This window comes from Hemitrygon akajei, chromosome 19 (genome assembly GCF_048418815.1).
Source record: "Hemitrygon akajei chromosome 19, sHemAka1.3, whole genome shotgun sequence".
Lineage (NCBI taxonomy): Eukaryota > Metazoa > Chordata > Chondrichthyes > Myliobatiformes > Dasyatidae > Hemitrygon > Hemitrygon akajei.
In genome coordinates this window covers 71,310,759-72,464,191 of record NC_133142.1, presented here as the reverse complement: position 1 = coordinate 72,464,191, position 1,153,433 = coordinate 71,310,759, and the positions used below count along the sequence as shown (strand labels likewise).

Here is a 1,153,433-nt window from a genome sequence, read left to right as displayed (position 1 = left end):
TATAGTCAGCTGTCTTTCAATGGAGACTTCCCTTACTCAGTAGTAGAAGGTCTGTTACATGTAGATCTGGCAGTAACCAGGAATGGGTGTGCTGTATTGAAAATTTATTGCCATTGTCACCTTGATAGTTACTGGCAGTGCAGCCTTTACCCTGCACTGTGAGGGCAGATTTCAATATAAGCATCCTTATTAATGCATAGGCATCTCACATAATAATCTTTTGGAAAGTACAGGAAGGAAATGTGCGTGCCAGAGAAGTAAAGGAATCTTCTTTCTCTTTCTCTTCTGGCAACATGTCCAAGATTGTCAAAGTTCAAGATTCAATATTGTGTAATGTCATTTTCATAAGGTGAGGTTAGGCAGTATATAAGGTGACTGATGGGAAATAATAAAGTAGTGCTGGAGTTGGTGGCTGGAGGTGTTGATCAGTCTTGCTGCTTAGGGAAAGTAACTGTTTTTGAGCCTGGTGGTCCTGCTACACCTGATGGGAGTTGGGCAAACAGTCCATGAGCAGAGTAGGTGGGATCACTCACGATGTTACTGGCTCTTTCCTGGCGCCTTTCTGTATACATGTTCTTAATGGCGAGTAGGCTGGTTGGGGTAGGCAGTTTTAACTACCCATTGTAGATCCTTCCTGTCCATCACAGCGCAGTTTCCATACGAAGCAGTGATGCAGCTTGTTAGGATGCTTTCTACTGCTCATTTGTAGAATAACATGAGTATGTGTGTGCGAAGCCCAGCTCTCTTCAGCCTCCTCAGAAAGTAGAGGCATTTGTGAGCTTTCTTGATTGTGGAGGATGTGTTCTGGACTGTGAGAGTTTGTCTGTGATGTGCATTCCCAGGAGACTGAAACAGCTCGCAGGTTCCACTGCTGTGCATGTCATGTGATGATGTGCATTCTTTCTGCATATTCCCCGAGTCAGGTATTGCAAAGTCAATCGGGTCTGGCAACTGGGAGCAACTGGTTCATAATGGGCTCCTTCAGCATCTCTTACATCACCGAGACAACTATAAAAAGTAGCAATCACCTGTAGAATACGTAGCAGTTCACACAAAGCTTTCCTGTGCCAGCTGTAAATTTGATTTGGGTTCCGTTCCCATCGCTGTCTGTAAGGAGCTTCTATGTTCTTCCCATCACCACATGAATTTCGGCCGGGTGCTTCATTTCCTCCCGCATTCTAAAGCCGTATTGGTTAGGGTTAGTAAGATGAGAACATGCTATGTTGCTGTCAGAAGCATGACAACACTTGCAGTACATCCCTGAACTCAACTGGCTGTTGACACCACCCATGTACATTTCACTGTACTTGTGACAAATAAAGCAAATCTCTTCAGAATCATGGCAAACGGCAGGAGTAACAAACCAGCAATGAACTTGTACTTGGCTAATGATCCAGTGAAGTAACACTGGTGAACAACGGGAGTATGGGGTTGTTATTACCACTGCTCTGTGTCTTTTCAGCTGCACAAATGTAGGAGAGGGTCTTAGCCAGAGTGCTGAAGTCCAAACTGTAAGTGATTGCATCAAGTCGATGTTGCTAACTGTTTACATTGTAAATCATTGGCTATGTATGTATACAATGTGTTTACTGCATGCACACTAAAGGCTGACTTATACTTGTGCATATGGGCTACGCCGTAGGCCTGATTTTCACTTCTGCGTAGGCTCTATGCTGTAGCGAGCATGTATTGGTGTGCGCTAAAACGCTAGTTGGTGGTGGGGTTTCTATGCCACTGTGTTGAGTTTCTTTGTGACAGACATGGATGAGGAAATGCATTTCAAACATTTTCACATGTTCGCAGGTAGGTTTGATGATTTGGTTCATCTATTTTGCATCGGTGTACAGACATGGCGGAGAAGAAGCAACCAGAAGTGCGTAGGAGGAAATGCGATGCTACCAAGCGGGCCAATCATAGTTGTTGCGGTCTGCGTCGCCGCAAAGCGTGAGTTACTTTTTTGGGGAGGTGCACGTCACCCTACAGCATAGGGTACGCGGTACCTATGGCGTAGATGTGACACAGAAGTATAAATCAGACTTAACACTCCCATACTCTGGCATCAGTCTACACTGGAAGTCCACAGGTGTCATTTTGGTGGGTGTCTACAACATCTAATTGTGCTTACGACCCAAATGTGTGCCACTTTAGTCTGCTTCTGTCTGTCTTAACCACAAGTGTGAGTGTCTGGAATGATATGATGCAAGATCCAAGATTCAAGATTCAAGATTGTTTAATGTCATTTCCTGTACATAAGTATAAAGAAGAACAAGATAAATGTTACTCTACAGCACAAAGAAAATAAAAAAAGATTAAAAAAACACATTAATAATAATTTTAAAACACAATAAATAGAAATACATAAGATAGAATATATCCATAGATAGATTGTATGTCCATAAAGTAACACTCGGCTGTACGTATGGTGACTGATGGAAAATAATAAAGTGGTAGGGGAGTTAGTGAGCAGAGGTGTTCATTGGTCTTTCTGTTTGAGGAAAGTAACTGTTTTGAGCAACCATAGCCAAATTATAGAACAATTTATAATGAACAATTAACTTGCTAACGGGTATGTCTTTGGACTGTGGGAGAAACCATGTGTTCACAGGGAGGAACATACACACTCCATGCAGACGATGTCAGAACTGAACTCCGAACTCTGATGGCTTGAGCTGTAATACCATTGCACTACTCACTACACTACTGTGGCATTTTGTGCAGTGGGATGAGAGTCCAGATTAAGCAAAATCCAGTCCATTGTTTTGTAATTTCCATATTAATTTCAGACATTCAATTACAGTGTTTTTGCTGAGAATCTATTAGTTCTGTGAACATAAAGCTTTGGTTACCTAAACAAATGGAAAGGATGAATAGATGGAGCTACTAGCACAATAAGTGTCAAAGTGTGTAACTCAGAGCAAGGTTCAGCATTGCATTTCTGAGGGGAGAATATTCTGCATTTTCCCGGTGGCCAAACATTTTAATTCCCATTTCCCATTCTCATTGCGAAGTGTCTATCCATGGCCTCCCCTACTGCCACAATGAGACCACTCTCAGCTCGGAGGAGCAGAGCTTCATATTCCATCTACATAAGCAGCGGAGACAGATGAATTGAGAGAAGGGGATGGTGTTTTTACAAGTAACAGGGTGGGAAGGGGTATAGTCCAGGTAACATCTGCTCTCAGGATGAGACTTTTCATTCCAGAACGGAGGAAATATCCACCCTTTTTTAAAGAAAGGGGCTTCCCTTCCTCCACCATCAATGCTGCCCTCAACCACATCTCTTCCATTTCATGCACGTCTGCTCTTACCACATCCTCCCACCACTCTACCAGGGATAGGGTTCCTCTTGTCCTCACCTACCACCCCACCAGCCTCCGCGTCCAGCAGATAATTCTCCAGAACTTCCACCATCTCCTACAGGATCCCACCACCAAGCACATACTCCCCCCGGCCCCCATATTTTCTGCTTTCCGCAGGGATCACTCCCCATCCGATCCCTTGTCTATTTGTCCTTCCTCACTGATCTCCCTCCTGGCACTTATCATTGCATTGGGACAAGTGCTCCATCTACCCCTACACCTCCTCCCTCACTACCATTCAGGGCCCCAAAGTCCTCTAAGTGAAGCGACATTTCACCTATGAATCTCTTGGGGACATATACTGTGTTCAGTGCTCTCGGTGTGGCCTCCTATATATTGGTGAGACCCGATGTAGATTTTGGGACCACTTTGCTGAGCATCTAAGCTCAGTCTGCCAAAAAAAGTTGGATTTCCCAGTGGCCACCCATTTTAATTCCACTTCCCATTCCCATTCCGATCTGTCAATCCTTGGCCTCCTCTACTGTTGCGATGAGGCCACACTCAGGTTGGAGGAACAATACCTTATATTCTGTTCGGGTAGCCTCCACCTAATAGCATGAACATTGATTTCTTGAACTACCAATAATGGCCTCCCCCGCTCCTTCACCATTCCTCATCTATATTATGTGTGTGATTGCGTTTTAATGATGTCTTATGTGTGCTTGCTATCTTATATGTATTCTATGTGCCCTGTGCTGTGTGTGACTGTTGGTAATGTGTTTTGCATATTGGCCGCAGAGAAATGCTGTTTTGTTTGCTTGTATTCATGGATGGTTGAATGATAATCAAACTTGAACTTGAAATGTCTCAACTTTCTGAGAGTGCTGAAGAGAGCTAGGCTTTGCACATCCATACTTACGTCATTCTACAGATGTGCAATTGAGAGCATCTTAACAAGCTGCATCATGTGGAAACTGCACTGTGGCAGACAGGAAGGCCCTACAATGCCCAATACATCACTAGCACCAGCTATCAAGGACATACACTGTATACAGAAAGGTGCCAGAAAAGGGCCTGTAACATCACAAAGGATTCCGCCACCCTGCTCATGGAGGAGGGTGGAGGCTGTGTAGCATCGACACCTGGACCACCAGACTCAAAAACAGTTACTTTCTCCAAGTAGTAAGGCTGGTCAACACCTCTACCCAATTAATCCACCATTACTTTAGTACTTCCCATGAGTCATGTATAGTCTAGAGTCACTTTATAGACATACAATCAATCTATGTAGATAAGCTGTCGTATGTATTGTTTGCTTTTATTATTATCATACTCGTTATCTTTCTTGCTTTTTTATGCTGCAGTAGATCCAGAACAACAATTATTTTACTCTCATTACACTTGTGTACTGGAAATGCCATTTAACAACTTTAAACTAAGTGATGCTGAGCAGATCCTTGTATATCATTGTCAGGTTCCCAGATTGTCAATAATAAGATTGCTCTCTGGGCCTTTATTGTTTATCTGCCAACATGTTAATATCAACTGCAAAGACTTTGTGGTAATTCCCACCGCCCATTCTGCTGAAGTTTAGCAATATCTCCACTGTGAAGGAGCCTTTAACAAAACTGTAAGCACACCTAGATTTTTAAAAATGCATTTAGAACTTTGTTACAGTACAATTTGGATTCTTCCAAGTCTGTGTAACAAAGGCATTCATGAAATACTCCAACATACATGCATTCTTATACGGTATTTATGCATGTTTTAATATATTCTCATTTATTCAATGTGAAAAGATCCACTTCTTAGCCTGTGGGTGCAGCTTCTGATGCAGGGTGTTGCCGAGCATTGACTGTCCAGTTCCTTCTACAGATGTTGCTCGACCCACTGAGTTCTTCCAGCAGATTTTTCTTTGCTATATTGAGGGCTGAGCATGTATTCTCCCCTTGATTCCTCTGCTTCCCCTCCTCTTCCCCTTTCTTCCATGGTCCACTGTCATCTCCTATTAGATTTCCTCTTCTTCTGCCTTATACCTCTTCCAGCTATCCCCTCCTAGCTTCTTACTTCATTCCCCCGTCGTGTTCTTTATATTAATACGTACCGTGGGTTTCTAATAAAGAACCATATTCTGGAAGAAATAGAACTTTTACTTACAACAGCAACAACCACACGTGTCTTACAGCGCCATGCTTCCAGATCTTTCTATCATTTCTGCGCATGCTCAGAACTCTCTCCAGTCACGTTCTTACACGTGATATCACCACATCTTCCTTTTGTTAAAAAGAAAAACAATTAGCAACATTGACCAGAACAAATGCATAATTTAACATGTCTCTATCAGTCTCTCTGGGGGTTTACGAACACGAGTAGACCTTCTCAGTGGTTCTCACAGTTCTTGTGTTTTGTTGTTATTTCCATGTTTTGTCTGGTCTGCAGCAGTTAACAGAAACTCTGAAGTTGGCTCTTTCTTGAGTCTTTGCGATTTCTTCTTCACACTGCTCCTTCTTCAGTTTGTGTCAGGAGGGGCCGGATGGACCCAAACGCAGGACGCAGGCACTGAAGTACTAGGGGGAGGACAGGATGGGGATGCCATGGCACTTAAGGGTAGCTGGGGTTCAGGCAGGCAGAGCGGAGTGGGCTCCCGGGGTTCAGGCAGGCAGAGTGGTCCCCGGGGTTCGGGCAGGCAGAGCGGTCCCCGGGGTTCGGGCGGGCAGAGCGGAGCGGTCCCCGGGGTTCGGGCGGGCAGAGCGGAGCGGAGCGGTCCCCGGGGTTCAGGCAGGTCCACGGGGTTCAGGCAGGCAGACCGGTCTAGGTGGCGATAGGCTAGCGGTAGGCTAGGCTCCCTGGGCATGTATCCCGGGTAGGGGCGCCTCCCAGGCAGAAACACCGGAGACCTGGGCACGACGCAGACCCCTAGGTGGGTGCGGGCACTATCCCAGAGTTCGGGCGGAAGAGAAGGAGGGGGCAGAACCCCCGCCAGGCCACGGCAGATCGGCCGGATCCGCCCGACGGAGGCAAGGGATAGGAACAGGCAGAACCGCTGCTGGGCCGAGGCAGGTCGGCCAGATGTGCCAGACAGGGGCAAGGGGTAGGAACGGGCATAGGTCCAGGTGGACCAACACGACAGCCATGATAACGGGAAATTCGGAAACGGCCGGCAGACAGCGCAACCGCGTGAAAACGAAACCGAGCGGAGAAGCAGGACCAGCACATGGGAAGAAAGGTGGGGGAGAGGACCAACCTGGCAGTACTGGTACAGGCAGAGAAGCGGGACCAGTGCATGGGAAGAAAGGTGGGGGAGCGGACCAACCTGGCAGTACTGGTACAGGCAGAGAAGCACGATGAGGAGTAGATCTGAGCCCGGGCGGGATAACAGAATGCAGAGAAGAGTTCAGAGCCGGCAGAGAAACAGGAAACAGAACAAAACGACCACCCGTCTGGTCCCAGTCCCAAGGCCCCTTATAAACACCTGCAGCTCACTGAGTTACATGTGTGTCTCCTTGGACCAGGAGGGTCCTAACTAGATCACGGGTGATGGGAGGAACAACTGCAGGACCCGGAGTCCGGAGCCCCTGGACTGGATCAAAACCCGGAACGCGGTTCCGGATCGGACCCTGACAGTTTGGACCATGTATGACCTGGGTTGTACTTCTACAAGTACTGTAGCTTTCTTAATTCCTTCCACTTCCATTTGTAATGAAATACGAATCTTCTTTTCTTTATCTAATTCATTCATTAACTGTGTAATCTCTTTTTTATGCTGAGACTTCATCATTTTGATAAAACTTAGCAATTCCTTCACTTGTGCTTTCGTTTCTTCAATTGGATCCTGATTCTTGTCACTCTTTGGCTTCAGATCAGTGTTGTATTGTACCGGCAAGTTTGGCCTCTGTCTTCCTGCAGAGGGGAGATTGTGATGGAATGCATGGCCCATTGATGCATTTATGTTACTTCCAGAGGGCAAAACTGCAACTCCTGGTTTTGGTGGCAATGCTTTGTCAGATGCTGGTAACAAAGGGATGGGTCTGGGAGCTTTCTTTATGACTTCTAGCCATTCCATTCTGTCCAGCTTTGTTTTTAGATGGTAACGTAATGCAGAAGGCACTTTTCTACATGGATGTACTACAGGTGGCACTGTGTTGTCAATGTTAATCGTGTGCTCTCCTGGCAGACAACCAAGCCCGTTGAACAAGTCCTCATACTCTTTCATCAAGTCACTGTATTCTGACTCTGTGTCACTGTCCAGGACTAAAACTCTTTTCACCAAATTCAGTCTCTCACAGGCAGATAAACCCAGTATTGACTGTACATTCCTTGGGACCACCACAAATGGAAGCATGTGCACAATATTTTTGTGTGATACTTTTGCCACACATGTTCCTTTAACTGGAATGTCTGCACCTGAATACCCAGTCACTTTTGTATTTGTCTAATGTAACTTTGGTCTTGGATTTAATGCATTAAACTCGGATTCTGCAAGAGCATTTACTTGTGCTCCAGTATCCAATTGAAACAGAATATTGTTTTGGTTCACTTGCAATGGAATAGTCCAATCATTCTTACTTTGTTTGTTTTCACAAAGCACATCAATATAAAACTCCTCAAGTTCATTTTCAAGCACTGCATTTACTTGTTTTATTTCCTTTCTACTTCTGCAACAGCATGCAAAATGATTACTCTTAGCACAGTCGTTGCCCATTTTCCCATGCACTGGACACTGCTATGCTGCCACCCATGGCGATCACATAGTTTTTTTCTCTCAGATGACACCTTGCTTTCTGTTGGTTTTGTTTCCGTCTTATTATTTTTTCTAATATGTTCGCACTTTCTCACAGTGTCTACGACTCAGGGGTGTCAAACTCATTTTAGGTCACGGGCCGGATTGAGCAAAATGCAGCTTCATGCGGGCCGGATCAGTCGGACGCGTGCGAACGCAGCTTTCGTTGCCTCCGTTTTTTCAGCCTGCTCTCATGTGTCTCAGTCTCTGCTATAACTACAAAGTGTTTCACTTTACAAATTCCGTTTCTTATGAAGAAGACTGCCGAGCAAGACTGCCGAATAAATACTAAAAACCCTGAAAACCTGGTACCTGAATAAACTCAGCATTAGCCATATCATACACCATAGGCGCTTCGATTACTGGGGCCAGCTTTAATAGTAATTAGATATTATCTCACAGGCCAAAGATAATTCCACCGCGGGCCTTGAGTTTGACATATATGGTCTACGTTCTCAATGAAAAGTTCTTTAACCTGCAATGTCACGGTTTCTGAAGCTTTGCAGAGCATCAAAGCTTTTTCCAAGTCTAAGTCTTGTTCTCTTAACAGTCTTTCTCTCAGACCATTATTCAGAATGCCACAAACAATTCTGTCTTTAATGAGAGAGTCTGTCAGTTCTCCAAACTCGCATGTTTTACTACGCTATCTCAACTCAGTAGCATATTAATCAATCGTTTCACCAGCTCTCTGCTGACATGTAAAAAATTTATACCGCTCAAACATCCCATTACACTTTGGTATACAAAATGCTTCATTGTCCATTATCGATTTAAAATTTAAATTATCTCCATTTTCAAAAGTAAAATGGTTATATACCTCAATTATGTCATCACTTACTACGTGGAGTAGAAGTGCAGCTTTCGTTTTTTCCAGTTTTCTATCTGCTCCAATTACCGATAAATAAATTTCAAAATATTGCTTAAATTTCTCAATTTCTCAGCTACGTTCCCAGACAACTGAAGTGTCAGTGAAGGTTGCAGCCCTTCCATTTGCAAAACTGTTAGCAAACACCAAAACAGTTTGAACTCTTTTTGATTATCCTTGATTTTCCCGTGTTATGTAATGTATTATTCTTTCAGATGGACTTCTGACACCATGGTGTGCTCTTTATATTAATACATACCATGGGTTTCTAATAAAGAACTATATTCTGGAAGAATTAGAACTTTTACTTACAACAGCAACAACCACACGTGTCTTACAGCGCCATGCTTCCAGATCTTTCTATCATTTCTGCGCATGCTCAGAACTCTCTCCAATCACGTTCTTACACGTGATATCACCACACCCCCACCCTTGCTCATCCACTCTCCTACCTTCCACAATCACCTTTCACTCCTCACTTTTTCTTATTCTGGCTTCTGTTCCCTTCCTTTTAAGTCCCGATGAAGAGCCTTGGCTCGAAACATTGACTGTTTATTCTCCTCCATAGATGTTACTTAACTTGCTGAGTTCTACCAGCATTTGTGTATATTACTTCATATTCTGTCTAGGTAGCCTCTAACCTGATGGCGTGAGTAATAATGTCACTAAATTTCTGTAATGTCTCCCTTCTCCCTCCTTCTATCTTTTTCCATTCCCCATTCTGGTTACCCTCTCACATCTTCTCTGCCTGCTCTATGTCACAAAACATGCTGCCTTTGGTTAGCAGCTGTTCCTGATCAGAAATAAGAAATAACCAACCCATTGGTGCTTTGTTGTTACAAACTAGTTGTAAATTTTTAGGCCATATCTTCCTCCAATCAGCCAGCCAATTCAGAGAAGGAGTGGAAGGGTTTCAACCCGAAACATTGACTGCTTCTTTCAACGGATGCTGCCTGACCTGCTGAGTTCATCCAGCTTTTTTGTATGTCAGAGAAGGAGTGGTAGTCTCTATGCCACCTGCTATTTACCTCTTGTAAGCGTTCAACCATTCTGTTATTACTTTGTGTGTTTCCACATTAATTTCCTATCAAACAATGCAGAAAGTTACTGTTCATAATAGTAATCCCTGTTAGCTCATGTTTAAAGCATTAAAAACATAAAAACTAAGAGCAGGAGTTGGCCATCTGGCCCTTAATTCTCCTGCTATGCAAAAATCTAGCTAACTGTGTTTTAAACATCTTTAATGAGGTAGCCTCTACTGCTTCCCCAGGCAGAGAATTCCTCTGACTCAGTACTCTCCAGGAAAAGCAATCTCCATCGTAAATCTATTTCCCCAAATCTGGAGGTTATGTCCGCTCACAATAGTCTCGGTGCCAGTCATTCTTGCTGACCCAGAAAGGTAATTGTTTAACCTGCTGAATATCTTTCCTAGACATGATCAAAAATACCAGAGATTTTATTTTTATATATTGAGCAGACCAGGCCCCTCCAGCCCAACGAGCCACGCCACCCACCAACGCACCTACTGAACCTTAGCCTTATCACAGGGCTATTTACAATTACCAATTGGCCTTCTAACCCGTATGCCTTTGGTCTGGGGGAGGAAACCAGAGCACCCAGAGGAAACCCACTTAACTTGGATTTGTACTTTTTCCCTCAATGTTCCTTTGTTTCACTTTTCTTGTTCTCTTAATCCTGTCTTTCTTTACTTTTTATTTCTTTCTTCATCTGAGTTGAATTTCAAGTTCTCTCTCTGTGCCTTTTGCTGCCCTGTTTCTACTCAATCCTTAATTTTTTTTTGCTGAGTAAGTAGTTGGTCTTTTAACTTTGAAAAGTTTCCAAGTCAGAGCATGGCAATGCCATGATCTGACCACGTTTACAGCAAATTGAAGTGCAGTGGTTAAATTATTGAACTATCAATCCAGTTGACCTGGAACACTACTCTGGGGACATGTTTTCCAATCCTAGAGTAGTCTGGGAACCTAGAAGTTAAAAAGTAAATTCAGAATCAGGTTTATTATCACTGATATACAAATGTGTCAAATGTGTTGTTTGTGACAGCAGTACAGTGCAAAACATAAGAAAAGTATAAATTATAAGAAATACATCAATTGAACAAAAAAGAAATAGTGAAGTAATGTTCAGAGTTCATGAACTGTTCAGAACACTGTAGAAGTTTTCATAGAAAACCTAAGCACAATACAGGCACCTCGGCCCACAAAGTTGTGTCGAACATGTCCCTGCCTCAGAAATTACAAGGCTTACCTATAGCCCTCTATTTTACTAAGCTCCATGTACCTATCTAAAAGCCTCTTAAAAGACCCTATCGTATTTGCCTCCACCACTGTTGCCGGCAGCCCATTCCACGCACTCACCACTCTCTGAGTAAAAAACTTACCCCCGACATCTCCTCTGTATCTACTCTCCAGCACCTTAAACCTGTGTCCTCTTGTGGGAACCATTTCAGCCCTGGGAAAAAGCCTCTGACTATCCACACAATCAATGCCTCTCATCATCTTGTACACCTCTATCAGGTCACCTCTCATCCTCCTTCGCTCCAAGGAGAAAAGGCCGAGTTCACTCAACCTATTCTCATAAGACATGCTCCCCAATCCAGGCAACATCCTCGTAAATCTCCTCTGCACCCTTTCTATGCCTTCCACATCATTCCTGTGTTGAGGCGACCAGAACTGAACACAGTACTCCAAGTGGGGTCTGACCACGGTCCTATACAGCTACAACATTACCTCTCGGCTCCTAAATTCAATTCCACAATTGATGAAGGCCAATGCACCGTATGCCTTCTTAACCACAGAGTCAACCTGCACAGCTGCTTTCAGTGTCCTATGAACTCGGACCCCAAGATCCCTCTGATCCTCCACACTGCCAAGACTCTTACCATTAATACTATATTCTGCCATCATATTTGACCTATCAAAATGAACCACTTCACACTTATCTGGTTTGAACTCTATCTGCCACTTCTCAGCCCAGTTTTGCATCCATCAATGTCCCACTGTAACCTCTGACAGCCCTCCACATTATCCACAACACCTCCAACCTTTGTGTCATCAGCAAACTTACCAACCCATCTCTCCACTTCTTCATCCAGGTCATTTATAAAAATTACATAGAGTAAGGGTCCCAGAACAGATCCCAGAGGTACTCCACTGGTGACAGTCCTCCATGCAGAATATGACCCGTCTACAACCACTCTTTGCCTTCTGTGGGCAAGCCAGTTCTGGATCCACAAAGTAATGTCCTCTTGGATCCTGTGCCTCCTTACTTTCTCAATAAGCCTTGCATGGGGTACCTTAACAAATGCCTTGCTGAAATCCATATACACCACATCTACTGCTCTTCTTTCATCAATGTGTTTAGTCACATCCTCAAAAAATTCAATCAGGCTCATAAGGCACAACCTGCCCTTGACAAAGCCATGCTGACTACCCCTAATCATATTATTTCTCTCCAAATGTTCATAAATCCTGCCTCTCAGGGTCTTCTCCATCAACTTACCAACCACTGAAGTAAGACTCACTGGTCTATAATTTCCTGGGCTATCTCTACTCCCTTTCCTGAATAAAGGAACAACATCCTCAACCCTCCAATCCTCTGGAACCTCTCCCATCCCCATTGATGATGCAAAGATCATCGCCAGAGGCTCAGCAATCTCCGCCCTCACCTCCCACAGTAGCCTGGGGTACATTTTGTTCGATCCCGGCAACTTATCCAACTTGATGCTTTCCAAACGCTCCAGCACATCCTCTTTATTAATATCTACATGCTCAAGCTTTTCAGTCTGCTGCAAGTCATCACTACAATTACTAAGATCCTTTTCTATAGTGAATACTGAAGCAAAGTATTCATTAAGTACCTCTGCTGTTTCCTCCGGTTCCATACACAGTTTCCCACTGTCATACTTGATAGGTCCTATTCTTTCTTGTCTTATCCTGCTGCTCTTCACATACTTGTAGAATGCCTTGGGGTTTTTCTTAATCCTGCCCCCCCAAGGCCTTCTCATCTGATGGCAAAGTGGAAAAAGCTGTTTCCAAAATACTGAGTGTGTGTCTTCAGGCTCCTGTATGCATTAGCTGGTTTAGAGGAAGGAAAAATTGCAAAGAAGACTTATAATGATGTTGCTGGGACTTGAGGACCTGAGTTATAGGGGAAGATTAAATAGATGAAGACTTAGTTCCCTGCAGCATAGGAAAATGAGGGGAGATTTGACAAAATTACGAGATCTATAAGACCATAAGACTATAAGACATAGGACAGAATTAGGCCATCTGGCCCATTGAGTCTGCTCCGCCATTCAATCATGGCTGATCCTTTTTCTCTGTCTCTTCCTCAACCCCAGTTCTCAGCCTTTTGCCTGTAAGCTTTGATGCCATGACCAATCAAGAACCTATCAACCTCTGCCTTAAATACACCCAACGACCTGACCTCCACAGCTGCATGTGGCAACAAATTCCCCAAATTCACCACCCTTTGGCTAAAGAAATTTCTCTTCATCTCTGTTTTGAAAGGGCGCCCCTCTATCCTGAAGCTATACCCTCTTGACTCTCCCACCATGTGAAACATCATTTCCACATCTACTCTGTTGAGGCCTTTCAACATTCAAAAGGTTTCAATGAGAGCCCCCCTCATCCTTCTGAATTCCAGCAAATACAGACCAGAGCCATCAAACATTCCTTGTATGATAACCCATTTATTCCTGGAATCATCATTGTGAACCTCCTCTGGACCCTCTCCAATGCCAGCACATCTTTTCTAAGATGAGGAGCCCAAAACTGTTCGCAATACTCAAGGTGAGGCCTCACCTGTGCCTTGTAAAGCCTCAGCATCACATCCTTGCTCTTGTATTCTAGACCTCTTGAACCAAATGCTACTTGCCTTCCTCATCACTGATTCAATCTGCAAGTTAACCTTCAGGATGTTCTGCACAAGGACTCCCAAGTCCCTCCGCATCTCAGATTCCTGGATTTTCTCCCTGTTTAGAAAATAGTCCACATATTTATTTCTACTACTAAAGTGCATGACCAGGCATTTTCCAACATTGTATTTCATTTGCCACTTTCTTGCCCATTCTCCTAATCTAAGTCCTTCTACATTCTACCTGTTTCCTCAACACTACCTACCCCTCTGCCAATCTTCATATCATCTGCAAACTTGGCAACAAAGATATCTATTCCATCTTCTAAATCATTTATATACAGCATAAAAAATGTGGTCCCAACACCAACCCCTGCGGAACACCACTAGTCACTGGCAGCCAACCAGAAAAGTATCCTTTTATTCCCACTTACTGCCTCCTACCAATCAGTCAATTCTCATGTTAGTAAACTCTTGTAACACCATGGGCTCTTAACTTGGTAAGCAGCCTCATGTGTGGCACCTTGTCAAAAGCCTTCTGAAAGTCCAAATATACAACTTCTACTACATCCCCTTTATCTATCCTACATGTAATCTCCTCAAAGAATTCCAACAGGTTCGTCAGGCAAGACTTTCCCTTAAGGAAGCCATACTGACTTTGTGCAATCTTGACCTGTATCACCATGTACTCCATAACCTCAGCTTTAACAATTGACTCTAACATCTTCCCAACCACTGAGGTCAGGCTAACTGGTCTATAATTTCCTTTCTGTTGCCTTCCTCCTTTCTTAAAGAGTGAAGTAACATTTGCAATTTTCCAGTCCTCTGGTACCATGCCAGAGTCCAATGATTTTTGAATGATCATTTCTAATGCCACCACATTCTCTGATGCTATCTCTTTCAGAACCCTAGGGTTCAGTTCTTCCGATCTGGGTGACTTATGTACCTTTAGGTCTATAAGTAAACCATAAGACCATAAGCAGAATTAGGACATTTGGCCCATCAAGTGCGCTTTGTTATTCCATCATGGCTGATTCCCCTCAATTCTATTCTCCTGCCATCTCCCTGTAATCTTTGATGCCCTTACCAATCAAGAACATATCAACCTCCACTTGAAATATACCCAATGACTTGGCCTTCACAACAATCTGTGGTAATGAATTCCACATATTCACCACCATCTTGCTAAAGAAATTCCTCCTCACCTTTGTTATAAGGGATGTGCTATTCTGAGGCTAAGCCCTTTGGTCCAGGCTTCTCCGTTATAGGAAACTTCCTCTCCATGGAGTAAATGTCAGCAGGTCTTTTACACTGACGTTTGGTGAGACTAGAACTACAGTCATAGATTTAAGGTGAATTAAGGTGAACATTTAAGAAGAACCTGAGGGGGAACTTCATCACTCAGAGAGTGGTGTGAGTGTGGAACAAGCTGCCAGTGGAAGTGGTGAATTAGAGTTCAATTGCAACAGTTAAGGGAAGTTCAGATAAGTACATGGATGGGAGTGGTATGGAGAGCTGTAGTCCAGGTATGAGGCAATAGGACTAGGAAGAATAACGGTTCAGCATAGACTTGATGGACCAAAAAAGTCGGTTTCTGTGTTGTAGTGCTCTATGACTTTAAGGACAAGACATCTAAAATAATCAAGATAATGGATGTCAGCACTGATGAATCTCACTACATTTCTGTCCCTGAGTTTGAGAGGATTACACGTTTCAGAAAAGCTCTTTTTCAACATCCCATCAATATGTTCTTTATTTTAAATACATAGCCAATTTACAGTATAATATAGACAATTGCAACATCTTTCCAACATTCATCTTAGCATCATTTTAATATTCATTTAAAATGTGTCAATGCCATTCATGTTTCCTCTAACAATATTTCCGTGAATATGCTTTAATCCCAGTTTCAAAAGAGCATCTTCAAATGTGGAATGTCCAAGTATTCTGTTCATGTGAGTCAATCAAGTACACCACCTTGTGATGGCGTTGGGGTAGAGTGGGGGTGAGTGCCTGGATATATAAAACTGTGCTCCGCTAATTTGCCTGTCTCTCGAGTTGTGGGCTATGACAGACCTACGATTTATTTGAGTAGGAAGCCATAGTACTAAAAGAAAAAACACGTCCAATACTAAAAGGCCACAAATTTCAAACAGGGCAAACCAGCAAAAGATGAATAAATATACCTTTTGGTCAGGCCAGTGGCTGAACTTCAAGGTGCCAAAAGCTCCTTGTGGCTCTAAGACACTTCCCCTGTGATACCATTGCAACATCCCCATTTTCTTCGCTGCTGGTGCTTGGGGTAAAAGAATAGTTCTAATCCCTCAGTATGTAAGAACACTGTAAATATTTTCTCTATATCCACTAGAGGTGGAAATAGATTTTTACAACATTTCATAAATAAAAATACATGGAAATTTCTACTGCAGGATAATTTACTGGAAGTCAAGCCTCACTTAATGAACATTTGTGCAGCAAGACACTCTGTCTCAGGGCTATTTCTGGACCATCTGGTTCTTGATTCTACAAATAGGCATATTTGTGCCGATTACATCCTTGCAATGTGCTAAATCCCATCATGGATTTACATAGGGCTACATATGGCTTAACTTCACTTCATTGACATTCTTAATCTTGGATCAAGGTGGAGAGAAATAATACTCGCATCAGTGCACATGACATTTACCCACAGATGTGCAAATGCAATTACCAGCCCAAGGCACACAGATGTAAAGTGAGATCATCTTTATGCATGTTTACCCGTGATTCTTTCTAATGCAGTCATGTACTCTGAAAAAGATTACTACTCTATTCTTTCATGCAATTTGCACCATAAAACCTAACAAGCAGGCTTTTCTCCCTCAGGCTGGCTGAGAATAGAACTCACGGGCAAGGGTTTTAGGATGATAGGTGAAATATTTAAGGGAAACTTGAAGGGAAACTTCTTCACTCAGAGGGTGGTTTGCCTGCAGGATTGTGGAATGTGGGTTCAATTGTAACATTTAGGAGAAGTCTGATGGCTATAATCTGGGTGGAGGTAGGTAGATGGAACTAGACAGAAGACCAATGGGCTGAAAGGCCTATTTCTGTGCTGTAGACCATAAGACAATAAGATATAGGAACATAATTAGACCACGTGCCCATCAAGTCTGCTCCACCATTTCATCATGGCTGATCCATTTCCCCTCTTAGCCTCAATCTCCTGCCTTCTCCCTGTATCCTTTATTGCCCTGACTAATCAAGGATCTATCAACCTCAGCCTTAAATACACTCAATGATTTGGACTCCACAGCTGCCTGTGGTAACAAATTCCACAGATTCACCCATCTCTGGCTAAAGAAATTCCTCCTCATCTCCATCATTAAATTCTGAGGCTGTGTCCTCTAGTCCTAGACTTCCCCACTATAGGGAACATCCTCTCCACATCCACTCTATCGAGGCCTTTCACCATTCAGTAAGTTTTAGTGAGCTCACCTCTGTAGTGCTCAATAACTCCATAACTCTAACACCTACCGGTTTTGAGCATTCGTTACTTTGAACATTTATAGGTAGCAGTCCATCTTGTAAAGCCTGTGACCCACAAGGGGTTCCCAGCCTCAAGTGTGTGGCTAAGCTAATACTTCTGTGCTATAGGCTTCTATGACTCTAAACAACATTGCTTCTTGGTATGTCTGATGCATGACCGAGATACTGTGAACTGTATGTCCAGTTACATTGGTTATGGTTACAAAAGTCTCCTGCCTTGTATCAGGCTTTGCTTTGTTGATCCATATTGGACAGGTTTACACCTTTCTGCAAGTCCTTCTCCCATGCGTTTAAGTTTATCGAATTGTCTTCATCTTTCATGAAAGGTACAATACTTGAATTGTTAGGGTTTCAGGGTTATCGAAAAAGTTAACTGATATTGTGCTAAAAGAAAATCTAATAATTTTACCATAAAAAAATAAGTAATAGGAGAAGGTGTCAGCCATCTGGCCCATTCAACCTGCTCTGCATTTCAGTAAGATCATTGGCTGGTCTGTCCATGGACTCAGCTCCATCTACCTGCCTTTTCCTTATAACCCTTAATTTACCTGCTATGTACAAATCTATCTAACTGTGTCTTAAATATATTTAATGAGGTAGCCTCTACTGCTTCTCTGGGCAGAGAATTCCACAGTTTCGCTACTCTCTGGAAAAAAGCAGTTTCTCCTCATCTGCATCCTACATCTATTTTCCGGAATTCTGAGTTTTAGTGTCACTTTCCAGAGGAAAGAACTTCCCTGCTACTTTCATAACTTCATATGTTTTTATAAGATCCCTTCTCATTCTTCTGAATTCAGAGTTTAAATTCATGTGGATGCAACATTGGTAGTTAACCCCTGTTTTATTGTTTTCGAGAAGGCTGTAGTAATTCATCTTGCTCATTCTTTGCAGTCCCTGGGTGTCAGCCCTGCTGAGTAGAAAATTCAAGGATATTGACCTAACATTGATGACAATAACAATAGTGGGATATGTTTCCAATCAGGATAAAGATGAATGTGATACGGTTCCCATCTTCCTTCAGTCCTTAGCCTTCGAAATGTTAGAGCTGCAAGTGAATATTCCTGTCAGAGTCAGCTTATGATCAGCTGCTCCTGCATCCAGCATAATTTTATGTGCATACAATCAGTATCTATATATCAGCAGATCTCATATATATACGGCCACACTCAAAGTTACTTGTACACTGTGTTTTATATCATTGCTTTTATATCTATATATGGTGTTTTTTAATTATTGTATTCTTTATGTTTGATGTATTTTTTTATGCTGCATTGGATTCAGAATAACAATCATTCTGTTCTCCTTTACACTCATGTATTGAAGAATGCCAATAAACTATCTTCAAATGCTGTGGCAAATTGTTATTGACTTTGTAGACAGTAGTTGCAGAGAATACCATGTGCCACTGGTGCAAGGGGTAAATGCTGAAGATACCTGGTGAGATATGAGTCAAATAGCTCATTGATCATAATGCCCTGAGCCTCTTAAGTCTTGTTGAATCTGCACCTACCCCGGCAAGTGAAGAAAATTCCATACCACTTGTGCCTTGCAAATTGCTCAAAATTAATAGATTAATATTTCCCAGTATTAACTGAACCATTAGATTAGCAGATGATATCTTCAATATTATCATTTATAGCAACCAAGTGAAAGCAATTTAATTTGTGGTTGGTTTCATCATCAGGAAACAGATGATAAGAGCAATAGGAAAGACCTTGCAACATTGTTTGTTAAAATCACAGGATACCAGCTGTTCAGGTAATCCAGGCCATTTGTATCTAACTTAGCTTTGACTATCATGGATATCAAAGGGCAATGAAGTTCATGAATTAGAACATACATTTAAAGGAGATTTTGGAATACTGACTGTCTATTTCTTACTATGAAAATGGGAATGTAAGACTCCTATTTGTCCAAATAAGTTGCACTTCAAAGTTCAAAGTAAATATATTACCAAAATATATGAGTGTATATATATATATATATATATAGAGGGAAAAACTTCACTCGTCCCAACTCCAACTATTCTCACAAACATGTAAGTCAGTTTCAAGGACTCTTTATCTCATGCTCTCGATACTTATTTATTGTTAATTTATTTATTATTAATATTTCTTTTTTCTTTTGCATTTGCAAAGCTCATTGTTTTTTAGACATTGGTTGTTTGTCCATCCTGTTGTGTGAGGACTTTCATTGATTCTACTATGTTTCTTGGATTTACTGTGTATGCCCACAGGAATACAAATCTCAGAGTTATGTATGGTGACATATATTTACTTTGATAATTAATTTACTTTGAACTTTGTACTTTGAAGAAATGGTGGAATGACAATAACCTCGTGTTTGAGGTGAGGAAGTTATCCATGTTGATTCAGGAGCCTGATGGTTGAAGGGTGATAAATGTTCCTGATCCTAGTGGTGTTGGACCCAAAATTTCTGTACCTCATTTCTGATGGCAAAAGCAAGAAGAGAATATAACCTGGATGGTGAGGATCCTAATGGATGCTGATTTCATTGTGGCAGGGCTCTTTGTAGATGTACTCAATGATGGGGAGGGCCATGCTAGTGATGGACCAAGCTATCTTTCATTGCAACCCAAATTTGGAGTATTGTGTACAGTTCTGGTCACCGAATTATAAGAAAGATGTCAACAAAATAGAGAGAGTACAGAGGAGATTTACCAGAATGTTACCTGGGTTTCAGCACCTAAGTTACAGAGAAAGGTTGAACAAGTTAGGTCTTTATTCTTTGGAGCATAGAAGGTTGAGGAGGGACTTGATAGAGGTATTTAAAATTATGAGGGGGTTAGATAGAGTTGACGTGGATAAGCTTTTTCCATTGAGAGTAAGGGAGATTCAAACAAGAGGACATGAGTTGAGAGTTAAGGGGCAAAAGTTTAGGGGTAACACGAAGGGGAACTTCTTTACTCAGAGAGTGGTAGCTGTGTGGAATGAGCTTCCAGTAGAATTGGTAGAGGCAGGTTTGATTTTGTCATTTAAATAAAAATTGGATAGGTATATGGTCAGGAAAGAAATGGATGGTTATGGGCTGAGTGCAGGTCGGTGGGACTAGGTGAGAGTAAGCGTTCAGTATGGACTAGAAGGGCCAAGATGGCCTGTTCCCGTGCTGTAATTGTTATATGGTTATAACCCTTTCAATGGGCATCCAACAAGGAATGGGAAACAATTCAAGAAAACAACAGAATGGGAGCATGATGAGGCCATTCAGACTCTCTAGCCTGCCCCACCATTCATTATAATCATTATGTGTGGTCTACACTTGCCTCAACTCCCCTTCTGTACCCATTCTCAAATTCCTGATCTATGTATTCACTTCCTCCAAATACCCACCCACTTTAATTCTCTGGGGTACAGAATTCCAGAGATTCACTGCCCTCTGCAAATGGAATTCTTACAGACATTGTATTACATGACTGCCCTGTATTTTGTAACTATTTCTTCACCCAGGAAAATCTCAAGTGAGTGGAAATGCCTCAGAAGTTTACCTTGCTGTAGCCCTGTAGGTTCTTGTATGTTTCAATAAGATCCCTTCATAACTTTCTAAGCTTTAAAGAGACATCTAAGCTAGACTGGAAGTAATTCAGATATACAGAGGGATGTTCTATCCCAACTTTATGTAAATATTAGCAGAGCACCTGCAGTGTATAACAGTTCTTGTTTTTCCAAGCAGTCCATCCAGTGGTTCTTAAAGAAATAACGCTGAAAGGCTTTGGAATATTTTGAAGGTTTTCACAGGAGGCACAAAAGTACAGGAGACCTTTGCTAGTTTAGTTTTGCTAGTCTCCTAGGAAACTAACATCTCCCCCCCCCCCAACCCATAGAAGTGGAAGTGGGCCAATATACTCCCAATGAAGAATTCAGCTCTCTGAACAGAACACAGAACAACAGGCCCTTCAGCCCATCTGCAGCACTATAGCATGGTGACTAGCACGACCATATTACAGCTCGGGGAATCGGAGTTCAGTGTTCAATTCTGATGTCATCTGCAAATAGTTCGTACATTCTCCCCATGGAATCAAGTCTCCTCCTGCTGTGGTATCATCCAGTACCTTTCATAATTTGCTTTCAATGACTTTCTTGCAAGGGATGGGGCATGAAAATGGTGAAATAGTGAGTGGATCTCCATCAAGTTATAGTTGTCTCAGCCAATCATGTCCAAATGTCATTCTCACCAGAGTTATCTTTTCTCCATTGTAAGTTCTCAGTTGAATATCTGCAGGCTTCAGTTCAGTATTGTTCAAATTCATTTTGTGAAATGACTTGACAGCTGAGCCCATGCCCAATTCCATTTTAATTAATTTGCCATTCATTCTGGTGTAAGCCATATTTATCTATTGTTAGTTTTGATATTGTAAATCTCAAGGTTACACAGTCTGGTTACACTCTCAGCATTATCAGATTTTTCATCAGTAGCATGCAGGTTAGTGTGCCATAGAACACACAGTCACACACCACAGACAGCTCGTATAGTTAATGTAGAGCATACAGTCAGACATCATACACAACACGTATAGTTAATGTAGAACACACAGTCACACACCATATACAACATGTATAGTTAATGTAGAACAGTCACACACCATACACAATGCATATAGTTAATGTGGAATACACAGTCACACACCATACACAATGCATATAGTTACTATAGAACACACAGTCAGCCATCATACACAACACGTATAGTACCCATGGAACATGCAGTCACACCAACCACTCGGCACATGTAGTTACCAGAGAACGTATAGTCACACACTGCACACAGGACATAGTGTTACCATAGAATATAGAGACAAACACTGCACACAACATGAATATTTTCCATACGACATACATTCACACACTTCACACAAAATGTATATTTACAATACAACATACAGTCGAACACAACACAGAATGTTTAGTTATCTTAGAACATGCAGACACAAACCACACACAGCACAGATAGTTACCTTAGAACATAGAATCACACACCATGCACAACACATATAGTTACCGTAAGATATACAGTCACACACTAAACAGCACGTATAGTTACCATACAATATAGAGACATACACCACACACAGCTTGTTAGTTACCACAGAACATACAGTCACACATCGCATTCAGCACCTATAGTTCCCATAGAGCGTATAGTCACAAAAATACTATTAGTCCATGTCTCTGAGAGGTATGGTCTGAGAATTGATGATTCATGGAATGTTTCCATCTATTTGTACTACAGAATAGGGGTTGATTGCTTCAGGATGACTCTTGTTGGATGAAAAATACTGTTCTTAATTTGTAGTTGATGATCTTTTAAATGCGGTTCATTGAGTTGGGCCTTAGTGTCAGCAGCTGACAGGGATGCTACGATGGGGCAAATGGTCTGTTTTTGTTGTATAAACTTCAGCAATTCCATGAAATCGCAATGCTTCTTTTCCAAGTTTAATAACATTCCTGGAGAGAGATTTTACTCTCAGCATTTGATTAAAATCACAGAGACCAAATTTCATGGAATTATTTGAAAATGCATTTATATTCGGAGTCTGCTTATTTCACTAGTTTCAATCTACTGTGCAAACTGTGACTCCACTATGAACATTATCTGTGTGAACTGTCCCTCAACATGGATTTTGCATTTTGACATCTTGCTTTTCTTCCTGTCAGTCGTAGTTGGAGAAGCAGGACTTCTGCACAGGCTTTAGCAGAAAACTCTTGTAGGGTCAGATGGGTGAAAGTCAACTGGAGGACTATTTTATTAAAGAAAGTAGGTCTGGTTGGAGCTCTTAAAGTATATTACATACCTTGATACTGTGGGGGAAAATTAATTATAAATTCCTGTGTCTCAGAAAAGGTTTGTAATTTTAACCAGCTTTGGTAACCAACTAAGGCATTGGTCAGACCAAACTTGCAGTACTATGAGCAGGTTTGAGCCCCTTACCCATGAAAGTTGTGCTGGCTTTGGAGATAGTCCAGAGAAGGTTCACGAGAATGATAGGGTTAACATATAAGGCACATTTGACAGCTCCAGTCCTGTACTTGCTGGAGTTTAGAATAATGAGGGAATCTGATTGAAACCTCTTGACTATTGAAAGGCCTAGATAGAGTGGATGTGGAGATGATGTTTCACACATTGAGGAAGTCTAGAGCCAGAAAGCAGAGCCTCAGAATTTCCCTTTAGAACAGAGATGCGGAGGAATTTCTTTAGCCAGAGGGTGGTGAATCTGCAATTCATTGCTGCAGACAGCTGTGGAGGCCAGGTCATTGAGTATATTTAAATTGGAGGTTGATAGATTCTTGACTCGTAAAGGCATCATAGGTTACAGGCAGAAGAGAGAAGAACAGAGTTGAGAGAGATAATAAATCAACCATGATGGATTTTTGGAGTAGACTTGATGGGTTGAATGGCCTCATTCTTTTCCAATATCTTATGGTCATCTGATCTGTACAGGGAGAAGAAAGAAGCACCATTAAAAGGTAGTTGCTTCAATCATCTGGAGTCCAAACAGAACTATCTCGGCAGAAGGGAGGGCACACTCATTTCATTGATGGTAGGAGCAGAAATAAAACAACACAGGGAAGGATAATTGCATAGATTTGAACATCTTCTAACTTACCTGTGTGCCAGATGTTGAAGGGTGTGAGGGAAGAGAAGTGAGTGCAGTTACTGTTACAAGAGAGAAGGTGCTCAAAAAGCTGAAAGATTTAAGAGTACATATGTCACTCAGACCAGATGAACTGATCCTCGGGTTCTGAAAGAGGTAATGGTAGAGATTGTAGTGGCATTAGAAATGATCTTTGAAATACCATTGGACTCTGGCATGGTGCCAGGGGACTGGAAAATTATAAACATCACTCCACTCTTTAAGAAAGGAGGAAAGCAACAGGAAGGAAATTATAGACCAGTTAGCCTGAACTCAGTGGTTGGGAAGATGTTGGAATCAATTGTTAAGGATGAGGTTATGGAGTACTTGGTGGCACAGGACAAAATAGGACAAAATAGGACAAAATCAGCGTGGTTTCTTTAAGGGGAAATCTTGCCTGATGAACCTGTTGGAATTCTTTGAGGAGATTACAAGTAGGATAAATAAAAGGGATGCAGTGGATGTTGTATATTTGGACTTTCAGAAGGCCTTTGACAAGGTGCCACATGAGGCTGCTTACCAAGCTAAGAGCCCATGTTATTACAGGACAGTTACTGGCATGGTTAGAGCATTGGCTAATTGGTAGGAGGCACTGGGTGGGAATAAAAGGATCCTTTCCTGTTTGGCTATTAGTAACTAGTGGTGACTGCAGGGGTCGGTGTTGGGACCGCTTCTTTTTATTAGATTAGATTAGATTCAACTTTATTGTCATTGTGCCAAGTACAGATACAAAGCCAAACGAAATGCAGTTACCATCTAACCAGAAATTAAAAGAATAGTGTTATTTACATGAAAGTACTGAGACAGTACAATATGGGTGCAATACTGCTTAGCGCTGTGATGTGAGGTTCAGCAGGGTCACAGCCTCAGGGAAGAAGTTCTTCCTGTGCCTGCTGGTGTGGGAGTGGAGGCTCCTGTAGTGCCTACCCGATGGGAAGAGAGTAAAAAGTCCAGGATTAGGGTGAGATGCATCCTTGATAATGGTTTCTGCCCTGCTCAGGCAGCGTTTATGGTAGATGTTCTCAATGGTGGGCAATTGGGTGCCGATAATCTGCTGGGCAGTTTTCACCACCCGCTGGAGAGCTTTGCGGTCTGATACGGGACAATTGCCATACCACACTGAGATGCAGTACCAGTAAAAGTCCATCGTTATCCTGGGACAGAGGTGAGCTTTCTTGATGCTCCGCAGGAAATAAAGGCGCTATTGCACCTTTTCGATCAGGATGGAGGAGTTCAGGGACCAGATGAGATCCTCGGAAATGAGGACACCGAGGAATTTAAAGCTTGATACACACTCCACTACAGCTCCATTGATGTAGATGGGGACATGAGTGTGGCTCCTAGCATGCCTGAAGTCCACAATAATCTCCTTGATCTTCTGGGTGTTAAGAGCCAGGTTGTTGTTGGCACACCACATGGCCAGGTGCTGGACCTCGACCCTGTAGGCCGTCTCATCATCCCCTCTGATCAGGCCAACCACCGTGGTGTCGTCTGCGAACTTGATTATGGAGTTAGAACCATGTACAGGAACACAATCATAGGTGAAAAGGGAGTACAGAAGAGGGCTCAGCACACAGCCTTGAGGCACGCCAGTGTTCAGGGTGAGAGTGAAGGAGGAGAGGTTGTCTAACTTAACAGATTGGGGTCTGTTAGTCAGAAAGTCCAAGGTCCATTTGCAGAGGGATGAGCTGATACCAAGCTGGCGAAGTTTGCCAGTCAGCTTGGAGGGGATCACAGTATTGAATGCCGAACTAAAGTCAATGAACAGCATTCTGACCTAAGAGTTGGGGCTGTCCAGGTGGGTCAGGGCAGAGTGAAGTGCCATGGAGATGGCATCCTCTGTTGACCTGTTGGTGCGATAGGCAAACTGATGGGGGTCCAGGGTAGTGGGCAGACAGGATTTCAGATGTGACAGAACCAGTCTCTCAAAGCACTTTGCAACGATGGGGGTGAATGCAACTGGACGGAATTCATTCAGGCCCGTGGCAGTGGAATGCTTCGGCACTGGCACGATGGTGGCAAACTTGAAGCTTGTAGGGACAACTGCCTGAGCCAGGGACAGATTGAAAGTGTCCGTGAAGACATCTTTATGTTTTTATGTTTTATATTTTTATGATGTATATCAATGATTTAGATGATGGAATAGATGGCTTTGTTGCCAAATTTGCGGTTGATATGAAGATTGGTGAAGAGACAGGTAATGTTGGGGAAACAGGTAGGCTGCAGAAGGACTTTAACAGATTAGGAGAATGGGCAAGAATGTGGCAAATGAAATACAATGTTGGAAAATGCATGGTCATCCACTTTGATAGTAGAAATAAGTGTGTAGACTATTTTCTAAACTGGGATAACATTCAAAAATCTGAGCAGGTCATTAGGTGTATTTAAGACAGAAATAGATTGGTTCTTGATTGAACATGGCATCAAAAGTTACGGGGAGAAGGCTGGCGAGTAGGGCTGAAGAGGGGAAGAAAGGATCAGCCATGATTGAATAGCAGAGCAGACGAAGGCCAAATGGCCTAATTCTGCTCCTATATCTTATTGTTGTATACATTTAAATGATTCGCTGCAGGCATGAAAATATGAGTATCCCCTCAGAGTTTATGTTGAATTACAGACACCCTCTGTAATCCTGAAATTCATTGATTTATTAATATGAATACAGCAATGCATCACGTATTTCTGTTTCCTGATTAAATCTTTCTTCTACTCTCTTTTCTGCTATTCAGAGGATCTGATGTGAGGTAAGTTTGACTGCATTGTAAGTGAATTATCCTTCAATTTCTGTACAAGTAATTCCAATGCTGATATTATAGAAGTGATTAAAATCTCAGCATTGTGACAGCGATCAGATAATAACAGCCATACTCTGTAGTATTCCACCACTTTCCATCAAGGATATATACTGTGTACTGATAGATACAGAAAATCACTGGAAAAGTGCCAGCATTATGATGAAGGATCCCACCCACCCTATTAATGGACTGTTTATCCCACTCCCATAAGGATGGAGGCTTTGTAGCATCCACAGCAGAACCATCAGACTCAAAAATTGTTACTTTCCCCAAACAATAAAGCTGATCAACACCTTCACCCAGTCACCCACCTCACCATACCCCCAGCCACGACTACTTTATTATTTCCTGTCAGTCACCATATGTACAGACACTCCTGTGACTAGTGTCACTTTATGGACGTACAATCAATCCCTATATATGCTATCTTAACCCCTTGCTCTTATTTTTCAAGAGTAACAGTGATCTGTTTGTGAGATATAAACTAGCTGGTGCTAACTTGCCTGTGCAATTGAAAAGACATTCTATAAAAGATGCTATGTTGTTGTAGGGAGTACAAAAGGGTTCATTACTTATCACTGAACTTTAGGAAATGATATGCACAAAGAATTAACTGCCTTGGGAGAGTCTGGGACCAGAGGAAGAGACCCTGAATAGAACAATATCCCTTTAGAACGGAGGATATTTTTGTAACCAGAGGGTGCTGAATCTGAAATTCATTGTCACAGATGGCTATAGAGGACAAGCAATTAGGAATATTTAAAGCAGAGGTTGATAGCTTTGTGATTAGTTAGGGTGGCAAAGATTATGGTGAGTAAACAGGAGAATGGGGTTGAGAGGGATAATAATTCCATGATGGAAGGGAGGAACAGACTTGATGGGACAAATGACCCAATTCTGTTACTTTGTCTTATGGTCTTATTGGCTCATTGCTGAACACAAAATTTTAGGAAATGATACATTAAATGCCTTGAGTCTTTCTTTCATTCATAGCTGAAACTTAGGGTGTTATTTACTTAAGACAGTGATGAGTTTGGATAAATTGAATTCCAGCTTTTCTTCCATGTGCAGGGTTTAGAACGATGAGCTGGGTCCACGTCTTTGGTCAGTGCGGGGTTTAGAACGATGAGCTGGGTCCACGTCTTTGGTCAGTGCGGGGTTTAGAACGATGAGCTGGGTCCACGTCTTTGGTCAGTGCGGGGTTTAGAACGATGAGCTGGGTCCACGTCTTTGGTCAGTGCGGGGTTTAGAACGATGAGCTGGGTCCACGTCTTTGGTCAGTGCGGGGTTTAGAACGATGAGCTGGGTCCACGTCTTTGGTCAGTGCGGGGTTTAGAACGATGAGCTGGGTCCACGTCTTTGGTCAGTGCGGGGTTTAGAACGATGAGCTGGGTCCACGTCTTTGGTCAGTGCGGGGTTTAGAACGATGAGCTGGGTCCACGTCTTTGGTCAGTGCGGGGTTTAGAACGATGAGCTGGGTCCACGTCTTTGGTCAGTGCGGGGTTTAGAACGATGAGCTGGGTCCACGTCTTTGGTCAGTGCGGGGTTTAGAACGATGAGCTGGGTCCACGTCTTTGGTCAGTGCGGGGTTTAGAACGATGAGCTGGGTCCACGTCTTTGGTCAGTGCGGGGTTTAGAACGATGAGCTGGGTCCACGTCTTTGGTCAGTGCGGGGTTTAGAACGATGAGCTGGGTCCACGTCTTTGGTCAGTGCGGGGTTTAGAACGATGAGCTGGGTCCACGTCTTTGGTCAGTGCGGGGTTTAGAACGATGAGGTGGGTCCACGTCTTTGGTCAGTGCGGGGTTTAGAACGATGAGCTGGGTCCACGTCTTTGGTCAGTGCGGGGTTTAGAACGATGAGCTGGGTCCACGTCTTTGGTCAGTGCGGGGTTTAGAACGATGAGGTGGGTCCACGTCTTTGGTCAGTGCGGGGTTTAGAACGATGAGCTGGGTCCACGTCTTTGGTCAGTGCGGGGTTTAGAACGATGAGCTGGGTCCACGTCTTTGGTCAGTGCGGGGTTTAGAACGATGAGCTGGGTCCACGTCTTTGGTCAGTGCGGGGTTTAGAACGATGAGCTGGGTCCACGTCTTTGGTCAGTGCGGGGTTTAGAACGATGAGGTGGGTCCACGTCTTTGGTCAGTGCGGGGTTTAGAACGATGAGCTGGGTCCACGTCTTTGGTCAGTGCGGGGTTTAGAACGATGAGCTGGGTCCACGTCTTTGGTCAGTGCGGGGTTTAGAACGATGAGCTGGGTCCACGTCTTTGGTCAGTGCGGGGTTTAGAACGATGAGCTGGGTCCACGTCTTTGGTCAGTGCGGGGTTTAGAACGATGAGCTGGGTCCACGTCTTTGGTCAGTGCGGGGTTTAGAACGATGAGCTGGGTCCACGTCTTTGGTCAGTGCGGGGTTTAGAACGATGAGCTGGGTCCACGTCTTTGGTCAGTGCGGGGTTTAGAACGATGAGCTGGGTCCACGTCTTTGGTCAGTGCGGGGTTTAGAACGATGAGCTGGGTCCACGTCTTTGGTCAGTGCGGGGTTTAGAACGATGAGCTGGGTCCACGTCTTTGGTCAGTGCGGGGTTTAGAACGATGAGCTGGGTCCACGTCTTTGGTCAGTGCGGGGTTTAGAACGATGAGCTGGGTCCACGTCTTTGGTCAGTGCGGGGTTTAGAACGATGAGCTGGGTCCACGTCTTTGGTCAGTGCGGGGTTTAGAACGATGAGCTGGGTCCACGTCTTTGGTCAGTGCGGGGTTTAGAACGATGAGCTGGGTCCACGTCTCTGGTCAGTGCGGGGTTTAGAACGATGAGCTGGGTCCACGTCTTTGGTCAGTGCGGGGTTTAGAACGATGAGCTGGGTCCACGTCTCTGGTCAGTGCGGGGTTTAGAACGATGAGCTGGGTCGACGTCTTTGGTCAGTGCGGGGTTTAGAACGATGAGCTGGGTCCACGTCTCTGGTCAGTGCGGGGTTTAGAACGATGAGCTGGGTCCACGTCTTTGGTCAGTGCGGGGTTTAGAACGATGAGGTGGGTCCACGTCTTTGGTCAGTGCGGGGTTTAGAACGATGAGGTGGGTCCACGTCTTTGGTCAGTGCGGGGTTTAGAACGATGAATTGGGTCCACGTCTTTGGTCAGTGCGGGGTTTAGAACGATGAGCTGGGTCCACGTCTTTGGTCAGTGCGGGGTTTAGAACGATGAGCTGGGTCCACGTCTTTGGTCAGTGCGGGGTTTAGAACGATGAGCTGGGTCCACGTCTTTGGTCAGTGCGGGGTTTAGAACGATGAGGTGGGTCCACGTCTTTGGTCAGTGCGGGGTTTAGAACGATGAGCTGGGTCCACGTCTTTGGTCAGTGCGGGGTTTAGAACGATGAGCTGGGTCCACGTCTTTGGTCAGTGCGGGGTTTAGAACGATGAGCTGGGTCCACGTCTTTGGTCAGTGCGGGGTTTAGAACGATGAGCTGGGTCCACGTCTTTGGTCAGTGCGGGGTTTAGAACGATGAGCTGGGTCCACGTCTTTGGTCAGTGCGGGGTTTAGAACGATGAGCTGGGTCCACGTCTTTGGTCAGTGCGGGGTTTAGAACGATGAGCTGGGTCCACGTCTTTGGTCAGTGCGGGGTTTAGAACGATGAGCTGGGTCCACGTCTTTGGTCAGTGCGGGGTTTAGAACGATGAGCTGGGTCCACGTCTTTGGTCAGTGCGGGGTTTAGAACGATGAGCTGGGTCCACGTCTTTGGTCAGTGCGGGGTTTAGAACGATGAGCTGGGTCCACGTCTTTGGTCAGTGCGGGGTTTAGAACGATGAGCTGGGTCCACGTCTTTGGTCAGTGCGGGGTTTAGAACGATGAGCTGGGTCCACGTCTTTGGTCAGTGCGGGGTTTAGAACGATGAGCTGGGTCCACGTCTTTGGTCAGTGCGGGGTTTAGAACGATGAGCTGGGTCCACGTCTTTGGTCAGTGCGGGGTTTAGAACGATGAGCTGGGTCCACGTCTTTGGTCAGTGCGGGGTTTAGAACGATGAGCTGGGTCCACGTCTTTGGTCAGTGCGGGGTTTAGAACGATGAGGTGGGTCCACGTCTTTGGTCAGTGCGGGGTTTAGAACGATGAGCTGGGTCCACGTCTTTGGTCAGTGCGGGGTTTAGAACGATGAGCTGGGTCCACGTCTTTGGTCAGTGCGGGGTTTAGAACGATGAGCTGGGTCCACGTCTTTGGTCAGTGCGGGGTTTAGAACGATGAGGTGGGTCCACGTCTTTGGTCAGTGCGGGGTTTAGAACGATGAGCTGGGTCCACGTCTTTGGTCAGTGCGGGGTTTAGAACGATGAGCTGGGTCCACGTCTTTGGTCAGTGCGGGGTTTAGAACGATGAGCTGGGTCCACGTCTTTGGTCAGTGCGGGGTTTAGAACGATGAGCTGGGTCCACGTCTTTGGTCAGTGCGGGGTTTAGAACGATGAGGTGGGTCCACGTCTTTGGTCAGTGCGGGGTTTAGAACGATGAGCTGGGTCCACGTCTTTGGTCAGTGCGGGGTTTAGAACGATGAGCTGGGTCCACGTCTTTGGTCAGTGCGGGGTTTAGAACGATGAGCTGGGTCCACGTCTTTGGTCAGTGCGGGGTTTAGAACGATGAGCTGGGTCCACGTCTTTGGTCAGTGCGGGGTTTAGAACGATGAGGTGGGTCCACGTCTTTGGTCAGTGCGGGGTTTAGAACGATGAGGTGGGTCCACGTCTTTGGTCAGTGCGGGGTTTAGAACGATGAGCTGGGTCCACGTCTTTGGTCAGTGCGGGGTTTAGAACGATGAGGTGGGTCCACGTCTTTGGTCAGTGCGGGGTTTAGAACGATGAGGTGGGTCCACGTCTTTGGTCAGTGCGGGGTTTAGAACGATGAGCTGGGTCCACGTCTTTGGTCAGTGCGGGGTTTAGAACGATGAGCTGGGTCCACGTCTTTGGTCAGTGCGGGGTTTAGAACGATGAGCTGGGTCCACGTCTTTGGTCAGTGCGGGGTTTAGAACGATGAGCTGGGTCCACGTCTTTGGTCAGTGCGGGGTTTAGAACGATGAGGTGGGTCCACGTCTTTGGTCAGTGCGGGGTTTAGAACGATGAGCTGGGTCCACGTCTTTGGTCAGTGCGGGGTTTAGAACGATGAGGTGGGTCCACGTCTTTGGTCAGTGCGGGGTTTAGAACGATGAGGTGGGTCCACGTCTTTGGTCAGTGCGGGGTTTAGAACGATGAGCTGGGTCCACGTCTTTGGTCAGTGCGGGGTTTAGAACGATGAGCTGGGTCCACGTCTTTGGTCAGTGCGGGGTTTAGAACGATGAGGTGGGTCCATGTCTTTGGTCAGTGCGGGGTTTAGAACGATGAATTGGGTCCACGTCTTTGGTCAGTGCGGGGTTTAGAACGATGAGCTGGGTCCACGTCTTTGGTCAGTGCGGGGTTTAGAACGATGAGCTGGGTCCACGTCTTTGGTCAGTGCGGGGTTTAGAACGATGAGCTGGGTCCACGTCTTTGGTCAGTGCGGGGTTTAGAACGATGAGCTGGGTCCACGTCTTTGGTCAGTGCGGGGTTTAGAACGATGAGCTGGGTCCACGTCTTTGGTCAGTGCGGGGTTTAGAACGATGAGCTGGGTCCACGTCTTTGGTCAGTGCGGGGTTTAGAACGATGAGCTGGGTCCACGTCTTTGGTCAGTGCGGGGTTTAGAACGATGAGCTGGGTCCACGTCTTTGGTCAGTGCGGGGTTTAGAACGATGAGCTGGGTCCACGTCTTTGGTCAGTGCGGGGTTTAGAACGATGAGGTGGGTCCACGTCTTTGGTCAGTGCGGGGTTTAGAACGATGAGCTGGGTCCACGTCTTTGGTCAGTGCGGGGTTTAGAACGATGAGCTGGGTCCACGTCTTTGGTCAGTGCGGGGTTTAGAACGATGAGCTGGGTCCACGTCTTTGGTCAGTGCGGGGTTTAGAACGATGAGCTGGGTCCACGTCTTTGGTCAGTGCGGGGTTTAGAACGATGAGGTGGGTCCACGTCTTTGGTCAGTGCGGGGTTTAGAACGATGAGCTGGGTCCACGTCTTTGGTCAGTGCGGGGTTTAGAACGATGAGCTGGGTCCACGTCTTTGGTCAGTGCGGGGTTTAGAACGATGAGCTGGGTCCACGTCTTTGGTCAGTGCGGGGTTTAGAACGATGAGCTGGGTCCACGTCTTTGGTCAGTGCGGGGTTTAGAACGATGAGCTGGGTCCACGTCTTTGGTCAGTGCGGGGTTTAGAACGATGAGCTGGGTCCACGTCTTTGGTCAGTGCGGGGTTTAGAACGATGAGCTGGGTCCACGTCTTTGGTCAGTGCGGGGTTTAGAACGATGAGCTGGGTCCACGTCTTTGGTCAGTGCGGGGTTTAGAACGATGAGCTGGGTCCACGTCTTTGGTCAGTGCGGGGTTTAGAACGATGAGGTGGGTCCACGTCTTTGGTCAGTGCGGGGTTTAGAACGATGAGCTGGGTCCACGTCTTTGGTCAGTGCGGGGTTTAGAACGATGAGGTGGGTCCACGTCTTTGGTCAGTGCGGGGTTTAGAACGATGAGCTGGGTCCACGTCTTTGGTCAGTGCGGGGTTTAGAACGATGAGGTGGGTCCACGTCTTTGGTCAGTGCGGGGTTTAGAACGATGAGGTGGGTCCACGTCTTTGGTCAGTGCGGGGTTTAGAACGATGAGCTGGGTCCACGTCTTTGGTCAGTGCGGGGTTTAGAACGATGAGCTGGGTCCACGTCTTTGGTCAGTGCGGGGTTTAGAAGGATGAGCTGGGTCCACGTCTTTGGTCAGTGCGGGGTTTAGAACGATGAGCTGGGTCCACGTCTTTGGTCAGTGCGGGGTTTAGAACGATGAGCTGGGTCCACGTCTTTGGTCAGTGCGGGGTTTAGAACGATGAGCTGGGTCCACGTCTTTGGTCAGTGCGGGGTTTAGAACGATGAGGTGGGTCCACGTCTTTGGTCAGTGCGGGGTTTAGAACGATGAGCTGGGTCCACGTCTTTGGTCAGTGCGGGGTTTAGAACGATGAGGTGGGTCCACGTCTTTGGTCAGTGCGGGGTTTAGAACGATGAGGTGGGTCCACGTCTTTGGTCAGTGCGGGGTTTAGAACGATGAGGTGGGTCCACGTCTTTGGTCAGTGCGGGGTTTAGAACGATGAGCTGGGTCCACGTCTTTGGTCAGTGCGGGGTTTAGAACGATGAGCTGGGTCCACGTCTTTGGTCAGTGCGGGGTTTAGAACGATGAGCTGGGTCCACGTCTTTGGTCAGTGCGGGGTTTAGAACGATGAGCTGGGTCCACGTCTTTGGTCAGTGCGGGGTTTAGAACGATGAGCTGGGTCCACGTCTTTGGTCAGTGCGGGGTTTAGAACGATGAGGTGGGTCCACGTCTTTGGTCAGTGCGGGGTTTAGAACGATGAGCTGGGTCCACGTCTTTGGTCAGTGCGGGGTTTAGAACGATGAGCTGGGTCCACGTCTTTGGTCAGTGCGGGGTTTAGAACGATGAGCTGGGTCCACGTCTTTGGTCAGTGCGGGGTTTAGAACGATGAGCTGGGTCCACGTCTTTGGTCAGTGCGGGGTTTAGAACGATGAGGTGGGTCCACGTCTTTGGTCAGTGCGGGGTTTAGAACGATGAGCTGGGTCCACGTCTTTGGTCAGTGCGGGGTTTAGAACGATGAGCTGGGTCCACGTCTTTGGTCAGTGCGGGGTTTAGAACGATGAGCTGGGTCCACGTCTTTGGTCAGTGCGGGGTTTAGAACGATGAGCTGGGTCCACGTCTTTGGTCAGTGCGGGGTTTAGAACGATGAGCTGGGTCCACGTCTTTGGTCAGTGCGGGGTTTAGAACGATGAGCTGGGTCCACGTCTTTGGTCAGTGCGGGGTTTAGAACGATGAGCTGGGTCCACGTCTTTGGTCAGTGCGGGGTTTAGAACGATGAGCTGGGTCCACGTCTTTGGTCAGTGCGGGGTTTAGAACGATGAGCTGGGTCCACGTCTTTGGTCAGTGCGGGGTTTAGAACGATGAGCTGGGTCCACGTCTTTGGTCAGTGCGGGGTTTAGAACGATGAGCTGGGTCCACGTCTTTGGTCAGTGCGGGGTTTAGAACGATGAGCTGGGTCCACGTCTTTGGTCAGTGCGGGGTTTAGAACGATGAGCTGGGTCCACGTCTTTGGTCAGTGCGGGGTTTAGAACGATGAGGTGCTTGCGTGTCTTTAGCTAGTGCAGATTTTAGACATGGTGACGTAGATGCACGTCTTGGTCAGTGCAGGTTTATAGATGATGAGGTAGATGCATGTCTTGGTCAGTGCAGGTTTATAGATGATGAGGTGGATGCATGTCTTGGTCAGTGCAGGTTTATAGATGATGAGGTGGATGCATGTCTTGGTCAGTGCAGGTTTATAGATGATGAGGTAGATGCATGTCTTGGTCAGTGCAGGTTTATAGATGATGAGGTAGATGCATGTCTTGGTCAGTGCAGGTTTATAGATGATGAGGTGGATGCATGTCTTGGTCAGTGCAGGTTTATAGATGATGAGGTAGATGCATGTCTTGGTCAGTGCAGGTTTATAGATGATGAGGTAGATGCATGTCTTGGTCAGTGTAGGATTTAGATAGAGCAAGGTAGTTTCACATCTTTGTTCAGTGTTACTGAACAAACATTTGTTTTACTGTCCTCTCATTATTTGGTTCCATGGACTCCAGAAAACCAAATATCTGTGAGGTGGCGTGGAGAGCTGTGAAAATAGAAGAGCGACAAGAGACTCAATGTCCTATTCTACAGAACAAAGACTTGTCCACCCCAAGTTTGAGACAACAAATTCAAATAAGAGCTGGTGGAAAAACTTTTCGAAATCTTAAATGATTCTTGGAAATATAATACTGTCACAAGTGGGAGCACAACATTTCTAACAAATTTGAGGAATGAACCAGATAGCTTTCTGTAACCAAATGGTTTGTAGGAACAGTAGTGATGCATCGTAGATAATGTGGTCTTTATGGGTTTTATACTTCCTATTCCCCATTCTGGTTCCCCTCTTGTCACCTCTCTTCTCTTCACCTGCCACCCTCCTCTTTCCTTTCCTAGCATAATCCTGTCTCCTTTCCTATCAGATTCCTCCTTTTCCATCCTTTTACCTTTTCCACCTATCACCTCATGGCTTCTTACTTCATCCACCCCCCACCCACCTACCCCCCCCCCTCAGCTGATTTCAGCTGCCACTCCTTCCTCTTCCCCCAACCTTCTTATTGTGGCTTCTTCTCCCTTCCTTTTCAGTCCTGATGAAGGATCTCGCCTGAAACACCAACTCTTTATTCTTCTCCATAGACACTGCCTGACCAGTTGAGTTCCTCTAATATTTTGCATTTGCTTTTTTATGTTCCTGTATAACTAAACGTGAAATTTAATGCTGGTGTTTGGAGTGTGGCAGGAAAGTGTATGAAATTTCACAATTAATCTTTTTCTCTCACCCTTAGATTGAAGCCCAGTGCTGCAGACGCCTCATAACTTGCCAACATCACTGAGATTAAAAACGCCTTTAACCACCACACCAACGCAACAATACTGACCTTTTTAACTGAAAAAAAATGCCACAAGGGAAAAACAACAACAGCAAAATACATCTGCAAAGACTGCCATGTCCCCTGCTCCACAGAACAGAGAAGGAAATTGCTGCTCTGGAGAAATACTTCCACCAGTATTCTCTGCACAACAAGTGACGTACTTCACTGCAAGGAGCCTGGATCAAACAGTATGTATTCACCAATCAGGATTGACTTTGCAGGCATCAGGTGCATACAACCTTCGTGTACAGCACAGTGTTGGTAATTAATTCTTTACTTCCTTCTGTACTTTCACTACAAGACTGTAAAGCTGATTTGATACTTTTCTGTACAAAGTTTAAAAAATGATGAAATATATAATGTAAATTCTACTAAATACAGGGTAAAGATAGAACATAGCGACACATGTATAAAGAATTTTCATAAGACGTTGCTACATGCCAGAAAGCTTCCCCATCGATCACCTGTTATATACTGGGGACAACAGAGCAATCATTTCCGTTTATAAAAGAACACTGCTTTATAAATTCCCTCTGCTCCTGGTCCAAATTCCTGTTGAAAGCAGGATTAATACTGTTCATCCTATCACTCAAAAGAACTGATTTGGTCTGGATTAGGTTCTGTAGTGCTTGAATTCCAAATAACGTACTTTACTTTGTACCCAGCGTAAGGGATGATGGCGTGATGCGGTCACCGAGTTGTGTGCATGTGAATAACAGAAGAAGATGTTTCTGTTTTCATTGCGCCTCTTCAATTCTTTCGTACTTAATTCCCATCCTTTAAAGACCCTGATTCAAGATTTTCAATCCAAGACCTAATTTTAGTTGATCTGAAATTAATTACGGTCAAAATGCTGAAAGAATGTAATTCATTGTCATCGAGCCCAAGGCCTACAGCTGATGCTGATGACAGTCACTGTAATAATATTGAGGAAATGTTGCTCCTTGATGCAGTGAGTCAGACACTTGCTGTGATGGAGAAGAGGTAATAGACACACGTTTGGGCCTTGATGTTTGGAGTTATAAAATTTTTCAGCCAAAAGGATGGGATTCTGAAGGTCATGTGAGAGCAGTGGGAGTGGGTTGGTATTTGTTGATTTAAAATGTGTTTATAATTGATCTGTTCAAAGTAAAGTACATTTTATTAAGGCAAAAGAGTGTATTCTGCACAGATGGATGACAAGTTCTGCTTCCTTCACTCAACGTTGCTGTTTGATGTGGACTGAATCTCTCATTCATTCTCTTCATGCTGAATGTCAAGTCCCTGAGGAACTGAAAGCAAATGAACTTGAACTTATTAAGTATCTTCAGGTTACAATTGACCCCCAGCCAAACGTGCACCCAATCACTGGGCCATTGGTGATTTCCAAGAACTTGAAAGCAAAAGAGCAGAGAGAAGGTACAAGTTGGGTGCAGTGGAGAATCCTCTCATGGGGTCTGACTGAGCAGGGAAGATAGATGGGCCCAGCCAGAGCCTGCAGATGGCCATATTCCCAAATATCTTGCCTTGCAGCAGATTGTCAAGGTGTCTAATAATAAGCATGAAACAATACTTTGGCTGTTGCATAAAGAAGGAGAAGACAATTAGTGATATTGTATGCCTAGTAACTTCTACTTAAGTTCTTTTTGTTTATGCTAATGGCTCATCCATCCAAATATGGAAAGGTTGTTGTGGACAGCAGCTGAGGGTCTTATTTACCCAGTTAAGATTGAGAACTTGCTTCTAAAACCCAGAACAAACATAACTGGGAGGGATAATCACAGTGATGATGGAAACTGATTGAGTTCCAGTTCTAACATAATCATAAATATAGCTAAGAGGTCAGATTTTTTTTAAAAAATGAGCAGGCATTTGTAATGCAGTTTGGAATCTTTAAGGATCTGAGGCTTCACATACGATTGGTTTTTTCACGTTTATTGAATACAAATGTGGTTAAGTTAAGCAAGTTAAGGGTATCTGCTGAGAGTTGCACTCACGTGGCACAAAGGCATGGATGGTGAGCACCGATATCAGCCGCCTTTTCTTTGTGCATTTAATCAAAGCAACTAGAGACAAAACCCTGTTGCCCACCCCAGTGTTTCTGTATACAGTCAAAGTGATGAATACGGTACTAAACTGGAAATAGCTATTATTTTACAGGAACTTTAACAAGGTGTCTTTTACTTTAAAATGGACCTCCTTTCCAATATAAAAATACCCAAGGCAGATGGAGATTGGTCGAGACGGGCTGGGCAAGCCAAACTAACTTGTGCTACTTTATCATTCCCATAGACAGAAACTGAGCATTAATTTATTTTAATATTCAGACAGTTTGTATCACAAATTAGGAAGATATATCTCTGTACTTAAACAGGAAGTCTCAAGTCCATTCTGGTTAATTGCCACCAGAAGTTACATCCATTTTGAGGAAGAAATCTGACACAGAACTGTTTGATTAACTATAAATCATAAAAGGGAGCAAGTTGGGAAGGCAGAATTAATTTAATCTATGGCCTACTTTAAACAACTTCCTTAGAACTGTCCTAGAAATGATGATAACCTAATGGTCTTCAACTGGATCTTTAATGATTTTCGTATTCCGCCCTGGAATAGGTTTATAATTGAGTTGCAGGTCTTTTTCCAAGATATTCATTTACTGATCTTGTAAGAGTGGAGTATTAACTGAGGTAGAAATGCTATCTTCAGAATGGTTTATACACCCATGATGAGACTATCCAGGTTTGAGACTCAGCAACTAGGTCGTACCATCACATTTTTGGAAGAGTGCATAATGTTGCAGTGAAAGCACATGTAATCTGAAACCCTTGCACTAACAAAGTTGCTAATAACCTCAGCCTACATAGCAAAGCCCCGTGAGTAATACCCATGCATTATTAACAAAAATTAGCAAGAGATTCTGCAGATGCCGGAAATCCCAAGCAACACACAAAATGCAGGAAGAAATCAGTAGGTCAGGCAGCACCCCCACTTCGGCATTTTACCCCTTCTCCTCACCTGCCTATCACCTCCCCCTGGAGGCCCTCCTACCCGTTCTCCCATGGTCCATTCTCAGATGACTTCTCCTCCAGCCCTTTACCTTTCCCACCCACCTGGCTTCACCCATCACCCCCTTCTCCCCTTTCCAGTCCTGCTGAAGTGTCTCAGCCTGAAACTTCAACTGTTTTTTCATTTACCATAGATGATGATTTCCTCCAGCGATCTGTACGTGTTGCTCCTATTTTATACATCCTTACCCGAGGAAAATGTCAGTGAAAACAAATTTATATTCTCATAACTGCAAGACAGACATCACCAATCATTTTCACTAACTTTGCTGGCCAGTATTTAAAAATGAGCTAAAGACACTTGTAAAGTTAGTCTAATGTTTTTAAATAGACTGATGGATCCTGAATGCTTCAGTTCATCTAAAATGTTAGTTTTCAGCCACTGATGAATCTTAATAATCCCTTGTTGCAGATGAGTGACATCACTGTGTGTGAAGGCCTTTTATTTAACTATTATTATCCTTGTTCAGAAAGAACTTGCATTTGGTAATTATACAGTATTTTTAAAAGTTACATAAGGTCAGTACAGTGATGGTCATTCTCTTCCATTAACTGGTAACCCTAGCACACCTACACTATATAACTCACCAGCAGAGAGAGTGGGTAGACTTCACTTGTTTACAAAGCCCATGTGAGGTTATTTCTATCATGTACTCTGTTTCAAGGTGGCTTAAATTGCGATTCAGTCTTCAGCTTTAGACTGAATCTGGTTGTCTGTGTATCTGTTACCAAACACAGGAATTGAAAACTCTTCCCCCTTCCTTTCCAGTCCAGTTGAAGGGTGTCGGCCCAAAGCAGATGCTGCCTGACCTGCTGAGTTTCTCCAGCATTTTGTATGTGTGTTGCAATGGAAAACTCTACTGCACATGAGGCCTCAGTATTTTGAGGCTTCTGAAACCAGAGTTTCAAGTTGCTTGGACCATTACACTGTACTGGCATGGTAATTTTCTACCCCTGATTATTATCAACATTAAGAATTAGAGACACCATGTGATGAAATAGCAATAAGTACAACACCAGGTCCCAACTCAAACATAGACATGAATTCCAAAAGGTAGCATAAATATGGACAGGCTGTTCAGATGAAAGATTGTATTGGCATTAGAATACAAACTAATGAATTGGAATAAAGATGCCCAATAAAGAGTTTGCACTCTAATAGCACCTCATATGATGAATCTGGTTTATCAGAAGAGACCATCCTAATTTTAAGTGGAATTTGATCTCAACAATAACTTTCCCATAAAATACAACTATATATTTATCTGTTTCAGATGCTCTAAAGAAATCAGCATTTCTCTGTAAATTATGTATAAGGGTACAACATAAACATCTAACAGTTGGAAAAAGGTTCTGCACAAACACTTAACTACATTTACCTAAATAAAATGGCATTGAAAGCAAAGTAGAGGTCAGATTACGGACCTTAAATGTCCCTTAACTAGAATCATAGTTAAATATGACAATAAGCAGTTACTCACGTTGCTCAGGTAACAATATACTTGATAAATCTGAAGTGCAAATCAGTTGATAGGTAAAAGGTTCTTCTGAAGTAGAATTTAGTTAGAGGGCACCATGGTAACATAGCAGTTACTGCAACACTATTACAGATAGGGGTTGATTTCTATTGCCGTCTGTAAAGTGTTTGTGCATCTCTGTGAATGTATGGCTTTCCCCCACACCACCACCCCCCCCCCACCCCGGTCCTCCAATTTCCTCCCACATACCAAAGCATACTGATTAGTAGGTTAATTGGCCATTGTAAATTGTCCTGCAGTTAGGCTCCTGTTAAATAGTTTGCTAACTGGGTAGTGTGGCTCATTGAGCCAGAAAAGCCTGTGCCATGCTATATCTCTAAATAAGTAGTTGAAGCCTAGCCTGTAAAATAAACATACTCACCTCTGAGCTTCGCATACTCAACATATATGCCAGTGGTGGAAGTGTGTTCAGGTTACCTAATAGCTTTACTCTTGGAATTTCATTCAGGAGTGAAGGGCACTCTCTCAACAAGATCATTCCCTTCCAGTCCAGCTACTTTCTTGCACAGCCACAAGCTAATTCAGGTGCACAACACACTGGAGGAATTCCGCAGGTCAGGCACCATCTATGGAGGAGAACAAAAATCATCATTTCAGCCAAGACCCTTCATCAGGACTGAAAAGATACAGGGAAGAAGCCAGAATAAGAAGGTGGAAGAAGTATAAGCTGGCAGATGATAGGTACCTTCCACCTATCATCTTCCAGCTTCTCACTTCATTCCCCTTGTGTTAACTGTACACGCGAGCAATAGCTTGGAATAAAGATGCAACAAGCAAAGAAGAGGAAATACAGTGGATTCTGGTTGAGTGGGACATATTGGGACCAATACATTTTGGCCCAATTAAGTAGCTGCCCTAATTAGCCAAAGTTTCATGGAAATAGTTAAAACGGTATAAAAAAAAGACAAATGGAGTAACATATTATGCATTTAAATGAAATATAGAACAACTTAGAACACTACTTATAGTACTACAGTGCTATAAAACTGTGTATTAGTTCCCAATAGTTATTGACGGAAGAATTAATTCAGTGGTCGCAGGGATCAACATCAGCACAGGCTGATAATGGACTGCCTTCATACAACGCTGTCAATGACTGCATCCTCCAAATCTCCATTTTCATTGTAACATTCAAGATGATTGTTGATACCTTTAAATTCTTTGTAGTTCCTAACTTGCCGAAGTAGTGAAATTGTTTCATTTTCACTCCTGGCCTTTTCTGGCATCACCAAGCCTGAATGCTTGGAAATTGCAGTGAGCAAAATAGTTTTGAATTATCTACCGCTTATTTCTTGCCAACTACCGTGACCAAAATCGCTGCTTTTTGAACACGGACACACAAAACTAAAGCTAATTAAAAACTGTTTACACTAAGCACACTGTTGTATCTAATAGCCACACAAATGCACTGACACTAGTTATATCCTATTCAGCAACAGTCTCATGTCCCAATTAGGCAGCACAGTGTCCTAAATAAATGATGAGAATCCTGGCAATTTTCTTGATTAGTTTTCGTTCCTTAAGAATTGTTCCAAATAAGTGACGGCCCCAATTAACTGATGGCCCAATTAACCAGAATCCATTGTATTAAGAAATGCTTAAGGTAAGCTTGTCATCAGCTAATGCAAAACTATTGATCTATTGTCTTAAACTTCATGCTTCAACTAAGTAGCATATTCCACTGCAGGAAGTATTATAATCTGGGTGAGTACAATAACCCAGTATGTAAAGTTACTGTTTAAGCAGTACTATACAGTGAATCAAGATTTGACAGCAATTCTGCTTCGAGATTATTAACAATTGCAGGCTATATATTATCCCTTTGTCTTTTGGGTTCTTTGTATTGTTATTTTGCACCAGAACTGGAGACTGTAACAATATTTACTAACATGCCTAGAAAATGTATCCATAATTCAATCAATGAAAGGGTTAACCTATGAAGAGTATCTGACAGCTCTGGGCCTATACTCGCTGGAGTTTAGAAGAATGGTGGGGGGGGGGGGGGAATCTCATTGAAAACTAGAAAGTATTGAAAGGCCAAGATACAATGGATGTGGAGAGAATGCTTTCTATAGTGGGGGAACCTAGGACAGTCTCAAAATAGAAGGACATCCACTTAGAACAGAGATGAGGAGGAATTTCTTTCACCAAAAGTGGTGAATCTGTGGGATTTGTTGCTGCAGATATCTAAGGAGCTCAAGTTCTTGCATATATTTAAAGTGGAGATTGATAGGCTCTTGATTAGCAAGGGTGTCAAAAGTTACGGGTGAAGGCAGGAAAATAGGGTTGAGTGGATAATAAATAAACCATGATGGAATGGCGCAGCAGACTCAATGGGCCGAATTCTGCTCCTACAGTAAGTCTTAAGCCTTAGGGTCAAACAAAGATTCAAGATTGCAGTTACATACTGTACATATTTTAACTTACATCCCCTCATTGAGTATTTCCATAGCTCTCACATTATATAAGTCAGAGATATCAGTTGGAGACCTCAGGACAAGTTATGAGTGAACCATTACTACTACATTTAAACTGACTGTCAATAAGACTGTGAACTTTTTCTCCTATTCTCCAACTAAAAGCAAACACGAGGAAATCTGCAGATGCTGGAAATTCAAACAACACACACAAAATGCTGGTGGAACACAGCAGGCCAGGCAGCATCTATAAGGAGAAGCGCTGTCGACGTTTCGGGCTGAGACCCTTCGTCAGGACAGAGGTGTGCAAACACAAAGAAGATTTTTTGCTACCATTACACCTTCCTCTTCTACAAGAAACATCGCTGTTCAATGCATTCAAGGTAGAGATACTTTTAGGGTAACACACACAAAATGCTGCAGGAATTCAACAGGTTAGGCAGCATCTATGGAAATGACTAAACAGTCAAGACCCTTCATCACGACTAGAAAGGAAGGGGGGGAGAAGCAAGAATAAGAAGGTGGAAGAGAGGGCAAGGGGGCAGGTGAAGGGTACTTATAGGGTTGCAAGAAGGTAAAATCCCTAGATCTTTCAGGAAAGTAGAAGCAGAATCAAGAATTTTAATCTGGTCATCTTGGTCCTCTAATCTCAAGTAGGAAATAGTGATTAGTGGCCCCATAGCTGAAGCTACTCAAACTTTGGTAATGCAAGGAGTCACAGTTAGTCACAATATCTGAACCTATGTTGCTCACCCGAATGAAGGGACGGTGTAGCCTCTGGTGTCAATCCCACACTGTAAGGTGCAACTGCAAGGTTCAAAGGAGTGGGAAGAAAAAGGTGACTAGACCAAGCAACTCTGTCCAACTGATATATTGCTTCTCAAGTGATAAGGAGTGGCAGCAAATGATCCAGGAGTTTTTTTTAAGTACCAGAGGTTTCACAAAACTCACTCCTGTTTAGATCCTCACTAACCAGGCAGAATGAGGTTTTCTGATTGGGTCAGTCCCTTTTTGTTGCATAGAGTTGACTGTAAATATTCAGATCAGTAACTGATTAAAATCAATCAATTCTGTTAATGTGAAAACATTCACACATTTATAATATCAAGCAATCTCTAACTCCAGCGTCAGGAACCATTGGCCCTCTAAATGGTCATTTGACTAAATGTTTATTACAATTTCCTCTTGTTATTGGGTAAAACTGTAAATCTTTTATTTTTTTTTTAAATCACAGTTACTGTGCTGTATCTGGAAATAAGTATGTAGTTTAAAAACAAATCTAAATGTGCAACCGTTTTTGATCATTTAAGGAGAGATATTGTGTCATTAATTCAAGCAAATTTTCACCTTTTAGGGATATTAGTTAAACTAAATCATGTTAAATATACTGTAAGCGATGCAATTTTCAGCTTCTGTGTAGTTGGAATGATGTTAAAATAAAGATATCACTTCATACCAAGAGTGAATGATTATTATTATTCTTGACTTTTCATTTCCAGTTAGCCTCTCCTCATTTCTGCCTTTCTGACTTATTTTCTCACACAGGAGCAGAATCTCATTTAGCCAGAACAGTTGTACAATCTCTCAAAAATTCGATATTAATATTCCATATAATACTTCATGTGTATTATTCCCTTCCTAAAGATGGTCATGTCTTCCCAGCAAGTATCAGCATTTTAAAAGAAGTCATTGATTTCAAGGTTCGAGATTCTAGATTGTTTATTGTTATTCTTTAGTACACAAGTGCAAAGGAGAATAAAATGATTATTACTCTCGATCGGAAGCAGCATAAACAAACCCAAAAGGTAATGTGGAAGAAAAATAGTAAGACATTGTGACGAACATTAAGGGCTTAATGACCTTCTTCTAGTATGTGAATTCAAAGTCTGTAATCACTTATCTGCGACTAACCTACACTGTGAGACTGAAATGTGCTTTGTAGACGGGATGGGAAAATAACTAAGTCTGTGCTTCCTTGGTCTGAGAAGCATCATATGCCTGCACTTGGGAAAGCCTGATATACTGTCCTGAGAGCTAACACTTAAGAAAATGTATAAACGCTCAAGGACATATAGTACAGCTTTGCTATTCTAACTAGTTGTAGTTAAAGTTCCCTCCTTTTTCAGATTTAAGTGCTTCCTGTCACGTACGCCTTGGGTATAAATAAGAGTGTAATGTTGAGGAGAGTCTCAGAACTCCGCTTTAGGAGTCTGGGCTCTCCATGATATCATGCATCAATAAAGATTTTCTGAAGTAACTTCCCTCCAGGTCCGAGTACTCATTTCCACGACAATTGGCGACGAGGATGGTACCCTAACACCTTCCAAGTTAGGAGGGAATTACTGGATGGTTTCTATTTTAGCAGGATCCCTGAAAAAGAACCTGAGCGGAAAGAGGGGACTTTACAAGCTAGGAAAGGCACCGGCATCCTAGCTGAAAGGGGGACTAGAGTTTAAAAGGGTAGCTACGGTTAAGAAGATAAAGGAACAGAGGGACTGCTGAGGAAATTCTAAACACTGGTGAGCACTGTAGATAAGCTTTTGGGGGAATAATTGAGTGCGCAGCGTAACTGTGGTTTTTTTTTCAGGCAATGGGGAGTGTCTGCAGTCAAGCAGCTTCTGCTGCTCCTGCGGCCCCGCCCCAACAAGCGAGATTATAAAGGGCTTGAAAGTAAGTAAGAAAATGGAGAAACAGATGAAAACAGTGAAGTAAGCTTGGCAGAAGGTAGGAGATCCTCTGGTAGTCCCGGGGTCACCAGCAGACACGGTAATTCGGGAAACAGGTGACGACTGATACGCTGTAACCTTTAGTAGCGACCAGTACGGCTGGTCACAGGGAGACTAGCCGTATGGAGGAAGCTTCAAAATCCCTTTGATGCAGACCTGGTGGGATGAGGTAGTGAATGGGAATGAGGACCCTAAGTGGGGTTTTGACCAGGAGCCAGGATAGAGACCAGTGCCACCCCTGTTGCTTTGGGGCACCTTCCAAGTTGGGAAGGAGAATTAGTCCCCTAGCTGAAAGGGGTCGGCAGGGGGTACTCGCGGGACTACCGATTTATTCCGTGACTGAACTGAGAGACTTGCGGAAAGACAGAGGAAACACACCAGTGAGCGCTCATTGTGTACGTAGTGTGAATAAAGAAGCTTTGTGCTGTCTTAACTGAAATTGAAATTCTAAACGGGAAAAACGGGAAGTGCAAGCAGTCGATCGGCTGGCGCTGATCCTGCTAATAAACCGAAGAGTTCTGGAGGTAAGACAAAGGCTTTGAACACTCAACTGCAGGTAGGAAAAAGACCGCCAAAAAAAATTACAAAGATAAAACGGCACCGCCAGCAAATAGGAGACCCCTTAGTCCCGCCTGGATCCCCGGTGGACATGGTAATCAGAGATGATCGTTACGCCTCTAAACCTGTTTAGCACACCGAATGTTCATGGGGAACACGGTGCTAAAATATTCATAGACGACCTAATTCGGGCTCAGGGTTTCGTAAGTAGCAGAGCAGCTACCTCACTGCCATCTACTGAATGTCGGCCGATGGATCCTACAAGAGGGAGCGTGTCCTGTTGCATTTCTCGCTCGCTCGCTCGGTCACTCCCTGACCTTGTCCTCTCACCCCACCCACGACCAGCCGCACCTGGCCAAGGCGTCTGGCGGCGGGCAGCTGTCTAATGAGGCAATGAAGCACTCAAAACGGCTTCGGCACCTTGAGTCCAAGCACCCTGCACTTAAAGACAAACCCGTTGAGATTTTTGAGCGGAAAAAATGTGAGTAAGCGGGACAGAAACAAGTGCTGAGAGCCACGAAAACTAAATTGTGGAATAGACTGGACATAAGGAACCTTCTTCGAGCATCGCTGTATTCCGGTCGTGTTTAACACCCCCACCCCCGTCGGCCGGTCCGCGGTGCAAAAAAGATTGGTGACCCCTGTTTTAAACTATGTAAGGAGATGGCTAAAAGACACCAACCTCCAAAGAAAAAGGAGATCAAGCAGCCTAAAACAGAGAAGGCTGGCATTGAAACAAAACCTGCCACGGGACTTTATCCACAGCTCCCCATACAGGCCAGTGCTCCACTGGCACCCAATAGTGAAATAGACGATTTAATAATGACGACGACTGCCTTGGGACGACCCGCACCCACTCCCTACAACCCCCCATGCCAGAGGTTCAGGCACCTGACACCCCCAGGGGAGCAGACATCACTGTAACGAGAGAAGGGACTCAGGAAAGAGGAACTGAAGCTGGGGAAGCTGAAGGGAGTGTTTGCAGTACCAGAGAAGATGCAAAAAAAAATACGCCTGAAAAGGCAGAGAAAAAAGAGTCAGGAAAAGAGAAAAAGAGAATGGAGGACAAGCTTTTAACAGACACCTTCATTATATCTAAAACAGCCCTATTTCCCCTGCTGGGTCTGCAGGGGCAACACTGCACTGTACAGCTGAAGGTAATACATGGAACTTCCTCAAATTAGGATCCCTCAAATGCTAAAATTAATGAATGGGCAAGAAAAGGACAGTTCAGAACCCATACTGTACTGTTGGCAGCTGGATAGTAATCTTTATGCTTGGCAGGTTCAGAGACTGTATGTCACATTGATAGGACGAGCCAACCCGTACATGCAAAATATGCAGTACTGTACTTGATTAATAGCAGCCGAGAAAAGAAGCAGCTCCATTGCACAGTCTTACACTTTACAAGCTGACCCACACTATAATCAGCCTGCACACCCTGATTTAAACGGTAACGCTGATGGCAACACCATCTGTGTATTTCGGTCCCGAGGGATTAGGGCTCCTGGTAGACTTAGTGGAAGATCAGGAAAAAAGATTCTGACTAGGGAACTCCTCAATGCCTCATTTGACAGTAGCCATAAAACCACCGGCAAAGCCTAAAGATATCAGGACGATGATAAAACGATTGGCAAAAGAAACCAAGGCAGTCTATACTATAACTCTGCTGGTACTAGGACAAGAAGCCTGAATAGAATTCTTTAACGAAAAGGAGGGGCTGGGGATGACCAAGACTCTCTGCTCGCAGTGGAAGCCACTACTGCTCCCCGACCAGACGGCAGAAGCGTACCTATTGATAACCCTGATTTAATTCTTTTCATAGATGGCTCTTTGCACCGCCCAAGAGATGGTCTGCTGCTGGCAGAGTACGCTATAGTAACTCCCCACGAGGTAGTAGAAGCTTACACCTTGACAATAGGAACATCAGCGTAGGCGGCAGAACTCTATGCCATTACCCGAGCCTGTTTGCATTTTGGCCTAAGGAAAAGCTGCCTGTGTTTATTCTGACTCATATTATGCATTGGGATAGCACATGACTCTGAGCAATTGTGCAAAAATGGAGGGTTTATCACCTCCTCAATGAAAGCAATTAAACACTCCTCATTCGTACTGAACCTTTTAGAAGCTATATAATTGCCACAGGCTTCAGTAATAATGAAGTGCGAGGCACACACCTCAGTGAGAATGAGGTCTCCAAGGGGAATCAGTTTGCAGACATGGTAGCAAAACAGGTGGCCCTTCAGCGACAACCTGTGCCACAGACCCCTGGGGTTGAATCGGGAGGGAAGCAGCTCCCTGTGTGTATTGACGTCCAGTAGTTGCAAAAAGCCCAAAGTTTTGCCTCACAGCAAGAGAAATGTGCCTGGCGCAAACCTGCATGTTACCAGAATACCGGGCTATGGCATCACCCAGACAGCCGAGTATTGTGCCCGCATAGTTTATTTTTGCCCCCGGCTCGCCTGGCACATGGCCAGGCTCACGTGGGCAAAGGAGGGATGCAGCATGCCATCACTCAACAATAGTGTGTCTCTGCAAATTGACTTTGTATGTATGCCCGCTGAAAGGAAGTTTAAGAAAATATTGGTAATAGTAGACATGTTTTCCAGATGGGCAAAGGCCTATCCAACTAGGAGGAAGGATGCAGAAACTGTGGTGAACATATTGATGAAAGAAATTATATCTGGGTTTGGAATTCCTCTAGGGATAAATAGCGACAAATAAATTAGTGCAGGGACTGAAGGAAGCCTTGGGGTTCCAGTAGAAATTGCATATCCCCTACCAGCCTCAGCCCTCAGGTATGGTGGAAAGAGCAAACAGGGAAATAAAAGTGGATTTGACAAAAGTTTGGCAGCAAAACGGTGTCGGACGGCCAGAGGAAATGCCCTTCGTAATGTACACTCTGCAAAATCAGAAGAATAGAAATACAGGACTTACCCTCAAGAAATTTTGATGGGGCGGCCTATGACAATAGGAACTAAGCCTCCCGTGACCCCTGAAAAGGTAGCGCTAATATGATGTGATGAGAAGACACTGAAATACGCACAAGCATTGTGTCAGGAGGCAGGGAAATTGTATGAGAGGGTCCAGCAAGCCCAGGCACCTTTAACTGAAGGTAACGTGCATCCGTTAAGCCAGCAGATAGAATATATGTGAGATTAATGAATAAAGATTCTTTCTCACCCAGGCTGCTGAGGACCCATACAGCCGTTAAGGTGGAATCTGATTGGATCAATGCCAGCAGGTGCAAGTTGCACCACGATGAGGACGAATTAAAACACTGAACTGGTGACATCTTCCCCGAGAGAGAGGAACGGCACTGAGAACCAAGAACAAAGTGTTATTGAGAGACTGGAAAAGAAATCTATTCTAACCTGCACCTCATGTTATATACATAGTGACTGATTATTAACAAAATATATACTCAATAGAGAACTTACATGAAGGAAGTAGTGGTAATAATCATGTTGGGGTGGGATTGATTGATCACCTAACAGTGTCAAAGGGCAAATACAAAGAAACAGTAAAGTGGAGAAGTATTAGCCTGGGAAGGAGGGGTCTGTGCGTTAGTAGGGAAAGAATGTTGCACCTACATACCCGATGCTTCAGAAATTATGACCCATGTGTTGGAACGTATGACCCAGTTGTGAGATGGAATGCACAGACTGAACTCTCAAGCTCCTCCAGAAGGCTGGGATTTCTTTAAGTGGGTTAAATCAGTGTTAGGAGAAGGAATATTTTCCTGGCTGCAGCCCCGCTTTTACGGCCTCATTGCCCTGGTCTGCTTAGCGAGGAAGCTGGATAACGCGTGGAATAATTGTAGTGGTAATGATATGTGTTTTAGGGTGCTGTGTATGTGGAGCACTGAGGTTGTGCTGACATCAGTTGATAAAAAGGACTTTGTCCGGCCCTGAGAGTGTCCCGATGATATCGCAAATGGTAAAAGATAAAGCCAGCAAGGAGCACTGGTGGGGTGAAGAGGTGTACCCGGGCAAGGAAAGACCTTTCCCCTATGGATATGAGCTCCCTTATGAGGAAGAGAAGAAATACCACAGTAAGAAATATTAATCTAGAAGATTAACAAGGAGGGAACTGTGGAAGAAAAATAGTAAGACATTGTGACGAACGTTAAGGGCTTAATGACCTTCTTCTAGTATGTGAATTCAAAGTCTGTAATCACTTATTTGTGACTAACCTACACTGTGAGACTGAAATGTGCTTTGTAGACGGGATGGGAAAATAACTAAGTCTGTGCTTCCTTGGTCTGAGAAGCATCATATGCCTGCACTTGGGAAAGCCTGATATACTGTCCTGAGAGCTAACACTTAAGAAAATGTGTAAACGCTCAAGGACATATAGTACAACTTTGCTATTCTAACTAGTTGTAGTTAAAGTTCCCTCCTTTTTCAGATTTAAGTGCTTCTTGTCGCGTACGCCTTGGGTATAAATAAGAGTGTAATGTTGAGGAGAGTCTCAGAACTCCACTTTAGGAGTCTGGGCTCTCCATGATATCATGCATCAATAAAGATTTTCTGAAGTAACTTCCCTCCGGGTCCGAGTACTCATTTCCACGACAGGTAAAGAACACAATTTTAAAAATACATATAAATATAAAAGCAATCCTATGAAACGTAATGTCACTGTTATATAAAGTGAGACTAGGCGATGAGTACGTAGTGATAGTGGGGTGGGTTAACAGGTGCATGTGTTGATCAGCCTGGCAGCTTTGGGGAAGTAACTGTTTCTGATTCAGAGTGTCCTGGTGTGGATGCTGATGGGAGTGGGACAAACAGTCCACGGGCAGGGTGGGTGGGATCCTCCATGGGATCCTCCTCTTTTCTGGCACCTTTCTGTACGTATGTCCTGGTGCAGTTTTGACTACCCATTGTAGAGCCCTCCTGTCTGCTGCAGTGCAGTTTCTGTAAAGTGCAGTGATGCCGCTGGTTAGGGTGTCGGTGTTCATGTTAGCTTAGAATGGGGAAATGTCTGGACCTATTTCTTATGTTACCTACTTCTCCAAATTGAAACAAAAGGACAAATTACTGTATTTTAGTACTATCACAAACTGCTTCCACTTTTTAAACATCATGTAAAATGCAAATGATTTGTTATGCTGGGTAATGTGCCCGTGACTGCCTTCTCCCGAGGACACAAGGCAACCCCTGCACAGAGGAGGACCGTGGTCGTAATGGGGCTGAATGGCACATTTCATTCCCCAGAGACCGGTTGTTTCATGCCAAGTGCTAACTCACAATTTACCAAGTTAATTGAATTTGCTCTCACAACTTGCCATTATGTGATTGAATTGATAGAGTCTTTGATTGTTAATCCAGTTTGAGAAGTATTTTAAAATGATATTCATCCTTTCTGTGATCTGGGATCAAATGCAGGAGTTCACAGATGATGTAAAATGTCTTAGTCCATGCTGGCCACTCCTGGTGGGCTCCTTTCAGAATGACATCTTAATACAGTGTAAGTAATTGATTCCTTATATAGGATAAAAGGGCATCCATTCAAAACAGAGATACAGAGAAATTTCTTTAGCCAGAGGATAGTGAATTTGTGGAATTTGCTGCCACACGCAGTTGTGGAGGCCAGGTCATTGGGTGTACTTAAGACAGAGGTTAATAGGTTCTTGACCCTTCGGCCTACAATGCTGTGCGGAACATGTCCTTACTTTAGAAATTACCTAGGCTTACCCATAGCCCTCTATTTTTCTAAGCTCCATGTACCTATCCAGGAGTCTCTTAAAAGACCTTATCGTATCTGCCTCCAACACCGTTGCCGGCAGCCCGTTCCACACACTCCCACTCTCTGTGTAAAAGACTTACCCCGATGATTCCTCTGTACCTACTTCCAAGCACCTTAAAACTGTGCCCTCGTGTTAGCCATTTCAGCCCTGGGAAAAAGCCTCTGACTATCCACACAATCAATGCCTCTCATCATCTTATACACCTCTATCAGGTCACCTCTCATCCTCCGTCACTCCAAGGAGAAAAGGCCGAGTTCACTCAACCTTGATAGGCCAAATGGCCTAATTCTGCTCCTATGTGTTTATGGTCTTATGGTTTTAGTTACACTGATAAACATTAATTTATTCTTTGCTTTTCCAATGATCATGCTGTTTTATTTTGTGTTTTGTCTTCCTCTTTCTACCAATATTCTGTCAGTTAGTTCTCCATGCTTGGACTTCTCGCTCACACACATTCACGCACATCAAAGTAATGAAGACACAAGTGCACCAGATAATCAGAGTAATTTTAAATGCTAGATGGAGCTGACGGCAATCTCCTTCCAAAGACCACTCCCTGTGTTGCCAGAATACTGATATATTTATGTAGAGGTGCAGCGTGGAACAGGTCCAACCTACCCTTCAAACCACACTGCCCAGCAACACCCAACAACCCTGAATTAACCCAAACCTATTGGCAGGATGATTTGCCATGTGCTGATATGTCTTTGCACCGTGAGAAGAAACGGAGGACCCGGACAAAACCCACGCATTCCATGGGTAGGATGAACAAGCTCCTTACAGACGACATTGAGATTGAACTATGAACTCTGACACCCCAAGCTGTAATCATACTAAGCACTGCGCTATTACTGCACCAGTTTACACTAGTACATGATCATTACAATTCATCATGGCCTTCAGCAGGTTACCTTTATTTAACAGAAGATGCAGAAAATACTCAGGAGAACTGATGAAAGAGCATCAGCCTCCCACGCTATCTACTTCTCTCTGGACAGATGCTGGTGGCCCTACAAGTTTTTATGATTTATTTTAAAGTCCGTGCTTATCACTCTTTCTGTATTGGTCTTAACAACTGAATGGTTTGCTCAGATATTCAGGGATCACTTAAGATTCAACCCTATGGAGAGAGTACAACAAACATTCTGTTTTATTTCAGATTTCCAGGGACTGCAGTATTTTGCTTCCAGCATTCGTCTGTCAGTTATTCCATAAGAACATATAACCATAAGACCTATGAGCAGAATTAGGATGCTTATGTGAGAATGCTGCTCTTGGACTACACTTCAGCATTCAACACCATAATTCCCTCCAGGCTCGGCAGGAAACCTTGGCCTTCACCCTTGCCTTGTGCAGCTGGATCCTGGACTTCCTATCAGATCGCCGGCAGGTGGTAAGAGTGGGCTCCCTCATCTCTGCCCCTCTGACCCTCATCACATGTGACCCTCAGGGCTGTGTACTAAGCCCCTCCCTTACTCTCTGTAAACCCAAGACTGTGTTGTCACCCACAGTTCCAATCTGCTAATTCAATTTTCTGATGACACTATATTGATTGGCCTAATCTCAAATAATAATGAGGCAGCCTACAGAGAAGAAGTCATCACCCTGATACAGTGGTGTCAAGAAAACAACCTCTCCCACAATGTCGCAAAAATAAAGGAGCTGGTTGTGGATTACAGGAGGAATGGAGATGGGCTAACCCATACTGACATTAATAGATCTGGGGTGGAGAGGGTAAACAGTTTGAAGTTCCTTGGCATACACATCACTGAGGATCTCACGTTGTCTGCACAAACTGGCTGTGTGGTGAAAAAAGCACAACAGCACCTCTTTCTTCTCAGATGGTTGAGGAAGTTTGGTATGGGCCCCCAGATCCTAAGAACTTTCTACAGGGGGACAACTGAGAGCATCCTGACTGGCTGCATCACTGCCTGGTATGGGATCTGTACTTCCCTCAATCGCAGGGCTCTGCAGAGAGTGGTGCAGACAGACCAGCACATCTGTAGGTGCAAATTTCACACTCGACAGGACAGGTACAGAGACAGGTGTGTAAAAAGGACCTGAAGGACCATTGGGGAGGGGAGTCACCACAACCACAAACTGTTCCAGCTGCTACCATGAGGGAAATGGTATCGCAGCATTACAGCCAGGACCAACAGGCTCTGAGACAGCTTCTTCAAAATGGCCATCAGACTGATTAATTCACGCTGATACAATTGCATTTCGATATTATATTGAGGTCCAGTTGTACATACTGTTAATGATAAATTACAATAAATTGCACATTGCACGTTTAGACAGAGATATAACATGAAGATTTTTTCTATTCATTTATATGAAGGAGGTAAGATTTAAAGACAATTTGATTCAGTTATTTCAAACCTTCGAGTTTGCTTCACAATTACGTCAGGTGTGATCTATTATCCCTCCTAAAAACCACCCTAATTCCATATGCAGGTAATAATTCAAACACTGACAAAACATGAAAATATCAAACAACACGGATGAGCGAGACCTCCGCAGCTGTCTGCAGGGATAGATTCCACCAAAACCAAGCCAAAGATATTCCTGCACATCTCTATCACGAAGGGACATTAGTGAAGGAGTTCCCGCCATCACACACTGAACAATATCTGTAACAGTGTCTCCACCATCACACACTGAACAATATCTGTAACTGTGTCTCCACCATCACACACAGAACAATATCTGTAGCAGTGAGTGCATTACACCCTGAAGATTATCTGTAACTGTGTCTCCACCATCACACTGTGAACAATATCTGTAACAGTGTCTCCACCATCTCACACTGAACAATATCTGAAACAGTGTCTCCACCATCACACACAGAACAATATCTGTAAAAGTTTCTCCACCATCACACACTGAACAAATATCTGTCACGGTGTCTCCAGCATCTCACAATGAACAATATCTGAAACCGTGTCTCCACCAACACACACTGAACAAATATCTGTAACAGTGTCTCCCCCATCATACAGTGAAGAATATCTGTAACAGTGTCTCCACCACAACACAGTGAACAATATCTGTAACAGTGTCTCCACAATCACACACTGAACTATATCTGTAACAGTGTCTCCACCATCACTCACTGAACAATATCTGTAAAAGTGTCTCCACCATCACACACTGAACAATATCAGTAGCAGTGAGTGCATTACACACTCAGCAAAATCTGTAACAGAGTCTTTACCATCACACACTGAACAATATCTGTAAAACTATCTCCACCATCACACACTAAACAATCTCTGTAACAGTGTCTCCACCATCACACACTGAACAAATATCTGTAACGGTGTCTCCACCACCACACACTTAACAATATCTGTAACAGTGTCTCCCCCATCATACACTGAAAAATGTCTGTAACAGTGTCTCCACCACAACACAGTGAACAATATCTGTAACAATGTCTCCACAATCACACACTGAACTATATTTGTAACAGTGTCTCCACCATCACTCACTGAACAATATCTGTAAATGTGTCTCCACCATCACACTGTGAACAATATCTGTAAATGTGTCTCCACCATCACACACTGAACAATATCTGTAACAGTGTCTCCACCATCACACACTGAACAAAATCTGTAGCAGTGAGTGCATTACACACTCAGCAAAATCTGTAACAGAGTCTTCACCATCACACACTGAACAATATCTGTAAAAGTGTCTCCACCATCACACACTAAACAATATCTGTAACAGTGTCTCCACCATCACACACTGAACAAATATCTGTAACGGTGTCTCCACCATCACTCACTGAACAATATCTGTAACAGTGTCTCCACCATCACACACTGAACAATATCTGTAACAGTGTCTCCACCAACACACACAGAACAAATATCTGTAACGGTGTCTCCGCCACCACACACTTAACAATATCTGTAACAGTTATTCCACCAACGTACATCGAACAAAATCTGTAACAGTGTCTCCACCATCACACACTGAACAATATCAGTAACAGTGTCTCCACCACCACACACTTAACAATATCTGTAACAGTTTCTACACCATCACACACTAAACAATATCTGTAACAGGTTCTCTACAATCACACTGTGAACAATATCTGTAACTGTGTCTCCACCATCACACTGTGAACAATATCTGTAACAGTGTCTCCACCATCACACACTGAACAATATCTGTAAAAGTTTCTCCACCATCACACACTGAACAAATATCTGTCACGGTGTCTCCACCATCTCACACTGAACAATATCTGAAACCGTGTCTCCACCAACACACACTGAACAAATATCTGTAACGGTGACTCCACCACCACACACTTAACAATATCTGAAACAGTGTCTCCACCATCTCACACTGAACAATATCTGTAACAGTGTCTCCACCATCATACACTGAACAATATCTGTAACTGTGTCTCCACTATCACAATGTGAACAATATCTGAAACAGTGTCTCCACCATCAAACAGTGAAGACTATCTGTAACAGTGTCTCCACCATCACACTCTGGACATATCTGTAAAATTTTTCCCAACAATTACACAATAAACACTATCTGTAACAGTGTCTCCACCATCACACATGGAACAATATCAGTAACAGTGAGTGCATTACCCACTGAAGAATATCCGTAACAGTGTCTCCACCATCACTCACTGAACAATATCTGTAACAGTGTCTCCACCATCACACACTGAACAATATCTGTAACAGTGTCTCCACCAACACACACAGAACAAATATCTGTAACGGTGTCTCCACCACCACACACTTAACAATATCAGTAACAGTGTCTCCCCCATCATACACTGAAGAATATCTGTAACAGTGTCTCCACCACAACACACTTAACAATATCTGAAACAGTGTCTCCACCATCTTACACTGAACTATATTTGTAACAGTGTCTCCACCATCACTCACTGAACAATATCTGTAAATGTGTCTCCACCATCACACTGTGAACAATATCTGTAAATGTGTCTCCACCATCACACACTAAACAATATCTGTAACAGTGTCTCCACCATCACTCACTGAACAATATCTGTAACAGTGTCTCCACCATCACACACTGAACAAATATCTGTAACGGTGTCTCCACCACCACACACTTAACAATACCTGTAAAAGTGTCTCCACCATCACACACTGAACAATATCTGTAACAGTGTCTCCACCATCACACACTGAACAATATCTGTAAAAGTTTTTCCACCATTGTACATCGAACAAAATCTGTAACACTTTTCCACCGATCAAAATCTGAACAATATCTGTAACAGTGTCTCCACCATCACCACTGAACAATATCTGTAACTGTGTCTCCACCATCACACTGTGAACAATATCTGAAACAGTGTCTCCACCATCTCACACTGAACAATATCTCTAAAAGTGTCTCAGCCATCACACAGTGAACAATATATGTAACACTGTCTCCACCATCACATAGTGAACAATATCTGTAACAGTGTCTCCACCATCACACACTGAACAATATCTGTAACAGTGTCTCCACCATCACACACTGAACAATATCTGTAAAAGTGTCTCCACCATCACACACTGAACAATATCTTTAACAGTATCTCCACCATCATACACTGAACAATATCTGTAACAGTATCTCCACCATCACACACTGAACAATATCTGTCACGGTGTCTCCAGCATCTCACAATGAACAATATCTGAAACCGTGTCTCCACCAACACACACTGAACAAATATCTGTAACAGTGTCTCCCCCATCATACAGTGAAGAATATCTGTAACAGTGTCTCCACCACAACACAGTGAACAATATCTGTAACAGTGTCTCCACAATCACACACTGAACTATATCTGTAACAGTGTCTCCACCATCACTCACTGAACAATATCTGTAAATGTGTCTCCACCATCACACACTGAACAATATCAGTAGCAGTGAGTGCATTACACACTCAGCAAAATCTGTAACAGAGTCTTTACCATCACACACTGAACAATATCTGTAAAAGTGTCTCCACCATCACACACTAAACAATCTCTGTAACAGTGTCTCCACCATCACACACTGAACAAATATCTGTAACGGTGTCTCCACCACCACACACTTAACAATATCTGTAACAGTGTCTCCCCCATCATACACTGAAAAATATCTGTAACAGTGTCTCCACCATCACTCACTGAACAATATCTGTAAATGTGTCTCCACCATCACACTGTGAACAATATCTGTAAATGTGTCTCAACCATCACACACTGAACAATATCTGTAACAGTGTCTCCACCATCACACACTGAACAAAATCTGTAGCAGTGAGTGCATTACACACTCAGCAAAATCTGTAACAGAGTCTTCACCATCACACACTGAACAATATCTGTAAAAGTGTCTCCACCATCACACACTAAATAATATCTGTAACAGTGTCTCCACCATCACACACTGAACAAATATCTGTAACGGTGTCTCCACCATCACTCACTGAACAATATCTGTAACAGTGTCTCCACCATCACACACTGAACAATATCTGTAACAGTGTCTCCACCAACAAACACAGAACAAATATCTGTAACGGTGTCTCCGCCACCACACACTTAACAATATCTGTAACAGTTATTCCACCAACGTACATCGCACAAAATCTGTAACAGTGTCTCCACCATCACACACTGAACAATATCAGTAACAGTGTCTCCACCACCACACACTTAACAATATCTGTAACAGTTTCTACACCATCACACACTAAACAATATCTGTAACAGGTTCTCTACAATCACACTGTGAACAATATCTGTAACTGTGCCTCCACCATCACACTGTGAACAATATCTGTAACAGTGTCTCCACCATCACACACTGAACAATATCTGTAAAAGTTTCTCCACCATCACACACTGAACAAATATCTGTCACGGTGTCTCCACCATCTCACACTGAACAATATCTGAAACCGTGTCTCCACCAACACACACTGAACAAATATCTGTAACGGTGTCTCCACCACCACACACTTAACAATATCTGAAACAGTGTCTCCACCATCTCACACTGAACAATATCTGTAACAGTGTCTCCACCATCATACACTGAACAATATCTGTAACTGTGTCTCCACCATCACAATGTGAACAATATCTGAAACAGTGTCTCCACCATCAAACAGTGAAGAATATCTGTAACAGTGTCTCCACCATCACACTCTGGACATATCTGTAAAATTTTTCCCAACAATTACACAATAAACAGTATCTGTAACAGTGTCTCCACCATCACACATGGAACAATATCAGTAACAGTGAGTGCATTACCCACTGAAGAATATCCGTAACAGTGTCTCCACCATCACTCACTGAACAATATCTGTAACAGTGTCTCCACCATCACACACTGAACAATATCTGTAACAGTGTCTCCACCAACAGACACAGAACAAATATCTGTAACGGTGTCTCCACCACCACACACTTAACAATATCTGTAACAGTGTCTCCCCCATCATACACTGAAGAATATCTGTAACAGTGTCTCCACCACAACACAGTGAACAATATCTGTAACAATGTCTCCACAATCACACACTGAACTATATTTGTAACAGTGTCTCCACCATCACTCACTGAACAATATCTGTAAATGTGTCTCCACCATCACTCACTGAACAATATCTGTAAATGTGTCTCCACCATCACACTGTGAACAATATCTGTAAATGTGTCTCCACCATCACACACTAAACAATATCTGTAACAGTGTCTCCACCATCACACACTGAACAAATATCTGTAACAGTGTCTCCACCATCACTCACTGAACAATATCTGTAACAGTGTCTCCACCATCACACACTGAACAATATCTGTAACAGTGTCTCCACCAACACACACAGAACAAATATCTGTAACGGTGTCTCCACCACCACACACTTAACAATATCTGTAACAGTGTCTCCACCATCACACACTGAACAATATCTGTAACAGTTATTCCACCAACGTACATCGAACAAAATCTGTAACAGTGTCTCCACCATCACACACTGAACAATATCAGTAACAGTGTCTCCACCACCACACACTTAACAATATCTGTAACAGTTTCTACACCATCACACACTAAACAATATCTGTAACAGGTTCTCTACAATCACACTGTGAACAATATCTGTAACTGTGTCTCCACCATCACACTGTAAACAATATCTGTAACAGTGTCTCCACCATCACACACTGAACAATATCTGTAAAAGTTTCTCCACCATCACACACTGAACAAATATCTGTCATGGTGTCTCCACCATCTCACACTGAACAATATCTGAAACCATGTCTCCACCAACACACACTGAACAAATATCTGTAACGGTGTCTCCACCACCACACACTTAACAATATCTGAAACAGTGTCTCCACCATCTTACACTGAACAATATCTGTAACAGTGTCTCCACCATCATACACTGAACAATATCTGTAACTGTGTCTCCACCATCACACTGTGAACAATATCTGAAACAGTGTCTCCACCATCAAACAGTGAAGAATATCTGTAACAGTGTCTCCACCATCACACTCTGGACATATCTGTAAAATTTTTCCCAACAATTACACAATAAACAGTATCTGTAACAGTGTCTCCACCATCACACATGGAACAATATCAGTAACAGTGAGTGCATTACCCACTGAAGAATATCCGTAACAGTGTCTCCACCATCACTCACTGAACAATATCTGTAACAGTATCTCCACCATCACACACTGAACAATATCTGTCACGGTGTCTCCAGCATCTCACAATGAACAATATCTGAAACCGTGTCTCCACCAACACACACTGAACAAATATCTGTAACAGTGTCTCCCCCATCATACAGTGAAGAATATCTGTAACAGTGTCTCCACCACAACACAGTGAACAATATCTGTAACAGTGTCTCCACAATCACACACTGAACTATATCTGTAACAGTGTCTCCACCATCACTCACTGAACAATATCTGTAAATGTGTCTCCACCATCACACACTGAACAATATCAGTAGCAGTGAGTGCATTACACACTCAGCAAAATCTGTAACAGAGTCTTTACCATCACACACTGAACAATATCTGTAAAAGTGTCTCCACCATCACACACTAAACAATCTCTGTAACAGTGTCTCCACCATCACACACTGAACAAATATCTGTAACGGTGTCTCCACCACCACACACTTAACAATATCTGTAACAGTGTCTCCCCCATCATACACTGAAAAATATCTGTAACAGTGTCTCCACCATCACTCACTGAACAATATCTGTAAATGTGTCTCCACCATCACACTGTGAACAATATCTGTAAATGTGTCTCCACCATCACACACTGAACAATATCTGTAACAGTGTCTCCACCATCACACACTGAACAAAATCTGTAGCAGTGAGTGCATTACACACTCAGCAAAATCTGTAACAGAGTCTTCACCATCACACACTGAACAATATCTGTAAAAGTGTCTCCACCATCACACACTAAACAATATCTGTAACAGTGTCTCCACCATCACACACTGAACAAATATCTGTAACGGTGTCTCCACCATCACTCACTGAACAATATCTGTAACAGTGTCTCCACCATCACACACTGAACAAATATCTGTAACGGTGTCTCCGCCACCACACACTTAACAATATCTGTAACAGTTATTCCACCAACATACATCGAACAAAATCTGTAACAGTGTCTCCACCATCACACACTGAACAATATCAGTAACAGTGTCTCCACCACCACTCACTTAACAATATCTGTAACAGTTTCTACACCATCACACACTAAACAATATCTGTAACAGGTTCTCTACAATCACACTGTGAACAATATCTGTAACTGTGTCTCCACCATCACACTGTGAACAATATCTGTAACAGTGTCTCCACCATCACACACTGAACAATATCTGTAAAAGTTTCTCCACCATCACACACTGAACAAATATCTGTCACGGTGTCTCCACCATCTCACACTGAACAATATCTGAAACCGTGTCTCCACCAACACACACTGAACAAATATCTGTAACGGTGTCTCCACCACCACACACTTAACAATATCTGAAACAGTGTCTCCACCATCTCACACTGAACAATATCTGTAACAGTGTCTCCACCATCATACACTGAACAATATCTGTAACTGTGTCTCCACCATCACAATGTGAACAATATCTGAAACAGTGTCTCCACCATCAAACAGTGAAGAATATCTGTAACAGTGTCTCCACCATCACACTCTGGACATATCTGTAAAATTTTTCCCAACAATTACACAATAAACAGTATCTGTAACAGTGTCTCCACCATCACACATGGAACAATATCAGTAACAGTGAGTGCATTACCCACTGAAGAATATCCGTAACAGTGTCTCCACCATCACTCACTGAACAATATCTGTAACAGTGTCTCCACCATCACACACTGAACAATATCTGTAACAGTGTCTCCACCAACACACACAGAACAAATATCTGTAACGGTGTCTCCACCACCACACACTTAACAATATCTGTAACAGTGTCTCCCCCATCATACACTGAAGAATATCTGTAACAGTGTCTCCACCACAACACAGTGAACAATATCTGTAACAATGTCTCCACAATCACACACTGAACTATATTTGTAACAGTGTCTCCACCATCACTCACTGAACAATATCTGTAAATGTGTCTCCACCATCACACTGTGAACAATATCTGTAAATGTGTCTCCACCATCACACACTAAACAATATCTGTAACAGTGTCTCCACCATCACACACTGAACAAATATCTGTAACAGTGTCTCCACCATCACTCACTGAACAATATCTGTAACAGTGTCTCCACCATCACACACTGAACAATATCTGTAACAGTGTCTCCACCAACACACACAGAACAAATATCTGTAACGGTGTCTCCACCACCACACACTTAACAATATCTGTAACAGTGTCTCCACCATCACACACTGAACAATATCTGTAACAGTTATTCCACCAACGTACATCGAACAAAATCTGTAACAGTGTCTCCACCATCACACACTGAACAATATCAGTAACAGTGTCTCCACCACCACACACTTAACAATATCTGTAACAGTTTCTACACCATCACACACTAAACAATATCTGTAACAGGTTCTCTACAATCACACTGTGAACAATATCTGTAACTGTGTCTCCACCATCACACTGTAAACAATATCTGTAACAGTGTCTCCACCATCACACACTGAACAATATCTGTAAAAGTTTCTCCACCATCACACACTGAACAAATATCTGTCATGGTGTCTCCACCATCTCACACTGAACAATATCTGAAACCGTGTCTCCACCAACACACACTGAACAAATATCTGTAACGGTGTCTCCACCACCACACACTTAACAATATCTGAAACAGTGTCTCCACCATCTTACACTGAACAATATCTGTAACAGTGTCTCCACCATCATACACTGAACAATATCTGTAACTGTGTCTCCACCATCACACTGTGAACAATATCTGAAACAGTGTCTCCACCATCAAACAGTGAAGAATATCTGTAACAGTGTCTCCACCATCACACTCTGGACATATCTGTAAAATTTTTCCCAACAATTACACAATAAACAGTATCTGTAACAGTGTCTCCACCATCACACATGGAACAATATCAGTAACAGTGAGTGCATTACCCACTGAAGAATATCCGTAACAGTGTCTCCACCATCACTCACTGAACAATATCTGTAACAGTGTCTCGACCATCACACACTGAACATTATCTGTAACTGTGTCTCCACCATCACACTGTGAACAATATTTGTAACAGTGTCTCCACCATCACACACTGAACAATATCTGTAACAGTATCTCCACCATCACACACTGAACAATATCTGTAAAAGTGTCACCATCATCACACACAGAACAATATCTGTAACAGTGTCTCCACCATCACACACTGAACAAATATCTGTAACGGTGTCTCCACCATCACTCACTGAACAATATCTGTAACAGTGTCTCCACCATCACACACTGAACAAATATCTGTAACGGTGTCTCCGCCACCACACACTTAACAATATCTGTAACAGTTATTCCACCAACATACATCGAACAAAATCTGTAACAGTGTCTCCACCATCACACACTGAACAATATCAGTAACAGTGTCTCCACCACCACTCACTTAACAATATCTGTAACAGTTTCTACACCATCACACACTAAACAATATCTGTAACAGGTTCTCTACAATCACACTGTGAACAATATCTGTAACTGTGTCTCCACCATCACACTGTGAACAATATCTGTAACAGTGTCTCCACCATCACACACTGAACAATATCTGTAAAAGTTTCTCCACCATCACACACTGAACAAATATCTGTCACGGTGTCTCCACCATCTCACACTGAACAATATCTGAAACCGTGTCTCCACCAACACACACTGAACAAATATCTGTAACGGTGTCTCCACCACCACACACTTAACAATATCTGAAACAGTGTCTCCACCATCTCACACTGAACAATATCTGTAACAGTGTCTCCACCATCATACACTGAACAATATCTGTAACTGTGTCTCCACCATCACAATGTGAACAATATCTGAAACAGTGTCTCCACCATCAAACAGTGAAGAATATCTGTAACAGTGTCTCCACCATCACACTCTGGACATATCTGTAAAATTTTTCCCAACAATTACACAATAAACAGTATCTGTAACAGTGTCTCCACCATCACACATGGAACAATATCAGTAACAGTGAGTGCATTACCCACTGAAGAATATCCGTAACAGTGTCTCCACCATCACTCACTGAACAATATCTGTAACAGTGTCTCCACCATCACACACTGAACAATATCTGTAACAGTGTCTCCACCAACACACACAGAACAAATATCTGTAACGGTGTCTCCACCACCACACACTTAACAATATCTGTAACAGTGTCTCCCCCATCATACACTGAAGAATATCTGTAACAGTGTCTCCACCACAACACAGTGAACAATATCTGTAACAATGTCTCCACAATCACACACTGAACTATATTTGTAACAGTGTCTCCACCATCACTCACTGAACAATATCTGTAAATGTGTCTCCACCATCACACTGTGAACAATATCTGTAAATGTGTCTCCACCATCACACACTAAACAATATCTGTAACAGTGTCTCCACCATCACACACTGAACAAATATCTGTAACAGTGTCTCCACCATCACTCACTGAACAATATCTGTAACAGTGTCTCCACCATCACACACTGAACAATATCTGTAACAGTGTCTCCACCAACACACACAGAACAAATATCTGTAACGGTGTCTCCACCACCACACACTTAACAATATCTGTAACAGTGTCTCCACCATCACACACTGAACAATATCTGTAACAGTTATTCCACCAACGTACATCGAACAAAATCTGTAACAGTGTCTCCACCATCACACACTGAACAATATCAGTAACAGTGTCTCCACCACCACACACTTAACAATATCTGTAACAGTTTCTACACCATCACACACTAAACAATATCTGTAACAGGTTCTCTACAATCACACTGTGAACAATATCTGTAACTGTGTCTCCACCATCACACTGTAAACAATATCTGTAACAGTGTCTCCACCATCACACACTGAACAATATCTGTAAAAGTTTCTCCACCATCACACACTGAACAAATATCTGTCATGGTGTCTCCACCATCTCACACTGAACAATATCTGAAACCGTGTCTCCACCAACACACACTGAACAAATATCTGTAACGGTGTCTCCACCACCACACACTTAACAATATCTGAAACAGTGTCTCCACCATCTTACACTGAACAATATCTGTAACAGTGTCTCCACCATCATACACTGAACAATATCTGTAACTGTGTCTCCACCATCACACTGTGAACAATATCTGAAACAGTGTCTCCACCATCAAACAGTGAAGAATATCTGTAACAGTGTCTCCACCATCACACTCTGGACATATCTGTAAAATTTTTCCCAACAATTACACAATAAACAGTATCTGTAACAGTGTCTCCACCATCACACATGGAACAATATCAGTAACAGTGAGTGCATTACCCACTGAAGAATATCCGTAACAGTGTCTCCACCATCACTCACTGAACAATATCTGTAACAGTGTCTCGACCATCACACACTGAACATTATCTGTAACTGTGTCTCCACCATCACACTGTGAACAATATTTGTAACAGTGTCTCCACCATCACACACTGAACAATATCTGTAACAGTATCTCCACCATCACACACTGAACAATATCTGTAAAAGTGTCACCATCATCACACACAGAACAATATCTGTAACAGTGTCTCCACCATCACACACTGAACAAATATCTGTATCGGTGTCTCCACCACCACACACTTAACAATACCTGTAAAAGTGTCTCCACCATCACACACTGAACAATATCTGTAACAGTGTCTCCACCATCACACACTGAACAATATCTGTAAAAGTTTTTCCACCATTGTACATCGAACAAAATCTGTAACACTTTTCCACCGATCACAATCTGAACAATATCTGTAACAGTGTCTCCACCATCACAAACTGAACAATATCTGTAACAGTGTCTCCACCATCACACACTGAACAATATCTGTAAAAGTGTCTCCACCATCACACACTGAACAATATCTTTAACAGTATCTCCACCATCATACACTGAACAATATCTGTAACAGTGTCTCCACCATTACACACTGAACAATATCTGTAACAGTGTCTCCATCACCCACTGAGCAATATCTGTACCACTGTCTCTACCATCAGACACTGAACAATGTCTGTAACAGTGTCTCGCCCATCACACAGTGAACCATATCTGTAACAGTGTCTCCACCATCACACTCTGAACAATATCAGTAACAGTGTCTCCACCATCACACACTGAACAATATCAGTAGCAGTGAGTGCATTACACACTCAGCAAAATCTGTAACAGAGTCTTTACCATCACACACTGGAATATCAGTAAAAGTGTCTCCACCATCACACACTAGACAATCTCTGTAACAGTGTCTCCACCATCACACACTGAACAAATATCTGTAACGGTGTCTCCACCACCACACACTTAACAATATCTGTAACAGTGTCTCCCCCATCATACACTGAAGAATATCTGTAACAGTGTCTCCACCACAACACAGTGAACAATATCTGTAACAATGTCTCCACAATCACACACTGAACTATATTTGTAACAGTGTCTCCACCATCACTCACTGAACAATATCTGTAAATGTGTCTCCACCATCACACTGTGAACAATATCTGTAAATGTGTCTCCACCATCACACACTGAACATTATCTGTAACAGTGTCTCCACCATCACACACTGAACAAAATCTGTAGCAGTGAGTGCATTACACACTCAGCAAAATCTGTAACAGAGTCTTCACCATAACACACTGAACAATATCTGTAAAAGTGTCTCCACCATCACACACTAAACAATATCTGTAACAGTGTCTCCACCATCACACACTGAACAAATATCTGTAACAGTGTCTCCACCATCACTCACTGAACAATATATGTAACAGTGTCTCCACCATCACACACTGAACAATATCTGTAACAGTGTCTCCACCAACACACACAGAACAAATATCTGTAACGGTGTCTCCACCACCACACACTTAACAATATCTGTAACAGTTATTCCACCAACGTACATCGAACAAAATCTGTAACAGTGTCTCCACCATCACACACTGAACAATATCAGTAACAGTTTCTACACCATCACACACTGAACAATATCTGTACCAGTGTCTCCACCATCACACACTGAACAATATCTGTACCAGTGTCTCCACCATCACACACTGAACAATATCTGTACCAGTGTCTCCACCATCACACACTAAACAATATCTGTAACAGGTTCTCTACAATCACACTGTGAACAATATCTGTAACTGTGTCTCCACCATCACACTGTGAACAATATCTGTAACAGTGTCTCCACCATCACACACTGAACAATATCTGTAAAAGTTTCTCCACCATCACACACTGAACAAATATCTGTCACGGTGTCTCCACCATCTCACACTGAACAATATCTGAAACCGTGTCTCCACCAACACACACTGAACAAATATCTGTAACGGTGTCTCCACCACTACACACTTAACAATATCTGAAACAGTGTCTCCACCATCTCACACTGAACAATATCTGTAACAGTGTCTCCACCATCATACACTGAACAATATCTGTAACTGTGTCTCCAACATCACACTGTGAACAATATTTGTAACAGTGTCTCCACCATCACACACTGAACAATATCTGTAACAGTATCTCCACCATCACACAGTGAACAATATCTGTAAAAGTGTCACCATCATCACACACAGAACAATATCTGTAACAGTGTCTCCACCATCACTCACTGAACAATATCTGTAAATGTGTCTCCACCATCACTCACTGAACAATATCTGTAAATGTGTCTCCACCATCACACTGTGAACAATATCTGTAAATGTGTCTCCACCATCACACACTAAACAATATCTGTAACAGTGTCTCCACCATCACACACTGAACAAATATCTGTAACAGTGTCTCCACCATCACTCACTGAACAATATCTGTAACAGTGTCTCCACCATCACACACTGAACAATATCTGTAACAGTGTCTCCACCAACACACACAGAACAAATATCTGTAACGGTGTCTCCACCACCACACACTTAACAATATCTGTAACAGTGTCTCCACCATCACACACTGAACAATATCTGTAACAGTTATTCCACCAACGTACATCGAACAAAATCTGTAACAGTGTCTCCACCATCACACACTGAACAATATCAGTAACAGTGTCTCCACCACCACACACTTAACAATATCTGTAACAGTTTCTACACCATCACACACTAAACAATATCTGTAACAGGTTCTCTACAATCACACTGTGAACAATATCTGTAACTGTGTCTCCACCATCACACTGTAAACAATATCTGTAACAGTGTCTCCACCATCACACACTGAACAATATCTGTAAAAGTTTCTCCACCATCACACACTGAACAAATATCTGTCATGGTGTCTCCACCATCTCACACTGAACAATATCTGAAACCGTGTCTCCACCAACACACACTGAACAAATATCTGTAACGGTGTCTCCACCACCACACACTTAACAATATCTGAAACAGTGTCTCCACCATCTTACACTGAACAATATCTGTAACAGTGTCTCCACCATCATACACTGAACAATATCTGTAACTGTGTCTCCACCATCACACTGTGAACAATATCTGAAACAGTGTCTCCACCATCAAACAGTGAAGAATATCTGTAACAGTGTCTCCACCATCACACTCTGGACATATCTGTAAAATTTTTCCCAACAATTACACAATAAACAGTATCTGTAACAGTGTCTCCACCATCACACATGGAACAATATCAGTAACAGTGAGTGCATTACCCACTGAAGAATATCCGTAACAGTGTCTCCACCATCACTCACTGAACAATATCTGTAACAGTATCTCCACCATCACACACTGAACAATATCTGTCACGGTGTCTCCAGCATCTCACAATGAACAATATCTGAAACCGTGTCTCCACCAACACACACTGAACAAATATCTGTAACAGTGTCTCCCCCATCATACAGTGAAGAATATCTGTAACAGTGTCTCCACCACAACACAGTGAACAATATCTGTAACAGTGTCTCCACAATCACACACTGAACTATATCTGTAACAGTGTCTCCACCATCACTCACTGAACAATATCTGTAAATGTGTCTCCACCATCACACACTGAACAATATCAGTAGCAGTGAGTGCATTACACACTCAGCAAAATCTGTAACAGAGTCTTTACCATCACACACTGAACAATATCTGTAAAAGTGTCTCCACCATCACACACTAAACAATCTCTGTAACAGTGTCTCCACCATCACACACTGAACAAATATCTGTAACGGTGTCTCCACCACCACACACTTAACAATATCTGTAACAGTGTCTCCCCCATCATACACTGAAAAATATCTGTAACAGTGTCTCCACCATCACTCACTGAACAATATCTGTAAATGTGTCTCCACCATCACACTGTGAACAATATCTGTAAATGTGTCTCCACCATCACACACTGAACAATATCTGTAACAGTGTCTCCACCATCACACACTGAACAAAATCTGTAGCAGTGAGTGCATTACACACTCAGCAAAATCTGTAACAGAGTCTTCACCATCACACACTGAACAATATCTGTAAAAGTGTCTCCACCATCACACACTAAACAATATCTGTAACAGTGTCTCCACCATCACACACTGAACAAATATCTGTAACGGTGTCTCCACCATCACTCACTGAACAATATCTGTAACAGTGTCTCCACCATCACACACTGAACAAATATCTGTAACGGTGTCTCCGCCACCACACACTTAACAATATCTGTAACAGTTATTCCACCAACATACATCGAACAAAATCTGTAACAGTGTCTCCACCATCACACACTGAACAATATCAGTAACAGTGTCTCGACCACCACTCACTTAACAATATCTGTAACAGTTTCTACACCATCACACACTAAACAATATCTGTAACAGGTTCTCTACAATCACACTGTGAACAATATCTGTAACTGTGTCTCCACCATCACACTGTGAACAATATCTGTAACAGTGTCTCCACCATCACACACTGAACAATATCTGTAAAAGTTTCTCCACCATCACACACTGAACAAATATCTGTCACGGTGTCTCCACCATCTCACACTGAACAATATCTGAAACCGTGTCTCCACCAACACACACTGAACAAATATCTGTAACGGTGTCTCCACCACCACACACTTAACAATATCTGAAACAGTGTCTCCACCATCTCACACTGAACAATATCTGTAACAGTGTCTCCACCATCATACACTGAACAATATCTGTAACTGTGTCTCCACCATCACAATGTGAACAATATCTGAAACAGTGTCTCCACCATCAAACAGTGAAGAATATCTGTAACAGTGTCTCCACCATCACACTCTGGACATATCTGTAAAATTTTTCCCAACAATTACACAATAAACAGTATCTGTAACAGTGTCTCCACCATCACACATGGAACAATATCAGTAACAGTGAGTGCATTACCCACTGAAGAATATCCGTAACAGTGTCTCCACCATCACTCACTGAACAATATCTGTAACAGTGTCTCCACCATCACACACTGAACAATATCTGTAACAGTGTCTCCACCAACACACACAGAACAAATATCTGTAACGGTGTCTCCACCACCACACACTTAACAATATCTGTAACAGTGTCTCCCCCATCATACACTGAAGAATATCTGTAACAGTGTCTCCACCACAACACAGTGAACAATATCTGTAACAATGTCTCCACAATCACACACTGAACTATATTTGTAACAGTGTCTCCACCATCACTCACTGAACAATATCTGTAAATGTGTCTCCACCATCACACTGTGAACAATATCTGTAAATGTGTCTCCACCATCACACACTAAACAATATCTGTAACAGTGTCTCCACCATCACACACTGAACAAATATCTGTAACAGTGTCTCCACCATCACTCACTGAACAATATCTGTAACAGTGTCTCCACCATCACACACTGAACAATATCTGTAACAGTGTCTCCACCAACACACACAGAACAAATATCTGTAACGGTGTCTCCACCACCACACACTTAACAATATCTGTAACAGTGTCTCCACCATCACACACTGAACAATATCTGTAACAGTTATTCCACCAACGTACATCGAACAAAATCTGTAACAGTGTCTCCACCATCACACACTGAACAATATCAGTAACAGTGTCTCCACCACCACACACTTAACAATATCTGTAACAGTTTCTACACCATCACACACTAAACAATATCTGTAACAGGTTCTCTACAATCACACTGTGAACAATATCTGTAACTGTGTCTCCACCATCACACTGTAAACAATATCTGTAACAGTGTCTCCACCATCACACACTGAACAATATCTGTAAAAGTTTCTCCACCATCACACACTGAACAAATATCTGTCATGGTGTCTCCACCATCTCACACTGAACAATATCTGAAACCGTGTCTCCACCAACACACACTGAACAAATATCTGTAACGGTGTCTCCACCACCACACACTTAACAATATCTGAAACAGTGTCTCCACCATCTTACACTGAACAATATCTGTAACAGTGTCTCCACCATCATACACTGAACAATATCTGTAACTGTGTCTCCACCATCACACTGTGAACAATATCTGAAACAGTGTCTCCACCATCAAACAGTGAAGAATATCTGTAACAGTGTCTCCACCATCACACTCTGGACATATCTGTAAAATTTTTCCCAACAATTACACAATAAACAGTATCTGTAACAGTGTCTCCACCATCACACATGGAACAATATCAGTAACAGTGAGTGCATTACCCACTGAAGAATATCCGTAACAGTGTCTCCACCATCACTCACTGAACAATATCTGTAACAGTGTCTCGACCATCACACACTGAACATTATCTGTAACTGTGTCTCCACCATCACACTGTGAACAATATTTGTAACAGTGTCTCCACCATCACACACTGAACAATATCTGTAACAGTATCTCCACCATCACACACTGAACAATATCTGTAAAAGTGTCACCATCATCACACACAGAACAATATCTGTAACAGTGTCTCCACCATCACACACTGAACAAATATCTGTAACGGTGTCTCCACCATCACTCACTGAACAATATCTGTAACAGTGTCTCCACCATCACACACTGAACAAATATCTGTAACGGTGTCTCCGCCACCACACACTTAACAATATCTGTAACAGTTATTCCACCAACATACATCGAACAAAATCTGTAACAGTGTCTCCACCATCACACACTGAACAATATCAGTAACAGTGTCTCCACCACCACTCACTTAACAATATCTGTAACAGTTTCTACACCATCACACACTAAACAATATCTGTAACAGGTTCTCTACAATCACACTGTGAACAATATCTGTAACTGTGTCTCCACCATCACACTGTGAACAATATCTGTAACAGTGTCTCCACCATCACACACTGAACAATATCTGTAAAAGTTTCTCCACCATCACACACTGAACAAATATCTGTCACGGTGTCTCCACCATCTCACACTGAACAATATCTGAAACCGTGTCTCCACCAACACACACTGAACAAATATCTGTAACGGTGTCTCCACCACCACACACTTAACAATATCTGAAACAGTGTCTCCACCATCTCACACTGAACAATATCTGTAACAGTGTCTCCACCATCATACACTGAACAATATCTGTAACTGTGTCTCCACCATCACAATGTGAACAATATCTGAAACAGTGTCTCCACCATCAAACAGTGAAGAATATCTGTAACAGTGTCTCCACCATCACACTCTGGACATATCTGTAAAATTTTTCCCAACAATTACACAATAAACAGTATCTGTAACAGTGTCTCCACCATCACACATGGAACAATATCAGTAACAGTGAGTGCATTACCCACTGAAGAATATCCGTAACAGTGTCTCCACCATCACTCACTGAACAATATCTGTAACAGTGTCTCCACCATCACACACTGAACAATATCTGTAACAGTGTCTCCACCAACACACACAGAACAAATATCTGTAACGGTGTCTCCACCACCACACACTTAACAATATCTGTAACAGTGTCTCCCCCATCATACACTGAAGAATATCTGTAACAGTGTCTCCACCACAACACAGTGAACAATATCTGTAACAATGTCTCCACAATCACACACTGAACTATATTTGTAACAGTGTCTCCACCATCACTCACTGAACAATATCTGTAAATGTGTCTCCACCATCACACTGTGAACAATATCTGTAAATGTGTCTCCACCATCACACACTAAACAATATCTGTAACAGTGTCTCCACCATCACACACTGAACAAATATCTGTAACAGTGTCTCCACCATCACTCACTGAACAATATCTGTAACAGTGTCTCCACCATCACACACTGAACAATATCTGTAACAGTGTCTCCACCAACACACACAGAACAAATATCTGTAACGGTGTCTCCACCACCACACACTTAACAATATCTGTAACAGTGTCTCCACCATCACACACTGAACAATATCTGTAACAGTTATTCCACCAACGTACATCGAACAAAATCTGTAACAGTGTCTCCACCATCACACACTGAACAATATCAGTAACAGTGTCTCCACCACCACACACTTAACAATATCTGTAACAGTTTCTACACCATCACACACTAAACAATATCTGTAACAGGTTCTCTACAATCACACTGTGAACAATATCTGTAACTGTGTCTCCACCATCACACTGTAAACAATATCTGTAACAGTGTCTCCACCATCACACACTGAACAATATCTGTAAAAGTTTCTCCACCATCACACACTGAACAAATATCTGTCATGGTGTCTCCACCATCTCACACTGAACAATATCTGAAACCGTGTCTCCACCAACACACACTGAACAAATATCTGTAACGGTGTCTCCACCACCACACACTTAACAATATCTGAAACAGTGTCTCCACCATCTTACACTGAACAATATCTGTAACAGTGTCTCCACCATCATACACTGAACAATATCTGTAACTGTGTCTCCACCATCACACTGTGAACAATATCTGAAACAGTGTCTCCACCATCAAACAGTGAAGAATATCTGTAACAGTGTCTCCACCATCACACTCTGGACATATCTGTAAAATTTTTCCCAACAATTACACAATAAACAGTATCTGTAACAGTGTCTCCACCATCACACATGGAACAATATCAGTAACAGTGAGTGCATTACCCACTGAAGAATATCCGTAACAGTGTCTCCACCATCACTCACTGAACAATATCTGTAACAGTGTCTCGACCATCACACACTGAACATTATCTGTAACTGTGTCTCCACCATCACACTGTGAACAATATTTGTAACAGTGTCTCCACCATCACACACTGAACAATATCTGTAACAGTATCTCCACCATCACACACTGAACAATATCTGTAAAAGTGTCACCATCATCACACACAGAACAATATCTGTAACAGTGTCTCCACCATCACACACTGAACAAATATCTGTATCGGTGTCTCCACCACCACACACTTAACAATACCTGTAAAAGTGTCTCCACCATCACACACTGAACAATATCTGTAACAGTGTCTCCACCATCACACACTGAACAATATCTGTAAAAGTTTTTCCACCATTGTACATCGAACAAAATCTGTAACACTTTTCCACCGATCACAATCTGAACAATATCTGTAACAGTGTCTCCACCATCACAAACTGAACAATATCTGTAACAGTGTCTCCACCATCACACACTGAACAATATCTGTAAAAGTGTCTCCACCATCACACACTGAACAATATCTTTAACAGTATCTCCACCATCATACACTGAACAATATCTGTAACAGTGTCTCCACCATTACACACTGAACAATATCTGTAACAGTGTCTCCATCACCCACTGAGCAATATCTGTACCACTGTCTCTACCATCAGACACTGAACAATGTCTGTAACAGTGTCTCGCCCATCACACAGTGAACCATATCTGTAACAGTGTCTCCACCATCACACTCTGAACAATATCAGTAACAGTGTCTCCACCATCACACACTGAACAATATCAGTAGCAGTGAGTGCATTACACACTCAGCAAAATCTGTAACAGAGTCTTTACCATCACACACTGGAATATCAGTAAAAGTGTCTCCACCATCACACACTAGACAATCTCTGTAACAGTGTCTCCACCATCACACACTGAACAAATATCTGTAACGGTGTCTCCACCACCACACACTTAACAATATCTGTAACAGTGTCTCCCCCATCATACACTGAAGAATATCTGTAACAGTGTCTCCACCACAACACAGTGAACAATATCTGTAACAATGTCTCCACAATCACACACTGAACTATATTTGTAACAGTGTCTCCACCATCACTCACTGAACAATATCTGTAAATGTGTCTCCACCATCACACTGTGAACAATATCTGTAAATGTGTCTCCACCATCACACACTGAACATTATCTGTAACAGTGTCTCCACCATCACACACTGAACAAAATCTGTAGCAGTGAGTGCATTACACACTCAGCAAAATCTGTAACAGAGTCTTCACCATAACACACTGAACAATATCTGTAAAAGTGTCTCCACCATCACACACTAAACAATATCTGTAACAGTGTCTCCACCATCACACACTGAACAAATATCTGTAACAGTGTCTCCACCATCACTCACTGAACAATATATGTAACAGTGTCTCCACCATCACACACTGAACAATATCTGTAACAGTGTCTCCACCAACACACACAGAACAAATATCTGTAACGGTGTCTCCACCACCACACACTTAACAATATCTGTAACAGTTATTCCACCAACGTACATCGAACAAAATCTGTAACAGTGTCTCCACCATCACACACTGAACAATATCAGTAACAGTTTCTACACCATCACACACTGAACAATATCTGTACCAGTGTCTCCACCATCACACACTGAACAATATCTGTACCAGTGTCTCCACCATCACACACTGAACAATATCTGTACCAGTGTCTCCACCATCACACACTAAACAATATCTGTAACAGGTTCTCTACAATCACACTGTGAACAATATCTGTAACTGTGTCTCCACCATCACACTGTGAACAATATCTGTAACAGTGTCTCCACCATCACACACTGAACAATATCTGTAAAAGTTTCTCCACCATCACACACTGAACAAATATCTGTCACGGTGTCTCCACCATCTCACACTGAACAATATCTGAAACCGTGTCTCCACCAACACACACTGAACAAATATCTGTAACGGTGTCTCCACCACTACACACTTAACAATATCTGAAACAGTGTCTCCACCATCTCACACTGAACAATATCTGTAACAGTGTCTCCACCATCATACACTGAACAATATCTGTAACTGTGTCTCCAACATCACACTGTGAACAATATTTGTAACAGTGTCTCCACCATCACACACTGAACAATATCTGTAACAGTATCTCCACCATCACACAGTGAACAATATCTGTAAAAGTGTCACCATCATCACACACAGAACAATATCTGTAACAGTGTCTCCACCATCACACACTGAACAATATCTGTAACAGTGTCTCCACCATCACACACTGAACAATATCTGTAACAGTGTCTCCACCATTACACACTGAACAATATCTGTAACAGTGTCTCCATCACCCACTGAGCAATATCTGTACCACTGTCTCTACCATCAGACACTGAACAATGTCTGTAACAGTGTCTCCACCATCACACAGTGAACCATATCTGTAACAGTGTCTCCACCATCACACTCTGAACAATATCAGTAACAGTGTCTCCACCATCACACACTGAACAATATCTGTAACAGTGTCTCCACCATCACACACTGAACAATATCTATAGCAGTGAGTGCATTACACACTGAAGAATATCTGTAACAGTGTCTCCGACATCACACACTGAACAATATCTGTAGCAGTGAGTGCATTACACACTGAAGAATATCTGTAACAGTGTCTCCACCATCACACTGTGAACTATATCTGTAACAGTGTCTCCACCATCACACACTGAACAATATCTCTAACAGTGTCTCCACCATCACACACTGAACAATATCTGTAACAGTATCTCCACCATCATTCAGTGAACAATATCTGTAACAGTGTCTCCACCATCACTCACTGAACAATATCTGTAAATGTGTCTCCACCATCACACTGTGAACAATATCTGTAAATGTGTCTCCACCATCACACACTGAACATTATCTGTAACAGTGTCTCCACCATCACACACTGAACAAAATCTGTAACAGTATCTCCACCATCATTCACTGAACAATATCTGTAACAGTGTCTCCACCATCACACACTGAACAATATCTGTAACAGTGTCTCCACCATTACACACTGAACAATATCTGTAACAGTGTCTCCATCACCCACTGAGCAATATCTGTACCACTGTCTCTACCATCAGACACTGAACAATGTCTGTAACAGTGTCTCCACCATCACACAGTGAACCATATCTGTAACAGTGTCTCCACCATCACACTCTGAACAATATCAGTAACAGTGTCTCCACCATCACACACTGAACAATATCTGTAACAGTGTCTCCACCATCACACACTGAACAATATCTATAGCAGTGAGTGCATTACACACTGAAGAATATCTGTAACAGTGTCTCCGACATCACACACTGAACAATATCTGTAGCAGTGAGTGCATTACACACTGAAGAATATCTGTAACAGTGTCTCCACCATCACACTGTGAACTATATCTGTAACAGTGTCTCCACCATCACACACTGAACAATATCTCTAACAGTGTCTCCACCATCACACACTGAACAATATCTGTAACAGTATCTCCACCATCACACACTGAACAATATCTGTAACAGTGTCTCCATTCCCCACTGAGCAATATCTGTACCACTGTCTCTACCATCAGACACTGAACAATGTCTGTAACAGTGTCTCGCCCATCACACAGTGAACCATATCTGTAACAGTGTCTCCACCTTCACACACTGAACAATATCTATAGCAGTGAGTGCATTACACAATTTTGCTAATGTTGCCCTTCCATTAACTAACCTTTTGCAGAAGAATGTGAAGTTTGTGTGGACCGTGTTTTGTCAGGAAGCATTTGAAAAATTGAAAACAATGATATGTCAACAACCTGTGCTTAAGGCACCTGACTTTGAAAAACCTTTTTCATTAGCTGTAGATGCTAGTGATGAAGCTGCGGGAGCAGTATTGATGCAAAGGAATGAGGGTGATGAGGTTGATCATCCAGTAGCTTACTTTTCTAAGAAATTTAATAAGCATCAAAGAAACTATTCAACAATAGAGAAAGAATTGTTATCTCTTGTTTTGGCTTTGGAATATTTTGAGGTATATGTTGGTACAACTCAAAAACCACTTATTGTTTACACTGATCATAATCCGTTAGTTTTTCTGAGTAAGATGAAAAACAAAAACAGAGGATTGTTAAATTGGAGTTTGATGTTACAAGAGTACAATATTGTGATAACTCATGTTAAAGGTAAAGATAATGTGGTTGCTGATTGTCTATCTCGATGTTGAATGTACAATGTAATTTTTTTTTTTGGAGTGGTTTTTTTATTGTAACACTCCTACTGTATTGTATATTGTGTATGTTATATAATTTATACATTTGTTTTTCTTGTAAGTAATTGTTAAAATTTTTGTTCTTGTCAGACCAAAAATGTTTTTTTGGAGGGAGGTGTTACGTACCCATGACACGTGACAGTGGTACCCTTGTCACGTGACTGGGGTTGAAGTTATACTGGACTTGAGGTAATGGTCTTGTGATGGTGGAGTGATGTCATTTTCCCGCCAGTAGAGGTCATGTGACAGGTTTTTTTTACAGGGTATAAAAGAAAGACCCACCCTGTCAGGTGGGGCAGTTCGTGGCAGAATTTGCCAAGATGACTTCATGTCACTGCGTGATTCAATGTGATGACGCAGTTTAGTTGAAAAATGAAGTTTTATAAAATGCCTAAAGTTTAAAAGGTCATTGCCAGCGGTTTCTTTGCTGGTGGAGAGTGAAGAAAAGTTTGGAAGATAAAGCTCGAGGAGAATCGATTTTTGAAGGTGGAAAAGTTCGACCTTATTTGATCCTCATTCGGAAGGATTTCGTTGACTATTCTCGCTGTTAATCCCTGGGATGACCAGAAAGGATTTGAGAATAGTGTGGAAGAAAGGTCAGTACCTTTAAGCCATTATATTTTATAAAATTCTTCGTGGGAAAGTTCGACGCCGGGGAATCGAAGGACAACAACGTGGAAGAGAATTTAAATCGCTTTAAAAAGTCTCTCCCTTTAAAAGGACTGTGAGCTTTTGAACTTTCAGCATACCACTTTAAAGAACTGTTTACTTTCGGCATACCGCTTTAAAGAACTTTTTTTTTCAATACCGTTTTAAAGACTGTTTGGAATTGCAGCGCTATTAAGAACTGTGAATGTGTCGCACAGCAGCTGAGTTCGGGTTAGGTTTGAGTTTGTTTACTTTTGAGGGGGTTTGTTTCAGTGTTTAATAAACGTGTTATTTGTTATAAAAACCCTTGCCTAACTCATCTATATTTATTGTTGCCGGAATACGTAACATTAATTATGGGGGCTCATCTGGGATTGGATCGTTTGAGTTTAAAATGCTTTTTGAATTTTGAGTCGGTGTTTTGGAAACGGGGGATACTCGATTATTTTGTTTGTTTGGCTTGTGAGTGGTATTCGGCAATGATGAATATTGATGAGTTTCTGGATTCGCCAGCTGCGGAGTTGTTAGCGAAGGTGAAAAAATCTGAAGTATCTGAGATTGCTAATAGATTGCAACTTAAAGGTATTTTGGCGACTACATCAAAAGCTGTAATACAGAGAAAAATCGCATCACATTTTGTGGCTTTGGGTCATTTCGATGAATCGATTTTAGAATCGTTTCCAATAAGTAATCTGGAGATGCAGTTGCAAATCGAACAAATGATGTTAGAGAGGTGTAAATTGGAAATTGAACAAAAGCAGAGAGATTTTGAATATGCAATGGCGAAATTAAGGTCTGAGAATCAGTCTTCTGATTCTAAAAAACCGTTTGTTGCTAACCAAGAAATTAAATTGGTCCCTCCATTTAGTGAAACAGAAGTGGAAAGATATTTTCAACATTTTGAAACTATTGCTCGGATGTCAGAGTGGCCAAAAGATAAATGGTCAGTGTTGTTACAGAGTGTGATTAAAGGCAAGGCACAACAAGTTTACACAGCTTTAACTGCTGCGCAAGCATTAGATTATGATATTGTGAAAACAAATATTCTCAAAGCATACGAATTAGTCCCAGAAGCATATAGGGAAAGATTCAGGAGTTTGAAAAAGTCTGTGGAAAAGACTTATGTGGAATTTGCCTATGATAAAGCTATGTGTTTTGAGAGATGGGTTTCTTCTAAAAATGTAAATGAGGACTATGAGACTTTGAGAGAGCTGATTTTAATGGAGGAATTTAAAAGAAGCATTCCTGTTGAAGTAAGGACCTACTTAAATGAGAGGGATACTGATAAATTGCAGGACTGTGCTAGATTAGCTGATGAGTATGTTTTAATCCATAAGAATAAATTTCCTCAGGGTAGAATTTTTAAGAGGAAAAATAATATGGAGACTCAAGGTAAATCAGAAATTAAATCAGAGGTTAATAAGAGAGGTAAGGAGGAAGGAAAACCTGTGAAGGAAAGACAGTTTGGTCTTATTTGTAACTATTGTAAGAAGCCTGGCCATGTAATAGCTAACTGTTTCAAATTGAAAAAGAAAGAGAAGGAAGCAGTTCCAGATGCTTGTGTGCAACATACTGAAGCACCTGTAAAGTTACAGGGTTTGGTAAACACAAATGAGGATTTGTTAGAGTCTGACCAAGTTAGAAAGGGATATGATCATTTTATAACTGAAGGGTTTGTATCCTTGAAAGAAGGATCTACTCTGGTGCCAATAAAAATTCTTAGGGATACTGGAGCTTCTCAATCACTGATGTTAGATAGTCTGTTGAAGTTTAATGAAGAGAGTGATACTGGTGAGGTAAATTACATAAGAGGTGTTGGAAGTGATTTTATGCCTGTACATTTACATGAAGTAAATTTAAAGTCAGGGTTAGTTACAGGATTTGTTAAAGTAGGATTACAGCATAGCTTACCTGTGAAGGGTATTTCTTTATTGTTAGGTAATGACTTAGCAGGTGGAGAAGTTTTTCCTGAAGTGCATTTGACAATGGAGTCAGAGGAACCAGAGATGAATTCTAACACAGATTTTTCCTGTGTTGTGACTAGAGCTATGGCTAAAAAAATTGATGTGCAGAATGAGGTTGTTACTCATGACTGTTCAACTCAGGATTCGAGTTTTGAGGATGTGTCAGAGACTTTCTTACCTTCGTTGTTTGAACAAGATTCTGGGAGTAAGTCTGACTATGAAGATTTATCTCTGTCTCGGAAGGAGATGATAGCAGAGCAGAATAGAGATCCTGAGATTATAAAATTAAGGGAACAAGCTTTACTAGGTAGTGAAATTGAGAAGGTGTCAGTAGGATATTATTTGGAAAAAGGAGTGTTGATGAGGAAGTGGAGGTCGCCTACAATTCCTGCAAGTGAGGAATGGAATGTTGTTTATCAGGTAGTTGTTCCTAAAGTTTATCGGAATGAGATTTTGACTTTAGCTCATAGTGTGCCTTTAGGTGGACATCAAGGGGTAAGGAAAACTGTGGACAAGATTTTAAAACATTTTTACTGGCCTGGTTTAAGAAAAGATGTGGCGATGTTTTGTAAGACGTGCCATACTTGTCAAATTGTGGGTAAACCAAATCAGGTTACACCAGTAGCTCCATTGCAACCTATTCCAGCATTTGGTGAACCGTTTTCTAAAGTTATTGTAGATTGTGTTGGTCCATTACCAAAGACAAAAACTGGTTATCAGTATTTGTTGACTATCATGTGTACTTCGTCTAGGTTTCCAGAGGCAGTACCACTTAGGAATATAAAAGTTAAAACTGTGACGAAGGCTCTTATAAAATTCTTTACTTATTTTGGATTGCCTAAGGAAATACAGACTGATCAAGGTAGTAATTTTATGTCTGGATTGTTTCAACAGATAGTTTATAAATTGGGAGCTAAGCAAATCACTTCGTCTGCATACCATCCAGAATCGCAAGGTGCTTTGGAGAGGTTTCATTCTACTCTCAAGAATATGATTAGGACATATTGTGTGGAAAATGAAAGTGACTGGGATGAGAGTATAAACTTACTTTTATTTGCAGTAAGGGAATCAGTACAGAGATCTTTAGGTTTTAGTCCATTTGAACTTGTGTTTGGGCATAGAGTTAGAGGACCTTTAGCTTTATTGAAGGAACAGTGGATTAGTAAGGAAGTACATACTAATTTGTTGGACTATGTTTTGAAATTTAAGGACAGGTTACATAAAGCTTGTAGTTTAGCCAAGGAAAATTTAAAGTTGGCTCAGGGGAAAATGAAAACTTGGTATGATAAGGAAGCTAGGATGAGGATGTTTAAGCCTGGAGATAAGGTGTTGGTTCTTTTCCCAGTGCAGACAAATCCTTTTCAAGCTAGATTTCATGGTCCTTATGAAATTGTGTCTAGAATCAATGATGTGGATTACGTAATAAAAACTCCAGATCGCAGAAGGTCAACACAACTTTGCCACATAAATATGATTAAACCATATTTTGAGAAACAATCTGATACTGTGACTGTTGTGGTTAGTGAGAATGAGTTTGATTAAACTGGGAACATGATAGATGATTCATCTGACTTTCATCCTAAATCTAACATTGTTTCTGTTAGGTTACCTAATTCGACCATTTTGGAAAATATGGATGAGAAATTAGCACATTTACAGCTAGAGCAGAAACAACAGATGAAGGAATTGATTTTTAAATATAAGGATTTGTTTCCAGATGTTCCGAGAAGGACTACTATAGCTTCACATGATGTAGATGTTGGAGATGCCAAACCTATTAAACAACATCCATATAGGATGAACATGGAAAAATGTGAACTTGCTGAGAAAGAAATTGAATACATGTTAGAGAATGATATTATTAGACATTCTAACTCGAATTGGAGTTCGCCATGTGTTATGGTGCCAAAACCTGATGGTAGTATTAGGTTTTGTACAGACTATAGGAAGGTGAATGCTGTAACGAAAACAGATGCATATCTAATTCCTAGAGTAGATGATTATGTAGATAAAGTTGGGAAAGCAAACTTCCTTACAAAGATTGATTTATTGAAGGGGTATTGGTGTGTTCCATTAACGGACAGAGGTAGAGAGATTTCTGCATTTGTAACTCCATCTGGGTTATATGAGTATAATGTTCTTCCATTTGGGATGAAGAATGCCCCAGGTACTTTCCAGAGGATGATTAATTCTGTGATTCAGGGATTGAAAGATACTGATGCTTATATTGATGATTTAGTGACAGGAAATGATACTTGGGAAGCACACATATTTGCGGTGGAGAAATTGTTTGAAAGGCTTTCAAAAGCTAACTTGACTATTAATTTAGCCAAGAGTGAATTTGGACATGCCACTGTGACTTACCTTGGTTATGTTGTAGGTCAAGGTAAGGTAGCTCCTGTTCAGGCAAAAGTTCAGGCAATTTTAGAGATTCCCACTCCGACGGGGAAAAAAACTCTCAGAAGGTTTTTGGGAATGGTAGGATATTATCAAAAATTTTGTAAGAATTTTGCTAATGTTGCCCTTCCATTAACTAACCTTTTGCAGAAGAATGTGAAGTTTGTGTGGACAGTGTTTTGTCAGGAAGCATTTGAAAAATTGAAAACAATGATATGTCAACAACCTGTGCTTAAGGCACCTGACTTTGAAAAACCTTTTTCATTAGCTGTAGATGCTAGTGATGAAGCTGCGGGAGCAGTATTGATGCAAAGGAATGAGGGTGATGAGGTTGATCATCCAGTAGCTTACTTTTCTAAGAAATTTAATAAGCATCAAAGAAACTATTCAACAATAGAGAAAGAATTGTTATCTCTTGTTTTGGCTTTGGAATATTTTGAGGTATATGTTGGTACAACTCAAAAACCACTTATTGTTTACACTGATCATAATCCGTTAGTTTTTCTGAGTAAGATGAAAAACAAAAACAGAAGATTGTTAAATTGGAGTTTGAAGTTACAAGAGTACAATATTGTGATAACTCATGTTAAAGGTAAAGATAATGTGGTTGCTGATTGTCTATCTCGATGTTGAATGTACAATGTAATTTTTTTTTGGAGTGGTTTTTTTTATTGTAACACTCCTACTGTATTGTATATTGTGTATGTTATATAATTTATACATTTGTTTTTCTTGTAAGTAATTGTTAAAATTTTTGTTCTTGTCAGACCAAAAATGTTTTTTTGGAGGGAGGTGTTACGTACCCGTGACACGTGACAGTGGTACCCTTGTCACGTGACTGGGGTTGAAGTTATACTGGACTTGAGGTAATGGTCTTGTGATGGTGGAGTGATGTCATTTTCCCGCCAGTAGAGGTCATGTGACAGGTTTTTTTTACAGGGTATAAAAGAAAGACCCACCCTGTCAGGTGGGGCAGTTCGTGGCTGGATTTGCCAAGATGACTTCATGTCACTGCGTGATTCAATGTGATGACGCAGTTTAGTTGAAAAATGAAGTTTTATAAAATGCCTAAAGTTTAAAAGGTCATTGCCAGCGGTTTCTTTGCTGGTGGAGAGTGAAGAAAAGTTTGGAAGATAAAGCTCGAGGAGAATCGATTTTTGAAGGTGGAAAAGTTCGACCTTATTTGATCCTCATTCGGAAGGATTTCGTTGACTATTCTCGCTGTTAATCCCTGGGATGACCAGAAAGGATTTGAGAATAGTGTGGAAGAAAGGTCAGTACCTTTAAGCCATTATATTTTATAAAATTCTTCGTGGGAAATTTCGACGCCGGGGAATCGAAGGACAACGACGTGGAAGAGAATTTAAATCGCTTTAAAAAGTCACTCCTTTTAAAAGGACTGTGACCTTTTGAACTTTCAGCATACCACTTTAAAGAACTGTTTACTTTCGGCATACCGCTTTAAAGAAATTTTTTTTTCAATACCGTTTTAAAGACTGTTTGGAATTGCAGTCCATTACACACTGAAGAATATCTGTAACAGTGTCTCCACCATCACACTGTGAACTATATCTGTAACAGTGTCTCCACCATCACACACTGAACAATATCTGTAACAGTGTCTCCACCATCACACACTGAACAATATCTGTAACAGTATCTCCACCATCATTCAGTGAACAATATCTATAACAGTGTCTCCACCATCACACTCTGAACATATCTGTAAAATTTTTCCCAACAATTACACAAAAAACAGTATCTGTAACAGTGCCTCCACCATCACACATGAAACAATATCAGTAACAGTGAGTGCATTACCCAGTGAAGAATATCTGTAACAGTGTCTCCTCCATCACACACTGAACATTATCTGTAGCAGTGAATGCACTACATACTCAGCAAAATCTGTAACAGAGTCTCCACCATCACACACTGAACAATATCTGTAACAGTGTCCCCACCATCATACAGTGAACAATATCTGTAACAGTGTCTCTACCATCACACACTGAACAATATCAGTAACAGTGTCTCGCCCATCACACACTGAACAATATCTGTAACAGTGTCTCCACCATCACTCACTGAACAATATCTGTAACAGTGCCTCGACCATCACACACTGAACATTATCTGTAACTGTGTCTCCACCATCACACTGTGAACAATATTTGCAACAGTGTCTCCACCATCACACACTGAACATTATCTGTAGCAGTGAACGCATTACATACTCAGCAAAATCTGTAACAGAGACTCCACCATCACACACTGAACAATATCTGTAACAGTGTCTCCACCATCCCACAGTGAACAATATCTGTAACAATGTCTCCACCATCACACTCTGAACAATATCAGTAACAGTGTCTCCACCATCACACACTGAACAATATCAGTAACAGTGTCTCGCCCATCACACACTGAACAATATCTGTAACAGTGTCTCCACCATCACACACTGAACATTATCTGTAAAAGTGTCTCCACCATCACACATGGAACAATATCTGTAAAAGTGTCTCCACCATCACACACTGAACAATATCTGTAACAGTGTCTCCACCATCAGACACTGAACAAATATCTGTAACGGTGTCTCCACCACCACACACTTAACAATATCTGTAACAGTGTCTCCACCATCACACACTGAACATTATCTGTACCAGTGTCTCCACCATCACACACTGAACCTTATCTGTAGCAGTGAATGCATTACATACTCAGCAAAATCTGTAACAGAGTCTCCACCATCACACACTGAACAATAACTGTAACAGTGTCTCCACCATCACACACTGAACAATGTCTGTAACAGTGTCTCGCCCATCACACAGTGAACCATATCTGTAACAGTGTCTCCACCATCACACTGTGAACAATATCAGTAACAGTTTCTCCACCATCACACACTGAACAATATCTGCAACAGTGTTCCCCCCATCACACACTGAACAAATATCTGTAACAGCGTCTCCACCATCACACACTGAACAATATCTGTAACAGTGTTCCCCCCATCACACACTTAACACATATCTGTAACAGCGTCTCCACCATCACACACTGAACAATATCTGTAACAGTGTCTCCACCAACACACACTGACCAATATCTGTAACAGTATCTCCACCATCATACAGTGAACAATATCTGTAACAGTGTCTCCACCATCACACACTGAACATATCTGTAATAATTTTTTGCAACAATTACACAAAAAACAATATCTGTAACAGTGTCTCCACCATCACACATGGAACAATATCAGTAACAGTGAGTGCATTACCCAGTGAAGAATATCTGTAACAGTGTCTCAACCATCACTCACTGAACAATATCTGTAACAGTGCCTCGACCATCACACACTGAACATTATCTGTAACTGTGTCTCCACCATCACACTGTGAACAATATTTGTAACAGTGTCTCCACCATCACACACTGAACATTATCTGTAGCAGTGAATGCATTACACACTCAGCAAAATCTGTAACAGAGTCTCCACCATCACACACTGAACAATATCTGTAACAGTGTCTCCACCATCACACACTGAACAATATCTGTAACAGTGTCCCCACCATCACACAGTGAACAATATCTGTAATAATTTTTCCCAACAATTACACAAAAAACAATATCTGTAACAATGTCTCCACCATCACACATGGAACAATATCACTAACAGTGAGTGCATTACACACTGAAGAAAATCTGTAACAGTGTCTCCGCCATCACTCACTGAACAATATCTGTAGCAGTGAGTGCATTACACCCTGAAGAATATCTGTAACAGTGTCTCCACCATCACACTGTGAACTATATCTGTAACAGTATCTCCACCATCACACACTGAACAATATCTGTAACAGTGTCTCCACCATCATACAGTGAAGAATATCTGTAACAGTGTCTCCACAATCACAATGTGAACAATATCTGTAACAGTGACTCCAACATCACACACTGAACAACATCAGTAACAGTGTCTCCATCATCACACAGTGAACAATATCTGTAACAGTGTCTCCACCATCACACTCTGAACAATATCAGTAACAGTGTCTCCACCATCACACACTGAACAATATCAGTAACAGTGTCTCCACCATCACACACTGAACAATATCAGTAACAGTGTCTCGCCCATCACACACTGAACAATATCTGTAAAAGTGTCTCCACCATCACACACTGAACAATATCTTTAAAAGTGTCTCCACCATCACACACTGAACAATATCCGTAACAGTGTCTCCACGATCACACACTGAACAATATCTGTAACAGTGTCTCCACCATCACACACTTAACAATATCTGTAACAGTGTCCCCACCATCACACAGTGAACAATATCTGTAACAGTGTCTCGCCCATCACACACTGAACAATATCAGTAACAGTGTCTCGCCCATCACACACTGAACAATATCTGTAACAGTGTCCCCACCATCACACAGTCATCAATATCTGTAACAGTGTCTCCATCACACACTGAGCAATATCTGTACCAGTGTCTCTACCATCAGACACTGAACAATGTCTGTAACAGTGTCTCGCCCATGACACAGTGAACAATATCTGTAAAAGTGTCTCCACCATCACACACTGAACAATATCTGTAACAGTGTCTCCACGATCACACACTGAACAATACCTGTAACAGTGTCTGCACCATCACTCACTGAACAATATCTGTAACAGTGTCTCCACCATCACGCTCTGAACAATATCAGTAACAGTGTCTGCACCATCACACACTGAACAATATCTGTAACAGTGTCTGCACCATCACACACTGAACAATATCAGTAACAGTGTCTGCACCATCACTCACTGAACAATATCACTAACAGTGAGTGCATTACACACTGAAGAAAATCTGTAACAGTGTCTCCGCCATCACTCACTGAACAATATCTGTAGCAGTGAGTGCATTACACCCTGAAGAATATCTGTAACAGTGTCTCCACCATCACACGGTGAACTATATCTGTAACAGTGACTCCACCACCACACACTGAACAATATCTGTAACAGTGTCTCGCCCATCACACACTGAACAATATCAGTAACAGTGTCTCGCCCATCACACACTGAACAATATCTGTAACAGTGTCTCCACCATCACACTGTGAACTATATCTGTAACAGTATCTCCACCATCACACACTGAACAATATCTGTAACAGTGTCTCCACCATCATACAGTGAAGAATATCTGTAACAGTGTCTCCACAATCACAATTTGAACAATATCTGTAACAGTGACTCCAACATCACACACTGAACAACATCAGTAACAGTGTCTCCATCATAACACAGTGAACAATATCTGTAACAGTGTCTCCACCATCACACTCTGAACAATATCAGTAACAGTGTCTCCACCATCACACACTGAACAATATCAGTAACAGTGTCTCCACCATCACACACTGAACAATATCAGTAACAGTGTCTCGCCCATCACACACTGAACAATATCTGTAAAAGTGTCTCCACCATCACACACTGAACAATATCTTTAAAAGTGTCTCCACCATCACACACTGAACAATATCCGTAACAGTGTCTCCACGATCACACACTGAACATTATCTGTAACTGTGTCTCCACCATCACACTGTGAACAATATTTGTAACAGTGTCTCCACCATCACACACTGAACATTATCTGTAGCAGTGAATGCATTACACACTCAGCAAAATCTGTAACAGAGTCTCCACCATCACACACTGAACAATATCTGTAACAGTGTCTCCACCATCACACACTGAACAATATCTGTAACAGTGTCCCCACCATCACACAGTGAACAATATCTGTAATAATTTTTCCCAACAATTACACAAAAAACAATATCTGTAACAATGTCTCCACCATCACACATGGAACAATATCACTAACAGTGAGTGCATTACACACTGAAGAAAATCTGTAACAGTGTCTCCGCCATCACTCACTGAACAATATCTGTAGCAGTGAGTGCATTACACCCTGAAGAATATCTGTAACAGTGTCTCCACCATCACACTGTGAACTATATCTGTAACAGTATCTCCACCATCACACACTGAACAATATCTGTAACAGTGTCTCCACCATCATACAGTGAAGAATATCTGTAACAGTGTCTCCACAATCACAATGTGAACAATATCTGTAACAGTGACTCCAACATCACACACTGAACAACATCAGTAACAGTGTCTCCATCATCACACAGTGAACAATATCTGTAACAGTGTCTCCACCATCACACTCTGAACAATATCAGTAACAGTGTCTCCACCATCACACACTGAACAATATCAGTAACAGTGTCTCCACCATCACACACTGAACAATATCAGTAACAGTGTCTCGCCCATCACACACTGAACAATATCTGTAAAAGTGTCTCCACCATCACACACTGAACAATATCTTTAAAAGTGTCTCCACCATCACACACTGAACAATATCCGTAACAGTGTCTCCACGATCACACACTGAACAATATCTGTAACAGTGTCTCCACCATCACACACTTAACAATATCTGTAACAGTGTCCCCACCATCACACAGTGAACAATATCTGTAACAGTGTCTCGCCCATCACACACTGAACAATATCAGTAACAGTGTCTCGCCCATCACACACTGAACAATATCTGTAACAGTGTCCCCACCATCACACAGTCATCAATATCTGTAACAGTGTCTCCATCACACACTGAGCAATATCTGTACCAGTGTCTCTACCATCAGACACTGAACAATGTCTGTAACAGTGTCTCGCCCATGACACAGTGAACAATATCTGTAAAAGTGTCTCCACCATCACACACTGAACAATATCTGTAACAGTGTCTCCACGATCACACACTGAACAATACCTGTAACAGTGTCTGCACCATCACTCACTGAACAATATCTGTAACAGTGTCTCCACCATCACGCTCTGAACAATATCAGTAACAGTGTCTGCACCATCACACACTGAACAATATCTGTAACAGTGTCTGCACCATCACACACTGAACAATATCAGTAACAGTGTCTGCACCATCACTCACTGAACAATATCACTAACAGTGAGTGCATTACACACTGAAGAAAATCTGTAACAGTGTCTCCGCCATCACTCACTGAACAATATCTGTAGCAGTGAGTGCATTACACCCTGAAGAATATCTGTAACAGTGTCTCCACCATCACACGGTGAACTATATCTGTAACAGTGACTCCACCACCACACACTGAACAATATCTGTAACAGTGTCTCGCCCATCACACACTGAACAATATCAGTAACAGTGTCTCGCCCATCACACACTGAACAATATCTGTAACAGTGTCTCCACCATCACACTGTGAACTATATCTGTAACAGTATCTCCACCATCACACACTGAACAATATCTGTAACAGTGTCTCCACCATCATACAGTGAAGAATATCTGTAACAGTGTCTCCACAATCACAATTTGAACAATATCTGTAACAGTGACTCCAACATCACACACTGAACAACATCAGTAACAGTGTCTCCATCATAACACAGTGAACAATATCTGTAACAGTGTCTCCACCATCACACTCTGAACAATATCAGTAACAGTGTCTCCACCATCACACACTGAACAATATCAGTAACAGTGTCTCCACCATCACACACTGAACAATATCAGTAACAGTGTCTCGCCCATCACACACTGAACAATATCTGTAAAAGTGTCTCCACCATCACACACTGAACAATATCTTTAAAAGTGTCTCCACCATCACACACTGAACAATATCCGTAACAGTGTCTCCACGATCACACACTGAACAATATCTGTAACAGTGTCTCCACCATCACACACTTAACAATATCTGTAACAGTGTCCCCACCATCACACAGTGAACAATATCTGTAACAGTGTCTCGCCCGTCACACACTGAACAATATCAGTAACAGTGTCTCGCCCATCACACACTGAACAATATCTGTAACAGTGTCCCCACCATCACACAGTCATCAATATCTGTAACAGTGTCTCCATCACACACTGAGCAATATCTGTACCAGTGTCTCTACCATCAGACACTGAACAATGTCTGTAACAGTGTCTCGCCCATGACACAGTGAACAATATCTGTAAAAGTGTCTCCACCATCACACACTGAACAATATCTGTAACAGTGTCTCCACGATCACACACTGAACAATACCTGTAACAGTGTCTGCACCATCACTCACTGAACAATATCTGTAACAGTGTCTCCACCATCACGCTCTGAACAATATCAGTAACAGTGTCTGCACCATCACACACTGAACAATATCTGTAACAGTGTCTGCACCATCACACACTGAACAATATCAGTAACAGTGTCTGCACCATCACTCACTGAACAATATCACTAACAGTGAGTGCATTACACACTGAAGAAAATCTGTAACAGTGTCTCCGCCATCACTCACTGAACAATATCTGTAGCAGTGAGTGCATTACACCCTGAAGAATATCTGTAACAGTGTCTCCACCATCACACTGTGAACTATATCTGTAACAGTGACTCCACCACCACACACTGAACAATATCTGTAACAGTATCTCCACCATCATTCAGTGAACAATATCTGTAACAGTGTCTCCACCATCATACAGTGAAGAATATCTGTAACAGTGTCTCCACAATCACACTGTGAACAATATCTGTAACAGTGACTCCAACATCAGACACTGAACAACATCAGTAACAGTGTCTCCATCATCACACAGTGAACAATATCTGTAACAGTGTCTCCACCATCACACTGTGAACAATATTTGTAAGAGTGTCTCCACCATCACACACTGAACATTATCTGTAGCAGTGAATGAATTACACACTCAGCAAAATCTGTTACAGAGTCTCCACCGTCACACACTGAACAATATCTATAACAGTGTCTCCACCATCACACACTGAACAATATCTGTAACAGTGTCCCCACCATCACACAGTGAACAATATCTGTAACAGTGTCTACACCATCACACACTGAACAATATCAGTAACAGTGTCTCGCCCATCACACACTTAACACATATCTGTAACAGCGTCTCCACCATCACACACTGAACAATATCTGTAACATTGTCTCCACCAACACACACTGACCAATATCTGTAACAGTATCTCCACCATCATACAGTGAACAATATCTGTAACAGTGTCTCCACCATCACACACTGAACATATCTGTAATAATTTTTCCCAACAATTTCACAAAAAACAATATCTGTAACAGTGTCTCCACCATCACACTGTGAACTATATCTGTAACAGTGTCTCCACCATCACACACTGAACAATATCTGTAACAATATCTCCACCATCATTCAGTGAACAATATCTGTAACAGTGTCTCCACCATCATACAGTGAAGAATATCTGTAACAGTGTCTCCACAATCACACTGTGAACAATATCTGTAACAGTGACTCCAACATCACACACTGAACAACATCAGTAACAGTGTCTCCATCATCACACAGTGAACAATATCTGTAACAGTGTCTCCACCATCACACTCTGAACAATATCAGTAACAGTGTCTCCATCATCACACAGTGAACAATATCTGTAACAGTGTCTCCACCATCACACTCTGAACAATATCTGTAAAAGTGTCTCCACCATCACACACTGAACAATATCTGTAAAAGTGTCTCCACCATCACACACTGAACATTATCTGTAACAGTGTCTCCACCATCACACACTGAACAGTATCTGTAGCAGTGAATGCATTACACACTCAGCAAAATCTGTAACAGAGTCTCCACCATCACACAGTGAACAATATCTGTAACAGTGTCTCCACCATCACACTCTGAACATTATCTGAAACAGTGTCTCCACCATCACACACTTAACAATATCTGTAACAGTGTCCCCACCATCACACAGTGAACAATATCTGTAACAGTGTCTCGCCCAACACACACTGAACAATATCAGTAACAGTGTCTCGCCCATCACACACTGAACAATATCTGTAACAGTGTCCCCACCATCACACAGTCATCAATATCTGTAACAGTGTCTCCATCACACACTGAGCAATATCTGTACCAGTGTCTCTACCATCAGACACTGAACAATGTCTGTAACAGTGTCTCGCCCATGACACAGTGAACAATATCAGTAAAAGTGTCTCCACCATCACACACTGAACAATATCTGTAACAGTGTCTCCACGATCACACACTGAACAATATCTGTAACAGTGTCTGCACCATCACTCACTGAACAATATCTGTAACAGTGTCTGCACCATCACTCACTGAACAATATCAGTAACAGTGTCTGAACCATCACACACTGAACAATATCAGTAACAGTGTCTGCACCATCACTCACTGAACAATATCACTAACAGTGAGTGCATTACACACTGAAGAAAATCTGTAACAGTGTCTCCGCCATCACTCACTGAACAATATCTGTAGCAGTGAGTGCATTACACCCTGAAGAATATCTGTAACAGTGTCTCCACCATCACACTGTGAACTATATCTGTAACAGTGTCTCCACCAACACACACTGAACAATATCTGTAACAGTATCTCCACCATCATTCAGTGAACAATATCTGTAACAGTGTCTCCACCATCACACCGTGAGCAATATCTGTAAAAGTGTATCCAGCATCACACACTGAACAATATCTGTAACAGTGTTTCCACCATCACACACTGAACAATATCTGTAAAAGCATCTCCACCATCACACACTGAACAACATCTGTAACAGTGTTCCCCCATCACACACGGAACAAATATCTGTAACAGCGTCTCCACCATCACACACTGAACAATATCTGTAACAGTGTTCCCCCATCACACACTTAACACATATCTGTAACAGCGTCTCCACCATCACACAGTGAACAATATCTGTAACAGTGTCACGCCCATCACACACTGAACAATATCAGTAACAGTGTCTCGCCCATCACACACTGAACAATATCTGTAACAGTGTCCCCACCATCACACAGTCATCAATATCTGTAACAGTGTCTCCATCACACACTGAGCAATATCTGTACCACTGTCTCTACCATCAGACACTGAACAATGTCTGTAACTGTGTCTCGCCCATGACACAGTGAACAATATCTGTAAAAGTGTCTCCACCATCACACACTGAACAATATCTGTAACAGTGTCTCCACGATCACACACTGAACAATACCTGTAACAGTGTCTGCACCATCACTCACTGAACAATATCTGTAACAGTGTCTCCACCATCACACTCTGAACAATATCAGTAACAGTGTCTGCACCATCACACTCTGAACAATATCAGTAACAGTGTCTGCACCATCACTCACTGAACAATATCACTAACAGTGAGTGCATTACACACTGAAGAAAATCTGTAACAGTGTCTCCGCCATCACTCACTGAACAATATCTGTAGCAGTGAGTGCATTACACCCTGAAGAATATCTGTAACAGTGTCTCCACCATCACACTGTGAACTATATCTGTAACAGTGTCTCCACCACCACACACTGAACAATATCTGTAACAGTATCTCCACCATCATTCAGTGAACAATATCTGTAACAGTGTCTCCACCATCATACAGTGAAGAATATCTGTAACAGTGTCTCCACAATCACACTGTGAACAATATCTGTAACAGTGACTCCAACATCACACACTGAACAACATCAGTAACAGTGTCTCCATCATCACACAGTGAACAATATCTGTAACAGTGTCTCCACCATCACACTCTGAACAATATCAGTACCAGTGTCTCCACCATCACACACTGAACAATATCAGTAACAGTGTCTCGCCCATCACACACTGAACAATATCTGTAAAAGTGTCTCCACCATCACACACTGAACAATATCTGTAAAAGTGTCTCCACCATCACACACTGAACATTATCTGTAACAGTGTCTCCACCATTACACACTGAACAGTATCTGTAGCAGTGAATGCATTACACACTCAGCAAAATCTGTAACAGAGTCTCCACCATCACACAGTGAACAATATCTGTAACAGTGTCTCCACCATCACACTCTGAACATTATCTGTAACAGTGTCTCCACCATCACACACTTAACAATATCTGTAACAGTGTCCCCACCATCACACAGTGAACAATATCTGTAACAGTGTCTCGCCCAACACACACTGAACAATATCAGTAACAGTGTCTCGCCCATCACACACTGAACAATATCTGTAACAGTGTCCCCACCATCACACAGTCATCAATATCTGTATCAGTGTCTCCATCACACACTGAGCAATATCTGTACCAGTGTCTCTACCATCAGACACTGAACAATGTCTGTAACAGTGTCTCGCCCATGACACAGTGAACAATATCTGTAAAAGTGTCTCCACCATCACACACTGAACAATATCTGTAACAGTGTCTCCACGATCACACACTGAACAATATCTGTAACAGTGTCTGCACCATCATTCAGTGAACAATATCTATAACAGTGTCTCCACCATCACACTCTGAACATATCTGTAAAATTTTTCCCAACAATTACACAAAAAACAGTATCTGTAACAGTGCCTCCACCATCACACATGGAACAATATCAGTAACAGTGAGTGCATTACCCAGTGAAGAATATCTGTAACAGTGTCTCCTCCATCACACAATGAACATTATCTGTAGCAGTGAATGCACTACATACTCAGCAAAATCTGTAACAGAGTCTCCACCATCACACACTGAACAATATCTGTAACAGTGTCCCCACCATCATACAGTGAACAATATCTGTAACAGTGTCTCTACCATCACACACTGAACAATATCAGTAACAGTGTCTCGCCCATCACACACTGAACAATATCTGTAACAGTGTCTCCACCATCACTCACTGAACAATATCTGTAACAGTGCCTCGACCATCACACACTGAACATTATCTGTAACTGTGTCTCCACCATCACACTGTGAACAATATTTGCAACAGTGTCTCCACCATCACACACTGAACATTATCTTTAGCAGTGAACGCATTACATACTCTGCAAAATCTGTAACAGAGACTCCACCATCACACACTGAACAATATCTGTAACAGTGTCTCCACCATCCCACAGTGAACAATATCTGTAACAATGTCTCCACCATCACACTCTGAACAATATCAGTAACAGTGTCTCCACCATCACACACTGAACAATATCAGTAACAGTGTCTCGCCCATCACACACTGAACAATATCTGTAACAGTGTCTCCACCATCACACACTGAACATTATCTGTAAAAGTGTCTCCACCATCACACATGGAACAATATCTCTAAAAGTGTCTCCACCATCACACACTGAACAATATCTGTAACAGTGTCTCCACCATCAGACATTGAACAAATATCTGTAACGGTGTCTCCACCACCACACACTTAACAATATCTGTAACAGTGTCTCCACCATCACACACTGAACATTATCTGTACCAGTGTCTCCACCATCACACACTGAACTTTATCTGTAGCAGTGAATGCATTACATACTCAGCAAAATCTGTAACAGAGTCTCCACCATCACACACTGAACAATAACTGTAACAGTGTCTCCACCATCACACACTGAACAATGTCTGTAACAGTGTCTCGCCCATCACACAGTGAACCATATCTGTAACAGTGTCTCCACCATCACACTGTGAACAATATCAGTAACAGTTTCTCCACCATCACACACTGAACAATATCTGCAACAGTGTTCCCCCCATCACACACTGAACAAATATCTGTAACAGCGTCTCCACCATCACACACTGAACAATATCTGTAACAGTGTTCCCCCCATCACACACTTAACACATATCTGTAACAGCGTCTCCACCATCACACACTGAACAATATCTGTAACAGTGTCTCCACCAACACACACTGACCAATATCTGTAACAGTATCTCCACCATCATACAGTGAACAATATCTGTAACAGTGTCTCCACCATCACACACTGAACATATCTGTAATAATTTTTTGCAACAATTACACAAAAAACAATATCTGTAACAGTGTCTCCACCATCACACACTGAACATTATCTGTAACTGTGTCTCCACCATCACACTGTGAACAATATTTGTAACAGTGTCTCCACCATCACACACTGAACATTATCTGTAGCAGTGAATGCATTACACACTCAGCAAAATCTGTAACAGAGTCTCCACCATCACACACTGAACAATATCTGTAACAGTGTCCCCACCATCACACAGTGAACAATATCTGTAATAATTTTTCCCAACAATTACACAAAAAACAATATCTGTAACAATGTCTCCAGCATCACACATGGAACAATATCACTAACAGTGAGTGCATTACACACTGAAGAAAATCTGTAACAGTGTCTCCGCCATCACTCACTGAACAATATCTGTAGCAGTGAGTGCATTACACCCTGAAGAATATCTGTAACAGTGTCTCCACCATCACACTGTGAACTATATCTGTAACAGTATCTCCACCATCACACACTGAACAATATCTGTAACAGTGTCTCCACCATCATACAGTGAAGAATATCTGTAACAGTGTCTCCACAATCACAATGTGAACAATATCTGTAACAGTGACTCCAACATCACACACTGAACAACATCAGTAACAGTGTCTCCATCATCACACAGTGAACAATATCTGTAACACTGTCTCCACCATCACACTCTGAACAATATCAGTAACAGTGTCTCCACCATCACACACTGAACAATATCAGTAACAGTGTCTCCACCATCACACACTGAACAATATCAGTAACAGTGTCTCGCCCATCACACACTGAACAATATCTGTAAAAGTGTCTCCACCATCACACACTGAACAATATCTTTAAAAGTGTCTCCACCATCACACACTGAACAATATCCGTAACAGTGTCTCCACGATCACACACTGAACAATATCTGTAACAGTGTCTCCACCATCACACACTTAACAATATCTGTAACAGTGTCCCCACCATCACACAGTGAACAATATCTGTAACAGTGTCTCGCCCATCACACACTGAACAATATCAGTAACAGTGTCTCGCCCATCACACACTGAACAATATCTGTAACAGTGTCCCCACCATCACACAGTCATCAATATCTGTAACAGTGTCTCCATCACACACTGAGCAATATCTGTACCAGTGTCTCTACCATCAGACACTGAACAATGTCTGTAATAGTGTCTCGCCCATGACACAGTGAACAATATCTGTAAAAGTGTCTCCACCATCACACACTGAACAATATCTGTAACAGTGTCTCCACGATCACACACTGAACAATACCTGTAACAGTGTCTGCACCATCACTCACTGAACAATATCTGTAACAGTGTCTCCACCATCACGCTCTGAACAATATCAGTAACAGTGTCTGCACCATCACACACTGAACAATATCTGTAACAGTGTCTGCACCATCACACACTGAACAATATCAGTAACAGTGTCTGCACCATCACTCACTGAACAATATCACTAACAGTGAGTGCATTACACACTGAAGAAAATCTGTAACAGTGTCTCCGCCATCACTCACTGAACAATATCTGTAGCAGTGAGTGCATTACACCCTGAAGAATATCTGTAACAGTGTCTCCACCATCACACTGTGAACTATATCTGTAACAGTGACTCCACCACCACACACTGAACAATATCTGTAACAGTATCTCCACCATCATTCAGTGAACAATATCTGTAACAGTGTCTCCACCATCATACAGTGAAGAATATCTGTTACAGTGTCTCCACAATCACACTGTGAACAATATCTGTAACAGTGACTCCAACATCACACACTGAACAACATCAGTAAAAGTGTCTCCATCATCACACAGTGAACAATATCTGTAACAGTGTCTCCACCATCACACTGTGAACAATATTTGTAAGAGTGTCTCCACCATCACACACTGAACATTATCTGTAGCAGTGAATGCATTACACACTCAGCAAAATCTGTTACAGAGTCTCCACCGTCACACACTGAACAATATCTATAACAGTGTCCCCACCATCACACAGTGAACAATATCTGTAACAGTGTCTACACCATCACACACTGAACAATATCAGTAACAGTGTCTCGCCCATCACACACTTAACACATATCTGTAACAGCGTCTCCACCATCACACACTGAACAATATCTGTAACATTGTCTCCACCAACACACACTGACCAATATCTGTAACAGTATCTCCACCATCATACAGTGAACAATATCTGTAACAGTGTCTCCACCATCACACACTGAACATATCTGTAATAATTTTTCCCAACAATTTCACAAAAAACAATATCTGTAACAGTGTCTCCACCATCACACTGTGAACTATATCTGTAACAGTGTCTCCACCATCACACACTGAACAATATCTGTAACAATATCTCCACCATCATTCAGTGAACAATATCTGTAACAGTGTCTCCACCATCATACAGTGAAGAATATCTGTAACAGTGTCTCCACAATCACACTGTGAACAATATCTGTAACAGTGACTCCAACATCACACACTGAACAACATCAGTAACAGTGTCTCCATCATCACACAGTGAACAATATCTGTAACAGTGTCTCCACCATCACACTCTGAACAATATCAGTAACAGTGTCTCCATCATCACACAGTGAACAATATCTGTAACAGTGTCTCCACCATCACACTCTGAACAATATCTGTAAAAGTGTCTCCACCATCACACACTGAACAATATCTGTAAAAGTGTCTCCACCATCACACACTGAACATTATCTGTAACAGTGTCTCCACCATCACACACTGAACAGTATCTGTAGCAGTGAATGCATTACACACTCAGCAAAATCTGTAACAGAGTCTCCACCATCACACAGTGAACAATATCTGTAACAGTGTCTCCACCATCACACTCTGAACATTATCTGAAACAGTGTCTCCACCATCACACACTTAACAATATCTGTAACAGTGTCCCCACCATCACACAGTGAACAATATCTGTAACAGTGTCTCGCCCAACACACACTGAACAATATCAGTAACAGTGTCTCGCCCATCACACACTGAACAATATCTGTAACAGTGTCCCCACCATCACACAGTCATCAATATCTGTAACAGTGTCTCCATCACACACTGAGCAATATCTGTACCAGTGTCTCTACCATCAGACACTGAACAATTTCTGTAACAGTGTCTCGCCCATGACACAGTGAACAATATCTGTAAAAGTGTCTCCACCATCACACACTGAACAATATCTGTAACAGTGTCTCCACGATCACACACTGAACAATATCTGTAACAGTGAGTGCATTACACCCTGAAGAATATCTGTAACAGTGTCTCCACCATCACACTGTGAACTATATCTGTAACAGTGTCTCCACCACCACACACTGAACAATATCTGTAACAGTATCTCCACCATCATTCAGTGAACAATATCTGTAACAGTGTCTCCACCATCACACCGTGAGCAATATCTGTAAAAGTGTATCCAGCATCACACACTGAACAATATCTGTAACAGTGTTTCCACCATCACACACTGAACAATATCTGTAAAAGCATCTCCACCATCACACACTGAACAACATCTGTAACAGTGTTCCCCCATCACACACGGAACAAATATCTGTAACAGCGTCTCCACCATCACACACTGAACAATATCTGTAACAGTGTTCCCCCATCACACACTTAACACATATCTGTAACAGCGTCTCCACCATCACACAGTGAACAATATCTGTAACAGTGTCACGCCCATCACACACTGAACAATATCAGTAACAGTGTCTCGCCCATCACACACTGAACAATATCTGTAACAGTGTCTGCACCATCACTCACTGAACAATATCTGTAACAGTGTCTGCACCATCACTCACTGAACAATATCAGTAACAGTGTCTGCACCTTCACTCACTGAACAATATCACTAACAGTAAGTGCATCACACACTGAAGAAAATCTGTAACAGTGTCTCCGCCATCACTCACTGAACAATATCTGTAGCAGTGAGTGCATTACACCCTGAAGAATATCTGTAACAGTGTCTCCACCATCACACTGTGAACTATATCTGTAACAGTGTCTCCACCACCACACACTGAACAATATCTGTAACAGTATCTCCACCATCATTCAGTGAACAATATCTGTAACAGTGTCTCCACCATCACACCGTGAGCAATATCTGTAAAAGTGTATCCAGCATCACACACTGAACAATATCTGTAACAGTGTTTCCACCATCACACACTGAACAATATCTGTAAAAGCATCTCCACCATCACACACTGAACAACATCTGTAACAGTGTTCCCCCATCACACACGGAACAAATATCTGTAACAGCGTCTCCACCATCACACACTGAACAATATCTGTAACAGTGTTCCCCCATCACACACTTAACACATATCTGTAACAGCGTCTCCACCATCACACACTGAACAATATCTGTAACAGTGTCTCCACCAACACACACTGACCAATATCTGTAACAGTATCTCCACCATCATACAGTGAACAATATCTGTAACAGTGTCTCCACCATCACACACTGAACATATCTGCAATAATTTTTCCCAACAATTACACAAAAAACAATATCTGTTACAGTGTCTCCACCATCACACATGGAACAATATCACTAACAGTGAGTGCATTACACTCTGAAGAAAATCTGTAACAGTGTCTCCGCCATCACTCACTGAACAATATCTGTAGCAGTGAGTGCATTACACACTGAAGAAAATCTGTAACAGTGTCTCCGACATCACACTGCGAACTATATCTGTAACAGTGTCTCCACCATCACACACTGAACATTATCTGTAACAGTGTCTCCACCATCACACACTGAACAGTATCTGTAGCAGTGAATGCATTACACACTCAGCAAAATCTGTAACAGAGTCTCCACCATCACACAGTGAACAATATCTGTAACAGTGTCTCCACCATCACACTCTGAACATTATCTGTAACAGTGTCTCCACCATCACACACTTAACAATATCTGTAACAGTGTCCCCACCATCACACAGTGAACAATATCTGTAACAGTGTCTCGCCCAACACACACTGAACAATATCAGTAACAGTGTCTCGCCCATCACACACTGAACAATATCTGTAACAGTGTCCCCACCATCACACAGTCATCAATATCTGTATCAGTGTCTCCATCACACACTGAGCAATATCTGTACCAGTGTCTCTACCATCAGACACTGAACAATGTCTGTAACAGTGTCTCGCCCATGACACAGTGAACAATATCTGTAAAAGTGTCTCCACCATCACACACTGAACAATATCTGTAACAGTGTCTCCACGATCACACACTGAACAATATCTGTAACAGTGTCTGCACCATCACTCACTGAACAATATCTGTAACAGTGTCTGCACCATCACTCACTGAACAATATCAGTAACAGTGTCTGCACCTTCACTCACTGAACAATATCACTAACAGTGAGTGCATCACACACTGAAGAAAATCTGTAACAGTGTCTCCGCCATCACTCACTGAACAATATCTGTAGCAGTGAGTGCATTACACCCTGAAGAATATCTGTAACAGTGTCTCCACCATCACACTGTGAACTATATCTGTAACAGTGTCTCCACCACCACACACTGAACAATATCTGTAACAGTATCTCCACCATCATTCAGTGAACAATATCTGTAACAGTGTCTCCACCATCACACCGTGAGCAATATCTGTAAAAGTGTATCCAGCATCACACACTGAACAATATCTGTAACAGTGTTTCCACCATCACACACTGAACAATATCTGTAAAAGCATCTCCACCATCACACACTGAACAACATCTGTAACAGTGTTCCCCCATCACACACGGAACAAATATCTGTAACAGCGTCTCCACCATCACACACTGAACAATATCTGTAACAGTGTTCCCCCATCACACACTTAACACATATCTGTAACAGCGTCTCCACCATCAAACACTGAACAATATCTGTAACAGTGTCTCCACCAACACACACTGACCAATATCTGTAACAGTATCTCCACCATCATACAGTGAACAATATCTGTAACAGTGTCTCCACCATCACACACTGAACATATCTGTAACAGTGTCTCCACGATCACACACTGAACAATATCTGTAACAGTGTCTCCACCATCACACACTTAACAATATCTGTAACAGTGTCCCCACCATCACACAGTGAACAATATCTGTAACAGTGTCTCGCCCATCACACACTGAACAATATCAGTAACAGTGTCTCGCCCATCACACACTGAACAATATCTGTAACAGTGTCCCCACCATCACACAGTCATCAATATCTGTAACAGTGTCTCCATCACACACTGAGCAACATCTGTACCAGTGTCTCTACCATCAGACACTGAACAATGTCTGTAACAGTGTCTCGACCATGACACAGTGAACAATATCTGTAAAAGTGTCTCCACCATCACACACTGAACAATATCTGTAACAGTGTCTCCACGATCACACACTGAACAATACCTGTAACAGTGTCTGCACCATCACTCACTGAACAATATCTGTAACAGTGTCTCCACCATCACGCTCTGAACAATATCAGTAACAGTGTCTGCACCATCACACACTGAACAATATCTGTAACAGTATCTGCACCATCACACACTGAACAATATCAGTAACAGTGTCTGCACCATCACTCACTGAACAATATCACTAACAGTGAGTGCATTACACACTGAAGAAAATCTGTAACAGTGTCTCCGCCATCACTCACTGAACAATATCTGTAGCAGTGAGTGCATTACACCCTGAAGAATATCTGTAACAGTGTCTCCACCATCACACTGTGAACTATATCTGTAACAGTGTCTCCACCATCACACTGTGAACTATATCTGTAACAGTGTCTCCACCATCACACACTGAACAATATCTGTAACAATATCTCCACCATCATTCAGTGAACAATATCTGTAACAGTGTCTCCACCATCATACAGTGAAGAATATCTGTAACAGTGTCTCCACAATCACACTGTGAACAATATCTGTAACAGTGACTCCAACATCACACACTGAACAACATCAGTAACAGTGTCTCCATCATCACACAGTGAACAATATCTGTAACAGTGTCTCCACCATCACACTCTGAACAATATCAGTAACAGTGTCTCCATCATCACACAGTGAACAATATCTGTAACAGTGTCTCCACCATCACACTCTGAACAATATCTGTAAAAGTGTCTCCACCATCACACACTGAACAGTATCTGTAGCAGTGAATGCATTACACACTCAGCAAAATCTGTAACAGAGTCTCCACCATCACACAGTGAACAATATCTGTAACAGTGTCTCCACCATCACACTCTGAACATTATCTGAAACAGTGTCTCCACCATCACACACTTAACAATATCTGCAACAGTGTCCCCACCATCACACAGTGAACAATATCTGTAACAGTGTCTCGCCCAACACACACTGAACAATATCAGTAACAGTGTCTCGCCCATCACACACTGAACAATATCTGTAACAGTGTCCCCACCATCACACAGTCATCAATATCTGTAACAGTGTCTCCATCACACACTGAGCAATATCTGTACCAGTGTCTCTACCATCAGACACTGAACAATGTCTGTAACAGTGTCTCGCCCATGACACAGTGAACAATATCTGTAAAAGTGTCTCCACCATCACACACTGAACAATATCTGTAACAGTGTCTCCACGATCACACACTGAACAATATCTGTAACAGTGTCTGCACCATCACTCACTGAACAATATCTGTAACAGTGTCTGCACCATCACTCACTGAACAATATCAGTAACAGTGTCTGCACCATCACTCACTGAACAATATCACTAACAGTGAGTGCATTACACACTGAAGAAAATCTGGAACAGTGTCTCCGCCATCACTCACTGAACAATATCTGTAGCAGTGAGTGCATTACACCCTGAAGAATATCTGTAACAGTGTCTCCACCATCACACTGTGAACTATATCTGTAACAGTGTCTCCACCACCACACACTGAACAATATCTGTAACAGTATCTCCACCATCATTCAGTGAACAATATCTGTAACAGTGTCTCCACCATCACACCGTGAGCAATATCTGTAAAAGTGTATCCAGCATCACACACTGAACAATATCTGTAACAGTGTTTCCACCATCACACACTGAACAATATCTGTAAAAGCATCTCCACCATCACACACTGAACAATATCTGTAACAGTGTCCCCACCATCACACAGTGAACAATATCTGTAACAGTGTCTCGCCCATCACACACTGAACAACATCTGTAACAGTGTTCCCCCATCACACACGGAACAAATATCTGTAACAGCGTCTCCACCATCACACACTGAACAATATCTGTAACAGTGTTCCCCCATCACACACTTAACACATATCTGTAACAGCGTCTCCACCATCAAACACTGAACAATATCTGTAACAGTGTCTCCACCAACACACACTGACCAATATCTGTAACAGTATCTCCACCATCATACAGTGAACAATATCTGTAACAGTGTCTCCACCATCACACACTGAACATATCTGTAACAGTGTCTCCACGATCACACACTGAACAATATCTGTAACAGTGTCTCCACCATCACACACTTAACAATATCTGTAACAGTGTCCCCACCATCACACAGTGAACAATATCTGTAACAGTGTCTCGCCCATCACACACTGAACAATATCAGTAACAGTGTCTCGCCCATCACACACTGAACAATATCTGTAACAGTGTCCCCACCATCACACAGTCATCAATATCTGTAACAGTGTCTCCATCACACACTGAGCAACATCTGTACCAGTGTCTCTACCATCAGACACTGAACAATGTCTGTAACAGTGTCTCGACCATGACACAGTGAACAATATCTGTAAAAGTGTCTCCACCATCACACACTGAACAATATCTGTAACAGTGTCTCCACGATCACACACTGAACAATACCTGTAACAGTGTCTGCACCATCACTCACTGAACAATATCTGTAACAGTGTCTCCACCATCACGCTCTGAACAATATCAGTAACAGTGTCTGCACCATCACACACTGAACAATATCTGTAACAGTATCTGCACCATCACACACTGAACAATATCAGTAACAGTGTCTGCACCATCACTCACTGAACAATATCACTAACAGTGAGTGCATTACACACTGAAGAAAATCTGTAACAGTGTCTCCGCCATCACTCACTGAACAATATCTGTAGCAGTGAGTGCATTACACCCTGAAGAATATCTGTAACAGTGTCTCCACCATCACACTGTGAACTATATCTGTAACAGTGTCTCCACCATCACACTGTGAACTATATCTGTAACAGTGTCTCCACCATCACACACTGAACAATATCTGTAACAATATCTCCACCATCATTCAGTGAACAATATCTGTAACAGTGTCTCCACCATCATACAGTGAAGAATATCTGTAACAGTGTCTCCACAATCACACTGTGAACAATATCTGTAACAGTGACTCCAACATCACACACTGAACAACATCAGTAACAGTGTCTCCATCATCACACAGTGAACAATATCTGTAACAGTGTCTCCACCATCACACTCTGAACAATATCAGTAACAGTGTCTCCATCATCACACAGTGAACAATATCTGTAACAGTGTCTCCACCATCACACTCTGAACAATATCTGTAAAAGTGTCTCCACCATCACACACTGAACAGTATCTGTAGCAGTGAATGCATTACACACTCAGCAAAATCTGTAACAGAGTCTCCACCATCACACAGTGAACAATATCTGTAACAGTGTCTCCACCATCACACTCTGAACATTATCTGAAACAGTGTCTCCACCATCACACACTTAACAATATCTGCAACAGTGTCCCCACCATCACACAGTGAACAATATCTGTAACAGTGTCTCGCCCAACACACACTGAACAATATCAGTAACAGTGTCTCGCCCATCACACACTGAACAATATCTGTAACAGTGTCCCCACCATCACACAGTCATCAATATCTGTAACAGTGTCTCCATCACACACTGAGCAATATCTGTACCAGTGTCTCTACCATCAGACACTGAACAATGTCTGTAACAGTGTCTCGCCCATGACACAGTGAACAATATCTGTAAAAGTGTCTCCACCATCACACACTGAACAATATCTGTAACAGTGTCTCCACGATCACACACTGAACAATATCTGTAACAGTGTCTGCACCATCACTCACTGAACAATATCTGTAACAGTGTCTGCACCATCACTCACTGAACAATATCAGTAACAGTGTCTGCACCATCACTCACTGAACAATATCACTAACAGTGAGTGCATTACACACTGAAGAAAATCTGGAACAGTGTCTCCGCCATCACTCACTGAACAATATCTGTAGCAGTGAGTGCATTACACCCTGAAGAATATCTGTAACAGTGTCTCCACCATCACACTGTGAACTATATCTGTAACAGTGTCTCCACCACCACACACTGAACAATATCTGTAACAGTATCTCCACCATCATTCAGTGAACAATATCTGTAACAGTGTCTCCACCATCACACCGTGAGCAATATCTGTAAAAGTGTATCCAGCATCACACACTGAACAATATCTGTAACAGTGTTTCCACCATCACACACTGAACAATATCTGTAAAAGCATCTCCACCATCACACACTGAACAACATCTGTAACAGTGTTCCCCCATCACACACGGAACAAATATCTGTAACAGCGTCTCCACCATCACACACTGAACAATATCTGTAACAGTGTTCCCCCATCACACACTTAACACATATCTGTAACAGCGTCTCCACCATCACACAGTGAACAATATCTGTAACAGTGTCTCGCCCATCACACACTGAACAATATCAGTAACAGTGTCTCGCCCATCACACACTGAACAATATCTGTAACAGTGTCCCCACCATCACACACTGAACAATATCTGTAACAGTGTCCCCACCATCACACAGTCATCAATATCTGTAACAGTGTCTCCATCACACACTGAGCAATATCTGTACCACTGTCTCTACCATCAGACACTGAACAATGTCTGTAACAGTGTCTCGCCCATGACACAGTGAACAATATCTGTAAAAGTGTCTCCACCATCACACACTGAACAATATCTGTAACAGTGTCTCCACGATCACACACTGAACAATACCTGTAACAGTGTCTGCACCATCACTCACTGAACAATATCTGTAACAGTGTCTCCACCATCACACTCTGAACAATATCAGTAACAGTGTCTGCACCATCACACACTGAACAATATCTGTAACAGTATCTGCACCATCACACACTGAACAATATCAGTAACAGTGTCTGCACCATCACTCACTGAACAATATCACTAACAGTGAGTGCATTACACACTGAAGAAAATCTGTAACAGTTTCTCCGCCATCACTCACTGAACAATATCTGTAGCAGTGAGTGCATTACACCCTGAAGAATATCTGTAACAGTGTCTCCACCATCACACTGTGAACTATATCTGTAACAGTGTCTCCACCACCACACACTGAACAATATCTGTAACAGTATCTCCACCATCATTCAGTGAACAATATCTGTAACAGTGTCTCCACCATCATACAGTGAAGAATATCTGTAACAGTGTCTCCACAATCACACTGTGAACAATATCTGTAACAGTGACTCCAACATCACACACTGAACAACATCAGTAACAGTGTCTCCATCATCACACAGTGAACAATATCTGTAACAGTGTCTCCACCATCACACTCTGAACAATATCAGTAACAGTGTCTCCATCATCACACAGTGAACAATATCTGTAACAGTGTCTCCACCATCACACTCTGAACAATATCTGTAAAAGTGTCTCCACCATCACACACTGAACAGTATCTGTAGCAGTGAATGCATTACACACTCAGCAAAATCTGTAACAGAGTCTCCACCATCACACAGTGAACAATATCTGCAACAGTGTCCCCACCATCACACAGTGAACAATATCTGTAACAGTGTCTCGCCCAACACACACTGAACAATATCAGTAACAGTGTCTCGCCCATCACACACTGAACAATATCTGTAACAGTGTCCCCACCATCACACAGTCATCAATATCTGTAACAGTGTCTCCATCACACACTGAGCAATATCTGTACCAGTGTCTCTACCATCAGACACTGAACAATGTCTGTAACAGTGTCTCGCCCATGACACAGTGAACAATATCTGTAAAAGTGTCTCCACCATCACACACTGAACAATATCTGTAACAGTGTCTCCACGATCACACACTGAACAATATCTGTAACAGTGTCTGCACCATCACTCACTGAACAATATCTGTAACAGTGTCTGCACCATCACTCACTGAACAATATCAGTAACAGTGTCTGCACCATCACTCACTGAACAATATCACTAACAGTGAGTGCATTACACACTGAAGAAAATCTGTAACAGTGTCTCCGCCATCACTCACTGAACAATATCTGTAGCAGTGAGTGCATTACACCCTGAAGAATATCTGTAACAGTGTCTCCACCATCACACTGTGAACTATATCTGTAACAGTGTCTCCACCACCACACACTGAACAATATCTGTAACAGTATCTCCACCATCATTCAGTGAACAATATCTGTAACAGTGTCTCCACCATCACACCGTGAGCAATATCTGTAAAAGTGTATCCAGCATCACACACTGAACAATATCTGTAACAGTGTTTCCACCATCACACACTGAACAATATCTGTAAAAGCATCTCCACCATCACACACTGAACAACATCTGTAACAGTGTTCCCCCATCACACACGGAACAAATATCTGTAACAGCGTCTCCACCATCACACACTGAACAATATCTGTAACAGTGTTCCCCCATCACACACTTAACACATATCTGTAACAGCGTCTCCACCATCACACAGTGAACAATATCTGTAACAGTGTCTCGCCCATCACACACTGAACAATATCAGTAACAGTGTCTCGCCCATCACACACTGAACAATATCTGTAACAGTGTCCCCACCATCACACACTGAACAATATCTGTAACAGTGTCCCCACCATCACACAGTCATCAATATCTGTAACAGTGTCTCCATCACACACTGAGCAATATCTGTACCACTGTCTCTACCATCAGACACTGAACAATGTCTGTAACAGTGTCTCGCCCATGACACAGTGAACAATATCTGTAAAAGTGTCTCCACCATCACACACTGAACAATATCTGTAACAGTGTCTCCACGATCACACACTGAACAATACCTGTAACAGTGTCTGCACCATCACTCACTGAACAATATCTGTAACAGTGTCTCCACCATCACACTCTGAACAATATCAGTAACAGTGTCTGCACCATCACACACTGAACAATATCTGTAACAGTATCTGCACCATCACACACTGAACAATATCAGTAACAGTGTCTGCACCATCACTCACTGAACAATATCACTAACAGTGAGTGCATTACACACTGAAGAAAATCTGTAACAGTTTCTCCGCCATCACTCACTGAACAATATCTGTAGCAGTGAGTGCATTACACCCTGAAGAATATCTGTAACAGTGTCTCCACCATCACACTGTGAACTATATCTGTAACAGTGTCTCCACCACCACACACTGAACAATATCTGTAACAGTATCTCCACCATCATTCAGTGAACAATATCTGTAACAGTGTCTCCACCATCATACAGTGAAGAATATCTGTAACAGTGTCTCCACAATCACACTGTGAACAATATCTGTAACAGTGACTCCAACATCACACACTGAACAACATCAGTAACAGTGTCTCCATCATCACACAGTGAACAATATCTGTAACAGTGTCTCCACCATCACACTCTGAACAATATCAGTAACAGTGTCTCCACCATCACACACTGAACAATATCAGTAACAGTGTCTCGACCATCACACACTGAACAATATCTGTAAAAGTGTCTCCACCATCACACACTGAACAATATCTGTAAAAGTGTCTCCACCATCACACACTGAACATTATCTGTAACAGTGTCTCCACCATCACACACTGAACAGTATCTGTAGCAGTGAATGCATTACACACTCAGCAAAATCTGTAACAGAGTCTCCACCATCACACAGTGAACAATATCTGTAACAGTGTCTCCACCATCACACTCTGAACATTATCTGTAACAGTGTCTCCACCATCACACACTTAACAATATCTGTAACAGTGTCCCCACCATCACACAGTGAACAATATCTGTAACAGTGTCTCGCCCAACACACACTGAACAATATCAGTAACAGTGTCTCGCCCATCACACACTGAACAATATCTGTAATAGTGTCCCCACCATCACACAGTCATCAATATCTGTATCAGTGTCTCCATCACACACTGAGCAATATCTGTACCAGTGTCTCCACCATCACACACTGAACAATATCTGTAACAGTGTCTCCACGATCACACACTGAACAATATCTGTAACAGTGTCTGCACCATCACTCACTGAACAATATCTGTAACAGTGTCTGCACCATCACTCACTGAACAATATCAGTAACAGTGTCTGCACCTTCACTCACTGAACAATATCACTAACAGTGAGTGCATCACACACTGAAGAAAATCTGTAACAGTGTCTCCGCCATCACTCACTGAACAATATCTGTAGCAGTGAGTGCATTACACCCTGAAGAATATCTGTAACAGTGTCTCCACCATCACACTGTGAACTATATCTGTAACAGTGTCTCCACCACCACACACTGAACAATATCTGTAACAGTGTTTCCACCATCACACACTGAACAATATCTGTAAAAGCATCTCCACCATCACACACTGAACAACATCTGTAACAGTGTTCCCCCATCACACACGGAACAAATATCTGTAACAGCGTCTCCACCATCACACACTGAACAATATCTGTAACAGTGTTCCCCCATCACACACTTAACACATATCTGTAACAGCGTCTCCACCATCACACACTGAACAATATCTGTAACAGTGTCTCCACCAACACACACTGACCAATATCTGTAACAGTACCTCCACCATCATACAGTGAACAATATCTGTAACAGTGTCTCCACCATCACACACTGAACATATCTGCAATAATTTTTCCCAACAATTACACAAAAAACAATATCTGTTACAGTGTCTCCACCATCACACATGGAACAATATCACTAACAGTGAGTGCATTACACACTGAAGAAAATCTGTAACAGTGTCTCCGCCATCACTCACTGAACAATATCTGTAGCAGTGAGTGCATTACACACTGAAGAAAATCTGTAACAGTGTCTCCGACATCACACTGCGAACTATATCTGTAACAGTGTCTCCACCATCACACACTGAACATTATCTGTAACAGTGTCTCCACCATCACACACTGAACAGTATCTGTAGCAGTGAATGCATTACACACTCAGCAAAATCTGTAACAGAGTCTCCACCATCACACAGTGAACAATATCTGTAACAGTGTCTCCACCATCACACTCTGAACATTATCTGTAACAGTGTCTCCACCATCACACACTTAACAATATCTGTAACAGTGTCCCCACCATCACACAGTGAACAATATCTGTAACAGTGTCTCGCCCAACACACACTGAACAATATCAGTAACAGTGTCTCGCCCATCACACACTGAACAATATCTGTAACAGTATCCCCACCATCACACAGTCATCAATATCTGTATCAGTGTCTCCATCACACACTGAGCAATATCTGTACCAGTGTCTCCACCATCACACACTGAACAATATCTGTAACAGTGTCTCCACGATCACACACTGAACAATATCTGTAACAGTGTCTGCACCATCACTCACTGAACAATATCTGTAACAGTGTCTGCACCATCACTCACTGAACAATATCAGTAACAGTGTCTGCACCTTCACTCACTGAACAATATCACTAACAGTGAGTGCATCACACACTGAAGAAAATCTGTAACAGTGTCTCCGCCATCACTCACTGAACAATATCTGTAGCAGTGAGTGCATTACACCCTGAAGAATATCTGTAACAGTGTCTCCACCATCACACTGTGAACTATATCTGTAACAGTGTCTCCACCACCACACACTGAACAATATCTGTAACAGTGTTTCCACCATCACACACTGAACAATATCTGTAAAAGCATCTCCACCATCACACACTGAACAACATCTGTAACAGTGTTCCCCCATCACACACGGAACAAATATCTGTAACAGCGTCTCCACCATCACACACTGAACAATATCTGTAACAGTGTTCCCCCATCACACACTTAACACATATCTGTAACAGCGTCTCCACCATCACACACTGAACAATATCTGTAACAGTGTCTCCACCAACACACACTGACCAATATCTGTAACAGTATCTCCACCATCATACAGTGAACAATATCTGTAACAGTGTCTCCACCATCACACACTGAACATATCTGCAATAATTTTTCCCAACAATTACACAAAAAACAATATCTGTTACAGTGTCTCCACCATCACACATGGAACAATATCACTAACAGTGAGTGCATTACACACTGAAGAAAATCTGTAACAGTGTCTCCGCCATCACTCACTGAACAATATCTGTAGCAGTGAGTGCATTACACACTGAAGAAAATCTGTAACAGTGTCTCCGACATCACACTGCGAACTATATCTGTAACAGTGTCTCCACCATCACACACTGAACATTATCTGTAACAGTGTCTCCACCATCACACACTGAACAGTATCTGTAGCAGTGAATGCATTACACACTCAGCAAAATCTGTAACAGAGTCTCCACCATCACACAGTGAACAATATCTGTAACAGTGTCTCCACCATCACACTCTGAACATTATCTGTAACAGTGTCTCCACCATCACACACTTAACAATATCTGTAACAGTGTCCCCACCATCACACAGTGAACAATATCTGTAACAGTGTCTCGCCCAACACACACTGAACAATATCAGTAACAGTGTCTCGCCCATCACACACTGAACAATATCTGTAACAGTGTCCCCACCATCACACAGTCATCAATATCTGTATCAGTGTCTCCATCACACACTGAGCAATATCTGTACCAGTGTCTCTACCATCAGACACTGAACAATGTCTGTAACAGTGTCTCGCCCATGACACAGTGAACAATATCTGTAAAAGTGTCTCCTCCATCACACACTGAACAATATCTGTAACAGTGTCTCCACGATCACACACTGAACAATATCTGTAACAGTGTCTGCACCATCACTCACTGAACAATATCTGTAACAGTGTCTGCACCATCACTCACTGAACAATATCAGTAACAGTGTCTGCACCTTCACTCACTGAACAATATCACTAACAGTGAGTGCATCACACACTGAAGAAAATCTGTAACAGTGTCTCCGCCATCACTCACTGAACAATATCTGTAGCAGTGAGTGCATTACACCCTGAAGAATATCTGTAACAGTGTCTCCACCATCACACTGTGAACTATATCTGTAACAGTGTCTCCACCACCACACACTGAACAATATCTGTAACAGTATCTCCACCATCATTCAGTGAACAATATCTGTAACAGTGTCTCCACCATCACACCGTGAGCAATATCTGTAAAAGTGTATCCAGCATCACACACTGAACAATATCTGTAACAGTGTTTCCACCATCACACACTGAACAATATCTGTAAAAGCATCTCCACCATCACACACTGAACAACATCTGTAACAGTGTTCCCCCATCACACACGGAACAAATATCTGTAACAGCGTCTCCACCATCACACACTGAACAATATCTGTAACAGTGTTCCCCCATCACACACTTAACACATATCTGTAACAGCGTCTCCACCATCACACACTGAACAATATCTGTAACAGTGTCTCCACCAACACACACTGACCAATATCTGTAACAGTATCTCCACCATCATACAGTGAACAATATCTGTAACAGTGTCTCCACCATCACACACTGAACATATCTGCAATAATTTTTCCCAACAATTACACAAAAAACAATACCTGTTACAGTGTCTGCACCATCACACATGGAACAATATCACTAACAGTGAGTGCATTACACACTGAAGAAAATCTGTAACAGTGTCTCCGCCATCACTCACTGAACAATATCTGTAGCAGTGAGTGCATTACACACTGAAGAAAATCTGTAACAGTGTCTCCGACATCACACTGCGAACTATATCTGTAACAGTGTCTCCACCATCACACACTGAACAATATCTGTAACAGTGTCTCCACCATCACACACTGAACAATTCCTGTAACAGTGTCTCCACCATCACACACTGAACAATTCCTGTAACAGTGTCTCCAACTTCACACACTGAACAATATCTGTATTAGTGTCTCCACCATCACACACTCAACAATATCTCTAAAAGTGTCTCAACCATCACACACTGAACAATATCTGTAACAGTGACTCCAACATCACGCACTGAACAATACCTGTAACAGTGTCTCCCCCATCACACACTGAACATTATCTGTAACAGTGTCTCCACCATCACACACTGAACAATATCTGTAACAGTGTCTCCACAATCACACTGTGAACAATATCTGTAACAGTATCTCCACCATCATTCAGTGAACAATATCTGTAACAGTGTCTTCACCATCACACACTGAACATTATCTGTAACAGTGTCTCCACCATCACACACTGAACATATCTGTAAAATTTTTCCCAACAATTACACAAAAAACAGTATCTGTAACAGTGTCTCCACCATCACACATGGAAAAATATCAGTAACAGTGAGTGCATTACCCAGTGAAGAATATCTGTAACAGTGTCTCCTCCATCACACACTGAACATTATCTGTAGCAGTGAATGCATTACATACTCAGCAAAATCTGTAACAGAGTCTCCACCATCACACACTGAACAATATCTGTAACAGTGTCTCCACCATCAAACACTGAACAATATCTGTAACACTGTCTCCATCACACACTGAGCAATATCTGTACCAGAGTCTCTACCATCAGACACTGAACAAGGTCTGTAACAGTGTCTCGCCCATCACACAGTGAACAATATCAGTAACAGTGTCTCCACCATCACACACTGAACAATATCTGTAACAGTGTCTCCACCATCACACACTGAATGATATCTGTAACAGTTTCTCCACCATCAGACACTGAACAATATCTGTAACCGTGTCTCCACCATCACACACTGAATAATATCAGTAACAGTGTCTCCACCATCACGCTGTGAACAATATCAGTAACAGTTTCTCCACCATCACTCACTGAACAATATCTGCAACAGTGTTCCTCCCATCACACACTGAACAAATATCTGTAACAGCGTCTCCACCATCACACACTGAACAATATCTGTAACAGTGTTCCCCCATCACACATGGAACAAATATCTGTAACAGCGTCTCCACCATCACACACTGAACAATATCTGTAACAGTGTTCCCCCCATCACACACTTAACACATATCTGTAACAGCGTCTCCACCATCACACACTGAACAATATCTGTAACAGTCTCCACCAACACACACTGACCAATATCTGTAACAGTATCTCCACCATCATACAGTGAACAATATCTGTAACAGCGTCTCCACCATCACACACTGAACAATATCTGTAACAGTGTCTCCACCAACACACACTGACCAATATCTGTAACAGTATCTCCACCATCATACAGTGAACAATATCTGTAACAGTGTCTCCACCATCACACACTGAACATATCTGCAATAATTTTTCCCAACAATTACACAAAAAACAATACCTGTTACAGTGTCTGCACCATCACACATGGAACAATATCACTAACAGTGAGTGCATTACACACTGAAGAAAATCTGTAACAGTGTCTCCGCCATCACTCACTGAACAATATCTGTAGCAGTGAGTGCATTACACACTGAAGAAAATCTGTAACAGTGTCTCCGACATCACACTGCGAACTATATCTGTAACAGTGTCTCCACCATCACACACTGAACAATATCTGTAACAGTGTCTCCACCATCACACACTGAACAATTCCTGTAACAGTGTCTCCACCATCACACACTGAACAATTCCTGTAACAGTGTCTCCAACATCACACACTGAACAATATCTGTATTAGTGTCTCCACCATCACACACTCAACAATATCTCTAAAAGTGTCTCAACCATCACACACTGAACAATATCTGTAACAGTGACTCCAACATCACACACTGAACAATACCTGTAACAGTGTCTCCCCCATCACACACTGAACATTATCTGTAACAGTGTCTCCACCATCACACACTGAACAATATCTGTAACAGTGTCTCCACAATCACACTGTGAACAATATCTGTAACAGTATCTCCACCATCATTCAGTGAACAATATCTGTAACAGTGTCTTCACCATCACACACTGAACATTATCTGTAACAGTGTCTCCACCATCACACACTGAACATATCTGTAAAATTTTTCCCAACAATTACACAAAAAACAGTATCTGTAACAGTGTCTCCACCATCACACATGGAAAAATATCAGTAACAGTGAGTGCATTACCCAGTGAAGAATATCTGTAACAGTGTCTCCTCCATCACACACTGAACATTATCTGTAGCAGTGAATGCATTACATACTCAGCAAAATCTGTAACAGAGTCTCCACCATCACACACTGAACAATATCTGTAACAGTGTCTCCACCATCAAACACTGAACAATATCTGTAACACTGTCTCCATCACACACTGAGCAATATCTGTACCAGAGTCTCTACCATCAGACACTGAACAAGGTCTGTAACAGTGTCTCGCCCATCACACAGTGAACAATATCAGTAACAGTGTCTCCACCATCACACACTGAACAATATCTGTAACAGTGTCTCCACCATCACACACTGAATGATATCTGTAACAGTTTCTCCACCATCAGACACTGAACAATATCTGTAACCGTGTCTCCACCATCACACACTGAATAATATCAGTAACAGTGTCTCCACCATCACGCTGTGAACAATATCAGTAACAGTTTCTCCACCATCACTCACTGAACAATATCTGCAACAGTGTTCCTCCCATCACACACTGAACAAATATCTGTAACAGCGTCTCCACCATCACACACTGAACAATATCTGTAACAGTGTTCCCCCATCACACATGGAACAAATATCTGTAACAGCGTCTCCACCATCACACACTGAACAATATCTGTAACAGTCTCCACCAACACACACTGACCAATATCTGTAACAGTATCTCCACCATCATACAGTGAACAATATCTGTAACAGTGTCTCCACCATCACACACTGAACATATCTGTAATAATTTTTCCCAACAATTACACAAAAAACAATATCTGTAACAGTGTCTCCGCCATCACACACTGAACAATATCTGTAGCAGTGAGTTCATTACACCCTGAAGAATATCTGTAACAGTGTCTCCACCATCACACAGCGAACTATATCTGTAACAGTGTCTCCACCATCACACACTGAACAGTATCTGTAACAGTGTCTCCACCATCACACACTGAACAATATCTGTAGCATTATCTCCACCATCATTCAGTGAACAATATCTGTAACAGTGTGTCCACCATCACACAGTGAGCAATATCTGTAAAAGTGTATCCACCATCACACACTGAACAATATCTGTAACAGTGTCTCCACCATCACACACTGAACAATATCTGTAACAGTGTCTCCACCATCACACATGGAACAATATCAGTAACAGTGAGTGCATTACACACTGAAGAATATCTGTAACAGTGTCTCCGCCATCACACACTGAACAATATCTGTAGCAGTGAGTGCATTACACCCTGAAGAATATCTGTAACAGTGTCTCCACCATCACACTGCGAACTATATCTGTAACAGTGTCGCCACCATCACACACTGAACAGTATCTGTAACAGTGTCTCCACCATCACACACTGAACAATATCTGTAACAGTGTCTCCACCATCACACACTGAACAATATCTGTAACAGCATCTCCACCATCACACAGTGAACAATATCTGTAACAGTGTCTCCACCAGCACACAGTGAACAATATCTGTAACAGTGTCTCCACCATCACACACTGAACAATATCGGTAACAGCATCTCCACCATCACACAGTGAACAATATCTGTAACAGTGTCTCCACCAGCACACAGTGAACAATATCTGTAACAGTGTCTCCACCATCACACTGTGAACAATATCAGTAACAGTTTCTCCACCATCACACACTGAACAATATCTGCAACAGTGTTCCCCCCATCACACACTGAACAAATATCTGTAACAGCGTCTCCACCATCACACACTGAACAATATCTGTAACAGTGTTCCCCCCAACACACAATTAACACATATCTGTAACAGCGTCTCCACCATCACACACTGAACAATATCTGTAACAGTGTCTCCACCAACACACACTGACCAATATCTGTAACAGTGTCTCCACCATCACACACTGAACAATATCTGTAACAGTGTCCCCACCATCACACAGTGAACAATATCTGTAACAGTGTCTACACCATCACACACTGAACAATATCAGTAACAGTGTCTCGCCCATCACACACTTAACACATATCTGTAACAGCGTCTCCACCATCACACACTGAACAATATCTGTAACAGTGTCTCCACCAACACACACTGAACAATATCTGTAATAGTGTCTCCACCAACACACACTGACCAATATCTGTAACAGTATCTCCACCATCATACACTGAACAATATCTGTAACAGTGTCTCCACCATTACACACTGAACATATCTGTAATAATTTTTCCCAACAATTACACAAAAAACAATATCTGTAACAGTGTCTCCACCATCACACATGGAACAATATCACTAACAGTGAGTGCATTACACACTGAAGAAAATCTGTAACAGTGTCTCCGCCATCACTCACTGAACAATATCTGTAGCAGTCAGTGCATTACACCCTGAAGAATATCTGTAACAGTGTCTCCACCATCACACTGTGAACTATATCTGTAACAGTATCTCCACCATCACACACTGAACAATATCTGTAACAGTGTCTCCACCATCATACAGTGAAGAATATCTGTAACAGTGTCTCCACAATCACACTGTGAACAATATCTGTAACAGTGACTCCAACATCACACACTGAACAACATCAGTAACAGTGTCTCCATCATCACACAGTGAACAATATCTGTAACAGTATCTCCACCATCACACTCTGAACAATATCAGTAACAGTGTCTCCACCATCACACAGTGAAGAATATCTGTAACAGTGTCTCCACCATCACACATGGAACAATATCAGTAACAGTGTGTGCATTACCCAGTGAAGAATATCTGTAACAGTGTCTCCACCATCACTCACTGAACAATATCTGAAACAGTGCCTCGACCATCACACACTTAACATTATCTGTAACTGTGTCTCCACCATCACACTGTGAACAATATTTGCAACAGTGTCTCCACCATCACACACTGAACATTATCTGTAGCAGTGAACGCATTACATACTCAGCAAAATCTGTAACAGAGACTCCACCATCACACACTGAACAATATCTGTAACAGTGTCTCCACCATCCCACAGTGAACAATATCTGTAACAATGTCTCCACCATCACACTCTGAACAATATCAGTAACAGTATCTCCACCATCACACACTGAACAATATCAGTAACAGTGTCTCGCCCATCACACACTGAACAATATCTGTAACAGTGTCTCCACCATCACACACTGAACATTATCTGTAAAAGTGTCTCCACCATCACACACTGAACATTATCTGTACCAGTGTCTCCACCATCACACACTGAACTTTATCTGTAGCAGTGAATGCATTACATACTCAGCAAAATCTGTAACAGAGTCTCCACCATCACAAACTGAACAATAACTGTAACAGTGTCTCCACCATCACACACTGAACAATGTCTGTAACAGTGTCTCGCCCATCACACAGTGAACCATATCTGTAACAGTGTCTCCACCATCACACTGTGAACAATATCAGTAACAGTTTCTCCACCATCACACACTGAACAATATCTGCAACAGTGTTCCCCCCATCACACACTGAACAAATATCTGTAACAGCGTCTCCACCATCACACACTGAACAATATCTGTAACAGTGTTCCCCCCATCACACATTTAACACATATCTGTAACAGCGTCTCCACCATCACACACTGAACAATATCTGTAACAGTGTCTCCACCAACACACACTGACCAATATCTGTAACAGTATCTCCACCATCATACAGTGAACAATATCTGTAACAGTGTCTCCACCATCACACACTTAACATATCTGTAATAATTTTTTGCAACAATTACACAAAAAAACAATATCTGTAACAGTGTCTCCACCATCACACATGGAACAATATCAGTAACAGTGAGTGCATTACCCAGTGAAGAATATCTGTAACAGTGTCTCAACCATCACTCACTGAACAATATCTGTAACAGTCCCTCGACCATCACACACTGAACATTATCTGTAACTGTGTCTCCACCATCACACTGTGAACAATATTTGTAACAGTGTCTCCACCATCACACACTGAACATTATCTGTAGCAGTGAATGCATTACACACTCAGCAAAATCTGTAACAGAGTCTCCACCATCACACACTGAACAATATCTGTAACAGTGTCTCCACCATCACACACTGAACAATATCTGTAACAGTGTCCCCACCATCACACAGTGAACAATATCTGTAACAGTGTCTACACCATCACACACTGAACAATATCAGTAACAGTGTCTCGCCCATCACACACTTAACACATATCTGTAACAGCGTCTCCACCATCACACACTGAACAATATCTGTAACAGTGTCTCCACCAACACACACTGAACAATATCTGTAACAGTGTCTCCACCAACACACACTGACCAATATCTGTAACAGTATCTCCACCATCATACAGTGAACAATATCTGTAACAGTGTCTCCACCATCACACACTGAACATATCTGTAATAATTTTTCCCAACAATTACACAAAAAACAATATCTGTAACAGTGTCTCCACCATCACACATGGAACAATATCACTAACAGTGAGTGCATTACACACTGAAGAAAATCTGTAACAGTGTCTCCGCCATCACTCACTGAACAATATCTGTAGCAGTGAGTGCATTACACCCTGAAGAATATCTGTAACAGTGTCTCCACCATCACACTGTGAACTATATCTGTAACAGTATCTCCACCATCACACACTGAACAATATCTGTAACAGTGTCTCCACCATCATACAGTGAAGAATATCTGTAACAGTGTCTCCACAATCACACTGTGAACAATATCTGTAACAGTGACTCCAACATCACACACTGAACAACATCAGTAACAGTGTCTCCATCATCACACAGTGAACAATATCTGTAACAGTGTCTCCACCATCACACTCTGAACAATATCAGTAACAGTGTCTCCACCATCACACACTGAACAATATCAGTAACAGTGTCTCCACCATCACACACTGAACAATATCAGTAACAGTGTCTCGCCCATCACACACTGAACAATATCTGTAAAAGTGTCTCCACCATCACACACTGAACAATATCTGTAACAGAGACTCCACGATCACACACTGAACAATATCTGTAACAGTGTCTCCACCATCACACACTTAACAATATCTGTAACAGTGTCCCCACCATCACACAGTGAACAATATCTGTAACAGTGTCTCGCCCATCACACACTGAACAATATCAGTAACAGTGTCTCGCCCATCACACACTGAACAATATCTGTAACAGTGTCCCCACCATCACACAGTCATCAATATCTGTAACAGTGTCTCCATCACACACTGAGCAATATCTGTACCAGTGTCTCTACCATCAGACACTGAACAATGTCTGTAACAGTGTCTCGCCCATGACACAGTGAACAATATCTGTAAAAGTGTCTCCACCATCACACACTGAACAATACCTGTAACAGTGTCTGCACCATCACTCACTGAACAATATCAGTAACAGTGTCTCCACCATCACGCTCTGAACAATATCAGTAACAGTGTCTGCACCATCACACACTGAACAATATCTGTAACAGTGTCTGCACCATCACATACTGAACAATATCAGTAACAGTGTCTGCACCATCACTCACTGAACAATATCACTAACAGTGAGTGCATTACACACTGAAGAAAATCTGTAACAGTGTCTCCGCCATCACTCACTGAACAATATCTGTAGCAGTGAGTGCATTACACCCTGAAGAATATCTGTAACAGTGTCTCCACCATCACACTGTGAACTATATCTGTAACAGTGTCTCCACCACCACACACTGAACAATATCTGTAACAGTATCTCCACCATCATTCAGTGAACAATATCTGTAACAGTGTCTCCAACATCATACAGTGAAGAGTATCTGTAACAGTGTCTCCACAATCACACTGTGAACAATATCTGTAACAGTGACTCCAACATCACACACTGAACAACATCAGTAACAGTGTCTCCATCATCACACAGTGAACAATATCTGTAACAGTGTCTCCACCATCACACTCTGAACAATATCAGTAACAGTGTCTCCACCATCACACACTGAACAATATCAGTAACAGTGTCTCGCCCATCACACACTGAACAATATCTGTAAAAGTGTCTCTACCATCACACACTGAACAATATCAGTAACAGTGTCTCGCCCATCACACACTGAACAATATCTGTAAAAGTGTCTCCACCATCACACACTGAACAATATCTGTAACAGTATCTCCACCATCACACACTGAACAATATCTGTAAAAGTGTCTCCACCATCACACACTGAACAATATCTGTAACAGTGTCTCCACCATCACACACTGAACAGTATCTGTAGCAGTGAATGCATTACACACTCAGCAAAATCTGTAACAGAGTCTCCACCATCACACAGTGAACAATATCTGTAACAGTGTCTCCACCATCACACACTGAACAATATCTGTAAAAGTGTCTCCACCATCACACACTGAACATTATCTGTAACAGTGTCTCCACCATCACACACTGAACAGTATCTGTAGCAGTGAATGCATTACACACTCAGCAAAATCTGTAAAAGAGTCTCCACCATCACACAGTGAACAATATCTGTAACAGTGTCTCCACCATCACACTCTGAACATTATCTGTAACAGTGTCTCCACCATCACACACTTAACAATATCTGTAACAGTGTCCCCACCATCACACAGTGAACAATATCTGTAACAGTGTCTCGCCCAACACACACTGAACAATATCAGTAACAGTGTCTCGCCCATCACACACTGAACAATATCTGTAACAGTGTCCCCACCATCACACAGTCATCAATATCTGTAACAGTGTCTCCATCACACACTGAGCAATATCTGTACCAGTGTCTCTACCATCAGACACTGAACAATATCTGTAACAGTGTCTGCACCATCACTCACTGAACAATATCAGTAACAGTGTCTGCACCATCACACACTGAACAATATCAGTAACAGTGTCTGCACCATCACTCACTGAACAATATCACTAACAGTGAGTGCATCACACACTGAAGAAAATCTGTAACAGTGTCTCCGCCATCACTCACTGAGCAATATCTGTAGCAGTGAGTGCATTACACCCTGAAGAATATCTGTAACAGTGTCTCCACCATCACACAGTGAACAATATCTGTAACAGTGTCTCGCCCAACACACACTGAACAATATCAGTAACAGTGTCTCGCCCATCACACACTGAACAATATCTGTAACAGTGTCCCCACCATCACACAGTCATCAATATCTGTAACAGTGTCTCCATCACACACTGAGCAATATCTGTACCAGTGTCTCTACCATCAGACACTGAACAATATCTGTAACAGTGTCTGCACCATCACTCACTGAACAATATCAGTAACAGTGTCTGCACCATCACACACTGAACAATATCAGTAACAGTGTCTGCACCATCACTCACTGAACAATATCACTAACAGTGAGTGCATCACACACTGAAGAAAATCTGTAACAGTGTCTCCGCCATCACTCACTGAGCAATATCTGTAGCAGTGAGTGCATTACACCCTGAAGAATATCTGTAACAGTGTCTCCACCATCACACTGTGAACTATATCTGTAACAGTGTCTCCACCACCACACACTGAACAATGTCTGTAACAGTATCTCGCCCATCACACAGTGAACCATATCTGTAACAGTGTCTCCACCATCACACTGTGAACAATATCAGTAACAGTTTCTCCACCATCACACACTGAACAATATCTGCAACAGTGTTCCCCCCATCACACACTGAACAAATATCTGTAACAGCGTCTCCACCATCACACACTGAACAATATCTGTAACAGTGTTCCCCCATCACACAATTAACACATATCTGTAACAGCGTCTCCACCATCACACACTGAACAATATCTGTAACAGTGTCTCCACCAACACACACTGACCAATATCTGTAACAGTATCTCCACCATCATACAGTGAACAATATCTGTAACAGTGTCTCCACCATCACACACTGAACATATCTGTAATAATTTTTTGCAACAATTACACAAAAAAACAATATCTGTAACAGTGTCTCCACCATCACACATGGAACAATATCAGTAACAGTGAGTGCATTACCCAGTGAAGAATATCTGTAACAGTGTCTCAACCATCACTCACTGAACAATATCTGTAACAGTGCCTCGACCATCACACACTGAACATTATCTGTAACTGTGTCTCCACCATCACACTGTGAACAATATTTGTAACAGTGTCTCCACCATCACACACTGAACATTATCTGTAGCAGTGAATGCATTACACACTCAGCAAAATCTGTAACAGAGTCTCCACCATCACACACTGAACAATATCTGTAACAGTGTCTCCACCATCACACACTGAACAATATCTGTAACAGTGTCCCCACCATCACACAGTGAACAATATCTGTAACAGTGTCTACACCATCACACACTGAACAATATCAGTAACAGTGTCTCGCCCATCACACACTTAACACATATCTGTAACAGCGTCTCCACCATCACACACTGAACAATATCTGTAACAGTGTCTCCACCAACACACACTGAACAATATCTGTAATAGTGTCTCCACCAACACACACTGACCAATATCTGTAACAGTATCTCCACCATCATACAGTGAACAATATCTGTAACAGTGTCTCCACCATCACACACTGAACATATCTGTAATAATTTTTCCCAACAATTACACAAAAAACAATATCTGTAACAGTGTCTCCACCATCACACATGGAACAATATCACTAACAGTGAGTGCATTACACACTGAAGAAAATCTGTAACAGTGTCTCCGCCATCACTCACTGAACAATATCTGTAGCAGTGAGTGCATTACACCCTGAAGAATATCTGTAACAGTGTCTCCACCATCACACTGTGAACTATATCTGTAACAGTATCTCCACCATCACACACTGAACAATATCTGTAACAGTGTCTCCACCATCATACAGTGAAGAATATCTGTAACAGTGTCTCCACCATCACACTCTGAACAATATCAGTAACAGTGTCTCCACCATCACACAGTGAAGAATATCTGTAACAGTGTCTCCACCATCACACATGGAACAATATCAGTAACAGTGTGTGCATTACCCAGTGAAGAATATCTGTAACAGTGTCTCCACCATCACTCACTGAACAATATCTGAAACAGTGCCTCGACCATCACACACTGAACATTATCTGTAACTGTGTCTCCACCATCACACTGTGAACAATATTTGCAACAGTGTCTCCACCATCACACACTGAACATTATCTGTAGCAGTGAACGCATTACATACTCAGCAAAATCTGTAACAGAGACTCCACCATCACACACTGAACAATATCTGTAACAGTGTCTCCACCATCCGACAGTGAACAATATCTGTAACAATGTCTCCACCATCACACTCTGAACAATATCAGTAACAGTATCTCCACCATCACACACTGAACAATATCAGTAACAGTGTGTCGCCCATCACACACTGAACAATATCTGTAAAAGTGTCTCCACCATCACACACTGAACATTATCTGTACCAGTGTCTCCACCATCACACACTGAACTTTATCTGTAGCAGTGAATGCATTACATACTCAGCAAAATCTGTAACAGAGTCTCCACCATCACCAACTGAACAATAACTGTAACAGTGTCTCCACCATCACACACTGAACAATGTCTGTAACAGTGTCTCGCCCATCACACAGTGAACCATATCTGTAACAGTGTCTCCACCATCACACTGTGAACAATATCAGTAACAGTTTCTCCACCATCACACACTGAACAATATCTGCAACAGTGTTCCCCCCATCACACACTGAACAAATATCTGTAACAGCGTCTCCACCATCACACACTGAACAATATATGTAACAGTGTTCCCCCCATCACACATTTAACACATATCTGTAACAGCGTCTCCACCATCACACACTGAACAATATCTGTAACAGTGTCTCCACCAACACACACTGACCAATATCTGTAACAGTATCTCCACCATCATACAGTGAACAATATCTGTAACAGTGTCTCCACCATCACACACTTAACATATCTGTAATAATTTTTTGCAACAATTACACAAAAAAACAATATCTGTAACAGTGTCTCCACCATCACACATGGAACAATATCAGTAACAGTGAGTGCATTACCCAGTGAAGAATATCTGTAACAGTGTCTCAACCATCACTCACTGAACAATATCTGTAACAGTGCCTCGACCATCACACACTGAACATTATCTGTAACTGTGTCTCCACCATCACACTGTGAACAATATTTGTAACAGTGTCTCCACCATCACACACTGAACATTATCTGTAGCAGTGAATGCATTACACACTCAGCAAAATCTGTAACAGAGTCTCCACCATCACACACTGAACAATATCTGTAACAGTGTCTCCACCATCACACACTGAACAATATCTGTAACAGTGTCCCCACCATCACACAGTGAACAATATCTGTAACAGTGTCTACACCATCACACACTGAACAATATCAGTAACAGTGTCTCGCCCATCACACACTTAACACATATCTGTAACAGCGTCTCCACCATCACACACTGAACAATATCTGTAACAGTGTCTCCACCAACACACACTGAACAATATCTGTAACAGTGTCTCCACCAACACACACTGACCAATATCTGTAACAGTATCTCCACCATCATACAGTGAACAATATCTGTAACAGTGTCTCCACCATCACACACTGAACATATCTGTAATAATTTTTCCCAACAATTACACAAAAAACAATATCTGTAACAGTGTCTCCACCATCACACATGGAACAATATCACTAACAGTGAGTGCATTACACACTGAAGAAAATCTGTAACAGTGTCTCCGCCATCACTCACTGAACAATATCTGTAGCAGTGAGTGCATTACACCCTGAAGAATATCTGTAACAGTGTCTCCACCATCACACTGTGAACTATATCTGTAACAGTATCTCCACCATCACACACTGAACAATATCTGTAACAGTGTCTCCACCATCATACAGTGAAGAATATCTGTAACAGTGTCTCCACAATCACACTGTGAACAATATCTGTAACAGTGACTCCAACATCACACACTGAACAACATCAGTAACAGTGTCTCCATCATCACACAGTGAACAATATCTGTAACAGTGTCTCCACCATCACACTCTGAACAATATCAGTAACAGTGTCTCCACCATCACACACTGAACAATATCAGTAACAGTGTCTCCACCATCACACACTGAACAATATCAGTAACAGTGTCTCGCCCATCACACACTGAACAATATCTGTAAAAGTGTCTCCACCATCACACACTGAACAATATCTGTAACAGAGTCTCCACGATCACACACTGAACAATATCTGTAACAGTGTCTCCACCATCACACACTTAACAATATCTGTAACAGTGTCCCCACCATCACACAGTGAACAATATCTGTAACAGTGTCTCGCCCATCACACACTGAACAATATCAGTAACAGTGTCTCGCCCATCACACACTGAACAATATCTGTAACAGTGTCCCCACCATCACACAGTCATCAATATCTGTAACAGTGTCTCCATCACACACTGAGCAATATCTGTACCAGTGTCTCTACCATCAGACACTGAACAATGTCTGTAACAGTGTCTCGCCCATGACACAGTGAACAATATCTGTAAAAGTGTCTCCACCATCACACACTGAACAATACCTGTAACAGTGTCTGCACCATCACTCACTGAACAATATCAGTAACAGTGTCTCCACCATCACGCTCTGAACAATATCAGTAACAGTGTCTGCACCATCACACACTGAACAATATCTGTAACAGTGTCTGCACCATCACATACTGAACAATATCAGTAACAGTGTCTGCACCATCACTCACTGAACAATATCACTAACAGTGAGTGCATTACACACTGAAGAAAATCTGTTACAGTGTCTCCGCCATCACTCACTGAACAATATCTGTAGCAGTGAGTGCATTACACCCTGAAGAATATCTGTAACAGTGTCTCCACCATCACACTGTGAACTATATCTGTAACAGTGTCTCCACCACCACACACTGAACAATATCTGTAACAGTATCTCCACCATCATTCAGTGAACAATATCTGTAACAGTGTCTCCACCATCATACAGTGAAGAGTATCTGTAACAGTGTCTCCACAATCACACTGTGAACAATATCTGTAACAGTGACTCCAACATCACACACTGAACAACATCAGTAACAGTGTCTCCATCATCACACAGTGAACAATATCTGTAACAGTGTCTCCACCATCACACTCTGAACAATATCATTAACAGTGTCTCCACCATCACACACTGAACAATATCAGTAACAGTGTCTCGCCCATCACACACTGAACAATATCTGTAAAAGTGTCTCTACCATCACACACTGAACAATATCTGTAACAGTGTCTCCACCATCACACACTGAACAATATCTGTAACAGTGTCCCCACCATCACACAGTGAACAATATCTGTAACAGTGTCTACACCATCACACACTGAACAATATCAGTAACAGTGTCTCGCCCATCACACACTTAACACATATCTGTAACAGCGTCTCCACCATCACACACTGAACAATATCTGTAACAGTGTCTCCACCAACACACACTGAACAATATCTGTAACAGTGTCTCCACCAACACACACTGACCAATATCTGTAACAGTATCTCCACCATCATACAGTGAACAATATCTGTAACAGTGTCTCCACCATCACACACTGAACATATCTGTAATAATTTTTCCCAACAATTACACAAAAAACAATATCTGTAACAGTGTCTCCACCATCACACATGGAACAATATCACTAACAGTGAGTGCATTACACACTGAAGAAAATCTGTAACAGTGTCTCCGCCATCACTCACTGAACAATATCTGTAGCAGTGAGTGCATTACACCCTGAAGAATATCTGTAACAGTGTCTCCACCATCACACTGTGAACTATATCTGTAACAGTATCTCCACCATCACACACTGAACAATATCTGTAACAGTGTCTCCACCATCATACAGTGAAGAATATCTGTAACAGTGTCTCCACAATCACACTGTGAACAATATCTGTAACAGTGACTCCAACATCACACACTGAACAACATCAGTAACAGTGTCTCCATCATCACACAGTGAACAATATCTGTAACAGTGTCTCCACCATCACACTCTGAACAATATCAGTAACAGTGTCTCCACCATCACACACTGAACAATATCAGTAACAGTGTCTCCACCATCACACACTGAACAATATCAGTAACAGTGTCTCGCCCATCACACACTGAACAATATCTGTAAAAGTGTCTCCACCATCACACACTGAACAATATCTGTAACAGAGTCTCCACGATCACACACTGAACAATATCTGTAACAGTGTCTCCACCATCACACACTTAACAATATCTGTAACAGTGTCCCCACCATCACACAGTGAACAATATCTGTAACAGTGTCTCGCCCATCACACACTGAACAATATCAGTAACAGTGTCTCGCCCATCACACACTGAACAATATCTGTAACAGTGTCCCCACCATCACACAGTCATCAATATCTGTAACAGTGTCTCCATCACACACTGAGCAATATCTGTACCAGTGTCTCTACCATCAGACACTGAACAATGTCTGTAACAGTGTCTCGCCCATGACACAGTGAACAATATCTGTAAAAGTGTCTCCACCATCACACACTGAACAATACCTGTAAGAGTGTCTGCACCATCACTCACTGAACAATATCAGTAACAGTGTCTCCACGATCACACACTGACCAATATCAGTAACAGTGTCTGCACCATCACACACTGAACAATATCTGTAACAGTGTCTGCACCATCACATACTGAACAATATCAGTAACAGTGTCTGCACCATCACTCACTGAACAATATCACTAACAGTGAGTGCATTACACACTGAAGAAAATCTGTAACAGTGTTTCCGCCATCACTCACTGAACAATATCTGTAGCAGTGAGTGCATTACACCCTGAAGAATATCTGTAACAGTGTCTCCACCATCACACTGTGAACTATATCTGTAACAGTGTCTCCACCACCACACACTGAACAATATCTGTAACAGTATCTCCACCATCATTCAGTGAACAATATCTGTAACAGTGTCTCCACCATCATACAGTGAAGAGTATCTGTAACAGTGTCTCCACAATCACACTGTGAACAATATCTGTAACAGTGACTCCAACATCACACACTGAACAACATCAGTAACAGTGTCTCCATCATCACACAGTGAACAATATCTGTAACAGTGTCTCCACCATCACACTCTGAACAATATCAGTAACAGTGTCTCCACCATCACACACTGAACAATATCAGTAACAGTGTCTCGCCCATCACACACTGAACAATATCTGTAAAAGTGTCTCTACCATCACACACTGAACAATATCAGTAACAGTGTCTCGCCCATCACACACTGAACAATATCTGTAAAAGTGTCTCCACCATCACACACTGAACAATATCTGTAACAGTATCTCCACCATCACACACTGAACAATATCTGTAAAAGTGTCTCCACCATCACACACTGAACAATATCTGTAACAGTGTCTCCACCATCACACACTGAACAGTATCTGTAGCAGTGAATGCATTACACACTCAGCAAAATCTGTAACAGAGTCTCCACCATCACACAGTGAACAATATCTGTAACAGTGTCTCCACCATCACACACTGAACAATATCTGTAAAAGTGTCTCCACCATCACACACTGAACATTATCTGTAAAAGTGTCTCCACCATCACACACTGAACAGTATCTGTAGCAGTGAATGCATTACACACTCAGCAAAATCTGTAAAAGAGTCTCCACCATCACACAGTGAACAATATCTGTAACAGTGTCTCCACCATCACACTCTGAACATTATCTGTAACAGTGTCTCCACCATCACACACTTAACAATATCTGTAACAGTGTCCCCACCATCACACAGTGAACAATATCTGTAACAGTGTCTCGCCCAACACACACTGAACAATATCAGTAACAGTGTCTCGCCCATCACACACTGAACAATATCTGTAACAGTGTCCCCACCATCACACAGTCATCAATATCTGTAACAGTGTCTCCATCACACACTGAACAATATCTGTAACAGTGTCTGCACCATCACTCACTGAACAATATCAGTAACAGTGTCTGCACCATCACACACTGAACAATATCAGTAACAGTGTCTCCGCCATCACTCACTGAGCAATATCTGTAGCAGTGAGTGCATTACACCCTGAAGAATATCTGTAACAGTGTCTCCACCATCACACTGTGAACTATATCTGTAACAGTGTCTCCACCACCACACACTTAAAAATGTCTGTAACAGTATCTCGCCCATCACACAGTGAACCATATCTGTAACAGTGTCTCCACCATCACACTGTGAACAATATCAGTAACAGTTTCTCCACCATCACACACTGAACAATATCTGCAACAGTGTTCCCCCCATCACACACTGAACATTATCTGTAACTGTGTCTCCACCATCACACTGTGAACAATATTTGTAACAGTGTCTCCACCATCACACACTGAACATTATCTGTAGCAGTGAATGCATTACACACTCAGCAAAATCTGTAACAGAGTCTCCACCATCACACACTGAACAATATCTGTAACAGTGTCTCCACCATCACACACTGAACAATATCTGTAACAGTGTCCCCACCATCACACAGTGAACAATATCTGTAACAGTGTCTACACCATCACACACTGAACAATATCAGTAACAGTGTCTCGCCCATCACACACTTAACACATATCTGTAACAGCGTCTCCACCATCACACACTGAACAATATCTGTAACAGTGTCTCCACCAACACACACTGAACAATATCTGTAACAGTGTCTCCACCAACACACACTGACCAATATCTGTAACAGTATCTCCACCATCATACAGTGAACAATATCTGTAACAGTGTCTCCACCATCACACACTGAACATATCTGTAATAATTTTTCCCAACAATTACACAAAAAACAATATCTGTAACAGTGTCTCCACCATCACACATGGAACAATATCACTAACAGTGAGTGCATTACACACTGAAGAAAATCTGTAACAGTGTCTCCGCCATCACTCACTGAACAATATCTGTAGCAGTGAGTGCATTACACCCTGAAGAATATCTGTAACAGTGTCTCCACCATCACACTGTGAACTATATCTGTAACAGTATCTCCACCATCACACACTGAACAATATCTGTAACAGTGTCTCCACCATCATACAGTGAAGAATATCTGTAACAGTGTCTCCACAATCACACTGTGAACAATATCTGTAACAGTGACTCCAACATCACACACTGAACAACATCAGTAACAGTGTCTCCATCATCACACAGTGAACAATATCTGTAACAGTGTCTCCACCATCACACTCTGAACAATATCAGTAACAGTGTCTCCACCATCACACACTGAACAATATCAGTAACAGTGTCTCCACCATCACACACTGAACAATATCAGTAACAGTGTCTCGCCCATCACACACTGAACAATATCTGTAAAAGTGTCTCCACCATCACACACTGAACAATATCTGTAACAGAGTCTCCACGATCACACACTGAACAATATCTGTAACAGTGTCTCCACCATCACACACTTAACAATATCTGTAACAGTGTCCCCACCATCACACAGTGAACAATATCTGTAACAGTGTCTCGCCCATCACACACTGAACAATATCAGTAACAGTGTCTCGCCCATCACACACTGAACAATATCTGTAACAGTGTCCCCACCATCACACAGTCATCAATATCTGTAACAGTGTCTCCATCACACACTGAGCAATATCTGTACCAGTGTCTCTACCATCAGACACTGAACAATGTCTGTAACAGTGTCTCGCCCATGACACAGTGAACAATATCTGTAAAAGTGTCTCCACCATCACACACTGAACAATACCTGTAACAGTGTCTGCACCATCACTCACTGAACAATATCAGTAACAGTGTCTCCACCATCACGCTCTGAACAATATCAGTAACAGTGTCTGCACCATCACACACTGAACAATATCTGTAACAGTGTCTGCACCATCACATACTGAACAATATCAGTAACAGTGTCTGCACCATCACTCACTGAACAATATCACTAACAGTGAGTGCATTACACACTGAAGAAAATCTGTTACAGTGTCTCCGCCATCACTCACTGAACAATATCTGTAGCAGTGAGTGCAATACACCCTGAAGAATATCTGTAACAGTGTCTCCACCATCACACTGTGAACTATATCTGTAACAGTGTCTCCACCACCACACACTGAACAATATCTGTAACAGTATCTCCACCATCATTCAGTGAACAATAACTGTAACAGTGTCTCCACCATCACACACTGAACAATGTCTGTAACAGTGTCTCGCCCATCACACAGTGAACCATATCTGTAACAGTGTCTCCACCATCACACTGTGAACAATATCAGTAACAGTTTCTCCACCATCACACACTGAACAATATCTGCAACAGTGTTCCCCCCATCACACACTGAACAAATATCTGTAACAGCGTCTCCACCATCACACACTGAACAATATCTGTAACAGTGTTCCCCCCATCACACATTTAACACATATCTGTAACAGCGTCTCCACCATCACACACTGAACAATATCTGTAACAGTGTCTCCACCAACACACACTGACCAATATCTGTAACAGTATCTCCACCATCATACAGTGAACAATATCTGTAACAGTGTCACCACCATCACACACTTAACATATCTGTAATAATTTTTTGCAACAATTACACAAAAAAACAATATCTGTAACAGTGTCTCCACCATCACACATGGAACAATATCAGTAACAGTGAGTGCATTACCCAGTGAAGAATATCTGTAACAGTGTCTCCACCATCACACACTGAACAATATCAGTAACAGTGTCTCGCCCATCACACACTGAACAATATCTGTAACAGTGTCCCCACCATCACACAGTCATCAATATCTGTAACAGTGTCTCCATCACACACTGAGCAATATCTGTACCAGTGTCTCTACCATCAGACACTGAACAATATCTGTAACAGTGTCTGCACCATCACTCACTGAACAATATCAGTAACAGTGTCTGCACCATCACACACTGAACAATATCAGTAACAGTGTCTGCACCATCACTCACTGAACAATATCACTAACAGTGAGTGCATCACACACTGAAGAAAATCTGTAACAGTGTCTCCGCCATCACTCACTGAGCAATATCTGTAGCAGTGTGTGCATTACACCCTGAAGAATATCTGTAACGGTGTCTCCACCATCACACTGTGAACTATATCTGTAACAGTGTCTCCACCACCACACACTGAACAATATCTGTAACAGTATCTCCACCATCATTCAGTGAACAATATCTGTAACGGTGTCTCCACCATCACACCGTGAGCAATATCTGTAAAAGTGTATCCAGCATCACACACTGAACAATATCTGTAACAGTGTTTCCACCATCACACACTGAACAATATCTGTAAAAGCATCTCCACCATCACACACTGAACAACATCTGTAACAGTGTTCCCCCATCACACACGGAACAAATATCTGTAACAGTATCTCCACCATCATACAGTGAACAATATCTGTAACAGTGTCTCCACCATCACACACTGAACATATCTGCAATAATTTTTCCCAACAATTACACAAAAAACAATATCTGTTACAGTGTCTCCACCATCACACATGGAACAATATCACTAACAGTGAGTGCATTACACACTGAAGAAAATCTGTAACAGTGTCTCCGCAATCACTCACTGAACAATATCTGTAGCATTGAGTGCATTACACACTGAAGAAAATCTGTAACAGTGTCTCCGACATCACACTGCGAACTATATCTGTAACAGTGTCTCCACCATCACACACTGAACAATATCTGTAACAGTGTCTCCACCATCACACACTGAACAATTCCTGTAACAATGTCTCCAACATCACACACTGAACAATATCTGTAAGTGTCTCCACCATCACACACTGAACAATTCCTGTAACAGTGTCTCCACCATCACACACTTAACAATATCTGTAACAGTGTCCCCACCATCACACAGTGAACAATATCTGTAACAGTGTCTCGCCCAACACACACTGAACAATATCAGTAACAGTGTCTCGCCCATCACACACTGAACAATATCTGTAACAGTGTCCCCACCATCACACAGTCATCAATATCTGTAACAGTGTCTCCATCACACACTGAGCAATATCTGTACCAGTGTCTCTACCATCAGACACTGAACAATATCTGTAACAGTGTCTGCACCATCACTCACTGAACAATATCAGTAACAGTGTCTGCACCATCACACACTGAACAATATCAGTAACAGTGTCTGCACCATCACTCACTGAACAATATCACTAACAGTGAGTGCATCACACACTGAAGAAAATCTGTAACAGTGTCTCCGCCATCACTCACTGAGCAATATCTGTAGCAGTGTGTGCATTACACCCTGAAGAATATCTGTAACAGTGTCTCCACCATCACACTGTGAACTATATCTGTAACAGTGTCTCCACCACCACACACTGAACAATATCTGTAACAGTATCTCCACCATCATTCAGTGAACAATATCTGTAACGGTGTCTCCACCATCACACCGTGAGCAATATCTGTAAAAGTGTATCCAGCATCACACACTGAACAATATCTGTAACAGTGTTTCCACCATCACACACTGAACAATATCTGTAAAAGCATCTCCACCATCACACACTGAACAACATCTGTAACAGTGTTCCCCCATCACACACGGAACAAATATCTGTAACAGCGTCTCCACCATCACACACTGAACAATATCTGTAACAGTGTTCCCCCATCACACACTTAACACATATCTGTAACAGCGTCTCCACCATCACACACTGAACAATATCTGTAACAGTGTCTCCACCAACACACACTGACCAATATCTGTAACAGTATCTCCACCATCATACAGTGAACAATATCTGTAACAGTGTCTCCACCATCACACACTGAACATATCTGCAATAATTTTTCCCAACAATTACACAAAAAACAATATCTGTTACAGTGTCTCCACCATCACACATGGAACAATATCACTAACAGTGAGTGCATTACACACTGAAGAAAATCTGTAACAGTGTCTCCGCAATCACTCACTGAACAATATCTGTAGCATTGAGTGCATTACACACTGAAGAAAATCTGTAACAGTGTCTCCGACATCACACTGCGAACTATATCTGTAACAGTGTCTCCACCATCACACACTGAACAATATCTGTAACAGTGTCTCCACCATCACACACTGAACAATTCCTGTAACAATGTCTCCAACATCACACACTGAACAATATCTGTAAGTGTCTCCACCATCACACACTGAACAATTCCTGTAACAGTGTCTCCACCATCACACACTGAACAATTCCTGTAACAGTGTCTCCAACATCACACACTGAACAATATCTCTAAAAGTGTCTCAACCATCACACACTGAACAATATCTCTAAAAGTGTCTCAACCATCACACACTGAACAATATCTGTAACAGTGACTCCAACATCACACACTGAACAATACCTGTAACAGTGTCTCCACCATCACACACTGAACATTATCTGTAACAGTGTCTCCACCATCACACACTGGACAATATCTGTGACAGTATCTCAACCATCACACACTGAACAATATCTGTAACTGCGTCTCCACCATCACACTGTGAACAATATCTGTAAAAGAGTCTCCACCATCACATACTGAACAATATCTTTAACAGTATCTCCACCATCATACAGTGAACAATATCTGTAACAGTGTCTCCACAATCACACATGGAACAATATCAGTAACAGTGTGTGCATTACCCAGTGAAGAATATCTGTAACAGTGTGTCCACCATCACACAGTGAGCAATATCTGTAAAAGTGTCTCCACCATCACACACTGAACAATATCTGTAACAGCATCTCCACCATCACACAGTGAACAATATCTGTAACAGTGTCTCCACCAGCACACAGTGAACAATATCTGTAACAGTGTCTCCACCATCACACACTGAACAATATCTGTAACAGTTTTTCCACCATCGTACATCGAACAAAATCTGTAACACTGTTCCACCGATCACAATCTGAACAATATCTGTGACAGTGTCTCCACCATCACACACTGAACAATATCTGTAAAAGTGTCTCCACCATCACACACTGAACAATATCTGTAACAGTGTCTCCACAATCACACACTGAACAATACCTGTAACAGTGTCTCCACCATCCCAAACTGAACAATATCTGTAACAGTGTCTCCACCATCACACAGTGAACATTATGTGTAACAGTGTCTCCACTATCACACACTGAACAATATCTGTGACAGTATCTCGACCATCACACACTGAGCAATATCTGTAACTGTGTCTCCACCATCACACTGTGAACAATATCTGTAACAGTATCTCCACCATCATACAGTGAACAATATCTGTAACAGTGTCTCCACCATCATACACTGAACAATATCTGTAAAAGTGTCTCCACCATGACACACTGAACAATTCCTGTAACAGTGTCTCCAACATCACACACTGAACAATATCTGTAACAGTGTCTCCACCATCACACAGTGAACATTATCTGTAACAGTGTCTCCACCATCACACACTGAACAATATCTGTGACAGTATCTCGACCATCACACACTGAACAATATCTGTAACTGTGTCTCCACCATCACACTGTGAACAATATCTGTAACAGTATCTCCACCATCATACAGTGAACAATATCTGTAACAGTGTCTCCACCATCATACAGTGAACAATATCTGTAAAAGTGTCTCCACCATCACACTTTGAACATATCTGTAAAATTTTTCCCAACAATTACACAAAAAACAGTATCTGTAACAGTGTCTCCACCATCACAAATGGAACAATATCAGTAACAGTGAGTGCATTACCCAGTGAAGAATATCTGTAACAGTGTCTCCACCATCACTCACTGAACAATATCTGTAACAGTGCCTCGACCATCACACACTGAACATTATCTGTAACTGAGTCTCCACCATCACACTGTGAACAATATCTGTAACAGTGTCTCCACCTTCATACTGTGAACAATATCTGTAAAAGTGTCTCCACCATCACACACTGAACAATATCTTTAACAGTATCTCCACCATCATACAGTGAACAATATCTGTAACAGTGTCTCCAACATCACACTCTCAACAATATCGGTAACAGTGTCTCCACCATCACACACTGAACAATATCTGTAACAGTGTCTCCACAATCACACACTGAACAAATATCTGTTACGGTGTCTCCGCCATCACACAGTGAAGAATATCTGTAACAGTGTCTCCACCATCACACATTGAACAATATCTGTAACAGTGTCACCACAATCACACTGTGAACAATATCTGTAACAGTGACTCCACCATCACACACTGAACAATATCTGTAACAGTGTCTCCACCATCACACACTGAACAATATCTGTAAAAGTGTCTCCACCATGACACACTGAACAATTCCTGTAACAGTGTCTCCAACATCACACACTGAACAATATCTGTAACAGTGTCTCCACCATCACACAGTGAACATTATCTGTAACAGTGTCTCCACCATCACACACTGAACAATATCTGTGACAGTATCTCGACCATCACACACTGAACAATATCTGTAACTGTGTCTCCACCATCACACTGTGAACAATATCTGTAAAAGTGTCTCCACCATCACACACTGAACAATATCTGTAACAGTGTCTCCACCATCACACACTGAACAGTATCTGTAGCAGTGAATGCATTACACACTCAGCAAAATCTGTAACAGAGTCTCCACCATCACACAGTGAACAATATCTGTAACAGTGTCTCCACCATCACACTGTGAACAATATCTGTTACACTGTCTCCACCATCACACTCTGAACAATATCAGTAACAGTGTCTCCACCATCACACACTGAACAATATCTGTAACAGTGTCTCCACCATCACACACTGAACAATATCTGTAAAAGTGTCTCACCCATCACACACTGAACAAATATCTGTCACGGTGTCTCCACCATCTCACACTGAACAATATCTGAAACAGTGTCTCGCCCATCACACACTGAACAATATCTGTAACAGTGTCTCGCCCATCACACACTGAACAATATCTGTAACAGTGTCTCCACCATCACACTCTGAACATATCTGATAGATAGATAGATAGATAGATAGATAGATAGATAGATAGATAGATAGATACTTTATTCATCCCCATGGGGATATTCAACTTTTTTTCCAATGTCCCATACACTTGTTGTAGCAAAACTAATTACATACAATACTTAACTCAGTAAAAAAATATGATATGCATCTAAATCACCATCTCAAAAAGCATTAATAATAGCTTTTAAGAAGTTCTTAAGTCCTGGCGGTAGAATTGTAAAGCCTAATGGCATTGGGGAGTATTGACCTCTTCATCCTGTCTGAGGAGCATTGCATCGATAGTAACCTGTCACTGTAACAGTGTCTCCACCATCACACAGTGAACAATATCTGTAACAGTGCCTCGACCATCACACACTGAACATTATCTGTAACAGTGTCTCCACCATCACACACTGAACATTATCTGTAACAGTGCCTCGACCATCACACACTGAACATTATCTGTAACTGTGTCTCCACCATCACACAGTGAACAATACCTGTAACAGTGCCTCGACCATCACACACTGAACATTATCTGTAACTGTGTCTCCATCATCACACAGTGAACAATATCTGTAACTGTGTCTCCACCATCACACTGTGAACAATATTTGTAACAGTGTCTCCACCATCACACACTAAACATTTTCTGTAGCAGTGAATGCATTACATACTCAGCAAAATCTGTAACAGTTTCTCGCCCATCACACACTGAACAATATCTGTAACAGTGTCTCCACAATCACACACTGAACAAATATCTGTTACGGTGTCTCCGCCATCACACAGTGAAGAATATCTGTAACAGTGTCTCCACCATCACACACTGAACAATATCTGTAACAGTGTCACCACAATCACACTGTGAACAATATCTGTAACAGTGACTCCACCATCACACACTGAACAATATCTGTAACACTGTCTCCACCATGACACACTGAACAATTCCTGTAACAGTGTCTCCAACATCACACACTGAACAATATCTGTAACAGTGTCTCCACCATCACACAGTGAACATTATCTGTAACAGTGTCTCCACCATCACACACTGAACAATATCTGTGACAGTATCTCGACCATCACACACTGAACAATATCTGTAACTGTGTCTCCACCATCACACAGTGACCATTATCTGTAACAGTGTTTCCACCATCACACACTGAACAATATCTTTAACAGTATCTCCACCATCATACAGTGAACAATATCTGTAACTAATACCACCATCACACTGTGAACAATATTTGTAACAGTGTCTCCACCATCACACACTGAACATTATCTGTAAAAGTGTCTAAACCATCACACACTGAACAATATCTGTAAAAGTGTCTCCACCATCACACACTGAACAATATCTGTAACAGTGTCTCCACAATCACACACTGAACAAATATCTGTTACGGTGTCTCCGCCATCACACAGTGAAGAATATCTGTAAAAGTGTCTCCACCATCACACACTGAACAATATCTGTAACAGTGTCACCACAATCACACTGTGAACAATATCTGTAACAGTGACTCCACCATCACACACTGAACAATATCTGTAACACTGTCTCCACCATGACACACTGAACAATTCCTGTAACAGTGTCTCCAACATCACACACTGAACAATATCTGTAACAGTGTCTCCACCATCACACAGTGAACATTATCTGTAACAGTGTCTCCACCATCACACACTGAACAATATCTGTGACAGTATCTCGACCATCACACACTGAACAATATCTGTAACTGTGTCTCCACCATCACACAGTGACCATTATCTGTAACAGTGTTTCCACCATCACACACTGAACAATATCTTTAACAGTATCTCCACCATCATACAGTGAACAATATCTGTAACTAATACCACCATCACACTGTGAACAATATTTGTAACAGTGTCTCCACCATCACACACTGAACATTATCTGTAAAAGTGTCTAAACCATCACACACTGAACAATATCTGTAAAAGTGTCTCCACCATCATACACTGAACATTATCTGTAAAAGTGTCTAAACCATCACACACTGAACAATATCTGTAAAAGTGTCTCCACCATCACACACTGAACAATATCTGTAACAGTGTCTCCACAATCACACACTGAACAAATATCTGTTACGGTGTCTCCGCCATCACACAGTGAAGAATATCTGTAACAGTGTCTCCACCATCACACACTGAACAATATCTGTAACAGTGTCACCACAATCACACTGTGAACAATATCTGTAACAGTGACTCCACCATCACACACTGAACAATATCTGTAACACTGTCTCCACCATGACACACTGAACAATTCCTGTAACAGTGTCTCCAACATCACACACTGAACAATATCTGTAACAGTGTCTCCACCATCACACAGTGAACATTATCTGTAACAGTGTCCCCACCATCACACACTGAACAATATCTGTGACAGTATCTCGACCATCACACACTGAACAATATCTGTAACTGTGTCTCCACCATGACACAGTGACCATTATCTGTAACAGTGTTTCCACCATCACACACTGAACAATATCTTTAACAGTATCTCCACCATCATACAGTGAACAATATCTGTAACTAATACCACCATCACACTGTGAACAATATTTGTAACAGTGTCTCCACCATCACACACTGAACATTATCTGTAGCAGTGAATGCATTACATACTCAGCAAAATCTGTAACAGAGTCTCCACCATCACACACTGAACAATATCTGTAACAGTGTCTCCACCATCACACTCTGAACAATATCAGTAACAGTGTCTCCACCATCACACACTAAACATTTTCTGTAGCAGTGAATGCATTAGATACTCAGCAAAATCTGTAACAGAGACTCCACCATCACACACTGAAAAATATCTGTAACAGTGTCTCCACCATTACACAGTGAGCAATATCTGTAACAGTGTCTCCACCATCACACTCTCAACAATATCAGTAACAGTGTCTCCACCATCACACACTGAACAATATCTGTAACAGTGTCTCCACAATCACACACTGAACAAATATCTGTTACGGTGTCTCCGCCATCACACAGTGAAGAATATCTGTAACAGTGTCTCCAACATCACACTCTCAACAATATCGGTAACAGTGTCTCCACCATCACACACTGAACAATATCTGTAACAGTGTCTCCACAATCACACACTGAAGAAATATCTGTTACGGTGTCTCCGCCATCACACAGTGAAGAATATCTGTAACAGTGTCTCCACCATCACACATTGAACAATATCTGTAACAGTGTCACCACAATCACACTGTGAACAATATCTGTAACAGTGACTCCACCATCACACACTGAACAATATCTGTAACAGTGTCTCCACCATCACACACTGAACAATATCTGTAAAAGTGTCTCCACCATGACACACTGAACAATTCCTGTAACAGTGTCTCCAACATCACACACTGAACAATATCTGTAACAGTGTCTCCACCATCACACAGTGAACATTATCTGTAACAGTGTCTCCACCATCACACACTGAACAATATCTGTGACAGTATCTCGACCATCACACACTGAACAATATCTGTAACTGTGTCTCCACCATCACACTGTGAACAATATCTGTAAAAGTGTCTCCACCATCACACACTGAACAATATCTGTAACAGTGTCTCCACCATCACACACTGAACAGTATCTGTAGCAGTGAATGCATTACACACTCAGCAAAATCTGTAACAGAGTCTCCACCATCACACAGTGAACAATATCTGTAACAGTGTCTCCACCATCACACTGTGAACAATATCTGTTACACTGTCTCCACCATCACACTCTGAACAATATCAGTAACAGTGTCTCCACCATCACACACTGAACAATATCTGTAACAGTGTCTCCACCATCACACACTGAACAATATCTGTAAAAGTGTCTCACCCATCACACACTGAACAAATATCTGTCACGGTGTCTCCACCATCTCACACTGAACAATATCTGAAACAGTGTCTCGCCCATCACACACTGAACAATATCTGTAACAGTGTCTCGCCCATCACACACTGAACAATATCTGTAACAGTGTCTCCACCATCACACTCTGAACATATCTGATAGATAGATAGATAGATAGATAGATAGATAGATAGATACTTTATTCATCCCCATGGGGATATTCAACTTTTTTTCCAATGTCCCATACACTTGTTGTAGCAAAACTAATTACATACAATACTTAACTCAGTAAAAAAATATGATATGCATCTAAATCACCATCTCAAAAAGCATTAATAATAGCTTTTAAGAAGTTCTTAAGTCCTGGCGGTAGAATTGTAAAGCCTAATGGCATTGGGGAGTATTGACCTCTTCATCCTGTCTGAGGAGCATTGCATCGATAGTAACCTGTCACTGTAACAGTGTCTCCACCATCACACAGTGAACAATATCTGTAACAGTGCCTCGACCATCACACACTGAACATTATCTGTAACAGTGTCTCCACCATCACACACTGAACATTATCTGTAACAGTGCCTCGACCATCACACCCTGAACATTATCTGTAACTGTGTCTCCACCATCACACAGTGAACAATACCTGTAACAGTGCCTCGACCATCACACACTGAACATTATCTGTAACTGTGTCTCCATCATCACACAGTGAACAATATCTGTAACTGTGTCTCCACCATCACACTGTGAACAATATTTGTAACAGTGTCTCCACCATCACACACTAAACATTTTCTGTAGCAGTGAATGCATTACATACTCAGCAAAATCTGTAACAGTTTCTCGCCCATCACACACTGAACAATATCTGTAACAGTGTCTCCACAATCACACACTGAACAAATATCTGTTACGGTGTCTCCGCCATCACACAGTGAAGAATATCTGTAACAGTGTCTCCACCATCACACACTGAACAATATCTGTAACAGTGTCACCACAATCACACTGTGAACAATATCTGTAACAGTGACTCCACCATCACACACTGAACAATATCTGTAACACTGTCTCCACCATGACACACTGAACAATTCCTGTAACAGTGTCTCCAACATCACACACTGAACAATATCTGTAACAGTGTCTCCACCATCACACAGTGAACATTATCTGTAACAGTGTCTCCACCATCACACACTGAACAATATCTGTGACAGTATCTCGACCATCACACACTGAACAATATCTGTAACTGTGTCTCCACCATCACACAGTGACCATTATCTGTAACAGTGTTTCCACCATCACACACTGAACAATATCTTCAACAGTATCTCCACCATCATACAGTGAACAATATCTGTAACTAATACCACCATCACACTGTGAACAATATTTGTAACAGTGTCTCCACCATCACACACTGAACATTATCTGTAAAAGTGTCTAAACCATCACACACTGAACAATATCTGTAAAAGTGTCTCCACCATCACACACTGAACAATATCTGTAACAGTGTCTCCACAATCACACACTGAACAAATATCTGTTACAGTGTCTCCGCCATCACACAGTGAAGAATATCTGTAAAAGTGTCTCCACCATCACACACTGAACAATATCTGTAACAGTGTCACCACAATCACACTGTGAACAATATCTGTAACAGTGACTCCACCATCACACACTGAACAATATCTGTAACACTGTCTCCACCATGACACACTGAACAATTCCTGTAACAGTGTCTCCAACATCACACACTGAACAATATCTGTAACAGTGTCTCCACCATCACACAGTGAACATTATCTGTAACAGTGTCTCCACCATCACACACTGAACAATATCTGTGACAGTATCTCGACCATCACACACTGAACAATATCTGTAACTGTGTCTCCACCATCACACAGTGACCATTATCTGTAACAGTGTTTCCACCATCACACACTGAACAATATCTTTAACAGTATCTCCACCATCATACAGTGAACAATATCTGTAACTAATACCACCATCACACTGTGAACAATATTTGTAACAGTGTCTCCACCATCACACACTGAACATTATCTGTAAAAGTGTCTAAACCATCACACACTGAACAATATCTGTAAAAGTGTCTCCACCATCATACACTGAACATTATCTGTAAAAGTGTCTAAACCATCACACACTGAACAATATCTGTAAAAGTGTCTCCACCATCACACACTGAACAATATCTGTAACAGTGTCTCCACAATCACACACTGAACAAATATCTGTTACGGTGTCTCCGCCATCACACAGTGAAGAATATCTGTAACAGTGTCTCCACCATCACACACTGAACAATATCTGTAACAGTGTCACCACAATCACACTGTGAACAATATCTGTAACAGTGACTCCACCATCACACACTGAACAATATCTGTAACACTGTCTCCACCATGACACACTGAACAATTCCTGTAACAGTGTCTCCAACATCACACACTGAACAATATCTGTAACAGTGTCTCCACCATCACACAGTGAACATTATCTGTAACAGTGTCCCCACCATCACACACTGAACAATATCTGTGACAGTATCTCGACCATCACACACTGAACAATATCTGTAACTGTGTCTCCACCATGACACAGTGACCATTATCTGTAACAGTGTTTCCACCATCACACACTGAACAATATCTTTAACAGTATCTCCACCATCATACAGTGAACAATATCTGTAACTAATACCACCATCACACTGTGAACAATATTTGTAACAGTGTCTCCACCATCACACACTGAACATTATCTGTAGCAGTGAATGCATTACATACTCAGCAAAATCTGTAACAGAGTCTCCACCATCACACACTGAACAATATCTGTAACAGTGTCTCCACCATCACACTCTGAACAATATCAGTAACAGTGTCTCCACCATCACACACTAAACATTTTCTGTAGCAGTGAATGCATTAGATACTCAGCAAAATCTGTAACAGAGACTCCACCATCACACACTGAAAAATATCTGTAACAGTGTCTCCACCATTACACAGTGAGCAATATCTGTAACAGTGTCTCCACCATCACACTCTCAACAATATCAGTAACAGTGTCTCCACCATCACACACTGAACAATATCTGTAACAGTGTCTCCACAATCACACACTGAACAAATATCTGTTACGGTGTCTCCGCCATCACACAGTGAAGAATATCTGTAACAGTGTCTCCACCATCACACACTGAACAATATCTGTAACAGTGTCACCACAATCACACTGTGAACAATATCTGTAACAGTGACTCCACCATCACACACTGAACAATATCTGTAACAGTGTCTCCACCATCACACACTGAACAATATCTGTAAAAGTGTGTCCACCATGACACACTGAACAATTCCTGTAACAGTGTCTCCAACATCACACACTGAACAATATCTGTAACAGTGTCTCCACCATCACATAGTGAACATTATCTGTAACAGTGTCTCCACCATCACACACTGAACAATATCTGTGACAGTATCTCGACCATCACACACTGAACAATATCTGTAACTGTGTCTCCACCATCACACTGTGAACAATATCTGTAAAAGTGTCTCCACCATCACACACTGAACAATATCTTTAACAGTATCTCCAACATCATACAGTGAACAATATCTGTAACAGTGTCTCCACCATCACACAGTGAACAATATCTTTAACAGTATCTCCACCATCATACAGTGAACAATATCTGTAACTGTCTCCACCATCACACTGTGAACAATATTTGTAACAGTGTCTCCACCATCACACACTGAACATTATCTGTAGCAGTGAATGCATTACATACTCAGCAAAATCTGTAACAGAGTCTCCACCATCACACACTGAACAATATCTGTAACAGTGTCTCCACCATCACACTCTGAACAATATCAGTAACAGTATCTCCACCATCACACACTGAACAATATCTGTAACAGTGTATCCACCATCACACACTGAACAATATCTTTAATAGTATCTCCACCATCATACAGTGAACAATATCTGTAACAGAGTCTCCACCATCACACACTGAACAATATCTGTAACAGTGTCTCCACCATCACACTCTGAACAATATCAGTAACAGTGTCTCCACCATCACACACTGAGCAATATCTGTAACAGTGTATCCACCATCACACACTGAACAAATATCTGTAACGGTGTCTCCACCACCACACACTTAACAATATCTGTAACAGTGTCTCCACCATCACGCACTGAACAATATCTGTAACAGTTTTTCCACCATCGTACATCGAACAAAATCTGTAACACTGTTCCACCTAACACAATCTGAACAATATCTGTAACAGTGTCTCCACCATCACACGCTGAACAATATCTGTAAAAGTGTCTCCACCATCACACACTGAACAATATCTGTAACAGTGTCTCCACCATCACACAGTGAACAATATCTGTAACACTGTCTCCACCATCACACTCTGAACGATATCAGTAACAGTGTCTCCACCATCACACACTGAACAATATCTTTAACAGTATCTCCACCATCATACAGTGAACAATATCTGTAACTAATACCACCATCACACTGTGAACAATATCTGTAACAGTGTCTCCACCATCACACACTGAACATTATCTGTAGCAGTGAATGCATTACATACTCAGCAAAATCTGTAACAGAGTCTCCACCATCACACACTGAACAATATCTGTAGCAGTGAGTGCATTACACCCTGAAGAATATCTGTAACAGTGTCTCCACCATCACACATGGAACAATATCAGTAACAGTGAGTGCATTACACACTGAAGAATATCTGTAACAGTGTCTCCGCCAACACACACTGAACAATATCTGTAGCAGTGAGTGCATTACACCCTGAAGAATATCTGTAACAGTGTCTCCACCATCACACTGCGAACTATATCTGTAACAGTGTCTCCACCATCACACACTGAACAATATCTGTAACAGTGTCTCCACCATCACACACTGAACAATATCTGTAGCATTATCTCCACCATCATTCAGTGAACAATATCTGTAACAGTGTGTCCACCATCACACAGTGAGCAATATCTGTAAAAGTGTCTCCACCATCACACACTGAACAATATCTGTAACAGCATCTCCACCATCACACAGTGAACAATATCTGTAACAGTGTCTCCACCAGCACACAGTGAACAATATCTGTAACAGTGTCTCCACCATCACACACTGAACAATATCTGTAACAGTTTTTCCACCATCGTACATCGAACAAAATCTGTAACACTGTTCCACCGATCACAATCTGAACAATATCTGTAACAGTGTCTCCACCATCACACACTGAACAATATCTGTAAAAGTGTCTCCACCATCACACACTGAACAATATCTGTAAAAGTGTTCCCCATCACACACTGAACAATATCTGTAAAAGTGTCTCCACCATCAAACACTGAACAATATCTGTAACAGTGTCTCCGCCCACACACTCTTAACAATATCTGTAACACTGTCTCCACCATCATACAGTGAAGAATATCTGTAACAGTGTCTCCACCATCACACACTGAACAATATCTGTAACAGTGTCTCCACAATCACACACTGAACAATACCTGCAACAGTGTCTCCACCATCCCAAACTGAACAATATCTGTAACAGTGTCTCCACCATCACACAGTGAACATTATGTGTAACAGTGTCTCCACTATCACACACTGAACAATATCTGTGACAGTATCTCGACCATCACACACTGAACAATATCTGTAACTGTGTCTCCACCATCACACTGTGAACAATATCTGTAACAGTATCTCCACCATCATACAGTGAACAATATCTGTAACAGTGTCTCCACCATCATACACTGAACAATATCTGTAAAATTGTCTCCACCATGACACACTGAACAATTCCTGTAACAGTGTCTCCAACATCACACACTGAACAATATCTGTAACAGTGTCTCCACCATCACACAGTGAACATTATCTGTAACAGTGTCTCCACCATCACACACTGAACAATATCTGTGACAGTATCTCGACCATCACACACTGAACAATATCTGTAACTGTGTCTCCACCATCACACTGTGAACAATATCTGTAACAGTATCTCCACCATCATACAGTGAACAATATCTGTAACAGTGTCTCCACCATCATACAGTGAACAATATCTGTAAAAGTGTCTCCACCATCACACTTTGAACATATCTGTAAAATTTTTCCCAACAATTACACAAAAAACAGTATCTGTAACAGTGTCTCCACCATCACAAATGGAACAATATCAGTAACAGTGAGTGCATTACCCAGTGAAGAATATCTGTAACAGTGTCTCCACCATCACTCACTGAACAATATCTGTAACAGTGCCTCGACCATCACACACTGAACATTATCTGTAACTGAGTCTCCACCATCACACTGTGAACAATATCTGTAACAGTGTCTCCACCTTCATACTGTGAACAATATCTGTAAAAGTGTCTCCACCATCACACACTGAACAATATCTTTAACAGTATCTCCACCATCATACAGTGAACAATATCTGTAACAGTGTCTCCAACATCACACTCTCAACAATATCGGTAACAGTGTCTCCACCATCACACACTGAACAATATCTGTAACAGTGTCTCCACAATCACACACTGAACAAATATCTGTTACGGTGTCTCCGCCATCACACAGTGAAGAATATCTGTAACAGTGTCTCCACCATCACACATTGAACAATATCTGTAACAGTGTCACCACAATCACACTGTGAACAATATCTGTAACAGTGACTCCACCATCACACACTGAACAATATCTGTAACAGTGTCTCCACCATCACACACTGAACAATATCTGTAAAAGTGTCTCCACCATGACACACTGAACAATTCCTGTAACAGTGTCTCCAACATCACACACTGAACAATATCTGTAACAGTGTCTCCACCATCACACAGTGAACATTATCTGTAACAGTGTCTCCACCATCACACACTGAACAATATCTGTGACAGTATCTCGACCATCACACACTGAACAATATCTGTAACTGTGTCTCCACCATCACACTGTGAACAATATCTGTAAAAGTGTCTCCACCATCACACACTGAACAATATCTGTAACAGTGTCTCCACCATCACACACTGAACAGTATCTGTAGCAGTGAATGCATTACACACTCAGCAAAATCTGTAACAGAGTCTCCACCATCACACAGTGAACAATATCTGTAACAGTGTCTCCACCATCACACTGTGAACAATATCTGTTACACTGTCTCCACCATCACACTCTGAACAATATCAGTAACAGTGTCTCCACCATCACACACTGAACAATATCTGTAACAGTGTCTCCACCATCACACACTGAACAATATCTGTAAAAGTGTCTCACCCATCACACACTGAACAAATATCTGTCACGGTGTCTCCACCATCTCACACTGAACAATATCTGAAACAGTGTCTCGCCCATCACACACTGAACAATATCTGTAACAGTGTCTCGCCCATCACACACTGAACAATATCTGTAACAGTGTCTCCACCATCACACTCTGAACATATCTGATAGATAGATAGATAGATAGATAGATAGATAGATAGATAGATAGATAGATAGATACTTTATTCATCCCCATGGGGATATTCAACTTTTTTTCCAATGTCCCATACACTTGTTGTAGCAAAACTAATTACATACAATACTTAACTCAGTAAAAAAATATGATATGCATCTAAATCACCATCTCAAAAAGCATTAATAATAGCTTTTAAGAAGTTCTTAAGTCCTGGCGGTAGAATTGTAAAGCCTAATGGCATTGGGGAGTATTGACCTCTTCATCCTGTCTGAGGAGCATTGCATCGATAGTAACCTGTCACTGTAACAGTGTCTCCACCATCACACAGTGAACAATATCTGTAACAGTGCCTCGACCATCACACACTGAACATTATCTGTAACAGTGTCTCCACCATCACACACTGAACATTATCTGTAACAGTGCCTCGACCATCACACACTGAACATTATCTGTAACTGTGTCTCCACCATCACACAGTGAACAATACCTGTAACAGTGCCTCGACCATCACACACTGAACATTATCTGTAACTGTGTCTCCATCATCACACAGTGAACAATATCTGTAACTGTGTCTCCACCATCACACTGTGAACAATATTTGTAACAGTGTCTCCACCATCACACACTAAACATTTTCTGTAGCAGTGAATGCATTACATACTCAGCAAAATCTGTAACAGTGTCTCCACCATCACACACTGAACAATATCTGTAACAGTGTCACCACAATCACACTGTGAACAATATCTGTAACAGTGACTCCACCATCACACACTGAACAATATCTGTAACACTGTCTCCACCATGACACACTGAACAATTCCTGTAACAGTGTCTCCAACATCACACACTGAACAATATCTGTAACAGTGTCTCCACCATCACACAGTGAACATTATCTGTAACAGTGTCTCCACCATCACACACTGAACAATATCTGTGACAGTATCTCGACCATCACACACTGAACAATATCTGTAACTGTGTCTCCACCATCACACAGTGACCATTATCTGTAACAGTGTTTCCACCATCACACACTGAACAATATCTTTAACAGTATCTCCACCATCATACAGTGAACAATATCTGTAACTAATACCACCATCACACTGTGAACAATATTTGTAACAGTGTCTCCACCATCACACACTGAACATTATCTGTAAAAGTGTCTAAACCATCACACACTGAACAATATCTGTAAAAGTGTCTCCACCATCACACACTGAACAATATCTGTAACAGTGTCTCCACAATCACACACTGAACAAATATCTGTTACGGTGTCTCCGCCATCACACAGTGAAGAATATCTGTAACAGTGTCTCCACCATCACACACTGAACAATATCTGTAACAGTGTCACCACAATCACACTGTGAACAATATCTGTAACAGTGACTCCACCATCACACACTGAACAATATCTGTAACACTGTCTCCACCATGACACACTGAACAATTCCTGTAACAGTGTCTCCAACATCACACACTGAACAATATCTGTAACAGTGTCTCCACCATCACACAGTGAACATTATCTGTAACAGTGTCTCCACCATCACACACTGAACAATATCTGTGACAGTATCTCGACCATCACACACTGAACAATATCTGTAACTGTGTCTCCACCATCACACAGTGACCATTATCTGTAACAGTGTTTCCACCATCACACACTGAACAATGTCTTTAACAGTATCTCCACCATCATACAGTGAACAATATCTGTAACTAATACCACCATCACACTGTGAACAATATTTGTAACAGTGTCTCCAACATCACACACTGAACAATATCTGTAACAGTGTCTCCACCATCACACACTGAACATTATCTGTAACAGTGTCTCCACCATCACACAGTGACCATTATCTGTAACAGTGTTTCCACCATCACACACTGAACAATGTCTTTAACAGTATCTCCACCATCATACAGTGAACAATATCTGTAACTAATACCACCATCACACTGTGAACAATATTTGTAACAGTGTCTCCAACATCACACACTGAACAATATCTGTAACAGTGTCTCCACCATCACACACTGAACATTATCTGTAACAGTGTCTCCACCATCACACACTGAACAATATCTGTGACAGTATCTCCACCATCACACACTGAACATTATCTGTAGCAGTGAATGCATTACATACTCAGCAAAATCTGTAACAGAGTCTCCACCATCACACACTGAACAATATCTGTAACAGAGTCTCCACCATCACACACTGAACAATATCTGTAACAGTGTCTCCACCATCACACTCTGAACAATATCAGTAACAGTGTCTCCACCATCACACACTAAACATTTTCTGTAGCAGTGAATGCATTAGATACTCAGCAAAATCTGTAACAGAGACTCCACCATCACACACTGAAAAATATCTGTAACAGTGTCTCCACCATTACACAGTGAGCAATATCTGTAACAGTGTCTCCACCATCACACTCTCAACAATATCAGTAACAGTGTCTCCACCATCACACACTGAACAATATCTGTAACAGTGTCTCCACAATCACACACTGAACAAATATCTGTTACGGTGTCTCCGCCATCACACAGTGAAGAATATCTGTAACAGTGTCTCCACCATCACACACTGAACAATATCTGTAACAGTGTCACCACAATCACACTGTGAACAATATCTGTAACAGTGACTCCACCATCACACACTGAACAATATCTGTAACAGTGTCTCCACCATCACACACTGAACAATATCTGTAAAAGTGTGTCCACCATGACACACTGAACAATTCCTGTAACAGTGTCTCCAACATCACACACTGAACAATATCTGTAACAGTGTCTCCAACATCACATAGTGAACATTATCTGTAACAGTGTCTCCACCATCACACACTGAACAATATCTGTGACAGTATCTCGACCATCACACACTGAACAATATCTGTAACTGTGTCTCCACCATCACACTGTGAACAATATCTGTAAAAGTGTCTCCACCATCACACACTGAACAATATCTTTAACAGTATCTCCAACATCATACAGTGAACAATATCTGTAACAGTGTCTCCACCATCACACAGTGAACAATATCTTTAACAGTATCTCCACCATCATACAGTGAACAATATCTGTAACTGTCTCCACCATCACACTGTGAACAATATTTGTAACAGTGTCTCCACCATCACACACTGAACATTATCAGTAACAGTGTCTCCACCATCACACACTGAACAATATCTGTAACAATGTCTCCACCATCACACTCTGAACAATATCAGTAACAGTGTCTCCACCATCACACACTGAACAATATCTGTAACAGTGTATCCACCATCACACACTGAACAATATCTTTAACAGTATCTCCACCATCATACAGAGAACAATATCTGTAACTGTCTCCACCATCACACTGTGAACAATATTTGTAACAGTGTCTCCACCATCACACACTGAACATTATCTGTAGCAGTGAATGCATTACATACTCAGCAAAATCTGTAACAGAGTCTCCACCATCACACACTGAACAATATCTGTAACAGAGTCTCCACCATCACACACTGAACAATATCTGTAACAGTGTCTCCACCATCACACTCTGAACAATATCAGTAACAGTGTCTCCACCATCACACACTAAACATTTTCTGTAGCAGTGAATGCATTAGATACTCAGCAAAATCTGTAACAGAGACTCCACCATCACACACTGAAAAATATCTGTAACAGTGTCTCCACCATTACACAGTGAGCAATATCTGTAACAGTGTCTCCACCATCACACTCTCAACAATATCAGTAACAGTGTCTCCACCATCACACACTGAACAATATCTGTAACAGTGTCTCCACAATCACACACTGAACAAATATCTGTTACGGTGTCTCCGCCATCACACAGTGAAGAATATCTGTAACAGTGTCTCCACCATCACACACTGAACAATATCTGTAACAGTGTCACCACAATCACACTGTGAACAATATCTGTAACAGTGACTCCACCATCACACACTGAACAATATCTGTAACAGTGTCTCCACCATCACACACTGAACAATATCAGTAACAGTGTCTCCACCATCACACACTGAACAATATCTGTAACAGTGTCTCCAACATCACACACTGAACAATATCTGTAACAGTGTCTCCAACATCACATAGTGAACATTATCTGTAACAGTGTCTCCACCATCACACACTGAACAATATCTGTGACAGTATCTCGACCATCACACACTGAACAATATCTGTAACTGTGTCTCCACCATCACACTGTGAACAATATCTGTAAAAGTGTCTCCACCATCACACACTGAACAATATCTTTAACAGTATCTCCAACATCATACAGTGAACAATATCTGTAACAGTGTCTCCACCATCACACAGTGAACAATATCTTTAACAGTATCTCCACCATCATACAGTGAACAATATCTGTAACTGTCTCCACCATCACACTGTGAACAATATTTGTAACAGTGTCTCCACCATCACACACTGAACATTATCTGTAGCAGTGAATGCATTACATACTCAGCAAAATCTGTAACAGAGTCTCCACCATCACACACTGAACAATATCTGTAACAGTGTCTCCACCATCACACTCTGAACAATATCAGTAACAGTGTCTCCACCATCACACACTAAACATTTTCTGTAGCAGTGAATGCATTACATACTCAGCAAAATCTGTAACAGTGTCTCCACCATCACACACTGAACAATATCTGTAACAGTGTCACCACAATCACACTGTGAACAATATCTGTAACAGTGACTCCACCATCACACACTGAACAATATCTGTAACACTGTCTCCACCATGACACACTGAACAATTCCTGTAACAGTGTCTCCAACATCACACACTGAACAATATCTGTAACAGTGTCTCCACCATCACACAGTGAACATTATCTGTAACAGTGTCTCCACCATCACACACTGAACAATATCTGTGACAGTATCTCGACCATCACACACTGAACAATATCTGTAACTGTGTCTCCACCATCACACAGTGACCATTATCTGTAACAGTGTTTCCACCATCACACACTGAACAATATCTTTAACAGTATCTCCACCATCATACAGTGAACAATATCTGTAACTAATACCACCATCACACTGTGAACAATATTTGTAACAGTGTCTCCACCATCACACACTGAACATTATCTGTAAAAGTGTCTAAACCATCACACACTGAACAATATCTGTAAAAGTGTCTCCACCATCACACACTGAACAATATCTGTAACAGTGTCTCCACAATCACACACTGAACAAATATCTGTTACGGTGTCTCCGCCATCACACAGTGAAGAATATCTGTAACAGTGTCTCCACCATCACACACTGAACAATATCTGTAACAGTGTCACCACAATCACACTGTGAACAATATCTGTAACAGTGACTCCACCATCACACACTGAACAATATCTGTAACACTGTCTCCACCATGACACACTGAACAATTCCTGTAACAGTGTCTCCAACATCACACACTGAACAATATCTGTAACAGTGTCTCCACCATCACACAGTGAACATTATCTGTAACAGTGTCTCCACCATCACACACTGAACAATATCTGTGACAGTATCTCGACCATCACACACTGAACAATATCTGTAACTGTGTCTCCACCATCACACAGTGACCATTATCTGTAACAGTGTTTCCACCATCACACACTGAACAATGTCTTTAACAGTATCTCCACCATCATACAGTGAACAATATCTGTAACTAATACCACCATCACACTGTGAACAATATTTGTAACAGTGTCTCCAACATCACACACTGAACAATATCTGTAACAGTGTCTCCACCATCACACACTGAACATTATCTGTAACAGTGTCTCCACCATCACACAGTGACCATTATCTGTAACAGTGTTTCCACCATCACACACTGAACAATGTCTTTAACAGTATCTCCACCATCATACAGTGAACAATATCTGTAACTAATACCACCATCACACTGTGAACAATATTTGTAACAGTGTCTCCAACATCACACACTGAACAATATCTGTAACAGTGTCTCCACCATCACACACTGAACATTATCTGTAACAGTGTCTCCACCATCACACACTGAACAATATCTGTGACAGTATCTCCACCATCACACACTGAACATTATCTGTAGCAGTGAATGCATTACATACTCAGCAAAATCTGTAACAGAGTCTCCACCATCACACACTGAACAATATCTGTAACAGAGTCTCCACCATCACACACTGAACAATATCTGTAACAGTGTCTCCACCATCACACTCTGAACAATATCAGTAACAGTGTCTCCACCATCACACACTAAACATTTTCTGTAGCAGTGAATGCATTAGATACTCAGCAAAATCTGTAACAGAGACTCCACCATCACACACTGAAAAATATCTGTAACAGTGTCTCCACCATTACACAGTGAGCAATATCTGTAACAGTGTCTCCACCATCACACTCTCAACAATATCAGTAACAGTGTCTCCACCATCACACACTGAACAATATCTGTAACAGTGTCTCCACAATCACACACTGAACAAATATCTGTTACGGTGTCTCCGCCATCACACAGTGAAGAATATCTGTAACAGTGTCTCCACCATCACACACTGAACAATATCTGTAACAGTGTCACCACAATCACACTGTGAACAATATCTGTAACAGTGACTCCACCATCACACACTGAACAATATCTGTAACAGTGTCTCCACCATCACACACTGAACAATATCTGTAAAAGTGTGTCCACCATGACACACTGAACAATTCCTGTAACAGTGTCTCCAACATCACACACTGAACAATATCTGTAACAGTGTCTCCAACATCACATAGTGAACATTATCTGTAACAGTGTCTCCACCATCACACACTGAACAATATCTGTGACAGTATCTCGACCATCACACACTGAACAATATCTGTAACTGTGTCTCCACCATCACACTGTGAACAATATCTGTAAAAGTGTCTCCACCATCACACACTGAACAATATCTTTAACAGTATCTCCAACATCATACAGTGAACAATATCTGTAACAGTGTCTCCACCATCACACAGTGAACAATATCTTTAACAGTATCTCCACCATCATACAGTGAACAATATCTGTAACTGTCTCCACCATCACACTGTGAACAATATTTGTAACAGTGTCTCCACCATCACACACTGAACATTATCAGTAACAGTGTCTCCACCATCACACACTGAACAATATCTGTAACAGTGTCTCCACCATCACACTCTGAACAATATCAGTAACAGTGTCTCCACCATCACACACTGAACAATATCTGTAACAGTGTATCCACCATCACACACTGAACAATATCTTTAACAGTATCTCCACCATCATACAGTGAACAATATCTGTAACTGTCTCCACCATCACACTGTGAACAATATTTGTAACAGTGTCTCCACCATCACACACTGAACATTATCTGTAGCAGTGAATGCATTACATACTCAGCAAAATCTGTAACAGAGTCTCCACCATCACACACTGAACAATATCTGTAACAGAGTCTCCACCATCACACACTGAACAATATCTGTAACAGTGTCTCCACCATCACACTCTGAACAATATCAGTAACAGTGTCTCCACCATCACACACTAAACATTTTCTGTAGCAGTGAATGCATTAGATACTCAGCAAAATCTGTAACAGAGACTCCACCATCACACACTGAAAAATATCTGTAACAGTGTCTCCACCATTACACAGTGAGCAATATCTGTAACAGTGTCTCCACCATCACACTCTCAACAATATCAGTAACAGTGTCTCCACCATCACACACTGAACAATATCTGTAACAGTGTCTCCACAATCACACACTGAACAAATATCTGTTACGGTGTCTCCGCCATCACACAGTGAAGAATATCTGTAACAGTGTCTCCACCATCACACACTGAACAATATCTGTAACAGTGTCACCACAATCACACTGTGAACAATATCTGTAACAGTGACTCCACCATCACACACTGAACAATATCTGTAACAGTGTCTCCACCATCACACACTGAACAATATCAGTAACAGTGTCTCCACCATCACACACTGAACAATATCTGTAACAGTGTCTCCAACATCACACACTGAACAATATCTGTAACAGTGTCTCCAACATCACATAGTGAACATTATCTGTAACAGTGTCTCCACCATCACACACTGAACAATATCTGTGACAGTATCTCGACCATCACACACTGAACAATATCTGTAACTGTGTCTCCACCATCACACTGTGAACAATATCTGTAAAAGTGTCTCCACCATCACACACTGAACAATATCTTTAACAGTATCTCCAACATCATACAGTGAACAATATCTGTAACAGTGTCTCCACCATCACACAGTGAACAATATCTTTAACAGTATCTCCACCATCATACAGTGAACAATATCTGTAACTGTCTCCACCATCACACTGTGAACAATATTTGTAACAGTGTCTCCACCATCACACACTGAACATTATCTGTAGCAGTGAATGCATTACATACTCAGCAAAATCTGTAACAGAGTCTCCACCATCACACACTGAACAATATCTGTAACAGTGTCTCCACCATCACACTCTGAACAATATCAGTAACAGTGTCTCCACCATCACACACTGAACAATATCTGTAACAGTGTATCCACCATCACACACTGAACAATATCTTTAACAGTATCTCCACCATCATACAGTGAACAATATCTGTAACTGTCTCCACCATCACACTGTGAACAATATTTGTAACAGTGTCTCCACCATCACACACTGAACATTATCTGTAGCAGTGAATGCATTACATACTCAGCAAAATCTGTAACAGATTCTCCACCATCACACACTGAACAATATCTGTAACAGTGTCTCCACCATCACAGTCTGAACAATATCAGTAACAGTGTCTCCACCATCACACACTGAGCAATATCTGTAACAGTGTATCCACCATCACACACTGAACAAATATCTGTAACGGTGTCTCCACCACCACACACTTAACAATATCTGTAACAGTGTCTCCACCATCACGCACTGAACAATATCTGTAACAGTTTTTCCACCATCGTACATCGAACAAAATCTGTAACACTGTTCCACCTAACACAATCTGAACAATATCTGTAACAGTGTCTCCACCATCACACGCTGAACAATATCTGTAAAAGTGTCTCCACCATCACACACTGAACAATATCTGTAACAGTGTCTCCACCATCACACAGTGAACAATATCTGTAACACTGTCTCCACCATCACACTCTGAACGATATCAGTAACAGTGTCTCCACCATCACACACTGAACAATATCTGTGACAGTATCTCGACCATCACACACTGAACAATATCTGTAACTGTGTCTCCACCATCACACAGTGACCATTATCTGTAACAGTGTTTCCACCATCACACACTGAACAATATCTTTAACAGTATCTCCACCATCATACAGTGAACAATATCTGTAACTAATACCACCATCACACTGTGAACAATATCTGTAACAGTGTCTCCACCATCACACACTGAACATTATCTGTAGCAGTGAATGCATTACATACTCAGCAAAATCTGTAACAGAGTCTCCACCATCACACACTGAACAATATCTGTAACAGTGTCTCCACCATCACACTCTGAACAATATCAGTAACAGTGTCTCCACCATCACACACTAAACATTTTCTGTAGCAGTGAATGCATTACATCCTCAGCAAAATCTGTAACAAGAGACTCCACCATCACACACTGAACAATATCTGTAACAGTGTCTCCACCATTACACAGTGAGCAATATCTGTAACAGTGTCTCCACCATCACACTCTCAACAATATCAGTAACAGTGTCTCCACCATCACACACTGAACAATATCTGTAACAGTGTCTCCACAATCACACACTGAACAAATATCTGTTACGGTGTCTCCACCATCACACAGTGCAGAATATCTGTAACAGTGTCTCCACCATCACACACTGAACAATATCTGTAACAGTGTCAACACAATCACACTGTGAACAATATCTGTAACAGTGACTCCACCATCACACACTGAACAATATCTGTAACAGTGTCTCCACCATCACACACTGAACAATATCTGTAAAAGTGTCTCCACCATGACACACTGAACAATTCCTGTAACAGTGTCTCCAACATCACACACTGAACAATATCTGTAACAGTGTGATGCACCATCAATAACTCACGCCGAGACTTAGGAAGTGAGATTATCGGCTTTTATTGACTGAAGGACAACACTACATCCTGGGGAAAATGAGGGAGAGCAGCAGGCCACAGTCGCCTTTATACAGGGGTCTGTGGGAGGAGCCACAGGGGTAGTCAGCAGGGTCTTGGGAGGAGCCACAGGAGCAGTCAGACAGGTATATCTAGTTCACCACACAGTGTCTCCACCATCACACACTGAACAATATCTGTAACAGTGTCTCCACCATCACACACTGAACAATATCTGTAAAAGTGTCTCCACCATCACACACTGAACAATATCTGTAAAAGTGTCTCGCCCATCACACACTGAACAATATCTGTAACAGTGTCTCGCCCATCACACACTGAACAATATCTGTAAAAGTGTCTCCACCATCACACACTGAACAATATCTGTAAAAGTGTCTCCACCATCACACACTGAACAATATCAGTAACAGTGTCTCGCCCATCACACACTGAACAATATCTGTAACAGTGTCTCCACCATCACACACTGAACAATATCTGTAACAGTGTCTCCACCATCACACACTGAACAAATATCTGTAACGGTGTCTCCACCACCACACACTTAACAATATCTGTAACGGTGTCTCCACCATCACGCACTGAACAATATCTGTAACAGTTTTTCCACCATCGTACATCGAACTAAATCTGTAACACTGTTCCACCGAACACAATCTGAACAATATCTGTAACAGTGTCTCCACCATCACACGCTGAACAATATCTGTAACAGTGTTCCCCCATCACACACTGAACAATATCTGTAAAAATGTCTCCACCATCACACACTGAACAATATCTGTAACAGTTTTTCCACCATCGTACATCGAACTAAATCTGTAACACTGTTCCACCGAACACAATCTGAACAATATCTGTAACAGTGTCTCCACAATCACACACTGAACAAATATCTGTAACTGTGTCTCCGCCACCGCACACTTAACAATATCTGTAACAGTGTCTCCACAATCACACTGTGAACAATATCTGTAACAGTGACTCCACCATCACACACTGATCAATATCTGTAACAGTATCTCCACCATCACACACTGAACAATATCTGTAAAAGTGTCTCCACCATCACACACTGAACAATACCTGTAACAGTGTCTCCACCATCACAAACTGAACAATATCTGTAACAGTGTCTCCACCATCACACAGTGAACAATATCTGTAACAGAGTCTCCACCATCACACACTGAACATTATCTGTAACAGTGTCTCCACCATCACACACTGAACAATATCTATGACAGTATCTCGACCATCACACACTGAACAATATCTGTAAATGTGTCTCCACCATCACACTGTGAACAATATCTGTAAAAGTGTCTCCACCATCACACACTGAACAATATCTTTAACAGTATCTCCACCATCATACAGTGAACAATATCTGTAACAATGTCTCCACCATCACACTCTGAACATATCTGTAAAATTTTTCCCAACAATTACACAAAAAACAATATCTGTAACAGTGTCTCCACCATCACACATGGAACAATATCAGTAACAGCGAGTGCATTACACAGTGAAGAATATCTGTAACAGTGCCTCCACCATCACTCACTGAACAATATCTGTAACAGTGCCTCGACCATCACACTCTGAACATTATCTGTAACTGTGTCTCCACCATCACACTGTGAACAATATTTGTAACAGTGTCTCCACCATCACACACTGAACATTATCTGTAGCAGTGAATGCATTACACACTCAGCAAAATCTGTAACAGAGTCCCCATCATCACACAGTGAACAATATCTGTAACAGTGTCTCCACCATCACACTCTGAACAATATCAGTAACAGTGTCTCGCCCATCACACACTGAACAATATCTGTAACAGTGTCTCCACCATCTCACAGTGAACAATATCTGTAACAGTGTCTCCACCATCTCACTGTGAACAATATCTGTAACAGTGTCTCCACCATCACACTCTGAACAAATATGTAACGGTGTCTCCACCACCACACACTTAACAATATCTGTAACAGTGTCTCCACCATCATACACTGAACAATATCTGTAACAGTGTCTCCACCATCACACACTGAACAATATCTGTAAAAGTGTCTCCACCATCACACACTGAACAATACCTGTAACAGTGTCTCCACCATCACACTCTGAACAATATCAGTAACAGTGTCACCACAATCACACTGTGAACAATATCTGTAACAGTGACTCCACCATCACACACTGAACAATATCTGTAACAGTGTCTCCACCATCACACACTGAACAATATCTGTAAAAGTGTCTCCACCATGACACACTGAACAATTCCTGTAACAGTGTCTCCAACATCACACACTGAACAATATCTGTAACAGTGTCTCCACCATCACACACTGAACAATATCTGTAACAGTGTCTCCACCATCACACACTGAACAATATCTGTAAAAGTGTCTCCACCATCACACACTGAACAATATCTGTAAAAGTGTCTCGCCCATCACACACTGAACAATATCTGTAACAGTGTCTCGCCCATCACACACTGAACAATATCTGTAAAAGTGTCTCCACCATCACACACTGAACAATATCTGTAAAAGTGTCTCCACCATCACACACTGAACAATATCAGTAACAGTGTCACCACAATCACACTGTGAACAATATCTGTAACAGTGACTCCACCATCACACACTGAACAATATCTGTAACAGTGTCTCCACCATCACACACTGAACAATATCTGTAAAAGTGTCTCCACCATGACACACTGAACAATTCCTGTAACAGTGTCTCCAACATCACACACTGAACAATATCTGTAACAGTGTCTCCACCATCACACACTGAACAATATCTGTAACAGTGTCTCCACCATCACACACTGAACAATATCTGTAAAAGTGTCTCCACCATCACACACTGAACAATATCTGTAAAAGTGTCTCGCCCATCACACACTGAACAATATCTGTAACAGTGTCTCGCCCATCACACACTGAACAATATCTGTAAAAGTGTCTCCACCATCACACACTGAACAATATCTGTAAAAGTGTCTCCACCATCACACACTGAACAATATCAGTAACAGTGTCTCGCCCATCACACACTGAACAATATCTGTAACAGTGTCTCCACCATCACACACTGAACAATATCTGTAACAGTGTCTCCACCATCACACACTGAACAAATATCTGTAACGGTGTCTCCACCACCACACACTTAACAATATCTGTAACGGTGTCTCCACCATCACGCACTGAACAATATCTGTAACAGTTTTTCCACCATCGTACATCGAACTAAATCTGTAACACTGTTCCACCGAACACAATCTGAACAATATCTGTAACAGTGTCTCCACCATCACACGCTGAACAATATCTGTAACAGTGTTCCCCCATCACACACTGAACAATATCTGTAAAAATGTCTCCACCATCACACACTGAACAATATCTGTAACAGTTTTTCCACCATCGTACATCGAACTAAATCTGTAACACTGTTCCACCGAACACAATCTGAACAATATCTGTAACAGTGTCTCCACAATCACACACTGAACAAATATCTGTAACTGTGTCTCCGCCACCGCACACTTAACAATATCTGTAACAGTGTCTCCACAATCACACTGTGAACAATATCTGTAACAGTGACTCCACCATCACACACTGATCAATATCTGTAACAGTATCTCCACCATCACACACTGAACAATATCTGTAAAAGTGTCTCCACCATCACACACTGAACAATACCTGTAACAGTGTCTCCACCATCACAAACTGAACAATATCTGTAACAGTGTCTCCACCATCACACAGTGAACAATATCTGTAACAGAGTCTCCACCATCACACACTGAACATTATCTGTAACAGTGTCTCCACCATCACACACTGAACAATATCTATGACAGTATCTCGACCATCACACACTGAACAATATCTGTAAATGTGTCTCCACCATCACACTGTGAACAATATCTGTAAAAGTGTCTCCACCATCACACACTGAACAATATCTTTAACAGTATCTCCACCATCATACAGTGAACAATATCTGTAACAATGTCTCCACCATCACACTCTGAACATATCTGTAAAATTTTTCCCAACAATTACACAAAAAACAATATCTGTAACAGTGTCTCCACCATCACACATGGAACAATATCAGTAACAGCGAGTGCATTACACAGTGAAGAATATCTGTAACAGTGCCTCCACCATCACTCACTGAACAATATCTGTAACAGTGCCTCGACCATCACACTCTGAACATTATCTGTAACTGTGTCTCCACCATCACACTGTGAACAATATTTGTAACAGTGTCTCCACCATCACACACTGAACATTATCTGTAGCAGTGAATGCATTACACACTCAGCAAAATCTGTAACAGAGTCCCCATCATCACACAGTGAACAATATCTGTAACAGTGTCTCCACCATCACACTCTGAACAATATCAGTAACAGTGTCTCGCCCATCACACACTGAACAATATCTGTAACAGTGTCTCCACCATCTCACAGTGAACAATATCTGTAACAGTGTCTCCACCATCTCACTGTGAACAATATCTGTAACAGTGTCTCCACCATCACACTCTGAACAAATATGTAACGGTGTCTCCACCACCACACACTTAACAATATCTGTAACAGTGTCTCCACCATCATACACTGAACAATATCTGTAACAGTGTCTCCACCATCACACACTGAACAATATCTGTAAAAGTGTCTCCACCATCACACACTGAACAATACCTGTAACAGTGTCTCCACCATCACACTCTGAACAATATCAGTAACAGTGTCTCCACCATCACACACTGAACAATATCTGTAACAGCGTCTCCACCATCACACAGGGAACAATATCTGTAACAGTGTCTCGCCCATCATACAGTGAACATTGGTGGAGTGTATTTTACATGTGATGGACTAGGCTATATCCACTATTTCTTGTGGGCTTTTTCGTTCAAGGGCTTTGGTGTCTCTGGGTTGCACATCTGTTGAAGTTTTTCATAGTTTTATTTTTCATTCTGAATCTTTGCATACTTCCACGATAGTAGAGGCACTGCTATGGTCTTTTCTTTTTGGCACTGATGTGCTGTTTCAGTGCAGATCCACTGAATATTCCTGCTGAGGAATATGAAGGTTCTGATCTTCTCCACTTGGATCCCCTGATGAGGGCTGACTCGGGGATCTGCGCTTTCTTTCTCCTGAAGTCAACAATCAGCCCCTTCCTCTTGCTGACATTGATTAAAAGGTTGTTGTGGCACCTGTTGGCCAGATTTTCAGTCTCCTTCCTATATCCTGTCGTATTAATATCAGTGCCAGATTAACCTAGTAGCAAAAGTAGCATATGCTACGGGCCCTGCATTTTCGAGGGCCTGCAGCAAATGCTTGCAAGCTGCATCACCGTATTCTCACAACGATCTGGCAATGCTGTTGTTTTCATGTCGGGGGAGCTGCATGCTGTGTGGTATGTGTGCAGGCATGTGTTGGCTCCTTGCTGTGTCGTGGTGACCTTTGTGCTATCTCCCACTCTCCCAAGCTGCTGCAGCGTGCGCTGTTATGCTGCTGGAGGGTGCGCTGCCGCGGTGAGCGTGTGACTCAACAGTTTTATGTGACCCAGTTCATGATTCCTCATTTTTTTCCTGATATTAGGTAGTCCAAACCAGCTCAGGAACATACACAGTCAGATCAGACTGTCAGTTTTGTGTCGTTAAATGTGTCGGTTCCCAACTTGTGAAAGAAATGGAGACTGAACAAATGTATTGGCTCACACTTCCAGAGCAAATAATTGAAGTTTGTAAAGTTTTTAGCAGAACGAGGCCTTTCATTTTGTGGCAGTGATGAAACTGTTGGTTCTCCTCATAATGGAAGTTGCTTGGGGTTGTTAGAATTACTGGCCAAGTTTGACCCTTTTCTGGCAGAGCGTATAAATGCTCATGCAAACCAAGGAAGGGGACATAAATCACACCTATCTAAAGCAACATGTGAGGAACTCATCAATCTGATTGGATCCAGCGTACTGGATCACATTATCAGTGAAGTGAAGAAATACAAGTATTATTCTGTTTCATTGGATTCTACTCCAGATATATCTAATGTGGACCAGCTGACTTTGACTGTGCGCTATGTTTTGCCATCTGGGCCAGTTGAAAGATTTGTGAAGTTTTTGGATATGGAAGGTCATAGTGCTGAACAGCCTGCTCAAAGTTTACTTGACTTTTTAAAGGAAAATGACATTGATATAAAAGACTGCCATGGTCAAACTTATGATAATGCCAGCAACATGAGTGGCAAGTACAGTGGATTACAAGCATGAATTAAAGAGCTGAATGAGTTTGCGGATTACATTCCATGTTTTGCACATTCACTAACTTTGGTTGGAAGATGTGCTGCTGAATGTTGTCAAGAAGCATTAATTTTCTTTCAATTTGTAGAAAGCCTGTACACATTTTTTTCTGCTTCTAATTATCGGTGGGATCTCCTTTCTGCTGCATTATCTGACGGTGGTGCTCATTTGCCCATTGTGAAAAGAATGTCAGATATCAGGTGGTCAGCTCATGCAGGTGCAACAAAAGCACTTTTACACAGCTTTTCTGCAATAAAGCAAGTCTTGGATGACATTTCAAATAACAATGATCAGAAGGCAGAGTGTCGACAACAGACTTCTGGACTACTTTCAACCATGATGAAGTTGGAAACAGGAATAATGGTCATATTGTGGGATCAAGTATTACAGCGTTTTCAAATGACCAGTGCTTCTTTGCAATCTTCTGGCCAAGACTTGAACACAGCTTGTGCACTCTATGAATCCTTGCATGGATATATTCAAGCTATGCAGTCTACATTTTCAGACATTGAGCAAAAAGCCAAGGATCTGACTAAGTGTGAAGATTATCAACAGCAAATTCAAAGAAAACACAAGCAAAATCGCGCGTATGATGATTTCAGTGGTTCCAGCATTCTTGATCCACTTGTTGAATCTCAAACACCTTCTCAGAAGGTTAAAAGCCGAACATTTCTTGCCATTATTGACAGCTTGCTTTCTGCCCTGTCAAAAAGGCAGAAAGCTTATCTAAAGGTGAATGGTGTTTTTGGATTCCTTCATCACTTACAATCGTTTACACCTGAAGACATCGTAAAGAGGTCATCAAATCTTATTAAATCATATCCGGAAGAAAGTCTTGATGAAGAATTTGTGCAGTTTACTGAACTGTTGAAAACTGATCTTGCTTCTCATATTGGCACCAAACATAACCTGCTTCTCATATTGTACCGCTTGATAACTGAGAATTCTTTGGAGTCATGTTTCCCAAATGTAGAAAATGCCTGCGCATCTATTTGTCACTCATGGTTACCAACTGCAGTGGAGAACGCTCATTTTCAAAACTGAAAAGGATTAAAAATGAACTAAGGAGCACCATGGGTTAAAACAGATTGAACAATCTCACTCTAATGAGCATTGAACACAAACTTCTGCGTGAGACATTTCCAGTATCATTAATAAATTTACTCATGCTAAATCTAGAAAATCTAACTTTTAAATTGTAGTTCTGTTACTTTTGACATTTGAAATTAATACCTACATGTAAGTAATACTATTACTGAAGTGTCAGATATTTGTTGTATTATCTGGCTGTAGAGCAAATGAAAAAATTGAATTACTTCACTATGCAAGTAAATAATTTATGTTTTAATACTTACGTGCATTTTTTAAATTTAGGGCCCCTGCATAACATATGTTATAGGCCCCGCACTAGCTTAATCCGGCCCTGATTAACATTATTATTAATAAGTTTGAATGGAAGGCTGCAGGTTTATAATCATTAACCATGTAATTAAACAAAAATTAACTGAGATCAAAAATTTTAATCAACGCATTGATCTTGATTATTTTCTTAATTGTTTGGCAATTCTGATAGAGATTCATTGAGCTACATGAACTGCTAAATAAAATGAATTAACAAAGAACTTCAATAAACAATAAAACTCAATGATGCAAAATAAGACGGAAAAATTAATCAGATTTAAGCAAGAAACAGTCTTGCCAAGTTTCCATTAGCACCGTTTGCGATTCTCACTGGCTATTTCTCTCAGGTTTTTAAATCTGCATGTCAATTTTTTGTCATTCGCCAGATGGTTTACACATTGAATGTATAAGTGTTCATTAGCAATGGTCCTGGCCCAGACCTATCAGATCAGAGTCTGGCATGCATATACTGCAGTGCTGCACAAGCAGATCTTGAATTTCCTCACTAACAGCTCCAAAATTCCTTATTGTTTAGAGCAGATTTGTGGCTTTCAATTGACGCAATGACAATTACCTCAAAATTTAGCTGGAAGTCATATCTCTTCTGTAAATTCAAAGTGCCCTAATTTGAACGTGCCTGCTATCCATCTATCTAAAATTAAAATGGAGGCTAATGACACTGCCATACTGTGTCTTCAGACACCCACCAATACAAGCATATTGGCCAGCAGGAAGAGTTTCACTGAGTCACGCAGCATAGAAGCAGCCCATTATGTCCAGGCAGACCTTTCTGCCTGTATTACAACCATGACCATTTAGGCCTTGTCTGGCTAAATGCTTCTTCAGTGTAGTAATCATGTCTGACTCTTTTGATAGTGAATTCCAGATATCAACCAGTCTCTGTGCAAAAATGTTCTTCTCAGACCCTCCTTGAAATTCCGTTCTTTCCCCTAAATACCCTCTAGCTATGTTCCCTCTAAGCTGTGTGCATGTGCATGCACACACGTTTTCCAACCAACGCACAAAGGAAATTAATGTACACACAAAAGGTTAGTTACCTAAAATAATGTCGTAATTAATAATTATACTTATTGAAGATAATCTGTTAGCTAAATGTTTCTGTTAGCTAGTTAATAGATTACATATGTTATTTTGTTGTTATTCTGTGTAGATTTATGTCAAATATTTTGTAAACCTACATAAACTGTGCCATGTGTGTATTCAGTACGCACATACTTTTGTCACAGGAAAAGAATTTGCACAACATAAGATTTCTGCGCACACTGACTACCAAACATTGCAGGGAAAATTGCCCTCTAGTATACCCTCTTTGATAACCCCTACTATGGGAAACAGGCCCTCTGGTGTTTGCTCAGTGCTGCCCTCCAGTGTTCACTTAGTGGAAAAACAAGCTGGACCAGGACAATCTACACAAACATGAGGAAATCTGCAGATGCTGGAAATTCAAGCAACACACACAAAATGCTGGTTGAACGCAGCAGGCCAGGCAGAATCTATAGAGAGAAATACAGTCGACGTTTCGGGCCGAGACCCTTCGTCAGGACAGTGTGTCTTCCTATAGATGCTGCCTGGCCAGCTGCATTCCACTAGCATTTTGTGCAGGACAATCTACAGTCATATGGACTTGGGCTATATTACTTTTCCTGTTTTGACCATATGTTTTTCCGAAATCAGAACCATATGTACTCTTCGTGCTATATGCAATGTGCTGTTGGTAATGTGTTTTGCACCTTGGCCCTGGAGGAATGCTGCTTCGGTTGGCTTTACTCAAGTATGGTTCAGTGCTAATTAAACTTAGACTTGAGGTTCTGACCATCTACCCTATTTATGCCTCTCACAGTCCAGAGTCTCCTTGAATTCCTTTCAATAATATCACATTCACACTGTGGATCAACAAGACCAGTTACAGTGAACTTTGTCACTGCTGTATATAAGGAATTCTGAGCTTGAAGGATGTCAAATCTTTGATAAAGAGCACCAAGAATAACCTCTCATTGCAACTTGATTTTTTAACACTGCGACCAGGAATGACTGTGAGATCCTGGGATATATTTATCTACTCTTACAACAGCTCTTACACTTCCAAAAACACATTGAGTTGTTTGAAATGCACCTTGGGATGTCCTGAAGAAGTCAGAATGGAACTGTATAAATGCTAGTCTATCTGTTAATCTCAGTAGCTTGGTTATTAATGATTATCCAGATTCAAAACTGACAAACATGTAAGGTGTAAAAAAAGATAATCTGCATAAATAAAAATAATACAGATAACATGAGTTGTAACAAGCCCTTGAAAGTGAATTTGTAAGTTGTAGAGTAGTGGTGAGTGAAGTTTCCACAGTGGCTCATGATCCTGATGGTTGTGGAGTGGGACCGAGGCATCTGTACCTCCTGCCAGATGGCATTAGCAAGAAGGGAGCGTTGCCTGGACGACGGGGTCCTTGATGAGGAATGCTGCTTTCTAGTGGCGGCAATCCTTGCGAATGTGTTCAGTGGTGGGGGGGGGGGGGGGCCTTGCCTGTGATGCACTGGGTTGTGTCCACCACCGTCTGTAGCCTTTTCCATTCTTAGGCACTGATAAACCAACACATCCACTGGTCCATTCCCAACCTGTCCTGAAAGCTGGATTTCTACATCAACTTTCCTGTTGCAATGGAAGTTAACTAATGGCATAAATATGCCAGCACTGAATACTGCGTTAAGACATTATGCTATACGTACTTACTGGGTGGTCACCTATGCTTGGTGTTGGGTTCCTATGCTTTCATACCACTTTGAGCAGATAGAATGAAAACCTCTCCTCTTTGTGAGGTTGTGCTCAGAGCCTCAGACTGTCACCTCTGTTGTTCTTGAGGCAGGTAAGTGTGACATCTGATGAGAGCTGTAATAGTGAAGTTCTGTTATACGCCAGTGATGCTAAATATATAACGTGTTAGTGACTCCAAATAACACTCCACTGCAACTTTTCTTTCCATTAAACAAGTCAAACAGAGCATGGCCTATATGGTGAGGGTTCTTAATGAAAGATGCTTCCGTCCTGTGACAGCACTCTGTGTAAATGTGCCCAAGGGTAGGGAGGGCTTTAGTGCAACACGGGTAAAGCCCTCCCTATCATTGAGCACATCTGCACGGAGTGCATCGTCCATCACAAGGGACCACCGTATTCCTACATGCTGTCAATCACAGGAAGCTCAGGACCCACATCACCAGGTCCAGGAATAGTTATTACCCTTCAACCATCTGACTCTTGAAACAGAGGGAATAACTTCACTCAACTTGTACCCATCTAAATACCTTTTAAAATGCTATCTCCCATCTCCACTCTCAGTCCTGATGCAGATTTCAATGCAAAGCATTGATCATTTATTTTCTTCCACAGATGCTGCTCGACCCACTGAGATCCCTGAAGATTCCAGCACTTGCAGTCTCTTACTACCCGAGGACAAATTTCTCTGCCTCAGCATCTCACCTCCTATACACCAGGGATGATAAACATGTTGCTTCAGGCAAGCAAAGTTTTTCTAACGTGCCAGATACATCAATGGGTCAATATTTGATGACTGTGGTAAGTGTCATTGATATTCCCTTGGAGGGATAAAATTGCAGAAAATGTCAAAGCCCTGGTCACTTTCATAGCCATGGGCAGAACTATTCCTGAACCAGTACTTTTATGAAATACAGGGATGAAGGGATGCTTAAGTACTACGTAGTCCAAGTGGTGACATCTTGGGACCCGAGCAAGTCACTTCAAACATGCAACATACAGGGAAATTATCTCTGTCCCGATCTTTCCTTCAATTATAAAGTTCAAACTTCAAAGGAAATTTATTATTAAAATACATATATGTCACATATACAACCCTGAATTTGATTTTCTTGTGGGCATGCACCATAAAATACAGGGAACACAATAGAATCAAGGAAAGACTGAGCCAAATAGGACGGACAAACAACCAATGTGCAAAGGATATCAAACTGTACAAATGCAAAAAGAATAAAACAATTAATTACTAAATAAATAAATGCATACATACATAAATAAATAGATGAATGAATGAATAATAAGCAGTAAATATTGAGGACATGAGATGAAAGTGAGCCTGTAGGTTGCAGGAGCAGTTCAGTGATGGAGCGAGTGAAGTTATCTCCTCTGGTTCATGAGTCTGATGGTTGAGGGGTGATAACTGTTCCTAAACCTGGTGATGTGGGTCCTGAGGTTCCCGTATCTTCTTCTTGAGGGCAGCAGCGATAAGAGAGCATGGTCTGGATGTTAGGGAGGATTGGTGCTGCTTTCCTGTTACAGTGCTCCATGTAGATGTGTTCAGCTGTGAGGGACTGGGCCATATCCTCTACTCTTTGTAGGCTTTTCTATTCAAGGGCATTGATGCTTCCCTACCAGGCAGTGATGCAGCCAGTAAATACTCTCTACCACACATCTATAAAAGTTTGTCAAAGTTTTAGATGACATGCCAAATCTTTGTCAACTTTTAAAATGTAGAGGCATTGCTGTGCTTTCTCTGAATTGCACTTACATCCTAGCCCCAGGACAGATTTTCTGAAATGATAACATTTAAGAATTTAAAGTTGCTGACCCTCTCCACCCAGAAGAGAACTGACTCATGGATTTCTGGTTTCCTCCTCCTGAAGTCAATGATCTCGCTGACATTGAGAGTGAAGTTGTTGCAGCACCCCTCAGCCTCCCTCCTGTATGCTGACCTGTTACCAACTTTGTCATTGGAAGACCCAAGGGTATACAAATGCCGAGCAGGAACAGAAATGCCTATAGTTGCAGTTTCGACTTCGATGAACACCAAACATCAGAACAGTCCTTCTTGTTTCCACCAGCTCCCAGTCAGTCTGCACTTTTCTCTTTACAACCTGATGCATTCTCAATAAAGCTCCTTATCACGCATGTAAACTAATTAGATTCCAAAGGTTCATTTAATTTATTTAACACAGATGGCTGTTTAAATTTGCCCAGTTTAGAAAATGATCATATTCTTGAAGCATTAAATTTTAATTATAAAATATTAGCATTTTTCAGATGTTCAAGTCAAGGTTGTCTGAGAATGATCTGTTAAAGTGAGAATGATAAACTGAAAGAAATTAGCATTGGCAAATGGTCCATCAGCTCAGCATCACCACATCTCGGCAGGAGTTCCTCAGAGTCCTAGATCCAACTACTTTCAACTGCTTCAGCGATTACCTTCTTCTGTTGTAAGGTCAGATGTGGGGCTCATCAGCCGTGGTTGGCTGCTTATCTAGGAGAAGGAAAACTCTGATCTCAAACCTCCGCTGCCTTGAGGCTGTACCTGGTCATGGGGAAAGTTTCAGGAGTAAAGCCTGAGGAAAGATCCAGAGCTGGAGTCCCTAAGGCAGTCCTGCGTTGAGTTCAACACTGCCTGGCAACTCCTACGATGCTGCTGGTGCCGAACTGTATCGGTCTCTACTGTTCCCTTGGATTCATGAGCTATGTAGAGCAGAGGAGCCTGCTGCAGGGGAACTCGCCATATTGCATTACCCTGGCTTGCGTATCATGTACACAGCTGGGATGCAACCCCGCCCAACGGAGGTAATCAGAGATGTTCACTAATGATTGGTCAGTGACTCATCAAATAGAGTAGCCATGTATATAACGTGGCTACAAGAGCAGGTAGGAAGTTAGGAATTCTGTTGTGAACATCTCACCACCTAAATGCTCAAAGCCTGTCCACCATCCACAGGGACAAGTCACCAGTGTAACGGGACATTCTCCGCTTGCCTGGACGAGTGCAGCTTCAACAACTCAACACCAAGTTCAAAGTAAATTTATTATTAAAGTACAAATAATATATCACCATATACTACCCTGAGACTCATTTTCTCACAGGCATTCACAGTAAATACAAAGAAATACGATGGAATCAATGAAAAACTCTACACAAAGAACCAATGTGCAAAAGAAGACAAACTGTGAAAATACAGAAATAAACAAATAATAATAATAATCAATAAATAAGTAAAAAATAATGCTGAGAGCATGAGGTCTAGAGTCCTTGAAATTCAGTCCATAGGTTGTAGAATTAGTTCAGTGGTGGGATGTTATCCCTGCTGGTTCAGGAGCCTGATGGTCGAGGGGTAATAACTGTTCCTGAACCTGGTGGTGTGGGACCTAAGGCTCCTGTATCTCCTTCCCAATGCAGCAGAAGAGAGAAACCTACTTGATAGACACCTTATCCACAGCCACTCACTCCACCACCAATACAAAATAACAGCAGTTTGTACCATTTACAGGATGCACCACAGCAAAAGCATGGGGACACAACTACCTGAAGGTTGCCCTCCAAGACACAAGTCATCCTGACTTGGAAATATATCACAGTTTCCTTGCCGCTGATGTATCAAAGTCCTGGAACTCTTTCCTCGAAAGCATTGTGAGTACACCTAAACATCAAGGACTGCAGCTGCTTCCAGAAGGAAGCTTCTCAAGAGTAATTAAATGCCAGCTCATCCTGTGAAGCCCATATCACTTTAATGAATAAAGGAGACATTGGAGAAATGAATGTGTGCAAAGGTTGAAAAATCTAACAGAAGTGATGCCTGCCTCCTGGGCTTTTAAATGTCCTGATCAGAATCTAGTTTATATGAACACTGGGATTCAAGAAAGCAGGGATAGAAGGGGGCTGTGGCCAATTTGTCGTGCCTCATCTATGAGTATCTATGAGTCATACTATAGCACAATGTTTATCATAAAACAATTAGGCTGAGTTAACATGACTCTATGAAAATGAAGTTGCATTTGATAATTTGTTAGAGATTTTGTGGAGAGAGAGAGGTGAGGAGTTGAAATGGTGGGGAGAGAAGGTGAGAAAGAGTAACAATAGGGGAAATGAGAGAGGGGAGAGAGCGATGGGGAGAGAGCACTGATGCTGAACCTCCAAATTTTCCCAGCACAAAGTCGGACTCCTTTGATTGAACATTTAGAATTGACTTGATTCATGGTCCACTCTCCAGCCTCAGCAATCCCACCTCTCGTTCACTCTCCTTTTCTTCACTTTCCCACTCTCTCCCTCCCTCTCTCCCTCCCCACTTCAAGCTCTAATTCTTAAGAACAAAGTTACAATTAAAGCTTGCCCCAACACACTATTCCTCAAACAGAGCATCATTGCACAAAATAGCCCAATAGCACATATTCACCAAGTCTCTCTGTTCTTGCTCTCTTTTTCCCTGCTGTGTCTTACATCATTCTTTCTGCCAAAGAGTATCAGTTGCAAATGTGCCTGTGTACATTGTCCTTGGGAGGTCAGAATTAGTCTTGAATCTAGACTACTTCTGGATGAATGTAGAATCATGGACATGGTGTATGAAAGAATCTGCTTCTCTATTGCATCAATCTATGACTTGTTGGATCCTGCTGCTTTTGTGATCTCTTCAGAAGTCAAGAATGAGGAATAAAGGTTGTTGCTTATGGCTGTTTTATTAAGTGTTACAAGAGCAAAGAAAAAGTAGGAGAAACGTCCAGAGAAACAAAGGGAAGTGCAGAGTCATCTTCTCATTGCATGCTAGAAATTCCATTGATAACAGTTAACCAATCAAATAGCTGGATTCAAGTAACATGACACCTATCACTGAAACCAAGAAGATTCCAGAAAAATACAGAGGCAACTGCACCATAATTACCAGAAAATTCACTGAACAATTATATGTATATAGGTGATAATGTAAAATACAGGTAAGCACAGGAAAATTAAACAAGAAAAATAACAAATCTCCAGGCCAATCCAACAGAGTTAGACATGATAAGGTTCTGCACTGCAGGTAATGTGCTCCTAAGTGTTCTCTCAGAGAAATGGTATTGATTGGTATTGAAGGTGAAGGATTGAAAGGAAAACTATATAGTTCAAAGGAAACTAATTATCAAAGAACATATATGTTACCATGTACAAATAAGATTTATTTTCTTGTGGGCACTTACAGAGAAAAATAACTATTTTTCTGTATGGTACAGTATTAGTCTAAGGAACCATATCACTCTATCCTGGAATAATCACGATTGAGTGACACACACAACGTGCTGGAGGAACTCAGCAGGTCAGGCAGCATCCATGGAGAGGAATGAAGAGTCAACATTTTGGTCTGAGACCTTCATCAGAACTGGAAAGGAAGGGGCAAGAACCAGAATAAGGTGGGAGGAGGGGGAGGAGTACAAGCTACAAGGAGATAGGTGGGTGGGGCAAGAGAGGATGAAGTAAGAAGTTGTAAAGAGTTGGAGAAGAAGGAATCTGATAGGAGAGGAGAATGGATCATGGGAGAAAGGAGAGGAGGAGGGACAATAGGTGGAGGTGATGGGTGGGTGTGGACAAGAGGTAGGAGGCCAGAATGGGGAATGGAAGAAGAGGGAAGGGTGAGGGGTGAAAAAAAGAGAATAAAAACAGAATGCAAAATGGATGTTCATGCTGGCTAGACAGAATATGAGTTGGTGCTTCTCCACACTGAGGGTGGCAGGAGAGGAGGCATTGGACAGATTGGGAATGGGGATAGGAATTAAAATAGTTGGTCGCCAGGACATTCTGCCTTTGGCGGATGGAGTGGAAGTGCTTAACAAAGCAGTCCTCCAAATTACATCAGTTCTCACCCATGCACAGGATTCAGTAGACAGTCCCAACAAATTACATCAGTTCTCACCCATGCACAGGATTCAGTAGACAGTCCTCCAAATTACATCAGTTCTCACCCATGCACAGGATTCAGTAGACAGTCCTCCAAATTACATCAGTTCTCACCCATGCACAGGATTCAGTAGACAGTCCTCCAAATTACATCAGTTCTCACCCATGCACAGGATTCAGTAGACAGTCCCAACAAATTACATCAGTTCTCACCCATGCACAGGATTCAGTAGACAGTCCCAACAAATTACATCAGTTCTCACCCATGCACAGGATTCAGTAGACAGTCCCAACAAATTACATCAGTTCTCACCCATGCACAGGATTCAGTAGACAGTCCCAACAAATTACATCAGTTCTCACCCATGCACAGGATTCAGTAGACAGTCCCAACAAATTACATCAGTTCTCACCCATGCACAGGATTCAGTAGACAGTCCCAACAAATTACATCAGTTCTCACCCATGCACAGGATTCAGTAGACAGTCCTCCAAATTACATCAGTTCTCACCCATGCACAGGATTCAGTAGACAGTCCTCCAAATTACATCAGTTCTCACCCATGCACAGGATTCAGTAGACAGTCCCAACAAATTACATCAGTTCTCACCCATGCACAGGATTCAGTAGACAGTCCCAACAAATTTGCTGGAAATCTGGAAAGACTATTTGGGCCCTTAATGGTGGTGATGGAGGAGGTGAGTGGGCAGGATATGTGCCAGGAGGGAAATGAGTGGGGAGGAATGAAAGGACAAGTGAATCACAGAGGGAGCTACTCCGGTGGGAAGGTAAAGATGTGTTCAAAGAATCAAACAACAGAGGACAAAGATCAATTAAGGACACCAAATAAACATAAAATCTCAAAGCTGTAACATATAAATGAAACTAGAGTGGATAGACTGTGGTGAGGACCAATTAAGCACAAAATGAATTTGGCAAGTAACTTATTGGCTGCAATTTTATTGAGATGTGCGACATTTAACTCAAGTTTAGCTGATTTCAAGCTTCAGTAACATAACTGGCATTGTAATTTTAAACATAATTTTTGCACACATTTCATGCACTGCAGTTGCCAGCTGCGGTGAATCAATCCCATTAGCTCAGATGTTTGCATGTTACTATACCTGCATGCAAATTGTGAAGGAAACATAAATGATTCCTTCAGTACTCATGGCAAGTCGTGGCTTTCCTTGTTGTGAATACAGAGCACCCTCTGAGCAGAGAAGCTTGTGCAAGATTTAGGAAAATAATCTTTGTAGACCGCGACCTGCAGCTCCAAACAAAACTTCTGGTCTACAGAGCAGTCATGCTTTCTACAGTACTGTATGGGGCTGAATCTTGGACCACCTACAGTAGGGATCGCAGATCTCCACTCCTCTCTTTTACCTCTTTAATTTTAACCTCTCTTTCACATATCAACTTCCCAGCTCTTTGCTTCACCCCTCCCCCTCTCCTGGTTTCACCTATCACCTACCACCTTTTTCTTCTTCCTCCCTTCCCCACCTTCTTGTTCTAACTTTTCATCCTTTTTCCATTCCAGATAAATGTTCTCAGCCTGAAATATCAACTGTTTAATCTTTTCCATAGATGTTCCCTGGCCTGCTGAGTTCATCCAGCATTTTGTGTGTGACACCCACAGTAGACACCTGAAAGCCCTGGAACAACATGACTAAAGATCCTTCAAAAGACTTTGAGAATCAGCTGGAAGTTCAGACACAATAACAGCAGAGTACTGGAGGAGGCCAACATCTCCACCACTGTAAGGCAACACCAACTCCGATGGATAAGTCATGTCATCAGGATGCCTGACACATGCCTCTCCAAACAGATCCTTTACTTGTTGAAGGAAGGCTAGTGAGTCCCCAGTGGACAAAGAAGATGCTTCAAGAAACATGACATCGAAAAACTGGGAGGACATTGCACTCAGTAGATACACTGCTCAAGGTGGACTGCACTGATGAGAGCAACCTCTGCTGTGCCCCAGAGAGCAAGCTGCAGCTGTGGACGGAGAGAATGAACAACCGAAAGACCCAACCACTCCACTTGCCCACACTGCATCAGAGTATGTGGATCCCAGAATGGCTTCTACAGTCAATAGACAACCCATTAGGAGAACATCATACTCAACTCGAGTGATCACACTACTATCACATGACACTCCGAGTCTTTTGCTATCCACACAATTGAAGAAGATGGGGATTAAAAGTCCAGTCTCTGGAGCAGAAGAAAGTACCTATAAAGAAAGCCATGCCAGGTTTTTAAAAGATGAAGAAAACATTCATGCAAAAGATGATAGAAGTAAGAAGTACGGTTACCAGTAATGGAAAGGGCAATGAGGTTATCCAATATTCTGATTGTCAGTTGCTAGCAACTAACAATGATAGCACAGCAATTAGTACAATGCCAATACAGAATCAGAGTTCAGGGTTCAATTCCCCTGTCATCTGCAAGCAAATTTGTACATTCCTTCCCATGACCACATGGGTTTCCTCCAGGTGCTCCGGTTTCCTCCCATAGTCCAAAGAATGCCGGTTAATAGGTCATTGCAACTTGTCCCATGATTAGGCTGCTGATAAATTAATGGGATGTTGGGTGGTGCAGCTCGAAAGGCCTACTTTGTGCTGTATCAAATAAATAGGCAGGTTTTGTCCGGTCTTCCACTAGTGCCTATTTGTGCTCATTTCATTATAGGAAGGATGTGAAAGCTTTGGAGATGGTGTAGAGATTTACCACAATGCTGCCTGAATTACAGGGCATATATTATGAGTAGAGGTTGAGTGAGTCAGGATTTTTCTTTTTGGAGCAAAGGACAGCTAACTTGATAGAGGTGTACAAGATGATAAGAGGCATAGACTGAGTGGACTGCGAACACCCTTTACCCAGGCTGAAAATGGCTAATACGGGAGGGTATAATTTTAAGGAGATTGGATATAAGCTTGGGGGGGGGGGGGGGATGTCAGAGGTAGGTTGTTTCAACACACTGACTTGTGGGTGCATGGTGTTACCACACTGCCAGGGGTGGTGGTAGAGGCAGATACATTAGGGACATTTAAGAGACTCTTAGGCAGGCACATGAATACGAGGAAAATGGAGGGTTATGGAGAAGGAAGGGTTAGACTGATCTTGGAGTAGGTTTAAGGGTCAGCACAACATTGTGGGCCGAAGGGCCTGTGCTGTGCTGTACTGTCCAATGTTCTATGTCCTATTGCAGAAGTGACCAAGCACTGAAGAGACAATGATGTTTATGGGTCATACAACCTACATCTCGACAAATGCTGTTAACTCTGTGGCCCATTATCAGTTCTTAGCATGTCTGATATTTCAACTCTAGTGAGTCTTATTTAATATTCTTTCAAAATACTAGTACATGAAGAAGGTCGAACCACATCAATAAAGTTACTGTAATAATCACACACAAGTAGCGTATGGTCATGTGACTTACATGAATCAACACCAGCCTTTGCCCACACCCTAGACACGTGACGTGTGGATGTAGACATTCTTGGTAAACATCGAGAGTCCAACCATGTTAGTGTATTGTTTCAGCTCAGATAACATCCCAGGTCAATAGAAACAGTCTCCAGCTTAGTTCACCAAGGGTCAAAGTGTGGATGAAGACGCTTCACTATTTCTGACTTGACCCTAGATCAGACTTGTTGAATAACGTCTCATGGGTCATTCTGAATTGTGTCATCTATAATGTGCATCTCCATCTGGAAGTATTTCATGCTGGTCAATTGTGGGTAATGACCTCTAGCAGGTATAATTTGTTCAATGCATTTGCCAACATTAGCTGTCTTAATATGCTGACAAGATATCAACTTCAGCACTCCTCCTCCTCCAATCTGAATGCCCTGCCTACCACTCTCTCTGCATCAGTCCCAATCTTACCACCAAACCCACAGACAACATGGGTGCCAACGCACTGACCTCTACCTACTGAAGCCAAGCGGTCTCTTCATTCCTACCCCTTGAAGAGGACCCCACTACAGACCATCAGAAAACTGTCTCCAACACCATCGCTGACTGCATCCACTCTAGAGAACTCTCATCCACTGCCACCAAACTCATAGTTCTCTTACCCTGCTTGCTTCTACTTCCTACTCAAGATCCATAAACCAGACTGTCTATATAGGCTTATTGCCTCTGCCTGCTCCTGCCCGACTGAACGTGTGCCCTCATATCTTGATTCCATTCTATCCACCCCTTGGTTCAGTCCCTTTCCAACTAAATCCATGACACTTCTCATGCCCTGGATCTCCTCAGTAACTTTCAGTTCCCTAGCCCTGACCGCCTCATCTTCACCATGGATGTCCAGTCCTTAAACACATCTATCCCCCATCAAGAAGGCCTCAAAGCTGTCCGCTTCTTTCCTCCACTACCTCCTTCTTCCATCTGGCAGAACTGGTCCTCACCCTCAACAATTTTGCCTTTGGTTCCTCCCACTTCCTCCAAACTGGAAGGGTAGCCATGGGCACTCGCATGGGCCCAGCTGTGTCTGCCTCTTCGTTGGCTACATACAACATTCAAAAACCTTCCCCATTTAAACTCCTCAACTCTTCCTCTGCTATCCTCTCGATTTTCAACCTTCCAACCTGCCCTTAAATTCACTTGGTCCATCTCTGACATCTCTTGTTTGTGATCTGACACCTCCCTCTTCTTCCTCGATCATTCTGTCTCCATTTCTGGAGACAGACTGTCAATCAACATCTTTTATAAACCTACTGATTCCCATAGTTATTGGAACTATACCCCTTCCCACATTAGCTCGTATAAAATGCAGTTTCTTTGCCTCTTCTGCATCTGTTCCTAGGACGCAGCTTTCCATTCCAGTACATCAGAGATGTTCTCCTTCGTGAAGAATGGGATTTCCTTCCCTGCAATGTTGATGCTGCCTTCACCCAAATCTCCCTCATTTCCCGAACATCAGTGCTCACTCTGACTCCCCACTGCGTTGATAGTGATAGAGTTCCTCTTGTCCTCGCCTACCACCCTATCAACCTCCGCATCCAACAAATCATCTTGCACAATTTCCACCATCTCCAGAGGGGTCTTACAACTAAGCATATCTTTACTTACTTCCCCAAACCCCTGCTTTTATGCCCTCAATCTCCTCATTAACTTTCAATTCCCTGGCACTGACTGCCTCATCTTCACCATGATTGTTCGTTCCCTCCATGGTTTGCTTGTCCATTTACCCTTCCCCGCTAATCTCCCTCCCGGCACTTATGCCTGCAAGTGGTCAAAGTGCTCCAGCTGCCCACTCACCTGCTCCCTCACCTCCATTCAGGGCCCCAAACAGTCCTTCCAGTTGAAGCAACATTTCACCTGTGAATCTACTGTGGTCGTCTATTGTGTCCAGTACTCCTGATGCAGTCTCCCCTACCTCGGTGAGACCTGTGCAAATTGGGGGACCACTTCATCAAGCACTTCCACAGCATCCGCCACAAGAGGGACTTCCCAGCAGCTAAACATTTTAATTCCGATTCCCATAACCGTTCCAACATGTCGATCCATGACCTCCTTTTGTGCTAAGATGAGGCCACTCTCAGGGTGGAAGAGCATTACCTTATATTCCAACTGGGTGGCCCCCAATCTGATGGCATGAACATTGATTTCTCCTTCCAGCAGATGAATTCCCCCCTCTCCACTCTGACCTTTTACCCCTTCTCAACCGCCTATTACTTCCCCCTGGGTCCCCTCCTTCTTCCTTCTCACCTATACTCCACTCTCCTCTCTTATCAGATTCCTTCTTCTCCAGCCCTTGACCTTTCCCACCCCCCCAGCTTCATCTATCATCTTCCAGCTAGCCTCATTCCCCTCCACCCACCCTTTTATTCTAGCATCTTACCCCTTCCTTCTCAGCCTTGAAGAAGGGTCTTGACATGAATCATTGACTATCTATTCATCTACATAGTTGCTGCCTGACCTGCTGAGTTTCTCCAGCTTTTGTGTGTGTTCCTTCGTCTGATACTTTTACATTGTGCTCTCAGTGTTATTTTCTGAGTTCTCTTTGGTGTGCTGTTTAGCATTTGAAAGTCATTGTTACTGCTTCCTCATTCACCATCTCTCAACCATAGGGTTTTCAACTTGTCACAAACACAATTGCCAAGAATTCTTTCTTAACTTACTGATATCATATTTGTTTCGTTTTATTGTCATATGTACCAAGATACAGAGAAAAGTTTGTAAGCACAAAATACTCTGCAGATGCTGGGGTCAAAGCAACACACACAACACGCTGGAGGAACTCAGCAGGTCGGGCAGCATCCGTGGAAACGAACAGTCAACATTTCAGGCCAAGACCATTTGTCAGGACGCAGAAAAGTTTGTCTTGTGTACTGTTCGTACAGATCAAATCATTACACCGTGCATTGACATAGAACAACGTAATACAATAACAGAATAAAGAGTAACAGCTACAGAGAGAGTGCAGAGCAGATAAACAATAAAGTATAAGATCATAATGAGGTAGATTGTGACATCAAGAGTCCACCTTATTGTACAAGTGGTCTAATCATGAGTTTGATAGCAGCAGGACAGAAGCGGTTCTTGAACCTGGTCTGAACTTGTCTCTGCTTCATCTAGTGCCCTTCATATAATAACTATTGGCTTTCCATTCTGCACTGTCATTGCTCCGTCCGTACTGAGATGCTTCACATTATGGAGATACTTCTTTCATAGTAGCAATGATTCAGTCCCAGAGCCTCTGTCAGTGTTTCTCCCCAAAATCACTCTGCATTTTTCTCTGTTAAATTCTGAGCAGCTTCACCCTGCCTGGTCGATCAAGAAAATTTTGAAGGTATCAAACAGTCTTAATGAATATTGCATACAAGCATGTTAGTGTTGGTATTTCCATATTGATAGAACTTTGGCTCAATTGACACAAGACCTTTCAAATCAAAGCTTCTCATGTTAGGGACCTCAGCCTTCAATTCCTGGGTGCCAGCATCCTGGAGGACCAAGCACAGACCCAATCATGAAGAACATATGCCTGCAGCTATACTTCATTAGGCGTTTGTGGAGATTTGGCATGTCACTAGAGACTCTGGAAAAGTTCTGCTGATAAATAGTGGACAAGATCCAGACACAACTCTCCACCAACGACACGCAGCATATGGCAAGGTCTGCACACCATCGCAGACTTCAGAGCTAAACGCAGTGGTGCTGCCAACATCGCTGCCTCTCTCCCAGATGAGCTAAATCTTCTTTACTCTCGGTTCGATGTCTCCAGCACTGAGCCCCTGAGGAGAGCCGCTGACGACCTGCATCTCGGTCATCTCTGAGGCTGAAGTTCGCAGGTGTTTCCTACGAGTGGACGGTCACAAGGCTGCGGGACCGGACGGCATCCCAGGACGGGTACTCGGAGTGTGCGCGGCACAACTGGCAGGTGTGTTTACAGACATTTTTAATCTCTCCCTCTCCCAGTGTAGAGTGCCCTCCTACTTCAAAACACCCACCATTGTTCCTGTACCTAAAAAGACCAGGGTAACATGTCTGAACGACTGGTGTCCTGTCGCACTCACCTCAATAATAAGCAAATGCTTTGAGAGGCTGGTCAAGGATTACATCTGCAGCATGATACCACCCACACTGGACCCCCTTCAATTCACCTACCGACACAACTGATCGACAGATGATGCAATAGCCACAGCTCTACACACTGTCCTTGCACATCTGGAGAAGGAGGCTTATGTGAGAATGCTGTTCTTGGACTACAGTTCAGCATTCAACACCATAATTCCCTCCAGGCTCGACAGGAAGCTCAGAGACCTCGGCCTTCACCCTGCCTTGTGCTGCTGGATCCTGGACTTCCTGTCAGATCTCCGGCAGGTAGTAAGAGTGGGCTCCCTCACCTCTGCCCCTCTGACCCTCAACACAGGTGCCCTCAGGGCTGTGTCCTAAGCCCCTCCTTTACTCTCTGTATACCCATGGCAGCGTGGCCACACACAGCTCCAATCTGCTAATTAAATTTGCTGAGGATATGGAGCTTAATCAAGATGGCGCTCAACAGTGACTCCTTTGCTTGCATCTTCCGAAACAGCTCTATTTCTATCTTTAATATCTCTATTTTTCCCTTTCAGGGTTCTTTTGAAGACCCTGACCTGGAGTTACACGCTGACTTTGGTTCTTTGCGGGAATGGGACCCGCTCTCGGGGTGTCATGACTGGCCATTATCCAACATGCCAAGGGCACAGCTTAAGAGTTCGGCAGTACCACAGGATTAAAGCCAGGACCAACAGGCTCCGGGACAGCACCTTCCACAGGCCATCAAGCTGATTAATTCACACTGATATAATTGTATTTCTATGCTATATTAACTGTCCTACTGTACATACTATTTATTACGAATTACTATACATTGCAGATTTCACATCTAGACGGACATGTAACATAAAGATTTTTACTCCTCAGGTATGTGAAGAATGTACCTACTCCCCAGCACCTTAAACCTGTGCCCTCGTGACAGCCATTTCAGCCCTGAGAAAAAGCCTCTGACTATCCACACAATCAATGTCTCTCATCATCTTTTACACCTCTATCAGGTCACCTCTGTTCCTCCTTCGCTCCAAGGAAAAAAGGCCCAGTTCACTCAACCTATTCTCATAAGGCATGCTCCCCAATCCAGGCAACATCCTTGTAAATCTCCTCTGCACCCTTTCTATGGCTTCCACATCCTTCCTGTAGTGAGACGACCAGAACTGAGCACAGTACTCCAAGTGGGGTCTGACTAGGGTCCTACATAGCTGCAACATTACCTCTCGGCTCCTAAATTCAATTCTACGATTGATGAAGGCCAATACACCATACGCCTTCGTAACCACAGAGTCAACCTGCACAGTTGCTTTGAGTGTCCTATGGACTCGGACCCCAAGATCCCTCTGATCCTCCACACTGCCAAGAGTCTCACCATTAATACTATATTCTGCCATCATATTTGACTTACCAAAATGAACCACTTCACATTTATCTGGGCTGAACTCCATCTGCCACTTCTCAACCCAGTTTTGCATCCTATCAATGTCCTGCTGTAACCTCTGACAGCCCGCCACACTATCCACAACACCTCCAACCTTTGTGTCATCAGCAAATTTACTAACCCATCCCTGAAATTTCTCATCCAGGTCATTTATAAAAATCACAAAGAGTAGGGGGTCCCAGAACAGATTCCTGAGGCACACTACTGGTCACCGACCTCCATACAGAATATGACCCGTCTACAACCACTCTTTGCCTTCTGTGGGCAAGCCAGTTCTGGATCCACAAAGCAATGTCCCCTTGGGTCCCATGCCTCCTTACTTTCTCAATAAGCCTTGCAGGGGATACCTTATCAAATGCCTTGCTGAAATCCATATACACTACATCTACTACATCAATGTGTTTAGTCACATCCTCAAAAAATTCAATCAGGCTCGTAAGGCACGACCTGCCTTTAACAAAGCCATGCTGACTATTCCTAATCATATTATACCTCTCCAAATGTTTATAAATGCTGCCTCTCAGGATCTTCTCCATCAACTTACCAACCACTGAGGTAAGACTCACTGGTCTATAATTTCCTGGTTTATCTCTACTCCCTTTCTTGAATAAAGGAACATTCGCAACCCTCCAATCCTCTGTAACTTCTTCCGTCCTCATTGATGATGCGAAGATCATCACCAGAGGCTCAGCAATCTCTTCCCTCACCTCCCACAGTAGCCTGGGGATACATCTCATCTGTTCCCAGCGAATTATCCAACTTGATGCTTTCCAAAGGCTCCAGCATATCCTCTTGCTTAATATCTACATGCTCAAGCTTTTCAGTCTGCTGCAAGTCCTCACTATAATCACTAAGATCCTTTTCCATAGTGAATACTGAAGCAAAGTATTCATTAAGTACCTCTGCTATTCCCTCTGGTTCCATACACACTTTCCCACTGTCACACTTGATAGGTCCTATTCTTTCACGTTTTATCCTCTTGCTCTTCACATTCTTGTAGAATGCCTTGGGGTTTTCCTTAATCCTGCCCGCCAAGGCCTTCTCATGGACCCTTCTGGCTCTCCTAATTTCCTTCTTAAGCTCCTTCCTAGTAGCCTTATAATCTTCTAGGTCTCTAACATTACCTAGCTCTCTGAACCTTTTGTAAGCTTTTCTTTTCTTGACTAGATTTATTACAGCCTTTGTACACCACAGTTCCTGTACCCTACCATAACTTCCCTGTCTCATTGGAACGTAACTACACAGAACTCTACACAAGCTTCATTTCCTTCACCATCAGATTTGTGAACAATCTAGGAAACTGAGAACACTAACTCAATATTCACCTTTTGTATTGTTCAGCTCTGTATGTCACAGTATTTTTTTATATCTTACATTGTATGGCTGCCACAAAAGAACAATTTTCAAATCTTTCCTCTAAAATGTCACTTTGTCTTCCTTTAGCAGCACTGCTCTGGTGTGGAGATGCCTCAGCTTTACCTTGATCCTGTTTCCCATCCTTCTGCAAGACTTCAGAATTTACATTCACAAAATGATCTGAAGTGACTTCTATTTCCTCAAGTCCTGACACGAACGCGTGCATTTATTTTGGAAAACGTTTAGTACAAAGCTCTCCCGAATTATATTCATTTCCAGACCCACCTTAAATATATCTGTAAAATCATTCCATATGAAGGCTGTTCATCTAACCTAATGCTAATACCCATTTTAAGCAGGCAAATTCATGAAAATGTATGCACTCTGTCGACACAAGGCTGAATTGTTTTCAGCTGTGGTGAGATGTGGAACTGATGTGGGCTGTTCTTGCAGAAATATGCTTCCAGGACACTATCCATGCAGCACGAAGTTTCAGGCCATGTCACTCAGAGAGATTTGTTTTTGTGACTTTATGTTTTTCTGCCACTGTAATTCTATGTGCTGTGAGCTGTATGTGACTGTTAGTTCTGTTTTTTGCACCTTGGCCACAGAGGAACACTGTCTGGTTTGGCTGGGTATGGTTGAATAGCAATTGAACTTGAACTTGATATCTTTCAGCACTGTCAATAGAAAATCCTCTCCTAACACATTTTTTAAGACTCAGGAATTAAACCTATATACTGTGATCCAGCCTTCTTTATTTTGGTGAAAATATTGGAGACAGAATTATTGCTTAAGGAATATTTGTTGCAAAGCTTGTATGAAAGATTGCCTTCCCTGGAGAATGTAAAGGAACCGGTTGCCCACAAGAGGGCGATATTCTCCAATGTCTCGTCGATACGGTATTATTCATAACGTCAAAGTGAAAATCGAGCGATCAGATGCTGTCTTGCTGATTTGTACAGGTTGCCTGTTCGTATCTGCGAGATAAAACAATGCCCTTGTAAAAAAAAACACGCAAAGTTAGCAAAAAAAATCTTTCTTTTCGAAAATATTGTTTTAAAACAATGGCAAAGAAAATCTATTTCTTACACTAATTATTTCCAAAACATTTGAATAATAAATTCGACCAGAGGGAAGTCTTAGATTTTGCTCAGTCTGTATCTTTATCTTTCTCTCTGTAATGTATATGTATGTTTGAGTCTGTCAAAGTTACCACTTTACACGTAAAAATGCTCATTTTTCAGATTTCTGACTTCTGACAGGTAGCCAAGAATTTTAAACACCAGAGATTCTGCAAATGCTGGAAATCGCAACCGGTTCACGGGTGAAGTGTTGCCTCACCTGACAGATTGTCTGAGGCCCTGAGTGGAGTGAGGGGGGAGGTAAATGGACAGAAATGGCATTTCTGCTATGATGTGAGTGGGCAGGAACTGCACTTTCCTTAGCTATCTGCAGTGTTTTCATTCAGCACTTATCATTCTTTCACATCTAAGTAATGTTGCAGAAGATCACCTGCTCATTTCACCCTGTTTGGATTTATTGTCAGAAACACATAGAATTGTAGGCTCATAGAAATAGACAGCTTGGCACAGCGTTCAAGGATCAAGATTGTTTAATGTAATTTCCTGTACACAATTGTAAGGAGAACAGAATACTCTTACTCTGGATCCACAAAAACAGTCAAATAAAGAATACAATAATAATTTTAAAATACACACTCAAAATAAATACAAATACAAAAGGTAGTTTATACACGTAGATTGATTGCATGTCCGTAAAATGACACTGGTCTGTACATAAGGTTACTGACAGGAAATAATAAAGTAGTGGTGGAGTTAGTGGGTGGAGTGTTGATCAGTTATCTTCCTGGGGAAAGTAACTGCCTGATCCTGGTGTGGATGCTATGTAACCTCCTCCCTGACACGAGTGAGACAAACAGTCCATGAGCAGGGTGGGTGGGATCATACATGATGCTACTGGCCCATGTACTCACTGCAAAAGTTGTGTTGAGGATAGTCCCAATTCCCAGCTTTTATTCCCTAATCCTGAGGAACACTGAATATTAAAGTGTTCATCTTGTCACTTGAAATGTACCGAGGATTTTTGCATCCATCACCCTTCCAAATAGCAAGTTCCAGTCCCAACCATTCTTTGGGTGGGAACATTTGTTTCTACTAAATGTTTCACCAGTCACTTTAAATATGTTATTCACTCAGTGGCCGCTTTATTAGGTACACTTTACACCTGCTTGTTAATGCAAATATCTAATCAGCTGGTCATGTGGCAGCAACTCAATGCATAAAAGCATGCAGACATGGTCAGGAGGTTCAGTTGTTGTTCAGGCCAGACGTCAGAATGGGGAACAAAATATGATGTAAGTGACTTTGACTGTGATATCCCAAGGACGAGGCCTGGAAGACTAGCGTGCCTTCAGGGTGCTAGATTTTCATGGCTCTGGAGATGGGCTGATTCAAGGCTGATGCCCCTGACTGAGGCATCGCGGGAGAACACGCAACATCAAGAGCAGCGGGTTTACCCCGGGGGCTGTGTGTCCAGAGACCTGACTCTCTGGGTGCAGAGCTTAGAAATAGCAACACAACAGACTTTCAACATCCCAAATCTGCGAGTTGTTTGTTATGTCCCCCCTCTCACTGTGAAATGGGGACACCTCCCTTTCCCTTGTTAGGAAGAGAGAGGGCCTGTGCTATGTCAGATTACCTGGTGACCGAGTAGTCTTTGGGGTTCTGCAAGTCTGTGTCCTCATTGATGCTTTTCTGCACATTTGAGTGCTTAGTGGAGAGTACCAATGCTGGCGGGGGTGGGGTCGTTGCCTTGTGCTACTTGTGGGGGCGGGGGTGGGGGAGCTGAGGGTCTAATGTTTAACTGTCTTTAATTCTTTGGGGCACTCCTGTTTTTGTGGATGTTTGTGAAGAAAAATAATTTCAGGAAGTATATTGAATAATTTCTCTGACATTAAATGTACCGAATGAACCTATTGAAATGATTGTTGGTGCCAGATGGGGTGGTTTGAGTATCTCAGAAACTGCTGATCTCCTGGGACAGCCTCTAGAGCTTACAGAGGATGACATGAAAAGCAAAGAACATCCAGTGGGCAGCAGTTCTGTGGGTGAAATTGCATTGTTCATGAGAGAGCTCAGAGGAGAATGGCCAGACTGGTACAAGCTGACAGGAAGGTGACAGGAACTCAAATAAACACACATTACAACAGTGGTGTGCAGAAGAGCGTCCCTGAATGCACAAAATGTCAAACCTTGAAGTGGATGGGCTACAGCAGCAGAAGACCACAATTATACAGTCAGTGACTATTAGGAACAGGATGTACCTCATGAAGTGGCCATGAGTTTATGTCTCTGAGGTACTTCCCACTCTGCTGGCAGCAATGAGTGCTTCCTGTCTTCCTGTCCGACCCTCTCAGTGAAGATCATTGTTAACAAAAAGCAGAAATGTTGAAGGTGGTCAGTAGACCAGATACCAATCATGAGCTACAGAACAGAGAACGGTGAAAACACAAAGATGGTTGAGCAGCTTCGGTGGAAAGAGAAACAGACTTAATGTTTCAAGTGGGGGAAGCCTCCATAATAGTTCAATAGTTCCATTTAATATCAGAGAATATATGCAACAAACAACCGGAAAGGCTGCTTCTTCACAGGCATCCCTATAAACAGAAAAGAGGCAACAATGGTTTAAAGTTTTAAGAGAGGGTGGGACAAATGAAAGTGGCAGTTCCCTGTCACAGTGGTGACCTGCTGAGAGAGAACTTGCAGCAATTGAGGGGTCAGCAATGGAAGTTGTGAGCAGTTTCGAGATGCTAGACATCGACAATACAAACGGTCTTTCCTGGGCCCAACACATTGATGCAATCAGAATCAGAATCCGTTTATTATCACATTAAAAACAATAAAATACAATAAGAAATACTCACTAGACGAAGGCTCACCAGAGGCTCTACTTCATTAGGAGCTTGAGGTGATCTGGTGTGTCAGCAAAAGCTCAAGCACACTTCTGCAGATGTATCAGATAGAGCGATCAAGATGCCAATGCAATGGATCGTCAGAGGCTGCAGGGCATTATAGACACATCCAGCGCCATTGTGGGTACAGTCTCCCATTACAGAGGATGTCTTCAAAAGGTGATACCTCAAGAAAGGCAGATTCCATCTTTAAAGACCCTCAGCACCAGTGCCATGCCCTTTTCTCATTGCTACCATCAGGTAAAGAAGCCTAAAGGAGTCACACTCAAAGTTTTAGGAATAGCTTATTCCCCACTACCTTCAGAGAGCATGAACCCATGAACACTACCTCACTATTCAACTTCTGCATTACTTATTCTTCAAGGTTAATTAATGTTACAGAACTCATGTGCAAGGAGAATAAAATATTTGTTACTACAGATCTGATGCAGCCTATAAAAAACAGTGAGATACAGAAAACAATAATTTTTTAAAAAACAATGAATATAAATACCATGGACAGTTTCTATACAGTTTGATTAGATGTCCTTGAGACAATGATAGGCACAGCAGTGCCTGTACATCAAGTAACAGACAGGAAATGATAAAGTTGAGCTGCTTGAGGTTGAGGAAGGGTGGGTGAGTAGGTCGAGGTGTGGAGGGTGGATTATTGGGTGGAGATGTGGAGGGTGGATTATTGGGTGGAGGTGTGGAGGGTGGGTTAGTGGGTGGAGGTGTGGAGGGTGGGTTAGTCTGTGGAGGGGTGGGTTAGTGGGTGGAGGTGTGGAGGGGTGGTTTATTGGGTGGAGGTGTGGAGGGTTGGTTATTGAGTGGAGGTGTGGAGGGTGGGTTATTGGGTGGATGTGTGGAAAGTGGGTTACTAGGTGGAGTGTGGAGGGTGAGTTAGTGGGTAGAGGTGTGGAGGGTATGTTAGTGTGTGGAGGTGTGGAGGGTTGGTTATTGGATGGAGGTGTGGAGGGTGGATTAGTGTCTGGAGGTGTGGAAGGGTGTGTTAGTGGGTGGAGGTGTGGAGGGGTGGATTATTGGGTGGAGTGTGGAGGGTGAGTTAGTGTGTGGAGGTGTGGAGGGTTGGTTAGTGGGTGGAGGTGTGGAGGGTGGGTTAGTGGGTAGAGGTGTTGAGGGTGGGTTATTGGGTGGAGGTGTGCAGGGGTGGATTATTGGGTGGAGGTGTGGAGGGTGGTTTATTGGATGGCGGTCTGGAGGGTGGGTTAGTGGATGGAGGTGTGGAGGGTGGATTAGTGTCTGGAGGTGTGGAAGGGTGTGTTAGTGGGTGGAGGTGTGGAGGGATGGATTATTGGCTGGAGGTGTGGAGGGTGAGTTAGTGGGTAGAGGTGTGGAGGGTTTGTTAGTGTGTGGAGGTGTGGAAGGGTGCATTATTGGGTGGAGGTGTGGAGGGTGGATTAGTGGGTGCAGGTGTGGAGGGGTGGATTATTGGGTGGAGGTGTGGAGGGGCGGTTTATTGGGTGGAGGTGTGGAGGGTGGGTTAGTCTGTGGAGGGGTGGTTTATTGGGTGGAGGTGTGGAGGGATGGATTATTGGCTGGAGGTGTGGAGGGTGAGTTAGTGGGTAGAGGTGTGGAGGGTTTGTTAGTGTGTGGAGGTGTGGAGGGTGGGTTATTGGGTGGAGGTGTGGAGGGTGGATTAGTGGGTGCAGGTGTGGAGGGGTGGATTATTGGGTGGAGGTGTGGAGGGGCGGTTTATTGGGTGGAGGTGTGGAGGGTGGGTTAGTGGGTGGAGGTGTGGAGGGGTGGTTTATTGGGTGGAGGTGTGGAGGGTTGGTTATTGGCTGGAGGTGTGGAGGGTGAGTTAGTGGGTAGAGGTGTGGAGGGTTTGTTAGTGTGTGGAGGTGTGGAAGGGTGCATTATTGGGTGGAGGTGTGGAGGGTGGATTAGTGGGTGCAGGTGTGGAGGGGTGGATTATTGGGTGGAGGTGTGGAGGGGCGGTTTATTGGGTGGAGGTGTGGAGGGTGGGTTAGTCTGTGGAGGTGTGGAGGGTGGGTTATTGGGTGGAGGTGTGGAGGGTGGATTAGTGGGTGCAGGTGTGGAGGGGTGGATTATTGGGTGGAGGTGTGGAGGGGCGGTTTATTGGGTGGAGGTGTGGAGGGTGGGTTAGTCTGTGGAGGGGTGGGTTAGTGGGTGGAGGTGTGGAGGGGTGGTTTATTGGGTGGAGGTGTGGAGGGTTGGTTATTGGCTGGAGGTGTGGAGGGTGAGTTAGTGGGTAGAGGTGTGGAGGTGTGGAGAGGTGCATTATTGGGTGGAGGTGTGGAGGGTGAATTAGTGGGTGCAGGTGTGGAGAGGTGGATTATTGGGTGGAGGTGTGGAGGGTGAGTTAGTGGGTGGAGGTGTGGAGGGGTGGTTTATTGGGTGGAGGTGTGGAGGGATGGATTATTGGCTGGAGGTGTGGAGGGTGAGTTAGTGGGTAGAGGTGTGGAGGTGTGGAGAGGTGCATTATTGGGTGGAGGTGTGGAGGGTGAGTTAGTGGGTAGAGGTGTGGAGGTGTGGAGGGGTGGATTATTGGGTGGAGGTGTGGAGGGGCGGTTTATTGGGTGGAGGTGTGGAGGGTGGGTTAGTCTGTGGAGGGGTGGGTTAGTGGGTGGAGGTGTGGAGGGGTGGTTTATTGGGTGGAGGTGTGGAGGGATGGATTATTGGCTGGAGGTGTGGAGGGTGAGTTAGTGGGTGGAGGTGTGGAGGGTTTGTTAGTGTGTGGAGGTGTGGAGGGTGGGTTATTGGGTGGAGGTGTGGAGGGTGGATTAGTGGGTGCAGGTGTGGAGGGGTGGATTATTGGGTGGAGGTGTGGAGGGGCGGTTTATTGGGTGGAGGTGTGGAGGGTGGGTTAGTCTGTGGAGGGGTGGGTTAGTGGGTGGAGGTGTGGAGGGGTGGTTTATTGGGTGGAGGTGTGGAGGGTTGGTTATTGGCTGGAGGTGTGGAGGGTGAGTTAGTGGGTAGAGGTGTGGAGGTGTGGAGAGGTGCATTATTGGGTGGAGGTGTGGAGGGTGAATTAGTGGGTGCAGGTGTGGAGAGGTGGATTATTGGGTGGAGGTGTGGAGGGTGAGTTAGTGTGTGGAGGTGTGGAGGGTTGGTTAGTGGGTGGAGGTGTGGAGGGTGGGTTAGTGGGTAGAGGTGTGGAGGGTGGATTAGTGTCTGGAGGTGTGCAGGGGTGGATTATTGGGTGGAGGTGTGGAGGGTGGTTTATTGGATGGCGGTCTGGAGGGTGGGTTAGTGGGTGGAGGTGTGGAGGGTGGATTAGTGTCTGGAGGTGTGGAAGGGTGAGTTAGTGGGTAGAGGTGTGGAGGGTTTGTTAGTGTGTGGAGGTGTGGAAGGGTGCATTATTGGGTGGAGGTGTGGAGGATGGATTAGTGGGTGCAGGTGTGGAGGGGTGGATTATTGGGTGGAGGTGTGGAGGGGCGGTTTATTGGGTGGAGGTGTGGAGGGTGGGTTAGTCTGTGGAGGGGTGGGTTAGTGGGTGGAGGTGTGGAGGGGTGGTTTATTGGGTGGAGGTGTGGAGGGATGGATTATTGGCTGGAGGTGTGGAGGGTGAGTTAGTGGGTAGAGGTGTGGAGGGTTTGTTAGTGTGTGGAGGTGTGGAGGGTGGGTTATTGGGTGGAGGTGTGGAGGGTGGATTAGTGAGTGCAGGTGTGGAGGGGTGGATTATTGGGTGGAGGTGTGGAGGGGCGGTTTATTGGGTGGAGGTGTGGAGGGTGGGTTAGTCTGTGGAGGGGTGGGTTAGTGGGTGGAGGTGTGGAGGGGTGGTTTATTGGGTGGAGGTGTGGAGGGTTGGTTATTGGCTGGAGGTGTGGAGGGTGAGTTAGTGGGTAGAGGTGTGGAGGTGTGGAGAGGTGCATTATTGGGTGGAGGTGTGGAGGGTGAATTAGTGGGTGCAGGTGTGGAGAGGTGGATTATTGGGTGGAGTGTGGAGGGTGAGTTAGTGTGTGGAGGTGTGGAGGGTTGGTTAGTGGGTGGAGGTGTGGAGGGGTGGTTTATTGGGTGGAGGTGTGGAGGGTGGGTTATTGGGTGGATGTGTGGAGAGTGGGTTACTAGGTGGAGTGTGGAGGGTGAGTTAGTGGGTAGAGGTGTTGAGGGTGGGTTATTGGGTGGAGGTGTGCAGGGGTGGATTATTGGGTGGAGGTGTGGAGGGTGGTTTATTGGATGGCGGTCTGGAGGGTGGGTTAGTGGGTGGAGGTTTGGAGGGTGGGTTATTGGGTGGAGATGTGGAGGGGTGGATTATTGGGTGGAGGTGTAAAGGGTGGGTTAGTGGGTGGAGATGTGGAGGGGCGGTTTATTGGGTGGAGGTGTGGAGGGTGGGTTAGTCTGTGGAGGGGTGGGTTAGTGGGTGGAGTTGTGGCGGGTTTGTTAGTGAGAGGAGTTGTGGAGGGGTGGATTATTGGCTGGAGGTGTGGAGGGTGAGTTAGTGGGTAGAGGTGTGGAGGTGTGGAGAGGTGCATTATTGGGTGGAGGTGTGGAGGGTGAATTAGTGGGTGCAGGTGTGGAGAGGTGGATTATTGGGTGGAGGTGTGGAGGGGCGGTTTATTGGGTGGAGGTGTGGAGGGGTGGATTAGTGGGTGGAGGTGTGGATGGTGGATTATTGTGCGGAGGGTGGGTTAGTGTGTGGAGGTGCGGAGGGTGGGTTAGTGTGTGGAGGTGTGGAGGGTGGGTTAGTGTGTGGAGGTGTGGACGGGTGGATTATTGGGTGGACGTGTGGAGGGTGAGTTAGTGTTTGTATGTGTGGAAGGTTAGTTATTGGATGGAGGTGTGGAGGGTGGGTTATTGGGTGGAGGTGTGGAGTGTGAGTTAGTGTGTGGAGGTGTGGAGGGTTTGTTAGTGGGTGGAGTTGTGGAGGGTTTGTTAGTTAGTGGAGGTGTGGAGGGTGGTTTAGTGTGTGGAGGTGTGGAAGGGTGGATTATTGGGTGGAGTTGTGGAGGGTGGTTTATTGGGTGGAGGTTTGGAGGGTGGATTAGTGTGTGGAGGTGTGGAGGTTCTGTTAGTGGGTGGAGGTGTGGAGGGTGAGTTATTGAGTAGTGTGGAGGGTGGGTTAGTTGGTGGAGGTGTGGAGTGGTGCATTATTGGTTGGAGGTGTAAAGGGTGGGTTATTGAGTGGAGGTGTGGAGGGTGGGTTAGTGGGTGGAGTTAAGGAGGTGTGGATTATTTGGTGGAGGTGTGGAGGGTGGGTTAGTGTGTGGAAGGGTGGGATAGTGGGTGGAGGTGTGGAGGGGTGGATTATTGGGTGGAGGTTTGGAGGGTGGATTAGTAGGTGGAGGTGTGGAGGGTGGGTTGGTGGATGGAGGTGTGGAGGGGGGATTATTGGTTGGAGGTGTAAAGGGTGGGTTATTGAGTGGAGGAGTGGAGGGTGGGTTAGTGGGTGGAGTTGTGGAGGTGTGGATTATTTGGTGGAGCTGTGGAGGGTGGGTTAGTGGGTGGAGGTGTGGAGGGTGGGTTGGTGGGTGGAGGTGTGGAGGGGTGGATTATTGGGTGGAGGTTTGGAGGGTGGATTAGTGTGTGGATGGGTGGGTTAGTGGGTGGAGGTGTGGAGGGGTGGATTATTGGGTGGAGGTCTGGAGGGTGGTTTATTGGGTGGAGGTGTGGAGGGTTGGTTACTGGGTGGAGGTGTGGAGGGTGGGTTATTGAGTGGAGGTGGGTTAGTAGGTGGAGGTGTGGATGTTGGGTTATTGGGTGGAGGTGTGGAGGGTGGGTTATTGAGTGGAGGTGTGGAGGGGTGGACTAGTGGGTGGAGGTGTGGATGGTGGATTATTGTGTGGAGGGTGGGTTAGTTTGTGGAGGTGTGGATGGGTGGAGAGTGGGTTAGTGGGTTGAGGTGTGGAGGGTGAGTCAGTGGATAGAGGTGTGGAGGATTTGTTAGTGTGTGGTGGTGTGGAGGGTTGGTTATTGGATGGAGGTGTGGAGTGTGGGTTAGTGGGTGGAGTTGTGGAGGTTGTTTTAGTGGGTGGAGGTGTGGATGGTGGATTATTGTGTGGAGGGTGGGTTATTGAGTGGAGGTGTGGAGGGTGGGTTAGTGGGTGGAGGTGTGGAGGTTGTTTTAGTGGGTGGAGGTGTGGATGGTGGATTATTGTGTGGAGGGTGGGTTATTGAGTGGAGGTGTGGAGGGTGGGTTAGTGGGTGGAGGTGTGGAGGGTGGGTTAGTGGGTGGAGGTGTGGAAGGGTGGATTAGTGGGTGGAGGTGTGGATGGTGGATTATTGTGTGGAGGGTGGGTTAGTGGGTGGAGGTGTAGAGGATTGGATTATTGGATGGAGGTGTGGAGGGTCGGTTATTGGGTGTAGGGTGGGTTAGTAGGTGGTGGTGTGGATGTTGTGTTATTGGGTGTAGGGTGGGTTATTGGGTGGAGGTGTGGATGGGTGGGTTAGTATGTGGAGATGTGGAGAGTGGGTTAGTGGGTTGAGGTGTGGAGGGTGAGTTAGTGGATAGAGGTGTGGAGGGTTTGTTAGATGTGTGGAGGTGTGGAGGGTTGGTTATTGGATGGAGGTGTGGAGTGTGGGTTAGTGGGTGGAGGTGTGGAGGGTGTTTTCTTAGGTGGAGGTGTGGAGGGTGTTTTCTTAGGTGGAGGTGTGGAGTGTGAGTTAGTGAGTGGTAGTGTCGACAGTGGGTTATTGGGTGGAGGTGTGGAGGGTTGGGTTACTGGGTGGAGGTGTAAAGGGTGGGTTAGTATGTGGAGAGTGGGTTAGTGGGTTGAGGTGTGGAAGGTGAGTTAGTGGATGGAGGTTTGGAGGGTTTGTTAGATGTGTGGAGGTGTGGAGGGTGGGTTAGTGGATAGAGGTGTGGAGGGTTTGTTAGATGTGTGGAGGTGTGGAGGGTTGGTTATTGGATGGAGGTGTGGAGTGTAGGTTAGTGGGTGGAGGTGTGGAGGGTGTTATCTTAGGTGGAGGTGTGGAGGGTGTTTTCTTAGGTGGAGGTGTGGAGTGTGAGTTAGTGAGTGGTAATGTCGACAGTGGGTTATTGGGTGGAGGTGTGGAGGGTGGGTTAGTGGGTGGATGTGTGGAGGGTGGGTTACTGGGTGGAGGTGTGGAGGGTTTGTTAGTGAGTGGAGTTGTGGAGGGTTTGTTAGGGGGTGGAGGTGTGGACGGTGGGTTTGGGGGCGGAGGTGTGGAGGGTGGGTTAGTGGGTGGAGGTGTGGAGGGTTTGTTAGTGAGTGGAGTTGTGGAGGGTTTGTTAGTGGGTGGAGGTGTGGACGGTGGGTTAGTGGGTGGATGTGTGGAGGGTTTGTTAGTGAGTGGAGGTGTGGACGGTGGGTTTGGGGGTGGAGGTGTGGACGGTGGGTTTGGGGGTGGAGGTGCGGAGGGTTTGTTAGTGGGTGGAGTTGTGGAGGGTTTGTTAGTGAGAGGAGTTGTGGAGGGTGGGTTAGTGGGTGGAGGTGTGGAGGGTTTGTTAGTGAGAGGAGGTGTGGACGGTGAGTTAGGGGGTGGAGGTGTGGTTTGGCCTTACTGTTTGAGGAAAGTCACTCTTTGAGACTGGTGGTCCTGGTGTGAGTTCTGCAGCACCCCCTTCCTGATGGGAGTGGGACAAACAGTCATTGAGCCAGCCGTGCCTTTTCCAGCAGCTTTCTGCCTGTACTGAACGTCCTTGATGGCCCGTAGGCTGTTTGCGGTGTTGCACTGAGTTGCCATGACTACCCATTGTAGAGCCTCCTGTCCTCTGCCGTGCAGTTTCTGTCCCATTCACTGATGCAGCTGCTGCCCATCTGTAGAATGATTTGAGTATTGATGTGCATTTTGTCTTTTTAGTGTAACCCTTCGTAACTTGTCCTGCCTGCACTGTACTCCTGTTACAGAACAACTAGTGTCAGTGACAATAAACCTATTCTGATTCAATTTCTGTTTTAATTCTAGAATCCCAAGATATTTTTTTATTTGCATAGTCTTCTCCTGTTGCTGACTTCCTGTCACACCAGAACAAACAAAAATGAAAAACAAAACGCAAGTTACCACAGGTTAGAAGCTGTCAACTTGCATTACTGTCCACAAAACTAGTGGGATTAGTCATGTGGTTTCAGGATTTCTCACTTATAATTGAACAGTAAGCCCAAACACAAGTTCAATAATTCATAGCTAGGAATGCTTTGGTGAACTATTTGTTTTAGTTACTGCAGCTTGTAGGCCTAAATCATGGAAATCCCTAACAGTACTGTGGGAGTACCTTCATCACAAGGGCCGTGAGATAAAGGAGTGAGGTGGGCATTTTCTCAACAGTGGGAGACAAGTGTGGTTCTGCCAGACCTGGTAGATGAATAAATTTAAAAATGTGATTTCCACAAGTAAACACAAGTATTGTTTCAAACTGCTTCTGACCATAAGATGTAACTGGAACTGAAGAGATTAGTTGGGAGGAATCCAGTGAAAAATCGGCTGCATGGGATATTCCTGTCACTTTTCTCCTTGAAGTGGCAGAAGATGAGAGGTGACCTGATAGAGGTGTCCAAGATGATGAGAGGCATTGATCGTGTGGATTGTCGGAGGTTTTTCCCAGGGTTGAAATGGCTAACACGAGAGGGCACAGTTTTAAGGTGCTTGGATGTAGGTACAGAGGAGATGTCAGGGGTAAGTTTTATACGCAGAGGGTGATGAGTGCATGGAATGGGCTGCTGGCGATAGTGGTGGAGGCGGATACGGTAAGCAACTTTTAAGAGACTCCTGGATAGGTACACGGAGCTTAGAAAAATAGACGGCTATGGATAACCCTAGGTAATTTCTAAAGTAAGTACATGTTCTGCACATCATTGTGGGCCGAAAGGCCTGTATTGTGCTGTAGGTTTTCTATGTTTCTATGAAATGTAGAGGAGGTTTGACCCAAATGCAGAGCAGTGGAGATGATTTAGTAGTGAGCAAAATCCTTAATACCACACTGCAAAATATCAAGCTACAAGACGCCACAAAGCAAAAGAGAACAGATATTTAACATGACTAGGCAACTAGGTCACTGAAGGTGAGGAACATCTGGTTGAGGCCAGCAGGTTTGTGCGAGTGAACAAGGATGGTGGATGAGAGCTGGGTTTAAATCAGATGCAGGTGATGATTTGACAGCCAGTGGCAGAGACCCCTGCTGGACAGTGCCTGTATGTGCCTGCCTGACAACTTCAACAGATCAATAGCTGTGAATGTTACCAGTCAGTGCTGTGAACGTATGGCCAACTATATCCATGGTAACTATCAAGTACCTATCCATACGAATACCACTTTTAAGCACCTGTCTGTAAAGTTCTGGTTTTGAGATATTTTTTAAAATACGTAAGGGTCTTCAGCTTCAGAACCTCCTCATTCAGCATGTTCCAATTTCAGCCACCCCATGTGTGAAAAAAACTTCTTCAGAACCTCTTTAAGCCTCTTAGGCATTCCTTATACTCCAGCCTCTGATTTAAAACACATCTCCTGGGGAAGCATTTCTATCCACACTCCTCATAATTTTATGAACTATTTCTGTCAGCCTCCTCCGTTCCAAGGGGGAGATAAAGGACAGTGTCTCATGCCAGAAATAAGAACACTCCATCCTAGCCATCCACTGCTGAAGCTCCTCTGCAATACAATCATCTTTCATGTGGTGACCGAACAGTGCCCCAGGCTACACCCTGACCAGGTCAGATTTTAAATCCTAGGCACAAGAGATCCAAGAGATGTTGGAAATTTTGAGTCCTGATAAAGGGTCTTGGCCCTAAACATCAACTGTTTATTCCGTTCCATATGGCCTGCTGAATTGTTCTAGCATTTTGTACCTATTGCTCAGATTCTACTTTCATTCATAGATGATCTCTGTGTGACCCCTAGTGGTCTCCAGTGGTTCTACAGCTAGAAATAACATTGATTCTCAAGGCACAGACATGAAATCAGTGACATTTAATGCTCAGGCCAATATGAATTTGCAGATTAAACAGCAATTTGTGAGTGCGTAGGATTAGGCCACGGATTGGCCAATGGTTACAGTGACCAGGAAGAATGGATGTGAGGGTATAATGGGTTCCTCATTCCTCTCTTCACTAAAAAGTAGTTACTCACACTGCTGCTAGCCATTTTTATTTTATTTAGAGATACAACATGGATCTCTCTGGCCCTTCGGCCTTGAGCCACACCACTCAGCAACTCCCGATTTAACCCCAGCCTAATCACAGGACAATTTACAATGACCAATTACCCTACTAACTGGTACGCCTTTAGATTTTGGGAGGAAACTGGAAAGCCTTACAGAGAGTGAACATACTAATGTGCCAAATAGCCCCCTCTGCCATAAAGAAGTATGAACATGAACCAAAATCATGGCAGCCCGAGATGGAATTTAAGTTAATAAATAGACACTGTTGATCTTTAATTCCTATTAATACTGCTGATATGTAGAATTGATTTTAGTTTAACATGGATTTCAGTAAGGTAAGTGATAAGATTCCCCATGCAAGGCTCATTCAGAAAGTCAGGAGGCATGGGATCCAAGGAGAACTTGCTTTGTGGATCCAGAACTGGCTTGCCCACAGAAGACAAAGAGTGGTTGTAGACGGGTTATATTCTGCATGGACGTCGGTGACCAGTGGTGTGCCTCAGGGATCTGTTCTGGGACCCCCGCTCTTTGAGATTTTTATGAATGACCTGGATGAGGAAGTCGAAGGTGTATTATTAAGTCTGATGATGACACAAAGGTCGGGAGTGTTGTGGATGGTCTGGAGGGTTGTCAGAGTGGGACATCTGACATCAATAGGATGCAGAACTGGGCTGAGAAGTAGCAGATGGAGTTCAACCCAGATAAGTGTGAAGTGGTTGATTTTGGTAGGTCAAATTTGAAAACAGCAGAATATAGTATTAGTGGTAAGGCTCTTGGCAGTGTAGAGGATCAGTGAGATCATGGGGTCTATGTTTATAGGACATGCAAAGCTGCTGTGTAGGTTAACAATGTTGTTGAAAAGGCCTATGGTGTTTTGGCCTTCATCAACCGTGAGATTGAGTTCAAGAACCGTGATGTAATGTTACAGCTATATAAGACCTTAAGTGGAGTACTGTGTTCAGTTCTGGTTTCCTCACTACAGGAAGAATGTGGATACTATAGAGCGAGTGCAGAGATTTACAAGGATGTTGCCTGGATTGAAGAGCATGCTTATGAGAATAGGTTGAGAAACTCGGCCTTTTCTCTTTGGAGTGAAGGAGGATGAGAGGTGACCTGATAGAGGTGTATAAGAGGATGAGAGCCATTGATCATGTGGATAGTCAGAGGCTTTTTCCCTGGGCTGACATGGCTAACACGAGGGGCCATAGTTTTAAGGTGCTTGGAAGTAGGTACAAGGGGGATGTCAGGGGTAAGTTTTTCACACAGAGAGTGGTGGGTGAATGAAATACACTGCCAGCGACAATAGTAGAATCGGATATAATAGGGACTTTTAAGAGCCTCTTATATAGGTACATGGAGCTTAGAAAAATAGAGGGCTATGTGCTAGGGAAATTCTAGGCAGTTTCTAGAGTTTCATGGTCGGCACAACATTGTGGGCTGAAGGGCCTGTAATGTGCTGTAGATTTCTATGCTCTGTGTTATCCAGAGGATATCCTCATCAGTATTAGGTCAGTTGTTGTGCACAGGGATTCCAGACTGCAGACAGTGACGATTCTTGTTAGTCAACCTGACTGGCTTGTAATAACTGTACATTCCAAGAATATTCAGCAATGCAAAATTGCATTTCACTGAGACATCATTAAAGAGTCTGGAATGTTCTGTGGTCAAAACAGCCTGGACATTATAAATACCCTCTACCATTTTGTCTCCAGTATATACAAAGCTGCTTTTCAAACAGTGGGACGTTTTTGGTCAGATGACAGGAAATGAATATGTGTTTGTGTGAAGCGGCTGTAGTCATTACAGAAAGTATTGGAATGGAGAAAAACATACTTTCGAGCAGTTTTGTTTTTGGCTCTGTAATTAATCCTTATAGCACTGTTAATGCTGTAAACTATATTTTCAATATTTACTGCTGCCCTCTGAACATATGCAAATATTTGTGGGACTTGTCAAATCTGAAAAAATACACACGTTCGAATCTCTCCATGGCGATTTGTGCATTTAAGTTATAATAGTTCAATATTTCTATTTAAAATTGGAAAACGTACACAACATACTTCCTGAAATTCTTGTTCTTTGCAGACATCCATGAAAACTGAAGTGCCCCAAAGAATGAATGACAGTAAAAATGTTAGAACCCCAAAGCCCCGCTACCCCCCATGAGCAAGCGACAGTAAAGGCACAACCCTCCCCCTGCCCCCACTTTTTTCAGCAAAAACACATCAGCACCATCCACCCACCAAGCTAGCCATAGCAAAGCCCCCGAAAAAACCATAATCTGTAATACAACAAAAACTAATCATTCATCTGACAGGCCACAGGCCCTCTCTCTCTCCCTAATACAGGGACAGAGAGGTGTCACGCAGCGAGATGGGAGACATAAATAAAACAAATTGCTGATTTGCAATAATAAAGCTTGCCGTGTCACTTTTTTTTCCGAGTTCTCAGATTCGAGAATTGGCAACGAACTCTCCCCCACTAACAAGAGCAAGAAAGAGAGCACATGATCCTACAATTACAGTTATACAAATGTGGAAATTTTATATTTAAATTATTTATTATCGTTCATCATTTATATTTAAATTATGTATTATTGTTCATCATTTATATTTAAATTATATATTTGCAGATTTATACAACTATATAAATGTGGGAAATTGTAAATGTTTAAAGTAATAGAGCTCATGAGACTAAATGGGCTGAAGTTCAAAGTTCAGAGTAAATTTATTACCAGTGTATACATAAGTCACATATACAACCCTGAGATCCATTTTCTTGTGGACATACTCAATAAATCTGTAATAGAATCAATGGAAGGCTGCATCAACCTGGACATTCACCCAGTGTGCAGAAGACAACAAACTGTCAAATACAAAAAGTAATAATAACAAATAAGTAAGCAATAAATGGCCTCTTTTGCTTCTGTTTCCTCATCCCATCATATAAAAAAGTTAGATCCTTTTAAAGAAGGAGACCTGCCATTTCAGCCTTAATCTGCTCTACACGTCACTCTAGATCCACAGAAAAGTTGTTGACAACCACTTCTCTCTAAACGTGATCGATGAAGCCAGGTGGGTGGTGGAGTGGGGGGTCAGTTGAAGCAAGAAGCTGGGAGGTGATAGGTGGAAATGGTAACGGCTGCAGAAGAAGGTATCTTATAGAAGAGGAGAGTGGACTAGGGGAGAAAGGGAAAGAGGAGGAGCACCTGGGGGAGCTGATAGACAGGTGAGGAGAAGAGAAGAGTTAAATGGAGAACCAGAGTGGGGAATTAAAAAAAGAGGGGACTGGGAGGGGGAAAAAATTAACAAAAGTTGGAGAAATTGATATTCATGCCATCAGGTTGGAGGTTACCCAGACAGAATATGAGGTGTTTCTGGCCTATCCTGAAAGTGGCCTCATTGTTTCAGTAGAGGAGGCCATGGACCAACATGTTGGAACAGGAATGGGGATTGTTGACCTTCAGGAAATTCTGCTTTTAGCGAATGGAGCAAAGGTGCTTGTCAAAGCAGTCCTCCAATCTAAATTGAGTCTCACTAGTTCACACCTGGAGCACCAAATACAGTAGATAACCCCACAGATCTGCAGGTGAAGTGTTGCCTCACCTGAAAGGACAGACTGGGACCATGAATGGAGGTGAAGAAGGAGGTGAATGGGCAGGTGTAGCACTTCTTCCACTTTTAGGGATAAGTGCGAGGAGGGAGATTAGTGGGGACAGATGAATTGAAGAGAATCATGGAGGGAGCCTTCCCTGCGGAAAGTGGAGAGCAGGAAGGAGGTTTAGGATGCCACAGTAGCGTGGTGGTTAATGCAACGGTACTACAGAGTGTGTTGGAGTTCTGAGTTCAATTCCAAGGTCATCTGTAAGAAGTTTGTATATCCTTCCCATGAAGCCAGTGGATTTCATCCGGATGCTCCAATTTCCTCCCACATTCCAAAGACATGTTGATTAGTAGTCTAATTGGTCATTGTAAATTGTCCTGTGGTTAGGCTAGGGTTAAATCGGTGGGCTGCTGTGTGGTGCGGCTCACAGGGCCAGAAGGGTCTGTTCCATGCTGTATCTCTAAAAAAAAGTGAAGATGTGCTTGGTGGTAGGGTCCCAATGAAGATGGCAGAAGTTGTGGAGAATGATGTGTTGGATGCAGAAGTCATGGGCTGATAGGTGAGGAGAAGATGGACTCTATCCCTGTTAGTCCCTATTAATGATGTTCGGCCAATGGAGGAGATACGAGTGAGAGCAGCATCATTGGTGGAGGAAGGGAAACTCCATTCTTCAAAGAAGGAGCATCTCTGACATTCTGGAAAGGAAAGCCAGATGTGGACCAGATGTGGCAGAGTCAAAGGAACTGAGAAAAGGGAATGACATTTTTACAGGAGACAGGGTAGGAAGACAGCTGTGGGACTGGTTAGGTTTATAAAAGCTATCAGTAGATAGAGATGAAGACAGAGAGATTGCAAATTTGGAGAGAGATGTTTGAATTGAACCAAATGAATTTAAAGGCAGGGGAGAAGTTGTAAGCAAGATTGTTGAAATTGACAAACATGGATCAGCACCAATGCAGATATCAATATAGCACAGAAAGAGTTGGGGAGCATTACCAGGGAAGGCTTGGAACATGGACTGTTCCACACAGCCATCAAAAAGGCATGCTTAACTGGGGTCCATGCGGATGTCCATGACTACACCTTGAGTTTAAAGAAAGTGGAAGGAGTCAGTTTTGGTCACCTAATTACAGGAAGGATATTAATAAGGTTGAAAGAGCGCAGAGAAGGTTTACAAGGATGTTGCCGGGACTTGAGAAACTGAGTTACAGAGAAAGGTTGAATAGGTTAGGACTTTATTCCCTGGAGCGTAGAAGAATGAGGGGAGACTTGATAGAGGTATATAAAATTATGATGGGTATAGATAGAGTGAATGAAAGCAGGCTTTTTCCACTGAGGCTAGGGGAGAATAAAACCAGAGGACATGGGTTAAGGGTGAAGGGGGAAAAGTTTAAAGGGAACATTAAGGGGGGGCTTCTTCACAGAGAGAGTGGTGGGAGTGTGGAATGAGCTGCCAGATGAAGTGGTAAATGCGGGCTCACTTTTAACATTTAAGAAAAACTTGGACAGGTACATGGATGAGAGGGGTATGGAGGAATATGAGCCAGGTGCAGGTCAGTGGGACTAGGCAGAAAAATGGTTCGGCACAGCCAAGAAGGGCCAAAAGGCCTGTTTCTGTGCTGTAATGTTCTATGGTTCTATGGTTCTAAGAGATATTGTTGAGAGTGAGAACCAGTTCTGCCAGATGTGGGAGAGTGGTGGTGGAGGGAACTAGTTGGGTCTGTTGTTGAGAAAGAATCAGAGAACTTTAAAGTCTTCTTGAAGGGGTATGGAAGCTTATAGGGACTGGACATCCATGGTGAAAATGAGGCAGTCAGGACCAGGGAACTAAAAGTTATTGGGGATTACTCAGCAACCCTCATTATCTTCCCAAGCACAGTTTGGGATGGACAAAGAAAATCTGGCCTTTCCAGCAGCACTCACATCTCAGGAATTAGTAAAGCTTGGTACAGTGTGCTGCGAATGTGATATCTGGAATGAGAACCAAGCTAACCACAACCTCGATCTGAAAAATATCACAAATTAATGTAATGTAAACATTATAACAGCCAACTGATCATATCTACTCCAGCATTGCAAATTTCAACCCACAAATAATGTACAGTAAAACTGCATCAATTTGATACCATAGTGTTCAAAAATCCTTATGTTTCAATATCTAGCTAAGTCTCGATTGTGAGTAGGTGGTCAGGTGTGCAAGCAAGGCTGTGATCTGGTCTATAGACTGGATATGCCTCGGGACATCTTGCAAGTGCACAACTCAAATACAACTTTTTTGTGATTAAATCTCTGAGTTCAGCTGCTTACGCAGAATTTTTTTCCTTTACCAATATTCTCTCTTTACAAATACTGAGAAAGATTCCTTCAGTTTTTTTTACAGCATGCTTGATGAATGCTGCCTTTATATTCTGCTGTTGATGGAAATGAGTAAAGCTTCTCACCTGATTTGTCCATCAATTCAGCTTTGAGAACATCCTCATTGGCACATTTCTCCATGAGTTCACAATCCACTGGGCAAAATGACAAAGGAGTTTTGAAAATCTTACTCATTACCATGATTCACAGCATCCTGCGACTTCCTCACTGTCCCTTTTCTGATGCATTCTTCTTTCCAAACTGAAATAAAAGGTTTCAGAAGTAACTCTATCAAACTATGTCAAAAACTTTATTATCCCTTGTAACAAATTGTCTCTTATTAGGAAGACGCAGCCTGATGTGAATCAGCTGAATGGAAAGGTTTCTAATTTTATATTTTTGGAAAACAACTTCTTGGAAAGTGAGATGACCTCTGCATGGGGAAATAGCTGACATTTTTGTGGCATCACATTTTCTCTACTTCTGTTTGTTTTGTCTGTGTGTGAAACAGCACAGACGGTTCCTGTTCTCTCATCCTGTGGCCGGTAAGAGGATGTCTGAGTGCTTCCATCAAGGATTAACACATGTTTTTTTGCCAGTTTGCACAGCATAGAAAAGAGAACCACTTCTAATGCTTACCAATTTGTACTCCCAATCAAGGTCTACCACACCATAGTACATTTGCAATGAATAATTCTGAGATAAATTTAGTGAAGATTAAAACATCAAAGTTCAAAGTAAATCTAGTATCAAAGTACATGCAGTATGTGAGCACTCCTGCCACTGTCTGTAAGGAGTTTGTACATTATCCCCATAGTCAGGTGGGTTTCCTCCAGGTGCCCCAAAAATGAACAACTTAGTAGTTTAATTGGTTACATGGGTGTAATTGTGCAGCACGGGCTCGTTGGACTGGAAGAGCCTGTTACCGTGCTGTATCTCTAAATAAATAAAATAAATTATACCACCTTGAGATTCATTTTCTTCCAGGCATTCACAGGAAAACAATGAAATGCAATGAAAAACTACACATAAACAAATATTCACATGAACCCAAAGAGCCAAAGAGAACAAACTGTGCAAATAATAAATAAACAAATAGATAAATATATACTGAGAGGATGAGCTGCAGAGTCCTTGAGAGTGAGTCGATCAACGTTGTGGTGTTAATTCAGAGTTTGGGTGAGTGAAGTTATCCCCTCTGGTTCAAGAGCCTCATGGTTGAGGGGTCATAACTGTTCCTGAGCCTGGTATTGTGGGTTGTGAGGCTCCAGTACCTCTTTCAGATGGTGACAGCAAGAAGAAACCGTAGCCTGGATGATGGAAGTCCTCAATGATGGATGCTGCTTTTTTGTGGCAGCATTCCCTGTAGATGTGTTCAATGGTGGGGAGGGTCTTGGATGTATCCAAGATGGCAGTGGTGATATAATTTTGTGGGCAGTTCACAAGCAAATTCAGAATCAGAGTCAGTTTTATTATCACTGTCGTGTGTGTTGTTCTGTGGCAGCAGTACACTGCAAAGACATGAAATTACTATAAATTATAAAATCAATAAATTTCAGAAGGAAAGGAATAATGTTCATGGGTTCATGGACCATTAAGAATTCTGTGATGGAGGAGAAGAAGCAGTTTGCAAATCGTTGAGTGTGGAATTTAAGATCTGGTACCTCTTGCCTGCTGGTAGTACCAAGAAGACAGCATGCTTTGGATAGCAATGGTTGTTAGTGATGGATGCCACTGTCCTGAGGCATTGCCTTTTGAAGATTTGCTTGGTGGTGGGGAGGGTTGTGTCAGTGGCTGAGTCTACAACCCTCCCCAGCCCTTTGTGATCCTGTGCATTGGACTCTCCACACCAGGCTGTGATGAACCAGTCAGAATCCTTCTTATGGTTGATGGTTTGTTATTCCAATTGTACATACCATTCACAAGATCAATTGTTAAAATAATTGAAAATATAGAATTACCTTTGCAAAAATATATTACAAGGTGACTAAGAACACATAAGAGATAGAACGTAGAAATCTACAGCACATTACAGGCCCTTCAGCCCACAATGTTGTGCTGATCATGTACCCTACTCTAGAAACTGCCTAGAATTTCCCTACCACATAGCCTTTTTTTCTAAGCACCATGTATCTATTTAAGAGTCTCTTAAAAGACCCTATTGTATCCACTTCCACCACTGCCATTGGCAGTGCATTCCACAGACCCATCACTCTCTGTGTGAAAAACTTACCTCTGACATCCCCCTTGTACCTACTTCCAAGCACCTTAAAACTATGCCCCCTCATGATAGCCATTTTAGCCCTGGGAAAAAGCCTCTGGCTATCCACACGTCCAATGCCTCTCATCATCTTATACACCTCTATCAGATCACCTCTCATCCTCCATTGCTCCAAGGAGAAAAGGCCAAGTTCACTCAACCTATTCTCATAAGGCATGCTCTCCAATCCAGGCAACATCTTTGTAAATCTCCTCTGCACCCTTTCTATGGTTTCCACATCCTTCCTGTAGTGAGGCGACCAGAACTGAGCACAGTACTCCAAGTGGGGTCTGACCAGGGTCCTACATAGCTGCAACATTACCTCTCAGCTCTTGACTTCAGTTCCACGGTTGATGAAGGCTAACACATCATATGCCTTCTTAACAAAATCATCAACCTGTGCAGCAGACCTGTGTCTTATGGACATGGAACCCAAGATCCCTCTGATCCTCCACATTGCCAAGAGGCTTACCATGAATATTATATTCTGCCTTCAAATTTGACCTACCAAAATGAACCACTTCACACTTATCTGGGTTGAACTCCATCTGCCACTTCTCAGCCCAGTTCTGCATCCTATCGATGTCTCACTGTAACCTTTGACAACCCTCCAGACTATCCACAACACCCTCAATTTTAGTGTCACCAGCAAACTTACTAACCCATCCTTTACTTCCTCATCCAGGTCATTTGTAAAATTCACAAAGAGGCGGGGTCCCAGAACAGATTCCTGTGGTCACCGGCCTCCATGCAGAACACGAACTATCTACAGCTGCCCTTCGACTTCTGTGGGCAAGCCAATTCTGGATCCACAAAGCAAGGTCTCCATGGATCCTATGCCTCCTTCCTTTCTAAATGGGGAACCTTATGAAATGCCTTACTGAAATCCATATACACTACAAACAATGCTCTACCTTCATAAAAACACAAAATGCTTGCAGAACTCAGCAGGCCAGATAGCATCTATGGGAGGAGGTAGTGACGACGTTTCGGGCCGAAACCCTTCATCAGGAGTGAAGTAACATGGGATGGTGGAGGGGGGATAAGAAGTGGGGGGAGGGATGAAGTAGAGAGCTGGGAAGTGATAGGCTGAAGGGAAATGGGCTAGGGGGAAGGAGAAGGATTATGGGAAATAAAAGAGAAAGAAAGGTAGGGCTGAGGGGAGATTATAGTGAGGGGGGAAAAGAAAGAGAAAGAGAACCAGACTAAAATTATAGATAGGGATGGGGGGGTAAGGGGGGGGGGGGGCAGGGGTATCAATGGAGGTCTGTGAGTTGAATGTTCATGCCGGCAGGTAGGAGGCTACCTAGGCGGGAGATAAGGTGTTGCTCCATCAACCTGCGTGTGGCCTCATCTTGACGGTAGAGGAGGCCATGGACAGACATGTCGGAGTGGGAGTGGTCTGTGGAATTGAAGTGTGTGGCCACAGGGAGATCCCGCCACTGCTGGAGGACTGAGCACCGATGTTCGGCAAAATGGTCTCCCAGTCTGCGGTGGGTCTCCCCAATGTATAAATGGCCACATCGGGAGCACCGGATACAGTATATCACCCCAGTTGACTCGCAGGTGAAAGGACTGTCTGGGGCCTAGGATGGTGGTGAGGGAAGAAGTGTGGGGGCAGGTGTAGCACTTCTTCCGTTTGCAGGGATAAGTGCCTGGAGGGAGGTCGGTGGGGAGGGATGGGGGGATGAACGGACAAGGGAGTCGCATAGGGAGCGATCCCTGCGGAAAGCCGAGAGTGGGGGGGAGGGGAAGATGTGTCTGGTGGTGGGATCCCGTAGGAGGTGGCGGAAGTTACGGAGGATTATACGTTGGATCTGTAGGCTGGTGGGGTGATAGATGAGGACCAGGGGGACTCTATCCCTGGTGGGCTGGCGGGGGGATGGGGTGAGGGCAGAGGTGTGTGAAATACAGGAGATGCGATGGAGGGAAGCCCCTTTCTTTAAAAAAGGAAGACATCTCCTTTGTCCTAGAATGAAAGGCCTCATCCTGAGAGCAGATGCAGCGGAGGCGGAGGAATTGAGAGAAAGGGATAGCATTTCTGCAGGAGACAAGGTGGGAGTAGGAATAGTGTGTTTTGTTACATCCTCATGGAATTCAATCAGACTCAGAAGGCATGACCTGCCCTTGACAAAGCCACATTGACTATCCCTAATCAGATATTGTCTCTCCAAATGCTCATAAATCCTGCTTCTCAGGATCTTCTCCAACAATTTGCCCACCACTGAAGTAAGGCTCATTGGTCTATAGTTTCCTGGGTTATCTCTACTCCCTTTCTTGAACAAGGAAACAACATTTGCAAACCTCCAATCCTCTGGTTTTTCTCCGGTCCCTATCGATGCAAAGATCATCTACAGAGGCTCAGCAATCTCTTCCCTCGCTTCCCATGTAGCCTGGGGTACATCTCATCTGGACTCGGCAACTTATATAACTTAATGCTTTTCAAAAACTCCAGTACATCTTCTTTCTTAATGTCTATATGCTCAAGCTTTTCAGTCCACTGTAAGTCATCCCCATAATTACCAAGGTTCTTTTCTCTGGTGAATACTTAAGCAAAGTATTCATTAAATACCTCCGCTAACTCCTCCAGCTCCATGCACATGTTTCCACTCTCACTCCTGATTGGTCCTATTCTCACGCAAATCATCCTCTTGCTCTTCACATGCTTGGAGGATGCCTTGGGGTTTTCTTAATCCAGTTCACCATGGCCCCTTCTAGCTCTCCTAATTCTATTCTTAAACTCCCTCCTGGCAACCTTGTAATTTTCTGGAGCTCTAACAGTACCTCGTTTCTTGAAGCTTTTGTAAGCTTTTCTTTTCTTCTTAACTAGATTTTCTACATCCTTTGTACACCAAGGTTCTTTTACCCTACCATCCTTTCCCTGCCTCAATGGAACATACCTATGCAGAACTCCATGGAAATGTTCCCTGAACATTTACTACAGTTCTGCCATACATTTCCCTAAGAACATCTGCTCCTAATTTATGTTCCCAAGTTTCTGCCTAATAGCATCATATTTCCCCCAACCCCAAATAAATGTTTTCCCAAATCATCTGCTCCTATCCCTCTCCAACACTATGGTAAATGAGACAGACTTGTGATCACTACCTCCAAAATGCCCTCCCACCGAGAGATCTAACACCTGACCAGGTTCATTTCCCAATACCTGATCAAGTACCGCCTCTCCTCTATTTGGCTTATCTACATATTGCATCAGTAATTAAGCACACGTAACAAACTCCACCCATTCTAAACCCCTTGCTCTGAGGAGATGCCAGTCATTATGATGAAAGTTAAAATCACCCATCACAACAATCCTATTATTATTGCACTGTTCAACAATCCGCCTCCCTATCTGCTCCTTGATGTCCCTGTTACTATGGGGGGGGGGTCTATAAAAAGCCCAATAGAGCTATTGCTCCCTTCTATATCTGACTTACACCCACACTGACTCAGTAGACAATCCCTCCATGACTTCCTCCTTTTCTGCAGCCGTGATACTATCTCTGATTAGCAATGACACGCCCCACCTCTTTTGCCTCCCTCCCTGACCCTTTTGAAACATCTAAAGCCTGGCAGACTCAGCAGCCATTCCTGCCCCAAATCATCCAAGTCTCTGTAATGGCCACAACGTCATAGTTCCACATAAGTTCATCCTCCTTGTTTATGATACTCCTTGCATTAAAATAGACACAACTCAAACCATCAGGCTGAGTGCATCTTTGCTCTGTCATCTGCTAATCCTTCCTCATAAACCCCCTGCAAGCTGTCTCTACTTGTGCACCAACCACCCCATCTTCTGCCTCTTCACTTTGGTTCCCACCTCCCCTGCACAAATCTAGTTTAAACCCTCCCCAATAGCATTAGCAAACCCCTCTCTCAGCATATTTGTTCCCCTCCAGTTTAGGTGAAACCTGTCCCACTTGTACAGGCCACTCTTTCCCCAGAAAAGGTTCCAATGATCCAGGATCTTGAAACCCTGCCCCCTGCACCATGTCCTCAGCCACTCACTCGTCTGCACATTCTTCCTGTTCTGACCTTCCCTGGCTTCTTGCACTGGGAATAATCTGCAGACTACCACCTTGGAGGTCCTGCTCTTCAGCCTCCTTCTTAACTCCCTAAACTTACCGTGCCAGACCTCTACCTCTCTCCTGCCAATGTCATTGGTACCAAAATGTATCACAAGCTTTGGCTTCTCACCCTCCCCTTCAAGAGTAGTCTGCAATTGCTCAGAGGCATCCCGGACCCTGGCACCCAGGTGGCAAAAGGTGTCTCTTTTGCTGCTGCAGAATCTCCTATTTGTCCCCTGTGAGTATTGCTCTGCATGACTTTGCCCTACCCCTCTGAGGCTCAGAGCCAAGCACAGTGCTATCAGTCTGGCTGCAGCTACCTTGCCCAGATAGGCTATCTCCCTCATCAGTAACCTGCGGCTGAGGGGAATGGTCCCAGGGCAACCCTGAACAGATTTCTTTCTCCCTTTACTTCTCACATTCTTCACCCATCTACTCCCTGAACGCTGCACTCTGGATGTAACCACCTGCTTAAATGTCTTGTCTATCAACCATAGAACACTACAGCACAGAAAACAGGCCATTCAGCCCTTCTAGTCTGTGCCAAAACTTCATTCTGCTAGTCCCACTGACCTGCACCCAGTCCATAACCCTCCAGACCTCTCCCATCCATGTATCTATCCAATTTATTCTCAAAACTTAAGAGTGAGCCCGCACTTACCACATCAGATGGCAGCTCGTTCCACACTCCCACCACTCCAAGTGAAGAAGTTCCCCCTAATGTTCCCCCTAAACTTCTCCCCTCTCACCCTAAAGCCATGTCCTCTCGTATCTATCTGTCCTAATCTAAGTGGAAGGAGCCTACTTGCATTTACTCTGTCTATACTGTTCATAATTTTGTATACCTCTATCAAATCTCCCCTCATTCTTCTACACTCCAAGGAATAAAGTCTTAACCTGTTCAATCTTTCCCTGTAACTCAACTCCTGAAGACCCAGCAACATCCTAGTAAATCTTCTTTGCACTCTTTCAAACTTACTGATATCCTTCCTATAGTTAGGTGACCAGAACTGCCCACAGTTCTGATTCTAAGTTCATCCAACTCCAGTTCCAGCTCCTTAATGCGGTCTTTCAAGAGCTGGAGTTGGCTGCACTTCCTGCAGGTGTAGACACCAGGGAGACCATCAGTCTCCATGAATTCCCACAACCTGCAGGAAGAGCATTCCACTGCCATATCTGCCATCCTGCCTGCACTGGGCCATGGGCAACCAAGACAAATCAGCAATAACTAAAGGAAAAACTTGCCCATTTTAGCTGTTTCTTCTCGTCAGAGCCTCTTGAATCAAAGCCCCACTCTGACTCTAGCCCCCGCTCCAACGATGGCCACTCCACTAGACCCTATCTCTCCTTTATGGTTTAAAAAATAAGAAAAACCTCCATGCAAGAAGAAAGAACTCACCACTTTTGGCTGGAAACAGAATAATTCTCATTTAATGTGGAAAGGCAGTAAGGAAAATGAGGTGAAGGAGTCACTTGTGGGAATAGTCTATAGGCTCCCAACAGTTGCTACACTGAACAACGTCAAGAAATGGTGAGGTCATGCAGGAAAAGTACTGCACTAATTGTGAACTTCAAGGTTCATAAAGAATGTCAAATAAAATTAACAAAGACAGCCTTGCAGAATCTTCATATAACATATTCAGGACTGTTTCTTGAAACAAGGGACAGGTAATTTAAAACTTGGTCTACGTAATGAGACAGAATGGATTAATCAGCTCACCCTAAAAACGAGCCATCACAACATCAACAAACAAAAGGCTACAGATGCTAGAAATCTGAGATAAAAACAGAATATGCCAGAGATATTCAGCAGATCAGCCAATATCTCTGCACAAAGTAACAGTTAACGTTCCATTTTGAAGCTCTTTCAATATAATATACAGTTGCACTTTTCCAATCCACCAAAATAGTCATATTAAATTGAGTGTGAGGAAATTAGGGAAGACTACTAAATGGTTTCCTAGTATGATAAAATGGTCTCTTACCCTCACAATCTACCTCATTATGATTTTGCACTTTATTGTCTTCCTGCACTGCACTCCCTCTGTATTGTGTTATTGTACTTTCGAAGGTGGAACTTAGGAGGGATAATGGCCCTGAATGGCGGCTCCTTTGCTTGCATCTTCGGAAACAGCTCTATTTCCACCTTTAGTATCTTTATTTTTCCCTTTCAGGATCCTTTGGAAGACCCTGACCTGGAGTTACATGCAGGCTTCGGTTCTTTGCGAGAATGGGACCCGTTCTCGGGGTTCCACGACTGGCCGTTATTCGACATGCCAAGGGTTCGGCCTGAGAGTCTCGATCGTGTTCAGAAACCTGGGATCTCGGGATTCTGGAGACGGGTGGATCGAGGGTTGGTGTCATGGCAGGAGGCTCGTGTGTCGTCGGGGAGGCTGGAAAACCTTTTGCTGTGGGCCCGAAGACCCGAAGTCTTTGCGATCTTCAGACACAGAGCTCGAAAAAAGTGACAAAATGGACTTTTAACATCGTAAACCAGCGGGTTGTTATGTCTCCCGCTCACTGTGAAAATGGAGACACGTCCCTCGCCCTTGCCAGGGAGAGAGGGAACCTGTGGGTCGCTGAGTGTCGGATGAAATGCGAAGCCTTTGGTCTGTGTCTTTGCTATTGCTGAACACTCGCTTGGGCTCGGTGATGGTACCGATGCGCTTTTGTTTTGCTGCTGGGGGGGGGGGGGAATCAATCGTGCTTGATGCGCGGGAGGGGGGAGCTGGGGGGCACGTTGGGGTTCTCACGTTTAACTGTCGTTCATTCTCTGAGGCACTTTTCTGTTTTCGTGGATGGTTACAAAGAAAAGGCATTGCGTATGTGTATTGTATACATTTGTCTGACATTAAATTCAATCTTTGAACCTTTGTAATACCTCAATGTACTGCGTACAGATTTAATCTGTATGAACGGCATGTAAGACAAGCTTTCCACTGTTTCCTGGTGGATGTAAACCAATTCCAATTTAACATAAGACAATTATCTAGATGGGATATTAGAGTTGCCAATATTGACAGGGCAAATAATTTAAAAGTTATGCTAGTTGAAAAGCAGTGTTGGAGATATTTCATAATTCTCTATGAAGATATACTGAACTATTGCAAAATAAGTTCTCCATAAGAAAGCTGATCTATCTGTAGCTATCAAAGTAATTTCAGGGTATTGACGAATTGTGAAAAATGCCATAGAGTGGCTTAAATATTAGTGGCAGACTGGAAAACCATGGAAATGTTTAAAACCAGCAAATGATGACTGACAAAAGGGACACTGGACAACAAGATTTTTCAAAAGTGTTGCTTCCTCAGAAGTCATTTCTGTTTATGGTAGACCACTTGAAGCTGAACACAAATATAATTTTGTATTTGTATCACATAGGAATTTGGAGAAACGAGAAGTTAACTTTTATTAAATATAATGCATTTAATTGCAAAATGTTGTTAATGCTTTGCAATAGCTCAACTAAGCAAAAAATGTTTGTACTGAGTGTCTGAGGCTTCTCACTCAAGTATCCAACAAGAACCTGACAGCATTGATGGACTCCAATTGCCCTGATACCATTTCTCCACGACTGCAAAGATTTGCAGAGAAGAATTCTAAATGGGAATGCAGAAAATGAATCTTTTGTGACATGTTGCACTTCATGTATGCTTGAAGCATGTTGACAATCAGCTGCATGCAGTTTGGTGCTCTGTAGTTGCCAAGAAAATGTTCAGCAACATCCTTGAAAGCCTTTCATGCTTTCATGCCTGTCTCTGGTCCCACTAGGAGTTCTTCAAATTGTCTATCATTGATGACCTGTTTGATTTGTGGACCAACAAAAATGCTTCCCTTAATTTTGGCATCAGTTGTTCTGGGAAACATCTGTCTCAAGTATTGAAATCCTCCATGGAAATTTATAGTCTTTCTAAAACCTGACCTGCCATGCAGCACCCACCCTGCCTAAGCATGCCCAGGCTTCCCTGGACAAGGTTGAAAACTTATCAGCTTACATTGTGAGCAACATTTTAATTGACTTGAATTATGAAGTGAAATAGTAAATATAGGCAATTTCAAAAAATGGTGTGTGTTAAGGAAATTTCATGTTAATTTTCATGATCAGTAGCCCAAAATCTATAAGATGCACCCAAAGGTATTCAGGAAGCAAAATCTTTGTTGTCCAGTGTAATTGATTATGAGAGGAAATTAGCAAAAAATGCAAAGTAAGAACTTCTACGAGCAAGTAAAGAAAAAGGGATTGAATAGCCAAGGTAAGCATTGTTCTGAAGAGAAGGGGTCCTCAACCTGCCATCCACACACCCTCAGTTAACAGTAGGGGTCCATGGCATGAAGAAGGTGAGGAACCCTTGCTGCAGAGGATGAAACTAGGGACTTAATAACATGAAATAAAGAAATGACAATGATCTGAACAAATATCTTAGAAACATAGAAAACCTACAGCACAATACAGCCCTTCAGCCCACAAAGTTGTGCTGAACATGTCCTTACCTTAGAAATTACTAGGCTTACCCATAGCCCTCTATTTTACTAAGCTCCATGTACATATCCAAAAACTTGTTAAAAGACACTATCGTATCCGCCTCCACCACCTTTGCTGGCAGCCCATTCCACGCACTCACCACTCACTGAGTAAAAAACTTACCCCTGACATCTCCTCTGTACCTACTCCCCAGCACCTTAAACCTGTGTCCTCTTGTGGCTGCCATTTCAGCCCTGGGAAAAAGCCTCTGACTATTCACAGGATCAATGCCTCTCATTATCTCATACACTTCTATCAGGTCACCTCTCATCCTCCGTCACTCCAAGGAGAAAAGGCTGAGTTCACTCAACCTATTCTCATAAGACATGCTCCCCAATCCAGGCAACATACTTGTAAATCTCCTCTGCACCCTTTCTATGGCTTCCACATCCTTCCTGTAGTGAGGCGACCAGAACTGAGCACAGTACTCCAAGTGGGGTCTGACCAGGGTCCTATATAGCTGCAACATTACCTCTTGTCTCTTGTATTAGATTTCACTGAAGTTGACATTTTTTAAATATGCTAACATTATCAGAACATCTGGGTGGAATTAAAATACTCATGATCACTATGGAAAACTAGGCAAAATTATAGGATTAAAGACTAGCAGGGTACCATTAACTGATTGCCCACATCAAAGGATGTTTTTCAAAAAAGCAGCTGCAGAAACAATGGATGCATTGATTGTGACCTTCCAAACTTCGCAAGTTCTGAAAAGGTAGTGAATTGGAGGACTGAAGCTATAATGTCCCTATCCAAGCAGGAAATGAGCAAAAACGAACCAAGTCACAAGTCAATTAGCAAGGCAACCATCTCTTGGAAATGGTAGAGTCCATTAATAAGAAAATAGTATCAGATCTGTACAAAATGCTGGAGGCACTTAGCAGATCGGGCAGCAACTATAGAAACTAATAAACAGTCAAAATGTTGCGCCGAGACCCTTCGCCAGGACTGGAACAGAAGGGGAAGAAACCAGAATAAGAAAGTGAGGGGAGGGGAAGTACAAGTTCAATGATGATAGGTGAGCCAGATGAGTGAGGGATGGAAGGTGATGAGTGGAAATGGTAAAGGGCTGGAAAAGAAGAAATCAGATAGGAGAGGAGGAAGGGTCTCTGACCAAATCACTCGTTTCCATAGATGCTGCCTGACCTGCTGAGTTCCTCCAGCATTTTGTGTGTGTTACTTTGGATTTCCAGCATCTGAAGAATCTCTTGTGTTTATACTCTCGGATCATGTAGAATATCGTAATACAATAATATGGAATCGGAGCAACACACGCAGCTTCGCCTCCCAGCTTCTTACGTCATTCCCCTTCCCTCTCCCACTCACCAGGCTTCACCTATCACCTTCTAGCTTGTCCTCTGCCCCTTCCCCCAACCTTTTTTAATATGGTATCTTCCCTCTTCCTTTCTAGTCCTGATGAAACATCTCAGCCCAAAACATCGACTGTTCATTCATTTCCATAGATACTGTCTGACCTGCTGAGTTCCTCCAGAATTTTGTGCGTGTTCATTTGGATTTCCTGCATCTACAGAATCTCTTGTGTTTATATAAAATCAATGTGGTGTAGAAAGTGAAATTGTGTTTGACAGGTTTGTGAGGGTTGAGAATGTAATGAGTAACCAGCAGACAAGGATTATTTAGATTTCGGAAAGGCATTCAGAAAGGTATTATATGAAAAGTTACTGCACAGCCTAAGAGCTCCTGGTATGAGAGGTAATAAACTAGTATGTTTAAAGCATCTGGCAAACTAATAGAAAATAAATTCGTGTCATTTACAGATGGTAAGGTGAAGCTAGTAAGACACAACAATGCAGGGGCTTCAATTAATTAAAATATACACTCAGTGGACAATTTCTTAGTTACACCTGTACACCTGCTTATTAATGCAACTATCTAATCAGCCAGTCGTGCCGAAGCAACTCAATGCATAAAATCATGCAGACATGGTCAACAGATTCAATTGTTGTTCAGACCAAACATCATAAAGGAAAAGAAATGTGATCTAAGTGACTTTGTCCGTGGAATGATTGTTGGTGCTGGACGGGGTGGTTTGAGTATCTCAGAAACTGCTGATCTCCTGGGATTTTCGTGTCCAAAGAGTTTACAGAGAATGGTGCGAAAAACAAAATACATTTAGTGAAGAAAATACCTTGTTAATGAGTGAGGTTCAAGTTAACAGGAAGGTGACAGTAACACAAATAACCACACATTACAACAATGGTGTACAGAAGAGCATCTCTGAATGCACAACACATTGAAGCTGGAAGTGGATGGGCTACAGTTCCACTCCTGTACCTAATAATATGGCAGCTATATTAACAGCTTAGATGAAGAGATTGACTATTGTAGACACAATTGTTGAAGATAGAAATATACAAATGCATACAATTTAGGAGAACACCTAGTGTTTAGTGGGGATACAGATAGGTTAAGAAAGTGGGTAGAATATTTTCAGATGAGCAGTAATGTGAGGTTGTCCACTTTGATGGAAAGAATGGAAAAGCAGAATTATTCTAAAATGGAGTTTACAGAGTGATGTAGTACTGAGGAATCTAAAGTGAAGATGACATATTTCTTTTGGCAAAATTGTGTATCTTTGGAAATTTGAAGCTGTAGAGGCTGTGTTATTCAATATATTTAAGGACAGGATACTGATTCTCTACTGTAAGGGAGATACAGTTTCTGGCAGCAGGTGAAAAGTGATGCTGAGGCCAAGATTAGATCAAGCATGACGTTATTTAATGCAGAACAAACCCATTAAGTCATAAAATCATAGAGTAATACAGCATAAAAATAGGCTCTTTGGCTAGCTCATCCAGGCCCCGTTTGCCTGCATTTGGCCCACATCCCCCTAAACTGCAGTCCTGGAGCCATGTAGCCTACTCCTGTTTCTAATCTCATCCTCCTACATTCTACATTATTAAGAAATTCATAAGAAATGATTAATCATAAATGACAGTAGGGGAACATCGTCCGTTTAACCAAGTGAATATAAATTTTTATCAGCAGGGACCACAGATAGAATCTTCACTGACATGTCCCCTAACACGTCTATTTATTTATTTACTGAAATACAGTACGGAACAGGCCTTTCCAGCCTTTCAAGCTGCACTGCCCACCAAAACCCACAATTTGATCCTAGCCTAATCACGGAATGATTTACAATGACCAATTTACATACTGACCGTACATCTTTAGATTGTGGGAGGAAACCGAAGAATCTGGAGAAAACCCACACATTCCATGGGAGGATGTACAAACTCCTTACAAAGGACACTGGAAGTGAAATCCAAACTCCAATGCTCCAAGCTGCATTAACCACTCTGCTACTGTGGGGCATCTACACAGGTTCTCCTGGGAAAGATTTCATCAAGTGCACAATGTACCGTAGATTCCGGATTTTAAGCCGCTACTTTTTTCCCACATTTTGAACAGCTTTGAACTTTGCGGCCAATAATCCGAAGCGGCTAATGCATGGTTTTTTTTCATGCCGCCTCGTAAACATTTTGCCTCGTAATTGTACGATAAATCAAGCGCACTTTCACAATTAAATTATTGTAAATCAGTCATTTGTACTCACCCTCATCAACATGGAAAACACTCGAAGCATTGTGCTGACTATTTAGTTTAAACTATATTTGTTTTCTGTACTACATCGCGGGATGCTATGACGTCACACCCGGTTTCGCGGTGTCTTGTGGGAAAATGCCGTTTGCGATGAAACGGGAAGGAGGGGGGAGCGCATTACGCGAGCGGCTTTGGATCCGAGCGAACGCTGCTTTTAAATGCCGTTTGCGATGAAACGGAAAGGAGGGGGGGAGCGCATTACGCGAGCGGCTTTGGATCTGAGCGAACTCTGCTTTTAAGTTAAAGGTATCAATAACTTTTCCTGGTAGGCTGCAATATATATATTTTTTTACCAGTCGTTAGGAGATATTGGAATGTTGTTCAGTAAAGAAGTATACGCAACGTATATTTAAAAGTAGCCGCGTACGGGCACGGTTCGAAAAAAAGCATTTGCAATATGTATTTGTTTTTGTTACCATATGGATTTAATTAAAAGTTAAAAAAATCCTCACGTGTAATATCTTTCTGTGTAAATATCTCATATTACAACGTGGGACACCTGCGGCCGAAAATCCGGTGCGGCCTAAAATCCGGTGCGGCCTTTACAATTAAAAAAATGATTTTATTTCTAAAATTAGAGCCAGCGGCTTAAAATCAGGTGCGCTCTGTAGTCCGGAATCTACGGTAACTGTTTTTCCTTGACAGAAGCTCACAGAGAGCTGAGTTTAAGTGAGAATTATTCTTATTTCCCCATTCTTCCCAAATTATCTCCAGTCTGATCCTGGACTAGCCCAGAGAAGCTTCGACCAATGGCTATTAACAGAAAGTTTTGTAAATAGTTTGTAAAGTATGCCAGCTGTTAAGGAGGATTATGCAAACAGTACATGGGCTGATCAGTTTGAATGTTTCTCAGAACTGGAGTGGCAAAGAGCCTAAATACGGTTGTGGGTTCTCTCAGGAATGTAAGGAACTGCTGAGCTGAAAATAAAACCAGGAAAAAATGCATCTTCAAAAAATGTTGAATTTGTTCAAGCTTTTGGTTAAGTCACTCCTTGGTTATTGCATTGAATTCTGATCACTGCAGTCAGGGAGGAGATAAAAAGTAGGAATTAAGTCAAGAGTGGGAATTTCCAATTGTGAAAAATCTCTCAGTTTACTACTGGAGTATCACTTGTTTAAGGGACAATGCCGATGTGGATTTCAAATTGACACCATGTGCATGAGGGAAAGGAGCAGTCCCTTAGGTCGCTGTTTATTTGATTGTAATCCCAATGTTGCGTTTCAGTCAGCCTGCAGTAACTTAACTCCGCCATGGACAGTCCCAAGACCAGCTGTGAAAGGAGGGAGGTTGGGCATGGTACCAGCAACCCCATATTGTAAAAACCAAGAGCCACATCATTGCCAAAAGAAGCTCCAAATTCCTCATTCCTGGGAGACGAAGGATCTTCACTGAGAAGATGTATGAAGTTGTGTGGTGAATCAGAAGCCGCAGTGTCAATCATCCTTCCATTGGCCCAGGACACTGTCGGCAGCCCGTGATGAGTTTCAGGAAAAGAAGCAGCAGTAAATTTCACCCTTTCCTTTTCAAATTCTATGTACCATTCCATAAGTCTATGTGCCTAAAAACATTCAAAGACCTTGCTTCATCACCCTCAGAGGAAGAAAGTTCCAAAGTCATGATCCTCATGAGTAAAAATATTTCACCTCATTTCTTCCTTAAATGACCAGGATCAGAATCAGAATCAGGTTTATTATCACCGGCACGTGACATGAAATTTGTTAACTTAGCAGCAGCAGTTCAATGCAATACATAATCTAGTAGGGAAAAAAATAATAAATAAAAATTTTAAAAATAATAAATCAACAAGTAAATCAGTTACATATATTGAATAGATTAAAAACACATGCAAAAACAGAATCACTGTATATTTTTTAAAAATTGAGGTAGTGTCCATAGATTCAATGTCCATTTGGGAATCAGATGGCAGAGGGGAAGAAGCTGTTCCTGAATCGCTGAGTGTGTGCCTTCAGGCTTCTGTACCTCCTACCTGATGGTAACAATGAGAAAAGGGCATGCCCTGGGTGCTGGAGGTCTTTAATAATGGACGTTGCCTTTCTGAGACACGGCTCCCTGAAGATGTCCTGGGTATTTTGTAGGCTAGTACTCAAGATGGAGCTGACAACTTTCTGAAGCTTCTTTCGGTCCTGTGCAGTAGCCCCTCCATACCAGAGAGTGATGCAGCCCGTCAGAATGCTCTCCATTGTACAACTATAGAAGTTTTTGAGTGTATTTGTTGACATATCAATTCTCATCAAATTCCCACTAATTCCTTATTTTCAAAGAATGACCCCAAGTTCAGGGTTTGTCCACCAGAGGAAATAACCCCTCTCATTCTTCCAAACTCCTGCAGATACAAGCCTAGCCTTACAAGATAACCATAACTCATAAAACAACCTGCCTGCTCCATGGCCTCCTCTAATGCTGTGATGCTCCTCTAAGGCCACTCTCAAGTTGGAGAGGCAACACCTCGTATTCTATCCAGGTAAATTCAATTTCTCTAACTTCTGGTAATTTTCCCCTTCCCCTTCCTGCTTTGTCTATTCCCCACTCTGACCTCTTCTCCTCACTTTTCTATCACCTTCCCATGATCCACTCTCCTTTCCAATCAGATTCCTTCTTCTTTAGCCTTTTACGTTTTCCAACTATCACTTCCCCTTTCACTCACTCCACCACCTTTTTATTCTACCTTCTTCCACCACCCCTCCTTTCCAGTCTCAATGAAGGGTCTTGGCCCAAAACATTGACTGCTTATCCCTTTCCAGACACACTGCCTGACCTATTGAATTCATCCAGCATTTTGTATGTGTTTCCAGCATCTGCAGAATCTCGTGTTTATGATTTGCAGCCCATTCAATAGACAATAGACAATAGGTGCAGAAGTAGACCATTCAGCCCTTCGAGCCTGCACCACCATTTTGAGATCATGGCTGATCAACTACTATCAATACCCGGTTCCTGCCTTGTCCCCATATCCCTTGATTCCCCTATCCATAAGATACCTATCTAGCTCCTTCTTGAAAGCATCCAGAGAATTGGCCTCCACTACCTTCCGAGGCAGTGCATTCCAGACCCCCACAGCTCTCTGGGAGAAGAAGTTTTTCCTTAACTCTGTCCTAAATGACCTACCCCTTATTCTCAAACCATGCCCTCTGGTACTGGACTCTCCCAGCATCTGGAACATATTTCCTGCCTCTATCTTGTCCAATCCCTTAATAATCTTATATGTTTCAATCAGATCCCCTCTCAATCTCCTTAATTCCAGCGTGTACAAGCCCAGTCTCTCTAACTTCGCTGCATAAGACAGTCCAGGCATCCCAGGAATTAACCTCGTGAATCTACACTGCACTTCCTCTACAGCCAGGATGTCCTTCCTTAACCCTGGAGACCAAAACTGTACACAATACTCCAGGTGCGGTCTCACCAGGGCTCTGTACAAATGCAAGAGGATTTCCTTGCTCTTGTACTCAATTCCCTTTGTAATAAAGGCCAACATCCCATTAGCCTTCTTCACTGCCTGCTGCAATTGCTCATTCACCTTCAGTGACTGATGAACAAGGACTCCTAGATTTCTTTGTATTTCTCCCTTACCTAACTCTACACCATTCAGATAATAATCTGCCTTCCTGTTCTTACTCCCAAAGTGGATAACCTCACACTTATATTCCTGATATTTATTCAGTAAGCCTCTTCTGAAATGCTTCCAACACGTTATACTGTTTCTCAGATCAGGAGAACAGTTCTATACAACTCTTTTGATGATATCTAGCTTCACTATTTTTGTATTCAATTGCACAGATTACAACAAACCCTTCAGTATGTAATGTGTGACTTTGTCCATGCTGAACATGATGCTAAATAAAAAAGTAAATCTCTTCTGCCTTCAGATGATCCAGGTCCTTTCATCCCTTACAAATTCAAGCTATCTACTAGCTTCTTAAAGCATGAATTTGTATCTTCTGGAGCACTGTGGTAGCATAGTGATTAGTTCAATGCTTTACAGTACAGGTGACATGGGTTCAATTCCCGCCACTACCTTTACGTGATAGCTTGGGTTTCCTCCGGGTGCTCCAGTTTCCTCCTACGGTCCAAAGCCGTACTGGTTGGTAGGATAATTTGTCATTGTAAATTGGCCCAAGATTAGACTAGAGATAAATAGGGATATTGCTGGGCAAGGTGGCTTGACGGGCCTATTCCGTTATGTATCTTAATAAATTAAAAATATTAATTAATTGCCACTATCATATCTGCTTCTACCACTACTCATGGTATCTCATTCCAGGCAGCTACCACCTCCTTTAACTCCCTCCTTCTCACCTTAAATGCATGTATTTGATACCTCTATCCTGAGAAAAATATTTTGACTGTCTACTGTATCTGTGCCTCTCTCAATTTTTTAAGCTTCAATGATGACTCTTCTCAGACTCTGATGCTCTGAAGAAAACAACAGGTTTGTTCAGCCTGTCTTTTAGAACATAACCTCCAATATTTGAAGCATCCTGACAAAACTTCTTCAGTATCCTTTCCAAAGCCCCCACATCCTTCCTGTAATGGGGCAATGAAAATGGCACACAATACTCTAAGTACTGTCTAACCAAAGCTTTATATAGCTGCTATATGACTTCCTGACTCTTATACTCAGTGCTTGGCAAACACGTCATATGCTTTCTTTATCCTTTCCCTTTCAGTGAGCCCTTAGTCCATTTTTCTGTCCACACAAACCACTGCCTTTTGAAGGCATTTTCCTTTGCAAAACTTTCAATTCACCTCTTTCCTTTCCACAATCAGATATCGAAGGAGTCTTTCCAGATGAAATAATAATTCACAAGAACTTCTTCCCTTCTAGTGAAATGCATTCAGTGATCAAAATATAGTCACTATTACATTAAAGAAACCAAAAGCCGATTGGGTGATTATTTTGTCAAGCACTTAATGCATTCTGCAGGGATGAACCTGGAATTCTTGTTGCCTGCTGATATCCCTCCTATGGCCACCCTGACCTGCCTGCTTGTGGCCTTCTGCACTGTTGTCATGAGACATGATATACCCCATTTAATCTGGCCACGTTGCAGCCTTCTGCACTCAATACTGAGTGAAAGGATGAGCAGCTTCAACTTGATGGACATCAACATCTCAAAGGTTTTATCCTGTACCCAACACATCAAGGCAAGCACAAAGAAAAAAAGGCTGAAGCTCTACTTCAGTAGGAGTTTGAGGTAATTAAAGATGATTATAGATTGCTCCAGATGTTCAGTGAAGAGCATCCTGAAGTCTGCAAATGGCTACAGTGGGTTACAGACTCAGACAGCTCCTCCATGAGCACAACCCTACCCACTTGCAAGGACTCTTCAAAAAGCAGTGCCTCACCACCCAGGACCTGCCCTCCCCAAGTTACTACCATCAGGGAGGAGGAAAACCCACACTCAATGATTTAGGCACAGCTTCCTGCCCTTCACCATCAGATCCACAAATTCATGAACACTGTCTTGCCATTCTACTTTTTGTAATTTGTAGATTTTTATGTCTTTACACTGTACTGCTCTTGCAAAACAACAAATTTCATGTCATACGTCAGCAATATTAAATCTGTTTCTGATTCATATTTTTTTCTGGTTTATATTAGGATTATCAGGAGCATTGTGGATACAGGGCCTTAGCATTGTCAATGATCCCTCCCATCCGTCCAACAATCTCTTTGACTCCCTACCATCAGGCAGGAGGTACAGTTCCATTATGACAAGAACTGTTAGGATGGGGAACAGCTTTTCCCCGAATCTGTGAGACTATTGAACTGCCTGCCACCACCCAGGTCTCATCATGTATGAAGCACCAGTGACATACTGTTTACTTTTTAACTTGTGTCATCAATGCACCTTAGTATTTGCTAAGTTATTTGTAGCAATAATACCTTATCTGTTGTGTGGGAGTTATACTGTTTGTATTGCGTTGGGGACCTTGGTCCATAGGAATGTTGTTTCATTTGACAGTATACATGTCTATAGTTGAATAACAATAAACTTGAACATTTTTAATTTATTTAGAGATATAGCACCAGAACAGGCCCAACGAGCCACACCGGTCAGCAACTCACCAATTTAACACTAGCCTATTCAGAAGATAATTAGCAATAATCAATTAACCTACTAACCAGTACATCTTTGGACTGTTGGAAGAAACCAGAACACCCAGAGGAAAACCATATGATTACAAAAAGAATGAACAAATGGTGCAGGAATTAAACTCTGAACTCTGGAATGCCCTGAGCTGTAATAATGTCATGCTAATTGCTAAGCGCCCCAGTGGACAGCCTCGGAAGACATGAAGGCTATGGGAGTAAACCCAGAGAGTAACTCCAGAGTGGAGCCCCTAAGTCGGCTGGACGTCATTGACTATCCTTTTGTCAGCTCCTGCAGGCAAGCTGCTGCCAAACATAAGCTTTCCTTTGGCGAGGTCGAGAAGGGCATCTTGACGACTGGGCATCTCATGATCTCCATACCTTCTGCCCAGGCTTGTAATGATGATCCTCTGGCTGCAGACCAATGGTTAAGCTCCTGTGGTGCAGCTGTAGTACGCCATCCATCAATTTTTCTTTTTTTATAAGCAAAATCTGACCTACTGCAGATTGTACAGTGCAACACATAGCACAGGAGAATAAGTGCAATCTCTTTTAAATCTCCACTTTAACCCATCTGACCAGGCCTCATCCTGTTGCAGATCTTCCTTTCACCCCACCCATCCCTTCTCCCACCTTCTTGGCAATTTAAAACTAATGTGTTTCTCTCTCTTTCCCAGTTCCAATGAAGGATCGTTGACCCAAAACATTAAATCTGCTTACTTCTCCACAGATGTGGCCTAACCACTGAGTGTTTCCAGCAATTTTTGCTTTCAATTTAGACTACTACCACCTTTATTTTTGTATTTTTATGCTACTAAAAGATTTAGTCTAGACATGAATAACTAGGGGATATTATTACTGGAAGGATAATGAAAGAAATTAGTAGACCATTTCAAAACATGTTTAGAACTTGTTTTAGGCTTATTCAATCATATAATATTTTACTACGTGGTGTAATCACAGAGGGATCTTGTCATTATTTAAAAGCAAACTGAACATATGCTTTTGGAATACAAAGGATTATATAGAAGTTACAAGAAAAGAGAAACAATATGGATTAGATCAGGTAACTTTAACTGAGGACACAGACCTGGTAAATGTGTGAGGCTGCAGGTGAGTGTCAGTCACAGGCAAAACCAGCTGTTAACTGACACCCTCAACTACCCTGGAACTGGGAGGCTTGCCATACCATTTTATTAGGTAAAAACTGGATTAGTCTTGATCTGGAGACTCATAAGGACCAGAGTGATTAAGAATTGCAGCCATTCCACATTTAAAGAACCCAGAAATGGTTCCTAACACCATTATGACACCATAACAGCACCAGAGGTATACAGCCCAGAAACAGCACCAGAAAGATACAGACCAGGAACAGGACCAGAGAAATACAGCCCAGAAACAGGTCCAGAGAGATACAGCCCAGGAACAGGTCCAGAGAGATACAGCCCAAGAACAGGTCCAGATAGATACAGCCCAGAAACAGCACCAGAAAGATACAGCCCAGGAACAGGACCAGAGAGATAGAGCCCAGAAACAGGACCAGAGAGATAGAGCCCAGGAACAGGTTCAGAGAAATAGAGCCCAGAAACAGGTTCAGAGAGATAGAGCCCAGAAACGGGACCAGAGAGATAGAGCCCAGAAACAGGACCAGAGAGATAGAGCCTAGGAACAGGTCCAGAGAGATACAGCACAGGAACAGGTCCAGAGAGATACAGCCCAGGAACAGGTCCAGAAAGATACAGCCCAGGAACAGGTCCAGAGAGATAGAGCCCAGGAACAGGTTCAGAGAGATAGAGCCCAGAAATGGGACCAGAGAGATAGAGCCCAGAAACAGGACCAGAGAGATAGAGCCTAGGAACAGGTCCAGAGAGATACAGCCCAGGAACAGGTCCAGAGAGATACAGCCCAGGAACAGGTCCAGAGAGATACAGCCCAAGAACAGGTCCAGAGAGATACAGCCCAGAAACAGCACCAGAAAGATACAGCCCAGAAACAGGTCCAGAGAGATACAGCCCAGAAACAGGTCCAGAGAGATACAGCCCAGAAACAGGTCCAGAGAGATAGAGCCCAGAAACAGGTCCAGAGAGATACAGCCCAGAAACAGGTCCAGAGAGATAGAGCCCAGAAACAGGACCAGAGAGATAGAGCCCAGAAACAGGACCAGAGAGATACAGCCCAGAAACAGGTCCAGAGAGATACAGCCCAGAAACAGGTCCAGAGAGATAGAGCCCAGAAACAGGACCAGAGAGATAGAGCCCAGAAACAGGACCAGAGAGATACAGCCCAGAAACAGGTCCAGAGAGATAGAGCACAGAAACAGCACCAGAGAGATACAGCCCAGAAACAGGACCAGAGAGATACAGCCCAGGAACAGGACCAGAGAGATACGGCCCAGAAACAGGTCCAGAGAGATACAGCCCAGAAACAGGTTCAGAGAGATAGAGCCCAGAAACAGGACCAGAGAGATAGAGCCCAGAAACAGGACCAGAGAGATACAGCGCAGAAACAGGACCAGAGAGATACAGCCCAGAAACAGCACCAGAGAGATACAGCCCAGAAACAGGTCCAGAGAGATAGAGCCTAGAAACAGGACCAGAGAGATGCAGCCCAGAAACAGGTCCAGAGAGATAGAGCCCAGAAACAGGACCAGAGAGATAGAGCCCAGAAACAGCACCAGAGAGATACAGCCCAGAAACAGGTCCAGAGAGATACAGCCCAGGAACATGACCAGAGAGATACAGCCCAGGAACAGGACCAGAGAGATAGAGCCCAGAAACAGGTCCAGAGAGATACAGCCCAGGAACAGGACCAGAGAGATAGAGCCCAGAAACAGGTCCAGAGAGATACAGCCCAGGAACAGGACCAGAGAGATACAGCCCAGGAACAGGACCAGAGAGATACAGCCCAGGAACAGGACCAGAGAGATACAGCCTAGAAACAGGACCAGAGAGATACAGCCCAGAAACAGGTCCAGAGAGATAGAGCCCAGAAACAGGACCAGAGAGATAGAGCCCAGAAACAGCACGAGAGAGATAGAGCCCAGAAACAGGACCAGAGAGATAGAGCCCAGAAACAGGACCAGAGAGATACAGCCCAGAAACAGGTCCAGAGAGATACAGCCCAGGAACAGGTCCAGAGAGATACAGCCCAGGAACAGGTCCAGAGAGATACAGCCCAGAAACAGGTCCAGAGAGATAGAGCCCAGAAACAGGTCCAGAGAGATACAGCCCAGGAACAGGTCCAGAGAGATACAGCCCAGAAACAGGTCCAGAGAGATAGAGCCCAGAAACAGGTCCAGAGAGATACAGCCCAGAAACAGGTCCAGAGAGATACAGCCCAGGAACAGGTCCAGAGAGATAGAGCCCAGAAACAGGACCAGAGAGAGACAGCCCAGAAACAGGTCCAGAGAGATAGAGCCCAGAAACAGGACCTGAGAGATAGAGCCCAGAAACAGCACCAGAGAGATACAGTCCAGAAACAGGTCCAGAGAGATAGAGCCCAGAAACAGGACCAGAGAGATAGAGCCCAGAAACAGGACCAGAGAGATACAGCCCAGAAACAGGTCCAGAGTGATACAGCCCAGAAACAGGTCCAGAGAGATACAGCCCAGAAACAGGTCCAGAGAGATAGAGCCCAGAAACAGGACCAGAGAGATAGAGCCCAGAAACAGGACCAGAGAGATACAGCCCAGAAACAGGTCCAGAGAGATACAGCCCAGAAACAGGTCCAGAGAGATACAGCCCAGAAACAGGTTCAGAGAGATAGAGCCCAGAAACAGGACCAGAGAGATAGAGCCCAGAAACAGCACCAGAGAGATACAGCCCAGAAACAGGTTCAGAGAGATAGAGCCCAGAAACAGCACCAGAGAGATACAGCCCAGAAACAGGTCCAGAGAGATACAGCCCAGAAACAGGTCCAGAGAGATAGAGCCTAGAAACAGGACCAGAGAGATACAGCCCAGAAACAGGTCCAGAGAGATAGAGCCCAGAAACAGCACCAGAGAGATACAGCCCAGAAACAGGTCCAGAGAGATAGAGCCCAGAAACAGGACCAGAGAGATAGAGCCCAGAAACAGGACCAGAGAGATACAGCCCAGAAACAGGTCCAGAGAGATAGAGCCCAGAAACAGCACCAGAGAGATACAGCCCAGAAACAGGACCAGAGAGATACAGCCCAGAAACAGGTCCAGAGAGAAACAGCCCAGAAACAGGTCCAGAGAGATACAGCCCAGGAACAGGTCCAGAGAGATAGAGCCCAGAAACAGCACGAGAGAGATAGAGCCCAGAAACAGGACCAGAGAGATAGAGCCCAGAAACAGGACCAGAGAGATACAGCCCAGAAACAGGTCCAGAGAGATACAGCCCAGGAACAGGTCCAGAGAGATACAGCCCAGGAACAGGTCCAGAGAGATACAGCCAAGAAACAGGTCCAGAGAGATAGAGCCCAGAAACAGGTCCAGAGAGATACAGCCCAGGAACAGGTCCAGAGAGATACAGCCCAGAAACAGGTCCAGAGAGATAGAGCCCAGAAACAGGTCCAGAGAGATACAGCCCAGAAACAGGTCCAGAGAGATACAGCCCAGGAACAGGTCCAGAGAGATACAGCCCAGAAACAGATCCAGAGAGATACAGCCCAGAAACAGGTCCAGAGAGATATAGCCCAGAAACAGGTCCAGGGAGATACAGCCCAGAAACAGGTCCAGAGAGATACAGCCCAGAAACAGGTCCAGAGAGATAGAGCCCAGAAACAGGACCAGAGAGATAGAGCCCAGAAACAGGACCAGAGAGATACAGCCCAGAAACAGGTCCAGAGAGATACAGCCCAGAAACAGGTCCAGAGAGATAGAGCCCAGAAACAGGACCTGAGATATAGAGCCCAGAAACAGCACCAGAGAGATACAGCCCAGAAACAGGTCCAGAGAGATACAGCCCAGAAACAGGTCCAGAGAGATACAGCCCAGAAACAGGTCCAGAGAGATAGAGCCCAGAAACAGGACCAGAGAGATAGAGCCCAGAAACAGGACCAGAGAGATACAGCCCAGAAACAGGTCCAGAGAGATACAGCCCATAAACAGGTCCAGAGAGATACAGCCCAGAAACAGGTTCAGAGAGATAGAGCCCAGAAACAGGACCAGAGAGATAGAGCCCAGAAACAGCACCAGAGAGGTACAGCCCAGAAACAGGTTCAGAAAGATAGAGCCCAGAAACAGCACCAGAGAGATACAGCCCAGAAACAGCTCCAGAGAGATACAGCCCAGAAACAGGTCCAGAGAGATAGAGCCTAGAAACAGGACAAGAGAGATACAGCCCAAAAACAGGTCCAGAGAGATAGAGCCCAGAAACAGGACCAGAGAGATAGAGCCCAGAAACAGCACCAGAGAGATACAGCCCAGAAACAGGTCCAGAGAGATAGAGCCCAGAAACAGGACCAGAGAGATAGAGCCCAGAAACAGGACCAGAGAGATACAGCCCAGAAACAGGTCCAGAGAGATAGAGCCCAGAAACAGCACCAGAGAGATACAGCCCAGGAACAGGACCAGAGAGATACAGCCCAGAAACAGGTCCAGAGAGATACAGCCCAGAAACAGGTTCAGAGAGATAGAGCCCAGAAACAGGACCAGATAGATAGAGCCCAGAAACAGGACCAGAGAGATAGAGCCCAGAAACAGGACCAGAGAGATACAGCCCAGAAACAGGTCCAGAGAGATACAGCCCAGAAACAGCACCAGAGAGATACAGCCCAGAAACAGGACCAGAGAGATACAGCCCAGGAACAGGACCAGAGAGATACAGCCCAGAAACAGGTCCAGAGAGATACAGCCCAGAAACAGGTTCAGAGAGATAGAGCCCAGAAACAGGACCAGAGAGATAGAGCCCAGAAACAGGACCAGAGAGATACAGCCCAGAAACAGGACCAGAGAGATACAGCCCAGAAACAGGACCAGAGAGATACAGCCCAGAAACAGCACCAGAGAGATACAGCCCAGAAACAGGTCCAGAGAGATAGAGCCTAGAAACAGGACCAGAGAGATACAGCCCAGAAACAGGTCCAGAGAGATAGAGCCCAGAAACAGGACCAGAGAGATAGAGCCCAGAAACAGCACCAGAGAGATACAGCCCAGAAACAGGTCCAGAGAGATACAGCCCAGGAACAGGACCAGAGAGATACAGCCCAGGAACAGGACCAGAGAGATAGAGCCCAGAAACAGGTCCAGAGAGATACAGCCCAGGAACAGGACCAGAGAGATAGAGCCCAGAAACAGGTCCAGAGAGATACAGCCCAGGAATAGGACCAGAGTGATACAGCCCAGGAACAGGACCAGAGAGATACAGCCCAGGAACAGGACCAGAGAGATACAGCCTAGAAACAGGACCAGAGAGATACAGCCCAGAAACAGGTCCAGAGAGATAGAGCCCAGAAACAGGACCAGAGAGATAGAGCCCAGAAACAGCACCAGAGAGATAGAGCCCAGAAACAGGACCAGAGAGATAGAGCCCAGAAACAGCACCAGAGAGATACAGCCCAGAAACAGGTCCAGAGAGATACAGCCCAGGAACAGGACCAGAGGGATACAGCCCTGAAACGGGACAAAGAGAGATACAGCCCAGAAACAGGTCCAGAGAGATACAGCCCAGAAACAGGTCCAGAGAGATAGAGCCCAGGAACAGGTCCAGAGAGATACAGCCCAGAAACAGGTCCAGAGAGATAGAGCCCAGGAACAGGACCAGAGAGATACTGCCCAGGAACAGGACCAGAGAGATACAGCCCAGGAACAGGACCAGAGAGATACAGCCCAGAAACAGGTCCAGAGAGATACAGCCCAGAAACAGGTCCAGAGAGATACAGCCCAGGAACAGGACCAGAGAGATACAGCCCAGGAACAGGACCAGAGAGATACAGCCCAGAAACAGGTCCAGAGAGATACAGCCCAGAAACAGGTCCAGAGAGATAGAGCCCAGGAGCAGGTCCAGAGATATACAGCCCAGGAGCAGGTCCAGAGTGATACAGCCCAGGAACAGGTCCAGAGATATACAGCCCAGGAACAGGACCAGAGAGATAGAGCCTAGAAACAGGTCTAGAGAGATAGAGCCCAGAAACAGGTCCAGAGAGATACAGCCCAGGAACAGGACCAGAGAGATACAGCCCAGAAACAGGACCAGAGAGATACAGCCCAGGAACAGGACCAGAGAGATAGAGCCCAGAAACAGCACGAGAGAGATAGAGCCCAGAAACAGGACCAGAGAGATAGAGCCCAGAAACAGGACCAGAGAGATACAGCCCAGAAACAGGTCCAGAGAGATACAGCCCAGGAACAGGTCCAGAGAGATACAGCCCAGGAACAGGTCCAGAGAGATACAGCCAAGAAACAGGTCCAGAGAGATAGAGCCCAGAAACAGGTCCAGAGAGATACAGCCCAGGAACAGGTCCAGAGAGATACAGCCCAGAAACAGGTCCAGAGAGATAGAGCCCAGAAACAGGTCCAGAGAGATACAGCCCAGAAACAGGTCCAGAGAGATACAGCCCAGGAACAGGTCCAGAGAGATACAGCCCAGAAACAGATCCGGAGAGATACAGCCCAGAAACAGGTCCAGAGAGATATAGCCCAGAAACAGGTCCAGGGAGATACAGCCCAGAAACAGGTCCAGAGAGATACAGCCCAGAAACAGGTCCAGAGAGATAGAGCCCAGAAACAGGACCAGAGAGATAGAGCCCAGAAACAGGACCAGAGAGATACAGCCCAGAAACAGGTCCAGAGAGATACAGCCCAGAAACAGGTCCAGAGAGATAGAGCCCAGAAACAGGACCTGAGATATAGAGCCCAGAAACAGCACCAGAGAGATACAGCCCAGAAACAGGTCCAGAGAGATACAGCCCAGAAACAGGTCCAGAGAGATACAGCCCAGAAACAGGTCCAGAGAGATAGAGCCCAGAAACAGGACCAGAGAGATACAGCCCAGAAACAGGACCAGAGAGATACAGCCCAGAAACAGGTCCAGAGAGATACAGCCCAGAAACAGGTCCAGAGAGATACAGCCCAGAAACAGGTTCAGAGAGATAGAGCCCAGAAACAGGACCAGAGAGATAGAGCCCAGAAACAGCACCAGAGAGGTACAGCCCAGAAACAGGTTCAGAGAGATAGAGCCCAGAAACAGCACCAGAGAGATACAGCCCAGAAACAGCTCCAGAGAGATACAGCCCAGAAACAGGTCCAGAGAGATAGAGCCTAGAAACAGGACAAGAGAGATACAGCCCAGAAACAGGTCCAGAGAGATAGAGCCCAGAAACAGGACCAGAGAGATACAGCCCAGAAACAGGTCCAGAGAGATAGAGCCCAGAAACAGGACCAGAGAGATAGAGCCCAGAAACAGGACCAGAGAGATACAGCCCAGAAACAGGTCCAGAGAGATAGAGCCCAGAAACAGCACCAGAGAGATACAGCCCAGAAACAGGACGAGAGAGATACAGCCCAGAAACAGGTCCAGAGAGATACAGCCCAGAAACAGGTTCAGAGAGATAGAGCCCAGAAACAGGACCAGAGAGATAGAGCCCAGAAACAGGACCAGAGAGATAGAGCCCAGAAACAGGACCAGAGAGATACAGCCCAGAAACAGGTCCAGAGAGATACAGCCCAGAAACAGCACCAGAGAGATACAGCCCAGAAACAGGACCAGAGAGATACAGCCCAGGAACAGGACCAGAGAGATACAGCCCAGAAACAGGTCCAGAGAGATACAGCCCAGAAACAGGTTCAGAGAGATAGAGCCCAGAAACAGGACCAGAGAGATAGAGCCCAGAAACAGGACCAGAGAGATAGAGCCCAGAAACAGGACCAGAGAGATACAGCCCAGAAACAGGACCAGAGAGATACAGCCCAGAAACAGCACCAGAGAGATACAGCCCAGAAACAGGTCCAGAGAGATAGAGCCTAGAAACGGGACCAGAGAGATACAGCCCAGAAACAGGTCCAGAGAGATAGAGCCCAGAAACAGGACCAGAGAGATAGAGCCCAGAAACAGCACCAGAGAGATACAGCCCAGAAACAGGTCCAGAGAGATACAGCCCAGGAACAGGACCAGAGAGATACAGCCCAGGAACAGGACCAGAGAGATAGAGCCCAGAAACAGGTCCAGAGAGATACAGCCCAGGAACAGGACCAGAGAGATAGAGCCCAGAAACAGGTCCAGAGAGATACAGCCCAGGAATAGGACCAGAGTGATACAGCCCAGGAACAGGACCAGAGAGATACAGCCCAGGAACAGGACCAGAGAGATACAGCCTAGAAACAGGACCAGAGAGATACAGCCCAGAAACAGGTCCAGAGAGATAGAGCCCAGAAACAGGACCAGAGAGATAGAGCCCAGAAACAGCACCAGAGAGATAGAGCCCAGAAACAGGACCAGAGAGATAGAGCCCAGAAACAGCACCAGAGAGATACAGCCCAGAAACAGGTCCAGAGAGATACAGCCCAGGAACAGGTCCAGAGAGATACAGCCCAGGAACAGGTCCAGAGAGATACAGCCAAGAAACAGGTCCAGAGAGATAGAGCCCAGAAACAGGTCCAGAGAGATACAGCCCAGGAACAGGTCCAGAGAGATACAGCCCAGAAACAGGTCCAGAGAGATAGAGCCCAGAAACAGGTCCAGAGAGATACAGCCCAGAAACAGGTCCAGAGAGATACAGCCCAGGAACAGGTCCAGAGAGATACAGCCCAGAAACAGATCCGGAGAGATACAGCCCAGAAACAGGTCCAGAGAGATATAGCCCAGAAACAGGTCCAGGGAGATACAGCCCAGAAACAGGTCCAGAGAGATACAGCCCAGAAACAGGTCCAGAGAGATAGAGCCCAGAAACAGGACCAGAGAGATAGAGCCCAGAAACAGGACCAGAGAGATACAGCCCAGAAACAGGTCCAGAGAGATACAGCCCAGAAACAGGTCCAGAGAGATAGAGCCCAGAAACAGGACCTGAGATATAGAGCCCAGAAACAGCACCAGAGAGATACAGCCCAGAAACAGGTCCAGAGAGATACAGCCCAGAAACAGGTCCAGAGAGATACAGCCCAGAAACAGGTCCAGAGAGATAGAGCCCAGAAACAGGACCAGAGAGATACAGCCCAGAAACAGGACCAGAGAGATACAGCCCAGAAACAGGTCCAGAGAGATACAGCCCAGAAACAGGTCCAGAGAGATACAGCCCAGAAACAGGTTCAGAGAGATAGAGCCCAGAAACAGGACCAGAGAGATAGAGCCCAGAAACAGCACCAGAGAGGTAAAGCCCAGAAACAGGTTCAGAGAGATAGAGCCCAGAAACAGCACCAGAGAGATACAGCCCAGAAACAGCTCCAGAGAGATACAGCCCAGAAACAGGTCCAGAGAGATAGAGCCTAGAAACAGGACAAGAGAGATACAGCCCAGAAACAGGTCCAGAGAGATAGAGCCCAGAAACAGGACCAGAGAGATAGAGCCCAGAAACAGCACCAGAGAGATACAGCCCAGAAACAGGTCCAGAGAGATAGAGCCCAGAAACAGGACCAGAGAGATAGAGCCCAGAAACAGGACCAGAGAGATACAGCCCAGAAACAGGTCCAGAGAGATAGAGCCCAGAAACAGCACCAGAGAGATACAGCCCAGAAACAGGACGAGAGAGATACAGCCCAGAAACAGGTCCAGAGAGATACAGCCCAGAAACAGGTTCAGAGAGATAGAGCCCAGAAACAGGACCAGAGAGATAGAGCCCAGAAACAGGACCAGAGAGATAGAGCCCAGAAACAGGACCAGAGAGATACAGCCCAGAAACAGGTCCAGAGAGATACAGCCCAGAAACAGCACCAGAGAGATACAGCCCAGAAACAGGACCAGAGAGATACAGCCCAGGAACAGGACCAGAGAGATACAGCCCAGAAACAGGTCCAGAGAGATACAGCCCAGAAACAGGTTCAGAGAGATAGAGCCCAGGAATAGGACCAGAGTGATACAGCCCAGGAACAGGACCAGAGAGATACAGCCCAGGAACAGGACCAGAGAGATACAGCCTAGAAACAGGACCAGAGAGATACAGCCCAGAAACAGGTCCAGAGAGATAGAGCCCAGAAACAGGACCAGAGAGATAGAGCCCAGAAACAGCACCAGAGAGATAGAGCCCAGAAACAGGACCAGAGAGATAGAGCCCAGAAACAGCACCAGAGAGATACAGCCCAGAAACAGGTCCAGAGAGATACAGCCCAGGAACAGGACCAGAGGGATACAGCCCTGAAACGGGACAAAGAGAGATACAGCCCAGAAACAGGTCCAGAGAGATACAGCCCAGAAACAGGTCCAGAGAGATAGAGCCCAGGAACAGGTCCAGAGAGATACAGCCCAGAAACAGGTCCAGAGAGATACAGCCCAGGAACAGGACCAGAGAGATACAGCCCAGGAACAGGACCAGAGAGATACAGCCCAGGAACAGGACCAGAGAGATACAGCCCAGAAACAGGTCCAGAGAGATACAGCCCAGAAACAGGTCCAGAGAGATACAGCCCAGGAACAGGACCAGAGAGATACAGCCCAGAAACAGGTCCAGAGAGATACAGCCCAGAAACAGGTCCAGAGAGATAGAGCCCAGGAGCAGGTCCAGAGATATACAGCCCAGGAGCAGGTCCAGAGTGATACAGCCCAGGAACAGGTCCAGAGATATACAGCCCAGGAACAGGACCAGAGAGATAGAGCCTAGAAACAGGTCTAGAGAGATAGAGCCCAGAAACAGGTCCAGAGAGATACAGCCCAGGAACAGGACCAGAGAGATACAGCCCAGAAACAGGACCAGAGAGATACAGCCCAGGAACAGGACCAGAGAGATAGAGCCTAGAAACAGGTCCAGAGAGATAGAGCCTAGAAACAGGTCCAGAGAGATAGAGCCCAGGAGCAGGTCCAGAGATATACAGCCCAGGAGCAGGTCCAGAGAGATACAGCCCAGAAACAGGTCCAGAAAGATACAGCCCAGAAACAGGTCCAAAGAGATAGAGCCCAGAAACAGGTCCAGAGAGATACAGCCCAGGAGCAGGTCCAGAGATATACAGCACAGGAACAGGTCCAGACAGATACAGCCCAGGAACAGGTCCAGAGAGATAGAGCCCAGGAACAGGTCCAGAGAGATACAGCCCAGGAACAGGTCCAGAGAGATAGAGCCCAGGAACAGGTCCAGAGAGATACAGCCCAGAAACAGGTCCAGAGAGATACAGCCGAGGAACAGGTCCAGAGAGATACAGCCCAGGAACAGGTCCAGAGAGATACAGCCCAGGAACAGGTCCAGAGAGATAGAGCCCAGGAACAGGTTCAGAGAAATAGAGCCCAGAAACAGGTTCAGAGAGATACAGCCCAGAAACAGGTCCAGAGAGATACAGCCCAGAAACAGGTCCAGAGAGATACAGCCCAGAAACGGGACCAGAGAGATACAGTCCAGGAACAGGTCCAGAGAGATACAGCCCAGAAACAGGTCCAGAGAGATTCAGCCCAGAAACAGGTCCAGAGAGATACAGCCCAGGAACAGGTCCAGAGAGATACAGCCCAGAAACAGGTCCAGAGAGATACAGCCCAGAAACAGGTTCAGAGAGATAGAGCCCAGAAACAGGACCAGAGAGATAGAGCCCAGAAACAGGACCAGAGAGATACAGCCCAGAAACAGGACCAGAGAGATACAGCCCAGAAACAGCACCAGAGAGATACAGCCCAGAAACAGGTCCAGAGAGATAGAGCCTAGAAACGGGACCAGAGAGATACAGCCCAGAAACAGGTCCAGAGAGATAGAGCCCAGAAACAGGACCAGAGAGATAGAGCCCAGAAACAGCACCAGAGAGATACAGCCCAGAAACAGGTCCAGAGAGATACAGCCCAGGAACAGGACCAGAGAGATACAGCCCAGGAACAGGACCAGAGAGATAGAGCCCAGAAACAGGTCCAGAGAGATACAGCCCAGGAATAGGACCAGAGTGATACAGCCCAGGAACAGGACCAGAGAGATACAGCCCAGGAACAGGACCAGAGAGATACAGCCTAGAAACAGGACCAGAGAGATACAGCCCAGAAACAGGTCCAGAGAGATAGAGCCCAGAAACAGGACCAGAGAGATAGAGCCCAGAAACAGCACCAGAGAGATACAGCCCAGAAACAGGACCAGAGAGATAGAGCCCAGAAACAGCACCAGAGAGATACAGCCCAGAAACAGGTCCAGAGAGATACAGCCCAGGAACAGGACCAGAGGGATACAGCCCTGAAACGGGACAAAGAGAGATACAGCCCAGAAACAGGTCCAGAGAGATACAGCCCAGAAACAGGTCCAGAGAGATAGAGCCCAGGAACAGGTCCAGAGAGATACAGCCCAGAAACAGGTCCAGAGAGATACAGCCCAGGAACAGGACCAGAGAGATACAGCCCAGGAACAGGACCAGAGAGATACAGCCCAGGAACAGGACCAGAGAGATACAGCCCAGAAACAGGTCCAGAGAGATACAGCCCAGAAACAGGTCCAGAGAGATACAGCCCAGGAACAGGACCAGAGAGATACAGCCCAGAAACAGGTCCAGAGAGATACAGCCCAGAAACAGGTCCAGAGAGATAGAGCCCAGGAGCAGGTCCAGAGATATACAGCCCAGGAGCAGGTCCAGAGTGATACAGCCCAGGAACAGGTCCAGAGATATACAGCCCAGGAACAGGACCAGAGAGATAGAGCCTAGAAACAGGTCTAGAGAGATAGAGCCCAGAAACAGGTCCAGAGAGATACAGCCCAGGAACAGGACCAGAGAGATACAGCCCAGAAACAGGACCAGAGAGATACAGCCCAGGAACAGGACCAGAGAGATAGAGCCTAGAAACAGGTCCAGAGAGATAGAGCCTAGAAACAGGTCCAGAGAGATAGAGCCCAGGAGCAGGTCCAGAGATATACAGCCCAGGAGCAGGTCCAGAGAGATACAGCCCAGAAACAGGTCCAGAAAGATACAGCCCAGAAACAGGTCCAAAGAGATAGAGCCCAGAAACAGGTCCAGAGAGATACAGCCCAGGAGCAGGTCCAGAGATATACAGCACAGGAACAGGTCCAGAGAGATACAGCCCAGGAACAGGTCCAGAGAGATAGAGCCCAGGAACAGGTCCAGAGAGATACAGCCCAGGAACAGGTCCAGAGAGATAGAGCCCAGGAACAGGTCCAGAGAGATACAGCCCAGAAACAGGTCCAGAGAGATACAGCCGAGGAACAGGTCCAGAGAGATACAGCCCAGGAACAGGTCCAGAGAGATACAGCCCAGGAACAGGTCCAGAGAGATAGAGCCCAGGAACAGGTTCAGAGAAATAGAGCCCAGAAACAGGTTCAGAGAGATACAGCCCAGAAACAGGTCCAGAGAGATACAGCCCAGAAACAGGTCCAGAGAGATACAGCCCAGAAACGGGACCAGAGAGATACAGTCCAGGAACAGGTCCAGAGAGATACAGCCCAGAAACAGGTCCAGAGAGATTCAGCCCAGAAACAGGTCCAGAGAGATACAGCCCAGGAACAGGTCCAGAGAGATACAGCCCAGAAACAGGTCCAGAGAGATACAGCCCAGAAAAAGGTTCAGAGAGATAGAGCCCAGAAACAGGACCAGAGAGATAGAGCCCAGAAACAGGACCAGAGAGATAGAGCCCAGAAACAGGACCAGAGAGATACAGCCCAGAAACAGCACCAGAGAGATACAGCCCAGAAACAGCACCAGAGAGATACAGCCCAGAAACAGGACCAGAGAGATACAGCCAAGGAACAGGACCAGAGAGATAGAGCCCAGAAACAGCACCAGAGAGATACAGCCCAGAAACAGGTCCAGAGAGATACAGCCCAGGAACAGGACCAGAGAGATACAGCCCAGGAACAGGACCAGAGAGATAGAGCCCAGAAACAGGTCCAGAGAGATACAGCCCAGGAACAGGTCCAGAGAGATAGAGCCCAGAAACAGGTCCAGAGAGATACAGCCCAGGAACAGGACCAGAGAGATAGAGCCCAGAAACAGGTCCAGAGAGATACAGTTCAGGAACAGGACCAGAGAGATACAGCCCAGGAACAGGACCAGAGTGATACAGCCCAGGAACAGGACCAGAGAGATACAGCCCAGAAACAGGTCCAGAGAGATAGAGCCCAGAAACAGGACCAGAGAGATAGAGCCCAGAAACAGGTCCAGAGAGATAGAGCCCAGAAACAGGACCAGAGAGATAGAGCCCAGAAACAGGACCAGAGAGATACAGCCCGGAAACAGGTCCAGAGAGATACAGCCCAGGAACAGGTCCAGAGAGATACAGCCCAGGAACAGGTCCAGAGAGATACAGCCCAGGAACAGGTCCAGAGAGATAGAGCCCAGAAACAGGTCCAGAGAGATACAGCCCAAAAACAGGTCCAGAGAGATACAGCCCAGGAACAGGTCCAGAGAGATACAGCTCAGAAACAGGTCCAGAGAGATACAGCCCAGGAACAGGTCGAGAGAGATAGAGCCCAGAAACAGGACCAGAGAGATAGAGCCCAGAAACAGGACCAGAGAGATACAGCCCAGAAACAGGTCCAGAGAGATACAGCCCAGGAACAGGTCCAGAGAGATACAGCCCAGGAACAGGTCCAGAGAGATACAGCCCAGGAACAGGTCCAGAGAGATAGAGCCCAGAAACAGGTCCAGAGAGATAGAGCCCAGAAACAGGTCCAGAGAGATAGAGCCCAGAAACAGGACCAGACAGATAGAGCCCAGAAACAGGACCAGAGAGATACAGCCCAGAAACAGGTCCAGAGAGATACAGCCCAGGAACAGGACCAGAGAGATAGAGCCTAGAAACAGGTCCAGAGAGATACAGCCCAGAAACAGGTCCAGAGAGATAGAGACAAGAAACAGGTCCAGAGAGATACAGTCCAGGAACAGGTCCAGAGAGATACAGCCGAGGAACAGGTCCAGAGAGATAGAGCCCAGGAACAGGTTCAGAGAGATAGAGCCCAGGAACAGGTCCAGAGAGATACAGCCCAGGAACAGGTCCAGAGAGATAGAGCCCAGGAACAGGTTCAGAGAAATAGAGCCCAGAAACAGGTTCAGAGAGATACAGCCCAGAAACAGGTCCAGAGAGATACAGCCCAGAAACAGGTCCAGAGAGATACAGCCCAGAAACGGGACCAGAGAGATAAAGTCCAGGAACAGGTCCAGAGAGATACAGCCCAGAAACAGGTCCAGAGAGATTCAGCCCAGAAACAGGTCCAGAGAGATACAGCCCAGGAACAGGTCCAGAGAGATACAGCCCAGAAACAGGTCCAGAGAGATACAGCCCAGAAACAGGTTCAGAGAGATAGAGCCCAGAAACAGGACCAGAGAGATAGAGCCCAGAAACAGGACCAGAGAGATAGAGCCCAGAAACAGGACCAGAGAGATAGAGCCCAGAAACAGCACCAGAGAGATACAGCCCAGAAACAGCACCAGAGAGATACAGCCCAGAAACAGGACCAGAGAGATACAGCCAAGGAACAGGACCAGAGAGATAGAGCCCAGAAACAGCACCAGAGAGATACAGCCCAGAAACAGGTCCAGAGAGATACAGCCCAGGAACAGGACCAGAGAGATACAGCCCAGGAACAGGACCAGAGAGATAGAGCCCAGAAACAGGTCCAGAGAGATACAGCCCAGGAACAGGTCCAGAGAGATAGAGCCCAGAAACAGGTCCAGAGAGATACAGCCCAGGAACAGGACCAGAGAGATAGAGCCCAGAAACAGGTCCAGAGAGATACAGCCCAGGAACAGGACCAGAGAGATACAGCCCAGGAACAGGACCAGAGTGATACAGCCCAGGAACAGGACCAGAGAGATACAGCCTAGAAACAGGACCAGAGAGATACAGCCCAGAAACAGGTCCAGAGAGATAGAGCCCAGAAACAGGACCAGAGAGATAGAGCCCAGAAACAGCAACAGAGAGATAGAGCCCAGAAACAGGACCAGAGAGATAGAGCCCAGAAACAGGACCAGAGAGATACAGCCCAGAAACAGGTCCAGAGAGATACAGCCCAGGAACAGGTCCAGAGAGATACAGCCCAGGAACAGGTCCAGAGAGATAGAGCCCAGAAACAGGTCCAGAGAGATACAGCCCAGAAACAGGTCCAGAGAGATACAGCCCAGGAACAGGTCCAGAGAGATACAGCTCAGAAACAGGTCCAGAGAGATACAGCCCAGGAACAGGTCGAGAGAGATAGAGCCCAGAAACAGGACCAGAGAGATAGAGCCCAGAAACAGGACCAGAGAGATACAGCCCAGAAACAGGTCCAGAGAGATACAGCCCAGGAACAGGTCCAGAGAGATACAGCCCAGGAACAGGTCCAGAGAGATACAGCCCAGGAACAGGTCCAGAGAGATAGAGCCCAGAAACAGGTCCAGAGAGATAGAGCCCAGAAACAGGTCCAGAGAGATAGAGCCCAGAAACAGGACCAGAGAGATAGAGCCCAGAAACAGGACCAGAGAGATACAACCCAGAAACAGGTCCAGAGAGATACAGCCCAGGAACAGGACCAGAGAGATAGAGCCTAGAAACAGGTCCAGAGAGATACAGCCCAGAAACAGGTCCAGAGAGATAGAGCCCAGAAACAGGTCCAGAGAGATACAGTCCAGGAACAGGTCCAGAGAGATACAGCCCAGGAACAGGTCCAGAGAGATAGAGCCCAGGAACAGGTCCAGAGAGATACAGCCCAGGAACAGGTCCAGAGAGATACAGCCCAGGAACAGGTCCAGAGAGATACAGCCCAGAAACAGGTCCAGAGAGATACAGCCGAGGAATAGGTCCAGAGAGGTACAGCCCAGGAACAGGTCCAGAGAGATACAGCCCAGGAACAGGTCCAGAGAGATAGAGCCCAGGAACAGGTTCAGAGAAATAGAGCCCAGAAACAGGTTCAGAGAGATACAGCCCAGAAACAGGTCCAGAGAGATACAGCCCAGAAACAGGTCCAGCGAGATACAGCCCAGAAACGGGACAAAGAGAGATACAGCCCAGAAACAGGTCCAGAGAGATACAGCCCAGAAACAGGTCCAGAGAGATACAGCCCAGAAACAGGTCCAGAGAGATACAGCCCAAGAACAGGTCCAGAGAGATAGAGCCCAGAAATGGGACCAGAGAGATAGAGCCCAGAAACAGGACCAGAGAGATAGAGCCTAGGAACAGGTCCAGAGAGATACAGCCCAGGAACAGGTCCAGAGAGATACAGCCCAGGAACATGTCCAGAGAGATACAGCCCAAGAACAGGTCCAGAGAGATACAGCCCAGAAACAGCACCTGAAAGATACAGCCCAGAAACAGGTCCAGAGAGATACAGCCCAGAAACAGGTCCAGAGAGATACAGCCCAGAAACAGGTCCAGAGAGATAGAGCCCAGAAACAGGTCCAGAGAGATACAGCCCAGAAACAGGTCCAGAGAGATAGAGCCCAGAAACAGGACCAGAGAGATAGAGCCCAGAAACAGGACCAGAGAGATACAGCCCAGAAACAGGTCCAGAGAGATACAGCCCAGAAACAGGTCCAGAGAGATAGAGCCCAGAAACAGGACCAGAGAGATAGAGCCCAGAAACAGGACCAGAGAGATACAGCCCAGAAACAGGTCCAGAGAGATAGAGCACAGAAACAGCACCAGAGAGATACAGCCCAGAAACAGGACCAGAGAGATACAGCCCAGGAACAGGACCAGAGAGATACAGCCCAGAAACAGGTCCAGAGAGATACAGCCCAGAAACAGGTTCAGAGAGATAGAGCCCAGAAACAGGACCAGAGAGATAGAGCCCAGAAACAGGACCAGAGAGATACAGCGCAGAAACAGGACCAGAGAGATACAGCCCAGAAACAGCACCAGAGAGATACAGCCCAGAAACAGGTCCAGAGAGATAGAGCCTAGAAACAGGACCAGAGAGATGCAGCCCAGAAACAGGTCCAGAGAGATAGAGCCCAGAAACAGGACCAGAGAGATAGAGCCCAGAAACAGCACCAGAGAGATACAGCCCAGAAACAGGTCCAGAGAGATACAGCCCAGGAACAGGACCAGAGAGATACAGCCCAGGAATAGGACCAGAGAGATACAGCCCAGAAACAGGTCCAGAGAGATACAGCCCAGAAACAGGACCAGAGAGATAGAGCCCAGAAAAAGCAGCAGAGAGATACAGCCCAGAAACAGGTTCAGAGAGATAGAGCCCAGAAACAGCACCAGAGAGATACAGCCCAGAAACAGCTCCAGAGAGATACAGCCCAGAAACAGGTCCAGAGAGATAGAGCCTAGAAACAGGACCAGAGAGATACAGCCCAGAAACAGGTCCAGAGAGATAGAGCCCAGAAACAGGACCAGAGAGATAGAGCCCAGAAACAGCACCAGAGAGATACAGCCCAGAAACAGGTCCAGAGAGATAGAGCCCAGAAACAGGACCAGAGAGATAGAGCCCAGAAACAGGACCAGAGAGATACAGCCCAGAAACAGGTCCAGAGAGATAGAGCCCAGAAACAGCACCAGAGAGATACAGCCCAGAAACAGGTCCAGAGAGATAGAGCCCAAAAACAGGACCTGAGAGATAGAGCCCAGAAACAGCACCAGAGAGATACAGTCCAGAAACAGGTCCAGAGATATAGAGCCCAGAAACAGGACCAGAGAGATAGAGCCCAGAAACAGGACCAGAGAGATACAGCCCAGAAACAGGTCCAGAGTGATACAGCCCAGAAACAGGTCCAGAGAGATACAGCCCAGAAACAGGTCCAGAGAGATAGAGCCCAGAAACAGGACCAGAGAGATAGAGCCCAGAAACAGGACCAGAGAGATACAGCCCAGAAACAGGTCCAGAGAGATACAGCCCAGAAACAGGTCCAGAGAGATACAGCCCAGAAACAGGTTCAGAGAGATAGAGCCCAGAAACAGGACCAGAGAGATAGAGCCCAGAAACAGCACCAGAGAGATACAGCCCAGAAACAGGTTCAGAGAGATAGAGCCCAGAAACAGCACCAGAGAGATACAGCCCAGAAACAGGTCCAGAGAAATACAGCCCAGAAACAGGTTCAGAGAGATAGAGCCCAGAAACAGGGCCAGAGAGATAGAGCCCAGAAACAGGACCAGAGAGATACAGCCCAGAAACAGGACCAGAGAGATACAGCCCAGAAACAGGTCCAGAGAGATACAGCCCAGAAACAGCACCAGAGAGATACAGCCCAGAAACAGGACCAGAGAGATACAGCCCAGGAACAGGGCCAGAGAGATACAGCCCAGAAACAGGTCCAGAGCGATACAGCCCAGAAACAGGTTCAGAGAGATAGAGCCCAGAAACAGGACCAGAGAGATAGAGCCCAGAAACAGGACCAGAGAGATAGAGCCCAGAAACAGGACCAGAGAGATACAGCCCAGAAACAGGACCAGAGCGATACAGCCCAGAAACAGCACCAGAGAGATACAGCCCAGAAACAGGTCCAGAGAGATAGAGCCTAGAAACAGGACCAGAGAGATACAGACCAGAAACAGGTCCAGAGAGATAGAGCCCAGAAACAGGACCAGAGAGATAGAGCCCAGAAACAGCACCAGAGAGATACAGCCCAGAAACAGGTCCAGAGAGATACAGCCCAGGAACAGGACCAGAGAGATACAGCCCAGGAACAGGACCAGAGAGATAGAGCCCAGAAACAGGTCCAGAGAGATACAGCCCAGGAACAGGACCAGAGAGATAGAGCCCAGAAACAGGTCCAGAGAGATACAGCCCAGGAACAGGACCAGAGTGATACAGCCCAGGAACAGGACCAGAGAGATACAGCCCAGGAACAGGACCAGAGAGATACAGCCTAGAAACAGGACCAGAGAGATACAGCCCAGAAACAGGTCCAGAGAGATAGAGCCCAGAAACAGGACCAGAGAGATAGAGCCCAGAAACAGCACCAGAGAGATAGAGCCCAGAAACAGGACCAGAGAGATAGAGCCCAGAAACAGCACCAGAGAGATACAGCCCAGAAACAGGTCCAGAGAGATACAGCCCAGGAACAGGACCAGAGGGATACAGCCCTGAAACGGGACAAAGAGAGATACAGCCCAGAAACAGGTCCAGAGAGATACAGCCCAGAAACAGGTCCAGAGAGATAGAGCCCAGGAACAGGTCCAGAGAGATACAGCCCAGAAACAGGTCCAGAGAGATACAGCCCAGGAACAGGACCAGAGAGATACAGCCCAGGAACAGGACCAGAGAGATACAGCCCAGGAACAGGACCAGAGAGATACAGCCCAGAAACAGGTCCAGAGAGATACAGCCCAGAAACAGGTCCAGAGAGATACAGCCCAGGAACAGGACCAGAGAGATACAGCCCAGGAACAGGACCAGAGAGATACAGCCCAGAAACAGGTCCAGAGAGATACAGCCCAGAAACAGGTCCAGAGAGATAGAGCCCAGGAGCAGGTCCAGAGATATACAGCCCAGGAGCAGGTCCAGAGTGATACAGCCCAGGAACAGGTCCAGAGATATACAGCCCAGGAACAGGACCAGAGAGATAGAGCCTAGAAACAGGTCCAGAGAGATAGAGCCCAGAAACAGGTCCAGAGAGATACAGCCCAGGAACAGGACCAGAGAGATACTGCCCAGAAACAGGACCAGAGAGATACAGCCCAGGAACAGGACCAGAGAGATAGAGCCTAGAAACAGGTCCAGAGAGATAGAGCCTAGAAACAGGTCCAGAGAGATAGAGCCCAGGAGCAGGTCCAGAGATATACAGCCCAGGAGCAGGTCCAGAGAGATACAGCCCAGGAACAGGTCCAGAGAGATACAGCCCAGAAACAGGTCCAGAGAGATAGAGCCCAGAAACAGGTCCAGAGAGATAGAGCCCAGAAACAGGTCCAGAGAGATACAGCCCAGGAGCAGGTCCAGAGATATACAGCCCAGAAACAGGTCCATAAAGATACAGCCCAGGAACAGGTCCAGAGAGATAGAGCCCAGGAACAGGTCCAGAGAGATACAGCCCAGGAACAGGTCCAGAGAGATAGAGCCCAGGAACAGGTCCAGAGAGATAGAGCCCAGAAACAGGTCCAGAGAGATACAGCCGAGGAACAGGTCCAGAGAGATACAGCCCAGGAACAGGTCCAGAGAGATAGAGCCCAGGAACAGGTCCAGAGAGATACAGCCCAGGAACAGGTCCAGAAAGATACAGCCCAGGAACAGGTCCAGAGAGATAGAGCCCAGGAACAGGTCCAGAGAGATACAGCCCAGGAGCAGGTCCAGAGAGATACAGTCCAGGAACAGGTCCAGAGAGATACAGCCCAGGAACAGGTCCAGAGAGATAGAGCCCAGGAACAGGTCCAGAGAGATACAGCCCAGGAACAGGTCCAGAGAGATAGAGCCCAGGAACAGGTCCAGAGAGATAGAGCCCAGAAACAGGTCCAGAGAGATACAGCCGAGGAACAGGTCCAGAGAGATACAGCCCAGGAACAGGTCCAGAGAGATACAGCCCAGGAACAGGTCCAGAGAGATAGAGCCCAGGAACAGGTTCAGAGAAATAGAGCCCAGAAACAGGTTCAGAGAGATACAGCCCAGAAACAGGTCAAGAGATACAGCCCAGAAACAGCACCAGAGAGATACAGCCCAGAAACAGGACCAGAGAGATACAGCCCAGAAACAGGACCAGAGAGATACAGCCAAGGAACAGGACCAGAGAGATAGAGCCCAGAAACAGCACCAGAGAGATACAGCCCAGAAACAGGTCCAGAGAGATACAGCCCAGGAACAGGACCAGAGAGATACAGCCCAGGAACAGGACCAGAGAGATAGAGCCCAGAAACAGGTCCAGAGAGATACAGCCCAGGAACAGGTCCAGAGAGATAGAGCCCAGAAACAGGTCCAGAGAGATACAGCCCAGGAACAGGACCAGAGAGATAGAGCCCAGAAACAGGTCCAGAGAGATACAGCCCAGGAACAGGACCAGAGAGATACAGCCCAGGAACAGGACCAGAGTGATACAGCCCAGGAACAGGACCAGAGAGATACAGCCTAGAAACAGGACCAGAGAGATACAGCCCAGAAACAGGTCCAGAGAGATAGAGCCCAGAAACAGGACCAGAGAGATAGAGCCCAGAAACAGCAACAGAGAGATAGAGCCCAGAAACAGGACCAGAGAGATAGAGCCCAGAAACAGGACCAGAGAGATACAGCCCAGAAACAGGTCCAGAGAGATACAGCCCAGGAACAGGTCCAGAGAGATACAGCCCAGGAACAGGTCCAGAGAGATACAGCCCAGGAACAGGTCCAGAGAGATAGAGCCCAGAAACAGGTCCAGAGAGATACAGCCCAGAAACAGGTCCAGAGAGATACAGCCCAGGAACAGGTCCAGAGAGATACAGCTCAGAAACAGGTCCAGAGAGATACAGCCCAGGAACAGGTCGAGAGAGATAGAGCCCAGAAACAGGACCAGAGAGATAGAGCCCAGAAACAGGACCAGAGAGATACAGCCCAGAAACAGGTCCAGAGAGATACAGCCCAGGAACAGGTCCAGAGAGATACAGCCCAGGAACAGGTCCAGAGAGATACAGCCCAGGAACAGGTCCAGAGAGATAGAGCCCAGAAACAGGTCCAGAGAGATAGAGCCCAGAAACAGGTCCAGAGAGATAGAGCCCAGAAACAGGACCAGAGAGATAGAGCCCAGAAACAGGACCAGAGAGATACAGCCCAGAAACAGGTCCAGAGAGATACAGCCCAGGAACAGGACCAGAGAGATAGAGCCTAGAAACAGGTCCAGAGAGATACAGCCCAGAAACAGGTCCAGAGAGATAGAGCCCAGAAACAGGTCCAGAGAGATACAGTCCAGGAACAGGTCCAGAGAGATACAGCCCAGGAACAGGTCCAGAGAGATAGAGCCCAGGAACAGGTCCAGAGAGATACAGCCCAGGAACAGGTCCAGAGAGATACAGCCCAGGAACAGGTCCAGAGAGATACAGCCCAGAAACAGGTCCAGAGAGATACAGCCGAGGAATAGGTCCAGAGAGATACAGCCCAGGAACAGGTCCAGAGAGATACAGCCCAGGAACAGGTCCAGAGAGATAGAGCCCAGGAACAGGTTCAGAGAAATAGAGCCCAGAAACAGGTTCAGAGAGATACAGCCCAGAAACAGGTCCAGAGAGATACAGCCCAGAAACAGGTCCAGAGAGATACAGCCCAGAAACGGGACAAAGAGAGATACAGCCCAGAAACAGGTCCAGAGAGATACAGCCCAGAAACAGGTCCAGAGAGATACAGCCCAGAAACAGGTCCAGAGAGATACAGCCCAAGAACAGGTCCAGAGAGATAGAGCCCAGAAATGGGACCAGAGAGATAGAGCCCAGAAACAGGACCAGAGAGATAGAGCCTAGGAACAGGTCCAGAGAGATACAGCCCAGGAACAGGTCCAGAGAGATACAGCCCAGGAACATGTCCAGAGAGATACAGCCCAAGAACAGGTCCAGAGAGATACAGCCCAGAAACAGCACCTGAAAGATACAGCCCAGAAACAGGTCCAGAGAGATACAGCCCAGAAACAGGTCCAGAGAGATACAGCCCAGAAACAGGTCCAGAGAGATAGAGCCCAGAAACAGGTCCAGAGAGATACAGCCCAGAAACAGGTCCAGAGAGATAGAGCCCAGAAACAGGACCAGAGAGATAGAGCCCAGAAACAGGACCAGAGAGATACAGCCCAGAAACAGGTCCAGAGAGATACAGCCCAGAAACAGGTCCAGAGAGATAGAGCCCAGAAACAGGACCAGAGAGATAGAGCCCAGAAACAGGACCAGAGAGATACAGCCCAGAAACAGGTCCAGAGAGATAGAGCACAGAAACAGCACCAGAGAGATACAGCCCAGAAACAGGACCAGAGAGATACAGCCCAGGAACAGGACCAGAGAGATACAGCCCAGAAACAGGTCCAGAGAGATACAGCCCAGAAACAGGTTCAGAGAGATAGAGCCCAGAAACAGGACCAGAGAGATAGAGCCCAGAAACAGGACCAGAGAGATACAGCGCAGAAACAGGACCAGAGAGATACAGCCCAGAAACAGCACCAGAGAGATACAGCCCAGAAACAGGTCCAGAGAGATAGAGCCTAGAAACAGGACCAGAGAGATGCAGCCCAGAAACAGGTCCAGAGAGATAGAGCCCAGAAACAGGACCAGAGAGATAGAGCCCAGAAACAGCACCAGAGAGATACAGCCCAGAAACAGGTCCAGAGAGATACAGCCCAGGAACAGGACCAGAGAGATACAGCCCAGGAATAGGACCAGAGAGATACAGCCCAGAAACAGGTCCAGAGAGATACAGCCCAGAAACAGGTCCAGAGAGATACAGCCCAGAAACAGGTTCAGAGAGATAGAGCCCAGAAACAGGACCAGAGAGATAGAGCCCAGAAACAGCAGCAGAGAGATACAGCCCAGAAACAGGTTCAGAGAGATAGAGCCCAGAAACAGCACCAGAGAGATACAGCCCAGAAACAGCTCCAGAGAGATACAGCCCAGAAACAGGTCCAGAGAGATAGAGCCTAGAAACAGGACCAGAGAGATACAGCCCAGAAACAGGTCCAGAGAGATAGAGCCCAGAAACAGGACCAGAGAGATAGAGCCCAGAAACAGCACCAGAGAGATACAGCCCAGAAACAGGTCCAGAGAGATAGAGCCCAGAAACAGGACCAGAGAGATAGAGCCCAGAAACAGGACCAGAGAGATACAGCCCAGAAACAGGTCCAGAGAGATAGAGCCCAGAAACAGCACCAGAGAGATACAGCCCAGAAACAGGTCCAGAGAGATAGAGCCCAAAAACAGGACCTGAGAGATAGAGCCCAGAAACAGCACCAGAGATATACAGTCCAGAAACAGGTCCAGAGATATAGAGCCCAGAAACAGGACCAGAGAGATAGAGCCCAGAAACAGGACCAGAGAGATACAGCCCAGAAACAGGTCCAGAGTGATACAGCCCACAAACAGGTCCAGAGAGATACAGCCCAGAAACAGGTCCAGAGAGATAGAGCCCAGAAACAGGACCAGAGAGATAGAGCCCAGAAACAGGACCAGAGAGATACAGCCCAGAAACAGGTCCAGAGAGATACAGCCCAGAAACAGGTCCAGAGAGATACAGCCCAGAAACAGGTTCAGAGAGATAGAGCCCAGAAACAGGACCAGAGAGATAGAGCCCAGAAACAGCACCAGAGAGATACAGCCCAGAAACAGGTTCAGAGAGATAGAGCCCAGAAACAGCACCAGAGAGATACAGCCCAGAAACAGGTCCAGAGAGATACAGCCCAGAAACAGGTTCAGAGAGATAGAGCCCAGAAACAGGGCCAGAGAGATAGAGCCCAGAAACAGGACCAGAGAGATAGAGCCCAGAAACAGGACCAGAGAGATACAGCCCAGAAACAGGTCCAGAGAGATACAGCCCAGAAACAGCACCAGAGAGATACAGCCCAGAAACAGGACCAGAGAGATACAGCCCAGGAACAGGACCAGAGAGATACAGCCCAGAAACAGGTCCAGAGCGATACAGCCCAGAAACAGGTTCAGAGAGATAGAGCCCAGAAACAGGACCAGAGAGATAGAGCCCAGAAACAGGACCAGAGAGATAGAGCCCAGAAACAGGACCAGAGAGATACAGCCCAGAAACAGGACCAGAGCGATACAGCCCAGAAACAGCACCAGAGAGATACAGCCCAGAAACAGGTCCAGAGAGATAGAGCCTAGAAACAGGACCAGAGAGATACAGCCCAGAAACAGGTCCAGAGAGATAGAGCCCAGAAACAGGACCAGAGAGATAGAGCCCAGAAACAGCACCAGAGAGATACAGCCCAGAAACAGGTCCAGAGAGATACAGCCCAGGAACAGGACCAGAGAGATACAGCCCAGGAACAGGACCAGAGAGATAGAGCCCAGAAACAGGTCCAGAGAGATACAGCCCAGGAACAGGACCAGAGAGATAGAGCCCAGAAACAGGTCCAGAGAGATACAGCCCAGGAACAGGACCAGAGTGATACAGCCCAGGAACAGGACCAGAGAGATACAGCCCAGGAACAGGACCAGAGAGATACAGCCTAGAAACAGGACCAGAGAGATACAGCCCAGAAACAGGTCCAGAGAGATAGAGCCCAGAAACAGGACCAGAGAGATAGAGCCCAGAAACAGCACCAGAGAGATAGAGCCCAGAAACAGGACCAGAGAGATAGAGCCCAGAAACAGCACCAGAGAGATACAGCCCAGAAACAGGTCCAGAGAGATACAGCCCAGGAACAGGACCAGAGGGATACAGCCCTGAAACGGGACAAAGAGAGATACAGCCCAGAAACAGGTCCAGAGAGATACAGCCCAGAAACAGGTCCAGAGAGATAGAGCCCAGGAACAGGTCCAGAGAGATACAGCCCAGAAACAGGTCCAGAGAGATACAGCCCAGGAACAGGACCAGAGAGATACAGCCCAGGAACAGGACCAGAGAGATACAGCCCAGGAACAGGACCAGAGAGATACAGCCCAGAAACAGGTCCAGAGAGATACAGCCCAGAAACAGGTTCAGAGAGATAGAGCCCAGAAACAGGACCAGAGAGATAGAGCCCAGAAACAGCAGCAGAGAGATACAGCCCAGAAACAGGTTCAGAGAGATAGAGCCCAGAAACAGCACCAGAGAGATACAGCCCAGAAACAGCTCCAGAGAGATACAGCCCAGAAACAGGTCCAGAGAGATAGAGCCTAGAAACAGGACCAGAGAGATACAGCCCAGAAACAGGTCCAGAGAGATAGAGCCCAGAAACAGGACCAGAGAGATAGAGCCCAGAAACAGCACCAGAGAGATACAGCCCAGAAACAGGTCCAGAGAGATAGAGCCCAGAAACAGGACCAGAGAGATAGAGCCCAGAAACAGGACCAGAGAGATACAGCCCAGAAACAGGTCCAGAGAGATAGAGCCCAGAAACAGCACCAGAGAGATACAGCCCAGAAACAGGTCCAGAGAGATAGAGCCCAAAAACAGGACCTGAGAGATAGAGCCCAGAAACAGCACCAGAGAGATACAGTCCAGAAACAGGTCCAGAGATATAGAGCCCAGAAACAGGACCAGAGAGATAGAGCCCAGAAACAGGACCAGAGAGATACAGCCCAGAAACAGGTCCAGAGTGATACAGCCCAGAAACAGGTCCAGAGAGATACAGCCCAGAAACAGGTCCAGAGAGATAGAGCCCAGAAACAGGACCAGAGAGATAGAGCCCAGAAACAGGACCAGAGAGATACAGCCCAGAAACAGGTCCAGAGAGATACAGCCCAGAAACAGGTCCAGAGAGATACAGCCCAGAAACAGGTTCAGAGAGATAGAGCCCAGAAACAGGACCAGAGAGATAGAGCCCAGAAACAGCACCAGAGAGATACAGCCCAGAAACAGGTTCAGAGAGATAGAGCCCAGAAACAGCACCAGAGAGATACAGCCCAGAAACAGGTCCAGAGAGATACAGCCCAGAAACAGGTTCAGAGAGATAGAGCCCAGAAACAGGGCCAGAGAGATAGAGCCCAGAAACAGGACCAGAGAGATAGAGCCCAGAAACAGGACCAGAGAGATACAGCCCAGAAACAGGTCCAGAGAGATACAGCTCAGAAACAGCACCAGAGAGATACAGCCCAGAAACAGGACCAGAGAGATACAGCCCAGGAACAGGACCAGAGAGATACAGCCCAGAAACAGGTCCAGAGCGATACAGCCCAGAAACAGGTTCAGAGAGATAGAGCCCAGAAACAGGACCAGAGAGATAGAGCCCAGAAACAGGACCAGAGAGATAGAGCCCAGAAACAGGACCAGAGAGATACAGCCCAGAAACAGGACCAGAGCGATACAGCCCAGAAACAGCACCAGAGAGATACAGCCCAGAAACAGGTCCAGAGAGATAGAGCCTAGAAACAGGACCAGAGAGATACAGCCCAGAAACAGGTCCAGAGAGATAGAGCCCAGAAACAGGACCAGAGAGATAGAGCCCAGAAACAGCACCAGAGAGATACAGCCCAGAAACAGGTCCAGAGAGATACAGCCCAGGAACAGGACCAGAGAGATACAGCCCAGGAACAGGACCAGAGAGATAGAGCCCAGAAACAGGTCCAGAGAGATACAGCCCAGGAACAGGACCAGAGAGATAGAGCCCAGAAACAGGTCCAGAGAGATACAGCCCAGGAACAGGACCAGAGTGATACAGCCCAGGAACAGGACCAGAGAGATACAGCCCAGGAACAGGACCAGAGAGATACAGCCTAGAAACAGGACCAGAGAGATACAGCCCAGAAACAGGTCCAGAGAGATAGAGCCCAGAAACAGGACCAGAGAGATAGAGCCCAGAAACAGCACCAGAGAGATAGAGCCCAGAAACAGGACCAGAGAGATAGAGCCCAGAAACAGCACCAGAGAGATACAGCCCAGAAACAGGTCCAGAGAGTTACAGCCCAGGAACAGGACCAGAGGGATACAGCCCTGAAACGGGACAAAGAGAGATACAGCCCAGAAACAGGTCCAGAGAGATACAGCCCAGAAACAGGTCCAGAGAGATAGAGCCCAGGAACAGGTCCAGAGAGATACAGCCCAGAAACAGGTCCAGAGAGATACAGCCCAGGAACAGGACCAGAGAGATACAGCCCAGGAACAGGACCAGAGAGATACAGCCCAGGAACAGGACCAGAGAGATACAGCCCAGAAACAGGTCCAGAGAGATACAGCCCAGAAACAGGTCCAGAGAGATACAGCCCAGGAACAGGACCAGAGAGATACAGCCCAGGAACAGGACCAGAGAGATACAGCCCAGAAACAGGTCCAGAGAGATACAGCCCAGAAACAGGTCCAGAGAGATAGAGCCCAGGAGCAGGTCCAGAGATATACAGCCCAGGAGCAGGTCCAGAGTGATACAGCCCAGGAACAGGTCCAGAGATATACAGCCCAGGAACAGGACCAGAGAGATAGAGCCTAGAAACAGGTCCAGAGAGATAGAGCCCAGAAACAGGTCCAGAGAGATACAGCCCAGGAACAGGACCAGAGAGATACAGCCCAGAAACAGGACCAGAGAGATACAGCCCAGGAACAGGACCAGAGAGATAGAGCCTAGAAACAGGTCCAGAGAGATAGAGCCTAGAAACAGGTCCAGAGAGATAGAGCCCAGGAGCAGGTCCAGAGATATACAGCCCAGGAGCAGGTCCAGAGAGATACAGCCCAGGAACAGGTCCAGAGAGATACAGCCCAGAAACAGGTCCAGAGAGATAGAGCCCAGAAACAGGTCCAGAGAGATAGAGCCCAGAAACAGGTCCAGAGAGATACAGCCCAGGAGCAGGTCCAGAGATATACAGCCCAGAAACAGGTCCATAAAGATACAGCCCAGGAACAGGTCCAGAGAGATAGAGCCCAGGAACAGGTCCAGAGAGATACAGCCCAGGAACAGGTCCAGAGAGATAGAGCCCAGGAACAGGTCCAGAGAGATAGAGCCCAGAAACAGGTCCAGAGAGATACAGCCGAGGAACAGGTCCAGAGAGATACAGCCCAGGAACAGGTCCAGAGAGATAGAGCCCAGGAACAGGTCCAGAGAGATACAGCCCAGGAACAGGTCCAGAAAGATACAGCCCAGGAACAGGTCCAGAGAGATAGAGCCCAGGAACAGGTCCAGAGAGATACAGCCCAGGAGCAGGTCCAGAGAGATACAGTCCAGGAACAGGTCCAGAGAGATACAGCCCAGGAACAGGTCCAGAGAGATAGAGCCCAGGAACAGGTCCAGAGAGATACAGCCCAGGAACAGGTCCAGAGAGATAGAGCCCAGGAACAGGTCCAGAGAGATAGAGCCCAGAAACAGGTCCAGAGAGATACAGCCGAGGAACAGGTCCAGAGAGATACAGCCCAGGAACAGGTCCAGAGAGATACAGCCCAGGAACAGGTCCAGAGAGATAGAGCCCAGGAACAGGTTCAGAGAAATAGAGCCCAGAAACAGGTTCAGAGAGATACAGCCCAGAAACAGGTCCAGAGAGATACAGCCCAGAAACAGGTCCAGAGAGATACAGCCCAGAAACGGGACCAGAGATATACAGTCCAGGAACAGGTCCAGAGAGATACAGCCCAGAAACAGGTCCAGAGAGATTCAGCCCAGAAACAGGTCCAGAGAGATACAGCCCAGGAACAGGTCCAGAGAGATACAGCCCAGAAACAGGTCCAGAGAGATACAGCCCAGAAACAGGTTCAGAGAGATACAGCCCAGGAACAGGACCAGAGAGATACAGCCCAGAAACAGGTCCAGAGAGATACAGCCCAGAAACAGGTCCAGAGAGATACAGCCCAGGAACAGGACCAGAGAGATACAGCCCAGGAACAGGACCAGAGAGATACAGCCCAGAAACAGGTCCAGAGAGATACAGCCCAGAAACAGGTCCAGAGAGATAGAGCCCAGGAGCAGGTCCAGAGATATACAGCCCAGGAGCAGGTCCAGAGTGATACAGCCCAGGAACAGGTCCAGAGATATACAGCCCAGGAACAGGACCAGAGAGATAGAGCCTAGAAACAGGTCCAGAGAGATAGAGCCCAGAAACAGGTCCAGAGAGATACAGCCCAGGAACAGGACCAGAGAGATACAGCCCAGAAACAGGACCAGAGAGATACAGCCCAGGAACAGGACCAGAGAGATAGAGCCTAGAAACAGGTCCAGAGAGATAGAGCCTAGAAACAGGTCCAGAGAGATAGAGCCCAGGAGCAGGTCCAGAGATATACAGCCCAGGAGCAGGTCCAGAGAGATACAGCCCAGGAACAGGTCCAGAGAGATACAGCCCAGAAACAGGTCCAGAGAGATAGAGCCCAGAAACAGGTCCAGAGAGATAGAGCCCAGAAACAGGTCCAGAGAGATACAGCCCAGGAGCAGGTCCAGAGATATACAGCCCAGAAACAGGTCCATAAAGATACAGCCCAGGAACAGGTCCAGAGAGATAGAGCCCAGGAACAGGTCCAGAGAGATACAGCCCAGGAACAGGTCCAGAGAGATAGAGCCCAGGAACAGGTCCAGAGAGATAGAGCCCAGAAACAGGTCCAGAGAGATACAGCCGAGGAACAGGTCCAGAGAGATACAGCCCAGGAACAGGTCCAGAGAGATAGAGCCCAGGAACAGGTCCAGAGAGATACAGCCCAGGAACAGGTCCAGAAAGATACAGCCCAGGAACAGGTCCAGAGAGATAGAGCCCAGGAACAGGTCCAGAGAGATACAGCCCAGGAGCAGGTCCAGAGAGATACAGTCCAGGAACAGGTCCAGAGAGATACAGCCCAGGAACAGGTCCAGAGAGATAGAGCCCAGGAACAGGTCCAGAGAGATACAGCCCAGGAACAGGTCCAGAGAGATAGAGCCCAGGAACAGGTCCAGAGAGATAGAGCCCAGAAACAGGTCCAGAGAGATACAGCCGAGGAACAGGTCCAGAGAGATACAGCCCAGGAACAGGTCCAGAGAGATACAGCCCAGGAACAGGTCCAGAGAGATAGAGCCCAGGAACAGGTTCAGAGAAATAGAGCCCAGAAACAGGTTCAGAGAGATACAGCCCAGAAACAGGTCCAGAGAGATACAGCCCAGAAACAGGTCCAGAGAGATACAGCCCAGAAACGGGACCAGAGATATACAGTCCAGGAACAGGTCCAGAGAGATACAGCCCAGAAACAGGTCCAGAGAGATTCAGCCCAGAAACAGGTCCAGAGAGATACAGCCCAGGAACAGGTCCAGAGAGATACAGCCCAGAAACAGGTCCAGAGAGATACAGCCCAGAAACAGGTTCAGAGAGATAGAGCCCAGAAACAGGACCAGAGAGATAGAGCCCAGAAACAGGACCAGAGAGATAGAGCCCAGAAACAGGACCAGAGAGATACAGCCCAGAAACAGCACCAGAGAGATACAGCCCAGAAACAGGACCAGAGAGATACAGCCCAGAAACAGGACCAGAGAGATACAGCCAAGGAACAGGACCAGAGAGATAGAGCCCAGAAACAGCACCAGAGAGATACAGCCCAGAAACAGGTCCAGAGAGATACAGCCCAGGAACAGGACCAGAGAGATACAGCCCAGGAACAGGACCAGAGAGATAGAGCCCAGAAACAGGTCCAGAGAGATACAGCCCAGGAACAGGTCCAGAGAGATAGAGCCCAGAAACAGGTCCAGAGAGATACAGCCCAGGAACAGGACCAGAGAGATAGAGCCCAGAAACAGGTCCAGAGAGATACAGCCCAGGAACAGGACCAGAGAGATACAGCCCAGGAACAGGACCAGAGTGATACAGCCCAGGAACAGGACCAGAGAGATACAGCCTAGAAACAGGACCAGAGAGATACAGCCCAGAAACAGGTCCAGAGAGATAGAGCCCAGAAACAGGACCAGAGAGATAGAGCCCAGAAACAGCACCAGAGAGATACAGCCCAGAAACAGGACCAGAGAGATAGAGCCCAGAAACAGGACCAGAGAGATACAGCCCAGAAACAGGTCCAGAGAGATACAGCCCAGGAACAGGTCCAGAGAGATACAGCCCAGGAACAGGTCCAGAGAGATACAGCCCAGGAACAGGTCCAGAGAGATAGAGCCCAGAAACAGGTCCAGAGAGATACAGCCCAGAAACAGGTCCAGAGAGATACAGCCCAGGAACAGGTCCAGAGAGATACAGCTCAGAAACAGATCCAGAGAGATACAGCCCAGGAACAGGTCGAGAGAGATAGAGCCCAGAAACAGGACCAGAGAGATAGAGCCCAGAAACAGGACCAGAGAGATACAGCCCAGAAACAGGTCCAGAGAGATACAGCCCAGGAACAGGTCCAGAGAGATACAGCCCAGGAACAGGTCCAGAGAGATACAGCCCAGGAACAGGTCCAGAGAGATAGAGCCCAGAAACAGGTCCAGAGAGATAGAGCCCAGAAACAGGTCCAGAGAGATAGAGCCCAGAAACAGGACCAGAGAGATAGAGCCCAGAAACAGGACCAGAGAGATACAGCCCAGAAACAGGTCCAGAGAGATACAGCCCAGGAACAGGACCAGAGAGATAGAGCCTAGAAACAGGTCCAGAGAGATACAGCCCAGAAACAGGTCCAGAGAGATACAGCCCAGGAACAGGTCCAGAGAGATAGAGCCCAGGAACAGGTCCAGAGAGATACAGCGCAGGAACAGGTCCAGAGAGATAGAGCCAAGGACAGGTCCAGAGAGATACAGCCCAGAAACAGGTCCAGAGAGATACAGCCGAGGAACAGGTCCAGAGAGATACAGCCCAGGAACAGGTCCAGAGAGATACAGCCCAGGAACAGGTCCAGAGAGATAGAGCCCAGGAACAGGTTCAGAGAAATAGAGCCCAGAAACAGGTTCAGAGAGATACAGCCCAGAAACAGGTCCAGAGAGATACAGCCCAGAAACAGGTCCAGAGAGATACAGCCCAGAAACGGGACAAAGAGAGATACAGCCCAGAAACAGGTCCAGAGAGATACAGCCCAGAAACAGGTCCAGAGAGATACAGCCCAGAAACAGGTCCAGAGAGATACAGCCCAGAAACGGGACCAGAGAGATACAGCCCAGAAACAGGTTGAGAGAGTTAGAGCCCAGAAACAGGACCAGAGAGATACAGCCCAGAAACAGGTCCAGAGAGATACAGCCCAGAAACAGGTCCAGAGAGATGCAGCCCAGGAACAGGTCCAGAGAGATACAGCCCAGGAACAGGTCCAGAGAGATACAGCCCAGAAACAGGTCCAGAGAGATAGAGCCTAGAAACAGGACCAGAGAGATACAGCCCAGAAACAGGTCCAGAGAGATAGAGCCCAGAAACAGGACCAGAGAGATAGAGCCCAGAAACAGCACCAGAGAGATACAGCCCAGAAACAGGTCCAGAGAGATAGAGCCCAGAAACAGGACCAGAGAGATAGAGCCCAGAAACAGGACCAGAGAGATACAGCCCAGAAACAGGTCCAGAGAGATAGAGCCCAGAAACAGCACCAGAGAGATACAGCCCAGAAACAGGTCCAGAGAGATAGAGCCCAAAAACAGGACCTGAGAGATAGAGCCCAGAAACAGCACCAGAGAGATACAGTCCAGAAACAGGTCCAGAGATATAGAGCCCAGAAACAGGACCAGAGAGATAGAGCCCAGAAACAGGACCAGAGAGATACAGCCCAGAAACAGGTCCAGAGTGATACAGCCCAGAAACAGGTCCAGAGAGATACAGCCCAGAAACAGGTCCAGAGAGATAGAGCCCAGAAACAGGACCAGAGAGATAGAGCCCAGAAACAGGACCAGAGAGATACAGCCCAGAAACAGGTCCAGAGAGATACAGCCCAGAAACAGGTCCAGAGAGATACAGCCCAGAAACAGGTTCAGAGAGATAGAGCCCAGAAACAGGACCAGAGAGATAGAGCCCAGAAACAGCACCAGAGAGATACAGCCCAGAAACAGGTTCAGAGAGATAGAGCCCAGAAACAGCACCAGAGAGATACAGCCCAGAAACAGGTCCAGAGAGATACAGCCCAGAAACAGGTTCAGAGAGATAGAGCCCAGAAACAGGGCCAGAGAGATAGAGCCCAGAAACAGGACCAGAGAGATAGAGCCCAGAAACAGGACCAGAGAGATACAGCCCAGAAACAGGTCCAGAGAGATACAGCTCAGAAACAGCACCAGAGAGATACAGCCCAGAAACAGGACCAGAGAGATACAGCCCAGGAACAGGACCAGAGAGATACAGCCCAGAAACAGGTCCAGAGCGATACAGCCCAGAAACAGGTTCAGAGAGATAGAGCCCAGAAACAGGACCAGAGAGATAGAGCCCAGAAACAGGACCAGAGAGATAGAGCCCAGAAACAGGACCAGAGAGATACAGCCCAGAAACAGGACCAGAGCGATACAGCCCAGAAACAGCACCAGAGAGATACAGCCCAGAAACAGGTCCAGAGAGATAGAGCCTAGAAACAGGACCAGAGAGATACAGCCCAGAAACAGGTCCAGAGAGATAGAGCCCAGAAACAGGACCAGAGAGATAGAGCCCAGAAACAGCACCAGAGAGATACAGCCCAGAAACAGGTCCAGAGAGATACAGCCCAGGAACAGGACCAGAGAGATACAGCCCAGGAACAGGACCAGAGAGATACAGCCCAGGAACAGGTCCAGAGAGATAGAGCCCAGGAACAGGTCCAGAGAGATAGAGCCCAGAAACAGGTCCAGAGAGATACAGCCGAGGAACAGGTCCAGAGAGATACAGCCCAGGAACAGGTCCAGAGAGATACAGCCCAGGAACAGGTCCAGAGAGATAGAGCCCAGGAACAGGTTCAGAGAAATAGAGCCCAGAAACAGGTTCAGAGAGATACAGCCCAGAAACAGGTCCAGAGAGATACAGCCCAGAAACAGGTCCAGAGAGATACAGCCCAGAAACGGGACCAGAGATATACAGTCCAGGAACAGGTCCAGAGAGATACAGCCCAGAAACAGGTCCAGAGAGATTCAGCCCAGAAACAGGTCCAGAGAGATACAGCCCAGGAACAGGTCCAGAGAGATACAGCCCAGAAACAGGTCCAGAGAGATACAGCCCAGAAACAGGTTCAGAGAGATAGAGCCCAGAAACAGGACCAGAGAGATAGAGCCCAGAAACAGGACCAGAGAGATAGAGCCCAGAAACAGGACCAGAGAGATACAGCCCAGAAACAGCACCAGAGAGATACAGCCCAGAAACAGGACCAGAGAGATACAGCCCAGAAACAGGACCAGAGAGATACAGCCAAGGAACAGGACCAGAGAGATAGAGCCCAGAAACAGCACCAGAGAGATACAGCCCAGAAACAGGTCCAGAGAGATACAGCCCAGGAACAGGACCAGAGAGATACAGCCCAGGAACAGGACCAGAGAGATAGAGCCCAGAAACAGGTCCAGAGAGATACAGCCCAGGAACAGGTCCAGAGAGATAGAGCCCAGAAACAGGTCCAGAGAGATACAGCCCAGGAACAGGACCAGAGAGATAGAGCCCAGAAACAGGTCCAGAGAGATACAGCCCAGGAACAGGACCAGAGAGATACAGCCCAGGAACAGGACCAGAGTGATACAGCCCAGGAACAGGACCAGAGAGATACAGCCTAGAAACAGGACCAGAGAGATACAGCCCAGAAACAGGTCCAGAGAGATAGAGCCCAGAAACAGGACCAGAGAGATAGAGCCCAGAAACAGCACCAGAGAGATACAGCCCAGAAACAGGACCAGAGAGATAGAGCCCAGAAACAGGACCAGAGAGATACAGCCCAGAAACAGGTCCAGAGAGATACAGCCCAGGAACAGGTCCAGAGAGATACAGCCCAGGAACAGGTCCAGAGAGATACAGCCCAGGAACAGGTCCAGAGAGATAGAGCCCAGAAACAGGTCCAGAGAGATACAGCCCAGAAACAGGTCCAGAGAGATACAGCCCAGGAACAGGTCCAGAGAGATACAGCTCAGAAACAGATCCAGAGAGATACAGCCCAGGAACAGGTCGAGAGAGATAGAGCCCAGAAACAGGACCAGAGAGATAGAGCCCAGAAACAGGACCAGAGAGATACAGCCCAGAAACAGGTCCAGAGAGATACAGCCCAGGAACAGGTCCAGAGAGATACAGCCCAGGAACAGGTCCAGAGAGATACAGCCCAGGAACAGGTCCAGAGAGATAGAGCCCAGAAACAGGTCCAGAGAGATAGAGCCCAGAAACAGGTCCAGAGAGATAGAGCCCAGAAACAGGACCAGAGAGATAGAGCCCAGAAACAGGACCAGAGAGATACAGCCCAGAAACAGGTCCAGAGAGATACAGCCCAGGAACAGGACCAGAGAGATAGAGCCTAGAAACAGGTCCAGAGAGATACAGCCCAGAAACAGGTCCAGAGAGATACAGCCCAGGAACAGGTCCAGAGAGATAGAGCCCAGGAACAGGTCCAGAGAGATACAGCGCAGGAACAGGTCCAGAGAGATAGAGCCAAGGACAGGTCCAGAGAGATACAGCCCAGAAACAGGTCCAGAGAGATACAGCCGAGGAACAGGTCCAGAGAGATACAGCCCAGGAACAGGTCCAGAGAGATACAGCCCAGGAACAGGTCCAGAGAGATAGAGCCCAGGAACAGGTTCAGAGAAATAGAGCCCAGAAACAGGTTCAGAGAGATACAGCCCAGAAACAGGTCCAGAGAGATACAGCCCAGAAACAGGTCCAGAGAGATACAGCCCAGAAACGGGACAAAGAGAGATACAGCCCAGAAACAGGTCCAGAGAGATACAGCCCAGAAACAGGTCCAGAGAGATACAGCCCAGAAACAGGTCCAGAGAGATACAGCCCAGAAACGGGACCAGAGAGATACAGCCCAGAAACAGGTTGAGAGAGTTAGAGCCCAGAAACAGGACCAGAGAGATACAGCCCAGAAACAGGTCCAGAGAGATACAGCCCAGAAACAGGTCCAGAGAGATGCAGCCCAGGAACAGGTCCAGAGAGATACAGCCCAGGAACAGGTCCAGAGAGATACAGCCCAGAAACAGGTCCAGAGAGATAGAGCCTAGAAACAGGACCAGAGAGATACAGCCCAGAAACAGGTCCAGAGAGATAGAGCCCAGAAACAGGACCAGAGAGATAGAGCCCAGAAACAGCACCAGAGAGATACAGCCCAGAAACAGGTCCAGAGAGATAGAGCCCAGAAACAGGACCAGAGAGATAGAGCCCAGAAACAGGACCAGAGAGATACAGCCCAGAAACAGGTCCAGAGAGATAGAGCCCAGAAACAGCACCAGAGAGATACAGCCCAGAAACAGGTCCAGAGAGATAGAGCCCAAAAACAGGACCTGAGAGATAGAGCCCAGAAACAGCACCAGAGAGATACAGTCCAGAAACAGGTCCAGAGATATAGAGCCCAGAAACAGGACCAGAGAGATAGAGCCCAGAAACAGGACCAGAGAGATACAGCCCAGAAACAGGTCCAGAGTGATACAGCCCAGAAACAGGTCCAGAGAGATACAGCCCAGAAACAGGTCCAGAGAGATAGAGCCCAGAAACAGGACCAGAGAGATAGAGCCCAGAAACAGGACCAGAGAGATACAGCCCAGAAACAGGTCCAGAGAGATACAGCCCAGAAACAGGTCCAGAGAGATACAGCCCAGAAACAGGTTCAGAGAGATAGAGCCCAGAAACAGGACCAGAGAGATAGAGCCCAGAAACAGCACCAGAGAGATACAGCCCAGAAACAGGTTCAGAGAGATAGAGCCCAGAAACAGCACCAGAGAGATACAGCCCAGAAACAGGTCCAGAGAGATACAGCCCAGAAACAGGTTCAGAGAGATAGAGCCCAGAAACAGGGCCAGAGAGATAGAGCCCAGAAACAGGACCAGAGAGATAGAGCCCAGAAACAGGACCAGAGAGATACAGCCCAGAAACAGGTCCAGAGAGATACAGCTCAGAAACAGCACCAGAGAGATACAGCCCAGAAACAGGACCAGAGAGATACAGCCCAGGAACAGGACCAGAGAGATACAGCCCAGAAACAGGTCCAGAGCGATACAGCCCAGAAACAGGTTCAGAGAGATAGAGCCCAGAAACAGGACCAGAGAGATAGAGCCCAGAAACAGGACCAGAGAGATAGAGCCCAGAAACAGGACCAGAGAGATACAGCCCAGAAACAGGACCAGAGCGATACAGCCCAGAAACAGCACCAGAGAGATACAGCCCAGAAACAGGTCCAGAGAGATAGAGCCTAGAAACAGGACCAGAGAGATACAGCCCAGAAACAGGTCCAGAGAGATAGAGCCCAGAAACAGGACCAGAGAGATAGAGCCCAGAAACAGCACCAGAGAGATACAGCCCAGAAACAGGTCCAGAGAGATACAGCCCAGGAACAGGACCAGAGAGATACAGCCCAGGAACAGGACCAGAGAGATAGAGCCCAGAAACAGGTCCAGAGAGATACAGCCCAGGAACAGGACCAGAGAGATAGAGCCCAGAAACAGGTCCAGAGAGATACAGCCCAGGAACAGGACCAGAGTGATACAGCCCAGGAACAGGACCAGAGAGATACAGCCCAGGAACAGGACCAGAGAGATACAGCCTAGAAACAGGACCAGAGAGATACAGCCCAGAAACAGGTCCAGAGAGATAGAGCCCAGAAACAGGACCAGAGAGATAGAGCCCAGAAACAGCACCAGAGAGATAGAGCCCAGAAACAGGACCAGAGAGATAGAGCCCAGAAACAGCACCAGAGAGATACAGCCCAGAAACAGGTCCAGAGAGATACAGCCCAGGAACAGGACCAGAGGGATACAGCCCTGAAACGGGACAAAGAGAGATACAGCCCAGAAACAGGTCCAGAGAGATACAGCCCAGAAACAGGTCCAGAGAGATAGAGCCCAGGAACAGGTCCAGAGAGATACAGCCCAGAAACAGGTCCAGAGAGATACAGCCCAGGAACAGGACCAGAGAGATACAGCCCAGGAACAGGACCAGAGAGATACAGCCCAGGAACAGGACCAGAGAGATACAGCCCAGAAACAGGTCCAGAGAGATACAGCCCAGAAACAGGTCCAGAGAGATACAGCCCAGGAACAGGACCAGAGAGATACAGCCCAGGAACAGGACCAGAGAGATACAGCCCAGAAACAGGTCCAGAGAGATACAGCCCAGAAACAGGTCCAGAGAGATAGAGCCCAGGAGCAGGTCCAGAGATATACAGCCCAGGAGCAGGTCCAGAGATATACAGCCCAGGAACAGGACCAGAGAGATAGAGCCTAGAAACAGGTCCAGAGAGATAGAGCCCAGAAACAGGTCCAGAGAGATACAGCCCAGGAACAGGACCAGAGAGATACAGCCCAGAAACAGGACCAGAGAGATACAGCCCAGGAACAGGACCAGAGAGATAGAGCCTAGAAACAGGTCCAGAGAGATAGAGCCTAGAAACAGGTCCAGAGAGATAGAGCCCAGGAGCAGGTCCAGAGATATACAGCCCAGGAGCAGGTCCAGAGAGATACAGCCCAGGAACAGGTCCAGAGAGATACAGCCCAGAAACAGGTCCAGAGAGATAGAGCCCAGAAACAGGTCCAGAGAGATAGAGCCCAGAAACAGGTCCAGAGAGATACAGCCCAGGAGCAGGTCCAGAGATATACAGCCCAGAAACAGGTCCATAAAGATACAGCCCAGGAACAGGTCCAGAGAGATAGAGCCCAGGAACAGGTCCAGAGAGATACAGCCCAGGAACAGGTCCAGAGAGATAGAGCCCAGGAACAGGTCCAGAGAGATAGAGCCCAGAAACAGGTCCAGAGAGATACAGCCGAGGAACAGGTCCAGAGAGATACAGCCCAGGAACAGGTCCAGAGAGATAGAGCCCAGGAACAGGTCCAGAGAGATACAGCCCAGGAACAGGTCCAGAAAGATACAGCCCAGGAACAGGTCCAGAGAGATAGAGCCCAGGAACAGGTCCAGAGAGATACAGCCCAGGAGCAGGTCCAGAGAGATACAGTCCAGGAACAGGTCCAGAGAGATACAGCCCAGGAACAGGTCCAGAGAGATAGAGCCCAGGAACAGGTCCAGAGAGATACAGCCCAGGAACAGGTCCAGAGAGATAGAGCCCAGGAACAGGTCCAGAGAGATAGAGCCCAGAAACAGGTCCAGAGAGATACAGCCGAGGAACAGGTCCAGAGAGATACAGCCCAGGAACAGGTCCAGAGAGATACAGCCCAGGAACAGGTCCAGAGAGATAGAGCCCAGGAACAGGTTCAGAGAAATAGAGCCCAGAAACAGGTTCAGAGAGATACAGCCCAGAAACAGGTCCAGAGAGATACAGCCCAGAAACAGGTCCAGAGAGATACAGCCCAGAAACGGGACCAGAGATATACAGTCCAGGAACAGGTCCAGAGAGATACAGCCCAGAAACAGGTCCAGAGAGATTCAGCCCAGAAACAGGTCCAGAGAGATACAGCCCAGGAACAGGTCCAGAGAGATACAGCCCAGAAACAGGTCCAGAGAGATACAGCCCAGAAACAGGTTCAGAGAGATAGAGCCCAGAAACAGGACCAGAGAGATAGAGCCCAGAAACAGGACCAGAGAGATAGAGCCCAGAAACAGGACCAGAGAGATACAGCCCAGAAACAGCACCAGAGAGATACAGCCCAGAAACAGGACCAGAGAGATACAGCCCAGAAACAGGACCAGAGAGATACAGCCAAGGAACAGGACCAGAGAGATAGAGCCCAGAAACAGCACCAGAGAGATACAGCCCAGAAACAGGTCCAGAGAGATACAGCCCAGGAACAGGACCAGAGAGATACAGCCCAGGAACAGGACCAGAGAGATAGAGCCCAGAAACAGGTCCAGAGAGATACAGCCCAGGAACAGGTCCAGAGAGATAGAGCCCAGAAACAGGTCCAGAGAGATACAGCCCAGGAACAGGACCAGAGAGATAGAGCCCAGAAACAGGTCCAGAGAGATACAGCCCAGGAACAGGACCAGAGAGATACAGCCCAGGAACAGGACCAGAGTGATACAGCCCAGGAACAGGACCAGAGAGATACAGCCTAGAAACAGGACCAGAGAGATACAGCCCAGAAACAGGTCCAGAGAGATAGAGCCCAGAAACAGGACCAGAGAGATAGAGCCCAGAAACAGCACCAGAGAGATACAGCCCAGAAACAGGACCAGAGAGATAGAGCCCAGAAACAGGACCAGAGAGATACAGCCCAGAAACAGGTCCAGAGAGATACAGCCCAGGAACAGGTCCAGAGAGATACAGCCCAGGAACAGGTCCAGAGAGATACAGCCCAGGAACAGGTCCAGAGAGATAGAGCCCAGAAACAGGTCCAGAGAGATACAGCCCAGAAACAGGTCCAGAGAGATACAGCCCAGGAACAGGTCCAGAGAGATACAGCTCAGAAACAGATCCAGAGAGATACAGCCCAGGAACAGGTCGAGAGAGATAGAGCCCAGAAACAGGACCAGAGAGATAGAGCCCAGAAACAGGACCAGAGAGATACAGCCCAGAAACAGGTCCAGAGAGATACAGCCCAGGAACAGGTCCAGAGAGATACAGCCCAGGAACAGGTCCAGAGAGATACAGCCCAGGAACAGGTCCAGAGAGATAGAGCCCAGAAACAGGTCCAGAGAGATAGAGCCCAGAAACAGGTCCAGAGAGATAGAGCCCAGAAACAGGACCAGAGAGATAGAGCCCAGAAACAGGACCAGAGAGATACAGCCCAGAAACAGGTCCAGAGAGATACAGCCCAGGAACAGGACCAGAGAGATAGAGCCTAGAAACAGGTCCAGAGAGATACAGCCCAGAAACAGGTCCAGAGAGATACAGCCCAGGAACAGGTCCAGAGAGATAGAGCCCAGGAACAGGTCCAGAGAGATACAGCGCAGGAACAGGTCCAGAGAGATAGAGCCAAGGACAGGTCCAGAGAGATACAGCCCAGAAACAGGTCCAGAGAGATACAGCCGAGGAACAGGTCCAGAGAGATACAGCCCAGGAACAGGTCCAGAGAGATACAGCCCAGGAACAGGTCCAGAGAGATAGAGCCCAGGAACAGGTTCAGAGAAATAGAGCCCAGAAACAGGTTCAGAGAGATACAGCCCAGAAACAGGTCCAGAGAGATACAGCCCAGAAACAGGTCCAGAGAGATACAGCCCAGAAACGGGACAAAGAGAGATACAGCCCAGAAACAGGTCCAGAGAGATACAGCCCAGAAACAGGTCCAGAGAGATACAGCCCAGAAACAGGTCCAGAGAGATACAGCCCAGAAACGGGACCAGAGAGATACAGCCCAGAAACAGGTTGAGAGAGTTAGAGCCCAGAAACAGGACCAGAGAGATACAGCCCAGAAACAGGTCCAGAGAGATACAGCCCAGAAACAGGTCCAGAGAGATGCAGCCCAGGAACAGGTCCAGAGAGATACAGCCCAGGAACAGGTCCAGAGAGATACAGCCCAGAAACAGGACCAGAGAGATACAGCCCAGAAACAGGTCCAGAGAGATACAGCCCAGAAACAGGTCCAGAAAGATACAGCCCAGAAACAGGTCCAGAGAGATAGAGCCCAGGAACAGGTCCAGAGAGATTCAGCCCAGAAACAGGTCCAGAGAGATACAGCCCAGAAACAGGTCCAGAGAGATACAGCCCAGGAACAGCACCAGAGAGATACAGCCTAGAAACAGGTCCAGAGAGATAGAGCCCAGGAACAGGACCAGAGAGATAGAGCCCAGAAACAGGACCAGAGAGATAGAGCCCAGGAACAGGTCCAGAGAGATTCAGCCCAGAAACAGGTCCAGAGAGATACAGCCCAGAAACAGGTCCAGAGAGATACAGCCCAGAAACAGGTCCAGAGAGATACAGCCCAGAAACAGGTCCAGAGAGATAGAGCCCAGAAACAGGTCCAGAGAGATAGAGCCCAGAAACAGGTCCAGAAAGATACAGCCCAGAAACAGGACCAGAGAGATAGAGCCCAGGAACAGGTCCAGAGAGATTCAGCCCAGAAACAGGTCCAGAGATATACAGCCCAGAAACAGGTCCAGAGAGATAGAGCACAGGAACAGGTCCAGAGAGATACAGCCCAGAAACAGGTCCAGAAAGATACAGCCCAGAAGCAGGTCCAGAGAGATACAGCCCAGAAGCAGGTCCAGAGAGATAGAGCCCAGAAACAGGTCCAGAGAGATAGAGCCCAGAAACAGGACCAGAGAGATACAGCCCAGAAACAGGTCCAGAGAGATACAGCCCAGAAACAGGTCCAGTGATATACAGCCCAGGAACAGGTCCAGAGAGATACAGCATAGGAACAGGTCCAGAGAGATACAGCCCAGGAACAGGTCTTTTGGCCATCAAGTCCACACTGACAATCAATTACAGATCATAGTACACTACTCCCAGTTTATTCTTCACACATTCCTATCACCTATCCCGATTCCAGAACTCACCTACACAGTAGGGGCAATGCATGGTAGCTCATTTACATACTTCAAAGTGGAAAGTAAATTAATTACCAAAGAGCATATATTGGAGGCATTCACAGAATAACAGAGAACCCATTAAAACTAGAAGCAAAGACTGAGAAACAACCAATAGGCAAAAGATTAAATTTTCAAAACAAAGCAAATAAATATAACTGACAATTCACGAGGAAATCTGCAGATGCTGGAAATTTAAACAACACACACAAAATGCTGGTGGAACACAGCAGGCCAAGCAGCATCTATAGGGAGAAGGGTCTCGGCCCGAAACGTCGACATTGCTTCTCCTTATAGATGCTGCCTGGTCTGCTGTGTTCCACCAGCATTTTGTGTGATAACTGACAATTGCAGAGTTTTCGAAACTGAGTCCATGGGTAATGAAATCAGTTTAAAGTTGAAGTTCACCCTGGTTCGGGATTCTTATGGTTGAAGGGTTCCTGAACCTGCTAATGTAGAACCTAAGGCTCCTGTACCTCTTTCCCAGTGGCAGCAGTGAGAAAGGTCCACGACCTAGATGGTTTAGGTCATTGATGATGGATGCTGCTTTCCCTGTAGATGTGGTCAATGGTGGGGAGAGTTTCGCCTGTGATGGACGGTCTGTGTCCATCACTTTTTGTAGGCTTTTCCGTCCTTGGACCTGAATGTTGGAGGAAACCGGGGTATCTGGAGGAAGTCTACAGTGGCTCGGGAAGAAGGTGCAAACTCCACACAGACATTAAACGTGAGGATTGAACTCGGATCTGGAGCTGCGGTGATGCATTCAATAATCTGAAACGTTCCTAATAGTAATATTAGTATTTTTATTACAGGTTCATTTAATTATCGTAACTCAAATAGCCCACTAGCGCCTTAGTCTGATTTACTGAGCAACACAAGCACGGTGGGGCCGTGTTTCCAGCAGATTTTTCCCGCCGCAGACTCGGGGGGCGGGGCTTGCACTGTTGCCATGGAACACAAACCCAGCGCCAGTTGCCATGGAGGCGTTGACGCTCCTGGCACGCGGTTGCGGGGAGGAAATGTCAGAGATTCCCGGCTCGCCGGCACGCCAAGTGAGTCAATATTTGAGGCGGTGTTTTATCGGGGTGGGAGGGGGCGAGCTGGCGCTCTTTCGGGAGAGACAACCACAGGCTGGCCGTGTTTTGCCATCATCAAAGCAGCCAGTGCGAACTCCAGCAAAACACACCAGGGAGGAAATGACTTTCCTGGCAGCGATTCCTACAATTAAAAATATGCGAGTACCTGTGGGCTCCAGGTGCTGGACGCGGCTTCTATATAAAGGCAGGAGCTTTGGCGTCCCGTTCAGAACGCCTGCCATCTTCAGCGGCTCTTGAACTCCGGTTTGAAGCTACATCCCTGCACAACACGATGTATGCCGGCAGGTCGTGGACTCGGCTGTCCGTTTATGCCCTGCTCTGTCTCACAGTGATCCTGTTCTGGCTGTCAAGCCCCTCTGAGGGAGCGATCTTTTACGGTCCAGGTGAGCAAACAGTGCGAGGTCTTTCCCGAACCGAACTGCGGCGGTGAATGGGGTTGGAAATCACTAGGTGAGGAAGGCACCCGAAAGCGGTGTAATGGGATTCTGTCACTCCTCATTACACATCTGATCGTTTTAGCGTCGGAATTGATCAGTGTCTGGAAGTGGACGCTCTCTTCAAAGTGCAGTTTAAGTGATAGTTCAAGTTATGATCCCGAGGCTATCAATTTCCCCCGAAGTTCACGGCTGCTATTTCTGTAAAGATGTAACGTATTATTTCTTGGTAACGTATTTTAAATATCACAAGACTCAGTCAGTGAAGGTTAGGAACTGAGGGAGCTGGAACTGGGTTGTGAATTGGTGTTTTGTCGCTCCCGCCCTGCAGCCTCCCCAAATCTGACTTGATTGGCGTGCGGCGGGAGCGGCCACTGGCGACCGAAATGCTGAGCTTCTGAGCGGACTCCAGCATCGGCAAGCTCTCGTCTCTACTGTACATCCGCACTGTGCTAGGAGAACATAACACACAGTTAATGCAGGACTAATCCCGTTAATCGACATTAAAAATTTTGGGAATAATATTAACAATTTATTGAAGAGCACTGCAAAAGAAACTACCGCAGCAACACTCAAAATGCTGGAGAAACTTAAGCGTTAAAAATGTTTTTGTGCGTTGCTCTGGATTTCCAGAATCTCTTGTGTTTAAGACAACCACTGCAAATTTTTTGTCTTCTCAAGTTAACTATGAGAAAGAAAATGTATTAAATCCGCCTCCTCAGTTAGAGTGCAAGCTTTAAGCAGTCAGTTTAACTTCTTTCAGACTTTCAGTGGTTTCGCTTCTGATCCGTTCCCCCTCTCGCCCTTGTTGGAGTGAAATATTTGTGCAGGCTGGGTCGAGCAATGCTTTAGTTATTCTATTCTCTAATATCATTCGGGCTGTATGGGGGGGGGGATGGGGAGCAGAACTGGAAGAGAGAGAATGCAAAATAGGTTTTTAAAATAAAAATCCAGTAGCTACGGGAGATATTAGATTTTATGCTGCAGATATTTGGAAAGAAATGTGCCGTTGCCTCTAACGAGAGGATATTTCTCCTTGTTTACTTATGAATCAGAATCAAGCTGGCGTATGTCATGAATTTTGTTGTTTTGATAGCAGAACAATACATAAAAACTGTAAGTACTATATACTAAATCCGTAAAAACTATAAATTACAGTAAGTTATATAGATGACTAGTGCAAGAAGAGGGAAAATCCTGAGGCAGCATCCTCATTGTCCATTCCCAAATCTGATGGCGGAGGGGAAGAAGCTGTTCATGAACCGTTGAGTGTGTGTTTTCAGCATCCTGTACCTCCACGGTGGTGGTAACAATGCCTTGGGTGTTGGCGGTCCTTAATTATGCATGCTGCCTTTTTGAGGCATCGCCTTTTGAAGGTGTCGTGGCTGGGGGAGGCTAGTGCCATTAATGATGGATCTGGCTAAGTTTCCAACTTCCTCACTCAAATTGCTCATTGTTGATCAGATGGATGTTGGGAAGCACCCAACATTAACTTAATAAACAGTAAGAAATGAAAAATGGGTCCTCTATGGTGTAGCATTTCTGTCAAGGTGGAGAATAAGGATGCGACTAGTTGAAAACATGGAGAATAGTGTTTCACACCAACTAAGGCAGGAAATCATCATCAGATCAAAACGCCGACTATTCAGTTCCCTCTACAGATGCCGCCTGATCCGCGTGGTTCTTTCAGCAGTTAGCTGGTTTCATTTTGCTTCAGATTCCAGCATCTGCAGCATAATATCTCTACATAAACACATGGTCTCCCTTTGACCAGTTATCACTTGAAAGCTCTGCAGCCAAGTTTCATATGACAGGGGCGATTCTGATTGAATTCAGGTAGCCTGGAGGGAAATGCATTTGGTCTCAGACGGTGCTGAGTTCGGTGCCAGAAGCTGGTGAATTTTTTTTTAAAAAAGGACATTTGAGTTAGAACTTCCCAATCAATGTGCTAGCGGCAAATAACTTGCAGAGTAACAGAAGACTCCACCAGTGCTGAATGGTCAATAGCCTGAGGCAAATGTTACTCCCAGGGTCTCCGATGCTTACTTCTGTTATCAATTTCATTAAAATTAGCATGCAACATTGAATGAGAATTGGCTAGCTTTAAAGTCCATGTACAGTTGTACCTGTCTTTCATAGGTCAATATCTACTATATTGATAATGGCTAATCTTTAAGTCTTGATGCAGCAGCTACAGACAGCTCAAATATAGCGACTTTCAGACCTGCACCTACTGATCACTAAAAAGGGTTAAATTCCACACACTAAACTGGTACTAGTTAGCATGATAATGATATCAGCTCATGTTCTAATCAACAATTTACACTCATAGTACAATAGTATGTGGCATTATGCCTACAAGATCATTCAGACAAGATTTCATATCAAAGCATAGAAGATGGCAGAAAGAACCATCTCAAATTCTGCATCTTAGCATCATCCCAGCTGAAACAAGTCTGTCAAAAAAGGAACTAGAGATGTTGCATTCTGAGGGTGGCCCATGTTTCATAGATGGCAAAGTACAATGGAGGCTTTTGAATATAAGGATAGAAAAATTTATTGTTGAACTGAAAACAAATGGAAGACAGGGTTAAAGGGATTTGGAACAAATAAGGAAAGGGGAAGAGTTGATGTGAATTCATTTATTGAGTATGATACATTTTCTTACTGGATAACTCCATCTGATTTCCCACACATTCTCAGTCAAGGTAGCATGTGTGGTGGACAAGGCAACATAATCATGTGTATCTTATTGTAGCGATGAGCTCCACACAGTCGTTTCGAGACCAGTTTATTGAAACTTCGCAGCACTGGCATTTAATCCCTAGCGCCCGCCCTCTCCGGGCGGAAATGACGTCGACGTGTATTATCAAAGTCCCCCCCCCCCCTCCCGCGCTCTGGCTATTTGTGAGCTGGTGCGCCTGCGCAGTAAGTGGGTTGCCACATTATCACCAAACGTAATCTCTGCATGTGTAGTAGAGTTAAGTGGAAAGTCAAGGCTGAGAGATGCTTCGAAGCATGCAGACAAAAGAATTAATTGTCTGCTGTCTCCAGAATGAAGAATAATTAGTTGTTTTATCATGTTAAGACTACTGGAAAATGTTAATCGCGTTTTCAAAAAGATAATAAAGTTTATTCAGGTCATCAGCATAAAAAAACTTTTGTAATGTGTCTTGAAATCCGGTTGTTTTAAACTTCTTGGAAATTAGTGAATGTACCATCAGGAACATACTGCATTTTTCTCTATGCTGTCATGAAAAGTACAAAAAAACCCATTTTTAGGCTCACATCTCAGGACTGTAACTGGAGACAATGGCATGAGTAATGCTTCTCTAAATCTTTTTCTTTGTTTTAAAATTATTCCTTTCTGGTTCTTTATTTTACATCTCCTGAGCAATGGTACATTAATTGTACCAAAATGACTGGGCCTAAAGGAAATAGTAAACCCTTTCTCAATAAGGGAAGTGCCATGTAATTTATCTTGTGTTCCAAACATTACCAAGGTTACAAGTTGATCAAAATTAGAATTTTAAAATCTGCATTTTCATTTTTCAGGAAAATGTAAACACAAGGACCAGCTCTTCAAACCAGGTCAGAAGTTTCAAATAGGTTGTAACAAATGTTACTGTGAAGAGGAGGGTTTCTTCTGTATCACGTGAGTAAATTCAGTTTTGTATTGTTACTGACTAGAAACCAATTTTTTTTTTTAAATTTCTTCTTCAGCTGCCCAGCACTTATGAATCAGAAAGTGGAAGGTACCTTTTTTGGGAGAGAGGGCAGGAAAGATTTATCCTTTCCCTATTTTAATTTTCCAAATTCCCTGGAAGCTTTGTAATTTGGTCTTTGCCTGGATGGAGTCCAGTAATTTATGGAACGTATAGTTGAACTGAATTGACTTTATTTCTTACAGCCTTCACATACATGAGTAAAAATCTTTACGTTATGTCTCCATCTAACTGTGCAATGTGCAATCATAGTAGTTTATAATAATTTATAATAAATAGAACAGTCAATGTAACATAGAAATACACTCAAATCAGCATGTGTTAATCAGTCTGATGGTGGAAGAAGCTGTCCTGGAGCCTATTGGTCCTGGCTTTTATGCTGTGGTACTGTTTCCCGGATGGTAGCAGCTGGAATAGATTGTGGTTGGGGTGACTCAGGTCCCCAATGATCCTTCCGGCCCTTTTTTCACACCTGTCCTTGTAAATTTCATGAATCATGGGAAGTTCACAACTACAGATGCGCTGGACTGTCCTCACCATTCTCTGCAGAATCCTGTGATTAAGGGAGGTACAGTTCCCATACCAGGCAGTGATGCAGCCAGTCAGGATGCTCTCAATTATCCAGAGTGACTGTTTATAATATTAAAGATTAAGCTAAGAACAATGAACTTAAATATGTTTGATTCAAAGTAGGTGCAGCATCAGAACATTTGAGGCTAGGGTGGGGATAGTGCAAGGCAATGGAAATGAAGACAGAAGGGACTGAGGAATGGTGAGCAAAAGGGAGGGGGCAACAATTGTTTCTTTTTAAACAACCTGCAGTATATTTCATTAAGGAAGTGGTTCATTCACTTTCAAAGATGCTAAATCCCAAAATAACCTTTCCTTCTACTGAGTTATTGTATACTATTTCACATGCATCAGCAGTAGCTACTGTACAACATATACATCATTCCCTTTTGTCAACAGAGTGATGAAATACTCATTAAGAACCTTATCAACTTTCTGTGACTCCTACCAAATGTTGTATTTTCATTGCACAGTGGGCCCCACTCTTTCCTCAATTATCCTCTTGCTGTTCTTCTTTACATACAATATGTTTTGGATTTTCTTGGTTTTGTTGACATCCATTTTTTCCCCATAGTTCCTTTCCTTATTTTCCTTCTCATTTTACTCCAACACTTTCTAAACTCATCTTGTATTTTTAAAGTCTGGATGCCTCACACAATTTTTTTTTGCCATATCTTACTCTTGGTACAAATTTCTCATTCAAGAGTTCTGTATTTAACAGTTCAACCTGTTTTCTTATTAGGATATTTAACATGAAGCTCTTAAATCCCCTTTTGAAATACCTCTCAGTGTTCTGAGATTGGGTACAGATATTCAAACATAAATTGATCTACTTATGCTGTCAATTTTGTCGGTTAGAGCTGTCCTTAAAAAGTTCTCTGAACTATGCCATATTTAACTTGATCATGATCACTCCTATATGGAGATCTGCTCCCTCATAGTCCATCCACTTGTCCAGATTCATTCCCTAAAGCTAAATCCAAAACTATACCCTAGCACATCACCAACATGCCTATAAATCACACCCCTTTATGGATATGCAACATATTGGCTGAAAAAAAATCTCATGTATTACAGGAATTCTGTACTCTTTATTGATTATACATTGATTAATATTAGAGTACTTTAAGCTGTTCACTATGCATAAGGTGTTTGAAATCCTTCAAATATCCTCGTGTTTTTACACTTGCTAGATACTGCCTACACATTTGCTTTTCCGATGATCTCAGACTATAAGTTCTTTGGTACTTTTCCAATAGTGCAATTGCATATTTTTTTGCTCTTTAGTCCAACTCATATAATCTCATGTATGACCCTTGTAACATATCATTTCTTCTCATGGCTGTAATTACTTCCTTAACTAATATTGCCATCCTATCTTCCTTTTTTTTAAAAAATGATTCCCTCTCGTCTCATTTGAAGACTGTAACCAGAAACATAGAGGTTCCAGTTCCAGACCTCTTTAAAACAGATGAGGAATATCTCAGGGGAGGTGGGCTATAAATCTCTCAAAATCTTCACTCCAGAGGGTGGCGATTCACTAGGGAGTGGAATGGTAGAGGAATCGGGCAGGAAAGTGAAGGTGACTAGCCATTTTCTGCTTTAATAAAACAGCAGACTTGAGGGAATGTATTGTCCATTCCTCTCTCTGTTTTGAGTTACTAAAAGTACAACTTAAATAACAATAAGCATTTTTGCAAATATTGTTTATGGATGTTATTATTTTTCAGTGAAACTCATCAAATTAATGAACTGCCTTGTATCTATTTTATTTTACCCATGTGAATTGACTGTGTGCTCATTTTTTCCCTATGCACAGACCAATGAGACCAACCTCCTGGCCTAAAAAGTGCAAACCTGTCTTCATGGATTGTAGCTACCGGGTTGTGTATCGTTCTCACCCAGAAAAAGACTGCCGTGCCTATAGCTGGGTTGGTTGAATCCAATTGCTTCAGACATGCATTCTTCTCCTGTTCCTATCCTTCATTGTGCACTATTAGAGAAGTGATAAGATTCTATTATAGAATCTAGAAGCAAAATATTTTTAAAATAGATCTGACAAGGACAATAACTGAATGCATTGTGCATGTGATTTTAAAATGAATATACTGTCTTTACAAACACATGTAAGCTAAGCGGATAGTTTTGATTAGTTCATATGACTGAGTTTCAGTCAAACTCGGGAAAATGTTTAGCTATGACAAAGTTTTAATAATTGTCATTAATTCCATAAACTGAACTGATAGACACTGGAGAATTTAGGGGGGTGAAGACACATTCGGTCAACTGGTTCAACTATTTTGTGAGATGTTCCAGAATATTTGACTACACACAAAGACGAACAGATCGCTGAGAAAGCTTTGAAGACTATCATGTGAAGTACCATGTATAATATTGATTTGTTTTAAATATATGAGGCATATTAAATGATATAAAATGATGCTTCATTTTACATTTTTCAAATAATAATTCAGAATTCATTTGCAGACTAAACAATTGTAATTCTAAGATTTTAGTTGACTTACAAAATACTGAATGTTTTTATGAAACCAAAATGCATTACCTATTTTTGAGGATAATTAAACCAACTAAATATTGATCCTGCAGCTACCATTGCAGTGATTGGCACAAAGAAAATTTCTGAACTATTTATCATTGGTATCAATGCCATAATTAGGCAAAAACACAGGTTAAAAGGCATATAAACATACAAATCAATCTTATGTGTAATGTAATACTTGGAGCAGATGTTTCTAAAAATGAAAATGACTTTTTCCTAGAACATTGAGGGGCACAATAGAGTACTTGCTTTAAGTTGTGGTCAGCCAGTAGCAGAATAATCGAACAGTCCTGACGAAGGGTCTCGGCCCGAAACGTTGACTGCTCCTTTCAATGGATGCTGCCCGACCTGCTGAGTTCATCCGGCTTGGTTGTACGTGTTTATTTGACCACAGCATCTGCAGTGTACTTTGTGTTTAGCAGAATAATCAGTAGTCTTGTGGCTTGGTGAGCCAATTAGATTACATTTTCAAAGAAATCTGATAAAGGTTCAGAAGTCATTAGACTTTCATTCTAGTTGTAGCTCAAGCATGTTTACTTTGATCTCAGTGTTTTTCAGTACAAGACTTTTATATTGTAATTAATCTAATTACTGTATATATTATGGCCTATTTTACATATTCCTATTTATGCAAATGATTTTATCCTTTTGCATTGTTTGGGTACTGTGACCAACTTCTCACTGAATGAGGAGTGAATTGTATTTACCAAAATATTTTATATGGAAATATGAATACTGTTTTACAATAAATTTGACAAAATTATTACAAATGTATTGTAATGTATTGAAGATTATTTACATTGAACTTTTTATATAAAAATTATAATCCAGCCATTTTTATCATTATCATTTGTCAGATATTGTGGTCTTTAGGAATACCAGAAGAATGGTAGTGTAGTGGTTAGCATGACACTGTTACAGATCGCGGCATTGGATTTTGGAGTTCAAATCTGCAGTCCTCTGTCGAGAGAGTTTGAACGTTCTTCCAGTGAGTGCCTCCAGGTGCTTCTGTTCCCTCCCATAGTCCAAAGATGTATCAGTTAGTAGGTTAATTGGCAATTGTAAATTGTCCTGTGGTTAGGCTCGGGTGGTGCAGCTCATTGGGCCAGAAAGGTCTGTACCATGCTGTATCTATCAATCATTCATTAAACAAACAGAAATAGGCTAAATGGTTCCAGAGACAGTTCCATCGTTCGATAGGATTAGAGCAGGACTTTTCTTAACTTCAGCTACTCTTTCTACCCCTAACTTCTCTTCAAAACTTGCATACAGCTCTCTGGGTTAGAGAATTCCATAGATTTGTGATTCTCTGAAAGAAGAAATTCCTCAGCTTGATCTTAAAATCAGTCCTTTATTCTGAAATGATAGATTTGGATCTAGACTTGCTCATAAGGGTAATCATTCGCAGCATTTACCTTGTTAATATCCCCCTGGTAATATTGTATAATTCAGTAGCATGCCATTTTGCCCTGCGGTGCAGAAGGATGGGACAGAGAAGAGGAGAGCTGTCGTCATTGGAGACTCTATAGTCAGGGGAGCAGACAGGAGATTTTGTGGACGTGAGAAGGACACCTGCATGGTTTGTTGCCTCCCGGGTGCCAGGGTCCGGGATGTCTCTGACCGGGTGCATGTCATCCTGATACGAGAGGGAAAGCAACCAGAAGTCGTGATATATGTTGGTACCAACAACATAGGCAGGAAGAGGGATGAGGTCCTGAAGTGTAAGTTTTGGGAACTAGGCAGAAGGCTGAAGAACAGGACCTCAAGGGTGGTGATCTCAGGATTGCTGCCAGTGCTACGTGATAGTGATGGTAAGAATTGGAGGAGATGGCAGTTGAATGCCTGGCTGAGGAGTTGGTGCAGGGGGCAGGGTTTTAGATTTTTGGATCATTGGGATCTCTTCTGGGGAAGGTGGGACCTGTACAGATTGGATGGGTTGCACCTGAACTCGAGAGGGAGCAATATCCTTGCTGGTAGGTTTGCTAGCATGGTTTGGGAGGGTTTAAACTAATTTGCAAGGGGGATGGGACCTGGAGCGATAGAGCAGTGAAAGAAGTGCATGGAGTAAAGCCAGATCTAACATATAGAGAGGCTTTGAGGAAAGAGAAGCAGAATAAAGGGTGTAAAGGTAGTAAAGTAGAAGGGCTAAAGTGTGTGTACTTCAATGCAAGAAGCATCAGGAACAAAGGTGATGAACTGAGAGTTGGATACATACATGGAATTATGATGTTGAGGCCATTACAGAGACTTGGCTGGCACCAGGGCAGGAATGGATTCTCAATATTCCTGGATTTCAGTGCTTTAAAAGGGATGGGGAGGAGGGGTGGCATCAGGGGATACTATTACAGCTACAGAAAGGGTGGCTAATGTAGCAGGATCCTCTTTTGAGTCAGTATGGGTGAAAGTCAGGAACAGGAAGGGAGCAGTTACTCTACTGGGGGTATTCTATAGGCCCCCTGGTAGCAGCAGAGATACTGAGGAGCAGATTGGGAGGCAGATTTTGGAAAGGTGCAAAAATAACAGGGTTGTTATCATGGGTGACTTTAACTTCCCTAATATTGATTGGCACTTGATTAGTTCCAAGGGTTTAGATGGGGCAGAGTTTGTTAAGTGTGTCCAGGATGGATTCCTGTCACAGTATGTTGACAGGCCGACTAAGGGGAATGCCATACTAGATTTAGTATTAGGTAACGAACTGGGTCAGGTCACACATCTGTCAGTGGGTGATCACTGCTCCCTGACCTTTAGCATTATCATGGAAAGGGATAGAATCAGAGAGGATAGGAAAAGTTTTAATTGGGGAAGGGCAAATTATGAGGCTATAAGGCTAGAACTCGCGGGTGTGAATTGGGATGATGTTTTTGCAGGGAAATGTACTATGGACATGTGGTCGATGTTTAAGGATCTCTTGCAGGATGTTAGGGATAAATTTGTCCCAGTGAAGAAGATAAAGAATGGTAGGGTGAAGGAACCATGGGTGACAAGTGAGGTGGAGAATCTAGTCAGATGGAAGAAAGCAGCATACATGAGGTTTAGGAAGCAAGGATCAGATGGGGCTATTGAGGAATATAGGGTAGCAAGAAAGGAGCTTAAGAAGGGGCTGAGAAGAGCAAGAAGAGGGCATGAGAAGGCCTTGGCGAGTAGGGTAAAGGAAAACCCCAAGGCATTCTTCAATTATGTGAAGAACAAAAGGATGACAGGAGTGAAGGTAGGACCGATTAGAGATAAAAGTGGGAAGATGTGCCTGGAGGCTGTGGAAGTAAGCGAGGTCCTCAATGAATACTTCTCTTCAGTATTCACCAATGAGAGGGAACTTGATGATGGTGAGGACAATAAGTGAGGTTGATGTTCTGGAGCATGTTGATATTAAAGGAGAGGAGATGTTGTAGTTGTTAAAATACATTAGGATGGATAAGTCCCCGGGGCCTGACAGAATATTCCCCAGGCTGCTCCACGAGGTGAGGGACGAGATTGCTGAGCCTCTGGCTAGGATCTTCATGTCCTCATTGTCCATGGGAATGGTACAGGAGGATTGGAGGGAGGCAAATGTTGTCCCCTTGTTCAAAAAAGGTAGTAGGGATAGTCCGGGTAATTATAGACCGGTGAGCCTTACGTCTGTGGTAGGAAAGCTGTTGGAAAAGATTCTTAGAGGTAGGATCTATGGACATTTAGAGAATCATGATCTGATCAGGGACAGTCAGCATGGCTTTGTGAAGGACAGATTGTGTCTAACAAGCCTGATAGAGTTCTTTGAGGAGATGACCAGGCACATAGATGAGGGTAGTGTAGTGGATGTGATCTACACGGATTTTAGTAAGGCATTTGACAAGGTTCCACATGGTAGGCTTATTCAGAAAGTCAGAAGGCATGGGATCCAGGGATGTTTGGCCACGTGGATTCAGAATGGGCTTGCCTGCAGAAGGCAGAGGGTCATGGTGGAGGGATACATTCAGATTGGAGGGTTGTGACTAGTGGTGTCCCACAAGGATCTGTTCTGGGACCTCTACTTTTCGTGATCTTTATTAACGACCTGGATGTGGGGGTAGAAGGGTGGGTTGACAAGTTTGCAGATGACACAAAGGTTGGTGGTGTTGTAGATAGTGTAGAGGATTGTCGAAGATTGCAGAGAGACATTGATAGGATGCAGAAGTGGGCTGAGAAGTGGCAGATGGAGTTCAACCCGGAGAAGTGTGAGGTGGTACACTTTGGAAGGACAAACTCCAAGGTAGACTGCAAAGCAAATGGCAGGATACTTGGTAGTGTGGAGGAGCAGAGGGATCTGGGGGTACATGTCCACAGATCCCTGAAAGTTGCCTCACAGGTAGATAGGGTAGTTAAGAGAGCTTATGGGGTGTTAGCTTTCATAAGTTGAGGGATAGAGTTTAAGAGTCATGATGTAATGATGCAGCTCTATAGAACTCTAGTTAGGCCACACTTGGAGTACTGTGTCCAGTTCTGGTCACCTCACTATAGGAAGGATGTGGAAGCATTGGAAAGGGTACAGAGGAGATTTACCAGGATGCTTCCTGGTTTAGAGAGTATGGATTATGATCAGAGATTAAGGGAGCTGGGGCTTTACTCTTTGGAGAGGAGGATGAGAGGAGGCATGATAGAGGTGTACAAGATATTAAGAGGAATCGACAGAGTGGACAGCCAGCACTTCTTCCCCAGGGCATCACTGCTCAGTACAAGAGGACATGGCTTTAAGGTAAGGGGAGGGAAGTTCAAGGGGGATATTAGAGGAAGGTTTTTCACTCAGTGGTTGGTGTGTGGAATGCACTGCATGAGTCAGTGGTGGAGGCAGATACACTAGTGAAATTTAAGAGACTACTAGACAGGTATATGGAGGAATTTAAGGTGGGGGGGTTATATGGGAGGCAGGGTTCGAGGGTCGGCACAACATTGTGGGCCGAAGGGCCTGTAATGTGCTGTACTATTCTATGTTCTATGTTCTCTAATCTCTCATGAATAGCTCAGTTTGTTCAACTTTTCCCCATAAGATGACCTCTTCATCCTAAGAATCCCCTAAAATGTTTCCAACATCGGCAATTGTTCAGCTAAGAACCAAAACTGTGTAGTACTTAGTTCGTCTCATCAATGTTCTTTACAGTTGTGGAAGATTTCTCCACTTTTATACTCCACCCACATTGTTAACAAAGGGCAACATTCCACATGCTTTCCTACTTGTCTGTGCATGGTAACTCGATGCTTCATCTGTGTGGACATTCAGATCCTTTTGTACCAAAATATTTTACATTATATTTTGATTTGTCAGAGCAGACTCGATGGGTTGAATGACCTAACTGCTCCCATGTCTTACCATATTTTATATAAAAAGGTTGATAACACCGTATTTTTTCCACCTTATATTCCATTTGCCAAATGTTTGCCCATGAGTTTAATTTATCAACATTCCTTTTAAGAACATTTTGGTCCCTTTACAACTTGCTTTCCCACCTATCTACAGAATGACAGCAGTGTGTCAATAGAGTTGTGAATAGTGCACTTAGTTGGTGTTACTAAATAGTTACATTAGATTGTTCTAAATTTAAGAAAGATGCCATTCTTTCCTAAGTTGCTTCAGATGTTTAATTCCTTCTGAAAATGCTACAACTAATAGTCTTTCGTCCATTATAGCTCAATAACAAGCTCCTTTAATTTATATAATTATACACAGAAACTGAATCATTAGTTTCCCTCCATGACAATGTAAAAATCTATTAACTTTGAATACTGACTTTTTTTTAAAACAGCTTTCTTTTTCCAATGGCTCTCCCATGTTCACTTAAAACATTACAATTCAGTAGCTAACAGACAAAAACTCAATCTGTACTTTAGCCTACCTGCTCTCATAACTTTGAATTGAGCAATAATAGTTATACCTCCTGAAATAAATTAAAATCTCAAACTTGAAGTTCAGACCATCACTTCAGTTCTCAGTCTGGATGCACCACAGGTTGAAGAAAGAACGAATAAAAGTACACAAGTATTCCTGACACAGGATGATCCCAATGCTGACAGTGTGACTGCTTCATGATTAGGACAGTATAAAATTTTAAATAATAAACACACACACACACACACACGCAGAGGATTAGATAACATTAAAAGATATCTGAAAAAAATTCAAGGGAGTACAGCTCCTAAATCATTTCATCATTAATCTGGGTGACTGATGGATTTATAAACTGGAAGTTCACCTATACGCCTTCAGAAAACTTTTAACACCGGAATATATTTGAGATAAAGCTTTTTAAAATAATCTTATAAAAACAAATCTGGCCAAGATCACAGCATTGTTTAGCTCTCACTTCCCCAGAGTGTCCTGAGACAGTTGCTTCTAACATCCTTGCAGATACATATCGATTCACTGGAATTCCAAGTAGGGATAACAGGTTTCATTCCTGAAAGACATTACTCCTCTACTACCTCTCATTACTATTTTATTCTTTGGAATATCAGATTAATTATCAGCATTAAATAGCATAACTTGTATTCTGGGATCTTAATTCATACCCTTTTGTATGTTAATTCAAAAATCTCAACCCTCATTATGTACAATTTTGGAAATAAATCAAAAAAGTTGGAAATTTTGCTGCAGGTAGAAAGAGAAAAGACTGAAATCATTGAAGAAATCGGAATAAATACATTTTTGGAGGGCAGTGTGAAATACAGTGTTCTATTTCTACATGTTTTACACATTAATGGGAGAGGAACCATGTCAATGCTTGTTGATTGCAAAGGTAGAGGAAGGTATTGAACATTCAAATTTATTGCAATACATTGGAACCATGAAAATACTAGATGGAAAAGATCTGCTGATTTCTTCCAGCTGTAACTTTTTTTAACATCATAAATTCCCATACTCCAAGTCATTTAGAATTCATATAATCATTTGGCAGTGAGAGGTAAAGATCTTTTTTTAAAAAAGGAGCCATTTATAGAAAGGATAGCTGGAATTTCCCTCAGACAAAGGAAATGCATACAGGATGGCACATTGACAATAATTGTTACATAATATTTCATCTTCCTCTTCATGTATTAAAGATGCCTGCTCCAACTATTCCAACTTGAATTCTCCTTTCAAGGCATGCAGCTAATTCATAGACAATTCCCATGTTTATACTTGTTTTGGTCCCATTTGAAGTAAATATATTGGAATGATGGAAAAATCAATGTGAATTTTTATCATTTGGTAGCAGCAAAAGTGTGATCACCCAAGTCAAATATGATGTTCTCCTGAGGGATTATCTACAGGTCTATTGGGATTGCCAATAAGCTAGAGGGGCTGCATTGTCTACTACTACTATTTTCTTGTGTCTTTGAAGGGAGAAGTTATCTTTATTTCAATCACACAAATCAATAATACTGAGAGATTCTTTTAATCCATGATGACAAATCTATCCATTGCCAGATAGCTCCAGCAACCTGGGCTCAATTCGGATCTTAAGCATGTTCTCCCTGTGACCGTGCAGATTTCTCCCAGTGTTCCAGATTCTTCCCCCACCACACCTGTACTGCAGAAGTATGCTGGCTGGAAGGTTAACTGTAACTTGTAAATTACTCCAGTGCAATGCAAGCATAAGTGCTACACCTGTCCCTACACCTCCTCTCCTACCACCATTCAGGGGCTCAAACAGTCCTTACAGCTGAGGCAATACTTCACTTGTGAGTCTGTTGGGATAATCTATTGCATCCGGTGCAACCGGTGCAGCCTCCTGTACATCGGCAAGACCCGACACAGATTGGGGGACCGCTTCGTCGAGCACCTCCGCTCCGTCCGCCACAACAGACAGGATCTCCCGGTTGCCACCCACTTCAACTCAGCTTCACATTCTCATTCGGATATGTCCATACATGGCCTCCTCTACTGCCATGATGAGACCAAACTTCGGTTGGAGGAACAACATCTCATATACTGTCTGGATAGTCTCCAGCCCCTTGGTATGAACATCGAATTCTCTGATTTCCAGTAATTCCCTCCCTCTCCCTTCCGCCATCCCACTTTCACTCTGCCTCCTCTTTCAGCTGCCTATCACCTCTCTCATGATTCTTCCTCCTTCTACTACCCATAGTGCTTTCCCCTTACATTCCTTCTTCAGCTTCCCTGCCTATCCCCTCCCCCACCCCTTGATCTTTCCTCTGATTGGTTTGTTTACCTGGGACCTTCCACCCTCCCACTACCTTCTTTATAGGGCCCCTGCCCCCTCCTCCTTCAGTCCTGACGAAGGGTCTCAGCCCGAAAAGTTGACTGCTCATTTCAACAGATGCTGCCCAACCTGCTGAGTTCATCTATCTTTTGTATGTGTTGATTTGACCACAGCATCTACAGTGTACTTTGTGTTTACTCCAGTGCAGTTGTTGGTAACAATTACATTGGAGTTAATAGACAAAAGACAAGATATTTTAGGGAAATAATTGGGAGAATGAGTGGTGGGATTGCTCTAAGATCTAGCTTGGGCTTGATGGGTCTACTCCAATGTAAAAAGAAAATAACAGTATGAAATAAAAATATACAGCTACTGATGAAAAGACTGCAGAATCAAGGTAATAAAGAGGGAAATAGAGCAGGTTAATGGTGGGGATCCATGAGCATAAAAAAGATTGGGAACCCCTGGTCTAGACTGATTTTACTTAATTTAAACAGCAAAATTCAGATCTGACTCGAGTAAACTGGTAGCTCTAACTATAATCAAACACTCGATTGGCTTTTAGAGAGTTTTTTTTGTTTACTATTAGATAAAATTCTATTAATACATCTGAACCAGAGTTCCCTGATAGAGTAAAATGAAGTAGGAAAATTGAGTGCAGTGGATTCCAGTTAATTAGGACACATCCGGATCAGTACATTTGGCCTAATTAAATGGCTGCCCCAATTAGCAGAGGTTTCATTGAAATAGTTAAAAAAGACAAACTGAGTAACAAATTGCCAAGGAACAGAAAAAAATCAGAATGCTACAAATATTACTACAGTACTATAAAATTATGCTTTAGTTCCTAATGGTCATCTATGGAGGAATTCATCCAGTGTATTCACAGAACAAAATCAGCACAGGCACCTTGTGCAGATGATAGGCTGCCTTAGAGTGTAAGACATGGAAGCAGATTTAGCCATTCAGCCTACCCAGTCTGCTTCACCATTGCATCATGGCTGATCCTGGATCCCATACACCTGCCTTCTTGCCATATCCTTTGATGCCCTGACCAACCAGGAAATGATCAATTTCTGCCTTAAATCTACACACTAACTTGGCCTCCACCACAGTCTGTGGCAGAGCATTTCACAGATTTACTCTCTGACTAAAAAAAATCCTTTTTACCTATGTTCTAAAAGGTTGCCCCTCAATTTTGAGGCTGTGGCCTCTAGTTCTGGAAACCCCCACCATAGGAAACATCCTCTCTACATCCACCCTATCTAGTACTTTCAACATTTGGCAGGTTCCAATGAGATCTCCTCCTCCCCTCCAACCCCCATTCTTCTAAATTCTAGCTAGTACAGGCCCAAAGCTGCCAAGCATTCCTATGTTAACCCCTTAATTCCCAGAATCATCCACATGAACCTCCTCTGGACTCCCTCCAATGACAACACACTCCTTCATTTCTTCTGAGAGACTGGGCCCAAAACTGTTGACAATACTTCAAGTGTGGCTTGATTAGAGTCTTATAAAGGCTCAGCATTATCCCTCTGCCTTTATATTCCATTATCCTTGAAATAGAATCCAACATTGTATTTGCCTTCTTTACCACAGACTCAACTTGTAAATTAACCCTATGTCCCTCTGATATTTGAACCTTCCCCCCATTTAGATAATAGTCCACACCAAGAACTCTTAACAGATTTGTCGGGCAAGATTTCCCTTTACAGAAATCATGCTGGCTCTGACTTAATTTATCATTAGTCTCCAAGTACTTCAAAACATCATCCTTAATAATTGACTCCAACACTTTCCCTAAGGCTAACTGGCCTATAATTTCCTCTCTTGCTTTCCTACTTTCTTAGAGTGGAGTGACATTTGTAATCTTCCAGGACCATGCCAGAACAAGTGATTCTTGAAAGATCACGACCAATGCATCCATTATCTCCTCAGCTACCTATCTCAAGTCGATGTAGTCCATCTGACCCAGGTGACTTATCCACCTTAAGACCTTCGAGTTTACCTAGCACTTTTTCCTTTGTAATAGCAATGGCACTCACTCCCTCCTGTTCCCTGACACTCATGGACCTCTGGAACACTGCTAACATCTTCGACAGTGAACACAGATGCAAAGTACCCATTAAGTTCATCTGCCATTTCTTTGTCCCCTATTACTACTTCACCAGCATCATTTTCCAGCCTTCATACAATACTTTCGATGACTGCATCCTCCAAATCTTCAATTTCATCGTAACATTCAAGACAATTGTTGATGCCTTCTATTTCTTTGAAGCTCCTGACTTGAAGTAGTGAAATAATTTCATTTTTACTTCCAGCCATTTCTGGCATCTCTAAGCTTGAATGCTTGAAACCCCAGTGAGCAAAATAGTTCAGAATCGTCTTACTGCTTATTTCTTGCCAATCATCAGTGACCAAAATCACTGCTTTTTGAACACAAACATTCACAAGTAATGCTATTTAAAAACAGTTCACTCTAAGCATGATTTTACATTTAACAACCACTCAAGTGCACATGACTGGTGGAGTAGATTTAATGGACCAAATGGCCTAATTCTGCTCCTATGTTTAAGTTCTATGGTCTTATGGATTGATAGTTACAAAATATTTGGTTTGGCAACAGTCTCCTGCCCCAATTAAACAGCATAGTGTCCCAAATAAACAAAGGGGATCCCAGCAATTTCCTCAATTAGTTTTGCTCTTTAAGGGTTGTCTCAAATAAGCGGCTGTCCCAATTAACCACTGTATATGGATGCCAAGATAATAGCACGTCAGGACTAAATACAACAAAATATCCAACACCCAAAGCATAGCCTGATAGCAATATTTCACTTCTAAAAGTGAAAACCAATTAGGGAAATATTTTACCATCTGACATTTCTACTATTTCTTATCAAACCTTGTCACGATTATTCCACATTTAAAATATACAAAATATACCACTGGTTATGGCCTGTTCAAGCAATTTCACTACTAGATATAATACAACTTCAGATTTCCCTTTAATTGCCACCCCAACATTTCAAAGTCTAAGCTTTGCCTCAATAATGAACTTAAAATGTATGGGCAGTTTAGCAGTGAATATATGGTTGATCATGTAACATTATTTATTAGTTTCATGCACACATGTGAAAAAGACATTACTATTGGGTTGGTGTTAACAGTCAAGCATACAGGAGAGTTTGAAAGGCTCAGGCAGAGCAGGGAGCTTACAAAAGAGAACCCAAAAGGTCTTCAGTGGATATGTAAATACCAAACATATAACATGGGTAGATAAAGGGGAGGAGCGCTCTTAGCTGTTTTCTCAATTTTATACTCCCAGTTCTTCCATGAGAAGAAATAACTGGAATCAGCTCATTGTGCATTTAGAGATACAGCATTGAATAGGCCCTTCTGGCCTTTCAAGCCATGCCACCAGCAAACCCTGATTTAACCCTAGCCTAATAACAGGACTATTACGTGGGCAAAGTACTGGAGAGTTTAACATCGGTAGCTGAGCGAAGGGCGCTGAGTAGGCTACGGTCAATTATGGATAACTCTGAACATCCTCTACATAGCACCATCCAGAGACAGAGAAGCAGTTTCAGTGACAGGTTACTATCGATGCAATGCTCCTCAGACAGGATGAAGAGGTCAATACTCCCCAATGCCATTAGGCTTTACAATTCTACCGCCAGGACTTAAGAACTTTTTAAAAGCTATTATTAATGCTTTTTGAGATGGTGATTTAGATGCATATCATATTTTTTTACTGAGTTAAGTATTGTATGTAATTAGTTTTGCTACAACAAGTGTATGGGACATTGGAAAAAAAGTTGAATTTCCCCATGGGGATGAATAAAGTATCTATCTATCTATCTATCTATCTATTTAGAACGTTCAACTAACTAGTACAACTTTGGACTGGGAGGAAACTGGAGCACTTGGTGAAAATCCACACATTCCACGGAGAGGGTGTACAAACTCCTTACAGAGGACACTGGAATTGAACTCTGATACCCCAAGAAATAATAGCATCGTGCTAACCGCTACACTGGCGCCCCATGGTATTATGTTTTAACAATTCCATGATCTGAAGAACTAGCACTGCCTAGCCACTTACCACACCATACATTTAATCTAGAAGAAATGGAATTAACTACAAACAGTTGTCCAGTGTTATATAAAGGAGACAAAAGGTACAATTTGAAAATGTATAAAAACAGACATAATTAGGATAACAAATGTCATTAGGTACCACTTAATTTGAAAGGAGTGCTTACATTCATTCCTTCACTGCAAAACTAAACACCTCCAGATTTTCTTCCCCCCACTCCAGGAAAACAATTTCATACTGATTATTCTGAAGGATATTCAAACATCTGCACATCTTTTATTACTATATTTCTAACATCACTTCTATTCAAAGTTGTTATGTGCAAGCTTTTGTAAATCTTTCCAATAACTTAATTGTCTGAAGTCCCACACTTGCCACTTCAGCTCTAGGCTTTTTACATCACAATGATTATTGACTATGTCATGGAGAATATATTAACTATTTACTAAGCAATATTGATTTATGAATTTTAAGAGTTTTGAAATAAATTTCTATTCAAATGGATAAGTGGCTATGGAAAATTGTTCTAAGTAAACAGAAGGTGAAATGATGTAATGGTTGTCAGCTTACCATTGATCCTACCAAAAGATCTATTAAACTGCCGACATTTAGATTGTGTAGTTCAGTGCACTTTAAAATGAGAAAAATGAGACTAACATAATTCAAAAAGGTAGCAGCTGAAAAGGTAATCAGTAAACTCTTCTTCTTTTAAAGAAACTGAAGCTGAAAAGTGGAGAAAAGTGCAAGAAGCTAAACTAGCTGAACAAATTCTGCCACTGACCCAGTATAGCACAATTTTATTGTCAGAGAAATTAGGACTTCACTTTCTAATCTTTGTACCATTTATTATAAATAGCAATCACATCCTACCATCCTTACCAACTGATAAAAGTTTCACATTAGACCATAAGACATAGGAGCAAAATTAGGCCATTTGGCTTATTGAGTCTGCTCCGCCATTCAATCATGGCTGATAATTTTTTCCCCTCCTCAGCCTCATTCCCGGCCTTCTCCTCATATCCTTTGATGCCATATCCAATCAAGACTGTTTCAACCTCTGCCTTAAATACACCCAACGACCTGGCCTCCATAAATTCACCACCTTCTGGCTAAAGAAATTTCTCCACGTGTGTTTTAAATTGACACCCCTATATCCTGAGGCTGTGCCCTCGTCCTAGACTCCCCCACCATGGGGAACATCCTTTCCACATCTACTCTAACCTTTTAACATTCAGAAGATTTCAATGAAATCCCCCCTTGTTCTTCTAATTCCAGCGAGTACAGTCCCAGAGCTATCAAATGATAAGTTTAATTCTCAGAATCATCCTTATAACCTTCTCTGAATCCTCTCCAATGCCAGCACATTTTTTCTTAGATGAGGAGCCCAAAACTTCACAATACTTAAGGCAAGGCCTTACCAGTGCCTTATAAAGCCCCAGCATCACATCCCTGCTCTTGTATTCTAAACCTCCTGAAATGAATGCTGACATTGCATTTGCCTTCCTCACCACTGACTAAACCTGCAAGTTAACCTTTAGGGTGTTCTGCACATGGACTCTCGTCCCTTTGCATCTCAGATTTTTGGATTTTCTCCGTTTAGAAAACAGTCTGCAGTTATTTCTACTGCCAAAGTGCAAAATCATGCATTTTCCAACATTGTATTTAATTTGCTGCTCTCTTGCCCATTCACTTAATCTAAGTCCTTCTGCAGTCTACCTGTTTCCTGAACACAACCTGCTCCTCTACCAATCTTGGTATCATCTGCAAGCTTGGCAAAAAAGCCATCTATTCCATCATCTACATACAGCATAAAAAGGAGCGGTCCCAACACCAACCCCTGCAGAACACCACTAGAAAAAGGATCCTTTTATTCCCATTTGTTGCCTCCTACAAATCATTACTACCTGAGACAAAAAGAAAGCTGTCAACTTCAGGAAAGATTCAGGATTCTTTTTGATGGTTGAAAGCAATCAGTAAAGCTTTGCAAGAACTAGATATTCCACTCTATTAGTCAGCACAGTTTAACCAATGCCTGCTCCTACTTCCTTGAGAACACAGAACCATGAGGAATCCTACACCATCTACATACAACACTTCTAATATTTTAATAAACATTACCAAAAATGTTTTTTTGTCCTAAATGTATAATGTACTGTGTTCCTGAACTGACAATCCATGGAACCATAACACTGTTGACTTGGTATATTGTGGGTTACTAGGGCCAGATGGTGTTTAAGGCTTTCTTGATTAAATTACCAAACTAGTATTCATTCCCAAGGCCTGAATTACTGATCAGGAGTCATGAGTTAAAATTCCACGAAGGCCAAGATATTTAAATCTGGTTAACAATAAAATTGTTTTAACAAAAGAGGCAGCATCAGCAAATGACCATGAAACTATTGAAATATTCTAAAGACACACCTGGCTCAACAAGTGCCATCACAGAAGGAAACCTGCCATTCTTACCTGTTTTAGCTTTTACCTAAAACAGCAACATGGGTTGCTCCATTCTGGAAAAGGCCAAGGAAGCTACTCATTTTAAGAGCAATCGGGAATGAATAGTAACAGCGCAGTCAACAATCCATCCTCCATGAAGGAATCAATAAAAATCAATAAACCTTCAAATAGGTTGTCTCATTTGTGGACCAGAGAAAAATTAGTTGTTAGCTCATTATGAAAATAACAAAATCAGAATGAAAAGAAATTCAGCCCATTGCCTCACTCTGAATCATGTGTATTAACTAAAGGCTCAGATTATTCTTTTTGAAAATATAACCTCAAATTACATTGGCAACTCTTCCAAAATTATTGAAGAGACCATGAGATATATCTTTTTATTGATAACACATTTTGTTGACATTAAAATTGTATCAATAATAGTGTCTGCAATAGGTTTTTCAGTCATTCAAGCCTAAAAGCTTTCTCAATTACTTTGTTCATGTTCTCCCTGATAGAAGAAACATTTCTCAGTTGATATATTCCTCTGAAAGACAATAATAAATGCAATACAAAATTGGATCACTAAAAGCCATTACAAATCCAATGCAGGGACACTGCGCATTTTTTTTTTAAAGTTAGGAATCAGTTTATGGAATTTGCTGTGGACACTAGTCTCTGCAAATACCTTATAGAAGATTTCCTCAAATTTAACACTTAAGAGCTGCAATAATTGGAGTTGGACAATTGAATGACAACTAAAACTGAATCAAGTGAGACTCCAGTGAGCCAATGCTGAGATTCAGATAATATCATTGAAGTGAAGTATTTCAACAGCGACTATTACAGGTTGACATGTGAGTACTAATATTTTAAATGGGTATTGCAATGGTGGAACTGTTCCCAACTCACAAAGCATGGCCTGATAAGCAATTTCTCACTTCTAAAACCAAATACCAATTAAGGAATTTTTACCATCTGACATTTTAACAAATTCATATGAAACTTTCTTTGGTCACAATTATTCCACTTTTATAATATACAAAACTTTTTTTTCTTGTCTTATTCAAGGAATTTCACTACTACATGTAATAAAACTTCAGATTTCCCTTCAGTTGCATGCCCCCAACATTTCAAAATCTACACTTTGCTTCAAGTAATGAACTTATAATATATGGGCAGTTTAGAAGTGATCATTAGATTAAACTTTATTGCCATTGTGCCGAGTACAGATACAAAGCCAATGAAATGCAATTAGCATCTAACCAGAAATGCAAAGAATAGTGTTATTTACAAAAGGTAACTGTGAACAAAAAATAAGTGCTATAGCATACAAGTATTAAAGTACTGAGACAGTACAATATGGGTGCAATACTGCTTAGCGCTGTGATGTGAGGTTCTGCAGGGTCACAGCCTCAGGGAAGCAGCTCTTCCTGTGCCTGCTGGGGCGGGAGCGGAGGCTCCTGTAGCACCTACCAGATGGGAGGAGAGTAAAAAGTCCATGGTTAGGGTGAGATGCATCCTTGATAATGCTTTTCGCCCTGCCCAGGCAGTATGGTAAATGTTCTCAATGGTGGGCAATTAGATGGCGATAATCCGCTGGGCAGTTTTCACCATACGCTGGTGTGCTTTGCAGTCCGATACGGGACAATTGCCATACCGCACTGAGATGCAGTTGGTGAGTATGCTCTCGATGGTACAGCAGTAAAAGTCTATTAGTATCCTGGGACAGAGGTGAGCTTTCTTGATGCTCTACAGGAAATAAAGGCACTATTGTGCCTTTTTGATCAGGATGGAGGAGTTCAGGGACCAGGTGAGATCATCAGAAATGTGGGCACCAAGGAATTTGAAGCTTGATACATACTCCACTACAGCTCCATTGATGTAGATGGGGACGTGAGTGTGGCTCCTATCATGCCTGAAGTCCACAATGATCTCCTTGGTCTTCTGGGTGTTAAGGGCCAGGTTGTTGTTGTTGTTATTATTGTTATATATCAGTTTCATACACAAATGTGACAAAGACAAACAACTTTAATTTCAGTTTAGGTGTTAACAATCAAGCCCACAAGCAAGCTTGCAATATAAAAGGCTGCTGGAAAACACTGATCCTAAGATTAAAGAGCTTTTTTGTTTTAAATTTATTATTGGATTGTAGATTTTGTAGTGTGTGTAGGCCTCCATTAGTCTCGATAGACCATGGATTTGTGCCTTGGAAAGTTTCCAGGGCACAAGCCTGGGAAAAGTTTTTTTTTAAGTGGAAGACCGGCAGTGGCCCAAGCTGCAAATCTCCCCTCTCCACGCCACCAATGTTGTCCAAGGGAAGGGCTTTAGGACCCATACAGCTTGGCACCGGTATCGTCCCAGAGCAATGTGTGGTTAAGTGCCTTGCTCAAGTGCCTTCCTCAGCCAAGGTTCGAACCAGCGACCTTCAGATCACTAGACAAACGCCTTAACCAACTGTAGTCTATTTTCTATGTAGTAGGTGATGGTATATCAATACAAGATGAAGGAAGGAAGTGACTTTCACTACGACTTGACAAACTTGTTCCAGGATTCTGGCATAGGATAATGTGCAGTCTACAGGGAAACTGGCAATTGAAGGGGTCTCCACGTCACAATAGAGAAAAATCTCAGTTTTGGGAGGTGTTGTTAAAGAAGCATGTTTTCATTCAATTTAAGGAACACAGAGTACCGCTGAAATTAATAGCTACAAAATTAAGGATTGATCTGATCAATGGATATATACATCTCATTTATTAAAATAAGAGCTCACCATCTTGTTAACTAGAGAGAAAAAAAATCACTCCATCTGTAGAAGCAGCCATGTTACAAATTGTATTCTAGAACGTGGTACAAGTATAAAGAATGTATAAAATTTATCAGCAAGAAGCCAAGGGAGAAAACAGTCACTGTGGTATGCACAAAAAAAAAGAGCACGAGGAACACTGTTATCAATATTGTCTTTTGTTTCTAATCTCAACTGAGCTCCCATAGAAGATAATTGCATAGGGGGAAAATTTCAGAGAAAATCATTGAAAGGCATTAATAGAGTATACGTAGCAGGTTATTCTTCCTTTTTCCTGAGCCAGCGTATTTGATACAGGAAACAAAACTGAAGCCAGGTCCTGATGGAGGGTCTTGGCCTGAAATGTCAACTGTTTAGTCATTTTCATAAGATGCTGCCTGACCTGAACTCCTCCAGTATTGTCTGTGTTTTGCTCTGGATTTCCAGTTCTGCATAATCTTGTGTTTAAGAGAACAAGTAGGATGAGTTTGTAACAAAAGATAAAAATCATTGATCAAGCAGACTTTAAATTTAACATTTAAATGGTAATCTTAAAATGTTAAAAATAAAAATATGGAGAAAGAACTGCAGAAATGAACTGTTTTATTTTTGTACACTCCACAGGAGGGGATGACTGTACATGTTTAGAAAGCAAGGCTACTGTTTCATTTTTTATTTTTTTAAAATCTCGATTGCAAATGATGTGCAACTCAGTCAACAGCTACATTCAGGAACAAACTCGCCTCATGCACATCGCACATCAAAAATTAAAAGACTGCACATGGAGATGCCCAATGGGAGATTGAAAGCTGTTGTCAAAAAAGAAAATACAGGAAAAAAGGTGCACAAGAGAAATTATACACAAAAAAATTACCAATGTACATAATGCAAAGTCAGGCAACTAAATCCTCTGAGGATAACAAGTAGCTGTGGTATTTACAGAGTGTTCTGAATAAAAGAACAGTATTAAACTCCCATTATACAATATGCAGCACGACTGCATCACTTTTTTTAAACATGTATTTGTCACGTTACATCTTCAAAATGGAGATTACTTTCTCCCTTCAGTTGAACACAGACCTGAATTTAAGATTGGAATTTAAAAAAAATTGAGATTGTAACAGTCACTGAAATACACTTCTTCCATTCTTGCGCCTCAACATCAGGGAACTCACAGCATCAGGTGTAAAATAAAAACTCTTTGCAGCACCGTGGATTAAACTCCGCTGTGTGGGTAAGATAATAGCTAGCCTAGAATGGTTATATATAAAATTAGATAAATAAAATTTTCTACTCCAGGATATTACAGTATACATGTGAGAAGCTGGCACGTGGAATGTGTGCCTACACAAACTCTCCCCACCCTATCAATACCCTTTCCTCCATGCCTTTATTTTGACGCTACAAACGCTTTCATTTTCATTTTTAAAAAAGTCTTACTGCACATGACTAGTTTATTTAAAATAAACTGGAGGAAAAAAGCCTAAACAATATTTATCTGAATTATAAGCTTAAAATGTACCTTACCAATAGGTACACAATTCTTAACTCTTACTTTGTTTTTGTACAGGATTTTGTACAGTATGAAGGAAGTTCTAGTAAATGATAGCATAGGCCCAATAATCCACAGAACTCAAGGTCCATAATTTACAGATGCTTACGCCTCACTTGCTCCATATGCTGGTGGCATATACGGAGGCACGAGTTATACACCCGGGCAAACATCTCCCAGATGATCAAAGTTTACATCCATTGTCTAATATGTGCTTGATTGCGTTCTTACATTTGCACTTTGGACCTGTGGAGGTTGGTACTGGCCTATCCCAGTATTTCGGTAGTGCTGAGAACTTGATGCCGTGGGAATCTTAGCTGCAGAGTGAAGCGGTTGCCCTGACCCTGTTGGGCTTAAGGTCCATGATCCTGATTGTGATGGCCTTGCAGTCTGTGAAACAGTACAGTTTATGGTGCTTGGAGCTGGGGTAAACGTTGAGTCAGTTATGTTTTTTGTGGTGCTTTGTAGTGGGCTAGCAGCAATAGGAGTACACCCAGAATTAGTCTTTTGTTGAGTGCTACTCATTGTGTGTAAGACACTCCCAGAATGCTGCTGACCACTGTAGTATCCAGAATTCCCAACGTACTGGACCACAGAGGTATCAACGGATGTCGAATGAACTGGGCTTGAGTAGAGAGTGGAGAGAGGAGCTGTTGTTAGGCTGGAATCTATCTGATGTTGGGATCCACTCTGCCCCACTGCATGGGATGGAGATCGATAGATATGTCCTTGTGGGAGAGTCACGGAAACACTCGAGGAGCTGTGCGTTCTGTAGGGAGACAAGCTTTGCTGTGGAAGTATGTGTGATTCAGGGACAACTCCATCAGACTGTGCCTGTAGAAGCTGATTAAAATTAATTAATGTAACAAAAAACATTATGCACCTATTATAAATACATTTAAAATAAATACTCCTTATATAATTCAAAAACAATTAAAAGAAAGCATGTTCATTTGAAAATCCAAATGATCCAACCTTATCCTTTATTAACATTTTCAATGTTAAAACAGAAAACAAAGATTTTTTCAAGTATCACATGATCTTCCCAACATTGAAAACGCAGAGCTTGAATCTTGGAATAATTTGGAGTGAAGGAGAGATTAAGTACAAAGGGGACAGATGTGATGTGTACAAATGCATAATGTGGCCAATCATTCATCATATCCAAGGGCATTTTGTTATTTGTACAAGGAAATTGAGTCAACAGAAAAGAAAACAAGGCTGAAAGCACACTCTCACAGTACAAAACAAAGTACAGCGATTCCGGTTAATTTGCTCATCACTTAATTGGTGCAGCCACTTATTTGGGACAACCCTTATAGCGTCAGATGCATGTACTTGTGTGGCCGTTAAACAACGCTGTGTTTAGAGCAAACAGTTTTTCCAAAAGCATCAGTTGGTGTGTGAAAAAATATGATTTTTGTCACTGATAGTTGGCAAGAAATAAACAGCAAGACAATTCGGAACTATTTTGCTTATTTTGGTTTCAATCATTCAGGCTTGGAGATACCAGCAACAGCTGGGAGTGAAAATGAAATTACTTCACTACTTCAAGTTAGGAACTACAAAGAATTTTGAAGCTATCAATAATCATCTTGAATTTGATAATCAAAATTGAGGATGCAATTGCCGACAGCATTATATGAAGGCAGTCTATTATCTACAATAAGTGTCTGTGTTGATTTTGTTCATTTATAGTTGATCCCACTGTACACTGGATGAATTTGTCCACTGATAACGATTAGGAACGAAAAAAAGTTTTATAGTACTGTAGTAGTATTGATAGCATTCTAACTTGTTCCGTATGTCATTTAAATACCTACAGTGGCATACAAAAGTTTGGGCACCCCGGTCAAAATTTCTGTTACTATGAATAGCTAAGCAAGTAAAAGATGATCTGATTTCAAAAAGGCATAAGGTTTCTTTAATATTTTAAGCAAGATTACTTTTTTATTTCCATCTTTTACAGTTTCAAAATAACAAAAAAGGAAAAGGGCCCGAAGCAAAAGTTTGGGCACCCTGCATGGTCAGTAGTTAGTAACAATGCCCTTTGGCAAGCATCACAGCTTGTAAACCCTTTTTGTAGCCAGCTAAGAGTCTTTCAATTCCTGCTTGGGGGATTTTTGCCCATTCTTCCTTGCAAAAGGCTTCTAGTTCTGTGTGTTTCTTGGGCCGTCTTGCATGCACTACTCTTTGAGGCCTATCCACAGATTTTTGATGATGTTTAGGTCGGGGGACTGTGAGGGCCATGGCAAAACCTTCAGCTTGCGCCTCGAGGTAGTCCATTGTGGATTTTGAGGTGTGTTTAGGATCATTATCCTGTTGTAGAAGCCATCCTCTTTTCATATTCAGCATTTTTTTTACAGATGGTGTGATGTTTGCTTCCAGAATTTGCTGGTATTTAACTGAATTCATTCTTCACTCTACCAGTGAAATGTTCCCCATGCCACTGGCTGCAACACAAGCCCAAAACATGATCGATCCATCCCTGTGCTTAACAGTTGGAGAGGTGTTCTTTTCATGAAATTCTGCACCCTTTTTTCTCCAAACATACCTTTGCTCATTGCAGCCAAAAAGTTCTATTTTAACTTCATCAGTTCACAGGACTTGTTTCCAAAATGCAGCAGGATTGTTTAGATTTTAACTGATGAAGTTGAAATAGACAACTAACCATTTAGAAATAAATGCTACCTTTAGAGAATTTTACTCTAAACTTTATAGTTCTAAATCTCCTAAAGATAATACTGTAATGAATAATTTCTTAGATCAATTAAATATCCCTACACTTTCTGATGATAACCGAAAACAGTTGGATCAACTTATCTCTTATGAGGAAATTGCCGAGGTTATATGTTCATTGCACTCGGGGAAGGTTTGGGGTCCCGACAATTTTTCTGGAGAATTTTATAAGGCTTTTTCCTCATTGCTTATACCTCATTTACATTTAGTCCTTTCGGACTCCTTTAAGTTGGGTAGGTTGCCACAATCATTTTATGCAGTTTCTATTTCGCTTATTCTTAAAAAGAGTAAGAACCCAACTGAATGTTCATCATATAGATCAATTTCCTTACTTAATGTTGACACTAAAATCCCATCTAAAGTTCTGGCTCGTAAGACTGAAAATATTTTACCATCTATTATCTCTGACGATCAGACTGGATTTATTAAAAATTGATATTCCCATTTTAATATTCATCACTTATTAAATGTACTCTCCTTCTAAAGAGATATCTGAATGTGTGATATCCTTAGATGCTGAAAAAGTCTTCGATTGGGTTGAATGGAATTACTTACTTTAAACCTTAGAAAAATTTAATTTTGGGCCCGATTTTATTCAATGGATCAAATTACTTTATTTATCTCCCTCTGTTCGGGTTCTTACTAACTCTCAGAATTCCAAAGCATTTAAGCTTCAACGTGGAACTAGACAAGGTCGTCCCTTGAGCCCTTTGCTTTTTGATCTGCCTTTAGGTCATCTTTTACTCACTTAGCTATTTCACACAGGGGTGCCCAAACTTCTGCATGCTACTGTAATTTGTTATTCAGTTTCAAGAGTAGTAGTTTGTCTTTTGATACCTTAACTATTTCCATGAAACTTTGGCTAACTGGCCCAAGATGTATTGGTCCAAATATGTCCAAATTAACTGGAATCCACTGTACTTGGATACACTTATGAAAATTATCATCCAAGAATACTGTTGGGAGTGTGAAGCAGGTACTGGAAGATCACAAAATGCTGGCTGTAAGTGTAGCAAGTGTCAATTACTGTAATTTCACAGTATCAAGGGCTTCTCTGCAACTGTATACAATGATCAACAGCAAACTGGACTTCGCTGAAAATGACCAGGATACGAAGCAAGCAACTACCCAAGTTCAAAAGAGAGGAGGACTTCACACAGAACCAGAAATAATGGGAATTTCAATGTGGTCAACAAAAGGGTTATTGGTAAACTCTACCTATATGGGTTTCAGCTATCTGGAGTAGGTGATAAGGGATACAGAAAGAAGAAGAGTGAGACCAAGACAGGAAAGACAAAGATTCTCTATAGCTTTGCTCAATAATAATCTGACAGAATTAGCTTTGTGTAGGAAGGCTTCCTCACCTGATGATTATATCTGGAAGGACTGTGACCATATCTCTGTGGACTGTGAATTGGGGAATTTTTGCTGCGTACAAGGCCATGTGTCTCTGATCCTTCACCATCTGTGGAATCTGAAAACGTAGCATTAAAAGAGATGTCACTGGTAGCAAAAGGGAAGTACCACCTGCCCCAACATTATATGAATTAAGCACGAACTGCAACCAAAAATGTTCTACCTAAACATCATTACAATCATCACTTTCTTTTCTAGTGCTTTGGATACTATGCTAAAATGATCCCTTCTGAAGTGGTTGGTTGGTGAGGTGGTGGTGCATGCATTACCTTCAGATTGCCACATGTAGCTTATGCCTTTTGAATGTGCTGCGATGCCAGATGCTAAACCTTTGAAGAAGCTATCCATAAGTTCTATCACTGACATTACTGAAACAGTATTTAACATTAATCTTCACTTTGCATCACCTCTCTACCACAGTCGCTGTTAATCATTTATGGAAATGTGAGCTGATTAATGCTGTGCAGTGAGCTTTCTGATCTGCAGTTAAGACCTTAAAGATGGTGCACAAAAACACCAGGTTTGATACATTGCCCCTTTCACTTAGCATGATCTTCTGGAGTTGTTTATCTAGAATTCAAATAAATTAGCAATATGGTAAGTGTACATGGATTTTAAAGGCAACAGTGCTAAATGCCTACAAATAATAGATACAGCCCAGTCCATCATGGGTAAAGCCCTTCCCACCATAGAGCACATCGACATGGAGCGCTGTCGCAGGAAAGCAGCACCCGTCATCAAGGATCTGCACTATCCAGGCCAGGGTTTTTTCTCACTGCAGCCATCAGGAAGAAACAGGAGCCCCAGTACCCACACCATCAAGTTCAGGAAGAATTATTATCCTTCAACCATCAGGCCCCTGAACCAGAGTTGCTAACTTTTATTTATTTATTTAATGAGCTACAACATGGAATACACCCTTCCAGCTGTGCCACAGAGCAAACACTGATTTAGCCCTAGCCTAATCACGGGACAATTGACAACGACCAATTAACCTATTAACCAGTAGGTCTTTGGACTGTGGGAGGAAACCAGAGCACCCAGAGGAAACACTTGGTTCTCACCAGCTGTATATGTAGTTTTCTATTGATTCTATTGTGTTTCTTTGTATTTAATGTGAATGCCTGTAAGGAAATGAATCAGAGAGCAGTATCTGATATACTATGATAATAAATTTACTTTTGAACTTTTGAATTGGAAAGTATGCAAGACAGGATTAATTACATGATTCTAAGGGGAATTGATGTGAATTACTTTGCAGAGTAATGATAGTTGTGATACTTCATTTAGTATTCAGGAGGCATTCCTGGAACATGGCACAAAAGGAATCGGCGCTAAAAGGGATGAGTATAGCATCACAATTATTGAAAAGTGTGTTACTTACAGCACTAGGGTGATGAATAATGGGTTATGAATCAGGCACTGAATTGCTCCATGACACAGTAGAGAATGCCTTTGACAGTTGGTGCTGGTTGAGCTGGGTGTGCAGAGATATGGAATCCAAGGCTGTATCATAACTGCACAGAGAACATGTCTATTGCTGGGACTGGCAGTAAAATTGCCCCGTGTGTACTGTTCCGATCCTACAATCTCTCACATAACCTTCTGCAGGATGTGATGCAAGCTGTTCCATTTCTCTTCAGTTCTCCAAAGCTTGGAGATTTCTTTACGCTAACGAGTTCAACTGAGTGGCTGGACTGGAAGGTTAAGAGCATTACACCCAATTTGTATTCCATGGATTAGTGCTAACTGGGGGACCAGCACATTCAATATCTAATCTATGTCAACAATCTGACAATGACATTAGGAGCCAAAGATATTTTAATCAGTTATAACCTAGATATAGTGCAGATATCAAGGGAAACTTTTAACAGCCACATCATAAGTGAAACTAACATTTAGTTAAATTTTGATCTTGGACAACAATCAAAACTACAATATAGGAGGTGCATCTACTGAAGTTGCAATGTGTATTTCTTTAATGACTGACGATAACTTAGCAGTGAAAAAATGCTCAAAAGAACACACAAGCTTCAGACAACACTAAACTACATTTTTGAACTTTAGAATCAATTCCAAACGAGTTCATAATTTCATACCTGCATCTTTGTCCCTAACTGAGTCCACTGAACTGGTTTCTATTCTCCTCAGAACACGGTCCAATGTGCTTCGCTCATCTCCTGTTCGTTTCATACTTCCGATTTCCACTCTCCGAAGAACACGTTCCAACATTCCCCGATCTTCTCGCAATCGTTCTACTGATGTAGGAACCATCCTGAAATAAACACACAACCACATTAAAAAAATGCTTCTTTCCTATGTAACTACTTCGTTTATCTGTCCCTTCTGATAAAGAAAAGCCTCATGCTTGATCCTCTGCTTGCATTTGTTTCCCGTGTTGTTACTTAAGTGGAGTAACCGATCTTTAGGCCTTAATAATCTAAAATTTGGCTTCAAAAAATAGATACTGAAGCCTCACTCTTAGAAAATAATGTTCATCTTTTTCAAACTCACTATAAAGAGTGCAGCTTTGTAATGTCACTGATGATTAGTGCTATATAAAATCAGTGGGGGAAAAATAAAAGTTATAGAATAATGTATTTCATAGAACATAGAATACTACAGACCCGTCAGCCAATCCTTTAATCTATTTCAAGATCAATCTAACCTTTCCCTTGCACATAGCTCTCCACTTCAGATATTCAAAGAGTAAATAGTAAAGGGGAGGCATGAATGGATATCGGACTGCTGGAAAATGATGTTGGAGAGGTAGTAATGGGGTTAAATAAATGGCAGATGAACTTGAGAACTATTTTGCATCAAACTTCACTGCGGAAGACACTGGCAGAAATTCCAGTGTGTCAGGGAGCAGAAATGTATGAAGTTGCTATTACTAAGGAGAATGTGGTTGGGAAGCTGAAAGATCTTAAGGTAGATAAGTCACCTGGACCAGATGAACTACACCCCAGGGTTCTGAAAGAGGTAGCTGAAGAGATTATAGAGGCTTTGTAATGATCTTTCAAGAATCACTAGATTCTGGAATGGGTCTGGAGGACTGGAAAATCGCAAATGTCACTTCACTCTTTGAGGGTGGCAGAAGAAAGGATATTACAGGCTGGTTAGCCCAACTTCAGTGGTTAGGAAGATGTTGGAGTTCATTATTAACTATGAGGTTTCAGGGTGCATGGAGGCACATGAGAATGTAGGCCAAAGTCAGCGTGGTTTCCTTTCGGGCAAATTGCATGACAATCTATTGGAATTCTTTGAGGAAAAACAGGCAAGATAGACAAAGGAGAGTCAGTGGGTGCTGTTTACTTGGATTTTCACAAGTCCTTTGACAAAGTGCCATATATTTGCTCAACAAGAGCCCTTGATATTACAGAAAATATACTAGCATGGATAGATGATTGGCTGACTAACAGTAGGCAGAGTGGGAATAAAGGGGGGCCTTTTCGGGTCGGTTTCCACTGATGAATGGTCTTTCCTATAGATCGGTATCGAGACCACTTCTTTTCACGTTACATATTAATGATTTGGATGAGAGAACTGATGGCTTTGTGGCCAGGTTTGTGGACATTTGAGAATCAGAAGTGGAGAAGGTCAGTAACTTTAAATTCCTGGGTGTCACTATTTCAGAGGACCTGTCCTGGGCCCATCACATAAATATTATTGCAAAGAAAGCACCTTGACTTCCTCAGGAGTTTGTGGAGATTTGGCATGTCGTCGAAAACCCTGGCAAACCTCTATGTGTGTGGAAAGGTTGCTGACCGGCTGCACTGCATTACCTTTAAATGGAAAATCCTACAAAAGATAGTGGATTCCACCCAGAACATCACTAGGAATACCCTCCAAACCATTGAGTACATCTACATGAAACGTTGCCATAGAAAAGCAACATCAACCATCAAAGATCCTCACTATCCAGGACAAGCTCTTTTCTCGCTGCTGCCATCAGGTGGAAGGTACGGGTGTCTCAGGACTCGCACCACCAGGTTCAAAAACAGTTACTACCCCTCAAAAATCAGGCTGAAGAACAAAAGCTACACTCATTTAAGGACTCTTATATTGTTATTTCATGCTTATTATCTATTGCTATTTATTTATATTTGCATTGACACTGTGTTTACAGTTACTGATCTATAGATTTGCTAAGTATGCCTGCTAAGTATGATAAAACTTATTAACTCCTGTCTGAGGAACGACTGGGATCCGCTCCAAGTTGCCACCCATCACAAAAGATCAACAGCTCATTAGCTCTTCACTCAACCTTGGAATACCTCGACAGTGAAGATGCATACATCAGGATGATCTTCATCCACTATAGCTCTGCATTAAACAATTATCATCTCAAAACTACTAAATAAGCTCCAAGAACTAGCTCCCAATACCTCCTTTTGCAACTGGATCCTCGATTTCTTCACTTACTGATTCAGATAGGCAACAACTTGTTCCACAATTACCATCAGCACAGGTGCACCACAAGGCTGTGTGCTTAGTCTTCTGCTCTACTTGCTTTATACTTGTGTGATGCCAAGTACAACTCAAATGCAATATTGAAGCTTGCTGATGACACCACTGTTGATGGCCGAACCAAAGATGGTGATGAATCAGCATATAAGAAGGAGATTGAAAGTCTGGCTGAATGGTGCTACAACAGCAATCCCTAAATGTCAGCAAGATGAAGCTGATTATTGACTGCAGGAGGAGGAAACCAGAGGTCCATGAGTTGGTCCTCATCAGGGTATCAGCAACTTTAAATTCCACAGCATTTTCATTTCAGAGGATCTGTCCTGGTTCCAGCATATAATTTCCATTACAAAGAAGGCACAGCAACAACTCTACTTTCTTAGAATATTGCGAACATCCAGCATATCATCTAAGATTTTGCTAAGCTTCTGCAGATCCATGGAGTGCATACTGACTGGTTGAATCATGGCCTTGTATGGAAACACCAAGGCCATTGAATGGAAATACCTACAAAAAGTAGTGGATATAGCTCGGTTCATCATGGCTACAGCCCTTCTCAACGCTGAGCACACTTACAAAGAGTGCAGATGCAGGAAACCAGCACTCATCTTCAAGGTCCCCAACCTTCCAGGCTATGCTCTGTTCTCGTTAGTGCCATCAGGGAGATGGCACAGGAACCTCAGACTCCACAACACCAGGTTCAGGAACAGTTATTTCCCCATAACCATCAAGCTTTTGAACCAGAGGGGATAACTCACTCACCCCAACACTGAAATGGTTCCAAAACCTATGGACTCACTTTCAAGGACAGTACAACTCCAATTCTTGATATTTATTGCTTATTTATATTATTATTGGGTTTTTTTTCTCTTTTTTTATTTGAACAGTTTGTCTTTTGTATATTGGTTGCTTGTCCATTTTTGCTGTGTGTTTTTTCATCTACTCTGTGTTACTTTGTATTATTGTGAATGCCCACAAGGAAGTTAATCTCAATGTAGTGTTTCATACATGTACTTTAATAATTTAAGTATTTTGAACTTTAAGCTTCAACCCAGCTGTGCTTCACTCTTTATCTCCTGCATTACAGACAAAGAACAAGTACTAGAACAGCAGCCAGATATTATATGATGTGTACTCTAGCCACAATTCAAGAGGTTTCAAGTTTGTGACAAGCTAATTTTCTGAGGCCAAGTAGTATTAAAATTTAGGCCTTTTTAAAATTTAGGCATTATCAGGCCTCACAGTACATGACTAAGGAAAAGAAAACTCAATGATGCTGAATTAATGCCTTCAAGAAAATATGGGAGAACAATGGAGTTAAATAAGCAATTTAGGGAAATTGTGAACAGAATTAGAATAGTAATTTAATGGAAATATGGTTTCCATTACCATGTGCTCACAATCAGAAAATGACAGACTCCAACACGAGGTAAAAACCCAGCATCACACAGATTTCAATTCAGCTATTTAAAATACAATCTTTATTCTTTCCCTCTGATAAAGTTCTTGACTTCAATTGATTAATATACTCACCATCTCGTGCTCATGCTGTTCCTACTTTTATTGCTAGCTGCAGCAGACAGAGTTGTATTCTTGTTGCTACCAGGATCCGTAGGACTGACCTCCTCTATCTGAGGTACTGAAGGGTGCACTGGTGACGAGAAACCGCTTGGGGGTGATGACGATCTATGGGATGACCTAGATATTGCAGTGGAATCACCATTGGTTGCCGATTGTGTACAAGTGCCGTCGCTACCTCGTCTGGTTGGAGTGCCCATATTGCTGGGTGCTTTGGAAGGATCTGAGCTGAGGCTGTCTGACTTGGAGCTGCTTTCCCTTGCTTCTTGCTGACGTTTTCTGTATTCCAGCAAAGATACCTTGAAGGAAAACACAACACAAGTCCTAAGAACCTTCATTCTATTTTTATATTTTAAAAAGTGAATGGTGGGAATATTTTCAGGGAAGTGCAAATGGCTTACTTGTGCAGCTAAGCAAATTTTCTCAAATACACAAGGAAAAACTGAATGGCTAAATAATACTCCTGATACAAGCTAAAATTTTAGTACCATTCAGTGCTGCACTGAACGAGAGGTTCTGTGTTAAAATTCAAAATGTATGGTCCCAACTATCTTTGCTTGTGTTTTACATGGATGTGAAAGGACTCTGCTACAACCTTCCTTAAACCACCAGTATCAGTCACAAATTGTCTCTTTTTTATACTTCCATTTGGACAGTGATGGGGTAGAAAAAAAAATTAGGAGACCAGCAGCTTAGAGATGAGAATGGGAAGATGGAGAGTTAGCTACAATGGAAAATCAATATGCTTGAATAATGAAGGGATGGTGGATGGGCAATGGGTTGGGGGGAGGTGAATTGCTGGCAACGGACATGGCAATTGCAAAGCTCCTTCCCTCCCTGCACACAAACCTTCCTTTTCCACCCCCTCCCAACCCGCCCATACCAGGGCCTTCTGCCAAGCTCAAAACTTGTCTGATGTTTCCACTTAGCAATTCCCTTTTAAGTTTGGCATGCACTTTGCTGGTTTTCTTTATGCCTTTTCCAATGTGTCTGCATTTTTTTCCTGTTCATGCCAACTTCAGCAAGGGGTTTAGTGTATACAAGCATATCTAGATGTTAAAAAAATGAAATTAGAATTCTAGCTCTTTCCAGTGGGAATTCATATTGCTATTTGGGCTTTATGAATTGGAAGGCATTTCATACATCGTGCAGTCTTACAATTTCCTCTCCGAGAAAGAGCCAAAACCAGTACAAACAACATATTCATCTCAGATGGCCAGAAAATTATTTAGTTCCAGAGACATTCCATTTTTTTCTCTGCTAATTTACTGTGTCCATTTTTTCAGTTATCTCAGCCACTGAAATGGCAAGCAGTTTGATTGATAAACGGGTAAACAACAAATTCATGTTTGTAGAGATACAACAGTCACCAGCATTAGCACTTTCCTGTACTAAATACTCAATGATTTTAAAATACCAAGAGTATTTCTCCTTTCTGGGAAAGGGGAGAACACTGTTACTGAATCATTACAGTCGGCCCTCTTTATCTGCGGGGGAATTGGTTCCGAAACCCCCGCGAATACCAAAAAAGGCGGATGCTCAAGTCCCTTATTTAACCTGTCTCAGTGCGGTGGTCTTTAAGACCCAGCGGAACCCCGGACTTTATTTAACATGCCTCAGTGCAGTGGACATTAGGACCTGGCGGTGCCACTCTGAATCCACAGTGTTTCTGTTCATGAAAATAATCACGATCACTATTGAAAATAAGGTGGAAGTAATAAAGCCATCAGAAAGAGGTGAAACGCCATCGGTCATTGGAAAAGCATTAGGCTACAGTCGGTCAACGATCGGAACAATTTTAATGGAGCATTTGAAAAGGCCCTGCCCTGATTAATTTTTGAAATACGTATGTTTCTTAAGTGTTTTATATGCATAGGAAGGTAAAATATGTATTATAAACTAAGAAAAACCTTTGACTAACTGACGCTAAATAATACTGGATGTTCCTGTTCCGACTTCAAATCCGACTTAAAGATGGACTCAGGAATGAAACTCATTCATAACCCAAGGTCTGCCTGTACTTTTAAGTCATTTCTAGATTACTTATAATACCTAATACAATGTAAGTGTTATGTAAATAGTTGTTATACTGTATTGTTTAGGGAATAATGACAAGAAAAAATAGTCTGGACATGCTCAAACAATGAGTGCTGAAGAGAGAACTTCCGGGTTTTCCCCATCCACGGATGGTTGAATCCACGCATGCGGAATCTGCGGATAAGGAGGGCTGACTGTACTAGTTTTTGTCTTAAAAAAGCTCATCTGTGCAATTACCTTCCTCTCAGGGTGGACTATGCTGCCATTATGATTTGTTATCTTGAATCTTGAGTATGTCCTATCCTTCTCCCTCTGCTAAAACTCTGCGTTAATAATTCTGCATTGACTATTCTTTTTCTTCCTCAACTACAAGTAAATTGTTCTTAATATTAAAACTCAAGGCTATGTTTTATGCTCCTGTGCTTGCCACCCTATGATTTTTTTTAAGAGTAGAAAGGGAAGAAAGTCATTCTTTGCAATATCTAAAGGACAAATATTGGGCTTGATCTTGTTATAGTAAGCTGTTTGCATCATATGACATCTTATGTTTATATATTGCCTTTCATGAAACAGATCAAAAGTTTTCATAGAAATATAATTAAACAATACTTCATAGCAAATGATGCACAGAGGAGGAAGAGAACAGAGAGCAATTGTTCCAGCATTAGGGAAATGACATGTAGGACTAAGAATGATGAGTTCTTCCACTCAGAGGGTCTTTGACCTGTGGAATTTTCCATTACAGAATGCTCTGGAGATAAGTCATTGAATATATTTGAGGAAATGGATAGATTTCTAGGCCCAAAAGACATCAAGGAATATGGGGATGGATTGGAAAATGGGATATTGAGACCAACAGTCATAATTGTATTGAATGCAGGAACAAGCTGAAAGGAGTGAGTGGGCTATTTCTGCTTTATTTTCTAGCTTGTGTGATCAAAGCTTGTTTGGAGGGCTGTTTCTGAAGAGCATCTTAATGTTGGAGAAGCAGTTAAAATTAAGAAGGGAATTCAAATGCTTAGAGCCTAGGTAGTAAAGCTGTAGTCATCATTGGATGAGCAACTAAAATGTTAAGGTTACAGCACTGTGTTTGGTAATAATGTCACTTGCTCTGATGTACAATAAATACTGAATGACTTACATTTTCACTTGAGACTGACAGCATTAGAATTTCCCAACAATATTTAAATTAACAGTAAAGGACCACTTTATCTTAACATTCTTCAGGTTTTCTGTAAAATTGAGTTTTACAGCAAATTAATATGCTGTTTTGAACTTTTTTTGTTCTAAAACTGCAATAATTTTTCTTACCAGTAAAAGTTAGACTGCATTTTCCGTTACATTGCTCATTAATGTATAATATCCTTAGTGTAGAAAAAAAGTGAATGTTATGGTAGTGCAAGGTGAAAAACCAATGTCCAGTGTTTCCTCAGTTAGTTTATCAGCTTTTTGGTCATTACCTCAAGTGTTGGATACTCTATCCCTATAATATTCAGACTTCCAAAGATAAACCATATCTAATCTTTAAGTTTTTATTCTTTATTCTTAACATTCCAATCTTATCTTAATAATTACTTTTCTATGTAAATTGCATCCTCATTTAGCCTTTGAAAACATTAAATAACTTATGTTTGCTCTTGAATTTTAAATAATATGCCTCAAAAACATGACCCACAAATGGCTGAGAGACTAGTGTAGGGGGCAGGGCTTTGGGTTCCTGGATCATTGGGATGTCTTCTGGGGGAGGTATGACTTGTACAAAAAGCACAGGTTACACCTGAACCCAAAGGGGTCCAACATCCTAGCAGGCAGGTTTAATAGAGCTGTTAGGGAGGGTTTAAACTAATTTGGTAGGGGGATGGGAACCGAAGTGATAGGCCTGAAGAAGGGGAATACAGAAAAAAATCAAAGCTAGCATGTAACGATGAGAGAAAGGTCAGGCAGGAGATGAGGCATAATCACAGCCAGTGGGATGAGTTACAGGGCAATAGAGGCATGATACAGTTAAAATAGAAAGCTACAAAATACTGGACTGAAAGTGTTGTATTTGAATACACACAGCATAAGAAATAAATCGGACAATCCTGAAATTCAGCTAAAGATTGGCAAGTATGACATTGTGGCCATCTCTGAAACTTGGCTAAGGGGTGGCTGTCATTGGGAATTGAATGTCCAAGGATATACAGTGCATTGTAAAGATAGGTTAGTAGATTAGAGGGGGTGTTGTGGCCCTGTGTATAAGAAATAATACTAAATCATTAGAAAGGAATGATATAGGATTGGAAGGTGCAGAGTCTCTAGGGTTGAGTTAAAAAATGGCAAAGGTAAAAGGACCCTACAAATTATAGCAGGAGACAGAAAAGGTGTGTCAGAAAGGCAATGTCATGGTAATCGTTGGGGATTTTAACATGAAAGTGGATTGGGAAAACCAGGCCAGTATTGGACCTCAAGAGAGAGAATTTGTAGAATGTCTAAGGGATGGCTTTTTAGAACAGCTTGTCATTGAGCCCATGAGGGGGATTGGCTGTGCTGGATTGGGTGTTGAGCAATGATCCGGAGGTGATAAAAGAGCTTAAGGTTATGGAACCCTTTGGGAACAGTGATCATAATATGATCGAGTTCACTTTGAAATTTCAGAAGGAGAAACTAAATTCCAATGACACGAGATGGGAACTGGCCAAGATTGACTGAAAAGAGACACTAGCAGGAAGGGAAGGAGAGCAGAGCAGCAATGAAGTTTCTGTGAAAAATGTGGGAAGTGCAAGACAGATAAATTCCAAATGTGAAGAAATTTTCGAACGGAAGGAGGACACTACCATGCCTGACAAGACAGAGCCAAAGTAAAAGGAAAAGAGAGGGCATACAAGGAAGCCAAAGCTAGTGGGAAGAAAGAGGATTGGGAAGCTTTTAAAACCTTGCAGAAGGAAAACTAAGGTCATGAGGAAGGAAAAGATGAATTATGAAAGGAAGCTGACAACTAATATCAAAGAAGATACTAAAGGCATTTTTAAGCAAATAAAGGGTAAAAGAGAGTTGAGGGTAGATACAGGACCAATAGAAAATGGCGCTGGAGATATTGTAATGAGAGACGCTGATACGGCAGAGGAACTGAATGCGTATTTTGCATCAGTTTTCAACAGTGGAAGACATCTGTGGTATACCGGACATTTAAGAGTGTCAGGAAAGTGAAGTACGTGCAGTGAAAATTACGACTGAGAAGGTGCTCAGAAAGCTTAATAGTCTGGCGGTGGATAAATCTCCTGGACCTGATGGAATGCACCCTTAAGTTCTGAAGGAAGTAACTGGTGAGATTCCGGAGGCATTTACAATGATCTTTCAAGAATTGATAAGATTCTGGCGTTGTACCAGATGAGTGGAAAATTACAAATGTTACTCCAGTATTGAAGAAGGGTGGGAGGCAGCAGAAAGGAAAATATAGACCTGTTAGCCTGACAGCTAACAGGTTGGAAAGTGGTTGCAAAGTTGTTGGAATTGACAGTTAGGGATGAGATTACAGAATACCTGGAGGCACATGACAAGATAGGCCAAAGCCAGCATGGTTTCCTGAAAGGAAAATCCTGCCTGACTAACCTACTGCAATTTTTTGAGGAAATTACAAGCAGGGTTGAACAAAGGAGATGCAGTAGATGTGGTGTACTTGGACTTTCAGAAGGCCTTTGACAAGGTGCCTTACATGAACCTGCTTAGCAAGATAAGAGCCCATGGAATTTCAGGGGAGTTACTAGCATGGGTAGAGCATTGGCTGATCAGCAGAAAGCAGAGAGTAGGAATAAAGGGATCCTATTCTGGCTGGCTGCTGGTTACCAGTGGAGTTCCACAGGGGTTGGTGTTGCGACTGCTGCTTTTTACAATGTATGTCAATGATTTGGACTGCGGTATTAATGGATTTGTGGCTAAATTTGCCGATGATACAAAGGTAAGTGGAGGAACAGGTAGTGTTGAGGAAACAGAGAGCCTGCAGAGAGACTTAGATAGTTTAGGGGAATGGGCAAAGAAGTGGAAAATGAAATACAATGTTGGAACATGTATGGTCATGCACTTTGGTGGAAGAAATAAGTGGGCAGACTATTATTTTGATGGGGAGAGAATTCAAAATGCAGAGATGCAAGGGACTTGGGAGTCCTTGTGCAGGATACCTTAAAGGTTAACCTCCAGGTTAAGTCGGTTGAGAAGGCGAATGCAATGTTGGCATTCATTTCTAGAGGTATAGAATTGTGATGTTGTGGCTCTATAAGGCACTCGTGAGACCACACTTGGGAGTATTCTGTGCAGTTCTGGGCTCCTTATATTAGAAAGGATATACTGACATTGGAGAGGGTTCAGAGAAGATTCACGAGAATGATTCCAGGAATGGAAGGGTTACCGTATGAGGAATGTCTGGCAGCTCTTGGGCTGTATTCCCTGGTGTCCAGGAGAGCGAGGGGGGATCTCATAGAAACATACCAAATGTTAAAAGGCCTGAGCAGTTTAGATATGGCAAAGTTATTTCCCATGGTAGGGGAGTCCAGGACTAGAGGGCATGACTTCAAGATTGACAGATGTCCATTTAGAACAGAGATGCGGAGAAATTACTTTAGTCAGAGGGAGGTAGATCTGTGGAATTTGTTGCCACGAGTGGCTGTGGAGGCCAAGTCATTGGGTGCATTTAAGGCAGAGATAGATAGGTTCTTGATCAGTGTATCAAAGAGTATGGGGTGAAGGCAGGGGTGTGGGGATGACTGGAAGAATTGGATCAGCCCATGGTTATGGCGGAGCAGACACGATGGGCTGAATGGCCTACTTCTGCTCCTATACCTTATGGTCTTACAAGTTATTGTATTTCTACACAGATAGGACATCTCCATACAGATATCATGAATTTGTTTACTTGCCTTCTTTTTCTGTGGCGGATTTTGCTGGGGTGCTGTACTTCCTTCAGAATATAAAGGCTGCCGATCTGTTTGAGGAGACATGGATCCTTGCAAAGTCTCAGGCAAAAATCCTTGGCTTTGTCTATTAAAGCAGGAGTCTCCAGAAGGGCTCATGTACACAGCTTCACCAAATCCTCGCTCTGATTGTGAAGATTTCCTGTCACTGATGTAACTGGTTCTATTCTCCAGTCCTCTGTAGGGGCCCTCCAGTCGGTGTGTTGGAGTGAGGTCTCGGAGATTGGAGTTCAAAGGCGAACAGGCATATATCAAGTTAAACTCTGTCCTGAACGCTTGCTCTGTGTTTTTCAGGGATGAAGGACCGTCACTATTCTTTCCCGTCAACCCAGTTTCAGATTCACTGGGGAATGCTGATGTAGAACATGGAAGTTGAGCAGCAGAGTCTGACAGTGACCCCTCTGTAATCCGAAGAGTACTGGTGTCTGGATCAGCTTGGAGGGAAAGATCTGAGAAGCCAGTCCTGGACTGGTCATTATCCGCTCTCAGAGGCGGCTGAAATGACAGGAGGAGGAACTATTTGTTAGTAACATCAAATATAAATGAGCCTGAGGAGGGGATTCAAAAGAAAGTTGACTGAAATCTGCTTCTGTTTAAACACCAGCAGAGTAATTTATGTTTTGATTATTTAGCTATAGACACCTTACATATATATTAAACCTTCCCCGTATATCAATTGTTTTACCCAAAGGAAGTTTCTGATAAATTTATAGTGCATTGGTGATAATTACCACATCGGCACTAGTATTTTAGATGAAAACATAAATGCAGGTACAATTTTAAGAAGTATTCTACAAAATACCTTTACAATGTTCTGCTTCTTTTAGCTCAAGGAATTAGATTCCTAATTTCTGCTAACCCTTACTCCGTGTGCATCTTATAAACAAATCCTTGCTCATTAAATGATTAGTTTCCATTTTGTTTAAAATTTGGACAGGTGAAATTTAAATTTCAGTTGAACTAACAAATAGCAGCAAGCAGAGCATTGGCTGCTACATTTTGGGATGATACTTCTTAATGCTCCATTGCTGGAGCTGGAAGCTTTGAACTAGAGAAAAATATATTTTATAACTTCCTAGATTTTGAAATAAAAGTGACAAGATCTCTGAAGTGTATCCATTTTGAATTGGTTAGTCACATCCTCAAAATGTATGGAGGAAAAATAGACAAAAAAGAGGCAACGCATGCTCCCATAACCCTTACTAAAAAATGGGTATACAAAATATTTGGCGATATTGGACTTGCTCCTGTGGATCAAAGATAATCGAATCTGTTGCCTTTTCCCTTGAGCAAAATTATAGTCTATCCAAATACAAACTTTTTAAAAGCAGAATTGACACAGGTCAGTAGGGGAACAATAACAGTGGTTAAGTTACCAGGCTGGCCATCCAGTGGCCAGAATGAACAATTTGAAGGCACCTATTCAAATCCTGCCATAGCAATTCAAAATAAATTTGGTATGTAAATAACTATTAAGAGCCTTGAAATGATCAGACTTCTAGCTGAAGTATTTTCAGTTCAACAATTCTCTACACTAATTAGAGCATAAAATCACAAATTTTCAACATTATGACCAAATCAGACTGAAAATGCAATGATACAGCTTAAATATATAATCTGAAGGGCTTGACATGAGAGAAAGCTTGAGAATTTTCCTGGTGCAAATCTGGAATTAGGTTGCATCATTTCAGAATAAGAGAGTTGCCCTTGAGAAGAGGAATTTCTTCTCAGAGGCTAATGGAGAGTCCTGGAAGCAAAATTATTGAATGCATTAAGTTGAGACTGACAGAATGTTTTGGACTAAAGCAGAGTCTAAGGTACTTGAAAACAGATGAGCAAACTTGAGACCAGGATCACTTCAGTCATGATCTTATTGAGTAATGGAATGGGCATAGATGATTGCCTGGCCTGCTTCTTTTTCTCATGATACCTGTGTTGTAGCCTTTTGCTGTTGTTGGACCTGCACTGAAATAAATCTAGAAACTTCAAATTTAGATGTCTGATGTCTAACAGAAGCATGATTATAAATAAATCAGCCAACTCCTTCCATCATCAGGCTCGGATCTTTTCATGTCTTCCCAAAATCTGGAATATTGTAAAAGAACTGTGGGTGTACAGCATCTTACTAGTGTCAGTACTGTATTTATAAAGAAAATAACACTACAATTATACAAATACCTCAGTACATTCCTTATTGAGAAAATATGTGACTTGGTGCTTTGCTGGTCACCTCCATTAGGTTAGTATAATGGCAGTTTTAATACATGTCCATTCACAGATTCAGGCACAAGGAGTCTCCACAATTTTGTTGACAAGTAATCACAATAAATGTTGTGCATCTACTGCAATGAAAGTGTTAAGCCTGTTTAAAACAATCTCAGTATTCTTAAATCAGTCTATAGGGCAACAAATTATAGAAACAGGAAAAAATATTTTATTTTAGAAAAACTACGTATTTGAAAGAACAGAAATTATTGTACTATCATTATTTCTGAAATAAATCAAAAATAAGGCTCAGTTAAACTGATCTCTTGAATAATTAAAGGTGATGAAAGTGAACTCCTAACATAAACTGAATTCCTTTTGACTTTAACTAGCTACCTCCGTACACTGGGAAAAAAAAGTTTTAAAATTAAAGCTACAAACACCTGTATTTAATATGTGCCAAAACACTTGGACTCAAAAGAACAGAAATTCTTTACCATTTCCTCTGGATAATCCATTTTTATACTTTAACAAAATCATTTCCTATGCAAACAATGCCAGGCCACTTTCAGACACATAAAAACAAAACTTCCACAATATTGTAGTCTTCATCAGCCTATTTCACCTCAGTTGCCAGAGTATACATTGGTAGTCTGAGGATTTGGCCACTCTGACACTCTTCCAATCAGGATGCAAGGATTTAAAACTGCTTGCTCTACAGGGTCTTATTTGGTCTTCTGGTCTCAAGCCAAATATCAGCCGCAGTCAAATTATTAGCATTTAAAATTGACTGGCTCACATTCTTGAACTCAAAAGCCAAGGAAAAGAAGACCGACTAACAATGCACCTACAACTTGTTTTCCTATCACAAGCAAAGTTGGGAGCAAGTAATCTGCTTATAAAGCATTTTTGAAAAAAGTTTAGACAAAAGTGAAATTAAAATCTTTGAGAAACTTGGAGTTGTATTAGTATTTCACATTTACTTTGAAGGCAGAGTACAAGGTGAATGGCAGGATTCTTAGCAGTGTGGAGAATCGTGGCGTCTCCATCCATAGATCCCTCAAAGTTGCCATGCAAGTTGATAGAGTGGTTAAGGCAGCATATGGTGGTCTTCATTAGTCAGCAGATTGAGGTCAAGAACTGTGAGGCAATGCTGCAGCTTTATAAAACTTTGCTCAGTTCTGGTCAACTCATTATAGGAAGGGTGCAGAAGCTTTAGAGAGGGTGCTGAGGAGATTTACCAGGATGTTGCCTGGATTAGACAGCATGTCTTATGAGGATAGGTTGAGTGAGCAAGAGCTTTCCTCTTTGCAGCAAAGTGGCATGAGAGGTAACTTGATAGAAGTGTGCAAGGACGGTAAGAGGCAGAAATAGAGTAGACAGCCAGCACCTTTCTCCCCCAAGGTGAAAATGGCTAACATGAGAGGGTACAATTTTAAGGTGAATGGAAGAAAGTATAGGGGAGGGGTGTCAGAGGAAGGTATTTTTTTAATTACACTATGATAAATGCATGGAATGCATTGCCATGGGTGATGTTAGAGGCAGATACATTAGGGACATTTAAGACACTCTTAGATAGGCACATGGATGAAAGAAACACAGCGGGCCATGCAGGAGATAAGTAGTTGAAGTAGTTTAAAAGGTTGGTGCAACACTGTGGGGCGAAAACTGTAGTGTTCAGTGATTTAATGAAGGGACAGATAAATTTGAAATAATAATCAGAACTATTTTGCAACATCGTTTTATGAAGGTGTATGCCTTGGGAACAGAATGTTGGATGGTTGGATCTAAATTCATCCAAGGAACAACTTTAATATTCCACTGATTGAAATTGGCCACAGACAACTTTAGATTATTAATAATCTTTTTCTCAACATATATTTTTATCTAGATACATAACAAGGGAGTGTAATACTGAGCCAAAAAAAATTGTACAGGCTTTACAGGTGGATGCACCAACAAAAATAATAATTGGCTCGATAAGGGAATTACACTACAAAAGTCAATTGCAAGTTCTAAAAGTAACTGCCAATCAAATTTCTGAATCTTCTTCAACCTCTAGTCAAAATATGTATTTTCATTCTGGTTTTCAGAATCATAGCAACTTCTTTAATATTAAATTCATTCACTAGCAGAAGCCAATAAATTAGTATACTATCACCGTAACAGTCTCTCCAAAAGACTCCTTGTGCCTCATCTGTGAAGATGAAAGGTCTACAGAATGCAATGCATCCTCAATGTGAAAGTTAACATTTTAAGTTAGGCAGGCAGTTGGATTTGCTATGTAATCAGAACACCTTACATACTCACAAAAAGCTGAGAATTGAAGTCCAATTCCCTTTACAAAGCAGCATGTTAATTAGCTAACACCCATCTCAACAACCAAGGATCTGTCTGTGCATCAACAAAGCTTAACACATAAGAATAGCAGACTTGTAGTCTGACCAGACTGTGAAAGACTTCCTTTAAAAAAATCATACAATCATTCTAAGTGGAACATTTTACAGTAACCATCCAATTTTTTGGAAGGTAAGGAGATATTTAGTAAATTTGCTTTATATTTATTAATCCACAAGTACTCAAAATACCATAGTTCTTCTGTATGTCTGTTCTGTTCAAGATTTAACAATATAGATTAACTATCAAAAAGATGACTGATTGCAGCCCAATATGTTGTCATGTCACTGTGAGTGAAGGCTTGTTGAATAGATATGGAGTAATTTTCCACAGTCAGGACAATAGCACTGAGCAAAATTCACTCATGACTTTGGGCTCTGTATAGCTTTTTTTCTGGATCCTCCAGTTTCCTCACTTAGGTCAAAGCTGAGATAACTACGCTTGCATGTGCCAGTACAGAAAAAAATCAAAAGGCAAAGTTGTCCAGCATATGAGAAGATACAAGTAAGAGTAAGAAGCAGAATGAGACCAGAAACATAAAATGCAAGGAACACCCAGGTCAGGCAGTACCACTGAAGAATTAATATTTCAGGTTTGGGACCACTCTTCATATCTTCTAATGAAGGATTTGGGAGCTGAAACAGTAACTGTTTCTTTGCGTCTTTCCAGACTTATTTTTATTTCCCATTTCTAGCATCTGCAGTTTTCATTTTTTTTAAACTGAACAATGGGACTGATGGGATCATGCTGCAGGAATTAGATAGGCCCAATTGCCTCCTAATGCATATACATTTGCAGACTTGGAATATTCTACAGTACATACAGCCGTTTTCACTTAAATTACTGCCTGTATGATAACAGCAGCAAACACCAGTCAAACAGCTATGTGTTCTGTGCTGCCGAACTCTATTACAATGGGAAAACCACATGCACTTTCCACCAGGAAACTTACCGCGGGAGCAAATGCAGGTGGGACAATGAACTGCCCTAGCTCTGCAGAATTTAGTAAACATTGGTATGTTAATTGGGACCAACCTATAATGTAGGGGTTCCCAACCCTTTTTTCATGCCATGGACCAATACCATTAAGCAAGGGGTCAGTGGACCCCAGGTTGGGAAATCCTACTATAGAGTATTGATTCAATGGATTTGTAAAATTGAGACAATTCCATTTCTCAGATATTCAAGAACCACAGTAGCCTTTGGGTGTACCTGCATTTCTGGAGGAGTAATTTTGGGCTTGGATGGTAAGTACATTTTTGCTTATAATTAAAAATAGGTCATTGTTTTACTATTTACATATTCTGAGTAATAAGTGATAGATTATACTTATTTTGTTATGTTGACCAATTATTTTGACTAAATAGAAATATGCCATTGAAAATCATTGTGAATGTAGTAAAATGCAAGCTCGTGAGATATTTTAACCCAACTGAAATGTTTGTTCCTTGCTCTTTCCTTGAATACGTCCATCAACCTGTTTTAGTCCGAGCAGTTACTTTCTAAACTGATCTAGTCTGCAGGTGAGCTCAGTGGCAAAAAAAGGGGGGGGGGGGGGGCAATGAATACTGGACTTGCTGGAACCGTTCATAACCCTTGATTTAAAAAAAACTGAATCAGAGCATGAGTTGGATCTTTATTAGCACTCCCAAAGAATTGATGTGTGTTAATGTGCTCCAGTTTAAATGCAAGATCAACCAAATTAATGAATTGACATAATAGTTAGCAAACATGAAAATAAGTCAAATAATAATAACGTTGCCGGTCAGCATTAAATGCTTTGGAGTTCCAAGTTTCACTGGATGTGTTCCATTTAATGCTTTGTTGTCTCAGATACACAGACAGATCCCAGGCTCCATTCACTGCCTCTCTCTTCCCCCCACCTCTCTCTCTCTTTCCAGTTATCATTACTATTTTATTCTTACCCCATATGATTCTTCGAGAAAAATCAGTGACTTAAGCCAGACGTATATAAATTCAACCAGATGAATAAATACGAGAATCATGCTGTGAAACGAGTATATTGGATCACAGACCAAGAGAGAGAGGGGTGAGAAGAGATGCTGCAGGGGCTTATTTCAACCCTTCTAGTCTAAGTGAGATATGGGATAACTACCTCTGGTGAAAACGGCTCAGGCCTATGCACTGGGGAACTCTCAGGAGAGGAAATGTTCTAAGAGAAGGGAAAAGCATGTTATTAGAACACTACTCACAAGTTGAGTAAGCAAAAGCAAGAGAAAGCCACAGTCATTTATTGGAAATCTGATTTAGTTACAAACAAACTTAAGGTAGAAAATATGTTTTAACTCAAAGACAACTAACCGGAAACTTGCAAGCAAAGATAAAATTGGTTGTAAATACACAATTTGTCAAAATGCAACCTGATAATATTCTAAAAAGGGTTAATTTATAGAAACAAAACCATTTCGTAATTAAGAAGCTGGTTCAATAAGTGTTGTTTGAATAACATTGATATAAATGTACAAAAGAACCCTCAGCCCTTGTAAATAGAGAAAAAATGGTCAGTTTTACTTAGCCGAATCTCTCTCAATTTGAGGAGCTAGACCAAAAATGAAACATTTACTAAAAGCTACATAAATAAACTAAAATTACAAAAAAATGGACTGGCATTAAAAAGCTGGAATGCTTTGCTCTGCACTCTATGCAGTATCACACAATATTTGACAGATCCAGGGCCTTCTAGATAAGGCGTGAAAACAGCAACTTGCTACAATGCCATAAGAGTGTAAGAGCTGAGTAACAGAGCATCAAACACAAAAACAATGGATTTCAAAGATGAAATTTGACACTGACTGAAAAATAAAACCCCCAAAATTAAGGGTAATTCAAAGAAAAAGATTAGCTTTATTTGTCATAAGTACATTGAAACATCGAACCATACAGTGAAATGCATCATTTGCATCAACACCAACATAGTCCGAGATGCGCTGGGGGTGCCAAGTGTTGCAATGCTTCTGGTGCCAACACAGCTTGCCCACAACTTACTAACCCTAATTCATAAGTCTTTGGAATGGGGGAGAAGACTGGAGCACCCAGAGGAAACTCACGCAGTCACAGGGAGAACATACAAACTTCTTAGACAGCACTGGGAATTGAAGCCCAATCGCTGGCCTTGTAAAGTGTTACACAACTGTGCCACAATTAGCAAAAACGGCAACACATAACAGTGAAGCACAGAATGGGCCCTTCGGCACATAGAAAACTAAACCAATACTGACAATCTCTGCCAGATCTGTCCTGTTCATTGGGTTACTATAGGAAGGTGCCAATTCATCTTTATCCCTTTACATTCATATTCAAAAATCCTTTTTTCCACTGTTTGTTTGTAAACCAAAGCACAACAAGAATAAAACAATAACCTGTGGCTTAATGTTAGGGTTTATTAAAATAAAATGACAATGCAAAACTAATCTGAAATGTTTCTTAATCTATGAAGAAGCATTAGAAGATTAAAAAGGGCAACATGTCAATGTTTAGACTCCATAGAGTCTGCTGTGGCAAGCATGTCAGAAGCTGGATGTGCACAATTGCAAGATTAAAGCCTTGTGTTCTTAGGCTGTCAAGAATTTCTCTCAGGAAACTGGCTCCAAAATGCTCCTCGGTTTTGAAACTAAGGCAATTAAAATGATTCTGTGAAATATCATGTATTAAGGTTATCAATAATATAGTTCTTTATAGTTATCTGCAGTATGATAGGGTTGACTCACACTGGGATGCATTTACCAAATAATCTGAAATGTTCTCCAGTAAGAACCAACATGTTCTTCATTCATCCACAACTACGGTAGTTCAGATTGATATTCATAATATTTGTAGAGGCAATAAATTAGTAACAAATGAAATTGCAAGAGCAATATTGCAAAGACGACGGCTACAAAATATCAGTATCTAGATAAGCTCTGAGACAATGCATTTAAGGAGATGGAGCTTAGGAAAATAATATTTCCTTTGATCCTTACTCATAGTGAACTTGAAATGGTTTTGGATAAAAGGGAACATTGTATTTTTTCCTCAAAGAACTTAATCAGTTCACCACTCTAAAAATCTGGCAGAAACTGAACTCTATTCTGTCAGTATACCTCAGATCTGTACACTTTGTTTCAGCTTTTTCCACATGTAACCTGCAGAACAAAGAGGGTGATGGCACAATTCAACATAAACACCAACATATAATACAAAACATAGCTCAGTAGGTTATTTAGGTTTTATTTCCACTATGATCTAAAACATTTACAAAATAGTATTTTAAAAGTGAAGACTGATGTAAACAACTAATAATACAAATTAAATTGGCCCATAAACCTTCATGTTGTAAAAATATAGGGCGAACTAAACCTATTGTGCTTTGCTCTTATGAAATACTAAGAGCACACATTGCAAGGGGTAATTTTTAATACCTAAAGATCATCCAAAAGTAAGGATTTACCTTTGAAATAAATACTAGTTAATATATCATGTCCAAATATAGCATACAGTTGCATGTATGATCATGAAAATAATATTGGTTAATTGTAAGATGCAACTATCCTATCCGAAGTCAGGAGCCAAAGGAAAATTATTCCAGTTGATTCTTGCCAGACACCACTTCAACACAAATGGACAAATTTGACTGGATAGAAATAACAAACCATTAGCAGGGAAATGAATACATTAGCTTTGCTTTAGAATTCCTAAAAAAAAGGGAGTACATCAACTTGCAGTTCTTCCTCTCTTCGCAAGCTGTTTAAAAAGAGAACATTATGTAATGAAGACATTAGGTAATGAATACAGTAGATCCTTCAGATTAGTGTTAACAAGGCTGCAACTGTCCCAAAAATTAAGAATGGAATACTTTAAAAAAAACCTTTGTCCACATTTCTCAAGTATCAATTAGGATCATAACTGAGACAATTTTTTTCACATATCTAATAAGATTGAGGCATGTGGGTGGTCAGTAGCAATGAATGAAATTTTACACAGAATTGGATCTAACAGAGTACATTAACAGTATCTTTCACTACAACAATTCAGCATTAAAACAAAAAATTATCTGTGCGTTAAATCTTACAATAACTCAAAACACAACTCTTTAATTCTACAGATGCTATCTAATCTGTTGAAAAATTCCTTGAATTTTCTGTTTTATCTCACATTTCCACAACCTGTCATATGTTGTTTCAGATTTCAAAATAAATTTGATGTCATTAATACAGTGATTTCTGTGGTACACTTCCATTCAATCCAGTAGTTACTCCTGTATGAAATCATATGGTATTCTGGAAATACTGTGTTGTTGCTGGTCTCATGGCTTATTGTATAGTTACAAAAAGTGGGGAATCTTGCCGCTTATCTCTTGCTGAGCAGAACTGTTCTACTTCATTGATGATCCAATAAACAAACTGAGACTTAACAGTAGGATTTTGTGCACTAACAGTGTTCATCCCAGTGAGAGCAAGGAATCCCAACTTGAAAGTGTTTAGAAAAAAAAGTCTCGTTGTAGCTTTCAATGGGCTAATTCAGAGCACAGCTCAGTTATTTTGAGCCCAATTTGATGCGAAAGTCTCCTAGACCCTTTTGTGATTGCTATTAGTGATAATCTCTGGAAATATTGTGTTGTTGCTGAACTGGAAAAAAATTATATTTCGCTGAAATACCTACTGTCAGGTTATCAATAACAGGCTCCAGGCATAAATAAACATATAGTGCAGCAAGGGATCTATAACTTCAAGAGATGAAAGGGAGAAAATGGATTAACTGCCTATTTCAAGCTCAACAGGACAGGTTGGGATCAGCCCTCAAGCTTCAATTGGAAGCTACTATGAAATCAGAATTTATTTGTCCACAGTTCACAGTCCTTGACATCAGGAAATAACATTTAATGCCAGGTTTTTTGGTCTGTTTTGCAAAGTAGTTGCAGATGCACTACAGTCTGCTCTACACGACCACAAATGACTGCAGACAGTTGTGGACACAGCTCAGCACATCACCAATGCTCCTGTATGTACTCTGCTTACACTTTTTACTACCACAGTAAAGCAGTCAGCATAACCAAAGACACACCTACATCGGACAGTCTCTCTTTTCCCCTTTTCCATCAGGCAGAAGATACGAACATGTACCACCATTCTCAAAAATACGGACTCTTGACCTCACAATCTACCTTATTATGATCTTACAATTTATTGTTCACCTGCACTGCACTTTCTCTGTAGCTTTTATACTTTATTCTGCATTGTTATCGTTTACCTTGTTCTACCTCAATACACAGTGTAATTAATTGATCTGTATGAAGAGTATGCAAAGTAAGCTGATTGTTGCATCTTGTACATGTGACAATAAGGATCAAAAGCAAAATTTAGCAATATATTGTACATCTAATTTCCAGTTAATTTTACAAACAGCATTTTTAGCGTGGTTTTAGAAAATGCAAACAATACCAAAACAATTCTAGTGGGAAGATATAAAATGGTTTGTAGTGTGCCAAAAGTGACTTAAAAGAATGCAAAGAGAGAGCATGGTTCGTAAACTTTTAGATATGCAAATCATAAGCTTATGGAATCAACATGTATACCAAATTGAAAGACCTTTCAATTGATCATCTTGTGATTTGAAGGAACAGCAAAGATGATAATGTGGACTCACACCTCTAAAATTGCATGCACATCCCATATCTTCACCTATCAACCAGGAAGGCATCAAATTAAGTTTGTCTCAAATGGAAACATTGAAGTAAACTAATCAGTCAACCAGATCTCTTTATGCCCCTCCTAAAATTAGGAAAGGCAGAAGGTTGGCAGAATAGTGTGAGAAACTATGTTATGTCAGGGCTGAAAATAGGGAGAAAATTGAAAGGTTAGATAACTAAATCAGCAAACATGGTTTGGCAGCTGATTTGCAAGCATCTTCAATTTTCATTTCTTGTATGTCTGCAAAAATCACGGTGTGTGAAGCAAAAGAGTAATAAACACAGTAGAAAGTAGTAACATACCACTTAGTTAGCAATATCATAATGTAAGAGATAAATGGTAATATTCACAACACACAGCTTTTGCTACTTAAGTACAAGGAGGTTTTAAGAGTACCACTGTTCTTATTCCATTTGCACCTGAACCCGAGGGGGCCCAATATTCTCGCGGGCAGGTCTGTTAGAGCTGTTGGGGAGGGTTTAAACTAATTTGGCAGGGTGGTGGGAACTGGAGTGAAGGGAATCAGGATAGGACAGATGGTAAAAAAGTAAAGGTAGCATGCAGTCAGATTGTCAGGAAGGGCAGGCAGGTGATGGGACGTAGTTGCAGCCAACAGGCTAAGCATCAAATCATTAGGGATGCAGAATCAGAAAGGATAGCAAATATAAGTGTTGTATCTAAAAGTGCGGTGTATAAGAAATAAGGTGAATGATCTTGTTGCAATATTACAGATGGCCAGGTATGATGTGGCCATCACTGAATCGTGGCTGAAGGATGGCTGTAATTGGGAGCTGAATTACACATTATATCGGAGGGATAGGAAGGTAGGCAGAGGGGGTGGTGTGGCTCTACTGGTAAAGAATGGCATCAAATCAGTAGAGAGATGTGACAGGATTTGAAGATGTTGAATCCTTGTGGGTTGAGTTAAGAAGCTGCAAGGGTAAAAGGAAGTTGATGGCAGTTATAATACAGGCCTCCCAAGAGTTGCTGGGAGGCAGACCACAGGTTACAACAGGAAAGAGAAAAGGTGAGTCAAAAGAGCAATGTTAATGGTAGTCAAGAGAGATTTTAACATACAGGTCGATTGGGAAAATCAGGTTGGTAATGGATCACAAGAGAGTGGGTTTGTTGAATGCCCAAGAAATAGCTTTTTAGAGCAGTGTGTCATTGAGCCTTCTAGGATCAGCTATACTGGATTTGGTGTTATGTAACTGGAGGTGATTAGGGAGTTCAAGGTAAAAGAACCTTTAGGAACCAGTGATCACAATATAATTGAATTCAACTTGAAATTTGACAGGGAGAAAGTAAAGACTGATGTAGCAGTATTTCAGTGGAGTACGGGATATTACAGTGGCATGAGAGAGGAGTTGTCCAAAGTAAGTTGGAAGGGATGTCAGCAGAGCAGCAATGGTGTGCGTTCCTGGGAAAAATGAGGAAGGTGCATGACATGAGTATTCCAAAAATGAAGAAATACTCAAATGGTAAAATAGTACAGCCATGGTTGACAAGGGAAGTCAAAGCTAATGTAAAAGCAAAAGGAAGGGCATACAAAGCAAAAATTAGTGGGAAGATAGAGGATTAGGAAGTTTAAAAACCTCGGAGAGCAACTAAAAAAATCATTAGAAGGGAAAAGATGAAATATAAAAGCAAGCTAGCAAATAATATCAAAGTGGATAGTAAAGGTTTATTCAAGTATATTAAAAATAAAAGAAATGAGAGTGGATATAGGACCACTAAAAAATGAGACAGGAGAAAAAATAACGGGGGACAAGGAAATGGCTGATGAACTAAATGAGTATTTTCGATCAGTCTTCACTATGGAGGACACTAGTAGTGTGTGAAGGAAGTGAAGTGGGTGCAGTTACTGTTACAAGACAGAAGGTGCTCAAAAAGCTTAATGACCTAAAGGTACACAAGTCACCCGGACCAGATGAACTGCACCCTAGGGTTCTGAAAGAGGTAGCATTAGAGATTGTGGTGACATTAAAAATAATCTTTCAAAAATCATTGGACTCTGGCATGGTGCCAGAGGACTGGAAAATTGCAAATGTCACTCCACTCTTTAAGAAAGGAGGAAGACAGCAGAAAGGAAATTATAGAACAATTAACCTGACCTCAGTGGTTGGGAAGATGTTAGAGTCAATTGTTAAGGATGAGGTGATGGAGTACTTGGTGACACAGGACAAAATAGGACAAAGTCAGCATGGTTTCCTTCAGGGAAAATCCTGCCTGACGAATCTGTTGGAATTCTTTGAGTTTACAGTAGGATAGATAAAGGGGATGCAGTAATGTTGTATATTTAGACTTTCAGAAGGCCTTTGACAAAGCTGCTTACCAATTTAAGAGCCCATGGTATCACAGGAAAGTTACTAACATGGTTCAGCATTGGCTGATTGGTAGAAGGCAGAATAAAAGGATCCTGTTCTGGTTGGCTGCCAGTGACTACTGGTGTTCTGCAGGGGGCGGTGTTGGGACCACTTCTTTTTATGCTATATATAAATGATACAGGTGATGGAATAGATGGCTTAGTTGCCAAGTTTGCAGGTAAGTTTTATTATGCAGAGTAGTGAGTGGAATGGGCTGCCGGCAGCGGTGGTGGAGGCGGAAATGATAGGGTCTTTTAAGAGACTCATGGATGGCTACATGGACCTTAGAAAAATAGAGGGCGATGGGTAAAGCCTAGGTAGTTCTAAAGTAGGGACATGTTCAGCGCAGCTTTATGGGCCAAAGGGCCTGTACTGTGCTGTATGTTTTCTATGTTTCTATGATGCCAAGATTGGTGGAGGGGCAAGTAGTGTTGAGGAAACAGGTAAGATGCAGAAGGACTTAGGAGAATGGGCAAGAAAGTGGCAAATGAAATGCAAAGTTGGAAAATGCACGGTCACTTATGTACCTTTAGGTCTTGCAGCTTTTTAAGCACCTTCTCTCTTGTAAGCAACAAATTAGTACTTTTCATTAGTGAGAAAGTAGTGGAGAAAATGCCAGATGTTGAATAGATGATTCTATTGGATTAGCAGTTAATAGTTTTTTTAGAAAAAGGCCTTGAAACATGTTACAGAAAATCTCAACAGGTTTCGACATTACCTTTTTTTAATCCCATACATTTTCAGAAACACTGACAGTTTGGAGCAGGATTGATTTGAACCAACTATTCACCAAGTGAAGAGGGAAAAAAATTCCTGCTGTTTATTTATTATGAGACAACAAATTTATGTACAAATATAAAACTACTAAAAGCTTTACTACAGTATATTAAAAGCTTTGAGAAGTACACTTTCTGCCACCTTGCACTTTAAACACTTCTTGGACATGCTTGTTCACATTAAAGTGTTATAAAACTGTTCCAATGGTTATATTTTTATAATAGTTATATTTTCATGATATGACAATGTACACTGAAAAAAAATCATGACTTTCTCCCATTCTCTTATTTTAATTACTTCTTTATACTATTGGCAATGTTTCCATGACAAAAGGAGACTGCAATCATCCAATTCCATCCTAACTCTGCCAAAGCCTCCTTAAAACTGTAGTGTCTCAACTACAGATTAGCAGACTGATTAGTAACAAACAAAAATGCATTTTTAGCATTTTGTCTGTGTTGTTCTGGATTTCTAGCATCTGCAGAAACTCTTGTGTAGACTGATTTGTAAGCTGTTTTGTATAAGCAATGAAAAAATATCATATTGTGAGAGATAAATGCAAATGCTCACAGGATACAGTATAGTTTTGGCTACTTAAATGCAAGGTGGGTTCAAGAGTGCCACATCTACAGTTCCACTAAATACTATTTTGTATAATCAATGAAAAAAATACCGTAGATTCCGGATTTTAAGCCGCTACTTTTTTCCCACATTTTGAACAGCTTTGAACTTTGCGGCCTTTAATACGGAGCGGCTAATACATGGTTTTTTTTCATGCCGCCTCGTAAACATTTTGCCTCGTAACAGTAGACCAATAAAATTGATGAGTAGTTCACAGAGGTCCAATGAAATTGTACGATAAATCAAGCGCACTTTCACAATTAAATTATTGTAAATCAGTCATTTGTACTCACCCTCATCAACATGGAAAACACTCGAAGCATTGTGCTGCCTTATGGCAGTTATTTAGTTTATAATATTTTCGCTTAGTAATTCATTTTCTAGTTAAAGTTAGAAGAGTTTTAACTATATTTGTTTTCTGTACTACATCGCGGGATGCTATGACGTCACACCCGGTTTCGCGGTGTCTTGTGGGAAAAATGCCATTTGCGATAAACGGAAAGGAGGGGGTCGAGCGGCGGAGCGGCATTAGACCCGAGCGAAACGCTGCTTTTAAGTTAAAGGAGATCAATAACTTTTCCTGGTAGGCTGCAGTATATATATTTTTTACCAGTCGTTAGGAGATATTGGAATGTTGTTCAGTAAAAAAGTATACGCAACGTATATTTAAAAGTAGCCGCGTTACGGGCACGGTTCGAAAAAAAGCATTTGCAATATGTATTTGTTTTTGTTACCATATGGATTTAATTAAAAGTTAAAAAATCCTCACGTGTAATATCTTTCTGTGTAAATATCTCATATTACAACGTGGGACACCTGCGGCCGAAAATCCGGTGCGGCCTTTACAATTAAAAAATTGATTTTATTTCTAAAATTAGAGCCAGCGGCTTTTAATCAGGTGCGCTCTGTAGTCCGGAATCTACGGTAGGTTAAATTCAATTTTTAACCGAACAAATTTGTAACTTTAATCAGATTTATCCAAATTACTATTTCTATAAACCATACTGTTGCTAGAGGCATTTATTTCATTATTGTTTTAAGACTGAGATTGCTGTTATGTAAAATAATAGCTTGTAGTGATGTGCTACACAGAGCTAGAAATAATGACACGCAGTCTGTGAGTTGCACTCCAGACTAGTTTATACAAACTTCGCAGCACTGGCTTTTACGCAGTTCCGTTGCCGCCCTTCCGGGCGGAAATGATGTCAGAGGTGCATTACAAAAGTCTCTTCCCGTGCTTGGGCTTTCTCCCCTTGCTGGTGAAGAAGGCCCAATGCCATTTTGGGGCTAGCCTCACTGCCGACGCGCACGCCATTTTGTGAGCAGGTTCGCCTGCGTAGAAAGTGGGTCGCAACATACCCCCCCCCCCCCCCCGCAAACAGAACCGGCAATACACCCCCCAATGTCCAAAGTCTGGATCAGTCTCTGTTGGGGCGATCTGCCTCTGCGCTGCGGTGCCTGAACCTCGACCGGCTACGCCAAGACCACATGGCCGGTTTGAGATGGTCCACCGTGAAAACCTCCTCTTTCCCCCCATTGTCCAGAACGTACGTGGACCCGTTGTCCCTGATCACCTTGAACTGCTCCTCGAAAGGCCACTGTAGCGGTGCCTGGTGTGCGCCCCTTCGTACAAATACAAACTTACAGTTCTGCAGGTCAGGATCTGTCTGTGCTGTGAAGTCAATATGGGGGCCAGGTTGCCGAGCCTTTCGCATAGTCTGCCCAGGACAGCTGCGGGTTCTTCCTCTTGCCCCCTTGGGGCTGGTATGAACTCTTCTGGGACAACCAGGGGCACCAGCTCGGCCAACGAGTTGTGCAGATCCTCTTTGGGCGCTGTGCGAATTCCAAGCAGGACCCAGGGAAGCTCGTCCACCCAGTTAGGTCCTTTCAGGCGGGCCATAAGAGCCGACCAAGTGACGGTGGAAACGCTCCACTAGTCCGTTTGACTGTGGGTGGTAGGCAGTTGTGTGGTGTAGCTGTGTTCCCAACAGGCTGGAGGTGAACTGGGTGCCTCTGTCAGAGGTAATGTGGGCCAGTATCCCGAAGCATGCTACCCAGGTTGCAATCAGCGCTTGGGCGCAGGAATCGGCGGCGGTGTCGGTGAGCGGGACCACCTCTGGCCATCTCATGAACTGGTCTACCATAGCTAGGAGGTACCGCGCTCCTCACGACACTGGCAGGAGCCCCACGATATCTACATGAACATGGTTGAAACTCTGGCGGGTGGGTTCAAACTGCTACGGCGGGGCTTTGGTGTGCCGCTGCACCTTGGCTGTTTGGCACTGTATGCACGTTTTGGCCCATTCGCTGACTTGTTTGCGAAGTCCGTGCCACACAAACTTGTTGGAGACCATCTGGACAGTTGCCTTGATAGATGGGCGCGCCAAGCCGTGTATGAAGTCGAAAACTCGCCGCCACCAGGCTGCCAGGACGATGGGGCAAGGTTGGCTGGTAGTCATGTCACACAGGAGGGTCCTCTCACCTGGGCCTACAAGGAAGTCTTGCAGCTGCAAACCCAAGACTGCGGTCCTGTCCCTACTGTCCTGTTTATTATTTATTGTAATGGCTACACTGTTTTTGTGCACTTTATGCAGACCAGTGTAGGTCTGTAGTCTAGTATAGCTTTCTCTGTGTTCAGTCTAATTATGCACTGTACCAGCAGTTATGGTCGAAATGACAATTAAAGTTGACGACTTGATTTGACTGTAGCCGAGCATCTCGTTGCCTGCCTGCTAAGCCTCCGCCAATGCTGCATAGTCAGGGACAGGGCCTGGACAGCTGGTCTGGAGAGTGCGTCCGCCACAACATTGTCCTTTTCCGAGACATGCTGGCTGTCCGTCGTGTACTCGGAGATGTGGGGCAGATGTCGCTGCTGGCGGACCGACCAGGGATCGGACACATTCATGAACGTGAAGGTCAATGGTTTGTGGTCCATGAACGTGGTGAACGGCCTGTCTTCTAAGAAGTACCTGAAATGCCGGATTGCCAGATACAGTGCCAATAGCTCCTGGTCAAAGGCACTGTACTTGAGTTCGGGTGGACGTAGGTGCTTGCTGAAGAACACCAAGGGTTGCCAGCACCCCTCGATGAGCTGCTTCAGCACCCCACCGACTGCTGTGTTGGATGCGCCCACTGTGAGGGCAGTTGCAATGCCCGTTCTGGGGTGCACCAGCATCGCGGCGTCTGCCAAGGCTTCCTTGGCTTTAACGAAAGCGGCTGCGGCCTCTTCGTTCCAAGTAATGTCCTTGCCTTTACCCGACATCAAGGTGAACAAAGGGTGCATGATACGGGCTGCTGAGGGGAGGAAGCTGTGGTAGAAGTTCACCATACCAACGAACCCCTGAAGGTCTTTGACTGTGTTGGGCTGGGCAAAGTGACGGATCATGTCTACTTTGACGGGCAGAGGTGTTGCCCTGTCTTTGATAATCCTGTGGCCCAGGAAGTCGATGGTGTCGAGTCCGAACTGGCATTTGGCCGGGTTGATCATGAGGCCGAAATCACTCAGGCGGGAGTAGAGCTGGCGGAGGTGGAACAGATGCTCCTGATGACTACTGCTGGCTATGAGAATGTTGTCCAAATAGATGAACGCAAAGTCCAGGTCGCGTCCCACCACATTCATTAGCTGCTGGAATGTCTGTGCGGCATTCTTCAAGCCAAACGGCATTCGGAGGAATTTGAACAGGCCGAACAGGGTGATGAGTGCTGTTTTGGGGATGTCTTCAGGGTGTACCAAGATTTGATGGTATCCCTGGACGAGGTCTACTTTGGAAAAGATGCTTGCCCCGTGCAGGTTTGCTGCAAAGTCCTGTATGTGCGGCATGGGGTAGCGGTCTGGAGTTGTAGCCTCGTTCAGTCTGCAGTAGTCGCCGCATGGTCTCCAGCCCCCGGCTGCTTTGGGCACCATGTGCAGAGGGGAGGCCCATGGGCTGTCGGACCGCCGTATGATGCCCAATTCCTCCATCCTCTTGAACTCCTCCTTCACCAGGCGGAGCTTTTCCGGGGGGAGCCTTCGTGCGCGGGCGTGGAGGGGTGGTCCCTGGGTCGGAATGTGGTGCTGTACTCTGTGTCTGGGCATGGCTGCCGTGAACTGCGGTGCCAGAACTGATGGAAAGTCCACCAGGATTCTGGTGAATTCGTTGTCAGACAGCATGGTGGAGTCCAGGTGTGGGGCTGGCAACTTGGCTTCACCCAGGGAGAACGTCTGGAAAGTCTCGGCATGTACCAGTCTTTTCCCTTGCCAGTCGAACAGCTGGCTGTGAGCTCGCAAGAAGTCCACTCCCAGGAGTGGTTGGGCCACAGCAGCTAGTGTGAAGTCCCACGTGAACCGGCTGCACTGTGCGAGCACCATAGGTCCATATTGTGCTGCCGTTTGCGGCCCTCAGGGTGGGTCCTGGCTACCTGTTGCGGGTGTCATACCCACTGATTTCTGCGCCAGTGTTGATCAAGAAGTGGCGTCCTGACTGTTTGTCCCAGATGTACAAGAGGCTGTCCTGGTGGCTAGCCATCACAGCCATTAGCGGCGGTTGGCCCTGGCGTTTCCCGGGAACTTGCCCCTGTGCCCCACCGCTGGTGGTAGAAACACCACTGTTCACTGGTCTCCTCACTCCTGCCTCTGGGCTGTGTGTGCTCCGTTGTCGGGCCTGGTCTGGTCTGCTGTTGGGCGCGTGGCTTGGTAATCTGTCCGATGGATGCCCCACTCTCCCTCTTGGCTTTCCACAGCACGTCTGCCCGGGCCACCACCTTCCAGGGGTCACTGAAATCTGCGTCGGCCAGTAGCAGATGTATGTCCTCGGGCAGTCGCTCTAGGAACGCTTGCTCAAACATGAGGCAGGGCTTGTGTCCGTCAGCCAGGGACAGCATCTCGTTCATCAATGCTGACGGCAGTCTGTCTCCCAAACTGTCCAGGTGAAGCAGGCGGGCACCTCGCTCACACCGTGAGAGGCCAAAGGTCCCAATGAGCAGCGCTTTGAATGCTGCATATTTGCCTTCTTCCGGGGATGACTGTATGAAATCCTCAACCTGGGCGGCCGTCTCCTGGTCAAGGGCGCTCACCACGTAATAGTAATGCGTGTAATCAGAAGATATCTGCTGAATCTGGAACTGGGCTTCTGCTTGGTCAAACCACACGCGTGGTTGCAGCGTCCAGAAAGTTGGCAGTTTTAGCGAAACTGCATGAACATGAACAGATGAAGAGTCAATTATCTTTGGTCCAAGTCCCGTTTGGACCGTCGGGGTCACCAATGCAGCGATGTGCTACACAGAGCTAGAAATAACGACACGCAGTCTGTGAGTTGCACTCCAGACTAGTTTATTCAAACTTCGCGGCACTGACTTTTACGCAGTTCCGTTCCCGCCCTCTCCGGGCGGAAATGACATTAGAGGTGCATTACAAAAGTCCATTCCCGCGTGCAGGCTTTCTCCCCTTGCTGGTGAAGGCGGCGGCCCAGCGCCATCTTGGGGCTGGCCTCTCTGCCAATGCGAGCGCCATTTTGTGAGCCGGTTCACCTGTGTAGAAAGTGGGTTGCCACAAGCTTTCCATCGTAACCACTGGGAAGAACTATTCCAATTACATACAAAAATGGTATGTCCTCCCTGGTTATATCAAATATTAACATTTTTAAATTAACAGTTAAAATGGGGCCTGGAAATTATATCACTTGTTCAGTATTACCTGACAAAACTGAATTCTGAAAGATGAAACATGGGCACCAGAATTCAGAAGGATGCATATCTGAAATACATCAGTTATTTTTAAAAGTTTACACAATGAGATGATCATTCTCTGATTTCTATCTCAAGTCTATATTTACAGACCTATTTTTAAAGACCTAAAAGCTTATGTAAACACACCAGGAAATTAACAAGTAGTATGAAATCTACTGTCCAATCCTGCTGCTGATAAAAATCTCAACATCACATGCATTTAGACTGTGAAGAGGCAAATACTGTTGGTATCATAATGAATCACTGCAGTGTACTTTTGGTCAGTTGGCATAAAATTTAGCCCATTCGTATCCAAATTAAAGCAAAACTATTTTTTCTACAAAAAACACTTTTGGAACAGTTTTATTTATTGAGAAAAAAACACAAAAGATTAATATGCTTCATTAGTGAAAATGTCACCCTGTTTGTTGGTGATTCATTTACCTCAAATTGTAGTGGAGTATTACATCGGCTAGCAGCAAGGGAATGAAGGGGAGAATAAACCGTATTATATCCATTTTTCTTATCCTCTTCTCCTGGAAACAAGGTGCAAGGCATCATTATCGTCGGACTTGACATGACCGTGTCCGTGACAGATGCTGGTGCTGACAGTGGACTGCAAGGTCCTGTCAAATCACTCAAACTCACGTCTGACAGATACCGAGTCTTTCGTTTTTTCAGAGGTGCAATCAACTCTACAAAACAGAAAAAAATTATCCAACAGCCATTAGAGAGCGCACACATCTACACTTTAGACAAGATGCTGGGCATAATGAATACATGAATGTTTCCTGCACAGCTGCTTTTTCCACCTGTTTTCAGATCTTCCATTTGTTTTGAGTCATTTTCATAAAAATTTAATATGTTCTTATCAAAATATCACAAATGCAGATTAACATGTTCACTCCTCATTTAGAATAACTGAACATCTAAGCATCTAATTCTGACCAGGACTGGAACTTACAATCTTAACCTCAATAGTTTTCAGAAATATTTCTTTTTAAATAGCAGTGTGTTGAATAAACTAATATTTAGTAAATGCAACAAAGCTCATTTGACTCTAAACAGATTGGATCTATGTATTTTCTGAAGTTAGCAGTGGATATGCTAACAGCAATAATCCATTATAATGAAATAAAAATTACAGTCAGAACATTTCAGTAAGGATGAAAGGTACAAGAGTAACTGTGCACATCAAACAATGAAAATAGCAAGAGAGGACAATGCCAACCAGATTCCACTTGTTCTCACTAGAAGAAACTTTCTGCAGTACATACAGTATCAACAGAATATGAAATGGAGGAAGAAATATACAAAATGAATAAAAAAATAAAGAAATATACAAAATGAATAAAAATAAAAGTGCCATAGGAAATTACATTCCTGTTTTATTCCAGCAATGCATGTTCGATCTTGTCCTCATACCCCATTTGCTTAGAGTTTTCATGTTCTAATTGTGACAGCATGGGCTTTTACAAGGTGCTCCAGTTTCTCACCTCATCCCAATGATGTTATGTACAATACATTATCCCTGGCTTAGGTAAATGACAAAAGAATCACAGGGAAGTTGATGGATATGCAAGGAGGAGCAAGTTGCAGAGTCACAGGAAAAATAGTGGAATTATTGTGCTTAGAGCGCATAGGCTAAATTGCCTTCTCCATCACAACATACACTCAATGGCCACTTTATTAGGTATAGGCAAGGAACCCAGTGTAGGCTTCTGCTGCTGTAGCTCATCCACTTCAAAGTTCAATGTGTTGTGCAGTCAGATATTCTTCAATATACCACTATTGCAATATGTGGTTATTTGAATTATTGTCACCTTTATGTCATCTTAAGCTAGTCTGGCCAATCTCCTCTGACCTTTCTCACTATAAAGGTGTTTTCTTTCACAGATCTGCCACTCACTGGATGTTTTTAAGTTTCTTTCACCATTCTCTGTAAACTCTAGAGACTACTGTGCTGAAAACCCCAGGAGATCAGCACTCAAATCACCCCTTCTGACATCAACTAACATTCCATTGTCAAAATCACTTGGATCACATTTCTATCCCTGTCTAATGTTTGGTCTGAACATCTTGACCATGTCTGCATGCCTTTATGCACAGAGTTGCTGCCACACGATTAGCAGATTAAGTATTGCATTGCACAAGTAGCTGTACAGGTGTACCTAATAAAGTGGCCACTCAGCGTATATTGGTTTCTCAACTAATGAGGAGAAAATGAGAAAGAAGAGACAGATGAAGTGATTACAATGCTTACAAGATCTTTTGTTAACCATTTATAAAGGAATCCCATTAACATACTGCTTTAGGAAATAAAGCAAAAGATGACAGGCTGGACATGATGAACATCTAAAAAAAAGTGATCACAATATAAACAAGCTTTAAGAAAATCATTAATTTACTATAGAGTGGAAAATGAGACAGGTATAGGAGGAACTGAGGATAGAGTTTGGGAATGGAAACTGGCGAAACAAAGTTTGATGACACTGAGCAAAATTTTGAGTTGGACCCACGGAATGCTGAAGATACAGAACTTTGCAAAAGTCTTGGATACAAAGACTTATATAGCTATTGAGCCCAAGACTTTTGCACTGTACAATCTGTACTGCTGCTACTGCAGCAGAGAGAAAACTCATGCCATATATGAGTGATGGTAAACCTGATTCTGACGTGAATTTCCACTGTGGAGTGATGGTGGGAAGGAGGCAGGGAGAGGGGAATCATGGTTGGGAAAAGGAGAAGGGAGCGGGAAGCACCAGAACACTTTCTGTAATGATCAATAAACCAATTGTTTGGAATAACTTTCCTGGTGTCTTAGGGCCGGGTGTATCTGCACCCATGTCAACCCTCAGCCCATTTCTCTTCCAGCTGTCCCATACCCCTCTGGCAGCATTCCACCCTTGCCATTCTGAACATCCTTTTCTCCCACCAGATATACAAACTCACTCTCTGCTTCACGTTGACACAGTATTGTGCAAAAGCCTTAGGCACCCCAGCTATACATGTGCCTAATACTTTTGCACAGTACTGTATATATTTTATTAAAAACAGGAATGAGATGCCCTGGATAAGGATTAAAAAGACCGAATCAAAAGAAAATAGTAAATTCAAAATAGATAAGCAGTAGGTAACCACATGGCCTGTATAATAATGAATGCAAAACTACTTTTTAAACTTACCCGTTGAGGTATGGGAGTCATTCAGTACTTCAGGCATATTGTTGTTGTCATTACTGTGGTATATGGGTGATGTCTCTTGTCCTATATTTGGAGTAAGGGGAAGTTGCACCATGGCCTCATCCATTGCCTGTTTCATCCATCGCTGAAAAGTACCAAGTTAATTATCCAAAATAGTTCAAGCACAACTCTGCATACTTTTACCAATCTACCATCTGTTTGAAAGAAGGATAATTGAGGAAAATGCAGTAGAGAACTACAATAAGTTTAAAAGAACATGGTAATGTCTGGCAAAAATCTACCGTGGACAAAGGTACTACACCCTATCCTCGTTATATGCATCTGCAGACTGTACAGATTCACAGTTATGCAAGGAACCTACTTCTACCAACGTCTCCTTATAAGCATCCAAAACTCTCAGTTATGTGAGCAACACTGCTTTCCCGCCAACACAAGTCACGTGCGCACGCCTCACAGTCTCACTGCTGGGACGAGAAGCACCACTTTCCTGCCAATACAAGTCACGTGCGCACGCCTCATAGTCTCACTCTGGCCAGTCTCGCATTGGTTTTGGCAACATATGGATGTGCGATCTTGTGCTCTTAAACTTTTGCTGTTCGAACTTTGCAATTCGCCTACCAGAGCAACAGGTCAACGGCAAATGCTATCTCTCCGGCACTACGTTCCTCCTTAGAACACCTGGAGAATAAAGACGCATATGTAAGGCTCCTTTTTATTGACTACAGCTCTGCCTTTAATACCATCATTCCAAATAAACTGATTCCAAAGCTCCGTAACCTGGGTCTTAGCACTCAGACCTGCAGCTGGATCTTCAGCTTCCTCACAGACAGGACCCAGGCTGTAAAAATAGGGGACAAGCTCTCCTCTACAATCACTCTGAGCACCGGTGCCCCACAAGGCTGTGTACCCAGCCCCCTGCTGTACTCACTGTACACCCATGATTGTGTAGCCAAGTTTCCATCCAACTCAATATATAAGTTTGCTGATGACACCACAATTGTAGGCAGTATCTTGGGTAATGATGAGTCTGAGTACAGAGAGGAAATTAAGAACCTGGCGGCATGATGCGAAGACAATAACCTATCCCTCAACGTCAGCAAGACGAAGGAATTAGTTGTTGACTTCAGAAGGAGTAGTGGACCGCACGAACCCATCTACATCAGTGGTGCGCAGGTAGAACAGGTCAAAATCTTTAAGTTCCTTGGGGTGAATATCACAAATTACTTGTCTTGGTCTAACCAAGCACAGTCCACTGCCAAGAAGGCCCACCAGCGCCTTTACTTCCTAAGAAAGCTGAAGAAATTTGGCCTGTCCCCTAAAACCCTCACTAATTTTTATAGATGCACTGTAGAAAGCATTCTTCTAGGGTGCATCACAACCAGGTATGGAAGTTGTCCTGTCCAAGCCCAGAAGAAGCTGCAGAAGATCATGAACATAGCCCAGCACACCACACAAACCAATCTTCCATCCTTGGACTCACTTTACACCGCACGCTGTCGGAGCAGTGCTGCCAGGATAATCAAGGACATGACCCACCCAGCCAACACACTTTTTGTCCCTCTTCCCCCTGGGAGAAGGTTCAGGAGCTTGAAGATTCATACAGCCAGATTTGGGAACAGCTCCTTTCCAAATGTGATAAGACTACTGAACGGATCCTGACCCGAATCTGGGCCGTATCTTCCAAATATCCAGACCTGACTTGCACTACCTTACTTTCCCTTTTCTATTTTCTAATTATGATTTATAATTTAAATTTTTATTATATTTACTTCGATTTGTACTTCAAAGAGCACGAAGCACAGAATCAAATATCGCTGTGATGATTGTACGCTCTAGTATCAATTGTTTGGTGACAATAAAGTAAAGTAAAAGTAAAAGTAAGCATCCGATGTCAAGTCCTGGGCCATCGGACAAGCGGCAGAAAACCGGTTCAACACTTGGAAAAAAGTTGGAAATTATAAATGGCGGCGTCAGATGAGACTGGGCTTTTTTTGGAAGCATATGCCGGAACGCACTTACATAAGGATGAAAAAACTGCATCAGGTTTCAAGGCAGCAAAGGACAGATTGACTTTGCTTATGTGTTCCAATGCCGAAGGAGACTGTAAGATGAAGCCTCTCTTAGTTTACCATTCATTAAACCCCCGTGCTCTTAAGGGTTTGAGTAAGAATATGCTTCCTGTCCACTGGGCAGCTAACAAGAAAGCACGGGTCACTTTGAAGATTGGTTTGCTAATCATTTTGCTGTTGAGGCTGAACGCTACTGCTGGGAACAGAATCTTGCCTTTAAAGTTCTTCTGTTTGGACAGCATTCATCCTAACATAACAGTGCGTTTCCTGCCACCTAACACAACATCACTGATTCAACCACTCAACCAAGCTGTAATATTCACATTCAAGGCGTATTTTTTACGACGAACTATCTCTCAGATGCTGCAAGCAACAGACGATTTTGAAAATCCCAGGAGTTTACCAACGGTGAGGGAATGGTGGAAGTCCTTCAACATCAGACATGCCATCAACAACATTGATGAATCCTGGAAAGAGGTCAGGTCTGTGAGAGTTCTGTGAGTCTTCCTTCACCCCTTGCTGTCCTTGATGATCCTGTCGACACACAACCATCCACTTCATCCATGTAAAGCTGCCCAACACCGCAACAACCACTCATCCCCTGGAGTGAACACACCTGCCACTGTTGGTGAGTACTGTACACCTAGTATGTTAACTTTCTATGATTTATTACGTTGGATATTACCTTAAATTGATGAAATATAATACGAATGTTGCCTTGTGGTACTGCTTTTATGTCGTATTAGTACGAAAATGCTAAAACATATTTAGGAAGTCCTCCAGAACGCATCCCTGTTTTCTCTATTTAAATAATTATTCACATTATGTGTCGACTGTGAGGATCGTATCCCCCTATTATAACGAGGATAGGGTGTATTCTCAAATTTTAGATCCTGATAATAGCAAAGTTTTGGATTTCAACCAGTAATGAGCTAATTTTGGACTTCAGCAGTATGAACAATGAATCTAGTATGAACTAGTATCACAATACTTGCATTAATTCTACAGCCACTTATTTCAGAGATATGGATCATAAATTTGGATCTTTTGTACACCCCAAAGAAATATTTTATTTCAACACCATAATAGATTCAAGTACACAATTTTCCAGACTGAATGGTCATGTGATAAAAACGCAAGTGACACTGACAGATGACATATGTAATACCAAATGGCAGTAAAAATCTATGATTTTCTCATCTTTCAGGTAAGATATTTCTTCATTATTTCCAAATCTCTGCCATATTGATTCAGGACACAACTACACACTTTATCTTAAAACTTCAAGGAATAAAAAGTCAATTGTGCAAGATTATAGACCACAGAACATTAGGATCTCATTCCTCATCATATTCACAAAACTACTCCTAAATTGATTTCTTAAAATGATCCATTATATCACTTGATTAAACACAGAGCATAATGATTATTCAATATCAAAAAACTAAAGAGAAAAACTCCCATGATTAAAATTTAACAGCAAAACTTTGCTATTATCGGGATCTAAACTAACAAATTAGATTATCAAGTTCTTTTAAGCCTTGAACCTGGAGAACAGAATCAAATGAACTGTTGAACACGAGATTCCGCAGATTGTGGAAATCTAGAGCAACACACACACACACAAAATGCTGCAGGTACTCAGCAGGTCAGGTAGCATCTATAGAAATTAATAAACAGTCGATGTTTTGGCCCGTGATCCTTCATCAGGAGTCTTGATAAGCAGTCTTGGCCTGAAGTGTCGACTCTTTATTCATTTGCATAGATGCTGCGTAACTTGCTGAGTTCCTCCAGCATTTCCAGCGTGTTGCACCAAATTAACTGTTAATTTAATGCATCAGAGAAAGTAATATTAACCTATGTACACTATCTAGTGGGAAATCCTTACTGCAGGGGAGGAGAGAAAAAAAACAATGCTCCTCTTGAAGTTGGGTTTGTAATTGTTTGCACATTCCGAACATTATGATCAGATGCCACATACACAAACAAAAATCAGATCTCTCAAAAAGTCAGAAATACATAAATTAAATTGCCTAATTCCTCAAAAGTTAAAATGCTTGATTCAATTTTATCAACCTAAAAGCTTATTTAAAGTAGCAGAACACAGAATTTGAGTCAAAAATGGTACAGTCAAAGTATAGATCTTATTCAACTTTAGCAATCAAAATGGGACATCATGCCTCAAGAGTTTGGAGTGAACCTACTTTCCTAGTTCAAATCAGTTGTCTGCTGGAAGGAGCTAACCAGTTTAGGTTTTTGCTGACGTGCAAAGAGGTCTGAAGCAAGATCACTACAGTGGCAGGCAAAAGTTTACTGTTGCTGTGAATAGCTAAGTGAGTAAAAGATGACCTGATTTCCAAAAGGCATAAAGTTAAAGATGAAACATTTCTTTAATATTTTAAGCAAGATTACTTTTTTATTTCCATCTTTTACAGTTTCAAAATAACAAAAAAGGAAAAGGGCCCGAAGCAAAAGTTTGGGCACCCTGCATGGTCAGTAGTTAGTAACACCCACTTTGGTAAGTATCACAGCTTGTAAACGCTTTCTGTAGCCAGCTAAGAGTCTTTCAATTCTTGTCTCGGGGATTTTTTGCCCATTCTTCCTTGCAAAAGGCTTCTAGTTCTGTGAGATTCTTGGGCCATCTTGCATGCACTGCTCTTTTGAGGTCTAACCACAGATTTTCAATGATGTTTAGGTCGGGGGACTGTGAAGGCCAGGGCAAAACCTTCAGCTTGCGCCTCTTGAGGTAGTCCATTGTGGATTTTGAGGTGCGTTTAGGATCATTATCCTGTTGTAGAAGCCATCCTCTTTTCATCTTCAGCTTTTTTACAGATGGCGTGATGTTTGCTTCAAGAATTAGCTGGTATTTAACTGAATTCATTCTTCCTTCTACCAGTGAAATGTTCCCCGTGCCACTGGCTGCAACACAAGCCCAAAGCATGATCGATCCACCCCTGTGCTTAACAGTTGGAGAGGTGTTCCTTTCATGAAATTCTGCACCCTTTTTTCTCCAAACATACCGTTGCTCATTGTAGCCAGAAAGTTCTATTTTAACTTCATCAGTTCACAGGACTTGTTTCCAAAATGGATCAGGCTTGTTTAGATGTTCCTTTGCAAACTTCTGACATTGAATTTTGTGGTGAGGACACAGAAAAGGTTTTCTTCTGATGACTCTTCGATGAAGGTCATATTTGTGCAGGTGCCGCTGCACTGTAAAACAGTGCACCACCACTCCAGAGTCTGCTAAATCATCCTGAAGGTCTCTTGCAGTCAAACGGGGGTTTTGATTTGCCTTTCTAGCAATCCTATGAGCAGTTATCTTGGAAAGTTTTCTTGGTCTTCCAGACCTCAACTTAACCTCCACCGTTCCTGTTAACTGCAATTTCTTAATTACATTACGAACCGAGGAAACGGCTACCTTCTTATTGCCTTCTCCTGCTTTGTGGGCATCACTAATTTTAATTTTCAAAGTGCTAGGCAGCTGCTTAACAGGAGACCATGGCTGCTGACTGTTGGGACAAGGTTTGAGGAGTCAGGGTATTTATAAAACTTTGAAATTTGCATCACCTGGCCTTTCCTAATGATGACTGTGAACAAGCCATAGCCCTGACAAGCTAATTAAGGTCTGAGACCTCGGTAAAAGTTATCTGAGAGCTCAAATCTCCTGGGGTGCCCAAACTTTTGCATGGTGCTGCTTTCCTTTTTCTCCCCCACTCTAAAATTGTACGAAACAAAAATAATACACTAATCTTGCTTAAAATGTTGAAAAGAATGTTTCATCTTTAACTTTATGACTTTTGGAGATCAGTTCATCTTCTACTCACTTAACTATTCACAATAACAGAAATTTTGACCAGGAGTGCCCAAACATTTGCATGCCACTGTATACTCAACTATACGGTGAATTTATTTTAATCTTACATCCATCCCACAACAAGGGAGTAAAAATCATTGCATAATAACTCCGTTGCAATGTATAGACAGGTCAATTTAAAAGAATAATGGCTTGTAGAAAGAAGCTGTCCCGTAACCTATTGGTCTTGACTTTAATGTTACGGTACCATTTTCCAGACAGCTGAAACTGTTTATGGTTGGGGAAACTGGTGTCCCTGATGATCTTCCAGGCCTTCTTTACGCACCTGCTGCAATAAACGTCCTCAATGGAGGGGGGGGGGGGGGGGGTGTCTCATCCACAGATGTGCTGGGCTGTCCATACCACTCTGCAGTGCCCAGCGATTAAGATTGGTGCAGTTCCCGTACCAGTCAGTCAGGATGCTCTCAATGGTGCCCCTGTAGAAGGTCTTGAGGATTCGGGGGCTCATTCCAAACTTCTTCAGTTGCCTGAGGTGGAAGAGATGCTGTTGTGCTTTTTTTGCCACACAGCCAAAATGAGATCTTCGGTTATGTGCATACCGAGGAACTATAGTCCCATTGATGTTGATCAGGGCGAGCCTGTCTCCATTCTCCCTATAATCCACAATCGACTCTTTTGTTTTTTGAACATTAAGGGAGAGGTTCTTCAATACAAGCAGACATTCTCAAAAGAACTAATTGTTTCATCTAGCTTGATTAATTGGATTTGGTCATGGCTTAGTTTCTTCTCAGTTTGTTGAATTTCATCGGGGATAATACAGGCAGACATACAAGCTCTCCAAAGGATTTCACAGTTCACAGTTGAGGCAAACTCACACTAAATCAACATGTGGGAAATGTGAAACAACAATTGCTAATATACTGTGATGCTCCACAAAGCTGTCAATGAATTGTTGAATGCATTTTATGGTCTCCCTGTAATGCACCAATGCCATCAACAGTAAGGAAAATGCTCCACTTGGGAACCTACATCTTCTACGTTTGAGTATAATAGGTTTCTTCAGAAAGTTGCACTTTCTGTTTGCACAATTTGTAAACAAAAATGACAGGAGAAAATTATGAGAAAGGAGTTGAATAAAAGTATTTGATATAACTGTAGCAAATTGAATCCTGATAACAAGTATGAGACTAGTATATTGGACAAGTGGTTCAAACACAAATTTGCGTATGTTAATTAAAATGGCTTCTTGGTTATGTTAAATGCTGAGAAGGCTAAGATAGACACAGTGACCACCTGGCCGAGACTCCAGAAGGTGAGCGCCCTATGCTCATTTTTGGGGTTCTGTGGGTATACCGGTGATTCGTGAAAGGATACGCTAAAATGAGTCACCCGTTGAACCAGCTATTGTGTGGCTATCCACCTGTGGGGAAGAAAAGGAAGGGGGACCGAGGTCAGAAAGCAGGAGGATACTTGAACCCGGCGGAGCCTTTTGGATCGAGATGGGATGCACAATGTGAGGAGGCGTTCCAATCTCTGAAAAGGGCGCTGGCACAGGCCCCGGTGTTGGCTTTTGCCGATCCCTGGAAGCCGTGTGTGCTGCACACTGAGGCCACCCGAGAGGGTCTAGGGGCTGTCCTGTACCAGGAATAGGGCAACGATTTGAGGCCAGTGGCGTTTGTCAGCCGAAGCCTGTCGCCATCTGACAGAAACTATCCCACTCACAAGTTGGGAGTTCCTGGTGCTGAAATGGGCGGTGGTGGACAAGTTGAGCAACTATCTATACGGGGCCAAGTTTGAGGTGAGAATGGATAACAATCCTCTTACTTATATTCTGACCTCAGCAAAACTGGATACTACTGGGCATCGATGGTTGGCGGCCTTGTCTGTCTATGAGTTCAGCCTTAAGTACCGGTCCGGAAGTCGGAACATCGATGCAGATGCTTTATCTCGTCGGGCGCATGAGGGGTCGAGCATGGATGAGGAGTGAGAGAGTGTCCCTGCCCCGGGAGTGAAGGCCATGTGGCACCTTGCGAGCAACGCTGATGCAGGAGTCCCGATGGGGCCAGATCGGGCAGTGGATCAATTGGAGACTGATGAAGACGCACTACCCACTGTGTACTGTATTTTGACTGCTCTGAGGAACAGGCAGCTGCCAGAGGTGAGCCCCCAGGAAGTGGGGGCGGCTCAGCGTGACAACCCGAGCATCGGCACTATCTGGTGCGCGGTTAGAAAAGGGGATATGGCCCAGGTGGAGAAGGCGAAGCACGCCTCCGTGCCCTTACTACTGAAGGAGTGGCCTTGGTTAAAGTTGAACAACCAAGTCTTGTACCCGGTCACGTCGCCCCAAGACCACCCCCGGCGTTGGCAGCTGGTCATGCCTGAGAAATATCGGAAGACTGTGCTCCAGGCACTGCATGATGATTCCGGGCACTTGGGAGTGGAAAAGACCTATGGATTACTCAAGGACCGGTTTCACTGGCCCTGGATGAGGGGGGAGGTTGAAGAATATTGTAAGAAGTGCAGTCGTTGCATCAGGAGGAAGACCCTGCCTGCGCAGGCAGCTCCTTTGTCACACTTGTAGTGTGTGGGACCCCTGGACCTGGTGTGTATGGATTTTCTGTCGATTGAGCCAGACACCAGCAACACCGCGAATGTCTTAGTTACCACTGATCATTACATTCGCTATGCTCAGGCACTTCCCACTAAGGACCAGAAAGCAACTGCAGTGGCGAAGGAGTTATGGGAGACTTGTGTTTTGGGACTGAAGCAGGTGAATTACCTTCGAAGCCATATCTGAAGTATGTGTCCGATATGAGGAGAGAGTTGAAAAGGGTGTTCGAGTTGGCTGAGGCAGCGTCCACCAAGCAGAATCAGAATAAGAGGAGGTATGATCAGAAAGTGAAGTTCGCCCAACTATTGCCGGGAGACCGGGTCCTTATACGGAATTTAGGACTACCTGGTAAGCACAAGTTGGCGGATCACTGGGTGGCCACCCCCGATGTGGTAGAGAGCCAGATGCCGAATCTACCTGTTTACTGGGTGAAACCCGAGGATGGGAAGGGGCCTGTCAAGGTACTCCATCAGAACCACCTTTTGCTCCTGGGTCAGGAAGTGCAGGTGGATCAAGAGTCCGAGTGGGAGGTCAAGCCTAGTACGAGGACTTTGCGAGGGCACGGAGCGAGGGAAGAGCCTGCTGCGGAAGAGACTGGACTGGTCCGCACCTTGGAAAGGGATACTGCTTTGGAAGACGACGATTCAGATGTGTGGCCCCTGTTTCCATTCGCTAATTCCCCAGTACCGGAAGAAGAGGCTCCTGGCCCTTCCCCCACTGAGTTAGGTGAGAGGAGGGAGGGTGTTGAGGGGCAGATTGAGATACAGCCAGCATTGTGGGGGGAGAGAGGGTGGAACCCAAACACGAGACAGAGGGCTCTCAAGTGATGAGGGATCCCAGTGAGGGAGAGGGTGAGGGTCCGACAGGTAGACCTGGGGTGTCCCCAGTGGTGTCTGAGCTGGAAGGGTCGGCAGAGGAGGTACGGAGGTCTCAGAGAAGTAGGCACCCCCCGGAGCGGTTGACATATGCAGCGCTGGGAGAACCGAATGTGATCCTGGGCAGTTATGTCACTGCTTTATGCACCTGGGTTGGGTTTTGTGTCTTGCAAGGAGCATTGGGGAACTCTGTTAACGTCATGAGGGCATGACTTTTGTTGTGGGGGAGAGTGTAAGAGGTTTCTTCTTTATGTTACTGCGTATGTTAATCAAAATGGCTTCATTGTTATGTTAATCATTTATGTTACTGCGTATATTAATTAAAATGGTTTCTTGGTTATGTTAAATGCTGAGAAGGCTCTCTCACTGCTGTTTGTTTGGTTTATCCTATTGATAAGAAAGCAAAAGAACCAATGAGTATCCATGTTATTCTTCTTTTGGGGTGATATGCTGTCTCATATGGCTGGGAAACAGGGGTTTTGGCGGGGAGTTGGAGGGGAGATCAAGAGGAAGATAGACGTGCTGGGAGTGCTCTGGTCGATCACTTCCGGTGGTCCCGAGCTACGAGTCGTGGGGTCGGAGCGGATCGCAGGGAAAGGAAGGAAGGGAGGTCCGGAGCTCCAACTCTGTGTGCACGAAGAAACTGAACTTTGATAAGTCTGGCGCCTTTTTTTTTGTTTCCATTCATTCCTTTTTGTATTGTATCTTTATTAATCTCATAGTCCAAGTAAGAATTATAAAGTGTAACTTGTAAAATGTACATTGTGCGCCGGCTGATGATTGATGTTTGAGGCCGTATCAGGTGGCATTGCACAGCAACCAACGCAACCGTGAGACAAGGTTGGGCGGGGGACGGGGTCTCCCCCAGATACGTATGAGCCGATATAGCTGAGCGTTACACTAGCATTAATCACTGTAAAAGATCAATGATCTGTTATTTTCAAGTTAAATCCAACATTTATGAAGTTGTTGTAGAGATAAAGTACATGCTTACCTTTTTGCAAGATCCATAATTGCCATCGCACACAACTCTTTGTCTTCTTCTTTCAGGAGCAAAGGGGGAGCCAAAGCGGATGTAGTGTTTAGGGGTTGTGCAAATATGAGGACTATGGCTCAGACCTGGCAACATGTTCAGTGTTGTTGCCAATACAGTAGGATCAGTTGTGATGCGTAATGGGCGGTCATATGGGCAGTCAGAACGCTCAACCTTGTCATTTAACCATTCCGACACTAAATACTGTAACAAAAAGTTTAGGAGAAATACAGCAATTCAGTACAACTGTAAAAGACCTTTTCCCAATATATTTACATTATTTCATTAAGCTGTATGCACTGACATATGACAAAGTAAGACTGCCAAAAGAACTTGAAGAAGTGTGGTTGATCAATCAGTTCTTCATATCAGTTCCAATACGCTATAAGACCATTATGATGCAATCTTGGCCTCAACACAATTTTCACATTAGCTCCTCTTGCTCTTTGACTTCCTTTACTTGTCTGTAAATCCCTACCTTGAAAACAAGAGATGACTCTTTCCCCACAGCTCTGAGGCAGAAAATTCCATTCATAGTGCACTAAAACAAAATCTTCATCTCCAGCTTAAATAGTTTCAAAGTGTATTCTTCCAAGTCCAACAGATCCTTTCAACACCCACCTTGGCAATCCTAAGCAGAATTTTTTAATTTTTCAATACACTATGTCTTATTCTGAACTTTAATGTATAGGCCCATTTCTTTGTGTCAACCATTTCATCCCTGGAATCAATGTAGTGAACCTTCTCTACACTGCTTCTAAATCAAGCACATCTCCTCTTAAATATGCAGATAACAAATGCACACAACACTCAGGTGGTGATTTAACCAGCGCCTGTAAAGATGCTGCAAAACTTTCCTTTCTTTATATTGCTGAAACAATGCTGATTTGGAACAGATTCGTCCTCATAGGACGCCCATGCCATGAAGCGTGGCTGCAGGTCAGGGAAACGCGTTTAAGGAAATGGTGTTTTAAGCTCCCAATACTGACTATCTTGCTGGCAAATGTGCAGTCTCTGGTGAATAAAATCGATGATCTTAGAGCTGGAATGCTGAATCAGAGGGATATTAGGACTGTGCGTGTCCTTTGTTTCACCTGGTTAACCCCTTCCGTACTGGATGCAGTGATTCAGATTGACGGGTTTACTATACACCATCAGGATGTATCTACAGAGTTTCTCAAAAGCAGAGGTGGAGGAGTATTGCTCATGATCAACTCTTTTTGGAGCACCAATATACCAGTGCTGTCCCAATTCTGCTCAACAGGCTTGGAATATCTCACAGTTAAGAGCCGACCATTTTACCTACCGCAGGAAATTTCCAGGATCATTTTAGTAGTAGTATACATTTCACCTCAGGCCAGTGCCAAACAGGCTTTAGATGATCTGAGCAATGGAATCAACATGCATGAAACAGTGCACCCTAATGTCTTCACCATCATTTTGAGGGATTTTAACCAGGCCAGTCTGAAAAAAATCACTAAGCAATTACCATCAACAGATCACTTGCAATACTAGAGGAAACAACACACTTGAACATTTACAGTACTGACAAAGGGTCTTGGCCCGAAACATTGACTGTTCATTTCAAAGGATGCTGCCCAACCTGCTGAGTTCATCTAGCTTGTTTGTACATGTTGATTTGACCACAGCATCTGCAGTGTACTTTGTGTTTACACTGGAACATTGTTACACCATCAAGAATGCCTACCATATATTCCAAACCCTCACTTCGGGAAGTCTGACCACCTGGCTGTACTTCTACTCCCTGAGTATAGGCAGAGACTGAAGGCCACAGTACCAGTAGTGAGGACCAAGAAGGTATGGACAAGAGAAGCACAGGAGTGCCTACAGGACTGCTTTAAATAGGTGGACTGGACTGTATTCAGGGATTCATCTTCGAACCTGGATGAGTATGCTGCAATTGTTACCGACTTTACTAAAACTTGTGTGGATGAGTGTGTGCCTACAAAGACTTACTGTACATTCCCAAACCAAAAACTGTGGATGAACCAGGAGGTACGTCATCTGCTGAAGGCTAGATCTGTGGCATTCATGTCTGGCGACCAAGGCCTGTACCAGAAAACCAGGTATGATTTGTGGAGGTCTATTTCAAGGGCGAAGAGACAATGTTGAACAAGGTTGGAGGTGACATTGGATGCACAGCAACTCTGGCAGGGTCTGCAAGATATTACTTCCTACAAAGAGAAACCCCATAGCATGAATGGCAGTTATGCTTCATTACCAGATGAACTCAATGCCTTCTATGCCCACTTTGAAATGGAGAATATACCTACGGCTGTGAAGATCCCTGCTGCACCTGATGACCTGTGATTTCTGTCTCAGAGGCTAACATTAGGCTATCTTTAAAACGGGTGAACCTCACAAGTTAGAAGATCCCGATGGAATATTTGGTGAGGCTCTGAAAACCTGTGCCAACCAACTGGTGGGAGTATTCAAGGACATTTTTCAGCCTCTCACTGCTTCAGGCAGACGTTCCCACTTGCTTCAAAAAGGCAACAATTATACCAGTGCCTAAGAAGAATAATGTGAGCTGCCTTAATGACTCTCGCCCAGTAGCACTCATTTCTACAGTGATGAAATGCTTTGAGAGGTTGGTCATGACTAGACTGAACTCTTGCCTCAGCAAGGACATGGACCCATTGCAATTTGCCTATTGCCAATGGCTCTCCACATGGCTTTAGACCACTTGGACAACACAAACACTTACATCAGGATGCTGTTCATTGACTGTAGCTCAGCATTTAATACCATCATTCCCACTATCCTGATTGAGAAGTTGCAGAACCTGGACCTCTGTACCTCCCTCTGCAATTGGATCCTTGACCTCCTAACCGGAAGACCACAACCTGTGGTGATTATCAACACCGGCGTACCTCAGGGGTGTGTGCTTAGCTCACTGCTCTACTCTCTATATACACAACTGTGTGTCTAGGCAGACTTCAAATACCATCTATAAATTTGCTGATGATACAACCATTGTTGGTAGAATCTCAGATAGTGATAAGATGGTGAACAGCAGTGAGATATGCCAACTAGTGGAGTGGTGTCCCATCACAACAACAACCTGGCACTCAATGTTATTAAAACAAAAGAGCTGATTGTGGTCATCAGGAAGGGTTAGGGGGTCTCAAGATGGCGCTTATGGAGTGAAGCGGTTTTAGGCTTCGCTCCAATCCTTTTACTTTTTTTTAACCTACAAACATCCCCTAATTGATCTTTTTATACCTACTCTAAAGGGGTTTAGACGTATGAAATTTTTTTCAATTGTTTGAATCATTTTCAACTCGCTGAAATGTCTAGAGCAAAGGAATCGAAACTGACAAAAGAACCGTTAACTTTAGAAGCAATTGCGAAACTTATGGACGACAGACTTGAAAAACTGGAGAGTAAATTAACCTCAAAGCTTTCTACGTTTGATGAAATTTTAAAGACACTTGACGCAAAACTTCAAGCACTTACACTGGATTCACAAAAACAACAAGCAAGTATTTTAGTTCTTGAAGAAGCCGCTCGCCAGAGAGATCGCATAATTGAAACTTTGCAACAACAGCAAGTTTCGACTTCTCAACAGATGGATCGTTATAAATCTAAAATCACTGATCTTGAAAACCGCTCTCGAAGACAAAATCTCCGGTTAATTGGGATTCCGGAAAAATTTGAGAACGGCGATCTCACTGTATTTTTCTCCAAATTTTTAATGGATGTCTTTCACTCAGAAGTACTGGATTCCCCTCCAATAATCGACCGTGCACATCGCATTTCTTGTTTTCATTCAGATTCAAGTTTGAAACCACGACAAGTAATTCTCCGGATCCATTATCCTCATACCAAAGAGCGTTTGATTCGGACTGCCCGGAAAAAGGGTATGATCAGCTTTCAAGATTTTAAATTCTGTATTCTGGAAGACTATAGTCCTGAAGTTTTAAGGGCAAGAATGGCTTTTAAATCGGTTATGTCGGAAATTCATCAGGAAGGCTACAAGCAAGCGCTGTTATTTCCAGCACATTTGAGAGTTACTCTCAATGATGGAACTTATCGGCTGTTTAAATCTCCAGCAGATGCTCAAAGATTCCTTGAAGAATAATATTTTACTGTTTCTATGGGTTGACTAATGTAATAATTAGTTTATAGATTTGGATCTTTTATAAAATGATGTTTTTTTTACATGATGGCTTACACGTATTTTTTAAACACGGTAAAAGTCCGTTTTTGGTTTATTCTGAGTTTGTTCTTTTCATATTATTAATCTGTTAGTTTTGAAAGTAATTCATTAGGGTTTTCTTTTAAGTTCATATACACTTTTTAAAATATTTTTAACGTTTAAATATTAAGATTTTTTTTTTTAAATGTTGTTTCTTCTTCCCGAAAGACCTTAGTGCTTGGAACGTCACATCCATTTTGATGTGTCTGAATAAGTTTAAGGACTTTCTTTTAAAACACTAATACAATATTATCCATTTATGGGTTTTATCGTTTTAATTTTTTTTATCCTTTTGTTTTATATATATATATAATACTAATTTTATACTTTAATTTTTGTTATACCAACCCTTTCTTATTATATGGGTGGTTTGTATCTTTTATTCAACTTTTTTTTGTTTGAGTTGCCATCTTGAGACATGGGGGTAATTTTAGTATCAGATTGCTTGCTTGCCTCTTTTTGGCTTTTTTCCTGGGGTTTTGGGGGTGGAGGGAGGGGGATTTTTCTTTTTGCTTGCTTTAGGCTTAGTTTAACTTCATGGGCTTATTCGAAACTACAAAAATGGTTGCAGTGTCATGACTTCCGGTTCCTCCTTGAACTTACTTCCCTCTTCCGGATTCATGAGTTCATTTTTTTTTTAACCTTATGTGTTAATTATAATAAATATTGATAATATGGATAAGATTATTAATTTCGTTTCTTGGAATACTAATGATTTAAATCATCCGATCAAACGGAAAAAAATATTTAAAGTATTCCATAGAATGAATGCTAATATTATCTTTGTACAAGAGACTCATGTAAGGAAGGTGGATAGTCAACGCTTTTTTAGGTTTTGGAAAGACCAACAGTATCACTCGAATTCTCAAGCCAAAGTAAGAGGTGTTTCCATTTTTAGATTCTTCAACCTCCTTTATACACCATGAAACAATTTCAGACCCACAAGGTAGATTTTTGCTTATTACTGGTCTACTTTTTAATCAAAAAGTTGTTTTAGTTAATGTTTATGCTCCAAACACTGATTGTCCTGAATTTTTTAAGTGTCTATTTACATCCTTTCCCAATTTGAATCAGTACATGCTGATAATGGGTGGGGATATTAACTGTTGTTTAAACCCTTCGATGGATAGATCTAAGCCCACCCAAGCTCTTCCGAATAAATCGGCTTCTCTTATTAATTCCTTTATGACTGATTCTGCAATTTCTGAAATTTGGTGTTTTTTATACCCCAATGACAAAGAGTTCTCATACTTTTCTCATGTTTATCATAATTATCCAAGAATTGATTACTTTTTCATTGATCACCGTTTACTTACAGATGTTATCAATTGTAAATATGACTATTACCATTTCTGATCATGCACCTTTGAAGCTATCTATTAAGACAATGGACTCATCTACTAATGCTAAATCTTGGAGGTTCAACTCTTTTTTATTGCAGGACTTAGACTTTGTCAATTTTATTAAACAACAAAGTGATTTGTTTTTCTCAACAAATTCTACAGCAGAGATCTCTAGTGGAATTTTATGGGACACTTTTAAAGCATTTATTCGTGGACAGATTATTTCATACTCTGCTGGAGTTAGGAAACGAACTAATTCTAAAATATTAACATTGGTTGATAAAATCAAAGCAATTGATAAGATTTATTCAGTGACCCCCAGCAAAGAACTTTATAAAGAAAGAGTGGAACTTCAAATGGAGCATAGTTTGTTATTATCCTCTTCGATTGAAAATCAGTTAATCAAATCTAGAACCCAGTTTTATGTACATGGAGATAAGTCTGGTAAATTATTGGCTAATCAATTGAAAACTGCTTCGGTTAAACGACAGATTACTAGGATTTGTAAACAAGATGGCACTTTGACGATTGACCATAAAGAGATAAATAAAGCCTTTCAAGATTTTTATAATTCCTTATATCAATCAGAATTTGTTGAGGATTCTTCTATAATAGATGAATTTTTAAGAAAATTGAAGATTCTAAAATTGACAGTAGAGGATAGTGTATTTCTAGATACACCTATTACGGAAACTGAAATAAAAAAGGCTATTTTTTCCAATGAATTCCGGTAAAGCTCCTGGTCCAGATGGTTATACTGTAGAATTTTAAAAATCCTTTTCCTCTATACTTTCTCCTTGGCTTTGTAAAATTCTTAAAGATGCATTAATTATGGGGAAATTGCCACAATCTTTTTATGAAGCCTCTATTTCTTTAATTCTTAAAAAAGATAAAGACCCTACTGAATGTGCATCTTATCGGCCTATATCCTTGCTGAATACGGATTTTAAGATTTTTAGTAAAATTTTGGCTACTAGATTAGAAAATATATTACCTCCAATTATTTCTGAAGATCAGACTGGATTTATTAAAAACCGCTACTCATCTTTTAACATTAGAAAATTAATTAATATTATTTATACTCCTTCACCCAAAATACCAGAATGTGTCAGTTCTTTAGATGCTGAAAAAGCATTTGATAGAGTTGAATGGCCATATTTATTTAATACGTTGCAGCATTTTAATTTTAGTTCGAAATTTATATCATGGATTAAATTAATATACTACAAACCCTTGGCTTCGGTCTTTACCAATAATCAAAGATCTCCTTTTTTTCAGTTATTCCGAGATACAAGGCAAGGCTGTTCTTTAAGTCCTTTACTATTTGACATTGTTTTGGAACCTTTAGCTATAGCCATTCGTGAATCACCTAATATTTTGGGTATTACCCGTGGGGAGACAACGTATAAGGTATCATTATATGCGGATGACTTGTTATTATATATATCTGACCCTGAGAGATCTATTCCTGCTATTTCGTCCTTGCTTGCTCAGTTTAGTAACTTTTCTAGTTATAAATTGAATTTTAATAAGAGCGAATTATTTCCATTAAATATTCAAGTTCCAATTTATAAACATTTACCATTTAAAGTTGTCACAGATTATTTTACATATTTGGGTATTAAAATTACCAAAAAACATAAAGATTTATTTAAAGTTAATTTCTTACCTTTAATTGACCAAATTAAGCAACTTGCTGCCAGGTGGTCTCCATTATCTTTGTCATTGGTTGGTCAAATTAATGCTAATAAGATGATGGTATTACCCAAATTCTTATATTTATTTCAAGCATTACCAATTTTTATTCCTAAATCTTTTATTGATATTATTGACTCCAAAATATCTTCCTATCTGTGGCAGAATAAAAATCCTAGACTAAGCAAAAAATATTTACAGAAGACTAAGAAGGAGGGCAGTTTGGCTTTGCCAAACTTGAGATTTTACCATTGGGCAGTTAATATACGATATTTAATATTTTGGACACAAGAATCGACTATAGCAGCTTGCCCACAATGGGAAAATTTGGAATGTAAATCTGTACAAGACTTTTCATTTGTTTTCAATTTTAGGATTTTCATTTCCTTTTTCTTTATCTAAATTGAATAAACAAATAACTAATCCTATAGTCAAACATACATTGCGAATTTGGTTTCAATCTCGTAAATTTTTTGGTTTGAATAATTTCATCTTATCAAGGTATCTTGATCGAGGTATTTAAAATGTTGAGAGGGATAGATAGAGTTGACGTGAATAGGCTGTTTCCATTGAGAGTAGGGGAGATTCAAACGAGAGGACATGATTTGAGAGTTAGGGGGCAAAAGTTTAAGGGAAACACGAGGGGGTATTTCTTTACTCAGAGAGTGATAGCTGGGTGGAATGAGCTTCCTGTAGAAGTAGTAGAGGCCAGTTCAGTTGTGTCATTTAAGGTAAAATTGGATAGGTATATGGACAGGAAAGGAGTGGAGGGTTATGGGCTGAGTGCGGGTAGGTGGGACTAGGTGAGATTAAGAGTTCGGCACGGACTAGGAGGGCTGGAATGGCCTGTTTCCGTGCTGTGATTGTTATATGGTTATATGGTTATATAAGTCGTATAATATCTAACTTTTTTTTCGGCCCTCTTTTATGGATCAAGCTTTTGTTTTATGGAAAACAAAAGGTATAACATGTTTTCGTGATCTATTTTTAGATGATAGCTTTATGTCCTTTGAACAGCTATCTAATAATTATAATTTACCTAAAACTCATTTTTTTTTAGATATTTGCAAGTTAGAAATTTTTTGAATAATGAGTTACAGTCTTTTCCAAAACTATGTCCATCGGACATTACGGAAAGAATTTTAGCTCTGAATCCTTGTCAGAAGGGTTTAGTAGCTGTCATTTACAATCATGAAAATACAGCCAGAAGTATCAGAAAAAATTAAGAAGGAATGGGAAAAAGAACTTCATTGTCTTATACCCACTGAGCAATGGGAGAAAATTTTACTATTAGTCAATTCGTCTTCTATTTGTGCTAAACATGCCCTAATACAATTTAAGGTTGTACATAGAACTCATATGTCTAAGGATAAACTTGCTCGATTTTATTATGTTAATCCAACCTGTGACAGATGTCATTCTGATGTTGCTTCATTGACACATATGTTTTGGTCTTGCCCTTGTTTGCAAAATTACTGGAAAGATATTTTCAGTATTATTTCAATAGTTCTGAATATCAATTTCCAACCACATCCTATTAACTGCAATTTTTGGTTTACCAATGGCGGATAATAGTCGTTTATCCCCCTCATCTCGACGAATGATTGCATTTGTTACATTAATGGCTAGAAGATCTATTTTATTGAATTGGAAAGAAATTAATCCTCAAACTATATTTCAGTGGTTTTCTCAAACTATCTCTTGTTTGAGCTTAGAAAAAATTAGAAGTGTTGTCTTTGATCCTTCAGTTAAATTTGAAGAAGCTTGGAGACCATTTATTCAACATTTTCATATGAGTTAAATTGTCTTTTCCTAAACCTCACTTTTATTATCCTTAATTATTTCGATGGAGGTTCGGAGTTATTGGCACTATGTATATATTTGACATTATGCAATAGCCCATGTTCGTTAGTGTTTCTTTTTTTCGGGTTTTTAAAAAAATTTCTTTTGTTCATAAATACTATGAGTTTGGGAGGCTATTATATATTGATTATCATATATTTGAATGTCTACTTAAACTTATGTACTCTCAAACACTCTGTATTCATGTTTCATTTATGTTTGCTTAAAAATTAATAAAAAGATTTAAAAGAAGAAGGAAGGGTTAGACGAAGGAACACATACCAATCCTCAGAGGGATCAGAAGTGGAGGGAGTGAGCAGTTTAGTTTCTTGCATGTCAAAATCTCTGAGGACCTAACCTGGTCCCAACATATCAGTGCAGTTATAAAGAAGGCAAGGCAGCAACTATACTTCATTAGGAGTTTAAATTTGGTACATTAACAAATACACTCAAAAACTTCTATAAATGTTCAGTGGAGAGCTTTCTGACAGGCTGCATCACAGTTTGGTATGGGGGAGGGCCTACTGCACAGGACCGAAACAAGCTGCAGAGGGTTGTAAATGTAGTTAGCTCCATCTTGAGTACTAGTCTACAAAATACCCAGGACATGCCCTTTTCTCACTGTTACCATCAGGTAGGAGGTACAAAAGCCTAAAGGCACACACTCAGTGATTCAGGAACAACTTCTTCCCCTCTGCCATTCAATTCCTAAATGGACGTTGAACTCTTGGGCACTATCTTACTTCTTAATAAATATTATTTCTGTTTTTGCATGATTTTAATCTATTCAAAATGCACATGCTATAATTACTTATTTATTATTGTATTTTTTTCCTCCTCCTTCTATATCATGTGTTGCATTGAACTGCTGCTGTGAAGTTAACAAATTTCCAGATACGTGCTGGTGATAATAAACCTGATTCTATTCCTTACCCTTTGCAATAATGGCAATGTTGCTTCTTAATGAGCTATATGCTAAATTGCAAATGCCATTACACAGCTACATTTTGTAGCCTCATTCCATTTTAACAATAACTTGTTTTGTCCATTCTTCCTTCCAAAGTAGATAACCTTGCATTTTTCTACATTTTACACCATTTAGCAATTTTTGCTCACTAACTGAACACACTTGGGAGTCCTCTTCAGAATTTGCTTACTATTTGTCTTTAAATGGGCAGCAAATCTGGCTACAGTACATTGAGTCTCTTCATCCGTCATCAATACAGACTGTAAACATTTTTGAGCCAGCAATGAACCATATGGCATTCCACTGGTGATTAAGTGTTACATTTATCCCAAAACCATTTCCCATTTGTTAACTAATCATATATCCATGTTACTACAAATCCAATGTGCTCTTATTTTATGCAATAACCCTATATATGGCACCTTCTGGAAATCCAAATACTCCGCTTGACCTGCACTATTCAGTTTATACTTTTGAATGTGTAGTAGAGCTTCAACACTGCATGCAAGTTTGCTGATGACACCACTGTTGTCAGCCAAATCAAAGTTGTTGGCAAATCTGCATATAGGAGGAATGGTTTGTAAAAGGAAAAAGCCAGAGGCCCATGAGCCGGTGATCATTAATGGTATGATGGTAGTGAAGGACAGTAGCTTTTCAGAGGATCTGTCCTGGAACCAGCACGCAAGAGTCATCACAAAGAAGGAACAACAACAGCACCTCTAATTTCTTAGAAGATTGTGTAGATTGGAAAGTTTCTGGAGATGCACAGAAGACAGCATCCTGATCTGTTGCATCAAAGCCTGTTAATGGCAACATTCATGTCCACAAACAGAAAAGCAGTGGATACAGCCCAATCCATAACAAAACTTACCACATACATTTCCATGAAACTTTCCTTGCCTCTTACTTTAAACCTACGCTCTCCAATATTTGATGTTTTCATTTTGGGAAAGAGTACAGGTGGACCCTGTCTTTCAAATGTTCGCTTTATGACACATAGCTTTTCCGAAAGACCTACATTAGTTACCTGTTTTCGCTAACACAACAGTGTTTCACTTTTACGAAAAAAGGCAGCTCACACCCCGAGCAGCCAAGCTCCTCCCCCGGAACAGCATTCTAGCCGGCATAGCTTAAACACGTGCCTGTGAGCATCTGTGCTTTATCTCGATTTACTTTGAGCATCTGTTAGCAAGATGAGTTCTAAGATATCAGAAAAGCCTAAAAGAGCTCATAAGGGTGTTACACTTAGCGTAAAATTAGACATAATTAAGCATTTTGATCGTGGTGAATGAAGTAAGGACACTGTCCGCGTGTTGAACTTGCCTGCATCCACCATTCGCATTATTTACACGCAGAGAGAAAGAATCTTGAAAGCTGCCAATGTTACTGCTGGTTCTGCTCGTAGCAAAGTGGTCTCCTTTAGTCTGCATCAAATAATAGATAAAATGGAAAGTCTAATGTTTGAGTGGATTGTTGGCTATACAAAGCATGGTGTTCTTATACTTAAGTTATCTTATACTTGAGAAATCAGTCAGTCTTTTTAATAAGCTGAAACAGAAAGCACTGGATGATGGTGATGAAAGTGTTGCAAAAGTAGAATTTAAAGGTAGTCATGGGTGGTTTGATCAGTTTCTGAGGCGAGGGCAGCTTCATAGCTTAAAGTTTACTGGAGAGAGTGCTTCGGCTGATACTGAAGCTACCGAAAAGTTCCCAGCTGAACTGAAGAAAATAATTACAGAAGGTTGTTAGTCATGTAAGTGTTTAACTGTGACGAAACTGCAATTTATTGGAAAACAATTGCCGAGCACGACATTTATTTCGATAGATGAAACTGGCAGATGAAGAGCTGATGCATTTGCAAGAGGAAAGGATAACAATCAAAACTGAACGTAGTAGCGAACTAGCAAAGTGAAGTCGTCTGGGAACTGAACATGAAGCAATTGCGTGAGATTTTTGCTGCAACGCTGCAATGATTGCAGAAAAGTATGACTTTAATTTTGAAAGGGTACGTAGGTTTAGGGCATATTTGCAGGATGGTTTGAGTGTGCTCAAAAAACTGTATGATAGAAAAATGCGCGAGGCTAAGCAGTCAAGCCTCAAGCTTGAAAAAGCTTGAAGGTTTTTCAAGCCGTTCACATCAGCCACAGCAGACGACGAACCTCGACCTTCAACATTGAGGCGCAGGCAGACATAGAAGACGTTAGTGACCTGCCAGCCCTGATGGAAACAGATGACGGTGAGATGATACAACACCCCAGTCTCCTGTCTCTCCTACCACCCGAACCTCCGACGACTCAGCCTAACACACCCATCAGTGTGCTCGCTGTCTTCCAGATTCCGATAAGTGAAACTACACTGTACATACATTATCTCTACTTTATATAGGCTGTGTATTTTTATGTGTTATTTGGTTTGATTTGGCAGCTTCATAGCTTAAAGGTTACTGGAGAGAGTGTTTCTGCTACGCTAGTAATGCCACGTAGTGAGATTATACGCTACGTAGTGCGATTTTCGCTACGCTAGGCAGTGCTGCAGTGATTGCAGAAAAGTATTTCTACTTTATATAGGCTGTGTATTTATCATATCATTCCTGCTTTTACTATATGTTACTGTTATTTTAGGTTTTGTGTGTTATTTGGCATGATTTTGTAGGTTATTTTTTGGGTCTGGGAATGCTCACAAATTTTTCCCATATGAATAAATGGTAATTGCTTATTCATTATACGACATTCCGGCTTACGAACCATTTCACAGGAACGCTCTACCTTCGGATAGCTGGGAAACCTGTAGCTACTTACTCTGTCTATGACTCTTATCATTTTTATACTTCTACCACATTGCCTCTGAGCTTCCAATACTCCACAGAAAACAATCCAAATTTGTCTAGCTCTCACTCTTGATTAACCTCTTCTGCACCTTCTTCACAAGTTTCCACGTCCTTCCTGAAATACAATGAACTGCACACAACACTCCAACGTGGCAAGACAAAAAGCTTTATACTGTATGTATGGAATATGACATATCTGCTTTTCTACTCAACACCCACACAATGAAGGCAAGCATGCCATATTTACCCTCTTTACCAACCTATCTACCCATGTTGTCACTTTCAGGAAGCTGTAAACCTGCATCTTAAGATCACATGGTATATCAGTGCTCCAAAGGGCCTGCCATTTACTGCACACTGTCCGCTCAAACTTCAAAGTGAAGACGTCATACCTGTCCAGATTAAATTCCATCTTCCTACTGCTCTATCCTCCAACTGCCCTCTACCGTACCCATTGTCTTGTCTATTATTCTTGTCTGTAGTCTAGTGTAGTTTTTTCTTCTGTGTTGTTTTTCACGTAGTTCAGTGTAGTTTTTGTACTGTTTCATGTAGCACCATGGTCCTGAAAAAGTCTCATTTTTTCTGTGTACTGTACCAGCAGTTATGGTTGAAATGGCAATAAGAAGTGACTTGACTTGATCTGGAGCAACTCTTAAAATGCTGGAGGTAAAAGCCATGCCATTTACAACAAAAGAAAGTGACACCGATTTTCTTTATTGGTGGGTTTTTATTCCTATGGAAAAAGCACGCACTCGTTAAGGATTGTTAACATTGCTTTGTACAGGAGAGGCCATATCATGTAAATTTGAGTTTTTTTTTTGAAGAGATCATGAAGATAATTGATGAGGGTGGAGTAGTGGCTATTCTCTATGGGGACCATAAAATATAGAAGCAGAATCTGGCCGTTCAGCCCATCGAATCCACTCTGCCATTTCATCACAGCTGATCCTGGATCCCATTCAACCCCATACACCTGCCCTCTCACTATATCCCTCGATGGTGGAATTGGGAAAGGTTCTAGAGAATGCTGGGGGAGAGGTTTTGTGTCAGGCACTGAGGTGGATCGAGGCTTTTCCCGGCGGGACATGGAGAGAGAAGAAACTTGTGAGAATCTGCCATAAGATTCGATCTGGCGGGAAGGCGCAATCTGATGCAACCCAAGAGGGGAAATTCAACCGGGGATCGGTGAATAGGCACCACGAGTACATTGGACACAGGGGCTTTGGAAGATTTTAGCTCCAACTTGTGCACATTGGACTGCTTAATAATGATGGGTCCTTTTGTTTTTTTTCCTCTCATCTTTAATAACTGATTAAGTTAACATTCATAAATACCCTTTCTTTATAATTGTATGCAGTGTATGGTCTGTTATTTCTTGCCGACAGGCCATTGCATGGGAGTAGTAAATTACACAGTATTCACACACCATGGGGTTTGGGTAGGTGAGACATCCCAACCTCACAGGTTTGGCAGGACCCAAGTCATATTGACCCTAGGTGCACAGAGTCTGAGGAAGATATTTTTTTCACCGCTGAGTTCGATGGCTGTTAGCAAGGAGTTAACGAGCTGTAACTCTTGATACACCCAGTAAAAAGTGGTTTCATTGTGGGGTCATTATCACAGAATGAAATAGTTGAATACTGTGTAATTTTTCTAAGAATTAAGTGGTTTTATGTTTAAGCCCATGTTAAACTATTGCCTGGGAAAATGATTAAGAGACATGGTTATGGACACTGCAGGGATTAAGTATTGGTACAATTCAATGAGATTACCTGTAAGTAAGGCTTGTGTTCTGAGCAGGATGGATATCCGCATCCCAGATGAATTACTGATTAGGATTTTAAGTACCGTTAAAGTATCAGGGAAAGTTATGATCATGGAATGGCAGTTTGACCAAACAGTAGGCAAAGATATCATTTTAGTTCAGATTAGCGATGACATGATGGCAGTGGATTTGCCAGGTACCATTTGGGTTCTGGAAGAGGTGGGGCCATGGGCTGTCCAACCTTCAGAGAAGAGGGGAGTGCAGGCGAGGGTGCTGAATTAGAAGTCGAGTTTCCTGTAGCCGAGGGCAAACACTTTAATGACCAGTTGCTCTCATTTATGTGGAGTGAAGGGAAGGAGTCACCTGGCGTGTAAGGTCTAATGAGTCCTTCAGCAAGGGGTGAAAATTCTGAGTTGGTATCAGCAATTACATCCCTGATGGATAAATGGCAAAGTGCACCGGCAGAAAGTCAAGGTTATCGTAGGCTGACCATTTTCTCATGAGTGAAGCCCACCCCTGATGGGGAGGAAGAACATGGGTGGAGCAGACATCTCGGATGCTGGATGAGTGGCAGGGCTCTGATAATGTGAAAAGACCATGACTGGTAGAGTCTGCTGAGGTGGTGAGGTCCCTGAAGGCAGAGAACCTCTTGCTACTTTCAACAAGCATTAGGAAGTGTTTTTATCACGTCGGGACATCCGATGGAGTTTATGGCGGGGTTTAGGAGCATGTTAGGAGAAACTTTCTGCTTACATTTTTCAGCTAGAGAGACAGCTGCTTTGCTTGCGATGTAAAAAGGCCATTCAATCAATGTGAATCAATTAAGGATGGACCAACTGGCGAAGGATGCACAGTCACGCGAAGTGATTGCTTTAAGCCTCTGAATGTCTCTTAAGACACGTCCCCCTCCCTCGTTTGAGCAGATCAGAGAAGAAAGAAAAGAGGAAAACATGACAGAGGAGCAGGAGGCCTCCATCTGCAGGGCATAGTCCTTGGTAGTAGCCGCTGTTGCTGAAGTGACCCCTGATGTCCCACAGGCAGAGGTTTTACAGGATTTTGTGAAAGAACTGAGAGCCGAGTTATCTCTGTTGCTATTGGCTGGTGCTGCCAAGCATGACAAAGCCAATAGGGAGCCAGACCCACTGATGGAACGTAGTAAACAGAGGGCTGCTGTTGAATGGGGTCCCTTGAAAAGGCGAACAACCGGTATTGTCTGTTACAAGAGTGGTGAGGAGGGACATTTCAGGCACGAGCGTGAAGGACAAAAAACCTTTGGAAAGTGAACCAACAGTTACTTAAACAGAAAGTGAAGTCGGGAAACCTCGGAGAGACCCAGTGAGGAAATGGTTTGGCATCTCAAGGGAACATGTTCCAATCAATGCATCAACAAAAACACTAAAGTGCAAACCCCTAATCCTGAAGGCTTAGTGGGACCAAGCTCTAATGTATCCCTAAGGATTGAGGGTATTTATGCTTGAGCCATACTTGAGAAAGGTTCTCGGCTAACTCGGCTGCACAGATCCTTCTACAACCGGTATTTGACGCATTCACCATTGACACCACAGTGCCCTAGAGCTCTGGGGCCTTAGTACTGATGACTACCCATATGATGGTTACTTGTCGTTGAAGCTGGAGTTTTCGGAGGCAGATGTAGGAATAGCTGAGGTCCTTGTTACATTAGCATTGGTCTGTCTGGACTCAGTCAAGAAGGGCGAAGTTCCAAATCTTGTGGGAACAAATACTCCTATTGTGAGGAGGCTAGTGAAGCCTGCAAGGAGAGAATTAGAGAGGCCTTTCCCAAAGCCTTGTCCATTCACCCAGTGGTCAGAGCTGTTTTTGAGAAAGTGCAGGCCCATCCTAAGCTGGATGATGAGCACAAATGAGGTACGCCAAGTCCAAAACAGACGTGTTACGGCCTGGGGAAGCAGCTAGAGTGACAGGAAACCTCAAATTTTCCAGAAGGTCTGATGCCAAGGCTCCCCTGGTGGATGCTTTGGAAGACCACAAAGAAGAGTCCTGCTTACCTGCTGGGGTATTGGTAAGGCTCATCGTTTTCCAGTGACTGTAATGTCAAGTTTTCCAGGATCAGGAAAGTTGACAGCTAAGTCATTTCACTTCGGTGACTCCACAGTACCTGGAGGTTGGCAAAACAGACTGACGGAGAAGATGTTAAAAGTCTGAAGATGTCTTTTTTACTGATGAGTTCAATCTGGCTTGTTCCAAGAGTACTTGCCACACTATCCGAGTAACAGAAGACACCTCTTTCAGAGAAAGGTCTTGGCAAATAGCACCCGCAGAGGTGGAGGACATTCGGCAGCATCTGCTGAAGTTGAAGGAAGCTGGGATTATCACTGAGTCATGAGACCCAATGCGTCACCCATAGTGGTGGAAGAAGAATAGGAAGGTATGAATGTGTTGACTATCGGAAACCGAGTTGATGTACAGTCCCCAACCAGTATACTGCTCCGTCGATGGAGAACGCTCTGGTCTGCCTGAGTGGAGTGAAGTGGTTCAGTGTGCTGGACCTAAGGAGTAGGTATTATCAGATACACGAGTGAAGATGACAAAGAAAAGACGCATTCATATGTCCACTTGGATTCTTTCAGTTTAAAAGGATGCCCCAGGGTACATCAGAAGCACCAGCTACTTTCCAGAGTATCATGGAGAAGACTGTTGGGGACATGAACTTGCTTGAGATACTGGTGTGCTTGGATGATCTCAGCATTTGGGTTCACCCTGGAAGAGCATGAAATGAGGCTACTGAAGGTATTAGGCTGCCTGAAAGTGAATATTTGAAACTGTCACTGTTTGCTAGTGCCAGTTCTGCAAGACGTCTGTCATCTACGTTGAGCACACAAGTCTCACAGGATAGAGTAGCTACAGACCCAAACATAGAGGTGGTGACCACATGGATAAGACTCAAGAATGTGAGTGCTCTACACTCATTCCTTGGATTCTGTGGGTACTATTGGAGGATTGTGAAGAACTACTCCAAAGTGAGTCACTCTTTGATTCAACCTCTGAAGGAGAAAAGAGAAAAGCCATTTGAATACCGTGCTCAGTTCTGGTCACCTCACTACAGGAAGGATGTGGAAACTATAGAAAGGGTGCAGAGAAGATTTACAAGGATGTTTCCTGGACTGGGGAGCATGCCTTATGAGAACAGGTTGAGTGAACTTGGTCTTTTCTCTTTGGAGCGATGGAGGATGAGAGGTGACCTGAGAGAGGTGTATAAGATGATGAGAAGCACTGATCGTGTGGATAGTCAGAGGCTTTTTCCCCAAGCTGAAATGGCTAGCATGAAAGGGCACAGATTTAAGCTCCAGCTGACAGAAACCAAAGGTCTCAACCCTGTGTCCTGACCCTGATCGATATAGAATGCCCTTCTAAGCCTTATCTATTTTATACAGACGCCCGCTGAGAGGGCTTAGGGGGCCTTGGCATCCAATTTCACTGAGATCATGATAAAAGTCAATGGATTGTCTGTCCTCATCTTGAACTTGGAACCATATAAATAATCTCTTAACTTATCTACTATAGCCCATTTCAATGCCAGAATCTCCAATTTGTGTGTGGGGTACTTTAGCTCAAAAGGTGACAGACTCCAGCTGATTTTATGATAATTCAGGTCATTTGGGGATTGACAAGACCTATGGATTTTCAAAGACTAGTTCTACTGGCCTTGAATGAAGCCTGAGGTAGAAGAGAACTGTAAGTTGCGCATTCAATGTATTCAGAGGAAGACGCTACCTACAAGAACTGCTCCTTTATCTCATCTGCAGACTGCAGGGTCATCTGATCTAGTATGTATGGATTTCCTCTCCATAGAGCCTGATTCCAGTAACACTGGCAAGGTATTACTTCATCAGATATGCTCAAGCCTTCCCTACAAAGGATTAAAAGTCATCCACCATGCCAAAGTGTTACGGGAAAAGCATTTCATTCACTATGGCCTTCTCAGGCAGGGAAATACAGCAATCAGGGAAGGGATTTTGACCGTACACTCATACACGAGTTACTGAGAATGCACAGAGTCGAGAAGTTAAGGACTACACTTTATCACCCTCAAGGTGATCTCCAGCCTGAGAGACTCAACCAGACATTGCTAGACTAACTCGAAACTCTGGATATCTGCAAGAGCAAATGGATTCAGCATCTGGTCCCACCACTGTAACTGTACACAGAATGAAGCAACTGGATACTCACCATATTATTTGATGTTTGATGTGAAGCAAGACTGCCTGTAGACCTCTGTTTTGAGATTGGTGTGGAAGACTTGCCACAGAAGACCTACCTTAAGTATGTGTCTGACACGAGGAGGGAATTGCAAAAAGCTTATGAACTAGCAGAGGTATCTGCTACCAAGCAGAATCAAGGAAATGAGAGATGATATGATTAGAAGATTAGGCTCTCCCAACTGATGCCTGGAGACGGAGTTTTCCAAAGGAAATTGGGGCTACCAGGGAAGCACATGTTGGCTGACCTCTTGGTGGCTATGGTGGAGAGTAAGATGCCAAATGTGCCAGTTTTTTGGGTGAAGCCAGAAGACGGGCAAGGGCCTGTCAAAATTCTCCACTGAAATCACCTTTTACCTCTCGGACAAGAGGTACGTGTGGACCCAGAGCCAGACATGGACGTTATGCTTAGTTGGAGGACTCCTTGGCAAAGTAGAACAGAAAGACAATCAGTGGAGAAACAGGAAGGGGACTTAACCACTGAATGTTGTACAGAGTCAAGGAATGCAGAAATGGGGTGTGGTACATGTTAGCTTACGCAAACTCTCCAATAATTGATGAAGAGTTTCCCAAACCTCCCCACACTGATATGGATGTGGGGGGGGGGGAGGGTTGGTCTAGCAATAGACAGTAGGTGCAGGAGTAGGCCATTTGGCCCTTCTAGCCAGCACCGCCATTCACTGTGATCATGGCTGATCATACGCAATCGGTACCCCATTCCTGCCCTCTCCCCATATCCCTTGACCCCACTATCTATAAGAGCTCTATCTAACTCTCTCTTGAATGCATCCAGAGACTTGGCCTCCACTGCCTTCTGGGGCAGAACATTCCACATATCCACCACTCTCTGGGTGAAAAAGTTTTTCCTCATCTCTGTTCTAAATGGCCTACCCCTTATTCTTAAACTGTGGCCTCTAGTTCTGGACTCACCCATCAGTGGGAACATGCTTCCTGCCTCCAGCGTGTCCAATCCCTTAATAATCTTATATGTTTCAATCAGATCCCCTCTCATCCTTCTAAATTTCAGTGTATACAAGCCCAGTCACTCCAATCTTTCAACATATGACAGTCCCGCCATTCCGGGAATTAACCGTGTGAACCTACGCTGCACTCCCTCAATAGCAAGAATGTCCTTCCTCAAATTTGGAGACCAAAACTGTACACAATACTCCAGGTGGGGTCTCACCAGGGCCCTGTACAGCTGCAGAAGGACCTCTTTACTCCTATACTCAATTCCTCTTGTTATAAAAGCCAGTATGCCATTAGCTTTCTTCACTGCCTGCTGTACCTGCATGCTTGCTTTCATTGACTGATGTACAAGAACATCTAGATCTCGTTGTACTTCCCCTTTTCCTAACTGGACTCCATTTAGATAGGGGGGAAAACAGAGAGAAAGAGAACCAGACTAAAATTATAGATAGGGATGGGGTAGGGGGGGGGGGGGGGCAGGGGTATCAATGGAGGTCTGTGAGTTGAATGTTCATGCCAGCAGGTAGGAGGCTACCGAGGCAGGAGATAAGGTATTGCTCCATTGACCTGCGTGTGGCCTCATCTTGACGGTAGAGGAGGCCATGGACAGACATGTCGGAGTGGGAGTGGTCTGTGGAATTGAAATGTGTGGCCACAGGGAGATCCCGCCACTGCTGGAGGACTGAGCGCCGGTGTTCAGCGAAACTGTCTCCCAGTCTGTGGCGGGTCTCCCCAATGTATAATAATGTCAGTTTCCGGTGCTCCCGATGTGGCCATTCATACATTGGGGAGACCCGCCGCAGACTGGGAGACCGTTTCACCAAACACCGGCGCTCAGTCCTCCAGCAGTGGCGGGATCTCTCTGTGGCCACACACTATAGACTCTATAGTTAGGGGGTCAGGCAGGCGATTCTGTGGACGCAGGAAAGAAACTCGGACGGTAGTTTGCCTCCCAGGCGCCAGGGTCTGGGATGTTTCAGATCGCGTCCAAGATATCCTGCAGTGGGAGGGAGAACAGCCAGAAGTCATGGTACATATTGGTACCAATGACATAGGTAGGAAAAGGGAAGACGTCCTGAAAAAAGACTACAAGGAGTTAGGAAGGAAGTTGAGAAGCAGGACCACAAAGGTAGTAATCTTGGGATTACTGCCTGTGCCACACGACAGTGAGAATAGGAATAGAATGAAGTGAAGGATAAATGTGTGGCTGAGGAATTGGAGCAGGGGGCAGGGATTCAGATTTCTTGATCACTGGGAACTCTTTTGGGGTAGGTGTGACCTGTACAAAAAGGACGGGTTGCACTTGAATCCCAGGGGGACCAATATCCTGGCGGGGAGATTTGCTAAGGCTACTGGGGAGAGTTTAAATCAGAATTGTTGGGGGGTGGGAACCGAACTGAAGAGACTGGGGAAGAGGTCAGCTCAGAAATAAAGAAAGCTTCTACACAGTGCGAGAGGGAGAATAAGCAGGTGATAGAGAAGGACTGCTTTTCTAACGTCTGTTCCTATCTCTCTCCAATGCTATTGTAAAGGAGATAGAATTATGATCACTATCTCCAAAATGCTCTCCCACTGAGAGATCTGACACCTGACCAGGTTCATTTCCCAATACCAAATCAAGTACAGCCTCTCCTCTTGTAGGCTATCTACATACTGTGTCAAGAAACCTTCCTGAACACACCTAACAAACTCCACCTCATCTAAACCCCTCATTCTAGGGAGATGCCAAACAATATTTGGGAAATTAAAATCTCCCATCACAACAACCCTGTTATTATTACACCTTTCCAGGATCTGTTCCCCTATCCGCTCCTCGATATCCCTGTTACTATTGGGCGGCCTATACTATATTGACCGTCCAGTTGTACATACTATTTACAAACCCCATTTCCAGAAAAGTTGGGATATTTTCCAAAATGCAATAAGAACAAAAATCTGTTATATGTTAATTCACATGAACCTTTATCTAACTGACAAAAGTACAAAGAAAAGATTTTCAATAGTTTTCCTGACCAACTTAATTGTATTTTGTAAATATACACAAAATACACTGACTGGTAAAGAAATACACTGATATACTGACTGGCTGCATCACTGGCTGCTATGGGAACTGTACTTCCCTCAATTGCAGGACTCTGCAGAGATGGTGCGGACAGCCCAGTGCATCTGTAGATGTGAACTTCCCAGTATTCAGGACATTTAAAAAAAAAAACAGGCATGTAAAAAGGCCCAACGGATCATTGGGGACCCGAGTAACCCCAACCAGATGGTAGCTGCTACCATCTGGGAAGTAGTACCGCAGCATAAAAGCCAGGACCAACAAGCTCCGGGACAGCTTCTTCCACCAGGCCATCAGACTGATTAATTCATGCTGATACAATTGTATTCCTATGCTATATTGACCGCCCAGTTGTACATACTATTTTACTACAAATTACTATAAATTGCATATTTAAACAGAGACATAATGTAAAGACTTTTACTCCTTATGTGTAAAGTATGTAAGAAGTAAATTCAATTCAACAAGCTACGAACCCATGGCATTACAGTAAAGATTCTAGCATGGATAAAACATTGGCTGATTGGCAGGAGGGAAGGAATGGGAATAAAGGGAGCCTTTTCTGGTTGGCTACTGGTGACTAGTGTGTTCCGCAGGTGTCTGTGTTGGGGTCAATTCTTTTTACGTTACACGTCAATGATTTGGATGATGGAACTAATGGCTCTGTTGCAAAGTTTGCAGACGATATGAAGATAGGTGGAGAGCAGGTAGTTTTGTGGAAGTAGAGAGGCTATAAAAGGATAGACAGATTAGCAGAATGAGCAAAGAAATGGCAGATTGACTAGTGTCGCAAGGTGTATAGTCATGTACTTTAGTAGAAGTAGTGAAGGGGGTTGAATTTGAAGAGCATTGGATAGCTCTATAAGTCAGAAGAATGGGGGGGTGATCTCAATGAAACCTAATGACTGGTGAAAGGCCTTGATAAGGTGGATGGGGAGGATGTTTCCGATGGTGGGAGGGTCTAAGAGCCTCAGAAAAGAGGGGCTTCCCTTTAGGATGGAGATGAGGAGGAATTTCTTTACCCAAATGATGAATCTGTGGAACTCTTTGCCACAGGCAGCTGTGGAGGCCAAGTCTTTATACATACATTTTAGGTAGGGTTGATAAATTCTTGATTGTTCAGGGCATGAAGGGATACGGAGAGAAGGGATGAGATTGGAATTGAGAGGAAAATAGGATCAGTCTTGATGAAATGGCAGAGCAGACTTGATGGGCCAAATGGCCTAATTCTGCTCCTATATCTTATGGTCTTATGTGGTTCACAGCTCCAATTGTAATGTATACTTATGTAATGGATATCTTAGAATCATAGGAAATCAAATCTAGCATGGAAACAGGCCCTCCAACCCAACTATCTTCCATTCAAGATAGTCTCATCTGCCAAGACTCTCCACGGGCCAAACACTGAAGATATGCTGATTCATTTCATCGGGTTTTATAAATGTATTTAAAATTTACCCAATTCATAAAAATTGTTTAAGAAACTGCCCAAGAATTACAGGACCATTAATGATAAACAAGCTCTTCAATGCAAATGAGCTAGATCACATGTACATTCACACTTACCCTTTTAGTTTTAGGATACTTGACACTGGTTCGGTTTGGTTGGGAGACAACTGTAGTGCCTGTTGTGATCTCTACTCCTGGAGCTCCTGAACTTGACACGCCTTCCGTAGATGTGGTTTCTGTTACCATTGTCCCTGCTGCCCCCTCATCCACTGCTACCACTGGTGCTGGCTCTGACTGGCTGCTGGCTTGTCGTTGTCTACGTAATCGCTGTGCTGAACTTGAGCGATAGCGTGAGAAACGATTTTTGGGTCGTGGCTTGTTTGGTTTTGATGCAGGAGGCTTCGCAGGCTTCTCGGAAACTTGCTCCTATTTTAAAGACATAGGATGATTAACCAAAGTAAAAACTCATCTCCAAGCATGCATACAAAAAGTCAAAACCTTTCCCAGCAATTGTTTTTATAATATGAACTGATGACATATTGTAAAAATAGAAGAACATAACCTATTGTAATCAGACCAAAAGAACTGCCAAGAAACTAGAATTGGTTCTGTATCTTCATTTAGATTGACTGAGTGCAAAGGCCTGTTTACTCTCTTTATTTTCCCTCATGCTATCCACACTGGGGGACAGTGTCATAAAGTTATCTGATTTATTTCTTCTCTACATAAATGCATCAAGTTCAAAACATAGAAAGGTCAGGGAAATTAATTTTTAGTAAGATTAAGATATGCATATATTCTCTTTAATTAATCTGCCTTGCGTGGAAATGTAAATTCCGCACAATACTAATGAATTTGATTAAATATGAATACTTTGATCTGAAAAAAAAATTTACTTGTAAGCAAAAGCCTCATTATTTTATAGCATAATCAAGTTCAAAGGGATATGGAACACATAATGGAAAGAGAACTATATCTGATTTGGATGATATATAGACAACATCAGTTTTTTCTTCTGCACATATACATCTCATCCAGAAGAATATGAGGGAACAGTCTTCGATGGAGACATCTTCTGAATCTTTTAATACTAAAGGAACATATGAATCAATAGGACTGGTACTCTGACCAGTACTTCGCAACTCTACCCAAGATGTTTTCGATCAACTGTGATCTGAAGTCAGCTCAAAGTACAGAAAATATGAATGCTTTAAAACTACTTATAGCATCACCTTCAAATCTGAAACAGGAACTCAATTTCACTTGGTGGTCTTTTCAGTAAGTTTAATTCTTTCCCCCACCTCATTTAAAGTGTTGAACTGGAGACCAACTGCCAAACATATAACCTGCCTGACGTTTGGATCAGTTACACAGATTTAAAATTAGCTAGCTCCTGTCAACCTGAATACTACATAACCGCGAAATGTTATACTGCACCAGCTAGTTTTCACCATACACATGAATGTGTATAGAAACTGAACAAAACCAGCCTCAGTGGAAATCTGAGTTATTTGTTTCCAATTGCTAAGATTTAGGTTTGAGTCATATCCTCCAATCATCCTTTAAATTTATGCCAGCAACAAAATTAAAGCTTATTTATTTGAGCTTATGTTGTGCATTTTGCCCACGAGGTGCTATTTTTTTTAGGAAGTAGATGCTTATTCATCTTCTTCACAGAAAAAGCACTGAGCCTGTTTGTGACATCAACTAAATATTGTTCTCCACATGTTGCAAGGTGGCAACTTATAGTCTTACATGAAAAATATATGCATTCACTTCAAACTTATATTGCTTGGGGAGGGGGTCTTGAAAATAAGATGTTTTCTGGTAGACTAGTAAAATCCACCTTGATACTTCTTTTGTAGGTCAGTTATTCCTTCGTGTATGGATTCTGCAGCTGAATCATACATGAATTCCTTGAAGCATCTTACTGCAATTCTCTGATTTTATTACTACCTGACAAGTCTGCCTCTTGATATCAGTCTGACCTGCTAACGTAGAATCAAAAATGACAGAAATAATAGAAAAATTAGAAAATAAGAAGAATATGAAGTCTGTGGGGGGAGGTACAGTGGGTGAAAGGAACAGAAAATGAGTTGCCATTTCATTGTCACATTACTGGATTAACATTAATAATATGAGTGGTCTTAAGTAGCAATCTTTTTGTGGTATAAGATTTAAGAGTTGGAGCAAAATATTGTAAACTTAATGCAAGGCTTTTTGTTCAGCTTATAAAACATCACTGTAAGCTATAACTTCAGAAAATGTGTGTACAGTTTCACTTTGGAGCAAAACAGAAATAATAAACCTAAAGCAGATCATATCATATGTGATTAACAAATCAAACTAGTTACTTGATTCAGACAGGGTACTAACATTTTATCTAAAGCAGATTATATAATACGTGATTAAAAAATCAAACTAGTTACTTGATTCAGGCACTGTACTAACATTTTATAATGTGAAAGTTATTTGTGGTATATTATATGCATATAATTTACACATCCAATAGATACACTTTATTAATAACCCATGTATGGAAAAGCAAAAAAAGCAAAATGCTTAAGCTGAAAATCTCAAATAAAGACATAAAACTTTGTAAATAGGTCATGAAGCATCTGTGGGAAGAGTCTTAGCATTTGAAGTTGATGAGAATGACCATCATTTTCATTTACAACTTGATAAGTTCATGCAAGATACACTACCAGCATATTCCTGCATCTATCACAAGTTACAGTTGTAAAACAGAATGATCAAGTTACTAGAGCATCAGATTAACATCTGGAAATTGTTAGGTCAGTGCAGGTTGACACATCACCTGTTAAAAAATTATAAAACTGAACTGTAAATATGAGTAAGGGGATGTCCCCAAATGTGAAGCAATAAGCTATATTTTGTATTGTCTTCCACATTAATTTTGTGCATTTCTTTTAACAAAAAAGATAACTATGCCTTCTAGATTCACCGTCATTTTTCAAAAAATTTCTGTCCATAAGGTTTTTTTAAAATATCAGATGCTTATTCAATCTAGGGTGCAAGATAAATTAATTTCTCCATTGCAAAAGTGGAATATTTTCTCACCCATTCCCAGTCACTAAAATTACAGTTCACAAGACATCAAGGCTTAATAACTTCACAAGCTTAAACTTTTCCTACAAATCATATTAACTTTATGGCTGTCCAAGAATCAAGGTAATCAAAAATGAGTCAATTTACAAGAGTTTGAAAAGTGAGCTTCATTCCCTCTCGACGTGGAATAGATTCAATGTTTTTCACTCCGCTGAAGAGATGAAGTGCAATGGCTACTAATCATCCCGCATGCCATCTTCACTTATAACTAACTACACCCTTAGCAATGAACTACAGAATAAAATTAGCTTGGGTACTCCTATACTTACAAGTATTAAAGCAAAATCAAACCAAATGAAGCACTGACTATGAAACAATTAGCACCAGAAAAATCCAAACCTTTACTGCTCAGATTATACCATCAACAATATCTTTCCTCGTGCTGTATTAGCTCATTTGCCAATTTAATGCTCTGCTTACCCCTAACTGTGAAGTTCGCCGTGTGCTTACCCCTGCAAGCACAGGCTGTGGTGTTCTTGCCCCACTGGAGGGTGCTTCTTCGGCTGCAGGTTCCAGTTTCACCTCCTCCACATCTGTGGTTGGAGTCTCCGGATTGGCGTCACCGCCGGGGTGACTAGTAGTGCGCTCAACCACCTGCTCACGTCTTTTCTTTCTTTTCTCTAAGTTCTCAAAAACCTGCATGATGGCTTCCATCTTCCGCTGCTCCCGTGACTGTGAACAATGAGCGTCAAAGAAAACAAACATAAAAAACACTTACAGGATCAAAATATCAGCCTCAGCAACTTACTTTCTTTCATAGCTCGTCACATGCAAACATGCTGCTAACTTCCTAAAGGCTGAATGGCTTTTCTGGGTCACTAGTCTTGACGGAACATTTGCTAACATGTTGGATCATCCTTAGTGCTCTTTCTATTTCCAGTTTGTTGATAGCTTTTCATCAGTGAGCATCTGTAGGCCACTACATCAATACCAGCTTATTACAGCTGCAACAAAAAAAAAATGCTCAAAGGTGATATAAACCTTTGACACCAAAGTGAAGCAATATGCCCATCCATTGCACAGTCATTTTGACTTAAGTTCAGTTGGCCAAAGGACAGTTTATTTCAAATCTCAGCAAGTAGAGTTGTGCTAAATTCAGATAAGCAAATTGCAAAAAGAGAAAGCTCCGGCTTCTGTTCATGCAGGTTTTCAAGAAGCAACAACTGTATACATTGACCCAAAAAGTAAACACTCTGGTCCTCCTATACCAGCACTACCTGGCTGAAAGCATGTATGCAAAATGATCCATCTAGAACAATACTCATCATTGAGATTTCAAGAGACATTAAATCCATCAAAACTTACTGGAGCAGCAGCCACAAAATGCTGGAGGAACTCAGCAAGTCAGGCAGCATCTATGGAAATTAATAGATAGTTGATGTTTCAGGCTGAGACATTTCTTCAGGATTGAGAAGGAAGGGGGAAGATGCGAAAGTAAAAAATTGGGGTGGAGGGAAGGAGGCTAGCTAGAAAGTGATAGGTGAAGCCAGTTGGTTAGGAAAGGTCAAGGGCTGTAGAAGGAGGAATCCAAGAGGAGTGTGGACCATAGGAGAAAGGGAAGGGGAGGTGGTGGGGAGGGAGTAATAGTCAGGTGAGAAGAGGTAAATGGTCTGAGTGGGGAATGGAGGAAGTGGGTGGAGGGGAATTTGATTACTATAAGTTAAAATTGATATTCATGCCATCAGGTTGGATGCTACCCAGACAGATGCTGTTCCTCCAAACTGGGGGTAGCCTCAACTTTGCACAAGAGGCCAAGGACTGATGTGTCAGAACAGGAATGGGAATCAGAAGTAAAATGTTTGGCCAATAGGAATTCCTGCTTGTGACGGACGGTGAGGAGGTTCTCGATTAAGCATTTCTCAAATTTACAGGGGGGAGGGGGTTCGTCTCAGGAGGAAGCCTCATTGGAAGCACCAAACACAATAGACAACCCAGCAGATTTGTAGGTGGTGTTGCCTCACCTGGAAGAATTATTTGGGGACCCAAATGGAGGTGATTAAATGGTGTATGGGCCAATGTAGAACTTAGGCCACTTTCAGGGGTGTGCTGGGGGAAGGGATGAATGGACAAGGGGATCACAGAGGGAACAATCCCAGCCAGTGGGGGGGGGGGGGGGGAATGGTAAAGATATGTTTAGTGGTAGGATCAAAGTGTACTGGAGAATGGATTCCAGGTACTCAAGGGTTCTCTCTTGGATTTTTCAATGTATGCCATCCAAAGTCTTGATTAACTCTACAGCAGGAGTTCCCAAACCTTTTTGGCTTATGGACCAATACCATTAAGCAAGGGGTCTTATGGACTCCAGCTCAGGAACTCCTGCTCTAGAGTTTTTTTATTTTCTAAATCATCAAAAAAAATGTTTCCCATCTGATATGAGGAGTAAAGGCTGCAAGTGTAACATACTATCCTAGAACAGATTTTACTGGAATTGGAGAGGGCTGGGGGAAGATGAAGTTGCAAGATTAAGTAGGTATTTCTACTTCGACTGCGCAAAAGCCCTGAACTAAAGCCTTTTCTACATATAAAAGTAACTGATGGACACGTTACAAAGCTGCACTACTCACAGGTTTCAAATCAACTATAAACAGGAACTTGTACATTAGACCAAACTTTGCATGTAATATCCTCATCACACTTAAAAGTTACATTTAAATTGCAGTTTCTTCCATAGACACAATATGGACTTAATAGATTTGACTAAAGGGGAATTTAGCATCATGATACTTACCTTCTGTGGTCTAACATCACAACAATATTAAGTGAGAAGATGATTAGAGCTTTAAAGAACCATTAGTATTTTATTGTAATTTTTCGATTACTGGATGCAGCACAGTAGCATTGTTAACATCCAGCTTTAAAGATAGATACTTTATTGATCCCAAAGTAAATTATAGTGTCACAGTAGCATTACAAATGCACTGATATAAAAAAATTAAAAGAGAAGAAAGAATAAAAAAAAAGTTACCTCAATTTAACTGGGGGGGGGGGGGGGGGGCATCATTTCCCCAGCTATAGGTCGAATCAATATAAAGTCTAATGATGAAAGGCAACATTGACCTCATATAACGCTCTTCAGGGCAGCGCAGGTGTTTTAGTCTATTACAAAAAGTGTTCTGCTGCTCAGCCAAGGTAGCATGCAGAGGGTGCGAAACATTGTCCAGGATTGCTTGGATTTTCCATAGGGTCCTTTGTTCTACCACAGCCTCCAATGTGTCCAGTTTGACTCCTATAACAGAGCCAGCCTTTATAATCAGTTTATTGAGCCTGTTGGGATCACCTGTGTTGATACCCTTGCCCCATCTCACCACCGCATAGAAGATTGTACTGTGACAACAGACGGATAGAACATGGTGCTCCACTCAAGTCCAACATTCAGGTGCACCCCCAGGTACTTGTAGGTCCTCACCATATCCACGTCGTCACCATTAATAGTAACAGAGCAGTGCAGGCTTAGTCTTCCTAAAGTCCATCACCATCTCCTTTGTCTTACTGATGTTGAACTGAAGTCATTCCTGCCTGTGGCCATCAAACTTTACAACTCCTCCCTCGGAGTGTCAAGACACCCTGGGCCAATAAGCTGGTCCTGGACTTATTTCCATTTGACATAATTTACCTATTATTATTTAATTATTTATGGTTTTATATTGCTATATTTCTACACTATTCTTGGTTGGTGCAACTGTTACAAATCCCAATTTCCCTCGGGATCAATAAAGTATGTCTGTCTGTATTCAGCTGCAAATAGGTCATCCAATGTAAATTATGCAACACACAATGCAGTAAAGGTGTAACAGATACACATGTATATTATCCAAACTTGTGCACACAAAGGTTGAGAAGTGTTCTTCTTCAGGTTAAAGTGCAAATATAGTTCACGCATGTCCACAAAGTCTAAACATGATTTAATGATCTGCACCTTACCTGCCTTTTGTGGTTCAGGCTTCAGGTAAAGCAAACTAACATAACACGGAAAAGTAATTCCCCATTGCTAAGCAGACCTTATCAGAGAATCAAAAGAAGATAATTACGGACTCCACCCTCCGCACACGGACATGTAAGACACAGTTTTTTTTTATGCCCGCCTTTAATCTCGCCCTTTTCCGACTTAAACCTTGAAATTTCAACTTTACTCAGTCAGATCTATAGAGTAACAGTTATAATTATGGCTACTCTCAGAAGCTCCAAAAGAAATCCGGACCCAGGCAATGGGATGCCCAAAAAAAATGATGAATTCTCGGAGGAACCCCCCCCCCCCCCACCCCGGGTGAAGAGACTAAAGTCTTAAATCAGCAGTATCGGCATTGAAATAACTCAATTAAAAGAGAAATTTGAAGGAAAAATTGACTCTCTGAGCCTGGATCCTAAAGAAGTTAGTCGAAATGCTGCTGACCTTTCTTCTCGTTTGGAAAAAGCTCAACAATGGATCATCGATCTTGAAGCTCGATCGCGTCTGAATAATATTTGAATTGTTGGATTAAAAGAGAAATCAGAATCGGCCGATACACTGGATTATTTTGCAAAAATGTTTCAATCTTTATTTCCGGAGGTTTGTTCACTACCTCTGGACATCGAAATGGCTCACAGGATCGACACTTTAAAACTTTTGGATCAAGGTAAAAACAGACATATTGTTGTGCGTTTTCTCCGTTTCAGAGACAAAGACCGTATCATTAAGCTTGCGAGAAAAAAAAGCTGTTTCAGTATCAAGATTCAGAGATTCGCTTTTTTGAAGATTTTCCATGCGAAATTGTTAAGAAGCGTGCTGGATTTGCATCGGTTATGAAATTAGCATATCAAAAAAAGCTTTTTCCACTGCTCCAGTATCCAGCTAAATTAAGGCTTTTGGTCAAAAAGTCTGGCACTCATATTTTTGATGACCCAGCCGAAGCATTGTGTTTTATTAACTCTTTACCTGATGAACCTGATGATGAGTCTGAAGCCTAAATTTTGAATGATTTATAATCGCTTGATTGTCTCACGGTGTAAAGAGTGATAAGAGTGGAAGATTTGATGGTTACAGAAAGTCTACCTTAAAATGCATTTTTATCTCTGAAAAAGACTGGTTTGGATGGTTTTAACCTCAGAAGACATAGCGGGAGAACTGCTGATAGACTGTAGATAAGTTTGAACAATCTAGAATTTTTTTCTGCAGCATTTAAATGAATTAATTGTGTTTTTTTGTTCCATATGCTTTAGTAAAGATCTTTTAAGTAATTATTTGGATTTCCTTATGTTTTAAAGATAGATTGGACAATTTAAAGATGGTGATTGTTTTTCTTTTGTGCAAATATTTCAAGAATTGTTTTGGATGTGTTTTTCTTCCCTTATCTAATATTATGAAGGCTACTTTCAAATTGAAGGTCGTTTTGTTTTACAAGAAAAACACTTTCCTTCCAAGTTAAAGATATATGTCGAATGTAATGAGTCTTACGTTCGGTAGAGGGAGACAGAGATGACTTTTTTCACTTTTTTTAAATTACTTAGGTAGGCGGAATTTGTATCTGCATCTATGCTTTTCTTGGGGCTTGCGTCAATTGATATCGACTTGTTTCTGGGCTTTGTAGTTTGGGTGGGACTTTTTTCTTTTTTATCCCTATTATGGAATCCCGGAGCATACGCTAATTATTTTTATTGTTGTTCATTACCACCATTTTCGACTATCTTATCCTGACATGCATCTAACTACTCTTTTTAGATACAAAGTTTCATGATGATATCTAAACAGTTAAAGGTTTTAACTTGGAATGTTCGCGGTTGGAATTATCCTATTAAGCGTAAGAAGACATTTAAAGTTATTAACCAATTCTGGCCTGATATAATCTTTGCTCAAGAGACGCATATCAGGTTATGTGATAAAAATCGATTTCTTTTTAACTTTTGGAAGGGTCCTCGGTTTCATGCCAACTCCCAGAGTAAAACTAGGGGTGTCTCTCTCTATTTTTATTGATTCCAATATCCCTTTTCATCAGGAGGATATTATAGCCGATATTAATGGTAGATTTTTGATTGTTAAAGGAATAATTTGTAATAGGAAAATGGTTTTGGTTAATATTTATGGACCAAATGTTCATGATCCCTCATTTTTTAAAGCTGTTTTTGCTCTATTACCTGATTTAAATGAATATATGTTATTAATGGGTGGTGATTTTCATACTTGTTTAAATCCTTTAATGAATAAATCATCATACAAACAACAACTCCTTAATCGTTCTGCATCACTTATTAATTCTTTTTTAATTGATTATGGTTTAATTGAGGTCTGGAGGCATATGCTCCCTAGTGATAGAGAACTCTTTTTTTCTCACTTGTTCATAATAAATATTCGAGAATCGACTATTTTATAGTTGATCCTCGACTTTCATTTAATGTTCAGAAATGTGATTATGATGCGATTGCTATCTCTGATCATGCTCCTTTAAACTTAATATTTGAACTGAAAGATGTTGTTTCTACCAGACCATTTTGGTGTTTTCCAGAACACTTGTTACAAAGTTCAGAATTTGTTGAGTTTATTGAAACTCAGATAAAAGTTTTTTTTTAATAATATAGGAAACGTCTCAAAGTTAGTAATTTGGGATACTTAAAAAGCTAATTTACGTGGTCAAATTGTTTCGTATATAGCTAAATTGAAGAAACAAACAAGAATGGAATTAGATAAAATCTCTAAACAAATTAAAGAATTAGATAACATCAATGCAATCTCTCCAAATGTTGTTTCATCTAAAAGAGTAGAATTACAATCACAGTATAATTTATTACTAACATATGCTATTGAAGGATATTTGCTTATATTGCAAAGTCAATTTTATATTTTTGGGAATAAAAATAATAAGCTCTTAGCTTCCCAATTAAAAGCAGCTAGAACTAAAAGACAAATTTTAAAGATTCGTAAAAATACTGGAGATATAGCAAGTAACCATGAGGATATTAATAATACTTTTCAAGATTTTTACTCTGATCTTTATAGATTTCAATTTCCTGCAGATTCCTCCAAAATGAAGGCTTTTTTTCACACAAGACTAAATTTCCACAAATTTCTATTGAAGATCAACAGATACTTGATGCTCCAATTACTGCGCATGAAATTCAGAAAGCTATTTTATCAATGTAATCAGGTAAAGCTCCTGGACTTGATGGTTATTCGGTGGGATTTTACAAAAAATTTGAAAGATTACTTTCTCCGTATCTTCTGGAAATATTTCATGAATCCTTTGAGAAGGGTAATTTACCTTCTTTTTATGAAGCACCTATTTCCTTAATTCTTAAAAAAGATAAAGATCCTGTTGAATGTTCATCATATAGACCTATTTCAGTATTAAATGTGGATGCAAAAATTCTCTCTAAAATAATGGCTAATCGCCTGGAAAATATTTTAACTAAAATCATCTCTATGGATCAAACGGGCTTTATTAAAGGCCATTACACCTTCTCTAATGTTCGGAGATTGATGAACATTATATATTCACCATTATCTAAGCAACCTCAATGTGTTATCTCTCTCAATGCAGAAAAGGTATTTGATAGAGTTGAGTGGCCATATTTGTTCAAAGTATTAGAAAAATTTGGGTTTGGTAATAATTTTAACAGGTGGATTCAAATGATTTATAAGAACCCTATTGCCATGGTCATTACTAATAATTACAGGTCTTTTTTTCCCCCACTTTCTCGTGGTACTAGACAGGGATGTCCATTAGGCCCTTTATTATTTAATCTTGTATTGGAGATTTTAGCTATAACATTACGTGAAGCTAAAAATATTCATGGTATCTCTGTGAATGGAACCATAAATAAGATTTCTCTTTATGCAGATGATCTTTTGATTTTTATTTCGAATCTTGTGGAATCAATTCCTAATCTTTTGGAAACACTTGAAGATTTTGGTAAATTTTCAGGACATAAACTTAACTTGAATAAAAGTGAATTGTTTCCATTAAATGCCCCTGTTAGTATATATAATGATATTCCTTTTAGAATTGTTAATACATTTAGATATTATAATTACTAAAAAATATAAAGATCTTTATAAAGCTAATATAGTTCCTTTAATGGACTCCATGAAACAACTATTTTCTAGATGGAATCCACTTACTCTCTCTTTTAATAGGTCATATCCATGCTGTGAAAATGATGATTTTACCTAGATTTTTATATATTTTCCAAAATATACCTATCTTTCTAACTAAAAATTTTTTTGATCAAATTGACTCTCTTATTTCTTCCTTTATTTGAAACAATAAGAGACCAAGAATTAACAGGTACCATTTACAAAAATCCAAAAAAGATGGTGGACTTGCACTTCCTAATTTAAGACTGTATTATTGGGCTGTGAATATTAGACAATTATGTTTTTGGTTATACTGGCTCGATAAGAGCCAAAAACTGCTATGGGTTGATTTGGAATTAAAAGCTGTTAAACAATTTCGTTTAACTTCAATATTAGGAGCTCCATTACCTTTACAGCTCTCTAAAATTCCAAATTTAAATCTTTACCCGGTTATTAAACAATCCCTATGGATTTGGGTTCAGTTTCGCAATTTTTAAAATTTTAAACAATTTAATTTGTCTAGATTTTTATTATCGAAACTTTAAACCTTCAATTACCAACCCCATTTTTCTCCTATGGAGAAATAAAGGGCTCCGTTCTTTTACAGATTTATTTTGTGATGGTCAATTGATGACTTTTGAAGAGTTAATTAACAAATATTCTCTCGCTCATACACATATTTTGCAATATTTTCAGGTTAGACATTTTTTACAACAATATTTACCTAAGTTTCCATATTTACAAGAATCTGATTGTTGGATACTATTTTGAAGTTGAATACTTTGGTGAGAGGTTCCACTAGCAGAATTTATAATTTATTTTTGTTACAAAAAGAGAACCTACCACTAAAGATTAAACAAGATTGGGAGAGAGAACTTAATACGACCTTTGTTAAGGAAGATTGGCTTCGAGTTTTGAAAAACATAAATTCTTCTTCTGAATGTGCCAACCACTGTTTAATTCAATTTAAAATTGTTCACCGTTGTTATTTAACAAAGGAGAGACTATCTAAAATATTTCCAAGTATAGACAACTACTGTGATAGATATAAAACTGAAGTAGCTACTTTGTCACATATGTTCTGGTCATGTTCTTCATTAAAATTGTTTTGGAAATCGTTATTTTCTACAATTTCTAAAGCTCTGAAAATTAATTTACAAACTAATAGATTGACTGTTCTATTAGGAATAGTTCCGCATCATATTCAGGGTATTTCATCTTCAGATCAACATGTAATTGCATTTGTTACATAATTGGCGAGAAGGACTATTTTATTAAAATGGAAAGATATCTCCTCCCCTACAGTAATTGAATGGTTTTCTCAAGTAATGTTATGTCTCAGTTTGGAAAAAATTAGAAGTAGAACTTTTGATCCCTGATTCAATTTTGAGAGAAGATGGGGTTCTTTTGCTAAATATTACCAATTAATTTGAATTATTCTACATGGCTTCCTTCCAATTTAATTTTTTTTATAAACATGAATTGGCAGTTGACGACTCTTTTTATTTAGATGATGGTTAAACGGGGTTGATTCCAAATGGTTTTTTTTCTCCTTTTTTTTGTAGTCAGTGGGTTTTTTTCCCCTAGTTAGACAGGGTTCTTTTTTTCCTATATATAAATTTTTTTTTTCCATTTTTATATATTATGATCAGCTTTTTTTTCTTCAGCTTTATTAATTGCATACATATTAATCTGTTGAAGTTTTGTATCATTTTATAGCTGTAGAAGATTATGTACCAATAAAAAGTAAAAGAATTTTATATAAAAAAAGATGCTTCCTCAAGAGGTGAGCAAAGCAGGTAGTAGGTTGACAGATTAATTTTCTTACACACCTCTTCATTCTGGGAATAAGCAAATTTATATGGAATGGAGAATAATATCAGGATCCTATATCACAGAAAGAGACCAATTAGCTTTAAGATCTCTGGTTACCAATATTTACACCAAGGAATGGTTTCTCTCTACCCAGGCTACAAAATAGCACATCATTCATAATGTTCGTGCCCTTAGAAGGGCAACAGGTGTTTTCTGGATGTTCTGAACATCAGAAACCTGCATTTCTGGAAGTCTGAAATAATATTAGATAATTCCAGAAACTCTCAGCAGTTCAAGCTGAATTGTAGAAAAAGAAAATGTGTTAAAGATTCAGCTTGAAGTTTCTTCAGAGCTAGAAAAGAGTGAAAACAAGTTAGTTTTAAGTTGTAGAGAGGGCTGGGGAAAGATAAATGGAACAAAGTGAATATCTCTAATTGGATAATTGTTGCAAGTACAAACAGTGAGTGAAAACTGGATGATGGATTATTGACAGAAATTTTGAGACAACAAACACAAGAGAACTCAAAACTCGAGATTCAGGAAAGTTCCAGCAGAGCTAACGGAGAGATAACTAAGCTACTGTTACAGATGGATAACAGAGCAGAAATGGCCAGTGCTGATATGCAAGTTCTGTATAGTAGTAGAATTCCATCTTGAAAATAGACGGCTGCAAGGTGGATTTATAGAAGACTTTCTATTTCTCAAGATTATATTGGGCCTTGCTATAACAATGCAGGAGGCCAAACAGAGATCAACTAGTAATAGGACGGAGAATTAAAATGGCAGACAATGTGAAGCTTGGGTCATTCCAGTGAACTAAGTGCAGGTGTGCCACAACGTGATCACCCAAACTACATCTAATGTTGGAAATCAAAGATAATGCACTAGCATGAAAGAAGTGCACTACTTCACTGGAAGGTGTGTGGGTCCTTGATAGCTAGGAAGGGAAGAACTAAAAGGCAGCCATTCCACTTCCATGAGAAAGTGCCATAAGATGGGAGTGGTTGTGGAGAGGGAAGAGCAGACGAGAGAGTCAATGAGGGAACTATTCCATCAGAATACAGAATGGGAAAGGAAGGGAAATACGTGTTTGGTGGTGGGATCTCATTGAAGGTGGTGTGAGTTACAATGGATGATCTGTATTTTTGTTCCTTGAAAAAAAATGATGGGAGAAATAGCTGAGAAGTGGCCGAGAGCTTAGGCAACCGTGGTAAAAGGGAAGAAATATTTCAGGAAGAAGAAAAATATCTCAGAGGCAGCCATATGGAACATGTCATCATAAGACCAGATACAACAGAGATCGAGAAACTAGGAGAAATGTACAGAGTCCATTTTGCTGAGATAGCTGGAAGGAGTATAGTGGAGATAGTGATGGCAGTCTGGTAATGCATCTATGTCACTAACATAGATAACTATTTTTCTCTCAATTATTTTCAGCATCTACAGTATTTCACTTTTTATCAACACAGTTTAATTCAGCTAAATCTCATTTTGGAATGAGTTCTTGGGAAGATTAATTATAGCATAAAACAGTCCATGAAATACTATGTCAGCACACAGTGAGGATTTACTCAAATCTGAAATAATCACTTTTTAGCACAAAATTTTATTCATCATAGAAAGAAATGTCATCACATGTTGACACCCGTGGAAGGTTCTGCTAGGAAGCTCTGGATGTTCTTAAGTATTAGTCATTACCAGCTGAGCTCACTACAACAAACATTGTGGCAAGGCACAGTTCAACTGCCATCTATAAATTTGCTGACAACAATTATTGTTGGCAGAATTTCAGATGGTGACAAGAAGGCATACAGGAGAGAGATAGATCAGCTGGTTGAGTGGTGTTGCACAAACAAACTTATACTCAATGTCAGTAAGACTGAATAGCTGACTTGGACTTCAGAAAGGGTAAACAGTTTCAAGATCCTGGGCCCAAAAATATCAATGTAGTTACAAAGAAGGCACGACAACAACTATATTTCTTTTGAGTTTAAGGAGATTTGGAATGTCATGGAAGAGATTTGCAAATTTCTACAGATGTTCCGTGGAGAGCATTCTAACTGGCTGGTATGGCGGGGGCTGGGGGGGGGGGGGAGGGAACTGCACAGGATCAAATAAGCTGTAAAAAGTTGTAAACCCCCATCACCCAGGACATGCCCTCTTCTCATTGCTACCATCACAGAAGAGATACAGGACTCTGAAGGCACACGCTCAATGTTTCAGGAAATTTCTTTCTCTCAGGCAGATTTCTTAATGGACGTGGAACCCATCAACGCTACCTCATTACTTTCCCCCCCTATTTTTGCACTAGTTATTTAAATTGTTAAATACATATACACTTCTTACAGTATTTTACAAACCCCATTTCCATAAAAGTTGGGATATTTTCCAAAATGCAATAAAAACAAAGATCTGTGATGTTAATTCACATGAACCTTTATCTAACTGACAAAAGTACAAAGAAAAGATTTTCAATAGTTTTCCTGACCAACTTAATTGTATTTTGTAAATATACACAAATTTAGAATTTGATGGCTGCAACACACTCAACAAAAGTTGGGACAGAGGCATGTTTACCATTGTGTTACATCACCTTTCCTTTTAATAACACTTTTTAATCGTTTTGGAACTGATACTAATTGTAGTAGATTTGCAATAGGAAATTTTGTCCATTCTTGCTTGATATAAGACTTCAGCTGCTCAACAGTCCATGGTCTCCGTTGTCTGATTCTCCTCTTCATGATGCGCCATACATTTTCAATAGGAGATAGATCTGGACTGGCAGCAGGCCAGTCAAGCACACGCACTCTGTGTCTACAAAGCCACGCTGTTGTAGCCCTTGCAGAATGTGGTCTGGCATTGTCCTGCTGAAATAAGCATGGACGTCCCAGGAAGAGATGTTGCCTTGATGACAACATATGTCTCTGTAAAATACAAATATACGCCTCAGAGTCAATGGTACCTTCACATACATGCAACTCACCCATGCCGTGGATACTGATGCACCCCCATAACATCACAGATGCTGGCTTTTGCCCCTTTCATTGATAACAATCAGGATGGTCATTTTCATCTTTGGCACGGAGAACTCGACGCCTGTTTTTTCCGAAAACTAGCTGAAATGTGGACTCATCTGACCACAGCACACGGTTCCAAAGTCTTTCAGTCCATCTGAGATGAGCTCGGGCCCAGAGAACTCGCCGGCGTTTCTGCATAGAGTTGATGTATGGCTTCCTCCTTGCGTAATACAGTTTCAAGTTGCATTTCTGGATGCAGCAACGGACTGTGTTAAGTGACAATGGTTTTCCGAAGTACTCCCGAGCCCAGGTGGCTATAATTGTCACAGTAGCATGACGGTTTCTTAGGCAGTGCCGCCTGAGGGCTCGAAGATAACGCGCATTCAACAGTGGTTTCTGACCTTGCCCTTTACCCATTGAGATGTCTCTGAATTCTCTGAATCTTTTCACAATATTATGTACTGTAGATGTTGAAAGACCTAAATTCTCTGCAATCTTGCGTTGGGAAATGTTCCTTTTGAACTGACTAACAATTCTCTCACGCATTTTGGCACAAAGGGGTGAGCCACGACCCATCCTTGCTTGCAAAGACTGAGCCTTTGATGGACGCTACTTTTATACCCAGTCATGATACCTCACCTGCTACCAATTAGCCTGCTTAATGTGGAGTCTTCCAAACCGGTGTTACTTGAATATTCTGTGCACTTTTCAATCTTATTTTAACTCTGTCTCAACTTTTGTTGAGTGTGTTGCCGCCATCAAACTCTAAATTTGTGTATATTTACAAAATACAATTAAGTTGGTCAGTAAAACTATTGAAAATCTTTTCTTTGTACTTTTGTCAGTTAGATAAAGGTTCACGTGAATTAACATATCACAGATTTTTGTTTTTATTGCATTTTGGAAAATATCCCAACTTTTCTGGAAATGGGGTTTGTACTTTTTATTATGTATTGCAATGTACTGCTGCTGCACAAAAACAAATTTCATGACATATGCCAGTGATATTAAATCTGATTATAACTTGGATAATGTTATGTACAACCGACGGATTCTGATCATATCAGAGGCTGCAACTATTGTGCAAAAATGGTGGTCAGGCCTGGAGGAGGCGTAGCTTGTTGAACCATCAGGTACAGCAGTGATGACCAGGTCCTTAATTTGCATATCACAGTTTAAGAGCACAAATTTCACCATGGTCATCAAATCAGTAGAAAGATATGACATAGGATCAGAAGATGTTGAATCCTTGTGGATTGAGTTAAGAAACTGCAAGGATAAAAGGACCCTGATGGCAGTTATATACAGGCTTCCCAACAATAGCTGGAATGTGGATCACAGATTACAACAGGAAATAGAAAAGGAAAGTCAAAAGGGTAATGTTACACGGACCAATTGGGAAAATCAGGTTGGTAATGAATCCCAAGAGAGTGAGTTTGTTGAATGCCTCTGAGAAGGCTTTTTAGAGCAGTTTGCTGTTGAGCTTACCAGGGGATCAGCTATACTGAATTGGGTGTTATGTAATGAACCAGACGTAATTAGGGAACTCAAGGTAAAAGAACACTGAAGAGACAGTGATCACAATATGATTAAGTTCAACTTGAAATTTGATAGGGAGAAAGTAAAGTCTGACGTAGTAGTATTTCAGCAGAGTAAAGAAAACTACAGTGGTATGAGAGAGGAGTTGGCCAAAGAAAATTGGAAGGAGATGCAGGCAGGGATGTCAGCAGAGCAGGAATGGCACAAGTTTCTGAGAAAGATGAGAAAAGTGCAGGATAGATGTATTCCAAAACCGAAGAAATACTCAAATGGCAAAACAGTACAACTGCGGCTGACCGTGTCAAAGCTAATGTAAAAGAAAAAGAGAGGGTACACAACAAAACGAAAATTAGCAGGAACACAGAATTGGGAAGGTTTTAAAACCCTACAGAGAGCAACTGAAAGAATCATTAGGAGAGAAAAGATGAAACATGAAAGCAAGCTAGCAAACAATATCAAAGTGGATAGTTTTTCAAGTATGTAAAAAGTAAAAGATGAGAGTGGATACAGGAGGTCTCAAGATGGCGCTCATGGAGTAAACCGCTTCTAGGCTTTGCTCCAAACCTTTTACGTCTTTTTAACCTACAAACACCCCTTAAGGGATCTTCTTATACTTATTCTAAAGGGGTCTAAACATACAGAATTTTTCTTTTTAACTATTTGAATTATTCTCAACTTGCTGAAATGTCTAGAGCAAAAGAATCGAAACAGACGAAAGAACCGATAACTTTAGAAACAATTGTGAAGCTTATAGAAGACAAATTTGAAGAACTGGAGAGAAAAATAACCGTAAAGTTTTTTCGGTTTGACGAACGTTTGAAATTAGCTGAAGAAAAGCTCCAGACCCTTTCATTGGAATCACAAAAACAACAAGCAAGTATTTTGGTTCTTGAAGAAGCCGCTCGCAAGAAAGATCGTATAATTGAAAAAATACAAGAAGAGCAAACTTCGACTTCTCAACAGATGGATCGTTATAAAGTTAAAATTACTGATTTGGAAAATCGCTCTCGAAGACAAAATCTTCGATTAATTGGGATTCCGGAAAAATTTGAGAGCGGTGATCTTACCGTTTTCTTCTCTAAATTTTTAATGGATGTCTTGGGTCCAGAGGTACTGGACTCTCCCCCGGTAATCGATCGGGCACACCGTGTTTCCCGTTTTCGGTCTGATTCAAGTTTGAAACCACGACATGTAATTCTTCGGATCCATTACCCTCATACCAAAGAACGTTTGATTCGGGCGGCTCGAAAAAAGGGTATGATTTGCTATCAAGAGTTTAAATTTCGCATTCTGGAAGACTATAGCCCTGAAGTTTTAAGGGCTAGAATGGCTTTTAGATCGGTTATGTCAAAATTTCACCAGAAAGGCTGCAAGCAAGCGCTGTTATTTCCAGCACACTTGAGAGTCACTCTTGACGACGGAACTTTTCGGCTGTTTAAATCTCCAGCGGATGCTCAAAGTTTTCTGGAACAATGACATTCTATCAGGCTGACTAATGTAATTTAGCCTATAGATTTGGATCTGTTACAGAATGATGTTTGGGTTTTTTTTTGGGTATGGCTTACATGTATTTCTTATATACGGTTAAAGCATTTTTTTTGCTCGGTTTATTTTGACTTTATTATTTTTCCATATTACTAATCTATTAGCGTTGAAAATAACTTATTAGGGTTTTTTTTCTCCTTTTTGCTTTTCTTTTTAAGCTGATATATGCTTTTTTATACTCTTAACATTTAAATATTAAGATTTAAAAAAAATAAAATGTTGTTTCTTCTTCCCGACAGACTTTAGTGCTTGGAACGTCATATCTGTTTTGATGTGTTTGAAAGTTCTAAACTTTCATTTAAAATACCAATTCAGTATGTCATTTATGGGTTTTATCGTTTTAATTCTTTTTTAACCCTTTTGTTTATATACATTTATAATACTAATTTTATATTTTAACTTTTGTTATACCAACCCTTTCTTATAATGTGGGTTGTTTGTATTTTTTTTTTAACTTTGTTATATCTGAGTTGCCGTCTTGAGACATAGGGGTAATTTTAGTATTAGATTGCTTGCTTGCCTCTTTTTGGCTTTTTTCCTGGGGTTCTGAGGGTGGAGGGAGGGGGATTTTTCTTTTTTCTTTTCTTTTTGCCTGCTTTTTGCTTAGTTTTATTTCATGGGCTTATATGAAACTACAAAAATGGTCGCAGTGCCGTGACTTCCGGTTTCTCCTTGAACTTACTTCCTTCTTCCGGGTTCATGAGTTCACTTTTTTTTCAAACTTATGTGTTAATTGTAATAAATATTGTCAATATGGATAGGACTATTAACTTTGTTTCTTGGAATACTAATGGTTTAAATCATCCGATCAAACGGAAAAAAACATTCAAAGTATTCCATAGAATGAATGCTAATGTTATTTTTGTACAAGAGACTCATGTGAGGAAGGTGGATAGTCAACGGTTGTTTAGGTTTTGGAAAGGTCAACAGTATCACTCGAATTCGCATGCCAAAGTAAGAGGTGTTTCTATTTTTATAGATTCATCAACTTCTTTTATACACCATGAAACAATTTCAGATCCGCAAGGTAGATTTTTGCTTATTACTGGTCTACTTTTTAACCAAAAAGTTGTTTTAGTTAATGTTTATGCTCCAAATACTGATAGTCCTGAATTTTTTAAATGTTTATTTACATCCTTTCCTAATTTGAATCAATACAGATTGATAATGGGTGGGGATTTTAACTGTTGTTTAAACCCTTTGATGGATAGATCCAAGCCCACCCAAACTCTTCCGAATAAATCGGCTTCTCTCATTAACTCTTTTATGATTGATTCAGCTATTTGTGAAATTTGGCGTTTTTTACACCCTAACGACAAAGAATTTTCATACTTTTCCCATGTTTACCATAATTACTCAAGAATTGATTACTTTTTCATTGATCACCATTTAATTACAGATGTTATGGATTGTAAATATGACTCTATTACCATATCTGATCATGCACCTTTGAAGTTATCTATTAAGACGACAGATTCATATATTAATACTAAAGGTTGGAGGTTTAATCCTGTTTTATTGCAGGATCCTGAATTTGTCAACTTTATTAAACAGCAAATTGATTTGTTTTTCACAACAAATTTTACAGCAGAGATCTCTAGTGGAACTTTGTGGGATACTTTTAAGGCATATATTCGTGGACAGATTATTTCATATTCTGCTGGAGTTAGGAAACGAACTAATTCTAAAATATTAACACTAGTTGATAAAATCAAAGCAATTGACAAGATTTATTCAATGACCCCTAGCAAAGAACTTTATAAAGAAAGAGTGGAACTTCAAATGGAGCATAGCTTACTATTATCCTCCTCGATTGAAAGTCAGTTAATTAAATCAAAAGCCCAATTCTATGTATATGGAGATAAGTCTGGTAAATTACTAGCTAACCAATTGAAAATTGTTTCGGATAAACGACAGATTACTAGGATTCGTAAACAAGATGGTACTTTGACGATCGATCACAAAGAGATAAATAAAGCCTTTCAAGATTTTTATAATTCCTTATATCAATCAGAATGTACTAAGGACTCTTCTATAATAAATGAATTTTTAAGGAAATTGAATATTCCAAAAGTAACTGTTGAGGATAGTGTATTTTTGGACACACCTATTACGGAGTCTGAAATAGAAAAGGCTATCTTTTCAATGAATTCGGTTAAAGCTTCTGGTCCAGATGGTTTTTCTACAGAATTTTTCAAATCTTTTTCTTCCATACTTTCTCCCTGGCTTTGTAAAATTTTTAAAGATGCATTAAGTATAGGTAAACTACCACAATCTTTTTATGAAGCTTCTATTTCTTTAATTCTTAAAAAAGATAAAGACCCTACTGAATGCGCATCCTATCGGCCTATATCCTTGTTGAATACGGATTTTAAGATTTTTAGTAAAATTTTGGCTATTAGATTAGAAAATATATTACCTCGAATTATTTCTGAAGATCAGACTGGATTTATTAAAAATCGCTATTCATCTTTTAATATTAGAAAATTAATTAATATTATTTATACCTCTTCATCTAAAATACCAAAATGTGTCATTTCTTTAGATGCCGAAAAAGCATTTGATAAAGTCGAATGGCCATATTTATTTAATACAATGCAACATTTTAATTTTAGTTCAAAATTTATTTCATGGATTAAATTAATATACCATAAACCCTTAGCTTCGGTTTTTACCAATAATCAAAGATCCCCTTTTTTTCAGCTATTTCGTGGTACAAGGCAAGGTTGTCCTTTAAGTCCTTTATTATTTGACATTGCTTTAGAACCCTTGGCTATAGCTATTCGTGAATCACCCAATATTTTTGGTATTACCCGTGGGGAGACAACGTATAAGGTATCATTATATGCGGATGACTTGTTATTATATATATCTGACCCTGAAAGATCTATTCCTGCTATTTCTATTTTGCTCGCTCAATTAGTAACTTTTCTGGTTATAAATTGAATTTTAATAAGAGTGAACTATTTCCATTAAATATACATGTTCCAATTTATAATCATGTACCATATAGAATTGTTACAGATTATTTTACTTATTTAGGTATTAAAATTACTAAAAAAACATAAAGATTTATTTAAAATTAATTTTCTACCTTTAATCGATCAAATTAAGCAACTGGTTAATAGGTGGTCTCAATTATCTTTGTCTTTGGTAGGCAGAGTTAATGCCATTAAGATGATGATACTACCTAAATTTTTATATTTATTTCAAGCATTACCAATTTTTATTCCTAAATTTTTTTTTGATATGGTTGATTCTAAAGTATCTTCTTATTTGTGGCAGAACAAAAATCCTAGACTAGGCAAAAAATATTTACAGAAGCCTAAGAAGGAGGGCGGCTTGGCTCTACCAAACTTAAGATTTTACTATTGGGCAGTTAATATACGGTATTTAATATTCTGGACACAAGAATTGACTACAGCTGCTTGCCCACAATGGGTAAATTTGGAATGTAAATCTGTGCAAGATTTTTCACTGATCTCAATCTTAGGATCTTCACTTCCTTTTTTATTATTCAAAATGAATAAACAGATAACTAATCCTATAGTCAAGTATACATTATGAATTTGGTTTCAATTTTGTAAATTTTTTGGCTTGAATAAGTTTATGCTGTCATGTCCTATAATATCTAACTACTTTTTTCGGCCTTCATCTATAGATCAAGCTTTTCTTTTATGGAAAACAAAAGGTATAACATGTTTTCGTGATCTGTTTTTGGATGATAACATTATGTCCTTTGAACAGCTATCTAATAAATATAATTTACCTAAAACCCATTTTTTTTAGATATTTGCAAGTCAGAAATTTTCTGTATAATGAATTAAAGTCTTTTTCGAAAGAATGTCCATTGGACATTACAGAAAGAATTTTAGCCCTCAATCCTTGTCAAAAGGGTTTAGTAGCTATCATTTATAATATGATTATGAGTGTACAGCCAGATGTATCAGGAAAAATTAAGAAGGAATGGCAAGAAGAATTGCATTGTCCTATATCTACTGAGGAATGGGAAAAAATTTTATCATTGGTAAATTCGTCCTCTATTTGTGCTAAACATGTCCTAATACAATTTAAGGTTGTACATAGAGCTCACATGTCTAAAGATAAACTTGCTCGATTTTATTCTTATGTTAATTCAACCTGTGACAGATGTCATTCTGATGTTGCTTCACTGACTCATATGTTTTGGTCCTGTCCTTGTTTACAAAATTATTGGAAAGATATCTTTAATATTATCTCAAGAGTTTTAAATATCAATCTCCAACCGCATCCTTTTACTGCAATTTTTGGTTTACCAATGATAGATAATAATCGTCTATCTGCTTCATCTCAACGAATGATTGCATTTGTTACATTAATGGCTAGAAGATCTATTTTACTGAACTGGAAAGAAATTAACCCTCCAACTGTATTTCAGTGGTTTTCTCAAACTATTTCTTGTCTGAGTCTAGAAAAAATTAGAAGTGTGGTTTTTGATTCTTCAGTTAAATTTGAGGAAACTTGGAGACCATTTATTCAACATTTTCATATGAGTTAAATGGTCGGATCCTAAACCTTACTGTTATTATCCTTAATTATTTGGATGGAGGTTCGGAGTTATCGGCACTACTGTATGTATTTAACATTATGCAATTGCCCATGTTGGTTAGTTTTTTTTAAGTTTTCTTTTAGTTTTTGTTGGGGTTTTTTTTTTCTCTTTTTTGATTCTTTTACATTAATACTATGAGTTTGGGAGGCCTTATATATTGATTATTACATATCTGATTGTTTATTTAAACTATTAATTATGTACTCTCAAATGTTTTGTATTCATAGTTCACTAATGTTTTTCTTAAAATTAATAAAAAGATTTAAAAAGAAAAGAGAGTGGATACAGGGTTACTAGAATATGGGGCCGAAGAAATAATAATGGGGGACAAGGAATGGCAGATGAACTAAAACAAATTTCATGACATCTGCCAGTGATTCTGATTTAGACAATGTTATGCACAACCAATGGATTCTGATATCAGAAGCTACAATTATTGTGCAAAAATGGTAGCCAGGCCTGGAAGGTTCACAAGGATGATTACAGGAATGAAAGGGTTATCATACGAGGAACGTTTGCTAGCTCTGGGTCTGTACTCACTGGAATTTAGAAAGATTGGGGGGGGGGGGATCTCATTGAAACCTTTCAAATGTTGAAAGTCCTAGACAGAGTAGATGTGGAAAGAATGCTTCCCATAGTGGCAGTGTCCTGGACAAGAGGGCATACCCTCAGGATAGAGGGTTGTCCATTTAAAACAGAGATGCACAGATTTCTTTTGCCAGAGGGTGATGAATTTGTGCAATTTATTGCCACAGGCAGCTGTGGAAGCCAGGTCATTAGGGGTATTTATGGCAGAGCTTCATAGGTTCTTGATTCGACACAGCATCAAAGGTTTTGGGGAGAATGCTGGGGAGTGGGGCTGAGGAGGGGAAAAAATATCACCAGCCATGATTGAATGGCAAAGCAGATTCAGTGGGCCAAATGGCTTAATTCTGCTCTTATGTATACTAACTCCTCATTATCTGCAAGGATAAGGGCACAGACTTTCCACAGATAACAAAAAGGGCAGACATTATTCTCTGTACCTGAAACACTTCTTCCACCAAATACATACAGATCTTTTTGATCAAAAATATGAGACAGGACATATTTTCTAGTATAAAGATCAAAGATAAATCCCCAGGGCCAGATATGATATACCCCAGGTTGTTGTGGGAATTGAGGGAAGAGATTGCAGGAGCATTAGCCATGATCTTTGAATCCTCTTTGGCTGCAGGGGAAGTGCCGGAGGACTGGAGATTGGCAGATGTAGTTCCCTTGTTTAAAAAGGGTAATAGGGAGAAGTCTGGGAACTATAGACCGGTGAGTCCTACGTTGGTGTTATGCAAACTACTGGAAAGGATTCTTAAGGATAGGATCTATGAGCATTTGGAGAAGTACAGTCTACTCATGGATAGTCAACATGGCTTTGTGAAGGGAAGATCGTGCCTCACGAGCCTGATTGAGTTTTTTTGAAGAGGTAACAAAAGAAATTGATGAGGGTAGGGCAGTGGATGTGGTCTACATGGACTTTAGCAAAGCATTTGACAAGGTCTCTCATGAGAGACTCATCCAGAAAGTCATGAGGCATGGGATAAGTGGAACCTTGGCTGTTTGGATAAAAAATTGGCTTAAAGGAAGAAAGCAGAGGGTAGTTGTGGAAGGGAAGTATTCTGCCTGGAAGTCGGTGACTAGTGGAGTGCCACAGGGATCTGTCCTGGGACCCCTGCAATTTGTGATTTTTATAAATGACCTGGATGTAGAGGCGGAAGGATGGTGAGTAAGTTTGTGGATGACACGAAGATTGGAAGAGTTGTGGATGGAGCTATAGGTGGTCGAAGGTTACAAGAGGATATAGACAGGCTGCAGAGTTGGGCAGAAAAATGGCAGATGGAGTTCAATCTGGACAAGTGTGAGGTGATGCATTTTGGAAGGACAAACCAGAAGACAGAGTACAGGATTAATGGTCAGTTACTTAAGAGTGTGGATGAACAAAGGGACCTTGGGGTTCAAATCCATACATCTCTCAAGGTTGCTGCACAGGTTGATAGGGTAGTTAAGAAGGCCTATGGGATGTTAGGCTTCATTAACAGGGGATTGAGTTCAAGAATAGAGAGGTCATGTTGCAACTCTACAAATCTCTGGTGAGACCGCACTTAAGAGTATTGTGTTGAATTCTGGTCACCTCATTATAAGAAAGATGTAGAAGCTATGGAGAGGGTGCAGAGGAGATTTACCAGCATGTTGCCTGGTTTGGAGAACAAGTCATATGAAGCAAGGTTAGTAGAGCTGGGACTTTTCTCTTTGGAGCATAGAAGAATGAGAGGGGACTTGATAGAGATGTACAAGATTATGAGAGGCACAGATAGGGTGGATAGTCAGTACCTGTTTCCCAGGGCACCAACAGCAACCACCAGAGGGCATATGTACAAAATTAAGGGAGAGAAGTTTAGGGGAGACATCAGGGGTAAGTTTTTTTTTAAAACACAAAGGGTTGTGACTGCCTGGAATGACTTACCAGGGATGGTGGTGGATTAGGGGTATTTAAGAACCTCTTGTACAGGCACATGGATGAAAGAAAAATGAAGGGTTATGGGGTAGTGTGGGTTTAGTACTTTTTTTTAAAGGGTTATATGGGTCGGCACAACATGGAGGGCTAAAGGGCCTGTAGTATTCTATGGTTCTATGAACAACAAATCAATGGATTAAAAAAAGACTGGATAGTCCTGCCTGTTTCTGGAAAAAAAACCCAACTTATAGCAATAGACCTAAAATGTTATAGTAATAAACAGGAACGCTTTCCTAAGTTAACGCTGTAACTTAAATGTACAGGCTATTCATTTGCAGAACACTGTGCAATTACATTGCTCCTATGTTACAGAAATTGTTTTGGCTGAGCTAAAACATTCACACCAATGTTTGTATTCTAGTTCAACAAATCCTTCAGAGTGTGCTTTACAGAAATGTATGATTCTATAAACTTCTTCTATTCATACATTGCTTTATCCTATTCAAAACATTAGTTTTATTCTTTTCTATTTCCTAAATACAGTTGCCAACATAAAGGATCTTTTTCTACATATCAAATGACCATGTTTTCAAAAATATTCCTTCCAATTGCTTTATCACAAACATCAACAAAAAAATGGCTTCCCTAGACCTATTTATTATAAACAGCACCTAGCATACTATTAACACGTGCTATTTACCGCCTTGCTAGGGATATGAAAAGTTTGCATGATTTTCAGTTGCAGAGAAATTCTTCCCTTTCAGTCTTTTTGACTGAATGTTCCTTACCAGTTTATTTTGTGCTAAGGCACGGAGTTGTTCATCCATTTCTGATTCTTCGTTTTCTTCTTCAACTTTTATTCGATTGCCTTCCCCAGGCCCTTCCTATTTAACAGATTAAGTAAAGACAAAACATCAATTTAACTGCAATTGAAAATTGCTTGCAGCACCAAGATACTGATTTCTCAATGGCATGTGCAAACATGCACACTTTATTATCCAAAATAATATTACTCATGTCATAGCCCTTCCTTGTGACATCATAAAAGAACTCAATGATTAAGTCATAAACTGCAGATACTGGAAATCCAGAGCAACACACAAAATGCTGAAAGACTTCAGATTAGGTAGCATCTATACAAATGAGTAACAGTCGACGTTTTGAGCTGACAGCCTTCTTTGGGACTGCAAAGAAAGGGGGATAAGAGCAGGCTCGATGGGCCAAATGGCCGACTTCTGCTCCTTTGTCTTATGGTCTATAGAAATGTCGGAGTGAGGAAGGAGGACTAGCTAGCAGGTGATACCTGACGTCAGGTGGGTGAAAAAGGTAAAGAGCTGGAGAAGAAGAATCTGATAGATGAGAGTGGACCATGGGAGAAAGGGAAGTAGGAAGGGCACCAGAAAGGTGATAGGCAGGTGAGCTGAAGAGGCAAAATGGGGAATAGGAAAAGGGGGGGGGAAGAAGAGAAAAAAAACCGCCAGAAGGAGAAATAATATTCATGCTATCAAGTTGGAAGCTATCTAGACAAAACACAAGGTGTTGGTCCTCCATGCTGAGAATGGCCTCATTGTGGGAAAAGAGGTGGCCATGGCCCAAAGTATCGGCTGTTTATTCATTTACTTGATGCTGCCAGACCTACTGAGTTCCTCCAGCATTTTATTGCAATGACTAAGTCATTAGTTTTTGCTTGAACTATTTGCTTTTCCATTCTTATTATCTGTAACATTCTCACATTTTTGACAAATAAATAGCAAGTGATGAATTGTTAGCTTATGAGCTGAGGTCATTCTTCACAATTCCTGGAAAAAAACTCAAGAAACAGTGCAAATTTTCACTACTTTATGAGACTGGACCTATACTACCTTAGTTATTTTTCCTGCACAGTAAATGTGTGGCACCTGGATATATTAGTTACTCATTGGATTGACCCAGTGAATGACAGCAAAGGATTTCATTATGTTCATCGCATAGGTATTTCATCTAATGCATTCCTAATATTGTATGTAGTATAGGTCCACAATCGCTTATCTGAAATTCTGAAATTCAAAAAGCTCTGAAAACCGAAGTTTTTCCACCAACAGCTGACATCACTCAGGTGTGACGTGGCAGCACTAGCAGAAGCTGCCAGACATCAGTTGTGGCTCAGTGCTCGCACTGGTTACACATGCATTTGCTGTTCGCTGATATTTTGTGTTCACCGTTGACTTTGTGTTTAATTTCACTGTGAAAATGTCAAAAAGAGCTGCAGATACTCCTATGGGTAACAATGAGAAAAAGAGAAGGAAGCATCTATCATTATCAATAACGCAGAAAGTGGAGTTAATGCAGAAGCTTGATCGTGGTGTGTCTGTGCGGCATCTTACTGAAGACAAGTTACTGAAGTTTTATAGTGACAGTGACGTTGTACATTTATTCCAGTAAGTCATTTACTATGTGTTTGATTTGGTTTATTTGAAGCTGGATATTTTTGTTTTATTGAATGTTTTTGTTAGAAATAAAAAAAATTTCGTGTCATTATTCCCTGAACAATACAGTATAACAACTATTTACATTGTATTAGGTATTATAAGTAATCTAGAGATGATTTAAAGTATGCAGGAGGATGTGCTTAGGTCCGGAGCTCCGCTGGGTCCTAAAGTCCAGGACTTAAGCATACATGTTTTTTTGTATCTGCAGGGGGTCCCGGAACCAATAACGAGGGATTCTGAAATCTGAAAAGTTCTGAATTCCGAAATGCAACTGGCCCCAAGGATTTCAGCTAAGGGACTGTGGACCTATATTGTTTTTGCAACAAAATATTTGTGCTAAATGTTAATTACAGGCAGTCCCCAGGTTACGAACGAATTCAGTTCCTGAGTCCATCTTTAAGTCAGATTTGTACGCAAGTCAGAATGACTACATCCAGTATTATTTAGCGTCAGTTAGTCAAATGTTTGTCTCAGCATATAGTATATATTTTACCTTTCTATGCATAGAAAACACTTAAGAAACATATATATTCCAATAATTAAACCACTGTGTTGCTTAGTAATAATTGTAGCTTTCATTGGGACAGGGCCTTTCACATGCTCCATTATTCTCACTTTATTCTTTAAAATTGTTCCGATCGTTGACCGAATGTAACCTAACGCTTTTCCAATGACCGTTGACGTTTCACCTCTTTCCAAGCGCTTTATTATTTCCACTTTATTTTCAATCATGATCGTTTTCCGTCAATGGAACAGAAACACCGCAGGCGGCAGGTCCTGAGCTCCACTGGGTCCTAAGGACAACCGCACTGAATTCCCCGGGTCCTAAAGTCCACCGCACTGAGACAGGTTAAATGGGACAAGTGGGGGCTGCGTCAGGTTTGGGTATTTGATCCTCCTCAATATTCCACTTGGGAATTTAAACTGGAGGTGGCATTGTTTGTTTTTACGAGGTCGAGTTGCAAGCTCGACATCAACCCGGCGTGCTCGGGAGTGGTCTGTCACTGGATTGAACTCGGGAACCACCATTCTTGAGCCCGACCGCTGATCTCACTGCACCACCAGCTGACCAGAAAAGGGAGGGGCGGGGTGGTGGTCAGGGTGAATCTTGCTCAGAAAAATCTAAGCCAAATACAAAGTTACACACTCAACACAGTGTCAATGGCAACAACTTAAAATGGCGGACGGCGTCGTGATCCGACTTAAAATGGCGGACAGCGTTCTCCTTCCTCGGTTCGTAAGTCGGATGTTCGTAACTCGGGGACTACCTGTATTAAGGATGATGAAGGCATTATAAACCAAGAAACATCGGGCTATCACAGACAGCTGATGAATCCAAATCCTCTCCCTGCTATAACTTTTCTCCAAATTTAATCAGAAAGACAATTGTAAACATTTTTAAGCAGAAATGAAAAATCACAGCAGCTGTTGCAAAAATATAACCTATTTACAAACCAAGCTAACCAGATATGAGAAATCATGGAGAAATTATAGCTGCTTTCTTTTATCATCTCTGCTTAACAAAGCATACCATTAACACAAGTTGCTTCAAATACTAAGGAATAGATAATGGTCTGGACATTAGGTGTAATTCCACTTGGTATTATTCCCTAAACTGTTTCAAAATAACGCAACAAGGTATTTTAATGTGGATGTGCAAAAAGGGCCTTAGAGTATCATCTGAAAGACACAACTACCAAGGTACCTGGCCCAGCTTTCCGTGCTCAAATCTCTGGATATTGCTGGCTCAAAGTGCTCCCAAATAAGGAACACATGCAACAACGAACTAAAGTTCCACCCAAAGTTAAGGAGTTATCTGACTGATTACCTCTCCTTAACGCCTGCACAGTACAAAACTCCTTTAGCACCAATTTCAAAAGTGCAGGGGGAGAGATGGAGGCATCTATGAATACTAGCCTTCTGATGGCATGCACATCAGATCAGCGACTACAAACTGACTCAGTCTAACTTTTTGCATTCAGTTACTGAACCAGATCGCTGGAATACCAGTGGGGTTCTTTTTACATCAGATTAATTTTGCAGGAATATACTTGCAAAATAAATTGTCTTAATATACTGTACACTTAATGGCAACTCTACAATTTTGTTGGTGCCTCACCTTGTTCTTTTAGTTGTTATAAAAAGTGAGAAAAAAACAAAGGCAGTTTATCTCTGTTTTAAAGGCAGATGGATAAATATTATCAGATGTGTTTCACTCACATCTAGACACAATCTACCGCAGCAGTTACCTTCAATTACATGTGCACGCTCATACCTCACTGTCACTTGCTTGATTTTGTAAAGGTAACTCGGGCTGGTCTTTAGATTCTGCTGCTCCCTCCTGCTGTTGGCCGTTATTTTCATCAGACCCCTGATTGAGCTCCAACTCCATCTCCCATTCTTTCCGCCTGGCTTTTCTCCGCCTTGTCTCTGCACCAACAGGGGACTCCATTGACTCCTGATTGTGTTTCTGGACGGGACAATTCTGATTCCCCTTATGGCAGGCACAGTCAACCTTATATTTACTATTATGAATCGAAAAATAAAATACTTACTAAAAGTACCTGTTAAAGTTTACTTTCAGTTGCAAGTCATTGACTAACAAATATATTTTACCATTTTACATAAAATAAACTACTCGCATGAAGGTGCACAAGTTCCCTATATTAATCATGGATGTTACATGAACTACACATTTGCAAGAGAGGCAAATAAAATCGAACACAATTTAAAGCTGCAGAAATATTTGGGGAGCTCCATGGTTTAGTACATGCAAACATCTGAAGGAACAGGTGCAGCTCAACTTCCCCATTCTTGACTTTTAATAAGAACATGGCTAAACTGAAATTTCTTCAGAGACACAAAAAGCCCTAGTTATTATGTCCCTCTGAAACTTCAGACTAACTTGCCAGGAACTTTTACTGAGCTTTGAGGGGCAGCAAAACTTTGATAATACAGCCCCTATGGGTCAATGGTAATGTCCGACCACTGGAAGTTAGTCAATATTCCAGACTACTGGATATTACCCAGATCAACTTTCAGTTCATTTATTTTACTTTTATGTTATACAGTAATATAATGAATTTTCCAGTGAACACTAAGGTTAAAGGGGACAGAAAAGACTGACTGAGGCCCAACCTAACTATCATTCCTAACCTCTGCTATTCTACCTGGATCCCAGTCACATACCCAGCCCATGGTCTGTACAGCAACTCTGTCTCCACTTTGACCCTGGATGTACACCCAACAAACACTGTGGGCCACTAGCATAAGCTCTGAGTTTACCAATGAGCTAGATACTAAATTACCTGGATTCTAAACAAGTGGATGCTAGATTATTGGTGTTGTATTTGCAAATTTGCAAAAGCTTCAATTACCATTTAGAAAGTTTGCCTTATTGTGAGATAAGCCTATTTAAAAGTACTTCCCCACTACCTTTCTTCTCTGGCTGTTAAACTATTAATCCCTGCACAGTGATCATCTAACTCCATCGCAGTCTAACTCGTTTGTGCACAAACGCCATTTGTCCTGAAATGCAGTTAACTCCTTTTTTGCATTATGAGTGAGAAGCTATGAGAGGATTAACTAGTTGCATTGCAGCTGCTAAGTTGCACCTTCACTAATTATGTTTTTCTTTAGAAGCACAAATTCGTGCTTCTAAATAAAAAGACATTTTGATAAATCTATGGTATTCCTCATCACACTTACCAGCTGCTGTATTCATAGTCAAAGCCAATAGTCACCTCATTGTCTTTTGGGATGTTTGTGATGGCATATATACAAAGGTGGATCATTCCATCAGCAATCATGTGCCGTACCTGGAGATACAAGAATGCAAGCTGTAGCCATTAGTTGTTTTTTCTTTTCAGATTCTTAAATGTTAAGTTAAATCCATTTTAATTTGTGCTGCCTTTAGATTTCCTTTTTTAAATATATAGTACTTGAGATAACACATTGTAAAACAACAAACAGGGACTCCAATTTTTGTTGCAGGATGCAATGACCAAAGATACAAGTGTATGACTACATCATAACAGGCCATATAACCTACACATACACTACAATAGTAGGCAAAAGCATAAGAAAATATGCATATGAAAATAAATATAATTAAAATGCATATTTTAAAAATCTAAACTATAGGTAAATAAAAGTTCGTTGAGCTCAAGTGACGAATTTTGTCTCTGAGGACAATATTTATTTCAAAATCTGTTATTTTACTGAAACAAGTTAATGTCTTTTATGCTGGTTGCTTAGAGGTAAGGAAGTTTTGTACAGTGATAAATGTACAATTCTTAAAAGCCATTTGGACAAGTTAATGGAGAGAATTTTTGGAGGAATTTAGGTCAAGTACAGGCAAAATAGACAAGCTTAGGTTGCATGAACAAGCTAGGCTGAAGGGCCTGTTTCTGTGCTGTAAGAGGAGAAATAAAACTAAAACTTATAGCCTCTTAAATAACTAAAGTGCTGCATGTAACTACTCACATTTTTTACTTCAGAATCAGGTTTATTATCACTGGCATGTGACGTGAAATTTGTTAACTTGAACAGAAAAAAATCATCCTTTTTACTGAGGAATAATAAAAACAGTGCGTTTCACACTTTCTCGTAACTGTGTTGGATGAGATAGTTTTTAAAAAACTAATAAACTTAACCAGACAATCGGATTAGAAATTATTTTTCTGCACGAAGCTTCATGATCTGATACAATAATGCCTTCAGTACAAATTGTATCTCAAAGGATTAAGTTCACAGAACCGCAGACATGAAATATAGTTTAGGATTCAGATAATGTAAGAATAAAAGCAGGAGAAAGAGGGAGAAAAAGAGAAAGAAGGAAAAATTAGCTTTATATGTCACATGTATATCAAAGCATAGAATGAAATGTGTGGCTTGTGTCAAATCATATCAACAAGGATTGCGCTAGGGGCAGCCCACAAGTATTGCAGCATGCCCACAACTTACTAACCTTAATCCTAACTGCATGCCTTTGGAATGTGGGAGGAAACAAGAGAACCCAGAGGAAACCCACAGTAACAGGGAAAATGTGCAAACTCCTTACAAACAGCAATGGGAATCAAACCCCAATCATTATACGGAGTGGTGTGCTCTGTATGCAGTATGTGGGAGGTCAGGGTCAACACAGTTGTCCCTGATGACCACACCTGCAATAGGTGCATCCAGCTGCAGCTCCTATCAGACTGAGTTAGGGAATTGGAGCAGGAGCTGGATGAACTACTGATCATTCGGGAGGCAGAGGCAGAGACAGATAAGAGTTATCGGGAGGTAGTCACACCGAAAAGACAGGAAGCAGGCAAATGGGTGACAGACAAGAGAGGCAGGGGGAGCAGACAGAGAGAGAAGAGCACCCCTGTGGCCGTTCCCATCAAAAATAAGTATACCGTTTTGGATACTGTTGGTGGGGATGACCTACCAGGAACAAGCTGCAGTGGTCCTGTCTCTGGCACTGAGGTTGGACCCTCGACTAGGAAGGGGAGGAGGGAAGAGAAGACAGCGGTAGTGATAGGGGATTCTATAGTCAGGGGGGCGGATAGGAGATTTTGTGGGTAAGATCGGGAGTCTCGGATGGTATGTTGCTTCCCTGGTGCCGGGGTCCGAGACATCTCAGATCGGGTGCAGGTTATTCTCGAGAGGGAGGGCAAGAATCCAGATGTTGTGGTCCATGTAGGGACCAATGACGTGGGTAGGATGAGTGAGGGGGTGCTGCATAGGGAGTTCAGGGAGTTAGGTGCGAAGCTGAAGAGCAGGACCTCCAGGGTAACAATCTCAGGATTGCTACCTGTGCCACGTGCGAGTGAGGCAAGGAACAGAAAGATTATAAAGATTAATATGTGGCTGAGAGGATGGTGCAGGAAGGAGGGCTTCAGGTTTGTAGATAATTGGGCTTTGTTCCAGGGAAGGTGGGATCTGTTCTGAAGGGACGGTTTACACCTGAACTGGAGCGGTACTAACATTCTTGCAGGGAAGTTTGCTAGTGCTTCTTGGGGGGGGGGTTTAAACTAAATTTTCAGGGGGCGGGGATCCAGAATGTGAGAGAGGATAGCGAGAAGAAGAATAAAGGACAGGTGGGGACTACACAGTTCCGGAATATTAAGTGTGTAGTAGAGAAAGGTGAGGCGGAACAAGTGATAAGGAGGACACATGTACAGAGGGATGGTCTGACTGAACATGGAGTTAAATGCGTTGAAAGAATAAGTAAATTTAAGAAGGACAACAAAATTCTAGGGGCATATAGCCCGATGGGAGTTCGGGGTGCTGGGTTAAGCACAATAGGCAGCGATTCAAACAGAGAGAGGAGAAATGGGCTAAAAATTCTATATCTGAATGCACGAAGTGTCAGAAATAAGGCGGATGAGCTTGAAGCCCAGGTGTGAATGTGTAACTATGATGTTGTTGGGATAACGGAGACATGGCTGCAGGGAGATCAGACCTGGGAAATGAATGTACAAGGGTATATGTGCTATCGTAGGGACAGAAATGTGGGCAGAGGGGGTGGGGTGGCCCTGTTGGTGAGGAATGAGATTCAGTCCTTTGCAAGGAGAAGTAGAGTCATGAGAAGTAGAGTCTGTGTGGATAGAACTGAGGAACAGTAAGGGCAAAAGGACCCAAATGGGTGTTGTCTACAGGCCACCAAACAGTAGCATGGATATTGGGTGCAAGTTGAATAGGGAGTTAACATTGGCATGTGGCAAAGGTAATGTTGCAGTAGTTACGGGGGATTTCAACATGCAGGTGAACTGGGAGAATCAGGTTGGTGCTGGACCACAGGATAGGGAGTTTGTAGAGTGCCTACGGGATGCATTCTTGGAACAGCTTGTACGAGAGCCGACCAGGGACAAGACTATTCTGGATTTAGTGTTATGTAATGAACAGGATTTGATAAGCAATCTTGCAGTAAAGGAGCCATTAGGAGGTAGTGATCATAATATGATAAGTTTTTATCTGCAATTTGAGAAGGATAAGGGCAGCTTGGAGGTGTCAGTGTTGCAGTTGAACAGGGGAAACTATGGAGCCATGAGGGAGGAGCTGGCCAAAGTTGACTGGACGGATAGCCTAGCAGAAAAGACAGTGGAACAGCAATGGCAGGTATTCTTGGGAATAATGCACAAGGTGCAAAATCAGTTCATCCCCCAGAGAAGGAAGGATTCAAAGGGGGAAAAGGGGCCACAGTGGTTGACAAAGGAAGTCAGAGATTGCATAGCATTAAAAAAAGGAAGTATGACAGAGCTAAGGTGAGTGGGAGGACAGATGATTGGGAAGTTTTTAAGGAACAATAGAACTTAACTAAAAGGACAAACAGGGAGAAAAAATGAGGTACGAATGCAAGCTAGCCAGGAATATAAAGGAAGATAGCAAAAGCTTTTTTAGGTATGTGAAGAGAAAGAAGATAGTTAAGAACAATGTTGGGCCCTTGAAGAATGAATTGGGTGAAATTGTTATGGGAAACAGAGAAATGGCAGAAGAATTTAATGAGTACTTTAGATCTGTTTTCACTAAGGAAGACACAAGTAATCTCCCAGATGTATGGATGGGCCAAGGACATAGGGTAACAGAGGAAATGAAACAGATTGACATTCGGAAGGAAACGGTGATGAGAAGACTGATGGGACTGAAGGCTGACAAAACCCCAGGTCCGGATGGTCTGCACCCTAGGGTACTAAAGGAGGTGGCCCTGGAAATTGCAGATGCATTGGTAATCATTTTCCAATGTTCCTCAGATTCAGGATCAGTTCCTGAGGATTGGAGAATGGCTAATGTTATCCCACTTTTTAAGAAAGGAGGGAGGGAGAAAACAGAGAACTATCGACCTGTCAGCCTGACATCGGTGGTGGGAAAGATGCTAGAGTCCATTATTAAGGATGAAATAGTGGCATATCTAGATAGCAGTGACAAGTTTCCTTGGCTGCTTAAGTCAAATTCACGAGATTGAGGCACACTTAACCCCACCCTAAACCCTGGTTTGTGTGGATGCTTTGTCACTTGCTACCCTGTTACAACTTAATGCCATGAAATAACAGACAGTACATTACATACGATAAAAGGAATTACATTTATGAATCTTAACTCAAGGGTTAGTAAAGAATAACAAAAAGGGCCCATTCTAAATAAACAATGAAATGAGCTCATCTTGAACTTCTCTGTCACTCGCGGGCTGGGTCCTTGGTCAACATGAAAGCATACACCATCTTCCGAATGTTGCTCGCAATCCATCTCGAACAAATGGGTCTCCCACTGGATCGCATGCTACGACTGGTTCTCTCCAGTGTCTTCTCTCTTCATCTCCTCTCGAGCAAAACTCCAAGCCCCACCTTAGTGTCCCTCACAGAGAAACCTCCCCTTAATACAACCATCCTAATTGAATGGCACACATTTCTCCTCTCTCTTATCTTCAACAGTAAACCAAAGAAGCATGAAAACAGAAGAGACTGCTGTTACAGAGCCACCAAAATGAAATATATACAGTATAACAGTAGAACTATGAACTAGGGCATTGTATACTGTACACACACACACACACACACACACACACACTCACTCACTCAATAACTGACCATTAATAATTTCTGGGATACAGAATACCAAACATGACAATTCTAGGTAAAGACATTTCCTATTTCACTCCTATAATATCAGTTCTTTGTAATCTAGACTTTAATTCTTGTGACACGTAACTAGGAGAAACAGCCTCTCTATCTATCCTATCAATACCTCTCAGATTCTAGTGCACCGAAATAAGATCACCTTGAGTTCTTCGAAACAGTAGCAAGTACAAGTCGATTTTATTCAATGGTTCATCCAGCTCAGATCAAGAGACAATCCAGTAAATCCGAGGCAGGTATATTATTGCCTGAACACAGGGACCTAAACTGTGCTTAGTGTGCTGTCACTGAAATTTTAAAAATGTCACCAAGACTTCCTTCTTTTTATATTCTGGCCTTCCTGGAATCGAGACCAACATTCCCATTTAACTTCCCAATTACTTCATAATATATGCAAGTTTACTTCTGTTTCACAAGTTGGAGGAAAGCCCTTTTAAACATGCACATTTACCAAGCAGCTTCTAAGAAATATTTTCATTTTCAAGAACAATCTGACATTTTCTTTCATTATGCTCCATCTGCCATCTTCTTGGCTACTATTTAACTTGTATTTATCCAAAGGTCCAAATGAGGAGTTGAAATTAAGAGTTCTTTGCAGAATGAATGCTAGTGTAAACACTCCAGAAAACACTGGTAGCCATTGTGGAGAAAGGTTTCTATTCAATGAACACAATATTTGGTGTCTTGCCAAGAATTTACTCTTGGAAGATGATAATTATTAGGCCTTGTGCATGGCAAAGTAAACAATCAACGCTGCCATTCCACTTATTGTGAATACTTAAGAATGAACAGTTAACTGGCTGACTAGGCAGAAGGAGGAAACTTGGCCTAAGGCAAGACAAATTTTAAGCCCTGAGCCTGTGTTACTTAAAATCTGATCAGAAATGTCAAAGAATTCTCTTGAGAGGAATGTTTTTACTTATTTGCAATACTTTCCTGAGACCACAATTGTAAAACAGAACTGGCTACACTGCAAAAAATAATTATATTTGGGAAAAATAAAATTAGAATTCACATTTTTATGCATAGCTAAGCAATCATATTGACATAACAAAGGTCTCCTTGAGCAAAGAAATAGAAATCAAGTAAGACAGGTGGAGGAAGGCCATATTTTTGTTAATACAAAACATTGTTGCTATACTGCCTCACTTTTGGACTGGAGAAAATCCTCAAGAAATCCTTTCCACATGGCAATGAAAAACATATTTAGATTCATCAGTTCTATGCAAATATCAAAGTCATCTGTCTATAACACTTGGCATATAAAACTAATTATATAAACATCCACCACCATAAAAATCACAAATAATGAACTTTAAAAAAAGATTATTTGTGTGGTTTTACAGTCCTTGTTCCCAATGACTGTTCTGGATTAATCCTGCCATGATCTTGCAATCCAGTTGAGAAAAATTCCCCAAAATGCAAAATGAAATGAACTAGTAACTTTCAAACTCTAACTACAATCTGTAGTACTCATTTACCATTTTAACTCGAGCCACACGTGCAGCTGTAAATATCACTTTTAGATCCATTCTTAGTAGTCAGTTCATCCTCTTCCATCATAAAGTTTTCTACTTTTCTGTAAACTTTGTAAGATTTTACACAGCGCTATTGCTCAAATACAGATTCAAACTATTCATTAGAAACAATATATATTCCTTGAACATTAAAATTATGTTAGAATGCATTTAATTATGCCCCATTTAATGCAAAATGGTAGTGTAATACACAAGTTAAATATAGGCAACCCATATATACCAAATCATTGAATTAAATGTACAGCTCAAACCATAATCCTAAACGAACATTTTTATGAAGTAGCAGCAACATGTCATACATATTTTCCTTGTTTACTGATGAGACAGACGATGGGGGAGCTGTGTGGCCTCAAACATAATGAGGAACAGGCCTCAAACTTGACTGTTGCAGCAGACCAGGAGAGGAGACACCGAAGGCGGTGAGGTGTGGCATCCATGCCAGATTGGAGGCTGATCCCTCCCGTCAGTGATGCCTTCCAGTGTTTGATCGAATGGATGACAAGCAAGATTGCATGCATATGTTCACCTGCACACTACTGAAAACTTCATAACACCCATGTGCCATCAATTTACAGGATATGTCACTCAGGAACTTTGGCTATAATATATATAATTTTTTAAAAGAGAAAATACATGTTTTCTGCTATCTTATATGTGCTATATGTACCATGTGCTGTGTATGCCTGGTGGCACTGTGTTTTGCACCTTGGCTCTGGAGGAACACTTTCATTTGGCTGGATTCATGGGTATTCATGTATGGTTGAATGACAATTAAAAATGAACTTAAACTTGATGTGCAAGTTTAAAATAATATATAGGAATGTCAGAATTTTCTAAGTTTTCACAAAGGCCATAAATAATAATAACCTATTTCTCCTTAATGATTTTAAGTGATGATTACCATACAAGCATAAAATTAAATAAAAGCAAAGATAATTAGAAAAGACTGACCTCAGCATTGGGAGCACACGACCTTCTAATGAAACGAGCATCATTCCCAAATGTTCGGGCATCAACGCACATCTCCACCTCATTGAATTTTGAGTAAAAGAGTACAAAAGGATAGGGTCTGTAATCCAAGGCAACAAAATTTAATTGTCATTATTAGAGCCGATTTATCCAAGAGATTGTTTAATATATGTGAGACATATACTGATAGTATATTGAATTGAAGAGAAGGGAAGTCAAGAAGATCAGTAATATCTGATCCCGTGTCTATTTGCTAATTGTATCAATTGCATTTTTAGCATTAGTACAATTTCAAATGAGAAACTAATGACATAAACCAAATAGTAAACATTATTAACCAATGTGCAGTCCAACATAATGCAATAAATATGACAAGAAAATTAAGGGGTCACAGTTAACAAGATCTTTGAAATACATTTTTTTATTCAGCATAAATTAATGCAGGATTCTCCAACTAAGTTAAGAAGATAAAACCTACAGTTACTTTTATGTTAGTAGCATGTTACTCAAATTTTATACTGTCCTACCTTTTAAAGAAATGACCATTGACTTCAAACTGTTGCCGCAGCATCACCTTTCCACGATATTCAATAATGAGTATGTCTGGTGTTAGGTCTCTGGCTGCTCTCAAAATTTTGCGATGCCGCTGAACTCTTGTGACTTTACCAAGCTGTAGCTGTCAAGTGAAGGAAAATAACATTCAAGCAACTAAATTACTATTTTCCTGGTGATGCTGTGAGGCCTGATGGCTTAACAGCCTTTTACAACACAAAACACAAATTGAAAAATGGAAGAAAGCAAAATTAATATATTGTCACTTTTTCTTTAAAAATGCTATTAAGTTAAAATGGAAAATACTTCAGGAGTATCTACAAGATATAGCCTTAATTGACTGAAATACAGCATGGAATAGGCTCTTCCAGCCTATGAGCCATGCCACCCAGAAACCTCCTATCAGCCCTTGCCTAATCACAGGACAATTTACAATGACCAATTAACCAACCAACCGCTATGTCTTTGGACTACTGAAGGAAACCGGAGTATCTGATGAAACTCGCAGTCACAGGAGAACATACAAACTCATTGCAGGAATTGAACCTGGGCCACCTGTACTGCAGTGCTGCTGGCCACTACTCTACCGTACCGTGTAGATTGTCTGACCCTGTTCTTACCTGCATCTGAGAGCCAAGAATTGTATTGTTGCAGGCCAATTCCGTTTTGTTAATAGTGTCCAGCATAACGTTTTTACCCACAGAGTCTTTCATTGTTAACCGATGCAGTTCCAGGAGGTTTTGTACATCTGCACTGTACTGATTTGCAAAAGATTCCTCATATTGATCTGTCCAGAGTCGAATCCTGTTCTCCCATCCTTCTGCAGTATTTTCATCCAATGCATGCGCTTCTGACAATGAATTCTAATTTAAAAAGAATCAGAAAATAACCAAATTTAACCACCTACTGAAAAGGGTAAACAAGAAATTATCTTAACTCTACTTAAACCTGCTTCTAGAATATTGCTCTTTTAATATGCAAACAGTGGTGGCAGTTTCAGTCAAATCATATTTTAAATTTCCCCTTCTTAAAGCCAGTTCCACTATATGATGCAACACAAGACATTCACTGAAATACTTCTCCACTGGTCAAAGATCTACCAGCTACAACTAAATCAGACTGCTCATTGAAGTGAAAATAAACCACAGAAAATTGTGACCCTAGAACAATTATTTAGCTCTTTTGTCTTTGCCATAACTACATTTTCACAGACTTATGTCCTCTGTTTTAGCTAGTTTTCATTGAGATATAATGTATTTATTGAGATACTGTGTGGAAATGGCTTTTCTGGCCCTTTGAGCCACACCATGCAGCAATCCCCGATTTAACCCTAGAATTTGCAATTACCAATGAACCTGCAATCCAGCACTTCAATGAATAGTGGGAGGAAGCTGAAGCACTTGAAGAAAACCCACACATTCCACAGGGAGAACACACTGACTCCGATGCCCCAAGCTGTAATAACGTCGCACTAACTGCTATCTCACTGTGCCACCCACTGGAGAAACATGGCAGCAGTTGCAGTGGGTAGCAATTATTTTCTATAATTATGCTCTTCATTCAACAATCTTATTCCTAGTCCTAATACTGTAAAATAATGCATCGATGGCTCCTGCATTCTAGATAGTAGAGGACAAAATTTGTTAAAAATATCGTCAATGAGAGTTGGCTGTGGCAGTTTTCAGGAGTGAATGTGTGCAACCCCCTTACTGGGCTCAGATACAAACTTGGCTGATTAACTAACTCTGCCAACAGCCATGTGACTCAGTGGTGAGGCCACCTTTCATAAGTAATATACGTCTAGGGCCGGTATGATTTGGGGTTCAACCAAGCAGGAAAGGTGGGATGTTTCGGGAAGCAATACGAATTCTAGTGAATCCAATGTAAATACTGCTCCATGGAAAGTTATTATTCACCAGAAAATTAACAGATCGCACACCAGCATACAATTACAAAAGAAATATTTACCAAATTTTCTATTTTACAGAAATAGAGAAGAAAATTAGAAGGGCATAAGATTTGGAGCTTATTTCTTTATTTCTGGTGTATCGCTTTACTCGTGTGCTGAACCCACAGTCTGCGTGAAGGTACATGTCACAGTATGAATTTCCCTCAAAGACAATCTCAAATGAACTGGCTCCCTCAGAAGTATTGACCCTTCCTCCTTGAAACCATTCATCTACACAAAGCACTTCTAACAACAGGGACTCTCCTTCAAATGACATTCTGTGGCATCTTCCCTTGTCCCTCGATCCACAGCTCCCACCAAAAACACAACCCAAATCAGACTACTGTCCTTCAGAAATCTGCTCCCATCCAGTACTCCCAGATGTACCACTGGGCAGAAAGTTATTATACATACCAAGACAACTGTGATTGGCTGACACCATGTTCCTAAGTAGGATAACACTGTTCCTTATCTTTAGCCAAAGCCAAAACACTCAATACTAGCAGGACATACTAATTTTACAGAGAACTGCTCACATCATAGCAGTAGAAACCTCAGACAGGGCATTACATTCTCCTTCCACCAAAGACAGCCACATCCTCATGACTTTGGAACTTATTAAAACATAATTACACAGTATTCAAACCAATTTTGTGATTCCAGGACCCCCAATCCATTTGTAAGTGGAAGTAACATATCTCACTATTTGGATGGATGAAACACTGTTTCCCTGATGCATCATATGTCTGCCCATCTGGGGTCTACTGATTCTTGAAGACCTCCTTATTTCATCTTCGGCTTCTTCAGCTTCAGCCACTCCTTGTGACCATTCCTGTCTACTAGTGGCTGCCTTCCACTGTCTATCACTTGTATCTTCAGGTGACGCAGGACCCCTGCCACCTGACTTAAGCTCAACTTCATCCCCAATTAAGACTGCAGACTAGGTTCCCCTCACTGTCTATTATCACGTTTGACTGTCCACTGCTAGTCCTCCCCGCCATATCTGAGTCAAGGCTGGTAGATTCAATCATGTTCTCATCAATTCTTCCGGAGTTTGCGTAAGGCAAAGCATAACACACTCCCATTTCCTCATTCGCTGACTCTGTACAGTACTCAGTGGTTGGTCCCTCTTCATGTCTTTCCACTGAAATCACACTATTTTCACCTTTCTGTTCTCCTCCCGTGCAGAGTTTTCCTACTAGGCTTAATAAAAGGGGAGGGGCGGGGGGGGTTGCACTATATATCAAATCATCTTATAAAAGTGAAATTGTTGAAAAAATGTCTCTTGCTTTAGACAATATTATGGAATGTGTAACTGTAGGAATTAAAGTTGAGATCAAAAATATAACTATAAGCTGTATATTCAGAATCCCAGGATCCAACATAGATATATTTAAAGATAAGCTGGCTGGGTTATATGATAACATTAACAATAAGAAGGTGGTTTTTGTGTGCAGGGATTTTAATATTGACTTGTTAAATCCTCATGGACATACACAAATAACAAATTTTATCAATACAATGTTTTGCATGAGTTTATATCCTTTAATCACACAACCAAGCAGGATAACTGTAAATAGTGCTACACTCATTGATAACTTATTTACAAATGTTACTGATGGGAAAATAACAGGTTTACTCATAAATGATGTTAGCGATCACCTGCCTGTTTTTGTAGCTTTTCAGAGCTGCATCATGATTAATAATGAAATTAAAACTAGTAGGTTAATTTGACATATAACAGAAGGTATCATTAAATCTCTTAAGGAGGAGTTAATTAAACAAGATTGGAATACAGTTTATGTAGATGATGTAGATGAAGCCTAAGAAGCACTTGCTTCTGTAATAACTAATTTGTATGATACACACTGCACTCTAGTTAAAAAAGTTGACAAAGAGAAATATAGTGATAAGCCTTGGTTAACAAAGGGAATACAAAATGCTTGTAAAAAGAAAAATGTATTATATAAGAAATTTTTAAAGCATAGAACAAAGGAAGCTGAAATTAAATATAAGATGTATAAAAATAAGCTAACAAGTATTATGAGATCTAGTAAAAGGAGTAATTATAGTAAATTATTGGAGAATAATAGAAATAATATTAAAAATACTTGGAGAGTTTTAAATAAAAGAAAAACAATTTACCCATATTACTTTAATTCAAACAATGATATGGTAATAAAGGATACTAATTTGGTTGCAGATAGGTTTACTGATTTATTAATGTGGGAACCAAATTAGCTAAATCAATTACTGAACCCAGCAATAAAGATAGAGTAAATAGTAATATTATCAATATAAACACTTACACTATGTTTATTAGAACAACTGATGAAAAAGAAATAATTGATATAGTATGTAAATCAAAGAGCAAGTAATCAACAGATTGGAATGGATATGGTATGTATTTAATTGAAAATATCATTGACTGTGTTGTGAAACCACTAACTCATATCTGTAATCAGTCTTTGATTGCTGGAAAATTTCCCAATGAAATGAAAATAGCCAAGGTCATTCCAATATACAAAGCTGGATATGTATTTTCATGTAAACATGTATTTTCAAGTTTTAGACCAATTTCTTTGCTCTCACAGTTTTCTAAAATATTGGAAAAAATATTTGTAAGAAAGTTAAATGATTCTATAACAAAACATAACATACTGTGAACAGCAATATGGTTTCAGAAAAAAAACAGAACCACTACAATAGCATTACTAGATTTTGTAGAAGTAATATCAAACGCTATAGAAAGAAATGAATACACAGTGGGAATATTCCTTGATCTAAAAAAAAAGCATTTGACACCATTGACCATAAATTATTATTAACAAAATTAGAAAGATATGGTATTAAAGGGGTGGTACATGACTGGTTAAGTAGTTATTTGGAAGACAGGTATCAGCATGTACATATAAACAAATCGAATTCAAAACTTTTGAGGGTAACTTGTGGGGTTCCACAAGGTTCAGTGCTTGGTACATTGCTGTTCATTTTGTATATAAATGATATATGTATGGTTTCTCAGACATTAAAATGCATATTATTTGCTGACGATACAACTATATTTTGTAGTGGGGAAAATCTGAAACAACTTTTGGAAACATTGGAGGAAGAACTAAAAACTATAAAGAAATGGTTTGATACTAACAAATTATCACTGAATCTAAGTAAAACTAAATTCTTAATATTTGGAAATGATGTACCAAACTTATATAAGTAAACTTAGAATAAATGATGTTTGAAATTGATAAGGTAACTGAAACAAAATGTTTTAGGAGTGGTAATAGATAAAATAAGCTGGAAACCACATATAAATTATGTCAAAGCAAAAATGTCAAAATCTATTGCAATACTGTACAAAGCACAAGATTTCTTAAATCAGGAATCTTTGTATACATTATACTGTTCACTTATAGTCCCAGACATGACTTACTGTGCAGAGGTATGGGGAAATACGTACAGAACAAATACAAACTCAATTTTTCTACTCCAAAAGAAAGCCATACAAATTGTAAATAAGACAAGTTATTATGAGCTAACCAATCCATTATTTATTCAACTAAGCACTTCAAAATTTTGTAGATTTTTAAATAATACAAATTATGTATAAAGTAAAAATGGACAGTTATCCAAAGATTGTTTAAAATGAGTGAAAGTCAATATGATTTGAGAGGAGCATGTATGTCAGAGGTGTGAATCTATGGAACAGTTGTAGTGAGAATTTAAAAACATGCACCACACTTAAGAAGTTTAATAAATTATTTAAAGATAATTTAATGACTAGAAAATACTTGATTTAAAATGAATGGGAGTAATGTAAATAAATGATACTTAGAATTGGACTTTGTGTTAAAAGATTATGAAATTTTTTGTTTTGATGCAATGATTGACACCAAATATGTTTTTGTGTAAGTAAGAGGGGTAGGCGTAATAAGCTGTAGCTTCAGCCTACACATTTTCGGTCTGTTTTAAAGATTTTTATTATTTAATTTTGTCTTAATGAAATCATTGTGGAAAATGATGCCTTTTGTTGTTTGTACTGACCGAAAAAATAAAATTTCATTCATTCCTACTAGGTGTAGGTTTTGTGTCAAGCTCTGAGTCAGCAAGCACTTCCTGCCCCAAGGGTACAAGGTGAGTCTGATGGAGAATTTTGCCAGGACTATTTCCATCCTCCGGCTTCATCCAGAAAACTGGAAAATTTGGCATCTGGCTCTCCGCTAGGTACTGTGTAGAAACCCATGCGTCAGCCAATTAATGCTTCCCTAATAACCCCAAATTGCTTAAAACTCCGTCTCCAGGCATCAGTTGAGAGAACCTAGTCTTTTGATCACATCTCCTTTCCTTGGTTTTGTCTGGTAGCAGAAATTGCTAGTTCATAAGCTTTTTATGGTTCTTTCCTCATGCCACACACATCTCATTTCACGTCCAAACCTCAAATAGGATGGTGAGTAGCCAGTAACTTCATCCTGTGTACAGTTGTTGCAGTGTAATGCCCAATAAACTGACTTCACGCTCTTTTTGCTGGATCTGGTGTTCCAAGTATGTCCAGCAATGTTCGGTTGAACCTTTCAGGCTGAGTATCACCTTGAACGTGATATGTTGTGACTTCTCGACACCAAGCATGCTCAGTAACTCACATATGGACCAACTCTCAAAAATCTTTTCCTAATCACTGTGAGTCATTTTTGCCACAATTAACAAATATTTCTCCCACAGTATTTTAGCAACTGTGGATGCTTTCTGATCCTTTGTAAAGAAGGCTTGAGCATATCTGGTATAGTGATCCATGATAACTAAGACATTTGCAACATTACTAGAATCAGGCTCTATGGAAAGAAAATCCATGCACACTAAATTAAGTGGTCCCATACTTTGTAAGTGAGATAGTGGAGCAAATCTCGTGGGCAGCGTCTTTCTCCAAATACAATTGGGTGCACAATTTCATTCTCTTCAATCTCAAGCTTCATTCTGAGTCAACAGAACTGGTCTTTGGACCAATCCATAGATCTTATCTAAACCCAAATGACCTGAGTCATCATGAAGTGACTTTAGTACAATCCTCCAGCACTTCTCAGGCAAAGCCAAATGGGAATGCCGAGGTCTGTCTGAAGGAGGCATGACCCTGTAAAAAAAACCACTTTGTTTCTCAATTCCAATCTGTCCTATTTCCTCATCAGTAGGGAATGGTATTACCATGGTATTGAATTACGGTGTTTTGTCTTCTCAACTTGGGCCATAGCCCCTTTGACAACAGATGATCAAATGACACCTTTACAAGGGTCATCTTGCTGGGATGCTGCCAATTCCTCAGGACTCAAGGCATGCAACTGCTTTGTATTCAGAAGAATGAATGCAGGGCACTCACATTTTTGGGCCTTGGACATGTGGTTACCACCACTATTTTGAATGAAAACATATAGCCACTCCATCCTGAGAGATGGTGTGCAACGTGACCAGCATAGTTGACTGACTTCTTACAGAACTCACACTTATCCAGTGACAGTTTTAAACCTTCAGCTTTCAGGCACTCCAACATCTTCAGTAGCCCTATCTCATGCTCCTCCAAAACTGATCCAAACACTCAGAGTACAAGTACATCAGTACCTCAAACAAGTCCATGTCCCCAACAGTCTGCTCCATGACACTTTGGAAAGTAGCTGGTGATCCTGATATGCCTGAAGCATTCTTTCAAACTGAAAGAATCCAAGAGGACATATGAAAGCCATCTTCTCATTATCTATTTCATTCAATGCGTATCTGATAATACCCACTCCTAAGATCCAATAAACTGAACCATTTTGCTCCACCTGGCAGGCCAGAGTAACCTTGATCCATGGGACAGTATATTGGTTAGGGACTGCACGCTTGTTCGGTGTTTGATAATCAACACACATTCATACCTTCCCATTCTTCCTCCTCACCACCACTATAGGTGACACATTGGGAGTTCTCAACTCAGTAATAAATTCAGATTCCTTCAGCTTCAGCAGGTGCTGCTGAACATCTTTACCTACCGTTGGTGCCAGGCATCGAGACCTCTCTCTGAAAGGGGTGTCCTCCATCACTCTAATAGTGTGACGAGTACTCTTGGAGCAACCTACATCAAACTTGTCAGTAGAAAAGACATCTTTGAGCTTCAACTCTACTAGTCTCCTTTTCCATTCCTCAGGTACCAGGGAGTCACTAAAATCGAATGACTTTGCTGTTAATTTTCCCGATCAAAAAGACGGTCTCTCCCAGTTTTCTCACCAGAAAAATAGACATACCATCACAGGGAAGAGATGTGCGATCCGCATCCCACGTCTGTGGGTAACATCTCTCTCCACGGTATTCCTGACAATCACAGTCATCCTGATTGCATGTATAGCCGAAGGTTTCTGCAGTTCACGGCTCACCAGCACTTCAGCAGGTAAGTGTTACTCTTCTTCGTGATCCTCCGGAGCATCCAACAAGAGGGTCTCGGCATCATGTATTCAGGGAATTTGAGGTTTCCCATCACTCCAGCTACTTCCCCAGGACAGAACATGAAGGACTTGGACTGGATGTACCACACAGTACCTCGTTTATGCACATCACCAAGCTTAGGAAGAACTTACACCTTCACAAAAGCAGCTCTGAACACTGGGTGAACAGGAAGGGCTTTCAAAAACTTCTCTCCGTCTCTCTTTTTGCCACGGAAACATGAGGAAATCTGCAGATGCTGGAAATTCAAGCAACACACTCAAAACGCTGGTGGAACACAGCAGGCCAGGCAGCAGCTATAGAAAGAAGAACAGTCGACATTTTGGGACAAGACGTCTGGTTAGCCTCCAACCTGATGGCATGAACATTGATTTCTTTAACTTCTGTTAATGCCCCTCCTCCCCTTCTTACCCCATCACTTATTTATTTATTCCCCCTCTTTTTTTTTCCTCTCTCTGCCCCTCTCACAATCACTCCTTGCCTGTTCTCCATCTCCCTCTGGTGCTCCCCTCCCCCTTTCTTTCTCCTTCTCCCCAGGCCTCCCATCCCATGATCCTTTCCCTTCTCCAGCTATGTATCCCTTTTGCCAATCACCTTTCCAGCTCTTAGCTTCACCCCTCCCCCTCCTGTCTTCTCCTATCATTTTGGATTTCCCCCTCTCCCTCTTACTTTCAAATCTCTTACTATCTCTTCTTTCAGTTAGTCCTGAAGAAGAGTCTCGGCCCGAAATGTCAACTGTACTTCTTCCTATAGATACTGCCTGGCCTGCTGCGTTCCACCAGCATTTTGTGTGTTGTTCTCTTTTTGCTATCTCCCACGAACTTTTTCACAATAGAGGTATTTGTTCCCATCAAAACGAATGCTTCATCTCTTTTGACCAGATCTGGGTAGACCAACACTAATGTACCAATGGTCTCAGCTACTCCAACATCTGCTTCTGAAAGCTCCAGTTTCAACAACATACAGGTACTCATGGTAAATGGTTAACTAAATCTGCTAACAGCCATGTGACTCAGTGGTGAGAAGATTAACTTTCATATGCAATATATGTCTAGGGTTGGAATGATCTGGGTTCAACCAAACAGGAAAGGCTGGATGTTCCAGCTCCATGCAAAGTTATCATTCGCCAGAAAATTAACAGACGGTGCACCAGCATAAGATTACAAGGGAACATATTCAGCAAATTTTAAGATTTAACAAACAGTTACAAAAAACAAAATAAAATTAAAAGGGCCCATTACAGTTAAACCAGTCTAAATGTGCATATAAACATTCTTGGATTAGTCAAGTGTATCGCTTTACTCAGACGCTGAACCCACGGTCTGCATGAAGGCACCCACCACAGTCCGAATTTCCCTCAAAGACCATCTCAAATGAACTGGCTCTCTCAGGAATATTGGCTCTTCCTCCTTGAAACCACTCATCTGCACAAAGAACTTCTTACAACAGGGACACTTCTTCATATGGGATTCTGCGGCTTCTTCCCTTACGCCCTGCTCTGCAGCTCTCAAAAAATACCAGACCAGACTACTGTCCTTCAGAGATCTGCTCCTGCCCAGCATTCTCAGATGTTCCACTGGGTAGAAAGTTACGATACGTACCAAGACTACAGTCAGTCCCCGGGTTACGTACGAGTTCCATTCCTGAATCCATCTTTAAGTCGGATTTGTACGTAAGTCAGAACAAGTACATCCGGTATTATTTAGCGTCAGTCAGTCAAACGTTTGTCTTAGTATATAGTATATATTTTTACTTTTCTATGCATATAAAACACTTAAGAAACGTATGTATTCCAATAATTAAACCACTGCGCTGCTTAGTAATAATTGCAGCTTTCATCAGGACAGGGCCTTTCACATGCTCCATTATTCTCACTTTATCCTTTAAAATTGTTCTGATCGTTGACCAACTGTAGCCTAATGCTTTTCCAATGACTGATAGTGTTTCAACTCTTTCCAATCGCTTTATTATTTTCACTTTATTTTCAATCCCGATCGCTTCCCATCAACGGAACAGAAACACTGTGGGCTGCAGGTCCCGACCTCCACCAGCTCCCAAGGTCCGCTGGGTCCTAAGGACCACCGCACTGAATTTCCCCGGGTCCGAAAGTCCACCGCACTGAGACAGGTTAAAAGGGACAAGTGGGGGCTGTGCTGGGTTTGAGTATTTGATCCTCCACAATATTCCGCGTGGGAATTTAAACTGGAGGTGGCAGTGTTTTTTTACGAGGTCGAGTTGTGAGCTCGACATCAACCCGGCACGGATGGTACGGGAGTCACTGGTTCAACATCAACCCGGCACAGGAGCGGTTGGTCACTGGATCGAACTCCGGAAACTCCGTTCTCCAGCCCGGCCTGATCTCACTGCGCCACCGGCCGACCGGAAGGGGGGGGGGGTAAATCCTTGCGGGGGCAAGGTAAATCTTGCTAAGAAAAATTTGAGCCAAATACAAAGTTACACACTCAACACAGTGTCAACGGCAATGACTTAAAATGGCGGACAGCGCTGTGATCCGACTTAAAATGGCGGATGGCATTCTCCTTCCTCGGTTCCTAAGTCCGAGTTGTCTGTAAGTCGGACGTTCGTAACTCAGGGACTACCTGTATCCCAATTGGCTGAACCATGTTCCTAAGTAGGACAACATGGCTCCTTACCTTCAGCCGAAGCCATAACACTCATACTAACAGGACACACTGCTTATACAGAAAACTGCTAAAATGAAAATACTTCACAGCATAGCAGCAGACATTTTACCTAGGGCATTACATATGCTTGCATTCAAAATAAATGAATACAAAACACTGAATCAGATGCTCTTTGTTCATATATTCAAAACAAAAATCGATCAGGAAATGTAAAACGGCATGTTACATTTGTGAACGAGAAGTGGACCAGTACTACTGCTGAAAAGAACTAAATCTGGCAATCACTCTGCTAACATCTGTCATTTTCAAGATAAATGCAATGTTTTAAAAACAATTTCTTCCTCTCTGCCATCAGATTTCTGAACTGTTCGTGAACCCATGAATACTACCTTGCTATTCCTCTTTTACACCATTATTTTTGTAACTTACCATAATTTATGTCTTCTATTGTACTATGGCCATAAAACAAATTTCATGACACATCAGTAATAACAAACCGAGTTTGATTCTGAACAGCAAATTGAATTGAATTGACTCTATTTCTTACATTCTACACGTACATGAGTAAAAATCTTTACATTACGCCTCCGTCTAAATGTGTAATCATAGCAATTTATAATAAATAGAACAGTCAATGTAACATAGAAATACACTCAAATCAGCATGAGTTCATCAGTCTGATGGCCTGGTGGAAGAAGCCTGTTGGTCCTGACTTTCATGCTGTGGTACTGTTTCCCAGATGGTAGCAGCTGGAATAGATTGTGACTCAGGTCCTCAATGACCCCACGGGCCCTTCTTACACACCTGTCTTTATAAATGTCCTGAATCATGGGAAGTTAACAACTACAGATGCGCTGGGCTGTCTGCACCATTCTCTACAGAATCCTGCGATTAAGGGAGGTACAGTTCCCATATCAGGCAGTGATGCAGCCAGTCAGGATGCTCTCAATTGTGCCCCTATTTAAAGTTCTTAGGATTTGGGGGCCCATACCAAGCTTCCTCAACCGTCTGAGAAGAAAGAGGCGCTGTTGTGCCTTTTTCACCACACAGCTGGTGTGTACAGACCACGAGAGGTCATCGGTGATGTGGATGCCAAGGAACTTAAAGCTGTTTACCCTTTCAACTCCAGATCCATTGACATCTCCATTCCTCAACCAGCTCCTTTGTTTTTGCGACATTGAGGGAGAGGTTGTTTTCTTGACACCACTGTGTCAGGATGATGACTTCTTCTCTGTAGGCCACCTCATTATTGTTTAAGATAGTGTTGTCAGCAAAATCGATAATCAGATTAGAGCTGTGGGTGGTTTCACAGTCATGGGTATACAGGGAGTAAGGAGGGGACTCAGTACACAGCCCCGAAGCCTCATTCTTGTCTCAAACAAAGGCTTATGCCCTACAGACATTCTCTAGGTCCTTCATAATAAATCACTTCCAACTTAAAATCAAAACAGAAATACTAATGCATAAACTTTTCTCTATCCATACCTTCATCCTCATAGATCTTCTGGATCCTTCTCGAAAGGCCTACAAAAGAACAATCAGAAGTTACAGTGAAATTGGAAAAAACCAATTAATCAGCATTTTCTGTATCCAGTAAATCTCACACCCAAACATTTCTAAAATGTTGGCAAACTTTTGACACAACGAAGCAGTGATATCTACTAAAAAACATGGCTTTTCTTTCATACGAAGCCTTATTCTTGTCTCAAACAAATGCTCATGCCCAACAGCTATTCCCTAGGTCCTTCATAAAAAATTATTTTCAATTTAAAATGAAAACAGTAACATTGGATACATTGAGCAGTTCAGGCAGCATCTGTGGAAACAAACAGAATTAATGTTTCAAGTTAAAGGCTTTTCATTAGAATTAGAAAATTTTAAATTAATTTTCAACAAAATTACTATGTTAACAATTGTAGCAGCTAACCATTAAAACCTACTTTGTGGAATGTAATAAAGTATATTCCACAATTTTATTTCTGTGCTTTGTGTATTGTACACATTGATAATATTTCCAGTTCCTCTATCATTAACCATATGCCTCAATAACTGTACGTTACTGAGCAGGTCTACAAAAAAAAACTATTTCTTTCTCTCTAATATATGTAAAAGCAACACATTGTAACAAGTGTTGCATGGTAGTTTTCCTGACTGCATGTTGACCTTGTAGGCTATGCACATTAAATCAGATTTTTGAAATTCATTACTTTTCAAAAGTCCTGGGTAAAATCCCTGCAAAAATTGGCACATAACTAATAATCTTATCTCTACTCTGAAAATAGCATTGCCAGTTACTAAAAAATACACTATAACAGCAATAAAGACTTCCAGAAGCAATTTGCAGATCTAGCCTCAGTCTGTCTTGCAGACCTACCTATCCTAACAATTATTTGTGAACACTCTAGGGTCCACAGACGCCATGTGAAAATCTTGGGTGTAAACAAGGATTTATTTTGCTTTGATCTCTTCAGATGAGGTTCTTTATCGTGGTCAAGTTGTAGCAAAAACGTTTTGTAACTTTAGGGGGGAGAAACAGCTAATTACATTTTACATTTGCTCTTGAAGTGCAACACCTACCTTTATCTTTTTGGCTTTGGGGGCATTTTTTGCTTTTTCTGTACTTCTCTTTCTCTTCTTTGCCTTGGTTCTCTTCACACGGTTGACTGTGAGTGTGATGCTGGTTGGTGTGTGTTGTGTTGCAGTATAGGATACAGTTGATGGTGATACCTCCTCATCCCCACTTTCAGTTGCACTGCTATCTCCAACTGTGAGGAAAAGGTGATAACAATTTAAAAATACATGCTTAACTTCCTCAGAATGGCCTGCAGAACTATCTCAATTTTGGTTTGTTATAGTGCGAGAAGTCACGACAATCTACCCGTGCTCAGTAATTTCAATACAGCAGAAGTTTTATCAATTAGTTGTGTCATCTAACTGCAAAAGACCCTGCTATTTAGATTACAGTACCAAATGTCGTGTACAAAGTAATTTTCACTCTGATAACAATAGAGAGTACTGTTCCTAAAATAGGTCAAAAATACAATTCTTATGGATTTATCACGTAGAATAACTGAAAGCAAGAAAATGAATTGCTTGCAAGTCCACATTAAGTACACACACCAAATCACTACACCTGACTCCTTTGATTGACATTAGTCCCTTACATTAGTGGATCACATTTCATCACTGTTCCTATTTAATCCAAATGTTCAGTATTTTTCCCTTCCAAGTCCATTTCTTCATGAACAAGGGCCGAATAAACAATATTTTATCAACTTCTTTTTCCTTGGCGGATCTAAGGGGTACATTACAACTATATATATTTCCATGTCCTTTAATCTCTTGTTACGTAGTTTACAAATATTTTACATTTGATTTCTTTTTATTCTTTGGAAACCATTCATTTATATAAAAATGCATGCATTTTTTTCCAATATTTTATTAGTTTCTACATAGAAGAATACAGAGTACAAGAAAGTGTATATAAAAGGTCAAAAAAAGTTAAAAAACTACCAATTACATTGTATCTGTTCATAATAACGTATTCACATAAGTTAATCAATAGTTATATTGAAACATACTAAATTATTACAAAAAAAATCTAACCCCTACCAAGACCGAAGCTGTTCATTAAGGAGAAAAAAAAAGGTAAAAGACTTCTCATATAATAAAGATTAATAATAGCCAACATCTGAATTTAAACAATGAGTTGAAGGTTATGAAAATAATTCAGAAAAGGTCCCCACAATGTTTGAAAGTCTTGAAGAGATTCAGAAATTGAACAACGAATCTTCTCTAAATCTAAGCATGACATAACGTCGCATAACCATTGAGCATGAGCAGGAGGAAAAACATCTTTCCATTTAAACAAAAGTGTCCTCCTAGCTATAAGAGAGCTAAAGGCCAAAATATGTAAATCAGATGCTTTCAGCTTAATATCTTGTCCTGCAACAACATCGAATAGGGCCGACAAAGGGTTAGGCTTAAAATTGACTTTAAAAAGTTTGAAAAACTTCCTTCCAATATTTTTCAAGATTCGAACAAGTCCAAAACATAAATTAATGAAGCTCCTCCAATATTACATCTGTCACAGTAGGGAGATATATCAGAATAAAAATGAGATAGCTTATCCTTAGTCATATGAGTTCTATGTACCACCTTAAGTTGTATGAGGGAATGACAAGCACATATTGATAGATGTCTGTAAATCTTGTTCCCAGAGATTATTAATTTTGTCTAAAGGAACATTCCTCGTCTCCAGTAACATACCATAAATATTAGATATTGAACCATTATGAAAAGGTGTCAAACTAAAAATTACGTCTAACAAGTTCTTATCTGAGTTTACTTCATTGAATCATGTAAAAAGGATATCATTAAATTGGTCACCTCTTTCAATATTGTTGATTGGACAAATTAATTCTATTAAAATGAATATTCTACCTAAATTTATACATCTTTTTCAGGCTTTACCCATTTTTATTCCTAAATCCTTTTTTGTCTCTCTTGATTCTATTTTATCCTCCTATATATGGAAAAATAAACATCCTCGTTTAGATAAAGTTCATCTTCAAAAATCTAAAAAGTTTGGAGGATTAGCCTGACCTAATTTTAGGTTTTATTACTGGGCAGTTAATATGCATTTCTAAAGTTCAAATGCATTTTAATTGAAAGATAGTCAAGTCATTGTACTTATTTAACTTTCACAATGATACATGGAATACCTCTTAACAAGTCAGTAAAATCAGTCATATTCCTTTAAAATACAAAATTCAAATAAAAAACAAATACCAGCAGGTATATCAAATAATGGTCACCCTAAATGTTAGCTAGTATGCAAATAGTGAAATACAGTGCTATGCAAAAGTCTTAGGCACTCAAGTGTTTTAATATAAATTTTTTTGTCTTCTGCATAAGTGGCAGTAGAAAAAGGCAAATTTTAAATTTACAAACATTAATTTCCCAAAAAGTTAAAGAGATTTTTTTTGTATTTCATTAAAGCAGGTAACATATTAAGTAATAGACCATTTTTAATAAAAATTTGAATTTATATAGCCCAGTGAATGATTTTACAAAGATAACAAACAGGTACTAATGATCAATGCCATGAGTTAAATGAACTAAACTGATTAACTGAAACAGACTGAAAAGGTATCAAATTAGGTTAAAAAAAAACAACCAAACTAAAAAGGTGAGAATGTGACAGACATGTGTTTGATCTTCAAATCATCAATTCTTGCACCGTGGCAAGAGTGAGTGTAGCAACAAAGCATAAGGTGGTCATCAGCATCAGCAGGGTCTTGCCCAAACAGAAATTTCGCAGCAGACGAGAGTTTCAAGATGTGCTGTCCAAGGTCTTCTGAAGAGGCACAAAGAAACGGGCAAGGTTAAGGACCAGAAATGTAGTGGTCGGCCACGGAAACTGAATGCAGCAGACGAGAGATACATCAAACTGATACAGCTTCTAATTCAGAATAAGTCCAGCTGTGAACTCACAGAAAGCACTGGAATTCCAAGTACACCTCTGTACATTTCAGAGAAGTCTTAGCAAAGTGGTCTTCATCTGAGAGTTGCTGCCAAAAAAGCCATTCCTCTGAAGTAGAAACAAAGACCAGAGATCCACCCATGCACAAAAGTACATTTACTGGAGTGCTGAGCAATGACAGCAAGAGCTCTAGACTGACAAGTCAAACTGAAATTGCTGGCTCAAACAGGGGCAGTTTGTCTGTAGAAGAGCTGGAGAGCACTACATGGATGAGTATCTGCAGCCAACAGTGAAGCACAGCAGAAGTTCCCTGCAGGTTTAAGCCTGCATTTCTGCAAATGGAGTTGGAGATATGGTCAAAATTAATGGAATCCTAAAAGCTGACAAGTGCAAGCAAATTCTCATCACTCATTACTATCAGGGAGGCACACAAAATGCTAGAGGATCTCAGCAGGCCAGACAGTAACTACAGAAAAAACATCCGATGTTACATGTGTATTTTGTGTGTATTACTTTGATTTCCAACATTTGCAGATTTTCTCTCGTTTGTGATACGACCATCAGGAAGGCCTTTGATCGGTCACAACTTCATTCTGCAGCAGGATATGACCCCAAAGATACGGTCAGGTCATAAAGAACTTCAGCAAATAGAAGAACAAGGAGTTCTGCAACAGCTGGTATGACTTCCAAAAAACCATGATCACAAGATCATTGAGGCTGTCTGGGACTACCTAGAGAGACAGCCAAAGACTGCCAAACTGTAGTAGGTTCTCCATGATGCTTGGAATAATCTACCAGCTGATTTTCTTACAAAACTGCAGGACAGCGTACCCAAGAGAAAAGATGCAGTTTTAAAGATCACACCGAATATTGATTTGATATAGTTTTTATTCTGTACTTTTTTAATATTTTTTGATATTGAGAAACTTAATTTCATTATTTTGGAAATATTTTCACTTTACCATATCTTTTTACATGTGCCTAAGACTTTTGCACAGTACTGTATAAAGCAAATATAATTACTAAATCAAATTTCTTTCTTCTTACCCGATACATTCTCCTGCTTCCTGCGCTGGAGTCTGATAACCTTTCGCCTGTCTAGGCCTCTGTGATAGTCAGTGTATACAGCAAAACAATGAGTAAGTAAGGACAAAAATTGTGAATAAATATATTAAAATCAGCCTGAAAGTAGTTTTCCAAAGATCAGGATAAACCATTTGAACATTTTTTAAATACTACATTACCCCAGAAATGTATATACTTAAAACAAGATGTACAAAAAAGCTGGATGAACTCAGCAGGTCAGGCAGCATCCGTTGAAAGAAGCAGTCAATGTTTCGGGTCGAGACCCTTCGTTAGGACTAAAGGAGGAGGGGATAGGGGCCCTATAAAGAAGGTGGGGGGAGGGTGGAAAACCAATCAGAGGAATGATCAAGGGGTGGGGGAGGGGAAGCAGGGAGGGGATAGGCAGGAGAGGTGATAGGCAGCTAGAAGAGGAGACAGAGTGAAGGTGGGATGGGGGAAAGGAGAGGAAGGGAATTACTGGAAGGTGGAGAATTTGATGTTCATACCAAGGAGCTGGAGACTACCCAGATGGTATATGAGATGTTGTTCCTCCAACCGAAGTTTGGCCTCAGCATGGCAGTAGAGGAGGCCATGTATGGACATATCCGAATGGGAATGTGAAGCAGAGTTGAAGTGAGTGGCAAACGGGAGATCCTGTCTGTTGAGGTGGACGGAGCGTAGGTGATTGACAAAGCGGTCCCCCAATCTGCGTCGGGTCTCGCTGATGGAGGCCGCACCGGGAGCACCGGATGCAATAGATTACCCCAACAGACTCACAAGAGAAGTGTTGCCTCACCTGGAAGAACTGTTTGGGGCCCTGAATGGTGTTAAGAGATGAGGTGTAGGGACAGGTGTAGCACTTACGCTTGCAGGGTTAAGTGCCAGGTGGGAGATCTGTGGGGAGGGACGTGTGGACCAGGCAGTGGCGGAGGGAACGATCCCCATCACCCCACCAGCCTCCGGATCCAGCATATTATCCTCCGCAACTTCCGCCACTTTCAACAGAACCCCACCACTAAGGACATCTTTCCCTCTCTACCCCTCTCTGCTTTTCGCAGGGATCGTTCCCTCCGTGACTGCCTGGTCCACACTTCACTTGTGAGTCTGTTGGGGTAATCTATTGCATCCAATGCGGCCTCCTCTACATCGGCGAGACCCGACGCAGATTGGGGGACTGCTTCGTCGAGCACCTACGCTCCGTCCGTCACAACAGACAGGATCTCCTGGTTGCCACTCACTTCAACTCTCCTTCACATTCCCATTTGGATATGTCCATACATGGCCTCCTCTACTGCCATGATGAGGCCAAACTTCGGTTGGAGGAACAACATCTCGTATAGCGTCTGGGTAGTCTCCAGCCCCTCGGTATGAACACTGAATTCTCCAACTTCCAGTAATTCCCTCCTTCTCCCTTCCCCCATCCCACCTTCACTCTGTCTCCTCTTCCAGCTGCCTATCACCTATCATGACTCTACCTTCTTCTACTACCCATAGTGCTTTCCCCTTAGATTCCTTCTTCACCTCTCCTGCCTATCCACTCCCTGCATCCCCTCCCCCACCCCTTGATCTTCCCTCTGATTGGTTTTCCACCCTCCCCCACTTCTTTATAGGGCCCCTACCCCCTCCTTATTTAGTCCTGACGAAGGGTCTCGACCCGAAACGTTGACTGCTTCTTTCAATGGATGCTGCCCGACCTGCTGAGTTCATCCAGCTTTTTTGTACGTCTTGATTTGACCACAGCATCTGCAATGCACTTTGTGTATACTTAAAACAGAATTGTTATATAATTAAGGTTTTCATTGAGACATTTATGGAAACAGCAGAGGTGCAGGTAGATCTCTAGGTTACTAGCTTTAACAAGCATTCAATGCTGACTTCCAATGCTATCAGTGTAAAATCTGGATATTTTCAACGTGACCACGTGAGTTTCTTCCAGGTACTCTGGCTTTCTCCCATGTCCAAGAGACATGCAGGCCCAAGAGGTTAATTGACCACGATAAGTTGTATCAAGTTAATGGGAGTAGGAGGAAGAATTCATAGGGCTTGTGGTGTTGGGATGAGTTGATGTGAATTCAAAATAAAGTTACAGGGAAAATTAGCAAGGTGAGCCAAGTGGTCTTGATCTGTTTTGTAGTGGCTTTTAATCAAAACAAAATCTTGAATATTTTTGTGGATGATGTTGAACACCACTTCAACACACAAGTTGCAATAACTTCAATGAAACTGTTGTTGAACTGGGTGTTTAATGTTACTAAACTGTCCATCTGTGAACATGATGCTGTTCATACCAAAGCAGCAATCCATCCATGCATGCATGCAAATAAAAACCTTAATTATAAATTACTTCATACCTGCAGTTCTCACACGTGATAATAAAACCATCCTGAGTTAAGCTACAATGACACCAGGGAATGTTTTCATCTTCAGATGAACTGTCGCTATCCTCAGAATTATCATCATACCGTTGGCAACGCAGTCTATTCAACTCTACTCGGGCAATTATAGTCTGTGCAGGTGGTGAAGCTGGGGGTGTTGGAGGTGGTGGAGCACCATAGTTATGATCCTTTAAACAAAAACAAGAATACTTTGAGAACACGAATTAAGTGATATAGAACAACAGAATATAACAAATCAATTAACTACTCTAATTAAGTAGTTCCAGCTTTTAATTGCAAAACCATATTAAACATATCTCTATTTACATCTAACAGTCATTTGTTTCCCATTTTCTTTCCAAATGCAATGACTATTACTCAGAGAAAGGGATTAGCTTCCTTATTTCACAAATCAAGCCATTACTAAAGTCAGCCACTTTACCAAGAGTGCAGTACTATCCCATGTAATGAAACTTAATGCAAATCCAACCAAAGGATTGGCATATTAAAAAGGCTTACTTGAACTTTACTCCATTTCAATCAACTAGTACATCTTTAGACTACCGGAGGAAACCGAAGAACCTGGAGAAATCCTACACATTCTGACATAGACCCCTTACAGATGACATTGTAGTTGAACTTTGAACTCCCCCCCCCCAGTTGCAATACTGTCACACTAACTGCTCGGCTACCATGTTCTCCCTTGGCATTGAGAATACTTAGCCAGGGAGTCACCTTAAATATAACAACCTGAGGTATACCTATACTTTCTCCAGCAAGACCTACAATTTCAACAATATAAACTCTAAAAAGGTTTACAAAATTTCAATACTCATTATTCTTAAAATGTTTCATTGGATTTAATTTTAATAAAACAATTTATTTAATGTAATTTATTTGTAAGTTCTTCTTCACCTACATTTTTAGAAAGTTTTGCCATAACTCATTTCCTAAAAATTACCAATATTCCTTGGACAAAAATCATTTGTAATTGGACATTAAAAATCAAGGAACTATCAGAGTCAAGACAAAGTTATCATGTAAGGAATATCATATTTTGAAGCACAAATACTTATAAAAACAGCTTTAAGCATATTTGCTGACTAAATTTAAAAGACATTGATTTCAAAAGGCTTTCCTTCCATAAACTGTGCTTAGAACACAGCATTGACATGATACTCAGTTTTCTTTTCAGAAATATATTGTTTTCCCCAACTTATTATTCTCATACTGATGATAATTAACAGCCACAAATCTCCCAACTCAAGCAGAACAAAACTGCATAGCAAGATGCAAGAATTTATAACCTTGAGATTTAACCTCACTTTTAAAATACAAGGAAAATAGAACGACATTCCTGATGGAAAACAGGTGCTTAGAACCCTCCAAGGCAGCTCTTTTTCACTTGCATAAGATCTCCTTAATTTTGGTAGACTACCCACAGAGATGGATGGAACCCAAAGACACAAGGTACTGAAATCCTTTCAACTAGTAATGGAACTATGGAGCTGCTACATAAACAAACCCACAAAACAGGATTTTAGCACAATGTAATAAAATATTATGCAAACAATTTCACATTTACTGAAATGGTGTTATAATATTCCACTATAATATTTCATATTATAAAGGTCAGACACCCACCCAGGCTCACTTTTTACTTTATTGATATACAGCAAGTAACAGGCCTTTCTGGCCTATCAAGCTGTACTACCCAGCAATCGTAGATTTCACACCAAGCCTAAAAATGGGACAATTTACAATGACCAATTAACCTACCAACTGCAGTGTGTTTGAACTGTGGGAGGAAACCGGAGCACCCAGAGTATACACACACAGTCAAGGGAAGAATGTACAAACTCCTTACAGACAGCAGCAAGAAGTGAACCCGTCACTGGTACTGGAAAACATTGGACAATCTATGCATTTGTTTTCAGAAACCCTCCTGGATGCACCTAACATATTCTGCCCTGTCTAAACCTCCTGCACTTAGGAGATCCCAGTCTATATTAGGGAAGCTGAAGTTACCGTTTACAACAACTTTGTTGTTTTTATACCTTTCCCTAATCTACCTGCCCGCACTTCTGTCCTCAATATCCTGCTGGGATATTATAAGCTTCTAATTTGGTTTCTGATATTGGCTTTACCAAAATATATTTTCCACACCATGCGCTCTTTATTGGCTCATATGAATTTATAAGTTAACTTGTTTCCAAGTTCCACTAGTTGCTGATATGCACAATTTCATATTTGCTCTAATAGGTTTCACACAAGGGATCAATTCTAAATAAATCTGTGTGCAGAGTAGACACCTTTATAATCCACGTTTTTGGAAATATACCATGATTTACATTTAATGAAGTTTTAATTAGATCACAAAAGCACCTCATCTGAGTTTTTTTTGGGGTTTTATGAGCCCAACACAGCTGCTTGCAATAAAACAGAAAATCAGCGGGTCAAATAGCATTAAACCACAGAAAAAGAGCCACTGGTCCAAAATGTTAACCGTACTTTTTTCTCTCACATATATTGTCCTACTTACTTGGAATGGTCAGTACAGGCAATGAACAGGCTCATTAGATGAATATGGTGATGCGCTTGGTAGCAGAAATAAATGGAAAGAAAATCTAAAAATTTGGGAGTCCTTGTGCAGAACACCCTAAAGGTTAACTTGCAGATCAAGTTGGTGCTGAGGAAGGCAAATGCCATGTTAGCATTCATTTTAAGAGGTTTAGAAAGCAAGAGGCAAGGATGTGATGCTGAGGCTTTATAAGGCACTGATGAGGCCTCACCTTGAGTATTGTGAACAGTTTTGAGCCCTTCATCTTAGAAAAGATGTGCCGGCATTGTAGAGGGTCCAGAGGAGGTTCACAAGGATGATTTCAGGAATTAAAGACTTATCATACGAGGAACGTTTAATGGCTCTGGGTCTGAGCTCACTGGAGTTCAGAAGGATGGAGGGGGGATCTCATTGAAACTTTTTGAATGTTGAAAGGCCTAAACAAAGTACATTCAGAAAGGATGTTTCCCATAGTGGAAGAGTCTAGGACAAGAGGGCACAGCCTCAGGATAGAGGGGTGCCCTTTCAAAACAGATGTGGAAAAATTTCTTTAACCAAAGGGTGGTGAATTTGTGGAATTTGCTGCCACATGCAGCTGTGGAGGCCAGGTCATTGGGTGTATTTAAGGCAGATTGATAGGTTCTTGATTGGACATGGCATCAAAGGTTACAGGGAAAAGGCCAGGAACTAGGGTTCAGGTGGAAAACAAAAAAGGATCCACCATGATTGAATGACAGAGAAGACTCAATGGGCCAGATGGCCTAATTCTGCTCCTATATCTTATGGTCTTATATTTCCACAGTATTGTAATGAATGGCATAAAAACATACAAGATTGAAAAGAATGAATAATCATTTAAAGAGGAGGGGGAGAGGTGTAAGCTAGTATGCCATTCATAGGAACAAACATGCGTAAGCAAGATGGACTTCTAAACTTAATTATATTATGACAGCTCATTTATGCAGCATGGGTTGTTCACAAGTTTTACAACCTGGGAATTACCCTTGTACGTCCTGTTTTGTTTTGGCAATTTTTTGTCTTTTTCAACAGCAGTTTGTAAAATAATAAGGGTCTAAATTCAACATTTTGGATCTGAACAGTTGTTCACATAGTTCTTTTATTTGTACAAAGTGAACTGATGTTTTATTTTTACCTTTTTGCTTATAACGGTTACCTCCTTCTGCCCTTATTAATGCAGAAGTCTTGATAGTAAAATCAAGAACACTAATAATTTGTGTTGTCCTAAACTTAGTTATATGGCAGGAACTACAAATATATCAAGCAGGAGCAGAAACCCTGATTTTCTATTTCCAGATTTGTTTCAAATTGAATTCAGTTCTCAAATTACAAGCACACACTGCCTGACATAGGAGGTCAATGCCAACATAACCGATATGTTACTGGCCTCAACTCATAACCTGCAGGTCTAAATGACAACTACTCACTTGATCAACAAAGATATCATCATAATTATTTTAAGTTTACAATGGTAAAATACCGTATTTCAATGATTACAGTAAATGTATAGTGCTAATGACAGAATATTTTCTATTTTAATTTAAATAGATTTGCACACCCCAATATGTATATGAAATTCCTCAATCTGAGTGAAACAGAAAACTTCAGCAGATATAACTCCAGTGTTCAGAGTACTGAATAATGAACATATTTGATAAGGAATTCTTCCTGTCCCTAAATTAAATTTTACTAAAATACCTGTGGAGCCATACCTAAACAGCACCTCACATATATTTTCTGAGAGTTCCTCCAAAGACTGCTTTTGTTTCAAATTCGTGCATCTGAAGTCTTTTGATGCCCCATTGCTTTTAAGGTCTTATGGATATGAATTCCCAAATTCTTATACATTTCCACACCACTTAGTTAGCTTTAATCATCCAAGAATAATTAACTGGCATTTAAATTGCTTCAGTCACATTTTTGTCAATTGCACCTAATGTCTTAATGATCTTCAGAATTATTTGCTGTCTCTTACTTTGGCTTATTCTGCAATTTTAACCAACATTCTTTTTTAGTCTCTTCTCAAATTATTAACGTTCCTTTCAAAGAGAAGCAGTTTCAAATTGAAACAGAGCCACAGCAAATATCGCTACTCATGTGCATTTTCTAAGATGCTGTTCTTAATTCCTACTTCCCTTATCCTTTAATCTCATTTAGTCAAGTCAAGTCACTTTTTATTGTCATTTCGACCATAACTGCTGGTACAGTACACGGTAAAAACGAGACAATGTTTTTCAGGACCATGGTGCTACATAAAACAATACAAAAACTACATTGAACTATGTAAAACAACACAAAAAAAAACTATACTAGACTACAGACCTACCCAGGACTGCATAAAGTGCACAAAACAGTGCAGGCATTACAATAAATAATAGACAAGACAATAGGCACAGTAGAGGGCAGTAAGTTGGTGTCAGTCCAGACTCTGGGTATTGAGGAGTCTGATGGCTTGGGGGAAGAAACTGTTACATAGTCTGGTCGTGAGAGCCTGAATGCTTCGGTGCCTTTTCCCGGATGGTAGGAGGGAGAAGAGTTTGTATGAGGGGTGCGTGGGGTCCTTCATAATGTTGTTTGCTTTGTGGATGCAGCGTGCAGTGTAAATGTCTGTAATGGTGGGAAGAGAGACCCCGATGATCTGCTGCAGGGTCTTGCGATCCAAGATGGTGCAATTTCCGAACCAGGCAGTGATGCAGCTGCTCAGGATGCTCTCAATACAACCTCTGTAGAATGTGATGAGGATGATTGGGGGGGGTTAGATGGACTTTCCTCAGCCTTCGCAGAAAGTAGAGACGCTGCTGGGCTTTCTTTGCTATGGAGCTGGTGTTGAGGAACCAGGTGAGATTCTTCGCTAGGTGAACACCAAGAAATTTGGTGCTCTTAACTATCTCTACCGAGGAACTGTTGATGTTCAGTGGAGAGTGGTCACTCCGTGCCATCCTGAAGTCAATAACCATCTCTTTTGTTTTGTTCACATTGAGAGACAAGTTGTTGGCTCTGCACCAGTCCATTAGCTGCTGCACCTCCTCTCTGTATGCTGACTTGTCGTTCTTGCTGATGAGACCCAACACGGTCGTGTCATCGGCGAACTTGATGACGTGGTTTGAGCTGTATTTGGTACTGGTTTTATTATTGTCGCACATACCAAGACACAGTAAAAAGCTTGTCTTGCATACAGATCAAATAGTTACACTGTACTAAGCTAGAATATGGTAAAACAATGCAGAATAAAGTGTTAAAACCTATTGAAAAATATGCAGTGCAGGTAACCAATAAACTGCAAGATCATAACAATGTAGATTATGAGGCCAAGAGCCCAGCTTATTGAACAAGATATCCATTCAAAAGTCTGACAATGGGGAGGGGGAGGGAGAGAGGGTCATATCTCCTGCAGTTTCTTCTGGTCACGTACAGAACATTGCCATACCAAACCATTATGCATCTAGGCAGAATGCTTTCTGTAGTGCCTTAAAAAATGGTAAGGGTTAGGATTAGAGGTGTTGGTGAGCCTTTTTCGGTCATATCAACATGCTTGGACCAGGACAGGTTATTGCCAATTCATACTCCTAAATTGTTCAAATAATTTCATACAAGGCTAACTACATTTTAGTCATATTTCAGGGGCAAATCTGGCAGTTTGAAATAACGTTCCTGCAGTTTTGTCTTAAACCAACCAGAAAGAAATGTACATGATAATACCTGTTTGAACAGGACTTGTATACTTACTGCATAAGGCAAACCTCTGTATCCATGATGTTGAGCACTTCCATAGTTGTGATTTGAGTAGCTGTTCTTCTCAATAACTGCAGGACTAGCTTCCACTGACTCTGGGCTAAAACAGTCAAGCCAAAATATAAAAAAAATTAGTTCTCTATTTTCCTGATAGTTTTAAAGTTCTATTTTGTTAAGGTCTAAATCAAATAAATTGTTTTCCTTCTTCCTCTTAGTGTCAAGAGTACCTGCAAAGTGAAATTAATACCGGTAAATACCTTTAGTCTTAGTACCCTTGCTTTTACTGTCATCGTAAAATAATAGTTTAGGTGTGTGAAAAAAAGTCACATCACCAGAAATTAAAAGAGACTTGGTTTTCCAGGCCAATATTTATCACTTATGCACTGACACTAAAAAAGGTATCGTGTATTGTTGTATGATGATATTATTAATAAGCAAAGGACTCATGGGTTTTTGTGGGAGATCACTGCACACAAACTGGAGACCTATTAAATATATTTGAAAGCATATGTCCATAATCATCTTTGGAATAACTTTAAATGAAAGGAATTATTAGAGTACATCTATATTGGTAGAGTATACGGTGACAATAGTCAATTTTTAAAGAGTGGACAAAGGAATTCAATATTTGCTTCTGCTGCATCCTGTACACAGCAAGACGGAATGGCAAGATACTCATTGCTTTCCACTGATAAAAACTATTTGTACATTTTAAACCAAGGAACAGGAACAACAAAAAAAAACCCTAATTTTTCTTTCTGATCACAAGATCCCATTTCCTCAACTCACACCCAGTCACGCTCACCAGTTTCCTGCCAGTACAAAGTTCAAAGTAAAATTGTCAAAGTACATATATATCACCATAAGCAATCGAGATTAGTTTTCTTACAGGCATGCTCAGTAAATCCATAACAGAATAATAACTATAACAGAATCAATGAAAGACTGCACCAACTCAGGTGTTCAGTGTGCAAAGGACAACAAACAGTGCAAATACAAAAGAAAGAAATAATAATAATAAGCAAGCAATAAATATCAAGAACATGTGATGAAGAGTCCATGAAAATGTGTGTATAGGTTGTGGGAACATTTCATTGATGGGGCAAGTGAAGTTATCCCCTATGGTCCAACAGCCTGATGGTTGAGGGGTAATAACTGTTTCTGAACCTGATGTGAAACCTGAGTCTCCTGTACCACCTTCTTGAGGGCAGCAACGAGAAGAGAGCATGACCTGGGTGATGGCTATCCCTGATAATGGATGCTGCTTTGCAGCACAACACTTTATGTAGATGTGCTCAATGGTTGGGGGAGGGCTTTTCCCATGACAGATCCACTACTTTTTGTAGGATTTTCTGTTCAAGGACATTGGTGTTTCCACATCAGGCTGTGATGCAGCCTCTCATTATACAACTACCACACATCTATAAAAGCCACTGCCCACCATCACCCAATACTTGAATGTACCTTGTCCAATTGTGGAGAATCCAAAGTGTCCCTACTACACTGGTGTGGACTGAATATTACCAGGCCACCAACAGTACACTGAGTCTGAAAGCTGTCAGATTTCACAAAGATCAATGTTTCTGACATTCAGAAATATCAAAAACATTTTCAAATATTGATATTTTAAAAAGTATCCAATGACATAAATAATTAAATACATTAAAATAAACTGCTTTCTTGTTTACAATCTATCTGTCCAATTGTTCACTGCAAGCGTTGGGGAAATATCGGCACGATTGATCGTCACAACTATACACTGATCCATTGATTTGTTGTATGGAAAAAACTGAGGCTACTTGCGTTTAAAACAGGTAAACCTCTGGGTATCAAATTTTACCAGCAAAATCTGGACAGTTAGATTGCTCACAATATCCAGTCAGTTACACTCTACACATAAAATTACACTCTACATAGAATATTCATCTCCACCTTACTCACATTGTTAATTCCTTCCCTGCATCTGATTGTCAATGTTTAACTAACATACAGTACTGGATGAGCAAAAAATGTACCCACTCAAATTTAAAATGAAGCTATTTAGCACTAGAAACACAAAGTCCTAACCAAAAGTTCCAAAGCTTTTACCAGTCTCCAAGCCGAAACCAGACTGCTCTCACACTGTGCCCTTTTTAAAAAAAAAATCTCAAGTTGAAGTTTAGATCCACACTAAAAATGCACAGTGCCAATCACATACAAAACCCAGAAGTGTAGAATTTTTAGCAATAAATGTCTGCCATCCAGTTTTTGTGAATTAAGTGCAGGATTTATGTATTCATGCTCAGAATTACTGCTACAGAACCAAGACTCAAGACTTTTGACATCATCTACTTGGAGGACAACTATCTTGAGCATTTTGAATAGATGAATATAAAATAATGAAGAATAGAACATTACAAAAATTATTACGTTCCTAGATCCAACTTAATCACCAGTTCACGATGGATGAATTTCTGCATTCTAGCAGAGGGAGACTTGCATCCATGAGAGACAGGAACAGAATTAAGCAATTCTGCCTAATTCTTCCACAACTTTGTCTAAAATGACAAGCCCCAGTGGAAGCCAACCCTGCTCACTCTTCACATTTCCCCATTTGTCCGAGGTTGCTTAGATGCCAAGCTTGCAATACCAAGCCATGTCAGAAATGGAAAAAATCTTTCTCTTCCCCGTTTATTTAAAAATTCTCCAAGAATTCATCCTAGTTAATAAAATATTAGGTACAGTAAAGTCAACATAAAAGTACTAACTAAACCACATTCTTCAATTTAAACAAGCCCTACATTACCAGGAGCACAGAACAAATGATTCAAAAGCATACAAATTCTGATGTGACATGATAGATAGGCAGCATCACCTGGCTGGGCTGTTTAGAAAGAAGTGTCACATTCAGGTTACAGGGCAGATTTATGACCGAGATGGAAAAAAATATTCACCCAGTATTGTCTCTGCAGAAGGACTCAGAGGCCAAGTCATTATTGAATACAGTGGATTCTGATTAATTGGGGCAGCCGTTTATTTAGGACAACTCTTAGAGAACAAAAACAAATCAAGAAAATAGCAGGGATGCCCTTCACTTATTTGGGACATACGCTGCTTAACTGGACCAAGAGACAGTCAGTCACGTGCACTTGTGTGGTCATTAGACACTACAAAATGCTTACAGTGAAGAATTGCATGTACTTGTTTTATGTTATCCATTTGGGCTGACAGACACTGATTCAAAAAGCAGTGATTTTTTTGATCTTTTTTATTTTGACTTAAAAAACATTTTTTGAGATCTTTGGCACAAAAAGATTTGACACTAGCTGAAGAAATTACCCTAATGAATTAAATTAAATGCCTTCATCTAATACCAATCAACAGCTGGCAGAGATAACTGGAGTGCTGAAATCTACAACTGCATGCTTGATGCATCTGCAAGATAAAGTGCGAGAAGAATGAGATTATGCAAAGGACAAGAGGCAACCAAAAATGAAAGCATGAAGGTAAGGATCCAGAAGCCCTAAATGGATTTCCATTGTAATTGGTCGAGGTATCGGTGTCAATGGAACAATATTAAAAAGCAAGTCTGAGGAGCTAGCTAGCTAAGAAAATGGGACACAAAGAATTTAAAACAACAGACGGTTGGTTGTCTTGATAGAAATGTAGGCACCACAGTAAATTCAAGAAAGCACCTAGAAAGAAAGATAGTGTTAATGCTGCAAGTACAGAAACATGGAAATCTACAAAATTCCCTGATTTGCCTCAAAAGTTTTGTGTCGATGAAACAGGTCTTTTTTTTTATCATGCCATGCCTTTGCTATAAACACACACTATCAGGTTCAAAGAAAGCAATGGATCGCATGATTGTGTTGTTGTGTTCAAAAATATCAGGAACTGATAAAAAGAAATTGTTGGTTATTGGGAGAAGTAAAACTCTATGCTTTAAGGATCTAAGAATGGACAGCTTACTGATCAGTTACCAACGTATGCCAACATACACTCGACAAATTTCTCTGTTGGTAACCATTACAAAACAAAGTAAAACACAGTTTTATAAGTACTCAAGTGTTCTAATGTGTTCTGTTTTTTACTTAAATACATAATTTGTTACTCAATTTAACAGTAGTTTGTCTTTCCTATACCTTTTTAACCATTTACATGAAACTTCGGATAATTGGGGCATTTGCTTAATTGGGCCAAAATGTACTGGTCCTGATTTACCCCAATTAACTATAATCCACAGTATTATAAGGAGATAATTTCCAGGTTAGATGGGACTAGGTAAAACTGAATAGAATTGACTTTATTACTTACATCCTTCATGTACGTGAGGAGTAAAAATCTTTACATTACGTCTCCATTCAAATGTGCAGTGTGCAATTATAGTAATATAATTAATATTATGTTCAACAGGATAGTCTTTATAACAGAAATATAGTTGTGACAGCATTTTATTAAGCAGTTTGATGGCCTGATGGAAGAAGCTGTCTCAGAGCCTGTTAGACCTGGCTTTTATGCTATGGTACTGTTTCCCAGATGGTAGCAGCTGGAGTTCGTGTCTCCTGTCTTTTTAAATGTCCTGAATAGCGGGAAGTTCACATCTATAGATGTGCTGGGCTGTCCGCACCACTCTCTACAGAGCCCTCCGATTGAGGGAAGTACAGTTCCTATACCAGGCATGGTATCAGGATGCTTTCAATCATGTCCCTATAGAAAGTTCTTAGAATGTGGGGGGACCATACAAAACTTCTTCAATCGTCTGAGGTACAAGAGGTGCTGTTGTGTCTTCTTCACCACACAGCCGGTATGTACAGATCACGCGAGATCCTTGGTGATGTTTATGCTGAGGAACTTAAAGCTGTTCACCTTCTCAACCCCAGACCCATTGATGTCAATAGGGGTTAGCCTGTATCCATTCCTCCTGTAACCAGCTCCTTTTTTTTTGCAACATTGAGGGAGAGATTGTTTTCTTGATGCCACTGTATCAGGGTGATGACTTCCTCTCTGTAAGCTGGCTCATCATTATTTGAGATAGGGCCAATATAGTGCTGACAGCAAATTTAATTAGCAGATTGGAGCTGTGGATGGCAACACAGTCATGGGTATACAGAAAGTAAAGGAAGGGGCTTAGGACACAACCCTGAGGAGCACCTGTGTTGAGGGCTAGAGGGACAGAGGTGAGGAAGCCCATTCTTACCACCTGCCACGGATCTGACAGGAAGTCCAGAATCCAACTACACAAGGTAGGGTGAAGGCCGAGATCTCTGAGCTTCTTGTCAAGCCTGGAGGGAATTATGGTATTGAATGCTGAATTGTAGTCCAAGAACAGCATTCTCACATAAGCATCCCTCTTCTCCAGATCTGTAAGAACTGTGTGGAGAGCTGTGGCTATTGCATCATCTGTCAATTGGTTGTGCTGCTAGGCGAATTGCAGGGGTCCAGTGTGGGTGCTAGCATGCCGCAGACATAGTCCTTGACTAGTCTCTCAAAAGCATTTGCTTATTAATGAGGTGAATGCGACAGGACGCTAGTCGTTCAGACGTGTTACGTTGGCCTTTTTGGGTACAGGGACAATGGTGGATGCTTTGAAGCAGGAGGCCACTCTACAGTGGGTGAGGGAGACAAGCAGGAGCATGATATTGAAATTAATGATCAGAACCACTGGAGTCTTCTTAAAATGATGAAACGCAGAGTAATATGTGTTGACATCTGTGTACTTTGATGATAAATTGACATTGAATTTTGAATGACCCAATGGCCTCATCGTGCTCTCATTTTTTTTTATTTCTGTCTGGGACTACCAGTTTTGGAATTGTGAAAAAATGGAGCCTAAAGAGTAGATATAATTAAACTTACATAATCTATTTATCAACTTTACATATACAAACTATGACTATTTAGGAATGATACATTTTCTGGTAAAGGCTACATCGTTCTTTTAACAGGCAACTGTTTTCTGTCCATTTATCGTAATGATCAGATTTAACTCATATCAAATGGTGGCCAGCAGTTTGCACAATGCAATTACTGCTTGGGGTATCAGAGTTCGGAGTTCAATTCCGATGTCATCTGTGTGGAGGTTACACATCCTCCCCACAGAATGTGTGGATTTTTTCCCCGAGTGGTCCAGTTTCCTCCCACACTTGAAATACTTACCGGTTAATTGGTCATTGTAAATTGTCCTGTGATTAGGTTAAGTTAAATCAGGCGTTGCTATGTGCCGCATTTCAAAGAGCCAAAAGGGCCTAACTGGCACTCTATCTCAATAATAATGATGATGATGAAATTTTCAGCTGGGGTCCTTACCACAAACCAGCTCTTTTGGGTACAGAATAACAGAACAAACACACCAGTTAAAAGTGGTGATTACACTAATATCTTCAATTTAAACAAGCCTCATACAAGAGTAGAAACTTGGTAACTTTAGTACAGAAGGTGAATCATGATGAACTACCAGTAGATGGCAGCAAGTTATTTGTAATTTGTTGCACAGGGTGCACTTTTAATAAGATAGTGGGGCTTGAGGAATGAATAGTCATACAGTTATCAATACATTCTTCCCAGTAAAACAAATTTATTCCAAACTGTGTTCAATTAAAATAATTTAATTTCTTTAGCTTCTGTCTGCTATCCACTCTCACTATGAAATCAGAAGGCATTGATACAGCTAATACTGCAGACAAATAACTAGGAATCATGACACTGCCAGTGCCACTCCAAAGGCTTTTTGAGGAAGGACGATCAAAAATAACGAGCACTGAGGGGCTGGGTCCTATTAGACCAGAAGACATAGAAGTACACCATTTGGCCAATCAAGTCTGCTCTACCATTCCATCGTGGCTGATCCATTATCCTTTTCAATCCCGTTCTCTTGGCCTTCTCCCTGTAACCTTTGATACCTTTACTAATCAAGAACCAATCAAGTTCCACTTTAAACACAATCACATGGCCTCCACAACTGCCTGTGGCAATGACTTCCACAGGTCACTACCTTCTGGCTAGAAAAAACATTTCCTCATCTCTGTTCCAAATGGACATCCCTCTGCTTTGAGACTGGACCTAGACTCATTCATTATTGTTACATTATAGTATAACTAGACTCACTCATTCACCTTCTCCATATCTACACAATCTAGGCCAATTGAACACTTCCTGGAAGTATAGTTTGAGAAGGAAATATGAATGGCTTTGTTATGTTATAACTAGAACAATAATATTATGGTATTTTAAAAAATGTATGAAAGACACATTTTCCTCTAATGTAATGATGTTTTTAAATAAATGCTGCTGGCCAGCACAGTCCAAGCTCCAGGACTATGTGCTGAAGCTCTGTGCAGCTACTGCAAAGGGTCTGGGGGGCAGGACCACAGGGTACAGAGGGGTTGAGTCCTTTCTCAAACATCTTTTAGGTATTTGTTTTAAAAAAGCATAAATGGCATTGGTGCTTAGTAAGATCATGGCTTTGATGGCACAGCAAAGGTATTGATTTGATGGCAAAATTAATGCAAGACATATTTATTAGTAAATTTCCTGCATATACGTTTTTTGGGAAAAAGGTACACTTTTACAATAAGATGATGTGGAAAGATCTTGTCCACCTCTCAGGCTGGAATAAAAGATCAAAAGACTCATCTGCAAAGCAAAATAGTCATGTCCTGGATAATAATTATCCTTAGGCACTGTCACAAAGAACTTAAATGTTAATGTGGCAATAATCAGTTAGGAATTATTTCTTTCTTTCTAGAGTATAATGCATGGTTTATTTGTCGCAATTCTTTCAAGCTGCTTCTCAATCCCTACCAATGCTATGAATTGCATATATTTAATGAAATTCACAAGAAATGCCATTCGTATTACTACTAACACCTGCAAAATTTCAATTCCATTAACAAAAGAAAACAAAAAGTTTGGTTAATTAACAGGCCTTTAATGGATAGAAAACTTGTTTCACTTTATCCAGTAAAAAAAGGCTGCAGGTACCAGAATGTCACCAAACAATGCTAAATGCAGCCATTTTTTTGCAACGGTGTTAAAGACAGAGAGTACGTTGTTCCAGTTATAATGTTTTTAGGCACCATGAGGATCTAAAATCAAACTTGATTTGCCAAAATCAGTAGTTTGTATGAATAGCATGAACAGGGACATCTAGCTTTTATCAGGTGAAATTTTATAACAATTTCCAAGGGATCTGCACAATATATTTGTCAAAAGAAAATTACGCATTACATAAGCAGATAGTCATGAGTTCAAATACAACTAACCTTCAGTATAAAAACAAGAAATGCAAGCATATTGTTCCAGCAAATCTTTACATATTCCTTATAAACAAATCACTGCAAAAATTGAATTCATCTTCTGCTACATCTGATGAATTCTGCTGAAGATTTTAGCTTCATATAAAAATATCAAGGAAAGTTTACTGAGAAACGTCACTACAAGATTCTCATTCTAATCACAAAACTTAACAGGGCTCTGCTTTCACCTCCTCTTAACAAAGACATTGAAGTGAACAAAATCTTCTCATGGCTGCAATGAGAACCAGAGCTGCATGGATGCAATGCAAGATGTACTTGGTATATCAGTAGGATATACTTTATTCTACACTTGCCCTGGGCTAGAACCTGAATTTAACTTCAGAGGAGAAGACTTCAAGTTCTTTGACATAATTTTTCTCAAGAGTAGTCTGAAAATGTTACACTTTGTTACTGCTCTGCCACTAATAACCTGATAGATAAAAGGGCATTTCAGATTGCTTGCCAAGGAATCAACTTTAAGCTGACATATCTTATGGTCATATAGTCTTATGACAACATACAGAACAATCAGTCAAAATTGTTTGACCAAACTTATTAATTTTTTGATGTAACTGAACAAGTGGCAATTTCAAAATGCCTTCAATACCTCATCCTAGAGCAGACTTGGGTTTTTGCAGCAAAAATATAGCTTATCCCATTGGACAAGGATGGAAGTGGTCTTCCACAGGGGCTGTTGGCTTGCCTATTGTTATATACCATTGGTTTGGATGATCAGACAGGTGTAATACTTATTTCATTTGCAGGGATAGTACCAGGAGGGAGATTAATGGGGAGGAACAAATGGACAAGAGAATCAAGGAGAGAGCAATCATGCAGAAACTGGAGAATGGGGCAAAATAAAGATACAGAGAGATGGAAGTTGCAGAGAATAATGTGCTGGATGCAGAGGCCAGGACAAGAGGATCATGAGGATCACTGGGGTCTCTCTTCCACCCTGAGATATTTATCAGAAGCACTGAATATGCAGGGCCCTTGGCATAACCTATGATGATCATTATTAATAAATAAGAAACACAGGAAAAACTCCTTTATCAGATAAGAACTGGAATCCTGAAAACATTAAAAACAGGGATGCATTTAAAGCAGACAGGGAAACTGCAAAAGAGAAAGGAATAAAATGGAGGCTGATATGATGCATTTAATGCAATGAAAAACAGCTGGGCCAAATGCTCCACTTATGTTTTGTAATCTCTATCTTGACAAGTTGTGATATAGAGCATAAATTGAATGAATGCTGGTTTTATTAGGAAATGTGGGCCACGAAGATCTCTCAGGCTGGCTTGATTGCTTTAACAAGTCTGTGAGTAATTCCTTAGAGTCTATGTTTAACAATGCAGTGTGATATCTCTTCTGCTGTAGCTGGAAAATCCAATGGAGTGGGTGACTGAATGATACCACATGCATAAAAGGACATTCGCTTTGCCGACAAGAATAGAAACACAGTACCTTTTAAATGAGCACTGGTTCATGAAATACAAAAAATTAGCACAGCAAGCAAGGGCTGGACTTGGTCTTTAGATCAAGGAGTACAGCGGGAAGAAGTGACATAACAAAGGCTCTGTAGGCAAGGTATGTGCCTGTCATTCTACTCAAGTTATAAACCACTCCATCTCACTGAAGCAAATACCATCTCAGGATTTAACAAAGCAGTGTTAACACTCTGCATTCCTATACTGCATTAGATTCCAATTGCCTCACATAGTGAATATCACATCCTGATACACACTATACTCAAAATGTAAGATGTAAAATGTAGCCATTTCAGATCAAGCTTTCTGAACTTGTTGTATGTCAATGTTCCATCAGCTAACCATTCTAATATTAATCTGTAACTTTAGGCCCATCTTTTCCCACCAGCACACTCATTTCTCCCCCCACACTCTGCTCACTATCACATTCAAATCATCAAGTAACTCTGTTTTCCTTGCTTCAAAGTGAAACTATAAAGGTGGAAGAAAAATGATGGGGATGAAGTGTGGGGTCCTTTCAAAAATATCTTTAAAAAATTAGCCTGTGGAAGACTTGTATCAAACTAAAATCACATAAAGTTCACTAACGGTTTTGAAACTAAATCCCAGAACAGACAAATTTATTATCCTCTCCAGGTAAAAGGGGATCAGATTAATACTCAGGAGTTCTGCCGATGTTTTCCACTTGAAGGCAGAACAAAAGCCATGTCTGAACTCTATAAAAATGTGCAAACAAACTGTTGAGTATAGGAATATCTTGTTTCCTTAATATTCCAAATAACAGAAAAAAACTTGAAACAGTTATAATGCAGGTTTATCTGTACCCATCTCTGAACAAAGTAGTCAGAGGATCTATTCTTGCAAACATACACATTTTATTTTGCACACAAACATACAGTTTATGCAAATAATCTTACACAATAGGTACTCGACACCCAACAGGGTGTAACTGAACACCCTGCACCGATCTGGTCTGAGCCCATAATTTACAGTAATGAATCTAAATTTAGTACTAATTCCTGTTTATAGTGCACCCCTAGTTGAAACATGATCCTGCAATCGGACCACACATTCCCTCCTTTCAAGTTTAGCAGCAGGATAATGTACTGGAATAGGACTATTAATGTAGGGATAAAATAAACATGTTTCAGGCACAGGGTACATCATAGTGAATACAAAAGAATATACCCTACCATCAGGATAACTATATTAAACTTCACTGAGAAGTTAACTATATTAAACTTCACTGAGCTCAGCTATGACACACACATGACTTCTTCAATCTCCAGCACTATAATTACTCTAATACTTAGTTTCTACTTAGTGGTTCAAAATGATTGACTAAATAAAAAAATGAAATTTAAATATTGTTGGAGTTCTTTCAAGATAATACACTGAACATTCATATAGCTTCTGGTGTTCAAAACCAAGCTGCATAGGTAACATGGAACTATGGTGGTTCCCTATAACTTTTGGAAAGAACGGGAAATATCCCAAAATAAATAGAAAGCCACATTCCATTTGATTTTGAAGAAATACATTCTAATTTAGCCTAATTGTCAAGTAATTTAAGCGATACCAAAGACAGTGGCAAGCAAATAAATTTGCTGGGGAGAAATGGAGCAGGAGGAAAGGATTTATGCAATTGTGCATAAAATTGGCCCAAGGTCTGAAATGGAGCACTTGGATGACATGGGCTTGAATGGAGCCAGTGGCCTAGTTGAAGGAGGAATGGATCAGATCCGTTTCCTACTGTTGGAGAGCAGCTAAGTTCAAGCATCTAAATAAAGAATGGAGTACAGATTTTGGAAGCAAGATGATAATTGAAAGCTGATGAGCACCAATAATATTTCAAAGGTTTGCATGATTAAATCCTATGCATTGGTTGATCAGCTGAGTTGGTTAACAGGATTTCTGTACCATGAAGTATGTTTGCTGTGTTTAACTACTGATTCAGAATTTGCTGTTAAAAAGGTGCATTTAGATAAACATTACAAACACTTTTAGCACTTACAGGATAAAAAGATTGGTAGTGGGAAAAGGTGGGGAAGGAAATGGTAAAAAGATAAAGTAATAAACAATTAGTAATTAAAAAAGATACAACAGCATCACTGGTGAAATAGCATGGCTATGACCAAGAAAGTCACTGGTCCTTAAGACAGCAATATCTTCTTAAGCATTCAAATTATTCAATTCTTTTAGAGCTTATTACAGCTTATTACTTTAATATGCACCCATAATTATAATAGCAATGTATTCATTTAATACTCTGGTCCACAAATATAAAAATCTCTTCCCCTAACTCTTGCTCATCCACATCTTCCAGTATCTTTACTGTACTCACTCTGATCCAGCAGCCATATCAGAGTATGAAGTATCTGGTGTAGTAACTCCAAGTGGAATTACTATGCTCATGACGTCCAACACCAAGTCGTGTTTATCACGGGGTCCGAAGCAAAATGCCTGACCACACCGAGGCCGAACAGCCGCAGTGTCGTGTGCAGATCATGGACATGAGGGAAACTGTAAAATAAAGGAAGATCAATAAATTGAACAGTTTAGATAGATAAAATTCTCATTCATCATATTCTGGGATCATTAGTATTAACATTGTGAAGCAAAACAGTAATGCTTCAAGACAAAATAAAATCAATGGCATCAACCACCACACACTTCAATACTCATATCTAATATATTATCTAAGAGACACAAAAGACTTCAGATGCTGGATTCTGGAGCAAAAAGAAACACACTCATGGAGGACCTCAGCAAGTCAAGCAGCACCTATGGAAGGTCAGATATGGAACATCGCCTATCCTTTTGCCTTCACAGATGCTGCTCAACTAGCAGAATTTCTCGATCAGTTTGTGATTTGTTTTCAGTGTTACTGCAAGTAAATATTTTAGAAGGCACCTGAGAATCTTGTACCCAATTGATAAAAGATGCCCTTGAAAATCCTGACTCATGTGAAGGACCATTAATAGATTTAAGAACAACTTGTCTAGCTTTTTTCCCCCCACTGACAACACCACAGAAAGTCTGCGCTATGTTGCAAGTCATACTATCAAAGCATGTGAAATAAAGGGAATGATGATTAGTTACAATACTCTTTGCTGGCAGAGGAGGGGGATGGGTCATTGTTTCGCTGCTGCTTATGTGAGAGTGGGGCGGACCGTTGGGGTTCTAACATTTAAAGGTCATTCATTCTTTGGGGCACTCCTGTTTTTGTGGAGGTTTATGAAGAAAAAGAATTTCAGGATGTATACAGTATCCATTTCCCTAACATTAAATGCACCTTTGAAACCTTTGAACAATGTGCTATACTGTACATATTGTTAGAAGTCAAATGTTTATAATAATGTTCATATACCATTAAGTACATATCAATTCACACATTTCTCTTTTAATCAAATAATCTAATGCTAACCTGGCAAAAAAAAGATCTTCACTGACCTCCTTTTCAGAATATTCTTGTAAAATATCTTGAAAAGTAACTAATGTACTTACTCCTAGAATACTTGGCTAATTCCTGGGTTCGTTTTATTATTGTTCTGAAAAGTGTCTGAAGCAATTATGGTGACAAAACACGGAGTAATCAGTGACCATCTGAAGGAATATAAAGTTTTCCAATGTTTCTCCTGAAGACAAATTAATATATGCAAGTGTGCTCATAAATAATTCAACTTCTATGGTCACAAAGAAAAAGATAATTAAAGTTGTATCTTTATTCAAGCTATGCATGGATTCTAAACCTCTGAAATTAAGCTGAAATCTCACCAGGTACTACCGTACTTAAAAGATCAGGCAGTTTCATGACTACCAGAACACATTTTCCTCCTTCAACATCATTTTTTTTTAAAGTAATCAACTATTCAAAAAAATCATCTATTTTGTGTATTCTTTGCGTAGAAGGTTGAGGGGGGACTTGATAGAGGTATTTAAAATAATGAGGGGGATAGATCGAGTTGACGTGGATAGACTTTTTCCATTGAGAGTAGGGGAGATTCAAACAAGAGGACATGAGTTGAGAGTTAGGGGGCAAAAGTTTAAGGGTAACACGAGGGGGAATTTCTTTACTCAGAGTGGTAGCTGTGTGGAATGAGCTTCCAGTAGAAGTGGTAGAGGCAGGTTTGGTATTGTCATTTAAAGTAAAATTGGATAGGTATATGGACAGGAAAGGAATGGAGGGTTATGGACTGAGTGCGGGCCAGTGGGACTAGGTGAGTGTAAGTGTCGGCACAGACTAGAAGGGCCAAGATGCCCTGTTTCAGTGCTGTAATTGTTATATGGTTATATGGTAATTGTGGGAGCTTGCTATCTAGCTGTTACAATACTTCAACAATAATGATTAGATGTTAAATGCTTGATTATGTCCTGAAAATGGAAAAAAATGCATTATCAAAGTAGCTTACTTTATTCCCAACAATTTAAAGATTACACATATTTCCTCACAACCATATTTTATGTCCTTTGATTCTGCAGCTCTTAACGATTCCCCAATTTAACAGCATTCAAAAGTTGACCGTGTGCATTGTTTCCGAAGTCATTAATGTAAATAGGAAGTGATCAAATCAATACAGATGAGACCACCTTATTCACAACAGCAAGACTGTATCAACAACACCTCCATCTTCATAGATTCCTAACCACTGTGCTGTATCCCAAGCTATGGGAGGGGGGGAGAATATCAGATAAGCTTGATCAAAGTCTTATTAATAATTTTAAAGATAGAGTGGTGGAAAGCTTATGTTTCAGTCAGGTGAAGACATGAGCACAAAAAGAAACTGTCCAGAAATGAAGGAACACAGAAGTACACTTAGATGTATGGCTCAAAGCGGATAGAGATGGAGCGTGGGACAACCCTGAAAAACTACAGATATACGAATTGGAACTAGAGGGTAGATATCCAAAGATAGACACATTCATTGTCTGGGAGCTCATGAAGGCCAAAAGGGGGACAATTACCGGTATACATGACAAGGCAAATCATGCTAAAGGCGGCAAACGTCTTCATATCTAGTGGATGGAAGATGGGCCTGATAGAACATTGCTGCAGGTAACAAAGGTATAGATGAGAGCTTCAAATTGTAGATGGGTTAAGATAGGATGGCAAAGTGTTTACGTGAAGTCAGTGGCCATTTTATTAAGTACCTCCTGTGCCTAATAAAATGGTCACTGAATGTAGTGACATAGGACCGCTAGAAAATGAGGCAGGAGACATAATAACGGGCAACAAGGAAATGGCTGATAAAATGAATGAGTATTTTGCATCAGTCTACACTAATGAAGACACTAGCAGGTTGCCTGATGTTGTAGTGTGTGAAGGAAGTGGGTGCAGTTGTTATTACAAGAGAGTTAAGTGCTGAAAAAGCTAAAAGACCTAAAGATATGTAAGTCACTCAGACCAGATGAACTGCACTCTAGAGTTCTGAAAGAGTTAGCTTTAGAGATTGTGGTGGCTTTAGAAATGAACTTTCAAAAATCATTGGACTCTGGCATGGTGCCAGAGGACTGGAAAATTGTAAATGTCACTCCACTCTTTAGAAAAAAGAAGAAAGCAGTAGAAAGGATATTATAGACCAGTTAGCCTGATCTTAGTGGTTGGGAGGCTGTTAGAATCAATTGTTAAGGATGATGTGATGGAATTCTCGGTGACACAGGACAAGACAAAATCAGCATGGTTTCCTGCAGGGAAAATCCTGCCTGAAGTAGTTGAGACCATGGTATTACAGAAAAGTTCGAACAACATTAGAGGATTGGCTCAACACGTACAAAAGCTGGATGAACTCAGCAGATCAGTCAGCATCCGTTGAAATGAGCAGTCAACATCTCGGCCCAAAACGTTGACTGCTCATTTCAACGGATGCTGCCCGACCTGCTGAGTTCATCCAGCTTTTGTACATGTTGATTTGACCACAGCATCTGCAGTATACTTTGTGTTTAGAGGATTGGCTGATTGGTAGGAGGCAGCAAGTGGGAATAGAAGGAACCTTTTCTGGTTGGCTGCCAGTGACTAGTGGTGTTCCACAGGGGTCGATGTTGGGTCAACTTCTTTTTATGTTGTACATAAATAATTTAGATGATGGAAGAGATGCTTTGTTACCAAGTTTGCAGATGATATCAAGATTGGTGGAGGGGCAGGTAGTGTTGAGGAAACAAGGAGGATACAGAAGGACTTAGACAGATTTTGAGAACGGGCAAGAAAGTGGCAAATGAAATACAATGTTGGAAAATACACAGTCATGCACTTAGTAGAACCAAATGTGCGGACTATTTTCTAAACAGGGAGAAAATCTAAAAATCCAGGATGCGAAGGGACTTAGGAATCCTTGTGCAGAACACCCTAAAGATTAATTTGCAGGTCTAGTCAGTGGTGAGGGAGGCAAATGCCATGTTAGCATTCATTTCAAGAGGACTAGAATACAAGAGCAAGGATGTGATGCTGAGGCTTTAAGGCCAATTTATACTTCTGCATCAAATCTACGCTGTAAGTACAGTGTAGCCGCGTACCCTGAAGCATACCTCTCCAAAAATGTAACTACATGTTGTGGCGACGCAGACCGCAACTGTGATCAGTCCACTTGGTAGAATCGCATTTACAGTTGCTTCATCTTCTCTGCCATTTTCGAAATGACAGAGAAGAACATGAGTTGGAAAACAGACCAAATCAAGGCGAGGCTAATTGAGGAAGTCCGAAAATGTGTACATACGAACACAAAGAAACTCAACACAGTGGCATAGAAACCCCACCACCAACCAGCGTTTTGGTGGTTAATTGCAGAGTGACGCAGACACATCAACACACAAGTATAAATGCTCACAACAGCGTAGAGCCTACGCAGAAGTATAAATCAAGTTTTATAAGGCACTGGTGAAGCCTCACCTTGAGCATTGTGAAGAGCTTGGGGCCCCTCATCTTGGAAAAGATGTGCTGGCATTAGAGAGGGTGCAGAGGAGGTTCACAAGGATGATTCCAGGGATGAAAGGATTATCATACAAGGAACGTTTGATGGCTCTGGGTCTGTACTCACTGAAATTCAGAAAGATAAGGGTGGAATCCATGGGAACCTTTGAATGTTGAAAGGCCTAGACAAAGTAAATGTGGAAAGAATGCTTCCCATGGTGGGAGAGTCTAGGACAAGAGGGCACAGCCTCAGGAAAGAGGGGAACTCTTTCAAAACAGAGATGCAGAGAAATACCTTTAGCCAAAGGGTGGTGAAGTTGTGAAATTTGTTGCCACGTACATCTGTGGAGGCCAGGTCATTGGGTGTATTTAAGGCAGAGTCTGACTGGTTCTTAATTGGACATGGCATCAAAGGTTACATTGAGAAGGCTGGTAACTGGGGTTGAGGAGGAGGAAAAAAAAAGGATCAGCCATGACTGAATGGCGAGGCAGACTCAATTGGTCAGATGGCCTAATACTGCTCCTATGTCTTATAGTCTTAAGTTTGTGGTCTTCTGTTGCTGTAGCTCATACACTTCAAGATTCAATGTGTTATGTGTCCAGAGATGATCTTCTGCAAACCACTGTTGTAACATGGTTATCTGAGTTACTGTCGCTTTCCTATCAGCTTGTACTAGTCTGGCCATTCTCCTCTGACCTCTTTCATTAACAAGGCACTTTGCCAACAGAACTGCTGCTTACTGGACGTACTCCTCCCCCCCCCCCCCCCCACACCATTCTCCCTAAACTCCAGCCACTGTAGATCATATTTCTTCCCCATTCTGAAGTTTAGTCTGAACAACAATTGAACTGCTTGACCATGCCTGCATCATTTTGTGCATTGTGTTGCTGCAACACGATTGCACGATTGCAACACGATATTTGCATTAAGTGTACAGCCGTACCTAATAAATTGGCCACTGAATGTAAGTGGTCTCGATGACATGAAGGGCATAATTGGAAAGTGGTAATATAGTCTATACCACTTCTATACCACTTCTGAAAAGGCAGAGAGAAGCACGGAACTAGTAGCTGGTGAATTATCCTTGCAGGGTAACTGGGAAAAATTTCTTTTCTAGAATAAGGTTGAAGTAAGCAGCCAGGGTACTGCTGAGGACAAATGAGGTGTTGATGAGATGACTATCAATATACCTGATATTGATCTTGCCTTGAGGTTAATAATAAAATAGAAGAGTGTTTCAGGCTAAGGACTGTACATTAACGGTGTTGTGTACTTAGTAAACTTATTTAATAACTAGGCAGTGAATTTGCATATACTCAGTGCCTTTCACATTGCAACATTCCAAAGAGCTTTACAATCAGTGAGTTACTTCGAAATAGTTTTTTTGTGTGGAGAAAATGCATTGAGTGGGAGAGTTAACAAAAGTGAGACGGTGTTTATTTAGAAGTAGTGAGATCATTCAAGTTTAAAAAGATGTAAGGGATTAGCTATTGGTGGGTCATCAGGTGTCTGTAGACGCCAATCTGGGATCCACATATTCTTGCGGAATGGATATGAGTAAGTGGTGCTTGTGGCTAGTGGCTGGTCTTTTGGTTCTTCAGTCTCTCATTGCAGCCGTTGCTTATTCTCTGCAGCAGAGTGGAGGTCACTCTCATGTAGTGCAGCTCCCTCTTGATCAGATTTCCTCCAAGTGCATCTACTGTATGAAAGGTCTTCCCAGTTTTTAGATGTGATGTTGAATTCCTTCAAGCTGATGTTGATGTTATCTTTAAAGCATTTCCTTTGCCCACCAGGGCTCACTGGCCTTCCTTCAACTGGGAGTAAAGGACCTGCTTGAGGAGACTGCATGCAGCTGACATGAACAGCATTTCCGCCACAATAAAGCAACACAAACTCCAAACGATAGGTTATGTCATTCCAGTGCCTAACTCACATCTCCTCAAACAGATCCTTCAGTTTTTAGTAAGCATGTTAATACATAGCTGTAAAAAAAATAGAATTTGAAATTTCACCAAGACTTACAAGACAAGGTTCGGTGCAGACCATACATTATGAAAACAGAGCAAACTGAAGTTTAACTATATACTACATATTTCTGCCACAAGAGGAGATTGACACAGTTAAAATTATATTGAATGCAAATCTGTGAAATGCTGAAGGGTTGCTGGTAAAGTCTTGGACCAAAATGTTCTGAAAAAATTGGTGTTGTTGTGTTTGACTTTGTGACCTTAGGTATTTATGTTTGGTATTCAATTTATTCCCAATCTTGGAGTCAGATCACTAGAATCCAGAAAGGAGGAAGCATGATCAGGTGGGGAAAGAAAATACGGCATTAAATTCTCTCTTACATCAACAATAAAATGATTTGACAATGCTGCAATGATAGTTACCGGTGATCTTTCTCAGCTGGGAAGGTGGAAATGGATATAACAGGAAGTGCATTTTTTTTGTGTCAGTTGGATTAGGATAGTAGTAGTAGACCATACAGTTTCAATAAGATCAGGGAAATAACATCAAACATTCAAAGAGCAAAGGTTTAGATAATAAATACACCAAGTATTTAAAGCACTATTCTATTTTATCAAAACATCATGTTTAATGACAAAATGGCTGCTTAACATTAAAAGTCTTAAACTCTGCAGATTATATAATAATTTATACTACACGCAACAGGGAGCTAAAATGTAAAGCATGGAGCTCAAGGGCTTGCAAAATGCTTACATCTAACTGTTGGACTTATTTTGGACCTTATCCAAATCCACCATTTTGCCTTAGTTTAAAAATGATTTGGTTTGTAGACTACCATGTACCCGATGTCTTTGGTGACACAGTTAGGAACTAATTCAACCAACTTACCAGCACATCTGTCACTGTATCTGTCCTGGGGGAGGATGAAGACCAGCAAAAGCAGCCTAATTGAGAAAGGACATGAGCCTAATCATTTACAAACAGCAAAATGAAACAAATTTATCCTCTTCAGAAGGATTCACTCAAAATAATGTAGCTTTTCCCCAACTTCTATAATGCAAAGTGGCAATATATCAAGTTATCAAGGTTTTGTTTAATTAGTGACAGGATTACTCAAAGACATTTTACATAGAACGTTCTTGTTTCACTAACTTAGGCATTTCTAATCAATGGGGTGATACAAGCAGCTGCTGCATTTATTTTACTGTGCTAGCAGTCACTGTCAGATTTGGGGAATACTAATTTTTATTTTTCTTCCTGTTGTAAATTAGTAAGCAGATTGATCAGGCTTCCCACCTACATGGATGCACAGATGCATTCATTATCCAACTAGTGCTCAATTACCCAGAAAATTTAATTATACAGTTTTTCTACTTCAAATAAGAAAAATTAGTCTCTAGCATTGCTATTAGGATTGAAGCAACTAACTGAACACAGTACCAAGGCAGAATAAAAGGCAGGAGTGAGGGGTACAAAACCCCACAAAAAAGTACAAAAACATCAAAAACATTGCTTCTCAAATACTAATAGCACAAGAAAATAAATAGATCTCGTTCAGCAAATTTTTAAGAACATTGCTGACCTGTAACCTATTATAAGATACCTTTACCTTTTTCCCTAGTTACAAATATATATCAAAGTCAAAACATTAAAAATCTACCATCAATTTTATTTTTGAAGCATTCCAATTTTCCACCATCCTCTAGAAAACAATTATTTTTTACCTTCATTCCTGAAAGCTCAATTCTTAGACTATTCATGCTGACCCTGGAATACACAGACAGTAAAATCAAATTCTCCAGAAGTCCTCTAAGTTCCCCTTTGAATAAAGAAAACTTCAAATAAATGATCCTTTAATCTAAATTCTGAATCATTCATTCTTAGTTTATGCAATCTTTCAAGCAATTACATTTGTAATTCAGGTAGAGCTGTTAAATTGATGAGGTACCCATTCTAAATCCAATACATCTTTCCTATGATGTTATGAGCAGTCCCATCCGAGATGTGGTCCAACTCAGAATAAGAATCAGGTTTATTATCACCGGCATGTGACGTGAAATTTGTTAACTTAGCAGCAGCAGCTCAATGCAATACATAATATAGAAGAGAGAAAAAAAATTTTTTTTAAATAGTAAATCAATTACAGTATACATTGAATAGATTAAAAACGTGCAAAAACAGAAATACTGTATATTAAAAAAGTGAGATCTGTCCAAGGGTTTAATGTCCATTTAGAAATCGGATGGCAGAGGGAAAGAAGCTGTTCCTGAATCGCTGAGTGTGTGCCTTCAGGCTACTCTATGTCCTACTTGATGGTAACAGTGAGAAAAGGGAATGGCCTGCATGCTGGAAATCCTTAATAATGGGACGCCGCCTTTCTGAGACACTGCTCCTTGAAGATGTCCTGGGTACTTCGTAGGCTGGAACCCAAGATGGAGCTGACGAGATTTACAATCTTCTGCAGCTTCTTTCAGTCCTGTGCAGTAGCCTCCCTTCACCAGATTGTGATGCAGCCTCCACGGAGGCTCTCCACGGTACATCTGTAGAAGTTTTTGAGTGTATTTGTTGACATACCAAATGTCTTCAAACTCCTAATTAAGTATAGTCGCTGTCTTGCCTTCTTTATGACTACATTGATATGTTGGGACCAGGTTAGATCCTCAAGAGATCTTGACACCCAGGGACCTGAAACTGCTCACTCTCTGCACTTCTGATCCCTCTATGAGGATTGGTATGTATTCCTTCGTCTTACCCTTCCTAAAGTCCACAATCTGCTCTTTCGTCTTACTGATGTTGAATGCTACGTTGTTGCTAGGACACCACTCCACTAGTTGGCATATCTCATTCCTGTACGCCCTCGTCTCCATCTGAGATTCTACCAACAATGGTTGTATCATCAGCAAATTTACAGATGGTATTTGGGCTATGCCTAGCCACACAGTCATTTGTATATAGAGAGTAGAGCAGTGGGCTAAGCACACACCCGAAGTGTGCCAGTGTTGATCGTCAGCAATCCACACAGATTGTGGTCTTCCGGTTAGGAAGTCAAGGATCCAAATGCAGAGGGAGGTACAGAGGTCCAGATTCTACAACTTCTCAATCAGGATTGTGGGAATGATGGTATTAAATGCTGAGCTATAGTTGATGAACGGCACCCTGACAGAGGTGCTTGTGTTGGCCAGGTGGTCTAGAGCCATGTGCAGAGCCATTGAGATTGTGTCTGCTGTTGACCTATTGTGGCGATAGGCAAATTGCAATAGGTCCAGGTTCTTGCTAAGGCAAGAGTTCAGTCTAGTCATGACCAACCTCTCAAAGCATATCGTCACTGTAGATGTGAGTGCTACTGAGCAAGAGTCATTAAGGCAGCCCACATTATTCTTCTTTGGCACTGGTATAATTGTTGCCTTTTTGAAGCAAGTGGGAACTTCTGCCTGCAGCAGAGCGAGGTTGAAAATGTCCTTGAATACTCCCACTAGTTGGTTGGCACAGGTTTTCAGAGCCTTACCAGGTACTCCATCTGGATCTTCCGCCTTGCAAGGGTTCACTCTCTTTAAAGACAACCTAACATCTGAGATCACAGGGTCATCAGGTGCAGCAGGAATCTTCACACCTGTAGTTGTGTTCTCCCTTTCAAAGTGAGCATAGAAGGCGTTGAGTTCATTTGGTAATGAAGAATTGCTGCTATTCATGCCATTGGGTTTTGCTTTGTAGGAAGTAATGTCTTATAACCATATAACCATATAACAATCACAGCACGGAAACAGGCCATTCCGGCCCTCCTAGTCCGTGCCGAACTCTTAATCTCACCTAGTCCCACCTACCCGCACTCAGCCCATAACCCTCCACTCCTTTCCTATCCATATACCTATCCAATTTTACCTTAAATGACACAACTGATCTGGCCTCTACTACTTCTACAGGAAGCTCATTCCACACAGCTATCACTCTCTGAGTAAAGAAATACCCCCTCGTGTTTCCCTTAAACTTTTGCCCCCTAACTCTCAAATCATGTCCTCTCGTTTGAATCTCCCCTACTCTCAATGGAAACAGCCTATTCACGTCAACTCTATCTATCCCTCTCAACATTTTAAATACCTCGATCAAATCCCCCCTCAACCTTCTACGCTCCAATGAATAGAGACCTAACTTGTTCAACCTTTCTCTGTAACTTAAGTGCTGAAACCCTGGTAACATCCTAGTAAATCGTCTCTGCACTCTCTCTAATTTATTGATATCTTTCCTATAATTCGGTGACCAGAACTGTACACAATATTCCAAATTTGGCCTTACCAATGCCTTGTACAATTTTAACATTACATCCCAACTTCTGTACTCAATGCTCTGATTTATAAAGGCCAGCGTTCCAAAAGCCTTCTTCACCACCCTATCTACATGAGACTCCACCTTCAGGGAACTATGCACTGTTATTCCTAGATCTCTCTGTTCCACTGCATTCCTCAATGCCCTACCATTTACCCTGTATGTTCTATTTGGATTATTCCTGCCAAAATGTAGAACCTCACACTTCTCAGCATTAAACTCCATCTGCCAACGTTCAGCCCATTCTTCTAACCGGCATAAATCTCCCTGCAAGCTTTGAAAACCCACCTCATTATCCACAACACCTCCTACCTTAGTATCATCAGCATACTTACTAATCCAATTTACCACCCCATCATCCAGATCATTTATGTATATTACAAACAACATTGGGCCCAAAACAGATCCCTGAGGCACCCCGCTAGTCACCGGCCTCCATCCCGATAAACAATTATCCACCACTACTCTCTGGCATCTCCCATCTAGCCACTGTTGAATCCATTTTATTACTCCAGCACTAATACCTAACGACTGAACCTTCTTAACTAACCTTCCATGTGGAACTTTGTCAAAGGCCTTGCTGAAGTCCATATAGACTACATCCACTGCCTTACCCTCGTCAACATTCCTCGTAACTACTTCAAAAAATTCAATAAGGTTTGTCAAACATGACCTTCCACGCACAAATCCATGCTGGCTACTCCTAATCAGATCCTGTCTATCCAGATAATTATAAATACTATCTCTAAGAATACTTTCCATTAATTTACCCACCACTGATGTCAAACTGACAGGTCTATAATTGCCAGGCTTACTTCTAGAACCCTTTTTAAACAATGGAACCACATGAGCAATACGCCAATCCTCCGGCACAATCCCTGTTTCTAATGACATCTGAAAGATCTCCGTCAGAGCTCCTGCTATCTCTACACAAACTTCCCTCAAGGTCCTGGGGAATATCCGGTCAGGACCCGGAGATTTATCCACTTTTAAATTTCTTAAAAGCGCCAGTACTTCCACCTCTTTAATTGTCATAGGTTCCATAACTTCCTTACTTGTTTCCCACACCTTACACCATTCGATATCCTTCTCCTTAGTGAATACCGAAGAGAAGAAATCGTTCAAAATCTCTCCCATCTCCCTCGGCTCCACACATAGCTGACCACCCTGATTCTCTAAGGGACCAATTTTATCCCTCACTATCCTCTTGCTTTTAATATAACTGTAGAAGCCTTTCGGATTTACTTCCACCTTATTTGCCAAACCAAACTCGTAACTTCTTTTAGCTTTTCTAATCTCTTTCTTAAGTTTCCTTTTACATTCTTTATATTCCTCGAGCAATTCCTTTACTCCATGCTGCCTATATCTATTGTAGACATCCCTCTTTTTTCGAACCAAGTTTCTAATATCCCTTGAAAACCATGGCGCTTTCAAACCTTTAATCTTTCCTTTCAACCGAACAGGAACATAAAGATTCTGTACCCTCATAATTTCACCCTTAAATGACCTCCATTTCTCTATTACATCCTTCCCATAAAACAACTTGACCCATTCCACTCTCTCTAAATCCCTGCGCATCTCCTCAAAGTTAGCCTTTCTCCAATCAAAAATCTCAACTCTAGGTCCAGTCCTGTCCTTCTCCATAATTATATTGAAGCTAATGCTATTGTGATCACTGGACCCGAAGTGCTCCCCAACACATACATCTGTCAGCTGACCTATCGCATTCCCTAACAGGAGATCCAACACTGCCCCATCTCTAGTCGGTACTTCTATGTATTGTTGCAAAAAGCTATCCTGCACACATTTCACAAACTCTAAACCATCCAGCCCTTTTACAGAATGAGCTTCCCAATCTATGTGTGGAAAATTAAAATCTCCCACAATCACCACCTTGTGTTTACTACAAATATCTGCTATCTCCTTACACATTTGCTCTTCCAACTCACGCTCCCCATTAGGTGGCCTATAATACACTCCTATCAGTGTTACTACACCTTTCCCATTCCTCAATTCCACCCAAATAGCCTCCCTAGAGGAGCTCTGTAATCTATCCTTCCAAAGCACCGCCATAAGATTTTCTCGGACAAGCAATGCAACACCTCCTCCTCTGGCCCCTCCTACTCTATCACACCTGAAGCAACTAAATCCAGGAATATTTAGTTGCCAATCACACCCTTCCTGCAACCATGTTTCACTAATAGCTACAACATCATAATTCCATGTATCAATCCACACTTTAAGCTCATCCACCTTTCTTACAATGCTCCTAGCATTAAAATAGATACATTTAAGATACTCTCCACCTCCTCCTCTCTTTTCATCCCTAGCAATGCATTCAAATTTATTATCCTTTTCTTTCTTCTCCCCTACAACTTCGGGCTGAGCGCATCCCTCCTCCATCACCTGCCTGTCCTCCCTCACACACGGTCTACTTACTTGCTCTACTGGTGAACTAACCTCCTCTCCCATAGTTTCCTCAAATTGATTTCCGCCCCCCCATCTTACTAGTTTAAAGTCTGCCCCGTAGCCCTAGCAAACCTCCCCGCTAGGATATTGGTCCCCCCAGGATTCAAGTGTAACCCGTCCTTCTTGAACAGGTCACGCCTGCCCCAGAAGAGGTCCCAATGATCCAGAAACTTGAATCCCTGCCCCCTGCTCCAATCCCTCAACCACGCATTCATCCTCCACCTAATTCCATTCCTACTCTCACTGTCGCGTGGTACAGGCAGTAATCCCGAGATTACTACCTTTGCGGTCCTTCTTCTTAACTGCCTTCCTAACTCCCTATACTCTCGTTTCAGGACCTCTTCCCCTTTCCTACCTATGTCATTGGTACCTACATGTACCACGACCTCTGGCTCCTCACCCTCCCACTTCAGGATATCTTGCAAGCCCTGCCAGAGTTGCTGTGCACCTGTTGTCGCCTCGAACCTCATTCAAAATTGTCTCTTCACCTTTGAAAGAGCCCTCCGCAAATCATACCTGGTTTTCTAGTACCTTGGTCGCCAGACTTGAATGCCACAGATCTAGCCTTCAGCAGAGGACGTACCTCCTGGTTCATCCACTGCTTTTGTTGGGAATGTACAGTTAAGTCTTTGTGGGCACACATTAATCTACACAGGTTTTAATAAAGTCGGTAACAGCTGCAGAATACTCATCCAGGTTCGAAGATGAATCCCTGAATTGGGACAGCACTGCAATATTTGTGCACCAAAAAGAGTTGTTCATGCGGTATACTCCACCTCCTCTGCTTTTAAGAGACTATTGATCTATCCCAACAGTGCATAGTAAATCTGTCAATCTGAATCGCCTCATCCAGTACAGAAGGGGTTAATCAGGATTCCATGAAACATCGGACACACGCTGTTCCAATGTCCCTCTGATTCAGCAGCTTAGCTCTTTTATTTGTATGGTACAGGATAGCCATTCTTTCAATCGGTCAGGCGCAAGGCCAGTGATTCAACGGGTCTTATGTTTGCAGATCCCAAATCACTTTCGATCATTAATGCTTCTAGCTTTTCCTCAAAATGCTTCATGCTTTACACAAATCACACAAAACAAGTTTTCTCCTATTTTTCTCAAATTGGAAGGCACCTATTCCAAGTTTCAAATGGAAACTGAGAATGCCTAATTCCCAAGATATTTCTTAATGGTGTAGATTCAAATACAATATAGCATTTTCAATAAGGAAAATCAGTAATACATATCTAATCAAACGGACGTAGGTCTAATTGGAATGTACTTTCAAAGGACCAGCATGGGCTGAATGGCCACCTTCTATATTGTAAGTATAAAACATTAGATTTTTGAAGTAAAAGTTACTAATGTCAATTAACACTGAATCACAGCTTTCATCACTGTGAATCTATTGATGCATGACAAAATACACAATTCCTTAAACAGTTATTTCTTGATATCAGGGAAATTATCCAAATGGCCCTAACTGTAAGATATGATGGATACATGAGTGTACACACAATCGCCTTTCAGTCAGAAACTTTAAATATACAATGCTCCAAAACTATTCAGTCCTCAACCCTTGGTTCACATAAATGAGAATTACAACCAGGGATTTTGACCAATTTAACTGGAAACATTTATTTGTGAATCACATGCTTATCTTTTCACAGAGCCCAAAAAACAGGGAAAATTGTAAAGCATGAAAGACTAAAATTCAAAACTGAGAAGTCAGCAGTTTAAAAGTCATCCATCCCTCTTTGCTCAGCATTTAGTTGAACCACCTCTTGTAGCTATTAAAACCAGTAGTCTTTTTGGTCAGGTCTCTATTACCTTCCCACAATGTGATGGAGCAAGATTTGCCCATTCCTCCTTACAAAATTGCTCAGGTTGTGTCAGGTTAGTTGGGGTACTGCAGTGGACAGCAATTTTGAGCTCATGCCCGAGATGTTCGATTGGGTTAAGGTCAGGATTCTGACTGGGCCACTGAAAGATTTCAATTTTCTTCATTTGAAACCACTCCATGGTTGCTCTGGCAGTGTAGACGTGAGTGTAGACAAAATCACCTTTTAGTCAGAAACTTTAAACATACAATGCTTTGAGATAAGGTCATTGTCCTACTGAAAGGCAAACTTCCTCCTCAGTTTAAACTTGCTGGCAGAGGTTTGCAGGTTTTTAATCCAGGATATCACTCTATTTGCAGCATTCATCTTCCTGACCCAGATTCCCAGTCCCTGCTGCTAAAAAAAACATCCTCATAGCATGATGCTCCCTCCATCATACTTTACAGTAGGGATGGCATTAACTGGCAGATGCACAGTTTTAGATTTACCCCACACATAAAAACTCCATGTTGAGGCCAAAAAATTCCACTTTTGTCCATTTCAACCACCAGACCTTCCTCCACATCTTTGCAGTATCCTCTAATTGACTCTTTGCACAGTCTTTACAGGCAAGGATATGCTTTTTTGCCAGGGCTTCTTCCTTGTCACTCTTCCATAAATACCCTTTTGTGCAAGGCCTTGGAGATTATGGAGCAATGAACTTATCTCCAGTTGCAGCCACTCAATTCTGCAGTTCACTCAGAGTGACTGTTGCCATCACAGTAGCCTCTCTTACAAGTGCCATTCTTTTCCAGCGACAACGTTTGGGGGGGGGGGCGGCATTGTGACTGTGGTTTTATATTTTTCCCCTACTCTTTCAAAACAGACTGCACTATCCTCTGAGGTATGCTCAGTGCCTTTGAGATGATCCTGTACCCTTCCCCAGATTGGTGCTTCTCTACTATAATTTCTCTGGATACTCTTGAATGTACCTTTGTCTTCATTTTAGTTCGGTCTGTTGAAAATCTACCATACTGTTGGACCTTACAGAGAGATTTTTACAGTATTCTTATGAATTCATTGAAACAAACAATCCTCCAATTTTCTACATTGACAAATTGGGCTTGGTAAGGTTAGGTAATATATTGCTACTGAGGAAAGTTAGCATAGAAATTGCAAAGAGGATAAATACTTTTTCAGCCTCAATTTTGGTTTTTAACTTTTAGTAAATTGCTGACAGGTTTGGAATTTTTCTTTAAATTTGACATAATGCACAATATTTTGTAGATTAGCTCAAAAACATTCTTTGTCAATATATTTTAAGTTTAAAAAAATGAGACAGTAAAATGTGAAAATAGTTGTGGAGGCTGAATACTTTTTCCAAGGCAGAGTAAGTTCCAACTCTCTTAAAATAAAACAAATATTTACACCTGACAAAAGCAGACGCAGAAAAGTATAACTTTCAACCTCACCACAATGAAATAATAAGTGTACAGTGGCTCTTCTGAAATCAGATAGTCCTATTCAGAGCAACAGAAATTTTTGAAACATTTTGACATTATTAAACCATTCACAGAAATCGAGTGCATCATGCCACTGAGTCCCAGGAAGGCTTGAATTCATCAAGATTTTTCATCCACAGACTCCAACCTTGTAATTCCCCAACCCTGGACAAGCAACCTTCTCCCCAAGATCCATTGTCCTAGCAGATCTCTTGTTTCAGCATGTATTTTTCCTATTCCTACCTCATCCTCCAGTGGCATCTCTAAAACTTTGATAATCATACCCACTTTAGCAGTTTTCACAACAGGATACTCTGAATCCTTTCACTTCTTGCTTGAATACAGATTCAACCACTTCCCCTCATCAACAATTAACTGGTTGAATTCATTCTCATATTCAACAACTTCTCCAACTCTATTTCCTTTCTCCACATGAAATGTGCAATTCAGATGGGTCCAAGCTTTGTCTAACTATTTATAGGATGTATGGAACAGTCGGTGTCTCAACCCCACTCAAGTCTCCTCCCTCAGCTCTTTATCTTGCACACAACTGCATTAATGTTCCTACCTGCATTCATTCAGAATTTTCATTTTAACATTTGCTCCTACCTCTCATCCTGGTATCACCTTCACATAGTCCATATGACTGCCTTTTCCCTTCTGGATTTCTGTATTCCCCCTCTCAGGGGGATAAGCTAGCATCAAACATCAGTCATAAGCCCTGGTACTCTCGGTTATCTTGCCAATACTTCCTCCCACTTTGCTTTGTACAAAGTCTCCGTCTCCACTCCATCTCCATTTCAGCTGCTTCAATGACACAAATTTCCACAAAGATTCATCTGTAATTTTGTTCTTTAAATGTGGCTGCCCCTCAACTATAGTTGAGGGGGTCCTTGACTGCATCTATTTTTCCCCCCTGCACTGCTGTACTTATTCTATCTCTTCCCTGCGACAAAGTTAAGTTTCCCTTGTTCCTTTCATCCCACAGCCTTCACATTCAATAGATCACCTCTCACACTCTCAGCCACATTCCACAAGTTTTTGCAGCAACAGGCAGCTTCTCTCCTCTCTTTTTTCAGCTTTTCAAAGGAGTCATTACTTTCTCAACTCCATGGTGCTTTTCTACCACCAAAGAACCAAAGATTCTTTCCATTTTGGTCATGTTTGTAATGCACTGTGCTGTTGCTGCAAAAGCTAATTTTCATGGCATTTATACCCTGTCTATGTATGCTTATGATAATAAACTTGAAGCAATGATTCACTTACATGTCTTCCAATCAAGTGCATTACTTACAATTGTCATAATATCCCTCCACATTGGAAAGAAATGCAGATTAGGTGAATCCTTTCAACCTGTGGGAGTGACCCTGACTGTGCAGTTCCTGTCACTTTCATTCTTCATCCTCTTCCACTTTCACCTGCTCTGTCTGTGGTTTTCTGCACTGTTCCAATGGGACCCAATGAAAGCTCCAGGGAACAAATCCCCTTCTTCCATCTGGAAACATTCCAGCCTTCAGGGCAATATCAAATTCAATAATTACAGGTTACTTGCTTTTTTCTGTTTTAAGAACTGTCTAATTTTTCTATAAGCCACACACACAAAATGCTGGAGGAACCCAGCAGGTCAGGTGGCATCTATGGAAATGAACGTTTTGTGCTGAGACCCTTCTTCAGCACTTGAAAGAAAGGGGGTAGACACCAGAATAAAAAAGTGGTGGTGGTGGTTGGGGGTGCGGAGAAGGGTGTCTAGGTGATGGGTAAAACTAGGTGGGTGGGAAAGGTAAAGGGCTGGAAATGAAGCAATCTGATAGGGTTGTTAATTATTTTGGTGTGTCTAATGAGACCTCTTCTGCATTGGTATGACCCGTAGTAAATTGGTGGACCACTCTATCAAACACCTCCATTTCATCAACCAAAAACTGAACTTCCCGGTGATCCAACATTTTAATTCTGATTCCCAAGCCGACTTGCCAGTCCATGACCTCCCTCTTGTGCCACGATGAGGCCACCCTCAGGGTGGAGGAGCAACACTTTATATTCTGTCTGGGTAGCCTCAAACCTGATGGCATGAATATTGATTTCTCTTTCCAGTTTAAAAAAAACCCTCTCCTTCTCCCCTCTTTTTCTATTCTCCACTCTGGCCTTTTAGCTCTTCTCTACCTGCCTACCATCTACTCCTCCTTCACTTTCTACTATGGTCCATGCTCCTCTCCTGTCAGATTAGGCCCTTTGCCTTTCTCAAGCACCTGGTCACCTATCACCTTTTTTTTTACTCTGACTTCTTCCCCCTTCTTTTTCAGTCCTGAAGAAGAGTAGAAGAGTCTCAGACCTAAATGTCAACTATTTGTTCACTTCCATAGATGCTGCCTGATCTGCTGAGTTCCTCCAATGTTTTGTATATATTGCTTTGGATTTCCAGCATCTGCAGAATTTCTTGTGTTTATAATTTCGTGACGAGCTTTCTATCTGTAGTGATATCTTATTTTCTTTATCCACAAGCAATGCCCAATAAGCTGGGCATTTCTGGTGTTCTTGTAGTTCAAATATCAGCTCTGAACTACATTTTAGATTTCATACATCCCTTTGTTTTCTCTCACTGCACTCTAATCTTTTATAATCAGCCATTTAGATCTTCTGGCCTTATCCTATCAAACACATTCCTTCTCTCCCAGCTATAAAACCCAACACCCATTCTTTCCGTACATTAAAATCAACTTTTTCCTACTTTCTCAATTCTGGTAAGTTACCCTGACCTGAAATTAACCTGAAATGTTAATTCATAGTTCTCCTTCGATAGATGCTGCCTGATATTCTGGGTGTTTCCAGTATTTTCTTTTTTCTTTTATTTCAGATTTGCAACACTTACACAATCTTGAGATTCAAAAAAATATTTTGGCTCATTTAAGACTCATATACACAAACTGGCAATTTTTGAAAAAATACAGCAAAACTAATAACACATTCTATTTCAGGAAGTACTGATACCTGGATATCAATGCTCTGCAATTAAATATGTGCAAGTATATTGCAAAACACCTTCTTAAATACTCTTCTTTGATCATAAACATCACAGATTGGCTTGCTACATTATAAAGGAAGCCTCTGAGAGAACCACAAAGACATACAGTAAGAAGTAAGGCCTTCCACAGTAGCATAGTAGTTAATGTGGCGCTATTACAGCTCGGGGTGGAGTTTGGAGTTCAATTTCGATGCTGTCTGTCAGGAGATTGTACATCTTCCTCATGAAAGCATAGGTTTCCTCTGGGAACTCCAGTTTCCTCCCACAGTCCAAAGACATACCAGTTAGTAGGTTAATTGATCATTGTAAGTTGTCCTGAGATTGGACTATGGTCATATGGGTAGGTTGCGAGGCGGTGTGGCATTGGGACAGAAGGGCCTATTCCGTGTTTTATTTCTGAAATAAATAAATAGGATTGTCACTTTCTGTTTCCACACCACAAGAGTGTCCAGGAGGCCCTTTGATCCCACCAGCAGCAAGTTTTGTCTTTCAAAGACAAACAGTAGGCAATTTTGTTGTCAACTTTGAGGTTGATACACATCAGTAAGATCTTAAATGCCAGATACATGGAACAGATTGAAGGCAGCAGCAGCTTATTAGTTTAGAGCAGTAAATGCATCAATCATTTCTCAGTTGTGAGGTCAAGCTCCATTTCAAAATTCTAGACTGACACTTCACTGGCGAGGTTAAAAAGTAGTGACCATCAAACCTGTCCGCCAGAGAAAGCAGGATCTCCCAGTGGCCACACATTTTAATTCCACGTCCCATTCCAATATGTCTATCCATGGCCTCCTCTACTGTCAAGATGAAGCCACACTCAGGTTGGAGGAACACCACCTTATATACCATATGGGTAGCCTCCAACCTGATGGCATGAACATTGACTTCTCTAACTTCTGTTAATGCCCCTCCTCCCCTTCTTACCCCATCCCTGACATACTTAGTTGTTTGGTTTTTTCTCCCTCTCTGCCCATCACTCTGCCTGTTCTCCATCTCCCTCTGGTGCTCCCCCCCTCCCCCTTTCTTTCCCCCTAGGCCTCCCGTCCCATGATCCTTTCACGTCTCCAGCTCTGTATCCCTTTTGCCAATCATCTTTCCAGCCCTTAGCTTCATCCCACCCCCTCCGGTCTTCTCCTATCATTTTGCATTCCCCCCCCCCTCCTACTTTCAAATCTCTTACTATCTTTTCCTTCAGTTAGTCCTGACGAAGGGTCTCGGCCCGAAATGTCGACTGTACTTCTTCCTATAGATGCTGCCGGGCCTGCTGTGTTCCACCAGCATTTTGTGTGTGTTGCTTGAATTTCCAGCATCTGCAGATTTCCTCATGTTGACCATCAAACCTGCTGTCTTGGTTCAAGGTCCCACCCGCTCTCAGAAGGACATAACAGATCTTACAGGACTATTTTAAAGAAGAGTAGGCAGTTAAAATTAGTGTTCTGTGATAATTATCCTTTAACCAACATCACTAAAACATTCTGTCTTGTTACGATCTATAATACTATTTGTAGGGGTTCACTATGCACAAAATGGCTACGATCTGCTACCACTCTTAATTGTTATGAGCCACCCGGCACATCCTGAGTTCATTGGTTTTATCTATTCCATCGAGTTACAGAGCAGGTTGCCAAGTGACAAAAGTCTTTTACTGGGAAAACTATAATGGGAAACAAGCAATTCAAAAGATGCTCAATGATTTATAGAATGCGTAGCTTAATAAGAGCATGTAAAATTGTGGTAGAAAGACCCTTAATTATTGGAAGAAATAAAGAAATTCAGTTTTCTTAATTCCTCAAACTATATCTATATTTAATTCAGCCAGAGAATTAAAATTACACAGAAGAATCAATGTAATGAAGTTTTGATTTAAACATTGAGAATCAGGTGACAAAATATTATATGGAAAGAGTAAGACAGGAAAAGTTACCAGGTGGAGCATTAACTAACAAACTGAACAGTTTAGCAAAGCCAGACAGAAATATCACAAGATATAACAGGCTTCAGAAAAATGTTTTGTTGCCACTTCGTCAAGTATGGTAATAATTGGCTTAAATTGAAGTGTGTAAAAGGATGAGACCCTACAGGTTTCCCTAACCTAGAGGAGTTTGAGACATTGTTTAAGATCTCAAATATACATTATAAGTATATTGTATGACAGGTGATAGAACATTTTAAAAGTGCACATATTGGAAACATGAAATAAAAATGTTGAATACATTCAACAGGTCAGACAGCATCTTTAGAAAGAGAAACAATGAATGTTTCAATTCAAAGGCATTTCATCAAACCTGATACCTTATCACCCATTTCCCTGCCACTTCAAAACATTTTCGAATACATCCAATATGTCTAGTGTCACACCTCACTATCAGGTGTGGGTAAGCTTGTCCAATGTGGGTCAACAGTTGGGGGGGAAAAAAAAACAGGTAGTAAACCATGACAGCACTTTAGTACAAAGGAGCTTTATTTAATGCCAGGAGGAAAAAGTACAAAAGCTACATAAAAGTTGTGAAGAAAAAAAATATTTACAAGACGACAAATGAAAAATAAACATCTACAAAAATTTACAAATATACAGAGGCTTTCTTCTTGACACACTTTGTCTTTAACTTTCCAATATAACTATTCATCAACCATCAATTCCAGCCTCCACACCTCTCTAGCAAAGCCAAACTTAGGGCTTAGATCTGCCTTCACCTGGCCTAGAAGAACCAGGAAATTCTATTGTTGGTGAGGGGAGGGGGATAATCACCTGGCCAGACCATAATAATTATTTCAGATGCAGACCTGGAACACTTTAAACAGGGTTTCTAACATTCTACAGTTTTATTCCACAAGAAATGTCTTAGTTAAACCCAAAGATCTGAGTCCACATGCTCAAATAAACATAAAAGAATAATGCCTCCCCACCAGTGGTGTTGCCTGAGGAAGGTGTAGTGTGCCTGTCTCCACTGGACATTTTCCACAGGATCATTTAAACCTAAATAATAATACAGGAAGAGTTTAGCAGCAGATGTGCTGAGCCAGGAATTCAGGTCGGAGTTAAATAGAACACCAAGAATGCAAAAAACTGACAGAGGGTAACAAAAGACCGTAATAATTAATTGTCTAAAACAGCGTGCCACAATTAATAAATGCTTCTCAATGGCCAAAAATTTTGAGATTTTATTTTCTGATGGGACACAGCTAAAAAAAAGTTAATTATCTTTTACTTATCAAATGTAGTTGGAATAACTCAGTCCTGTATCTGTGGGCATACAGGTTTACATTTTAAACATATTCAAAATGGAAAGATCTACATATGCAAATTCCACTAGTTGAAGTTAAAATACATGTGGAGTTATTACAATATACCTTAAAGAAGCTGGGTCTGCTTCTATTGTTATTTAAAGTACCTCACAACCCTCCTCACTAAAACTTTCAAGACTTCACCTTAAAAACAAACAAGTTCCAGAATACTCACTTCGAAACTAATGGAAGCCCCAATGTGTTATCTGGCAGTTACAGAACATAACTGAACTATAAAAACTACAATACCCAGGAACGATTAACAAACTATATCTAGTTAATTTCAATGGGATCTGCATTAAGGGTTATTAATTTGCATCAGCACTCCGGCACGAAAAAACGAATTGGCCAAGATTTTTGTTCCAATAAGTCCTATTAAAATACATTCATGGTTGGAGTTAAAACAGTCACAATGATCACAATTAGCAGTTTTAACCCACAACCAGATACCCACTCAACAACTACCACAAAGACATGCACTTTCACAAAAAGTACCAAAAATGGGGACAGCTGTTCAAAACAGGACAATTCAGTAAATATCAACAGGTTTAGAACAGGAACAGAACATTTAAAAGCGAAATGAGTTTCAAGCTTAATAGTAAAAGTACAGCAATAAATATTTAACAGGTCTTTTTTATGCCATTTGTACAAATCCATTTGGTTTTTTAAATATAGGCACTGCATGAATAACACCAACATATCAGTAAGGTAACAGAAAATTTCTTAAAACATGTCATGAAAATTAGGGAACAGGGTTATTGAATTGTGACATTTAAGAGCTTATGACAAATTTTGAGAAGTTTTTTTAAAGAAAAGGAACTGCAGTCAGAGAAGTTTGTGAAATAAATTTTTCAAAAGCAAGGAGGGCAGAGTTTTAAAATGTGCGAAGAAATAGAGGCAAGTCATGCAACTCCAGTAAAAGTCAGAAGAAATCTGCTGAATGCGAAGAGCACTTTTCCTGTGGGTGGATGCTAGACTAGCTAGGATAAGGCCATTAGTAAGTTTTGGGATCAATAATTCATATCTGATGAATTTAAAATCAAGTAGCCACGAGCAAACAGGACCAAAATATGCAGCGTGATACAACGGTCTAAATTCTGGACACAATGATGATGCCTTATTCCATGGGAGGATGAAATAGAAAAGTCGAGAGGCTTTGTTATACTGTCCTAATTGTTGGTGTAACAATCCCAGAAATATTTTAGTCTTGTATTAATGATAGAGAACATACAGAACAGATGCAGTTCAGTGAAGGTTCACTGGGTTGATTCCTGAGACAAAAGGGCAGTCTAATAAGAAATATTTGCATATTACCTATAGTCATTCAGAAGAAAGAGGTGAAATGGGATATAACAAAGTGGATGTTGAGAGGTTGCCCAATCACTAGAGAAAATCTACAGATGCTGGAAATCCATGCAACACATACGAAATGCTGGAGGAACTCAGCAGGCCACGCAGCATCTATGGAAAAAAAGTACCGTAGATTCCGGACTACAGAGCGCACCTGATTAAAAGCCGCTGGCTCTAATTTTAGAAAGAAAATCAATTTTTTACTTGTACAGGCCGCACCGGATTTTCGGCCGCAGGTGTCCCACGTTGTAATATGAGATATTTACACAGAAAGATATTACACGTGAGGATTTTTTAACTTTTAATTAAATCCATATGGTAACATAAACAAATACATATTGCAAATGCTTTTTTTTAGAACCGTGCCTGTAACGCGGCTACTTTTAAATATACGTTGCGTATACTTTTTTACTGAACAACATTCCAATATCTCCTAACGACTGGTAAAAAATATATATACTGCAGCCTACCAGGAAAAGTTATTGATCGCCTTTAACTTAAAAGCAGCGTTTTCGCTCCGCCGCTCGCCCCCTCCTTCCCGTTTATCGCAAACCGGTATCCCACAAGACGCGGCGAAACCGGGTGTGACGTCATAGCATCCCGCGATGTAGTACAGAAAACAAATATAGTTAAAACTCTTCTAACTTTAACTAGAAAATGAATTACTAAGCGAAAATATTATAAACTAAATAACTGCCATAAAGGCAGCACAATGCTTTTCTTCGAGTGTTTTCCATGTTGATGAGGGTGAGTACAAATGACTGATTTACAATAATTTAATTGTGAAAGTGCGCTTGATTTATCGTACAATTTCATTGGACAATTTTATTGGTCTACTGTTACGAGGCAAAATGTTTTTGGCGGCATGAAAAAAAATAATGCATTAGCCGCTCCGTATTAAAGGCCGCAGAGTTCAAAGCTGTTCAAAATGTGGGAAAAAAGTAGCGGCTTAAAATCCGGAATCTACGGTAGTCAGCATTTCGGGTCGAGACCCTTCATCAGGACTGGATGAGGAGTAGAGTTAAAAGATCAGGGGAGGGGAGGAAAAACCCCAGCGTGGTAGGAGAAACCGTGAGGGAGAGAAATGAAATAAATAGCTGGGAAGTTGATTGGTATAAGAAATACAGGGCTGGGGGGGGGGGGGGGGGGGAAGAGGTCTGACAGGTGAGGATAGAAGGCCATGGAAGAAAGGAAAAGGGGTGAGGAGCACCAGAGGGAGGTGATCGGCAAGCAAGGAGATGAGGTGAGAGAGGCAAAAGGGAATGAAGTGGGGGGCATTACCGGAAGTTCAAGAAATCTATGTTCTTGCCATCAGGCTGGAGGCTACCCAGATGGAATACAAGGTGTTGTTCCTCCAGTCTGAGCGTGACCTCATAGATTGGGAGAGCCAGTGGCCACCCATTTTAATTCAACTTCCTATTCCAATATGTCTATCCATGGCCTCCTCTAATGTCGCAATGAGGTCACACTCAGGTCGAAGGAACAACACCTTATATTCTGTGCTCCTCCCCCCCCCCCTTTTCTTTCTTCCATGGCCTTATGTCCTCACCAGACTCCCACTTCTCCAGCCCTGTGTTTCTTATTACCAATCAATTTCTCAACTCTTTACTTCATCCCTCCCGGTTTCACCTATCACCTTGCATTTCTCCCTCCCCTTCCCCCACCTTTTAACTCTACTCATCTTTTTTCTCCAGTCCTACTGAAGGGTCTCAGCCCAAAACATCAACTGTACTCTTTTCCATAGATGCTGCCTGGCCTGCTGAGTTCCTCCAGCATTTTGTGTGTGTTGTTGAGAGGTTGTGTCCCCTTGCTTGTGTAATCTGGAGTGAGAATTTCAAAAAAGGTCAGCATTTAAAACTGAGAATCTTGAATCTTTGGAATTAACCACTCTAGAGAACTATAAAAACTAACTCATTTAAAGTAATCAGTGCTAAAATGGACAGAGTTGCAGATTATAAAGGAAAAAAATGTGAAAGTAAACAAACAGCAAAGTGAATTTGAAGTCAAGTTCAGATCAACCATTATCTACTGGATCATTTGGTTAGAACTGAGGGTTGCTTACCTTCTGTTGCTCCTATGTTTGAGACAGAGGAGGATAAAATATAACAATCAAATCAGAACAGCCTGTGTACACCTACTTGTACCTGGTTACATATTGTTTCACGTTTTGCTTGTTTTATATTAACTACCTATTTTGTGTGCAAAACTATCTATTGACAATTGATATTGTGTTGCAGTTCACTGAAAAGTAGTGAGTGATTATCTTGAAGATTCTATCAATAAAACGATACTATTTATCTCTAATAAAAAGACCAAGACCTTAAGTTTTGTCATGACATCTTTCTAAGGAGAAAAACTGCCTTTACAAGTAGCTTCACTGAAGTTTGATCAAATATTCTGGTATACATTCTGGAGACCAAGTACACATCACATCAAATTAAGGAGGGTTCATAAGAATGGCAGTCAACTATTCTTCAAAAATTATCGACACTGAGCATGATTTTGCTTTATTTTCAGCTCATAAACCATACATTATCAATGACTCATTACCATGTTATTATGAATTTTAGGTAAAAAGTTGGACTTTTGGAGTTAACCCTTCAAATGAACCATAATTTTCTGACACTGGGGCAGTTATGGAAGAAACAATGCTGCTGTAAAATTTTGTGGAAAGAATCAAAAGTTTGACCTAAAAAAAAGCTGCACACTGTCAATCAAACGCAGAAGAACTTGCAAAGGAAGAGTCCTCCAGATTTAAATTTCTAAAACATTATTTTCAAAACCAGTAGGTATACAGCCAAACACCAGCTGGTGGAAATGCTACTTATTATCTTTTCCTCTGGATATTTAGTGCTCAATCTCTATTAGTGTTGCCCACTGTAACACAGAAATAAAACTGGCAACAGCATATATCTAAACCCGATTTCAAAGTTAATCAGCTTTCCTAACCAATAAAAAAGTCATTTGATACACTTGACGGGTATGCACAGGTGGATTAATTGCAACAACTAGAATGACATGAAATTTAAAATCAATTAAATTAGAATCATTAAAACACACACTATTCAGCCTAAAAAAAATTTGCCAGCTTTTTGCAGTGATTTATGCATTCCCATTCCCCAACATTTTCCTTTAAAGTATTTGCAAATTATTTCCCCTCTAATACCTATTCAATTCTCTTTTGAGAACTTCGATTAATTTCAACTAACATCACTGACTGCAATCCACTCTTAAATAGAGTAGATTGCGCAAGGTCCCGTCCTTGAACACAGCAGATGAAAAGTACTGATTATCAGATCTATTCATACATCATCTGATCTCGCATCCACCTAAACAGCAGTGCTCATTCCATCCAAGGTTTGCTAATGAAGTTATGTAAACTTTTCTTAAAAGGTGAATAATGTTAGACACACAAACAAAATCCAAATTACTCATTAGTCTACATAGCAAGTCAGCAAAATATTCCTGGTTGATTAATGGAAACGACCAAATAAAAGTGTTGTCAGATAAAAGCATTTAAGGGTTGCTTCATATACAATCAGCTGGCCACACAACACTGCCACAATAAAATTCATAAGTTTTAACAGAAACATATACAAATAGCACTGTGTGCATGTTTCCAGTTGAGCAAAGCAATTAATTTAAGGTACTAAACAAAATCATTTGCTTCCAAATAAGGAGGAACTAATATGGATCTCCTACATCTTCTGCAGCCCTTGACCTTTCTCACACACCTGGTTTCACTTGTCACCTTCCAACTTGCCTGCTTCTCCACCCCCACCTTTTTATTCTGGCATCTTCTGCTTCCCTTCTCAGTCCTGAATAAAGTCTCTGCTGAAACGTTGACTGCTTATTCATTTCCATAGACCTGCTGAGCTCCTCCAGCATTTTGTACATGCTGCTTTGAAGTTCCAACAGCTGCGGGCTTTCTTGTGTTTATACAGTCGGCCCTCCTTACCCGCGAGTTCCGCTTGCGCGAATTCAACCAACTGCGAATCGAAAAAACCCAGAAGTGCTCTGCCAGCACTTGGTGTTCGAGCATGTATAGACTTAATATTGTCATTATTCCCTAAAGAATGCAGTATAACAACTATTTTACATAGCATTTACATTGTATTACTTATTATAAGTAATCTAGAGATGATTTAGAGTATACAGGAGGATGTGTGTGGGTTATCGTGGATCGGGATCGAAAAAAAATCAGAAGTTCTCTTACTAAGTAAGTCAGAACAGGTACATCCGTCGTTATTTAGCGTCTCTGGATGCTTTCAAGGAGCTAGATAGGTATCTTATGGATAGGGGAATCAAGGGATATGGGGACAAGGCAGGAACTGGGTATTGATAGTAGATGATCAGCCATGATCTCAAAATGGCGGTGCAGGCTCGAAGGGCCGAATGGTCTACTTCTGCACCTATTGTCTATTGTCAGTTAGTCAAACGTTTGTCTTAGTATATAGTATATATTTTACCTTTCTATGCATATAAAACACTTAAGAAACGTATGTTTCAGCGCCGGGCGATCCAGTGACAGATCACTCCCGAGCGCACTGCCCATCCATGCCTGGTTGATGTGGAGAATCAAAAATCTGCAGCCCCAAAGCCCAATAATTAACTACTGCGATGCTTAGTAATAATTGTAGCTTTCATCAGGGCAGGGCCTTTCTCACTTTATCCTTTAAAATTGTTCCAATCGTTGACTGACTGCAGCCAATGGCGTTTCACCTCTTTCCGATCGCTTTATTATTTCCACTTTATTTTCAATCGTGATCATGATTATTTTCGTGAACAGAAACACTGCAGATTCAGAGCTCCGCCGCCAGGTCCTAATGTCCACCGCACTGAGGCAGGTTAAGGAAGGTCCGGGATTCCGCTGGGTCCTAAGGTCCACCACATTCAGGCAGGTTGAATAAGGGACTTGAGCATCTGCATTTTTTGGTATCCGCGAGGGGTCCCAGAACCAATCCCTCACGGATAAGGAGGGCCAACTGTAATTAAAATACTTCTTTGGAGCATCTCTATGAAAACATCTTTAATTCTCAAATCAAGTTGGTGAAAACTTCCACAAGTACACTTAAGGATTCTCATTGTTATCTCAACTATACCTCTTCCCACCCTATCGCCTATAAAAATGCTATTTCCTTTTTTCAGTTTCTTCATCTCTGCCTCCCAGGACACTACTTTCCATTCTAGGATATCCAAGTCCTCCTCCTATAAAGAACAGATTTTCCTCTCTCCATAATTGATGCTGCCCTCACCAGCATCTCCTCCACCCTATCCAACACATTACCCTCTGCATCTTCTGCCATCGCCAAAGGGATCCTACCACTGGAAGGATCTTTACTTCCCCTCCCCACTTTCCACAGGGATTGCTCCCTCTGTGATTTCCTTTTGCATTCATCCCTTCCCACTAATCTCCCTCACGGCACATCACTGAAAGCAGCCTCCATGCTACATCCACCATATAACTTCTCCCTCACCTCCATTCAGGGTCTCAAACAGTGAGACAACATCTCACCTGTGAATCTGCTGTGGTCATCTATTGTGTACAGTGCTCCCTATGCAGCCTCCTCTGCATTGGTGAAACCCGCCATAAATTAAGGGCCCATTTTGTTGAGCACTTCTGCACCATCTGCCACAAGCGGGACTTCCCAGTTGGTGGCCAAATATTTCTCATTCCCAAGTGTTGGCCCTTGGCCTCCCCTTATGCCAAGATGAGGCCATCCTCAGGGTGGAGGAGCAACACCTTTTGTTCTGTCTAGATACCCATGAATATTGATTTCTCCTTACAGTAAAACAAATTTCACCCCTCCCTTCCTTCATTCCCCACTCTGACCTTTTACCACTTCTCACCTGGCTATTGCTTTCCCCTGGGTCCCCTCCTCCTCCCATTTCTCCTATGTAATATAAACCTTCTTCTCCAGCTTTTACCTTTCAAACCCACCTGGCATCACCAATTTCCAGCTAGCCTTCTTCTCCCACCTTTTTATTCTAGCACCTTCCCCCTTCCTTCTCAGTCCTGAAGGGTCTCAGACCAAAACATAAACTTTCTGTTCATTTCTATCAATGCTTCCTGATCTGCTGAGTTACAGCATTTTGTGCACGTTGCTTTCGATTTCCAGCATCTTCAGACTTTCGTGTTTATAAATACAATTTTTCTGAATTTTTCTACACATACCTCGTAACAGAATTCACAGGTTATCAACGTCCTTGACCAAGAGATTATCAAGACTGTAGAGGAGCACTGTCAGAAACACTTCTTGAATTTAAATACACACAAGAAATCTCCACTTCCTTATCTAAACAGGTTAATCAATTAGAAACAATCACCACTTTCCACAGTGGGTGTCAATAATATCAGATAAATCAGTTCATAATCCACAGTAAAGTACATTGCTCTGGATTAGGTGTATTAACATTGTCCTAGAGACAACCTACATAGAAATTGGTTTGTGCCACTCATCAAAATGGGCAAAAGGAATTATCCCTATTTTAAAACAGGTGAGTCTAGGGTTTACTCAGTGTTGTTACTTCAGGCCAGCAATCAACTAGAACTTGCTGAATATCAGTAGGTAGCTTATCAGGGAAGAGGATTTCAATTTCACTGTGGGTCACTCCAAAGAAATATCATTAATGTTTACAAATCAAATATTAGACAACTAAGTGTGCATTCGTGTCCTTGCTAGGTGTACCTCAATAGCAGTGTATTGACTCACAATATCAGAGTACATTGCTACCATCTTTGTGACCAAATAAGTACAAATTATAATCACTGCAACATAGAGGTTTTATAATATCAAAAATTGACCTCTCCTTGGCCTAAGCATGACAGGAATCAAACCTATCTAAACAAGTTTGTTGTCCAATACCAACTAATAGTTTCAAGCAACTTTTAAGACTATCTATCCCCAGCATGCTAGTAAGCTTTGCAAAGATCAATTTTTGACATCCCAACCACCATGTTGCAGTTGTACATAGCAGATGTATTCTTTTCCTTCTTACCTTAAACCTATGACCTCTAATTTCCCCCTTAACCTGCCTTATCTTTGCCCCTCAATATGATAAACATCTATAAGGTTATTCTTTAGCCTCCTTCACTCCAGGGAAAACAGTTTCAGCCTATCCAATCTCTCCTGAAAACAAACCCTCCAATCCAGGCACATTCCGAAGATTCCCAAGATTCTTTTCTGCACCTTTTAACTTAATCAAATCCTTCCTGTATCTGGCAACCAGACTTCAAACAATACTCAGAGCAGCATAACCAATGGTCTGCAAATCTGCTACATGATGTCTTATACTCCCAACTCCTATACTCAGTACCTCATCCAATGGAAGCAAGCATTCACCTTAAAAATTCTTTCTACCTGTATCGCCACTTTCAGAGAATTATGAACTTGCATTGCATGGTCTTGCTGTTCAACACTCCCCAGGGCTCTGCCATTTACTGTGTATGTTCTTTCACATCAAAGGTCATGCTTTAGTCCATGGAGAAAACATCAACTGGCCCTGCCTCATCATTCCTCATCGTCACCTCTTCAAAAAACTTAAAAACAAATTTTTGGGATAGGATCTTCCAGTACAAAGTCTGCTGACTATCCCTAATTTTGCTCATAAATTAACATTGTTATTTTCTCCAAAACAACCTACCAGCCAATAGCAGGCCAAATAAACAAAGTGGCATGAAGTTCACTGATTTTATCTGTGGAAATGAATACTAACAGGATAATTGTTTAAGAGCAAGAAAACACAGGGTCAAATCATTTAAATATTTACCTTGATCAGAACAAAGTTCAAGTCCGCAAAGGGGATTTGTTGTGAAATTAACCACTTAAACTTCTATCGATGGACAGACTAAGAGACAGTCCAAGAACTTTCTCAGAGAAGGCTAAAACATTAACCAAGCTTAACAAAATATGTAATATTAATTACAGACTTTGCTTAAAGAATAATGACATTTTTCAACTTTAAAAAGCATCTACTACAGACCTAAATTGGAGTGACTAAACTGTTAAATCATAAAAGTGAAACTTTGCTGAGTTTCTGCTCCTGAAGGAAGTTTGGTTCAGCTGTCCTTTCTGAAACCACCCTAATTCAGTCAAAAACCAGCTCCAAAACCAATCTCTTACAATAATCAGGGCTACAAAGTTGTTCAGAGCTTTAGAAAACTCCAATCTAATCTGAACTATGACACTTTGCAGTAAGATCTCAGTTGCAGAGTATACCTGAAATGTATTTCATATCCTTCTAAGCTATAGGCCACTTATAATAGCTTCTTCAGTAATAGCAACTGAAAAAATTTGCATCAAACATCATATTTTTCCACTAGATGCTTGGAAGCTTGAAAACACTTGTATAATATCTGCTAATGACTTCTAATAATACATGTTCCATACCATATTACAATTACAGAGGTAATTCTGCACTAATGTTGTAGAAATCAACTGGATATGTACACAAGTTTACACAAAAAGTAATGTGATAACAAGACAATACAGGACTTTTATTAACTAATTCAAAAAGTACTGCATCAGTAACCCACAAGAGCATCAGCCTAGATTTTTGTACTCAAATTTTTTAGAATGAACCTTTAAGACCTGGGGTCAATTTAATTTAAGCTTCCTCAACTGACTAAATATATTCTACCAACATGTTTTTGTTCATTGCAGAATCCAGAAACATTAAGGTTACAGTTATTTTGAAACCAGTCATTTTAGTCATTAGGCAACGTTCAAAAAAAAAGCCCAAGATTGAACAGCTTATTGACAGAATATTGAAACTGGAGTCAGTGAATCAGCTTATGGGAATGTGCTATATTTGTAACGTACGAGCAAAAGCAAGGCCTAATGACGTCATTCTAAAATCCTTCCATTATCATACTTGAACCTAATTATTTTTCCCCATCTACTGTCTGAGTGCTCTATCCACTTCATCCTTTCTTAATGTGTCAGATGAGCCAAATATGTTTAGGCATATTAACAAACTTTCTGATAATTCTTTCTCAGCAACACGCACAAAATGTTGGAGGAATTCAACATCTACAGAAAAGAGCCAATGTTTTGGGCGGAGGCCCTTCTTCAAACCCGAAACATTGACTGTTTACTCTTTTCCATAGATGCACCAGCATTTTGTGTGTGTTGCTTTAGATCTCCAGCATTTACAGATGTTGTGTTTGTGATAATTCTTTCTGTTCACTTTCTGCTTCAAAGAGTTCAATTCCAGAGGGAAAGTAGGAATGACTGTTCTTGATATCCTCCATAGCTTTAGTCATATTCTCAGCCTTAAACATGACTTTTTCTTTGCTTCTACTCTTGTTTAGCCCCTTAGAACCTACATCCATGACTCTGTGAATTCCCTCCTCCAACTGGATGTGGAGAATTTAGAGAGGGTGCAGAAGAGGTTCATCCAGGTTTACAGAGTATTATCAATAAGGAGTTAATCTCCTTGATTAGAGAATACTATCAATCAACAAACTTAGATTGATTTCACTGGAGCATCAGATGCTAAAGGGATACTTGCTGAAGTTTGTAAAATTGGGAGAGGTTTCCATTTACTTCCTCCAAATATCGTTGTTTTGGTATAATATAGAAAGCTCAGTACCAAGTATGCGTATTTTTAAAATAATCTCTTCAGTTTATCTTCATTTATTTTTGGGTGCATGGGCATTACTGACATATCCAGCATTTATCATCATTCACTAAATAAGGCTCTTGATAAGGTGATCATCAATCACCTTTCCGGTGAGTGAATTCCAAGATTTAGATCCAGTGATGGAGGAAACGTGGATTGATTTAGTACTTAAAATGAGGAGGAAAAACTGCAGGTCGTGGTGTTCCCATGCATCATTTCCATGTTCTTGGTGGGCAAAGCCTTGCAGCAGGGAAGTAATACAGCAGTGGTCAATCAAATATTAGCAGTGCATGGTGTGGATGGTAAACACTGCAGGCATTTTCAAATTCCTAGAAAAAGTAAACATTAAGGCTGGTGGAAAAGGTAACAATTAACTTGGCTGCTTTGTCCTAGAAGCTGCTGGGTTTGAAGTGTGCTGTTTAAGCTGCACTTGTCTAGATAAGCAGAGTTCTCTATCACACTTCAAAATTCAAAGTACATTTATTATCAAAGTATGTATACTTGATACAATCTTGAGATTCGTCTCTTTACAGGAAGCCACACAAAAAAGAAACCTTATAGAACCCATTAAAACAAGACAATTGAACACCCAATGTGCAGATTTTAAAAAATCCTGCAAACAATAAAAGTAATCAAATAGCACTCAGAACTGAAGTTCATAAAAGTGAGTCAGTCTACAGCCAGGCATCACTGCAGCTGATTCAGAAGCCCATTAGTTGCAGGCCACAGCCCCAGTTCAGTGCAGAAACAAGTAAACTTTGTGGAGCAGCCAGCTGAATGGGCCTATCCCTCGACTCCAGCCCTAACATCCTGACCTTTTTAATATGGCCTGCGTTTAAATCCTCCAACCCTCAAGTTGTTCTTTGCTCTCGGATCTGGGCTCCACCTCGTCTCTGCCTCACCCCAGTTTTGCTCCAAGTCCACGCCTGCAATGGCCATACATTGGCTCATTCCAAGCTCTCTAGCCCGGACCCTGCTGTTCCGATTTGGCCTGACATGCCACGCTAAAATCATCCTGCACCTTCAAGACTTCAGTTCACACCTGTAAAATACCAGGTCACAAAGTGTGTTCAAAAGTTCAACTATGCCAGGGAAGTTACAGGTTATTATTTGCAGTGATCATTTACCAGAAAATGTGTGATTAATAAAGTATTTTGTTGTTTTCTTTGTTTTATTTGCCACCAGCAAGTAGTTGCTTAAACTTCACCAGTGTCATCTTAAATTGGAAGTGCACCTTGCAGAAGGTAAAATTTTTAGTGTTACAAGATGAACCATTTACAACACATTACCCAACCTCAAATCTGCTCTTTCGCTTATAAATAATATTTGACTGGAAGTGTTCAGTCTTTGGTCAATGATAACCTCCATAATAATTAGATACTTTTTGACCACCAGCAATAGCAAATATGTCTTTCATCAATCATATTAAATGGACCTTAGTCAAATCCATTAATCAAGTATAACGTGATAGATTCCTCTAAGAATAAACAATATATCTGAAATCTGCACCCATCAAATTAAAATAAACTGGAATTTGGTTTATTAAGAGATACATTGGAATTGAGAAAAAACTTGTAGACAATACTGATCAAACATTCCTGAACTGGTAAGCTAGATTATTTCTCCACAAATGCTGCTTGACATTTTATGATATATATTGGATCAAGATAATTTGGTTACAGAATTATGCAATATGATAGCTATTTATCCCATGTACTAACTTTGAAATCATACAATCTACATAAATCATACATAACTTTGACTGCTATCAACTCTTCCCTTTTGCTAATAAAATATACTTCAGTACATAAGTCGGTTCTGTATCATAATCAAGCGAGGAATTCTGTATCATCTTAGTGGAAGGCTAGCTTCAATTTGAAGCATACAGCTGGCCTTGATATATCAACCAGCGATATATCAACTTCAAGGATAGTTATTTTGCAATAATGATCATTATTATGTCTGTGGCTGCTATTTGAAAAGTGTGAAATGTGATTAGGTATATTTAGAAAGTGAAAAGCCTCTACAATGTTATGGGTGAGACTGCAGAGTGCTGAGCTTCTTAATACTTCAGTACCAGGAAATATACCTATCTTTAAGACTATTTTAGTTCCAATTTGAGATTTAACTGATATCAAATCATTCTTCACTACAGCAAAAATTCCAATGTTGCTATACCGTGTGCAGCAATGCTGATGATTTGGCATTTGACTCACCTGGGTTCCCTTTAAATGCACTGGAGTCCCAATTCCCACATTCCTTTCAAACTCACTAGAACCCTGTTTCCTCCCTCCTTATAAACTCAGAGATCACATTCTCTTATGCCTTATCAACTCACAGCTGCACTGTTCTCTCTGTCCCCCATAAGCTACCAAGTTCACTGGAAAATTTATTGTCCTCCTGTGAAGCATCTTTAAAATGAATTAAAAGTATGCTGGTCTATTAGTAGCAGCATTATGCAATAGCCCAGAAATTTTGCTATTACAGCTGTAAAAATCAAGAGTGCCAGTTTTTTGGAGTTTTACTGTATATTTCATCTTTCATCACCTTGTGGGCTTCATTTAATCTTTAACATTAACAAGTATCAAGATCAACAGTGGTTTATTCCACTAATTTATGAGTTCAAAAAATAAGCAACTCCATGAAACATGCAAGAGTGATTGCCCAGTGGTTCATCTATATAATTAAAAAATAAGAAATAGAATTAGGAATAAGCATGCCTATTCTGCTATTTGATAAGATTGTGACCTCAAACTCTAGTGGTTATATTGTGGTCATACAGGTAACAGCTTGGGGTGCTGTATGTTTCCTTTCTCTCCCTCAATGAATTTGAGCAAATTATTGAGCCTGACCTTTTAATAAGAGCAACAGCGTCTGTTTGCCTTTTTCTATGCTCTGTATTGGTTTATTATTGTCACATGTACCACCCAAGATACAGTGAAAAGCTTGTCTTGCATATTGTTTATACAATATGTGTGTTGAGCTGTTATACAAGGTGTAACAGTACTAGGGCAAAAGCTACCGCAAAAGTGCAGTGCAGGTAAACGATAAAGTGCATGATCAAAACCAGGTAAACTAAGGCCAAAAGTCCATTTTATCATACAAGAGGTCCGTTCAAGAATCTGATAACAGTGAGAATCAGAAGTAGTACTTGAGCCTGGTGGTACATGCTTTCAGCCTTTTGTATATTCTGAATTATGGGCACTGAGGCTTTTTGCTTAAATGGGCAGGGCAGCAGAGAGAATTTTGATGCTTGCTGCTGCTTGCGCAGGGGAGTTGGGTGTGGGGGCCTTGGGTTCTAACATTTCTCTGTTCATTTTTGCTGGTTCTTCTGTTTTTCATGGATGTCTGTAAAGACAAATACTTCAGGTTGTATACTGTATGCATTCTCTGATAATAAACTGAAACACTGAAGGGAGAGGAAGCATAAAAAAAATGTCCAGTGTGAGGAGGGTCTTGATTATGCCAGCTGCTTTAATAATGCCTTTTCGTAGTGATTCTATTAGCAATCATTACTGGAAACAATTTTTCTGCATCCACTAAGGTAGCACTGTATATAAAATCTTAAGTTCTGGTATCCCCAGTCATATTCATGATGAAAAAAGCCATGATTTGTACTTCATTGAAATGCAGCCATTATTAATTGATTATAAAATCAAGTATAGAAAGTACTCTTATATTACAAATATTTCATTAGCTTTAACAAATGAATCTAGAGTAAATTAAGAGGTATCACAGCACACCTCAGCAAACCACAATGAACTAACTCAAAACTTAACAGACCAAAGGTTAGCTCAATAATTGTTTCCAGGGATGGAAGTCATCTTAAACTCAGAAAAAATTATGTATGGTGATTAATCAACACATTTCTTTCACTAACTACAACATTATTAAGGATGGATTTAGAATATGGGGAACAACTTTAAGGTTTCATATGATTTACCTGTCTTTTCTGTCCTTGAAATTTCTACAGCCCCAAGGAGAAATAACATGCATTCACATTCCCCCCCCCCCCATACATTTTATCTAGGCTTTTATATCTAAGCTATTTTGATGTGCAGCTAATATCAGAGCTAAAAACGCGTTCAGGGATTTAACATTCCATATTATTTCATTGATAATTAAAAAGATTTCCCAAGTCATGAATTTTTTTTAAAAAATATTGTTCATGGACTTATTAACATACAAAATGACTGCCTGGGCCTTGATGACATATTTGAATCTTCACTGGCCAAAGGTGAGGTGCCAGATGACTAGTGACAGCAAATGAGATACCTTAATTCAAAATGGGCAGCAGAGGCAAGCTAGTTAATCTTATGAAGGTGGTAGGGATATTTCTGAAAAATAAATCAGAGAGGCAGGATTAATCTGCAAGTGATTGATCAGGGATAGTCAATATAATTTGTTCATGAAAGGTCCTATCTGACTAATTTAAGATTTTTCAAGATATATTAATGGCAGCAGTGCAGTTCATAAGGCTTACATGGATTTCACTGAAGTCTTTGACAAGGCCCTTCTTGGAAAGCTGGTCCAAAAGGTTACAACCCATGAGATAACTTTATGAATTGAATATGTAACAATGTTATTACTAGATATGAATATAGAAGATATGATTAGCAAGTTTGCAGATGACATGGAAAATGATGATGCTGTTCACAGTGAAGAAAGAGGGTAGTCACAGGCTGAGTGATACCAATCAGCTGTTAAATTGGGCAGAACAATGACATATGGAAATGAATTCTTTACATGTGAGGTAATCATTTATGGAGGTTCAAATTAGAGCAGCATGTATCCCATGAATTATTATTGTGAAACAAAAAGAGAGATTGTTGTACAAGTTCAAAGATCCTTAAAGGTGGTAGTACAGAGGGATAGGGTAGTGAAGTCATGAATGATTCTCATCTTCATTAACTGAGCGAAGTATGCAAGTTCAAAGTCTCAGCAGAACTTTATTTAACATTAGTTAAGCCACAGCTTTGTTTGCCAAACTCTTAGAAAGAAATGATTGCACTGGAGAAGATGTAAAGAAAATTCACCAGGATGATGCTTGGTTTGAATATTTCACTAATGAGTACACACCAGGTAGGTGGGCTTGTTTTCCTTGGAGTGGAGGAGATACCTGATAAAAATATACAAAATTATGAGGTGTAGATAGATAAGATCGTAAAACAAAAATGTCATGGCAGCGGTGCCCAAGGCCAAAGAGCATTGGTTAAAGTTGGAGTAAGAGGCTCAGAAGGGACCCAAGGAAAATGTATTTTCCATTCAGAGCATGGTTGCAATCTAAAATGCATTGCTTGTGAAAGCAGGTGAGGCAGATATTCACACAACCTTTAAAAAAAATCTGATAAGTACTGAATTGCCAAGGTATAGTAGGCTGTGGACCACATGCTGGTAAATGGGATTAATATAGATAGTAACTTTATAGTTGGCACAGAAGGACCAATTTCTGCAGTATATGATGCTATGACTCTGATTCCACCCAAGATGCCTAACTGAGGAATAGTGCATGCTCGTTTCAGACTAGCTCATGACACAGTCATTAGATGAATGAACAATGCACAGTGCAAAGCATCTCGTATTAGATATGTTGCTTTCTTCTCCACCGTGTTGTTTAACAATCCTGCATAACACAAGGTGGTTAAATGCAGCACACAATTCTAGCGCAGCATAGACTTAATGATGAAATCACATTCCCAGTTCAAACAGATTTGATCCACTTAATGTGTGATTCTGCAGGACATACAGTATGACCAACTTTTCCAAATTTCTTTGATTTCCTTTTTCTCAACTTACCGGTATGAGGAGTGGCAATAGATCCTATGGAGAATAGAGTCTGAAAGATATGTGATATTTAAAAGTTAAGAATGAAAAATGGCCTTAAGGACAAATGTAATCCACATTACACGTCTCTGAATTGTGCCCATTATCTAAAGATGGTGGGTTATGTCCATTACATGTTCCTGTACTCAAACATGCTATTTTAACAAAAATACAATTATTTGTTGAGTCTCTATTCATCATATAATAACTGCATCTAAGTAAATATCGCTTTTGTTCATCTTACATTAAATATTTTTATTGTATTGCTAACCATATAAAGGCTTCTCAGTATGTGAGAATCATGATCAGTTAATTACATCTCTTTTCTCTCCACCTCAAATATGTACATTCTATAAAGAATTTAATTCAATTTGTTTGGTTTTCAATTGATGGGATCGAAATACTGAACTCCACTCAATCCCATGCCTTCAATGTCATTCTCAGGGAAATATTTAGGATTTGAAGTTGAACACAAAAGGGAGTAAATCTTATGTTTATGAAATGGAAGCATCAGAATGTGACCAGTTGGAAACAGGCCAGTCTTTAAACTTAAAGAACACTTTTCTACTTGATTGTTAACATTAATGTTATTGTTCAGAACATCTTTAAATCCATTAAAAATTTCTCTACAATTGCACATTTTGCTCCCATTCAAAACTGCTGAAAATTATCAATCTTGTGTAGGCATTTGAGTTAAGTGAAAACCAGGTTATAGCCTACATAAAGGAAATTCTCCTAAGGTAAACTGTGTGGAATTTGAAAACTATTCAGTGAATGCAGGAAATAAAGCATAATTGATGTACAATACATACACATTTTATGACAAAATTTTGAATTTGAATTGCAAATGTATGATGCTGGATTGACAATGAAAAAAGGCTCACTGATATTAATTACAACAGACCGCATTCATGTCCCTGGTAACTCGAAATCACTATCACTGTATTTCATGCTTAAAGTAACATTAAGTACTGGATATTAATGCTCATAGTTAATTTTTTGCTTGGTATATTTCAATTCCAGAAGGAGAAATTATTAACAGATTAATCAACGTAAATATTGGCCAGGCCAATATTTAAACCTATTTGCCACTTACTACCAAAAACACTGTTTTCATTAATTTTCTAGCTGAAGGCACACCCCATCCTGTTTGCCACACATTCTATTGTAATGTAGATTGAATAATACATTTTAAAGGGAGGATGTTTACAAAATTTGGAGACAAATATTCACTGAAACAAAAATGTTAGTCCAGTAGTATTCCAAATAAAATTCTGTATGGATTCCACCAAAACAGCCTGGTACAAGTATAAAACCAAACATTTCTAATTTAATATATTCAATGACATATCTTGTCACATTTTACACCAAATTAATATGCAACAAGTGATCATTAAAATAGTAATCCCAAACTACAGGATTTAGGATGTAGGAGTATTCATGCACAAAGAGGGTGTGGCACTGTGAGAAAGGGAAGGTGTAAAATCAAATTTGGCACAGTAAAGAAACAAATTGCTCAGAACACAAATGTAGCTGCAGAAAGGATCGATTCTGAAGAATGACATGCTGAGAGGTGAGAAAGAAAAAGCTATATTTGCTCCAGTTTACAACATAAAGATTTAAGGCTGTTTGTCGAGTAGGTCTCTTTTACATTAGACACCTACACTAGACTACTGTTCACTGACTACAGCTTTGCCTTTAATAATATAATTCCAAGAGAACTCATAGCAGAACTCCTGGATCTGAGAGACAATATCTCCCTGTACAACTGGATCGTCTACTTCTTGACCAACAGACTACAATCAGTAAGGACAGGCAGCAACCTATTCATGATTATGACGTTCTACGAGACTGCTTCCTCAGTCCCCTAGCCTATTTCCTATACACACATGCCAGATTCTGCACTAATTCCATCGCAAGTTTGCAGATGAAATTGCCATAGTGGGCTGAATCTTGAATCGGAGTACAAAAAAAAGGTGCAGAGCTTATGATTCATGACAACCTTTCCCTGAATGGCCGCAAAACAAGAGAGCTGGTCACTGACTTCAGGGAAGGAGTGGTGCACATGCTCCAAGTTCCTAGGAGTGAACAGCCTGTCTTGATCCAACCACAGGCATTACAGCCAAGAAAGCTCACCAACATCTCTACTTTCTCAGGAGGTGAAAGAAAATTGCGATGTCTCTGTTGACCCTTATCAATGCATCATAGAAAGCATTCTCTCTAGATGCATCATGGCTTGGTGCAACATCTGCTCTACCTGTGACTGCAAGAAACTGCAGATTTGTGGACACAGCAGGTACATCACAAAACCAGTCTCCCCTCTTTGGATTCTATCTTCTCATTGTGTCAGTAAAGTAGCCAGCATAATCAAAGACCCACCCACCGTGTATATTATCTCTTCTCCCTCTTCCATTGAGCAGAACATAAAAAAAGCCTAAAAACATGTAACACCAGACTCTAGGACAGCATCTACCCCAGTTTTCCAAGACAAGTGAAGGTTCCTCAGTACAAAAAGATGGAATTTTGAACTCAATTTACCTTGCACCTCATCTACCTACACTGTACTTCCTATGTAGCTATTCTTTATTCTGCATTTTGATATTGTCTTACTTTGTACTGCCTCAATGCACTGTATAATGAATTGATCATATGAACAGTATAAAAACAAGCTTTTCCTCAAACCACAGTAAATAACAATAAACCTAAAGTTCCAAGTAAATTTATCAAAATACATTATGTCACCATAAACAATGCTGAGATTCATTTTCTCATGGGCATACTCAATAAAAACCACAATAGAATCACTGAAAGACTCCAGCTAACATGGCTAACAACTAATGTAGAAAAGATAACTGTGCAAATGCAAAAGAAAGTAATTATAATAAACAATAAATATCAAGAACATGAGATGAAGAATTATTGAAAGTGAGTCCATAGGTTGTGGGAACAGTTTAATGATGGGGCAAGTGAAGTTGAGTGAAATTATCCCCTTTGATTCAGTAGCCTGGTAATTGAGGGGTAGTAACTGCTCCTGAAGTTGGTGGTGTGAGTCCTGATGGCAGCAGTGAGAAGAATTCATGACCAAGTGGTGGGGGTCCCTGATGATGGATGCTGCTCTCCTGTAATAATGCTCCGTGTAGATGTGCCCAATGGTATGGTGGACTTTACTCATGATGGACGAGGCTGCAAACATCACTTTTTGTAGGATGTTCTGTTGAAGGGCATTGGTGTTTCCATACCAGGCTGTGTTCTACAGTCAGTCAATATACTCTCCACCACACATCTATAGAAGTTTGTCAGTTTTAGATCTCATGCCGAACCTTCGCAGACATCTAAGAAAGCAGAGGTGTTACCGTGCTTTCTTTATAATGGGACTTGTGTGTTGGACTCAGGACAGATTAGTAATCAGCTACTTGGTCTTGCTGACATTGAGGAAGGGGTAGTTTTTTTGACACCACTCAGCTAGATTTTCAATCTTCCTCTTATAAGCTGATCTGTCACATCTTTGATTCGGCCAACAAGAGGTTTGCTGATGACACCACTGACAGTTGCATTTACCATCTCTTCAATGTTGACACCCCAGTAGACTTCAAAACAAATTAAACAATTTAGCCAATTATTATCATTAGCCAACTTATTATTATTTAATTATTTATGGTTTTATATTGCTATATTTCTATACTATTCTTGGTTGGTGAGGCTATAACAAAACCCAATTTCCCTCGGGATCAATAAAGTATGTCTGTCTGTCAATTAAAGAAAAATAAGATAAAATTTTAAGATTTCCCCTTGACTATATAGAGTGCACAATCTGTACATGCTCAACTCTAAGGATTTTTGTTTCACATGTTTCTATCCAGTAGCAAAATAAAAATGAAATCCAAAACATTCCCTCCCAGTTATATACCCTTTTTTTTTTAAAAAAGAAGTTATAATTGCAGCAGAAATCCAGTAGCCAGTCTAATGACAATTTAGCAAAGTAAATCCTAGTGACATTAAGCTAAGTGCTCCTGGTAGTTGGTCACAATCTCCAAACATGGCAGTACATACTACTGGGATGGGTCCTCAAAATGGCAATTAACATGCACTAGAAATAGAAACACTGAAAAGTTTTATAGCTCTATCAGTCATTTCAATATATTTACCTAAATATGTACTTTGCACTGCATTAACCACGGAGAATGGACACAAATGTTAAACATTCAATTCAATAATATGATTTGTTCCTGAACATTTTACCTAATATTGTTCTGATTAAGGCCAAAGCCCTTTCACATTTACTAATCTTCAGCCTTTTCTGAGACAAGAAAGTCACTTTACTGATCCAATGTCCACAATAAACATGAATCTTTACTCATTTCAAATATTATAAGGTAAGCACAATCAAGTCTGCATCATCTTTTCATCAACATAGCTCTAAGTTAGACTCTGGGCAATATTTGCATTGTACTTGTTCCTTTTCCTCTACAATATAATGTGATTATAACTGAATCAATAATAATAGGATCAGAATAAAAACTAACTAAAAATCAACAATTAACTAGAACATAGAGCAGAAAATGTAAATGTTGAATAAAGAGAAACTCAGAAATTAGAATAATGAATCACTTGTTGCAGTAAATAGTCTCATTACTGTCAATCTTCAGTTTTTCCTCACTTTTCATTGTGGGTTACCTGTTATTTTTAACAAATGAAAACAAGTTGCCCTGCAACTCCTTGGCTGTGGAAAGAAACAACAAATAATAGCAAGTATGACAAGGAAATTCAAACTCAATAGAATGCTCCCTTGCAGAAAATTCATTATGTAAGAACTGGGAAATCACGATACAACTGTACAAAATATTGGTTAGGCCACTTCTGGAATATTGTCTACAGTTCAGATTACACCACAGGAAGAACTTGCAGAGGAGATTCAGCCAAATTGCCTGGATTTTGGCACAATCAGATTCCAAACTGGCTTGCTCATAGAAGAGAGAATAGTGACAGAGGGGCTGTGAGTAGTGGTGTTCCACAAGGATCAGTGCTGGGAGGTCTGATTGTACACACACACAATTTTTTAAATATATATTTTGTAGGACCATGTGCAATTCTAGTTGTTGGATTACAGGAATGATACGGAGGGTGCAGAAAAGATGTATTTTGATTGGGGAGTATATCTTGATAAAGATTCACTCATTTTACTGCTGGAGCATAGGGGGCCAAAAGTAAACCAGATAGAAGCACATAAAATTTATGAAAGTTATACATAAGGCAAATCTTAAGTCTTTTCCCCCAGTGAGGAAATGACACTGACTAGACAGCATATATTTAAAGTGAGAGGGGAAGAGTGTGAAGGAGATTTATAACAAATTTTTTTTAAATATGGAAAGGGTAGTAGGTGCTTGGAACATGATGCCAAGAGAACTGCCAAGAAGCAGATACAATTGTGAAGAAGCATTTAGACAGACACAAACAGGTAAGCAATAGGATATGGATCTAGTGCATGCAAATGGGATTAGTTTAGACTGGCTTCGTGGCCAGCTCAAAGGGTCGGTTTAAAGCTGTAATGACTCTATGACTCTTTCAATATGGAATTAACTTTACTGTGGTTTAACATACTGCAAAAAATATATGTATAGCCTCTATAACTCAGTACAGAACTATATTAAGTAAAGGCATCCTTCGGTGATATGTCCTTCAGCTAAAGAAACACAATCAAATTGACAACTGTCTCCAAGGACCTATACTAGAGGGATAAACAATAGTCTACAAGAGAGAAGAGTCAGCAGATGCTGGAACCAGGAGCAACAATTAGCTGGAGGAACTCGGCAGGTCAAGCAGTGTCTGCAGTGGAAAGTAATGATTAACGTTTCAGATTGAAACCCTGCATCAGGATATAGCCAGTATAAGGGGGGGGGAAGAGAGACAGAGACAGAGAGCGAGACAGAGAGCGATGGATGAGACAGGGTAAATGGTGGACCAAAAGGGGTGGGAGGTGAAGGATGATCGATAGATCAAACCAGGTATGGGAGGGAGGGGGGCAAGAGCCATGGAAACCACAGGAGCAGTGGAAAAGAGTCTCATAGAACTCCTAGAGAGAGGAGGAAAACTTTCTCTACGACAGCATTTGTTGAAAATCCTATAGCTCCCTTTCACAATCTTGTTTTATTAAAAAATTGACTAATAGTAAACTTGGTTAATGATTTGTGTCTGTAAAATTTTGAACAGTATTATTGCCCAAATTCGAACTCTATCTGAAAATATTCACACTATGGGTGAATTATTTGCTGGATGAAGAATTCCACTCAGTTAACAATCACTGAAAAACTACAGCATAATATTTACATTGTACAATTTCTTCAGTTTTCCTGTTCACAAAAGTCGTCTCTCATTCTGCATAACTAGATATCTATGATATTGAACTTGTTTGTCAATTAACAGGATCCAAGCATCATTGCCAAGGGCAACATTTATTAATTATGAGAAGCAATGAACCACTTTCTTGAATGACAGACATTAGTACACCTAGTGCTGTTATGAATGAAATTCCAGGATTGACTGCAGCTATGTGAGGCAATGGCAATTATTTCCAAGTCAATGTGAATGTAGGAGAACCTTTAGATCATGTTTCCAGGTGCCTGTTAGTTCGTGATGGTAACAAGAGTGCACCATAGTAACGTAACAGTTAGCATGATGCTATTACAGCTCGGTATATCCCAGAGTTCAATTCCAGCATTGTTCTATAAGGAGTCTCTGTGCATCCTCCCTTTGGAATGTGTTGGTTTTCTCCAGCTCCTCCGGTTTCCTCCCACAATCCATACACATTCCCAGTAGGTTAAATAGTCATTGTAAATTGTCCCCTGAGTAGGTTAGGGTTATTGGGTTTCTCAGGGGTTGCCAGTACTCGAAGGGCCAGAAGGGCTGACTCCATACTATATCACTAAATAAAGCTTAGAGACTGCTGTCGGAGTAGCTCAGATAAATAACTGCAAAGTACTTTGCAGACACTGCAACCATGTTGCTAAAGGTTATAATCAAATGGGCGACTTTGCCCTGAAGAATGTCAAGTTTCATGCATTTGTTGGTACTGAATTCATCTAGACAAGTGCAAAATATTCCATCACATTCCTGAATTGTAATTTGTAGATGATGTTTAAGTTTTGGCTGTCATTTGTTGGATACCCAGCTTCTAATGCATTACTTGTGGCCAATGCATCTGTTGGCTGCCCAGCTCAGTTTCACTGAGGTTAATGGTAGCATTCTCAATGACGACATTAATATCTGATGTAAAGAGTAAGTGATTCTCTCTTGATGCAAATAGATATTGCCAGGCATTTTTGTGCTGTAAATGCTAGTTGTTATTTCACAGCCCAACCCCGAATATCAACTAGGTTTTGATGCAAGCAGGAAAGAAAACGCTGAGTTAGGAACAGAAATGAACATCTTGCCATTGTTGACAAGCATCTGAACTTCAAACCTCATGATAGAAATAAAGTCCTTGAAGCAGCATCCTAACGTGGTTTAGCCTTAAAAAAATAGCACCCTGGGTAACTCTCACAGATGTGTCCAGTCACTAGGATAACTGACCTTCAACAACCACGATCAATCAGTCGGCAAGATATGACTGCAACCAATGGATCACTTTACACCTAATGCCCCAAAGATTTCAATTTACCACTCATCTCACTCCTCAAATTCAGCTGTTTGAACCAAGTCTGTGATGAATTCTGGAACTGAGTGTTTGCAGCAAGACGCAAAATGAATCACTAGTGATATCATTGATAATGTCTGTACGGTATCACTGTCAGAAAAGCCTGTCATTGCTTTGCTCCATTTATCAGAAGAGATTTGTATAGTCTGCCCGATAAACTGACTCCCACATACAGCAACAGCCACAATGTTAACATATGAAGTTTGTTAAATTCTAAGTGGGAAACATTCTTCTAAAAGGCAAGTCCTTTCATTAAGATGACAAACTAAAACTTGAGTTTGCTTATAAACTGTGCAAGACAGCCACTATTGATGAAAAATCTGTCTCCTGTAGCCAGTTGCAATGTACTGAGATTAAAAGGTAGGTCCTTGAGGATGCTACTTAATCTCATCCAAATGTCTAGCTTTAATAAATCAATCAGATTTACTTTCAGGCTCAATAAAATCTGTGTATAACAGCTTGTGCACCCACTTCTGGGAGACCCTTTTCTAAAATCCATTCCTTGCTCACAGAAAGGAAATGATGAAAACAAGCAGACCTTCACGAACAACTTCGTACACCTTTACCCTCTAAATTTTTTTGACAACCCATTTTAAAAAATGACCATTCTCCCTTTTAAAGATAAACTGAGAACATTTCAAATATATTCTATGTTCCTTTTCCTTCCCTGCATCATCAAATCCTGGCACTCCACAGGGATGTGTGCTTAGCCTACTACTCTACTCTCTCTACACCCATGACTGTGTGGCTAGGCATAGCTCAAATGCCACCTATAAAATTGCTGATGATACAACCACTGTTGGCAGAATTTCAGATGGGGACGAAAGGCAGTACAGGAGCAAGATATACCAGTTAGTTGAGCGGTGTCACAGGAACAACCTTGCACTCAACGTCAGCAAGACCAAAGAGCTCACTGTGAATTTTAGGAAGGATAAGACAAGGGATCAGAAGTGGAAAGAGTGAGCAATTTCAAGTTCCTGGTTGTCAACATCTCTGAGGAACTAACCTGGATGCAACACGAGTGAATCTGCAGATGCTGGAAATAAATAAAAACACAAAATGCTGGCAGAACTCAGCAGGCCAGACAGCATCTATGGGAGGAGGTAGTGACGACATTTCGGACCGAAACCCTTCATCAGGAGACATGCAACATTGATGCAGCTATAAAGGTGGCAAAATAGTGACCATATTTCATTAGGAATTTGAGATTTGGTTTGTACTGTGGAGAGATTTCTGACTGGATGCATCACCGTCTGGTAAGATCAAAGTAAGTTGCAGAAACTTGTAAAATTAGTCAGCTTCATCATGGGTACCAGTCTCCACAATATCCAAGACATCTTCAAGGAGTGGTGCCTTAGGAAGGCAACACCCATCATGAAGGAACCCCCACCACCCAGGACATGCCATGTTACTGTCGGGAAAGAGGTATGAAAGCCTGAGGGCACACTGTCAGCAATTCAGGAACATCACTGCCATACCATTCCTAAACAGACATTGAATCCACGAACACCACCTTGCTACTTTTTTTTGCACTACATATTTCAACTTAACTGTTATATATAACTCCATTTTTCCTCTATGTTTATCATGTATTGCATTACACTGTTGCCATAAAAGCTAACAAATTTCAAAACATATATCTGTGATATTAAATCTGATTCTATGGCCACATCCTAATATCACACTGAATTCATTTTCTCTTAAAACAATTCATCCTTTAGCTTTGAAAAGTCTTCCTGTGTGTTTTTAAAACCCAACTTCAATGTTGCAAAACTTGATTCATGTTTGCACAGGTACAATGACGATTCTGTTTCATTCCATAGTTCAGTAATTTCTAAAACTGCAAAATATCAAACCTACCTTCACATGGACAGCACAAGTCAATGCAGCCTGTGCACATGCACAAACATGCATAAGCTAGAGATCACCAATTAGGTCTGAACTGCAAATGGAGAAAATAAAAATGGAGTTGACACTACGATTGGATCAGCCATGACTGAGGAACAGCAAGGACTTTATTTTTCTGGATTTACTGCATTTTAGGTTGTATTGATATTTGACCTCGGCAAGTTTCATCTTGCATGTGTTTTCCCCCCAACTTTACATCACTTTTGCTTTTTTACCGCCCTTCCCCCACATTTGCTATTTCCTACAATTTTGTTTTTTCTTGCTAAAGAGATCTTTAACTGGATTCGTGGTTGAATGAATCTCCTCATTTGACTGGAACTTGGTGGTTTGCGACGGGAATCATAGATAACAAACCAAACGTGACTTTGTATTTACGTCTGGGATGCCCCTCGGAGAAAGGGCAGAAGAATGGCTACATTTTATTTGTGCGCATGCGGAACGTCACTACGCAAAGATAATCTGGCACAAAATTAATGAATCGTTTACTTCCTATCAATTGAACTCCTTTTGATGTGTTAGCATAATAAGTTCCTCCATGCCCAAAGCAAACTAGAGCGATTCACTTTATCTTCGAAGGACACTTTTGAATGCATCTCCGGACTAATTACAGATGTTACGGTGTTATGTTTTTTCGTTAACTCTTTCGAGATTTGTGTGGACATTTTTAGAAAAACCAAAAATGAATTAAAGCGATCGGTTAGCTGCGATGGGCTTTAAACCAAGGGGATAAGGGCACTACTATCCCGCTCCTTTATACATACGCTGCAAAATCAGCCGCCTATGTTTGTGCTCTCTCATAATTGGTTTATTTTTGGCTACTTTACAGCTGGAAAGGTTTTAGAGGCCCAGTGGGAGCGAGGATGATGCAATCTCTTTTGAGAACATTAATCCACCTCCAGGCACCGGCTGTTTCTGCAATAGCACACCCTGCATTCCTCTCCCCTGTTGCATTGTGACATTACACAGGAAAATCCGAAGTGAGGGCAGCCATTTCCAATTCAATATCTATTTTCATTTTTCTCTTAAACGCAATCCGATCTCACCAAAAAAAATTTAAAAGGATTGTGTACGTGCTCATTGCGCTGTAAAAGATGGCGTCCCTAATTCACGGCTGCCCAGAGCTTCCCATTCAGGCGTATAGTTCCCCCCACCTAACACACCCTTTGCGGAATCAGATACTAGAGCGTTATTGGGGCCAGTTTCTCAATAAATCGTGATTTAATTCAGTAAACTCTCTAAATGGACCGGCGTTTCCCCAGTCTCTCTCGACATCAGCTATATTTCATTTCCAAGTGTCTCAGCCTTTCCGATAAGGAAATTGTCAAATACTGGAAGAGCGAAGCGATGCCGGTGAATGGTCCGAGGTGGCAGGCGGACTGTCCGCCATCGAGAACAGCACTGACCACAAAAGTTAAAAAGAGGGAATGTCAGTGGAACAGTTTAAAATGCTCGTCTAAAGCTTTGTAACACATTAAATATCGGACGAAACAATCACCTACACAGACGGTTGGCTGTAGCGTTCTCCATAAAAGGAGAAGTTTGCAGTTCGTATTTGAATACGTGGAGTAAGCCTCGCAGTATTCCAACAATTATTTCCGGTTGAGGATACGTCGAAACCATGTTTAATAAAACACGATCTTAGAATATTAATCACCAGAACTTATCACTCTTAAAACAAGCGTAGTTAGGAAATTTCTCCAAGCAAGGGCTTTTTTATTTTTTTAAGTTTTCTTTTCTGCAATTCTTATAAATACAATCAGCCAATCAAAAGCAAATAACCAATCGCTTGTTAAAGATGAAATTCGACTTGGAATCAATCCAAACGCCTGAAGAAAATGGGACCAAAGAACTTAATTTGCATATCTCACCATAAATCCTTATACAGGATAAGGGAAACGCAACTTGAACCAATTACCTAATGTTAGATCAACTGCGGTCTGTCAACACGCCATGATCCAAAGCTCTCAAAGGAAACAACCCATTGCAAACTAATTTCTAAAGGTGCTGTGTGTAGAACGACCAATAATTTCTCATTTGTATCATCTACTCATCACTACAGTTATGAAATAAAGTTACTGGGTAGACTTACTTGATTTACTTGTCTTAATGTTTTATTTTATAATTGGAATTATTTGCAGTTTTGTAAGCCTTACCATAAAACTTCGCAAAAAAAAATCGGATGGGGGATGGAGGAGAAGAGGACTGAAATTAGGGAAATTGCTATCTTAAACATAGCTTCCTTTAGTGTAAGTGCTGGTCATGCCTCTGAAAATAAGTGCTTTAGTCTTTGGAATTGTAGCAATTTTTCTTTTCGCAGACGTTAGACATTAAATTAGCATTCAAAAAGCCCACTATGATAATTATCCTTTCTCTGAAATTCCAGTACCATTTCATGTACAAAACATCAAGTGGCAGCTGTGGAGGACAACAATGTAGTACAATCTCAGAAAACAGCGTCAGATTTTACGTCCCCTAATTTTCCTAGCTCTACATATACAAGATTTGGATACAGAAGGCTTCCCAATAACAAACTGAAGCACTACTATTCGGATTTACACATAATATTCGTTCCCAGGCAAATTAAAACATTTCACATTAGCAAACACATCAACTCCCGTTCAATTTCCAACAAAATACAGTCAGTCACTGCTGGTAGGATGGATAATGGGGTAACACAATAGTACTGCAATCACGAGATTTTCCTCGGAAGCTGTTTTGTTGCAAAAATAAATCAATACCATTCAAAAATTGGTTATTATTGCAAAAAACACTAAAAAAAAATTCTGGTGTAATTTGCACATGGAAATGAAGGCTGTAACTGCCAGGAAACCAGTTCACAAGCAACTAGCTACTTCCGAAAAAGGCCTACTGGAGTTTAAAGCACATTAATTTTAATGTGGTTTATTATTCATTACATTACTCAAACACGCAGATTAAGCCATTGGTCTTCATGGATTTTCCCCTAGATAGCATTCTATGGTACATACAATAATGTTCGAGAAACGGTTTACGCAAATTAGAGAAAACCCGTCAACGCAGATCCGTGTATCCTGATCTGGGGTAATCCAGCACACCAAACCCCAGGTTGATGTGGGCCGCCACCGATCGGTAACTATTGCCTAACAAAGGTTTAAATGTAGTTGCTTATAATTTTTACAGATCGATTATAATCTCTACTTTTATAGCGATGAAATTATAGGCGTTACAGCCTGAAATAATGATTTGCCTTTATCCATTGGTTCATCTACTCGCATCCTCTGCAATGGATGAAACAATTTCCTAACATCCAATTCATTAGTTCACTTACTAAAGCAAAAAAAGGCTGTTGCTTTACTTCGTCTAAATGTTCTATACTGAAACAGGGATAATATAAAATCCGAAAGATGTGTTTATTCTCGGAAATGTGATGTCGGAAAGATGGACCATTTATAAGCGTGACCAAAATTTAAACATAATCTTCACTCGCCACGAACGCACCACGGCCATCTGCCTATTCATTAATATGCTAGGAAATTCACGCAAGATCAAATTTCACTGAAGGCATTAGGCAGTTTCTTCCACCACGCCATATTGTTGTAACTTTTCAATGAAACATGTTAAAATTTATTTCATGTACTTATAAAGTATCTATCTATCTATTGATAGGTCACACGTTCGATGTAAGCTTAACCACTCACAAAGGGAACGTCAACAGAATCCTTGAGAATGATATTAAACAAGAGGCATATTAAAATCAATTTCCTAACACCATAAAATAATGCATAAACCATGCAAATACCCAAAATATATATTTAGTCCCGGGATCAATTTCAGCTCGTGATTCGAAGAAATGCATCACAACATTGACTACAGTATCAATGAAGTTGCAATTCTACGCTGGTGCTCTTTCCCCTCCCCCACACCCACAACTGCAACACAATTTTTAAACTAACTGTTAGCAGTGTCCCGTAGCCACAAAACCACCAACTTCGGTCGCTTGTGGATTTACTGATCACCGGTGAAGGTAATAAATAACAAATGAATGGTCATTTGCAAACTCTTAGCATTTGAAACACGTATAAACGAATAAGGGAATCATTCTGACCCCATTTGATTTTAAACTTTTTTTTCTTTTTTTTTGGGACAGCTCATAATAGCTTAAAATCCTCCAACTATACAATCACTGGAGTAAGATCCGTATTCGTTAAAACACAAAAAGATTTGCCTGGATCAAAGACTGGTATGGAACGTGACGAAAATATGGACTCCTGAACAATAAATACTTTTGCTCGTATTAAATTGGAATTTTCCAGGTAAATCGCATACTCTTGCTCCCACATCAAGCGTCTTAAATTAGAATTAAAAAAGCTGCAAGCATGCAACCCACAGATCCTTTAACGCACCAAAATATGAATAATGTCTTTTTTAAACTTTCTCCTGACACAAACTCTGCGATCAGCACACGAAAGCGTTTTGATAATACCAATTTTGAGCCTAAAATCTGTCTAAGTGCTGGGGACTGATGGAGCTAGACTAAAATTAGACCCCTCCCCCACTCTGATTCTTGTACAGGAATTCTTCCACTCACCCTTAGAAAATTCATCACTAGTTTCAAAACATCAATCTCAAAACTTATTAATAAGATAGTTGAAGCTGAAGAGAAACAGGCAAAGTACGATTCTGTTACTATAGATGTTTCTATTTCAGTATCCAGTACGTGGTGGTTCTACACCTACCCCTCCCCCTTTTTATTAAAACTACATGGGAAAATCACCACTAGTCTCTACAACAAAATAAACGTAATAAATCCACTTTTACCATCTGTATCCAAGAAAGACGAAGACCTGTACAGGTGATGCATCGACTGTTCAGCGCTAAACATTTGTGTCAGGCCCTTGAAATGCAATCCAGCCTCCCAGACATATCGGGCCTTGCCCTAACTTCAAAGCCTCAGACTCAATTTCCGCCAGCGCCGAATATAGAAAGCTTCATCCAGCATATAGCTGAATTCTGTCCAGACAATAACAAGTTCTAATGAAAGAACACAATACCAATCTGTTTTCTCTCTTTTTTGAATTCTGCAATTACAACACGGGGTCCTAATAATCGATGTTATGCTTTCTCGACCACTAATATGGATTAAATTACTTTAAATAAAGCAGTAAATCAGATGTAGCTTTGGAAGTTAATACAGCAAAAAAATCATATATGCAATTAATCTATATCTTTCGCAGATCTCAATAATTTCAGGAAAATAACAAGTACGGTTCTACGTATAATATCTTCAGTTAATGCCATCCTTACCTTCAATTACTACTGAAGCAATTTCCAAGAAATTTAATATTAAAACCAAATAACTTTCAAATAAGCACTCGAAGACCAACCTTTAAAAAACCTTCAGACAAAACCAACACACAGTAAGAGCAGACTACCAACCCTTCCCCCAACACCCCCCCCCCCCCACACACACACACACACACTCCTCTCTCTCTCTCTCTCTCACACACACACACACACACACACACGGCGCAAGTTACCTCTGAAGATTTAATAAATAACTAGGTCAGAGTTTAGATTATGGATATCCACGATTATTTTACACCCCGAGAAAAATAAGTTGCTACGCTGCTTACTATTGAAGGGGATCTACGTTGAAATGAATATCGTAGATACAAAGTTAGCAATTAGCATTCCCCTGGTCTGGAGATTTTTTTTAAGACACAAGATTTGGCTTCCTGGTGACGCAGGGGAATGTTGCATTTACAGCGATTTATTGTTAGGCCTCTGAGAAACATCGAAATGAGAATAGAATCACCGGCACACAATTTATTACGCTAAACAAAGTGCATCCATCGTTACGATTTGGAACCAAAGTATTGCCCCTCACCCTCCCAGCACCCAAGATTTTCAAGGAATCCTTGGGTTCCGGGAAGAAATAAGATATTGGGTTCAGCCCGTGCGTCTCAGAAACGACACTGACAAAGATGAAATGCACTGACGGCGAGAATTAACACATATCATAACAAGGTCTGCATTTATGATGAAGTTATCTTTTCATCTAGGAAACTAAAAGCATCTACGTTTGGAACATAAAACGCATTTTGAATTTTGCACCTCATTCCAAAATCATTTATTGGAAAGTCGAATAAAAATCCATCTAAGGTAGGCAAAACTAAAACAAACATGTCATCATCAACTGGAACACCTTTCTAGACCATGTGGTTCGAAGAGGAAATACTCTATTATAAGATTCCAAAAAAGTGCTATTTCCTTCATCACCGATGATCAAACTATTTCTTTATAATCATCCAAAAACAGCAACACAAATCATATCTGCGATTCTATTTTTTTCTTACCGGTGAAAACTGGATGCCACAATCGGATTTGAAATAAAGTCAAATCTGAAGTATTCTATATTAATTTCCGATTGAAAATAAGTCTTATGATACAATGTATTCAAAACAACACTTCTAGTAAAATTTGGACAATTTAGATAACAGCATTAAGCATTTTAACATTTTGATAATTGAGCAGGTTGAATGTAAATTATGCTTTTTGAGGGGAATACCTGTACAAGACCCCAAGATCCGATAATGTCTCCTGGCTGAGAGCTACCCTAGAGCCCAGCCCCTCTGTCCCTCCCTTTGATTTTGCATTCTAATGAAGAAAATATTAAAGATAGTTGTACGAAGTGAAATAAATCTATCAAAATGCACATATGCTAACTGATTCATTATCAAAGTCTGCAATGGAAAGAAAGGATGTTTGAAATAGGATTAAAATTATTCGTAAATCTTTAAAAGTGAGTCGTGTTCATCGTGTAAACGCTATCAACACACCAATAAAAACCATCAAATTCCTAGGCGACCTAATTATAAACAGGAAAACTCACCGATTTCTCTCTCAATAATCGTTTCTGAATGGGACTGCCTTCTCCCCTCTTCTAATGTTCTTTTTTTCCTCTCTCTCACACTCTCTTTCCTTCCTTGTGTGTTTATTTTTTTGTGTTTTTGTTAAAAGCTCAGGAGTCATCCAACCAGGCCTTAAGCAGAGCCTCGGGCTTTCCTGGGGACACCGACCGAGCCTTTACAGCTTCACTCTGACGTTTCAGGGGGTGGGGAAAAGAAAGAAGATGGGGATTGCTGAGGAAGAGGTGGGGGCGGAATTTGCAGATGGTTGAGAACGCTCTCGATTGACAAAGTAGGCTCTTTAAACAAAAAAAAAGCTTGGTCCGAAGGGAAGCCAGGCGGGATAGAGTTTGTTGTTATTTTGGGGACTTTCGCCCTCAGGTAACCATTCGTTATCACGAGACAATTCACTCTATTTGCAGCTGGGGCCAACTCCGTCTTGCTAAACCAGCCCCAGTCTGAGCCTCGGAGGCGATGCAGCTGCAGCCGCGGCCACTTCCGCAGCCCCTCCCCCACCCCCACCCCGGCCCTCCGCTCCTCTCCTCCCCTCCCCCTCCATTCGCTCGGAAATGGCGGGCCGCCCGTCCTGACAAAAGACCACGGGGTTCCCTAAGCCGGAGCGCAGGGCCCGGCCGGGAAGGCGGGCGGCGGTTACCACCGCCTCCTCCCCTCTCCTCTCCTCGCGCAGCCTGGCTGAAAGCAGAGGGGCGGCGCCGCGAGGGGGCGAGTACCACCCCCTCCGCTCGCCGATTGGAGGGTTCGAAATGAAACAGGTCGCGATTTGAAGTTCCCTCAAGTTCATTGGTCGGTCGACATGCCAATCCAGGCGACACCATCCGCCCCTTTTTTCCCCTGCGGGGGTGGGGTTTATTTGATCGGTGGAATCGGGTGGACGGCAGGCGGGAGCGAGAAGGCTAAAGGCAGTTATGCGGGAAGGACATGGTTAAAGACACGTCCAGTGGATTTTCAGTACTCAAAAAAAACCGAGAAAAGCTGCCTTTCTCCTCAGCTATTTTAACGGAGTGTTGAATGCCGTCCGTACTTACGTGTGGATTATAAAACCAATCACTTTCCAATGAAAAATAAAATAAAAGACTGATCGGTTTGGTAGTGTGGAGCGCAGATAGCCAGGCGTTTTTCGGATTTCTGTATATATATTTTAAGAGAAAATGTTCGGTTAATTTATAAAATGTATCGGAATGGCGTCGAAAAATAAAACTTAATTTGCGAGGCGAGATGTTGGCTCTGGCTTTATTTGCAGGACAAAATGGCGCCGGCGGGAGCCCGCCCCACCTAAGGTGGAGTCCGGGTGCTGCTCATCCACTCCCGGTTCTTTTGTCCGGTATGTAAGTTATCTTTTCGGTTTTCACGGTGGCTTCTTTTAGTTGAAGAGCCCCCCCCCCCACTTTTTTTTAAAAAAGAAATTATTTAAATGCAAGTTTTTGTCTGGGTGGTGCGGGAGAAATTCCCAAATCGTCATGTCCGCTTGCCCCAGTGCCCCTTTCACGAAGCGAGTGATCTAATGGACGGCCAACACCCACTCTGGTTGGCGGCAGCCCCCAAAGGCACGGTCTCCTGCCCTCCTTCACCCTTCCGTTTCCTTTTTTTTGCTGAATGCAAATCGACTAGGGTAGAGTCTTGTCTTTTGCCTTGTCTCATGTTTATGGATTGTTAGTTACACAATACACAATAAATGTGGAATGTTGGTATGTAATTGAGAAAAGCTGTTCACTATCTCTCTTAAATTACACGCTGCCCACCCAGGTTTTCACTACGTTGGCTGCGGCATCGAGTACAAAGCAAAGTTTAGCTGAGTACCAGACTTAGCATTATATTCATGGTAAATTGCATTTTTAAAATCAAATGGGCATGTAAACAATATAGTTAGAGAATGCAGGTTCCCTGTAGTAGTTTGAGATACTAGTTCTACAGTAGGTGAATTGATGTTACTGTAGCAAATCCAAGGCCTTGAACAATCAATATTACCACATTAGCTCTAACCTTTGTTTCAGGCCTACCTTGTGAACAATAGATCATCAATTGTGAAAAGATCACTAGTGGCTAACCATACCTTAACCTTTTTGGTAGTTTGGATTATGTATTTGCCCTTGTATTGCTTCTGTTCAAAAAAAGTCCTAGTGCATATGAACGCTCACGATATGAATCACTTATGCATGTTACAGGCCCGTGGACTCAACTCCCATCTGTAAATAAAATGACAAACTGCAAAATGTGTTTTGGAAGGGAGATAGTTCGTCCAATAGTCCACAAGATAGAATTTTAGTTATTTACTCATTTGCATTATATATTGTAGTGTCTCCACTAACGTGGAAAAATCAACTGCAGATTAGTTCATTTCAATTTCCAAAGGTTAAATGTAAGAGGGTGAAGGGGAAATATGCTGTATAAATTTCACACTTATTTTTTGTGTATTGAATTGGTGGTACGGTTGAGCTAAACTGCAAGAGAATTGATCACATTAAAGAGGTCATTTTTTTTAAATATTAAGGCCTTGTAAAACTACAGTTAATGCCAAAATGTTCATAGTTTTTTCCCTAACTCATCTGTGTACCTCTTTTTGCCAGAGCAGTCTAATATAACTTTATAACTTCAACGGATTGGGTTTTTTAACCTTGCTTCCTAACTTCCTTGTAAGATTAAGAATGGAAAATCAAATTAACGACACTCCTTGGATGATACAATGATGTTTTGCAATTTACTGTACATATTTTTAATGGAATAATTGAGTAATTTTACACCAGGTGGTCTAAGGGCTGGATCTAAATTAAAATGTATATGAAAAGCTATAGTAATAGTTAACAATTGTACTCTTCTGCTAGGGTAACATCAATGAAGTTTAATTCATTTTGGAAATTGTGAATTTTTGTGATACTTTTAGAATTCTAGAAACTATTCTTTCACTCCAAACTCATCTATGGAAAATAAAATTGCTCCCTGTATGATTTAAAAACATGATTCAAACATGCATTACTGTACATACTTTGAATGCAGATGCTGTGCTACAAGTTGAGAACAATAGCTGGGCAATTGAACATTATTGTGTCCCAGCAGCTAGGCCTCATAGTTGTGGGTAAGTCACATGGGACCACCCAAACATGAACAGACATTGCAAACACATCCTTACAGTACAAATAATAATGGTAAAGTTATTTGTTACCTTTTATAATGAACCTCCTAGGGAAATTGAGTGAACATGTTGGGACTTAATAGATACAAAACCAGTTTACACCAGCTAGTCCCTGTTTTCAATTCTTGACAGTACACGTCCCCAAACAAAAGCAGAAACGGTGGGTATGAGGAATGCTTTTTTTTGTAATGTTTACTGATTGGACAACAGACTTAGTGCCTCTTGTAAACTTAATTTTCTGCCACAAACTGTTTATTTTCATTGAGATATAATATGGAATAGGTCCTTTTTGCCCTTTGAGCCATGCCACCCAGCAATCCCCCAATTTAATCCTAGCCTAATCACGGGACAATTTATAACTACCAACCAGTACGCCTTTTGACTGGAGGAGTCAGAAATCCTACATGGTAATGGGGAGAAAGTACAAACTCCTTACAGGCCGCAGCAGGATTGTCTTCCATATCTATGTGAAGAATAAAAGTAGATTCTGGTCATTGAATTTGTTATTGTCAATGACAAGATTTCGACTGTTCTCACAACGGGTTGAATTCATTACTTTCACTGATACAAACAATTTAACTTGCCACTTTATTCAAAGTAGGATTACCTATTTATCTTATCCAAAGATATGCTTAAGTTTCAATAGTATTACACTGACATTTTACTGTTCAGCCAATGGCTTCTTGAAATGCCTAGTGATTAAGTAAAGTTTTCTGCCTTCTATCACTGGTTAATCAGCAAGTTGATGATAGAGAAACATAGAAAACACAGCACATACACAAAGTTGTGCTGAACATGTCCCTATCTCAGAAATTACTAGGCTTACCTATAGCCCTCTATTTTCCTAAGCTCCATGTACCTATCTAAAAGCCTCTTAAAAAACCCTATCGTATCCGCCTCCACCAACATTGCCGGCAGCCCATTCCACACACTCACCACTCCTGAGTAAAAAAACTTACCCATGACACCTCCTCTGTACCTACTCTCCATCATCTTAGACCTGTGTCCTCTTGTGGCAACCATTTCAGCCCTGAGAAAAAGCCTCTGACTATCCACATGATCAATGCCTCTCATCATCTTGTACACCTCCATCAGGTCACCTCTGTTCCTCCTTCACTCCAGGGAGAAAAGGCCAAATTCACGCAACCTGTTCTCATAAGGTATGCTCCCCAATCAAGGCAACAACCTTGTAAATCTCCTCTGTATCCTTTCTATGGCTTCCACATCCTTCCTGTAGTGAGGCGACCAGAAGTAAGCACAGTACTCCAAATGGGGTCTAATCAGGGTCCTATATAGCTGCAACATTACCTCTCGACTCCTAAATTCAATTCCACGATTGATGAAGGCCAATACACCATACGCTTTCTTAACCACAGAGTCAACCTGCGCAGGTTAATAGATTCTTGATTAGGCGTCAAAGGTTACAGGCAGAAGGCGCAGGAGATAGGGGTTGACAGTTCTAGATCCACAAAGCAATGTCCCCTTGGATCACATGCCTCCTTACCTTCTCAATAAGTCTTGCATGGGGTACCTTATCAAATGCCTTGCTGAAATCCATATACACTACATCTACTGCTCTTCCTTCATCAACATGTTTAGTCACATCCTCAAAAAATTCAATCAGGTTCGTAGGCACAACCTGCCCTTTACAAATCTTATTATACCTCTCCAAATGTTCATAAATCCTGCCTCTCAGGATCTTCTCCATCAACTTACGACCACTGAGGTAAGACTCACTGGTCTATATCTACTCCCTTTCTTGAATAAAGAAACAACATCCGCAACCCTCCAATCCTCTGGAACCGCTCCCTTCCCCTTTGATGATGCAATGATCATCGCCAGAGGCTCAGCAATCTCCTCCCTCGCCTCCCACAGTGGCCTAGGGTATATTTCATTCAATCCCGGCGACTTACGCAACTTGATGCTTTCCAAAAGCTCCAGCACATCCTCCTTCTTAACATCTACATGCTCAAGCTTTTCAGTCTGCTGCAAGTCATCACAACAATTACTAAGATCTTTTTCCATAGTGAATACTGAAGTATTTCCTCCGGTTCCATACACACTTTCCCACTGTCACACTTGATAGGTCCTATTCTTTCTCGTCTTATCCTCTTGCTCTTCACATTCTTGTAGAATGCCTTGGGGTTTTCCTTAATTCTGCCTGCCAAGGCTTTCTCATGGCACCTTCTGGCTCGCCTCATTTCCTTCTTAAGCTCCTTCCTAGTAGCCTTGTAATCTTCTAGGTCTCTAACATTACCTAGCTCTCTGAACCTTTTGTAAGCTTTTCTTTTCTTCTTATAATCATATATATAACAATCACAGCACGGAAACAGGCCATCTCGGCCCTCCTAGTCCGTGCCAAACTCTTAATCTCACCTAGTCCCACCTACCCGCACTCAGCCCATAACCCTCCACTCCTTTTCTGTCCATATACCTAGATATATCTAGTCCATTGACTAGATTTATTACAGCCTTTGTACACCATGGTTCCTGTACCCTACCATAACTTTCCTGTCTCATTGGAATGTACCTATACAGAACTCTACACAAATATCCTCTGAATATTTGCCACATTTCTTCCATATTTTTCCCTGAGAACATCTGTTTAAGCCTCCAATTTCCTGCCTGATAGCCTCATAATCCCCCTTATTTCAATTAAACGCTTTGCTAACTTGTTTGTTCCTATCTCTCTCCAATGCTATTGTAAAGGAGATAGAATTATGATCACTATTTCCAAAATGCTCTCCCACTGAGAGATCTGACACCTGACCAGGTTTGTTTCCCAATACCAAATCAAGTACAGCCTCTCCTCTTGTAGGCTTATACTGGCTTATACTCCTCATACTGTGTCAAGAAAGCTTCCTGAACACACCTAACAAACACCACCCCATCTAAACCCCCCGCTCTAGGGAGATGCCAATCGCTATTTGGGAAATTAAAATCTTCCATCACGACAACTCTGTTATTATTACACCTTTCCAGGATCTGTTTTCCTATCTGCTCCTCGATATCCCTGTTACTATTAGGTGGCCTATAAAAAACACCCAGTAAAGTTATTGACCCCTTCCTGTTCCTGACCTCCACCCACAGAGACTCCGTAGACAATCCCTCCATGGCGTCCACCTTTTCTGCAGCTGTGACACTATCTCTGATCAACAGTGCCACACCCCCACCTCTTTTGCCTCCCTCCCTGTCCTTTCTGAAACATCTAAAACACGGCACTTGAAGTAACCAATTCTGACCCTGAGTCATCCAAGTCTCTGTAATGGCCACCACATCATATCTCCAAGTACTGATCCATGCTCTAAGCTCATCCACTTTGTTCACAACACTCCTTGCGTTAAAATAGACACATCTCAAACCTTCAGTCTGACTGCGTCCCTTCTCTATCACCTGCCTATCCTCCCTCTCGCACTGTCTACAAGCTTTCTCTATTTGTGAGCTAACCTCCTCTTCCCCAGTCTCTTCAGTTCAGTTCCCACCCCCAACAATTCTAGTTTAAACTCTCCCCAGTAGCCTGAGCAAACCTCCCCACCAGGATATTGGTCCCTCTGGGATTCAAGTGTAACCCATCCTTTTTGTACAGGTCACACCTGCCCCAAAAGAGGTCCCAATTATCCAGAAATCTGAATCCCTGCCCCCTGTTCCAATCCCTCTGCCACGCATTTATCCTCCACCTCATCCTATTCCTATTCTCACTGTCGTGTGGCACAGGCAGTAATCCCGAGATTACTACCTTTGCACTCATGCTTCTCAACTTCCTTCCTAACTCCCTGTAGTCATTTTTCAGGACCTCTTCCCTTTCCCTACCTAAGTCATTGGTACCAATATGTACCACAACCTCTGTCCCTCCCACCGCAGGATATCTTGGACGTGATCAGAGACATCCCAGACCCTGGTACCTGGGAGGCAAACTACCATCCGAGTTTCTTTACTGCGTCCACAGAATCGCCTGTCTGACCACCTAACACTACTGCCTTCCTCTTCCCTTCCCTACCCTTCTGAGCCACAGGGACAGACTCTGTGCCAAAGGCATGGCCACTGCCGCTTCCCCCAGGTAGGCTGCCCCCCCCCCCCAATAGTGCTCAAACAGGAGTACTTATTGTCAAGGGGTACAGCCACAGGGGTACTCTCTAGTACTGACTCTTCCCCTATGTTTAATGATTTGAGACTTATGGCCATTAGTGGAACAGATTGCCACAACAATCATGGTCATGAACCCCATAAACAGGTGTCCATTGTCACCAAGTGAAATTAAAAAACAGGGACCACAGTTGTCAAGTATTTTCCCATACATTATAAGCATCATAGTTCTTCTGTTTGCATAGATTACTGTTCACAGCATATATAATACATGCTCCCCCCCAAAAATAAAGGCTGATGTTATCTTAAGTGCTTTTGTGATAGTTCTATCAATTTTTGTTCATCGTATGATAGTGTTGCGTATGAGGAACAGAGTGGACCAGCACAAGGAGCCACTCAATTGAAATGGGTTGAGAAGCCCTGACACTATCTGCACAGTGGCATTTAGTTGCAAATCTAGTCTATATCTGCATAACTAGGAGAGAGCACTGTCCTGTAGCAGTTTTAATTGTACTTATTAAGCAAAGTATACCATTATAAACTGAGTGGTTGCCAATTATACTGAGCATGTTAACCGAGACAATTTCAGCAATAATGGACACAAAATGCTGGAGGAACTCAGCTAGTCAGGAAGCATCTATTGAGGATATAAACAGTAGTTTTGGGCCAAGACGATTTATTCCCCTCCATAATTGCAGTATGACTTGCTGAGTTCCTCCAATATTTTGTGCGTGTAGCTCTAGAGATCCAGCATCTGCAGAATCGCTTGTGGATTTGAAACTGCAAAATCTGTTATAATTTAATTAACATTTTGGTTTAGTGAATGCTTTTTCAAGCTGTTACAGATTCACTACATGGTTCAGGACTAACTGGTCACTACAGTAAGATCATATTTGCTCCTCTCAAATGGACATAAGCTTACAAAGGGTTTGCCATCATCTGACTAACAAAAAATCTTTATCACTGGCAGTTATAAAACTTCGCAAATTCATTTTTCTATTTGCCTACATTATTAATAAGTAGGGGACTGTTCATTTAGAGATGGTTGAAAAGGTGCAAAGTTAAGGTTTAATTTGTTTTCACATAAAAAATAGACTGGATGAAAAGGGCCTCTGTTATACATTCCACCGAGGGTCACTTATACAACCATAAATCATTATCAATGTACTTACATGACAGTTTTAATACCATAGTTTTACAATACACTGACCTCTGTCATACTCAACCACACAAGATGATTTCACATTAGTTCGTTATGACTGGTTTCTGGAATTCTGAGCTGTATTCTCAAAACTAATAATATTTTATAAAGTTAGTCAAGAATCTGTGTGACCTTCACTTCTTCCTAAAGTTGCAATGTAAGCCAAATGCAATGTAGTGTTGCTGTTTACAACAACGTGAGATGCATGTTTAAAATGCGAACTGTCAAAAATGGAATTTATAAAGATGTGTAGCATAGCAACAAATAACATTTCAGTTGAATACATCTTGTCACCGGAGGAGAGAATACCTCAGAAACATTTTAGTAACTAATAAATAAAACGTCATAGACTAAATCCAAAACACTAGCTTTGACCAGAATGAGAATTGCCAGTTAATTTGTCATTTAACTGGATCAGAATACATAGTCATTCAATAAATGGTTGCTTATACAATGCCCATATTTTGCAGGGAACACTAAGAGCCATTTTCTTTCATTCATGTGAGTTGTTATTTTACCCTATTCCTAATTTTGCACATCCTTAACTATTAAGCTTGAACATCCTAATTCAGCACAAAAAAATTCAGAACCACCTTAAGCAGATCACCATCTATTCAGAAACTTAGCCATTAATCTGCTATTATTGCCTATATCTATGAAAGACAGTTCCAGCTGCTTGACAAATGTCAGTTCCTTTACCTTCACAAATGTCCTTTGTCCCAAATATTATTCAGTCCAAATGACTTTGAAAAAGTACAGTATACCGAAACAGAAAGCAACTATTACTAAACCAAAAGTTGATATTTTCTTGGAAGGAAGAATCTTAACCTTCAAGTTTAAAGGCACAACAATGATAAGAATACTTAAGAATCAAATTTATATCAATAAATGTATCATCACGCAGCTATTCAGCAAGTACAAATTAATGTCTCTTTCAGTATTCCTTCAGTGACACCTCTGCCGAAGCCGATATTAGTTGTTAATATCACAGCAGTGGAAGACTCCCTGTGACCTGATTGACCAACTTCTCTTCTCCCATGACTGCCAGGACAGTGCTGGATCCAGCTGCAATCTTGAGTTCAAAAATATATATATTATTCATCATGAAAACATGAAAATACCAATTTGAAATTAGAAGCAGTTTTCTTGTTAACCTGAGATTAAGATTCCATTTTACCTTATCACCCTCAGTATACAATCACAAAAATTCAGTGTAAATGGTAATGATTTTCTTCCCCCTTTTATTGTAATTGAAATAATCCTACTTTCTGTCTGTTAATTCAAATGCTTACCTGGTTACAATGAAGATTTCTACACCACCACCCTTTAATTCAATGTATTCCAAATTGCCCCCAATCCATGGGTGAAGAAAATTATTAATTTAAAACAATGCCCTGTAATTGCTGGTTTTGCTGGTCAAAAAAGCCAGTCACTCCATATTGAGTACACAATTTTATATATCCAAATAAAATAACACAATACCGTAAAGAAAACATCTAGTTTTATAGGTCTTTCCTCACATCTAAACTTCCAAATCCCTTACATTCTCATTACTTTTCTCTAAACCCCCTCTGGTTCTGTCACCTCCTTCTTGTAATGGGACCAGTAATGCATTCAGTTAATTCACTGCAGCCTCAGCTAACATTTCTGCATTTGTATGATTTCTACATTTCTCTGTTCTAAAATTCTATACTGGGGCCATTTAGAGGAATTACCCTTTATACCTAAGCACCTTATTAATCTGCCCTTCTGCATTCATGAGCCTCTTCATTAATCTGATCTTGCATTAATGGTCAACATTGGGAAGCAAGCTTAGGTGGTGGTTAAAAATCAGTAATCAGTTCTGCCAACTAAAGAAAATCAAGCCCAATCCCAAAGTAAATATTACTGCAGTACAGGTATAACATTTTAATAGCAGTGTAGGCATTTTTAGAAAATCTGAAGAGTCATTCATCCACAAGCTGATTCTCATTCTGGAATGTTTGTAGTGGGTGTTCCTTTTCAGGCAGCAGCTGACCTGTGAGGGATCCTTCAGTTATGAAAAACTTCACTCACTTTTCAGACTCAAATGTCAAAAAGAGTTCCTCACAAAAGTGGAATCATTCTACAGTTTTAATTAGTATCCACATAAAAATGCATAAGAAGAAACTAATGTTCAATCCCAAGTGTGTTATCTATAGCTAAGAGGTATTTTAAAGTTCAAAAGGAAATTAATATTTACCTGGGTTCTTCCTGCATCTTGCACCAAGTAATTTGGAAGTTTCAGTTGACAAGCCAATTCTTGTAACTCTAGGAGGTGCTCAGTGCTCAATCCCTTCAATACAATCTTTTTGGCTCTAAAAAAAGTAGATAATCAAATTTTTTTAAGAGGTACTGTAAGTGGAAAGAGTCTTTAGGGGAAGAAAAATGTATGTTATTTAGACACAATGACAGTCACTTTCAGCCTTCTAATATTTTCAATGACAGAAAGTAATACAAAATATTCTTGTTTATTCTCAGTTTCCAGTACTCTGTTCAATTTATGGATATGTTAATTTATTATAGCAAAACAAATGTGAAATAAGAAAATGTTACTTAAGAGAACTACAAAGAAGTCCCATTTTGTTTGTTTCTAATATCATCCTCACATATCCCCATATTGAGCAGCTAGCAGCATTAACCAGCCCAACAGGGCACTATGGTAAATTTATTTATTCCAGGACATCTCTTAAAATGAGAGAGTCTTGTATTATCTTGTCAACAAATAAGCATCACTTAACGCATATATGTCAAACTCAAGACCCGCGGGCCAAATCCGGCCCGCGGTGGAATTATCTTTGGCCCGCGAGATAATATCTAATTACTATTAAAGCTGGCCCCAGTAATCGAAGCGCCTATGGCGTATGATATGGCTAATGCTGAGTTTATTCAGGTACCAGGTTTTCAGGGTTTTTAGTGTTTATTCGGCAGTCTTCTTCATAAGAAACGGAATTTGTAAAGTGAAACACTTTGTAGTTATAGCAGAGACTGAGACACATGAGAGCAGGCTGAAAAAACGGAGGCAACGAAAGTTGCGTTCGCACGCATCCGACTGATCCGGCCCGCATGAAGCTGCATTTTGCTCAATCCGGCCCGTGACCTAAAACGAGTTTGACACCCCTGACTTAACGGGAAAGATTTAAGCATAACACTAGGGATAAAGTTCCTCTTTTGCAGAATTAAAATAAAATTCCAGGGATTAAAAACTGAAATCTGAAAAGTGTGTTAAATCTACATCTTAAGCAAAATTTACATAGCAGAAAGACATGGTGTATATAATTTAAAGGAGTTTTATTGTAGTCATTATTTATAGATACTGCCTGGTATCCTCAGTCAGCCTTCCTTGACCTTTGTTAACCTCATTATTAAGCAAATTTTGTTCAGGCCCCATCTGAGGTAATGTCAGATTTTTTTCCTTTCAAAGAAAATGATTAAAATTAAAATCCCACAGAATAACTAGTCACTGAAATTCAGGTAGGATCACACCAGAGTAACAAATTATGAAGGAGGAATCTACAACTTCTCTCCTGACTTGTATATAACAAAGCAGCTGTGGTGTTATGGAACATTTTGTTAGTTCACTGTCTCTTGAAATCAATCACAAAAAAAAGGTGCAGTGTTTAGTCAATAACTGCAACACCAGCATGAAACGACATGAATTTAATTTGTACAAAATAAATGGAAATCTGACAGAGTTTAGGCAAGTTCCCATCAACATTTGAGACTGATGTCTGCCATTTGCCTTGCTTTTTATTGGTTTCAATTATTTCAAAGAGCCCTCTAGTGACAGATGCAGAAGCCTGCATTAATAATAGAAGAGAGCTCAATTTGGATTTATTGTGAACCAGGCAATACAATTTAAATGATATTTTGTGCATCCCAAGCTCTAGACATATATTTAGTTTTACAGATTGTTTGTTGCAACCCGATTCATATCTTACCGCAACTTGATAGTACATTTTCAGTTCAGCATTTATTAAAACAATCGTATTTTACGGTCACATAAGAGATTCTGCAATTGCTAGAATTCCAGAGTAACACACACAAGGAACTCACATGTCAGGCAACATCAATGCAAAGGAATAAAGACATTTTGGGCTGAGACCTTTCACCAGGGCATCTTTATTTCACATTATAGCCTTCCCATTTAAGTTATTATACACAGTAATTTCTACACAAGTGCACATATAATAACCCTGTGATAAGATCATACTGGCAGTACTTACCCATCGTCATTCCATATTCTCAACATCTGCTGCCAATTGACTGATTCTTCCATCATTATTTGATACAAGCCCAAAGCACCATGGGCCACCTGTGCTGCAACCTACAAATTTTTGAATAGAACAGTTAATATTTAAACATCGAATACTAAATTGAAACTATTCAAAAACATTCTACCTGGTTAAGTATTGTTTACAAAAAATCAAGCAAGGTTGGGCTTTAAACTACCCCTTCTGCATTTCCTCAAAGATGTGATTTATAGTGGGTGATCATTTTCACAACTCTGGTTATCCATTATTATTTTAAATAATTCTGTTGAATGTGTTCTTTGCTTTTGTACAAGACCTAAGATTACTGACTACCTATGGAGCAGTGGGAATTCTTTTGTCACCACAATCATTGTGGTGAAGGGATTTTCATGGCAGAGTTGGGAGTTCTTGGAGATTAACCTGGCCACACTGAAGGAATAGTGTTTAGATGGTATTTTGTAACAGAATCTTAAACCCATTTCACCTTGTTAATGAGAAGAAATGAACCAGTGAGGCTATTTCTAAAATATCTTAAGGTCTTGGTTTGAGGCACCAAATGAGACTTCAATACCTCATCCATTTCTAGAGCAGAAACGCATATATCCAAACTGCTCAGAATAGAGATTTCAGGGGAGCGCCAGTGCGGCGGTCACGGACGTACAGAAGCCGCGGTCAGAGAGGCAGTTGGCTCTGTGTCTCAGTACCGAACAGTAACATTCGCCCAACATACACAAAGTGCTGGTGGAACGCAGCAGGCCAGGCAGCATCTATATAGGAAGAAGTACAGTCGATGTTTCGGGCAAACTGGCAGGTCCATTACAAACAGCGAAGAAACTGTCCCGGAGATGTGTGTCATGGTCCCATCTGGCAATTTCCCACCTGGCTATTACCTCAGTAATTGGGCCTCAATCCCCTCGTCTAATTCCCAGTTATTCCCAGTTCCACTAATTACACACACCTGCCTTCCATCAGTAAATGCAGGATAAAAACCCTGGAATCACAACAAGGAGCTGCCAGTTCGTTAGTTGACTCTTGTATGAATAGACTCATTTCATGGTTCTTTAGGACTGTCAGTTCTAAGTTCCGCATTGTTTCCTGGATTCTCTACATGAACCTTGTCTCTGCGTAGAGACTCTCCTGGATACCCATTCCATGCTCGCTAAGGTGCTAACGCCTCCCAACTCTGTCTCTGCGCCTGTGTCTCACACTTGGGTTCATCCCCAGCCACATCCTCGCAACAGAACGAACTGGCCAAGAATGAACCCAGTGACACAGACCCCATGCAACAGGTCCTCACCAGCCAAGGCTACCTACTGGGCACCCAAGACCAACTGCTCAAGGAGGTCATAGAAAACCTTTGTACGCTATCCACGAATGTGAGGAAGGTCAGTCAGCAGGTGGACCGGATATCCGCTTCCCTTACTCCGTCCCCTCCAAGAACCCTGACTGCCCAAACCGCACAGCCCGGGATGGCTACACCCCTGAGATCAGCAACACCATCCCCTCGAGAACCCTACGCTGGCGACCTAGGGAGGTGCCGGGCCTTCTTATTACAATGCTTCTTGGTCTTTGAGTTACAGCCATGTACGTTCACTTCGGGTAGATCAAAGATCGTGTACATCATGGGGCTGTTATGAGGGGATGCCTTGGCATAGGCTACCACGATAGGGGATAACCGACCGGAGTTTTGTTCCTCCTTTGTCTCTGAAATGAGAAAGGTCTTCAAACAGCCCATTCACGGTAAGGATGCCACTAAGCCCCTGTAGTCCTAGGATACCCATGCTGACCCACCACAATCCCCACATCAAGACAACTCAAATGTAAATTATATAAGATAGTGAAAAGATAATAAATTATTTATTGAGATCAGTGCCAGATTAACCTAGTAGCAAAAGTAGCATATGCTACGGGCCCTGCATTTTCGAGGGCCTGCAGCAAATGCTGGCAAGCTGCATCACCGTATTCTCACAATGATCTGGCAATGCTGTTGTTTTCATGTCGGGGGAGCTGCATGCTGCGTGGTATGTGTGCAGGTGTGTGTTGGCTCCTTGCTGTGTCGTGGTGACCTTTGTGCTATCTCCCACTCTCCCAAGCCGCTGCAGCGTGCGCTGTTATGCTGCTGGAGGGTGCGCTGCCGCGGTGAGCGTGTGACTCAACAGTTTTATGTGACCCAGTTCATGATTCCTCATTTTTTTCCTGATATTAGGTTGTCCAAATCAGCTCAGGAAGATACATGGTCGGATCAGACTGAGTTTCAACCTGTATTTCCCAATTGAAATGAGTTTCAATAAGCAACTAAACAGATCATTTTTAGAATACCATTCCTAGTTGGTTGTTGAGTGCATGTGATCCACACTTGCTCATAGCCACAACAATCACATAAATTTGCTATTGTTCACTAGCCTTTGTTGATACCGCTACTTAGCTTTTGTAACATAAACTATTTGTTTTTAAATGCATATTTCATTAATGCAGATAGCAATGAGCAATAGAGCCAGAGATATTGGACGTCATTATGCTTCTGGAAGTGCAAAACATAAAGCGAAGGAAGAAAGAGACCAACACTTAAGTTGACAGAATATTTTTTAAATGAACTAAGGAGCACCATGGGTCAAAACAGATTGAACAATCTCACTCTAATAAGCATTGAACATGAATGTCTGCGTGAAATAGATATTTCCAGTATCATCAACTAATTTGCTCATGCTAAATCTAGAAAATGTAACTTCTAAATTGTAGTTCTATTACTTTTGATATTTAAAATTGATACCTACATATATGTAATACTATTACTGAAGTGTCAGATATTTGTCATATTATCTGGCTGTATAGCAAATGAAAAAATAGAATTACTTTACTGTGCAAGTAAATAATTTATGTTTTAACACATGTGCATTTTTTAAATTTAGGGCCCCTTTATAATATATGCTACAGGCCTCGCACTAGCTTAATCCAGCCCCGACTGAGATACAGTGGGGAATAGGCCCAGCTCAGCCGCACATGTAGGTCGGCTGGTGGCGCAGTGAGATCAGCGCTGGGCTTGAGAACGGAGGTTCCCGAGTTCGATCCAGTGACAGACTGCGTGCTCCCCAAGTGCGCTCTCCATCTGTGCCGGGTTGATGGCTCGTGTGTAAAAAAAGCAACACTGCCACCTCCAGTTTAAATTCCCACGCGGAAAATTTTATTTGAGGATCAAATACCCAAACCCGCATTTGCGGGAAGAAAGGGCAATTGTGACGTCAGCGATTACCCGAGCTATATAAGTAGGGACATTGGGAGTATGGGTTAGGGTTAGTCACAGCAGACGAACAGTGGAATGAAGACCTTCACAGCACTATCGCCAGCCTGCAGGACAGACCTGGCTGATCTGCGGGTACCTTCCAGAAGCTGAGCCTGCTGGAGGAGGCCAGCTGCCTCAAGGCAGACGACGAAAACTACAAGCAAAGATTAGAAGAAGAAATTCAATTAAGACAGGAAGCTGAAAAAGATTATGAAGATTTAAGAAAGAAAACTGATTAAGCCAATGCTGATCAACTTCAGATTAAGCTTAGAAATATACAGATCTCTGAATTACGAGGCATATCTGATCAGAACCATCTATATTGGGAGAAAGTAAATAACACAGCTGAACAGGAAGACACACGCCAGGCAGATCTAGAACAAGTTCTTAAAGACATCCATGCTGAACGTAAACAGCTTGCTAAGAGATATGAAGAGGATATGCACAAATGTAAGCAGAAGTTTGAGGAAGTCAGCACTAGGGCATCGGAAACTGCCAAGCAGAGTCAAGAATGCTATTGTAAAGAGATAAATGAGCTGATTTTTAAAAAATGAACTAATGGAGAACTTGCTGTTAGAAAAGGACAAAGAACTTTTCAGACAAAAGCATGGATTAAGGGACGGAGAAAAGGAAAGATCTTCACATAATCAAATATCAGGAACTAATAAATGTAAAGACACAGCTTGAAGAAAAGATTGTCACTTACAAAAATTTACAGGGTCAAGTGGAACCGAAAGCAATGGACCACTCATCTAAGCCAGGAATAACTAAAGAAGAGGCAAGAGATACGAATGGCATATCTGAGAAAAATTAAGATTGGGGTGCCCTGGATCAAAACCAAAGCTGGTCTGCTGAAAACAAAATGACTGCAAATCTGAGTCCATCTACTCAACATTCTCGACTATAAGAAGAGATCAATCTTAAAAACATCAGCAAAAAAATGGACATGTTGCAATTTTATATAATTTCAGTAAGCGTGTATCACTAATTCTGCTTGTTTCACACGTGGATTGTTTCTGAAATAAAATGTAATGCAAGTGCAAAAAAAAAATCGAACCACTGGTTATGTTGGCAACTGGATAAAGTACAATTTTACTCCAGCAATGAATGAATATCAATAACTTTAATTTGGATGTGTGCATTTTGATTAAGTTGTACATATACTAAAAACTTATTAATTTTTACATGTGAATAACCAAAATGAACTAATTTCCAAACACTAATGAAAACAGAAATTCTAGTCGAGTATAATTTAGCAAGTGCAGGTTACTCAGTGCTGAAAGAGTACAACAGAACACAGTTCTTTTAAATAACGGGAAACCATGCACAGAGGAAACTCGGTAAAGACAAGGATAAACAAATATTGTAAGCAATTAGTGTAGGAAAAGGTAGAATGGTAGTTCAAAAATGGTCTCCACAATGTTTGAGGGGAATAGATGGCATCTGAGCCCCTGCTCAAACACCTATCTTCACAGGGGGGACCAATGTGAGGCTCACTTCCGTCTTTGAAGCAGCCCAAAGGTCTGGTGTGGATTCATTGGTCGGCATGTGGTGAGGTTGGTGGTGCCTTGGGCATCCCGGGATGGTAAAGGTAGAAAGTGAGGGTGCCATCAGGCTAGATCTGTGGAACGCCCACCAGTGCTAGGTTAGCTTTATCCTGCAATCGGTGGGCCAGGAACCCCAGCTCCTTGGGCCTATGTCCCACTGCAACCGTGAGGGTCACATGGGGGGAGACCAACCCCAATTGGTTCCATATTTCCTTGGCTAATAAGGCAGAACCCTCCTTTCCTTCGACAAGCCCGAAAATGGTTATGGGAATGGAGTTTCCAAGAAAAGGGGATAAATGGCCTTTAGTTCTCTAGAGTTTCCTGAGGGGTCATACGCTAAGGTTACATGGGGGTCAGAGGGTGACAGGTCTTCTCATGTTATATCGAGAGACCACCACTGGGTGGGTGGTGGATCCAGAAAACCTTCTGGGGTTCTGGGACACGGACAGTGATTCCCCCGTCCAAACATTGGATGAGGAGGTGTAGAGCACATAAGAAATCTCACCCGGTGAGATTTACCCCTAAATCCGGCGTCATAGCAAATTGGATGGCACCCTGTTGTTCCTTATCCTGCCCACAGTGGGACAGTGAGTGGGTAGGATTTCTCCTGTCCCATCAGGCCACTGAGTGTCATTGAGTCATTTGATAAGTCAAAGTTACGCTGGGTGATACAGGAGGTCTCTAAAGTTGATGCGGTTCCATTTGGTATCCTGCATTGTTTGGTTCCTTTCTTTGAGGTGTGGGAGGTCGTTGCATCATCTCTTGTTTTACTCTGGTTGGCTTAGAATCCCTGCCGTGGTTCCAGAAATGGGTGACTGCCCTTTTCATTGATTGCCTATTCTTATCGGGCCTATTCATATAATTAATTCTGATTGCCTTAGAGACGTCCTCAGGGAGGCACTGCAAAATCAGTGTGTTAAACTGGAGGAGGCAGTACCAGCATTATAGGCGGTATCCCCGGTGTAGGTGGCATAGTGAGAGCAGAATCGTTCCCAAAAGTCACTACCGTCCTCCCCTACCTTTGGACGGCACTTGAGGACCTTAGTAACGTCTACCAGACGTTGTAGGGCATTCCTTATGGCATTTACCTGGTTTGCAGGTTGGACTGCTTGGGAAAAGGCTTGCCAGTAGGCACGATTTCCCAAACGTTCTCCCCACCTTTCCTGTTCACTCTTGGTAAGGGACTTGCATCATAAAAGAATATTATTTTAACCAGACCATAACACTCATAACCAACAAAAGCCACTATTTTATCTGTAGGTAGATGAGATGAATACAAAAAGTTCCAATCCTTCTGCATCTTCCCAAGACAACGTGTGACAGACACAATGAATTCATCATCACTTCTATAACACTGACTCCAAAGAGACAAATCCAATAATGATTTCCCCAAAGTCTCATCTAAAGATTCAATAACAATTTAAATATAAATGATAATTGTAGTTTATATATACAACATTAAGATTTTCAATTGCAAGTTAATTTGTCTATGTCTTTAATTTGGAATCGTCATAACCACAATACCTTTCCAATTCCCATGGTTAATTCCATGTTCACAACAAGCACCATCTTGTACTCTTCGTTCAAAGACTCATGAACGTCAAGCCCAGGAAACACCTAGAAATTAAAGTGTAGAAAAACAGATTAATTGAAACCTCTGGCAATTAAATTTTCACATGCATCAATTGAAGATTTGCAATGTTGACCACGAACTTGAAGGGATATTTGCTTTGAACTCTAAATGCTAACAAAAATATCACTGGGTTTTTACAGCAAATCAGGAAAAAAATAACAAGCAAAAGGCGGCAGCTCTTTGAGTAGGGGATCAGCTGTCACAAATGAAATGAAGTAGTTATTGAGGCTATTATCTTAACAATGAGGTGCAGAACTTGTATCATTATCGCATTTCTGGTAGGTATTTACACATCAGATGCTGAGAAGGATTCACAGCATGGTGGTCTAGCTAGATCAACCAGGAGCCCAGCAGGCAAATGATTCACAGCTAGTCATCCAGTCCTGAGACATCAAGAGCTTTGTCTTGGACTCAGTTCTTAACCAGGGAGCAAAAGAAAAATGCATGTTCTAATAAATTAATAAATGCTACTGAGAAAGACAAGCACTTAGAAGAGAAAACAGCAAATTCAAAGTCAAGTTTATTGTTATCCACATTAAGTATATGTGTGCACAGGTGCAATGAAAATCTTACAACAGCATCACAGGTACAAAGCACCATATAAGCAGCATTCACAAGACAAACTAATTAAATATAAATTATATGTAATTTTTTAAAAGAAAAAACACAATTAGAAAAAGTATATTTTAGTACAAAGTGCATCTTTTTGTTTTAAAAAAGCAGAAAGATCAGTCCTGAAGCATTAACTCTTTTCTGTCCACAATTGCTATGTGACTTAATAAATGTTTACAGCAATTTCTATTATTAATATTATTATTTCTATTGTTTCCTTTGTGCATTCATGACAGACTGTAAGCAAATTTATTTGTATAGCATTTTTCAAACACAAGGCAGTTCAAAGTGCTTTACATACATAGAAGATATAAAAATCAAACATCAAAATTCAGACAATATATAAGACAATAAAATCACACAAAAATAGATATGATAAATAGAAGTTACAGTGCAGGAAATTATAATTAAAAACTACAGCAAAAAGAAAATAAATTAAACCTTGATTTAAAAGAGCTTAAAGTTGGGGCAGACTTCAGATCCTCTGGTAGGTTATTGCAGATATGTGGAGCATAGTAACTAAAAGCTGCTTCACCATGTTTAGTAAACACAAAGTACACTGCAGATGCTGTGGTCAAATCAAGATGTACAAACAAGCTGGATGAACTCAGCAGGTCGGGCAGCATCCGTTGAAAGGAGCAGTCAACGTTTCGGGCCGAGACCCTTCGTGAGGACTGAAGAATGAGGGGGCAGGGGCCCTATAAAGAAGGTGGGGGGGGAGGGGGGAAGGAGCCAGGTGAAAAACCAATCAGAGGAAAGATCAAGGGGTGGGGGAGGGGAAGCAGGGAGGGGATAGGCAGGAGAGGTGAAGAAGGAATGAAAGGGGAAAGCACTATGGGTAGTAGAAGAAGGCAGAATCATGAGAGAGGTGATAGGCAGCTAGAAGAGGAGGCAGAGTGAAAGTGGGATGGTGGAAGGGAGAGGGAGGGAATTACCAGAAGTTGGAGAATTCGATGTTCATACCAAGGGGCTGGAGGCTACCCAGATGGTATATGAGGTGTTGCTCCTCCAGCCTGAGTTTGGCCTCATCATGGCAGTAGAGGAGGCCATGTATGGACATATCCGAATGGGAATGTGAAGCAGAGTTGAAGTGGGTGGCAACCGGGAGATCCTGTCTGTTGTGGTGGACAGAGCGGAGGTGCTCGACGAAACGGTCCCCCAATCTGCGTTGGGTCTCGCTGATGTAGAGGAGGCCACACCGGAAGCACAGGATGCAACAGATTTACCCCAACAGACTCACAAGTGAAGTGTTGCCTCACCTGGAAGGACTGTTTGGGGCCCTGAATGGTGGTAAAAGAGAAGGTGTAGGGACAGGTGTAGCACTTGCGCTTGCAGGGATAAGTACCAGGTGGGAGATCTGTGGGGAGGGACGTGTGGACCAGGCAGTCACGGAGGGAACGATCCCTGCGAAAAGCAGAGAGGGGTAGAGAGAGAAAGATGTCCATAGTGGTGGGGTCCTGTTGAAGGTGGCAGAAGTTGCGGAGGATAATATGCTGGATCCGGAGGCTGGTGGGGTGGTAGGTGAAGACAAGGGGAACATGGTCCCTGTTGTGGTGACGGGAGGATGGGGTGAGGGCCAAAGTGCGGGAAATGGAGGAGATGCGGGTGACGGCAGAAGGGAAACCACGATTAGGCATGTTTAGCTTTGACCCTGGGGACGGTAAGCAGACCTGCCCAGACAACCTGAGAGCTCAGAAAGGTTCATAATGCAGCAAGAGACTGGAGATGTATTTTGGCCCTAGACTATTCAGTGCTTTAGAAGCAAGTAGTAATATTTTAAAGTCAATCCTCTGATGGACAGGAAGCCATTGTAGTGATCTGAGAACTGGAGTGATGTGTTCTACTTTTTGGTCTTAGTGAGGACTCTAACAGCAGCGTTCTGAGGGATTTTTTACAGAGACCTATGAAAACACCATTAAAAGTAAATGCATGAATGGGTTTTTCTAGAACTTGCTGAGACCCAAGCCCTTTAACTCTCAGTATATTTTTAAGATGGTAGTGGGCTTACATTGTAAATGTCTTAAAGTGGCAGTTAAAATTTAAGTTTGAGTCCATCACAACACCAAGATTCCTGGCTTGGTTTGTGGTTTGTAACAACGGATTCTAAATGCGCACTGACTGTAAAGGAATATGACTGGATGATTCGCATCTGGTTTCACCTCATTTAAATGTTAAATCATTTTTTTAAATGGCCAGGAAGACATTGGGCACACATTGGGATCAAAATGGCAACATCACAAAACATATTAGTATAGATCACGATGACTTATAAACATTGTGGAAAGTAAGAATTTAAGGAAGACACCAATGTGGCTGAACCTTCTGGAATAGCTGAAGCTTCAACATGAATTAAAAACATTGTCAAAAGACTTTCCTGACTACATTGCTTGTTACAATTGTGTGGTACTAGCAGCAAGAATAAAATTAAATTAAAAAAAATTAATAGCCCAAATAAAAAAGGAATCAGGTATATTATCACTGACATATGTCATGTAATTTGGTGTTTTACTGTAACAGTACAGTCCAAGACATAAAAATTGCTTAAATTACAATATAGACAGTGCAAACAAGGATTATTAAGTGGTGGAAGGGTTGAAAAAAGTAATGAAATGACATTTGACAAAATGTGACATACAACAATTAAAGTCCAAACTACAGGGATAAAATAAGCTTCAATTTAAGTTGGATACAATTGCTGTACATTCCCCACATCCTACAATTATATGAAGACAATATACCACTGAAGCACACAATAAAACCAGAAATTATTTAAAAAATTAACATTGCAGAATGGGATTAAAAAAACACATACTTATGCCACAGTATTATGATGCCAAAGAAAATTACACATAAAACACCAGCTTCAGAGCAAAAGGGTTTTAATGAAAGATCATAGATTGTGATGCTCATTGTGACTTAAATTATATAAAAAACATATAAAACTTTAAGTTGGTATCAATATCCCTGTGGTTCTCTATCTTCAGGATCCTGATCTAAGATATATAAATGGTAGCATAACGGTTAGCACGACGCTATTACAGTTTGGGGCATCGGAGTTCAGAGCTGAATTCCAATGTCAACCGTAAGGAGTCTGTATGTCCTCCCTGTGGACCGCATGAGTTTTCTCCGGGTGTTCCAGTTTCCTCACGCAGTCCAAAGATGTACCGGGTACGTTAACTGGTCATTGTAAGTTGTCCCGTGATTAGGTTAGGGTTAAATCAGGGTTGTTGGGGATTGCAAGGCAGTGCAGCTTGAAGGGTCAGAACACCCTATTCCGCACTGTACTTCTAAATAAATAAATACTTCCCCAATTCAAACGTCACTTTTAGGATAACGATGTGTTGCGTATGTATGTCTGCTTCATTTCCCTCGTTGCCTTCAGACTTCCCTGCAATTTAGTGCCACAAATACTTGCACACATCCTGAAAGCTGGTGCAATAGCTTCACCTTTGCTTAATTTTCACAAACTGTTCTCAGAGCTAAGACAACAGAACACTAGCCTGGATATTATATTTCCCTGGTTCCTTGTGCTTCCATGGGTATTATACTTTGTGCAAATCTCAGACTAAAAGCCATGAAACCCCTTTATCAGGACATTGGAACATTTCACTTTATTTTTTACATATACTTATTGTAATTTATAATTATTATTATGTATTGCAATGTACTGCTGCTACAAAACAACAAATTTCATGACATACTCCAGTGATATATTAAACCTGATTCTGATATTCAGCAGCTTCTCAATACAGGTCGACCGTCTATAATCAGCACCATTGGGACCTGCAGAGTGCCGGATTAGTGAAAATGCCGAATTACAAAAGGATCACATTAAGCAATAGCTAACTGCCTCATCATAACTTTAAAATATCATGTAAATCAGTACAGTTAGGTAATAATGAAACAGAAATATTAAAAGAATAGCAAGTCAAAGTTTAATAAAGTAATATACTGTACAGGCACAGATAAAATGAAGGGTACAGGTAAATGTACAGGAATTAACTTGTACAGAACAGATGAGCACTTCCGCTTCTAAAGTGAGACGTTTAATATACCTTCAGGTAAAGTTACATGTCTGCAAGTGTGGGGTTGTCAGGATCATCAACATCTTCGGCTTGAAAATTGAGTGAAGCATCAGGAACTGGTGCTGAAACTTGCACAACAGTTTCTTCAAAACTGTTGATGTTGGTAGCATCACATCTGGGTGAGCAGAAGCAGAAGTCGGAGAAAGGAGGTCTTCTATACGCTACATTTCATGCGACCGCCAGGTGGCCAGGGATTCGGCACTGGGCTCTTCCCTCTTCACTCGCAGTTACTGAGGGAATCCTTGTTAGTTTCTTTTCCTCCGCTTAGTAACATGCTTAAATTCAACGGGTCGCCACGTCTGACCTGAGGTCATAGGCAGAAGAGAACGGAGCGCCAGCCGGGTGACGCCAGAGGGCAGTGCACGACTGCCGGCAGGCGGGTGAGAAGGCAGACCAACCCAGCGCATGCCAGCTCCCCTGCGCTGGTGGGTGAGACGGGCGGGTGCCAGGCGGCCGTGTCTCACACAAATAATATTAATAAATGCTGGAAAACAAGCAAGAATCGCCTGTCTGTGCTTACAAGAGCACGCAAACATGTGAACAATCTAGCGCAACCAAAACAATGCGCAGCAGATTGGTATGGTGGCCAGGGAAATTTGAAATCAGTGCTGGATTATCGAAGGAACCAGATTACAGGTAATCGGATTAGTGAAGGTCGACTGTAATGGTTTGAGTGTGTGAAAGGGCAGTACATGAAAACCAAAATGGGCGCCTCTAAAGAAGAAGTGATATTGTGGTGTATTCCCTTTTAAAATCACAAATGACCTTGGCAGTGAAACTTGCTCTTTAATTACGAGAAAACAAAAATGGCTATGGGTCACAACCTCTTGATCTCTTCTGTAGCACTTAGGAAAGGTACACATTGTATATTGATGTCATTACTTTCAAAATCATGACAAAGTGCCAAGTCCAATTTACTAAAATGTGCTATTTATCTAAACAAAAACATTGTTTTCTTTCATCATCTGATTTCTCATCAAATATTTTTCTGAACTCAAAAATTCTTAAATCAGAACATGTAAAAAGTGGACTGCAACATATCTCTTTTGCTAAAAATGGTTCAAGGAAGGTAAAACAAGTCAGGAGTGCCTTGGAAAATGCTGAGCACATGGCTGTGTTCTGTTGTTCCAGAGGTACATCAACAATCACTGATTTCTGTGAGAAACATCAAAAAAAGGACACTTACTTCAAGCCCATTGAAATAAAACAGAGCAGCAGAATCGCTAGATTGATTGCCAGTTTTAATCAGAGCCTGTGACCAGACAGAAAATATTGATTAGATAATTGAAGACTCAGCAGCCTTGACAGAATGAGAACCCAACCTGATATACGAATAGAATACGTTAACATAATCTGAGTGACTGGTTATAACAAAGGCCAAGATTATTGCATTTTGTGTCTTTTCATTCAGCCAAAGATATTTTCTTTTAGATAAAGTTAAAATTAAGCAAAAGGTGGAAATCGTATAAAAATTGAAAATTGAAAATGAAAATAAAAGAGGACATTAAATTGCTGAAAACTGATGCCAGAGAGTAATGATGAAACCACTTATTGGCCATAATGCCATTGGAATGCATAGATTCAGGGGAGAGAATTGGGGGAAGAACAGGGAAGAAATGAGGTTCTAGAATGATGGAATTATAATGTAATTTCTCCCTGGCAATGAATTCTATAGGGAAAGAGGAGGATGTGATTAAAAAGAAGCTTGCCAGATACTCTGTAAACTTTCCATGGGTTGGAAAGCAGGAACAAGGGGGTAGAAATTCAGACACAAGAGACTGAAATCTGGTGCAAAAAATATCAAACTTCTAAGGAACTCATCAGCTTCTGTGGAGGGAAACGTTTGGTTGATGATTTTAGAGCCTGTGTACGGACTGAGAATGTACAGAAAAGATAGCCGGTATGTAGAAGTGAGAGGGCAAGGTAAGACAGAGGCTTGAGGAAAGGATGGGCACATGGAACCTGCTGGATGAGGGATGGAGTATTGAGACAGATTGATAAGTGACGTATGGATTGGGTTCCAAAATTCATCCTTAGACGTGCCAAATTTGAAAAGCCAAGTACAACCCATTACTGTTATTACATGTTATGTTTAGTCCAAGTAACCATGCTTGAATTTCAACCTAAATGAGATAGACATACGGTTGGCATGATATGAATAAAGTTCATGCTGAGAAAACTTTCTCCTACACCATGCAACAGGGAGGCAGGAAAAGAAAAGTTATTTAAAAATAAATAAAAGCAGTGGATTCCAGTTAATCAGGACTGCTGCTTATTTGAAACAACTCTTAAAGAAGAAAAACTGATTAAGAAAATAGCTAAGATTACCTTAGTTTATTTGGGACACTACACCACTTAATTGGGGCACAGAACTGATGCAGAACAGTTTCTAACTAACATTTAATGTGTGTTTATGTAACTGTTATACACAAAATCATGATTCAAGTGGACAGTTTTTAAATAGCATCAGTTGCATCTGTTCAAAAAGCAAAAATTTTTGTCACTGACAGTTGATAAATAAGCACCAAGACAATTCAGAAACTGTTTTGCTCACTGCGGTTTCAAGCATTCATGCTAACAGATACTGTACCAGAAATGGCTGGGAGTGTAAATGAAACAATGTCACTACTTAAACAAATTAGAAACTACAAAAAAATTTAAAGGAATCAAGAATCATCTTGAATGTTACAATGAAAATGAAAATTTGGAGGATGCAACTGTCAAAAGCATTGTATGAAGGCAGTCCATTATCTGCACTGATTTGTTCATTGCATCCACTGGATGAATTCCTCCGTCCATAATGCCCAGTTTTCTAGTACTTTAGTAGTGTTCTGATTTGTTCCGAATTTCATTTTAGTACATAATTTGTTTGTTTTCTTTATACCTTTTTAACTATTTCAATGATACTTAAGGTAATTGAGGCAGCTGCTTGATTTGGCCAAAATTTACTGGTCCCGATTAACTGGAGTCCACTGTATTTGAAAAGGAAGAATATAAAAAGAGCTACAAAAGACATTTAGTGTAGACACCTCTAACAGAAGAGATTTCAGCCACACAAAAAAATGGGTAAATGAACATTTCCTCTGCTATAACAATAAATGTTTCACCTACCTCCCTGGCCTTTTCTTCTGAGATACCCAACTCCATCAGTTGCTGTAAAAACACCGAATTAACTTCTGTCTCTGCCATCTTTGATCATGAAACTACAAAAGATAAATATACCATATGAAATAAATTGTAAATGGAGTTCTGATTACAAGTTGCTACTAGTCCCTACCTCTTCTGCTTATGAATTGTATTCTTCACTAAATGAACATACACAGATGGCTAAAATTAACAGTTCTCCTGCAACATAATTCACAGACCAAGTATGAGGCAGAGGTCATAGAGGAAGCAAGTCCAGGGAATCTAGCTTTTTGCCAATTTGAGGTTTCAGGCATTGGGGAGATAAGTTGATTTATTGTATTTAGAGATTAAACACAAAAGTAATGACCAGTTTGCTACATAAAAGGACTTAAGTAAGATAGTCAGTTACTAGCTCCTTAATCCAAATTTACAGACTGTGGGAGGTTCACAACCTCTATCTTAGTGCACCACTGTGTGTGGTTAATGAACATTCACTTATTTTCTTAGGCAATTCATTCACAGTACCAATTTAAGTCCATTTTCTATCATTGCAACAAAAAATGGATAGAATCTGGAACACAAAACCAAATGCTGAAAGAACTTAGCAGATTGATTAGGTTCTGTGGATGAAAAAGGTAAATGTCGATGTCTCAGGCTGAGATCATACTTCCATCTTGTTACCAGTTTCAAGCCGAAATGTCCACAAACACCTTTTGCTTCCTCAGATGCTACTTGAACTGATAAGTTCTCTTGGTCATATCCTGGAGACAATTGCATTTTATTTTGTTTAGATGCCTTATAACTAAGTTTTGCAACAATCACTTTATTCCAGAGCTAATATTAAAGCCACCATATTAATTTATATTTAGGACTACAGCTATTATTTCAAATATTAGAATACAAAATGACATCTGAAGTTCAATTGATAGTTTCAGACTTGGTGTGCTTGGAGACTAGATCACCAAAAAATATTTTACCTAGGGAATACCACACTGCAAAGAGGTACAGATGTTCAGGCAAGGCATTAAACAAGCACCCCACCTGTAGCAGTACCATGAGTAAAAGATCCTAATCTATTCAACAAACAAAAGCAGAGTAGTTATATCCAGGTACTCTTTATCCTTAATCAGCAATAGAATAGCTTTACTGATTTATTGCTATACTCTTATTAGTAGTAACCAGCTGTGTGCAAGCAGACTGTTCTATTATCCATGCAAGCAGTTTTGGGTCCATTGTCTAAAAAAAATTGCTGGCATTGGGGAGGATCCAGAGGAGTTCACAAGAATGATTCCGGAAATGAAAGGGTTAACACATGAGGTGTGTTTGATGGCTCTGGACTAGTACTTGCTGGGGTTTAGAAGAATGAGGAGGGGAGTTCTCATTGAAACCTATCAAATATTGAAATACCTAGATAGAGTGGATTTCCTAAAGTGGGAGATTCTAGGATCAGAGGGCATAGTCTCAGAATAGATGGACCTCCCTTTAGAACAGAGATAAGGAGGATTTTTTTTTAGCCGAAGCATAATGAATCTCTGAAATCATTGCTTACATTTGACAGGTTGACAGGTTTTTGATTAGTAAGGGTGTCAAGTCACGAGAAGAAGGCAGGAGAATGGGGTTGACAGGTATAATGAAATGGCAAAGCAGACTCAATGGGCTGAATGGTTTAATTCTGCTCCTATGCCATTTGTAAGAGAACTGACAAAATCTGCAGATGATGGAAATCCAAGCAACACACACAAAATACCGGAGGAACTCAGTCGGCCAGGCAACATCTGCAGAAAAAAGTACAGCAAATGTTTCGGGCCAAGACCCTTCAGCAGGACTGGAGAAGCGACTACTCTTTTCCATAGATGCTGTCTGGCCTGCTGAGTTCCTGCAGCATTTTGTGTATCGGTTGCATAGGATGATGCATAAGGTTTCCTTTAATATTGTTCCGCTAACATAATAAATGTACTCTCTGCAGCATTAAGGTTGTGCTGAGTTGACTGAGCCCAGCCATCAGCTCATGCGTGCAGAAATTTCTTCCCAAATATTGAGGAACTCCTTGACATTGGACCAAGACTGCATCTTCAAAAATGTGCAAAACTGATCTATAACTATCCCACATTAAGATAATTCATCCACATCTACTCCTTTGAAATGACTTGGAAAATACTACTAATATCATGGGACCATCCAACAATTTTTTGACCCCTCCCCACCTTCAGGCAGGAGGTACCATAGCATTAGGATAAGGACTGTTAGGATGGGAAACAGCTTCTTCCCCCGGGCTATTAGACTACTCAACTCCTGGCAACCACCCAGGTGTCAGCACACATGAAACACCAGTAGCATTATACTGCTTGCATATTAACTTGTGTTGTAAATCCACCTCATTGTTAATTTATTTGTGTTAATATTATCTTATGTGCTATGTGTGAGTTGTGTAGTGTTCTGCACCTTGGTCCAGAGTTTTGTTTGGTGGTATACAAGTGTATAGTTGGAACAGGTTTCAAAAATCACATATCACAAAGATAGTAGGATTCCCCTTCCTTTCTCTTTGGTCAAGAAAGCACAGTAGTGTCTCCATTTCTGGAGGAGATTAAGGCAAGTGAGGCTCACCCCAACCCCCTCCCATTTTAATCAGTTTTTACAGGAGCACCATTGAGGTGTCCTATCCAGTTGCATCACTGTCTGGTACGGGAATTTCAAGGCATCTGACCAGAAGTCCCTACAAACAATTGCAAGGACTGCTGGGAGTGCCTCTCTTCATCTGATGCATGCACAGGGCCCTTAGCATTGTCAATGATCCCTCCCATTCTGACAAAAGTCTCTTTGTCCCCCTACCATCAGACAGGAGGTACCATAGCACTGGGACAAGAACTGTTAAGGTGGGGAACAGCTTCTTCTGCCAAGCTGTGAGACTACTGAACTGCCTGCCACCACCCAGGTCTCATCATGTATGAAGCGCCAATTACATTATACTGTTTACTTTTTAACTTGTATCGTATATGCACCGTAGTATTTGTTGATTTACTTGTGGTAATATTTCTTTATGTGTTATTGTGTGAGTTATATGTAGTGTGTTGTACAGCTTAATCTGGAGGAAAGTTATCTCATTTGGCAGTTTAAGAATGTACAGCTGAATGACAATAAACAAACTTGAAGTGTGCAACACCAATGGAAACATTATTTTAAAACATTTGTTCCAATATTAACAGGACAATATTTAAAGAATTATAATAATTATAAATATTAAGAACCACAATTTCCTCGTGAAATATTTTTCAAAACTGAATTCCCTCTAGATATTATCCCCTCCCACAGCAGAAAGGCATAACGTATTATAAGATCACCAGAAGGCTTATATTGCAGAAGGCAATATAAGGCTTCTCCTTACTTCCTCCGCCCCCTTCCCCGACACTTTTCTTGCCCTTTGCGCCTTCCTCTTGATGCACACGTGCAATATATCATCAGACTCCAACACGAGAATATGGATCAGCAAGACATATGCGTCAGCAGTGTCAAGACTAACACCGGGAGGAACGACCGCAATTCACCCCACCATTAACACCCTCACTCCTATCAGCCGCTTCTCGCGTGCAGTCCCCGAGCCCCCGGCAACCTCACAGCCCCCATCCTCTCGATACGTTTCACTGGACATCCCCACAGCCCCCGACCCTCTACTAACACGGTCACTGACTGCTCATTAGCTAACAACGGAAGCGTGCCTACACGATCATGTCCGCTTCCAGTCCGAGTCTTTAATCCATCCGGCAACGGAGGCACAACCCAGTCAAAGGGTTCCACACTCTGCTCGTTCCCAATAAAGGCTCCTATCCTCATGCAACTCAAAAGACGATGAAGGAACTCAGGCAGCATCTAAATGGGGTTTCGCTCTCCTAACCTAAATATAATTTTATAATAAATACGAGTACTTGTTTCCATCATTCCAACAATTGGGCATGTTTGGACTTTGTAAATAAATTTGATATTAAATATATCTATCAATAATATTGTTTTAGCACACAAAAATCTGGAGAAACTTAGCGGCTTCGGCAGCATCTACTGAGAGTAGTGTGAGTAATGATGAACTGAAGTGGGGAAATACAGCAAGCAAAAAGGGAGTGGGGAAATTTAACAAGAGAATAAATGTTAAATGATCATGAAAATTAATCAAATATCTTTCAATGTGAAAAATTAATATTTTAATTTTAGGCCTAAAAGAAGGATTAAATCTGATTAAAATAAATGTCAAGTGACGGATAAAGCGTGGCACGGTTTTGTAGCCGCGATGTTGCTATCTCACACCTGCGGGATGTTCGCTCATTCTTCCTGTGGCTATAGACATGCTGGTAGTTTAATATGCGATTTTAAATTATCCCTTGGTCTAGGTTAATTGTAAAATACAAATAATGAGAAATTGATGGGCATGCATTACAGGAGGTAAAAGGCAACACAATGGTACAGCGAGTAAAGACCTGGATTCAATCCCGACCTCCCGATGATATGCGTTCCCTGCTTTCCGTTCACATTCCAAAAATGGGGAGGTTGACAAGTTATTGGCATCTGTAATTTATCTCGCAAGTGGTTGAGGAGCTGAATCCAGGGGGAATAACTCGGATTAGTGTGCATGGATGCTCAGTAGACCAGATGACCCGAATCCCTGCAGTGAGACACCTGAACTCTTTTATAAATATAAGCAGAGATTTTCTTATGATTTATTTACAGATACAGCGAAGAATAGGCCCTTCGAGCCACGCCATCTCGCAACCACCAATCAACCCCAGCTTAATCAGGGAACAATTTACAATGACCAATTATTCTACCTACTGGTACGTCGTTAGACTGTGGGAGGAAACAAAAACTCGGGCGTTGCACGGGGAAGATGGCCAGGGGACGACAGAATTGAACTCTGAACTGCAGCGCCTTCGCTCTGTGTTAACTGCTGTGCCCGGAATGGGACTAATAAATAGGATAGCTTTTCCAGAAGCCAGTATGGACCTAATTGACCACATAGACTCTGTCGTGACTTCTCATTGGGAGACCATAGTCAGTACAGATCGGAAATAATGTCCTCCTCGCTAACAAGCAACACTGGCACGCTTTGTCCACAGCTCTGCCCACATCTCTGCCCTCAGCTCTGCCCACAGCTCTGCCCTCAGCTCTGCCCTCAGCTCTGTCCACAGCTCTGCCCTCAGCTCTGTCCACAGCTCTGCCCACAGCTCTGCCCACAGCTCTGTCCACAGCTCTGTCCACAGCTCTGCCCTCAGCTCTGTCCACAGCTCTGCCCACAGCTCTGCCCTCAGCTCTGCCCTCAGCTCTGTCCACAGCTCTGCCCTCAGCTCTGTCCACAGCTCTGCCCACAGCTCTGCCCACAGCTCTGTCCACAGCTCTGTCCACAGCTCTGCCCTCAGCTCTGTCCACAGCTCTGCCCACAGTTCTGCCCACAGCTCTGCCCTCAGCTCTGCCCTCAGCTCTGTCCACAGCTCTGCCCACAGCTCTGCCCTCAGCTCTGCCCACAGCTCTGCCCACAGCTGTCCACAGCTCTGCCCACAGCTCTGCCCACAGTTCTGCCCACAGCTCTGCCCTCAGCTCTGCCCACAGCTCTGCCCTCAGCTCTGTCCACAGCTCTGCCCTCAGCTCTGCCCTCAGCTCTGCCCACAGCTCTGCCCTCAGCTCTGTCCACAGCTCTGCCCACAGCTCTGCCCTCAGCTCTGCCCACAGCTCTGCCCACAGCTCTGCCCTCAGCTCTGCCCTAAGCTCTGCCCTCAGCTCTGCCCACAGTGCTGTCCACAGCTCTGCCCTCAGCTCTGCGCACAGCTCTGCGCACAGCTCTGCCCTCAGCTCTGTCCACAGCTCTGCCCTCAGCTCTGCGCACAGCTCTGCCCTCAGCTCTGCCCACAGCTCTGCCCTCAGCTCTGCGCACAGCTCTGCCCACAGCTCTGCCCTCAGCTCTGTCCACAGCTCTGCCCTCAGCTCTGCGCACAGCTCTGCCCACAGCTCTGCCCTCAGCTCTGTCCACAGCTCTGCCCTCAGCTCTGCGCACAGCTCTGCCCTCAGCTCTGCCCACAGTTCTGCCCACAGCTCTGCCCTCAGCTCTGCGCACAGCTCTGCCCTCAGCTCTGTCCACAGCTCTGTCCACAGCTCTGTCCACAGCTCTGCCCACAGCTCTGCCCTCAGCTCTGCCCACAGCTCTGCCCTCAGCTCTGCCCACAGCTCTGTCCACAGCTCTGTCCACAGCTCTGCCCACAGCTCTGTCCACAGCTCTGCCCTCAGCTCTGTCCACAGCTCTGCCCTCAGCTCTGCCCTCAGCTCTGCCCACAGCTCTGCCCTCAGCTCTGCCCTCAGCTCTGCCCACAGTTCTGCCCTCAGCTCTGCCCACAGTTCTGCCCACAGCTCTGCCCTCAGCTCTGCCCTCAGCTCTGCCCACAGCTCTGCCCTCAGCTCTGCCCTCAGCTCTGTCCACAGCTCTGCCCTCAGCTCTGTCCACAGCTCTGCCCTCAGCTCTGCCCTCAGCTCTGCCCACAGCTCTGCCCTCAGCTCTGTCCACAGCTCTGCCCACAGCTCTGCCCTCAGCTCTGCCCACAGCTCTGCCCTCAGCTCTGCCCTCAGCTCTGCCCACAGCTCTGCCCTCAGCTCTGCCCTAAGCTCTGCCCTCAGCTCTGCCCACAGTGCTGTCCACAGCTCTGCCCACAGCTCTGCCCTCAGCTCTGCCCTCAGCTCTGCCCACAGCTCTGCCCTCAGCTCTGCCCTCAGCTCTGCCCACAGTTCTGCCCTCAGCTCTGCCCACAGTTCTGCCCACAGCTCTGCCCTCAGCTCTGCCCTCAGCTCTGCCCACAGCTCTGCCCTCAGCTCTGCCCTCAGCTCTGTCCACAGCTCTGCCCTCAGCTCTGTCCACAGCTCTGCCCTCAGCTCTGCCCTCAGCTCTGCCCACAGCTCTGCCCTCAGCTCTGTCCACAGCTCTGCCCACAGCTCTGCCCTCAGCTCTGCCCACAGCTCTGCCCTCAGCTCTGCCCTCAGCTCTGCCCACAGCTCTGCCCTCAGCTCTGCCCTAAGCTCTGCCCTCAGCTCTGCCCACAGTGCTGTCCACAGCTCTGCCCACAGCTCTGCCCTCAGCTCTGTCCACAGCTCTGCCCTCAGCTCTGCGCACAGCTCTGCCCTCAGCTCTGCCCACAGCTCTGCCCTCAGCTCTGCGCACAGCTCTGCGCACAGCTCTGCCCTCAGCTCTGTCCACAGCTCTGCCCACAGTTCTGCCCACAGCTCTGCCCACAGCTCTGCCCTCAGCTCTGTCCTCTACATTGACGCGACTGTTTGGCTACGCACAGCTCAAACGCCATCTATAAATCGTGCAGATAACAATGTATAGCTGACAGAAATTGAAATGTTGTTAAGGAGACGGTCAGGAAGGAGATCAGTGGGCTGAATGCTGTTTTGCATTCAAAGTCAGTAAAACCAAGGAAGTGATTGTGGACTTCAGGAAGGGGAAGTCAAGGAAACACACACCAGTCCTCATTAAGGGATCAGCAGTTTCAGGTTCATAGGTGCCAACAGCTCTGAAGACCTACCCTGTGCCCAGCATATTGATGCAATTACAAAGGCTCAGTAAGACCATAACAGATAGACAATAGATGCAGGAGTAGGCCATTCGGCCCTTCAAACCTGCACTGCCATTCAATGTGATCATGGCTGATCATCCACAATCAGTACCCCCGCTTCTGCCTTCTCCCCATATCCCTTGACTCTGCTATCTTTAAGAGCTCTATCTAACTCTTTCTTGAAAGCATCCAGAGAATTGGCCTTCACTGCCTTCTGAGGCAGAGCATTCCATAGATCCACAACTCTCTGGGTGAAAAAGTTTTTCCTCAACTCCATTCCTAATGGCCTACCCCTTATTCTTAAACTGTGGCCTCTGGTTCTGGACTCCCCCGACATCGGGAACATGTTTCCTGCTTCAAGCGTGTCCAATCCCTTAATAATCTAAAATGTTTTAATCAGATCCCCTCTCATCCTTCTAAATTCCAGTGTATACAAGCCCAGTCACTCCAATCTTTCAACATATGACAGTGCCACCATGCCGGGAGTCAACCTCGTGAACCTACGCTGCACTCCCTCAATAGCAAGAATGTCCTTCCTCAAATTTGGAGACCAAAACTAACACAATACTCCAAGTGTGGTCTCACTAGGGCCCTGTACAACTGCAAAAGAACCTCACTGCTCCTATACTCAACTCCCCCTGTTATGAAGGCCAACATGCATTAGTTTTCTTCACTGCCTGCTGTACTTGCATGCTTACTTTCAGATAGTTGCAGAATTAGGCTGTTCAGCCCATCAAGTCTTCTCTGTCATTTCATCATGGCTGATCAATTTTCCCTCTCAACTCCATTCTCCTGAATTGTCACCGTAACATTTCACACCCTGACTAATCAAGAACCTATCAACCTCTGCCTAAATTCACCCAAAGACCTAGTCTCCACAGCTACCTGTGGCAACAAATTCCACAAAAACACCACTCTGGCTAAAGAAATTTCTAATCTCTGTAGTAAATGGACATCCCTCTATCTCTCCAAACACAAAGTACACTGCAGATGCTCTGGTCAAATACACACGTACAAACAAGCTGGATGATCTCAGCAGGTCAGGCAGCATCTGTTGAAATGAACAGTCAACGTTTCGGGCCGAGACCCTTTTTCAGGACTGAAGAAGGAGAGGGCAGGGGCTCTATAAAGAAGGTGGGGGGGAGGGTGGAATGTGCCAGGTAAAAAACCAATCAGAGGAAAGATCAAGGGGTGGTGGAGGGGAAGCAGGGAGGGGATAGGCAGGAGAGGTGAAGAAGGAATGTAAGTGGAAAGGGAAGGGGAAAACACCTCATTTACCGCCTGGATAGTCTCCAGCCGCTTGGTATGAACATCGAATTCTCCAACTTCCAGTGAATCCATCCCTCTCCCTTCTCCTATCACACTTTCACTCTACCTCCACTTCTAGCTGCCTATCACCTCTCTCATGATTCTGTCTTCTACTACCCGTAGTGCTATCCTCTAAGATTCCTTCTTCACCTCTCCTGCCTATCCCCTCCCTGCTACCCCTCCCCCACCTCTTGATCTTTCCTCTGATTGGTTTTTCACCTGGCACCTTCCACCCCACCATCTTTATAGGGCCCCTGCCCCTTCCTTCTTCAGTCCTGACGAAGGGTCTCGGCCCGAAACTTTGACTGCGCACTTCAACGGATGCAGCCCAACCTGCTGAGTTCATCCAGCGTGTTTGTACGTCTGTTCTCTAATCTCCGTAGTAAATGGACATCCCTCTGTTCTCTAATCTCCGTAGTAAATGTACATCCCCCCATCCTCTAATCTCCGTAGTAAATGGACACCCATCTGTTCTCAAAACTCTGTAGTAAATGGACATCCCTCCGTTCTCTAATCTCCGTAGTAAATGGACATCCCTCTATCCTCTAATCTCCGTAGTAAATGGACATCCCTCTATCCTCTAATCTCTGTAGTAAATGGACATCCCTCCGTTCTCTAATCTCCGTAGTAAATGGACATCCCTCTATCCTCTAATCTCCGTAGTAAATGGACATCCCTCTGTTCTCTAATCTCCGTAGTAAATGGACATCCCTCCGTTCTCTAATCTCCGTAGTAAATGGACATCCCTCTATCCTCTAATCTCCGTAGTAAATGGACATCCCTCTATCCTCTAATCTCCGTAGTAAATGGACATCCCTCTATTCTCTAATCTCCGTAGTAAATGGACATCCCTCTATCCTCTAATCTCTGTAGTAAATGGACATCCCTCTATTCTCTAATCTCCGTAGTAAATGGACATCCCTCTATCCTCTAATCTCTGTAGTAAATGGACATCCCTCCGTTCTCTAATCTCCGTAGTAAATGGACATCCCTCTGTTCTCTAATCTCCGTAGTAAATGGACATCCCTCTATCCTCTAATCTCCGTAGTAAATGGACATCCCTCTATTCTCTAATCTCCGTAGTAAATGGAAATCCCTCTGTTCTCTAATCTCCGTAGTAAATGGACATCCCTTTATTCTCTAATCTCCGTAGTAAATGGACATCCCTCTATTCTCTAATCTCCGTAGTAAATGGACATCCCTTTATTCTCTAATCTCTGTAGTAAATGGACATCCCTCTGTTCTCTAATCTCTGTAGTAAATGGACATCCCTCTGTTCTCTAATCTCTGTAGTAAATGGACATCCCTCTGTTCTCAAAACTCTGTAGTAAATGGAGATCCCACTGTTGTCTAATCTCTGTAGTAAATGGACATCCCTGCATTCTAAGATGACCATATTACGATTTGGAAGTCTCTGTCAATGCCTCTGAGTATAACACTTTCATATACACGAGATCCTGCAGATGTTGTAAATCCAGAGCAACACACACAAAATGCTGGCGTAACTGAGTAAGTTAGGCCGTATCTATGGAGAGGAATTGACAGTCAAAGTTTGAGATTGTGGCCCTTCATCAGGACTGGAAAGGAAGAAATAAGAAGTTAGAATTGTTCCCTTTCTCGCATGATTCACCCTCCCCTCCTATCAGATTTCTTCTCCAGCCCTTTGCAGTTTTGAATTATCACGTCCCTCCCACATTCTCATCCCCCATCCCCCACATACCTGGCTTCGCCTATCACCCTTTGGCTTATCCTCCTCCCTTCATTTTCTGCTCCCTCCTGATTGATTTCCAGAGATGCTGCCTGACCTGCTGCTTTCCTCTGGCACTCTCTGTGTAAAACTCTTTCAACCAAACTTTTCAGAGGCAGTTGAGGCAAAATAATTTATAGGGCTGCAAGATAAATGGCAGGAGACCAGGGCTGATTGGAGATCAGTACTGAAGTACTGGCATGAACTTGATAGATCGGAACACAGGCTTTCTGTTAATGACTCTATGTTACAGATGAATATCCTGTAAAGACTGAAGGGACAAAAGGAAAATGGTGAGGCAAAATAATTGAAAAAATCAACAAGGTAGAGTACACAAGTGATTAACTGTCAATGAGGATAGCATAAGACTAAGCAATGACTTGGATGATGGCTGAATGCTTGAAGAGTATTGTCGAGGGAGAAGCAGCAAAAAGCCTATGTTCAGGTGGCAAAAATGTATATTGAAAAGTAGGCAGACAGTAGAGTAGAGAAGTCATCACTAAATGCAAATATGGAGAGTCCACCTACAAACCAAACTACAATGTCTCCCCACTTCTGGAAGCACTGCTTTATTCATCCTACATTAGGGTTTATTCATCCTACATCCTAATTAAGTGAAGGCCATGGTTAATGGAATTTAATTTTGCTAACTGCTTCAATGGGATTTGAACTCATGACTGGATCAATATTCCTGGATAATAATTTAGCAAGTTCTCCACTGTGCCATGATGAAAATGAGTCTCTGTGGCCAAGTTTGCAGTTAATGCAGGTGGCGGGGTAGGAATCTGTAAAAAGACTTGGACAGATTAGGAGAATAAGCAAAGAAATTAGGAGAATGGGCAGAGTAATGCAATGCAGGGACGTGCATGGTCATGAAGGAGGAAAATTTAACATGGAGGAATCTAATGACATGCGGGGGATGGCATGGTTGTATAGCGGTTAGCAGTGATGTGTGGATGGGCATTGAAATGGCTGCCACAAGAGGACACAGGTTTAACGTGCTGGGGAGTAGGTACACAGGAGATGTCAGGAGTAAGTTTTTTACTCAGAGACTGGTGAGTGTGTGGAATGGGCTGCCGGCAACAGCGGTGGAGGTGGATATGATAGGGTCTTTTAAAAGACTTTTAGATAGGTATGTGGAGCTTAGTAAATAGAGGGCTATAGGTAAGCCTAGTAATTTCTGAGGTAGGGACATGTTCAGCACAACTTTGTGGGCTGAAGGGCCTGTATTGAGCCATAGGGTTTATGTTTCTATAACGCTACTACAGGGCCAGTAAGTCGGGTTCAATTCCCACTGCTGTCTTTAAGGAGTTTGTACATTTTCCCCATGTACAGGTTAATAGGTTACATGGGTGTAACTGAACGGCACAAACTTGTTGGGCCAGAAAGACCTGTTACCATGCTATACCTCTAAGATGAAAATAATAAAGTGGGTGAACACCAAATGTTACATGTTAGATTGTTTTGGGGAAAAAGAAAAGATCCTGCGGATGAAGTGGCAATGGCTGCACTTATACCTGAATTGTAATGTAATAGGTTAAAACAATAAAATGAAAGCTGGGTACAAAATACTTTATCATTTTTGTAGGAAAATTGCTGGAGAAAATTCTTCAGGATAGGATATATGAGCATTTGGAACCCAATGACCTAATTGGGAAGAGCCAGCATGGCTTTGAGCGGGGCGGGTTGTGCTTACCAACTTACTGGGTTTTTTGACAAGGTGCTGAGAGAGATTGAGGTGGGCAGGGCAGTGGATATTGTCTGCATGGATTTTAGTAAGGTGCTTGACCAAGTCCCTCACGGGAGGCTAATCCAGAAAATTAAGATGCACGGGGACCGCAGTGAATTGGCTGTTTGGATTTACAACTGGGTTGTGCATTGAAGACAGTGGGTAGTGTTTGAAGGGACTTATTCAAGCTGGACATCAGTGATTAGTGGAGTTCTGCCAGGTTCTGTACTGGGACTTCTGCTGTTTGTGATGACCTGGATGAAAATGTAGATGGGTGGGTTAGTCAGTTTACAGATGATACGAAGATTGGTGGAGTTGTAGGTAATGCAGAAGACTGGCAAAGAATAGAGCACAATATAGGGCAGTTACAGGTATTGGCAGGTAGAGTTTAACCCAGATAAACGTGAGGTATTGCTCCTTGGTAGGGCAAATGCAGGAAAAACTGCACTGTTAAGGGCAAGATCCTAAACAGTGTTACTGAGCAGAAGTGTTGGGATTCAAGTTTATAGCTCCTTGAAAGTGGCTACACAAGACATTAAGGTGGCTAAGAAGGCTTATGGAATGCTGACTTTTATTAGTCGAGGGATTGAGTTCAAAAGTGAAGAGGTTATGTTGCATCTTTATAAAACTGGTTAGGGCTACACCTGGAGTATTGAGTACAGTTCCAGTTGCTTCACAATAGGAAGTATGTTGACGTTTTGGAGAGGGGGCAGAAGAGCTTTACCAGATTGCTGCCTGGTTCAGAGAACATGAGCTATCACGAGAGTCTGTATAAGACCATAAGACACAGGAGCAGAATTAGGCCATTCAGCCCGAGTCCACTCCACTACTTCATTTTGGCTGATCCCAGATACCAGACAACCAAAGACCATATTCCTTGATGCTCCGACTAATCGGGAGTCCATCAACTTCCGCTCTGAATACACCAACAGACTTGGCCTCCACCACAGATTATGGCAGAGCATTCCACAGATTCACCACTTTGGCTTAAAAAAAATGCTCACTACTTCTGTTCAAAAAGGTCACCCCCCAATTTTAAGGCTGTGCTCTCTAGTTCTGGAAATATCCTCTCCACATCCAACTTATCTAGTCCTTTCAACATTTGGTAGATTTCAATCAGATCCCCTTGCATTCTTCTAAATTCCAGTGAGTACAGGCCCAACACTCTTCATCTGTTAACCCCTTCATTCCTGGAATCATCCTCATGACCCTCCCCTGGACTCTCTCCAATGACAACAAATCCCTTCTGAATTAAGGGGCCCAAAACTGTTGACAATACTCCAAATGTGGCCAGACTAGTGTCTTATGAAGCTTCAGCATTATCTCCTTGTTTTTATATTCTATTCCCTTGAAATAAATGCCAACATTGCATTTGCCTTCTTTATCGCAGAAAACCTGTAATTTAATCTTCTGGGAGTCTTGCACAAGGACTCCCATGTCCCTCTCCACCTCTGATGTTTGAACCTTCTCGCCATTTAGATAATAGTCCACACTATTGTTCCTTTTACCAAAATGCACTATCATACATTTCCCAACACTGTATTCCCTTTGCCACTCTTTTTGCCCATTCTTCCAACTTGTCTAAGTCCTTCTGCAATTGCATTGCTTCCTCAGCACTGCCTACCCCTCACCTATTTTGGTATCACCCTCAAACTTTGTCACAAAGTCATCAATTCCACTATCTAAATCATTGACAAACCTTGAAAAGTAGTAGTCCCAATACTGACCCCTCAGCAACACTACTAGTCACTGGCAGCCAACCAGAAAAGGCCCCCATTATTCCCATTTGTTGCCTGCTGCCCATTAGCCATTCCTTTATCCATGCCAGTATATTTCCTGTAACACCATAGGATTTTATCTTGTTAAGCAGACTCATGTGAGGCACCTTATCAAATGCCTTCTGAAAATCTAAGTAAATGACATCCACTACCTCTCCTTTGTCCACCCTGATTGTTACTTACTCAAAGAACTGACAGATTTGTCTGGCAAGATTTCCCTTTACAGAAACCATGCTGACTTTGATATATTTTATCATTAATCTCCAAGTACCCCAAAATCTCATCCTTAGAAATGGACTCCAACACACTTCCAACCACTGAGGTTAGACTAACTGGCCTATAATTTCCTCTCTTTTGTCTTCCTCCTTTCTCAAAGAATAGAGTAACATTTGCAATTTTCCAGTCCTCTGGGACCTTGACAGAATCAAGTGATTCTTGAAGGATCATGACCAATGCATCCGTTATCTCTTCAGCAACCTCTCTCAGGACCCTGGACTGTTGTCCATCTGGTCCAGGTGATTTAGCCACTTGAAAACCTTTGAATCTGTCTAGCACTTCTTCCTTTGTAATAGCAACGGCACTCATTTCTGCTCCCTGACACCTAGGGACCTCTGGCATACAGCTGGTGGCTTCCACAGGAAAGACCGAAGCAAAGTGCTTATTAAATTCATCTGCCATTTCTTTGTCCCCCATTACCACCTCACCAGCATCATTTTCCAGTGGCGCAATATCAACTATCACCTCCCTTTTATTCTTTATATAACTGGAAAAAGTGTTTAGTATCCTGCTTTATATTATCGGCTAGTTTGCCTTCGTATTTCATCCTTTTTATAGCTTTTAAAGTTGCCCTTTGTTGATTTCAAAAGCTTCCCAATCATCCAACTTCCTACTCACTTTTGCCACCTTATATTCCTTTTCCCTGGCTTTTATGCAGTCCTTAACTTCCCTTGTCAGCCACCATTGCCCAGCCCTGCCATTTGAGAATAACTTCCTCTGTGGGATATATCTACCCGGTGACTTGTGAACAATTCCCAGAAACTTCAGCCATCTCTGCTCTGCTGGCATTCCCACCAGTATCCTCCTCCAATCTACCTGGGCAAGCACCTCTCTCATGCCTCTGTAATTCCCTTTATTCCATTGCAATATTGATACGTGATTTATGCTTCTCCCTCTCAAACTGCAGTATGAATTCAAAAAAAATAATGATCACTGCCTCCTAAGGGTTCCTTTACGGGGTGGGGGTTGGTGTGTGTGTGTGTGTGTGTGTGTGTGTACCCTTAACTCCTGGTGGAGTCATCGGGGTGCCGTCATGACAAGCTTTTAGCACCGATCTTTTTGGTGATTGCTCATTGTACGGCGTGTCTTGGGCATCTGAAACGTAGCGAAGCCCATCCCTCTCCAGGACCTTTACATTAAGTGGACTAATAAGATCTGGGTTATTACACAACACCCAATCTAAGATAGCCTTTCCCCGAGCAGGCTCGAGCACAAGCTGCTCTAAAAAGTCATTCATTGGCATTCAACAAATTCCCTCTCTTGTAATCCAACGCCAACCTGATTTTCCCGATCCTCTGAAATCCCCCATTACAATTATGTCATTACCCTTATTACTTGCCTTTTCCAGCTTCCTTTGCAATCTCAACCCCCACATCTTAGCTATTATTTGGAGGTCTATTTATGATTCCCAGAATGGTTTTTTCACTCTTGTAATTTCTTAACTCCACCCACAAAGATTCAACATTCTCTGACCCTATGTCACCTCTTTCTAATGTAATTCCATTTCTTACCAACAGAGCCACACTGCCGCCTTTGCCTTCCTGCCTCTCCTTTTGATAAAGCTCAACATTGTGGGGCAAATGGCCGGTTCCTCTGCTGTACTGTTCTGTGTTCCATGTTCATTTACCTCAAGACCAGGGATGTGTATAATGTGTGCCATCATTCTAATCCAGTATGTTGTTCTTCAAAGGGGTTGTCTATCAGTGGGTCCTCAGGTGACGGTAGAGGACGACCTGTCTGTATACAGATACTGTATTAGCAACAAACATAATATCGATATTTTATTTATTTAGAGGTACAGTGCTGAATAGCCAGTTTTGGCCCTTTGAGTCATGCTGCCCAGCAACCCCTGACAATCTCGATTTACCCCTAACCTAATCAAGGGACAATTTACTATGACCTGTGGGAGGAAAACAGAGCACCCAGAGAAAACCCATGCATTCCATGGGAGGAAGTACAGAGACTCCTTACAGAGGCCAGCAGAACTGAACTTCCAACGCCCTGAGCTGTAATAGCATCAGGCTAACCATTGTGTTACCATGGTGCCCAGCATTTAATATTAACAACAAACAATCTGCTGGAGGAACTCAATGGGTTGAGCAGCATCTTTAGAGGGAAAAAGAGCCACCAATGTTTCAGGTCCGACATCTGTATCAGGACTGAGTGAAGAGGAAGACAGCCAGTATAAAGAGGAAAGGGAGGATGATGGAACATGGTGGATGACTGAGGATGAGTGAAGGATGACAAGCTGATCGAGCCACATAGCAACAGGAGAAAGGATGGAGCTAAGAGAGGGTTAGGTGGGTGTGGGTGTAGATATTTTCTATGGAATATTCTCCTTGTGAGTTTTTGATGTAGAATAACAGGATTGTTTTGAGGATTGTGTAGGTAGGATAACATGAAAATCTCATCCAATGGTTGAGAACTCACAATATTTAAGGAATTACTTGTAATCCAATTTTCTTCCTCTATCACTAACAGCTCCTTGGGCATGTGTGTGAAAGGCAGTTCCATTCCTTTCTGTGCAATTTGTTCACCTGGTGCAACAGAATCACAATCAAGTTTAATATCACTGGAATATGTTGTGAAATTTGTTGTCTTATGGCAGCAGTACATTGCAATACATAATACAAACTATAAATTAGATTAGAATCAACTTTATTGTCATTGTGCCGAGTACAGATACAAAGCCAATGAAATGCAGTTAGCATCTAACCAGAAATGCAAAGAATAGTGTTTTTACAGCACACAAATATAAAAGTACTGAGACAGTACAATATGGGTGCAATACTGCTTAGCACTGTGATGTGAGGTTCAGCAGGGTCACAGCCTCAGGGAAGAAGCTCTTCCTGTGCCTGCTGGTGCGGGAGCGGAGGCTCCTGTAGTGCCTACCGGATGGGAGGAGAGTAAAAAGTCCATGGTTAGGGTGAGATGCATCCTTGATAACGCGTTTTGTCCTGCCCAGGGAACATTTATGGTAGATGTTCTCAATGGTGGGCATTTCAGTACCAATAATCCGCTGGGCAGTGTTCACCACCCGCTGGAGTGCTTTGAGGTCCGATACGGCACAATTGCCATACCACACTGAGATGCAGTTCATGAGTATGCTCTCAATGGTACAGCGGTAAAAGTCCATCATTATCCTGGGACAGAGGTGAGCTTTCTTGATGCTCCGCAGGAAGTAAAGGCACTGTTGCGCCTTTTTGATCAGGATGGAGGAGTTCAGGGACCAGGTGAGCTCCTCGGAAATGTGGACAGCAAGGAATTTGAAGCTTGATACACGCTCCACTACAGCTCCATTGATGTAGATGGAGACGTGAGTGTGGCTCCTAGCATGCCTGAAGTCCACAATGTTCTCCTTGGTCTTCTGGGTGTTAAGAGCCAGGTTGTTGTTGGCACACCACGTGGCCAGGTGCTGGACCTCGACCCTGTAGGCCGTCTCATCATCCCCTCTGATCAGGCCAACCACCGTGGTGTCGTCTGCGAACTTGATTATGGAGTTAGAACCATGTACAGGAACACAATCATAGGTGAAAAGGGAGTACAGAAGAGGGCTCAGCACACAGCCTTGAGGCACGCCAGTGTTCAGGGTGAGAGTGGAGGAGGAGAGGTTGTCTAACTTTACAGATTGGGGTCTGTTAGTCAGAAAGTCCAAGGTCCAATTGCAGAGGGATGAGCTGATACCAAGCTGGCGAAGTTTGCCAGTCAGCTTGGAGGGGATCACAGTATTGAATGCCGAACTAAAGTCAATGAACAGCATTCTGACGTAAGAGTTGGGGCTGTCCAGGTGGGTCAGGGCAGAGTGAAGTGCCATGGAGATGGCATCCTCTGTTGACCTGTTGGTGCGATAGGCAAACTGATGGGGGTCCAGAGTAGTGGGCAGACAGGATTTCAGATGTGACAGAACCAGTCTCTCAAAGCACTTTGCAACGATGGGGGTGAATGCAACTGGACAGAATTCATTCAGGCCCATGGCAGTGGAATGCTTCAGCACTGGCACGATGGTGGCAAACTTGAAGCTTGTGGGGACAACTGCCTGGACCAGGGACAGATTGAAAATGTCCGTGAAGACCCCGGCCAACTGCCCTGCACAGACACTGAGCACACGGCCAGGTATTCCATCCCGTACAGCTGCCTTCCGTACGTTCACCCAGCTCAGGGTGGCGCAAACATCGGAGGTGGAAATTGAGAGAGGCAGTTCACCAGGTGGGAGATCCGCTTTGAGGGTGACCTCCTTGTTCTCTCGGACAAAGCGAGTGTAGGAGTAATTGAGCTCATCAGGGAAGGAAGCAGAGCTGGAAGGGTGCACAGTACTAAGTGGTTTGAATTACAATACGTAATAAATTTAATAAGTAGCACAGAAAGAGAAGAAAATATGGAGATTGTAGTCTCTTGCTTAAACACATCCTTACTATTTTAAATGGAATTAACGATAGAGCTTTATTTGTGGTTATGAGTTTTCACTTGCTGTCATGGACAAACCTCTATTCACTCCATTGGATTTGCCAACTGCCTAATTAATCTGTCAATAAAACATTGGCAATGGTTTGATCAAACCCTTGGCATGGTCTCATCTCTACAGTGTTGGTCTGTTCAAAGTTATTAGACAATTGATGGCCGCTGAGTAAGAAAGCCATTTGACAAGTGCAAAAAATACTCTACTGCATAGAAAAGGATGCCAACATAAAAGGCAGTTTTGGCTTTGCAGAATTGAAAAAGGCTCTTCATGTCCACTCTATCTAGGCCTTTCAATATTTGGTAGGTTTCAACAAGATCCCCCCTCTCCCATTAATTCCTCTAAACTCCAGTGAGTACAGGCCCAGAACCAGCAAACTCCCCTCGTACTGCACGTTAACATTTTCATTCTCGGAACATTCTCATCAACTTCCTTGCCAATGTCAGCACTTCATTTCTGTGTACGTGTGTTCCTTTGCCAGAATTGTAAAGATATAGGAGCAGATTTGACCATTTGACCCAATGAGTCTGCTCCATGTTTCATCATGGCTGATTCGTTTTCCTCTCAGCCCCAATCTCCTGCCTTCTCCCCGTATCCCTTCATGCTCTGACCAATTAAGAATCTTATCAGCCTCTGACTTAATTATACCCAATGACTTGGCCTCCACAGCTGCCTGTGGCAACAGATTTGCCACTCTTTGGCTAAAGAAATTGTTCCTCCTCACCTCCATTCTAAATGGATGTCCCCCTATTCTGAGGCTGTGTCGTCTGGTCTTAGACTCCCCCACCATAGGAAATATCCTCTCCACATCCACTCTATTGAGACCCAGAGTCATCAAACGCTCATCATCTGATAAGCCTTTCAATCCAGGAATCATTGTCATAAACATCTCTAATGTCAGCACAACCTTTCTTAGGGGCCAACAACTGCTCACAGTACTCCAAGTGAAGCCCAACCTGTGCCTTGTGAAGTGCCTTGCCTTGAGAAGACTAGAATATAAAATCCTTGATTTTATATTCTAGTCCTCTCAAAATGATTTTTTAAATGAGGCGCACATGTATCATGTAGTAGTGTGATGATGTATGCAATACATTTATTTTTACATATAATCTGTAATCAATTATTTAAACAAAGAAGAATGCTTAATCAACAACATATTTACAATATTACTGAAACACTATTGAAATATTAAATACACAACACTTAATCAAGAAGTGTTCAACCTCCATTTTAAATATACTCAGTGGTTTGGCCTCCACAGCTGTCAGTGGCAATGAATTCCACAGATTCACCTTCTGACTAAACAAATTCCTCTACTTTTCTCTATTCTGAGGCCATGACCTCTGGTCTTAGACTCTCCCTCTATAGGTATCTCAAACGCATCTCTCCCATTTCCCGCACATCTGCCCTCACCCCATCCATCCGCCACCCCACTCGGGATAGGGTTCCCCCTTGTCCTTACCTACCACCCCACCAGCCTCCAGGTCCAACATATAATTCTCCGTAACGTCCGCCACCTCCAACGGGATCCCACTACCAAACACATTTTTCCCTTCCCCCCCTTTCTGCTTTTCGCAGGGATCGCTCCCTACGCGACTCCCTTGTCCACTCGTCCCCCCCATCCCTTCCCACCGATCTCCCTCCTGGCACTTATCCTTGTAAACGGAACAAGTGCTACACCTGCCCTTACACTTCCTCCCTCACCACCATTCAGGGCCCCAGACAGTCCTTCCAGGTGAGGCGACCCTTCAACTGTGAGTCGGCTGGTGTGGTATATTGCATCCGGTGCTCCTGGTGTGGCCTTTTATATATTGGTGAGACCCGACGCAGACTGGGAGACCGTTTCGCTGAACACCTACGCTCGGTCCGCCAGAAAAAGCAGGATCTCCCAGTGGCCACACATTTTAATTCCACGTCCCATTCCCATTCTGATATGTCTATCCATGGCCTCTTCTATTGTCAAAATGAATCCAAACTCAGGTTGGAGGAACAACACCTTATATACCGGCTGGGTAGCCTCCAACCTGATGGCATGAACATCGACTTCTCTAACTTCCGTTAATGCCCCTCCTCCCCTTCTTACCCCATCCCTGATATATTTAGTTGTTTGCCTGTTCTCCATCTCCCTCTGGTGCTCCCCCCGCCTCCTTTCTTTCTCCTGAGGCCTCCCTTCCCATGATCCTTTCCCTTCTCCAGCTCTGTATCACTTTCGCCAATCACCTGTCTGGCTCTTAGCTTCATCCCACCCCCTCCGGTCTTCTCCTATCATTTCGCATTTCCTCCTCCCCCCACTACTTTCAAATCTCTTACTATCTTTCCTTTCAGTTAGTCCTGACAAAGGGTCTCGGCCTGAAACGTCGACAGTGCTTCTCCCTATAGATGCTGCCTAGCCTGCTGTGTTCCACCAGCATTTTGTGTGTGTTGTTGTTTGAATTTCCAGCATCTGCAGATTTCCTCGTGTTTCCTCTATAGGTAACATCCTTTCCATGTGCACTCTGTATAGGCCTTTTAATATTTGGTAGATTTCAACAAGATTTCCACCTCCCCACCCACCTCACCACCAGCTCATTCTTCTAAACTCCAATGTGTACATACCCTGAACCATCAAACACACCTCATTCATTAACCCTTTCATTCTCAGGATTATTATCATAAAGCTCCTCTGGATCCTCAAGTTCAAATTTATTGTCATCTGTACATATGTACAACCAAATGAAACAACGTTCCTCCAGACCACGGGACACCCACAAAACATGTATCACACACAGCACATAAAACAAAATATTACCACAAATAATTTAGTAAAATATAATTCCAAGTACATGTAGTGCACAGCACAAGTAGACAGTAAACAGCTTGCTGTCCTAGTGACGAGACCTCGGTGGTGGCAGGGAAGAAGCTGTTACCCAGTCTGACAGTCCTAGTCCTGATGCTCCTGTACCTCCTTCCTGATGATAGTGAATCAAAGAGATTGTGGGATGGAGGATAGGGATCATCAACAACGCTTTGCACCCTTTGTGTATGCAGCGTTCTCAGGCACGGTGATGTAGTGGTTAGCACAATGCTTCACAGTATCAGTGACCTGGCTTCATTTCCTGCCGCTGTCTGTAAAGAGTTTGTACATTTTCGTCATGACAGTGTGCGTTTCTTCCGGATGCTCCAGTTTCATCCCACAGCCAAAGCCATTCCCGTCAGTAGGTTGGTTAATTGGTCATTCTCAGTCGTCCCATGATTAGGCTGAGGTTGAGTTGGGGGTTGCTGGGCAGTGCAGCTCGAAGAGTCAGAAGGGCCTGTTCCATGCTGAATCCTAACAAATATTAAATAAATAATTGTCACAAACCTGGGGGAGGAAGACCCCAGTGACCCTCTTGGCGTGTTTTCCTGTCTTCTGTAGGATCTTGCAGTCTGGCACTTTGCACCTTCGTACCACACAATGATACAACCAGGCAGGACACTCTCAATGGCACTCCTGTAGAAAGTTGTTAGAATGGGAGCAGGGGAGGCTTGCATGCCTGAACCCCCTCAGAAAGTATAGACGCTGTTGTGCCTTCTCGACTTGTGAGGAGGTATTACAAGTTCAGGTTAGATTGTCCGTTATGTGCACACCGAGGAACTTTGTGCTCTTTACTCTCTCCACATCAGAGCTGTTGCTGTGCAATGGAGGGTGGTCAACCTGTGCCTTCCTGAAGTCAACTACTATCTCTTTTGTCATGTCCACGCTGAGCCTCAGGTTGCTGTTCTCACATTGCCAGCACATCCTCTCTTGGATATGGGGCCCAAAACAACTCACAGTAAGAAGTTGGCCACTCAGCCCATTGAGCCTGCTTCACTTGTCCACAATATCATGGGTCAGCCTCTTCCTCAATGCCATTTTCTTGCACTTGATTCACCTAATATCCAGAAGGTTTTTGCTCTGAGCTTCTCAATACTCCAGAATAATTTATAAAATGTGGTAGGGGTTGTCACCTGTGATGAAAGATAAAACAGACCAAGGCTACTCTCTTTGGTGTTTCAAACAATGGGAGGTGATCTCACAAAAATATACAAGCTTCTTAAGTACTTTCAAACTGTAGAGACTGGCTTTGTGGTTTAGACCAGGGTCACAGTCTCAAAATAGAACATTGAACAGTGCAGCACAGGGGCGAGCCATTTTGTCCACAGTGTTTGTACCGATCACAATGTCTACAAGCTTAATGTCTACATCTGCTGCACATATCTATATTCCTCCATTCCCTGTCTGTTCATGGGCCTGCTGGATGCCTCTTAAACTGTATCTGGGCTCAAGGGCCGAGTTGCTGAGTATGTTCAAGATACAGATTGGTAGATTTTTGGATCTCAGTAGAATCAAATGATTATCGGCTGCATTGCTGATATTGAAGATCAGCCATGATTGAAAGGCCTATATAGAGTGGAGGTGGAGAGGATGTTTCCTATACAGTAGTGGAAGATTCGATGACCAAAAGGCACGGCCTCAGCAAAGAAGGATGTTCCTTTAGAACAGAAGTGAGGAGGAATTTCTTTAGCCAGAGAGTGATGAATCTTTGGAATTCATTGCCACAGGCAGCTGTGGAGGCCTAGACATTTAGTGTATTTAAAGTGGAGGTGGATAGGTTCCTGATTAGTCAAGACATCAAGGTTATGGGGAGAAGACGGGAGAATGGGGTTGAGGAGGAAAAAAAATTAGCCATGATGGAATGGCAGAGCAGACTCAATGGACACAATGGCCTAATTCTGCTCCTATGTCTTATCATTAAATGGTGGAGTAGGCATGAGGAATCAAACCTGTACTCCTGTTCAGAGGAACAGCTACCAGCTGAAATCCAATCTTTCCATTGAATATTGACAAGTCCAAGCATATTTACCTAGCGCGCCTTTTGCAAAAGAATTTTCATTTATGTTTGATTATGAAATTGAATTTATTGAACTTAATTTTATTCTATTGATTTACATATTTCTGCACAGAACATATCAAGCTACACGCTAGGTCTCTTAATCAATTTTAGCAATATCCATTATCCACTAGGAAGTTATACCTCTATTGTAATGGATAATAGAAATCTAACTGAAAGAGGCATCAGAGACTTCAGTGTTCAGCCATGGGTGTTGGAGACAATGTTCTGCAGGTGCCCTTTTTTCTGGTATAAAGCAAAGCATTTGATGAAGGAAGTCTGAAAACATTGCTGCATCAGCCAATGGGAAGTCATATTTCTCAATGAGAACATCATATAATCCCCAAGGTCTTAGTGTCTTGATATGACGTAGCTCACCTGTAGATAGAAACATAGAACAAGAAAGAGTACAGCACAGGAATAGGCCCTTCAACCCTTATGTTCTGTGCTGACCATGTGACCGTGTTTTCCAGGTGTGTTTAGTTCCTAACGTTAAGAATTTTCCATCCCTACTACTGAATGTAAGGCTCACTAGCCTATAATTCCCTCTTTCGTTCCCACTGCCCTTCTTGAGTAAAGAAACAACATCAGCTATTCTTCTGAAAAAAACTTTTGCACAGTATTGCTTTCAGCTCTCAGGTAATTATGAGAGAATGTTCAGTAGCTCTACTTTCTTCCCAAATAAAAGCAGAAAACATTGGAAATAGACAGGGAGCATCTGGGGAAGGAAAAACAGAACTCACATTTCAATTTGAATGCCATTTGTCTGAGGGAGAGAGAGAGAAATAAAATATTAAGTTGCAGGGAGAGTGGGAAAAGGATGGATAGGGCAAAGGGAATATCTCTGCTGGGCTGAGACCAGGCATGTCCTGGGGACAGACTGTAAATTACGTAATCTGGTTGATAGATTAAAGGAGAAAGTTAGGAAGAGCATCATTGTCTGCCTGCTACAGACCAAGGATGGGAAATAGGATGTTTTCCAGTCTTGATGAAGGATATCAGCCTGAAATGTGAACTGTTTATTTATCTGCATAGATGCTGCCTGACCTGCTGAATTCCTCCAGCACTTTATATGTTATTTGCTCAAGATTTCCAGCGTGTGTAGAATCTCGAGTTCAGTCAGAACAGTCCTTCTTTGGCTAGTTGAATTAAATGGTCTGCTGCGGTGACCCTTGGTCTGTGCTCAGTAGCCAATTATACCAGAAGTAGCACTGAGGCATTAGAATTGATTGAGATAGGAGAGGGAATAATGGCCAGGATTGCAAGAACTGGGTTTAAGAAGGCTGTGCTGGAATTGTGTGTTTGTGTGTAGAGATGGGTAGTGGTAGCAGTTAAAGAAAACAGTTCACCACTAAATTTTCCCAGAGTAGATAGGGAAGGTCAATAAAAGTTGTCTTTCTCAGCAATGCTCAGATTCTAGAAAATGATATAGATTGAGTAAACAGTGCATTGATCTATCAAGATTTAAGGAGGACCTGAGTTATAGGGAAAAGGTAAATAGGTTAGGACTTTATTCCCCGAAGCATAAGAGAATGAGGGGAGACTTGATAGAGGTATACAAAATTATGAGGGGCATAAATAGGGTAAACGCAAACAGACTTTTTCCACTGAGGTTGAGCGAGACTAGAACTAGAGGTCATGGGTTAAGGGTGAAAAGTGAAATGTTTAAGGGGAACACGAGGGGATTTTCCTCACTCAAAAATTGTTGATTGTGGAACAAGCTGCCAACAGAAGCAGTGGATGCAGGTTTGGTTTTACCATTTAAGAGAAGTTTGGATAAGTACATGGAAGGGATGGGTGTGGAGGGCTGTGGTCGGGGTGCAGGTCGATAGGACGAAGCAGAATAATAGTTCAGCATGGACTAGATGTGCTGAAGGGCCTGTGTCTGTGTTCTGTGACTCAATGACTAAGTGACAAGTTTGGGGACCAGCACTGCATCTGATTGAGTTTAGGATTCAAATGATTTGCTACTTTACCTTTAAGGTTGAAGAAATCTTTGGAATACTTTCCAGAGAATGCACACTTCAAAGGGATTCTCCCAAGCAGCTCAATAATATGTGCAATATGGTCTGTCACGGAGAAGAGCAAGAGCAAGGATAAGCAATGAAGAACCACAGACTTTGTTTTGGCATCACTGTAAATCTGAAACCTTTCTTAAAGTCTAAACCACAAATGAGTTCTCTGGAGTGACACAAATGCATTAAAATCCATTTTCAGAATTAAAGTAGCCAGAATCGATTTGACTGAAAATTTTTAAATTGGCATTGACAGTAAATGCATGCAAAATATTAGAGTATGTTTGAATGTGAGAGACCAACAAACTATGGAACTGGGCCTAAAATGTCTGCTTAGTCCCTACCACTTGATAACCAATGTTACAGAATTTTTCAAGGAAGTTACAAGGAAAGCTAATGAAGGCAAGGCAGTGGATGTTGTCTTTATGGACTTTAGCAAGGCCTTTGAAAAGGGATGTTGGTGAGAAAGGCTGAATCACTTGGCATTCAAAATGAGGTGGTAAATTGGATTAGACTTCAGCTTCGCGGAAGAAGCCAGAGAACGGTAGTAGATGGTTGCCTCTCTGACTGGAGGTCAATGGCTATTGGTGTGCCGCAGGGATCGGTGCTGGGTCTGTTATTGTTTGTCATCTATATCAACGATCTGGATGATAATCTGGAAAACTCGATCAGCAAATTTGCGGATGACTCCAAGGTTGGAGGTGTAATGGGCAGTGGGGAAGGCTATCAAAGCTTGCATTGAGATCTGGGCTAGCTGGTGACACAGGCTGAAAAATGGCAGGTGGAATTTAACACAGACGAGTACGAGGTGTTAGACTTTGGGAGGACCAACCAGGATAGGTCTTACATGGAGAGCATAGGGCACTGGGGAGTGCAGTAGAAGAAAGGGATCTGGGAATACAGAACCATAATTCCTTTAAAGTGGTGTTATAGGTAGACAGGATCATAAAGAAAGCTTTTTGCACATTGGCCTTCATAAATCAATGTACTGAGTACAGGAGTTGAGATGTTATGTTGAAGTTGTGCAAGACATCGGTGAGGCCTAATTTGGAGTATTGTGTTCAGATTTAGTCACCTACCTAAAGGAAAAATATGTACAAGATTGAAAGAGTGTAGAAAAATGTACAAGAATGTTGTTGGCTCTTGAGGACCTCAGTAATAGGGAAAGGTTGAATAGGTTAGGACTTTATTCCCTGGAACGTAGAAGATTGAAGGGAGATTTGATGGAGGTATACAAAATTATGAGGGGTATAGATATGGTGAATGCAAACAGGCTTTTTCTGCTGAGTTTGAGTGAGACTAGAACTAAATGTCATGGGGGTTAAGGGTGAAAGATGAAATGTTTAAAGGGAACATGAGGGAGAACTTGTTTACAGTGGATGGTGAGAGTGGAATGAGCTTCCAGTGCAAGTGGTGGATGCGGGGTCAATTTCAATATTTAAGAGAAATTTGGATAGGTGCATGGAAAGGAGGGGTTTTGTGGATTCTGGTTAATTGGGCTATTGATTCATGGAGGCAGCTGCTTATTTGGGACAACTCTTAAAGAACAAAAAATAAATGAGAAAATAGCTGGGAATCCTTTTGTTTCGAACACTTTGCCACTTTACTGGGACAGGAGACTGTTGTCGAACAGTTTCGAACTAGCGTCAGTCGTATGCACTTGTGTTTGGCTGTTAGACACTACACTGTGCTTAAAACAAAGAGTTTTAAAATAGTGTCATTTGTGTGCACTTGCATTCAAAATGCAGTGATTTATGTCACTGATAGTTGAGGAGAAATAAGCAGTAAGACAATCTAGAACTGTTTTGCTCACTGCATTTTAAAGAATTCAGATGCTAGAAATGGCCGGGAATGAAAATGAAACAATTCCACTACTTCAACAAGTTAGAAACTATGAAGAATTGGAAAGTATTGACAGTCACCTTGAATGTTACAATTGCAGACACAATTGCTGAAAGCATTGTATGAAGGCAGTCCATTATTTGCATTAGTTGTCTGCGCTGATTTTATTCATTTATAACCAATCGAAAGAACACAGCAGCATACACTGGATGAATTCCTCCATTAATAATTAGTAGGAACTAATACACAGTTTTATAGTACTGTAGTAGTAGTATTGGTAGTATGCTAAATTGTTTTGTATTTCATTTAAACTCATAATTTATTACACAATTAAATAGTGTTATGTACCCCCAGGGTTCATTTTTTTCTGTGGACTGTCACTTTAAAATGCCAGGAGAATGAAACTGACTTTTGGACACTTTGATTTCCACTGATTACAAACTTGCTTGGTTACTATGGTGAGAGAGTTGGAGTTATTTAATGGACAATCGATGTTTTGGTTTCTCTGCGGCTTATTTTGAATATACAAGGACACAGGTACACACAACTCAGAGTCAAGATGGATTTGGTCAATAGAAGACACCAGTGAGTCGGTCGCTAATTTAAACTTTCAGTAGCTCAAAAGATCAATCCAGAGTATTGATAAAGGACTCTAAGTAGCCCGTGAGGGTGAGTTTGTTTCCATTCAGCTACGAAAGTGTGATTGTCACTTAGTTAATCCACAGGAGTGGGCTTTCTGGTGAGGGGAAAACCTTTGTGAATACCACGTGTGTGTTTTCCCTTTTGTCTCGGTGGTGGTAGTTCACTAAAGAAACGCACCCCTGGGGCATATCACTGTTGGAGTTATTTTGTATGTTGTGGAACTGGATAAGTAGCTATTACGTTGTGTGTGATTGGGGTAACCTTGTGGAATCTACCGGTGTGTCGACCCTTACCTGGCTGGTGGTTCCCTTGAAGATGGTCCCCTTTGTGATGAGCTACTGTTGGTGATAATCCATACGTGGATTCTGTTTGAGTATCCCGTGGCCACCACTTTGAAATGTTTTGTAGCTGAATTCGGGTGTGGTACCACTTGTGTTGAAGGGAAGATCACTGTCGGTGATACATCGTGTGTGGAGTGGAACAACTTTGGAGATAAAACCTACTGCTATTGTTATTTTGTATTGCTGTTGTGGGGTCTGTGGAATATCGACATGTCTTCTCACAACATTCACCTTTGGATTACAAACATCTCACATTAATTAACCTGTGAATTGAACTTTTCTTACATACCATCGTGAGACTGTAACTCTTGCCACCTGAGCTTGAATAAATTTGAGAACTTTATTTATACCTATATATGCATAATACCGTTAACTCTTGATTTACCTGGTTTAAGTTACTCTATTAGGTAGTTACTAATAAAGTAGTGTTTTGTTAACAGCAAAACCAGACTCCAGGTGTGTTCTATTGCTGCTGATACCTTTACAGGGTTGTGTGTGTGTGACACTAGGCCGCTGTATTGGGCCAAAATGTACTGGTCCCAATGTGTTCCGATTAACAGGAATCCACTGTACTTTAGAACTGTATTCCTTGTTATGTAGGCAAATTTAACAGACAATTTCTACGGAACTATAGTCCATAGACAACTAGACTTGTGCCTATACTATTTTAAGTAAGGCTAGTTGAGGGATGAGTGTTGATCTGGACACTAGGAGACCTTCGTGCTTTCAGTATTGCCAGGGGATATACATCTATCTACATGCTTCCTTAATTAATCTCTCCCCAACCACACAAGTGCAGCCTTTCAGATGAGATAATAAATGACAATTGTAAAATTCTGTCTTTTAAAAAAGCCATGATTGGTTGGCAGCAAGGTGACGCAACAGGTAGTACAGCTGTCTTTAAAGTATGGTAAGGGTATTGGTCGTGTTCTAATTTGTTACACATTTCATTTAAATACACAGGTTGTTACTCAGTTAAATGGTAGTTTGTCTTTTTTACAGCTATTTAACTATTTCCATGAAACTTCAGCTAATTGGGCCGAAATGTACCAATTAACCGGAAACCACTTTCTACTTAAGTAAAACATGCACTTATTAGCCACTTTATTACGCATCTTCTGCACCTAATATTGTGGCCAATGTGTGTACGTTCATGGTCTTCTGCTGCTGTAGCTCATCCACTTCAAGGCTCGATGTGTCATGTGATCAGAGATGTTCTTCCACACAACACTGTTGTGACATTTGGTTATTTGAGTTACTGTCGTCTTCTTGACAGCTTGAACCAGCCTGGCCATTCTCCATAAGATACAGAAGCACAATTAGGCCATTGGGCCACTCCAACATTCCATCATGGCTGATTTATTATCCCTCTCAACCCCATTCTCTTGCCTTCTTCTTGTAACCTTTGATGCCTTGGTTAATCAAGAATGTATCAACCTCCACCTTAAATATACCCAATAACTTGACCTCCACAGCCATCTGTGCAAATTAATTCCACAGATCACCACCCTCTGGCTAAAGTCCACACCTTTATTCTTTCTACCCAAGGTGCATGACCATGCACTTTCCGACACTATATTCCATCTGCCACTTCTTTGCCCATTCTTCCAATCTGTCTAAATCCATCTGTAGACTCCTTGCTTCCTCAACACTACCTGCTCCTCCATGTATCTTCATATCATTCACAAACTTGGCTACAAAGCCATCAATTCTGTCATCCAAATCTTTAATATATACTTGAACATAAGCGGTTCCAACACCGACCCCTGCAGAACACCCCTAGTTACTGGCAGGCAGCCAGAAAAAGGCCCACTTTATTTCCACGTTTTACCTCCTGTCAATCTTCTATCTTGCAATACCTTGGGCTATTATCTTGTTAAGCAGTCTCATATGCAGCACCTTGTCAAAGGCCTTCTGAAAATCCAAATAAACAATATCCAGTGACTCTCCTTTATCTATATTTCCTGTTATTTCCTAAAAGAATTCCAACAGATTTGTCAAGGAAACCATGCTCACCTTGGCCTATTTTACCTTGTGCCTCCAAGTATTCCAAAACCTCATCTTTAACAATAGACTCCAACATCTTTCCAACCACTGAAACCAGGCTTCCCTTCCTTCTTAAATCTTCAATTTTCCAGTCCTCTGGAACCATTCCAGGATAGAGTGATTATTAAAAGATCATTACTAATGCCTCCAAAATCTCTTCAACTACCTCTTTCAGAATCCTGGAGTGTAGTCCATTTAGTCCAGTGACTTATCTACCTTCAGACTTTTCAGATTCCCAAGCACCTTCTCCTTACTATTAGCAATGACATGCTCCTCTGCCCCCGATACTCTCGCATTTCTGGTATTCTGCTAGTGTCTTCCAGTGAAGACTGACGCAAATACTTATTGAGTTTGTTGTCATTTCCTTATCTCCTATTTTCTCAGCTGACCTCTATCATTAACAAGACATTTTCACACACAGAACTGCTGCTCACTGAATGTTTTTGTTTTTTGCACCATTCTCTGAAAACTCGAGAGACGGTTGTGTGTGAAAATCCCAGGAGATCAGCAGCTTCTGAGATACTCAAACCACCCCATCTGGCACCAACAATCAATCTGAGCAACAACTGAACCTCTTGACCATATCTGCATACATTGAGTTGCTGCCGTATGATTGGCTGATTAGATATCTGCACTGCTGTACCTAATAAAGTGGCCACTGCCTATAAAGTGTCGGAGAAATTCAGTGGATTAGGCTGCAGCTATGGAAGGCAACGGACAGTCAGTACGAGACTCTTCACTTGGATAACACCAAAGAAAATCATTGGATATGAGCCGGGGCTGGGAATGATGAAACAGTCTGGAAGGGTTCATTTCTTCAGTATTCACTACGGAAAAGGACCTTGGCGATTGACTTACAGTGGACTGAGAAGTATGAACATATAGACATTAAGAAAGAGGATGTGCTGGAGCTTTTGGAAAGCATCAAGTTAGATAAGTCACCAGGACCAGACGAGATGTACCCCATGCTACTGTGGGAGGTGACAGAGGAGATTGGTGAGCCTCTGGCAATGATCTTTGCATCATCGATGAGGACGGGAGAGGTTCCAGAGGATTGGAGGGTTGCGGATGTTGTTCCATTATTCAAGAAAGGGAGTAGAGATAGCCCAGGAAATTATAGACCAGTGAGTCTTACCTCAGTGGTTAGTAAGTTCATGGAGAGGATCCTGAGAGTCAAAGAGAGGTCATGCCTTACGAGCCTGATTGAATTTTTTGAGGATGTGACTAAACGCATTGATGAAGATAGAGCAGTAGACGCAGTGTATATGGATTTCAGCAAGGCATTTGATAAGGTTTCCAAATTGGCAATGATCTTTGCATCATCAATGGGGACGGGAGAGGTTCTGGAGGATTGGAGGGTTGCGGATATTGTTCCATTATTCAAGAAAGGGAGTACAGATAGTACAGGAAATTATAGACCAGTGAGTCTTACTTCAGTTGTTGGTAAGTTGATGGAGAAGATCCTGAGAGGCAGGATTTATGAACATTTGGAGAGGCATAATATGATTAGGAATAGTCAGCATGGGTTTGTGAAAGGCAGGTTGTGCCTTACGAGCCTGATTGAATTTTTTGAGGATGTGACTAAACACAATGATGAAGGAAGAGCAGTAGATGTAGTGTATTTGGATTTCAGCAAGGTATTTGAGAAGCTACCGCATACAAGGCCTATTAAGAAAGTAAGGAGGCATGGGATCCAAGGGGACCTTGCTTTGTGGATCCAGAATTGGCATGCCCACAGAAGACAAAGAATGATTGTAAAAGGGTCATATTCTGCATGGAGGTTGGTGACCAGTGGTGTTCATCAAGGATCTGTTCTGGGACCCTTTCTCTTCATGATTTTTATAAATGACCTGGAAGAGGAAGTGGAGGGAAGGGTTAGTTAATAGGCTGATGACACAAAGGTTGGGGGTGTTGTGGATAGTGTGGAGGGCTGTCAGAAGTTACAGTGGGACATTGATAGGATGCAAAACTGGACTGAGAAGTGACAGATGGAGTTCAACCCAGATAAGTGTGAAGTGGTTCATTTTGGTTGGTCAAATATGATGGCAGAATAGAGTATTAATGGTAAGACTCTTGGCAGTGTAAAGGATCAGAGGGATCTTGGGGTCCGTGTCCATAGGACACTCAAAGCAGCTGCTTGGTTACAATGGTATACGGTGCATTGGCCTTCATCAACTGTAGAATTGAGATCATGAGCCGAGAGGTAATGTTATAGCTATATAGGACTTCAGACCTCACTTGGAGTACTGTGCTCAGTTCTGGTCACCTCACTACAGGAAGGATGTGGAAACCATGGAAAGGGAACAGAGGAGATTTACAAGGATGTTGCCTGGATTGGGGAGCATGCCTTATGAAAACCTTATGAAAGGTTGAGTGAACTCAGCCTTTTCTCCCTGGACCAACAGAGGATGAGAGGTGACCTGATGGAGGTGTACAAGATTATGAGAAGCTTTGATCGTGTGGATTATCAGAGGCTTTTTCCCAGGACTGGAATGGCTAACATGAGAGAGTACAGTTTTAAGGTGCTTGGAAGTAGGTACAGAGGGGTGTCAGGGGTAAGTTTTATACTCAGAGAGTGGTGAGTGCGCGGAATGGGCTGCCGGCGACTGTGGTGGAGGCGGATACAATAGGGTATTTTAAGAAACTCCTGGACAGGTACATGGAGCTCAGAAAAATAGAGGGCTATGGGTAACCCTTGGCAATTTCTAAGGTAAGGACATGTTCGGCACAGCTTTGTGGGCTGAAGGGCCTGTATTGTGCTGTAGGTTTTCTATGTTTCTAATGTCGTTCCTTGTTGTACACCTATTCTTTTGTCCCTATGTCTCTTACATTGAAAACACTAACGCTGATTGACTTAGAGGAAGGGAATCTATTGGAGAATATGTTTATGATTGGATCAATGCTCCCATTTGATCTTGATTAAGATATGCTCCCTTACCCTCATCTTCAGAGAAGGTCTTTCCAGGTCGAGGGTCAAACAAGTATTCACCCGTTGCCAGCTCAAATGCCTGTGTATGTAAAAAGAGGTTTACAGTATTTCCATTTTGATATATTGAGCATGAAATGCGTAAAGCACTCACATTTAGTAAAACATTGAAGATAACGAAGCACTAACAACTCTAATACTGCATGCAAATATTGACTGTGCACTGCTTGCAAGATTGAAGTGAGTAGATTCTCCCCTTTTTCCTAAATTTTAGAGGATTCTGCTTCAGAGACTTGGCGTGCAATGGTATGATTCTTGCATTGTGTTTACTCAAACTGGGCTTGTCCAGAAGATGACAAAGAAAGGATGAAAAATTTGGAGAGATGTGAGCTTCCCTTATAAATTCCTCTTTCTCAGCTCAGGTATCCACGTGAAGTGAACTAGGGGCAGACAGCACTTTCCGTAGTCATGACATTGAGTTTGGTTTGTGAGGGATCAGTGTTCAGTTTGTCATTTACCGAAGTCATCGATAAGCACAGCATCTATAACTGATCTGTATTAGCCACTGTGGGCAGTAAGGGTATTTCAGAGGGTAGTTTAGAATCAACCACATATCAGTGGTAGCGTAATCAGATAAAGGTCAAAAGGAGGCAGCAGAAGGGTACAGCTGCTAGATCTGCTGCCTTACAACTCCTACAATGTCTGGTACTGTCTGTGGAGTTAGCCTAATCTTTGTGACTGTGTGCTAGCTGTTAGGTTAATTGGGCACTGTAAGTTAGCCTTAGTTGTGTTAGTGAGTGGTAGAATCTGGGGTGAGTTCATGGGAATAGAGGGAAATAGGATGGGTCAGAATCAGATTACAGTTAAAACAGGTGCATGTGGACTCAGTAGCCCGTAGGATCTGTTTCCATACAGAGTCTTCTTATGAATCTTAAAAGGTATAATTCATTCCCTAAAGGACATGAATGAATCAAGTTGTTTTAAAAAAATTCTGTTGCTTCATGTACAAATGTACTTAATTCCTCTAGAACCCCAGGGTTCTGAAAGAGTGGCTGAAGAGATCATGGAGACATTAGTAATGATCCTTTAAGCATCAGTAGATTTGGCAATGGTTCCGGAAGACTGGTAAATTTCAAATGTCACCACTCTTCAAGAAGAGAGAGAGGCAGAAGAAAGGAAAGCATAGGACAATTAGTCTGACCTCAGCGGTAGGGAAGATATTGGAGTCAATTATTATGGATGAGGTCTCAGGGTACTTGGAGGCACGTGATAAAATAGGCCAAAGTCAACATGTTTCCTCAAGGGAAAATCTTGCCTGACAAATCTGTTGGAATTCTTTGAGGAAATACCAGGCAAGATAGACAAAGGAGGATTGGGTGATGTTGCATACTTGGATTTTCACCGGAATTCAGAAGATTAAAGGGTGACCTCATTGAAACCGATCGAATGGTAAGAGGTCTTGATACAGTGGATGTGGAGAGTATGTTTTCTATAGTGGGAGTCTAAGACCAGAGAACACAGATTCAGAATAGAGAGGCATCCTTTTAGAATGGAGATGAGGAATAATTTCTTTAGCCAGAGAGTGGTGAGTCTATGTTTATAAGCTAAATTTTTGTATATATGGTCTCACTCAAACAGTTACTTGTTTTTTTAGGACTGCTTTTATGTTTGTATTTATTGTGTGCGTTTTTTTGTTTCTTAATGTGTTCTTTATGCTTTTTGTGTTTATTTATGCTGCAGCTGATCTGAAGTAACAGTCATTTTGTCCTTTACACTCAAGTGCTGAGAATGACAATAACCAATCTTGAATGTTGAACTCATACAATTTATAATGCATTAATTTACAAAGTAATAAGTAGCTTCAGAGTGTAAACTGGAAACATTGCTTTCTTTTACCACGCAAGCTGTGCTCCAAATGTCAGCAGGTGGCCCATAACCAGCGCCCAGGATGACCTCCAGTGCACGGTACGGTCTTGTCTGAATCTTTTCTGTAACGTGTTTGAACTGGAACCAAGGTAAAAAAAAAAGCATAATAAAAAGATGAGTAATCTCAGGAGCCCAAGTCATTCGGTTTCTTTATTTATTTACTGAGATACAGTGCAGAAAAGGCCATTCTGGCCCTTCAAACTAGCAGCCCCTGATTAACCCCAGTCTAATTATGGGGCAATTTACAATGACCAATTAACCCACTAAATGGTAGATCTTTGGACTGTGGGATGAAACTGTAGCACCTGGAGAAAACCTTCCACAGGGCTGATGTACAGAAACCTTAGAGATGACATTGGAATTGTACTCCAAACTTTGATGCCCTGAGCTGTTATAGCATCACTCTAACTGCTACGTTGGTAGGTTAATAGATTCTTGATTAGGTGTCAAAGGTTACAGGCAGAAGGCGCAGGAGATTGGGGTTGACAGGGATAACAACTTAGCTATGATGGAATGTGGAGAAGATTTGAGAGCCAAATGGCCTAATTCTGCTCTTATGCCAAATGGTCAAATGGTAATTTGAGAAAGTTAAACAAGGTTTTTTTTGTGAACATCTTTTTTCACTTTGTTTCATTGCTGTATTACAAATGTCGTGACTTTGGCACATGCAATGTGATGAGCTGTACTTCACTTGCAGCATTATAGATAACTGAAATCTGATTGTACTTTGTTATCACAGATGTGTGGGTCTATTCAAATGCAATTGCATGGGTATTTTATATTGAAGCCACAATTTCTTCCAGAATCACTTCACATTGACCCCAGTAATGGGAATTAAGACACAGAATGATTTTCAGCCACATTATAATGGTACACACTTCACACTATCATCAAAAGAGAACATCATTTATTCTAAGAATAAGGGATGATGCTTCAGGGAGCTAGAAATATGAGGGATAGGGACAATGTTTTCGACCAAACTCAGAGAGGAGGCTCTTGGCTGAGACTTATATACTCCAATTATGTAAACTGATATTCGAGCAATCTACATGAAGATCGTCTCGACAATATTAATTCCTGTCCTTCCATGACTGCATGGAACTCACTGTCCAGCAACCGCTTCCCAGGTCCACAATCTTTACACTTATTTCTTCAGCATATTTGGGATCCAAAGGGTTCGGAAGTGAATGTTCTGTGTTAATTTCTCCTGAAAATGACAAGAAAAATCAGATCAAAGGAGATAAACAACAAATCTCTGGTCATATTTAACATATTTTTTACCAGTATCCTTGGACTCTGAGAAGAGTTTTGATAACAGTAGTATATTGATGATGGAATTTTGACCACTGCTTCAGTATAAAATATGCAAATGAAGGAAGACAACTCAGAATTCCTTATTTATGGAATACCAGATTCCGTAAAGGAAGGAAGGATGGAGGGAATGTAAGAAAGGAAGACAGACTAATATGATCCCAGGACACCCAAAATCACTTTACAACCATCAGAATACACCAAAATGTACTTGTTTTAATCCAGGAAGTGCAGTGGGGAAATATAAATAGCAAGCTCTTATAACAGCAAGGGGATAATGACCAATCTTTAGGTCTTCTTGGTCAAGGTAGGGATAGCATCCTTGTACAACGGATTAGGAGGAAACATTTTGTGTTTTTGGTGTCCTGGTTCACGCTTATCTTTGGAATATTAAAATAGTGTGAACGTAAACACAAGAGATCCTACAAATAATGAAAATCCAGAGTCATTCACACAAAATGCTAGAGGAACTCGACAGGTCAGACAGCTTAGTTGATGTTTATGGATAAGTCTTAGCCTGAAACATCAAATGTTTATTCCTCTCCACAGATGCTACCTTACCTGTGAGTTCCTCCAGCATTTTGTGTGTGTTATATTGTAAACTTCCTGCCAATAACTACCTGTTAGACTCTGTGCATCTTTTCCAGTTCCCGGTTGCATGGAAACAGCTATTTGATTGAGATATTGTTGGTTGAGACAGAGAAGAATGTTATCTGGTTTGATATCCGTGTGCAGAATCTTGCACTTGGTATGCAGATAGTTCAACCCTTGTAGAACCTATCATATGAGGACAGAAAGCAGTCAGAACAGTTAAACTGCTTCCAAAACAAAAACTGAACGATCAACCAAACAAACTACAGTGGATTCAAGTTAATTGGGACACAACAGGAGCAATACATTTTGCTAAGTAACAAGGGGCAGCCTGAGTAACAAATAATGTATTTAAATGAAATACAAAACAAATTAGAACAGTGCTAATACTACTACAGTATTATAAAACTGTGCATTAGTTCCTAATTGTTATTGGCGGAGGTATTCATTTCACTGTATAGTATGATTGACTGCAAATGAACAAAATCAGTGCAGACATCTAATGTAGATAATGGACTGCCTTCATACAATAATTTCGATGATTACATCCTCCAAATCTTCATTTTCATTGTAACATTCATGATAATTGTTGAGAACTTCAAATTCTTTATAGTGCTTAACTTGTTATTTTTATTTTTTTATTCAATTTTCAAATTTGATTACATAGAGTAATAGAATAATATCTACCCTCCGCCTCTCCTTAACCCTTCCCCCCGTAACATACCCCTACCTAAAAAAAAAACAGAAGAAAGAAAGAAAGAAAGACTGCCTGAATATCAGAAGGTCTTCACATGCTCCATGGGATTCAAAGTAAATCTAATATATGTATTTGTTTCTTTCCCCAGAGGACCAACATCCTTATCATCACAGCACCTATATATACAATCCTATCTTTTGCAAATAAGGGTGCCAAATACTCAAAAATGTATCATATTTATTCCTTAAATTATAAGTAATTTTTTCAAGTGGAATACAGCTAAAGATTTCATTATTCCAAAGATCCATACTTAAATACGAATCTGATTTCCAAGTAACTGCAATAGCCTTTTTGGCTACTGCCAATGCAATTTTTATAAATACTTTCTGATATTTATTCAATTTAAGTTTCGGTTTTATCCCTACAATGTCACCTAATAAAAATAATATTGGGTTGTGTGGAAGTTGTGTTCCAATAATTTGTTCCAGTAAAACTCTTAAATTTATCCAAAAAGGTTGAATTTTGAAACAAGACCAAGCAGAATGTAAGAAAGTACCAATTTCACGATTACATCGAAAACATTGATCAGATAAGTTTGGATTCAATCTATTTACTTTTTGCGGTGTAATATATAATTGATGTAAAAAATTATATTGTACTAATCTGAGTTGAACATTTATTGTATTTGTCATACTGTCAAGACATAGTCTTGACCAAATTGTTTCATCAATATTAATATTCAAATCCGTTTCCCATTTTTGTCTTGACTTATGAATTCCTTGTTTAGGTGTCTGTTTTTGAATCAGATTATACATAAAAGAAGTAATTTTTAAAATTTTTCCTTTCTGAATTAAAGTTTCAATTTCATTAGGTTTCAGCAATAACATTGTTTGACCCAGTTTATCTCTTAAGTAAGCCCTTAACTGAAAATAACAAAAAAAGTGTTATTTGATATTTTATATTTATTCTTTAATTGTTCAAATGACATCAATATACCTCCTTCATAAGTCTCCAAATTTCAACACCATTCCAGTTAAAAAGGTCAACTAGACAAGGGTGTCCATTATCACCTACTTTATTTGTATTGGCGATAGAACCATTAGCTGAATTAATTAGAATGGATTCAGAATTAAGGGTTTTTAGAGTTAATCGGGAAGAATATAAGATTAATTTATTTGCAGATGATGTTTTGATCTATTTAACAAACCCATTACCTTCTAGACTGGAAGAATATGGGAAAGTATCAGGGTATAAAATAAACTGAGATAAAAGTGAAATTTTACCCCTTAACCAAAGGAGACTATAGTCAATGTTGATTAGCAACTCAATTTAGATGGCCGATAATGCTGTTAAAATGAATACATTTCCTAGATTACAGTATCTATTTCAAACACCACCAATACAATTGCCACAGAAGTTTTTTCAAGAGTTAAATAAATGTGTGAGGAAGTTTCTTTGGAAAGGTAAGATGTCAAGAATATCGTTGGAAAAATTGACATGGAAATTTGACTTAGGAGGGTTACAACTTCAAAATTTTAAGAATTATTATAAAGCAAATCAACTTAGATTTATTGCATCTTTTTTGACCAAGAAAAACCGGCATGGATTAGAATAGAATTAGATAAGATAGGAGAAAATACAGCGGAAGATTTTATATATAAATGGGAATCAAAATGGATACGGGAAAAGAAAGAATCTCCTATATTAAAACATTTGATTGATTTATGGAATAAGATAAATGTTGATGATGAAATAAAGAAATCTTTATTAGCAAGAAGACCTCTGATTCAAAACAGACTCATTCCTTCTACAATGGATAATCAACTTTTATATAATTGGTACCAAAAACAGATTAGTGCTTAACTTATTGAAGTAACAAAATCTTTTTATTTTCACTCCCAGCAGTTTCTGGCATCTCTGAGTCTGAATGCTTGAAACAGCAGTAAGCAAAGCAGTTCCAAATTGTCCTACTGCTTATTTATCACCAACTATCAGTGACAAAAATCACTACTTTTTGAACACAAGCACATTCAGCTAACACTATTTAGAAACAGTTTGCTCTGAGTATGGTGTAGTGTCAACCGGCCATAGAAGTATGCACATCTGACGCTAGTTAGAAACTGTTCAGGAACAGTCACTCGTCTCAAACAAACGACATAGTGCCCCAAATAAATGAAGAAAACCTCAATTATTTTCTCTTTTTTTTTTGTTCTTCAAGAGTCATCCGAAATAAGCAGCTACCTTGATTAACCAATGACCCAATTAACTGCATTATCCACTATATTATCAGATGTGAGGCACTCCGTCCAAAGAGCAAAGTCATATAATTTTTTTAAAAATTACATTTCTTATATTTTACTGTAGAGATCCTCTGTCAGATCTATTTTCTATCCATAGAACTGAATAAGATTGTTTGATATTTATTGGAATGGTAGAAAAATTAGAAGTGAATGAGACTGAGTAAGAAGAGGATGGAGAGCCTGCCTCAGGCTAAAAGTTCTGGCACGTAAGACTGAGTGAAAAAGAATATACATACCATTCAGAGTTGTAGATAATTGCAAATCTTACATGGAAACTAATGCTTAGTTTTCCAGTATTCATTGATTTTATTGGACACTAAAGGATTCAATAATATGAGAACTTAAGAACCAGGAGCAGGAGTAGGCCATCTGGTCTGTCCAGCGTGCTCCGCCATTCAATGAAATCATGGCTGATCCGCTGTGGACTCAGCTCTGCCTACATGCTTTTTCCCCATAACTTCATTCCCCGGCTGTGCAGAAATCTGTCTAACTGTGCCTTAAGTATATTTAATGAAGTAGCCACTGCTTCCCTGGGCAGAGAATTCCACAGATTCATTATGCTTTAGGAAAAGCTGTTCCTTGTCATCTTCATCCTAAATCTATTCCCCTGAATCTTGAGGCTATGTCCTCTAGTTCTAGTCTTACTTGCCAGTGGAAACAACTCCCCAGCCTCTATCTTATCTATCCCTTTCATAATTTAGATGTTTCGATAAAATCCCCTCTCATTCTTCTGAATTTCATTGAGTCCCAGGCAACTTAATCTTTCTTCATAGGTTAACCCCCTCATCTCCAGAATCAACCTGGTGAGCCTCCTCTGCACCACCTCCAAAGCTAGTATGTCTTTCCTCAATTAAGGAGACCAGAACTGCATGCAGTACTCTAGAGTGTGGGCATACCGGTACCCTGTACAGTTGCAGCATAACCTCCCTGCCCTTAAATTCAATCCCTCTGGCAATGAAGGCAATTCCATTTGCCTTCTTCATAGCCTGCAGCATCTGGAAACCAACATTTTGCGATTCATGCACAAACACTTCCAAGTCCTTCTGCACTGTCACATACTGCAATACTTCACCACTAAATAATAACCTGATCTATTATTTTTCCTTCCAAAGTGGATGGCCTCACACTTAACATTGTGCTACTCTATCTGTCAAACTCTTGCCCATTCATCTAAACTGTCTATATCTCTCCACATCCTCTACACTGTTTTGCTTTTTCACTCAGTTTAGTGTCATCAGCATATCTTAGATTGCTACACTTGGTCCCCTTATCCAAATAGTTCATACACACTCATGACTACTTCATTAGGTACAGGAGGTACATAATAAGTGACCATTGAGTGTATATTTGTGGGTCTGGCACTGAATCCTGTGGCACTCTGCTTACCACTGACTGTCAACACCAGGGAAACACCAATTTATCCCAACTCTCAGGCAAATAGAAATCAGGCAGGATAGTGGTCTTGAGAAACAATGTCCACCGTGATCTTATCTAATGGTAGGGTCAGACAGCCTGGTCCTGCATCTGTTCCTTATTATCTGCCCAAGAGAAGGGGGCATAGGTACAACTCTATCCCCATTCATGTTCTGACTTGTCAGTCCATGGCATCCTCTTCTGCCACGATGAGGCCACTGTCAGGATGGAGGAGCATCACCTCATATTCCGTCTAGATAGCCTCCAACCTGATGGCATGAACATGGATTTCTTCAAGTTCCAGTAATTTCTTTTTCCCCATCCCCACTTCTTCTATTCCCCGCTCTGATCTCGTCTCTTCTCCTCACCTGCCTTCAACATCCCTCTGGTGCCTCTCCTCTTTCCCTTTCCCCCATGCTCCACTCCCCTCTCCTTCTCCTGCCCTTTGCCTTTTCCACCCATCATCTCCCAGCTTCTTAGTTCATCACCCTCCCCACCCACATGACTTCACCTATCACTTTCCAGCTTCCACTTACCCAGCCTTCTCATTCTTGCACCTTTCCCATTCCTTTCCAGTCCTGATGAATGCTCGTGGCCCAAAATAATGACTGTTTATTCATGACCATAGATGCTGCCTGATCTGCTGAGTTCCTCTTGTGTTTATATATACAATTCTGTTAAGATAAAGAATGCACCTATTTATCAAGTCATTAGATTAGCCCAAAGCTCCGTACCCCCGGAGAATAAATTTTGAAGTGTAGGCACTGTTGTGTTAAAGGGAAATGCAGCAGAATTTGTACAGACTGCGAGATCCCACAGACAGTCTGTTCCCGAGGGGAAGAAAATAGTCACATTTCTGGGAAAATGCTTAGGCTTGTTTCTGATGGAACTGTCAGAGAAAATGGCCATAGTACTGGATAGGGACACAAAATACAAGGGCAACACATAAAATGCTGGAAGAACTCAGCAGGTCAGATAGCATCTATGGAGGGAAATAAATAGTTGTTTTGGGCCAAGACCCAGGGAAGGAAGAATTTTGGCTTCTTTCCCATTCCTTTCCTGTCCTGATGAAGGATCTCTGCCTGAAGTGTTGTCTGTTTGTTCCTCTTCATAGATGCTGTCTGAATTTCTCCACACATGTTGCTCTGGATTTCCACAATCTGCAGAATCTCGTGTTTTCCAAATTCAAGAGTTCTGGACAAACCATGCTAAATAACATTGAAGGTAATACATCTGATAATGTCTCATACCAGGTGAAAGAACACCCCGGATTCTGTGCCATGACTCTAGGAAAATTGTTGCCATTTTCTGTCCTGTAGTTTTGAGAAAATGGTCAGGCATTGGTCAGGCTGCTAATTAGGTGTTGCTCCAACATTGGACCTTGTAGATTTCAGAATGGGCAAAAGAACTTGGGTATAATAGCCAATTCTTATGTTATCAACACATCTGTGAATTCAACACCAGGTCTGAGGAGGTGCAAAGGATATCCTCTCCTTAACTTGAATGACAGCTGACAACTGTGAGAGCTGCAGATAAAAGTATGCTAATTTACATAGACTTTCTGATCTGTCATTAAATCTGTTCAAGAAACTTTCAGAAAAATTTCAAGTTGCTTATTAAGTTTAGATGTTTTGAGGTTTTGAAGGGTATTTTCAAAGGTCTTAGGGTTTTAAGAACTTTTGAGCTTTGTATGTTTTCTTTTAAAATGATCTGAGCATTTTTAGAAGATCTGATAACTCAGGGGTATGATCTATTTGACAATTTTTCGCCTGCTTTGAATGTGGGACTGGATTTGGCTGACCTCTAATGACATGGAAGCCCCTTTCGACAACAGGATCACAGTATCACAACTTGTCTATGTTGCTCAGGAGGCCACTAAGGAGTGTGGAGGTAAGGGGTTTAACTGATTAATTCATGCTATAAATACTAGAAATTGAACATTTAGACAGAGACGTAAAGATTTTTATTCCTCATGTAGGTGAAGAATGTAATAAGCCAATTCAGTTCAGATGTGCTCACCACTCAGTGCATTGTGACAAATTGTTACTAAAGGTAACTAGATTGCTTCATGCTGTTGTCCTTTATCAGGGCAACAATGATGGGCTGCAAATGAATAAGAGACAGGTCACTATTTATATCCTGAGGCCAATAAAAACAGTTTAGTACCAGTTTATTTGAAGCTTGTCCATAATTTAGAGTCATAGGGTTATATTACACAGAAGCAGGCCCTTTATCATGCACATCCATGCTAACCATTTTGCCCATCTACTGCCCACTTGGCTGCATTAAGACAATATCCTTCTATGTCTTGCCTATCCAAGTGTCTAAGTCTCTTTAACATATTGAATATATATAAAATATTACACCACCTTCTTTGCTAGTGTGGTCCTTGTATCTCTGTGTGGGGAAAAAAAAACTTACCCTTCAAATCTTTTCCCTCTCATCTTATGCCTACACCATTGGTATGTGGCACCCTTACCATGGGAAAAATATTGTGGCTTTCTACTCTGTCTATGCTTTCATAACTTTATACACCCTGTGCTCCCAGCCTATCCAATCTTCCCTTACATAGGACATAGAACTGAGAACTCTATATCACAGTACAGGCTCTTCGGCCCACCATGTTGTGCTGACCTCATAACCTACTCTAAGATCAGTCTGACTAAAGTCTTCAAGCAACATCCTAGTGAATCCTCTTCACCGTCTACAGCACAATAATGTTTAGCCTGACTTGAATGGATCAGCAGCTGGGCAGGAACATTCTGTGATTGGTGTGACCTAAACCCCAGGGCAGATTTAACAAAGACCATTCTCCTGTGGCACCAGGAGGAGCTGGTTCTCTACAGAATTCTGAATCCCATTAGTTGGAAGACAACTTACATTGGAAATATTAGTCAAGATTCAGGACAAATGTCAGGCAAGTTTCAGTGACCTCTTGATCAGCAAACAGTAAACATTTCCTATTTAAAAAAAGGCTCAGAATATGTTCTTATTCATTTCATCTTACCTGTCGAATGATTTTCTTGACACAAGGCATGGGTAGCCCCTGCCAATTGGATTTAATAATCCAATGATAAAGATGATTACCTAGTAGTTCAGTAACTAAACACACATCTGGTACTGGAGTTAAGGTGGTTACAGAAAGTCTAGACCTGATCAATAATGAGTGACATTATGAATATAGAAAATTAATTCATATTGAGTTTTATCACCACTTAGAAACATCTCAGATTAGTTTAAGTACAATCACTGTGGATTGCAGTGATTGCCACTATGAAGTCAGACTCAGAAGATATTTTGGACAATGTGATAAAGAGAAAAATAACAATATTTGCTAGCAATGTTAAGAACAAAGACAGAAGATCCTCATCTCTGAATTATTTTTACATTATCTGAATAGACAGCATAGCTTCACCTGTCACCTACAGGATGCTATCCACAAATTTGCAATATTCAAGAGATTCAAGGAATCATAGCGACACGGTAGAATCACAAGGAAAGCATCCAGCCCATCAAATCCACACCAGCTTCTTGTAGACAATTTATTCAGTCACATTGTATAGCAAAAATCCATTTCAGAATTTTATTAACTGGCATGAGGCTAAAATTAAAAACTTTAGTTTCCTTGCCTTCAGAGTTTAATGTCTATCTGAGACTATTTAATACTATTTAAACTAAAAATTACTAGAATCAGAATTAATACCATGACATATGTCATGAACTTTGGTATTTTGCATCAGCAATACATTAAAAAAACTATAAGTTACAGTATAATATATATTTTATACAAGAGTACGTCTGGGGTGATAGGGGTCTGTAATGATGAATGCTGCCTTTTTGAGGCATCACATTTGAAGATGTCAGTTACATGATAATCTATAGATATGGCCTGAAACCTCTAGTTAAACAATGAATGAATATCCGTAGTTTCTAAAACCACCATTCATGAAAACCACACAAAAAATTCAACATAGTCAAATGCCCTTGACACTGGGCTCATTTATATAGCTCTCCGTTCTTAAAATACATTATTCACAAATCACTTATTAAGGTAAACACATTCAAAATAGTCTACAGACATTATTTGTATAAATCTAGGTATCGTGTGTCATGTGCAATTAGAGATAAGCAGATGACTGTTTCCAGGTCATGCCATTTAATAAAGGTTTGCAGAGAAGGTCACAAGAGCTGCCTGGATTATTCTATCCTGATATTTCCCTCCCTGTGATGACATATCTGTACAGTACTTGTGGTAACTGAGACGAGAAGGTCGCTGTCTGAATCACTTACACACTCCCTATTCAGGCAGAAAACATTTTGCTGCTGTCATCAAATATACACTCATTAATTACATCTTCCAGTACTCTTTTCATAAACAAATCAGTAATGATGTTGAATTAAAGGATACGGACACCATTCAGACCAATGATTATAAATTCATCTAATAGTTGGACAATTCGTTCCTTATCTGGGTCCTTTGAGTATTTCCATCTCACCTGAGAAAATGAATATTTTTAGAGGATAAACATGTGTTCTTGCAGCATGGAAACAGGCCCCCAGACCCACCAAATCAGTTCACCCATTCACTCTAATCCATTTTACACTAATTCCGTTTTATTCTTCTCACATTCCCATCAATTTCCTCAATGTTCTACCAATTACCTACACTCTACAGTGACCAATTAACCTACCAACATAGACAAACTTGTGGGAATGTGGGAAGAATCCTCATGGTCAGAGGAAAGCATGCAAACTCCACATGGACAAGCACTCAAGGTTACAACTAAAGCCAGTATATCAGAGCTGTGGAGAAGGTGATGGATTAAAAATCTTTTGCTGATAATCACTCGTTTCTAACAGTTACTTTACTGCCTGGGATTCAAGCCTGCCACACCGGGAAACTATTGGAACAACTTTGGTCAATTTCCTCAGCATTCTTGATAGTAATGTGTGGAGGAAAAGTGTAAAGGCATCCTTTAGGAAATAATGTAATAAATTATCTGCTTTTGATAATGAGCGTGAGTCATTTTGATGAGAAATTCCAATGTTGTTTGTCATATACATTAATGATCTGGATGATGGGGTGGTAAATTGGATTAGTAGGTATGCAGATGATACTAAGGTAGGTGGCGTTGTGGATAATGAAGTAGGTTTTCAAAGCTTGCAGAGAGATTTAGGCCAGTTAGAAGAGTGGGCTGAAAGATGGCAGATGGAGTTTAATGCTGATAAGTGTGAGGTGTTACATCTTGGTAGGAATAATCCAAATAGGACATACATGGTAAATGATAGGGCATTGAAGAATGCAGAAGAACAGAGTGATCTAGGAATAATGGTGCATAGTTCCTTGAAGGTGGAATTTCATGTGGATAGGGTGGTGAAGAAAGCTTTTGGTATGCTGGCCTTTATAAATCAGAGCATTGAGTATAGGAGTTGGGATGTAATGTTAAAATTGTACAAGGCATTGGTAAGGCCGAATTTAGAGTATTGTGTACAGTTCTGGTCACTGAATTATAGGAAAGATGGCAACAAAATAGAAGTACAGAGAAGATTTACTAGAATGTTACTTGGGTTTCAGCACCTAAATTACAGGGAAAGATTGAACAAGTTAAGACTTTATTCTTTGGAGCGTAGAAGGTTAAGGGGGGACATGACAGAGATATTTAAAATTATGAGGGGGATAGATAGAGTTGATGTGGATAGGCTTTTTCCATTGAGAGTAGGGGAGATTCAAACAAGAGGACATGAGTTGAGAGTTAGGGGGCAAAAGTTTAAGGGTAACACGAGGGGTAATTTCTTTACTCAGAGAGTGGTAGATGTGTGGAACGAGCTTCTAGTAGAAGTGGTAGAGGCAGGTTCGGTATTGTCATTTAAAGTAAAATTGGATAGGTATATGGACAGGAAAGGAATGGAGGGTTATGGGCTGAGTGCGGGTCAGTGGGACTAGGTGAGAGTAAGCATTCAGCATGGACTAGAAGGGCTGAGATGGCCTGTTTCCGTGCTGTAATTGTTATATGGTTAAATTCCAAGACATAATGGTATTTCTTTAATATTGTAGAAATATTAACAACATCAACTGCATTAGGCATTGAGTGCTCTAATCAACAGTTTAAAGGTGGTTCCAAAGGTTGCTAAGAATTGAAATTTTAGTATTATATTTTTATAGGTTTAGTAAGAGATGGAGAGTTGTTCCTGATTTTCTGTGGAAACTTCAATTCTCTACAAGTCAGTGTGAGGCCTCTCCGTTTCTCTCCTGTGTACACCAACTCAGCCCTACTTGGTTAACAAATGGAGATGTCCCATCCAGCGAGCTAAAATAGGGTACTCAACTGCCAGGTGCTTTAAATTTAAAAAGGGGAAGATCTTACATTTAAAGCTTCCTTTCATGACTTCAGGACATCCTTAAATCACATGCAGAGAATGATAATATTTATTTTTATTTATTGAGAGGCAGCTTGGAAGAGGCCCTTCCAGCCTTTTAGCTGCGCCACCCAGCGATCCCAAATTTAACCCTCCATAATCACAGAATAACTTTACAGTGACCAGTTCACCTACTAACGGTTACAGTTTGGACTGGAAACTGGAGCATTTGGAGAAAACGCACACTTTTGGTTTGTCACCTGAAACACTCAAAAACTTCTATAGTTGTACCATGGAGAGCATTCGGACAGGCTGCATCACTGTCTGGTATGGAGGGGCTACTGCACAGGACCGAAAGAAGCTGCAGAAAGTTGTAATATTAGTCATCTCCATCATGCATACTAGCCTCCATAATATCCAAGATATCTTCAAGGAGTGGTGCCTTAAAAAGGTGGCATCCATTATTAAGGACCCCCCCCCCCCCTCCCAAATCACCCTGGACATGCCCACTTCTCATTGTTACAATTAGGAAGGAAGTACAGAAACCTGAAGGCACACACTCAGTGATTCAGGAACAACTTTCTGCCCCTCTGCAATCCGATTCCTAAATGAACACAATTTCACTTTAAAAAAAATTCTGTTTTTGCACTATTTTTAACTTAACTATTTAAAATATATATATATATATATATCTATAACACACTCACACACACACACACACCTATTGTAATTGATTTACTTATTTTTTCTATATCATGTATTGCATTGTACTCTTGCCACTAAGTTAACAAATTTCACAGTGTATACTGGTGATATTAAACAGGATTCTAAATCATTCCACAGGGAGGACATACAGAGACATCTTACAGATGAACTCTGAACTCCCACACTGTAAAAGCTAATCACTTTGCTACCGCGGTGCTCAAATATATTCCAAGCACAAGCATGTAAGAAATGGCTACAAAAATTAGTTTTTCACTTCAGTGCTGTATTCAATTTATTTGTACACTGTGAACTAAATATCCTTGATGCAGGGTTTCAACCCAAAACATTGACAATTCCTTCCATCGCCACCCTTACCCCAAACACACACACACACACACAGATTAAAGATGAAAGATTAGCTTTATTTGACACATGTGCATTGAAACATGCAGTGAAATGTGTTGCCTGTTTCAATGACCAACACGTTCTGATGATTGTGCTGGGGCAGTCCACAACTGTTACCAAGCTTCCGGTTCCACCAGAGTATGCCCACAACTCACAAACCCTAACTTGAAAGTCTCTGGAATGTGGGAGGAAATCAGAGCACCTGGGGGAAACCCACCCAGTCACAGAGAGAAGATTACAGAGAGCAGTGGGAATTGAACCCGATCAGTGAACACTGGTGTTGTACATTATTGTGCTAACTGCTACACTATTGTACTGCTGTGCCAACAGGTCAAAATGCTGTTTGACTTGCTAAATTCCTCCAGCAGATTGTTCATTGTTGAAATCAAATATAATTTTCTGCTAACTATCTAATTTATATTTCCATGTGTTGAGATACTAGGGGATGCATGTTCACCACATTAGCATAGTAGTTAGTGGGACGCCAATGCAGCTTGGGGTGTCAGAGTTCAGAGTTCAATCCCACTGTCTTCTGCAAGGACTTTGTATGTCCTCTCCATTGAATCCATGAGTTTTTCTGTGTACTGTGATTTCCTCCCACAGTCCAAAAATGTACCAGTTAGTAGGTTAATTGGTCATTATAAATTGTCCCGTGATTAAGTTATTTAGGGTTAAATCAGGGCTTGTCGAGGGTTGATGGGTGGCATGGCATGAAGGGCCAGGATGGCCTATTCCATGCTGTAAATCTTTTTTTAAAAATGTGTCAACAGCTAAATCCTGCAGAAGATAGCAATAAGACAATCTATTAGGCCAGGATACCAAGTTAAATAATCCTTTTGGGATCTTGTCTAGCTTCCTGGAGAAATGATGATGCTCTAGATAGTGGCACCTCTGAAAGTCACTACTCCGGAAGCAGAGCTTTAGATTTTTCCTTTGGAGTGGGACACTACTGTCTTGATATTTATTTTGCATGTTTCAGTGGTTACTCACACATCTGAGAATCTCGATCTCATCCTGGGCAGCCTCTGTAAACCCACTTCCACTCTTCGCCACCTTCACTGCCACACATTTATTTTTTCTGTTAGATGTAATACAGAACAACTCTCATTCATTTTGCACCTTTAGTGTAAGTAAAATACAATCAAAAGTATTTGTCAAAGGTTTATGCAATTCTTCATACAATGACACAGTTCATTCTAAAGGTAACATAAACTGATCAATCTCGATGCCACACTAGTGTGGCAGTTAGCATGATGCTATTATAGCATAGGCGTCAGAGTTCAATTTCAATGTCCTTTGTAAGGAATGTCTGCATATCCTCCTATGGAATGTGTTGGTTTTCCCCAAGCCTTCCGGTTTCCTCCCACACTCCAAAGTCATACCGAGAAGGTTAAAACAACACACACAAAATGCTGGTGGAACACAGCAGGCCAGGCAGCATCTATAGGGAGAAGCACTGTCGACGTTTCGGCCCTTCCTGACGAAGGGTCTCGACCCAAAATGTCGACAGTGCTTCTCCTTATAGATGCTGCCTGGCCTGCTGTGTTCCACCAGTATTGTGTGTGTTGTTTGAATTTCCAGCATCTGCAGATTTCCTCGTGTTTGCCCCAAGAAGGTTAATTGGTCATTGTACATTGTACCGTGATTAGGTTAGGTTTAAGTCAGGGTTGTCAGAGTTGATGGGCGGTGCACCTCGAAGGGCTGAAAGGGCCTATTCCGTGCTGCATCACAAAATGAAATAAATACAATATTTGTGTATATGTTAATAATCAACAAGAAATATTCCTATTGCATGACAGCACTTTAGAACTGAGATGAGGAGGATTTTCTTTAGCCAGAAGGTGGTGAATTTGTGGAATTCATTGCCACAGATGCTATGGAGGCCAAGTCTTTAGGTATATTTAAAGTGCAGGTTGATAGGTTCTTGGTTGTTAAGGAGGTCAAAGGTTACAGGGAGAAATTAGAAGAGTGGGGTTGAGAGGGATAATAAACCAACCACGATGAAATGGTGGCACAGACTCAATGGGCCAAATGGCCTAATTCTGCTCCTATGCCTTGTGGGTTTAATAGTCTTATGTGTTAATCCTAGGCTTTCCAAAGGGAAAACCTAACTTTATTCTACCATTGCTATGTATGTATTAATAGGAGGCTGATAGCACCACTAATTCTTCTCTAATTCACAATGAGGTGGTGGTGAGCTACCTTCCAGTGAAAGGGCTCTTGGGGTGGTGCTGTTTTGTGAAAAATTCCAGGGTTTAGATACAGTGAGGATGAAGTAATGGGGATTAGGTGACTTGGTGGAGAAGCCGAGGGTGTTGCTGTTCTGATGTGCCTGCTGCTATTGTCCTTTTAGGCATTAAAATACATGAGACTTGGAAGTATTGTAGGAGTAGTATGAGTGAATATGTAAGGTAGGTGGTACACACTTGAGCCAGAATGCATCTGTGGCACAGGGGCGGGGGGGGGGGGGGCATGGTACCAACCAGGAGGGTTGAACTTCCTGCGTGTACTGGAGCTGTATTCACCCAGCCAAGTGGGAAGGATTCTTTCACACACCTGACTTGTTGAAAGTTCGAAGTAAATTATCAAAGTACATATATGTCACTATATACAACTTTGACATTCATTTATATTGCAGGCATACTCAATAAATCTAACAACCATAATAGAATCAATGAAAGACCACACCAAGTGGCCATACTACTAGTGTGCAAAAGACAACAAACTGTGGAAAGGACGATTAGAAGATAGAAAAAGATAGAAAGAAAAGCAAGCAATAAATACTGAGGAAATGAGATGTAGAGTCCTTGAAAGTGAGTCCATAGGTTGTGATAACACTTCTGTGGTGGGGCAAGTGAAGTTATCCCCCTCTGGTTCAAGAGCCTGATGGTTGAAGGTTGTTCCTGAACCAGGTGGTGCGAGTCTGAGGCTCCTGTACCACCTTGCTGATGGCAGCAGTGAGAAGAGAGCATGACCTGGATGGTGGGCGACCTTGATGATGGATCCTGCTTTTCTGCAACAGCACTCCATGTAGATTTGCTCAATGGCTGGGAGGGCTTTACCCGGGATGGACTGGGCTATATCCATTATGTTTTGTAGGATCCTCTGTTCAAGGGCATTGGTGTTTCCATACCAGGCTGTGATGCAGCCAGTCAATACACTCTCCAGCAAACATCCATAGAAGTTTGGCAAAGTTTTAGATGTCATGTCGAATCTTTGCAAACTACCTAAGGAAGTAGAGGTACTGCCATGCTTTTCTTGTAACTGTACTTATGTACTGGGCCCAGGACAGATCCTCTGAAGGGATAACACCAAGGTTGCTGGCCCTTTCCACCTCTGATCCCCCGATGACGACTGGTTCATGGACCTCTGGTTTCCTCCTCCTGAAGTCAGTAGTCAGCTTCTTGATGCTGCTGACATTGAATGAGAGGTTGATGCTATGACACCACTCAGCCAAATTTCCCTCCTACGTGCTGATTCATCACCACCTTTAATTTATCCTACGATAGTGGTGTAGTCAGCAAACTTGAATATGGCACTGGAGCTGTGCTTAGCCACACAGTCATGAATATCAAGTGTGTAGAGCAGGGGACTGAGCACCCAGCCTTATGATGCACCTGTGCCAATGGACAGAGTGGAGAAGATGTTGTTGCCAATCAAACTGACTGGGGTCTGCAAGTGAGGAAACTGAGGATCCAGTTGCATAAGGAGGTATTGAAGCCAAGGTCTTTTAGCAAAATGAATAGTCTTGAGGGGATGATAGCAGTGAATGCCGAATGGTAGATGATAAAGAGCATCTTTGTTATCCAGATGTTTCAGGGTTGAGTGAACAGCCTTGTGACTTGTGGGAAGATTCTGCCATGTTGGGGAGTGAATCAGTCACTGCATAATTCCCAGTTTTTTTTTTTCAAACCTGCTTTTGGAGTTTTAGTGTTTTACTATATCACCCTCCTGGCATTACAAATATCTAGAAAATCAATGGTATCAATTAATTGCAGTTGGTTCTGGTTAATTGGGGTACCTGCTTATTTGAGACAGCTCTTAAAGAACAAAACCTAATTGAGAAAATTGCTGAGATTCCCTTTATTTATTTGGGACACTATGCCCCATATTTGGGGCAGGAGACAGTTGCCGAAAAAGTCCTAACTGGCATCAGTCAGGTGTACTGGTATGGCCATCAGACACTACACTGTGCTTAGAGTGAACAGTATTTAAATAGCACCAGTTGCATGTGCTTGAGCTCAAAAAGCAGTGATTTTTCTCACTAATAGTTGGCGAGAAATAAGCAGCAAGACAATTCGGAACTGTTTTGCTCACTGCGGTTTCAAACATTCAGGTTTGGAGATGCCAAAAATGGCTGGGAGTGAAAATGAGGTGATTTCGCTACTTCAATAAGTTTGGAACTATGAATATTCTGAAGGTATCAGCAATCATCTTGAATGTAATGAAGAATGGGGGATGCAATTGTCAAAAACATTGTACGAAGGCAGCCTATCATCTGTACTTGGTGTCTGCGCTGATTTTGTTCATTGCGTACACTGGACAAATTCCTCCATCAAAAACCATTAGAAACTAACACATAGTTCTAAAGTACTGTAGTACTAGATTTTTAATTTGTTCTGTATTTCATTTCAATAAATAACTTGTTACTCAGTTTTTCTTTTTTTGTTTTTACTGTTTCCATGAAACTTCGACACATTGGGGCAGCCCCTTAATTGGGCCAAGATGTACTGGTCCCACTGTGTCCCCACTAACCAGAATCCATTGTAAGTGCCATGAAACCAGAGCTGGTCAAAGCTTGAGATTTGGACAGTGAGTAGAGTGGTTTATCTCTTAAATGAAAGAGCATGATTTTGCATCAATGCGCAAGAAGTTGAAACCATCCAGCTCAAAGGAATCTTTTTGATCAGCAGTCCACAAACTAAGAACAGACAATGTTATGCCCATGTGCACTAGATGGACAATTTTACACTGTTAGTCATTGTCAAGATATATCCCTGTTTTTCCTTCCTCCTGAACTTAGAGCTTCAAAGGCCAAGTTTAACATCATCTGGTCATATCTTTTATTACTTTTATCCTTCATGGTATTTTGTACAGTACGCCTTAACTATATATCTTGGTTTCCAATTAGGAAAAATAATTTGGGATGCTGTGACTACCATATTACAGCTGATATAAAGGGAATTGGATACTTACAGCAGATCCAAACAAAGCCAGACTGTGGAGTAAAAACCCCATCCCAACTTTCTCATTACTTGATATCTTCCATTAAAAATGTCTCCTAACTTCACTGGATGGTAACCTCCTGTAAAGAAGATTGTTACACTCATATCAGCATTTATAAAAGGAAAATCATTAAAACATCCTGTGCATAGGAACAGTATTTCTCCTTCACATATGAATGAACATGAATTCATGGATCCATCCCTAAATTAACTTTCATGATATGATTGAAATAGTTTTATTTCATCTGTTATTAACATTGAATCATGAATCACAGTAATACACGCAAACTGCTGAAAGAAATTAGCGGATCAGGCAGCATCTATGGAAATGAATAAACAGTCGATGTTTTGGACCAAGACCCTTCATCAGGACTGGAAAGGAAGTGGGAACATATCAAAGTAAAAAGGTGGGAGGAGGGGAAGGGGGGAAGGGGGGACAAGCTAGCAGGAGATAGTTGAAGCCATGTTGGTTGAAAAGGTAAAGGGCTGGAGAAGAAGGAACCTGATAGGAGAGCAGAGCAAATGATAGGAGAAAGGGAAGTAGGAGAGGACCCAGGGGGAAGTGATAGGCAGGTAAGAAGAGGTAAGGGGCCAGAGTGGGGAATAGAAGAAAAGGGGAGGGGGAGGGACTTTTTTTTTAAAACTAGGAGAAATCAATATTCATGTCATCAGGTTGGAGGCCAACCAGACAGAACTATAAGGTGTTGCTCCAGCACCTTGAGAATTCCCTCATCGCGGCATGGACCAACATATCAGAATGGGAATGGGAATAGGAATTAAAATAGTTGGCCCCTGGGGAATTCTGCTTTTAGTGGATGGAGTGGAGGTGTTTGACAAGGCAGTTCCCTAATTTACGTCAGGTCAATAGCAGCAAGTTATTGAGATCGATCTAAATGTGGATTACAAGTGCTCTAATACCAATTATACTTTTTAAAAGGTTGCTTTCTCTATTTAATGTTGTGTCTAGTATATTACATACTAGACATGAAATTTTATGACAAACTAGCCAGGCAAATTGTCATTTACTGAATATCAACTCTGCTGTTTGTATCCAACAGGAATAAATCAAATTGCAATCAACTATCAATATTTTCCAGGCAAATAAATATACTGAAGCAAAATGAAACATGAAGTCACATTGCACACTTTTAAACAAATCGTGCCATCTCAACTAGACTGGGAGTTTATTGCTGAGCATTAGATTTGGAGTATCCAACTGTAAAAATATTCACAAAGTTCACAGAAATTAATGAAGTTACTTATACAATAGCTGATATAAAAACAGAAAGCTGGAAAAACACAGCAGGTTGCAATGTATAATCTGCAATTGGCCCTACAATCCTAAAAATGATTGAGTGAAAGAGTAACAATTCCTAAAGAATGAAGGCAGTTTGTCACAAAATTTCATGTCTAGTATGTGATACACTAGACACAACATTAAATAGAGAAAGCAACCTTTTAAAGAGTATAATTGGTATTAGAGCACTTGTAATCCATATAACTTCCCTGGCTTCTCTTTGGTTTTAATGGAAGCACAAATCAAGATTACAAAGCCTGCTGCTCCTGTCCGAACTCTCACCCATCACCCCCATGCTTACTGACCAGCATTGGCTCCCATTTCATCAACTCCTTAGTTGTAAAGTTCTCTCACCTTGTTTTCAGATCCCTCTGTGTGTTTGCCCTTCCTATCTCTGAAATGACCTCATATTAAATTGTCTCCCGATTTCCATTCTAGGGCTTTCAAATGCCAATAATAGGAATCAGCTTGCCCCGCACACAGGGAAGAGAAGAAGACTGTAAAATGTCATGTGATATATTATCAGTTTTGCTCAGTTTTCTTTTAACATGCAATTGGTTCAAGAGTAAAATCCATCCCCAAGTCTTTCTCCATGGAGCGCTGCCACAAGAAATCAGCATCCATCATGAAAGACCACCGCCTCTCCCCCACCGCCAACATCCAGGGCATGCCTCCTTCTTGCTATTCCTATTGGGAAGGAGGTACAGGAGCCTCAAGTCCCATACCACCAGGCTGAGGACAGGTACTTCCCCACAGCCACCAGGCTCCTGATCACCCAGTACTACCCCGAATCCACGTTTTCGGTATTGTTTTTATTTGCAGCACATTGTCTTCTTTTGCATATTGGTGCCAGTCTGTTTGTTTTTCACAAAATTCTGTTGCATTTCCTTTTTCCTGTAAATGCTTGTAGGAAAATGAATCTCAAGGTAGAATATAGTAACATATATGTACTTTGATAATAAGTTTACTTTACTTAAGTGCTCTTTGAAAACGTGGTTATTACCTAACTGTAACCCATGGCTCACCAATGCAGTACTCCGTTGGGTCTTCCTCTCCCTCCTCAACAAACTGCCTTGACATATTGACGACTCGACTCATGTGCTCTTGGCCAGGAACCTCTTGTCCTTTATATTGGAATTAGAATGCTTCAGTAATCACACAAGCAGGAACATACTCTGCAAGGCAATTAGATCACAGGTTTCTCAGTGCAGAATTCTAGATGATTGGTTGCTGGAACCATAGCAGGACAGAAATTGTGTTCTTTATCTCTGGCTGTACAGAATATATTCATATTACAATATTGTGGGTGTGAGTTAAATCTGTGAGATTAATGTACAGTTTAGTATTTATATCATGGATGATTAATTCACCAAACTGTTGCACAAGAAAAGAACGTAATACACAGAAAGTATAATAATAATCAGGAATTTATGTATGTATGATATTTCACATCTCTGTTGTTCTTGGAGACATGAATTATGTTGAGCATTGACTTTCAGCAGAGTGAGACTAAAACCAGAAGTCACAGGTTAAGGGTGAAGTGTGAAATACTTCAGGGGAACCTGTGTGAGGGTGTGGAATGAGTTGCCAGCAGAAGTGTTAGATACAGGTTCGATTTCAACATTCAAGAGAAATTTGAGTAAGTACATGGATGGGAGAGATACATCGAACATTGAGCATACAATGGAACAGCACAGGATCACACCCTTTGGCCCAGAATGTTTTGCCAAACAAATTAGTAATCAAATGGCTAACTAAACTAATCCCTCCTGACTACACAGTGTCCAAATCCCTCCACTTCCCTCACATTCATGGGTCTATCTATTAAAGTCTTGCCCTTAACAGTCTTTTTACATTCGACAAGGCGCAACTCTTGGCATTTTGCCGGGTTAAACTCCATCTGCCATTTCTCTGCTCAGATCTGGAAATGATCTATATCCTGCTGATTTTTTTTTGCCAGTCATCTACACTATCACCGATCTTCGTATCGCCTGCAAACCTAATAAGCCAATCGTCAACAGCTTCATCCAGAATATTTACTTACATCACAAACAATAAACCAATCATCAACAGCTTCATCTAGAATATTTAGTTACATCACAGACAGCAGATACCTGCGGAACACCACTAATCACACACCTTCAGCTAGACTACGCCCTTTTGACCACTACTCTCTGTCTTCTGTGGGTATGAAGTGCTATGGTCTGGGTGTGGGTCAATAGGACCAGGCAGAATAACCTGTTTCGGTGCTGTAGCGCTCTGTAACTCTGCCAGTTTTTTTTTCTCCAGTCTTATGATCTCAAGCATCACTTTTGGCCCTGTATTCCACTACGATCTGCTGTCTTGGCTGGAAGTGTTCTACCATCTGAATTGGAATGCCAACCATCCACAACATCCTATTCTCATAAACAACAGTGAGCCAGACCACTCCACCCACAGGGAGCCAGACCACTCCACCCACCCTGTCGAGGTAAAACTTGAGTTGATCAGATATCCTGTCATTGCATTCCTGTCTGAAGGATGTCATGTAAAACTAACATCTGCAGTTCACCAGCCTCAGTTCCTTCACTAAGCCGACACTTCAGCTTCCCCAACTCTCAGTCACATCGTCAAACCATTCTCAAACTACCTCGTTTTGTGCTTTTACAAGGTTTCAAAGTCATTCAACAAATTAAATGTTCATTTTACACTACAGGTGCTTGTTAATACAAATATCCAATCATGTGGCAGCAATTCAATGCATAAAAGCATGCAGACATGGTCAAGAGGTTCAGTTGTTGTTCAGACCAAACATATAGAGACCTCTGTCTCGGCCATTCAATAGGTTTTGATGAGATTACCTCCCTCATTCTTCTAAAGTCCAACAAGTGCAGACCCAGAGCCATCAAAAACTCCTCATACATTAACCCATTCAATCCTGGAAGCATTCTCATGAACCTCCTCCAATGCCAGCACATCTTTACTTGGGGGTCAAAACTGCTCACAGTACTCCAAGTTCAGCTTTATTTGATTTTAACTGTGAATTGACAAGTTTATTCTTTCCCATTTTCTATGGGAACTGGAACTGGATGTATTTGATTAATCACCAGCAGAAAACAGTCCACATTAAGGACCTCAGCCTGCCCTTACTGAAGGATGATATTAGGCACAAAGTAGCCATGGGTGGAGAAGCACAGACACATCTGTCCCTTGGACACTTCTTCAAGCAACTGATGATCTGGGAATTGTTTTCTAGGGGTCACAGCTACAGAAGAATGAACAAAGGAAAGAGTTTTATTGAGTAAGTATGAAGTAAAAAAAAGTTAACATATGTTGAATTTTGTAATAACTGCACTGTCACAACAGTGCATTTTATCATTAAGTGTACCCGTTGTATTTTCCCGGGAGCAATTTGTTGCTACAGAAACAATTTCTATCTTAGAGACAGGAAAAGAAACCAGGATTCAGTCTCTATGGCAACCATCCGTTCTTAAGTGATGGCAAAGCTTTTAATGGACCGAGTTACTCAACAGAATCTTTGAGAAAGTGGCCTCAGTACCTGGAAATCAAATAAAGCTAGGATCTTTGAAATATTGGCACAATGAATATAATAAATAGTGGGTTCTGCTCAAGTTCTATTATTTCAGCTAAAACTGATGATATTGTATGGTATTATAGTTCATATTGTTATTGTGGTCATCTTAATGTAAATAATTGGAACTCATTCAAAACTTCCAGTTATTTCCTTTTGCAACTTTAATTAGATTCAGTTCTCATGGTCTCTGAGTGCATTTGCCATCTTATAGAAAATTAGGGGCCATTCTATACTTTAAAGGAGGGAATAAGGTTTCGATTTATGCCGTAAATGAACCAGAAATCAGATTTCACTTATCTATGGTAATTTAACATAAGATTTACAGATAACGAAACAATCATCATTTTAGCTTGTGACTCAGTGCATAATATCCTTTTGATCGAGGACCAGGTTCTAATATGTTGGTGTAGCAGCAGAAATCATTTTATATAATTACTCCTCCCTGATGTAAGCTACAGATGGGCGAGTTATTTCCCAGGTAACTGATCTGAGGTGTTCAAAGTAGCTTGTGTTACTCAGAAGTGCGTGGTCATTGGCTAATATTAAAAACATCGAGTTTTTTAAATTTATTTAGAGGTACAGCGCAAAATAGGCCCTTCTGTCCCTTTAAGATGCACAACCCAGCAATGTACAATTTAACCCTAACCTAATCATGGGATAATTTACAATGACCAACTTGGGAGGAAGACCGAGGGCCTGGAGAAATCGCATGCATTCCACAGGGAGGTCATACAGACTCCTTACAGAGGATGCCGGGATTGAACTGCAAATTCTAGTCCACCAAGCTGTAATAGTGTTGTGCTACATTACCGTGGCACTGATCGTGATGATACTGAGAGGAATCAGACTTTTATCATCATTAACAGTACAACATCTTTTGTGATTCAGATTATTGTGACAGGATGTGGGCGTCATCAGCATTAAATACCTTTCTTTAATTACTCCTGAAATGAATAGTTTACCAGGCAATTTCATCAGCCATTTAAGTACCAACAATAAGTAATCAGTTGATCTTCCTGCATTCTCTTGATCCTTTTCATTGCAGTGGAAAAGAGAAGGAGGAAGGATGTTACATTATTTAAATAAAAGTACTACCAACAGAAACAGCAAGGGGTAAATATCCACCAGCGACACATAATAGAAACACAGCAAGATTAACAGGTACAAACTGCAAACAATAATGATCAATTACCTTTCTAGTGAAATACCCTCAGATGTGTCACAAGGACACTATTAAAGAATTTAACCGTGAACTTCATGACAAGCCTTCAAAGTTCTAAGTAGGTTTATTATCAACGTCACCACGTACAACCCTGAGGTTCCTTTTGGTAGTTTAGAGATACCTTCAGGATTGATGTCCAAAAACTTGAACACAGAAATAAAATGTAAATAAGATACAAGGATCACCATAAAGAACATAAGAAGTTTTGAAAGCAGAGCGATTTTCTAAACTTTTGAAAGGGCTTCAGTGATAACGCATCAAGGTTCGGCCAGTTACTTGTGAAGAATAGGAATTGGAAGTATGTCTGTGAGGCCGGTGTTCTGTACTGGGTGTAAGATGCGGGAAGTCTGGGAGACTCCCACCCACCTGTACGGCCACATCTGCGCCAGGTGCATCGAGCTGCAGCTCCTTAGGGACCGGGTTAGGGAACTGGAGATGCAGCTCGATGACCTTTGCCTGGACAGGGAGAGTGAGGAGGTGATAGAGAGGAGTTATAGGCAAGTAGTCACACCGGGGCCTTGGGAGACAGATAAGTGGGTAACAGTCAGGAGAGCAAAGGGCAAGAGTCAGATACTAGAGAATACTACTGTGGCTGTCCCTCTTAATAATAAGTACTCTTGCTTGAGTACTGTTGGGGGAGGGGGGAATAGCTTACCTGGGGGAAGCAACAGTTGCCGTGCCTCTTGCACAGTCTGGCCCTGTGGCTCAGAAGGGTAGGGGAAGGAAGAGGGAGGCAGTAGTTATAGGGGACTCTATAGTTAGGGGGTCAGACAGGCGATTGTGTGGATGCAGGAAAGAAACACGGATGGTAGTTTGCCTCCCAGGTGCCAGGGTCTGGGATGTTTCTGATCGCGTCCAAGATATCCTGAAGTGGGAAGGTGAACAGCCAAAGGTCATGGTACATATTAGTACCAACAACATAGGTAGGAAAAGGGAGGAGGTCCTGAAAACAGACTACAGGGAGTCAGGAAAGAAGCTGAGAAGCAGGACCACAAGGGTAGTAATCTCGGGGTTACTGCTTGTTTCATGTGACAGTGAGTATAGGAATAGAGTGAGGTGGAAGATATATACGTGGCTGAGGGATTGGAGCAGGGGGCACAGATTCAGATTTCAAAGGATCAAAGGTCAGGTTTAACGTCAGAGAAATGTATAGAATATACATCCTGAAATGCTTTTTGTTTGCATTGATTTCTGGATCAATGGGACCTCTTTTGGGGCAGACGTGACCTGTACAATAAGAATGGGTTGCACTTGAATGCAAGGGGGACAAATATCCTGGCAGGTAGGATAAGGCTATTGGTGAGAGTTTAAACTAGAATTGCTAGGGGGTGGGAACCGAATTGAAGAGATGGAGAAAAGGGCAGTTGGCTCACAAATACAGAAAGCTTGTAGGCAGTGAGAGGGAGGATAGGCAGGTGATAGAGAAGGGACGTGCTCAGACTAACAGTTTGAGATGTGTATTTTAATGCAAGGAGTATCATGAACAAAGCAGATAAGCTTAGAGCGTGGATCAACACTTGGAACTTTGATATAGTGGCCATTACAGAGACTTGGATGGTGCAGGGGCAGGAATGGCTGTGTAGAGTGCCAGGTTTTAGATGTTTCAGAAAGGACAGGAAGGGAGGCAAAAGAGGTGGGGACACGGCACTGTTGATCAGAGATAGTGTCACGGCTGCAGAAAAGGAGAAAGCCATAGAGGGATTGTCTACGGAGTCTCTGTGGGTGGAAGTCAGAAACAGGAAGGGTTCAATAACTCTACTGGGTTTTTTTTATATAGAGCACCCAATAGTAAAAGGGACATCGCGGAGCAGGTAGGGAGACAGATCCTGGAAAGGTGTAATAATAACAGGATCTTTGTGGTGGGAGATTTTAATTTCCCAAATATTGATTAGCATCTCCCTAGAGTGAGAGGTTTAGATGGGGTGGAGTTTGTTAGGTGTGTTCAGGAAGGTTTTCTGACACAGTATGTAGCTAAGCCTACAAGAGGAGAGGCTGTACTTGATCTGGTATTGGGAATTGAACCTGGTCAGGTGTCAGGTCTCTCAGTGGGAGAGCATTTTGGAGATAGTGATCACAATTCCATCTCCTTTACCATAGCATAGGAGAGGGAGAGGAGCAGACAAGTCAAAAATACATTTAACTGGAGTAAGGGGAAATATGAAGCTATCAGGCAGGAACTTGGATGCATAAATTGGCAGTAGATGTTCTCAGAGAAATGTACGGCAGAAATGTGGCAAATATTCAGGGGATATCTGCGAGGCATTCTGCATAGGTACATTCCAATGAGACAGGGAAAGGATGGGTACAGGAACCATGGTATACAATGGCTGTAGAAAATCTAGTCAAGAAGAAAAGCTTACGAATGGTCCAAAAAACTAGGTAATGATAGAGATCTAGAAAATTATAAGGCTAGCAGGAAGGAGCTTAAGAATGAAATTGCTAGAAGGGGCCATGAGAAGGCCTTGGCAAGCAGGATAAGGAAAACCCCAAGGTATTCTACCAGTATGATAAGCAAGAGGATAAGACGTGAGAGAATAGGACCAATCAAGTATAACAGTGGGAAAGTGTGTATGGAACCGGTGGAGGAGGCAGAGGTACTTAATGAATACTTTGCTTCCGTAATCACTACAGAAAAGGACCTTGGCAATTGTAGCAATGACTTACAGCGGACTGAAAAGCTTGAGCATATAGAGATTTAAAAAAAAGATGTGCTGAAGCTTTTGGAAATGTTGAAGTTGTTGTTTCCTTATTCAAGATAGGGAGTGGAGATAGCCCAGGAAATTATTGACCAGTGAGTCTTACTTCAGTGGTTGGTAAGTTGATGGAGAAGATCCTGAGAGGCAGCATTTATGAACACTGGGAGAGGTGATTAAGAATAGTCAGCATGGCTTTGTCAAAGGTAGGTCATGCCTTACGAGCCTGATTGAATTTTTTGAGGATGTGACTAAGCACATTGATGAAGGAAGAGCAGTAGATGTAGTGTATATGGATTTCAGCAAGGCATTTGATAAGGTACCCCATACCAGGCTTACTGAGAAAGTAAGGAGGCATGGGATCCAAGGGAACCTTGCTTTGTGGATCCAGAATTGGCTTGCACACAGAAGGCAAAGAGTGGTTGTAGACGGGTCATATTTTGCATGGAGGTCGGTGACCAGTAGTGTGCCTCAGGGATCTGTTCTGGGACCCCTCCTCTTTGAGATTTTTATAAATGACTTGGATGAAAAAGTAGAAGGGTGGGTAGTAAGTTTGCTGATGACACAAAAGTTGGAGGTGTTGTGGATAGTGTGGAGGGCTGTCAGAGTTAAAGCGGGACATCAATAGGATGCATAACTGGGCTGAGAAGTGGCAGATAGAGTCCAACCCAGATAAGTATGAGGTGGTTCATTTTGGTAGGTCAAATATGATGGCAGAATATAGTATTAATGGTAAGACTCTTGGCACTGTGGAGGATCAGAAAGATCATAGGACACTCAAAGCTGCTGTGCAGGTTAACTTAAGAAAGCATATGGTGTATTGGCCCTCATCTACCGTGGGATTGAGTTCAAGAGACGTGAGGTAATGTTACAGCTTTCTAGGACCCTGGTCAGACCCCACTTGGAGTACTGTGTTCAGTTCTGGTCGCCTCACTACAGGAAGGATGTGAAAACCATAGAAAGGGTGCAGAGGAGATTTACAAGGATATTGCTTGGATTGGGGAGAATGCCCTATGAGAATAGGTTGAGTGAACTCATCCTTTTCTCCTTGGGGTGGCAGAGGATGAGAGGAGACTTGACAGAGGTATGTAAGATGATGAGAGGTATTGATCATGTGGATAGTCTGAGGCTTTTTCCCAGGGCTGAAATGGCTAACATGAGAGGGCACAGTTTTAAGGTGCTTTGAAGTAGGTACAGAGGAGACATCAGGAGTAAGTTTTTTTTTTTAAAAAAAGTGGTGAGTGCATGGAATGGACTGCCGGCGACAGTGGTGGAGGCAAATACAATAGGGTCTTTTAAGAGATTCTTGGATAGATACATAGAGCTTAGAAAAATGGAGGGCTATGGGTAACCCTCAGTAATTCCTAAAGTACATGTTCGGCACAGCATTGTGCTGTAGGCTTTCTATGTTTCTAAATTTTTCAACTTCCTTTCTGCCTGTGGTTTGCCTCCAGCAAAGATGGAATTAAAAAAAAAAATACTAGAAAACACCCATCATAGCTGAAGGAAACTGCAATGGGGCTATTTGGTAACCTGGAACACACTGATACAGTCAGTGCTCATTTGCCTCTTCTTATGGTTCTGTATGGGCACAAGGTACAAGGAAAATCTTCCCTAGTGTACCTCCAAGTCGCTGCATGAAATATGTAGTCAATCAGTCTGCTTAGAGAAGAAGTGTTAGAATTTGTACCAAGTGGCTGATTCTGGATTCTGCCCTGGTCGTCTCAATGACAGAGATAGAGAGGGAAGGCAAGAGGTGGATATACTGACTATCCAATTTCTCAGTGTGGTGCTCTGTCTGAATATTTTCACATCAACAAGGGATCAGTGAACAGCTTGCATTGCAGCTCTTCATTCCTTTTAGTGGCCTCCACATTTTATATGGCTTCAGGCTCTACAGGAAAAAGGCAGCAAGCAAAACTAATTGTCAGCTCACCTTCAGCATGTCCAGAGAGTGAAGCAGGTTTCCGGGTATACTAATCCCTAACCAAAGAATTCCTGCAATTTACAGATGGGAAAGAGACGGTTTGATCCATGACATCTGAACCACCAGCTTGGTGATCTCCAGTTTCCTGGAAACAACTGCTGTATAAGATGCACTCTGCTTGGTATGCCCAGTGTTTAACTCTTTGCTTCTCAGTGTATGCAAAAGAAGTAGGTGTAGAACTGATGTGTTAGGCCATAGATATAGGTGCAGTATGAAGCTACTCGAGGCATCGTATCAGCTCCACCGTTCCATCATGGCTGACCTATTATCCCATTCAGCTCCGTTCCCCTAGTTCTGCCCTTAATCTTTGATGCCTTGTCTAATCAAGAACCTATCAATGTCTGCTTTAAATATACTCAATGACTTAGCCTTCATAGATTCACCACCCTCCGGCTAAAGAAATTCCTCCTCATCTCTATTCTAAGTGGACGTTCCTCTATTCTGAGGCTGTGCTCTCAGGTCCTAGACTCAGCTAAAGCAGGAAACATCCTCGCCACATCCACTATATCTAGAACTTTCAATATTCAATAGGCTTCAATCAGATGCCCCCTCATCCTTCTGAAATCCAGAGTTTTGCATGCCTTACCAATGTTTATCATAGAAAGCACCCTACCTGGATGCATCATGGTTTGCTGTGGCAACTGTTTAACACGTGACTGCAAGAATCCACAGAGAGTTATTGACACAGCTCAGCATATCAGGGAAACCAGCCTCTCCTTCATGAACTGTCTCGGTAAAGCAGTCAGCAAAATCACCCCAGGAAGTCTCTATTGGTCAGAAGATTGAAAAGCCTGAAAGCACGTATCACTACAAGACAATAAATGGTTTGCTACCATGATAAGCTGGACTCAACCTCACAATCTACTTCATTATGACCTTGTACCATACTGCCCACCTACACTGCCCTTTGTCCATAGCTGTTACAGTGTACTCTGAATTCTATTCAAGGAGCAGTGCCTCAGAAAAGCGGCTTCCATCATCAAGGACCCCCTCCACCCAGGACTTGCCCTCTTCTCATTGTTATCAGGAAGGAGGTACAGAAGCCTGAAGGCACACACTCAAGAACAGCATTTTCCTCTCTGCCTTCCAATTTCTAAATGGACATTGAACCAATGAACTCTACTTCATTAAGTCGAGATGTTGGTAAGACCTCAGACAAAGTTAAGAATCAAAAGGCTGAGCATGGTGCGACTAGTGTCCTGAGCTGCGTATATTTCAATGCAAGAAGTATCGGAGGAAAGGCGGGTAACGGTGCTGGAGATGAGGTAGCTGGTTTACCGATAGAGACAGAGGCAGTGCAGTGAGGAGTTAGGGCAAAATTGCAGTCAACAGGATGAGTTGCAAGTGAAAGTCAGACAAAATTGAAAAGGGGACTGAAGGTGTTGTATCTGAATGCACGCAGTATACAGAACAAGGAAGATAAACTCGCAGCACAGTTGCAGAGTAGGTATCACGGAATCATGGCTGAAAGATTAGAGCTGCAATCTTAATGTCCAAGAATGCACATTGTATCAAAAGGATAGGCAGGAAGGGGGTGTTGCTGTTGGTAAAAAAAAAAAATGAAATCAAATCATTAGAAAGAGGTGACATGGGGTCAGAAGGGATTAAGTCATGATGAAATGGCAGGGCAGATTTGATGAGTGAAATGGCCTGATTCTGCTCCTATATCTTATGAAGTTAAGACCATGGAAGAAGGCGCAGGGAGAGGAACACCAGAGGCAGACAAGGGGATAAGGTGAGAGAAGGAAACAGGAATGGGGAACGATGGAGAGGGAGGGGGAAATTGCCGGAAATCGGATATGTCCGTACATGGCCTCCTCTACTGCCATGATGAGGCCAAACTCGGGTTGGAGGAGCAACACCTCATATACTGTCTGGGTAGTCTCCAGCCCCTTGCCATGAACATCGAATTCTCCAACTTCCAGTAATTCCCTCTCCCTCCCTTCCCCCATCCCAGTTTCATTCTGCCTCCCCCTCCAGCTGCCTATCACTTCCCTCATGGTTCCACCTCCATCTACTACACATAGTGCTTTTCCCTTACATTCCTTCTTCACCTTTCCTGCCTATCCCCTCCCCCACCCCTTGATCTTTCCCTTTACTGGTTTTTCACCTGGCACCTTCCACCCCCCCACCTTCTTTATAGGGCCCCTGCCCCCTCCCTCTTCAGTCCTGATGAATGGTCTCGGCCCAAAACGCTGACTGTTTGTTTCCACGGATGCTGCCCGACCTGCTGAGTTCCTCCAGCGTGTTGTGTGTGTTGCTTTGACCCCAGTATCTGCAGAGTATTTTGCATGTACAACTTTTTGAGCCTTGAGGTGGAGGCAGAAGACCATAAAGGTACACTTAAAGGCCACCTTATTAGCAACTGGGAGCACCTAATAACGTGGCCAGAGTGTAGATGTGGAAATTGTCAGGTGTCACCTCAAGTTGACTCTGCTGCTGTGCTGTCAGTCACAGAGTGAGCTTGAAGCCAACTCCCTGATATTTCAGTTGCCAATGACAACTGACAAGTGGAAACTGCAAAGTAAGTGCAGAACAACTTGTAATACAATAAGCTACATATTTTAGGGTACTGACCTATTAAAGGTCATAAGTTTATCTGAGAAGTATCTAAGAGGCACCATCCATGTTAATACAACTTGCCATTTATACACTGTTCTGCAATGGGTCAAACAGCCCATTCAAATTCAGATTCATTGACTTATCACATACGCGTCAAAACATACTGTGAAATACAGTAACAACCAACATCACCTAAGCATGCACTGGGGAGAGCTCACAGTGTCACCATGCCAATAATGTTCAGCAGATGCTAGGCTTCATTAATAGGGGGACTGAGTTCAAGAGTAGAGAGGTCATGTTGCAACTCTACAAATCTCTGGTGAGACCGCACTTAAGAGTATTGTGTTCATTTCTGGTCACCTCATTATAGGAAGGATGTGGAAGCTATGGAGAGGGTGCAGAGAAGATTTACCAGGATGTTGCCTGGATTGGAGAACAAGTCATATGAAGCAAGGTTAGCAGAGCTGGGACTTTTCTCTTCCGAGTGTAAAAGAATGAGAGGGGACTTGATAGAGGTCTACAAGATTATGAGGGGCATAGATAGGGTGGATAGTCAGTACCTGTTTCCCAGGGCACCAATAGCAAACACCACAGGGCATATGTACAAAATTAAGGGAGGGAAGTTTAGGGGAGACATCAGGGGTAAGTTTTTTTTTACACAGAGGGTTGTGGGTGCCTGGAATGACTTGCCAGGGATGGTGGTGGAGGCTAAAACATTAGGGGTATTTTAGAGCCTTTTGGACAGGCACATGGATGAAAGAAAATTTAGAGAGTTACAGGGTAGTGTGGGTTTAGTACTTTTTCAAAGGAATATATGGGGCTGCACAACATCGAGGGCCGAAGGGCCTGTACTGTGCTGTAGTATTCTAGTGTCTAGATCGCCTTGAGACTTTCATGACCTATATTGCATGAGACTTTCAATAGGTCCTGGTCCCATTGTACTCACCGTTTTTCGAGTGTGTGAATTCACAAATGATCTCGTCTAACAGGAGAAGTCCGCTCTGAAGAATTGCTGTCAGTGTGACTGCTCTAATTCGATCCGGCATTCAAGAGGCCCCGCAGCTACAACTCAGGAATAAAGTCCCACTGTAATCAGTTTACAGGAATATCCCCTTACAACGCCCTATTCTAGATTTACAGTTTACATTGCAAGAAAAAAGCAGTCTTCCACAGGAAACCTCAGTTTATACGGAGTGCTGTCCGTTTTAAATTGCTGAGGTTTCTCCAGCCGGGAAGCTGCTGACTACCGAGCTAAGCAGCAGGATAAGATAAATAGTGTAAAACAGTGGGAGGAGTCTGTAGTTACCTCAGTATGGCCATGGATATGGCTGGGTCGTGGGCAGGAGTGGGAGGGAGTCACAGACAGACCGATTGATTCAACACAATGCATTTCACTGTGTGGTGCGAAGTTTCAATGTACACATGCCAAACGAAGCTCACTTTGCGTCACGATACTGTTACAGCTCAGAGCGTCCTGGACTTGGGAATTCAATTCCAGGGACTGTCTGTATATTCTTCCCGTGGACTGCGTGGGTTTCCTACTACAGTCCAAAGACATACCAATTAGTAGGTTAATTGGTCATTGTAAATTGTCCCGTGATTAGGCTAGGGTTAAATAGGTGGTTTTCTGGGTGGTGCCAAAAGAGCCTGTTCTGTATCTCTAAGTAATTGATTAATTAGGATTACTATGCTCCACATCTGCTGATAATAAGGATGTGGAAAATACTCTGGAGTGGTAAAATTCATTGGGAGTTGCTCTAGGTTAGTCCACGTGATGAGCGTGGCTTGGAACAAACAAGGACACGTAGACAGGGAAATTCCTCGCAAGTCACCTCCAGTTACTTTACCGCTGAACAGCTGGTCACAGAGTGAGGACAAGGTCACTTGCCTGACCACTCAGCTATGGTAACTGATAGGAGGAAACTGCAGTTAAAGTAAATGCAAAATTGTCATGTTGCATTAACATGAGTGCTTGCCTCAGGTAATATTGCAGTCCCTCGCCATTCAGCCTTTACTTCTCTCAGATGATACCTCTTCTACAGACAACACTGTAATACTTAAGGGTAACATAATACTGAGGTAGAGGTCAGAGACACTGTACTAAAGCCATTCCATGTCATTCGGGAAGAGGAATTTAAAAATATTTCCGACTCTTCCTAATGGTTTGAACATTTTAACAGTACAATTCTATAGACAGGAGATGGCAGGTCCTCTTAATAAAAACACACAGACATGACACTTTCTAGGAATCAATAACTTTGAACTATTATAAAATGTCTTAAGATATTGCCAAGAAATAAGGTTAAACAGAAAATAGCTCAACATAAATACAAATGTTAAGGCCCATATTAAGACTTGATTTAGTTAGTAGATAGAGATTAATTTCTGTTAGGGAAAATATGAGTTAAAATGGGTGCATGTCCCAGTAACAAGAGATGGCGTACATCAATAAATACAGAAAGTGGAGTGGGACGGTGGTTCTGACCCTATTGCCCTAATCCTTGTCACATTGCCAAGTTTGTGGACAAAATGAATAAAACATCAGATTCAGATTCATCAAAAATTAATCAGGCCTGTTCTTACAGGGTGCTCTGTGTCTTCCTTTACACGTTAAATTAAATTACCTCTGCATCACCTATAAAAATCTTTAGAAAGCAGTCTGCTTGTTTCAGCTTTACAAGCCATTCTGATGGGTAGACATAAATATTCTGCTGGAATTTAGGCTGTTAGAAATACAAGAGTAGGTGAACTGGAGAAAAAAAGAATAGAGAATAACTGAGCTCAGCTTTAATTCAAAAGATTAATTTTGAACATGAATTTAGTTATCACATATGTTGCAGTGTGTAAGTCTTGGCACCTTGTTGTAGAGAAGTCCCTCACCCCAATTTGTCAAGAACTGTGTGGTGGCTGCCCGTGCATCAGCCTCCCAACATTAAACAGTGCACAGGCATTACAGGAATTCACCCCAGCATCTTGGATTATGTCCCATGGTGATCAGCAAGTGGTGAACGGGGAGAATTGTGAGGTCTGGAAGCCCCTCAGAATATGTGGTTCCCCGATCAACCTCTACAACCACCTGAGGACCTACCAATAGACAACCCCTTAGGAGAACATCATTCCCGACTCAAGTGATTGCACTTCTTGGCTCAATGGTGGCAGTCATTACCTTTCATCAAATGTTATGGACTCATAGCTCCATTCAGAGATTTGAACACTTAGTCCAGAATAACACTCAAAATAGGTGTGATAGAAGTTCCACAGCATGATAACTAACCTCATTGTTGATTGTGGGTGCTGGCTGTGTGTAAATCGGCCATTTCATTTCCCTCCCGTGCAAGGGTGAACATACTTCAAATTGACTGTGAAGTCCTTTGGCACATCTTGAAGCTGTGAAGGATTAATCATTGAAGTTCAAAGTTCGACGTAAGATTTATTATGAGAGTACACACATGTCACCACATACAATCCTGAGATTCTTTTTCCTGCAGGTATACTCAGCGAGTCTATAGAACACTAACTATAAACAGGATCAATGAACAACAGACTGTGTCAATGCAAATATAAATCAATAGCGATAAAAACAGGAGCATGAAATAACAAGATAAAGAGTCCTTAAAGTAGGTTTACTGGTTGTGGGAACACCAGAAATAGAATGAGTATAGTTATCTCCCTTTGTTCAAGAGCCTGATGGTTGAGGGGAAGTAACTGTTCTTGAACCTGGTGGTGTGAGTCCTGATACTCTTGTGCCTTCAAAGGTTCAAAGGTACAATTTAATATCAGATAAATGTATACAAAATACATCCTGAAATGCTTTTTCTTCGTAACCATCCACGAAAAACAGAGGAGTGCCCCAAAGAATGAACGACAGTCAAATGCTAGAAACTCAAAGTCACCCCTTCAATTCCCCCTCCCGCATGTAAACAGCAGCAAGCAACAATCGTCCCTCCCCCCACCAGCAAAAAAAAACATTGGCACCCACCACCAGGCACTCAAGAGAATGGAAAGCAATAGCAAAGACACCAGACTTGCAGTTATCTCAAAGACTTTGTGTTTCACCTGGTATTCAACATACCACAGGTTCTCTTTCTCCCTAATAAGGGAGGAAGAGATGTCTCCATTTTCCCAGCGAGCTAAGGGACATAACAAACAACTCGCTAAAAGTCTGTTATGTCAAGTTTTTTGAGCTCTATGCCTGTAGATCACAAAAAAACCCAGGGCTCCAGGCACACAGTCACAGATAACCCAAATCCCCCGACGACACCCGGGTCTCCTGTTGTGACACCGACTCTCAGTGTGCCTGTCTCCAGAGCACCAAGATCAGAGGCTTCCAAGTCCGAGCTGGACTCTTAAGCCAAGCCTTTGGCATGCGGAACAACAACAGCCGATCATGGAACCCTAAGAGCAGGTCTCATTCCCACAAAGACCGTAGTCAGTGTGTTCAACCGTAGTCAATCTTCTACCTGATGGCAGCAACAAGAAAAGAACATGGCTTGGGTGGTGACGATCCTTGATGATAGATGCTGCTTTTCTAGGGTAACGTTTCATGTAGATATGCTCAACTGTTGGTAGGGCTTTACTCATGATGTACTGGGCCGGATCCATTACCTTTTGTAGGATTTTCCATTCAAAGGCATTGGTGTTCCCATACCAGGCCATAATGCAGCCAGATCTTCCTTCCTCTTCAAAGATTCTCTGAAATGGAGATGATCTCAAACACTGGGATGTTTCTGTGACATCATCAATCTGAAACTATAACTCTGAATGCTGAATGTTGAATATTTCCAGAATATCCTGTTGTATTTTATATAACATATAACTGCCCTGGCCTGGCTTGCATACAACAGCAAGGATGCAACATCCATGGTCAACTCTGACCAATGGAGGGCTTCATAATATATAACATTTTATATTAAATACCTTATATAATATTAACTAATTTATAACTATATAAGGAGTCAGTACAATGATCAGAATCAGAATCAGGTTTATTATCACTGTCGTGTGACATGAAATTTGTTAACTTAGCAGCAGCAGTTCAATGCAATACATAATATAGAAGAGAAAAAAATCATAAAATAATAATCATTAAGAAACAAGTAAATCAATTACAGTATACGTGTATCGAATAAATTTTAAAATTGTGCAAAAAAACAGAAATACTGTATATTAAAAAAGCGAGGTAGTATCCACGGATTCAATGTCCATTTAGGAATTGGATGGCAGAGGGGAAGAAGCTGTTCCTGAATCGCTGAGTGTGTGCCTTCAGGCTTCTGTACCTTCTAGCTGATGGTAACAGTGAGAAAAGGCCATGCCTTGGGTGCTGGAGGTCCTTAATAATGGACACTGTCTTTCTGAGACACCGCTCCTTGAAGATGTCCTGGGTACTTTGTAGGCGAGTATCCAAGATGGAGCTGACTAGATTTACAACCCTCTACAGCTTCTTTCAGTCCTGTGCAGTAGCCCCTCCATACCAGACAGTGATGCAGCCTGTCAGAATGCTCTCCATTGTACATCTATAGAAGTTTTTGAGTGTATTTGTTGACATGCCAAATCTCTTCAAACTCCTAATAAAATATGGCGATTGTCTTGCCTTCTTTATAACTACATTGATATGTTGGGACCAGGTTAAATCCTCAGTGATCTTGACACCCAGGAACCTGAAGTTGTTCATTCTCTCCACTTCTGATCCCTCTATGAGTATTGATACGTGTTCCTTCACCTTACTCTTCCTGAAGTCCACAATCAGCTCTTTCGTCTTACTGATGTTGAGTGCCAGGTTTTGGCTGTGGCACCATTCCACTAGTTGGCATTTCTCACTCCTGTATGCCCTCTTGTCACCAACTGAGATTCTACCAACAATGGCTGTATCGTCAGCAAATTTGTAGATGGTATTTGAGCTATGCCTAGCCATGTGTATATAGAGAGTACAGCAGTGGGCTAAGCACACACCCCTGGGTGCTCCAGTGTTGATCGTCAGTAAGGAGGAGATATTATCACCAATCCACACAGATTGTAGTCCACTGGTTAGGGTCCAATTTCAGAGGGAGGTACAGAGGCCCAGGTTCTGCAACTTCTCAATCAGGATTGTGGTAATGATGGTATTAAATGCTGAGCTGTAGTCGATGACAGCATCCTGACATAGGTGTTTGTGTTGTCCAGGAGGTCTAAAACTGTATGGAGAGCCATTGAGATTGCTTCTGCCATTGACCTATTGTGATGATAGGCAAATTGCAATGGGTCCAGGTCCTTGCTGAGGCAGGAGTTCAGCCTAGTCATGACCAACCTCTCAAAGCATTTCATCACTGTTGATGTGAGTGCTACTGGGTGAGAGTTATTAAGGCAGCCCACATTATTCTTCTTAGGCATAATTGTTGCCTTTTTGAAGCAAGTGGGAAATTCCACCCGTAGTAGTGAGAGGTTGAAAATGTCCTTGAATACTCCCACTAGTTGGTTGGCACAGGTTTTCAGAGCCTTACCAAGTACTCCATCGGGACCTTCTACCTTGTAAGGGTTCACCCTCTTTAAAGACAGCCTAACATTGGCCTCTGAGACAGAGATCACAGGGTCACCAGGGGCAGCAGGGATCTTCACAGCTCAAAGCGGGCATAGAAGGCATTGAGTTCATCTGGTAGTGAAGCATCGCTGCCATTCATACTATTGGGTTTTGCTTTGTAGGAAGTAATGTCTTGCAGACCCTGCCAGAGTTGCCGTGCATCTGATGTCACCTCCAACCTCGTTTAAAATTGTCTCTTCGCCCTTGAACTAGCCTCCGCAAATCATACCTGGTTTTCTGGTCGCCAGACTTGAATGCCACAGATCTAGCCTTCAGCAGACGATGTATCTCCTGGTTCATCCACAGCTTTTTGTTTGGTAATATACAGCAAGTCTTTGTAGGCACACACATCCACACAGGTTTTAATGATGTTGTTAACAACTGCAGCATACTCATCCAGGTTTGTAGATGAATCCCTGAATACAGTCCCAACCATCGATTCAAAGCAGTCCTGTAGGTGCTCCTGTGCTTCCCTTGTCCAAACCTTCTTGGTCATCACTACTGGTGCTGCAGTCTTCAGTCTCTGACTATACTCAGGGAGTAGAAGTACAGCCAGGTGATCAGACATCCCAAAGTGAGGGCGTGGAATAGCACGGTAGGCATACTTGATGGTGGTGTAACAATGGTCCAGTGTGTTGTTTCATCTAGTGTTGCAAATGATCTGTTGATGGTAATTGCTTAGTGATTTTTTCAGACTGGCTTGGTTAAAATCTCCCAAAACAATGGTAAAGGCGTTAGGATGTGCTGTTTTGTGCATGTTGATCCCATTGCTCAGATCATCTAAAGCCTGCTTGGCATTGGTCTGAGATGGAATGTAAACTGCCACCAAAATGACTCCAGAGAACTCCTGTGGTAGGTAAAGAGGATGGCACATAACTGCTAGATATTTAGTGAAAATATTCACTCAATCTCCTAAACTGAAATTAGAGTTTTTTCCACTGAGGTTGTGTGAGACTACAACTAGAGATCATGGGTTAAGTTTGAAAGGTGAAAAGCTTAATGAGAACATGAGAGGGAATTTCTTCACAGAGAATTGTGAGAGTTTGGAATGAGCTGCCAGCACAGGTGGGGGATGTGTAGGTTCGATTGCAACATTTAAGAGAAATCTGGATGGATATATAATGGGAGAGGAATGGAGGGCTGTGATCCAGGTGCAGATGGATGGAACTAGGCAGATTCACAGTTTGGCACAGACTAGATGGGCTGAAAGTCCTGTTTCAGTGCAGTGATGTTGTATGACTGTCTACCTATTCTTTTCTGTTGAGGTGATCAACGCCTCATCTCACACTGTGCACCATACTGAAAATGCGAGCAATTAAAATCCTTTGAAACAAATGGCAGTCTTTATTCTGTTAACAGTTGCATGATTTTCAAATTTCAATATGAAAAGCATGTCAATACATCATTATCTTCATGCATACTGCTATCTATTTTTTGAATTATTTGCTACCTTCTATATATGTTCAGTGGCCACTTTATTAGGTACCCTCTCTTTATGCCCCTTTGTGGCCCATACACTTCAGGATTCAACATGTTTCAAAGGTACATTTAATGTCAGGGAAATGTATACAATATACATCCTGAAATGCTTTTTCTCTGCAACCATCCACGAAAACAGAGGAGTGCCCCAAAAGAATGAATGACAGTTAAATGTTAGAACCCCAAAGTCCCCCCCAGCTCCCCTCCCTCCCATGCATAAGCAGCAGCAAGCAACAATCCCCCCTCCCCCCAGCCCCCACCAGCAAAAATGTATTGGCACCCACCACCAACAAAGCAACAGCAAAGACACAGACTTGCAGTACCCCAAAGACTACTTGTTCACCCGGTGTTCGACATACCACAGGCTCTCTCTCTCTCTCCCTAATAAGGAAGACAGCGAAGTCTGTTTCACAGCGAGAGGGGTGACACAACAAACAACTCGCTGGTTTACGATGTTAAAAGTCCGTTGCATCACTTTTTCTGAGTTCTGTGCCCAAAGATCTCAGGTCTCCGGGCACACAGCTGAGATCTTCTGACTCCTATAACACATCGATTTCCTGCCGGGACACCAACCTCCGATCCGCTCATCTCCAGAGCCACTAGATCCTGGACCTCCAAAGGTGAGCTAAGCTCTTAGGCCAGTCTGAAACCCTGAGAGCGGGTCCCATTCCTGCAAAGAACTGAAGTCAGCGTGTAATTCCAGGACAGGATCTTCAAAAGAACCCTGAAAGGGAAAAATAGAGATATTAAAGATGGAAATAGAGCTGTTTCCGAAGATGTGTATTCAGGGATGTTCTTCTGACACCACTGTTGTAATGCATTTTTATTTGAGTTACTGTTACCTTCCTGTCAGCTTGAACCAGTCTGGCCATTCTCCTCTGATCTCTCTCATTAACAAAGCATTTTTACCCACATTCCTATTGCCCACTGGATGTCTTTTTGTTTCTCGCACCATTCTCTGTAAACTCTTGAGACTGTTGTGTGTGAAAATACCAGGAGATCAGCAGTTTCTCAGATACTCAAACCACCCCATCTGGCACCAACAATCATTCCACTGTCAAACTCACTTAGATCACATTTCTTCCCCTTTCTGATGTTTGATGTGAACAAGAACTGAACCTCTTGACCATGTCTGCATGTGTTTTATGCATTGAGTTGCTGACTAGGTTTTTGCCTTAATGAGCAGGTGAAAGGTATACCTAATAATAGGCCACTGAGTGTAATCCCTGCATTTGTATCACTAACAGACCACAGCATCGAGAGCGGGCAGTTGGCAGGACTAGTACATTCCTTCCACATTCTCCACTAACTGTTACATGAATAGACTTGACCACAGATAGCAGCCAGTTGGCTGCAGAGGGTGTGGAGTGGATCGCTGGACTGTCCTGTTGTAAGGTGAATACACACACTGATACTCACACTCGCCTGTGATATTTTTATCTAATGGCAACTTGAACAGATGGTATCTCTCCTGGGCAAGATAATAAAGGCCACAACAAGAAAATTGTAATCACCTTAAATGGATAAAAATGGAAAACATGAATAAAATCTGATAAGGAACCAATTTAATCTGTTAGAACTAAAGATTTAGAAAGCCAGATAATTCCATTCAAGGCTGCCCATAATATTCTATGGCCCATACCCTCAAGTTCAATCCTCAAAAACAAAACGATATTGCTTTCATAAAAAACTGCAGAGTAAAAATTGCAAAAATTGTCTTAATGTAGAGTAACAGAAACATAGAAACAAAGAAAACCTACAGCACAATACACCCCTTCGGCCCACAAAGCTGTTCCGAACATGTCCTTACCTTAGAAATTACCTAGGGTTACCCATAGCCCTCTATTTTTCTGAGCTCCATATACCTATCCAGGAGTCTCTTAAAAGATCCTATCGTATCCGCCTCCACCACTGTCGCTGGCAGCTCATTCCACGCACTCACCACTCTGTGCAAAATCAGAATCAGAATCAGGTTTATTATCATTGGCATGTGACGTGGAATTTGTTAACTTAGCAGCAGCAGTTCAATGAAATATGTAATATATCAGAGAAAAATTATCATGGATAATTATTCATGCCTATAATATTATCACACCTTTAACATTATCATGGAAAAGGATAGAATCAGAGAGGACAGGAAAAAATTTAATTGGGGTAGGGAAAATTATGAGACTGTAAGGCTGGAACTTGTGGGTGTGAATTGGGATGATGTTTTTGCAGGGAAATGTACTATGGACGTGTGGTCGATGTTTAGGGATCTCTTGCAGGATGTTAGGGATAAATTTGTCCCGGTGAGGAAGGTAAAGAATGGTAGGGTGAAGGAACCATGGGTGACAAGTGAGGTGGAGAATCTAGTCAGGTGGAAGAAGGCAGCATACATGAGGTTTAGGAAGCAAGGATCAGATGGGTCTATTGAGGAATATAGGGTAGCAAGAAAGGAACTTAAGAAGGGGCTAAGGAGAGCAAGAAGGGGGCATGAGAAGGCCTTGGCGAGTAGGGTAAAGGAAAACACCAAGGCATTCTTCAATTATGTGAAGAACAAAAGATTGACAGTAGAGAAGATAGGACCGATTAGAGATAAGGATGGGAAGATGTGCCTGGAGGCTGTGGAAATGAGTGAGGTCTTCAATGAATACTTCTCTTCAGTATTTACCAATGAGAGGGAACTTGATGATGGTGAGGACAATATGAGTGAGGTTGATATTCTGGAGCATGTTGATATTAAGGGAGAAGAGGTGTTGGAGTTGTTAAAATACGTTAGGACGGATAGGTCCCCGGGGCCTGACGGAATATTCCCCAGGCTGCTCCACGAGGCGAGGGAAGAGATTGCTGAGCCTCTGGCTGGGATCTTTATGTCTTCGTTGTCCATGGGAATGGTACTGGAGGATTGGAGGGAGGCGAATGTTGTCCCCTTGTTCAAAAAAGGTAGTAGGGATAGTCCGGGTAAAATTATAGACCAGTGAGCCTTACGTCTGTGGTGAGAAAGCTGTCAGGAAAGATTTTTAGGGATAGAATCTATGGGCATTTAGAGAATCATGGTCTGATCAGGGACAGTCAGCATGGCTTTGTGAAGGGCAGATCATGCCTAACAAGCCTGATAAGAGTTCTTTGAGGTGGTGACCAGGCATATAGATGAGGGTAGTGCAGTGGGTGTGATCTACATGGATTCTAGTAAGGCATTTCACAAGGTTCCACACGGTAGGCTTATTCAGAAAGTCAGAAAGCATGGGATCCAGGGAAGTTTGGCCAGGTGGATTCAGAATTGGCTTGCCTGCAGAAAGCAGAGGGTCATGGCGGAGGGAGTACATTCAGATTGGAGGGTTGTGACTAGTGGTGTCCCTCAAGGATCGGTTCTGGGACCTCTACTTTTTGTGATTTTTATTAACGACCTGGATGTGGGGGTAGAAGGCTGGGCTTGCAAGTTTGCAGATGACACAAAGGTTGGTGGTGTTGTGGATAGTGTAGAGGATTGTCAAAGATTGCAGAGAGATATTGATAGGATGCAGAAGTGGCAGATGGAGTTCAACCTGGAGAAGTGTGAGGTGGTACACTTTGGAAGGACAAATTCCAGGGCAGAGTACAAAGTAAATGGCAGGATACTTGGGACTGTGGAGGAGCAGAGGGATCTGGGGGTACATGTCCACAGATTCCTGAAAGTTGCCTCACAGGTAGATAGGGTAGTTAAGAAAGCATATGGAGTGTTAGCTTTCATAAGTCGAGGGATAGAGTTTAAGAGTCATGAGGTAATGATGCAGCTCTATAAAACTCTGGTTAGGCCACACTTGGAGTACTGTGTCCAGTTCTGGTCGCCTCACTATAGGAAGGATGTGGAAGCATTGGAAAGGGTACAGAGGAGATTTACTAGGATGCTGCCTAGTTTAGACAGTATGCATTATGATCAGAGATTATGGGAGCTAGGGCTTTACTCTTTGGAGAGAAGGAGGATGAGAGGAGACATGATAGAAGTATACAAGATATTAAGAGGAATAGATAGAGTGGACAGCCAGCGCCTCTTCCCCAGGGCACCACTGCTCAATACAAGAGGACATGGCTTTAAGGTAAGGGGAGGAAAGTTCAAGGGGGATATTAGAGGAAGGTTTTTTACTCAGAGAGTGTTGGTACGTGGAATGCACTGCCTGAGTCAGTAGTGGAGGCAGATACACTAGTGAAATTTAAGAGACTACTAGACAGGTATATGGAGAAATTTAAGGTGGAGGGTTACATGGGAGGCAGGGTTTAAGGGTTGGCACAACATTGTGGGCCGAAGGGCCTGTACTGTGCTGAATTGTTCTATATTCTAAAATAATAAATTAAAAATAATAAATAAACAAGTAAATCAATTACATATATTGAATAGATTTAAAAAATGTGCAAAAACAGAAATACTGTATATTTAAAAAAAACATCCAAAGATTCAAATTTCATTTAGGAATCTGATGGCAGAGGGGAAGAAGATGTTCCTGAATTGCTGAGTGTGTGCCTTCAGGCTTCTGTACCTCCTACCTGATGGTAACACTGAGAAAAGGGCATGCCCTGGGTGCTGGTGGTTCTTAATAATGGACGCTGCCTTTCTGAGACACCGCTCCCTAAACATGTCCTGGGTACTTTGTAGGTGAGTACCCAAGATGGAGCTGACTAGATTTACAACCTTCTGCAGCTTCTTTTGGTCATGTGCAGTAGTCCCTCCATACTAGACAGTGATGCAGCCTGTCAGAATGCTCACCATGGTACAACTATAGAAGTTTTTGAGTGTATTTGTTGACATGTCAAATCTCTTCAAACTCCTTAACGTTCTTAATGACGACATCAATATGTTGGGACCAGGGTTGATCCGCAGAGATCTCGACACCCAGGAACTTGAAACTGCTCACTCTCTCCACTTCTGATCCCTCTATGAGGATTGACATATGCTCCTTCGTCTTACTCTTCCTGAAGTCCGCTATCAGCTCTTTCATCTTACTGACGTTGAGTGCCAGGTTTTTGCTGCGGCACCATTCCACTAGTTGGCATATCTCACTCCTCTACACCCTCCCGTCTTGTCACCACCTGAGATTCTACCAACAAATTTATAGATGGTATTTGGGGCTGAGAGGACAATTGGATACACAATGATGAAATGGCGGAGTAGATTCAATGGGCCAAATGGTCTAATTTTACTCCAGTATTTTATGGTCTTATGGTTTTGTCAAAGAATCAATTATGGGATGTTTTCAGTGTAATGGCTCTTGCATAGGTATCCTCTATGCCCTACATCCAAGGTCCTTTCCAGTTCACCTGGAACCCCGGAATGGATTTGTTGTACAGAACCTCAATGGGCAAATATCTAGGTAAAGGGCTGTTGTTATAATAGTATCGGCTGAATCATAAGCTCTTATGAGTGCAGCCTTTATTTCTTTTATTTTCCTCCTCCCTCCTCCTGCTGGTGAAGTACTGCTATGGCAACCCAAGACCAATTAAATGTCCAACTTACTGAACTTCGGGGGAGGAGAGTTAAGTACCACCTGATTTCTACTTCCAGAGAGATGTGCAAACTATATACTGAGATTTACTTATAGACACAGCATTGAATATGCCCTTCTGGCTCTTCGAGCCTCACCACCACCCACCACCCTCGCCTAATCACGGAACAACTTACAATAACCAATTATCCAACTAACCATACATCTTTGGACTGTGCTTGGAAACCAGAAAACCTGGAGAAAATGCATGCTTTCCAAGGGGAGGATATACAGACTCCTTACAGAGGTCACTGGGATTCAGCACCCTCAATCTAGAAGACCCCACTTATTGCCAAAGAATCAGGTGGTGGTCTACATGTTAAGTCATAAGAGCTCTACCTAACTCTTTCCTGAAAGCATCCAGAGAATTGGCCTCCACTGCCTTCTGAGGCAGAGCATTCCACAGATCCACAACTCTCTGGGTGAAAAAGTTTTTTCTCAACTCCATTCTAAATGGCCTACCCCTTATTCTTAAACTGTGGCCTCTGGTTCTGGACTCCCCAACATCAGGAACATGTTTCCTGCCTCTAGTGTGTCCAATCCCTTAATAATCTTATATGTTTCAATCAGATCCCCTCTTATCCTAAATTCCAGTGTATACAAACCCAGTCGCTCCAATCTTTCAACATATGACAGTCCCACCATCCTGGGAATTAACCTCGTGAACCTACGCTGCACTCCCTCAATAGCAAGAATGTCCTTCCTCAAATTTGGAGACCAAAACTGCACACAATACTCCAGGTGTGGTCTCACCAGGGCCCTGTACAGCTGCAGAAGGATCTCGACCTCTTTGCTCCTATACTCAACTCCCCTTGTTATGAAGGCCAGCATGCCATTAGCTTTCTTCACTGCCTGCTATACCTGTATGCTTACTTTCAGTGACTGATGAACAAGGACACCTAGATCTCATTGTACTTCCCCTTTTCCTGACTTGACACCATTCAGATGTTAATCTGCCTTCCTGTTCTTGCCACCGAAGTGGATAACCTCACATTTATCCAGATTAAACTGCTTCTGCCATGCATCTGCCCACTCACCCAACCTGTCCAAGTCACCCTGCATTCTTATAACATCCTCCTCACATTTCACACTGACACCCAGCTTTGTGTCATCTGCAAAATTGCTAATGTTTTAATCCCTTTTAATCCCTTCATCTAAATCATTAATGTATATTGTAAATAGCTGAGTTTCCAGCACCGTGCCTTGTGGTACCCTGCTAGTTACTACCTGCCATTCTGAAAGGGACCCATTAATCACTACTCTTTGTTCCTGTCTGCCAACCAATTTTCTATCCATGTCAGTACCCTACCCCCAATACCATGTGCTCTAGTTTTGCCCACTAATCTCCTATGTGGGCCTCGTGCTGGGGCTATACGGCGTTGAGGTGCATCCCCTGGGTGGTGGATGGGGGATCCCTCGTGTGAGGGGTGCACCGGATAATATGGAAGAAGGTGCCGCGAACCAACATAGCCTAGGAGAAGGAACTCCGATTCCAAACCCGGGTAGATAGGACTCGTTAGCCTTGGATGGCAGCCTATCTAGGAGAGGGTAAACTCTGATTTTAAACCCGGACAGGTGGAGCTCGTTAGCATGGAAATGCTATCGCCTAGGGGAAGGTGATCCCGACAGAAAACCCCGGTCCTCCAGGTTGGGGCTTGTGCAACGGGCTAACAACCCGTTCACGTAAAACAAGCAATTGTTACAGAAACCGTCAACAGATTGTCAACCACTAACCCAGATCTGGGGAAAAGCAGGGCCCTGTTCAGGAGGCTGATGACGCGCTGCAACCAAACCCGTCAGGAAGCTGCAGGGCTGACAACCCTCCTTCACCCGTGGAAAACCATAATGGAGGTTCCAAAGCTGCTCTCACAGAAGAAATCTATCCTAATTGGAACATGGAATGTGAGATCACTTTGGGAGACAGGTAGGTGCGTGCAGGCAGTGAAGGAAATGAACCGATACCACCTCACACTCCTGGGCATATGTGAAGCAAGGTGGAATACTTTTGGTGAGACCAAACTGCAGACGGGAGAAACTCTGCTCTATTCCGGCAAATAAAAAGAGGAAGACCCGCATGAGGCTGGTGTGGCCCTGATGTTGTCCAAAGAAGCAGCCAGAAGTTTGATAGAATGGGAACCAGTGTCTGACCACATGATCACAGCCAGGTTCGAGTCCAGATTCCAGAAGGTATCCATTATCCTGTGCTACGCCCCAACTAACAACGCAGAGGAAGAAGAAAAAGATCTCTTCTACACCCAGCTTCAAGCAGTAGTTGAAAAGGTACCTAAGCAAGATATGTTGATTGTCACGGGAGATCAGAATGCCAAAGTAAGCAGCGATAACACTGGCAGGCAGAGAGAGATGGGCCAGAATGGTTTGGGGAATATGAATGAAAATGGATAACTCCTTACCGACTTCTGTGCCTTCAACGAACTGACCATTGGAGGTACCCTCTTTCCCCACCGACGCTGCCACAAGATAACCTGGGTCTTGCCTGACCATCAAACAGAGAATCAGATTGATCACGTCATAGTCCGCCAGTGCTGGAGAAGTTCATTGCAAGATGTGAGAGCCAAAAGAGGAGCAGATATTGGATCTGACCACCATTTGGTTGTTGCAAAGCTGAAGATGAAGCTGTCAGCCAAGAAAAAGCAACAGAACACGTGAATAAAGTTTGATGTTAGAAAACTACAGACGGAAGAGAACAAGAAAGATTTCCACATCGTCTTACAAAACCGCTTTGGGGCTCTTCAAATAGAGGAACAAGATGAGAGAACAGCGGAACACGCCTGGATTACCTTCAAGCAGGCCACTGTAGGAGCCTGCGAAGAAGTACTGGGAAGACCACCAGTCAACAGTAAACCTTGGATCAGGGACGAGACATGGCAGAAGGTGGAGGAGAGGAAAAAGCTCAAACAGGAGTTGAATCAGGCCAGAACCCGGCAACAGAAACAAATCGCCGCCAACAGGTACAGCGTGATGGTCAAGGAGGTGAAGAAACAGCTCAGAAAGGACAAGAGGTCATACTTCAATGAAATAGCAGAGCAAGCAGAAACAGCGGCCAGTAAAGGGGACCTCAAGGCACTCTACACGACAACTAAACTTTTGAGAGGGAAGAAAAGCAATTTCAACAGACCTGTTAGAGACAAGACAGGCCATCTGCTCACTTCGGTTGAAGATCAGCTGGTGAGATGGAAGGAACACTTCCAGGAAGTATTGAATAGACCACCACCACAGAACCCACCTGACCTGGAGCCTGGAGACCCACTCAACATCAATATAGGTGAAATCACCAAGCAAGAAATTTGAAAAGCCCTGAAAAGCCTGAAGAACGGCAAGGCTGCTGGAGAAAACATTCCTGCAGAAGCATTGAAAGAGGGTGGAGAGGTTATGGTGGACCATTTGCATATACTGCTGAATTTGATATGGAGAACAGGAGAGATCCCATCAGATTGGAAGGAGGGCCTCCTTGTGAAGCTGCCAAAATCTGGAGATCTTTCACTGTGTGGCAAGTGGAGGGGAATCACCTTGTTGTCTATTCCTAGCAAAGTTCTCACCAGCGTCATCTTGGAGCGGATGAAAGACGCCATTGACCAGAGACTTAGAGATGAGCAGGCAGGGTTCAGGAAAGAGAGATCATGCATTGACCAGATAGCTACACTTAGAGTCATTGCGGAGCAGACAATAGAATGGCAAACTCCACTATGTGTGTGTTTTATTGATTTTGAAAAGGCATTTGACAGCCTGGACAGAAAGTCAATGTGGAGCATCTTACGACACTATGGTGTACCGGAAGAGATGGTGTATATCATCAAGCAGCTTTATGATGGCTTCTCATGCAGGGTCATCCACGATGGGAGACTGTCTGAAGAGTTCCTGGTCACTACTGGAGTCAGACAGGGATGCCTGCTGTCGCCTCTGCTTTTTCTTGTGGTACTCAACTGGGCTACAAGAACAGCCTATGCTGGCTCAGAGAGAGGCATCCAGTGGACGTTAACAGGGAAATTGGAAGACCTGGCATTTGCAGATGATCTCACTCTTCTCTCACACCAGCTTCAAGATATGCAGAAGAAAGTAGATTCCTTGGGAGAGACCTCACAGCGAGTAGGCCTTAAGATCAGTCAGGAGAAGACCAAAGTTCTACGCATTAATAACAAATAAGAGGAGCCATTATGGATTGAAGGACAAATAGTTGAAGATGTAGACAAATTCACCTACCTCAGAAGCAAAATCAGTAAATCAGGAGGTACAGATGAGGACATCAGAGCAAGGATCGGAAAAGCCCAACATGCCTTCACAACCCTGCGACCATTTTGGAGATCTACAGCCATCTCTGTCAAAACTAAGCTCCGTATATTCAACTCCAATGTGAAAGCCATCCTGCTATATGGATCCGAAACATGGAGAATCACTAACACCAGCTGCAACAAGATCCAGACCTTTCTCAACAAATGCCTCCGGCAGATCGTCTGCCTCAAGTGGTACGACAGAGTGTCAAACCTAGACCTATGGAAGAGAGCAAACCAAGAGCCCATTGTATTCCAGATAAGGAGGAGGAAGTGGAGATGGGTCGGCCACACCTTGAGGAAGAGCCAGTCGAATGTCACTCGACAATCACTCGAATGGAATCCACAAGGGAAGAGAAGAAGAGGTCACCCAAAGCAAACCTGGAGGCGTAGGCTTTTGGATGAACTGAAAGCCGCCGGCCAAACTTGGGAGACTGCAAAAACATCTGCTAGAGATCGCAGGAAGTGGAGGACTTTTGTTGAGGCCCTATGCTCCATAAGGAGCGAAAAGGATTAAAGCAAGTAAAGCTCATATGTGGGACCTTATCAAAGGATCAACGGCTTTCTGAAAGTCCAGGTACACTACATCCACTGGCTCTCCTTTGTCCATTTTCATAGTTACATCCTCAAAAAATTCCAGAAGATCAGTCAAGTATGATTTCCCCTTCGTAAATCCATGCTGACTTGTTACTGCTATCCAAATGTGCTACTATTTCATCTTTTATAATTGATTCCAGCATCTTCACCACCACGGATGTCAGGCTAACTGGTCTATAATTCCCTGTTTTCTCTTTCCCTCCTTTCTCAAAAAGTGGGATAACATTAGCTACACTCCAAGCTACAGGAACTGATCCTGAATCTATAGAACATTGGAAAATGATTACCAATGTGTCCATGATTTCTAGTGCCACCACTTTAAGTACGCTGGGATGCAGACCATCAGGCCCTAGGGATTTATCAGCCTTCAGTCCCATCAGTCTACCCAACACTATTTTCTGCCTAATGTGGATTTCCTTCAGTTCCTCTGTTACCCTAGGTCCTCTGGCAACTATTACATCTGGGAGATTGTTTGTGTCTTCCCTAGTGAAGACAGATCCAAAGTAACTGTTCAACTCATCTGCCATTTCCTTGGTCCCCATAATAAATTCACCAATTTCTGTCTTCAAGGGCCCAACTTTGGTCTTAACCAATTTTTTCCTCTTCACATACCTAAAGAAGCTTTTACTATCCTCCTTTATATTTGGCTAGCTTACCTTCATACCTCATCTTTTCTTCCCGTATTGCCTTTTCAGTTACCTTCTGTTGCTCTTTAAAAGTTTCCCAATCCTCTGGCCTTCTCCACATAATCTTCGGTGCCCTTGCTAATAAAGAACCTATCAATCCCCCTTTAAATATACCCAATGACTTGGCCTCTGCAACCACGATGGGAATGAATTCCACAGATTCACCACTTTCTGACGAAAAAGATTCCTCTCATCTCTGTTCTAAAGGGACATCTTTAACTCTGAGGCTATGCCCTCTGATCCTAGACACTCACTATTAAAAACATACTCTCCATGGGCACTCTGTCTAGGCACTTCAACATTTGGTAGGTTTACGGGAGAGCACCACACCACACCCCCACCCTTGCCACCCCAGATTCTTCTCAAATCCAGCGAATACAGGCCCAGACCCATGAAATATTTCGGCAGAAGCTAACTCTTTCATTCTCAGGATAACTCTTGCAGACATGCTCTGAACCATCTGCAATGCCAGCATATCTTTTCCTAGATATGGGGGTAAATCCGCTCATTATCTAATTAGAAATCAGTATTACATACTTGCTTTTATATTCAAGTCCTCTAGAAATGAATGCTAACAATATATTTGCCTTCCTTACTAATGACTTAACCTGCAAGTTAATCTTCAGAGAATCCTGCACTAACTCCCACATACAATATAAACTAAGATTTCTAAATTCGCTACCCATTTAGAAAATAGTCTCAAAGTCAATTACTTCAAAGTGCATGAAAATCCACATCCCAACAATGTACACCAACAGCAATTTCTTTCCTCATTCTTATAACATGTCCAAGTCATTCTACAGACTCCTAACTTCCTCAGCAAAACCTTCCCCTTCAACTATCTTTCTGTCATCTGCAAATTTTGCCATAAAGTCACCTATTCCATCGACCATATTATTAACATAGTAACACAAAAAGTAGAAGATCCAACACAGACTCCCAAAAAACACTATCCGTCCCCAGCATCCAGCCTGACACAACACTACTACTCCCCAGCATACAGCCCTACACAACACTACCAGTCTACCAGCATCCAAACTTACACAACACAACCAGTCCACCAGCATCCATCTTACACAACACTACCAGTCCACCAGCAACTATTCCCGACACAACACTACTAGTCCACTAGCGTCCAACCCGACAGAACACTACCAGTCCACAAGCATTCAACTCCACAAAACGCTACGAGTCCACCAGCATCCATCCCTACACAACATTACCAGTCCACCAGCACTAAACCCTACACAACAATGCCAGTCCACCAGCGTCCATCCCAATAAAACTCTACCAGCCCACCAGTATTCATCCCAACACAACACTACCAGTCCACCAGCATCCATCCCAACACAACAATACCAGTCCACCAGCGTCCAACCCTACACAACAATACCAGTCCACCAGCATCTATCCTTACACAACACTACCAGTCCACCAGCAACCATTCCCTACACAACACTACAAGTCCACCAGCGTCCAACCCGACAAAACACTACCAGTCCAACAACACTCAACTCAACAAAACACTACCAGTCCAACAGCATCCAACCCTACACAATGCTACCAGTCCACCAGCATCCATCCCTACACAACACTGCCAGTCCACCAGTGTGCAACCTTACACAACACAACCAGTCCTTCAGCATCTAAACCTACACAACACAACCAGTCCGCCAGCATCCATCCAGACACAACATTACCAGTCTACCAGCATTCAACTCAACACAACACATCCAGTCTAACAGCATCAAAGCTTACACAACACTCCAGTCCACCAGCACCCAACCCTACACAACACTACCAGTCTACCAGCATCCATCCCTACACAACACTACCAGTACGACAGCATTCAACTCTACAAAACAATACCAGACCGACAGCATCCAACCCTACACAACACTACCAGCTCACAAGCATCCATCCCTACACAACACTACCAGTCCACCAGCATCCATCACTACAGAACACAGCCAGTCCAACAGCGTCCATCTCTACACAACACCACCAGTGCACCAGCATCCAAACTTACGCAACACTACCAGTCCACAAGCATCCAACCCTAAACAACACCACCAGTCCACCAGAAACCATCCCAATAAAACATTACCAGTACACCAGAGTAAATCCCTACACAACACTACCAGTCCACCAGCATCCAACCACACACAACACTACCAGCCCACCAGCATCCATCACTACAGAACACAACCAGTCCATCAGCATCCAACCCCACACAACACTTCACAACACTTCACAACACTACCAGTCCACCAGTAATCAACCCTACACAACACTACCAGTTTAACAGCATCCGAACCTACACAACACTTCCGGACTATCAGCATCCAAACTTATGCAACACTACCAGTCCACCAGCATCCATCCCTACACAACACTACCATTTCACTGGCATTCATCCCTACACAACAATACCAGTCCACCAGCATCCATCCCTACACAACACTACCATTTCACTGGCATCCAACCCTACACAACACTACCAGTCCAGCAGCGTCCAACCTGCACAACAATACCAGTCCACCAGCATCTATCCTTACACAACACTACCAGTCCACCAGCAACCATTCCCTACACAACACTACAAGTCCACCAGCGTCCAGCCCGACAAAACACTACCAGTCCAACAACACTCAACTCAACAAAACACTACCAGTCCAACAGCATCCAACCCTACACAATGCTACCAGTCCACCAGCATCCATCCCTACACAACACTACCAGTCCACCAGCGTGCAACCTTACACGACACAACCAGTCCTTCAGCATCTAAACCTACACAACACAACCAGTCCGCCAGCATCCATCCAGACACAACATTACCAGTCTACCAGCATTCAACTCATCACAACACATCCGGTCTAACAGCATCAAAGCTTACACAACACTCCAGTCCACCAGCATCCAACCCAACACAACACTACCAGTCCACCAGCATCCAACCCTACACAACACTACCAGTCCACCAACATCCAACCCAACACAACACTACCAGTCTTCCAGCATCTAAACCTACACAACACAAGCAGTCCAACAGCATCCAACCCTTCACAACACTACCACTCCAGCAGCATCCATCCCTACACAGCTCTACCACTCTACCAGTATCCATCCCTACACAACACAACCATTTAACAGGCATCCATACCTACACAACCCTAACAGTCCACTAGCATCCAACCATACACAGCACTAACAGTCTTCCAGCATCCAACCCGACACATCACTACCAGCATCGAACCCTACTCAACACTAACAGAGCACCGGCGGCGTCCAACCCTACACAACACAACCAGTCCTCCAGCATCTAACCCTACACAACACAACCAGTCCTCCAGCATCTAAACCTACACAACACAACCAGTCCTCCAGCATCTAAACCTACACAACACTACCAGTCCTCCAGCATCTAAACCTACACAACACAACCAGTCCTCCAGCATCTAAACCTACACAACACTACCAGTCCTCCAGCATCTAAACCTACACAACACAACCAGTCCTCCAGCATCTAAACCTACACAACACAACCAGTCCTCCAGCATCTAAACCTACACAACACTACCAGTCCTCCAGCATCTAAACCTACACAACACTACCAGTCCTCCAGCATCTAAACCTACACAACACTACCAGTCCTCCAGCATCTAAACCTACACAACACTACCAGTCCTCCAGCATCTAAACCTACACAACACTACCAGTCCTCCAGCATCTAAACCTACACAACACTACCAGTCCTCCAGCATCTAAACCTACACAACACTACCAGTCCTCCAGCATCTAAACCTACACAACACAAGGAGTCCAACGGCATCCATCCCTACACAAAACTACCAAACAACCAGCATCCAACTGGACACGACACTACCAGTCCACCACCATCGAACCCAACACAGCACTACCAGTCCACCAGACCCATCCCCACAAAACAGTACCAGTCCACCAGCGTAAATCCCTACACAACACTACCAGTCCTCCAGCATCTAAACCTACACAACACTACCAGTCCTCCAGCATCTAAACCTACACAACACTACCAGTCCTCCAGCATCTAAACCTACACAACACTACCAGTCCTCCAGCATCTAAACCTACACAACACTACCAGTCCTCCAGCATCTAAACCTACACAACACAAGGAGTCCAACGGCATCCATCCCTACACAAAACTACCAAACAACCAGCATCCAACTGGACACGACACTACCAGTCCACCACCATCGAACCCAACACAGCACTACCAGTCCACCAGACCCATCCCCACAAAACAGTACCAGTCCACCAGCGTAAATCCCTACACAACACTACCAGTCCTCCAGCATCTAAACCTACACAACACTACCAGTCCTCCAGCATCTAAACCTACACAACACTACCAGTCCTCCAGCATCTAAACCTACACAACACTACCAGTCCTCCAGCATCTAAACCTACACAACACTACCAGTCCTCCAGCATCTAAACCTACACAACACAAGGAGTCCAACGGCATCCATCCCTACACAAAACTACCAAACAACCAGCATCCAACTGGACACGACACTACCAGTCCACCACCATCGAACCCAACACAGCACTACCAGTCCACCAGACCCATCCCCACAAAACAGTACCAGTCCACCAGCGTAAATCCCTACACAACACTACCAGTCCATCAGCATCCAACCCTACACAACACAACCAGTCTACCAGCTTCCAAACTTACACAGCACTACCAGTCCACCAGCATCCATCCCTACACAGCACTACCAGTCTACCAGCATCCAAACTTATACAGCACTACCAGTCCGCGAGTAATCAACCCTACACAACACTACCAGTCTACCAGCATCCAAACTTACACAACACAACCAGTCCACCAGCTTCCAAAGTTACACAGCACTACCAGTCCACCAGCATCCATCCCTACACAGCACTACCAGCCCACCAGCATCCAACCCTACACAACACTACCAGCCCACCAGCATCCATCCCTACACAGCACTACCAGTCCAGCAGCATCCAAACTTACACAACACAACCAGTTCACCAGCTTCCAAATTTACACAGCACTACCAGTCACCCAGCATCCATCCCTACACAGCACTACCAGCCCACCAGCATCCAAACTTACACAACACAACGAGTCCACCAGCTTCCAAACTTACACAGCACTACCAGTCCACCAGCATCCATCACTACACAGCACTACCAGTCTACCAGCATCCAAACTTATACAACACTACCAGTCCGCGAGTAATCAACCCTACACAACACTACCAGTCTACCAGCATCCAACCAGACACAACACTACCAGTCGACCAGCATTGATCCCAATAAAACAGTACCAGTCCACCAGCATAAGTCCCTACACAACACTACAAGTCCACAAATATTCATCCCTACACAACACTACCAGTCCACCAAGGTACAACCGAACACAACACTACCAGTCGAACAGCATCTATCCCTACACAACACTACCAGTCCACCAGCGTCCAACCCGACACTATACTACAAGTCCAACAGCTTTCAACTCTGAAAACACTACCAGACCAACAGCATCCAACACTACACAACACAATCAGTCCACAATCAACCTTTAACAACAGTACCAGACCACCAGCATCCCACCCTACACAGCACTTCCAGTCCACCAGCATCCAACATTAAACAACACTACCAGTCCACCAGCATCCATCACTACACAACACTACCAGTCTACCAGCATCCAACCCTACACAGCACTTCCAGTCCACCAGCATCCAACACTAAACAACACTACCAGTCCACCAGCATCCATCACTAAACAACACTACCAGTCCACCAGCATCCATCACTACACAACACTACCAGACCACCAGCATCCCACCCTACACAACACTACCAGTCCACCAGCATCCATCCCAATAAAACAGTACTGATCTACAAGCGTAATTCCCTACACAACACTTCCAGTCCACCAGCATCCAAGCTAACACAGCACTACCAGCCCACCTGCATCTAAACTTACACAACACTACCAGTCGACCAGCACCTATTCCTACACAGCACTACCAGTCTACCAGCATCCAACCCTACACAACACTTCCAGTCCACCAGCATCCAACACTAAACAACACTACCAGTCCACTAGCATCCATCACTACAGAACACAACCAGTCTACCAGCATCCAACCCTACACACTTCCACACCACAAGCCTCCAAACATACAAACAGAACCAGTACACCAGCATCCAAACTTACACAACACTACCAGTACAGCAACGTCGATCACTACAGAATACTACCAGTCCAATAGCATTCAACGCGACAAAACACTACCAGACGAACAGCATTCAACCCGACACAACACTACCAGACCACCAGCGTCCAACCCGACACAACACTACCAGACCACCAGCGTCCAACCCAACACAACACTACCAGACCACCAGCATCCAACCCTACACACACTACCAGTCCAGCAGCAATCATCACTACACAACACAGCCAGTCCACCAGCTTCCATCACTACAGAACACTATCAGTCCAGCAGCATCTAACGCCACACAACATTACCAGTCCAACAGCATCCATCCCTACACAACACTACCATTTCACAGGCATCCATCCCTACACAACACTACCAATCCACCAACATTCATCCCTGCACAACACAACCAGTCCACCAGCTTCCAAACTTACACAGCACTACCAGTCCACCAGCATCCATCCCTACACAGCACTACCAGCCCACCAGCATCCAAACTTACACAACACAACCAGTCCACCAGCTTCCAAACTTACACAGCACTACCAGTCCACCAGCATCCATCCCTACACAGCACTACCAGTCCACCAGCATCCATTCCTACACAACACAAACATTTAACTGGCCTCCATCCCTACACAACCCTAACAGTCCACTAATGTCCAACCATACACAGCACTAACAGTCTTCCAGCACCCATCCCGACACAACACTACCAGTCCACCAGCATCCAACTGGACACAACACTACCAGTCCAATAGCATTCATCTCTACAAAACACTACCAGACCAACAGCATCCAACCCTACACAACACTACCAGTCCAGCAGCATCCATCCCTACACAGCTCTACCACTCTACCAGCATCCATCCCTACACAACACAACCATTTAACAGGCCTCCAACACTACACAACCCTAATAGTCCACTAATGTCCAACCATACACAACACTACCAGTCCTCCAGCATTTAAACCTACACAACACAAGCAGTCCAACAGCATCCAAACTTACACAGGAGCACCAGTCGACAAGCAACCAAACTTACACTACTCTATCAGTCCAACAGCATCCATCCTTAGACAAAACAGCGAGTCCCAACACCGTCCATCTCTACACAACACAACCAGTCTACAAGCTTCCAGACTTACAGAACACTACTAGACCACCAGCGTAAATCCCAACACAACACTACCAGTCTACCAGCATCCAAACGTACACAACACAACCAGTCCACCAGCTTCCAAACTTACACAGCACTACCAGTCCACCAGCATCCATCCCTACACAGCACTACCAGTCCACCAGCATCCATCCCTACACAGCACTACCAGTCCACCAGCATCCATCCCTACACAACCCTAACAGTCCACTAACGTCCAACCATACACAGCACTAACAGTCTTCCAGCACCCATCCCGACACAACACTACCAGTCCACCAGCATCCAACCCGACACAACACTACCAGTCCACCAGCATCCAACCCGACACAACACTACCAGTCCAATAGCATTCATCTCTACAAAACACTACCAGACCAACAGCATCCAACCCTACACAGAACTACCAGTCCAGCAGCATCCATCCCTACACTGCTCTACCACTCTACCAGCATCCATCCCTACACAACACAACCATTTAACAGGCCTCCAACACTACACAACCCTAATAGTCCACTAATGTCCAACCATACACAACACTACCAGTCCTCCAGCATTTAAACCTACACAACACAAGCAGTCCAACAGCATCCAAACTTACACAGGAGCACCAGTCGACAAGCAACCAAACTTACACTACTCTATCAGTCCAACAGCATCCATCCTCAGACAAAACAGCGAGTCCCAACACCGTCCATCTCTACACAACACAACCAGTCTACAAGCTTCCAGACTTACAGAACACTACTAGACCACCAGCGTAAATCCCAACACAACACTAACAGTCCACAAGCATCCAAACCTACACAGCAGTACCAGTACACACGCATCCAAACATACACAACACTACCAGTCTACCAGCATCCATTTCTACACAGCACTACCAGTCCAACAGCAGCCAAACTTACACAACACTACCAGTCTACCAGCATCCATTTCTACACAGCACTACCAGTCTACCAGCATCCAACCCTACACAGCACTTCCAGTCCACCAGCATCCAACACTAAACAACACTACCAGTCCACCAGCATCCATCACTAAACAACACTACCAGTCCACCAGCATCCATCACTACACAACACTACCAGTCCACCAGCATTCATCCGTACACAACACTACCAGTCCACCAAGGTACAGCCCAACACAACACTACCAGTCTTCCAGCATCCATCCAGACACAACATTACCAGTCCACCAGCGTCCAACACTACAGAACCCTTCTAGTCCACCAGCATCCAACCTCACACACCTCTACCAGTCCAACAGCGTCCATCATTACACAAAACAGCCAGTCCAACACCGTCCACCTCTACACAACACAGCCAGTCCACCAGCATCCATCCCTACACAACACGACCAGTCGACTAGCGTCCAACCCGACACAACACTACCAGTCCTCCAGCATCGAAACCTACACAACACAAGCAGTCCAACAGCATCCAACCCTACACAACACTACCACTCCAGCAGCATCCATCCCTACACAGCTCTACCACTCTACCAGTATCCATCCCTACACAACAAACACATTTAACTGGCCTCCATCCCTACAAAATCCTAACAGTCCACTAACGTCCAACCATACACAGCACTAACAGTCTTCCAGCATCCAACCCGACACAACACTACCAGCACATCAGCATCTAAACCTACACAACATAAGGAGTCCAACAGCATCCATCCCTACACAAAACTACCAGACAACCAGCGTCCAACCGGACACGACACTACCAGTCCACCACCATCGAACCCTACACAACACTACCAGTCCACCAGACCCATCCCCACAAAACAGTACCAGTCCACCAGCGTAAATCCCTACACAACACTACCAGTCCATCAGCATCCAACGCTACATAACAATTCCAGACAAGAAGCCTCCAAACTTACACAGCACTACCAGTCCACGAGCTTCCAAACTTACACAGCACTACCAGTCCACCAGCATCCAAACTTACACAACACAACCAGTCCACCAGCTTCCAAATTTACACAGTACTACCAGTCCAACAGCATCCATCCCTACACAGCACTACCAGCCCACCAGCATCCAACACTACACAGCACTACCAGCCCACCAGCATCCAAACTTACACAACACAACGAGTCCACCAGCTTCCAAACTTACACAGCACTACCAGTCCACCAGCATCCATCCCTACACAGCACTACCAGTCCACCAGCATCCATCCCTACACAGCACTACCAGCCCACCAGCATCCAACCCTACACAACACTAGCAGCCCACCAGCATCCAACCCTACACAGCACTACCAGTCCAGCAGCATCCAAACTTACACAACACAACCAGTTCACCAGCTTCCAAACTTACACAGCACTACCAGTCACCCAGCATCCATCCCTACACAGCACTACCAGTCCTCCAGCATCCATCACTACACAGCACTACCAGTCTACCAGCATCCAAACTTACACAACACAACCAGTCCACCAGCTTCCAAAGTTACACAGCACTACCAGCCCACCAGCATCCAAACTTACACAACACAACGAGTCCACCAGCTTCCAAACTTACACAGCACTACCAGTCCACCAGCATCCATCCCTACACAGCACTACCAGCCCACCAGCATCCAACCCTACACAGCACTACCAGTCCACCAGCATCCAAACTTACACAACACAACCAGTCCACCAGCTTCCAAACTTACACAGCACTACCAGTCCACCAGCATCCATCCCTACACAGCACTACCAGCCCACCAGCATCCAACCCTACACAGCACTACCAGTCCACCAGCATCCAAACTTACACAACACAACCAGTCCACCAGCTTCCAAACTTACACAGCACTACCAGTCCACCAGCATCCATCACTACACAGCACTACCAGTCTACCAGCATCCAAACTTATACAACACTACCAGTCCGCGAGTAATCAACCCTACACAACACTACCAGTCTACCAGCATCCAACCAGACACAACACTACCAGTCGACCAGCATTGATCCCAATAAAACAGTACCAGTCCACCAGCATAAGTCCCTACACAACACTACAAGTCCACAAATATTCATCCCTACACAACACTACCAGTCCACCAAGGTACAACCGAACACAACACTACCAGTCGAACAGCATCTATCCCTACACAACACTACCAGTCCACCAGCGTCCAACCCGACACTATACTACAAGTCCAACAGCTTTCAACTCTGAAAACACTACCAGACCAACAGCATCCAACACTACACAACACAATCAGTCCACAATCAACCTTTAACAACAGTACCAGACCACCAGCATCCCACCCTACACAGCACTTCCAGTCCACCAGCATCCAACATTAAACAACACTACCAGTCCACCAGCATCCATCACTACACAACACTACCAGTCTACCAGCATCCAACCCTACACAGCACTTCCAGTCCACCAGCATCCAACACTAAACAACACTACCAGTCCACCAGCATCCATCACTAAACAACACTACCAGTCCACCAGCATCCATCACTACACAACACTACCAGTCCACCAGCATTCATCCGTACACAACACTACCAGTCCACCAAGGTACAGCCCAACACAACACTACCAGTCTTCCAGCATCCATCCAGACACAACATTACCAGTCCACCAGCGTCCAACACTACAGAACCCTTCTAGTCCACCAGCATCCAACCTCACACACCTCTACCAGTCCAACAGCGTCCATCATTACACAAAACAGCCAGTCCAACACCGTCCACCTCTACACAACACAGCCAGTCCACCAGCATCCATCCCTACACAACACGACCAGTCGACTAGCGTCCAACCCGACACAACACTACCAATCCTCCAGCATCTAAACCTACACAACACAAGCAGTCCAACAGCATCCAACCCTACACAACACTACCACTCCAGCAGCATCCATCCCTACACAGCTCTACCACTCTACCAGTATCCATCCCTACACAACAAACACATTTAACTGGCCTCCATCCCTACAAAATCCTAACAGTCCACTAACGTCCAACCATACACAGCACTAACAGTCTTCCAGCATCCAACCCGACACAACACTACCAGCACATCAGCATCTAAACCTACACAACATAAGGAGTCCAACAGCATCCATCCCTACACAAAACTACCAGACAACCAGCGTCCAACCGGACACGACACTACCAGTCCACCACCATCGAACCCTACACAACACTACCAGTCCACCAGACCCATCCCCACAAAACAGTACCAGTCCACCAGCGTAAATCCCTACACAACACTACCAGTCCATCAGCATCCAACGCTACATAACAATTCCAGACAAGAAGCCTCCAAACTTACACAGCACTACCAGTCCACGAGCTTCCAAACTTACACAGCACTACCAGTCCACCAGCATCCAAACTTACACAACACAACCAGTCCACCAGCTTCCAAAGTTACACAGTACTACCAGTCCAACAGCATCCATCCCTACACAGCACTACCAGCCCACCAGCATCCAACACTACACAGCACTACCAGTCCAGCAGCATCCAAACTTACACAACACAACCAGTTCACCAGCTTCCAAACTTACACAGCACTACCAGTCACCCAGCATCCATTTCTACACAGCACTACCAGTCCACCAGCATCCATCCCTACACAGCACTACCAGCCCACCAGCATCCAACCCTACACAACACTAGCAGCCCACCAGCATCCAACCCTACACAGCACTACCAGCCCACCAGCATCCAAACTTACACAACACAACGAGTCCACCAGCTTCCAAACTTACACAGCACTACCAGTCCACCAGCATCCATCCCTACACAGCACTACCAGCCCACCAGCATCCAACCCTACACAACACTAGCAGCCCACCAGCATCCAACCCTACACAGCACTACCAGTCCAGCAGCATCCAAACTTACACAACACAACCAGTTCACCAGCTTCCAAACTTACACAGCACTACCAGTCACCCAGCATCCATCCCTACACAGCACTACCAGTCCTCCAGCATTCATCACTACACAGCACTACCAGTCTACCAGCATCCAAACTTACACAACACAACCAGTCCACCAGCTTCCAAAGTTACACAGCACTACCAGCCCACCAGCATCCAAACTTACACAACACAACGAGTCCACCAGCTTCCAAACTTACACAGCACTACCAGTCCACCAGCATCCATCCCTACACAGCACTACCAGCCCACCAGCATCCAAACTTACACAACACAACCAGTCCACCAGCTTCCAAACTTACACAGCACTACCAGTCCACCAGCATCCATCCCTACACAGCACTACCAGCCCACCAGCATCCAACCCTACACAGCACTACCAGTCCACCAGCATCCAAACTTACACAACACAACCAGTCCACCAGCTTCCAAACTTACACAGCACTACCAGTCCACCAGCATCCATCACTACACAGCACTACCAGTCTACCAGCATCCAAACTTATACAACACTACCAGTCCGCGAGTAATCAACCCTACACAACACTACCAGTCTACCAGCATCCAACCAGACACAACACTACCAGTCGACCAGCATTGATCCCAATAAAACAGTACCAGTCCACCAGCATAAGTCCCTACACAACACTACAAGTCCACAAATATTCATCCCTACACAACACTACCAGTCCACCAAGGTACAACCGAACACAACACTACCAGTCGAACAGCATCTATCCCTACACAACACTACCAGTCCACCAGCGTCCAACCCGACACTATACTACAAGTCCAACAGCTTTCAACTCTGAAAACACTACCAGACCAACAGCATCCAACACTACACAACACAATCAGTCCACAATCAACCTTTAACAACAGTACCAGACCACCAGCATCCCACCCTACACAGCACTTCCAGTCCACCAGCATCCAACATTAAACAACACTACCAGTCCACCAGCATCCATCACTACACAACACTACCAGTCTACCAGCATCCAACCCTACACAGCACTTCCAGTCCACCAGCATCCAACACTAAACAACACTACCAGTCCACCAGCATCCATCACTAAACAACACTACCAGTCCACCAGCATCCATCACTACACAACACTACCAGTCCACCAGCATTCATCCGTACACAACACTACCAGTCCACCAAGGTACAGCCCAACACAACACTACCAGTCTTCCAGCATCCATCCAGACACAACATTACCAGTCCACCAGCGTCCAACACTACAGAACCCTTCTAGTCCACCAGCATCCAACCTCACACACCTCTACCAGTCCAACAGCGTCCATCATTACACAAAACAGCCAGTCCAACACCGTCCACCTCTACACAACACAGCCAGTCCACCAGCATCCATCCCTACACAACACGACCAGTCGACTAGCGTCCAACCCGACACAACACTACCAGTCCTCCAGCATCGAAACCTACACAACACAAGCAGTCCAACAGCATCCAACCCTACACAACACTACCACTCCAGCAGCATCCATCCCTACACAGCTCTACCACTCTACCAGTATCCATCCCTACACAACAAACACATTTAACTGGCCTCCATCCCTACAAAATCCTAACAGTCCACTAACGTCCAACCATACACAGCACTAACAGTCTTCCAGCATCCAACCCGACACAACACTACCAGCACATCAGCATCTAAACCTACACAACATAAGGAGTCCAACAGCATCCATCCCTACACAAAACTACCAGACAACCAGCGTCCAACCGGACACGACACTACCAGTCCACCACCATCGAACCCTACACAACACTACCAGTCCACCAGACCCATCCCCACAAAACAGTACCAGTCCACCAGCGTAAATCCCTACACAACACTACCAGTCCATCAGCATCCAACGCTACATAACAATTCCAGACAAGAAGCCTCCAAACTTACACAGCACTACCAGTCCACGAGCTTCCAAACTTACACAGCACTACCAGTCCACCAGCATCCAAACTTACACAACACAACCAGTCCACCAGCTTCCAAATTTACACAGTACTACCAGTCCAACAGCATCCATCCCTACACAGCACTACCAGCCCACCAGCATCCAACACTACACAGCACTACCAGCCCACCAGCATCCAAACTTACACAACACAACGAGTCCACCAGCTTCCAAACTTACACAGCACTACCAGTCCACCAGCATCCATCCCTACACAGCACTACCAGTCCACCAGCATCCATCCCTACACAGCACTACCAGCCCACCAGCATCCAACCCTACACAACACTAGCAGCCCACCAGCATCCAACCCTACACAGCACTACCAGTCCAGCAGCATCCAAACTTACACAACACAACCAGTTCACCAGCTTCCAAACTTACACAGCACTACCAGTCACCCAGCATCCATCCCTACACAGCACTACCAGTCCTCCAGCATCCATCACTACACAGCACTACCAGTCTACCAGCATCCAAACTTACACAACACAACCAGTCCACCAGCTTCCAAAGTTACACAGCACTACCAGCCCACCAGCATCCAAACTTACACAACACAACGAGTCCACCAGCTTCCAAACTTACACAGCACTACCAGTCCACCAGCATCCATCCCTACACAGCACTACCAGCCCACCAGCATCCAACCCTACACAGCACTACCAGTCCACCAGCATCCAAACTTACACAACACAACCAGTCCACCAGCTTCCAAACTTACACAGCACTACCAGTCCACCAGCATCCATCCCTACACAGCACTACCAGCCCACCAGCATCCAACCCTACACAGCACTACCAGTCCACCAGCATCCAAACTTACACAACACAACCAGTCCACCAGCTTCCAAACTTACACAGCACTACCAGTCCACCAGCATCCATCACTACACAGCACTACCAGTCTACCAGCATCCAAACTTATACAACACTACCAGTCCGCGAGTAATCAACCCTACACAACACTACCAGTCTACCAGCATCCAACCAGACACAACACTACCAGTCGACCAGCATTGATCCCAATAAAACAGTACCAGTCCACCAGCATAAGTCCCTACACAACACTACAAGTCCACAAATATTCATCCCTACACAACACTACCAGTCCACCAAGGTACAACCGAACACAACACTACCAGTCGAACAGCATCTATCCCTACACAACACTACCAGTCCACCAGCGTCCAACCCGACACTATACTACAAGTCCAACAGCTTTCAACTCTGAAAACACTACCAGACCAACAGCATCCAACACTACACAACACAATCAGTCCACAATCAACCTTTAACAACAGTACCAGACCACCAGCATCCCACCCTACACAGCACTTCCAGTCCACCAGCATCCAACATTAAACAACACTACCAGTCCACCAGCATCCATCACTACACAACACTACCAGTCTACCAGCATCCAACCCTACACAGCACTTCCAGTCCACCAGCATCCAACACTAAACAACACTACCAGTCCACCAGCATCCATCACTAAACAACACTACCAGTCCACCAGCATCCATCACTACACAACACTACCAGTCCACCAGCATTCATCCGTACACAACACTTCCAGTCCACCAAGGTACAGCCCAACACAACACTACCAGTCTTCCAGCATCCATCCAGACACAACATTACCAGTCCACCAGCGTCCAACACTACAGAACCCTTCTAGTCCACCAGCATCCAACCTCACACACCTCTACCAGTCCAACAGCATCCATCATTACAAAAAACAGCCAGTCCAACACATTCCACCTCTACACAACACAGCCAGTCCACCAGCATCCATCCCTACACAACACGACCAGTCGACTAGCGTCCAACCCGACACAACACTACCAGTCCTCCAGCATCTAAACCTACACAACACAAGCAGTCCAACAGCATCCAACCCTACACAACACTACCACTCCAGCAGCATCCATCCCTACACAGCTCTACCACTCTACCAGTATCCATCCCTACACAACAAACACATTTAACTGGCCTCCATCCCTACAAAATCCTAACAGTCCACTAACGTCCAACCATACACAGCACTAACAGTCTTCCAGCATCCAACCCGACACAACACTACCAGCACATCAGCATCTAAACCTACACAACATAAGGAGTCCAACAGCATCCATCCCTACACAAAACTACCAGACAACCAGCGTCCAACCGGACACGACACTACCAGTCGACCACCATCGAACCCTACACAACACTACCAGTCCACCAGACCCATCCCCACAAAACAGTACCAGTCCACCAGCGTAAATCCCTACACAACACTACCAGTCCATCAGCATCCAACGCTACATAACAATTCCAGACAAGAAGCCTCCAAACTTACACAGTACTACCAGTCCACCAGCATCCATCCCTACACAGCACTACCAGCCCACCAGCATCCAAACTTACACAACACAACGAGTCCACCAGCTTCCAAACTTACACAGCACTACCAGTCCACCAGCATCCATCCCTACACAGCACTACCAGCCCACCAGCATCCAACCCTACACAGCACTACCAGTCCACCAGCATCCAAACTTACACAACACAACCAGTCCACCAGCTTCCAAACTTACACAGCACTACCAGTCCACCAGCATCCATGCCTACACAGCACTACCAGCCCACCAGCATCCAACCCTACACAACACTAGCAGCCCACCAGCATCCAACCCTACACAGCACTACCAGTCCAGCAGCATCCAAACTTACACAACACAACCAGTTCACCAGCTTCCAAACTTACACAGCACTACCAGTCCACCAGCATCCATGCCTACACAGCACTACCAGTCACCCAGCATCCATCCCTACACAGCACTACCAGTCCTCCAGCATCCATCACTACACAGCACTACCAGTCTACCAGCATCCAAACTTACACAACACAACCAGTCCACCAGCTTCCAAAGTTACACAGCACTACCAGCCCACCAGCATCCAAACTTACACAACACAACGAGTCCACCAGCTTCCAAACTTACACAGCACTACCAGTCCACCAGCATCCATCCCTACACAGCACTACCAGCCCACCAGCATCCAACCCTACACAGCACTACCAGTCCACCAGCATCCAAACTTACACAACACAACCAGTCCACCAGCTTCCAAACTTACACAGCACTACCAGTCCACCAGCATCCATCACTACACAGCACTACCAGTCTACCAGCATCCAAACTTATACAACACTACCAGTCCGCGAGTAATCAACCCTACACAACACTACCAGTCTACCAGCATCCAACCAGACACAACACTACCAGTCGACCAGCATTGATCCCAATAAAACAGTACCAGTCCACCAGCATAAGTCCCTACACAACACTACAAGTCCACAAATATTCATCCCTACACAACACTGCCAGTCCACCAATGTACAACCGAACACAACACTACCAGTCGAACAGCATCTATCCCTACACAACACTACCAGTCCACCAGCGTCCAACCCGACACTATACTACAAGTCCAACAGCTTTCAACTCTGAAAACACTACCAGACCAATAGCATCCAACACTACACAACACAATCAGTCCACAATCAACCTTTAACAACAGTACCAGACCACCAGCATCCCACCCTACACAGCACTTCCAGTCCACCAGCATCCAACACTAAACAACACTACCAGTCCACCAGCATCCATCACTACACAACACTACCAGTCCACCAGCATTCATCCGTACACAACACTACCAGTCCACCAAGGTACAGCCCAACACAACACTACCAGTCTTCCAGCATCCATCCAGACACAACATTACCAGTCCACCAGCGTCCAACACTACAGAACCCTTCTAGTCCACCAGCATCCAACCTCACACACCTCTACCAGTCCAACAGCGTCCATCATTACACAAAACAGCCAGTCCAACACCGTCCACCTCTACACAACACAGCCAGTCCACCAGCATCCATCCCTACACAACACGACCAGTCGACTAGCGTCCAACCCGACACAACACTACCAGTCCTCCAGCATCTAAACCTACACAACACAAGCAGTCCAACAGCATCCAACCCTACACAACACTACCACTCCAGCAGCATCCATCCCTACACAGCTCTACCACTCTACCAGTATCCATCCCTACACAACAAACACATTTAACTGGCCTCCATCCCTACAAAATCCTAACAGTCCACTAACGTCCAACCATACACAGCACTAACAGTCTTCCAGCATCCAACCCGACACAACACTACCAGCACATCAGCATCTAAACCTACACAACATAAGGAGTCCAACAGCATCCATCCCTACACAAAACTACCAGACAACCAGCGTCCAACCGGACACGACACTACCAGTCGACCACCATCGAACCCTACACAACACTACCAGTCCACCAGACCCATCCCCACAAAACAGTACCAGTCCACCAGCGTAAATCCCTACACAACACTACCAGTCCATCAGCATCCAACGCTACATAACAATTCCAGACAAGAAGCCTCCAAACTTACACAGTACTACCAGTCCACCAGCATCCATCCCTACACAGCACTACCAGCCCACCAGCATCCAAACTTACACAACACAACGAGTCCACCAGCTTCCAAACTTACACAGCACTACCAGTCCACCAGCATCCATCCCTACACAGCACTACCAGCCCACCAGCATCCAACCCTACACAGCACTACCAGTCCACCAGCATCCAAACTTACACAACACAACCAGTCCACCAGCTTCCAAACTTACACAGCACTACCAGTCCACCAGCATCCATTCCTACACAGCACTACCAGCCCACCAGCATCCAACCCTACACAACACTAGCAGCCCACCAGCATCCAACCCTACACAGCACTACCAGTCCAGCAGCATCCAAACTTACACAACACAACCAGTTCACCAGCTTCCAAACTTACACAGCACTACCAGTCACCCAGCATCCATCCCTACACAGCACTACCAGTCTACCAGCATCCAAACTTACACAACACAACCAGTCCACCAGCTTCCAAAGTTACACAGCACTACCAGCCCACCAGCATCCAAACTTACACAACACAACGAGTCCACCAGCTTCCAAACTTACACAGCACTACCAGTCCACCAGCATCCATCCCTACACAGCACTACCAGCCCACCAGCATCCAACCCTACACAGCACTACCAGTCCACCAGCATCCAAACTTACACAACACAACCAGTTCACCAGCTTCCAAACTTACACAGCACTACCAGTCCACCAGCATCCATCACTACACAGCACTACCAGTCTACCAGCATCCAAACTTATACAACACTACCAGTCCGCGAGTAATCAACCCTACACAACACTACCAGTCTACCAGCATCCAACCAGACACAACACTACCAGTCGACCAGCATTGATCCCAATAAAACAGTACCAGTCCACCAGCATAAGTCCCTACACAACACTACAAGTCCACAAATATTCATCCCTACACAACACTACCAGTCCACCAAGGTACAACCGAACACAACACTACCAGTCGAACAGCATCTGTCCCTACACAACACTACCAGTCCACCAGCGTCCAACCCGACACTATACTACAAGTCCAACAGCTTTCAACTCTGAAAACACTACCAGACCAACAGCATCCAACACTACACAACACAATCAGTCCACAATCAACCTTTAACAACAGTACCAGACCACCAGCATCCCACCCTACACAGCACTTCCAGTCCACCAGCATCCAACATTAAACAACACTACCAGTCCACCAGCATCCATCACTACACAACACTACCAGTCTACCAGCATCCAACCCTACACAGCACTTCCAGTCCACCAGCATCCAACACTAAACAACACTACCAGTCCACCAGCATCCATCACTAAACAACACTACCAGTCCACCAGCATCCATCACTACACAACACTACCAGTCCACCAGCATTCATCCGTACACAACACTACCAGTCCACCAAGGTACAGCCCAACACAACACTACCAGTCTTCCAGCATCCATCCAGACACAACATTACCAGTCCACCAGCGTCCAACACTACAGAACCCTTCTAGTCCACCAGCATCCAACCTCACACACCTCTACCAGTCCAACAGCGTCCATCATTACACAAAACAGCCAGTCCAACACCGTCCACCTCTACACAACACAGCCAGTCCACCAGCATCCATCCCTACACAACACGACCAGTCGACTAGCGTCCAACCCGACACAACACTACCAGTCCTCCAGCATCTAAACCTACACAACACAAGCAGTCCAACAGCATCCAACCCTACACAACACTACCACTCCAGCAGCATCCATCCCTACACAGCTCTACCACTCTACCAGTATCCATCCCTACACAACAAACACATTTAACTGGCCTCCATCCCTACAAAATCCTAACAGTCCACTAACGTCCAACCATACACAGCACTAACAGTCTTCCAGCATCCAACCCGACACAACACTACCAGCACATCAGCATCTAAACCTACACAACATAAGGAGTCCAACAGCATCCATCCCTACACAAAACTACCAGACAACCAGCGTCCAACCGGACACGACACTACCAGTCCACCACCATCGAACCCTACACAACACTACCAGTCCACCAGACCCATCCCCACAAAACAGTACCAGTCCACCAGCGTAAATCCCTACACAACACTACCAGTCCATCAGCATCCAACGCTACATAACAATTCCAGACAAGAAGCCTCCAAACTTACACAGCACTACCAGTCCACCAGCTTCCAAACTTACACAGCACTACCAGTCCACCAGCATCCAAACTTACACAACACAACCAGTCCACCAGCTTCCAAAGTTACACAGTACTACCAGTCCACCAGCATCCATCCCTACACAGCACTACCAGCCCACCAGCATCCAAACTTACACAACACAACGAGTCCACCAGCTTCCAAACTTACACAGCACTACCAGTCCACCAGCATCCATCCCTACACAGCACTACCAGCCCACCAGCATCCAACCCTACACAGCACTACCAGTCCACCAGCATCCAAACTTACACAACACAACCAGTCCACCAGCTTCCAAACTTACACAGCACTACCAGTCCACCAGCATCCATCCCTACACAGCACTACCAGCCCACCAGCATCCAACCCTACACAACACTAGCAGCCCACCAGCATCCAACCCTACACAGCACTACCAGTCCAGCAGCATCCAAACTTACACAACACAACCAGTTCACCAGCTTCCAAACTTACACAGCACTACCAGTCCACCAGCATCCATCCCTACACAGCACTACCAGTCTACCAGCATCCAAACTTACACAACACAACCAGTCCACCAGCTTCCAAAGTTACACAGCACTACCAGCCCACCAGCATCCAAAGTTACACAACACAACGAGTCCACCAGCTTCCAAACTTACACAGCACTACCAGTCCACCAGCATCCATCCCTACACAGCACTACCAGTCCACCAGCATCCAGACTAACACAACACAACCAGTCCACCAGCTTCCAAACTTACACAGCACTACCAGTCCACCAGCATCCATCCCTACACAGCACTACCAGCCCACCAGCATCCAACCCTACACAGCACTACCAGTCTACCGGCATCCAACCCTACACAGCACTACCAGTCCACCAGCATTCAAACTTATACAACACTACCAGTCCGCGAGTAATCAACCCTACACAACACTACCAGTCTACCAGCATCCAACCAGACACAACACTACCAGTCGACCAGCATTGATCCCAATAAAACAGTACCAGTCCACCAGCATAAGTCCCTACACAACACTACAAGTCCACAAATATTCATCCCTACACAACACTACCAGTCCACCAAGGTACAACCGAACACAACACTACCAGTCGAACAGCATCTATCCCTACACAACACTACCAGTCCACCAGCGTCCAACCCGACACTATACTACAAGTCCAACATCTTTCAACTCTGAAAACACTACCAGACCAACAGCATCCATCCCAATAAAACAGTACTGATCTACAAGCGTAATTCCCTACACAACACTTCCAGTCCACCAGCATCCAAGCTAACACAGCACTACCAGCCCACCTGCATCTAAACTTACACAACACTACCAGTCGACCAGCATCCAACACTAAACAACACTACCAGTCCACCTGCATCTAAACTTACACAACACTACCAGTCGACCAGCATCCATTCCTACACAGCACTACCAGTCTACCAGCATCCAACCCTACACAACACTTCCAGTCCACCAGCATCCAACACTAAACAACACTACCAGTCCACCAGCATCCATCACTACAGAACACAACCAGTCTACCAGCATCCAACCCTACACACTTCCACACCACAAGCCTCCAAACATACAAACAGAACCAGTACACCAGCATCCAAACTTACACAACACTACCAGTCCAGCAACGTCTATCACTACAGAACACTACCAGTCCAATAGCATTCAACGCGACAAAACACTACCAGACGAACAGCATTCAACCCGACACAACACTATCAGTCCACCAGCATCCAACCATAAACAACACTACCACTCCACCAACATCCAACCCTACAAAACACTACCAGACCACCAGCGTCCAACCCGACTCAACACTACCAGACCACCAGCGTACAACCCGACACAACACTACCAGACCACCAGCATCCAACCCTACACACACTACCAGTCCAGCAACATTCATCCCTACACAACACAGCCAGTCCACCAGCTTCCATCACTACAGAACACTACCAGTTCAGCAGCATCTAACCCCACACAACATTACCAGTCCAACAGCATCCATCCCTACACAACACTACCATTTCACAGGCATCCATCCATACACAACACTACCAATCCACCAACATTCATCCCTGCACAACACAACCAGTCCACCAGCTTCCAAACTTACACAGCACTACCAGTCCACCAGCATCCATCCCTACACAGCACTACCAGTCCACCAGCATCCATCCCTACACAACACAAACATTTAACTGGCCTCCATCCCTACACAACCCTAACAGTCCACTAACGTCCAACCATACACAGTACTAACAGTCTTCCAGCACCCATCCCGACACAACACTACCAGTCCACCAGCATCCAACCCGACACAACACTACCAGTCCAATAGCATTCATCTCTACAAAACACTACCAGACCAACAGCATCCAACACTACACAACACAATCAGTCCACAAACAATCAACCTTTAACAACAGTACCAGTCCACCAGCATCCCACCCTACACAACACTACCAGTCCACCAGCGTCCATCCCAATGAAACAGTACTGATCTACCAGCGTAATTCCCTACACAACACTTCCAGTCCACCAGCTTCCAAACTTACACAACACTACCAGTCGACCAGCATCCATTCCTACACAGCACTACCAGTCTACCAGCATCCAACCCTACACAACACTTCCAGTCCACCAGCATCCAACACTAAACAACACTACCAGTCCACCAGCATCCATCACTACAGAACACAACCAGTCTACCAGCATCCAACCCTACACACTTCCACACCACAAGCCTCCAAACATACAAACAGAACCAGTACACCAGCATCCAAACTTACACAACACTACCAGTCCAGCAATGTCTATCACTACAGAACACTACCAGTCCAATAGCATTCAACGCGACACAACACTACCAGACGAACAGCATTCAACCCGACACAACACTATCAGTCCACCAGCATCCAACCATAAACAACACTACCACTCCACCAACATCCAACCCTACACAACACTACCAGACCACCAGCGTCCAACCGGACACGACACTACCAGTCCACCACCATCGAACCCTACACAACACTACCAGTCCACCAGACCCATCCCCACAAAACAGTACCAGTCCACCAGCGTAAATCCCTACACAACACTACCAGTCCATCAGCATCCAACGCTACATAACAATTCCAGACAAGAAGCCTCCAAACTTACACAGCACTACCAGTCCACCAGCTTCCAAACTTACACAGCACTACCAGTCCACCAGCATCCAAACTTACACAACACAACCAGTCCACCAGCTTCCAAAGTTACACAGTACTACCAGTCCACCAGCATCCATCCCTACACAGCACTACCAGCCCACCAGCATCCAAACTTACACAACACAACGAGTCCACCAGCTTCCAAACTTACACAGCACTACCAGTCCACCAGCATCCATCCCTACACAGCACTACCAGCCCACCAGCATCCAACCCTACACAGCACTACCAGTCCACCAGCATCCAAACTTACACAACACAACCAGTCCACCAGCTTCCAAACTTACACAGCACTACCAGTCCACCAGCATCCATCCCTACACAGCACTACCAGCCCACCAGCATCCAACCCTACACAACACTAGCAGCCCACCAGCATCCAACCCTACACAGCACTACCAGTCCAGCAGCATCCAAACTTACACAACACAACCAGTTCACCAGCTTCCAAACTTACACAGCACTACCAGTCCACCAGCATCCATCCCTACACAGCACTACCAGTCTACCAGCATCCAAACTTACACAACACAACCAGTCCACCAGCTTCCAAAGTTACACAGCACTACCAGCCCACCAGCATCCAAAGTTACACAACACAACGAGTCCACCAGCTTCCAAACTTACACAGCACTACCAGTCCACCAGCATCCATCCCTACACAGCACTACCAGTCCACCAGCATCCAGACTAACACAACACAACCAGTCCACCAGCTTCCAAACTTACACAGCACTACCAGTCCACCAGCATCCATCCCTACACAGCACTACCAGCCCACCAGCATCCAACCCTACACAGCACTACCAGTCTACCGGCATCCAACCCTACACAGCACTACCAGTCCACCAGCATTCAAACTTATACAACACTACCAGTCCGCGAGTAATCAACCCTACACAACACTACCAGTCTACCAGCATCCAACCAGACACAACACTACCAGTCGACCAGCATTGATCCCAATAAAACAGTACCAGTCCACCAGCATAAGTCCCTACACAACACTACAAGTCCACAAATATTCATCCCTACACAACACTACCAGTCCACCAAGGTACAACCGAACACAACACTACCAGTCGAACAGCATCTATCCCTACACAACACTACCAGTCCACCAGCGTCCAACCCGACACTATACTACAAGTCCAACATCTTTCAACTCTGAAAACACTACCAGACCAACAGCATCCATCCCAATAAAACAGTACTGATCTACAAGCGTAATTCCCTACACAACACTTCCAGTCCACCAGCATCCAAGCTAACACAGCACTACCAGCCCACCTGCATCTAAACTTACACAACACTACCAGTCGACCAGCATCCAACACTAAACAACACTACCAGTCCACCTGCATCTAAACTTACACAACACTACCAGTCGACCAGCATCCATTCCTACACAGCACTACCAGTCTACCAGCATCCAACCCTACACAACACTTCCAGTCCACCAGCATCCAACACTAAACAACACTACCAGTCCACCAGCATCCATCACTACAGAACACAACCAGTCTACCAGCATCCAACCCTACACACTTCCACACCACAAGCCTCCAAACATACAAACAGAACCAGTACACCAGCATCCAAACTTACACAACACTACCAGTCCAGCAACGTCTATCACTACAGAACACTACCAGTCCAATAGCATTCAACGCGACAAAACACTACCAGACGAACAGCATTCAACCCGACACAACACTATCAGTCCACCAGCATCCAACCATAAACAACACTACCACTCCACCAACATCCAACCCTACAAAACACTACCAGACCACCAGCGTCCAACCCGACTCAACACTACCAGACCACCAGCGTACAACCCGACACAACACTACCAGACCACCAGCATCCAACCCTACACACACTACCAGTCCAGCAACATTCATCCCTACACAACACAGCCAGTCCACCAGCTTCCATCACTACAGAACACTACCAGTTCAGCAGCATCTAACCCCACACAACATTACCAGTCCAACAGCATCCATCCCTACACAACACTACCATTTCACAGGCATCCATCCATACACAACACTACCAATCCACCAACATTCATCCCTGCACAACACAACCAGTCCACCAGCTTCCAAACTTACACAGCACTACCAGTCCACCAGCATCCATCCCTACACAGCACTACCAGTCCACCAGCATCCATCCCTACACAACACAAACATTTAACTGGCCTCCATCCCTACACAACCCTAACAGTCCACTAACGTCCAACCATACACAGCACTAACAGTCTTCCAGCACCCATCCCGACACAACACTACCAGTCCACCAGCATCCAACCCGACACAACACTACCAGTCCAATAGCATTCATCTCTACAAAACACTACCAGACCAACAGCATCCAACACTACACAACACAATCAGTCCACAAACAATCAACCTTTAACAACAGTACCAGTCCACCAGCATCCCACCCTACACAACACTACCAGTCCACCAGCGTCCATCCCAATGAAACAGTACTGATCTACCAGCGTAATTCCCTACACAACACTTCCAGTCCACCAGCTTCCAAACTTACACAACACTACCAGTCGACCAGCATCCATTCCTACACAGCACTACCAGTCTACCAGCATCCAACCCTACACAACACTTCCAGTCCACCAGCATCCAACACTAAACAACACTACCAGTCCACCAGCATCCATCACTACAGAACACAACCAGTCTACCAGCATCCAACCCTACACACTTCCACACCACAAGCCTCCAAACATACAAACAGAACCAGTACACCAGCATCCAAACTTACACAACACTACCAGTCCAGCAATGTCTATCACTACAGAACACTACCAGTCCAATAGCATTCAACGCGACACAACACTACCAGACGAACAGCATTCAACCCGACACAACACTATCAGTCCACCAGCATCCAACCATAAACAACACTACCACTCCACCAACATCCAACCCTACACAACACTACCAGACCACCAGCGTCCAACCTGACACAACACTACCAGACCACCAGCGTCCAACCCTACACAACACAGCCAGTCCACCAGCTTCCATCACTACAGAACACTACCAGTCCAGCAGCATCTAACCCCACACAACATTACCAGTCCAACAGCATCCATCCCTACACAACACTACCATTTCACAGGCATCTATCCCTACACAACACTACCAATCCACCAGCGTCGAACCCGACACAACACTACCAGTCTAACAGCATTCAACTCTAAAAACCACTGCCAGACCAACAGCATCCAACCCTACAGAACACTATCAGTCCACAAGCATCCAACCCTAAACGACACAACCAGTCCACCAACATTCATCCCTGCACAACACTACCAGTCCACCAAGGTGCAACCCAACACAACACTACCAGTCCTTCAGCATCTAAACCTACACAAACAGTCCACCAGCATCCAACCCTACACAATACTTCCACTCCACCGGCAACCAAGCTTACACAACACTTCCAGACGACAAGCCTCCAAACATATGTACAATGTCCGGTGTATGTTACTAAAAAGGGCTTCTTTGGTTTATTACGAGTAGGAATGTTTCTTTGTCTGTTAAATGTTTCTCTCGCCGTTGTTTCGCTTTAGAATGGCTGATATGGTAATTGTATTCATTTGTTAATCAATGGGGAATGTTATTGTGTTTTGTGAGGCTGGGAACTTGGAGGAGGGGTTGCGCGGGCTTGGGGGTGAAGAGAGTCGGGAGGAGAGACGGACGAGGAAGGTGGACGGGTGCAGGACGGCTCGTAGGACCACCGCGACTGGCGCTGGACGGCTCGTAAGACCACCGGGTGGTCCCAGCGGTGACGACGTGGCTGTCGGATGATTCGTTGATTGAGCTCCTACGATGTGCACTACACTGACTGAACTTTGATAAGTTGGCGCCTTTTGTTTTTTTATTTCCTTGTATATATATATATTGTATTGCCTAATACTTCTTTAGTTAATGTTAGTAAATTCTATAAAGTGTATGTCATAACGGTATTTGGTGTGAAATTGATACGGTGAGCGGCGCGAGTCATAAACTCGATTCTCACAGCACCTGCGTGTACGGGAGGCGGGGTTGGTGTGTGGCTGGATCTCCGTTTCCCCTAGACATATACCAGCCTGTTGGGTAAATGTTACACATAGACAACTGAACCAGTCCAGCAGCATCCAAACTTACACAGCACTACCAGTCCACCAGCATCCAACCCTGCACAACACTACCAGACCACCAGCATCCATCCCTACACAACACTAAAAGTCTACCAGCAGCCAACCCTACACAACACTTCCAGTCTACAAGACTCAAAACTTACAGAACACTACTAGTCCACCAGCGTAAATCTCAACACAATGCTAACAGTCCACAAGCATCCAAACTTACACAGCACTACCAGTCCAGCAGCATCCAAAACTACAGAACACTACTAGTCCACCAGCATCCAACTCCAAACAACTCTACCAGTCCAACAGCATCCATCCTTAGACAAAACAGCCAGTCCAACACCGTCCATCTCTACACAACACTACCAGTCCAGCAGCATCCATCCCAACACAACACCACCAGTCCACCAGCATCCAACACTACACAACACTACCAGACAACTAGTGTCCAACCCTACACAACACTTCCAATCTTCCAGCATCCATCCCAACACAACACCACCACTCCACCAACATCCAACCCTACAAAACACTACCAGACCACCAGCGTCCAACCCGACTCAACACTACCAGACCACCAGCGTACAACCCGACACAACACTACCAGACCACCAGCATCCAACCCTACACACACTACCAGTCCAGCAACATTCATCCCTACACAACACAGCCAGTCCACCAGCTTCCATCACTACAGAACACTACCAGTTCAGCAGCATCTAACCCCACACAACATTACCAGTCCAACAGCATCCATCCCTACACAACACTACCATTTCACAGGCATCCATCCATACACAACACTACCAATCCACCAACATTCATCCCTGCACAACACAACCAGTCCACCAGCTTCCAAACTTACACAGCACTACCAGTCCACCAGCATCCATCCCTACACAGCACTACCAGTCCACCAGCATCCATCCCTACACAACACAAACATTTAACTGGCCTCCATCCCTACACAACCCTAACAGTCCACTAACGTCCAACCATACACAGCACTAACAGTCTTCCAGCACCCATCCCGACACAACACTACCAGTCCACCAGCATCCAACCCGACACAACACTACCAGTCCAATAGCATTCATCTCTACAAAACACTACCAGACCAACAGCATCCAACACTACACAACACAATCAGTCCACAAACAATCAACCTTTAACAACAGTACCAGTCCACCAGCATCCCACCCTACACAACACTACCAGTCCACCAGCGTCCATCCCAATGAAACAGTACTGATCTACCAGCGTAATTCCCTACACAACACTTCCAGTCCACCAGCTTCCAAACTTACACAACACTACCAGTCGACCAGCATCCATTCCTACACAGCACTACCAGTCTACCAGCATCCAACCCTACACAACACTTCCAGTCCACCAGCATCCAACACTAAACAACACTACCAGTCCACCAGCATCCATCACTACAGAACACAACCAGTCTACCAGCATCCAACCCTACACACTTCCACACCACAAGCCTCCAAACATACAAACAGAACCAGTACACCAGCATCCAAACTTACACAACACTACCAGTCCAGCAATGTCTATCACTACAGAACACTACCAGTCCAATAGCATTCAACGCGACACAACACTACCAGACGAACAGCATTCAACCCGACACAACACTATCAGTCCACCAGCATCCAACCATAAACAACACTACCACTCCACCAACATCCAACCCTACACAACACAGCCAGTCCACCAGCTTCCATCACTACAGAACACTACCAGTCCAGCAGCATCTAACCCCACACAACATTACCAGTCCAACAGCATCCATCCCTACACAACACTACCATTTCACAGGCATCTATCCCTACACAACACTACCAATCCACCAGCGTCGAACCCGACACAACACTACCAGTCTAACAGCATTCAACTCTAAAAACCACTGCCAGACCAACAGCATCCAACCCTACAGAACACAATCAGTCCACAAACAATCAACCTTTAACAACAGTACCAGTCCACCAGCATCCCACCCTACACAACACTACCAGTCCACCAGCGTCCATCCCAATGAAACAGTACTGATCTACCAGCGTAATTCCCTACACAACACTTCCAGTCCACCAGCTTCCAAACTTACACAACACTACCAGTCGACCAGCATCCATTCCTACACAGCACTACCAGTCTACCAGCATCCAACCCTACACAACACTTCCAGTCCACCAGCATCCAACACTAAACAACACTACCAGTCCACCAGCATCCATCACTACAGAACACAACCAGTCTACCAGCATCCAACCCTACACACTTCCACACCACAAGCCTCCAAACATACAAACAGAACCAGTACACCAGCATCCAAACTTACACAACACTACCAGTCCAGCAATGTCTATCACTACAGAACACTACCAGTCCAATAGCATTCAACGCGACACAACACTACCAGACGAACAGCATTCAACCCGACACAACACTATCAGTCCACCAGCATCCAACCATAAACAACACTACCACTCCACCAACATCCAACCCTACACAACACTACCAGACCACCAGCGTCCAACCTGACACAACACTACCAGACCACCAGCGTCCAACCCTACACAACACAGCCAGTCCACCAGCTTCCATCACTACAGAACACTACCAGTCCAGCAGCATCTAACCCCACACAACATTACCAGTCCAACAGCATCCATCCCTACACAACACTACCATTTCACAGGCATCTATCCCTACACAACACTACCAATCCACCAGCGTCGAACCCGACACAACACTACCAGTCTAACAGCATTCAACTCTAAAAACCACTGCCAGACCAACAGCATCCAACCCTACAGAACACTATCAGTCCACAAGCATCCAACCCTAAACGACACAACCAGTCCACCAACATTCATCCCTGCACAACACTACCAGTCCACCAAGGTGCAACCCAACACAACACTACCAGTCCTTCAGCATCTAAACCTACACAAACAGTCCACCAGCATCCAACCCTACACAATACTTCCACTCCACCGGCAACCAAGCTTACACAACACTTCCAGACGACAAGCCTCCAAACATATGTACAATGTCCGGTGTATGTTACTAAAAAGGGCTTCTTTGGTTTATTACGAGTAGGAATGTTTCTTTGTCTGTTAAATGTTTCTCTCGCCGTTGTTTCGCTTTAGAATGGCTGATATGGTAATTGTATTCATTTGTTAATCAATGGGGAATGTTATTGTGTTTTGTGAGGCTGGGAACTTGGAGGAGGGGTTGCGCGGGCTTGGGGGTGAAGAGAGTCGGGAGGAGAGACGGACGAGGAAGGTGGACGGGTGCAGGACGGCTCGTAGGACCACCGCGACTGGCGCTGGACGGCTCGTAAGACCACCGGGTGGTCCCAGCGGTGACGACGTGGCTGTCGGATGATTCGTTGATTGAGCTCCTACGATGTGCACTACACTGACTGAACTTTGATAAGTTGGCGCCTTTTGTTTTTTTATTTCCTTGTATATATATATATTGTATTGCCTAATACTTCTTTAGTTAATGTTAGTAAATTCTATAAAGTGTATGTCATAACGGTATTTGGTGTGAAATTGATACGGTGAGCGGCGCGAGTCATAAACTCGATTCTCACAGCACCTGCGTGTACGGGAGGCGGGGTTGGTGTGTGGCTGGATCTCCGTTTCCCCTAGACATATACCAGCCTGTTGGGTAAATGTTACACATAGACAACTGAACCAGTCCAGCAGCATCCAAACTTACACAGCACTACCAGTCCACCAGCATCCAACCCTGCACAACACTACCAGACCACCAGCATCCATCCCTACACAACACTAAAAGTCTACCAGCAGCCAACCCTACACAACACTTCCAGTCTACAAGACTCAAAACTTACAGAACACTACTAGTCCACCAGCGTAAATCTCAACACAATGCTAACAGTCCACAAGCATCCAAACTTACACAGCACTACCAGTCCAGCAGCATCCAAAACTACAGAACACTACTAGTCCACCAGCATCCAACTCCAAACAACTCTATCAGTCCAACAGCATCCATCCTTAGACAAAACAGCCAGTCCAACACCGTCCATCTCTACACAACACTACCAGTCCAGCAGCATCCATCCCTACACAACACGACCAGTCGACTAGCGTCCAACCCTACACAACACTACCAGACAACTAGTGTCCAACCCTACACAACACTTCCAATCTTCCAGCATCCATCCCAACACAACACCACCAGTCCACCAGCATCCAACACTACACAACAATACCAGACAACTAGTGTCCAACCCTACACAACACTTCCAATCTTCCAGCATCCATCCCAACACAACACCACCAGTCCACCAGCATCCAACACTACACAACACTACCAGACAACTAGTGTCCAACCCTACACAACACTTCCAATCTTCCAGCATCCATCCCAACACAACACCACCAGTCCACCAGCATCCAACACTACACAACACTACCAGATGACTAGCATCCAACCCTACACAGAACTACCAGTCCACCAGCATCCATCCCACACAACACTAGCAGACCAGCAGATCCATCCTTACACAGCTCTACCACTCTACCAGCATCCATCCCTACACAACACAACCATTTAACAGGCCTCCATCCCTACACAACCCTAACAGTCCACTAACATCCAACCATATACAGCACTAACAGTCTTCCAGCATCCATCCCGACACAACACTACCAGTCCAATAGCATTCAACTGTACAAAACACTTCCAGACCAACAGCATCCAACCCTGCACAGAACTACCAGTCCACCAGCATCAACCCTAAACAACACTAAAAGTCTACCAGAATCATCCCTAAACAACACTACCATTTCACAGGCATCTATCCCTACACAACAGTACCAGACCACCAGCGTCCAACCCGACACAACATTACCAGTCCATCAGCATCTAAACATACACAACACAAGCAGTCCAACAGCATCCAAACTTACACAACACAACCAGTCCACCAGCTTCCAAACTTACACAGCACTACCACTCCAGCAGCATCCATCCCTACACAGCTCTACCACTCTACCAGCATCCAACCCTACACAACACAAGCAGTCCAGCAGCATCATTCCCTACACAGCTCTTCCACTCTACCAGCATCCATCCCTACACAACACAAACATTTAACTGGCCTCCATCCCTACACAACCCTAACAGTCCACTAACGTCCAACCATACACAGCACTAACAGTCTTCCAGCACCCATCCCGACACAACACTACCAGTCCACCAGCATCCAACCCGACACAACACTACCAGTCCACCAGCATTGATCCCAATAAAACAGTACCAGTCCACCAGCATAAGTCCCTACACAACACTACAAGTCCACGAATATTCATCCCTACACAACACTACCAGTCCACCAAGGTACAACCGAACACAACACTACCAGTCGAACAGCATCTATCTCTACACAACACTACCAGTCCACCAGCGACCAACCCGACACTATACTACAAGTCCAACAGCTTTCAACTCTGAAAACACTACCAGACCAACAGCATCCAACACTACACAACACAATCAGTCCACAATCAACCTTTAACAACAGTACCAGACCACCAGCATCCCACCCTACACAGCACTTCCAGTCCACCAGCATCCAACATTAAACAACACTACCAGTCCACCAGCATCCATCACTACACAACACTACCAGTCTACCAGCATCCAACCCTACACAGCACTTCCAGTCCACCAGCATCCAACACTAAACAACACTACCAGTCCACCTGCATCTAAACTTACACAACACTACCAGTCGACCAGCATCCATTCCTACACAGCACTACCAGTCTACCAGCATCCAACCCTACACAACACTTCCAGTCCACCAGCATCCAACACTAAACAACACTACCAGTCCACCAGCATCCATCACTACAGAACACAACCAGTCTACCAGCATCCAACCCTACACACTTCCACACCACAAGCCTCCAAACATACAAACAGAACCAGTACACCAGCATCCAAACTTACACAACACTACCAGTCCAGCAACGTCTATCACTACAGAACACTACCAGTCCAATAGCATTCAACGCGACAAAACACTACCAGACGAACAGCATTCAACCCGACACAACACTATCAGTCCACCAGCATCCAACCATAAACAACACTACCACTCCACCAACATCCAACCCTACAAAACACTACCAGACCACCAGCGTCCAACCCGACTCAACACTACCAGACCACCAGCGTACAACCCGACACAACACTACCAGACCACCAGCATCCAACCCTACACACACTACCAGTCCAGCAACATTCATCCCTACACAACACAGCCAGTCCACCAGCTTCCATCACTACAGAACACTACCAGTTCAGCAGCATCTAACCCCACACAACACTACCAGTCCAACAGCATCCATCCCTACACAACACTACCATTTCACAGGCATCCATCCATACACAACACTACCAATCCACCAACATTCATCCCTGCACAACACAACCAGTCCACCAGCTTCCAAACTTACACAGCACTACCAGTCCACCAGCATCCATCCCTACACAGCACTACCAGCCCACCAGCATCCAACCCTACACAGCACTACCAGTCCACCAGCATCATTCCCTACACAACACAAGCAGTCCAGCAGCATCATTCCCTACACAGCTCTTCCACTCTACCAGCATCCATCCCTACACAACACAAACATTTAACTGGCCTCCATCCCTACACAACCCTAACAGTCCACTAACGTCCAACCATACACAGCACTAACAGTCTTCCAGCACCCATCCCGACACAACACTACCAGTCCACCAGCATCCAACCCGACACAACACTACCAGTCCACCAGCATTGATCCCAATAAAACAGTACCAGTCCACCAGCATAAGTCCCTACACAACACTACAAGTCCACGAATATTCATCCCTACACAACACTACCAGTCCACCAAGGTACAACCGAACACAACACTACCAGTCGAACAGCATCTATCTCTACACAACACTACCAGTCCACCAGCGACCAACCCGACACTATACTACAAGTCCAACAGCTTTCAACTCTGAAAACACTACCAGACCAACAGCATCCAAAACTACACAACACAATCAGTCCACAATCAACCTTTAACAACAGTACCAGACCACCAGCATCCCACCCTACACAGCACTTCCAGTCCACCAGCATCCAACATTAAACAACACTACCAGTCCACCAGCATCCATCACTACACAACACTACCAGTCTACCAGCATCCAACCCTACACAGCACTTCCAGTCCACCAGCATCCAACACTAAACAACACTACCAGTCCACCTGCATCTAAACTTACACAACACTACCAGTCGACCAGCATCCATTCCTACACAGCACTACCAGTCTACCAGCATCCAACCCTACACAACACTTCCAGTCCACCAGCATCCAACACTAAACAACACTACCAGTCCACCAGCATCCATCACTACAGAACACAACCAGTCTACCAGCATCCAACCCTACACACTTCCACACCACAAGCCTCCAAACATACAAACAGAACCAGTACACCAGCATCCAAACTTACACAACACTACCAGTCCAGCAACGTCTATCACTACAGAACACTACCAGTCCAATAGCATTCAACGCGACAAAACACTACCAGACGAACAGCATTCAACCCGACACAACACTATCAGTCCACCAGCATCCAACCATAAACAACACTACCACTCCACCAACATCCAACCCTACAAAACACTACCAGACCACCAGCGTCCAACCCGACTCAACACTACCAGACCACCAGCGTACAACCCGACACAACACTACCAGACCACCAGCATCCAACCCTACACACACTACCAGTCCAGCAACATTCATCCCTACACAACACAGCCAGTCCACCAGCTTCCATCACTACAGAACACTACCAGTTCAGCAGCATCTAACCCCACACAACACTACCAGTCCAACAGCATCCATCCCTACACAACACTACCATTTCACAGGCATCCATCCATACACAACACTACCAATCCACCAACATTCATCCCTGCACAACACAACCAGTCCACCAGCTTCCAAACTTACACAGCACTACCAGTCCACCAGCATCCATCCCTACACAGCACTACCAGTCCACCAGCATCCATCCCTACACAACACAAACATTTAACTGGCCTCCATCCCTACACAACCCTAACAGTCCACTAACGTCCAACCATACACAGCACTAACAGTCTTCCAGCACCCATCCCGACACAACACTACCAGTCCACCAGCATCCAACCCGACACAACACTACCAGTCCAATAGCATTCATCTCTACAAAACACTACCAGACCAACAGCATCCAACACTACACAACACAATCAGTCCACAAACAATCAACCTTTAACAACAGTACCAGTCCACCAGCATCCCACCCTACACAACACTACCAGTCCACCAGCGTCCATCCCAATGAAACAGTACTGATCTACCAGCGTAATTCCCTACACAACACTTCCAGTCCACCAGCTTCCAAACTTACACAACACTACCAGTCGACCAGCATCCATTCCTACACAGCACTACCAGTCTACCAGCATCCAACCCTACACAACACTTCCAGTCCACCAGCATCCAACACTAAACAACACTACCAGTCCACCAGCATCCATCACTACAGAACACAACCAGTCTACCAGCATCCAACCCTACACACTTCCACACCACAAGCCTCCAAACATACAAACAGAACCAGTACACCAGCATCCAAACTTACACAACACTACCAGTCCAGCAATGTCTATCACTACAGAACACTACCAGTCCAATAGCATTCAACGCGACACAACACTACCAGACGAACAGCATTCAACCCGACACAACACTATCAGTCCACCAGCATCCAACCATAAACAACACTACCACTCCACCAACATCCAACCCTACACAACACAGCCAGTCCACCAGCTTCCATCACTACAGAACACTACCAGTCCAGCAGCATCTAACCCCACACAACATTACCAGTCCAACAGCATCCATCCCTACACAACACTACCATTTCACAGGCATCTATCCCTACACAACACTACCAATCCACCAGCGTCGAACCCGACACAACACTACCAGTCTAACAGCATTCAACTCTAAAAACCACTGCCAGACCAACAGCATCCAACCCTACAGAACACTATCAGTCCACAAGCATCCAACCCTAAACGACACAACCAGTCCACCAACATTCATCCCTGCACAACACTACCAGTCCACCAAGGTGCAACCCAACACAACACTACCAGTCCTTCAGCATCTAAACCTACACAAACAGTCCACCAGCATCCAACCCTACACAATACTTCCACTCCACCGGCAACCAAGCTTACACAACACTTCCAGACGACAAGCCTCCAAACATATGTACAATGTCCGGTGTATGTTACTAAAAAGGGCTTCTTTGGTTTATTACGAGTAGGAATGTTTCTTTGTCTGTTAAATGTTTCTCTCGCCGTTGTTTCGCTTTAGAATGGCTGATATGGTAATTGTATTCATTTGTTAATCAATGGGGAATGTTATTGTGTTTTGTGAGGCTGGGAACTTGGAGGAGGGGTTGCGCGGGCTTGGGGGTGAAGAGAGTCGGGAGGAGAGACGGACGAGGAAGGTGGACGGGTGCAGGACGGCTCGTAGGACCACCGCGACTGGCGCTGGACGGCTCGTAAGACCACCGGGTGGTCCCAGGGGTGACGACGTGGCTGTCGGATGATTCGTTGATTGAGCTCCTACGATGTGCACTACACTGACTGAACTTTGATAAGTTGGCGCCTTTTGTTTTTTTATTTCCTTGTATATATATATATTGTATTGCCTAATACTTCTTTAGTTAATGTTAGTAAATTCTATAAAGTGTATGTCATAACGGTATTTGGTGTGAAATTGATACGGTGAGCGGCGCGAGTCATAAACTCGATTCTCACAGCACCTGCGTGTACGGGAGGCGGGGTTGGTGTGTGGCTGGATCTCCGTTTCCCCTAGACATATACCAGCCTGTTGGGTAAATGTTACACATAGACAACTGAACCAGTCCAGCAGCATCCAAACTTACACAGCACTACCAGTCCACCAGCGTCCAACCCTGCACAACACTACCAGACCACCAGCATCCATCCCTACACAACACTAAAAGTCTACCAGCAGCCAACCCTACACAACACTTCCAGTCTACAAGACTCAAAACTTACAGAACACTACTAGTCCACCAGCGTAAATCTCAACACAACACTACCAGTCTACCAGCATCCAACCAGACACAACACTACCAGTCGACCAGCATTGATCCCAATAAAACAGTACCAGTCCACCAGCATAAGTCCCTACACAACACTACAAGTCCACAAATATTCATCCCTACACAACACTACCAGTCCACCAAGGTACAACCGAACACAACACTACCAGTCGAACAGCATCTGTCCCTACACAACACTACCAGTCCACCAGCGTCCAACCCGACACTATACTACAAGTCCAACAGCTTTCAACTCTGAAAACACTACCAGACCAACAGCATCCAACACTACACAACACAATCAGTCCACAATCAACCTTTAACAACAGTACCAGACCACCAGCATCCCACCCTACACAGCACTTCCAGTCCACCAGCATCCAACATTAAACAACACTACCAGTCCACCAGCATCCATCACTACACAACACTACCAGTCTACCAGCATCCAACCCTACACAGCACTTCCAGTCCACCAGCATCCAACACTAAACAACACTACCAGTCCACCAGCATCCATCACTAAACAACACTACCAGTCCACCAGCATCCATCACTACACAACACTACCAGTCCACCAGCATTCATCCGTACACAACACTACCAGTCCACCAAGGTACAGCCCAACACAACACTACCAGTCTTCCAGCATCCATCCAGACACAACATTACCAGTCCACCAGCGTCCAACACTACAGAACCCTTCTAGTCCACCAGCATCCAACCTCACACACCTCTACCAGTCCAACAGCGTCCATCATTACACAAAACAGCCAGTCCAACACCGTCCACCTCTACACAACACAGCCAGTCCACCAGCATCCATCCCTACACAACACGACCAGTCGACTAGCGTCCAACCCGACACAACACTACCAGTCCTCCAGCATCTAAACCTACACAACACAAGCAGTCCAACAGCATCCAACCCTACACAACACTACCACTCCAGCAGCATCCATCCCTACACAGCTCTACCACTCTACCAGTATCCATCCCTACACAACAAACACATTTAACTGGCCTCCATCCCTACAAAATCCTAACAGTCCACTAACGTCCAACCATACACAGCACTAACAGTCTTCCAGCATCCAACCCGACACAACACTACCAGCACATCAGCATCTAAACCTACACAACATAAGGAGTCCAACAGCATCCATCCCTACACAAAACTACCAGACAACCAGCGTCCAACCGGACACGACACTACCAGTCCACCACCATCGAACCCTACACAACACTACCAGTCCACCAGACCCATCCCCACAAAACAGTACCAGTCCACCAGCGTAAATCCCTACACAACACTACCAGTCCATCAGCATCCAACGCTACATAACAATTCCAGACAAGAAGCCTCCAAACTTACACAGCACTACCAGTCCACCAGCTTCCAAACTTACACAGCACTACCAGTCCACCAGCATCCAAACTTACACAACACAACCAGTCCACCAGCTTCCAAAGTTACACAGTACTACCAGTCCACCAGCATCCATCCCTACACAGCACTACCAGCCCACCAGCATCCAAACTTACACAACACAACGAGTCCACCAGCTTCCAAACTTACACAGCACTACCAGTCCACCAGCATCCATCCCTACACAGCACTACCAGCCCACCAGCATCCAACCCTACACAGCACTACCAGTCCACCAGCATCCAAACTTACACAACACAACCAGTCCACCAGCTTCCAAACTTACACAGCACTACCAGTCCACCAGCATCCATCCCTACACAGCACTACCAGCCCACCAGCATCCAACCCTACACAACACTAGCAGCCCACCAGCATCCAACCCTACACAGCACTACCAGTCCAGCAGCATCCAAACTTACACAACACAACCAGTTCACCAGCTTCCAAACTTACACAGCACTACCAGTCCACCAGCATCCATCCCTACACAGCACTACCAGTCTACCAGCATCCAAACTTACACAACACAACCAGTCCACCAGCTTCCAAAGTTACACAGCACTACCAGCCCACCAGCATCCAAAGTTACACAACACAACGAGTCCACCAGCTTCCAAACTTACACAGCACTACCAGTCCACCAGCATCCATCCCTACACAGCACTACCAGTCCACCAGCATCCAGACTAACACAACACAACCAGTCCACCAGCTTCCAAACTTACACAGCACTACCAGTCCACCAGCATCCATCCCTACACAGCACTACCAGCCCACCAGCATCCAACCCTACACAGCACTACCAGTCTACCGGCATCCAACCCTACACAGCACTACCAGTCCACCAGCATTCAAACTTATACAACACTACCAGTCCGCGAGTAATCAACCCTACACAACACTACCAGTCTACCAGCATCCAACCAGACACAACACTACCAGTCGACCAGCATTGATCCCAATAAAACAGTACCAGTCCACCAGCATAAGTCCCTACACAACACTACAAGTCCACAAATATTCATCCCTACACAACACTACCAGTCCACCAAGGTACAACCGAACACAACACTACCAGTCGAACAGCATCTATCCCTACACAACACTACCAGTCCACCAGCGTCCAACCCGACACTATACTACAAGTCCAACATCTTTCAACTCTGAAAACACTACCAGACCAACAGCATCCATCCCAATAAAACAGTACTGATCTACAAGCGTAATTCCCTACACAACACTTCCAGTCCACCAGCATCCAAGCTAACACAGCACTACCAGTCCACCTGCATCTAAACTTACACAACACTACCAGTCGACCAGCATCCATTCCTACACAGCACTACCAGTCTACCAGCATCCAACCCTACACAACACTTCCAGTCCACCAGCATCCAACACTAAACAACACTACCAGTCCACCAGCATCCATCACTACAGAACACAACCAGTCTACCAGCATCCAACCCTACACACTTCCACACCACAAGCCTCCAAACATACAAACAGAACCAGTACACCAGCATCCAAACTTACACAACACTACCAGTCCAGCAACGTCTATCACTACAGAACACTACCAGTCCAATAGCATTCAACGCGACAAAACACTACCAGACGAACAGCATTCAACCCGACACAACACTATCAGTCCACCAGCATCCAACCATAAACAACACTACCACTCCACCAACATCCAACCCTACAAAACACTACCAGACCACCAGCGTCCAACCCGACTCAACACTACCAGACCACCAGCGTACAACCCGACACAACACTACCAGACCACCAGCATCCAACCCTACACACACTACCAGTCCAGCAACATTCATCCCTACACAACACAGCCAGTCCACCAGCTTCCATCACTACAGAACACTACCAGTTCAGCAGCATCTAACCCCACACAACATTACCAGTCCAACAGCATCCATCCCTACACAACACTACCATTTCACAGGCATCCATCCATACACAACACTACCAATCCACCAACATTCATCCCTGCACAACACAACCAGTCCACCAGCTTCCAAACTTACACAGCACTACCAGTCCACCAGCATCCATCCCTACACAGCACTACCAGTCCACCAGCATCCATCCCTACACAACACAAACATTTAACTGGCCTCCATCCCTACACAACCCTAACAGTCCACTAACGTCCAACCATACACAGTACTAACAGTCTTCCAGCACCCATCCCGACACAACACTACCAGTCCACCAGCATCCAACCCGACACAACACTACCAGTCCAATAGCATTCATCTCTACAAAACACTACCAGACCAACAGCATCCAACACTACACAACACAATCAGTCCACAAACAATCAACCTTTAACAACAGTACCAGTCCACCAGCATCCCACCCTACACAACACTACCAGTCCACCAGCGTCCATCCCAATGAAACAGTACTGATCTACCAGCGTAATTCCCTACACAACACTTCCAGTCCACCAGCTTCCAAACTTACACAACACTACCAGTCGACCAGCATCCATTCCTACACAGCACTACCAGTCTACCAGCATCCAACCCTACACAACACTTCCAGTCCACCAGCATCCAACACTAAACAACACTACCAGTCCACCAGCATCCATCACTACAGAACACAACCAGTCTACCAGCATCCAACCCTACACACTTCCACACCACAAGCCTCCAAACATACAAACAGAACCAGTACACCAGCATCCAAACTTACACAACACTACCAGTCCAGCAATGTCTATCACTACAGAACACTACCAGTCCAATAGCATTCAACGCGACACAACACTACCAGACGAACAGCATTCAACCCGACACAACACTATCAGTCCACCAGCATCCAACCATAAACAACACTACCACTCCACCAACATCCAACCCTACACAACACTACCAGACCACCAGCGTCCAACCTGACACAACACTACCAGACCACCAGCGTCCAACCCTACACAACACAGCCAGTCCACCAGCTTCCATCACTACAGAACACTACCAGTCCAGCAGCATCTAACCCCACACAACATTACCAGTCCAACAGCATCCATCCCTACACAACACTACCATTTCACAGGCATCTATCCCTACACAACACTACCAATCCACCAGCGTCGAACCCGACACAACACTACCAGTCTAACAGCATTCAACTCTAAAAACCACTGCCAGACCAACAGCATCCAACCCTACAGAACACTATCAGTCCACAAGCATCCAACCCTAAACGACACAACCAGTCCACCAACATTCATCCCTGCACAACACTACCAGTCCACCAAGGTGCAACCCAACACAACACTACCAGTCCTTCAGCATCTAAACCTACACAAACAGTCCACCAGCATCCAACCCTACACAATACTTCCACTCCACCGGCAACCAAGCTTACACAACACTTCCAGACGACAAGCCTCCAAACATATGTACAATGTCCGGTGTATGTTACTAAAAAGGGCTTCTTTGGTTTATTACGAGTAGGAATGTTTCTTTGTCTGTTAAATGTTTCTCTCGCCGTTGTTTCGCTTTAGAATGGCTGATATGGTAATTGTATTCATTTGTTAATCAATGGGGAATGTTATTGTGTTTTGTGAGGCTGGGAACTTGGAGGAGGGGTTGCGCGGGCTTGGGGGTGAAGAGAGTCGGGAGGAGAGACGGACGAGGAAGGTGGACGGGCGCTGGACGGCTCGTAGGACCACCGCGACTGGCGCTGGACGGCTCGTAAGACCACCGGGTGGTCCCAGGGGTGACGACGTGGCTGTCGGATGATTCGTTGATTGAGCTCCTACGATGTGCACTACACTGACTGAACTTTGATAAGTTGGCGCCTTTTGTTTTTTTATTTCCTTGTATATATATATATTGTATTGCCTAATACTTCTTTAGTTAATGTTAGTAAATTCTATAAAGTGTATGTCATAACGGTATTTGGTGTGAAATTGATACGGTGAGCGGCGCGAGTCATAAACTCGATTCTCACAGCACCTGCGTGTACGGGAGGCGGGGTTGGTGTGTGGCTGGATCTCCGTTTCCCCTAGACATATACCAGCCTGTTGGGTAAATGTTACACATAGACAACTGAACCAGTCCAGCAGCATCCAAACTTACACAGCACTACCAGTCCACCAGCGTCCAACCCTGCACAACACTACCAGACCACCAGCATCCATCCCTACACAACACTAAAAGTCTACCAGCAGCCAACCCTACACAACACTTCCAGTCTACAAGACTCAAAACTTACAGAACACTACTAGTCCACCAGCGTAAATCTCAACACAATGCTAACAGTCCACAAGCATCCAAACTTACACAGCACTACCAGTCCAGCAGCATCCAAAACTACAGAACACTACTAGTCCACCAGCATCCAACTCCAAACAACTCTACCAGTCCAACAGCATCCATCCTTAGACAAAACAGCCAGTCCAACACCGTCCATCTCTACACAACACTACCAGTCCAGCAGCATCCATCCCAACACAACACCACCAGTCCACCAGCATCCAACACTACACAACACTACCAGACAACTAGTGTCCAACCCTACACAACACTTCCAATCTTCCAGCATCCATCCCAACACAACACCACCAGTCCACCAGCATCCAACACTACACAACACTACCAGATGACTAGCATCCAACCCTACACAGAACTACCAGTCCACCAGCATCCATCCCACACAACACTAGCAGACCAGCAGATCCATCCTTACACAGCTCTACCACTCTACCAGCATCCATCCCTACACAACACAACCATTTAACAGGCCTCCATCCCTACACAACCCTAACAGTCCACTAACATCCAACCATATACAGCACTAACAGTCTTCCAGCATCCATCCCGACACAACACTACCAGTCCAATAGCATTCAACTGTACAAAACACTTCCAGACCAACAGAATCCAACCCTGCACAGAACTACCAGTCCACCAGCATCAACCCTAAACAACACTAAAAGTCTACCAGAATCATCCCTAAACAACACTACCATTTCACAGGCATCTATCCCTACACAACACTACCAGTCCACCAAGGTACAACCGAACACAACACTACCAGTCGAACAGCATCTATCTCTACACAACACTACCAGTCCACCAGCGTCCAACCCGACACTATACTACAAGTCCAACAGTTTTCAATTCTGAAAACACTACCAGTCCACCAGCATCCCACCATACACAACACTACCAGTCCACCAGCGTCCATCCCAATAAAACAGTACTGATCTACCAGCGTAATTCCCTACACAACACTTCCAGTCCACCAGCATCCAAGCTAACACAGCACTACCAGTCCACCTGCATCCAAACTTACACAACACTACCAGTCGACCAGCATCCATTCCTACACAGCACTACCAGTCCACCAGCATCCAAACTTACACAACACTTCCAGTCCACCAGCATCCATCAGTACACAACACTACCAGTCCACCAGCATCCAACCGCGCACAACAATACCAGTCCACCAGCATCAAACAATACACAACTCTACCAGTCCAACAACATCCATCATTACACAAAACAGCCAGTCCAACACCGTCCAACCCAACACAACACTACCAGTCCTCCAGCATGTAAACCTACACAACACAAGCAGTCCAGCAGCATCCTTCCCTACACAGCTCTACCACTCTACCAGTATCCATCCCTACACAACACAACCATTTAACTGGCCTCCATCCTTACACAACCCTAACAGTCCACTAGCGTCCAACCATACACAGTACTAACCGTCTTCCAGCATCCATCCCAACACAACACTACCAGTCCAATAGCATTGAACTCTACAAAACACTACCAGACCAACAGCATCCAACCCTAGACAGAACAACCAGTGCAACAGCATCCAAACTTACACAACACTACCAGTCCAGCAGCATCCATCCCGACACAGCTCTACCACTCTACCAGTATCCATCCCTACACAACACAACCAATTAACAGGTCTCCATACCTACACAACCCTAACAGTCCACTAGCGTCCAACTTAACACAGCACTACCAGTCCACCAGCTTCCAATACTACAGAACACTGCCAGTCCACCAGCATTCATCCCTACACAACAATATCAGTCCACAAGCATCCAATCATAAACAACACTACACGTCCACCAACATCCATCCCTACACAACATTACCGATCCACCAGCATGCAAACTTACTCAACACTACCAGTCTACCACCATCCATCGCTAGACAACACTACCAGTCTACCAGAATCCAATGCTACACAACACTTTCAGTCTACAAGCATCCAAACTTACACAACACTACCAGTCCAACAGCATTCATCCCTACACAACGCTACCAGTCTACCAACATCCAACCCTACACAACACTTTCAGTCTACAAGCATCAAAACTTACGGAACACTACTAGACCAACAGCGAAAAACCCAACACAAAACTAACAGTCCACCAGCATCCTTCCCAACACAACACCACCAGTCCAGCAGCGTGCAACCCGACACAACACTACCAGTCCAATAGCATTCAACTCTACAAAACACTACCAGACCAACAGCATCCAACCCTACACAGAACTACCAGTGCAACAGCATCCAACCCAACACAGAACTACCAGTGCAACAGCATCCATCCCTACACAATACTACCAGTCCAACAGCATCCAACCCAACACAGAACTAACAGTCCAGCAGCATCCATCCCTACACAGCTCTACCACTCTACCAGCATCCATCCCTACACAACACAACCATTTAACAGGCCTCCAACCCTACACAACCGTAACAGTCCACTAATGTCCAACCATACACAATACCACCAGTCCTCCAGCATCTAAACCTACACAACACAAGCAGTCCAACAGCATCCAAACTTACACAGGAGCACCAGTCGACAAGCAACCAAACTTACACTACTCTATCAGTCCAACAGCATCCATCCTCAGACAAAACTGCGAGTCCCAACACCGTCCATCTCTGCACAACACAACCAGTCTACAAGCTTCCAGACTTACAGAACACTACTAGACCACCAGCGTAAATCCCAACACAACACTAACAGTCCACAAGCATCCAAACCTACACAGCAGTACCAGTACACACGCATCCAAACATACACAACACTACCAGTCTACCAGCATCCATTCCTACACAGCACTACCAGTCCAACAGCAGCCAAACTTACACAACACTACCAGTCTACCAGCATCCATTTCTACACAGCACTACCAGTCTACCTGCATCCAACCCTACACAGCACTTCCATTCCACCAGCATCCAACACTACACAACACTACCAGTCCACCAGCATCCAACCCCGCACAACACTACCAGTCCACCAGCATCCATCCCTACACAACATTACCGATCCACCAGCATGCAAACTTACTCAACACTGCCAGTCTACCACCATCCATCACTAGACAACACTACCAGTCTACCAGAATCCAACCCTACACAACTCTTCCAGTCTACAAGTATCCAAACTTACACAACACTACCAGTCCAACAGCATTCATCCCTACACAACGCTACCAGTCTACCAACATCCAACCCTACACAACACTTTCGGTCTACAAGCATCAAAACTTACGGAACACGACTAGACCAACAGCGAAAAACCCAACACAAAACTAACAGTCCACCAGCATCCTTCCCAACACAACACCACCAGTCCACCAGCGTGCAACCCGATGCAACACTACCAGTCCAATAGCATTCAACTCTACAAAACACTACCAGACCAACAGCATCCAACCCTACACAGAACTACCAGTGCAACAGCATCCATCCATACACAACACTACCAGTCCGCCATCATTTATCCCTACACAATACTACTAGTCCACCATCATTCAACCCTACGCAATACTACCAGTCTACCAGCATCAAACCCTACACAACATTACCAGTCCACCAGCATCCAACCGCGCACAACACCAGTCCACCAGCATCAAACCCTACACAACTCTACCAGTCCAACAACATCCATCATTACACAAAACAGCCAGTCCAACACCGTCCAACCCGACACAACACTACCAGTCCTCCAGCATCTAAACCTACACAACACAAGCAGTCCAGCAGCATTCTTCCATACACAGCTCTACCACTCTACCAGTATCCATCCCTACACAACACAACCATTTAACTGGCCTCCATCTTTACACAACCCTAACAGTCCACTAGCGTCCAACCATACACAGCACTAACAGTCTTCCAGCATCCATCCCAACACAACACTACCAGTCCAATAGCATTCAACTCTACAAAACACTACCAGACCAACAGCATCCAACCCTACACAGAACTACCAGTGCAACAGCATCCAAACTTACACAACACTACCAGTCCAGCAGCATCCATCCCGACACAGCTCTAACACTCTACCAGTATCCATCCCTACACAACACAACCAATTAACAGGTCTCCATACCTACACAATCCTAACAGTCGACTAGCGTCCAACTTAACACAGCACTACCAGTCCACCAGCTTCCAATACTACAGAACACTGCCAGTCCACCAGCATTCATCCCTACACAACAATATCAGTCCACAAGCATCCAATCATAAACCACACTACACGTCCACCAACATCCAGCCCTACACAACATTACCGATCCACCAGCATGCAAACTTACTCAACACTACCAGTCTACCACCATCCATCGCTAGACAACACTACCAGTAAACCAGAATCCAACCCTACACAACACTTCCAGTCTACAAGCATCCAAACTTACACAACACTACCAGTCCAACAGCATTCATCCCTACACAATGCTACCAGTCTACCAACATCCAACCCTACACAACACTTTCGGTCTACAAGCATCAAAACTTACGGAACACGACTAGACCAACAGCGAAAAACCCAACACAAAACTAACAGTCCACCAGCATCCTTCCCAACACAACACCACCAGCCCACCAGCGTGCAACCCGACGCAACACTACCAGTCCAATAGCATTCAACTCTACAAAACACTACCAGACCAACAGCATCCAACCCTACACAGAACTACCAGTGCAACAGCATCCATCCTTACACAACACTACCAGTCCGCCATCATTTATCCCTACACAATACTACCAGTCCACCATCATTCATCCCTACGCAATACTACCAGTCTACCAGCATCCAACCCTACACAACACTTCCAGTCCACCAGCATCCAACACTAAACAACACTACCAGTCCACCAGCATCCATCAGTACACAACACTACCAGTCCACCAGCATCCAACCGCGCACAACAATACCAGTCCACCAGCATCAAACCCTACACAACTCTACCAGTCCAACAACATCCATCATTACAAAAAACAGCCAGTCCAACACCGTCCAACCCGACACAACACTACCAGTCCTCCAACATCTAAACCTACACAACACAAGCAGTCCAGCAGCATCCTTCCCTACACAGCTCTACCACTCTACGAGTATCCATCCCTACACAACACAACCATTTAACTGGCCTCCATCTTTACACAACCCTAACAGTCCACTAGCGTCCAACCATACACAGCACTAACAGTCTTCCAGCATCCATCCCAACACAACACTACCAGTCCAATAGCATTCAACTCTACAAAACACTACCAGACCAACAGCATCCAACCCTGCACAGAACTACCAGTGCAACAGCATCCAAACTTACACAACACTACCAGACCAACAGCATCCAACCCTACACAGAACTATCAGTGCAACAGCATCCATCCTTACACAACACTACCAGTCCGCCATCATTTATCCCTACACAATACTACCAGTCCACCATCATTCATCCCTACGCAATACTACCAGACTACCAGCATCCAACCCTACACAACACTTCCAGTCCACCAGCATCCAACACTAAACAACACTACCAGTCCACCAGCATCCAACCGCGCACAACAATACCAGTCCACCAGCATCAAACCCTACACAACTCTACCAGTCCAACAACATCCATCATTACACAAAGCAGCCAATCCAACACCGTCCAACCCGACACAACACTACCAGTCCTCCAGCATCTAAACCTACACTACACAAGCAGTCCAGCAGCATCCTTCCCTACACAGCTCTACCACTCTACGAGTATCCATCCCTACACAACACAACCAATTAACAGGCATCCATACCTACACAACCCTAACAGTCCACTAGCGTCCAACTTAACACAGCACTACCAGTCCACCAGCGTCCAATACTACAGAACACTGCCAGTCCACCAGCATTCATCCCTACACAACAATATCAGTCCACAAGCATCCAATCATAAACAACACTACACGTCCACCAACATCCATCCCTACACAACATTACCGATCCACCAGCATGCAAACTTACTCAACACTCCCAGTCTACCACCATCCATCACTAGACAACACTGCCAGTCCACCAGCATTCAACCCTTCACAACCCTTCCAGACTAGAAGCCTCCAAACGTACACAACAGAAGCAGTCCTACAGCATCCAAACTTATAGAGTACAACCAGTCTACCAGCATCGAACCCTGCACAACAATATCAGTCCAGAAGCATCCAATCATAAACAACACTACACATCCACCAACATCCAGCCCTACACAACATTACCGATCCACCAGCATGCAAACTTACTCAACACTACCAGTCTACCACCATCCATCCCTAGACAACACTACCAGTCTACCAGAATCCAACCTTGCACAACACTTCCAGTCTACAAGCATCCAAACTTACACAACACTACCAGTCCAACAGCATTCATCCCTACACAACGCTACCAGTCTGCCAACATCCAACACTACACAACACTTTCAGCCTACAAGCATCAAACCTTATGGAAAACTACTAGTCCACCAGCGAAAAACCCAACACAAAACTGACAGTCCACCAGCATCCTTCCCAACACAACTCCACCAGTCCACCAGTGTGCAACCCGACACAACACTACCAATCCAATAGCATTCAACTCTAAAAAACACTACCAGACCAACAGCTTCCAACCCTACACAGTACTACCAGTGCAACAGCATCCATCCTTACACAACACTACCAGTCCGCCATCATTTATCCCTACACACTACCAGTCCACCATCATTCATCCCTACGCAATACTACCAGTACACCAGCATTCAAACCTATACAACACTGCCAGTCCACCAGAATTCATCCCGACACAACACTACCAGTCTACCAGCATCCAACCCTACACAACACTTCCAGTCTACAAGCATCAAAACTTACAGAGCACTATTAGTTCACCAGCGTAAATCCCAACACAACACTGACAGTCTACAAGCATCCAAACTTACACAGCAGCACCAGTCGACAAGCAACCAAACTTACACTACTCTATCAGTCCAACAGCATCCATCCTTAGACAAAACTGCGAGTCCCAACACTGTCCATCTCTACACAACACATCCAGTCTACAAGCCTCCAGACTTACAGAACACTACTAGACCACCAGCGTAAATCCCAACACAACACGAACAGTCCACAAGCATCCAACCCTACACAACACTATCAATCCAGCAGCATCCATCCCGACAAAACACCACCAGTCCACCAGCGTCCAGCCCGACACAACACCACCAGTCGACTAGCATCCTTCCCGACACAACACCACCAGTCGACTAGCATCCTTCCCGACACAACACCAACAGTCGACTAGCATCCTTCCCGACACAACACTACCAGTCGACTAGCATCCTTCCCGACACAACACCACCAATCCACCAGCGTCCAACCCTACACAACACTATCAATCCAGCAGCATCCATCCCGACACAACACCACCAATCCACCAGCGTCCAACCCTACACAACACTATCAATCCAGTAGCATCCATCCCGACACAACACCACCAGTCGAATAGCATCCTTCCCGACACAACACCACCAATCCACCAGCGTCCAACCCTACACAACACTATCAATCCAGCAGCATCCTTCCCGACACAACACCACCAATCCACCAGCGTCCAACCCTACACAACACTATCAATCCAGCAGCATCCATCCCGACACAACACCACCAATCCACCAGCGTCCAACCCTACACAACACTATCAATCCAGTAGCATCCATCCCGACACAACACCACCAGTCGAATAGCATCCTTCCCGACACAACACCACCAATCCACCAGCGTCCAACCCTACACAACACTATCAATCCAGCAGCATCATTCCCGACACAACACCACCAGTCCACCAGCGTCCAGCCCGACACAACACTACCAGTCCAATAGCATTCAACTCTACAAAACACTACCAGACCAACAGCATCCAACCCTGCACAGAACTACCAGTGCAACAGCATCCAAACTTACATAACACTACCAGTCCAACAGCATCAAACCCGACACAACACTACCAGTCCTCCAGCATCCAACCCTACACAACACTAACACTCCAGCAGCATCCATCCCAACACAGCTCTACCACTCTACCAGCATCCATCCCTACACAACACAACCAATTAACAGGCATCCATACATACACAACCCTAACAGTCCACTAGCATCCAATACTACAGAACACTGCCAGTCCACCAGCATTCATCCCTACACAACAATATCAGTCCACAAGCATCCAATCATAAACAACACTACACGTCCACCAACATCCATCCCTACACAACATTACCGATCCACCAGCATGCAAACTTACTCAACACTACCAGTCTACCACCATCCATCGCTAGACAACACTACCAGTCTACCAGAATCCAATGCTACACAACACTTACAGTCTACAAGCATCCAAACTTACACAACACTACCAGTCCAACAGCATTCATCCCTACACAACGCTACCAGTCTACCAACATCCAACCCTACACAACACTTTCAGTCTACAAGCATCAAAACTTACGGAACACTACTAGACCAACAGCGAAAAACCCAACACAAAACTAACAGTCCACCAGCATCCTTCCCAACACAACACCACCAGTCCACCAGCGTCCAACCCGACACAACACTAACAGTCCAACAGCATCCAACCTTACACAACTCTACCAGTCCAACAGCATCCATCATTACACAAAACAGCAAGTCCAACACCGTCCAACCCTACACAACACTTCCAGTCTACAAGCATCGAAACTTACAGAGCACTATTAGTCCACCAGCGTAAATCCCAACACAACACGAACAGTCCACAAGCATCCAAACCTACACAGCAGTACCAGTACACACGCACCCAAACATACACAACACTAACACTCCAGCAGCATCCATCCCAACACAGCTCTACCACTCTACCAGCATCCATCCCTACACAACACAACCAATTAACAGGCATCCATACCTACACAACCCTAACAGTCCACTAGCGTCCAACTTAACACAGCACTACCAGTCCACCAGCGTCCAATACTACAGAACACTGCCAGTCCACCAGCATTCATCCCTACACAACAATATCAGTCCACAAGCATCCAATAATAAACAACACTACACGTCCACCAACATCCATCCCTACACAACATTACCGATCCACCAGCATGCAAACTTACTCAACACTCCCAGTCTACCGCCATCCATCGCTAGACAACACTGCCAGTCCACCAGCATTCAACCCTTCACAACCCTTCCAGACTAGAAGCCTCCAAACGTACACAACGGAAGCAGTCCTACAGCATCCAAACTTATAGAGTACAACCAGTCTACCAGCATCGAACCCTGCACAACAATATCAGTCCACAAGCATCCAATCATAAACAACACTAACAGTCTTCCAGTATCCATCCCAACACAACACTACCAGTCCAATAGCATTCAACTCTACAAAACACTACCAGACCAACAGCATCCAACCCTACACAGAACTACCAGTGCAACAGCATCCAAACTTACACAACACTACCAGTCCAGCAGCATCCATCCCGACACAGCTCTAACACTCTACCAGTATCCATCCCTACACAACACAACCAATTAACAGGTCTCCATACCTACACAACCCTAACAGTCCACTAGCGTCCAACTTAACACAGCACTACCAGTCCACCAGCTTCCAATACTACAGAACACTGCCAGTCCACCAGCATTCATCCCTACACAACAATATCAGTCCACAAGCATCCAATCATAAACAACACTACACGTCCACCAACATCCATCCCTACACAACATTACCGATCCACCAGCATGCAAACTTACTCAACACTACCAGTCTACCACCATCCATCCCTAGACAACACTACCAGTCTACCAGAATCCAACCTTGCACAACACTTCCAGTCTACAAGCATCCAAACTTACACAACACTACCTGTCCAGCAGCATCCATCCCTACACAGCTCTACCACTCTACCAGCATCCATCCCTACACAACACAACCATTTAACAGGCCTCCAACCCTACACAACCCTAACAGTCCACTAATGTCCAACCATACACAACACCACCAGTCCTCCGCATCTAAACCTACACAACACAAGCAGTCCAACAGCATCCAAACTTACACAGGAGCACCAGTCGACAAGCAACCAAACTTACACTACTCTATCAGTCCAACAGCATCCATCCTTAGACAAAACAGCGAGTCCCAACACCGTCCATCTCTACACAACACAACCAGTCTACAAGCTTCCAGACTTACAGAACACTACTAGACCACCAGCGTAAATCCCAACACAACACTAACAGTCCACAAGCATCCAAACCTACACAGCAGTACCAGTACACACACATCCAAACATACACAACACTACCAGTCTACCAGCATCCATTCCTACACAGCACTACCAGTCCAACAGCAGCCAAACTTACACAACACTACCAGTCTACCAGCATCCATTTCTACACAGCACTACCAGTCTACCAGCATCCAACCCTACACAGCACTTCCAGTCCACCAGCATCCAACACTACACAACACTACCAGTCCACCAGCATCCAACCCCGCACAACACTACCAGTCCACCAGCATCCATCCCTACACAACATTACCGATCCACCAGCATGCAAACTTACTCAGCACTGCCAGTCTACCACCATCCATCGCTAGACAACACTACCAGTCTACCAGAATCCAACCCTACACAACACTTCCAGTCTACAAGCATCCAAACTTACACAACACTACCAGTCCAACAGCATTCATCCCTACACAACGCTACCAGTCTACCAACATCCAACCCTACACAACACTTTCGGTCTACAAGCATCAAAACTTACGGAACACGACTAGACCAACAGCGAAAAACCCAACACAAAACTAACAGTACACCAGCATCCTTCCCAACACAACACCACCAGTCCACCAGCGTGCAACCCGACGCAACACTACCAGTCCAATAGCATTCAACTCTACAAAACACTACCAGACCAACAGCATCCAACCCTACACAGAACTACCAGTGCAACAGCATCCATCCTTACACAACACTACCAGACCGCCATCATTTATCCCTACACAATACTACCAGTCCACCATCATTCATCCCTACGCAATACTACCAGTCTACCAGCATCCAACCCTACACAACACTTCCAGTCCACCAGCATCCAACACTAAACAACACTACCAGTCCACCAGCATCCATCAGTACACAACACTACCAGTCCACCAGCATCCAATCGCGCACAACAATACCAGTCCACCAGCATCAAACCCTACACAACTCTACCAGTCCAACAACATCCATCATTACACAAAACAGCCAGTCCAACACTGTCCAACCCGACACAACACTACCAGTCCTCCAGCATCTAAACCTACACAACACAAGCAGTCCAGCAGCATCCTTCCCTACATAGCTCTACCACTCGACCAGTATCCATCCCTACACAACACAACCATTTAACTGCCCTCCATCCTTACACAACCCTAACAGTCCACTAGCGTCCAACCATACACAGCACTAACAGTCTTCCAGCATCCATCCCGACACAACACTACCAGTCAAATAGCATTCAACTCTACAAAACACTGCCAGTCCACCAGCATCCAACACTAAACAACACTACCAGTCCACCAGCATCCATCAGTACACAACACTACCAGTCCACCAGCATCCAATCGCGCACAACAATACCAGTCCACCAGCATCAAACCCTACACAACTCTACCAGTCCAACAACATCCATCATTACACAAAACAGCCAGTCCAACACTGTCCAACCCGACACAACACTACCAGTCCTCCAGCATCTAAACCTACACAACACAAGCAGTCCAGCAGCATCCTTCCCTACATAGCTCTACCACTCTACCAGTATCCATCCCTACACAACACAACCATTTAACTGGCCTCCATCCTTACACAACCCTAACAGTCCACTAGCGTCCAACCATACACAGCACTAACAGTCTTCCAGCATCCATCCCAACACAACACTGCCAGACCAACAGCATCCAACCCTACACAGAACTACCAGTGCAACAGCATCCAAACTTACACAACACTACCAGTCACCAGCATCCAACCCGACACAACACGACCAGACGACTAGCATCCAACCCGACACAACACTACCAGTCCACTAGCATCCTTCCCGACACAACACCACCAATCCACCAGCGTCCAACCCTACACAACACTATCAATCCAGCAGCATCCTTCCCGACACAACACCACCAGTCCACCAGCATCAAACCCGACACAACACTACCAGTCCAATAGCATTCAACTCTACAAAACACTACCAGACCAACAGCATCCAACCCTGCACAGAACTACCAGTGCAACAGCATCCAAACTTACACAACACTACCAGTCCAACAGCATCCAACCCGACACAACACTAACACTCCAGCAGCATCCATCCCAACACAGCTCTACCACTCTACCAGCATCCATCCCTACACAACACAACCAATTAACAGGCATCCATACATACACAACCCTAACAGTCCACTAGCGTCCAATACTACAGAACACTGCCAGTCCACCAGCATTCATCCCTACACAACATTACCGATCCACCAGCATGCAAACTTACTCAACACTCCCAGTCTACCACCATCCATCGCTAGACAACACTGCCAGTCCACCAGCATTCAACCCTTCACAACCCTTCCAGACTAGAAGCCTCCAAACGTACACAACAGAAGCAGTCCTACAGCATCCAAACTTATAGAGTACAACCAGTCTACCAGCATCGAACCCTGCACAACAATATCAGTCCACAAGCATCCAATCATAAACAACACTACACGTCCACCAACATCCAGCCCTGCACAACATTACCGATCCACCAGCATGCAAACTTACTCAACACTACCAGTCTACCACCATCCATCCCTAGACAACACTACCAGTCTACCAGAATCCAACCTGACACAACACTTCCAGTCTACAAGCATCCAAACTTACACAACACTACCAGTCCAGCAGCATCCATCCCTACACAGCTCTACCACTCTACCAGCATCCATCCCTACACAACACAACCATTTAACAGGCCTCCAAACCGACAGAACCCTAACAGTCCACTAATGTCCAACCATACACAACACCACCAGTCCTCCAGCATCTAAACCTACACAACACAAGCAGTCCAACAGCATCCAAACTTACACAGGAGCACCAGTCGACAAGCAACCAAACTTACACTACTCTATCAGTCCAACAGCATCCATCCTTAGACAAAACAGCGAGTCCCAACACCGTCCATCTCTACACAACACAACCAGTCTACAAGCCTCCAGACTTACAGAACACTACTAGACCACCAGTGTAAATCCCAGCACAACACTAACAGTCCACAAGCATCCAAACCTACACAGCAGTACCAGTACACACGCATCCAAACATACACAACACTACCAGTCTACCAGCATCCATTTCTACACAGCACTACCAGTCCAACAGCAGCCAAACTTACACAACACTACCAGTCTACCAGCATCCATTTCTACAGAGCACTACCAGTCTACCAGCATCCAACCCTACACAGCAGTTCCAGTCCACCAGCATCCAACCCCGCACAACACTACCAGTCCACCAGCATCCATCCCAACACAACATCACCGATCCACCAGCATGCAAACTTACTCAACACTACCAGTCTACCACCATCCATCGCTAGACAACACTACCAGTCTACCAGAATCCAACCCTACACAACACTTCCAGTCCACCAGCATCCAACACTAAACAACACTACCAGTCCACCAGCATCCATCACTACACAACACTACCAGTCCACCAGCATCCATCACTACACAACACTACCAGTCCACCAGCATTCATCCCTAAACAACAATATCAGTCCACAAGCATCCAATCATAAACAGCACTACACGTCCACAAACATCCATCCCTACACAACATTACCGATCCACCAGCATGCAAACTTACTCAACACTACCAGTCTACCACCATCCATCGCTAGACAACACTACTAGTCTACCAGAATCCAACCCTACACAACACTTACAGTCTACAAGCATCCAAACTTACACAACACTACCAGTCCAACAGCATTCATCCCTACACAACGCTACCAGTCTACCAACATCGAACCCGACACAACACTTATGGTCTACAAGCATCAAAACTTAAGGAACACGACTAGACCAACAGAGAAAAACCGAACACAAAACTAACAGTCCACCAGCATCCTTCCCAACACAACACCACCAGTCCACCAGCGTGCAACCCGACACAACACTACCAGTCCAATAGCATTCAACTCTACAAAACACTACCAGACCAACAGCATCCAACCCTACACAGAACTACCAGTGCAACAGCATCCATCCTTACACAACACTACCAGTCCGCCATCATTTATCCCTACACACTACCAGTCCACCATCATTCATCCCTACGCAATACTACCAGTACACCAGCATTCAAACCTATACAACACTGCCAGTCCACCAGAATTCATCCCGACACAACACTACCAGTCTACCAGCATCCAACCCTACACAACACTTCCAGTCTACAAGCATCAAAACTTACAGAGCACTATTAGTTCACCAGCGTAAATCCCAACACAACACTGACAGTCTACAAGCATCCAAACTTACACAGCAGCACCAGTCGACAAGCAACCAAACTTACACTACTCTATCAGTCCAACAGCATCCATCCTTAGACAAAACTGCGAGTCCCAACACTGTCCATCTCTACACAACACATCCAGTCTACAAGCCTCCAGACTTACAGAACACTACTAGACCACCAGCGTAAATCCCAACACAACACGAACAGTCCACAAGCATCCAACCCTACACAACACTATCAATCCAGCAGCATCCATCCCGACAAAACACCACCAGTCCACCAGCGTCCAGCCCGACACAACACCACCAGTCGACTAGCATCCTTCCCGACACAACACCACCAGTCGACTAGCATCCTTCCCGACACAACACCAACAGTCGACTAGCATCCTTCCCGACACAACACTACCAGTCGACTAGCATCCTTCCCGACACAACACCACCAATCCACCAGCGTCCAACCCTACACAACACTATCAATCCAGCAGCATCCATCCCGACACAACACCATCAATCCACCAGCGTCCAACCCTACACAACACTATCAATCCAGTAGCATCCATCCCGACACAACACCACCAGTCGAATAGCATCCTTCCCGACACAACACCACCAATCCACCAGCGTCCAACCCTACACAACACTATCAATCCAGCAGCATCCTTCCCGACACAACACCACCAATCCACCAGCGTCCAACCCTACACAACACTATCAATCCAGCAGCATCCATCCCGACACAACACCACCAATCCACCAGCGTCCAACCCTACACAACACTATCAATCCAGTAGCATCCATCCCGACACAACACCACCAGTCGAATAGCATCCTTCCCGACACAACACCACCAATCCACCAGCGTCCAACCCTACACAACACTATCAATCCAGCAGCATCATTCCCGACACAACACCACCAGTCCACCAGCGTCCAGCCCGACACAACACTACCAGTCCAATAGCATTCAACTCTACAAAACACTACCAGACCAACAGCATCCAACCCTGCACAGAACTACCAGTGCAACAGCATCCAAACTTACATAACACTACCAGTCCAACAGCATCAAACCCGACACAACACTACCAGTCCTCCAGCATCCAACCCTACACAACACTAACACTCCAGCAGCATCCATCCCAACACAGCTCTACCACTCTACCAGCATCCATCCCTACACAACACAACCAATTAACAGGCATCCATACATACACAACCCTAACAGTCCACTAGCATCCAATACTACAGAACACTGCCAGTCCACCAGCATTCATCCCTACACAACAATATCAGTCCACAAGCATCCAATCATAAACAACACTACACGTCCACCAACATCCATCCCTACACAACATTACCGATCCACCAGCATGCAAACTTACTCAACACTACCAGTCTACCACCATCCATCGCTAGACAACACTACCAGTCTACCAGAATCCAATGCTACACAACACTTACAGTCTACAAGCATCCAAACTTACACAACACTACCAGTCCAACAGCATTCATCCCTACACAACGCTACCAGTCTACCAACATCCAACCCTACACAACACTTTCAGTCTACAAGCATCAAAACTTACGGAACACTACTAGACCAACAGCGAAAAACCCAACACAAAACTAACAGTCCACCAGCATCCTTCCCAACACAACACCACCAGTCCACCAGCGTCCAACCCGACACAACACTAACAGTCCAACAGCATCCAACCTTACACAACTCTACCAGTCCAACAGCATCCATCATTACACAAAACAGCAAGTCCAACACCGTCCAACCCTACACAACACTTCCAGTCTACAAGCATCGAAACTTACAGAGCACTATTAGTCCACCAGCGTAAATCCCAACACAACACGAACAGTCCACAAGCATCCAAACCTACACAGCAGTACCAGTACACACGCACCCAAACATACACAACACTAACACTCCAGCAGCATCCATCCCAACACAGCTCTACCACTCTACCAGCATCCATCCCTACACAACACAACCAATTAACAGGCATCCATACCTACACAACCCTAACAGTCCACTAGCGTCCAACTTAACACAGCACTACCAGTCCACCAGCGTCCAATACTACAGAACACTGCCAGTCCACCAGCATTCATCCCTACACAACAATATCAGTCCACAAGCATCCAATAATAAACAACACTACACGTCCACCAACATCCATCCCTACACAACATTACCGATCCACCAGCATGCAAACTTACTCAACACTCCCAGTCTACCGCCATCCATCGCTAGACAACACTGCCAGTCCACCAGCATTCAACCCTTCACAACCCTTCCAGACTAGAAGCCTCCAAACGTACACAACGGAAGCAGTCCTACAGCATCCAAACTTATAGAGTACAACCAGTCTACCAGCATCGAACCCTGCACAACAATATCAGTCCACAAGCATCCAATCATAAACAACACTAACAGTCTTCCAGTATCCATCCCAACACAACACTACCAGTCCAATAGCATTCAACTCTACAAAACACTACCAGACCAACAGCATCCAACCCTACACAGAACTACCAGTGCAACAGCATCCAAACTTACACAACACTACCAGTCCAGCAGCATCCATCCCGACACAGCTCTAACACTCTACCAGTATCCATCCCTACACAACACAACCAATTAACAGGTCTCCATACCTACACAACCCTAACAGTCCACTAGCGTCCAACTTAACACAGCACTACCAGTCCACCAGCTTCCAATACTACAGAACACTGCCAGTCCACCAGCATTCATCCCTACACAACAATATCAGTCCACAAGCATCCAATCATAAACAACACTACACGTCCACCAACATCCATCCCTACACAACATTACCGATCCACCAGCATGCAAACTTACTCAACACTACCAGTCTACCACCATCCATCCCTAGACAACACTACCAGTCTACCAGAATCCAACCTTGCACAACACTTCCAGTCTACAAGCATCCAAACTTACACAACACTACCTGTCCAGCAGCATCCATCCCTACACAGCTCTACCACTCTACCAGCATCCATCCCTACACAACACAACCATTTAACAGGCCTCCAACCCTACACAACCCTAACAGTCCACTAATGTCCAACCATACACAACACCACCAGTCCTCCGCATCTAAACCTACACAACACAAGCAGTCCAACAGCATCCAAACTTACACAGGAGCACCAGTCGACAAGCAACCAAACTTACACTACTCTATCAGTCCAACAGCATCCATCCTTAGACAAAACAGCGAGTCCCAACACCGTCCATCTCTACACAACACAACCAGTCTACAAGCTTCCAGACTTACAGAACACTACTAGACCACCAGCGTAAATCCCAACACAACACTAACAGTCCACAAGCATCCAAACCTACACAGCAGTACCAGTACACACACATCCAAACATACACAACACTACCAGTCTACCAGCATCCATTCCTACACAGCACTACCAGTCCAACAGCAGCCAAACTTACACAACACTACCAGTCTACCAGCATCCATTTCTACACAGCACTACCAGTCTACCAGCATCCAACCCTACACAGCACTTCCAGTCCACCAGCATCCAACACTACACAACACTACCAGTCCACCAGCATCCAACCCCGCACAACACTACCAGTCCACCAGCATCCATCCCTACACAACATTACCGATCCACCAGCATGCAAACTTACTCAGCACTACCAGTCTACCACCATCCATCGCTAGACAACACTACCAGTCTACCAGAATCCAACCCTACACAACACTTCCAGTCTACAAGCATCCAAACTTACACAACACTACCAGTCCAACAGCAATCATCCCTACACAACGCTACCAGTCTACCAACATCCAACCCTACACAACACTTTCGGTCTACAAGCATCAAAACTTACGGAACACGACTAGACCAACAGCGAAAAACCCAACACAAAACTAACAGTACACCAGCATCCTTCCCAACACAACACCACCAGTCCACCAGCGTGCAACCCGACGCAACACTACCAGTCCAATAGCATTCAACTCTACAAAACACTACCAGACCAACAGCATCCAACCCTACACAGAACTACCAGTGCAACAGCATCCATCCTTACACAACACTACCAGACCGCCATCATTTATCCCTACACAATACTACCAGTCCACCATCATTCATCCCTACGCAATACTACCAGTCTACCAGCATCCAACCCTACACAACACTTCCAGTCCACCAGCATCCAACACTAAACAACACTACCAGTCCACCAGCATCCATCAGTACACAACACTACCAGTCCACCAGCATCCAATCGCGCACAACAATACCAGTCCACCAGCATCAAACCCTACACAACTCTACCAGTCCAACAACATCCATCATTACACAAAACAGCCAGTCCAACACTGTCCAACCCGACACAACACTACCAGTCCTCCAGCATCTAAACCTACACAACACAAGCAGTCCAGCAGCATCCTTCCCTACATAGCTCTACCACTCGACCAGTATCCATCCCTACACAACACAACCATTTAACTGCCCTCCATCCTTACACAACCCTAACAGTCCACTAGCGTCCAACCATACACAGCACTAACAGTCTTCCAGCATCCATCCCGACACAACACTACCAGTCAAATAGCATTCAACTCTACAAAACACTGCCAGTCCACCAGCATCCAACACTAAACAACACTACCAGTCCACCAGCATCCATCAGTACACAACACTACCAGTCCACCAGCATCCAATCGCGCACAACAATACCAGTCCACCAGCATCAAACCCTACACAACTCTACCAGTCCAACAACATCCATCATTACACAAAACAGCCAGTCCAACACTGTCCAACCCGACACAACACTACCAGTCCTCCAGCATCTAAACCTACACAACACAAGCAGTCCAGCAGCATCCTTCCCTACATAGCTCTACCACTCTACCAGTATCCATCCCTACACAACACAACCATTTAACTGGCCTCCATCCTTACACAACCCTAACAGTCCACTAGCGTCCAACCATACACAGCACTAACAGTCTTCCAGCATCCATCCCAACACAACACTGCCAGACCAACAGCATCCAACCCTACACAGAACTACCAGTGCAACAGCATCCAAACTTACACAACACTACCAGTCACCAGCATCCAACCCGACACAACACGACCAGACGACTAGCATCCAACCCGACACAACACTACCAGTCCACTAGCATCCTTCCCGACACAACACCACCAATCCACCAGCGTCCAACCCTACACAACACTATCAATCCAGCAGCATCCTTCCCGACACAACACCACCAGTCCACCAGCATCAAACCCGACACAACACTACCAGTCCAATAGCATTCAACTCTACAAAACACTACCAGACCAACAGCATCCAACCCTGCACAGAACTACCAGTGCAACAGCATCCAAACTTACACAACACTACCAGTCCAACAGCATCCAACCCGACACAACACTAACACTCCAGCAGCATCCATCCCAACACAGCTCTACCACTCTACCAGCATCCATCCCTACACAACACAACCAATTAACAGGCATCCATACATACACAACCCTAACAGTCCACTAGCGTCCAATACTACAGAACACTGCCAGTCCACCAGCATTCATCCCTACACAACATTACCGATCCACCAGCATGCAAACTTACTCAACACTCCCAGTCTACCACCATCCATCGCTAGACAACACTGCCAGTCCACCAGCATTCAACCCTTCACAACCCTTCCAGACTAGAAGCCTCCAAACGTACACAACAGAAGCAGTCCTACAGCATCCAAACTTATAGAGTACAACCAGTCTACCAGCATCGAACCCTGCACAACAATATCAGTCCACAAGCATCCAATCATAAACAACACTACACGTCCACCAACATCCAGCCCTGCACAACATTACCGATCCACCAGCATGCAAACTTACTCAACACTACCAGTCTACCACCATCCATCCCTAGACAACACTACCAGTCTACCAGAATCCAACCTGACACAACACTTCCAGTCTACAAGCATCCAAACTTACACAACACTACCAGTCCAGCAGCATCCATCCCTACACAGCTCTACCACTCTACCAGCATCCATCCCTACACAACACAACCATTTAACAGGCCTCCAAACCGACAGAACCCTAACAGTCCACTAATGTCCAACCATACACAACACCACCAGTCCTCCAGCATCTAAACCTACACAACACAAGCAGTCCAACAGCATCCAAACTTACACAGGAGCACCAGTCGACAAGCAACCAAACTTACACTACTCTATCAGTCCAACAGCATCCATCCTTAGACAAAACAGCGAGTCCCAACACCGTCCATCTCTACACAACACAACCAGTCTACAAGCCTCCAGACTTACAGAACACTACTAGACCACCAGTGTAAATCCCAGCACAACACTAACAGTCCACAAGCATCCAAACCTACACAGCAGTACCAGTACACACGCATCCAAACATACACAACACTACCAGTCTACCAGCATCCATTTCTACACAGCACTACCAGTCCAACAGCAGCCAAACTTACACAACACTACCAGTCTACCAGCATCCATTTCTACAGAGCACTACCAGTCTACCAGCATCCAACCCTACACAGCAGTTCCAGTCCACCAGCATCCAACCCCGCACAACACTACCAGTCCACCAGCATCCATCCCAACACAACATCACCGATCCACCAGCATGCAAACTTACTCAACACTACCAGTCTACCACCATCCATCGCTAGACAACACTACCAGTCTACCAGAATCCAACCCTACACAACACTTCCAGTCCACCAGCATCCAACACTAAACAACACTACCAGTCCACCAGCATCCATCACTACACAACACTACCAGTCCACCAGCATCCATCACTACACAACACTACCAGTCCACCAGCATTCATCCCTAAACAACAATATCAGTCCACAAGCATCCAATCATAAACAGCACTACACGTCCACAAACATCCATCCCTACACAACATTACCGATCCACCAGCATGCAAACTTACTCAACACTACCAGTCTACCACCATCCATCGCTAGACAACACTACTAGTCTACCAGAATCCAACCCTACACAACACTTACAGTCTACAAGCATCCAAACTTACACAACACTACCAGTCCAACAGCATTCATCCCTACACAACGCTACCAGTCTACCAACATCGAACCCGACACAACACTTATGGTCTACAAGCATCAAAACTTAAGGAACACGACTAGACCAACAGAGAAAAACCGAACACAAAACTAACAGTCCACCAGCATCCTTCCCAACACAACACCACCAGTCCACCAGCGTGCAACCCGACACAACACTACCAGTCCAATAGCATTCAACTCTACAAAACACTACCAGACCAACAGCATCCAACCCTACACAGAACTACCAGTGCAACAGCATCCATCCTTACACAACACTACCAGTCCATCATTTATCCCTACACAATACTACCAGTCCACCATCATTCATCCCTACGCAATACTACCAGTCTACCAGCATCCAACCCTACACAACACTTCCAGTCCACCAGCATCCATCCCTACACAACACTAACAATCTACCAGCATCCAACCCTACACAACACTTCCAGTCTACAAGCATCGAAACTTACAGAGCACTATTAGTCCACCAGCGTAAATCCCAACACAACACGAACAGTCCACAAGCATCCAAACCTACACAGCAGTACCAGTACACACGCACCCAAACATACACAACACTACCAGTTAACCAGCATCCAAACCTACACAACACTACCAGTCACCAGCATCCATCCTTACACAACACGACCAGACGACTAGCATCCAACCCGACACAACACTACCAGTCGACTAGCATCTAACCCGACACAACACTACCAGTCCACTAGCATCCTTCCCGACACAACACCACCACTCCACCAGCGTCCTTCCCGACACAACACCACCAGTCCACCAGCGTCCAGCCCGACACAACACTACCAGTCCAATAGCATTCAACTCTACAAAACACTACTACACCAACAGCATCCAACCCTGCACAGAACTACCAGTGCAACAGCATCCAAACTTACACAACACTACCAGTCCAACAGCATCCAACCCGACACAACACTACCAGTCCTCCAGCTTCCAATCCTACACAACACTAACACTCCAGCAGCATCCATCCCAACACAGCTCTACCACTCTACCAGCATCCATCCCTACACAACACAACCAATTAACAGGCATCCATACCTACACAACCCTAACAGTCCACTAGCGTCCAACTTAACACAGCACTACCAGTCCACCAGCGTCCAATACTACAGAACACTGCCAGTCCACCAGCATTCATCCCTACACAACAATATCAGTCCACAAGCATCCAATCATAAACAACACTACACGTCCACCATCATCCATCCCTACACAACATTACCGATCCACCAGCATGCAAACTTACTCAACACTCCCAGTCTACCGCCATCCATCGCTAGACAACACTGCCAGTCCACCAGCATTCAACCCTTCACAACCCTTCCAGACTAGAAGCCTCCAAACGTACACAACAGAAGCAGTCCTACAGCATCCAAACTTATAGAGTACAACCAGTCTACCAGCATCGAACCCTGCACAACAATATCAGTCCACAAGCATCCAATCATAAACAACACTAACAGTCTTCCAGTATCCATCCCAACACAACACTACCAGTCCAATAGCATTCAACTCTACAAAACACTACCAGACCAACAGCATCCAACCCTACACAGAACTACCAGTGCAACAGCATCCAAACTTACACAACACTACCAGTCCAGCAGCATCCATCCCGCCACAGCTCTAACACTCTACCAGTATCCATCCCTACACAACACAACCAATTAACAGGTCTCCATACCTACACAACCCTAACAGTCCACTAGCGTCCAACTTAACACAGCACTACCAGTCCACCAGCTTCCAATACTACAGAACACTGCCAGTCCACCAGCATTCATCCCTACACAACAATATCAGTCCACAAGCATCCAATCATAAACAACACTACACATCCACCAACATCCAGCCTTACACAACATTACCGATCCACCAGCATGCAAACTTACTCAACACTACCAGTCTACCACCATCCATCCCTAGACAACACTACCAGTCTACCAGAATCCAACCTTGCACAACACTTCCAGTCTACAAGCATCCAAACTTACACAACACTACCAGTCCAGCAGCATCCATCCCTACACAGCTCTACCACTCTACCAGCATCCATCCCTACACAACACAACCATTTAACAGGCCTCCAACCCTACACAACCCTAACAGTCCACTAATGTCCAACCATACACAACACCACCAGTCCTCCAGCATCTAAACCTACACAACACAAGCAGTCCAACAGCATCCAAACTTACACAGGAGCACCAGTCGACAAGCAACCAAACTTACACTACTCTATCAGTCCAACAGCATCCATCCTTAGACAAAACAGCGAGTCCCAACACCGTCCATCTCTACACAACACAACCAGTCTACAAGCTTCCAGACTTACAGAACACTACTAGACCACCAGCGTAAATCCCAACACAACACTAACAGTCCACAAGCATCCAAACCTACACAGCAGTACCAGTACACACACATCCAAACATACACAACACTACCAGTCTACCAGCATCCATTTCTACACAGCACTACCAGTCTACCAGCATCCAACCCTACACAGCACTTCCAGTCCACCAGCATCCAACACTACACAACACTACCAGTCCACCAGCATCCAACCCCGCACAACACTACCAGTCCACCAGCATCCATCCCTACACAACATTACCGATCCACCAGCATGCAAACTTACTCAGCACTACCAGTCTACCACCATCCATCGCTAGACAACACTACCAGTCTACCAGAATCCAACCCTACACAACACTTCCAGTCTACAAGCATCCAAACTTACACAACACTACCAGTCCAACAGCAATCATCCCTACACAACGCTACCAGTCTACCAACATCCAACCCTACACAACACTTTCGGTCTACAAGCATCAAAACTTACGGAACACGACTAGACCAACAGCGAAAAACCCAACACAAAACTAACAGTACACCAGCATCCTTCCCAACACAACACCACCAGTCCACCAGCGTGCAACCCGACGCAACACTACCAGTCCAATAGCATTCAACTCTACAAAACACTACCAGACCAACAGCATCCAACCCTACACAGAACTACCAGTGCAACAGCATCCATCCTTACACAACACTACCAGACCGCCATCATTTATCCCTACACAATACTACCAGTCCACCATCATTCATCCCTACGCAATACTACCAGTCTACCAGCATCCAACCCTACACAACACTTCCAGTCCACCAGCATCCAACACTAAACAACACTACCAGTCCACCAGCATCCATCAGTACACAACACTACCAGTCCACCAGCATCCAATCGCGCACAACAATACCAGTCCACCAGCATCAAACCCTACACAACTCTACCAGTCCAACAACATCCATCATTACACAAAACAGCCAGTCCAACACTGTCCAACCCGACACAACACTACCAGTCCTCCAGCATCTAAACCTACACAACACAAGCAGTCCAGCAGCATCCTTCCCTACATAGCTCTACCACTCGACCAGTATCCATCCCTACACAACACAACCATTTAACTGCCCTCCATCCTTACACAACCCTAACAGTCCACTAGCGTCCAACCATACACAGCACTAACAGTCTTCCAGCATCCATCCCGACACAACACTACCAGTCCAATAGCATTCAACTCTACAAAACACTGCCAGTCCACCAGCATCCAACACTAAACAACACTACCAGTCCACCAGCATCCATCAGTACACAACACTACCAGTCCACCAGCATCCAATCGCGCACAACAATACCAGTCCACCAGCATCAAACCCTACACAACTCTACCAGTCCAACAACATCCATCATTACACAAAACAGCCAGTCCAACACTGTCCAACCCGACACAACACTACCAGTCCTCCAGCATCTAAACCTACACAACACAAGCAGTCCAGCAGCATCCTTCCCTACATAGCTCTACCACTCTACCAGTATCCATCCCTACACAACACAACCATTTAACTGGCCTCCATCCTTACACAACCCTAACAGTCCACTAGCGTCCAACCATACACAGCACTAACAGTCTTCCAGCATCCATCCCAACACAACACTACCAGTCCAATAGCATTCAACTCTACAAAACACTGCCAGACCAACAGCATCCAACCCTACACAGAACTACCAGTGCAACAGCATCCAAACTTACACAACACTACCAGTCACCAGCATCCAACCCGACACAACACGACCAGACGACTAGCATCCAACCCGACACAACACTACCAGTCCACTAGCATCCTTCCCGACACAACACCACCAATCCACCAGCGTCCAACCCTACACAACACTATCAATCCAGCAGCATCCTTCCCGACACAACACCACCAGTCCACCAGCATCCAACCCGACACAACACTACCAGTCCAATAGCATTCAACTCTACAAAACACTACCAGACCAACAGCATCCAACCCTGCACAGAACTACCAGTGCAACAGCATCCAAACTTACACAACACTACCAGTCCAACAGCATCCAACCCGACACAACACTAACACTCCAGCAGCATCCATCCCAACACAGCTCTACCACTCTACCAGCATCCATCCCTACACAACAGAACCAATTAACAGGCATCCATACATACACAACCCTAACAGTCCACTAGCGTCCAATACTACAGAACACTGCCAGTCCACCAGCATTCATCCCTACACAACAACATCAGTCCACAAGCATCCAATCATAAACAACACTACACGTCCACCAACATCCATCCCTACACAACATTACCGATCCACCAGCATGCAAACTTACTCAACACTCCCAGTCTACCACCATCCATCGCTAGACAACACTGCCAGTCCACCAGCATTCAACCCTTCACAACCCTTCCAGACTAGAAGCCTCCAAACGTACACAACAGAAGCAGTCCTACAGCATCCAAACTTATAGAGTACAACCAGTCTACCAGCATCGAACCCTGCACAACAATATCAGTCCACAAGCATCCAATCATAAACAACACTACACGTCCACCAACATCCAGCCCTGCACAACATTACCGATCCACCAGCATGCAAACTTACTCAACACTACCAGTCTACCACCATCCATCCCTAGACAACACTACCAGTCTACCAGAATCCAACCTGACACAACACTTCCAGTCTACAAGCATCCAAACTTACACAACACTACCAGTCCAGCAGCATCCATCCCTACACAGCTCTACCACTCTACCAGCATCCATCCCTACACAACACAACCATTTAACAGGCCTCCAAACCGACAGAACCCTAACAGTCCACTAATGTCCAACCATACACAACACCACCAGTCCTCCAGCATCTAAACCTACACAACACAAGCAGTCCAACAGCATCCAAACTTACACAGGAGCACCAGTCGACAAGCAACCAAACTTACACTACTCTATCAGTCCAACAGCATCCATCCTTAGACAAAACAGCGAGTCCCAACACCGTCCATCTCTACACAACACAACCAGTCTACAAGCCTCCAGACTTACAGAACACTACTAGACCACCAGCGTAAATCCCAACACAACACTAACAGTCCACAAGCATCCAAACCTACACAGCAGTACCAGTACACACGCATCCAAACATACACAACACTACCAGTCTACCAGCATCCATTTCTACACAGCACTACCAGTCCAACAGCAGCCAAACTTACACAACACTACCAGTCTACCAGCATCCATTTCTACAGAGCACTACCAGTCTACCAGCATCCAACCCTACACAGCAGTTCCAGTCCACCAGCATCCAACCCCGCACAACACTACCAGTCCACCAGCATCCATCCCAACACAACATCACCGATCCACCAGCATGCAAACTTACTCAACACTACCAGTCTACCACCATCCATCGCTAGACAACACTACCAGTCTACCAGAATCCAACCCTACACAACACTTCCAGTCCACCAGCATCCAACACTAAACAACACTACCAGTCCACCAGCATCCATCACTACACAACACTACCAGTCCACCAGCATCCATCACTACACAACACTACCAGTCCACCAGCATTCATCCCTAAACAACAATATCAGTCCACAAGCATCCAATCATAAACAGCACTACACGTCCACAAACATCCATCCCTACACAACATTACCGATCCACCAGCATGCAAACTTACTCAACACTACCAGTGTACCACCATCCATCCCTACACAACGCTACCAGTCTACCAACATCGAACCCGACACAACACTTATGGTCTACAAGCATCAAAACTTAAGGAACACGACTAGACCAACAGAGAAAAACCGAACACAAAACTAACAGTCCACCAGCATCCTTCCCAACACAACACCACCAGTCCACCAGCGTGCAACCCGACACAACACTACCAGTCCAATAGCATTCAACTCTACAAAACACTACCAGACCAACAGCATCCAACCCTACACAGAACTACCAGTGCAACAGCATCCATCCTTACACAACACTACCAGTCCATCATTTATCCCTACACAATACTACCAGTCCACCATCATTCATCCCTACGCAATACTACCAGTCTACCAGCATCCAACCCTACACAACACTAACAATCTACCAGCATCCAACCCTACACAACACTTCCAGTCTACAAGCATCGAAACTTACAGAGCACTATTAGTCCACCAGCGTAAATCCCAACACAACACGAACAGTCCACAAGCATCCAAACCTACACAGCAGTACCAGTACACACGCACCCAAACATACACAACACTACCAGTTAACCAGCATCCAAACCTACACAACACTACCAGTCACCAGCATCCATCCTTACACAACACAACCAGACGACTAGCATCCAACCCGACACAACACTACCAGTCGACTAGCATCTAACCCGACACAACACTACCAGTCCACTAGCATCCTTCCCGACACAACACCACCACTCCACCAGCGTCCTTCCCGACACAACACCACCAGTCCACCAGCGTCCAGCCCGACACAACACTACCAGTCCAATAGCATTCAACTCTACAAAACACTACTAGACCAACAGCATCCAACCCTGCACAGAACTACCAGTGCAACAGCATCCAAACTTACACAACACTACCAGTCCAACAGCATCCAACCCGACACAACACTACCAGTCCTCCAGCTTCCAACCCTACACAACACTAACACTCCAGCAGCATCCATCCCAACACAGCTCTACCACTCTACCAGCATCCATCCCTACACAACACAACCAATTAACAGGCATCCATACCTACACAACCCTAACAGTCCACTAGCGTCCAACTTAACACAGCACTACCAGTCCACCAGCGTCCAATACTACAGAACACTGCCAGTCCACCAGCGTCCAATACTACAGAACACTGCCAGTCCACCAGCATTCATCCCTACACAACAATATCAGTCCACAAGCATCCAATCATAAACAACACTACACGTCCACCAACATCCATCCCTACACAACATTACCGATCCACCAGCATGCAAACTTACTCAACACTCCCAGTCTACCGCCATCCATCGCTAGACAACACTGCCAGTCCACCAGCATTCAACCCTTCACAACCCTTCCAGACTAGAAGCCTCCAAACGTACACAACAGAAGCAGTCCTACAGCATCCAAACTTATAGAGTACAACCAGTCTACCAGCATCGAACCCTGCACAACAATATCAGTCCACAAGCATCCAATCATAAACAACACTAACAGTCTTCCAGTATCCATCCCAACACAACACTACCAGTCCAATAGCATTCAACTCTACAAAACACTACCAGACCAACAGCATCCAACCCTACACAGAACTACCAGTGCAACAGCATCCAAACTTACACAACACTACCAGTCCAGCAGCATCCATCCCGACACAGCTCTAACACTCTACCAGTATCCATCCCTACACAACACAACCAATTAACAGGCCTCCAAACCGACAGAACCCTAACAGTCCACTAATGTCCAACCATACACAACACAACCAGTCTACAAGCCTCCAGACTTACAGGACACTACTAGACCACCAGCGTAAATCCCAACACAACACTAACAGTCCACAAGCATCCAAACCTACACAGCAGTACCAGTACACACGCATCCAACCATACACAACACTACCAGTCTACCAGCATCCATTTCTACACAGCACTACCAGTCCAACAGCAGCCAAACTTACACAACACTACCAGTCTACCAGCATCCATTTCTACACAGCACTACCAGTCTACCAGCATCCAACCCTGCACAGCACTTCCAGTCCACCAGCATCCAAAACTACACAACACTACCAGTCCACCAGCATCCAACCCCGCACAACACTACCAGTCCACCAGCATCCATCTCTACACAACATTACCGATCCACCAGCATGCAAACATACACAACACTACCAGTCCAACAGCATTCATCCCTACACAATGCTACCAGTCTACCAACATCCAAACCTACACAACACTTTCGGTCTACAAGCATCAAAACTTAAGGAACACGACTAGCCCACCAGCGAAAAACCCAACACAAAACTAACAGTCCACCAGCATCCGTCCCAACACAACACCACCAGTCCACCAGCATCCAACCCGACACAACACTACCAGTCCTCCAGCATCCAACCCTACACAACACTAACACTCCAGCAGCATCCATCCCAACACAGCTCTACCACTCTACCAGCATCCATCCCTACACAACACAACCAATTAACAGGCATCCATACCTACACAACCCTAACAGTCCACTAGCGTCCAACTTAACACAGCACTACCAGTCCACCAGCGTCCAATACTACAGAACACTGCCAGTCCACCAGCATTCATCCCTACACAACACTACCAGTCCACCAGCATCCAACCCTCCACAACCCTTCCAGACTAGAAGCCTCCAAACGTACACAACAGAAGCAGTCCTACAGCATCCAAACTTATAGAGTAAAACCAGTCTACCAGCATCGAACCCTGCACAACAATATCAGTCCACAAGCATCCAATCATAAACAACACTACACATCCACCAACATCCAGCCCTGCACAACATTACCGATCCACCAACATGCAAACTTACTCAACACTACCAGTCTACCACCATCCATCCCTAGACAACACTACCAGTCTACCAGAATCCAACCTTGCACAACACTTCCAGTCTACAAGCATCCAAACTTACACAACTCTACCAGTCCAACAGCACCCATCATTACACAAAACAGCAAGTCCAACACCGTCCAACCCGACACAACACTTCCAGTCTACAAGCATCCAAACTTACACAACACTACCAGTCCAACAGCATCCAACCCGACACAACACTACCAGTCTACCACCATCCATCCCTAGACAACACTACCAGTCTACCAGAATCCAACCTTGCACAACACTTCCAGTCTACAAGCATCCAAACTTACACAACTCTACCAGTCCAACAGCACCCATCATTACACAAAACAGCAAGTCCAACACCGTCCAACCCGACACAACACTTCCAGTCTACAAGCATCCAAACTTACACAACACTACCAGTCCAACAGCATCCAACCCGACACAACACTACCAGTCCTCCAGCATCCAACCCTACACAACACTACCACTCCAGCAGCATCCATCCCAACACAGCTCTACCACTCTACCAGCATCCATCCCTACACAACACAACCAATTAACAGGCATCCATACCTACACAACCCTAACAGTCCACTAGCATCCAACTTAACACAGTACTACCAGTCCACCAGCGTCCAATACTACAGAACACTGCCAGTCCACCAGCATCCAACCCTACACAACACTTCCAGACCACAAGCCTCCAAACTTACACAACAGAACCAGTCCAGCAGCATACAAACTTACACAACACTACCAGTCCACAGCGTCCATCCCAATAAAGCAGTACCAGTGCACCAGCGTAAATCACGACACAACACTACCTGTCCATCAGCATTCATCCCTACACAGCACTACCAGTCTTCCAGCATTCAAGCTTACACAATATTCCAGTCCACCAGCATCCAACCGTACACAACACTAGCAGTCCATCAGCATTCATCCCAGCAGAACAGTACCAGTCCACCAGCGTCCAACCCTACACAACACTACCAGTCCAGCGGCGTCCATTCTGACACAACACTACCAGTCCACCATCATCAAAACTTACACAACACTACCAGCCCACCAGCATTCAATCCCACACAACAATACCAGTCCAAGAGCATTCATCCTTACACAACACAGCCAGTTCACCAGCATCCAAGTTTACACAATACTCCAGTCCACCAGCATCCAACCCTATACAACACTACCAGTCACCAGCATTCATGCCTACACAACACTACCAGTCCAGTGGCGTCCATTCTGACACAACACTACCAGTCCACTAGCATCAAAACTTACACAACACTACCAGTCCATCAGCATCCAACCCTACACAACACTTCCAGACCACAAGCCACCAAACTTTCACAGCAGTACCAGTCCACCAGCATCCAACCCCACACAACACTACCAGTCCACCAGCATCCAACTCCACACAACAATACCAGTCCAAGAGCATTCATCCTTACACAACACAGCCAGTCCACCAGCATCCAAGTTTACACAATACTCCAGTCCACCACCATCCAACCCTACACAACACTACCAGTCACCAGCATTCATGCCTACACAACACTACAAGTCTACAAGCATCCAACCCTAAACAACACTTCCAGACCACAAGCCTCCAAACATACTCAACAGAACCAGTACATCAGCATCCAAACTTACACAACACCACCAATCCTGCAACATCTATCACTGCAGAACAGTACCAGTCCACAAGCATTCCACCCCACACAACACTACCAGTCCACCAGCATCCAACCCCACACAACAATACCAGTCCAAGAGCATTCATCCTTACACAACACAGCCAGTCCACCAGCATCCAAGTTTACACAATACTCCAGTCCACCACCATCCAACCCTACACAACACTACCAGTCACCAGCATTCATGCCTACACAACACTACAAGTCTACAAGCATCCAACCCTACACAACACTTCCAGACCACAAGCCTCCAAACATACACAACAGAACCAGTACACCAGCATCCAAACTTACACAACACTACCAGTCGAGCAACATCTATCACTGCAGAACAGTACCAGTCCACTAGCATTCCACCCCACACAACACCACCAGTCCACCAGCATTCATCCCTACACAACACTACCAGTCCAGCAGCGTCCAACCTGCACAACACTACCAGTCCACCAGCATCCATCCCTACAGAACACTACTAGTCCACCAGCATCCATCCCTACATAACACTACCATTTCACTGGCATCCATCCCTACACAACACTATCAGTCCACCAGCATCCATTCCTACAGAACACTGCCAGTCCACCAGCATCCATCCCTACAGAACAATACTAGTCCACCACTGTCCAACACTACACAACTCTACCAGTGCAGCGGCGTCCATTCTGACACAACTCTACCTGTCCACCATCATCCAAACTTACACAACACTACCAGTCCACGAGCATCCAACCCTATACAACACTACCAGTCACCAGCATTCATGCCTACACAACACTACCAGTCCAGCGGCGTCCATTCTGACACAACACTACCAGTCCACCAGTATCAAAACTTACACAACACTACCAGTCCAACAGCATTCAACCCTACACAACACTATCAGTCCACCAGCATCTAACCCTAAACAACACTACCAGTCCACCAGCATCCAACTCTACACAACACAACCAGTCCACCCGCGTCCATCCCAACACAACACTACTAGTCCAGCAGCGTCCAACCCTACACAGCACTACCAGTCCAACAGTGTCCACCCCTACACAACACTACCAGACCACCAGCATCCATCCCTACACAACACTACTAGTCCACCAGCGTCCAACCCTACACAACACTACCAGTCCAGCGGCATCCATTCTGACACAACACTACCAGACCACCAGCATCAAAACTTACACAACACAACCACACAATCAGCATCTAACCCTACACAACACTTCTAGACCACAATCCTCCAAACTTACACAGCACTACCAGTCCACCAGCATCCATCCCCACACAACACTACCAGCCCACCAGCATCCATCACTACAAAACACTACCAGTCCATCAGCATCCAACCACACACAACACGTCACAACACTTCCAGTCTACCAGCATGAAAACTTATGCAACACTACCAGTCCACCAGTAATCAACCCTACACAACACTACCAGTTTAACAGCATCTGAACCTATACAACAATTCCAGTCTATCAGCATCCACACTTACGCAACACTACCAGTCCACCAGCATCCAACACTACACAACACTACCAGTCCACCAGCGTCCAACCCGACACAACACTACCAGTCCACCAGCATCCAACACTACACAACACTACCAGTCCACCAGCGTCCAACCCGACACAACACTACCAGTCTTCAGGCATCAATCCCGAAACAACATTCCATTGTACCAGCAACCAACCCTACACAATACTTCCAGTCTACCAGCATCGAAAACTTTACAACACTACCAGTTCACCAGCAATCAACCCTACACAACACTACCAGTCTACCAGCATCGAAAACTTTACAACACTACCAGTGCACCAGCAATCAACCCTACACAACACTACCAGCCCTCCAGCATCCATCCCTAGAAAACACGACCAGACCAACAGCATCCAACCCAACACAACACTACCATTTCACAGGCATCCATCCCTACACAACACTACCAGTCCAGCAGTGTCCAACCTGCACAACACTACCAGACGACGAGCATCCATCCCTACACAACACTACTAGTCCACAAGTGTCCAACCCTACACAACACTACCAGTCCAGCGGCATCCATTCTGACACAACACTACCAGACCACCAGCATCAAAACTTACACAACACAAACAGACCATCAGCATCCAACCCGACACAAGGCTTCTAGATCACAAGCCTCCAAACTTACAAAGCACTACCAGTTCACAAGCATCCATCCCCACACAACACTACCAGACCACCAGCATCCATCACTACAGAACACTACCAGTCCACCAGCGTCCAACCCGACACAACACTACCAATCCAACAACATCCAACCCTACATAACACTATCAGAGCTAAAGCATCCAATCCTAAACAACACTACCAATCCAACAGCGTCCATCCCTACACAACACTACTAGTCCACCAGCATCCATCACTACACAAAACGACCAGTCCACCAGACCCAACCCAACAAAACAGTACCAGTACCTCCAGCGTAAATACCAAGACAACACTACCAGTCCAGCAGCATCCAAACATAGAACACTACCAGTCCACCAGCATCCAGCCCACACAAAACTACCAGTCTACCAGCATTCTACCCTACGCAACAATTCCAGTCTACAGCATCCAAACTTATACAACACTACCAGTCCACCAGTAATCAACCCTACACAACACTACCAGTCACCAGCATTCATGCCTACACAACACTTCCAGATCACAAGCCTCCAAACATACACAACAGAACCAGTACACCAGCATCCAAACTTACACAACACTACCAGTCCAGCAACATCTATCACTGCAGAACAGTACCAGTCCACCATCATCCCGCCCCACACAGCACAACCAGTCGAACAGCATTTATCCTTTCACAACACAGCCAGTCCAACAGCATCCATCTCTACACAACACCACCAGTCCACCAGCACCCATCCCTAAACAACACTACCATTTCACAGGCATCTATCCCTACACAACACTACCAGTCCAGCAGCATCCAACCTGCACAACAGTACCAGTCCAACAGCCTCCATCCCTACACAACACTACAGGTAAAACAGCATCCATCCCTACAGAACACTACTAGTCCACCAGTGTTCAACCCTACACAACACTACCAGTCCAGCGGTGTCCATTCTGACACAACTCTAACAGTCCACCATCAACCAAACTTACACAACACTACCAGTCCACCAGCATCCATCCCTACACAACAGTACCAGTCAACCAGCATCCATCCCTATACAACACTTCCAGTCTATCAGCATTCAAACTTACGCAACACTACAAGTCCACCAGGATTTAACCCTACACAAAACTACCAGTGCACCAGCATACATACCTACACAAAACGACCAGTCCACCAGACCCAACCCAACAAAACAGTTCCATTACCACCAGCGTAAATCCCTCGACAACACTACCAGTCCACCAGCATTCATCCCTATACAACACTTCTAGACCACAAGCCTCCAAACATACACAACAGAACCAGTACACCAGCATCCAAACTTACACAACACCACCAATCCATCAACATCTATCACTACAAAACACTAACAGTCCACCAGCATCCCGCCCCACACAACACTACCAGTTCAACAGCATGCAACCCTACACAACACTACCAGTCTTCCGGCATCAAACCCGACACAACATTCCAGTGTACCAGCAACCAACCCTACACAACACTTACAGTCCACCAGCATCCAAGTTTACACAATACTCCAGTCCACCACCATCCAACCCTACACAACACTACCAGTCACCAGCATTCATGCCTACACAACACTACCAGTCTACAAGCATCCAACCCTACACAACAGAACCAGTACACCAGCGTCCAACCGTACATAACACTATCAGAGCAGAAGCATTCAATCCTAAACAACACTACCCGTCCAGCAGCATTCATGCCTACACAAAACTACAAGTCTACAAGCATCCAACCCTACACAACACTTCCAGACCACAAGCCTCCAAACATACACAACTCTACCAGTCCAACAGCATCCATCATTACACAAAACAGCAAGTCCAACACCGTCCAACCCGACACAACACTTCCAGTCCTCCAGCATCCAACCCTACACAACACTACCACTCCAGCAGCATCCATCCCAACACAGCTCTACCACTCTACCAGCATCCATCCCTACACAACACAACCAATTAACAGGCATCCATACCTACACAACCTTAACAGTCCACTAGCATCCAACTTAACACAGTACTACCAGTCCACCAGCGTCCAATACTACAGAACACTGCCAGTCCACCAGCATTCATCCCTACACAACACTACCAGTCCACCAGCATCCTTCCCAACACAACACCACCAGACCACCAGTGTGCAACCCGACACAACACTACCAGTCCAATAGCATTCAGTCTACAAAACACTACCAGACCAACAGCATCCAACCCTGCACAGAACTACCAGTGCAACAGCATCCATCATTACACAAAACAGCAAGTCCAACACCGTCCAACCCGACACAACACTACCAGTCCAATAGCATTCAACTCTACAAAACACCACCAGACCAACAGCATCCAACCCTACACAGAACTACCAGTGCAACAGCATCCATCCCTACGCAACACTACCAGTCCACCATCATTTAACCCTACATAATACTACCAGTCCACCATCATTCATCCCTACACAATACTACCAGTGCATCAGCATTCAACCCTATACAACACTACCAGTCCACCAGAATTCATCCCGACACAACACTACCAGTCTACCAGCATCCAACCCTACACAACACTTCCAGTCTACAAGCATCGAAACTTACGGAGCACTATTAGTCCACCAGCGTAAATCCCAACACAACACTAACAGTCCACAAGCATCCAAACTTACACAGCAGCACCAGTCGACAAGCAACCAAACTTACACTACTCTATCAGTCCAACAGCATCCATCCTTAGACAAAACTGCGAGTCCCAACACCGTCCATCTCTACACAACACAACCAGTCTACAAGCCTCCAGACTTACAGAACACTACTAGACCACCAGCGTAAATCCCAACACAACACTAACAATCCACAAGCATGCAAACCTACACAGCAGTACCAGTACACACGCATCCAAACATACACAACACTAGCAGTTAACCAGCATCCAACCCTACACAACACTACCACTCCAGCAGCATCCTTCCCTACACAGCTCTACCACTCTACCAGCATCCATCCTTACACAACACAACCATTTAACTGGCCTCCATCCCTACACAACCCTTACAGTCCACTAACGTCCAACCATACACAGCACTAACAGTCTTCCAGCATCCATCCCGACACAACACTACCAGTCCAATAGCATTCAACACTACAAAACACTACCAGACCAGCAGCATCCAACCCTGCACAGAACTACCAGTGCAACAGCATCCAAACTTACACAACTCTACCAGTCCAACAGCATCCATCATTACACAAAACAGCCAGTCCCACAGCGTCCAACCCGACACAACACTACCAGTCCAGCAGCATCCATCCCGACACAGCTCTACCACTCTTCCAGCATCCATCCCTACACAACACAACCAATTAACAGGCATCCATACCTACACAACCCTAACAGCCCACTAGCGTCCAACTTAACACAGTACTACCAGTCCACCAGCTTCCAATACTACAGAACACTGCCAGTCCACCAGCATTCATCCCTACACAACAATATCAGTCCACAAGCATCCAATCATAAACAACACTACACGTGCACCAACATCCATCCCTACACAACATTACCGATCCACCAGCATGCAAACTTACTCAACACTACCAGTCTACCACCATCCATCGCTAGACAACACTACCAGTCTACAAGCCTCCAGACTTACAGAACACTACTAGACCACCAGCGTAAATCCCAACACAACACTAACAGTACACAGGCATCCAAACATACACAACACTACCAGTTAACCAGCATCCAACCCTACACAACACTACCAGTCCACCAGCATCCAACACTACAGAACACTACTAGTCTACCAGCATCCAACCCCACACAACTCTACCAGTCCAACAGCATCCAGCATTACACAAAACAGCCAGTCCAACAGCGTCGATCTCTACCCAACACGACCAGTCGACTAGCATCCAACCCGACACAACACTACCAGTCCTCCAGCATCCAACCCTACACGATACTACCAGTCACCAGCATCCATCCTTACACAACACGACCAGTCGACAAGCATCCAACCCTACACAACACTACCACTCCTGCAGCATCCATCCCTACACAGCTCTACCACTCTACCAGCATCCATCCCTACACAACACAACCATTTAACAGGCCTCCATCCCTACACAACCCTAACAGTCCACCAGCATCCATCCCAACACAACACTACCAGTCCACCAGCATCCAACCCTACACAACCCTTCCAAACGTACACAACAGATGCAGTCCTACAGCATCCAAACATATAGAGCACGGCCAGTCTACCAGCATCGAACCCTACACAACAATATCAGTCCACAAGCATCCAATCATAAACAACACTACACGTCCACCAACATCCATCCCTACACAACATTACCGATCCACCAGCATGCAAACTTACTCAACGCTACCAGTCTACCACCATCCATCGCTAGACAACACTACCAGTCTACCAGAATCCAACCCTACACAACACTTCCAGTCTACAAGCATCCAAACTTAAACAACACTACCAGTCCAACAGCATTCATCCCTACACAATGCTACCAGTCTACCAACATCCAACCCTACACAATACTTTCAGCCTACAAGCATCAAAACTTACGGAACACTACTAGTCCACCAGCGAAAAACCCAACACAAAACTAACAGTCCACCAGCATCCTTCCCAACACAACACCACCAGTCCACCAGCGTGCAACCCGACGCAACACTACCAGTCCAATAGCATTCAACTCTACAAAACACTACAAGTCCAATAGCATCCAACCCTACACAGAACTACTAGTGCAACAGCATCCAAACTTACACAACACTACCAGTCCAGCAGCATCCATCCCGACACAGCTCTACCACTCTACCAGCATCCATCCCTACACAACACAACCAATTAACAGGCATCCATACCTACACAACCCTAACAGTCCACTAGCATCCAATTTAACACAGCACTACCAGTCCACCAGCTTCCAATACTACAGAACACTGCCAGTCCACCAGCATTCATCCCTACACAACAATATCAGTCCACAAGCATCCAATCATAAACAACACTACACGTCCACCAACATCCATCCCTACACAACATTACCGATCCACCAGCATGCAAACTTACTCAACACTACCAGTCTACAACCATCCATCGCTAGACAACACTACCAGTCCACCATCATTTATCCCTACACAATACTACCAGTCCACCATCATTCATCCCTACACAATACTACCAGTGCACCAGCATTCAACCCTATACAACACTACCAGTCCACCAGAATTCATCCCTACACAACACTAACAGTCCACCAGCATCCAAGTTTACACAATACTCCAGTCCACCACCATCCAACCCTACACAACACTACCAGTCACCAGCATTCATGCCTACACAACACTACCAGTCTACAAGCATCCAACCCTACACAACAGAACCAGTACACCAGCGTCCAACCGTACATAACACTATCAGAGCAGAAGCATTCAATCCTAAACAACACTACCCGTCCAGCAGCATTCATGCCTACACAAAACTACAAGTCTACAAGCATCCAACCCTACACAACACTTCCAGACCACAAGCCTCCAAACATACACAACAGAACCAGTCCACCAGCATCCAAACTTACACAACACTAACAGTCGAGCAACATCTATCACTACAGACCAGTACCAGTCCACTAGCATCCCACCCCACACAACACTACTAGTCCAACAGCATTTATCCTCTAACAACACAGCCAGTCCAACAGCGTCCATCTCTGCACAACACCACCAGTCCACCAGCATTCATCCCTACACAACACTACCATTTCACTGGCATCCATCCCTACACAACACTACCAGTCCAGCAGCGTCCAACCTGCACAACACTGCCAGTCCAACAGCATCCATCCCTACACAACACTACCAGTCCACCAGCATCCATCCCTACACAACACTACCAGTCACCAGCATCCATCCCTACACAACACTACCAGTCCAGCAGTGTCCAACCTGCACAACACTACCAGACGACGAGCATCCATCCCTACACAACACTACTAGTCCACAAGTGTCCAACCCTACACAACACTACCAGTCCAGCGGCATCCATTCTGACACAACACTACCAGACCACCAGCATCAAAACTTACACAACACAAACAGACCATCAGCATCCAACCCGACACAAGGCTTCTAGATCACAAGCCTCCAAACTTACACAGCACTACCAGTTCACAAGCATCCATCCCCACACAACACTACCAGACCACCAGCATCCATCACTACAGAACACTACCAGTCCACCAGCGTCCAACCCGACACAACACTACCAATCCAACAACATCCAACCCTACATAACACTATCAGAGCTAAAGCATCCAATCCTAAACAACACTACCAATCCAACAGCGTCCATCCCTACACAACACTACTAGTCCACCAGCATCCATCACTACACAAAACGACCAGTCCACCAGACCCAACCCAACAAAACAGTACCAGTACCTCCAGCGTAAATACCAAGACAACACTACCAGTCCAGCAGCATCCAAACATAGAACACTACCAGTCCACCAGCATCCAGCCCACACAAAACTACCAGTCTACCAGCATTCTACCCTACGCAACAATTCCAGTCTACAGCATCCAAACTTATACAACACTACCAGTCCACCAGTAATCAACCCTACACAACACTACCAGTCACCAGCATTCATGCCTACACAACACTTCCAGATCACAAGCCTCCAAACATACACAACAGAACCAGTACACCAGCATCCAAACTTACACAACACTACCAGTCCAGCAACATCTATCACTGCAGAACAGTACCAGTCCACCAGCATCCCGCCCCACACAGCACAACCAGTCGAACAGCATTTATCCTTTCACAACACAGCCAGTCCAACAGCATCCATCTCTACACAACACCACCAGTCCACCAGCACCCATCCCTAAACAACACTACCATTTCACAGGCATCTATCCCTACACAACACTACCAGTCCAGCAGCATCCAACCTGCACAACAGTACCAGTCCAACAGCCTCCATCCCTACACAACACTACAGGTAAAACAGCATCCATCCCTACAGAACACTACTAGTCCACCAGTGTTCAACCCTACACAACACTACCAGTCCAGCGGTGTCCATTCTGACACAACTCTAACAGTCCACCATCAACCAAACTTACACAACACTACCAGTCCACCAGCATCCATCCCTACACAACAGTACCAGTCAACCAGCATCCATCCCTATACAACACTTCCAGTCTATCAGCATTCAAACTTACGCAACACTACAAGTCCACCAGGATTTAACCCTACACAAAACTACCAGTGCACCAGCATACATACCTACACAAAACGACCAGTCCACCAGACCCAACCCAACAAAACAGTTCCATTACCACCAGCGTAAATCCCTCGACAACACTACCAGTCCACCAGCATTCATCCCTATACAACACTTCTAGACCACAAGCCTCCAAACATACACAACAGAACCAGTACACCAGCATCCAAACTTACACAACACCACCAATCCATCAACATCTATCACTACAAAACACTAACAGTCCACCAGCATCCCGCCCCACACAACACTACCAGTTCAACAGCATGCAACCCTACACAACACTACCAGTCTTCCGGCATCAAACCCGACACAACATTCCAGTGTACCAGCAACCAACCCTACACAACACTTACAGTCCACCAGCATCCAAGTTTACACAATACTCCAGTCCACCACCATCCAACCCTACACAACACTACCAGTCCAGCAGCATCCATCCCGACACAGCTCTACCACTCTTCCAGCATCCATCCCTACACAACACAACCAATTAACAGGCATCCATACCTACACAACCCTAACAGCCCACTAGCGTCCAACTTAACACAGTACTACCAGTCCACCAGCTTCCAATACTACAGAACACTGCCAGTCCACCAGCATTCATCCCTACACAACAATATCAGTCCACAAGCATCCAATCATAAACAACACTACACGTGCACCAACATCCATCCCTACACAACATTACCGATCCACCAGCATGCAAACTTACTCAACACTACCAGTCTACCACCATCCATCGCTAGACAACACTGCCAGTCCACCAGCATTCAACCCTTCACAACCCTTCCAGACTAGAAGCCTCCAAGCGTACACAACAGAAGCAGTCTTACAGTATCCAAACTTATAGAGTACAACCAGTCTACCAGCATCGAACCCTGCACCACAATATCAGTCCACAAGCATCCAATCATAAACAACACTACACATCCACCAACATCCAACCCTACACAACACTACCAGTCCACCAGCATCCAACCCTACACAACACAACCAGTCCACCCACGTCCATCCCAACACACTACCAGTCCACCAAACTCATCCGAACAAAACAGTACCAGTCCACCAGACTCATCCGAACAAAACAGTTCCAGTCCAACAGCGTAAATCCCTACACCACACTACCAGTCTACCAGCATCCAATCCTACACAACACTTCCAGACTACAAGCCTCCAAACATACACAACAGAACCAGTCCACCAGCATCCAAACTTACACAGCACTACCAGTCCAACAGCATCCATCCCCACACAACACTACCAGTCTACCAGCGTAAATCCATATACAACTCTACCGGTCCAACAGCATCCATCCCTACACAACACTACCAGTCCACCAGCAATCAACCCTACACAACACTACCAGTCCACCAGCATCCATCCCTACAAAACACTACCAGACCAACAGCATCCAACCGTACACAACACTATCAGTCCACAAGCATCTAACCCTAAACAACACTACCAGTCCACCAGCGTAAATCCCTACACCACACTACCAGTCTACCAGCATCCAACCCTACACAACACTTCCAGACCACAAGCCTCCAAACTTACACAACAGAACCAGTCCACCAGCATCCAAACTTACACAACACTACCAGTCCACAGCGTCCATCCCAATAAAGCAGTACCAGTGCACCAGCGTAAATCACGACACAACACTACCTGTCCATCAGCATTCATCCCTACACAGCACCACCAGTCTTCCAGCATTCAAGCTTACACAATATTCCAGTCCACCAGCATCCAACCGTACACAACACTAGCAGTCCATCAGCATTCATCCCAGCAGAACAGTACCAGTCCACCAGCGTCCAACCCTACACAACACTACCAGTCCAGCGGCGTCCATTCTGACACAACACTACCAGTCCACCATCATCAAAACTTACACAACACTACCAGCCCACCAGCATCCAATCCCACACAACAATACCAGTCCAAGAGCATTCATCCTTACACAACACAGCCAGTTCACCAGCATCCAAGTTTACACAATACTCCAGTCCACCAGCATCCAACCCTATACAACACTACCAGTCACCAGCATTCATGCCTACACAACACTACCAGTCCAGTGGCGTCCATTCTGACACAACACTACCAGTCCACTAGCATCAAAACTTACACAACACTACCAGTCCATCAGCATCCAACCCTACACAACACTTCCAGACCACAAGCCTCCAAACTTTCACAGCAGTACCAGTCCACCAGCATCCAACCCCACACACTACCAGTCCACCAGCATCCAACTCCACACAATACCAGTCCAAGAGCATTCATCCTTACACAACACAGCCAGTCCACCAGCATCCAAGTTTACACAATACTCCAGTCCACCACCATCCAACCCTACACAACACTACCAGTCACCAGCATTCATGCCTACACAACACTACAAGTCTACAAGCATCCAACCCTAAACAACACTTCCAGACCACAAGCCTTCAAACATACTCAACAGAACCAGTACACCAGCATCCAAACTTACACAACACCACCAATCCTGCAACATCTATCACTGCAGAACAGTACCAGTCCACTAGCATTCCACCCCACACAACACTACCAGTCCACCAGCATCCAACCCCACACAACAATACCAGTCCAAGAGCATTCATCCTTACACAACACAGCCAGTCCACCAGCATCCAAGTTTACACAATACTCCAGTCCACCACCATCCAACCCTACACAACACTACCAGTCACCAGCATTCATGCCTACACAACACTACAAGTCTACAAGCATCCAACCCTACACAACACTTCCAGACCACAAGCCTCCAAACATACACAACAGAACCAGTACACCAGCATCCAAACTTACACAACACTACCAGTCGAGCAACATCTATCACTGCAGAACAGTACCAGTCCACTAGCATTCCACCCCACACAAGACTACTAGTCCAACAGCATTTATCCTTTCACAACACAGCCAGTCCAACAGCGTCCATCTCTACACAACACCACCAGTCCACCAGCATTCATCCCTACACAACACTACCAGTCCAGCAGCGTCCAACCTGCACAACACTACCAGTCCACCAGCATCCATCCCTACAGAACACTACTAGTCCACCAGCATCCATCCCTACATAACACTACCATTTCACTGGCATCCAAACCTACACAACACTACCAGTCACCAGCATCCAACCCGACACAACACGACCAGACGACTAGCATCTAACCCGACACAACACTACCAGTCCACTAGCATCCTTCCCGACACAACACCACCAATCCACCAGCGTCCTTCCCGTCACAACACCACCAATCCACCAGCGTCCAACCCTACACAACACTATCAATCCAGCAGCATCCTTCCCGACACAACACCACCAGTCCACCAGCGTCCAACCCAACACAACACTACCAGTCCAATAGCATTCAACTCTACAAAACACTACCAGACCAACAGCATCCAAACTTACACAACACTACCAGTCCAACAGCATCCAACCCGACACAACACTACCAGTCCTCCAGCTTCCAAACCTACACAACACTAACACTCCAGCAGCATCCATCCCAACACAGCTCTACCACTCTACCAGCATCCATCCCTACACAACACAACCAATTAACAGGCATCCACACCTACACAACCCTAACAGTCCACTAGCGTCCAACTTAACACAGCACTACCAGTCCACCAGCGTCCAATACTACAGAACACTGCCAGTCCACCAGCATTCATCCCTACACAACAATATCAGTCCACAAGCATCCAATCATAAACAACACTACACGTCCACCAACATCCATCCCTACACAACATTACCGATCCACCAGCATGCAAACTTACTCAACACTCCCAGTCTACCACCATCCATCGCTAGACAACACTGCCAGTCCACCAGCATTCAACCCTTCACAACCCTTCCAGACTAGAAGCCTCCAAGCGTACACAACAGAAGCAGTCTTACAGTATCCAAACTTATAGAGTACAACCAGTCTACCAGCATCGAACCCTGCACCACAATATCAGTCCACAAGCATCCAATCATAAACAACACTACACATCCACCAACATCCAACCCTACACAACACTACCAGTCCACCAGCATCCAACCCTACACAACACAACCAGTCCACCCACGTCCATCCCAACACACTACCAGTCCACCAAACTCATCCGAACAAAACAGTACCAGTCCACCAGACTCATCCGAACAAAACAGTTCCAGTCCAACAGCGTAAATCCCTACACCACACTACCAGTCTACCAGCATCCAATCCTACACAACACTTCCAGACTACAAGCCTCCAAACATACACAACAGAACCAGTCCACCAGCATCCAAACTTACACAGCACTACCAGTCCAACAGCATCCATCCCCACACAACACTACCAGTCTACCAGCGTAAATCCATATACAACTCTACCGGTCCAACAGCATCCATCCCTACACAACACTACCAGTCCACCAGCAATCAACCCTACACAACACTACCAGTCCACCAGCATCCATCCCTACAAAACACTACCAGACCAACAGCATCCAACCGTACACAACACTAACAGTCCACAAGCATCTAACCCTAAACAACACTACCAGTCCACCAGCGTAAATCCCTACACCACACTACCAGTCTACCAGCATCCAACCCTACACAACACTTCCAGACCACAAGCCTCCAAACTTACACAACAGAACCAGTCCACCAGCATCCAAACTTACACAACACTACCAGTCCACAGCGTCCATCCCAATAAAGCAGTACCAGTGCACCAGCGTAAATCACGACACAACACTACCTGTCCATCAGCATTCATCCCTACACAGCACTACCAGTCTTCCAGCATTCAAGCTTACACAATATTCCAGTCCACCAGCATCCAACCGTACACAACACTAGCAGTCCATCAGCATTCATCCCAGCAGAACAGTACCAGTCCACCAGCGTCCAACCCTACACAACACTACCAGTCCAGCGGCGTCCATTCTGACACAACACTACCAGTCCACCATCATCAAAACTTACACAACACTACCAGCCCACCAGCATCCAATCCCACACAACAATACCAGTCCAAGAGCATTCATCCTTACACAACACAGCCAGTTCACCAGCATCCAAGTTTACACAATACTCCAGTCCACCAGCATCCAACCCTATACAACACTACCAGTCACCAGCATTCATGCCTACACAACACTACCAGTCCAGTGGCGTCCATTCTGACACAACACTACCAGTCCACTAGCATCAAAACTTACACAACACTACCAGTCCATCAGCATCCAACCCTACACAACACTTCCAGACCACAAGCCTCCAAACTTTCACAGCAGTACCAGTCCACCAGCATCCAACCCCACACACTACCAGTCCACCAGCATCCAACTCCACACAATACCAGTCCAAGAGCATTCATCCTTACACAACACAGCCAGTCCACCAGCATCCAAGTTTACACAATACTCCAGTCCACCACCATCCAACCCTACACAACACTACCAGTCACCAGCATTCATGCCTACACAACACTACCAGTCCAGTGGCGTCCATTCTGACACAACACTACCAGTCCACTAGCATCAAAACTTACACAACACTACCAGTCCATCAGCATCCAACCCTACACAACACTTCCAGACCACAAGCCTCCAAACTTTCACAGCAGTACCAGTCCACCAGCATCCAACCCCACACACTACCAGTCCACCAGCATCCAACTCCACACAATACCAGTCCAAGAGCATTCATCCTTACACAACACAGCCAGTCCACCAGCATCCAAGTTTACACAATACTCCAGTCCACCACCATCCAACCCTACACAACACTACCAGTCACCAGCATTCATGCCTACACAACACTACAAGTCTACAAGCATCCAACCCTACACAACACTTCCAGACCACAAGCCTCCAAACATACACAACAGAACCAGTACACCAGCATCCAAACTTACACAACACTACCAGTCGAGCAACATCTATCACTGCAGAACAGTACCAGTCCACTAGCATTCCACCCCACACAAGACTACTAGTCCAACAGCATTTATCCTTTCACAACACAGCCAGTCCAACAGCGTCCATCTCTACACAACACCACCAGTCCACCAGCATTCATCCCTACACAACACTACCAGTCCAGCAGCGTCCAACCTGCACAACACTACCAGTCCACCAGCATCCATCCCTACAGAACACTACTAGTCCACCAGCATCCATCCCTACATAACACTACCATTTCACTGGCATCCAAACCTACACAACACTACCAGTCACCAGCATCCAACCCGACACAACACGACCAGACGACTAGCATCTAACCCGACACAACACTACCAGTCCACTAGCATCCTTCCCGACACAACACCACCAATCCACCAGCGTCCTTCCCGTCACAACACCACCAATCCACCAGCGTCCAACCCTACACAACACTATCAATCCAGCAGCATCCTTCCCGACACAACACCACCAGTCCACCAGCGTCCAACCCAACACAACACTACCAGTCCAATAGCATTCAACTCTACAAAACACTACCAGACCAACAGCATCCAAACTTACACAACACTACCAGTCCAACAGCATCCAACCCGACACAACACTACCAGTCCTCCAGCTTCCAAACCTACACAACACTAACACTCCAGCAGCATCCATCCCAACACAGCTCTACCACTCTACCAGCATCCATCCCTACACAACACAACCAATTAACAGGCATCCACACCTACACAACCCTAACAGTCCACTAGCGTCCAACTTAACACAGCACTACCAGTCCACCAGCGTCCAATACTACAGAACACTGCCAGTCCACCAGCATTCATCCCTACACAACAATATCAGTCCACAAGCATCCAATCATAAACAACACTACACGTCCACCAACATCCATCCCTACACAACATTACCGATCCACCAGCATGCAAACTTACTCAACACTCCCAGTCTACCACCATCCATCGCTAGACAACACTGCCAGTCCACCAGCATTCAACCCTTCACAACCCTTCCAGACTAGAAGCCTCCAAGCGTACACAACAGAAGCAGTCTTACAGTATCCAAACTTATAGAGTACAACCAGTCTACCAGCATCGAACCCTGCACCACAATATCAGTCCACAAGCATCCAATCATAAACAACACTACACATCCACCAACATCCAACCCTACACAACACTACCAGTCCACCAGCATCCAACCCTACACAACACAACCAGTCCACCCACGTCCATCCCAACACACTACCAGTCCACCAAACTCATCCGAACAAAACAGTACCAGTCCACCAGACTCATCCGAACAAAACAGTTCCAGTCCAACAGCGTAAATCCCTACACCACACTACCAGTCTACCAGCATCCAATCCTACACAACACTTCCAGACTACAAGCCTCCAAACATACACAACAGAACCAGTCCACCAGCATCCAAACTTACACAGCACTACCAGTCCAACAGCATCCATCCCCACACAACACTACCAGTCTACCAGCGTAAATCCATATACAACTCTACCGGTCCAACAGCATCCATCCCTACACAACACTACCAGTCCACCAGCAATCAACCCTACACAACACTACCAGTCCACCAGCATCCATCCCTACAAAACACTACCAGACCAACAGCATCCAACCGTACACAACACTAACAGTCCACAAGCATCTAACCCTAAACAACACTACCAGTCCACCAGCGTAAATCCCTACACCACACTACCAGTCTACCAGCATCCAACCCTACACAACACTTCCAGACCACAAGCCTCCAAACTTACACAACAGAACCAGTCCACCAGCATCCAAACTTACACAACACTACCAGTCCACAGCGTCCATCCCAATAAAGCAGTACCAGTGCACCAGCGTAAATCACGACACAACACTACCTGTCCATCAGCATTCATCCCTACACAGCACTACCAGTCTTCCAGCATTCAAGCTTACACAATATTCCAGTCCACCAGCATCCAACCGTACACAACACTAGCAGTCCATCAGCATTCATCCCAGCAGAACAGTACCAGTCCACCAGCGTCCAACCCTACACAACACTACCAGTCCAGCGGCGTCCATTCTGACACAACACTACCAGTCCACCATCATCAAAACTTACACAACACTACCAGCCCACCAGCATCCAATCCCACACAACAATACCAGTCCAAGAGCATTCATCCTTACACAACACAGCCAGTTCACCAGCATCCAAGTTTACACAATACTCCAGTCCACCAGCATCCAACCCTATACAACACTACCAGTCACCAGCATTCATGCCTACACAACACTACCAGTCCAGTGGCGTCCATTCTGACACAACACTACCAGTCCACTAGCATCAAAACTTACACAACACTACCAGTCCATCAGCATCCAACCCTACACAACACTTCCAGACCACAAGCCTCCAAACTTTCACAGCAGTACCAGTCCACCAGCATCCAACCCCACACACTACCAGTCCACCAGCATCCAACTCCACACAATACCAGTCCAAGAGCATTCATCCTTACACAACACAGCCAGTCCACCAGCATCCAAGTTTACACAATACTCCAGTCCACCACCATCCAACCCTACACAACACTACCAGTCACCAGCATTCATGCCTACACAACACTACCAGTCCAGTGGCGTCCATTCTGACACAACACTACCAGTCCACTAGCATCAAAACTTACACAACACTACCAGTCCATCAGCATCCAACCCTACACAACACTTCCAGACCACAAGCCTCCAAACTTTCACAGCAGTACCAGTCCACCAGCATCCAACCCCACACACTACCAGTCCACCAGCATCCAACTCCACACAATACCAGTCCAAGAGCATTCATCCTTACACAACACAGCCAGTCCACCAGCATCCAAGTTTACACAATACTCCAGTCCACCACCATCCAACCCTACACAACACTACCAGTCACCAGCATTCATGCCTACACAACACTACAAGTCTACAAGCATCCAACCCTACACAACACTTCCAGACCACAAGCCTCCAAACATACACAACAGAACCAGTACACCAGCATCCAAACTTACACAACACTACCAGTCGAGCAACATCTATCACTGCAGAACAGTACCAGTCCACTAGCATTCCACCCCACACAAGACTACTAGTCCAACAGCATTTATCCTTTCACAACACAGCCAGTCCAACAGCGTCCATCTCTACACAACACCACCAGTCCACCAGCATTCATCCCTACACAACACTACCAGTCCAGCAGCGTCCAACCTGCACAACACTACCAGTCCACCAGCATCCATCCCTACAGAACACTACTAGTCCACCAGCATCCATCCCTACATAACACTACCATTTCACTGGCATCCAAACCTACACAACACTACCAGTCACCAGCATCCAACCCGACACAACACGACCAGACGACTAGCATCTAACCCGACACAACACTACCAGTCCACTAGCATCCTTCCCGACACAACACCACCAATCCACCAGCGTCCTTCCCGTCACAACACCACCAATCCACCAGCGTCCAACCCTACACAACACTATCAATCCAGCAGCATCCTTCCCGACACAACACCACCAGTCCACCAGCGTCCAACCCAACACAACACTACCAGTCCAATAGCATTCAACTCTACAAAACACTACCAGACCAACAGCATCCAAACTTACACAACACTACCAGTCCAACAGCATCCAACCCGACACAACACTACCAGTCCTCCAGCTTCCAAACCTACACAACACTAACACTCCAGCAGCATCCATCCCAACACAGCTCTACCACTCTACCAGCATCCATCCCTACACAACACAACCAATTAACAGGCATCCACACCTACACAACCCTAACAGTCCACTAGCGTCCAACTTAACACAGCACTACCAGTCCACCAGCGTCCAATACTACAGAACACTGCCAGTCCACCAGCATTCATCCCTACACAACAATATCAGTCCACAAGCATCCAATCATAAACAACACTACACGTCCACCAACATCCATCCCTACACAACATTACCGATCCACCAGCATGCAAACTTACTCAACACTCCCAGTCTACCACCATCCATCGCTAGACAACACTGCCAGTCCACCAGCATTCAACCCTTCACAACCCTTCCAGACTAGAAGCCTCCAAGCGTACACAACAGAAGCAGTCTTACAGTATCCAAACTTATAGAGTACAACCAGTCTACCAGCATCGAACCCTGCACCACAATATCAGTCCACAAGCATCCAATCATAAACAACACTACACATCCACCAACATCCAACCCTACACAACACTACCAGTCCACCAGCATCCAACCCTACACAACACAACCAGTCCACCCACGTCCATCCCAACACACTACCAGTCCACCAAACTCATCCGAACAAAACAGTACCAGTCCACCAGACTCATCCGAACAAAACAGTTCCAGTCCAACAGCGTAAATCCCTACACCACACTACCAGTCTACCAGCATCCAATCCTACACAACACTTCCAGACTACAAGCCTCCAAACATACACAACAGAACCAGTCCACCAGCATCCAAACTTACACAGCACTACCAGTCCAACAGCATCCATCCCCACACAACACTACCAGTCTACCAGCGTAAATCCATATACAACTCTACCGGTCCAACAGCATCCATCCCTACACAACACTACCAGTCCACCAGCAATCAACCCTACACAACACTACCAGTCCACCAGCATCCATCCCTACAAAACACTACCAGACCAACAGCATCCAACCGTACACAACACTATCAGTCCACAAGCATCTAACCCTAAACAACACTACCAGTCCACCAGCGTAAATCACTACACCACACTACCAGTCTACCAGCATCCAACCCTACACAACACTTCCAGACCACAAGCCTCCAAACTTACACAACAGAACCAGTCCACCAGCATCCAAACTTACACAACACTACCAGTCCACAGCGTCCATCCCAATAAAGCAGTACCAGTGCACCAGCGTAAATCACGACACAACACTACCTGTCCATCAGCATCCATCCCTACACAGCACTACCAGTCTTCCAGCATTCAAGCTTACACAATATTCCAGTCCACCAGCATCCAACCGTACACAACACTAGCAGTCCATCAGCATTCATCCCAGCAGAACAGTACCAGTCCACCAGCGTCCAACCCTACACAACACTACCAGTCCAGCGGCGTCCATTCTGACACAACACTACCAGTCCACCATCATCAAAACTTACACAACACTACCAGCCCACCAGCATCCAATCCCACACAACAATACCAGTCCAAGAGCATTCATCCTTACACAACACAGCCAGTTCACCAGCATCCAAGTTTACACAATACTCCAGTCCACCAGCATCCAACCCTATACAACACTACCAGTCACCAGCATTCATGCCTACACAACACTACCAGTCCAGTGGCGTCCATTCTGACACAACACTACCAGTCCACTAGCATCAAAACTTACACAACACTACCAGTCCATCAGCATCCAACCCTACACAACACTTCCAGACCACAAGCCTCCAAACTTTCACAGCAGTACCAGTCCACCAGCATCCAACCCCACACACTACCAGTCCACCAGCATCCAACTCCACACAATACCAGTCCAAGAGCATTCATCCTTACACAACACAGCCAGTCCACCAGCATCCAAGTTTACACAATACTCCAGTCCACCACCATCCAACCCTACACAACACTACCAGTCACCAGCATTCATGCCTACACAACACTACCAGTCCAGTGGCGTCCATTCTGACACAACACTACCAGTCCACTAGCATCAAAACTTACACAACACTACCAGTCCATCAGCATCCAACCCTACACAACACTTCCAGACCACAAGCCTCCAAACTTTCACAGCAGTACCAGTCCACAAGCATCCAACCCCACACACTACCAGTCCACCAGCATCCAACTCCACACAATACCAGTCCAAGAGCATTCATCCTTACACAACACAGCCAGTCCACCAGCATCCAAGTTTACACAATACTCCAGTCCACCACCATCCAACCCTACACAACACTACCAGTCACCAGCATTCATGCCTACACAACACTACAAGTCTACAAGCATCCAACCCTACACAACACTTCCAGACCACAAGCCTCCAAACATACACAACAGAACCAGTACACCAGCATCCAAACTTACACAACACTACCAGTCGAGCAACATCTATCACTGCAGAACAGTACCAGTCCACTAGCATTCCACCCCACACAAGACTACTAGTCCAACAGCATTTATCCTTTCACAACACAGCCAGTCCAACAGCGTCCATCTCTACACAACACCACCAGTCCACCAGCATTCATCCCTACACAACACTACCAGTCCAGCAGCGTCCAACCTGCACAACACTACCAGTCCACCAGCATCCATCCCTACAGAACACTACTAGTCCACCAGCATCCATCCCTACATAACACTACCATTTCACTGGCATCCAAACCTACACAACACTACCAGTCACCAGCATCCAACCCGACACAACACGACCAGACGACTAGCATCTAACCCGACACAACACTACCAGTCCACTAGCATCCTTCCCGACACAACACCACCAATCCACCAGCGTCCTTCCCGTCACAACACCACCAATCCACCAGCGTCCAACCCTACACAACACTATCAATCCAGCAGCATCCTTCCCGACACAACACCACCAGTCCACCAGCGTCCAACCCAACACAACACTACCAGTCCAATAGCATTCAACTCTACAAAACACTACCAGACCAACAGCATCCAAACTTACACAACACTACCAGTCCAACAGCATCCAACCCGACACAACACTACCAGTCCTCCAGCTTCCAAACCTACACAACACTAACACTCCAGCAGCATCCATCCCAACACAGCTCTACCACTCTACCAGCATCCATCCCTACACAACACAACCAATTAACAGGCATCCACACCTACACAACCCTAACAGTCCACTAGCGTCCAACTTAACACAGCACTACCAGTCCACCAGCGTCCAATACTACAGAACACTGCCAGTCCACCAGCATTCATCCCTACACAACAATATCAGTCCACAAGCATCCAATCATAAACAACACTACACGTCCACCAACATCCATCCCTACACAACATTACCGATCCACCAGCATGCAAACTTACTCAACACTCCCAGTCTACCACCATCCATCGCTAGACAACACTGCCAGTCCACCAGCATTCAACCCTTCACAACCCTTCCAGACTAGAAGCCTCCAAGCGTACACAACAGAAGCAGTCTTACAGTATCCAAACTTATAGAGTACAACCAGTCTACCAGCATCGAACCCTGCACCACAATATCAGTCCACAAGCATCCAATCATAAACAACACTACACATCCACCAACATCCAACCCTACACAACACTACCAGTCCACCAGCATCCAACCCTACACAACACAACCAGTCCACCCACGTCCATCCCAACACACTACCAGTCCACCAAACTCATCCGAACAAAACAGTACCAGTCCACCAGACTCATCCGAACAAAACAGTTCCAGTCCAACAGCGTAAATCCCTACACCACACTACCAGTCTACCAGCATCCAATCCTACACAACACTTCCAGACTACAAGCCTCCAAACATACACAACAGAACCAGTCCACCAGCATCCAAACTTACACAGCACTACCAGTCCAACAGCATCCATCCCCACACAACACTACCAGTCTACCAGCGTAAATCCATATACAACTCTACCGGTCCAACAGCATCCATCCCTACACAACACTACCAGTCCACCAGCAATCAACCCTACACAACACTACCAGTCCACCAGCATCCATCCCTACAAAACACTACCAGACCAACAGCATCCAACCGTACACAACACTATCAGTCCACAAGCATCTAACCCTAAACAACACTACCAGTCCACCAGCGTAAATCCCTACACCACACTACCAGTCTACCAGCATCCAACCCTACACAACACTTCCAGACCACAAGCCTCCAAACTTACACAACAGAACCAGTCCACCAGCATCCAAACTTACACAACACTACCAGTCCACAGCGTCCATCCCAATAAAGCAGTACCAGTGCACCAGCGTAAATCACGACACAACACTACCTGTCCATCAGCATTCATCCCTACACAGCACTACCAGTCTTCCAGCATTCAAGCTTACACAATATTCCAATCCACCAGCATCCAACCGTACACAACACTAGCAGTCCATCAGCATTCATCCCAGCAGAACAGTACCAGTCCACCAGCGTCCAACCCTACACAACACTACCAGTCCAGCGGCGTCCATTCTGACACAACACTACCAGTCCACCATCATCAAAACTTACACAACACTACCAGCCCACCAGCATCCAATCCCACACAACAATACCAGTCCAAGAGCATTCATCCTTACACAACACAGCCAGTCCACCAGCATCCAAGTTTACACAATACTCCAGTCCACCACCATCCAACCCTACACAACACTACCAGTCACCAGCATTCATGCCTACACAACACTACCAGTCCAGTGGCGTCCATTCTGACACAACACTACCAGTCCACTAGCATCAAAACTTACACAACACTACCAGTCCATCAGCATCCAACCCTACACAACACTTCCAGACCACAAGCCTCCAAACTTTCACAGCAGTACCAGTCCACAAGCATCCAACCCCACACACTACCAGTCCACCAGCATCCAACTCCACACAATACCAGTCCAAGAGCATTCATCCTTACACAACACAGCCAGTCCACCAGCATCCAAGTTTACACAATACTCCAGTCCACCACCATCCAACCCTACACAACACTACCAGTCACCAGCATTCATGCCTACACAACACTACAAGTCTACAAGCATCCAACCCTACACAACACTTCCAGACCACAAGCCTCCAAACATACACAACAGAACCAGTACACCAGCATCCAAACTTACACAACACTACCAGTCGAGCAACATCTATCACTGCAGAACAGTACCAGTCCACTAGCATTCCACCCCACACAAGACTACTAGTGCAACAGCATTTATCCTTTCACAACACAGCCAGTCCAACAGCGTCCATCTCTACACAACACCACCAGTCCACCAGCATTCATCCCTACACAACACTACCAGTCCAGCAGCGTCCAACCTGCACAACACTACCAGTCCACCAGCATCCATCCCTACAGAACACTACTAGTCCACCAGCATCCATCCCTACATAACACTACCATTTCACTGGCATCCAAACCTACACAACACTACCAGTCACCAGCATCCAACCCGACACAACACGACCAGACGACTAGCATCTAACCCGACACAACACTACCAGTCCACTAGCATCCTTCCCGACACAACACCACCAATCCACCAGCGTCCTTCCCGTCACAACACCACCAATCCACCAGCGTCCAACCCTACACAACACTATCAATCCAGCAGCATCCTTCCCGACACAACACCACCAGTCCACCAGCGTCCAACCCAACACAACACTACCAGTCCAATAGCATTCAACTCTACAAAACACTACCAGACCAACAGCATCCAAACTTACACAACACTACCAGTCCAACAGCATCCAACCCGACACAACACTACCAGTCCTCCAGCTTCCAAACCTACACAACACTAACACTCCAGCAGCATCTATCCCAACACAGCTCTACCACTCTACCAGCATCCATCCCTACACAACACAACCAATTAACAGGCATCCACACCTACACAACCCTAACAGTCCACTAGCGTCCAACTTAACACAGCACTACCAGTCCACCAGCGTCCAATACTACAGAACACTGCCAGTCCACCAGCATTCATCCCTACACAACAATATCAGTCCACAAGCATCCAATCATAAACAACACTACACGTCCACCAACATCCATCCCTACACAACATTACCGATCCACCAGCATGCAAACTTACTCAACACTCCCAGTCTACCACCATCCATCGCTAGACAACACTGCCAGTCCACCAGCATTCAACCCTTCACAACCCTTCCAGACTAGAAGCCTCCAAGCGTACACAACAGAAGCAGTCTTACAGTATCCAAACTTATAGAGTACAACCAGTCTACCAGCATCGAACCCTGCACCACAATATCAGTCCACAAGCATCCAATCATAAACAACACTACACATCCACCAACATCCAACCCTACACAACACTACCAGTCCACCAGCATCCAACCCTACACAACACAACCAGTCCACCCACGTCCATCCCAACACACTACCTGTCCACCAAACTCATCCGAACAAAACAGTACCAGTCCACCAGACTCATCCGAACAAAACAGTTCCAGTCCAACAGCGTAAATCCCTACACCACACTACCAGTCTACCAGCATCCAATCCTACACAACACTTCCAGACTACAAGCCTCCAAACATACACAACAGAACCAGTCCACCAGCATCCAAACTTACACAGCACTACCAGTCCAACAGCATCCATCCCCACACAACACTACCAGTCTACCAGCGTAAATCCATATACAACTCTACCGGTCCAACAGCATCCATCCCTACACAACACTACCAGTCCACCAGCAATCAACCCTACACAACACTACCAGTCCACCAGCATCCATCCCTACAAAACACTACCAGACCAACAGCATCCAACCGTACACAACACTATCAGTCCACAAGCATCTAACCCTAAACAACACTACCAGTCCACCAGCGTAAATCCCTACACCACACTACCAGTCTACCAGCATCCAACCCTACACAACACTTCCAGACCACAAGCCTCCAAACTTACACAACAGAACCAGTCCACCAGCATCCAAACTTACACAACACTACCAGTCCACAGCGTCCATCCCAATAAAGCAGTACCAGTGCACCAGCGTAAATCACGACACAACACTACCTGTCCATCAGCATTCATCCCTACACAGCACTACCAGTCTTCCAGCATTCAAGCTTACACAATATTCCAGTCCACCAGCATCCAACCGTACACAACACTAGCAGTCCATCAGCATTCATCCCAGCAGAACAGTACCAGTCCACCAGCGTCCAACCCTACACAACACTACCAGTCCAGCGGCGTCCATTCTGACACAACACTACCAGTCCACCATCATCAAAACTTACACAACACTACCAGCCCACCAGCATCCAATCCCACACAACAATACCAGTCCAAGAGCATTCATCCTTACACAACACAGCCAGTTCACCAGCATCCAAGTTTACACAATACTCCAGTCCACCAGCATCCAACCCTATACAACACTACCAGTCACCAGCATTCATGCCTACACAACACTACCAGTCCAGTGGCGTCCATTCTGACACAACACTACCAGTCCACTAGCATCAAAACTTACACAACACTACCAGTCCATCAGCATCCAACCCTACACAACACTTCCAGACCACAAGCCTCCAAACTTTCACAGCAGTACCAGTCCACCAGCATCCAACCCCACACACTACCAGTCCACCAGCATCCAACTCCACACAATACCAGTCCAAGAGCATTCATCCTTACACAACACAGCCAGTCCACCAGCATCCAAGTTTACACAATACTCCAGTCCACCACCATCCAACCCTACACAACACTACCAGTCACCAGCATTCATGCCTACACAACACTACCAGTCCAGTGGCGTCCATTCTGACACAACACTACCAGTCCACTAGCATCAAAACTTACACAACACTACCAGTCCATCAGCATCCAACCCTACACAACACTTCCAGACCACAAGCCTCCAAACTTTCACAGCAGTACCAGTCCACCAGCATCCAACCCCACACACTACCAGTCCACCAGCATCCAACTCCACACAATACCAGTCCAAGAGCATTCATCCTTACACAACACAGCCAGTCCACCAGCATCCAAGTTTACACAATACTCCAGTCCACCACCATCCAACCCTACACAACACTACCAGTCACCAGCATTCATGCCTACACAACACTACAAGTCTACAAGCATCCAACCCTACACAACACTTCCAGACCACAAGCCTCCAAACATACACAACAGAACCAGTACACCAGCATCCAAACTTACACAACACTACCAGTCGAGCAACATCTATCACTGCAGAACAGTACCAGTCCACTAGCATTCCACCCCACACAAGACTACTAGTCCAACAGCATTTATCCTTTCACAACACAGCCAGTCCAACAGCGTCCATCTCTACACAACACCACCAGTCCACCAGCATTCATCCCTACACAACACTACCAGTCCAGCAGCGTCCAACCTGCACAACACTACCAGTCCACCAGCATCCATCCCTACAGAACACTACTAGTCCACCAGCATCCATCCCTACATAACACTACCATTTCACTGGCATCCAAACCTACACAACACTACCAGTCACCAGCATCCAACCCGACACAACACGACCAGACGACTAGCATCTAACCCGACACAACACTACCAGTCCACTAGCATCCTTCCCGACACAACACCACCAATCCACCAGCGTCCTTCCCGTCACAACACCACCAATCCACCAGCGTCCAACCCTACACAACACTATCAATCCAGCAGCATCCTTCCCGACACAACACCACCAGTCCACCAGCGTCCAACCCAACACAACACTACCAGTCCAATAGCATTCAACTCTACAAAACACTACCAGACCAACAGCATCCAAACTTACACAACACTACCAGTCCAACAGCATCCAACCCGACACAACACTACCAGTCCTCCAGCTTCCAAACCTACACAACACTAACACTCCAGCAGCATCCATCCCAACACAGCTCTACCACTCTACCAGCATCCATCCCTACACAACACAACCAATTAACAGGCATCCACACCTACACAACCCTAACAGTCCACTAGCGTCCAACTTAACACAGCACTACCAGTCCACCAGCGTCCAATACTACAGAACACTGCCAGTCCACCAGCATTCATCCCTACACAACAATATCAGTCCACAAGCATCCAATCATAAACAACACTACACGTCCACCAACATCCATCCCTACACAACATTACCGATCCACCAGCATGCAAACTTACTCAACACTCCCAGTCTACCACCATCCATCGCTAGACAACACTGCCAGTCCACCAGCATTCAACCCTTCACAACCCTTCCAGACTAGAAGCCTCCAAGCGTACACAACAGAAGCAGTCTTACAGTATCCAAACTTATAGAGTACAACCAGTCTACCAGCATCGAACCCTGCACCACAATATCAGTCCACAAGCATCCAATCATAAACAACACTACACATCCACCAACATCCAACCCTACACAACACTACCAGTCCACCAGCATCCAACCCTACACAACACAACCAGTCCACCCACGTCCATCCCAACACACTACCAGTCCACCAAACTCATCCGAACAAAACAGTACCAGTCCACCAGACTCATCCGAACAAAACAGTTCCAGTCCAACAGCGTAAATCCCTACACCACACTACCAGTCTACCAGCATCCAATCCTACACAACACTTCCAGACTACAAGCCTCCAAACATACACAACAGAACCAGTCCACCAGCATCCAAACTTACACAGCACTACCAGTCCAACAGCATCCATCCCCACACAACACTACCAGTCTACCAGCGTAAATCCATATACAACTCTACCGGTCCAACAGCATCCATCCCTACACAACACTACCAGTCCACCAGCAATCAACCCTACACAACACTACCAGTCCACCAGCATCCATCCCTACAAAACACTACCAGACCAACAGCATCCAACCGTACACAACACTATCAGTCCACAAGCATCTAACCCTAAACAACACTACCAGTCCACCAGCGTAAATCCCTACACCACACTACCAGTCTACCAGCATCCAACCCTACACAACACTTCCAGACCACAAGCCTCCAAACTTACACAACAGAACCAGTCCACCAGCATCCAAACTTACACAACACTACCAGTCCACAGCGTCCATCCCAATAAAGCAGTACCAGTGCACCAGCGTAAATCACGACACAACACTACCTGTCCATCAGCATTCATCCCTACACAGCACTACCAGTCTTCCAGCATTCAAGCTTACACAATATTCCAGTCCACCAGCATCCAACCGTACACAACACTAGCAGTCCATCAGCATTCATCCCAGCAGAACAGTACCAGTCCACCAGCGTCCAACCCTACACAACACTACCAGTCCAGCGGCGTCCATTCTGACACAACACTACCAGTCCACCATCATCAAAACTTACACAACACTACCAGCCCACCAGCATCCAATCCCACACAACAATACCAGTCCAAGAGCATTCATCCTTACACAACACAGCCAGTTCACCAGCATCCAAGTTTACACAATACTCCAGTCCACCAGCATCCAACCCTATACAACACTACCAGTCACCAGCATTCATGCCTACACAACACTACCAGTCCAGTGGCGTCCATTCTGACACAACACTACCAGTCCACTAGCATCAAAACTTACACAACACTACCAGTCCATCAGCATCCAACCCTACACAACACTTCCAGACCACAAGCCTCCAAACTTTCACAGCAGTACCAGTCCACCAGCATCCAACCCCACACACTACCAGTCCACCAGCATCCAACTCCACACAATACCAGTCCAAGAGCATTCATCCTTACACAACACAGCCAGTCCACCAGCATCCAAGTTTACACAATACTCCAGTCCACCACCATCCAACCCTACACAACACTACCAGTCACCAGCATTCATGCCTACACAACACTACAAGTCTACAAGCATCCAACCCTAAACAACACTTCCAGACCACAAGCCTTCAAACATACTCAACAGAACCAGTACACCAGCATCCAAACTTACACAACACCACCAATCCTGCAACATCTATCACTGCAGAACAGTACCAGTCCACTAGCATTCCACCCCACACAACACTACCAGTCCACCAGCATCCAACCCCACACAACAATACCAGTCCAAGAGCATTCATCCTTACACAACACAGCCAGTCCACCAGCATCCAAGTTTACACAATACTCCAGTCCACCACCATCCAACCCTACACAACACTACCAGTCACCAGCATTCATGCCTACACAACACTACAAGTCTACAAGCATCCAACCCTACACAACACTTCCAGACCACAAGCCTCCAAACATACACAACAGAACCAATACACCAGCATCCAAACTTACACAACACTACCAGTCGAGCAACATCTATCACTGCAGAACAGTACCAGTCCACTAGCATTCCACCCCACACAACACTACCAGTCCACCAGCATCCAACCCCACACAACAATACCAGTCCAAGAGCATTCATCCTTACACAACACAGCCAGTCCACCAGCATCCAAGTTTACACAATACTCCAGTCCACCACCATCCAACCCTACACAACACTACCAGTCACCAGCATTCATGCCTACACAACACTACAAGTCTACAAGCATCCAACCCTACACAACACTTCCAGACCACAAGCCTCCAAACTTTCACAGCAGTACCAGTCCACCAGCATCCAACCCCACACAACACTACCAGTCCACCAGCATCCAACTCCACACAACAATACCAGTCCAAGAGCATTCATCCTTACACAACACAGCCAGACCACAAGCCTCCAAACATACACAACACTACCAGTCCACCACCATCCAACCCTACACAACACTACCAGTCACCAGCATTCATGCCTACACAACACTACAAGTCTACAAGCATCCAACCGTAAACAACACTTCCAGACCACAAGCCTCCAAACATACTCAACAGAACCAGTACATCAGCATCCAAACTTACACAACACCACCAATCCTGCAACATCTATCACTGCAGAACAGTACCAGTCCACAAGCATTCCACCCCACACAACACTACCAGTCCACCAGCATCCAACCCCACACAACAATACCAGTCCAAGAGCATTCATCCTTACACAACACAGCCAGTCCACCAGCATCCAAGTTTACACAATACTCCAGTCCACCACCATCCAACCCTACACAACACTACCAGTCACCAGCATTCATGCCTACACAACACTACAAGTCTACAAGCATCCAACCCTACACAACACTTCCAGACCACAAGCCTCCAAACATACACAACAGAACCAGTACACCAGCATCCAAACTTACACAACACTACCAGTCGAGCAACATCTATCACTGCAGAACAGTACCAGTCCACTAGCATTCCACCCCACACAAGACTACTAGTCCAACAGCATTTATCCTTTCACAACACAGCCAGTCCAACAGCGTCCATCTCTACACAACACCACCAGTCCACCAGCATTCATCCCTACACAACACTACCAGTCCAGCAGCGTCCAACCTGCACAACACTACCAGTCCACCAGCATCCATCCCTACAGAACACTACTAGTCCACCAGCATCCATCCCTACATAACACTACCATTTCACTGGCATCCATCCCTACACAACACTATCAGTCCACCAGCATCCATTCCTACTGAACACTCCCAGTCCACCAGCATCCATCCCTACAGAACAATACTAGTCCACCACTGTCCAACACTACACAACTCTACCAGTGCAGCGGCGTCCATTCTGACACAACTCTACCTGTCCACCATCATCCAAACTTACACAACACTACCAGTCCACGAGCATCCAACCCTATACAACACTACCAGTCACCAGCATTCATGCCTACACAACACTACCAGTCCACCAAGCAGCAACCCAACACAACACTACCAGTCCTCCAGCATCTAAACCTACACAACACAAGCAGTCCACCAGCATCCAACCCTACACAACACTACCAGTCACCAGCATTCATGCCTACACAACACTACCAGTCTACAAGCATCCAACCCTACACAACACTTCCAAATCACAAGCCTCCAAACATACACAACAGAACCAGTACACCAGCATCCAAACTTACACAACACTACCAGTCGAGCAACATCTATCACTGCAGAACACTACCAGTCCACCAGCACCCCGCCCCACACAGCACAACCAGTCGAACAGCATTTATCCTTTCACAACACAGCCAGTCCAACAGCATCCATCTCTACACAACACCACCAGTCCACCAGCACCCATCCCTAAACAACACTACCATTTCACAGGCATCTATCCCTACACAACACTACCAGTCCAGCAGCGTCCAACCTGCACAACAGTACCAGTCCAACAGCGTCCATCCCTACACAACACTACTAGTCCACCAGTGTTCAACCCTACACAACACTACCAGTCCAGCGGTGTCCATTCTGACACAACTCTACCAGTCCACCAACATCCAACCCTACACAACACTACCAGACCACAAGCCTCCAAACATACACAACAGAACCAGTACACCAGCATCCAAACTTACACAACACCACCAATCCTGCAACATTTATCACTGCAGAACAGTACCAGTCAACTAGCATTCCACCCCACACGACACTACTAGTCCAACAGCATTTATCCCTACACAACACTATCAGTCCAACAGCGTCCATCTCTACACAACACCACCAGTCCTCCAGCATCCATCCCTACACAACACTACCAGTCCTCCAGCATCCATCCCTACACAACACTATCAGTCCTCCAGCATCCATCCCTACACAACACTATCAGTCCTCCAGCATCCATCCCTGCACAACACTATCAGTCCTCCAGCATCCATCCCTACACAACACTACCAGTCCTCCAGCATCCATCCCTACACAACACTGCCAGTCCTCCAGCATCCATCCCTACACAACACTACCAGTCCAGCAGTGTCCAACCTGCACAACACTGCCAGTCCACCAGCATCCATCCCTACACAAAACTACCAGTCCACCACTGTCCAACACTACACAACTCTACCAGTGCAGCGGCGTCCATTCTGACACAACTCTACCTGTCCACCATCATCCAAACTTACACAACACTACCAGTCCACGAGCATCCAACCCTATACAACACTACCAGTCCATGAGCATTCAACCCTACACAACACTACCAGTCCATGAGCATTCAACCCTACACAACACTACCAGTCCATGAGCATTCAACCCTACACAACACTACCAGTCACCAGCATTCATCCCTACACAACACTACCAGTCCACCAAGCAGCAACCCAACACAACACTACCAGTCCACCAGCATCCAATCCTACACAACACTAGCAGATCACAAGCCTCCAAACATACACAACAGAACCAGTACACCAGCATCCAAACTTACACAACGCTACCAGTCGAGCAACATCTATCACTGCAGAACACTACCAGTCCACCAGCATCCCGCCCCACACAGCACAACCTGTCGAACAGCATTTATCCTTTCACAACACTGCCAGTCCAACAGCGTCCATCCCTACACAACACTGCCAGTCCAACAGCGTCCAACCCGACACAACACAACCAGTCCATCAGCGTCCATCCCAACACAACACTACCAGTCCAACAGCATCCATTCCTACTGAACAAAGCCAGTCCATCAGCATTCATCTCTACACAACATCACCAGTCCACCAGCATCCATCCCTACACAACACAACCATTTCACAGGCATCCATTCCTACACAACATTACCAGTCCACCAGCTTCCAACCCGACACAACACTAACAGTCCACCAGCATCCATCCAGAGTAGGCCCCCTTAATTTCAGTCTTTGATTTCTGGCAGTTAGAAAGGGATATTTTATGCCTTCCCCGTAACATGACGAGCATTTTGTGTTTTGTTGACGATTTCCAGCATCTGTAAAATCTCTTGTGTGTCTGTATGTCGCAATTTGTGCATCATGTATGTTTATGAATGAGGTGTATTTTGAAATCTTTAAGTTGTCTCGTGTGATGAAGCCAAACTACCCACCTGCCCACACTCTGATTTGTTCCCTCTATGCAGATAACATTGATGCAGAATACAAATAGCACATCTGCTTCAAGAAGTAGAATAATTTTCCTATATAATCCAAATGCAAGTACATTAAATTAAACACAATAATAATAACAGCATGTTCAAGGTAATAGCAGATTCATGTTGACATCATTTGCTGCCCAGCAGAGACCACTGACATCATCCAGTTTGTGCCGCCACAATGGAATGAGTGAGTCAACCAGCCAAGAGCTCATCTGCACTGACAGGAAGTCTTTCCATGTGCTGAGTCTCATTTCCTGCTGGTGAAACTCTTTGATTCATTTTGAGTTCCAGTGTTTAAATCCATCGCTGATTTTCCAAGTTATTCTTTCAGAGAAGCACTAACAGTGCTTGTTGTCCATTCTTCTGCCTAAAGCAGCTTGTTTTTTTAGATGAATAATTCAAATTAACAGAAATTCCATCAAGTAATTAAAGCATGGCCTTCTCAGCAAGATACTGATATGGAATGTCACAAGCTCTGAGTTGAAGCTGCAGTGTGCAGGCACTTTAGATGTCAGAGATCCTGATATTGGTGTATGTGGAAGGTAACGCTGGATGTTGAGAATGGGAGCTTACGTAGTTACAAAAAACCAAGTACCGATGTAGAATCTTCCAATGTGAGGTCCTTAAACATAAGGTAATTTTTCAGGGACTGAGGGATGTGGAATGTTCTGATGGCATGTAGCCTCCGATACCCAATAATCTCACGGATTTTCAGCCTACATGTTTGCTTCAACGATGGTGGGTTCTTCCGATATCCATCTATCCAGGACAGGAAATTGGTCTTGGAAGCCAATTGCTTGGGGGCCTCCCCAGTATTCTGAAATAAAAACACACTTCAAAGGGTTACTGGCTTCAAGAAGCATCTTCGTAGCTGCGAACTTTCACAAATTCACCCATTCCAAACAAGTTGGACAATTTAATATTAAATTATCATTTAAGGTGAAATTTCTCCTTTTGCTGTAACATTGCTTCAATATATCAAAATAGATTATGTCCTACCTAAACCAAAAATATTATTTTATGTTTAATAAAAATAAATTCTACTTCATTTATTTTCATGACATCAGTCTGAAAATGTTCATTCCCTAATTGTATCCTCTCTCCTTACACGTAGGCCTGATCTTAATTAATAACGCTCAATTTGATTTGAGACTGGCCTCTGAAAGTGTGATAACACAAGTAGAAAATTTTCCAATTTGAACTGGTCATGAAAAAATGAAATAGTACTTCCTCCATTAATAGCTTGAATTTTAAAAAAAACTTTAAAATGAAAATATAAAGAACTATATCGAGCAGTTAGTTTTAGTCATATTGCATGGAAACTCCAGCCCACAATATCTGCACCAACCACTAGGCACTGATCTCACTAATTTCAATCTCAGATTCTCCATCACACCCCCTCTCAATTCTCCTACCATTCACCTATAGTCATAGCAATTTACAGAGAAATCTGCCATCCAGCACATCTTTCGGATGTGGGAGGTAACTCCTCAGAGGCAGCACCAGAGTTCAGGATCGACCTTGGCTTGCTTCAGCTGTGAGCCCACAGAACCCACTGCCGCATTGCTCTGACACACACATTAGTTAAAATATATTAATTAAATATATATGCCTCTTTGCGAACCTTATTATTTGTTAATTTACTAGTGGTATATTACTTTGTGTTATGAGTGTAAGTTATATATAAGACCATAAGACAAAGGAGCAGAAGCCAGCCATTTGGCCCATCGAGTCTGCTCCACCATTTTATCATGAGCTGATCCATTCTCTCATTTAGTCCCACTCTCCCGCCTTCTCACCATAACCTTTGATGCCCTGACTACTCGGATACCTATCAACCTCTGCCTTAAATACACCCAATGACTTGGCCTCCACTGCCGCCCGTGGCAACAAATGCCACAGATTCACCACCCTCTGGCTAAAAAAATTTCTTTGTATCTCTGTTCTGAATGGTCACCCTTCAATCCTTAAGTCATGTCCTCTCGTACTAGACTCCCCCACCATGGGAAACAACTTTGTCACATTCATTCTGTCCATGCCTTTCAACATTCAAAATGTTTCTATGAGGTCCCCCCTCATTTTTCTAAACTCCAAGGAATACAGTCCAAGAGCGGTCAAACTTTCCTCATATGTTAATCCTCTCATTCCTGGAATCACTCTAGTGAATCTTCTCTGAACCCTCTCCAACGTCAGCACATCCTTTCTTAAATAAGGAGCCGAAAACTGCACACAGTACTCCAAGTGAGGTCTTACCAGTGCCTTATAGAGCCTCAACATCACATCCCTGCTCCTATACTCTATTCCTCTAGAAATGAATGCCAACATTGCATTCGCCTTCTTCACCACCAACTCAACCTGGAGGTTAACCTTAAGGGTATCCTGCACGAGGACTCCCAAGTCCCGTTGCATCTCAAAACTTTGAATTCTCTCCCCATTTAAATAATAATCTTCCTGTTTATTTCTTCTACCAAAGTGCATGACCGTACACATTCCAACATTGTATTTCATTTGCCACTTCTTTGCCCATTCTCCCAATCTATCCAAGTCTCTCTGCAGAATCTCTGTTTCCTCAGCACTAACAGCCCCTCCACCTAACTTTGCATTATCAGCAAACTTAGTCACAAACCCATCTATTCCATAATCCAAATTGTTGATATACAACGTAAAAAGAAGTAGCCCCAACACGTACCCCCGTGGAACACCACTGGCAGCCAACCAGAATGGGATCCCTTTATTCCCACTCTCTGTTTTCTACCAATCAGCCAATGCTCCATCCACTTACGTAACTTTCCTGCAATTCCACGGGTTCTTATCTTGATTAGCAGCCTCATATACAGTCTTTCGAACCTTGGTCTGGAGGAACATTAATTCATTTGGCAGTATCCATTTACGGTTGAATGACAATCGTGATCCTGAGGTTACCAGCACTTAGACCAATATCAGTCATAGGCTTGACTGACAGCCAAGTTCCTCCGCAAACAATGGTTGAATTCAGGAATCCATAATTATACTTGAACCTGTGCTCACATTCCCAAGCTAGCTTTACAATTAATTATTAACCTCTTTATTCAAAACTATTGAAGCAAATAGGAGTTCCCGAGGTCATGAAAGGTGCTACGAAAAGGCAAGTTCTTCCCGTTCAACATCAATCAGGTGGAGGGCTGAGCTCAAACCATGATGAGTGTGATACACCATCAATAACTCTCTCTGAGACGTGAAGGCGAGATATCGGCTTTTATTGACTGGAAAAAAGAACAAGCAGTAGTTGACCACCATACTACATCCTGGAGACTGAGGGCCGGGCTCAGGCCTCAATCACCTTTATACCGGGGTCTGTGGGAGGAGCCACGGTCAGTGGGAGGAGCCACAGGAGCAGTCAGCAGGGGGCATGTCCAGACAGGTATATGTAGTTCACCACAGAGTGAAAACCAGAAACGGGAAAGAATGGCATCATTGCTAACCTCCCAACCTTCCTACACAGAACCATATAGTCACAAAGAGCATGGTCACAAGCATTACCCATCTTCATCAAGGTCAGAAAGGCAAAGTACTAAAAAAAGGCAAAAAGAGGTTAGCATGGTGCTACTACAGCTTGGGGCCTCAGAGTTCAGAGTTCAACTCTGATGTCATCTTTACAGAGTCTGTACGTCCTCCCCATGGAATGTGTGATTCTCTCCAGGTGCTCCGGCTTCCTCCCGCAGTTCAAAGACAGACTGGTTCGTAAGTTAATTGGTCATTGTAAATTTTCCGTGTTTAGGCTAGGGTTAAAATGATGTTTGACTGGCAGTGTGGCTCAAACGGTTGGAAGGGCCTATATTACGCTATATGTCAATGCATAAATACACTCACCCATTCAGTAATTTTCACGTAAGTTCAATTTTAGCCTCAAGATGCTTAACATGACTATTATACAGTCAGTGGCCACTTCACTAGAACACCAATACACCTGCGTGTTAATGCAACCGTCTAATCAGTCAATCATCTGGCAGCAACTCAATGCATAAAAGCATGAGGACATGCTCAAGAGTTTCAGTTTTTGTTCAGACCGAACATCAGAATGGGGAAGAAATGTGATCTAAGTGACTTAACCTTGGAATGATTGTTGGTGCCAGACAGGGTGGTTTGAGTATCACAGAAACTGCTGATCTCCTGAGATTTACATAGACAACAGTCTCTAGAGTTGTGTGAAAAACAAAAACAAAACCTCTTGTGAGTGGTAGTTCCGTGGGTGAAAACACATTGTTAATGAGAGAGGTTGGAGGAGAATGGCCAGACTGGTTCAAGCTGGCAGGTAGGTGACAGTAACTGAAATAACCACGTGTTACAACACAGCAGCCCTGAATGTACTATTCATTTAAACCTCAAAATGGGTGTGCTACAGCAGCAGAAGACCACAGATAGTAACTAACAAACTGGCCACTAGGTGTATATTTTAATGAAGAAAATCAAATAACAATCATACTTCTCAAATTTCATGAACATTTAGTATGTATTGGCTTAAATAGCTATGTTTGAGATAAACTGCAGAATGACTGTATTTATAATACTGAATACTATAATACTAAATTATAACATGATATTATTGCATTAAATTATAACACATAATATTATAGTATTAAATTATGCTATAATATGTAATTATTAAATTGTGGAATCAGCATTGAATTCAAGGAAGGCAAATGCAAAATTAGCATTTATTTCAAGAGGACTAGAATATAAAAGCAAGGCTGCAATACTGAGGCTTTATTGGTGAGAACACATTTGCAGTATCGTGAGCAGTTTTGGGCCACTTATCTAAGAGAGGATGTGCTGACATTGGAGAAGGTCCAGTTGAGGCTCACGTGAATTATTCTGGGAATGAAAGGGTTAACATATAAGAAGTATTTGATGTCTCTGGACCTATACTCATTGAAGTTTTAAAAAATGAGGGGGAAATCCCAAAGAAACATTGAATATTGAAAGGTCTAGATAGGGTGGATTTGGAGATGTTTCTAGTTGTAGTGGAGTTTAGGAACAGAAGACAGCCTCAGAATGCAAGGATGTTCCTTCGGAACAGAGATCATTGCTATGAACAGCTGTGGAGGCCAAGTCATTTGGTATATTTAAAGCATAGGTTGACAGGTTCTTGTTTAACAAGGTTGTCAAAGATTACAGGGAGAAGGCAGGAAAATGGGGTTGAGAGGGATAATAAATCGGCCATGATTGAATGACGAAGCAGACTCAATGGATTGAATGGCCTAATTCGGCTCTCATGTCTTATGGTCTCACTGAAAATAATTATAAGCTGGGCTGTCATCAACCATTCTACCATGTTGCTCAAAGTTAACATCTACCCCATTGTCTTAAGTTGCTGGTGTTTCAGTGCTTCAGTTTTGCCCGTACCTTATTCCTGTATGTGATTTTTGCTCCAGATAGAACAAGTAGCCGCAAACAGTCAAGCTGTCCACTGCAGGCAGCCAAGTACATAGGTGTCACTCCCCAGTTGTCAGGAAGATCTACATCTGCTCCATTCTGAAATGGAAAAGCGAGGGCAGCAAATCTTGACTTCAGTTTGTATAATTACAACCTATTTTCCAAATATTCTTTCAGAAACACCCAAAATAGAATAATATGATGCAAGATGAGAAGGAAGGAGATTCATTCACAATTAATTTTCTGTGAAATATTTCACATTTGCTTTAATAGTCAATGTAACCATACATCATCTCCAACTAAGACTCTGGGCACAGATCTTGAGAGTTAAGCTTCCACAATTCTACACCATCACCAGCTACCGTGTGATGGGAAACAGCCTGTGGATCTTCCCCTTCTCATTTCTTTTCTCATAGTGAGCTGCATATTTGCTTTTCAACAAAAAAATGAACCACATAAGACATGCACTATTCAAAGTACCAGCTCATGTTTCACCAGTGGGTCTATACCAGCACACCAACATAGATTTTCTGCAACAGATGGCTAAATTAAATCACATTTATTCCAATTGTCAAGGAAGAAGGTGAGGGAAAATATCAACTTCTGACTCAATTTAGTGCCTGATTATTTGTATCCTCCTTTCAGCTTGGCACCCACTCTTCCCCTACTACCCTGAAAAGTTATCTACTCTATATTTCCTTCCTTTCTTTAAATGGTTAATCTATATTGTAAATAACTCCTCATAGCACACCACTGGGTGTAGGATGTTACTTTGAAAAACTTGTTCTCTACTCAGAATTCTGTATACCTCTATCAGCTTTCTCATCATTCACCTGCACGCCAGGGAATAAAGTCCCCAAAACACACACACTCAGGTCCTAGGTTAATGTCATTTCAAGTACATCACTGTAAAGGAGAACAAAATAATTGTTACATTGAATCTGACGCAGCACAAAAAAACACAATTGTAATAAAACCACATGATAAATATAAACACATAAGGTAGCTTATATACATAGATTGATTTTATATCCATAAAATGATGCTAGGCACAGGAGGATGTGTTCACAAGTTTGCTGACAGGAATGATGAAGTAGTGGAGGTTGGGAGTGTGGAGAGCTGGGTTAGTGGGTCGAGGTGTTAATCAGTCTTACTGCTTGGGGAAAGTTATTGTCTGATGGTTCTAGCATGGATGCTACAGTCTCCTCCCTGATGGGAGTGGGATGAACAGTCCTTGAGTAGGATAGGAGTGATCCTTCGTACTGGCCCTTTTTCAGCATATTTTTGTATATATCTTTATGTTGGCTAGGCTGGTGTCAGTGATGCATTGATTACCTGTTGTAGTGCCTTCCCAACTGTCACAGTGCAGATTCCATACCGGGCAGTGATGCTGCCTGTCAGGATGCTCTCTACTGTGCACTGTAGAATAAAGTGAGTATGGATGTACGAAGTCCAGTTCTCTTCAGCCTCCTCAGAAAGTAGAGGCATTGGTGAGCTTTCCTGATGGCGTAGGGTGTGTTCTGGGACCATCAGAAGTTGTGTGCAGGATGCGAACTCTCAGGAGAAACTGATGTGCCACTGGTGTAAAGGTGGGTATGAATGGTATGAATTCTCCCAATGTTGATAAACAACTGCTTTGTCTTGTTGACATTGAGGAAGAGGTTATTTGCTCGGCACCAGGCCTCGAGCTCTTCCATCTCCTCTTTGCAGGCCGTCTCAGTGTTGTTGCTGATGAGCCCCGTGACTGCATGCCATCAGCGAAGCTGACCATGTGAGTACTCGGTGTTTGGCTGTGCAGTCATGTGTGAGCAGAGTGTACAGCAGTGTCCTGAGAGGCACCTGTGCTGAGGATGACAGGACCAGTTGTGCATCCTGACTATCTGAGGTTTGTTGGTTAGGAACATCATTGTAAATTTGCTCTGTACTCTTTCAACCTCATTGATAACTTTTTTGTAGGTAGGTGACCAGATCTGCACACAATACGACTTCTTAGGCCTGACCAGCATCGAAAGCAGCTTCAACATAACACTCAACTCCTGTTCACAACACTCTGATTTATGAAGGTCACTCGGTATAGGATGCCACCCTGAAAACTCTGTTCTCTGCTCACTGATTTCAGCTATTTAGGCAATCCTCTACCCCACTGGTATATTCTTCCCAATATTACAAGCTCTTAGCTTGCAAGATAACCTTATGCTTGGTGTCTTTTTTAAAGCTTTTTGGAAATCCAAGCATTTTACAACTTCAGGCCACCTCTGGTTACAAATACATAGAAACACAGAAAACCTACAGCACAATACAGGCCTTTCAGCCCACAAGATTGTGCCAAACATGTCTCTACCTTATAAATTACTAGGGTTACCCGTAACCCTCTATTTTTCTAAGTTCCATGTACCTTATCCAGAAGTCTCTTAAAAGACCCTATCGTATCCGCCTCCACCACCGTTGCCAGCAGCCCATTCCACGCACTCACCACTCTCTGAGTAAAAAACTTACCCCTGAAATCTCCTCTGCAACTACTCCCAAGCACTTTAAACTGGTGCCCTCTTGTGGCAACCATTTCAGCCCTGGGAAAAGCCTCTGACTATCCACACAATCCACGCCTCTCATCATCTTGTACACCTCTATCAGGTCACCTCTCATCTCCCGTCACTCCAAGGAGAAAAGGCCGAGTTCAATATACCTAATCTCATAAGGCATGCTCCCCAATCCAGGCAACATCCTTGTAAATCTCCTCTGCACCCTTTCTATAGTTTCCACATCCTTCCTGTACTGAGGCAACCAGAACTGAGCACAGTACTCCAAATGGGGTCTAATCAGGGTCCTATATAGCTGCAACATTACCTCTCGGCTCCTAAATTCAATTCCACGATTGATGAAGGCCAATACACCATACGCCTTCTTAACCACAGAGTCAACCTGCGCAGCTGTTTTGAGCGTCCTATGGACTCGGACCCCCTCTGATCCTCCACACTGCCAAGAGTCTCACCATTCTGCCATCATATTTGACCTACCAAAATAAACCACCTCACACTTATCTGGGCTGAACTCCATCTGCCACTTCTCAGCCCATTTTTGCATCCTATCAATGTCCCATTGTAACCTCTGACAGCCCTCCACACTATCCACAACACCTCCAACCTTTGTGTCATCAGCAAACTTACTAACCCATCCCTCCACTTCCTCATCCAGGTCATTTATAAAAATCACAAAGAGTAAGGGTCCCAGAACAGATCCCTGAGGCACTTCACTGGTCACCGACCTCCATGCAGAATATGATCCATCTACAACCACACTTTGCCTTCTGTGGGCAAGCCAGTTCTGGATCCACAAAGCAATGTCCCCTTGGATCCCATGCCTCCTTACTTTCTCAGTAAGCCTTGCATGGGATACCTTATCAAATGCCCTGCTAAAATCCATATACACTACATCTACTGCTCTACCTTCATCAATGTGTTTAGTCACATCCTCAAAAAATTCAATCAGACTCATAAGGCACGACCTGCCTTTGACAAATCCATGCTGACTACTCCTAATCATATTATGCCTCTCCAAATGTTCATAAATCCTGCCTCTCAGGATCCCCTCCATCAACTTACCAACCACTGAAGTAAAACTCACCGGTCTATAATTTCCTGGGCTATCTCTACTCTCTTTCTTGAATAAAGGAACAACATCCGCAACCCTCCAGTCCACTGGAACCTCTCCCATCCCCATTGATGATGCAAAGATCATCACCAGAGGCTCAGCAATCTCCTCCCTCGCCTCCCACAGTAGCCTGGGGTACATCTCATCTGGTCCTGGCGACGTATCCAACTTGATGCTCTCCAAAAGCTCCAGCACATCCTCTTTCTTAATATCTACATGCTCAAGCTTTTCAGTTTGCTGCAAGTCATCACTACAATTGCCAAGATCCTTTTCCATAGTGAATACTGATGTAAAGTATTCATTAAGTACCCCTGCTATTTCCTCCGGTTCCATACACACTTTCCCATTGTCACACTTGATAGGTCCTATTCTTTCACGTCTTATCCTCTTGCTCTTTACATACTTGTAGAATGCCTTGACGTTTTCTTTAATTCTGCCTACCAAGGCCTTTTCATGGCCTCTTCTGGCTCTCCTAATTTCCTTCTTAAGCTCCTTCCTGTTAGCTTTATAATCTTCTAGATCTCTAACACTACCTAGCTTTCTGAACCTTTTGTAAGCTTTTCTTTTCTTCTTGACTAGATTTATTTCAGCCTTTGTACATCATGGTTCCTCTACTTCCCTGTCTCATTGGAACGCACTCCACACAAATATCTCCTGAACATTTGCTACATTTCTTCTGTACCTTTCCCTGAGAACATCTGTTCCCAATTTAAGCTTCCAAGTTCCTGCCTGATAGCCTGATAATTCCCCTTACTCCAATTAAACGCTTTTCTAACTTGTCTGTTCTTATCTCAACTTATGGACACTCATTTCGCATAATATTCAAAAATCCAATGTACATACAGTACATGTGTTCAATCATACAATCAGTAGAACTATTTTAATCTCTCTCTCTGCATTTAGTAAATGTTTGTTGTTAGGTCTTACACCAATATTACATTGTGATGGAGGTACGATTACCATATCAAATAATTTTTGTACATTTTTTACTTGGAGAAATAATCGATTAAAGGATGTCAGTAAAAATGGTCTTCATTACTCGGGGGTGACCTGCACTGGCTGCCCTTCATCCTCTCTGGCTGATGTCTCCTGGTCAGAACTACATTTACCTGTTGAATTCTGTTGGACATAGAACATAGGCCAGTACAGCTCAGGAACAGGCCCTCTGGCCCATGATGTCTCTGCCAAACAAGATGCTAAATTAAAGTATCTCAATTCAATCTGTACATAATTCATATCCTTTCAATTCCTTGAATATTAATATGCCTATCTAAAAGCCTTCTGAAGAAAATACAAACAGTGTATTCCCAGCTCAGTGTTACCATTCTCAGGTGTGTTCTGATATTTTGATATTCCCTCATGGGCATCAGCCCACCCAACATCAAGGACATATATACAGAAAAGGCCAGTGACATCATGAAGGATCCCACCCACCTTGCTCATGGACTGTTTGTCCCACTCTCGTCAGTGAAGGAGGCTAGAAAGCATCCACACCAGGATCACCAGACTCTAAAACAGTTACTTTCCCCAAGCAGCAAGGCTGATCAACACCTCCACCCACTAATCCAGCACTACTTTATTATTTCCTGTCAGTCAGCTTGTGTACAGCCTAGTGTCACTTTGTGAACATACAATCAATGTCTATAAGCTATCTTATGTATTTATATTTATTGTGTTTTTTAATTATGGTGTTCTTTATTTTTTGTAGGTTTTTTTTGTGCTGCATTGGATCTAGAGTAACAAGTTTTTTGTTCTTTACAGTTGTGTACAGGCAATGACATTAAACAAGCTTAAATTTTGCTATTGGGCACTGGTGACTGTCCAATGGTGCTACGGAATGAGTAAGATATCATGATCAATGCCATGTCACAGCACAAACCTGTATCAGCAGCAGAGCACAGTCAGGAAAGAGCCCGATTACTGCATGGAGAGGTGTTGCCCCATGTTTACACTGACTGTTGGCATCTGCACCATATTCTAGTAGTAACTCGATGCAAGCTCGCTGCCCTTTATAGGCAGCCCAGTAGAGGGGGCTCTTGCCATAGTAATCCTTCTTATTGATCTGCTCCTCACCTGAAAGAGCACAAGATCGAAGAGTGACATCAAAGTATGGTACTTAGCACATCAGAAGTATTTTATCATGCCTCAAAGCTTTTCCATGTAATTATATACATTTTGTTATCTTGCTAATGTACAAATAAGGACAATTATTTTAATGCTTTTAAATACTGAAAGTGTAACACAAACTTCACTAACTGCACCAAAACCAGGGTTATATTCCAAGGGTGAAAGAACCGGTTTCTGCTGTGCTGTACACGCAGTGGCCACTTCATTTGGCATTTCCAGTGGTCTCCTGCTGCTGTAGCCCATCCACTTTCCCAGCTTCCTATTTAGGATGTATGCACCTTAATGCTCAGTATAATTCTAATATTAATAAGAAGAGGGACGCCTCACGTCTTAATAAGCTGGTAAGGAAGGCGGGCTCTGTCGTGGGCAAAGTACTGGAGAGTTTAACATCGGTAGCTGAGCGAAGGGCGCTGAGTAGGCTACGGTCAATTATGGATAACTCTGAACATCCTCTACATAGCACCATCCAGAGACAGAGAAGCAGTTTCAGCGACAGGTTACTATCGATGCAATGCTCCTCAGACAGGATGAAGAGGTCAATACTCCCCAATGCCATTAGGCTTTACAATTCTACCGCCAGGACTTAAGAACTTTTTAAAAGCTATTATTAATGCTTTTTGAGATAGTGATTTAGATGTATATCATATTTTTTACTGAGTTAAGTATTGTATGTAATTAGTTTTGCTACAACAAGTGTATGGGACATTGGAAAAAAAAGTTGAATTTCCCCATGGGGATGAATAAAGTATCTATCTATCTATCTATCTATCTAGGTTGCTCTGTCTACACTACGTGGTTACGTACACATCTGTAATCTCCAGATTTGACTTCTCCAGCACGATCTTTCAAGCTTGCCTGATGTTCTATTTCCAGGGCATTACAATCTCAGGGCAGCCATTTTTTCTTTGTTTCCAAGTTCTATTGACCACTTGCTAGTTAGCGATTACACTCCTCATTGACTAATTCCTCAAGAATTATGCAGTAGTCTACTTCTACAATCTTTTAGATTTTTTTAGAGATCCAGCATGGTAACAGGCCCTTCTAGCCCACCCTCCCAGTTACACCCACGTGACCAATAATTCTTGGAGTGTGGGAGGAAACTGAAGCACCTGGAGGAAACCCACACAATCACGGGACAGTGCACAAATTCCCTACAGACCTGGGCAGAATTGAAGAGCAAACACCAGGAAATCTGCAGATGCTGGAAATTCAAACAACAACACACACAAAATGCTGGTGAAACACAGCAGGCCAGGCAGCATCTATAGGGAGAAGCACTGTTGAAATTTCGGGCCGAGACCCTTCGTCACAGTGCTTCTCCCTATAGATGCTGCCTGGCCTGCTGTGTTCCACCAGCATTTTGTGTGTGTTGTTGGGCAGAATTGAATCTGGGTTGCAGTGTTGTTAATAGTGTTACTCTAACTGCTATGTCATTGTGCCACCTTTAATCTTCTCCAGTCCAAGTGCACTTAATGCCTCCTGCACATCTTTATTCCTTGTCCACCCTCGCTACCCTCAATGGCAAGCATATTCATTGCATTCTTGGAAACACTTTCCCTTTACTCTTGTACCTTCCCTTCACCTTCAAAAGCCTCATCAATTTGACCGTGTTTTTAGTTATTCCTCTTAACTCCTCTCCTATTGATTGATTTCTTTATTTTCTTTATACAGCAGCCTGGTTTGCGTTATGCATTACAATGCAATGCAAATACATGATACTGTCGACTCCAAAGGTCAGGGGACAGTATTTCACCACTGGTGCTATGGTCATCTCTGGCTGATCTCATAAGACTGAACAAGCTGGCCTGTTGTACCTGCAACGCGGAGCAAGGCTTCAAGCTTGGCAAGGTTCCCTCGGCTTGCCTCACAGTGTAGATCAGTCCATTTATAGTTGTAATTGGGTGCTGTGCGATACTGTCTTTCCTCCTCTGCACCTGTCTGAAATCTGGTGCTTTTCAGTTCTGTCCCAGACATGGAACTAATACGAAATCCCATTGTAGTACTTCTGCAAGGGGATAAAAAGGCACTGGGCATTGTAGAATGTGAACAATAATAACACACTCCTGTCAAAAACAAACCCACCATTTCCACAACATTAAAACAAGAGCACACTCACTGCTTGGGGAAAGTAACAGTTTTTGTGTCTGGTGGTCCTGGTATGGATGCCGTCTAGCCTCTTCCCTGATGGGAGTGGGACAAGCAGTCCATGAGCAGGGTGGGTGGGATCCTTCACGATGTTACTGGTCCTTTTCTGGCACCTTTCTCTATATACTGTATGTCCTTGATGGACGGGTAGGCTATTTATTCACTTCTCGGCTGAAGAAAATAGCTCTTTTCTATGTGCCCTGTCTCATTTTCACTATTTAAAATGCCATAATTACATATCAGAATCAGGTTTATTATCATCAGCATGTGTCATGAAATTTGTTAACTTAATGGCAGCGGTTCAATGCAATAATACTGTATAGAAAGAAAAATAAATAACTAAATGACAGTAAGTTTATATATGCATATTCACTAGATTAAAAATAGAGCAAAAACAGAAATAATATATATTTTTAAAAAGTGAGGTAGTGTTCATGGACTTAATGTCCATTTAGGAATTGGATGGCAGAGGGGAAGAAGCTGTTCCTGAATCTCTGAGTGTGTGCCTTCAGGTTTCTGTACTTCCTTCCTGACGGTAACAATGTGAAGAGGGCAGGCCCTGGGTGCTGGAAGAAAGGACGTTGCCTTTCTGAGGCTCCATGCCTTGAAGATATCTTGGGTACAATGGCGGCTAGTACCCAATGTTGAGTTGACTAATTTGACAACATTCTGTAGCTTCTTTTAATCCTGTGCAGTAGCCCCTCCCCTCCCCCTAAACAGACAGTAACGCAGCTTTCCATGGCACATTTATAGAAGTTCACTCATACCCAGGAACTTGAAATTACTTTGCAGTCTTAGTCGTTTCAAAGAAAACCAACAAGGCAAGACAGTCTCTCATTTATAACTCTCCAGTACGGGCAACATCCTTGTACTTTTCTGCATCCTCTCTAATGCTGTCACATTCTTCCTGCAGTGAAGTTTTAGACAGTCTACACAGCCGACTCTAGCTGCACAACCAAGGCACCACCAAACCAGCACCAAATCGCACGTCACACAAATCACACATAGATTGTCACTTGATCTATCAACACCTGTGCTGGAGTTCTGGATCTGGATTGAATTTATTTTTATCGTCTTCCTCCCTTTATCTCTTCAAGCTTCTCTAAATATTTATCCATTGCCTTTCAAAAAACTTAGATGCCTTCAGCTTCTGTATTTTACCCAGAATAACAACCTATGTTAAATTTCTAAATAGTATTGGGAGCAATAGCTTGCTTCAGTTTCACTGAATTTAAAGTGCCCCATACAACTCAAGCTCACCTACCATATTCACTTTCCATCTAACACTGCATTGGCATATTTCATTATGCAGCTTCAAAGAAAATTATGACGCAGCACAGCCCAATATGTAAAGGTTCTGAGTAAATTTGCCTTCTTCCTGGCTTCCTTTTTCAATTTATGGTGAACATATCAGAAAGTCTGAAGGCATATTCCTCCATTTTAAAACTGATGAGCTTGAACATTGATATAGGACTGTCAAATCAAATCCTCTTGAACTGACCTCTATTGTGTAAAGGTTCTTGTGGAGAACACAACCAAGTTTGACATCATTTTTATGAGCTTCTATTAGAATTATTGGTCCTGCATGAAGGTTCTAAAGCACCATATTCTTACCAAAAATTGGAAGTGGGAATATTAATCAAAGGTTTACTATGATGAATGAAAAGGCATACCTATCAGCAGTAATGCATATCCTTCTTCAGTGTTTTCACAATAATGTAATTGGTTCATGGAGGAACGATCACAATTTTGCCCTCCATTGGGTAAGTTGTTCCTGGGCAATTGAAGACCAGACTGCAATATGATTCATATACTGCAATGCAAGAAATGCATTTAAAAGGCTTAAAGTGCAAGTTCTTACATTCATAGCTAGTTACTAAATTCCTGTGACTGTCAAAGGATATACAGTTGAAAAACAAAGTCCTTAGATATTGAAGATTTTAATATTGAAACATTTTCATTTTACAAGATAAATCCTATCATTACTAAAAAGAAAAAAATCCTCCTTTTTTTTCTTTTGCCAATATCTTCAGAAGACATCACAATAATTTTGAATCTACTACCTTTACTCAAGCGGCCATACTGCACATGCGCTGCAAGCGACATGGTATATTCGACTTTTGGAGTCTTACTGTCACCCTGACCCAGCCCCTTAATGATTTGTCCAATTGTGCCCTGTGATGACTGGTAGAGGCAGAAAGAATCATTTCTCCCTTTGAAATAGAGAGGAGGCTAAAGCTGATCGATGAGATCCCACACAAAGGGTTGAGAGCACAAACACCAGGTTCAAGGACAATGTTTAGTTTGCTGTTATCAGACTTTTGAAATGAGCCTGGCTGTGAAAAGAGGAGGGATGGGCATGTCAAAACGCAGTGCTACAGAAACACCAACAGAAGCTTGAAAGACCTTATTCCTAGGGTAGGAAGGATATACCATGTAGATGGGCTACACCTGGAGAAATGTGAAAGAACGGCCCAGGACAGAGCACTCTGGCAAGCTACTATTGGTGGCATCTGCATTCAGTAAGACTTTTGAACTGATCTCTTATATACCAAAGATGAATTTCTCAATTTACCTCATTGTGGCCCTAACATTTTATTTGCTTACCTGTATTACAGTTTCTATAAAGCTACAGCATTATATTCTGCATTTGTTTTTTGTGTTACCTCAGTGAACTTATGTGTGCAATGACTGTCTGGTTGACATGCATACAAAAGCTTTTGTAACTGTTCCTCAGTGCTTATGATAATACTTACCTCCTACCCTGGATGACATTGACCATAACTGCCTAGGAATGAAGCAGAGGGCCAACTGAGCCTGCATGGCCCTATCATTGCCAAGCAAGCCAGGTCTGTAGTTGCAGAATAACATTAAGCATTTTCCCTTATAAAAGTGCTTAATTTTTGAGTTTTCACATAATCTGTAAGAGCACTAGCGACTGGGTTTCTATGTTCGAGGATCTTCCAAGAGGTACGTCTACATTTAAGGGTTAGTTTTTGACAGTGCTCTCTCACTCCAGGTAGGGGGAGGCCAAACGTGTCACATTTCTGGTGACATTTTGAAATCCAACACCCTTCGTAGCCCCCATTGCCTCTACAGATGCTGCCTGACCCACTGAGTTTCCCCTGCAGTCTGTTTACTTCCCCTAATCCTGTAGCTCTTTAGACATGAATTACGACCGCTAGATCCTCCCGAAATATAAACTAATTGAATAGACACCGATAAAATGGGGGGGGGGGGGGGGTGCATGCGGGACGAGGAGATGTCAATGCCAACAGCACTACTGAGTTTTGCAGGGCGCAAACGCCAGGAATTGCCGCATTAACGCCGTGAGCTCAGCTCGCACACCAGCCCTCGCTTCCCCATCGACGTGTGCGAGGCAGGCGAACATACCGCCGCCTATCAAAGTCAGAATATATTGTCGGAACCAGGCCCCATCTGCAAACCTCATGCCCTCACTCCTGCCTGTTACCGGACTCACGTCGCTCGGCCACGCCGCTCTCCGCGGTGCTGAATGCCGTCCTGCTCTTCACTCTGACTTCCTGCGAGGGCGAGTGCGCGTACCCCAAACCACACGCAGAGTGCGTGCGCGTACCCCAAACCACACGCAGACTGCGTGCGCGTACCCCAAACTGCACGCAGAGTGCGTGCGCGTACCCATCTCTCTCTCTCTCTCTCTCTCTCACACACACACACACACACACACACACACACACACACACACACACACACACACACACACACACACACACACACACACACACACACACACACACACACACACACACACACACACACATGCCCCTGACTATCCTAAAGACTGCCCTTCGAGTAAGAGTTCTTATTTGGGTTGTTTGAAAATGTTCCGTACTTGGAAGAGTGGAGCAGAGGTACTGGCCCCTTTGATCACAGTATGTTCTATCATAGAGTAATACAGAATGGAATCAGGCCCTTCATCCCAACTCATCCATGCTACCCTTGCCCACCTGAGCTCATCACATCTGGCTCATGCTGTACTTGCCTTAACCAATAGGGGGCAGCATGGTAGAGTAGTGGTTAGCACAATGCCTTGCAGTACCAGCGACAGGGGTTCAATTCCCGCTACTGCTTGTAAGGACTTTTTACATTCTCCCCGTGACTCTGTGGGTTTCCTCCGGGTTCTCCAGTAAAGACGTATCGTTTGGCATGTTAATAGGTTATTGTAAATTGTCGCATGATTAGACTAGGACTAAATGGGGGGGATTGCTGGTCAGCGTGGCTTGAAGGGCCGGAACAGCCTATTCTTCAGGATTATGAATAAATATAAACACAAATACTATCTGGCAGTTAAAAACCTGGCATTTTAAACTGCAGGTTACTCAACCAGAAAAAGTTTTCCCTGCATTCAAGTTAGACCAGCCTTTTAGAAAGTCTTGTTTTGACAAGATCTCCTTTTATTCTTCTAAATTCCAGGGAACAGAATTCCAATTTATTCACTGCTTGCTATGACAAACCCACCTTTGCTGAGAACAGTGAATCTCTACTCTATACCCATGCTGGTCAGTACATTTCTCAGGTGAGGAGACCAAAAAGTCTGTCTCAAATGTAGAAAGACTTCCTCCTGTATTCATTTCCTTTCTTAATAAAGGCTAACAAACCATCTAAAGACTAAAGATTACTTGTCACATGTACATCAAAACATATAGTGAAGTGCCTCATAAACACAAAAGATTCTGCGGATGCTGGAAATCTGGAGTAAAACACACAAGATGGTCAATTTCAGGCAACGTATATGGAGAGGAGTAAAGAATTGATGTTTAGGGCCAAGACCCTTCATCAGGACTGGAAAGGAAGGGGGGGAGAACAAAATGGAAGGTGATTGGTGAATTCAGGCAGGGGAAGAGAAAACGAAGTGAGAAACTGGGAGTTATGAAGTGGAAAAGGTAGAGGGTTGAAGAAGAAGAAGAAGAAGAAGAAGAAGAAGAAGAAGAAAGGTAGAGTGTTGAAGAAGAAGGAGAAATCCAATAGCAGACGAGAGTGGACCATGGGAGGAATTAGTTGTTTGCTTCAATAACCAACATTGTCCAAGTATGTGGTGGGGGCAACCTACAAGTGTCGCCATCCTTCGAGGATCAACATAGCCTGCACACAACTTACTTACCTTTACCAACCAACACGTGAAGGAAGCTGGAGCATCTGCTGAAAACTCCGGGGATCATGGGAAAAACATTCAAACTTCTTCCAGACAGCAGCAGGTAATGAACCCCAATTGCTGACTCTGTAAAGTGTTATGCATGTGCTCCGCTACTGTACCACCCACATACGGTAACTCACCAAATATCATGTTTCCTTATAAATCACCTGTTGCTCCTGTATGTTGTCCTTCCCTGACTTGTGTCCCTTTGAACAGTAATATTTCCCAGTCTCTCACATTTACAACTATTTTGCTTTCCTGTTCTGTCTACCAAAGTGGTTTATATATTTAATATTTCAGTAATATTTGACTAATATTCTAAATGTGATTGTGCATTCTCTTGGCTCTCATGTCTTTCTTCTAATTAGCTTAATTTTTTTCGATTGCACAAGATATAACATTGTTAGCCTCTATTTCCACATTCCATTGCATCTACTGGTTTCTCATTATTTATTCTAATAGTTATGTTCTCAAAGAACTCCCAGAGATGAGTCAAACACAATTTACTTTCCATAAATTCTCACTGGTTTGGTTCAACCTGTACCTCTTTTTAAATGTCTCTTTTGGGATTCTGGTGTCTGGGTTGGACAGTGATGGAAATGGCAATATAGTTGAAAGGTAAAATTACCATTTATTAACAATGTGTGCATACCATATTCAAGCTTGGGATTCATCTTCTTGCATCTCAAGGTTGTATATGGTATACATACTTTGATAATAAGTGTATTATTTGAAATTTCAGCATTTCCCCTTGCACTGATATATAGCTGTTTGGCCAATAGTTCCTTGCTTTCTCTCCCCTTCCTTTCTTAAAGAGTGGCACTACATTTGCTACTCTCCAGTATACAGGAACTATTCCTGAACCTGCAAAACTTCAGAAAATGATAATCCACCATCTCTGACACCCGTGTTCAAAACTCTGGAAAGCACGGTAGTGTAGTGGTTAGCAGCTCGAGGAATACTGGAGCACAGCGTTCAATCCCTGTGCTGTCTGCAAGGAGTTTATACCATGGAGATTTCCTTCAGGTGCTCCAGATTCCTCCCACAGTACAAAGCCATACCAGTTAGTAGGTTAATTGGTCCTTGTAAATTGTCCTGTGATTAGGCTGGGGTTAAACTGGGCAATTGTTGGGTGGCATGGCTGGAAGGACCCACTCCGTACTGTATCTCAATAAAATAGATTTAAAAATAGGTGGGTTGCTGGCTGGGTGGGGGGGGGGAGGGGTTGGAAGGGTCAATTCAGCACTGTATCTATAAATAACATTAAGTCATGGGCTCCTATAGATTTACTGAGCTTAAAGTTCATCACCTTTCTTAGTGGAATGTTGATTAATACTTAGTTATTTTAGATCCTCACACTCACTTGCACTCTTGGTTCCTTAATCAGGCAGGTTTTGGATGTCTTCAGTGAAGTCAGAAGTAAAGCAACTTTAATATATACATGATGGCCACTTCATTAGGTATACCTGTACACTTGTTTATTAATGTAAATATCTAATCAGCCAATCACGTGGCAGCATTCAATGCATAAAAGCATGCAGACATGGCCAAGAGGTTCAGTTATTGTTCAGACCAAACATCAGAATGGGGAAGAAGTGACTTTGACTATGAAATGATGGTTGGTGCCAGACCAGATGGTTTGAGTACCTCAGAAACTGCTGATCTCCTGGGACTTTCATGCACAACAGTCTCTAAAGTAACAGAGAATGCTGTGAGAAACATAAACAAAACATCCTGTGAGTAGCAGTTCTGTGGGCAAAAACATTTTTCAATGAAAGGTCAGAGGAGAATGACCAGACTGGTTCAAGTTGATAGGAAGCTGACAGTAACTTAAACAACCACACATTACAACAGTGGTGTGCAGAAGAGCATCTCTGATAGCACTACACATCGAACCTCGAAGTGGATAGGCTACAGCAGCAGAACACCATGCTGGGTTCCACTTCTGGTGCTAATAAAGTGGCCTCTGAGGTTATTTCCATTAGAAACTCTCCATTCTTCGTCCATTTGAAATCTACATCTGCACATGATTTTATTTATTTTACTTACCTGTCAATTCTTGACGTTTTCAGCAAAACTCAGACCAAGATGTCTTTTTCATGGTTCTGTTGTCTAATTTGGTGTGTATGGAAAGATACTAAACAGAAGACATTGCAAATGTCAAAGTTAAATTTGTAAATCTGAAATTCAAAAATAAGAGATAATCAGCTTCCAGCTTTTCAAAACCTATGTTGTGTGGTGAGATCAATTTGGCACCTCTTATTAATCTCAGTTTTAATTCAGTTTTTTTTCTTTATTAGCAAGTCATGTGTATAATAATTGGAAATAACAGACATACATACCTTCAGTTGAGAGTTTTTGGAAGTTGGAGAATAACAATAGCCTTGGTGCAAAAGTCTTAGGCATATATTTAAGACTGTATGTGTCAACATGTAGCAGACCCCATGTTTGTGAATCTGGTAGGAGTAATGGATGTTTGGAATGGCGAGGGTGGAGTGCCACGGGAGGGGTGTGGGGCAGGTGTCAGGGAAGGAGTGTCAGAAGCAGGGGGTGGTTCAGGTGCAGACACGCCCAGCCCTAAGACACCTGGCTAGGTCTTTGGATTCCAAGCAATTGTTTTATTGATCATTCCAGAATTTCTCTCTGGTGCTTCCTGCTTCCACTCCTCTCCCTTCCCCTTTTCCTAACCATGATTTCCCTCTCCCTGCCCCCTTCCCACTCTCAGTCCACAATAGAGAATCATATCAGAATCAGGTTTATCATCACTTACATATGTCAAGATTTTTTTTGCAGCGGCAGTACAACGCAATACATAAAATTATTACAGTACTGTTCAAAGGACTTAGGCACCCTTGCGGTTCTTTATATTTTTACATACACACTACATAAATGTATAGCCTTCAGTTGACTTTATTGCAGGGGATGTGGCATGCAAATTATGAATTGACCTCCAATCAAGTTATATTTGTCCCAGCTAAACGTGATCCCACAATGCAGGTCTTCATGTTTCTATCACATACAAGCTCCATCTGGCTTGTTGGTTGTTATATTTCACTGTTAAGAATGTTATTCTCACAGGAGTTCTCTTCCGTATAAGTTCTTAGTTGGATATCTGTGTGTGTGTCTATCTCTCGACATGTATGTGTGCCTATATACAGTATATGAAGGATATCCATAAGATTGAGAGCGCAGAGAAAATTTTTGAGTATGTTACAGGACTTGAGAATCCGAGTTTATAGGGAAAGGTTGTATAGTTTGGACTTTATTCCCTGGAGCATAGGAGAATGAGGGGAGATTTGCAGAGGTATATATATTTTTGAGGTGTATGGATAGGGTAAATGCAAGCAGGTTTTATTCGCTGAGGTTGGCAAAATGAGAACTAGAGGCCATAGGTTAAGGGTGAAGGGTGAAATATTTAAGAGGAGCTTCTTGTCTAAGAGTGTGGAAAAAGCTGCCTCTAAGTGGTGGATGCGGGTTTGATTTCAGCATTTAAGAGAAATTTGGTTAGCTACATGGATGAGAGGGTTTTAGTCTGGATGTAGGTCGATGTTCTAGGCAGATTAGTAGTTTGGCATGGACTAGATGGGCCAATGAGCCTGTTTCTCTGCTTGTGTTTTATGACTCCATGAACATCCAGTTCCTTAAAACAATCCTACTTTTTGGTGACAGTTTGAAGGTCAAATTACTGTGGGGAAGGTCCTAATGTAAACTCACGGAAACAGTTCCAGCCTCAACTGTTCTTTTCCATTTCCAAATGTTAAAAATTCTCATCTCAGGCTGCACAATGATGCAGCAGATAGTAACACCAGCATTCTGATCTTCCATGCTACCACTGAGATTTCTGAGACAGTGTGGGTTTCCCTCTCAATGATGTGCTGGAAGGTTAATGGACAGTACTGTAATTGCCCCTTGTGTGTAAAGCATTGCACTAACCACACTACCATGCCTTCCACATACAGTAAGTCACCGAATATCACCTGTTTCTCTCATAAATCACCTGCTGCTCCTGTATGTTGTCCTTCTGTGACTTGTGTCCAAGCACAACCAAGTCTCCTTGAACCGTAATACTTCCCAGTGTCTCACATTTACAACTTCTCTGCTTTCCTGTTCTGTCTACCACAGTGGTTAAGCTCCTCTTTCCACATTATACCCATTTGTAGATCTCAGGCACATACTCAGTTTGCCCCCACCACACAGACATCCCTCTCATCCTCCTCCCCACTTTCAATCCCACCTAACCTGCTATCAGCAGTTAAGTTGGAAAGATGATGTTTATCCTCTCAGCTCAATCCAGAATAAAATGGTGGAGCCCAATATCACTGACTTCTAACCTGAGAATTATCTATTTCCACTCTACTTCCTGCCAGATAACCAATTCTCAGTGTGGACTGGTGGGGGTTGGCAGGCGGGAGAATCAGGTCAGTATTTATAAGTAAGGTAAAGGGTGGGTGGGGGGGCAATGGAACTGATGAGAATGTGCTGTAAGCTAGCATTGACTCAATGGGCCAAACAGCCACTCCCCAGGTCTTATTTGAGAACTGATGTGAAATTTTATGCCAACAAATTTGTACGTAAAATGTGTGTGTGAAAGCTTCTCTATAAGAATGTTGTTATCTGTGGGGGAAATATAATGAGAGAATTGAGAAAAATAAGACTTGTACTTTTTTTGGAAAATTTTATTGTAATTTGTACTCTTTAATAAAGATTACAATAAGGAGCTGGTCAATGTGGTTATTTACAGATATTACATTGCTGAGGATCTTTCTAAAAATTAACAAATCTGTGCTCATTGCAGAGCCAGCTCTACACATTATCTTACACTAGACAGTAAAACATTGTAATCTCCTTCAGTATATAAATACATTGCTGTAACTATTTACAACTGCAAGTCATTGCGATTCAGCAACTGATATTTCCAGCAGAGATCAAGTAGTGACAGATATGCCAATATCAAGAAAATATTAGTGCAGATACTGCACTAGTAAGGAAAGACTGTTAGGGATTTTGTTATCAGTGATTGCGGTGGTGGTAGAAGATTGAAAATTGAGACCCTCCAAAATCTTAGTGTAAATGCCAGCTGTTGCATGGTGCTCATTTAACACAGGTACCCCGCCAAGTCTTCTGCAATTACCTGCACACTGCCCACTTTGACTGGATTTCCAGCGTCTGCCAAATCTTGTGACTAAAACTAGGATTGCCTGTTTCCCTCAGTAATGATTGTAGAGGTTACTGACCGCAAAATTTAAAAAACGCTAAATACAAAAAAATTCTTGGGTTGTACCATACAATGATTATTACAGTAACTCTATGTGAAAAGAACTACCACAGCTCCAAAGTGCTGTTGGTAGTCCATTCAAATGAAAGATACTACTCAAATACAAGTTCCTTGGTGACAGTTAGAAGAAATGTTGTGCAGGCATTTCATTAAAGATCTGAATTCATGCATATGTTAAGGGTTTCAAAATGATATTGTGTTTTTCCACTGGCATTAATACAGGATGTACAGATGTCCTTTAGCCAGAGGATGGTGAATCTGCGAAAGTCATTGTCGTAGTTGGCTGTGGAGGCCAAGTCATTGGATATATTTAAAGTGGAGGTTGATAGGTACTTAATTAGTAAGGGCATCAAAGGTTATAGAGAGAAGGCAAGTGAATGGAGTTGAGATAGAAAATAAATCAGCCATGATTGAATGACAGGGTAAAGCCAATGGGCTGAAACGCCCAATGTTGGTCTTGTGTTACCTGAATGGTTTTTCAAATAATTAGTAATAGTTTTATTTATTGTACATAAAATACTAGTGCACATGTGCCTTACAACAAATATGACCTTGGACATTTCATCTGGTAAATAATTGTAGTTCATCTTCTGTGTCCAAGAAAATTTTGTTGTGACTAGATCAAATAATGGACTTTAAGAGTTAAAGTCACAGTCCTGAAATGGTCATGTTCATTACAATCCAGGAGATATTTTGGTTGGTAAAGTTAAATGCAATGCCTAGATATTGCAGCCAGAGGCAAAGTCCAATGTCCCCAAGTAATACACTCAGAGGCCACATTATTGCTCATTAATCAGCCAATCGTGTGGCAACAACTCAATGCATGAATCATGCAGACATGGTCAAGAAGCTCAGATGTCATTCAGAATAAACATTAGAATAGGGAATAAATGTGATCTAAGTGACTTTGAACATGGAGTAGTTGTTGGTACCAGATGGGATGGTTTGAATAAATCATAAACGACTGATCTCCTGGAATTTCACACAACAGTCTCTACAGTTTACAATGAAGAGTGTGAAAAACAAAAAAAAAATCCAGTGAATGGCTGTTCAGTGGTTGAAAATACTTTGTTAACGAGAGAGGTCAGAGGAGAATAGCCAGACTGGTTCAAGCTGACAGGAAGGCAACAGTAACTTGAATATAAAGACATTACAAAAGTGGTGTGCAGAAGAGCATCTCCTAATGTGGCAAACCTTGAAGTGGATGGACTGCAGAAGATCACACACATACACAGTGGTCACTTTATTAGATACCCCCTCTAGCTAATAAAGTGGCCACTGTGTGTATATCCACAAAAAACTAACAACCACTCTGGCATGCAGTACCCCTTCCCTCAGTGCCATTGTCCATCAGCCATCAAATTCAGGGACAGCTACCCAAAGTGTGAAAAAACACAATTCTGTATTAGTATTTTGCAGTTTTTAAAGCACATGAAAGTACATGCACACATTTTAAAGAGCAAGGCTTATAATGATAAATATTGATACCTATTATATTTTTGAATAATTATCTGAGGTAATTAAGATTCACACACACATTTTTATAGAGCTAGTGTGTTTACTAAGGAGTAATAATGACTTAACAGGCCATTAGAAATTCACAGATGTAAGCATCAAAGCATATAATTATCAGCACATGTTACAGTGAGAATAATTCAAATACCCTGAAACTGTCAACTCACTGATTTCTGAAATTATATTGGCCTCAGCTGCAAAATAGATGGCACCTCACTATCAAGAGCACTTCCTCTCACGTCCTTGATATTATTAAATATTTGTTTATTATTATTATTTTTCTTCTTTCTTTTTGTATTTGTGCAGTTTGTTGTCATTTGTACACTGGCTGTCCACCCTGTAGGTGTGTTCTTTCATTGATTCTATTATTGTTATTGTATTTATTGAGCATGCCCACAAGAAAATGAATCTCAAGACATATATACACTTTGATAATAAATTTACTTTGACTTTGAACATTTGGATTTCTACATTTAATTGTATGCGTGTATACTAAAAAAGTTGCTGCCAGTGTCATGGAGAGCTGATTCACAGAAATAGACCCTTTTGCTTACTGGATCCACACAACTATCAGCAACACTTGTGCACTAATCTTACATTATCCCTGTCTCGAAAATTTACCTCACATTCTAATACTCAACTAAGTTCTATTAGGGGAAATTCATGCTGGTCAAGTAACTTGCCTCCCTGCACACCTTTGGGATGTGGAAGATAACCAGTGCAGTTGGAGGGAACCCGTGTATTCACAGGGAGAGTGTGTACCCTCCCCACAAACAGCACCACCCCAGGTTATGACTCTTAGTGCTGAGGTAATGGCGTGGCACTGTGCCAGATATACACTTGCAGTTCACACATGGGACCATTAGTACAGAAGCCCTGTGTCACTTATTTGCAAAATCTGTCTCTATTTTCTTTTCCTAATACAAAGAACATGTATACAAGCTGTGCATTTAGCCTTTAAATAGAATCCTCAGGTGCGCATCTCAACGGAGGCACTCCCGAATCAATTTTTGAATGTTTTGGCTCACATTAAACAAAATACATTTCACATTTTTAAAATGTTGCTAACAGTGATACAAAATACCAATACAGAAATGGGATGGACGCAGTTAACTAACTTATTCATTATTGCTTCTAGGGAATCTGATTAATATTTGTGATTGACAAATTGCATTTGCATCCAACATTTCTATCAACTCATACAGGACAAAATAATAATATTTTAAAGCATTGGATGCTTCAAAATGATTCTAATTAGCTAGTTTAAATACAGATCATGTCTTTCCCCATCTGCTCCTATAGCAAGTTTTGGAAGTTTCCTTCTTATTATCACAGATGGCTGTGGAGGCCCAAGCTGTTGGGTATATTTAAAGCGGAGCCTGATAAGTTCTTGATTAAAGGCAGGAAAATAACATTGAAAGGGATAATAAATCAGCCACGATCAAATGGCAGAGCAAGCTTGATGGGCTGAATAGCTAATTCTGCTTCTATGTCTTATGGCTTTATGGTCTAAAATGGATAATTCATTAGCTCACTTGATAATACACTCCAAATGATTTCTTCCCCCCCCCCCCACCATTAGCCCTGTTCTCATCATGCACTCAAGACACTTACTGTAAGATAACTTTAAAATTATACAGAGTGGGCAAACAGGTATTGCTTCAGGGAAAAATATCTGCAGCTATTTGGAAAAGATGTGCTCAACCATTGAGCACATCGATGTGAAATGCTGTCGTAGGGAGGCAGTATCCATCAGAGAGCCGAGCCACCCAGGCCATGCTCTTTTCTCACTGCTGCCCTCACAAGAGCCTCAGGACTTGCACCACCAGGCTCAAGAACAGTTACTATCCCTCAACCATCAAGCTCTTGAACAAAAAGGGATAACTACACTCACTTGCCCCATCATTGAGATGTTCCCACAACCAATGATCTCTTTTAAGGATTCTTTATCTCATATTCTTCTTATTTATTGCTATTTGTTTATATTTGCATTTGCACAGTTTGTTGTCTTCTACACTCTGGTTAATCTTTTATTGATCCTGTTATAGTTACTACTCTATAGATTTGCTGAATTTGCCCACAGGAAAATGAACCTCAGGGTTGTAAATGGTAACATATATGATAAATTTACTTTGAACTTTGAAGTCAGATATTACTTTAACTTTGATATTCTCAGTTCCAAACAATAATTTGGTGTTGTAAATTTAAAAGAACTTAAGACTCTAACATTTAATGTGTTATCCATTGTGCTCCTGTTTCCTAAACTATAACCAACCTTAAAGAGAGAGCTGAAAGCTTAAAGAGAAGCTTAATTAGTTCAAACTTTAACTCTGGGTATGTACTGCTGGAATGCTCAAGGGCACCCCAGAACTAAAATTTCATGAATCAATCTTGGTGAATGAAAAAGACAATCCCAGAAAAGCAGTTGCCATGTTAAGAACCCAAGAAAATCCAGTTTACTTCCGTTGTCTGCCTTGACCATCACCACTTCCAAAACCTGTACCCAAACCACCACTACCACAATACACATGGACACAGTTCTCCTTAGTAATGCAGTAAGGAGGTCTACTCTCCATAATGCACAAGAATGCCACAGCAAATGGCTGGTTATCTGGTGGCAAAAATCTTGGATCTGCTTCAATTAACCCATTTCTAACCATCTGTGCTGGTGCAAGGTTACATTCTGGCCTGTATATCAACTCCCTTTAAATCAGTGTGCTCAGAATAGATCTAGTATATTGAGATATTCTCATCGATCTCTGTCTCTCTCACACACACACACACACATACATATTCTCAACAGAGAACTTTAATTAACTTGCAGAGTAAATTAAGAGATGTTTAAAGTAGTAGTAGGAATGTAAGAATCTGATGGAATTTAAAAACTTAAAGAGTAACAAAGGAAACATGGACATCCTTTTGATGATTTTGCAGGGTATAAAGTTCATTTTCTCTGCTACTAGATTAGGAGGATGTGAAATACGGTTATTTCTCACTCAAGAGGACAAAGATGTTAACACTACTTCACTTGACTGGGAAAACTATTCACTGAGACTTTGCAGGATCTCAGTGCAGGCTCAGTTTACAGTTGTCGCTGACTTGTGATCTTTGTGCTCTTGAAGGCAGGTAAGTGCATGGTCATTGCAACATAATGAAGAATGTTTTAAAATTCAAACAATACACAAATGTACCAGTGTCCACATCTAACTAGGGCATGCCTACTAAATAAATAAATACACACTATTCTTTTTAAATTATAAGCATTGAAAGATTTTTTTTATATAAAAAGATATTTCAGCAGTTCAGTCACAGATACAATCATTATGATCTTGTGCATGGGAAATTCACCCCGAGTATCAGCGATTCTTACCCCTGTTACTTGATCACACAGGGAAAAGAGTGACAGAAAAGGAAGATGGCTCATGTTTCATCTTGTAGCACTGTAAAACTCTTGGCTCAACATGCCAACAAAGAATGTTAGTTTTCCACTACAGATCTTGGAGACAGAAAGCTTTATATAAGTTCATGTTTGAGTGGACCATTGACACTTAAGTATTGTAGCTAGAATTGCCACTTCATTATCAATCAAATGACTCGGCTAATAGAGAACGTAGGTTGCACACAATCTACTCTCCCATAATTAATCTGTGCAATCATCCACTGCCATTCAAACCTCCCATATTTTATCATTTAAAAATATGCCCTTTGTGCAGATAAACAGCATGGCAGCTACAATAAGTTGTGAGGCTGATTTTTTCTTTTGGGTAACATAGGACCAACACCACCAAATACATTGCTAAATAGCTGTGACAAAAATCTGCATGGAATTTTATTGTGGATCATTTTTCTTAAACCAAACACATGTACTTATCATAAATCGAGATGATATAAAAATATCAATACAATTTTAAATTTCAAGATTGGAAATGAAGTCCCATCCTGCACTTAAGAATTTGATGGCATAAATCCGAAATAGAGGAATGATTGGGGTTCCCGCATTTCAAGGGAAAATATATGCTACCCCCATAATATGTTAGTCTTTGTTTCCCTCTCAAGGTTAATACTGCTGTTAGAATACTGGGTGCGAATGGAATACTATTTCTGACAACAATAAATAAAAATGCAATTAAACCTACTTTGAAGAAAAGTAACAAAAACTGACATCCATTATTATGGAAAACGGAACAGTTTTTTAAAACTTTAATCCAGGTCCCATGCTGCACAACCTTACCACCACCCCCACAGAATACTCTCCATTTTCATGAAACACTGGTAACCTGCCTGTGGCACTTCTGGACCAAAAAGGCTTCAGATGTTTAAATTGAAACAATAAAATATAATTACAAGCTGACTGACTTCCAGTGCTAATGTGATTCTGGTGAAATCAGTCACTCGATACAGTGATATTAACGCAAGTCACTTCAACAAATGTATCAGAATCTTGGTACGTGCACAGTGGTTCAGAACAGACTGTAACAAGCTGCAAATCCATAAAATGTAATAGCAGTTCCTTTAGAAATTTCTAGTAAACTGAGATTTGAGATACATTTGAATCAAGATATTGCCCTGTTGAATCCTAGCTATCCGGATGACTGTGGGTACCATTTTATAATAAAATGTTTCTATTGTATTTAGCCCTTTAATATTAAAAGAATACCAAGCCATTAACTGTAATCCAAAAAGAAATAAATGACAAGCTTAACACCATGCAATAATTCCCTGTTATTCATTGCTGTGGCCTCAAACTTGAATCGCGTGGGTTGCAATCAGTCTCAGTTGAGCAGACCTATTCATTTCAAACAGCTGAAGTATCAAAGGGTTTGGATATTCCATCAGTGTCTGAAAGATGGAAGACAACTAGTGAAAAACAATTAAATCATTTTGTAGAACTCAGCAGGGCTGTGGTCTAGAAATGAAATGTCAGATTAACTACGTGCTTCATTCCACTTCATGGAGATGACCATCATTATTAGCTATCAATTAGGTAAGCTGACATATATATAAGAACTATTCCATGAGTTTAAGGAGGAGGGCTGATCAAGTGAGAAAAATCTCTCGGTCTCTCGGATATCGGATGTGAAGTAAAATGTGTTTATGGAGCTTGTTGGGCAAGCTATTTTGTAAACCCTTTTTAAAAATGTTTATAAATCTTGCTGGAAAGATAATGATAATTTCAATTCTTGAAGCTCCTCAAACTAAACAAAGGGGACAGCTCAGGAACTGGTACACTTCACGTCCTGGTCAGAAGTGTGTGCTTGACCAGATTATTGATAGATTATACAGTGGCCACTGTGGTCTACCCTGTATTTATTGAGTTAACTTGGTCCAATAACTTTTCACCTTGTGACATTTTTCAATGACTTTGCCTCAGTATCTGTGCTGTTCCCCAACTCCATCTTGCCGGTGCCAACACATCACTGCAATGCATGTTTTTAGGATTAGTTTAAAAAACCATTTAAAATCTCTTATTGGAAAAAATATTAACATCATTTGTCCATCTCTGCACTTTAGTTTTATGTTTTTGCTTTGTCTGCTAAGTTGCTTAATAATCTAAAATATAAACACTTGCCAAAGACAGTCGTGTGCAGGTCAAAATGGCTTGGGAGTGGGGAAAGGTACTCCTTTTACCGTTCTGTGATACGTAGCTATGTCCCCTACATTCACACCGCTGGAGGTACAGATGAAGCATCATCCATAAGGCACTCCTGTATGCTGCAAGCTCTGTCCACTAAGCACAGTGTCTCTAAGTGCCTTCCCTACATTAATGCCTCAACTGCTCCTTTCCACCATTCCTCAGTAGTCTCTCCTGTCACAAGTCTGTGACCTTGTTTTCCACTGACGCAGCTATTTGCTGTAACCGGTAGCCAAGCTGCATCTTCTGTGCAGTCGGATCCTCTTCTAGTGCTGTAATGATCTACAATAAGCAAGACGTAAAATTACTTATTCAGCCATTAGTCTTTTCAGAAGCTCAGCTCAGTCTGCCCTCCTCTCCCCCCACCCCCCAACCAAGAGATAAGATCTCCACCAGCCTAGAGTGACAGGTGAAATATATTTAGGGGAAACGCGAGAGGGAACTTCTTCAACTCAGAGGGTGGTGAGAGTGTGCAACAAGCGGCCAGCAGAGGTGGGGTTGTGGGGTTCAAAGGTTCAAAGGTCAAGTTTAATGTTAGAGAAATGTATACAACATACATCCTGAAATGCTTTTCCTTCGCAATGTTTAAGAGAAGTCTGGTTACTACATGGATGGAGGGATGATGGAGGGTTATGGAGGGTGTAGGTAGGCACAGACTAGGTGGGACAAGGTGCCTGTTTCTGTGCTGAGGTGCTCTATGACACTCTCACCACACACTGTCCAGTCTGGCTGCTCTGGACTGACAAACAGACAGAGATGAATCTTGTTGAGTTCAACCCCAAAGGGCAGGAAATGCATTAGAAGAAACACAAACGATTTTGCAGATGCTGGAAATCCAGAGCAATACAAGAACACACACACAAAATGCTGGAGGAACTCAGCAGTTCAGGCAACATTTGTGAAAATGAATAAACTATCAACCTTTCATGCCAAGACCCTTAATCAGGACCAGAAAGGAGGGGGAAGACACCAGAATAAAAAGGGGGGGGGGAGGTAAAGGACAAAAATCTAGAAGGAGACAGGTGGGTAGGAAAGGTAAAGGGCTGGAGAAGTAGGAATCTGATAGGAGAGGAGATGGACCATGGGAGAAAGGGAAGGGGGGGTAGACCCAGTGGGAGGTGATAGACAGGTAAGGAGGGGAGGTAAGAGGCCATAGTAGGGAATAGAAGAAGGAAAGGGGAGGAAAACAGAAAGGGAAAGAAATTACCAGGAGAATTAATGCTTGTGCTATCAGATTGGAGGCTACAGAGACAGAATTTGAGGCGTTGCTGCTCCTCCTCCCCAAGAGTGGCTTCACTGTGGCAGAAGAGACGGCCGTGAACTGGCATATTGAAACGGGAATGGGGACTGGATCTAAAATGGTTGGCCACTGTGAAATTTTGCTTTTGGCAACAAAGCGGAGTATGGGCATCTGAATTTCTTCCTCTGGCTATTGCTGGATACTTCTTTCAGACAGTGCAAATGATCCCCCACTCTGTGCTTGCGTTTCCTCAGATCACATCAAAACTCTGCTCTCCTGGTCAGTCTGATACTGCCTGTCCTTGGCCACAAACATATCCTGTGCTAGGTTTCACAAACTTTATTTATTTATTGAGATACAGCACAGAATAGGCCCTTCCAACCATTCAAGCCACATTGCCCAGTGATCTCCTGATTTAACACGAGTCTAACCACAGGATAATTACACAAAAAGTACGAATGTTACACAGCATTTCAGATATAATGTTAAAAGTTCTTTTGCTCTTCCAAACAAGTCTGATTTGATTATTTTAATTTGCTCATGGGTTGTAGATGTTGCTGTTAAGACTGGTATTTATACCTGAGCCTTATTGCCTCTTTAGTGATTGGGTTAGACGTCTCAGAGGCGTTAAGTGTTGAGGATCTGGTGTTGCATTTGGGCAGACAAGTGGATAAAGTGTTTCTTTGCCTGAAGGGTGTTAAGAGCTTTTACAATCTTTTGGATTTTCATGACCAGATTTTATCATAAAGTGGCTGGAATTTAGTGTTTAGTATGCTACTAAAAGCTGACCACACTTACTACATCGAATCTTACCCACGACCATGTGGCTCTTTTTCATACCTGGTCATAGTACTTGTTGATGTATTTGTAGAGTTCATGGAGAGCTACAAGAGAATTCATGTCACTGGAGTAATTCTGTAAAAGAAAATTGGATGTAAAAACAATCAAACACGAGGCACTTGTTTTTGAAGTTCTTTGTGACTCATCACTGTGTACAAAACACTGCATTTCAGTCACCTTACGCTCTGGATTTCCTTGAACTAAATCATGAGTCATGATTACAGCTGGTTCTGAATATCAGTCTCCCGTAAGACACATGTTTTGCTCATAGGCACTTACCCGAGACAGTTCTGCCAAGGCAGAGTTCATTTCTTGGTCACTAGCTGAGATGGTCTGTCGAATGTCTGCATAGTACCTGTCAGACACAGCAAAGTAACCTGTTACAGCTGATGATAGCAAACACCTTCCCAGTAAAATCAGGTTTCACATGTTAACAGTAAGTAAATCAAGATATGGACAAATGGAAGTTCGGCTACTTCAGTGTTGACTATATCCGAATGCCCTCTTACAACTGCTGTCATTGGGGAGGTGGTTTTGGAGCCACACAACCTGGTTTAGGAACAGTAGTAACCTTCAACCATTAGGCTTCTGAATCAGAGTCGATAGCCTCACTCACCTCAACACTGAACTGATTCCACAACCTAACTCATGTTTTCAGTATTTATTTATTTGTAATTGCACAGCTGGTGTTACTTTGCACATTGTTTGCTTGTCAGTCTCTGTGTGTAGTTTTTCATTGATTCTATTGTATTTTTTGTTCTTCTGTGAATGTCCATAAGAAAATGAATCTCAGGACAGCATATGGTGGCACATACAGTGGCATGCAAGAGTGTGGGCACCCCTGGTCAAAATTTCTGTTACTGTGAATAGCTAAGCGAGTAAAAGATGACCTGATTTCCAAAAGGCATAAAGTTAAAGATGACACATTTCTTTAATATTTTAAGCATGATTACTTTCTTATTTCAATCTTCTACAGTTTCAAAATTACAAAAAAGGAAAAGGGCCCGAAGCAAAAGTTTGGGCACCCTGCAAGTTTGGGTGTACTTAGTAACACCCCCTTTGGCAAGTATCACAGTTTGTAAATGCTTTCTGTAGCTAGTAAGAGTCTTTCAATTCTTGTTTGGGAGATTTTTGCCCATTCTTCCTTGCAAAAGGCTTCTAGTTCTGTGAGATTCTTGGGCCGTCTTGCATTGTTATGAACCCCATAAATGGGTCACTTACCGGCAAAGATAGAGAGGTCCGTTGAAGTCTGATGGTACTATTTTTAAACGTTTTTATTTATAAAGGGGCACAAAAGTAAGGTTAAGACAAACATTCAGATAATCTACGTCGTCAATACTCAATCTAAAGCGCAGGTATAGTAATAATCATCAATAAGAAGTGGCTCTATCGTTTTGTCTAGGGGTAAAAATATTGTCCGATGGAAATATAAAAGTCTCGCCAGTTCATGCAGGCTTTTAGCCGTTTGGGGACTGCTGGGTTTCACTTGTTGGAGAGAGAGAGTTTTTTGGTGAGAAAATAAACTTGCCAGTCTTTTGGACTCAAACCGTTGAATTGGGAACGTGGGTTCCCCGTTGTCAGTTCGAAGTCCTTTTTGGTGTTATCAGCCACTCGTTGCCTAGGCTAGGGGAAACAAACCACACGTGGCTTCTGAATAGCTTCCCGTTATCACGGGAGCGATGAGCGATGGTGTCTCCTTCTGGTGCGTCGCTAGGGGACTGCCTCCTGCAGCCCCTTTTTATCTTGACTTGCAGAGTTGTAGATGTCAATCAAGGTGGGGTGATGCAATCCCCAGCCCACATTGCCCAAGTGTGTCCACGCAGCCCTGATAGCTGGCACGTAGCATAGGGTCGCAATCCACAAAGGTGTCTCCAAGAAACAATGGTCAAAATCTGTTGCATTGTCTTTCTGAGGATTCTCTCTCATTTCCTGGGTCCAAGACCCGAATTAATAGCGATCTTGCGATTCTCAGGAAGGAGGTGGCTGGGATCATAACAGCATGCACTGCTCTTTTGAGGTCTATCCACAGATTTTCCATGATGTTTATGTCGGGGGACTGTGAAGGCCATGGCAAAACCTTCAGCTTGCGCCTCTTGAGGTAGTCCATTGTGGATTTTGAGGTGTGTTTAGGATCATTATCCTGTTGTAGAAGCCATCCTCTTTTCATCTTCAGCTTTTTTATGGACAGTGCGATGTTTGCTTCCAGAATTTGCTGGTATTTAATTGAATTCATTCTTCCCTCTACCAGTGAAATGTTCCCTGTGCCACTGGCTGCAACACAAGCCCAAAGCATGATCAATCCACCCCTGTGCTTAACAGTTGGAGAGGTGTTCTTTTCATGAAATTCTGCACCCTTTTTTCTCCAAACATACCTTTGCTCATTGCAGCCACAAAGTTCTATTTTAACTTCATCAGTCCACAGGACCTGTTTCCAAAATGCATCAGGCTTGTTTAGATGTTCCTTTGCAAACTTCCTGATGCTCAATTTTGTAGTGAGGACACAGGAAAGGTTTTTTTCTGATGACTCGTCCATCAAGGTCATATTTGTGCAGGTGTCGCTGCACAGTAGAACAGTGCACCACCACTCCAGAGTCTGTTAAATCCTCCTGAAGGTCTTTTGCAGTCAAACGGAGGTTTTGATTTGCCTTTCTAGCAATCCTACGAGCAGTTCTCTTGGAAAGTTTTATTGGTTTTCCAGACCTCAACTTAACCTCCACTGTTCCAGTTAACTGCCATTTCTTAATTACATTACGAACTGAGGAAATGGCTACCTGAAAATGCTTTGCTATCTTCTTATAGCCTCCTGCTTTGTGGGCATCATTTATTTTAATTTTCACAGTGCTAGGCAGCTGCTTAACAGGAGACCATGGCTGCTAATTGTTGGGACAAGGTTTGAGGAGTCAGGGTATTTATAAAGCTTTGAAATTTGAATCAACTGACCTTTCCTAATGATGACTGTGAATAAGCCATAGCCCTAACAAGCTAATTAAGGTCTGAAGCCTTGGTAAAAGTTATCTGAGAGCTCAAATCTCTTGGGGTGCCCAAACTTTTGCATGGTGCTCCTTTCCTTTTTCCCCACTCTAAAATTGTACAAAACAAAATTAATACACTAATCTTGCTTAAAATGTTGAAAAGAATGTTTTATCTTTAACTTTATGACTTTTGGAGATCAGTTTATCTTCTACACACTTAACTATTCACAGTAACAGAAATTTTGACCAGGGGTGCACAAACTTTTGCATGCCACTGTATGTATGTACTTTGAACTTTGAATCTTTTCCAATGCTGGGATGATACCTGAAACCTGTTTCTGCTTCTCCACAGAATCTGATTGATTTGCTGTATATTTAGAGCATTTCCAATGTTATTATAAATTTCTGCCTTTTTCCCCTTTTAGCTCCAGAAATGTTTGCTGTGGAGCACCACACCCCATTCTCTTTCTCGTTCTCAATGACCACTATGCATACTACTTGGCTTCCTGTAGTTAAGAAATGTAATGGAATAGAAGAGGTAATGATAATTGTGAAATCTTGAAGGCTTGGACTTGATCTCACACACTTTACCACAGAAAATGCATTTTTTTGATTAACCTGCTGGGTCATTGCTGTTTTCAATACCTAACATGTAAAAATAAGCAGATAATGAAGAATAGAGTAGAAAAGTACCATGGTTTGCAAATTTTGTAATGAATAGCTCATTTTGCATGTGTGATGACACGGGTTCCTCACTAATACGTGTACTTCAGACTGACAATCCTGCCAGCACATCAAAAATCAGAGGCCAAAGGAGATCAAAACAGCAGATAAGGTCAACTTGGGCAGAAACCACTGGGAGAAATGTACACCAACTGGAATCTCCGTCAGAATCTTGTAACACTGGAAATATGGACACAAAACAGTCCAAACAATCCACCACTTAATATAATTTTTTATTGATGGCAAAGAACCCTATGATTGCACTTTTAAGCTCATGAACTTAGTGACTAATGTTTTGTATGGAGAATCTGATGCACACAATTGGTACAAGGAGCTTAGAAAAATTAGGTAATTTCTAAAGTAAGTACACGTTCAGCACAGCACTGTGGGCCGAAGGGCCTGTATAGTGCTGTAGCTTTTCTATGTTTCTGATGGGCTGTCTTACACTCCACCATGGAAAATCGGAATGGGGAAGGCTACACTCAGATGGAGGAGCAACACCTTATATTCCAGGTGGATAGCCTCCAACCTGATGGCATGAACATCTATTTCAGTAATGGCTCCCCCTTCACCATTTCCCCCTCTCACCTTGTCTACTTGCCTGCCCATCACCTCCTTCTGGTGCTCATCCCCCTTCCCTTTCTCCCATTTCCTTCAGTCCTCCCCTAACAGATTCCCCCTTCTCCAGACCTTTATCTGTTTCACCAATCCACTTCCCAGCTCTTTACTTCACCCCTCTCCCCTCCCGGTTTCACCTATCACTTACTACCTTGTACCTCTCCGTCTCAACCCCACACCACCTTACTCTGATTTCTAATCTCTTTTTTCCAGTCCCAATGAAAGGTCTCAGCCCGAAACGTTGAATATTTACTCTTTTCCATAGACGCTGCTTGGCCTGCTCAGTTCCTCCACCATTTTATGTGTATTACTTTGACTTTCTACATAAGATGATGAGAGGCATTGATCATGTGGATAGTCAGAGGTATTTTCCCCAGGGCTGAAATGGCTAGCAAGAGAGGGCATAGTTTTAAGGTGCTTGGAAGTAGGTACAGAAGAAATGTCAGGGGTAAGGTTTTTATGCAGAGAGTGGTGAGTGCGTGGAATGGGCTGCCGGCAACGGTGGTGGAGGCGGATATGATAGGGTCTTTTAAGAGACTCCTGGAAAGGTACATGGAGCTTAGAAAAAAGGAGGGCTATGGGTAACCCGTGTAATTTCTAAGGTAAGGACATGTTCGGCACAGCTTTGTGGGTTGAAGGGCCTGTATTGTGACGTAGGTTTTCTAATGTTCTCTGTTTCATCTGCAGAGGAAATGGAGGAAGAGTATAGGAAACTGATACAGGACTTTGTGATATGGTGCAACTCAAATTACCTGCGTCTCAATATCACCAAGACCAAGGAGATGGTGGTGGACTTTAGGAGATCTAGGCCTCATATGGAGCCAGTGATCATTAATGGAGAATGTGTGGAGCAGGTTAAGACCTACAAGTATCTGGGAGTACAGTTAGACGAGAAGCTAGACTGGACTGCCAACACAGATGCCTTGTGCAGGAAGGCACAGAGTCGGCTGTACTTCCTTAGAAGGTTGGCGTCATTCAATGTTTGTAGTGAGATGCTGAAGATGTTCTATAGGTCAGTTGTGGAGAGCGCCCTCTTCTTTGTGGTGGCGTGTTGGGGAGGAAGCATTAAGAAGAGGGACGCCTCACGTCTTAATAAGCTGGTAAGGAAGGCGGGCTCTGTTGTGGGCAAAGTACTGGAGAGTTTAACATCGGTAGCTGAGCGAAGGGCACTGAGTAGGCTACGGTCAATTATGGAAAACCCTGAACATCCTCTACATAGCACCATCCAGAGACAGAGAAGCAGTTTCAGCGACAGGTTACTATCGATGCAATGCTCCTCAGACAGGATGAAGAGGTCAATACTCCCCAATGCCATTCGGCTTTACAATTCAACCGCCAGGGGTAAGATATGTTAAAGTGCCGGGGTTAGGACTGAGCTTAAGTTACCATTCAATGTATTTTAGTAAACTATTTAAGAACTTTTTAAAAGCTATTTATTAATGCTTTTTGAGAGGGTGATTTTGCAATGCAATGCTCCTCAGACAGGATGAAGAGGTCAATACTCCCCAATGCCATTAGGCTTTACAATTCAACCGCCAGGACTTAAGAACTTTTTAAAAGCTATTATTAATGCTTTTTGAGATAGTGATTTAGATGCATATCTTATTTTTTACTGAGTTAAGTATTGTATGTAATTAGTTTTGCTACAACAAGTGTATGGGACATTGGAAAAAAAGTTGAATTTCCCCATGGGGATGAATAAAGTATCTATCTATCTATCAGATTTTCTATTGTTTGTAATACAAGAGAATCTATGAAAACAAAACTATACATAAAGACTGAAAACCAGTGTTTCTGAAAACATAAATCTCTGAAAGTGAGCCTGTAGGTCATAGATGGTGAGATGGAGGGTGTCAATCTGCAAAGGAAGCAGTGAGACATCATCAATGGAGCCTACTTGTATACCTCTTTCACTCTGCCCTCAAATTTACCTGGTCCATTTCCGACACCTCCCTCCCCTTTCTTGATCTTTCTGTCTCCGTCTCTGGAGACGGCCTATCTACTGATATCTACTTTAAGCCTACAGGCTCTCACAGCTACCTGGACTATTCCTCTTCCCACCCTGTCTCTTGCAAAAATGCTATCCCCTTCTCACAATTCCTCCGTCTCCGCCGCATCTGCTCTCAGGATGAGGCTTTTCATTCCAGGATGAAGGAGATGTCTTCCTTTTTTAAACAAAGGGGCTTCCCTTCCTCCAGCATCAACTCTGCTGTCAAACACATCTCTCCCATTTCACGCACATCTGCCCTCACCCCATCCACCCACCACCCCACTCGGGATAGGGTTCCCCTTGTCCTTACCTACCACCCCACCAGCCTCCAGGTCCAACGTATAATTCTCCGTAACTTCTGCCACCTCCAATGGGATCCCACTACCAAGCACATCTTTCCCTCCCCCCCCTTCTGCTTTCCACAGGGATCGCTCCCTACGCGATTCCCTTGTCCATTCGTAAATCCCCCATCCCTTCCCACCGATCTCCCTCCTGGCACTTATCCTTGTTAGCGGAACAAGTGCTACACCTGCCCTTACACTTCCTCCCTCACCACCATTCAGGGCCCCAGACAGTCCTTCCAGGTGAGGCAGCACTTCACCTGTGAGTTGGCTGGTGTTGTATACTGCGTCCGGTGCTCCCGGTGTGGCCTTTTATATATTGGTGAGACCCGATGCAGACTGGGAGACAGTTTTGCTGAACACCTACGCTCTGTCCGCCAGAGAAAACAGGATCTCCCAGTGGCCACACATTTTAATTCCACGTCCCATTTCCATTCTGATATGTCAATCCATGGCCTCCTCTACTGTCAAAATGAAGCCACACTCAGGTTGGAGGAACAACACCTTATATACCGGCTGGGTAGCCTCCAACCTGATGGCATGAACATTGACTTCTCTAACTTCCGTTAATGCCCCTCCTCCCCTTCTTACCCCATCCCTGATTAATTTATTTTCCCCCTCCCCCCTTTTCTCTCTCTGCCCATCACTCTGCCTGTTCTCCATCTCCCTCTGGTGCTCCCTTCCCCCCTTTCTTTCTCCTGAGGCCTCCTGTCCCATGATCCTTTCCTTTCTCCAGCTCTGTATCCCTTTTGCCAATCACCTTTCCGGCTCTTAGCTTCATCCCACCCCCTCCGGTCTTCTCCTACCATTTCGCATTTTCCCCTCTCCCTCCTACTTACAAATCTCTTATTATCTTTTCTTTCAGTTAGTCCTGACGAAGGGTCTCAGCCCGAAACGTCAACAGTGCTTCTCCCTATAGATGCTGCCTGGCCTGCTGTGTTCCACCAGCATTTTGTGTGTGTTGCTTGAATTTCCAGCATCTGCAGATTTCCTCCTGTATACCTCTTAGTGGTTTTACAAGAGTTCCAGATAAGCAATCAGTTCCTTCGAACTTTATACCCTTTAGGTTAGAAATGAATATCGTGTTCAGGTTCAAGGACTGGCTCAAGGCCTAAAACCTGAACTATTGTTCAATTTTGTTCAGCATAACTTTCTTTAAAATCTTAAGTGCAGGAGCAGGAAGAATTTGTACAATAGAAATAAATTAACATTGGCATTAAAAGTACTAACAGCTGCCAAGCGCTCTGTTATCTTGGGAGAAGACAGGTCAGTGTTGACTCACCACGCACCCCCCCATCTGCTTACTGCCCAAGATCAATCTGTTTGTAGTTGTGTTACACTAATCCTTGGAATATTTCTGTGCAAACTGGGCAGAATTTCTCAGCCACTGAGCTGAGCTGTCAAATACCTAATTATAGACCCTAATTTATAGTCCCTAAGCCAGTCCATCATTGATTGCAACACTGACTGGCATCTCTTTCATAGTCGCTGGTGCCAAACTGTATCGGACTCTGCTGTTCAGTTGGATTCATCAGGTGTGTGGGGATGGGGAGCCTGCTGCATGGGCACCAGCTTGCTCTCCATATCGTACCGACCTGGTTTGCGCATGACAGCTAGGACGCAACACCCATGGGCGACTTTATACTTAATACTTTAGTATACTGAGTATACTTTATACTCAAAAATGCTCAGGTCTTACAGCTCATCGGTCAAGAGTGGGAGGTGAAAAGAAGCCTGAGAAGCCAACACCGTTTCTAAGGAGTACTTTCTCCCTAAAATATTCCAGGTTAAGCAAGCTTTGTTTCCGTGTTATTGCCTGGCTGCCGGGCTGAGATGGCTCGACACAGTGGGGCTCAAATGGAAGTTTTGGAAGTCTTACCTCTCCACCATCTGTTTATATCGAGGGATGTCTCTGGCGTACAAGAGTTTGTTAATTGGAGAATCCTAAAAAAAGAGTATCAAATAGTTACATCAGTTACACAGAGTGTGAAAACGGATCTCATACCAACAAATTCTGTCTACAAAGCACATAGCAATTAAAGTCTGGCTTAAGATGGTTACAAAAATAGTGCATGATGATTTGAATCAGCATGAACATTCAGAACACTGTTCCATGCTAATGCAACAACAGAACAACACCAGTTCACCACAAGAACTTACCATCTCAGCTCATAGAGAGCATACACAAAATGCTGGAGCAACTCAGCGAGGAAGGCAGCATCTATGGGAGAAAGATGGAGAGTTGACTTGAAACTTCAGATGAAAGAGCATGATCTGAAGCATCAGCTTTTCATTTCTCTCCAACGATGCTGCCTGGCCCAGTGAATTTCTCCAGATGGCTACCATCTGGTCACAGAGAGGGCCATGTGTAAAATGAGCCACGACAAAGTGTCTCAGCCTGAAATATCGACTGTTTATTCCTCTCCATAGATGCCGGCTGAGTTCCTCCAGCACTTTGTGTGTGTGACAAATGATGCAAGTTTCCCTTTTGGTCACAATGGCCAATCCCTTGGCTTTTATACAAGGTGGTGAATAGTGAAAGGCTATTCTCCTAGGAGAACTGAACAGATTTGCTGGAAATTACATAAACTTGACTGAATGTATAAAATCCATGAGAAAATATGTTGCACTGACTTTCATCCCTACTGATCAGGAACATTAAACCTAATTACAAATTCAAATGAAATCAGCTGATAAGGCACAAACTTGGAAGAATTGAAGGAAACCTTTCATACAAGATATTTACCAATCAACTTATAGCTTGACCTTGTTGCCCTTCCCCAACCTTCTTATTCTGGCATCTATCCCCTTCCTTTCCAATCGTGACGAAGGGTCTCAGCCTGAAATATCGACTGTTTATTCATTTCTATAAATGATGAGTTCCTTCAGCATTTTGTGTGTGTTGCTCCAGATTTCCAACATTTGCAGGATCTCTACTGTATGCAAGATAATTATCTGCTTTTAGTGACAAAGCTCTACATCACTATTTGGTCAATTAAAACAACATAGTTTGTAGTATTTCTCATTCCTAAGATTTAAAAATCAGCTGCTGGTACAGCTCGTTGCAGAGGGATCTAACCTGGACAAACTAAATTAAGATGGAAGATAGGAATCTGGAATGTAGCACTGTTACTTTATTAAGCAGAGTCACATGTCCAGTTTCAATCCCCTTGTGAATTACCAGTGTAATATCAATGCAGCAGGTGGAATAGATACTAAATCATTATGCACAGAAATCCTCAGATGTCAATTTCCTTCTGACAGATACAAGTCATGGTGCAAATTAATATCACAAATGGTGTTTTGTAGCAGTTCACCTAGGATGGTTAGAATGGATACTCCAGTGTTATCACAAACCTGCAGAATTAAACCAGGATCTCAAAATCAGATATGAATGGTCCATTATACACATTACTGAGAAGCCTTATCTGGGAGTGAACACCTTTGAGTAACTATTAAATGTAGGATTTTCCACAGGAAATTTATTATAGGGAATGGACTTCGAGCTTATTATCGTTGGAGAGATCTTTCAAGCCATTTTAGAATGTTCTAATCCCTTTTTACTTTTAATGATCATACTTGTCACTACATCCACATGTATCATCTGCTGTTTCACAGCCAAGTTGATAAACTGCTCCTGAACTTCGCTAATTTCTACTAGACTCTCTGACTGTACATCCAATATTTGGCAGGCTTCAATGAAATCTCCCCTCATTCTTCTAAACTCAGACCCAAACTCATCAAACAATCCTCATACATTAACACTTTTATTCCCAGAATCATTTAGGCCAAGTTTGCAGATTACACCAAGATAAGTAGAGGGGGAGCATGTGTTGAGAAAGCAAGGAGCTTTCAGCAGAACTTTGACAAATTAAGAGAATGGACAAATAAGCGGCAGATGGAAGAGAATGTAGAGAAGTGTATGATCATGCAGTTTTCTAGAATAAAAAAAACACGTACAACTTTCTAAATGGGGAACAAAATGGAGTGTAGAAGATTCGGGTGGGGAGGGGGGATCTGTTTGAAGCCTACTGGATACTGAACCGCCTAGATAGAGTGAACATGCAGAGGATGTTTCCAACAATGGGAGATAAAATAACAGAACATCACTTTAGAACAGAGATGAGGAGGAATTTTTTTAGCCAGAGAGTAGCGAATCTGTGGAATTCATTGCCATAGACAGTTGTGAAGGCCAGATCAAGGAGTATATTTAAAGCAGAGGTTGATAGGTTATTGATTAGTTAAGGGTGCCAAAGGTTACAAGGGAGCAGGCTGCAGAATGAGCTTGAGAGGAAAAATAAATCAGCTATGATTGGAGCAAACTCAATGGGCCGAACAGCCCAATTCTGCTCCAATGTCCTGTGGCAGATGGAACCGCTCCGCATTGCTTTTCTATACAGAGCAGTGTATGACCTGCTCCCAACACCTGCCAACCTCAGCACCTGGTATGAAGATAAGACAGACAGGTGCGCTGCTTGTGAGGCAGGAAATATGTTCCAGATGCTGGGAGAGTCCAGTACCAGAGGGCATGGTTTGAGAATAAGGGGTAGGTCATTTAGGACAGAGTTAAGGAAAAACTTCTTCTCCCAGAGAGTTGTGGGGGTCTGGAATGCACTGCCTCGGAAGGTAGTGGAGGCCAATTCTCTGGATGCTTTCAAGAAGGAGCTAGATAGGTATCTTATGGATAGGGGAATCAAGGGATATGGGGACAAGGCAGGAACCAGGTATTAATAGTAGATGATCAGCCGTGATCTCAGAATGGCGGTGCAGGCTCGAAGGGCCGAATGGTCTACTTCTGCACCTATTGTCTATTGTGGTGAGAAGGGAACACTTCAGCATATTTCGAGTGCATGCAGAGTCAATCTTTCCAGCGGCATGTACACTTGGAGACAGAACAACGTTCTCAAAGTTGTAACGGAAGCGGTTGAGCAGAGGGTACTGCAGCACAACTTATCTCATGCCCCATGCTGCACAGAACATCGCATATCATTTGTGAAAGAAGGCTCCAAGTCAAGGGTGTACAGTGTAGGCCCACAATCAAGCATACTTTCTTCAGCCAACGATTGGTGTGTCAAGGCCAACCTGGATGGGAAAGGTAGTTTCCCGGAGCAAATAGTTTTCACCACATTCCGTCCAGATATAATCATCTGGTCTGACACCAGTAGAGAAGTGGTTATTGGTGAACTCACAGTCCCCTGGGAAGACAACATCGATGCAGCCCGTGAGCACAAGTTAACCAAGTATGTAGAATTAAGATCAGAGTGCAGAGACAGAGGGTGGAAGGTCTCATGCTATCCATTCGAAGTAGGGTGTCGTGGCTTTATTGCGTTCACTTTCCAGAAGTGGTTGCGTGACCTTGGCTTTACTAGAAGAGAGATCAAGTCAACCCGCAGGGTTGTAGCTGAGGCAGCAGAGGCAGGATCATCATGGGTGTGGACTAAGTACGTCCAAAGGGGCAGATAGTCGGACAGTGTATCCATCTTTTGTAAACTCTTCAGTAGCTGCATAGATACCTGAAGAGTAGACTATCTGTTGGATGGAAGCGACCAACAACTCTGATAGAGGCAGATGCCAAGTTGTTAAGTTCATCAGTGGGAGGTGGTGCTTTAGTACTGCTGGCCCACAACCTTGAGGGAGTCTTGATCATAAGCGGGCCGAAACTCCTGAAGACAGGTGGCAGATCAACTGATGATCCCACTGATGATAGCACAGGACAAGTTAACATCTTAGTCCACATGTATTTTCAATTCTTTATTCTGGTCTCATAGACAACCACCAAGGGAAAATAAAAACACCCCATTAACACTGACTTCCTCATGACTATGAATTCCTAACATGAAAGCAAACTGTGATTCAGTGTTAAATATGATTAGATAAAGGGTGGTCCTCATCTGGCTCAGATATATAATCTCAGATGTAGGGATCTAACCAGAGATGTGAATCTCTCTGCTTTTATTGATGGACTGAAGGCTTTGTTTCTTTTGGAACAGGAACATAAGAAATTCACAGCAGAAACTTTCCATACTCAATCAAGGATTAACAAGCACTAGTGTTACCGGAGCTCTCAAGAACATGATCAGAACTGTAACCAATGTTCCAGCTGGGATCAAATTACTGGTTTACAAAGTCTGCCTTCACCTCCTGAATTTTGCCCTTTATGACTTGAAATAAAGCCCACAGTCACATCCGCTTTATTAACTATCTGCCCACTTTTTTCTTTTTCAATATTTTTATTAATTTCTACATAGAAGAATACAGAGTTCAAGAAAATACATACTATAAAACAAAAGAAAGATAAAATACCAAATACATTATATTTGAATCACATTGACGAACTCCTTACCCTACATTCATGTACAAACATTTGTAGATTATTAATTTGTATGTTGAGATATGAATAATTTATATATATATATATATATATATAAATAAAAATATTTTAAAAAATCTAACCCCACTACCAAAGCTGAAGATGTTTTGTAAAGAAAATAAGGGGGAAAAAACCTTATCAGATAGTGAAATATGCTATTAACCAGCATCTGTACTTTAATAGGAAATGAAAGGTTTTGAAAATAATTCAAAAACGGTCCCTACAAATTTTGAAAATCTTGGTTAGATTCAGAATCTTTTCTAAATTTAAGCATGCCATAACGTCCCGTAACCACTGAGCGTGATTAGGCGGAGCAGCATCCTTCCATTTAAGCAGGAGCGCCCTCCTAGCCATAAGAGAGATAAAAGCCAGAATGTGCAGGTCAGATGTTCTTCAAAAAGATATCTTCCCTTCCAACAATACCAAATAAGGCAGTCAAAGGGTTAGGCTTAAAATTTACTTTAAAAAGTACAGAAAAAGTTTGGAATACTTCCTTCCAATATTTTTCAAGACTTGGCCAAGTCCAAAACATACGAATGAATGAAGCTTCTCCATTGTTACACCTATCACAGTAGGGGGATATATCCATATAAAAACGAGATTGCTTATCCTTGGTCATATAAGCCCTATGGACCACTTTAAATTGTAGGAGGGAATGACAGGCACATAATGAAGTATTAAGCAGTTTAAAAATTTCATTCTGTTTCTTCAGAAATTGAAGTCTGTAAATCTTGTTCCCAAAGATTTTTGATTTTGTCTAAAGAATTATTTCTCATTCCCATCAACACATCATAAATATTGGATATTGAACCATTATAAAAAGGTTTCAAATTAAGAATTTTATCTAATAAGTTTTTATCAGGACTTTTAGGAAATGTATATAATTGAGATCGCATAAAGTCTCTAATTTGTAAATATCAATAAAAGTGGGTTTTTGGTAAACTATATTTAGTTTAGGGTTGGTCAAACGAAGAAAGACTTCCTCCAACAAACAGATCCTGGAAACATTTGATACCCAATCTATCCCTTTGTTTAAAAACTACATCAGCCATAGAGGGCTTAAAAAATAATTAAGAGAAATGGGACTAGAGAGGGAAAATCTCAATAAACCAAAGTGTTTTCTAAATTGTATCCAGATCCTCAAGTTATGTTAAACTACCACATTTTCAGTTATTTTACTTAAAGATAAAGGAAGTGAAGATCCCAAAAGAGAGATGATAGAAAATTTATTAACAGAGTTAGCTTCTAAAGAAACCCACCCTGGACAGTCCTCATGATTAATGTAATATAACCAAAACGTAAGATTCCATATATTAACTGCCCAATAATAAAACACAAAATTTGGTAAGGCTAAACCTCCATTCTTGTTAACTTTCTGGAGATGAACTTAATTCAGTTGAGGATGTTTATTTTTCCGATATATAAGAGGATAAAATAGAGTCAAGAGAATCAAAAAAGGATTTAGGAATAAAGACGGGTAAGGCCTGGAAAAGGTATATAAATTTAGGTAAGATATTCATTTTAATAGAATTAATTTGGCGAATCAATGATAACTAAAGAGGCGACCAATTTGATAATGTTCTTTTTATATAATTTAACAAAGTAAGAAAATTTTCTTTAATTCTAAATTTATTTATAATTCTTAGTAATTGTTACACCCAATAAGTTAATTGATTTCTTACAATTTTAAAAGGAAGGTTAGTATTAGTTGATACCAAGTTAATCAAAGGAAAAAGTTCACACTTATGTAGGTTCAATTTATATCCAGAAAACTGGCTAAAACAAGAGAACAGAGAAAGTGCAGAAGGTAACGAAGTCTTGACATTGGAAATAAAAAGCAATAAGTCATCCGCATAAAGTGAAACTTTGTGGGTAGTACCCTTCCGCAAAATACCAGTGATATCACTAGATTCTCGACAGGTGATGGCTAAGGGTTCTGAGGCCAGATCAAAGAGCCTCAGCAATTTCTTCATGAGAAATAGGTTGACCCAACTGTTTTCGGCTATCCACAGACAGTGTAGGAATATTTAATTGGTCTAAAAATTATTCATTACAGTATTATCTTTAGGAGGGTCAGACTGTAAAGTTTAGAATAAAATTCTTTAAAGGTATCAATTATTTCTAAATGATCAGTTGTCCTGACACCATCAGCTTTACAAATTTCTTTAATCTGTCGTTTAGCAATAGAAGTTTTAATTTGGTTACTTTAAGGTTTTTGCCCACAAACGCACCCAAGCCTCCTCCTCCTCCTCGAAACGTGTATCATTCTAAATCACCTCGCACTTTATGTCAAAAAGGCCATGCCATTCAGGAACTGTGCTTTGTGACTGTATGTGTTGGACTGTATGTGGCTATATGGACTGTGAGTATACTTAGTGTGACAATATGCTCCTTGGCCCCAGAGGAACAGTATTTCCTTTCGCTGTATACATGTTCGAAAGACAAAAACATTGAATGTGAATTTGATATGCTGTCTCCACCTTTCTCTTTCCACAAAAATGGATGCAGTTGTTGAATTTACTTGTGGTTTTTTCAGGGCACTGTCTTTCAGAGTGCCCTCTGGTTTTGTTCCTCTCCACAAATGGCAACACCAGGAACAGCTCGGGGCAGAGTTTGGAGCTCAGTCCTGGTGTCCTGTGTAAGGCATCTGTACGTCTCCCTGTGGAATGCGTGCCTTTTCTCAGCTGCTATGGTTTCCTCACACAGACCAAAGACATACTGGTTAGCAGGTTCATTGTAAATTATCCCATGATTAGATTAGGATTAAATTGGGGCTTGCTGAGAGGCAGCTCAAAGGGCTGGAAAGCCTTTTCTGTGCTGTATCTCTAAAGAAATAAGATGACAGAAAACTCACTTGTACCTGCTTTATTACTTATTCTTTCTTTACGGGTGATTCCTCTAGTTCTGCAAATTCTGAGGTGACTGAAGAAGCCAAAGTAGGAGCTTCTGATTTTGTTGTAGTAGGGTTGGGGCAGTTGTCAGGGTGAAATTCAGGAGGTGGTCTGCTTCACTTGCCATCTCTTCAGGGCTTCTGTCTGTTCTGAATGCACAGCATCTGGGCTCTTCATACTCCTCAGTGTTAATTCTCGGCTCGAAGCCGTCATGGGCCAGAGACTCTCAGAAGGTGGTGGAGATGCAATTTTCATGGAGTCTTTGGGAGTATCCTTGAAATCTTTTTCTTTATTCACTTGGCAGTTCAGAGTATGTGTTTTCTTAGTAGAAATATTTCTTAACATGTGATTTTGGACAAGCTTACACATATTTCCTGGTGAAGGCCTATCAGCAGTAAATTGAACTCGGCTTTTACTGATGTGACCAGAAATGGAAACGGTGAGTAGTTTCAAGTTCCTGCGTGTCAACATCTCTTAAGATCTATCCTGGGCCCAACATATTGAGGTAGTTACAAATCAGACATGACAACGGCCATATTTTATTAGGAACATAGAAATTTACAGCACATTACAGCCCTTCAGCCCACAATATTTTGCCAATCATGTAACTTATCCTAGAAACTGCCTAGAATTTCCCTACCACATAGCCCTCTATTTTTCTAAGCTCCATGTACCTATCTAAGAGGCTCTTAAAAGACCCTATTCTATCTGCTTCCACCACCGCCATTGGCAGTGCATTCCACGCACCCACCACTCTCTGTGTGAAAAACTTACCTCTGACATCCCCCTTGTACCTACTTCCAAGCACCTTAAAACTATGCCCCCTCATGTTACCCATTTCAGCCCTGGGGAAAAGCCTCTGACTATCTACATGATCAATGCCTCTCATCATCTAACACACCTCTATCAAGTCACCTCTCATCCTCTGTCACTCCAAGGAGAAAAGGCCAAGTTCACTCAACCTATTATCATAAGGTACACTCTCCAATCCAGGTAACATCCTTGTAAATCTCCTCTGCTCTCTCTCTATTGTATCCACATCCTTTCTGTAGTGAGGTGACCAGAACTGAACGCAGTACTCCCAGTGGGGTCTAATTAATGTCTTATATAGCTTTAACATTACCTCACGTCTCTTGAACTCAATCCCACGGTTGTTGAGGGCCAATACACCATATGCCTTCGTAACAACACTGTCAACCTGTGTAGCAGCTTTGAGTGTCCTATGGACTCGGACCCCAAGATCTCTCAGATCCTCCACACAGCCAAGACTATTACCATTTATATCATATTCTGTCTTCAAATTGGACCTACCAAAATGAACCACTTCACACATACCTGGGTTGAAGTCCATCTGCCACTTATCAGCCCAGTTCTGCATTCTATTGATGTTCCGCTCTAACCTCTTACAATCCTCTAGACTATCCACAACAACCCCAACCTTTGTGCATTCAGCAAACCTTCTTCATTTAGGTCATTTGTAAAAATCACATAGAGGAGGGGTCCTAGAACAGATCCCTGCAGAACACCACTGGTCACTGACCTCCATGCAGAAAACGAACCATCTACAACCACCCTTTGCCTTCTGTGGGCAAGCCAATTCTGGATGCACAAAACAAGGCCTCCTTGAATCCCATGCCTCCCTACTTTCTGAATGAGCCTCTCATGGGGAACCTTATAAAAATGCCTTACTGAAATCCATATACACTACATCTACGGCTCTACCTTCATCAATGTGTTTTCATCAAGAAGTTTGAGGAGAATTAGTATGTCACCAAAGGCACTTTCAAATGTCTAATGATGTACCACGGTGATGACGGTTGCACCACCATCTGGTGTGGAGGGGCCACTGCACAGGATGGGAAAAAGATACAGAACATCGTAAACTCAGTCACCTCCATCATGGTCACTGCCCTCCCCAGCATCCAGGACAATTTCAAAAGGCAATGCCTCAAAAAGGTAGCATCCATCATTAAGGACTCCCATCACCCAGGACTTGGTCTCTCCTCATTGCTGCCATCGAGGTGATACTGGAGCCTGAAGACACACACTCTGCGTTTCAGGAACAGCTTCTTCCCCTCCACCACCATGAACAGTGAAACCATGAACAGTGAACCCATGAACAGTGAACCCATGAACAGTGAAACCCATGAACAGTGAACCCATGAACAGTGAACCCATGAACAGTGAACCCATGAACAGTGAAACCCATGAAGAGTGAACCCATGAACGGTGAACCCATGAACAGTGAAACCCATGAACGGTGAACCCATGAACAGTGAAACCCATGAACAGTGAAACCATGAACAGTGAAACCCTTGAACAGTGAACCCATGAACAGTGAACCCATGAACAGTGAACCCATGAACAGTGAAACCCATGAACAGTGAAACCCATGAACGGTGAACCCATGAACAGTGAACCCATGAACAGTGAACCCTTGAACAGTGAACCCATGAACAGTGAACCCATGAACAGTGAACCCATGAACAGTGAAACCCATGAACAGTGAAACCCATGAACGGTGAACCCATGAACAGTGAACCCATGAACAGTGAACCCATGAACAGTGAACCCATGAACAGTGAACCCATGAACAGTGAACCCATGAACAGTGAAACCCATGAACGGTGAACCCATGAACAGTGAAACCCATGAACAGTGAAACCCATGAACAGTGAACCCATGAACAGTGAACCCATGAACAGTGAACCCATGAACAGTGAAACCCATGAACAGTGAAACCCATGAACGGTGAACCCATGAACAGTGAAACCCATGAACAGTGAACCCATGAACAGTGAAACCCATGAACGGTGAACCCATGAACAGTGAAACCCATGAACAGTAAACCCATGAAGAGTGAAACCCTTGAACGGTGAACCCATGAACGGTGAACCCATGAACAGTGAAACCCATGAACAGTGAAACCCATGAACAGTGAACCCATGAACAGTGAACCCATGAACAGTGAAACCCATGAACGGTGAACCCATGAACAGTGAAACCCATGAACGGTGAACCCATGAACAGTGAAACCCATGAACAGTGAAACCCATGAACGGTGAACCCATGAACAGTGAAACCCATGAACAGTGAACCCATGAAGAGTGAAACCCATGAACGGTGAACCCATGAACAGTGAAACCCTTGAACAGTGAACCCATGAACGGTGAACCCATGAACAGTGAACCCATGAACAGTGAAACCCATGAACAGTGAACCCATGAACAGTGAAACCCATGAACAGTGAAACCCATGAACAGTGAACCCATGAACAGTGAACCCATGAACAGTGAACCCATGAACAGTGAACCCATGAACAGTGAACCCATGAACAGTGAAACCCATGAACAGTGAAACCCATGAACGGTGAACCCATGAACAGTGAAACCCATGAACAGTGAAACCCTTGAACAGTGAACCCATGAACGGTGAACCCATGAACAGTGAACCCATGAACAGTGAACCCATGAACGGTGAACCCATGAACAGTGAACCCATGAACAGTGAAACCCATGAACAGTGAACCCATGAACAGTGAAACCCATGAACAGTGAAACCCATGAACGGTGAACCCATGAACAGTGAAACCCATGAACAGTGAAACCCTTGAACAGTGAACCCATGAACGGTGAACCCATGAACAGTGAACCCATGAACAGTGAACCCATGAACAGTGAAACCCATGAACAGTGAAACCCATGAACAGTGAACCCATGAACGGTGAACCCATGAACAGTGAAACCCATGAACAGTGAACCCATGAACAGTGAACCCATGAACAGTGAACCCATGAACGGTGAACCCATGAACGGTGAACCCATGAACAGTGAAACCCATGAACAGTGAAACCCATGAACAGTGAACCCATGAACAGTGAACCCATGAACAGTGAAACCCATGAACAGTGAAACCCATGAACAGTGAAACCCATGAACAGTGAACCCATGAACGGTGAACCCATGAACAGTGAAACCCATGAACAGTGAAACCCATGAACAGTGAAACCCATGAACAGTGAAACCCATGAACAGTGAACCCATGAACGGTGAACCCATGAACAGTGAAACCCATGAACAGTGAAACCCATGAACAGTGAACCCATGAACAGTGAACCCATGAACAGTGAAACCCATGAACAGTGAAACCCATGAACAGTGAACCCATGAACAGTGAAACCCATGGACAGTGAACCCATGAACAGTGAACCCATGAACAGTGAACCCATGAACAGTGAACCCATGAACGGTGAAACCCATGAACGGTGAACCCATGAACGGTGAACCCATGAACAGTGAAACCCATGAACGGTGAACCCATGAACAGTGAACCCATGAACAGTGAAACCCATGAACGGTGAACCCATGAACAGTGAAACCCATGAACAGTGAAACCCATGCACAGTGAACCCATGAACGGTGAACCCATGAACGGTGAAACCCATGAACAGTGAACCCATGAACAGTGAACCCATGAACAGTGAAACCCATGAACGGTGAACCCATGAACGGTGAACCCATGAACAGTGAAACCCATGAACGGTGAACCCATGAACAGTGAACCCATGAACAGTGAACCCATGAACAGTGAAACCCATGAACGGTGAACCCATGAACGGTGAACCCATGAACAGTGAAACCCATGAACAGTGAACCCATGAACAGTGAACCCATGAACAGTGAACCCATGAACAGTGAACCCATGAACAGTGAAACCCATGAACGGCGAACCCATGAACAGTGAACCCATGAACGGTGAACCCATGAACGGTGAACCCATGAACGGTGAACCCATGAACAGTGAACCCATGAACAGTGAACCCATGAACAGTGAAACCCATGAACAGTGAACCCATGAACAGTAAACCCATGTACAGTGAAACCCATGAACGGTGAACCCATGAACAGTGAAACCCATGAACGGTGAAACCCATGAACAGTGAAACCCATGAACAGTGAACCCATGAACAGTGAAACCCATGAACAGTGAAACCCATGAACGGTGAACCCATGAACAGTGAAACCCATGAACAGTGAAACCCTTGAACAGTGAACCCATGAACGGTGAACCCATGAACAGTGAACCCATGAACAGTGAACCCATGAACAGTGAAACCCATGAACAGTGAAACCCATGAACAGTGAACCCATGAACGGTGAACCCATGAACAGTGAAACCCATGAACAGTGAACCCATGAACAGTGAACCCATGAACAGTGAACCCATGAACGGTGAACCCATGAACGGTGAACCCATGAACAGTGAAACCCATGAACAGTGAAACCCATGAACAGTGAACCCATGAACAGTGAACCCATGAACAGTGAAACCCATGAACAGTGAAACCCATGAACAGTGAAACCCATGAACAGTGAACCCATGAACGGTGAACCCATGAACAGTGAAACCCATGAACAGTGAAACCCATGAACAGTGAAACCCATGAACAGTGAAACCCATGAACAGTGAACCCATGAACAGTGAAACCCATGAACAGTGAAACCCATGAACGGTGAACCCATGAACAGTGAAACCCATGAACAGTGAAACCCATGAACAGTGAACCCATGAACAGTGAACCCATGAACAGTGAAACCCATGAACAGTGAAACCCATGAACAGTGAACCCATGAACAGTGAAACCCATGGACAGTGAACCCATGAACAGTGAACCCATGAACAGTGAACCCATGAACGGTGAACCCATGAACGGTGAAACCCATGAACGGTGAACCCATGAACGGTGAACCCATGAACAGTGAAACCCATGAACGGTGAACCCATGAACAGTGAACCCATGAACAGTGAAACCCATGAACGGTGAACCCATGAACAGTGAAACCCATGAACAGTGAAACCCATGCACAGTGAACCCATGAACGGTGAACCCATGAACGGTGAAACCCATGAACAGTGAACCCATGAACAGTGAACCCATGAACAGTGAAACCCATGAACGGTGAACCCATGAACGGTGAACCCATGAACAGTGAAACCCATGAACGGTGAACCCATGAACAGTGAACCCATGAACAGTGAACCCATGAACAGTGAACCCATGAACAGTGAAACCCATGAACGGTGAACCCATGAACGGTGAACCCATGAACAGTGAAACCCATGAACAGTGAACCCATGAACAGTGAACCCATGAACAGTGAACCCATGAACAGTGAACCCATGAACAGTGAAACCCATGAACGGCGAACCCATGAACAGTGAACCCATGAACGGTGAACCCATGAACGGTGAACCCATGAACGGTGAACCCATGAACGGTGAACCCATGAACAGTGAACCCATGAACAGTGAACCCATGAACAGTGAAACCCATGAACAGTGAACCCATGAACAGTAAACCCATGTACAGTGAAACCCATGAACGGTGAACCCATGAACAGTGAAACCCATGAACGGTGAAACCCATGAACAGTGAAACCCATGAACAGTGAACCCATGAACAGTAAACCCATGTACAGTGAAACCCATGAACGGTGAACCCATGAACAGTGAAACCCATGAACGGTGAAACCCATGAACAGTGAAACCCATGAACAGTGAACCCATGAACAGTAAACCCATGTACAGTGAAACCCATGAACGGTGAACCCATGAACAGTGAAACCCATGAACGGTGAACCCATGAACAGTGAAACCCATGAACGGTGAACCCATGAACAGTGAACCCATGAACGGTGAAACCCATGAACAGTGAACCCATGTACAGTGAAACCCATGAACAGTGAACCCATGAACAGTGAACCCATGAACGGTGAACCCATGAACAGTGAACCCATGAACAGTAAACCCATGAACAGTGAAACCCATGAACAGTGAAACCCTTGAACAGTGAACCCATGAACAGTGAAACCCATGAACGGTGAACCCATGAACAGTGAACCCATGAACAGTGAAACCCATGAACAGTGAACCCATGAACAGTGAACCCATGAACAGTGAACCCATGAACAGTGAAACCCATGAACAGTGAAACCCTTGAACAGTGAACCCATGAACAGTGAAACCCATGAACAGTGAAACCCTTGAACAGTGAACCCATGAACAGTGAACCCATGAACAGTGAAACCCATGAACAGTGAACCCATGAACAGAGAAACCCATGAACAGTGAACCCATGAACAGTGAAACCCATGAACAGTGAACCCATGAACAGTGAAACCCATGAACAGTGAAACCCATGAACAGTGAAACCCTTGAACAGTGAACCCATGAACAGTGAAACCCATGAACAGTGAAACCCATGAACAGTGAACCCATGAACAGTGAACCCATGAACAGTGAACCCATGAACGGTGAAACCCATGAACGGTGAAACCCATGAACGGTGAAACCCATGAACAGTGCCTTGGTGTATTTCTCCCTCTGCCACAAAGCGACAGACTTCACCACACATGCCAGTGTCATTAAGCCTGATTCTCTCTAATACTACTCTCTTTTCCAATTTGTATTTTGTGCAATGTATAGAGGTGCAGAAAGGGTAAATGCATGTGGGCTTTCCCCCGTGAACTAGAGGTTGTACGTTTAGGGTGAGAAGTGAAATGTTTATGGGCAATCTGAGGGGGATCTTCCTCATTCAGAGTGTGGAACAAGCTGGCAGTGGAAGTCGATGCAGGGTTAATAGCAACAGATGCATGGTAGCGTAGCAGTTAGCACAGTGCTAAATAACTTGGACTGTCAAGAGTTTGGAGTTCAGTTCCGGTGCCATCTGTATGTTCTCCCTGTGACTGCATGGGCTTCCTTCAGATGCTCCGGTTTCCTCCCACAGTCCACAGATGTGCTGCCTATAGGTCATTCTAAACTGTCCTATCATTAGGCTAATGTTAAACAGGTGGGTTGTTGGCTGGAAGGGCCTGTTCACAGCACCTTTAAATAAATAAAAATAATAACATTTAACAGAAGCCTAGATCGGTAGATGGATGGGAGAGGTATGCAGAGCCAGGGTCCTGGTGCTGATAGACGGGACTAGGTAGACAAACGGTTTGGTACAGACTAGACGAACCTGTTTCTGTACTGCAGTGCTCAATGATTCTAAAACGCTTGGCACATATTACTTAATGGCAAAAATTGGATCAAACCATAATATTGGGCCACGGGGAACCACGGTAGTAAGGCAGGTGAAAGAATTTGTCGCGTCTCCAGGGACCCAACTATGATCTTGACATCTGTTGCTGTCTGTGCAGAGAATGCACGTCCTCCCCGTGGGTGTGCTGTTGCAAGCACCACATTAAATGGCTACTGTCAATTCCCTGCGGAGTAGATGAATCAGACTGAGGTGAGGTATCAGGCAAGTACGTGTCAACTGGCCTCACCGTGAACAACTTATAAAGACAACTATGCAGCAATAACTTCCGAAAAATCCCCCAAGATAGAAGCTATTCTTCAGGAAGTGATGTTCATACAAATTGAACTGCATCTCTAGAGGACAGAACACGGAAAGAATTAGTTTCAGGGAAATGCTGGGATTCCCCTGAGTGCTGGTACAGACTCAGAGGGCCAATTAGCATCTTGTGTCATAAGGAAATATTTCAATTTCTGACATGTGATATCAACAGCCAATTCAAAAGAAGCAAAGTGTGCAGGAAGTAGTGACACCTCGAGGGATATTGATTTTATACACTTATGTTTAATTAGCCTGTTACTTTTATTTCAATGGAAGTTCATCACCAGCCAGCCCTGTTATAGATCAAAGCTTCTTTGAACTAATAAGTACAGTTTATGGCTCTCTTGACTTGTGACTTGATGCCTGCCATGGGTTGTGAGGGCCCAGGGCTGTCCTGTCCATTATCAGACACCAAGGACTCTTTACTTACTCTTAACTCTGCACCATTCCCTCCCATCTGTTTTTTAATGATCCCCCTCCTTCCACCTCCCCATTCTGCTCCATTTGATCTCATGTAAACTCAAGCTTTAATAGAGCTGACTCATTTGGTACAGGTTTACTCTTGTCGCGTGTACAGACTCAGTGAGAAGCTTCTGCTAACATGCCTGGCTTGAAACTGTGCTGTATCAAAAATGCAGAGGTCGGGATTTAACAAGTGTAGAAATCACCATTTCGTGATTTTTTTTCTTTTGGTCATTTCTGATGTAGCATTAGTGAGGGAGAACCAGGTGCAATTCAATTTCAAGGCACCTTTGCCTATGTTGATCTGATCTGATTTTATATCTGATTTTATATATCTCCATTTGTTTTGTTCTGAGCCATGAAGATTGGCCTACCAATCTCTCAGAATCTGCAATTCTCCTGCACTTCAAACAATCTATCTTGGCCTGGAAAATGTAGAACAATTCAGCATGTACAGCTCTCTGGAGCAAAGAATCAAATTTGATGTTCTTCTGCTGGATTTAGAATTGGGTTTAGTTCAATTTGCACTCTAAAAGGTAAAGACTTGAGTAACATTCTAGTTCAGTCCAGGGGCACGGTGTCAATATTCAGACCAATATCAAGCCGAGGTCCCATCTGTCCTCTCAACGGAATTATAAATGTTTGTACAGTGTTATTTCGATGAGCAAAGATGCGCACTCTACCAGGTAGCTCTAAATCAACCATGTCTCCATTTTCCCATCACTCTTTTGTGGGCCCTGGTGACATGGAAATGTTTTGCTCTTTTGCCCCATATTATACTTGTAAGAAAAAGCTTTTGAATAACATCTTTAATTCATAGTAAAATACTTCTGTAAGTTACAAGGTTGTAAAAAATCTACTTAAGAGAAGGTACTTTACTAAAGCTGTATTTATTGTTGGGAGCTTCATTAGTTGCCATCTTTGGAGTTGTGGAGGACGAGAAGTGACTTGACAAGAGGGATATATGACTATGAGGCACAGACAGAGTGGACAGCTAGTGCCTTTTGCCCAGGGTGTCATTGGCTAATACCAGAGGACATCCTTTTCAGGTGAGTACAGGAAAAGTCAGGGGAGATTTCAAAGGTAGGTGTGTGTTTTTTAATACACACACAGTGCTTGGAATGCATTGCTGGGGATGGTGGTAGAGGCTGATATAAAACAAACATTTAATTAAGAGGGTCTTAAGCACATGGATGAAAGAAAAATGGAGGGTTCTGGGCTGTGTAAGATGGGAGGGTTAGATAGGATCATAAAACAAAAGACACATGAGCAGAATTTAGTCACTGGGCCCATCAGGTCAGCTCCAACATTCTATCATGGCTACTTTGTTATCCCCATTCCTCTGCCTTCTCAGATGATAGTGTTACAGAGTAGAAGGTTGACACAACGTCGTAGGCCAAAGGGCCTGTACTCTGCTGTGCTGCACGGTTCAATGCTCTACGCTCTTTCATTATCCAAACTTACCCGACCCAGCTTGTGTTCTGCAATAGTACAGGAGTCCATGAAGGTCTGAGCGATGACTGATAGCATGGCGTCTACATTGTCCGACACCTGAACGTCAAAGGTGAAGTGTGGATTCTTTATGATGTTTATCCAAAAACGAAGAGGAAGGCTGGAAAAGAAAATCCATAATTTTATAAATCTGTGTTATCTTTACATATTTAACCCTTCTTAAGATTTAATGACCCAAATCAAGGACTCTTTTTTCAAACATTTCCTTAAGTAGTTGAAGCTTGATTCCCAAATTATCATACTGGAATTGTTCATACTGCCTTTCCCATGATGCTCTGTAATATCAGCAATTACTATTTGAATCAGTGATGCCTTTAACTGAAAACAATATTCCACATCAGTCTCGAAAAATGCAACATGAAATGTGGATCATGAACTATTACCTGCCTATTAAATGATATAATAACAATCGAAATATTATTAATTAGGGTGCACGGTAGTGTAGTAGTTAGCATGACAATATTACAGTTCAGGGCTTTGGATTTCGAAGTAAATTCTGACATCATCTGTAAGGAGTCCTCCCCATGGATTGCAAACACGAGGAAATCTGCAGATGCTGGAAATTCAAGCAACACACACAAAATGCTGGTGGAACACAGCAGGCCAGGCAGCATCTATAGGGAGAAGCACTGTTGACGTTTCGGGCCGAGACCCTTCGTTAGGACTAACTGAAAGGAAAGATAGTAAGAGATTTGAAAGTAGTGGGGGGAGGGGGAAATGCGAAATGATAGGAGAAGACCGGAGGGGGTGGGATGAAGCTGAGAGCTGGAAAGGTGATTGGCAAAAGGGATACAGAGCTGGAGAAGGGAAAGGATCATGGGACGGGAAGCCTCAGGAGAAGGAAAGGGGGGGGAAGCACCAGAGGGAGATGGAGAACAGGCAGAGTGATGGGCAGAGAGAGAGAAAAAGAGGGGGGGGGGGAACTAAATATATCAGGGATGGGGCAAGAAGGGGAGAGGGGCACTAACAGAAGTTAGAGAAGTCAATGTTCATGCCATCAGGTTGGAGGCTACCGAGACGGTATATAAGGTTTTGTTCCTCCAACCTGAGTGTGGCTTCATCTTGACAGTAGAGGAGGCCATGGATAGACATATCAGAATGGGAATGGGACGTGGAATTAAAATGTGTGGCCACTGGGAGATCCTGCTTTCTCTGGCGGACAGAGCGTAGGTGTGTCTGCCAGAGAAAGCAGGATCTCCCAGTGGCCACACATTTTACCCATGGATTGAGTAGGTTCCTTCTGGGTGCTCTGATTTCATCCCACAGTCCAAAGCCATACCTGTTAGTTCGTTCATTGGTCTTTGTAAGTTGTACTGTGACCAGGCTAGGGTTAAATCAGTGGATTGCTGAGGTGGTGTGGCTGGAAGGGTTTAATTCACGATGCATCTCAGTCAATCAATCCACGAATGAATGACTGAATGATAAGTGAGCAAATGAATAAATAAATCCATTTAATAAATAGTTGGATATATTGAAGCAAGACTAGGAACCCTGTTTGTAGCCATGTAGTGGCATAAAGGTGTCAGAGTATATTTAAATATTGCTACTGATGGCCAGTTAACTTCAGTAACATCCAGGTTTGATGGAGAAGGGAAAGATTTAGAAGAGATTTGAGGTGCATGGTTTTCCACTCTGAGGGTGGTGAACATATGGAATAAGTTGTCAGAGATATTCTCATGGTGGTATGTCATTGAAAGTATGTCGATAACTTTAATATCAGGATACCAAGGATAGAAACTTCTTTTAGGCAAGATCTGAGGTATTCAACTTGTTTCTTTCCAAGTAGAAAAATAGGATTAGTTGTTTGAATCTCTTTGTAAGGTAGCTAGATAAAGGGCTAATATACTATGATATTTTCAAGATGCTCAAGTCAGTCTCAACCAATGCTTTCAATTATAATGTGTAATCACTACTTAATGATCTCCAAATCTAAACCTGTTAAGATCCTAGAAAGAACTGCTAGTTGACTAGTTATTAGTATTACTAATAGTTGAATCAGAGAGTTATATACCAGAGAAACAAGCCCTTTAGCTAATCTCATCGATGGTGATCAGAATGCTTATCTACGCTGGTCTCATATCCCCCTGTTTGGACCAGGCCCATATCCCCAAGAGTGACCACTCAGATCACTGTACAAAATACCTTTGTTCTGTTATGATCCCCACACTGTGGATGTTGATGTGCACATCACCCTGATGTGAGATCTCTTTCTGTATTGCTCCATTTTGTGGAGATTGCTGCAGTCACTGCTCTCTCTAACCCTTCTCATGGTACATCTGGCAAGTATTTTGGTCACCACCCTTCTCTTGCACAAGATCTCCCTCCCAGATTGCATCTTATTGATAAGGACTTGTATGTCAGTTTAAATTATGTGGGTGTTCACTCCTCTGCCTCACAACCTGCATGTTCTCCCTGGCAGCCAGGGTATGGATGTGATGGTGAGAGTGACGTTAAAGGCTGTAGATCCTTTGCTGAACATTGTAAAGCAAAACGTCAGGAAATGCATTAAGTTGAGTAAGCCCCTAACCAGAAATGCAAAGGCTTCATTTTGGCATTACCACTAAATAAAACCATGTTTAGGTATAGCAAAAAAGCATGTATGGTTTCTAAATAATATTTAAGAAGTTCAAGTACATTCATTATCGGAAGATGCACATCGTGTACAACCTTGAGATTCATCTTCTTGCAGACAGCCACAAAACAAAGAAACACAATAGAACCTATTTAAACCCCACCCCCCACAACAAAGACCGTCAAACACCAAATATGCGGGAAAAAAGAACAAATCGTGCAAACAATAAAAAAGTAAACAAATAACTCACAGAACATGCACCACAGAATCCCTAAAAGTGTGACAACAGCCATGGAGCCGTTTCTACACTGTAGCCAGTCCAGAAGCCCGATGGCTGTAGGCCATAACTACAGGGGCAGTTCAGCACTGAGATGAGTAACCCCCTTTGAACAGTGAGCTGGACACTGGTTTGTCCTTTGCCTTTGATTTACTAATAAGGACTAACAGAGGTAGCCAAATAGAAGGTAAAGACAAAGCATATGGATAAAGATTAAAGATATGAGAAAAAAAAATCACTGCTCTAGTCACTTCACCTGCAACTAAGCGAATGCTTCCATTTTTATTGTGCAAGGGTTAACAACACGTAACCACAAAATTTCCAGACGTGTATTTATGTCCACTGCAAAATGGACTGGACGTGTTTAATTACAGAGCACCAATTGCTCGAGTTCAAATTTGCTTCCTCCTAGTCTGTCAGTTTTCTGTGTAATTACAAATTTAATCAATAAAAACAAAGCTGAAAAGCCACAGAATTTTAGATAAAGAACATTATGGTGTTTTATGAATTCAAAGCAAAACACCTGCCTTAAATAGATCATTTAAAGATAGAGAGAGCAGATGGAAAATAGTGTTCAAACAGCAGTAAACATCAGAAGGATCTTTGGAATGCTGAATTCCTCAAAAATATAACAGCAGTCACACAACACGGCATAGTCCAGGTCTGCACCCCAGCTCTGCATATAGAGAAAAAACGTATTTGAAAAATAATCATTCTTCAAATTTCAAAGGACTACCAAATCACTTTCCTTGACTGTTATTCTGGTTGGAGGCCAATGACCAGTGCTGGGGCCTCTGTTGTTTGTGATATCGGACAAGCTCAAGTTCAGTTTATTGTCATTCAAAAATACACGTACACCATCAAATGAAACTATGTTCCTGCGGACCAAGGTGTACAACACAGTACATCTAACAAACACAATACTAAGTTATATTACCACAAATAACTTAAAAAATAACACCATCCTCAGCCTGTGTTGGTAATTGCTGCAAATGGTGCATTTCACTGAATGTTTCGATGTACATGTGACAAATAAAGCTAATCTTTATCTTTTTACCACAGGTGAAGAACAGTTGTTTACCTGTTTGTTTTCCAGATGTGAATTGTTTCTGCATCAGTTATTCCGTGGTGCACAGCCTGTTCATCCAGGAGATCAAAAAAATATTTAACGGCGAGAGGTACAGGCCGGCTGGTGCTGAGAATCACCTGAAAGAGGTCATCCACAAACTTCTGCAGGGTGCCCTGGAAGAAATGGCAAGGCGCAAGGCTCAAATGGTCACCTTTACAACTGCTGATGCTTCAAAACCTAGTTGCTCACTACTAATTTTACAAGTAATTTGGGTGAGAGGGCAAAGCATTAGAAATAATCAGAAAGGTATTGATTCTGCAAATCTGCTTTCAAACATGCCTCCGTTTTTATTCTGGCTCCTACCTTCATAGAGAGCAAGCGTGTTAAGTAGATCTCTGGGATAGCCTTCGCTCGCTCCCGTTCCCGTAGGCTGCCTCGTCTGTGCTTGGGCAGCTCAGGCTCTTCACTGGCTTTCACTAGGTGCCACACTTTCATCCCTCCTTCATCTGCGTCCTCCAGCATTGGCGTCTCTGAGATGGGAAAACAGTCAGTGACAGGAGTAGAGTTCCAAATGGCAACAAAAGAAAACAAAAAGTCTAAGCATACCCAAGGCAAAACACTTCCACTTAGTCAAACCTACTGATCACTTCAGCACTGAACCTCAAAGTTAATGAGCATCACTGAGGAAATACTGGATTGCCGGAAGAGAAACTTTTAGAGTCTGCCTTCCTGGGTGAAACCAACAGGTTCCACTGCGATCTTTCAAAGAGCAGGTTGTGTTTTGGGAATGATCAGTTAGGGCCTTGCTATGGCTAACCGGCTATAGCGCTCCTGACATTACACTTCAAATAGAGCTTCATTGATTAATATATCAAGTGGTTTCTTACTTAAATCTTATAACCAACTGTGCGTGTTCTCAGCTGTTTTTCTGCTTAGTTTCCATAAAATGCCGCAGTAGACCATTCGGCCCATGATGTTGTGCTTACATTTTAACCGGCCCCAAGATCAATCTAACCCCTCCCTCCTGTTGGTTACTCAAGACCAGCCTTATTTTTTTGTTCCTTCTCCTAGAGGTTCAGCCGCAAGAGCAAGAGGCATAAAGATTTTGATGTTCACTCACTCTCTCCTGCAATGTAGTCATGATTCTCATGGTGGATGTGCTTGCTGAGGCGTGGAACAAGGGCAACCGTGGCCCCATCAGTCACCTAATAAAGTGATAAAGCACAATGATGGAACGAGTCTGGTGAGCACAGCAGCTTGGTAATGTACGACCATTCACAACAGGCCCGACAGGCGTGCAAGCAACAAAAGATGCATCACATGATCCAGATAAGGGGGAGGTTACTTGGGTTGACGGTACCTGGAGATCTGGGCCTTGGCTTTCTCCACCATAACTCTGAGTGGGACCTTAACTTACCAAGAGAAAGCACCCCACTCCTGCCTATCATCTTCACATAGTTTTTGTTAATGTTATGTGCAAATGAAAGATAGCTGCCTTGGGCTACCTTTCAGTTTCTATCCACAGGAGGTGAGGGACACACCTAATGACCGACTCTGCAGGAGGGGATGGCCATCACTAATGAGGGATTTCCGAGGAGGAGTTTGATACCACTAAGAAATGCACAATGGAGATTTACCAGGACTTGCAAACACTGTTTAGGAGGAGCTATTTACTTGGAATGTGAAAAGAAATTAAATTATGACTGGTCATAATGACTGGAAAGAACCTAGATCCAGTGCTGCTACTGGCCCAGAGTACTCCAACAGTGTCTCTCAATTCACCACTAGTGTCAAGAGCTTCAAGCACCACCCACCTGCAGGTTCCTATCCAAGTCAAACATCATCTTGACCTAAACCTGTTGCCGCCCTTCTCTATCACTGGAACTTTCTCTACAACTGCATCAAAAAGACTGCAATGGTTGAAGAAGCTGGCACTTGCTTTGTTAGCATTTCCTGTACCCTATGAAAATTAATAAATTGACAACAATTTGGGGACTTGGACTTAGAGATTAAAGAGGAGCTGAGGACAATTTTTTTTTATGTTGCAAGTTGGGAGTCTCTGCTTCAAAAGGTAACAAAGGCATTAACAGAAACCCATTAATTTCTTGGATGAGCCCTTGAAGTGATTTAACCCACAAAGCAAGGACAGAGGTTTGGGAAGTAGAATTGATTTAAATAGCTTTGTTGGGTACAACAAAAAAAAATGATGAGATGAAAGGCTTCTTTCTGCATAATGAATTTCCATTATCATCTCATTCATTAGCTAGTGTCCTTCGTCTGTTTGGCACCGGGATTCAGATATTCCCAAGTCATTGAACTCTGCTCAATTTGAATGCTGTTAATGGTCTTGTCTCCTGTATCTGTCATCATTAGTATTTAATCAGAAGTTACAAAGAATGAAATCTATTTCAATTCTTTTCCAACAAAACTGGAAATCTACCTTATAATGCTGCAGGGTGTTGAGACGCTTCCAGTTTCCCTGGACGACAGAGGTCAGATCTTCATCTGAAAGGATGAGATGTCCAGCCAACCCCGATCTCCACTCTAAAGTTAATGGAACACAAATTAGGAACATCTCAGCAGATTATATATAATTGTGTCAGAATTCCACAGATATTTCATCAATAATGTTTATTTTTTACTAAATTTACCACGGTCAGATCCAGCAGGACCTGTTGAATCCCAACTACTTGTTCAACAACATCCCAAAGTGTTACATCAAACATTACATCAATTAGCTCTTTGACCTTTAAGTTTGCCTCACTTCCCAATTTTGATCACCAACATAGCACTTGCTGTTCAGTTCAAAATCAGAATCAGGTAGCATCTGTCATGAAATTTGTTTTTTGCAGCAGCAGTACATTGCAATACATAATAATAAAAACTAAATTACAGTAAGTATATAAACATACACATAACTGTACGTGGAAAGGGAATAAGATGCTGAGGCAGTGCTCATTGTCTGTTCAGAAATCCAATGACAGAGGGGAAGAAGCTCTTCCTGAAATATTGAGTGTGTGCCTTTGGGCTCCTGTACTTCCTCCTTGCCTGTCACAATGAGAAGAGGGCATATCCTGGGTATTGGGGTTCTTTAATGATCAAAACCACCTTTCTGAGGCATCGCCTTTTGAAGGTGTCCTCAATGCTGGGGAGGTTTGTGCCCATGATGGAGCTGGTTGAGTTTACAACTTCCAGCAGCTTTTTCCAATCTTGTGCAGTGGCCCTCCACAACAGTTGGTGATGCAACCAGTTGGAATGTTTTCCACAGTACATCTGTAGAAATTTGCGAGTGTCTTTGGTGACATTAATTCTCCTAATGAAATATAGCTACTGTTGTACCTTCTTTCTAATTGCATCAATATGTTGGGCCCAGGAGAGATCCTCAGAGATGTCAGCACCCAGGTACTTGAAACTGCCCTCCTTTTCCACTGCTGATCCCTCGATGAGGACTGGTGTGTGTCCTCACCAGAATTAATGTCACCAAAGACACTCGCAAATTTCTACAGATGTACTGTGGAAAACATTCCAACTGGTTGCATCACCAACTGTTGTGGAGGGCCACTGCACAAGATTGGAAAAAGCTGCTGGAAGTTGTAAACTCAACCAGCTCCATCATGGGCACAAACCTCCCCAGCATTGAGGACACCTTCAAAAGGCGATGCCTCAGAAAGGTGGTTTGTGTCTTGTTGAAGACTTGTGTCATGTTGTGCCCTTTCTGCCCACACAGTGCTGAAACCATATTTATTTTCAGCAAGGCTCCTGACAATGCTGGAGTGTAGATATTGAACTGAACATTTTGCTCTCTATGGGACATCCATGAGAAGATTAAAAATTAACTTTATTTGTCGCATGTATATCAAGGCATACAGTGACATGTGTCACTTGCATCAAATCAAATCGGAGAGGATTGTGCTGGGCAGTCCTCAAGGGTTTCCATACTTCTGGCAGCAAGATTGAATGGTCATAACTCACTATGTCTTTGGAATGCCGGAGGAAACCCACAGGGAGAATGGACAAATTCCTTACAGGCAGTGGCCGAAAGTGAACCCTGATCAGCAATTGCTGGCACTATAAAGCTGTGCCACCCCCAAATCCTAATGACAAAGGGAGGCATTGATGGTGCTAAACGGCAACTCCTTTGCTTGCATCTTTGGAAACAGCTCTATTTCCATCTTTAATATCCCTAATTTTCCCTTTCAGAAGACTCTGACCTGGAGTTACACGCTGACTTCGGTTCTTTGTGGGAATGGGACCCACTCTCGGGGTTTCACGACTGGCCGCTATCCGACATGCCAACGATGCAGCCTGAGAGCTCAACTGGCCTTCAGAGGGCCGAGATCTCACGGATCTGGGGACGGGCCGATCGAAGGTCGGTGCCCCGGCAGGAGATCAGTGTGTCAGGGGAGATGGAAGATCTAAGACTGTGTGCCCAGAGACCTGAAATCTTTGGGCAGAGCTCTGAAAAAGCAACGCAATGGACTCTTAATATCATAAACCAGCAAGTTGTTTGGTATGTCTCCCCTCTCACTGTGAGACTGAGGCTTATTAGGGAGAGAGAGAGCCTGTGGTATGTTGAATACTGGGTGAACGAGTAGTCTTTGGGGGTACAGCAAGTCTGTGTCTGCTGTTGCTTTGCTCGGTGGTGGGTGCTGATGTTCTTTTTTGCTGGTGGGGGGAGGGGGGATTGTTGCTTGCTGCCACTTACACATAGGAGGGAGGGAAGCTGGAGGGGCCGTTAACTGTCACTCATTCTTTGGGGGCACTCCTCTGTTTTCATGGATGTTTGCGAAGAAAAAGCATTTCAGGATGTATATTGTATACATTTCTCTGACATTAAATGTACCTTTGAAATCTTTGAAACTAATTCGAACCAATTCAAGACCATTTTGCTTTAAATATACTGCTCCCATGTAAGGTGAGATGGTTCCAGCCCTTAAGGCAAGCTTTTCTTTCTTATGGAATATTCCTCCTCCATCCTCTAGTCAACTGAAATCAGAGTCGACCACTGTAATAACTGTAAACGTTCTCCTCTTACCAAGGTCAAGAGATTCCACGTGCGGTCGAAATGAGTAGGTCATCCCTTTGTAGATCTGATCAATGATTTTCTCTTTGACTTGTGTGATGGTGTCACAGTCCAACACTTTGACAGGCGAAGGCTGTCCATCCTCTCCGCCTTGTACCAGCACATTAAGCGTCTATGTAGATGGAAAGAAAAGCATAAAACACCATAGCAAGCAGCAGGACATTGCATTTCAGATTCAAACTACCCTCCCAATGGGAAGTTTCCAAATGTCCCCTTATCAAGTTATTATTTTCTGTATAAAGTTGATGCCATCTCAGGAATTAGTGGAGGAAAAGAATGTGGGTCCACTATGGACAACTCAATATTGAACTTTAATCCCAGTCATTAAAATGCTGCTTTATGAAACATGAGAATCAGATGAATAATCTTTAGTGCTTGAACAGTAGAAGTTCTGGATAAAGGTTGAATGGAGTAACCTAGTTCTCCACTGAAGTTATTATTAGTGCTGCATATTCACCAGAATCATGAATTACAATTTCTTTCCTGGTTGGTCACTTGGCACTGTCAGAGGTTGAACTGAACACTCCACCGTTGAATCAAATGCATCATCACAACCCCATCTGCATTTTATTTTCTGTTAATCAATCAGCATTATTGAGCGTCGGTGAGACTTACCAGCGTCCGATACTCCACGTCCTCTCGGAGCAGTCTGTTATCGTTGAGGGTGTACTTGGCCTTTCCTGAAACGGCATCCACAGGCCCTTTATCCACCTGGTGCTTGATCGCTCGGAACAGCATGTAGAGTGACTCTCCTGCTGAATCCTAATGACAGGTGAAGGGACAACAAATTAGCACATGGGAAACTCAGTGGCATCTCAAGCCATAGGACTTTAAAGATACAGTTTAGCCAAAATTCCAAAATCTAAAAACTGCTGCAATCCATATTATTTTGAGTGTTGACATGATGTTACAAATGGAAAATTCTACAAGGTGCTGGGGAGGTTCCCAGGCAATACACAACTTTCTGCACATCACAGCCAGTCCTCACATAAGTAATGAGTAGAAGTTAATGAAAAATAGAAAAATGCTACACAAAGAAAAAATGAAGATGTCGATTGTGCATTGAAAGTAAGGATTAATCAGCTTTGTAGTGAACATATTCCGCTCAACAGTATGCTGATCATAAAACAACACGGTGATCCTAAAATTGAAGGTAATTGTGAATATTTAGCAGGCTGGATGCAGAAATTTAAGAAAAGGCATGGCATTAAATGTTTAAAGATTTACAAAATTTCAAAGATAAAACATCTGTTGATCAGGAAGCAGCAGATAAATTAATTGATGAGTTTGTGATCATCATCACTGATAAAAACATTGATTGGGCAGGCAGCATCTATGGAGAGGGAATAAACAGTCGACATTCCCGGCTGAGACTCTTCAGCAAGACTGGAAAGGCAGGGTGAAGAAGCCAGAATGAGAAGGTGGGGATGGGGGGAGAGGGTGGAGGACAAGCTAGAAGGTGATAGGTGAGGCCAGGTGGGAGGGAAAGGTAAAGGGCACCAGAACAAGACTACAACGCTGATTACATAAATCCTTAAAAAGAAAGTAAAACACAAATACAGCAAACTGCAACCTTTTAATCAAAACACGGTATTGTAGGTGTAGACAGAAAGCCTGACGTTATCGGTTGTTGATCAACAGCTGATTCGGCTATTCTCCTGATGCTGTTGTGTTGCTTTTGTTACCCTGCACACATTATTTTAATGTTATGTAACAGTTTTTACTGTTATGTACGCATGCATGATGAACAAGTGCAAGACTAGGACTGCTGACTCGAAGCACAAATTCAGAGCTGGAAATTATGGTATTCCCAAGCTATCTCATATATAATTCCAAAGTCTGAAAAAATCCGAAATCTGAAACAATTCTGGCCCCAAGCATTTTGGATAAGGAGTACTCAACATGTATAAACATCGCAAGGATCTTGCTGTCCCAGAATAGAGACAGACATAGAAAGGGAAGTTTCACCATGATCTGGTGGTGATAATAGGCCTCCACACAAGCTCATCACAATTTCAGAGTTGCTATCAGGCTCGACAAGATGAGGCCTGGGAGATTAATCATGATCTGCTCGCCTCTTACCCATCCCTTCTTCCTTCACCTTTTCCTCCTAACACCTCCCAGCTTCTCATTCATTCTCCCCCATCTCCCATCTGGCTTCACCTAATACCTTCCAGCTTGCACTCCTTCCCCTTCCCCCACCTTCTTATTCTGGCTTCTTCACCTTTCGTTTCCAGTTCTGATGAAGGCTTGAAATCTCTAGTGTTTATTCCTCTTCTGCCTGACCTGCTGAGTTCCTGCAGCAGTTTGTGTGTGGCTCTGAATCTCCAGGTGTCTACAGAATCACCATCATGGTGAATGGTGGAGCAGGTGGAGGGGAAGAGTATCCTACTCCTATTTTATATGCTTTTGCATACTCTTTATCTTCCACTCCCCTCAGGCTGGGAATAAAACTTGCCTTGAATCTTAATTGGGAAAACTAAATAGCAAGTTCTAAACTAACACCTTTTAAGTAACATATGCCCAAGGAAAGTTAATGCTGTCATAGGTACAGTGAACTACAGAGTACCGGCAATTAATTAATCAGCACCAAGAGCCACATTCTGTAAACATAAACAGGTGACATGAACAAATGAGAATTTATGTAGGACTGCAAGAAACACTAAAGTGATTTACACTTACTAAGTTATTAGCTATTACTATTATGCAGACAAACAGCAAGGCTCACACATTGATAAGGATGAATGCTGGTTAAGACATTATCTTCCAACTCAACAATGACCAGCAATATTTTTAAATCTGCTTGAAAGGGTGGGATCTCAATTAAAACTTGAACGTCCAACTATTCAGTATTTCCTGGATGTCTGAGTACGATCATTTTCTACCACAGGGCTTGAACCCACCACCTCATGATTCACAGAGCCACAGAGCTAATAAAGAGTGGTGACTGGATGCACCCTAATATGGAGGATACAACAATCGTTTGGAAAGTGTGTCTTTCATACGACTATTGCAGAAACATCTTCCAACCAAGAGAAAATCCTTGTGATCATGGTACACTCAATAATTACACTATTTCTGAATCCAGGCACAGATTCCTCTGCAAATTCTCCAGTCAACCCCTACAGTTTTGACGTGCTGACGTCCATTAGTCGGAGGATTGGGTTCAAGAACTGTGAGTTAATATTCCAGCCTTAAAAACTCTGGTTAGATAACTCTTATGGTATTGTCTTAGATCTTGTCATCTCATTATAAGAGGATGTGGAAACTTTAGAGAGGGTGCAGGGGAGACTTACCAGGATGCTGCCTGGATTAGAGAGAACATGGCTTATTCAAAAAAAAAGATTGTTTAATATCATTTCCAGGACACAAGTGTAAAGGAGAATGAAATAGTTGCTACTCTTAAATCCAATACAGCACAAAAAAACCCAATAAAGAACCATAATAAAAAAACACAATAAATATAAATATTTAAGACAGCTTATACACATAGATTGATTGTATGTCCATAAAGTGACACTAAGCATAGGAGTGTCTGTACGTCAGAGTAGAATCAGAATCAGATTTAATACCACCAGCATATGTTGTGAAATTTGTTAATGTCCAACAGTTATGGCAGTAGTACTATGCAATACATGATAGATATAAAAAATGAATTACAGTAAAAATATATTAAATAGTTAATTTAAAAATAGTGCAACAGAAGTAATAAAAAAGTGAGGTAGTGTCCATGGGTTTAATGTCCATTTAGGAATTGGATGGCAGAGGGGAAGAAGCTGTTCCTGAATCACTGAGTGTGTGCCTTCAGACTTCTGTACCTCCTACCTGATGGAAACAGTGAGAATTAGGCATTAGGTGGTGAGGTGGGGTCCTTTTTAATGGGTGCAGCCATTACTCCTTGAAGATGTCTTGAATACTACAGAGGCTGGTACCCATGATGGAACTGACTAATTTTACAACTTTCTGGAGCTTCTTTTGAACCTAAGCAGCAGCTGAAAGCATGTCGTAACCGTAGATGTGAGTGCTATTGGACGGGAATCATTAGGCAGCTCACAATCCTCTTGTGCACTGACATAATTGCTGACCTTTTGAAGCAGGTGGGAACTACTGACTGTTGCAGTGACAGATTGAAAACTTCTTTGAATACATCCAGATGGTTGGCACAAGTTTTCAGAGCCCTACCAGGTAGTCCATTGAAGCCTGCCGCCTCGTGAGGGTTCACCCTCCTGAAAGACAGCCTGATGTCAGGTGACTGACAAGAAATGATAAAGAAGTGGTGATTGGGGGTGTGGAGGGGTGGGGTAGTGGGTGGTGATGTCGATCAGCCTTACTACTTGGGGAAAGTCACTGCTTTTGAGTCTGGTGGTCCAGGTGTGGAGCTCTGTAGCCTCGATGGAAGTGGGACAACAGTCCATGAGCAGGTGGGTGGAATCCTTCATGATGTTACTGGCCCTTTTCCAGCACATTTATGTAAATATGCCCTTGATGGTGGAAAACCTGGTGCAGTTGATGCACTGGGCAGTTTTGACTACCTGTTATAATACCATGAGGAAAGCTTGTCCGAGCTAGCTAGGCCTTTTCCCCTTGGAGCGAAGGAAGGAGAGGCAACCTGAGAAAGCTATATAAGATTATGAAAGGCATAGATACAGTGGACAGCCAGAGCTTCAATGGCTAATACTGGAAGGCATCCATTTTTAAGCTGACTGGAGGAAAGCTTAGGAGAGATGTCAGAGGTAATTTTTTTTTTGCACAGAGAGAGGTAGGTGACTGGAATGCATTTCTGGGAGCAATGATAGATGTTGATACAATAGGTACATTTAAAAAGAGCTTTAGATAGGCGCGGGGATGAAAAAGAAAATGGACGGGTACGGGCTGTATAGGAGGCAAGTGTTAGGTTGACCATTGAGTAGGGTTACACAGGTCAGTCAGCACAACACCACTGTACTCTTCCAGATTCTATTTCCCAGGTCTTGTAGCACTTGGATTCATCAACTCTTAACCATCTTCCTTATTATTTTTGCTAACAATATTTCAGGCAATGTTAACTTCCTCCCTTAGTGTTTTTTGGCAGCCTGTTTCCAGAAGTTCGTACTTCTCATCTCTGTCTGGCTATCGCTGATACCGTAGTCTAGGAGCCTTCTATCCTGGACCCTTCCTCCACCCAGTGAGGATTTTTTTTAACCTTTGTAAGTGGGTTTTTTTGGTAGTTTTCACTTTATATGACTGGAACCACATCAGTCCATATATTTAACCAGCTTCCTCGAGCTTGTCCGTAACACCCTTGTAGCACCATTCTTAACACGTGTGACTAGACGTCGCAATCTTTAGAGAAAATCAAATTACACTAGGTGCTGGTAGGCCATCAGAAAAATCCAGGTATCGGAAGGAGGCAGTGAATAGAAACCACACACTTCTGGAAATAAGTTTTGTTTATAAGAAAAAAAACAATATGTGCAAAATATTTACATGAGCAAGAATAATTCAAAATTCCAACATTCTGTTTTGGTTCCAAATCTTAGATATCAAACCACAACAAGTTCCTTTTTAATTAGAATCAGTGAGATTCCTTTATTACTCTAATCTAACCAATTGAATCTAGTCTTATTCCCTATTTAAAAGTTTACAGACTAAACTTTCCTTTTTACTTATCCATAGTTAGTTAGAAAACCAAATACAATTCCTTTTCTCAAGTATTATAGTTAACTTCAGTTTCAGTGCCAGGCAGTATATCTGCAAGTTTAAATTCACATTCAAAAATTATAAATCTATACAGCTTAACTCTTTTCATGATAATTCTCCAGCATCACAACTCTTCAACAAAATAAATCTCATTCAGCAACTTATCAAAGTCTTTGCAAAAATAATCAGTTCTTGCAGAAAATCAAATTCGGGTTCTTCAAATGAAATGCGTCATTATGCATTTCGTTCCCGCACTGGTTCTTCATCTTGGGTGGCCTGTCACCTTGTTTCTTGGTTCATTGGAGTGAAATAGTTTATCATCCACAGAAAGTCAATTCACAAACTTGATCAAATCCCTTGCTGTAATTTTGCAGAACTAATTCCCGACTACACGGTAGGGATTTTGGACACTGGTCTCTGCTGATATTGTCTCATTATAGCTGTAGCTTCAATGAATCTTTTATCGCTATTGTCTCTCCTCCAGGGGTTTCAAGTTAGTAGTGTAAAGATACTCTTAACAGTTCATGTCTTCAGCTTCTGCTCATGGCTTCATTTCTCTCCCTTCCATCCTGTGTTCAGCCTGCCACACCCTCGCATAATGTAAACCTTGTTTTCATCCCTGTGCAGGTAGAACTTTCTAAAATTACATCTTCCGGTTTAATTAACCTGGGTTGAATGTGTAATACAGACAGCCAAATTAGGAAGGTATGGCCTGGGTTTTTGTGCCCAGTTCCTCCTCGAAGAGCCAAAATAAATGTTATAGTTACAGTCTATTGGAACAACACATTTGTCAGCTGACACTTCTCAAGCCTGCTGGAGTGCAGTATTAAATGGAGGAAGAGAGAATATCCACTTAGCATTCAAATACAGTACTCTGTTCTGATTAATATACAGGATACTGAACTGAATACTTACCCTGAGGAATGCATACAGGCAGATTGACATCCAGTTTGTCAGCAACTTCTCCACCACTGTTTCGGTCCTGAAATAATTGGAAAACACCTTTTCATTTTGCTTCAAAGATGAGTATATTTTTCAAATGCATTTGTCTCACCACATATGAAGTGCCAGTAATATTATACTGTTTACTTTATCTAGCTGGTATCATAAATGCACCTTATTATTTGTGGTGGTATTACTTTGTGTTAGGTGTGAGTTGTATGTACTGTGCATCTTTTTCAGAGGAATGCTCTTTCTTTTGGCTGTATACGTGTGTATGGATGAATGACAATAAATTGAACTTGAACTTATCATATGATGAGGACAGCTGTTGAAACACAACTTGTCAGGAAGCCTGACAGTGAGGCCACATCTCTGAGATTTCACTCACAATAAGTGGATACCATAAAGAGCTGGCCCAGTTCTTCAAGATACCCCAGCCCTCAGGGCAGTCTGCTTGCCTACTGTAAACACAAAGTACACTGCAGATGCTGGGGTCAAAGCAACACGTACAACAAGCTGGAGGAACTCAGCAGGTCGGCCAGCATCCGTGAAAACCCACGGATCCGTTTGTACATGCTTGTTGTACGTGCTTGCCTACTGTCTCTGCCTTGGGGTAATGTGGGGAAAACTTTCAAATACACAACACAAATGGGTGCAAATTGGAAAAGATTTTCTACTGATGCTCTACAAAGACCACTGAACTAAAGTGCATTTCATTTTACAACTTATACAACCAATTATAACTCTTGAGTTGTTCTGTTATCTGAATCCCATGTATAACACATTGTAACTATCTATTGTTGGCCAGAAAGAACTAGAATCTACAAGTCAGGGAATAGAAGTGAGACAAGGGCAATGGAAATAGACAAAAGTCTTTGTTCTGACCACGTGCTTGCAGGAATGGAGGCAGCCATTTTGAGAGACTTTTAGCAGCCACCATTTTGTGAACTGGTTCTTACTCAGGGTTAACTTAATCAGAGCAACTAAGCATGGACATAAGGAATTTGTGTTGATGATCTGCTAAACCTGAGACCATTCTAAAATAAGAAGCTGTTATTAGGTAAAGCGGCAGGCATGTGGAAGGAATAGCCTGTGATTTGGTCATCAGGGTCCAGATTTTGGCTGACCTGGATGGACTGATTTGAACAGAACAAAAGACGCGACCTAGGTCAGAAAGCTGGAAGAGCCAGCTGTAAAGCAATATTGCTTGTAGACTAGGGCTATATCCAATGAGAAGCTGACAGAGGTCCGTCTGGTGAGCTTGAGCCAATGAAATTGAAACAATGCAGATTGATTTCATAAGGAAAAGAATAAAAATGGGTGATTTTGGGAGCACAGGGAGCAACCACTCTGTGGAGACCAACCATTGCGGATGAGGAGGGCCCAAGTCGAAAACACGGAGGTTACATCGGGATGGAGAACGCCTGGCCAGCATTGAGCCCTTCTCCGGGTATTACCTTCTCTCTTTGACTGTTTATGGGGGGTGCCAGGGAAACCGAGTGAGTGTGCGAATTCACATGCTCCAAAACTGAGTCAATAAAGGTACTGTGAGTAAAATACAGATCCTGTCCAAGTCTAAGTGATCATTATTGACAGTTAATCCTTGTAACACTACATCTTACTTCCCCTGTATGTGTGCTCTGCTCATGACTCCATTCGGTTCAGTAAGAGCCCAGATGGAAGGCCAGTGAATTTGACAGCAAGCCAGCCGTGGAGAGGAGGAAAGCAGATAGCCAGGTTTGAGATAAACACCAATACCTGGAAGCTTCAAAAATACTAGATTGACAGGTCGGAATCTGAGTGGTGCAGGTACCCCAGAGGTTTGCAGGGAGTACAAAACTTCAGGAATACTCGGTGGAGAGATGATGCAGGAATTTGAAATATTGTTGTTTTTTTAAATTAAGGTATTACTTAACTGAGAAACACTGTAGATCACAAAGCACAGGGTAATAATAGAATCCCACAGATAAATGGAATATTAAAACACACTGCACATAATCCCTCCAAGAGGACCATAACCTCATCAAGGTCTGTGTGCCTCATGACCCAGAGAGCTACGGTGGCTGGAGTCAGGGCTATACGCTTTGTCTCTACACAGACCCATGCCAAACAAGTCAAAGGGTAGAGTAGAGCACAGATAAAGGAGAACCTGGTCCTCCAGGTTCAGGGGTTCAACCTCAGAGCTAACAACCAATACTGGGAAAACAAAACTGTTATAGAAACAGCAACATCTGAGTGGCCAAGGATGGACAGAGATGGAGGAACTGCACTGCTACCCTAAACACCAACGGTCTAACATGCAGTAAGCACTACATGTAATCCAACCTATTCATGCACACTGACTGACAATATCAACATTAAACACCTTAGGTGTTGCTAAAACTCTTTACAGTTCTTGCTCTACTTACTGACCTGCTGTGCTAGCCTTCACGTCAGCATTTCCATTCTAATGAAGGGTCCATTCCTAATTCTTCTTGCCTCCACTACATGCACTCAAGCATTTTACGTGTGTTAATATGGAATTTTAGCATCTGCAGAATCTCTCATGTTTAACATTCTCCTCAGAAGAGCAATGAATTGTTATTCCCAAAGATATCAATACAGATTTTGAGCTTTCCAGGTCAATACAGTTCAGTTTTGAACTGTACTTTTGAGTTAGTCGATAGAGCAACAACATTGTGCATTTGGGCTGAAAGAAGTTACCCGGCCAGAAAGCTTTAGGAAGGCTCAATTGGCCCTTACCTGCGCAGCATAAGTTTTGGGTTCTTGGCAACATTTTGCTCCACGAGGTCATTCAAGAGTGTTTTCAGGATGTCCGTGTAATATTCCAGCTTCCCGTGCAGTGAGACGGTCAAGAGTGAAGCCACGTAAGCTCGGTCGCGTGCCGAAAATGTCCGCTGGCTCTCCAGTGTGTGAATGAACTATTACAGGAAGAAACACAAAATATCCTTAAACCAAAAATAATTGGTTCAATATAGAGCTCTCTTCCTGCAGCTAAGCATGTGTCACTTTCTTTCTCAGAAATTCTTTCAGTTTCAAGGGAAACTTGGCCAAATGCCTGTGATATATTTGTATGCTCTGTGATTTAATGAACTCCCCCCCACACCCCCACGCCCCACCCTCCAGGGAGCTCTGGTTTCCTGTCACATCATGAGGACAGGCAGAGTAGTAGGTTAAATGCTGCTATAAACTACTCCAAGGTATGGGCAAGTGGCAGGATGCGAAGATGTAGAGAGTTAAGTGGGATCAATGTACATGGACGGTATTTTAGCCGAGATGAGAATATTCTGCTTGTGTTGTCTTTGACTCTGGGAGCTCACAGACCATAAGACACAGGAGCAGAATCAGGTCATTTGGCCATTGAGTCCTCTCTGCCATTCCATCATGGCTAGTTTATTTTCTCTCTCAACCCCATTTTCCTGCTTTTGCTTCATAACTTTTGACACCCTTGCTAATCAGGAACCTATCAACCTCCACTTTAAATGTACCCAATGACTTGGGCTGCACAGCCACCCATGACAATGAATTCCACAGATTCACTGGCCTCTGGCTAAAGACATTCCTCTTAACTCTGAGCTGAAGGGATGTCCTTCAAATTTGAGGCTCTGTCCTCTGGTCCTAGACTCGCCCACAATAGGAAACATTGCCTCTCATTGTCCACTCTATGCAGGCCCTTCAATAGTCGATAGACTTCAATGAGATCCCCCTCATTCTTCCTTCAGAATCAGAATCAGATTTAATATCACCGGTGTATGTCAGGAAATCTGTTGTTATGCAGCAGCACATTGCAATACATACCCCCTTACAACACCCACTCATTCTTGTCTTGATAGCGGTGTATAAGATGATAAGAGACATGCATCGAGTGGATGGCCAGCATGGAAATTTCCAACATGAGGCTGGAGAATTTTAATGTGATTGCAGGAACATATGGGGAAGATGTCAGAAGTAAGATTTTTTCTTACTTCTGATGGGTGTGTGGATTGCTCTGGCCAATTGGTAATTAAGACAGATACAATAGGGGCATTTAAGAAACTCTTAAAAGGCACATGGCTCTTATAAAATGGAGGGTTATGAAGGAGCTAAAGGTTAGATTGATCTTGGAGTAGGATAAAGGGCCTGAAAATTGTAATGTTCTACACACGGTCTATGTTTGAAATGTATGGACACTCTTACAACACAGATTCTGAGTCGAAGTACTTTCTTATACCTTGGTGAGGAATAACTTGCTGTTCAGTAAATTAGAGAGCTGGACTAGCCCTTGTTCCACTGTCTGCCGGCGTGATTCAGGAACATCTAGATCCCGTTGCAGAGGAGATTCCCTGTGTCCTGGGAAAAAGATTCGCTCGGCATAGCTCTTGTAATCCAGGAATGGAATTCCAGTTCCAACCAGATCGCTGGAGAGATCCATCATCTCAGTCATGAGATCTTTTCATTTGACAAAGAAATCCCACATGGAGAAAAGAATATTTGGTTAGTGATCTAGAGATAAAAAGATATTGACACACACAAAATGCTGGAGGAACTCAGCAGGTCAGTGGAGAGGAATAAAGAGTTGACGTTTCAGGGCTGAGACCCTTCATCAGGATTGGACAGGAAGCGGGGTGGGGGGAAGAAGTCAAGATAATAAGGTGAGTGAGGGGAAGGAGTACAAGCAAGAATGTGATAAGTGAAGCCAGATGAGGGGGAGTGTAGGTGGGTGAGGGAAGTGGGATGACGTGAGAAGCTGGGAGATGTATGATGGAGAAAGAAAATGGCTGAAGAAGGTGGTCCTCAGAACAGCCAGTTCTCATCAAAGGATCAGAGGTGGAGAGCATCAGCAATCCTCGGTGTGAGGACTTGTCCTGCGCTCAGTGTGTGTAAGTGCAATTACGAAGTAAACACGGCAGCGCTTCTGCTTCCTGAGGAGGTTGTGCAGACGTGTGAAACTTTGCCAAACCTCTGTAATCTGCATTGGAAAGTATATTGACTGGCTGCATCACAGCCTGTAATGGAAACACCAATACCCTTAAACAGAAGATCCTATAAGAAGGAGTGGATACGGCCCAGTCCATTGCAGATAAAGCCCTCCCCAGCATTAGGCACATCTACACAAAATGTCGCAGGAATGCAGCATCCATCGACAGCAACCCCCACCACCCAGGACATGGTCTCTTCTCGTTGTTGCTGTCAGGACTCACAGGACTCACACCTCCAGGTTCAGAAGCAGTTATTCCCCCTCCGCTATCAGGCTCTTGAACCAAAGGGATAATTTCACTCAACTTCAATTGCCCTATCATTGAAAGGTTCCCACAATTAGGAATTCATTTTGAAGGACTCTTCATCCCATGTTCTTGATATTTATTGCTTGGTTATTCAGTATTATTTCTTCTTTCTTTTTGTATTTGCACAGTTTGCTGTCTTTTACACACTGGTTGAACGCCCAAGTGTGTGCAGACTTTCACAGATTCTGTATGGTTATTATTCCATTATGGATTTATTGAGTATGCCTGCAAGAAAATGAATCTCGGGTTGTATATGGTGACATATACGCGCTTTGATAATAAATTTACTTTTTACTTTGAAGGAGAAATCTGATAGGAGAGGAGAGTGAGTATGGGAGAAAGGGAAGGAGGAGGGGCTCCAGGGGGAGGTGATAGGCAGGTGAGGAGAAGAGGTAAGTGGACAGCCAGAATAAGGAATGAAAACAGAGAAAAGGAAAGGGGAGAAATTACCAGAGCTAGAGAAATCACTCTCTATACATTCCCATCATTCCCATACACGTTGGAATGGGAATAGGCAATGGAATGGAAATGGGTCGCAGTGGTATAACTTTGCTCAGTAACAAACCAATGCAGCACTCGGCTTTTATGAACATACAAGAAACAGGCGTAAGCAATACCTTTGCACAACATACAACTCTACCTGTGAACTCCTTCTTGCATCGATCGCGGACACTGGTCTCTAGGTTCTCTAACTGGATCTGTACTTTCTTGTAGTCCCTCAGAGCCTGTTTACTTTTCCGCCTGGAATGAGACCACGGATACGAGTGTGAATTTTACAGCAAATTATGGCTCAGGTGCTTTATCCACTGAGACGACGACAGGATTGGGGAGGAGGCAAGACGAGGGGATGCAAGTGGGAATTGCTACCCAGACCGCAATGTAAGTTAATAGAGTGGTTAAGGCGGTGTTACGTGCACTGGCCTTCATTAGTTGGGGGATTGAGTTTGAGGTAATGTTGCAGCTCTCAAAGACTCTGGTTAGACCTCCAGAGTGCAGGATTGTGATCAGTCCTGCTTGCCTCTTTAGAGACAGAGGAGATTTACAGGACACAACCTGGATTAGAGGGCAGTAGTATGAGGATGAGGAGCAACGTGATAGAGGTGTATAACATTGAGAGGCAAAGATAGAGTGGACAGCCAGCACCTTTCACCCAATGGCCGATACCAGAGGTGAGAGGAGGAAAGCTAGGAGTAATGTCAGAGATAGGTTTTATTTACACTGAGTGCTCAGTGCCCAGAATGCACTGCTAGGCAGTAGAGACGGTTACAACAGAGATATTTAACAGACTCTTGGATATGCACACGGAAGTAAGAAAAATGGAGGGGTATGGACAGTGTAGGAGGGAAGAGTTAAGATTGATTGTGGAGTAGGTTTATGTAGGTGAGCACAATACATTGTGGGCCAGGTGGCCCAAAATGTGCTGGACTGCTTCATGTTAGGAATCTGGATAGTGGGGTAAAACCCCTCACATTCAATGCAAAAAGCTTCTTCCTAGTCAAACAGGCACCAGTTACAGCAGAAAGACCAGGGAGAGGGGAGTGGTATAAAAGAGAAGCTGCTGCCTGGCTTTGCTCCACCTGCCATTGGGGGGCTCTTCACATCCCAAACCCAGTGGAGAGTGGAAAAGCATGAATGGTGGGTGGAAGAGAAATGAACAGACCTCCGTCAGTTTCACAACTGATTTCGTATGGACCCTTTTGGGACAGAGCGAGTGGAAACAATGCAGGCAGATGCTGAAATTTGGAGCCAAAATGAAATTAACCATCAGAGGAACTTGGTGGATCAGGCAGCATTGTGAAGGGAATCAGACAGTTTGACATCCAGATGTCCCACAACAGCTGACTGTCTATATCTCTCCACAGATACTGCTTGACCTGTTTTCTTTGCTGAAAGAAAACAATGATTAGATCACCATGCAGTACCATTAATCTTAAATTAAGCTCTGTCTTTCATTGTGCTTACCTAGTTATTGAGCCACAGTGCAGAACTGGCCTTTCTGGCCCTTTGAGTTGCACCACCCGACAACTTCTGATTTACCACTAGCCTAATCACGGGACAATTTACAATGTCCACTGTACCTACCCAGTACGTCTTTGGATTGTGGAAGGAAACCAGAACACTCAAAGAAAACCTATGCATTCCACAAAGGAGGACATGCAAACTTACAGAGATGCACTAACTTCACGCTAACCACTGCAGCGAGATCATGACTTAACTATGGAATACCTGTAAATAAGGACAATGATCAGGACAATCAATGCCACGATGGATGCCCCTACACCAAGTCCAATCTGTGCCTCCAGGGGGAAGTTAGACTGGCTCTCTGCATCATACTGGATCTTTCCAAGTGTGAAACTCAGTTTTCCCATTTGCACCTGCGAGAACGAAGATGGAAAGGGAGAAACAAAATGAGAAACAGACTTCAGTGCCAACTGAAAACTACGCAATTTTCTTTTAGCTTCAAAAGACATCTAGTTATATTCAGTAACACTCTTCCCTCTAAGTTTCAGCAATACAGTAACTGAGATGCTCCCACGCACATGGTCTTTGTTGCCTGCAGCTGGAATTGTCTTCCGTATAATGTTAATGTAATTTTGAAATTATGCTAATAAAATTTTGAAATCTATGTTAATATAATGGTGAAATGTCCTGTAGTTGATTGTGAATATAGTAGTTGTAGTTGAATGAATTTTGTAGTTAATGAAAGTTGTAGTTAATTCAATGTAGTTGAATGAATATAATCCATAAATTTTGTAGAATGAAAGTTGTAGTTAATTCAATGTAGTTGAATGAATATAATCCATAAATTTTCTAAATAATAAACAAACCACCTTTGCTTTTGAAACATTTTAGAGCTTCAGCGTATTTATACTGTTGGTGTTTAAAGTGACAACATGGTTACAAATTGTAACAATAAACACAGAATGGAAGTCAGTAGCTCATTGTGAATAAACGGCCAGCCTGCTGAATGTCAATGCCATCTAAAAGTTTATAAAACATGGAAGATTTTTTTTTGTTGTATTGTACGTCTTTAAACCCTTCAATTAATAAATAAAACCAAAAGTATGTGATCTTTTTTCAGCTTTTGTTCTGAATATTCATTGTATGCATATTACAAAAAACATCTTAAGTGTGCACAAATTTCAGGCCATGTAAAAAATTCCTACTCAGAGCAATGATTGGTTTGTGCAGCTGTAAAAAAAATGAGAGTGAACATTGTTCAGTATCAAGTATGCCATAAGCCACACATATTTAACTTACTATAAATTCTGGCAGCATGTCTGTGCTGTCACGTTTGCTTCTCCTGCGTGGGGCAGGCTGCTCTGAAGGAGGCTGGCAGTACAGGTGATTCCCAGTCAGAGTTTTCACAAGGCACATCCCCTCACCCACCATTGCTACCACCTCCTCCTTTGTAATCGCAAGGTCCAGGTTTTCCCCCTGTAGGCGAGAGAGACTGCAATCAGACATGTGGAGAAGAGACGTGCTTTATTCACAATGAATAAGAGTGAAATAAAGTTTGACTGCTGTGGTAATGTGCACCCAGTAACTATTAGGTACACCTGCTCATTAAAGCGAATATAAAATCAGCCAATCATGTGGCACAAATTAATGCATAAAAACATGTAGAAATGGTTAAGAAGTTCAGTTGTTGCTTAGATCAAACATCAGAATGGGGAAGAAATAGATCTAAGTAACTGCAACCGTGAAATGGTTGCTGGTGTCAGACTAGGTGGTGTGAGTGTCTCAGAAACTGCTGGTCTCCTGGGATTTTCATGCGCAGCAGTCTCTGGAGTTTACAGAGAATGTTGAGGAAAACATGAAATATCCAGTGACTGGTTGTTCTGCGTGTGAAAACACCTCGTTAGTGTGAGCGGTCAGAGGAGTATGGCCAAACTGGGCGACAGTAACTCAAATAACGGCATTAAACAGTGTGCAGAGGAGCAGTGAGGCAACAATTTGGAAGCTGAGGTTTGTTTGGTTAGACGGGCAAATGAATCTGAAGGGAAAAAGATAGGTCTTCCGAGAGCAATTAAATCTGAGGAAATAATGTCAGCCCGTATACAAGAGACAACAAGGAACACTGTCAAATCATGATGGGGAAGGTGTGGGGAGAAAATAAATTACGGGCAAGAAAATGCCAAGACACTTCAAAGTGGGAGTATAATCATTGATGTGGGATTGTAATCAATTAATAGATGTCAAAAGTTTCCAACCGTGTAGTGAATTGGGGAAATAATAACATACTGAAAAATTCCTTCCAGAACTCCAGTCTAATTTACTATTACATCCAGCAAAGTGGAAAACATTGTTTTAGGAATATGACAGTTTGTTAGAGTTATAACAATCACCTGAGGGAGTGTATAATTAAACTAAAACTGCAGATGTAGTCTTTGAAGAATATATCAAACACAGCAGTTCTTCAAAAAGGTACAAGTATAGACTACATGAAATACTGTTGCTGAGATAAAAACCATCTGTAATATCAAAGAATGCATCATATTAAACAAAAATTTTTGCAGATGCTGGAAATCTTGACTAACACATGCAAAATGCTGGATGAATTCAGCAAGTCAGGCTGCGTCTACAGAAAGGAATAAAGAGAGAACATTTTAGGCTGAGACCCTTCATTAGGACTGGAAAGGAAGATGGGGAAGGGAGGGGAGAAGAGAAAGCCATACGAGCTTTATAAGTCATCGTACCTCTACAGAAAGGACACTGCCAGGCTTGTGTCTGTAAGGTTTCAAAGGATCGTCTGTGTTGAGTGGTTTCAGTATGGGGTCAGGCTTGTACGTGAACTTGGTTGGACTGATTTCATTGAAGTTGAAGCACAGACCATCCATGATGAAGTGTACAGTGATCACCGCACCGTTGATGGGAGCCTCGATCGATGGCGTTTTGCAAGTCATGAAGGAGGACGAGTTCACCTGGCAGGACTCATAAAACTGAAAAGTCGGAGATGGGGAACAAACAGTGATGAGAAGAATGTCAACTATATCCAACCGTCAGTGTTATAGCAATTATCCTGTGCATTTCACCAGTGAGGGACTTCACTGAGGTGAAGACAACAGTAAAGGATCAAATAGATTGCATTATTTTGGTTTCTGTAAGATCCCACAACCAATGATCTCACTTCAAGGGCTCTTTATCTTCTTATTTCCTGATCTTGCTATTTATTTACATTTGTACAGTTTGCTGTCTTCTGCACTCTAGTTGATCTTTCATTGATCCTGTTATAGTTACTATTCTATAGGTTTGCTGAGTATGCCTGCAAGAAAATGAATCTTGGGGTGGTATATGGTGAATTTTGGGGTTTAATTTACTTCGAACTTTTAACTTCTCTGCTTGCTGACCTAATCAGTTGTTTTGCTGGACTTCAGGCCTGTAAAATACACATTCTCTTGTTGAGGGAGCTCTACAATGTTTTCCATGGCCACGATGGTTCTCTTAACCCACAGCATAGTCAGCTGGCAGAACCCAAACTCTGGGTTTTCAAAATTCATCATTAACTTTTGTCATTCTTCAGTACAGGAGAACAGAATGATTGTTACTCCAGATCCAATATAGCATTAAGAATATAATAAACATAAAGAGCACCATAAAAAAACACAATAATTATAAATATAAAATCAACCCTATAAAGCACACGGTACAAGTGTTATATACATTGTATACAAGTAATTGTTATATACATTGTATACAGGTGTTCCCCGTTTTTCAAAAATTTGCTTTACGACACCTCACTGTTATGAAAGACCTACATTAGTTACCTGTTTTCACTAACATAAGTTGTTTAAATGCTACGAAAAAAGGCAGCTCACGAAAAAGGCAGCACGCGAAAACAGGCAGCGTGCAAAAACAGGCAGCGCGTGCCCCGAGCAGCCGAACTTCTCCCCCGGAACTGCATTCTAGCCGGCATAGCTTAAACACGTGCCTGTGAGTATCTGTGCTTTATGTCTATTTACTTTGTGCATCCATTAGCAAGATGAGTTCTAAGGTATCGGAAAAACCTAAAAGAGCTCGTAAGGGTGTTACTCTTAGCATAAAACTAGATATAATAAAGCGTTTCGATTATGGTGAACGAAGTAAGGACAAAGTGAGTTTGGTTTGTGGAAGCTGACGAAGATGATGTTGAAGACGTTTTGCATCCCATGAGCAAGAACTGATAGACGAAGAGCTGATGCAATTGCAAGAGGAAAGGATAACAATTGAAACCGAACGCAGTAGCAAACGGACCGAAAGTGATGTCATCCAGGAACTGAACGTGAAGCAACTGTGTGAGATTTTTGCTACATTTGACAACGCTGCAATGATTGCAGAAAAGTACGACTTTAATTTTGAAAGGGTACATAGGTTTAGGGCATATTTGCAGGATGCTTACAAAGAACTGTATGATAGAAAAATGCGGGAGGCAGACATAAAAGAAGATGACCTGCCTGTCCTGATAGAAACAGATGACAATGAGATGACACCCCAGTGTTCCACCACCCCAGCCTCCAATGATTCAGCTTAACACACCATCATCAGTGTGTTCACTGTCTTCCTGATTCCAGTAAGTGAAACTACACTGTTTCTACTTTACATTATTTACTATACATACATTATTTCTACTTTATATAGGCTGTGTATTTTTATGTGTTATTTGGTATGATTTGACAGCTTCATAGCTTAAAGGTTACTGGAAAGAGTGTTTCTGCCAAGAACACTTCGCTTGTGTGAAATTTTCGCTACGGTAGACAGTGCTGCAATGGTTGCAGAAAAGTATTTCTACTTTATATAGGCTGTGTATTTATCATATCATTCCTGCTTTTACTATATGTTACTATTATTTTAGGTTTTGTGTGTTATTTGGCATGATTTGGTAGGTTATTTTTTGGGTCTGAGAATGCTCACAAATTTTTCCCATATCAATAAATGGTAATTGCTTCTTCACTTTACGACATTCCAGCTTATGAACCATTTCATAGGAACGCTGTACCTTCAGATAGTGGGGGAAACCTGTACTAGTAATTGTTATATACATTGTATGTACATAAGGTAGGTGATGTGTGGGGGGCTTTGTGGGAAGAGCTAATGGGTAAAGGTATTGATCTGTCTGATGGCTTGGGGCAATTCACTGTTTTCCGGTCAGGTGGTTCTTTTCCCCGATGGGACTAAGGCAAAGAGTCCTCGTGCAGGGAGGGTGGAATCCTTCATGATATTTCTGTCTTTATCTGGCACCTTTGCTGGCAGGTAGGTTGGTGCTGGTGGTTTTAACCTCCTGCCCGATGCAGTCCAGTTTCTGCAGCACAGTGGCACTTTTGGAGCTTAAGCAACAAGTGGCGTCCTTGGCGTCCGAACACATTCCGATGGCATGCTTCAGGAGGATGGACAGACATCTGTGCAATCAGGCAACTTCCAGATGTACAAAGAGGAAGCATGTGATTCAGGACACAGTCCAAAGCCTTTGTGAGGGTATCTTGCTCCTTAACCAGTACTGTTTCTAAAAGGGGAGAAAGGTTCCTCAAGAAATTGCAGCCACAGCACCAAGAGAATGTGGAGGGAAAAGGGGAACAAAGACCCTGAATTAGATTTATTATCACCAACATATGCCGTGAAATTTGTTGTCTTGCAGCAAACAAACAGGCAATATAGAAGTGTGAGGTAGTCTCATAGGTTCATTGTCCATTCGGAAATCTGAAGGCAGAGGGAAAGAACCTGTTCCTAAAATATTGAGTGTGCATCTTCAGGCTCCTGTACCTCCTCCCTGATAGTAGTAAAGAGAAGAGGGCATGTCCTGGGTAGTGGGGGTCCCTAATAATGGATTCTGTCTTCTTCAGGCATTGCTTTTTGACGTCATCCTTGATGGTGGTGAGGCTAGACAGGATAAGTAATGTTGTTTCTTTTTTAGAATGGATAATGAAAGCATAACTTAATTAAGGTGTTGTAGTGGTGAGCTACACACAGCGCTGGAATAACGACACGCAGACGGTGAGCTGCAGTTGCGTTAAAGCTTTATTCAAACTTCGCGGCCTCGCTTTTAAGCCTTCCCGTTTCCGCCCTCCCCGGGCGGGAATGCTGTATTCACAGTCCCGTCCCGCGTGTGGGCTTTTCCCCTTGCTGGTGAAGAAGGCCTGGCGCCCTTTTTGGGGCCGGCCTCTCTGCCGGTGCGCACCATTTTGTGAGCCGGTTCGAGTGCACTGGAAAGTGGGTCGCCACATAACCCCCCCACCCCCCAGAGCTGGCAATACACCCCCCCAATGTCCACAGTCTGGATCAGCCTCTGTTTGGGAGGTCGGACTCTGTGCCGCGGTGCCTGAACCTCGACCGGCTGCACCAAGTCCACATGGGCTGGTTTGAGTCAGTCCACCGTGAAAACCTCCTCTTTCCCCCCAGCGTCCAGTACAAAGGTGGACCCGTTGTTCCTGATCACCTTAAATGGCCCCTCGTAGGGCCACTGTAGCGGTGCCCGATGTCCACCCCGGCGTACAAAAACAAACTTACATTCTGCAGGTCTCTGGGTACGCAGGTCGGGCTCTGTCTATGCTGTGAAGTGGGTATGGGGGCCAGGTTACCGAGCCTCTCACATAGTCTGTCCAGGACTGCTGTGGGTTCTTCCTCCTGCCCCCTTGGGGCCGGTATGAACTCTCCTGGGACGACCAGGGGTGCGCCGTACACCAACTCGACCAACAAGGTGTGTTGATCCTCTTTGGGCACCGTGCGGATTCCAAGCAGGACCCAGGGAAGCTCGTCCATCCAGTTAGGCCCTTTGAGGCAGGCCATGAGAGCTGACTTCAAGTGACGGTGGAAACGCTCCACTAGCCTGTTCGATTGTGGGTGGTAGGCAGTTGTGTGGTGCAGCTGTGTCCCCAAAAGGCTGGCCATAGCTGACCACAGGCTGGAGGTGAACTGGGTGCCTCTGTCGGAGATAATGTGGGCCGGTACACCAAAGCGGGACACCCAGGTGGCGATCAGTGCCCGGGCGCAAGATTCGGAGGTGGTGTCGGTGAGCGGGATCGCCTCTGGCCATCTTGTGAACCGGTCCACGATAGGCAGGAGGTGCCACACTCCGCGCGACACTGGCAGGGAGCCCACGATATCCACATGAATGTGGTCAAAACGCCGGCGGGTGGGGTAGAACTGCTGCGGCAGGGCTTTGGTGTGCCGCTGCACCTTGGCCGTCTGGCAGTGCATGCACGTTTTGGCCCATTCACTGACCTGCTTGCGGAATCCGTGCCAAATGAACCTGTTGGCTACCATCTGGACGGTTGTCCTGATGGAGGGGTGCGCTAAGTTGTGAATGGAGTTGAAAACTCGCTACCGCCAGGCTGCCAGAACGATGGGGCGGGTTTGGCCGATGGTGACGTCACAGAGTAGGGTCCTCTCACCTGGGCCTATGGGGAGGTCCTGGAGTTGCAAACCGGAGACTGCGGTCCTGTAACTAGGGATCTCATCGTCTGCCTGCTGCGCCTCCGCCAGCGCTGCATAGTCCACCCCTTGGGACAGGGCCTGGATGGTAGGTCTGGAGAGTGCGTCTGCCACAACGTTGTCCTTTCCCGAGACATGCCGGACATCCGTCATGTATTTGGAGATGTAGGACAGATGTCGCTGCTGGTGGGACGACCAGGGATCGGACGCCTTCGTGAACGCAAAGGTAAGCGGATTGTGGCCTGTGAACGCGGTGAAGGGCCTACCTTCTAAGAAGTACCGGAAATGCCGGATTGCCAGGTATAGTGCCAACAGTTCCCGGTCGAAAGCACTGTATTTGAGCTCGGGTGGTCGCAGGTGTTTGCTGAAGAACGCCAGGGGTTGCCAGCGACCCTCGATGAGTTGTTCCAGCACTCCACTGACTGCTGTGTTAGATGCATCCACTGTGAGGGCGGTAGGGACGTCCATTCTGGGGTGTACTAGCATCGCGGTGTTTGCCAAGGCTTCTTTGGTTTTAATGAAAGCAGCGGCGGACTCCTCGTCCCAGGTAATGTCCTTGCCCTTACCCGACATCAGGGTGAACAGGGGGCGCATGATTCGGGCAGCTGAAGGGAGGAAGCGGTGGTAGAAATTTACCATACCCACGAATTCCTGAAGGCCTTTGATTGTGTTGGGTCGGGGGAAATGGCGGACCGCATCTGCCTTGGCGGGCAGAGGGGTTGCCCCATCTTTAGTAATCCTGGGGCCCAGGAAGTCAGTGGTGTCGAGCCCAAACTGGCATTTGGCCGGGTTGATCATTAGGCCGTATTCACTCAGTCGGGCGTAGAGTTGGCGGAGGTGGGACAGATGCTCCTGACGACTACTGCTGGCTATGAGGATGTCAGCCAAATAGATGAACGCAAAGTCCGGGTCGTGTCCCACCGCGTCCATTAACCACTGGAACGTCTGTGCGGCATTCTTCAGGCCGAACGGCATTCGGAGGAATTTGAAAAGGCCGAACGGGGTGATGAGTGCTGTTTTGGGGACGTTGTCCGGATGCATCGGGATTTGATGGTATCCCCGGACCAGGTCTACCTTGGAAAAGATCCTGCGCCATGCAGGTTTGCTGCAAAGTCCTGAATGTGCGGCACAGGGTAGCGGTCCGGTGTTGTAGCCTCGTTCAGCCTGCGGTAGTCGCCGCATGGTCTCCAGCCTCCTGTTGCTTTGGGCACCATGTGCAGGGGGAGGCCCATGGGTTGTCGGACCGCCATATGATCCCCAATTCCTCCATCCTCTTGAACTCCTCCTTCGCCAGTCAGAGCTTGTCCGGGGAAAGCCTTCGAGCACGGGCGTGGAGGGGTGGTCCCTGTGTCGGGATGTGGTGCTGTACGCCGTGTCTGGGCATGGCTGCTGTGAACTGCGGTGCCAGAACCGATGGGAAATCCGCCAGGACTCTGGTGAATTCGTTGTCGGACAGCGTGATGGAGTCCAGGTGTGGGGCCGGCAACTTGGCTTCACCCAGGGAGAATGGTTGAAAAGTCTCAGCGTGGACCAGTCTCTTCCTTGGCAGGTCGACCAGCAGGCTGTGAGCCCGCAAAAAATCCGCTCCTAGGAGTGGTTGGGCCACGGCGGCCAGTGTGAAGTCCCACATGAACCAGCTGGAGCCGAACTGTAGCCGCACCGTACGGGTGCCGTAGGTCCATATTGCACTGCCATTTGCACACCCATTTGCAGGGTGGGTCCCGGGTCTCTGTTGCGGGTGTCGTAACTCATCGGAGGTAAGATGCTGATCTCAGCCCCAGTGTCGACCAAAAAGCGGCGTCCCGACTGCTTGTCCCAGACATACAGGAGGCTGTCCTGATGGCCAGCCATCGTAGCCATCAGCGACGGCTGGCCCTGGCATTTCCCGGGAAGTTGCAGGGCGGGCTACAGTGGCGGGTTTCTGTGCCCCACCACTGGTGGTAGAAGCACCATTGTTCGTTAGTCTCCTCACCCCTGCCTCTGGGGTTAGTGGGCTCTGTGGCCGGGCCTGGTCTGGTCTGCTGCTGGGAGCGTGGCCTGTTGATCTGTCTGACGGACGCCCCACTCTCCCTCCTGGCTTTCCACAGCACATCTGCCCGGGCCGCCACCCTCTGGGGGTCGCTGAAATCTGCGTTGGACAGCAGCAGGCGTATGTCCTCGGGCAGCTGCTCCAGGAATGCCTGCTGAAACATGAGGCAGGGCTTGTGACCTCTGGCCAGGGACAGCATCTCGTTCATCAAAGCCGACAGCGGCCTGTCTCCCAAACCATCCAGGTGCAGTAAGCAGGCAGCTGGCTCGCGCTGTGAGAGTCCAAAAGTCCTTATGAGCAAGGCTTTGAATTCTGTGTATTTGCTGTCCTCCGGGGGCGACTGTATGAACTCCTCAACCTGGGCAGCCGTCTCCTGGTCGAGGGAGCTCACCACGTAGTAGTAACGTGTGGCATCCGAGGTTATCTGCCGAATGTGGAATTGGGCTTCTGCTTGCTGGAACCATAGGTGAGGTCACAGCGTCCAGAAGCTTGGCAGTTTCAACGAAACTGCATGAACAGATGCGGCGTCATTCATCTTCGGTCCAAATATCGTTTGGGGTCACCAATTGTAGCGGTGTGCTACATACAGCGCTGGAATAACGACACGCAGACGGTGAGTTGCAGTTGCGTTAAAGCTTTATTCAAACTTCGCGGCCTCGCTTTTAAGCCTTCCCGTTTCCGCCCTCCCCGGGCGGGAATGCTGTATTCACAGTCCCGTCCCGCGCGCGGGCTTTTCCCCTTGCTGGTGAAGAAGGCCTGCCACCCTTTTTGGGGCCGGCCTCTCTGCCGGTGCGCACCGTTTTGTGAGCCGGTTCGAGTGCGCTGGAAAGTGGGTCGCCACAGTGTCTTAAAATTATGGGGTACACAAGAAGAGTAATGGGAAAGGAGCTATTTCCTTGAGTAAAGTACATCTGCTGGTTTTTAAATATTTTTGGACAGAAGAGATAACAAATCATCCGAAGGAAGTTAGGCATCTGGAATTCATGGTCTGAAAGGAGATAGAGGCAGAAATTCTCACCATATTCACACAGCACTTGAATGTAAACAGGAAGAGCCAATGCCTTTCAGGCACGGACCAGGTGCGGGAATGTGAGAATTGGCTTGGCAGCTCTGGCATGAACAAATATGGGTAAATGGTGCCCACCCGTGTTGTAATGTTTCCTATTTACTCCAAAGCTCTGACTCAACGACGTGTCTCATTACTCTAGAAGCTGAAGAGGCAGGTCCAGCTCGTCCACACTCTCCCTGTAGAACAACATTCAGCAAGTCATGGTGGCCCAGTGCATTAGCCGTGGCTTATTCAACGCTGTTGCCCTCCCTCACCACCCAGGACATGCCCCTTTCATTACTACCATCGGGGAGGAGGTACAGAAGCCTGAATACATACACTGTACGTGTTGCACAGCAACGAATTTCACACCATATGCAGTGATAATAAACCTGATTTTGCTTTCATCTTTGACTCACAAGGCTAAGGGGTCAAATCTCACTCCAGTGGTACTGTTAGAGGCAATGGCATTTGAAGGAACCAGACCGCTCTGTAATCAGGAAAGCAGAGCCAGGCATTAGAATTCTGGCATCTTGCTGTGCATTAACATTTTCTGCTACAGTAGTATAGCTATTACAGTTCAGAGAGTCAGAGGTTGGAGTTCAATTCCAGTGACCTCCGTAAGCAAGGGTGAAATGGTGGGTTGCTGGCAGTGTGGCTCGAAAGGCTGGAAGGGCCTGTTCCACACTAAATCTCTCAGTAAAATAAATACAGTAAATAAAGATGCTTTGTCTTCATTTACAACTGTCACAGAGCTGCAGAGAGTGGACTGGTATTTTGTTCTTTTCATGTAACATGTTGTTGCATCAATGTACAACTCTGCTGCCACTGAGTCAAACAGCTGACAGAAAAACCCACATAGAAATTAAACCAGGTAAGGTCAAACTGTGCCAGGATTAAGCCTCCCATTTTGATCTTCAGCCAATGACTTACAGCTGATAAGCTGGTAAAATTACTTCAGAACTTCCTGCTATCTAAATCAGTACTTTTTAATCAGCATCAAAGTCTGCAGCTGGCTAATTCAGTCCTTATTCAATATATAATTCTACTAATTATATATTGAACATGTATTGTGAAATTTCCACATATCATACATATCAAATTCAATTCATGTCCACATTCCCATTCAGACATGTTAGTCCATGGCCTCCTCTTCTGCCATAATGAGGCTACAGTCAGGTTAGCGAAGCCTGCCTTTCCTCTTCTTCATTTCCCAACTCTATCCACTTAACTCTTCTCCTTATCTGCCTGTCACCACTCCCAATGCCCCTTCTCTTTCCTTTTCTCCCATGGTTCACTCTCCACTCCTTCTTCTCCAGCGCTTTTACCTTCTCCACCTATCACCCCCCAGCTTCTTACCTCATCCCCTCCCCACCCACCTGGCTTCACCTATCATCTTCTAGCTTGTCCTCCTCACTCTCTTCCCACCTTCTTATTCTGGCTTCTTCCCCCATCCTTTTCAGTCCTGCGGTAGGGTCTCGGTCTGAAACATGGACTGTTTATTCATTTCCAGTGGTGCTGGCGTGCTGAGTCCCCCCAGCATTCTGAGAGTCTTGTTGATGCAACTCAAATTGCTGATTCTCTTCAACTAATCTGAGAGAATCAGAAATTTCAGATATTTGTGTGAGCGCATGCAAGTTTCACAACAGAAATGAGCAGAAAACCTCTTCTGTTTTCATCTCTTTTGATGCTGCAACTACATCCCACCAAGCCTGAGCTACTGCTATGACTGAACTCTTCCTTCATTGTAGGCACCATTTTGTCACCAGCAGAAAGTGAACTGCAATTCCGTCACTGATATCTGCAAAAGGAGGGGAGTTGAGAATGGGGCCAGTAAACCCAACCCATAAAAACCCAGAGGTGCATAAACGGCAACAGAAGCTCCAAAGACCTCATTGCTGGGAGACGAAAGATATTCATCCAGCAGTGGAAGTGGAGGCCACAGGGCTGATCCACCTTTGGCCCAGGACAGAGGACCCTGGAGATTTGCTCTCAGCGGCCTATGCCCCAGAATATAGGTGTGATGGGCTGTAGATGATGTGGAAAACAAAGTAAGCTTTAGTCATAAACAATGAGAGTACAGTGCAGCTGGATAGGAAGATTTGTTTCTGCAATTTCCACTGCTGAATGTGTTTTTTTTAACCATTCTTGCCTCACCCACAATGTCCCCTGCACCCTACCCCACCAATTGCACACAATCCACCCATGGGGCCCACCCACCTCATCCTCAGGCACCCACCAGCCCCAACTTGTACCACACCCCTTGCCTGTGGAGCTCCCTCCCCCTCCCCAGTGACTGTATCTGCCTCACCCACCCGTGTCCATACTTGCTCCATCCACCCGTGTCCCCACCAACAATTGTACCTGCCTCACCTACCCCTCGTGTCCCTATCTGCCCCACCCATCCCGTGTTCCTACCTGCCCACCCCCCTTGTCCCTACCAGCAATTGTAATTACCCCATCCACCTCCTTGTCCCTACTTGCTCCCCCTACCCCCTTGTCCCTACCTGCCTCACCCACCCCCTTGTCCCTACCTGCCCCATCCCCCTGACCCCTACCAGCAATTGTACCTGTCTCATCCACCACCAACTGTATCCAGTTCACTCACAGGGCTACGCCCATCACACAGTACCCCACATGTTGACTGTGGTCACACTGTGCTGTCCTGCTGACCATGCTGTCTTGCCCTAGGGTGTCCTGTAGACCAGTGGTCCCCAACCACTGGGCCACAGCCCGGTTGGGGACCACTGCTATAGACAATCTGCCTTGCAATTGACAGCGATCACCTTACTCCACAGTGTATGGCTGCCTCAATCCAGTCATCTCAGTTGAGTTGCTTGTAAACCTTTCCCTTTACTTCACCATCTTATCCAGTTAATGGAACCAGATCATCTCACCTCGTGAAAACTCGTCCCATTGGAATTGCCGTCCTTTGTCATTCCGCATTTCCTCCGCCACGGCCTGCTTTGTAACTTGGTTGATCTCTGTCGCCTATTCTTTGGGAGTAACCGTACCATCATCTGGGGTGTCTGCACTGCATCCAGGTTCTGACCTTGGACACTGATCACTCGTCCGCCACTGAAACAGGTCACAAGACCAGTCAACAATATTCATCAGGGAATGCCTCTCAAAGCTTTTCTGGAATTCGTTCATTATTTGCTCATGTACCAAGACACAGCGAAAAGCTTAACGTATATTGTTCATACTGATCAGATCATTGAGGTAGAGCAAGATAGAACAATGACAGAATCAGAATGAAGTGTAACGTCTACCAAGAAAGTACAATGCAGGTGGACAGTAAAGTGCAAGATTGTATTGACTTCCAGATTGTGAAGTCAAGAGTCCATCTTATTCGTACTAGGGAATGATTAAAGCCTTCTACAGCAGGGTATCAAAAGTGACCCATTTGAGGTTGCAAAGACTCACTAGCACCTGAAGAGATGCATGGGGGAATCAATTTCTGTATCTTATCCAAAGTTTGCCAACCTAAGAATAGATAGCCCATTTCTGGCATCGTACATGTGTGCTGTGAGTAAATTGGTCACCATTTTTCTCACCCCAATGCCACATTTCTGACATATTTCATTGTCAGTAGTATAGGAGGTAGAAAAAGAGGATGTGAAAGGTGCTATATAAATACAAGCCGCTCAATAGGTGGAGCCTACATTGAGATTTTTTGGCCCGTTCATCACAACCTCAATCATCATTCCAGTGGAAGAATAAGCTGGACCAGAACAACTTACCATCAATCTAGTCGTGCCACGCGGGAACCTTGGCTGTATGCATATTTTTTCTCTTTGTAAACGTATGTTTTTTCTGAAATCATAACCATATCTGCCATTTGTGCCGTGTGCAGCATGCTGTGTGGTGTTGGTAATGCGTTGGCACCTTGGCCCCGGAGGAAAGCTGTTTCATTTGGCTGTATTCATGTATGATTGAATGATAATTAAACTTGAACATTAACTTGATGTGTCCTCATACATGGAGAAAGAACTCTGTTTCTGAGATTACACACTTCTTCCTTTCTAAAACCTCAGACAACCATGAATTCCCATCATATAGATGAATTTCAACAACAGCATGGGTAAAAAAGCACCAGGAAAGGGCACACAGAGAGCCCAAGAGCGGACAGTGACCCTCAACTCTGTGAGCCCGAGAATGGACCAGGCCTCAGCTCCATGGGCTTGATAGTTAACGTTAATCATTGAGTTTGTAATTTTTCATCTGGTTTCCTCCATCTGAGTATCTCATAGATAATTACCCCATCTATGCCCTACATCCACAGCTGTGCAACACCTGCTGAAATGCAACTTCTAAGTCATGCTGCTGTGACAGCATTGCACACAATCACTCTTGCAAAGATCTGTGGGAAATGAGGAGATCTCAACCTGGTGTCACCTATTGGCTCACTTTCATCACAGACCTTCATCATCTGAGACTTGTAACCCCCACCTGAGCCAGCAACCAAACTACCAATCACCTAGCTCACACTCTACCCCAGCCCTCCAGCTCACCAGCCTCCACCCTGATCACAGCTGCAGGACCCAAAGACATGTCAAGCTCACCAACACCAATCCCCAGCCTCCCTTTCACCTCCAGTTGGGTCTACCCTCTATGATCCACTCAGCCCTCACCATCCAACCTGCCTGCTGCTTAGGGCTTAACCATCTCCTCTGCGTGTTCTGCACTGGTATGGTGCACGAAACAGAGGCTTTCTCCAGCCCTCACTGGTCTGGCATGACAGGGCCCCATGTCTTCACAAAGTGGGCATGCATCCCAAATGGTGTTTGGAGGAGCAAGTATCACCTCCACAGGTGGCAAAAAAATTGTGAAGACTGGTGACTGTGCAAAATAGTTTGTTTTACTGTTCTTTCATATTGCAAATCCTTAAAACTCATGTTCTCAGTTCTTTTTTTATTATTCACACAGTTTTCTACATTGGTTGTTTATGCATAATTTTTCGTCAAATTCTATGGCATTTCTTTATATTTTCTTATAAATGCCAGCAAGAAAATTAATCTCAAAGTATTTTATGGTACCATTAACACAATTGGATAATCAGTTTAATTTGAACTTGTACAGATCAGCTCACCCCAGGAAGCTCTTGTCCGGTCGCACAACAGTGATGTTGGGATCCTCAGTGTAGCTGTAGAAGACATGATTCAGTTGTTTGAGAACATCACCATACATAGCCGTGATGGGTAGCTCTCCGGTCTGGTTGTAGGGGGTTGTGCAACATTGGATGTGGTCATCCTTTACCTCACCAGAGCTGCCAGGGGACAAGTTCAATAAACAGTTTTAACCAAGTGAGTCCACGTTTACAGATCCTCAAGAAAATCAGTATGAGTTAACACCATCTTTCTTACTCATCAGATTCCAGCACTGGGAACATTTAAGTTCATGTCTATCACCTTCCTATATCTGTCTGCTCATTCATCCTTCCCTGCCCCCCCACCCCCGTGTATCTCTTTGTTATCTGTCTCCACCTATCATTCACCCGTCTCTATCTCCCAACAACGCTCTTTCTCCTTCCCTGTTAGTTCAATCGTCCCACCACTCTTCACCTTCACCCCTTCAGGCTCCTGTTTCACCAGTCCCCACCTCTCCATCTCCCCTCTCCACTATCAACCCCAATGCAAGATCTGACCCCAAACATCAACAGTTACTTTCCTTCCACCAATGCTGCTCAACCCACTGGGTTCCTCCAGCAGATAGTTTATTGCTCCAAATTTCAGCACCTGCATTCCTTTTCAATTTATTGTTACGTGATCATCAAAATCTTTCCTTTCAGCCTGCAAGTCGCTGGCCAGTGTGTGAGGATGTACTGAGGCAGCCCCCACAACAGGCAGACCAAGAATATCCTGAGTGCATCAGGAGATATCAATAAGGATATTTAACTAGCCTCAGAAACCATGGGTTGGTGATCAGGAAACCAGAGAGTCCCTCAAAGGGATCTCTGCTGGATGGCCTGAGATGGGACACCGGTTGCAAATAACGCCTGATTCACCGATGTTGCTTTGAGGTCCAGTAGCAGGTCTGCAGCCAGAGCTTGAACTCAAAAGGTCACTTTGATGAAGTAGGTTAGTAATATTATTCTTTGGAAAGGTCAGGCTAAGTCAGGCTTTCTAAGCTAGGGACATGTTTGGCACAGCTTTGTGGGCCAAAGGGCCTGTATTGTGCTGTAGGTTTTCTGTGTTTCTAAGTCAAGTTGAATCAATTGTCCTATGCACAAGTGCATGTCTGCATAGGTGTTGCAGCAGGATTACAGACACATAGCACTGGAGCCATAACATTCAGAAGAAAAACAACATGAATTAAATTATATACAAATTGTACAAGAAAGAACACAACTAGATCCAGATTACAGTGCAAAGTGTTACTCGACCGAGGTGGTGATTAGGGTTGTGCAGGCTGGTTCAAGAACTGAATGGTTGAAGGGAAGTCACTGTTCTTGAACCCTGTGGTGTGGGACTTCAGGCTTCTGTACCTCCTGCCTAACAGAACTGTGTGAAGATGGCACGGCCTTGATGGTGGGGCTTTGTGATGATGGACGTTGCCTTCTTGAGACAGTGATTAGGGCTGCGACACAAGGTTCAAGACTGAATGGTTGAAGAGAAGTAACTGTTCTTGAACTTGGTGTGGAACTTCAGGCTTCTGCACCTCCTGACCAATGGTTTGAGAAGATGGCATCGCCTGGATAATGGGGTCTTTGATAATAAATTAAGGTGCCCTCTCATGTAGATACTTTCAATGGTGGGCAAATTGTCTAGGAAGATGCTACGCTGGCAAAAATCTTTCATCCTCTTGTACTGTTACACAGCACATTTGGTCAACATGTCACTGTATTTGCTCTGAAAGGGCTCACAGCTTTCCTACAGCAATGTACATACTTACATGATACAGGGCAGGTCACCCACAAACACTTTGATATCACTTGTTCTACCAGTCAGCAACCTGACACCACTGAGGACAAGAGATGTTCCTCCAGCTTTGGGGCCACGAGAGGGAGAGATGGAATCCAGTACTGGGTTCTGGAGGAGGAGCAAATTGACAAAGGCTGCTTAATGACATGAAAAACAGATCCTAACAGGAGTTTAACCATACAGGCAGTAACTAAACATTCCACAATTAAAAACTCAAGTCGCCCAGTAATTTATTAATTTAGAGCTACAGTGTGGCACAGGCCCTTCTCGCCAAATGAGCCACAGCGCCCAGCAACCCACCGGTTTAACCCCAGCCCTATCACAGGACAGGTTACAATGACGAATCAACCTAATCAGCCATAGTCAGCAGGCAGTGGAGTGAGAGGGCTTTGGCTCAATGGCTTAGGTGGTAATGGGACGAGGCGAGGTAGGTTTAACTGTTAATTGTGGAAAGGAAGTAGTATTGTGTGTGAGGCCAGTTTTCTGTGCTCGGTGTCAGATGTGGGGGGTCCTGGAGTCTCCCAGCCTCCCAGATGGCCACATCTGCACCCGGTGTGTCGAGCTGCAGCTCCTGAGGGACCGCGTTAGGGAACTGGAGATGCAACTCAATGACCTTCGTCTGGTCAGGGAGAGGGAGGAGCTGATAGAGAGGAGTTACAGGCAGGTGGTCACACCGGGGCCACAGGAGACGGACAAGTGGGTCACAGTCAGGAGGGGGAAGGGAAAGAGTCAGGTACTGGAGAGTACCCCTGTGGCTGTACCCCTTGACAATAAATACTCCTGTCTGAGTACTGTTGGGGGGGACAGCCTACCTGGGGGAAGCGGCAGTGACCGTGCCTCTGGCACAGAGTCTGTCCCTGTGGCTCAGGAGGGTAGGGAAGGGAAGAGGAAGGCAGGAGTGATAGGGGTCTCTACAGTCAAGGGGTCAGACAGGCGATTCTGTGAACACAGGAAAGAAACTCTGATGGTAGTTTGACTCCCAGGTGCCAGGGTCCAGGATGTTTCAGATTGAGTCCAAGATATCCTGCGGTGGGAGGGACAGAGGTCGTGGTACATATTGGTACCAATGAGATAGGTAGGAAAAGGGAAGAGGTCCTGAAAACAGACTACAGGGAGTTAGGAAGGAAGTTGAGAAGCAGGACCGCAAAGGTAGTAATCTCGCTATTACTGCCTGTGCCACACGACAGTGAGAATAGGAATAGGATGAGGTGGAGGATAAATGCATGGCTGAGGGATTGGAGGAGGGGACAGGGATTCAGATTTCTGGATCATTGGGACCTCTTTTGGGGCAGGTGTGACCTGTACAAAAAGGACAGGTTGCACTTGAACCCCAGGGGGACCAATATCCTGGCGGGGAGGTTTGCTAAGGCTACTGGGGAGAATTTAAACTAGAATAGTTCGGGGGTGGGAACTAAACTGAAGAGACTGGGGAAGAGGAGGCTGGCTCACAAATAGAGAAAGCTTGTAGACAATGTGAGAGGGAGGATAGGCAGGTGATAGAGAAGGGACGCGCTCAGACTGAAGGTTTGAGATGTGTCTATTTTAACGCAAGGAGTGTTGTGAGCAAAGCGGATGAACTTAGAGCGTGGATCAGTACTTGGAGATATGATGTGGTGTCCATTACAGAGACTTGGATGGTTCAGGGACAGGAATGGTTACTTCAAGTGCTGGGGTTTAGATGTTTCAGAAAGGACAGGGAGGGAGGTAAAAGAGGTGGGGGCATGGCACTGTTGATCAGAGATAGTGTCACGGCTGCAGAAAAGGTGGACGTCATGGAGGGATTATCTATGGAGTCTCTGTGAACTATTGAGCTAGGTTACGTTAGAGATCTATAAGATTATAAGGAGCTTAAGAAGGAAATTAGGAGAGCCAGAAGGGTCCATGAGAAGGCCTTGGTGGGCAGGATTAAGGAAAACCCCAAGGCATTCTACAAGTATGTGAAGAGCAAGAGGATTAGACGTGAAAGAATAGGACCTATCAAGTGTGACAGTTGGAAACTGTATGGAACTGGAGGAAACAGCAGAGGAACTTAATGAATACTTTACTTCAGTATTCACTATGGAAAAGGATCTTGATGACTGTAGTGATGACTTGCAGCAAACTGAAAAGCTTGAGCATGTAGATATTAAGAAAGAGGATGTGCTGGATGGAGCTTTTGGAAAGCATCAAGTTGGATAAGTCGCCAGGACCGGATGAGATGTACCCTAGGCTACTGTGGGAGGCGAGGGAGGAGATTGCTGAGCCTCTGGTGATGATCTTTGCATCATCAATGGGGACGGGAGAGGTTCCGGAGGATTAGAGGGTTGCGGATGTTGTTCCTTTATTCAAGAAAGGGAGTAGCAATAGCCCAGGAAATTATTGACTATTGATTGATATATACAGGTCTTACCTCAGTGGTTGGTAAGCTGATGGAGAAGATCCTGAGAGCAGGATTAATTAACATTTGGTGAGGCATAATATGATTAGGAATAGTCAGCACGGCTTTATCAAGGGCAGGTCATGCCTTACGAGCCTGACTGAATTTTCTGAGGATGTGACTAAACACATTGATGAAGGAAGAGCAGTAGATGTAGTGTATATGGATTTCAGCAAGACATTTGATAAGGTACCCCATGCAAGGCTTATTGAGACAGTAAGGAGGCATGGGATCCAAGGGGACATTGCTTTGTGGATCCAGAACTGGCTTGCCCACAGAAGGCAAAGTGTGGTTGTAGATGGATCATATTCTGTATGGAGGTCGGTGACCAGTGAAGTGCCTCAGGGATCTGTTCTGGGACCCCTAATTGTGATTTTTATAAATGACCTGGATGAGGAAGTGGAGGGATGGGTTAGTAAGTTTGTTGATGACACAAAGGTTGGAGGTGTTGTGGATAGTGTGGCGGGCTGTCAGAAGTTACAGCAGGACATTGATAGGATGCAAAACTGGACTGAGAAGTGACAGATGGAGTTCAACCCAGATAAGTGTGAAGTGGTTCATTTTGGTAGGTCAAATATGATGGCAGAATATAGTATTAATGGTAAGACTCTTGGCAGTGTGGAGGATCAGAGGGCTCTTGGGGTCCGAATTCTATAGGACACTCAAAGCAGCTGTGCAGGTTGACTCTGTGGTTACGAAGGCGTATGGTGTATTGGCCTTGATCAATTGTGGAATTGAATTTAGGAGCCGAGAGGTAATGTTGCAGCTATATAGGACCCTGGTCAGACCCCACTTGGAGTACTGTGCTCAGTTCTGGTTGCCTCACTACAGGAAGGATGTGGAAACTATAGAAAGGGTGCAGAGGAGATTTACAAGGATGTTGCCTGGATTGGGGAGCATGCCTTATGAGAATAGGTTGAGTGAACTCGGCCTTTTCTCCTTGGAGCGACAGAGAATAAGGGGTGACCTGATAGAGGTGTATAAGATGATGAGAGGCATTGATCGTCTGGATAGTCAGAGGCTTTTTCCCAGGGCTGAAATGGTTGCCACAAGAGGACACAGGTTTAAGGTGCTGGGGAGTAGGTACAGAGGAGAGGTCAGGGGTGAGTTTTTTACTCAGAGAGTGGTGAGTGCGTGGAATGGGCTGCTGGCAACGGTGGTGGAGGCAGATACGATAGGGTCTTTTAAGAGACTTTTGGATAGGTACATGGAGCTTAGAAAAATAGAGGGCTATAGGTAAGCCTAGTAATTTCTATGGTTGGGACATGTTCAGCAGAACTTTGTGGGCTAAGGGCCTGTATTATGCTGTAGATTTTCTGTTTTCCTATGTTTTTTCTATGTTTCTAATAACCAGTACATCTTTGGACTCCGGGAGGAAACCAGAGCACCCAGGGAAAACTCACTCGCCCACAGAAAAGATGTCCAAAGGTGGCATCCAGATTGAACTCCAAATTCCGATGCCCTGAACTGCAATAGTACTATGACAATGTTTACGCTACCGTGGTGCCTAAATTGTCTTTAATGCAGGTTAAGAAACAAATTCACCACAGCTCCAGGCTAAACAGCACAAGTTCAATCTGACTGAATTCCATGCCATCTTCTCAAACCATTGGTCAGGAGGTGCAGAAGCCTGAAGACCCACACCAAGTTTGCATCACATTTCAAAGCGAAAATTCACTGTATACTTACAAGAATGTTTCTGGGACCTGGGAGACTGACTCATGGAAAAGGCTGACCAGGTTGGGACTGCATTCATTGGAGCATTGGAGAATGAGGGGAACATTTAGTGATGAGGGGCAAAGAGAGAGTAAGGCAGGAGAGATTTAATAGAAACCAGAGAGGGGCAAATGGATGGCCAGTATATGGAATGAGCCAGAGGAAGTGGGTGAGCTGGGTACATGAACATTTAAAAGGCACTTGGACAGGTGCATGGATAGGAAAGGTTCAGAAGAATATGGGCCAATGGGTCTAGCTTTGGTTATTTTTTAATTTTATATTTTTTTTTACAATAAGTGCAGAGCAGGTTCTTCCAGCCCACTGAGCCACAGCACCCAGCAACTGAACTACTTAACCCTAACCTAACTGTGGGGCAACTTACTGAACTATTTAATCCTAACCTAATTGTGGGGCAACTTACAAGCACCAAGTAACCTACTAACCAGTACATTTTTGGAATGTAGGTTTTCTATGTTTCTATGCGTGCAAGGAGCCAACCAGATTTGAACCCGGCACCATTGGCCTCGAAGCTCTGTGAGGATGCCATTACACCACCAGCTGGCAAAGGCGAAGGGTGCTCACACCAGATATTGTTTTGATTTAGTTTCTTTACTGTTTAGTGCTCTGTATAATATTATTTCATATATCGAAACTTTTCATTTCATTATTTCTGAAAGCATTTTGCAGAACTTTTATTTTACATGTGCCCAAGACACAGTACTATATAGCAGGGGATTATAATACGCCCTGATCCCAAACTCTTCATAAACTGTAGGTAAGCACCAGGATTCAAATAATATATATTTTTTTTAAATTACAGAAAGAAAATCAAGTGAACTTCACACATACCTGATAGGTGAAGAGTTGCACAGAGCTGCTTCCTCCGCTGCCCGCGACTTTCACCGTAACTTTGCCGGCCACCTCTTCCTCACTGGCTGCTGTGTAGCAAACGATCCTGCAGGAGAAACCATCACCTTTAGCTGCCCGTGTACGTGGATGAGTGCCTCACTGACAGGAAGTTCTCTGCCATAATAAAGGGAAACAATACTGGCAAAGCACAGCACTGAGGCCAAGTACAGTACTGTGGAAAAGTCTGAGCACATATTGGGGTGCATAAAGCCTTTGCACAGTACTGTATCTGTCAATGTGGAGCAGAGTGAGGGTGTGTACATCCAGCAGGAGCCAAGGGTATTGAGAACGGTGAGGGTGGTGCACTGTGGGATGGGTGTGGGACAGGCGGCGCAGAAGGAACACCGGGAGGGAGATGTCATGGTGCAGCCACACCCAGCCTGAGACACCAGACAAGGTAATTTGATTCCGAACAATTGCTTTTATTGATCGTTACAGAATCTCTCTCTGGAGCTTCCTGCTCACTCCCCTCTCCCTTCCCCTTTTCCCAACTATGATTCTGCCCTAGTCCCACTCTCATTCCACAATAGAGAGCCATATGAGAATAGAAATGTCTTTTTTTCTGGTAGCAGTACAGTGCAATATATAAAATTACTACAGGACTTTGCAAAAGTCTCAGGCATCCCAGCTATATACGTGTGCCTAAGCCTGCGGCATGGTATCATATAAGATGTGAAAAGATGTCCTGGCACTGTTGAGGGTCCAGAGGAAGCTACCAAGGATAAACTGACACGCCTTGTTTTAAACTCACACATTCTGTGCACTTACTCAAACATATCCTTACTGGTGTTATCAAATGGGATAGCATTCCATTTGTCAAATTTATGGTTAGTTTATGGAAGTTATTGGAAGGACAAGGGTGAAGAGACAAATTCGAATGAGGTTGGAGGCGATATCAGATGCACGGCAACTCTGGCAGGGTCTGCAAGACATTACTTCCTACAAAGCGAAACCCAATAGTATGAATGGCAGTGATGCTTCACTACCAGATGAACTCAACACCTTCTATACACGCTTTGAAAGGAAGAACACAACTACAGTTGTGAAGAGCCCTGCAGCACCTGATGACCTTGTGATCTCTGTCTCAGAGGTCGAGGTCAAAGAGAGTGAACTCTCGCAAAGCGGAAGGTCCCGATGGAGTACCAGGTAAGGCTCTGAAAACCTGTGCTAACCAATTGGTGGTAGTATTTAAGGAACTTTTCAACCTCTCACTGCTATGGGTATAAGTTCTCACTGGCTTCAAAAAGGCAACAATTATACCAGTGCTTAAGAAGAATAATGTGAGCTGCTTTAATGACTATCACCTGCTAGCGCTCACATCGACAGTGATGAAATGCTTTGAGAGGTTGGTCATGACTAGACTGAACTCCTGCCTCAGCAAGGACCTGGACCCATTGCAATTTGCCTATTGCCACACTAGGTCAATGGCAAATGCAATCGCAGTGGCTCTCTACATGGTTTTAAAACACCTGGACAACACAAACACCTATGTCAGGATGCTGTTCATCGACTATAGCTCAGCATTTAATGCCATCATTCCCACAATCCTGATTGAGAAGTTGCAGAACCTGGGCCACTGTACCTCCCTCTGCAATTGGATCCTCGAATTCCCAGCCAGAAGACCACAGACTGTGTGGATTGGTGATAACATCTCCTCCTCGCTGATTATCAACACTGGTGCACTCAGGGGTGTGTGCTTAGCCCACTGCTCTACTCTCTCTATACACATGACTGTGTGGCTAGGCATAGCTCAAATACCATCTATAAATTTGCTGACAATACAACCATTGTTGGTAGAATCTCAGGTGGTGACGAGAGGGCGTACCAGAGTGAGATATGCCAACTGGTGGAATGGTGCCACAGCAACAACCTGGCACTCAATGTCAGTAAGACAAAAGAGCTGATTGTGGACTTCAGGAAGAGTAAGATGAAGGAACACACACCAATCCTCAGAGGGATCAGAAGTGGAGAGAATGAGCAGCTTCAAGTTCCTGGGTGTCAAAACCACTGAGGATTTAACCTGGTCCCAACACATTGATGCAGTCATAAAGAAGGCAAGACAGCAGCTATACTTTATTAGGAGTATGAAAAGATTTGGCATGTCAACAAATATACTCAAAAACTTCTATAGTTGTACCATGGAGAGCATTCTGACAGGCTGCACCACTGTCTGGTGTAGAGGGGCTACTGCACAGGACCGAAAGAAGCTGCAGAAGGTTGTAAATCTAGTCAGCTCCATCTTGGGCACTAGCCTACAAAGTATCCAGGACATCTTTAGGGAGTGGTGTCTCAGAAAGGCAGCGTCCATTATCAACACCCAGGGCATGCCCTTTTCTCACTGTTACCATCAGGTAGGAGGTACAGAAACCTGAAGGCACACACTCAGCGATTCAGAAACAGCTTCTTCCCCTCTGCCATCCGATTCCTAAATGGACATTGAATCCTTGGACACTACCTCACTTGTTTAAATTTACAGTATTTCTGTTTTTGCACTTTTTTTAGATCTATTCAATATACGTAATTGATTTACTTGCTTATTTTTTATTTTAAAAAATTCTTTAATTTCACGTCACATGCCGGTGATAATAAACCTGATTCTGATTCTCATTCTGAATTTATGGAAGAGATAGACAGCATCACAGTACAATACCATGACAATCAACTTTCCTTCAATGTCAATAAAGCCAACGAGCGAGTCATTGACACATTGCCATTTACATCAGTGATGCAGAGGTCCGGTGAGCTGAGAAATGCAGACTGCCAGATGAACATCACCAAAAGCCTCTCCTAGTCCAACCAAAAGAACACCAGCACCTCAAGTTCTCAGGAGGTTGAAGAAATTTGGCATAACTCTTAAGATTTTTTATAGATGCATAATAAACATTATCCTATTCAGATGTATCATGCCCTGGGATAGCAATTGGTTTGACTGAGATCATAAAGAAACTGCAGAGAGTTCTGGACACGGGTCAGCATATCATGAAACCAACATCCTCCTCCATAGACTTTGTATACACTTCTCGTTGCTTTGGTGAAGCAGCCAACATGTTAACAGACCTGATCAACTCCAGACATTCCTTCTTCTCCCCCATCCTATCAGGCAGAAGATCAAAGCATGAAAACGTACCACGAGGCTCAAGGTCATTTTCTATCCCACAGTTGTAACACAATTGAACCGTCCTCTTGTACAATAAGGACTCTTAACCTCAGGATCTACCTATTCATGACCTTGCACCTTATTGTATCTATCTCTCTAACTGTGACTGTTTTTCTGAAATCTGCCATTGTTTTCCTTTGTACTGCCTCAATTCATTGTTGTGTGGATGGCATGCAAAACAAACCTTGGTACATGTGGGAAAAATAAGCTAATTTACCACTGGATACTAACTGTTAATCTAGTCACATCCTGCCATTGAAGGATTTTGGTAATCGATTCCCCCGTCACCAACCCCTCCCCCATTGGATTACCATCGCTATAAAGCCACATACATTGGAGAGGCATTCACAGGAGCTGACACATACTCCATTCACTTTGAACCAGGAGCCAGGAATGTTAGAATAAGAGTGCAGTGACACTTTGTAATCTGCCCCCAGCAGATCTATTTATTACATTTGCTCTACTCTTTCAAATCCAAATTCTCACTTTTTTGTCTCCCTGCTCAGCAGCACACTATCGATACTCTGCATTCTGTGCCTGGCTCCAGGACATCATCCATGCACCATCAATCAGCACAGGAATGTTGGCTCTATTCACGTATATGCTTGAATGACTAAACTAAACTTGAACTTGAAATTGACTTACTGCTTTTCTCTTGTCCTACCACAAAGCACTTATGCTTTGAAATGATCTGTACAGCTGAACTACAATACTAAGTCCTTCCACAGTAGCTCGTTATACGTGCCAATAATAAACCAATACTAATTCCAGGAAATCTATCCCAGCTGTTCAGTGCAATGGCACTCTCAGGACTGAACCCAGTTGTGAGGAGAAAATCCAAGTTGCAGTCATAAAAGTTATGACTTCTGCACAATGATATTTGATGAGTTCCGTATCTAACATGTGCCTGATTTGTGTGCATAGACACTTGTATCCATGGAGGAACAGGGACAATGATAGTCACGCTGGTGTTAAAAGGGTAATGGCAAAGGACACCATAGTAGCTTAGCGGTTAGCAGGACAGTGCTATAGGTCAGAGTTCAATGTACGGAGTCTCTGTACATCCACACCGTGGAATGCTCCTGTTTACTCGCACGTTCCACAGCCGTACCAGGTAGGTTCATTTGCTATTGTAAATTGTCCCATGACTGGGTTAGGGTTAAATCAATAAAAACACAAAATGCTGGCAGAACTCAGCAGGCCAGACAGCATCTATGGGAGGAGGTAGTGACAACGTTTTGGGCCGAAATCCTTCATCAAGACAAGGTTGTCAGGAGTTGCTGGGCTGGAAGGGCTCATGATTGTGTGGCTAGGCATAACTCAAATACCATCTACAAGTCTGCTGATGATACAACCGTTGTCCTGGGTGTCAAGATCTCTGAGGATCTAACCTGGTCCCAACACATCGATGTAGTTATAAAGAAGGCAAGACAACGGCTATACTTTATTAGGAGTTTGAAGCAATTTGGCATGTCAACAAATAAACTCAAAAACTTCTATAGTTGTACCGTGGAGAGCATTCTGACAGGCTGCATCACTGTCTGGTATGGAGGGGCTACTGCACAGGAGCAAAAGAAACTGCAGAAGGTATTAAATCTAGTCTGCACCATCTTCGGCACTAGACTACAAAGTACCCAGGACATCTTTAGGGAGCGGTGTCTCGGAAAGGCAGTGTCCATTATTAAAGTCCTCCAGCACCCAGGGCATGCCCTTTTCTCACTGTTACCATCAGGTAGGAGGTACAGAAGCCTGAAGACGCACTCAGTGATTCAGGAACAGCTTCTTCCGCTCTGCCATCTGATTCCTAAATGGACAGTGAAGCTTTGGACACTACCTCACTTTTTTTAATATACAGTATTTCTGTTTTTGCACATTTTTAATAATCTATTCAATATACATAATTGATTTACTTGTTTATTTATTATTAAGTTTTTTTTATTATTTTTTCTTCTTCTCTCTCTGCTAGATTATGTATTGCATTGAACTGCTGCTGCTCATCTAACAAATTTCACGACACATGCTGGTGATAATAATTCTGATTCTGATTCCCTATCTCTAAATAAAATAAACAATTCCTACATGTTCCACAGCTCCACCACTGCACCAGCACAACATACACATCAGCCACACAGTACACTTCATCCCCTATGCACTGTCACTTTACACCTACTCTCCGTATCTCATACCTACACAGTCGCTGTCCTACTGTGCATTCAGATCCCTTGCTGTAACTTCAGAGAGGTTCCTTTTGCCAACAGTCACTTTCACTTTTTTCATTACCTGTCAGAGTCACTTTGTGGACAGACACTCCAGCACCCAGCCTCACTTTATGTATATAAGCAAATCATATATATAGCCACACTGAAACAGTTACCTGTATGGTTTTGTGCATTGATCTCCTGCCACATGATTGGCTGATATTTGTATTAGTGAGCAGGTGTACAGGCATACCTAATAAACTGGCCTCTGGTCTTTCATTCACAAGGTATCCAAATCCCAGAGCTCCCAAGCCATGAGAATACTTTCCCCAGTGGTTCAAGATGGCAGCTCACCACCCAAAGGCAAGTAGGATGAGCATGAAATGCTAGACTTGCCAGAGAAGTCCATCTCTTCTCAATGAGCAACAAAAATGTAAAGATTTAAGTGATAAGATCCTCAGTGCTCCCCAGACAGAAGAAGTGAAGAATCACAACAGCAACTGACTGACCTGGTGGAGACTTCGTAATAAAGTGGGTCAGTACGGCACTGGATGCCGGCAACTGTCACCATGTTCTGGATGTCCTCGAATCGCTGGCCCAAGTTTGAACCGGAGATGGTGAGCATGGTACCGCCTTCCTGTAGTCCTGACGTCGGCTCAATCTGGGAAGGTATAAGCATTCTGTGTCAACAAGTGCAAAACGCCTGCTGTATTGGCTTTGTACAGAAAGTGGAGGAACAGACGAGGATTGGGAATAATGGTCAAGAAAAGTGAAATATGATTGCATTTTGTTTCAATAGAACACAAATCAGAATTAAATGCTTTAGCAATTAGATAGTTTGCAACTCAGAAATGGAGGGAAGTAATGTAGAAGGCCTGTGGTTAGTTTTCCCTATGTTGCTAGCCCACGAGAAAAATTCAGAAGTCTTTCAAGTGGAGGTAGATATGACTGTTCAGGAAACTGAGGGTCACCAGGACCTGATGCAGAGGAGCAGGTAGGTCAGACATGATGGGGCAAGCTTGAGGGAATGGATGACCTTTAGCTGCACCCATTTTCCCCTATTCTTTTCCTCTCCCAGCTAACCGGAGGAGGATTTCACAAATGTGGAAATATCTTCAGGGCATCACTAGCCAACTTGCAGCTGACATCCATACAGTGAAGGGGTGGTGCTGCTTAAGAGGGGTAAGCTGGCTGATGTTCACCCCCACCACGAACACCTGATAACACAAATGACTATAACACCCACCCAGAAGCTGCCCAACTAACCTTTCAATGAGTGCAACTGACCATGACCTTGTTCACTCGTCTATTAGAAAATCTCACAGCCTAAGAGTCAATCCAGCCCATTATTTCAGTGAAAGAACTAACTTGTCACACTCTTATTCTCCCCACTTGGAAAATCTAATGATTAAGTGCCATCCGTTCTGCTTACCAAGAAAGTCCCCTTGGTGATCACATGATCCTGGCCATCACATGCTGTCAAGGCAAGTGTTGAGCAAACACTCAATGTATGGAGTGATATGAACCAGACTACCCTGACGTCTCTCATATCATTCTTCAGTCAAGTTTGCTCTGCCCAACACATCACCTGCAGCACCAAAGGTCCCAACACACTTGACCACTGCAGCATTACCATCAAGAATGCATACCATTCCATAGCTAACTGTATTTTAGAAAATCTGATCATCTAGCTGTCCTTCTCCCACATGCATACAGGCAGAGGCTAAAGGGCAAGGCTCCAGAGGTAAGAACAACACTGAGTTGGCCGCAGGAAGCGGAGGGGTGGCTACCGGACTGCCCTGAGCTGGTGGACTGGGCCATACTCAAGGACTCATCAGAAACTCTGAATGAATACACCATAGTTATCACGGCTTTATAAAACCAGTCGTAGATGCGTGTGTCCCCGCAAATTCATTCAGAGTCTTCCCCAATCAGAAGCCCTGGACCAGGGGTTCCCAACCTGGGGTCCATGAATTCCTTGGTGTTGATAACATTTGGGAATGTCTGCCTGGATGAACCAAGAGATCTGCAATCTGCTGAAGGCCAGATCAGTGGCATTCAGGTCCGGCAGTCTTTGGAAGACCATCTCACACGCGAAATGGCAATTCCAGACCAAACATAAATCAGAGAATGCTATCACCTCCTAGAAAGTAAAAAAAAAGTGACTTGAGGCTTCCATTCCAGATGAGCTCAATATCTTTTATGTTCACTTTGGCCAACAAAACATGGAGACACCTTCACAAATTCCCACAGCTCCTCTAATGACCCTGTGATTTCAGTCCCTGGAGAGCACCCTTCAGGTGGAGAAAGCATCTGACCCAGATTGGGAACTGGCAAAAGACTGAAGACGAGTATTAATCAACTGGCTGCAGTGTTCAGTGATATCTTTAACCTTTCATTTTGGCAGTTTGAGGTATCCAACTGCTTCAACCAGGCTTCAATTCTACCAGTGCCCAAGAAAAACACGATAACCTGCCTCATTGACCATCCTCCAAAAGCACTTTTGTCCACGGTGAACGAAGCTTATAATGAAATATTAAATCCTGCCTGAGAAGCGACTCTAATTTGCCAACCGGCACAACAGGCACACAGCAGATGCCATTTCATTGGCTCTTCACTCAATACTGGAACGTCTGTACAGTGACGATGCATACATCAGGGTGCTCTTCATTGACTACAGCCCAGCATTCAACACTGTCATCACATCAAAACTAATCAGTAAGCTCCAAGACCAAGGCCTTAATACCTTCCTATACAACTGTATCCTCGATTTCTGCACATGCAGACCCCAGTCAGTTTGGACTGACATCAATTCCTCAATCTCCATCAACACAGCTGCACCACGAGGCAATGTGTTTGCTGATGACACCACTGTTGTAGGCCAAATCAAAGGTGGTGATGAATCATCATATAGGAGGGAGATTGAAAATTTAGCTGAATCGGACCACACTGACAACTTCTCACTCAACGACAGCAACACCATAGAGATGATTAATAACTACAGGAGGTCCATGAGCAAGTTCTCATCAAGGGATCAGTAATTTCAAAACCGCTGCCGTTAATCATTTCAGAGGATTTGTTGTGGGTCCAGGTTACAAGTTCCATTACAAAGAAGACATGACAACACCTCTATTTTCATAGAAGTTTGCAAAGATTTAGTAAAACTTCTAAAACTTTGACAAACTCTATAGGTGTGCAGTGTGGAGTACACTGACTGTTTGCATCACTTCCTTGTATGGAACACCAGTGCCTTTGAATGGAGAGGCCTACAAAATGAGGTGGATACAGCCCAGAATGTCATGGGGGGAGGGGTGCCCTTGCCAACTTTGTGCACATCTACAAGGAACACTGTCAAAGGAAGTTAGCACCCATCATCAAGGACCTGCCATCCAGGCGTGCAAGGGGGGGCACGGAGAGGGATTGTGTCTGCAAATGCTGGAATTGAAGGAGAAGCAAACTGTTGCAGGTACTCAGCAGGCCAGGCAGCTTCTGTGGAGACGACGTGAGAATTGATGGGTCGAGACCCTACACAAGTCCTGATGCAGGGACATGGGACACTGACCATCAGTAGAAAAATGGAGGGTATGCTAAACTGACCTTAGAATAGGCTAAAGGGCTGCCACAACATTCTGGGCTGAAAGATCTACACTGGGCTGTAATGTTCCCTGTTCTATGAATTTGCCTTCACAAACGCCGCTTGACCTGCTAAGTTCCACCAGCGTTTTTTGGAATTTTGAAAGAAAATTGCTTTGGCTTTCACTGCAGTAATCAGTGGATTCTGATCCCTCTGGGAACCAGTGCTGCTGTCTGTGAAAATGACCTCCCCCTCTCTCTCTCGCTCCAAAACTCACAGTTTTGTGTGACTGTAATGAGTTGCAATTTCACCTTCTTTGCTCAAAGGAGACAAATATAAGTTCACTGTATTCACACATGACACCGACACCTCTGCTCAGGAAGTCAACCCAGGAACTAAACTTGCCCCTGCAGTGATTACGTCTGCAAGCTGTGAGCAAAACCACTGGTGTGAGAGCCTCAGGAGGTGCTAGCAGTTACCTTCACACCTCTCTTTCTGTGAACATATTGCAGAACACAGCTTGTGCTGGCCGTGGAACCTGCAGGTGAGAGCTCTCAAGCTTCTGTGAGCACCGGCTCGGGGAATCCGCAGTGCCAGCTAGATGCAAATTAGGGAGATGTTGATTTCATGTAGTTTGTGATCATTTAAACCATTGGGTCAAAATGAAGAGACAAGGATCAACTTTAATCGCCATATACATTTAGTTATATTAGGAATTTGTTGTGATGTGATGGCATGACATGCAAGAAAAACAATATTCAGCAATTACAAGAATATAGAAATATATTAAACATGAACAGAAGTGAAAGTACAAATATAGAACAAAATGTGCATAAATACATAAAATTCCACGATGCCTTCAGCAGCAACACACATCGCACGTGTTGACCCGCCATCTCCACTCACATTGTCTTCCAACACGGAGAGGTGCCATTCCGGGCTGCAGGACTACATACTGAGGGATGCGCTGAAGCTTGGCACAGTTAACTTAGAGGCCCAGTGAGGAAGGACTACAGACTGAGGCCCTGGATACTGAAGAGCCGAGATGGCCAAGGAGGCCCCTCAAACAACAGAAGGGAGTAAATTGCGCAGTTGAGCCATGAGAGGCAATTGCGTCATGTACAAAAAAAGATCCCAACTTCACACACCACTGCTCTGAACTGATCGGCAGACTCACTTTCAGTACTCCTCACAATCACCATGACTCACTGTCAGTACTCCTCACAATCACCATGACTCACTTTCAGTACTCACAATCACCATGACTCACTATCAGTACTCCTCACAATCACAAATACTCACTTTCAGTACTCCTCACAATCACCATGACTCACTTTCAGTACTCCTCACAATCACCATGACTCACTGTCAGTACTCCTCACAATCACCATGACTCACTGTCAGTACTCCTCACAATTACCATGACTCACTTTCAGTACTCACAATCACCATGACTCACTGTCAGTACTCCTCACAATCACCATGACTCACTATCAGTACTCCTCACAATCACCATGACTCACTTTCAGTACTCCTCACAATCACCATGACTCACTTTCAGTACTCACAATCACCATGACTCACTTTCAGTACTCCTCACAATCACCATGACTCACTTTCAGTACTCCTCACAATCACCATGACTCACTGTCAGTACTCCTCACAATCACCATGACTCACTTTCAGTACTCCTCACAATCACCATGACTCACTGTCAGTACTCCTCACAATTACCATGACTCACTTTCAGTACTCACAATCACCATGACTCACTTTCAGTACTCACAATCACCATGACTCACTATCAGTACTCCTCACAATCACCATGATTCACTGTCAGTACTCCTCACAATTACCATGACTCACTTTCAGTACTCCTCACAATTACCATGACTCACTTTCAGTACTCCTCACAATCACCATGACTCACTTTCAGTACTCACAATCACCATGACTCACTTTCAGTACTCCTCACAATCACCATGACTCACTATCAGTACTCACAATCACCATGACTCACTATCAGTACTCCTCACAATCACCATGACTCACTTTCAGTACTCACAATCACCATGACTCACTTTCAGTACTCCTCACAATCACAAATACTCACTTTCAGTACTCCTCACAATCACGCTCTGAGGGTTTTGGCACAGTTTGCCTTCTTTTGCCCATTTGTTGGTTGTAACATTTTGCCTATGTATAGTTTTCATAAAATTCTGCTGTATTTATTTTTCCTGTAACATCTGCAAGAAAATGAATCTCAGGATAGTATGTGTTAATCTATATGTACTTTGATTATACATCTACTTTGAACTTTGATAACAAGAGAAAAAAAAAGGAATATTGAAAATAGTTGGAGTCAGTACAACACTGTGGGCGAAGGGCCGGCCTGTGCTGATCTTTGTCACACCTTTCCACCAGGATTGTGACAGTAGTCCTCCCTCAGCTTCTGCTCAGTCCTATCCACAGCCACAGAAACACCGTTCAGCTATCTCGTACTTTTGGAGTTGGAGTCGAGCTTACCGATTCAATGACAGGCGCTGGGCAGGTCTCCTCCACACCGTTCACACATGACTCCTTGTACACACAGCTGGGCTTCCCTCCTCCACACCACACGCACGAGTACTTGGCGTCTGCAGTCTGACAACGGCTGCAGTCTGTTCCACCCACCGAGCAGTCATAGAGGGTAACTGTACAAAGGAGGTGAGAGGGCATTAACCTTCGCCACACAATTGCCCCAGGTGTTCATTCCCCAGTCAATCATCACTTTCACATCCAATATCACAGCAGTGACAATGCTTACAAGCAGCTATAAAGCCTTCTGAGATATAAGCATAAAAGAGAGCATTTAAATGCAAATATTTCCTTTCAAAGTAAAATGAAACCTAAGTTGAGTGGATTTATGAACAAAATTCACCAATAAGAAAACAAACTGATAAAGGCATTCAAACCGGATGTGCCTGCTGTTAGAGGAGCTCTGCTTTGACTTGTTTAATGCTTAGGCAACTGTGGTTCCAGGAAAAGGAACTGTTTGGATTTTATTATTGCTCTAACTGTTTTGTAGAAAAGGTCATCTTTGGAAAACACAATTTCACTGAGTCATCACACAGAAACACCCTTTCACTTAAGCCAATAGTAGTGAGCATCAGACCACCAATTTACACAAGACATGGGAGCAGAATGGGAGCATTTGGCCCATTAAGCCTGTCCTGACATTCAATTATGTCTGATTTATTTTTCTCCTTCAACCCCAATTCTCCTGCCTTCTCCCTGTAATCTTTGTCACCCTTACTAATCAAGGACCTATCAACCTTCACGTTAAATGTACCCAATAACTTAGCCTTCACAGCCGTCTGCGGCAATGAATCACCACCTTCCGGCTGAAGAAATTCCTCCTCATCTGTGTCCTAAAGGGATGTCTGAGGCTGTGTCCTCTGGTCTTGCATTCTCCCACTACTGGAAACATCCTCTCCACATTCACTCTATCTAGGCCTTTCAATCCTACATTAACCATTTATTCTCTGCACAATTCCCTCAAATCATATAGATTCAGCTAGTCACCTACAAACCAGGGGTAACCTGACAACCTACATGGGTTTGGGAGGAACCCAAGCACCCGGAGTAATCTACAGGGTTATAAGGCAAAGGTACCAACTCTGCTCTGGCCCCACTGGAGATCAGGGTTAAATCCAGGTTGCTGACACTGACAGGCACAAGCCCTACCACATGGGCTATTGTGTCACCCAGGAAGAATTAGGAAAGTGTTGGTACAAAGACAAATCTATTGAAAATAACCTTGTTCCAATATAACAAAATTCCACAGGACTGGTGAAAAATGCCCCACAAGATGGCACAATTGCTATGCATCTATTAAAAAAAAAGGAAATAAACCAAATTAAAACTATTTATTTCTGTCAGACAAACAGGCCTTTGATTGCCAGTAGAGGTGAGGTAAAGTGTACTCACCACTCTGATATTTATTTGTAATGATTTGAGCAGAGTTAAACGAGCAAGTTTCAGAACACCCACTTGATCAATGCCAGCAAAACACACTGGTGTTGTAGGAAATGAATCCCTATTTCTCTACATTGTGCTCTCCACAGCAGATACAACTAGAGCAGGAAAGAAGAAAATATAATCTTGACAACATAATGGAGGAGGCCATTCGACCCCACGTATCTGTGCTGGCATTCACTGAAATGACGGTTGTTCCTTCACCTCAGCACTACAGAACATACAACAGATCACAGCGACCGGCCCTTCCGCCCACTCTGTGTGGCACGCTAATTAAAGCAGCATTTAACTAAAGTAATCCCCGTGACTGTACGTGGTCCATGCCCCCCCCTCCCCAAAGCTCATCAGCTTCTTGAATACCATTATCATATTTGCTTCCACTACCGTACCTGGCAGTGTGTTCCAGGCACCGGACGCTCTGTGTGAAACAAATATTTTGCAGCCTCAATCCTCCTTTGAACTTACCCCATCTTTTCTTAGAAGCATGCCTTCTAGTATTAGACATCATCACCCTGGGAAAAAGACATCAGCTAGCGACCTATGATTTTCCTGTATTTGGTAATTCTCTTCATACCCAAAAATCAGGAAATCATGGGCTTTCAAGTCTGCACAGATGAAGGTGGCCATATTAAATAATCCTTTTTTATGCAAACATTACATTGGCTTCATACTCATTTACATATTTTCTAAGTTACTGCAGTAAATACTGCTGGTCATTTGCATAAACATTGCACCACACTGGGACTCCTAACCTGACTGTGCTGCTTCACCACAACATACACAGAGTACAGAAAGCCTGCCGTCACGCTCTCTTCCCCCGGCTGCCATCAGGAAGGTGGTCAGGACTCAACAGCACCAGGTTCAGGAAAAGTTATTATGCCCTCAACCATCAGCGTCTTGAACCGAAGGGAATAACTTCACTCAACTTCATCTGCTCCATCACTGAGACGCACCGACAACCTGAGGACGCAGTTTCAAGGACCCGTCTTCTCGTGTTTTCACAAGTTATTGCTTATTTATTTATTATTTCTTCCTTTCTGTATTTGGAGAGCTTGTCATCTTTTGCACACTGGTTAAACACCCAAGCCGGTAGCTCTTTCACTGACTCTGTTACGATTATTCTATCATGGATTTATTCAGCATGCCAGGAAGAAAATGAACTCTGATATTGTATACGGTGACATACATGACTTTGACGAAGCACTTACTTTGAAGTCGATACTCTCCTGTTTCTTGTGTCTGTGTAACAAGAAAGTCAGGAGGAGTTCACCTCACTGCCAAACTCAAGTGAACTCATTCTCCAGATCATTCTGATCTGCTGGGCCAAATGCATTTCATACCTCCCAAGCCTTACACATACCGAGCCAATTCATGGTCACTAAATCAGTACTGTGCAACACAAAATCTGCTAAAGGAACTAAGTGCTTTTGTAAAATTGATTTTAGAGATACAGTGCGGACAGCCCCCTCTGGCCCTACAAGCCATGCTGCCAGTCACCTTCCATTTAACCCTAGCCTAATCATGGGACCTATCACCTGCCATGTCTTTGGAACGTGGGAGGAAGCTGGAGCACCCAGAGGAAACGCACGCATTACAAAGGGAGGACATACAAACTTCTTACAGAGGATGATGGAATTGAACTCTGAACTCCGACGTCCCAAGCTGTAATCACATCGTACTAACCTCTATGCTACTGTGGCCCATCTCAATAGGCTGAACAACATCTGTAGGAGAAACAAAACTGTTGACTTTTCATGTTGAAAGTCTGCAATGAGATTTCGACTTGAAGTATCTACAACTCCCTTCCTCCCACAGATGCTGCCCAGTCTGCTGAGTTCCTCCAGCAGATTCTTTGTGGCTCCAGATAGATTCCAGCACCTAGTCTTATGTCTCCAACACAATCAGCCTTTCAAAAATTTATTTAATTAATTATTAATGTCTACAATCGAAATGAAATAAACGTATTTTGAGTAACTGTTTTTTCAAAAAAATTCTTAACATTAAATTGTAATTGTTTTAAATGGCACTGAACTAAACAGTTGAAAAAGCCCATCATGGGGGTTGGAGTGACCTTCGGTACAATCTCCATGGCTTTGCCAACAGTTAGGACTGCTCCACTTTGAGGAAAGGCTTCAGATTTCTTTCTTCCTGCACATCACAGCAGTCACATGGGCCGGGGGTGGGGGGACCATGGTTTGTTAACTACTCAGTGAGGTTTACTCGTCCCGGTGCTGAACTGACTCTGCAGTGCGACCAGCAGTCATCAGCGCTCACCTCAGCATTGAACCTGGGTTTGTGCTGGGGCCTGTAGCCATCGGGCTCCTGGACCAGTATCACTCACCTCAGCACCGAACCTGGGTTTGTGCTGTGGCCTGTAGCCATCGGGCTCCTGGACCAGTATCACTCACCTCAGCATTGAACCTGGGTTTGTGCTGGGGCCTGTAGCCATCGGGCTCCTGGACCAGTATCACTCACCTCAGCACCGAACCTGGGTTTGTGCTGTGGCCTGTAGCCATCGGGCTCCTGGACCAGTATCACTCACCTCAGCATTGAACCTGGGTTTGTGCTGGGGCCTGTAGCCATTGGGCTCCCGGATCGGATGACTTAGTAACTGTGGACTCACTTTTGGGGACTCTGCAGTTCATGTTCTCTGTGTCATTTGTTCACCTTTTTATTGTTTGCACGATTTGTCTTTTTTCATGCCCTTGGGGTGTTTGATGGTCTTTGTTGTGTGAGTTTTTTTAAAGTGGTTCCATTGTATTTCTTTGTTTTGTGGCTGACTGCAAGGAGACGAATATCAAGGCTGTATATAATATACATACTTTGATAATAAATGAACTTTGAACTATTCCTCTCTCCACAGAGACTGCTTGATTTGGTGAGTGTTCACACTTTCTGGCTTTTGTGATAAGGGTTTAAGTAGGAGATAGGGGGACAAGGTTAAACAAATGGTTCCATTATGTTTTAAAGCTTATTCAGACAAGACCAGGCATACTTACTGTGTAAATCGTGCATGTTGTCCACTCTGTAATTGGGTCGTCGTTGGACATATACAGTTGCATTATATTCTTGTTGCAGCGTGGAGTAGGCATACTGTAAAGGCAAAGGTCAGAAAATGACAGAAGTGAGAAAATGAAAATCTTGAGAGTAGAAGCAGAAAATGTCAGAAACACAGAGTCCCTACACAGCTGTCGAAAGAGAGAACAAAGCAGATTGTGTTTTGGGGAAAGCTTCTGTCCTGTCAGAACATTTCTGCTCTGTGTTCTATTCCTGACACATCAGTCCTGCCCTTTTATCAGAAATTTCAAGTGTTTTCAGTCATAAGCCCAAGGATTTGATAATGTCAAATGCTCCGAACTGTGTTAACTGTGGTTGGAAAACTTACTGTGTGAAAAGAATCAAAAATCAGGCCTACCAATCATTTGCTGCTGGACGATAATGAAAAGGCTTTCAGCAAATCTGCATGCTAAAATTTGCCCTTCAATGACTATCAAGCTCATTGTTCAGAAATCATTTGAACTATCTTTGACGATTGAATGATCTGAGCCATCTGGACAGGGTAATTAATGCTTCCTCAGCTGACAAGCCAAACAGGTGAGCTCAGAATAATACAGGTAGTCCCCGAGTTACAAACGTCCGACTTATGGACAACTCATACTTTTGAACTGAGGAAGGAGAACGCCGTCCGCCATTTTAAGTCTTTGCCTTGACACTGTGTTGAGTGTTTAACTTCGGATTTGGCTTAAATTTTTCTTAGTAAGATTCACCTTGACCCCCTCCAGCGCCAAGCTCGACAACGGAGGTTCAATCCAGTGACCAACCGCTCCTGTGCCGGGTTGATGTTGATCCAGTGACTCCCGTACCATCCGTGCCGGGTTGATGTCGAGCTCGCAACTCAACCTCGTAAAAAAAACTCTGCCACCTCCAGTTTAAATTCCCACGCGGAATATTGTGGAGGATCAAATACTCAAACCCAGCACAGCCCCCACTTGTCCCATTTAACCTGTCTCAGTGCGGTGGAGTTTAGGACCCGGGGAATTCAGTGCGGTGGTCCTTATGACCCAGCTGACCTCGGGAGCTGGCGGAGCTTGGGACCGCTGTGTTTCTGTTCCATTGATGGGAAGCGATCGCGATTGAAAATAAAGTGGAAATAATAAAGCGTTTGGAAAGAGGTGAAATGCCATCGGTCATTGGAAAAGCGTTAGGCTACAGTTGGTCAACAATCAGAACAATGTTAAAGGATAAAGGATAAAGTGAGAATAACGGACCTTGTGAAAGGCCCTGTCCTGATGAAAGCTGCAATTATTACTAAGCAACACAGTGGTTTAATTATTGGAATGCATACGTTTCTTAAGTGTTTTATATGCATAGAAAGGTAAAATATATACTATATACTAAGACAAACGTTTGACTAACTGACGCTAAATAATACTGGATGTACTTGTTCTGACTTATGTACAAATCCAACTTAAAGGCGGACTCAGGAATGGAACTCGTACGTAACCCAGGGACTGCCTGTACTTCAAGTAATGGCATACTTATTTTTGGCCCAGATGAGCAAGAACAGCGCCTTGCCCTGAAGGGTAGCCCTGTTGCGTGAAAGAGTGGGAAACTCTGTGCTGACACAGGAAAGCAGCATCCGACATCAGGGACCCCACGCACCCAAACCATCTTCCTTCTCACTCAGTACAGGACTCACACCACCAGGTTCGGGAACAGTTATTGCCCCTCAACCATCAGGCTCTTGAACCAGTGGGGATAACTTCACTCACCCCATCACTGAACTGTTCCCTGGACTCACTTTCAAGAAGTCTTCATCTCAAGTGCTCAATATTTATTGCTTATTTATTTATTTGTTCTTTTTGTATTTGCACTTTTGCGCATTGAATGTTTGTCTGTCCTGTTGGGTGTGGTCTTTCATTGATTCTGTGAAGTTTCTTGGAGTTCAGCCCAGATAAGTGTGAGGTGGTTCATTTTGGTAGGTCAAATATGATGGCAGAATATAGTATTAATGGTAAGACTCTTGACAGTGTGGAGGATCAGAGGGATCTTGGGGTCCGAATTCCATAGGACACTCAAAGCAGCTGTACAGGTTGACTCTGTGGTTAAGAAGGCGTATGGTTTATTGGCCTTCATTAATCATGGGATTGAGTTTAGGAGTCGAGGGGTAATGTTGCAGCTATATAGGACCCTGATCAGACCCCATTTGGAGTACTGTGCTCAGTTCTGGTCGCCTCACTACAGGAAGAATATGGAAACTGTAGAAAGGGTGCAGAGGAGATTTACAAGGATGTTGCCTGGATTGGGGAGCATGCCTTATGAGAATAGGTTGAGTGAACTCGGCCTTTTCTCCCTGGACCAACAGAGGATGAGAGGTGACCTGATGGAGGTGTATAAGATGATGAGAGGCATTGATTGTGTGGATAGTCAGAAGCTTTTTCCCAGGGCAGAAATGGCTAACATGAGAGGGCACAATTTTAAGGTGCTTGGAAGTAGGTACAGAGGAGATGTCAGGGGTAAGTTTTTTTTACACAGAGTGGTGAGTGCGTGGAATGGGCTGCCGGCGGAGGTGGTGGAGGCGGATACAATAGGGTCTTTTAAGAAACTCCTGGATAGGTACATAGAGTTTAGAAAAATAGAGGGCTATGGGTAACCCTAGGTAATTTCTAAAGTAAGGACATGTTCGGCACAGCATTGTGGGCCGAAGGGCCTGTATTGTGCTGTAGGTTTTCCATGGTTAGGACAACGAGTTAATGTTTTTTTTTATTTAGAGATGCAGCACAACTGTTCGAGCCACACCACCCAGCAACTCACCTATTTAACCCCAGCCTAGACACAGGACAATTTACAATGACCAAGTAAACTACTAACTTAAATGTCTTTGAACTGTGGGAGGAAACCTGGAGCAAACCCTACACATTTCAGGAGGAGAACATATGAACTCTTTGCAGACAACATCGGAAATGAACACCACCACCAATGCCCTGAGCTGTAATAGTGTCATTCTAAGTGTGACACAGCCATGGTGCAGAACATTGTAATTCTTTTAAAATAAACAGGTTTGTTTTGTTATCAGTTGCACTATAGTAGTACGTGAATTTTTTGAGGACGTTTGGCTTGTATTAAACAGTGGCCATGGCAATCGGGCTGCAGCAAATTGGAACGTCTATCACAGAGTGACCACTGCACGTTGCTTTTGAATATTACCTGGTGCACCTGACAAGTAATGAAGTAGAGGGTAGGATCACTGTCAGCGCTTTCGACAAACGCCTCCACTACCACCATCCGATCCTCAATCACAAACACACATTCGTAATCCACTTCCGGGGGCTGCTGGGGAACAGAAACAGAGGTGGTTATGGTGACAGCACGCAGCCAGCTCAGAAGGCTGGGCACTCTTTTTTAAGTAAACACAAACACTAAACACTTGGGAAAATTGTGCGTATAGTTTAGAGGAATCCTGTGGATCAGTGTTTACATCTAATGGCACCCTAAGGAAAAATCTTCATGTGTGTCATCCAGGACAAACCCCCTTTCTCATTACTAACATCAAGTATAGGCACCTGAAGATGCACATTGAAGGTTTTAGGAACAGCTTCTTCCCCTCTGCCTTCAGATTTCTGAACCGCTGACAGGCTCTACCTCACTATCCTTCTCTTGCACTACTTGCTTTATATTTTGTTGTAACGTATGGAATTTTTTTCTAAATTTCTGGTATGGTACTGCTGCCACAGATTTCACAACATTCAGTACTGTGCAAAAATATGTGTGTAAGGGCACTTTATCTGAATGCCCACAGTATTCGTAAGAAGGTCAGTGTATTTTTGACATAAAGGGGTATGATTTAGTGGCCATTATAGAAACATGGTTACAGGGTGGAGAGGATTAGGAATTAAATACACAGGGATATCAGGTAATACAGAAGGATAGGCAGGAAGGTAAGGGAGATGGGGTTCTTAATTAAAGAAGAGATCAGGGCAATAGTGAGAGACGATGTAAGATCTAAGGAGCAGAATGTTGAATCCATCTAGGTAGAGATTAGCAGTACTAAAGAGAAAAAAATCACTGGTGGGAGTTGTCTATTGGTCACTGAATGATAACTTTACAGTGGCACAGGCAATAAACCGAGAACTATCTGAGGCATGTAAGAATGGAACAGCAGCTATCGTGGGGGATTTTAACCTGCACATTGATTGGGTGAATCAAGTTAGTCGAGACGGTCTTTAGGAGGACTTCACAGAATGCATCCATGATGGCTTTCTTGAACAGCATGTTACTGACTCTACAAGGGAACGTGTTATCTTAGATCTGGTCCTGTGCAATGAGACTGGTAAAACTGGTGATCTTGTAGCTAGGGATCCTCTTGGAGAGAGTGATCACAGAATCATTAAACACACACAAAAAGCTGGTGGAACACAGCAGGCCAGGCAGCATCTATAGGAAGAAGTAGAGTCAACGTTTTGGGCCGAGACCCTTCATCAGGATTAACGGACAAAAGAGATAGTAAGAGATTTGAAAGTAAGAGGGGGAGGGGGAGATCTGAAATGATAGGAGAAGATAGGAGGGGGAGGGGTGAAGCCAAGAGCTGGGAAGTTGATTGGCAAAAGGGATACGGAGCTAGAGAAGGGAAAGGATCATGGGATGGGAGGCCTCGGAAGAAAGAAAGGGGGAGGGGAGCACCACAGGAAGATGGCGAACAGGCAAAGAGTGATTGTGAGAGAGAAAGAGAGAGAGATAAAAGATAGGGATGGGGTGAGAAGAGGAGGAGGGGCATTAACGGAAGTTAGAGAAATCAATGTTCATGCCATCAGGTTGAGGGCTACCCAGACGGAATTTCATGCCATCAGGTTGCAGTATCATTAAGTTTCTCATACAAATGGAATAGTTTCATCTAAAACTAGTGTATTATGCCTAAACAAGGGAGACTACAACAGGATGGCAGGGAGAGTTGGATAGGGTAGACGGGGAACACAGGCTGTATGGTGGAACAGTTGAAAAACAGTGGAAGACTTTCAAAGGTTTCAAAGGTACATTTAATGTCAGAAATGGATACAATATACATCCTGAAAATCTTTTTCTTCGCAACCATCCACGAAAACAGAGGAGTACCCCCAAAGAATGAATGACAGTCAAATGTTAGTACACCCAGTGCCCCCCATGCGTAAGCAGCAGCAAAGCATTGATGCCCCCTCACTAGCAAAAAAAAGCATTGGCACCCTCCAACAAGGACTCAACTGTGCAGTAAAGCATCAATAAAGACACAGACTTGCAGTACCCCAAAGACTACTCGTTCACCCAGTAATTCGACATTCCACAGGCTCTCTCTCCCTAACAAGGGAAAAGGAGGTGTCCCCGTTTCATAGCGAGAGGGGACAACTCCCTGATTTACGATGTTAAAAGCCTGCTGCGTGGCTTTTTCTGAGCTCGGGTCTGGGCACACAGCCAGCTCTCTGCTTTTGCTCTTCTATGTATTCCCACGGCACACCAGATCCTTGTGGAGGCACCGCCTGCCTCCAAAATCCCAAAACTCTGAAGGCACATGGGTCCTTGGTATATCGAAGAGATTTCATGGTGCTCAACAAAAGTACATTTCAGTTAAAAGCAGGGACAGTAAGGGTGGGGAGAGCCAGCCATGGGTAACTAAAGAAATGAACGAAGGTATCAAACTAAAAGCTCGTGCGTACAAAGTTGCCAAGAGTAGTGGAAAACTGGAATAATGGGAAAACTTTAAAAAGCAACAAAGAACCACTAAGCGAGCATTAAAGAAAGGATGATAGATTATGAAAATAAACTAGCACAAAATATAAAAATGAATAGTAAAAGTTTTTATAATTATATAAAGCAGAAGAGAGTGGCCAAAGTGACCACAGGTCCTTGGAGGAGGAGAAGGGGGATTTGATATTGGGTAATGAGGAAATGGCAGAGGCTTTGATTGACTATTTTATGTTGGTATTCGTGGTAGAGGACATGTCTAACACGCCAAAGAGAGATGATACAGATGTGATGGGAGGTGAGGACCTCGATACAATAGTTATCACTAAAGAGGTAGTGTTGAGCAAACTTGTGGGCCTGCAGATAGACAAGTTCTGTGGTCCTGTTGCAATGCGTCCTAGGATACTGAAAGAAATTACAGAGGTTATTGTAGAGGCTTTGGTGATAATTTACCAAAATTCTCTGGACTCTGGGCAGGTTCCAGCAGATTAGAAGATGGCGAATGTCATGCCACTCTTCAAAAAAGGATGTAAGCAAAAGGCAAGTAAATATAGGTCAGTTAGTTTAACATCTGTAGTTGGAAAAATGCTTGAAGCTATCGTTCAAGAAGAAATAGTGAGGCATCTGGAAAGAAATGGATCCATCAGGCAGACGCAGCATGGATTCAGCACAGGCAGGTCCTGTTTGACAGACTTACTGGAGTTCTTTGAGGATATAACGAGCACAGTGGATAGAGGGGAACAGGTAGACGTTATTTACTTGGATTTCCAGAAGGCGTCCGATAAGGTGCCGCATAAAGACGTATCCATAAGATAAGGATGCATAAGAGTTGGGGTGATGTATTAGCACGGATAGAGGATTGGTTAACTAACAGAAAGCAGAGCATTGGGATACATGGGTGTTACTCTAGTTGGCAATCAGTGATGAGCGATGTGCCGCAGGGGTCGGTGCTGGGCCCGCAACTGTTCACAATACACATTAACGATCTGGACGAGGGGACTGAGTGTAGTGTATCTAAGTTTGCTGATGATACTAAATTGAGTGGAAAAGCAAACCGTGCAGAGGATACAGAGGTATATAGATAGGTTAAGTGAGTGTGCCAAGGTCAGCCAGATGGAATACAATGTTGGTAAATGCGAGATCATCCACTTTGGAAGGAATAATAGAAGAGCAGATTATTATTTAAATGGTGAAAGATTGCAGCATGCTGCTGTGCAGAGGGACTTGGGAGTGCTTGTGCATGAATTACAAAAGGTTGGTTTGCAGGTGCAGCAGGCTATCAAGAAGGCAAATGAATTGTTGGCCTTCATTGCTAGAGGGATTGAATTTAAGAGTAGGGAGGTCATGCTGCAACTGTACAGGGTATTGGATAGACTTTTGCATAGTAGGGGAATTAAGGGCTATGTGGGAAAGGGCAGGTAGGTGATCACGGTCAGATCAGCCGTGATCTCATTGAATGTCAGAGCAGGCTCGACAGGCCAGATGGCCGACTCCTGCTCCTACTTTTTATGTTTTTTGGCATATGTAAAAAAAAAAGTTCTGTAAAGTGAAAAATGCTTTCAAAATTAACAAAATGAAAATAATCTCAAAGCTGTAATTGCTGCCAAGGATGCATCTACTAAATATGGACTTTGGGGGGGGGGGTGGACACTTATTTTGTGTTTTATATTTGTAATTAATTTCAATCACTTTGTAGAGATCTGTTTTTACTTTGACATGAAAGAGTCTTTTTCTGCTGATCAGTCAAGAAAGCCAGATTAAATGCACTGTGATTCAATGTTGTAAAACAATAAAGTATGAAAGCTTCCGAGGTGGTGGTGGGGGGGTTAAATACTTTTGATAGGCACTGCAAATGTTCATCTTGCTCATGGGTACAAGCTACTAAAATTAAATACAAACTTTCAAAGACTTGTGATTGTGTCTCACCAATTTATGAATGAGACAATGTTCCTCCTATATCAGAATGAATAGGAGTTTCATTTTTAACTAATTCACTTCCTTTCCATCCTCATCAATACAAAGAGCTTGCAGTATGTTATAAAACAGCCTTTTGTTTCTCCTTATTCTTGTCAGATTCGAATTGAAGTTCCTTAGAAGTTCTGTTCTTAACTCATGCACTGCCTAGATCAGGGGCTCCTAACTTCGGGTCAACAGACCCCCCCAGTTAATGATAGTGTTCCATGGGATGAAGGTTGGGAAGCCCTCGCCTCGACGCAGCAAAGTAGTATGTCACCTAACATCCAGAAGGGGGATTCCTGGACCTGAAATAAAAGGGGAAGAAACCTCCTATCATCATCCACAAAAGCACTCAGTCGATTGTGGACAGGGCTGAGCACCGGGGACAACGTCTAAGCCACTGCAAACAGGATCATTTCTTTAGCTCCCCTATACCCAGGAGCCTGGGTCATTGAGGGGAGGATCTCATTAAAACCTATCGGATATTGAAATATTGACGGTGCCTAGCTGGAATTGATGTGGAGAGGGTCTTTCCTATAGTGGGGGAATCTGGAACCAGAGGGTACAGCCTCAGAATACAAGGATGTCCCTTTAGAACAGAGATGAGGAGGAATTTCTTCAGTAGAGGGTGGTGACTCTGTAGCATTCATTGCCACTGCCTAGTCATTGTTTGTATTTAAAGTGGAGTTTGATAGGTTCTTGTTATGAAGCGACGTGCTGGGACTTTGTCCTAAGTTGCCTGCAGCAAGGTAACTGAACAAGGTTGAAACAATGCCAAAATATTGCAATAAAAATAAAACTGACCTGGAAGTAATGAAGATTTTGGCCCATCAGGGTAATCTTTCGTTCCACATTGACTGGCAGAAGAGGGGAACCTTGCACATCATCTATGCAGGGGCAGGCTAGGGGTCCCCTATTCATCCCCTCATCACTCTGCACAAAGATCACACACACAACCTCATTATGCAGAAGCAAACTACAGAAAACCCAAATAAATCTGCACCACTTGCTCCATCTGCCTCATTTCCCCCCAAAGAGTAATTTCCACATTGCATGAAAGAGTTCCTAGTGCACTAATAAATCAATTGTTCCTCCAAAACGATATTTCTATTCAATGCTGTTATCAGACACCAATTCTGAAGGAGTACACATTAAAGGGTGGTCAGTATTATGTTCAATGCAGCAATTAATGACTGTAATTTGGGAGCAAATTTGATAATATTCTGGAAATTCTTTATTGGGTTACACTAAAGATTATTTTGTGTATGTGGATGAATTGTTTAATGTACTTCAAATCAACTGGCATTAAAACAGGAAAAAAGCTGCTGCAGGAACTCCGAGGGTCAGGAGCATCTGTGAGGGGCAACAAATTGTCAAGATGTTGTGTCGAAGCCCTGCATCTGTCCTGATGCAGACTTTGAGCTAAAACGACAGCATCTTGCTGCTGCAGGAACTCCGAGGGTCAGGAGCATCTGTGAGGGGGAACAAATTGTCAAGATGTTGTGTCAAAGCCCTGTATCTGTCCTGATGCAGACTTTGAACTAAAACGACAGCATCTTTCGTGCCCATAAATGCTGTTCCACCTGCAAAGTTTCTCCAGCAGATTGTGTGTTGCCCCACACTTCAGCATCTGCAGCATTTTTCATTTCCGAGTCATAGAACACTCTAGCACAGAAATATCTAGTGTGCTTAACCATTATTCTGTCTCACCGCAACCTGCATCTGGACTACAGCCCTCCATATCCCTTTCATCCGCATACTTATCCAAACTTCTCTTAAATGGAAACATAGAAAACCTACAGCACAATACAGGCCCTTCAGCCCACAAAGCTGTGACAAACATGTCATTACCTGAGAAATTACCTAGGGTTACCCATAGCCCTCTATTTTTCTGAGCTCCATATACCTGTCCAGGAGTCTCTTAAAAGACCCTATTGTATCCACCTCCACCATTGTTGCTGGCAGCCCATTCCATGCACTCACTACTCTTGGTGTAAAAAAAAACTTACCCCTGACATCTCCTCTGTACCTACTTCCAAACACCTTAAAACTGTGCCCTCTCATGCTAGCCATTTCAACCCTGGGAAAAAGCCTCTGACTATCCACACGATCAATGCCTCTCAACATCTTATACACCTCTATCAGGTCACCTCTCATCCTGCATTGCTCTAAGGAAAAAAGGCCAAGTTCACTCAACCATTCTCCCCAATCCAAGAAACATCCTTGTAAATCTCCTCTGCAACCTTTCTAAGGTTTCCACATCCAAATGTTGAAATCAATTCCGCACCCACTTCGGCTGGTAGCTTGTTCCACATTCTCACACCTTCTGACTAAATGTTTATTTTAAACATTTCACCTTTCACCCTTAACCCATGATTTCTAGTTCTAGTCTCACCCAACATCAGTGGAAAAACCCTAGCTGGACCCCTCATCATTCTGTATACCTCTATCAAATCGCCCCTCATTCTCCTATGCTTCAGAGAATAAACTCCTAACCTATACACTCTTTCCCTATAACATAGTTCCTCAATTCCCAACAATACCCTTGTAAATTTTTGTTAAAAATAAGCTTCCGTATTCCAAAAGGTGGGGACGTCCACTGACATGCTGGGGTTTGTAGTCACCTGCTGTGTAACCAGGATGGGCAGTAATGCAGACACAGCCGTGGTCTTGGACTGGGCACGGTGGGCAGTAATGCAGACACAGCCGTGGTCTAGGACTGGGCACGGTGGGCAGTAATGCAGACACAGCCGTGGTCTTGGACTGGGCACGGTGGGCAGTAATGCAGACACAGCCGTGGTCTTGGACTGGGCACGGTGGGCAGTAATGCAGACACAGCCGTGGTCTTGGACTGGGCACGGTGGGCAGTAATGCAGACACAGCCGTGGTCTTGGACTGGGCAAGATGGGCAGTAATGCAGACATAGCCGTGGTCTTGGACTGGGCACGGTGGGCAGTAATGCAGACACAGCCGTGGTCTTGGACTGGGCACGGTGGGCAGTAATGCAGACACAGCCGTGGTCTTGGACTGGGCACGGTGGGCAGTAATGCAGACACAGCCGTGGTCTTGGACTGGGCACGGTGGGCAGTAATGCAGACACAGCCGTGGTCTTGGACTGGGCACGGTGGGCAGTAATGCAGACACAGCCGTGGTCTTGGACTGGGCACGGTGGGCAGTAATGCAGACACAGCCGTGGTCTTGGACTGGGCACGGTGGGCAGTAATGCAGACACAGCCGTGGTCTTGGACTGGGCACGGTGGGCAGTAATGCAGACACAGCCGTGGTCTTGGACTGGGCACGGTGGGCAGTAATGCAGACACAGCCGTGGTCTTGGACTGGGCACGGTGGACAGTAATGCAGACACAGCCGTGGTCTTGGACTGGGCACGGTGGGCAGTAATGCAGACACAGCCGTGGTCTTGGACTGGGCACGGTGGGCAGTAATGCAGACACAGCCGTGGTCTTGGACTGGGCACGGTGGGCAGTAATGCAGACACAGCCGTGGTCTTGGACTGGGCAAGATGGGCAGTAATGCAGACACAGCCGTGGTCTTGGACTGGGCACGGTGGGCAGTAATGCAGACACAGCCGTGGTCTTGGACTGGGCACGGTGGGCAGTAATGCAGACACAGCCGTGGTCTTGGACTGGGCACGGTGGGCAGTAATGCAGACACAGCCGTGGTCTTGGACTGGGCACGGTGGGCAGTAATGCAGACACAGCCGTGGTCTTGGACTGGGCAAGATGGGCAGTAATGCAGACACAGCCGTGGTCTTGGACTGGGCACGGTGGGCAGTAATGCAGACACAGCCGTGGTCTTGGACTGGGCACGGTGGGCAGTAATGCAGACACAGCCGTGGTCTTGGACTGGGCACGGTGGGCAGTAATGCAGACACAGCCGTGGTCTTGGACTGGGCACGGTGGGCAGTAATGCAGACACAGCCGTGGTCTTGGACTGGGCACGGTGGGCAGTAATGCAGACACAGCCGTGGTCTTGGACTGGGCACGGTGGGCAGTAATGCAGACACAGCCGTGGTCTTGGACTGGGCAAGATGGGCAGTATTGCAGACACAGCCGTGGTCTTGGACTGGGCACGGTGGGCAGTAATGCAGACACAGCCGTGGTCTTGGACTGGGCACGGTGGGCAGTAATGCAGACACAGCCGTGGTCTTGGACTGGGCACGGTGGGCAGTAATGCAGACACAGCCGTGGTCTTGGACTGGGCACGGTGGGCAGTAATGCAGACACAGCCGTGGTCTTGGACTGGGCACGGTGGGCAGTAATGCAGACACAGCCGTGGTCTTGGACTGGGCACGGTGGGCAGTAATGCAGACACAGCCGTGGTCTTGGACTGGGCACGGTGGGCAGTAATGCAGACACAGCCGTGGTCTTGGACTGGGCACGGTGGGCAGTAAGGCAGACACAGCCGTGGTCTTGGACTGGGCACGGTGGGCAGTAATGCAGACACAGCCGTGGTCTTGGACTGGGCACGGTGGGCAGTAATGCAGACACAGCCGTGGTCTTGGACTGGGCACGGTGGGCAGTAATGCAGACACAGCCGTGGTCTTGGACTGGGCACGGTAGGCAGTAATGCAGACACAGCCGTGGTCTTGGACTGGGCACGGTGGGCAGTAATGCAGACACAGCCGTGGCCTTGGACTGGGCACGGTGGGCAGTAATGCAGACACAGCCGTGGTCTTGGGCTGGGCACGGTGGGCAGTAATGCAGACACAGCCGTGGTCTTGGACTGGGCAAGATGGGCAGTAATGCAGACACAGCCGTGGCCTTGGACTGGGCACGGTGGGCAGTAATGCAGACACAGCCGTGGTCTTGGACTGGGCACGGTGGGCAGTAATGCAGACAGCCGTGGTCTTGGACTGGGCACGGTGGGCAGTAATGCAGACACAGCCGTGGTCTTGGACTGGGCACGGTGGGCAGTAATGCAGACACAGCCGTGGTCTTGGACTGGGCACGGTGGGCAGTAATGCAGACACAGCCGTGGTCTTGGACTGGGCACGGTGGGCAGTAATGCAGACACAGCCGTGGTCTTGGGCTGGGCACGGTGGGCAGTAATGCAGACAGCCGTGGTCTTGGGCTGGGCACGGTGGGCAGTAATGCAGACTCAGCCGTGATCTTGGACTGAGCACGGTGGGCAGTAATGCAGACACAGCCGTGGTCTTGGACTGGGCACGGTGGGCAGTAATGCAGACACAGCCGTGGTCTTGGACTGGGCAAGATGGGCAGTAATGCAGACACAGCCGTGGTCTTGGACTGGGCATGGTGGGCAGTAATGCAGACACAGCCGTGGTCTTGGACTGGGCACGGTGGGCAGTAATGCAGACACAGCCGTGGTCTTGGACTGGGCACGGTGGGCAGTAATGCAGACACAGCCGTGGTCTTGGACTGGGCACGGTGGGCAGTAATGCAGACACAGCCGTGGTCTTGGACTGGGCACGGTGGGCAGTAATGCAGACACAGCCGTGGTCTTGGACTGGGCACGGTGGGCAGTAATGCAGACACAGCCGTGGTCTTGGACTGGGCACGGTGGGCAGTAATGCAGACACAGCCGTGGTCTTGGACTGGGCACGGTGGGCGGTAATGCAGACACAGCCGTGGTCTTGGACTGGGCACGGTGGGCAGTAATGCAGACACAGCCGTGGTCTTGGACTGGGCAAGATGGGCAGTAATGCAGACACAGCCGTGGTCTTGGACTGGGCACGGTGGGCAGTAATGCAGACACAGCCGTGGTCTTGGACTGGGCACGGTGGGCAGTAATGCAGACACAGCCGTGGTCTTGGACTGGGCACGGTGGGCAGTAATGCAGACACAGCCGTGGTCTTGGACTGGGCACGGTGGACAGTAATGCAGAGACAGCCGTGGTCTTGGACGGGGCACGGTGGACAGTAATGCAGAGACAGCCGTGGTCTTGGGCTGGGCACGGTGGGCAGTAATGCAGACACAGCCGTGGTCTTGGACTGGGCACGGTGGGCAGTAATGCAGACACAGCCGTGGTCTTGGACTGGGCACGGTGGGCGGTAATGCAGACACAGCCGTGGTCTTGGACTGGGCACGGTGGGCAGTAATGCAGACACAGCCGTGGTCTTGGACTGGGCACGGTGGGCAGTAATGCAGACACAGCCGTGGTCTTGGACTGGGCACGGTGGGCAGTAATGCAGACACAGCCGTGGTCTTGGACTGGGCAAGATGGGCAATAATGCAGACACAGCCGTGGTCTTGGACTGGGCACGGTGGGCAGTAATGCAGACACAGCCGTGGTCTTGGACTGGGCACGGTGGGCAGTAATGCAGACACAGCCGTGGTCTTGGACTGGGCACGGTGGGCAGTAATGCAGACACAGCCGTGGTCTTGGACTGGGCAAGATGGGCAATAATGCAGACACAGCCGTGGTCTTGGACTGGGCACGGTGGGCAGTAATGCAGACACAGCCGTGGTCTTGGACTGGGCACGGTGGGCGGTAATGCAGACACAGCCGTGGCCTTGGACTGGGCACGGTGGGCAGTAATGCAGACACAGCCGTGGTCTTGGACTGGGCACGGTGGGCAGTAATGCAGACACAGCCGTGGTCTTGGACTGGGCAAGATGGGCAGTAATGCAGACACAGCCGTGGTCTTGGACTGGGCAAGATGGGCAGTAATGCAGACACAGCCGTGGTCTTGGACTGGGCACGGTGGGCAGTAATGCAGACACAGCCGTGGTCTTGGACTGGGCAAGATGGGCAGTAATGCAGACACAGCCGTGGTCTTGGACTGGGCACGGTGGGCGGTAATGCAAACTCAGCCGTGGTCTTGGACTGGGCACGGTGGGCAGTAATGCAGACACAGCCGTGGTCTTGGACTGGGCACGGTGGGCGGTAATGCAGACACAGCCGTGGTCTTGGACTGGGCAAGATGGGCAATAATGCAGACACAGCCGTGGTCTTGGACTGGGCAAGATGGGCAATAATGCAGACACAGCCGTGGTCTTGGACTGGGCACGGTGGGCAGTAATGCAGACACAGCCGTGGTCTAGGACTGGGCACGGTGGGCAGTAATGCAGACACAGCCGTGGTCTAGGACTGGGCACGGTGGGCAGTAATGCAGACACAGCCGTGGTCTTGGACTGGGCAAGATGGGCAGTAATACAGACACAGCCGTGGTCTTGGACTGGGCAAGATGGGCAGTAATGCAGACACAGCCGTGGTCTTGGGCTGGGCACGGTGGGCAGTAATGCAGACACAGCCGTGGTCTAGGACTGGGCACGGTGGGCAGTAATGCAGACACAGCCGTGGTCTTGGACTGGGCAAGATGGGCAGTAATGCAGACACAGCCGTGGTCTTGGACTGAGCACGGTGGGCAGTAATGCAGACACAGCCGTGGTCTTGGACTGGGCAAGATGGGCAATAATGCAGACACAGCCGTGGTCTTGGACTGGGCACGGTGGGCAGTAATGCAGACACAGCCGTGGTCTTGGACTGGGCACGGTGGGCAGTAATGCAGACACAGCCGTGGTCTTGGACTGGGCACGGTGGGCAGTAATGCAGACACAGCCGTGGTCTTGGACTGGGCACGGTGGGCAGTAATGCAGACACAGCCGTGGTCTTGGACTGGGCACGGTGGGCAGTAATGCAGACACAGCCGTGGTCTTGGACTGGGCACGGTGGACAGTAATGCAGACACAGCCGTGGTCTTGGACTGGGCACGGTGGGCGGTAATGCAGACTCAGCCGTGGTCTTGGACTGGGCACGGTGGGCAGGAATGCAGACACAGCCGTGGTCTTGGACTGGGCACGGTGGGCAGTAATGCAGACACAGCCGTGGTCTTGGACTGGGCACGGTGGGCAGTAATGCAGACACAGCCGTGGTCTTGGACTGGGCACGGTGGGCGGTAATGCAGACACAGCCGTGGTCTTGGGCAGGTTGTGAACAGGTGCCACAGTGATTTGAATTGTGATAGCAGCCGCAAGCATCAGACCAAACTGTTTTATTACACATTTATTAAGAAGTTTCTCAGCTAAAAATTTCTGTACTTTAACCTGGTTGTTCAGGTTATCACAATGTTCTAGTTGCCATATTATTACTCAGAAAAAAAATTATTCTGAACAGAATTTTAACTATCTTAATGATATCTGGCACATAATCTATTGCAGACACGGCTAACTTTCTGACAGTCAAGTTCAAGGGTGGCCACTGTAAAACGAGCTGGACTTACCTGTCTGAAGGAGGATGGAGAGCCAGGGTCAAAGTGGTAGTCAACCTCAGAGTCGAGTAGGTGGAGAAAAGCAGGAGAAGGGTTCTCAACATCTCCGTCACCCGACAGGAGAACAGCAGCAGCTGAAAACACTGCAGTGTCGTTCTCAACCTGCACAGGGTCTACCCAAACATCTGGCTCCTTCCAATCTCCTGCGTCCTTTGTCGGCCAATCAGAGAGGGTGGGCAGCACCCAGGAGGTGGGGTTATCAGGCCTGGGGTCGGTTGGCACCGCAAACCGAGTGGAAGGGGGCTCTGTGGGATCCTCAGGAGGAGCGGTCGTGACAGAAGGGACACCATCCACGTCCGTAGCATTCGAGGAAGAGGCTAAAGTGGTTGCCATTGAAGTGTCCGTGGTCCAAGAAGTAGGAACGCCCACCACCGTGCTGGGGCTTGTAGACACCTGCTCCGTAACCATGGTGGGTGGTCCTGTAGATGCATCTGGGATCTCAGACAGGTTGCCCACATGTGCCACAGTAGTTTCAGCAATGGTGGCAGCCACAGCAGGGGTGGTCGCTGCCACAGAGGGACCAGCGGTGGTTGACTGCATGGTTACGGTGCTTGTGACGGCTGTGGTGGTGGGAGCCACAGCTGGAGCTGATGTTGTGGGCACAGTGGTCACCAGGTCAGTTGGCATGGCTGCTTGGGAGGTAGGTGATGCCACTGTGGCATCCACAGTCACTGGCACCGTGGTCGATGGGGTGGCAGGAATAGTGGTAGCCCTTGTTGTGGGGGCAGCAGTGGTGGGGTGGGGAGCGGCTGGGACTACTGTGGCATTGACATGGAGTGGTTTGGTCGAAAGACTTGGAGGAGCCACGTAGGATAGAACAACCTGTCAGGGAACGATCACCATTGAAACCAATCAGCACAGACAGAAAGGGCGGAAAAGGATTGGAGGGAGACACACAAACAAAGGGAAGCGGGATAGCGAGAGATTGAAAATAACTCATTATTTATGATTGTAGAATCAAAAGAATATGCAAAATAAAAATCACACTGAATGACTGTAGTGAAGCTGCATTAAGCAGCCCCTTATTGAAGGAGCTCTGGGCATACCAAAGAATTTTTGAACTGGAGTAATCTCTAAATTGATAAACATCCTCCAGCAACTTTATATTAATTTAAAAAGACATAATTGAAAAAAGTGTGACAAAGCTGCTGTAGTTTTGAAGGGGATTCTTCACCTTTTTTAAACAAAAAAAGCAATGCTAACATGCCAGTGATATTAAACCTGACTCTGAGATTGATTGTGTAGCATTGCTTCTCTTCCAAAGGATTTCTGAAAACAAAACTCATTTAAATGATCACCATTTGGAGAGGTTGTGGTGGATTGGTTTATACCGTACAGCTCCTTTAATAGAGGGGAAAGCTCACAAACTGAAGATCAGACACATTCAAGACTACAGGTGTTCACCCAAGAAAGTGAGGCTGTGTATTTTTGGATACAGCTTTGCAGAAGAGAATTCACCAGGAAGTGACAAAGTGCATTCTTTACACCAAGCTGCTACAAGAAAATCTTACACTGACCGGCAAAATGCATCAAATTTAACAACTCCTTTGTGAACAGTGTCAAAAGAAATATATCTTACATCGAGTTGACATGTTGTCAGTTCCTTCCATCCTTTATTCTCTCCTCTTTACTTTAGTTCCCTTTGCTACATCGTTCTTTAAGAAGTGATCTGGCTTTTTTTAAATTTAGTCTATTTCCTCATTCCTAACTATCAACTGAAGGATAAGTTAACATCTATTTAATATACAATATCACTCCTTTGCTTTATGTTCTTTTAAAAAGGAGGACAATCGTTAAGATTAGAGCTCAAGTTCCACCAGGACAGCTGAAAGATTTAGATTAATTATGTAAATCTGGAATCAAAAGCTGGCATCCATTCATTGTGACAAGGGAATTAGTGGATCATCGTTAAATTCCTCTCGGTAGCAAACCAAGACTTCCTTACCTGTTCTGGTTGCTATGAGCCTGACATGGAAATATTCTCTCAAACTGCCCAGCCAGGCAATTCAAAACAGTTAAGGGATGGGCAATGTCTCGGCTTGGAACCAATTACTACATCATATAAATAACTAATTTCAGAAATAACTGTGGACACTGTGCATTGGATCTAAGTAATATATCATTCTATAATCAATTCATAAACCAAAGAAAATAAAAGTAGAGTGGAGAAGTGGACACCATCTATAGTTCTCGCTGCCTCACTAGAGTGGTCAACATAATCCCCACCACACCACACACAACAAAAATATCAGGTAGAAGATACAAAAGCATGTACTACCAGGCTCAAGGACAGCTTCTATCCCAGCGTTATCAGATATTAAATTGCTCCCTATTACAATGAGATAGGCTCGACCACACAATGGGATCTCACAACTTGCCTATCTGCGCACGCACTTTCTCTGTAACTGTAACATTTTATTCTGCATTGTTATTGTTATCCCTTGCATTACCTCACTGCACTGTTGCAATGAAATTATCTGAGTTTCATGCAAAACAAAATTTTTCACTGTACCTCAATACACACTACCATAATAAACTACTTCACCAATTAAAACAACAACACACAGACAACACACAAAATGCTGGTGGAACACAGCAGACCAGGCAGCATCTATAAGGAGAAGCAATGTCGACATTTCGGGCCGAGACCCTTCTCCCTATAGATGCTGCCTGGCCTGCTGTGTTCCACCAGCATTTTGTGTGTGTTGTTTGAATTTCCAGCATCTGCAGATTTCCTCGTGTTTGCTCTTTAAACACACAGACAGCAAACTTTTAAATATGGTTCTTATTTGTTGACTATTCAACATATTTTGAGAAGCTTGATCTCCCACACTGACCAATCATTCCGGAGTAGACTTCCTCAATCAAGCTGTGCAATCGGAGTACCCAGGATGCAGTTGGTAATATGACCCAGGAGAAACATATATGGTCAAACTGTGGAATTCTAACTTCTGGAGTGCAGTCTTGCTTATCAGTGAGTTCCTACCTCAGGGTAACCTCCCACTCATCTGTGACTAAGCAGTTAAGCAAACCAAATTCTGATCTCTAAAGCACTTAAAGTTTAAAACGCAGCAAGAAGAGTGGACTGCTCAATCCACCATGTGATTAGTTCCTGCCCAGGATGAGGAGTTACCAACGTGAACCACCACAACACAACCACTGGTGGATCAGACACTGAACAATCGAGCAAAATTCACCAGGAATTATCCTGCCAATCCGTTTGACACAAGCTGATTTATTTACTTCACTTAGTAATTCCGCTTCCTCCTCTACCACTCAACCTTCGTATGCCCAACCAGGCCAAGTAACACTGTGATGGAGCAACAAACAGCCATCCAGAGGAACTCAGTGGGTCAAGCAGCATCTTTGGGTGGGTGGGTGTCTGGGTAGAAGGAGGTAGAACTGAAACCCTGCATCAGAACTGTTTCTGACTGCTCTTGGCCCAAAACAAAACTCCTCATACCTTGATTATATCCCGTAGCCACCCCCTCCCCCCCGACCACAGACCAGTCCCTTCCCACCGACATCTAAGACACCTTGTGTGTCTCCTATCATTTTGACAACTTCCAAATCCCTGGCCCCCACCATCTCATCTTCGCCATGTATATGCTCAGTCTTTGCTCACTACTCTGACATTCTGATAAATCTCTGCTCTCCCTTTCCAAGCGAAGCCCATCCATTTTAAGAGGCAACTATCACTGTTGAGTTCAGAAAATCTCCTTGCCCTCACAAATTCTCACTGTTCCACTCTTCAAATGCACAGATGGAAGATTCCGGAGTGAATTAGCTCCCTCCTGCAACCATGCAGATGTGGACTTCAAGGCTGCCTGACCATCTCAGATGAGATTAACCTTGCCCTTAAACAGCCATTACATGGTTTTCCGAAGAAGTCGTTCAACACTGAGTCAGCTGATTGGCAGGTTCCTCACCCTCCTGAAAAGGTGCTTGAAGATATTAGGGGGTGAGAAGGTGAAGATGTGGGGAAAGGCCAGGGACTACTGACATGGGCAGTCATTGGTGTAAGTCAGGATCTATCATTAAGGACCCTCACTGTCTGGGACATGCCCCCTTCTCACTCCTACCATAAGGGAGAAGGTACACAAGTCTAAAGACACACACTCAATGTTTTAGAAACAGCTTTTTCCCCTCTGCCATCAGATTTCTGAATGGTCCATGAACTCAGGAACACTACCTCACTACCCCTCTTTTAACTGAATAGTAACATTTTACATTGCACTGTGCATCTGTTGGCACAAAACAACAAATTTCTAAACCAGACTGATCAGAAACATGATTCTGAGTAAGGTTGAGGTGACAGGTGGAACCTGGGATTATCCTAATCTGAATTAATTGAGAGAAACCCTCCAAGAGGCATTTGCGTCCAGCTCTCCTTCCAAAACTCACTCCACTAAGCCGATCTCTAAAACAGGAGAATGTCCATCCAACCTTGGCACTTACGTTCTCATTAAAAATGATCACCGCATCCTCACAGGTGGTGTTGTGGGTACAATAGTGCTGAAGCACACACCAGTTACAGCCCCATCGACTACGCACACAGCCTCGACACCTGCAGAAACGGTGCGGAGAGAAGCACAAGTTAGAAACAATGGACCTTGACACAGAGATGTAAGAAGCTGAAAGGATTACAAGTGTTAAAAGGCTGATAACATTGTATAGAGTAACATCAGAATCAAAGTCTGCCATAAATGATCCTAGCCCAGCTGCAAGAGGAGGAGGTGTGAGCACGAGGCTAGAAACCCCACCCTGTAAAAACTCAGAGCTATCGAAATGCCAAATGAAGTTCCAAAGACCTCATCCCTGGGAGAAGAATCTTCACCTAGAAGTCAGGTGGTGAAAGCAGAAGACACAGAGTCGATCAACCTTCTACAGGCCCAGGACAGAGGACCCTAGAGAGCTATGCTGACAGCCTATGCCCCAGTAGGAGTGATAGGATAAGAAGAAGAAGAACATCAGATAATGTGGTCTTCATAACTGTTCATTGTGCCTCACCCCTTGTCCCCATTTTAACAGAGATATATAGACACATTCAAGGATTGAGTATCCACTGTCTGTGGGGTCAAGAAGGCTAAAGACTTACAACCTGCTGTCTCAAAGTTCTAGTTGTTCTGCTTCTATCTTGATCTCTGGTGCTGACCATGTGGAGTTTGCACGTTTTTCCTCTAACCAGACTCCGTTCTCTTTCCACAGATGCTGCCTGATCTGTGGAATGCTTCCAGCCTTTATGGCTTTATCTTTAGATTTCCAGTATGGGCAGTCTACTTGCTCTTCATTAACTGATATTGAATTTGCTCTCACACACAAAATGCGGGTGGAACACAGCAGGCCAGGCAGCATCTATAGGGAGAAGAGCTGTCGACGTTTCAGGCCGAGACCCTTCGTCAGGACTAACTGAAAGTAAGACAGTAAGAGATTTAAGAGCTTCTCCCTATAGATGCTGCCTGGCCTGCTGCGTTCCACAAGCATTTTGTGTGTGTCGTTTGAATTTCCAGCATCTGCAGATTTCCTCGTGTTTGCCTTGAATTTGCTCTCCTCTGTTTAAAAGGATTCCACATACTTACGGGGAATTCCTGGAGATCTCCTGCACTGCACCACAGTCATAGAATGTGAATTCTGCTGTTGTCAGCGTGATGTTGAAGAACATGATTTGCAAATTGACTGTCACGTGATCTGGAGAGGAAATCAGAAGTTGAAATTTAGAGCTGTTCTCCCACTGGGCACATTCACTGGAAACCAGGACAAGAAACTCCACAAATCCCACCCAAGGGCAGCCAGAACTATGGATACAAGCTTGGCTTCTGGTAGTAGAGACCACATCCAACCATTTGCCTAGTCAGATCATCTTCTGACACCAGCTGTGGTTCATTTCTAACACCCATGTGTTTAAGTCTAACCAAGAGTCTGAGTACAATACCTGCATCAATATTTGAATGCAAGAGAGCTCCATGCTAGAGGTGACATTGCCTTTCCAATGGGATGTTTAACTGTTTTCCCAAATAAAGAGCATTATTCTGAGGGACAGCAGGTAAGAATTTATTTTAACCAATACCACTATCGATACCCCAGTAGCACAGAGGTTAGTGTCGCTGTTACAGCTCTGGGTGTCAAAGTTCGAAGTTCAATTCCAATCTCATCAGTAAGGAGTCTGTACATCTTCGCCATAGAATGCTTGGGTTCTCTCCAGATGCTCCGGTTTCCTCCCACATTCCAAAGGCAGTTAGTGGGTAAATTGTTTGTTATGCTGTAATTAGGCTAGGGTTGAATGAGCGGTGGCTGGGCACTGTGACTCGAGGGGGCTGTATATCTAAAGCAGATGATTTAATCAGAATTCCAATGCAGTTTCTGAAAGCTTGGCCGCATTTCTTCTTCAGAGATTACACTTAACAGAAACCTCATTGGCCACACAGTACAGGGGCTATCTAGAATTCACAAGATGGTGGTATTTCCTCCTATTGTTGATCCATCAGACCTGGATTTTGACACAGAGATGGAGATCTAGTTGAATTCTATCTTTCTGTATCCCTAAAATTGGGTCACTTTCTGGAACTATTCATGAAATATTAATGTCTGTGGATCTGTGTCTACTGGATACCATTTCTAGCCACATTGTGAAAACAAGTTGCTTACTGCACGGAGCCAAAGTTTATCCACTTTACCTACTAACCTTGCACTTATCAAAACAGATGCCTGTAAGTTCCTTCAAAATCTCACGTGCTATTAAAACACAACCCTTATGACATACAACAATGCATATCATTCTTGTGGAACTTCTCATGAATATATAAACCTTGAATTTTTTTAACATCTCAGCAGATTAACATGGAAAAATGCTGTGATTAGCCTTCTGGACTGTATTCCCTAAATCCAGGAATTCCATGAAAATTCCTTCCTCCTGACAAGTACCTACCTGCTCCTGCTTTTGTTGGTGGAAGATTCTGGGGCTTTGGGGACCAGCAAACGACACCATTCTCAGTAATGGTGGCCGGACTGGAATAATCCTCAAACTGACAGGTGTAGAACTCGTCCTCAGCAAGAAGGGGTAAGTCAGCAACACTTACAAAGACCTGGAAACAGGACAAAAGAAGGTCAACTTGGAGGTTTATAAGACAGCCTTTGTTGTCCATCGACTTTGACAATGATGAGGAACCTGTGCAGGACAACTTTTGAAGTGGGAAAGCCGTTGCACTGGGGCAGTTCCAGTCTCTCGACCTCAGAAACCCTACTCCAGTACTACGAATGGTCATCACAACCGGAGAGCTCCTTGTTTGCCTTCTGTGCCTCACCATGCCCTTGGCTCTCCATGAAGCACTGCAGACCTGCCTTCCTGGCCACTGGATCTCACTAGTGATCTCATCCACCCAGTCCACTGGAACCGACTTCACCTGCTGGGACAGGCACTGACTACATTTGTAGTGTGTGGTAATACATGTAGGGTGCAGGGGTTTTCCTGAATGATATTGGAAACTGGATAAATTGGGAACTGATTTTAGAGGAGAAACAAAATTAATATATCATATCCACTGCATCTGTGATACATGACCTGCCCTATTTGAAAAATGATTTAAACTCTAGCCTTGATTATAGATTCTGTACAATTGGAACTTTTTTACAAGTTACTGTAATAGGGAAGAAAAATTGGTTTAACACAATTTGTTTCCAAACAGAAAACATTCATATCAAAAAGAAAACAATAGAGAAATCTTGCAATTCAAGAAATCAAAACCATACGTCAGTGGAGCAGATTAGGCCATTCAGCCCATCGAGACTGCTCCACTGTTCCTTCATGGCTGATTACTTTTCCTTCTCCTGTCTTCTCCCCATAACCTTTGACATGCTAAATAATCAAGAACCTATCAGTTTCCACTTTAAATACACCCAATGACTTGCCTCCACAGCTGTCTGTGGCAATGAATTCCACAGATTCACCACCCTCTGACTAAAGAAATTTCTCATCTCTGTTCTAAAGGGATGTTTGTAATGTATGGATCTATTTCTTTTAGAGTCAGGACTGCCCCCCTGCCCCCCGTCTGTGAATGCATTGCTGTCTGCACATGGATATTGTTCTCTCTCTACAATGTGAATACACCAATTAAAGCCACCTTCTGCATGCATTATTATTTCATTGACATGTAGTTGTGCAGACACAGCAAATTAGTGACAAGTACAAACCTGAATGTCACCAACTGCACCGACAGGTAGGGGATGAAACAGCAAGAGTTAAACAGCACGGGAAAGCCGTCACAGATGCTAACAAATGAACGTGTAACAGTGAAAGAGGTGCTGAATTTAAAGTGAAAATAACGTGGCGATGTCTTCGGTTGGGATGTTGATAAATTCAATAGTGTTAATGAAGGTTGGGAGTCATATAATGAGAGAGCTAAACTGTATTCTAGCCGAACAACGTGGAGGAGCAAAAGAAAGCTCCTACAATTGTTAGCTTAATGGGCCCGAGAATATACAATCTTTTATGCAACTTCATTGGTTGATCGGCAGAAAAAGAGAATGGGAAGAAAGGGATCCTATTCTGGCTGGCTGCCAGTTACCAGTGGATTTCCACAGGGGGTGGTGTTGGGACCGCTGCTTTTTACGATGTATGTCAATGATTTGGACTATGGGATTAATGGATTTGTGGCTGAATTTGTTGATGATACAAAGATAGGTGGAGGGGTGGGTAGTGTTGAGGAAAAAAACAGCCTGCAAAGAGACTAAGATAGTTTAGTGGAATGGGCAAAGAAGTGACAAAGGAAATATAATGTTAGAAAGTGTATGGTTATGCACTTTGCTGGAAGAAATAAATGGGCAGACCATTATTTAGATTACCTAGATCTAGTATTAGGTAATGAACTGGGTCAGGTCACAGATCTGTCAGTGGGTGAGCATCTGGGGGACAGTGACCACCGCTCCCTGACCTCTAGCATTATCATGGAAAAGAATAGAATCAGAGAGGACAAGAAAATATTTAATTGGGGAAGGACAAATTATGAGGCTATAAGGCTAGAACTTGTGGGTGTGAATTAGGATGATGTTTTTGCAGGGAAATGTACTATGGACATGTGGTCGATGTTTAGGGATATCTTGCAGGATGTTAGGGATAAATTTGTCCCGGTGAGGAAGATAAAGAATGGTAGGGTGAAGGAACCATGGGTGACAAGTGAAGTGGAAAATCTGGTCAGGTGGAAGAAGGCAACATACATGAGGTTTAGGAAGCAAGGATCAGATGGGTCTATTGAGGAATATAGGGTAGCAAGAAAGGAGCTTAAGAAGGGGCTGAGAAGAGCAAGAAGGGGGCATGAGAAGCCCTTGGTGAGTAGGGTAAAGGAAAACCCCAAGGCATTCTTCAATTATGTGAAGAACAAAAGGATGACAGGAGTGAAGGTAGGACCGAATAGAGATAAAAGTGGGAAGATGTGCCTGGAGGCTGTGGAAGTGAGCAAGGTCTTCAATGAATACTTCTCTTCGGTATTCACCAATGAGAGGGAACTTGATGACGTTGAGGACAATATGAGTGAGGTTGATGTTCTGGAGCATGTTGATATTATGGGAGAGGAGGTGTTGGAGTTGTTAAAATACATTAGGACGGATAAGTCCCCGGGGCCTGAAGGAATATTCCCCAGGTTGTTCCACGAGGCAAGGGAAGAGATTGCTGAACCTCTGGCTAGGATCTTTATGTCCTCGTTGTCCACGGGAATGGTACCGGAGGATTGGAGGGAGGCGAATGTTGTCCCCTTGTTCAAAAAAGGTAGTAGGGATAGTCCAGGTAATTATAGACCAGTGAGCCTTACATCTGTGGTGGGAAAGCTGTTGGAACAGATTCTTAGAGATAGGATCTATGGGCATTTAGAGAATCATGGTCTGATCAGGGACAGTCAGCATGGCTTTGTGAAGGGCAGATCGTGCCTAACAAGCCTGATAGAGTTCTTTAAGGAGGTGACCAGGCATATAGATGAGGGTAGTGCAGTGGATGTGATCTACACGGATTTTAGTAAGGCATTTGACAAGGTTCCACATGGTAGGCTTATTCAGAAAGTCAGAAGGCATGGGATCCAGGGTAGTTTGGCCAGGTGGATTCAGAATTGGCTTGCCTGCAGAAGGCAGAGGGTCGTGGTGGAGGGAGTACATTCAGATTGGAGGGTTGTGACTAGTGGTGTCCCACAAAGATCTGTTCTGGGACCTCTACTTTTTGTGATTTTTATTAATGACCTGGATGTCGGGGTAGAAGGGTGGGTTGGCAAGTTTGCAGACGACACAAAGGTTGGTGGTGTTGTAGATAGTGTAGAGGATTGTCAAAGATTGCAGAGAGACATTGATAGGATGCAGAAGTGGGCTGAGAAGTGGCAGATGGAGTTCAACCCGGAGAAGTGTGAGGTGGTACACTTTGGAAGGACAAACTCCAAGGTAGACTGCAAAGTAAATGGCAGGATACTTGGTAGTGTGGAGGAGCAGAGGGATCTGGGGGTACATGTCCACAGATCCCTGAAAGTTGCCTCACAGGTAGATAGGGTAGTTAAGAAAACTTATGGGGTGTTAACTTTCATAAGTCAAGGGATAGAGTTTAAGAGTCGCGATGTAATGATGCAGCTGTATAAAACTCTAGTTAGGTCACATTTGGAGTACTGTGTCCAGTTCTGGTCACTTCACTATAGGAAGGATGTAGAAGCATTGGAAAGGGTACAGAGGAGATTTACCAGGATGCTGCCTGGTTTACAGAGTATGGATTATGATCAGAGATTAAGGGAGCTAGGGCTTTACTCTTTGGAGAGAAGAAGGATGAGAGGAGACATGATAGAGGTGTACAAGATATTAAGAGGAATAGACAGAGTGGACAGCCAGCGCCTCTTCCCCAGGGCACCACTGCTCAGTACAAGAGGACATGGCTTTAAGGTAAGGGGTGGGAAGTTCAAGGGGGATATTAGAGGAAGGTTTTTCACTCAGAGAGTGGTTGGTGCGTGGAATGCACTGCCTGAGTCAGTGGTGGAAGCAGATACACTAGTGAAGTTTAAGAGACTACTAGACAGGTATATGGAGGAATTTAAGGTGGGGGGTTATATGGGAGGCAGGGTTTGAAGGTCGGCACAACATTGTGGGCTGAAGGGCCTGTAATGTGCTGTACTATTCCATGTTCTATGTTTTATTATTTGAATGGGGAGAGAAATCAGAATGCAAGAGATACAATGAGACTTGGGGATTTTTGTGCAGTATATCTTAAAGGTTAACCTCCAGGTTGAGTCGGTGGTGAAGAAGGCAAATCCAATGTTGGCATTCATTTCTAGAGGTGCAGAATATAAGAGCAGGGATGTGATGTTGAGGCTCTATAAGGCACTCGTGAGACCACACCTGGAGTATTGTGTGTAGTTGGGCTCCTTATATTAGAAAGGATATGTTGACATTGGAGAGGATTCAGAGGAGATTCACGAGAATGATTCCAGGAATGAAAGGCAGCTCTTGTGTTGTAATCCCTGGAGTTCAGGAGAATGAAGGGATCTCCTAGAAACATTCCAGATGTTAAAAGGCCATAACAAATTAGATATGGCAAAGTTATTTCCCATTGTACAGGAGACCAGGACAAGAGAGCACAAGTTCAAGATTGAAGGATGTCATTTTAGAATACAGATGTGGAGAAATTACTTTAGTCAGGGGGTGGTGAATCTGTTGTCTTTGTTGGCATGAGCGGCTGTGGAGGCCAAGTCATTGGGTGCATTTAAGGCAGAGATAGATAGGTTCTTGATTAACCAGGGCATCAAAGGGTATGGGGTGAAGGCAGGGGAGTGGGGATGACTGGAAGAATTGGATCAGCCCATGATTGAATGGCGGAACAGACTTAATGGGCAGAATGGCCTACTTTTGCTCCTATATCTTATGGTCTTAACTTAGTAACCCCTGAAAAGCCAGCAAACAAGATGTTTGACAAAATTGTTACAATTTTACAAAATCATGTGAGCCCTAAGCTGTTGGTATTAGCTGAGAGATTTAGATTTTACAAAAGGAACAAGTCGAAAGACGAAAGCCTTCCTGAATGCATTGCGGAACTGCACAGCTTTTCCCAGTACAGTGACATTACAAATAGTCTTTCTGATGCATTAAGGGACAGGCTTGTAGAACAGGCCATTGCAATATCGTTAGACACTGCAGCAAAGAACTACAGAAAAGGTTGGAATGTGAAATGAACAAAATTTTCCCTGAATGGTGCAAAAAGCCAAAAATGTTATCAATGTGGCCAATCCTCCCACAATGCAAGTGCTTGTTGGTTCAAAAAAGTCTGCAGGAAGTGTTACAGGCAAGGTCATGTGGACAGTGTGCAAGGCAGACAAAAATCACAACCAAATGAGAAGTCTCAAACACAAAGCTAAGCAAACCCATAAAACAGAACCAGACAACAGATCAGTTATAGATGCGTCTCAGGTAAAACTGAAAATGGTGCTGGATACAGGGTCAGCTTTGTCTACAGTTTCAGACACTGACTACAACAGACTGTTTTCTGACATACCATCAGAGAGGACCTCAGTGATGCTAAAGACCTACACAGGCAAAAAAGATCCCCCAAAGACAAAGTGAAAGTGAAGGTGACGTATGGAGGGCAAACACTGCATTTGGAGCTTTATGTGGTGAAAAGTGGAGGGCCAGCACCTTTCAGGTGTGAATAGGTGAGAAAAATCCAACTAGACTAGCACACAATCAAAGCTCTAAAAGCTCTATGGTCTGTTTGCAAAGAGAGAGAAATTTGAGTTTCTCAAGAACTAAATCTCATATTGTGGACATTTCATTGACAAGCATGACATACATAAGTCACGAGAGAAGACTGAATCAGTACTACAGGTGCCCAAACCTGAAAATGTATCACAACTCAGGTTATACTTGGGCCTTGCAAACTACTTCCATCAGTTTCTCCCAAACATTGCAACAGTGGTGCACCCATTGACCACAGCACTACAGACAGGAACAAAGTGGAAATGGTCAAAGATGTGAAAGAGCATTCAAGGAAACAAAGAGACTAGTAACATCTGATGAACTGCTCACCCATTATGACCCATCCCTGCCCATCAGACTGGCATGTGATGTGTCCCCTTATGGCATTGGAGCCATTTGTCACACATTATGAAAGATGGATCTGAATGCCCAATTACATCAACAAGCACAGAACACAACTATGCACAGATTGACTGAGGGGCCCTAGTCTAGTATGGGGAATAAAGACGTTCCACCAATACCTCTATGGACAAAAGTTTATGTTAGTGACAGATCACCTGCCCCTTGTGTCCATTTTCATCCAGGAAGGGAATTCCAGTGATGACAGCTACCTGGTTACAATGTCGGGCACTGTTCCTAGGAGCCGACTCTCATGACATAGAGTTCAAGGTTATGAAACAACAGCAATGCTGATCGCTTGCCACATCTCCCACAATTGGCAACTGAAGAAGTCTTCACACTGCAACCCAGCAGAAGTGTTCCACACCTCATCGGTGGACTAGCTGCCTGTAACAAATTCTGAAATACAAAGGGAAACAAGGAATGACCTAACATTGACGGAAGTCTATGAAAAATGGTGACCCTATGTTTCCAGAGTTCTTAGTGAGACCAACTGTCGGTATGTCAAAAAACGCCGGTGTGTAGATCTCGTGTTGTGGTTCCCTCTAAACTGTGCACCAGAGTGTTAGAGGATCAGCATGAAGGACACCTGGGTACAGTCAAGATGAAGAGTCTCACCCGCAGCTACATATGGTGGCCATATGTAGAAATTAAAGACTTGGCCGTAAGTTGTTCAGGATGCCATAAAGTTCAAAATGCACCCCCACAGGCACCGTTACACTCGTGGGTATGGCCGTCCTCACCGTGGCGAAGAGTACATATTGACTTTGCTGGGCCATTCATGGACTCCGTGTTTCTGATTGCTGTGGATGCTCATTTGAAGTAGCTGGAGGTTATACCAACCACCTCAGCAAAGACAGTCTCCGCTCTGAGGGCTACCTTAGCCAGAAATGGCTTACCTGAACGAATTGTGAGCGATAGCGGACCATAATACACGTTAGAATTCTAACTGTTTGAGGTTCTGGTGACGTCATCGTCCAGAATGGCAGCTTAAGTTAATAGCTCCTCCAGAAAAATGCATATTTTGCCCCATTAATCCATCAAATACAAGATCTTTTGAAAAATCTGAATTGATACGGGGGGCAAGAATGGGGAAAAAGAAAGGAGATAAAAAAAGCATCACTGTGGAGACTGTGGACAAGAGGGGTGCAGCAAGCGGCTCTCCTACCCGAACACCTGGTAGCGAGGCTGATGATCGGCCTTGTTCAGGCGAAGCGGCAAAAATGATAAAAATTCTGGAAGAGATACGAGGATTCCAAAAAGATATAAATCAGCAACTAAATGATATCAACTCAGAGCTTGCCAACATCAGTCAAAAAATAGTGGTGGCAGAGAGGCGAATTGAAAAGGTGGAACATTGTGTGCAAAACGTGGAACAGATACTAAGTAAGGCAATAAAAATATTAAATCAACAAGAAAGTAAAAATATTAAATCAACAAAATCAACAAGCTGCTAACGTGAGAGAGAGAGAGAAGAGGGGGTGCGGTACCCAGAGCAGATGTGAGAGAGAAAGACAAAGATTTAAAGTTATGGCTCCATGGATGATTATTTACTTTTGCTCCAAGGACACTTTGCCTGCTTGTGAGCATTCCTGCTCAACCAGGAGGGAAGATCACAGCAGAAATATATCAGGATATTGTGGCGAGCCACTTTCTGCGCAGGCGAACTTGCTCACAAATAGCCAGCGTGCGGGGGGAGACTTTGGTAATGCACCTCTGACGTTATTTCCGCCTGGAAAGGGCGGGCGCTAGGGATTAAATGCCAGCGCCGCGAAGTTTGAATAAACTAGCCTTGAAACGACTTACCGACTGCGGGTCGTTATTTCAGCGCTGTGTGTAGTACATCGCTACATTGGTGACCCCGATGGTCCAAACGGGATTTGGACCAAAGATGACCGACTCTTCATCTGTTCACGCAGTTTCGCTAAAACTGCTGACTTTCTGGACGCTGTGACCACGCGCGTGGTTTAGCCAAGCAGAAGCCCGGTTCCAGATTCGGCAGATATCCTCTGATTCCACGCGTTACTACCACGTGGTGAGTGCCCTTGACCAGGAGACGGCCGCCCAGGTTGAGGATTTCATACAGTCACCACCGGAAGAAGGCAAATATGAAGCATTCAAAGCGCTGCTCATTGGGACCTTTGGCCTCTCACGGCGTGAGCGAGGTGCCCGCCTGCTTCACCTGGACGGTTTGGGAGACAGACTGCCGTCAGCATTGATGAACGAGATGCTGTCCCTGGCTGACAGACACAAGCCCTGCCTCATGTTCGAGCAAGCGTTCCTAGAGTTACTGCCCAAGGACATACATCTGCTACTGGCCGACACACCACAGGGTACAGCACCACATTCCGACCCGGGGACCACTCCTCCACGTCCGCGCACGAGAGCTCCCCCCGGAAAAGCTCTGCCTGGCAAAGGAGGTGTTCAAGAGGATGGAGGAATTGGGGATCGTACGGAGGTCCGACAGCCCATGGGCCTCCCCCCTGCACATGGTGCCCAGAGCAGCCGGGGGTTAGAGACCATGCGGCGACTACCGCAGACTGAACGAGGCTACAACTCCAGACCGCTACCCCGTGCCGCACATACAGGACTTTGCAGCAAACCTGCACGGGGCAAGAATCTTTTCCAAAGTAGACCTCGTCCGGGGATACCATCAAATCCCGGTGCATCCTGAAGACATCCCCAAAACTGCACTCATCACCCCGTTCTGCCTGTTCGAGTTCCTCCGAATGCCATTCGGCCTGAAGAATGCCGCACAGACGTTCCAGCTGCTAATGGATGTGGTGGGGCGTGACCTGGACTTTGCGTTCATCTATTTGGACGACATCCTTATAGCCAGCAGTTGTCGCCAGGAGCATCTGTCCCACCTCTGCCAGCTCTACTCCCGCCTGAGTGATTTCGGCCTCACGATTAACCCGGCCAAATGCTAGTTCGGTCTCGATACCATCGACTTCCTGGGCCACAGGATTACCAAAGACGGGCAACACCTCTGCCCGCCAAGGTAGATGCGATCCGCCACTTTGCCCGGCCCAACATGGTCAAAGGCCTGCAGGAGTTCATTGGTATGGTGAACTTCTACCACCATTTCCTCCCCTCAGCAGCCCGTATCATGCACCCTTTGTACACCCTGATGTCGGGTAAAGGCAAGAACATTACTTGGGACGAGGAGGCCGCGGCCGCTTTCGTTAAAGCCAAGGAAGCCTTGGCAGATGCCGCGATGCTGGTGCACCCCAGAACGGACGTTCCGACAGCCCTCACGGTGGACGCATCCGACACAGCAGTCGGTGGGGTGCTGGAGCAGCTCATCGAGGGGCGCTGGCAACCCCTGGCATTCTTCAGCAAGCACCTACGACCACCTGAACTCAAGTACAGTGCTTTCGACCGGGAGCTGTTGGCGCTGTATCTGGCAATCCGGCATTTCAGGTACTTCTTAGAAGGCAGGCCGTTCACCACGTTCACGGACCACAAACTGTTGACCTTCGCGTTCACGAAGGTGTCCGATCCCTGGTCAGCTCGCCTGCAGCGACATCTGTCCTACATCTCCGAGTACACGACAGACATCCAGCATGTCTCGGGAAAGGACAACGTCGTGGTGGACGCACTCTCCAGACCAGCTGTCCAGGCCCTGTCCCTGGGGGTGGATTATGCAGCGCTGGCGAAGACGCAGCAGGCAGACGACAAGATGCCCAGCTACAGGACCGCAGTCTCGGGTTTGCAGCTGCAAGACTTTCTCATAGGCCCAGGTGATAGGACCCTCCTGTGCGACGTGGCTACCGGCCAACCTCGCCCCATCGTCCCGACAGCCTGGAGGCAGCGAGTTTTTGACTCCATACAAGGTTTGGTGCACCCATCTATCAGGACAACCGTCCGGCTGGTCTCCAGCAAGTTAGCGGGCACGGACTTCGCAAACAGATCAGTGAATGGGCCAGAACGTGCACGCAGTGCCAAACAGCCAAGGTGCAGCGGCACACTAAAACCCCGCCGCAGCAGTTCGAACCCACCCACCGGAGGTTCGACCACATTCATGTGGATATCGTGGGCCCCCTACCAGTGTCCCGAGGAGCACGGTACCTCCTAACTATGGTAGACCGGTTCACGAGGTGGCCAGAGGCGGTCCCGCTCACCGACACATCTGCCGATTCCTGTGCCCGAGCACTAATCGCAACCTGGGTAGCACGCTTCGGGGTACCGGCCCACATTACCTCTGACAGAGGTGCCCAGTTCACCTCCAGCCTGTGGTCGGCTGTGGTCAGCCTGTTGGGAACGCAGCTACACCACACAACTGCCTACCACCCACAGTCGAATGGACTGGTGGAATGCTTCCACCGTCACTTGAAGTTGGCTCTCATGGCCCGCCTGAGAGGACCTAACTGGGTGGACGAGCTTCCCTGGGTCCTGCTTGGAATTCGCACAGCGCCCAAAGAGGATCTGCACGCCTCGTCGTCCGAGTTGGTGTACGGCGCGCCCCTGGCCGTCCCGTGAGAGTTCATACCAGCCCCAAGAGGGCAAGAGGAAGAACCCACAGCAGTCCTGGACAGGCTACGCGAAAGGCTCGGCAACCTGGCCCCCGTACCAACTTCACAGCACGGACGTGTAGCACATCACTACAATATACAATGTTCCCAAAAGAGCGGAAAGTTTGTCTATGATGGAGTTTGTACGGAAGTTGCTGCGGGACGCGCTGGAGCTTCCCTCCGACTATGGAGCTTGAAATTGAGGGCGTATCGTGCGCTCGCCCCGCAGCCTACTGGACATAGAGAAGATGAGCCACGCTCAATAGTAATTAGATTCCTTCGATACAATACCAAGGCAGAGATTCTACGAAGGGCCTGGGGAAAGAAGAGGGTGTTTTTGGATGGGAAATTAATATATTTCAATCAAGATTACCCCCTCCGGCGGTCCTGCAGAGACGTAAAGAATACTCTGAAGTAAAGCGAGAATTAAAGCAAGGAAAGATAAGATTCCAAACTCTGTACCCTGCTAAACTGTGAGTGTTTTATGAAGACGGGATAAAACAATATCAGACAGTGGAAGAGGCGACTACAGACATGAAGGCCAGAGGGTTGCCCGTCAGTGTGATCAAACCAGGAGAAAGCCCGGCTGAGCAGTTATCCCGCTCTGCTTGGGAAATAGTGAGAGAATTGAGAAAGCAGGGGACGGGAGGAGGGCGAGAGAAGCATATCAGGAAGACACTGAGTTTTCTGAAGACAGCCCTCACCCCCTCCAGAAGAGCCATAAGGTTTGGCTAACTTTAAAAATGTTGATAAACTAAACAGAAGCAAAAATAGACAGTGCTATACCTATCTCGAGAAATACTTATTATGATGTGGAGTTTATATTACTCAATTATTCTTTTTTATTCATTCATTCACTCCTTTTTCTCCACCCAAATGAGAATATATATATGGGAGGAATACACAGGGAAGTCTTTTCTGTGTAATGGACATAGATTTGTTCACTTACTTTTATGGGTACTGCAATGGGGGCCCTCAACTCACAGGTGGGAGGGGTTATCCCCCACAGCTAGACGTTTCCTCTAGCTCAACCCAGAGTCATCTACTAGAGACCTCAACCTTGGAATCACACCTTCACTGCCTTTTTTGTTATTATTTGCGTTTCTTGGTTCTTATTTGTTCAGGGAGTAGATCAATTTAAGTTTTATTCTGCTAATTTCAATGATATATTGACAGATAAATACACATGGCTAAGGACAAAGTAAAATACATTTCTTTTAATGTCAAAGGGCTATTAAATCCAATCAAACACAGTAAAATTCTATCCACAATGAAAAAAGAACAAGCCCATGTCATATATTTACAGGAAACGCACTTAAGTGATAATGAACATGGAAAACTAAAGAGAATGGGCTTCACTAATTTGTTTTTCTCCTCATATAAATCAGGACATAGGTAAGGAGTTGCTATTCTTATCTCAAGCAAGCTAAATTTTGAAAAAGTATTTGAAATAGGAGATAAGGAGGGCAGATATATTCTGGTAAGGGGGAATATAGACGGAAATTCAGTTACTCTATTGAATATATACGCACCCCCAGGAAGTGATAGTAGTTTCTTTCAGAAAATCACTAATATTATGGTAACTGAAACAGAAGGTCTCCTGATACATGGGGAGACTTAAGTTTACAATTACAACCAAAGTTAGAGTCTTCCAATAGAAAAACATATGAAACAAAATTCTTACATAAGTAAGTTAATACACTTTTTGAGGATGTTGGTCTAATTGCTATATGAAGGGACCTTCTCCCCAACAGAAGGATTACACTCATTATTCTGCCCCCCATTCTGTATATACAAGAATAGAGTATTTCATAACATTTGGAAAAGACAAAGACAAAATAAACACCTGTGGAATTGGGACAATAGATGTAAGTGACCATGCACCCATATATTTATCTGTTGATTTTGACCTACAACCAAAGAATACTATTTGGAAACTAAATTAAAGTCTACTCAATGATCCCTACTTTAAGGAACAAATTAAAAAAGAAATTGGTCTCTACTTAGAATTCAATGATAATGGAGAGGTTTCACCTCCCATTCTATGGGATACTCTGAAGGTTGTTTTAAGAGGGAAAATTATAGTGATAGCTTCATATAAGAAAAATATAAGGAATAAAACATTAGAGGAATTACAAAATAGGCTGAAGGAACTAGAAAAAAAACACAAATTGAATTTGGCACAGGATGCATTAGAGGAAATTTTTAAAAATAGGAATGAAATTAATAGTTTGGCTACACAAGAAATCAGGAAAAATTTAATGTTTCTGAAACAGAGACATTATGAAAGTGGATTTAAGTCTATGAAAATATTGGCGTGGAAACTGAAAAAAAAAAAGCAGAAAATACAAGTCATAGAATTAGAGATCAAAGAACAAAAATGATTTAAAAAAATAAGCTAAGTGAAATTCAAGAAGCTTTTGAAGTGTTTTACAACACTCTATATTCCAAAGTTCCAGGGGGAAGCATAACCCAAATTGACACCTTCCTGAATTCTCTAGAGCAGGGGTGTCAAACACATTTTAGGTCACGGGCCGGATTGAGCAAAATGCAGCTTCATGCGGGCCGGATCAGTCAGACGCGTGCGAACGCAGCTTTCGTTGCCTCCGTTTTTTCAGCCTGCTCTCATGTGTCTCAGTCTCTGCTATAACTACAAAGTGTTTCACTTTACAAATTCCGTTTCTTATGAAGAAGACTGCCGAGCAAGACTGCCGAATAAACACTAAAAACCCTGAAAACCTGGTACCTGAATAAACTCAGCATTAGCCATATCATACGCCATAGGCGCTTCGATTACTGGGGCCAGCTTTAATAGTAATTAGATATTATCTCGCGGGCCAAAGATAATTCCACCGCGGGCCGGATTTGGCCCGCGGGCCTTGAGTTTGACATATATGCTCTAGAGCTACCCACTATAAGCGAAGAACAAAATAGAAGGATGACTGCTGACATAACTGAAGTTGAATTAAAAGCTGCAATTAGTAGGCTTAAATTAAGCAAGTCACCAGGATCAGATGGGTATACGGCAGAGTGGTACAAAGAATTTAAAAATGAGTTAATTCCTGTCTTACTCCCCACAATGAACTGGGCTCTAAAAAAGGCACAAATACCACCCAGTTGGAAGGAAGCGATAATCTCAGCTATACCGAAAGAAGGCAAGGATAAAATGGAATGTGGGTCATTTAGACCAATATCCGTTCTTAATGTAGATTATAGATTATTTACCTCCATCATGGCCAAACAATTAGAAGAGTTTCTACCCATACTGATACATGATATACGAAGGGCACTTCACATTATGGATCATATACAAAAAAAAACGAAGCAATAGTGATAAGCGTGGACGCTGAAAAGGCATTTGATTTGGTTAATTGGAATTTTCTTTACAGAGTTTTACAAAGATTTAGCTTCCATGACACAATTAATAGAACTATACAGGCACTATATGACAACCCTACTGCTAGGATTAAAATCAATGGATATTTATCAAATAGTCTTACCCTAGAAAGGGGCATGAGACAGGGTTGTGCATGGTCACCGCTACTCTTTGCATTATATCTGGAACCATTAGTTCAATACATCAGACAAAATGAAGATATCAGGGGAATTACTATTAAAAGGACAGAGCTTAAATTGGCTTGTTACGCGGATGACATTTTGATCTATCTCGGGCAGGGGTGTCAAACTCATTTTAGGTCACGGGCCGGATTGAGCAAAATGCAGCTTCATGCGGGCCGGATCAGTCGGACGTGTGCGAACGCAGCTTTCGTTGCCTCCATTTTTTCAGCCTGCTCTCATGTGTCTCAGTCTCTGCTATAACTACAAAGTGTTTCACTTTACAAATTCCATTTCTTATGAAGAAGACTGCCGAATAAACACTAAAAACCCTGAAAACCTGGTACCTGAATAAACTCAGCATTAGCCATATCATACGCCATGGGCGTTTCGATTACTGGGGCCAGCTTTAATAGTAATTAGATATTATCTCGTGGGCCAAAGATAATTCCACCACGGGCCGGATTTGGCCCGCGGGCCTTGAGTTTGACATATATGATCTAGGGCAACCGACATACTCTTTTCCTAAATTCTTGCAATCCTTTGAACAATATGGCCAATTATCAGGATACAAGATCAACATAGATAAAACCCAATTACTTACATATAACTATAGCTCACCATGAGAAATTGAAAGTAGATATCCCTGGGCATGGCAAACAGAGTCTTTCAAATATTTGGGCATCATTATGCCAAAAGATTTGGCAAAATTATCAGAATGCATTTATCAGCCTATATATAAAAAATTAAGGAAGATATAACAAGATGGAACCTAATTCCTTTTCTCAGTCTCAGTTCAAGGATTGAATCTATTAAACTGAATATACTGCCCAGACTACTATATATCTTTCAGACCCTACCAATAAAGATTAATCAAAATCCATTCAATGAATGGAACAAAATGTTATCAAGATATATTTGGCAAGGTAGAAGGCCTAGAGTTCGTCTCAAAACTTTGCAATTAGCCAAGGAAAAAGGGGCATGGGGCCCACCTTCTATTAGAGATTATTATTTTGCAGCACAGTTGAGAGCTGTGATATGTTGGTGCAACCCATCATATGATGCTCAATGGAAAAACATTGAGGAGCGGGTACTTCCCATCCCCATACAAGCAATTTTGGCTGATACCAACCGACAAAGATACATAAATACCATTGATAGCCCATGGGTGAAATGGACTCTTAAAATATGGAAAACTATTATAAAAGAATATAAACTAGAGGGAGATATTGCAATTCTCAAATGGTGTGCATATGACTCGGATTTTACGCTGAATAAACTGGATGCTAGATTTAAGAACTTGACAGCTAAAGGAATAACAGTTCTTTGCAATATAATGAAAGAAGGAACACTGTTCAATTTTGAAATGCTTAAAGAGAAACACATTAGAAAAACAAGATTTTTATCGGTATTTACAGATGCGACAATATGTTAATAGATTGGTTAAAATGTAACCAAGGCAAGTACATGTTTGATAGAGCTATTTAGAAAAGCATATAATTCAGATAACGGTAGTAGAAACATTTCAAACGTGTATAAGGGTTTGTCAAATCTTAAAACACATTCGACTTCATACATTAAAACAAAATGGGAGAAGGAGGGAGGGATAATTATATCTGAGGAAGAATGGACAATAATATGGAGATATCAATGGAAGTGTACCAGTTCACAGAAATGGAGGGAGTTCAGATGGAAAAACTTGATAAGATATTTTATTACACCCTCTCAGAAATCCCATTATGAGAGTAACCTCCCTGTTTGCTGGAGAAATTTTTGAAATCAAAATGCAAACCATTATCATATTTTCTGGGAATGCCCCATTATCAAAGACTATTGGAGTGGGATACACAGTGCTCTACAAGACATCTTTAAAAGTTAAGTACCCTTAGAAAGTAAGACCATATGTTTTGGGTATATACCTCGAATGGTTGAAAAGATTTAATAAATATTTAATGAATATACTGCTGGTGGCTGGTAAAAAGACTCTTACTAGGAAATAGTTATCACAAGAGAGCCCAACCTTAAATGCGTGGATGGAAATTACAATGGACATTTACAAAATGGAGAAGATAACAGCATCTGTTAATCATAAGCTGGAACAATTTGATTCATACTGGGAAAAATGGTTTAACTACATAATACCTCATAGGCCTGATTTTATTCTCACAAATCAATGAATATGTTGTTAAAAAAAAATCACTCCCTACTTGTACATAGTTTTCTCCTTTTGCTTGTTCTTTCTTTCCTCTCTTTTCTATAAGTGTATACCTCAGGTAAGTATTATGTGGAGATTTGTGGCATATACTGTATGCCTATATGATATATATGTACAATATCTGAAATACATCTTATAGAAATGTTTGTTTGATGATGAATTTCAAAAAAGAATTACAGAAAAAAAGATTCCTAACTGTTCATGAAGAAAAATGGCATCATTAATTTCTAGTCAGCTCCTCACCACCCAGCAACGAATCCAAACCTTCAGGAAGTCCATTAAAGCTATGGACAAGGAGGACATACCTCTACAGCACAAGATGGACAACTTCCTTTTTACATATTAGTACTACGTTCATGCAACAACAAATCATGAACAGGAATCTGAGATCTCACATAGACCTCCTGAAACCAGATCTATAGAGGGAATTGCAGAAGAAACAGTTTACCCAGTTGTCAAGTGAAGCAGCAAGGAGCATCGAGATTGGACAGGAAGTGTTGGCGTATGATTACCAAGAAGACAAGTGGATAGCTACAGGAACTGAAGTATAGTGTGGATGTTGGAGATCGGACATGGAGACGTGATGTGGACTAGATACCGGATGCTCAATTGAAGAACATACCCGAGTCGATTGCACCCAACAAGACGGACATATTACAGTCACCGGACTTACCTCTCAATGATGATCATGTCACTAACAGCAACATGGCACTGGAAACTGAGAATATTGTCTTAGACAAGAGATCTATCAAACCTGATTCCACTCTACAGGTTCAGAAGTGCTATCCTTAAAGAAATAGTGCACCAAAATGACTGAACCCTTACAACTGTGAAGTTAGGCTTGGACTGTTATAGTGAAATCATGGTTATTTGGAATATGGGTTTATGGAAGGGAAATTTAATGTTTTGTGCATATACAGTTTATGTTGCATTAATCTGAAAGGGGAGGAAGTGTAATGTATGGATCTGCTTCTTTTGGAGCAATGACACTCCCTCCCTTAGCATTACATATTGATTTATTGTCTACATGTGTGCTGTTGTCTATGCATGCGTGTTTCACTCTCTCTGCAATGTGAATACACCAGCTAAAGCCATTTCCCATCTGTCTGCTTTTATTTAATTGATATGTAGTTGTGCACAGACACAACAATGTTCCTCTATTCAGAGGCTGTGTTCTCTGGTCCTAGATTCACCCATTCTTGGAAACATCCTCACCACATCCACGAAATCTAGGCCTTTCAATATCTAATATTTCAAGACACATCAATGAACTGAATGTGCTGAATCAGGTAAGCAGAACAAGCTTTAGGTATTTTGAATTAAAGAGTACATGGGGAAAATCTCTCAGAAATTAAATTATGTTACACCATGATTGAGAGTGTTTACATAGAACAGAACAGCACAGGAACAGGCCCTTAGGGCCATAGGCCAGCTACCATCAGGAGACAAATTTAAACAAATGCCATCTGCCTGAACGTGGTCGTTATCCCTCTGTTCCCTGACTGTCTAAACAACTCCAAAACAATTTCATCATATCTGTTTCTAATGCCTGCCCAGCAGCCAATCCAACTCTGAGAGAAAAAGCACACAACTTCCTTTAACTTTTCCCCTCTTACCTTAAAACCTATGTCCTTGTAGCATCTGACATTTGCATCTTGGAAAAAGACAACCTATGATCTATAATTTGTATATACTTCCACCAGATCACCCCTCAGCCTCCTGTTAGGAATTTGTACATTTTCCCCATAGCCCCTTGGACTTCCTCTGGGTGCTCCGGTTTCTTCTCACATCCCAAAGACATATGGGTTTGGGTTTGGGTTTGGTTTGGGTTGATATGCAGTGGACATGGTGATGCTTGTGCTATGTCCCCTGCACATCCTTGGACTACATCTTTCCAGTAAGATAGCAGCGCACTCAGATGCAGCAGCCTCTCCAGGGCCAACCAAATGTCTTTTTGTCTTATCTATGACTGCAAGGCAATGCTGGACATTAAGAACTTCAGGTACTGCAGAGCTTCCCCAGCAGCGAGTTGGCAGTGGAACTGGCCTGCTACAGAAAGGCATCAGAGTTGGTACGCAAAGGCGGAACGTAGTCTAACAGCACGCCATTGTCTTGGTCATTTCTCTTGCGATCACAAGACACCGACAGACGTTGGTAAAGTAAATAACTGCAAGCCTGGTTCATTGGTTTATTGGTGAGGTCAACAGTGGGGGAGTTGCGTGGCCTCAGTTGTAAAGAGGACTCTGTCTCATGCCGCGGGCTTGCCTGTTGCAGCAGTCCAGGAGGGGAGACAATGGAGGGGTAGTGTCGTGCGGCGTCCATGCTGGATTGGGGACTGGACCCTCCCATCAGTGCTGCCCTCCAGTGTTCGCTCAGTAGAAGACAAGCTGGATTGTGTGCACCCGTACATCTGTCTGTGCACTGCTGATAACTGCTTGTTCTTGCCAACAACATCGATGTACCATCAGTTTACAGGACATATCACTCAGAGACTTGGTCTACATATTTTGTGTTTGCAACTGTATGTGTTACTTACTGTTTGACATGTGCTATATGTGCCTTGTGCTGTGTTTAACTGCTGATACTGTGTTTTGCACCTTGGCCCCAGAGGAATACTGTATTCATGTGTGGTTGAATAACAATTAAACTTTGTCTTGATCATTAACACAAACAACACATTTCACAACATGTTTTGAAGTACATGTGACAAATAAAGCTAATCTTTTTCATTGACTTTAGTTTTAATAGCTTTTAAATTCTAAATATTAGAGGCTCGCAAAATCAATGGTAGCTCTGACAGATTGCAAGGCCACTACCACCATCTCTTTCAGCTTTACCTGTCTCAGTGGCAGGATCCTTAAGAAATGCTGCACGTAAGCCACAGCACTGCACTGAGTATGGTAGGTAGGTGGTCACCAGTCTGAATCCTGACACTGCTGTTTAGAAAACAACACGCAAAATGCTGGATGAATTCAGTAGGTCAGGCAGTATCTACAGAAGGGAATAATCAGTTGACAATTCGGGCCAAGAACCTTCATCGGGACTGGAAAGAAAGAGGGAAGATCTCTTCCCCACCTTCTCATTTTGGAATTTTCCCCCTTCCTCCACAGTCCTGATGAAGGATTTTAGCCCAAAACATATCCACAGATACTGGCTGACCAACTGAGTTCCTCCAGCATTTTGTCTGTGTTGCTCTGGATTTTCAACACCTGCAGAATCTTGTGTTTATTATTTACCTTTCTTTCTAAAGTCATCTCCCTCATCAGTTCTGATGCAAGGTTACCATATGAAACATTCACCTTCCCTCATCAACCTACTCAAAAGTCTGGAAGAACTCAGCAGGTCAGGTAGAGTGGAATAAAAAGTTAAAGTCTGTCCTGAGTCAGTGCTTATGCAGGTTTCCGTGGCATGAAATGACTGAGAGTTTGAGACTCCCCCCCAGATAGGACACCAGTCTAATGCGAGGTTAACCCCCAGCGTTTTGCTGGTACCCAATTTCAGCTGGGTGGAGCAATGTGTGGTTAAGTGCCTTGCTCAAGGACACAACACACTACCTTGACTGGGGCTCGAACTCACGACCTTCAGATCGCTAGTCCAACGCCTTAACCAGTTGGCCACACGCTACACGGGTGGAATGAAGAGTTGACGTTTTGGGCTGAGAAGCTTCTCACCTGCTTATACTCCTCCCTGCTGATGTTCGTTGGGGTCAGAGTATGGACCCGCAGGCACTGCTGATCTTCCCTGTAGCTCCAGAGCCACTGGACACCTTCCCCAGCTCTTCTGCATTCTGACTTCTTACTGCACCTGCAGATTGAAAGGGAAGTTGCATTAATACTAGACTCACGACTGGGAGGTCTGTCCACTGTGCTCTTTGCTATCAGAACTGTAAACTCAAGCAAACAATTATTTAACAGAACAGTAGCACAGCAGTTAACAGTTTACAGTGCCAGGGCCTTTGGGTTAAATCCCACTGCGATGTATGAGGAGTTGGTACTTTCCCCGCGATTCCTCTGTGTGCTCCAGTTTCCTGCCCACGCACGCCTGCACAGTCAGTTGTAGGCATGCCATCACCTGCAGACTGGCCCCAGCACATCCTCAGACTGTTCTGGTCATTGATGCGTTTCACTGTATGATTTAATCTACATGTGACAAATAAAGGTAACATTTAAACAGTTAAAAGAATGTCAGCCTCTTTTAAAACGAACAAATTCGTCGAAGCCTGTGAAATAATATGGCATGCTCTCACAACACAGTGGTAAATTACTGAACCTTTTACCCTGTGATTGAGGGCTTTACACAGGACAATTTTTTTTATTAATTTGGTAAAGGTGGTTAATCATACAGCTGGTGATCTTTACAGGTCATTCCAATCTCTCTCCATCCTCCACAAAAGACAGGATTGCCCGGTGGCTGGTTATTACAATTCGACTTCTATTCCCATTCCGTTTTGTCAGTCTGTCACTGCCTTCTCTACTGCCATGATGAGACCACACTCGGGTTGGAGGAGCAACATCTCATATTCCATCTAGGTAGCCTCCAACCCAATGAGATAACACAGTTTTCTACAGACCTAGTAATTTCTCATCCTTACCATCTATCTTTTTTCATTCCCATTCTCTCTTCACCTGTCAATCACTCTCCTCTGGTGATCCTCCTCCATGGTCCACTGTACTCTCCTACCAGGTTCCTCCTACTGCAGCCCTTTACCTCTTCCAAATATCACCTCCCAGCTTCTTGCTTCCAACCCACACCACTTCCCACTTTGCCCCTCACCTGGTCTCATCTATCACCTTATACCCTTCCCCTCCCTCCACCACCTTGTTCTGGCTTCTTCCCTCTTCTCCTCCAGTCACGATGAAGGGTGTCAGCCCAAACATTTGACCTGCTAATTCCCCTATGTAGATGCTGCCTGACTGCTCAGTTCCTCCAGCACTTTGTGTGTACCTCCGAGCAAGAGCTTTCTTCCCCCAGTAACAAAACTTTCACTGCAGTAAGAAATGTTATTATTACAGAATGCAATCTGCAGGCAGGCCTCGCCGTCCAAAGAAGGATTCTGCAACCCTGACTTGAATTCCCATTGGGAAGTGAGCCTCCAAAGCACTGTGAGGGCAAAAACCGTACTTTGCCCAAGCACATTTCAGGCCATGGTATTTCCTTCAATTCATTCTAAACTTTGCAGAATATTAGTCCATTGGACTCTCTGGAATTTAAACATAAAGACTGTTCCTTAGGGTAGGGTCACAGAGGATTTGGTTCTGTTATGCCCGCAGCCCCCTCCTTTGTGAGAATCGCAAGATCACTATTGGGTTGGGTCAGGGGACCCAGGAAATGAGAGAGAGACGTGCAGAATGCCTCGTTCCCCGGCGATGTCAAGTCACGAGACATGGCCATTGTCTCTTGGAGATACATTTGTGGATTGAGATCCTATGCTACGTGAGAGCCCTCGGGCAAAGTGGGCTGGGTGAAGGGGAGAGATTGCATCATCCCCCAACCTGATTGACATCAACGACCCTGTGAGTCAGGATAAAAGAGGGGCTGTAGAGACGGCCCCTCAGACGCACCAGAAGAAACGCTAGTGATCCTGTAATAGCGGGAAGCCATTTGAAGGAAGCCACGTGCGTTCAGTTCCATTGCCTGGGACTGGTGGCGGGTACCACGGACAACGGCTTTGAACTAACAACGAGGAACCAACTCCCCCGACTCAATGGATTGGCCTCATAAAAGACCCGAGCAAGTTTAAAACCGTCTCTCTTAAACCCAAAGAGCTGCAGCTTGAATGACAGTGACATTTATTTTTCCATTGGACAATACATTATCCCCTAGACAATGATAGCTATTTCTTATTGATTATTATTATACCCGCGCTTTTAGATTGAGTATTGACGACGTATATTATCTGAATGTTTGCATTAATCTTATTTTTGTGCCCCTTTATCAATAAAGACTTTTAAAAATAGTACCATCAGACTTCAACGGACCGCTCTATCTTTGCTGGTAAGTGACCCAGTTACGGGGTACGTAACAGTTCCAAGTGAAGATTGCCCTTTTTGTCCATGTTCAGCACATATCCCTCTAAACCTTTCCTATCTGTGTACCTACGCAAACACCTTAATGTACCTGCCTCACCCACTTCCTCTGGCAGCTCATTCCAGGTGACAGAGTTGAGGTTCAGGCCTCTATTAAATCTCTCCTATCTCAACCTAATCCTATGTCCCTAGATCTTGATTCTCAACCCTGGGGAAAAGAGTTTGCGCATTCACCATTTAATGTGCCTCATTTTTATGCACCTCTAAGATCATCCATCAGCTCTCCTACACTCCAGCAAACAAAGCTCAATCTCTTTCTGTAATTCTGTTCCTCAAGTCCTGGCAATATCTTCAGAAATCTTTTCCGTACTCTTTCTGCTTAATGACACTTTTCATACAGCAGGATGGCCAAAACTTAACGCAATTCTCCAATTGCACCCTTATTGATGTATTGTATAATTACAACATAACATCCCAACTTCTATACTCAATACCCCGAGTGCTGAGGACCAATGTGCCTTCAATACTTTCAGAAACACTACTTATCAGGAACTTAACACTACACGGAATAGGAACAGAACTAGGTCATTTGGCCCATCGAATCTGCTCCACCATTCAATCATGGCCGATCCTTCCCCCCTCCTTAGCCCCACTCCCCAGCCTTCACCCCATAACCTTTGATGTTGTGTCCGATTAAGAACCTATCAATCGCTGCCTTTACAAATTCCACAAATTCACATACTCTGGCTAAAGAGATTTCTCTGTATCTCTGTTTTAAATGGTTGTCACTCTATCCTGAGGCTGTGTCCTCTTGTCCTAGACTCCCCCATCATGGGAAACATCCTTTCCACATCTACTCAGTCTAGACTTTTCAACATTCAAAAGGTTTCAATGAGCTCTCTTCCACCCCCCCCCCCATCCTTTCTAAATTCTGGTGAGTACACACCCAGAGCTATCAAACGTTCCTTGTATGATAACCCTTTCGTTCCCAGAAACATCCTTGTGAATCTTCTCTGAACCCTCTCCAATGCCAGCACATCTTTTCTTAGATGAGGGACCCAAAACTGTCCAAGGGGAGGCCTTGCCAGTGCCTTATAAAGCCTCAGCATCACATCCCTGTTCTTGTATTCTAGACCTCCTGAAATTAATGCTAACATTCCCGCAGGGAACCGTACTCTCTCCGGTCCTGTTCACCCTGTACACATCAGACTTCCAATATAACTCGGAGTCCTGCCATGTGCAGAAGTTCGCTGATGACACGGCCATAGTGGGATGTGTCAGGAATGGACAGGAGGAGGAGTATAGGAAACTGATACAGGACTTTGTGATATGGTGCAACTCAAACTACCTGCGTCTCAATATCACCAAGACCAAGGAGATGGTGGTGGACTTTAGGAGATCTAGGCCTCATATGGAGCCAGTGATCATTAATGGAGAATGTGTGGAGCAGGTTAAGACCTACAAGTATCTGGGAGTACAGTTAGACGAGAAGCTAGACTGGACTGCCAACACAGATGCCTTGTGCAGAAAGGCACAGAGTCGACTGTACTTCCTAAGAAGGTTGGCGTCATTCAATGTCTGTAGTGAGATGCTGAAGATGTTCTATAGGTCAGTTGTGGAGAGCGCCCTCTTCTTTGTGGTGGCGTGTTGGGGAGGAAGCATTAAGAAGAGGGACGCCTCACGTCTTAATAAGCTGGTAAGGAAGGCGGGCTCTGTCGTGGGCAAAGTACTCGAGAGTTTAACATCAGTAGCTGAGCGAAGGGCGCTGAGTAGGCTACGGTCAATTATGGATAACTCTGAACATCCTCTACATAGCACCATCCAGAGACAGAGAAGCAGTTTCAGCGACAGGTTACTATCGATGCAATGCTCCTCAGACAGGATGAAGAGGTCAATACTCCCCAATGCCATTAGGCTTTACAATTCTACCGCCAGGACTTAAGAACTTTTTAAAAGCTATTATTAATGCTTTTTGAGATAGTGATTTAGATGCATATCATATTTTTTTACTGAGTTAAGTATTGTATGTAATTAGTTTTGCTACAACAAGTGTATGGGACATTGGAAAAAAAAGTTGAATTTCCCCATGGGGATGAATAAAGTATCTATCTATCTATCTATCTATCATTTGCCTTCTTCACCACAGACTCAACCTGGAAGTTAGTCTTCAGGGTGTTGTACACAAGGAATCCCAAGTCCCTTTGCCTTCCAATGTTTTGGATTTCTCCCCATTTAGAAAATAATCTGCACAATTATTTCTACCAAACTTAAATACAGCCTCAGCATGAATTCTTCCAAATTGTGAGGTTATGTGCTGACATTGGAGAGGGTCCAGAGGAGGTTCACGAAATTGATCCTGGGATTGAAATGCTTATCATATGAGTAGAGTTCGATGGCTCTGGACCTCGATAAAGTAGATGTGGAGAGGATGTTTCCTATAGTGGGAGCATCTAAGACCAGAGGACACAGCCTCAAAATAGAGTGACATACATTTAGAACAGAGATGAGGAAGAATTTCTTTAGCCAGAGAGTGGTGAATCTGTAGAATTCATTGCTGCAGACAGCTGTTGAGGCCTAGTCATTGGGTATACTTAAGGCAGAGGTTGATAAGATTCTTGATTAGTCAGGACATGAAAGGATACAGGGAGAAGGCAGGAGATTGGGGCTAAGAGGGAAATGGATCAGCCATGATGAAATGGCGGAGCTGACACGATGGGCAAAATAGCCTAATTCTGCTCTTATATCTTACAGTCTTTATTATGAACCCAAATCTTCTACAATTGTGGTGGGGGAAGCTGTGCATTGAGAATTTGGAACAATTGTCCTTGTCATGTTTTCAGTACATCAACTTTTAATCTTGATCCTAATACTTTCTTTGACATATAATTGCAAAATTTACTAGATTTCATAAAGTACTGGATGATCACTCTCTGGACTTTTCCTGTAACTTTAATTATTAATACCACATTAAGCTCCTTTGTTGAAAGCTTAGCCCACATAGCTGTTAGTCACAGCCTGAAAAGGGTCCCGATTGCGTGGAAAACATCATGTGTGGTCCCAATGCACATGGAGGGCTGACTGAAGATCTTGAATAACTACTGTCCAGTGGCCCTGACTTCACACATTATGAAGACTACAGAGAGACTGGTCCTGGCTGAGCTCTGACCCCTGGTCAGATCAGTCCTCAATCCCTGCAGTTTGCCTACTGGAGTCTACAATGCTGAACAGAGCCTACTCCCATTTGGATCACCGGGCAGCACTGTGAGGATCATTTCGCAAGTGCTTTCAATGCCATACAGCCCTCGTTACTCTGTTCAATGCAGATCGTCACTTCCACTGTATTCTGGATAATGGACGACCTGACTGGCAGACCACAGTTTGTGTGGCTTCATAGCTGTGTGCCAGACATGGCCATAAACAGCACTGGGGCCCCACAGGGGACTGTATTGGCTCCCTTCCTGTTCACCCTGCATACCTCAGACTTTAGAAACAACAGTGACTCACGTCATCTGCAGAAATTCTCTGATGACTCAGCGATAGTTGGGTGTATAAAGGGAGGATGGGAGGATGAATTCAGGGCCCTGGTGGAGGACTTTGTCAAATGGTGCAAGCTGAATCATCTGCAGCTCAACATCAGCAAAACAAAGGAGATGCTGATGGACTTTAGGAAGACTAAACCTGCAACACTCCCTGTTACTATTGATGATGAGGATGTGGATGTGGATGTGGTGAGGACCTACAAGTACTTGGACTAAATATTTAAGAGGAGCACCAACACAGAGTCTGTGTACAAGAAGGGCCAGAGTCACCTCTGCTTCCTAAGGAGACTGAGGTCCTTTGGAGTATACAGGCCTCTCCTTCACATGTTCTACTGGTCTGCTGTTGCCAGTGGTAATCTTCTATGTGGTGGTGTGCTGGGGCAATGGCATCAACATGGGTGATGCCAACAGGCTCAATAAACTGATTAGAAAGGCTGGCTCTGTTATAGGAGTCAAACTGCACACACTGGAGGCTGTGGTAGAACAAAGGACCCTCTGGAAAATCCTGGCAATCCTGGACAATGTTTCGCACCCTCTGCAGGCCACCTTGGCTGAACAGAGAAGCACTTTCAGTAATAGACTAAGACAATTGTGCTGCTCCAAAGAGCACTATATGAGGTCATTCTTACTCTTGTCCATTCAGCTCTATGAGTCAACCTATAGCCAGGGAAGTGATGAACCCCTCTTGTTAGACTGTTATTAACCTTTGTTCATCGGACCTCTATTTAAACTCTGTTAACCTCACCCTGTGAAATACTACCATCACTTCTTATCTGGACGGTGTGAGTGTGCACCCATTACTGTGTAGTATTATGGTAATTCTTGCACTACCATCTCATCAGTGTGAATGTAGAAATCTTGCAAATCTTGTCATCTTTGATGTACATCTGATTTTTAAGGTGACATTTTTTAATCTTTCTTACTTCTCTTCTAATATTTGTACACCTGTGCACTTGCAATGAATGCTACTGTGACACTAATTTCCTTTCGGATCAATAAAGTATCTATTTACCGATCTGCCTACAGGGGGCAGAGTGGTTTTATTCTCTCAACTTACTGCAGGTTTATTAATATTTGTGCTCCTGTTCTTAATGTCTGTGTTCTCGATCCAATTCAAATAAACTGTACTGTCTTCAATTCCTCATCTTGGTATTTTAAGGCCTTTGATTACATTCCCCAGCAGTGAGTTTTCACCAACATAAACAAGATTCCAAAAGTGACTGCTCACACTAGCAGCACTCAGCCCGATAATGTAGCAATGCGCCGCTCTTCACTGAGTGATCAAATGCCCCAAACCTTGCAGATACAATTCTTGGCATAATCACATTCCTCTACCCCTAGAGCCTTACAAAATTCCTTTCAAGCACCCTCAAAATACAGCCTAACATTTGCTGGTAAGGAAGTTACACTCAGTGATCACTTTCTTATGTCCAGCAGTGGAACCCAGAGTGGTCTTCTTTGCTGTAGCCCATCCACTTCAAGGTTCAATGTGTTGTGCAGTCAGAGATGCTTTTCCACACACCACTGTGTAATGCATATTTGTTTTTGAGTTAATGCCAGCTTGATCCAGTCTGGCCATTCTCCTCTGATCTCTCTCATTACAAGGCATTTTCACTCTCAAAATGGTCGCTCACTAGTTGTTTTTTGTTATTTGCACCATTCTCTGTAAACTCTAGAGATTATTGTGCATGAAAATCCCACAAAATCAACAGATTCAGAGATAGTTAAACCAACTTGCCTGGCACTGACAATCATTCCCGTCAGTCACTTAAGTGCACATTTCTTCCCCATTTTGATTTTTGGTTTGAACAACAACTGAATCTCTTGATCACATCTGTATGTTTTTATGCATTGAGAATCATAAACGATCACAGATCTGCCACATGATTTGCTGATTAGATATTTACATTAATGAACACATTTAGAAATGGCCACTGAGTGTGTATAGACTGGGTATTTCCATTAACTGGTCAATAACCAACCCCAAAATCCTTACTTGACTTTGTCAATAATACTAAGCCTTGTTTTTTTGAGCTTCAAGGTTATGTTTATTTACTTAAACTCACCCATCTGTTTAGTAAACTACCTAATTTATTAAGTCACTGCTCCTGCCCCCACAGACTCCACACTTGGCCACAGTGGAATGCTAGTGTTTTGAAAGAGCACCAGAATCAGAATCAGGTTTAGTATCATTGGCATATGTTGTGAAACTTGTTCTTCTGTTGCAGCAGCACAGAAATGTTATAAATTACTATAATAAATATATATTGTACAGTGAATAAGTATTGCAAAAAGAGAGGAAAGATAGTGAGGTAGTGTTCATAGGTTCATTGTCCGTTCAGAAATCTGATGGTAGAAGGGGGAAGAAGATGTTCCTAAAACATTGTGCATGTTTTTAGGTTCCTGTACCTCTCTCCCAATGGTAACAATAAAAACAGGGTATGTTCTGCGTGATGGAGCTCCTTAAGATTCAATATTGTTGAATGTAATTTCCAGGACACAGTGTAAAGGAGAACAAAACAGTTGTTGCTTCAGATCCAGTGCAGCACAAAGAACACACACATAATAAATATAAGTACATAAGATAGCTTATATACATAGATTGATCGTTTGTCCATAAAATGACACCAGGGACAGGAGTGCTTGTACAAAAGGTGACTCGGACGGGAAATTATAAAATAGTGGTGCTGATCGGGTTTACTGCTTAGGGAAAGGAACTGTTTTTGAGTCCTGTGGTCCTAGCATGGATGCTACGTAGCCTCCTCCCTGATGGGAGTGAGACAAGCAGGATGGGCAAGACCCTTCATACTGTTACTGGCCCTTTTCTGCAAATATGTCCTTGATGGCGGGCAGGCTGGTTCAGGTGACTAGCCACTGGAGGGCCTTCCTGCAGCATGTTAGGATGCTTTCTACTACGTATCTGTACAAGGACATGAGTATAGATGTGCACAGTCCCACTCCCTTCAGCCTCCTCAAAAAAGTAGAGGCACTAGTGAACTTTCCTGATTGTGTAGAATGTGTTCTCGGACATTAGAGTTTGGGTGATGCACTTTAATGATGGCTGCTAGTTTTTTGAGGCATCGTCTTTTGAAGACCGAACCAAAGGCTAGGCTTATTGATGACCTGACATTAGTTTGAACAGAGAATGGGGGTAGGATTTACATTCAATTCAATAAATATGGGACTAGGAAGCTAGTAACAGTAACAATACCCATGAAATTATTTAATTGTACTGGCCTGGCTGACAATTATGAAAGGAAATCTGCCATCCCTCCCCAGGCTGGCTTGGACTCACAATGAAGCCGTTGATTTAATTACCTTCTCAAATGGACCATTAAGCCACTCAGTTTGCACCAACTAGGGATGCAGTGGAGCTAGAATTTTTTTTAAAACACTCTAGAATTTTCTCTTTTTCTGCATAAATATGACCTAAAATCTGATCAGATCTTCATACAAGACCTAAGACTAGACAGAGAACCTAATTAAATAATTAGCACAAAAACATTATACTTGTTCATTTACATATCAAGATAAACGATCAAATATTACATGCATTCATTGGAAAAAGTATGTGAACCTCCAGGGTAATGTCTTCTAAAAAAGCTATTTGTAGTCAGGTGTTCCAATCAATGAGATGCGATTGGAAGTGTGGGTTGTAGAGGTGCCCTGCCCTATAAAGACACACTAAACCAGGTTACTGACAGAGCCTGCTTTTCTCAAGAAAGATCTGTCTATGTGCTCCGTGCTTCGATCAAAACAACTTTCAGAGGACCTCAGAAGAATTTTATGCATAAAGTTGGAAAAGGTTACTAAAGCATTTCTAAAGACCCGAGTGTTCATCAGTCCACAGTCAGAGAAATTGCCTACAAATGGAGAAAATTCAGAACTGCTGCTACTCTCTCTAGGAGTGGACATCCTGCAAAGATCACACCAAGAGCACAACATGCAATGCCGAAGGTGGTGAAGAAGAACCCATGGGTAAATGTTATCAAGATATTTTATGGGAGAATGTCAGAGTGGCAGTCCATCCACCTGAAGCTTAAGAGAAGTTGGATAATGCAACAAGACAATTATCTGAAAGACAAGAGTAAATCAACAACAGATGGTTTAAAAAGAAGAAAAATTGTGTTTTGGAATGGCTGAGTCAAAGTCCTGACCTTAGTCCTATAGAAATATTGTGGAAGGACCTGAAGCAAACAGTTCATTCTAGGAAGCCCACCAACAAATAACCATATAACCACATAACAATTACAGCATGGAAACAGGCCATCTCGGCCCTTCTAGTCCATGCTGAACGCTTACTCTCACCTAGTCCCACTAGCCCGCACTCAGCCCATAACCCTCCATTCCTTTCCTGTCCATATACCTATCCAATTTTACTTTAAATGACAATACCGAACCTGCCTCTACCACTTCTACTGGAAGCTCATTCCACACAGCTACCACTCTCTGAGTAAAGAAATTCCCCCTCGTGTTACCCTTAAACTTCTGCCCCCTAACTCTCAAAACATGTCCTCTTGTTTGAAATCTCCCCTACCGTCAATGGAAAAAGCCTATCCATGTCAACTCGATCTATCCCCCTCATAATTTTAAATACCTCTATCAGGTCCCCCTTCAACCTTCTACGCTCCAAAGAATAAAGACCTAACTTGTTCAACCTTTCTCTGTAACTTAGGTGCTGAAACCCAAGTAACATTCTAGTAAATCTTCTCTGTACTCTCCCTATTTTGTTGATATCTTTCCTATAATTCCCAGAGTTGAAGCAATTTTGTAAGGATGAATGGGCTAAAATCCCACCAAGCTGATGTGCAGGACTGATCAACGGTTACTGGAAACGTCTGGTTGAGTTATTGCTGCACAAGGGGACACACAAGTTACTAAAAGCAAAGATTCACATACTTTTTCCAACAAAGCATGTAATATTGGATCATTTTCTCAATAAATAAATGAACAAGTGTAATATTTTTTGTGTTATTTATTTAACTGGGTTCCTTTATCTAGTTTTAAGACTTACATTAAGATCATTTTAGGTCACATTTATGCAGATCCCAAGGGAAGATTTTCACTTTAAAAAAAAAACCAAGAGCTGGAACTTTCATAGAATATTACAAGCAGAATCCCTCTGTAGATTTTCAATCGAGATGACCAACTCAGACTATAGGTAATGCCCAAAACTGCAAAGCTTCCTTAAATAGCAAACACAAGAGATGCTGGAAATCCAGAGTAACACCCATAAAATGCTGGATGAACTCCGCAAGTCAGGTATCATTTATCAAGGGGAAAAAGAGCTAACATTTCGAGCCAAGATCCTTATTAGAGATACAGTTCAGAGTCGGCCCTCCAAGCTGCGTGGCCCCAGCAATCCTCGATTTAACCCCAGCCATCCTCGATTTAACCCCAGCCTAATCACAGGACCATTTACAGTGACTAATTAGTCTTTGGACTATGGGAGGAAACTGGAGCACCTAGAGGAAACATAGGGGAGAGCATACAGACCAGCTTGGAATTGAATGCCAAACTTCGATGCCCTGCCAGTGTCCCACTAACAGCTAAGTTTGTGTTCCTCTCCAGAACCCCCACAGAGAGGAGGAAGCAGATTTGAACCCAGAAATTTACAAATTCAGGCAAATTCCCCAAAATGCTACTTGTGGTTTGGATGATAGGAAGATTTGGGAATTGGGAGAACAGGAATCCTCCTCCCGACTTGATACTCACCTGCCCTGCAGTATGCACCAGCCACAGTACGGATCTCTCGCCATCAGGCAGGACTGGCAGTCTGCGTACTCTGAACATTCACTAACAGGAAGCTTTAGTACCTTCAATGAGAACAGATACAAATGATAGAGCACTGCAGCACAGAATAAGGCCCTTGGGCCCATCTGCTTCATGCCAAACTCTTATTACTCTGCCGAGTCCCACTGCGGCCCCACCCTCATCCATGTACTTATCCGAAGGGTGAAATGTTGAAATCAAATCTGCATTCACCACTCCACAATCTCACCACCCTGTGAGTGAAGCTGTGCCTCAAATTTCCCCTTTGACTCTAAACCTGTGACTTCTCCCCTAAGCTCAGTGGAAAAAGCCTACATTTACTCTGTCTATAACCCTCATAATCTTGTATACCTCTGTCAAATCTCCCCTCAATATTCTATGTTCTAGGGAATAAAATACCAACCTATTCAAACCTTCCTTAGAACACATGTCCTCAAGTTCTGGCAACATCCTCATAAATTTTGTCTGTACTCTTTTAACCATATTGATATCTTTCCTGCAGGTAGGTGACTGGATCTGCACACAATATTCTAAATTAGGCCTCACCAACATCCTATAGAACGTTAACATGATATCCCAACTCCTGTACTCAATACTTTAATAATACAGATCATAAAGTGGGTTTCCTTGTGGTACTGCCAGCCACTCCTGTTTACGGTAGCAATATGCCATGGACATACACATCTTTGTGCATCTTCTGCTCTGTTTCACTCAGGGGCTGGTGGTTGTGCTGCCCTCTCCCTAGTCCTTCACCTGGGAAGCTTGAATTGTGATTCACATCTTCAGTGCTAGCCACTGGTCCTCAGCTCTTCCCACCTACACTATTTGAAGGATTATGCTTCGTTTGTGTTCATACCTTGCTCGGAGTAACACACACAAATTGCTGGAGGAACTCAACAACTCAGGCAGCATGTATGGAGGGGAATAAGCAGTCAACATTTTGGGACGAGACCCTTCAACAGGACTGGAAAGGAAGAGGGTAGAGGACAGAATAAGGAGATGGGGAGAAGGGAAGGAGTACAAACTGGCAGGTGATGGGTGAGACCAGGCGAGGGGTAAGGTGGTTGTGTGGGGGAAGGGAGAATGAAATAAGAACCTAAGAGAGGAGAGGCAGAAGAGGTAAAGGACTGAAGGAGGAGGAAACTAATCGTGGACCATAGAACAAAGGGAAGGTGGAGGGGGAAACCAGAGGGAGGTGGCGGGCAGGTGAGAATGGAAGAGAGGGAACCAGAGTGAGGAATGGTAAAAGAGAGAAGTGGGGGGGGGGGTGAAATTACCAGAAATTAAAGAAATAGATGTTCATGCCATCAGGTCGGAGGCTTCTTAGATGGAACACAAGGTGTTGCTCTTCCAACCCGAGTCTGGGCAGTAGAAAAGGACATAGACAGGCATGTCAAAACAGGAATTAGACGTCAAATTGAGATGGGTGGCCTGGCAATCAGAGCGAGGGTGCTCTACAAAATGCTTCAGGTTTCACCAATGTAGAGGAGGCTGTACCAGGAACTCCAGATGAACCTGACCGATTCGCAGATGAAGTGTCCTTCTTGCAGAGGTACATACCAGGAGGGAGAGCGATGCGGAGGGAAGTGTGGACATGGGAAGTCATGTACAGCAGAGAGTTGGAGAGAGGGAAAGATTGCTTAGTGGTAGGATCCCATTGGATAGAGAATGATGAACTGGACACAGAGGGTTGTGTGGTGATAGGTAAGGACTCGGAGAACCCTATTCATGTTATGGCACTGGGAGGATAGTGAGGCAGCAGATCTACGAGGAACGGAGGAGATGCACATGAAGGCAGCACTGATTGTGCTGAAAGGGAAAGTGTTCTTTGACAAAAAGGACATCTCGGATGTTTTAGAATGAAAGGCATCATCCTGAAAACATACAGAGGAGATGGAGGAACTGAGATAAGGAATAGCATTTTTACAACTGACAGGTTGAGAAGAGGTATAGTTAAGATAAATGTGAAATTCCATAAGCTTGTAAAAGAGGGACAGACTTTCTCCAGAAATGGAGATAGAGAGATTGAAAGAGAGAACAAGGAAATTTGAGAGCAGGGTGGAAGTTGGAGGCAAAGTTGATGAAATTGATGAGCTCAGGAACTTTTCACCTTTCAACCTTAACCCATGACCTCTAGTTGTAGCCTCACCCAACGTCAGTGGAAAAAGCTTACTTGCATTTACTCTGTACCCCACATTATTTTGTATACCTCCATCAAATCTCCCCTCAATCTTCTACCTTCTAAGGAATAAAGTTCTAACCTATTCAACCTTTCCCTATAACTCAGGTCCTCAAGTCCCATCAACATCCTTGTAAATTTTCTCTGCCCTCTTTCAATCTTACTTGCATCTTTCCTGGCAATGCATGCTGAAAATGGCACACAATGTTCCAAATTAGGCTTCACCAAAGTCTTATACAACTTCAACAAAACATCCCAACACCTGTACTCAATACATTGATTTCTGAAGGTCATTGTGTCAAAATCTTTCTTTATGACCTTACCTTACCTGTGACATCACTTTCAAGGAATTATGGATCAGTTTTCCCTCTGTTCCACCACACTGCTCAGTGCCCTACTGCTCTGATTGGTCCTCCTAAAACGCAACATCGCACACTTGTCTGCATTAAATTCCATCTACCATTTTCAACCCATTTTTCTAACTGGTCCAGTTTTGATCATCTCTCTCACTGTTCACTACAACCCCTCCCCCTCCCCCCACCCCAATCCTGGTGTCATTCGCAAACTTGCTAATCCAGTTTCCCACATTGTTATCCAAGTCAATGATACAGATGACAAACAGGAACAGACCCTGAGGCATTCCACTAGTCACATTTCTCCAGTCAGAGAGCCAATCTTCTACTACCACTCTTTGGCTTCTCCTTCAAAGCCAATATTGAATCCAATTTACAATCTCACCTTGAATGGCAAGCAAGTGAAACTTCTTGACCAACCTCCCATGTGGGACATTGTCAAAAGCCTTGCTAAAATCCATGTAGACAACATCCACGACCTTGCCTTCATCAACTTTCCGGGTAATCTTTTCAAATAACTCTACCTGATTGGTTAGTTAGAGCCTAACATGCAGAAAGCCATGTTGACAGTCTCTAATCAGTCCCCGTCTATCCAAATACTTAAATATCTGGTCGCTTAGAATACCTTCCAAGACCTTCCCACTACTGGTGTCAGGCTCACCAGCCTATCATTTCCTGGCTTACTCTTACTAAGTTAGAAAGAGGTGACATGGGATCAGAAGGTGTTGTAGATAGAACTAAGGAACTGCAAGGCCAAAAAGACCTTGATGGGAGATGTATACAGACCCCCAAACAGTAGCAAGGATTTGGTCTAAAAATTACAACAGGAGATAGAAAATGCATGCCAAAAGGGCAATGTTACAATAGTCATGGGGACTTTAACATGCAAGTAGATCAGGAAAATCAGGCTGGTGCTGGATTCCAGGAGGGGGAATTTCTAGAATGCCTACAAGATGGCTTTTTACAGCAGCTCATAGTTGAGTCCATTAGGGATCAGCTATTCTAGATTGGGGATTGTGCAATGAACCAGAATTGATTAGAAAGCTTAAGGCAAAAGAACCCTTAGGGGCAAGTGATGATATGATTGAATTCATCCTGAAATTTGAGGAGAAGCTAAAGTCAGATCTATCAGTATTACACTGGAGTAGGGAATTACGGAAGCATGAAAAGGAGTTGGCCAGAATTCATTGGAAAAGAACACTGGAAGCGATGATGGCAGAGGAGCAATGGATGGAATTTCTGGAAGCAACTTGGAAGGAACAGGATAGATACATCCCAAAGAGGAAGAAGTATTTTACTAAAGGAAAGATGAAACAACTGTAGATAACGAGAAGTCAAAGCAGATCCAAAAAATCCATTTACCATCTCCCCCAACTCTTTCAGCTGCACACATAGTTTACCACTCTGATCTTCCAGAGGACCAATTTTGTCCCTTGCTATCCTTTTGCTCTTAATATATCCATAGAGGCCCTTAGGATTTTCCTTCACCTTGTCTGTTAGAGCAATTTATGTTTTCTTTGCGCCCTTCTGATTTCCTCAAGTGTTCTCTTGCATTTCTTAGATTCAAGTACCTCATTTATTCCTGACTACCTATACCTGCTACGTACCTCAAAATCTCTCAAAAACCAAGATTCCTTAAACCTGTTTTCCTTTCCTATTATTCTGACAGGAACATACAAACTCCATGCTCTCAAAATTTCACTTCTGAAACCATCGCACTTACCAAATACACCTTCACCAGAAGGTGTCTCAATCCACACTTGCCAGATCCTTTCTGATACCATCAAATATGACCTTTCTCCAATTTAGAATCTCAACCTGAGGACCAGACCTATCTTTTCTATAATTACCTTGAAACTAATGGCATTATGATCATTAGATGCAAAGTTTTCCCCCATACAAACTTTTATTACCTGCCCTGTCTCATTCTGAACAGGAGATTTAGTATCGCACTCCCTCTAATTGAGACTTCTATGTCCTGATTAAGGAAACTTTCCTGAACACATCTGACAAACTCTTTCCCATCCAGCCCTTGATAGGGACTCCCATACTGTAAAGTGGAAAGTTAAATCACCTATTGCAACCTTAGGTTTCTTGCAAAAGACTGCAAATTTTCTACAAATTTGTTCCTCTAAATCTTGCAGACTGTTGGTGGTCTGCAATATCATCCCATTAATGCGATCATTCCTTTCTTATTCCTCAGCTCTACCTGTAAAGCCTCACTAGATGAGCTGTCCAGTCTGTCCTGACTGAGGACTGCTGTGACATTTTCCCTGACTGGTAATGCCACCACCAGCCCCCCGCTCTATCACATCTGAAACAGAATCCTGGAGCACTGAGATGCCAGTCCTGCCCCTGCTGCAAGCAAGTCTCATTATTATTATATTATATTATTTTAAATAATTTGTGTTATCATTTTATTATAATAAAATTTATCACAGTTTATATTTTTTAAATTTATATTATTTGCCTTCTTTTACACATTGGTTGTTTGTCAACCTTTGTTTATTAAAGAGTTTTATTTTCATGAATTCTATTGTATTTATTTTCCTGTGAACACCTACAAGAAAATGAATCTCAATGTAGTATATGGTAACATATACATACTTTGATAAGAAATTTAACTTTGAGGGGATTTTGAGTGAAAAATACAAGGCCCACAGGAGGGGAATTTTCTCATGGGAGAAATTTAGGAACAGTGGTCGGTGTTTAAAATACGGGGTCCTCATTTAAAATAAGGAGCAACATGGTAACATTGTAGTTAGCATAACATTATTACAGCACCAACAAATTGGGTTCAATTCCCGACGTACAAAAAGGCTGGATGAACTCAGCAGGTCGGGCAGCATCCGTTGAAAGGAGCAGTCAACGTTTCAGGCCGAGACCCTTCGTCAGGACTGAAGAATGAGGGGGCAGGGGCCCTATAAAGAAGGTGGGGGAGGGTGGAATGTGCCAGGTGAAAAACCAATCAGAGGAAAGATCAAGGGGTGGGGGAGGGGAAGCAGGAAGGGGATAGGCAGGAGAGGTGAAGAAGGAATCTAAGGGGAAAGCACTATGGGTAGTAGAAGGAGGCAGAGTCATGAGAGAAGTGATAGGCAGCTGGAAGAGGAGACAGAGTGAAGGTGGGATGGGGGAAGGGAGAGGGAGGTAATTACCAGAAGGTGGAGAATTTGATGTTCATACCAAGGGGCTGAAGACTACCCAGATGGTATATGAAATGTTTTGTATGCTTGGTATGCGTCTGGGTAGTCTCCAGCCCCTTGGTATGCAACATCTCATATACCGTCTGGATAGTCTCCAGCCCCTTGGTATGAACATTGAATTCTCCACCTTCTGGTAATTCCCTCCCTCTCCCTTCCCCCATCCCACCTTCACTCTGTCTCCTCTTCCAGCTGCCTATCACCTCTCTCATGACTCTGCCTTCTTCTACTACCCATAGTGCTTTCCCCTTAGATTCCTTCTTCACCTCTCCTGCCTATCCCCTCCCTGCTTCCCCTCCCCCACCCCTTGATCTTTCCTCTGATTGGTTTTTCACCTGGCACATTCCACCCTCCCCCCACCTTCTTTATAGGGCTCCTGCCCCCTCATTCTTCAGTCCTGACGAAGGGTCTCGGCCCGAAATGTTGATTGCTCCTTCCAACAGATGCTGCCCGACCTGCTGAGTTCATCCAGCCTTTTTGTACGTTTTGATTTGACCACAGCATCTGCAGTGTACTTTGGGTTCAATTCCCGCTGCTGCTTGTAAGGAGTTTGCACTTTCTCCCCTTGAATGCGTGGGTTTCCTCCAGGTGTTCCAGTTTCCCCCCCACAGTCCAAAGATTATTTTATCACATGGGTGTAATGGGATGGCATAGCTCAGTGGGCCCAGAGGGCCTGCCACTATACTGTATCTCTAAATTTAAAAAATGAAGTAATTATTGTTTCTCTTAGGATAATGTTTCATTGAAACTCTCTTCCTCATCAGTCCAGTTGAAATAAAACCTCAGTATTTTTAAAGCAAAGGTAACTGCACACTTGATAAAGAGGCCGAAAGGTTACTGCAGTTGGACAGGAATGCAGATTTGAGTTTACAGTGAGGTCAACCATGATTTTATTAAATGGTGGAGCAGGCTCGAGGGACCTGATGGGCTACTCCTGATACTAACCTGTGTTTGTAAATTACCCATAAAGCAACCAACCCTGAGACTGATACCTTCCTTTGATATTCAAATCACTGAGCCTCCATGCCCCCCACCTCCAGCTGCCTTCCTGGAAAGGCTGCTATCCTCTGCTGCACCACAGGAGATGGAGAATCACTCTCACAGTAAGCCACTGGCCAGCTCTCTCTCCCAAACCGAACCGAGTCAAATGAAATATATTCTGCAAACCTTGAACAAATCCATTGACAGACTTGAACAAAGTATAATGGTAATCGGTTCTGCTGAAAATCTCGCCCCATGTTGTGCTACCAGCAATGAATTCTGAACACTGAATTTTCATCTTTGCCTGAAGCATTTTTCAATGTACAAATCAAAGCTTCCCTCCCATGATCTATGGTTTCCCCTCAAATTTTTCCTGAGATCAAAATACTTCTTCAATATTTCAGTGCTGAATAATTATTTGCTTAGATACAGCACTTTAGCTGCAGGTTCCACGCGGGCTGGGAGTTACATCACTGCATGAAACCCTTTATGGGCTCTCTTTGCTCTGGGTTTGTGGTGAAGCACAGCAGAGCCAGCAATGCAGAGTGATGTGATTGCTAGCCCGAGTTTACCTTGTTCATTTCTCCTTTATTTTTATTTAGAGATACAGCACAGAATAGGCCCTTCCTGCACTTTGAGCCACACCACCCAGACACCCCTGACAACCCTAATTTAACCCTAATCTAATCACAGGACAATTTACAAAGACCAATTGACCTACCTGGTATGTTATTGAAGTGTGGGAAGAAACTGGAGTACCCGGAGAGAACAAATGCATTCCATGAGGAGCACGTACATAGATTCCTTACAGAGAATGTCAGATGTGAACACCGAACTCCGACACTTCAAGCTGTAGTAGTGTTGTGCTGATCACTACGTGGCCCTGGCACCCTTATTCATATTAAAATATAACAAAACGAGCATGGCTTTACGCAGGCAGCACAGCAGCGTAGATTTAGTGTAACATTTTATAATGCCAGTGATCACAGTCCAATTCTCGCCATTGCCTGTAAGGAGCTTGTATGTCCCACCTGTGATCTCGTTGGTCTCCTCCCACATCACAAAGACATACAAGTCAGTATTAGTAAGTTGTGGGCATGCTGTGTTGGCACTGGAAGTGTGGTGACACTTGTGGGCTGCACCCAACACTACCATTAGCCTGCATTGTCATTTCACAAACAATGTATTTCACTGTACTTTTGACAAATAAATCTAATCTTTACAAAAAAACTCCCAAGGCTGGTGTTCATACCTTCAATGGAGTTGTGACATAAAGGTTCTCCTGGTCGCGGTCAAATGCCAGATCACCACTGATGGCTACGTTGGGATGGATTGTCAGGGTTGCGTATCGCTCCACATTTCCAGATGGCTTCACAAAAACCTAGGGCAGCGGAAGCAACAAACACTCATCCCTGAAGCTATGACTTGGCATAAAAAGACAAGAAACTTAACTGCTATCTTCATTAATGAAGGGCTTTAGCAGTTAACCCTTCAGTAACCATTTGCTGCCAGACCCTTTAGATGTATTGTTATATGTTACTTTCCAGTTCAGTTCATTCTTCATCCAGATTCCTCCTACCAGCCATCAATCACCTTGCTGTACTGTTTGCTTTACTGGTCTAAGCCCTGAAGAATGGATGAGGATCCTTGTAGATGGGAAAGCTGATAGAATCAATGTTAATGTACTTCCCTTAAAGGCACACAAGGACCTTTACCTCTGACTGGATGTTTCTCCCCACTTCCTCAGGAGACAGTGAATTCCAGTGGGCATGGCCCCTGGTTACTGTGCTCTGAGTTTGAACAAAGGGCCACTGCAAGAGCCCAGTTCTATCATCAGCAGCCATCAGTGTACAATGGGTGGTCACAGGAACTTAAGCCTCTTTCCTTTTACAGCACAGAGTGTGGTTCCAACCTCAGTGAGGTTTTAGTCATGCATAAGATCCTATAAAGATCAGCATGCATTGCTCAAAGTGGCTTGCTAGGCCATTTCAGACGGTAGTTAAGAACCAACCAGATTACTGTGACTCTGGAATTGTACAGGATCGAACAGGTTGGTTATATTCCTGAAACAAACTTAGTAAACTAGTTTCTTTGCTGTATTACTTTTAGCACCTTTTCAGTGTTGTTCCAACTTACTGAATATTATACTCCCCTGCTAACACAGCAGGACTTCAACACACATAACTAGAGATAAATCGAGGTTTATGGGTGAACTGGTCCAATAAACACAATCCACACAACACAATGGAGAAAGGACCATAAGTAAGGACAAGGAAGTTGAGATCCAGCTGTAACCAGTTTTGGGCAAATAAAAGGAGCAAAGAAGCTGCTTGTTCAAGATATTTAGAGTGAATGAGAGTGTGCAGTCTGGTTTACCGATGACGGACTCACTTCATTTATCTCCTTCCGCCTGTCGAATGATTGCTTTTCTCACTTTGATGGCTAGAAGATCTATTTTGTTGAATTGGAAGGAAATTAATCCTCCTACTGTATTTCATTGGCTTTCTCAAACTATGTTATGTTTAAATTTAGAAAAAATTAGAAGTGGTGTATTCGATACTTCTATTAAATTTGAAAAGATATGGAGACCATTTATTCAATATTTTCATATGATGTAATACGACCCTGTTCCAAGCTTATTGGTTTTTTCAGCTTTAATCGTATTTATGTTGAGAGGATCGGAGTTGACGACATTGATGTTTATGTATTCTTGTGAGATATTATAAACAGCCCCTTTTTTTTCTCTCTTTTTTAGTTTTTCTTTTTTTTCTTTTTTTGCTTCTTTTTTTCCCCTTAGATATTAGATTAGTAGGTTAGTCAATTTTGCATATATATATTTTTTTCTTTCTTTATATTACATATTATGAAATATCTAGATTTACCTTGTTCATATATATACTATATGGTTCATGTTTCGGGAAAACTTATTTATACTGTATTCATTGCTTATGTATTCTTTCATGTGTAATGGGAATTTGTATGTTTGTAATCCCTTTATTAATATATCAATTGTATTTTGTTCATAATATTATTAATACTAATAAAAAGATTGAAAAAGAAAGAGAGTGTGCAGTCTGTCTGTGTCAGTGCACGCATGTCTGTCTCCTAGCATCTGCCTGTCCACGTCTGGCTCACAATACACAGTAAAACAGGGCCTTGAATTTTACCATGCCTCCTCTCAATCCCTAAAGCATTTCACAAGTACACACAAATTCCCAGATGCTAGAAATCTGAAATAAAGGATTCTCCTTGTTTGATGTTGTTATTCAAAGGAGGATGTTAATATGTTAATAGTTGTGAGAGCTTTTACAAGACTAATGCCTGGGAAAGGCAGGCCGTATTTAAAGAGAGGTAGAGCAGACGATACTTGTATCTGCTGGCCTTTAGAAGACCAAGAGTGAACAACAGAAATTTTGTGGGGTCTTGACAAGATGAATGTAAATAATTACATTTCCCCTTGTGAGGTTACTTTGAACTAGGGGTTTCTATTTAAAAATAAAGGATTGTTCAGTTAAGATATGGGTGAGGTGATTTTTTTTCTTTCCCACTCCATTAAGCCTTTGGACCTTTGTTTTCCAAAGAGTGGAGGAAACAGTGCCTTTGAATGTTTACAAGGCAGAGTACAGCGACACTTCGAAACCTTTCACCCTGTTGCTTATTTTAAGTGGGAATGTACAGATCAAATTACAATCAGATTAGCCATGATCTTAATACTGATGCAGCAAATACATGGGTCAGAACAGTCTATTCCTGGTCCTAATTCATAAGTCTAAACAGCAGATTAATTGTATCAGAATCCATGCTAAGTGATAACACCTCAGGAAAGGGCCAAATAGTCCACATAAGATGAGCTGATTCATCCCATGTTGCACATTTCCATAGGAAAGATACTTTAAAGAGCTGAGTACCTTACTGAGACTGGGTAAAGAAGTATAGTTACGAAGATAGATTGAGAACGTTGGTGTTACTTTCACTGACACAAAGGCGACCAAATGGCATTGAAGTGTAGATAAAAGAGGCTTCAATTAGAATCCGATGCTCTTTAAGTTTAAGCTTTGTAGACTCTACCAGAAAGAATGGTAGACTCTAAAAGTCCTCATCAAATTTAAAAGTTTGTGGAAAAGAAAACAATGGTTATTGGATCTAAAAGGCCAATTGGCTACAAACTGTCATACAAGCTTCCAAATCTCTGTGATATCATGCCTATTGCTTGGAAACAATTCTTCTGCTTGAAGGGTAATCCTATCTATCCTGGAGAAAAAGGTGGAAAAGGGAATTGACATTCCAGTTTCTTGTCTGACAGCCAACTACTGGTAATTAGGATGGCAGTGGCTCAGAAGAACCAGAGCAAAGGTTATTTAATGAACTTGTTGTATGATGTCCTTGAAATAGTTAGAGCTGATCCAAGGGATGATGTTCCACATATCTTAGTCCAGGCCAGGTTTTATTGCCTTACCTTGTGCAAGTAGCCCTTGTCATCTCCCACAAAGGCAATGGTGTGTTCCATTTCCACTGTCACTGCTACAGCAACCAGTCTCCCCTGGGCAACCTTCAGCACCAGTGAAGCCTCAATGGGAATGCGACTCGCCATTGGGCTGGGTGTGTGGTCATATCCACAGGGGTAGGCATTAAGAGTGTCCTGGAGAGAAGGAAAAGAGAATATTGCTGGTCAGACTGTTCAAAGGGTAAACTTTGAAACACCTGTTCCATCGCCAGAGTGAAGAAAAAGAGCTGAAAAATTGGTCCTGAAGAAGTGTTTTTGCCCAGAATGTCAACCATTTACTCTTTTCCATAGATGCTGCCTGGCCTGCTGAGCTCCTCCAGCATTTTGAGAGAATAGAACAATTACTGCTGACTCCACCTACTCTAGTGGTGAACTACTCACCAAATTGCCATCAGGGAGACACTACAAGTCCTTCACCACCAAGGCTATACATCCTCTCTGAAATTTCTTTCTTGTCGCTCCAGCTTCTCAACAAAACTCCCTCAGGTGCAATACCTTAACATTCCTTGCACAACATCTGTTAAATGGCCTTTCCTACTCTCCTTGTTCTACTGATAATTATTCAGTCTGTTTATATCTTCACATTTATTTCAGTTTGATTATTGATCTTTGCGGATGTGACCATTCTGCTAATTGTTGATTGCTCATGGCTGTTTGCACTACTGCTTTGTAAACTGTTGGTTGCTATTGTGTTGCCTGTTATGGTATTGTCCTGTGTTTTATGCTTGGCATCCAATTAAAATCAATTCTGGTATGTGTCATATTACGGAAATAAAGAGATTGTGATTGTGATTCTGATTCTGAATAATTAAAATGGAAGAGTTAAAAACTAATCCATTGTTCCTCAATACTTTTTTTTAAGCATGTTCTTTTGCAAAGGAACAAGAAATTAGATTGGCATGTCCATTCCATTTATTTGCTGCAATTGATTCTAGGTGTATTGATGTTACAGTTACCAATTATTTTACTGTGCAATCTGGGACTAACTGTTAAAATATACCAGATATACAGTAGCTGCACTTCACCTGTCTATTCTAACCAGCTACTGCTGTCCACGATCGGGCAAATCATTTATCATTGACACAGAGCAAAAGTGGCAATTAATACACGTTACATGTGTTAACTATTAGTGCAGTTCAGCATTTACTGATTTTATAAGCTCTGTTTCTTTCAGATCAAGAGGCACTAACACTTGGCAGATAAGGTAAAGAAGTCCACATGATTTGAAAAGTATATTAGTTCAAAGTATTAAAAGCATTAGAGTCTCTGGGAAGAGAATAGGTCCCCATTAAGCATCAGCATTGTTGACCACATGTGGAGCCCCAGGAAACCAGTGAGATCTTAAACGAAATACTTTCCTTTCCCATGAAGGTCATGGAAGTTTGGGAATTTGGGGAAGAAAACTTGTGATCTCCTGATAGAAATCGGGATGTTGGCAGTTGAATAAAGGTGGATAAATTCCTGTGGCCTGACCAAGTTTTTTTTTCAGGTGTTGTAGAAAGCAGGGGAGAAATTTCTAGGACACTGCAGACATGTTTGTACCTTCCTGAGCTGTGGGTGAGGTACTGGAAGATTGGAGGGTGGCTACTGTTGTGCCTTTATTTAAGAAGCAATGCAAGGACAAGCCAAGAAACAACAGGACAATGAGCCTAACATCAGTGGTGGGAAAGTTACTGGAAGGGATTCTGAAAGTATCTATATGCATTAGAAAAGCCACTGAATGAAACTAACGTGGCTTTGTGTATGAGAAATGCACAAATTTAATTGGGTTGTTTGAAAAGTTAACTAGAAGGACCAACAAGGATTATCCTCAAAAAGATTTATGATGAGATCCCATAGTGGACTGTTCTGGAAGATGAGGTCACATGGGATCCAGGGTATGCTAATCAAAGTTGGCTTGGTGGAAACAGTCACAGAGTGGTGGTGGTAGTGGAGGGTTGGAGGTCTGTGACCAGTGGTGTGCTACAGGCACTGGTATTGGTTCCTTTGTAGTTTGTCATCTATATTATCTCCTGAGAATGTATATGGCATAGTTAAGAAGTTTGCAGGTGTCAGCAAATTTGGTACTGTGGTGGACAGTGAAGAATGTTGTCAAAAGTTAGAACAGGATATAGGTCAATTTGGAAAGTGGGCAGATGCAATTTAACGAGACAAGTGATGCATTTTGGCTGCATTAAGAGTTAACAACAGAGCCTTGGTGGATGCAGTAGAAGGGACAGAAGAAAGGGTACAAGTAGATAGCTATTTGAAAGTGGTGACACAGATAGACAAAGTGGTGAAAAATGCTTGCAACACACTTGAATACAAGAGTTGGGATGTCAAGTTACAGCTGTATAAGACATTGTTGGGACTATATTTGGGCGTCACTGTAATATAGGAAGGTGTGATTAAGCTAGAGAGGGTGTTGAAAAGATTCACAAGGATATTGCCACATCTGCATGAGTTGCAAGGAGAGACTGGACAGGTTGTGACTGTTTATACTAGAGAAGGAAGTTGAAGCTTGACCTTGTACAGGTTTATAAAAATTATGAGGGGTTTAGATAAGGTGGATAGTCACAGTTTGTTTTACCAGGGTAGGGGACTTGTGCATAAATAAAAAGGTTATCAAACATACACCTAAGCATTTTTAAAATTAGTGATCTGAAGCCTCTTTATGTACAGTTATCCTTTCATTTAAAAACCATGCTGGTCCTTTTTATTTCATCTGCTCCTTTGATCTAACTCCAAGTCTTCCGGCACTTTCCAAATACAAATGCTGCATTTGCTTAACCTGGGCTCTAATGGGCCGTCTAATATTGCAGGAAAGCATTTTAAAATGTTTGTGCTTTAGTTCATTTTACTTTGCAAATGGATGCAGCAATTTGTTCTCAAGATTTCTTGCCTCTTCACTGAAGGAAATGCAGTGGATCTCACTGGCAGATTATGGTTGCCGGGGAGATCTGTGTGTTGCCATGTTCAATCTGCCTTGCAGCTTTTCTGATTCCACTTCATTTATTCGGAACATCTTGTCCGATATTGCTGACTTCTGAGCCAAGTGAACGTTCAAGACGGAGTCAGGCAATCAAACTATTTAGCTGCCAAAATCCCCCAGTCTTTTAACAAGATTTGAATATCTCAAATAACCAAAGAATTTGATAAATTCCCCTTTAATGTGCATGATAAATCATTGTACAAAGAATCTCACACTCCATTAACCAATTTATCAGAAAAACTGTTGAACAGCCAGACATGAAAGCATGCCAGATGATCTGGATCAGACAAGAGGGAATGAAAGTGAAGGAGCACAACTGTACAGGGCAGTGTACTCCAAGCAAATGGCACAACTCGAAGCTCTTGCCTTTTACTCAAGAGCAAAGTACCCTGATCCAGAGCAACACACAGAAAATGCCAGAGAAACTCAGCAGGTCAGGCAGCATCTGTGCGGGCAATGTTTCAGACTGAGTCCCTTCATCAGAACTGGAAAGGAAGATGAAAGATGCCAAAATAAAGTGGTTAGGGAAGAAGAAGTAGTACAAGCAGGAAGGAGCTAGATAAAGCCAGCTGGGTAGGGGAGACGGGCAAGTAAGAAGCTGTAAGGGCTGGAGAAGAAGGAATCTGATAGGAGAGGAGAGTGGACCATAGGAGAAAGGGAAGGAAGAGGGGCACCAGTGGGGGGGGGGGGGGGGTGATATGCAGGTGGAAAGAAATGGTAAGAGGTCAAAGTGAGGAATTGAAGAACGAAGGGAAGGGGAAAGAAACTTCTGGAAGCTGGAGAAATCGATGTTCATGCCATTGACATGTCAGAACCCTAATCTACACCTGTAGCCTTTCCAGCTGCCCCTCCCTCGCAACCTCATGAAATAACATAAGCATCTCCCCATTTGCAGCCACACAATATCTCAATGCCACATACTCGAGTTGATTCTCAGTCCTGACCCTCTTGATTCAAATCACTTCCTGTAAATGGAGTGAATGGCCCTGACCTAACCAACTCCATCGGTCTCTTTTATGCTAATTTATCAGGGTGTAGTCTGGATTTCAGAGCAGGTGCTCTGTGGAGTGGTTGAACAGACTGGAGTTGTTTTCTCTGAGGCGGCAGAGGCTGAGGAGACACCTGATCGGTTAAGATTTTAAGAGGCACAGATTGTGTAGGCAACTGGTATCTTTTCCATGTCTAATACTAGGGGGCATGCATTTATGGTTGGGGGAGGGGAGTTCAAAGGAGATGCATGGGACAAGTTTATTTTTGCTTTACACAGAGTGCTGGGTGCCTAGAATGCACTCCTGGAAGTGGTGGTGGAGACAGATACGATAGAGGCATTTTTTTTAGAGGTTCTTAGACAGGCACATGAATGTGTAGTAAATGTGAAATATGGTCCATATGCAGGCAGAAGGGATTTACTTAATTAGCTTAATTTGTTTGGCACAATATCGAGGGTGGAAGGGCTGTTTCTGTACTGTATTGTTCTATGTTCTGTCCTTTTTTTTTAAATCGCAGATTGGACCAGCAACTATGGAGAGGTGCAAACATTTGTATCTCATTGCTGCGAACCCCACCTCGTTATCCAATCACCAAGTAGTTATTCAGTTATGGTCATTTGCCATCTTAGAATTGAATTATTGGTGCCAACAGGAAAAGTACAGCAACCAACACTCAGGCTAACTATAAATGTGACATTATCTGATTCAGCAGCACCATCTCGCTGATTGACTTCAATCCTAACTTCATGTAGAGGCTTGAAGCCTGTACAGAACCAAGCACTGATGTCCTCAGAAGATAGACAGATTCCCAGAAGAAAGAGACTGAAACTGCATTGCTTTGCGCTGAGGTAGGATTTGGCTGATGCAGTGGCAGGAGACTGGAAATGAACACCAATGGTGTCCTGGTCCAATAGGAAAAGAAATCGGTCTTGGACAGACCCAATCCCCTGTGAAAGGTAGAAGGTTGGGCATGGAGCTAGCAATCACCCACTGCAGAAGCTCCACAAACCTCATGCCTGGGAGCGAAAGCATCTTTGTCTAGAAGATGTAGGAAGATGGGCGATGCCTGGAGACAACTTGCAAGACCGGGTCAGGACAGAGGAGTCTGACAAATTGCTGTCAGTAGCCTACTGTGCTCCATTGGGGGTGACAGGCCCAGTAACAACTACCAGTGGGAACTGTAGCACTAGGACACAAACGGTGAGGATTCTTCCCCCAGGCCTTAAAGCTACTGAACTCTTTGTCACCACCCAGGTCTCATCGTGAATATGAGGGAGGGGGGGAGAGAGAGAGAGAGACACACACACACACACACGCATGTTTCGGGCCTCGAAACGTTGACAGTGCTTCTCCTTATAGATGCTGCCTGGCCTGCTGCATTCCACCAGCATTTTGTGTGTGTTGTTTGAATGTCCAGCATCTGCAGATTTCCTCATGTTAACTCAAATGTGTAGCTAACTGCATTCTTTGCTGCTCGTTGCTGTTCACCATAGCATTGTCACATCTAAACCAAAGTAGTGTTTGCTGTCAGGCTCGTGATGCCAGCTACGTAAATTCAGGTACTTCCTTCAATCAACTATCAACTATCAACTTGAGCTATCAACCTCGTTCTCATTAAAAATCAATATGTATTCTTTGGGACGGTCACCACCGGCTCTACTTTATAAACCTGACAGTCGGTGCATCTTTCTACCAACTCTGTAGGATCTTAAACACAAGAAAGTCTGCAGATGCTGGAAATCCAAAGCAACATGCATAAAATGCTGGAGGAAATCAGCAGGTCAGGCAGCATCTATGGAAATAAATACACAGTCGAGGTTTTGGGCCGAGATCCTTTTTCAGGACCGAAAAGGAAGATGCCAGAATAAAAAGGTGGGGGGCAGGGGAAGGAAGAAAGCTAGAAGGTCTTAGATGAAGCCAGGTGAGAAGATGTAAGAGGCCAAAGGGAGGAACAGAAGAAGAGGGGAGGGGAAGGTAATTTTTTTGACTGGAAGAAGAAATCAATATTCATGCCATCAGGTTAGAGGCTACCCAGCCGGAATACAAGCTGTAGCTCCTCCAATCTGAAGATGCCATATCATGGCAGAAGAGGTGTCCATGGACAGACATGTCAGAACAGGAATGGGAATCAGAATTAGAATGTTTGCTCACCAGTAAGTTTTGCATTTGGTGGATGGAGCAGAGGTGCTTGATGAAGCGGTCCCTCAATTTACAGCGAGTCTCACCAATGTAGAAGAGGCTGCATCAGAGCAACAGACACAATAGAGAACCCAGCAGATTCACAAGTGAAGTGTCGCCTCACCTGGAAGGACTGTTTGGAGCCCTGAGTGAAGGTGGTGGGGGTGGGGGGGAGGTGAATGGGCAGTGTAACATTGACTGTTTGGAGCCTGAGTGGAGGTGGTGGGGGGGGGGGGGTGGGGGTGAATGGGCAGTGCTGCTTCCAGGAGGAAGATTCATGGGAAGCGATGAATGGACAAGGGAATCAGAGAGGGAGTGACCCCTGCAGAAGGTGGAGAGAGTTGGCAGAGTTAAAGATACATTTGGTGGTTGGATGAGATGGTGGAGGTGCGGAGACTCATGGGGTGGCAGGGAACAACAAGAGAAGTATGTCACTTTCAAGGTGGCAGGAAGGTGGGGTGAGCGCAAATGTTTGGGAAATGGAGCAGATGCGGGTGAGGGCCTCATCAGTGGATGAGGAAGGGAAACGTTGTTCCTCGAAGAAGAAAGGCATTTCCTGGGAACGGATTCAGTGGACATGAATGTAATGAGAGATGGAGACAAAGAGTTTGAGAAAGGGGAGGGAGGGGTGTCAGAAATGGGTTAGTATACTGAAGGGCAGGGTGGAAGTTGGAAGCAAAGTTCAGCATGGGTGCACGAAGTAGCAGAGGAAGATTTGGGGAGCATTACTGGGGAAGGCTTGGAACATGGACTGTTCCACATAACCAACGAAAAGGCAAGCGTAGCTGGGGCCTATGTGAATGTCTCAGGCTGGACCTTGAGTCTGCAGAAAGTGGGAGGAACTGAAGGAAAAATTGCAGAGGGTGAGGACCAGTTCTGCCAGCGAAGGAGGGTGGTGCTGGTGGCAGAGAACTGGTTGGTTCTTTTATTGAGAACCAATATTGAGATCCTTTTATTTAAGGCCTTCTTTCTAGGTAATAGATATATATAGGGGCTGGACATCCATGGTGAAAATCAGTGGTCTGGGCCAGGGAACTGAAAGCTAGTGAGGAAATCCAGACCATGAAAAGCGTCGCAGGTGTTGGTGGGGAGGGACTAAACCAGGGGGATAAACCAGAGTCAAGGCATGATGTGACACAAGTTCAGAGGGGCAGCAGCAGCAGGCAGAGACAATGGACCTACCCCGTCAGTCACGTTTGTGGAGGCAGAAACTAGCAGTGCGAAGTAAGGGAACTATGAGTTTGTTGGCAGTGGATGGGGTACCAACTTCTATTTCTCTTTTGGGTATCTTTTGCTCACCAAGTTGGGTCTGAATTATGAAATAACCTCCAGCTCTGAAAGAACTTAAACTGGTCTTTTAAATGCAGTCACGTGGAGCTTAATTGAAACATTTAGTACATCATATTGTGGATGTGCAAATGCAAAAATTTCATCGAGGATCGATAATATTGTGAACTTTCCTGAACTTAATCCCTGAAATGACAGGAAAGGAACTTATATATGTTATCTTTATGTAACAGTAATCCAACAGCTTGAATTTCTTGGCCTATGTATTTTCATTATCCACAGCATTAAACAGATGGATCAATGGGCCAAAATTGTCAATATTGAAAGTTCAAAGTCAAACAAGAAAAGAATAATAACACTTACTGATGTTAGCCCACTACAGCTGGACTTGACTTCGTACTCTATATAGGCTGCCTCATGCCCGTCCAGGGTCCTGCCGTGATTGGTGTAGCACAGATCCCGAGTCTGATTGATTATCTGATCAATCTGGTTCATGGTGTAAATGCAGAGCGCTGACTCCTCTGTTGGCTTTGCTGTGGATGTCTGGCCAAGAGCGAAAGTGGCAAACAGGACCTCCCCGTCGGTTTGGAGAACCCCTTCGGCCAAGCCCTTTCCTGGGCGGCTGATATAGGCAGCTTGAAGCAAATTGTAGCTCCTGTCTGCAGTCTGACAGACAAGGGGCGCCTCCACGTAGGAGTAATAATGCATGTCACCCAGGCACACTCGTGACACATAGGTTTTATATTCCCTGGAAGGGGACTTCAGGTCCCTGCGGTAGAATAGAAAATACACAGACAATTGATAAATAAAAGATTTGACAAAGTGGTGGTTGTACTCCGAAAGCCTTCCAGCGACTGCTAACTTTGCCGTATCCTCATAGGAGAAAGTGGGATGTGAATCCGGACTCCGTGGCTCTGCCGACACCAGATTGCGGGTGGTGATGGGGGGAATCCCACCAGCACCTTTGCTGGTATATCCACGCCCCACAAACAGCACCGCCACCTCGCCTTTGGATAGGCCAACCAATCCGACGGTCGTGACGTTTGGGTCATTGGCAGCCACGTACTGCGTGTCGACGGGCCGCTCAGGTCGGAACAAGATCCGGCTAATCATTCCCAAACTCCTTTTCTCACAGATCCCTTGAAACAAACTGCCACAGGTAATCAGCTCTTTGCCATAGGGGTTAATGAGCAGCAGTTTGCTGTGGTTGTCAGTCAGCCGAGCCTGCGGGCAGTCACTCCGGGTGACAGGCGGGAGGCAGTCCTTGCTGTCATTCTTCGGCCCGGTGGGTTGCACTACCGGATCAGTCAGCTCGGAGGTCAGCTGGAAGAGGAAGTTCACAGCTCCTATGTAGACATTTCCAGTCTCCGGATCGACTGTTAAGTGCTCAAACTTTGTATCCGATCTACTGAAGGACTTGTAGCGGTCTCCACGGCTGGTGGAAGCACTTGATAAAATGATGACAATGAGGATGGTCCCAGACAGCATGGTCAAAGTGCTGCAACAGAACAAAGGTTGGATCAGTAAGAGGATTATAGAAACGGCAAACGTTTTGGCCTGGATATTGAATGCTGAGGGGAATGAAATCAGTAACAAAATGGCAATGTATTAAAGATGCACTGAATATTCAATCAGCTTCTTCTGGTCAAGTGGTGATTGTGCAATTGACGTACTCTAATGAAATCATTTCACATGTAATATTCTTTGGGAATGATGTACAGAAAATAGAATTATATTATGGAAGTGACCAGCAACGGAACAATTGTTTTATTGATAAATACAGCTGATTCTGAAGATGCTAGTAACTTCCTGCTGCAATCCCATTGCTTAGTCCACACTACCTATACCTCCACCTGTCTTTGTATCATCCTCTGGACTCTCTCCAATGACAACACGTCCTTTCTGAGATAAGGAGCCCAAAATTGCCTTCTTTACCACAGACTGAACCTGTAAATTAACCTTTTGGGAGTCTTGGACACCTCTGATGTTTGAACTTTCTTCCCGTTTAGATAATAGTCTGCACTACTGTTCTTCCTGCTGCAATCCCATTGCTTAGTCCGCACTACCTATACCTCCACCTGTCTTTGTATCATCCGCAAACTTTACGACAAAGCCATCAATTCCATTATCTGAATCATTGACAAACAATGTGAAAAGTAGACCTCTTGCAGTTTTGCGAGTGCTTGCTTATAATCAGCCGCTGGTGGTATATAAACTGTGGTCAGGTTCACAGGTGATAACTTCCATGGCAAATAGAATGGTTTACATTTAATCATGAGGAACAAGAATCGACATAACTCCCACGTCTGTACACCAATGGAAATCGGCTAAAAAGCATGTGCTGCACCTTTTTCCGTACCCAGAGTTCGCTGTTTGATCCATTCTGAAAATGGTAAAACCTTCTGGATGGATAGGGTTCACTGTTAACCAAGTCTCAATGCGATAAACCATTGTGATCTGATGCTGCAGCCCTGCCCTGAGATCATCAGTCTTATTCTCCGGTGACTGCACATTCGCCAACAAGGTGCTGGATAGAGATGGCCTCATCCCTCTGTGCTTCAGCCTGGCTTGAATTCCGCCATTCCTGCCACCCTGATTCAACCCTGGCCTAATCATGGGGCAATATACGATGACCAATTACCCATTAATTAGTACACCTTTGGACTGTGGGAGGAAACTGGAGCATCTGGAGAAACTCCATGCATTTCACAGGAGGACATAGAGACTCCGTACAGATGATGCTGGAATTGAACTCAGTTGTAATGGTGTCTTGCTAACTGCTGTACTATCGTGTACTGTGGCATCCAATTACAGGGGTAGTTTATTGTCACATGTACAGCGCATACTGGTCACACAGACCAAATCATTAAACAGTTCACTGAGCTAGAATCAAGTAAAGCAATAACAACTGAACTGAATTGAATTGACTTTATTTCTTATGTCCTTCACGTACAAGAGGAGTAAAAATCTTTACGTTACGTTTCCGTCTAAATGTGCAATGTGAAATCATAGTAATTTATAATAATTTATAAAAAATAGAACAGTCAATGTCATATAGAGTACACTCAAATCAGCGTGAGTTCATCAGTCTGATGGCCTGGTGGAAGAAGCTGTCTCAGAGCCTGTTGGTCCTGGCTTTTATGCTGCGATATCACTTCCCGGATGGTAGCAGCTGGAATAGATTGTGGTTAGGATGACTCGGGTCCCCAATGGTCCTACGGGCCCTTTTCACACCTAATGTCCCGAATCATGGGAAGTTCACAACTGCAGATGTGCTGGGCTGTCCGCACCACTCTCTGTGATTAGGGAAGGTACAGTTCCCATACAAGGCAGTGATACAGAGTAAAGTATAAAAGATACCAGAATTGTGCGGTTCAGGTAAACGGTAAAGTAGAAGACCGTAACGTGGTAGATTGTGAGGCCAAGAGGCCATCATATTATATGAGAGGGTAGTTCAAGGGTCTGATAACAATGGGATAGGTGTTGTCCTTGAGTCTGGTGGTGTGTGCTTTCAGACTTTTGTATCGATAGGAGAGGGGAGAAGAGAGAATGTACCACGTCAGTGGAGATGTCAATTATGCCGGCTGCTTTACAGATGCAGTAAGAAGTCTAGACAGAGTCCATGGAGGAGAGACTGGTTCCATCAATGTCCATAACTCTGCAGTTTCTTGCGGTCATATGCAGAGCGTGTGCTGCAGCCAGACAGGATTCTTTCTATGGTGAATCAATACAAATTGGTAATGGGGACTTGCTGAATTTTTTTAGCCTCCTGAGTAAGTAGAAGTGTCGGTGAGCTTTCTTGACTGTATCTAACCACCATGGTCTTGCTTATAATGAATACATCTTCCTCTGCCCTTGTGGTGAACTACATATACCTGTCTGGACTGCTCCTGTGGCTCCTCCTACAGACCCCTGTATAAAGGCGATTGAGGCCTGAGCCCGGCCCTCATTCTCCAGGACGTAGTGTTGTTCATTCTTCCAGTCAATAAAAGCCGATATCTCGCTTCTTACATCTCAGAGTGAGTTATTGATGGTGCATCAATTTTATTGACTGGAAGTTAAAACATGGAAACCGTTTTACGTCCGGAAAGATTGGATTTGGATCCCCAAGACCCTGAAGCAGCTCTTGCCTTTGAACTCTGGCTTGCATGCTTCCAATCATACTTGGAGGAGGTTCGTGCAACTGACCCCGCTGTTAGGCACAGGATTCTCCTCTCGAGAGTCGCCCCAAAAGTTTATTCATTCATCAGGGAACTCTCGACCTACGAAGGGGCACTTGACGCCCTCAAAAGACAGTACCTGCGGCCGGTGAACGCCGTCTACGCCAGACATCGCTTGGCCACGCGCAGACAGCGCCCTGCGGAGTCGTCCGCCGAATTTCTCCGAGCTCTACAGGCACTCGTGCGGACTTCTGACTGCAAAACGCTCACGGCGGAACAGCATGCGGAACTCTTGGTACGAGACGCCTTTGTTACCGGAATTAGGTCAGTGTATGTGCGCCAGCGGCTGCTGGAAAATGCTGATCTGACCTTACGCTCGGCGATCGAGACGGCTGACACGCTGGAGGCTGCTCTGCACAACGCTGACGCTGTCCAGCCGCGCGATTCCCCGCCGGTTCCGTGGACACCTCCGACCCCACCGCCACCGGTTCCCGCGAGCGAATTCGCCAACGCCGCTGCCAGTCGCGGTTCCACGCACTCCCCGAACCCAACCAAGTGAAAGCTGTGTTATTTCTGTGGGCTTGAGAAACATCCTCTAAACCGTTGCCCAGCTCGAGAAGCGACCTGCTCCAGCTGCGGAAAACTGGGCCATTTCGCCAGAGCCTGTAAGTCTAAACCACGCGCAGGGTCGAGCAGCGCTGCGTTTGAGACGTGGGGGCCGCCATCTTGCATGCCCGGATGTGGGCGGCCATCTTTGCCGGCGTCACCATGCCCCGCCCCTACCTACCCGTGTGACACGTGGGGGCCGCCATCTTGCATGCCCAGATGAGGGCGGCCATCTTTGCCGGTGTCACCATGCCCCGCCCCCGACTCGCCGGTGTTTACCGGGCACCAAGACGGCATTTCAACTTTGGCCACCGTAACCCTCGACCAAAGCGCTCTGCACCAGCTTGCAAGGTCAATGATGGACATCCTGGTGGAGGGACACAGGACTAGCTGCCTGTTTGACACGGGCAGCACTGCGAGTTTTATTGACCCGGCCACAGTGCAACGCTGTGGACTCGTGACACGGCCGGTAAGTCAGAGGATCTCCTTGGCTTCTGGGTCGCATTCCACAGACATCCGGGTGGTTTGTGTAGCGACATTGGTGGTGCAGGGCACAGAATATCGGAACTTTGCGTTCCTGGTCATGCCTCGACTGTGCGCTCCTGTGCTGTTGGGGCTGGACTTCCAGAGCCATCTCGAAAGTGTGACTATGGCATATGACGGGCCCCTCCCACCACTCACTGTCAGGAATCCTCAGTTTGGTGGGACTTCGCCATATACCCTGTTACCGCACACACATACACACCGAAACACACGTCCCGCCCAGCACCATGCCGACAGCTGCGCTACTGACACCACTTGCAGCCTCTCCACCCTCAAGATCCCTCCCCCATCGCTGTTCGCCAACCTGACCCCCGACTGTAAACCTGTGGCAACTAAAAGCAGGAGGTACAGCGCGGGGGACAGGGCCTTCATTAAGTCGGAGGTGCAGCGGCTGCTCGGGGAGGGGATCATCGAGCCAAGCACAAGCCCTTGGCGGTCCCAGGTGGTTGTTGTTCGGACTGGGCAGAAAAATAGGATGGTTGTGGACTATAGTCAGACCATCAATAGGTTCACGCAGCTTGACGCGTACCCCCTACCCCGCATCGCGGATATGGTCAACCAGATAGCTCAGTACAAGGTGTACTCGACAATAGATCTGAAATCCGCTTATCGCCAGCTCCCCATCCGCCCAGAGGACCGCCCCTACACCGCCTTCGAGGCGGGCGGCAGGCTCTATCACTTCCTGCGCGTCCCCTTCGGTGTCACGAATGGTGTCTCTGTCTTCCAGAGGGAAATGGACCGGATGGTGGACCAGTACAACCTGAAGGCCACATTTCCCTATCTAGATAACATCACCATCTGTGGTCGCGACTGGTCGGATCACGACGCCAACCTCCAACGATTTTTCCAAGTGGCCGAAGCTTTGAACCTTACTTATAACAAGGACAAGTGTGTGTTCAGAACCACACGACTCGCTATCCTTGGGTATCTCGTGGAAAACGGGGTCATTGGCCCTGACCCCGACCGTATGCGCCCCCTGTTAGAACTCCCTCTTCCCACCACTCTCAAAGCCCTCAGACGGTGCCTGGGTTTTTTTTTCCTATTACGCCCAATGGGTCCCCCATTATGCAGACAAGGCCCGCCCCCTGGTCGTCTACCACTTTTCCCCTCTCTGCTGAGGCCTGCGCGGCCTTCAGCTGCATTAAAGGGGACATTATCAAAGCAACGATGCATGCGGTGGACGAGACCATTCCCTTCCAAGTAGAGAGTGACGCCTCCGATTTCGCGCTTGCCGCTACCCTCAATCAGGCAGGCAGGCCAGTAGCATTCTTTTCTCGAACCCTTCAAGGCTCTGAACTTCGGCACTCCGCGGTGGAGAAAGAAGCCCAGGCCATAGTGGAAGCTATTAGGCACTGGAGGCACTATCTCGCCGGCAAAAGGTTCACCTTGCTGACCGACCAGCGCTCGGTTGCGTTCATGTTCAGCAACCAACAGCGGGGCAAAATCAAAAATGATAAAATTTTGCGGTGGAGAATAGAACTCTCCACCTACAATTATGATATCCTGTACCGGCCTGGCAGACTCAATGAGCCCCCTGATGCCCTATCCCGGGGAGCGTGTGCTAGTGCACAGCTCGACCAGCTATATGCCCTTCATGCACATCTTTGCCATCCGGGGGTCACCTGATTTTACCATTTCGTTAAAGCCCGGAACCTGCCGTACTCCCTGGAGGACATCAGGACGATGACCAGGGACTGCCAAATCTGCGCTGAGTGCAAACCGCACTTCTACCGTCCTGACACGGCGCAACTTGTCAAGGCCACCCGCCCTTTTGAGCGACTGAGTGTTGACTTTAAGGACCCCCTTCCCTCCACCGACCGCAATGTCTATTTTCTCAATATTATTGACAAGTACTCGCGATTCCCCTTTGCCATTCCCTGCCCCGACACCACTAACACGTCCGTCATAAAAGCCCTGCGCCAGCTCTTCACTCTGTTCGGATATCCCTGCTATATCCACAGTGATAGAGGGTCCTCGTTTATGAGTGACGAGCTGCGCCGGTACCTGCTAGCTAGCGGTATTGCTACTAGTAGGACCATGAGCTATGATCCCCGGGGAAATGGATAGGTGGAGAGGGAGAATGCCACAGTGTGGAAGGCCACACTTTTAGCCCTTAAGTCAAAAGGGTTGCCGGTCTCTCGATGGCAGGAGGTCCTCCCTGAGGCAATCCACTCTATCCGCTCCCTGTTATGTACGTCCACCAATGCCACCCCTCACGAACGCCTATTCTCTTTTCCCAGGAAGTCTGTCACTGGGACCACCCTACCAGTTTGGCTGACGTCCCCGGGGCCAGTGCTGCTCCGGAAACATGTGAGGAGTAATAAATACTCCCCGCTGGTCGAGAGGGTTCACCTTTTGCATGCTAACCCCCAGTATGCCTACGTGGTCTTGCCTGATGGGCGGGAGGACACGGTCTCTGTCCGCGACCTGGCGCCCGCAGGAGCAGCAGACCACTACCGCGTACACTCCACAGTAACTATGAACCCTGTACCCGAGGTGACACCGCACACACCGTGCCCCACACAGACTCCTCACGACGCTCATGTACCAGGCATCTCGTACGCGTATATTCCGGGCGCCTCGCACACACGTGAGGGACCCCTGACACCTCCAGTTAGGCCAGAACCAGCACAACCTCCGTCTCCGGTGCAATCACCACCTCCGGCACCTGTGCAATCGCAGCCGGAGCTACGTAGATCGCAGCGACAGATTCGACCACCTGATAGACTTAACCTGTAAATATACTTGTAAGGAACTTCGCCACCTGGGGACTCTTTTTAAAACAAAGTGGGGGTGAATGTGGTGAACTACATATACCTGTCTGGACTGCTCCTGTGGCTCCTCCCACAGACCCCTGTATAAAGGCGACTGAGGCCTGTTGCCCTGCCTCATTCCCCAGGATGTAGTGTTGTTCATTCTTCCAGTCAATAAAAGCCGATATCTCGCTTCTTACGTCTCAGAGTGAGTTATTGATGGTGCAGCACACTCAAAATTCTGGAGGAACTCTGGAGGTGAATAAACGGTTGATGCTTAGGCTTGGGAATCTTCATCAGAACTCTGACGAAGTGTCTCAGCCTGGAACGCTGACTGTTTAATTCATCAGAACTCTGACGAAGTGTCTCAGCCTGGAACGCTGACTGTTTAATTCATGAGAACTCTGATGAAGCATCTCAGCCTGGAACGCTGACTGTTTAATTCATCAGAACTCTGATGAAGCGTCTCAGCCTGGAACACTGACTGTTCAATTCATCAGAACTCTGATGAAACGTCTCAGCCTGGAACACTGACTGTTTAATTCTCTCCATGGATGCTGCCTGACCTGCTGAGTTCCTCCAGCGGCGTGTGTGTGGGTATTTTGCTCTGGTTTATTATCACTGCCTTTACTCTTCATGTGTTTGACCAGACTGAATGGACCAGAACAAAATTAATGTTGGGTATCACAGACAAAAGCTGGAGAAACTCTCTAAGTCAGGCAGCATCATTGGAGGGGATGAACAGTCAATATTTTGTCCTGGGACCCTTCATCTGGACTGGAAATGGTGGCAAAAGTTTTATTGATGCTGTTGAGAAAGGGATTCATGCTTAGGAAAGTTGCTTTTCTATTCTTACTCAGAACTGCCATATCCCCACTGATTCCTAACCAGAGTGAAAATCACCATAGGATGGAAAGCAGCCTAGTATAGCAACTGCTCTCCACATGATCTGAAGGAAACACAGAGAGTTGTGGACCCAGCTCAGCACACTGCAGAAACTAGCTTCCCCTCATGGACCTTGTCAAAACTGCTAACTGCCTCAGTACAGCAGCCACCCTGTACATCTACTGGCTCGATGAAGCAGCTTGACAATGCTCTCAATGCGGGGGCAATTACAGCAAGGTAACTAACACTGGTCTTCATAGCGATGCGCATGTCTGGGACAAAAAAAACAGCCTTTTTTAAAAATAAAATTTGATAGATTTGATTGGCAGGGTTATTAGGTTAAAGAGTTGAGATGTTGATTGACTCTAAGTGAATTTCAGGGGAGAGGGGGGCATTTTATGCTGATTGAAGCAATTTACTTCAGTGGTGAGAAAAAGAACATTTCACCACATTATCATGGAGATGAAGAGGTCCGTTCCGCTCACTTCTGTCAGTCAGAAAAACTGATTAGTTGTGCTATTACAGCATCTGTCTGCCAGCTGTGACAGAACCACAGTCAGCTAGAGACATAGAACACTACAGCACAGAAACTGGCCCCGTGGCCCAGCTCCGACTAATCTGCCTAGACCCATCAACCTGCACCCAGCCTGGAGCCCTCCTGTCCATGTACCTACCCAAGTTTCTCCCAAATGAACCCACAGCCATCACTTCCATTGACAACTCACTCCACACTCTCACCAGAGTGAATTTCCCCCTCATGTTCACCTCTCACCAAACTTCAGTGCAAAAAGCCTGTTTGCACCTACCCTACTGATACCCCTCAATTTTGTACAGTCATCAGAGCTCCACTTTTTTTTAGTTACACGTGTAATATCTGTAGAGCACTGATGGTTGTAGAAGAATGGATGAAGTTGCTTGGGAAATGCTGCTCCACATCAGCTTTCCCCTGTCTCTCCTCCAGAGCTCACATTTCCAAGCTCAGGAAACTAGCTTACATGGAACAGAATGTTTCCTCTAAATGGTTCATTTTTCCTTGTCATGTTAAGAACTATGGGCCTTTGTAAGAGGCAACAACATTGTGTCCAAACCAACTTTTAGTTCAAACTGAAATGCACATACAAATTTTGTTTTGAAATCCCCAAATGAACATCACCGAGGGTTCTCGTTTAAAAAGTTAAGTTACAGTAAAAGGGAAAAACACAAACATGATTCAACCCATCCACAAATTTGTTTGATTGGATCATTAATACATCATTCATAGAGCTAGAGGGGAGTACAGCAAGAAACAGGCCTTTTGGCCCATCTAGTCCATGTAAACTACTATTCTGCCTTGGCCCATTGATCTGCATCCAGACCAAACCCCAATTCAGCACTTCTCCTCTGCCAGCTTGTTCCACACTCACACCACTCTCTAAGTTCCCCCTCAGGTTCCCTTTAATTTTTTTCACCTTTCATACTTAACCTCTAGTTCTAGTCCCATGCCACCTAAAGTACTAGTTCCCTCACTCGTCAGTGTGAAGCAGAGAGTGAGCTTGTAAATTTGGTGAGAGCAAAGGCTGTTGGGAACAGCAAGACTGGAGCACCACAGGAGGGGTGTGAGGGGACGAAGAGAAGGGGTGTCGGGGCAGTGTGCACACACACAGAGCCCTGAGACACCAGGCAAGGTCACTTGATTCCAAATTATTGGTATACAGGTATTGATCATTACAGAATGTCTCTCTGGTGCTTCCTCCTTCCTCCCCTTTATCCCCCAACCATGATTTCCTTCTCTCTACCCCCTTCCCACTCTCAGTCCCCAGTACAGACCCATGTCAGAATCAGGTTTATCACTCAACCAGAAAGTCATGAGGCATGGGATAAGTGGAACCTTGGCTGTTTGGATAAAAAATTGGCTTAAAGGAAGAAAGCAGAAGGTAGTTGTGGAAGGAAAGTATTCTGCCTGGAGGTCGGTGACTAGTGGAGTGCCGCAGGGATCTGTCCTGGGACCCCAGCTATTTGTGATTTTTATAAATGACCTGGATGTAGAGGTGGAAGGATGGGTGAGTAAGTTTGCGGATGACACAAAGATTGGAGGAGTTGTGGATGGAGCTGTAGGTTGTCGAAGGATACAAGAGGATATAGACAGGCTGCAGAGTTGGACAGAAAAGTGGCAGATGGAGTTCAATCTGGACAAGTGTGAGGTGATGCATTTTGGAAGGACAAACCAGAAGACTGAGTACAGGATTAATGATCAGTTACTTAAGAGTGTGGATGAACAGAGGGACCTTGGGGTTCAAATCCATACATCCCTCAAGGTCGCTGCACAGGTTGATAGGGTAGTTAAGAAGGCCTATGGGATGCTAGGCTTTATTAATAGGGGGATTGAGTTCAAGAGTAGAGAGGTCATGTTGCAACTCTACAAATCTCTGGTGAGACCGCACTTAGTGTATTGTGTTCAGTTCTGGTCACCTCATTATAGGAAGGATGTGGAAGCTATGGAGAGGGTGCAGAGAAGATTTACCAGGATGTTGCCTGGATTGGAGAACAAGTCATATGAAGCAAGGTTAGCAGAGCTGGAACTTTTCTCTTTGGAGCGTAGAAGAATGAGAGGGGACTTGATAGAGATATACAAGATTATGAGAGGCATAGATAGGGTGGATAGTCAGTACCTGTTTCCCAGGGCACCAAGAGCAAACACCAGAGGACATATGCACAAAGTTAAGGGAGGGAAGTTTAGGGGAGACATCAGGGTTAAGTTTTTTTTACACAGAGGGTTGTGGGTGCCTGGAACGTCTTGCCAGGGATGGTGGTGGAGGCTAAAACATATGGAGTATTTAAGAACCTCTTGAACAGGCACATGGATAAAAGAAAAATAGAGGGTTACGGGGTAGTGTGAGTTTAGTACTTTTTTAAGGAATATATGGGTCAGCACAACATTGAGGGCCGAAGGGCCTGTACTGTGTTGTAGTATTCTAGTTCATGTCATCAAATGTGGAATTTTTGGTGGCAGCAACAGAGTACAATACATAAATTTACTACCATACTGTGCAAAAGTCTTAGGCACATACAGTATACGGAGCTGGGGTGCCTAAGAATTTCACACAGCACTGAGCGCAGTTAGGCTATGTACACCCCTCATAACTTTGTAGACCTCTATCAAATTTCACCTTATTATCTTGCGCTGCAGGGAATAAAGTTCTCGCCTATTCAACCTTTCCAACAGCTGAATTGGCTTGTTACATAATTAAGGTAAAACAAGCAGAGACTGGACTCCAGTATTTCACACAATCTATTGAGAACTACTAGTTCTCTTCCTTCAACTGCCCTGGGATACAAAAGTGGAGAGTTACCTGATCTGGTAATGGAGGGTTGCATCCACCCAAGATTAAAGATTGTCTTCACCAAGTGATGACTTACTCAGGAGGGGGTGGGAGAGAGGGAGAGGGAAGGAAACAAAAATTGAGCTACAATTTCCTCAGAGGCAAATAAACCAATCATACACACGCTATTGCAACAGTCTGCTCTCCATATGGGAGTTGGTACCAATGTGAACATTCACAATAATGGCTAGAGACAAAGCTATATAGTCTGCACATCTTTAAATTACTTATATTACTATTACCAGGGCGGTATGGTAGCTAGAAGTTAGTGTAATGCCTTGTAGCACCAGTAATCGTGATTGGAGTTCAATGCCCACCACTGTCTGTAGATTCTCCCCGTAACCGCATGGGGTTTCCTCCAGGTGCTCCAGCTTCCTCCCACATTCCAAAGCCATATGGATGCAGTCGTGGGTCGTGGGCATCCATGTCGGCACTGAAAGCATGGCATCACTTATGGGCTGCCCCCTAGCATATCCTCGGACTGTATTCGTCACAGATTCAAATGACACAGTTTACTGCGTGTTTCAACGTACAAGTAAAGCTAACCTCATCTACACTGCAAAGGCCAATCTTTGTGTTTCCGAGTAACTTTAGTGTACAGCCAGCTTCCCACAGCTCCATGTATTTGAAAGCTAAATCTCTCAGCAAGAGATCAGTGGACTGGAGCATCTCAGAAAGCAACTTACTGACATGTCTTTGACTTCACTGTCAGAATAGAGGGCAATCAGTTCTATTTTTAGACAAATTCTGACTCTGGACTGATGAAAGGCCTTGGCATGAAACGTTAACTGTTTATTCAATTTCGTGGATGCTACTTGACCTGCTGAATTTCTCCAGCATTTTGTGAGTTGCTCAGAATCCCACAAGCAAAAATATGATCATGTTTTTTGATTTCTCAAGTACCTTCAATACCATACAGCCTTCATTGCTTGGGGAAAAGTTCCATTCAATGCAAGTTGGCATTTCCATTGTATTCTGGATAATGGACTACCTAACTGGCAGACCACAGCTTGTGTGCATCAGAGCTATGGGTCAGACATGGTTATGAGCAGTACTGGGGCTTCACAGGGTCTGCATCGTCTCCTTTCTTGTTTACCCTGTATACCTCAGAGTTCAGGAAGAACACCGAATCACGTCATCTGCAGAAATTCTCTGATGACTCAGCAATAATTGGGTGCATAAAAGGGAGGATGGGAGGATGAATACAGGGCCCTGGTGGAGGGCTTTGTCAAAAGGTGCAAGTTGAATCATCTGCAACTCAACATCAGTAAGACAAAGGAGATGAACGTAGATCCCAAGATCTCTCTGATCCTCCCCACTGCCAAGTGTCTCACCATTAATACTATATTCTGCCATCATATTTGACCTACCAAAATGAATCACTTCACACTTATCTGGGTTGAACTCCATCTGCCACTCCTCAGCCCAGTTTTGCATCCTATCAATGTCCTGCTGTAACCTTTGACAGCCCTCCACACTATCCACAACACCCCTAACCTTTGTCTCATCAGCAAATTTACTAACACATCTGTCCACTTCCTCATCCAGGTTACTTGTAAAAATCACGAAGAGAAGGGCTCCCAGAACAGATCCCTGAGGCACTCCATTGGTCACCGACCTCCATGCAGAATATGACCCATCCACAACCACCCTTTGCCTTCTGTGGCCAAGCCAGTTCTGGATCCACAAAGCAATGTCCCCTTGAATCCCATGCCTCCTTACTTTCTCAATAAGCCTTGAAAGGAGTACCTTATCAAATGCCTTGCTGAAATCCATATACACTGGTTCGAAGTTCAAAGTAAAATTTATTATCAGAGTACATACACATCACCACATACAACCCTGAGATTCTTTCTCTGTGGGCACATTCATCAAATTTATAGAACTAACTATAAACAAGATCAATGAACTAATTATGCAAATGCATAATAAATAGCAATAAATAACGAGCAGGAAATAACAAGATGAAGTCCTTTTAGTGAGACCATCAGTTGTGGGAACACCAGAAATAGAAAGAGTAGTTACCCCCTTTTGGTCAAGAGCCTAATGGTTGAGGGGTAGTAACTGTTTTTGAACCTGGTGGTGCGAGTCCTGAGGCACCCGTACCTTCCACCTGATGGTAGCAGTGAGAAAAGAACACGGTCTGGGTGGTGAGGATCTTTGGTGGTTGATGCTGCTTTTCCACGGCAACGTTTTGTATAGACATGTTCAATGGTTGTTGTACTGGGATGAATCCACTACATTTTGTAGGATTTTCTGCTCATGGGCATCGGTGTTCCCATACCAGGCCATAATACAGCCAGTCAGCACACTTTCCATCACACATGCTGAATCTCTGCAGACCCCTGAGTGAGTAGAGGCACTATTGTGCTTTCTTTGCAATTACATTTATATGATGGGCCCAAGACAGGTCCTCTCCACCTCTGATCCTCCATTGATTACTGACTCCTGGATCGCTGGTTTCCCTTTCCTGAAGTCAAAAACCAGTTCCTTGATTTTATTGACATTGAATGAGAGGTTGCTGTTATTTCAGCACTCGGCCAAATTTTCAATACCCCCCCTCCCCCCCTGTGAACTGATTCATCACCACCTTTGATACAGCCCACAACAGTGGTGTAATCAGCAAATTTGTATATGGCATTGGAGTTGTACTTAGCCACACAGTCATAGGTGCAAAGCGAGTAGAGCAGGGGGCCAAGTACACATCCCTGTGGTGCATCTGTGCCGATGGAGATTACAGAGATATTTTTACAAATCTGAACTGACTGGGGTCTTCGAATGAGGAAATCCTGGACCCAATTGCACAAAGGGATATTGAGGCCCAGATCTTACAGTTTACTGGTTAGTTTTGAAGGGATGATGGTATTAAATGCTGATCTGTAATCGATAAAAAGCATCCTGATGTATACACCTTTGCTGTCCAGATGTTCCAGGGTTGTGTGAAGAGCCAATAAGATTGTATCTGCTGTGGGCCTGTTTCTTCAGTAGGCAAATTCGAGCAGTTCCATATCACCACTCAGACAGGAGCTGATATGCTTCAAAACAGTCTCAAATCCGTGGATGTAAGTGCCTCTGGATGATAGCCATTCAGACAGGTTAACACACTCTTCTTGGGCCTCAGATTGAAATCTTTTTGAAGCAGGTGGGTACCACACACTGCCAGAGCGAGAGGTTGAAGATAGCCAGTTGGTCGGCACAGGTCTCCAATACTCCGCCAGGTACTCCATCCAAAATGGATGCTTTCCTTGGATTCACTGTTTTGATGGCAGTCCACAGGTCATCTTCAGATACTGAGACCAAAGGATCACTGGGAGTCATAGGGGTGTGCGAAGTTTCTCCCTGATCTGGTGGTGAAAGTGAGCGTAGGAGGAATTGAGCTCATCCAACCATACTGGTGACATGGCCAAGAAACTTCACCAGTGCCTCAACTTCTTCAAGAGGCTAATGAAACCTGGCATGTCCCTGTCGACCCTTACCAAAGGGAGCATTCTCTCTGGATCCATAATAGTTTAGCATGGTAACTCTTCTGCACGTGACTTCAAGAAACTGCAAAGTTGTGGACACAGCTCAGCACATCATGGAAACCAGCCTCTCTCCTACAAACTCTGCTTCTCCTCACTGACTCAGTAAAACAGTCAGTATAATCAATGACTCCACCCATTCTGGATATTCTCCCTTCCTCCCTCTTGAAAATGCAAAAGCTTGAAAGCCCATAACACCATTCTGAATGACAGCATCTATCCCAGTGTTATAAAAGTCCTGAAAGACCATAAGACATGGGAGTGGAATAAGGCCATTCAGTCTATCAAGTCTGCTCCACCATTCCATCATGGCTGTCTTATCTCCCACAATCCCATTCTCTTGCCTGAAAGGACCACTTGTACATTAAGATGGACCTGACCTCACAATTTACTTTGTTGTAATCCCACACTTCATTGTTTACCAGCACTGTACCTACAGTGTGGCCACTGCATTTTATTCTGCAGTTATCATTTTGTGTTGTTCTACCAAATCACTGCGTACTGTATATACAGTACATAAGACAAACTTTTCACTGTATCTTGGTATATGTGCCGAAAGATCAGGTGCTGTTTTCTCCCGGTAGGGATTAGTTTTTAGTTCCAAGTGCTCCTGTCACGTTTTGTCACCCTGTAACCTTATCCTTCAATCTCTCTGAATTATGGAGGACGGCATGTGTATAAATGTCTCTCTCCAGCAGATCTCATCATGATCATCACGACTCCAGTATTTCTACAATTTTTTAATGTTTCTTAATTCTACATATGATTTTTTTTGTGTTCTATCGCTAAGCAGCAGTGAACCATCTGATTAGCCTATCAGAGTTCTCTTTGGGAACTAGTTGATTTGATCGGCATTTCCGATCTGGCTATTGTTCACGATTGCACGTAATAAAAAAAAACAGCAAGCTTCTAAACCATCAAAGTATCATCAGGTTGGTCTTTATTTGTTACACAAAGGCACTTAAAGTTCCACATTTCTTTCGGCAAACAGTAGAAGCGAAGAAGTAAGTGAGGAACCAGAATAGGGATTGTCTCCAACTTGATGGCATGAATTCAATTTCTCCAATTTCTATAAAATTCTCCCCCCTCCTTTCTTTTTTCATTCAGGTTACCTTGTCACCTCTTCTCTTCCCCTCAGCTGCCCATCTTCTCCCTCTGCTGCCTTTCTTCCTTCCCTTTCTTCTATGGTCCACTGTCCTCTCCTATTAGATTCTTTCTTCAGCCTTCTTCCATCAATCCTCTCTCAGTTTCTTACCTTCTCATTCCCCCACCCTCTTACTCTGGCTTCTATCCCCTTCCTATCCAGTTCTGATGGACAGCCTCAGACTGAAACATCAACTGTTTATTCCTTTTCAAAGATGCTGCCTCACTTGCCAAGTTCCTTCAGCATTTCAAGTGTGTTGTTTAAGATTTCCCAGATCTTTGTAACTAGTTTAACTTTATAACTAGTAGGAAAATCTGTTTCTTTGAAGCTTTTCTCTATTACTCCAATTGCCATCTGGAGAAACTGGAGACTTTTAAAAGTTAACACGAGTGAATCTGCAAATGCTGGAAATAAATAAAAACACAAAATGCTGGCAGAACTCAGCAGGCCAGACAGCATCTATGGGAGGAGGTAGTGACGACGTTTTGGGCCAAAACCCTTCATCAGGAGTGAAGTAAGATGGGATGGTCGTGGGGGGATAAGAAGTGGGGGGAGGGATAAAGTAGAGAGCTGGGAAGTGATAGGCTGGAGGGAAATGGGCTAGGGGGAAGGTGGAGAATTATGGGAAATAAAAGAGAAAGAAAGGTAGGGCTGGGGGAGATTATAGTGAGGGGGGAAAAAGAGAGAGAAAGAGAACCAGACTAAAATTATAGATAGGGATGAGGTGGGGGGGGGGGGGGGGGGCAGGGGTATCATCGGAGGTCCGTGAGTTGAATGCTCATGCCGGCAGGTAGGAGGCTACCGAGGCGGGAGATAAGGTATCCTGCAGAAATGCTATCCCTTTCTCTCAATTCCTCTGCCTCCGCCGCATCTGCTCTCAGGATGAGGCCTTTCATTCTAGGACAAAGGAGATGTCTTCCTTTTTTAAAGAAAGGGGCTTCTGACTTTGTCCACTATCAACTCTGCCCTCCATCGCATCTCCCGTATTTCACACACCTCTGCCCTCACCCGATCCCCCTGCCAGCCCACCAGGGATAGAATCCCCCTGGTCTTCACCTATCACCCTACCAGCCTACAGATCCAACGTATAATCCTCCGTAACTTTCGCCACCTCCTACGGGATCCCACCACCAGACACATCTTCCCCTCCCCCCCACTCTCGGCTTTCCGCAGGGATCACTCCCTACGCGACTCCCTTGTCCATTCATCCCCCCATCCCTCCCCACCGACCTCCCTCCGGGTACTCATCCCTGCAAACGGAAGAAGTGCTACACCTGCCCCCACACTTCTTCCCTCACCACCTTCCCAGGCCCCAGACAGTCCTTTCAGGTGAGGCACCACTTCACCTACGAGTCAACTGGGGTGATATACTGTATCCAGTGCTCCCGATGTGGCCATTTATACATTGGGGAGACCCGCCGCAGACTGGGAGACCGTTTCGCCGAACACCAGCGCTCAGTCCTCCAGCAGTGGCGGGATCTCCCTGTGGCCACACACTTCAATTCCACAGACCACTCCCACTCTGACATGTCTGTCCATGGCCTCCTCTACCGTCAAGATGAGGCCACACGCAGGTTGATGGAGCAACACCTTATCTCCTGCCTAGGTAGCCTCCTACCTGCCGGCATGAACATTCAACTCACAGACCTCCGTTGATACCCCTGCCCCCCCCCCCCCTTACCCCCATCCCTATCTATAATTTTAGTCTGGTTCTCTTTCTCTCTCTTTTTTCCCCCCTCACTATAATCTCCCCCAGCCCTACCTTTCTTTCTCTTTTATTTCCCATAATCCTCCACCTTCCCCCTAGCCCATTTCCCTTCAGCCTATCACTTCCCAGCTCTCTACTTCATCCCTCCCCCCACTTCTTATCCCCCCTCGACCATCCCATGTTACTTCACTCCTGATGAAGGGTTTTGGCCCAAAACGTCGTCACTACCTCCTCCCATAGATGCTGTCTGGCCTGCTGAGTTCTGCCAGCATTGTGTGTTTTTACATTTTAAAGTTGTCGTGTTCTAAGGTGATGGCAGAGTGCTGTGGAAGTTGCTTTTCACTGACGATAAACCAGTGCGTGTTTGTTGGGCTTATTCAGCTAAGTACATGTAGCAGCATGTAAAGTGTTCAGTGATACCAGGTACTGCAAGACTTAACTCCTTTCATTAAAATTTGAGCAATATGCAAAATATTCCACAGCATTTTCTGCTGATTCCGGTCTTCAGAAATAAAACAGCTTTACCACGAAAGAAAGAAATTGGCACAGTACTGTGTAAATGCCTGAGGCACGTATACTGTATGTAGGTAGGGCACCTAAGACTTTTGCACAGTAATGTATTTGTCAACGTGCAGTGGAGAGCGAATTTATAAATTTGGCGGGAGCAAAGGATGTTGGGAGTGGCGAGGGTGGAGGACCACTGGGGGGGTGGAAGGCAGGGCAGAGAGGGAGTGCCAGGGGCAGGGGCTGGCACGAGTACAGACTCACCCAGCCTTGAGAGAGACCAGGCTAGGTCATTTGGTTTATTTACCATTACAGGATGTCTCTCTGGTGCTTCCCACTCCCTCCCCTCTTCCCAATCATGATTCCTCTCTCCCTGCCACCTTCCCTCTCTCAGTCCACAATAGAGACCCATATCAGAATCAGGTTTATCATCACTCTCATATCATGAATTTTTTTTTTGCAGTACCATTACAATGCAATACATAAAACACAGTACTGTGTAAAAGACTTGGGCACCTTGGGGAGGGGGTGGTGTGTGTGTGTGTGTGTGTGTGTGTGTGTGTGTGTGTGTGTGTGTGTGTGTGTGTGTGTGTGTGTGTGTGTGTGTGTGTGTGTGTGTGTGTGTGTGTGTGTGTGTGTGTGTACGCACCTAAGACTTTTGCACAAGAAATGTGATGCCAATAGACACATGACAATCACAGTCCATCACATTGAGCACAGTTACATGCAGCCCTGCCACAAGAATTCCCACCATCCAGGCCACGTTCTTTTCTCACTACTACATCAGGCAGGAGGCACAGAGCATTATGTCCTACATCACCAGGTTCAGGAATAGTTACCACCCTATAACCAAAAGGCTCCTGAACCAGCATGGATAACTTCAATCACTGGCTACAGACTCATTTTCAAGGACTCTACAACTCATGCTCTGAGTATTACTTTTTTTATTTGCAGTTTGTTTTGTTTTGCTTATTGGTTGCATGTCAGTCTTTATTTACAGTTTTTTACAAATTCTATTCTATTTATTTTCCTGTAAGATATTAATCCCAAGGTAGTGTAAGGTAACATGTACATGCTTTGACTTTGGGAGGGAAAAAGCATTAGTTACTGGGGTTTAATGCTACTTCTCCCCTCTGTTCCCATGTGTTCTTGAACTTCTAGAGGAGTTGCTAGGCACATATTTGGTTGCCAAGTTACAGGGTGATTAGTAGGTTCAAAGGTTAACATCCAGGATTGATTCACTCATTCACAAGGCAAACCCCTGATTTCCCCACAATAGGAGATGCACTGACCTATTCAAAGCTTCTGAACTGCGAAACTAAGCAGGTCTCATCAGGAAAAATCTCCATGAGTTGTTGACTTAGGGAACTAATGCATTCAAAGCACAAGGTAGAGCACACTTAAACTAACTGTAGGTTCAAAGTTTCGTGTCTTTGAGAGTAAAGTGGGCTTTATAAATACACCCGGGGAATTCTGGTTGACTTACATTTCTATTTCGTTGCCAAGTGATTTTGCAGCAACTGAAACTGACAATTAACAGAGATCCAGAAAGTCCCAAATCTTTGGTTCCTCTCCACCTATCCATTTTGCGTTAGCTTCAGTTTCTACACTGCCAAATTAAGCAAAATCCTCACATCAGCCATTACTGTCTGGTTTGGCATGGCATCCTGTCACAATGTACAGGAAATACAGTGAACTGTTAAGTCAGCAGAAAAGCACATTGGCTGCAGTCTACCATCACTGCAGAACTTGTGTGTGTCCAGAAAAAGAGGTTGGCAGGAAAATCATTGCAAACACTACCCTCCTTGCAAACTGCCTTTTCCAAAAGCTCTCTTCTGGAAAGAGCTATAGGGCTATTAAAAGAAAACAACAAAATAAATTATGTCATTTTAAAAGTTCTTCTAGGCAGTCAAATTGATCAATTATTCTATTTAGACCTCCCCACCTGCCTCTATTTCCTCAGTCACTGCACTACAAACACTAAAAAAGCTTTTTATAATGCTGCTTATCCAGCAAATACGTGTGGGTATTTAAATATTTATTCAAATGTTTTTCATATCCATACCTTAACACAGAGAACCCCAATAGGCAGACCGTGAGAACCAGATGTCTGGACCACGCTGACTCATTGGCACTTACGTGAACGCACCTGTCATAACATGTAAATAAAATGCACACTGTTCTAATTTATGTTAACCTCATCCCACACCGTACACTTGACCTATGCCCCCGTAGAGCGCACAGCCTTCGCTGGCCGTGTGTTGGAGAGGGTGTGCGACCTGCGCGATGAGCTTGTGTCATTTTTATCCAGCCTGCAGAGCCAGAAAGCCCAAGGATTTAAGAGGTTTTTAAGTGACAACAAGGTGATGGCACATGTTCTTTTTTTGTGGGACATCATGTCTCATCTAAATCAACTGTAATTACAAGGCAACAACCACACTGTTGCAGACGTGTACGAGGCGATTGAAGCTTTCCGGTCAAAGCTGAACCTTCTGGAGAGAGACATTCACGGGTGAAAGCTGCACTTTCCACGTCTGTGGGAGCATTGCGAGAAGATCAAAATGCGGGAGGATCCAGTGGTGAAGGATTTTGTGACGAGCCTGGCTGAAAACTTCAGGGAACGATTTGAAAGCTCCCCTAAACTCTCAGGTGACATCCTCCTCTTCCTGAGACAGCTGTTCTCCATTTCGGCTGACGGCCAGTGGACTGCAGAGGCCAAAAGGCTGCTGCCTTCTATAGATGAGGCAACTCTTCAGATGGAGGTCTTGGAAATGGGAACATCTGATTTGCTCAAAGCACAACACAAGGACGTTGGGGTGAGCAATTTTTGGATCAACGTGGTTCCCCAAGCTCAATTCAAAAACACGAAAGCTATTGCAATGCTCCAACTCACACTGTTCCCCTCCATGTACATATGTGAGTCATCGTTTTCTTCAATGAACTCGATCAAGCACCAGGACAGAAACAGACTCTCCAATGCACATCTTGGCCAGTGCCTCAGGATTGCCACAACAGAATACAGGCCCGACATCAGAAAGATTGCCTCATCCCATCGCTATCACTTCTCTCACTGATTAGTGAGTGAATCAATTTATTTTTGTCCATTTGTCAATCTTATTGTGGTATAATAATATTACAACAACAATAATACTGATAATTTCATTTATAGCTACACTTCATACTTCAAATGCTACATAGCTTAATTAAAAAGAACAAATAGATTAAATGAGAGAACAGAAACAGTGAAAAAGGCAATACTACTAAAACTCTGTGTGGAAGAGAAGTGGCGAAGATATGTGTGTGTGTGTGTGTGTGTGTGTGTGTGTGTGTGTGTGTGTGTGTGTGTGTGTGTGTGTGTGTGTGTGTGTGTGTGTGTGTGTGTGTGTGTGTGTGTGTGTGTGTGTGTGTGAGTGAGTGAGTGAGTGAGAGAGAGAGAGAGAGAGAGAGAGAGAGAGAGTATTTTAAGTCCCAAATGAGTTCTCAATATGACAGCTGACAGTTGTGATAGCCAGAGTCATAATTAAATGGTTGGTTTTGGACATTTTGTTTCAAGAGTGCATCTTTTTTTCTTGTGTGACCCACAACACAGGCTTTGAGAATCCCAGGCCTAAATTACTACTACTACTACTAATAATAATGGTAATAGCAGCAACATAAATATCTACCCATAAAACAACTTACTGGCACAATGATAAAAAAAAAACCCTGGACATTTTGGCCCTTGGCTTGGCATGCTTGACATAATTTGGCCCTTGTGTTAAATTAATTGGGGAACCCTGCCTTAACCTATGATTTTTTGCTGCATGACACGCACTGATCACACACCACAGTAAATTCCTAATCCATGTAAATGAATATGGCAAATAGCTAATCCTGCTCCTAAACCTGCTCTCATATAGTCCTATGACGACAAGGGATCAGTGCTGGAGTAAGTCGCACTACCCCTTAAACCATTCAGTGTGCTTAGTGCGACACTGTTCCAGCTTAAGCACTGGTGGTTGGAGTTCAAGCCCAGTGTCCTCTGTAAGGAATTTACACTTTGTCCCCATGGAATGTGTGGTTTTCTCTCAATCCAAAGACCTACCGGGTAGGTTAATTGGTCATTGTAAATTGTCCAATCGTTTGGGTTCAAATTAAAATCAGTGTTGTCAGAGGTTGCTGGGCGACATGGCTCAAAGGCCTACTCCATGCTGTACGTCTAAATAAAATTAATTCAAGTTAGCCCCCACTCCAACCCCGCCATCCATTACCTCCGTCACAGCAATGTAAACTCTTTAGTTCTGTTTTTATAAAGCTGTTTACATTGTCAATACATGTGGGTATTTATGTATTTTTACAGATTTTATTTCGTATCCATACTTTAACCTCTAGCCTTATCAAGTCAAGTCACTTTTATTGTCATTTCAACCATAACTGCTGGTACAGTACATAGTAAAAATGAGATAACGTTTTTCAGGACCATGATGTTACAAGACACAGTACAAAAACTAGACTGAACCATGTAAAAAAAAACAGAGAAAGCTACACTAGACTACAGACCTACACAGGACTGCATAAAGTGCACAAAAACAGTGCAGGCATTACAATAAATAATAAACAGGACAATAGGGCAATGTGTCAGTCCAGGCTCTGGGTATTGAGGAGTCTGATGGCTTGGGGGAAGAAACTGTTACACAGTCTGGTCGTGAGAGCCCGAATGCTTCAGTGCCTTTTCCCAGACGGCAGGAGGGAGAAGAGATTGTATGAGGGGTGCATGGGGTCCTTCATAATGCTGTTTCCTTTACGGGTGCAGCGTGTAGTGTAAATGTCTGTGATGGCGGGAAGAGAAACCCTGATGATCTTCTCAGCTGACCTCACTCTCCGCTGCAGGGTCTTGTGATCCGAGATGGTGCAATTTTTGAACCAGGCAGTGATGCAGCTGCTCAGGATGCTCTCAGTACAACCCCTATAGAATGTGCTGAGGATAGGGGGTGAGAGATGGACTTTCCTCAGCCTTCGCAGAAAGTAGAGACGCTGCTGGGCTTTCTTTGCTATGGAGCTGGTGTTGAGGGACCAGGTGAGATTCTCCGTCAGGTGAACACCAAGAAATTTGGTACTCTTTACGATCTCTACCGAGGAGCCGTCGATGTTCAGCGGGGAGTGGTTGCTCCAGGCCCTCCTGAAGTCAACAACCATCTCTTTTGTTTTGTTCACATTCAGAGACAGGTTGTTGGCTCTGTACCAGTCCGTTAGCTGCTGCACCTCCTCTCTGTAAGCTGACTCATCGTTCTTGCTGATGAGACCCACCACGGTGGTGTCATTGGCGAACTTGATGATGTGGTTCGAGCTGTGTGTTGCAGCACAGTCATGGGTCAGCAGAGTGAACAGCAGTGGACTGAGCACGTAACCCTGGGAAGCCCCCGTGCTCAGTGTGATGGTGTTGGAGATGCTGCTCCTGATCCGGACTGACTGAGGTCTCCCAGTCAGGAAGTCTAGGATCCAGTTGCAGAGGGAGGTGTTCAGGCCCGGTAGGCTCAGCTTTCCAATCAGTTTCTGAGGGATGATTGCGTTGAATGCTGAACTGAAGTCTATGAACAGCAATCGAACGTATGTGTCTTTTTTGTCCAGGTTGGTTAGGGCCAGGTGGAGGGTGGTGGCAATGGCGTCATCTGTTGAACAGTTGGGACAGTACGCAAACTGTAGGGGGTCCAGTGAGGGGGGCAGCAGGGTCTTGATATGCCTCATGATGAGCCTCTCGAAACACTTCATGATGATGGATGTAAGTGCAACGGGACGGTAGTCATTTAGGCAGGACACTGAAGACTTCTTCAGCACGGGGACGATGGTGGCGGCCTTGAAGCATGTTGGAACGATGGCGCTGCTCAGGGAGATGTTGAAGATGTCAGTGAGAACATCTGCTAGCTGGTCTGCACATCCTCTGAGCACTCTACCAGGGATGCTGTCTGGTCCAGCAGCCTTCCGTGGGTTGACCCTGCACAGGGTTCTTCTCACATTGGCCACGGAGAGACACAGCACCTGGTCATTTGTAGGAGGGGTGGACTTCCTCGCCGCCACGTCATTTTCCGCCTCAAAACGGGCGTAGAAGTTATTCAGCGCATCTGGGAGGGAGGCATCACCTGCACAGTCAGGTGATGTTGTCCTGTAATTGGTGATGTCCTGGATGCCCTTCCACATGCACCGCGTGTCACCACTGTCCTGGAAGTGACTGTGGATTAGCTGGGCATGTGCAGACTTTGCCCCTCTGATGGCCCAGGACAGTTTGGCCCTTGGTGCTGTTAGGGCTGCCTTGTCGCCTGCTCTGAAGGTGGAGTCGCGGGACCTCAGCAGCGCACGCACCTCTGCGGTCATCCATGGCTTCTGGTTAGCGCATGTAGTGATGGTCTTGGACAGAGTAACATCATCAATGCACTTGCTGATGTAGCTGGTCACTAATGCTCTGTACTCCTCTAAGTTGGTAGAGTTGCCATCGGTTGCAGCCTCCCTGAACATGTGCCAGTCAGTGTGCTCAAAGCAGTCTTGAAGAGCAGAGATGGCTCCTGCTGGCCAGGTTTTCACCTGCTTCTGAACTGGTCTGAAGCGCCTGACGAGTGGTCTGTATGCTGGGATTAGCATAACAGAGATGTGGTCTGAGTAACTGAGGTGGGGGCGGGGCTCTGCCCGGTATGCGTTGGGAATGTTTGTGTAAACCAGGTCCGACACATTCTCCCCTCTCGTTGCAAAGTCCACATATTAATGGAATTTGGGGAGCACTGATTTAAGGTTCGCGTGGTTAAAATCTCCGGCGACAATAAACAGACCATCAGGGCGTGGTTCTGTAGTTCGCTAATGGCCCCGTACAGTTCACAGAGTTGTTTTTTTTTGTTGCATGTCGCACCTTGACCAACACACTACAGCAATTTCCTAATACATTAGACCATTAGTCAATAAGATATAGGAGCAGAATTAGGCCATTTGGCCCATCAAGTCTGCTCCTACATTTCATCTTAGTCAATCCATTTCCCTCTCAGCCCCAATCTCCTGCCTTCTCCCCATATCCCTTTATACCCTGACTACTCAAGAATCTAACAACCTCTGCCTTAAATATACCCAATGACTTGACTTCCACATCCTCCAGTGGCAACAGATTCCACAGATTTACCACCTGTAAATACATGTAAATGTATATGGCTAATGTATAAAGTTGATCCTCAATCCTAAAGCTGCTCTCATATTCCAGACTGCAATGAAACAAGGAATCAGTGCAGGAGTAAGTAAAAAAAAAACCTTTAAACTTGCTCTACCATTCAACGGCAAATCCTCTAATTCATTGTCCCACCTGACCCCCACAAGTTACTGTTCCCCCTGAATTGGAGATACACGAATTTTCTTGCATCTAAAATGGAAACCCTATCTCAAGCCCTGTTGGCCGATATTAAACTGGAAAAAACAACACGTAATGCAGAACCAGATATGTGCTAGGGTTTGCTGTAGCCCTGTTGTCCATGAGAAAGGTCATCACAGCTGTATAAAAACAGAAGGATTTCAGCAGCAGTGCAGAACCGAGGTGCGCAGAGCACAACTTGGCCTCACAGTGCAAAGGTGGTGTAGGGTCTGTGGTAAAAATGGGTAAGGGATCAAAGCTCAAGACAATAAAAATCTGGGGAACTCACATTCAGGACCTGTGCTCATATCCATGTATTGGAGTGAGGGAGCATGGCAGGAACATGAAGCTGAACAAGAGGGGTACAAGCAGGCTTTTTCTACTAGAACTACAAAGATATAGGTTAAGGGTGAAAGGTGAAATGCTTAAAAAGAACACAAGGGGGAACTTCTTCATTCAGCGAGTGGTGAGTGTGTGGAATGAGTTGCAAGCTGAAGCGGTAGATGTGGATTTCATTTCAACAGTTAAGAAGTTTTGATAAGTACATGGATGGGAGGGGTCTGAAGGGTTATGGGCCAGGTGCAGGTCGATGGGACTAGGCAGGATAATAATTCAACATGGCATTGACAGCATGGTTTCCCAAGAGAAAATTCTTACCTGGCAAACCTCTTGAAAATCTTTGAAGAAATAACAAGCAAGATAGACAAAGGAGAATAAATGGATATTATGAACAAGTGGTGTTCCGCAGGGGTCTGTGTTGGGACTGATTCTTTCTACTTTAAATGTCAATGATTTAGATGATGGAACTGATGACTTTTTTAGACAAGTTTGCAAATAATACAAAGATAGGTGGAGGGCCAGGTAGTGTTGAGGAAGCAGGGAGGCTAGAGAAGGACTTAAAGAGATTAGGAGAATGGGCAAAGAGGTGGATGGAATATAGCGATAGGAATTCAGAATCAGAATCAGGTTTATTATCACCGGCATGTGATGTGAAATTTGTTAACTTAGCAGCACCAGTTCAATACAATACATAATCTAGCAGAGAGAGAAGAAAAATTAATAATAAGTAAAATGAAATATAATAATAAATAAGTAAATCAATTATGTATATTAATTAGATTTTTTTTAATGTGCAAAAACAGAAATACTGTATATTTAAAAAAAAGTGAGGTGGTGTCCAAAGCTTCAATGTCCATTTAGGAATCAAATGGCCGAGGGGAAGAAGCGGTTCCTGAATCACTGAGTGTGTGCCTTCAGGCTTCTGTATCTCGTACCTGATGGTGACAGTGAGAAAAGGCCATGCCCTGGGTGCTGGAGGTCCTTAATAATGGACACCGCCTTTCTGAGACACCGCTCCCTGAAGATGTCCTTAAGATGCTCATACACTTTGGTAAAAGAAATAAAAAGGTTGGCTATACGCTAAATGGAGAAAAATTTAAAATGTGAGATGTAAAGCGACTCGGAAGTCCTCATGCACGATTCCCTACAGGTTAATTTGCAGATCGAGTCGGTGGTAAGAAAGGCAAATACAATGCCAGTATTCTTTCCAGCAGATTAGAATATAAAAGCAAAGATGTTAAGTCAAGTCACTGGTGAGGTCTCATTTGCAGAACTGAGCACAGTTTTGGGCTCCTTATCTAAGTAAGGTTTGGAGATGATTCAGTTGAGGCTTACAAGAATGATTCTGGGAATGAAAGATATTCTGGGCCTGTACTCCCTGGAATTCAGAAGAATGAAAGGGGATCTTATTGAAACCTATCAAATATTGAAAGGCCTTGATAGAGTAGATTTGAAGAGGATGTTTTCGAAGGTGGGGAAGTCTAAGACCAGAGGGCACAGCCTCAGAATCAAGGACGTTCATTTAGAACGGAGATGAGGAATTTCTTTAGCCAGAGAGTGGTGAATCTGTGGAATTCTTTGCCACAGGTGGATGATGAGGCCATTGGATATACTTAAGGCAGAGGTTGATAGATTCTTGTTTAGGCAGCACACAAAAAAATATGGGGAGAAGCAGGAGATTGAGGCTGAGAGGAATCAGCCATGATAAAATGACAGAGCAGACTCAATAGGCCAAATGGCCTAATTATTCTCCTCTATCTTATGGTCTTAAGCATGGGCTAGATTGTCCTAGGTTGTTTCTGTGCTGTACTGTTCTATGACTAAGAACACTGTGAGCTATACCAATGACCTGGTGGACCAGATGCGTGAGGAACAGTGGTGCTTTGGGCAGGAAAGGCTAACTTTGTCACCCACGTGGCAAAGAAACTTCTGGCTTTTCAGAGCCACTTTTCAATTAACACCTAAAGGCAATACCTTGTTCAGGAATGTCCTGGGATGTGAGAACACTTCTCAAGTCAACGTGACTGTGAGCATTAAAAATTGGTACAGTCAGATTCTTCCTGTAGCTCACTCTCCATTACTTTTGAGCAAAACAACTTTTAAAAGGATCACTTGGTTTGTTCAATTTATGATCTCTATAATCAGGATTAACTGCAGTCCTTCAAATATCCCTTTTTGTCCCACTGTCTAAGTAAAAATAAAACACAATTTGATGATAACTTTGACCATCCAATCATGGACTGCAATTTGGCATGAAAAATCTCACATATGGGAAACAAATACACGTTTTAACATTATTTTTGGTCTGGCATCACGCCGGGAAGGTGGGGGGGGGGGGGGTGGCCAACACCTATAAAAAAAGCTCTTGATAATTTGGCCTAACATCTGCCTCTCTAGACAATTAAGAGAAAAAGCTGGACTAATAATGCAGAGAATAGGGTTCAAATCCCAGCAGGCCAGTTTAAATCCAATTTAAGTAAACTTAGAATATCTTCTCATTATACAAATGAAAGTTAATAGCAATAATGGAGGCCATGAAATCACCAGATCATCATTTTTAAAAACCATGCTGATCACTGTTGAGGCAAGAGATTTGTTGTCCTTTTGAAGTCTGGCTAACTCCACCATGGACAATCACAAGCCCAGTCGGGAAAGGAGGAGGCCGAGCACGGGGCTAGCAATGCCATTTCATAAAAACCCAGCACGAAGCAAACACCAATGGCAACACTAAAGGCTACAATTATACCAGTGCCAAAGAAAATAATGTGGGCTTCTTTAATGGCTATCACCCGGTAGCACTCACATCGACAGTGATGAAATGCTTTGAGAGGTTGTCATGACTAGACTGAACTCCTGCCTCAGCAAGGACCTGGACCCATTGCAATTTGCCTACATCACGCAGATGCAATCTCCATGGCTCTTCACACAGTTTTAGACCACATAGACAGCACAAACACCTACGTCAGGATGCTGTTCATCGACTATAGCTCAGCATTTTATACCATCATTCCCACAATCCTGATTGAGAAGTTGCAGAGCCTGGGCCTCTGTACCTCCCTCTGCAATTGGATCCTCGACTTCCTAACCGGAAGACCACAATCTGTGCGGATTGGTGATAACATATCCTCCTCGCTGATGATCAACACTGGTGCACCTCGGGTGTGTGCTTAGCCCACTGCTCTACTCTCTGTATACACATGCCAGTGTGGCTAGGCATCGCTCAAACACAATCTACAAATTTGCTGATGATACAACCATTGAATCTCAGGTGATGACGAGAGGGTGTACAGGAATGAGATATGCCAACTAGTGGAATGGTGCCGCAGCAACAACCTGGCACTCAACATCAGAAAGACAAAAGAGCTGATTGTGGACTTCAGGAAGGGTAAGACAAAGGAACCCATACCAATCCTCAGAGGGATCAGAAGTGGAGAGAGTGAGCAGCTTCAAGTTCCTGGGTGTCAAGATCTCTGAGGATCTAACCTGGCCCCAACACATTGATGTAGTCATAAAGAAGGCAAGACAGCGGCTATACTTTATTAGGAGTTTGAAGCGATTTGGCATGTCAACAAATACACTCAAAAACTTCTATAGTTGTACAGTGGAAAGCATTCTGACAGGCTTCATCACTGTCTGGTGTAGAGGGGCTACTGCACAGGACCGAAAGAGGCTACAGAAGGTTGTAAATCTAGTCAGCTCCATCTTGGGTACTAGCCTACAAAGTACCCAGGACATCTTCAGGGAGCAGTGTCTCAGAAAGGCAGCGTCCATTATTAAAGACCTCCAGCACCCAGGGCATGGCCTTTTCTCACTGTTACCATCAGGTAGGAGGTACAGAAGCCTGAAGGCACACACTCAATGATTCAGGAACAGCTTCTTCCCCTCTGCCATCTGATTCCTAAATGGATTTCAAAGTTTTGGACACTACCTCACTTTTTTAATATACAGTATTTCTGTTTTTGCACATTTTTAATAATCTATTCAATATACATAATTGATTTACTTGTTTATTTATTATGTTTTATTTTATTTTTTCCCTCCCTCTGCGAGATTATAGATTGCATTGAACTGCTAATGCTAAGTTAACAAATTTCACGTCACATGCCAGTAATAATAAACTTGATTCTGATTCTGACGCTCCAATGACCTTATCCCTGAGTGGGGAAGGATCCTCGCCTAGAAAACGTAAAAAACCATACAGTGAAAGCTGAAGCCACAGGGCCGATCAACCTTCGCCCAGGACAGAAGACGAGTGAGCTGCTGCTGCCAACCAGTGCCCCAGGAGGAGAATAGGCTAAAGAAGAGGATGATGTGTAGGTCTATCCAAGACACTACACTGCTCTCGGACCAAGTTGCACAGTATAACTGGCAAGAATATGCGATATTACAGCTTTCGTACTGCATTTACGATGGACAATAAATGTCGCTTTGCCAGCAGTGGCTGCACCCTGTGAATCCATTAACAAACCTCACAAAGTGGCTTAGTATTCCAGTACATTGAAAGTCCAGGTAAAAATAGTTACTCAGAGATGTTATACTCTATCTGCATAGCCATGTGTTTCTGACCTTTATTGCCAACAGTGATCCCCCAAACTATCAACTGGACATGGTTTGGCAGAAAACTAAAGTTACAAACCTCAACCTTGCGGAACCGGGAGCACCTGGTGTTCTTGTACTATACAGTATCACAGACAGGTAGTGTTCCCCAGCACAAATAACCCCAGGCAACGATGGCAAAGCCACTTATTGAACCACTGCTCAATATAAATATAATAATAACAAAAATAATCATATTTCAGTGTTTTCTCCCAGATTTGCATCAGGTTTTTATAACCCAATAAATCTTTTCACCTGCCACAAATCACAAAGAGCTGGCCCCATAACTTGGGAAAACACTTGCCTCAAGGTTTTTTTATTTAACTCACTCAAAGAAAGGAAGAATGTAGCAATGAGCAGTGAGGGTGGCCAGGTTTGACACCACACACTGTGTTTATACAACACCAGCATTGTGGTAATACTCTCACTGTGTAATACACCCACTGGACAATTGTGTGACCTTAATGTTAATATTGGCTGATTCATGAAGGGGGTCTTCGAGAGAAGAGAAAACACTCAATTCTGCTCTTCTCCATACCACCTCTCCACACCTCACCTCTTGCTTCTGTTGAAGTCTACACAGATCTGACTGCCTGGCAGATCAGGACATGATGGCTAGTACCCTGGTGGTTAACAAGGTGACCAATGCAATCATGGAGCATCAACACCTCAGCTAACAGGCCACCTCCAGTGTTTCCATTGGAGCTTCTGAAAAAGGGAATGCCAGGCCCAAAATATGTCTGCATCTATAACAGGAAGATTCGCTGTCTCTTGTGAAATGGTCCCAAATTTCAAAGGTGCTGCCAGGCTGTGCCCTGTTTCTCACACTTCCATAGCAGCCTTTGCAATCATGAGAATCATCTAAGCAACCCTGACCTCGAGCTTGTCAGCCTCGAAACGGCAACTCTTTATTCCTCTCTATAAATGCTGCCTGACTTGCTGAGTTCCTTCAGCATTATGCATGAGTAGCTCTCCAAGATATTCCCTTTGTCCCATTTCCCAGCATTCCGGCATTTTTGCATGTGTTGCTGGAGATTCATTTTGTAAAGTGGAAAAGAGGACTTGATCCAGTGGGAAGAGGTGTTTGAGACAGAACCTTGAAATGAATTTTCCTGGGCCGAGATTCCAACTTGAGCTGGGTTCGTCAGTTGTTCCACAGGAAAATGCCAAAGGCTTGGGCCTGAAGTTTGTCAAACATGTCCTTTTTTGGACAGAAAAAGAATGTTTCTGGGTGTCAACATTTCTGAGGATCTATCCTGGACCCAACACATTGATCAATTACAAAGAAGGCATAACAGCATCCATATTTCATTAGGAGTTTGAGGAGAATTGGTATGCCACCAAAGACACTCTCAACTTCCTACAGCTATACCGTGGAGAGCATTCTAACTGGTTGCATCACTGTCTTGTGTGGAGGGGCCACAGCAGAAGATCTGAAGAAAGTTGTAAGCTCAGCCACCTTCATCACGGGTACTCGGCTCCCCAGCATCCAAGGTGATGCCTCAAAAAGGCAGCATCCATCATAGAGGACCCCCATCACCCAGGTCATGCCCTCTTCTCATTGCTGCCATCAAAGAGGAGGTACAGGAGCCTGAAGACACACACTCAATATTTCAGAAACAGCTTCCATCCCTCCACCATCAGATTTCTGAATTGACAATGAACCCACGGACATCACCTCAGTATTTCCACCCTCTCTGTTTGCACTACTTGCTTAATTATTTTTAATATATACTGATTGTGATTTACACTTTGTACGGTGTTTTGCACCGTACTGTTGCTGCAAATCAACACATTTCATAACATTTCATAACATAACAAGCATTCTGATTCTGAATGCTTGGCACCAGTAAATGTACAAGAGTATTCTCTGAGTGGCGTGGCCAACATTTATCATTAACCATCGCATGCAAAAGCAGCTCCACTGGTCACTTCTCTCACCTGAGGCTGGTGTGATCTCCGTGTGCCCTGGCTGCTTCCTGAGCCAACACCGAGTGGAGCTGTGAGCAACGTGGTGTCTGTGGCTGTTGGAAAAAGAAACCACTCACGGCAGAAAGAGGGGACTAAAGTGTCTCAATTTACTATGAGCCCACATTCAACATTGTTTACTGGTATTCTTCAGTAAACGAGTGTAAAGGAGAAAGAAATGATTGTGACTTTGAATCCATGCAGCTTAAAAAACAACTCCAGCACCGACACTCCCAACCCAACTGTGAAAGGAGGAGGCTTTGGCATGGGGCAGTAACCCCACCCCGTAAAAACCCCAGTGCTACAGAAATGCCACTAGAAACTCCAAAGACCTCAAGGGCTCCGTGAGCCAGTAGAGGTAATAAAAAACCCACAAAAAATATAAATATAAAAGCAATCCTATAAAACACAATGTACAAATTACTGTTGGAGTGTGGCCGCAGGTTATATAATCTTATGTACAAACTGTATGTGTGAATCTTCCTGCTGAAATACATTTCGCCCTGACACAGAACAGGATGTGGTTTGACATCATGAAGAGATCCAGAAAACCACATGCTTTGTTGGACGCCAGCATCTCTGGAACTTGGTGCAATCTGGGACCACATCTGTGCCAATGGGAAGGATTGTAGTGCGTCCCCAGATTGTAATGTGGCAAAGGAAGTGTCAAGTGCCTGCCGGGAAACCCAAGATTCCCTGTGGAGTTTCGAGCAGGTCTCTGTGCTTCAACACCTGATACAGAAAAACAAACAAAGGTGTTTCCCAGGGACGTAACTGGCTTGTTAAAGGGGATGAGGCAAATTCAGAGGACATAACATGGGGCAGAAAATGGCAGGACAAATGATGTTTAAAAGCACGCAGACAAATGGCAAGTGACATATGAAGTGAGACTCAGAAAAGGAATTCAGCTTAGTACAGACACTAGGGCCAATGTCAGATCAGCCTTGTCAAAGCATACCATGAAACGTGTCATCCGTGTCACGACCAACGTAATCTAAGAATGTGCTCGGAGCATCCTGCAAGACCCTCCATGCTTCCAGTGCCAACATATTCACGTCCACAAGTTACTATGCCATGCATCATCTGAATGTTGAAGAAAACTGCAATGCCCACAAGAAACCCACACGGTCATGGGGAGAACACAAAAACTCCTTACAGGCAGTAGTGGGAATTAAACCCCCGATCACTCATGTTATGCTAGCCACTACACTGCTGCGCTGCTGTATCCTACCGCAATGAGCAGTAAACAGAGTAATGACAGTGAACAATTATAGTGTGTGAAAACAAGTGGGAAATATGAACAGTTCTGCTAGGATGCTGACTCTATTCGACTCTGGATATCGCCATGACACGCATTTTGAGGCACAGTGTGGAATCGGCCCTTTCAGCCATACTGCCCAGCAACCCAACGATTTCATCTCAGGACAATTTACAAAGACAATTAAATTATTAACAGGTATGTCCTTTGGACTGTGGGAGGGAACATGAAGGACATACAAACTCCTCACTGAACTCTGCATTCTGCACCCCGAGCTGTAATAACATTGTGCTATCTGGTACAATACTGTGACACCCCCCGTCTTCTTTTAGGAAGACTCTTTTAAAGCAGTTTCCCTACAGAGCCTCACTCATTTGTCTTGATTACACACTGCCACAGCCACCCCAATCAAGTTGTAAGAAGAAGGGTCTCCAACAGTCTGACTCGACTACAATTGCCCCAAGTTATCCTGAGGGGAAAGGTGGGTGAGGTGGGGTGGGTGCAGAAGGATGATGAAAGAAGCTGGGAGGGGAGAGGTGGAAGAGACAAAGTGTTGAAGAAGGAATCTAATAGGAGGGGATAGTGGAATTGGGGAAGGAGACTGGAAACAAGAGAGAGGTGATGGGCTGATCATGAGGCTCTGGGAGAAGAGGTCAGAGTCATTAATCTGTCACCCCCAATCCACCTGAATCACTTTGAAGGACTCTTCATCTCATGTTCTCAATTTTTATTGCTTATTTATTATTATTGTTAGTTTTTCATCTTGGTATTTTAACACTTCATTGTCTTTTGCACATTGATTGATTGTCCTATTGGGTATTCTTTGATTCTATTATGTTTCTTGCATTTACTTTGAATGTTCACAAGAAAATGAATCTCAGGCCTTGATGATAAACCACTCTCCATTAATTTCCGCTTTTATCCCTAGAAAGGAAAGGCTGCTTACCATTTGTCTCTTGCAGGCTTCCGGACAGGTGCATTAGCCCTGCACTGCCGGCCCTGTCTTTAGTGCTGTCTCCACACACATAGATCTGTAAACAAGAAAATACAATGTTATGGACTTCTGCTGGAACATCAGAGCCAAAACACAAATTGTTATTTTAAAAAACTCAAAGGAAAATACTGCAGATGCTCTAAATCTGAAATAAAACAGAAGGGCAGGCTGCTCTCTCGAAGTTAACAGGCATAGAATCATTGTGAAATACAGCACAGAAACACGCCCTTCGAGCCGCTGAGTCTGTGCCGAACAGTTCTTTCCACAATCCTACCAACACCCTCCCTTAAAATTCGACCACTCATCTATACAAGAGGGCAAAGTTTCAAGTCAGTGGGACTTCACCAGAGTTCTTTCTTGCTCCTTTGATTACAAATTGACCCAGTGCTTCTTGTGCTGGCTTTACAACAAATTAGCCCTTTGGCCCTGAGTTTTATAAGATCAAATTGAAAAGGGGTGATCGTGGAAAAGAGGAGAGCTAAGCTGAAATGGTTGCCTCAAGAGGACACAGGTTTAAGGTGCTGGTTAGTAGGTACAGAGGAGACGTCAGGGGTAAGTTTTTTACTCAGAGTGGTGTGTGCGTGGAATGGGCTGCCGGCAACGGAGGTGGAGGCAGATACGATAGGGTCTCTTAAGAGGCTTTTGGATAGGTACATGGAGCTTAGAAAAATAGAGGGCTATGGGTAAACCTAGTAATTTCTGAGGTAGGGATGTGTTCGGAACAACTTTGTAGGCCAAAGGGCCTGTATTGTGCTGTCGGTTTTCTATGTTTCTAAAACCCTGGGCAGAGGATCTAACTTCAAACCAGCAAGATTAAACCTTACCACTAACTTCAACATAAACAAGTCCATGAAAGGAAGTTTTATAAAGTGGTGGCACTGCAGCACACTGGTTAGCATACTATTTAAACGCAAGTTGTAAGATCAGCGTTCAACTCCCATGTCTGTACGTAAGGAGTTCGCACATTTCCCCCCATGACCACAAGGCTGCTCTGATTTCCTCCCACATTTCAAAAGACGGGCAGATTAGGGTTAGTGAGTTGTGGGCACACAATGCTGGTGCTGGAAATGCAGCGATACATGTGGGCTACACTCAGTAAATTCTCAGACTCTGTTGGTCATTGACGTAAACAATGGTTTTCACCTTACAGTTCGCTGTTTCGACGTACATGTGACAAATAAAACTAATCTTTTAAATAATTCAGTGATCTCATCAACTGTGTAAATCAGCCCACTTCAATTCTTTTTGACATTAATGTCCTTGCAATGGACCAATGGCGGAGGAAGAGCAGAGGTCAAACTCTGCCTGGCTTGAAATGGACCAACGGGCTGCAAGAAAGAGCAGAGGTCAAACCCTGCCTGGCTTTGAAGCAGGCCTCTCGCTGAAATGATCAGCGGCATGGTTGTCTCAATGACAGCGCTCCACCGCCACCACCACGCTAAACAAAAGTCTGGGCGTGAAAAGAGTTGAAAAGCTGTGTGGAAAACCATGGGGAGAAACCTTTGATGAATTTGCAAACTTGTTGGTGGGACATTTTTGTTTTTCACACCATTCTCTAGGGAGCGTTGTGCATGAAAATCCCAGGAGTTCAGCAGTTTCTGAGACACTCAAACCACCAATTCTTCCACTGTCAAAGTCGCTTGGATCATATTTCTCCCTCATTCTGAATTTTGGTCTAAGCAACAGCTGAACCTCTTGACCACGTCCGCATGTTTTAATGCTTTGCGTTACTGCTACGTGATTGACTGATTAGATATCTGCATGAACAAGTAGTACACAGGTGGATCTGATAGAGTGGTCACTGAGTCTCATTGTCAATTATTGTTGAAATAGTTGGCACAGTTGCATAGCGGTTAGTGTAACGCAGTTACAGAGTTACCAACCCGGGTTCAATTCTGCCGATGTCTGTAAGGAGTTTGTACTTTCACCCTGTGACTGCATGGGGTCCTCCCGATTCTCCAGTTTCTTCCCACATTCCCAAAACGGGGATTGGTAGGTTAACTGGTCATACAGGTATAACCAGGAAGCACAGACTTGATGGGCTGTATCTCCAAATAGATAAAAGTAGGTTAGTCACACATGTGCCGCTTATTTTATGTAACTCAATGCACAGCTAGAATAATTCCGGATCAACAGTCCAGTCTTCTCCGTACAAACTGAGTCACCTTGTTCGAGTATCAGCCGCAGGCTGCTACACTGGCCAAACCTCCAGCGGCAACACAGCTCAAAGGGCAGAAGAACCTGTGCCATCCTCGATCTCAATATACAAATGAACCAAGCAGGAACAGGTGCAAGGACAAGATGGCAACCAGCTTCAAACTTAAATACACGCAGTGCTGTAGTCATTCAGTAACCAGTTTTGCACTGGAGTAGTCTGGATTATTGACCCAGAACCTCCCAGCTGTGCAGTGAGTTCAAATCCCAATAAGGCAGCTGGGAAATTTAAATTCCAGGACTGAGATAAATTTAAAGTCATATGCTGGATTCAGTAAAAACCTTTAAGTTCAGAAAAGGTTATCTGTTGCCCTTATCCTGACTGGGATACATTGACCTGACTAGCCTCTACAAAGTGGGACAGTTCGCAGGGAAATTAGGGATGACCATAAATATGGGCCTTGCCAGAGACACCCACATCCTTTGAACTATACCAAAAATTGTAAATTCTTCTTTCAGAAGAATTCATGGCCCACTTGGACTTTATAGCATCTGAACCAACAAGGAGGTCCTCATTGATCATCCTACAGACACTCTTTCAAGGAAAACAGAAAATCAAATAACAGCCTGAGAGAGCCCATCTACAAGTAATCCACACAGCTGACCAAATATTTGTCAGAACCCTGGACTTCCACAACCGCCCAGCAGACTTGGCCCGAAGCTGGCTTTCACTCACACACCGGGCATTTGTTCATTCACCCTCAGTGAATGACTTTGTCAGGAGCCCTAACAGAGACGTATTCAACTCCTGGGTGGGTCCAGCAAAAACTCCCGACAAAATATCTGCTTTACTTACAGCATTTTTTGGAGAGAGAACTTTAATTGGCTGGATTCTTGGGTTAATAATTTAAGCGTTTATTGAAGTCAAAACCAAGCCTGGCCTATCTTACTGTTGAACATAAATTGCCTTCTTTTATACTTTATTTGCCTCTCTGTGTGCCGTTTTCCTATTGAATTTCTTTGTTTCACTGCGAGTGCCCACAAGGGTAGCATACGGTGACATATACACACTTTGATAATAAATTTACTTTTAACGATGAAGGGTTATAAATTGCATTCAAGAGGTTGATAGGCTTCTAAGCCATCAGTATGGAGTGAAATCTTCAATCTTTAAGATAATTAAAGCAGCTGTAAGGAAAGAAGCTATCCCTTGATAATGGGCTAAATTTAATCACAAAAAATGCTTTGAAATTAAAGCTTAGCTAATGAAAGGAAGAACTTCCTCAAAAAAAAAACTTCAGTCAGGAAACTACTGGGGTTACGTCCACAGAGATTCAAAACTGCATGAGCTGAGATCTGCTCCAGCATCCATTCAAAATCAAGAAATCAAGATTGTTTAATGTCATTTCCAGTACGCAGGTGTAAAGGAAAGCAAAATAATTACTATAGCTCTAACGCAGTGCGAAAAAACACAACAGATAAAGAACACAATTAAAAACACAATAAGTATAAATACATAAGATAGCTTATAGACATAGATTGATTATATGTCCATAAAGTGACACTAGGCACAGGAGTGTCTGTATATGAGGTGACTGACAGGAAATGATAAAGTGGTGGTGTTTGGGGTGTGGAGGGGTGGGCTAGTGGGTGGAGCTGTTGATCAGCCTTACGGCTTGAGGAACGTATATGTTTTTGAGTTTGATGGTCCTGGCGTGGATGCTACGTAGCCTCCTCCCTGATGGGAGTGGGAGGGACAGTCCGAGTGCATGGTGGGTGTCACAATGTTACTGGCCCTTCTCCAGGGGGATACTTTCTGTATATATGGAGTTATGATACAGAACTACTTGAAGAACATACAGATTCACAGGGCAGAATGGCCTCTGCCTATTTCCAAACTAACCCTACACAGGAACTGGGTTGCAAAATACAAACAGACTATTTATTAGGCAACACATAAAACAGTGTGGGACTGTTACCTCTTGCCAAGAATCACTTTGTCACTTCACCCAGTCTTACTTTATGTACATAGAAGCAGTCTATGGATACAAGGTAATCATATGGATTTATGGCCACACAAACAGTTACTTGTACATTGTGCTTTACAGGATTACTTTTATATTTCTATTTATTCTGCTTTTTATATTGCCTTGGATCCATAAGAATGACAATAAACAAGCTGGAATCCAAAAAGAGCAAATCACTGTGGGTCAAGCGGCATCTGTAGAGGCAAAGGGATGGTCAAAGTTATCAAACTACATCTATGTGACCACAGACAACCCTGGATTCATTTTCTTGTAGTATACTCAATAAATTCATAATAGAATAATAGAGTTGATGAAAGACTGCACTAACCAGTGTGCAAGAAAAACATTAAATACTAAAATAAAAAATAATAATAAATAATTAAATATTAAATAACATGAACATGAGATGAAGAGTCTTGAAAGAGAGTCCAAAAGTTGTGGGAATATTTCAGTGATAGGACAAGTGATGTTGAATAAAGTTCTCCCCTTTGGTTCAAGAGCCTGATGGTTGAGCGGTAATAACTGTTCCTGAACCTGGTGATGTGAGTCGGGAGGCTCCTGTCCCACCTTGCTGATGGTGGTACAGGAGGAGAACATACTCTGGGTGGTGGAAGTTCCTGATAATTGACGCAGTTTTCTGGAGACAACACTCTGTGTACATATGCTCAAAGGTGGGAGGGCTTTACCTGCGATGGACTGGGCCATATCCACTACTTTTTGTAGGATGTTCAGATCGAGACCCTACCTTAGGACTTCAGATTTAGTGTCTACAGTCTCTCGTGTCTTCAATTAATAAGCTCTTTTCATTTCTAGATGGGTTGCTCACCAGAACATTACACAGCTCTATCTCTGACTCAGTTCATCTATTCCTTTTCAAGGATCTCATCAGCTTCAGACTCGATATTCCTAGCTACAGCCTAGCTCTGTAATTCGGAGCTTGCTCAGAACACTGCTTTACCAAGTTCCATTCGGCCATCGTCCTTCCGCCTTTTCTCAACCAACACGACCACACATCCGGCAGCTTCTCATTTTGAAATTTTTACACTGGCGTTTATATTCTTCAGTACCATCAACCTTTGCACATCTGAATGTCGTTCAGCACTTTCAACCTTTGTAGTCAGCTGCTTCAAACAGTTAAAAGCAAAAGCTCTGGAAATCCCTCCCACTCTCTCTTCACTTCTCTCTCCTCTGATCACTCCTTACGTAGCCAGGTATCATCTTTGTCTGGACGCACTTCAGTGAAACTCCTTGCAATGTATCTGAACTGCTGAATGTACACCACAATGGTAGCCACTGTTATATTTAGCTTTTATGTTCTCATGATTCCTTAAGGTTGTTCTAGCTGGGGGAGGGGGAGGGGGAGGGGGTGTAGTGGGGATAAGCTCCCACTAGCTATTAAATGCTCCCAATGACATGCATTTCAAATGGCCTCTGACAACCAAGTCTAACTCCCGGCCTTCATGTGTGGCTTAGCTACTAAGCCCGGCAGAACCACTTCTACTGACAGAAGAAGGGGCAAAAGCAGGTTACTGATACCTTCAAAACAGTTACTTCGGGCAGATAGGGCTTGTCAGAAGTGGTTAGCAGCTCATCTAGAAGGAAAACCCTGATCTCACACCACCACTGGTTTTTGGCTATACTCATTCATGAGAAAGGCTTTGGGTGAAAACCCAAAGCAAAACTCCAGAGCTGGAGTCCCTAAAGCAGTCCTACATTGAGTTCAGTTCTGACTGGCAACTCCTGTGACGCCATTGTGCTAAAATGGTCTCTGGCCATTCATCAGCCATGTGGAGTGGGGTGTCCTGCTGCGCAGACAACAGCTTGATCTCCATATTGGACTGCACAGGCTTGCTTATTAACAACCAAAGTAGACCCCGACCAACAGAGGGCCTTAATGACCTTTGACCAGAGACACTGTGAACGCCTCTGTGGATAACTTGGCTCCATCCAAGCACAAGCACCAACAGGCTTTTCAAAAATGTTGTGAAGCTAGCTCAAGGCCAATGCCACAACAACATGGCATCCAATTAAGTTTGCTCCTTGGTTTCCGGAGCATCATTTTATTCATCTCAAGCACCAACAGAACGTACTCATCGGGGGGTAAGAGATAATTTCAGGGAAAGTGACACCAGAGTCCCAAACGACAACAAGTCTAATCACATTTGGGCTGTGATAAAAGGGGGAATAACACAAAAGATTAAAGGTTGAGAAAGTAAAACCCTGTGCTCTCCACAGGAAGACCTTGATTTGCCTCAAACAAATAAACATAAAAATAAGCTTTATTGGCCACATGCACGCCAAAACATAAGAGTGAAATCCAGTTGCAAGAAAAAACTTGAGAACCCTTTGCAATTACCCGGTTTGCTACATTAATTACTCATAAAAATGTGATCTGATCTTCTTCTAAGTCACAATAATAGACAAACACAATCTGCCTAAACTAATAACAAATGAACAACTGTATTTCTTCTCGTCAATACTGAGTACAGTACACCATTTAAACAATCACAGTCTAGGTTCAAAAACAACATCTGGGATAATCTCTTCTACAAAAGCTATTTGGGTCAGGTGTTCCAATCAATGAGATGTGATTGGAGGTGTGGGTTGTAGAGGTGCTCTGCCCTATAAAAAAAGACACAAAGTCAAGTTACTGACAGAGCCTGCTTTTCTCAAGAAAGATATGTTTATGTGCGCCATGCCTCAAACAAAACATTTTAGAGGACCTTAGTAGAAGAATTGTAGAGAAGCCTGAAGCTGCAAAAGGCTACAAAAGCACCTTGAAAGACCTGAGTGTTCATCAGTCCACAGTCAGAGAAATTGTCTACAAATGGAGGAAACTCAGTACTGTTGAAACTCTCCCTAGGAGTGGGCATCCTGCAAAGATCACAACGTGCAATGCTGACGGTGGTGTAAAAGAACCAAAGGGTAACAGCAAAGGACCTGCAGAATTCTCAAGAACTTGCTAAAGTCTCTGTTCACGTGTCCACTAAAGGAAAAATACTGAACGAGAATGGTGTTCACGGAAGCTCACCATGGAGGAAACCACTGCTTCCCAAAACAAACATTGCTGCACGTCTCAAAGTACCACCTGGATGTTCCACACTTCTGTGACAATGTTCTGTGGGCAGATGAGACAAATGTTGAACTTTTTGGCAGAAATGCATGTTGCAATGTTTGGAGGAAGAAGGGTACTGCACACCAACACCAACACCTCATCCCAACTGTGAAGCATGGTGGAATGAGCATCATGGTTTAAGGCTGCTTTGCTGCCTCAGGGCCTGGCAGCTTGCAATCATTGAGTGAACAATTAATTCAAAATCATACCAAGGTATTTTACAGGAGAATGTCAGGGCAGCAGTCCGTCACCTTGCTTAATAGAAGTTGGGTGATGCAACATCACAATGATCCAAAATAGAACACGTACTTATTTCCAGCCTGGACTATGAATGATTAAGCAATGTATTCAATAAAGACATTAAAAGTAAAATTGTTTGTGTGTCATTAGTTTAGGCAGATTTTGTTTGTCTATTATTGTGACTTTGATAAAGATCAGATCACATTAATGTAGAAAACCAAGTAATTGCAAAGGGTTCACAAACCTTTTCTTGAAACTGTGTCATTTGTGTGTCAAATTAAATCAGTGGGGATTGTGCTGGACAAGTGCTGCTACACTTCACGTGCCAGCATAGGATGCCCATAAATTACCAATCCTAACTGTACATCTTTGGAATAAGGGAGGAACGCAGAGCACCCAGGTGAACCCAGTCATGGGGCAAATGTACAAACTACTTATGGACAGCAGCACGAATTGAACCCCAATCAGCGATTGCTAGTGCCGTTATAGCATTATGCTAAACACCACAATAATGAAGTATTACCAGTTTCAAATTCTCAACTACAAATGCATTAGCAATGCAAACTAGTTGACGAAGGAATATGAAAAAATAAATTCAATGTTTCTGAAGGAGATTAAAGCACACAAAGGAAGAAATATTCAGCCTAGAAACCCCCTTGGGGAACAATAAGGTTTTTTATATAATGTTCCACAATGCTCTTGAAGAACAATCTACATAATCTGTAATTACTTAAAATAAAGTAGGAACTATTGTTTACAGACATTGAGCAAGCTAAGTATATGGTTGCCTTAGTGCATTGATTCTCTTGTAATTATTTTCTTCTCTCCATGCATTTGCTTTCATGGTGGAGCAAATTTAATATACAAAGTGAGTTTTAAAATCACAAAGCAAAGTACAGGACAATAAACAACTAACACAGGCCCAGAGGAATGGTATTAGAAACAAGATATCAAATCAAAGAGAACACATACCAGCTCCATCAACTTGAGGAACCGGACCTTACAGCAGACTAGCTTTTACTTCCTCTTCACTGTAAACATTTGGCTGACAAAGAAACTGGCCAAACCTGAGGAAGCAGCTGATTGGATTGGCAATGTAGAATGGACGAGTGTAAGGATACAGACATTTGAGGCATAGATATCACTGCGTTGTAGCTATTCCCCAGGCAGGCCAAGCACGTCAAATAGTGCACAGATCAAAGAGTTCCAGCCTTCAAAGAATTCTGCTTTTATCTGGGCACAGTAATAACTCCGGACTGCCTGCACTACAATTCCCTGCAGGTGATAAACTACTGTGAGGCATTCATGAGAAAGCATCCAATGTGGTTGAAAGTATCATGAAGCAAACGATGGTAAGGAGTAAAGAAAGGTAGTTAGGTTGCCTTTAATTGGCTGATGGCTCCCTGATCATATATGTAGCTGGGAATAACACTCCCTGATAGTAATATGAAATGGTAGAATGCATAATTACAGAGCAGGCAAGAGATTTGTACAGTACTGTAGTAATTTTATGTATTGCAATGTGCTGCTGCCACAAAAAAAGTTCATGATACACGAATGATGATAAACTTGATTCTGACATGGGTCTCTATTGAGGACAGAGGGTGGGAAGGGGGCAGGGAGAGGGGTATCATGACTGAGAAAAGGGGATGGGGAGGGGAGGGGAGGGAACAGTGACATTCTGTAATGATCAATAAATCAATTGCTTGGAATCAAATGACCTTGCCTTGTCTGCTCCTGCACCACCCCCACCACCCCACGGGCACTCTCTCACACCCCTCCTGTGATGCTCCACCCTCACCACTCCATGTAAAAACACGCACGCGTGTGTGTGTTTTCTTGCCAAGCAAAGTGGAAGTCCACTTTGAAATGCGCATGAATAATAAACTGTATTTATTTGATAGCCTAACTGTACACACATTATAACCATTACATGTTCAATGCAATGTTTAAAATGATTGAACACAAAATATCTATACACACAAAATGCTGGTGGAACGCAGCAGGCCTGGCAGCATCTATAGGGAGAAGCGCTGTCGACGTTTCCGGCTGAGACCCATTGGGTCTCGGCTCGAAACGTCGACAGCGCTTCTCCCTACAGATGCTGCCTGGCCTGCTGTGTTCCACCAGCATTTTGTGTGTGTTGCTTGAATTTCCAGCATCTGCAGATTTCCTCGTGTTTGCCACAAAATAGCTACAACAAGATTGTAGATTTAAGAATTGCTGTGACAGAAACTGGGAAAAGCAGCTTCATGGATAAAATAGTAGAATATCATTGAGGTAAATTCCAAAACAAAAACTGAATCTGAATTTGTTTACATCCCTCAGGACCAAAAGATCTAATTGCCCAAAAAATCACCATGAACAGGGTGTTACTGACGTTAAACCAATAACAAACACACATAGGAATCGACCATAAGAACGAGACATAGGAGCAGAATTAGGCCATTCGGCATAGCAAATCTGCTCCACCACTGCATTATCTCTGATTTAATGTCCATCTCAACCCCATTCTCCAGCCTTCTCCCCGTAAACTTTGGCACCCTTACTATTCAACAACCTATCAAACTCTGCTTTAAATATAAACCAATGTTTTGGCCTCTGCAGCCATCTGTGGTAATAAATTCCATAGATTCACCGCCTCCTGACAAAAGAAATTCCTTCTCATATCTGTTCTAAAAAGACATTCTGTTATTCTGAGGTTGTGCCTTCAGTCCTGATGAACAGTCTCGACCCAAGACAGTTTCTTCATTTCCATAGATGCTGCCTGACCCGCTGAGTTCCTCCAGCATTTTGTGTGTGTTGTTCTGGATTTCCAACATCTGCAGAATCTCTTGCATTTAACATTATCTACCTATTAGCCTTGTCAACAATTCCTTAATTAAGGACCGAATCACTGGACATGATACAAATAATCAGTACATCAGATGCAATAGGATTGACTATGTAAAGTCATAGCTGATGAACCTCATTTAATATTTATGGTGATGGTTGTGGAAGGAGGGTCACCTTCAATACCAGTGGCTTCATCTACAAATTAATAACTTGCTGTAGTTTCTTATCTTGAAAAACCAGACTCTGAAGTGAGCCAAGCCTTGCTCAAGTTGTGGTGTAAAAGCTTTCACTGCACTTGTCGCAGCTGGTCAGAGTTCTCCCTCCCAACCTCTTCAAGGAGGACAAAGGCTTTATCCGCCTGTATATTCTTTCTTCTCCATGCTTAAAGAGCAAAACTGCAGAACACTCAAATTATACTAATGTGACACAGTCACACTTGAAATCTTTGCACAACTCCCCTTGATTTGTCAAGCCACAAGACCCATAAGGCATAGGAGCAGAGTCTGGCTATTCAGCCTATCAGGTTTGTTCTGCCATTCAATTGTGACTAACTTATTATCCCTCACAATCCCATAATCCTGCCATTTCCCCATAACTTTTGATGTCCTTACTGATCGAAAACTTTAAATATTCCAATTACTGTACTTGGTTCCACATCCATCTATGACAAGGAATTTTGCAGATTCACTACCCTCTGACTAAAGCTCTGTTCTAAAGGACCACCCTTCTATTGGGAGGCTGTGCCCTCTGGTCCCAGACTATTCTATATTGGAAACATCCTCACCACATCCACTCCACACACTCCAATATTCCGTATGTCTCAATGAGATCCCCTCTACTCACTCTTCTAAATTTCAGTGAGTACGTCCCAGAGCCATCAGGAATCTACCAGCCAAAACTATTGCTTGCAAACACCTCTAGTTAAAAGACAACATCGAGTCCACAGCTGCAACTCATCATGGCAAATGCTCCAAGTTTTGATTTTACAAATTATTTTACAACTTTACGATAGAACTTCAAATTGGAGTGCCACGGTAGCGTAGCGGTTGGCAAGGCGCTGTTAAAGTTCACGGTGGAGTTCAGAGTTCAATTCTGCTGCCATCCGTAAGCAGTTTGTACATTCTCCCTGTAGACATGTGATGCAGTGGTTAGTAGATTGACTTGTCATTGTAAATTGTCCTGTGATTGGTCTAGTGTTAAATAGGTGGGTTGCTGGGTAGTGCGGCTTGTCGGCCGGTAGGACCTGTTTTGCACTGTACCTCTAAATAAGTACAGTCAGCCCTCCTTATCCGCGAGTTCCACGTGCTCGAATTCAACCAACCGCAAATCGCCAAAACCCGGAAGTGCTCTTCCAGCACTAGTTGTTCAAGCATGTACAAACTTGTTTTCTTGTCATTATTCCCTAAACAATGCAGTATAACAACTATTTTACATAGCATTTACATTGTATTAGGTATTATAAGTAATCTAGAGATGATTTAAAGTATACAGGAGGATGTGTGTGGGTTATCATGGATCGAGATAAAAAAAATCGGAAGTTCTCTTACTAAGTAAGTCGGAACAGGTACATCCAGTATTATTTAGCGTCAGTTAGTCAAACGTCTGTCTTAGTATATATTTTACCTTTCTATGTATATAAAACACTTAAGAACGTATGTTTCAGCGCCGGGCTCGGGAAGTTCCCGAGTTTGATCCAGTGACAGACCACTTCCAAGCACGTTCTCCATCTGTGCCGGGTTGATGTGGAGGATCAAAAACCCAAAACCCAAAAAGCCAATAATTAAACCACTGCATTGCTTAGTAATATTTGTAGCTTTTGAGGCAGGGCCTTTCTCACCTTATCCTTTCAAATTGTTCCGATCGTTGACCGACTGTAGCCTAACGCTTTTCCAATGAGTGATGGCGTTTCACCTCTTTCTGATCGCTTTATTATTTCCACTTTATTTTCAATCGTGATCGTGATTATTTTCATGAACAGAAACCCTGCGGATTCAGAGCTCAACCACCGGGGTCCTAATGTCCACCGCACTGAGACAGGTTAAATAAGGTCTTGGGTTCCGCTGGGTCCTAAGGTCCACCATATTGAGACAGGTTGAATAAGGGACTTGAGCATTGGTGTTTTTTGGTATCCGCGAGGGATCCCGGAACCAATCCCTCACGGATAAGGAAGGCCAACTGTAAAAACATTTTAAAAACTTAAAAGAGGCTTTTTGATAGGTACATGGAGCTCAGTAAAATAGAGGGATTTTGGCAAGCCTAGTAATTTCTAAGCTAGGGACATGTAGGTTTTCTATGTTTCTGCAGTCCTATCAGTAACTATGACTGTACAATAAGCTGAAGTATCACACAATCTCAAAAGCAGTCAATCACATGTCTAAACTGAAGCTAAGAATAGACCTACGTGTAGCAGCACACAGGATCACTACCCATGCATTTCCATTCATCCCTTGACATGATGCACCACAAATCAATGCTGCAGTTCACTCTCACCTTTACTTCCACTCTACTGCAGAAGATGTATAAATGATTCGAGTAGTCAACAATTATTGACAAGTTACAGTCTATTCCCAGGTTATTTTATATTATTTAGAGGTACATCATGTGATCCATTTTTCTAGATGTCCATAAGTCAATTTTGCCCATGTCAGAAAATGCATTAAAATCACTGCATATGGTAGCCATATCTCCACAGTATTGTAATGAACGGTGTTGATGAGGGCCAGGTAACGTGAACAATTATCGTAAACATAAGCGGTCCTGCGGATGTTGGAAGCCCACAGCAATACATCATATGTTCTATTTTTCTAGACATCCACATATCAGAAAATACATAAAATCACTCCTCACGGAGACCATCATCTACTTGTCTTCCCCTGACCTGTTACAATGATTCAGAATCAGGTCTGTCACACACCCAATCACTAGCTTCCATATCACGAAGTATCAGTCCATGTTAGATTGTTTAATAGAGAATCACTGTACAAGTACTAATGGCAATTTATGAAGCAATTCTTTTCAGTGGCCTGCTACAGCACATGTTCTGAAGCGTCAATGGTTTCTGATTACTGAGAAGATGATGGACGTTTCCACTCTCGTCTCCCCCAAGACTGGTCCTACTTTGAATTTTTGTTTTCAGAGATACAGCTCCAGGTTCAACCTAATCCCAAAGACTGGCCATGAACTTGCTCCCAATGTAGGCAAGTGGGGAGATGATGGGATTGTGAGAAAGAACACATCAGTGGGGTGGGGGGTGAGGAGATGGGATTATTTTGAGGGCTTGCGTGGAAATAGTTGGACAAACGGCCTCTAATTGCTGACATTTGAACTTCTGGACTGTCACAATAAGATTCAAGCTTAACCGTCCAGATAAATGTCCCAGCAGTCAAGCATGCAGTCCAGTAACATAACCCTTATAACACCATTGATTCTATGGGACCTGGGTAGCTTTATACACAATTCACTCTTAAAGATTACATCAAAATTAGCATTCTTTGTCACATGAACTTCAAAACAGAGTGTAATGTGCCATTTGTGTCTACGACCAACACAGCTAGATGACGTGATGGCAGCTGTACACAAGTTCTGCCATTCTTCCTGCACCAACACAGGAATGTACAAACACAGTGGCGGGATTGAACCGATCTTCTGATCTCCAGCACTGTAAATGGTTATGCTAACCACTACTCTACCATGCCGCCTGTTAATATACAGTAGGGCATGGTTGTCTTTCATTAAAGGGAATTTGAGCACAAAAGTAGAGAAACATAAATTATGGGTCCTCCCCAGATTAGGAAGCCTGAGTTGTATGTAGCTGGTACACATGATCGAGCATTTCGGATACCTGCCGGATGGATTTGCTCGCTGTTATGGATCTCCTCCCAGGTGGGAGCTCAGTTTGTTCACATCCTGGGTTCACAGGATTCGATAGACTGCCAGCATATACATCCCCACAGCAATCAGAATACCCTTAAATGTTCAGCAGCCAGAAAATAATTATTCCCATTGAAATAATTGTGTATGGAATGGCAGAATATAGTCAGAAAGGCAGGAATGAAGAGGTAAGTTAATTTCTAAAAGAGAATCTGACAGACACAAGAGCAAAAATTTTTGCAACACCCACAAAATGCTGGAGGAACTCAGCAGACCAGACTATGGAAATAGTACATTTGACTTTTCCGGCCGAAATCCTTTGGCAGGACTGGAGAAAAAGAACTGGGGAGCAGATTTAAAAGGTTGGGGGTGGGGAGGAGAGAGAGAACCACCAGGTGATAGGTGAAATTTGGAGGGGGAGGGATGAAGTAAAGAGCTGGGAAGTTGATTGGTGAAAGAGACAGAAGGCCGTGGAAGAAAGAAAAGTGGGGAGGAGCACCAGAGGGGGGCAATGGGCAGGCAGCGAGATAAGATGAGAGAGGGAAAAGGGGATGGGAAATGGAGAAGGTGGGGAGGGTTTGATGGGCATTACCGGAAGTTTGAGAAATCAATGTTCATGCCATCAGGTTGGAGGCTACTCAAACAGAATATAAGGTGTTGTTCCTCCAGCCTAAGTGTGGCCTCATCATGACAGTGGAGGAGGCCGTGGATGGACATGTTGGAATGGGAATGGGAAGTGGAATTAATATGGGTGGCCACTGAGAGGTCCCACTTGTTCTGGCGGTCTCCCAATCTATGTCAGGTTTCACTGATGTGCAACAGTACATGACCTCAACAGACTCACAGGTGAAGTGTCACCTCACTTGGAAGGACTGTTTAGGACCCTGGATAGTAATGAGGGAGGAGATGTAGGGGCAGGTATAGCACTTGTTCACTTGAAAGGATAAGTGCCAGGAGGGTGGTCAGTGGGGAAGGATGAATGGACAAGGGAGTCACGTAGGGAGCGATTCCTATGAAAGGCAGAAATTGGGGGTGAGGGGTGGAGAGGGAAAGATGTGCCTGGTGGTGGGATCCTGTTGGAGGTTATGACACCCAACGTCAAGCTTGTTTTCCCATGTAATAGAAGAGACCAAGTAGAGATATTTTCAGTAATAAAAGGTTTAGATAGAGCCAGTAAAAAAAATAACCAAAAATTCATATAGCTCCTTTCACATTGTGTCCCTCCCCACAGATCTCCCACCTGGCACTTATCCCTGCAAGCATAAGTGCTACACCTGTCCCTACACCTCCTCTCTTACCACCATTCAGGGCCCCAAACAGTCCCTCCAGGTGAGGCAACACTTCACTTGTGAGTCTGTTGGGGTCATCTATTGCATCCGGTGCTCCCGGTGTGACCTTCTCTACATCGGTGAGACCCGACGCAGATTGGGGGACCGCTTCGTCGAGCACCTCCGCTTCATCCGCCACAACAGACAGGATCTCCCGGTTGCCACCCACTTCAACTCTGCTTCACATTCCCATTCGGATATGTCCATACATGGCCTCCTCTACTGCCATGATGAGGCCAAACTCAGGCTGGAGGAGCAACACCTCATATACCGTCTGGGTAGTCTCCAGCCCCTTGGTATGAACATCGAATTCTCCAACTTCCGGTAATTCCCTCCCTCTCCCTTCCACCATCCCACCTTCACTGTCTCCTCTTCCAGCTGCCTATCACCTCTCATGATTCTGTCTTCTTCTACTACCCATAGTGCTTTCCCCTTTCATTCCTTCTTCACCTCTCCTGCCTATCCCCTCCCTGCTTCCCCTCCCCCACCCCTTGATCTTTCCTCTGATTGGTTTTTCACCTGGCACATTCCACCCTCCCCCACCTTCTTTATAGGGCCCCTGCCCCCTCCTTCTTCAGTCCTGATGAAGGGTCTCGGCCCGAAACGCTGACTGTTTGTTTCCACGGATGCTGCCCAACCTGCTGAGTTCATCCAGCTTTTAGAACCATAGAACACTACAGCACAGTACAGGCCCTTCAGCCCTCCATGTTGTGCTGACCCATATAATCATTAAAAAAGAGTACTAAACATAAGCCCATAACCCTCCATTTTTACTTTCATCCAAGTGCCTGTCCAAGACGCTCTTAAATACCCCTAATGTTTTAGCCTCCACCACCATCCCTGGCAAGTCATTCCAGGCACTCACAACCCTCTGTGTAAAAAACTTACCCCTGATGTCTCCCCTAAACATCCCTCCCTTAATTTTGTACATATGCCCTCTGGTGTTTGCTATTGGTGCCCTGGGAAACAGGTACTGACTATCCACCCTACCTATGCCTATACTACAGGTCTACAAGATTATGAAAATACTAGAAACATAGGTAGTATGTTTCCTATACTACAGGAAAATACTAGAAACAGCAAGCCTCAAGTTTAAAAGAAGCCAATAAACAAGGTAATAATCCCCTTGTAATCCTGACAATAGGGAAAGGTCTAGAGTTCGCTGAAACCCAATCCAACGCCTCTACTAGAAAAATTATACTTCAAGATGCGCTTCTGAAAAACCCAGGTAATTCATCCCTCATACCAGACAATGCTGCTGAGATACACCGTGTCTCACTGCCTCTCGTGCTTATCTACAGAATTCTTCAATATGGCAATAATATGAGCTGGAACATCATTTAATTAATTTGTAAACCTGATACAGTTTAGCCTCAATTCATATCAGACACAACTTTGCACAATAATTATATTTCTTCATGGGTGGGGCTGTAGAGGTGACATTTAAAACCTGTTTTGAGAAAAAGGAGCGAGCGTGCCCTCCTGAATTGCTGCAATCTTTAGGCAGATGCTGCTCCGACAGTATAATTAGGAAGCAACCTACACAACTTTGACATAACTGAGAAAGAATGCCGAAGGGTGTCATTTCAGAGGAAGCAGAGAAACTGGTGTGTAGCCATGCGGTCAATCCAATGTTTCTCTTGGAAGGACTTATGGGAATGGAATGTGATGCCCAAGTACTGTTGCCAACAGCCTGATTTTGTGCAGAACCTCCCAGATCCGAAAGGGAAGCTGCATGCCTTGTATGACCTTGATACTGGATGTCAACTTAACTGTACAACCAAGGCAGGGTGCAGGAAACGTAATTCCTTCAAAGGAGGGGCAGGTGACATCACCTTGTTTTCCCCGAATCTTTCCATTGCCTGATGATGGAAAATCTCAAGCCCAACTAATGTGGCCGTGGACGTGGAATCCAGGGCCCGTTTCCCTGGAGTCCACATCGAACCTCGGTTCCAGCATTGACCTAGCAGGGCTCTCGCTGCAACCCATCAAGAGGCTGCTTCATGCACAATGTGCCGGTAGTTCAAAGAAACTTCAATCTACACCCGGTCTCCCGCATAGACCACTCTTGTCAGAGGAGTTGAAATAAGCCAGACAACACAAAGGACAATGGATGGGGAGGGTAACAAACAGGAAATATCCAGCTGTTTCTGTTAGAAGTATGGAACATTTCTGTCCATTGAGAGCAATGTTAGATGAAACAGTTAACTTTTATACATTTGTTCTGAATATGGTCAGATTTCTGCAAAAAGGGTAACTAACCAATTCCAACTTGTACTTCCCTATAACACTCTTCCCTTTAAACATTGTGTACACACTGTAAATCTCGAGGAACACAAAGTTCTGGAGGAACTCAGCAAGTCAGGCAGCAACTATGGGAGGAAAAAACAGTCAACGTTTCAGGCATGATAACTGCTTATTCTCCTCCACAGATACTGCTCAACTGGCTGAGTTCCCCTCCCAAACTTTATGTATGCTATACTTCCCTTTACTTCATTCATTCATTCAATACCTTTTCAGAATCAGGTTTATTATCACTGACATATGTCATGAAGTTTGTTGTTTTGCAGCAGCAGCTGTACATTGTGATGCATTGAGAAATCTGAAGGCAGAATGGAAGAAATTGTTCCTAAAACATTGAAATGTGTGTTTTCAGGCTCCTGGACCTCCTCATTGATGGTAATAATGAGAAGAGAGCATGCCTTGGGCGGTGTGGGTCCTTAACAAAAGGCACTGTCATTTGAAGCATCATCTTTTGAAGATGCCCTCAATGCTGAGGAGGCTAATGGCCATTATGAGAGATAGCTGAGTCTCTACCCTCTGCAGATTTTCCCCATCCTATCATATGGTGATACAACCAGTTAGAATCTTCTCACCCAAAATGTCCATAGTGAAAGAAGACAGTTTGGTCCACTGAGCTGATGCTGCTCTTGGGATCTTCATTTTTAAAAGTTGTAATCATTCTGATCCTGTCCAATAACCCTGCATACAACCTGCCACATATCATTGGAATGCAATTTTGTTGACTCTGTGCAACTTAACATCAACTTGTGACCAAATTGGAGTTTGACAATTTGGTTGAAGTTCTTAAACAAGTTGTAACCAGCAGAATAAAGGTTCTGGTGTATTTGTACTTTCAGAATTCCTTAGAAAAAAGAGGCTATAAATCAAAATTATAGGACACAATGACATACTATGTCAACAGACAGAAAACAGAAGTACAGTTGGCCCTCCTTATCCGCAGGGGATTGGTTCCGGGACCCCTCGCGGATACCAAAATTCACGGATGCTCAAGTCTCTTATTCAACCTGTCTCAATCCGGTGGACCTTAGGACGCAGCGGAACCCCAGACCTTATTTAACCTGATCAGTGCGGTGAACATTAGGAACCCGCGCCAGAGCTCTGAATCTGCAGTGTTTCTGTTCACGAAAATTATCACGATCACGATTGAAAATGAAGTGGAAATAATAAAGCGATCGGAAAGAGGTGAAACGCCATCAGTCATTGCAAAAGCGTTAAGCTACGTTGGTCAACGATCGGAACAATTTTAAAGGATAAAGTGAGAAAGGCTCTGCCCCGATGAAAGCTACAATTATTACTAAACAACACAGTGGTTTAATTATTGGGTTTTGGGTTTTGGGGTTTTTGATCCTCCACATCAACCCGGCACGGTGGAGAGCGCACTGGGGAGTGGTCTGTCCTGAGTCCCAAGAACTTCCGTTCCCGAGCCTGGAGCTGAAACATATGTTCTTAAGTGTTTTATATACATAGAAAGGTAAAATATATACTATATATTAAGACAAACTTTTGACTAACTGACGCTAAATAATACTGGATGTACCTGTTCCAACTTACTTAGTAAGAGAACTTCTGATTTTTTTCAATCCTGATGCACGATAACCCACGCACATCCTCCCATATACTTTAAATCATCTCTAGATTACTTATAATACCTAATACAATGTAAATGCTTTGTAAAATGGTTGTTATACTGCATTATTTAGGGAATAATGACAAGAAAAAAAGTCTGCACATGCTCGAACAACAAGAGCTGGAAGAGCACTTCCAGGTTTTCGCGATTCGCTGTTGGTTGAATTTACGCGTGCGGAATCTGCGGATAAGGAGGGCCGACTGTATAGACAAATGGACCTTTATCAGTTTCAGAGGTTGTGACCAGTGAGGTGCCAGGATACCAATTGTTCACAATCCAAAACAGTTCAAAACCAGGCAACAGTATGGGTGGCAAGAAAGATGCAGAGGTGCTCAGAAGAATATAGATCTAAATGTAGGGGCAAGGGAATGGCAAATGGAATATAACATTGTAAAGTTGGTATGGCGACCGCTCTGCAAGTGGCTGCAGAGAATTGTGGACACAGCTCAGCACATCACAGAAGCTAGCATACCCTCTTTGGACTCTGTCAATACTTCTTGCCACCTCAGCAAAGGAGTGAACATACTCAAACCCCCCCCCCCCATAAGACATTCCTTCTTTTCTCCTCTTCCCTCCCCTCAGGCAGAAGATACAAAAGCCCAAAAGCACTTACCACCTTGCTCATGGACAGCTTCTACCTTGACTATTAAATCGCACCCTACTACAATAAATTGGATTCTATCTCACTACTGTTTACCTGCACTGCACTTTTTCTGTAGTTGCCACACTTCATTCTGCACCGTCATTGGTTTACTTTGATCTACTTTAATGCACTTGGTAATGACCTGATCTGCAAGGCAAGCTTTCCACTGTCCTACGACAATAAGGCAGCTCTGGTAAAGTGCGGTATTTTAAAAACAACTGAAGACTGAATGGTGTTCCCAGGTGTCCATGTACATGAATTATTTAAAGTTAATATTCAAGTACAGCAGCCAACTAATGAGACAATGGCATTTTTGCCATTATTGCAAGAGGACATGTAGAGGAATGGGGAACTTTTTTTTAAAAGAGTATCTGCTCAAATAGGCAGCAATCTTCCAAAAAATTTCTTGTATGCCATGGTAATTTTGAGCAGAGATTATTGTTGGTTACTGAATGAGTAACAATAATTGTGAGGCGCTTTTTTTAAAGAAGGATAAAGGATAAGGCTTGTTACTTGTTTATGTGTTTTCATTGTTTTACTATTAATAAAAGTGTAACGGACAGATTGAAATGCATAAAGCACTTTAGAAAACCAGTTCAAAATGATTAAGAGTGACCTATTAAAAAGACAGCTGTAAAATTGAATCATTTTGAAGTAGAATTGTTATTGTAATCATTTACTATCCAAATCCTGATGTGTACATCAGCTCGATGAAGAGTTCAAAATGCATCGCCCAGTGTCAAGTGTTCTTACCACCAGGTACAGGAGCCTGAGGACACACACTCAACAGTTTCTTCCCCTGCACCATCACACTTCTGAACGGACAATGAATCCAGGAACACTCACTCACTATTTATGTTCTCTTTTTGCACTGCACTACTTATTTTTAAATACATTTCTTATTGCAATGTATTAATTTTTATGTATTGCACTATACTCATGCCACAAAACAACAAATTTCATGACATCTGTCAGAGATATCAAGGCCGACTCTGAACCATCTCGCTGGTGCCAAGCCGACATGAAACGATTCCTGTGAAAACATTTCACTGCTCTCACGTTGCTTCATTGGCAGTAAAGATAATCATGTATCTTTTTATTATAGGTCAGGTTTAAAGAATCAAGCAGCAGCACTACCTGCCATGAGCCAACAATTTTTTTTGTGCGTACCAGCTTGAACACTTGTGCTAAAACCCCTGGACAGGTATCTATCTCACTTGCAGAGTCCTGGTGAGATTGCGCCTGAAGTAGTCAGCAGAGTGCTGCTGAATATAGTGGGTTTGACCTACAGCTCCAGTGACCCAGGCACCATCTGTGTGGAATGTGCTAACTCTTCCTGTAACTGTGGGATGTGTGGGGAACCCAAAACACCTGAGGCGAAACCAAAAAATATGTACCAGCAAGTAGATTAATTGGTTACTATAAAAATTAGCCCTGGTGTGAGTGAATGAGTGGTGGGAGAATTGAGACAGAAGGGATTACAGATACAGGAACCTGGCGCAAGAAACAATCTACTGGAGGAGGTCAGCAGGTTGAGCAACATCAGTGGGGTGGGAAGAAACTATTGACGCTTTGGGTCAGAGTACTGCACCAGGGTGTAATCAGGCATGTGTGTGGAGACTCTAAATAAGAGGCTAGCTATTCAGAACAACATTATGTGTGTCTACAGATTTCCTCGTGCAGGTGAGGGGGAGGGGTGATAACCTTCATTCGCTTCAGTCCCACAATTCCTATTCTAACCGATGTTTACCATGACGTGCCTTTGGGAAAGTCAACAGGAAATACAGTATTTCCAGCAAAATAACATTCAAGAAATGGTTACGGTTTTCAGACAGCAAGACCCACTTGAAAATGTCAGCTTTATGATGACATTTAGTTTGGATTCTATCTCCGCAAGTGCTGCCTGCCATGGATTTCCAACTCTGCTCTCATTCCAGTAGCCTACCTTTGCCAGCTGGCCTTGGGACCACTTCCTTGTGCTGGGACAAGACAACAGCACTGACAGAGGAAACTCTGTAGAGCTTCAAATATGGAAATTTGATAACATTCACTAAGCACAGTAACAGGCACAAAACCAAAGCTGACAGCACTAACTGCCTGACAAGAGCTCAGTTACTTCCTTAATCGTCTAAGCAAGTGGCTTTTTAAAATTATTTGAATCTTCCAAGCAAGCTGAAGTAACATTGTGATAAGGACAGGCCCTGGAACTAATTGAAAGAATATTTTACCTACCCTCAGTAAGTTTGTGTCAAGAACAATAAACCATGCTTTGGGAATAGAAGAAATGCACTCAGCTGGCAGATTTACAACTGACAGACAAAACATATAATGGCCGAAAAAAGGACAAGGTGAAAAAAGGGCCCAAAATTACTTTTTGGCATATCTGGTGGTTTCCACTCAGTGGGAAATAAGCAGGAGACATAGAAAATAACATCGTTTATATATTGCAGCTCCCTCGATGTGTTGGGGTCTGCTACTGCCAGCGAAATTTCAGCCGGGCATAAAAGACAGCATTGTGCCATTGCTGTGGCAACACAAGAGATCCAACATGCATGTAACAGAGCAGGAAGTCAGTCCTTAGAGAATCCTGAATCAAAGTCCCCATCTTGGTCCGATCTGTTTTCTCTCAGTTCAGCTGAGAGCTTGGACTAAACATGTGAATCAACTTGGGAGGCAGCCTGGAACGGTGACTGAGTCCAGAAGTTCAACAGCACTACAGAGTCCGCGGAGCAGAATGAATGAAACGCCACTAGGCCTAACAACTATGGTTCAATGACAGGGTTGGAACATCGCCCAACAGTTCCCAGATGTTACTGTCAGGTTGTGCTTTTATTTTTATTAAAACCTGATATCCAGAAGCATTATAGGGGCTGATGGGCTATCAGTGTTTAAGTCAAACCATAATACTTTCTGACCATTTAAATTTATAATTTAAAGCCTGATGGTGCACCTAACCAAGGATTTTTTTCATTTTTGTGCCCACAAAAATGTAAGAGATCTGGGGACATAGTTCATTCCATTAACATAATTTCTATTCCAATTGTATCCCCAATTTCCTACAGATGGAATCCTCCAGAGGAGAAGGTCCTATTGTGCCAGTTTAAGGATGTAAAACGATTGCCCTTTCTGCTAGGGACAGCCCACAAGTGTCGTCAACAGCGCTAACATTGCTGCCCGCCACATTCAGCAGAACACACAAGCAACGATAACAACTCTTGGGGCGCGGTAAAGTAGCGGTTAACATAACACTATTGCAGGAACTGTGACCAGCTCAATTCCACCATTGTCTGTAAGGAGTTCTACCCAAGACAGCATGGATTTCGTCCAGGTGCTCCAATACCAGTCCTGATGAAGGGTCTCGGCCCAAAGCATCAACTGTTTACTCTTTTCCATCGATGCTGCCTGGTCTGCTGAGTTCCCCCAGCATTTTGTGGGGTGTTGCTTGGATTTCCAGTAACTGAAGATCTTTTCATTTGTGATTGGAACATGGGAGGAAACTGGACCCAAAGATGGACAGGTTAGTAGTTAAGTTGGTCATATGGGTGTCACTGGGCCAGAAGGACTTGCTGCTGTGCTGTATATCTAAATAAAAAAGCTCTCTGGCCAGCACAACTGGCTCCCAATGACAATAAAGAAACTTAAAGTGAACAAATTTAGCATTTCAAAGACTGAAAACAATAGTTCAGAGTTGCAAACACAATGGTGTCTGTGCAAGGTGGAGCAGTATTAAATCACAGTGAACAAGTGCTAACATACAGGAATGTCCTTCCTGCAGCTCACTTTGTAAAAAAGAAATCACTGGGAATCTTTGTCACTGTGTCAATGACGTAGTGAAGAGTTAACTGGAGATGCTTGTAATGCCCTGGGTTGGGTTGGCAGGACCTCTTCATGAAGTACAGCCCATGTACAGTCAGATCCGGGCTCAAACAGTGCTGCTCTGTTTCCCATGGCTCTTGTCTCTCAATAGCAACCCTGTCAGTTTTGATGAGATAAATTCATTTCCTTAATCTGATGACATTTAATCAGCCATCAACTTGGCATCGATCTATGGGCAGTCAGATTGCAAGGGGAAACCTTGCAGCATTCTGACCACTGTATCAAGAGTCCAGTTAAAATTCAGGCAGCCCAATTCTCTTAAATGTCCATTCACATACCTCCAGCAGCAACTTCACCACTGATCACAGCAAAGATTACCAGCAAAGTCACTTAACACATGGAGCATAAGACATTACAGAACAGTACAGGCCCTTCAGCCCAAAATGTTATGTTGAGCTTTTAGCCAACTCCAAGGTGATTCTAACCCTTCCTTCCTACATCGCCTCCACCTCTCCTCTTCATTTCCAGATCATCACAAGCTTCTGGAAATCTGGTGCAACACACCGAAGCTGAGGGAACTCAGAAGATCAAGCAGCATCTATGGAGGGGAGTGGACAGTCAACATGTTGAGTTGGAACTCTTCATCAGGACTGGAATGAAAGAGGGGAGATGGGAGGATGGAGCGGACCAAGAGCAGGCAGGTGACAGGTGAATCCGGTTTGGGGGAGATGGCTGTTGATGGACGGTGAGGGCGGAAGACAATGCTGTACAAAGAATCATAAATACGCCATTCAAGTGAGGAGAGGTGTGCTCCGTGGAAAATAAATAAGCAGAAATGTTAATTACATGACAGAGGAGAAGACAATTAAGGTGAAATAGAAAACTCTGAACTTTTCCACAATTTGGTCTGGGGTAGCAGTTAGAGATCCTTTTTACAGGGAAGCAGAGTTAATGCTCTGTCCAAGACCTTTTACCAGAACTTCTCTAGTTCTGACAAAATGTCTCAGATTTGAAAGATTCAGATTTCTACCACCAACAGTTATGAGGTTCTAACCCAATCTGTACAAACTAACAGGCCTTGGCTAGGTCAGTGAATCGTCTCAGCAGCCAAGTAACTGAACAGGTCCCCAAGACAGCTAATGTTCAAAATACAAAGTATATATACTTTATTCATCTCCTTACAGGCAGCCACAAAACAAATAAACCCGTTAAAGACAGGAGACTGTCAAACCCCCAACGTGCAGAGAGAAAGATAAACAAAATGTAAGCATGTAGCATTCAGAACGGGTTTACAAATGTGGCTCTTTCCACAGTCACAAAGCCGAACATTACTGCAGCTGATTCAGGACCAGGCCACAGTCACATTTCAGCAGAGAGCTGAACTAACGTCATGGAGCAGCAAGTTTCCCTAGCCTCTGGCCCCTTACCCTGAACTTACCAATCTGATGCGACACTTAAATCATCCAAGCTTTGGGTCGTTCCTCAGTCTCAGACCCAAGTCCTGCCACTAAAATACATTCTCAAGCCTGGGCCCCTCCATCACGTTTCGGCCCACACTTAACATTTCCAATCTGGCCTGGATCAAACCCTCAGGTCTTTCCTCACTCTCGGGCCTGGGCTTTACCTCATCTTGGTCTGCCTCATCAAATTGCCTCCAAGTTCACTCCAAAAGTGGGCACACATTGGCTCATTTTCCGCTCTCCAATGCCTTGTTTCAGCCTGACACGCCACATCACAGCCATCCCGCACCTTTGAGACTTCAGTTCACACTGCAAAAATGCCAGGCCGTACCGGCGATTCAAGAGCTCAACTCCAAAAGGGAAGTTACGTGCTATTGTTTGCAGTGATAGTTTACCAGAAAGTGGTATTAATAAAATATTTAGTTGTTTCTTTGCTGCTGTTAAGTTGTCACCGGGCGTCACCAGCACCATTCTAATTGCTTGCTGTGACAATGTTGGTTGGAAGTACACCTGATATTGCACTTTGCTGAACACTGTAATCAAAGAGTCCACAGTTACTGATTCCCACAAAAGCTTTGGTAACTTGGGAGAAGTACCAGACGGCAACTGGAATCCAATAATTCATTTATCTACAAGACAAAGAGCTTCATGAAAGAACAGGTGAAGTAACAATTGTGAGCAAATCTCATGAGGATTGTACCTTGAGATCCAAAACCATACTTTAAGGCATTTGTTAGACACTTGGTGCATTGAGCAACGCACTTACCTACGGAAGGCTGTGCCTGCACTGGAGAGGGTCCAGAGGAGGATCACGAGAATGATTTCAGGATAATGTATGAGAAGAGTTTGGTGGCCTGTACTTGCTGGAGTTGAGAAAAATGAAGGGAGATCTGATTGAAACCTACTGAATGTTGAAGGGCCTGGATAAAATGGCAGTGGAGAGGATGTTTCTGGAGTCTAGGACTAGAGGGCATAGTCTCAGAATAGAGGGACAGTCATTTTAATTAGCTTTATTTACCACATGTACATCGAAACATGTAGTGAAATGCATCGTTTGTGTCAGTGACCAACACAGTTCAATGATGTGCTGGAGGTACCCCATAAGTGGCATCATTCTGACATTTACATAGCATGCCCACCACTTACTAACCTGCATGCCTTTTGAAACGTGGGAGGAAACCGGAATCCCTGTACGAAACCCACATGGTCACAGACAGAACGTACAAACCCATTAGACATCGGGAGGAATTGAACCCCAATTGCTGGCATTGTAAAGCATTGCACTAACCACTATGCAACTATGTCAGCCTTTGTGTCGTAATTAACTAAGTCTACAGTGCCCTCTTAACTGTGGATGCAGTCTTCGATCTTCAAACCTTGTTTTGGGAAAACTTATTTATACTGTATTCATTGCTTATGTATTCCTTCATGTGTAATGGGAATTTGTATGTTTGTAATCCCTTTATTAATATATTAACTGTATTTTGTTCATAATATTTTTAATACTAATAAAAAGATTGAAAAAGATCTTCAAACCTCTGAAGCTTATAACAGTGACTTAGATCAAGGAAGCTCCGACGAGACCAACTTGATGCCATTGACCTGATGAGATCTAAAAATGTAACCAAACTGAGGAAGTGTGTCAAACAATACCATCAATGTGCTACCAAGCTCATACCATCCGAGGGATACGTAGGCACATCCTGTGCCCGCAAAAAATGAATCTCAGGGTTGTATGTGGTGACATATATACAGTTTGATAATAAATTGAACGTTGAAATTCTAGTTTGCAAATCATATTGCCGTCTAATAGAGGAAGACATGATCCCTATTCAGTTGTCCTGGTACTGTGCAGTCTCTGAGAAGAAAGAACTGCTAACATTTTCACTAAGTGCCAATATTCCTATGACTCTTTACACATAACAGAGCTCTACCACATAATACAGTCAGAACATATTCAGTGAACTGGAAGACATCTCTGATAAGTTAAGGGTTAACTCTAACCAGTCAAACTGACTTGTATTTCATGCATTTCATTTTCACTAAGTGTGGCCATGCAGAAGAAATGATCTTTAGGAAGGGATAAATCAAAGTTCAAATGAATTTATCATCAAAGTACGTAAATGTCACCATATACTACCCTGAGATTCATCTACTTGTAGGCCTTCACAGTAGAACAAAGAAATGCAATAGAATCAATCAGAATCTGTACCAAAATGAAGACTGACAAAAAACCAACGTGCAAAAGGGGAGAAATTAATAGTAATAATAATAAATAAATAATCCTGAGAATGAGTTGTAGGATCCTTGAAAGCGAGTCCATATGTTGTAGAATCCGTTCAGAGTTGAGTGAGGTAAGTGGAGTTATCCATGTTGGTTCAGATGCCTGATTGCTCCTGAATGGTATTCCAGTGATAATCCCCAGACGATCCTTTTCATGTCCGGGCAATGCTCTACTTCTTCTTCTGAGGTTTTATGGCGGTTGGCAAACAGCTGTAAGATGCGTTATACCACTACCTTCTGAACTAGAGTGTGGGTGAGGGTATCTAAATCCTATGTTTTTGTATTTGTATCAAATGCTATATTTTATATATATATAATTTTTTTAAACCCTGTTCTTAAAGGAACTGCACTCCAGGCAATGTTGGAACAGCAATGTGGACCCAGGGGAAGGAGGTCCTAATCTGAGCCCTGTGAAAATGAAAGGAGATCCTCTTGAATTCAAGTGTTGTTTTACAAATTCCGGATATCCTGCCCTGCCTCGCCCTTTGACCAGTGATACAGCTGTGATTCTTGCTCCGATATACAAAGTGCACCGTGTTAATGGATGGATCCATTTTAGATTCCTGTGTCTGACAGGCTAGTTGAACTATCTAATGCATCCTTATAATTGTCAGCTTTCACAAGCAGTTTCAGCTGTACACAGCCAAAGGGCACAGTTTTATTTGTATTAATTATTTGCATCTACTTATTGGTGGCTCGTACATTTGCTGCTTTAAATGCAACTCTGCCAAAAGGCAACTGAGATCATTCTTTTAGCCTAATTTATTCTACAAATTAAATGTCTGCTTGAACTTTAATTAGAGGAGATTAATCATAACACCCTTGAATGATGTGGAGCAGCTTGTCAGTGAAGTAGATTACCTGGAATGAGATGAGGCAGCAGAAAATAATTTGGGATCAGAAGAAGCAAGGGAAATTTAGTGTCCCATCCACAATCCGTCACTGTAATGAGTTTAGACAATGATTAGTGATGGACTGAGTCAAAATTGCACACTGACAAGATACATCTACACAGCCACTCAGTGTTGTTGTAAGTGACTACACAGGATGAATATTGGGCTTAATCTTATCTTCAGTATAAGATTAAGTATAACGCATTTAATCTTCAGTATAACGCATTTCGTAATTTTGCCTTTCCTTGCTCAAGATTCAGGTAGATTTCACAACAGTAACCTCAAAATTGCATCCCAGCAGCAGGGATTCGAATTGGAATCAGAATCAGGTTTATTATCACTGACATAGTTGAAACCTGCAGAGCTCCTCCAGCATTTTGTGTGTGAAACTAGTTGTGAAATTTGTTTGGCCGCAGCCGTACAAATGCAATACATGAAGTCATTTGATCCCAAACAATTGATTTATTGATCATTACAGGATGTCTCTCTGGTGCTTCCTACTCTCTCCCCTCTCCCTGCATGCTTCCCACTCTCAGTCCACAATGGAGACCCATATCAGAATCAGGTTTATCGTCACTCACGTGTGTCATGAAATTTGTTTTGCTTTGTGGCAGCAGTACAGTGCAATACATAAAATTATTATGGCACTGTGCAAAAGTCTTAGGCACACGAGCTATATATATGTACCCAAGACTTTTGTACAGTACTGTCTAAAAAATTTAAAAGTGAAAATAAGAAAGTAAGTAATGCAAAAAGAGAGCAAAACTGCTGAGGTATTAATGCTTAAAATAATAAAAAGTAAAATATTAGTTCTGATAACTCATTGTGGGTGTGCCTCAGGCTGCTGGTAACAGAAGTGATTGCTCCCGTTCTCTCCGGCGGGGAGGTTGTATCGGTGTCGAAACAGACTGATCCTGCCCTTGCCAGCAAGTTGATTGTTTCCATGCACTAGCCCTCCTTTAGGCTTCTGTTAGGAGTTGCTGTTCCAAATTTGTTGTCACTTGTTTTCTCTGACTTCCATCTCATTGACAGCTATTAAAACCAGAGGCAGCAATCCTGATTGAACCATTAGAGCAACTCCCACACTCATACAGACTATATGCTCACCCCAAGGCAACACACAATGAGACACAGTGTGCTTTCTATGAATTTGATGTATTTACGTGCAACTTACCTCTATGTAACTTTGTATTATTAAAATGTATATGCACTTCTGAAACATCAATTTGAAAACTGTCAAAACTCTGTATCTATCCAGTTTCCAAGAACATTTGTTGTTTCACTTCAGGGTTAACATTGCTCTAATTAGTGACATTCATCGCATGGCTTCCAGGAGCAACAAGGTCTGAACCATTCCTACGTTGATGTCAAAATTTAAGACTGAGTTAGAAGGATATTGAAAGATTAACACTGCTGTGTTACTAGAACCGATTAAAATCACCCATGTTCCCTGGCTTCATAGCATAAATTAACTGTGGTGAGTTCTTAGGGAACTTATAACTTACCTCCTTTAGCAGCCAGGGCTTGCAGTCTTTAACTACCTTTAATTATCTCTCTGCCCTGCTTGCACATCCTCCCCAATTTTTCAAAAGCCTTTCAAAATTTGCATCTTGTCTTGACTGCATGTGTCAAATATCATTTAATGGAACTTTCAGTACATTGCACTGTGTTTGTATGCCAAAGCGTATGAAATTTAAAAAAATATAATCTTAATATTTAACCATAGTCACACTTTGCAAATTGTCTTGCGTTCAAGACTAATTTATCCACTTTTATGCAGATTATTGCACCTCACCCATTTGGGGCGCGTTGTCCTTGGATTTGAAATGTGTAACGTGAGCAAAACCTTGTTAAATTAAAACAAAACTTCAGGTGATGGATACCTTTAGTAAGTAAGAGGATTCATGAATGCGGAGACATTATTTCTCTAGGAACACACCTGCTTTGCAACAACATCTAGCCACATCACCCAAAGTGTCTCTGAAGTTTAACTCTCTCAATTGTTTCAAAGATGGAGTTATGTTTTATAAACAGTTTACAATATTCTATAGTGCTTGAGGTTTTGAGGTTGCAGACTAGAACATTTAATCCTATCAGGTTGTTGTATGAGAGTGTCCTTTGGAACTTTCATGGTTCTTTGCACAATAATAGTTCAGGCTTCTGCCCTCTTTATAGTTTCAGCATGTTGACCATAAGGTATAGGAGCAGAATTAGGCCATTTGGCCAGCAAGTTGCTCCATCATTCCATCATGGCTGATTTCTCATGTCTTTCAACCCCACTCTCCTACCTTCTCCCCATAGCCTTTGATGTCCTGAGTAATCAAGAACTTATCAACCTCCACTTTAAATGTACCCAATGGCTTTGCCTGCACAGCTGTCTGTGGCAATGAATTCCACAGGTTCACCACCCTCTGGCTAATGAAATCCATGTCAGCTCCCAAGAGAACAATCCCATCAGCCCATTAATCCCCCCAGATCCCTGCAATTCCATTTTGGTCCTTGTTTGCCACTTACCCATAGCTTATAGTACTAATGAACCTGCCAATGGGTTTCAGGGATGGGAAAGAATATCTGTGTCTAGGAGCGAGGGTGGGGGGGGGGGGGGGAGGCGGTCAAACGGAGAATGTGCAAACTCTGCAGATCAGGATCAAACCTGGATTCATGGAGCTGATTGCCGTGCAAGCATGCCACACGAGCAGATCAATGGCACTTGGGGTTGATTATCCCTCCACGGTGTTGACGTTGGCTTTCATAGGACAGTTCTGATCAGTACTGAGCTTTGGGGGTGGGAAACCAACTTCACAGAGGGGTTTCTCACTTGCACCAGAATGCACGACAAAGCCGTCAATACAGGGCTTGTAGTCTTCAGTGGCTTGAGCTCAGTTTTGGATGTTTTAGTCACATCTTAGTCTTACCCTATCTCACCCCTACTGGGACAGCTGACAGCAGCTCACTAGAGTCCTCTGTCGTCCACCAGACTTTCAAGGTGTATCCCATCGAAGATCCTTCCTCTCCAAGGGTTGAGATCTTTGCAGCTTCTGCTGGCATTTCTGTAATGCTGGTGTAATCCTCAGGTTCGGCTAGCAGCTTAATCTAGGGGAAGATAGCCTCCAGTGCGGCCAAACTTGAGAAATCTTGTTTGTGTGGATGCTGCGTGATGTGTTCCCATTACAAATCAGTACCCCGAAGTAACAAACAGTACACAACATGCAATTAAATGATTGAGCTTTATAATTGTTAATTTGACTATAGGTTAGTAAAGAAACAAAAAAAAGAAAAAGGGCCCATTCACAGGAAACAGTCTAGCGTGCCAGTTGGAGCTCATGTTTCTGTCCATTCGTTCCCCATCGACCTCCTCCGATCGTCGCAGACCCTCAGACCCTCACTCCAAGTCCACTCCGTCCGGCAGTCTACCAACTATCTCCACTCATGCCTTCTCTCCTCATCTCTCACCCACAAAAGACCACAAAATCCCTTCTCTCAGACCCACAAGAAAGAACAACATTGGATGGCGCACATTCCAACGTCCCCATTATCTCTAGTCATAACCCTAGCTATGGCCTAATCTCTAGCTGCTACCTAGAAACCGTTACATTAGCACCTTAAAGCGTAATACATAAAAACATAAGAGCATAAGAAATAGGAGCAGGAGTAGGCCCATCGAGCCTGCCCCACCATTCAATAAGATCATGGCTGATCTGTCCGTAAACTCAGCTCCAACCACCTGCCTTTTCCCCATAACCCTTAATTCTCCTACTATGTAAAAACCTATCTAACTTTAGTGAAGAAGCCTCAACTACTTCCCTGGGAAGAGAATTCCACAGATTCACCACTCTTTGGGAAAAACAGATTCTCCTCATCTCCGTCCTAAATCTTCTCCCCTGAATCTTGAGGCAATGTCTCCTAGTTCTAGTCTCACCTACCAATGGAAGCAACTTTCCTACTTCTATCTTATCTATCCCTTTCAAAATTGTGTATGTTTCTATAATATCCCCTCTCGTTCTTCTGAACTCCAGTGAGTACAGTCCCAGGCGACTCAATCTCTCCTCATAGGTTAACCCCTTCATCTCTGGAATCAACCTAGTAAACTTCCTATGCACTGCCTCCAAAGCCTTCCTGAAGTATGGAGACCAGAACTGCAGGTGTGGCCTCACCAGTATCCTGTATAGTTGCAGCAGGACCTCCCTGCTCTTGAATTCAATCCCTCTAGCAATGAAGGCCAACATTCCATTTGCCTTCTTAATAACCTGTTGTACCTGCAAGCCGACTTTTTGCGATTCACGCACAAGCACTCAGAAGTCCTTCTGCACAACAGCATGCTGCAATCTTTCACCATTTAAATAATAATCTGCTCTTCTATTATTCCTTCCAAAGTGGATGATCTCGCATTTACCAACGTTGTAGTCCATCTGCCAGACCTTGGCCACTCATTTAACTTATCTGTATCTATCTGCAGACTCTCCACATCCTCGGTACAATTTGCTTTTCCATTCAGTTTAGTGCCATCAGCAAATTTTGCTAGGCTACACTCAGTCCCCTCTTCCAAATCATCAATGTAAACAGCTGTGGGCCCAGCGCCAACCCCTGTGGTACCCCACTCACCACCGACTGCCAACCGGAGAAACACCCATTTATACCAACTCTCTGCCTTCTATTGGTTAACCAATCCACTATCCATGCCAACACACTTCCTCCGACTCCATGCATCTGAATCTTATTACACTGGGTTTTAACCAGATCGGTCTGCTTGCCACATGGCCAACCCTCCTCCTTTTGCAGCCAGGCTTTGAATCATCCACGCTGGAGATAATGTCATCCTGTATACCTCTGGAAAGAACCAGGAAAGTCAGGGAGAGTCACGGGCAAAGTTATGGAGCAGGCAAGAAACCATCTCTTCTTTTGCTTGCAGAGGCTATTGTCAGTTTCCCCTCCAGCTATGACTTTATATATAAATAAAAGTTGCAGAACACGTTTATTTACATCCGAAGTTTATTTACATCCTTGAATGCAAAAGTTAGATTTAATTGATGTTAGTTTAACATTATGTTAACAATACAGTAACAAGCCCATCTGCCCACACTGCCCAGTTACAACCATGTGGCCAATTAATTTACTAACCCATACATTTTTGGAATGTGGTTGAAAACTAGAGTACCCAGAGGAAACCCACGCAGTGACAGGGAGGACATACAAACTCCCTACGGACAGCAGAGGGATTTAATAGTGCTCTGGTAACCTCTATACTATCGTGTTCGCAATGCACTGTACCGCTGTTACAAAAAGCTAACTTTCACGGCATTTATACCCTGTGCATCTGTGCCTCTGACAATTGACCTGAACTTGAATAGCACATGATCAGCTCAAAGCATCAATAATATTAAGAGTCTGGAGGCATATTTAGACCAGGCTAGATGAGGATGGCAACTTCTTCCTTCAGAAAATGGTTCAGGTGAGTTTTTAAATGACACTGTGGTTATTTTACTGACGCTGGCACTCTTTCCCAGATTGGTTTAATTTGTCATGTTGAAGTTCTCCGGCTACCTTGGTGAAAACAGTGTCTCTAGTCCAGACCAAAGAATGGTTTCTGAATGCTGATCACACAACTTCAGCATTGTGCCAGCACAGCTTTGCAGACTGTGCCTAAAACGCAGCCCCCCAGTAAGATCTGTTACAGATCCACGACAGGAGGGTGAAAGCCGCACTGGGAGCCTGGCTGCGTATCAGTGTGTACCAGCCAGACTCCTGGTGCAGCCCGGATGCCGAGAGAGTATAAGGGAATAATTACGCACTTCAGAGAAGCCACAGAAAGAATGTTCTACTTCAATGAGCAGCAGTAGCCTTGGGGAAGGTTATCCTCCCACCCCCAGAGGAACAGGATAACACAACGCCTGGCAGCAAGCCATCTACACGGGTACAAAAGCTGATGATCAGAAGCTTGGCCATTAATGGAGCTTTAAATTGAGCCTTAAAGGGGAAATCAAGGTGGAGGAACAACTGAAAGAGAAATTTGGAGACTTGAAAACAGGAATAAAATTTATTATTGCCACATGCATCAAAATACAATGAAAAGCTTGTCTTGCACACTGTTAATACAGATCAAATTATTACACAGAACATTGAGCTAGAATAAAATTTAACAGTAACAATGCAGAATAAAGGGCAAAGCTACCAAAAGAGTGCAGTGCAGGTAAACGATAAAGTACAGGACTATAATGAGGTAGACCGTGAGACCAGGATTACTTCTCATCAGAAAATAGGTCCATTCAGGACAGTGGGATAGAAGCTGCTCTTGAGGCTGCTGGTTTGTGTTTTTTGGTTTTGTATCTTTTGCTTGACTGGAGAGGGGAGAAGGGACAATATCCAGGGTGGGCTGGGTGCTTTACTGAGGCACTGAGAAGTATAAACAGAATCCAGAGAGGGGAGGCCAGTTCCTGTGGTGGGCCGAGCTGCAGTTGCACACAGAGCAGTTACCACACCAACCTGTTATGCAACTGGACAGAATGCTGAACCTATAAAAAGTGGTAAAGTTGACGGATAATACCCTCCTCAGGAAGAAGAGGCATTGGTGAGCTTTCTTATCCATGATATCAATGTGGTTAGACCAATTGGTGATGTTGCCTCCTAGAATTGGAAAAAAATGCAATGCAGGACAGTGTACAGAGGGTTAATAGGTGACTAAGGGTTAGTGCAAATTAGGACAAAGACTGGAGTGTTTTAGTTGACCACTGTGCATGCAGCAATGGAGGCAAACCTTATCACAACCATACTGGAGGCATCAAGTCGAGAGGGGAGCAAGGGAAATGAAGTTTCCAATGCACCAGACACAATGTTTCTGTGTTTAGACAGTGTCCAATATTCAGAGACAGTTTGAAAGGACTCATCAGCACTTTAAACTTCAGTGTTAAACTTTAAAATAATCCATCTATATGCACAAATATATTATTTCCATGTGTAACACGCTGTAAGGTTTCACTGCTAAGGCTAATGTAATGGTTTCTCTGTAGCAGCAATGTTTGGATTATGACTAGAGATAACGGGACTTTGGAATTCAGTGGCTAGCCAGTAAGAGATTGTTGCTGTGTCTTGTGATTCTGGAAGCAGTTGTTTTACGCGGGCTTGAGGGAGAGGGACAGGGAAGACGCGAATGGAGCAATCTGGTAGACTGTTGGACGGGGTGGGCTCAGAGTGAGGGTCCTAAGGTCGGTGACGCTCGGAGGGGATCGATAGTAGAAGAAGAACTACTGAACTGCATGAGCTCCAACTTTGTGTGCACAGACTGTTTAATAAGATTTGGGCCCTTTTTCTTTTATATTTTGTTTCTCTACTAACCCTATAGTCAAAGTAAGAGTTATAAAGCTTAATCGTTTAATCACATTGTGTACTGTTTGTTATTTTGGGGTACTGATTTGTAACAGGGGACACATCACGCAGCATCCACACAAACGAGATTTCTTACGTTTGGCCGGGCAGGGAGTTATCGCCCCCTATATTAAGCCGCTAGGCGAAGCGAGTGTTAGACATGTACATGTTGATATTCTTTGGCAGTATCCCAAGTTCAAGGGTCTGAGGGGAGAGAAGCAATTTCTATAATTGTGCAACTTTTGTACCCGTATTTTTATTTCATAAAAAAGTTGTTTTAAAAAATAAACATCAGATTCTAATTTTATTAATCACCACTTGATATATTTTCAGATGTGCTCACAAATTTAAAAAAAATACTTGAATCAATTAAATTACAAAAGATGGCAAAAGCATATTATTAATGGATTGAATAAGATTTCAGGACTTGAGATAAATATTTTCCTCTTGATAGACTCAAATCCATGGAGTTAGAGTCGCAGATCCCGGAAACAGGCCCTTAGCCCACAAGTCCACACTGTCTGTTAAACATCCTTTTTAACTCATCTAATTGTATTCTCCATTTTTGAATTTATTGTCATTATATACAGTATACATTTTCAGTTTTATATATATAGACACACATACAGAGTACTGTGCTGAAGTCTAGGCACCCTAGCTATATAGACATGCCTAAGACTTGCACAATACTGTATTTGTCAATGTGGAGCAGAGAGCCAGTTTGTAAATCTGGCAGAAGCAAAGGATGTTGGGAGTGGCAAGGGTGAAGTGCCACAGGAGAGATGTGGGACAGGTGACCGAGAGTGGTAGGTGGTGCGGGTGCAGGCACACCCAGCCCTGAGACACCATGCAAGGTCAATTGTTTTATTGATTACAGAATGTCTCTGGTACTTCCCACCCACTCCCCTTTTCTCAACCACGATTCCCCTCTCCCTGGCCCCTTCCCAGTCTCAGTCACAATATCAGAATTAGGTTTCAATACACACACACACACACACCCCTAGTTCGGTGCAGTTCTCAAATTCTTGAGGCTACGGAGATAATCATTATACTTACGAATATTTAATCTGGGTAAACCGCTCAAGTTTTTTAAGAATGTTTCTGAGGTCCCAAGAGAATTATTAAAGAAATGTGAGATAATACACATCTCAAGTATGCTGTTGAACATCGAGTACTGACTTAGATATAGCCTTGTGCACTTCGGTTACAGTTACATTTCAAGTTTCAAGCAAAATTTGAAATACAATACTTTGAAGTGTGCAGTTCAAGATTTTGCCGGATCATATTATCTGAATGGATTTTGAGCTGCATTCAGTTTTTTTAACCTTCCCCTTCCAGACTGAAAGCTTACTCTCCCACTGCCTGTCTCAGGCTTATTTATTTACAGCTACAGCACAAACACATCCCAGCAACCCATCACTCTAACCCCAGCCTAATCACAGGCAATTAACAATGACCAATTGACTTTCTAACCAGTGCACCTCTGGACTGTGGGAGGAAGCTGGAGCACCTGGGGGGGGAAAAACAGCTATCGACTGAGATACAGAACAGACCCTTCCAACCCTCCGGCCGTGCTGCCAGCAGCCCACTGATTTTACCCCAGCCCAACCATAGGACAATCTATAATGATCAGTTAACTCACCAACAGACAAGTCTTTGGACCATGGAAGGAAAACAGAGCACCTTTGTGGTCACGGGGAGAACATACAAACTCCTTACTGGCAGCAGTGAGAATTGAACCTGGATCGCTGGTACTGTAAAGCTAACTGTTACACCACCTTACTGCCCAGCTCTCAATGTCATGCAAGAAAAGATGAGTAATTGACTGGCAAATGGTTAAGTTTGCAAACCAATGATAATTGGTGCCCAAATGCCAGCCAATTGGCACATGCTATTTGTGCTTCCCTCCCAGCACAGAAACAGTGGAAGGACCCTGCTACCTTCAACATGAACCCTTCATCTCCTAATCCACAGTAGGGTTAATGGCACAGGTGATTTTCTGATAATGCTGGTGCTACACTAACTGTAATAGGGGTGGCAGGACACTATTACAACTTGGGGTGGAGTTCAAACCGTACATCCTCTGTAAGGAGTCTCTATACGTCCTCCCAGTGGAATGTGTGGGTTTTCTCCGGGTGCTCTGGTTTCCTCCCACAGTCCAAAGAAGTTGTGGTTAGTAGGTTAACTGGTTGTTGTAAGTTGTTCCATGATTAGCTTAGGGTTAAAACCGTGTTGTGAGGGTTGCTGGGCAGCACAGCTCAAAGGGCTGCAAGGACCTATTCCATGATGTATCACTAAATAAAATAAAACAAACACAACTGCACACTGTTGGCCAGCAAGCGCAGTACTGTGGGCTAGAGGCACTGCTTCCTCTAGCCCACAGTATTACAAAGCTGGAATTCACTGATCTGGTGGCAGAAATGGAATTAGTCTTCAAGAGAGAAAGGGATCTGAACAATTTGCAGAGTTATGGGAAAGAGCAGAAGAATGGCACGGTTAAGAGCTACAGAGAAAGAGCTCAATGCGGCTACATTAATAACTCTTCCAGCAGGGATTAGAATTGTCCTGATGGGCCAATTGGCCTCAATTTGTGATGCATCGTTTTAGCATTCTATTCAAAGAGAGGCAGGGAAGAGTTATCCTCACCAGTAATCAGGTGATTATCACCCACCAACACCAATTAGACTATCAATGGCGTTCCAATCCAGTTCTTTCTCCACAGTGCTGCCAAATTATAAATTATCCAATTCCCTTTTGAAAGTCACTGTTGAATATGCTCCCATCCTTTTCAGGCAGTGCACTATGAATCATTTTATTTAATATAGAAGATTGAGCATCTATAAAAAGTCAGTCAGGCAGCAGCTATACTTGGCTAAGACTATAAAGTGAAAACTCAGTGAATATTGAACAGATCCATTAGTTAATATCCATTTTGTAACTGGTTTGTGAGAAAAATAAAGCAAATAGCAGAGACAAGAAGTGCCTGGAGAAGTGTCCTTTACTCAAACTCCATGGCAACAATGAATACTGAACGACAAAAACTGAAATCACGTGTAATGTCGACAATGATTCTCTGTGGAAAACTTGAGCAGCATTCATGGAAGAGAGAGATAAATGCACAGCTTTTCAATAATTTATTAAATCTCTTATTAAAATGTTAATCTTCCCCGATTTCATATTGCTGTGAAAATCCCAAATTGCTACTGTACCTCAGTAACACTGAAGTTTTGCATTTGATTTAAAATTCCACCCAATAAATCCTGGCATTATACTCACCATTAATTGTGGGAGCTAACGGTGCTTAGAAAAAGAACTCCAATTTCCACTATAAAGACACTAAAACAAACTGGTGATACCAAGAATGAGGACACGATATTTCCATACTAAATACTCCATCCAGTAAAATTTCAATCTCACCACAGGAGTAAATAGTGGTAAGGCTGAGAGACCAAACTAAAGAGCTGAACACCTCTCCTCCTCTCAAATATCTCAAGATTAGACAGCCAAGAGTGGTATTCACACAGAAGCAAGACAGATTGTCTACTTGTGCTTTGAGTCGAACTAGACTAGAAAGAAATAATCAAACAAAAGTTAAATGTCACCACTATGCTAAAACCATGAAAGTTAGACTACTGCCATTTGAGAGAGTTTGATGGACACTGAAGGATTAACTTTGTCTGTGCATGAAAACTCCATCCAGGACACATCGCATGAATAAGGTGATAATCAAGTGCAGGATTTTACGATTTAATGTGTTGCACAGAGGCCCTCACAACAATCAGTGGCAGACTTGTCAGATGGCCAACAGCATCAGATCAGTTCCCTTTGCTTTTTTCCAAATAGTAGAGCAGTAGTTAGATGATTCAAGGAAGCCAGAGTGATTCAGTAATTGTTATTTTGGACAGCACAGAAACAAGCCTTTCAGCCCATCTAATTATGCAAACTCTGCTGTTCTGCACTCCACCCATAGCTTTTTGTTTAAATCCTTTAACATTATGAGGGGGCCTGCCTCCATGACAGGCACAGGCAGTGCATTCCTGATTCCAAACACCCTCTTTGTGAGTGAGTTCTTCCTCAAATCCACCCTAAATACTCTACCCACCGGCTTAAAGCTAAGCCTCTGATTATGTACAGCTTCGATTTGGAACAAGGCTTCTTTCTACATCTCAGGTCTCCCTTCAGCCTCTTTAGATCCAAGGAAAACAAACCCAACTAACCCAGCCTCTCCTCATACCCGACAAAACATCCCAGTGAATTTCCTCTGCACTATCACCCGAACAATCACATCATTCCTATACTCCGCTGACTAAAGTTACACACAGTGCTCCTGCTATACCTAACCAATGTTTTTCATATGTGTACAATGTCCTTCAGAATAGACAGATGTCCATTAGAACAGAGATGAGGAGGAGTTTCTTTAGCCAGAGGGTAGTGAATCCATGGAATTCATTGCCACAGACTGCTATGGATATTGGGCATGTTTAAAGCAGAGGTTGAGACTCTTAATTAATCGGGGCATCAAAGGTTACAGGGAGAAGGCCTGAGTACGGGATTGAGAGGGTTAATAAATCGTACATTATGGAATGGTGGAGCAGTCTCGATAAGCCAAATGCCCTGATTCTATGTCTTATGGCCTTGTGTTCCATGTCCCAGCTAATGAAGGTAAGAATTCCATACACTTTCCTAACCAGATTATCTGCCTATGGTGCCTCCTTCAGGGATTCTTGGACCTGTCCCTTAATTCTCCCAAGAGCTCCATCATTCAGGATGTGTGTTCTGTGTTCGAGTCCGCTCAAAGTGCATCAACATCCAGTGACCAGGATTAAATTCTATTTGACAACACACACAAAATGCTGGTGGAACACAGCAGGCCAGGCAGCATCTATAGGGAGAAGCGCTGTCGACGTTTCGGGCCGAGACCCTTCATTTTCACAGTTTGTTATCTCCTATGCTCTTGCTCTTTCATTGATCCTGATTAAATTTACTGTTCTATAGATTTGCTGAGCAGGCCTGCAGGAAAAATAATCTCAGGGTTGTATGTGGTGACATGTATGTACTTTGACAGCAAATTATTTTCATTGAAATTTGAAATAAAACTGGAGGAAGAGCAAGTCTCAGTAATAGTAACCATGAAACTTCCAGATCCTCACAGAAGCCTACTGGGTTCACTGCCGTCACTCAGGGAAATCACATGAAAAATTGACCCTGTCCTGGCCTGCTTCTGATACAAGTCCACCAATGCAGTTAGCTCTTACTCATCACCTCAATTCAGAGAACTTTGAAGAACAACAAAGAATTAGAGAGGGAAAGCTGAAACTGACACTTACAAACAAATTGACAAAAAGATGCATCTCCAACACCTTCTCCTTCCTCTAGACTTCAAAATGATGATTAGAAAATAGTGATATTATAGAATGATAGGTGATTTCTGTGCCATTCTGGGGCTTTGGGAGGGGCAAGATGTAGGTGGGAGTTCAAGGGGGGGGGGAATATAATAACATTGCTGTTTACTCACAGATCCAGCACCACGCATGCACAACCTCCAAATGGTGATAATGAAGGAATCAGAAAAAACATTCACATTACAAGGCCGATTCTGTGCAACACAGACTACCTTTCCCAGTTGGTCAGTCCCAATTCTTCTGCCCCATTGATTCATAATCCCTGGTCCTAAAGCTCATGGAGACTTAAGAAATTGAAAGCAGAGTAGGCCATTATTTGAATGGCCACCTTTGAGGCTGGGGGAAACCTGTAGCACCTACAACCAATCTCACCCCAATTTCACTCTCCCAACAAGCATGCTTGGCCTGTCTGCACAGACCACTTATCCAGCTGTAAAGCTCATGCATCTGTGCAAGTGAATGCACATGGAAAAAAAAATCACATCCACAATGATTAAACTTGATCTCCAAATCCTAAACCAACACTTTCAGTGATTACACAGCAAGGATTGCAGTCACAGAGATTACTACTCTTCCTTGCACACGTCATCAGCAGCTATTTGTGGTGTTAATTATAGGAGTCTACCCCCCCAACCCCCACCCACCTTTGTGGGGAACAAGACGGGCTGAAAATAAACACACAGCTGTTCCCACGCTGCTACAGTGTCCATCAACTGCCAGCAACATAAAGCCAAGCTCACATTCTACAGCAAGCACGAGGAATTCCAGTTACCAACTGGAATGTAATTTTCTGAAGTATGCATTTACACAAATTGGTACAATGGTATGAATATTTATATGTAGCAAGTGTTTCCAAGAACGTACAGACTCGGTGACAACAAAGAGATTCAAATGTTGCTGTTTTCCTATCTTAACCAGCTTTTACTCAGGAGAAATAATCGGCAGCAGTGAAGGTGTTGCGGGCCAAGTTGGTGACTAACAATGTGACTTTAGCACAAAGGGTCTCAGCCCGAAACATTGGACTGTTTATTCTTTTCCATAGATGCTGCCTGGCCTGCTGAGTTCCTCCAGCAGTTTGTGTGTTACAACAATGTGACTTTCTATGTTTGTAATGTGGAAGGTTGAAATAAATGTCTCCATTCACACCACACAGAGGCACAATGAACTGTCATGGTGGAATTCACAGAGTTACTTGATGGGATTGGCTGGAGCCAGATTTAAACAGCATACCTTTTGATTAAGCAGAGGTTAGACTTGTTCCTCAATATTACAGCAATGCGCACAAAACGCTGGAGGAACTCAGCAGGCCAAGCAGCATCTAGGAAAAGAGTACAGTCGACGTTTTGGGCCGAAAACCTTTGGCAGGACTCACCCGAAACATCGACTCTTTTCCACAAATGCGGCCTAGCTTGCTGAGATCCCCCAGCATTTTGTGTGTGACTTGTATGCGATTTCCTCAATATGACAGAGTGGGTCACTCTTGTTGGTGTACCGTCACAGTCAGAGACAGTGCACGAACCTGGCCTTTCAGCCCATCTAACCCATGCCATACTGTTGTTCTGCCTATTTCCATCAACCCACACCCGCACATACCCCTCCCATCCATGTACTTACCCAAATTTCTCCAAAATGTTCCAATCAAAGCTGCATTCATCATTTCCACAGGCAACTGGTTCTACATTCACCATCCCTCAATGAAGAGGTTCCCCTTAAATATTTCACCTTTCACCCTTAACCTACGATATCTAGTTCTGGTCTCACCCAATCTCAGTGGAAAAAAGCCCACTGCTTGTATTAATCCTATCAATATCCCTCAATTCTGTTTACCTCTATCAAATCTCCCTCCCCTCATTCACCTACACTCCAGGAAATTGAGTCCTAACCAATTCAACCTTTCCCTATAACTCAGCTTCTCAAGCTTTGGAAACATCCTTGTTATTTTTCTCTTTCAATCTTGTTGATATCTTTCCTGAAGGTAGATGACCAGAAATGCACTATATTCCAAATTAGGCCTCACCACGACTGAATCAGCTTCAACACCTCAATTCCTCTACTCGATACACAGAAACACAGAAAACCTACAGCACAATGAATACAGGCCCTTCGGCCCACAAAGCTGTGCAAAACATGTTCTTACCTTAGGACTACCTCGGCTTTACCCATTTTCCTAAGCTCCATGTAGCCATCCAGGAGTCTCTTAAAAGACCCCATCTTTTCCGCCTTCACCACCGTTGCCGGCAGCCCATTCCACACACTCACCACTCTCTGTGTATAAAAGCTTACCCCTGATATCTGCTCTGTACCTTCTTCCAAGCACCTTAAAACTATGCCCCCTCATGTTACCCATTTCAGCCCTGGGAAAAAGCCTCTGACTATCCACATGATCAATGCCTCTCATCATCTTATACACCTCCATCAGGTCACCTCTCATCCTCCGTCGCTCCAAGGAGAAAAGGCCAAGTTCACTCAACCTAGTGTCATAAGGCATGCTCCCCAATCCAGGCAACATCCTTGTAAATCTCCTCTGCACCCTTTCTATGGTTTCTACATCCTTCCTGTAGTGAGGTGACCAGAACTGAGCACAGTACTCCAAGTGGGGTCTGACCAGGGTCTTATATTCCTGCAACATTACCTCTCGCCATTTAAACGCAATCCCACGATTGAAGGCCAATGCACCATAAACCTTCTTAACCACAGAGTCAACCTGCATAGCAGAGTGTCCTATGGACTCGGACCCCAAGATTCCTCTGATCCTCCACACTGCCAAGAGTCTTACCATTAATACTATATTCTGCCATCATATTTCACCTACCAAACTGAACCACCTCACACTTATCTGGGTTGAACTCCATCTATCACTTCTCACCCCAGTTTTGCATCCTATCAATGTCCCATTGTAACCTCTGACAGCCCTCCACACTATTCACAACACCTCCAACCTTTGTGTCATCAGCAAATTTACTAACCCATCCCTCCACTTCCTCATCCAGGTCATTTATAAAAATCACAAAGAGTAAGGGTCCCAGAACAGATCCTTGAGGCACTCCACTGGTCACCGACCTCCATACAGAATATGACCCGTCTACAGACATTCTGCCTTCTGTGGGCAAGCCAGTTCTGGATCCACAAAGCAATTTCCCCTTGGATCCCATGCCTCCGTACTTTCTCAATAAGCCTGGTATCAAATGCCTTGCTGAAATCCATATACACTACATCCACTGCTCTACCTTCATCAATGTGTTTTGTCACATCCTCAAAAAATTCAATCAGGCTAATAAGGCACAACCTGCCCTTGATAAAGCCACGCTGACTATTCCTAATCATATTATTTCTCTCCAAATGTTCATAAATCCTGCCTCTCAGGATCTTCTCCATCAACTTACCAATCACTGAGGTAAGACTCACTGGTCTATAATTTCCTGGACTATCTCTACTCCCTGTCTTGAATAAAGGAATAATATCCACAACCCTCCAATCCTCCGGAACCTCTCCTGTCTCCATTGATGATGCAAAGATCAGCGCCAGAGGCTCAGCAATCTACACTCTCACCTCCCACAGTAGCCTGGGGTACATCTCATCCAGTCCCGGTGACTTATCCAACTTGATGCATTCCAAAAGCTCCAGCACATCCTCTTTCTTAATATCTACATGCTCAAGCTTTTCAATCCGCTGTAAGTCATCCCATAATCACCAAGATCCTTTTCTGTGGTGAATACTGAAGCAAAGTATTCATTAAGTACCTCTGCTATCTCCTCCGGTTCCATACACACTTTTCCAGTGTCACACTTGATTGGTCCTATTCTCTCACATCTTATCCTCTTGCTCTTCACATACTTGTAGCATGCCTTGGGGTTTTCCTTAATCCTGTTTGCCAAGGTCTTCTCGTGGCCCCTTCTGGCTCTCCTAATTTCATTCTTAAACTCCTTCCTGCTAGCCTTACAATCTTCTAGATCTCTATCATTACCTTTGAACCTTTCGTAAGTTCTTTTCTTCTTGACTAGGTTTACAACAGCCTTTGTACACAACGGTTCCTGTACCCTACCATCCTTTCCCTGTCTCATTGGAATATACCTACGCAGAACCCCACACAAATATCCCCTGAATATTTGCCACATTTCTTCCATACATTTTGAGAACATCTGTTTCCAACTTATGCTTCCAAGTTCCTGCCTGACATCCTCATATTTCTCCTTACTCCAGTTAAACATTTTCCTAGCTTGTCTATTCCTTTCCCTCTCCAATGCTATTGTAAAGGAGATAGAATTGTGATCACCATCTCCAAAATGCTCTCCCACTGAGAGATCTGACACCTGACCAGGTTCATTTCTCAACACCAGATTAAGTACAGCCTCTCCTCTTGTAGGCTATATATACATATTGTGTCAAAAAACCTTCCTGAACACACCTAACAAACTCCACCCCATCTAAAACCCTCGCTCTAGGGAGATGCCAAACGATATTTGGGAAATTAAAATCTCCCACCACAACAACCCTGTTATTATTACACCTTTCCAGACTCTGTCTCCCCATCTGCTCCTCGATGTCCCTGTTACTATTGGGTGGTCTATTAAAAAAAACACCCAGTCAAGTTATTGACCCCTTCCTGTTTCTAACTTCCACCCACAGAGACTCCGTAGACAATCCCTCCATAACTTCCTCCTTTTCTGCAGCTGTGACACTATCTCTGATCAGCAGTGCCATGCCCCCACCACTTTTGCCTCCCTCCCTGTCCTTTCTGAAACATCTAAAGCCTGGCACCCTTAGTAACCATTCCTGCCCCTGAGCCATCCAAGTCTCTGTAATGGTCACAACATCATAGCTCCAAGTGCTGATCCACATTCTAAGCTCATCCACTTTGGTCATAATACTCCTCGCATTAGAATAGACACATCTCAAACCATCAGTCTGAGCACATCCCTTCTCTATCACCTGCCTATCCTCCCTCTCGCACCGTCTCCACTGGCCTTGATTAATGAAGGCCAATGTGCCAGAACCTCTTTGTTGTGTGTACATTCAAATCGTAATTTTCCATTTGTTCACTTGCTTATCCACAAATGGTTCCTTCCCACTAAAAACTATTTAGATTTAATTTCTTTAATTCCTTTCTCAGGTGGACACACAACCTCACATTTTCATCCCGGTCTTGCACCTTATTGTCTGCCCGCACAACACTTTCTCTGTAACTGTGACACCATATTCTACAATCTGTTAATGCTTTACCATCTGACTACTCTACCATGAGGTCGTGGTGATGAAGCAAGCTGGATAGATGGGATGCAAAACAATGTCTATCATTATACCTGGGACAATAATAGACCAATTACCTGCCAGCTCATCCTTGGAGGCCTACGACCAATGTCTAGTTCTTCCCGAGGGTCCTCCCTTGAAGACAGATCCTTGCTGAGGCAAAGGCTCTCTCTTGCGACTTGCTTAACCAATGTGGATAAGCAGAAGCTGCTGGTGGTTCGCCACGATGGTATCACCACCCACTCAGAGCAAACATATGTATTCCTGAGGACCAGCCAGACCAGCCATCTCACTGGTATAAATACCTGATGACGAGTAAATTTTTACTCAAACACAGGTATCACAAGATTTTCTACCTCTGGATTTTCAAATGTAATGATCATAAATATGTGATTTAGAATCAAGGAGCAATGTTGTATTAGAGAGAGTTAAATTTTCCTCTATGCTTCCTCATATGCTTACTCTTCCTCTATGCTTACTTATATTTTATATGACTGATTCTGTATTTTTCTAGAAGTTTCTCTGCAGCCTATGTCATGCCACTGAAACTGGCTATTTCATCCATTACTTCTTATCCCAGGAATGTGCTTTATGTGTTCAGCTTGTACAAGACATACACGACTTTTGTTCTTTTCTCTCATCTTTTGTTTGTATGAGATCTAATGCAACAGCAGCATTCCTAACTTCCGAAGAACCTCTGGATACAATCTCCAGATCCAACAGTGGGTTGGGAAATAAATGCTGCCCGTGATCCCAGCTCCTGAGAACATTTCATTTTTAAATCTCACCATCACCAAGTTTGTTCCTTTAACTTGTGACAACAAGATCAGAATCAGATTAAGCATTACATTACCCAACTGATGCTCAAAGTTCAGAACCGAGACAGCAGGAAACTATCTAAAACACACAGCAAACAACGCTTAATGCTCCATTTATTTTTGCAATGGTCTCCAATACTAAAAATAAACCCTTAAGAATATGAAGGTATGATCTGGCTCCTTTAACCAACCCAACAGCTCTGAATGGTTTGCACATTGTAGACCACAAATGCTTTTTATTATTTTATTATAGTGAGTTCCAACATAAGACCAGGCTGCAAGAAAGTCTGGGAGCCTATGTAGCTTAGTCATTTAAGTTTCAAATACTCACTAAACCATCAGGATGGCTTTCATTTCTTCAGCCTGATAAAACAAAAAAAAGTCTAAATTTTGAGGAAATTTGGTACGTCACTAAAGCCCATTGTAAATATCTGTACATGCCTGGTGGAAATTGATCTGACTAGTTGCATCGCAGGTTGGTACGGACCCTCCAATGCACAGGATCACATACAGTAGATGCTGCCAACAAGGGATTGTAGACACAACCCTCCCCTCCAGGAGGTTGTAGGAGTTGGTGGCTCAAAACAGCCAGAGCCATCATCATGCTCTCTTCTCATTACTGCATTAGTGAGGAGATAGAAGCCTCAAGATCACACTCAGTAATTTAGAAGAAGCTTCTTCCCCTCTGCCAGATTTCTAAATGGTCTATGAACACTACCTTGTTACTCCCTTTTGGCAGAATTTATTTAATTTGCAATTTATACTAATTTCATATCTTTGCACCATACTGCTGGCAAGAACAAGAAATTTCACTCAGATATGATAATAAACTAGATTCTGATTTGGGGTGGGATTTAGTGGGCTCTACAAATTAGCTGGTTGCTGCCTCCTTGTCCACAAAATTCTGAGTGTCCCAAATCCCAAACACGTGACTACCACCACAGTCTGAGAAGTCAAGATGGTTTCCCACATTAAGCACAGCTTTTCCTCTGTGCATCCGGATTCCCATCACCAGGGAGTGAACAAGCGTTTGAAATGAGGTCCTCAAACTCCACCATGCCAGAGAGCAGATCTGACGCTTCAGTGTGTTTTAGAACACAGAACAGTACACAGGGACAGGCCCTTCAGCCCATAAAGTTGTGCTGAACCAGCTAAAAAGCAAACCAGAGACATGCAAACTCTAATCCCTCCTACCTACACCATATCCATATGCCTCACGTCCATGTGCCTATCCAAACATCTCTTAAAAGACTCTCCTGATGAAGGGTTTCGGCCCGAAACGTCATCACTACCTCCTCCCATAGATGCTGTCTGGCCTGCTGAGTTCTGCCAGCATTTTGTGTTTTTATTTATTTCCAGCATCTGCAGATTCACTCGTGTTGTCTTAAAAGACTCCAATGTATTTGCCTCTACCAGCATCTCAGACATCCATGACTGAGTAAAAACAAACTTACCCCTCACAGTCCCCTTGAATCTACCCCCTCTCACTTTCAATGCATGCCCTCTGATATCAGACATTTCATCCCTGACAAACAGATACTCCCTGTCTACTCTCTCTCTCTGCCTTTCATAATCCTGTAAACCTCTCTCAGATCTCCCCTCAGCCTCCGATGAGAAAACAGCCCAAGTTTATTCAGCCTATTGTGATAGCCCATGCCCTCTAAACCAGACAGCATCCTGGTGAAGCTCCTCCACACCCTCTCCAAAGCCTCAACAGCCTTCCTATAGTGGGGCAACCACAACTCCACACAATACTCCAGATGTGGCCTAACCAAAATTTTATGAAGTCGCAACATAGCCTTCTGACTTCTGAAAAATGCCTCAACCAATAAAAGCAAGCATTCCATAAGCCTTCTTACCCACCTTATCGACCTGTGTAGCTACCTTCAAGGAGCTATAAACTTGGATCTCGAGATCTCTTTGCTCAGCAATATTTTTAAAGATCCTTCCCTGAACTTTGTATTGTTCCTTTGAATTTGCCCTACTGAGGTGCAACACCTCACATTTATCTGGGTGAAACTCCATCTGCCATTTCTCTGCCCTGTAACTGATCTATATCACGCTGTATTCTTTGCTAGTCTTCTACCCTAACCACAGCTCCACCAATCTTGGAATCGACTGCAAATTTACTAACTCACCCATCTACACTGTCATCCAGGTCAGTTATATATTTTACAAACGGCAGAAGTAACAGCACAGGGAATTTGATATGACAACTGGCCATTCATTTCACAATAATCTATAATTGGCTGTCTCTGTTAGCCAAATCTGGAAAGTTAACAGCTACAACAGAAGTCAGATAACTTCTCTTACTTAGTGAGATTAAATTCAACTGCAAATATTCAGTAAAACAGAACAGTTTAATAATTTTGGCAAAGGTAACATTGATTTCTTTGTGTGTAACCATCAAGTTTGCATCCCTACTCCAGCTCTGATCCCAAACCGTTTGCAACTGCTGGGTCAGATTCTGTGACGATACTGAAGCTGCAGCTATGTTTTCCCCAAACGGATTCAGTTCATTCATTAAAATTCAGCAGTGGCAAGGATCCATCCCTCTGCTATTTTCAGTTGGACTTTTAGGAGCTTTTTCGTTTAATTAGTGTTAGCTAATGACATCCCGAGGGGAGGAAGGGTGAAGCAATAGATGTCTTTGTGTACTTTATCATGGATCATTGTAATCAGTGGGATGAGTTGTTGTGAAAACGTTGACTTCCATCCATCTAACCCCTCCTGATTACCCTAGAATTCAGCTTAATAGCTTAATTTTTTGCAGAAAACTTGCTCATCCTGAAGATAAAAATGGGAAATGATAGAAATCAAACTTAAAAATAGAAAATGCTGGAACCACTCAACAGATCATGCAGCAACTTTAGAATGAGAAACAGTTAAAGAGAACTATTTCTCTTTCCACGATACTCCCTGATCTCTTCCAACATTTTCTGTATTTAAACTTAATCCTATAATGATAAGCAGCAGTTCCAACTAAGCCATAATCCTTCGTAATATGCATCGCTGAACTTATTCCAACTTCGCTGGCTGCTCTGCCGATCAATTGGATTTTGTCAGTCGAAATAATCATCAATACAGATTTCCACTGGAGTCACCAACATGATTTCCAGCTGGTTTAGAATGAGCCAGCCCTGATTCACGCAGTAGCACACCTGCCTTGGAGTAAAAAGACCACATACTGAAGTGCTGTTAGAGACCATAAGAATCTGGACTAGCTCTCCATTGAATTACTGAGAGGGAACCGTCTTGTCAGTGGTGTAATCTCCCAGAAGAGCCTGTGATGCCATTTTCCAAAATGGGGTGTTATTCCTTACATCCCAGTTAATAACTCTATCCACCATTAAAATTATACTGCCTTTTGAAGATCCTTGCTATTTGCAAATTGGCTGTTACACTTCCTGCATGACAAGGGTGGCTACACAGCAGGCTCTTTATTAGGCAGAGGAGTGGAACTCTGCGTGCTCTTCTGCAGCTGTAGCCCATCCACTTCAAGGTTCATTCAGAGATGCTCTTCTGCACACCACCGCTGTAACATGTGGTTTTTTGAGTTACTGTCACCTTCCCGTTAGCATAAACCAATCTGGTCATACACCTCTGACATGGCATTCTTAGCCACAGGATGGCCGCTCACTGGATGCGTGTTTGTTTACACTGCATTCTTTGTAAACTCTACACTGTTAGGCGTGGATCCCAGGAGATATTCCAACCACGCCACCTGGCACCAACAATCATTCCATGGTCAATGTCAATTAGATCACATTTCTTCCTTATTCTGATGTTTGGTCTGATCTACAACTGAACCTCTTGACCATGTCTAAGTGCTTTCATGCATTGAGTTGCTGCCACATGATTGGCTGATTAGATTTATTTTTATTTATTGATATACAGTGCTAAATAGACTCCTCCCAGCCCTTCCAGCTGGGCCGCACAGCAACCCCCTAGCATAATCACAGGACAATTTATAATGACTAATTAACCTACTAACTGGTATATCTCTAGAGTGTGGGAGGAAACCAGAACACATGCATGCCTCGGGAAGAATGTACAAGTTCATTACAGATGACATGAGCATTGAGCCCTGAATTCCAACTCCCGGAGTTATAATAGAGGTCTGCTGACCACGATGCTACCATGGCATCCAGATTTACATTAATGAGCAGGTGTACAGGTATACCTAAAAAAAGTCGTGTCACTTTTACTGTCATTTCGACCATAACTGCTGGTACAGTATATAGTAAAAACGAGACAACATTTTTCAGGACCATGATGTTACAAGACACAGTACAAAAACTAGACTGAACCATGTAAAAAAAAACAGAGAAAGCTACACTAGACTACAGACCTACACAGGACTGCATAAAGTGCACAAAAACAGTGCAGGCATTACAATAAATAATAAACAGGACAATAGGGCAATATGTCAGTCCAGGCTCTGGGTATTGAAGAGTCTGATAGCTTGGGGGAAGAAACTGTTACACAGTCTGGTAGTGAGAACCCGAATGCTTTGGAGCCTTTTCCCAGACGGCAGGAGGGAGAAGAGATTGTATGAGGGGTGCATGGGGTCCTTCATAATGCTGTTTCCTTTGCGGATGCAGCGTGTAGTGTAAATGTCCGTGATGGCGGGAAGAGAGACCCCGATGATCTTCTCAGCTGACCTCACCATCCGCTGCAGGGTCTTGCGATCCGAGATGGTGCAATTTTTGAACCAGGCAGTGATGCAGCTGCTCAGGATGCTCTCGATACAACCCCTGTAGAATGTGATGAGGATGGGGGTGGGAGATGGACTTTCCTCAGCCTTCGCAGAAAGTAGAGACGCTGCTGAAAGTCTATTTCTAACATATTCAATGAAAGGCCAGCAGCCTATTGCGTAGGTTAACTTCTGTTTGTTCTCTTCTGTTTCTATTCCCAAAAAGGCTGTTTGACTTGCTACTTCAGGGTTTCCTATCTATATTTCAGAATTACCACATTCACAAAGTAAAACGCAGAGCAACAATTGGAATGGGACAAAAACTGCACTATAGAAATGCAAGCATTCTTCCTTCAGGCACAAAGTAATCTTTCCTCTGCAGAAAAATACTTTCTCAGTTGAAATAAAATTAACTACTCTAATGTCACTGAAGCTGAGATTCATCTACTGATTCCAAGGTCAGTATAATGTCTTTGATTTCAAAGTCCGTCTCACCGTACCTACTGTCAAACCACAGAACACAGATTCATTCTATATAAACCTAAATGAATTCAGGTTAACCAAATTACTTCTACGTATCTTTGATACGATCATAAGGGAAATCTCGGTGGATAATAAACACCCTTTGCCATTACTTTAATTGGATTCAGCAGGTTTTATTTAAAGTCTTAGGATGGTTGCCAATTAATTTGCCAGGCACAGTGATGAGAGCAGTAAATTAACTTGACATCCTGTGCCCTAACCCTTGTGACCTGAAACATTATGTCACTGAGGTGATTAATTGATTTTGCTTAATCTTTTCCCACCTCTTCAAAGACAGCTATTAAACAATAAAAGACAGGCGTTCATATGGTCTGCAATGTCACAGCAACAGCTGGGAGTGAGATTTTTTTTAAACAAATTCCCAATATCATTCACATGGGGAGAAAGGTCCTGGCACATAATAGTTTGGTGATGATTTCTTCTTTATTTTGCTCTGATATCATTCATCTGTTTCTGAGTTTGGCAACAAGAGAAACCAGAATAGCACTAAAACATCATCAAGCAGCATTTGGACTTTCTAAAAGAAAGTTTGCCTCAAGTTCACAAATACAATTGAATGACAATTTACTTTGAGAATAGAGTCATTTTCAATGATAAACACATACATTCAGCGGCCACTTTATTAGATACACCTGGGCACCTGCGTGTTAATGCAAATATCCAATCAGCCAATCATGTGGCAGCAACTCAATACATAAACACATGCAGACATGGTCAAGAGGTTCAGTTGTTGTTCAGGCCAAACATCAGAATGGGGGAAGAAAAGTGATCTAAGTGACTTTGGCCAAGAATGATTGTTGGTGCCAGGCAGCGTGATTTGAGTATCTCAGAAATTGCTGATCTCCTGGGACTTTCATCCACAGTTCTATAGAGTTTACAGAGAATGGTGTGAAAAGCAAAAAAAGGATTCAGTGGGCAGCAGTTCTATGGGTGAAAAGCTGTCAGAGATGAATGACCAGACTGGTTCAGGGAAGTGAGAGTGACTCAGATAACCAGGCATTACAACAGTGCTGTGCAGAAGAGCACCTCTGAAAGCAAAACACATCAAAGCTTGAAGTGGATGGGGCCATAGCAGCAGAAGACCAAACACAGAATGAGAATCAGGTTTATTATCACCGGCATGTGTCATGTAATTTGATAACTTAGCAGCAGCAGTTCAATTCAATACATAATATAGAAGAAAGAAAATAAATAAAATAATGAGTAAATCAATTACAGTGTATGTATATTGAATAAATTAAAAATCATGCAAAAACAGAAATAATTAATTAAAAAAGTGAGGTAATGTTCACAGGATCAATGTCCATTTAGGAATCAGAGGGGAAGAAGCTGTTCCTGAATCACTGAGTGTGTGCCTTCAGGCTTCTGTACCTCCTACCTGATGGTAACAGTGAGAAAAGGGCATGCCCTGGATGTTGGAAGTCCTTAATAATGGACGCTGCCTTTCTGAGACACTGCTCCCTGAAGATGTCCTGGGTACTTTGTAGGCCAGTACCCAAGATGGAGCTGACTAGATTTACAACCCTCTGCAGCTTCTTTTGGTCCTGTGCAGTAGCCTCTCCATACCGGACAGTGATGCAGCCTGTCATTATGTTCTCCATGGTACAACTATAGACGTTTCTGAGTATATTTGTTGACATGCCAAATCTATTCAAACTCTTAATGCAGTATAGTTATTTTCTTGCCTTCTTTGTAGCTGCAGTGATATGTTGGGACCAGGTTAGATCCACAGAAATCTTGACACCCAGGAATTTGAAACTGCTCACTCTCTCCACTTCTGATCCCTCTATGAGGATTGGTGTGTGTTCCCTCGTCTTACCCTCCCTTTAGGCCACAATAAGCTCTTTCGTCTTACTGACATTGAGTGCCAGGTTGTTGTTGTGACACAACTTCACTAGTTGGCAAATCTCACTCCTAAACACCCTCTCATCACCACCTGAGATTCTACCAACAATGGTTGTATCATCAGCGACCTTATAGATGGTATTTAAGCTATGCCTAGTCACACAGTCATGTGAATATAGAGAGTAGAGCTTTGGGCTAAGCACACACCCCTGAGGTGCGCCAGTGTTGATCGTCAGTGAGGAGGAGATATTATCACTAACCCACTCAGATTGCGGTCTTCCAGTTAGGAAGTCGAGGATCCAATTGCAAAGGGAGATACAGAGGTCCAGGTTCTGCAACTTCTCAATGAGGATTATGGGAATGATGGTATTAAATGCTGAGCTGTAGTAAATGAAAAGCATCCTGACATAGGTGTTTCTGTTGTCCAGGTGGTCTAAAGATGTGTGGAGAGCCACTGAGTTTGCAACTGCCATTGTACAACTAGACTGAACAGTCAGAACATACAGTGTTTGTACAACTAGACTGACCAGCTAGAACATACACTCAGTGTTTGTAAAAACTAGACTGACCAACCAGAACATACACTCAGTGTTTGTAAAAACTAGACTGAACAGTCAGAACATACACTCAGTGTTTGTACGACTAGATTGAACAGTCAGAACATACACTCAGTGTTTGTACGACTAGATTGAACAGTCAGAACATACACTCAGTGTTTGTATGACGAGACTGAACAGTCAGAACATACACTCAGTTTGTACGACAAGACTGAACACAGAACATACACTCAGTGTTTGTATGACGAGACTGAACAGTCAGAACATACACTCAGTGTTTTTTACGACTAGACTGAACACAGAACATACACTCAGTGTTTTTTACGACTAGACTGAACACAGAACATACACTCAGTTTGTACGACGAGACTGAACAGTCAGAACATGCACTCAGTGGCCTGTGTATTAGGGAGAGGAGGTATGTGATAGAGTGGCCACTGAATGTACATCCAATGGGAGTTCATTGTGAGAATGGAGTCATTTTCAATGATAAAATATATGTTCAGACATAAACAGTGTCAGTGCCAATTCAAAAGTTAATTTGGTCTTTGGAATGAAATGACAAAACAGTTTATAACATTGCAGTATACCAACAGAGATGAGTGATTATAGAGATTTTATCTCCTTCCAACAAATGAGCAAAATTATTCCCTGTCTTTCTATATATTGGGTTTGTTACCTTATTTTAACGGAGAGTAGCCATTGCTTCCTACAGCATGCTATTAACGGAGACAGCTCTTACAAGTTTAGCAAATGGGTCAGCTAGCCTCCTTCCCCTCCCCCAATCTTTTTATTCCAGTGGCTTCCCCTTTACCTCTCAGACCTGAAGAAGGGTTTCAGCTCAGAACCTTGACTATCTGATCATTTCCATCGATGTTGCCTGTCCAGCTGAGTTTCTCCAGCACTTTGTGTTACTCTGATTGCCCGCATCTGCAGGCATACTCGTGTTAGCAAATAGACAGTTGTTAGATAAACTGGAATAGTTTCATAAGCGGGTTATTCAGTATAAACGATGGTTAGCAAACCTAGTAGTTTAAAAAAGACTGAAAAGCAATGCAAAAACATGGCAAATACATCAAGTCCTGCTAACTGCAATCAGAAACAACCTCAGAAAATTAAACAAATGTGAAACCTACAGCTCCTCAAAAACCCTGTGAACAAGGAGGCCAGGTCAGTGGGCTTACTTAAAGCAGAGTTCGATGGGTTCTTGAACAGTCAGGGTGTGAAAGGTTAGCCAGCACAATGGGATTTAAAAGGATAATAATTCATCCATGATGGAATAGTGCAGCAGACTCAAGGAGCCAATTCCTCTCCTATGTCTTATGGATTTAACAGCCACAATGCTACAATAGCAGAAGCAGTCAGGCATGTAAAGTCTTTTGTACTAGACTTCAATCTAATCCATAAGTAGTGTCCAAGGTTTCATATATCAGGTTACTCGGATCTTAATTAGTGAAGAATTTAAGTATCTGGAAATTGTTGCAGTGAACTTCCTTTTGCAAAAAAATGAAAATATCCCTTCATAAGCATGTCTGCAAGTCATTCAATGGCAAATATGAGTCATGCTGGCTGGAAGACCCGAAGTTGCCAGCCCCAAGACAAGGCAGGGAAAGAGGCACAAAAATATACCTGGTTAGGAAAAAACTGTGTCCATAGAGTAGCTTTCATTTCCTTTTCTGAAAGCCCCAAATCTTTTACTCACTGATAAATCACTTTTTTCTAATTTTAATGGTAATCTAGATATGAAGCAGCCAATCAGAACACCGTAAACTCCTACAAACAGAGAGAAGAGGAAAGCCGAAGTTGGATGAAAGTCAGTAAGTGACTTAATTTCAATATTCACATCAGGTTCAAAGTACATTTATTATCAAAGTATGTATAAATTATATAACCTTGAGATTTGTCTGCTTACAGGCAGCTACAAAGCAAGAAACTCAATTAAAGGACACAGTTTAAAAAAAAACACCAACACCAACAGCAACCAACAGGATTCAAAAACAAATTGAGTCCCTTCACCTGAATCCTCGGAGCAGCTGGAGTAGGCCGAAAGCCTCGGTCTCAAGTACACGAAGCGTGTAGCATTCCCCGGTCTACACTCACTGGCAACTTTATTAGGTACCTCCTATATCTAATACACTGAGTGTATGTTCGAGGTCGCCCACTGTTGTGGCCCATCCACTTCCAGCTTCTGCACACCACTGCTGCAAGGCGCAATTATTTGAGTTGTTGTCACCCTCCTGTCAGCTTGAACCAGTCTGACCACTTTCTCTGGCCTCTCCAATAACTAGGTGTTTTTGCCCACAGAACTGTTGATCACTGGATGATACGCATTCTGTTTCTAAGATACTCAAACCAACCCGTCTGGCACCAACAACCATTGCACAGTCAAAGCCACTAAAATTACATTTCTTCTTCATTCTGATGTTTGGTCGGAACCTCTTAACCATGTCTGCATGCTTTTTGCACTGAGATGCTGCCAGGTGATTGGCTGATTTAGGTATTTGCATTAATGAGATGTACCAAATTAAGTGACCACTGCCGATCTCCATTGCAGATACAAGTTATTAGTTGCTGCTTGGAAATGCCCTGATAATGGGAGCATGGGGTTAGAAGGAAAGCAGAGACACAAGAAGAACGTAAACCTTTCCACTTCAAGATTCAACGTAGAACATGGAAGAGAACAGCACAGGAACAGATCCTTTGGCCCATAACATTGTGCCAAATCTATTAAATTAGTAATCAAACGTCCAATCTCTTCTGCCTACATGATGTCCATATCCTTCAGTCCCCTCACATTTATGTGCCTATCTAAACATCTCTTAAGGCCAGAATCAGGTTTAATATCACTAGAATATGTCATGAAATTTGTTGTTTTGCCAGCAGCAGCACGTTGCAATATATAAACTATAAATCACAACGGACAAATAATTAAAGATATATTAAATAAACAGTGCATAAAAAGAGGGAAAAGGACCGAGGTAGAGTTCACAGGTTCATTGCACATTAATGGTGGAGAGGAAGAAGTCGTTCCTGAAGCAATCCTAATGTATCTGCCACTATCACCAACCCAGGCACCCATGACTCCAGTGTTAATAAAGCTTGCCTCTCACATCTCCTTTGAACTTGCCTCGTTTCACCTTAAATGCATGCCCTCTGGTATTAGACATTTCAAACCTAGAAATAAGATACTGTCTACCCACACCTCTCATCATTTAATAAACCTCTATCATGAGATCTCATCAGGTCTCCCCTCAGCCACTCCAGAGAAAACAACCCAAGTTTGTCCACCCTCTCCTTATAGCGCATGCTCTCTAATCCTGGTAAAGCTTGTCTGCACTCTCCCCAAAGCCTCACCATCCTTCCTAGAGCGGAACTGTACGCCATACTCCAAACGTGGCCTAACCAGAGTTCAAGCATCTGCAGCACAAGATAAAGCAACAAAAACCATGGCAGCTTTTAAAACTCAGGGTCATCTTTAATAGTATATTTTTACAAGGAATAAGTAATTCAAGATGCCTCCAATGAATAGCAGGATTTCAAGTTTACTATGTGTGAGAATCAATCCAGTGTGATGAAGAGTTGAGCAAAGGAAAGCTGAGGCAAAGGCAGATGATTCCACACTCTCACCATCCCCGAGTGAAGGAACCCACCCCCCCCAAACCCCACCAACGCTCCCCTTAGCCGAATAGCAAGATTCCAAGCTTAATACGTACGGACAGCATCATTCCTGAGAGAATGGGAAAGAGCAAACAGAAGGAGAGCTTATCCGTCACCCCAATGCTCAACCACCTCTGTCAAGTTCAACATCAAGATTTAAGATTGTTTAATGCCATTTCCAGTACACAAGTATCGAGGAGAACAAGATAGTTGTTATTCCAGATTTGATGCAGCACAAATTCCCACAAAATATAAAGAACACAATAAATAGGTAAATATTCTCTAGGTAGATTGATTGTTTATCTATAAAGTGATATTAGGCACAGGAGTGAAACTACACAAGGCGACTCTGTCAGGAAATGATAAAGTAGAGGTGGTTGGGGTGTGGAGGGGTGGGTTAGTGGGTGAGGGTGTTGATCACACTTACTGCTGGGGGAAAGTCACTATTTTTGAGTCCGGTGGTCCTGGCATGGATGCTACACAACATCCTTCCTGATGGGAGTGGGACAAATAGTTCATGAGCAGGTGGGTAGGGTTCTCCATTTTACTGGCCCTTTTTCAGCATCTTTCTACATACACGTCCTTGATGGTGCCAGGGATGTGTTGGAATCACTGGAATAAAGGTAGCTTCATTTAAAAATTCTCATGGTTCTTTTTAATGATCTCCACTGCGCAAACACAAAAACGGTTCCTCTGTGGAGAGTCAGGAGCACCAAGTTTCTTGGAGTGCACATCGCATACGATCTCACCCAGTCCCCTCAATACCACCTGTTTAGTGAAGAAGGCACAGCCGCATTCACAAGTCATTAGAAGCCTGTGGCTCCCCAGCCCCATTCTAACCACGTTCTACCAAAGCACTCTCAGAGTGCCCTGACCAGCTGTGCCACTGTCTGGTACGGAAACTGCAAGGCATCAGTCAGCAAGACCTGCAACGGATTGCGGAGGGAATTATCGGGGTGTCTCTACACCTCACACCAGAAGTGTTGTGTTCACAGAAAGGGACCCTTCTGCAACACGTTCCACAAACTCTGACCTCCCACTGTCAAGGCCGAATGCACCGCAGCACAAGGACAGGGACTGATAGGCTGGGTAGCAGCTTCTTCCTTCAGGCTGGCACCCAGTACACATCATTAATGACAGCGCCAGGAGCAGTATACTGTTGTATATTCAGCTATAAATAGTTATTAGCAAAGTACCTACACATCACCATATACTAACCTGGGGTCATTTTCTTGCAGGCATTCACAGTAACTAGAGTCAATGAAAAAAACTGAACCGCTCACAAAAGCAAACAGATAATAGTAATGTTAATAAATAAATATAGTAACTTCAACAACATCATCTGAAGAGTTCCTTGAAAGTGAGTCTATACGTAGTGGGAACAGTTCAGTGATGTGGTGAGTGAAGTTATCCCCTCTGGTTCAAGAGGGGTAATAACAATTCCTGAACCTGTTAGTGAGAGTTCTGAGGCTTCTTCCTGTCGGCAACAGCGAGAAGAGAGCATGTCCTGTGTGCTGGGGATCCTCGATGATGGATGCTGCTTCATCACCACCTCTGATTTGGCCATCAACAGTGGCGTCGTCAGCAAACTTAAATATGGAGCTGTGCTTAGCCTCACACCCACAAGTATAAAGTGAGTAGAGCAGGAGGCTAAGCACACAGCCTTGTGGCTCACCTGTGCTGATAGTGATTGTTGCCAATCCTACATGACCGGAAGAAACCAAGGATCCAGATGCCTAAAGAGGCATTGAGGCCTAGATCTTGGAGCTTGTTAATTCGTTTTGAGGGGATGATAATGTCGCATGCAGACTGTGGTCAATGAAGAGCATCCTGACATAGGCACCTTCACTTTCCATGTGTCCAGACTATATGTTGTATGTATATGCATTTTATGTCAGCTTGTACATCTACAGGTTTTCTTTATTATCTGTTAATATCATTGTGTTAATATTCTGTGATACACTGTGATGTACTGTGCTTTGCACCTTAGTCCCAGAGGACCGTTGTTTCATTTAGCAGTGTACATGTGTACGATTGAATGCTAATAAGCAAACGAGGCACCACCAGTCCTTTAACTGTGATAACTCAGCAGTCGGTATCTGTGCCTTCAATGCCGAGCTCCAAGCTGGGCACTTCTGTCCCCGACGCTTCTTGCCTCTCTACTTCTTTTCCTTCCTTTAACTAACTCCCAAACCAAAATGGATCCAAACTCACTTGCCTCGATATACAAGACAGCCTTCCTGAGAGAATGAGAAAAAAGGACTACCGGTACTTATGTCACTCACAAAGGGAGATCGTCAACACAAGGCAGGGCCCTGCTTTGCTGTGTTTAAAGTATCGTTTCAGTGCTGGTCAAGCTCAGCTGGCTGCTTGTTCCAAATTTGCATTCAGAGGGGGAGTTCAGAGGGCATCCCTTTGCAACTCAAGCTGCTGTGCTGCGCCGAAGAACATTTCAAAAAGGATAGTGTGCAGTGAAACAGTGCCGCTCATTATCCTGCAAGAAGTCACTTCCACCACCCACTCCTTTCCCCAACCATTTTCAAAGGATGCAGCAGTATTCAGTCTAAAACCATAGATTAAATGAAGCAAGAAACCGTCTTTTGCCAAATTAAAAGAAAATAGATCCTTAGGACCTGAGGCCTCTGAACTGCAAAGCTTTTTCATTAAGGAATTAATTTGATTACCTGCAGCAGTGTGGAAAATCAATTCTTTAAACATGCCTACATTCACAACTGAGGTAAAAGAATATGATTAAAAATCTCAAGAGTAGAAGGTTCCTGAAAAAAATTGCAGAAAGATAGTCTTCACTCTTTCCTGTTCAACAGATACTGCCTGACTTGCTGATTATTTACACAATTTTTCTGGGGGGTTTCCCTTCCAAATTTTTGTTCTTTGATTACTGAATTGATTCCTTTAATTGGTGGATTTAGTACAAAGAGTAAGCACATTAGGCCTATATTCCTTTCCGTTTAGAAGAATGAAAAATGATATTGAAGAGTTAAAAATTCAAAGTTTTTGAAAGGGAAATGCAGAGTTTGTGTGACCGCACACAAAATGCTGGTGGAACGCAGCAGGCCAAGCAGCATCTATAGGGAGAAGCGCTGTCGACGTTTCGGGACGAGGCCCTTCGTCATTGAGGCCCGAAACATCGACAGCGCTTCTTCCTATAGATGCTGCCTGGCCTGCCGTGTTCCACCAGCATTTTGTGTGTGTTGTTTGAATTTCCAGCATCTGCAGATTTCCTCGTGTTAGTGTGACCTTCTGGTTCTAGACCCCAGCCAGGGGAAAGTCTGAAAATAAAAGGGAAACAGAGGAAAGAACAAATTCTTCATTTGCACTGTAGTGAACCTTTGGTAATTGGTAATGATACAAGTTAAATTTTTCAATGTTAAGATAATCTTAAAATAAGGTAGTCTGCGGAAGTTATGCTAATTAAAAGATTATTTTACTGAACAGAAGAGTGAGGGATCAGAGACTTCCATGTTCTTATAAAGCTAGGGCACCCAAAGAGCTGTCCAAAGTCTTGCCCGAATACTTCATCTATCTTAATATATCCTGTTTCTATCAAACTATAGTTGGTTTGATCTTCATATTGAACAAGCTCAAATTCATTCACCTTAAATGAACACATGCAACAATACTAACAACCTGCCAAATATACTGAGTAGGTGAGTATTAACTTTAGGACAATGGAGCTAATTTTACTGTCTCCAGCCAGCAGATCTGAATAGAACTGCCTGCTTTTCAGACATTCAAGCTGAAGACAGACCCAGATTTGGTCGGAAGCACTCCAAGTCCAAACCTTTCCAGTGACAGATGGCACCACATGCGTAGTCCAGCAATGGAACCTGATCTTACCGGGATTCCTCAGTGCTGTAGTCAGGAATTTCCACACCCAGTTCTACATCAGTCCGAACTGGCACGGAATCCCATTAATTTCATCGTGGATTCTAGCCCATGGGATTCTTAAACAAGGGAAATGGCAAGCAACTGCTTTTAATCTTTAATTATGCTTAAGTTTATAAATTATTCTGACTGTTTTAATGTACTTTAAATATCTTTGCTATTTCAAGACATTTAATACAATTAAATCAATTACAAATTTTTAACAGAATGCAGAGCTGGTCAGGGGCATTCCTCCAGGCAACACCTCTTGTTGCCTAGTCACCAAAGAGACCCTGTTTCTTGATTCAGTACAATAATTCACTGTCATGCTATTTGTCTGGATTTGGAGTTTTGTCAATTCTTGCAAAAATTAGCGGGAAGCTGGAGGATTGGGAAACATTTAAGAACCAACAGAAGCCAACAAAAAAAAAGCAATAAGGGGAGAAAAGATGAAATATGAAACTAAGCTAACCAATACAGTATTATAAAGGACAGCTTTTGTTCAAATACATAGAGTAAACGAGTGGGCATCTGACTACTAGAAAATGACATTGAAAAAGTATTCATGGGAAAGAAGGAAATGGCAGACAAAATAAATAAGCATTTTGCATCAGCAACATGCCAGAAATTTGAATCAGGAAGCATCAGTGAGTGAAATCAATGTTACAAACAAGAAGGTACTTGAGAAGATGAAAAATCTAAAGGTGGATAAGTCACTATGAACCAACTGGAATATACCCAAGGGTTCTGAAAGAAGCGGTGAAGTGATTGGAGGAATCTGTAGTGATCTTTTAAGAATCACCAGAGGCAAGAATGATTCCAGAGGGCTGGAAAATCACAAACACCACTCCAGTCTTTAAGAATAAAGGGAGGCAAAAGACAGGAAATCATAAACTGGTTAACCTGACTTCAGTGGTTTGTAATAAGAGTTTATAATCCTGTTTATAACAGGATTATAAGAGTACATTATTAAGGACAAGATTTCAGGGTATTTGAAGGTACATTTTAAAATAAGCCAAAATCAGCATGGCATCCTTAAGGGGAGATCTTGTTGGACAAATCTGTTGGAATTCTATCAGAAAGTAACAAGGATTGACAAAGGCAAGCCTGTGGATATTATTTACTTATTTTTTTCCAGAATATCTTTGACAAGGTCCTACACTTGAATCTGCTAAATCAGACATCAGCCCATAGCATCACAGGGCAGGTGCTAGCATAGATAGAAGACTAGCTGACTGATAGAAGGCAAATAAAGAGGCCTAATCTGATTGGCTGCCAGTGACCAGTGGTGTTCAATAGAGGTCACTGTTGGGTGTTGGGTTTTCTTTTCACTACTTTCACATTATATGCCAATGAGCTAGATGACAGAATTGATGGTTTTGTGGCCAAGTTTACAGATGATATGAAGATTGGTGGAGGGGCAGGTAGTGTTCAGGAAACAGGGAGCCTGCAAAAGGACATGAATCAGGTTGGGAGAATGGGCAGATGAAACACAGGGTACTGAAATGTACAGCCACGCACATTGGTAGAAGGGATAAAGACATCGACTATTTTCTAAACAGGGACAAAATTCAGAAATAGGTGGTGCAAAGGGATTTGGGAGTCCTAATGTAGGGTTCCACAAAGGATAATTTGCAGGTTGAGTTAGTAGTGAGGAAGGCAAATGCAATGTTACCATTCATTTTGAGAGGACTAGAATATGAATGGATGTAATGCTGAGGCTCTTTAAATCATTGCTCAGACCATATCTGGAGAATTGCAAGCAATTTTAGGTACCATATCTAAGGAAAGATATGCTAGCATTGGTGGCAGACCAGAGAAGATTTTCATAATAATAATTCCAGGGATGAGGAGTGTTTGAGGGCTCTAGACCTGAACTCACTGGAGTTTAGAAGGATGGGGGGGGGGGGGGGTCTCACTGAAACCCATTGAATACTGAAAGGCCTGGGAGAGTGGACATGCAGAGGATTTTTTTCTAGTAATGGGAGAGTCTAGGAGGCCACAGCTCTAGAAGAATGTTCCCTCAGAACAGAGATGAGGAGGACTTTTTTATGCCAGAGGGTGGTGAATCTGGAGAATTTATTGCCACAAAACAGTTGAGGAGGCTCAGTGATTGGATGCACAATGGATTCCAGTTAATTGAGCTATCAGTTAAACAGGGCAGCCACTTACTTGGGACAACTCAATGATCAAAAGCGGAGAAAATAGCCAGGATTTCTTTTCTTTGTTTATATGCTACTTAACTGGGACAGGAGATCATTCTCAAACAGTTTTTAATCTGTGTCAGTCATGTGCACTTGTGTGACTGTTACATACCACACCATGCACAGAGCAAACAGTTTTCAGATAGATTCAGCTCTGTGGAGTAAAAATAAATGTTTTCACTACTTCAACAAGTTAAGAGCTAAGAAGAATTTGAAGTTATTAACAAACATCTTGAATGTTACAATAAAAATAAAGATTTGGAGGATGCAATCATCGAAAGCATTGTATGAAGGCAGTCCATTATCTGCACTAGGAGTCTGCATTGATTTTGTTAATTTAGAGCCAAAGGAACTCACGGCATACACAGAGTGAGCTCCTTCATCGATAACCTTTAACAACTAGTACATAGTTTTATAGTACTGTAGTATTGCATTGTTCTGTATTACATTTAAACACATTATTTATTACTCAGTTAAATGGTCTCAGAGCTGCTGAAAGAATTGGCAGCAATTCCTCACACAAGTGAAAAACAATTATGATTTTAAATCAAAAGGGAACACAAGTGATTACAGAGAGGCAGTGGTCATCCAGTCATCAGGTGCAGTGTGCCTGACTACTTCTGGGAAACTACATGAACGAAGCCTCATTTCTGAGGAAAAAATAATCTTTCTCTATATTTATTTCTTATTTATTATTCTTTCCTCCTTTCTGTATTTGCAGACTGGTTGAACCCTAAGTTGGTGTGACCTTTCATTGATTCCATTATGGTTATTATTCAATTATGGACTTATTGAGTATGCCCACAAAATAAATGAATATGTATATGAATATGTTGTATATGGTGACTTTTATAATAAATTTACTTTCAACTTTGGACCAAGGGATTGGAAGCAGATGGCTAGAAAATGCACACCTACCTGGCTTCTGTACAGAAACATAAATAACTTCCATTTTTCAACTCTAGCACTGCAGATATGAACATCACAAATACACCAAAGACAAGTGAATGTGATGGAATTTCAGTTCATAACTCTGTGTATTTTTAGTGACTGCAATCCCAATATGTCAGCACTAAACCCAATCTCAAAACAGATCACAGAAATTAGAAAGGATGCTTCAATGATCATCCAGCATTACTGGTATCTGGAGGCATGGAAATCTTCAGAAAAAAACAAAATTGTTGGCTTTAGCAGAATCCAATATTTATATTTTTCTCCCCCCACTTCCCTTTCACCTGCACCCCCTCACATCCCACCTCTCTTTTATCTGCACCCCCTCCCTTTCGCCTTCTGCCCCTGTCATAGACCATTCTAGCCATCATCATCAATGGATACTTTGAAAGTGGATATTACAACTACACAAAAATCACAGTCCATCCAACTGAATGGTACAACTGCATGCTGCAGATACAGGCTTTGAGCCCGCCCACTGCCACTGACTGCTAGTTAAACCACTAGCCACACTGCCAGTCTGAAGGATGCTTTGGCCAGTGGTTGAGAACAATCCATGCCAGGCTGAACGCCATAACTGCCTCCTCCCTCATTACCGTAGCCCATGCACAACTTTGATTCAGAAGCCAGTACAAAACAGAACATCGCATCGGAACGAAGCCAAGCAAGGAAAACAAGTCACAAGGTAGACTGCAACCCTGCAGGTGTTTAATTGACTCATCGGACTGATGTTGATAACAGGTTTAGGGAACTGGTTATTAGAACAAGACTGCAAAAGGAAATACTTTACATTGTATTCTTGAGTAGCAATCTGTCCCAACATCTTCTCTCAAGGCAGTCTGCAGACTTTAGAGGTAACATGGAGTGTGTGTGGCATGCCCACCCACTTTTGAACTAGTTCCATTTGACTTGAAGGTCTATCAGTTTGCTATATCTAAGCAATCAAAATTATTTGATGGAACTAACATTTTTTGCCCCTCATCTCTCAATAGTTAATGCCTAGGGAGGGGTGGAGAAGAGAATCTATTTTGATCTTAAATCAAAAGTCAAAACATTTGATTACAGAATAGGTACAAAGTGTACGACCATAGCTGGGAAGCTGAAATGAGCAAAACCCAATCCCAAAGGCAACACCACAATTATGGATCAAAGTGGCAGATTCACTCCCTGGTTTAGTCCACAAATGACATTTAATTTATACTACAAGGCAATGTTTTGTCTTTGGTGGATAAGGCACCTTGCCTGGGGCAGAAAATATGTTAAACCCAGCCCACACACATTAACTCCCAACCAGAAAAGCAGGTCAGATATTTATGATTCAGATTAATTTATTTATCACATGTAGATCAAATCATACAGTGAAATGTGTCATTTGGTTAACTTGCAGATGTGCTGGGGGCAACCCACAGGTGCAGCCACACATTCTGGTGCCAGTGTTGAATGGAACAAATCCAAACACAACAAGCAACAAAACAACAGAAAGCGACGAGTAGCAGAGATAGTCAAGGAAAACTAATCACTTCCTCAGGACACAAATTCTGCTGTTACTGCATGTAGTAGCTAAGCTTCAGCTGATGATATTTATCATTTATCCTTGTCCTCGATTTATAGCTTGTACCAGAAGACTCAAAAACACATCTAGTGCGTGTTCCACCATTCCATAAAATCATAGCTGAGCCAGTCTTCCGATCGTTACATCCACATGCTTTAGATTTCCTTGTAGTTCAAATGTTTATCCATACCTGCTGAAAGATAGTTCATGACTTTACCTTCATTGCTCTCTCAAGGACAGATTTCCAAAGGCTCACAATGCTGCCTGGTTAAAGTTCACCTCCTTAACCTTTCAAATGTTAACCTTTTGTTCATTCCAGGAATCCGTCTAGTTAGGGAACCTTCTCTGCACTGCTTCCATTTCAAGCAAATGCTCCAGTACCTCCACTGGCAGGCAGCCATGATTAGAGCCTGACGTGCCTACATAGGCTGTTCCCACAATTAATTGGGACACTGGAAAACTGAAAAGAAATTTATGCTAACAAGTTTTAATATTAATATTATGTGAAGAATGCAAGCGAACTGGAATGATTGAAACTGTGGTGATATATTGTGTCTGGATGAACTGGGGCGATACTGTTCATCAGTTTAGTACATGCAAGGAATTCACCAACCCAGTCTTCACCATTTTATCCTTTCTGGATACTGAGTCTCAATTCAGACTCTCCTGGCTCCAATTTGAGAGCATTCCTTCACTCACTATGTTCCCAAACCAGTTCAGCTGGTTTGGGAATACCGCATCCAATGGGATCCCACCACCAAGCACACCTGCCCTTACACTTCCTCCCTCACCACCATTCAGGGCCCCAGACAGTCCTTCCAGGTGAGGCGACACTTCAACTGTGAGTCGGCTGGTGTGGTATACTGCGTCCGGTGCTCCCGGTGTGGCCTTTTATATACTGGTGAGACCCGACGCAGACTGGGAGACCGTTTCGCTGAACACCTAAGCTCAGTCTGCCAGAGAAAGTAGGATTTCCCAGTGGCCACACATTTTAATTCCACATCCCATTCCCATTCTGATATGTCTATCCATGGCCTCCTCTACTGTCAAGATGAATCCACACTCAGGTTGGAGGAACAACACCTTATATTCCATCAGGGTAGCCTCCAACCTGATGGCATGAACATTGATTTCTCTAACTTCCATTAATGCCCCTCCTCCCCTTCTTACCCCATCCCTAATTTTTAATTTTTTAATTTTTTTCTTTTTCTCTCTCTGTCCCTCTCACAATCACTCTTTGCCTGTTCTCCATCTTCCTCTGGTGCTCCCCTCCCCTTTTCTTTCTTCCAAGGCCTTCTGTCCTACGATACTCCCCCTTCTCCAGCCTTGTATCCCTTTCGCCAATCAACTTCCCAGCTCTTAGCTTCGTCCCTCCCCCTCCTGTCTTCTCCTATCATTTCAGGTCTCCCCCTCCCACTTTCAAATCTCTTAATATCTTTTCTTTCAGTTAGTCCTGACGAAGGCACAAAACGTTGACTGTACTTCTCCCTATAGATGCTGCCTGGCCTGCTGCGTTCCACCAGCATTTTGAGTGTGTTGCTTGAATTTCCAGCATCTGCAGATTTCCTCGTGTTTGCACCTGGTTATGTTCAACCCTTGCATGCAAAAGCCTTTGTAACACACACAAACGCTGGAGGAACTTGGCAGTTCAAGCAGCATCTCTGGAGAGGAATAAAGAATCAGTGGTTTGGTTTGAGGCCTTTCATCAGGACTATTCAAAAACCCTCAGCCTCCTCACCAGCCCAACTCTTTGTTTCCTTCTGTTCAGTGTCAGCCTCTCCCTGTCGTAAAGCAGCAAGCTATTATCCAAAAACAATTTATTTAACGAGATGGGCCCTTCCAGCCTTCTGAGCTACAGTGCACTGCCACTCCTGATTTAGCCCTAGCCTAGCTACAGGACAACTTACAATGACCAATCAGCCTACCCAGACATCTCTGGACTGTGGAGGGAAACTGGAGCACCTGAAGAGATCTGGTGTGGGTGTATAGATTCCTTGCAGATGACGTCAGGATTGAACTCTGATGCCCCAAGCTGTAATAACATCACACTTACTGCTACAATACCGTTAAGGTCTAATTGATCTATGATGATGCACGGAATTCTTTTGATTCCTGAGTCGACCCGCAAAGCAAACCTCCAGATCAAAGTAAATCAGGAAGCGCTGGGAGAAAGTTTTGGCAGGCTGGGGAAATCAGGTTGATATCCCCAGTGATCTTCTGAGTGAGGTATATTAAAAAAAAATACAGCCAATTAGCAGAAATCTAGCTGACAAAAACAACAGCAACACTTTTGAATAGTGCAATGATTCTCAAACTTGAATGCTTGGCCAAATTGCTTTGCACGCCCGCTGAACTCAAGGTGTAAACTGGGTGTGAAGTCACACCTCCAAATGATTCTCATTGACATTCTTTCACAGTGGCCAACACCAGCTACACCAGAGGGAAGTGACACCACATCTATTACACAATCAGAAAAATCCATCAAGAAAGTCAAGGTCAGAAAGGATTTGTGCTCAACAGCTTGAATACTCTTGGCGTAATAACTGTGAAACTGAACGTAGAACAGTACAGTACAAGCACAGGTTCATCAGCCCACAATGGCATGCTGAGCTAATTACTAACGAACATACAAAAAACTGCTGGATAGGAACACAGCAGGCGAGGTAGCATCTATGGAAAAGACTAGATGTTCCAGGCAAAGACGCTTCATCGGAACGGAGAAAAAAAGATGAAAAGTAAGAAGGTGGACAGACAGACATACTTTACGAGGGAAACTGAGTTTTGTTACAGTCGCACCAACCAAGAATAGTGTAGAAATATAGCAATATAAAACTATAAATAATTAAATAATAATAAGTAAATTATGCCAAGTGGAAATAAATCCAGGACCAGCCTATTGGCTCAGGGTGTCTGACACTCCGAGGGAGGAGTTGTAAAGTTTGATGGCCACAGGCAGGAATGACTTCCTATGACGCTCAGTGTTACATCTCGGTGGAATGAGTCTCTGGCTGAATATACTCCTGTGCCTAACCAGTACATTATGGAGTGGATGGGAGTCATTGTCCAAGATGGCATGCAACTTGGACAGCATCCTCTTTTCAGACACCACTGTCAGAGAGTCCAGTTCCACCCCCACAACATCACTGGCCTTACGAATGAGTTTGTTGATTCTGTTGGTGTCTGCTACCCTCAGCCTGCTGCCCCAGCACACAACAGCAAACATGATAGCACTGGCCACCACAGACTCGTAGAACATCCTCAGCATCGTCCGGCAGATGTTAAAGGACCTCAGTCTCCTCAGGAAATAGAGACGGCTCTGACCCTTCTTGTAGACAGCCTCAGTGTTCTTTGACCAGTCCAGTTTATTGTCAATTCGTATCCCCAGGTATTTGTAATCCTCCACCATGTCCACACTGACCCCTTGGATGGAAACAGGGGTCACCGGTGCCTTAGCCCTCCTCAGGTCCACCACCAGCTCCTTAGTCTTTTCCACATTAAGCTGCAGATGATGATGATGTGGGGGAGGGGAAGAAGAAATACAAGCTGAAAACAGGAGAGGGGGTTGAAGTAAATTGCTGGGAAGTCGACTGATGAAGAGACAAAGGGACTCTGATAGGAGAGGACAGAAAACCACGGATGAAAGGGAAGGGGAAGGAGCACTAGAGGGAGGGGATGGGCTGGCAAGGAGATAAGGTGAGAGGGGTAAACAGGAATGGGAAATGGAAAAGGACAAAGGAGGGCATTTACCAGAAGTTTGAGAAATCAATGTTCATGCCATCAGGTTGGAGGCGAACCAGACAGAATATAAAGGTGTTGGTCCTCTAGCCTGGATGTGGCCTCATCGCAACAGTAGAGGAGGCCATGCACTGACATGTCGGAACAGAAGTGGAAACAGAATTAAATGGGTAACCACTTGGAGATCCCACTTTTTCTGGCGGAAGGAGTGTAGGTGCTCGGTGAAGCAGTCTCCCAATCTACGGCGGGTCTCAATGATATACAGGAAGCCACACTGGGAACACTGGATACAGTAGATGACCCTAATGAACTCACAAATGAAGTGTCACCTCACCTGGAAGGTCTGTTTAGGGCCCTGAGTAGTACTGAGGCAGGTGAAGCACTTGTTCTGCTTGCAAGGTTAAGTGCCAGGAGGGAGATCAGTGGGGAGAGATGGCTGGACAAGGGAATCGCATAGGGAGCAATCCCTGCGGAAAGCAGAAAGTAGGGGCGGGGGGGTATGATGTGCTTGGAGGTGGGATCCCATTGGAGATGGCGGAACGTATGGAGAATTATGAGCTGGATGCAGAGTCTGGTAGGGGTGGTAGGTGAGGAAACCTATCCCTGGTGGGACAGTGGAAGGATGGGGTGAGGGCAGCATTGATGGTCAAGGAAGGGAAGCCCCTTTCTTTGAAAGACATCTCCTTAGTTCTGAAACTAAACTAATCTCTTTGGATGCACAATGTCCATACCCTTCCATTGTCTGCACATTCATCGGCCTAACTAAAGCCCCTCTAACGTTTCTACCTCTCCTACTACCCCAGTCACCCACCACTCTAAACATTCATCTTGCCCCTCACATCTCGTTTGAAATTACCCCCTTTCACCTCAAATGCATGTCTTCTGGTATTAGACATTCTCAACCCTGGGAAAAAGATACTGTCTGTTTACCTATCTGTGCCTCACATAATCTTACAAACTTCCATCAGATCTGCCCTTGACCTTGCCACTCCAGAGAAAACTACCCAAGTTTGTCCAACCTCCTGCTCTCTAATCCAGGCAATACCCTGGTAAACCTCTTCTGCATTCTCTTCAAAGCTTCAACATCTTTCTGATAATATAACAACCAGAACTGTATGCAATACTTCAGGTGCAGCCTAACTATAGAGTTTTATAAAGCTGCAGAATGGCACAACTCATTTCGGAAGCAGCTAAAACGAGAGCTGACGTGTGATACTGACATCAAAATTTATGTGTTTGTATCAAGTTTGATCACCACTTGATATCAGTCTCATATTTATTGATATTTTACTGTTTGAATCAATGAAATGACCCAAGGGCTGCTGTTTAAAGGAATAAGCAGTATTAAAAGTTAAGTTGTATTTTTACAGTACATTAAGATTTTTCCTCTGGTGTGTTAGGAAAATGGAAGGCTGTGTGGAAGGGCAGGGCTAAACTGATTTCAGAGTATGTTAAAAGGCCAGCACAACATTGTGGGCTGAATAGCCTCTAATGTACTGTCACGCTGTGCGTGCTCTCATTAGCGTAAAGCTCAATGGGGAAAAGCAAAGATACAACACCCTTTCCTAGCATTAATGCTGCTAAAAGAGGAAAACTGCTAAATACAAGTTTTACTGTGGTTACACTACTTGGACAACTTTATGATTCACTGCTTGTAAATAAAGCGAAAATCATTTGAAAAATACTCATTAAAATAAAACTGCTACTTCAATTTTTAAATAGCTTCAGTGAAACAGCTCCATACCAGGAAAACAACTTCGGAACCCCCAGGCACACATTTTCCAGTTCAGGTGCTGAATAATTTCAGCTTGAAGTGATCACAGTGCTCTCGCTTCACACTGAAGGAATTAATTACCTATTCTGACAGTTGCTCGCTCCATGAAGAGAGGATCGGAAAAGGGGACAGGGAATAGAGGCAGTGTGCAGAAATAGCATACTGCACTACACGTTAATCTGTTATAGCATTCGGTCCAAGTGAAGTGTGAATCAAGCACTAATTGATTGGGGGGGGGGGGGGGGGGAGGGAGAAGAGAGTAAACACACTCAATGGCTCCACCATAATTTCAGAATTTCATTGGTTTCAATATTTTGTATTTTACTTACTTTTATTACAAACTGTTTGTAGATGTGCTTCCAGATCAAAGATTCCAGCTACGAAGTACATCAATTTCTCCTTCCAAAGCAAGAAAAAACTGAATCCTTCTGAGCGTCTATTAGTTTCCTATTTTTAATTCCATTCCTTGCTTGCAACAAAACTTTTCTATTTGCTAATATTGTATTGTTACACCACAAACAAATTTGAGGACGTACCCTGGGCCCAATATAATGATACAACTACAAAAAAAGGCATGCCAGCAGCTATACTTCATTAGGGCTTTGAGGAGAATTGGTATGTCACCAAAGACTCTCGCAAATTCTTACAGATGTACTGTGGAGAGCATCATATGGAGGATCCACTGCACAAGACTGGAAAAAGCTGCAGAAAGTTGTAAACTCAACCAGCTCGATCATGAGCCCTCTCCTCCCCTGCATTGAGGACATCTTCAAAAGGCGATGCCTCAAGAAGACAGCATCCATCATTAAGGACATGCACGGAGTAAAACAGGTGCATAAGAAAATCAAAAGTTACATCTCCTCAAGGAGTTTGCTATCTTTTTCCAGCTGATTCCTAAAATTCCATCAAAGCCTCAGGACAAAAACAGAGACAGAATCAAGGGATTATTTTTGGGTTGGGAGCTCTAACCCACTGGGTTGCCACATGGACTGGAGCTGGGAACCAGTTGCTCACTATCCTGATTTATGATGGGTGAAGAGAACTAGCCAGGATATTCTCCAGTGTGGGTCTACAGAAGTTTGATGAAGTTTTAGAGGACATGACAAATCTGTGCATACTTTTTTTAGATATATAAGTGCACAGTGGAGCATATCCTGACTAAATGCATCAAGGTCTGTTACAGGGGAAGACAGTATTTACCCAGTACACTGGGAACCCCTACTTGCGTGATCAATGGGAGGCTCACCTACTACACCGCCGCTACCTCGGAATTGGCATTGGGGGTGAGGGAGAAGGGCCGACGTCCTGGTGAGGTTGAGACAGCATGCTAATCGGCCGCCGCTCCCTAGCATTCTCCCTGTTCCAGGCGGACGGGCCAAACATCCTCTCTGGAAAGAGTAAAGGAGGTGGGGTATGCTTCATGGTCAATAATGCCTGGTGCGACCCCCAGAATGTTCATGCCCTCGATTCCTGGAGACTGCACACCCGGAGTCTGCCTTCATCATTGCCGGTGACTTTCATAGAGCGTCGCTGACTAAAGTCTCTCTGAAGTTTTGTCAGCACATCCAGGTGATAGCACACTCGACCACTGCTACTCTCCCTACACAATGCTTACAAAGCACTCCTTCAACCCCCATTTGGAAAATCAGATCACTCCTCCATCTTGCTGCTGTCAAAGTACAAGCAGAAGCTGAAACAAGAGGCGGCCATAGTTAAAACCGTCTACTGTTGGTCTGAACAGTCGGCCTCCCTGCTTTGATGATGTCAACTGGAATGTCTTCCATGATGAGGATATCTCCGAGTTCATGGATGAAGTCACAAGTTTCATCCAGAAGTGTAACGAGGATGTTGTCCCCAGAAATCGGTCAGGGTCTATCCAAACCAGAAACCCCGGATCAACAGTTCCGTGCGAGCAGCACTTGCCGCGCAACACAGAGCTTACGTTGCCGGTAATCAGCAGGAACTCAAGAAATGCAGTTACGATCAGCGCAAAGTCATCAAGGCAGCGAAACGACAATACTGAGACCAGATCCAGACGCATCTTTCCACCAACAACACACACAGTTTATGGCAAGGTCTGCACACCATCGCAGACTTCAAAGCTGAACGCAGTGGAATTTCCAATATCGCTGCCTCTCTCCCAGATGAGCTAAATCTTTTTTACGCTCGATTTGATGTGGCCAACACTGAGCCTCTGAGGAGACCTACAGCTGATGCGATTTGCAGCTTGGTCATCTCTGAGGCCAAAGTACGCAGGTGGACAGTCGCAAGCCCTCAGGACCGGACAGCATTCCAGGACGGGTATGCAGGATGTGTGCGGCACAACTGGCTGGTGTGTTTACAGACATTTTTAATCTCTCCCTCTCCCAGTGTAACATACCCTACTGCTTCAAAACACCCACCATTCTTCCTGTACCTAAAAAGACCAAAGTAATATGTCTGAACGACTGGCGTCCTATCGCACTCACCTCAATAATAAGCAAATGCTTTGAGAGGCTGGTCAAGGACTACATCTGCAACATGATACCACCCACACTGGACCCTCCACAATTCGCCTACCGACACAACCGATCGACAGACGATGCAATAGCCACAGCTCTACACACTGTCCTTGTATACCTGGAGAAGAAAGATGCTTATGTGAGAATGCTGTTCTTGGACTACAGTTCAGCATTCAACACCATAATTCCCCACAGGCTCGACATGAAGCTCAGAGACCTCAGTCTTCACCCTGCCTTGTGTAGTTCGATCCTGGACTTCCTGTCAGATCGCCGGCAGGTGGTAAGAATGGGCTCCCTCACGTCTGCCCCTCAACACACAAGCTCCTCAGGGCTGTGTCCTAAGCCCCTACCTTCACTCTCTGTATACCCATGACTGTGACTCCACCCACAGCTCCAATCTGTTAATCAGATTTGCTGATGACGCTACACTGATTGGCCTAATCTCAAATAATAATGAGGCAGCCAACAGAGAAGAAGTCATCACCCTGACACAGTGGTGTCAAGAAAACAACCTCTCCCTCAATGTCGCAAAAACAAAGGAGCTGGTTGTGGATTACAGGAGGAATGGAGACAGGATAACCCCTATTGACATCAATGGATCTGGGGTTGAGAGGGTGAACAATTTTAAGCTCCTCAGCATCCACATCACTGAGGACCTCACATGGTCAGTGCAGACCGGCTGTGTGATGAAAAAGGCACAACAGCACCTCTTGCACCTCAGATGGTTGAAATAGTTTGGCATGAGCCCCAAAATTCTAAGAAATTTCTACAGGGACACAATTGAGAGCATCCTGACTGGCTGCATCACTGTCTAGTATGAGAGCTGTACTTCCCTCAATCGCAGGACTCTGCAGAAAGTGGTGTGGACAGTCCAGCACATCTGTAGATGTGAACTTCCCACTATTCAGGACACATACAAAGACAGGTGTGTAAAAAGGGCCCGAAGTATCATTGGGGACCCGAGTCACCCCAACCACAAATTGTTCCAGCTGCTACCATCCAGGAAATGGTATTGTAGCATAAAAGCCAGGACCAACAGGCTCTGGGACAGCTCCTTCCACCAGGCCATCAGACTGATTAATTCATGCTGACGCAATTGTATTTCTATGTTATATTGACTATCCTGTTGTACATAACATTTATTATAAATTACTATAAACTGCACATTTAGGTGGAGACATAACAAAGATTTCTACTCATGTACATGAAGGATGGTATTGAATAAAGTCAATTCAATTCAAAGTCTCTTACCATCTCGGTCATGCTCTCTGACATTGGGAAGAAAGTAGAAAAGCAAATTCAGGAACAGTTTTTACCCCTCAACCATTCAGCTCCTGAACCAGTGTGGATAACTTCACTCACTTCAACATTGAACTAACTGCACAACTAATGGACTCATTTTCAAGGACCCTACAACTCATGTTCTCAGTACTATTTATTTAATTTTTTTGTATTTGAACATTGTCTTATGCATATTGTTTTTTGCCTGTCTTCGTGTGTACAGATTTTCGCTGATTCTATTGCATTTCTTTGTGCTACTGAGAATGCCTGTAAGAAAATGAACCTCAGGATAGTATATTACCCGAGTATAATACGTCCAGGGTATTAAGAAAAAACATCCACTTTTGCTACAAAAGAGTGTGTGTAATATTTTTAAATGGTGGAATGCAGAGACAAGAGACTGCAGACGCTGGAACCGGGAACAAATAAAAACACTACTGGAGGACGCTCACAGGTCAGGAAGCACCTTTGGAGGGAAATGGATAGTTCAGGTTTTTTTTCAGGTTGAGACCTTCTATCTCTCGTTGTTCAGTGGGATCGATATATAGATAAAGTTTTATTTGCCACATGAACATCAAAACAATGTGAAAAGCGCCTTTTTGGGTCAACAACCAACACAGTCAAAGGATTTTGCTAGGTGGAATCCCACAAGAGTCGCCATGTTTCCAGCGCCAACACAGCAAGCCCACACCTCACTAACCCCAACTGTCTGTCTTTGGAATTGAGAGGAAACAGAACAAAAGCACCCACTGAGAACCCATCTGGTCATGGGGAGAATGCATGAACTCTTTACAACAGCGGCCGGAATCCAACCCCCATGATCACTGGCACTGTGGAGTAACCGCTATGGCATCATGTCACCCCTTATCTTGTACACAATTAATGACGTTAACACACAGGTAACATTCCCAGCAAGCAATTATGGGAAGCAATAATGGCCTTTAGTGTGTAGCTTAGCAAACAATTAGAAAAAAGTGGCCTACTGACTTTTACAGCAAGAGTGTTTGGACTAGTTGAACAAAAGCTCCAATTCTACTCAGCCCTCTGTATATTGTATACTGCCCTCCGTACTGAATGAAGAATATATTTGCAATTGAGTGTAATGTGGAGAGATTAAACAGACTGAGTATGTAAGTTATAAAAATGAGAGGTGATCTCATAAACATACAAAATTCTCACAAGCCTTGACAGGGTATTGTTGTTTCAGCTCACTCAAGAAGCAGAAGGTCAAAGTTGGCACAAATTTCTTCACAGACAACAAGCCTTGAGAATTCACTACCCTAGAGCAGTTGAATCATTGGAGAAATTTGTCAGATTTGTAGATATCTTTGTAGGACTTGAGGCAGAAAACTGGTACTGATGTAAAAAGAGAATCAGCTACGATGATCAGCGTGCACCTTCAAGCTCATGGACAGATCCCATCTCAGCATTATCACTTCTGAACAGACAAGACAGACTCTTGGCCTCACAATCTACCTCACTATGATCTTACACCTTACTATTTACCCGCAGTACACTTTCTCTGTAGCCTTTACACTTTACTCAGTATTATTATTGTTTTATCCTAGCCCAATGGACAGTTTTTCACTGTATCCTGGTACGCGAGACAATAATAAGCCAATACTGAAAGGCAGGGTAAATATGAGGGGTAACTTCTTCTATTTCTTATGAACTTATGTCACATTTACAAAATACCAGAATTCTGGATTCCACTCCCCTCCCCCACTGCTTAAAATAACCCCACAGACAGCAAATAGTAAAGGCAAATCACGCTGTGATTATAATTCTTAAGAAGCAGTATTAAGTTCCCTTTTCTTCCTGATCATCAACCGACTGCTCCATTGTTTCAGTGTAAAGCACAGGAATAATCAGCTCAAGCTATAAAACTGGATCTCCTGTTCCCCAGTGTCACCTTGGCTCCCAGGGGCATGGGAAACTTGATTTTAAACAGGCAATGCCAAGAGATTCAGTGGTTGCCCAGAAGCCAAAGAGGGAGGCAAGAGGGAATGAGAAGCCAGCTTTTATTCAGCCCCTTTCACAACTGAAAAACAGCTCAATAGCCTAAACAGCCAAAGAATTATTTCTGAAGGGTGGCCACTGTAGGTATCTTGGCAAATATTGCTGTCAAGTTCCACATCACAAGCACTCACAAACCCTATGTGCTATCCCCTCATTTCATGGAGTGAGATTGGTTGAGGGCAGGGGCTCCCAACACTTATTCCATGGACCCCTACAATTAACCAAGGGGTCTATGAACCCCTGGTCTAGGAGTACAAATGTCACTTTTGGTGCGATAGGTCCTGGGTTCAGATCCTGGACGAGCCCGAGCCCCCGTTTTATTAGCAACTGATCACATTCTATGGGCTGCATGGTAGCATAGTGATCAGCCTAACACTATTACAGCAACAGCTGCTGTTTGTACCTTCTTCCTGGGGCTGCATGGGATTTCTCCAGGTGTTCCATGCCAGAGGTGTACGGGGTAGTCGGTTAATTGGTCAAATGGGTGTAACTGGGTGGCAGGGACTCGAAGGGCCCGAACAATGCTAGATCTCTTAAAAATACACTTTGGGTGGGTAAAGACGTTAGTTTTACACTGCATCTTGGGGAATGGAAAGAAACTTTTCTTGCTCTTTGTGCCAAGTTCAGTAAAGGAAGAGACACTGAAAGCACACCTCAACAAAATGTACTACAGGTTAAGCATTTCAAGATTCAAGATTGCTTAATATCGTTTCCAGCACACAAGCTAAAGAGAGTGAAATAATTGTTACTCTGGATCCGATGCAGGACAAAAAAAGCAAACAATAAATATAAAAACTAAGATGGCTTATATACACAAAGTGATGCTCAGCCCAGGAGTGTTTGTACAGGAAATGTTAAAGCGGTGGTGGTTAGGGGTTTGGAGGGGTGGGTGAGTTTTGATCAGCCTTGCTGCTTGGGGAAAGTAGCTCTTTTTGAATCTGGTGGTCCTGCTATGGATGCTACATAGCCTCCCCCCGATGGGAGTGGGACAAACAGACCATAAGCAGATCCTTCGTGATGTTACTGGCCCTTTTTGGGCTCCTTTCTGTATTTATGGCCTTGACGGCGGGTAGGCCGGTGATGCGTTGGGCAGTTTTGTCTACCCGTTGTAGAGCCTTTCTGTCCGCCGCCGTCAAACTTGGTCATCGCTGCTCACTACCCAGGGACACAAAGCCAAATACAAAATATAAAGAGTCTCACTGCCATGCTGGATAATAAGATCAAGCCAGGAATTTAGACTGGGCGCATGAAAAAAGACAATCCCATCATGGTGGGTGTAGGGGGATGACCTCACTAGCCAGACTGGTCACTGCTCTGCATCCTAGGCATGCTACACGATGACATGAAGTGATGATTTTAACCAGGTCCACCACGGAGCCACTGTGAGTACAGACTGGTGCCAAGGAAGGCTGGGACATTGCCATGACATCTCAATCTTTCCTCACACCTCATGTCCTATGGCGGGGCCAATTTGAATGGAATCTCTGCAGCCTACTTTGGCTCCGCTCCAGAGTTATTCCAACCTACGACAGTCATCGACACGCAGTATATAAACAACACCAGAAGCAGATTTGGAGGCCAAACGCCAAGTCACTGGCTAGCCTTTCACTGAAGTGCCGAACCAATAGATGTCGTACTAAATTCCTGCAAGGCTAATCTACCCTCATTGTACAACATCACCCACAATAATCTTCCAAGAGGACCACAACCTTGACATGAGCCTCAGTGACCTGGAGAGCTATGATAAGTGGAGTCAGGGCTTTATGCGTTGGCTCTTGGTAGGATCATCCAAGCCAAACAGGTCAAAGAGTAGAGGCTAGACTACGGGTGGCGCACCAGTCCTCCAGGTCTGGTGGTTCAGCTCAGCGCCAAAAAAAACCCTGACAGGAACGGCAATGAAGAATCCGAGCACAAAGGTATTCCTGAGTCTCCACCCAGAACCTGCATGACTGACAGTAGTCTAAACAGAGAGGAAGCCACTGACACGATGAAGGAAGCCCTGAATATGACCAAAGAGAGAGGAACTTCATTGATGCCCCAAACACTTGTGGTGTAATGGGCAGTAAGTAATAGTCCCATCAACAAGAACATTCACAAGATCCAGGAAAATGTGGAAATCCTCTTAAAGCCATTGGCAGAATAAGAAACACAAAATCAGCCTCCTCTCTAGCCAATATCCCCATCACAGAGACATCAATTACACAAACGTAAGGGACATAGTATTTACACACCCATCATTAGACTGACAAAGCTACTCTCAGCTCCATCATGGCAAACGAATTTAAGAATGCAGTGAATCAGGCTGCCTTAGAAAAATACAAACATGCCCACCATTAAAGAGGGGAACGTCATTCAAGACGGGCACCACCATAGTGCAGCAGTTAGCATGACACTATTGCAGCACAGGGTGAGGGAGTTCAGAGTTCAGTTCCGACATCTTCTGTGAGTATGTCCTTCCTGTGAACGCATGGGTTTTCTCCTTGTGCTGCAGTTTCCTCCCACAGTCCAAAGACACCAGTTGATAGTTCAATTGGTCATTGCAAATTGTCGAGATTAGGCAAGGGGTGGGTCGGGGGTTCCTGGGCAATGTGGCTCAAAGGACTGGAAGGGCTTATTTTGCACTCTCTCTCCCTAAATAAATACATCAAATAAGACTCCACTGGATCTTAAAGACAGTCACTTCGGGCAGATGGGGCTCATCAGCTGTGGCTGGCAGTTCATTTATATCAAATCTCCGCTGCCTTGTGGCCATACCTACTCCGGGGAAAAGTTCGGAGCGGGAATCCCTAAAGGAAGTCCTACGTTGACTGGCAACACGTGCGATGCCACTGGTGTAAACTGTATCAGTCTCTGCCGTTCCTTTGCATTCATCAGGGGCATGGAGACAGCTAACTTGCAACATCCATCGTAGGCTTCGGCTCTGGATATGTATCAGACATAGCTCTGCATTCCATTGACAATAGAGCTCCCCACACGCACCAAGCTAGAGAATTACGTGAACACACTTCTCCTCACTTAGCCCACTCCTAGTTCTACAAGTCCCTCTTGACTCAAAGCATGGGGAAAAAAGAATTCAACCAAAAAGAGACTCAAGCACAAAGCACCCATAGAACACTACAGCACAGTACAGGCCCTTCAGCCTTCCATGTTATGCTGACCCATATAATCCTTTTAAAAAAAAGTACTAAACCCACACTACCCCATAACCCTCCATTTTTCTTTCATCCATGTGCCTGTCCAAGAGGCTCTTAAATACCCCCAATGTTTTAGCCTCCACCACCATCCCTGGCAAGTCATTCCAGGCACTCACAACCCTCTGTGTAAAAAACTTACCCCTGATGTCTCCCCTAAACTTCCCTCCCTTAATTTTGTACTTATGCCCTCTGGTGTTTGCTATTGGTACCCTGTGAAACAGGTACTGACTATCCACCCTATCTATGCCTCTCATAATCTTGTAGACCTCTATCAAGTCCCCGCTCATTCTTCTACACTCCAAAGAGAAAAGTCCCAGCTCTGTTAACCTTGCTTCATATGACTTGTTCTCCAATCCAGGCAACATCCTGGTAAATCTCCTCTGCACCCTCTCCATAGCTTCCACATCCTTCCTATAATGAGGTGACCAGAATTGAACACAATACTCTGAAGTGCGGTCTCACCAGAGATTTGTAGAGTTTCAACATGACCTCTCTACTCTTGAACTCAATCCCCCTGTTAATGAAGCCTAGCATCCCATAGGCCTTCTTTAACTACCCTATCGACCTTGAGGGATGTATGGATTTGAACCCCAAGGTCCCTTTGTTCATCCACACTCTTAAGTAACTGGCCATTAATCCTGTATTCAGTCTTCTGGTTTGTCCTTCCAAAATGCATCACCTCACACTTGTCCGGATTGAACTCCATCTGCCATTTTTCTGCCCAACTCTGCAGCCTGTCTATATCCTCTCTAACCTTTGACCACCTACAGCTCCATCCACAACTCCTCCAATCTTCGTGTCATCCGCAAACTTACTCACCCATCCTTCCACCTCTACATCCAGGTCATTTATAAAAATCACAAATTTCAGGGGTCCCAGGACAGATCCCTGTGGCACTCCACTAGTCACCGACCTCCAGGCAGAATACTTTCCTTCCACAACTACCCTCTGCTTTCTTCCTTTAAACCAATTTTTTATCCAAACAGCCAAGGTTCCACTTATCCCATGCCTCATGACTTTCTGGATGAGTCTCTCGTGAGGGACCTTGTCAAATGCCTTGCTAAAGTCCATGTAGACCACATCCACTACCCTACCCTCATCAATTTCTTTTGTTACCTCTTCAAAAAACTCAATCAGGCTCGTGAGGCACTATTTTCCCTTCACAAAGCCATGTTGACTATCCATGAGTAGACTGTACTTCTCCAGATGTGCATAGATCCTATCCTTAAGAATCCTTTCCCGTAGTTTGCAGACCACTAACATAAGACTCACTGGTCTATAGTTCCCAGACTTCTCCCTATTACCTTTTTTAAACAAGGGAACTACACTTGCCATTCTCCAGTCCTCCGGCACTTCCCCTGCAGCCAAACAGGATTCAAAGATCATGGCTAATGCTCCTGCGATCTCTTCTCTCAATTTTCCCACAACAACCTGGGGTGTATCATACCCATGTTGATTGATGTCTGGGCTGAGCAGCCACACAGCTGTGTTGAGCAATGTTGCAGTAACCAACCGATCACTGGCAGAACCTTGCAAACGTCAAAGAGCAGACCCGATTTCTTTAAAAATTGGCAGGCACAAGGTTCTTTCTCTGCTCTCAACACATTCCTATGCTTCACCCCATACCCAGCACCCACACGAAGCTGATGGGAATCTTTGACTGGAGCAGTGAAAAACTCAGTTTTGCAGTTAAAGAGTCAATGGTGTGTTTCTTCAAGTGCTAAAGTTTCCCTCACTTGACAGCCTACAGAGGACACACAGCAGTCTGCAGTTTGTAAGACAGCTGTCAGAAGTTCACAAATTAAGAGCTCAAGCTCCTATAAACCCTCTGGCATTTTTATTTCCTCTCTCCTGTTGCAAATATTTATTTTATTGAGATATAGCATGATTAGGCCCTTCTGACCCTTTTGCAGTACTGCCTCCAGCCCCGAAATTAACCCTAGCCTAATCACGGGACAATTTACAATGACCAATTAACTACAACATCTTTGGACTGTGACCGGAAACCAGAGGATCTGGAGAAAACCCACACATTCCACAGGGAGGACGTACAGGGGACACCGCGATTGAACCCCGAACTCCAATGCCCTGAGCTGTAATAGTTTCGCACTATTCACTATACTATTTCAGGGCAGAAGATGCCAGCACAGTGACCAGTCTATGCTGTTCTGGGAAGATGTCGGATCTGGAATGTTCTGTGTAAAAACTGACTCATCCCAACACCAACATTGTTCCTCTTACTGCATCAGTGAGGCAGCTTCCCATTGCCTGCACAGGCCTGGGAGTGATCTAATATGCTGATGGAAAGGAGAAGTGACTTTACATCACCTTTGGAAGGCTTCACATTTGATTCTTTTGTAAACTTAGAATGATTAACTCCCAGAAAAAGCAACTACCCACAAACACTGTACATCGAGGTCTGATGTAATTGGAAAGATAAACTTAAAATGAAATGGTTAAGAAAACAAGAATGTAGCGTCAGAATCAGAATTAATATCACTTGCACACGTCATGAAATTTTTTTCACAGCTGTTGTGCAATGGAATGCATAATTTTAAAAACTAAATCACAATAAGATACATACACACATACACAAATTAAATTAAATAAGTAATGCAAAAAAGAGGGGTAAAAACTGAGGTAGTGTTCATGGATTCATTGTCTATTCCGATTTTTGATGGCACGGGGGATGAAGTTGTTGCTGAAATGTTGAGTGTGTGTCTTCAGGCTACTGTACCTCCTCTTTGATGGTAGCAATATCCTGGGTGGGGGGGGGGGGTCCTTAATGATGGATGCATTGCCTTTTGAATCTAGTGAGAATATATCAGATCCTTGGTATAATTGGGCCTTTGAGAAATAATCAAGAGTGTATTGTGTCATTTCTCCTTAATCACAGATCAGCAATGATTGCACATTAACGCACAAAGTTACAGAGTGCGTGAGAAAGGGAAAAATATGGAGTGGCAGGCAGTAACACAAGTACATGAAGTATTTAGAGCAGGTATATCAGTAAAGAGACGGGATACATCCGATAACACTTGGCTGGGAATGAAGGATATTTTTTCCTATTATGAGACACCAGAGACCGTCAGAATATTGTGGTCCAACACTGCAAAGAGCAATCAATCCTCATTCAGCTACATTTTAAAGTAGAGTAGCCATTTTATTAGGTCTCTCCTGTACCTAATAAAGTGACTACTGAATACATGTCTGTGGTCTTCTGCTGTAGCCCATCCTCTTCAACATTCAACACGTTGTGTGTTCAGAGATGCACTTCAATGCACCACTGTTGCTACACGTGGTTATCTGCGTTACTGTCAGCTTAATCCATTCTGGCTATTCTCTTCTGACAAGGTGTTTTCTGGTCACAGAACTGCTACTCACTGGATGCTGTGTTTTTCACACAACTCTCTGCAAAGTCTAGAGGCTGTTGTGAGCGAAAATCCCAGACGTTTCTGAAATACTCAAACCACCCCATCTGGCACCAGCAATAATTCCATGGTCAAAGTCACTAAGATCACATTTCTCCCCCATTCTGATGCTCAATTTTAACTTGACCTCACTTGCATGCTTTGAGTTGCTATCACATGATCACAGGATGTGGGAAGGCAGGGAGACGTCCAGTGTTCCTTATGACTACTACATGAAAACTGCATTAACATTAAGGAGCTGGAGCTGGACTGTATCATTCAGGATGCTGAGGGGGTGACAAATGGATCCTTGGCGAGGGTATAACTGTTCCTTGTATCCAGTGGGGACAGAGAGGTAGTCACACCCAAGGTGCAGAACACAGTAAACTCAGTGACAGTCAGGAAAGGGAAAGGGGTTAATGAGCCAATGCAGAGTACCCCTGTGCCGAACCCACAACTGGAATATCACTTTGGATTCTGTCGGGGGAGGGGGGATGTGGTTTGACCTGACAGAGGAAAGTCACAGTGGTTGGGTCAGGAAGGGGGAAGGAGAGGAAGACTGTGGTGATAAGCAACTCATTAGTTAGGGGAAGTGACAGGAGGTTCTGTTGGCGAGAATAAGATTCCCAGGTGGTATGTTGCTCCGGGTGCAGGGTCCAAGGTATCTTGGATGGAGTCCTCACATTAACTGGGAGGGTGAGCAGCTGGAAGTCATGGTCGTTGGGAGATTAGGATGAGTGACAAGGTTCTACATAGAGAGTTCAGGGCAGGACCTTCAGCGTTGTCATCTCAGGATTGCTACCGATGCCACGTCCTAGTGAGGCCAGCGCTCGGAAGATACGCAGTTTAATATGTGACTAAGGAGTTGGTGTGGGATGGAGGGCACAAGATTTTTGGATGATTGGGCTCTCTTCCGAGAAGTTGGGACTGTACAAAAAAGCCGATATGCACCTGAGCTGGAGGGGGACTAGTATCCTAGCAGGAAGGTTTATTAATGCTGCGCGGTGGGGCTTAAACTAGAGTTGTAGGGGAGAGGAACTAGAGTGCCAGAACAGTTCGTCAGACCTTGTGGAGGCAGATGCTGGTAAGACCTCAAAGTTAGGAATCGAAAGGTTGAGCATGGTGTAACTAGCGTCTTGAACTGCGTATATTTCAATGCAGGAAAGGCTGGTAACAGAGTTGAAGACGAGGTAGCTGGTTTACAAACAGAGGCAATATGGAGTGATAGGCTAAAATTAGCCAACAGAATGAGCTGCAATGTTAAAGACAGACAAAATCAAAAAAGGCAAATAAAGGACTGAAGGTGTTACATTTGAATTCGCACAGTACATGACATAAGGTAGATGAACTTATAGCAAAGTTGCAGATTGGCAGGTATGTTATTGTAGGCATCATTGAATCACAGCTGAAAGCAGATTACAGCTGGGAGCTTAATGTCCAAGGATACACATTATATCAAAAGGACAGGCAGGGAGGCAGAGGGGGTGGTGTTGCTCTGTTGATAAAAAAAAAACTGAAATGAGACCATTAGAAAGAGGTGACATACAGTCAGAAGGTGTTGAATCATTGCGGATAGATCTAAGGACTGCAAGGGTAAAAAACCCGACGGGAGTTGTACACAGTCCCCCAAACAGCAGCAAGGATGTGGTCTAAAAATTAAAATGGGAGATAGAAAATGCATGGCAAAAGGGCAATGTTACAATAGTCATGGGGGTCTTCAATAGATGAGGAAAATCAGATTGGTGCCGGATTCCAGGAGGGGGAATTTCTAGAGTGCCTACAAAATGGCTTTTTAGAGCAGCTGGTGGTTGATCCCACTAGGGGATCAGCTACTCTGGATCTGGTGTTGTTCAATGAACCAGAATTGATTAGAGAGCTTAAAGTAAAAAAAACCCTTTGGGAGAAGCAATCACAAAATAATCAAATTCACCCTGAAATTTGAGAAGGAGAAGCTAAAGTCAGCATTACAGTGGAGTAAAGGGAATTACAGAGCCATGAAAGAGAAGTTGACCAGAATTGATTGGAAAAGAACACCAACAGGGATGATGGCATAGCAGCAATAGCTGGAATTTCTGGAAGCAATTCAGAAGCCATAGGATATATCCCAAAGAGGAAATAGTGTTCAAAAGGAAAGATAACACAACCATGGCTAACAAGAGAAGTCAAAGCCAACATAACAGCCAAGGGGAGGGCATATAATAGGGCAAAAATTAGTGGGAAGTTAGAGGATTGTGAAGTTTTTGAAAACCAATAGAAGGCAACTAAGAAAGTCATTAAGACCATTAGACGTAGGAGCAGAATTAGACCATTCAGCCCATCGAGTCTGCTCTACCATTCCATTATGGCTGATTCCAAATGCCCCTCAACCCCATACACCTACCTTCTCACTATATCCTTTGATGCACTGACCAATCAGGAAACGATCAATGTCCACCTTAAATATACCCACAGGTGGCCTCCACCACAGTCTGTGACAGAGCATTCCACAGGTTCACTACTGTCTGGCTAAAAAATTCCTCTCCTTAACTCCGCTCTAAAAGGTTGCCCCTCAATTTTGAGGCCACGCCTTCTGGTTCTTGATAGCCCCACCACAGGAAACATCCTTTTCACATCCACCCTATCTAGTCCTTTCAACATTTGGTAGGTTTCAATGAGACACCCCCCACCCCCTGCATTCTTCCGAAGTCCAGTGAGTACAGGCCCAAAGCTGCCAAATGCTCCTTATATGTTAACCCTTCATTCCCGGACTCTCTCCAATTACACCACACCCCTTCTGAGATATGGGGCCCAAAACTGTTGACAATAATCCAAATATGGGCTAACTAATGTCTTATAAAGGCTCAGCATTATCTCCTTGCTTTTATATTCTATTCCCCTTGAAATAAATGCTAACATTGCATTTGCCTTCTTTACCACAGACTCAATCTGTTAATTAAACTTCTGGGAGTCTTGCATGAGGACACGCTAAACCTTTGATATTTGAACCTTTTCCCCCATTTAGATAATAGTCTGCACTATGCACCCAAAATGCATTATATTCCAAATGCAAAATGCATTGTATTGCATCATCCAAACTTTACCATGCCATCAATTCCATTATCCAAATCATTGACGAACAATGTGAAAAGTAGCAGTCCCAGTAATAGCCCCCGCGGAACACCACTAGTCACTGGCAGCCAACCAGAAAAGGCCCCTTCTATTCCCACTCACTATCTCCTCTCTACCATTTCTCTACCCAAACCAGTAATTTTTCCTGTATTAGGATCACGGCTTTGTGCCTCTGGTGGACCGTGTCCTCTCCAGGGCCCAAGCCTGGGTGGGAAGATTTGAAGAACCGACTGTTGCCCATGCAGTGGGTTCCCCCTCTCCACGGCACTGATGTAGTCCAAGGGAAGGACAAGCACTGATACAGCTTGGCACCAGTGTCATTGCAGAGGCTGCCAGAGAGTAAACAACATCAAACTGCCTTATGGACCCCGGCTCCGGATTTCCCCCTTGGGGCTTACTTCCGAAGCCTTTTCCATGGGTGGGTATGGCCACAATGCAGCAGAGGTTTAAAATCAAAGTTTGCCAATTTTGACACTTTATCATTAGTCTCCAGTACCCTAAAACCTCATCCTTAAATAATAGACTTCACCACTTTCCCAACCACTGACATTAGGCTAACTGGTCTATAATTTCCTTTCTTTTGCCTTCCTCCTTTCTTAAAGAGTGGAGTGACATTTGCAATCTTCCAGTCCTCCAGGACCATGCCAGAATCAAGTGGTTCTTGACAGATCATGGCCAATGCATCCGTTATCTCTTCACCGACCTCTCAGGATTCTGGGATGTCGTCCATCTTGTCCAGGTGATTTATCAATTTAAGACCTTTGAGTTTGCCTAGCACTTTGTAATAGCAATGGCACTCACTCCTGCTCCCTGACACTCACGGACCTCTAGCACACAGCTAGTGTCTTCCACAGTGAAGACAGACGCAAATAACCATTAAGTTCACTTGTCATTTCTTTGTCCCCATTACTACTTCACCAGGATCACTTTCCAGTGGTCCAATATCAACTCTCACCTCCCTTTTACTCTTTATGTAACTGAAAAAAATTAGCATCCTGCTTCATATTATTGGCTAGTTTGCCCTCATATTTCATCTTTTCCCTTCTTATAGCTTTTTAGTTGCCTTTTGTTGAATTTTAAAAGCTTCCCAATCATTCAAGTTCTCACTCACTTTTGCTACCTTGTATGCCCTTTTCATGGCTGACATGCAGTCTTTAATTTCCCTTGTCAGCCACAGTTGCCTACAAATGCCATCTAAGAATTTCGTCTTCTACGGGACATGTCTATCCGGCTCCTTTGTGAACTATTTGTGAACAAAATGGCAGAACAACTGATTTAAGTATTTTGCACCAGTCTTCATTGTGGAAGACACTAGCAATGTGGTAGAAGTCCCAGATGTCAGGGGTCATGAAGAGTGTGAAGTTACCTGTAACTAGAAAGAAGGTCCTTGGGAAACGGAATGGTCTGATGGTAGACAAGTCACCTGGACCAGATGGTATACATCCCAGAGTTCTGAAAGAGGTAGCTGAAAAGATGGTTGAGGCATTAGTAATGATCTTTCAAGAATCACTAGATTCTGGAATGGTTCGGAAGACTGGAAAATTGCAAATGTCACTCCGCTCTTCAAGAAAGGAGACAGAAAAAAGGAAACTATAGGCCAGTTAGTCTGAGCCCAGTGGATGGAAGATGTTGGAGTTGATTATCAAGAATAAGACTTCAGGGAGACACATGATAAAACAAGCCATGGTCAAGCCCTCAATGGAAAACATTGGAATTCTTCAAAGAAGTAACAAGCAGGATAGACAAAGGAGAATCGGTTGACGTTGTGTACTTGGATTTTCAGAAGGCCTTTGACAAAGTTGCACAAGCCCATGGTACAGTATTACAGTAACAATTCTAGCATGGTTGATTGACAGGGGGCAGAGAAAGAGAATAAAGGGAGCCTTTTCTGGCTGGCTTCCGGTGACTCAGGGGTCTGTGTTGGGACAGATTCTTTTTACACTTTATTTCAATGGTTTGGATGACGGAATTGATAGAACAAGTCCTGCCGAAGGGTCTCAGCCCAAAACTGTATTCTTTTTCATAGATGCTTCCTGGCCTGCTGAGTTCCTCCAGCATTTTGTGTGTGTTGCTTAGATCATATATGTCAAACTCAAGGCCCGCGGGCCAAATCCGGCCCACGGTGGAATTATCTTTGGCCCGCGAGATAATATCTAATTACTATTAAAGCTGGCCCCAGTAATCGAAGCGCCTATGGCGTATGATATGGCTAATGCTGAGTTTATTCAGGTACCAGGTTTTCAGGGTTTTTAGTGTTTATTCGGCTGTCTTGCTCGGCAGTCTTCTTCATAAGAAACGGAATTTGTAAAGTGAAACTACTTTGTAGTTATAGCAGAGACTGAGACACATGAGAGCAGGCTGAAAAAACAGAGGCAACAATAGCTGCGTTCGCACGCGTCCGACTGATCCGGCCCGCATGAAGCTGCATTTTGCTCAATCCGGCCCGTGACCTAAAATGAGTTTGACACCCCTGGCTTAGATGATGGTTTTGTTGAAAAGTTTGCAGACAATATGAAGATAGATGGAGGAGCATCTTAAGGTATAGGTGTGCTCAATAAAGTTGTCACTGAGTGTACTTCTGCTGCTCTAATTGTCACCCAATAGATCAAAAGGTTGAAATGTGCACAGGTAGTTCACCTTGACACACAGAGAAGAAACACAAAGCTATTTAACAAAAAGCAATGTAGTGATTTTCTGACAAGACAAGGCAGCACTGTGGCTTGTTCGGGTTTGTGTAATTTGTCAACAATCCCATTTTTCTAAGCAGCACAAGTACACAGAGGTGACCATTCACTTGGGGTGGGACAGACATCCTCAGTAACTCAGACTTGAAAACAGGGTGACCCATTCTGTCAGTGGCAACTGGGGAAATGGGCTTCTACCCTGGAAAGCGGCCCATTGATGCCATGGAGCTTGAACATGGTTTGATGGGATAAATCATAGTATTATACAACACAGAAACAGGCCCTTGTGCTGACCAAATACTGCAGGTAATTGTTCTCCAATATTGGCTTAGGGTCATGTGCAGGTCAGGCTCAATCTTCTTTCTCATAGGGATTTCTTGAACTAGCTTCCTTCTTAAATAGCAAATCAACATATTAATTGGATGAAAACAAAATTCTTTGCAATTTTCACCACTTTCAATGAGATTCAGGCACCAACAAAACTTCCCTTTCAGCTTTTTGACAGGAGTATTCTTCTCAATGAGCCCTTGAGACATGGGAGCAGGATTAGGCCATTCGGTCCATCGAGTCTGCTTCTCTAATTGATCATGGCTGACTACCCCTTCTCAACCCCATTCTCCTGCCTTCTCCTCATAATCTTTGATGCCCTTAATAATCAAGAGCCTATCAAACTCCACCTTAAATACACCCAATGATTTGGCCACCACAGGCATCTGCAGCAATGAACTCCACAGATTCAGTATCCTCTGGCTGAAGAAATTCCTCCTTTTCTCTATTCTAAATGGACATCCCTCTATTCTGAGATTGTACACTCAAAAGGAAAGATTGTCTCTACATTCACTCTATCTAGGTCTTCCACATTTGGTAATTTTCAATGAGGTTCCACCCCTATTTTTCTAAACTCCAGCTAGTACAGACCTGGAACCTTCAAATGCTTCTCATGCATTAACCCTTTCATTCATGGGATCATTTATCCAGACACTCTCTTACACCAGCACTTCCTTCCTTAGATATGGAGCCCAAACTGCTCACAATACTCCAAATGTGGTCGGACCAGCATCATATATAGCATTTCATCCTTGCATTTATATTCTAGCCCTCTCGAAACTTATGCGTACTACCAACTCAACCCGCTACTTAACCTTTGGGAATCCTGTGCTAGGACCCCCAAGTCCCTTTGCACCTCCAATTTGTTAATTCTCTCCCCTTTCAGGAAATAATCTACACCTTTATTCCTTCTACAAAGTGCATGACCGTACATTTCGCTACACTGTATTTCATCTGACATTCTTTGACCACTCTCCTAACCTGTCCAAGTCCTTTTGAGTCCTGACGAAGGGTCTCGGCCCAAAATGTCGTCAGTGCTTCTCCGTATAGATGCTGCCTGGCCTGCTGTGTTCCACCAGCATTTTGTGTGTGTTGTTTGAATTTCCAGCATCTGCAGATTTCCTCGTGTTTGCTCCTTCTGCAGATTCCGTTTTCTCAACGTTACCCTTTTCTACCTATTTTTGTATTATGAACTGTAAACTTAGCCACAAAGCAATCAATTCTGTCATGCACATCAATGACATATAGTGTAATGTGAAAAGCAGCAGACCCAACACCAACTCCTCCAGGACACTAGTCACCAGCAACCAAGGAGAAAATATCCCCTTTATCCCTACTCTGCCTGCTGCCAGTGAGTCAATCTTCCATCCATGCTAATATCTTTCCACTGGCTCTTGTTTTGTCTAGAAACTTCATGTGCAGCTCTTGGTCAAAGGCATTCTGAATATCCAAATAAACAACGTCTGCTAACTCTCCTTTAACTATCCTACCTATTAACTTCCTCAAGAAATTCCAAAAAGTTGTCAAGGAAGATCTCCCATTAAGAAACCATGCTGACTTTGTCCTATTTTATCATGTGCCTCCAAATACCCTCGCAACCTCATCCTTAATAATGGACTCCAACGTCCTCTCAACCACTGAAGTCAAGCCTATGATTTCATGTCTTTTGCCTCTCTCCCTCCTTAATGACTGGAGTGACATTTGCAATTTTCCATTCCTCTGGAACCATTTCCTGACTCTTGTGATTCTTGAAAGAACACCACTAATGCTGCCATATTTGATAGGAAAATGGTCTGAACTTTCATCTCCACAAACAATCCATTCCCCAACCCTAAACACCCCCCCCCTTAATACAACACTTCCCTGTGTAAATGCACCTGTCCTTGCCTTCCCTATTCAGGATTAGCCATTTCTTCCAGGTGAAACAGCAATTTGCTTGCAATCTCCTTCCACAACCCCAGTCTAACAAACTGGAGTCAGTGCTCAGGATGTGATCTCCATCACAACGTAGAAACCAGACTCGGGTTGGATGACCACTTTGAGGTGGTCTGGACCAGTCAGTTAACTGTCACTTTGTGCTGTCAGCTTGCCTCACTCTTATAAACAAAGGCCGTTTACTCTCAAATGTCGACTGTACTTCTCCCTATAGATGCTGCCTGGCCTGCTGCGTTCCACCAGCATGTTGTGTATGTTGCATGAATTTCCAGCATCTGCAGATTTCCTCGTGTTGCCGTTTACATGCCTTGGCCTCACTTGGTCAGAATATTTCTTTTGTCTTATCCACTCTTCGTCTTCCTCCATCCCCCATGCACCATGGAGAGCATGCTCTCTGGTTGTACCATGGTCTGGTACGGAGGGGCCACTGCACAGGATCCTGCAGTAAATCGCTAACCCAGCCAGCTTCATCATGAGCGATTGCCTCCCATGCATCGAGGAGATCTTTAAAAAAGCAATGTCTCCGAAAGGCCGCATCCATCGTTAAGGACCCCCATCACCCAGTTCATGCCTCTTCTCATTGCTGCCATCGAGGTGGTGGCACAGGAGAATGAATACACAATTGACACTTTAGCAACAGCTTCTTCCCCTCTGCCATCAGATATCTAAATGGACAGTGAACACACGAACACTACCTCACTTTTTTTTATTTTTTTACTCTTTTTGCACTACTTATCTTAATGTATATTTTTAATTGTAAAATATAATTTTTATAATCATGCATTGCAATGTACTACTGCTGCTGCATTACACATTTTTCACAACATATACCAGTGAAACTAAACTAACAAAAGTTCCAATCGCATTTGTTAAGAGTTCAACTCAAAGCCAACTCTCAGACGTGAGCATCCTCTCCTCGAACCCAATGTGCAACAGATTAAAAACATGACCACTGATCTGAATTTCAAGGGCACGTCACCCAATAGCACACCAGCTTCCTATCCTCGATGGCATGAATACACACAATTGATGCTTTAGGAACAGCTTCTTCCTCGCCACTGAATAGACAATGACCCCATGAACACTAACACACTAATTGTATTTTACTTTTTTTTACCCTTTTTGAACAACTTATTTAAATGTATATACCTTCGGGGGGGGGGGGGTGCAAGGTAGTGAAGAGGTTAGCGTAATGCTTTTACAGCGCCAACGACCTGGGTTCAATTCTACCATTGTCTCTAAGGAGTTTGTACTTTCTCCTCATAACTGTATGGGTTTCCTCCAGGTGCTCCAGTTTCCTCCCAGTCCGAAGAAGTAGGGGTTAGTAGGTTAATTGGTCACATGAGTATAATTGGGTGGCGTGCCAGAAGGGCCTGTTACGAGCCGTTTCTCTTCTATTACCATCCCATTTGAATTGTTGCCAGCGTGATCCAATATTTGCAATGCAGCCTTGACAGTGGTGCTGAGGATCCAGCCTAAAGCATCTTATTGTTTAAGGAATTGGCCTTTACCTACCTGAGCAATGATCTAATTTCATTACATGGAATTGCTTCACCATATAAAGCTGAATGACCTGCTCTTTTTTAGTTCTTTGGAATCACTTTTGATGGTCTCTGGGCCCCTTGAATGATATAAAACAGGGCATTCAGGTTAATAAAATATTTTCCTAGCAGTCATAACATTTGGATTGGAAGCCAAGGGAGAATTTATAAAATAAGACTCTCCCTGCCCTCCCCCCCTCCACCCACCTCTTCTCTTTCATTCAGCATGACAAACATCACCATAAATTACTTCACTGCTTGCCAGCTCCCCCAGTCTAAAATGCAAGTTCCTGAATCTCTCCAAGCAAACTCTATGGTACTTAGAAGATTGTTGTCTGGGAGACAACATTCCTAATCTGCTCAGCTCTGGAAACAGACCCGAGCGGGGGAAGAAAATGCCATTCCCAAAAACTGTATTAATAGCCAGTAAACAGGCAACGAGCATTCAGCTTCAATAACTCTTCCATTACCAAAGAACATACCAATGGCAATATTTCATCCCTGACACTTCACTTTGGAAAAATCAAACTTTACTTATTTTCCCAGTACAGTAAACCCCTGGTAGTCTCCAGCACACTCAGGACTTCAGTGCTGAAGGGCTTGCAGAGAGAACATACAACAGGCCATTCATCCCTCAGTGTCTGTGCTGTGCACAATGCTAAATTAAACTACAGTCAGCCTTTCTTATCCATGGGGATTGGTTCCGGGACCCCTCACTGATACCAAACTTCGCGGATGCTCAAGTCCCTTATTCAACCTGTCACAATGCGGTGGACCTTAGGACCCAGCAGAACCCCAGAACTTATTTAACCTGTCTCAGTGCGGTGGACATTAAGACCCGGCAGCGGAGCTCTGAATCCGCAGTGTTTCTGTTCACAAAAATAAACAGGATTGAAAATAAAGTGGAAATAATAAAGTGATCAGAAAGAGGTGAAACTCTATCAGTCATTGGAAAAGCATCAGGCTACGTCGGTCAACGATCAGAACAATTTTAAAGGATAAAGTGAGAAAGGCTCCGCCCCGATGAAAGTTACTATTATTACTAAGCAACGCAGTGGTTTAATTATTGGGTTTTGGAGTTTTGGGTTTTTGATCCTCCACAGCAACCCGGCACGGTGGAGATCGCACTCGGGAGCGGTCTGTCACTGGATTGAAGTCGGCGCTGAAACATACATACTTAAGTGTTTTATATGCATAGAAAAGGTAAAATATATACTATATACCAAGACAAACATTTGATAAACTGACGCTAAATAATACCGAATGTACCTGTCCCAACTTACTTAGTAAGAGAACTTCCGGTTTTTTTCGATTCTAATCCATGATAACTCACGCACATCCTCCCGTATACTTTAAATCATCTCTAGATTACTTATAATACCTAATACAATGTAAATGCTATGTAAAATAGTTGTTATACTGCATTGTTTAGGGAATAATGACAAGAAAAAAAAAAGTCTGTACATGCTCAAACAACCAGTGCTGGAAGAGCACTTCTGGATTCTCGCGATCCGCGGTTGGTTGAATCCGCGCATGCGGAATTTGCGGATAAGGAGGGCCGACTGTAAACTTTCTGCATGCACGCGATCTAAACCCTTCTTTTCCCTGAAAATTGAGTCACTGATCTAAAAGCTTCTTGAATGCCACTATCATACATGCTTCTAATTACACATGCAAGCGCTCTGTAAAAACCCTACAGAGGACAGAAAAAGCTGCAGAGAGGAGACCCCCCCGCCCCGCCCCCATTTGTGATCTTTACCTGTTGTGTTGCTGACGAAAGGCACAGGATCCCTACCACCCATCCACAAACTCTTTGATCCACTATAGTCCGGGAGGTAGTACAGGAGCATCAGGACCAGCATTACCAGACTACATAATGGCTTCCCCCCTCAGGCTGTTGCCACCAAAGTCTCATCACTAGGCCAGTTGTTCACCTGTGCTGCACACTACGTGCACTTTGAATTCTATGTTATCTATGGTAATATTTTGGTTCATGTGCTGCATTGATGTTTTGTGCGTATCGGGGGGAATGGTGTTTCACTTGGATGCATATACGCACACAGACAGATGATGATAAACTTGAACATCTTTGTTAATTTTTCCCATCACTATAACATTTTTCCCTCTTGCATTTGACATTTCTACCTTGGGGGGAAAGATTTGGGCTTTCTACTATATCTATGCTTCTCAATTTTTAAAGTTTCTATCAGTTCTTCCCCCTCAGCTTCTCATCCAAACTGAGGTCCACACACCCCTTGCTTAACGGTAACGGTCCATTGCATTGAAAAAAGTCAGGAACTCCTGCTCTAGAGAAATAACCCAAACTTGTCCAACCTCTCTGTGACCAATACCCCCCCCCCCCCACCCAAACCAAGCAGCACCCCAACAAATCTCTTCTGAACCCTTCCCAAAACCTCCAGATATTGGGACTAGTGAATGTTTTTCTAACTAATACACAAATGTTTTTAAGTTCTCCCCCCCCCCCCCCCCAATTTTAGCCAGTATTAAGATTTTTTCAGGGAAGTCAGTAGGTTTAGAGGGAACATTGCCACAGTATATTCATAAAGTAGCATTGCAAATATCACTTGTGGAGCCAGATGCTGAACAACTGGGATTTCCGAATGGTTGCAAGGCAGATTACAGGCCATCCACATGTTACCAACACTATATTTATGGGCACCACAAGCTCCCATAGTATTAAATTTAAAACTTCAATATACATTCATTCTCATAAACAGCAACTCTCTCTCTCTCTCTCTCCCTTTACTAGTTCTTTCTTATCAGTTATACGTACTTCTAATGGCATTTATTACAAAACATGGAGGAATAGTTCCCATAAGAACTCCATCAAAGATGGGCCCAAGCCCGGCTGCTAAAGGATGGGCACGAAGCTAGCAGCTCCATCCCGTAAAAACCCAGTGATACAGAAATGCCAACAGAAGCTCTAAAAACCTCATCCCTGGGAGAGGAAGGATATACCAAGTAGACAAGCTACACCTGGAGACAACATGAAATACTGGCCCAGGGCAGGTGAGATACAATCGGCGCGCTATGCCCCAGTAGGAGTGGTGGGTTTAAGAAGTAATCCCCATAACGTGTGGCTTGTGTATTTTCTACTTAGGAATATCTGTAATCGTGGAATCTGTTACCTGCTACAACCGGCGCAATGAAGCTTTTCTCTTCATTTGTACTTCATTTGCCTGGACGAAGACCAAGATAACATGCAAAAAGCCCAAGTGTACTTCCCTGCATTTCATAATTTTTAAAAACTCCTGTTGTCACTGTTAGGGATCACTCTGGGGTTATGAAATGATGCATAGCATAATTGTAGATCAATTAAAATGTGAACCAGTCTTCAGGAAATAAAACCTATGCATAATTTAAAGCCCAGCTGATACTTTGTCGCCAGTGAAACCATTGATTTATTTGGAGATGCAGCACAGAATAACCTTCCAGTCTCTCGAGCCAGCGACTCCCAACAGCTGCAATTTAACTCTAACCTAATCACGGGACAATTTATAATAACCGATTAACCAGAACATTCTTTGCACCGTGGGAGAAAACCAGGAGCACCCAGAACAGACCTACGCATTTCACAGGGAGGACATACTCCTTACGGAATCAGAGGGACTGAACTCTGAACACTGAGCTGTAAGTGTTGCACTACCCGCTACGTTACCACAGTACCCACAATCCTGTCCCGTTGAGGGAAGACAACAGGTGAATGTTGCTGTTCATTGTGAAAGGTGTATCCCTGGCACTTTGTGCACAGTTCAAGACAGGTCTGTGTTGTCACACCCTCTGGCTAGTTATATATTCATGGGGGCATCCTTAACACCAACAAAAAGGGGATATCTGCAGGTTGAGAGAATTTTGGAACTGACATCAGTATTCAAGAGGAGTTTTGCTAGTTCTGATGTTTTAACATTGTAAATCTGTAACACTGTAAATTTACCCAACTATATTCAAAATGTTAAAGTAGGTGATCACAGCAAATGAAACTGCAGTTAATTATGTGAACAGGTGTAGTACATCATGGCAGGAGAGTGAGATTCTTTCAGATCTTCCTGGATGTCCGGTAAAAGATTGAAATCTGCTAGTTGGGTTTGTCTTATTTAACTAACTAATCTTAACAATCAAAAAAGATTTAAAAGTAAATAACTTTCAGAGGGAGAGTAAAATGCGATCAGTAACCATCCTGAATTGTTGAATTATGTTCTCAAATATTCTACATTAGACAGACAGTAATTTTTGTTTACAGATGTTAAATGGAAACCAGATGTTTCCACCAATAAAGCTAAAAATGAGGGGGTTTAAAACCAAACGTTAATTACCAAGATCTGTTCAGAATCTCCCAAGGAGATGAACAGACATTGAGCAGCAAGACAAAGACTGCTGTGTTATTCTTTGTCTGCCTGCAAATCAATTTAATTACATTATCATTTAAATAAGGAGGCCTGATTGGCTCCTATGTCCAAGTAGCTGCTATTTTCCTCTTGGGAATCTGACATTATTTCCTACAAACAGTCTGCTCCTGTTCATGAACAGCTCAGTCAGCCACAGACCAACTGCACTTCCACGTGTCAGCTGATGCCCTCTAATCTGTCCCACTGAATCCGATTAATCGGCAGTTTTAGTTTAGTCTGAGCATCACACTAAATTTTTGACACCTTTTTGAAGTTTAACATACCATAGGAGATGGACAGGAGTGCAAGAGGAAGTCGCAGGGCCCACAGAATGACAGACCTGGAAATCTAATTCTGATTCTTTGTAAAGCAAATTCACAGTTCCAGCTTGAATAGATTTCCATCTCTGGGGGTTTACCTTGATTGTGTACCAATTGCTTGCTTTCATGAACTTAGTGGGGGGAATTTCCTCTGCTTACAGGAATTGCATACAAATACCTCTGGCAGAAAACAACAGCTTAAGAAAAGAGACAGGGAAAGTTAAGCAGAATTTTCTAAATTAAACCATGTCTTTATGAACTTTATGAACTCCACTGGGAGGAAAGGAGATACTTATTGGTTCCATTGAACTGATCAAGTGAATTCTGAACAGTAATTTGTCCTCAGTTGTATTAGCCAAGGGTCTGCTGTTACTTGGGGCTCTTGCCCAATGAATAAGTGACTGGACACTGACAAACTGATGATAACAAATCTTTAGGAATTTGAAGAAGTGCAGTCTATTTGTCATTTTCCAGTGACAATCCACACTCTTTCCAATCACCCACGTGTGAAAGGCCAGCAAGGAAAGTGTTTCAATGTCATCTGTCTAATGAGAAGAGAAGGAAACACGCTTAAATTACTCGAGCAGTCTGAGAACAAAAACACGAGCACATGGAGTTGAATAATATTAAACAAACTTATCATCAGGACGACGCATCTAGTCAGGTGCTATTGCTTCAGCCATCCATCTTCTGCTAATCTGTTTAAGACTGCCACTTTAACCAAATTTCCCTATTAACACATTCAAAGCTACAGGGTGGCTGTGGAGACTAGGGAGCAATAAATCCTGGGGTACAGTTGGAGCAAAAGTGCTTTAACAGTGCTGCTTCCAGCAGCAATTTGAAGGGCCAAATAGTTCTGGTATGGAAATTTCAATGCGCAGGAACACAAACTGTACGGACTCTGCTCGATATATCATAGGCACGCCCCTCCCATCATTGGTAATTGTCTAAATGAGGTGCTGCAATTATCCAAGATCTCCACCATCCAGGTCATGCAATCTGCTTGCAGCTATCATCCTGCAAGAGGTACAAAAGCCTAATAGCACCAGGTTCAAGAACACAATTTCCCTTCAACCTTTCACTTCTTGAACCAAATGGCAAAACCCTAATCACGATTTCAGTATAGCAACAGTTGGCACTGCAATGGATCTTGTTTCTTCTGTTCTAATTGTAATTCTTGTAAAAATTGTGCACTGTTTAATTTATGTGTTTCTTGGAATGTTGTGTATCTGATCCTTTGTTCCTACGACGCTGCCACAAGTGAGTTTCCCACTGTGCACGTCCACGCAAGCACTTGTCCACGTTGAAGGCAGAGTATAGGATTCACAGCAGTATGGAGGGACAGACGGATCTTCGGGTTCATGTCCATAATCCCTCAAAATTACCACACGTTCATAGGGTGGTTAAGGTGGCAAATGGTGTGTTGGACTTCATCAGTTGAGGGACTATATTGAAGAACCAGAAGGCAATATTGAAGTTTTATAAAACTGAGGTTAGACAATACTTGGGATGTTGTCTCAGTTCTGGTTACCTCATTATAAGAAGCATGTAGAAGCTCTAAGGAGGATGCAGAGATTTACCTGGATTAGAGAGCGTGTTCTATGAGGAAAGGTTAAGCAAGCTTCGGCTTTTCTCTCTGGGGTGGAGGAGGATGAAAAGTAACTTGAGAGAGGTGTATAAGATCCGTCTGTCCCTCTGTACCGCTGTGAATCCTGTACTCTGCCTTCAACGTGGACATGCACAGTGTGAAATAAGACTGAAACTGGGGGACATTTCAGAGTCTCTTAGGTAGGATGAATAAAAAAATAGAGGCCTATGGGAGGGTAGCATTAGATTGGTCTTGGAGTAGGTTAAAAGGTCAGCACAACATCAAAGGGCTTATACTATGCTGTACTGTTCTAAATGACTCAACTTTGACAAATGGTTTATTTCTGCTTTTTGGTAGTCATGACAAACATGTGGTCAGATGTCATCACTTACAAATAGCTCTGGAACCCAGTAGCCCAAAAGAAAACATTACTTCCGGGGACCAGCATACAGCAGGGCTGAATTTGTCCATGTTTGGAATTCACAGGCCATAGCAGATTCAACATGGACAGCGACAGACACACCCAAACATGGGAAGCCATCACTTCCCCAGGGACTTCCACTGGACAGTGATCAGAGGGGAGGAAACCCCTCTCACTTCTCCAGCCCAGGAGAACCAAGACCAGTTTCAAGCCATGTTCAGATCAAGTCTTCTGAATTCAATGTCCGAGGGCTGAAAGCTCCTGTGGAACTATCCCTTCACTGAGTCAAGGCAAGGGAGTTAACTTTACATGGATCAAATTTCATATGGAGTCAGGCCAAAATGGTAAACTGGGAAGCTATTTTGACTTTCATGTCAAAGCCCAGAGACTAAAAGGGTGTATTTTACAGGGAGCCAGATATATGGAATGCATTGCCAGGGCAATAGAAAACAGATCTAATGACCATGTTTAAGGGGCATTTATACAGGCACATCAGCAGGCAGAGAGCTGATGGCATATGCATCATCTGCAGGGAGATGGGATCATTTTCGATTGACATCATGTTCAGCACAGACCCCAGGACCTATTCCTCTACTCTGCCTTTCTATGTTCCAAAAACAAACAATGAGGTGGACTAAGTTGGCGAGTGGAATCAAGCTCACATTGGAGGGTGTACTCCGTCACTGCCAGAATAATACAATAAGTTGTTCCTCACCGTGACAAAATATATTTCCGCATCGGACCACCAAGGGCAGTTCAGTAGTTTTAGAGCACCAGTGTCAACGATCGGGATTCAATCCCCACCGCCGTCTGCAAGGTGTTTACAAGCTTCCCATGACTGCGTGGGTTTTATCCGCGTGCTCCGGCCGGTGAGCAGTGGGCATGCTACTGGCTCCAGAAGCACAGCACCACTTGTTGGCCACTCAGCACAGTCCTTATTGATTTCACTCATGTTTCAACGTACATGTTATAAATAAAGCTAATCTTTAAATTGGCAGATGCACATCTCACGGAGGCAACCAGAGTAACCTCTTTCCAGGCCCATCTAATGGTGAGCTTGGCAGGTCTCCCGATCCTTCAGCCTTGCCAGACCTCTCTCCTGGTGCTAATCTCATTGACACTAGGGTTTCTTTGGCTGGGAGCCATCTCCATGGCAGCTAGAATGGTTGGTGCTACCACCTGGCTGCCATGGGGAACATGCCCATCTTCTTGCCACAGTGAGAAGTGTTGGACGCTGACTTTAATTAACCCTGCTGCCAATTGGGAACTGCAGAGATCCCATTTTAGCACATTTTGTTCTGAGCATAAAACATCTCACACCATTCCAGAATTAATTTTTGCCCGTAATGAGATGTTTCGATTTAGTGTCAGTGCCAAACATATCAATGACTACGTACCCCAAAACAGATTTAACCCCGTTTCTGAGCATTAATTTCTGAACTAAATTTGGTTCCAACTCAAATCTGTTTTATGTAATTAGCAAAAAAAACATTTAGCATGCACTACCTGATCAATTGCGTCATCCTTCTCCCTCCCAGTACTGGCCTTCTGTTCTTCCAGTGTGGCCAATACATCCAATGGACCAAGCAGAAAGGGATTGCTTCCCACTACAACCTTACAATCAATTAACACAAAGCATTCAGAATATGAATATCAGACAATATTTTAGAAGGAATCCCTTGTCTTCCATCACTTTTAATTGCCACATGGCTCAAACCGAGCGTCCTCTTGTATACTATCCCACAAGGATCAGCAGCAGACCAGCAGCATTATCATGGTTTTGTCATGCAGAACATCTCATTTCATTTCCCGCTGGCATTTGAGAAACAGACACAAATTTTATTTCAACACCACACAAAAAAAATCCTTCAAAAAAAAAGATCAAAGAAAGTGGTAATCCAATTCCAAGGTAAAGCAAAATACTTCAGCTTGGTATGTGCTCAATGCTACAACACTTACTGAGGCTCAGGGAATTCTGCAGCCAGTCTGCTGGCTTTGCAGCTGTTAATTAGACAAGGTGGAGCTGCAGCTGGAATTCCCATCTGCTCAACATGGGCTGGAAACCTTATTCCATGCCTTGCTATCCCTTTCAAGTAATCAGGTACACATGTTCTTTGTACAACAATATGTCTGACGATGAAGACTTACCGAGTGGCATTGCACCAACTTGGGGAAGGGACCAACAGAACAGGACCTGCCATCCTGAGGAAAGTGGTACTCTACTTGGCCTCCAAAACCTCACCCAAATGGTCCTAAATCACACACAAATCGAGATGCTGAATACATGTTCAGCATGCAAGGCAATAACATTAAAATTGAATTCACTCAAATCTATACCCATGGAGTTTTCTAGTGAGGACTATTAAGGACCAGTATACCTCCTTTTCGCTTACAGTCTTAAAACTGTCTGGAGCGTCCGGTCGCTGGTTAACTTCAGTTTACCTTCAGTTTACCTTCACAGCTTCTGCCTTCAGTGATGTCAGCATACCATTATACTTGCACAAACACAAACATGTCCGTGGAGTGACAGAACAATGGCTCCAGTAACTTTCTTCGTGTTACTGAGTTACAGCAATAGTTAATTTGACAAGTTGCCAAGGACCCAGCCCTTCAACCTACACTACTGAGACAACCAATAGCTATGTTGTACAGGATTGTAGGCCAGCCTAGTTTTGGCATCAGGTTTGCCACAAAAACATGATTTAATCCCAAAGTTTCTTTCACAGGGTGCAATTGGTAGCGACCATGCCCTCAGAGAATCCAGCCTATTCTTCATTTCTCTCTCTCCCTGGGGGATTGGTGAGCAGAACACAAGTACCCATGTTTCACATGTTTGGTAAGAAGGTCTGGAGATAAGATGAAGGGATATTTGTCAAGGTTTATCACAAACACTGAGGGCCCAGCCATATAGGCTTTGCCAGGGGAACCAATCAAATCATTAACTGTTCCTGGAAAACAGTCAACATACTGAAGGAGACTCTCAAGTGGGGCCAAAGTAAGGGGGAAGGATAGGTATTATTGAGGAACAAGGGATTTTCCAGAACATGTTTGACAGACTAGAAAAATGGGCAAATGAAATACTGCATCGACCACAAGACCATAAGATATAGGAGCAGAAGTAGAGCATTTGGCCCATCGAGTCTGTATAGGGAAGTGTATGGTCATGAACTTTGGTAGAAGGAATAAAGACTGGCCATTTTCTAAACAGGAAGCAAATTCAGAAATTAGAGGTGCAAAAGAGACCTGGGAGTCAACCTGCAAGTTAACCTTTAAGAAGTCCTGCATGAGGAGTAGGCTGTAAGGAAGACAAATGAACATTAGCATTCATTTCAAGCGGACTAGAAGATAAAAGCAAGGATGCTTTACAAAGCAGTGGTCAGACGTATTTGGAATACTGTGATCAGTTTTGGGCCCCACATATGATATGGTGGTATTGGAGACGGTTCAGAGGAGGCTTATGAAAATGATCCCAGGAATAAAAGGGTTAATGTATGAGGAGAGTTTGATGGCTCTGGCCTGTACTTGGAGTTTAGAAGAAGAGGTCTCAAAGAGATCCCTACTAAATTTTGAAAGGCCTAAATAGAGTGGATATGCAGAGGACAATTCCAATAGCAGAAGAGTTCTAGACCAGAGGACACAGCCTCAGAATAGAAGCATGTCCCTTTAGAACAGAGATGATGAAGAATTTCTTTAGCCAAAGATGGTGAATCTGTGGAATTCATTGCTGTGGAGGCCAAGTAAATGGGTATATTTAAAGTGGAGGTTGATGGTTCTTGATTAGTAAGGGCATCAAAGGTTATGAGGAGAAGGCAAGAGAACAGGGTTGAAAGGTAAAATAAATTAGCTATGGTTGAATGGTGGAGCAGACACATTAGGGCAAATGGCCTAATTCTTCTCCTATATCTTATGGTTGAGGACTAGGTATTGTAAGGGCACCAAGCAGAAAGCCCACACACAGTATAGGCCCTTCTGCCAGCGTACACAAACCTGCAACAGAATGCACCACAATTACCCTGTCACGATGACAGCTCGGGGGGTTCCGGAATTCGGAGTTCAATCCCAGCACCGTCTGCCAGGCGTTTGGACATTTTCCCCATGACCACAAGGGATTTCTCCAGGCGCTGCAGTTTCTTCACACAGTCCAAAGACGTACTGGTTAGTAGGTTAATAGGTCGTCGTGAATTGCCGTCATTAGGCTAGTGTTTTTAATAGGTGGGTTGCCGCACAATGCTGCCCACTGGGCCAGGAAGACCTGTCCTGCACTGTACAGGCAGTCCCCGGTTACCAACGAGTTCCGTTCCTGAGCCCATCCCCAGTTACCAATGAGTTCCATTCCTGAGCCCATCCCCGGGTTACCAACGAGTTCCCTTCCTGAGCCCGTCCCCGGTTACCAATGAGTTCCGTTCCTGAGCCCATCCCCGGGTTACCAATGAGTTCCGTTCCTGAGCCCATCCCCGGGTTACCAATGAGTTCCGTTCCTGAGCCCGTCCCCGGGTTACCAATGAGTTCCATTCCTGAGCCCATCCCCGGGTTACCAATGAGTTCCATTCCTGAGCCCGTCCCCGGTTACCAATGAGTTCCATTCCTGAGCCCGTCCCCGGGTTACCAATGAGTTCCGTTCCTGAGCCCGTCCCCGGGTTACCAACGAGTTCCGTTCCTGAGCCCGTCCCCGGTTACCAATGAGTTCCATTCCTGAGCCCATCCCCGGGTTACCAACGAGTTCCCTTCCTGAGCCCATCCCCAGTTACCAATGAGTTCCGTTCCTGAGCCCATCCCCAGTTACCAATGAGTTCCATTCCTGAGCCCATCCCTGGGTTACTAACGAGTTCCATTCCTGAGCCCATCCCCAGTTACCAATGAGTTCCGTTCCTGAGCCCATCCCCAGTTACCAATGAGTTCCATTCCTGAGCCCATCCCTGGGTTACTAACGAGTTCCATTCCTGAGCCCATCCCCAGTTACCAATGAGTTCCGTTCCTAAGCCCATCCCCAGTTACCAATGAGTTCCATTCCTGAGCCTGTCTTTAAGTCGGATTTGTACGTAAGTCAGTTCCAGTATTATTTAGCGTCAGTTAGTCAAACATTTGTCTTAGTATATAGTACCGTATATATTTTACTTTTCTATGCATATAAAACACTTAAGAAACATATGTACAGTATTTCAATAATCAAATGATTGTGTTACTTAGTAATAATTGTAGCTTTCATCGGGGTAGGGCCTTTTGCATGTTCCATTATTCTCACTTTATCCTTTAAAATTCTTCCAATCGTTGACTGACTGTTTTTCCAATGACCAATGGCGCTGCACCTCTTTCTGATTGCTTTATTATTTCCACTTTATTTTCAATCGTGATTGTTTTCCATCAATGGAACAGATACAGTACGTACTGTACAGTACACCGCGGTCGGCAGGACCTGAGCTCCCCCGGGTCCTAAAGTCCATCCGCACTGCGACAGGTTAAATGGGACAAGTGGGGTCGGTGTTGACCCAAATACGTACACTAAAACATCTTAAACATAATAATACAGTACTGTACATAATAACACCGTAATAATAAAAGTAACTACATACGGTTGCATCGATGTCTTGCATACCGGAAGGGGCATTCGTGAGGTAACATTATGATGGACCAGGTACTGGAGAGTCGGGTTTTAATTCTGCTGCTGGAGAGGGCAGTTGTACTACTGGAGTCAATTTCTTGAAGTAGGCATCAAGGGAGGCTTGTACAGAGCTTTTCTTTTTGTCGTCATAAATGGCCTTGTAGCAGCTGAGGTTCTCGGTAACTGCACAGTAAACTTTGGCGAACCTCTCTGCATTAGGAACTTGCTCCTCTAACTTTGCCATCCCTGCTTCAATGAGACGAAAGGCTTCAGCTAACTCTTTCATCGCAAACTTTTTCGATTCCGGAGTTCCTAGGTCGCAGTCTTTTTTCTCAAACACTCTCATCTGCTGCTCTAGTTCCATAAGGTCTTCATTGGTCAGTTCTTCAGCATGGGAGTCGAGCAACTCTACAACATCATTTTCACTGATGTCGAACTGCAGTTCATTACCAATATCAACCACAGCTTGCCTGGCTTCGGTGATGTCGTCAGCTGTAAATCCCTGAGAAGCATGCGCAAACTGGGAGCACAATTTAAACCACACTCCTTTCATATTTGACTGCTTCAATTCATCCCAAGAATCAGCAATATTTTTGATGGCGTCATAGATGTTATAATCCCTCCAGAACTCCCTTAAGCTCATCACATCATCTTGGGTAGCCCTGATTGCTTGTGAGAAGGTCCGCCGTAAATAATATGCCTTAAAGGATGCTATGACAACCTGATCCATTGGCTGAAGTAGCGATGTGGTGTTGGGGGGTAAAAATAGGGCCTTCACATTGGGGTGAAGGTCATCTAAAGTGCTTGGATGTCCAGGTGCGTTGTCAAGCACAAGCAGAATCTTGAAAGGAATTTTCTTGGCCAAGCAATAACGTTTAACAGCAGAAACAAAATGGTTCAAGAACCAATCTTCAAAGATGGCAATTGTAACCCAAGCCTTTGAATTTGCCTTCCAAATAACGGGAAGAGCTGCCTTAATGATATGGTGAAGTGCCCTCGGATTTAGGGAGCGATACACAAGCAAAGGCTTGAGCTTGAAATCCCCAGATGCGTTACCCCCAAGCAATAACGTTAGCCTATCCTTCGATGCCTTATGCCCTGGTGCACTTTTCTCCTCTTTCGAAATGTAGGTCCTTTCAGGCATTTTTTTCCAAAAAAAGCCAGTCTCATCTACATTAAATAATTGGTCTGGCAAGTAACTTCCCTCCTCAATAATTCTTTTAAACATTTCAGGAAAATCACTCACAGCACTTACATCGGCACACACTGCTTCACCTTGCACTTTAATATTGTGTAAATCTGCCCTCACTTTGGAACGACTGAACCAACCCCTACTCACAACAAATTCTTCATCACAAGCACCTTCACGCTGGACGTGCAGCTTTTAAATCATTGAAAAGGCTTCGAGCTTTTTCTTGCAGTAAAGTAAGGCTAATAGGAATATTATGCTGATTTTGATTGTCTAACAAATTATCAATAGCCTTTCCATTTCAATAATCAAATCACTGTGTTGCTTAGTAATAATTGCAGCTTTCATCGGGGTAGGGCCTTTCACATGCTCCATTATTCTCACTTTATCCTTTAAAATTGTTCCAATTGTTGACCGACTATAGCCTAACGCTTTTCCAACGACCGATGCTGTTCCACCTCTTTCTGATCACTTTATTATTTCCACCTTATTTTCAACCGTGATCATTTTCCTTTACTTTGATGCATCACCAGCACTTGCATTGGATTTACGCTTTGGAGACGTGGTTACAAGAGTAAATAAGAGAAAAATTTAAGCCAAATACAAAGTTAACACAGTGTTAATAGCAACTTAGTCCAATTTAAAATGGCGGGATGGCGTTCACCTTCCATGAGCCGCAGAATGTAGTGCGTGCGCTCATTACAACGAACCATTGTACTTAACTCAGATTTTCAATATAATAAGCTTTGTGGCAGGACGTTTGTAACTCGGGGACTGCCTGTATCTCTAAATAAACTGATGTTATGCAATGAGAATGCATCGACTTCATTCTTGTAATCTGAAATTTTTATGAATAAAGTATACCGTAAAAAAAATGCTCAAGGAAAAATATGAGTGTGATCATTCATAACACAAGTCACGGGCCAAGGATTAATAAAATAGGAGATCCCAAGCGGAAAAAAAACAGGCCACCATAGCAAAGATACTTGGATGAAAATTAATAGTAAGCTTCCACCAGGATATAATTGAATACACTGTTCTACACCAACAGGACTAGCAACATTTGGGACAGGGAAAGGCGGAGACTTGCAGATGCTGAAAAACATGTGGAAGAGAGGGCAGGTGGTGGGGTGGGCATGCACACAGCACGAGCAGCAGGAAGGCTGAACCAGGCACCAGGATCCACAATCTCACTCCAGTTCCCTACAGTCAACCGGTTACTCAAACTTTCCTCTGGCTACTTGTCCCTTAATCAGCGGTATTCAAAGTTGAGTTTATTGTTTTACACACATGCACAGGTGCATCGAGGAGCATTGCAGACGTGACATTCACGAGAAAACACAAACACATTTTACAAGGTTATCTGAAGCTTCATGATCAAGTATGAAAATTCTTCAGGTATCAGGAGGGCTCAGGCAGTCCTAACGAGGTCACAGAAAAGTGAGCCTCTGCATAGCCGACTCAAGCCACAGAACACAATCTGATCGCGTAGTCAGGTCCTATCGGATCAGCTCAGGAGGCCAGGCTTCACATTACTAAACACAAAATCTCCCACATGGGAATAACACTGAGCCAGATAAGCTGCCATATCTAACAAAGGGTCTTGGGCCTGAAACATTAACTGCTCCTCTTTCCTTCCCAGTATGCTGCCCAACTTGCCTCCTACAACAAAAAATACTCTTCTCGATGTTGAGCTGAGTTTTACATCCCCACCCCGCTCCCCATGTGCAAGGTAGAGAGCTAGAAATTACTCTGTGCCCTATGAAGGTCTCTGGAGAAGTTAACTGACCTGCTGGGTTATTTTCAATATCTTCTTGTGCAGGATAAACCCAGGGGGTCAGGCAGCATCGAAATGGACAGACAACTTTTCAGGCAAAGGCTTCACCTTGAGTCTTGATGAGACAATGAAGTCATTGTTAAGACCCACAATGTCAACTGACCATTTCCCTCTAATAGATGCTGTGTCCCACTGAACTCTTCTGATGCTTTGTGCAGATTTCGGTATCTGCAGTCTCTTGTGCCTTCAACAGCTGCTTTTGTTTCAGATCTTCAGAAGCTGCACTTTGTTTTTCAAACAACAGTTGAAGTTCCTAAGCAGGAAAGCATCCAAGGCCCAGTATAAACTGGTGGCCAGCAGAGACAAAGCAATTGTTCCAGAGTCCAGGCCTGCCCCAGGCTAGCAAGACAGTCAGTCCCTTTTAACTGAATCCTCTTCAGGGACAAGTGATCACAGGCCATTAGCATGATTTCCAGACGGAATTATTCAGCCAATTGGTTTCAGCGGGAAGCAATAAATTCCTCCCCTATCCTCAGGCAGGGAGGGCTTTGGTGTTCAATGTGAGGCACATGGGTTTGACAAAACTCAGTCAGCTCTGCTTCCTTCTGAATCAGCTCACTTTGTTGACAACAAGCAATGACAAACACCATACTAAAACAGCAAATGTTAACTTTTAAAACATGCTACAGGAATAAAAGTCAGCTGTGGTTACAGCGGGGGGTGGAATGGTACAACACAGGCACTTTTGGACAGTCAGTGTGAGGAGGAACTGTACAGTGCAGACAATTTAATATCCTTGACAAAATCTTGTATTTATTAATATAGACGGTTATTTACAAGCCAAGCTACTTAAGTTTTGGTTGGCCTCACTGCAACAGCCCTTACAGTTTCCATTTGGACTGCATGACAGAGCGTCTTTTCATTTTGCGATACAGCATGGTAACAGGCGTTTCTACCCAACAAGCCCATGCCTCCCAAATACACCCCTATTGCCAATTAACCTACTAACCTTTGTCTATGGAATTTGGGAGTAAACTAGAGCACCCGATGAAAACCTACATGATCTTGGGAAGTACAGACAAGCAGCGGGAAGTGAACCCTGGTCATTGGTGCTGTGCTAATGGCTGGCCTACCTTGCCTCCACTAATGACAGTCTAGCTGTGTCAGCATCAGCTTTGGTACAGACTCCCTGGGGTTCACACAGCTGCACAAACATTATCTCTCCCCACCCATGCATCAGCCTTGCTCTGCATCAAACAATACAAGGTTTATTTAGCTGCTTAGCATCCCCATTTGCTGTGAAGTTTGTAATGAAATGCTGGATTGGCTCCTAGATGGACAAAGACCACAGAGAGAAGTGATCAAGGCCCAGGATTCATTGACTTCACTGACTACTGGCTCAGAACCTCCTGGGAAACTTCCCTCAAACAATACACACAAAGTGCAGGAGGAACTCAGCAAGTCAGACAGTGAGAGGAGTAATCGATTAAAAGTATTATATATGAATGCACGAAGTATAAGAAATAAAGTGGATGAGCTTGAGGCTCAGTTGGAAATTGGCAAGTATGATGTTGTAGGAATAACAGAGACATGGCTGCAAGAGGACCAGGGCTGGGAAATGAATATTCAAGGTTATACGTCCTATCAAAAGGACAGACAGGTGGGCAGAGGGGGTGGGGTAGCTGTGCTGGTGAGGAATGAAATTCAGCCCCTTGCGAGGAGTGACATAGAATCGGGAGATGTAGAGTCAGTATGGATAGAACTGAAAAATTGTAAGGGCAAAAAGACCCTAATGGGAGTTATCTACAGGACCCCAAACAGTACCCTGGATATAGGGTGCAAGTTGAAACAACAGTTAAAATTGGCATGACGCAAAGGTAATGCTATGGTTGTTATGAGGGACTTCAACATGCAGGTAGACTGGGAAAATCAGGTTGGTACTGGACCCCAAGAAAGGGAGTTTGTGGAGTGCCTCCGAGATGGATTCTTAGAGCAGCTTGTACTGGAGCCTACCAGGGAGAAGGCAATTCTAGATTTAGTGTTGTGTAATGAATCGGATGTGATAAGGGAACTCAAGGTAAAGGAGCCATTAGGTGGTAGTGACCATAATATGATGAGTTTTAATCTACAATTTGAGAGGGAGAAGGGAAAATTGGAAGTGTCAGTGTTACAGTTGAACAAAGGGGACTATGGAGCCATGAGGGAGGAGCTGGCCAAAGTTGACTGGAAGGATACCCTAGCAGGGATGACAGTGGAACAACAATGGCAGGTATTTCTGGGAATAATACAGAAGGTGCAGGATCAGTTCATTCCAAAGAGGAAGAAAGATTCTAAGGAGAGTAAGGGGCGACCATGGCTGACAAGGGAAGTCAAGGACAGTATAAAAATAAAAGAGAAGTATAACATAGCAAAGATGAGCAGGAAGCCAGAGGATTGGGAAACTTTTAAGGAGCAACAGAAGATAACTAAAAAGGCAATATGGGGAGAAAAGATGAGGTACGAAGGTAAGCTAGCCAACAATATAAAGGAGGATAGTAAAAGCTTCTTCAGGTATGTGAACAGGAAAATATTAGTTAAGACCAAAGTTGGGCCCTTGAAGACAGAAACCGGTGAATTTATTATGGGGGACAAGGAAATGGCAGATGAGTTGAACAGGTACTTTGGATCTGTCTTCACTAGGGAAGACACAGACAATCTCCCAGATGTAATAGTGGCCAGAGGACCTAGGGTAATGGAGGAACTGAAGGAAATTCACATTAGGTAGAAAATGGTGTTGGGTAGACTGATGGGACTGAAGGCTGATAAATCCCTAGGGCATGATGGTCTGCATCCCAGGGTACTTAAGGAGGTGGCTCTAGAAATCGTGGATGCATTGGTAATCATTTTCCAATGTTCTATAGATTCAGGATCAGTTCCTGTGGATTGGAGGGTAGCTAATGTTATCCCACTTTTTAAGAAAGGAGGGAGAGAGAAAACAGGGAATTATAGACCAGTTAGCCTGACATCAGTGGTGGGAAAGATGCTGGAGTCAATTATAAAAGATGAAACAGCGGCACATTTGGATAGCAGTAACAGGATCGGTCTGAGTCAGCATGGATTTATGAAGGGGAAATCATGCTTGACTAATCTTCTGGAATTTTTTGAGGATGTAACTATGAAAATAGACAAGGGAGAACCAGTGGATGTAGTGTACCTGGACTTTCAGAAAGCCTTTGATAAGGTCCCACATAGGAGATTAGTGGGCAAAATTAGAGCACATGGTATTGGGGGTAGGGTACTGACATGGATAGAAAATTGGTTGGTAGACAGGAAACAAAGAGTAGGGATTAACGTGTCCCTTTCAGAATGGCAGGCAGTGACTAGTGGGATACCGCAAGGCTTGGTGCTGGGACGGCAGCTATTTACAAAATACATTAATGATTTAGATGAAGGGATTAAAAGTAACATCAGCAAACTTGCAGATGACACAAAGCTGGGTGTCAGTGTAAAATGTGAGGAGGATGTTATGAGAACGCCGGGTGACTTGGACAGGTCGGGTGCGTGGGCAGATGCAGTTTAAAGTGGATAAATGTGAGGTTATCCACTTTGGTCGCAAGAACAGGAAGGCAGATTACTATCTGAATGGTGTCGAGTTAGGAAAAGGGGAAGTACAACGAGATCTAGGTGTCTTTGTTCATCAGTCACTGAAAGTATGCATGCAGTGAAGAAAGCTAATGGCATTTTGGCCTTCATAACAAGGGGAGTTGAGTATAGGAGCAAAAAGGTCGAAATCCTTCTGCAGTTGTACAGGGCCCTGGTGAGACCACACCTGGAGTATTGTGTGCAGTTTTGGTCTCCAAATTTGAGGAAGGACATTCTTGCTATTGAGGGAGTGCAGCGTAGGTTCACAAGGTTAATTCCTGGGATGGCGGGACTGTCATATGTTGAAAGATTGGAGCAACTGGGCTTGTATACACTGGAATTTAGAAGGATGAGAGGGGACCTGATTGAAACATACGATTATTAAGGGATTGAACACGCTAGGTAGGGGCAGGAAACATGTTCCTGATGCTGGGAATAAGGGGTAGGCCATTTAGAACAGAGTTGAGGAAAAACTTTTTCACCAGGAGAGTTGTGGATCTGTGGAATGCTCTGCCTCAGAAGGCAGTGGAGGCCAATTCTCTGGATGCTTTCAAGAAAGAGTTAGATAGAGCTCTTAAAGATAGCAGGGTCAAGGAATATGGGGAGAAGGCAGGAACGGGGTACTGACTGTGGATGATCAGCCACAATCACAGTGAATGGCAGTGCTGGCTCGAAGGGCCAAATGGCCTACTCCTGCACCTATTGTCTATTATCTATGGAAATTAATAAACAGTCATCATTTCAGGTCTGGATAGGAAGTGGTAAGAGGCCAGAATAAGTTGGTGTTGGGGGTGGGGGGGGGGGGGGAAAGGAGGACAAACAAGGTGAAGTCAAGTGGGTGGGCCAGGGTGTGAAATAAGAAGCTGGGAGCTGATAGGTGGAAAAGGCAAAGGGCTAGAGAACAAGGAATCTGACAGAAGTAGAGAGTGGAGCAAGGGGGAAAGGGTACAGTTGACATTTCGGCCTAAAACCTCAACCGTACTCTTTTCCATAGATGCTGCCTGGCCTGCTGAGTTCCTCCAGCATTTTGTGTGTGTGTGCGTGTGCGCACGTGTCTCTGTGTCTGTGCATGTGTGCATGCGTGCATATTGCTAGGATTTCCTGCATCTACAGATGTTCTCATTTGTCAAGGGAGAAAGAGAATAAGAAGGGGTACCACCAGGAGGGGATAAGCAGAGGTAAGAGGCCAGAGTGGGAACTGAAGGAGGAAGGTGAGGGGCGGGGGATATTACTGGACATTGGAGCCATCAGATTGAAGGTTGCCTGGATGGTTGCTCTTCCAACCTGAGAGTGGCCTCATCATGACAGGAGACGACATGGACTGACATGTCAGAACAGGAACAGGAATTGAAATGGTTGGCCACCAGGAAATCCCACTTTTTGCAGGTGGAGCTGAGGTGCTCGACGAAGCAGTCCCCCAACCTATACTGGGTCTCACCACACTGGCCCCGAGCCCCGCATACAACCAAAGTCTGAGGAGACACAAGGAGGCTGCTTATGTCAGAATCTGCAGCAAAGTCAGCCAATCAAGCAGCCACTGTGAGAGGGAAGGAACTGCCCATGTTTCAGAACAAAACCCTGCATCAGAAGTCGGAAGACTTAAGACAGGACTTGAAGCTTCGGTTATGGCATCAGTTGCCATCCCAACTATTAAAGACCAATTACATCCAGATGAGATCAGCACCAAACCTCACATGGAACTTGTACATTTTCCCTGTGACTACCTAGGTTCTTTTCAGATGTTCAGATTCCTTCCACGTCCCAAAGGTGTGTCGGTTGATTCCCCACTGTAATGAGTTAGTGAGTGGTAGATTCTGGGGAAGAATGCCAGTGCAAGGAAATGGCTGCTTGACTCTATAATCCCTTTACATGTACATCGCAGACCAGCCCAATGAGCTTCCAACCAGACATCGGACCTTCACCACCACTCACTCATGCCACTGAGACAGAGTCACAACCGTTTATTCCATCTACAGGGTGCAGTGCAACAAACTACATCCAATCCCACAGCAACACACACAAAATGCTGGAGGAGCTCAGCAGGTCAGGCAGCATCTATGAAAATGAATAAACAGTTGACATTTTGGGCCAAGACCCTTCTTCAGGACCGGAACGGAAAAGGGAAGATGCCAGAACACCAAGGTTGGTGAGGGGAAGGAGGATAGCTAGAAGATGATAGGAGAGTGAGAGAGGGAGGATGAAGAAAGAAACTGGGAGGTATCTGATAGGAGAGGAGAGTGGACCACAGTAGAAAAGGAGAAAGGAAAGGAAGAGGGGACCCAGTGGGAAGGTGGGGTGATAGGCAGGTGAGAAGAGGCAAGAGGCCAGAGAGAGGAATAGAAGGGAGGAGAAGGTAATTTTCTTTTAAACCAAAAGAAATCAATGTTCATGCCATCAGGTTGGAGGCTACCCAGACAGAATACAAGGTGTGACTCCTCCACCTTGAGGGTGGCCTCATCTTGGCACAAGAGCACCAATTTGTTGGGACAGGAATCGGAATTGGAATGAAAATGTTTGGCCACTGGGAATGACCACAATTGGCAGCTGGAGTGAAGGTACTCGACAAAGTGATCCCCCAATTACTCCCAAACCCACAGCCTCTACCAGACAGAAGGGCAAGGGCAATGCTTCAGTGATGTGAAACAACCAACACCTATTGATCAGATGACAACCAATCCCAGCCTGACTTTCACTGATTGGTTGTTGCTCCAATCAACGACTCAAATACTCTTCGGTAAACTATTTAAATAATCGAGTTTTGAGAATTCTGTAGTTGCATAGTTTAAAATTTTGAAGTACATTTATTATCAAAGTGTGTATACTATATACAAGCAACACACACACACACACACACACACACACACACACACACACACACACACACACACACACACACACACACACACACACACACACACACACACACACACACACACACACACACACACACACACACACACCAGACCAAACAGAATCTGTGGAAAAGGGTACAGTCGATGTTTCAGGCCCAGACCCTTCCACAGCAGATGAGAAGTCAGAGTAAGCAAGTGGGGGGAGGGGAGAGACACAAGTTGATAGGTAAAACTGGGGGTGGGGGAGGAGAGGAGGAGGAGGTGGGTGAAGTAAAGAGCTGGGAAGTTGAGTGGTGAATGAGATACAGGGCTGGAGAAAGGGGAATCTGATAGGACAGGACAGAAGGCCATGGAAGGTCTGGGTAGCCTCCAACCAATTTCTCAAACTTCCAGTAATGCCTCCCTCCCTTCACCATTCCCTTTTCCCTCTCACCTCATCTCCTTACTTACCCATCATCTCCCTCTGGTGCTCCTCCCCCCTTTTCTTTTCCCCATGGCCTTCTATCCTCACCTATCAGATTCCCCCTTCTCCAACCCTCTATCTCTTTCACCAATCAACTTGCAAGTTCTTCACTTCACCCTTCCCCCTGCTGGTTTCACCCATCACCTTGTGCTTCTTCCTCTCCTCCTCCCCCACCCCGCCCCCCACTTTCTTGCTCCATCTTTTTATCCCCAGTCCTGAAGAAGGGTTTCAGCCCAAAACGTTAACTACACATTTTCATTGATGTTGCCTGGCCTGCTGATTTCCTCCAGCATTTTGTGTGTGTTTTCTAGCATCTGCAGATTTTCTCATTTTTGATTGGAGTTCTATATAGACCTTGAAACTCGTCTCCTTGCAAGCAGCCGCTAAACAAATAAACCCAATAGAATCCATTAAAAAATGACCGTCTTGTCCATTGAGCCCTTTGCTTTTTGATCTGACCTTAGAACCTTCAGCCATTGCCTTTCGGGAATCTAATGATATCACCTGCATTTTAAGGAGAGACACGATTCACAAAATCTCACTGTACGCTGATGATCTGCTGCTATTTATTTCTAATGTTGAGACTTCATTACACCATGCGCTTTCTTTACTCTCCTGTTTTAGCCAGTTCTCAGGTTATAAATTAAACCTACATAAAAGTGAACTTTTCCCTTTGAATAATTCGATACCAACAAACTCTAATCTTCCCTTTAAAATTGTGAGAAACCAATTTACTTCCTTAGGTGTAACAATCACTAAAAACTGTGTCTATTTAAAGAAAATTTTCTTACCCTATTGAATCAAGTAAAAAGGATACTATCAAATTGGTCGCCTCTTTCATTATCGCTGATTGGCCGAATTAACCCTATCAAAATGAATATATTACCTAAATTTATATATCTTTTTCAGGCATTGCCTGTTTTTATTCCTAAATCTTTTTTTGATTCTCTCGACTCTATTATATCTTCTTATATATGGAAGAATAAATGTTCTAGATTAAATAAAATTCATCTTCAGAAAGATAAAAATGAATGGAGGATTAGCCTTACCAAACTTTAGATTTTATCATTGGGCAGTTGATATAAGAAATCTTACATTTTGGTTATACTACATTAATTGTGAGGATTGCCCGATGTGGGGTTTCTTTTAGAAGCTAACTCTGTTAATAAATTTTCTATTATTTCTCTTCTTAGATCCTCACTTCCTCTGTCTCTTTGAGTAAGTTTACTGATAATCTGGTAGTTAAACACACTATGAGAATTTGGATACAATTCCAAAAATACTTTGGCTTATTGAGACTTTCTCTTTCAAGTCCCATTTTTTCTAATTATTTTTTTTTAAACCCTCTATGATTGATGTGGCTTTTAAAGAATGGGATAGATTAGGTATTAAATGTTTCAGGACTTGTTTGTAGAGGGAAGTCTCTATTCATTTGAACAACTGTCAACTAAATATTTTTTACCCAAAACTCATTTTTTTCAATACCTACAAATAAGAGATTTTTTACACTCAATAAGTACATTTCCTAAAAGTCCTGATAAGAATCTACTAGATGTAATTTTTAATTTGAAACCTTTTTATAATGAATCTATATCTAATATTTATAATACACTGTTGGGAATGAGAAGTGTTCCTTTAGAAAGAATTAAAAGTCTTTGGGAACAAGATTTACAGACTTCAATTACTGAGGAAACTTGGAATCAAATTTTTAAATTGGTCAACACTTCATCGTTATGTGCCCACCACTCTCTCCTACAATTTAAAGTGGTCCATAGGGCCCATATGACAAAGGATAAGTTGTCTCATTTTTATTTAAATATATCTCCGCATTGTAATAAATGTAATAATGGAGATGCTTCACTCATTCATATGTTTCGGACATGCCCGAATCTTGGACAATATTGGAAAGAAGTATTTCAAACTTTCTCGATACTTTTCAAAGCAAACTTTAAACCTAATCCTTTGACTGCTTTATTTGGTATTGTTGGAGGAAAGGATATTATTTTGGAGTCATCTGACTTGCACATTTTGGCTTTTATTTCTCCTATGGCCAGAAGGACGCTCTTCCTTAAATGGAAAGATGCGGCCCCTCCTATTCACACCCAATGGTTACGTGATATGATGTTTAAGTTTAGAGAAGATTCGATGTTCAATCTCTGAATCTAGCCAAGACTCTCAAACATTGTGGGGACCTTTGTTGAATTATTTTCAAAACCGTTGATTTGTTAAAGCACAGATGATGACTAATAATTTTTTTTCCTTTTTTCTTTACTAATCAGTTTCAGTCTTGGTAGTGGGTTAGATTTTTTTTTATATAATAAAATTACTATATTTCAATGTTACAAATTAATTAATCTGTATGAATATAGAGTAAGGAGTCTTTATATGCGATTTAGTATAATGTATTGATATTTTTTTCTTGTACTCTGTATTCTTATATGTAAATTAATAAAAATATTGGAAAGAAAAAAATGACTGTGTAATATCCGATGTGCAAATGAACAAATCATGTGAACAATAAAGTAAACAAATAGCATTCAGAACTAAAGGTGCAAAATTGTGATCATAACCACGGAGAGAGTCATCACTGTGGCCAGTCCAGGAGCCTGTCAGCTGCAGGCCACAGCGCCAGTTCAGAGCAGAGACAAGTAAACCTTTCGCGAGCTGAACAGGGCTGCTCCTTGCCTTCATTCAGTTTTACTGAATAAAAGTTTATTTGGTATTCCATGCTGCCCTTAGCTATAAGGTGTCCATCATCTATGAGGTTCAAGTCAGGAGTATTGAAGTACTTTCCACTTACCTGGATTGCAACAGCACTCAAGAAGCAAACAAGCAGCCTGTTTGATAGGCACCCCATTTGTAACCAAATAATTTCTTCGCCATCGACGTGGGGGAGGGGGGAATTGAAAATTTTTCCCCATTTCTTTACTAATCAGTCAACATCCTCGAACTCTCTCCCTGGATATCCTCACCCCTAATGGACTACAGTGGTTTAAGGAGGTAGCTTGCCACCATCTTCTCAAGGAAACTACATGCTGGCTCAGCCCGTGAAGCCTGCAGCCGTGAAATGATTAACACTCACCATTACACTCCATTTCAGAGGCTCTCACGCCAACAACTACAAAGTATCTCCAGGAAAAACAATGAGCAGATACCAAAGGGTCAATAAATTGCAGTCAAGTAGGATGAGTAAGCAAACTTAAGGTGGAAGGCAGATGAAAGGAATTACCAGAACTTCACAACCCGAGTTCTCTGGGAATCTATTCTAGAACTTCAGCTTTTCAGCAAATCAGCTGATGACTGGAAACATCTATGTTTGCTGCTATCATGATTTAGGAGGCAGAGCAAGCTGTATTGATGGTGCAAGATATTGCAAAGGGTTAATGGCATGTTACACAGGTGACTGTAACCATGTCAGAATTCCCCGTGGGAAGGGATTCACTCGTATCTAAGATTATTTTCTGAATTGAAATGCGATATGTCCAGGGAAGCAAATCCCTAAAAATTAACACGCAAGCATGAGAAGTAATTAGGGAGGGTTGTCACTTCCCACAGCAGCTCCCTGCATCATTAATCTCATTTTGACATTTCCCTCCCCGCAAGCTATACCCAGCCAAGTCCCTGCAGGAACCTCAAGCTGGCAAAGGTTATGGTCTCAACAAAGCAGATTAGCAGCACAGTCAGCCATATGTTGGGAAGGTGAGGTGCAGTAACTGGTCACTGAAGCATGGTCTGACCTTGCTTCCATTCACTCAATGCCCATGTAGATGTACCCCACCAAGACGAATTAGCTGAACAAACCAGTGGAAGGTTCCATATCTAGAACATTGTGCAGGGACAGCGACCCTGCTCCATATCTAGAACATTGTGCGTGGTCAGCGACCCTGCTCCATATCTAGAACATTGTGCGGGGTCGGCGACCCTGCTCCATATCGAGAACATTGTGCAGGGTCAGCGACCCTGCTCCATATCGAGAACATTGTGCGGGGACGGCGACCCTGCTCCATATCGAGAACATTGTGCGAGGTCAGCGACCCTGCTCCATATCTAGAACATTGTGCGTGGTCAGCGACCCTGCTCCATATCGAGAACATTGTGCGTGGTCAGCGACCCTGCTCCATATCTAGAACATTGTGCGGGGTCGGCGACCCTGCTCCATATCGAGAACATTGTGCAGGGACAGCGACCCTGCTCCATATCGAGAACACTGTGCAGGGACAGCGACCCTGCTCCATATCTAGAACATTGTGCGTGGTCGGCGACCCTGCTCCATATCTAGAACATTGTGCGTGGTCAGCGACCCTGCTCCATATCTAGAACATTGTGCGGGGTCGGCGCCCCTGCTCCATATCTAGAACATTGTGCGGGGTCGACGACCCTGCTCCATATCTAGAACATTGTGCGTGGTCAGCGACCCTGCTCCATATCTAGAACATTGTGCGGGGTCGGCGCCCCTGCTCCATATCTAGAACATTGTGCGTGGTCAGCGACCCTGTCCCATATCGAGAACATTGTGCGTGGTCAGCGACCCTGCTCCATATCTAGAACATTGTGCTGGGTCGGCGACCCTGTTCCAGATCCAGAACATTATGCGGGGTCGGTGACCCTGCTCCATATCTAGAACATTGTGCGGGGTCGGCGACCCTGTTCCAGATCCAGAACATTATGCAGGGTCGGTGACCCTGCTCCATATCTAGAACATTGTGCGGGGTCGGCGATCCTGCTCCATATCTAGAACATTGTGCGGGGGCAGCGACCCTGCTCCATATCTAGAACATTGTGCGGGGACAGCGACCCTGTTCCAGATCGAGAACATTGTGCGGGGTCGGCGACCCTGTTCCTTATCTAGAACATGGTGTGGGGTCGGCGGCCCTGCTCCATATCTAGAACATTGTGCGGGGTCGGCGCCCCTGCTCAATATCTAGAACATTGTGCGGGGTTGGCGGCCCTGCTCCATATCTAGAACATTGTGCGGGGGCAGCGACCCTGTTCCAGATCGAGAACATTGTGCGGGGTCGGCGCCCCTGCTCCATATCTAGAACATTGTGCGTGTTCGGCGACCCTGCTCCATATCCAGAACATTGTGCGGGGTCGGCGCCCCTGCTCCATATCTAGAACATTGTGCGTGTTCGGCGACCCTGCTCCGTATCCAGAACATTGTGCGGGGTCGACGCCCCTGCTCAATATCTAGAACATTGGGCGGGGTTGGCGGCCCTGCTCCATATCTAGAACATTGTGCGGGGACAGCGACCCTGTTCCAGATCGAGAACATTGTGCGGGGTCGGCGACCCTGTTCCATATCTAGAACATTGTGCGGGGACGGCGACCCTTCTCCATATCTAGAACATTGTGCGGGGTCGGCGGCCCTGCTCCATATCTAGAACATTGTGCGGGGTCGGCGACCCTACTCCATATCTAGAACATTGTGCGGGGACGGTGACCCTGCTCCATATCGAGAACATTGTGCGTGGTCAGCGACCCTGCTCCATATCTAGAACATTGTGCGGGGTCGGCGATCCTGCTCCATATCTAGAACATTGTGCGGGGACGGCGACCCTTCTCCATATCTAGAACATTGTGCGGGGTCGGCGGCCCTGCTCCATATCTAGAACATTGTGCGTGGTCAGCGACCCTGCTCCATATCGAGAACATTGTGCGTGGTCAGCGACCCTGCTCCATATCTAGAACATTGTGCGGGGTCGGCGACCCTGCTCCATATCGAGAACATTGTGCAGGGACAGCGACCCTGCTCCATATCGAGAACACTGTGCAGGGACAGCGACCCTGCTCCATATCTAGAACATTGTGCGGGGTCGGCGACCCTGCTCCATATCGAGAACATTGTGCAGGGACAGCGACCCTGCTCCATATCCAGAACATTGTGCGGGGTCAATGGCCCTGCTCCATATCTAGAACACAGCTGTTTGGATGATGTGTAAGGTCAGTCCTGCCCAATTCGTGGAACCATAGGTGGGTGAAAGTATTGGTACTGTTGGCCTGAAAGTGCTACAGCCTGTAAATCAGTGAATTTAAATGAATCAAGGACAATGGAAGCACATAGACCAATTGCCTTTGTTCTTAACATGACGGAGGAGATGGAGGCTGCCGTTTTATGATGAGACTGTTTGCCATTTTGTGAATTAATCGCTTGGCTTGATCAGAGTTTGTTTTAATGTCGACACAATCCAGGATCCATTTCCAAATAAGAATTTATTTTGTGAGGTGTTCTTTGGTTTTTGACAGTTGGAGCCTGAATCTGTTCTGCCCGATTCAAGCTGGTAGGTGATTGACGGCAAAGAGCCATAAATTACCGATTGTCACTTGCTGGGAAGAGGGCAATAGTGGATGCTAGCCTGGAGCAGAGCCAATAAGGTGTTAAAAGGTCAGACACACAACCTCCAGCCAACGCCACAGGAATTTAATACTTGAATTGGTAAGAAATGAGAATAAAAACAGAGGTCTTCAAACACTACGCAGCGGTAACTCTGCAGGAAAGCAACTCCCATGGACGTGAGGTTGGCATTCCACCTGTACCAATCATTTCATCACTCAGTGCATCAAGGGAAAAGCAATAACAAGACCCAGAATATAGTGCAACCGTTACAGCCAAGTACAGGCCAGGCCAACAATTTGGTGCAAGGTCACACTGAGGCAGATTGTGAGGTCAAGAGTCCATCATACAATGACAGCAGGTTAGAAGCCACCCTTGAGCCTGGTGGCACATGCATTATCCCCCTGGGGAGGTGAGGGGGGGAAGACTGACCATCTATCCTGTCTACATCTTTCAGTTTTATACACTTTATCAGGTCACCCCTAATCCTCCCGTGCTCCAGAGAAAACAATCCAAGTTTGTTCAGCCTATAGCGAAGGCTCTCGAATCCAGGGGATCACGTTCCACTTCCTGCAATAGTGACTAGAACTAATACAACACTCTAAATGTGGCCTGTTGCAATGCGACTTCCCAAATGACACAACTGATGAAAGTGAGCATGTCATACACCTCTTGATCACACTATCCAACCAAGTTGCCACTTTCAGGAAGCGGACTTGCACCGGAGACTGAGAGGGAAGAGGGAGGATTGTCAACGCTTCGCAGTATAAGGTGGAATTGAGGCCCAGGCTGCTATGTGATAGGCAGAGCCAGAGGGCGAGAGGGTGGAAGGGTGAACGAAGCACACAATTAAGTGGAATACAAGATGTGATTTTTCTCAATTGCGCTTGAGCTCCACCGTAATGGAGAAGGCCAAGGGTAGACCGGTCAGTGTGGGAGTGGGATGGAGGGTTAAAATGACATGCAAACGGAAGCTTGAGTTGTTTTCCTCTCATGCCAGATGCAGGGTTTGGACTTGAAACCTCAGCTTAGACCTGTTGCTTTCACCAATGCTGCTTGTCCCCCTGAGTTCTTCCAGAGTTTGATTTTCCGTTCCAGGTAGCAGATCTGACTTCAGGAGACTACGAAGTGTCAAGCAGTGCTCAACCGAGGTTGGCTGCATTTTCTGAATAAAAGCTTTCCTTTTGAACATCTTCCCGTCTTGCTCACTTCCCAGTCCAGGTGAAAGGTACAATAATCTCGCTCCCATCCATTTGCTCAGCTCACTGAGTTGTTTGCTTTCCCAGCATTGGCAGCCTTGTGTCACCCGAGACAAGCTTCTATTGTGGTGGGATTATATCCTCAAAGCCACTAAGTGGTTCTCATCATAAATGTTATTGGACCATTTGCAGCTTACTTTCTGCAAGTGCCCCTATCTGAAGATCTCCCTCCTGAATTCATCCTTGTTTTGATGTCTTCATTGTGATTTTATCTTATGACCCCTGTCCACTTTAGCTTTCCCTACCATCTCCAACTCTCTCTCCAGACTTGAAATTTAAATCCCCCATACAGTATCACCAGCTCCCCCAGGGACAGGAATATTCCTAAGCCTGTTTCATAATGCAATCAAATCATTGTATTCAATAATACCCAAAAATCAGAAAGAAAACATTATTATTTCATGGGACTGTTAAATAATTCCTGTGTGGACATGAAACTCCCCAGCCCAGTTTCAATGTTATGGCTGCAGGGCTCCCTTGCATTGCAGCTGCTCACTCACAGTCTTTAAAGCACCTCCAAATGCCCCCTCACATTCTTTAAAGCACCTGCAAATCCCCCAAATGCCCCCCCCCATTTTAAAGGGCACGTGTAGCACTCTGCCTGCAAGTCACTCAAACCACCGACCTGGAAATCACTACGTACTTCCCTTTCCCTCTGGTTAGCACCCTGGGAGTATCATCACACCAAAGGCAAGCACAGTTCAATGTGGCATTTCACCACCCTCTTCTAAAGGAAGTTTAGAAACGATTGCTTAAAGATATTCATTTTTGTATGTGAATAAACACCCTTGAGTAGGTCCTGAGTTGCTGCTAGGATTGATCCAGAGCTCATTCTAAACAAGGTCACCCCCCCCCCCCCCCCCAGTAAGGAGCTTCAGAGCCACACTACTGTGGTCACCGGGGGTCGAGTACAGAGGCACCTACCGAAGCATCTCCATTACGTCCCAGTGTAAAATTTCTGAACTATATCTACCTGAAGTTGAAAACTCTCAGAACCTCAGCTGAATAGATGTTGCAAACCAGCATGTGGATGCGAGAGCTCAAGGCGACTATTTGAAACAATATTAGACAGGGCACCATGGGATCTGTACAAAGATAACGTGCAGATCACAAAATCACAATGGGACCAAGAAAACCACCTTACCTCTAATGGCAGCACTACAGCCTTACTCCACAGGCCATAAACAGGAGTTTGGACAACCCTCCACTACGCATTTGCCTGAATCACAGCTGTCATCTATGAAACCTTTAGTTAAATCTCCAGTGAACACCCACATTATTCACATCCCTGCACTGGCTCAGCAACATTACAATCTGCCTGATTTTGTCCTTACTCTACAGCCCCACCTCTCCACCTCTGAATCCTTCATCCTGCAACACTCGGGAGGCATCGTCTACTCTGTTCATTCCAGCCTCAAGCACTCCAGTTGTTTGGCCACACTCCGTGGCTGGGTCAGCAGGGTGACGCTAAGATGATCAATAAGCTCATCAGGAAGGATGCTCCTGTTCTCGGGGTGGAACTGGATTCCCCGGTTGATGTGTCTGAGAGGAGCATGCTGCAGAAGCTACGGAGCATTATGGACAATCCCCCTCCATGACATACTGGCCAAACAGAGGAGCACCTTTAGTAACAGGCAACCCCAGTGAATCTGCAGATAAATAAAAAACACAAAATGCTGGCAGAACTCAGCAGGCCAGACAGCATCTATGGGAGGAGGTAGTGACGACGTTTCGGGCCGAAACCTTTCACCGAGGTGCACCACTGAACACCACAGGAGATCCTTTCTCTCTGCGGCTGTAGGACTCTACAATCCTCCTCCTTGACTATACAAGTATATGGTTTCATTACACATCTGTATTTTGCACTATAGACTTTTAATGCACATTCGTATTTTTTTTGTACCTCAATACTTACATTTTGTATTTTCAAGTATCTATTTCTGACAGAGCAACCTTGTAACAATAATTTCCTTGGGGATAAGTAAAGTTTTATCTCATCTTAAAGGCGCTCCTCAAAGTTGTTCAACTCCCACCTCTGACCAAGTCATCTGCCCATACATCATTCTTTTCCAGCTTAATTTCTCTTTTCTCCCCTCTTTTTACAGATTGTGACCCCACCCTTGGTACCATCCCCCACTGCATGACCCCACCCTCTGGACCACCCCTCCCACAGTGTGACCCCACCCTCAGTACCGCCCCCTTTTTTTAAACAAACTCTGCTTATACAGTTTGGCATCAAATTTTATCTGCCAATGTTCGTCTGAAACAGCAAAATATTCTGCCAAGTATAAATGGAGGTTAAAATAGATCATTCAAAAAAACCATGTGCAAAGTATAATTTTTGTACAGCAATGGTTGGGATGCTGTTAAAAAAAAGGCTCGATGACAACATTGATAGACCTGAACCATTAGATTTTATCGATGAAGTGAAATATCAATCAAGGCCCATCTGTTCGATGTTCAGAGAGCAAAGATCCCACACGAATGAAATGTGAAGATTAAGCAGACAGTACTCCCGTCAGTCCTGCTTTCCATCGCTTTACACCTTGCATCAATGTCTTGACAAAATGAGAGTCAAAGGCAGTCATTCCCCTCTTCAAGACTTGCTTAAAAAAACATTTCAAAGTACAAACATAATGAACAGACAAATGATTCAACAAGAAAAATGGTCCTACTAAGCATTGCAATAAATTTTTAAAAATGTAATATATTGACTTCCCCAAGGTAACTTTGTCCAGTAATATTGCAGAGACTAGAAATCCCAAAGGAGCTCAAAGCCAATGGTTTCCTCCAACTCTCACCGACAAGAGGCAAGGAAGGTTTACTATGACCCTGCTCACTTCCAGGTCACAGTTAATATTCATTACTGGCCAGCTATGTGGCCCCAGGTGTCAGCAGTACACAGCAATAGGGAAAGCCATTATTCATCTCCTGACTGGACAGGGAAGCGAACACTGGTAGGCAGTCAGCTCCACAAATCAAGTAGACAGTGCGATCATTTTTCTGCATCATCAACACTTTATTATTGGATGCTCAGTCCCTGCAGACTGTTAACACATTGTACTGGTGAGATGCATTAGCACGAAATGGGGATGGGGGGGGGGGGGGGGGGAGAATCTACATTTAACCTCTCATTCTATCAGCAGGAAAGAGGGCAACAATTTTTTAAAGTGTTTATTCCCTTAAAATCTACTCCACCAGTATTCTAGATGTTTATTCTCGCTAGGCTACAGCTTCTAACTTCCAAGTGGCTAGGTTTTATGCTGGACATTGGGGACGAGGCCACTCCCTTATCAAATACAACAGAGCTGCTTTCCTCTTTGTCCTGCCCATGTCTTTTCATTCAAACCCAAAATCCTTAATCAGCAAACACGAGGAAATCTGCAGATGCTGGAAATTCAAACAACAACACACACAAAATGCTGGTAGAACACAGCAGGCTAAGCAGCATCTATAGGGAGAAGCGATGTCGACGTTTCGGGCAGCTACAGTCTCAAATAGTCTGTCACCAATTGTAAAAGTTGTGAAGAACTTCAATGAACAGTTAGCGTGGAGTTGCATGCTAGGGACAAACGTGGGGGGTTAGGTGGTGGGGAGGGAGACAGTAAGGAAAGTTTGGGTGCAAGGGGAGAGTCAAAGCGAAGGGTTCTTAGAATAGATACCAATCATACTTTGCTTCCTACTTTAAGACTGACTGAAACACTCACTTTCCAAAGACGTACAGGTTGGTAGGTGTAATTGGGCAGTGGGGGCTTGTTGGGCTGGAAGAGCAAGAATAAGCACAGCACTGGCATGGATTCACGAAGGCAGCACACCTTCATACTCAACCAGAGAAAATGCGCACCCAATAGTAACACATTTGCCAGAAGGAAACACAAGATGCTGGTTGGCAGTCAGAAATGAAAACACAGAGAGGGGGCAAAAGGCCAGAAGGGGATGCCCAGTGGAAGAGGAGGGTTTGAGGCAAGAGTAGGGGATGGAGAATACTTGCCAAACGAACAGGACCAGAGGTGGAGGTAACTGAGGTCATGGTGGACCATGAGGTGCAGGAGTACAAAGCGAGTCTTCTGCTGAGGGCAAACCGTTCTGCCTCAGGGGAGTCAAAAAGAACAGTAAGGACACAGCAAGGTATTACAGGAGTGTACAGTTGCTATCTCAGTCTTCAGGGATATGGACAGACAGTATGCAAAGTGATCTAGTTAGGCACTAGACACAAGACTAGAATCAGAATTACCACTGACAAAGGTCATGAAACTTTGTATTATGCTGTACTGCTGCATAACAAACATTAAAGTTACAATAATTTATTTATTTAAAAAGATAGTGTAAAATGACAGCAAAATAATGAGACAGTATTCACAGACTATTCTGAAATCTAATGGGGGGGAAGAAGCGATTCCTAAAATATTGAGTGTGTATCTTCAGGCTCTTGCACCTCCCCCTTTGACGGCAGTAATAAGAGGGCATGCCCCAGGTGGAAATGGTCCTAAACATTAGATGCCACCTTCTCAAGATATCAACTTTTATAGACGTTCCCGGTGGTGGCAAGGCTTGCAGCTGTGATGGACCTGGCCGAGGATACAACCCCTTCAGCTTTGGTCCTATGCGTTGGCACCTCCATACACAACTGAGATGCAATCAATCAGACTCTCTTCACAGTACATCTGGAAAAATTTGCTAAGGCCTTTAGAGACAGTAACCAATTAAACAATAAGCATAACTGAACCAGAAGCAAAGGAGCCTCGGCATCCGAAAGGAGCAGGTACTCTTCAGAGAGAGTTTCATGTGGGCCACACATACCATCTGCTCTAGGCAATAAACACTCCACTGCCGTCATAGCTTCAGTAAGCCACACCTTCTCCTGCCCAACCTCACTGCACTGCCCGCCACCCAGAACACAGATCTAGATATGCCATCCAGCCACACCTTCTCCTGCCCAACCTCACTGCACTGCCCGCCACCCAGAACACAGATCTAGATATGCCATCCAGCCACACCTTCTCCTGCCCAACCTCACTGCACTGCCCGCCACCCAGAACACAGATCTAGATATGCTCACACAAATTCAGCCACCGGCACACATACTCATTTATCCATCTGCTCAAAGCAACGACGTGCATCTGACAGCAGTCCGCAAGAGAGTAAAACTCTCCCGTCGGGTCCAAATTAACAACCTCACCCCTAGTGTACATGCAGACTTCATTCTGCTGGGTAGCTTAATTCTTCTGAGCACGGAAATATGGTCCATGCAATACACAGTGAAATCTGGTGCAGCCTCTTAGTTCCTGCGACCTCGGTTCAATCCTAAACTTCAGTGCTATCTCTGTGAAGCTCACTCCTCCTTCTTGTGGCCGTGTAGGTTTCCCACACATCCCAAAGCAGCACTGGCTGATCGACCACTATGAATTGCCCCGAGGAGCGAGTGCTGATGGTACAATCTGTGGAGGAAAGTTGCTAGGAACATGGGGAGAATAAAACAGGATTGACATTTCATTGCAAAAACACACTAAATGCTGGAGGAACTGAATTTCATAGGTGGGGCAGAGCTAAAGATGGCACCAGAGGGCAACTTCTCCCAACCCATCAGCAAAGTAATTTAAATTCCACTTGCGTCTCCATTTCCCTTTTCAAGGTGACTGGGATTCTGTTACGTGATCTGCGGCTACACTCGAACAGCGGCACGTTGCCAGGACTGAATATGGGTGCCTTTGGGATGCCGTGGACCTGACTTCTCACCAGTGTTGTGAACTGAAGCACTGCGGGCAGCTGGAACATCAAGACAGCAAGTGTGGCTGTCAGAGGCGTCTGCACTCGGGTAATCAGTCTGGCTCTCTCTCGATGGTAAGTGAGAGTTTCCTACCAAAACTCGAAATAAAAGCAGTACTACAGACCGACTGTAACATGGAAACAGTGACTGTTTGTCTCGCCTGTGGCTGTGCAAGAGTGAGATCTCTCTCCCTCGTTAGTGAGGATGGACTGTAGACCATGGTCTCTCCTTGGGGATTTGCTGTTACTTGTGTGGGGGTGCTGGGGATGCTAATGCTTTATGCGAGATTAAGTTGGGAAAGGGGAGGGGCAGAGGGTCATTGCTTGTGTATGGGAGGGGCAGAGGGTCGTTGCTTGTGTATGGGAGGGGCAGAGGGTCGTTGCTTGTGTATGGGAGGGGCAGAGGGTTGTTGCTTGTGCATGGGAGGGGCAGAGGGCCGTTGCTTGTGTATGGGAGGGGGCAGAGGGTCGCTGCTTGTGCATGGGAGGGGCAGAGGGCCGTTGCTTGTGTATGGGAGGGGCAGAGGGTCGTTGCTTGTGCATGGGAGGGGGCAGAGGGTCGTTGCTTGTGCATGGGAGGGGCAGTGGGTCGCTGCTTGTGCATGGGAGGGGCAGAGGGTCGCTGCTTGTGCATGGGAGGGGCAGAGGGTCATTGCTTGTGTATGGGAGGGGCAGAGGGCTGTGAGGTTCTTACATTTTTTCCTGTCATTCATTTTGGGTTTTTTCTTCTGCTTCGAGGATGTCTGCAGAGAGTGAGAATTCCAGTTGTATATTGTATACATTCTCTGATATTAAATGGAACCATTGAACTCAATTCTACTGTCAAAATGAATCCAAACTCAGGTTGGAGGAACAACACCTTATATACCGGCTGGGTAGCCTCCAACCTGATGGCATGAACATTGACTTCTCTAACTTCCGTTAAAGCCCCTCCTCCCCTTCCTACCCCATCCCTGACATATTTAGTTGTTTGCCTGTTCTCTATCTCCCTCTGGTGCTCCCCTCCCCCTTTCTTTCTCCCGAGGCCTCCCGTCCCATGATCCTTTCCCTTCTCCAGCTCTGTATCACTTTCACCAATCACCTTTCCAGCTCTTGGCTTCACCCCACCCCCTCCGGTCTTCTCCTATCATTTCACATTTCCCCCTCCCCCCACTACTTTCAAATCTCTTACTATAGTTCCTTTCAGTTAGTCCTGACAAAGGGTCTCGGTCCGAAACGTCGACAGTGCTTCTCTCTATAGATGCTGCCTGGCCTGCTGTGTTCCACCAGCATTTTGTGTGTGTTGCTTGAATCAACGCTTTGATCACAAGCTCTGCCACCTTCATCAGAGATGACACCAGAGATGGCAGAGTTTATCATCAAAGTGTCAGTTTTAATGGACACCTGTATCCGACATGAAGCCCAAGAAGAGTTTATTCATCACATACGCTGAGAAAGCACTGGATGCTTTACACTTGTTTCATTCTCCTTTACACGTGTGCACAGGAAATGACATCAAGCAATCTTGAATCTAGGAGTCAAGCACTTTGTTACATATAGGACAGGAGAGAAAGGGATACAGCTTCTCCATCCTGAAAGGCATTAGTAAATCAGATCATATTTTCATGGTCACCATCGTTAATGCTAGAACTTTAGTAAAAACCTTACTTAAATTCTTAAGCCCTTCAGTGGGACTGAAGTGAATGGACCCAGAAGATTAGTCTAGACCTCAGGATTACAAAAATCACTGCAAGCCCTTTATTAAGCTGCAGTACTGTAGCGGTCAGCACGTCGCTATTACAGCTCAGGGCAGAGTTCAATCCTGGCGTCTCTGAATGTCCTCCCCATGGAACGTGCGGGCTTTCCCCAGGCGCTCCGGTTTCCTCCCACGGTCCAAAGTCATGCCAGTTAGTAGGGTAATTGGTCATTGTAAATTGTCCTGGATTTGGTTAGGGTTAAACTGGAGATGTCAGGGATTGCTGGGGTGGCTCGGCTTGAAGGGTCACAAGGGCCGACTTCACACTGTGTCTCTAAACAAGAGCCATACAAACTGGACAATGCACAATACAAAATGACGCTGGAGATATTGTAGTGAGAGATACAGAGATGGCAGAGGAGCTGAATACGTATTTTGCATCAGTCTTCACAGTAGAAAACGTCTGCAGCATACCAGACAGTGTCACGGAAGTGAAGTTTGTGCAGTGAAAGTTACGACTGAGAAGGTGCTCAGGAAGTTTAATGGTCTGCGGGTGGATAAATCTCCTGGACCAGATGGAATACACCCTCAGGTTCTGAACGAAGTAGCTAGAGAGATTGTGGAGGCATTGACGATGATCTTTCAGGAATTGCTTGATTTTGGCATTCTACCGGATGACTGGAAAATTGTAAATGCTTCTCCACAATTTAAGAAGGGTGGGAAGCAACAGAAAGAGAACTATAGACCTATTATCCTGACATCAGTGGTTGGGAAGTTGTTGGAATCGATTATTCGGGATGAGATAAGGAGTACCTGGAGGCACATGGCAAAATAGGCCAAAGCCAGCATGGTTTCCTGAAAGGAAAATCCTGCCTGACTAACCTAATGAAATTTTTTGAGGAAATTACAAGCAGGGTAGACAAAGGAGATGCAGTAGATGTGGTGTACTTGGACTTTCAGAAGGCCTTTGACAAGGTGCCGCACATGAGGCTGCTTAGCAAGGTAAGAGCCCGTGGAATTACAGGGAGGTTACTAACATGGGTGGAGCATTGGCTGGTCAGCAGAAAACAGAGAGTGGGAATAAAGGGATCCTATTCAGGCTGGCTGCTGGTTACCAGTGGAGTTCCACAGGGGTTGGTGTTGGACTGCTGCTTTGGACTATGGTATTAATGGATCTGTGGCTAAGTTTGCCGATGATACAAAGATAGGTGGAGGACAGGATAGTGTTGAGGAAACCGAGAGCCTGCAGAGAGACTTAGTTTAGGGGAATGGGCAAAGATGTGGCAAGTGAAATGCAATGTTGGAAAATGCACTTTGGTGAAAGAAATAAACGGGCAGACAATTATTCAGATGGGAAGAGTATTCAAAAATGCAGAGATGCAAAGGGACTTGGGAGTCCTTGTGCAGGATACCCTAAAGATTAACCTCCAGGTTGAGTGGATGGTGAAGAAACCGAAGGCAATGTTGGCATTCGTTTCTAGAGGTACAGAATATAAGAGCAGGGATGAGATGTTGAGGCTCTATAAGGTACTCGTGAGACCACACCTGGAGTATTGTGTGCAGTATGGGCTCCTTATTTTAGAAAGGATATACTGACATTGGAGAGGATTCAGAGAAGATTCACGAGAATGATCCAGGAATGAAAGGGTTACTGTATGAGGAACATCTGGCAGCTCTTGGGCTGTATTCCCTGGAGTTCAGGAGAATGAGGGGGGATCTCATAGAAACATTCCGAATGTTAAAAGAACTGAACAGATTAGATATGTCAAAGTTATTTCCCATGGTAGGGGATTCTAGGACAAGAGGACACGACTTCAAGATTGAAGGATGTCCTTTTAGAACAGAGGTACAGAGAAATTACTTTACACAGAGGGTGGTAAATTTGTGGAATTTGTTGCCACAGGCAGCTGTGGAGGCCAAGTCATTGGGTGCATTTAAGGCAGAGATAGATTAGCCAGGGCATCAAAGGGTATGGAGAGAAGGCAGTGGAGTGGGGATGACTGGAAGAATTGGATCAGACCATGACTGAATGGCAGAACAGACTCGATGGGCCGAATGGTCTACTGCTGCTCCTGCATCTTATGCTTTTATAGTACACCCACACCTCACAATGTGTCCAAACCAATCACTTTATTGATATGAGACTTATTCATTAATAGTGGCCTGTGCACCTGAGCAAGTGGTTAATTTGGGTCTGTAACACAGTGGTGTGTAATACATTCCCACAGACAAGTAAGGCTTAAGACCACTGCTGACTAAATTCCTTCTGATACACTAGCTGGAAATGGGGAAGCTGCTTCCTATGGTACAGAATGTTAGTAACACACACAAAATTCTGGTGGAACACAGCAGGCCAGGCAGCATCTATAGGGAGAAGCACTGTCGACATTTCAGGCCTTGACCCTTCATGGGTCCTGACGAAGGGTCTCAGCCCGAAACGTCGACAGTACTTCTTGCTATAGATGCTGCCTGGCCTGCTGCGTTTTGTGTGTGTTGCTTGAATTTCCAGCATCTGCAGATTTCCTCGTGTACAGAATGCTTCTATATCGCTGCCTCAATGTGTGCCAGAAACTCCACATCCATATGAAGAGAAGCAGGAGTCTTTCTTGACTAATACCCCTCATCATGATCTTCATACCCACTACAACCCCCTTCCACAGTACTGGTCAATAACTCAATTCGTGAGAGCACTGCTATTGTTATTCTTGCACCAGGTGACTTCAGATCTGCCCAGTAAGCAACTGAAACCACTTGCCTGTGATGTTTCCGTCTGTGAATGCTCAGGTCAGTTCATACTTGTTCGTCATTTCTCGCACTTGGCTATTCAGCAGTATTGACTTCTAATACAATACCACTCCAGAGGCATCATCTGTTTTCTAGGACAGATCAGTAGTCATTGCTTGATCGGGAATGCCACCAGGGTAGAGTCGTTCCTGAATGCAAAGTGCAGAATTCCAGAAGTGTACTCGTACCCACCCGGCCAAAGGGCACGAAGACCAACACACGAGCTACCAGTAGCTGGGATGATTGTTGAGCTGCAATGAACAACCTGTTGCTGTTACACTTTATTCTGCATTGTTTTATCACAACGCACTATGTAATGATCTGATCTGTATGAACGGCATGAAAAACAAGCTTTTCACAGTATCTTGGTACTGTGACAATAATAAACAAATACAGACAACCTTATTCAACTCAAGCTCTGAGCACCTATACCCACAAACCAGGCAGAAACTAAACACTGCAAAATAAAGTGTAATTATTAACTCAGTGTCACCTTACCAGGAGAAAAAGCCCCACCTTCCTCATATTAGAAAATCAATACCCAGAGGCAATATCTAACAATCTCTTAAAAGGCTTGGTGTTTTGCCTCCACTCTCACAGGTGAATCACTTCAGGTAGTGAGCACTTGTGTTAAAATGCATTTTTCTCCATTGTACTTAAAGATGAAATACTAAGGACTTATCTAGCTGATACTTCTCATTCCATAGTGTGGTATTCATTAAAGACCCACGATGAACACCACCTCACTATTTTGCACTACTAATTCATTTTTTACATTTCCTATTTAACTTAGTGATTTATGTAATTCACTGTACCGTCACCATAAAAACATCAAAATTTACCATGTCAGTGATAATAAAACTGATTCTGATTTTCAATAAATTACGGCATAGGAATTTGTCTGCAATTTGCCAACAAAACTCGCAAAAATAAACTACAACATTTATGAATGTCAGTTCCAAAACATCAGAAGTGTGACTCGTGTGTCTCACAGGTCTGCTTCAGGAATAGCATGCGACAGGTTTTCTTTTTACAAGCCATGCCTTTTGTTAGTAGAAGTGGAGCTCAGAAGGCAATAAGAGCAGCCAGCTCTCAGCTACTGGGAGAGTTGGTAAAGTATGCTGCAGTTCTGGGGCTGGGACGGCCTGATGCAGAGTCGACATGGTAAGAGTTCACTACACAAGTGTCGGGCATTGCACTTACGGAATATTCACGCTGTCAGATGCCTTGAAAAGCAGTCAGAATGAAGCCACATTCACCTATAGAAGGTTCCAAGTAAAATTTATTCGAGTACATACATCTCACCACATACAACCCTGAGATGCCCTTCCTGGGGGTATACTTAGCAAATCTATAGAACAGTAACTGTAAATAGGATCAATGAACAACAAACTGTGCAAATGCAAATATAAATAAATAGCAAGAGCATGAAATAACAAGATAATGAGTCCTTGCAGTGAGACCATCGGTTGTGGGAAGACCAGAAGTAGAGTGAGGACAGTTACCCCCTTTCATTCAAGAGCCTGATGGTTGAGGGGTAGTAACTGTTCTTGAACCTGGTGGTGCAAGTCCTGAGGCTCTTGTACCTTCTACCTGATGGCAGCAGTGAGAAAAGAGCACGGCCTGGGTGGTGAGGATCTTTGATGATGGATGCTGCTTTTCTACAGCAACGTATCATGTAGATTTGCTCTGTGATTGGGAAGTCTTTACCTGTGATGTACTCCGCCAGATCCACTACCTTTTATATAGGATTTTCTGCTCAAAAGGCATTGGCGTTTCCATAAACCATTCCCTGCTCTGCCAGCTGAGCTAGTCCATAGGACCATAAGATATTTGCCATCTGGCCCACCAAGTCTGCTCTGCCATTCAATCATGGCTGATTCTTTTTTTCTATCTCCTCCTCAACCCCAGTTTCTGGCCTTCTCCCCATAACCTTTGATGCCATGTCCAATCAAGACCTTATCAATCTCTGCCTTAAATACACCCAATGACCTGGCCTCCCAGCTGCATGTAGCAACAAATTCCACAAATTCACCACTCTTTGGCTACAGAAATTTCTCCACATCTCTGTTTTGAAAGGGCGCCCCTCTTTCCTGAGGCCGTGTCCTCTTGTCCTAGACTCCCCCATCAAGGGAAACATCCTTTCCACATCCACTCTGTCTAGGTCTTTCAATATTCGAAAGGTTTCAATGAGATCCCTCCTCATTCTTCTGAATTCCAGCGAGTACAAACACAGAGGCATCAAACGTTCCTCGTATAACCCTTTCATTCCTGGGATCATCCTTGTGAACCTTCCCTGGACCCTCTCCAATGCCAGCACATCTTTCTACAATGAGGGGCCCAACACTGTTCACAATACTCAAGGTGAGGCCTCACCAATCCCTTAAAAAGCCTCAGCATCACATCCTTGCTCTTGTATTCTAGACTTATTGAAATGAATGCTAACTTGGTATTAGCCTTCCTTACCACAGACTCAACCTGCAAATTAACTTCAGTTATCCCCAAGTCCCTCTGCATCTCAGATTCCTGGATTTTCTCCCCATTTAGAAAATAGTCCACACATTTATTTCTACTACCACGATTAACCTTCAAGGGTGCCATGGTAGCAACGCTATTACAGCTCAGAGTGGAGTTCAGAGTTGAATTCCGGAGTCCTCTGAAAGAACATTTGTACATCCGCCCCATGGAATGCTTGGTTTTCCTCCAGGTGCTCCACTTTCCTCCCACAGTCCAAAGATATTCCTGGGTCCAAAAAGCTGCAGTTATGAGGATATCCATATCACGATGTGAATGCAAATGTCAGTGTAACAATTAGTGAACAAGCCTGCCTTTTTGTTGGAATTTGTTTATTATTGTCCTTTCACTGAGATACAGTGAAAAGCTTATCTTGTTCATTTCAGACCATGCATTAAAGAGGTGGCGATCACTTTAAACTCACCCGGCAGAAGGCAGACACACCACTGCTGTAACCTGCCATGAACATGATTTCCCAATATCTCAGAGCAGTGTGGAGGGAAATCGTCCGCCAACTGGAAATTCCAGACTCGACCCAACAACGACGATCAAGGTAGAACCAGGTAAAACAATAGGGTGGCATACAAGTGTAGTGGTTATCATTATCATTTAACAGCACCAGTGATCACAATGACGTTTCAATTCTTACTGCTGTGGAAAAGGAGTTTGTACACCCTCCTAGTAACCATATGACTTTCCTCTGGGTTCTGCCATTTATTTCTACATTCCAAAGGTGTACGGGCTAGGGCACGCTATGCTTGTGTCAGAAGTGTGGGAACACTTGCGGATGCCCCAGCACAATCCTCACCGATCTTATTGGACATGATTGACACATTTCATTGCATGCTTCAATGTGACAAATAAAGCTCATCTTTCCTTCAATCTAACACTACAGAATAAAGTTCAACAGCTACAAAGAAACTGCAGTGAAGGCAAACAAGAATGCTAGATCATAATGATGTAGATTGTGAGGTCACAAGTCCAACTTGTTGTACTAGACAACTATCTGATGGTCTGGTAAGAGTGGGATAGAAGCTGTTATGCTTTTGTATGAGAGGAGAAGAGAGAATCTCTGGGATGGGGTGGGGACATTTTTGATTATGTTGGCAGCTTTACTGAGGAAGCTAGCAGTGCAGAGAGAAATTGATCTCTGATGTTCGACCTGAGCTGAGAGAATGTTGAAAACTCCCCGGTGATGCAGGAACTGCAGCAGATTTTATTGCCTTTAGAACAACTGACATGAGGAAATAGTTGACGGGCCATTCAGCTCAGTGTGTGTGGGATGGAGCTTCTTTTCACAACAAAAGCAAGCCTTTTTTCCACTTGCATTTTCCTTTGCCTACAAAGCAACAGTGAACACAGTGCCAGAAAATTTCTCAGACTGTACCAGAACTACCAGGCACCACATTGCTTTGGAAAGCATCAACATGGGGGGGGAGAAGACAGAGACATACACAGAGAGAGAGAGAGAGAGAGAGAGACACACACACACACAGGGGGAAAGGGAGGGACAGAGATGGATGGAGAGACACAGAATATAATTTTCCTTTGTCAAATTCAATGGCATAATTATCTGAACTGTGATCTCATTAGAAATTACACATGCATGCTAGTTATCAAAGCAGAGGCATGTCACAAGGAGATTCAAGACTCACATATTTCACATTCTGCACTTGTGTCGGGGGGGGGGGGGGCGGTGGCCGCTAGCAAGCTACTTAGAAATAACTCAGATAAACTTTTCTGTTGCAACTTTTTTATTTTTGGAACACAACAACGTAACGGCATGGACACCGGCAAAGGAGATCATGTCCCACCAATGACACCCACAGGTACCTGCAGGAGGTCAGGACATGCAGAAGCAGCAAGACAGGTTAATGAGATGCTCTCCCTCCCTCCCAAGGTCCAATCTGCTATTGAAAATCATTGGTCTCAATTTTCCTGCCCAGTCCCTATCACCCAAATTCCCTTTCAGTTTTGAATATACAGTAGATTGAGTTAACTGGGACACATTGGGCCGATTAAGCGGCTGCCGCAATTAGCTGAAGGTTATGGAAACCTTTCCCTTTTATTCATTTCATTTTCACTCCCCCTCCCACTCATTCTCAGCATCTCCAAGCCTGAATGATTGAAACCGCAATGAGCAAAGCAGTTCTGAATGGTCTTACTGCTTATTGTTGTTGCTCCCTTTCACGTTCGTGGCGTATCCAGCAGCATCTGTACCACTTCAGTAGCATTTAACTTTATTTTAAAAAATGAGGCCAAGTTGCTAGCTTGAAGCTCAACCCAGCACTAATGGAAAGCGTGCGAGGATATGGCCAGATTTAAACTCAGGACCATTGCTGCTGCCACATCACCACCGGTTGACTTTACTGGTTGTTACTCATCAAAATCACTGCTTTTTGAATATAAACACACAACTGACTGTTTTCAAACTGTTTGGTAAGCACTGTGTAGTGTCTAACGGCCATACAAGGGCACATGATCATGCTAGCTAGAAACTGTTCTGCAAGTCTCCTATCCCAAATAAGAAGCAGTGTCACAAATAAACAGAGATTCCCAGATTTGGTAGATTTAATTTTTCTTCTGTATTCTTTTGCACATTGGTTGTGTGCTGTTTTTCAATGATTCTGTTCTAGTTCTTTGTTCTATTGCGAATGCCTGCAAGAAAAATCTCAGGGTAGTGTTCAAAAGTTCAATGGTCCAACTTAATGTCAGAGAAATGAATACAATATACATCCTGAAATGCTTTTTCTTGGCAAACATCCACAAAAACAGAAGTGCTCCAAGGAATGAATAAGCCAGCTCCCCCACCCCCACCCCCGCGTGCAAGCGGCAGCAAGCAACAATCCCCCCTCCCCCCACCGGCATAAAAATACTTGGTGACAGATAAAAGTTTTGCTTTGAACAAGCAACTGAAAGCTGTGAGGGCTCGCAGACAGAGCAGAAAAGTTCTTGCCATTTTGTCTAATTATTCTCACCATCTTCAAATGATTTGTCCAGGTAAAGGAACAATTTATTTTTTACCAATCAGGTATACTGCATTCTCTATAGACAGTATCCATGAAACTGAGTGCAAATGGCAAGTGCTGAATCTCCGGTACCGGGCTGTGCAGGAGGGAACCTTAAGAATGGGATGTGGAGTTCGGAGGTTGGAAGAGCTACCCAAGCAACGGTGAGAAAATAATCTCTTTGGAGTAAGCCGGGAAATTACAGGCCAGGATGTCTGGCATCAGTAGTGGGAAAGTTATTGGAAGGCATTCTAAGGGACCGGATATACTGTATAAGTATTTGGATAGACCGGGACTGATTAGGGAATAGTCAACATGGCTTTGCGTGTGGCAGGTTATGACTAACCAATCTCAGAGTTCTGGTGTCAAGAAAGTTGATGGAAGCAAGGCTGTGGATGGTGACTTTAGCAAGGCCTTTGACAAGGAGCTGCGTGGGTGGATGATTCAGTCGCTCGGCATTCAAGGCAAGGTAGTAAACTGGAGTAGACATTGGCTTCACGGAGGAAGCCAGAGTGGTTGTAAATGGTTACCCCTGTGACTAGTGGTGTGCCACACCGATCGGTGCTGGGTCTGCTGTCAATATCAATGATCTGGCTGATAAGTGGTTAACGGGATCAGCAAATTCACACACACCAAGAAGGGGGCATAGTGGACAGCGAGGAGGACTATCGAAGCTTGCAGTAGGATTTGGACCGGCTGAAAAATAAAAAAGGCAAATGGCAGTTCTTCCAAAGTGCTACACAAACCAAGGTAGGTCTTATGCAGTGAACAGTGTGGCACCAAGGAATGTGATAGAATAGACGGATCTGGGAATACAGGTACATAATTCCATGAACACAGCAAGACAAGTAGATAGGGTTGTAAAGAAATTTTCTGGCATATTTACTAAAAGTACCAAGTACAGAAATTGGGATGATTTGTTGAGGTTGTACAAGATGCTGCGGAAGCCCAATTTAGAGTATTTTGTGCAGTTTTGGTCCAACATATAGGAAAGATGTCAACAAGATCGAAAGTATGCGAAGGAAATTTACAAGGATGATGCTGGGACTTGAAGACCCGAGTATAGGGAAAAGTTGAATATGTTAGGATTTCATTCCCTAGATCATAAAAGATTGAGGGGAAATTTGATTGGAGTATGGTATACAAAATTATGAGGCACATAGAAAGGGTAAATGCAAGCAGGCTTATTCTGGTGAGGTAAGGTGAAACTACAACTAGGGGTCATGGGCTAAGAGTGAAAAGTGAAAAAGTTGAAGGGGAACTTCACTCAAAAGGGTGGTGAAAGTGTGGAACGAGCTGCCAACAGAACTGATGGATGCAGTTTTGATTTCAACACATGAGAATTTCAGATAGATACGTGGATGAGAAGGGTAGGGAAGTCTCTGGTCTGGCACGGGTCGATTGAATAAGCAAATTAGGAGTTTGGCACAGACTAGATGGGCCAAAAGGCCTATTTCTGCACTGTAGCGTTTTATAACTCCACAAATCTAAATGCTACTGAGAAATAGATATTTAAACATTTGGCCATCTTCTACAGCTCCACACATAGGTGACCTCATCTCCCCCCAAGTCACTATTTTACTATTAATATAACTGAAGAATGTCTTGCAATTCTCTTTAATCCTGCCTCCCAATCCAGCTCGTACTCTCTTTTTGCCCTCCTGATTCCTCTCCGAAGCCTGCTCTTAAAACTTCTTAAAAAATGTTCACCACTCAGGCACTGAGAAGTATGTAAACTTGCTTTTCTACTTACTAGAACTTCAATATTGCTCATCAGCCAGGCTCCCTACTCCTCATGCTAACAGGAACATGCTGTCTCTGCGCTCTTGATATGACCTTCCCACTTGCCAGCTCGGGGAGGAGTTCATTCCAACATCCTCTGTAAGGAGTCTCTACGTCCTCCCTGTTGAATGTGTGGGTTTTCTCCGGGTGCTCTGGTTTCCTCCCAGACGGACCAGTCAGTAGGTTAATTCGATATTGTGAATTGTCCCATGATTAGGATAGATCGCCGGGTGGTGTGACTGAAAGGGCCGGAAGGGCCCATTTCACGCTGCGTCTCTAAATAAATATTCAAATCTCCTATTAGCACAACCATACCATTCTCACAACTATGTTTAATTTCTAAACACATCTGCTCAAGCTCTTGCTGACTATTTATATAGCTCTAGCAAAGTGGCCAGCTCTCTTATTTCTAAGTTCTACCCAAATGGCCTCGTGATAGGATCCCTCAAGAGTATCCTCCATGGCCTCCTGTACCAAAAGGGCAACACCCCCTTCACTCCGACCTGTTTCATTGTCACACAAGGCATTGGTATCTGGGAACATTGAGCTACCAGTCCTGCCATTCTTCAGCCACGTTTTAGTTATGGTCATGATATTCCAGTTCCTCGAGGCAATCCATGCCCTCAGTTTGTCCATCTTACCTGTTCAACCAGGTGCACTGAAAGAGATACAAATTAAAAGCAGTGATCCTATCTACCCTTTTACTGCAAACATGACCAACCTGGGAGATAAAGGTGCTGGCAAAGCATTGAAGATGCTGGAAATTTAGAGGATGATGCATAATTTGAGGAGGCTGGTGAGGTGAAAGAAGCTAACAAAGGAATCCTGTTCTCATCTTGGGTGGAGACATAGGGCTCAGAGCAAAAGTGCAATTATGGAACATTTGACAGCTCTGCCAACTAGAATTGAAGGTAAACAAATGCCTGGGGAAAGGAAACTGAAAACACTTGTCAGAATAGATGGTGATTGGAACAAAAACAGAAAAGAGACAGTACAGGAGGAGATGTAGTCAAACAACACACAAAACACTGGAGAAACTTAGGTCAGGCAGTATCTATGAAAAAAGCGTAAACAATTGCAGGACCGGAGACAAAGCTGAGATGTTTGCAGATTTGCACATGCAGATTTTCTCGGTTTAGGGATGTAGTCAAGGTAGCTGCAGGAAGCTATGAATTTACAATGACTACAGGCTCCTAACATCCTGAGAAACAAAGGAATCAATTTAAGGACAAGAAAGTGTGTGGAGAGACACCAGATGCAAGTTGGCATTGAAGTGGATGAAACAACCAAGCTCTGTATGGGAGCGTGGAACAGCACTAATGGTTATTGGTGGATTGGAAAAAGGTAGGAGGAACTGATGAGATGGAAAGAGCACGAATCGCTGCAGACTTGGGGTAAGCAAGAAGACCTAGAGCAGCATCTATCCTGTCAACCCCTCTTACAGTCAAACATGCTCTGCTGACTGCATCGACATATAGTGAAAGGAACAAACTGAAGACACACCAATCCTCAGCACCAACCCAACCCACAACACAAACTCACTCTACAAGTCTCAGTATTTCACTGAACATCTTAATCATTCAGTCTGGATAACTTCACTCACCTCTACATCGATTCCACAAGATATGCACACACCCTACACCTCAGGTTCTCAGAATTATTTATTTATTTTTGGTATTGCACAGATTGCCTCCTTCTGCACATTGTCAGTCTTTCTGTGTACTCTCTTTGATTCTACTGTATTGCTTTGTTCTATTGTGAACGTGTGAAAGAAAATGAATCTCAGGGTAGTATAATGGTGACATATACAGTATGTACTTTGATAATAAATTTACTTTGAACTTCCCTTCTACATTACTGCAAAAAGATGAGTAAAAATAAGGGATGAGACTAATTAGACAGCTCTTCAAAGAGCTTTTGAACCAAGGGCACCCACTATGCCGGGCAACTATGCGAAGAAATAACAAGGAGCAGGAAGCCATCGATAAAGTGGGCAACAAGAACACAACTCTAATCATGAGTGATGTTCAGGAACATACCTCACCAGATGTTGTGAAATTGGAATGAAAGCGAACAAAACTAATTAGAGTAAGCATGGCGCATTTGGACATTCAGAAACTTTTTAATAAGGTCCCAGAGAAATTAATTGGCAAAATTAAAGCATACAGGATCAGGATTAATACAAGACCTTAAGACCAAAATACATGGAAGCAGTATGAGGTCATTTGGTCCATTGCGCGAGTTCTGCTATTCAATCACAGTTGAATTATTTCCTCCCTCAACCCTATTCTTCTGCCTTCTCCCTGTAACCTTTGACACTGACTAATCAGGAACCTACCAACCTAAGCTTTAAGTATACCAATGACTTGGCTTCCACAGCCATTTAATACACTACCCTCTGGCTAAGAAATTCCTCCTCATCGTTGTTCCAAAGGTATGTTCTATTCTGAGGCTGTCCCCTCTGGTCCTAGACTCTGCCACTATTGAAACATCCTCTCAACATCCACTCTATCTGAGCCTTTCAATGCTCAATGTTTTAATAAGATCGTCCCGTCATCTTTCTGAACTCCAGCATGTACAGGCCAGAGCCATCAAATGTTCCTCATAAGTTAACCGTTTCATTCCTAGGATCACTCGTGAACCTCCTCTGGACCCTCTTCTCTGCCAACATAGCCTTTCTTAGATATGCTCTCAATGATCTAAAAAAATGATCTGTCCAAAGCCTTATACAGCCTCAGCATTACATGCATAGAGAGTTGGCAGACAAAAAAATATAGGATGAGCTTGTTGCACTGGAAAGGAATCAATTTCTGGTTTTTAGATCAGCTCAGCATTGAAGTCTACATTTTCTACTCTGCCACAGTTTCATCTCTCCATGCAGCCATCCCTAATACAAAGTACTTAATTCTTCATACCTTGAAGCTTCTAAAAGCTCCTGAAACATGTTCCAAGTATTAATTTTGCAGCATGATTGTTTTGTTCCCACCCCCAACTAGGCCCATGCCCTTGACCTCTGCCACCACACCAGCTGGGCAAGGACAGGTACTCACGCCTCACCCACCAATGGTTCACCCACCAACCTCCACCCTTCCCCACATCACCAGTAGTCAAGTGCACTTGCAAAAACCTTACACAGCATAAAGCACTCCAACTGACAACCAGACTGCACTTGTCCACAAACAGGATTTATGCTCATTTTTGACAAAGCATTCCAAATATTCCAGACTCTTGACTGGGCCTGAGCACAGGAAACAAACCAATGCTTGGTCTGTTTAAAAGCAGAGCCAGATTTAAAAGACCAAGGTGACTCGGCCAAGGGCAAAGGATGGACCAGTGTTCAGCTCGCTACTCTGCGAAGCTTTACTTGCCTCACTGCCAAATGAGCTCTGTGGCCGGGACCAGGATGGCTCCGCGGCTGTGGACTCTGCAGTTCATGTTTTGTGTGTTATTTCTTCATTTTATTGTTTGCACAATTTTTTTAAAAACATGTATTAGGTGGCGGTCTTTGTTGTGTGGGGTTTGTTTCATGGATTCCATTCTGTTTCTGTTTTATTGCTGTTTACAAGATGAATCTCAAGTTTGTATATGGTATGCATACACACTTTGATAGGAAACGCCACTCCACTGTTCAAGGAGGGAGAGAGGAAAAAGACAGGAAATTTATAGGCCATTGAGTCTCTCCTCAGTGGCTGGGGTCAATTGTTAAGAATGTGGTTTTAGGGTACTTGAAGGCACATGATAAAATAGGCCAACATCTGCATGACCTCAAGGAAAAATCTTGCTTGACAAATCTGTTGGAATTCCTTGATTAACAACAAGCAGAATAGACAAAGGAGAATTGGTCGATGTTGGGTGTTTGGATTTTCAGAGGCCTTTGACAAGGTGCCACACATGAAGCAGCTTAACAAGCTAGAAGCCCATGGTATTACAGGAAAGATACTAGCATGGATAAAACAGTGGCCTATTGGCAGGAGGAAAAGAACAGGAATAAGGGAGTCTTTTCCAGTTGGCTGCCAGTGACCAGTTGCGTTCCACAGGGGTCTGGGTTGGGACCACTTCTTTTTACATTACATGTCAATGATTTGGATGATGGAATTGATGACTTTGTTGCAAAATTAATGGACAATGTGAAGATAGACAAAGTGGCAGGAAGTTTTGAGGAAGTAGAAAGGCTACAGAAGGACTTTGATTAGGATAGTGGGCAAAGAAGTGGCAGATGGAATACATGGTCATGTTCATGCACTTTGTTAGACAAAATAGAAGGATTTTCAAAATAGAGATAAAATACAAAAACTGAGACTCTAAGGGACTTGGGAGTCCCTGTGCAGGACTCCCTAAAGGTTAATTTGTAGGTCGAGTCTGTGGAGAGGAAGGGAAATGTAATGTTAGCATTCATTTCAAGAGCACAAGAATATAGAAGCAAAGATATAATGTTGAGACTTTGTAAAGCACTGGTGAGGCCTCACTTTGATGTGTTTTAACTGGAGTGGGTTCAAAGGAAGTTCACAAAAATAATTCCAGGATTGAATGGCTTGTCATATGAAGAGTGTTTGATTATTCTGGGCCTGTTTTTACTAGAATTCAGAAGAATGAGGGGTGACCTAATGGAAACACATCAAACAGTGAAAGGCCTTGATAGAGGAGTGTCCTTTTAAAACAGAGATGAGGAAGAATTTATTTAGCCAGAGATTAGTGAATCTGTGGAATTTATTGCCACAGGTAGCTGTGGAAGCCAAGTTTTATGTATACTTAAGGGAGAGGTTGATAGATTTTTGATTGGTCAGAGCAGGAGATTGGGGCCAAGAGGAAAATTGGATCAGCCATGATGAAATGGCAGGGCAGACTCAATAGCCCAAATGACCTAATTCTGCTCCTATGTCTTATGGTCTTAAATATACTTTGAACGACAGACGTCTTTCTGCATCTAACACCTTTCAACAGTAGAAGCTGTTCAATGAATTTTCCAGACCAATCTCTAACCCCTTCATTGGTCAGACACTTCTAGGGATTTTAACACTGTCAGGAAAGTCTTGCGTGGAAACAGACAACTGGGCTCAGGTGAGGTAGCAAGGGATGGGAGAGGTGATAAATGAGAACACCGCCCCCCCCCCCCCCCAATCTCACACTGCGCAAGAATGCCTGATGGATTTCCTGATATTGCATTAACATCTAGAGTTCATTAAAGGTCTCACATATGCCGCAAGTTCCTTCTGGACGTCATTTGATTGGTACATCGATCCTCTGCTCATCATCCAGAAATTTGTGCCTGAAATTAGTTGAGCTTGTGGAGATTGTTCAGGGATCCTAATTACTGGCATGCAAGTGTCTGCTCTCACACCGCGGTACATCTAGTGTTTCTGCTAGGAAATGCAGCATTCTATAAACCGTATACCAGTACGCATCAGGTTATTCAATTGGAAAGCAGCAAGTTCGCACATCTCCCTTGGCAGGTTCAACAGCACTGCTTACTGAAGCACTTCACATGGAGGTTAGAAGTTTAACAGCTGTTGGCAAGGTTCATAACCCTCTGCTCCATTCCTCACCCACAGTCTCCATGCACAAACTCCTTATCTCAGCCATGTTACTGTGGTAGGCTAAGCATTCAACCTGTCTAGCAACCTTAACCAAACAGAGCAGCCTGTCTCGGTTAAATTTACTGCACGCCACAGGCGCGATGTCAGTCACCTTTAAGAAGGTGGTTGGCCGGAGGCCAGCCCACTATTGGGGGAGGCTCACAGCTCGGGCTCCCAGGGCATCAACACCCAGATATAATGCAGGCATTTTCAGAATTGCATTTCATCATCCTTGCCTGTACAGCTTGCTACACCAGTAATCAGGACCCCCACCCAGGCCATGCCCCTTCTCATTACCACCTTCTGGGAGGAACTACAGGAACCTGAAGACACACACTCAGCTTCTTCACCTCCGGCATCACATTTCTGAATGGACGGTGAACCAATGAACACTACCTCACCTTTTCCCCTCCTCTCTTTGCACTATATAATTTAATATATTGTAATTTATATTTGTAAATTAGTTTATTATGAATTGCACTGTACTGCCAACATTAAACAAATTTCACAACATACAGTTGCAAGAAAACTCAAGTGTCACATTATTAGATATGCACAAACTGCTGAAACTAATAACACAAACAATTGTACTTTTCATGTCTTTATTGAACACATTGTCTAATCATTCACTGTCCTGGCTGGAAACTGGTAGAACCTCCTTTAACAGCAATAACCTCCACCAAGTGTTTCCTGTAGCTGCTGACTAGACTTGCACAATGAATTTTAGACCATTCCTCCATACAAAACTGTTTTGTTTCATCAATATTTCTGGGATACCTTGCACAAATGGCCCTCTTCAGGTTATGTCAAACATCTTAATTGGATTAATGTTTGGACTCTGACTTGGCCATTCCAAAACACAAATTTTCTTCTTTTTAAACCATTCTCTTGTTAATTTACTTGGATTTTGGAGCATTGTCTTGTTGTATCATCCAACTTCTATTAAGCTTCAGGTGACGGGCTGCTACCCAGACATTCTCCTGTAAAAAATGACTTGATACAATTTTGAATTAATTGTTCCCTCAACGATTGCAAACCATCCAGGCCCTGAGGCAGCAAAGCAGCCCCAAACCAAGATGCTCCTTCCACCATGCTTCACAGTTGGGATGAAGTTTTGGTGTTGGTGTACAGTACCCTTTTTCCTCCAAACACAGCGGTGTGCATTTCTGCCAAAAAGTTCAAGTTTTGACTCGTCTGTCCCGAAAGCTTTATGGAACATCCAGATGGTCTATTATACACTTGAATCGTGCAGCAATGTTTTTTGGAGAGCAGTAATTTCCTTCATGTTGTCCTTTCATTACACTCTTCTCGTTGTGTTTTTCTTATCGTGGACACATGAACAGAGACTTCAGCAAGACCTAGAGATTTCTGCAAGTATTTTGCTGTTACCCATGGATTTTTCCCCCCACCTCCTTCAGCATTGCACATTGTGCTCTTGGTGTGATCTTTGCAGGACAACCTGTCCTAGGAGAATAGCAACAATACTGAGTTTCCTCCATTTGTAGATGATTTCTTTTACTACAGACTGACGAATACTCTGGTCTTTAGAAACATTTTTGTAGCCTTTTCCAGCTTCATGCAACTCTATAATTCTTCTTCTAAAGGTTGTTTTGATTGAGGCACAGTGCACATAAACAGACCCTTCCTGAGAAGAGGCGGCTCTGTCAGTAATCTGTCTTTTTTTTAAAAAATTAGGGCAGGGCACCTCAACAAGCCACACCTCCAAACTCATCTCATTGATTGGAACATCTGACTCCAGAAAGCTTTTGTAGAAGGCATTACCCCAGAGGTTCACATACTTAGTGACTTAGATGAGAATCGACCACATTTTATGAGTAATTAATTCAGAAAAACCAGTAATGGTTTTCCAAACTCTATCCCAAATACTTAATTACAATCTGGAACCTAACCCTCTGATTGCCCTTCTCGGCACCTCCAGAGAGGGGGACACACACCTAAGTCCGACCAAACGTTGCATACGTTTTTTGCCTCTCTTTTGGCCAGGTGCGCAGTCTTGCTCAGGTGGAAGGATGCTGCCCCGCCCACCCATGCTCAGTGGCTCAGGGACATCATGTCCAGTCTACACCTTGAGAAGATCCATTATTGAACTCTCAGTTCAGACATAAAGTTCCAAAAGGTGTGGGGACCCTTTCTTGAATATTTTCAGAATTCCCAGCCAAACGCAAGGTTCATCCCTTCTTCCTTCCCCTGCATATAACTCCCTGACTTTCAGCATTCTCCGGTACAATTCTACAAACTCAGACGTGTAAACATACAACAGTTTATGTGTTAGGAAAACACACCTTCTCTATACCAATGCAGCTCTGTGGAGATAAAGGTTTGTTTAACCCTTTTTGCTAATGCAGTGATGGCTTGGAGATGGGAATTGGGAGGGGTAGGTCGGGGCAGGGAGGTAACCAAAGCATGTTTGTACTATGGGTGCATCTCTTTCATAGATGTGAATTGTACATTTGTTATCTACTGCACAAACCTCCTTTGTACTATGCCTTCTTGATTTAAAAAAGCAATAAAATTATTGCTGAGAAAAGAAAAACCAGTAATTGCAAGGATTCACAAGCATTTTCTTACAACTGTATGCCAGTTGTTTTGAATCTGATTCACAGTGTGGACCATTTATGAGGTGATCAGCGAGTTCCAGGACTGAGATCTAGCCAATGAAGCAGTCCACAGCACCGTGCCTCAAAGAGGAAGCAATGCTGCTATTTTCCCCCATCAAGTCCTTCCAATCCATCTTTTCAAATATTTTACATAGAGACAGTGCAGAACAGGCCCTCCGGCCTAATGAGCCAAACCAGTGAGGAACCTGCCTAGTCACAGGACAACTTAACCTACTAACCGCTACACCTTCGGACTGTGGGAGGAAACCAGGGCTCCCGGACAGACTGATGTGGTTCACTGGAAGAACGTACAAACGTGTAAATTGTCCTGCAATTAGGTTAGGGTTAAATTGGGATTGTCATGGGCTGCTAGGGCCAGAAGGTCTTATTCACTTATTTAGAGATACAGTGTGGAATAAGTAAAATCCTTGGAACTTCTTTGCTTTGAAATATTCTTTGGAGGAACTTAACAGCACCTGTGGACGGGGAACAGAAATGTTGACAACTCTGGTTAAAACCCTGCATCATTCCAAAATGTTGACATTTCCTTCCCTCCCATCTCTCCTCCTCAAAAGATGCAGCCCAACCACCCAAGCTTTTCCAGAAGTTACTTGTTGCTCCTGATTTCAGCTTCTGCAAACTATTTCTATGGCAATCTACTACCAGCATTAAGGACCCCCACCTCTTCTCATTACCACCATCAGGGAGGAGGTACACGAGCCTGTAGACACACACTCAACACTTTAGGAAGAGCTTCTTCCCCTTCATCACCAGAATTCTGAGCAGACAATGAATCAACCTATCATGAATACTATCTATTTTTGCTCTGTTTATATACACACATACAGACTCACTCAGTAGCCACTTGATGAGGTACATCTGTACACCTGCTCGAGAATGTAAATATTGTTACGTAACCTCGTAACCAGGTAACTTACCAGCAAAGATAGCGGGATCAGCTGAGTCGGATGCTACTATTTTCAAACGTTTTATTCAAAAAGGGGCACAAACGTATGGTTAATACAAAACATTCAGATCATATACGTCGTCAAAACTCAATCTAAAACACCGGTGTAATAATAATCAATCAGAAATAAGCTCTATAGTTGTCTAGGGGTAATACTGAGTCCAATTGAAATATAAAGAGTCACTCAGAAGTTTGCAGGCTTTTCCCTTTTGGGAACCGCTGGGGTTTCACGTTGTGGAGAGAGAGAGATGGTTGAGAAAGGATAAACACTTGCCCGTTGTCTTTACAGAGCAAATCCTTGGAATCAGGGGAGCAGGCTTCCCCGTTGTTATTTAAAAGCAGTCTTCCATTGGTTCTAGCCACAGATTCAAAATTTGGAATCTAACGCACGTGGCTTCCTTCAAAATGGCTTCCCGCTCCCATGGGAATCGGTATCGTGCTTCCTTGGTGTCTCCTGGGTGCGTCTGAGGGTTGTCCCCCCCTCAGACCCTCCTTTATACTTCTTCACGGGATCGCAGGTGTCAATCAGGTTGCAGGTGATGCGATCTCTCTCTCAACCAGCCCACTTTGCCCGAGGGCTTTTCAAGTGGTCTTCATGAGACAATAGTCAATATCGCCTTTATTCTGCTTCTCGGGAGAACGTGGTCTTCCGCACGTCTCTCTCCCTCTTGGGTCAGTTGACCCCCCCTTGACTAGGGCTCTTGCGATTCTCACAAAGGAGGGGCCGAGGGCATAACAATATCTAATCAGCCAATCATGTGGCAGCAACTCAACGCATAAACATATGCAGACATTGTCAAGAGGTTCAGTTGTTGGCCAGACCAGACTTTGGAGAAATGTGAAGTAATGTGATCTAAGTGACTTTGACCCGGAAGTGATTGCTGGTGTCAGCTGAGCATCTCGGAAGCTGATCTCCTGGGATTTTCATGCACAGGTCTCTAGTTTAAAATGAAACCCCCAATGAGTGGTGGTTCTGTGGGCAAGAAAGTCTTACTAGTGAGAGAAGTCAGAGGAGAATAGTTAGACTAATTCAAGATGGAGGGAAGGTGACAGTAACGCAAATAATCACACATCACAACAGTGGTGTGCAGAAGAGCATCTCTGAACGTTGACGTGGATGGGCCACAGCAGCAGACCATGAACAAACACTGAGGTACAGGAATGGCCACTGAGTATGCACTCATTATAATTTATAGATATTTTGTATTGCATTGTACTGCTGCCATGCAACAGATTCCATAACATGTGAATGATATGGAACCTGATTCTCATTCCGGATAGTCTGTAGCTCGCAGGACCATTCACAAATGATGCATTTTCTGCTATCCTCAATACTTCCACAGCTGGTGGAGGGGAAAGGTTGCAGAAATGGCATCAAACAAGTCGAGGAGTTAATCACAGTGAACTTTGTACACTCCTCAGCCATACTGGAACAATGAGCAGACCGCCCACTACCACTGGCTACAGACATTTAAAAATCAAACTTCGAGAGATCTCCAAGCTGGTGCACACAAGTAACAGCATCACTGTAATGCAAAGCCCCAATAGTCCAGGGAGTAACACCTAGTTGATATTGTAGCGATGTGCTACACACAGCGCTGAAATAACGACATGCAGTCGGTAAGTCATTTCGAGACTAGTTTATTCAAACTTCGTGGCACTGGCATTTAATCCCTAGCACCCGCCCTCTCCAGGCGGAAATGACGTCAGAGGTGCATTACCAAAGTCTTCACCTGCGCAGAAACCGGGTCGCCACATAACCCCCCCCAGAACCGGCGATACACCCCCCAATGTTCACAGACTGGATCAGCCTCTGTTTGGGAGGTCTGCCTCTGCGCCGCGGTGCCTGAACCTCGACCGGCTGCGCCAAGTCCACATGGGCTGGTTTGAGTCAGTCCACCATGAAAACCTCCTCTTTCCCCACAATGTCCAGAACATACGTGGACTCGTTGTTGTTGATCACCTTGAACGGCCCCTCGTACGGCCGCTGTAGCGGTGCCCGGTGTCCGCCCCTTCGTACAAACACAAACTTACAGTTTTGCAGGTCTTTGGGTACATGGGTCGGGGTCCGTCCGTGCTGTGAAGTTGGTACGGGGGCCAGGTTGCCGAGCCTTTCGCGTAGCCTGTCCAGGACTGCTGCGGGTTCTTCCTCTTGCCCCCTTGGGGCTGGTATGAACTCTCCCGGGATGGCCAAGGGCGCGCCGTACACCAACTTGGCCGACGAGGCGTGCAGATCCTCTTTGGGCGCTGTACGAATTCCAAGCAGGACCCAAGGAAGCTCGTCCACCCAGTTAGGTCCTCTCAGGCGGGCCATAAGAGCCAACTTCAAGTGACGGTGGAAGCATTCCACCAGTCCGTTCGACTGTGGGTGGTAGGCAGTTGTGTGGTGTAGCTGCGCTCCCAACAGGCTGGCCACAGCTGACCACAGGCTGGAGGTGAACTGGGCACCTGAACAGATGAAGAGTCGGTCATCTTTGGTCCAAATCCCATTTGGACCGTTGGGGTCACCAATGCATTACCAAAGTCTCTCCCCGTGCACTGGCTATTTGTGAGCTGGTTCGCCTGCACAGAAAGTGGGTCGCCACAATATAGTCATTTCTTATAAATAGGTATTTTTACAATCAACTTAGGAATAGGAAGAGTTAGCAATAACCACTACAAGAGGAAAATGAACTAACATTAAGAACAGGAAGTACTTGGAAACAGCATGCTACACAACCTGCTGGTAGAGAAATGGAGTTACATTTTGTGTTGAACCCTAAATGTTAACTCTCTCTCCACAGTTATTGCCTGAATGAGCATTAGCTGCCTTTTCTGTTTTCATATCAGATTCCCAGCATCTGTAGCACTCTGCTTTTCCATAGACGCTAGCACAGACCGGGTTTAGCCACATATATTACTGTGAAAGTCTTAGACACATATACGTATATAGCTCGGGTGCCCAAGACTTTTCACAGTATTGTATTTGTCAACATGGAATGGGGAGTGAGTATACAAATCTAGCAGGAGTAAATAATGTTGGGAATGGTGAGGGTGAAATGCTTCAGGTGGTGTGTGGGACAGTTGGCAGAGGAGTGTCAGGGGTGGGGGAGGGGGCACAGGGTACACCCTGAGACACCAGGCATGGTCATTTGATTGCAAACAATTGGTTTATTGATCATTACAGAACGTCTCTCTAGTGCATCCCTCTTCCTGCCCCCTTCCCTCTCTCAGTCCACAATAGAGACCCATATCAGAATCAGGTTTATCATCACTCACATATGTCATGAAATTTGTTTTTTGGCAGACACAGCTGTACAATGCAATACAGAAATTTACTACAGTACTGTGCAAAAGTCTCAGCCACCCTAGCGATACGTATGTGCCTACCACTTCTGCACAGTTCGGCAGTCAACTGTCCCTCACCATATGAAAGAATGGACCTGGAAGATTCTCCTCAAAATTAGTGGAGACTTTCTGCATTTTCTTACAAATTCAGAGGTGGCCAGTGAGTCCATGTCAATTCACAAAGCTGTTTTCCCAATTCATTTTGTCTGTAATCTTTTCTACACACATTCCCAACAATCCCTCCCAGACTCTGTCACTCACCTCCTCTTGGGGCAACTTACAGTGTCCAGCTCACTGACCAAGCTGAAAGCCTTTGGCATGCGGGAGAAAACCGGAGCCTCCAGGGAAATCCATAAGGTCACAATGTGTGAACTCTAAGCATGATAACACTACTGAAGACACGAAGCAGCAATTATTAACTACTACCTCTTTAGTCAAAATACACAGTGACATTTCCACTTCCCAAGGAGAATGAGGCGAGTGAGATTCCCCCCCCCCCCCCCCTTCCATTTCAAGCAATTTTTACAGGAGCACCAGAGAGTGTCCTGACCAGCTATATCACTGTCTAGTACGGGACTTGCAAGGCATCTGACTGAAAGTCCCCACAAAGAATTGCAAGGACTGCTGAGGAATCATCAGGGTCTCTCTTCCATCCAGAGATATTTATCAGGACAGCTGCATACACAGGGCCATTAGCACTGCCAGCTATCCTTACCATCCATCAGTCACTTTGACTCCCCACCATCGGGCAGGAGGTACCTTGGTATTAGGTCAAAATCTGTTAGGGTGGGGATAAGGCTTCTTCCCCCAGGTCGTAAGACTACTGAACTCCCTGCATGAAACTCTTCATACAGTCTCATCACATATGAAGCACCAGTAGCATTACACCAGTTACTCTTTGTGAGTGAGTGAGTAGAAACGTCGTCTCGTCTGGCAGTATGCATGTCTATGGTGTAATGAGTACGACAATAAACTTGAACTTCAAACATGAGCATGTAAACAATGGGCCAACTGAACTTGCTCAGTGTCGCATTCACGACCTTAGTGAGGAGACAAAGTCCTCCAAAGTAGGTTTGAGGAGAAAATGAGAAACCACGTGTAGATTCCATCACCTCTCTCGCTTGGTACATTTTATTTTGGTCCGAAGTCCAAAATCATGGCCTAATGAATCATTGTGTCTTATTTTGTTTCAAACATAATAAGGGTGCATGAATCAGTTCAGATTAAAATGTTGCATGTGCTATAAATTACTTCTTTCATGGAGAAATCATCGGTCACTAAGAGGTTTCTTCTTCCGCCCGGGGAAATTTTATTGTGACATTGTACTCGAGCTCTGCTCTGAGGGGCCCAGTGTTCTTTCACAAGAGTGATTCGGAGAGCACCACATCTGACAGTCCCACTAGACATAATTAATGTGAAGCTGATCCTTCAATGAATTAAAAATACAGCCAGAGGCAATCTTGCTTTGCGTGGTATACCATCACTGCAAAGAGTGGAATCATTTTAAAATTCTTTGCAGACCCACGCAAAAATGACACACTGATTTTTGAATGAACTGTAGAAATTATTTTGGTGGGTGCTGGCTGACAATACGCCCAAATGTGCAGGCACAGTCTCTGTTGAGATACTTCTTTGCACATTTCACAAAATCCTCATAGGCCCTCTCCATTCACAAAATTATCCTCAATTATGGTACCAGACCTTCCAACATGGCCAGAATGTTGATCAGTTGACAAGCGGAAATAACTGAAATGAAGGCAGCGAACGGGACCGCTGGAGAGCAGTGCATCAGTGTCGACTGCTCCGAATGGCAAGTGGTCGATGTAATCATTGGAGACGTACAGGACAGACACAGCCACTTCTGACCAACAAGTACACAACAAACCATCCGCGGTGCCGCTAGATAAAAGGCATGCGTCTCATGAACTGCCCAACTGAAATGGCCAGGGGAGGACTCTGAATTGGTGATCTGCTGTGGTGCTCAGTTGGAGGTCCTGAGCCCACTCACTTACGGCTGCCTCTGTTCTCTCCAACCCACCTACTGATTTATTCATGATGAAATATGCTGCAGGACTGGAGACAAATGTCATTTCTTACTACCATTTGTTAAAACACCACCCCAGCTGGCCAGTCCACGTGCAGGTATCACAACCCACGAGTGGCTCAGCTTCCATCAGAATCATCACGCCTGATGCCAGTCCAGTGGCCTCGGCCTTGAAAAAAACATCCAAAGAATGACCGACCCTCATACCCCTCATCACATAAACAAGATCCAAATGACCGACCCTCATACCCCTGATCACATAAACAAGATCCAAATGACCGACCCTCAATACCCCTCATCACATAAACAAGATCCAAATGACCGACCCTCATACCCCTCATCACATAAACAAGATCCAAATGATCGACTCTCAGTAACCCTGATCACATAAACAAGATCCAAATGACCGACCCTCATACCCCTGATCACATAAACAAGATCCAAATGACCGACCCTCATACCCCTGATCACATAAACAAGATCCAAATGATCGACTCTCAGTAACCCTGATCACATAAACATGCCACGGGGAAAAATACACGCAATGCAAAACACAGAATGAGAGATCAAAAGAAAATACAGTGGATTCCAGTTACTTGGACATGTTGGGACTAGTATGTTTTGGTCTAATTACATAGCTGCCCCACCTAGCTGAAGTTTCGCCTGAAACAAGAGAAAATCTGCAGAGGCTGGAGGTACTCAGCAGGTCAGGCAGCATCTATGGAAGAGTACAGTCAATGTTTTGGACTGAGACCCTTCGTCAGGACTGAAGAAAAAAGATGAGGAACCAGAGTTAGAAGGTGGGGGGGGGGGTCAGGGAGGGAGGGAAGAAAGAAGGTGACAGATGGAGCCGGGGGTGGGGCACTGTGAAATAAAGAGCTGGGAAGTTGATTGACTAAAGAGATACAGGGATGGAGAAGGGGAAATCTGATAGGAGACGACAAGGCCATGAAAGAAAGAAAAGTGGGAAGAGCACCAGAGGGAGGGATAGGCAGGTAAGCAGAGGAGAGAGGGAAAGGGGAAAGGGGAATGGTGAAGGTGGGGTGGGGGGGGGGGGGAGGGCATTATCAGAAGCTCGAGAAATCGAACAGTCCTGACGAAGGGTCTCAGCCCGAAACATTGACTGCTCCTTTCAATGGATGCTGCCCAACCTGCTGAGTTCATCCAGCTTGTTTGTACGTGTTGATTTGACCACAGCATCTGCAGTGTACTTGGTGTTTACAGAATACAAGGTGTTGCTCCTCCAACCTCAGTATGGCCTCCTTGCAACAGAGGAGGCCATGGACTGACAAACGTGGTAAAGATGTGAAGCCACACTCAGGTTGGAGGAGCAACACCTTTTATTCTGTCTGGGTAGCCTCCAAACTGATAGCATGAACATCAGTTTCTCCAGCTTCAGGTAATGCAACCTCCCCAACGCCCCCCCCCCCCCAAACCTCTAACTCTGACTTCATCTTTTTTTCTCAAGTCCTGATGAAGGGTCTTGGGCCGAAACATTCACTGCACAGTTGGCCCTCCTTATCCGCGAGGGATTGGTTCCGGGACCCCTCGCGGATAACAAAATTCGTGGATGCCCAAGTCCCTTATTCAACCTGTCACAATGTGGTGGTGTTTAGGACCCAGCAGAACACCAGACCTTATTTAACCTGTCTCAGTGAGGTGGACATTAGGACCCCGCGCCAGAGCTCTGAATCCGCAGTGTTTCTGTTCACGAAAATAATCATGATCACGATTGAAAATAAAGTGGAAATAATAAAGTGATCAGAAAGAGGTGAAACACCATCGGTCATTGGAAAAGCGTTAGGCTACAGTCGGTCAACGATCAGAACAATTTTAAAGGATAAAGTGAGAAAGGCTCCGCCCCGATGAACGCTACAATTATTACTAAGCAACGCAGTGGTTTAACTATTGGGTTTTTGATCCTCCACATCAACCTGGCACGGTGGAGAGTGTGCTGGGGAGCGATCTGTCACTGAATCGAACTTGGGAACTTCTATTCCCAAGCCGACGCTGAAACATACGTTCTTAAGTGTTGTATATGCATAGAAAGGTAAATTAGATACTATATACTAAGACAAACGTTTGACTAACTGACACTAAATAATACCGGATGTACCTGTTCCGACTTACTTAGTAAGAGAACTTCTGATTTTTTTCAATCCTGATCCATGATAACCTACGCACATCCTCCCGTATACTTTAAATTATCTCTAGATTACTTCTAATACCTAATACAATGTAAATGATTTGTAAAATAGTTGTTATACTGCATTGTTTAGGGAATAATGACAAGAAAAAAAGTTTGCAATGCTCGAACAACCAGTGCTGGAAGAGCACTTCCGTGTTCTCGCGATTTGCGGTTGGTTGAATTCACTCATGCGGAATTCGCGGATAAGGATGGCCGACTGTGTTCTTTTCCATAGACACTACCTGGCCTGTTGTGTTCCTCCTTGTGTGTGTTGCTTTAAGTTTCATGAAAATAGGTACAAAAAACAAAAACTACTGTTTAAATGAAATACAGAATAAATTATAACTATCAATACTATTACAGTATGACAAAAATGTATTAGTTCCTAATAGTTATTGATGGAGGATACCATATTTTTTGACCAACTGTAAATGAACAAAATCAGTGGACACCCAGTGTAGATAACAGACTGCTTTCATACAATTCTTAGATGAATGCATCCTTCAAATCTTCATTTTCATTGTAACATTCAAAATGACTGTTGATACCTTCAAATTCTTCATAGTTCCCAACTTGAAATAGTGAAATTGTTTAATTTCCACTCCCAGCCATTTCTGGCATATCTTTCAGTTCTGAAATATCTTACTGCTCATTTCTCTTTACCCATCAGAAACAAAAAAAATCACTGCTTTTTGAACATAAACACCCGCAATTAACACTATTTAATACAATTTGTTCTAAATCAAGGTGCAGTGTCTAATGGACATGTACTTGCAACTGATGTTCCTTAGAAACTGTGTGGCAACATTCTGTCCAATTAAGCGGCATCGTGTCCAAAATAAATTAAAAGAATCCCAACTATTTTCTCAAATTAGTTTCTGTTCTTTACAAGTTGTCCCAAATAGGCAGCTGCCCCGAGTAACTGGAATACAAACACTTTTCCAGGACTTTTAAACTGATCTCTTTGATAAATCACAGCCAACTCAGGATGCTTCAGAATCAACAGTGAACATTGCCTTACCATAGTCATTCACTGTTCAGTAAAATATTCTCCATTACTTAAAGAACGGGATACAGTAAAAACAATTCAGATCAAACCTCAAGGTGGAATCTTACCATAGTAATTTGCTGTTCAGTGTCAGAAGGCCTGCCTTTGATTGAAAGCTCTCAAAGAAGATCACATTTTGAAATAAATCACATGTAGAAATTGGGGTCCAACTGAGCATATCTGTGTGTAGTAGGTCACAACCCCGAGCCTGCTCCATCATTCAATTAAATAACATCTGAACACACTTACATTGATCCTTGCTTTCGTGTATCCTAAAAGTATTTAGGCGCTGCTTTCTGTGCCCTATAAGAATGAAGTCCAAAAACTCACATCCTTCGAGAAAGACAGAATTTCATCTCATCCATCGTAAGTGAGCAGCATCTTATTTTTAAGCAGTGAGCTTGACTTTTCTCTGGGGGGGGGGTATTTAAAATATCTTGTCCATATATATGTGCCCATGCATTCCCAAGGATTTTGTGTGTTAAGTCACCTCTCTAGATACACTACAAAGGACATAGGGAGAGAACAGAGATGTGATGAGATTGAGGACCAGCCATGACTGCACTGAAGGACTGATGGGCTGGATGGCCTGCTCCAGTTTGCTTTTTTCTACGTCCATGTTCTGAAATTCAGCAGATACAGTTCTGTGCAAAAGGTATACACATGTATACAGCAAGGGGGCCCAAGACTTTTGCACATTATTGTATATTGGTTAGGAAACATAAATAAGAGGACTTAGCTCAGGAGTATTACTTGGTAACTGGAAAGATACAATATACTGTATTATGCAAAAGTCTTAGGCATCCTAGCTATATACATGTGTCTTTTGCACATTTCTGTAGATTCCTAGCCTGTCTAACTTACCTCATAAGGCAATTGCCAACTGCAGTTAAGAGTCTGGTAAACCTTCTTTGAACTGCTTCAGAAAACGAGGCCAATACCGCACCTAAGACATTGTTTCACAACTGCCCTATAACTAAAAAGACAATTCTTTCCCCCCCCCCCCCCCATAATAAATTATAGTGTTGCATTACTTTCCGTAATTGCTTGTACACTGACCTTCTGTACATTCCATGCAGCAATCTACAGGCCATGACGCACAGGAACCTGCACTGTTTTTCTACTATCATAATTATATGCTATATGCGCTGTGTATTGTGTGCGACTGTTGGTTCCGTGTATTGCACCTTAGCCCCAGAGGAATACTGCTTCGTTTGGCGGTATTCACGTGCATGGTTGAAAGACAATTAAAATTGAACTTGAAATTGACACCCGACCTCTCTGCAACCTCGAATCACAGGATTTTTCCTGCATTCTGCCAGTGAAAATAAACAATTTCACATTTGCTTATGGGATAATGAGTGATGTTTCTTTGGAATCTTATGGCGGAGTTACAGAGAAAAAGCTTGTAGTTGACAACTGACAAGCATTTGCTGTCTGGTAAAGTAAATTTTGTAAAAGATTGCAAAAGATAAACTGAATAGAAAGCTACAACTTCAACAATCATTATCTATGACAGACAGAATGCAAGAAGCTGGCATTCATGTGCTGAGTAAATTGAATGAGTTTGTTCAGTGTAGGAGCAGGGATAAAACAGGCTGAAGGGCCTGTGTCCCATTCGATAACTCCACACACACAAATTGTTCCTCTCACAAGTGGAATTAAAAACAGCAAGCTGAAATGACCCTTTACATTCCTGACATAAGTACTCTAGTAAAGGGTGGTTTTAGTTTGCAAGACATTATACAGATGCTGAAAATCTCAAGACACACACACCACCCCCCCACCCTCCCCCCCCCGCCCCCCCCAGGTCAGACAGCACCTAAAGAGGGACATTTCAGGACAGGTGAAGTGCTTCAGCCCAAAACATTGACAATCAACTGTTTATTTCCCTCCAGAGGCGTGCAGGGAGGGGTGGGGGGGGGGGGGGGGGGGGGTGGGGTGCTTGTCCAAAAAGTCCATGTGAGGCCAAAACCAACTTCATTCTAAACTGCACTCTCTTTTTAAGCAAAATTACCAAGAATTGCAACATTCTAAAAGAGATCCACTCAGAAATTCATGGCAACAATCAGTGCTGCTTTTAAGTTATCAGCATCAAGAAGTCTGGTACGCACAAATTTTCCCTAATGTCACCAAGTCCGATTCAAAAATATGGTCTCCTTACTCTTACTCAGTCGGCTGGTGACATCAGCGCTGGACTCCGGAACGGAGGTTCCCGGGTTTGAATCCAGTCGGGCCGTTCCCAAATATGCTTTCCATCCATGTGGGGTTGAGTGTTGAGCTCGCAACTCAACCTCGTAAAATAAAAAGATACTGCAAAATATCTGTGTGAGGAGTGGCGCGCCACACAGTCTTTTGTTCCGCGCCTCGTAGGGCATGAAAATGCCCGACACTGGCCTCTCAGACCTGAGTAGACATCATCATCCCTCACCAACCACACTCATGCCAAAGAGGTTGTTCTGGCTCCAAGAACCTGGACAATAATACTTGAACCATGCAGAAGGAGGTCAGAGATCCTGGGGGCAATGCAGTCTACAGCCATTCCTCAAAGTCTCTCAGGACTCCAACCTAATGAAAGGGGCTACTCAAATTAGAAATGTTCACGTACAACAGGATTGCAATCCTGCAGTCTGGAGTATCCCACACATCCCGATGACCTGAACACGCTGGATAGTCTGGTGGCTGCAGCATTTGCTTTTAAAATTGCTCTCGGAACACTAGGATCACCAAATTTCACTGTACAAACTTATTCTAACATTCGTACACACTCACAGTAAGCAAGCAAAAACTGAACTAGTCAACAACTACACACCCAGTTCCTCAAAAATCGCTGCATAAAAGGTGCAGATGTCCCCACTGTTAGCTTTCAAATCTAGAAGTTAAGATTTGTGGGCATATGCTGTCAGCTGGGGTCACGTCACCACTGGGATGAGAGTCCAAGGTCAGTATTTCACAGCGCTTTGCCTAGTGGGCTTTCAGCACTTCCTGATGCCTTCATGCTAACAATAATAAATCTATATGATATAAACAATTTCAGACTCATTGAGTGTGGAAATTGGCCCCATAAACTGATGCATCCTCACCAACAACCCATGTACATCATTCTTACGCTGAGGAAAGCCACAGAGTTCATACAGCACAGATGTACTGCTCTGCTTATTGAAAGCTATCTGCCTCAGACAGTGACATTTGAAATTGTAGCATTCTATTCACAAACTTTTTAACAGATTTTTTTAAATTACTTCATACAAATGCTTGTCAGTTCAAAGTTCAAAGCAAACTTCAAAGTATATATTTACCCAGTTGCCACTGTATTAGGTACATCTGTACGTTAATCAGCCAATCACATGACAGTAACTCAATGCACAAAAGTTTGCAGATGTGGTCAGGAGGTTCAGTTGTTGTTCAGAGAATGGGAAATAAATGTGATCCAAGTGACTTTGGCCATGGCACCAAACGGGGTGGTTTGAGTATCTCAGAAATTGATCTCCTGGGATTTTCATGCACAGCAGTCTCTAGAGTTTACAGACTGGCTTAGCTGACAGGAAGGAAATAACCACGTGTTACAACAATGGTGTGCAGAAGAGCATCTCTGAATGAACACATTGAACCTTGATGTGGATTGGCTACAGCAAAGATGACCACATTGGGGTCCACTCCTGTACCTAATAAAGTGGCCACCTTATACTATCCTGACATTCATTTCCTTGCAAGCACTTAAAGGAAGACAAAATACAAAGCAATTCTATGAAAAACTACATATAAACACAGATTGACAAACAATTACCAAACATATGCATTTTCTTCTCTGCAGTAACTCCAAAGGGCATGTTGCATTAGGATTGAGAACAAGCTGGACAAACACAACTTAACATCAATTCCTCAGTCAAGCCATTCGGGACTTGGGCTATATTATTATTATTTTTAAAAGCCGGAATAAGAATGCCTTCCCCTCTTCCACCTTCTTATTCTGGTTACTTTCTTACTAATCTCAATGAAGCCTAAAACATCAACTGCTTATTTCCCTCCACAAGTGTGATCCCGTGTGTGGTACATAGATCCTGTAGGCTTTTCAAAACTGACAGGCAACATTCCTGATCACAGCATAGTGTTACTGAATAACCAGCCATTGGACTCGACGATTGTTCAAATCCCAACAAGGCAGATAAGGAGTTTAAAGTTTTGGACTTAAATAAAATGCAGAACTTTAAAGAACGAACCTTCTCAGTAACAATAAAGTCAGTGGATTGTTGTGAAACATCATCTGATTCACCAGTGCCCCTCAGGGAAGGAAATCTGTCGTCCTTAACAACCGGACTACTCCAAAACCACTGAAATGTGGTTGACTCAATTCAGGGAAAATTATGGCCTGATAATGAATATTGTCGCTGCCAGTGATATCTCCACTTTGCAAGCGAATAAAACACATGACATCTGGTCAAGTCAGACCTGATCAAACCCATAACTACAAATGAAGTGTTCATCCCAACTTTAACATATGAATAAATGGCCCCTCAATTCAAGTACATTCCATCATCTTCCACCTAACTGGAATCCTCAAAAGCACTGAAGATTCCTGACAGCTCATCTCGGTACTCCTCACACACACACCCATCTCCATACATTGCAGGCCCCCCACAAGTTTCACTCCTTCACCTCCTGCTTGATTCCCAAGTGCCCCCCTTCTTTTTTGCCCACATCTAACCCTTTTCTCACTCCCATTCCCCAAACAGCCCCCAATGTTTTTTCCATCTCTCTTCCTGCCAGTCAGTCACATCTTTACAGGCAAGAGCACTACACAGCAGCCAGCAATGAATTCTAGGGAAAAGCTGCAAAGCCGTTATGCTTAGAGCAAACACAGCATTACTGTTTTCTGTCTCTGGATAGCAAGCTAACAGTTCCTTATTATTAGCATTGAGTGGAAGTTTCTGTTCTTGTGGGTGCACTGTGGCATTAACTTTGACAAGAACGCTATTCTCAGGCTAAGCAGGAATGACTGGGTAATTCCCTCACTGGCAAAGCATGTAGGCTGCTTTACTGTAAATGGTTGAGATTCATTTCATCAACATAATAAAATTTGAATGATCCTCTACTCTACTTTTTTTTTAAATGGGCAAGTTGTGTTTTTTGTTTTTATTTATTTACTTAGAGAGAAGGCACAGAGTTCACTCTTCCAGCCCTTTTGCACAACACCGGCAAACAGCCCTCATTCAACCCCAGTCTAATCACAGGGCAATTTACAGACACCAATTAACCTATCAGCTGGTACATCTTTGTGCTGAGACAGGAAACTGGAGGACCCAGTGAAAACCCACACATTCCATGGAGAGAACATACAAACTCCTTACAGATAATGTCAGAATGTTACCCCAAAGTGTAACATCACCACAGTAACCATTAAGCTGCAATGGAGCCTGCCTTTCTGAAGGAGAACTGCCCTAGCTTGACATAAATTTTCCACCAGTCTTTATACAGACTGAGCAGCACAATCACCTGTTCTCCGTGAGCCCAGACATGCCCAACCCTGCCCCAAGTCACTGCTGGGAGCACTGTCAATTGCAAATCTGTCACAAGAAACTTGTCTCTTGCCAGGAAGTTGAAGGTAACACTGGGACAAGGGGCAGGAACCTTCCCCATCTCAGAGTCTGGCAAAATCTTGCTCATTTCAGGAGGGCCAGGAGCATTTGAAAGCATTCTAGTGATCAGGTATCATCTGTAGTCTTCACTCTCCCTTCACAGATTATTTAAAAAGTCTACACACCATCAAGAGCATACATACAGTAAGGTGCCAGAAAAGGGCCAGTAACATCATGAAGGACCCCATTCAACCTGCTCCTGGACTGTTTGTCCCACTCCCATCAGGGTGGAGGCAATGTAGAGTCCACACCAGGAGCACCAGACCCAAAAACAGTTACTTTCTTCAAGCAGCAAGGCCGATCAACACCTCCACCCACTAATCCAGCACTACTTTATTATTTCCGGTCAGGCACCTTGTGTACAGCCTAGTGTCACTTTATGAACATACAATCTATGTCGATAAGCTATCTTGTGTATTTATTTGTTGCGTTTTTATTGTGTTCTTTATTGTTCATGACTTTTGTCCATATACATGTGCCCATGCATTCCCAAGATTTTGTGTGTTATGTTACCTCTCACTCTAGATACACTACAAAATACAAAGGACATAGGGAGAGAACAGAGATGTGATGAGATTGAGGGCCAGCCATGATTGTACTTAAGGACTGAATGGCCATCACTCCCATGCTAAGGCAGGAAAAGTTCAGACACCAAACATTCCCACTGTATACACAATCCCCTTCCAATGACCAATACCCAGAACTCAGTTGGGTTTCAATCACTCCATTTGTACAGTATAAGCAAGAGACAAACAGAAAACCCAGTGAAAGAGGAGGCTCAAGAACCCTTCAACCACCAGGGTAACTTCAAAAACGAGGGGAAATCGGCTGATGCTGGAAATCACACTCACACTCACCCCCGGATTTAACTGGATTTCTTCTGTCAGGGAAGTTTCCCAGCATTATGGGTGACTTTTGTTCTACTGTAAATATTCAAGACTGCACTTTCGACATCCAGGTTCTGGTTGGTGTATTTCCGTCTCCACAAAGGATAATGAATTTGCAGCTTCAAACAAGGTCACATTTCCACTAATAACTTAGCAGTTTGACGTCTCTGAGCCCAATCTCCATCTTGCACTGATCTCCAAGACTGGAACGTGTGCACATACTTCAGACATGCCCTCAAACTTGTCAGTATATCAGTTTGAAAAAAGCTGCAGAAGGTTATTAAATTCAGCCAGCTCTATCATGGGTACTAGCCTCCCCACCACAAAGGACATCTTCAACAGACAATGCCCTCAAGGAGGAGGCATCCATTATTAGGAACCTCACCATCTGGCACATGCCCTCTTCTCATTGCTGCCATTAGGGAGGAGGTGCAGGAACCTGAAGTGTTTTAGGAACAGCTTTTCCCCCTCTACCATCAGATTTCTGAGCAGACTATGATCACACTTCACTTATTACTCCCTATATGTGTATTGTACTGTACTACAGCTGCAAAAGAACATATTTCACAACATACGTCAGTGAAAATAAACACGATCATGATTCTCTCAAAGTCTGCAACTCTTCGCCATCTGAACTGGGCAATAGGGCAAGGCACAATATTGGGTGCTTCAGGGTTAATTCAATCCACACACTGAAGGGAAACAAGACAACTTCAACATTAATATGAAATACACACTCCTTTCTCTTCTGAATCAAAGTCATTTTCTCTAGTTGCAAAGTAAAACTAAATAGCAAAAAATAAAGATCACTATGTACCAGAGATTCTTAATAGGTCAGGCAGCAGCCAAGAATTGGCAGAGTTCAAGTCAAGTTGCTTTTATTGTCATTTCAACCATAACTGCTGGTACAGTACACAGTAAAAACGAAACAACGTTCCTCCAGGACCCTGGTTAATATTTCAGATCAATAACCATCATCAGATGAAAAGGTGATTTATCCAAACTACTAACCCCACTTCTCTCTTCACAGATGCTGTCTGACCTGCTGAGTGTTTATTTCTGATTTTCTCTGGTCTGGTATCAAGTCCAGACGGGGTTAGCTCTTTCCTGAAATATACCCAAAAAAATGCACCATTTCCTAACACGCATTTGCATTATCATTGCTTATCCCTGGCTACAGACACCAGGGGGATAAATCAAATAGATTTTCGGTGAAGTGCTCAGGGCAAGATTGGAGCCATGGGCTTGTTTCTTCACATTCCAGCCACTTTTTGGGCAGATAATTGAGGAATTAAAACCAGTCCATCTGAGCTAATGATTTAAGCTCCAGAAATTAAGATGCATAAATGTTTATTAGCATCTTTGCCAGACTTTGTGACCAACTAAAATACAATCCTTTAGCCAGTGATTCAATACAAATTGCTTGCCCTTATTCCCTGTACATCTGGTAGATTTAATATTAATTGCTTACATTTATTCCGTGTGCATCTGGTTGTTCATTTTGCTAAAAAAAAATAAGTATCCCATATTACAAACAATATAAATTAAAAGAATGAAGTGGGTAGGTCAACTTTCCAGAGTTTTCCTACCAACATTCCCCATTTGGGAGCTTAAACGGACACTAATCTATTTATTCACGGTAAACTGCATTTATAATTTCCTGACTGAGGGATGTGATTGTCAGGACAACAGATTGCAATTGCTAATACAGCCAAGCGACAACAGCAAAATTCACCATCATGCCAAGAATACTAACAATGGACTGATTACTCTTCTAGTTTACCATCACCTCAGTGTAGGACCGGATGATACAGCAGCACAAGAAAGATTCTCCACACCTTGAATGCATGTTACATGCAAATGTTATACTTGAATGTACGCAGCACAAGAAATAAAATGGACGATCTTGAAATTCAGCTATAGATTGGTAAGTATGACATTGTGACCATCTCTGAAACTTGGCTAAAGGATGGCTGCCATTGGGAGCTGAACATCCAAGGATATACGGTGTATCAGAAAGATAGGTTAGTAGGCAGAGGGAGTGGTGTGGCCCTGTGTACAAGAAATAATATTAAACCATTAGAAAGGGATGACATAGGATCAGAAGGTATAGAATCTCAATGGGTTGTTAAGAAATGGGGCAAGGGTAAAAGGACCCTAATGGCAGTTGGATACAGGCTTCCAAACAGAAGCCCAGATGTGGATTACAAATTACAGCAGGAGATAGAAAAGGTGTGTCAAAAGGGCAATGTCATGATAATCGTTGAGGAATTTAACATGAAAGTGGATTGGGAAAACCAGGCCAGTACTGGACCTCAAGAGAGAGAATTTGTAGAATGTCAGGATGGGTTTTTAGAATAACTTGTTGTTGAGCCCACTAGGGGATCAGCTGTGCTGGATTGGGTGTTATGCAATAATCTGGAGGTGATAAGAAAGTTTAAGGTTAAGGAACCCTGGGAACAGTGATCACAATATAATTGAGTTCACTTTGAAATTTGAGAAGGAGAAACTAAATTCCAATGTGTCGGTATTTCAGTGGAATAAAGGAAATTACAATGGTATGAGAAGGGAACTGGCCAAGGTTGACTGGAAAGGGACACTAGCAGGAAGAACAGCAGAGCAGCAATAGCTGGAGTTTCTGTGAAAAATGAGGGAAGTGCAAGACAGATATATTCCAAATAAGAAGAAATTTTTGAATGGAAGAAGGATACCACCGTGGCTGACAAGTGAAGTCAGAGCCAAAGCAAAAGAGAGGGCATACAAGGAAGCCAAAGCTAGTGAGAAGAGAGAGGATTGGGAAGCTTTTAAAAACTTGCAGAAGGAAACTAAGAATGTCATTAGGAAAAGATGAATTATGAAAGGAAGCTGGTGATGATTATCAAAGATGATACTAAAAGTTTTAAGGGTAAAAGAGTTTAGGGTAGATATAGGACCAATAGAAAAGGATGCTGGAGATATTATAATGAGAGACGCAGAGATGGCAGAGGAACTGAATGCATATTTCAGTCTTCACAGTAGAAGACATTTGCAGTATACCGAACATTCAAGAGCGTCAGGGAAGTGAAGTTTATGCAGTGAAAATTGCGACTGAGAAGGTGCTCAGGAAGCTTAATGGTCTGAAGGTGGATAAATCTCCTGGACCTGTTGGAATGCACCCTCAGGAAGTAGCTAGAGAGACTGCGGAGGCATTAACAATGATCTTTCAAGAATCAATAGATTCTGTCATTGTACCGGATGACTGGAAAAATACAAATGTTACTCCACTATTTAAGAAGGGTGGGAGGCAGCAGAAAGGAAACTATAGACCTGTTAACCTAACATCAGTGGTTGGCAAGCTGTTGTAATCAATTGTTAGGGATAAGATTTCAGGGTACCTTCAGGCACATAGGCCAAAGCCAGCATGGTTTCCTGAAAGGAAATTCCTGCCTGACTGACTTACTGCAATCCTTTGAGGAAATAATGAGTAGGGTAGACAAAGGAGATGCAGTAGATGTAATCCACTTGGGTTTTCACAAGACCTTTGACAAGATGCTGGACATGAGGCTGCTTAGCAAGGTAAGAGCCCATGGAATTACAGGGAAACTACTAGCATGAAGCATTGGCTGATCAGCAGAAAACCGAGAGTGGGAATAAAGGGATTCTATTCTGGCTGGGTGCCGATTACCAGTGGAGTTCCACAGGGGTCGGTGTTGGGACTGCTGCTTTTTACGATGTATGTCAATGATTTGGAATATGGGATTAATGGATTTGTGGCTAAATTTGCCAATGATACAAAGGTAGGTGGAGGAGCAGGTAGTGTTGAGGAAACAGAGATCCTGCAGAGAGACTTAGATAGTTTAGGGGAATGGGCAAAGTGGAAAATGAAATACAATATTGGTAAGTGTATGGTCATGCACTTTGGTGGAAGGAATAAACGGGCAGACAATTATTTAGATGGGAAGAGAATTCAAAATGCAGAGATGCAAAGGGACTTGGGAGTCCTTGTATAGGATACCCTAAAGGTTAAACTCCAGGATGAGTCAGTGCTGAAGAAGGCGAATATAATGTTGGTATTCATTTCTAGAGCTATAGAATATAAGAGCAGGGATATGATGTTGAGGCTCTATAAGGTACTCGTGAGACCACACCTGGAGTATTGTGTGCAGTTTTGGGCTCCTTATTTTAGAAAGGATATACTGATATTGGAGAGGGTTCAGAGAAGATTCACGAGAATGATTCCAGGAATGAAAGGGTTACTGTATGAGGAACATCTGACAGCTCTTGGGCTGTATTCCCTGGAGATCAGGAGAATGAGGGGGGATCTCATAGAAACATTCTGAGAGTTAAAAGGCTTGAACAGATTAGATATGGCAAAGTTATTTCCCATGGTAGGGGATTCTAGGACAAGAGGGCATGGGGAGAAGGCAAGGGGAGTGGGGATGACTGGAAGAATTGGATCAGCTGATGATTGAATGGCGGAGCCGACTCGATGGGCTGAATAGCCTACTTCTGCTGTTCATCTTATGCTCTTATGACCTTAGCAAATTAAAACGAACCCAGAAAACTAATACACTTTAGCAATTATACCGAGTTGTTGACAAACCCATGATCCTCTGATGACATCACCCAGCCAAATGCGCCACGGACAGTAATATCACTCCATAATGTCTGTGTTGTATTTCCAATATGTAAAGAATTTTTTTTAAAGTATGCATTGAAAATTAGTACTGGTGCTAATGATTTCAACAGCAAAACCTTGAGGAATTAGAGAATATCATTAACAAATTGGGATTGTTTAATTTTGACAGTAACTGAATACCTGGTATTCTGGAATGTTAAGCTCACCATAAAGTTTATGCTTTGGTTAATGTTCCATCAAATTCCTCACAGCAGCAACCCAAGCACCACCTCTGCATGAATGAGCAATCTGTTACCATACACAAAGGTAGACACTCCATGCTATGCATTCTGATTGGGTGTATCCTTTAGCTTTCTTCCATCTTTATCACTTAGAGCACCAACTCTAGAAGCTCCGCTTTCACAGACACAAACTGCCCTTCTCACCCCATGGGAGATTCAAAGGAAACTACATCTAATGTCAACCTGTCATTGTCTGGACATCTTGTCCAGTGAGTGGGGGAAGGTGTGCAGCAACGAAGGACAGGAATCAGGTTGGGCAAACTAGTGTTTGTAGCAAAGGAGGAGGAAAGGTGACTTGATAGAAGTGTACAGGATTATAAGAGGAATTGTTAAAGGGCATTCAGGACAGCAAAGCCCAATCCCAGAGGGCATCTTTTTAAGCTAATTAGAGGAAAGTTTAGAGGAGACGTCGGAGGTTGATGTTTTCAAAAGAAAACAGAGCGGTAAGTCCCGGGGTGGTAGCGGAGGCTAAAACATTAAAGACATTTAAAAGATATTTAGATGCGTGGATGAAAGAAAAATGGAATGGGCCATATATGAGGGAAGGATTAGATTGATCATGGAATAAGTTAAAAAGTCAGCACAACATCAAGGTCTGAAGGGCCCGTACTGTTCTATGTCCTTGTTATCTCTCACCTCCCATCTCAAATGGCCAGGACTGAGTTTTACCTATGCTGTACTAAAAGGTTATAACTTCCACTGTAGGTACTCATCAGCTCTTTAAAACTACATCATGACAAGCCAAACAGTGCTCCAGTGGCAGACAATCAAATATGACCAATCATCCCCAGAATATCACAAACAGTGCAATCAAATCCCAACTATTCACTCTCAGCTATTATTAGACTTGCATTTAGAGTACTGGAGATATTTATACTACCACACATAAGGACAATAAAAATATTCTATCATCCAACCAATGTCCAAACTAAGTCCCTAGATGTCACTCATGGAGATATAACTGGCTGTGTTAACTGATGTACAGTCAAATAACCCATCTGTTCTCATGGTCAAGAACAACACACAAACTGAGGGGGCAGTACAGGACAAATAACATCCAAGGAATATTTTCACAGCAAGAAAACCCGGGGAAAGAGATGTTATATAAAACCCAAGTTGGACTATAAAAGTTATAGTCCAACTTGGGTTCATTCCTTTCTTCATGCACAAAATTAGTTTGCAATCTTAGCTGGACCACTTGGGAGACAAGTGATATTTCCTTACTTGATCTTCCAAACTCACTCAGACATAAAGGTACAGGTTAAAAAATATTCCAAATGGAAATGAGGAGAATGGAGTAAGGAGTTGGAGAGGTTTGTATTAACACTATCAATGATCCTAAAGGTCAGGGTGAAGGGTGAATTTCCTTACCCTGAACAACCAGGACCATGTTTAAAGAAGGTGAAAGAGCAGAGGCAAAGAAACCCACTTTCATGGCAAAGTGTTTTAAGAGCCAGTATCTGAAATCAGCTTCTTTGCCCATTTTCCTAATCTGTCCAAGTCTTTCTTTAGCCTCTCTACTTCCTCAAAACTACCTGCTCCTTCCAACTATCTTCATATCCTCTGCAAACTTTGCAACAAAGCTATCAATTCATCTGGTATGGGACAGTGCAGCATGGAGCAGAAGTCCCCACAAAGGACTGTGAGAACATAGTGGTCTCCCTACATTTACCAGGAGCGTTGCATGAGCAGGGCTCACCAACCCATCAAGCATCCTCTCTGACTTTCTACCATCAGGCAGGAGATAATGATGCTTAAAACAAGAACGGTCAGGATGAGAAAGTTTCTTTCCCCAGGTCATAAAGCTTCTGAACACCCTGCCGCATCGTAGTTGAAGTGTCACTGGTTAATCTGTTTTGTACCTTACTATATTTAATATTTATGCATTTTAGTTTGTTATTTATGTGTGATTCACCTGTCCTTACCTTCATAAGTTATCGTGTGTACGTGTACTACTGTGTATTACACCCTGGTTCGGAGAAGCATCGCCTTGTTTCTATGGCTATTAAAATTGACTTCAACTTCATCATCAAAGTCATTGACACATGACGTAGGTCCCAACACAGACCCCTGAGGAACACCACTAGTCACCGGCAGCCAACCAGAAACGGCCCCCTTTATTCCCACTTTCTGCCTCCTGGCAATCAGCCACTGCTTCATCTGTGCTCGAGTCTTCCCTGCAACACCACGGATCCGTATCTGTCTACTGAAAGGAGGGATAAATATGGCCGGGACGATGATAACCAGATGATCGGTTGCACTAACATCACGTGGCTGGTCATGGGATTTGCTTTGCAATTGGTCACAATCAAAATCCTGAAAGGGGGTGCCAAAGGAGTAAATCTTTAATTTCTCCCAGAAGCAAAGACATATATTACTTCTATGCAAACTCTTCATCGTGAGGATGGTGAATAAATAAACAGGTGTTCAGGGAGTCAGTGCTGGCAAATTCAAAAGGGAGTTTTGGCATTGAAACAGCAGTAAGGTATACGAGAAAGTAGCACGAGGTACAGATGGACTAACTACCTCCTTCAATATGCCCAATCTGTTGTTGCGAAAACAAGATCGACCTATGTCATTTAAAATAAATCCAAAGCTGTGAATGTTCCAGACGGGAACTCTGAACTTGCAATACCATGGAAAAGAGACTGTGGCAACAGCGAAAATCTTCCTCCACCCCCCAGGCGAACATTTAAAAAGGGAATGATACCGACTAACGTGGTCTGGATCTGACACCTACAACCTCATGTGAAGCCTGCTTACAACGGGTTCCAATTCCCATATATATCGGCAGGTGATTTGACAGCAGTTTCCAGGAGAAACATTAAAAATGCTACAGATGACCAAAAAGCGCTACGTTAGACCTAAAGGCGCCACTTCAGCGACTACTTTGGAGGAGTCTCCAGAGATACCTGCTGTTCCGGAGAGAAACAGCTCACATTTGTGTACAGATTTCACCTTTGTTCCACACACAGCCTTCTCTCCCGGAACCGACACTGTCTGGCCCATGACGGACACTCACTCTCCGCTCAGGAATCGAGTTAAACCCCCTCCCACCCGACCCAAAATGAAAACTTTTGCCTCCTTTTGAGTATGGGAACGCACCGGTGACCCAAGAGGAGACCCGCAGCGGGAAGAAAAGAATAGCTGCCAGTAAGTGGCAGCATCAAATTGGCTCTCCCTCCTCCTCCTCCCCCCCACCACCACTCCACCCCATTCACCCCTCCCCCTTACTACTCACTCACCTCAATAAAACAAAGAGCACAACTATTTTCCCCAGGAGAAGGATTCCAGCAGAATGTCACGAAAAAGAACAAGTGGAAGAGGGAAACGATTTCTAATAGTGCCTCATCACCATCATTCTCCGACAGATTCACAATAACCTCTTTTAACGCCTTACCTTGGAAAAGTTTCTTTTAAAATTGCGACGCAGGGTTCTGCTATTGGCTTTCACGCGGTTCCAGCAGCTGATCAGCGATTAATCCCACAGCTCAGTGCTTCTTGCGGTACATCAGCAAGTTTTAACTCCCGGGACTTTTCAGCACGGTGGTTCAGAAGATGGTATTGAATCCTTCCCCCTCTCCCTCCGCTCTGTGTATGAGAAAAAGCTGTGCAGTGCCTGCTACTGTTCGCAGACTCGCTGCCAGCTCACAGGCCCTTCATGAACACCCCTTAATCACCGCACTGGCAGATCACATACTCTACACAAACACACACAGGTTCTGTGAAGACCGAGACCTGCCTAGCCGATGACATCACTCTTTCAACACACGCCCTTGGCAGCGACTTAAAAGGGCAATGCCCAACAGTGTTCTCACTCACCGATCAAACCAACATGTTGTCTAACTTCCGATAGATAGCAGCCAGAAAACAACTGGCACATCTTACGCGGTCAGCAATGATTCAATTAGTTCTGATAACGACAGGAAAACAACGCTAAAATGGAAGCAAGCAACACGATGATACAAGTACGATTGGTTCCATGAAAATGTTGATATAAACAAGGTCAGCAGTGGAACAGACAATCCTATTATAGATACATTATTGCCAGTAAGGTGTTCCCTATTATGCAAAGCGACATAAGTAGAACGAGACTATTCAGCCCCTCAAGCCGTTTCTACTAGACAGGGTCCAGAGGAGATTCACCAGGATTAGGCAGCATGATTTATGAGGATAGGTTGAGCAAACTAGGGCTTTTCTCTTTGGAACGGAGGACGAGGAGAGAGTTGATAAATGTGTACTAGATAGTAAGAGACATAGATCAAGTGGACAATCAGATGCTTTTTCCCAGGGTGAAATGGCTATTATGAGGGGACATCATTTTAAGGTGATTTGAAGAAAGTATGTGGGGAATATCAGATGTAAGTTTTTTTTTCCATAGAGAGTGGCAGGTACATGGAATGCACTGTCAGGGATTGTGGTAGAAATACATATAGAACACTACAGCACAGTACAGGCCCTTCAGCTTTCCATGTGGTGCTGACCCATATAATACTTAAATAAAAAGTACTAAACCCACTGTGGTGAACTACATATACCTGTCTGGACACGCCCCCCTTGCTGACTGCTCCTGTGGCTCCTCCCACAGACCCCAGTATAAAGGCGATTGGGGCCTGAGCCCTGCCCTCAGTCTCCAGGATGTAGTATGGTGGTCAATTGCAGCTTGTTCTTTCTTCCAGTCAATAAAAGCCAATATCTCGCCTCACGTCTCAGAGAGTTATTGATGGTGCATCACCCACACTACCCCATAACCCTCCATTTTTCTTTCATCCATGTGCCTTTCCAAGATGCTCTTAAATACCCCTAATGTTTTAGCCTCCACCACCATCCCTGGCAAGTCATTCCAGGTACCCACAGCCCTCTGTGTAAAAAAAAACTTACCCCTGTTGTCTCCCCTAAACTTCCCTCCCTTAATTTTGTACGTATGCCCTCTGGTGTTTGCTATTGGTGCCCTGGGAAACAGGTACTGACTATCCACCCTATCTATGCCTCTCATAATCTTGTAGACCTCTATCAAGTCCCCGCTCATTCTTCTCCGCTCCAAAGAGAAAAGTCCCAGCTCTGTTAACCTTGCTTCATATGACTTGTTCTCCAAACCAGGCAACATCCTGGTAAATCTCCTCTGCACCCTCTACATAGCTTCCACATCCTTCCTATAATGAAGTGACCAGAAATGAACACAATACTCTAAGTGCGGTCTCACCAGAGATTTGTAGAGTTGCAACATGACCTCTCTACTCTTGAACTCAATCCCCCTGTTAATGAAGCCTAGCATCCCATAGGCCTTCTTAACTACCCTATCAACCTGTGCAGCGACCTTGAGGGATGTATGGATTTGAACCCCAAGGTCCCTTTGTTCATCCACACTCTTAAGTAACTGACCATTAATCCTGTACTCAGTCTTCTGGTTTGTCCTTCCAAAATGCATCACCTCACACTTGTCTGGATTGAACTCCATCTGCCATTTTTCTGCCCAACTCTGCAGCCTGTCTATATCCTCTTGTAACCTTCGACCACCTATAGCTCCATCCACAACTCCTCCAATCTTCGTGTCATCCGCAAACTTACTCACCCCTCCTTCCACCTCTACATCCAGGTCATTTATAAAAATCACAAATAGCAGGGGTCCCAGGACAGATCCCTGCGGAACTCCACTAGTCACCGACCTCCAGCCAGAATACTTTCCTTCCACAACTACCCTCTGCTTTCTTCCTTTAAGCCAATTTTTTACCTAAACAGCCAAGGTTCCACTTATCCCATGCCTCATGACTTTCTGGATGAGTCTCTCATGAGGGACCTTGTCAAATGCTTTGCTAAAGTCCATGTAGACCACATCCACTGCCCTATATTAGAGACATTTGAGAGACTCCTAGATAGGTACATGGACGATAGAGAAAGGGAGGGTTGTGTAGAAGGGATAGGTTAAATTGATCTTCCAGTAGGTTAAAAAGCCATTGGACAAAGGGCCTGGACTGTACAGCAATGTTATATTCAATAAGCAGATCGCCTCAGATCTGCTTTTCTGCAGTATATTCAGTCTTGGATTTCACACATCTACTGAATATAATAAACAAAAGGACGTGTAAACACTTCTGAGGTTGCTAATCCACATTTAAACTTCCATAGAAGTCCCAAATAAAGGGAGAAGTGGATTTGTATCAGTCACTAAGGGTCCAACCTGGGCCCAACGTATCAATGCAGCTTCAACGAAGGCACAGCAGAGGCTATATTTCATGAGGAATTTGAGGAGATTTGGTTTGTCACCAAAGACACTCACAAATTTCTACTGTACCATGAAGAGCGTTTCAACTGGCCACTTCACTGTCTGGTATGGTGGGACTACTGCACAGGATCAAAATAAGCTGCAGACAGTTGTAACCTTAGTCAGCTCTATCATGGGCACTAGCCTCCGCAGTATCCAGGGCATATTCAAGGAACGATGCCTCCAAAAGGTGGGATCTATCATTAAGGACCCCCATCACCCAGGTCATGCCCTGTTCCCATTGCTACCATCAGGAAGGAGGTACAGAAGCCTGAAGGCGCGTACCCAACGATTGGAAACAGCTTCTTCCTCTCTATCATCCAATTTCTGAATGGACATTGAACCCATGGATACTACCTCACTACTTCTTTATGTTTATTTTTGCACTATTTAATTTAGCTATTATTCGTATACTCACAGTAATTCACAGTTTTTTCTCTATTATTATGTATTGCATTGTACTGTAGCTGCAAGGACAACAAATGCCAGTGAGGAAAGAACCTGACTCTGACCTGATCGTAGTGAGGTTTGCTAAAGTGCAGAATATGCATTAATGTTGCACTTATCACAATCCATCGGCAAAGGATACAGTGCTGGCAAGAGGCAATGAGACAAACCTCCATGGAATTCTTACCCAGTCACATTCTACATCACTCTTCTTCTGATATCTTGGAAGACTCCTGCATGAAAAATGAATAACAATAAATAACAATAACTTAGATTTAGGTTAAACATACTACACTATTCACCCTCCCCAATCTCTGCTCCAATAAGGATCTTTATTTAATTGCCTGCTAGCTTTACAAGACATTGTACGGGTAGGTGGAGTCCAGGTCATCACAGATTCTTCATTTACTTGGGAGGCCATGAGAGATTCTGGATGACACTAAGAAACATTTTGACTTACTTTAGAGGACATTCTCTTTGCTCCAAATGCCATCAGGTTCTTGCCAGCATTATAGTCTACATACACTAGTTACAGATCTATAACTACTTGGTAGTTAAAATAATCCACAGAGGTTTAAAATTATGGTCAGATTTAGTAAGGAATATTTTCTCAATACTTCCCAACAGACTTTCAGTGGATATTTGCCATAGAGCTTCAGAGATTAAAAATCCACTTACGTACAACACCCTCTACAGGATATCAGGCCTTTGTGGGAACAGAGCAAACGTACAGTATCTCCTTACATTAGAGTGGATAACAAACAACGTTTTCTGGTATGTTTCATGCATATTGACCACATTAATTATTGGAACTTCAGACCTTTTTTTGGTTTTCTATGTTCTTTTGTTTCACCCAGGACCTACCCTCTTCTCATAACTACCATCCAGGAGGAAGCTCAAGACACACATTTTCTTCCCCTCTGTCATCAGATTTCTGAATGGGCAATGAACCAACTCATTTACACTACTTCACTATTTTTGCTCTTTTTTTGCACTATTTATTTAAGTTAGTTTATATGTACGTATATAAAAATTGTAATTTATAGTTATTCTATGTATGGCGCAGTAGTGCTGCCACCAGACCACCAATTCCACAACATATGTCAATGATCCCTCCCATCTGACCGACAGTCCCTTTCACCCCCTACCATCAGGCAGGAGGTACTGTTACATTTGGATAAGAACTGTTAGGATAGAAAACAGCTTCTTCCCCCAGGCTGTAAGACGACTGAACTCCCTGCCTTCATGTAGGAATCGTATTATGCAGTCTCATTATGTATAAAGCGCCAGTACTGTTATACTGTTTACTTTTTAACTTGTATCATAAATGCACCTTATTATTTGTTAATTTATTTGTGGTAATATTACTTTATGTGTTATGTGTGTGTCATATGTACTGTGTTGTGCATTTTGGTCTCGAGGAGTGTTGTTTTGTTTGGTGGTACGATGTATATGGTTGAATGACAATAATCTGAACTTGAGCTAATTCTGAGTCTGCAATCGGTCTTATCTGCTGCATCTCCTAACTAATAAACTAATGCTTCAAATAATGTGCTTCCTTTCCAGTGAAGTACGTTGCAAATTCTGAAACTGCATATTGTGTTATATGAATGCAAACCTTTGAAGTTATAAATAGCTCATGCTGTTTAGTATACATGCTGAAGAAATGTCATTGGGTTGCCCCTGAAAATTATTTTCCATCGTGACACTGAGCAGACCTAGTGTGAAAGTCCAATGCCTGACCACGTTGCTGAGCTATAGGAGAGTGGTATCAGACTTGCCAACTTTCAAGTGTGTATTGATATATCTATATATTTTCCACATACTGTGTCCATATATCTACATATGTTCAAAAGTCAAGATTCAAGATTGTTTAATGTCATTTCCTGTAGACAAGTGTAAGGAGAATTAAATATTTGTTACTCTGAATCTGATGCAGCACTAAAAATTTCAAAAGATAAAGAACCACAATAATAATACTAAAAACACAATAAATATAAATACATAAGATAGCTCATTTACATAGATTGATTGATAAAGTGATGCTAGGCTGTATGTACATAAGGTTGTACTGATGGGATTCATGAAGGTGGAATTAGTGGGAGGAGCTGCTGATCAGGTTTACTGCTTGGAGAAAGTCCTTGCATGGATGCTACATAGCCTTCTCCCAGTGGGAGTGGGACAGATAGTCCATGAGCAGGGTGGATGGGATGCTTCATGATGTTACTGGCCCTGTCTATATTGAGTCTATACATTGAGTCAATATAGAGAAGGCTAACTTAGGAGGATATAATACTGGACTTTCTCAGAAGGAACAAGGCAGGATAAGCAACTGAAGTGCAATCAGCAGCACTTTGGGTCTAGTGACCATGATCGTGATGCAAATGATGGGACTGGTTTGGAGCAGGGCTAAAGTTAGGGGAATTAGGCAGGATCCGGGAGGGGTCAACTGGGTGAGCTTGATGGAGGGGAAAGGAACAAAGAGCATGTGGGAGGCTTTTAAGACTGTGATATCAAGGGTCTAGGAGCAGCATGCTCCTGTTAGGGTGAAGGGTAAACACAACAAGTTTAAGGAGCCTTGGTTGATGAAAGATATTAAAGCCTTAGACAAGAAATAGAAGGAAGCATATATTAGGTTTTAGGATGAGTGAATCCCTTAATGACTATAAAAAGATTTAGAACACACTTAAGAAGAAAATAAGGTGGCAAAGAGGGGATGCGAAATGGATCTGGCAGGTAAGGTTAAGGAAAGTCCCAAGGGGTTCTATAGCTACATTAAGAGGAAAAGGCAGACTAGTGAGAGTGTGGTTCCCTTTAGATCAGCAGGACCACCTATATCTTAAACTGGAGGAAATGGGTGTTGATTTTTAATGAATTTTTCTCCTTAGTGTTTACTGGGGAGAAAATCAAGGATGTTAAGAGATAAGGCAAACACATGCTGGTGTTCTGGAGGACATTTATTTTACCAGGGAGGAGGCATGAGATGGATAAATTCCTGGGACTGACTTTGTGAGATGTTAGTGCTGAAGTTGCAGAGGCTTGTGCGGAGATGTTTGCTTAATCATTGGCCACTGGAAAAGTTCTGGAAGACCGGAAGGTGGCCAATGTTGTTCTGTTGTTTAGGAAGGGCAGCAAAGACAAGCCAGGATACCACAGGCCAGTCAGCCTGATATCAGAAGTGGGAAAGCGACTGGAAGGAATCCCGAGGGACAAGGTCTACCAGCACTAGGATAGACAGAGTCTGATCAAGAGGCAGTATGGCTCTGTGTGTGGAAAGTTGTGCTTTATGATCCTTTTAAAGTTCTTTAAAGAGATAATCAAAAAGGTAGAAGAGTATATGTCAGTGGATGTTGTCTATATGGACTTTAGCAAAACTTTCAACAGGGTTCTATATGGTAGCTTGGTCTGGAAGATTAGGTCCCAAGGTATCCATGGAGAGCCAGTTAGGGGAATTCAAAATTGGCTCAGAGGAAGGAAGCAGAGGGTGGTGATTGAAGGTTGTTTTTTTAGACCAGTGACTAGTGGTGTGCTGCAGGAGTTGTGATGGGACTTTTGTTAGTTCCTATTTATATCAATGATTTGGATGTGAATGCATGAGGTTTAATCAGTAAGTTTGCAGATGACATGAAGTTAAGATATGTCATTGATAGTGAAGAAAGTTATTAGAGGGGGACCTTGATCAGTTAGGGAGGTGGGCCAAGGACTGGGAAATGGATTTCGATGCAGATACTGTTAGTGTGAAATGATTCATTTTGGAAAGTCAAACTAGCACAGAGCTGATACTATGAATGGTAGACCAGCAGGAAATATAATGGGATGGAGTGGCCGAGGAATGCAAGTGCATAGATCATAGAAAGGGGCATTGCAGGTAGACAGGGTGGTGAAAGAATATGTTTAGCAGGCTGGCCTTCATTAGTCAACACAATGAGTATAAGAGTTGGGTCATCATGGTGCAGTCGTTTGGCACACATCCGAACATGGCGGACATTAATGTCAAAACACGATCATGGTGGCAGTAACACCGGAATGAAAACACTGGCCTGCAGGAATAAACTGAAGACAAGGCTTGGAGGAAAGAGACCAATCCTGTAATACCTGTCTCCAGAGCACAGGCAATATGGCATCGCCATGCTTTTGCAATTTGCTCAGGACATCAAGAAAGATCAAACAAAATGAGTGACTTTGTGAAAGGTTAGTTAGCTATCAGAAACTGGTGAAAGTCTTTCAGTTGCTTGATTCTTAACTGGGCCACTATGTTGGATATGCATTAATACTTGTACATTACTCTGCATTTGCAGTGTGTTTCTGGGAACCAAATAGCTTGTCAATATTAGCTAGTAAGGTTAGTACAATGAAGTGAGGCTAGATACACATTGCTTGAAAAAAATGTATCACAAATATTACATTTCTGGGTTCACACGAATCTGTCAGGGAACATAGAGGAGGCTTGATCCAAAAGCACAGCAATGAAGAGGATTTAGCAGTGAACAATAACTTTAAAATAATAGACCACAAAAAACAACCCCCAAGGGGCAATGAAACAGAACATAAACTTAACACAACAGGCAATAAAGTAAACTTTAAACTCCATTCTCTTTCCCTCTCTTCTCTGCACCCCATCCCCCTCCCCCCCCTCTCTCTCTCCCTCTTTCCTTTTATCACACTTTCTTTAAAATGCAACTTTATTTAATGTACCTCCCATAATCCATTTCTACTTCTTTGATTTGTTTTGTAAGTTAATGTTGTGTGGTCTTCAAATAAATTGTGGTGTATTGATACATGAATAGGTGTGGTCTCCATAAATTGCAATAAACGAATTCTTCTGGTTTATATTGGTTGTTGATCTAGCTTGCCTCAAGATTAAAAACATTTATTGATCTTTCAATGAGTAAAAAGTATGAAAGTTATTTGTACTTGATGCCCAGCAACAGATGTCAAAATGTTCCCATGGGGCTCACCCTCATCTGATGGAAAAAGTAGTTTTGGAAAAAGGGAAATACTAGAAAACAAAAGCAGGCAATGAGAGACTGAGGGGACACAGTATATAAGTGGATGGAATAAAAGCGAAAGTGAATAAGGAAAAGCAGAGGCAAACAGTAAAACTTGGCTGGTTTCAGCTGAGTTGGTATGGAGTGGTGACATGTCTACAAAAGGAAAGAAGGATTCTGAGGATGTTTGTGCACCTTTTGCACCTCATCGTGTGAGAGAAAATAGATGTCAGAGTAAAAAAGCAAGAGAATGGATAGATGTGTACCTTGTTGGATATAGCAGGGCCTTAATGGGCTGAATGGTCTTTCCCACATTGTAATGAACCTTCTGCAATACAATGAAATACGTGAAGAATAAAAATAATGAAGTGCCATTGGGGCCTGGAGAAAGGCGGCTTGAAAAGAGGGCTGGAGATAAGTAGGTCTTAGGGGAGACTGAACAGGAGAAGATGAGAAGTAGTCAGCATGGCTCCTTGAGTACATTCAGCTCCACACTGAGATCCGTGTTGTAATGCCAATGCAGTAGGATTGAAGACCAGCTTATTATAAAGCAGGATAGGCCTTGGTAGAGAAAAGGATCTCTCTGTCTACAGTGCAGGCCGACAATAAGGAGCAAGGTTGTTACGAAGGTCAAGAGTCCATCTTTTCATGATACAGGACCATTCAATGGTCTTATAACAGCAGGATAGAAACTGTCCTTCAGCCCGCTGGTATATGAAAAAGGTCCTATAAAAACTAAAACATTGCATTTAATGTGTGAGGAGGGAAGTTTTAACATACATACAGGGTGAGTTTATTTACAGAGTTGTGAGTATCAGGAACAAGCTCTCTGAGTAGTGGTGGAAGCAGCCACGACAGTGGTGTTTAAGAGGTTTTTAGAAAGACACGTGAATGTGTGGGAAATGGAGGGAAATTGATCATGTGCAGGCAGAAGAGACATAGTTTGATTTGGCCTCCTGTTCAGCACAGACATTGTGGGCCTAAGGGCCTTTTCCACTACTGTACAGTTCTGTGTGCTTGATGTCAGCCGATATATGGCTGGAGGCAGGTGCTCTCACATTTACAATGTTTCTCTACAACCACTTAAGGTTACAGGACAAGTGCTGGCAAATATAATATAAAGGTGCCTCTGGGTGGCCAGCATGGAAATGGACTCTGAACCAGACTGGGTAAAAAAAGCGAAATTAA

The 1,153,433-nt window shown here is 43.2% G+C and overlaps 5 protein-coding genes across 36 annotated transcripts in view; 1 reads left to right on the top strand and 4 right to left on the bottom strand.

Annotated features, from left to right (window-relative positions):
* The window catches only part of lhfpl4a (LHFPL tetraspan subfamily member 4a), a 329,956-nt gene extending 285,166 nt beyond the window's left edge, over nucleotides 1-44,790 (top strand). The window contains exons 4-6 of one of the 3 annotated variants that reach the window (XM_073072854.1): nucleotides 26,723-26,737; nucleotides 36,246-36,520; nucleotides 43,497-44,790. In XM_073072854.1, the coding sequence (XP_072928955.1) occupies nucleotides 26,723-26,731 (9 nt within the window). In that variant the 3' untranslated portion in view covers nucleotides 26,732-26,737; nucleotides 36,246-36,520; nucleotides 43,497-44,790. Of the gene's footprint in view, nucleotides 1-1,462; nucleotides 1,512-26,722; nucleotides 26,738-36,245; nucleotides 36,521-43,496 lie in introns of those variants that run through there. The other 2 variants (XM_073072852.1, XM_073072853.1) reach the window with 2 other exon arrangements.
* Nucleotides 44,791-303,604: 258,814 nt separating this feature from the next.
* Nucleotides 303,605-514,901, bottom strand: setd5 (SET domain containing 5). Of its 8 annotated transcripts, none has more exons than XM_073072849.1 (25): nucleotides 514,407-514,901; nucleotides 465,620-465,675; nucleotides 458,203-458,381; nucleotides 446,087-446,192; nucleotides 439,759-439,970; nucleotides 437,390-437,448; nucleotides 433,435-433,622; nucleotides 432,343-432,381; nucleotides 420,420-420,662; nucleotides 419,775-419,923; nucleotides 419,230-419,347; nucleotides 411,828-411,937; nucleotides 410,395-410,644; nucleotides 406,440-406,535; nucleotides 383,036-383,287; nucleotides 379,604-379,912; nucleotides 356,075-356,317; nucleotides 345,694-345,835; nucleotides 342,953-343,203; nucleotides 328,472-328,528; nucleotides 321,700-322,248; nucleotides 314,726-315,069; nucleotides 310,825-311,000; nucleotides 308,674-308,783; nucleotides 303,605-305,404 (listed from the first exon to the last, which is right to left on the bottom strand). In XM_073072849.1, exons 3-25 carry the CDS (start codon nucleotides 458,271-458,273, stop codon nucleotides 304,775-304,777), a joined length of 4,704 nt encoding a protein of 1,567 aa, XP_072928950.1. In that variant the 5' UTR covers nucleotides 458,274-458,381; nucleotides 465,620-465,675; nucleotides 514,407-514,901; the 3' UTR covers nucleotides 303,605-304,774. The 8 variants fall into 8 exon arrangements, with proteins under 8 accessions (XP_072928950.1, XP_072928951.1, XP_072928944.1 ...); XM_073072850.1 differs by having other exon boundaries at nucleotides 303,605-305,413; nucleotides 383,066-383,287; nucleotides 514,407-514,900; XM_073072843.1 differs by having other exon boundaries at nucleotides 303,605-305,413; nucleotides 514,407-514,899.
* Nucleotides 514,902-522,698: 7,797 nt separating this feature from the next.
* Nucleotides 522,699-545,978, bottom strand: LOC140742061 (probable peptidyl-tRNA hydrolase 2). Of its 8 annotated transcripts, none has more exons than XM_073072838.1 (7): nucleotides 545,872-545,978; nucleotides 541,394-541,485; nucleotides 539,469-539,534; nucleotides 533,477-533,569; nucleotides 527,099-527,199; nucleotides 525,076-525,190; nucleotides 522,699-523,926 (listed from the first exon to the last, which is right to left on the bottom strand). In XM_073072838.1, exons 2-7 carry the CDS (start codon nucleotides 541,469-541,471, stop codon nucleotides 523,840-523,842), a joined length of 540 nt encoding a protein of 179 aa, XP_072928939.1. In that variant the 5' UTR covers nucleotides 541,472-541,485; nucleotides 545,872-545,978; the 3' UTR covers nucleotides 522,699-523,839. The 8 variants fall into 8 exon arrangements, with proteins under 8 accessions (XP_072928939.1, XP_072928937.1, XP_072928935.1 ...); XM_073072836.1 differs by lacking the exon at nucleotides 545,872-545,978 and adding an exon at nucleotides 545,126-545,180; XM_073072834.1 differs by lacking the exon at nucleotides 545,872-545,978 and adding an exon at nucleotides 545,082-545,145.
* Nucleotides 545,979-565,188: 19,210 nt separating this feature from the next.
* LOC140742059 (SRSF protein kinase 3) lies at nucleotides 565,189-756,564 on the bottom strand. Of its 10 annotated transcripts, XM_073072825.1 has the most exons (20): nucleotides 756,454-756,564; nucleotides 754,646-754,785; nucleotides 752,642-752,832; nucleotides 750,580-750,773; nucleotides 745,023-745,151; nucleotides 739,593-740,457; nucleotides 619,091-619,226; nucleotides 617,640-618,794; nucleotides 612,523-612,635; nucleotides 598,236-598,385; nucleotides 595,885-595,993; nucleotides 591,679-591,766; nucleotides 587,630-587,717; nucleotides 586,229-586,335; nucleotides 578,841-578,997; nucleotides 578,016-578,116; nucleotides 576,880-576,987; nucleotides 574,996-575,065; nucleotides 567,148-567,240; nucleotides 565,189-565,549 (listed from the first exon to the last, which is right to left on the bottom strand). In XM_073072825.1, exons 10-20 carry the CDS (start codon nucleotides 598,306-598,308, stop codon nucleotides 565,341-565,343), a joined length of 1,203 nt encoding a protein of 400 aa, XP_072928926.1. In that variant the 5' UTR covers nucleotides 598,309-598,385; nucleotides 612,523-612,635; nucleotides 617,640-618,794; nucleotides 619,091-619,226; nucleotides 739,593-740,457; nucleotides 745,023-745,151; nucleotides 750,580-750,773; nucleotides 752,642-752,832; nucleotides 754,646-754,785; nucleotides 756,454-756,564; the 3' UTR covers nucleotides 565,189-565,340. The 10 variants fall into 10 exon arrangements, with proteins under 10 accessions (XP_072928926.1, XP_072928933.1, XP_072928927.1 ...); XM_073072832.1 differs by having other exon boundaries at nucleotides 598,214-598,385; nucleotides 617,640-619,226; XM_073072826.1 differs by having other exon boundaries at nucleotides 617,854-619,226.
* A 7,778-nt stretch (nucleotides 756,565-764,342) lies between these two features.
* Nucleotides 764,343-1,144,273, bottom strand: plxnb1b (plexin b1b). Of its 7 annotated transcripts, none has more exons than XM_073072811.1 (39): nucleotides 1,143,949-1,144,271; nucleotides 969,139-969,223; nucleotides 966,908-966,990; nucleotides 933,852-934,986; nucleotides 926,016-926,198; nucleotides 922,812-922,940; nucleotides 914,790-914,890; nucleotides 903,181-903,313; nucleotides 883,050-883,206; nucleotides 881,704-881,812; nucleotides 880,583-880,691; nucleotides 876,077-876,946; nucleotides 868,678-868,806; nucleotides 863,413-863,538; nucleotides 860,205-860,298; nucleotides 855,715-855,881; nucleotides 850,124-850,275; nucleotides 844,200-844,305; nucleotides 839,190-839,326; nucleotides 837,388-837,564; nucleotides 835,193-835,373; nucleotides 824,514-824,756; nucleotides 823,075-823,251; nucleotides 822,040-822,188; nucleotides 820,454-820,554; nucleotides 818,760-818,977; nucleotides 817,292-817,470; nucleotides 814,523-814,589; nucleotides 808,544-808,690; nucleotides 807,881-808,040; nucleotides 805,286-805,389; nucleotides 803,966-804,050; nucleotides 803,209-803,375; nucleotides 802,858-803,018; nucleotides 798,880-799,027; nucleotides 781,171-781,235; nucleotides 772,927-773,002; nucleotides 772,648-772,722; nucleotides 764,343-770,849 (listed from the first exon to the last, which is right to left on the bottom strand). In XM_073072811.1, the coding sequence occupies exons 2-39, from the start codon at nucleotides 969,139-969,141 to the stop codon at nucleotides 770,745-770,747; spliced, it is 6,708 nt and encodes a 2,235-aa protein (XP_072928912.1). In that variant the 5' UTR covers nucleotides 969,142-969,223; nucleotides 1,143,949-1,144,271; the 3' UTR covers nucleotides 764,343-770,744. The 7 variants fall into 7 exon arrangements, with proteins under 7 accessions (XP_072928912.1, XP_072928913.1, XP_072928917.1 ...); XM_073072812.1 differs by having other exon boundaries at nucleotides 863,413-863,535; XM_073072816.1 differs by lacking the exon at nucleotides 876,077-876,946.
* Between the last annotated feature and the right edge of the window lie 9,160 nt (nucleotides 1,144,274-1,153,433).

Coding starts and splice junctions, on each gene's coding strand:
- setd5 (XM_073072843.1), bottom strand. CDS start 458,273: ATGAGCATAGTAATTCCACTTGGAGTTACTACACCAGATACTTCATAC. Junction 420,663..432,342: donor GAAGATCTATGAGGATGAAG/GTATGGATAGAG, acceptor TTTTTAAATTAG/AATTCATTGTCAGAAGCGCA. Junction 419,348..419,774: donor AATGGTCATTTCTTTAAAAG/GTAGGACAGTAT, acceptor CTTGGATTACAG/ACCCTATCCTTTTGTACTCT.
- LOC140742061 (XM_073072838.1), bottom strand. CDS start 541,471: ATGGCAGAGACAGAAGTTAATTCGGTGTTTTTACAGCAACTGATGGAG. Junction 527,200..533,476: donor TAACCATGGGAATTGGAAAG/GTATTGTGGTTA, acceptor AAAAATTTGTAG/GTTGCAGCACAGGTGGCCCA. Junction 525,191..527,098: donor AGAATATGGAATGACGATGG/GTAAGTACTGCC, acceptor TACTTTTTTTAG/AGCCAAAAAGATTGTATTGA.
- LOC140742059 (XM_073072823.1), bottom strand. CDS start 610,294: ATGCCGGATCGAATTAGAGCAGTCACACTGACAGCAATTCTTCAGAGC. Junction 576,988..578,015: donor TGGGAAGCGGTTGCTGGACA/GTGAGTTCCATG, acceptor CCTTGGTTCCAG/TTCAAACACGTTACAGAAAA. Junction 567,241..574,995: donor GACCTTCTCTGAAGATGAGG/GTAAGGGAGCAT, acceptor TCTCCGTGACAG/ACCATATTGCACATATTATT.
- plxnb1b (XM_073072811.1), bottom strand. Junction 808,691..814,522: donor GCCTGTATGCATTCCTCAGG/GTAAGTATTCAG, acceptor ACCTGTCATTAG/GATTCAGCAGGAGAGTCACT. Junction 803,376..803,965: donor TGACTACATTGCAGGAGAGA/GTGAGTGAACAT, acceptor TTCCCATCTCAG/AGACGCCAATGCTGGAGGAC.